The 1,153,433-nt window shown below is 41.6% G+C and overlaps 1 protein-coding gene and 3 long non-coding RNA genes across 8 annotated transcripts; 2 read left to right on the top strand and 2 right to left on the bottom strand.

Moving 5' to 3' along the window:
* Positions 1-41,753: 41,753 nt before the first annotated feature.
* On the top strand, positions 41,754-60,413 carry LOC112547039 (uncharacterized). Its single transcript, XR_003090783.2, has 3 exons — positions 41,754-41,829; positions 59,910-59,987; positions 60,133-60,413. It is a non-coding gene; the product is annotated as an uncharacterized LOC112547039 (long non-coding RNA).
* Positions 60,414-332,399: 271,986 nt separating this feature from the next.
* SNTG1 (syntrophin gamma 1) lies at positions 332,400-864,838 on the top strand. 3 transcript variants are annotated; one of them, XM_014577356.3, is made up of 19 exons: positions 332,400-333,807; positions 544,342-544,459; positions 583,629-583,683; positions 596,869-597,003; positions 620,318-620,374; positions 626,477-626,534; positions 635,907-635,950; positions 636,053-636,094; positions 669,185-669,287; positions 671,169-671,251; positions 684,947-685,077; positions 690,311-690,440; positions 736,896-736,934; positions 791,227-791,343; positions 797,268-797,339; positions 812,132-812,284; positions 816,196-816,288; positions 839,793-839,903; positions 858,327-864,838. In XM_014577356.3, the coding sequence occupies exons 3-19, from the start codon at positions 583,657-583,659 to the stop codon at positions 858,483-858,485; spliced, it is 1,554 nt and encodes a 517-aa protein (XP_014432842.2). In that variant the 5' UTR covers positions 332,400-333,807; positions 544,342-544,459; positions 583,629-583,656; the 3' UTR covers positions 858,486-864,838. The 3 variants fall into 3 exon arrangements, with proteins under 3 accessions (XP_014432842.2, XP_006112233.2, XP_075776831.1); XM_006112171.4 differs by lacking the exon at positions 544,342-544,459 and having other exon boundaries at positions 332,401-333,807; XM_075920716.1 differs by lacking the exons at positions 332,400-333,807; positions 544,342-544,459; positions 583,629-583,683 and adding exons at positions 601,997-602,059; positions 648,176-648,311 and having other exon boundaries at positions 596,867-597,003.
* On the bottom strand, positions 679,320-727,274 carry LOC112547050 (uncharacterized). Of its 2 annotated transcripts, none has more exons than XR_003090798.2 (5): positions 727,198-727,274; positions 718,170-718,221; positions 709,455-709,589; positions 684,952-685,069; positions 679,320-679,661 (listed from the first exon to the last, which is right to left on the bottom strand). It is a non-coding gene; the product is annotated as an uncharacterized LOC112547050 (long non-coding RNA). The 2 variants fall into 2 exon arrangements; XR_003090796.2 differs by having other exon boundaries at positions 709,463-709,589.
* Positions 864,839-1,068,470: 203,632 nt separating the features above from the next.
* LOC142826724 (uncharacterized) lies at positions 1,068,471-1,088,616 on the bottom strand. Of its 2 annotated transcripts, none has more exons than XR_012900937.1 (4): positions 1,088,424-1,088,616; positions 1,077,107-1,077,201; positions 1,070,698-1,070,896; positions 1,068,471-1,070,292 (listed from the first exon to the last, which is right to left on the bottom strand). It is a non-coding gene; the product is annotated as an uncharacterized LOC142826724 (long non-coding RNA). The 2 variants fall into 2 exon arrangements; XR_012900936.1 differs by lacking the exon at positions 1,088,424-1,088,616 and adding an exon at positions 1,078,937-1,078,992 and having other exon boundaries at positions 1,068,472-1,070,292.
* Positions 1,088,617-1,153,433: the final 64,817 nt, after the last annotated feature.

Raw genomic sequence — 1,153,433 nt, 5'->3', positions numbered from 1 at the left:
GCTGTTGACCAGGAAGCCTTTGTCGACCGGCGCAGGTATGCCTTGTGAATTAAATTGTGGCTTCCTTTCCCTCTGCTGATCAGCCTAATCTACATGGCTCCATCGACGGAGTCATGTAGTTTAGACACACCTAAAGTCAGCTCCCAACTTCCTCAATAGACCAAGGGTACGTCTAGACTACATGCCTCTGGCGACAGAGGCATGTAGATTAGGCTACCGGACATAGTAAAAGGAAGCGGCGATTTAAATAATCGCCGCTTCATTTACATTTACATGGCTGCCGCTCTGAGCCGACAAACAGCTGATCAGCTGTTTGTCGGCTCAGCGCGATAGTCTGGACGCTCCCCTGCCGACATCAAAGGTATTTGTCGACCTCATGGAGGCATACCTGGGTGGTCGACAAATACCTTTGATGTCGGCAGGGGAGCGTCCAGACTATCGCGCTGAGCCGACAAACAGCTGATCAGCTGTTTGTCGGCTCAGAGCGGCAGCCATGTAAATGTAAATGAGGCGGCGATTATTTAAATTGCCGCTTCCTTTTACTATGTCCGGTAGCCTAATCTACATGCCTCTGTCGCCAGAGGCATGTAGTCTAGACGTACCCTGAGTGAGAACACAGAAGAAAGATGATCTTTGGAGTCTACTTGAAAACTTTAATAAATATGACCACTGATGAAATGTGAGGGAATCCTCATCGTAACTGCCTCTTCCTTATAGATTTAACTCACACAGAGAGTCCTAATCACTCAACTATCCAGGCACAATACAATTTAAAACCCATAAATTAAATGCAACAGCTTGAGGTCAAGTTAGAAGCTTATTGGAAGGAAATACAGATCTTGGAAGGCTGATGTAATTAGGGTCTGAAATGAAAAAAAAAATATGCTAAAGCCAAAAAGCTAATGTGGTTTAATGCCAATAAAATTCAAATTTTCTGTGAGCTTCTCATAATTTCAAGCAAACTTGCAGCAATTTTTTACACAATTTTGGCTTTGAGCAATTTTGTCATGGACATTCAGTAGAGTAATAAATAGGGCAGGAACCAATCCCTCTATAAACATAAGCATCTGAGAGTTAATCCAAAGCCTACTGAAGTTAAGAGAATTCTTTACTGACACCACTGTCTTTGAATCAGGTCATTCTGGTGTCTTCCCTTTTTTACCCTTTTTTTGAATGATATTCTGTCAATAAAGGAAAAAGAGAAAATAATGTAATAGGCAATGGTCAAAAAGGATACATCTACACAGCATCATTATTTTGAAATAACTAGCATTATTTCGAAATAACATAGTCTGTATCGACACAGCAGGGAGTTATTTTGAAATAATGTTGAAATACTGTCAATCTGGAGGACTTCTTCCTCTGACTCCTGTAACCCTCGTTGTACAGAGAACAAGGGAAATCAGAGGAAGAGTACTCTGTTTCAAAATAAGTGCTGTGTAGACACTCCCAATTTCAAAATAAGCTATTTTGAAATAAGCTATGCAATTGACATAGCTCAATTTGCACAGCTTATTTCGAGTTAAGCACTGCTGTGAAGATGCACCCTAAGAAAGCAGATCAGTTAGACAAAGTAAAAGAAACCTCGAGCCTCTTGCAGAAGCAAAGGACTCAAATACCTCCATCAGAATTAGTTTTCAATATGAAAAGCAGATCTATTTTAAAAAAGTAATTTTCTATGCTCAGCCACAGATGCAACAGGTATCAATGTAGTACACTAATTAGACTTAGTACCTTTCTAATTACTGATAACTGGATCCTCAAGGCTCTGCCCCCTTCTCCAACTATTACCCTCAAGGCTTTGTCTCCCATCACTTGCTAGATCATCTCCACCTCCCTCCCATCCCACCCTGCAACGTGGTTTTCTCTATTCTAAGGCTTTTTCTACTACACAAACACCACGCTGCCCTACTCGCTCTAACAGATTCAACTTCAGCTATGCAAATAGCGTAGCTGAAGTCAACATACTTATCTTGGTTTAGTCTGTGCAGTAAGATTGGTGGAGTCTCCGTTCCCATTGAATCTATTTATTCTTCTCATCCTGGTGGAATATCAGAGTTGACAGGAGAGCTCTCAGAGATCAATGTATTGTGTCTAAGCAGATGCAATAAATCGACCACCAGAGGATCAACTGCTGGTCATTCTGGTATTTTCCCTCTTAACTAATACAGCGTTGATCCACCATGTAGTGAAGACAAACCCTAATTCTGGTTCAGGAGCTGTTGCAGCTTGTCTGAAGACAGGAGGCAACACCAACTGAGCAGGGGCTGGTGCAGGTTAATGACCTGGCATCTACCCCTGCCCTGGGCTAATCAGACTTTAGTCGTGAGGTTAGGACGTCAGACCAGACACTGCCAAGTTCCCTTTTTGAGTTCAGTCAAAACTGAGCATCTAGCCATCTTAACTAGAGTGGTGTTTGTATGATAGTTATGCAACCCCGGCTCTCATTCCAGGATTTTTTTTTTAACCTAGAAAACAATGTGATCTTGGTAGTAAACTTTTAAACTACTGTAAGCTGCACAGAAATAATGTTAAACAAATAACTTAATAATGTCAGTCTAACAAAAAGCAATCAAACAATGGTTTCTATAGCTGTTGCTGGTCTTGGTGTATAATCAAAGCAGGAAGTTGGAAGGCTGCATCTGCCATATAATCATAGTGAAAGGAGACGGGAAAATGCTCACCATACTCCTGCTGTATAATCATAGCACTAGGGGGAAGAGAATTTGATGTTATTATAAGTCAGCTGCTGCCATGTTCTCTGTAGATCTGTCTCTGCCCCTTTCTGTTCTTTCTTCTTTATATAAAGAGAAAAAACAACTTGAGATCTATTTCCTTTACTCTTGTGTGACCCCTGACAGTTTTCACTGTTGAGTCCTGATGCAAATATTCCATTAACATCACTGAAACCTTACAGGGGAAGCAATGCTGCCCTTTGTTCTGTCCCTAAGTTCTTAAGCACTTTTTATGGTTAACTGACTGAGTGCTGACTGTGATTGCATTGTGCAAACAGAAGGAGATATGGTCCCTCCACTAGAAAGCTTACAGTCTACAGATATAGAGTAAATAGTTCAGACACACTATACGGGGCAGTGGTAATGATTCTTCTGGTAAGAATGCCTAACACTCCCCATAATAGGTCTTTGGTCTGATTACTAAAGACTTCATCATAATTTTAAGTTTTCAAACAGAAATGTTCCATGTTTGGTATATTGCCTAATGTTGCATTTTTGGTAGGTTTAAAAATCCATACAAAACAAAAACAGCCCTCTCCCCAAAATCAAACCCCAATCAAATCAAATAAAAACATACTTTTTATAAAAGAAAACAAACAAAGCCCCCACCTTATTCTGTGTTTTTTTTAAAGTATCTTAAAATCTATATTATGATGTTCATGAACAAGGAGGAAGAATTAAGGTTGAACAGAAACTTTAATTTTGGTGACAAGACTCAGAGGGGGTAGCATCTGCAGAAACTGAGAGGATCTCTATGGCACCTTAAAGACTAACAGATATATTTGGGCATAAGCTTTCTTGGTGCAATACATCTGAAAAAGTGGTTTTTAGTCACAAAAACTTATGCCCAAATATAACTGCTAGTTATTAAGGTGCCACAGGGCTCTCTACATTGTATTTAATTTTTGAATTACAGGCAGTCCCCGGGTTACGTACAAGATAGGGACTGTAGATTTGTTCTTAAGTTGAATCTGTATGTAAGTCGGAACTGGCGTCCAGATTCAGCTGCTGCTGAAACTGATCAGTTTTAACAGCGGCTGAATCTGGACGCCAGTTCTGACTTACATACAGATTCAACTTAAGAACCCCAGGCATCCCCAAGTCAGCCGCTGCTGAAACTGATCAGCGGCTGATTCCAGGAAGCCCGGGGCAGGGGTTCCTGTAGTCAGCCACTGGTCAGTTTCAGCAGCGGCTGACTTGGGGACGCCTGGGGCAGAGCAGCTGGGGTGCTGCTGGGTAGGTCCAGTAGCGCCGCCGCTCCTCGGCGCTACTGGACCAACCCAGCAGCACCCAAGCTGCTCCGCCCCAGGCGTCCTGATTCAGCCGCTGCTGAATCTGACCAGCAGTGGTTGAATCAGGACGCCTGGGGCAGAACAGCTGGGGTGCTGCCCGGTTGGTCCAGTAGCGCCCAGAGCGGCGCTACGGGACCAACTGGCAACGCCCTAGCTGCTGTACCACAGGTGTCTGGAGCAAAGCCACGGAGCACGGGGGCAGAGGGACAGCCCAGACGCGCCGTGGCTGTCCGCTGCCCGCGTGCTCCGCGGCTTTGCTCTGCTTTGCCCCCCCCCCGTCCTCCTGGTCTGCAGACCAGGCGGATGGGGGGGGGGCAAAGCAGAGCCAAGCCGCGGAGCGCGCTGCCAGCTGCCAGCCCAGACGCGTCTGGGCTGTCAGCTGACAGCGCGCTCCGCGGCTTGGCTCTGCTTGGCTCTGCTTTGCCCCCCCCTGCAGACCAGGGGGACGGGTGGGGGGGCAAAGCAGAGCCAAGCAGAGCCAAGCCGCGGAGCGCGTGATCAGCTGACAGCCCAGACGCGTCTGGGCTGTCAGCTGGCCGGGCGCTCCGCGGCTTGGCTCTGCTTTGCCCCCCCCTCCCTCTGGTCTGCAGACCAGGGGGACGGGGGGGGGGGCAAAGCAGAGCCAAGCCTCGGAGCGCGTGGGCAGCGGACAGCCCTGTCCGCTGCCCACGTGTTCCGCCGCTTTGCTTCCTCTCCCTGGTCTGCTGGAGACCAGGGAGAGGAACCCCGTTCGTAACTGCGGATCCGACATAAGTCGGATCCGCGTAACTCGGGGACTGCCTGTACTTACTTTTCCAAGGTGTGGCTTTACAACTTCGATAATATTATTTTTAAAATAGCTTTCAGTAAAAACAACGAGCAGTCCTATGGTACTTTGGTGACTAGCACATTTAATGGGTCGTGAGCTTTCATAGGTAATTACCCACGTAAGTTCATGACCTAATAAACCTGTTAGTCTCTTAGCCCTGGTCTACACTAGGGAGCTATTTTAAAATAACTCTTCTTATTTCAAAATAATAAGTGGAGTGTCCACACAATCAAGCCTGTTATTTCAAAATAATGGTCTGGTTATTTAGAAATCTGTACTCCTGCTTTCCTCAAGGAATAACACTATTTTAATGTTGTTATTTTGGGAGTTATTATTTCAAATTTAGTTATTTTGAAATAATTTTGTAGTGTAGACATGCCCTAGGTTGCCACTGGACTGCTCATTGCTCTTACAGATACAGACTAACATAGTTACCCCTCTAATAGTTTTTAGTCGGTAATATAATATATCAGGACGGTGGAAGAATTTTCTAGAAATCATCTTTGAACTTGATCAGAGAAGAACTGTGTTTTGAAAAGGATTGGAGAAGACGAGGATATTTGGTGTATGAGATGAAAACTGTTGCAAATAGCATACTCTAAAGGACAGAGTGGGAGAAAGATATAAAAGCAAAGAGCAGGAGAGATTTTACAGAAATGCAAAGCAGGCATAAGAAAAAAAATGGGGGCCTAGGGATGTAAGCAGGAGAGAAGTTGTGTAGTACCTTGAGCATATGTTATAGATGCATGAATCTTAGGCAGAGGGAAGCCAGTGAAGGGTTTCAAAGAAGAGAGTTGCTTGATTAGAGTGGCAAAAGCAGCTATCACTTTAACAGCAGAAAATTGGATATTGGAGCCTGAGGTGAGATGCTGGCAGCCGATAGGGTGACCAAAGGTCCCTATTTTATAAGGATATTCAGGGCTTTATCTTATATAGGCACCTATTATACCCTCCCTGTCCTGATTTTTTTTCACACTTACTACAATGACCAGATAGCAGCAGAGGAAGAGGTTTCCATAATCTAGGTGAAATGACATCAGAGGTATCGTCAATGGAGTGCTAGAAATAAGGATGGGAATGAAATGACACATTTTAAAAATACTGTGCATGAAGGACTGAGAGAATGTGGTGAAAACCTAGGCTTGCAGGGGAACAAGGAAGCTGGCTATGCTGCTATTTGCCTGCAGAATTGGAAAGATTGTGCAGTTGTCAAAAGTGATGGAGAAGGACAGAAAAAGAGGTAAAGGAGAAGTTGAAAGGAAACCTACTGTTCCTCAATAATCTACCTGTAGGAGATAGTCTAGTCCATAGTTTTAATCCCAAAGTTATAATTATGATTACTTTGCTATTCATCTGTGATCAAATCATTGTCTTGATTCCTAGGCTCTTGTATAACTGCAGAAGAAACTGGATGCTAAAATCAGATGGCACAGAAGGTACTTCTGCCCTAGGGCTACAGTAAATGAAGCATCAGTCTATCTGACACATTTTTAAAGTTTTGAGGTTTGAAATATTAAGTAAGAATGTTGTACATGTTAAATTAAAAATGTACTGTTTGTGCTTGGCTCTCTGCCTTTTTGCATTCTGTATTTTTATCACTGAGAAGTCTCATTGCTCAATCATAAAACTGGAAAGTTTATTTGGTTGAAGCGAATACATTTTCCAGCATGCAGAACCATGGTTTGTTGGCATTTAAATGCCTTTTTGTAATGAATTCAGCTATCAGTCTTTTTAATTTTAATAAATATTTCAGTGTGTTGTCTCTTTTGCACTTCCCTTTCTAATTTGTTGAAAAAGCAGAGCCCTAATACTCACACTATTTGCTTCTGTATTCAGAAAGGGTGGCTGACAGCAGCAGTGAAATAAGCCAAAACGAGATTTGAAGCCTTTGAATTACAACCTTGTTGATGTTCCAAAATTGGTTCAAATATCAGACAGTTGATGAAGGGATTTTGTGACTGTGGAGGAAAAATTACTTCTGTGAGAAACATGATCTCTAAAGTTTAATTTCATGTGCATGTTGTGAACCTGGTCCTTTGAGACACCTGCTTGATGTCCTGAGACCCTACTATACCTTGCCCCTGGACAGAGCAGCAAAGGTGGGTCCTCCATGCCTGCCTAGGCAACAGGGAGACAGCCAATCAGAACCAGAAGACTCAGTTGAAAGAAGCTGCATGGACTGTGCTGCTCATTTAATGGCTAAGGCTAGAGATGTAAGGAAGGGAATTCAAGTCAAAGGAGCTTGCATTTGCTAAACCTAGAAGTGAGAGGACTTGAGAGCTCTAGACCCAAGGTAATGGGCAAAGGTAAAGAGAATAGGTGAGAAGAGGCCCAGGGAAAGTAGCAGCAACCAATTAAAGAAAGTTGTATAATAGTGATAGAAATGTAGCCGTGTTAGTCTGGGGTAGCTGAAGCAAAATGCAGGACAGTGTAGCACTATAAATACTAACAAGATGGCCCATGAAAGCTCATCATCTAATAAACCACCTTGTTAGTCTTTAAAGTGCTACATTGTCCTGCATTTTGCTTCAGGAAGTTGTATGTGACTGATATTTTAGGGTCTTTGGACAGGGACCTGAAGTAGGGGGTTCCCCCAGTGGCCATTGGTGAAGGGGTCTAAGCCCAAAGAAAGTGACAAGGCTCTATTAGAAGCCTGCGTGAAGTGCTGGATTTAGCCATGTGAAAAGCACCTGAGTCCTGATGCTACCCCCAGCTAACAAATTGCTTGAAGACCTCTACCAAACTGACGCTCCAGTGGGATTCTCAAACTAGGCATTCCTCTTCCAAATCTTGCCAGATGAGCATGGTCTTATAAGTATTCTCAGAGTGTGCCTTTGGGACTGGGATCTGCACAAGTCAGCCAAGGATGAAAAGCTCAGAAATGTGAAGGATGGGTATCTCGGCCTTTCTGGGTGGACAATGGTAAAGGCACTCACTCAGGATGTGTAAAGTCAGGGCAAATCCCTTCTTTGGATAGGGACTTGAACCTACTTTTCTCTCATTTCAGGAGAATGTCCGAAACACTGACCTGTTGACCTACTGGCTCTGTTATTTCACAAGTCCGAATTTCATCTGTAGGGCATGGCCTGACCTGACTTAGTTCCCTAACTCCAGGAAGGTTTCACAGTAAGAATCTTGAGGAAAAAGAAGTGCTTTTTACTAGTCCATCATCAGGCATTTAGAAGCCCAGATCAATTGGAGTTAACTGCATAAATAACTTTGAAGTTCTAAGCTTAAGCCTTGCTTTCTTTCTCTGCTTTTCACTCTTGGTTAACTTAAGAGGTTACCCACTAAGGGTATGTCTACACTACAGAGTTTTGTCGGAAAAACGGCTGTTTTTCCGACAAAAACTGAGTAACATCCACACTGTAGTCATGTTCTTTCTAAAGTAAATTAAAAGAACAGAGGAGTTTTTCCAGATTTGGTAATCCTCTTTCTACGAGGCAGAAGCCTTTTCCCAAGAGAGCTCTTTCAGAAAAAGGCGTGTGTGGACAGGAAGGAGGGTTTGTTTGTTTTTCAAAAGAGGAGGCCTCCAGGAAATAACACAAGTGCACTGGTAGACACTCCATCCAAATTAATCACCTCACCGCACAGCTCTCCCTGCCACAAGCCTGGCTACTCATGGCCCAGCCTCAAGCCCCCTGTGACCCTCATGCCCTTGCAGGGAGCAGCCCCAGGGGTCCCAGGATCTACTCAGTGGGACCAAGAGGTGGGTACCCTCCTGGTCCGGAATGGAGATCCTGTCCTTCCTTGAGCTGTGGGGAGAGGAGGAGACCTTGCAGGATCTTTGCTCCAAGCACCGCATAGCGGACATCTATGAGAGTGTGGCCAAGTCCCTGGCAGAGCACGGACACCCAACCTGGACCTTGGAACAGGTCCAGAGTAAGGTTAAGAAACTCCGCCAGTGATACATCTGGGCCAGAGAGTGCAGCTCATACTCAGGGCAGGACCCCACATCAGAATGTGCCCGCCTCCTGCTTTCCATACAGGCTAGAGTTCCGAAACACGTGGACATCGTGTGCCCTGCCCGACCACCCAACAAAAATGTCCGTGAACTGTCCCTGGTGGTTGACCAGGGCCATAGAAAAGTAGCCCTTCCTATTAATATTCTGGGCTGCTCAATGTTCTGGTGCTTGGATCAGTCCAGGTCTCCCAGGCAGATGACCCTCCACAGCAGAATGGAACTAATGGCCCTCACTAGCTGCAGAAGGAGACAAACAAACACAAAAAACAGAGAATGAGAGAGGGAGTGTCTGAACCCTTGGGAGTGCCCGTCCTTCACTCCTCCACTCCCTTCCCCAAAACACCCCAGGAGCCATCCTGTATGAGGCTGTCCCCCCAGCAGCAGGGCTGTAGGAGGGAGGGAAGGCACAACCCACTGGGGATGGGACTTCCCCCTATCCCAATCCACCCTCCACAGACCCCAGCCCTCCTTTCCTGAGGAACCCCTTTTGCAGGACTCCTCTCCCCCTTGAAGCCACACAATGCCTTACCTCCATGAGGAGGGCCCTGATGGCGGACTTCCCCATGCTAAACTGGTTGTCCACTGACCGGTAGCTGTCGGGGATGGCAAGCTTCCAGAGGGCAATTGCAACCCGCTTCTCCAGAGGGATGGTGGGCCGCAGGTAGGTGTCACATCTCCAGAGTGTGAAGGCAAGTCAGGCACATAGCTCCAAAATGGTGGCTTTCCTCGTGCAGAAGTTTTGGAGCCACTGCTGGTCACTCCATGACCAGCCGGTCCCACCAGTCCAAAGTGGTGTTGAGCCTCCAAAAACGCCTCACTACTGTGGGGTGCAGTTGCCCAAGTAGAGCAGCCGCACCCAGGGAGAGGGTCCCCAGAATAAGCTCGGGATCCAGCTCATGCAGGACCAGGAAGGCAGCTGGAACAGAGTGCTGCAAAAACTGCAGCATGGCTGTGTGGGGCAGTCGCATGCCCAGGGGCAGCTCCAGCTCAAAGGAAAAAGCTGTGGCATCTAAAAACAAAAGGGCAACCACAGCAGGCACTACAAGAGCTTTGCTGTCCCTTGAAGAGGTAGACAAGCACACAACAGAAGCAGAGAAACATCTGTCCAGGGACTTTAAGTGCATGTCTCTGCAAGGCTCCAGCACCAGCACTCAGAAGCAACTGGTGACCTACAGCCCTGTCTGAAGTGGTTCCAGGTGACCTTTTATGTGAGAGAGCAGCCAATCAGTCTGGATGCTCTCTTTTGAAAAAACGCATTGCTTTTTTGATGCGCTTTTGTGATGCTCTTTTGGAAGAAGTTTTTTCTGAAGATCTCTTTCAAAAAAACCTTCTTCTGAAAGAAGCCTGCAGTCTAGACTCTAGACATAGCCTAAATTGCTGGCTTCTGAGGATTCCTTTCTTATATGCCAACCTCTCCCCATGTATTTTATGGGACACTTGGGCATTTATTTGAAGGCTGAGGTTTCCAGCAGTTGGCAGAGGGATGAGGAGTTAGGCATTACACTGTCTGTTTCCCAGAGCACATAAGACCAAGGTATTCAACCTTCATGTGTAACAAATGGTATTTTGAAGGGGTGGGGAGTCAGCTCTCCTATACTTAGCAATTTTTTCCTAACTTACCAAAGTGCTAATTTAAAGCAGCCAATATTAAATACTTGCTTCCTGTACATCAGCTCAAGGTCAACAATAATGTAGTAAACCTTTTCAAAATGCCCAAAGTGCTCAAATTCCACCTTTTCTATGCTGAACTTGTTATTAACAGCTGTGCTTCAGGCCACTGCAACACTTAAGTCCTCAAAATAAAACTGAATTTCAGTCTGTGGGGAATATGTATTTAATTTCTTTGCCTAGCAAAGCGACATTCAAAAATATGTAAGGTCTTTTTGTTACAGTACAGCTGAGTGGGAAACAGTTTCCAAATCCTATGATAACCATTGTAATTAAACTTCTTTCCTATTCCAAATGAAAATGAAAAGTCAAAATCTTAAACTTATACAAAGAAAAAAACAAAAAACAAGACTATGTAGCACTTTAAAGACTAACAAGATGGTTTATTAGGTGATGAGCTTTCGTGGGCCAGACCCACTTCCTCAGATCAAATAGTAGAAGAAAATTGTCACAACCATATATACCAAAGAATACAATTTAAAAAATGAACACATATGAAAAGGACAAATCAAATTTCAGAACAGAAGAGGGATGCGGCGTGGGGGGGAGGTAAATGTCTGTGAGCTAATGATATTAGAGGTGATAATTGGGGAAGCTATCTTTGTAATGGGTAAGATAATTAGCGTCTTTATTCAAACTTAGGTGTAAAGTGTCGAATTTAAGCATGAATGACAGTTCAGAGGATTCTCTTTCAAGTGTAGTCTTAAAAGGCCTTTGAAGCAGGATGCAGGTAATCAAGTCGTTGAGACAATGTCCTCTCTGGTTAAAATGGCAAGAAACTGTTTTTTCTTTGTGATCCTGTCTAATATCTGTTTTGTGGGCATTGACCCTTTGGCGAAGTGTCTGAGACATTTGTCCAATGTACATAGCAGACGGACACTTTCGGCACATGATAGCATAAATTATATTTCTTGATGTGCAGGAATATGTGTTCTTGATCTTATAACTCACTTGGTTAGGTCCAATAATGGTATCAGCAGAGTGAATATGTGGACAAAGCTAGCAACGGGATTTGTTGTAAGGGAGGGTCACCAGGGTTGGTATTAGTGTGGTATGTCCTGTGATTGTTAGTAAGAATCATCTTGAGGTTAGGTGGTTGTCTGTAGGATACTAGGGGTCTGTCTCCCAGAGCCTCTCGGAGTTTAGTATCCTGTTCCAGTATAGGCTGTAGTTTATTGATAATGTGTCGGACAGGTTTAAGTTGGGGGCTGTAGGTCCCCCCCCCCCCCCCACCGTATCCTCTTTCTGTTCTGAAATTTGATTTGTCCTTTTCATATGTGTTATTTTTTAAATTGTATCCTTTGGTATATATGGTTGTGGCAATTTTCTTCCACTCTTTGATCTGAGGAAGTGGGTCTGGCCCACGAAAGCTCATCACCTAATAAGCCATCTTGTTAGTCTTTAAAGTGCTACATAGTCTTGTTTTTTGTTTCAGCTACACCGAACTAACACGGCTACATTTTTATCACTAAAGAAAAAGATGTGAGCAAAATTTTCAAGTGGAGTCAACAAAATGTTGTTTCAGTAACTCTAAAAAGTTTCAATTTGATTTCAACTTTTAATTTTTTTATCTCAAATTAACTTTTTAAAAATTAATAGTTGTTTTGAATCACCATGCTATATCTTAGTTTTACTTTTTTTTAATTTAAACTTTTTTTGTTAATTTCTTTGGTTTTATTCCAAAAATGTCAAAACTGATGTGCTGGTATGTTCAAAAGTTCTTCTCAATTTTGTTTTCTAATGTGGAAAGTCATGAAACTGACTCTCAAATGGTTTTCGTTTCAACAGAAAGAATCCCAAGCACTTACAGGCTGGGGACGGACTGGCTTAGCAGCAGTTTGGCAGGAAAAGACCTGGGAATTACAGTGGATGAGAAGCTGGATATGAGTCAACAGTTTGCCCTTGTAGCCAAGAAGGTTAACAGCATATTAGGGTGTATTAGGAGGCGCATTGCCAGCTGATCTAGAGAAGTGATTATTCCCTTTTATTCAGCACTGCTGAGGCCACATCAGGAGTACTACATCCATTACAGAAAGGATGTGTACACATCTGAGAAAGTACAGCTAAAGGCAACAAAAATGATTAGAGTGTCGGAGCACATGATTTATGAGTAGAGGCTGAGAGATTTGGGCTTAATTAATCTACAGAAGAAAAGAGTGAGGGGGGATTTTGATAGTAGCCTTTAACTGCCTGAAGGGAGGTTCCAAAGAGGATGGAGAGAGGCTGTTCTCAGAAGGCAGAACAAGGAGCAATGATTTCAAGTTGAACTTTGGAAGGTCTAGGTTGGATATTAGGAAAAAACATTTTACGAGGTGAAGCACTGGAATGTGTTACCTATGGATGTGATAGAATCTCCATCCCTAGAGGTTTATAAGTCCCTGCTTGACAAAGTCCTGGCTGATAAGATGTAGTTGGGGTTGGTCCTGCCTTGGGCAGGGGGCTGGACTCAATGACCTCCTGAGGTCTCTTCCAGCCCCAGGATTCTATGTTGCAAGATCCTCTGCTGAATTTCACTCTTGGATCATTTAGCATGCCATAAGCAAATCTCTGGTTTAAGAAAGAGATATTAAGTGACGAATAACTAAATTATCAGGGGGTAGAATCTCACTTTTGTCAGTCCATAACCACATGCTGTCAAATTGCATGCTAAATACTCCTATGGCGTTTGTTGTTGTACTGTTGAACCTCATCACCATATGTTTGCGGAGAGAGACAAAAAAGACATTCTGCTGCATAGTACATTCTATATTCATTACCCCCCTTTGGGCCATTCTTTTGGTCCAGAATTTCTAATGTACATTAGTTGTAAGTGTGCTGTAAAAATGAAGCCCATTTAGTGCTACTTTATTTTAAAATTGAAGCATACACATTTTAATGACATTAAATGTAAAATCTATTAAAGCCATATAAAATACTTGTGAAAATAATAGACAAACTATATAAATGGTTTTTACAGAACAACACTGAGCAATATTGGGTTTATTTGAAAATATTCCTAGAGGAATTATTTCTAATATATTTAAAAAATGTAATTAGAAGACTAGTAGGAAAGGGAGATTTATTAAACATACATCACTGGAGTAGATCAATCACTAGAGGAACCTTTGTTTTCACAAAATTACACTGAGATGATTTTTTCCTAATATAGCTCATTGTGATCCAAGTTTTCAGTCTGATTCCACAGGGAAACATAACTGAAGGAAGAAGCATTTCGAAAAGAAAAAATGTCAGGTTGATGGGAAATGGGTGAAACCCCCATATTTGGAGAATAATTATAATTCATAAATCACAAATCAGTGGTGGCTTGAGTCAGTGTGCAACCAAATCCCCCTATATAGCTTAGCTCTGCTGGCAGTATGACCTAACAGTCAGTATGCAAAATTGAGATTCTTGCTGCTATGGTTACTAAGGTCACATAGCATTTTTCAGAATCACAAGAAGGCAGACCTTACTGCCTTGGGTAAATTTCTCTTTGAGTAACCATATTATGCCTGTCTAAAATAAATTTCAGTTACATTTTTGCTGCTTCTTGAAATCTAGAGTGCTATGTTCTCGAGTTCTGTTTAAGGACTTCATTGTTTCATTCCCGATATGTTTGCATTTCAGTGGTGAGTGGATGAACCTCTTTGTTTTACTGTATAGATGCATATAGCTATATCTGTAGTACCTTACTTAGAAAAGAGTGGAATTATGGAGAAAGCTTTTAAAGCACTTTAGGTTCCTTGGGGATGAAAACTGTTATATAAATGCAAGGTAGTTTAGGGCACTGTAGTCTCTCACAGTGAGTTTGCCTCAGAAGAGCTCTGCATGCGATTTCCATTTAGTAATGTGCTCTTTACATTGAAAGAGTTTTTTTTCTTTAAAAAAATTGTATAGCTTGAAAAATTGGGATGGCAAAACACTTCCTCCCCAACCGCAAGGTTAGGTCATGTTATGATTTTGAATAGTGGGATAGAAAAGTCAAGCAGAGCAGATACCGCCACTCTATTTTCCTTATCTCCACTTCTCTAGAAGGTTGAAGGAGAAATGCTCCCTTTAGTCTTTGTTTTTACCAGTACATTATGGCTTACTTTTCCCCATTTCAATTTCCTCTCATGCAAAGGGACAGATCTTCTACTAGTGCAACTTGTGTAGCTCATTTGTGTGTAGTTTACAAACTATTATAAAGTTGAACATTATAATCAGACTAGAAATTATTAACATAGAACAAATGTCCTAGTTGCCCATCTCTAAGAAGATCTGCACCAAAGCCAACGTCCAAACAATCCTGGAGTAGAGGGGAGAAGGTGTTTTGTAATGTGGATCTTAATTTTTGTTACTCGTGACTTATTAAAAGCATGTTACTTGTCCAGCTAGTTCTGTAACTATGACATTCCTGATTCCAGCCCCATTTCCTTCATGTAACAGGCATCACTCCTTTATACCTCTCCTCGTGGAATCCTGCACTTCTCCCACTTAGACTGGTTCCTGGGGCTAGAGTGCGATTCTTGCCCAGATCCAGCTGGGTACAGCTCTTCAAGATCCTCTCATATTCAACAGCTGGGACCATTTGCTAAATGTAGTGACTTAGAACAGCTTCTATAAACGCAAATATTACGGCAATCAGAGATAGGATTTAAATCAACAAAAGGCCTACATGCATACAGGAATACCTAAAACTCTGTCAAGCCCAGCCGCTTACAACAAATCTTGTAGGTAGAGGTGTCTCCCTCTACATAAATCTGCTGTCCATAGGCTGTTCCCTGACAACCCTGCTTGAGCTCAGATTTTCATTAACTCTGGAGTTGTTTATTTCTGAAGTCCTACCTGGGGATCCCCTTTCCCACTGCAAACAAGGGGAGTTGGGCTCTGATTGGTCAGGCACCTCTGCTGTCGATTAAGTACTTATGGTGGAATGATCAAACACCACTATTTGTCTTCCTATGAATGTGTAATGTCGTCTTGCAGGAGTTAATCCTTTAAGGCCTGGTAGGGAGCAACATAACAAAGAGACGCATGAAGCATATGATCCCCCATGTCCGTCATACCACTTTTCTATAACCAGACTATGAGTAATGGTGAATATGCAGATTTTTTTTGTTGAAAAACAGACAAATAACAATTTGTCCAAAACACCTAATATCAAAATCAATTCAAGTTAAAACCTTAATCTCTTGGCTGCTTGTAAGTCCTTTCTTCAAAATGTCTCTGGCTTTGCCACCACAAATGGCTATGTCCTTTCTACTCTTTTCATCACTGGAGACTCCCAGTCCTCTGGGAAACTTTGAATACATGTATTACTTCACTCTCCTGCAGACAGCAGGATTCTCACCCTTGTCTTCTCATGTTCTTCTCTTTTAACTGTCTCTGACAATACCATTAGTAGTCACTGTTCCATGAAATTCAGCTAGGTGGGTTTTTTAACTCTATCCATTGTTGTATTTCACAAGCACTGCTGTGCAGACATTTCTCTTCTCACTAAATTCCTTCCATGGCAAATGCTCCAACAGTGCCTGTCTGAAAAAGACGGGTTTTAACCAAAAATCTCAAATACAGATCTCAATTTCCCTAAAGCAATTAAGAGCTCGGAGATCTGCTGTCACAAAGACCCAGAGCAGCAGGATGTTGCTATAGAAATGTTCCTATAGGGATCTTGCCCTTTCCACATAGTATACTAAGTTCAAATATATTAAATTTAAAAACTGCAGGGTTAGATTAGCTTTAACAAGAGTCAGAGTATGGCTATATTAACTGTGCTACAATGCTATTATTCAACTCTATCCCTTTACCTATTAACACTATTATGAGACAATCAAGGGGATTTGGGTTACATAATTATGCAACTAAATCTAGCCATTATCAAAACTGTACCTGTGCTTTTCCCCTTTCCTTGTGATTACATTAAGGCCTTTCCTGACAAAACTGAAGTCCTAATCTCAGGAAGAGATTTCTGTTATGGGCTGTGACACCCTAATTTTCCCATAATCTATTTCTCTATCCAATATCATGAGGCGTTTTCCAAGCCTCTCGTTTTTATATTAAAAAAGGATGTAGAACTCATTTTTGGTCAGAGTAGACTACTATTTTTTCTCTTAATAAACCAGTGACCAGGATCTATTTCTATTTCTTTCCTCCATCAGAGCCATAACCAACCATCAACTCCAGTATGAAGAGGGACATCTCTTCACTCAACCACTTTCTAAATCTAATGAAGGTTTCCTGTCTCCAGTCCTTTTATATCATTGCCATCATGAGTTACTCAGTCTATACTAGTTCTTTTTCCGGATACTCTGAAAACTGCTGCTCTCTTTTCTATGTTTATTGCCTCTCTTCCTCTCCACCATTTTGTCTAAAGATTGGATTTCCTTAGCAAATTCTAGCTAATGCTCTTACCTCTCTGACCATCTTGCTCAGTACTCTTGCTTTTTATTTTCTTTTATTATGGCCACTGATCCTTTTGCAGGAAAGAGGTTGCTGTTTAAGGCTGTGCCTACACTGGCGCAATCTTGTGCAAAAGCGGCCTGTCTACACTGGCCGCGTGTTCTTGCGCAAGTAAACTGACTTTCTAATGTATGAAATCAGGGCTTTTTGTGTCAGAACTCTGATGCTCCCACTCAGGAATAAGCCCTTTTACGCAACGGTTCTTGCGCAAGAGGCTAGCGTAGACAGGCAACATGAATTTCTTGCGCAAGAAAGCCCTGTGGTTAAAATGGCCATCAGAGCTTTCTTGCGCAAGAGAGTGTCTACACTGGCATGGATGCTCTTGCACAAAAGCACATCTCTTGCACAAAAGCACATGCCAGTGTAGATGCTCTCTTCTGGAAGAGTTTTTGCAGAAGAACTCTTCCGCAAAAGAGTTTTTGCGTAAGAACGTGCCAGTGTAGGCGTAGCACAAGTGTTTAATGACTTAGTTCTTCCCTCTAAATTTGTCCTGTGTTCTGCTTGATAGAAATGCAAACTTAAATATTATGGGTCATCATAACCATCTTCAGCAAGAAGTGGGTGGCTTTAGCACTTTCTTCTGGTTTGTATCATGCTTCTAGAGCCAATCACTTTTGCATTTTGATAGATTTCATATTTTCCCTACTTTGTAGCATCAGATAATATTCTGCCAATGGAAGTTACAGTGTGTGACTGCCCGTTCCCTACTCCTCCCACGGGACTCCCAGTTGAGTTGCTGCCCCCTTCCCCCGCCTTACTCCTGCCCCATAGCCAGGCCTCCTCTGGACTCTGTGGTCCAGGAAACCGCTGTGGTCCTATTGGATCACAGATGTTGCCGGACCAGAGAGTCCCAGTTAAGGGCAGTACAACCGGTAGTTAACTTTGTAACTTGATGCAACTCACATTTCTTTGTGCTCAACATGACTGTGCAAGGGAAATATGTATGAGGTCTCTTTCTCTATTTCACACAAAATCTAACTTTCATGCAAATGAGCCAAGAAAAAGTGTAAAGTCATCTTAAACATAGGTAGCGTGAATTTGAAAAGGTCTGAAGGAGTTTGACTATAAAGAGGGTGAAATTATTCCATTTCATACATCATCTCATAGATTTTCAGGCCAGAGTCTATGGGATGATGGATTTTTTTAAGCTCTCTCCACTAGTGTCATAATTGTTGAGGTTGTCAGCACTTTTCAACTTTCTAGTCTCATTACTGCGTATTAATGTTTCTTCATGATAGTGGTGATTGAAAATCTAATAGCTCCACTGCTCATGTCAATCAGACCTGCTTTTTACTTACAAGTTGGGAAACAGAAGAAAGTCATTTCTTTCACTGAGGTTCTTCAGTAACCATTTGAAGTGAGTCCTTTCGAATATTGTTCATGTTATGGTAATATTCTGATTCCCCAGCGTACTTCAGTTTTCTATCTTGTTCAGATTCGATAAATCTGAGCAGTAGAATTGGAATTTTTTATGTGATGCCTCCTCAGTGGGGAATTCATTTTGCCTTGCCTTGTCAATTCTTATGTTTGATCATCCTGGTTTCCAGCACATAGGCCTTCCCATCAGAGTACTTGATAAAGTACATGATCAGTATAATTATTACCCTAATTCACACTGTATTCTCTTTCCTTGACTCTGGATACATGAGTCAGTGCTATTTTAGATGTATGCATGTTTCTAGAGCTAGGCAGCGGCATGGAGAGAGAAGAAAGGATTGCTGATAAGTGCCAATTTTTCATTAACTGAAAATTAGCTGGGTAAAGGCAAGATCTAGGGCCAGTAAAGTGTGTCCACTTCAATTCTATATTCATGAAGGAAAATAGCTTCAGATATTCCAGACTTGATGTCTCTAACTAATATTCTTTTTAAAATATAGTTCAAATCCTCTCAAATTTTCTGCTAAACTATTAATAGAATTATACTGTTTGGATAACATCTGCTGAACAACCAACAGAAGTACTTGGACACTTTATTGCAAAAGCATACATACCTATTTAAAAGCTACCCAACTGATTACAAAAGAAGCAAAAACTCCAACCTCCTTCATTACATTTGTTAAAATAATCTTGTTAGAAAGAAAAACTGTACAAACAGGGAAAGCAAAAAGGAAAAGGGAAATTATAGAAATAAAGATGCAAATCTAAATGTATTAGGGTGTGAAACAGTTTAATTTGAATGCAAATTAAATATTGAATTAAGAAGCATTAAGAAAATTAAAGCATGAGCTACAATAGAAATACCAAGACTGAATCAAGAAAATGGAGACATTTTTATTTGTTTCTTTTTAATTCCCCTTTGGCATATATGTTTTGATGGTAATTATTTCCAGTTTTGTAAAGGAAGTATAAAAGAGAGCTTTGATTTGATAATGTCAACCTACTAGCAAAGCAAGTATCATCATTAATACTTAATGACTAATATAGTCTGGAAACCAAGGAAAATTTTAAAAAAGGTTAAAGAGTCTGGTCATATAGGGTAAAATCTGCTTTTGAAAATAGCATTGAAAGATTAATTGTTTGTATTAAACACACTTGAAAATGTCAACAAATAAATGTTATTGACATTGGAAATTACATAATGATAGTTGCTGTAGATGGGAATGTCTGTTAAAGAAATGTGAATGGTATTACACTTTCCCTGCTTTTATCTGTCTATAATATAAATTTATATCTATTTGCCAAGCCACTATCTTTTATAAATTGCTCCTTATTCAAAAGTAAGACAATCTGTTACAATAAACTTCTGAATTTCCAGTGCATGTACAAGATTATCTCTGTTAAGTCTATTAGAAGTCTTTGCTTTTGACTATAGAAAAATTATATAGATTGAATATGAAAATTAATAAAAAAATTTACAGGAAGAAAATAATGTACTGTTTGAAAAATCCACACAAAAGTCTATTCCTTTCTGAGCAAAGTACATTAATCCCATTAGTGTCAAGAGAAAACATATTTGTCAAGAGGAAAATAGTCCTGCAATGTCATTCATAACATTATATTCAATTTGGGGGCTTATTTATTGGGCTTTCAGACTGTAAATTATTTACTATAGATGAATAATATTGCATTTTGTTGGAGAAGCAATCAGGGCAATTAAATACAGTGATTATTGTATTCATTTACTACCAGATCCAACTCCTATCAAGGTTTTGCATTGGCTTCAGTGGGAGTTGGACTGAGCCTCTGTACTGCATCTTTGACTTAAGTAGAAACTTATTTTCATATTTTCAACATGTTTTAAAATACAGATTGGCATTTGTGAATCACTACTGGAGGTTCCAAATATGTGAGCAACTGCTGTGAATAAAAAGAAACAGCTAAACAGATTAAAGCTCCAAGCCAAAGTAGTAAGTCTTTGTCTCTGTGTTGAATAAAGAAAGACTATGAAATAAGGCTCCAATGATGCAACTAGCTCAGCTTTTGCCCCATTAGGTCCCACTGCTGTCTCAGTGGATATTAGTTTGCAAAATAACGTCTTAAAGTTCTGGTAAAATGCCAAGGAAAATGAATTTGAGATATGACAGGAAAGACCCTTTGAAAAGTTTGATCAAAGGAACTGACAGAAAGACCCCAATCTGAGGTGAAAACTACTTAATGGTTCACTAGATGTTGTTTAAAAATACCTTGTATAAAATCATGGATTCATAGTTTCCAAGATAATAATCTAGTCTGACCTCCTGTACAATACAATCCATGGAACTTCCCCAAGATAATCACTACAGCATGTCTTTTACAACAAACATCCAATCTTGATTTAAAAATGATCAGTGCTGGAGAATCCAGCATGGGCTGTGGTAAATTGCTTCAATGATTAATAACTTTTGCTGTTAAATATTTATACCTTAGTTCCCGTTTGAATTGTCTAGCTTCAGATTCCAGCAATTGGATCTGGTTATACCTTTCTCTGAAACACTGAAAAGATCATTACTAAATAATGGGTTTCCCATGAGGTACTTATGACCAGTAATCAAGTTACCCCTACAGCTCTCTTTGTTAAAACTAAATAGACTCAAGGAAATCAGTCTATCATTAGAAGACATATTGTCTAGTCCTTTAATCATTTTCTTGGCTCTTCTCTGAACCCTCTCCAGTTTACCAATTTGATTGTGGGCATCTCAATTAGATAAAGTATTACACTAGTGTCAAATAGAGGGGTAAATTAACTTCTCTCTTCCTACCTGACATTTCCTTTTTTGTGTGTCCAAAGACTGAATTAGCCCTTTTGGCCACAGTATTGCCCTGGAAGCTCATGCTCAGTTGAATATACAAAGAGCCTAATATTATTCATAGTTGCTGCTTTCCAGGTTAAAGTCCCCCATTCAGTAAGCATGGCTAATTGCAGGGGTGGTCAATAATTTTAATGGGGGGGCCACTCTATGATTTTGGCAAGTGGTCAAGGGCCACATTTCTACTAAGGGGTTTTGGGGCTCGGGACAGAGGTTGGATGCAGAAGGGAGCTTAGGGTAGGAGACTGGTGTAGGAGGGAGTGTGGAGTCTGAGAGAGAGTGTGGGTGAAGGAGGGGGTTGTAATCTGGGGCAGAGGCTTGGGAGTAGAATCCAGGAGGGAGTATTCTGGCCTGAGGGAGGGGCTCTAGGACGGTAGTGCAGTGTTTGGGAGGGATTTGTGTCCTGGGTGAAGAGGGTGCAGAGGGTTTGGGTGATGGCTTGGGGCAGGGAAATGGGGTGCAGGATCAGGAAGCAGGTGTGGGTATCAAAGAGGATTCTGGCCTGGTGGAAGGGTATAGGAGAGGGTTCAGGGTCAGGGAGGGAGTTGTGACCTGGGGGAAACTGGTGCAGAGGGTTTGGGGCAGGTAAGTGGGAGGGAATGGGGGGTGCCTGAAGGCTACAGTCTCAAGCTGCTCCACGTGGCTCTGCTCTGGGCAGGGTGAAGGAATAGGGAGGTGGGAGGGAGGGAAGAGGCTTCATTTGCTGCCCTTGCCACCAGAAAAAGATTTCAGCTGCTATTGGTCATAAACTGGCCAATGGACACTGAGAGATTTTGCTGAGGGGTGGGACAGAGCATGAAACCTCCCTCCTCACTCCCAGAATAGAGCAGCCCCATTCAAAGCGGCTGCTGCTGTGCTTAAGGGTCCCCAAAGCAGCTGCAGGCCGGATCCAGTGGCTTGGTGGGCCATATCCAGCCTGCTGGCAGCCTCTTGCCCACCCCTGGACTATTGTCTTTGTTCCTACATGTATACATTTACAATAAGATGTATTATTAAACCACATTTTGTATGCTTGCACCTAGTTTACCAGGAGATGCAGATCTCTGTAAATCAGTAACTTGTCTTCTTCATTATTTACCACTCTTCCAATTTTTGTGTTAGCTACAAATTTTATCAGTGATGTATTTTTCTACAGATCATTATTAAAAATGTCAAGTAGAATAGAGCAAAAAACCAGTCCTTGAAGTATCTCACTAATAATACACGTGCTACAGATGATTCTACATTTACAAGTATGTTTTGACACCTATTTGTCAGATTTTATTCCATTTATGTGTGCCATGTTGATTTTATATCTTTCTAGTTTTTTTCATTAAAATGTCATGTGATATGAAGTCATAGATGCCTTATAGAAATGTAAATATATTACCTCAATACTACTATTACTGTTATCAACTGAATTGTAATATCATAAAAAAATATCGAGGTAATTTGACGGGATGTATTTTCCATAAACTCCATAAAGTTTATTAACTTTCATTGTATTACCCTCCTTCAATTCTTTTTTAAACAAATATCAGCTCATCTATTTTCTTGCCTGCGTCAATGTCAGACTGACAGTCCTATTATTATCCAGTTCATCCCATTTATCCTTTTTAAACATTGACACAAAAGTAGCTTTCCTCCAATCTTTTGGAATTTCCCTACTGTTCCAAGACTTAATGAAAACTGGTCATTTAACAATCCAGACAGCTTCTCAGCCAGCTCTTTGAAAATGCTCAAATGAAAGTTCTCTCTCATTTTAGCATTTTGAGGAGGTCTAGCTTATATAGCGTCTGTTCTTTTATTCTCCTGAGATAAGATAGAATGGCCATATTAATTCAGACGAAAGGTCCATCTACTTCAGTATCCTATCTTTCAACAGTAGCCAAACCTAGGTGTTTCAGAGGACTGAAGACAACAACTTATCATCAAATACTCTCTTTCTATTCCACTGTTAACATAGGATATGACTACAACATATATTTTCCCAAATACAGAACAAATATTAATTGAACATTTTGCTGAAAGTTGCTCTTTTCCCTTTTCTTATCTTTCACACAGTCATTGTGGCACTAGCCAGTTTTCCTTCACAAAGCTTTATTTTTAGGGAGCCCCACAAATGGACCGATGGATGGCTAACCCATCCATTAATTATTTTGTTCACCAGTTAGGCCCAATTTCCAACACACCAATTTTAGTTCTCTGATTTGTACCTTCATGGTGTTCTTGTTTATGAGGCATGATCTTAATATAGTCTTTTATAGGCAATCAATAGGCAATTTTTGTCTCTTTTTTGCACTACCCATGAACATGTTATAGGTTGTTACATTTTGTGAGCTTTCACTCATTTTTAAGAGTTGAATTCACAGTGAGGATAAATAGGGTGAATTTGTAGGCCCAAATACCACTACATGGCTCAATATTTTAAGTTGCAATAAAGTAACTATTCAGCAAAAAACCTTTTTATTAATTGAATGTTGTCATTAATATTTACCCATTCCCTGCATACAAGCATATTCATTTTCTTTAAACTATTCGCAGATGATTAAAAATTGAGAAAATAACCATGATAAAATTGCAATTCATCATAAACAAAACCAAATCAAATAATCAGTAGAAGAACACTTTAACCCCCCTTGACACTTAGTAACAGATTTAACCAAAAAAACCCCACCCTTCAAAATCAGCCTACAAAGAGACATAGAAGAGCTGCAATTCACTTGAGATTTAACATGATCAAATTAGGACAGAAAAAGAACTTATAATGGTTATTTCATTACAAAGGCAATTTCCCCTCACTTGGTATTCACATCTCCCCATCAACTGTTGGGAGTGAGCCACATCCATCTTGACTGAATTAGGTTTTTTAGCACTGGTTCTACACTTGAAAAGTAACTCCCTTCTTTTTATATGCTAGAACATATCCCTATTTCTATTATGCCCACTCCATGCATCTGATGAAGTAGCTTTGACCCATGAAAGCTTCTGCTTTCTGTTAGTCAGTAAAGTGCCACAGGACTCTTTGTTGCTAAATCAAATAATGTTTTAATGTAGTGATGTCTTTACCCACGCTCCGTTTTAAAATCCCACTTCCCATGTCTCCCCTCTGGTTTTATATTTAATTTTTTCCCCATTGTAGCTGCCCACAGAAATGTCAATAACTCCTTTTCCATTTCTGGTGGCAATTCTCTTTTAGGCAGTAGAGTTTAAGGATCAGCATACTCTTATTGCTCTGTTTTCTGTTTCCTCACAACAGTGTGCCCCAAATGACTCTCATCAATCTTGCAATCCTTGGGTCCTCAAGAAAGCACGTCATCAACAGTTAAGGAAGCCTAAAACACTTTACTGGCTCCTCAGAACTATAAAGGCAAAAAGTCCCTGAGAAAAGAGAGCACGTATGAGGAGCACATTACTAAAATAACAATAGGTGCTCTCCTTGTTTCTCTTTTTAATGTACTGCTCCACTGTTGACCCTCCTTTTACAAACACTGTGCTTCAGGCACTCTATTAACATTCAATTGAAATACATTCAAGAACACAGCGGGTGCTCTCAACCTGTGTCTAGAATCTTTGGCAGCAGTCAAGTGTCTAAGTAACCGATGAATGAAGTGCACAATTTTGCATCTTTGTAGGCAGGGTGAAATCTGAAACAAAAATAAGCTGTTTGGCAGTTAGAGTAACTTTGTAGCCTAATAAACGATAGCACTCTGTTCTTTATTTCCATAGTAATCTCATAAAATGCTTTTTATTCCAGTTTGATGCTCAAGCAACTGATCTTTTCAGTTAGTCCTTTTCAGCCTAATTCTGCCTCCATTTAATGTTTCTATCAGCTAGCAATTCTTTAACTTAGTCAATGGCAACCTGTAACTTTTAAAATCCTTACATGTTTTATTAATATCCTCTTGTCTATTTATTATTCCATTCCTATTTGTAGGGCCCTTGAAGACATTTCTTTTCATATTTTATGGTTTGCTTTAGATGCTATTGAGAAATACTAAAGTGAATACTAAAGAGAATACTTTTTTATATATTTTCTGTCCTACACATTTTTATAGTTGAATTGTTGGTTCATTTCTCAGCCTCCAGGATCACTGAGACTGGCACTATATCTCATCCTGGTTCTACTGTCTTCCTCCAAAGATACTTATGAAATTTCATTTTCCAGGCTGAACATTTCACTAGATTTTAATAGAAGCATAGATACCAGGGACTGTAGAAGAACATTAAATAACTCAAGGAATGTAGAAGATTCTCCATCACTGTAAGTCTTTAAAATCAAGATACATTATAGCTCAGCCACAAGTTAATATGCTTGCCGAAGGAATTATTTGATAAAGCTCTATTCAGTGCCAATATTATATAGAAGGTTGACTAGATCATAATGGCCCCTTCTGGCCTTAAATCTTGAATCTCTTAATTCATCCCCCTAACAGTGCCAGATTTATTTTCTCCCAGGTCATTTTTAGGGTATTACTTTCTCCGTATCCTCTAAAGAATATCTTGACCATTTATCAACCAACCAACATATGGATTTATTACGTCATATAGCAGCCTCTGTATCCAGAACTGTCTTATTTTAGCCATGGCTCCACACTCATATTTTGCAGGGTTGTGGGCAGCCTTTTTACTGAATGAGAAGTGTCTCCACCCTACACTTGAAGCAGTACAACCAGTGAATTATAGGCCATCTGCCCACTGGTTTGCTTTAATTGTTAACTTGACTTCCAGCAAAATATAAAATCTCATCTTAAGCTTTCTTCAAAGATGTGTTGTGCCTAGGGCTTCACCCTTTAGGACCTGCTATCCTTGACCTCATTTATTTTCTTCAGAAAGAATGTCAAAGGCTTCTGTATATCCATTAAGTTGGAACTAGTAAGACTTCTCTGATCTCCTGAATGATCAGAAATAACTTTTGTTTCTAGCCATGATCGAAGAACAATAGTCAAACATGGCTAAGCATGGACAGCCACCTTCTCAGAGCTCCAGTGACAGCTTTAAAAGCTTGATCATAAAATATAGGTATCCGTCACTAGATGGCACTGTAGAGGAGTTTTATTATAGTTGTGTTAATGGTTTTCAGCACTGGTACTATATCAAAACCAAATAATTTTATTTTTTTTATCAAAGGAATAAAAATAATCTGCTAAATGGCATGAATGTCGGTGTTATCAGCTGAATTGTACAAATGAAATCCCTCCACTGCACACCCATGTGATGGGGTATACCAGATCTGAAGGCCTCAAGGCCCTACCATACCCTGCCCCAGAAAAGGGCAGTGGAAAGGGCCTTCCAAGCTGCCAAGACAGGCTGTGTAGTACATAGCCAATCAGATCCTGGTAGACCAGTGTGAGAAGAGCTCCAGAGTCTGAGTGAGTTCAGTTCTTCTTTGAATAGTGTCCCTAAGAGGGCTCCACTGTAGGGCTATGTCTACACTCACGGCTTTTTGCACAAGTAATATGCAAATGAGGCTAAGCGTGGAATATCGCCGAGCCTCATTTGCATACCTAATGAGCCACCATTTTTTTCAGAAGATGCTCTTGCGCAAGAAGGAGAGTCTACACTGCCCCTTCTTGTGCAAGAAAAACCCTCTTGCGCAACACCATTACACCTATTACTTTTCAGGAAGAATGGCATTGCGCAAGAGGGTTTTTCTTGCGCAAGAAGGGGCAGTGTAGACTCTCCTTCTTGCGCAAGAGCCTCTTCTGAAAAAATGGTGGCTCATTAGGTATGCAAATGAGGCTCGGCGATATTCCATGCTTAGCCTCATTTGCATATTACTTGCGCAAGAAGCCGTGAGTGTAGACATAGCCTAGGTGTGTGTGTGCCCCTATACCTCTAATTGGAGATTTTTGGTAGTAGTGTTCTTTGAGCCTACACATGTTCTCTCCCTCCCTCATGGTTTGCCTTGAATCCATCTAGCACTGCATGGATGAAAGCCCTTCATTTCTTCTCAATTATCTTTGGCTTCACACAGAGAGTGCAGTTGTCCCTTCCTTACCTTACCTGCATCAGTAGCATAAATAGTAATTGTTTTTGTTTCTTCTGTTCTCCCTAATAGTTAGTGTTTCCTCACGATGGAAGGATTGGGCCCAGATGGAACTGGGGGTGACAGCCCCAAAATGGCCAGCCTGCCTATATATTTGGGTATTCTTTTTATTTACCATTCTATCTATTCATGTTAATACAACTGCTTAAATGTTCCTGTTGGGTTAAAAGAAATGACTTACTCAAGAATAAGCAAAATAATCACAGTGATTATGTTTCTTTATCTTTAGTAAAAGCAGAGAAAAATTATAACTAGGCAATTCTCTTACCATCTCTTTTTTGTGTGTATTTTTGAGAAGAGCAAGTGAACCTGCTGTGGGTGGGTCACTCTTGATAAGTTAAGATCAAAGTATAGTCTGTCATAGAATTATTGTGAATCTAGTTTTAGTATATTATTAGACTAGCCAATTAGACTGTCATAAGATGGGGTTTTCAGGTCTCTCCTCCACGTCAGTCTTCTCTTCTGAGCATCCGGTCTCTTGCTCACTATCTCTCTCTCTCGTTCCTCCTCCTACTGCCTCCTCCTCTCTCTCTCAGCTCTCCTCCACCTCCTGCCTCTCTCTCATTCTCTTCTCCTCCTCCTCCTGCCTCTCACTCAGGAGAGCGCGGAGCCCAAACAGCCGTTTGGGAACCCAAACAGCTGCTTGCACTGCTTGCTCCTCTGCGGTGGACCGGCTGAGCGGTGCAGAAGTCAGCCGAGCTTCACGGCGGGAGGCGAAGGATGTGACTCAGGCAACAGCACTGCCCAGATGGAATAGCCAGGGAGGCAACAGTGCCACCCAGAGGGAACAGCCAGCATTTCAGCATTACAGAGTCACAGACATTGGGCTACTACATAAATGACTAACCAATAGCCTGTCATAAGACGGGATTTTCGGGTCTCTTCTTCACGTCCGTCTCTCTCTCTCTTTCTCCTCCTCCTCCTGCCTCCCCCTCTCTATCTCAGCTCTCCTCCCCCTCCTGCCTCTCATTCGGGGGACTACGGAGCCCAAATGGCTGTTTGGGCTCTATGCTCCCCGTGCGGGTGCAAGCAGCGCAAGCGGCCGTTCTGTGCTCCCCGTGCTGCATGGGGACCGTGGAGCCCAAACAGCCTCTTGCACCTCTTGTTCCCATGCAACAGCCCAGTTGAGTGGCGCAGAGGTCAGCCGAGCACCACTGTGGAAGGTGAAAGCGGGTGGGGCCTGGAGCTGCTGTCATGCCGCACATCACTGCCCCGCCCCCCTTCGCCTCCCACCGTGGCGCTCAGCTGACTTCTCCCCAGCAGCAGCCTGGCAGAGTGGCACAGAAGTTAGCTAAGCACCACAGCGGGGCAGTGACACACACAGCCAGGCCCCCCCCGGCCGTGTATGTCACCGCCTCACCCCCCTTTACCCTCCTGCTGTGGCACTCGGCTGACTTCTGCGCTGCTCAGCTGGGCTGCTGTGGGGGAGCAAGCGACGCAAGCAGCCATTTGGGCCCCGCGCTCCCCATGCAGCACCCCGGGGTGCTGCATGGGGAGCGTGGGGCCCAAATGGCCGCTTGTGCCACTTGCTCCCCCACGGTGGCCCGGCTGAGTGGCACAGAAGTCAGCCGAGTGCCATGGTGGGAGGCAAAGGATGTGACTGAGGCAACAGCGCTGCCCAGAGGCAACAGCCAGCATTTCAGCGTTACAAAGTCACAGACATTGGGCTACTATATATATGATACTTACAAGTATTTGTATTTGGAAAAATAATGTAAGGGCTATGAAACCTGCTTATTTATATTTGGTAAAAGAAAACAGTGTTAACTGAATGCTATGAAATTGAATACTTTCAAAATAATGGACAGCTTATTCCAAAATCTGTAAACCTCATTCTATGAGGAATAACACCTATTCCAAAATAACTATTTTGAAATAAGGCGTGTGTAGACACTGCACTGCTGCTATTTCGAAATCGCCGCTTACCAGGGCCATTCTCAGTTATTCCTCCCCAGCACCTCTGTAGCCAGACATGAACCACATCTTATTCCCCCCCCCCCCCCCCCCCCCCCGAGAGCAAGAGAAAGGCAGTCAGCCTTTGATGCCCTGGGAACGCAGGTGTGCTGCCTGTCCCTGACTCTACCATAAACAGAAACCAGACAGTAAATGGGCTAGCTGATGACCTGGGGCCTCCCTTCACCCTGATGGCTAGTACCAGTAGTTGACACGCCTGCACTGTCCCAGGAGAGGAATCTTCGCCCATCACATACCAGAGGTGCCCATTGTATGCATTTTCCCAGGTGTGAATTATGCTTTGCACCCTTCGTGGGAAACTTGGCATTCAAAGCCATTTTTCCTAATTGGCCACTTGAGACCAGGAAGAAGCCTACGTGACCCAAGGGGTATAAAGAGGGGTTTAGTAGCCCACCCCATTTGAGCTCCAATCATCTACACCTGCTGGCAGGTATTGATTGTTTCCCAAGGTCTGTGGGATGCTCAATCTCGTCCTAGTTCTTCCCAAGGGATTGAGAGAAAGATGCTGGCCACGCCAAGTCTGGAACGCAGGGGTGAGAATACATACCTGCTAGGTGTCTATTTTGCATGCATTTCATAAGAGCTCAGAGAACCAAAAGGTACCTGTAAGTGACTTCTTAGTGTAATTTCTGTCCTGTCCTTTGTAGTGGCTGTGTTATCTGCAACACAGTAGTAGCATTTAACAGCTAAGTTTACCCTGTAACAATAAAATAGTAACTGTTTAAGCTTTAACCTGACTCCTTCAGTTGCTGTAACAGAACCAAGCACAATTTAAAAGAACTTCATCCAGTCATAAGGGACAGGTATAGGGAGAGCTTGGGCATTTGGATTGTGTCACTCTCAGGTGACAGATCCGTTGGGGCATCTCTCAGTCTTTCCTGGACTGCCCACTGCGAAGGGATCCTGTATTCTAGCAGCTAAAATCTGAGATGTAATAAGCTCTCCCTGTAAACTTATTGGGGCGCCCGTCAACCTTCTCCAGGTTGCCCGCTGCGAAGGGACCCCGGTCTCAGCAGTTGAAGTCTCGGGTGTATAACACACACACACCATTCACTGCCCTGACCGTCGGCTGACAACCTCTTAGGGTTCTAAATCGAGATAGCACATCTACATTAGGGAAGACTGCCTCAGACTAATTTTGAGGCTTCCCTGCAGTGTAGACCTGCTATTTTGAAATAAGCTATTTCAGAATAATTATTCCAGAATAGTTTATTTCAAAATTAGTATGCAGTGTAGATGTACCCTAAGGCGGCCCTGAGTAAGGGTGCCATTTCAGGAGATGGGCTGGGAGCCAGTGGGATGGTGTAGGTAAAATTGAAGGTTCTTGAATATGCAGTCTATTTGATGAATATTCAACATTTCTTTAATTGCCTTTTTTCTTCATTTGGCAGGAAAGTTACCTTTAACTTTTTTTTTCTTTCTATTCAGTCCATTTTCTGAGGTTTGTATTAGAGTTTGATGAGAAATGAAATTCTGTTTTTAAAAAGTTTTTATACTCCCATTCTTTTATATAAGAGGTTTTCATTCTCAAAACATCTTAAAAATGATATAACTCTTACAAATTGTTTAAACTAAGTTGTTGACTCCACCTGACAATTTTGGAGCTTTTTTTTTCTTTTTTCTCTTTCCATATGGGATGAAAGTTTGCTGGTGTGCTACAATTATTAAATTATGCAGTAAAATAAATATTCTATACTCCTTGGCAAAGGTACCATTTTGGGAGGGAGCAGGCTGCAGGCAGGCATTCCAGGGTGCTGCTTGCTCTTCTTCCCATCCCTCTGATTATCAGGGAGTGAGGAGAAAATACACTGCTTGCACGCATACCTTTCACTTCTGGCTGGTGAGGAGAGGGGGCAAAGGAGTAATTCATGCAAGCTGTGTAACCTCCCTGTGCTATTTGATAATCAAGGGAGGTTTAGGTTAGCCATTAGGAAAAACTTCCTAACTGTCAGGGTGGTGAAACATTAGAATAAGTTACTGTGGCAGAATCCCCACTCAGGCCCCTTGGTCTGGAACATCTGTTTTACCAATCAGCCAGAGACACTCCTGGTGCAGTCACCCATGCTTTTATTGTTAGTTCCTACCTCCTTCTATGTACAAAGCTTACAGTCAAGTCAGTCAGCTCCTCTATCTGCCTGGGAGCACATTCAGCCACACCCTTGCCAGCTGCCTTCCTCTGCCTTATATAGCCCTCTCCCAGGGAGGCCCACAGATGCTTCTAATAGCCCTTTAGGCCTGGGCTTGCTCAGCTGTTTCCCCTAGCCTCTTTAGCCAGGCTACAGTGGCAGAGCTATGGCTTAGCCAGCAGTCTATCACAGTTGCCTGGGGAGGTTGTGGAATCTCCACTTCCGGAGATATTTAATAGCATGTTAGATAGTCCTCTATTGGGGATGGTTTAGATAGTATTGGGTCCTGCCATGAGGGCAGGGGACTGGACTTGATGACCTCTCGAGGTCCCTTCCAGTTCTAGTGTTCTATGATTCTATGAATGGGAAGAAGAGCCAGCAATGTCCTGGTATGCATGGCTGCAGCCCAATACCCTCCAGCTCCTGAAACGGCACCTTTACTCAGTGCCTTCTTACACTAGCTTAGTAAGATTACCTGGTGGTCCCTAAAGCACAGCATGACAACAGGATGTGACTTCAGGATCTATGTATGTAGAGAAGAGATTTCCAAGTATGCACTTGCTCCTAACTAAATGCTGTCAGCCCCAGGGAGCAGGGGCATTTCACATGCTGCCTGTCCTGCAAACAGGTAGCTGCTATTGGCCAAAACTGGTCAGTGGGAGCTACTGTGGATAGGGGCAGCATGAGAATCCTGCCTCTCTCTCAGTCCAGGCTCTCAGCATTCACAAACACACACACATGGCCCTGCAGCTGGCTTTCCTGAGTGCCGAGTGGATGCGGGGCTGAGGCTCTTGCAGCCAGCTCCAGCCCACAGAACATCTTTTGCCCAGCCCTGGAGTGGAGGCTAGAGCCAGATTCTCCATTTATAGCAGGCAGTAGCAGCAGATGAGGGTGAGTGCCTCCCCCTTTTCCAGCTGAGCTCCCTGACTGAGCGGGGAGCTCTGAACCTCTGTGTGGGGTTCAGAAAACAGCTACGTAGTCACATGGGCACACAGCTTATGGGGAACATTAGCTACATACTGAAATACTCATTCCTTCCATCTATCGGGTAAGCATAACATTTGGAGAGTAATTTATGTAGGCTAGGCAAATACAGTACTTAAAATAGCAAGCATGTCTATATAATGCAATCCAGTTTTGTTGGTGTGCAATTGGGGTTCATGTGTACTGTATTCCAAATCTTCTGTCCTGCAATGTAACATGGGTATGCAGGCAGCTGCACTTGCATGGAGCCACGGAGATCATTGTATCTCATTGTTTCTCATGCTTCTCAATTTTTCTCCCTCTGCTATCATTTATCTCTGTAAGAATGAAGTGGGTCAACTCCCTTCCTCAATCCTGCAATTTGAAATGAACAGGCAGGTTGCTGTGTCTCCCCAACTTCCTTACTGAAGCTTTGCTGAACATTGCAGAATCAAGGCCTAAAATGGTGGCAGTCATCTGAAAACTAAGTCCCTTGCAGTGGGAGGTACTTGAATCAGCCAGGAGGTACTCAGCTGTCCAGCACCTGAAAAAAATCTGCTGATGGCAATTCTGCAGACACACTGGTGATCATTTCCTTGCTCCTTTTACAGTAAGGCTGTGTCTACACTGGTGCGATCTTGCGCAAAAGCGGCTGCTCTTGCACAAAAACTTGCTGCCTGTCTACACTGGTCGTGTGTTCTTGTGCAAGTAAACTGACGTTCTAATATATGAAATCAGGGCTTTTTATGCCAGAACTCTGATGCTCCCACTCAGGAAAAAGCCCTTTTGTGCAACTGTTCCTGCGCAAGAGGCCAGTGTAGACCGGCAACATGAATTTCTTGTGCAAGAAAGCCCTATGGTTAAAATGGCCATCAGAGCTTTCTTGCGCAAGAGAGCATCTACACTGGCATGGGTGCTCTTGCGCAAAAGCACATGCCAGTGTAGATGCTCTCTTCTGGAAGAGTTTTTGCACAAGAACTCTTTTTCAAAAGAGTTCTTGCACAAGAAGCTGCCAGTGTAGACGTAGATTGTATAATACTTCAAATCTTTTTCTCAGCCAGTCCAATTCAAGTCCCGCCATTAGCTCTCTAGTTGTCTTCCCTTTCACTTCAATTGTCTGTAAACCATAGTGACCTGTGAGCCATGAAATGGACAACTCAAAGGTTGAGGACAAGTTTTTTGATAGAGTAGTCTGCTGCAGGCCATATGTACCATATTTTCCCAGACAACACTCAAGAATTACTTTGGATTCATAGATTTTCTGAGCATCAGAGTTTAGGTCCAATCTGAAATCAAAGCAGGCAATGATTGTTCCATAACAATGGAATAATGTCAGCATTTCCCCACCTCCGTGTCCATCACAAGCATGAGTCAAGAGTGTGCCTATCTGTGGCTGTGTCTACACTGGCATTAATTTCCGGAAATGCTTAAAATGGAATACTATTCCGTTTTCAGTTTTTCCGGAAAAGGAGCGTCTACACTGGCAGGCTGCTTTTCCGGAAAAGCCCTTTTTCCGGAAAAGCGTCTGTGGCCAATGTAGACGCGCTTTTCCGGAAAAGAGCCCCGATCTCCATTTTCGCGATCGGGGCTTTTTTCCGGAAAAGACTACTGGGCCTATCAGTGTTCTGGAATAATGACTTATGCCCGAGTGGGAGCAGAATAGTTTTTCCAGAATAGCGGCTGATTTTGTACAGTAGAGCATCATTGCTTTTCCGGAAATTCAAGGGCCAGTGTAGAGAGCTCGCAGCTTATTCCGGAAAAGCGGCTGATTTTCCGGAATAAGTGGCCAAGTGTAGACACAGCCTGTGTGTTTAAATTTAAATTTGTTGACCATTTCAGGAAGGTGCTTTTAGGTGATGGGAGGCTCAGATGTGAAGCCTATTGCCCTGGAAATGGCATTATTGCTTAGCCCTGGTCTGTACTGGCAGTTTGAGTTGAACTTAGCTGAAGACAGCCAGCTCTCAGTGCTACCCAATCTGTAGAGTGCCCCCCACTCTGCAGCACTGCCTGCAGCATGCTGTGTGGCATTCCCACCCAGGCTTGGCCAAAGAGTTTGTGGGGCTCAAGGTGGCACGCTGTCATTGTGTAACATAACAGGTGGGTCTGGACACCGCTGAGAGGGTCAAATCAGGACAAATTGCTCAGAACCAGGGTCACTTACAGCCCAAGACTGGGGTTCTCCTCTATAGGACACCAAATCAGTCACACAGAGGACTTCAGCTGCCACTCTGGCCAGAAAAGTCTCATAAGCAAAACCCCTTAGTCACTCCCCTGTGCCACAAACAGCACCGCACCTTACACAGGTGAGAGGTTATAAAACTCAATCTCACTAACTCCAAACAGGTTCTCCCAGTCCCAAAGGATCAGCCACAGTCCCGAGTCAATTTATACCTTGGAGCTTACCCAAAAGAGCATGCTGTGCCAATGCTTTAGTATCTAAAATCTAAAGGTTTATTAACAAAAGAAAGAAAATAATTGAAAGTAAGATGTTAAAGAAAATACAATAGTGACATCAATCACCAAGCTCTTGATGCAGGCTTTTAGCAGAGATGTAACAAACGGTTAGCTTAAAAGTCTCTGGCGTACAACCTATATTAGGATAGGTCAGCAAATCCTTCCCAGAGCTCTGTCCATGGCAACGATGCCTCTAGAATCAGGAGCAGGATTGAAGACAAGATGGAGACACCCTCTAGATTCTTTTATAATCTTGCCTATGGGTTAGGGGCGGGAATTCTTTGTTCTCCTGAGTAGCTCCCAAACTGGAGCTGATCACATGATCAAATGACCTGTTCATGTCCTTCATGCAAGTAGCCATTATGTACTTGCTGGTCTGCAGGTTCCCAGATGCATTCCTCAGGTGTTGATTGACAACCTTGAGGGCCTTTGTCTATGCAACATCACCAATAAGCTTAGCCATTTATTGAATAACCATTCCTCACAATAGGTGGTCGAGGCCTATTGCTGTCTCCCAGAAAACATTTAAATACAAGTACAGAGCCCATCTTCATAACTTTACATATAAAAATCATACAGGTACATGAGTAGCATTCATTGAATCAGCCTAGCATAAGAGTTCATTTGAAATCTCACTTGGCCCACTTTGCACAAAATTTGGGGAAAACACACAACAGTGGGTGCAACAATGATCTGCTGCTCATATTAAAATCTAATAATGGGACAGGTTGGCTGCGGCCAGATAGCTCCCACCCAGGGCAGCGAGTGAGTGGCTGAGTGGGTGCCAGGCAGCGTGGAGCCCTGAAGGCATGGAGCCCACAGCAACCGCCTTGCTTGCCTAGCCCATAGGTGGGGCTTGCTCCCTTTTCCTCAAGCAGCCCTAATATCTGCCTGGAGCATTCCAGTGCTCTGGCAACTTTTTAAAGAGCTCAGGGTGCCCTTCAAATCCAAGACCCTTTAAATCACTAGGACCTGGGGCAATTGTCCCTTTTGTCAGTAGCCTGGTATGTATGATACAGTTAGATGCTGCTATTGCATTAGTGACCTTCTTTATCTAAATTTCCCCCTTTGGAAGCCCAGTGGGCTCTCACATATTAAAAAACACATTTTTTCAGAAAAGGAGGTACAATTTTAACATGAATTTTCATGCTTAAAATTGAGTTTTGGGCCCAAATAAGATGTTGTAGAATTGGTGTTTTCCAAACTCACTGCGGACTGAGATGTTCAAAAAACTGAATATCTCAATTACAGTGAGTAGAGTGCATAAGATGCAGTAGGGTGCACTTCATTGCTTTCTTCTTGTCTTGCAAGAAACTTCCAGTAGAATGTGAATGGATGCCAATTTGTTCTTCACTGACAACTCTTTCCGGTTTCTTGTTTTTTTGCTGGAGAAAAATGGTTTGTATAACTGGGCATTCATCAGTTTGGTATTCATAAAATTGAGGAACTATTGTAGTTAGAAGTGCAGGATCTCAGATTTACACCTGCAATGCATTTTGTAAGCCCAGAAATAGGGGCACAAATTTTGCAGGTGCAAATTACATCCATAAACAAAGCAACATGAAGCAGCTGTCATAGATGAAAATAGTTGTTCTGAAATAACAGATGCCTCTTGTTTGAAACCTGGGCTCCTCTAGAATATGAGGGTAAGAGTTCAAACGTAATTAACATGTAAAAAGTGCTTTGAGATACTACTGTGGAGATTGCCAAAGAATTATACTGAATAAAGAAGTTAAATGGAAATGTTACAATAAGGACATCTATACACCACTTTCAGACCCTTGCTTTTCCTGCATAATATATAAAACCCCGCAATTATTAAAACCCCAGATAAATCTACAGCAATCTTTACAAAATAAGTTTTTTACATAAATATCTTTACAAAATGCATGCAAGATAATGGAATGGTTGATACAGGACCTAATTACTAAAGAATTAACTAAAGAATGATAAGGTGATCAATACAAAACAGCACTGGCTTGTGAAAAATAAATTCTGCTAATCTAAACTGATATTTTTTATAAGATTTTGATAAAGTATTTGATGTGTTATACTTAGATTCTGTGAGGGTACTAGCATTATTTTGAAATAACTTAGTCCGTGTCTACACAGTAGGCAGTTATTTCAAAATAATGTCGAAATACTGTCAAGCTGGAGGACTTCATACTCCGACTCCTATAACCCTCATTGTATGAAGAATAAAGGAAGTGAGAGGAAGAGTGCTCTATTTCAAAATAAGCGTTGTATAGACACTCCCAATTTTGAAATAAGCTATTTAAAAATAAGCTACACAATTGGGGTAGCTCAATTTGTGTAGCTTATTTCAAGTTAAGTCCTGCTACATAGAAACACCCTAAGGCATTTGACTTGGTACTGTACAACATTTCCCTTAATTTTATATTCTACATTTTTTAACGTGGTACATATTAAATGGATTAAAAACTGATAGGTCTAAAATATAACTGTTAATAAGGGATCATTATTAAAATAGGTCTGTTGCCAGTGTGTTTCTGAAGGTCTCAGTTCTTGGTCCTATGTTATTTTTTACCTATGACCTGTGATAAAATAAAAAGAGATAAAATGTGCAGATGACAAAAAATGGGGGAGTTGTAAATAATGAAGATGATAGGTAACTAATTTGGAGTGATAGAGCTCTTAGTAAGCAAGCAAACACTATGTATTTTAATAGTCTAGGATCAAATAATGTAGGCCATACTGACAGAAAGGGGTACTCTATCCTAGGAGTCAGTGACTAAGAAGGTTTGGAAGTCATGGTGGAGTGAATGCAATTGTGGGATGCAAAATAATCTTGAATGGGAATAGGAAGATTATTTTTATCTCTACTTTTGGCACTGGTACAACCACTCCTGTAATATTGGGTCCAGTTCTGGTGCCCACAACCCAAGAAGCATGTTGATAAATTTAAGAGGGTTCAGAGAAGAGCCATGAGACTGATTTAAAGGATTAGAAAACACATGTTACACTGATAGGCTCAAGAGGGTCTATTTAGTTTAAAAAAGAGAAGATTAACTGACCCTTGAATTACAATCTGTAAATATCTACATAGATAACAGATATTTAATAATAAGCTCTTCAGTCTAATGGGGAAAGGTATAACACAAGCCAGTGACTAGAAGTTGAGGCTGGACAACTCGAGACTGGAAATAAGGTGTACACATTTTATACTGAGAGTATTTAACCATTGGAACAATTTTCTAAGGGTCGCAGGTGAATCTTCAACATTGACACCCTATTCCCTCATTGCACCCTATCCCCTGAAGGATGCAGCCTCTGGAATAACAGGGGGAGGGGAGCAGCTGTCACTGGGCAGCAGCAGTAGTTGCTCCCCCAACAGCATCAGCAGGAGCCACAGGGAAGTGGAGGGCCCTGAGCATGTGTTCCCCACAGTAATTCAGACTTTGTCTCCCTTTTGATCTTTTTCTCCCCCAACATTTGTTGATATAGGTTATTGTGACATTTCATAAACGTTCACTCACTATTTATAGTTGATTCACTATTTATAGTTGATTTATAGTTGATTCACAGTTAGGATAAATTTGTCAGTTCTGTCATCACAGCAGACGTAATAAGTATCTTATTAGTTGAAGTGCTGCAGAAGCTCTAGCTTGTGCAGAGTGCTCCTGCCTGGGACAAGCTACTAAAGACTGTACCCTTGTATTCCATACCTCTTCTGTTATTAGTTAAATGCCTTGCTCCAAATTGTCAAAGCCATCAAGTCAAGATCAATTATATCAATGGCCATATCCATGACTTGAATAGACAGTTTTGTTTCCCTTTAACACTGAAATGTTTAAAGTCTAGGATGAAGAATGTAGGAGCTGGAGATAAAATATTCTCAGCTGTGGGATTTTGCTATGAAATGATTTTCCAGAGTAGACTAAACTAATCAAGAGTCTTAATTGCTTAAGATGGATTTATGTAGTCATAGACCTTGTGTTACACTTCTGTATGAAGATGGATTTCACTAATAGAGACTAATTTGCCATGCACTTGTAATTTATTTGGGAAGGGCTTGTATACAGTGACACTGGGATCTAAAAAAACCTCTAGGACACATGGTCAAATCCGTGGAAAATACTGTGGTGTCAGTGAGGAGTTCTGCTTAAAAATCAATAGTATGTTGATAATGGTCCTTAAATTAACAATCATGGTATAATGTATTGATTGATGTAGGTATACATAGCTGATTACAAAACATACAGAATGATAAGCTCCCTATTTTGAAGAGCTGTCAATCTTATTTCAGACAGTAGAAATACATGAGAGAATAGGTCAAATCAAGAATATAGGGAGAAATTGCTACTGGGGAGATAACATTCATTGACTTACAATCCATGTAATATCCACAGTGCTTCCATAAACCAAGTACTGCAATGCAGAAGGGCTGAATTAAAATCTAATTTTGTATTATCTAATGTACATCTCTCTATACATTTGTGTGTGTGTGTGTGTGTGTGTGTGTGTGTGTGTGTGTGTGTCTGTCTGTCTGTCTATGAGTCTGTTTGCTGAAGAACTCCTCCTAAATGGTAAGAGCTAGAGCTGTATGCAGCTTCCTCTTATCCAAACTTAATGCAAGGTCAGGGTTTGGCTGTGCCAGGAAAATTGGAAGACTCTGGAATGGGAATGTCTTTCATAGCATGGAAAGGGAGGGGGAAGAAAGAAGGGACACGATACTCTTAGGCTACGTCTACACTATGAATTTTTTCAGCAGAAAATATGCTAATGATGTTGTGACTCATGCAAAAAAAACCCTCGTATTGTAGACATAGCCTTAGTGAGGACAGTGTGTGCAGCGAAGAGCACTACTGTAGAATGACCACTGGGAGCAGCTGCACTACCAAGCTAACTGGAGCTGGGACTGGGACTCTCCACCTTGCCTGCCACCAGACCAGGTACGTAGCCCCCTACCCCAAACCCTTCCCTGGGCCTTGGCCACAGCGTCAGTGGAGGAGAAGGAAAAAGCCCTGCCAGCTTGGGGGCGAGGAAGACATCTGCCAGCCAGGGGATCTGGGGGGAAAGAAAAGGCCCCTGCTGGCCAGGATTGCTGGGAGGAGAAAGAGGAGAGAGAAAAAGCCAATTGAGGGAGGCTGGGGAGAGAGAGAAGGTCTCTGCTGGCTAGGGAACTAGGGGAGGAGAGAAGCCCCACCAGATGGCGGGGAAAGCCTCATTGGATGGGACCCCCTGTCTTGTGCCCTTCTCAGCCCCCAAACTTCACTCTTGTACCTCCCCACATTCCCAGCCCCTGCCTTTAGCCCCTCCTCAATCTCCCGCCCTGACTTCTGCACCCTCTCCCCCCATGCCTCTAGCCTCCTGCCTTGACTCCCCCTTCCATACTACCAAGGCCCTGCCCTGACTTTCACATACACCCCACCACCAGCCCCCGTCCTGAAGGACCCAGGAAATGCTGGGTAAGTCTTCCAGGAGTAAAGAAGTTAATGAAAATTAATTAATTATATTAATCCAGTGTCCAGATATTTGACATTCTTTTCACAGATGTTTTAAGTACCCAATAATTAAAAAAAATACTAACAAAGATTTTTATCTGCAGATCACTAAGCCTTCAAATCTGTATAGACCCTGCCCCAAATGAAAGCTCGCTTTCACACTTTAAAATACAAACATAGCATAAGTAAATAAAATCTTAAATCAATGAGACTTCAAAGTGGACAGGGGGCTGAGAAATCAATAGCCATAACAGGTAATCACAACAGTACAGAAGACCAGAACAGCAGGAGCAAAACTCCATGCGTAGTATAGATCAGTTATTCTCAGCTTTTTCATGCTATTGTACCTCTTCCAGGAGTCTGATTTGTCTTGCATACGCTATGTGTCGCCTATCATAAAAACTACTTGCTTACACAATCGGAGCACACTGATACTGAAAAATTGCTTACTTTCTCATTTTGTCCGTGTTTGTACTGACTTCACTAATGTTTTTATGTAGCCTGTTGTAAAACTAGGCAAATATCCTCATGAGTCTTGGAAGACCTTTGTGTACCACTGGTTGAGAACTCCTGCTGTAGATAAACAGGGCAGCAGAACTAGACTTGTGTAGTTCTTGCACCAAAAACTGTACAGACTGTGACTACATTGAGTTCATGCCCAGGTAACAAAGGATGGCAGAAGTTTCCTTATTTATCTATTTTATTTTATATATTTTAATCTAATCTGTACAGAAGTGCTAGCTTAATTATAGCTACAAGCCACCTAGGAATACATAAAATACTCAGCAGCATGATACTTTGCCCCAAAATAATAAATTAATTTGACATACCAATAAATTAAAGTAGCAAAATATACACCATCCCACCTCATCAACAACCCATTGTGTTCTCTTCTCTATCTTGCTTTGTGCACAGGTGCAGGGCCCAGAGATATAAAATACCCAGAGTTGTGTTACAGGGCATTTTATAGCTCTGTACAGAACCACATGCAAATCAAAGAGCGTAGAGGATCTTTGAAATTACTGTAGGTTATATGTTTCTTAGTCTAAATAAACAGTGCTCAGTGCTCTTCAATGGAAAACTGTATGCCTAGCGTGACTCATCAATATCTTTTTTTTCCCTAGCATTCATGCTGTGGTGATTTATGGAGTATATTTGTTGATCTCACATGGGTTATTCCTTTGGGGCCCATAAGACTGCTTTTGCAGCCAGCCTGATTCATACCTAAAATTTACACCTTGTTGGTTGAAAAACAGAGGGGTAGCACTAAGTGGAATAAGAGGCAGGGGGTTATATCATACATTTTGGCATCCCACTACCAGAAGAAGAACTGCATAGGAAAGCCATGTTGGTGTAATGCCTTTGCAGCATGCTATTTTTAAACAAGAGAAGCTTGTTCAGTATTAGCATTTATAATGATAGAAATCAAAATCAGATATTGTTTTCTTAGATTAAAGCATACACTTGGTGCATTGTGAAGATTTATCCTTTGGTAATCAATGCAAATTTGCATTTAATAATACTATACTTTCTGTCACAGAGGAGAGTTTCACTCATGGATTAAAATAAGGTAAAGGGAGAACTGCATATTGAACCTATAATAAAACCTTTGTGTAATTTTGAATTGTTTCAGAGAGACCGGGACAACCACAATGAAAATGCAGCATGAAAGATTCAGCACGCTCTCTGAACAGATCTTCTAACAGGTATAAAATATTAAATAGCAACACAAAGCTGTCCACCAAAAATAAAAAAGCTATTTATATTGACTTTTTTTTAAATTATCTCACCAAAAATCGTAATTTTGTATCCTCAACTTGTGTCTAACAATTCTAACTCTTCACACATAACCTCTTCTTTCATTATTCATGATGGAGGCTTCCATTCAGGAAAGGCATCCCCATCTCGGATAGTATTTGAGACAATCCAACTAAAATGCTATGCGCTAAATGCTCTCCTGAATGAGTATGGAATTATGAATGTACTTAGGTAGATGTTTTTCTGTCTCCCAAAGCTGAAGTTATGATGCCAATATTGGTCTATTTAAGAACACAAGGAAGTCTTTAAATGGTTTTAGTCATGAGAGTCAGAGAAGATAGCACATTTAGAATGATGTAGGGAGATGATAATACAGAAATGGCTGCTCTCTGAAGGTAGAGAATATTTAGAGTATCTAAAACTGTTTTTCTTTCCGGCTCTCCTCTTGCCAACAAAACTGCACATAGTAGCTCAGTTTCATACTGCTCTGATTTATTATGTTTAGACTTACACACTGAAAAAAGTATAGCTACAGTGAGTAGAGGGGAAAAAAATCTGCCATGAGAATGGAGAGTGATGCCATAGTATGTGTTTCAGTAGTTGGTTGCACCTGTGGACTGCAGAGTAATTACTAACATGTTTATCTTGGGCCTGATTTGTCATCAGTATTAAACCTTGTGCAGTCATTTACACCTATGCAGAGTGGATATAAGATATTATAAGTCAGAAAAATAGTATTTTGCACCAACATTGCAGATGTATGAATGAGTACACAGGATATAAGAAAGAGAAGAACCAAGCTCTCTGGTCAGATTCTGTAGTCTGGTCCAGCTATACTCAGTTTAGGGTTATAGATGAGAAAGAGAAAAGGCCTCTTAAAGCCTGGGGAAGGTCAGGGACCAGCTTGATCCTATATAAATTAGGATACTTCTAATGCTGCTGTAACTTACATCAAGATGCTCATGCAGTGGTGAATAGAATCACTTAGCTCCACTCCCTTTCCTCAGTAGATGGGAAAAGGATGATATAGATCCTTACTTGCACATCAAGACCCCAGATCTGTCCGGTTAATAACTATGCCTTGTCATCGGCACCAGATCTCAATGGAGAACCAGCACCCCATATTCTAGAGATCCTTCAATTTAGCTCTGGCAACCTGCTTGACAGGATATTTTTCTTTCAATTCCTGTATATTATGAAGTAGCAGAGTGTACTAAAATAATGTTATAGACAGAGCAATGGCCACAGAAACTGAAAGTGGGAATTTTTGCTGCATGTATTGATTTTTCATGTGAAAATTAAAATAAATAGGATTTGTTACACTTGTTTAGAACACTGATCCTTCTAGTTCAGCATTAGCACTAAAATCTGCTTAGCAGTGGAATGCAAAGGAAAATGTTGTGAATGTGTGTTTTCTTTTGGTGTATGGAGATGTATACAAATGATCAGAAAGGTAATGGAGAGTGGAAGAGGTTATTTATTTATATTTTGCTTGGATTTTTAGCTCAGAAATACCTGGAATGACAAATGTCATCTCCCTTGTTTTAACCAGATGATCCCTAAAAAACAGGAGTGGGTGATTTCTTTTAGACTAATTGGAAGGTTAAGAGTTGATTCTTCAGCAAAGAGTTTCTTTTCCCCAGCTACCTGCAAGACATTCAGATTAAATAATGTCTTCAAAAACAATTAAAATGCAGTATTTTTAAATAGCCTGACTACTTTTTTTCCTCGATTGTTTATTTCAAATCTGGAATAGTTGCGAATTCATTTTCCTTCTATTTTCCTTATTCCATTTCCCCCAGATAATACTGGTTTAAGAATAACTGAATTTCTAATGTAAAAATAAGTTTAACCCTCCCTGCTTCCTAAAAAAAAAAAAGATTGTCACTCAGGCTTTCCTGATTTATCAGAAAGAAACAAAAAACTCAAAAGTATTTTCCCCTTTGTGGGTTGGCTGCAGCTCAATATAAAAGATCTGCTCTACCGTTGTTTTTCCTGTGCCATGTGTGGTGTAACAGAACTTTTGCTTGTGTAAAGGCTACTGGCTCAGATGCATTCTTTGGAATGAAATCTTCTAAAAAGTGAAAATAGGAGCTGATGTCTAGAGCATCTCCAAATCCCTTTCTTGCTGGGTATTTTAAACACTGATTTTTTTTCCCCACAATATGTTTCTTGCATGTGGTAGGAAATCAGATAATATTAAGACCTCAAACTAACCTAGAGCCCTGCATATCCCATTGAATTTAATAGGTGGAGTGTGTTGCCCACATATCTAAGACTCTAGCTCTATGCCTCTCACCGAGATGGAGAACAGGAGTCAACTTTAAAAGCCTGTTAGGTTAGCAGAAGGGGCTTAGTAGTGTGGATACATTAATTATCAAATTGATCTAACATGATTTTTTTAGTCTAATGCAGTAGTGTAGACCAGCCCTTAGGTGGAACACTTAGGGTTGGTCATGTGTAGGCAGCTGCTCTGGCCTGGGAGGAACTCCTCTAAGGGATTGTGATTCAGCCACATTTTCTTCCTGCTCCCCACTTGCTCCAGTGTTCTGAAAAGGCTGCTGCTTACTTCCCAGCTAATGCCAAGCCAGTAGGAAGGCGCAGAGCCATAGCTCCATTCATCTTTACATACTTGATTATTATGGTGGCAAAGAACACGGGGCAGCATACTGGAGGGATCCCAGGCTACCATCTCTGTAGCAATAATGCAGGTGCTCTGATGAACTGAATCTTTACTCCCTTATTCCCTTCTTCTCTTCCCCATTGTCCTGGTAGAGCCAGTATTTTACACTAGTGTAATTCTATTGCCTTCAGTGGGGTTAGTTCTGATATGACTGCACTCACGTTATAGACCCTTAGATGCCTTAAAGAAAAAACAAACGAATGGCTGTGCTCCCATCCACCAACATGGGTTACTGAACGTTTCTAGAGGCATCGATCCTTTATGTTTTAATGGCCTATTACAATATCAGTGGAAATCAATGAACATGGGTATTATGAGATGTAACTAACTACGACCTGGAACAGAATGGAAAAAAATAGAGCTGCTTAGACAATGACACCTCGGATTCTGCAGAAAATGTTGGCTTTTTGGTGAAAAGATGTTTCAGGAATCCCCCTAGAGTACTGCATGGGATTTGTAGCTCAGATGCCTCATGTACCATTTGATCACTCTTGAGGTACCATAGTCTTTGCTCTCACTGAGACATCGTGGTGTTTCGTGGGAGATGTAGTCCATCTGGGGAACCAGCTTGGAATATTCTGTGCTGACTCAGGAGCTATCTCAGTGCTCTCACTTAAATCCCCACCTGTTTATGCTAGTTGAGATCTAACAGAAAGATAGGCAATTGACAAAGGGTGTGAATTAACAGAGTAGAACTACAACTGAGGGGATAACAAGGCAATTAAGGAGGAAGCAAGCCCAACAGCTGGGATTATATAAGCAGACAGGATGAAACTGTTGTGAGAGAGCAGGGAGTGTGAAGGAAGGTAGAGTTTGCCAGGGCTGGCTGCTGTTAGGACTTGTTCCTTCACCACAAGGCAAGTGGGGAAGTTAGCTAAGGAAAGTCAATGAACGTCAATAACACTACAGACTATGGCCTGCTGAAAGAATATACTAAAGCATAGTACTATTTGGGCTGCTAGATTTGTATAGGGTAGGTGCTATGAGCCACTGAGCAACCTGTAAACCTTGTATATGATGGAATTCACTTCAAGCCAGAAGTTGCAGCACCATCTACAGTGCTTCCAGTTTCAGCATGTGTGGTGGTGGTGGTGGTGATGGAGACCTGGACTGGTTGTGGTCTATGAGCAAGGCAGGAAAGAATTCTCTGTGGGGACCAGTTTATGATTCAATCCCATTAAGGAGAATGGAGGTTTGAGACTCTTGAACCATATATCCCATGAGGCAGCAGGACAATATTTCTGATTAAAAGGTTTTAGATTTTCATTAAATACTTTTGGTTTCTGTTTGAAAACCAAAACCTGTTTGGTTTTCAGGAATGCATTTGGGATTTGAGGGGTTTTTTTTTTGTTTTTTTGAGGGGAAAGTCAAAATGTACCATGCTAAGCAGAGAGATTTTTCAAAGGAAAAATTGTTTAATTCAACCAATATTCTATCCAAACCAATTTTTGGCAGAAAATTTTTGATCAGCTCTAACATTATGCCATTTTAATATCCTATGTTGACATTCCCTTTTTCTTAGTAAGCACTACCAACCATTATTTGTGTAATCTTGTACATTCAATTCAATAGTACTTTGCAAAATGCTGAGGTTTTTACTTTGGTTTTGTTCAGGGAAACTCTCACATTAATATTGTTGCCAACTCTTGCTATTTTATTGCAAATCTTGCAATATTTATAACTTAGTCTGAGAGCTCTAGCTCCTGTTGTCAGGTAATTATAAGAAAATCTCAACTTCCTGATTTTTTTAAAAAAAAGTAGTTTCTTATCTTCATGACTATATAGAAAATCTTACAAACATGACACCTAAAGGTGTCATGATTTTGCTCACAAAAAGCAAATAAGAAACCCAAAATAATTATTTTTAATATATCACATCAGAATTTTTGGAAGTTAGAGCTCTGAACTTTGAATACAGGGGTCTGGTAGCACTGTATTAAAGTGAACAGGACTTTGACTAAAAACTGAATAGGACCACCAGATTCTACCCAACTGAAGGAGAACAGCATTCTACTTAAAAAAAAATCTGTTATACATTTATACCTTCTAAATGAAAATGTCTTGCCAAAATTTTTTAAAAACTTGACACTCCATTCTGCCTTTTCTAATTGTGATAATGAAGATATTGCTACTCTTTTCTTCTTAAGAAGCATAGAACAAATACAGTGTTGTTAGCAAGTAAAAATGCATGTTGCGAATAAGGCGTTTTTGTACAAATAATCCACACAGATCCATTTAGCCAACTAAGCTTTAGAATTTGACTGTACATTAAGATGGAAAATGGAACTCAATTTTTTTAAACTCAAGGTTCATAATAATTCCTTTGAATTTTATTTCCATGAATAATGCATTGAATCACAGATTACTTCATGAGCCTATCATATCTCAGCATACTTAGCTTGAAAGTCCACTGAGTTTAAAAGTTCATCATGAAAATACATTCATAGTTTACTTGAAAGAGAATTATTACCTAATTCTTTTCATTTAGAAATTCTCCATTATGCTTCATGAAACATGTTTGCATTTTGTAGTGGGTATAACTTATTTTAATACAAAATATAAATTATGCCTGAGATGGTAAGGGTAGCTGAAGTTTGGAAATTCATCTCAACCTTCATTCTGATTCACACAGATCCCATGTATGATTGAGGCGGATATCCCAAATTTTGCTAAAACTGCAGTTTTAGCTCAACATGTAACCAGATCCACCCATGAATCTTTTGTTCTTGGAAAGCTAACCCTTGCAAAAACAAATGTACATCATTTAGAACAAGGAGCGTCTGGCTATCAAGGCGACTTTTGAGGAACAAGTGTCACCTTCTAGAAGGAGCATTATTCTAAATCCTGAAGTAAATAGACACCTAAACCAACACCAGACCTGCTGTTCCTTTCCCTTCTCTCACTTTGATTTTGTGGTAACCTGTTGCTTAGGACAAGAAAAGGGAAGGTGGAAACTTGACTCTGGCAAAGAGTGCTCTGCCCCCATGGTCAAGGTGTCTATCTTTGTCAATGGGATGATCAACAGTAATCTGAGATTCTCCATCTGCATCCCCAACAACCTATTCACAACCCAAATATAGCAGGCTTACATGATGTGGGTCCCCAACCTGATTCTGAGTTCCAATTTACAGAATGTCCTCTTCCATCAGAAGGGTTGTATTTATGTTCCACAGGAGCAGCCTAGGCTTCAGGATGAAATTAAGTCATGATTTGCCATTTGCCGATCATTTTGGCCAATTCAAGACATGGAATCTGGACTTGGGGTGCTTCTGGTGCCAAGGCTTTTGAACTTACTTCAAAGGTTTTATAAAGTTCTCCAGCCTCTAGTCCCATAACCAGATCCCTGTGGTCTCCTTCAGCCTCCATTCCCCCACAGCCTTGGTCCAGTATATCAGCGAGTTCTTTGGAAACATGGCAATTCTACAGTGATGTTTGGTAATCCTGGTTGCCATCCTCCCTGTCATGAAGATGGCACTTCCTCCAATGCTGTAGTGTTCCTACTGCATTGGAGATGGTTCTTCTCTTTCTGTAAAATGTTTTCCACTACAATTGGTTATCAACAGGGCTCGACAACCGCGGCAAAAACCCACTCGCCAGCCCCACACCGCACATGCGCCAGACCCCGCACTGCGCATGAGAAGATTTCTTTCTTGTCAGTTCGGTTTTTATTGATCATTCAATAAAATATTCACTTAGCAGCACAAGAACAGCAACAAAACTGTTTTACCGTCAAATGCTGACAAGCTGTATTAAGGAAGAATGGATATTACCATTAGTACAGATCATATGCTTTATCAAATTACAAAGCAAAGTAAAATCAATTTATTGCTTTTCTGTTTTTGTGGGGTTTTATGGTTACGGGAAACCAAGATTCAATAAACAGAAAAAAGAAGTAAGACTCAGAATGGATTGTTTAGGAGGAATATGGTTTCTTTAGGAGCCCTTTATGCTTTCCTGGAAGTAAATAATGTATTAGAGGAAGCATAGGCATAATGTATTAGAGGAAGCAAAACCCTTCATTCACTATACTCTGACTTTCTAGGGCTGCAATAAATTAACTTAGAGTTATATTTGGTTGGGTGCAACTTTTCATATTTTTCTCTAATCTTGTTCATCTATTTTAGCTTTCTCTAATACCTCCATTACTACCAGTTCCAACACCTCTAACCTCAAAACTGAAAATCTCCCTTTGCAAGGGTCTATCTGTGCTGGGATTCCTATCTACTTCTCCTTTCCCCTCTGTTTTAGATGTTAGAATAGGCCATGCAATAAAGTTACTCAGGCAATCTCTTTCTATATCCATTGGTGGCATCACAAAACAGTTACAGCATTTACCACGATAAACAAAATGCATTCCATTATTGATTTCATTAAGGGAAGGGAGAACCCTGTTACATCATTTTAAGTTCAGTGTGACATCATTGGCTAGGGCACGTGTTACGAATGATCATTTCCAACTCTGATTATGGCTCTTAGTTAGAAGCCAGAAAATCCATCAAGAAAGAGGGGTAGACCTAACATAACTTGGAATTGTACATAGAAAAATGTAATTTGAAATGGAAGGACTTAGGTTACATGGCAGCTGATAGGTAAACATGGAAGATGTGGGTAGCCCAATGTTCTGAAAAGCACAGGATGGTGGTCTAAAGCTTAAGGTAAGGCACCATATAAACATGATTTCTTACATTACCCACTTAAATCAGCACTTCTGGCTGACTGTGTTATGGTTATCATCTTGGCTGACACATTGAAAATTCTGGCTGACTACCAGAGTTAAAAAGGGAAAATAGTTTTGTTGCTGTTCTTGCACTAAGGGAATAGTTTTGTCTGATTATATACTTGGGCTGATCGATAAGCTTAAGCTAAAGAGCCAAGCTCTTAAGTTGAGACCTGTCATAGACTGTCAGCCTCTGTGGCAGAGGGGAACACATAGCTCACACTGACCAGTTGGTTGCATGAAATGCTTAATTTGTTCCAGGGCTGAGCTCCAGCACCTCTAGGCTTGTTCTGGATTATTTTAGGATTTATGATGTCCTATGCAGTATTATTAAATTGGTGCCCCCCAATGGCAGCCTGGGTGGGGATTTTTTAGAGATGCAATTTCATAATCATCAGCAACACACTACAGGTTGAACTGGTGTAGTCCGGCACACTCTGGTCCAGCAACATCCGTGGTTAAGCATGATTTTAGTTAGCCTGATGTCAACTTATCAAGTTTCCCATAAACTCATAAAGTTTGTTTGCAGTCACCAGTCCTGGCTCTCAGTGTTCTGTGCTGTTACTTAGCTCTATTTATCCCTAAATGTCTTCAAAGAGCCCAATAAGCAGTGGAAGTGTTGGTAATGCTGCTCCAGAGCTGCTCCAGAGTGAAAGTAAATTCTCTGGTTCGGCACTGGTCAGGTCCTCAATGTGCTGGAAATGAAAGGTTCAACTTACTATGAAATATTTTAAATCAAATTTTAAACTAAGGTCCTGCATACTAACACAGTAAATTCAGAAACTGACCGTATATACCCGGAGTTGGCAAATGCCTCTTAAATGGCTTCATTAACGTGTGAATGGCTTTTTCACAGGTTCAATGCTTTGCTAGTTGGTCTGGCAGGCTTTTTCACTTTTAAATGTATTAGATTCCCTCCAGAGGAAGCAGAGCCACAGAACACGGATGGGAAGAGCGGGTAGGTGGACATTAAAACCCAGTGGTGCCCCAAATTTTGGGGTTCCCTGCACAGCTGCACATTCCATAAGGACAACCTTGGGCTTGTCTGTTTGTAGCCCGAGAACCCCTGGGCTTGCTGCATCAGTTATGAATGTAAAAAAAAATTGCTTGAGCTCTGGCACCTCTTTCTAATTGCAGACTAAGTGCTGGTTGTGTCTTTCCTTTGGACAGAGGAAACTTACCACAGAGGTTCAAATTTGAGGCAAGCCCCTAGTTATGTGAGAGTCACCATCTTAATCAAAAACAGAAATTGAACTAGGAAGTTCCAGAGCTGAAAGCATGAGTGCCTTCAGCTTGAACCAAGAACCCAGGTCTGTAGCTAGGAGCTGTAACACACTCATGGATTTGGCACAGAGGGGGCATGGAACACTGACAAAGTAGATTACATTTGCAGTGAACTCATAATATATTTTTCCTATGTTTCATTCATATCAGCTAATTATGTATGGGGAGAGCATGTTAAGGCTGTACATAGCTCCCTACCTAGAGCTCTGGTAATTGGTTTTGCATGGCTCTAGCTATGAAGGGGTTAGTAACATCTTATTCTCTGTATTGTTTAACTATGTGAATGTCAGACCTGTGACCTGTTCCAGAACAGCACAGATCCTTGCTGAGCTAAGTTTTGGGTCCCATCCCTTCTACAATGTTTCATAGCTACGTAGTGCTGTGCCTTTTGCAACAGGGGTGGCATGGTGAAACATCCCGGTATAGCAAACCAGAGGCCAATTTGGCGATTGGGAGTGCCCTGGGGAAGGAACCTGTTGTTAGGGATGGAATTCTTTGTGACACTTTTCAAAGGACATGCAATTGTTTCCATCCCAGTTCTAAAATGAATGTAATTAAGGTTGAATGTGACTGATGGCAAAAATAACAATTCTTAGAAGAGAAGATATAAAAGGAAAACTGAACTGAGTGCAAACCTCTCTTCTGATTACAAATTGCAAAAAGCAGAGCTTCCAAGAGCAACTGAGAAATTGAAAAGACACTAGCATAAAGAAAACAGAAGGAAAAAATGAAAGAGGTCAGTTTCAGCACATATGCTCACACTTTCAGTACTTTTGAGCAAAAACAGGACGAAATTTGGGCTGCTCTCAAAGTACTGTTTATTAACATATCTGAGAGCTATTTTCAGTTGCTGACAGGAACATTATCATCCATTATTTTGCAGTTTATAATTGAAGAAAAAGGATATAGAATGTTTCCTGAAAGGGAATATATTGATTATAGAGATATACGGTTATTACAAGTTTGAATAAAACATTAAAAGCACAACACTGACGCATTTGTTATTAGACTAGGATTGAGAGAATAGAATGTCAGTTTGTGGCTAAAAAAATGCTTTTTCATGCAAGGTAGAGTTAAATAGACTTTATTTTGCAAGATAAAAGTCTGGGGAAAAAACAATTTGCTAATAGAAAACAGTGTTTTATTTCCTATTTCTCAACATACTCTGAAAATTCAAAAGACTACACAGACCCGGAACTGATGAAATAGCTTTGCATCTATCTAAAACAAATTCATGATTAAAATCTAAATGAAAATCAAGTTGCATGATTTTATAAAGTAATAACCCAGATTATTTTTCTGACAATTTGTTGGCAACCCTGATTATGTTCCATGCCCTAGTACTACAAGACTTGTACAGTTTACCTTTCAAATAGATGCACCAATCGTTCAGGGAAAGTTGAGGAAATGGGTGCACAGGTCATTGGCAGTGCAAAGTACTATATCTTATCTAAGACATTTTTATGTGTATCAAATATTCAGGCTGGATTGTGCCATCTAAATAAATACTGCATAACAGATCTGATGATGAAAGTATATTTCACTGGCTTCCATTTTACTGAGTTATGCATGAAATCTCACTGTTATGGATAACCAAATTTCAATAGTACTCTGACTTTACTTGTTTTATAGTTTTATAGCAACATTTTGGTTCAAGACTATAGGAGATGAATCTGGTACCACAGTAGGGCATATCTACACTAGGAAATTATTTCAAAATAACTTATTTTGAAATAATAATTCCCAAAATAATAATTTCGAAATAGCATGTTCACACTATGGGGAAGCCTTGAAATTAATCGAGGCAGGCTTTGTTAATGTGGAAGTTCTATCTTGACTTGAAGCCCCAGGAAGCACTGGGGAGTAATTAGTTTGAATTATTCTGGGGAGTAGTTATTTTGAAATAGCATCACCAAAACATCCACACTACCGCTATTTTGAAATAACTTTTTTGATATTCATGTTATACCTCACTGAAAGCAGGAGTTATCATTTTGAAATAATGAGCTTGGGAGTATGGATGCTCGGCTTGTAATTTTGAAATAAGGGGAGTTATTTCAAAATAACTTCCTAGTGTAGACCAGGGCTTAGAGTGGTCTATCCTGAGGATTGTGTCAAGCATGGGGTGAAATAGAGATGGAACTCTAACTGACCACCAGAATGGCTCATTGGGGGTGTTCATTCAAATAAGATTTCTTCTTCCAACCATCTCTCTTGGAGCAGAACCAAGAAGGATGGGAAAGAAAGGGTCTGATCCCTTAATTTCAAGAGCTGGATTTGAGTGGATCATAGGGAAAGAAGGAAAAATGTTCTCACCCTCTTCCCCATATTGGGTATGTTTGGGTTGGTTTTTTGTTTTTGTTGTTGTTTACCTTTACCCTGATATAGGTTCCACACTTCACATTCCCAGTTGACAGTCTTTTTCTGCTACTGTCAGCCTAGGGGTCATTGTCTTGTTTTGCCTCTCATTCAGTCTTTCTGATTGACAATGAGGAGGAAATCTCTTTCATGAAGAAATAGGAAGGTTCTGAGTGCACAAACAAGGAACCTCCTCACCATCATCTCCTCACATGCATAGGGAAGAGCTATGAATTCTACCCTACTGCAAAGGATGCAGATAATAATGTACAGAGATTTTACAGCATGGGCAAGGGTTTTATTCCACAGGATGTGTGGGAACCTCAGGATGCGCAGACGAGCCAAGGGCTATATTTAGCCCTAAGGTTATGTGAGTGACAGCACTTCGAAACCTTTCACAGAAATTAGTAGGGTACTTTTTCTCCACAATCATACTGCATACACTTGGTGAGAGATATTAGATACTCATTCTAAACACAAAACAATGAACCCTTTAAAAATGCCATATGCTGTCCCACTCCCGGCACTGACAAAAAAACAAGCAACCCTTTCACATGATTAATGAAGGATGTTGAGAATTACAACTATTTTTGATTATGCTTAAACAGTTAAAGCCTGAAACAAGTGAGTTGCAAACATTTTATTTTATGGTCTGATTTGGGTTCCCTAGTTTAGGAGAAATTCACTAAATAACATGAAGCACTATTTGGAGTAATACCCTATCCCGTACTGTATGCTGAAGGAGCCAGTTGTATTGTAGCACAGCGTAGCATAGAATAAGACAAGGCTATATTACATATTAAAATGTAATCATAATTAAATATTTTATCAACATTTTGGTTAAAAATAATTGAACTAGCAAAACATTTTAATGGTCACAATTTTTTTTCTGAAAATCCTTGTCACCAATATTTCTTTCAGGAATGGCAACTATTTCATTAGAATTTCAAAATTTCAAAAGACTGACAACATTTAATTGAGGTAAAAGCTTGTTCCAGAGTTTGGAAAAGTTCTTCTGCACCTCTTTATGTATCCTAGTGCATATTATCTATGGCAAACTCATTCAATTTTCTTCATTGTGTTCCTAATAATTATTTAAATTGTGTCATTGCTCCTATTATTGCAGCAACTGAAAAGTTGCCAAGATCTGCCATGTGTGAGTTGGAGAATTTATGCTTTTGGGAAGGAGAAAATAGACTCTATTAAGAAGAGAAGGAAAGAAATGTGGATTTTTATGAGAGTGATAGAAAAAATGTTATAGGAAACTCAGGAGAATGCTTGCTATTGACAAAGAAAAAAGAAGATTTTGTGATTTGTTTGTTTTCAAGGCTGTAGAGGCAGCCTTCTGAGATGAAAAAGAGGTTAAAGGAAGAAACTGTAAAATGGTTGGCAGATATTTGCAAAGAAAGAATCCTGTGCTAACAAGTATTAAAGTCCTTTGAAAATATTTTAATGTAACCATACAGAGAGCTTGCATAAAGACAAAATTATTAAATATGCCTGGAGGAGAAAAGAGCATTGGCCAAAGAGATGACAGTTTGCATAAACATTTTCAGTCTTTGCATTGACATTAACTTCTTCAAATTCAGCAATAGCTTGGAAATATCTTACTAACAAATGAAGAGGCAACTCGCCTTAGCTTTCCAGCGAACAAGCAGGACGGTGTAGTTTTGAGTGAATTTCCACTGTGTAGCACTTCAGAAGAGTTGCAGTAGCTCAAATATTTTTTCAAGCTTTTCATTATGTCATCTTCTAGAGGCACATGGAGGGACATTCCCCTATACCTGCCTCACCAAAATCTGTTTTAATAACAAGATCAAATGTTAGATACAGATGAGAATGATACATGTGAATAAAAAGTCAAATTTCACCCTAGGCTTTTAATTTCTCTTCTCTGTAAAGAAGAAAGGAAAGATAGCTGTGGTTCACACACAGGACTGAGCTCAGGTCTCTATTCAGATTGTAGATGTGTCATAGGCTCTCTCTGACTTTGAGCAAGTGACTTAACCTCTCTGCATTCTGCTTCTCAGAAATTGGGATAATAGCTCTTCCTTTGCCATCTTTAGCTTTGTCTACCCTACAGGAAGGTGGTATGATCTCAGCTTGTGCAGGCGTGCCCCTATAGATCAAAGCTAGCTTGAGTAACAATGGCAGTTTAGCCATGGCAGCAACATGAGTTACTCTCCTAAGTACATGCCCAATGTCATGGAAGGGGTTCTACTCAGCAGTTTAGCCATGACTCTGCCCCCTAGTTTAGGAGGCCCATACAAGCTGGAGTTACACTTCGTGAGTGAAATGTAGATATGCTCTTAGAGCAGAGGTTCCCAAATTTACAGTATACCCTTTTCCAGATATACCAGTTACCCATATCCATACCCCTCTCATTGCGGATACTTTTCTTTATTCTTTTTAACACTACTTATCTTTAGACATATGTTCGTATTTCACTATTATGTAAGGGTTATGCAGGGGTATAATTATTATGCAACATATACAACAATAAAAGAAACCCTAAATTCTGAGCTTAGTTAGATTGGAACATTGTTGGGCAACTGAACCCAAGCTACATGATGATTGGAAATAAGGACTATATAATGTTAGAGTGTCTATTTATGTATTCTCATTGGTACCTCTTGAAGTGAATTAACTGTTGTATTTTATATAACAAAGCTTTAAAACTGGAAAGTTGTCTGATTAGCCTATTATGAATATCTAATAAATAAAGCAATAAATAAAATCCACTATTAATTATGTCTCCTGTATATCCCACCCACCAAAAATGTATTGCATACTCCCATTCGGGAACCTCTACCATAACTTATATACCTTTGGGGACATGTATTAATACAAGAAGATATATTAAACAAGAACTAATACAATTGAGATCTTCATTAGGACATCTATGTGCAACTGCAATAAAATTACCTATAGAAAAGATCCATCAGGCCTAAAGAGAAATGGATGAAAATGAATTTTTCAGTTTGCTGTCAGTTACAATAAATCTTTATATAGTTGAATAAAAATATATGATGATTTAAACAGCCATAAAACATGAATTGGGGGTTAACAAAATGTTTTGGTGACACAACATTAAAGGTATGTCTAGACTACATGGCTCCGTCGACAGAGCCATGTAGATGAGTTTACTAGACATAGGAAAATGAAGTGGTGATTTAAATAATTGCTGCTTCATTTACATCAAAATGGCTGCTACGCTGTGCTGATCAGCTTTTTAGCAGCACAGTGGGGCAATCTGGATGCTCCGCAGTCGACAACAGAAGCCTTTGTCGACCGCTCCAGTAAACCTCATTTCATGAGGCATAATGGAGCAGTCAACAAAGGCTTCCACTGTCGACTGTGAAGCGTCCAGACTGCCCCGCTGTGCTGCCAAGCAGCTGATCGGCACAGTGCAGCGGCCATTTTGATGTAAATGAAGCAGTGATTATTTAAATCGTCATTTCATTTTCCTATGTCTAGTAAACTCATCTACATGGCTCCGTCGACGGAGCCATGTTGTCTAGACATACCCTAAATGTTTAGTTTTCCAGCACTTTTTTTAAACAAAGGAAATTTTGAATAAAACCCACATTTTTTGAAAATGTCAGCATGAAATGTTTTGATTTCTGGGGAAGTTGTTTAGTTTCTTTCCAATGAACACAAATTTAGCAACACTGACATATATTCACTAAATATTTCAGTGTCACCAAAACTTCATTTTTTTACTGAAAAGGTGGGTCACAAAATGTCACCCATCTCTTCTCCTTAGCAGCATTGGGGAGGTTTCTGTAGTTGTCATTCAGGGTCCCATCACTGGGAAGAACTCCCTCTCCCTCAAGCTCTCCAGAATGAATTTGTCCAAAGTTTTACTCATGACATGACAAACAGTGCACTAAGAGGCAAATACTATGCATTCTCTACAGCCTAAGGGTGCTCCCTGGCAGAATCAATCTGGTTCCACTGTGCTATAGTGTGTGAGAAGAGAGGCAGGAGTTCTTCACAGAGGGAACAATTGATGGAAGTATCCTATTTAGAGAGAGAAAAAACTCCTGCAAGGATGAAATTTTCCTTTTTCTAAATTAAGGCTAATATTCAGAAAATGAATGTTATATTTGCATGTGGAAATTCAGTCATCCAGTGGTGGAACAGAAACAATACAACCTGATTTCTCTGATCAAATACAATTAATTACATTGTTCTGTAACTCTGCACTTGGTTATGACTGAGTATTAATTCAGAGTATGGGGGCAAGTATTTTTTTTTTAGCTTGTGTGTATAAATCTAAATACATTAAAAACTCCCAGCTCTAATTTTCATACCCAGTATTTACAATGAAAGGTTTGGGGGCAATTTACAGAAGAGTACATTTTTGAAAATGCTGATTGGAACTGAATAAACTCAAATAACAAACTTTTGATGCAGTAAAAATCTGCATGAGCAGGAAAAGAGGTTAAATCCATTAGATAAATTATTTCTGAAAATTATTTACTCACTGATAATAATGCTGGTCATTCCTATACTATCTTTCATTTGTAGACCACATAGCATTTGACAGACAACGTACATGAATGGATTTAGCTTCACAGCTTCTCTGTGACATCAGTAACTAAACTATCAGCATTTCCAGTTTTAAAGATTGGAAGATAAGTGTATGTCTGCCCTGAAGCTAGGAGCTGGGATTCCTCGCTCAGCCTGATCCACTGAGCTAAAAATTACAGGAAGGATTTTGCAGCACAGGTTAGCTGCTCAAGTGCAAACCCACACAACTCTGCGGGTCCAAACTGGGGCTCCAACTGAGCCACAATGAACACTCTGGTATTTTAAGCCAGTGTAAGTCTGTCTGTCTGTGGTGGGAATCATACCACATACCCTCCAGAGGCTTGCCCAATGGCACGTGATTTAGAATCCAGATCTCTTAACGCTGAGTCTCGTGCTGTAATTCCATATACTGATATCATAGGATTTACCTTTTGAATTGGTAATATAAGAGGCTAACATTCTTCCTCCTTGCTTCAGCTCATTTTGTTAACCAATTGAACTGTCAGACATACAGAACAATGCAATCCTTGCTATTGCGTGAGTCGATAGCTGTAAACTGTTGATTTTTAGAAAAATTTCCCATGGGCTACCCAGCACAAGCCGGAGAAGCTAATGTTCTAACCAGTGAACTTCGTCATGTGCCATCTGAAGCATGTCACACATATGCTAAGAAGTCTATATTTTTTATTGCTTCTCTTTTCACTAGACAGGATGATGTGAGATTATGAAGATGTATAACTATTCCTTTAAGGGACAGGCTGGAGCCTACAACCAACAAAAGAGCTTGAGTATATTCCAGGATGTGCTCTGCCCCAACCAGGGACTAGTCTATTTAAACAGAAATAGGAACTCTAAGTAAAAGAAAGGGGACTAAAAGCCATGCAGATTGTTTTTTGATGGGAGGGAAAGCCCTCATCTCATCACTTCTTTCATTCATGGGAGTAGCTGAACCGGACCATAGGACTCTTTCTGTGGACTTTCCATTTGGGAGTTCTGAAATAAGGCGCTGAGGTTATGGCCTCATTAACTGTTGTTGGAATTACTCCGTCTCTAAGGATCTTATAGACAGGGAATTTTTTTTTTGAGTTTGCATTTGGCTTCCCTCTCTTGGATCCTCTACAGGGAACTATAAACATGCAAGGGAAAAATGTTTGTCCTAAGCTCAGGACGTACCTTATATTGATCACTTCTTCTATCCATTTTGCTATATTTCCACTCTGTTTCCCCTGGGGAAAAATATCCTCTTTTCCATTCTGTATTTGAATTTAACAGAAGGGAGCTGGAAGCTATAATTTATATTATTAGATTGTAAGAACTTTTCTACACTGACATGTTTTGTCACCAAAACCTACCTTTTAGTGACAAAAGAGTGAAAGCGTTTATGCTGCAATGCAACTTTTGTTGGGAAAAACACTCAGTTTTGGCAACAAAAAACTTCCAGCCCTGTGAGAAATTTTTGTCTTTTCACCTCCCTTTATTGTCACCCTGGGGAGGGCAGGGTGGTGCGTTCAAGTCCTGCCCCCCTCACGAGGACAGAGACGGGAAAGTCAACACCCAGGCCTCCCCAGTGGAAAGCGGGATAAGGGACGCGCTGAAGTTAAGGCGATGGGGTGGGTTGTAGCATGTCCTAGGGGATAGGGCATTCACCTGGGGAGAGCCAGTGTGGACTCTGCTGTTTGTTTTGTCAAGAGAACTGGCTTCCACCAGTATTCCACAATGCCTGACCTGATGTCTGTACTCAGTGTTTTGTGATCTCTGCTGCCCTGCAGGCATGTATCCCTCCCCTTTGAAAGTTCTGGGAATTACCTGACATCTGAGTGAAGTGTTCAAACCAAAAGAACAAATCACTGGAATGTTCCTGTTCTGCCTTGGTAGGAACACAGTGGCAGGCAGACCGTTGCTGCAGGGGGAGGGCTGGAGAGATTGCTGTGCTGCTTTGACATTCCTCAGCACAGAGAGCTCACAGCTACGAGGGAATCCCAAGAAGTGCAAGGATCACTTCTGCTTTCCTGCAACACTGCACTGTGGAAAGCTTACCCACATTGCTTTGCTCTATCTGTCAAAAGGGTGCTAGCAGTGTGGTCATGAAACGTCAACAATGGGAGGCAGAACAAAAGGTTTGATTGATTTTCATTTTTGGTGACTTTTGCACATCAACAGCACTTCTGTTGCCAACCCTTACCAATACAGACATAGCCTAACACTGCCTCCCCATTGTTTGAGGGGGAAAATAGCTCTCCACAGTATTACCTCTCATTAACATGTGCATGAGCAACTGCTTGGTGTAATTGCTCTGCCTTTTATGTTAGTAGAGGTAGCTGAAATTGTCTACACTATGTTTGAAGCAATGACTGTTGTCAAGAATTTGATGGTATCAAAGCCTGTGTCTATTATAAAGACTGCAGCAAGTAAAATCATCCTTAATATTGATATTATCTTTTTGTCCTTAGTTGACTGGAAGTCTTTAGAACTGATAAGGGCTACTTCCACAAAATATGTAGCAGAGATTGATGCCTGTGTGTCCACAGGTGAGGCTGTAAATATTTTCTTCAATTAAAATTTTACTCTATGATCTATCCGGTCTTCAGCTGGTAAGTAAATGTCTTTGGCAAGTAGCCATAGTAGCTTGTCTGCCATGAGTAGCTGCATTGATGTTTCTCTCCTTTTTTGCAGATTATAAAATTGTACTTGCCTGTTAGAACTTTCAGAATTCACAGGTGGCTCTGTTATTTCAAATGGCCCTTTCCACAGAATTATCACGGGGAAAGAAATGTTTGGTGCCACTAACTACTGCTTTGTATCTGATGGAGATAGGACTTCTAAGGCTTCCACAAGATGTTGATACATACTGTGATGGGAGTACTGAGTGGCAACTTGTCAGTTATCCCATGTTAGATACAGTGATTTTAACTGTACCTGAAGGAAAGCATGGAAAGGTTAGTAAACATAATGTCTAAAAGAAGGTGATTCTGCAATGAAGGAAAAAAACCATATATGTGTTTTAGACCAATTGTATTATCAGGAGAGGTAGTGTTCCAAAGTAAATTCATTTCTTTCTTTTTGTTATTTATTGACTACTTCCCTTTAACTATAATATCCTCCTTCCCAAGTCCTTACATGGAAAAAATGCAGATTTTCAAAGTAGAAACCCCCCCAGCATTGGAATTTATGTAAGTGTACAGTTATTAGTAATAAGAGAGAGAATGTGATCAACCTGTAGAGATTGCATTAATTATTTAGAAATAGAGGTTAGGGTGAGATGAGCCAGATTAATAGATTTGCAGGAACAAAGGGATGAGAGGATAATATGAATGTTATAAATAAATAATAATATAATGTTCCTATCATAGCCCAACTAGAATTATTACATAAAACATCTCTGGTGTCAGAATACAGTACAATACTGAAGGTCATGACAGCCCATGAAATATAGCATCTACAAGATGAGCTCCATATATAAAAATTGGTGGAGTCATTTTTATTTTTGGAGAAGTGTCCACAACCCAAAATTCACCAAGGCTACCTTGCTGGCAGTGTCAGTAGTGACACAAAAGATAGGATGGGCACAGAGGCTTAAATATTTTTTCACCCCTAAAAAGATCTCTCTCAATCAGGATTACAAAGTCATTCCTCAAAGTCCTGCCTAACATTGCCATGTCAAGGTAGGAAATCTTAGTTTTGTTGGCCAGGTTCAAAACTGCTCTACAGCTGTCATTTCTAGGACTGCTATTGTTATATTTTCTCTAGAAACCAGATTCTCTTCATTCAATGGGAAAGAACTCCTGCAGAATTTAACATGTGCAGCACTCTGAAGGAAGTTCAGGTTATCAGAATTACATGAAAGCCGAGGAAAGCTTTAATACACAAAAGAATTGGCTACAGGATGTTAAATATGAAAAGGAGAATGCTTTGAATAGACCTGTAAACTCAAACTTTTGCAGCTCCAATTTGAGATCAAGGTCTGTAAGTTTTACCATAAAGGCTAAGCTTTACTGAATGAACACAGCATAGGAAGTGTCTGCACAAGTCATGGTGAAGCAGGAGATCATCAGCTTGGAAACTGTGAAGTATACTTACAGTTCCAATTAAGGAACAACCACGTACAGCAGAACAACTACATTGATGCCTACAGGGTTGAGGGTATATAATCCTACATGTATTGTCAGACAGAAAATGAATCTGAACACAAAAATGTGAAGGTATTTTTAAAGAAAGCAAGGAAAACATGTATTTATATAATAACAGACAAATTGTCACAAAGAAGGAAAGAACTTTGGATACATAAGACACTGAAATCTCTGGAGATAATCAATATTTTAGTACTGCTTGATGAAAACATCAAAATTAAAAACCAAGAGAATCTATAACATTGTGCATAGAAATGAGCAGCTATTTTATCCTGCTTAACCAGTTCACATAAAAATTCCAGAAGGGTATAAAGGCCTGACACAAGTTGGCTGCCTAAATTATGTCATTTGAAACAGCCTGGTTAAAAAATTCATAAACCATGTGCTGCTTCGTATAGCATCTTATCCTGATTTTACACTAAATTCATAATTAGTGACGCAGAAAAAATCCCCATAATGTAGCAAATATCAGGGCATAGAACACTATAAACTAAAAACCAATTTAAAAAACATTGATTTTTAATTATGTTATTACTGACTCATATGATGAGGGAAGAGGAATTTATGTTTCATGGGAAATTCCATTATTTCAACATTCATTACATTCTGAGTTTCAACAAAACCAAAGAATATTGAAAAATTGTGAATGAAATTTCCAAAAAAATTGTGTGAGGCCAATTGAAATACTTCATTTTGATAAAATAATTTGTTCATAATAATTTCGATATTTGTGTATTTCGATATTTGTGTATATATATATAGTTTGTGCTTCTGTGTGAATCTATCTATCTATCTACCCTCTAATTTTTTCAAGAACTCCTCCTAAACTGTAAGAGCTAGGGCTACGAAATTTGGTAAGCAGCTTCCTCTTATCCTAACATGAAGCAAGGTCAGGGTTTGGTTGTGCTAGGAAAATGGGATGTGCCTGGAATGAAGTTGTTTCCCATAACACAGAAAGGTAGGGGACTTAGGAAGGGGGAGTTATTCGGCAGAGAGACCACTGCACTGCGAGCAGGACCACTATACTACAAAGTGCCACAGAGGGGTGGCCACATCAGGAAGTGAGTGGCCAGCTGGAACTCGGGTTCTCCATGTTGCCAGCCACCAGACCGGGTAAGTGGCCCTCATGATCCAAACCCCTCTCCCCAGCCCTTGGCCACAGCACCAGATGGGGGAGGCTGCCAGCCTGCAGCCCAAGAAGTACTACCAGTGCCTGAGGCCAGACCACACAGTCCTGGCTCCCCCGGCCACCTCCCTTTCCTAGAGAAGTCCTGCCAGTGGCCAAGGCTGGGTAGCACAGCCCTGGTTCCCTGGCTGCTCCCCCAGAGGATCTGGTGGCAGGGGCGGATATAGGGCAGGGTGAACGGGGCGGCCGCCCCGTGCTTCAGAAAGCCCCGCGCATGCGCCGTGGCGCCGCTGCGCATGCGCATGGTGTTGCTGCGCATGCGCCTTGGCAAAGGGGGGCCCCCGCGGAATTATGCTGCCTGGGGCCCCGCAAAACTGTCATCTGCCCCTGTCTGGTGGCCCCAGCCCGCTTCCCCAGAGGAGCTAATGGTTGAGGTCAGGCACCACAGCTCTGGCTTCCCCTGAAGGAGATGGGGTGGGGCGGGGGGGAGCAGCAGCTGCAGTTATATCTATACTGCTGTGGGTGGCCCAGTCACTCCCCCACTCATAGCTCCCAGCCCTCTGCCATTACCCCGGTTTTAGCCCCTCAACTCTACCCTAACTCCTGCATCCCCACCTCCTGACGTGAGCCTCCCACACCTCTCAACCCTATGCCATGACTTCTGCACCTCCCATTGCAAGCCCCTGCCCTGGAGGACCAGAGAAACACTGGATAATTCTTCTAGTAAAGAAAAGTTTAAAGAAAAGGTCATTTCCAAATAAAAAATCCAAATATTCTGTTCCAGGTATGTTAAAATGGAATGTTTTGATCGATTCAAAAAGTCATTTTCATTTTTTCCTAAATGTAATTTCAACAAAATGACTATTTCTTAAAGCAAGTTACATTTCATTGAGTCCACACTTTCCAATAGAAAAACATTCCCATCGGAAATGTTTTGATTAGCTCTTTTATTAACATCATATTATTTATTATCTAAAAGGGACATTGAGCTTAATTTGTGCCTCCATTCGGAAAGATCATGATTGCTTTTCCCCACATTGAAAGAATTATTCTAGGGTTAGAAGTGAGTGTGCTGCATGTAAGGTTATGTATATCCCAGCAAACTTTTTCAGAAATAAGAAGTTCCAGAAGTGACCTTTGGCTTCACTGGAAACAGTATGTCACCCAGGAGCCATACACATCAGATCATGAAGCTGTGTGTCTTCTAAAGACATTTAATGTCCTCTAGTGCCTCTGTTTTCAGTGATTATTTGGGAACTGATGCCTAGTGTTTAGGCAATTTCCTTTGATAAGGAAATTCTATGTTTTGATGATGAGATTAGGTGTCATTATAGAAGGTTCTATAATAGTCAACAAAAGATGCAACAAAAGATGTGTAGCTGATTTCTGTTCTGCACAGGATAGAAAATGTGGAAAGATGCTCTGCAATTCTATAGCTTGTAATTAAATATTCTATTTAATGGTTTACTAAAGTGTTGATTTTAGTACCTCTTTGTTTTATATGTCCATCTCTACAGTTGTGCTCCTGAGGGATTCAACTTTTTTTTGTATATTGCTTTTACTTTTTTTATTTTAGAGAACTCACTTATATTCCCTTTAGTGCTACTTTTTGAATATCCTACAGACTCATGCCTTACATGCGGGACATTCAAAGCAAGTCATCTTTTTTGATGAAAGGTTCACCAGTCTGAAAAATATCCCGTCTTCAAATGAGAAATACTGTTAGAATCAGCAAAACTTCCAAAAACATAGGCAATGTCATGAGTGTAACCTGTCTACATCTTCATTGTTCCTATTTTGCAGAAAATATTTTATATTCATTTCTATAAAATATTGCAATGTGTATCTCCTGGATGTCAACTGTGAAACCACCATCACATTGTGAACGAGCTAGGTGCTGCTTTGAATAACATACCATAAATTAGCGTATATAACCCGTGGGTTATGCATGTTTTTACAAACCCCGCCCTCTCTCCCTCACGGGGTATATATGTCCACGGGGTATACAAGTTTATTTTTACTCATAAGCAGCTCTGCCCCATTAGAATTGGGTCAGCTCCGCTCCACTGCAGGGAGGGCCTGATGTGCTTCCAGGGCGCCTGCGCTGTGCATGGGATGTGCCTGGCTGCAGCTGCATGGGGCATGGGCACGAGTGTGGCTCCGCTCCTGCAGGCTGGCCAGCTTGCCTGCGCTGCGCTCTCCGTAACCCTCTTCCCCCCGCGCTGCTCCCGGCTGGCAGCAGGATGGCTACCTAACAAAAGATGGATGGAATGCAGAACATTGGCAGTTTATCCTGGTATATGCAATTACCATGAATTAGCCTATAGAACCCACTGGTTATACACGTCTGCGGGTAATCTACTTTTTTTTTACACAGCAAAGAAAAACCGTGGGTTATACACGAGTGTGGGTTATACATGAGTGCGCATTATATTTGCTAAAACACGGTAATGATGATGGGGAATTTTATGTTCTTGAATTTCTAGTTGAAGTGCTTTAAAAATGAGAAAGAAGCCAATCCCTGGTGTAAAACAGAGAAATAGGTAATCTCCCTGCTTCTGGCTCTGGGCTCTCATGCGATGCCTGTCAAATCTAGTTTTTTCATTATGCTAAGCATTTTTGAGCTTCTGACTACCCATTTTCTGTCTATGGGAGAGTATGGCACAGAATTTAAAGCTCCACCTCCAAATGAGATTAAAGTTGCACTGAGCAATAATGAATTTATTTTCATTTTTAATAAAGAAGGATTTTTATTCATTAAGTGTTTCCGCTCCTAATGAGGAAGAACTCATGTTTACTACACCTCTATAATATTAAAAGGACTTTCTTTACTGTAGACTTCACAAAAGTTTATGGGCCCTGAGTACAAGAGAGAATTTAAACCAACAGTGCTTTGTAGCCAGTTTCCCTAAAACTGACTGGTAATAATAAGGGCTACTGACTAATTTTTTGTTTGCTTTTAAATACCATCCCAAAAAAACTAAAATATAAACTTAACTAAGCTATGGTTCATAATCACCAACTCTTTTGGAGATATGTATGTAATTCCTAGCAGTCCTCATCCAGAGTTGAATTTGCAGATAAGTTTCATTTCAGAACTTTTTGAAATCTATAGAAGGACTGATATTAGGTGAGGCCCATTGTTCCAGAGCATTTTATTGGTACATTCAATGATATATGTTTAGTAGGAGAGGTGTCCATGCTCACTTTCTTCTGGTACCTATCTAAAACAACTGACTTAAACCTTTCTATTCTTGTATCAGCGTCAGAAGATTAGAACAAGTGTCCTATGCAGCAACATTTAAGGAATTTTTTTTTCCTGTGATTTCTGTGATGATGTGCAATTTTGGTATAAAGGCAATAGAAAATATAGCACTTGCAGATTATTTGATATTTTCCTTTATACCAGGTTATTCAGTTTTCTAACAATTTAGAGCCGGGGTGGGGAACCTTAGGCCCAGAGGCCAGATCCGGTCCCCAGCTTGCCTGGATCCAGCCCCCTCCGGCTAAGGACCCCTCTCCCTTCAGCACTGGCACTCCAGCCCCTGCTGCCCCCCACCCAGCTGATTTTTCTGTGAGTCAGCGGCCTCCAACCCAAAAAAGGTTCCCCACTACTGATTTAGATTGATGCTTTTACTCTAACCAATTGTCTATCTGAAGGACCCAACAGGGCACTTTTGACACTCAGAATCACTTTCTTCTCTCGCTACTTGAAAGGTAGGTCAGTGGGAGGAAAATCATACCCAGTGTGCTGTGCTTGTCTCTATAGCTTCTCTTCTTTTCAGTATCTCCCCTTTATTTGCCTTTCTTACTTGCAACACATGGGTACAGCTAGATTACATAGTTTTTCCGGGACATCAGAAGGATCCTGGAAGAACTGTTCCACGTCCAGGGAACACGTTTGCTCTTCCACTTTTTTTGCAGAGGAGCAAATGTGCTCTTTCGGAAGCCCCTGTTTTCCTTGTTCCACGAGGAATAAGGGGGCTTCAGACAGAGTGGGTTTTTCCAACATTTGGCCCAGTTTAGGCAGGCCAAATGTCAGAAAAGCCTCTTCTGACAAAAGAATCAGAAAAAACTATGCAAAAATGCAGAGCACATTTTGTGGAGCTTTTTCCGAAAAACCGATATAGTCTAGCTGTACCCTCAGTTGGAAACTCAGGATTTGCAGTGAGAACACTGACTGTGGAGCAGTTCTCATTATGCTTTGAGCCCTCTTAGTTATCAGGGAGCTGGTTGTGGGATGAGTATTTACTCTAAGCTCTTGCTCCAGTGTGACCATCTGCCTATGGTCATCCTAGCACAGGATGAATTCTTATTTCCCTGTAGAGGACAAAGAAAAGTTCCTGGTTTTCTTATGTCTCTGTCCTTATGATGATGATGATTTTATATGTGCTGCTTGACTTCCTCTCTTCTTTGGGGGATATCATTGTGTTTTATTCCGGAGGCAATATTTCTTAATCCTTTTGTGCTCCCCAGCTTCTCCTTGTCTGAAGGAATGAAACATCATCCAGCATACTTTCCCTCTTCACCATCTCTGCTAATGCAGGCAGGAGAGTTGTACATGTAACTGGAGAGCATTGCTGCTCCATCAGCCCTCTTGTCTTGTTCTAGGAGAACTTTTGCAGAAACATTTATTGGTCTCCTTAGATAGCTTCATACAAGAGATTTCTTGACTCAGAGTGGCAAACGAGAAGGGGGTAATTTTAGACCAGCAGTGGCAGGAATGACTCTCTAAACCAGTCATCTTTCTCAACTACATTATCTCAATATAAGGTAACCTTTTCCAAAGCACCTAAGTGCTATGAACCTCTAAGTGCATTGAGTCATTTTTGAAAAATTTACTCTATAACTCCTGAATCACTTAGGGCATGTCTAGACTACATCCCGCTAAAAAGAGGGATGTAGTCTAAACACGCCCTTAGCTCCTTATGAAAATTTTACCCCTAGTCATTTAAGAATGGACTCACTCACTTCCTGATCCTATGTAAAAAACCCATGCTTGTTCATCAGTAATATAATTAATTATTGTCATGGTCCTGTTCCTTAGGTGTAATACATTTCATTAAATCTTTCTGAAGTTTTTCAGAGATTAATTTTTTTCCAGGGGAAACAATCCTTTCGGATGGGAGAACAAAACCAATTTTGTCTCACACTCTGCTCTGTGAGCAAGGGTGTGTCTAGACTACTGAGTTTTGTCGACAAAAGTGGACTTTTGTCAACAAAACTATACCAGTGTCTACACTACCGCTGAGTTCTGTCGACATAACGTCGACAGAACTCAGCAGTTTTGTCGACGCTGGTATACCTCATTTTATGAGGCATAACACCTTCTGTCGACAGAAGGTGTTATTGCCTGTAGGGTTGCGTCTAGACTACAGGGTTCTGTTGACAAAGCAGCTCGCTTTGTCGACAGAACTCAATGTGTCTGGACGCTCTTTGTCGACAGAAGTTTTGTCGACAGATACTGTCGACAAAACTTCTGTCGACAAAACCCGGTAGTCTAGACGTACCCCAAGTGTCAGATTCAGCAGATCTTTCTGATTCTGGTCTATTTGTTGGGATGCATTTTGCCCCATGATAGTCAGGTTGCTGGTCACCTGTTAAAAATGTTTTGTCTCTCTAAGTGGGACATTTAATAACTCCACACCCATCTTTCAACATTTTAGCTGCTGATCAGCAAAGTTTTCATTGTTTAGCTGCCGGGATCTGATCTGTGCTATTAGGCAATCTCTCCAAACAACCAGATATCTTCTTCTGCCTCTTTCCAAGGATATGTACAGCCCCTTATTAACTCTTAATATACATGATATTTGAAAGAACTGCCTACTGGTAAATTAACATGTCTTCACTGGAAAAACGGTTGTGTATTTAACTAGTTAGGTAACATGGGGTAAAATTAAATGAAGACAAGGCAGTTTGTAGTTTTCACAAAAACTAACAGGCTAAATTAAAGACTGGGGGGTGCCTAGGATTCATCTTGACTTTGTGATTTGTAAATCATGTGAAAACTACAAACTGCCTTGGCTTCACTAGGATTTTATCTCATTTTAGTTAACTTGAGTTAAAAAAAATCCCCTTCTTCCCAGTGAACACAAGGCCTCAGGCTCCATAATTAGCATTTTGGTGCAGTGATTGCATCAACACCCCTAATGACAACTCATGTGCCACCTTCTCATCTCCACCCATCACCCTCGATGATGCCTAGAGCAAATTCACTATAATTTTTATTGGCATTCCCAAGAATGCATTTTGCAAATAGAAAAGAATCAGATTACAAATACAAATGATAAAAATTACTTACATGGTGTTTTTACCTGTCAAGTGTTTCCTAATCAATTTAGTCCCATCTCAAATCTCCTTGGAGCTTTCTTTTCTAGATTTGTCTCCCAGCATTAGAGAGCAAGTCTCTTTGCCACAATATTGGCCTGTTCTGTCTGTAAATCCATCCTAACCAGTCCATCCCAGGGGAGGGGTGACCCTGCAGTGACATAGAGCCAAGGAGACTCATACCCACAGCCTCCTCCCCTATTTTTGCTCTTTGTGTAGGGGAGAGTTCTGGAAAAGTTTCTTCTCTGTCAGATGCATTTTCAACTTTCTGTGCCCATATAGAGTCTGGTATACGTTTGAGATGCCCAAGTCCTTCTTTAACATTGTGCAAAGGGACAGCCATATCCATAGTACCTTTCCCCATGCATTGTCCAGTCCAGATTGTGATACTGAGATCACAACTGTACCCCAAGTTGACAACTTTATGGTCTCATTCTCCTCTTGTGTATAATATGCTGATAACACTAAGACTCCATTGACTTCAGTGGAGTTATTCTGGATTTACACCAGTCAAAGAAAAAAAGAGATTCAGGGTAGAGCTAGAATTTTAAGGAATTTTTTTTGGCTTGCTTGCTTGAGGTTTCTCTGGTCCAGAAGGAAATTTCTAGAGAAAAAGATACCCCTCCAAAAGCCATTTGGTTAGGCACTTTCCTGGAATATGACAGATCCCAATACAAATCCCTACGCTGCCTAATTTAGAGAAGGGATTTGAGCTTGTTTCTTCTATGAAAGTATCTTAGCCATCAGGCACATATAATTTAATATTCTTTAGACGAGAAAGAAGGATACTGACTGTACTTTGGTGACAGTGTTCCCTCTAATTTTTCCCCACACATGTGCAGAATAATTTTTATGTGCACCAAGGCATATGCATATGTGCACCACCAATAGAAACACATGTTGCCAGCTATGGGCACTCTGCTAATCAGCTGGGTGCGACCTGACTCTTTTTTGGGAAGTTGCCCAGGTGCACATCTTACAGGGAACACTGCTGGGTGTTTAGGGCTCTCCCTTAGAAGGCAGAAGACTCAGGGCCAATCCCTACTCTTTCCTACCCAATGAGCTATTGGGTATCTGAGGGTGCATGTGTCACTCTGATTTTGTCACAAAAGATTGTGGTTTTGTTCGGGTAGAACCAAAAATTGTCTAAACCTCAACTATTTGTTGTCAAATAGAATTCTTATTTTCTAGCCATCCATAATGCAGAAACCCCAGTATCTGAATTTCAGTGAAAATTGTATCACTCTAAATAACATATGTAAGTAGCCTCTCCACAGTAGGCTAATGATAAGGTTATTACAACTCATTATGCTTCAGGGGATAAAGTGCATGCCTCTGGTCATCAAGGTGTCTGTCTCCAAGCTGCACAATTGCACAATTAGCTAAGACATTCTTCTCTTAATTACCTATCTGGAATCAAGTGTTGGTTTATTTGCCAGAGTCAGATGTTAGTCTAGATGTACTCAGATCCACGAATGTACTTTTGTATTTGCTACGTATAAAACATAAGTAGCATCATCACCATACAGGTCTGCCCACCCCACCTTTTATCCATAGCCAGAACTCTTGCTGATCCTCAGTCTTTCACATGCACAGCTCTTGAATCCAGACCCCTACAAAGGGGGGACCCGCAGGGGAGAGGTCTCTCTCTATACAGACCCCATCCCTGCACTCAGACCTCTCCCTGCTTAGTCCCTACATTTGAAACCCCATCTTGATGAGCCCTCACCCCACTGAGCTCCAATTAGCTGCACCCCCATCTCTACCCTTCCAAGTCCCACTCCCCAGCACCTGGTCATCCCTACTGAGTCCTTCCCGCCATCTCTAGACTCCCACTCCTGCACCCAGACCATCCTCTGCTGAGCCTCCCAAACTCACACCCACCCCACCCAGCCCCATTCTCCCAGCAACCCTCCCCTGTGCCCTATCCCCCAGCACTCACTCTTTCCCTGCTGCACTCCATGCACCTTCACCTGGGCTCCCTGCAGGATCCCATTCCTCCTGGACCCCCTCAATGATCCCCCTGTATCCAAATCCCCCCACACCCAGACACCCCATTGAGCCACCCACACACAGATGTCCTAACACAGAACCTTCTCCCCGAACACTAAAACCCTTCATGCTTGGATCCTGCTAGGCTGAGTCTGTCTTCCTCACACCTGGCCCAGGGGCCATGACTTGGCATGAACATGAGACTCTGTCCCACTCGCTTGCTATTTTGTGCCTGGCATGGAGGGGCAAGGACCCAGGTTGTTTCTGGGGCAAGCCGGGTCCTTGTGCTATATCAGGATTGGGTGCAGCCTCAGTGTTGAGCCCATATCCTGGGGGTGGGGTGGGAGCTGCAAGGTGATCTGCCACCTCTGTGTAGCCAATGGCCTGTGCTCTTCACTGCCGTGTTGGAGTCTTCACATCTACTTATTAATATATAAAATATGCAGAATGCTACAACATTTTAAAATGTTGTGTGTGGAATTTTTATTTTTGTCACAGAAATCTCTCAGGAGTAGTGTTCAACCAGTGTAATCAGAATGACATTATGATTTCATTGAAAGGCTTGTGGACATTTTTGGATTTACAAACTCTGAGCTTGTTTCTGACAGCATACAAACTCTCACAGCCATACTCTTGATGACGTGACATTTTCTCTTTGCAAACTGAGAATTGCACTTTTAAATTAAATGTTTATAATCTGTAGGATAAAAATGACAACATTTTGAATCAATAAAATGTTAATCATCATATAATACCTTGGGGAAATGTTTTCCACTACATCTTCACACCAAGAATAGAAGTGTGAAACTCATCTCCCCTGCGGGTCCCCCCTTTCCCACTCCCTTGCTATTCTTTACTTAGTTCACTGAGAATTTGAAAAGCTTTTTACCATTTTGTCTCTCACTTTGGAAACAAGTCTGACCTCAAGTCTTCTCTATTTGATAGCACAGTGATAGATCCAGAAACAACACATAGATTAAAAACATACTAAAAGGTAATTTTGGGGGCGAAAACTCCAAGTTTTAACAGAACATTGCTGCAAATAGCTTGGCATAAGCATGTTCTAAGTAATTCTCTGCAAAAAGCCTTTGAGACCCAATGCTTATTAAGGCTACGTCTACACTGCATGCTTTTTTGAAATAACTCATGTTATTTCAAAATAACAGAGTGCATCTACACAGAAAGCCTGTTATTTTGAAATAATTGTGAAATAACGTCCTTCTTATTCCGACTTCTGTAACCTTCATTTTACGAGGAGTAAGGGAAGTCAGAGGAAGAGTGTTCTTCCTTCAACTTCGTGCTCTGTAGAAAGCTCCAAAAGTTGAGTTAAGATACGTCAGCTTCAGCTAAGCAATTAATGTTGATGAAGTTGCGAATCTTAACTCGACTTTAGCATTCAGTGTAGACATACCATAAGAGACTTTGAATGTTAAATATATTTCTGAAGCCCTGATATTTGCTTGCATTCATTATTCTAAGCTTTCAAGAAAATTAGCCTGTAAATGCAATGCATTGAAAACTGAAAGGGTGGGAGAGAGGATGTGAACAAAAAAATCCCATTCTTTTGCTCAGCAAACACGTATTTTCCCCAGAAACACTTCATTAAGCAGCTTTTCGCAGTTAGCTTTATCTGTTTGTTTGTTAATATAGTTCTCCTTGAGAAATAGAGAACAGTGTTCCTAAGGGGCTTATTCTCTGCATTCATTTCACCTTTTTTCTTGAGAACTAGGTTTCTTGAATGTCATTTATTACTTGTATTATTATAGCACCTAAGTTATGGATCAGGAACCCACTGTGCTAGCTGTATGAACACAGAACCAAAAGAGAATCCCTGCCCTGATTCTTATCATATCGTATACCATAGCAAATATATGATATAATTTTAAGATATGAGAGCTGAAATTGCAGTGGGGGAGAGAGGAGATGCAGTGTGAGCCAGGCCAGCTGATTCCCGGCTTGTCTGGGTCCCCACCACTGCGCTTTAACCTTTAAAATGTATTAAGAGTCAGATGGCTCTAAATACATTTAAAAGGCTGAAGCACAGCAGGGAGGGACCCAGCGTGAGCCAGGATAGCTGATTCCTGGCTCTCACCAGGTCCCTTCCCCCCACTGCACACCATCCTTAAATGTAAAAAGGCTGCAGTGCAGTGAAGGGACCTGGCACGAGCAGGGAATCAGCTGTCCCAGCTTGTGCCTATCCCCCCGCACTGTGCTTCTGATTTTTAAATGTATTTAAAAAGCAGAGGTGCAGCATCTGGGACTGGGTGCAAACTGGGAATCAGCTGATTCCCCACTCATTCCTGGTCCCCTCCACCCCCTGCCTCTCGTGCTCCCTGAGGAGCCAATGCTGGGGGAAACTGGCTTTTAAGCCAGCTCACCCCAGCACCAGCTCCTGCTCCTCCCCACCCTTGCTGCCTCTGATAGAGGCAGCAAAGGGTGGGGGGAGTGACTAGTTGAGGGACTAGTCAACTATCCGGTAAGATTTTGCTTATCGGATAGTTGACTATTCACTTACATCCCTATTAGCAACATACCAATGAAATATTTTTGAAAAAAAATTAAAATGAAGAACCTGTAGACTAAGGATGTTAGCTAGCGGTTAATTCACTAGTTGAGTTAATTTCCATTGACTACTCAACTAGTTGATAGGCACGTCCACATTCCTCCTTCAAAAAGTAGGAATTCCTCCTTCAAAGGCGGAATATGAAACTCTGCATACAGGCCAGGCCAGAGGGAAGTCCCGCTGGTTCCTGGCTGCACAGGCCAGCTTTGAAAGCAGAAGTGCCCTCAAGGAGCCCGGGGTGAGCAGGGGACTTGAAGTCCTTCACTGACCCTGGACTCCATGCTGCGCTGCTGATTTGAAATGCTGTGTGGAGCCGGTGATCAGCTGGAGTCCCCAGCTGTCCCCAGGCTCTGTGAAGTGCTACCCCTTTGAACGCTGCTTTGGCATTTCAAAGTGGCAGCACCACACATCTGATACTGGGATCAGCTGCCACTTTGAAGTACCCCCCCATTTGCTGCCTCTGTCTGACTAGTCGAACGACTATACAATAAGCACTTGCTTATTGGATAGTCGACTGGTCGACTAGTCCTTAACATCCTTATTGTAGAGTAAACACAGTAATTTCAGAAACTGACAGTATATACCTCGGGTTGGCAAATGCCTGTTAAATGGCTTCATTAACACTTTAAGGGTTCTTTCACAGGTTGGATGTTCCGCTTTTTCACTTTTAAGTTAGCTAGATCCTCTCCAGAGGAAGCAGAACCACAGAATAGTGACTGGAAGAGGAAGGTGGGTGGACATTAAGACCCAGTGATGGGCCAAATTTTCAGGTCCCCAACACAATTGCATATTCTACATATGGGTAAGAACAGCTCTGATGACTGAGGTGTTCTATGAAAAATCTGAGACACTAATTAAGAATTATAATGAATATGAATGTGACTCATATATATTAACACTACATAGGGAGTTATGGATACCCATTAATATTAAGTTTTACAGTCTGTGACCAAAGAATGGGAGAAACAGCTCTGTCTCAGATAAGTGGAAATGTCAGAGCTCCAATGAAATTAAGCAATCTGTGACCAGAACAATGGAAGTAATATTTATTTTCAAGTCAGCAGCAGAATGAGAAGACCACAGGGAGAAGAACAGCATGGGGTCATTCATCCAGCTCCTTGAAACAAGGTCATTGAACTTTGGGAGAGATGCACTGAGAGATGGATGCATGTTGGTATCCATCACTAGACAGAAGGGACTGGAGTTCTTGAAAGAAGATGGATCCTTCAACCAAGGAGTTATGAGACTGAAATCTCTGGGAGTTGAATATAGGTAAGTAACTGATTGGGTGAAGATCTTTTACCTAGGAAGGCAAGTTTAAGGCAGCTCCTGGTATTTCTCATGATCCAATTGAAGAAAATTGTTGATGCTGGTGACACAACATAATTATGTTTTTTGAACAGAGTAGAGGCTCCAGGATGGGGCTAGGGATGGAGGGTAAGCGGAGACACCAGGTTTGAAAGGAGCTCAGGGCTGGGGCAGAGGATTGAATTGATCCCTGAGGATTATAGAAAGAAATTCCAGGTCTCACTATTCTACATGCAGGTCTCAGAAAATGAATGATAGGATTAATATTAAATCTGCAAATCCATTACAAGAATACATAAAGTGGGTAGATGGATGTGCAGTTTGCACAACGGAGGGAACTTTAGATTCATGCTCATCAAACAATTTTACAAAAAGTATAGACCTCAACTTTGAGAGCATGACCTGGTTATGAGCATGGGCAGCGAGTTATATGGCTCATGATGCATGTGCTCCAGCAATATTCAGAGCCGGAGGCCCTGCTCCACCAATATTTGGTGCTGGGTCTCTCCCCCGGCCCTGCCTGAAGCGGACCCCGTCCCCCGCCTGACAGCCCCGTGCGTCCTCCCCCTCGGCCCCAGAGCGTCCCCCTCTGGCCCCAGAGCATCCCTGCCGGCTGGAGGCTGCTGGAGTAGAAAGGGTATGACTGGGCAAGCCCATCCCCCAGCCCCCACAAGAAGACACCAGTGGCCACATATCCCACGGACACTTCAAAAGCTCCCCCAGGCACGGGCGGGCATGGAGTCAGCAATGGCTGGCTGCGGACGAGCAGGAGGCTGAAGTGGCGGCGGAGCAAGCCGGCCAGCTGGCCAGAGGTAGAGCGGGAGTGCAGGGCGAACCTGTTGGGCAGGGCAGGAACCGAGCCCAGCCTGGCTGCAGCGGGGGGAGGGGGACGCTCTGGGGCTGGGGAGGAGGACACGTGGGACCGACAGCCTTCCTCAGGCCACAGCCTAGCCCATGGCATGGCTGCTGCGCCCAGACAGAACCACTCCCGCAGGTCAACCCACTGCGGACTGACTCAGTGGCAGAGGAGGAATTAGCCGTACGGGGAAGAGGCTTCACATATTCCGGGTTCTGTCCCAGGCTGTGCTGCAGGCTTGAATTTGATGGACAAGTTGCTTTGCCTCAGTTTCCCCCATCTGTATAACAAGGATTAAGAAGCCTCTCCTGCTTTCACTAATTGCTAGGATCAGGGCTGGAGGAGCCTCCTTAGTTCTATGCTGCTGCTCTGGTTTGCCACAATTTCAGAGGAAACTCGTCCATTAAGCGTAGTTTCTCGCTGACATTTTAAAAGCCACCCTTCAAGCACCACTCCCACACACACAAATGGCTGCTTGTAAAGCCTCTTTGTTAGAGCACTTTGGGCTGGCAGGGGCTCTTTAACAAATCCTTCCCCTTGGCCAGTGAAAAATTGGGGACCAAAAGAACTAAACAAGCCTGCGTTGCAGGAAAGGGGGGAATTACAGAAGGAGCAGAGTGGCTCTTTTCTCTGTGTTCCTGGCACTGGGGCAACAGCTGCTGGGATGCTGGGCCCCGGTGCAGCGCCCACAATTCCAAAAGGCAGTTGTTGAATTAGAGAGCGTTCAGGAAAGAGGTACAAAAAGGATCAGAAATAATTTGTCAGGAAGCCAAAAGGATTTCAAGAAGGCACACTTTGGAGAAATAAGACATCTAGTGAGTTGAGATGAGAGGGTGGGAATCAATGTGCCCTCTAGTCTTTTCCATCAGTGTGCAGAATAAATTTTGTTATGTGCACCAAGGTGAGTTTGAATGTGCACCACCAAAAACACAAACCTAGATGTGGGTGCACTGCTAATCAATCAGTCGCTCTTGAGCATCCACTCGAGCATACAAGTCACAGGGAACACTGGTGAGAATGTTAAAATGTACTTGTGTAGAAGAAAGAGGATGGAGCAGAGTGAAGGCCTAACAGATCATAAACCCTCTAGAAAGTGTGCAGCAGAGACAGGCAGACGAGAATCTTTGGGGGAAGCAAAGTTCCCATCCCCTGGGTCTGAAGATGAATTTCCCAGATCAGAGAAGTATCCATTTTTTACTTATGATGTTAGCTTGTTTTGATCTGTATTTATGGAGCTTCTCCCCCACTAAACAGACATTCTTGCCTATTCCAGTATCATTTGGCTTTTGCTCATTTCCAGTTTATAGGCCCATGCACACTCTTTTTTCTGAGGATGCAATATTGTAAATGGAAAAATTACCTTAAAGATGCCTTTCTCGCTTTGGTTTATGGGGCTCTACAGTGAGGTTATGTCTAGACTACATGCCTCTGTCATCAGAGGCATGTAGATTAGGCTACCCAGCATAGGGAAATGAAGCTGCGATTTAAATAATCGCGATTTAAATAATCACGGCTTCATTTAAATTAAAATGGCTGCCACGCTCTGCCGACCAGCTGATGATCAGCTGTTTATTGGCAGATCGGGGAAGACTAGACACACCACGGTTCACAAGCAAGCCTTTGTCGACCGGTGCAGGTATGCCTCGTGAACCCAGGTTTACCTGCGCTGGTCAACAAAGGCTTCCTTGTCGACCGCGGCGCAGCTAGACTGCCCAGATCTGCCGACAAACAGCTGATCATCAGCTGGTCGGCAGAGCGCGGCAGCCATTTAAATTTAAATGAAGTCGCGATTATTTAAATTGCGGCTTCATTTCCCTATGCCGGGTAGCCTAATCTACATGACTCTGATGACAGAGGCATGTAGTCTAGACATACCCTGAGACTGAAAGAATTCATTCGGTCTATTTGGCTTAAAGTTAAGAGGTGACTTGGTGATAGCCTATAAATACCTGCTTGGGGCAAAATATCTTTGAGAGTGGGCTCTCCAGCCTAGCAGAGAAAGGACTAACCCAGTCCAATGGCTGGAAGTTGAAACTAATCCAGTTCCGATGGAAAATAAGGCCAGAATTTGTAACACAGAGTAACAACCTTGTGGCACATTTTACCGGGTGGCGGATGCTCCATCACTGGCAATGTTAAAAACAACAATGGTTATTTTTCAAATCTGCTCTGGGAATTATGTGGGGGAAACTCTCCAGCCTGCCTTCTACAGCTCACTCTGGATCAGTGGTTCTCACACTTTCTGGATTCAGCCCTCCCCTCCTCTCAGTTCTGAGTCAGGGAAAGGGGCTCTGGATATCCCTAGACCAAGAGGCAGTGAGCCCCATTTCTCCTCCTGCTGACTGGTGAGAGTGAGGAGTAACTGCACTGGTCTTAATGGACATACATTCTGCTCATGGGAGGAAACTCTTAGAGGGAACACTTCCCCCAGCCTCTCCGCCCCCGAGTTAATGTCACACACGTTGGGTTAATGCAATTGCAGGATAGTTGCATGCGGGGGGTTTGGTGGGGGCCAAACTAATCCCTGTTGTTAGGAGGAAGGTAGGAAAAGCCCTTCGAGAGGGGTGACATGACACCTTTTACTTCTGGTCATGTGTCCATCTTGCCCTGAGCGTGTTACCTCCAGAAGCGTGGCTAATGGGGGCGGGGATGTCAGGGGGCGTGGCTAACAGGGGTCAGGGGGCATAGCTAATGGGGCACCACCAAAAATTATACATAGCTGCCGCCCACAGTTAGGAGCACCCAAAACACGGCTCTGAAGTCTTAGATCCTACGGTGCTTTCACAAGCCAGCAAAAATCTGACTGCAAGACCAGAGATCATACAATTAATGCAGGAGACTGCCACCTGATGCTCCTAGAGGACACACATAAAGTATGAATAAATTCTGCTTAAAATTGTCTACCCAAAAACAAATGGTGATAAGAAGAGCAGTAAAGCCTTTAGGGTAAAGTAATATTATCACTGTAAAAGCATTTCAAAATTTCATATTATCATAGCACATATCTATTCCTGTATATTTCCTCTCTCTTTTTTCCTGAGTCATCATCTTAAATTTATTAATAATTTTTACTGCAGCCAGCAACCTCACGAAGCCATTACATGAAACAACAGAAGATTCTGCCTCTATTCTGCTTCTTGCATGATCAGCACAATTACCAGCAAAGTCCAGCACCTTTTTTAATAGTGAAGATGAGAGAAAATGTTTTTTCTCACCTTGACTTTCAGAGTTCAGGATGAGTTTGCAATGAAGGTGCAATATTGAATTAATTAATTAATATTAATATCAATTAATATATTTCGACTTGCAAAGAGTTCATTTAGGATAGAAGTCACTGGTGGAGAATAAATATGGGACAACAGTTTCACTTTAATTCCGTTCTCTCATCTGCTACAGACCAGACTTGAAGATAAATGAATAACTTTTTTGGAGATTAGGAATTGAAGATTCTGAAGATCAGAGGTAATGTAATTAAGAGGTAGCTTGCACAGCACTGAACGACTGGGAAACCAAGAGATAATAAAGAAGTATGTTGGAAACTGTGATTAACAGTTTTTTAGACATACACACACACACACACACACACATGCACACTAACTGGTGTGTATCTGTGTGTGTTTACTGAATAACATGCCAAAAATAAATGGTTCCAGCACAGCAGTTGCAGTGCTCCCTACCTTGACTATTACTAAGGAGAAATTTGATATTTTCTTTGATAATGAAACTATAATATTATATAGGGCCTACAGGATTTATGTAGGGTTTATTATACATAAACCTCACAAAAAAAGTACAGGACTTGGGACTTCTGACAATCAGAAGTCTTCTGCTTTCAAATAGGGTCACCCTCAGTATTATATTGATAATTAGATAAAACATTAGGTTGTACAACATAACCAGTTGTTTCAGCAGCCACAGTATTGAGTAGATACACTACTTTAAATAAGAAAAGGCTGACAATTATGTTAGCTGTTAGGCACAGATGGCATCTTTGGTTCAATGACATAATAACTCATGAAGACATTTGGCCTCCAGCCTGATTCCTCCTTTATGATGTTTTCCTAGTCTCCAAGCCCAGTGACTTCTATAAAATTACAGGAAAATGTACTGAGATCTAGCACACAGATCCCTCCTGGAAGTTTTATCTTTTCTCTGCAGAGTTGGGTTGAATCTGTCATAGCTGCCAGTTTTGCAACCCTGATAGAATTCACTATTTATTGGCATGAGTTCCCAACTTTGAAGGGTGGAGATATTTGGGTACATGTCTGCCCTTAATGAAGCCTTCCACACCAGCTCTAAAACAGCCACAAAGCATGGTTAATAACAGCCTGCATTCTCTCTAGTGTGCTGAAAATAACTAGTTGTTTGCTGTCACTCATGCCTCTATAATGCCATCTTGCTTGGGAATGTTTCCATGTCAACGCAGAGCAGGTAGACACAGCTGCTGTAATCACAGCAATAAGGTTTTTGGCTGAACACAAGGGGGAAAAAAAGAAAAGGGATTGGATCACGGTGGGAGGGGCTGACAGAATAGACTAGACCGCAATGGGGAACCTCCAGCATGCTGGCTGGACATATTTTGTATGACAGGTACTACTTCTTGAAGTTACATATATATATTGGTTTCTGTTATTTCCACTCCAATTCTTCTGATGAAGTGGGTTTTACTCAGGAAAGCTCATGATTCTGTATATTTTGGTTAGTCTCTACGGGTATGTCCACACTACAGCATTATTTCAAAATATCTTATTTCAAAATAGTTAATTCAAAATAAGATATTTCGAAATAACACTTCTACACACAAAATGTATTTCAAAATAGCGTTCTGCTATTTCAAAATAGTGCGTCCACACTGATTGGACACTGAATTGCATTTAAGGCCAGCTGAAACCGGTCCCAGCAGGGCATCAGGTCAGGAGTTACTTTGTGTGGTGGCTGTCTGAGGTTTGTGCTTAAAGAGATCCCCCTTAGACAGCCAGTTCTCAGCTTTCTCTTCTTGCTTGTCTACCTCACTGAGGGACAGCAAAGCATTTTTGTCTCCGTTTGCTTTGGTTGCCCTGACTCGGGACACCACAATACTCAGTGCCATGAAGCTGCAGCTACCCCATGGCACTCTAGTGTTTCTTTTGGACGTGTTGCTGCAAGCCTGGCTGTGCTTTCTGCAGGCTGCCTCACAGCATCTGCTGTAGCCCAACCCCCACGCCATCCTCTGGACCCTCCTGGGGGACGGGGAGGAGCAGCTGCAGCTCCCGGATGCCAGCGTGCCCTGCTGCATCTGGCATCTGGACACCAGCAGTGACTTGTGGGACCACATCATCCTGGAGCACTGGGGAGACCAACAATGGATCCAGAACTTCAGGATGAAGGAGGACACCTTCCTCGAGCTCTGTGAGTGGCTCACCCCTGCTCTGTGGTGTCAGGACATGCAATAAGGCCCGCCATTCCCCTCCACAAGTGTGTGGCCATCGCTGTCTGGAAGCTCTCCATGCCGGATAGCTACCGATCCATGGTGAACCAGTTCAGCATGGGGAGATCCACTGTCGGAGCAGTGCTCATGCAGGTATGGCAATCTCTGGCCACCGTGCCAGGAGGCAGGAGGGGAGGGGGTGCGAGGAGGGGATGGGCTGCCCCAGGGAAAAGGGGGAGGGAGTGCAAGTCTCCTCCATGGGAGGGTTTATTCTGTCCAACCTGCACTATGGACTGCCCTCAGTGGCCAGGATTGCAGGGGGGGTTGCTCCTGAGAGTGGGGGTGTGGGGCAGTGGTGGGGAAGGAGCACTCTCAGCCACTCTGGCACCCCAGTGACTCTTGGTGGTTTTGTGTGTCCCTCTGCATGTGGTCAAGGCCATCAACAGAGTGCTGCTCCGCAAAGTTATCCACCTCACTGATGTGGACGCAGTGATCGAGGGGTTTGGTGCCCTGGGCTTCCCCAACTACGGGGGGTAATCGACATCCCCATCCGTGCCCTGGACCACCAGGCTTCCCTGTACATCAACCGGAAGGGATACTTCTCAGTCATCCTGCAGGCTGTGTCTGACCACAGGGCCAGTTTGTGGACATTAACGTGGGCTGATCCGGCAAAACACATGACGCGCAGGTTTACCACAACTCCGTGTGCCAAAGGATGCACACCGGGACTTTCTTCCCCGACCGCCATATCAGGGTTGGGGACATGGACATGCCAGTTTGCCTGGTGGGGGGATGTGGCCTATACCCTACAACCCTGGCTGATGAAGCCTTACATGGTACACCTCAACCCATCCCTACAGGCCTTTAATGCCAAGCTCGGCAGGGCCTGCATGGTGGTGGAGGGGGCATTTGGCCAGTTGAAAGCCCATTTTAGATGCCTGCTCACCTGCCAGGACCTATCTAAGCAGAATATTCTGCATGTGGTGGCTGCGTGTTGTGTGCTGCATAATTTGTGTGAGAGGAAGGAGGAGGCTTTCCTGCCGGGCTGGATGGCAGAGGCCAACCACTTGGCTGGCCTATACATGCAACCCCACATGGCTGCCAGCCGGAAGGCCCATTGGGGGGCTGTTGGTATCTGGGGGGCCCTGTGGGAGAGCTTCCACCCAGAGGAGGACTAAAGTCTCCGTGGTGTGCCCCACTGGGGGCTTGTGCCTCATTTCACCTTCACATCCTTTCACTGACCCCTCCCTAATCCCCCTTCCCATTATATAAAGACGCATGTGTTGACAAAAACAAACTGTTTATTGAACATAACTGGGGTGGGGGGGAATGAGGGTGGGAGAGGGGAGGAGGAAACCTGGGAGGAGGGAGATGGAAGAGGAAGGCAAGGGGAGGAAGGGGGAGGAGAAGCTCAGGGTTGGGGGTCTTGCTGGCCCACTTGTCTCCCAGCACTGCGGGTGCGAGGGCCTCGGCGTTCCCAGGGGGGAACGAGTATGGAGGGTGGAGCGGGTGGGGGGGGGGAGGAAGAAGTGGAAGGGGGAGAAGGCGTGGGAGCGGGTGTGGTAGCTGGGGCTGGAGCGGCAGGAGGCAGCAATCTCTGCACCAGGATCTACAGGTGGTCAGAGATGGCACAGCCCTGGGCAAGCAGCTCCCTCCAGCTCTCCCACTGCAGCTCTTCATGCACCCAGTGGTCGAGAGTACAGTGCTGGCCTCGCAGAATCCCCAGGTGCTGCCGCTGGTAGTACTCCTGGTTACAGGTCAGCCTGCTGGACCCTGGTGCCGGAGGCTGTCCTGGGCGGGGTGGTGCACTCGCTGCTGCTGCAGCTGTGGAGAAACAAGAGAAGTGGTCAATTATCCCTGGGGACACAGTGGGTGAAGCCCAGCCCTGCTCTGCACGGCGAGGACAACTGGTCTCCGCACCATCGTAGCTGATGTGCTTGCACACAGGCCATGTTTGGCATGTCCTTCTATGCCCAGGAGTGTGAGCTGGCCCAGGACTGCACCTGTGCCCTGTGCTGCATCGGGTGTGGGGGGAGGGGAGTTGTGCCCTGCCTCTACATAGAGGGGGCTCGTGAAGGGAGGGCATCGTGCAGTGTCCTTCCCCAGGGTCAGGAGCATGTCATGTGCCTTCATACATAAACACATGTGGGTAACAGGCCAGGGCCCCTGTGTGGCAACCAGCCGGGGCCACATGCCCAGGGTGGCACAGCACATGCACAGGTTGCTGCGTGCTCCATGGTCAGCAAGGCCCACATGCACGGTCCCTGGTCTCCCTCTCCCCCCCTTCCTCCCCCTGCATAAGGGGACAGTGATGGCACTCACATGTTGAGGCCTCCCCAGCCTCGGATGACACGAGCAACAAGCTTGCTGGGACGGCTCGGGGGTCCTGGGTGTGGGGCATGCTCCCTCTAGGCTCCTGCAGCTCCTGGCTGTCCTCCTCCTCCTCAGTGTCATGGCCAGGGCCTTCAGCCTCAGGGTCGATGACCACCTGGGGGTCATGGACCATCTGATCCCCCCCAGGATGCAGTCCAGGGCATCATAATAGGGGCAGGGTTCTGGGTCAGCCCCTGGTTGGGAGCTGCCCCCTGAGGTCCTGGCATAGGCCTGCCACAGCTCTTTGATTTTCATGAGCACCTGCTCCTGGGTGTGCATGTAGCCTTTGGTGGCCAGGCTGGCAGCCATCCGCCTGTAGACAGCCCGCAAAAGGCGGGCGCCTTCCTGGTCTAGTGCGGAAACCATGAACATCATTGAGGTTTGGGGGGAGGCCTCCAATGTCCACAATCTCCGTATTAGATGCAGGAACTGCATCTAGTATGGAGATCGTGGACATTGGAGGCCTCCCCCCAAACCTCAATGATGTTCACGGTCTCTGCACTAGACCAGGAAGGCGCCCGCCTTTTGCAGCCCCTGGCAGGATCCTGGGAGCTACCAGCCTGCTCCTGGAGAGTGGTGGAGGGCTGGGTGCCAGTAGGTTGCTGCCTTATGCTGGGCCAGGTGCACGGACTGCTGGCCCTATGCTGGCAGCCTTGCAGCTAGCACATGCACTGTGGCCAGAGTCTACCCCTTTAAGGGGCCTGCGGCTCACAGGGGAGCAGAAGAGTTTTCCTGGTTTGGTCCAGAGTGGCCACCAAGGCACCTGGGAAGGGCTGGAGGCCTCCTATTTTGAAATAAGCATCTACACAGCACTTATTTCAATTTAGCTATTTTGAATTTGGCATTATTCCTCATGGAATGAGGTTTACCAAATTCAAAATAAGCACTCCGCTATTTTGAATTAATTTTTGAAATAGCGGTTTGGCTGTGTAGATGCTAGGAAAGTTATTTCGAAATAACGGCTGTTATTTTGAAATAACGTTGCTGTGTAGACATACCCTATGGTGCCACAGTATCGCTTGTTGTTTTTAAAGATCATTGTTCATTTTGCAAAGGGCCAGCATCTGTGTGTCTCATGCAGTAAGGAGTCACCTTGGACGGGGACACCAGCCATCACTAAAAAGAACTCAGGCCCAAGCCATGTGAGAAGCAAGAAAATGCTCCAAGTAGCAAGCATACTTCACAGGGTGGGCTGCATGTACTCTTAATCAGCTTCATAATTCTATACTCTAAAACCGTGGGCACCCAAAATCACATTATTAAATGGAGGGGTAAAAGCTCTGAATTTACTGTTCAGACACTCCACTACCACATTCTATTGAACAGGCAGAAGGGAGATTGTATGCTGATTTTTTTCTCTCCATCAAGCACTCTGGAAATCCTCTTACCTTGGTACTTATTTAGAGCAGTGAACTAGAGAAGGCTGTTGTTTTACATGTGTTTATACGTTTTTCTAAAAGTTTATCTTGAGTTCCTGAGGCATGTCCAGGAAGGTTGATAGAGTAGTGGGAATGGTGTTGAAGTTATTCACTTTAGCATGGAGACCAGCCCTTGTATGGCAAGCATGAAAGTGGCTGAGAAGTCTGAAATTTGTTCTTCATTTCTCTTTGATGTACTCTGCTTCAACAACTGCACTGAGGGAGACTGTGAAAGCTGCATCGTGAGTGAAGTGGAGAGAACCTGAACTATACGGAAAAATCTTTCAAACCCCAGGGTTAGCTAAAAGCTTCCTGAACAAGTCAGACAATAATGGGTCAGACAGATTTCTGCAGCAAAGCAGGCTTGAGTAATGTGAGGTGCTGCTTCTGTCTTCTACAAAAAAAAAAAAAAAGGAATTGATGGTTTTTGACAAGTGAAATAAAAGGACAGAGAATGACCTGAGTGAGAGCATCCAATATGTGTCTACGCAAAAAAAAAAAAAAAAAAAAAAAAGGAAGAATGCAATCATAAAGGTTCAGCAAGAGAACATAAGGCATTTTGTCTGATAGAATTTGATGTACTAGAAATTTGGCTTGATGCCCTGCAAACAAAGAAACAAGTAAAGAGATAGTGGCTTGTGTTTAAGTACAGGCAGTGTCTATCAAAATAGCTCAAATACTAATTATAGTATGTCAAAGACTTTTGACAGATCAGAACTACAAAGGTGACAATACTAATGCCACTATCAAATGCATGGCACCTGTGTGAAATAGGAAAGGCTTTCCACTGCAAAGCTAATGGAACTGACTGCAGACAGCAATGATAATGGCAGTGCACAGATTGCTATTATTACTTGTTTAGCCATTGCTAGGAGGCACTTGCTGTGTAGGATAGAGTTGTTATTTCCTCCAATATAGTAAGTGCCAGTGCCTGTAATTGTTGCTGAGAAGTACAGTTAATAGTAGCTCATTATTAATATAACAAGTGGTGGAATTTTTGAATGACTGAGCAATTACCCATTGGCCAGTTTATTATTTTCTGATGAAGAGGACTCCATAAAATGTTTGCTAAGAGAGAAGCACACAAATGGTTTGCTTGATTTTATATTTTCTTAAAAGCTAGCAATCATTCCTGCTAAATCAAGTGAATGGGATCTGGAACTGCTCATAAAGGATATGATCATACATTTGTTTGCTCTTTCTTTCTAAGACATCCTGTCAGGCGAAACTTGGACAGGCGCAGAATCTTATTTTGGAGAGTAAAACTGCCATAAAAGCAGCAGACTGGCCACTTGTGGGTACAAAATATGAATGTGTAATAATTCAGGCAGGCCTTTACCTTGTTGTTCACACACTAACATTTATTCACATATGCTAATTTGAGAGTGAAGACTGTAATCACCCCCCTCTTACCACTTAGAAACCCCATCTGTCACACCTCTTCACAGGACTCTTTTCTGTCATTCTGGACGCTTTATGCTTGAAGGAACAGTGAGTGCAGATATGAACATTATATAGAGTGTGAAAAGCCTTTGTTCAGAATCTCCTGAATGATATCTTTCTGTTAACATAGATGGTTATTGAGCATCTAAAATGTACGGCTTCGGTCTTCCTAAACTTGACATATTTTTAAATTGTGGGCATGGGAATGTTTTACCAGAGCAGAATGTGATTAAAAAGAAAACTATCTAACTAGAGAGCTCTCTTTTTCATCCTAGTCAATATAAAAAAATGACTTATCCAAATACTCTTAGGAGTGTTCCCATCTTATATTCTACAGTAAAAAAAAGTGCAGTAACGTCAGGATGCTAAAATCCATTTGATTACGGAAAATATGAGCACCTTGTTACATCGCTAGCTATTAACCTGATATGATCTAACCAGTGTTACTAAGATTTGTAACATTATTGTTGAAGACAAATGAACTACAGGCTTCCAAAACCACAAACTACACCACAAATTATTTCAGCTCCCAGCCCCTACACCTTACAAGGGAGCCAAAGTCAAATTTGATGGGACTTTTTATAGGCATGGAATTGTGGTTTCACTCCTCTTCTTTGTGTACCCTACTGAGATTGGGTACAATGTAGGTGTAAAAGTCCCAGCCCCTGAACTTCAGCTTCCCCTGTTTGAAACAATCACAAAGCAGTAGGAGTCCAGGCTCTCTCTCCATTAGCAGAGATGCAGAAAAAAGATGCACATTGTGATAGCCATATCACATTTATACAAGACCAATCACACTGACCAATCTCACAGTGCAGGAAGCACATGGACAGCAGCTTCTCTGGTTTTGTGTGGAATTCAGCTGAATTCAATGGAGTTCTTTAATGCTGCCTTTGTATTTACTCTCTTGGAGCAAAGCTAGTTATTGTGCAATTCTGTATATGACCATACAGAACTAAAAGAAGGGCAGATATATATAGTTGTGTGTGTGTGAGAGAGAGAGAGGTGTGCAGGGCAGAGTCCTACTGTTTCAGAAGGAGAACTGGGAGGCAGACTGCCTTGGGGAAGAACAATGTTTCTTCTTCGAGTAGTGTCCCCGTGGGTGCTCCACTGTAGGTGAAGGGTCGCCCTGAGCCTCAGATTGGAGCTTTGTATAGAAGTTTCCCCTGTTGAGCCACGCATGCCCAGGAGGCGTCTCGAGCCCTTCCTGCCTCCTGAGGAGCGTGACTCAACCCCCTCCCTTTCAGTTCCTCTTTAACCGCCCTTGTCAGCCGACGGAGCAAACAGGAGCTCCCTATCAGACTCTCTGACTGCTTTCCTCTCCCTAATTTAGTCATAGTTCTTTTCCCCTGTTATTCCAAGTTAGCTTTCCTTGTTTCTTTCAAAAAAAAAAATCTAGTAATAAGAAGAATACACTTACCTAAGCCCCCCCCCCCCCCCCCCCCCAGGGGGCTTGAACCCGTTTCAAACTGAGACTTTGAGGTACCGGCGTTCTCACAGCTGTTCAACACAGGAAAGGAAGAAGACAGTTTAAAGAAAAAAAAAAAAACCAACACACGGAGACTGACAACATAGAACAGGCTTAAAGAGGAGAGAACTGGCCATGTCTGGCCCCTCAGGCTTTAAAAAATGCGACCAATGCCGGGATCCTATGCTGGTTTCAGATGGGCATTCAAAGTGCATTCGCTGTTTGGGGGAATCTCACTCTCCCGACAGCTCCACTCATTGTAACTCACTCACGGCGAGAGCCAGGAAAGACAGAGAGCTCCGCCTGAGAATGATTTTATTTGAAAAGGCTTTACAGCCCACTGGGGAACAGGCGGCACCGCAGCAAGAGCCCCCCCCCCCCACCCTCCAGGAGTGAGCCGAGGGGCAGACCCTCACCATCCCGCTCCCTACCAGCCTCCTCCTCTCCAAAACATGGAGGAGAGGCACACCAGAGCAGGAGGACCCCTGCCGTGAAGGCTACGGGGCAATCCTCCCACTCCGCACCGGCAGCGGGGCGCACTACAGCTGAGCGGCCCCATGAGCGCTCCAAGCAGCTGGCATGGCAAGAAAAGCCGGTGCCGAAGCAAACTGCGGTGCCGCTTCAAACCGCGGCACCGCTTCCAGCCCCGACGCTGCCTCAAGCTTCAGCGGCGCCGAAAGCCGCAGCACAGCTTAAAGCTGCAGTGCCGACTAAAGCCACGGCACCGCAGCAGAGTGAATCACAGCCTGCTAAGCGCCTGGCACCAGCTCCAACTAAGCAGCATGATGCTGAACTAACGCTGCCAGCACAACCAGACAGGCAGCCAGATGAGACTGCCAGGGATCAGCCTCAGCAGGAAACTGACCCACACAGCAGCCTGTACTATCAATGTCTGCCTTCCACATCTTACTCACCTGGGAGGTCCCCATCAAGGCTATCCCCTCCCTGGTCTATGTCACTTTTATCCGGCCAAGATGCTCCTCTTCCTGAGGATGACTACCACACGTCTTATTCCTCGAGGCACGCATCTCCTAGGCAGTCCCGCTTTTACCAGTACAGGGCTCCACCACAACAGAACCCATGGCACCCATACTGGCCTTACCCACCCCCACCTTACCCACCACAATGGGGACCCTGGGAACACTGGGAGCCATGTGGACGACGCTACCCAACTCACTCCACTCCATCCCGGAGAAACTCATCTCGGTCGCAACCCTTACCTCCAGCAACTCCTTTGGATGAGGAGGTGGACCGAATCTCTGACACTGAATCAGACATTCATTCAATAAATGTCACACATTCTGATGCTCCTGACACACAATCAGATGAAGCCGTAGTACCATCAGATTCTGCACCAATTGATGACCTAAAACAGTTCCAGGAACTATTCAAGAGGGTAGCGACAAGCCAGAATGTTTCCCTGCAAGAGATCCAGAAGAAACAGTACCAATTGCTAAAAAAATCTCCATCCTACATTACATAGCAAGATTGCCCTGCCCATAGACGAGGCAATAATGGAGACCTCGGAAGACCTCTGGAAAACACCTGCATCCATTCAACCAACTAATAAGAGAATGGACAGGAAGTACTTTGTCCCATCAAAAGACAACGACTTTCTCTTTACACACCCACAACCTAATTCATTTGTCATAGACTCAGTACAACAACGTGCAAAGCTCTCACAATACAAGTTGGGCAATGCAAACAAGGACCACAAAAAGTTGGATTCCTTTGGCAAGAAGGTATACTCCTCTTCCACCCTACAACTCAGAATATCGAACTACTCGGCTCTTTTAGCAAATCATGACTGACAATTACTCGAAACTGGGAAAACTGGTGCCACACCTTCCTGAGTCCAAACGATCCATCTTGAAAACAATAGTTCATGAGGGCCATATGATCGCCCGCACCGCGCTCCAAACCACAATGGATGTTGCTGATACCGCAGCCCGAACTACAGCTACAGCGGTGGTCATGCGTAGAACTTCTTGGCTCTAGTCGTCAGGAGTTCCCTGTGAACTCCAGCCTAAAGTGAAAGATTTGCCATTCAACAAGCAAAAGCTATTTGCAGCTACTATGGAAGAAATGCTCCATAATAGCAAAAACTGTAAGTCCTCACTTCGCACGTTGGGCATGTACACGCCACCCTATAAACGTGGACGATACACCCCATATAACTCATACAATCGATACCGATATGGGCAATACAATCGACCACAGAGGCCCTATGAAGACACTAGACCAAGGCAACGAGGTCCCAGAAGGCGCCACAACCAGGCCCGCCCACCAACTACGCAACTATCCAAACAACAAATTTGAAGATTTGGTCGAGGGCCTGCAACACTTCTCTTACGATCTACCATGAGTTCAACATGGCCATCTATTCACCCAACATTTGCGGCCATTCCTTCCTCAATGGGAATCCATAACATCGGACCGCTGGGTTTTAGAGATAATTCGAGTGGGCTATACCATCCCATTTACCTCTATCCCGTCCCCATCCCGTCCCTCTTCAGGGACCACTCTCACGAAACCCTTCTAAAACAAGAAATCGATCGACTCCTCCTCATCGGAGCTGTAGAAAGGGTACCCCGAGAGTTCCACGGGAGAGGGTTTTACTCGAACTATTTCTTAACCGAAAAACGAACAGGGGGTTGGAGACCTATATTGGACCTCCGCAAACTGAACAAGTTTCTCAAGAAACAGCATTTCAAGATGGTCACACTCTCCACAATCATTCCTGCGCTAGATCAAGGGGACTGGTTTGCAGCCCTCAACCTCCAAGATGCCTATTTCCATGTAACCATCCATCCCTCCCACAGACGCTACCTACGCTTCTTGTTGGGACCAGACCACTTCCAGTACAGGGTTCTTCCCTTCGGTCTCTCATCAGCTCCGAGGGTATTTTCGAAGGTACTGGCGGTCGTAACGGCGTATCTCAGACGACAAAATGTCATCATATTTCCCTATCTAGACGACTGCCTTCTAAAGGGATCCTCGTACGCCGAAACGGCCTCTATGATACATATGACCACGACCCTCCTCAGTCATCTAGGCCTTCTAATCAACCAAGACAAGTCAACTCTGCACCCGGTTCAAGACATAGAGTTCATTGGCACACTCCTGGACTCAGTTACAGCCCGGGCATACCTACCTCAGCAACGTTTTACAACTATGCAAGAAATTTTAAACGGGATGCTTACAGTTCCTACCACCACGATACTTACATGCCTCCGACTAATGGGGCACATGGCTTCCACCACCTACGTAGTCCACCATGCTTGTCTGCACTTTCGATGTTTTCAGCTCTGGATTGCAACCGTTCATATCCCATCATGATACCCTCGAAACAAAATGGTTACTATCCCACCAGACATGCTGGCATCCTTACGATGGTGGACAGTGCCAAACAATCTTCTGATGGGGGTTCCATTCCAACAAACCGAACCCACTATCCAAATCACCACAGATGCTTCCGTGCTCGGCTGGGGGCACATATGGATGGTCACAAAGTTCAAGGCAGGTGGTCCCCAAACGAGACACATTTACATTTCAAAATAATTATTACAAAATAGCAGTACTGTGGATGCTCCAGTACTGCTATTTCAAAATAACTACTCCCCAGAGTCACTTAAAGTAATTACTCCCCACTGCTTCCTGGAGAGTTGAAATAGCACGTACACATTAAGGGAGCCTGCTTCAGACTAATTTTGAGGCTTCCCTGTAGTGTGGACATGCTATTTCAAAATAGTTTTTTGGGGAGTTATTTCAAAATAAGTTATTTCAAAATAATTTCCCTGTGTAGGGATATCCCAAGTGATCTATCCCCCGTTGCCATTCCCTCCTCTTGGCAAACAGGTGCTAGTGACATTATCCCTGTCCATACTGGCTAATTGATGGATCTGCCCTCCATGAACATTTTTAGTTCTTCTTTGATGCTGGCTTGTGTCCTGGGCGTCATGACCTTCTCTGGCAAGGAGTTCCACGGGTTCACTGTGTGCTGTGTAGAGAAAGTATTTTCTTTTGTTTAAATTGGCTTCCTATTAATTTCATTTGGTGACCCCTAGTTCTTGTGTTATGAGGAGTAAATAACATTTCTTTAATTAGTTTCTTCACAGCAGAAATGAATGTATAGACCATGTGGCTCTTCCCCCTGATCAGTGCAACTCACAAATAGCCCCTGAGGCTCGCGAAGCTGCCCCTGCCTCCTCTGTGCTCACTGGGGTAGGGGAGCCGTCCAGATCCAAATTGGTGCCCGCTGATGGGTGCCTGCTGGGGCCAAAAAGCCTTCTTAAAGGGACAGTCTATTTTTTTTCCTCTACCATTTTTTTGCCCCGGCTCTTTGTGCTGGATCCAGCTGGATCTTGGCTCTTTGTTTGGAAGGGGTTGGCCATCCTGGTATAGACTATCATATCCCTCATTAGTCATCCAAGCTGAAAATTCCCAGTTTTATTAATCTGTCCTTATAGGAAGCTATTCCATATCCCTAATAATTTCTGTTGTACTTTTATGTACCTATTCCAATTCTAGTATATCTTTCTTGAGGTGGGATAACCAGAGCTACCTTTACTATTTGTGGCTTACTGTGGACTTAAACAGAGGCAAAATAATATTTTCTGTTCTATTATCTATTCCTTTCCTAATGATAGCAAATATCTTTTTTTTTTCTTTTTCTTTTTTTACTTCCACTGACAATTGAGCTGGGCAAAGATTTAAAAAAAAGGGGTTCTTTGAGTATTTAAATTAATTTGTTTTGCCATATTGTAGCCCCTTTTGTCATAAAGTGAATTTTGGTACTCACATTAGAGGTTGTTTTCTATTCATCTAGTTAGCATATGAAAAGTAAAATATATGACCTATCTGACCACTTTCAATTAATCAACTGTGACAAGGCATTTGCCCTGCACTGGCTCTTTAAGGGCAAAACCCCAGCCCAGAGTGAGGGCTGAGAGCAAAGCCCCAGCTGAGGCAGTTTGTGCTAATGAGGACCCAGCTGGGGCTAAATAAAGAAGGACTCCTGGCAGGTAAGGGGAGAACTGCTTGCTGGTCTGGAGAGAGAGCAGTAGGGACCTGACTGCTAGGGAAGCAGAAGGCTTCCTGGAAGTAGAGCAGTGCTGAGGAAGCTCTGGCCATGCAAGCTCCCAGGCTGAAGGGCTTGAAGCAAGACCTGAGGCACCTACTGCTGTAGAGAGGCAGCCATGGTAGGCAGGGGCAGCAGGCCCACACCCCTTTGCCAGTGATGAGTGGCCATTACAGACTGCAGTTTGCCCCTGAGGCAGGGGCTAGATGAAGACTGGCAGTGGGTCATTGAGGCAAGGTGCGTACAGGGGAACTGGGTGCTCCCTGGAGAACAGGATGCCCTGGGGAAGGGAGGACCCTGAAGTGCAAGCAGGATAAACTCCACCCCCTGGAAGGAGGGCTCAGACACTGGGGTGGGCACTGCTGGAGGGAAGTGTCCTGAAGAAGATGCTGGGGACAAAGAGAAACATGGGGAGACACCAGCTAGAGGGAGGCACCCAGCAAGCCAAACAAGTTAATTCCCAGGACTGCCAGCTGTAGGCACTATGGAGGCGAGTCTGTGCCATGACACCAACACAGAATCGAGAATAATGATGTCCAGACATATGAATCTGAGGAAATATTAGCCTGGTCATTGGCAATAAATACATCTCAGGAAGTAATACTCGCTTGCATTTTTACAAAGAAATATTTTTTTCACTTCTTCAAGTAATAACAAATTCCTACATATACAGCACAATGGGATGAAATATATTATATATATTTATTCTAACAATGTCATTGGAAATTAGAAACAGAAGTCATCTATAGAGCATTATTCTGACAGGATGCTATTACCAAGGAAACGTGGCACACTGGTTCTAGAAATTCTTGGAAAGAATGAAAAACTGCCTTGGCTCAGCATTGGCTCAGTCTCAGTCTTGGATCAATCTTTGCAGGGATTAGAAACCAAAGTCATAAATCCCATTAGTGAACAGACAGAAAAGCTCAGTATTGTACCCAGCCTAAAAAAAGCTTAGTTGGCTTACCCAATGTGAAAATCAGGTCAACCTAGCTGTGTGACTATGTAGGTTACCATACAAAGGCATCTTGAAACCTGTAGCTAAGAATGGGGATAAAATAAGGAAATAGTATCCACTTTTAAGTAATTTTATTATTCCTGTATTTTTCCTTAAATATTGGATTTTCAAAATAATTTATTGCTGCTCGCTCTTTCCAACCTATTTTAAGTTTCCTTGTTTGCTCACTTATATGTATCTCATTGTGTCCCTTTCTCTAGCACTAGTGTTCTGTTCTGACAGTAGTGTTACTCTGCTGAGCAGTAGCTGGTGTACAGGGTGTTGGAGATCTGAATCCCCGTGGAGGAGAAATCAGTGATGTGGAATCTGGGTGTATTCTTAGTGTATTCTTAGTGTAACTTGCTTTATTTACACATCAGACCTGAAATAAGATGGTCAAATTACATGCAGAGTAATCCCTTTTTCCAGTAATAATAACCCAACATCAATGCTCATGGAACCTCCAGTGAACCTTGAACTGTACATACATTTATATAATCATAGATAAAGTCAGACTGGGAAGAATAGGACAACCAACTGAGCCATAAAAGAAATAGGACAATATGAAATACGTTTGTTCCTACAAGCTCTCTCTGCTCACCTTTTCAAATAGATGGCCTGCAGTTTAGAAGTAGAATAAGCAGTAACTAGAATTTACAACTGAAAACGGTTATTGCTTTTGAAAGCTTAAACAGTTGCATTTTTCTTCAGTTATAGAATCATAGAATCCTAGGGCTGGAAGAGACCTCAGGAGGTCATTGAGTCAAGCCCCCTGTCCAAAACAGGACCAACCCCAACTAAATCATCCCAGCCAGGGCTTTGTCAAGCTGGGACTTAAAAACCTCTAGGGATGGAGATTCCACCACCTCCCTAGGGAACCCATTCCAGTGCTTCACTACCCTTCTAATGAAAAGTTTTTCCTAATATCCAACCTAGACCTCCCCCACTGTAACTTGAGACCATTGCTCCTTGTTCTGCCATCTGTCACTACTGAGAACAGCCTTTCTCAATCCTCTTTGGAATCAGTTATTTTATGGCTTCAAAACACACTATGACATGTTCTGTACATCTTTCTGTTATAATCAGTTGAGAGATATTATTTTTAATTCATCAACCACTACCAGATAATTTGCAGCAAAAACAAAATCAACCAAACGAAAGCAAACAAACCAAAAATCTGTTTAAGCTGCTAGAAGCTATAGTAAGCCTGAGAGCTTTTTCTTTTGTTTCTGGATTTCACTTTCTGTAAGTACAGTCTTTGCTGTAGTTAAAAATAAGTTGCACTGATTTGAGAACCTTCATCTTTGCAGCAGACCATAAGTGTTCTAATTACATGTAAACATGCTAGTGGTATGTAAACTTTACAGGTAAACCTCTGCCTTTTGAGTATATTATAAAGTATCTCTCGTCCCATTAAAGTTGAAGCAAAAAACAGGACTATGTAGCACTTTAAAGACTAACAAGATGGTTTATTAGGTGATAAGCTTTTGTGGGCCAGACCCACTTCCTCAGATCAAATAGTGAAAGAAAATTGGCACAACCATATATACCAAAGGATACAATCAAAAAAAAGTTGTGAGAGGTACTGTAGTAATTATGCACAAGATAGGACTTAGATAACTTTATGTGAATGCAATTTTGGATTTCACCTTGGCTGGTTTGTCTGTTTTATGTCCCAGTAATTGAATACATTGGCATATTTTTGTCCTTTAATAATACATTGGTCTATTGATGAGCACAGTAGTTTAGAAAACAATTTCGTAATCAAGGTGGCATTATTTCCTTTCCATCTGACAAATACCATATGCCTGTGTCTAGACTGGCCAGTTTTTCTGGAAAATCAGCCGCTTTTCCGGAAAAACTTGCCAGCTGTCTACACTGGCCGCTTGAATTTCCGCAAAAGCACTGACTTCCTACTGTAAGAAATCAGTGCTTCTTGCAGAAATACTATGCTGCTCCCATTCAGGCAAAAGTCCCTTTTGCGCAAAGCTTTTGCTCAAAAGGGCCAGTGAAGACAGCTCAGATTTGTTTTCTGCAGAAAAGCCCCGATCGTGAAAATGGCGATCTGGGCTTTTTTGCGGAAAAGCGTGTCTAGATTGGCACGGACGCCTTCCGCAAAAAGTGCTTTTGCGGAAAAGCGTCCATACCAATCTAGACGCTTTGTTCCGAAAATGCTTTTAATGGAAAACTTTTCCGTTAAAAGCATTTCTGGAAAATCATGCCAATCTAGACGCAGCCTACATGTATCAGTTTACATTGGGTTATAACAGGTCATCTGGCATATAGGTTTTATGACTAATTTGTGGAAAAAGTAAAGTTTATATCTCAGATATCAATATTTTAAAGTTACAATCTGTTCTCAAACTTAGTTTTGGAAGCAGTCTCCCTGTAAAGATTTTTAATCTTCTGAAAAATAGAACTTTTGACATACCAAAAGATTTTAAAAGCAATCTGAATGTATCGCTGTTTTGTTTATTTGGTGTGTTTTTTTAACATCGTACTGAAAGAAGATCACAGAGTCATTTTTCATCAGTTGGAAAATTGTACTTGGAAAATAAAAGGGTACAGTCTATTCACACTTCATTTTCTTGAGCTGATGCCCTTCATGGTAACAATCTATGAAGTACCCAAACCATTCTTGTTAAGGTTCTCATGTGCCCCCAGTTTTTAAATCTAATTTTACTTACAGCCAAATCACTCATATTAAAATACTACCAAGAGTGTGAATATATAAAGTATTTTAGAGTAATGACTAGTTTATACATTTTAGACTTTCTCTTCCTTGCTGCCTGTTCCTATACTGAATTTCTCTTACACTGCTATTACATTTACCATAAGTTCAGTCCAACAGCCATAGAAAACAAAGAAACGAGTCATTAGTTTCATTGGATACTGGAGTATGTTCCTTGTGTTTATACTTATCTTTGCATGTTTTCTTTAATTGTAAGTTAAATATTGTTACCTGCTATAGAGATCTGCACAGAGGACAATCTTTTATAGCTTGCTCCACCTTTTCTCCCTCCTATTTTAAGAGCAGTCGAGATTGATGAGTAAATATCCTGCTCTGGTACGCCCTCCCCCAGGGAGCTTCCCCAAGGAGATGGCCTTTCTCGGCCCCCTCACTCCACAAAAACTCAAGTCTCTGCATAGGATCCCCATCCCTGAGAAGGTGGTATCTTTTCGAGCTGACAATTTACAGAAACAAATATGGAGACTGAAATATCAGCTGAAGAAATTAGAGGTGGTGGAGACAAAAAAGGCCACTCAAAATCTCTCCTTAGGGACATCACCATTTAGAAATAGATTGTGCAGGGCTTAATAAAAATACTTTTATGCTATCAGAAATAAAAATCACTCTCGTTCTCCGCTCTCCACCTTCTCCATAACTTTCCTGACCGGAAGGGGACAGAAACATTCACTTCTCCATCTAAGAGTATCATCACAGAATGAAAAATGCTACTGGTATAACAGAAGACTTCCACCCAATTAGCTATTCTATTTCTAGAAGCCTTCCCTGTCAGTGAAAAAGCCCTGTTTTTCCACAGATCAATGCTGCTTAATAGTGAGCAGCTTCCTCAGGTACCATAGCTATAATTATTGAGATTCTATCAGAAATCTCTTGCGATCAGCAGTTTTGGGGGAAAGATTTACAGAAAGGAAGATTGTTTTGGGAAATGTTATGGTGTTAAATCATGCATATATAAAACACAGACACAGGGAAAACTATTTTCTTGATAGCTCAGACACATACGTATACCTAGAGATAGTGAGAGGGAAGCTATCATTGACAATGTTATTATGCTGATAAATAAAAACTCAGCCAAAACCTAGCTGTTGGATGAGTCTGTACAGATAAAAACTCCCCTAATTTATGATTAAACTGGTGTTAGTAATCCACATGCCAACTGTCAGCAAACTATCAATAATGATTCTTTTACGTCTTAGAGTACTAAGCAAAACTGGTCATCTTGCAGGTTGTTCCAATTAGGAGAAGAAATTGATGATGGAGACAAGAATATTTGATATCTTGTTTATTTGCAAAGAACATACAAAGCCCTGTTTCCCTGAACATGGAGGAACCAAAAAACAGAAGCTAGTTTCCTTGTTCACAGCTTTCAGACCTCTTTTACTCAGCACCTAATTGAAAACTTCTCTTCATGGCTCTCTCAGGGCCATGATTGTCCAGGCTGTGTCTGCAGCTATGCAGTCTATTTCTCTGTGTGTGCTGCTCTCCTTTATCATTTCTCTTCACTTCTCACCCCTGTGTTATGCAGAGCAACATTTGTGTTGTAGTTTTGAACAGCACCGGGTACTAGAAAGAATTCCCATCTGTTGCAGAAGCATCTGAGAAACAATTTCCTTAATTTTAAGGCGGCAACAGACACAGATCTCCAAAATACAGCTAATTGACATGAGTTTACTTGAATCCAGAGGACAGAACCAAGCTTCTCTTGTCTAAGACAATTTTGGATCATAAAAGAGAAAACAGAAAAATTCAAATACAGGTTGAACCTCGCTAATCCATTACTCTCTGGTCTGGCAACATCCGTGGTCTGGCATGATTTTAGTTAGCTGGATGTCGACTTATGCTGGCTGTGGCCAAGTTTTCCGCAGTCCCATAAAGTTTGTTTACAGCCACTAGTACTGGCTGTTAGTGTTCTGTGCTGTTCTTAAACTCTAATTTACCCCTAATTGTCTTAAGAACTCAGTAAATAGTGGAAGTATTGGTCATGCTGCTAGACAATATGGACCTTCTGTAGTTTGGCAAATTCTCTGGTTTAGCACCAGTCATGTCCCGAGGGTGCCAGACTAGAGAGGTTCAACCTGTATTGTTACTTAACTGTTAAATGTAATACCAAGTACTGCATAGTGGCTTCTAAATTAGTATCTATTATGTCCTCAAACTGGGGCCTGTAAACTGAATGGTCTGCGATATGGGTCTATATTTCTTTTTCCATCTCTACTTTCCATGATTTATCTGCAATAATAACTATATTTAATAACAAATCTCCAGGAAGACAGCCACAATTAAAGCTTTTATTGCCAGAATTAAAAAATCTTCTGAACACCACCTCTAATTCTGGCTTAGATCACTCCATGTGGGTGGAAAAGCCCATAGAGAAGGCCATAAAGAAGAAGGGCAGGAAAGCTCAACAATATTCCCTTAATTAATTTTTCCAGCTTGTTTGATTCTGCGAGGTGGCTGGGCAGGGTTTTCCAACCCACAGAGCTGCCCCAAATCTGGATGGTTTTCTGCTGCTTTACCCTATCAATCCCCTTCCACCCACAAGCTCAAATAATTAGCTATTCCTGGAAATTCCCTTACAAAGGATCCTATGCCTTCAGGGACTTAAGTGATTGGTAGGGACAGAGATACTAGGACCTAGTCTCTATCCTCCCCTTCCCCATGATCAGATCTATGTCCTGGGGGGAGAATAATGCATTGTCACTTACATGGCAGAAAGAAAGACTGTTTCCACCACATTCCTTGGATCTTATCTGATAGCAAGTCATCTTTCCTCTGTAATCTGTTCCTGCTGATGGAGACCTTCCACACCTGGTCCCATCACCATTTCTGGGAACCTGTTTTCCTCCTCTTGTAGAAGGGTTAAGCTGGAGAGGAAGAAAAGACTATTTTCCTTGCTGTACCAGATATTAGGATTCCTTTCCCTTTCCCTTCTTTGGTAAGCACCTTCTAATCCCCTTCCAATTCTGGTTGATTGGGAAGCTGACGTACATGTGGTACAAGTGCCTTTGCTGGGCAGCTGATATGTTGTGACTAAATGAATTTTATTACAAATGCCACCCCCCAAGTCTCTAGGCGGACATGGAGAAGGTTAAAAAACACCCAATAGCCAATCAACTGTGAAGGGAAAATATCCTTCACAACCCCAAAGGATGCCCACAGCAAGGCTCAAAATACAGTTCTACCCTAAGCCTGAAAGGAGCAGTTTTTCTTCCTAATATAAAATAGAACCCAGAGAAAGGGGAAGCACTATAGCCATAAAACCTCTATCCCCAATCCACAAGGAGGGGAGGGGATGACACAGGTGAGGGGCTGCAATACTTAGGAGGATACAACAAAGACAGGTAAGAAACACACCATTTCAAATACACCATAAGTTCACATTTTAGCTGCACATGCTATAGATTTAGCAGACGCCTTTCATGCTAACATTGCATGGTAGTTTAAAACCTTGGAGGGTCCACACAGTAGTTTCTGAAACGGTTTTTATGCCATGAATCCTAGGTTGTGGCAGAAAAAGTTTAGCGTGTGCACCCACTCTCCAATGAGGTCATGTGCAGCACCTGAGGTCTATAAAAATAGACCAAAACCATAATGAATATATCAGTGTCTAAACATAAGTTAAATAAAAAGGTTTTCCTGCAGTTAACTGCATGAGACAGCTGCAGTTACGAAGCAAGCTATAAACTGAGTCCCTTGTGGCATCTATTGAGCAAATGTTTGGCATGACTCAGGTTTCTTGATACTGTAAGTTTGGGCTGCCTCCAAAACAAATGAGGTTTAGGCTGATATAAGTCTCACACACATATATGCCTGTACCCATAGTACAGATTTTAAGAAATACAGGCAGTCCCTGGGTTACGTACAAGATAGGGACTGTAGGTTTGTTCTTAAGTTGAATTTGTATGTAAGTCGGAACTGGTACATATTGTAGGGGAAACTCTAGCCAAACATTTCTCCAGAGCTCAGTTTTATTCTCCCACACCTCACTTCCCTCAGTCCTTTATTCTCAAGCTGAGGTGTCTGCTGAGAAAAGCCGCTCCGCGTCTCCCTGGTCTGCTGGGGTGAAGCAGCTAGTGCGGGGTTGCCTCACCCTATTTGTAAGTAGGGATCCGATGTAAGTCGGATCCATGTAACCCAGGGACTGCCTGTAGTTCTTTTTCTGAAAGAATTTAAACTGAGTGCCCTAGCTATTTATATCGGACCTCACATTAGATTAACATTACTGCCTAATTTTTCCTCACGATAAACCTGAGTGTCACAGTCACATAGCCCAGTCGCATGTGCAGGTGGGCAAACTAATGCACATCTGCACATTTGCATATTTGTAACTTACGAGCACAGGGATCAGTTCTCAGAGGCTACATCTATATTACAGGCTTTGCAGGAAGAGGCAATGCAAATGAAGTGCAGATTAGCATTTTCTTGTGCTTCATTTGCATAATCTCTTCCGATCAGTTTTTGAACAAGGGGTTTTTGCACAAAAACAAGCAGTGTGGACATTTCCTTCTTGCGCAAAACCCCCTTTTTGCACAAAATCCTTATGCCTCCTTTTTTGAGGCATAAGGATCTTGCGCAAAAAGGGGGTTTTCTGTGCAAAGGAAACATTCATACTGCTTGTTTTTGCGCAAAAACCCCTTGCGCAAAAATGAATCAGAAGAGATTATGCAAATGAAGCACAAGAAAATGCTAATCTGTGCTTCATTTGCATTGCCTCTTCCGGCAAAGCTTGTAGTGTAGACATAGCCTGAGTGTGCAACTGAGCCATTGGAGACTGAAACACGATCCAGAGTAATTCTGGCTGTTTTAAATTACACCCATGCAACCTCTGTGCTGGGTGAAGACTCAAGAGGAAAGAGACACAGTTCACCATGTACTCCCCACTACTGTCTTACCTTCTGCATCAAAGCGAATCTCAGCTACTCCTTTAAGGCAACTTGCTGAAACTTTGCACTGCTGAGAGAGTGGAAAATAGCTGGATTGGGGTACAGGGTTTTCCCAACAATGCTTTTTTTCTGATTAAAGGATGAATTAAATAGGTGGGCCTGGCACCATCAGACTTTTCTTCCTTTTTATTCAAAATGGGTGTGAATAGGTGAGCTTGTCCTTTGGGGCTCATGAGAGGGATGCTTCTGACCTTATGGCACCCAAGATAGCCCTGGGAACTTCTATAGCAGCATTTTATCTAGGGTCAGCAGGAGTCGAACAACTGGATTTGGCAGGTGGGCCTTGTTAGCCTGCCATTGAAGAGCCATTTAACCTCCTGACTTTGCATAGGCAGACAATTTAGCCTGCAGCAAGTTCTTTTTTTAAAGCTGTGATGAGTGAGTCTGCTACACTTTGACTTATGTTTTATTTCTCATAACTTACTGCTGTGATTGTTTATTAAAGAACCACTGAGCCTGGGAGCTGTGATAGAAGAAGTTAGTGGTAGGCTTTCTTCTTTTTGGCTTGCTTTTTTTTTTTTTAAAGCAGTCTATATAAAATCCTGTATCCCAGGAAGTGGGGGTGCTATTAACTTTATTAACTTTCTTTATTAACTGGGAATGTCTGATGTTTTTCTCTTGAGGGAGAAGCAGGGATGCATTGCAATGTGTTGAATCACAGAGAGAGTCTAATTTTCCTGTTCTGTACAGTCATTTATACCTGTAGGCAATGGTGAAAAGAGTGTAACTTGAATAGGCCGGGACAGGCACTGACTTTCATGGTTTTGCCACAGACCCACTGCTGGACAATTGGGCTGTAGTGCTCCTCCTTCCCTGAGAGCCCACTGTCTCCTCCACTCCATCCCCACCCCTGAAGTTCCCTGCTGCTTACTGGGGACAGGGGAGCGTGGAATGGTGTGGACTAAGCAGACTCTGCTGGGAGCTGCTGGGGATGGTGGCTTTGCAGGGGTAGGAGGAGCTGGCACTCAGGGAAGCTGACAGTTTGGTCCAGTGCTGGGGCCAGCCTGGTGGTCTGGGGCCCAAGTGGCTGGGCCTGGACTGTCTCTGGTGCCTCTGTGGCTGGCAGAGCACTCTGGGGAGGCTATGGGATCAGCCAGACCCTGGGGCCAGCCCAGTGTCCTGGAACCAGGGGAGTAGAGGCTTGGTGGTGTTGGAGAAGCAGCAGGTCAGAGGAGCTCACAGCTCATCCTACTGTGGCTGGCATGGGCGGGAAGGAACTCCTCTGGACTGGGGTATCCTCAGGGTTTTATGTTTTATGAGGGGGGAGGGGCTCTGAGGCTCTGACATGGCTTGGGTAGATGGGGTAGGACCAGCAGGCTTGCATTCACAAAGCAGGCATTCACTTGCCACTCATTTCTGTAATGCAGATCTTTTTCTGTTCTTCCTCAAATGGCTAAGAGTTGTGCTTGAAGAAAGATAATTCTTGGTGGAAGATGTTCTCCTGCATTTTCTGTATAGAAACTTACTGAATAGAGCAGTTGTCTCTACTTAGTGGTGCCCAACACTTCTTTTATAAGATGCTGTTTGTTTTAACATTGCTAATCTTAAAACCACTCAGGTTGAAATATCCCAGGCTGGGTAACTGCTTCTAGGGGAATCTTCTTGGGAAGTCTTAGCAAGACTAATCCCAGATGTTCCTGAGAGTTACATGGATGAGAAGCTACACAGCTCTATTGTCTAGATCAGGGATGATATTTGGCAGCAGGGCTGGTCCAAATGTCAGAAATGAAAGACTATACAATGGCCAAATACTAAGACCCTCTTAATTTTGCTTTTAAGTGCACATGTTGTTAGAGACCGGTGACTAAAATTTCTGAAGAGTCTCTGTGTACTGAGTGTGCTCCTATCCAGTGATTGAGAAGGACTCTCTTGTAATTGCTGTTACACTGAGCATAAGATCTGGGAATAGGGCCACACTCTCCTGGGCAATTGGTTTGTTTTTACCGATTTCCAGACAGATTGGAAGAGAAGGAGAGAGAGACTACTTAACTACAACTACAGGCAAGGGAAAGAACTGGATGTGGGATGATAAGGTGGGGGTGCAAATAGAGAGAATATAGCTTATTGATTAAGGCAGTTGAATGCTGATCAGGATAACAAGGTTTCTGTGGCAGAGGGAAGAATGAATCTAATGTGATAATAGACAGGTTTCTTAACTAAAACTTGTGATAGGTGTCCCCTTTCTGGATGCCTGATTTTATGTCCAGGAGTCTGACTTGCAGAAATATTGAGCATTCACAAGTTGAAGTCAAGAGGAACTGTGCTTGGAACATGAGAGGTGCTGTGTAATTATACATATTGTGAGGAACAGATCATGAAAATCTCAAATTGAGCATAAGAATGGCGATACTGAGTCAGACCAAAGGTAACCCAATATCCTGCCTTCTGACAGTGGCAATACCAGGTGCCCCAGAGGGAATGAACAGAACAGGTATTCAAGTGATCCATCCCCTGTTGCCCAATCCCAGATTCTGGCAAACAAAGGTTAGAGACGTCATCCCTGCCCATCCTGGTTAAAAGCCATTGGTGGACCTGTCCTGCATGAATTTACCTAGTTCTTTTTTGAGTACTGGTATAGTAAAATACCTAAAACCAGTGGTTACTCTAAACTCACTCTCTTTGTCTGTGAAATGGGGATATCACTCCTTCCTCTCACAGGAATAGGTGCTAAGCTGTAGTACCCCCTGGGTTGAAGTGGTTTCCATTATGTAGGGTTTACAGTATGGTTCAATGGCTCTGAGCACCACCACTAGACAAATGGTCCCAGCACTTCTGGTCACTGGGTATCTGAAGCACTCCAATACTATTGTGATGAGTAACATAGAAAAGTCCATAAGGAATAATTGATTCTGCCTCCAGACATGGATTTGAATAATGTGCAGTAAACAAGGCCTCCGGCCACAAGTTGAACAATGGTTTTTTTTACATAATTTTAATAGTAGTTTATGAACTAAGTATCACTTGTCCAATGCACTGAAGGAAGTAAGAAGCATGTGGGAAAACTGTTATCATGTAATTAAATACTGTACCATAATGTGTGATTATATGAGGGAGCAAATTACATTCTTAATTCTAGAGTTCTCAGACTTAATGGTCTTTTAATATAGCTCTTTGTCTGTAACTGTAAAAATAACCTGAGATGTGCTGCAGCAAATCTGATTTAAATATGTACTCGGATCAAGCTGCTCCCTTACTGTCATCTATAATTGTTTCTTCCTCCTATCTAAATGTGTGAGAATAGAGAACACTGTAGTCTACAGTAGGCAACCCACCTACTGTAATTGTAGCTATATAGAGTACCGTGGACTTAAATCTTATAAATCTTGATATTTCTGTGGCAGAGGAAAGGATGAATCTAATGTGATGATAGTAAGTTTATATATGATGTAAGCAGGGTCTGAATCAATACAGCCAGCTGAAATGGGAAAGAAATCCTGGGTACGGTTATGTAAAAACAGTTCATCTTGATTAGGCCTACTAGATATTCATTGTGACCAATCTGGCTGTTGTGAGGTCTCAAACTGTGTTAACACTAGTTGTAGGAATTGTAAGATATGACCACCAATGTTTGCAGTTATTGTGGGGATGCACAATGCAGAAAAGTCAGACTGTTTTTAACTCAGTTAAAAGGAGAGAACCTGCTAGTGTAAATACACGTGGATGGACAGAGGCTGGTCTTTCAGAGGTTAAGCTGGGGAGGGATGTGAGTCAGCAGGTTGCATGCCCTTCAGAGGTGGGCTGTAAGACTGGTTCAACCTGTTTCTCCCCCCTGTTTCAATGATACAGTTAAAGAAAGGCTCCAGAAGGAGTCTCTTTTGCATGTATATTTACTCCAGTGAATGCTGGAATCTCTTGTGGCTGGACTGTGCTTTGGACGAAGAGCTGAAATCACTAGGTTGGGCTCAGAGCGAAATCCACCACAAGCCAGAAGAAGATGCAATGAGCAGCCAGAAGGGTGGTGATGGAGAAGTGTGAGAAGTGTCCAGAAAGGCTGCACCAGAGAGCAGTGAGCAGGTAGCTGGCAAGTGACCAGCAGAGTGGGTGAGATGCCGCTCCCCTTCCCCCCACTCTGCAGATCACCTCTGAACTCTGATCTGCCCTGACTAAGGGCAGCAACTGTGAAGAGAAGGGCTGGGCCTATGAAGGGGACATTTATGTTGTTGGACTTGGGATCTTGAGAGGAAAAGGACATTGTCCAACCTACTTCAGCTGGGACGTTTACTCGTCGTTTTGGTTATGAACTCTGTCTGGTATTTTTCCAAATGTAATGTTGTTTTACTTCTTTCCGCTTTTGTTAAAAGTTTCTTTTTCACACTCAGACTCTGTGCTTGTGAGTGGGGAAGCATTGCCTCTCAGAGACACCCAGGGGTGTTGTGTGGATTTCCCAGCTTAATGGATGGGGGCTCAAGCCAGTTCTGTGATGGATGGAGAGGAACCCCTAGAAATTGAACCTGGTCCTGGCTGCTGCTGGTGCTACCAAGCAGAAGGGTTACATATTATGAACTACATCTTATAATTCATTAATTAGTCATAATGTGCTAGGTATTATTAATATAGAAAGCTAGGCCTAGATTAATCTGATATAAATCTGACCCACTTTCTTAACCTACAGTGTCATGGTTAGTAAATCATCCACAGAATTCTTGAAAACTATAAAAGTCAGCATCTATTTTTGTAATGGTTGTTTTGAAAAGCTACATTTTTTAAATAACCAAGGAAGCCTTATTTGGTGTTAAAACTTAGCTACAGTTTATATACGGTGGCTTGATTTCAAATCCCATATTTAGCATCTCTGGAAATCTGTGACTCTCTACATAAGCTAAAATTATCTCCCACATTGTGTTTGGGGGGGCCTCTGTATATCAATACTAACCATGACCGAAATATTGTATTTAGCCTCTCAAAATAATTGGATTGAAATAATAACGTGACTTCCTTACAGAACAGCAATCTTAAATAAGCATTGTGGTGATTTCCTCAGTGAACCTCAGAGAGTAAATATTTTTTAAAATCAGAGCCTAATCTGAGACTCCTAAAAACTACATTTTTGAAAGAGCTTTGCTCCTAATTATTTATCTAAATGAAATGGCCTGATTGTCAAGTGCAGCTCCCATTGAGATTCAGCCTTTTCAGAACTGGGCATCTTATTAGGATACCTAAATATGGGTTTCAGATCCAAGTCTTTCACACCTGTCTTTGAACATATGGGCTCAACTTTTCATACACAAGACTTCCTGGATTAGAAGATGGACAGAATGAACTCTTTGCCTGCCGCTCGCTCGCTCGCTCCACCCCAAACACAGGACTTAGTCATTATGCCAGCAGATAAACATCTGCTTAGATATATTTCTTGGGTTAGAAACAACTTGAATTCTTCTCTTCTGTGATGTAAACAAAGGGAATGCTGAGTCATTACAATATACTGTTGTTCCTAACAGAATACTAGTAGAATTCTATACCAAACCTGACAACAATTAAAACCTCCCTGGTCCAGAACCATTGGGACCTGAGTGGTCCTGAACAAAGGGATTTTCTGGACCAGGGGAGGTCAGAGGTCCAGGCTTTCCCAGGGCTCCTCTCCTGGCAGCAGTCCCAGGAAAACCCATAGGCCTGACTTCCTCTGGCCCACCTGCCTGGCTCTGTTGCTCCCAGCCTGCTTGTGGGGCTCTGCTTCCTGCAGCTGCTCCCAGAGTTCCCTGCTCCTGGCCCTGCATGGGATGGCAGCTGTTCCCAGGCCTTCCTGCCCCCAGACATCTGGCCCCCACGGGACAGCAAGCTCTGCCAGGGCTTTCTATCCTCAGCTCATTGGCCCTATGGGCACCACCAACAAAACTGGTTCTACTCCCAGCCACTCTCAACCTCTGCAGCTAAGGCTCTCCAGTCTAGCAACATCTGTGGTCCTGCCGGACCACGGATGTTGCTGGATCATGGAGTCCCAGATGAAAGAAGTTCAACCTGTAGCATCGCCTAACTCTGATCATATAACCTTAATTAAGAAAATCGCATTGACTTATGGTTTCTGAGACAAGCCAGGAAGCTTATCCTTGTGCTCATTAAAGGTTTTATTTTCCATTTAACTTGCCTGTTCCATTGGGAGCTCTCTTGTAGACGTATCTTTAAACTCAAATTGATCCACTTATCTTGTTCTTATGAAGGAGACAACCTTTAATCTTAGTTTCCTTACCAGTGAACATGCTCACAGGAAGTATTTGATGTAGCAAGAGCAGCACATCACACCTCAAATGTTTTTGGCTCCTTCTAGCTATGAGACTTGGAGTAGAACCATGTAGAAAGGGGAATCTCTTGTTAGAGGTGATGCTGCTTCATATATTATCACAAATTAATTGTGCATCATCTAATTGGGCAATAGCTGCCAGATTTGTATCCTCTTGATATAACCAATATTGTAGAAGTTAACACACGTCAGATAAAATGGGTTCTGAACGTGCAGGAGTTGTGAAGTCTGGATCTACAAAGAAATTGTGGTGATGAGCATTGTAGCAAACAACTTTTAGGCACCTAGAAACTTTCTGGAATACTGTAATCCACAAAAACACAGATGTTTAGGCTCCCTACCCAATGCATTTGGAGAGGTAGGCAGAATAGAACGTAATTACTAAAACCCAGCAGGCAAGGCAGTGATTTGTCAATGAGAGAGCAGGTCATAGGCCCAAATCCAGGCTGTAGGGAGGCATATACTCCCTGGAGTCAGGTAGTTTAAGCATCTAATTAGGTGCCTTCCTCTTTCCAGTGTATAGTGAAAGCTGGAAAACCCACTTGGGATGCGGGAGACTCCAAGTTTAATTTGTCACTTCTGCCTGAGTGTGAGAGGATTTGAACAGGGGCATCCTACAAGGCTGAGTGCTCTGACCACTGAGTGGTGGCGTTACCATGTAGAGAAGCATTTCTCAAAGCGTGGTCTGCAGATCTCTGGTCTGTGACCATCTTGCAGGTGGGCCATGGACTTGGAGTTTGACCCCCTGCAGAAGGGAGCCTGCAGTGGTGCTCTAGCCCCATGCCACCCCTGAAAAGTTGGAGTGCCCGTACTGGCTTCCCACTCTGGTGGGGGAGGAAGTGGCTCCAAATGATGCTGCTGCTGCTCCCACTGCCCACAACTCAGCAAATGACAGTGCAGGAAACCACTCACTTGCAGGCCAGAATCACAGCCAATGGGAGCAGCAGGGGCAGTGCCTGGAAGTGGCAGGGGGTGCAGAGCTAGGTAAGTGCTCCCATCTCGCTCACGCCCAGACCCCACACTCCCAGCCTGCTCCTGCACACTCTCTTCTGGTGATACTCTGCTCCTGCATCCTCCCACCCAGACCCCTGACCCTCAGCTTGCTCCAGCACTCTGCCTCATGACCAGATCCTGCACCTCCATCCTTCTGCATACATTTTGTCATTGTGGATGGTTGGTTGGTGGCCCGGGGAAAGGTCTGCATTGAGTGGGGTTGGCCAAAACATTTGAGAACCACTGATGTAGCACTTCCTCAATTTCTCCTGTTAATATTTATACACAGTGGGGAAAAAATTACTCATCGGATGAGAGTGACTATGAAGCCTAGTGGTTAGGACATCCACCATCCCTACTCTGTTATTATTCCACATTGGGACAGCTTCAGTAGATTGCTGAGTTCCAGGATATTTTGATGTTGGTCTCCCTCAGTCAGTGCACATTCCTGGGGGTATATGAATAGAGGGGTCTCCCCTCTGCCTGAAGAGAAGAATGAGCCTTCAACCTGCATCCGTCACAACTGAGTGCTCTAATCAGCGTTCACCTTATAGAATGTAGTGCAGTATTGTCTCCTCTGGCAGATAAGTTCTGAACAGGATCTGATCCAATAGGCAATCTCTGAGCCCAACTACCAGATGGTGGCCTCCCACATAATATAAGCACTCCTCTGCCCATCTTCCACAGTTCAGGGGCTTCGTCAGGCGATAGGCACCTGGGTGCTTAGAGTGAGGCAACAGTGTACGTGCCCACAAGCTGAAAGTTGAGGAATTCTAATAGCAGAAGCCTAGGTACTGGATGAATTTAGTGCAAGTCCCAACTAAGCGGGGGTTTTGCAGGTTGCTGTGGAGCCTAGAACTGGTACTGAGGTGCCTAAGTACCTTTGTGGCTCTTGGGCCTAAATATTTCTATTAACTTGGGATTCCTTGTGTGGCAAGGAACAGCTCTGTGTCACCACAGGAGGAGGATGCCTGCTGCTACATCCCCTCAGAATGTGCAATATACCCACCTCAAGTTTTGCTGTATTGAAGACTTCACCTTCCTGCTTGATACTTCTGGGTGCCTTATGCCCTCAGAGTTGCAGAGAGAGCATGGCAGGGCTCATATTTGCAGGCTGCTGTGCAGGCTTGTGATGTTCTCCCAATTACTTGCGTACCTACAGAGTGCCAAGGGGGCACACTCTTTACAAGATTAGAAGACGGCCACCTGCTCAAACAGGTTCTAACCTCTCCCAGAGGAGACTCGCAGTACAATTATAATATGAATTATTTAAACTATAATTTCCCAAGAATAGGAAATTGCTTTTGCTGTTCCTTGTGACCTACAAATTGCTTCTGTTTTGAGGTGTGTCAGCTCACTGAGAGAACCAAGAATTTTTGTGGGGAAGCGAAGGGCTACCTGCAGTGTTAAAAGGGAACTCCAGGAGTGGAGAAAACCTCCCTGCATCTTTTCAATCCCTGGCTCACTCTGCAGGTGCCATCTAGTGTGGTTTTCAATTTCTAAAGCTTGTCATCTGGCAATAATCTTAGTAATACTGCCTTGCACATTACATCCCACAATCAGCTGAACCAGCAGTAATTTGTAAAGCTTCATAATAAACAACTTTTTTCCTGTCCATAGATTCCCTTGGAAACCCTTATATATTCATCTTCTAACTCCACATACACTGGTTTCCAATATCCTATTAAAACTATGGTCAGCTGCAGGCTTAATTCCTATTTACTGTCTCTATTCAACAGGACTGGACCTGCAACAAACAATAGCAGTTATTGAACAATTATCTTGTTTTTATCTTTTGACATGTATTGGTAAAAGGAGTACACTGAGTCAGTCTCACATCACTCATACAATCCACTACTGCCTTATTAGACCCCTGTCAGAGGAAAAAAAGGGGGTTGTCAGGACCCTTACGTAGGAATAGAGAGGTCTTGGCACTGGTGTGACTCTTGTTGGAATACAGTGTTCAGTTCTGGTGTCCCCAGTTTAAGAAGCTTGTTGATAAATTGGAGAGGGTTCAGAAAAGATCAGTTAGGCAAAAGGCCCTGCAGTTGCACCTGCTCACTCTCCTGACAGACTAATAATGAGTACAGCTGAGTTGCATCATCAAAACAGCCTGATAGAAAGTCCTGCCTGATTTGGCCCAAATCAGGCAGGACTTTCTATCAGGCTGTCTGGTTAATGCAGCTCACAAAATAAACTATCAAGCTTACTCTTAAACACAACAGCAATAGTTTACTGGATGCTCAGAGCATTCACTAGTGGCAGTGATAACTCTCTAAGGGTATGTCTACACTACCCTCCTAGTTCGAACTAGGAGGGTAATGTAGGCATACCACACTTGCAAATGAAGCCCGGGATTTGAATTTCCCGGGCTTCATTTGCATAAGTGGGGAGCCGCCATTTTTAAAACCCCGCTGGTTCGAACTAGGCTTCCTAGTTCGAGCTACCTAGTTCGTGCCCCGTGTAGCCGTGCAACCTAGCTCCAGGTTCAGAGTCTGGGGACTTCTGGGGTGTGCAGACTCTGGCCCTGCAAAGTGGAAGGCGGAAGGGAAGGGAAGGGAAGGGGAAAAACAAGGGGAAAGAGATGGGAGAGGAAGGGGCTTGTGTGGAGGGGGAAAATAGGGAAAGAGGTGGGAGAGGAAGGGCCTTGTGCAGAGGAGGATGGGGAGGGGGAAGAAAGGGGAGGCCACCAAGGGACAGCGTGGAGGAGACAAATGCCAGGGGGCCAAGTGGAGACAATGAGAAAAAGGGCCTGAGGGGAGGTGTCAGTGGAAGGGGGGACAGGGTGATTCTGGGAGAGGAGAGAATAAGGGCATTGGGATGGGGGAGATGCTGGGAGAAGGCTTGAAAGAAGGGGTGAGAAAGGTGGGGATGGAGCAAGTCATGTGTGAGGGCACGGGGGCATGAGAGGAATGGGGCAGAGTAATGAGGGGGTGGGCATCAGGGAAAAAGAGGGAAGGGACAGTAAGGGAAGGTGCAGGTGCCAGGGGATTCTGGGGGGTGAAGCAGAGGGGCAGACACCTGCAGAGTAGGGACCAGCACCAGAGGAGAGAGGCAGGGCAGGTGTGTAAAGGGAGGTGTTAGGAGAGGGGATGAGGAGGGGTAGCTCCCATGATCAGAGTGGGGCTACTGGAGGAGTGGGCACAGAGGACAGAGAAGGGCTGGTGGAGGGGGGCAGGTCGCAGGAGGGCTGAGGGCAGTGGAAGGGCAGGAGTCAGGAGAGCAGAGTAGGGTGAGGAGTTGGGGGGCAGCAGGCACCAGGGGAGCTGATGGAGCAAGGGGAGGAGACATGGCAGCAAAGAGGAAAAAGTAAAGGCTTATAAAATATTTATTGATAACTTGGGTGCCACAGTGGCACATCCAAACAAGCCACATGAATTCAGAACTGGTACACAACACAAAATTCATTCTGCTATGGGAAACTCTTAGGCTATGTCTACACTGGCAGCTTCTTGCACAAGAACATCTTGTGCAAGGATTCTTGTTCAAAAAGTCTTGCGCAAGAACACGTCCACACTGCCACATGCAAGCTGTGCTTTTGTGCAAGAGCATCCGTGGCAGTGTGGATGCTCTCTTGCGCAAGAAAGCTCCAATGGCCAATTTAGCCATAGGGGTTTCTTGTGCAAGAAATCCCTGCTGAGCATCCACATTGCCCTTTTGCACAAGAGAACTTACACCTGTTAGAAAAGAGCATAGCTCTTGTGCAAGGCGCCCTCTCTTACCACGCCATTCTGTAAATTTCCTTGCATAGTTTTTTCCAGAAGAACAGTGCAGTGTAGACCTAGCCCCATTTAGACAAGAAATAAAGTGCACTTTTTAAACAATGGGAGTAATTCACACTTGGAACAATTTGTCAAGCGTCATAGTATATTGTACATCATTGGCAATCTTTAAATCAAGATTGATTTTTTTTTTCCCTATAAGGTCAATGCTCTGGGAATTCTTTCAATGAAATTCTATGCCCTATGTCATATAAGAGACCAGACAAAGTGAGTGCAATGGTTCCTTCTGGCTGTGGAGTCTATGAAGTCAGACTTCTCGACCTTCTACAGTGTGTGGCTTATTTATTTGTGCCCCCCCCCCCACGCCCTACTGCTTGCAGACACCTCAAAATTTACTTTTGCAGTACTCTGTTTCACACCACTTAACCTCTTTGTGGATACGGTTGGCAGGACTAAGGAAGAGACCTACTCCATGTGACGCATGTGGAAAAGCTGTTCTAAATATTGGTGATGACCAGCACCTGTGAGAGAAAAGGCTTTAGCCACCCTTTCAGAAAAGAGAAAAATACATTCCACGTAAGAGCTTAATGTTAATTTAATGCAGGTGTCCATGAGAGACTCTATTGTATGGCAGTGATGTCCATACCTCTTTCTAATCTGATAGATACATGGGAACAAACATTTATAGATAAAGCTCTAGCATTTCTTAATCAAAGCAGATCTTGGGATTACATTCTACTGTATGTTTTTTTGAATTAAAAATTGCTTGCTTTTGGACTCAAGGTGGGGTTTTTAAAGCATAATCTAATCTTCAATTTATCAAAGACCATACTAGCTCCATAAAATATATGCCCATGTACCTTAATCCTAACCCCCAATACCCACTGTTATACGGAAGATGAAGGCTATATTTCTTCTAGCTTTATGGGCCCTGGTTGATCAGTGTCAGAGGATCTTTCTGAAGGAGGCCAAAATTCTATTTGATACAAAAATGGATATTTCAATTCTTGTGGCATTAAAAAAAACAATCACCTGAATGGGACACAATCCTATAGATTCTACTTAAAGTAAAATTAAAAGAAGTCATCTGAATAACAAACTAACCACCTCCCAAAAATAGAGGAACAGCGGCACAACCAGAGGTAAAGGGAATCAGTTCCTTTTTTTTTTTAACACTTTCAGGGGCTATAAGGAACATCAGAGAAAACCGCATCATCTCAGTTGTTTTAGATCTAGCTCACCCACTCTCTAATTTTAATGCTGTAGAAAATTTTCAGAGATGTTTTTTTTTTCTTTTTGTTATTTCCATTTAGTCTCTTAAATCCTTGTCAGCCCTGAAGAACAACATCTGTGTTATTGTAACTTATGTTGAATGCTGGTAGCTTTTTAATGAGACTGGCTTTCAAAATGTGTTATGTAAGCAATCAAACAGTTTCAGCTAACCAATCATAAATCCTGTTCAGGTGGTGATGTTCTCCATATGGGAATGCTGGCATGAGGGAAGTATGTATGCTGGCTTCTTTTTCTGCCATGCATCTGAAGAACTGGTACTCGTGGTCTGAAACCTATCATGAAAAGATTGTTTCCCAGTACTCACATGATTCCTATGCTCTCTCCTTGACAGTCTGTTAGGTTTTGTAACTTTTCACTGGCTTCCTACACTCTGTTCCTGGGGTGGGCAATAGGCAGCCTGTTGGTTGGATGTGGTTCACCAGGGTTAGTCCCTGGTGGGCCACTAAACACTTTATTTACCTAAGCATCCCATCCGATGCTTTGCTTACATGAGCATCCACAGGCCCACCCACTCACAGCTCCTGTTGGCTGCAGTTCGCTGTTCCCAGCCAATGGGAGTACAGGAAGAAGTGTGAGCTGACCTACTGCATCTTGCAGCTCCCATTGGCCCAGAACAGTGAACTGCAGCCCCTAGGAGCTGTAAGCAGCTACGCCTGTGGACATTCTGGTAAACAAAACATCTAGCAGCCCATCAGGGGCTAATCTTGGCAAACTACATTCAACACATGGGCTGCTTATTTCTGTCCCTGCTCTATCCCATGATTGATTTTGACACCTGATGTACTGCACTTATTCCTTCCCTCTCAACTAATATGAGACTAGTGTTGCCTCCGTTCCAGCTGTAAAATGTAAACACACCTAGGTACAGCCATCCGCTTTCTTTGGCTGGAAAAAAGCTGGTCAGTGTTTCCATTAATTTCTCAACAAATAGTCAAAAGGAAGCTGCACACAGATGCACAGTCCTGTTAGCATCCCAGATGAAGTCTTTTAGCTCCACGGCCAGTTGATGAATCCCTCTAAATAGAAATACAAAGCCTAGCGACTTTAAAAAGAAATCCAGGCAGCAACTGAAAAAGCTACCTTGCTAGTCTCCTTCATCTTCATTTTCTCACTCAGTTTCCTCTAGGGAAGCAAATGAACTCTCCACTTCCAACACAAGATGAGACTCAGGATAGATTATTGTAAGGGGAGTCTTATAGAATAATGCTTTAAAATGTTTCGAAGATCCTAGAGACTGAATATCCACTTTTACAAGAAGGAATTGCACATAGATACTATCTCCTTAAGACTGATGGAAAGCAACCAATATTTTCAGGCTAAACACAGAGGCATAATATGAAATAGTTTCTTCTTAAAATGTTGTATGTTGTTGCAGCAAATCCCATTAGTGATCCCATAATCTCTTTCCTGTTCTTAAACACTCTTCCACGTTAGTGTTAAACTCACTCAGGACTTTGAAGTCTGGGCCTAATAATCCCTCACTGTTTGTTCAGTTTGTTTCATCTGCTCTTTCCTGAAAGGAGTGGATAACTACCCAGAAGTGGATAACTTCTCTGAAGATGGATGGAAAGGAAATTTAGCTTCCCAACAACCCCTTACCTTCCTCAGTTGCTGTTTGTTCCTTGCTAGTCCATCTAACCCATTGACTTTCTCTTGGGTTATTGCTTCTGGCATAGTTCTATTGGTTGGCTTGTTTTGTGACTTTGCTCTTCAAAATCCTTGGCCTCCTAATTTTGCTTTACATTTCCTTGCTTTAATTTAATGTTTATTTCACTTGGGCTGGATCTTTTGTGTCTTAAGAATACTTGAGTGACTTGGGAAAAAAAAACCCTCCTATGCTGCACCACTTTATCATGTAGTGTGTGGGGGGGTTTTCTGATTTATTTATTTTTCCCTGCGTTTCTAGACTTGGTGTTAGGCACTGTAGAAACACACAACAAAAAGATTGTCCTTGACCAAAGATCTTACAGTAGTATACATTTTTCTGACTCATTTTGGGTAGCTTTAAACAACTTCTGTTCTTAACCTGAAGATGCTGACTTCCTTACTTGATTTCGGGGTCTTTCTGGCTGCTTTAATCTTATTTGTACTGAAACTAAAAGTAACCCAATCTTCAGCACTCTTTTTTTGGGGGGCGGGGGGGAGGGAGGAGGTTGTCTATCAAGTCAATCTTCCTGGGAAAAATCTGACTTTTTCTTTATTATTAAAATAAGGGGCATTATCTTCTGTTCAAATCTATTGGTAAGTAAAAACTTCAATGAAAAATGCCCCTCCTGTTGTTCTTGGTACTGTACAAAAATGTGATCTCTATTGCCCTGAGTCAAGCTGTGATTACAAAGATTTTTCAGTTTGGTAGTGATGGTTGGAATGACCCAGAACAAATCAGTTTGTTTTGTTTTTGAACATTTGAGAGTCTGAATTGAAATAAAGCCATTTCTCTCTCTCTCTCTGTGTGTGTGTGTGTGTGTGTGTGTGTGTGTGTGTGTGTGTGTGTGTGTGCGCGCGCGCACGCGCACATGCCATGGGGGAGCAAGCAGCGCAAGTGGCCGTTTGGGTCCCGCAAGTGGCCGTTTGGGTCCCACACTAGCCAATTAGCCGGTCATAAGACGTGATTTTCAGGTCTTTCCTCCACGTCAGTCTTCTCTCCTCAGCCTTCGGTCTCTCTCTCTCCTCCTCCTACTGCCGCCCCTCCCTCTCTCTCTCAGCTCTCCTCCGCCTCCTGCCTCTCTCTCTGTCTCTCCCTTTCTCTTCTCCTCCCTCTCCTGCCTCTCACTCTGGGGACCACGGAGCCCAAACGGCCATTTGGGTTCCACACTCCCTGTGCTATATGGGGACCATGGAGCCCAAATGGTCGATTGCGCCACTTGCTCCCACGTGGTGGCCCGGCTGAGCGGCGCAGAAGTCAGCCGAGCGCCACGGCGTGAGGTGAAGGGGGGCAGGGCGATGACGTTCACGGCTAGGGGATGGGGCCTGGAGCCGCTGTCATGTCTCACGTCACCGCCCCGCCCCCCCTTCACCTCCCACCGTGGCGCTCGGCTGACTTCTGCGCTCAGTCAGACCACCATAGGCCGTTTGGGTCCCACTCTGCCCAGGCAGCACAGGCCGCCCAGAGGGAACAGCCAGCATTTCAGTGTTACAGACTCACAGACATTGGGCTACTATATATATGATGTGTGTGTGTGTGTGTGTATATGAATTATAACATTTTTAGAGAGTTTGTGCATCTATCTGTGGGTCTGTCTGTCCATCCCTCTGTAAGTCCATTTGTTTAAGAACTCCTCTTAAATGATAAGAGCTAGGACCACCACATTTGGTATGCCGGTTCCTCTCATCCTAACTTAAAGCAAAGTCAGTGTTGGGCTGTGCAGGGAATGTGCATGCAGGAGCCAGGGCAGGGGATGGGGGACTCATGGCAAGGGGGTTAAGTGGGGGGGGAGGTTGGCTCAGGGCAGAGGTAGGTGTGCAAAAGTCTGAGTAAGGGGATGGGTGTCTGGTGGGCTGAGAACAGGGGGTTTGGAGCTCAGGGGAAGGTACAGAGAGGTCTGGAAAGTTGGCATTGCTCTGGTGACAGTGACTCCCTGGTATATCCAGGGGCAAGCTGCTTTGCCTCAGCTGGTGGCTTGTTAGGGGAAGGAGTGGGGAGGCCAGGGCTTCACAGACTGTGTTCTTGGAAGTACCATGCTTTAAGTTAGGAGAAGAGGACATTGCATACCAAATCTGGTGGTCCTAGCTCTTACTGTTTAGAAGGAGTTTTTGAACGAACGGACTCACAGACAGATGGATGGATAGACTCGGGGGCAGAGAGACAGATGCACAAACTCTCTAAAATAGACAGATACAGCATGTTTTTTCAGCTTAAACTCAAAAATGTGAGTTATAAGCCCTTTCTGACCTCTAGTTTCACTTCATCCCTCTCCTCTCCTCTCAGTACTCCAGTATCTTTCCACTTGCCAAAGTGCTTGAAGGTCAGAGGACAAACTATGTAACTAGAAAAGTTTATCCTCTAGCTGGTTTTTAAAGGCTCTCTAATGAGAATAGGTAGAGATAAGAGCTGGGAAATCTATTCTACCTTTGATGCATGAGTATAAGTCCCATTAATGTTAATGGGAGTTATGTGCGTTTTGAGGGAAGATTACCTCCCTTGGGTACTGTAGGTGAGAATACTAGTTCAGTGAAGGCGGGAAGCTTCAATCTTTTTTACTTGAAGGCATTTGTCTGAATTGCCTGTAATAAAAACAAAGTCTGTCACTTCTTAAATCTTTCTGTGCATTGTTGCATTATTTAACGTTTTTTCCCCTTCAGCAATGAATTCTTCATACCTCTTTCATTGAAGCTACAGATTGAAGATAGTAACTTCTATTTTTACTTCACATATAAATTCCAGTATCAAAGTGGGGAAGCTGTGACTTTTTTTTTCAGTGGTATCAGTCTTATTCATATTGTACATAAATGAAGCACTGTCCCATGTCATATTGCACATGAATGGAGTTCTGGGGTACTTGTCTAGAGGTCATTCTCCACAATCTTAATTGTAGCACCTAGTTTTGTGTGAAAATTCTATTTCTTTACTTCCAGATCAGTTTTCTAAAAGCCAACTAATTTAATTTGGGCTACCATGTTTTTAATGTGGTGTTTTACAATATGCTATAACCAGGGCTTGACAAACAGTGGCGAAATCTACTCATTAGCCCCATACTGCGCATGCACAAGACCCGCATTGCACATACGCACGCCACCGGTGAATGGGATGACCGGCTGAAATCTACTCACCAAGGGCGAGTATATTCACTGATTTGTTGAGCCCTAGCTATAACTGAAAATTAAATGTAGTTTGCAATGGAACTTAGGGCTATGTCTATACTGCAGAGTTTTTGTGCAAAAATGTCCATTTTGTGCAAAAACTCATGGAGTGTCCACACTACAAGCGCATTCGTGCGCAAGAAAAAGTACAGTAGATCATCAAAATACAGGGCTTTTTGCGCAAGAGTTATTCCTCTTTCTACGAGGAATAAGTCTTTTTGCACAAGAGCTCTTGCACAAAAAGGTGTGGGGGGACAGGCAGGAGGAGGTTTTTGCACAAGAACTGGTCTCCAGGAAAAAGCACACGTGCTTTGGTGAACACTCTACAGTTCCTGTCTGCTGGCCCCTCCTTAAAGGTGCAGGGCCCCTGGACAAGTCTCGTGGCAGAAAGCTGACCCCAGAGAGCAGCACCTCCCCATGCAGCTCTCCCTGGCACAGCCAGGATGAGGCATGTCTGCCCCTGAAGTCCCCCATGACACCCTTTGCCCTAATCAGGAGCATCCCTAGGGGTCACAGGACCCACCCAGGGTCACCAAGAGGAGTGCATCCTCCTGGTCTGGTCTGGAGGTTGAAGCCCTCCTAGAGCTGTGGGGACAGGAGGAGGTCTTGCAGGATCCCCGGGCCCAGAGGAGAAATGCCGACATCTTTGGCCAGATGGCGCAGGCCTTGGCCAAGCACGGACACTCACTCCAGACCTTTGAATAGGTCCGGAGTAAGGTTAAAGAACTGCGGCTGGCATACGTCTGTGCCAGTGAGCGCTCGGAGGCAGGACCCCACACCTGCCCCTACTTCAAGGAGTTCCATGCCATCCTCGGGGATGCGGGGGATGAATCTGCATCCACCCTGGTGGACTCTGGGCTGCGGACCCCCGTTTTGAGCCAGCTGGAGCAGGAGAGCAAGGGCCAGCCAGCCATGGAAGTGGAGGAGGAGCCGGAGTAGCAGAGGGGCACTGTGACTCTCCAAGGAGAGTCTTCGTATGTAGGAAGTATATGAGAAGACTTGCCTTGCAAGTAAACAAGTATTGTTTGCCTTATGTATATATTAGATGGCTACTCGGTCTCGTAAATATTAGTCATGACTGTCCACATTGCAGTCCACAGCCTAGCAACTTGTAATTCCTATGTACAATGAGATAGGACACCCAAATATCTGAACTACCATCAGGAAAGTGATTGTGAAGAGAGATTCTACAGAATATAGTCTGAATGGAATTAAAGGCCGTGTTCTGTACTTCACTTCTCAGGGGATGAAGCAGAGTGAGGAGGAGAGAGGGGCTCAAAGGTAGGTGTAAGTTGCCTTGTGTTCTCCCAGATTTAAGGCTGCTGCTGAGTTTGAGGGAGCTCCTCGCATTAATCAGAAGCTCCAAAGCTTCTTTAATTAAATCAAGTTCCTCACAGCTGTCACAGTGCTGTTCCACAAGTCAGAGAAAGAGAACAGAACATTGGGCCTGTTATTTCTTCCACTGCCAGCTACTCCTCCTGAATGCTGCTGCACCCAGGGCTGTCAGGTGGCTGGTATAGAAGTATTACTACCCACACCACTGCTGGGCTGGGAGGTAGTCTCTGGAGGCTACTTACTCTACTGTTTATTTGTCCAAGGCTCTGTAAATAGGCTTTAATCAGGGACATTATTCTACGGTGCTATGGGGAGGAGCTCCCCATCCTGAGAGTTTGAACCCCTGGATTTCATACTTGATGTCCACTTAAAGCCCATTTCCTGACAGTGTTTCTTCTAAGCTGCCTGGCAGGTAAGGAATCAGCCCTGCCCAGTCAGAGGCTCATGGCTCCATGCAGGGAGCTGTCTGACTGGGCATGGCTAATTAATCACATGTGAAACTGTGCTGCCCCATAGTTTAGAGGGATTACTGGTCCTGACTCCAGAGGTAATTCTTAAATGCAACAAAGTTTGAGCTACTTGCAGCTTTGCCTTTGGGGCAGGAAGTTTGTTATAAAAAGAGGGAGGCAGGATTATTAAGCATAGCAAAAGGCTGGGCAATCAAGCAATTGAAGGATTGTTAGGTCGTCATGAAAACATTGCTGGGTATTCCACTTAAAAGATGGGGTGGAGGGAGAGGTTTGGAATGAGTGTTGTGTTGCAGGGATCTGCATTTAGACAACTGCTGTTAAACTTCTCATAAATGTTCTTGAAAAGGGGGTAAATAGTGATTAATCCAAAAATGACTGCAAAGAGTTACAAAGGGATCCACAAATCTGCGTGATTAGGAAACACAATGGCAGATGGAATTCAGTATTGATAAGTGCAAAGTAATGCACATGGAAAAATTTAATCCTAACTCCTAGTTACAAAAATACTGTGGTCTAAAATAGCTGTTACCACTCAAAGATTTTGGAATCCTTGTAGATAGTTCCCTGAAAACAGCTGTTCAATGTGCAGTGGCAGTCTAAAAACTAAAAAGCTAACAGCATATTGGGAATCATTAGGAAAGGAATAGATAATAAGACAAATGTCATATTGCCTCTATATAAAGCCATTGTATGCCCACATCTTCAATACATCTTCAAATTCAGATATAGTCACTCTATCTAAGAAAAGGTATATTGTATTTGTAAAAGGTACAGAAAGAGCAACAGAAATTATTAGGAGTAAGGAACAACTTCCATATGGGGACAGATTAACAAGACTGGGTCTATGTCTACACTACAAGTTTTCTTGGCAAAAAATATTCTAGGGAGGGACTCATTTGCATGAGTCATTATCTCAGTTGCATATTTTCTGCTGATCCGTTTTTGCGGGGGTTGGGGGGTTTGTGCAAAAACAAGCAGTGTGGATGTTTTCTTTTTGCTCAAAAACCCCTTTTTCCACAAGATCTATAAACCTCCTTTTTTGGGACATAAGGACCTTGCAGAAAAAGGGGGTTTTGTGCAAAAAGAAAATGTCCACGTTACTTGTTTTGGAGCAAAAATCCCAGCGCAAAAACGGATCGGCAGAAAATATGCAAGAGAGTGACTCGTGCAAATGAGTCTCTCACTAGCATATTTTTTTCCGAGAAAACTTGTAGTATAGACGTAGCCTCAGTCTTTCTAGCTTGGAAAAAATGACTAAAAGGTGGGAGTGGGAGGGGATATGTTAGAAAATCATAAATGATGTGGAAAAATTGAATAAGGAATTATTATTTATTCCTTCATTAACATAACACAGGAAGCTTACCCAACTGAATTTATAGGCAGCCAATTTAAAACAAACAAAATAGGTGATGGGATGGATCATGATGATTGCCTCTTCTGTTTGTTCCTTTTTAAGCTTCTGGCATTGGCCACTCCTGGAAGACTGGATACAATGCCAGAAGGACCATTGGTCTGACCCAGTATGGCCATTCTGATGTTCTTATATACAGCTGAAATGTATCTGTCCTCTGCTGTAACTCACTAGACCTCACCTCTCTTCCACAGCTGAGATAGAGCCCTGACATCCTGATGGGGTCTCTGTTTCTCCACAGAATTAGTATCAAAGTAAGAATATGTATGAGCATTTTATGGCACGTCTCTTAGGGGACACTGGTTAGCCTTAAGATGTCAGAATATGTTAGTGTTAGAGCTGGGTGGGTCTAATACTTATTTAATTTTCTTTCTTTTAGATAGGAATAAGATACAGTGCTCCTGCCAGCTAAGTTGTCTGCCAAAAAAGTAGGCTACATCTATACTGCACATTGTTGCGCAAGAAGATATGCAAATGAGGCATGGTGATAAATATTGCTGCATCTCATTTGCATACCTAATGAGCTGCCATTTTTGTGGAAGGGGCTTTTGTGCAAGAAGGAGCGGTCTACACTGCTCCTTCTTGCGCAAAACACCCCTCTTGCGCAGGAACTGTTCTGCCGCTTATTTTCAGGAAGAACGGCTCCTGCGCAAGAAGGGTTTTTTGAGCAAGAAGGAGCAGTGAAGACAGCTCCTTCTTGTGCAAAAGCCCCTTCTGCAAAATGGCGGCTTATTAGGTATGCAAATGAGGCGTGGTGATGTTCATCACCACGCCTCATTTGCATATCTTCTTGAGCGACAATGCGCAGTGTAGATGTAGCCGTAGCATTTTCCAGTTCCTTAGTAGCCCCTGGATAGAGATGATGGATGTGGGAGGGAGGGTGGATGGGGATGGTCCTCTCCTCCCCATGTGGTGCTTGGCTTGTACTGTTCATGCTCAGTAACACTGCTGAAGCCTCTGTTCTCAGGCCACTCCTGCATGCTCTCACTCTTCCCCCCACATCATGGCATGCACAGATTGTCTCCCACTCCGGCTACCAAAATGTAAATTGGTGCCCCTGCTTTAATGGGGGAGAGGAGAATAAGTTTTAGCCACATTTAATCAAAACCCTGAATCTACTGATGGCCACTAATTGCTGCTTTCTCTTGTGTATTTCATTTAGTGCCCTTTTCCTGAACAGATCCCTCTCTTCTGACCTCGTAGTGTAATTGTCTTACCCAGCTGCTTTATAGTTACTGCAAGGGACAGAGAATCCAAATTCAGCTTCCAGTATCTTGTGAGGCTTTTCTATATGAAACAGGACAGAGTGAATTATGGCAGTACTAAGCCCTTGGAAACATTTGTTTAACAGATCTTATAGCAGTTTTGCTTGGCTTTTTCCCTTCTGGCAAACAGGTAACAGTAACTAGAAATTACTCAAGCTCTTTCTCAAGCTCATCTGAGGAAGTAGGGTGTTGTATCATGCAAGCAAGGGAGTAACAAACTTCAACGGGCCTTTATTTAACAAAGGTGACACCTCTTTACAAAGCTGCTGCTCCTCCCCTCTGTAGCTCTCACTCAGGTCTGACCCATCTCCTCCCCACTCCTTCCTGTTTCCTGTGCTTCCAGATTCCCAACAGCCAGTGCTTCCAGTTCTAATAATTACAAGCAGCATCTAAAACACCACATAGGGGTGGCCCAAGAAAGCTTATGATAATATATATCTATTTGTTAGGCTCTAAGTGCCACAGGACTACTCATTATTTTAGAAATAACTCACTCTTTGAAATCTATATCTATGGAAGCTTAGGATCAGACATTGTTAAAATGGATCCACAGTAACTTCATCATGATGTAAGCAACAGTCATAGGAACATAATACAAATAGCCCTTCATCTGATACATTGCAGGCTTGTATGCAGTAATTTCTGTGTTGGGGGAGGGTGCTTTTTTTGTAAATATGGACCACAAGGGTATGAATGCACCCCTATGGTTCCTCAAGTAAGCAGGGAAATCAGCCCCAGTGTTCCTGCAGCTGGTCAGAGCATGGGGGAGGGAGGCTGGGGCAGCACACTGCTCCTGCCTTTCCCTGGCCAGCCAGAACATGCTTACTTGGGGGACCATAGGGGTGCTTTCACACCCTTTGCACATCCCTGTGTACGGGCCTGCATTGTGTATCTTAGCACTGAAAGAATTAAAATGTAACAACAGTAGGAACCACTTACACTTGTTCTATTTCCTGTGCCAGAAAGTTCCTCAAAGACTTTCCCTCCTATTTTGTCCTCAATTTAAAATAATACCTCACAAAAGAGCCCCTGTCCCTTGAAGTTCAGATTGTTTTAAGTCTGACCAAAGAATTGTTTCCAGGAGTCAAATCTATGTAAGCTAAATACTTCAGCACACTAATCTATGGGGATCAGAGGCATCCCATATTCAACTTTGAGAGCCATGTTAAACTCTGTATTAGCCTGAAAAAGAACAAGGAACATTCCTATTGTGCTTAAGGAAACTGGACTAAATATAGTGAACATGCATTATTTGGGGGTAAGATGAGTGTTTCTAGAGGCTATAACAAGTTAGTAGAAAGCATAAATAAAGCCAGCTTTGTTGTTCAAATTGCTGTAGCTCCCTTGGAGTTGAGGTTGAGACTATGCCCCTTTCTGATTCAAGCTAATTTAAACTCCTGGAACCAGTTGCCTTGGGGTTATAGTCCCCAACCCCTTTGATATTAACAAGTTCTTATGACATGTCTGAAGTTCTCAAATGATAAGAGCCAGCACAAGAGGTCAGTTGGATAAACAAACTCTTTTTGTTTGGTTTGTTTGCATACTACTTCAAGTAACAACTATTAGATAATATTTACCTCTTAATGAGACATCTGAACTCATTTCAGGCTCTTAAAATTCTAATTCTGTTTTCTCCTACATTGCTATACATGTCCAAATGGTGAGACAAAATAGAATTTCCTTTAGTCATAATCTTAAACTTACATTTCATTACAATCCCTATTGTATTGGCTCACAAGGCCTTGGATGGTCACACAGTCTCAGTCAATGAAACTTCAAAATGGGAGGAAAAGAAACACTACACTGAGAAACAAATGCCACATTTAAGATGATCTTCCTGGCGTAAGTAGGGTATTGAAAAGACAATATAAAAAGCTCTTTCACTATTAGAGATGATAAACTTAAGCCTGGCTATAGCAGGCATATGCTACATAGCATGGAGCATAACTCTGCAGTTGTGGAATAGACTTTTTTCTTGTTGCTTAATAACAGGTTTACATGGAGTGCAGGGGTGTGTGAGTTCGGGGATTCAATTTAAGATACACAATTTTGGCTAGGAGAATAGTATAGCTGGAATTGACATACCTTAAATTGAATTTCTCCAGCAGCCCCACATCAGGAGGTCAACGGGAGAAATTTTCCTCTCAGCTTACCTTACTCCTCATGACCCCGTAAAGTACTGGGGTCGTCAGGGGTGCCATCTGTAGTGGGTCCTTTTTAGATCTGCTAAATTGAACTCCAGAAGATCGATCTTCGAAGTTTCGATCTCCTGATAAGCATAGACAAGTCCTTAGTAACATGGTGTTGTTGTAGATTTGGACAGCTAATTGTGCATTCACTGAGAGCTGAAGTGTGATTCCTCTGGGAAACTGGATGAATACTGAGGATGGGCTGAGAGAGGAAACAGTCAGATCAACTAATCAATGAGTTTAAAAGATTCTAAATTGCTAGTTGTACCCCTGATCTCAGTCAAAATTACAGCCACATAAAGTTCTTGGTATGAGGCTAATGCAGCAGATCCTTCTTTCCCTTTCTCTCTGCTTTCTGTTGAACAAAGTTGTTTATTTTAAGTGGGTGTTAGACAGTCACTGAGAAACCATTTATAGTGTAATTCATTATTTCAACTTTCTGTGCTCTATAAAATGTCCTATCATTCAGAGGACTATCAGGTATTTTTTTTAATATGACTTTTCTCCCTAGTAGGATGCCTCAGTTGAACTTTAGGTAACTAACCTCCACACATTATCATCAGAGTACCAGGTAGAAAGACACAGCAAACAGCTGTAAGTCTCTTGTAACTCTTATAATCTTTTGTTGGACAAAATACTGTGATTTAAATATTAAGTGAAGAAGATATGCAGGAATAAAAGGCAGACTGCAGCAGGAGAAACACTGGTATTGGATCAGGCTTTCAAAGAAGGCTGCTTTGTTCAGTTCCCCCACAAACTGTAGGAGCAAGTTTAGTGATTGCCCAGAAATACTGGGTAAAGGCTCTAGCGGGGATTAATCTGCATCAATAGACTTACACCAAACTAAACCCTGTGAAAATCTGGCCTGTTATTTAAAGGTTGAGGTGCAGACTCTAGCCCAATGTGAGGAGGTGTCTGCCTAATGCTGGCCTTTTAAGGGTTAAAATTGCCCTGGGCAAAGGCTGGGAGAGTGGAGCCTACAGCTGAGGCAGACACAGCCAATTGGGGCCCAGCTGGGGCAGTATAAATAAGGGCTTCTGGAGGAAGGCGAACACACACTTTTGCTCTGGCGCAAGAGGGATCTGACCACCAGGGAACTTGGAGGCTTCCTGAGACAGAGCAGTGCTGGGGGAAAGGCAAGCAGAGCTAAAGAGGGCTGCAGGGCCTGGGGTAAGACCTGAAGTTATTAGGGCTGCAGGGAGACAGCCAGGATAGGAGAAGGCAGCAGGTGTACACCCCCTTGCCAATGATGAGTGGCCATTTCAAACTGCAGTTTGCCCCTGAGGGAAGGGGCTAGAAGACAACTGGCCAGGAGGGCATGGGGGAATAGGGAGGTTTCCTGGGAGGGGAGGATCCCAGGGTGTAGGGTCCCCATCGTAGGACAGTCTGAGGAGGAAAGGGCACTGTGTGCAGGAGGGGATGCTGGGTTGAACCAAAAGAAGATCTGCAACAGAGGCTGAAGGCACACGAGGCAGGAGTGCCATTCCCTGAGTGACCAGTTGGAGGCACCGTGGAGGTGAGCGCCCACTCTGTGACCACTCAATTGGGCTACTTAGATCTCATTCTAATTGCTAGCAGAGAAGTCCCCTGGAATTGAGGGCACTTCCTGTCAAATGCATTGAGGCTGTTGGTAGGCCCTAGCCTGCTGCTAACGGTCCGTACTTTCCCCCTTCTGGCACAGGGACTTGAGGGCACTTTATTTTGCCGATCCTCTACTGATGTAGAAAGAATTCTACTATGCTACTGACCTAGTGTCCTCAGAGATGGCCAGTTTCAGATGGTGTTTAGGGGAAGCCTCAGAATCAGGGAGGCAGAACCAGCTCTCAGAAAACATTTTTGTAAAAAATTTCCAAGCTGCTTTATTCATAGGCCATTCAGTCAATCCCTGGCACTACTAGAGTCCTCCTGAGTTTATTTTCTATTACTTTGGCCACGGCTGGACTAGACTATACAATCTGTGGCTTGTGAGCTGCATGCGGCTCCCCACCTCCTCAGGTGTAGCTTGCAAAGTTCCCTCGTGGCTCAGAAAGCTGCCCCCACACTCCCAAAAATGGCTCTCTCCTTCCAGCGTCCTGTGCTGACCTGGGCAGGGGAGCTGTCCAGTGTGGCCACTAAAGATGGCATTGGCTGGCAGGAGCCTGATGGTGTGGCCAAAAAGGGGCAGAGCTTTTTTAAGCGCTGGATCCACTGATATCTTGGCTCTTTGACCGGAATGGGTTGGCCACCCCGGTCTAGTCTGAAACATCCCCTCTACTGTGACTATTCAAACCTCACTGGAAGCTATTCCACAATCAAACATATCTTTCTGTCAGGGAGCTTTTCTTGATATCCAGAAGATTAGCCGAGGAATATCCTGGCCTAACACCAGATAAAAGGGCCTGCTAGAAGTAACGAATAGGGATTTCTGCCCAAGATACCTGAAACACAATAAAATGGGCAGCAACAAGGACATGCCATGGACTAGATGAGATGGTAAGACAGTTGTTTGCCTGAGTCTAAAAATATGAGTGCCTCCTTGCAAGATCTTGGGGACAGCAGAAATTCATGCTGGTGACTAAGCCATTCCTTGCTACTGGACACTCGTGTTAGTGTACTTGTAACCATGGAGCCAGGGTCCTAGTTCGGTGTCTTGAGGGCAATAAACTTTGCCAAGTACTTTGTCACTGAACCATGCCAGTGATCCTTCTTTCTGGATAGTAATATTGAGGTCTGCTGAACCAACTATCTGCATGGGGCTAGGACATCATCTGGAGAAAACATACACGCAGGCATAATCTCTCTCTCTCTCTTCTGAAAAGGTCCCTCAGACACAACTCTAAGCATGACTACATGGACACACACATTTCCACCAATCAGTACCCAGCCACTGCATTTGCTTTCAGTCTCCCATAGAAAGAAAACCATAGACATGGTTCACCTTCTAGTTTAGCTTTGCTCTGCAGGTCTATGACTTGGATCGTGTCTTCAAGTTTCCTCTTTGGCTAAACAAAGCAGCAATTAAGTGGTTCTTAACTTAGCCTGATTAAAAAGAGTCTATCCTTCCTATTGGCTTCAACAAATAAAAAACATAGCTGCTGACAGCCACCCAACTTTCAGCATAGCATTATTTAGCTTGTTTTCTTTCCTCACAGAATTCTATGTGGTCCCTTTAATCCTTTTTTAATGTTCCCAGAAATGAGAGCCAAACTGTAGTGCCTCCGTAGTGCCTCCATACCTCTTACTCAATTTATGGGTTACTAGGACAAAATGCTGTCTACATAGGCATGGATGCACCAGTGTGACAGATGTAGCAGAGGCATTAGACAATGTTCATGTAAGTTGGCATTGGATCAGGCCCTTGCTGTGGGACCCATTGTTTTTTCGAATGGTTAGTAATGGCCAACACTTTTGTCTGTCTAACTTGGGCAATAGAGATTAGACTGCTAGCAGTAGCTAACCAATTTTACCATCCTTTGGGGGGTGGGGAGGCAGATGGCTAATAGTGCTACTAGTGGCTTTTTTTAACTCAGCTGTGTAGGAGAAAGACTATGGTATATTGTAGCACATAAAAGGATGCCACTAGAATGGATCTCTTAACATGGAAAACTCCCTGCTCCAGTACTCTCTGGGGGGTTTTTTGTTTGGTTTGTTGGGGTTTTTTTTAAATCACATCATTTGGTGTCTTTCAGCATATGGAAATCCAGTTTTCAATCTTCATGAGCAACTGTACTTTGGGAACAAGCAGCAGCTTGAATTACGATTCGTATCCTTAATGAAAGCTAGAGACAGAGTTGTGAAACAAAGCTGAGCAGTACTGACACTTGTACTGTGAGCTAAATGTGTTTATAAGAAATGCACTCCTGCTAGCACTTTACTATGTGTTAAATAACATTGTAAATCATTAACAAGGATTTTCTCCCTAATGGAAACAATTAATAGAAAATGATTTCATTGGGCCCTTGTAAATCATTCTGCAGAACTAAATAGAAAACACTATGCCTGTGTAATATATAATTGTGTAGCTAGCTAAAAATTTATAGAAAATATTTTATTTCCTAATTAATATGGGACTGCTCTTCTGAAGTATTCCACCAAAAAAGAAACAATTTGATACTTCTATATTGCTATACAGCTTGAAAGCCTGTGAGCTCAACTACAATGTCCAAAGGTCTGAGGAGGTGGGAAGGAAAAAGCGATGCAATCACGATATAAAAAAAAACTGCTAGGGACCAAATGCCATCAGTGAAAGCAATGGGGTTGCATTAGTGTGCCTTAAGGAAGATAGGTTTCATTCCTGGAGCAAGGACTAGAATCCAAGTGTTTTTCTTCCTGGATTATGGAGCCATTCCCTCTAGTTTAGTGACTGCAAAAGCATTTATACAAGTCAAACAGTTTCAGTGGGAGAACTGAGGAAGACCCATAGCAGTCTACCCAATAGCCTGGTAGGTAGAGCATTCATCAAAAGAGGGAATTGAATATGGATTTTCCATATCTGTGGAGGGGACCCAAACCACCAGTTATCAGGGACTGTCAATAGCAACTCCTCTTCTACTTTACAGCTTTTTATTTTTGTTGAAAATAAAGTGGCCAAAATTCAAATATTTTTCATTTTGGATCAGACTATATTTCCTTTGACCCAAAACAAAATATTTCTGCCTCTTTCAATTGACAGAACATGCTGCAAACTTTATTCCAGTTCTGAATTTTATTTATTGCTTTTAGTATTACCAGTGAATTGAAAAATCAGTTACCAGAGGGGTATTGCTAAGAACAGTCCCTGGCCAAAAGTGTCTCATGGTTTCCTTGAACTCTCCTGCCTATCCGTAGTAATTTATTTTCTCTGAGATTGTCTACACTTAATTTTAAGTGCAGCCAAGACAGCACTTTATTGTGTCAGTGTGGCCATGGCAGAAATGCTGGGGAGAGCTCTCCCAGTGGACCAGGTAAACCACCGCCATGACAGGAGTAGCTAACGGAGCTGAGAGCATAGCCCCCAATGCTGTAGCCCCATTTTCGCTGGTGCTTTACTGGTGGTTTTTTCATGCCAGAAGGTTCCTGTATGGTGAAATGGTATAGTAAAGGGGCAGTGTAGACTGAGTTTGACATTACAAGTTCTTTGGATCAGGATTTATCTTTTAGTTCTATTTGTATTGTGCCTAGCCCTCTAGGGTCATGGTCTAGCTGGGATAAGCATTCTTAAGTGCAATGGTAATAAGAGTCTAATGTCACAATTTAGACATCAAGCTGTTTACTGTAGCAGCACATAATTGGTTTTGAAACAAATAGGATAAACATACACTCATGCAAAACACAAACAACAAAAAAGGGATTTGCTAAATGAACTGTCTGGTCATTGTCCTTGGTTGACCCTTTCTGTCTGTTTCCATTCATTCCCCATTTCTCACCCTGTATTTCAGGTGTCCAGCTTTTAGATATTGGCAGATTTCTGAAAGAAGCAATGGCAATCAACATAAGCTGGCAAGATTCACTAACATTTGGCAGTAGTGAATATCTTTTAAGTTCCAAAATTATTTAGCTTGAGTTAAAGGCTAAAGACTTGTATCTAGCTAGTTGCGCTCGCAGGGAACATCTACACAGCAAGCAGTATCCAATGTCACACAGTAGCAACTCTTGGAGTCTGGGTATAAAGGCATGGGCTCATGCTACGGTGCTAAAATGGCTATATACACCTTTGAGCTTTGAAGTCTGGAGAAAGGAATGGACTTAAGAGCCTGAGCCCAGATGTCTACACAGATGTTTTTAGTGCTGTATCATGAGCTCAAGTCTGTAGAGTGAAGATCTGAGACTTGGTGCTGCAAGTTCCTTGTTGTTACATAGACATACCTAAACAGCTTTGTTGCAGCGCTGCAAAATCCCCCTCCTATAATGAGGTCAGACTTCAGATATCACTCTTAATTTAATCAATATAAGCCAGTTTTAAATTTACAGAAAACAATCTGAGTTAAGTAAAGGCTTAGCTAAATCATCTGAAAAGAACATATTTACATAAACTGGTTCAACCTCCCCCACATTGTGCTTTCTAAGGAGGGGGTGTCTCAGTCAGGTGCAACATACTCTCACCATCCCTGAATCTTGACTCAAAAGGGAGGTGCAGAGGGATCTCCAGGGTATTTTAAGGGAAGAGGTCATGATATTGTCACCCTTACTTGTACACTGCCATCAAAGCTGGATGGCTGGAGAGTGGTGGCTGTTGGCCAGGTGTTCAGCTCCGAAGGTAGTGCAGCCACCATCAGCAGCAACGAAGTAAGAATAGCAGTACCACAGCCTCACCTACAAAAATCTTGCAAAGCCCCCTCCCCAATTACAACACCATGATATTTCAGGTGTAAAAAGCTGAAATAATGAAATTTACTATTTTAAAAATCTTATGACCGTGACTAAAATGGCCCATGAATTTGGTAGGACCTTATTGATGGAATTTGAGGGGCAGGCACTACTATATAAATGGAAAAATGAGTAATCTTTGCAGAGAACTTCAGAGTCACATGCCTGCCAGGTTGAAGATAACCACATGGTATGTCGAAGATGGTAATCGGGGACCTGGACAATCTCAGCAAAACATTTAAGCATAAGCTTTGATGAACAGGCAGGCTTTTAAAATTTCACGCTGTCTGACTCAACAGAGAGATTCATCACAGACTCTAAAACTGCAGGTGCACATTTTTTTCACAGAGGCTATACAAAAGTTTTATAAGCAAATTGTATTTTTACTTACAAAACTTAGATGTCTAACTACTCACTCTCAATCTTCAAAGCAGTTTTCTCCCAAATCTGAGATTATGCGCATTGATATATTTTTTTAGCTTACTCTTACAAAGTTGGCCCAAAGGTGTCTCTAATTTCAGAATTAACCAGCTAAAATAACATAATACTCTAGTGGGAAGGTTCTAAATGATATCTAGTGAATGCATTTTTAAACCTTTCACTAGAATAGTATAGATTTCAAATGAACCAGTAAAAACAGTTAAGCCCCCAAACAAATAAAATATTTGTTAAAGTGGTACCTAGAGACAATTGAAGCCAGGGCTTCATTATGTGAAACATTCTAGGAAACACTGCCTGCCTGTAATGAGATATCTTAGTTATTATGAGGGGGAGGGGGCTGTAATAGGAAACTGGAACAAAATCCCAGGAAATAGCCTTGTAACTGAAGAGAAGAAACAGTAATAAGGAAATAATAGTTGGAGAGGGACGCTGTCCATTTAAAAGCCTGCGGCTAAGAGCCCTGTAATATAGGGAGGGGCAAGGCTTCCTCTTTTCCAGCCAACCAGGAATCTCTCTGAAGGGGGTGAAATATGCTCTATGTGGGGGACAAGAGAGCCAAAGGTAAGTGAGAGACTTTGATTTGCAATTATAGTGAGGATGACTTGGAACTGTGGACAATTATTAAATGAGCTCCAAATGGAGGGTGTTGCTACTCCACTATTAAAAAAAACAACCTATTGTGTTTATAAGGGTTGTGAAGAGGGAAAGCAGAGAGGAGGCTGCAGAGAGAGCTCTGGCCACAAGGGGGAAGTTCAGTAAGTGGCCACCCTACTACAATTTAAATAGAAAACATATCTATAATAGAATCTCTATTTTATAAGTGGGGAAGTAGGCCACTAGAGCATTGTGTGTGGTCCTGTCTCTTTAAATATTTGAATGTTTCTCCTCCTGCCATACACACACATAGCCATGCAAAGCCTGGGAAAAAAAGCCAAAAAAGAACAGCTTCATTCACCTGGAAGGCCAGACATTCTGCTCCCTTTCAGAAGAATTGCTTCTGACCCCAATGATTCAGTCTGCTCTTCTGCTCAAATGGGATGAAGATGCTGAACCTAAATCTTAGGCCTATATAATCTTTGATAGATATATCTATAGATGTATCTTCCCTCTCTGGAGTGGAGCACTGGATGGAGCCCCTCACATGAGTTAAATGTTATATGAAATCTTAGGAGAGGAAACAAGCATCTTTTAAAGGAAAGAGGTGGCTGTAATGTTGAAAACTAGTTAACTTTACCTATAAAGAGGTCATCACTCATAATGAATTCTGTCAGAATAGCTGACACCAAAAGTTATGAGTTGGAGTTTATTGTTTTTATTAACATTCCAAGAACTTTACTTTAATGACTTCATAAACCATTTATAACAGGGGAATTGTTGTATTATGGTCATTTACTGTCAGTTTAACAGCTAGTATCACATCACTTAATAAGCCACAGACCATTTGAAGTCCATTAGTTTATTGTGATTGTCTGTAATCTTATTTAATTTATACATTAGAGTCGAGTTATAGGTTAATAGAGTATCTTGGTGTATGTGTGCAATATATAGCTAGTATAGAAAGCTACTTAAACCTTCCAAATCAGACATTAGGGGCCATAGAGTTGCACTGTGGGACATGATCTTACCACATCCTATGAGCTAAGATCTATGCAGCATTAAACCTGACCATTGCTTAGGTGGGGAAACCTGTTGTTAATACCAATCCTGCTAGAGAAACAATGTCCCAGATTAAAGATAACTGGCATTGTTGCCAGGAATGCCTCTCTTCAGATGATACCCAGGCTGTTACTGATACTCATGGCTACTTCTACTTTTTGTTTGATTACAAGTGGCTAGAGGGACCACCTTGTTTGCAAGAGTGGGGGTGGAGGATGTTAATCCAACTGTTTTGACCAAGTTATGGGCAGACTCGTTCTCCTGCAGCCTCAGTTGGACATAATATTTATCTTTACTTCCTTCCCTTTCTAGCGTGTAGTATGCTGTGTTCACTGCCCGATATGGCTGCATGTCAATGGGGGTGTAACACATTGGCATTCACTGCTGTGGTGCCTCCTGCATGTCACTCTGGGAATTAGCCCAGTCCAGCCTCAGAGCATCCTCTCCTGGCACTGTCTCTCCTACAGTTACTTGTCTTTTTGTCCGTTCTCCACAACTCATTGTCTCAGGTCCTATGTCCCTCCCAGACCATGGTACCCCTTCCCTGGCAGCACTCAAGCTCTGGGGTCCTCCCCTCCCACAGAGCCCAATTATCCCTAAGCTACCACTTGTCTCACTGACCAACTGACGTTCATCGTCTAGCCCCTCCCTCGGGGGCAATCTGTAGTCTGAATTGTCTACTTCACCATTGGCAAGGGGGGTTAGATTTGTTGCCTTTTCCTGTCCTGGGGACTCCTCTGCTGACCTGGCACTTCCTTGGGCCCCAGTTGCTAGGTGTCAGTCTGGGATCTGTTCAGGCCTGAGCTCCTCTGGCTTGCCCTACCTTTCCCCAGCACTGCTTTGTCCATAGTACTCCTGCTAGCAAGCAGCTAGGTTCCTTTCCTTCCAGAGCTAGAGCAAGAGTGTGCACCTCCTGGCCAACCATCTTTTTATACAGCCCTCCTGGACTCTGCTTGCCTGGCTCTAGCCCTCTCCTGATTGGTCCTCTCTCCATGCTTTTTTAATCCTTGCCTTGCCAGTGCAGGTGGATGAAGTAATTTTTATTATAAGTCTAATTAACTACAAAGAATTAGTCATTTTATCCAGATCATTTTAAAATCAAAGGGCTCCCTTAGTGTCCACACTGCTACCAATCTGCAGAGCCTTGTAGAGGCCGAGTTCTCTGCTCTATGGAATATCTTTTTAACCTTAGTCAATGCATTCCTGCTTGCTTTTGCAGCATCCTCCATATTTCCAGGGATGGACAAGCAGATAGCTGCAAACTACATCCAAAAATCAATATTAATTATAGATGTGGTTAAACAACATACTGCTTATCTAAGAGAAGAGAAAGAGACCAATAAACAGAACCAGTAACTTAATTTTGCAGATATACAACTATGGGAAACTGTTCTGGTGGGGTTTGGAAAACAAACTGCAAAGTTTATGGGTGATAGTATTGTCCTGAGCTGACCAGTTCATGGCATTTACAGTTGATACTCTTTGTCTGATAAGCAATCTATTGGAATTGCATTTCTGAAAATCTGTCATGTAAATGCTGTATGTTTGAGAACTATTTTAGACCATGTACATTATTACAGGCTGTTATGATGTCAAATCACCATGTTAATCTGAGCAAATAACAGGCCCTGGCTCAATCCTGACTTAATTGTACCTGTAGCACATGTCCCAATGGGAGTATCATGGTTCAGACACTCAGGCATTATCATATGATAAGCCTAAGTAAGTTACAGAATACTCAGGGGAGACAACAGACTTGCTGGGTTCCTGGGCAACATGGCGGTAGCTCTGTGCTCCCAGAAGGGGCATAACCTTGGGAGGAAGGGGCAAGGCAGCCAGCCTTCAATGCCACCTGAAGTGCACAGCGCAGTGCTCTGGTGAGAATTTAAAGGATCCAGGGCTCTCTTGAATTGCCAGGCCCTGGAGAAATTGCCCCTTCCCCCTCCCCTGGCAGGCTTGAGAATACCTCACTATTCTGGAAGCCTTATGTCCCAGTCTTCTCCCCTCCCACAATAAGGACTACAAATTCCTGATTCTGGCTAGGCATGAAGTGTTCATGGTTTTGTCCCACTTTGTTACTTAGTATCCATCAGGACTGGAGAAAACTTCCCATTTCCCATCTACCTCCCCAGACAATAAACAAAAGATGACGTACTCTGCCGGTTGTACCTTTTGTTCTCATGACAGCTCTATGGAACTTCTAGAACTTCTATGGGTTTAGTGTTGGGGAAAGAGAGGATAAGAATTAAAAGCTGACTTACAAAAGGCTCCAACTTAATCCCTAGCTATGATGCATTCCAAATACAGGGAGCTGACCTCTTTCTGCCCTGCCACCATCTTTTTCAAACCTCCAAGATCTGTTAGGTTAATGTCCTGCAGCAGTATATAACAATAGAGTAAGTGTGTGCCCCTTACAGCTTATAACCAATGGTCAGAATTTGTTCCCATTTAATATAGATTACTATGGCTTCTTCCTGTAACTTTTGAATGAATTAAATTACATAATTGTTCTTGCAACAGAGCCTTCACCACCTGTGACTTTTTCCCAAGAAAAAAAACCACATTTATTTTTGGTTGCACTATTCTACTTGTGTGTGTGTTGAAGAATTTGTTATATTATCATTTTATTATATAGTATTGCTCTTCTGTCAGTGTATAGTAAGTTAAATAATCCATGTTTTTTGAAAAAAAATACATTTGGCGTTTTTAATAAAGCACTAAATAAAACATTTCATTGAACAGGATGAAATACAGGATATCTTTATTTATGATACCCCAATAAACTCAGTGCATGATAAAAAAAAGAGTACTAAGAAATTGTACTAGGAAATATATTTACAGTTTTATTTTATTCTTTGTCTTAAACTATTCTTCAGTTGAATTCAATCATGCCTGTACTTCCAAAGTGTTTGTCATGGCAATCATAATATTATTTTCTGAAAATTTCCCTTGAATAGGAAATGTCCATATCTACTTTCTGTACTGTATGAGACTGTCAGAACTTATTTAAGTTGTGACTCTGGTATTATGCAATACAAAAATTACTTGAAGAAACTGGTACCATTTCTGAATTTCCCATGCCACAGTTTATGATGGTGTTAATATTTTAAAATCTGAACTTTTCAAACCTTTTTTTTCTTGAAAGCAGTAGCTACATTTTTTTCAGCTTAAATACTTATAATTAAGTACTTAATTCCATATTTAGATGACCTTAAGTAGTCTATTTTTTACCCTAAGTCCAATGGGCAGACTACAGTAGTATATCCTAAGTGCAAATGACAGCTGTATTTTACTGTAAAGTATCATATAAACTGACATGGAGAAATACTTTGGTTCAAAGTGAATTCTTATGCTTGATGAGTTGACTCTGATTTGACAGCTACAGCACACTTTTGGAACTAGAAGCCTTCTGTGTTCAAATCCTACGCATGCCAACTTCTCTGAAGGGAAGGAGCTGAACAAGTAGAAAAGGGATCTAGCTTAAAGAGTTTTTATTTGAAAAGACAACTCTAGCTAACACAAAGTCAGCATAGAAGTTTAACAAAGCAAGATTTTTGTCTGACTCTGTGTCCCTTCCAGCAGTGTTTCAGCTTAAATACCCAACCTTTTAAAATGGTGTAACTAATATAACTATACCTATCAAAATAAAAGAAACAAAACAAGGAAAAAGGGTACAGCCTTTCAGTGGTACCCAATTTGAAACACCTCAGAAAAATGTGGGCTGGCCTCCAGGAAACTGGTGACGCATCTCTCCAAGTTAGGCACCCAGAATAACTAGTCAATTCTAAAACTAAGCCAAAAATCCTCCATTCTTTTAAACCATTAACTTAACCAGTTACAGGCATACACTGGGAACAAAATGGCCATCATTTTTCCATTTCTTAAAACCCTACAGGCTGAAGGATAGGAATGTTATCAATAGTCTTTTGACGACAGGAGTGAGGAAAATAGAGACGGAGAGAAGGCTCGAGTCAAATGTGGCTCTAGATCTGGAACAACACAAAATCTGAGGAGTGCAGGGTCGTATCAAGGGTTTTGGGTTCATGCCAATCTCTAGTAACTGTTAGTCAAAGGGCTGCTAATGTTTATTTATCTTGAATATCCACTATAGTTAAAACATTGAAGAAATAGAATATTAGATCTATCCTTTAAGTGATGACAGACTCCCATCTACTGCAGATCTTCATTGTCCTCATTGGGACAATGATCTTCAAAGTTTAGTTCTAAGGGTTGTGCCATAACAGAGCAGTTCAAATATTTGCAGTGAAAGCAAAGACAACATATACCTCATGACTTGCTTTTGATACAAACCAAAAACACACCAGGTTGGTGGAAAGCTTTACTATGTAACGTGTATGGTGTGTGGTTTTTTTGACCCAAAGCTAGAAGAAGTCATATGAGGTTTTGCCTAAATTATGTGAAAACTTTGCAACTATTTTTACCTGAATTAAATGTAACTTAGGAAAATCAATGTATAAGAAAATGTTTTCGTGAAAACGTTTAAAATGGAGCTGCTGTGTTTTGTACCATTCTAATTCCCTCCTCTTTCTACTCTTTGGTTACTCAATATTCAACGTGCAAGCTGAGAATCTGTAATGCTTGAAAAAGAATATGCACACAATCTTGGAACATCTAAAAGTTAGCTGTTGAAGAAAATAACAGGCAGAGCAAGATCCTCAGCAGCCAAAAATAGGGCATTACCTACGTGCATAGATGCACGTGAATAAAGGATCCTCTTCTCTTCAGTGCAGAGTGGCACAAGAACTTGCATTCCAGTTGTCTTTAAAACAGTGGAAGAGTTTAGCTTTACAATAAAATAGTCTATGCAGTGGTCAGACATACTACTTCCAGCACTATTCCATCATTTTATTCTCCCCCAAAACCGTTGATTTTGACCACCGTAGCTACTGAATGGGAGAAGACTGTTTATTTTACATACTGAGATGTCAGTTATAGCTAACTTTCTCAAACGTAGCCCCCATCTAGGGTTAATAGAGTCCATTATTACAGTGTGCAACCATTTTGCTGTGTGACATCTGCTACCTGTACTGCCAGGTTATGATCAGGGTTCCCTCTAAACTGCATGGCAGTGTAGCCCTGCAGCTGCTTCATCAGCCCTGCCCAGTCGGGTAGCTCCCAGTGCAGAGCCCTGAGGCTCTGGGTAGGACTGATGAAGCAGCTGCAGGACTGCGCTGCTGTGCAATTTAGAGGGAACCTTGGTTATGAAGCTTCATTTGAAGACAGGAGTACTTCTGCTGTTGTGCAGGTGTGAGTGCTATCACAGTGTACGCTTTTTTTACAAAAAAAAAACCACGTGTGCATATGCTAGACAGTGTTGAGAACTTCATTCCTTTAAAATAAAGCTGGTGGGTTTTTTTGGTTTTTTTAAACCTTTTTCCCCTTTGGTTTACAGAACATCTTAGAGACTCAGGGCTCATCTTCATTACATGGTGGATCTACGGTGTAGTGATGAATCTACCAGCAGCTATTTTATCGCATTTTCTTAGACACAATAAATTGATCACTCAGCATTCTCCTGTGGACTCTAGTACTTCACCAGGATGAAAAGAGTAGCCGGAGTCAACAGGAGAGCAGCCCCTGCTAACCTTTATGCACAGAAGACACCGCAGTAAGTACATTGACTTCAGCTACGCTATTTGAATAGCTGAAGATGCATAGATTAGCACGATGAGGGGCAAGGGGTGTTAGTGTAGACAAAAGCCTAAGCAAGAAGGATTAGTAGATCTATAAGTTCAGATCCCCTCATATTCCAATTGGCAATGCAGTTTGGTGTTCTCTGACAGGAATTGTTTTCAGGCATGACACGCTGCCTTCATGGTATTAAGGATTACAAGAGGTTTGTAGGAGTAGCGTGTAAAGGAATTGAACACCTATTTAAAATGTGCTTTAAACTATCTAATGAGGCAGAGCTGACAAACAGTGGTGCCAGCAGGCACAGCATATCTGTTCGCCTATCCCTGTGTCTGATGTAAATTTAACATTGTAAACCAAACTTAATGGGAGTTACTGTTGCATTCCAGGTCAAAACATGGGCGACCAGAAAGGATATCAAATGAGGGCATTTCAAAGGTTTATTGTACTATAACTGGGGGGTACTAGTAAAATATTTTCTTATTCATTCATTCATGGAGGAAACATCCATGAAGGTGATGGAGTGTGCATGAAAGTTTGGATCCTGGTTATGACTGAAAACCTGCAACTCTGTCAAAGACTGAATCCTTGGGAGAAAATCTACTTTATTTAATAAGAAGGTTCACTATTAATTGTAAAGCTAGGATTACATTTTATGTTTTGTTTAATATGTGTAACTTCTTGTTTTCACTTATTTACCCTGTTCACTCTAAGTTTCTTTTCAAATGTTACATTTTATCACCATTCATAAATTTCAGTGCTGTAATATTATGAAGCGCTTGGTCCTGAGCAGCCTAGATCAAGCTGTATTTTCACTGTTTCTTCAGAAAAAGATGACCTGGTAGCTTCTGTGGTTGTCTGGTTTTGGTGTGGACTCTACAGGGGGGAGCTACAATGAAGCAGTGAGAGTGGAGTACATCAACAGTTAACCATCAGGGGAAAGTTAAGGGCTGGTAAAACCCGCAGGAGATTGTTTGGGTGGCTAGCAGAGTGGTGGTGTGATGGAAGTGACACCACGTCAGAGCTAGCTAAATTCATGGAGGATAGCGTCCATCGATGGCTGTTAGTCAAGATGGGCAGAAATGGTGTCCCTGTTCTCTGTTTGTCAGAAGCTGGGAATGGGGGACAGGGGATGGATCACTTGATGATAACCTGTACATTCCCTTTGAGGCACCTGGCATTAGCCACTATTGGAAGACAGGATACTGGGCTAGATGGATTTCGGTCTGACCCAGAATGGCCGTTCATATGTTCAGTCGATCACCACCAAATCTCTACCTTGCTGAGGCTGGGAACAACACAGTGACTCACAATGCTGGGCATGTGAAGAAGTGTCTGAGGATCACTCTCGTGCTTTCTAATAACTGTGGGCAATCCCTCTCAGTTACTGACCTCACAAAGATACCAATCAAACGTTTTTCGGTGAGCCCTCCTTGCAAAGCTATCTGTGAATAATGACCCATCCAAGTACTGTATGCATCCATCACAAGCCATTTGTTTGGCTTATGGTGAGATGAGAGAACAGTAATTTTAAAAGTTGCTTTTCTTTTTCACCTCATCTCTCTGGGTGCTAGGACTGCTGAAGTAACACTGTGACTGCTGTTACAATGAGGTTGGTGTGAGATTAATCAAAATCTAACTAATTAGTTTTGGAATTAGCCTTTAACTCACCATATTTTATTTTTAATATACATGATGGATCAAGTCAAGTTATGTGGGTAGCAATAAGTGTTTTGGTGGTGGTTATAGGTATCTAGGCAACTCATTTTTTCCCCAGCATTTCTCTTTGTTATTTATTTGTATTACCATAGTGCAAAGGAGCACTAATTATAGACCAGTGACCCTATGATGCTAGGGGCTGTACAAAATGACTGTCTCTGCCCTAAGGAGCTTATAATTGAAGTATAAGACAAGAGACAACAGATGGAAGGAGATAAGCAGATGGAGTATTGTTTTATTAGTAGCTTTGCTTCTGCAGACACTACGGAAGAAATAATAGAAGGTAGTAGGAGAAAGTAAATCAACTGCCAGACATTTTAGAAATAATAATTCAGTTCTGAATTTGTATTCTTTTTCATCCAAAAGAGGTTTTTGGATTTTTAAGTTGAGTGCTAGAGGCATCTCATTAGTAACCACTGAACCAGAAACACTTTGCAATGCTGAACTGTTACAGATTTTTAGTCTTGTGCTTTAATACCAAAGTTGACAAGTAGTAGTCCATTTGGGGCTTTTATGTAATGGCCCATCCTGATAAACCACTTTTTATTTTTACAAATACTTACTCTTAGCTTGTAGTACAGAACAGAGAAATCATATGCATCATCTCAACAAATATGTTGTCTAGAGGGAAAGGGTCCTGTGGTCTCTCTCTACCTAGCCTACTCCACTGCTACTATATATAAAACCTTATTTGCAGAGACACAATTTAACTGTTATACATGCATGTATAAAAGTCTCAGAGGGGTAGCTGTATTAGTCTGTAAGGGTGCGTCTATGCTGCACCATTATATCGAGAACTAATATTATTTCGAAAGAACAATGGGAGTATTTATACAGCCTAACCAGAGTCCTCATGGGCTCCTTATTGACAATAAAGAGGGGTGAGGGGACGGAGTATCTCGCATGGAGGGGGAGTTTTGCCACAGACACTGGACGTTTTCCCCACAAAAGTCACCCTGCAGTGTCAATAAGGATGGCTTATTCTGAAATCTGTAAACCTCATTCTACGAGAAATAACACATATTCTGAAATAGCTGTTTCAAAATAAGGCATGTGTAGACGCTCCACTTCTGCTATTTTGAAATAGCCTTTCCCCAGAACCATTCTAGGTTATTCCTCCCAAGTGCTCTTGGGGCTGTAAATCAAGACAACACATCTACATTAGGAAAGCCTGCCTCAGACTAATTTTGAGGCTTCCCTGCAGTGTAGACATGCTATTTCAGAATAACTATTCTGGAACAGCTTCTTTCGAAATAAGTGTGCAGTGTAGCTGTATCCTAACTTAAAAAACAACAAATGGTCCTGCAGCACCTTAAGGTATGTCTACACTTGCACCCTATTTTGAAACAGGGATACAAATGATGACATTTGAACTTGCAAATGAAGCTGGGATTTAACTATCCTGTGCTTCATTTGCATAGTCACATTAATATTTAAATCCCAGCTTCATTTGCAATTTCGAATGTCATCATTTGCTTCCCTATTTTGAAATAGGGTTCAAGTGTAGACATACCCTTAGAGACTAATAAAAAACAGTTGTGCATGCATGCATGCCCACACGCACTACTCTGTATTGTGTAAATAGAATGTGCTAAAAGTGACAGTACGCAATCCTCAAAATTACTTTCAAGTCAGGAATTTGTCCCACTGTAGTATGGGATTTCATTCTGTATTGAGTACACCAGCTGACTTGCCTTCTTTGCCCTTCCCTCTCAGCCCTGTGTCAATAGGACCCACATCACACAGGGAGGAATGAGCTCAGAGGTTCCTGGGTATTTATCTTAATCTTTCCAAGGGCAACTCTGGGAAGAGACAAGGATCTCCCTGGATATTCCTAACTTACTTATCACCCTTTCAACCTGTAATCACTCCAGTTTACTTAAATACATAGCATTTATTTACACCAAAACTGAAGTTTTGAAGTGCTATCCTCTCCTTGTTGGCCCTAGGACTAGAGCTCTTTTGATTGCCTAGAGACCTGTCAATTCAGGATCCCGATTTCTGTTTGCCTCCTCCCTTTTTTCCTGGTATGTGGACAGGGCCAACCAAAAAACCCCATTAATTTTCATTAGGGGACAACTGTCCCCTTACATACTGTGACACCCAGAAGTAGAGAGACAACATGGTTTATACCCCAATTTTTTTTTAAATAAAAGCCTTTATAATACCTAATATAGACCTGAGCCAAAGTGAAAGCACTGCATCCTGTAAAGGGCTAATAGGCCCCAGCTAATCACATGACTTTTGGGGGCAGAGTATAAAAGGGAAGCAAAGCTGGGTTAAAGGGGGATGGCATGCCGTTCTCACAGGATGGGGCACTTTGAGCGAAAACATTTGTCTTCAATGGATTGGAAAAGGCCTTTAAACTTTTAGAGTGTGGGTTTGGGGTGTTATTCCATTTCCTGTCTGGTAAAAATACCTCCTACCTTGCATTACCAATTAACTTTATAAATCCACATAAACATCATTTTTTTTGAAAAAGGGGAACAGAATTTAAGGAGAAATTATATTCTTCTGTGGGATTATGACCTCAACTATAGTAGTTCTGAGCTAATCTAAGAAACCCACAAAGTGAAAGAACATAAACACGTTTATCACAGTCTATTTCCTCTAGCCAAGCTGGGAGGCGTGACATACAGAAAGTCAAAGACCTTGGTAGAAATTAACTTTTTCAGTTAACTTCCAGATTTTAGTAACATACATTTTCTAAAATGTATTTTCTTTAGTGTCCTTTTCAAGACATATTTGAATACATATTTTATTACTATAAAAAGATATCATATCAAAACAATATAAACTTGCCAGCAAAAGATAAACAACAATTTTGCCAATTAGATGGGCATATGATAACAGTACATGTAATGTTTCAATCACTTTCCTAAATTTAGCATATGCAAATTGTTAACATCTGTGCTGTAATCCATTAAATCTTTCATTTTAGAGCTATTTCTTGGTTACCAGTATATAGCAATCTATTTACTGTACACTTGCACTTATTTCTAATGACTTTTCTTCCCCCTGCAATCTTTATTAGCCCAAATGGGAGTCTTTGTAGACTGCTCCATTATACTTCAAATTCATAGCCTAGTTATTGTGACACCTAAGTTGCAGCATTGTTGGGATGATCTAGCATCTGTTCAAGGAACTGAGTGTCTTCTAAAGAAAAACAAAGGAGGAAGTAAAAGTGACTTACAGTCTTTGAATTTATGACTAAGAAAAATTATTCAGTGCCCTGAGATTTCATCTTTCATAAATTATCATCTCTCCTCAGTGCTGTCAGGGTTTTATAAGCTGTTTCTGCACACCATGAGAGCAAAATTAAAGGCTGCCACAAAAGTGTGTGTGTGTATGCTGTTTTTGCACTGCAGGGATTTAGAGCACATTATTACAGTTAAATAGTAGCTGTTGAACATAAGATCAGAAGGTGGAGTGGAGAGAGACTGAGGCTATGTCTACACCACAAAGAAAAATCAGAAAAAGATACGCAAGTTGCAAACCGCAAACCGCAATCTGCGTATCTTTTTCCACTTTTCTTCCAAAAAATGCTCTTTTGACATTTGGCCCGTCTACATGGGGCCAAAAGTCGGGAAAAAAACCCTCTTTCGGAACATCTCTTCTTCATTGTAAAACAAGGTTTACAGGAATGCCGAAAAACGCATCTGCTTTTCTGAAATTTTTATCAGAAAAGCAAACACGTTCCTTGGATGCAGCGGAGCTTTTCCAGGACACCTGCAGTCTAGGCGTATCCTCATGAGACTGTTTCTGACAACCACCTACCTCACCACTCTGTCTCGTCACATAGGCTATGCTGGATTTAATCTAGATGAGAAGACTGATCCAATAATTAGGATGCTAACATAGGATGTAGGATATGTGGGTTCAAGTCCTTGATCTGCCACAGATAATCCTGTGTGACCATTGGAACATCATTTAGCCACTTTGAATATTTTAAATAGAAAGGCGAGGTAAAAATATTTAAATAAAACATAATACATAAATATAAAAAATTTAGATTCTCTGTGACTTCACACCTGTAAAATTGGTATAATTGTACTTCTGTACTTTATGGGGGATTGTGAGGATAAATACAGTAAGGAATGTGAGGGGCATAGATACTGTGGAAATGGGAGTCATATAGGTACCATATACTGGTAAAGTCACTTGATAATTTGCCATCAATTTAATAGTCCACCCACTATTTTAACACATGAAGGTTAGAGAAAGGAGGACAATCCCTAGGCTTTAGGAAACTTAGAAGGACCCTCCTCTTTCAAATCTAAGTTTGGTCTCTCATGCTGTAAAGAACTCAACACACCAATGAAAATTTCACAATCATGTATGCTTTAGTCAGAGGGTGCCAGACATCTCTGAGGATTACTGAATGACCCTGACAGAGATGAGAGTAGTAAACTAAAATGCTTTAATTTTTTAAAAAAACTTAAATCTGTATTTTGACACAAGTACACAGATTTACTTTACTCTCACTCTACTCTTTTTTTCATGGGGTCAGAGGAGCTCCTTTTGAAGTGAGGATTCATCATAGTTAAATCTTAATTTGGACCAGATCAAGGAGCCTGTCAAGAGAATTTCTGGCTGTCCTGTCCCTCCTCTCTGGAGAAGGAACAGCACCAGCTCCTGAAAAGAAGAGAATTAGTGAAGTTCAGAGTGCTCTAGCCACCTCCTACATTCTCCAACCTGTCCCAGTGCTGAAAGCTGGAGAGCCTGCAGTCTTTAGCAATCCTTCCCCTCCAAGAAAATAGGAGACCCCGCCACCTGCTTCCTTTTGCCCGTTCCTCATGGGGACAGAGGCTGGGTACACAATGCATGTTCCCCTATGCAGTTGCACTCCATGATTGTCATTCTGCCCCTGCAATTTTTCACAGCACCAAATTTAACTCAAGTATTTAGGATTTGTATCAGACTAACAAATTGATGGAAGAAACAGAATCATCATTTTCAATGGAGCATTTTTAAGCTCAAGATACTCTTTACCGTTTATAAAATTTCTTGATTGGAGTTAGTACTTCAACAGTACTTGGTATTTTGGCAAATTCTAGACCTACCCTGTTCTTATGGTACTTGCAGACCTAGTGGGGGGAGCAAGAATCTGCTGTTATTAAAATATGCCAAGGAGTCTTAGGAGCTAGCCTAGCATGCATTGTAAAAATAAAATGACAGGATTTCCTCCCAAGTATCATTAATTCACAGGACTGCTTTCTCTCCATATCCCCCTGAGTGTTTGCTACACTGGTTGTTGAACTATGGTTGAAGGCCTCCCACATATGACTTCATATAGACTACCTGTTAAGGAGGAAAATGAAGTATTCTTACAATTTAAAAAGTTCAGGTTAGTAATCTGAATTTTGAAAATAACTACTACATAACTATTTGAAACTGCATGTAATTATTTTTGAGTAAATGTTGATAAGCACAACATTACACACGCGGGCTACATCTAGACTGCTGGGTTTTTTCAGAAAAAAGATTTGCAAATAATGAATTGCAATTTGCGTATCTTTTTCCGCTTTTTTTTTTTTTTTTGGAAGAGGCTTTTCCGAAATTTGGCCCATTTCCAAGGGGCTAAATTTCAGAATACCCTCCTCTTTCAGAACATCCCTTATTCCTCTCACAGAGAGGAATACAGCGATGCCAAAAGAACAGGCCTGCTTTTTTGGAAACTGTTCTGAAAAAGGGGATTCATTGCCTGGACATAGCAGAGTTTTTCCAAGATACCTCTTATATCCCGGAAAAATTCTGCAGTCTAGACATAGCCTCTGTCTCTACAATTCTCTTCTCTGGAGTGATCAAGAATAGGAAGCATGTTCATCACTTATACTAGAGTAGTGACTTTCAAGACTTCATCTGTTGTCCATTATTGTCCCACAAACCTCATTTTAATCTACACTTTGGGGAATGAAGTAATGACAGATGGGAGTAATGTGGAGGGGGTACCCAGTTCATGAGCAAAATCTTATTAACTTGATTGTACAGGCGTGCCTGTTCCATGATTTGTTTAATACAGTACATTTCAGTTTGCCCAGTATCAGGCATCCTAAAGCTGGTGCCAGTAACATTGAGCATGCCCACTTATCAAATACTGCTGATTCCCACATCCCAGACTGGAAGGTGGCATTTGTATTATATAGGTCACAGAGAACAGAAAGTAAGCTCTCTTTGAAATACTCAATATTTAATCTAACTCAGTTGTCTGAATTATTCTTGCACTGGAGAAGAAGTTCACGGTAGCATGTGCAAATTCCTCATGTATTTAAACACTTACAGTGCTGGCTCTTCCTGTCCTTTTGTGCAGACACAGAAGGGATTACGTGACACAGGGCTACTTAAGGTTGTGTTCTAATATGATGGCATTGTGTCAATGTTTGGTGTGAAAGGCTTGCATATGCGGGTGAATCAAGTTCACAGCTGTGAATTTCTTTCTAGGTTTTCAGAGCTGGTTTATAGGAGTGAGCAAAGGGGCATGTTCCCAATCAGCTATTTGGGGGCAGGGACTGTATCACTTGAGTTTTGTACATTGCTAAGCTCCTAACTGACAATAAAAGGTATAATATTGTGTTAGTATTATCTTGATGCTTGAAGGGTTTCGATCAATCTCTCTTGCCCAGACATTGGGGACAAAGGCATATATTTGTCAGAAGCATTTTGTAGCTTTAGCCAATGAGATTAATCTATTATTAAGCAGTTGCAGAGAGCAAGTGGTCCTGTGCTCTCCCCAAACTCAGTCCATATTCCTATCTGGGCCACTATTCAATGTATATTTCATCCTCCTCCCCATTGTTCAGCATGATTTAGGTCAGTGTTTCTCAACCAGCGGTACAAGTACCCTTAGGGGTACTCTAGAGAAGTCTGGGGGGTACACTGAAATTTAGAGAGAACTGAATTTTTGTTTTAAGTTTTACAGCGCTTTATTATTTTTGCACTTTTTACACCCAAAAATTTCCTTGCTTGCCTGGCTACAGTTAAGTTATTTAAACAAATGTGTTGCAATGGTAGAAAAAAAAATGGTGTCTCTGAAAACTGTAGATACTAGGGGTACTTATTTTTTTTAAAAAGGGGGGTACTTATATATTTTGCAAAAGGGGTACTTTATTTTTTTTAAAAGGTTGAGAAACACTGATTTAGGGGACATCACTGATTCTGAGGTCTCCGCCACATCACTCTAAGTCAATGATGAGGTTGCAGAAATGTTGAACAGGTAATTGGACACCAATATGTTGCTACTTTTTTCCTGCATGTTTTTATTCTCTATCTTTTCTATTCTGTTCACATTACTAAAACATCCCTCCAGTGCCCTCACTATCACCTATTTTGGTGACTGCAGTCCCCTCCTCACTGACACCCTGAACACCTACATTGCTCTTTGCAATCAAAATAAAATATAACCAGTACAATCAACTTTGCCTGTGGCTCTGACCAATGTTACCCCTAATTTAAGTCCTTCTGTTGGTTCTGTCTTCTCCACCATTTTGTTTGTAAAGTTCTTCTGCTTGCCTTTAAGAACTACATAATTTTGCTTTCCAGAATGCACACCCTTCTCTGGCCCCATCTAGCCTCATGGCTCCCTTGGTACACTTCTCCAGTGGTCATCTCAACACTTTCTTCCATAGCCTTACCCCACTTTTTGAATGCCCTATTATTCCATAATACCTATAAGAACTTTCTGATTAAAGGCAAGACATTCTGTTATTCTTTCTTTTTCTTTATTTACAGGTGCTTAGGAGTTGTAAGGTTGCTGCTACTCTACAAAACTGAATAGCTATTTAATTTATTTTTAATAAATAAAAATCCGATTAAATCCTCAACAGGTACAAATAACAAGGTGGAAGTATTAAAAACAGTCTCAGTCCTCTCATCTAAACTAAAACCTTTTCAAATGCATTGAAATATGATACATTAGGCACTGAATGCTTCCTAATGTTTTTCAGTGGCAATTGTTCCATTTAGTTTTCTCTTTCCTGACACATTAAGCATTAGTGTAGTGAACAAAATGTCAAAAACAGCCTGACAGCTTCCATTTAAATTAATTGGGATCCCTTAAAAGCAATAAAGAACAATGTATATGGTGTATATTTGACATCATCTAATAGCCAATGAAAAAATTGATTATGGATTCTCATATATTGTTCCTAACAGTTATGGGGTTTACACGCTTGTTTCAAAATGTTACATATTTTAGAATGTATACTTGTTAAGTTATTTTAAAAATCCATGTACTTTATTAGCTTTAAAGGGTGAGTAGAGAAATTTATTGTGTAAATAATAAAAGTCAGACCTAGCTTTGAACTCCACTCTTTCTTCCAGTATGTGACTTCACAGCAAAGCACAGGTCATGAACTGACTTTCGCTCTTGAGTCTCAGAGGAATAGCTGTGTTAGTCTGTAACTTAAAACAATGAGCAGTCCTGTGGCACCTTAGGGTATGTCTACTCAGCTGCGTTATTTCAAAATAATGAATGTTATTTCGAAATAGCAAAGTGAATAAATGTAATTTCAATATAACAGGCTTCTTATTCCAAATTCTGTAACCCTCATTTGACAAGGAATGATACTTATTTTGAAATGGGGTGTATGTAGACAGTGCAGCTGGAGTTATTTCAAAATAAGTAACCTTCAGGGCTTCCTATAGCTACCCTGGTTGGGATGTGCTAACAGCTTTCAATCATGACCTGGGAGAAGGGCTGAGTTACAGCAAGAGAGATCATCGTAGAATCAGATCAGCTGGTGGGCAGCAGTGCCAGATGAGGAAGAGCCTGCTATGTGGCTCATATCCATGATGGGATCCTCTATAGCAAGGAGTTACATTTTCTGTGCATACACACAAGCAAAGCACCTTTTTTAGCTGCACACTTTAAAAATTGGCTCTTTTATAATTAAATATGTACTACATGTGAAAAAGATGCAATGTTGAATCATTCCTCGGCCAAGTGACACTTTCTGCTGGCACTTCTTCTGAGTGAACACTACTTCCCTGCAAAAATGAAACTTTGTGTGTTAGTTCCAGCTTGTATAAAAGGACATAAAGCTTCAATGAAAGTACACCAGTTGCCACCATTTGTTATCCTCTGCCACTCTCCAATAATTTTGCCATCCAGAATGTTTCTGTTCCTATTTGAACACTGGGAGTGGGTGGGTGTCAGCCTTGTGGGAGGGACAACTAGACCCAGGCCCAACTGATTCCAGCAGGTAAATGATGAAAAAAGGTCAGGGTGTGTGGATCAAAGGTTCAAAGTGAGGGAAGCAGATGCGGACATGGAGCAGAGAACTCCGGACAGTGCTCGCTGCTCCTCGAAGTTGTCCAGGGAGCCAGTGGACGTCGCCCAGAGGAACTCTGCCTGGATGCGTGAGACCAAGGAGAAATGGAAGTAGGCCCCACAGTTGCAGAGCACCCCTTCGTCTAGCATCCTTCTCCTAGTATTACAGATGGCAGCTTTTGCCAGGGCCAGGAGGAGGTTGACGAGGAGGTCTCACGACTTCGTGGGGCTGCAGATGAGATTCATATAGATAAACAAGTGAGGGGAAAAGTGCAGCCAGAACCTCAATAAGAGGAGCTGGAATAGGGGCTGCAACCTGGTGCATTCAAGGTGCGCATGCACCAGGTTTTCCCTCACGCTGCAAAAGCGGCAGGCATCCAGGATGGGGGTGAACCGTGCCAGGTACATGCCCATGCTCATGACTCCATGAAGGAGCCACCAATTGTTATATGTTTTTGTTATAAAGGAAAAGTGTATGTTTTCTGCACTGAACAAAGTGTTCAGGAATGCATTCATGATATGTCATTTTTGTATTAAAGTGTATCTGAGTTTTCTGGTTGACATCACTTAACTCATGATAATGTACTTGGAAACTAATGAGTGCTTTTGCCCTCTATCCAGCAAAGCATTTAATCCTAGAACCTAACTTTAAGCACATGAAATTTCTATGCATCTAAATATAGTCTTAAAATTAAGCAGGTACTTATATGCTTTGTTGGAATGTGACGAGGGTGCTTGGCATCTGGTGATCTTTTGGTGCGAGTGAAGGGTAATAATATGACTCGAGTCTGTTTAGAATCTTCTGCAAATTCTTCTGGTTGCCGATTCTGGTTTTGTATGACGCATCTCAGTTAATTTACAAATGCTGTTTAAGTTGCACAGTGGGGAAAAAGAGGGGCTACAACAGAAGGTAAATAATGTATTTGATATGCTCACATGGAAAGTCAGGATAATTTAACACTTAAAAAACAAATCTTGGTGTCTGTAGTGCAATCAGAGCATAAGTAGGAGTGAAATTCTTCTCTGGATCCATGTACGTATTGAACTAATTCAGAAGCATATATTTAGTTGAAAGATAAAAGAGATTGGGTGGACTATTGCTGTTCACAGTTGCTTCATGGCAAAACAGCAGGCTGTTACATATTAATTATATAAGCATTGCCATGTTAAATTAATTTAAACTTTAGGGCTGATAGTGAAGAGTTGTAAAAGAAACTAAGTAAATTGATAAATACTCAGTTGCTGCCAGGATTCATATGCTCCCAGACATAAATGCTTTGTGCATTTGTACTCTTTTGAAAGTGTATACATACATACGTATGCAGATGGAGAGTTGTGCATACACATATTGTTGTGAGAGCTAACCTAGACTAGAGAAAATCAATAAATATTAATGAGAATGCTGCACATTTTCTCAAATCACTTGTAGGTCATTTGCATTAGGGTCTTCACATCAGACTTGTGTCTAGAAAACAAAGCAGGTCCATTAAAAGCTATGAACAACTTGACACTGTGTGGTGTAAGATACTAAACTGTATTGTCTGTGTACAACAGGAAATATCCCAGATTAGACTTTATGGCTATGTCTAGACTGCAAGCCTCTTTTGAAAGATGCTTTCTGAAAGATACTTTCAAAAAAGTCTGTTTTGGAAAAGAGCCCTATGATAGTGTGCTTGTTTGTTTAGTCAATCATCTATGTAGTGTTGTTATTTGTTGTGACACTGCAGTAATTCACCCCCCTTTCTTACCTTAAATTGTGCTAGCTCACTTAAATACATCACAGGCAACGTCTATAACATTACTGAAGAATGTACCAGTATCCAAAATATGTAGGCTGCTATATGGCCTTCAGGACGTACGCTTTTGAAATCATTATGCCCAGATCCATGCTGTAAGATTGGATGTGACCTTTGACTCTGCAATAGTATGTTTGGCTTTGGAGTCTGTTCTGAAGCTCCGTTCTCCATCTGGGAAGTCACCTGAGGTGGAGCATTTTTAGGACACTGCTTGAAGAAGGTTACTCACTTTATGCAGTAACCACATTTCTTTGAGATGTGTGTTCCTGATGGTGCTCCACAATTTCTTCCCCTTCTCATCTGCTTTGGACTACTCCTTTGGGGACATTTTATGGGGAAGGGGAGTATCTGAGAACATTTCCCCCCACATACCATTATACAGACTTGTTATCCAGCCTGAGGAGGCACAGGGCACATATGGGAACTGAACAGACACTACTTATTTAATTGCTGATCAAGGCACATGCCCATGGGAAGTGGAACACACACAGAGGCCACATCTCAAAGAGCTGCAGTTCATTTTTCTATGAAAACTCCCATTTAGGCAGTAAAAGGCAGTGTGGTTTAGAGAAGTAGTTCTCAACAAGGGGTAGGTGTACACCTGGGGGCGTGCAGAGGTCTTCTGGAGGTACATCAATTAATCTCGATATTTGCCTAGTTTTACAACAAGCTCCATAAAAAGCACTAGCAAATTCAGTATAAACTGATTTCTTACAGACACTGACTTGATTATATTGCTCTATATACTATACCCTGAAATGTAAGTACAATATTTATATTCCAATTGTTTATTTTACTATTTTATACTAAAAATGAGAAAGTAAGCCATTTCTCAGTCTTACTGTGCTGTGACTTCTATATTTTATGTCTGATTTGGTAAGCAAGCAGTTTTTAAGTGAGAAGTAACTTGGGGGTACGCAAGACAAATCAGACTCCTGAAAGAAATACAGTAGTGTGGAAAGACTGAGAGCTACTGGTGGTTTAGAGACTAGGGTCCTTGATATTATTTGTGGCACTCTCTTTTAACCTGGTGTCTGAATTTGAGTTAAAGGCATTTTTAAACTTCTTTGTGTCCTCACATATGAACTCACATCCCTTTGTCTTGTCTATTTATACTACTTTTGTTTGGGGTAGGACACATCCCTTAAATGTGCATGTAAACTGCATGGCCCAGTGGGTTGACGAGGACTTAGAAACATTTTCATAATATTACTGGTAATAATTAGTAGTACAACAACAGGGACTTACACCTTTTGGGTCTCTTCCATCACAAGATGAGAGCCGAAAGATTATTCTGAATGTGAATAGAAATAGGCCTACAGGAGGTCAGACTAAGATGACCACAAAGGTCCTCTCTGGACTTAGCCTCTATGAATAATGTTTTAATTATAGTAAACTTCTGATAATCCGGCACCTTTAGGATCCCGGGGGTGCCGGATTATTAGATTTGCCGGACTATCGGAAGGGGGGGCTATGATGGGTCTGGGGTGGGGGGGATGCCACCCCAGACCCCTCATACCCCCCCCCTTCCGATAGTCCGGCTCTGCCCCAGGCATCCCTGATTCAGCCGCTGCTGGTCAGTATCAGCAGCAGCTGAATTGGGGATGCCTGCAGCAGAGCAGCTGGAGTGCTGCTGGGTTGGTCCGGTAGCGTCGACCCTTGGAGTCAGCCGCTGGTCAGTTTCAGCAGCGGCTGAATCAGGACGCCTGGGGCAGAGCAGCTGGGGGGCTGCCGGGTTGGTCCCACAGCACCGAGGAGCAGCACTCCAGCTGCTTTGCCCCCGGCTTCCCCGATTCAGCCACTGGTCAGTTTTAGCAGCGGCTGAATCGGGGAAGCTGGAGGCAGAGCAGCTCCAATGGTCCAGCTGCCCAGAGCACTTCCGGGTTCCTGATGGTGCCGGACCATCAGGAGTGCTGGACCATTAGATGCCGGACCATCGGAGTTTTACTGTACAGGCAGTCCCCAAGTTACGCGGATCCGACTTGTGTCGGATCCGCAGTTACGAACGGGGATTTTCTCGCCCCGGAGGACTGGAGCGGTGGGACGCCTGGTCCCGCCGCCCGCCTCCTCCAGGGCGAGAAAAGCTGCTCTCCGTCTCCCTGGTCTGCTGGGGGAGCCAGCAGACCAGGGAGACGGGGAGCAAAGCGGTGGAGGACCCGGGTCTGGACCCGCGGCCACTTCCAGATCAGCAGGAAGCGCCGCGGGTCCGGCCCGGATCCTCTGTGGCTTTGCTCAGCGTCTCCCTGGTCTGCAGACCAGGGAGACGCTGAGCAAAGCCGTGGAGGACCCGGGCCGGACCGTGGCGCAGATCTGGAAGCACCGCGGTCCGGCCCGGGTCATCCGCCGCATTGCTCCGCATCTCCCTGGTCTGCTGGGGGGGGGGGGGGTACGCAGCTAGTGCCCCCCCCCCCAGCAGACCAGGGACACGTGGAGCAAAGCCCGAGGCCTGTGGTAGAGCAGGTGGGGCGCTGCCGGTTGGTCCCGCAGCACCGCTCCTTGGTGCTACTGGACCAACCCGGCAGCACCCCAGCTGCCCTGCCCCAGGAGTCCTGATTCAGCCGCTGCTGATCAGTTTCAGCAGTGGCTGAATCAGGACGCCTGGGGCAGAGCAGCTGGGGTGCTGCTGGGTTGGTCCAGTAGCGCTGAGGAGCGGCCGCGCTACTGGACCAACCCAGCAGCACCCGAGCTGCTCTGCCCCAGGCGTCCCCAAGTTAGCCGCTGCTGAAACTGACCAGCGGCTGACTACAGGAAGCCCGAAGCAGAGTTGCTCTGCCCCGGGCTTCCTGGAATCAGCTGCTGATCAGTTTCAGCAGCAGCTGACTTGGGGACTCCTGGGGTTCTTAAGTTGAATCTGTATGTAAGTCAGAACTGGTGTCCAGATTCAGCCGCTGTTGAAACTGATCAGTTTCAGCAGCGGCTGAATCTGGATGCCAGTTCCAACTTACATACAGATTCAACTTAAGAACAAACCTACAGTCCCTATCTTGTACGTAACCCGGGGACTGCCTGTACTTAGAATATTAATAAAAAATAAAAAAAAGCATTCTTTAAATCCGTGTTTCAGGCCACACTAGAATGGTTGCTGGCTGCAGTTACCAAAAGCGCGTGCTCTCTGATAATTTGTAGTTAAAAGGAGTTATGTAAGTTTCACATCTATAATGTGTGGATCATGGTCAGCTGGATGTCAAACAAGATGAATTATGAGTAGTCCTGTGGCACCTCAGAGACTAACAAAAATATATAGGGTCATGAGCTTTTGTGGGTAAAACCTATTTCATCAGAGGAGCTGGAGTGGAAATAACAGAATCCAAGTAATAATATAACAGTAAAAGCAGTTACTTGTCAATTGTAGGACCTGTGTTAATGAAGCTAATTAAGTGGGCTGAATGAATTATATTTCTTCAGTTTACCACTTCGTTCTCATTTCCTTTCAGTTACACAATCCAAACTGAAGCAAATGTATGAAGGCCCAATTTATGTTTTTGCTTCCATGCGTATATTAGGGCCAAAAGAAATAGAGTACTTGCACTGCTCAAGTCCTCACTGAGAGTTTCCCCTCCAGTGTCCCATTGTATGCCATGCAACTGAGCTTACAGTGGCTTTCTGCGGCAGAACTACTACATCTTGTTGTTGCCCCGTTGTGGGCTATCTACGGTAGTCTGGTTCTGTTGAATTCACTCACCCAGACTTGTGGAATTTGATTGGCTTGCTATCAAAGCCTTTTTATTTGGGCTTTAGTCCCATGTTGTGTAACTTGGCCTATAAAAGAAATTCCCTTATTTCATTCTGACCTACTTGAAGTGAAGCCAACAACTAACTCTTTGCATAGGCTTCATTAATAAAAATAAAGGACACCCTAAAGCCATTAAGATTTGAACTAACCCTTTAAATCTATTTTAATATAATTACTGGAATTGTGATGCATATGTAGCATTTCCAGAGTATTGTGTATAAGAACAAATTATAGCCAATTGAAACAACCAATATGCATATCATAAATATTAATACAGTAATAATTTTCCATAGAAGACTATTCCCTAAGAACATCAATATAATATGTTGCAATCTTTCTTTCAAATGCAAGTTTTTAAAATATGCTTAATTAATGTGGACTTTTTTTTCTGGTAACCATGAGTTTGAGGGTTTTTTCAGCACTCTTCTCCTTTATAATCAGGCTGATTTAGGTTTTTAATCTAATTTCAACTTCCATCTTGTATCTAAGCAAACATAATATGATGATGTGCATGTTATGTATTGTTTTGTTTTTGGAAAAAAATGTTATTTTTAGATGCCAATGCCAGAGCAAATGCACAACTTTTTTTTTTTTTTTTTTTTTTTGCCTTAGTCATATGGGATGCTTCTCTGCATTGTCTCAAAATATATTTTCCCTTGCCAACCATTTATCAGAGGAACTTTGCTCCGAAACTGCCCAGAAAGAATAAAGGAAAAAAACTGTGCATGAATCTGTAGCATGATGTAAACATATTCTACACAAATTGCTTTGGTTCCATTGATGTGTAGAGGGAATTACATGCAGACTGAGGGCAGAATGTTTCCTTTAATCAACAGTGACCCATTAAGCCAAGTTATCATATCATATGCCACTATAGTTTTCCATTCATATCTCAAATAACAAATTTCCAATGTTTCAGATCACTTTTATTCACAAGTAACCAGAGAAATGTCGTTGAAGTCTAGGAACAAAGAATGCAGGCCATACTTACAGTTACATTCTAGGAAGCAGTGCCTGAGAAAAGTACTAGTGGGTCGTGGTTGATAATCATTGAACAGGGCAACTCTCTGGCCAGGAGGGCTAATGTGATCATTGGATACATAAATGGGGGAATCTTGAGTAGGACAAGTAAGGTTATTACTTCTGTATTTGGCACTGATGTGTGACTGCTAGAATACTGTGTCCAGTATGTCCACTTGTGTTCACAATTCAAGAAAGATGCTGAATAATTAAAGGGTAAGAAAACGTGTCCTACAGTAACAGACTCAAGAAGCTCAAGCCATTTAGCGTGATAAAAAGGTGACTCCATATGTCAGCTATGGTGAACATATATTTGATGATGAGCTCTGAGGTATGACATGATCCAGTGGCTAGAAGTTGAAGCTTGATAAATTCAGACTGAAAATGTGTGTAAACTTTTAACAGTGAGAACAACTAATTATTGGAACTATTTGCCAACATTTGTGGTGGTTATTGTGTATCATAGTCAACTTTTAAATGTAGGTTGGATGTTCTTTTCTAAAAGATATGCTCAGGAAAATGTTTATTTTGAGGAAGTTTTATGGTCTGTTTATAAAGGAAGTCTTTCTGGCATTGACATCTCTTATGGTGAGTGGAGTGACACAACCAGTACTGTCTGAGGATCTGGGCCTTAGTAATTTAGGGTATGTCTACACTAGCCCTCTAGTTCGAACTACCTACTCCGTGCCACGTGTAGCCGCGGGCACAGAGTTTGGACTAAGGGGGATTTAAAAATGGTGGCACCCGGGAAGATGCAAATGAAGCCCGGGATATTTAAATCCTGGCCTTCATTTGCAACTTCGAATGCCTACATTAGCCTCCCTAGTTCGAACTAGGGGGCTAGTGTAGACATACCCTTATTGACTTATCAGCTTTGCCATCCAAGTGTATGTGTAAATGTGTGTATCTATGTCCATCTGCTGTGTCTCATTTTATACTTTGTTTATAAGCTTTTTGGCACTGTATAAACAGGAAACCTTTTTGTTCTATTTATACAGCACTTTGCACTATGGGACCTGATCCACAACTAGGGATTCTAAGTGCTGGGGTAGTAGTAACTTTACTAGATAATATGGTGATTGCTACTTATATAGCACAAAACTTATGGCTAGCCCATGAATTCCAGTCAGTCAAAAAGGTGTCCAATAATTTAAAGGTAGGAAATGGAAGTAAATCAAAACAATGTCAAGTAAATAAGTCAAACACCACACACATGGATTAAGAGATTTACTAATGATGTTTTCTGATCCTCTGTTTAACATGATCATTGAGATACAACAGTGGTTCTCAAACTGCTGACAGCAGACCAGTAGTGGTTCACTGCCGCCTTGCGGGTGGGCTGTGGCTCAAGGCTCAGGCTCCGGCTCCCCCCTGCAACTGGGAGCCTCTGCTGGTACTCCTGTCCCACTGCTGCCTCCCATAAGGATGGAATGCCAGTGCTAGCTTCCTGCTGAGGGAAGGAGGAGCCCTGAGCCTTGTGGGACTGATTTGGCTGTTGAGGGGAGCAAGCAGTTCCATGCCCTGCCATTTGCTCTCTCCCCTGGGTGGGGGAACAGCAACAAGGAAACGGCTTTCCCCACTATTCCCATTGGCTGGAATCTCCAGTTAATGGAAGCAGCAGTGGGCGGTGCCTGGGAGCGGCAAGGGGCATGGAGTCAGGTAAGTGCCTCCCTCCCGCTCATGCCTAGACTGCCCCCCACACACACTCCACCTGCTGAGACCCTTCACCCCCACCCTCTCCTGCACCCTCCCTTGCTCCTGCACCCTCCCTTCTGGCCACACCCCACTCCCAGCCCATTTCAGCACCCTACCTCCCACCTTTCTCCTGTACTCTTATCCCTATCCCACTCCCTGGAAACTCCCTCCCACATACTGAACCCTTCAGTTTTGGCTGCACTCCAGAGGCTAGGGGGGCTCACAAAATCTACTAACTTTGGGACCCCAAAAGAGCCTATGAGAAGCCCCGAAGCTCGGTCTTCCTTGCCCTCTCATACGCCCCCATACAACCCATGGGGCTAGAGCATCAGGGGAGTGAGGTGTCTCAGCTGGGGGCCTTGTCAATGAAGGTTGGGGGGTGGTGTTTGTTTTGGTTTTTTGCCTCTCACTTTTGTATGGACCTTAACTGATTTTCTGTTTAACTGATTATGCCCCCAACCCATAAAATGTTCCCTACCTCTGCCATAAATAAAGACAGTGTTGAAACCTTTTGTTTTTGACATAATTTAATAAATAACTTTATTTAAAATGAAAATGAAATGTGGTAAACTAACATGATAAAATTCAAGCACTTAATCTGTTACTTGTTTTGATTGATATTTCCTTTCTTACCAGGTATAATTGCCCCCTTATGCTACGGATGCATATTTAAGTTTTTATGCACCAGTAACCTAATATGAATAATTTAGTATTTAAGGTATTTAAAGATAAGTGAAGGTATTTTGTCATCATAGGTGGGTGGCTGATGGTCCACAGAAAGGATTGTGTTGAGCTGGGTAGGCCCTGGGTTAAAAAGTTTGAGAACCATTGAGATACTGTATTAATTAAAAAGACAAAATACAATATACACCTCCCACCTTTTTCCCAAAATGCTAAAATATCCTTTCAGCAAATATTTCTGTGCTGGAGATAAGAAACCAGATTCTGAATTCTACTAGACTGATGTAAATCCAGAATTACTGAGATCTGTATCTGGCCTTGTCTATATACTCAAACTTTCAATCAGAATTTCTGGGAGTTTCATTTCATGCAACAATTTGGGATAAAGATAAAATGATGGAAGATATGAGAGGGCACTAATTTTTTTCTACTAAGACCTTTTTAATGCATGGTTGCTCAAGTGAAGAACGTTCTGTTTTAAGGCATTTAAAAAGAAATTGATTGACCTGCTGATAAAGCTTCTGCAAACCTTTCTGAAAGGAGAAATTCATCATCTTCAAAGACCTCTGAACAGATTTAATGAAGTGACACCAAGCACCATTGTACTGTACAAATTGAGAGCTCCTTTCATCTGAGAGATACGGAAAGAGCTACAATGTGAAATACATAAAATGGGTAGCCAGTTAGTTCATTTTGACATTCATTTATCATTGTTATCGATTTGGTATGGTCAAATCATGTTATTTCTTGTGTAATCAATGTGTGTAAAATAGATTTAAGTTGTAGGTATAGATAGAAGCAAGATAATTATTTAAGTATGAATCTCCCTCTAAGTATGTGCTTATGAGTGATGCGTTTGCATTAGGTATAGGTGCTGACTTCTGCTGTAGTTGGGGGGTCCTTGACTCACCCATCTACCCCAGTCCTTGCCCCCACTCCTCTGCCCCCACCCTGTCTTTTTCTGTTCCCTCCCCAAGTGTGCTGCATCCTATCCTCCCCTCCCCCGATCCTCTGAATTCTGTGAAGCAGATGTTTAGCAATAAGTGATTGGGTGGGAGATGATAGGAGAGAGGGAGGGAGAGGAGTAAAGCAGCAGGATGCCAGAGGACAGGAGCTGCTGGAATGAGGAGGGTAGAGGCAGGGAGCTTGTCTGCTGGTAGGTGCTGAGTATGCATTAATTTTTGGAGCACTGACGGAGTCAGCACATGTGTCAGGTATACAAGTAAAGCACAGGTGTAATCAAGGCTTACAGGAGGAGACCTGTAAGATTTCAACCTAGCCACACTAGGCTTAAGGCAGTGGTCCCCAACCATCTGAGGCTGCCGGGTGCCAGGGGGCGTGGCCGTTCGCCTGCCAGGCGCCAGACGGCGGGGACACTTGGGCGCCCGGGGCAGGGCTCCCCCCATAGCCACACGCCCGCGGCCAGCGCCCCCCCAAGTGCCACGCCGCCCCCCCCAAGCACCGCGTTGCCCCCCCCCTCCAAGCGCCGCACGCCCAGAGCACAGGCGGCTAATTCGCGGTGTTCCCAGGGCCAGCGCTCACCGTGCACCATGCACCCGGGCCGGCTCCGGCACCATGCATGCGCCACATGCCCGGGGCCAGGCCAGACCTGAGCACTTGGCGAGTGCACACAAATGGCCCCGCAGGCATCATGTTGGGGACCACTGGCTTAAGGAAATGCAACATAAACAGGTGACCTAAGAATAACTATGCAAATAAAATCACAAGATCATGGGAAAAAATGTGCCAAGAAATGATGTTCCAGAAATATATTGTTATGTGCCTGTCTAGACAGCAAGATCTTTGATGTAAACATCATAGACAGTTCTGTTCTGATAGTGGGTTACCATGGAAACAGGCTGATGGAAATATTAATAAAATGCTAATAAGAAAAAGGAAAACTAAGAGAACCTATGGAAAAGGGGCACGCCATAATTTACGGGGTGTGGAAGTACAGATAAGGAAAAGGAGGATTAAATCCCTCATACATATGTATAAGGTATTAGGTCTAGTCACAACAATAAAATTAGAGGCTCACTGATTGGGCTAGAGTGCAATGACCTCTTTGGGAAAGCCCCAGAAGGAACCGTACCTCTATTGATGACCACTTGCTGAAAGAGCCACACAACTCTGAAATCTTTTGGTATGTGAGTATGAATATGGCATTGGCCAAAGCATGGCTCTTGGGTTCTGTATATGTGTAACACATCATCAGTGGGCCAACAATTGCTGGGCCCCTGAGCAAGGTGACTGGGGTGGCTCTGTACTCCTGGAAGGTGTGGGATTGGGGGCAACCTTAAACATGCCGCCACCATCCTGCCAGCCCTCAGAGCTGCCTGGAGCACACCATGCGGCATTCTGACAATGTTGTAAAGGGCCAGGGGCTCTAGCTGTCACACCATGGAACTACCAATTCATTCAATTTAAGTGGCTACAATGCCTTCTGTTATAACATTAGGGAATGTATCTATGGGTGTGTCTAGACTACTGAGTTTTGTCGACAAAAGTGGACTTTTGTCGACAAAACTATACCAGCATCTACACTACCGCTGAGTTCTGTCGACATAACGTCAACAGAACTCAGCAGTTTTGTCGACGCTGGTATACCTCATTTTACGAGGCATAACACCTTCTGTCGACAGAAGATGTTATTGCCTGTAAGGTTGCGTCTAGACTACAGGGTTCTGTCAACAAAGCAGCTTGCTTTGTCGACAGAACTCAATGTGTCTGGACGCTCTTTGTCGACAGAAGTTTTGTCGACAGATACTGTCAACAAAACTTCTGTCAACAAAACCCGGTAGTCTAGACGTACCCTATGTCTCTTCTTGCTCTCTCTGTGTTGTTAGGACTGATTTGAGAATATAGGTCCTATCCAGGTATCCTGCTAATTTACTGGACCCAAATGTGAGGGACACAGAATGTACTTAGTCACCAGTATGCTCTCCCCAGTTGAAAGGGAGCTAGGCATGACTCTCAGAATAAATTAGAACACCTCAAGGGCAGTTCTAACAATATGGGCTGCAATGGGGCATTAGGAGCTCTTCTGCCAGGAGATGCTGGTTCAGCCATATCCCTTTAGTCCTCAGTATGCCTATTGCATTGACATGGAAGGCTGATAGGATTACTTAGAGACAAATACCTATGTCAGCCAAGGATTCCCATACAGAAAGGGAATCCGCAGCTGTCTTAGTACAGCTCTTTCATGGGTGCAAAAGAGGCTGAGGGTCCATCCTGGTTTGTGGTAAAAGACTCGGGAAGCAAGAAGCTATACATTTGGTGGTGATCTCTTCAAAAACAATTAAAGAAGGAAATATGAAGCCACATTCGCATTAACATAGAAATAGCTTAACCGAACTTTTAAATGTCAGCCTTTTTCTAACATTTTTAATCTTCTACGTTTTGAAAATAATAGAATCTATCCCTTTTTATTGCACCATCTGCTCATAAGAGGAGAGGCAAAATTTGAGAAGGTTGAACTTGTGTTTTAAATGTCAACCTAATGCTACCTTGGGGGGAGAAATAATTTGGGACTATCCTTGAAATTACCTTGACAGACTATAAATGTAACACGGGAAGGATACATGAGATAGCTGACAGGCTGCTGACCTGCTTAGCTGAAGTAACAGTGATCAGAAAGGCTATTTTCACTGGTTAAATTAAGCTTTCTGACAAGTGAGAAGAATTATAGACTGTAAAAAATCAAAGGTCAAATTTGGTAAAAGTTCTGTTGGTGCTGGCTATGCACACAGATCCTCTAATAATTTGGGGGTTTATTTCTGATCCCCTTGCCACCTGTCTTACATTGAGGAAGTAAATGGAATTGCACTAAAATCACCCATGATTTATATTGATGAGCAACTAGAATTGGGCCCTTTGTCTTATGTTTTTATCTTTAAAATTGTAAAATCTCTGGACCTAAGGATGACTTCTTTTTATAGCAAGAAATATGCCCGAAGTAGACATTCTGTATGATTTTTGAGAGAGAGCTAAAATTCCACTAATACTATGTATTTTTAAAATGGTGATGATTTGTTCCATCCTGGATTTATATTTTGAAAAGGAGCACATCCATATGTATATTCTTAATAGTCAAATAGATTTGTCAGAAATACCCATTCGAGATTTCTTTATGGCTTAACAGGATTTCTGTAATAGAGTGGGAGGGAGCTTTTACACTTTCAAAAATGGCCATGTAGAATTCTTCAAATTGTCATGAAAGTAAGAAGAAATTACACTTTTTTTTAAATACATGCCCCATTAATTTTATGCTATTTAGCATAATAAACTTGTAACTAGCAGTAACAGAAAGCAGCAATTTGATTCAAGGCCCTGAGGCAATAGCATTCTGCCATCACTTGCTTCTGCACCTTCAAGGTATAGCACCAAATTCATCCCTAGTGTAATTCCACTAAGTTGGTGAGTATGACCCAGAGAAATAATATACTTTATAATGCAGATATGGTTGGTTAAATGCTGCTGTTGCACTGATGCAGTACCATTTAAGTCAGGGGGGTTACACTAATGTAAAAGAAAGTATAATTGGCCCAGTATTGATCAAGAAATATCAAAATCCATTAATCTCAGGGATTGTCTTCACTACGCAGTGAATTGACTGATCTGGTGATCAATCTACCAGGTATCGTGTCTGCTCTCCTGTTGACTCCGGTACTCCACCAAGATGAGAAGAGCAGCTGGAGTCATCTGGAGAGCAGCCCCAACTGACCTTATCACATGGAAGACACCGTGGTAAGTACTAATTCAGCTATTCACCCAGCTAAAGTTGCGTAGCATAGGTTAATGGGGAGAGGGACATAGTGTAGGTTAGGCCTAAAAGCTTTAGCAATGCCATTTAAACATTTTTCTTGCTTCCTTTTCTCATACATTTATTCCTCCTCCCCCTCTCCTGGTTCCTTTGTTTGTTTCTTTTGTTTTTTGTTTTTCCATCTTTGAATGTTTTTCACAGGCTAGGGCTTGATCCTTAATGCTTAATGACTTCTTTGATTCATTTTTCGTCAAGAAGATTGATGATTATGGGATGCCTAACATAGTGAATGCTAGTGGAATTGATGGAAGTTAAAATAATAAAAGAACAAGCAGTAGACGTGGTATACCTAGACTTTAGTAAGGTTTTTGATATGATCTTGCATGACCTTATCAATAAACTAGGCAAATACAACTTAGATGGGGCTACTATAAGGTGGATGCATTACTGGCTGGATAACCATTCTCAGAGAGTAGTTATAAATGGTTCACAATTATCCTGGAAGGGCATAACAGGTAAGATTCCGCAGGGGTCCGTTTTGGGACCAGTTCTGTTCAATATCTTCATCAACAATTTAGATGATGGCATAGAAAATATGATTATTAAGTTTGCAGATGATACCAAGGTGGTAGGTGTTTCAAGTGCTTTGGAGGATAGGGTCAAAATTTGAAAAGATCTGGACAAACTAGACAAATGGTCTGAGGTATATAGGATGAAGTTTAATAAGGACAAATGCAAAGTACTGCAGTTAGGAAGGAACAATCAGTTTCACATATACAGAATGGGAAGTGATGATCTAGGAAGTACTGCAGAAAGGGATCTAGGGGTCATAGTGGACCACAAGCAAAATAGAAGTCAACAGTATGACGCTGTTGCAAAAAAAGCAAGCATGATGATTCAGGGATGCATTAACAGGTGTGTTGTGAGCAAGACACGAGAAGTCATTCTTCCACTCTACCCTGCACTGATTAGGCCTCAATTGGAGTATTGTGTCCTGTTCTAGGCATCAAATTTCAAGAAAGATGTGGAGGTATTGGAGAAGGTCCAAAGAAGAGGGTCTAGAAAATGAGCTATGAGGGAAAACTGTAAGAATTGGTCTAATTTAGTTTAGAAAAGAGAAGACTAAGAGGGGACATGATAGCAGTTTTCAAGCATCTAAAAGGGTGTCACAAGGAGGAGGGAAACAAGTTATTCTCCGTGGCCTCTGATGATAGGACAAGAAGCAATGGGCTTAAATTGCAGCAAGGGACATTTAGGTTGGACATTAGGAAAAACTTCCTAACCATCTGGGTGGCTAAACACTGGACTAAATTGCCTCGGTGCACATGCAGAAAACTAATATCTTTGTACTAGATAAGAAAACCTAGTACAGTAAAACTCCAATAGTCCAGCATCCAATTGTACGGCATTCCCGATAGTCTGGCATCAAAATGGCAAGAGCCTACTGAGTGAGCTTTGGCAAAAAACGAGCAGTGGCAGAAGCTGAACCGAGAGAATCCGGACGGGACCGAGTTAGTCTGCCATGGCATTGTGTGATGCTGGAACAGTGCTTGTGCTACAATAAAAAGGGTTAAAAACACTTTATATACAGTGTATATATACAGGGCTCAACAAACCACTGTCTCTACTCACCCGTGGCGAGATTTCAGCCAGTCACTCCGTGCGCCCCATTCACCAGCGCTGTGGTGCGGGCCTGGTGAGTGGCTCTCACCGCATTTTGTTGAGCCCTGTGTGTGTGTGTGTGTGTGTGTGTGTGTGTGTGTGTGTGTGTATACACACACACACACACACACACATATATATATATATAACCATCTTATTACCTCCTGATAGTCTGTCATATCCAGCAGATAATCCAGCACCACGTAGGTCCCAAAGGTTCCAGATTATCGGAAGTCTACTGCATATATCTTACACTGTTTCTCTTGCGCCTTCACTGCCCTAACCCTCTCTTAGCCCTACCTTCTGCTGTGTCCCTGCTAGCCCCCTTCTGCACTGAGAACCAAAGATAAAAGACCTGTAGCAAGGCTTGTTGTAGCAAGATTTTTCTCCACTTTATGGCCCCTGTTGGCTGAATCACTTTTCAGACACTCAAGAACTGAAGCTGGTGTGGACAATTTGTAAGAGTGTTTGTTTCTATTGACATAACTGAAGTTATACCAAAGCAGAATTTAGAGCAGCATGTAGTTCTACATCTGCCTGGGCTTTAATAATTTTTGTTTGGCCCTCACTGATATATTGTTTCCAGACAAATTCCTGAGTGGCTCTGTGCACCTGTTTGAGGTTTGAAAAAATTTAGACACACAAGAACCAGACTTGGCAGAGTTTATGCGGGTTGGGTGACTCCCCACTACCACCCAGAGATGAGAGGGAGCACATGTGGGGCACGACTAAAGGGTTCCTAGGCACTATAATTCCATAAGAGGCTATGTAGGGAGGAGTGGCACCCCTTCCTGCTCCTATGCCCATGCAGATGCCTCCATGACAATTATGTCAATCTGAAATCTCTGGAGTGCTTAAGGATTTTCTTCCTAAGCACCCAATAGGCAACATATTTCCCATAACTAGACAATGAGGAGGATGTCTAGGACCATGGTGGTGGAGCTGAGGAAGAGCACAAGGAAGCTCATGCTTCTCCCCTTCACTCACCAAAGGACTCAGCCTAGAAGATTGAGGATCTGCTATGCTCCCATTCACTTCCCAGGGAGAAGTCTTGTTCCCGTTTGAGAAGGAGGCAGTGAAAAAACAATTCACAGGTGAAACAAAGGAATGGAGAGGAAGGAGCAGCAGTGCTGGTGGTAATGCACCATCCTACAGTTTCAGACCTAATGCGTGACGGCTATGGATGCTGCTAGTTTACGTGAGGATTTTTTGTAAGTGTGTGCATAGATGAGCAAGAGCACACAAAGTTTTATGTCTTGACTGTAGTGTTTCCTTTTCAGAAATGTTTCTCCCAATCCTCATTAATGTATCCCAGGATCTTGACCCCATAAGGGGGTGGGAAGTGGCAGAGCATTTTTGTTTATACTTGAATAATAAGATATATCTTTTCAACTTCAAGTTAATAGCAAAAGTTAATTTTGGTTAATCTTGATAAATTTTCCCCTTCTAATGCTGATTCAGTTTCCATATGGGTAGATTATTATATGCATGTTAAATGGCTTTTAATAATACCACTTTGACCGTAGCAATAGTTCTTTTCCATTTGCTATAAAGATGGAAAAATTCTATTCAGAGTAACACCAAGGAGAATCCAGTCCCATAGACTCTTCTATGGAAATGGTTGTACCACCATGGTTGTACCTCTATAAACTGGGACTCTGTGGTCTGGCAACATCTGTGGGAACTGGGCATGATACAGCGGGAGGGAGCGGGGTAGAAGGCTGGTATGCCACCCAGCTGGGCTTTGGATGAGGGAGGTGGGAGCCCAGTGCATGGCCCAGTTGGGCTGGTGGGGGAAGAGGGCAGGAGTCTGGCACACAGCCCTGCTGGGCTGCTGTGGGAGGGGTGGGGGGGTGGAGCAGGGCTGGCCTTACCAGACGGTGGGGGGTGCCACTAGGACCCAGAGTGTAGAAAATTGTGTCTGCTGCTGGTGCATATGTATTCTCTCTGCTCTAGATGCACAGAGATGGTGGAGTGCTGTGCTGGAGGAAGGAGGGCACAAGAGACATAACAGGCAGGCAGGAGAAAAGGTGAGAGGGAATAACAGAAAGCAGCAGGAGCTGCAGGGAGAGGGAGGAGGAGCCTCTTATGTAGCTCTCTAGCACCCCCAGGAGCCTGGACTGATTAACACCAGCTTCTCAGGGAGCTTCCTATTTCTTGCTGCTTCCCTGAATCCACTTAAGGAGAACAGTATCAGAGGGGTAGCCGTGTTAGTCCAAATCTGCAAAAGCGGCGAGGAGTCCTGTGGCACCTTATAGACTAACTGAAGTGTTGGAGCATAAGCTTTCGTGGACAAAGACCCACTTCGTCAGATGCATGTAGTGGAAATTTCCAGTTTCAAAGAGAAACTGCTGAGCTACAGTTCATCTTCAAGTTTGACACAATCAACTCTGGATTAAACAAAGACTGTGAATGGCTAGCTAACTACAAAAGCAGCTTCTCCTCTCTTGGAATTCACAGTTCCAGATCAGCTACTAGAAGTGGGCCTCATCCTCCCTATTGGATCCACCTTGTCATCTCCAGCCTGATTCTGGCCTGTATATTTATACCTGCCTCTGGAAATTTCCACTACGTGCATCTGACGAAGTGGGTCTTTGCCTACAAAAGCTTATGCTCCAACACTTCAGTTAGTCTATAAGGTGCCACAGGACTCCTCGCTGCTTTTGAGGAGAACAGTTAGTCAACTGAAGTAATAAGAGCCAATTTGGCCTTAAGATGCTGATATCTTTCCTCACTCAGGCCCTGCTACCAGCCTGCTTATTTGTCCCCTTTAATTGATTGTTGAGAGCCACTATAGCTGGCACAGAACAGCAGTCATGAGTGAAAGAAGAAAACGCCCCTCTGAGGCAGCATTCAGAAAAAGCAAGCAAGCAAAGGAAGCTTTTCTATTTAAGCAGGAAGGAGCTCTCCTGAGATACATAGACACAAATGTTCACAGTGAGTCTTCCAGCCCCAGTGAGGATGTGAGTGGTGAGGAGATACCTGATCTTCCAGTTAGTCTGAGTGCAGGTGGCCTGGCAGCTACTGCAGCATCCATACCTCCATCTCAAATGGATGTAACCATGCACATTACTAAAAAAAAGTGTAGATCAGAGAAGAGTGTGGTGGAGGCACAAGAAACAGCTGCTGCTGCATTTAGTTCCTTAAGTCGAGATGATCCAGAACTGTGGACCCACTTGAGTAGTAGCCTGAGGGACTTCCTTGTACTGAATGGGCCACAGCAAGTGAAAAACGTCATGTTCCCCAAAGACAATGAAAATAGAAGTTTCCATCCAACAAGTTACTGGCGTGAAATCCACAATGGTGACAAAGTGGAGAGGCCATGGCTTATGTACTCAAAAACCCAGAAAGCTGCATACTGTGTTTGTTGCAAACTCTTCCAGTCTAATGTTCCAGCCACATTGGGTTCTACAGGAACAAAGGACTGGAAAAATCTGGCTAGAAATCTGGCATGCCATGAGAGGGCAGCAAATCACCAGAGAGCATTCCATAGATGGAAAGAGCTTGAGATGAGACTAAGGTTAAAGGCCACCATAGATGATCAGCATCAAGAGAAGATTGCATCAGAGTCTCTTTACTGGCAAAATGTTCTGAAAAGGCTCATTGCCATTGTGAGAATGCTTGCTACCCAAAACCTAACACTGCGTGGCACTTTAGATCAGCTGTATTTACCAAACAATGGAAACTTCCTTAGAATTGTGGAGCTTATGGCTGAATTTGATGCTGTACTCCAGGAGCATCTAAGAGTCACCACCCAAATGTACACACACCACTACTTTGGAAAAACAATTCAAAATGAGATCATACAGTTACGGCAACAAAAGTCAAACAGAAGATTGTAGCAGATCTGAAGCCATCAAGATATTACTCTATTTTATTCTGGACTGCACAACTGACATCAGCCATATGGAACAAATTACTTTAATGGTGCATTTTGTAACAACAACAGAACCTAGTGAAAATGTCCCTGCAATGGTGACTGTCAGAGAGCATTTTCTAGAATTCATTGACATTGATGATACTACAGGAGCTGGTGTGACAAATGTGCTTCTTAAACTGGAAGATACGGGAATTGCAATAGGTGACATGAGAGGTCAAGGCTACGATAATGGTGCCAACATGAGGAAAGAAGAGAAGTGCAGACATGGATCCGAGAGTTAAACCCTCAAGCTTTTTTGTCCCATGCAGTTCTCATTCATTGAACTTGGTGGTCAGTGATGCAGCATAAGCTTCTAGTGAGGCTGCTGAATTTTTTAATGTAATTCAAAGCATCTATGTATTTTTCTCTGCATCAACTCATCGATGGCAAATTTTGAAGCAACATCTGGGAACAGCCTCTCTGACACTGAAACCACTGAGTGTCACATGATGGGAAAGTCGAGTGGAGGCGTTAAAGCCTATCAAACACTAAATTGGGAAGACAGATGATGCCATAGATGCCATTATGGAGGATAATACTATGACAGGAACTGTTCGTAGGAGAACAGTGGCAGAGAGAAATGGAATCACCAGAAACATACATAACTTCAAATTTCTGTGTTGCTTAGTGTTGTGGCATCACATACTGTTTGAAATAAACGTTGTAAGCAAGAGACTCCAAGGTGTTCATCTTGATATATCTGGAGCAATGGAAAAACTGGACAAAGCAAAGTCATACCAACAGTCTTACCGGTCAGATGAGGGATTTCAAAACGTTCTGAAGAGTGCACAGAAGTTGGCAGAGGAACTTCACATGATTGTTACCATGTTCAGTTTGAAACCGCTTTGAGACAATGCTTAACCCAACTGCCCCCTTTTCCCTTGGGCATCTCTGGCTCTCTGGATTTATTTGTTCTTTTCTCTGAACTTTTGTGTGCTTCTGCCTCTTCTTTGTTTTTCACATGCACTGACATCTTGGCCTATCAATATTGTAGCCCCTTCCTTTGTTTTTCATCACCACACAGTATGTTAGGGTCACATGTTTCAGCTTCTATGCAAACCTCGTCATTAACATGCGTATTTTGGAGGTTGTTCTCTGATTCACTTATCTGGGTTCATAAAGGTGCTTGATTGTTTCTTACATTTATTTGGAAAGAAGGCCATGTCTGCACAGAGTTAGTGCATGGGAAGTATTATGGCTCTCTAGCGTGCCAGGCACTAACTGGCCCTGTGCTGAAAGTTTTGTGGTACATTTGACTTACTGCTATTCAAAACAGTGACTAATTAAACAGCAAGGGAGTTAGAACAGTATTTTGAAGCGTAGAAGCCACACACTGAATAGATGCACAACTTGTGTGAAAATGGAGATATACTGTCTGAGATGGATGTGCCTTCAATAAAATAATAACGATGTTGAAAAGACAAAACTAAATCTTTTCCTTCATGTCAGTGATAGTTCATTACACAGACATAAATTTAAATGCTTGATTAAAGTACGGTAGATTTAAAGCTGGATTTCAAGACTCAGAAGCTTTGTCTGATGTATTTTATAGGTGTTATTTAATTGGAATGAGGAAGAATTGGCTGTAAATATATATATCTACATATATAAAATGTATAGCAGACACCCCCTAATGGTATTCAATAAATACAGTAACAATGCTAAACTGCTGTATAAATAATACCATTAGGTTGGCTAATGTTTTTCAGGTTCAAAATTAAAATGGAACACTGCTACCCAGTCTCACACTGAGTCTTAGATATAATTGCCATTCTGATTATTATTGGTCCCTGGATTACTTACTATTTATCATGTTGCATTGAGAATCTGAGCAGTCTCTCCCCTTAAAATTTAGTGTCTATTAAGCCATAAATTAGGCAAATAGCTCAATTCTGCCAGTATTACGACATTACAATGTACTGTTAGATAAAAATTCTGTCATTTTCACACAGTTCTTGTGACTTGACACATTACAAATGGCCTTTCAGACCCTTATACACTGCTTTTCTGATCTATCCAAGTACATTAACTCTTTATTTTGTTCTATTTTTAATCTCGGTCTCTGCAGCTTTATATAAAATAAAGTATAACACAAAGGTATTTATGAGAAATCAACATTTATTACAGGAAGTGTGAAACAAAATATCAGTCTTAGAAAACATGTTTATTTTTCACACACATTCTTCTGTTTCAGTCAATCAGGTACAACAATGAAGAAGCCAGACACAGAGCTAATTGTCCATTAGCAATAGACAATGAACTGTGGGGTAACTTGATTTTCCTGTGAGCATGAGGATCAGGTTGTAAGAAATAGCAGGGGCTCTGCAACAATCTGTGACCATGTCACCTGATGCTGCAACATAGCTTCATTACCTAATTTTGTATGAAAAACTAGGAGGGGGACAAACATTGAACAAAGGAGTCCTGCCTTATCCAAATCCCATTTAAGTGTGGAGACTGAGGTAAGTCAGATCACCCCTTAGACTCCCACACAAGATGACTGCTGGAAATAACCAAGAATGAGGGCCCGGCTAGACAACAAGGCTACGTCTACACTGGCCCCTTTTCCAGAAGGGGCATGTTAATTTCAGAAGCCGTAATAGGGAAATCCGCGGGGGATTTAAATATCCCCCGCGGCATTTAAATAAAAATGTCCGCCGCTTTTTTCCGGCTTTTAAAAAAGCCGGAAAAGAGCGTCTACACTGGCCCCGATCCTCCGGAAAAAGCGCCCTTTTCCGGAGGATCTTATTCCTACTTTGAAGGAATTTTTTAAATTTCCGGCTCTTTTCCGGCTTTTTTAAAAGCCGGAAAAAAGCGGCGGACATTTTTATTTAAATGCCGCGGGGGATATTTAAATCCCCCGCAGATTTCCCTATTACGGCTTCTGAAATTAACATGCCCCTTCCGGAAAAGGGGCCAGTGTAGACGTAGCCCAAGAGTTTTTCCAGGATACCGGAGGTAGCCCATACAAACTTTCCTCATCCAGGGATGTGTTTGCTCTTCCATTTTTTTTCCAGAAGAGCAAATGTGCTCTTTTGGAAGCCCTTGTATTCCTCATTCTACAAGGAATAAGGGGGCTTTCGAAAGAGGGATTTTTTTTCCTGACATTTGGCCCAGTTTAGACAGTTTTGAAAAAAAGCAGCAGTGTAGCCGTATCTGAGACAGGCGAGGGACTGGGCCCAGGCTCGAAGGATGTCTGGTCTGTGAAGAAAATTCACAACAATTTTCAGAATGAGATATTACATGTAACTAGTTTCTTTAGTATATTAAGTTTAGCTTGCATGTTCGGATTCATTTTAGTAACCTAGTTTGTTCTCTATCTCTTATGACCACGTAAGTCCTATCTCTTAAATCTAATACAATCACTCTTGTTTATGAATATACACGCTGTAAAAATTGCCCATTCCCAGCTTCTGTCAAGCAGAGGCTATTGACACCATTCCTGTCCATCTTAACAAATAGCTGTTGATGGACTTATCCTCTGTGAACCTATCTAACTCTTATTTGAATCCTGTTATAGCCTTGGCCTTCACAACATCCTCTGTGCCTATCAGAGAGTTGTACCTCTCAGTAGCTGAGCAGACATCAAGAAACATGTATTCTTACCAAAAGATGGAGTAGCTTCAAGATGTTCTCTTGGAAATCGGATATCCAGGCCCTACACTTTATATCACCTGCCTTGATGTACTCTGTCTCGAATTTGACCAGAGAAATAATTTTTTCTGTGATAAAATAAATTTGGAATGATTGGATCGGAAGTGCAGCTGTGCCCAAGGAGAAGTGAGGGTACAAAAGAGACATTTACACCCCTGATCCTTAGGCTGATCCTAACTTCATAGTTAAGAATATTTAGATCAGCATCAGGATGACCATAAATGATACAGGTTTCTAACAGCCTTCTAGGACTTTTCTGGAAGCTCAGTATCATGAAGCTGCTCAAGCTACCCCATCAGTCCCCCCTATATTGGTGCCTGGAAGGGGAGTGAAATAGGAACTGCTAAGGTAGTCCTAAACTGTCTGGAGGTTCCCTTTAAACACCTGGGCTGTGTATAGACTGGCAAGTTTTTCCGGAAAATCAGCCACTCTTCATGAAAAACTTGCCATCTGTCTACACTGGCCGCTTGAATTTCCAGAAAAGCACTGACGATCTCATGTAAGATTGTCAGTGCTTTTCCGGAAATACTATGCTGCTCCCGTTCGGGCAAAAGTCTTTTTCCGAAAGACTTTTGCGCAAAAGGGCCAGTGTAGACAGCACAGTACTGTTTTCCGCAAAAAAGCCCCGATTGCGAAAATGGCGATCGGGGCTTTTTTTGCGGAAAAGTGCGTCTAGATTGGCCATGGACGCTTTTCCGCAAAAAGTGCTTTTGTGGAAAAGCGTCCTGCCAATCTAGACGCGCTTTTCCGAAAATGCTTTTAACAGAAAACTTTTCCGTTAAAAGCATTTTCGGAAAATCATGCCAGTGTAGATGTAGCCTTGAACTCTGCATTGAAGTGTGACTTGTGATGGATATCAGCACAAAAAGACTTCTTGGTCTCAGGCAAGAGAAATCTTTTCTGGGGGCTGGCGAAGGCAGGGGAGGAGGGGATGCTGCCAGTACCTGGAGAAAAAGGCATCTGTTCCAGACTCATGTTGTTGAAATTTCTGGCTCTTGTGACTTGAGAACAGATTCAACATGAGAGCTTGATGACAACAGGACTGGGCCAATGTCTGGCTAAAATGTTTTCTCCTGTTCAATTTACCCATCTTCAAAGTCAAAGTGAAATTTGCCTGAGTAAAGAATGCCACATTATTGCTCCAGTTGGAATTTATGAACAGTGGTTCAGACCCTCAGCTGGCACTGCTTGACATTGACCTACGCGGATCCATGCTGATTTATACTAGATGAAGATTTGGCCCAGTTTTTTTTTTTCCTTTCCGGAACACACAATGTAACCTTGGGTGGGCTAGACTTCACTGCCCTTCTCCAGTGTCTAAAAGAAACCCCCACTTCCACAGCAGTACTGGAGACCCAGAGTTCAGTCTATAAGGAATTTCAGCAAGGATTGTCAGCCTCCCCACATTCAAGTTCCAAAAGAAACTAAAGTAATGAATTTAATAACTTTATAAAATTTTAAGAAATAAATAAACTAACAAAACACAGCCATTTTATAACCCACAAATGTCTATAATTACAATAAACATAAGAAAAAAAATCAAAGTGAAATTTGAACAGTTCAATCCACACGAACACAGTAAGAAAGTCTGAGAGGTTCCACGAGCTTAGATTTAGTTCACCAAAGTCTCAGTTTGTGCCTCTGATATCAAATCTGCACCATATGCTGAGTCTGAAGTCTCTCTCCACTTGCTTGCAGGGAATCCTCAGTTGAAGTCCAGGCAGACTCTTCCTCTGCTAAAGTCACTGCTAGGCAGGCAGCTCACTGATTAACAAGTCAGTTTAGCTCACATGTGAACAGACTTTAAAGAAACCCTATTACAAGAAAATACAAAAAAAACCCTAACAAAATAGAAATATCTCCTTCCCCATTGCTATATTTACAGAGGAGCTGAAGAATCACACGGACTGAGAAAGTGATCTAGAACAGTTTGACTAAAATCAAAACATTTAAAGCAGACAATTAACACAAGTTATTTTCCCTCCCAGGTTCTCGTAGCTCTAAGTAGCACTGCCCGTGATCCCTGATAGAGGGTTAACAACATCACTACCTGCTGCAAAGTGCTGCAGAATGAGGAACAGCAGCCAGTTCTGTGCTCCTGGCCTAGCTTCTTCCAGATCTCACAGGCCTAAGAAAAGCATCTGCCCTGCCTGCTTGCTCATGAAGTCTGGACCCAACTCCAGAAGCTTCTGGGTGGAGTGCTGAATCCGCCCAGCAACAGTAACACTCAATTCATTCCTACCTCCCCCACAGGGGACTCATAAAGAGATAGCTCCCTATTAAGTGCATGGGTTACAATAAGACCAAGAAATAGCGAGTTAGTTTTTAAAATCTAAACAAATGATGCTAATAGTTATTTTTGTCTGTTTGTTTTTTTGTCTCTGCTTTTTTCCTACTCTCAAGGTTAAATCAACTAAATTAGCAAACTGCCTGGCTAAACTTTTGTAGCATCCTTAAATTCCTTCCATGTGCAAAGTTTTGTCTTCAGCTGCCTTTAGAAGCTTGTTCCATAATTCATTTACTTTCCGTGTACAGAAATTCTGTCTAAAAATTGCCTAATTGCTGGATTCTCTCAGCTTTAATATATCTTTTGTTTTTTCTTCTTCTAGTGAATCTTTTCTAATAAATCAGACTCCTGCTGTAATTTTGCTAGGCTTCTTCTCTAAGATAAAGGAGGGCTTTACAGCTTCAGGAGCTAATGAATACCCTGCTGTCTCACTCTAATGCAGAAGCCTGGTATGAAGATATTTAAAGTATTCATGTCAATATCTGGCTGAAGATTTCTGCCAAAGTTGTGCACTCTCACCTTCATCAATTCTCATAGTCTTCAGATCATTGGAATTTACAGATTTCTCTAATGGAAATTTAAATGATCTAACAATAAAGAGCTATCTGGATTTTGCACAGCATAGAATTCAATAAATGTATAGTCCTAAACTGGGACCCACAATTCTTCTAGGGATCTCGCATACACTCGCCTCCCCTTATGATAAATAGAAACCTCAGTTATAAGTGACCAAAACTCTGATTTAATAAAAATCAGATAGAATGTAATAAATATGCATCATGTATGAGAGGCTTTTAAAATACTCTAATAGAGAATTGAGTTATTTTTCTATCACATCTACTGAAGTTGAATAATTTATATGTAATCTTGTTCAATTTCTACAAAGGGTAGTAGATTTTTCAAGACTCTTAAGGGCCTGTACCCTATCTCACACAAAATCATAAGTTATTCCATATTTTTTCCTCCAGTAATGTTTGGAAATTGTTATGTTAAAAAAAGGAATATACAGATTCTAAAAAGCCAATCACTATAGGGCAAAATTTTGAAATAAAGTGGAAAAATATTGAAACCAGGTTTTACATATCCCGCAGCCACTTAGTATCAGCTGTTGAATTCATCACAGGCGAACAAAAGATCTGTACATATAGGTGCCCCTAAATTTATATATTTAATTTATCTGTGAGAAATGTATGCAGTGAGTTCCACTTGCCTAACTTTGAATATCTGGAAAGCATTTTTTTTTTATGTGGGTCATCTCCAACAGTGGTGAGAAGGTGAGAATACCTGAATGGGAAATTGTAATGTGAGAACCATGCCATGTATTTATTTAGACCTTGGTTCAAGGTGTCAAATTTGCATATGAATTCCTGCTCAGCAGTTTCCCTCTGCAGTCTGTTTTTGCAGTTTTCTTTGAGGAGTACAGGATCTTTTGAAAAATGGTTTTATTTTTGAAAGATTCCCATCTAAACTGCCGGGTTTTTTTTTTTTTTTTTGAAAAAGCCCTGTTTCAAAAAAAAGCAGCAGCTACCATTATGCAAATGAAGCATGAGATATTTAAATCCCGGCTTCATTTGCAATATCGATGTGCCTAATTTACATCCCTTTACCAAAAAAGGGATGTACTCTAGACGTATCCTAAATGACTACCTCTCTGAAACCTGTCATAGTATAAAATGTAAGAACAAAGATTCAATTCAACTGACCTATATGCAAAATTTTAGACGATATAAAGGATGATTTTCAAAAGAGATGGACATTTGAGTTTAAAGACAAAATTCAGCTCCAGTCCAAAGTCTGCATGAGGAGGTATTTAGATGAGTGGGATTTGACTTTGGCCCATCTCCTGAGGTAAGCTCTTTTACAATGACTAGTTCTGTTTTACTCATTTAATTCTGCTTCATTGGAGTTGTATATATTCTTCTCAGAGTGTGTTGACTCGATTGTGCCTACAGTTTGAATCAGGAACTCATTTACATGGCAGTTAATCTCAAATATTTCCATTGCCAGCTCTACCATTACATGTTTAGTGCAGAGTAAGAGTGTGGAGCTCCTTTGAAGTACACTCATTAGTTTCCACACAGCAGCTTTTCCTTGGGAGAATGAAACCATGCGTGTTAGAAAGTATTAACTTTAGTAGGTACTAGAATTATTCTTCTCCTAGCCCATTATGCTATTTTTAAAAATGTGTTTATGATGTTTCTATTCTGATTAGACATACAGTGGCTCATTAGAGCTAAGAATAATTGTTATTGTCTAGTATTTCCAGTGTTTGTAACAGTGAGGCAATGCTTTTATTTTCCCCCTCATCACTTCTATGCTACTGCTGTTGGTGAAAAGAAAGGCATTGCTCCATACCACTAGGGAACTGGAGGGAGGAGGGAAACAGCCACTTAAGCCTGAGAAGAGCTTGAAAAGTCCTTGTTAAGCTTCCCTATTTCATTTCTGTCATTGTTACTTCTAACAGAAGGAGCACAAGAGGAAAGAGGCCGTCATTTAAAACAACCGCCTTCCACACACAAAGACCTCCTTCCACCTCTCCATTCTCCCTCTGTCCCACTTTCCCCTCCCTGCAACTTCCCAAAAGCTACACTCATGACAGGAACTCTGGGCATCATTCCTTATCCTCCCCCTTAACTCCTGGCCAAAGCCAGGGCCTTCCTTTCTCTTCCTTTTCCTCCAGCTCTGTGACCCCTCATTTCCCTCCTTTCTGTCTGGGATTGAAGTAATTCAGGATGTCATCATTTCAAATAGCAGTGGGACCAGTGGCAGAAGTTAGAGTTGGGCTAATGTTATTGCTAGAAGGTGTGCTGCTTAACTCCCATTGGCTTTCAAGGAGTTGAGTGAAACTTAAGAACATTTTAAATCATTACCCAATTTCTGTTGTTTGCAATACCAATACAAACACTAACCAGCTTTGCTCCTTCTTAGGTAATATCTTTCCTTTTCACCTAAGAATTTGGGAACAGGAGGAAGAAAGAGGTTGAGAAGTCAGAGCAAACATAAAGTAGTTTTTGTGCTTTTCTTTCACCCTAAGGTAATTGTGTGTCCATTTAACATGCTACACAGGTGTAACCTCCATAGTGCTAGTATATTCAATCAAACAGCAGGTGCTATTACAGCATGTGAAGTGCACTGCTGGAACTCTGATAGTTTCCATACTATGTTTTTTCTTGTGTACATGCATTTTGATTTACCTTTTTGTGTCAGGGCTTGCTCCAAGCCTTATGATTGAAGCTTTGTGAAACATTCACCAGGGATTTGGCTCTAAATAAGAGAGACCCCCATGATAAACTCCTTCATGTTGAATTTCTGTTGCGGTGGGTTCCACTCACACTGTGGCAAAGGATTCAGTTTAAAACCCCCCAAAATGTTTATTTAAATGTGTATATGCCGAATCAAGTACAAGTAACAAGAAAAGAGAGCCTCTTGTATTTTGTCCCTTATTCTAAAATGGGAAGAAACTCAACAGTTTTGTCCAGCTTCCAATCCAATATAGATTCTAAAGTTTAACTCTGATTGATACAGGCAAGGGGGAAGAGGAAAAGTTGCCTAGAAACTGCAGAGGGGAAAAAACAACAATAATAAAAAATAAATAATTGACAGATTAAAAGTGAAGTAGGCAAAGTGAAAGATAACTACAAAGAGTACATGGAAGCAATAGTAGAGAGGAGGTGGATAATTCTAAATGACTATATTTTAGGAAGGGCTCCTAATCATGCAAGACTAGTGTTTTGAAGTGGTCTTATCAGTAGAAGAAAAGGATGGCCTTGTGGTTAAAACATTGGCTGGGAACTCAGAAATTCTGAATGAAATTCCTGGCTCTGTCACAGACTCTGCTTGACCTGGAGCAAGTTTCTAGGTATCTTGAAAATGACAGGAACCAATCTGCAATTCATAAAGCCTGAATTAGGTGTCCAGGCTTCCTACACATTGAATGAGGTGAGAGGTCCTTTAAATTGCTGATCACAGAACCCAGTAGGCCAGGTGATGCTGGGATGGGGATGGGTGCTGTATAAAATGCTTGGGGAATAGGAGCTTGCCTGTATAGTGTGGCAATGGGAGATGCTGATGATGGGTGCTAAGTTTTGTCCTCTGCAGAGAAATGTCATGTTCTGGTAGAAATCCACAGCCCAGAATCCTTCTTCTGGGGTCAGGTGACTTAGGCCTTGTCTACATAGTGCAGTAAAGTGTGCTAGGTGGTATAATATCTAAAGCACTACAAGCAATGCAAAGATAGAGCCCACTAGGCAATCTTTAATGCATGCCACCAAGGTCTACTCTAGACAATTAAAGCGCAACACACTAGAGTGCTTGAGATATCACCCCCTCCCCCCATGGGCATTACCACACTATATAAGCAAGCTCCTATTCCCCAAGCATTTTATACTATGTAAAAAACAAACCAAAAGTCTTTGAGCTTGGGTCAATTATCAGACTTGTGAGGCTTGCACCATGGGGTTAAATTAGTGGTGTAGCTGTTCCCACTGGAACCTGAACTACAAAACTGTCTCCCTCTTTTTCAAATCCTGGGTTTCCAACCCAACTGCACCTCAACCCAGGCTCCTATCAGTGTTGGAGCAATTCACCATTGGGTCAGCCTGGATCCAACTGCAACATGCTCACCTGGATTCAGGCTCAGCACATACCAGACTACTGCCTGGCTCCCTTGAGTTCCTTCCATCACTCCCCCTTACGTGTATATGGATTCGTGGGTCATCCTCCATCTCTGTGGGGTACACAGTCAAAGTAGCAGCAGCAGCCTCACAGCTCCCTGGAAGGTTTAATTGTTCCTTGGGGCTGTCACATTACCGAATTGGAGGGAAGCAGCCAGATCGCTGCTGCACCCCTAGGTGGGGGTGTTGGCCCCCGAAATTGGTATAAAAGGGAGCCATGTGGGGTATTGAATGGGAGCTTGTTGTTTTCTGATCCTGTGTACACTATTTATGTGAGTATATAATGTCTGTGTGTGTGTAGATCTGTAATCTGTGTGGAAGCTGAATATTTCTCTGAATGTGGTTAAGCATTGCTATGGACAGGCTGAGTAGTGAAGCCCTGTGGAACAATGGCACTTGATGGCCCAAAGACACACCTAAAGCATGAGGGCGGACACCTAAGAGCGGCCACCAGAGAGAGGCTGAGGACCAGGTGACCTGCTGCATACCAGAAGAGGCCAGGAAGGGAGTATAAAGAGGCCATGTCGTCGATGCCATTTTGTTCTCAGCTCAGCACTTCATCCCAGAGGCAGCACTGCAGGGATTGAAGAGCCCGGAAGACCTGTGAACCCATCCTTATCCTAGGATGTGCAACAAGAACTTTTAAACCAGCAGCTGCAACATCTCTGCTAGAGCCTGCATCGAGGACTGGGAGATTCGGTGCATGTAACGTACTGTACTTTAATAACCTTACTCTCATGCTTTTCTTTCTTGTAATAATAAACCTTTAGATATAGATTCTAAAGGATTGGCCCAGCGTGATTTGTGGGTAAGGTCCAGAGGGTAAATTGACCAGGGATCTGTGGCTGGTTTCTTGGAACCGGACAGGACTTGTTCGGGGTAGGTGGGATTGGGTGTTAGGACCCCCCCACCTGTGTATGAGGCCCGGGGCCATCTGGGGCACGGATATTGCTGGGGTGTTGGAGGGGTTTTGCTCGGGAGGCTTCAGGCAGGCAGCTGAAGCGCTCTGTGGGACTGGTTTGTGGCCTGTGTGGAGAGGTCACCAGTCGGGGGCTGTAAGGAGCCCCGGATTCGAGCAATTCGCCCTGAGCGGACGCCCTCAGCTGTGCCCAGACACGGCCCGGTCCGTCACAGGGGCAACAGTTGTTTTCCCTGCTGCTCAGCTCCAGCCACTTACCCCAACTAGGCTGCTAGGCCAGAATTTTATACTTCCTCTTCCTATCCCACCCCTCTGATTCTAGCATGAAGAGTGTGGCCCTACCGGCTCCACCCATCAGATTGCTTGGGGCATTTCCCAGTCATCTGCATCTGATGGGGGCCATGCCTCTGTGCTACAGTCCTCTGTGTGCCACCATAATATAAATATAATAGGGGTCTGTTTAATGTGTGTACTATAGGAGGAATTGTTTGATTAATATTAATTCTGTGGCTTCTGTGTGGAGAAGAGACCCATTTTGCTCCGGGGTAACAACTCAGTTGTGCACTAGGCCCACAAACTTTGTTCATGCAATATACAAAAATAAGGTGACATAAGTAAACATACCATAAGTTTTGCTTATCCCAAGTACCAGTTCCAACATGTTCTTATAGATATGGGCCTGTGTTCATTACATTTCTGCTACTCCCAGGTACATCATTTGTAATATCAATAAGCCAGATGCAATTGAATTGTATTTCCAATAAAAAGCATTTTCTGCAGGAAATAACCTGGATAAAGTAATGCTTGGTAAAAGGGCTGCCATAACCTTTTTTCCCTGCAAAAATGCATGTTTCTTCTCCTTTTTGCTCCTCACTGTAAATTTTGTCTTTATTGGTTCCAATCTTTGGCATTTCTGTATTATACTTTCCTGATTTTCTGATGTGAAAGAGATTATAAACAAGAGGAAATAGATTATTACCCTTACATCTCTCAATTTTAATTTATTGCTAGTCAACTCCAGGTTGAACAGCAGGGGAGCAGATGAAGACAGATGGCGGTTTGCCTGTTTCTGGAAATTTGGGGGCCTATATGCTCCTTGTTATTCCAGTTACATTGAAATACAATTGGGGCATATGTGAATCTAAACAAGGAGCAATATTCTGCTTTTACATATGCTATTGGATAACTGGAGTTGGAGTGGCTTTTTTGCATTCAGCACACTGGAGTAAAAGCAGAATCTGGTCTAAGTAGTCTCTGTAGGCATTGGAGCATGTAAAATAGGAGTAACATGGGAGCATAACAGAGTTAATTTATTTACAGACTATTTGGCATACTGCAAGAAAGCCCTTCACCAACCATTCAACTCTGACTTGAGAATAAAACAATGAATATATGTGAACTGTGAAAGAAGAGCAAATCCAAGAGATTGTCTTTGTTCTTCTACTCCCACATCTATAGTAGATGTGACACTGCTTCAGCCTAATGTTTCTGGAAATGACTATTTAGCCCCAATTCTCCTCTCCACAGGAGCCACGTATCTTAGGTCAATCTTCCCCCCGAGTGTAGACCAGGCCCAAGAAGGGTAATCCTAAGGAATGATTATCAATTTGGGGGTTCATTAACCTGTGGGGGGTGTGTGTGTGTGAGAGAGAGAGAGAGTACTTGAGACGAATCAAAACAGTGATTTGAACTAAAGGTATTTCAGGGGGAATACTAAAGATTAATAAACTCCTGACTTGAAGTAAAAGCACGTGGTTTTGATTTGTTTGTGTCAGCCTATAGCAGATAAGAAACATTGTGTCTCCCATGGTTTGTCCTGCTATCATCTTACATGAATTAAAATTACCAAGAGCTTTGGATTCAGAGGAACCACAGGTAACAGCTCTGTTACTTGGGAAATAAAATATAAAAATATTCATACTGAGTCACACCAATGGCCCATCTAGCCCAGTAGCCTGTCTTCTCTTAGACTGTGTCTACATGTCATTCCTCTTGAGAGAAATGCAAATACAGACACCTGAAATTGCAAATGAAGTGGGGATTTAAATATCCCACACTTCATTTGCATAATCATATTATGGCACTATTTTGAAATAGCGTTATTCCGAGAGGAAAAACAGAGTTATTTTGAGATAAAATCCTTCCCTCAAAACAATCCCTACTCCTCAAGTATTTCAAGTATTCCTTGAGGAATAAGGGTTATTTTGAGGGAAGGGCTTTATCTTGAAATAATCCTGTTTTTTCTCTCGAAATAGCTCTATTTCGAAATAACGCCATAACAAGATTATGCAAATGAAGCGTGGGATATTTAAATCCCCACTTCATTTACAATTTCAGGTGTCTGCATTTGCATTCCTCTCAAGAGAAAGGAATGAACTGTAGACATACCCTTAGGCTATGTCTATACTCGCGCGTTCTTGTGCCAGAAATATGCAAATGAGGCTGTGTGGAATATTGCCGAGCCTCATTTGCATACCTAATGAGCTGCCATTTTTGCAGAGGGGATTTTGTGCCAGAAGGAGCTGTCTACACGACCCCTTCTTGTGCAATACCGTTATTCTTGAAAATAACTGGTGTAACAGCATTGCACAAGAGAGGTTTTCTTGCACAAGAAGGGGCCGTGTAGACAGCTCCTTCTGGTGCAAAAGCCTCTTCTGCAAAAATGGTGGCTCAGTAGGTATTCAAATGAGGCTCGGCGATATTTCACGCTTAACCTCCTTTGCACATCGGTGGCACAAGAAGCTGCGAGTGTAAACATAGCTTTAGTGTCCAATGCCAGATGCCTAGGAGGGAATGAACAAAACAGGGTAGTTACTAAGAGATTCACCCTTGTCATCCAGTCCTAGTTTCTGGAAATTAGAAGTTTAGGGACACCCAAGACATGGGGTTGCATCCCTAACCATCTTGTCAAATAGTCATTGATGGACCTGTCCTTCACAAACATATCTAGTTCTTTGCTGAACCCAGTTATACTTTTGGCCTTCACGGCATTCTTTGGTACTAAGTTCCAGGGTTGACTGCACTGTGTGGAAAAAATACTTCCTTTTGTTTTAAATGTGCTGCTATCAATTCCATTGGCTGACTCTTGGTTCTTATATTATGTGAAGTGGTAAATAAAAACGTCCAATTCACTTTTTTTTACATATAGTTCATGGCTTGATATACTTATCATATCCTGCCTTAGTTACCTATTTTCTAAACTGAACAGTCCCAATCTTTTTTAATCTCCCCACCTATAGAAGCTGCTCCATTTTTGTTGTCCTTCTCTTTATTTCTACAAATTCTAATGAATCCTTTTTCAGATCCAGTTACCAGGATGGCATGCAGTGTTCAACGTGTGGGTCTACCACTGAGATGTACAGTTGCATTATATTTTCTTTTATAGCCTATATCTTTGCTAATGGTTCCAAACATTCTGTTTGCTTTTTTTTTTTAATGCTGCTGCTCATTCAGCAGATGTTTTCAGAGAACTATCCACAATAACTTCAGAATAGCTATCTTGAGGGGTCACAGCTAATTTATTCTTCATCATTTTGTATGTCTATTTAGCAATATGTTTTCTGGTGTGTATTACTTTTCATTTATCAAGTTTGAAATTCATCTGCAATTTTGTTGCCCAGTCACACCCTTTTTTAAAAATCTGTTTGTGACTCTTCTCGGTTTTAACCGAGAACTTAACTATCTTGAGTAATTTTTATCATCTGCAGATTTTACATCTAGAATACTTATTTGCAGATAGTATTACTGATCCATTTATTGTGTGTGTGTGTGTATGTGTGTGTGCGCAAAAATGTGTGTGTACTGATTAGATAAATGTTAAGAAATAAAAAATTAAGGTATATTCAACAGCATGAATTCAGCAGCATGACACATAATATATTGTAGTTCTGTCTTCTAGGTAAACGTGTGTTGAAATACATGACAAGCTATCTATGAAATATAGCCTACAAAATAATCAGCATGTGCACTGTGCACATGTTGTAGGCCTGGTCTACACTAAAATGGAAAGTCAAGTTAAGATACACAGCTACCGCTACATTAATTATTTGTTGGAGCTGACGTATCTTATATTGCATTTTCATGCCATCCACACAGTGGGAGGTCAATGGGAGCAAACACCCTTATCGGCTTCCTTTATTCCTCATGAGGAGCAGGACTACCGGCACCAAAGGGGGCACCCTCTTAATTTGAGTTAGCGAGTCTTCACTAGACCTGCTAAATTGAATCCCGGAAGATTGACTGCAGCAGGGTCAAACGTCCACATAGTGTAGACATGGCCATAGGACCTCTCCTTTTTAGTGGGTAACTGCTGTTAAAAGACTGCTTATTGCTTTTTGCTTTTCTTTAAAGCTGTTCCGAGCCTTTTGCTCTCCTTGACCCAGCACTGACAGTGCTCAGAAAAGTCCAGTTAAATGTCTTACTGTCACACATACAAGGAGAGAAGTGGCTTCTCTGGAATGAAATAACCACCGGTGGTTCTCATCAGATACACCTGCCCATCTGCTCTTTCTGTAGTGGCTACAGCTTCTTTGACTTACTGGCTTCCCTGAAGGGAATTCAGCTTTCCCCAATACTTCCTTATTTGGCTGTCAGTAATACAGATGTAAAGATAAAGAGGAAAGAAGAGAGAGATTTTAAGAGGTGCCCATATGAGAAAGACCGTTTCATTTGTCCTGCAGAATCTTCATTGCTACTGGAGGTGGATAAGCAGGTAAAACCAAGTTTAATTTTTAGATCCCAGGGTCAGTTTCTAAAGGTATGTCTACACAGCAAAGTTATGTCTACACAGCTGTTATTTCAAAATAACTTTACTAGCATCTACACAGCCAAACAGCTATTTTGAAATTAATTCGAAATAGCAGAGCGCTTATTTCGAATTTGGCAAATCTCATTCCATGAGGAATAATGCCAAATTCAAAATAGCTATTTCAGAATAAGTGTTGTGTAAACACTTATTTCAAAGTAGGGGGCCTCCAGCCTTCCCAGGGTACCCTGGTGGCCACTTTAGCCTCAACCATGAACACTCTTCTCCCTCCCCCACCCTCTCCGGAGCCCTTAAAGGGGTTGACTCTGGCCACAGAGCCTGTGCCAGCTCCAAGCCTGCCAGCCCAGAGCCAGAAGTCACTGCCCCTGACCCAGTGGCCCCAAAACATGAGCCAGCAAGCCACTGGCAGCCAGCCCTCCACTGCTCCCCAGTTTGCCAGCTCCCAGGAGCCTGCCATGGCCCAGAGAAGGCAGGCGCCTTCCTGGTCCAGGGTGGAGATCATGGACCTTATTCAGGTTTGGGGGGATTCCCTGAATGTCCATGATATCCACACTAGACGGAGGAGCGTGGCTGTCTATTGCACGATAGCTGCCAGCCTGGCCACCAGAGGCCACATGCGAACCCAGGAGCAGGTTTGCATGAAAATCAAGGTGGTCCAGCGAGACCCCAACCCTGAGCTTCCCCTCCCCCTTCTTCCTCTTGCTTCCCCCTTCCATCTTCCTCCTCCCAGGTTTCCCCCTCCCTTCTCCTAGCCTCTCTTCTCTCCTCTCCAGCCTCTTTTCCCCAGTCTCACCAGAGTTTCATTACTCCCCTCCCAGTTTTGTTAAATAAAGAGAGTTTGTGTTCATGAAAATACATGTATTTTATTTGACATCAGGAAGGGGGGTTAGGGAGGGGTAAGTGGAAGGACGTGAGGGAGGAATGAGGCACAAGCCCCCAGTGGGGCAGACCGAGGAGGCTCTTAGTGCTCCTGAGGGTGGAAGCTCTCCCACAGGGCCTCCTGGATACTGACAGCCCCCCGAAGGACCTCCCAGATGGCAGCCTGCAGAAAGTTCAGCCAAGCTCACAGCTACACATCCACGAGAAGCACCAGAGTGCCCAGGGGCAGCTCTGGCTCTATGTTGCAGAGTGCTGTGGTCTCCCGAGTGAGGGCAACCAGAGCACGCAGAGACAAAATGCTTTGCGGTCCCTCATCAAGGTAGGCATGCAAGCAGGGAAAGCTGAGAACCGGCTGTCCAGGGGAGGTCCCCTTAAGCACAGGCCTCAGATATCCTCAGGCAGCAGCCACTCAAAGTAACTCCTGACCTGGTGCCCTGCCGGACCTGGTTCCGGCTGGCCTTAAATGCGATTCAGCGTCCCCTCGGTGTGGACGCACTATTTCGAAATAGTGAAACGCTATTTTGAAATGTATTTTGTGTGTAGACGCATTATTTCAAAATAACTTATTTTGAATTAACTATTTCGAAATAAGATATTTCAAAATAACACTGTAGTGTAGACATACCTTAAGGGACAGAAATATATTTTAATTTGTAAACTGAGTATATTTGACCTGGAATCTACTGCAATCTAATGCATATGCAACCTCATCATGTTATTTTAACAGTCACTCTTCAGAGATATAATGCACTTTAAACCAATATACTGTTATATATTGTTAAACCAATATTTTGTTACTCAGACTATATGAAGGCCAGAAATAGATGGCAGAAGTATAAAGCTTCCACCAGTCTCAATTTGCCATCAGCCAATAAATGGTGCTGTCAGCCCCCAAATAGTTTAAAGATTACTGACTATACATAACCTGCCACTGAAATGCACTCGTGGGGCAAAGAGTGCTAGCCAGGAGGCAATGCACTGCACAACAATCATGGAAGTGAACAGTTCTCTTAACTCAAGTGCTTGTTGATGGTCCCCTAAAATGTATTATTATTTCTCTATAACAAATGGCGAAGGTTGACTGGGTGTTTTTCCAAAATAGCCAGAAAACCAAGGTCCTTGCTACAGGGAACTTACAGTCTAAGTTACTGATTTCTCAAAGCACTTAATCAATCACATGTTTAACTCTAAGTAAGTATAATCAGTGGGACTAGAGTATTTCTACAGCACTTGGAAATGTGCTTCCTAGCAAGCTTTGCTCCAGTTAGCTGTGTGGCTGCATAACACAGCAGTGATTTGGGTTAGCCACATGAGTATGTATCAAAAGACTCTGGTAGTTAGCCTGAGCTGATATCCATGCTCCTGCAGTCAAACTACTATTTTAGCACACTAACTCAAGTCAACTAGTGTGAGTCATTTTACCTTTGCTGAGGAAACATACCTTTAAGCACATGTTTAAGTGCTTCATTGAACTGAAGTCTAAAAAATCAAGCGGCTGCGTCTAGATTGGCATGATTTTCCAGAAATGCTTTTAATGGAAAACTTTTCCGTTAAAAGCATTTTTGGAACAGAGCATCTAGATTGACATGGATGCTTTTCCGCAAAAGCACTTTTTGTGGAAAAGCATCTGTGCCAATCTAGATGCGCTTTTGTGCAAAAAATCCCCGATCGCCATTTTCGCGATCGGGGCTTTTCTTGCGGAAAACAATTCTGAGCTGTCTACACTGGCCCTTGTGTGCAAAAGCTTTGCACAAAAGGGACTTTTGCCTGAACGGGAGCAGAATAGTATTTCTGCAAGAAGCACTGATTTCTTACAGTGGGAAGTCAGTGCTTTTGCGGAAATTCAAGCGGCCAGTGTAGACAGCTGGCAAGTTTTTCCGGAAAAGCGGCTGATTTTCCAGAAAAACTGGCCAGTCTAGACACAGCCAAGCAAGTAAAGAAGAATGGAATGCAATGAAAGAGACCTGGAAAGTTAAGTTTTCATTTTGCTAGTTCCATGGGGATTTTTTTATTAATTTTTATACATAAAGGCTATGTCTAGACTGGCATGATTTTCCGCAAATGCTTTTAATGGAAAAGCTTTTCCATTAAAAGCATTTGTGGAAAAGAGCATCTAAATTGGCATGGACGCTTTTGTGCAAAAACACTTTTTGTGGAAAAGCGTCCGTGCCAATCTAGACGCGGTTTGCACAAGAAAGCCCTGATCGCCATTTTCGCCATCAGGGCTTTTTTGCACAAAACAGTTCTCAGCTGTCTACACTGGCCCTCTTGTGCAAAAGCATTTGCGCAAGAAGGCTTTTTCCTGAACAGGAGAGTCATTGTACATAAGAACATAAGAATGGCCGTACTGGGTCAGACCAAAGGTCCATCTAGCCCAGTATCCTGTCTGCCGACAGGGGCCAGCACTAGGTGCCCCAGAGAGGGTGGACCGAAGACAATGATCAAGCGATTTGTCTCCTGCCATCCCTCTCCAGCCTCTGACAGACAGAGGCCATGGACACCATTTTATCCCCTGGCTAGTAGCCTTTTATGGACCTAACCTCCATGAAATTATCTAGCTTCTCTTTAAACTCTATTATAGTCCTAGCCTTCACAGCCTCCTCTGGCAAAGAATTCCACAGGTTGACTACACGCTGTGTGAAGAAGAACTTTCTTTTATTCGTTTTAAACCTGCTCCCCATTAATTTAATTTGGTGTCCTCTAGTTCTTCTATTTAGGGAACTAATAAATAACTTTTCTTTATCGGCCCTCTCTACACCACTCATGATTTTATAGACCTCTATCATATCCCCCCTCAGTCTCCTCTTTTCTAAACTGAAAAGTCCCAGTCGCTTTAACCTCTCCTCATATGGGACCTGTTCCAAACCCTTAATCATTTTAGTTGCCCTTTTCTGAACCCTTTCCAAGGCCAAAATATCTTTTTTGAGGTAAGGAGACCACATCTGTACACAGTATTCAAGATGTGGGCATACCATAGTTTTATACAGGGCAGTAAGATATTCTGGGTCCTATTTTCTATCCCTTTCCTAATAATTCCTAGCATCCTATTTGCCTTTTTGACCGCCGCTGCACACTGCGTGGAAGTTTTCAGAGAACTGTCCACGATAACTCCAAGATCTTTTTCCTGATTTGTCGTAGCCAAATTAGCCCCCATCATACTGTACGTATGGTTGGGGTTATTTCTCCCGATGTGCATTACTTTACACTTATCCACATTAAATTTCATTTGCCATTTTGTTGCCCAATCACTCAGTTTGGTGAGATCTTCTTGGAGTCCCTCACAGTCTGCTTCTGTCTTGACTATCCTAAAGAGTTTTGTATCATCTGCAAACTTTACTACCTCACTGCTTACCCCTTTCTCCAGGTCATTTATGAATAAGTTGAAAAGGATTGGTCCCAGGACTGACCTTTGGGGGACACCACTAGTTACCCCTCTCCAATCTGAAAATTTACCATTTATTCCTACCCTTTGTTTCCTGTCTTTTAACCAGTTCTCAATCCACGAAAGGACCTTCCCTCTTATCCCATGGCCATGTAATTTACACAAGAGCCTTTGGTGAGGGACCTTGTCAAAGGCTTTCTGAAAATCCAAGTATACTATATCTACTGGATCCCCGTTGTCCGCATGTTTGCTAACCCCTTCAAAGAACTCTAACAGATTAGTAAGACAGAATTTCCCTTTACAGAAGCCATGTTGACTTTTGTCCAACAAATTATGTTCTTCTACATGCTTCACAATTTTATTCTTTACTCTTGTTTCTACTAATTTGCCCGGTACTGAAGTTAGACTTACCGGTCTGTAATTGTCAGGATCGCCTCTAGAGCCCTTTTTAAATATTGGTGTCACGTTGGCTACCTTCCAGTCATTAGGTACGGAAGCCGATTTAAAGGATAGGTTACAAACCACAGATAATAGTTCAGCAATTTCCCATTTGAGTTCTTTTAGAACCCTTGGATGAATGCCATCCGGTCCCGGAGATTTGTTAACATTAAGTTTTTCTATTTGTTCCAAAACCTCCTCTAATGACACTTCAATCCGGGACAGTTCCTCAGATTCATCACCCACAAAGGACTGTGCAGATTCAGGAATCTCCCCAACATCCTCAGCCGTGAAGACTGAAGCAAAGAAATCATTTAGTTTCTCCGCAATGGCTTTATCGTCCTTGATTGCTCCTTTTATAGCTCGATCATCTAGGGGACCCACAGGTTTTTTAGCAGGCTTCCTGCTTCTAATGTACTTAAAAAACATTTTGTCATTTCTTTTTGAGTTTTTGGCTAGCTGTTCCTCAAAATCTTTTTTTGCTTTTCTTATTACATTTTTTATTTTGATTTGACAGTGTTTATGTTCTCTTCTATTTATCTCACTAGGATTGGACTTCCACTTCTTAAAAGATACCTTTTTGTCCCTCACTGCTTCTTTTACATGGTGGTTAAGCCATGGTGACTCTTTTTTAGGTCTCTTGCTATGTTTTTAAATTTGGGGTATACATTTAAGTTGGGCCTCTTACATTAGATAGTCAGTGTTCTTGCGCAAATTCAAAGTGGCCAGTATAGACAGCTGGCAAGTTTTTCCACAAAGGCGCATGCTTTTGGGGAAAAACTTGCCAGTCTAGACGCAGCCAAAATGTTTTCTTGCCTTTTTTTGTAGAGTACCTTACACACTTTCAGCCTCATAGAACAGTAAATTGCAATAATAATAGTCTGGAGACTATACTAAGTAGCTCTTGAATCAAGTGTGTATTGTAACCATTGTTCAACTTTTCACGGTACACTTGCCCATATTTCAGCCTGATAGTGAAAATTATTTTTGTCATTGAAACAAGCAGATCTATCACTCAACATCCCCCAAGAGCAAGAAGATGCCATTTATAGTAAGTTTTCAAAAGAGAAACTGCACTTGGAGAGGTTTAATCTGAAGAATATCTTTTAATAATGTAAAGCTAAATTTAGTTCATATTAGTTTACTATGCATGACAGTAACAGGGTCTTGATGATATATTGTTGCCTTCAGTTTCACACACACAATCCCATGATTTTGGAATCTATATGACTGCATGGTGAAGTTCAAGAGGAATCAGTTCTAGAGTTTGAAGTATGATATATTTAGTAATTTAAAGTTTCTCTGTCTTGTTCCTATATATCAATAGGTACTTCGCTACCAAAGCAATGAGTGGCTTGTATGTTTAAATGGGCTTTTTCTTTTTCTGGACAAGTGAAATGCCAGGGTATTCAAATTATTTTTATTGCTTTATTACATTTAAATGACTTTTGTTATGTGGTGTACAATCCCTGTAGGCATAAGAAGAGATAGAAATAGTATATTCTTAAGATACAAAGGAATAAACGGTGTATGCACACATATATTGTTTAAAAAGATTGTTTTCTTCACCATCAGTCTTAACTCATGTCAGCATTATGTTCTTATGTTATGCAAATATTCACTTTGTTGTTCAGTTGGGGAAAAGTAGCTGAATATCTCTGTGACATTCTTATTTTCTTTTTTCTTTTTTTTCCCCAGTGAGCTTCTGAAAATTGCTTTAAAATAAAGGCTGTCGAGTGCAGTCGGAAACACTGTGATCTGAAATCTTTTAAGAAAAGGATGTGATTGACTAAAATATTTTTGCTTTTTGACCATTTCCCTTGCGAAATAAGTTTTACAAAGAACAATAAAAATGCATGATAAGAAAACTGGGAACTCTGGAAGGAAGGAGTGAAAGAGCAAAGTGAATGAACTTGCTAGTTTCTTTAAAGAGCTGTTATTAACAGCTGCTTTGATGTATGTCCCTATTGGTGCCTGATGTAAGACAATAAGCTGAATGGACTTTCATTCTGTGGTCATGAACACGAGTTCTACATCAGTGCATTGAGTTCCAGAGTTACTACCAATTTACACCAGAGTAACTGAAAGGAGATGTTGTCTCATAGGGCATGTCTACCCTGTGGGACAAAAGCGAGTTAAGATACACAATTTTAGCTTAGCTACATTAATTGCATAGCTGAAATCCAAGTAGCTTAACTTGGCTTTTGATGCTGTCAACACAGCAGGCAGTTGAAGGGAGAACACTCTTCCTTTCATTTCCCTCCTCGTAAAATGAGGGTTACCAGCACTGACAGGAGCACCCCTCTCAGTTCAAATTAGCTGTCTTAACTCAACCACTAATTCAAACCCTGGAAGATCAACAGCGACCCTGCCATGTAGCTGTATCCACCGTGATTTTTTTTATCATAAACTCTGCAGATTGCAATCCTAAATAGTATGTTGTTCTTAATTCCATGAGACACTAAGGCTGTGTCTACACTGGGCCACTTATTCCGGAAAATCAGCCGCTTTTCCGGAATAAGCTGCGAGCTGTCTACACTGGCCCTTGAATTTCCGGAAAAGCAACAATGCTCTACTGTACAAAATCAGCCGCTATTCCGGAAAAGCTACGCTGCTCCCGCTTGGGCATAAGTCCTTATTCCGGAACACTGTTCCAGAAAAGGGCCAGTGTAGACAGCCCAGTAGTCTTTTCCGGAAAAAAGCCCCGATCGCGAAAAATGACGATCGGGGCTCTTTTCCGGAAAAGCGCATCTACATTGGCCACAGATGCTTTTCCAGAAAAAGTGCTTTTCCGGAAAAGCAGCCTGCCAATGTAGACACTCTTTTTCCGGAAATACTTATAACGAAAACTATTCTGTTTTAAGCATTTCCGGAAATTCATGCCAGTGTAGACACAGCCGAAGGGAAACTATAGAAATTATATGGACTCTTTTAGCAAATTAATGCAGTTAGGGAGGTGCATGCAAATATATGTGTGTTGGCTGGAGCGGTGGTCAGTGAGTTGACTGTCTAGGATTAAAAACATAGCGGACCTTCAGACACTTATTAGAACTTAAATGAGAGAGAGTGTTGCGATTGTATAGATATGGTCTCATGCATCTCTGAACATCTACTACATTTTTAATTTTGGACATTTACTTCATTAACTAATCCCATGAGTACCACACTCACATACATATGTGTGTGTATATTTATATGCACATACGTGTGTGTGCATCTCTGTGTGTGTGCATAGATATAAATGTATATGCATACACACAGTGATGCACACCAGTATCTTTGGCTATGCAATTTCTGATTTACCAGGCATTGCTCAGGTTCTTAACTCAAATGAGTTTTGTTTTTCTCCATTTAAATCATATCTCTAGGGTAGTCAGGGAGAGGGGTTCAGTATGCAGGCTGCCTCAGGGAAAGAGGACAAAACCAATCCTCTGTCACTGCAGCAGCTTTGGGTTAGGCGAGAAACACCTGTACATGGCCACTGCCACTTCAGTGGGCACAGGCAGAGGAGGGGTGCATATCCCCTGGATAGAGGGACAGACACACAAACAGGCTGTGTCTAGACTGCACCCCTTTTGCGGAAAAGGGATGCAGATTAGACACAGCGCAATTGCAAATGAAGCGGGGATTTAAATCTCCCCCGCTTCATTTGCATGAACATGGCTGCCGCTTTTTTCCAGCTCAGGGCTTTGCCGGCAAAAAGCGCCAGTCTAGATGGGGATCTTTCGGAAAATAAAGCCTTTTCCGAAAGATCCCTTATTCCTGATTTTAAGAGGAATAAGGGATCTTTCGGAAAAGGCTTTATTTTCCGAAAGATCCCCGTCTAGACTGGCGGTTTTTGCCGGCAAAGCCCCGAGCCGGAAAAAAGCGGCAGCCATGTTCATGCAAATGAAACGGGGGAGATTTAAATCCCCGCTTCATTTGCAATTGCGCTGTGTCTAATCTGCATCCCTTTTCCGCAAAAGGGGTGCAGTCTAGACACAGCCATACACTCTGAAATATATAGTAAATAGCTGTCCTTTTCTCCATCCCTACCCCCTACAGGCCCAAGAGGGTTATAGCTGTCCCGCTCCCCATCTCTGGCCCCTTGCTCCCCTTGCCCCCCGCCCCCCAGTTATTCTACAACATAACTGTTCCTCTTACCAAACCCCTCCCTTTCCATTTTTGAAGAAAAAATCAAATTCCAGGCACATCCCATTGTCCTAGCACAACCAAACCCTGACTTTGATTTAAGTTAGGAGAAGAGGAAGCTGCACTCCAAATTCAGTGGTCCTAGCTCTTACCATTTTGGAACAATTCTTGAACAAATGGACTCACAGACACATGGACAGACAGATACGCATTTCTGAAATATACAGGAAGATAAATGTTAAAGCAGGCCTGTATGTTAACTGCACTATTTCACTGACCTTGTAATAGTCACATACAGGAGATAGAATTGGATGCCAAGTTCAACACCTGGTAACTTTATCAGATAACTCATTTCCAAAGGCTGGTAATTATCCAGAATCTTCTGAAGTTTGAATTATCACTACCCAACTGCAATAACTTGAATATATTTTTGTTAATCTGAAAACTTTAATGTCACAGAAAAGATTCTTTCTCAATATTAACTAAAAAGGACTCCTAGTATTTTAACTTCCCTTTGTTGTAAAGGCTGGTATTCAAGGTAATCTCAAAAGAGCATAAAAGTATTTGATGGTTGTTATGACTTGCAAAGTCCTCTGATGGAGTTTTTCAAATGACAGTTAAGTGACAGCTTGGATGTAGATGTTGAGAGCATCTCAGCAGAGTCCATCCCTGAGAGAAATATGAAAAAAAATGAAAACAGGTAATGTGAGGCCTAACTAAATATTTTCAAAGTGATATGTAAGAGCCTGATTCTGTGAGGTACTTTAGAATCTTAACTCCTACTGAGATTAGAGAAAGGCACTTGGGACAGGAGAGTCTAGATGGTTTCTCTGGACTTTGTGTCTTCAAGGGCAGTGGTAGTTTCTTGACATTTATTTCTCTTTAGCTTTTTTATTCATTTTGTTAAAGTGTATTTTAATTTCTCTAAAGCTTGGCAAATTCAAAAACTGTGAAAACCCTATTCATCTATTTCCCCAGGCTTTGTTTAACAGCCAGCTGAAAGCAACAAACAAATGTCCTTTCATTTGTATGCAGAGGAGTTACATGATGTGTGTTTTGGGACTGAGGAAGGATTGGAGAGTTCTGCAGTTAGGAAGATTCTAGATACAGAATCTGATGCTGTTAGAGCCATAATTGCCACAGAGGAAACTAGAAATTGGAACAGCAGGGACATGCTGTGTTCTGATGTAGCTTCAATGAATTGAGCGGTTCCATTTTGCAAAACTCAGAGCTTGGTGCTAATAATGATGATGAAAAGAGGGGACAGATCCTGAGCTGGTGTTAATCCATGTAGCACCCCTGATTTCAGTTAAAGTCCACCAATTTAAATCAGCTTAGGATTTGATCCCTCATAGCTGCCAACCAATTGAGCATATTATACATGAGCATAAAGTAAGTGAATTTAAAGGGACCAGGAGTATTTTGATCTGGAATTGTGTAATTGATTTATCATTTTCAATTATTTACAAATATGTATTTTTAAGCGTCACATAAAGCATTGCACACATGGATATTTTAGGTTTTAATTTAAGAATGTACATTTTGCTTACTCCAACATTAAATCCTGAACCTACTGCCATGAAAATAGGACTGTGTTCTACACTAGGATGCTTGTTGGAGCCAGGCAAGTGGAGTTTGCTTTAATAGTTAGAAATCTCGCAGTTATTAGATCACTTGTTTCACACTGAAGAGGTGGTGAACTTGTATGAATATGTGCATTGGTGCTTTAATTGTCACTTACTAGGTGTTAAATAATCTGGACTGACCAACTGACTGACTTAATGTTTGCATGCATTGAAGACAGACAACAGATAAATATGAAGTCTGACAGCATATTCAAGGCAATAGACATAAAATGTTATAAAGTGACATTAAAATGGTAAAGAGGTCAGTGTTTTAGGGCAGCATTTCTCAACCTTTTTTTTTATAAAGTACCCCTTTAAAAATTTTTTAAGTACCCCTAGTAGTAACTACAGTTTTCAGACACGCAACATTTTTTCTACCAGTACAACACATTTATTTAAACAACTTAATCATAGCCAGGCAGGCGATGAAATTTTGGGATGTAAAAAGTACAAAAATCATAAAACCTGTAAAACTTTTTTAAAAGTTCAGTTTGCTCCAAATTTCAGTTGTGTTGTTGTACCCCCCCAGAATTCTCTTGAGTACCCCAAGGGTATTCGTACCACTGGTTGAGAAACACTGTTTTAGGGGAACTATTTGCACTTGTCTCATAACTAACAGTGCCAAAGTCTGAACTTTAGTTGTGACTGATAGAACATTACTAATTTTCACAGCCACTCACCTTGTTCCCTCACCAGACCACGCAACATACTAAATGGCTGTTATGAGGAGCCAATGGCAGCTACTGATGGAATACCTGCCTAAGGTTAAAGTAGCTTAGTGCAAAATTCAGTGCCAGAGTCATCTGTGCACTTAACACAATTCAGTTTCAAGGTCAAAAGAGAGAATGCGATCTTGTTTTTCTGGAAGATTCTTCTCCTCTAGTGGAAGAAGGGATGAAGCAGCTTTTTCTGTAACTGAACAATGGCTCATAAATCTAAAAAACGAATGATGTGTCAATAATAATGTCAGCATTTGCCAGTTGCTCATTGATTTAGGGTTAGAGTTAGAAGCAAAAAGAAGAGGCCTGTGGCAAGAACTGTGTGGGACCAGAATCAAAATACTTGGGATTCACATGCATTCTTATGGCTCAGGAAGAACAAAACTATAAGTTATCATGAGAGTAGCTCGCAAAGCTGGTAATAACAGCAAGATGTTAGCTGCTGATGCCTGTTATCACATGGCAAAGATTGCTATACTAGCAGAGCCTTGTAGAATTGGCACACTTTGTTTTTAGCAGACTGAATTCCTAGTGTGGCTAAATATCCTGTAAGAAACAAATGGAGACATGCAATCTTATTTTACGGTTTCTTTCTTCTGACCTTTTTGGAGTATACAGAGAGGGAAAAGAGGCTGATACATAGATACTTGTGAATAGTCCCCAGAATGTAACTTTCTAATAGTTGTATTCAAACAATGAGCTGCCATTTTATAATATTGTATTTTGAGAAGCTGTATCTTCAGGCAGGATGTTGAGTCAACCCAATCAATGTCAACTGCTGTTGTGACATCATGAGAGCTTACAACTGGTGGCAATTCTTCATTGTCATTATTCAAGCTATTTGCAGGTAGATGAACTTTTCAAAAATTGGACCTCTGTAAGAATCCTTATGTGCCTGAAAAAAATGATAAAACAAATTGTAGAGAGATGGTGGAGCTCTTGTTAGGGTGTTAGACAATCCAGATAGACTTGTGCAGGAAAGAATAAATAGGAAGATGTGATGAATAAGGACACTATCTCAGGCTGTGGTTTAGTCAGATCTTGCAAACTAAGTAGGGCATGGATTAGTATCCTGCAGCAAGGATCCTGCAACAAGGGATTGTTCTTAGGTACTGCTGCACTTAGTCTGGTGCAGTAAAGTTGTCATCCAGGTGTTAACTGGCTTACTCAGAATATGATCCGCTCTCCCTTATTTCTGTTAAATCAATTAGTATTCCTCTCCCCACTTTGTTTTGTATGCAGCTGAATGAAGCAGCATGATCCCAGCCTGCAGTACTATTAGTAGAGCCTGCTTATTGTGCACTGAGTGGTCCCTTTACAAAAGTCGATGATTCAGTAGGTGGCATTTTTCCCTTTGAGTAAGTTTGGGCTGCTAACAATGTCAGGACCCTAACATGCACTAGGTGGCACTGAACTGCATGAGTGTTATTTCTTATAAATGAGACATAAAATCAAGGGCCAGATCACTTGGCACCCTGTGTAAGAATCAAGACTTTTTAATTCTACTATTTTGGCCATATTCTAATAGGTAACTACTTCCTGCCTCCTTCAGCATCTTTGGTAGTTTTGCATTTAAATGCTCACTTTTCACCTGGGGAGTGTTGCAGTACACTGTCAAAAATTATCATAGTTCATTGACAAGGTGGCTAGATTCTAGCAGTAGATGGTTTCTGTTTAAGCCCTGTGATCTGAAACAAGAGGTGGAGTGCTCTTTGCTCGCATCTGTTGATGAACAGGGGAAGAATGGCCTCACAGCTGCTTCATCTAAATAAGCTATTTAGCCAGGTGCTCCAGAAGAGAAGGAGCAATTGGCCCTCATCTATAGGTGAACAGGGAGTTCATTTGCCTATGAGTTGTACCCAGTGTTCCTCCACTGATATTGGGGAGGAGGGGACAACAATGAGTAGTCCTGTAGCACTTTAGAGACTAACAAATTATATAATAGTATTATGAGCTTTCATGGGCAAAACCCACTTCAACAGATGAGAGTTGATATTCTAGGAGTCACCATAACTAGACATGAACTCAAAAATTGGTTGAGTAGTGGAACAGAACAAAAAGAAGAAATTAAAAGGGTTTCTCTTTTGTTTTGAAAATTTTGTACAAGAGTTTTATGGTAATAGTTTGTTTATATGAAGGATCCTGTATTTTGAGAGTACTGTGTAGTGAGACAATGAAGATACCTGTGGACACCAAATGGTGAGTGGGGTTTAGCAGTTGAGGTAAGGGGGAAAGTTGTTCTTATTGAGTGTATTAGTGGGTAGTTAACAATCTTAACATATTATTACCAAAGCTATTGTGGAGGAGTATTTTGTTTGCCAATACTTATTAGCCAGGATGGGTAGGAATGCTGTTTTTAGCCTCTGTTTGTCAGAGGCTAGGAATGGATGACAGAGAGGAATTTTTTGATAATTCCCTATTCTTGTTCACTTCCTTGGGGGTATTTGGCATTGGCCACTATCAGAAGACAGGATACTGGGCTAGATGGACCTTTGGTCTGACCCAGTATGGCTGTTCTTATGTTATTGTGTCATTTGTATATATCATTGCTGTGTTCTCATATAGTAGTTGTTTCAGATACATTTGTGATTGCAACTGTGAACACATTTCTTATTAAGATTGTCTAGGAAGGTGTTTAGTTATCCCAGAAATTCTGGGTGGGGACTCAAGTTAATGCTGCTTGTTCGTTTAAGAGGGATCTCTAACTATTTGAACTATCTCTTGTTGCTGATGATATTCTGATGAAAGGATTATATCTGCATATAGATTCTATATCATTGTAAATCTGTGAAGTGCATTGGGATATAAAAATGAATTTTAAAAATTGGAATTCTTACCCAATTAGAAGTGAGAGAGTAAGAACTGAAAAGAACATTAGGTTTAGCTCTGCCCTATTTTAATGTAGCATTCTTTAATATGAATTTGCTTATGCATTTATGTCTATATAAATTATTATATTCGAAGAGTAAGATTTCTTAATATCCCCTGAGAGCTAATTAGGACTTTAGACTCAGTTTATGTTAGTTAGACTTTTGCTTGGTAAAGAGGTAGAAATTACCATGTACCTTCTTCAGCTGCTGTGTCAAGGAGATACTGAGCTTTGGGAAATATTGGGCTTTGAGAAAAGGGGGAATAGTCTGTGTTTCAACTAAAAACAAGGAGTCCTGTGGCACCTTACAGACTACGCTTATTAGGACATAAACTTTGGTGGGATGCAGCTGCCCTTTCCCAGAGATTCCTCAGGAGAGAAGGGTATCTTTAAAGACATGTTGTCATAAGGCAAATAGTCTTTTTTCTTTGCCACACATCATGGATTAATCTGAACTTCTGAATGTACCACAAGTTTTAATAGAGTGGATGAATAAGATTCAGGAGGAGGGAAATGTATGGCATTATCATTCAGCAGACTGGAAGTTGTGTTTAATGGCTTTCTTAACCCAGACTGCTTGTCGTCTTTGTCCTGTTCCAGAAGTAATGGGTGACAATTTTTTTTTATGGTTAGCTGAGCTAATTATGTTTCCATACAAGTTTAAAAACAAACAAACAATGTATTTACTACTTTTGCAAAGGAGACTAGCATGCGTGTGTGTGTGTGTATTTTATAATGGCCCCTTTTGCTAAGTTGGCTCTGGCAGAACTCTCATATGTTGTATGCATTTGTTTGTTAGTTGTAATGGAATAAAATGCTTTCAAGGCTTGTGCTCTGAAATTAACTCAGAATGTTTCACTGTGACTCGTTTTATTGTGAAGGACTGTTATCTTTGACCAAACATTTAAATTGAGATAGACAGTATAGCTTGCATCTGCATGTGTTTATAACTATACTACAGAAAAGTGAGCATCAAAATAAGTTTGTATTTTGAAGGTGATATTTCTTATTAGACTAATTTTTCATTATAACATCTAAAAATCCTCAACATGCATGTGACTCTCCTGGCTCTCTCTCCAGGCATTCCCTCAGGACAGTGTTTCAAATTATGACCAACTGAAAATCTGTGGTATTCACGTAAGTGAATGGCATTACGTGGATGTTAACACCTACCTCCCAGAACTTAGCCCTGTGACCTTTAATAATGTGACATAACAATCTCTTTGTATCTACAACTTCCCTGTTTTGCCACAATCTGTTCAGTTCATTGCAATAGAATGGCATCAGGGATGACTGTAACTGTAACCCAATTAGTTTTGTGAAGTTTACAACCATACCATTCAGGTGTTTTATGATATCTCCAGCCCAACACATGTTGTAGGAAGGCTGAACTGAATGAAGAGTGTTTTTTCTCACAAGTTTTTAGTTCTGCTCAAGGGCAGTTGATGACTCCTGTGTTAGGAGAGATTGGGAAGTGGAGGAGGTGCTGGCGACAGGACTGTGGCTCTGCTCCCATGCTCCATTCCAAGGCCCATCCTTGTTTGGTCTTCTCCCCCTAGGCCTTGTCCATGTTCCACCCCTCTCCACCGTAGACTCTGCCCCCTTCATCTGCTACTTGCACCTCTCCATCCCTTCCCCTGAAGCTCCCATCACCCATCACTTGCATCTCTCTACCTGTGGTGGGCCCTTAGGAACAGGTGTGGAGAGGCACATGCAGTGGGTGGGAAGGGCCTTAGTGGAGGAAGTGGAATGAGGACAGGAAGAGGCAGACTGAGGAAGAAGTCTTGGGAGGAAAAAAACAGAACCCGGGTGGGAAGAGGAGTAGCCTGATTCGGACCATGGAGAAAGAGGACACATGGGAATGGGGCCTCAGAGTGGAGAGCAGGCAAGGCCATGGCTCGAGAGCTCTTAAGGTGGTGGGCTATGGGTGGCCTCACATCAGCAGCTCTTCTGGCATGTTTCTACCACCTCAGCCCTTCAACACAGCTTCATGTGTCTTGGACCAAAGGACAAGGCTGGGGGACATATAGCCACACTAAATCTGCTGTTGGCACTCTGCTTCTCTTGCTACTGCAGTTCCCGGGAAAGCCCAGAACCATAGATCTCTCCTAGGAACTACTGAGGGGAATTACTGCAGATAGCTATTGGGGGAACTCACACCAGCAGCTTCTTCAACTCCCCTGCCCTGTTCTCTGATGTGGCTGCTGTACAGAGAGAGGACACCCTGTGTGGAAATGCTGAGGGTGGTACAGCTGTGCCAGAGGAGCTACCAGCATGAGACTGCCCAGGGGCTACATGTTCTGCTCTTCTTGCATCTTTCTGGTATGCTGCGCTGGCTGTAAATACCTTGCTGGTACGGCATACCAGACCACGTTAGTGTCCTACTTGCACCGCTGTTGGACCAATTCCTGTTGGTGACTGAAACAAACTTTCGGGTTACATAGAGGTCTTTGTCAGTTCAGGGAAATATTCTCCCAGCAGCTTCCCTGGGAGGTACAAGCTGGGACAGATTATTTAGCATAAATAGTTGACACACCCTTCCAGGGACTATTCAAGGTGAGGAGGCCTATTAACACCACTCCAGTCAAAGAGGGTGAAGGAAAGACAGGCTTGGGAAATAGAGAAGCAGCTGAGGGGGTTGTCACGGGGTTACAGGTGGTTATGAGCCATAAATCTGGGGTCTCTATTCAGTCTAGGATTTTTCGTGTCTAGAAAAATTATGAATTTATGCTCCCGGCTTATCTTTTGAAAATGTTGTGTTCAGGTTTCCTTCGAGGTTAAGTATGGCTAGGTCAGATATAGAATGATTGTTTTGTAAAAAGTGTTCACCCACAGGCCGAGTTCCCGCTCAGATTTCCCATCCAGGAGGGGAGTGAGTTTTGTCTTGTTGTACCAAAACAAAAAACACCCTGACCAAGGTATTTGGGCAGGGGGATGGACTCGATGACCTCCTTAGGTCTCTTCCAGCCCTGGGATTCTATGATTCTATAAGGGATAATTAACAAAGCTCATAATTCTGTGGTATGGGAATCAAGGCAGGAGGTGGGAGGTATGGGGGTCTCAGGCCAGGGGGTGCAGGATCCAGGATGAGGGGCTGAAAGGTCGGGGAGGTAGCAGCTCCTTGCGTGGGGGTGACTGGAGCTGGATTGCTCATTTCTCTGGCAACTCCTTGCAGAGGGTGGGCACAGGACTGGGCTACCTAGACTTCTCCCTCTCCCCCACAGCGAGCAGCTTCTTGGGGAACAGAGCTGGAATGCCTGACCCCTGGCCAGCCAGCAGCTCTTTATGGGAGGAAAGACTGGGGCTGGGATGCCCAGCTCTCTCAACTGGTGGGTGAGGGGGGAGCTGGGACTGTGCTGTCCAGTACTCCCAGCAGGCTGGCTGGCAGCTCCTGGGGTAAGAGGGCCAGGGCTGCTGGCTGGTGACCACCCACCTGGGCCACAGTGCCCCATCCTCCATAGCTGGAACTGGGGCCGGTGAAGCTGCTCCAACAGGGCAGCCTCACTGTGCCCCGGCTCCAGCCAGAGCAAACAGGGACAGGACAGGCACCCACTGCCATGCAGCCCCTCCAGAATACACCAGGTTGCCACCACCACTCACCTTCTGGTCCAGCAGGAAAGTGAGTGCCGCTGCACGTCTCTTCAGGCGAGGTGGATGGACCTAAAATTTTGTGTGAGTGGCTGTATAAGCGAACCCTGGAACCCTGTCCAGAGATGATATGGTGTGTTTGTCTTTTATAATTTTCCTGTGCAAGTTCATTCCAGAATGTAGTGATTTCAGTCTGGTTTCGCATTAATGGTCTACTTCACTTGGAGTAGTCTTTTGAGATGGATGTTAACTACTAACAATGTGTTCCTTCTTGGACTTAGCTGCAACACCCTGAGTGTTTCTCAGTCTGGAAGAAGAGCTCTGTGCAAGCTCAGAAACTTGTCTCTGTCGCCAATAGACGCTGCTCTAATGAAAAGTGCTACATCCACTATCTTATCTCTCCCAATATCCTGGGACCAACACAGCTATAGCACCTTTGCATACAACAATCTCAAATGGCTATTTCAACAGCTGGGGGTTGCCAACCACAGATAAATCCCAGGTACGCTACTATGCTGGAACCTGGCCTGCAGGGTGATGTTGGAATTATGCTCTCATGGCCCTCAGAAAGGGAGACTCCCTATATGGCTTCACTGAGTTAGGGCTGTTTTGTACCAACAAACTGATGCAAAATGGTCAGATGCACTCTAGGATTAGTGCCTCTGATTTAGCCTCTTTTTTGAATTACCATTATTACATTGTTATTTTGTCTTATAATAAAGGTAAAATAAAAAAGTCATAACCAGTTTAAAAAAGCAGTCTTAAGGGAACAAATTTCCCTCTGATTCATCTTTTTTTTTCCTGCAACATTAAAAATCATAATGCAGCTGGAGAACTGAAGAAAGCAGCAAATGAAAAAAAATGCTAAATTCTAGAGTTTATATAATTAGAAATGGTTTTACATTTTAAATGCTGGGTATTTTTTACTTAGCTATGATCTAATACATATTATTCCCTTTTTGAGGGGAGAAAAGCCTCCTTTCTGGTTTTTTTTTTTTTTTTTTTTTTTTAATTTTATTCATAAGAAAATTGGAGCCTTTGGGCTTAGCCAAATCCTGCTTTTTCAACAAACTCACTTGCATCTGTGTTTTTTCTCTTTTATAAAGTATAGGTTATTCAACTATATAGTCTGCAATACTTTTATTTACCTGATAGTCTGCCTCTGGAACTAAATGCTGTCAGTACAGAAAATGTTTCCTTTGAATACTTATCTTCACTTATCTTTTTTTGATGGACACCACAGGTCTTTATAATCTTCTATATTAAATCCTACACATATCTTAGATGGTTTTGATTTTCTTGCTGCCTTCAGGTTTGCACCAGACAGCCTAGCAAAGAATGCTATAAAGAGTGTAACTGCATGATTGATATTTTAATATGGATTATAAATAAATAACCAACCTTTACAATGTGTTTCATGGAAATCTGTGCAATGCAAATAGCACAAATGGTTTTTTCAGAGTTTACACAGAGTCAGACCTTGAACTAGTGAAAATTGTCATAACATCGAGTTCAGTGATGCTACCAGTATTTACACAAACTTAGAATCTGTTTTCTTCTGTCCTGAACAGGAAGCTGGGGTTTTAACATTAATATTGATAAAATATTGCTCCTAATATTATCTAATTCTAAATTTTTAGGACGGTTTATTAGGAACATTCTTTTCCTGACACTTGTCAAAATTCAGCCATTGTGTATCAATGTGGTGTGTTATCAGATTTGGTGACATTATTAATCTACTGTGGATGTGAGAGAGTATGTGTGATTGTTTGTTTGAGTGTCTGTCCATCTATCTGAGAGTCTGTTTGTTCAAGAACTCCTCCTAAATGGTAAGAGCAAGGACCACCAGACTTGGTATGCAGCTTCCTCTTACCATAACTTAAAGCAAAGTCAGGGTTTGGTTGTGCCAGGAAAAGAGGATGTTCCATGAATGTCTTTCTCATAAAATGCTAAAGGAAGGGACTGCTAGTAGGCATAGTTATCCTGCAGAATGACCATGGAGGGCGAGCACTCTTGTTAGACACTGGCAGGCTGGGTGAGGGACTTTGGATGTTGCTGGCCACCATCCATGGATAAAATTCCCATGCTGGCCACCATGCCTCACAACTGCAGACCACTCCATCCAGCCCTCATCTCCAATGCTGAACATGGGGAAGGCGCAGGAATGGGAAACTAGGTGGGCAATGAAGCCTCTGCTGCCGCCACCAGCCACCGTTGCCCGCCCCTAGTATCCACTGCTGGCTGGCTTGGGAGAGCCGCTACCACCTTGGGTTGCCCTGCGCAGCCAGCAGTGGCCAGGCAGCGTCCCCCTGGTCAGCAGCCACCGACCAGACAGCATGGTCCTGGGCAGCCCACCTACCTCTCCCAGCCATGACTCCTGCACCCCACGACTCTCTGCCCTGAACCCCCACAAAGACCCAGGCAATGCAAGGTAAATCCTCTAACTGGAAATAAATGATCTGATGAATGGAGAAGATTTTCCTGGTTGCAATTTTTTAGTAAGCTGATCTCTGTGTCTGTGAATATATTCATAAGTATTCCCTGAATAGATTATATAGACAACTTGCAGCCTGTGGGATGTTTACAAACTGTTTTACAATTGAGTGTTTGCTGTTAACATTGTTGTCTCTGATGTATAATTGATCAGAGAGTATTATTTTTACACCTTAATTTGGATGATTGAAACTTATAAAATAGAAAAACAAATAACCAATGGCAAACTGAGATGTACTGGTTATATTTTTTTATTTATTGATGCCTGTGATTTGCAATGGAGCCTAAGGGAACTGAAATTCATTGAGAGTTGGGTACTTAGTTCTCTTTATCCAGCTTTGAAAACTCTGGTTTGTAGAGTGCTTCATAAGACCACAGCTGGGATCAGGGTCACACTATACAAATACATAGGAAGATGCAGTCCTTACTCCAAAGACCTTAGAGTCCAAATAAGCATGACAAACAAGAGATGAGAGAATGTGGATAACAGTTTTAGAGTTGGCTTGGTAACACAGGATTAGTCATATCTACAACCTGATGGCTGTCCATTCTCTAACTATTTAAGAAAATAACTTTAGAGGGGGGTTTTTAGAACCTATTAGGGGAGTTAGGAGCCAGCGAAAGTCAATGTTATGAGCTCCAAAATCTCTCCTTCATGTTGTACTGTGTCCAGTTCTGGGCCCCCCACTACAGAAAGGATGTGGAAACATTGGAGAGTGTCCAGCGGAGAGCAACCAGAATGATTAGGAGGCTGGAGCACATGACACATGACAAGAGGCTGATGGATTTTGGCTTATTTAGTCTGCAGAAGAGAAGAGTGATGGGGGATTTGATAGCAGCCTTCAACTTTGTGAAGGGAGGTTCCAAAGAGGATGGAGAGAGGCTGTTCTCAATAGTGACGGATGGGAGACCAAGAGGCAATGGTCTCAAGTTACAGTGGGAGAGGCCTAGGTTGGATATTAGGAAAAACTATTTCACTAGGAGGGTGGTGAAGCACTGGAATGGGTTACCTAGGGATGTGGAGGAATCTCCAACCCTAGAGGTTTTTAAGTCCCGGCTTGACAAAACCCTAGCTGGGTTGATTTAGTTGGGATTGGTCCTGCTTTGGGCTGGGGGCAGAACTCGATGACCTATGAGTCTATAAAACATTCTTTCTTACATTAGAATTTCCTTCTGAGCCAAGACTCCCTGTTTGCCCTTAAATTTCTAGAAAAACTGATTGAAAGTACCTCCTTATTTTTTTTTATATATATATATATTATTTATTTATTTATTTATTTTCCCCTGCTATATGGGTTGTCTGGAACTCCCCCTTGCCTATTATTAGTTCCTATTTAAAATATAAATGATCTCACCATTCACTTGGCGAGAAAGGGGGTCCATTGTCTGTTAGCTCTTTCCATGCTTTTCCAGCCTTGTCAAGAAGCGGGAGTCTTTGGTGCTTCTCCCGCTCGGTAGGGACCCACTGGATACCAGCAGTGTTAGGTACAAAGTGACAGAAGATCCAGTAATGGAGCAGACCCTGACCATACTGCTGATCCAGGGGCTGTGAAGATGTCACTGGAGCTTCTTCCAATAGCTCAAACTTCCAGCCCCATATTACAAAAAATCTCAGTCTGGAACTCCTTTATAAACACACAAAATCATAGAATACTAGAACTGGAAGGGGCCTCGAGGTCATCAAGCCCAGTCTCCTGCCCTCATGGCAGGACCATGCACCATCTAGAGCATCCCTGATAGATGTCTATCCAACCTGCTCTTAAATATCTCCAGTGATGGAGATTCCACAACCTCCCTAGGCAATTTATTCCAGTACTTAACTATCATGACAGTTAGGAAGGTTTTTTCCCCCCCAATGTCCATCTTTTTAGGTAGTTGAGACTTGCTATCATGTCCCCTCTGTCTTCTCTTTTCCAAACTAAATAAACCCAATTCTTTCAGTCTTCCCTCAAAAGTCATGTTCTCTAAACCTTTAATTATATTTGTTGCTCTTCTCTGGACCTTCTCCAATTTCTTCACATCTTTCCTCAAATATGATGCCAAGAACTGGACACAGTTCTCCAGCTGAGTCCTAATCAGCACAGAATAGAGGGCAAGAATGACTTCTCGTGTGTTGCTCACAACACTCTTGAATTATGTTTGCTTTTTTTTCCCCAACAGTGTCACACTATTGGCTCCTATTTAGCTTGTGGTTCATTATCAACCCTAAATCCCTTTCTGCCGTACTCCTTCGTAGGCAGTCACTTCCCATTCTGTATGTGTGAAACTGATTGTTCCTTCCTAAGTGGAGCACTTTGCATTTATCTTTATTGAACTTCTTATTTACCTCAAACCATTTTTCAGTTTGTTCGGATCATTTTGAAATATGACCCTATCCTTGGAAAAAACTTGCTACCCCTTCAAGCTTGGTATCATTTGCAAATTTTATAATCATACTCTCTATGCTAATATCTAAATCGATGATGAAGAAATTGAACAGAACCAGTCCCTATATAACTGGGTGGGGTGAGCATTCTTTTTACTGGCAATTCCAAAAATTTAGAAATTGAGTCCTACAAAACACAGAATTCTGAAAAAATTCTGTGAATTAGAAAAATTTGGCAATTTTTTGTTTTGGGTTAAATAAAATGATTTAGTTTCTGGGCATTTTTATAATAAAAGCAGTAAAGGGCTTGGTTGATAAAAACCTGGTATCTCCCAAGTCCTGCTCTGCTTGATGTGGAATAGGCACTTGAGACATGAGATCCTTCCTTACAAACAAGTCCCTAACCACTAAGCTATATTAGGTAGTGTGGGTTGCATGTGTCTGTCTCTCCTGCTGAAGCTATTGTATTTGGTGCAAAATATTTAACTAGTATTTGGTCCACAGAAGAAGCAACAAGTTATAACAGCTCTATAGCTTGCTGGTTAGGTGAATTTAGCTAGGAGTTGGGAGACTCAAGTTCAAGCACCTATTTCAATGCCTAATTACTTTGGTTTACTTACCAGCTTCAAGGGGGGGGGGAGAGATCTATCCTTTGGTGTCTCAGTAGTTAAGGCACAGTGCTGCACTATGGAAGACCCACAGAGGATGTACTGGAATCTGAAGCTCCTTCATCCCAAGTAACTCCTGGGATAAAAGCTACAACTGAGCCACTTGGATTTCCTAAATCCTTCCATGAATCCAGCCTTAAAAAAAAGTGTGCCTAAAACTATGCTACAAATCGGTGTCAAGTTTGCAAAGAGTTTTAGTTCTACTGAAGTGCATTTTTCAATGACAAGATATGTTGAGCTGGGGAAAAAATTTGGACCACTCCTGACACAATCAGGGCTCTAAGGTTCTAATGTAACCCCTGTTCAGGCAATACCACTCATGCCCATAACTCCAAACCCAGAAGAGAAAACTGGATACCAAAGCTGAAGTAGCAGTGGTGTGAAATGGGCCATAGATTTCTTTGGTTTGTCTGGCTAATTTCTGTGTACTTAGACCTTCTAAAAATTGCACCCTTTCTACTTCTACTCTTCCTTTTTCTGATTTCTGACAGCTCATTCTTCATTGTCTTTTTGTAGTTTCTCATATCAGCTGGTGATTATAAGATTTTGAACCTTATTATCCTGGTTAACCACACTGAAATCTATCTTGGGCTCCTTTTAAAAAAATGAAGTGTCTAGCTAAAATTCAACCTCCCCCCCCCCATTTCACTTAATTAGCCTGCCCTCCTCTAAACTAGATCTCTCTCTCTCTCTCTCTCATTTTTGTCTCCTTGATATTCAGACCATCTCAGAGCATGAAAGTCCCATGATAGTTGATTATTATAAACTGAAGCAGAAAAACTCTGAATAAAAGATACATTATCAATTAAGGAGATATCACATGTTTTTTTAATAGATGGGCTTTTGGTGCCCAAGATCCCTAGTTTGCTTTAATTGCCTTAGGATAAAAGAGCGCTGCATATTTTTCAGAGCTGGTTGCTACTCTTCTGTTTCACCCAGCTAGAGCCTAACAGGAGTGTAATGTTGAAGAGAATTTATCTAGTAACTGCAGTACTTGCTACACTGTGATATTTAAGACACAGTTCTGAACAGTGTCATGCAGAGATGTAGTGAACAAGTGTACCATCACCCAGAAGTTGATTTCCAAAGAACATCCCTGTGACACTCTTTAAGCCAAAGCAGTATCATGGAACCCCTATATTCATCATGATGATATAATTATGATGTGTTTTGTACAAAGTATGCAAAGTTGACACTTCTTCCCGGAAACACATCTGGAAGAGAAATCTGAACTGGAGAGATGGTACCAGGATAGAAAGAAAAATCCTGGACTTTCTATTCCATAAGAATGGCCATACTGAGTCAGACCAAAGGTCCATCTAGCCCAATAGCCTGTCTTCCGATAGTGACAAATGCCTCTGGCAAGGAGTTCCACAGATTGACACTGTACTGTGTAAAGAAAAACTTCCTTTTTTTTATTTTAAACCTGCTACCTATTAAGGAACAATGCTTTCAGAGTAAGACACTGAGGCTACGTCTAGACTGCAAGCCTCTTTCAAAAGAAAAATGCAGGACAATGTAGCACTTTAAAGACTAATAAGATGGTTTATTAGATGATGAGCTTTCGTGGGCCAGACCCACTTCCTCAGATCAAATAGTGGAAGAAAGTAGTCACAACCATATATACCAAAGGATACAATTTAAAAAATGAACAAATATGAAAAGGACAAATCACATTGCAGAACAGGAGGGGGATGCAGGGGGGGGGGAGGAAGGAAGGTAAGTGTCTGTGAATTTATGATATTAGAGGTAGGGAGAGTGGGATGTTTGTGAGTTAATGGTATTAGAGGTGATAATTGGGGAAACTATCTTGGTAATGGGTGAGATAGTTCAAATGTTTGTTGAGTCCTTTTTGGAAAGTGTCGAATTTTAACATGAATGACAGTTCAGAGGATTCCCTTTCAAGTGCAGATGTAAAAGGTCTTTGTAGCAGAATGCAGGTGGTTAAGTCATTGAGAGAGTGTCCTTTCTGGTTAAAATGGCAAGAAACTGTTTTCTCTTTGTGATCTTGTCTGATATCTGTTTTGTGGGCATTAATCCTTTGGCGAAGTGTCTCTCAATGACTTAACCACCTGCATTCTGCTACAAAGACCTTTTACATCTGCACTTGAAAGGGAATCCTCTGAACTGTCATTCATGTTAAAATTCGACACTTTCCAAAAAGGACTTAACAAACATTTGAACTATCTCACCCATTACCAAGATAGTTTCCCCAATTATCACCTCTAATACCATTAACTCACAAACATCCCACTCTCCCTACCTCTAATATCATAAATTCACAGACACTTACCTTCCTTCCTCCTCCCCCCCCCCCCGCATACCCCTCCTGTTCTGCAATGTGATTTATCCTTTTCATATTTGTTCATTTTTTTAATTGTATCCTTGGGTATATATGGTTGTGACTACTTTCTTCCACTATTTGATCTGAGGAAGTGGGTCTGGCCCACGAAAGCTCATCATCTAATAAACCATCTTGTTAGTCTTTAAAGTGCTACATTGTCCTGCATTTTGCTTCAGCTACCCCAGACTAACACAGCTACATCTCTTTCGAAAGAGGCTTTTTCAAAAGGTACTTTCGAAAAAGAACGTCTAGACTGTAAGCAGTACTTTCGAAAAAGCAAGCCGCTTTTTCGAAAGAGAGCACCCAGGCAGTCTGGATGCTCTCTTTCAAAAAAGCCCTGTTTGCATTCAAGAATGCCTTTTTTTGAAAGAGCACTTTCGAAAAAAGGCGTTCTTCCTCGTGAAATGAGGAGTACTGCCGTCGAAAGAAAAGCCGCGTTCTTTCGATTTAATTTTGAAAGAACGCAGCTGTAGTCTAGACACAGGTGACGTTTTTTCGAAAAAAGACTACTTTTTTCGGAAAAAAACCTGCAGTCTAGACACAGCCTGATTATTCAAACCCTAGCTAGTTCAGTTTATAGAACTGAGATTGCAATTTTACTTTTATTTCTTAGGTAATCAGTTTTGTTCTGTACTCTTTCTACTTATAATCACTTAAAATCTATCTTTCTGTAGTTAAAAAAAAAATCTTTCTTGTATTTTACCTAAAATGGTGTGTTACTGGAAGTGCTTGGGGAATCTGCTCAGTGTAGAAAAGTGGTTCACATCCAATTTTCTTTGCAGGACTGGTGGACTGGGTAATAAATGTACATTGGTCAGACTTCTGACCATGCAAGATGGTACAACTCTGGGGTCCTAACTAGGAGAATTGGCTTGAACCTCTCTCTTGTTAGTTCATGAGTGACTAGGAGAAGTGTTCATGTAATTCAGCTGCATGTGTCCTTACCTGTGAATAGCTGTGTAAGTGCAGGATCTGGAGAGGATTGCAGCTTGTCACAACATCACAGGATGAGAGGGAGCTCTGTTTTGTGTGCCAGAGTGGGCAGGTTGCATCCTGCGGACCTATCACAATCCCTCTCCAGGAAAACACTTCATCACATCCATCAGTCACAGTGAAGTTAAAGGGATTTATGCATATGTTAAAGAGATTTCTTGATTAGGGATGGGCTTAAATCTATTCTTGACCTCTTGACTGATTCAGGGTCCTAGGGTCTTGCCTGTGCCTTTTCCACAAGTGAATTTACAGAGATCCACTGCCCGGAGTTCAGGGACTGATGCTCAGCTGTGTACAGGCACACCACAGGTGAGGGAGTTTCTTTCACTGTTGGTATGTAGCTGTGCAGGACTATACATAGTCTAGTACAAGGAATTTATATAATTGAATATTGACATGGAGTTACTGATGTATCTTATTTCCTAGGGCAAATCATTTAATTCTCACATGCAAGTTAGCTTGCTTTCAGACAACTCAGAGGATATTTAATGAAAAATTATGTGTTCGCTAAACATTGTTATTTTATCATTTCTGTATGTTATTTATATGCTAGATAATTTAAAGCTCATGTCAATTTTTTAAAGATATATTACCCTATTTATTTTTGTCTTTAGTCTTCCACCCCAGAGGTAGCTGCATTTCACTGATGCATGGATAAAGTACTTCCTGTGTAATATGTTTCTTATCAATAACTCTAAGAAAGAAGCTCTTGTGATCAAGCAAAGCCAGATTTGGATAAAATGTACTGAACAGTGTAAAAACTATTTGCCTGGCCCAGTTCTTAATTTTGTTTTAATGGGGGCTGTTATATTCTGTTGACTGCTCTGTCGTTTGTGAGGTGCCTCAGTGTCTTGTGATTGACACCCAAATGCATTTCTAAATTAATTTATTTATAAAGGGCTTTGCATTTTTCTGATAAAATGTGGTACACATTCACTCTTCTTTTTCTGTGTTTCTTTGGGATAGGAAAATTGGCATTTAGGGTCATTGAAGTCATTAGACTATTTGAGAAGTTATTTTTAGCAAATATTGAGTGTGTCATGGTTGTGTTCTCAAACATGCTATGGCTTAAAATGTCATATTTCAAGCAGAATTTTGAACACAGTACATCACAGTACCACAAAATACTGCCTGTGTTGATGACAGATGATTCATTTTCTGTGTTTTGTTAGCACTTATGCAGCTATTCCTGAATGCAGCATTTGGCACTATTGAATCCTGCAGATTAGACTGTTATGTAGCAGTTAGACTCATGCTGTGCTGTTTAAAAAATATATATTAAATTAATTGAAGTTGGCAGATTTCCAAACCTCTGAAATAGCTTTTGCATTTTGCTTTTGTTTGTGTGTCACACAAGACAGATGATAATATGTGGAAGTTAGGATTTCATCTGGTTGAAAGCTTTTTGGAACAATGGACATGATTAAGGTGCTCTCCTAAATGATTATGGTTTGGATAATTTTTAGACATTCCTTTGAAAACTGTTACCTATGAAGGTGGTCTAAAATCAGAGGCTATATCCTGAAATCCGCTCAGGTTTTACCTATTTCTTACTCCGGCAAAACTCTAAGGTCACATCTACACAGCAGAGCAAAACTCAAAATAAGCTATGCAACTTGAGCTATGCTAGTTGCATAGCTTAAGTCACAGTAGCTTATTTCGACTTTTGGTGTCATCTACACAACAGTTATTTTAAAACAGAGCACTCTTCTCCCAACTTCCCTTACTCCTCATAAAATGAGGTTTACAGAAGGTGGAGTAAGAAGCCCATTATTTTGAATTGATTTTGAAATAACAGGCTTGTTATGTAGATGCACACTATGTTATTCCAAAATAACACTGCTGTGTAGACATAACCAAGCTGAGGGCACTTTTACCCAGACTGAAACAAAAATGTTTTGCAAATCATATGGGTTTTGATGACAATTCAGACCTCTCCTAGCATAACCAGTAGCATGGCTATTGGGGCACTCCCGTGAGAGGACCCAGGTTCAAATCCCTGCTCCAAATCAGGGGCGAAAACTGTGTTACACCTGTCTCCCACATTCCCAGTGAATGCCTTAAACCTCATGTTAATTGCTGTCCTGGGACGAGTCTTCTCACCCCCTCTCATGCAGCTTCATGGGGGGAAAAAAATTAAAGGGTCTTGTTTTATTCCAGTATGGAATGAAAACAAATTTCAAAAACTCAGAACTTTTCTAAGGCTATAAACTGAAGCTATCAGAAGATATATTCTGACTTACTCTGAGTCAGCTTCAGTATCCATCAGTCTCCCTTAAAGGAAGATCACAGCTATTAGAGACTGCTCAAAAATGGATAAGCCGTTTTGTAATTTGGAAGATTCCTCCATTTAACTTAATTTGTGACTGATTTGTGTTTGGACAGAAGGGCAGCTTAGTACCTAAATACTTTTTTTTTAGAATCTGGATGGACATTTGATTTTAAATGGGCCTACTCGTGTACTTCAAGTTAAGCAGATGCTTAGCTGGACCAAAGTAAGTGTGCTGAGCATCTGCAGGGTCAAGCTCTGTTTCAAAAACTTATCTCATTAGTATATGAGCTCTGTATCTAGGGTCATTGACACTAATACAGATCAGGATGGTAGTGGCTATTAAGTCACTAGAAACCTCAGGGAGGCTTCATCAGTGTTGTAATAAGCTTTGGGCACAAAGTGTGGTGTTATAGCCTTCCAGCAGCCTAAAATACTATTATTTTGTATTCACACTGCCTCTTTTATTGGAGATCCTCAGCGTACCACAGTTAACGTTCAGAGAGAACAGACATGTTCGTCTGTTTCAGCAAAAACAATGAGGGATCCGGTGGCATCGTAAGGCAGGAGTGGGGAAGCTTTTTTGGGACCCACAGGGGCTGCACACAAATGAGAAGCAAAAACAAACCAAAAAAAACCCCTCACTAAAGTGGCTCCCAACTGAGAAGAAGACACTCCCCACATTCCTCTTGCACACCGGAGCCTTAGGGGTGAGTAGGCTAGTAGATTTTGTGTGTTCTAGCCTGAGGGGGGGATAAAAGGGGAGAGGGAAGGGCGGGGGCATCAGCGTCTGCTCTTCAATACTGGGGGAGAACCTGGAGCTTCAGGAGCTGGATCCAGGGAAGCTGAGGGCTGCTTCCAGCCCTGGGGCCTTAGGTTCCTCACCCCTGCATTAAAGACTAACAAATTAATTAGGTTATTAGCTTTGATGGGCTGCAGCTCACTTTGTCAGGTGTATGAAGTGGAAGCTTCGTTTGATAGGTATTTATACATACAAACAGAGATGAGAGTATTGCAGCAGTGCTGATGAGTCTAATTCAATCAAAGTGGATGTGGCCTACTTCCAACAGTTGATGATAAAGGGGAAACTACTTACTGTAGTGAGCTAGCTGTTCCCAATCCCTATTCAGACCCCATTCAGATGGTGTTAAGTTTGCATATGAATTCCAACTCATCAGTTTCACACTGCAGTGTGTCTGCAGTTTTTTGCTCAAGTACCCCAACTTTCAAGTCTGTAGGGCTGTGTCTAGACTGCATCCCTTTTCTATAAAAGGGATGCAAATTAGACACATCGCAATTGCAAATGAAGCGGGGATTTAAATCCCCCCCCGCTTCATTTGCATAAACATGGCTGCCGCTTTTTTCTGGCTCGGGGCTTTGCCGGAAAAAAGCGCCAGTCTAGACGGGGATCTTTCGGAAAATAAAGCCTTTTCCGAAAGATCCCTTATTCCTTTTTCTAAGAGGAATAAGGGATCTTTTGGAAAAGGCTTTATTTTCCGAAAGATCCCCGTCTAGACTGGCGGTTTTTTCCGGCAAAGCCCCGAGCCGGAAAAAAGCGGCAGCCATGTTTATGCAAATGAAGCGGGGGGGGATTTAAATCCCCGCTTCATTTGCAATTGCGATGTGTCTAATTTGCATCCCTTTTACGGAAAAGGGATGCAGTCTAGACACAGCCTAGTTGTATGCCCAGGAAGGGTAAAGTGCTCTCCAACTGGTTTTTGTATGTTTCCATTCTTGATATTTGATTTGTGTCCATTTATTTGTTTGCATAGAGGCCTGTGTCCAATGCACATGGCAGAGGGGCATAACTGGCACATGATGGCATATATGATAGCACATCAGTAGATGTGGAGGTTAATAAGTCCTTGATGGTATGGCTGATGTGATGGATGGGCAATAAAATTATGACAGTTCACCATGGATAGCCTTGATGGGCTGCCACTGCTAAATTTACCTGTGCCTCTGCAGGTATGGGTGACTGCAGCTCCTGTTGGCGGTAGATCACAGTTTCTGGTTAATATGAGTTGCGGGGAGCATCGCAGACTAGGACACCACTTCCCACCACTCCCATTGGCTGCGAATGGTGATCTGCAGCCAACGGGAGCTACAACCACCCATACCTTCAGATTTGAAGAGGTGCAGGTAAATAGAGTGGTGGTGGCAGCCAGCTAGGGGCTAAACCTAGTGAACCAGATCTGGCCCATAGGCTGGTGTTTGTTCATCCCTAGGTTAGGTCCTATGATGGTGTCACAAGGGTAGATGTCAATGGGTTTTGTTGCAGGGATTGGTTCCTGGGTTAGTGTTTCTGTTGTATATTTATTTCAGGTGGGAGGGGGGCTATCTGTAAGTGAGGACTGGACTGTCTCCCAAGGTCTGTGAGAGTGAGGTAGTGTCATCTAAGATAAAGTGTAGATCCTTGAGGTGAAAAGTGAGATTTTCACTGTGGGCTGTTGGTAATGACCAGTGGCGTTCTGCCGTTTCTTTATTGGGTCTGTCCTGTAGCAGGTGACTTCTGTGTACCCACCTGGCTCTGTCAATCTGTTTTTTCACTTTCCAAGGTGGGAACTGTAGTTCCTGGTCTATCAAGAATTCTTAAAACTAGAATACCCACCTTAGGAAGTGAAGACTTAATTCTTATTTATTGCACTCCTCCCAAACATACACAAACTCACAGCAGCAAAAACATACACAGGACCTGGTGGGAAAAAAATGAAATTAAATTAAATTAAATCTGGGCTACTAGTTTTTGTGAAACACATTATACAGGCACTTAGATGAGATTGGGTAATTTTTATTGAGTGGATTGTATCATTATAGATAAGCTTGTTCGGTATTTCTATTATAAGCATTCAGTTTCAGATTTGAAGATCTTGGCTACAACAATTTAAACTATGCTAAAAATCAGAAGATTAGTTATGACACAAGTCCATATATTTAGCCTAAATTTTTGCTGGTTTAAATTATTCCAAGACCTTACACCGTTCCAAATATTTTCTTTGGAACTTCTTAACCACTTACTTATTCAATGTACTTAAGATGCCAGATAGAAGAATTGGGTCTTACCTCTTAGGATGTTGCTGTAACTTTGGAGTCATGCTGCTAAATTTAATGGAACTCACATTTAGAGAGAGGATTAGAGTAGAATTTTGCCTCTTAATTTAATAAGTGTACATGAAAGATAATGTCCCAGCAAAGCACTTGTTATGTACTTAACTTTAAGCATACATGTATTTCCCATTGTATTCCTCTTGACTTCCATAAGACTTACGCACATAGTTAAAACCCTTTGCTCGAATGGGGTCTCAGACTCCATTCAGTTCACTATATCTCTTAGGGTGTCTCTAGACTACATGGCTCCGTCGACAGAACCGTGTAAAGTAATTTACCCGACATAGTCAATGAGGCAGGGATTTAAATAATCCCAGCTTCATTAAAATAAAAATGGCCACCACGCTGTGCTGACAATCAGCTGATCCGGCACATCGTGGCAGTCTAGATGCAGATCGGTCAACAAGGGAAGCCTTTGTTGACTGCTCCCTTATGCCTCATTTCACATGAAATATGTATATGAGTCTTTGCAGGACCAAGTTTCAAGTTTATATGTTTTACTACATTCATATATTTCTTTTCTTCTCCTTCTCTCTTTATTTCCTCCCTTCTTTGCCTGCCCCACAGTCCGAGTGCCAAAACGGCATCTTCCCGTGGACAGAAGTGTGAGGTGGAATTGCTTTAGCGCCATTCATAATAACAGGTCTGACACCACTTCTAGAAGCATGTATATGTATCTGAATTTGGGTTCTCCCACTACTGGAGGATCTATATTGCCTTTAATTGCTTTTGCCTCAGGATATGCGGCAAGCTGTAATATCTAGGAAGGCCAAACTCAAGAAAACAATCTCCTTCCTAGTCACTATACACAATGAATCACTGTCTGGATACAAAACATCAGTTTCTCCATAATGTTAGGTCTTAATTTTTTAGTACTCAAACTAGTTGGTGCTGATGACAACTAGTAGCTTGTCCTTTTTCCTCACTAATACTGAAGTGTAGGTTCAAATCTTATTATGAAATGTGTGTGGCAATGGTTTGTGCCAATAGCCTCATAAGTAAACAAAGAAAAAACTGGCCAATACCTGTGCTTTTAAAAGTTTTCTGACTCATCTGTGTCAGCAGAAGCTGCCAGAAAGTATGTCTACAGTATTCTGGTTTTTTTGTTCATTTGTCATCTTGTTACTTGTAAATGATAATCCATGCCCTTAGCTCAGGAGTGTTTTCCAAACTGCTAGAAAGGACATGCCAGCAATCTTAAATGTATACAAAGCATGAGCATTTCTGTTGTCAAATTAGTTTGCTGGGGTTTTTTAATTGCTTCTCTTTACATAAAAGTTGACAAATTTTATCTTTACTACTTCAAGCATGTATTTGCATCATACTCCAATAGTTACTAAGCTGGTTAATAGGTCCTAAAAGAATGTCAAAGTATTCACCAAAAGCAGTTACAAACTTACTATACATTTTAGAAATGTGCATTTGTCTGTCCATCCATCCGAGAGTCCATTTGTTCAAGAACTCCTCTGAAACTGTAAGAGCTAGGACCACCAAATTTGTTTTGCAGCATCCTCTTGTAATTTGAAGAAAGGTAAGGGTTTGGTTAAGCCAGGACAATGGGATGTGCCTGAAATGAAATTTGTTGCCCATAAAATAGAGAGGAAGGGGTCTGGCAGGAGGGACAGTTATGTTGCAGAATGACCTCAGGGGAGGGCAGTAATGGGCAAGAGATGGGGACCTGCTTGATGTCTGCTATAGATCACCAGATCAGGTGGATGAGGTAGACGAGGCTTTCTTCAGACAACTGAAAGAAGCTTCCAGATCATAGGCCTTGGTTTTCATGGGGGACTTTAATCACCCTGACATTTGTTGAGAGACCAGTACAGCAGTACACAGGCAATCCAGGAAGTTTTTGGAGAATGTTGGGGATAACTTCTTGGTACAAGTGCTGAAGGAACCAACCAGGGACCATGCGCAGCTTGACCTGCTGCTCACAAACAGGAAGGAACTAGTAGGGGAAGTAGAGATTGGTGACAACTTGGGAAGTAGTGATCATGATATGGTAGATTTCAGGATCCTGACCAAAGGAAGAAAGGAGAGTAGCAAAATACACCCTCTGGACTTCAGAAGAGTGGACTCTGATTCCCTCAGAGAACTAATGGGCAGGATACCCATGAATCAGGAAGGCGAAAGCGCAACTGGAATTGCAGCTAGCAAGGAATGTGCAGGGTAACAAGAAAGGCTTCTCCAGACATGTTAGCAGTAAGAGGGTGATTAGAGAGGGTGTGAGGCCCTTACTGGATGAGGGAGGTAACCTAGTGACAGATGATGTGGGAAAAGCTGAAGTACTCAATGCTTTCTTTGCCTCTGTCTTCACAGACAAGGTCAGCTGCCAGACAAATGCACTAGGCAATGCAGTATGGGAAGGAGGTAGACAGCCCTTGGTGGAGAAAGAACAGGTTAGAAACTATTTAGAAAAGCTAAACATACACAAATCCGTGGGTCCGGATTTAATGCATCCAAGGGTAGTGAGGGAGTTGGCAAATGTCATTGCAGAGCCTTTGGCCATTATCTTTGAAATGGAGATTGGGAGAGATCATCATCCGTAGAGATTGAGAGAGATCCTGGATGATTGGAAAAAGGCAAATGTAGTGCCTTCCCTTTAAAAAAGGGAAGAAGGACAATCCAGGGAACTACAGACCAGTCAGCCTTATCTCAGTCCCTGGAAAAATCATGGAGGGGAAAAATCAAGGAATCCATTTTGAAGTACTTGGAAGAGGGGAAAGTGACCTATTAGGAGAGACTAATGGATTTGGGTTTGTTTAGTCTGTAGAAAAGAAGAGTGAGGGGGGATTTGATAACAGCCTTCAACTTCCTGAAGGGAGGTTCCAAAGAGGATGGAGAAAGGCTGTTCACAGTAGTGACGGATAGGAGAACAAGGAGCAATGGTCTCAAGTCACAGTGGGAGAGGTCTAGGTTGGATATTAGGAAAAACTATTTCACTAGGAGGGTGGTGAATCATTGGAATGGGTTGCCTAGGGAGGTTGTGGAATCTCCATCCCTAGAGGTTTTTAAGTCTTGGCTTGACAAAGCCCTGGCTGGGTTGATTTAGTTGGGATTGGTCCTGCCTTGGGCAGGGGGCTGGACTTGATGACCTCCTGAGGTCTCTTCCAGCTCCATGATTCTATGACTGGGACAGCTATAATCCCATTGGGACAGTAGGGAGCAGGGATGGAGAAAGGGACAGCTATCTGCTATATATTTCAGAGAATTTCTCTCTCTGTTTCTCTCCCCCCCACTCCCCCGCCCTCCCACCCCGCACACTTCCCCTAGCCAGGGGACATGCACTCCTAACTGGGCTATGCCCGCTGGAGCTGCAACAGCCATTATGAGGCACTTCTCACCCCAAGCTGCTGCAGTGAGAGGGCTGGGGAGTTGTCATCTCTTCCCAGGGCAGCCTACCTGTCCAAAATATGAATGGATCTTTTTCTATCTTTTTAAAAATTAATTGTTGGCATTGTGGAAGTTTTCACTAATTAAATACTCAGATTTTCCTCAATTTTTTAAAGTGTAATTTTGTGCCAAAGTGAAGCACAATTTGCAACAACCTTCGTCTCAGTTTAAGGGCAGTAATTTAGATCAGTACTATGCCTGTGTACATTTCAAATTGAAGAGTGTTGTGTATGCTTGCCAACTATAAAAACAATAGGACAAAGGAACAGACTGCTTCAGGAGGCTAAGGAAGCTCCTACCCTGGAGGTTTTCAAAAGGGGGCTGGGTAACTATCTGTCTTGGTTGCTTTAGATCAGGGGTGGGGAACCTAAGGCCTCAGGGCTGGATATGGCCCCCAGCTTGCTCGGATTTGGCCCCCTGAGGCTCAGGGCTCTCTTTCCCTCCCCCCACTCCCCAGGCATTGGAAAGCCCAGGCTGGTGCTATGCTCCAGTCCCTCCTCCCCCACTGTTGGCCTGGACCACACAAAATCTGCTAGCCTGGGCCACTCGAGGCTCTGGTGATCAAGGGGAATGTCTTTCTGCTTCTCGGGCAGGGGCCACATCCATGAGGGTTTTTTTTTCTTTTTTTTTTTTTTGCTTCTCACTTGTATGCGACCCCCGACTGATTTTTCCGTGAGTCAGTGACCCCCGATCCAGAAAAGGTTCTCCGTCCCTGCTTTAGACAAAACGAATCCTGCATCTTAGCAAGGGGTTAGACAAGATGACCTTTATGGTCCCTTCTAAACCCCTGATTTAATGATTCTATAAACAGAATATAAGATTGTTTATTACCGGCAACCTTGTGGGAAAATGTAAATAATTGTGGATATCTTGGTCTGATTTTTCATATACAAATATAAGCAGATGTATATGATCTGTGGTTGAATCTACATGCATGTGTATTTGTACTGAAGGAACATCATGTAAATTCCACTAAATGGAGAGGGAGTCTAGACACTGACTACAGTAGGCTTTACATCAGGCCCTTGACTGGCTATTAGGCTCTAATTCAGTAGTGCAGCCAGATTCTACAGAATACCAAACAAATGCTTACATGTTCTGCTGAACTGGGACATTTCGTACTCTCGCCAATAGTCATATGCCATTGTGGAATTTTGTAGATGTAGCTCTTTATAGGGACAGTTGTTGCACCTACATTAACTTACAGAAGGAAAGCAGCATTGGGCTTGGTGGTGGCACTAGGCCTCCTCTCCATATTGGGAGTAGTAGGTAGGTTCACCTCCTTACTGGGAGCTCCCTGAAACATTTTGCTGGACTTATGTGCAATGCATGGCTATGCTGCAAAATGTACCTTTTTGCTAGGTGAAGCAGCCACTCCCCTTTATCTAGAATAGTGGTTCTCAGCCTTTCAGGGGAGAGATTTATTTTGCATACTCCAAGTTCCACATCACTTAAGAAGAACTTGCTTACAAAATCAGCCCTAAAAGTATCCCAGGACAGTATTGCTGAACATGGTTTACCTCCTTGTTTTTATCATATTTGTAAAATAAATATATGGGAATATAAATACCACATTTCAGTGTGAAACTTGAGCCGGTTGTTTACTTGTGAACCTTGTCCTTCTGGGATGCAGTGGAGCAGCAATAACCAAGTCTTTTCCTCCACATTGAGTCTTTTCCTACTCTTAGGATGAGTGTTAGTGGGAGGCAAGCAGAACAATGGCCTGGGGTCCTGTGCCAACACTGGACCCTCAAAGCTAAGGGGCTTGGGCTTCAGATTCAGCCCTGGGATGGTAGGGCTCAGGTTTCAGCTTCACCCTGGGCCCTAGCAAGACTACTACTGGCCCTGCCAACCCCATAAAAACTAATTTGCAGCCCACTGTTTGAGAGAGAGTAACGTGGTATATAGCGAAACATAAACATGTCATTGACTATATGAAATCTTAGTTGGTACTGACTTTGCTAGTGCTTTTGTGTAGCCTTTTATAAAACTTGGCAAATATCTAGATGTGTTGATGTACCTCTGAAAGACTTCTGTGTATCCCTGGCTGAGAATCACTGATCTAGAAGGAGGCAACTTTTTGGCTAGAGGCAGGTCAAGCAGGTTCATGGCCCCATGTAATCTATCCTGTGTACCTTCCATACCCCGTGGCTGTGACTAGACTGGCCAGTTTTTCCGGAAAATCAGCCACTTTTCCGGAAAAACTTGCCAGCTGTCTACACTGGCCATTTGAATTTCTGCAAAAGCACTGACTTCCCACTGTAAGAAATCAGTGCTTCTTGTGGAAATACTATTCTGCTCCTGTTCAGGCAAAAGTCCCTTTTGCGCAAAGCTTTTGTGCAAAAGGGCCAGTGTAGACAGCTCAGATTTGTTTTCCACAAAAAAGCCCCGATCGCGAAAATGGCGATCGGGGCTTTTTTTGCAGAAAAGCGCGTCTAGATTGGCACGGACGCTTTTCCACAAAAAGTGCTTTCCAGAAAATCATGCCAATCTAGACGCAGCCCGTATGTATAATTGAAGGAATAATTCACCATATGACAGGAGCATTGTGAAGATCAAAACTAAGTGATTGCTACATTATTTGTTAGCTCAGTGATGAGGGTCATATACATAGATAGAAAATGAGAACCCTTCTCTGCCTCTTCTATTGAGGTTGATGTAGGCCCTACGATAATAGCCCTAAAAAGGGAGAGGGAATAGTGACCACTATGACACCCTGCCTCTGAACATGAGCAGGGGAGAAGCCTCTTATTGGTGGAGTACAATACTAAATCAACATTAAGGGTATTTGTTTTGATTTTATAGATTTGGGGTGTGGGGCACTAGTAGTCTGTTCTCTGGATAGTCTTTAGTTCTATCAAGTGAACTAATAACAGAACAATAAAAAAACTGTGGAGATGGAGGAGATCATTTCGTCATTGTTGACAGCAACACTGATTTGCTGGGCACTGCTTCTGTCCTGTACATGTTGCTTCAGCTGAAGAAAGGCTTATCTTATTCTGTGCTGGCATATGAATTTACTCAGACGAATCAAAGAAAACATGGTTTATGTATCTATTGCATTAAGATTCTTATTGATGCAGAAGGTGGCCTGTGCTAGCCTGTAAGGATGATTCAAACCTAGTCTCAGCAAAGTTTACTTAAGAATTAAAGCAAAAGAAAGAAAGCAAAAGAAAACTTTATTATATAACATACTACAAGTGACTCACTAGATTTGTGTGCAGCTCAAGAGATTGAGGTAAGAGCACTCAAAGGAACGCTCCATGCAAGAAATGTAGCATTAATTTCCTTTTCTTGAGCGATCCATACAGATTAAAGTTTGTTGGGGATTTAAAAAAATGGCTTTGATTAAACATAACACTGCATCAATACTAAAGCTTCTAATGGAAACATATCTGTTTTGATTAAATTTTCATTGGGAAGGTTTCAGACCTCCAGGATGGAATTCTGGTCAAAACAAATGAGAGCGAGAGAGAAGAACAGGCAATAGCTCAATGACTGGACCGTACTCACCTGGGATGTGAAAGAAGTATCTTCAAGCCCTTGCTGTACCTAATTTAGAGCAGGGACATGAAACCTAGGTCTTCTACACCCCAGGTATGTGTCCTGACCACTGGGCTAATGGACCGTCATGTGGCATGCACATGTATGTGTGTTTCACAATTATTTTTGAAAGGTCTAGTTGGGTAATGAAACAAATTTTGAAGCGTCCACATTTTTCATGATACACATTTATCATTTTCTGGCCAGCCCTAACAGAAATCAAATCTCTAAGGCCTCTACATGCAGAGGTGCCACTGGGAATGCACAGAAAAGTGTTATGCCAAAAATTAAGGCTACATTTTTATTATATTCTGTGATTGCCATGTGTGGTTTTTTTTTCCCCAAGTATCAGTAATATTTGACATTTTGTATGTATCTGAGTAGGTGGATTTGATAGCAGGCTGGGGACACTGACTTGCACTGAGAGCTGCCAGGATAAAACTTGGACCACATGGGAAGCAAAGAAAGCAGGAATTCTTATAATTAGGGCTGGTGGTTTGTCACGCAGTGAGGAGTCTGCAAAGTGCAGTTGCTCCTGCTGCTCTGAGAGTGGCTGAGGCAAGAAGGCAGCTCTGAAGAATATACAGACAGCAATGACACCCCTGCTGCTGTGGGGCTGAAATGCCAGGCACAAAGGTAGCAAGTGTAAAGTGCTTTAAATCATCAAATGTTCTTTTTGTTGCTTTCTTGATTATGTGGCCATTGGTATTTGATATTCTGTATTGTGAATGCGTGACTTCAGCTCCCTTTTCCATAAGCAGCCTGTGTTTGTTTTCCACATAATTTACCATGCCAAGCCATTATGACAGGCAACATTGTTATTCACACAGGCTATGTCTAGACTGGCAAGCTTTTCCTCAAAAGCAGCTGCTTTTGAGGAAAAACTTGCCAGCTGTCTACACTGGCCGCTTGAATTTCCGCAAGAACACTGACGATCTCATGTAAGAAATCAGTGCTTCTTGCGGAAATACTATGCTGCTCCTGTTCAGGCAAAAGTCCTTTTGCACAAAAGCTTTTGCGCAAAAGGGCCAGTGTAGGCAGCTCAGATTTGTTTTGCGCAAAAAAGCCCCGATTGCGAAAATGGCGATTAGGGCTTTCTTGCGCAAAAGCGTGTCTAGATTGGCACAGACGCTTTTCCGCAAAAAGTGCTTTTGCGGAAAAGCGTCCGTACCAATGTAGATGCTCTTTTCCGCAAATGCTTTTAACGGAAAACTTTTCCGTTAAAAGCATTTGCAGAAAATCATGCCAGTCTAGATGTAGCCACAAATTGACTCCCTTCCTATCCTCCATCGTTGTACTCAAGGTGTAATATAAGGGTTTCATCCCTACCCATCCTCGTGTGTATTAAAGGCATGAGGGACCCAACTTCACGCCTGTGTGAGCTCATGCAAATACCAATTCCTGGTGGGCTCTGGGCTCTACGGGTCTGAGAGGCCTTTTCCTGGTGAAAGAGCTTTTACACAATGGATATCCTTAAACATGTATAAGTCTTTATTGAAAATTAGTAAGAAATCAACAGAACATATATCAAGTATCTTATGCTTACCATTTCCAGCCAAACAGATGGATATCTCCCAATGGTCAAAAGTCTCAGCGGGGTAGCTGCGTTAGTCTGTAACTGAAAAAACTTTTAAAAACCCCACAATGAATAGTTCTGCAGCACCTTAGAGACTAACAAAACATGGATGGTACCATGAGCTTTTGTGGGCACAACCGACTTCATCGTGCCCATGGAAGTTCATGATACCAGCTACATTTCTGTTAGTCTCTAAAGTGCTGCAGAATTATGAGTTGTCAGTCGTAACTAGCTAACTTGGTGCCTGAGGCGAGGCCGTCCTCGGTGCGGGCGGGGGTGCTGATGTGATGTAAGGCACGAGCAAAGACAGCATAGTAGCTGTCTTTTCTGTGCCCCCTCTGTTATGCGCCCAAGGTTGTTACGGTCCTGAGTTGTGTTATGATTTTTTTTTTTTCCCCAATGATCAGTCAGGGTTGTGTTGTCTGTACTCTGGCTTCTGCAGTCTGGTCATGTAGAGGCTGAAAAGCTTTGATCTGAGCTACATCCCGGAATTAAGCTCCAATTAGCTTGTTTTCTTACCCTCATCGTCTTGCCTTCTGACTGGGGGATGGGGAGGGTGGCGGGTTAAATGAGGCAAATGCACTGAGACCAGTGATTCAAAGGGGACACTGTTGCTGCTACTGTGGGACTAGTGTAGGCCCTTTACATCACTGCTGGAGCTCTTCATGTTGCACTGCAGAGCCATGGGCAGTGTGTTCTGGTCAGCTCTGGTGGGAGGTGGCACTCATCAATCATTTTCACTGTACAGTGGCTAACATGCCTAAAACGACCTACTCATTAGCTTTCATATTTTTTAAAGTTATTAAAAACATATCCAGGTGTCCTTATCTTTATGCTTCCTTAGTTGGATACACCAGCAAGAGCAAAACCTCAAGAAGCTGCAAAAACTTGAGGTTAGCTTGTTCATTCTCTCCTCATTCTCAAGATTTTGTGACTGTTTATCTATCTCTGTAAGTAATTCTATACTTTCCTATCTGTCTGCCTGTGCCAAGGCTAGATTTTCCTGACGACATTTCCAACGTTTGGTGGTTGAGCATACAAGATGATTGCAGGTTATGCTAAGTCCATATATTAGATGATTGTAGGTCATATCAAGTCTGGGCCTCTTGTTACAACATAAACAAACATAAAAATGGCAAAAAGGGGCTTCATTCCCATATTGTCTCATGAGTGCGCTCTCTCTCTCTCTCTCTCTCTCTCTCTGTGTGTATGTAAAATATTTCTTCAAAATTCTCAGCCATGTACAAGAAGGGATATTCATTACACACTTCACCAGACTTAGATCTGAGGTGACCAACATGGCAGTAATTGTAGCCCTTGTTTTCCTTTCACCCTGTAGTACTATTATGTGTAAACTTAAGTTCTGATCCTGATAATAGTTCCAGGTAGGAAAGGTTGTCCACCCATGCCATGCTCAATGCAGACTGGGGCCATGAATGAAAACCCTTTGGATCACGATCGATCTGACTTCCTTCCATAAGCTTGTGAAGTGATTAGCACTTTTTATGTCCCACATAAATACATGATAAGTAATAATATGAATTAGTTTTCTTTGAAAATGCAAACCAGAAATAAAAATCTCAGTACACTGACAAAAAAGAAGGGTGGAGGGAAGAAAATAACACTGAGCAAATAAATGATGAATCCTTCTCTATTCTGCATGAGGGATTGAAATAGAGCATGGTCCAAAGAGCAGCACAAGTAACTAATGTTGGAGAACCATAACTTATCATCTATGGCATCTGTTCTAGAGAGCATTTACACCCATTAGGATCCATAGGAACTGAACAACAACTTTGGACTTCTAACACATAGGTTGAATATATGTAAATACATTCCAGGGGTTCAACATGGTGTATGTTAGACCCTGTTACAGTCAGAGTATTTTATGGTACTTGCACATCACTTCTGAACTTTGGTCCTTTTACTCCAGAAGTGAGGAATCAAAATCAGACAGGCTGACGGTATTTGATCACTTACAGTTGATTGTGTTCTCTCTCTCTCTCGCTAACACGCTTCTCTCTTTTAACTGCATAATCTAATGGCTCTCACATTCTCTAGTAAATGAACATCTTCCTCAACATAATGTCCAAATTTAGCAACACCAACATGAAAACTGAAGGCAACCCTAATCTATATTTTTGCTAATCCTAAAAGAGGTGCACTCCATTGATGAAACTGCTTCTAAACCCAAGAGAAAGGAAAGACAAAGAGTAAAATTGAAGGGAGGGCTGTACAAGGCTGGTGAAATGTGTGCCCAAGAGAAGATAAATGTACAGGTAAGACTAAATAGTCCCATTCTCACAATCACCTTTTCTACGCATATAAATATACTGTCTAGGCTGCTCATGATCATTTTGTTGAACTGCTGACAGAACTGTTGACATCAGCCAAATTGTTCTTACTCTCCTAGGCATGCATGCAGTCCAAGTCACATTCTAACCCTATGCAACTTATAAAACTCTGTTAACCACCAAAAAAGTGTTTGCTATAATGTGGCTATTGCATTCACTTGATGGGAAAACAGACATTCAGCACTGTTTTTAGACAGTCATGTCAACTCTGATTACCATTCTGAGTCAGGCTGTTCAGATGCACTTCAGCAATTATAAATGAATATTTATGGTTTCTTAATAGCTCATTCATATAGAAAAGTCACTGTCTTAGCATAACAATAACAGTACAATTGGTAGAAATATAAAAAATAGGAATGTATTAAAAACTGAATACGTTTTCAGTTCATTAGCTATAAAATTGGTGTCTCTGAATTTTTCACTAAACATTACTTCTATTTACAAAACAATGTTTAAAAGGTAGCATGACTAATATTCATTAGAATTATACAGAGATTTTTCCTTAATGTGACAACTTGCTTGCATGCTACATTGATTTCGGTATGCTAAGTGGTAGTTAGACACCTCCTTCTCGGTCTATTTTTATTAGCAATTAAGAAATGCATGGGAACATAGAGAAGCCAGTGTAAACAGAGTATACATATTTGTAGATGCTGTTTGCATTCATATCTGCATGTTACATCACTGAATGAACATGCTCTGAATGAGCACTCTTGGAGGAAAAATGTCAGGTGAAGTAGCTCATTGTAGTACATTCAAAGAGTGACAGACAGCAGTACTTTGCACAGCCTCATGGGACACGCCATGATGTGTTAAATAAAAGTAATACCTTTTTTCGGGAATTGGTAGAATATAGAAGTGAATGAAAATTTTTAGGCTCATGTCCCAACTGAAATTGAATTGGATGCTACAGGCAGTCCCCGGGTTACGTACAAGATAGGGACTGTAGGTTTGTTCTTAAGTTGAATTTGTATGTAAGTCGGAACTGGTACATATTGTAGGGGAAACTCTAGCCAAACATTTTTTTTAGTTTTGGATAACCTTTCCCTATGCTAACTCCCCTCTAATGTTTGTTTTGCTGTCTGTTCCCCTGTTCAGAAGATTTCACATCTATTTCTGTCCCTGTGACAAACTCAGGACTAAAGGAGTAACTCATCAAATACCAAACAGCTCTGCACCATGCTTTGAGCTAATAGCTTTATTTCCACACACCACCCAGGGTTCTAGGAGGAGGGTTCTTTTTTTGCTAACACAATGAAGCCAGCACTTTGTTTGTTTTGGTGGAGTCTTTGTTTGCCCAGGGAGCCCAGCATGTATAGGGGGAGGAGGGGCGGAGAGGCTGCTTTTGTCTGCTGTTCTGCAGCCTGTTGCTCAGGGGAGGGGGCAGCCTGTTGCTGGCAGGGGGGGAGGGGGGAGGCGTGCAGGATGCGAGGCCGCGGGGGGGGGGGGGGGCAGCGGGCGTGGGGAGGCACTTTTCCTCTGCCCGGCAGCTCTGCGGGATCCCTGTCCCTGTGGCCAGCTGCTGCAGGCAGAGGCCAGTTGGAGCCGGCCGAAGAGGAGGAGGAGGTGGATTCTAGGACCCAGGTGAGCGAGCCCCGGGGACGCTGCTGCGCTCCGGGAGCCCGGCATGTATAGAGGGGAGGAGGGGCAGAGAGGCTGCTTTTGTCTGTTCGGCAGCCTGTTGCTCAGGGGAGGGGGCAGCCTGTTGCTGGCAGGGGGGTGGGGGGGGGGCAGCGGGCGTGGGGAGGCACTTTTCCTCTGCCCGGCAGCTCTGCGGGACCCCAGTCGGAGCCGGCCCGAGGAGGAGGAGGATCCTAGGACCCAGGTGAGCGAGCCCCGGGAATGCTGCTGCGCATGTGCGGGAGTTGCCTCACCCCGTTCGTATCTAGAGATCCGACGTAAGTAGGATCCACGTAAGTCGGGGACTGCCTGTACTTAAAAAAGACAAACTCTTGCACCTCAAGTTAACCAATATGTTTTTTTTTTGGTTAAAAAATACTAGGGGGCTGTGCTCCATGCTTGCTACGACCCCCCCCCCCCCTCCGCCCCATCAGCCAGGGAAGGCTTGGGGCTGAGGCCACCCCAGTTCTGCCTCTCCCCCAGCTACGGGGGGGGGCAGGCCCCAAAGCCTTCCCAGCCCTTGCTCCCACCGGCCCTTTGCCTCCCCCTCCAGCTGCTGTGGAGGGGTGCCAGGGCGAGGTGGCACCTGGCATCCCCCCGGCAGCAGGATGGGGGATGGGTGGGGGCTGAAGACACACTGAGCCCAAGTCTCTCCTGGTAGCTAGGAGGGGTCGGGCCAAAGCTGTGGCTCTTTTTTTTTTTTTTTTTTTTTTTTTTTTGCCCCTTGCCCCGCTGGGGATGGTCTGAGGCCGCCGGGGCCCAGCTCTTCCCCCTGCCAAAGCCACCCCAATCCCAAAGTTTCCCTGCCTCTTGTTTCCCTTCTCCCGCTTCTAGCCGCTGGGATTGGAATGAAGCTGTCCCCTGGCAGCCGAGAGGGGCTGTGCCGAAACCACACTGGGCCCAGCTCTCCCTCTCCCTCTCCCTCGGGGAGGGCTGGGCCAAGGCTGTAGCCTCTACAGCTCTCCCCCTGGCTTCTGGGAAGGGGAGGACCAGAGGCAGCCCCAGCTCTCCAGGTGGGCCCTGGGAAGGGCCAGGCTGCAATTGTGTGGGGCTTGGCTCCTGTGGACACAGAGTGAGGTGATGTTATTGTCCTCCCACAAGAAAATATATATATACAGGCAGTCCCCGGGTTACGTAGAAGATAGGGACTGTAGGTTTGTTCTTAAGTTGAATTTGTCCGTAAGTCGGAACTGGCGTCCAGATTCAGCCGCTGCTAAAACTGATCAGTGGCTGACTACAGGAAGCCCTAGGCAGAGTTTCTCTGCCCCAGGCTTCCTGGAATCCGCTGCTGATCAGTTTCAACAGCGGCTGAATCTGGATGCCTGGGACAGAGCAGCTGGGGTGCTGCTGGGTTGGTCCAGTAGCGCTGAGAAGCGGCACTGCAGGACCAACCCGGCAGCGCCCCAGCTGCTCTACCACAGGCGTCCACGAGAAAAGCCTGGTCTGCTGGGGTGGGGGGGGGGGCGCACTAGCTGCGCCCCCCCCCCCCCCCAGCAGACCAGGGAGACCTGGAGCAAAGCTGTGGAGGACGCAGGTGGCGGGACCACGGCGCGTCTGGGAGGTGCCGCCGCCCGCGTCCTCTGGGGCGAGAAAAGCCCCGTTTGTAAGTACGGATCCGACATAAGTCGGATCCGCGTAATGATTTGGCCAAATGTAGGGTCCAAGGACACTAAGTTGCCTTCAGCCTCTCATGTCCGTGGGGGTTGACAGAATTCAGTGCATCTCACAAGTCATTTCAGAGATCAGTGTCTGGAGTTCTCTTAGGACTATTGCTTTGATTTCAAGCTATGTGCTTTGGTGAGTTCATATCTGTGTTCTCATTGAGAAGCAATAGTTTAGGATATCCCACTTGCTTGTTGTGATGTCTTTGTTGAAGCAGTGAGCTATGACTCAGAATTGCTGTGTTCTGTAGCATCTAGCACTGGCCATTGTCAGAATTGGGTTACTGAGCTAGATGGACCATTACTATTACCATTCCTGTGGCAAAGTAAGTGGAGTCAGGAAGAGAGCACTTGGGACAAAATTTTCAAAAGTAACAGTTTTGGGTGCTTCAGCTATTAGGGTACATCTACACTAGCCCCCTAGTTTGAACTAGGGAGGCTAATGAGGGCGACTGAAATTGCAAGTGAAGCACAGGATTTAAGTATCCCGTGCTTCATTAGCATGTTCCCGGGCAGTCGCCATTTTGGAAATTGACTAGCCAGGAAAAACTACCTGCGTCTACACACGGCAGTGAAACAGGAGTTTGAAGTAACCCCTTAACTCGAATTAGCTGTTACTCCTCCTGGAATGAGGTTTAACAGCTAATTCAAGTAACAGGGTTTACTTTGAACTCCCATTTCACTGCCGCGTGTAGACGCAGGCAGTTTTTCTGGGCTAGTCAATTTCCAAAATGGCGACCTCCCGGGAACATGCTAATGAAGCACGGGATATTTAAATCCCGCGCTTCATTTGCAATTTCGGTCGCCCTCATTAGCCTCCCTAGTTCGAACTAGGGGGCTAGTGTAGATGTACTCTTAGATGGAAAGCAATTTAGGAATCTAAAATCATAGCAAAACTATTTCCCACTCAACACAAAGACTTTTAATTTTGCTGTCTCTTAATAACTGACTTTTAAGATGGGAATAATCCCTCTGTTACCTCTGGAGTTTCATGAAGGAAAACTATTAATATTCATGAGATATTCAGATACTATGGAGATTAGCATTAACCTTTAAATATTTAGCCATGTTTAGACAGCTGGTGAGAAATAATTTCATGTTTGAAAAGTGCTCTACAGTTCACAGCCCATCATATCATATTAACACGTTCAAACTGCATGTACTAAAGAATATTTGTTATCAGATGCATACTATAATGCTGACATTTAATAAGCCAAGTAGGTTGTGGTTTTATTATTTAAATTGTGGTTGTAGAATCAAAGGATGGGAGACCTCATGGAGTCCAACCGCCCAAAGCAGGACCACCCCAACTAAATCATCCAGCCAGGCCTTTGTCAAGCAGGGACTTAAAAACCTCTAGGGATGGAGATTCCACCACCTCCCTAGGGAACCCATTCCAGTGCTTCACCACCCGCCTAGTAAAATATTTTTCCTAATATCCAACCTAGACCTCTCCCACTGTGACTTGAGACCACTGATCCTCCTTCTGCCATTTGTCCCTACTGAGAACAGCCTCTCTCCATCCTCTTTGGAACCCTTCTTCATGTAGTTAAAGGCTGCTATCAAATCCCCCCTCACTCTTCTCTTCTGTAGATTAAATAAGCCCAAATCCCTCAGCCTCTACTCGTAGATTGTGTGCTCCAGCCCCCTAATCGTTTTGGTTGCCCTCCGCTGGACTTTCTCTAATGTGTCCACATCCTTTCTGTAATGGGGGATCCAGAACTGGATGCAGTGCTCCAGATGTGGCCTCACCAGTGCCGAATCAAGGGGAATAATAACTTCTCTAGATCTGCTGGCAATGCTCCTCTTAATGTACCTTAATATGCCATTAGCCTTCTTGGCTACAAGGGCACACAGGTGACTCATATCCAGTTTCTCATCCACTGTAATCCCCAGGTCCTTTTCTGCTGAACTGCTACTTAGCCAGTCGGTCCCCAACCTGTAACAATGCTGGGGTTCTTCTGTCTCAAGCGCAGGACTCTTTGTTTAATCTCATCAGATTTCTTTTTATCCAATCCTCCAATTTGTCCAGACCTCTCTGGATCTTACTCCTACCCTCCAGCGTATCTACCTCTCCCCCTAGCTTAGTGTCATCTGCAAACTTGCTCAGGGTGCAATCCATCCCCTCATCCAGGTCATTAATCAAGATGTTGAACAAAACTGGCCCCAGAACTGACCCCTGGGGCACTCCACTTGACACTGACCTCCAACCAGACATCAAGCCATTGAGCACTACCCATTGGGCCTGACAATCTAGCCAGCTTTCTATCCACCTTACAGTCCATTTATCCAATCTATACTTCCTTAACTTGCTGGCAAGAATACTGTGGGAGACCGTATCAAAAGCTTTGCTAAAGTCAAGATCTATAACATCCACTGGCTTTCCTACAGAGTCAGTTACCTTGTCATAGAAGGCAATCAGATTGGTCAGGCATGATTTGCCCTTGGTGGATCCATGCTGTTCTGGCCACAGCATAGCACTTGGAGTTCATGTTCACTTGATTATCCACCACAACCCCAAAATCATTTTAAGTCACAGCTTCCCAAGGCCAGAGTCCCTCATCCAGTAAATATGGTCCATAGTTGTTGAATTCCTACAGGGATACAGTTACTTTTAGCTATAGTAAAACACACATTGTTTGCTTCTGTCCACTTTTCCAAGCAATCCAGACTGCTCTGCATCAATGATCTTCTTCCTTATGTATCACTCTCCCAATTTCTGTGTCCTCTGCAAACTTTGAGGGATGATCTGTTAACTAGCAGAGGGCCAAGATTCTATCCCTTTTGGACCCAAGTAGAAGCATACCTCTTTGGTAGTGATTCCCCATTTACAATTACATTTTGAGAGCTTCAGGGGATAACTGAGTGAACCTGTACAGGATAAACTTAAAAAACAACTAAATGTCTGTGTGACAGAGTGCACTGGCCCAGCACCTGAGCCGTGGATGCGTGCACAGCACGGCACGAGCCTGCACCTCCCCTCCCGGCACTGCTGCGCATGCTCTCAGCAAGCACCGGGAGCTTTAAAAGCCAGCAGCCCTGGAAGGGTGGAGGAGGGCAGCTACGGCGAGGGAGGCAATGTCCGACTGGGTGGGGGAACACTGCCAGTTGGAGCAGTTGACTGGGCCTGTTTGGCCTCGGTCCCTCGAGCAACGTGGGAGAGCAGTGACCTGGAAGATTTCCCAACATTGGGACCACCCAAGGGTGAGCTCCCACTCCCCCAGAGGCTACCCTATGCAAGGAGGGAAAGTGAACACATGTGCTGCAGACAAGATGAGTGAAAGTGACCTCGAGGAGGTGGCTACCATCAGGCAGACTGCTGCCCAGCAGGTATAATGTGGGTAGGAAGTGGCCCAGGGTAGGGCAAGAGAGCCCAAGAGGTTGACAGGTTGCAGTGGCTTGACCCCCGTCAGCCGATTGGAGGTAGCAGCCCTACCTTTAGGGTCCTTGGCTGGGACCCAGAGGTGTGGGTGGGCCCGGGACCGGGGCAGCAGGTTTGTATAATTTTTGGTGGTGCCCAGAATGGATCTAGTCCCCCTCCATCCTCCAACCCCCTGCCCACCCACTCACCCTGTAAGCCGATATATATTTTATTAAATAATGTAAAAATGGACTAGAAACCGTAAGCGTTTAACAGTTTCCCTTTATTGCACAATATCACTATCGTAAGAAAAAATTTAACTAAAAATAACATTATTAATACTCTTTTGAATATGGAAACAACCAAGCACTCTTTGATCAATAACCCTCAAAAGTAAATACTTTCTAAAATTAAAACAAATATAGTCCCTTCTTTTGCAATGTTCTTCAGGAGGCAGCAAACACTTTTCATCATTGTTTGGTTCTTGAAATGAAGTCATCCAGGAGACATGCAATGTCTAATTCAGAGGCAGAGTTCTTATGAACGTGCAGAAATGCCACGTAATTTAGACATTCTTGGCCCATTGTCGTTCAAATAATTTTTCAGTCGGTGCAAGCAACTGAATGATCGCTCAGCAGTGCAGGTTGTAGTTGGAATTATGTAGAATAATTTCAGGAGAATTGTAACTTCTGACATGTCACTCAAGCCTTTGTTTTGTTTTAGAAATTGCTTCACTTCGGTCACCGAATTAAGCTGGCAATTTCTCGATCTGCAAATATCACTCAACATTTGTAAATGAAGAAATAGCTTCTCCATGTTAATGTCACCATGGAAAGCTTCACTGAATGGGACAATGTCCTGTTTCGAGTCATTTGTTGCCTCAGTTATAAGGTTCTCCAATTTTACTGTGAATGTAGAGCTTTCTGTTGAAAGCCTCTGTTCAATGGCAACTTTGCAAGCATCAATGATCCCAACATATATTTGATGAAAATACTCTTTGGGGTCACTGAAGGAGTGAGGAAGGCTTCTATGGTCGAGCCATTTCGGTGGCTTGCGTTTTCTCGGGAGTGTAGGATCATCTAAATAAAGATTTCTTGCCTTCTCTACTGTTGTTTCCCAGAAGTGATTGTATGATGAGTCGGTGCACATCCCACTCAACACCCCTTGCAACAGGCCAACTTTCTTCATAATGCTTGCCAATTACATATTTGGGCTTTGAATTTTTGCATTAGCTTCTTCTACAGGACCCAGGGCTTTCACAAGAACTGTTAGTGTAAAGTACGTTGAAAAATATTGAAATTGCTTCAAGAATCCACTACATTTTAAGCCAAATTAATCGGAAGAGTAACTAAGTTCATCTAGACAGGTCATCATGGCCTTGTAGTTGTGGAGCAGTGATTTAATGCTACTGATCCTTAGTGTCCATCTTATTGGGCACAAGGGTCATAAAGAAGTTCCCCTTTACTCTGAAACTCTCTGAATGCTGCCATACGTTTTGGTGACTCCCTAAAGGCATTGGTGAGATCTTTCACCATCAAAAACATATGACAACATTCTTGAATATTATGCAGGGCATCCTCTGTGGCAAGATTAAGGGAATGTGCAGCACAGTGCACAAATTCTGCTCTCGGCTGTTGATCCTTCACTCTGGCTTGAACCCCAGTAAATTTGCCGGACACATTACTGGCTCCGTCATAATACTGCCCCTGGCAATCAGAAAAGGGCAAATCACACCTGAGAAGAGTATCTTCCACAATTTTGAAAAGAGAAGCAGCATTCATTGTGACAGTTTGGTAAAACACAATAAACTCCTCATAAATCTCCCAGTCTTCAATAGAAAAGAACCTTCAAGAAAAACGTACTTGTTCCTTTCTTGACAAATCGGTAGTCTCATCCATTTCGGCATAAAACTTAGAAGCCTTTATCTTTTGCACAATTTTTCTTAGCACCATCACTGCCATCATTTCGATTATTTTGTTGTTAACCTCATGTGACAGCCACTTGTATTTTGTGCGATTAAGCCATTGTCTCAGTTCCTCAGAATCTGTACTGGGTAGCAACAAGAGCTGCATCAAATTTGAATCTCTCTCATTTTGTCCACATAATGCTATTCCTTGTTAAGCTAGGTACTGAACGCTCGTAAAAACGTTGTGCAGTGCAATCCTAGCTGATTGTGATTCTTTTCTGTAACTGGCCGACATTAGTACAGAAACAGTTACCTGTGGTTGTAAAGCAGCATACTTCATTACCGCTTCCTTGTGACAGGAGGACTTTTTCATGTGAGGTAAAACCACGCAATGCATGTCTCCAATCTTGAAATCCAGACGAAATAAATGTTGGTTCAGCCTTTGTAGAAAATATTAAGATCTTCTTTTCACAACAGTTTTTGCAGACTGAGCGAAAAGCTCTGTTTAATTCGCTATTGTACTCCAACCACTTAAATCTTGATAGCCAAGACTGCTGAAAACTCTTTTTCTTATCTTGTAGATTTGTCACCTCTTTCTTTTGTATAACTTCAGTTTGAAAGCTGGGTGTCGAACTCAGGCCGTCATTTGATGAATTACCCTTTTCTTCTTTTTTTTCTGGGTAACATTATTAAGAATGTATCCATTGTTGATTGTTAGTGGTCCTACAAATAAAGAATTTGTTGCTGGGATAACATGAAGCTACAGTGCGCCAGTGCCACAAGATTACAAGGGTCAATTAAAAGTGGAAAGTCAGAAGCAGCACTCACACACTTCAATATATTATATTTTGTTGCACCTGTTGTGACACAGTGGGAATGTTCTTAATAATTTCTCTGAATACTGTGTGGGTCCCTCAGTTTCCCCTATGCCAGTGGTCACTAACTAGTAGATCGGGATCTACTGGTAGATCTGGGAGCCTCTGACAGGTGATCCCGACTGGTTTGGCCAGGAATCTATCAAGCGCTGGCACTTCAGTTGCCCCTATGTCCACTGTCATGCTGTTTCTGCCTTTTGGCTTGAATCTGTACCCCTGGGAGCTTCCTGCTTGCTGTGCAGGGTATGGGAGAGAGGAGAGGCAGGTGCTGATGTCAGGGTGTCCCTCCTTCCTCCACTTCTGTACCCCACCTCCACACAGAGAGAGCGGAATGAGAAGAGAGCTTGGCAAAACAAATCTGTCACTCACACACCGTGTATGTCTCTGTCATTCTCATACATGCACACTGTCCTTCACCCTCCTCTCCCAACCCAACACACATATGGGGGAGGGGGCGGTTGTTGTTACTTCTTTTACTGTTTGCAAAGTGGGTTAGTTTTGGTTTTTGACTGGTCTGTGCATTTCAGAATTTTCATTTCTCTCTTACACTTACATTTATTTCTTTGAGTAGTGAGTTCTAAAATGCTTGACCTGTGGTAATTGCTGCTTCTGGACATGGCTGGCATGTCCCTGCAGCTCCTGAGAGGGGCAGACCAGGAGGCCTCGACATGCCATCCTTGCCTGCAGACACCTCTCCTGCAGCTCCCATTGATCAGTAACAGGAAACTGTGGCCAGTAGAAGCTGTGGGCTCAGTGCCTGTAGATGAGGGGCAGCACATGGCTCCGTGGAGCCATTGCTGTACGTGCCAGCTGCTTTCAGGAGTGGTGCAGGGCCAGGGCAGGAGTAAGTTGCTTTAACCCCACTGCTCAATCACCCAGAAGCCGTCTCAGTTAAATGGTGCCCAGCCAGAACCTGCTTCCTGAACCCGTCCCAGCCCTGAACCCCCTCCTGCACCCAACCTCCTGCCCCAAATGTGAGTCTCCCTAGACCCAAACTCCTTCCCAGAACTTGCACCCCCAAACCCCTCTTGGACCCCAATCCCCCACCCAGGGCTAAGCCTGGAGCCCCTCCAAACCCTTTGGTCCAAGACCAGAGCCTGCACCCCAACCTCCTACCCCAGCCTGGTGAAAGTGAGTGAGGATGGGAGAGGAAAAGGGGTGGAGTGAGCAGGGTGAGGCCTTGGAAAAGGAGTGAAACAGGGCCTCAGAGAAAGGGTAGGAAGGAAGTGGGGCAGAGGTATTTGGGTCTGAGGTAGATCTTACACTTAAGTTGGAAAAAATGATCTTGTGGTTAAAAGGGTTGGAGACCACTGCCCTCTGCATTTTTTAAGGATCCAGGTGGTGGGATAAGGGTGTGTGATAGCTGTAGAGCCTTAGAGGGCCACTGTGATGCTGTCTGCCACACTATGCACTTCCCGCAGCGAGTCCACCCGGACAGGGCTCCTGGGGAAGTCGGAGAGCCCTCCACCCCGGAGTCAGACGTGACTCTCAGCCAGCCGGTAAAACAGAAGGAACACAGTCTAAAACCGAGCTTGTTGTAGGTACAGAAAACAGGATCCCTCAGTCAGGTCTATCTTTGGGGGTGGGGAGCCCAGATCCAAGTTCTGGGCCTCTCCCTGTTACCCCAGCCAGCTCCAAACGGACACTGTCTCCAGCCTCTTTTCTGGACAAGGAGGCCACCTGATCTCTTTGTTCTCCAACAACTTCAGTTGGCACCTTGCAGGAGAGGGGCCCAAGCCATCAGTTGCCAAGAGACAGAATGTCAGCCATTCTCTCTGCAGACAACATCACACTGGCCCTCTAGGGCTCTACAACAATCACCCACCCTTATCCCTCCACTGGTCCTAGATGTTTAAGAAATGCATAGGGGTAACTGAGGCACCCACACAGTATTCATAAACCAGGTACCAAAAAATATCAAGTTCCTCTATAGCATTTCTAAATAGAGCTTGGTGACAGCATTAAATGCCAACTATTACATTGGACATAAAAAGAAACATTATTATACTACTGCTAACCAAGCAGTTTGACACTGTGTTCATAACTAACACACCAAGATTTGTTCAAAGCCTACTCTAGACATCTATTTATAGCCAATCAGCCCCTCTCCAATTCCATTCCCCCTGTCCCCCGCCCCCGAGGAAAGTTTAGGGAAGTTTAACAGATGTAATCCTGGGCCCTAAACCACACAACTGAGAGGAAACTGGAATTCCCATCCAAAGACCACCATGTGCAGCAGCAACTGAGCATAGAGATGTGTGCTCAGACTCAAGTGGAAGCCACATATACAGGACTGCCCTACATTATTAAGCAAACTTGTTTTAATCATGTTATAGCCACATCAGTCCATACACATACACCGGGGTCAGTGCAAGATGTTTAGCCCCTTCCCTAGTTATCAGCTGCCTTAAACAAGTATTCTGTTCAGATGTGACCCGGCACAAGAGCAATGTCATTGATGTAGATCCTTGTTCATCTTACTGTGTTTGACAGGTATTTTTATGAACTGAAGATTAGGTATTTTCTCTAGAGACACTAACCAAAAATAAAGGGTGAAAAAGGAGACACCAAAAAGAAGGTGCATGTGCATGCATATATGAAGCATAATGCCAGACAGCTGGCTTCTCTCTCACCAGCAGTACCAAGAACATTAAGATTTTGGTGACGCTAGATAATTCCTCTTGGCGCACACACACTGCAGCCCTACCTCTGCCATGTATCCCCTTACTTCCCCCCCCCCCACGCCCAGATTTCCCTCGGCCTGTAGTACAAATACAAAACTTAGTGGGGTGACAGCCCTGTGGCTATTACAACACACCCTCTTGCACCAACACCCGCCCCCCCCCACATCTCAATGCAGATTGCAACAGGGAGGGGGATAATGCCTCGGGGAAGGAAGAATGCCGAGCAGGGGCAGTTTGGGAATAATCCTGCAGGGAGGAATGATAATCCCTGAGGAGCCACGCGGGGATCAGATGGGGGTGAAAGGAGGCAGCAGTGGCGGTTTGGTGGAATAATCTCTCTTGGGGAGAAAGGAGCAGGAAGGGATAGTCTTCAGAAGATGAGAGGCAGCAGATAACCCGGAGCAGCTGGAAAATCACTGGGGTCACGGCAGCGGCAAGTGGTTAGTCCACTCCAGTGACACCATCATCACCATGTTCCCCCACAGGTATGTGGCTCGGGGCGGACCTGCATGCGAGTGGCTCACACATAGGGTGGCTCGACCCCCATCCCCCGTGCCCCCATGAGGCAAAGGAGCCTCCTCACAGCACCGAGGCCAGCTGGCCCCACTCGTCACAGCCTCCTGAGTGGTAGGAACCAGGGCCCACTCCAGGTAGGGCCGGGGGAGAGACCCCGCTCCATATTGGTGAAGCAGGGCCCCCGGCTCTGAATATTGCTGGACCATGGGCACCACGAACCCATATAACTCAATGCCCATGCCTGGGTCCCCTTACCTCCACTCGCAGGGTAACTAATGACACCAAAGTTGAGTCTGAGATGCCCGGGACTGGGCCGGGGCAGTGATCATTGAGACTAAGATGCATATACATTAGGGCTAAACTGGGCCAAGGGTGAGGGTTCAGTAAACTCCCGCAAGGGCAGAGGCCTTGGCAGGGCCATTGGTGACCCAGTTTCTGGGGCCAACTCCTTTGGAAGGGCAAGAGTAATTCAGGAGCCGTCCCACAAGGGGCACGGCCTCCCCCACCCTGGGACGTCCCAAGGGGCAGCATCCTGATATGTGGTGGAGAATGTGGGTAATGTTGTACCCCTGAACCCAAGGGGACCTGAGGAATGAGAGAGAGAGATGTGAAGACGATGGAGCCCTCCAAGCTATTGGAATGGGTAATGGAGAACCAATGCTAGCAACACCAGCAGCAAGCCCAGTTGATCAACAGTTGGCTGCGCAGCAACAAGAGCAACAGAGGCAACTACTGTGGTAGCTGGCCGAGCAGCAGCAAGCTCAACAAGACTGATGGTTTTAGCAATGGGCAGCAGTGTTCCAAGGTGGTCCCGGCATGGCCTCGAGGGGGGGGGGAGAGGGAAGAGGAGGACCAGAAGGGTTGACACAGCCCCTCATCTGAGTAACTAAGATGGGGCCTGGGGATGATCCAGAAGTGTTTCTGGTGACTTTTGAGTTGGTGGCCACCACGGCCAAGTGGCCCAATGAACAGTGGGTGACTATTTTAGCCCCATATTTGACGGGGCCCACCCAATTAGCATACCAGAGCCTGTATGCGAGAGATGCCTTGAACTACCATAAGGTTAAAGAGGCCATTATGGACCAAACGAAGCAGGCCAGATATTACAATAGGAAAACAAAACTGAGGGTATTTGCACCGGGAGATCGGGTCCTATTACTGTTGCCAGCTCGGGAATCAAAGGTACTAGCTAAATGGCAAGAGCCCTTCGAGGTCATTTGGCGGGTAGGCCCCGTAGATTATGAAATTCATTTGTGGGGCAAATGCTGTAAAAACACAAATTTATCATGTCACTTGGCTAATAAAGTGGCAGCCCCAAGAGTCCTTATTTATTATGTCGAGGCCTCCAGAGGCCAAGTTAGGGCCATCTATATGGGAGAGTTCGAACTCTCCAGAGGTCACTCTTTGGGAGGACCTAGACCCCCACCAAAAAGAAAACGTGAAACAACCCTTGCAGGAATTCCCACATGTGATCTCAGACAAACCGGGGCGAATGTCCTGGACTAACCATCTTATAGTGACCAAAGCCAGTCAGAAGGTGAAGGACCACGTCCCCCCTTTGCCCAGAAAGATGTGGGAGATGGTACGCCAGGAAGTACAGACAACGCTCCGCCTGGGGGTCATAGAGGAGTCTAAAAGAGACTGGAAAAGTCCAATAGTCTTGGTCCCTAAACCGGGAGGCACAATCCTTTTTTGTATAGACTTCCAGAAAATAAATGCTATATCCAGGTTTGATGCATACCCCATGCTCCAAGTTGATGAATTACTCGAGCACCTAGGTAATGCCCAGTACATTACAACCCTGGATTTGATGAAAGGGTATTGGCAGATTCCGCTGACACCAGCTTCTAGAGAAAAGACCATCTTTTCCACCCCTTTTGGTTTATACCAGCTTGTTACAGTATCCTTCGGGCTCCATGGAGCTGCTGCTACTTTTCAGAGGCTCATGGATCAAGTACTGCAAGGACATTGCCAATATTCAGCCGCGTATATAGATGATATTGTCATTTATAATCCATCTTGGACTAAACACCTGAAAGCAGTCTTAAAGTCCCTGGGAGAAGCCGGGTTTACCATCAACTCTCATCTAGGATGAGGCGAAATAACAATCTAGGCTACGCGGTGGGGAGGGATAAACTTAGACAGATAGTGAAAAATCCAAGCGCTGTGGGAATATCCAGTGCCTACTACAAAGAGACAGGTGTGCCAATTTTGGGGACTTGCAGGGTCTTACCGATAGTTTGTCCCCAGATTTGTGACCCTAGCTGCACCATTAACTGACTTAATGAAAAATTTGCAACTCCAAAAAGTCCGGTGGACGGTAGAGTACGAAGAAGCTTTCCAGGCCCCAAAAGGGTGCCTAACGCAGGCCTCTGTGTTATCCCAATCAGATTTCACAAGACCTTTTATTCTGCAGACTGATGCATCTGAAGTGGGACTTGAGGCCGTCCTCTCGCACGAGACTGACGGTGAGAAACACCCGATTTTGTATACAAGCCAAAAATTGTTTGACCAAGAAAAGAAATATTCAGCAATGGAAAAGGAGGCCCCGGCTGTGAAATGGGCAATTGATACACTCCGTTACTATTTATTAGGGACCCATTTCCAGTTAATTACGGACCATGCACTCCTGAAATGGCTCAACTCCATGAAGGATACGAATGCAAGAATCATGCAACGGTACCTGTTCTTGCAACCCTATAGTTTTGAGGTGGCACATAGACCAGGTAAGGTACATGGAAATGCAGACTTTTTTTCTCGCAAGCAGTCGAAGGTGAGGGTAGTTAATCCCAAGGGGGAAGAAGGGATTTAGAGGGGAGGGTGTGATGGGGTGCACAGGCCCTGCACTTGAGCCGCGGATGTGTATATGGCGCAGTGCGAGCCAGCCCCTCCCTACAGCGCTGCTGCACTTGCTCCCAGCAAGCACCGAGAGCTTTAAATGCCAGCAGCCCTGGAAGGGTGGGGGAGGGCAGCTGCAGTGAGGGAAGCAGTGTCTGACTGAGCGGGAGAACACTGCCGGCTGGAGCAACTGACTGGGGCTGTTTGACCTTGGCCCCTCCAGTGACGCGGGAGATTCCCCGATGTTGGGAAGACTCGGGGGTGAGCTCCCACTCCCCCAGAAGCTACCCCATGTGAGGCAGGCTAGTGAACACGTGTGCCACAGATTAGATGAGTGAAGATGACCTCGAGGAAGTGACCACCATCGGGCAGACTGCCGCCCGGCAGGTACAATGTGGGCAGGAAGTGGCCCAGGGTAGGGCGAGTGAGCCCGAGAAGTTGATGGGTTGTGGTGGCTTGACTCCCATCAGCCAATTGGAGGTACCAGCCCTATCTTAAGGGCCCTTAGCCAGGACCTGGAGGCGTGGGTGGGCCCGGGTCTCTCTACCCCCGCTCATAGGGTAACTAACGACTCCAGAGTTGAATCTGAGATGCCTGGGCCTGGGCTGGGGCAGTGGGCATTGAGACTAAGACACATATATGTTAGGGCCAAACTGTGGACTCTGGATGTAGGCCCACACGGCAGGGCCATTGGTCACCCGGTTTCCGGAGCCGACTCCTTTGGGAGGGCGAGAATAATACAGGAACCGTCCCACGAGGGGCGCACTTTATAGACTAACAAAACATGTAGATGTTATCATGAGCTTTCGTAGGCACAGCCCACTTCTTCAGATGACCGGAGTTATTAGTTAGCCAGCTCTTAATCCATGTACTGTGCCCCTGTTCACTTTATACCTTCCTATAGATTTTAATCAGAATGTGCTGGCATACCAAATCAAATGCTTTACAAATGTCTATTACATGAACACTATCATCTTTATCAACCAAACTCGTAATTTCACATAAAAAGATAGAAAACAGACCCAGTTAAACTATAAATGCATGCTGATTGACATTAATTAGATTACCATCCTTCATTCTTTATTAAGTCCCACTTTATTGTGTTGTCCAGGATCAATGTCAGACTGACAAGCCTATAATTACATGGGTCATCCATTTAAAAAAAAACATTGACAAATTAACTGTCTTCTATTGTTCTGGAACTTCCCCAGTGTTGCAAGGTTTATTTTAAATCAACATGAACAATCCAAGGTGTTCCTCAGCTAGCTCTTTTTAAAAACTCTTGGATGCATTTTTTTTCTGGACTTGCTGATATAGAAATGTCTAATTGTAGTTGCTACTGTTTTACATGCTCCTGAGATTCTATTGCTACCAAAGGAAGGCCATGATAAAATACAGCTACCTCCATGTTTTCCTCCCAAATATAGGGCAGATTGAACAAATATTGATTGAATGCTTCTGCCTTTTCTGAATTTTTATTTATAATTCTACCATTTCCATTTGGTAATGGATCAATACCATTGTTGGGATTCTTTTTGTTCCTAACATACTTAGAAAACTAACTCTTATCACTGTTGGTCATAGATTTTTTTCTGTGTTTGTTTGCTTTCCTTACCAAGTTTTGTTTATAGTTACCACAAATATAAGTAAACTTTTAAGCCAGTATCTATTTTATATGTTGATGTAAAGTGAACACATACATACATACATACATACATACAGAGTTACAAGTTCACTCATTGAACATTTTGGTTTCTATTGCAACAGGATATATCAAATAAACTCTCACATTAAATTATTTGAGGCTAAAGCACATGTAATTAGGATTCACTCATCTAAAACTTTAAAAAAAGGATAAATACATTTGTCATAAAATTCAGAGTAGCAAGTGACCAAGCCTGTCTTACATTAAAGTCGTAGTTTTTATTTAATGTCAAATTAATTCAACTGCCATCACCATCAAGATGCCTAATTTCTCAGGTCAGAAAAAGTGTGATTTATATATTTATACGAGGATTCTTGCATCCGTACATTAAAAAGCAAAAAGAATTCATGTGTCCCTTAGCAAAACGTTCTTTGCTTTTTATTGGAAAAATACTTTTCTGTTCAGAGGAGGACTTAAAAGTTGTTTCCTAATTAGAAGTTTTCTCTGGAGGAAAGTTCCTAATTTAATGCCAGAGTAATGCTGAAAACTTGGTACAAGTTTAGAGAGAGGTTGGCCATACGTCCAATGTTGGCCGAGGCAGTGCCCTTTTTAAACTCTCTCCTGAGCATTTTAAGTCTTTTGGAAAAAAACTGAGCATTTGTCCTATTTGCTCTTGTCAGCTGAGGATCAGCTTACAAGAGTAAATGGGGAAATGCAATTTTGCCAAAATACTGAGGTGTGCCCTCATCTGGAGGGCGGGAGGAAATGTTGAGGGGGTGAGCAGTTATGGTTTGGAGGGAATGTCTCCACAATCCCACCCTGGGCAGCCCAAGGTCTGTGCCTTGTCTCCCCACAAGAAGGCTGTGCAGGAGCCTGGCTGGTGTGTCTAAGCTATGCCTGGTCTGGCCCTCCAATCTGGGTGATTGGGTGTCATGTGCTCACTCTACAGCTCAATCAGTGGGTAGTACTGTTGAGGCTGTCATTCAAACTCTTCTCCATTTTCTGTGGAGATGGCAGGGCCAGCCAATCCATGAAGCCATGGTTTGTGGGCGTAAGGCACTATCAACAACCCAGCTGATAAGAGCCTGGATTTTGCAATATCTGTTCGTGACCGGGCACAAAGCATGGCACAGCCCAACAGTCCCTGAGCAGTCACCAGAGACCGCGACACCTGTCATTTGTGGCTGGTCCCTGAAGGCTTCTACAGGCCCCACACCTTCACCCCCCCACTTCTGTGACATTCCATAACTGCACAGGGCTGCTTTGTTGAGTCTCTTTGGTCCTTCCTGCCATCCAGAGCCTCCCTTCTTCTTCCCCACCCCCAAAGAGGCATGGTATCACTAGCTGGATCATAATCCAGTAGTTTCACTTCCTTGCCGTGAGCCCAGAAGTACTCTCACGCACTGCTTTGCTGCTAGGTCCAAGGCTATAGTCAGTTCTCTTCTCCCTGCTCCCATGTCTGCTACTTGGATTACCGGGGGGATGAAGGAATATTTGAGGGACATTGGCCATGCCAGGCACCTTGGACTAGCCCCAACTAAGAGGCCTCTAACTAGGAGGACCATATTTCCCCATCAGTGTTCAGATAATACAGAACTTAATCAACATTTACCCAGGCAAAATTACTGTTGAACTAAATGGGAATTTTGCCTGAGTAAAGATTGAGAGTCTGAGTCTCTTCTTTCTTTAGGCTAATGTAGCTCCATTGACTTCAGTAGTGTTAATGAGTTACACTGCAGTGAATGAGGGCAGAATTAGGCCCTAAGTATGGATTGCATGATTTAGACCTGATAAACAGACTTCTTTGGCCTCTATTGAAATTCTGTGTTCTGAGTTATGCAGGAGGTCAAATTAGATCATCACAGTGGTCCCTAGGGGCTTTAAAAGTCTACAAGTTTGCAGAGTAAGCATCATTATGCCAAAAAAATACAGTTTAATTGTATTGGGCATGTTTAGAGTTCGTGTTTGGATTTATTATATTACTATATATTAGCATACAACTTCCATCCCCACCCCCTTTTTGAAACGAGGGAGGCATAAAGAATAGCTGATGTGGCAATGGAGAATCAGCCTGTCATATTGGATTTTTTTCATCCACTCCTGCGATTCTGCTCTTTCCACAGCCTCCAAGGAAATGCCTAGAAAACTGACAGGCTTTGCAAATTGCTCCGAAGATCAGCACATCTGTACTCTAGTGCTCAAAAGGAAGACATTTAATTCTTGAATGTATCCCTTTCATTGAGACTGCCTAGTTGGCTGGCATCTCCTGTCTCAGCCTGGGATTGGGGGTGAGGAGGAAGATCTTGTCTCCTATTTAAACCCTTATCTAAGCTGTTGACTGCTGGGGAGAGAAGCAGGATCTGAATCATCATCTTAGCATATGTGCAATATGTCTCTGGTGGCATGTGACCAGGATTCATCGTTAGATTTGGTCCATCAGTAATCAGGGTTTAAACCATTTATTGTTTTATAGGTTTAAAAATAACATCTGGAATTGCACCTGGAGACCAGTAGAAATTCTGGAATTAATTCCAATGCAGCCAGGATTGCACCTTAAGATTTGACATGATCCTCTGCCATGCCCACTAACAGGGGGGAGGCAAAAGGGGCAACTGCCCTGAGTGGCACTAAGGGCTGGCTGGGAAGGGTGTGGTATGATCTGAATGGAGCTGAAGGCTGGTTGCCACTGGGCCCACCCCTTCTAGAAGCTGGAATTGCCTCTGCCCTCACCTTGCCCATGGGCTCAGCAATTCTGTCTGTTCCTCCAGCCTTGTGCAGTCAAACCCAAGTTACAAAATGTAACCAAACAATGTCAATTAAAGGAGCGTATATTGTCTTCCAGATTTCTTTTCCTGGTTTTTCCCATTCTAGCCTCATTGCCCCCTCGTAACTTAGCCAGCTAGTTCTATCCCAAGTGTGCTTCAGCTAGGCACTGGGTGAGAAGATATACTACTGTGTGTCTGCTCTAATGCAATAGAGATGTAGGGCTGAGTGTCATCTGCAGAGCTTCCACAATGTATGATGTAGATTTGGGTGGACAAGAAACAAAAAATAGACTATTTAAATGGTTAAATTTGTCCAGCAAACTGCTGTCCTCAGAGTCTGCAGGGCAATAAAATTCAGAGGCCCAATTTTTGTGTGTGAGAGAATAAGGCAAACTGAAAATGGCACAGAATTAATTTGTTCACTTGATAACAGTTTTAATGGAAATGGGAAAGGAAATTAACTTAGCCCATTCTTTCTGTAAAGTGAAGATGGTAATCTGTGTTCATCCCTAAATGCTGAGCCCATAAAGGCTACAAAAATTGAATTAAAAAGGAAAGTACAGTGATTGTTTCTATTTGCACATCTTACTGGTTCTCTTTGAGTTCCAAAATGAAGTGCCTGGTATACCACAAGTCACTTGATAAGGGAAGGTTACATCGTTATCGTGCTTGGCTGTTCTTCATCTTGTGCAAGACAACTGGACAATTATATAATATCTGAAATAGAAAAAAAGGAAATCATTAACACTTCCATTTCAGAGGGCCAGGTTTTGCAATTCCTCCTCAGCTGGAGTTGAACCTTTCTGTGTATTCCCACTGAGTTCAATAGGACTCTTCATGGAGTAAGGCACTGTTCAATTTACATAAGAATGAATCTGTTTCATAATTCATTTCATATTGACAGCACAAAGCAAGGCGGCATAAGATTGGGGGTGAATGGCACTACGAATCAGTTTTACTTTTCTCATTTTATAAAATGCACAGCTTTTGATGACCCAAATTGCTGTCAGTCGTTATTAGACCCCTTCTAACCTTAAGCAAACTTAATTTTAAGATTTTTTTTTTGCTTATTTTTATTACTATAAATAAGAAATGGTTTCAGTGAGTTTGATGCCCCCAAAATTAAGACAGTTGGGAAAAGATCAGGTTTGAACAGCTTTTATCTCCTGAGGTGAAACATATTTGTGCATAAGATTTTTTTTTCTCTGAGGCATATCAACAATGAACTGATCTGGAGAAAAAAAACAGGTGGGTGAGAACATGAGGAAAAAGGAAATGAGGGTGTTTATAATGGAAATTAGAATGTTGCTTATATTCATGCTACATTAACAGTCTTTATGTTTGAAACAGTGGGAAAGACTGAGGAAAATCTCTGAGGAAAGTAACAGCTTAGCAGTGAAACAAGACTTAGCATAGAGGGCTGATATACCAAAGGAAAATGTTTTGACATAAGACAAATGCTCCTTCTAATTGGGTCATTCTCAAGATTACAAGTCATTAAGATGTGTGGAAGGGCCAATTCTGGATACATTTCCAAATAGTCTTCTGTGTAGCAAGTTTGCCTGACAAGTCAAGAAATGAAATAATTATCAATTAAATGCATGTTAATGTTTTTTTTATTACTTGCACATATCAGCCCAAACCAAGCAGTAGAGCCCAAGAGCCTAGTGTTGTGCACACACATAATTAAGGTTCTACCAATTTCACAGGCACAAAAAATGTGTCATGAACCATGAAATAAACTCTCCCCTCCCTTGTTGCTGGAGGCACCCCAGTCTGTGAGCTCCTCACTACATGTCTCAGCTGGGCTGCAGAGGAACAGAACTTGTCCTTCCCCTGCATAGCATTGTGAGGGGAGCGATCAGACCCAACTCTGCGTGACTCCCCCGCTTCATGAAGCTTCCTTCTCAACAACAAAGGTTCCAGCATCTGGGGGAAACTTGTGGAAGTAGGTTTGAGATCTCCCTGGAGGCTCCTAGCTATGAGTCCCTGCTGGTCTGGGGAGAGACAGGACTTGTCTTTCCCCGGCATGGCCGCTCGGGGGAAAAACAGTTTCTGGGACTCCTTTGTGGCTGGGACCTAATGATTACACCACCATCAAATTTTTGAACATGTGAAATTTTAAAACCCTTTTGCCGTGAAATTGATCAAAAGGAAGGGATTGGTATATACCATTAGTTTGGTAGGGATGTATATGTAATACATTCCCTGCCCAAAGAAAATGTAGGCCCAGATCCTCAAAGGGATCTTCTCTTTATTTCAAGTTGAAATCAATGGATGTTAGGAGCCCAAATACATTTGAGAATGTGGACTTAATTAGGTAAATAGGAACTTGTTAGAGAAGAAACTGGTGACCTTGGACACAACGTTCCGAGTGGCAACAATTTGGTACCAGTTACACCCTTTTATCCATTTTAGTATGTTAATTCAAACGTCAATCACTACTTTCCATAAACCCTTATTTAGCAAAGTTAACTCCCATACAATGATTATTAATAAGCAGGTGATGAATACAATTATACCCACCCCTGTTTGTTTTTTCTGGTTTTTAGTTGAGTCAGCATTACATACTGTCTTAATCAGCAGCTTACAGGGAGGGGGAAATTGCTCTGACCCTGAAAATGTTTTTACAGAGCAAGTGAGAAGTCAGAACAAGATACTGTTCACTGCAACTATCTCCCTATGCTGCAAGGACAAAGGGGGAAAAATATGCTCAAAGGGCAATGCCTGCTGGACCCCTTAATCACTAATGTAGAGCAGCTAGCCTAGATCCCTAGTAATTTTTACATATCCCAACAGAACTCAAAAGGTGGGAGGAACAGGGCAGGCTTCACCACCGAGGGTGCCTCCTGCTGGTCACTCAGGGAATTAGCATTTTGGTGCTGGAGTACCCCCTTCTGGGTGGTGTTTTACCCAGTTATTTGTTGTTCTCTACCTCTCTGTCAGGGCCCATGTCTCTCCCAGACTGTGGTGCCCTCCTACCTGGGGTACTGTCCTCCCCCAATGCCACCACACTCTAGTCCTCACCCTTTGGCGACCCCCAATCCTCCTACGCCCACTTGGCCTCAGTGATGCACTGCCAGTCTTCATCTAGCCCTTGCCGCAGGGGCAAAATTCAGTCTGAAATGCCCACTCATCATTGGCAAGGGGTTGTGGACCTGCTGCTTTTGCCTATCCTGGCTTCCTCAGCCCTAACACTCTGAGGCCTTGCTGCAGGCTCTGCAGCCTGGGAGCTTGCCTGGCTTTCCCCAGCCCTGCTCTAAGTCAGGAAGTCTCTAGCTTCCCTAGCAGCCATGTCCCTCCTGCTTCCCAGCCAAAGCAAGAGCATCTCTCCCTTCCTCCCTCCTGGAGCCCTTATTTATACAGCTCATAGCTGAGCCCTAATTAGCAGCTATCTGCTGCAACTCTTTGCTCCATGGCTCCAGCCCTTCAGCCCACACCCAGGACTGGATTTTAACCCCTTAAAGGGCCAGTGCAGGGCAGAAGTCCCATCACAGTGGGGCTAAGCAAACTAGGGAGAACAAGAAGTCAGGCTGTCATATTTGGTACATTTAGCAGCATTCCCAACCTGTCCAATTCATAGCCACTGGCCAAGTGTTTTGTATGCATTAATACATGGGTGAGTTTTGAGGATGGATTGAAAAGAAGACAATGTAGGAGCTTTGAAGTTTTTTTTTACAGAGAAGTGGGTCTGGCCCACGAAAGCACATCATCTAATAAACCATCTTGTTAGTCTTTAAAGTGCTACATTGTCCTGCATTTTGCTTCAGCTACCCCAGACTAACACGGCTACATTTCTATCACTATCCCAGGGTGGTGGCGCTTTGATGGTTAGTAGAGGAGGAAGTGTCTGAATGTCATATGCAAGTAAAGTTATATGTGATATTCGATGAAAGGCACAAACTAAAGTTAGCCACTCAGCTGCCATTTGTGCCTTTGAAAATTTGTCCCTGAGTAAATAATTGAGTCCATGTCAAAGAACTTTCTACCTTCATCTTTGGAAACTTGTAGAACTATTGAAATAAAATGGCACCAGTAGCAAATTTAAAAGAATAAATTGTTTTATGCCAGGACTCATTCATCAGCTTTGCCACAGAAAAAGGGTCATATTCTGTCATTCTTCCTCTCACTGAGCAGTACTTTACTCTGCAAGTAGCCCTCTTGAAATCAGTGGATCTACACATGCAAAATGAGTAAGTGTCACCAATGCTATTCTTAACAGTGGGCATAGATATCAACTATTTTTGTCTCCTGAATTTAACATAAACTGCAGTTGAAATCTCCCTTTAACAGCTGTCCTACAGCAAAAAGCAGCTTCATAGGAAAGTGAATAGAGCTTTCAGGAGGGAAGTGGGGAAGGAAAGTGAGTGTTGCCAACTCTTGTGGGGTTTCTTTTTATCATGAGTCTTGTGATATCTGGGGTTTTCATAAATTCCCAGTTCCTCAAAACACAGTATTGTCTTAGAATCTCAATGCTCACTTTTTTAAAAAATGAAAGTTTCTATATCTCATGATTCCTCACAAAACTTGAAAACATGAAACTCAAGGGCTATGACACCAGGTGAATAAAAAGCCCTTCAGACTTACTACATTTTAAAATGTCAAGATTTTTAAGCCGATCTCCTGACTTTATCTCTGTCTGTCTGTCTAATCCTGATTGGAGTCCCTGGAAGGTATTCATGATCGCTCCATCCTCACTTGTACATGTCAGGCCCCAGGGAGGCTCCCTCTGTACAGCCCAAGGGAAGAAAGTGACATGACACACAGAGGTTGTCCATGTCGTCTTTTTCTGTGAACAGGGAGAGATCCCTTTCTTCTGGCAAGAGGAGTAGTAATTGGAAGAAAGGAAGTCTTGAACCTCTACCAATAGGAGATAGAAGGAGAGGGAAGCTCTGATCTTCTTTCACAAGGAGTCATCTCTCTCTTGTTCAAGGAAATTTCCTTTGCTGCCAGGTGTATGGTTCGTGGCAACAAAGTGATCAGCTGTGGTCATGGCACCCAATTTCCTTAATTGGAAGGAAACATCTTCTTGCAAAGTGAGAAATTAGGATCCAAGTGTTTCTTCAACTGCTCAGGAGAGAGAAGGTAGGACAGCTGTTCCTGAATACCAGTAAAGGAAAGTATAAAGATGGTCTCAAGGGACATGCTGTTCTTCATTTCTCGGGGGCTTCTGAGGAAACAAGAGTGAAGATTACAAGCCCCAATGACGAAGGCCTTCTTTTGTTTGTTGTGTGTTGTCCTGGATGCACTGACGATCTCTCTGAAAGGACTCTGATTTGGGTTGGGACTCAGAGAAAATAAATATAGCCCTTTGTGCAAAAAGGGATTATTGTTTTACCTCATAGGGGACTTCTGCTCTGTAGGAACAACCCTGCAACTGAGACATGCATATAGTTGGTCATAAGCACTGAGAGGAATTAGTTGATTGAACAGCTGTCTACAGCCAGCTTACCTGGATCACAGCTGAAATGAAAATGTGGGGTTTGAGCTGTCTTCAAATAAGGATGTGCAGTACAATAAAATGAGGTGCGTAGACTGTTCTGTAAAATGAATGCAGAAATAGTACCACAAGGATCAAATGGTGACAGAATAGACTAAGGAACTAAGGGAGGTAAAGTAGCCAGCAGTGACAAGTAAAAACTCAGATGAGAACACAGATAGATAGACTGCATGAGGAAGAGCATGAGCAAGTGGGATCTTTAAATGTATGGTTCTGTAAACTTAATGACTATGTCTACACTCGCGGCTTCTTGCGCAAGAACATCTTGCGCAAGGGTTCTTGTGCAAGAAGTCTTGCGCAAAAAAAAAACATCCACACTGCCATGTGCGCGCTGTGCTTTTGCGCAAGAGCTCCCATGGCAGTGTGGATGCTCTCTTGCGCAAGAAAGCTCCGACGGCCATTTTAGCCATAGGGCTTTCTTGCGCAAGAAATCCCTGCTGAGCGTCCACACTGCCCTCTTGCACAAGAGTTCCTGCGCAAGAGGGCTTACACCTGTTAAAAACTAGCGTAGCTCTTGCGCAAGAAGCCCTCTCTTACCACGCCGTACTGTAAATTTCCTTGCGCAAGAGCGGGCGGGCAGTGTAGACACTCTGCGGATTCTTGTGCAAGAATAGCCGTACTTGCGCAAAAAGCCCCGAGTGTAGACATAGCCCATGATTTGCCCAGAGTAACTCTGTTTGAACCTTGCTGTTTACTTGTGGAGCCATTCTTTTAATTTAGTAGCAACTAAACATATTTAGCACTCTTCATTTTGGGCAAAAGCTGTAATTTAATGATGGGAGCCAGGAAATATGTATCTCTTTCTGGGAGGAAAATTACACTGCTTCCAAGAAACCATTTTTTTTAATTACCAGAAGACAGCTTTGCCACTTTGCCCAGCTGAAGACTTCTTGACAATGTGCTAATCAGTCTACTCTTTTGTTGTTTCTGTATAGTAGGTGGCAGGTTCTGCCTCCTGCTTGTAGAAAAAGTGTAAAGTTAAGCAGGGAAACACCTAAAGGACCATTTTCAGTGACTGTGATGCTAGTGCAAATATGAGATTGATTGTATTGGATAGAGCCAGGCACAATGTGTGCAGGAACTTTCTGTTTAACTTCCCCCCAATGCACAGATGCTCTGAGAAGGTTGAATTTGAATTTGGATTTAGACAAGAATTAAGCAGGGCTGAGTTTCAAGATGTAGTCTGGATTTCAGGTCTGGATTTGATAGTGCCACAGTCTCCGGAGCTGTTCTTTCAAAACCTCAGACAAACTCACGCCAAACATTTTATATAATTTGATCCTTACACATCATTTGATGCCATCAGTCATGAACTGCTGCTGGTTCCCCTTGGAAACCAAAAGGTGACAAGTGTCAGCATTTGAGGGAGATGTAATTTTCCAGATAGAAATGAAAAGAAATGGCACTTCTGTCTCCAGAATTCTGTAGTGTAGTTCTGGAAGGCATCACTTTCTTACCTCACTCTCGCTGGGGAAGATTGCAAGGTACCCCAGAAATTAAATAACAGCTGTACATGCACACGCACACATATAAAAACTTGGCTGTACATGTGCTTAACATCTAATGTAAATTATATCATTTGCCTGATCCCCAATGCTTTGCAAGTGAAGTGCCACTTGGCTGGAGCTTAACCCAGAGAAGAAAAGGATGATTCTAATAGGAAGAGGAAGAAAATACATAGAATTAACCAAACTGTATCAGCACTCTCCATAAAAGGCTTCTGTTTCTATCCTCCCTTGTAAAAAAGAATGCAGCCTCCTTTTTTTAAAAGCTGATGCTATAAGACTTATAGCATGCACAGCCCCGCCCCTGGGTGCTCGGACCACTGCTATAAGTATAGTGGAAAAGAAGGACCTTCTTCTACCCAAGGCTATCCAGGAAACTATAGATCATCCTAACAGATTTGTATTAGACCACTGAGACCACTGTCCAGCTTTGATCACTGCAGTATGTTGAACCATGGGCATTTATAAAAGCTGTACCTGGTGTAACCTGCTGTCACTGACTTTCTTAGCAATTCATGCTGCTGGGCATATTACCGTTGTACTATGATTGCAACATTGGCTTCCAGTTGAACATTGGTTTGCTTAAAGACTTGGACTTAGTCATACTGATTAAAATCCAGAGGGCATTATCTAGGGCTGAGGATGCTATAAGTGATGCTGGGGATCACGTCTCACAATTTTAATGTGTCTTCCTCATGGACTACAGTCCTTGGGGACAATGGATCTTTCCTATGGCAAGAGTTAGACTAATATGAGTGAGAATCAGAATCTCTTCAGTGGCAGATATGTGATTATGAAACAACTTTCCATGAAAATTAAGTATGACCACCAATTTTACAGGAGGAAATGTCAGAACCCACTGCTACTTTCCAATCAAGCATTTAATAGTACCTTACTTTTACCTCTGTCTCTGGAAAAATCATGGAGGGGATCCTCAAGGAACCCATTTTGAAGCACTTGGAAGAGAGGAAAGTGATCAGGAATAGGCAACAGGGATTCACCAAGGGCAAGTCATGCCTGACCAATCTGATTAGCTGCCATGATGAGGTAACTGGCTCTGTGGATATGGGAAAGCTGTGGATGTGATATACCTTGACTTTAACAAAGCTTTTGATACTGTCTCCCACAATATTCTTGCAGCAAGTTAATGAAATATGGAGTGGATAAATGGACTATAAGATGGATTTGATTGTCTGGCCCAATGGGTAGTGATCAACAGCTCAATCTCAGGTTGGCGGTCGATTTCTAGTGGAGTCCCCCAAGGATCAGTTCTAGGGCCAATTTTGTTCAACAGCTTTATTAATGACCTGGATGAGGGGATGGTTTGCACCCTCAGCAAGTTTGCAGATGACACTAAGCTAGGGAGAGAGGTAGATATGCTGGAGGATAGGGATAGGGTCCAGAGTGACCTAGACAGATTAGAAGATTGGGCCAAAAGAAATCTGATGAGGTTCAACAAGGACCAGTATAGAGTCCTGCACTTGGTACAGAAGAATCCCAAGCATTGTTACAGGCTGGGGACCCAATGGCAAAGTAGCATTTCAGCAGAAAAGGACCTGGGGATTACAGTGGATGAGAAGCTGGATATGAGTCAACAGTGTGCCCTTGTAGCCAAGAAGGCAAATGGAAGTTTAGGTTGCATTAGGAGGAGCATTGCCAGCAGATCTAGAGAAGTGATTATTCCCATTTATTTGGCACTGGTGAGGCCACATCTGAAGTATTACGTCCAGTTCTGGGCACCCCACGATATAAAGGATGTGTGGATGCATTGGAGAGTGTCCAGTGGAGGGCAACAAAAATGATTAGGGGGCTGGAGCACATGACCTACAAGGACAGGCGGAGGGATTTGGGCTTATTTGGTCTGCAGAAGAGAAGAATGAGAGGGGATTTGATAGCAGCCCTTCAACTTCCTGAAGGGAGGTGCCAAAGAGGATGGAGAGAGGCTATTCTCAGTAGTGACGGATGGCAGAACAAGAAGCAATGGTCTCAAGTTACAGAGGGAGAGGTCTAGGTTGGATATTAGGAAAAGCTATTTCACTAGGAGGGTGGTGAAATATTGGAATGGGTTACCTACGGAGGTGTTGGAATCTCCATTCCTAGAGGTTTTTAAGTCCTGGCTTGACAAAACCCAGGCTGAGTTGATTTAGTTATGATTGGTCCTGCTTTGGGCAGGAGGCTGGACTGGGTGACCTCCTGAGGTCTCTTGCAGTCTTATGATTCTATAATCTTGGCAGTGGGGCGGTTTCTCATATAGCAAGAGAGCTCTAACCCTGGGTTATAATAGTGATAGAAATGTAGCCGTGTTAGTCGTGTATTTTGCTTCAGCTACACCAGACTATGTAGCACTTTAAAGACTAACAAGATGGTTTATTAGATGATGAGCTTTCGTTGGCCAGATCCACTTCCTCAGATCAAATAGTGGAAGAAAATAGTCACAACCATATATGCCAAAGGATACAATTAAAAAAAAGAACATATATGAAAAGGACAAATCAAATTTCAGAACAGAAGGAGGATGCGGTGGGGGGGGGGGGAGGTAAATGTCTGTGAGCTAATGATATTAGAGGTGATGATTGGGGAAGCTATCTTTGTAATGGGTAAGATAACTAGAGTCTGTGTTAAGACCCCTGTGTAAAGTGTCGAATTTTAGTATGAATAACAGTTCAGAGGATTCCCTTTCAAGTGCTGTTTTAAAAGGCTTTTGAAGCAGGATGCAGGTAATTAAGTCGTTGAGATAATTAATTGATACCTGGGTTATAAGGTATTTTGGTGTGAATATTTCTCTATGGGTACATTTAGACTACAGGCTTTTGTCAACAGAAATGTTGTCGACAGATATTGTCGACAAAGCTTCTATTGACAAAGAGCGTCTAGACTACATCCAGTTCTGTCGACAAAGCAAGCCACTTTGTCAACATGACAGTGTAGACACAAAGGACAGTGTAGATTCAATAACGCCTTCTGTTGACAGAACTCCTTGTAGAATGAGGTTTACAGCCGTCAATAAAACTGCTGAGTTCTGTCGATGTTATGTCGACAGAACTCAGCGGCAGTGTAGACTCAGGTATAGTTTTGTTGTCAAAAGTCCACTTTTGTTGACAAAACCCTGTGGTCTAGACACACCCTATTTGTACTTTTTGAAACTGTTCTATTTTTTGCAAGCTATGGATATGAGTCTTTCACATCCTAGGTGAGTCTTTCACAACCAGTAGGCCATTGAATTATTCTCTCACTTTCTATCCAATGACTTTTCATTGTCATTGATCATGAATTGCCACTATGATTTTTCTCCTATACCACCATCTGTCCCACTGGTGTTTTTTGATTCTAGACCTGTACTTTTGCAAAATACCTGACATCAAGAGAAAATTTCAGGTTGAGATGAAATAAACTTTTCATTTTTTACCCAATATGTTAATAATCGTTTTTGTTTTAATCAGAAACAAAAGGTTTGTTTTCTTTTCAGAATTGCAAGCAAAGTTAAAAAACAAAACACCAAAACTCCTCCATTATTTGGCCAACTCCACTTAGACATGCATGATTGATATTGACAAGCAAAAACAAGAGATCAGAGCTTTTTTGTCTCACTCATAGCCAGTGAGACAGATATGGAAACCACCTGCAATAACCTGGGTAACCTTATTGAATGAATCTTATGTACCATTGTGGACCAGGGATTGTAAGTACTTCAATAGGAGGTGGGAGCGTAGCCCTCTAGGAACTAAGAATCTTGTAGAGGTAGGCAAATTCACTTATATATAACACTGCTGAAGAGGTACTACCACCTGGAAAGCTAGCTCCTGGTATGTACAGGAGTCTCAACAAATAAAAAATAAACTTTTGGATATATAGCCTGAGTGTAAACTGACTTACACAGGAAATGGATAGTAACCTCCTTTCAAGAGAAGCTGCAGGACTTTCTGAGAAGAGTTTCAAGGACTTGCAGGGGTGTGCTTATTCTGAGCTAACAGCTATTAAGAGCTTGTGACCAAAGCGGAAAAAACCCTTGGTGGGGTTTGAAGAACTGGTCAACTGCCATAGCCACTGTTGAGTTGGGTGATCTCTGGTAAGATTATTAACATCCACTGAGGTTTTTTTTATTGTCTTTCTCTCTGTATACAAAAAACCTTTTCCTGTGGGATGACAGAGTACCATCATTGTGTCACTCTGCATGCCCAGGAGCCCTGATTGCTTCGTGAAATGGGGTGCATTGGCTCCATCCACGCGCACCCCATAGACCAGCAGCCATCTGCCTCTGGGCCCTGCCTCCAGCCTACCCGGCCCATGCACCTGTTAGGCAGCTTTGTGCTGTGTGGCCTGGCCCAGCCACAGCACTTTGGGGCTGTGCTGCAGGTTTCCCCCAAGTGAGCGGCTCTGGCATGTGCTGATGACCCAGGCCAGGCCCCTGACTCAGGTGCACTTTCCCAGGACTTCTGTGTCCATGCACCCACGGAAGCAGCATCCACCTGCCTCTGGACTGCACCACAAGCCTGCCCAACCCACGCGCCTACTACATGGCTTGACTCTTTGCGTCCTGGGCTCAGGCATGCTCTACAGGGAGCTCCATTCCCACACACCTCAGCATCCGCCTGCCTCTGGAACCCCTCCCCCAGCCTGCCCTGCCCAAGCACCTGTCGTGTGGCATGGCTCTGTGTGGCCCCGGCTCAGGCATGCTCTCCTGTGCCCACTGCAAGCTGGGCAGGTCTTGGATTCCAGCCACTTCTCAAGAGCCTCCGGGCTCTGCACTCTGGGCTCCCTGTGCTTACCGTGGAGCTAAGCTGCCCCAACAGGCCCAAGCAGAAAGGATGTGCAGGGGTGGGTTGTGGCTCCTGCTGCAGTGGTGGTGCTCCTGAGGAGGGGAGTGCAGCTCAATGAATTTGTGGGAGAGGGCAGGGTGTGTGTAGGCAGGGAGGAAAGGGGATAGGGTCCATGTGGGGATGGGCAGTGTGGTAATGGGGGATGGTGGGTGTGAGGGGGATGTAGTAATGGAGGCAAGAGGACGGACAGTGTGGGGGTTGGAAAGGAGTTAGGGAAGGAGGTGGGCATAGGGATAGAAAGTGTGGGGTGGGGAGGTGAAGTGGTTAGGGAGGATGGTGAGTGCAGGAAAGGAGGCATGGGCATCAAATTTAAGTAAAGGGTGGGAGGCAGGGGGAGCTGGGTTGGCCCGGTGGCTGGGTGGGAGGGAGCAGGATTGGGCTACCACTCCACAGCCTGGCCCTTCTGGGAAGCTAGGGGAAGAGCTGGAGCAGCCTACCTCCAGAGACAGGGGGTTGGCGAGCATAGCAAGCAGGGGGCACCGCCCCCTAGTTTTAATATATTTTCTCTAATGCTTTCACATTAGAATAATAGAATACTAGAACTAGAAGGGACCTTGAGAGATCATCAAGTTCAGTCCCCTGACCTCACGGTAAGACCAAGCGTGGTCTTTATCATCCCTGATAGATGTCTGTCTAACCTGCTCTTGAATATCTCCAGTGATGGAAATTCCACAACCTCTCTAGGCAATTTATTCCAGTGTTTAACCACCCTGACAATTAAGACGTTTTTCCTAATGTCAAACCTATACCTCCCTTGCTGCAGTTTAATTCCATTGCTTCTTGTCCTATCATCAGAAGCCAAGTAGAACAATTTTCATCCCTCCTTCCCATGACACCCTTTTAAAAACCTGAAAACCGCTATCATGTCCCCTCTCAATCTTCTCTTTTCCAAACCAAACAAGCCCAATTCCTTGAGCCTTTGCTCATAGCTCAAGATTTCTAGACCTTAATCATTTTTGTTGCTCTTCTCTGGACCCTCTCCAATTTCTCCACATCTTTCTTGAAATGTGGTGACCAGAACTGGACACAATACTCCAATAGAGGCCTAATCAGCTCAGAGTAGAGCAGAAAAATGACTTTTTGTGTCTTGCTCATAACACTCCTGTTCATGCATCCCAGAATCATGGGGGTTTTTTTTGCAAGTGTCACACTAACTTATATTTAGCTTGTGGTGCACTATGACCCCTACATGCCTTTCAGCAGTACTTCTTCCTAGACAGTCACTTCCCATTCTGTATGTGTGAAACAGTTTGTTCCTTCCTAACTGCAGTACTTTGCATTTGTCTTTATTAAACCTCATCCTATTTTCCTCAGACCATTTCTTCAGTTTGTCCAAATAATTTTGAATTATGCCCCTCCCCTCCAAAGCAGTTGCAATCCCTCCCAACTTGGTACCAGCTGCAAACTTAATAATTGTACTCTTTATGCCATCATCTAAATTGTTGATGAAGTTATTGAACAGAACTGGCCCCAAAACAGACCCCTGCAGAACCTCACTTGTTATTGCCTTTCCAGCATGATTATGAACTGTTAACTACTCTCTGAGGGTACATCTAGACTATAGGCTTTTGTCGACAGAGGCTTTGTCGACAGATACTGTCAACAAAGCCTCTGTCAAAAAAGAGTATCTAGACTATAGCCAGTTCTGTCAACACAGCAAGCCACTTTTTTGACAGAGTCTAGACCAGTGGTTCCCAACTGGTCTTCTGGAATCTCTCCCGACTTCCAGGATTTTTAAAAGATGATAGTTAAAGGCTCAGATACCGCCTCTATCAGCTCCATGAGTATTCTAGGGTGCATTTCATCAGGCCCTAGTGACTTGAAGACATCTAACTTTTCTAAGTAATTTTTAACTTGATCTTTTTTTATTTTATCTTCAAAACCTACTGCATTTCCACTAGCATTCACTTTATTAGGCATTCCTTCATCAAACTTGTTGGTAAAGTCAGAAACAAAGCAGTCATGAAGCACCTCTGCTATTTCCAAGTTTACTGTTGTTTCTCCCTTCTCACTGAGCAATGGGCCTATCTTGTCCTTGGTCTACCTATTGCTTCTAACATATTTATAGACTGTCTTCTTGTTACCTTTTATGTCTCTAGCTAGATTGAGCTCATTTTGTGCTTTAGGAATAAATGCTCCTGCTTAGAAAAGGTTAGGGTTAGTTTCCTGTGGATATAAGTTACTATGCTGTTTATAGCCACTGAAAAAAAGCAAAGCAGGCCTGCTTAGGTGGTCTGAGTGGAGAACTCAGAGCAGACAGGGAATTGTATAACTTGGAAAAAATACTCAGCCGGGAAGAAGAGAGATGCAGTTTTTAGCCAAGAGAGGTGAAGGCCAAAGAGCTTGGGGCCTAGTATGAGTGAACTTGCTGGGACATAGAGGGGAAATGTAGGTGCAGTTGCCCTGTACGGTGACAACCTTATTGCACACAGGAATCCTGCTTTCACATATTGAACCAAACTGGGAAAAAATCAAGTCAGAGATGCAAATGCAGCTGTTCATCTGCACTGTGTTTCTGTTTCAGTAGCACACTCAAACTGCGTAGTTGGTCATATAGATATTTATGGGAGGCATAATGAAGTGCTGGAATCTTTGCTTCAGAGTACCCAAATAATAAACAGCTTAGGAAAATCATATTTCAACAGGTTTTTTAAAAAAGGTTCTATTACTGTAGAGATGGTTTTGTAAATATAGTCTGGGCCTTATCCTGCAATTAGCACTCTGTAGGTTGACTACTACGTTGCTACCAACCTCAGCTCTTTTCAGATGTTGCGATGTTCCTGTGCACAAATTGGATCTTGCAACATTGTCACAAACATAATGAGTCTAATATCTATATAATATTTCAAGCCCAAGATCCATAAGCATGTGTGATTGCATACCTGAATTTGTGCATAAACAGAATTATAGCAGGTTGGGTTGGGAATTTTTTGCCAAAACACTTTTTTCTATCAGAAAATGCATATTTGTCAAAACTGAAACTTGGAGCCTGTTTTGACAAAATTTCCATTGGGAAGACTTCTTAAGATCAGGATAATTACTAGTCACGCACACACAGAGACACACACACACACGCCGCAGCAAGGGGTCATCTTTTCCGGAATAAGCTGCGAGCTGTCTACACTGGCCCTTGAATTTCTGGAAAAGCAACGACGCTCTACTGTACAAAATCAGCCGCTATTCCGGAAAAACTATTCTGCTCCTGCTCGGGCATAAGTCCTTATTCCGGAACACTGTTCCAGAAAAGGGCCAGTGTAGACAGCCCAGTAGTCTTTTCCGGAAAAAAGCCCCGATTGCGAAAATGGCGATCGGGGCTCTTTTCCGGAAAAGCGCGTCTACATTGGCCACAGATGCTTTTCCGGAAAAAGGGCTTTTCCGGAAAAGCAGCCTGCCAATGTAGATGCTCTTTTTCCAGAAAAACTGAAAACGGAATAGTATTCCGTTTTAAGCAGTTCCGGAAATTCATGCCAGTGTAGACACAGCCTAAATGTATTCTTGCTTTGACAGGTTTCCTATCTGGTTGTGCCAAATGCTTCAGCAAATGAAAAAGGTTATGGGATCCTTTGCATAAGCACCAGGATTATGGGATAGGTCAGTTTAGGTTATATCACTTTTATAGTATTTGTGCTTAATATTATTTGTGCTTTATGAATACTAATGATGTAGCTAATATATGTTTATAAGCTAGCCAGCAAATATAGGTCAATAATTCCTGCCTGCTATCTTGATGGTGGTTATAGTCAAGGTAACACCTTTCCCAAATTAATGTGTGAACTAGTGGTGACCTAAACTCTGTAAGCAGTACATAAATTACACAATTGAAATTAATACACCTTGTAACACAAGTAGAGCCCCTTAATGCAACTTTATCCAAGGGTGGGAAATGAGTATTTTAAGATCTCCATCATGGATTAAATCATTCATGGCTCGTTTTGTCCTGAGCATGTTTCTGGGAGCAAAGGGCAGCATTCTGACCCATGCTCACTCAGGTAGCCCATGAGGTCGTTATTGTGAGTGGGGGAGAAGCTATCCCTCCCAGCCCTTTCCCTGTGCGTCCCTCACCTGTGTCCTTATTTAACCGACCGTAAGTTACCTCACTCGTGATCAGTCCTCGCCTTTAGTCTCTCATTACCAGGGCTTGACAAACGGCAGCAAACTCTATTCGCCAGCCCCACACTGCACATGCACAAGACCCGCATTGCACGTACGCGTGCCACCGGTGAACGGGGCAACCGGCTAAAATCTACTCGCCATGGGCAAGTAGATTCACTGATTTGTCGAGCTCTGCTCATTACAACAGTTCATCTCCCTCGGACGAGGAGGGTAGGAGACCTGAGCCCTCCCTCACACCAGGTCACAACCTAGGATCCTAAGAGCTGAGGCAGCATCCTTCTGCTCAGTTGGTGGGGACGCAGCCCACAACTCACCAACCCGTGGGTTCCATGGTACTCCATCCTGGGCTGCTTCCTACCATCAGCGGCGCTCTGGGGACCTGGTTCCCCTCAAGGATCGGTCCTGTTACCACTCCATACTTCTTCCTCTTCCTGGCAGCAGGAGCCGCCATTTAAACTTGGCGCCCAGCATTTTTGGACACCTGCACTGGTGCAGACTGCCCAAGCTGCCTGACAGTGCCGGGCACTTCCGTGCATATGCTGGGAGCGGTGCGCGAACAACCCCCAGAACACTGCAGGGGAACTGTTCCCTGGCCGCAGAGCACCTCCGCTTCCTCCCAGTTAGTGCTGGGGGATGGAGGGCTACTGTGCCGGGGAACCTGACAGCATGTCATTGCTAAACTGAAAAATGAGCATCATCTTTGTCTGGTGATGTTAAATTGAAATTGAGTAGCCTGCATATTAAAAAACTTGTAGATAATCTGATATTGGGGTTTGTGACGGGGTGTACCAGCCCCACACTGAACAAGCAGGGTTTAGCCAGGATGCCCTGGCTGAAGGAGTCCTGCCCCCATAGCCCTACCAGACGTGCTCAGACTGTAGCTCTGGTATAAAAGCCTGGGGAAATACTAAGTCTGGGCTGGCGGTCAGAGAAGAAGGACCTCTGTTTGGCACTGTCGAGCAGCAGCAGCCAGACGCCTGAGCCAAGAGTGACTGAGATCCCATCCGTGGTGGGAACACAACTCCAGCAGATTCCCAGAGATAAGGGCCACCAAAGAGCCAGAGGATGCTGCTGCTATGTGGGACATTGACCCAACGGATCTGGTAAGAAGCAGCCCAGGGAGGGTGCAGGAGTGGCCTCTCCCACCTTGAGATCCTTGCATGTTTCGGTCCGATTCCCTGATGAGGAAGTGGTGGACCATTCTGCCACTCACAGGGCCCTAGGTCGGGACTTGGTGGAGTAGGGTAGGCCCAGGTCCCCCTACGGGGGCATAGTCCCTCCCTGCCCCATGACTCTGGGCAGGGGGCTGTCAAGCCCCTCATTAAAGGGCCAGCCTTGCCTCTAACTTACTGACTCTGGCTATTGGGCTGTCCAGCCCTGCATTAAAGAGCCAGCCTTTGATTTTAGTTTACAGACTCTGGCTGTGAGGTTATCCAGCCCCGTGGGGAGGGGTCTAATTACTGGTGTTTGACTGACTGTGCGGGGTGAGTGGTGGACTCAGACAGCCCAGGGGACTCAAGATTCTACCCCCGGGGAGAAAGAAGACAGGACCACCCCTCTTCCAGAGGGTTCACTCTGGAAGATAGATTGGTTTTGGAAAGTGGGATAGGCATTATGATAGTGCGTCTTACTTGAGGGGGTGAAAAAGAAATCTGGAGTAGTGACATTACAAGTGAGGCCTCCGTACATACATTTCTTGTAATTAGTTGCTACACAGTACTGTCCATCCACATTATATGTTCCCTTACTGCTGGTTGTCACCATTTGGAAAGCTGCAGTGGGAAGAGGATAGGAATGGCTAGGTTCTCTGTCTCATTATAATGGACTGAACTCCTGTGACAACATACTGTAATTGTAGTGGCAAAAACATCTCATCAGCACATGTATCAATATCACGAATTGAACAACAGTCTATGTGAGGCTCCTTTCAGGTTTCTGTTTTGGTGTGGTAAACCAGCAGTGTGGTAGATCCAGCTTCTTGAATGGACAATAATTGACATATTAAATATTGATCTGTTAGTATCCAATATTGGTAGTGATACCTTATAAAAATTGTACATACCTATCAGCAGGGCTCGCCGAACTGCGGCGAGCCCCGCTCCCCAGTTGCACTGTTCGGCGATCTGCACATGCGCAGATCGCTCGAACCCAACTCTTCCGGGTCGCAATCTACTCACCACGGGTGAGTAGATTGTATTATTTGTTGAGCCATGCCTATCAGGGCCCATGGGGTTCAGTTCTGAGATCTACAATAGTCAATGTTTCCATTAATAATTTGGCTAGTGTAGTGGAAAGTATGCTTATAAAACTTGTGGATGAAAACAAACTGGTAGGGGGGGGAAAGATGAAATTCAGTAAAGGTATGCTCAAAATGCTTCACTTAGGAAGGAAACATCAAAGGCACATCTACAAAATGAGTAATAACTAGTCAAGTGGTGGGGGGGTTTTTTTGCAAAGGACGTATGGGTTATAGTGGATCACAAACTGAATGAGTCAACACTGATGCAATTCTTAAAAAGGTTAATATCATTCTAGGGTGTATTTACAGAAGTGCCATCTGTAAATAGTGTCATTACTCCAGAACTAATTGTCCTACTTTACTCTGTACTGATGAGTCCTCATCTTGAGTACTGTTCACTTCTGGGTGCTATACTTTTTAGGAACAATGTGGATAAACTGAAGAGTCCAGACATGAGCATGAGCCCAAGAACTGAGCCTTATGGCACCTGACTGGAAACAATAATCTATACTATTATAAAAAGAGAGGTGTCCATCATGTCGTCTGTCACAGAGAACATTTGAGAACACACTGGAAGACTTGAGAAGTTTCTAGAAAATGCCAGAATGAGTTAGAAATGATGAGTTGAGGGGAACCCCACCCTGTGGCAGAAGCAGGCACAGAGGCACATGGTCCAGCAGGCTGGATTAGGTGGGGCATGACTAGGGCCACTCCCCTCAGGCTGCTACTAGTGGAAACTTGGGGAGGGGCTCGGCACCTCCACAGCAAGTAACCAGCAGGTGCAGTGAGGAGCTGGTGGTAGCAGTGGTACCATGCAGACCTGTGCCTACTGGGGAGGGCGGCTTGTAGGCTGGGGCCCCATGCTGCTCCTTTGCCCTGGGGGTGGCCTGTCTGGCAGGTGGGGACAGCAGAGCATGGCTGGAGGCAGTGTCTCATAGTCCATCAAGCAGCTGCTGCCGCAGCATGATAATTTCTCCAAGCAGCACATCAGCCCTGGGGACAAAGAGAAGCAGGAGATTCTGCAATCGGTGGGGTTGGCGGTAACTCCCTACCTGCTACTCTCCACCTGTCCTTCACTCAGCCCCCCGACCCTGTGCCCCCTGAGTTTTCCCATGTCCTGCCCTCCTCCACACCTTCTGCTTGCTCACCCGCCCCACCCACCCATATCTGCCGTCCCTCATTCTGCTGCACTGCAGTCGTGAGATGGGGCTCAGCTAGTAGAAATAATAATTCCCCAATTACATTTTGAGACCTATCTGCCAGCCCTTAATTCATTTAATATGAGTGATGTTAATTTGACATTTTCTAATTAAAATGCTGTGTGATGCTAAATGAAATACTTTACAGAAGTTTAAATTCTCAGAGGGGTACAGTGTTAGTCTGTAATTTTTAAAACTATGAGCAGTCCTGTGGCACCTTAGAGACTAGTAAATGTATTCTATCATGAGAGATTATGGGTAAAACCCACTGATTTTTCTCATCTATTTTTAGAAATGTATATATAGCACATCAACACTATTACCTTTATCATTCAAACCTGTAACATTAAAAAATCATGTGAGTTTGACAATCTATTTTCCATAAACCCATGTTGACTAGCCTTAATTGTCATCTTTCTTGATGACACGACCATGTTGTTATTTTTACTGTAAGTCTTCAAATGTATTTTCAAAAGCAAACAAAAATAATAAAAAGGGGAGAGAAGGTAATCTACAAGTAAAAAAAAAAAAAAAAGTAAAAAAAGTAAGTTGAAACCATTCTGTATTGTAAATACTTATTATAAGAAATTATTTGATTTATGTCAGGGGTCAGCAACCTTTCAGAAGTGGGGTGCTGAGATTTAACTTATTCACTTCTGTTTATGGATCTGTGTGCTGGAGGCAGGAGCGGGGAGGAAGGGACGGGTCAGGCTAGGGATAGTGACCGTATTTTTCTGAACCAGCTAGGGAGAATGGTTTAATTTAAATTATTAATCAGATTAAGCATTTTAACTTTCTCAGTTAAAAATTTTAGTTTATCAAACTTCATTTTAAGTAAAATAAAATATTAATTTACGTCCAACACAAAAGGTTTCAATGTTTTCTTTATGGCAGGCATGGGGAGACTTTTTTGGGTTGGGGGGGCCACTGACTCACAGAAAAATCAGTTGGGAACCACACAAGTGAGAAGCAAAAAACCTCCTCCAAAAACACTCAACCCTCGCTGATGTGGCCCCCAACTGAGACACTCTTCACTCATGAGGTAAGGGGCGGGACAGGGAGGACTCAGGGTCGGGGTTTCCCATTGGCCAGATGTACTCTTCTGGGATTCCAGGGTTAGTAGATTTTCTGGATCCCCCTTAGGATCTGGTGTAGGGACAAAAATCAGGGGTTCAAGGTGCAAGACAGAGCTGCCAGCTAGTGGGGTAGGGATGGGATGTAGAAGGGGGAGAGATTGTGAGGGCTGGGTGGGAGATAGGATGAAGAAGCAGGCTGGGAGTAAGGCATCTCGCCAGGTGGGGGGAGCAGGAGCAAGAGCAAGGGAGGGTACAGTGTGTGGCCAGGAGGGAGGATGCTGGAGCAAGCTGGAGGTGTGGGGGTCTGAGCACGAGGGGGAATGCTTACCTGGCTTCATGCTCCCTTGTGTGAGGCTTTTCCCCACTGCACTTCCCCTCCCTGCTGGGGGAACAGGAGGGAGAGGGAGCTCAGCAACCCGACACAGTGGGGAGCCTGTGGGGCCACGATGCTGCAGCACCAGCTCTGCCTTCCTGCGGGGAGGTCATGCAGGCGTGTGTGTGAAGAAAGCCCTGACCTTCCCCACCAGACCTGGCTCGTGGCAGAGAGCAGCAGAGTGAGCGGCTCCATGCACGGCCCAGTGAAGAGGGAGGGGGTGGGAGAGAAGGAGCAGGAGCACACCTGCCAAGCATGAGCATGCCCCTCTTTGCAGCACCCCAGCCGGGCTCCATGTGGCCACTCCCAGGGCTGAAGTGGCAGCTACAAGGCGCTGGAGTTTGGGCGTGGCTCTGCCGGGTTTTGCCTCGGTCCCAGCCGCCGCCGACCCCTCTTCCCCTCCCCTCTCCACCACCAGCAGCGGTGGCCACTGTAACAAGTGTCCACCTGGAGATGGAGCAGGCGGCGGCGCAGCCAGACTGGGGCCCCACACTGCAGAGGCAGTCCTGTGGGGGGAGGATGGGGTGCACGCAGTGCACAGTGGTGGCGCAGCTGCAATGCATGGTGGGGGCTTGCCAGGACTTGTAAAATGCTCCAGACTCTGGAAACCGCACGCTACCGCAAGCTGCCCTGACTGTCCACCAGCAAAGCACCCAGGGTATGTCTACACTACCCCGCTAGTTCGAACTAGCGGGGTAATGTATGCATACCGCACTTGCTAATGAAGCCCGGGATTTGAATTTCCCGGGCTTCATTAGCATAAGCGGGGAGCCGCCATTTTTAAATCCCCGCTGCTTCGAACCCCGTGTAGCGCGGCTACACGGGGCTCGAACTAGGTAGTTCGGACTAGGGTCCTATTCCGAACTACCGTTACTCCTCGTGAAACGAGGTGTACCGGTAGTTCGGAATAGGCACCCTAGTCCGAACTACCTAGTTCGAGCCCCGTGTAGCCGCGCTACACGGGGTTCAAAGCAGCGGGGATTTAAAAATGGCGGCTCCCCGCTTATGCTAATGAAGCCCGGGAAATTCAAATCCCGGGCTTCATTAGCAAGTGCGGTATGCATACATTACCCTCCTAGTTCGAACTAGGAGGGTAGTGTAGACATACCCACAGAGTGCTGACATTCTTGAAGGGCGGGGGGAGGTAGGGAGGCCAGTGCTGCTGCACTGCGCTAGCATAAACCTGTCCCAGCGGGAGGAAGGGAAATGGCAATGCGCAGAGCCAGTGTGGGCTAGTGTTCCCCACATGCCAGATCGGGCGAGGAGCCTCGCATGCCAGTGCACATCATCTTGTGTGCCACTTACGACACACCATGTGCCTTAGGTTGCCAATCCCTGGTCTAAGCATTGCTAGATGTGACAGTTTGTAGTGGTCTTTTCTGGGATAGAAAAAGAAAGTAGGTAAAAAGGCAGGAAAATATGGCATCAGGGAAATTGTGGGAATGTATTGGAGGACATTGGAACTGGACTTAAGCAACATGTGTTCTCTGCAAAATGGGCAAGGATAAAGCCCAATTAAAGCTGAATGCTTAGGTTGTAATCTATACCCCCAACCAGCTAGCCTGGTTTTAAAGCACCTCCAAACTTAAATCAAAGGGGTATGTGTGTGGTAGAGAAGTTGGGGGATGGGGGGAAAACCTAGGTAAGAGGTCAAGTTAATTCTGCAATGAAGACGTATAGCTAGGTCTGGATCTTGCAACAAATCATGTTTAGTAATGTTTTTTTAAAAATCTATTAATCATCAGGTACTGCTTCAGGGATGAGCACAGACATATTTCTAAAGAAATATTCTATTGCTTCACATTCATTCTGGTTTATTTGTTTAACTGCACATAGTTAAGTGGTACTGATTGTACTTGTAACAAATTGTATGGATCCAACCAGCATCTCCTGGGAAATCATATTAAACCTAGCATTCTAATCTCGTAAAATTCATGTTCCATAAAAGGGATAGTGGGCATTGTATCAGCAAATGAGGTGGGCTTTTTTTCCCTTAGCTATTGCATTAAAACCTATCATAGTATTGAATCAGTACATATTAAGCAATGTAACAGCAGAGTACTTTAAAGGAAAACACTGTATTTGAATTAGAAGATTGTTATCTGAAAGTGTGGGATCTAAAGTGCAGCCAAGCAAATCAAAGGATGGAGCAGAGGAACTCTTAAAGCACTTGCCACGTGAATCCTCTGATGAATGGGTTGAATCAGTTTGCCTCCATGACAACAATGGTAGTGTTTGTTTCTGAAATATTCTCTACATAATCTAGAAATGAGAATATAAAATGAAACGTGTAATGATACAGTAGCAGGTTCCTAATGGTTCAAAAACATACTAAGCCAAGGTCAGTTGTTGACACCCCCTCCAGCTGGCAAACCTTTTCAGAAGAGGAATGGATAAAGAAAGTGATGAGTTATGAACGTTTCAGGGGAGAAAAACAACCCTGGGGATATAATTTGTCACTAGAATCTTATCAGTGAAATTCAACTGCATTCTGCAGGCTAACCCCTTTGCCATACTGAACTTCACTTACTTTCTTGGTCAAATAGTGACAAAGACCTTTCAGGCATTGTTTTTATCTATTTAAAATGTCATACAGAGGTAAAGCAAGAGAGACTTGCCCTCCACCTCCTGTTGCTTCATTCAGAATTCTATACTCTTACTGACCCTTCTATTTTGTTATAGGATCAACTTTGTTAGAGGGGATATTACACCTAATCAGAGCCTCAGGAAATCAGTAATGTGTCAATTTTCGTGGCAAGAAAAATCTGCTGAAAATTTCAGAAATGTTTGTGACACTAATGTAGGATCATATTCTGCAGAAGTCACCATATAGTTGCAGAGGTCCAGGATATCTGGTTTTTCAGGGCCCTGGCTATGTCGTGGATTTTTCAGCGTTCAAAATCATATTAAAAAAAACTTGTCAAACACTTTTAATCGTCTCCTACAAGTCTTAGTAGGAAGGTCTGTCCTGTCAAGATTCATGCAATGCCTGTGGTTAATCACTCGGTCCAGTTATATTTCTAGTACCTGTTCTTATTAATTTTATTTTGTATTGATAATATGTGACTTGTGACTGTTTTTTGCATCAGTTGGAAAATTTCAAACAGGATTTTAGGAACTTGTGAAAATACAGTCATACTTATAACACCACTTATTTCACTATTAAAATAGGTGGCTTTTCCTAATAAGCATAATTGTTACCCTGGTTTTGCAATCCTTACTTAAACAAAAGACTGTAATCGTGACTGAGACCTCTGGGCGCTACCGTAAAGTAGATAGCAGTGGGTCATGGGATCACATGCTGGAAAAATCCTCCAGGTAGAAACACCAAAAATCATTGTTCTCCAAACATATTGATCGATGGCAGGATTTTATACTCAGGTGCTGCATTCTTTCTAATTCAATTATCTTCTGACAGCCTGTGTCAATAAACAGGATGGCAGAAAAACACTGAAACTGAAGGAAGTGGAAGGGTCTATTGCATTTTTAACAACTTCTTTAAGCAATTTTTTAAAGAGCAGCTCAGGTATTTCTCAGGGATATAATATAGATGTTCTTTGAAAGATCCCTGCTAAGTCCAAAGTGACCAGCACATCCTGGCCCAAGCTGGTCCTCTTGCTCAGCTGAAGAATGGCTTTCTCCTGCTATTCATGACTGAGTAGAATTCTTTGTTATGTTAAAGGAGGAATAGCAATAACTAAGACAGTTCAGATTTGATGAGCACTTTCTATCTAGCCCTCTGGCTTCCATTGCTCATGCCTTTATGAAATGTTTGCCATCCGGGCTGACATTTGTCAGGTTTCAGATATCTGCCTAAAGATGACAGGTTTTGAAAAGAAATGGGCTAGCCTTTCTGAGTACAAAGACAGTAGATATAATATACTCTTCCTATTATAAAGTAAGTCTTACAATCTTTTCTGATCAGCTCCACAACAAAAAAATACTTTTCGATAAAAAATTGAATTTTGATATAAAAATTACCTTCTTTGGGAAGAATGCCTCTGAGAACTCAGGTGACCATTAGTTTAAATTTGGCCAAGCTAGAACTGCTTGAAAATAGCTCTCTGGTACTTTGTGGGGGGGGGGGGGGTTATTGCATCTTTTTATTGTTACTTCCTGCTACTTTCATAAAATGTGCAGCTATTGAAGGCTGAATGTCCAATACATTTGCAGAAACCTAACTATGCATCATGAGTGTAGTTGAAGCATATAGGGACTGAGACCTTGGCTGCATAAGATGCAAAAGTGTTAGTGGGAGCTGCATCCAAATTTGCAGGAATTTTTTCCTGTCTGAACTCCAGAACTTTCTTATGACATCCAGCCATATAGTACCAGGTCTGAGAATTGGCACATGCTATCAGAGGGGGATCTACCCTGAGCAAACCTGCTTCAGTCCTGGCTCTCACCTGGTCCAGGAGCAACCTCCTCTGCAGCTCTGCAGTTAAAATGTAGTAGGAGCCAGGCTGCCTGCCCACCCACCTCTTACTAGATTTAAACTGTAGAGCTGCAGCCGAGGTAGATCCCGGCCCCAGCATGAGCCAGGAGCTTTAACTTCTCTTATTGACTAATAATGTAGTCAATAAAAACTCTATCAATTACACAATTAGTAAAATACCCGCTTCTGAACATCCCTAGTGCAATATACTATTTGTAGTTATTTGTATTCCAAAAGTGACAAACACAAAAAGAATGGTTCTTGAATTTCACAGCCAATTCTGAATCTTGCATGCTTGGAACTGCAGACAGTTGCATGTTATTGCCACCAGTGCCTAGAAATACCAATAGCTTCCTTAATTACAATTTACTTAAAATACTCTTACTTCTGTGCCAGTTTTTGGCATTTGACTAACACAGGAACAGGTATTCCATGTTCTAGATAGGGAATATGGGGCCAAAATTCCTAGAGTTGTTGATCCCTCTTCAATTGAGGAACAAATATGTCTGAAATTTTTAGTACAATGTGGTCACAGTTCACGAATTTAAAATGTGAGTCCATATGAGAAGCAAGTGAAAGACCTGTATCGATCCTCCCAATCTCATTTTAAACAGCATAGGAAAATACCACTTGAACAGTACATCTTTACAAGTGATGTTTTCTCACAAATCAGATTCACTTCAGGCCAAGGCCCTAGTCCCCAGACAGCATAGATCAATTTGACTAACAAAACTTTTGTTGAATTTGATAAATGTGAGAAATGTAGCATAGCAGCTATAGATTTTTTTAAAAGGCTTTTGATACTCTGTATCACACTATTTTATCAAATAAACTGTCACTGCAGGGCAGTCATGGGCATTATTTATGGTGGTTGAGGTCTTATCTGTCTAGCAGCCAGGAAACAGACTGTAATATCAAACATTCCCGTATCAGGTTTTGCAATGTGGGGAATATTGGGGAACTACTAGAAAAGTGACAAAACCCTCCAAATCTAATTTAGGTAGGCAGTGAACTATTGTGGTCTCTGCTTGTTTGCTCATAGATTCTATAGGAACCTTTATTATAACTTCTCTTTCTGGTTTATTGACTTTATCTGGCATTGGCAGATACCATAGATAAGCATTAGCATTGGGTCTGTGACTGGAAAGCCATGTATCTTTAGAAAGGTGCCACAAGGTGTCATGACAGTCTGTTGCTTGCTATTCTATAGAGCATGTGAACTATAATATATTTTTAAAACCCCACTGTTAATACCTTTTATTTTTGGAAGAATACTGAAGAGCATGAGCTGACTAGACAGCTGTGAAAAGATATAGACAAACTGAGTAGTGTTTAGCTCAGAGGAACAAAAATTATCAGTAGCTAAAGCAAATTATATTGGAGAATATTGTAAGATCTATGCATAAACAGATGGAGCAATGGATAATGGAAACATAACTGCCTACATCAGAACGGTGTGTAATCCCCTCTTTCCTCCCTGGGTTACTCAGGAGCAGGCCACGCTCACCTGGGCACCTGATGTTTTTAACATAAAAGGAGATCCTGAGAATCCCAGTGGTGATGTTGGATATTTGGGGATGCCCTATCTACCCCTCAGCTTCAGTGCCTTTCTGCTAAAGAAATATACAACAGTGGTGCCTCTACCTGGCTGGCCCTGTACACACTTAATGGTGGGCTGTGGGAGCCACCTGGAATAAAATTATTCCAATAATAATCTGGAACTACCTCCAAAACAACAATTCTAAATAATATACGTCTAATAGATTAAATTAGAATTAACACACCTTCACTTAATAATTTAAAGAAACAGGGTTTAACGGATTAAAAATGAATAAAATCAATTAGCAAAGTACACCGAAATAAAGGAAACTTATCTAACTGGCATTTGCACTGCCACCATTTATCCTAACCCAGAGTAACCACTCCTCTGGAGTCAGAGTCCCAAATGCTTTTGGGGATGTGCTGGAAGATCAGCAGCTGGAGTGGAAGCAGCACTGTGCAGGTTCTGGGTGTGTCAGTCCAAGGTAAGTAGCTAGCTGCAAAATCCCCCTCTCACTGGAGCAGGCCCCACCAAATGCCAGCAGCTCTGGTTCTCTGGGCTGGTCACTCTGCCTTTCTTTGGACTCAGTCAGTCTGTGTTCTGTGCTCTGTCCCAGGCAGCACTTTCCCAAAGAGCCATAGTAACACACCGTATTTTCTATGTTGGGTGAGGTTAGGCCTATCTCAGTCGCAGACATAGGCAGGGTCTCTCCCCTCCAGGGACTATCACCAACAGCCCCTGAAGCAGCCTGCTAGATCCAAGCCCCAGCAGGCTCTCAATAACAGGCTCTAGCTTCCAGCAGTAACTGCTGGACTGGAAAGGACTCCACACCATCAGTCTGGCTCCTTTACCCAAAATGGAGCCCACCAACCCTCTCCTTCCCTACCTGGAAGAAAGCAAGAGTTTTTCCCCCCTTTTTCCCAAGGGCTCATGGGAATTCTAGTCTCTAGGGCTAGCTTGCAGCCCTAGGATCCTCCCAGTAAAAGATTCTCCTAGTAAGGCTCCTATAGTAAGGGGACTACAGATGTAAACACAAAGACCGAAAAAAGCATTCATACTGCTCTAATGTACCTCTAGCTACTTATACTCTGATGGGCCATTGCAGCTGTTGAGGATAGCCAGAACTTTCTTGCTACACCCCTTCTTTCCTGGTTATTTCCCTACTATTTCATGGCTCTTTGATTTGTGCTTGCTTTGTGTGACCTAGGGAGTCCCCTAATACAAAGGGGCTGTGTCTACACTGCACCCCTTTTCCGGAAAAGGGATGCAGATTAGACACATCGGAAAAGCAAAATCCGCGGGGGATTTAAATATACCCCGCGGCATTTGCATTTACATGGCTGCCGCTTTTTTCCGGCTTGGGGATAAGCCAGAGAAAAGCGCCAGTCTAGACGTGATTCTCCGGAAAATAAGCCCTTTTCCAGAGGATCTCTTATTCCTACTTGAAAGAATAAGAAAGTAGGCTTGAAAGTAGGAATAAGAGATCCTCCGGAAAAGGGCTTATTTTCCGGAGAATCACGTCTAGACTGGCGCTTTTCTCCGGCTTATCCCCAACCCGGAAAAAAGCGGCAGCCATGTAAATGCAAATGCCGCGGGGGATATTTAAATCGCCTGCGGATTTTGCTATTCCGAAGTCTACATTAGCATCCCTTTTCCGGAAAGGGGTGCCAATGTAGACACAGCCAGGGAGATCTCTATCTATTTGGTTATGATGGCTTTGCTAACAGAGTGATATGGAGCAGTCAGACACCAGAAGTGGGTACATCAGTTGACCCCTGGGTGCCCAGATGCATCCAGAATTCAGGATAGCATAATCTAGGGGCTGCATACTGTGTTAATTTGCTCTCTCGTGTCTAGCCATGTCACATGCATGCAGTTAAGTAATGGGATAATGAGTCAGGTGGAAAAGGTGACCATGTTCCTGGGAGAATAGGTCTGAATTGAGTGGAAATGCAATTGTAGGCGTCACTGATGGCACCAGGGAAGAGAAGAACCAGTGCTGGTAGGCCTGTGATGGGGCTAGAAGTATGACTCTGGCCTGATCTTGTCTTATTTTAGCAGTACCCTTGAAAATGTAGAGGAGCATGGTGGACCGTGTCAGTAAAATGTCATCTATCATGGAAGCCAGGCTATAGCCCTAGCAGAACTTCTGACACTTGGATTTTATCACAAATAGAGCCACTTTTTGAAAACCCCACCTGTTCTGGTCAGAGTCTGGTGTGTCCAGCCCCACCTGCAGCAATGTTTTCACAACCAATGTGCCCTCATTGATTAGGGAAGGGAAAGGGACAGTCTATTATTCTCCAGAAGCAGCTCTCTAACCTTTTCCAGGGAATCCCATGAATTAAAATTGTACAACCCCAGCAGAGCTTGTTGGATAGTGATATGCAGCTTCAATTTCCATGTTTGATAATGGAAGTCCAGCCTTTTAGTATCCTTTGATTTGGGGGTGGCAGCCTAATGCTCTTGATGTACGCTCTCTCTCATTAGCTGTTGTCACAAGTAATAAGCCCGCTGGTGGTGAAGAGGAGAGGGGAATAGAGACATTGGGAGGATAAATGGACTGGAAGTGATGACTAGATCATACCTTGGTACCATGAATTAAAAAAAAATTCCAAAGGGAGAAAAAGAATAAAAACTCATTAGTTCTGGGTTCTGGATCACCATTTTTGCTATCGGGGCTTTTTTGCGCAAAACAATACTGCGTTGTCTACACTGGCCCTCTTGCGCAAAAGCATTTGTGCAAGAGGGCTTTTGCCCGAACGGGAGCAGCATAGCATTTCCGCAAGAACACTGACAATCTTACATGAGATCGTCAGTGTTCTTGCGGAAATTCAAGCGGCCAGTGTAGGCAGCTGGCAAGCTTTTGCGGAAAAACTTGCCAGTCTAGACGCAGCCACTATGTGTGTATGTCTGTGTGTCTATACACATTATACTAAAGCTGTGAGAGAAACTGCTCTGGTATAGGGATGTTAGTGTGTAGTTGACCAGTCAACTACTCGATAAGCATAAGCATATTGGGTAGTCGAGTAGAATATCAACTACTCGCTTCCTCCCCTCTCGCTGCAGGCAGCGGGGGGGGGGGGGGTGAGAAACAGGAGCAAGTGCTGGGGGGAGCCAGCTTCAACATCATGAACAGACTGACAGCAAGGGAGTTCTAGGGGAAGAAACTAGTAGAATTCTCCTTCAAAGCACAGGAACAGGGAAAGCTTGGAGGCTATGCAGGACCTTCAGACCTGCCCTAAAGTCTGTGTGGATCCAAACAGTCTTTGCTCTAAAGGGCATGTAGGGCAGCAAGCTTGAATGCTTGAAAGAACAATGCAGTCTTTGGGTGAAGTGATAGATTTATTAAGTGAAACTGATGCAAGGGATGATTTTAAAATTGTAACTAAAGAGACCTGTTATCTGTGTGACATTGTGTAGATTTTTGCCTCTATTTTATCTAATTAGGCTTAAAAGTAGAAAGAGCAGGAAATGTTTTTTCCATGGCCATCATTATTTTGTCACCTAGCTACATTGTGAGCTATCAGAATACCTGGAGCCAGACCCACTGCTGGCGGCTGAGCATTCTCTCTCAAGCACAACTATTGAAAGAGTGAGCTACAGCTGAAAATAAAATGTGACCGACTGACTTAAGTCCCTTGCTAACACAGATTTAGAGTCTGAATTGCAACAATACTTACGAAGGTGTGCCTGGTTTCCCATTAATTTTTTTTTTATATGACAGATCGTGAGCCATTGGTCCTTTGTCCAAAGTTTTCAGTGAGCACTTACAAGCAAGGAATATATTAAAAGAAAATCAGAACTGTTTAATGACAGTGACAGTACTTTTAAAGAATCATATACTCAAATAGTTTGACCAATTCTACATACAGTATACAACAAAGCCATGATTTTACCACAGACTGATTTAGTTATCTACTGTATTATAAAATTAATCATTTGCTTCCTAAACAACGCTGGAGGCTTCCATTCAGTTTCTGTACACGTTGTACCATGTTCACACAATGTTAATCCTTTCAATCGTTAATCAACAAAAAGAAGATTCTTGTCCATGATTAAAATATTTGCCAAAGGACATTGTCAGATAAGAGCTGTCTACATGCTGCCATACTTTAGTAACAGAAATGCATCAAACACATGCATGTACAGCTTTCCAGGAGAAAATACCCCGGTTTTCATAATATTTAAAAGCCCATAATAAAGCTTTAATAAAGCCAGTAAAGTCAAGGACATTTTATTGTCTCTGAGGCCAACAACTTTCCTGCAACCCTGAGGTCCACTGTGTATTTTTTTCCCTCCCAGTTATCCATTTGTAGTCAGAACACAGAGTGTATGTCCAGAGCTTTGGCTGTCCTTTGTAAGCCTCAGGCACTGTGAATCCTAAATGCATGCTCTTTTGTGAGGAAAGTATGACAATAGGCAGACTCTCTCTTTTAAAGGATTCTCAGGTTGTTCATACAGGAAAAAGTACGAGAGAAAGTCTAAACTGTCTGTAGAACTTTAACTAGGATTCTCCAAATGATACCCCAGTTCAGAATGTGTGTAAATTGTTATGCACATCTCAGTCCATGAAAAGCTCCACATTAATAACAGCTGAGTTCAGATTTGAAAATCAAAAGTATCATGGGTTCCAAAGGTATATCACTGCCAGATAACATGCAGGAGCTCTTCCTGCTTCAGAGAAAATGTTAAGTGTAATGTTCTCAGGAGTGGGTGTTGCGATACTCATTTTTATTAACTTAACCACAGCTAAATTAATTTAATTTAAAACAAATGTTAAAGGAAGCAGGCAAATACTTGTGTCATTGAGGCATTAATGTTTTATGCTTTGTGAATATGACATTATTAGAACTGAAAGTTGGAGCTGAGCATTTTGATAAATGACATGTTTTCAGAAAGAGAGTTTCTAGGAGGCAGTATGGTATAAGGAATGAGTCCAGGACAGCTAAATAAAAAACATCATACGTTCTAATTCTGTCTCTGCCACTCGCCCTGCAGTGTGATCTCTGATAAATCATTTAACATCTGCTTCTTTCTTTCCCCAGCTGTAAAATGAGGTTAATACTTACTTTGTGATGGTCCGTGGGGGTTGAGAAAATGAAGAGGTTTGTACAATACTTTGACGATCAAAATTTCTATGGCTAAGGCTATACTAAGAACTAGATGTGTGAGTCACAGCCAGATCTGTCCCATCCATAAGCCCATTTCAGGTAGCTCTCCCAGGCCCCATGCTTTGAGGGGGACACTGTAATAACTGCCCAACAGTCCTGTAAAAGGAGAAGCAGAGTGCAGTAGGCTGGGAGAGAATAGCAAGGTAGGGTGGAGCAGGCTGCTAGGTCATTCTGGATCCCAGCAACATGGTGAGTGGGGAGGGCAACCACATCTGCTACCCCACACCAGGCCCCTAGTAATACCTGGGTTTATGTTGCTTGGAGAAGAGGTTTTGGCAAGGGGACGGGCAGGGGAGGGAAGAAGTGGGCAGGATTTGGGGAAAGGATGGAGCAGAAGTGGGGTGAGGGCAGGGCCTGCATTCCTTAGGGATGGCTCTGGTCATAACTCATGTATACATACTTGCACGAGCTCTTACTGGGTCAGCGCAAGTATAACTAGTGGTGCAAGGGTAGCATGAGCAGTGGCAGTGGTGACACAGTGAGGACAAATCACAGCTAAAGTGTTGTTTATACTCCTGCTTCCTCAATCAGAGCTTGTACAAGTGTGTGAATGCGAGCTGAGACTCATACCCCAGGTTCCTAGTGTAGACATAGCCTATATGGCATACTAAGTAGTAGGAGGATGCTATGTTGGAACAGATTCCTTTATATTTTCCTTGTAAATCCAGGATCCAAGCCTTCTGTTGCTGAAGTTAATGGGGGGGAGTGAAGTGCTAAGCCCCCAACTCCTGCTGATTTCAATACGTTGTAACCCACAGTATTGAACCTCTTATGTTTATCTTTCTCGTCTCATTACACAACATCTACTATAAGAATGTACCTCAAACATTTTCTTATTAAGAGGATACTGGTTTTTTCTCTCCAGCAATCTGCTGAAACCTCAGCATAGATTTGGCATGTCTATAAAGGTCCAATGATGTCAGTGAACAACGAAGTTTGGATTAGGTATGAGAAGAGCAGGAAAAGTAATACTCTGCTTGGTAACTGGCAGCAATGCCAGGCTTGGATCCAAAGAGGACTTCTTGTAGTCAGAGAAGGAGGGAAGAAGGAAAGTCAAGAGGAAGGAGCTGGGAGAAGTAGCTTGTACGAAATATGACAATTATAGATTCCAAAAGATATTCTTGAATTCAAAAAAGTCATTCCTCCACCTTCAAAACTTGATGCAAATGCCCTTCAAAACCATATAGTTTGGCTACATCTAAAATTTAAAACAGACAAGACAAATGGGGTGCATAAAGCATAAATCTAATATTATAAGAACTGCAAAATTGTATCCGAAATAAAATCCTGCCCCCTTGTTCACCTCTGGATGCCTTTGGCAACACCCACCTTTTATGCATGATAAAGTTGGAAGTCATTCAAAAAGCTGCTGTGAAAGTCAGTTAAAATTATGTACATTAACATCTTTTAGTTAGACACATTTGAATAGACCTATTTTTCTCCTGGATTTCCATCTCTTCTATCAGAGGGGTAGCCGTGTTAGTCTGAATCTGCAAAAGCGACGAGGAGTCCTGTGGCACCTTACTTCAGTTAGTCTATAAGGTGCCACAGGACTCCTCGTCGCTTTTGCATCTCTTCTATGCGTCATAGACTTCTGCAATGACAGCAGACTGGGAAAATGTGTTTCTGCTCTATGAGGTCAAAAGGATTGAGATGTGATCTCTGAAAAGGCTTATGGTGCACTTACGCAAGTGTAATCCCCTTTTTCCTCCCCGGGTTACTGGGGAGCAGGTCACACTCACAGGTGTGCCTGGGCGGGCGCCTGGTGTTTTAACCCAAAAGAGATCCTGAGCACCCCAGTGGTGATGGTGTTTAGTTGGGGAAAGCCCAATCTACCTCCTTGCTGCAGTCCCTTGCTGGCAATGAATGTAAAATGGTGGTGCCTCCACCTGGCTGGCCTTGTACACACACTGGTGTGCCTTGAGAGCCTCCAGAAATATACTCACTCCAACTATAATATGGATCCAAAACAACAACTACAAATCATATACATCTAATAGAATACTTTAAAATAAACAATCTTTACTTAATTTAAATAAACAGGGTTTAACAGAATTAGAAATGAATAGCATTAACAAAACACTTAGGGTGTGTCTAGACTACATGCCTCCTTCGACGGAGGCATGTAGATTAGCCAGATCGGAAGAGGGAAATGAAGCCGCGATTAAAATAATCGTGGCTTCATTTAAATTTAAATGGCTGCCCCGATCTGCCGATCAGCTGTTTGTCGGCAGATCGGGGGAGTCTGGACGCGATTCCCCGACAAAGAAGCCTTTCTTCATCGACACAGGTAAGCCTCGTGAAACCAGGTTTACCTGTGTCGATGAAGAAAGGCTTCTTTGTCGGGGCATCGCGTCCAGACTCCCCCAATCTGCCGACAAACAGCTGATCGGCAGATCGGGGCAGCCATTTAAATTTAAATGAAGCCGCGATTATTTTAATCGCGGCTTCATTTCCCTCTTCCGATCTGGCTAATCTACATGCCTCCGTCGAAGGAGGCATGTAGTCTAGACACACCCATAATAATTGCAGCTTATACAGCTAACATTTGTACTACCAGTGACCCCACCCAAGAGTGTGCACACCCCTAGACTCACTCCCAGACATTTGCTTGCGTTGGCGCGCTGATGTTGCAGCTGTACTGAGGATTTGGTCCAGGCTAAACAGCATCTCTGTCCCAGGCAGCACTTTTCCAACAAGGCCCAAACTTACTGCCTCATGCTGTGCCTATAGGAGGCAGCCTGCTAACTCCCAGTTCCAACAGGCATCTAGTAGCTGCACTCCAACAGCCCCTCCACTGGGTCAATGTCCTTGGCAGCAGCCTGGCTCCCCCTCTGGTTCCAAACTCCAAGGCAGAGTCCCAGACTGCTAGGCCTCTTTCTTCAAGCACATGGAGAGAGCAGTCCTCTCTCCCCCAGAGTCCTCCCTTCCTGTTTTTTCCCAAAGGCTCATGGGAATTGTAGTCTGGATTGTAGCACACAGGGTCATTTCAGAATAAACCAGAGGCCCCTTTAGTAAGGGGACTACACAAGAATCTAACTTTCTGCAGAATGTGCAACCTTGGGCTGTGTCTAGACTGCATCCCTTTTCCGTAAAAGGGATGCAAATTAGACACATCGCAATTGCAAATGAAGCGGGGATTTAAATCCCCCCTGCTTCATTTGCATAAAAATGGCTGCCGCTTTTTTCCGGCTCGGAGCTTTGCCGGAAAAAAGCGCCAGTCTAGATGTGGATCTTTCGGAAAATAAAGCCTTTTCTGAAAGATCCCTTATTCCTTATTTTACGGAAAAGGGATGCAGTCTAGACACAGCCTTGGAGTATATCCCTGTTTTACAAGCAACACAAAAATAAATGCAATCTATCACTGTGCAACTGACACAGTTAAATGGCAGTTCTGATGAAATGTGTGGCATTGTGGAACATGCAGTTGAATCAGAAATAAACATTTCATTTTTAAAAAAAATGGTGTGTTGCATTTGTAAAGCTAGATGCTGGTCTCCAAAATGGTCTTTTTGCTCTACCAAAAAAAGCTTATATTTGCTGCTACACAACCCTCTCCCAGTAGCACAAGTAGGCCATTTTCTTGGTGGACCCAGTAACTGGCAAGTTCCCAAGATCTGTATAGTTCACAGGGGATCCAAATGGCCTGAGGGAGTGAACCACTGGCTTCTTGAACGGAGGAGAATAGAAAGGAACTCCAAGACCTAGCCAGAAAAAAAAATCCATAAGCCGGACCGTGCCCTGTTCTGGGGGCTGCTTTGCTCTCTTGAGTGGCACAAAGCATCAGTAAGTGAGTTGACCTTCCATTAGAACCCACCTAAATGCAGGAGTCTTCAGGTATTGTACAATCTCTATAGTAACTTGCATGCTACCCTTTTCCTGGTCCCTTCTGTAAGGAAGAATGGGATCATGACTGGGTGGCTAATCTGACTACAACTGTCAGAATGCCCTTTTAAGTGGTAGAAGTTGGCTTGAGGTTGTATGCCTTCCTCATGGGTGATCTTGTGGCTAGTCTATGCGGGGGAGGGAGCAGACGGTAGGGTGCATAACATTATCAGTATGGCTCAGACACAGCTCAAGACCTGGACCCATGGTTCCCATGTATTAAAATAAGAAATACAGAACTTAATGCTGCTCAGTAAGTGGACAATGCACATCTTGCCTTGAATCTTATGACTTCTTTGCCAAAGTTAATAAAAATCTGATTTTCTCAGGTCAGTGTTGACCTGGGGTCATATTTTGAAATAAGCTACAGTAGAAAGCAATGCATTTCCAATCTTGTAGTTCCAAGCCTAGATTGCTCTCTTCTTCTGAATTACTTTCTTTTAAAGTGGACAGAAGAGTTTATTCAGTAGTCTAGAGTTTAAAATATAATCAGACCTATAAACTTTCTTCAAACTTTATTTTCTCTCACTTACTGGAAAACGCCCCAGGTTTTTTTGTTTGTTTGTTTTGATAGCTTAAACTTAATGTCCTAGGATCTTTCCTGTAGGCCCCCAGGGTTGTGTGGCACTTTACTGCCACCTGCCTTTGGCATGTGGAAGTTTGTCTGGGCCTGCTGGAGGGTCAAGTCCCCAGCTCCAATGGCCATGAGCAACATAAGCATACCATTCTAGCTCTTGAAGGACCCGCTGTCTCTCTATAGTTTAGCAATTGGCACATCCCAACTCTTGAGCTCCACAAGCATCTCCATGGAAGGTCTAGCTGCTGGTCCACTGGATGCTTGCAGTATTCATGGATTCACTTTTAAAGGAACTGTGCACCTCAGCTTCCCAGTTCCACCTCAGAATCCCCACTCCACTTAACACATAGCACTTATATGTTTACAGTGAAAATAAATATCTAAGTTTGTTTTAGAAAGCATGGAGATTCAAATAATGGCAACTAGAGGAATTGGAAACCCATGGTTACATATGAACCAAACTCATAACATGAATGATAGAGCTCAGACTTCATTAACAAGACACTCATCTCTTGTAGAATATTATTCTTCCAAAATCCTTGCAGCATTGTACATCAAGGTTTACCATGCTCCTTCTTTTATAAGACAAACATGCTGTTAGCTTGCCCTGTTGCTGATGGATTTTTTGAGTTTCACTGTACACTCCATGTCACGTGTCTATATTTGTTTGCCCATGTTACACAGCTGTTTTATTAGTCTAGACACCCGTGTCGCTCCGAGTTACTCGCCCCACTCTCAGTGCCTACGCCACGAGGTACCCAGGTGCCAAAAAGTTTTGTCTCAGGCTACAGTTCTTAGCTCGCCTGCGGGCGGAAGGGAAGGGGGTCTGGGTCCACCCATCCCATCACCAAGCTCCCTGTGATAGCAGGCGGGGGTTACCCCTAAACTCACCTGCTCACGGGCTTTGGGACCCCATTCTGGGCCATCATTCAACCCTGCCACCGGAGCCCCTCTCGGCCACACTCAGCTGGATCCCCCTGCACCATCACCCCCTTTCAGCCCCTTACCTTTGTCCCTCCCCTGTCTGTGTCCTCCCGCCATCTTTTATCCGTTTCCCCTCCTCTTTGCCCCGTGGGTGACGTCAGATGCCCTGATCATCCCGCCGGCCCCTCCGCTCTGCCCCCTCCCGTCACGCCGGTGATGTCACATGCCGCGACCGGCGGGGCATGGTGCCCGGACGCTCTCCCAGCCTCCGTCTGCTGGGTCCCTGCGCTGCATGGGTCAGGCCCCTCCCCCAAGCGCTTGTCGGTGCCTGCATCGCCGCTGCCCGTGCGGTGCGGTGCGGACGCACGCCTCTCCGGCATCCCGTTCCCCTTGCTGTGTGTAGTGGTGGGGTTGCCTCACCCCGTCACACCCCAGATATACCCTAACAATTGGTTGTCTTTAGTCAAAACCAGAACACCCTCTGCTGTTTTGTTTTAGCATGTAGATTTTCTTTTCTTTTCTCCTGTTTGTGTCTCATTATGCAAATAGACCTACACGGTGAGGCAGATAATACAAACATGACTAGACAGAAGATATGTATCTGTTACCTCTTGCCTGAAAGGAATATGTCTGTGGCATGTCACCTCTTGGTCACCTGCCTTAACGTAAAAGACCGTAAGAACATAATTGTCACTACAGATATATAACTCTTTAAATAGTATCTGCACACAGGTTTCACAATGACTACAATGACCAGTGGCATGGAGGAAGGGTGAAGCTGTTGCTTGGGGAGGCAAGCTCCCCAGCTTGTGGCCCTGCCCATATTCCAACCCTGCTCTGCTTAGGCTCCACCCCTTCCCCATATCTCCCTCTTCTCTCTGCTCCCTCATTCCAGCCAAATCCCTCAACCTAAATGTAGCAAATGACGTTTGGGAGGAAAAAAAACCACTTAACATTTCTTTCTAAAGAAAATGAAGCCTGTTTTTCGCTGTATGCCAGATTGTGATGACTGAACATGCAGAAGGCACCTAATTAAAATAATTAAATTTGGGAATAAAAAAATGTCAGTGACAGGGTTGTTGTTGTTTTTTTAATATACCCTGAAAAGTTTGAGAGACATTTGTTTGCAAAAAACTTTGTAGTAAAGGCAAGTCAGTTGTCCTGCTGAATACAACATTAAATATTATGGAATACATAGTGTAGCCCTTCCCTGTTTTATATTTTCTTCATCAATATTTGTAAGGTGATTTTACATTTTAAATACATTCTTAGGTCTTCATAAAATAATCATTCCAGATTACTACATATTTAATCTCACTGAAGCAAAGATATTATTTTAAATTAATTGGTCAGAATGGTTTAGTGTGTGCATAACAAAATTCATTTTTTAAAAGAGGGAACACTATTTTGTGTGGTTTTCATAACAAAACATGTTTATGAAATTTCAATATATATACATCTTAAAATGTTTTCAAAGGTTTTAGGCATAATAAAGGATTCTATATGGTAGTAAGGTGCTAATCTTAATGGAGAGTTCTCTTAAAACTAGTTAATCAAATAGGCTATGTTTTCACTACAGAGTTTTTGCAGAAAAACAGCAATCCAAACCTCAAGCATGTTTTTGCGCAAAAAATTGAAAGAGCAGAGGGGTTTTTGCGCAATAGGTATTCCTCTTTCTATGAGGAATAACTCCTTTTTGCGCAAGACCTCTTGCACAAAAGAGTGTGTGTGGATGGGGAACAGGGGATTTTTTTGCGCAAAAAGAGGCAATCAAAAAAAGCACAAGTGCCCTGGTGGCCATTCTGTAAACAGCAATTAGAGTTACCTTTCGAGAAGCGTCCATGCAGTCTGGACGCTCTCTTTCGCAAAAACGCATCGCTTTTTTGATGCAATTTTGCAGTGTGAATATGCTCTTGTGCAAGAAGTTTTTGCGGAAGATCTCTTCCACAAAAAGCTGCTTGCGCAAGAAGCCTGCTGTCTAGACATAGCCATAGTCAGAAATAAAAGGGAGACTCATTTGTTCAGCTATCTGGAAGAAAAGGAATGTTGTTCCTTTAGTAATCTTTCTATTGTCCCTTAATCTCTTTTTCCTGAGGTATTGTTCTCCAGGGTAGACATTCTAATAAAGTGATTCACATAGGCAGGATTCTTTCCAAAACCAAGTATATTTTATTAATGAAACTAATAACACCTGATACAATGTAATCTAAAGATAGAAAATAGACACAAATTCCTCATTGCAAGTTAAAGAGCATCTAATCTATAATAGCATATATTTTAAATAATTTAGAGTGGATGCAGTTCACTTTACAAGGCCAGTGTGCAACAAACTCATAACAGGAGTGCCCAACGGCAGTTCTGAATTTATACTTTAAATTTACATTTTAAATTTTACATAGATAACATGCATATTTCAAGCACACACATTCTAATCCTACTATACTCTACACTAAGCTATAGTTAAAAAAGGAAAACAACACGATTATGCTAGCTGTTGATTCTGCTGGGATGTTGACCTTAGTTGCTTGGTCAACTCAGTCTGACAGCTTCATTTCTCCCCAATCCCTACCTTTGCTATTGTGTCTTGGTCAGCTCACCTCCACAGCTTCGCTTGCTCTGCTACTGTTGCAGTTTTGCATCTGTCTTTTCTCTTTCCCAGCCATTGTTCTTGCAACTCCTTTTCAGCAGCTGTCTTTGTCAGCTTTTCAGTGATCTCTGCTTGCTGATTATCTGCCTTTTATACTGTCCTGGCTGTCAGGTCTTTGGCTAGGTATTTTTGCTTCTACCAGAAAAAAGAAGCCTTAAATTAGCTGAACTGTCTGACCGTTCCCTATTTGGCTTCCTGCTAACACTCTTTCACCTAATTTTACACTGCACCTTCTCATTGTCAAACATTTGTATTTATTCTGCACATGCTTAATGCTACTGTTTGCCTCGGTGTTATGATATTGCCTTACTGGGCTTTTTGCCAAGGTGCCATATTATACATCTTTGGCTTTCTGCTAATTAACTGAAATTTTCACCTCAGTTTTTGTATTGGGCATGCTCAGCCAGAGATCTCCCAGCTCTGGCCAGTGATCTACAACATCCAGTGGCAAGTGACATGCAGTTTTCCATTAATGAAGTGTTTTCTACTTATTCAAGATGGAAGCCAAAGACACAAAATTGAGTCTGAGAGAATCTGGAGAATTTCTCTGATACTACTAGCAGGGCTGGAACCAAGAGGTCCCTGGGTCACACCCGTCTAGACTAGATTAAAGTATTTGTTTCATGCTCTTCTAGTTGTGGTTTATTTTTCTTCATAAAGCTATAAAACCTATTCTTCTCATATGTTTATTAATATCTGCAAAAAGATAAATAGCATTTAGTTACAGAAGAGAAAGGTTGTGGGAAGATTAGTTTTGTCTTGCTTTTGATATTACTGTTTAGCACCCCAATATTCTTTTTTTATATATACCATGCTAATCTTCAGCAGCACAGGTTCAAAAATGGGCAACTCATCATGTAATTATAAAATTATCTCCAGTAATTCCAAGACATAGTATATCCAGTTATTTTCCCTGATAACCTATTTCCTTTAGGGTATGTCTACACAGCATCATTACTTTGAAATAACTAGCTTTATTTCAAAATAACTTAGTCGGCGTCTACACAGCAGGCAGTTATTTCGAAATAATGTCGAAATACTGTCAAGCTGGAGGACTTCTTACTCTGACTCCTGTAACCCTCATTGTACAAGGAATAAGGGAAGTCAGGGGAAGAGCGCTTTATTTCAAAATAAGTGCTGGGTAGATGCTCCCAATGTCAAAATAAGCTATTTTGAAATAAGCTATGCAATTGACGTAGCTCAATTTGCATAGCTTATTTCGAGTTAAGCCCTAAAGTGTAGATGCATCCTTACATGCTTTGTTTCTTTCAGTTCTTTTGCTATATTGCCTTTTTTTAATCACGTTTGAAAAAACAAGAATATCTGGCACATCTCAGAAACAAGACACCAAATCATTTTTACAACAGATTTAGCCCTCTTTGTTGTTTATAAATTATCTGTGAGCAGGTAAAGTTTGTTTGCTAGTTGCACTTGTTCAGAAGCCTTTGCAAACAAATATTTACATGCCATGTACTCTGACTTCTTGCTGTTCCAAACATCTGGCATTATCCGCATTTCCTGATTGCGTGACCTTGGTATGATACACAGAAAGCATCTCCTCCTCTGTTTGCATTATCATTTTCACTGTGGCTCGTTCTGTTACATTCATATTGACAGCATCAAATGTGCAAATATGAAATGGCCATGAAATCATGTCAAGAGTGAATGTTCTTAGAAATAAATACAGATTGTATGAATAGTAATTTTAGTTGCCATAAATGTTATTGAATGAGAAGAGCTGTCCTCACCTCTTTGTTTACAAATACATATGTGAGATGGGATTCAGCAAGTGGCTAAGTAAGTGAATCTCACAAATATCCATGAATACTTTTGCTTTTAATTGCTCTCAACTCTTAGTTAATTAGGATTTTAAAATATTGGATTCCTGTCTTTCCTTTGCAAGCCTTGAGAAAGCAAACCTTGCTCACAAAACTGTAATGCGTTAGATAAAATCATAGAATACTAGGACTGGAAGGGACCTCGAGAGGTCAAAGAGTCCAGTCCCCTGCCCTCATGGCAGGACCAAATACTGTCTAGACCATCCCTGATAGAGAGTTATCTAACCTACCCTTAAATATCTCCAGAGATGGAGATTCCACAACTTCTCTGGGCAATTTATTCCAGTGTTTGACTATCCTGACAGTTAGGAACTTTTTCCTAATGTCCAACCTAAATCTTCCTTGCTGCACTTTAAGCCCATTGCTTCTTGTTCTATCCTCAGAGGCCAAGATGAACAAGTTTTCTCCCTCCTCCTTATGACACCCTTTTAGATACCTAAAAACTGCTATCATGTCCCCCCTCAATCTTCTCTTTTCTAAACTAAACAACCCCAATTCTTTCAGCCTTCCTTCATAGGTCATGTTCTGTAGACTTTTAATCATTCTTGTTGCTCTTCTCTGGACCCTCTCCAATTTCTCCACATCCTTCTTGAAATGCAGTGCCCAGAAATGGACACAATACTCCAACTGAGGCCTAACTAGCACAGAGTAGAGCGGAAGAATGACTTCTCGTGTCTTGCTCACAACACACCTGTTAATGCATCCTAGAATCATGTTTGCTTTTTTTGCAACAGCATCACACTGCTGACTCATATTCAGCTTGTGGTCCACTATAACCCCTAGATCCCTTTCTGCCGTACTCCTTACTAGATAGTCGCTTCCCATTCTGTATGTGTGAAACTGATTGTTCCTTCCTAAGTGGAGCACTTTGCATTTGTCTTTATTAAACTTCATCCTGTTTACCTCAGACCATTTCTCCAATTTGTCCAGATCATTTTGAATTATGACCCTATCCTCCAGATTAGTCGCAACCCCTCCCAACTTGGTATTATCTGCAAACTTAATAAGCGTATTTTCTATGCCAATATCTAAATCTTTGATGAAGATATTAAACAGAGACGGTCCCAAAACAGACCCCTGCGGAACCCCACTTGTTATACCTTTCCAGCAGGATTGTGAACCATTAATAACTACTCTCTAAGTACAGTTATCCAGCCAGTTATGCACCCACCTTATAGTAGCCCCATCTAAGTTGCATTGCCTAGTTTATTGATAAGAATATCATGCAAGACCATATCAAATGCCTTACTAAAGTCTAGGTATACCACATCCACCGCTTGTCCCTTATCTACATGATTTACTCTTTACAAATCCATGCTGGCTGTTCCCTATCACTAACTGTGTGAACCAATAAATCCTCTGCTTGTTTTCACCTGCACCCAGTGTGTCTGGAATTATTCCCTACACTGACCCCCAATATTCTGTTTTTACCTAGGAAGTAGTCATGTAACCCACAGGAAAACTGTGGCTAGACCATGAAAAGGCTGTTCCTCTTTTAGCTCAAGCAGTAGTCTATGCTGGAGAGCAGAAGATCCAGGTTTCAAACACTCATTGACAAGATATATGCACGGTCCTGATGATTAAACATGATAGGACTTTTCTTTATTTAAAAATGACTCTCTTATTCACATAGTGACCAAACATCCTTAACAACAAGCTTTTATGATTAAAACCATTGTAATCCCCGTCGTGGTGCTACACACCACACAATAGTGGTGTTTCTCATTATGCTACTTTATCTCATATCTTAATTGCTGTATTTCTCAATAGCAAGATTAAATGTTGAGGGGGATGACGAGGCATCTGTGTAGAAACCATTGCTCCTTTAATACATCCCCTTCTTTTGGACAATCAATTCCTTATTGTTTTGCTTATTGCAATGCTCCCCCTGCTAGGGACAACTGACTAAGCCTGAACATTACTTTGCATTTGTCCAGGGTGTTGTATGATATTTAAATTTTATTCACTTCATTTTTTAAAAATTATTTGGATTATTGTCCATTGGCATTTTTTAATCTAAAGAGTCTTTTTTCAGATGTATGATATATTCTGAGCACAATTTTCCCCATGCCAATAATTATAAAAAATGTTCAATAGCTTTAATTACTACCCAAAATGAAGCAATAATTTCTCCCAGCAGAATTCAGATGTCAGTTGTAATCTGGCACCATCTTTTCCAGGTCTCATTCTTTAGATTAAAATGTTCCCAGTAAGCATTTACATCTGTGTTTAATTTTACTCCATTGTTGGCTCACTCTTGTTTCAGATCCCTTGTCATACTAATGTACAAATGCCAACTCCCACTCCTGTGACCACTCTCTTTTCCTTTACCATTTAGTGGTTGCAGTTGCTTAGCTTTATCTGCAAGCCTCTAACTGACTCTCATGAAAGAGAAGAGCCCTAGAAAATTCTATATGCATCTATGATTGTTTGCTTTGTGGGATCAATTAAAGGCACAAATGTACTACTTCCAACTATCTAAAATAATTCAGTATCAGACATCCACAAAGGAATGGCTGGACAAAACTTTTGTGGAAAAACTGAAACAACAGAAAATATCTGAGATTAAGGCAGATGAATCACCCATCTTGTCTATGGTTGATGTACACTGTAATAAGAAGCTCCTTTGAATAGAGGTATAAAATCTTCATTCATCAAAGGGCAACTAGTGTAAGGTTGATTAATATACTCTTTGACTCAACTTGCTAAGAGGCTGACACTGTGATTGCTAATGAAAAACACTGTAAGGGTATGTCTACATTACAGCATTATTTGAAATACCTTATTTCAAAATAACGCATCTAGACACAAAATGCATTTTGAAATAGCATTGTGCTATATTGAAATAGCGCGTCCACACTGATAGGATGCTGAATCGCATTTAAGGCTGGCCAGAACCGGTTCGGAGTTACCTTGTGTGGCTGCTGCCTGAGGCTGTCTGAGACCTGTGCTTAAAGGGAACCCCCCAGACAGCCAGTTCTAAGATTTCCCTGCTTGCTTGCCTATCTCTGTGTGCTCTGGTTGCCCTCACTCAGGACACCACAGCACTCTGCAGCATGGAGCCAGAGCCACCCCTGGACATTCTGGTGCGTCTCCTGGACGTATTGCTGTGAGCCTGGCAACATGTTCTGCAGGCTGTAACAGTCTCCCTGGTGTGCCCCACTGGGGGCTTGTGCCTCATTCCTCCCTCACGTTCTTCCATTTACCCCTCCCTAACCCTTCTTCCTGCTGTACAATAAAGACACGTGTTCATTACAACAAAGCCTCTTTATTGAACAAAACTGTGGGGGGGGGGAATGAAACTGAGGTGAGACTGGGGAAAGAAGGTGGGAGAGGGGAGGAGGGAGGGTGAGAGAGGGGAGAGGGAAACCTGGGAGGAGGGAGCTGGCAGGGGGAGGAGAAGCTCAGAGTTGGGGGTCTCGCTGGCCCAACTGTCTCCTAGCACCGTGGGTGCAGGGACCTTGGCATCCCTGGAGGTGTGGGGAGGATGAGAAGGAAGAAGCAGGAGGGGGAGAATGAGTGGGAGGAGGACTGGTAACTGGGGAGGCAGCAGGGGCTGGAGCAGCAGGAGGCAGCAAGCTCTGCCCCAGGGTCGCTGACCACCTTTGGGGCACAGACCATCCTGCCCCCCAGGATGTGGTCCATGGCATCAAAATACGGGCAGGGGTCTGGGTCTCCCCCTGGTTGAGAGCTGCCCCCTGTGGCCCTGGCATACACACCTTCTGTAGCTCCTTTATTTTTATGCAAACCTGCTCCTGGGTTTGCATGTGGCCTTTGGTGGGCAGGCTGGCAGCCATCCGCCTGTAAATGGTTGCGTTCCTCCATTTAGTGCGGAGATCATGGACATTGGAGACATCCCCCCAAACCAGAATTAGGTCCCTGATCTCCGCACTGGACCAGGCAAGCGTTTGCCTTTTCTGGCCCCTAGCAGGCTCCTGGGAGCTGGCAGACTGGTCCTGGGGAGCGGTGGAGGGCTGGCTGGCACTGGCTGCCTGGCTCATGCTGGAGCCACTGGGTCAGGTGCCGCGACTGCTGTCTCTGGGCTGGCAGGCTTGGAGCTGGCACAGGCACTGTGGCCAGAGTTTACCCCTTTAAGGGCTGTGGGGAGAGGAGGAGGGAGAGGAGTTTTCTTGGTTGTGCCCAGAGTGGCCACCAGGGCACCCTGGGAAGGGCTGAAGGCCCCCTATTTCAAAATAAGCATCTACACGACGCTTATTTTGAAATAGCAATTTCGAAATTGGTGCTATTCCTCATGGAATGGGTTTACCAATTTCAAAATAAGCCTTCCGCTATTTTGATTTAATTTTGAAATAGCCGTTTGGCTGTGTAGATGCTGGTAAAGTTATTTCGAAATAACGGCTGTTATTTCAGAATAACTTTGCTATGTAGACATACCCTAACAATAAAATCTTAGTAGCTTAGATAAGGCTCTGAGAAATAAAACTGAGCTTCATTACTTGCCATTTCTAACACAAAATATTTTGTGAGAAGTCATACCCTTCTGAAGTCACTGAGAATTTGACATTGACTTCCCTGGGGACCAAGATACCCTCTATAGTGTTTATATGAACTTTTCACTACTTCATATTCCTTCTGTCCTGAGACTATTTCTGACATTTCAAGTTTTGCAACAGCTGCAAATAACCTTTCATTTGTTACTTTTAAAACACAAATGTCACAAAAAAAAGGTACCACACCTACCCACCCACCCATCCATTTTGGTGAGCAATAGTTCCTCTAATCTATTCCATGTGTGGAATAAATTTTATGTGCACTGAGGAATGTGTGAAAGGGCACCACCAACAGAAATAAAAAACCTAGCTGTGAGCACTCTTCTAATCAACTAGCCAGCAATTGAAAATCTCCTGAGTGGCTATGCAAGCACCTGGCTTACAGGGTACACTTGTGATGAGATACTAATGTGATAAATTAAAGTGCTATATATGGCAAATTATATTTATAACAGATTGCTTAAGTGTGCATATCCCCCTCTAATGACTAGACAACATATGGATTAAAGCCTACTACTGCTGACAGCTAATAGGATTTATTACTTTTGGTTATATACTTAGGGTCTGCACTTTCACTGCTGAAGTTATCGAGGGCTGACACCATGTAAAGGGATCATACTGCATTTAACATCTATCTTACATTGTCTCACTTGCAATCTGCTCATTAGTCCATTCCTCCCAGAATTATTCAAGATAATCCCCAAACAACAAAACAGATGCCATGAGGGGGAAAAAACTGTTAAAGTGTTATATTGTTCCCCTCAAAATCCATCTTCTGCACCAGTATTTCACCAGTCTGTGGTACTGCAGGGAAAACATTTATCCTGAGCTTTTGACAGGTTTAGGCTCTATCAGGGCTACCTAGGAGTTTTATAGTATGTATAAATGAAAATTCCTAGATTTCTCCACAAGAGATCAAAGAAGCCTCAAATAATTTTCAGATATTTCTTACTTTATTTCTTTTAATTTTCTTTATTTTAGTGTTACACCTATCTTCTAAAATTCTCCTGTTGATACTTTAGTTTTAAAATTTGTAACTAAAAACTGAAAAAAAAACAAACCCTTTTCTTTTCAGATGAAGACAAGACTGGGTCCAGGAATTCTAAATCTTACCAATTTAACAAACAATGGGAAAAATTACTTCACCTGCTCAAGATGGATAATATTGGATATTAATAAAGGACAGCTTTTAAAATGAAAACAGGATAATTGAAGTTGTAGAGATGCCATTTATGATAAGGTGAGATCAAAATAGGCTTAATTAATGATCATGCATTAAAAGAGACACTACATTCTTGGCAACAATATAATAAATGACAAATCATTATTAATGTGTTTGGTATTTATTCAGGGCCTGATTGAAAGTCCTCTGATGTCAACAGGAATCAGATCAGTCCCTTACTGCTTTTTTCCCCCACAGATACAGAATTAATATTCAGGTACTATTCCTGATACCACAAACTCCAGAAGTGGCTCTTATCAATCATTTATGCTAGATAAATGAAGCTTTAACAAACACTTTCAGAGCCCTTGTAACATGCAGAGTCATATCTTTTTTTATTGCTGCACTTGAGTTTCTTTTTGGTGAAATATGTACTGTAAATTTTAGAATTAAGGCTTCCACATAAAAGATGCTAATTGCAGTGGTGAGTCTGAAAGATGAAAGGAAGAGGTTTGAAGCTGAAGATTTAAAATGAGGCTGTATTGTATCTTTTGCCCCCTAGATAGATCTGTGACTGATTTCCTATGTGCTAGCTCCACACTTACAACTACACATCCAATTAGCATGCATATAAATAGCAGTGTCCAGAGTGGGGCACTACTCAGGTGACTAGAACAGAAGAAACCTCTCTGAACCTGGGGTATATACTCTGCATGGCTCTTCCCATGCCCCCGCAATTATTTTCCCAGACACACTGCTATTTTAAACAATGTAATATTTTGCTGCCTTGCTAGAGCCTTCCCCTACTCCCTTGCCCTGACACAGCCTTTTCCTATTGATGCTGCCTCCCTTTCTCTGTGTCATGTAGCTATACTGCACACAAGCTGCTGCAAGTATGGACAAGTCCATAGACAAGTCCAATAAGTTACATGGGATGTCTCCCTTCTTTACTCACACCATGGCTGCAGTTCTTCCATTCTGTTTTCCCCACTTCTCAGCTTTAGGTATCATTTTTTAAATCTCTTTCTTAAAAAGATCTCTCCTCTTATCCTTTTTTTCTTTTTCTTTTTTTAACATTAGAACTATCTTCTGACAAATGCCAACAATATGGAGTACTGGGAAATTTATTGATCCTAGACCTCATGCCTAGGGCTATAAGCCATTATGAACTTGAAGTACAAGCCCAGTCAGGGGAATGAAAATGTGTCAGAAAATTCTTTATATGCCTGCAGAGGATACCAGGAGGACTTTGGGTCTGTGTATACAGGAGGAAACAAATGCACAGTTCCTGCTTACCGAACAGGTTAAACATAAGAACATAAGAATGGACATACTGGGTCAGACCAAAAGTCCATCTAGCCCAGTAGCCTGTCTGCCGACAGTGGCCAATGCCAGGTGCCCCGGACAGGGTGGACCGAAGACAATGATCAAGTGATTTGTCTTGTGCCATCCATCTCCAGCCTCAGACAAACAGAGGCCAGGGACAAGGGGAGAGGCAATTCTCGATTTAGTCCTGAGCAGGGAGCAGGATCAGGTCCAGGAGGTAACTATTACAGGACCGGTTGGGAATAGTGACCATAATATAATAACATGTAACATTCCTGTGGTGGGAAGAACACCTCAGCAGTCCAGCACTCTGGCATTTAATTTCAAAAAGGGGAATTATACAAAAATGAGATTAGTTAAACAGAAATTAAAAGGCTCAGTGACTAGAGCCAAATCCCTGCACACTGCATGGAAACTTTTTAAAGACACCATAATAGAGGCCCAACTTAAATATATACCCAAAATTAAAAAACATAGTAAGAGACCTAAAAAAGAGTCACCGTGGCTTAACCACCATGTAAAAGAAGCAGTGAGGGACAAGAAGGCATCTTTCAAGAAATGGAAGTCCCAGTGAGATAAATAGAAAGGAACATAAACGCTGTCAAATTAAGTGTAAAACTATATTAGAAAAGCAAAAAAAGATTGTGAGGAACAGCTAGCCAAAAACTCAAAAAACAATAGCAAAATGTTTTTTTAAGTACATTAGAAGCAGGAAGCCTGCTAAAAAACCAGTGGGTCCCCTAGACAATCGAGATGCAAAAGGAGCAATCAAGGATGATAAAGCCATTGCGGAGAAGCTAAATTATTTCTTTGTATCAGTCTTCACGGCTGAGGATGTTGTGGAGATTCCCAAACCTGCACCGTCCTTTGTGGGAGATGAATCTGAGGAACTGTCCTGAATTGAAGTGTCATTAGAGGAGGTTTTGGAACAAATAGAAAAACTTAACATTAACAAATCATCGGGATCAAATGGCATTTACCCAAGGGTTCTAAAAGAACATAATTTGTTGGGCAAAAGTCAACATGGTTTCTGTAAAGGGAAATCCTGTCTTACTAATCTGTTAGAGTTTTTTGAAGGGGTTAACAAACATGTGGACAAAGGGGATCCAGTAAATATAGTATGCTTAGATTTTCAGAAAGCCTTTGACAAAGTCTCTCACCAAAGGCTCTTGTGTAAATTAGGTTCTCATGGGATAAGAGGTAAAGTCCTTTCATGGACTGAGAACTGGTTAAAAGACAGGAAACAAAGGGTAGGAATAAATGATAAATTTTCAGAATGAAGAGGGTCCAATCCTAGGACCAATCCTATTCAATTTATTCATAAATAATCTGGAGAAAGAGGCAAACAGTGAGGTAGTAAAGTTTGCAGATGATACTAAACTTTTTAAGATAGTCAAGACAGAAGCAGACTGTGAAGAACTTCAAAAAGATCTCACCAAACTGAGTGATTGGGCAACAAAATGGCAAATGAAGTTTAATGTGGATAAGTGTAAAGTAATGCATGTTGGAAAAAATAACCCCAACTATTCATATAGTATGATGGGGGCTAATTTGGCTACGACAAATCAGGAAAGAGATCTTGGAGTTATTGTGGATAGTTCTCTGAAAACGTCCACGCAGTGTGCTGCGGCGGTCAAAAAGGCAAATAGAATGTTAGGAATGATTAAGAAAGGGATAGAAAATAAGATACAAAATATCTTACTGCCCCAGTATAAAACTATGGTACGCCCACATTTTGAGTACTGTGTATAGATGTGGTCTCCTCACCTCAAAAAAGATATTTTGGCCTTGGAAAAGGTTCAGAAAAGGGCAACTAAAATGATTAAGAGTTTGGAATGGGTCCCATATGAGGAGAGGCTAAAGCGACTGGGACTTTTCAGTTTGGAAAAGAGGAGACTGAGGGGGGATATGATAGAGGAATATAAAATCATGAGTGGTGTGGAGAGGGTGAATAAAGAAAAGTTATTCATTAGTTCTCATAATATAAGGACTAGAGGACACTAAATGAAATTAATGGGTAGCAGGTTTAAAACTAATAAGCAAAAGTACTTCTTCACACAGCGCATAGTTAACCTGTGGAACTCCTTGCCAGAGGAGGCTGTGAAGGCTAGAACTATAACAGAGTTTAAAGAGAAGCTAGATAAATTCATGGAGGTTAGGTCCATAAAATGCTGTTAGCCAGGGGGGTAGAAAAGGTTGCTAGGATATATAGATATACATGCTGAACCTCTCTAGTCTGGTCCTCTCTGGTCCAGCAACATCCATGGTCCACATGATTTTAGTTAGCCAGATGTCTACTTAGGGGTATGACCAAGTTTCCCACTGTCCCACGAAGTTTGGTTCTCAGTGTTTTAAGCTGTTATTTACCCCTAATTTACCCCTAAATGTCTTCAATGAACCTAGTAAGCAGTAGAAAATTGGGTAATGCTATTAAACAATATTGACCTCCCATGGTTTGGGAATTGTTCATGCTAGTTTTGGAATAATTGTATTGGGCGGCATCAGTGTGCACATAAATGGGAGTATTTGTAAGTCAGCCATAGGATTGGCCTAGCTGGTTTTTGGCTCTGTACACTGATTTGAGGGTGCCAGTTCAGGAGAATGTCTCTACCCAAGACAGTATTTCAATAGCTGGGAGTTAAATGTTAAAGTGTTGTCCTTAATAGAGATGTATTCCTGAATCCCTCTGTAGTTGGGCAAATAAAAATGCTTTTGCTGTAGCAAGAGAAATAATTTCAATTATGCTATAAATGACAGCTTTCATATTGGTTCCTGATGGTCTGATTCAAAACCCACTAAAGTAAATGGAAAGACATCCAATGACTCTAGTGGGCTTTGCATCTTAGTGATGACTGTTCAGTGGGCATTATAGCACACCTAAATCACCCTTGGTAGAGATAAGAAAATTTCACTGGTAAGTATTTGTCATCATTCATAACTCAAGTGTGGAACATGCAGCCATTTAAAAATGCATTTTTCTTAATGAGTATAATTACATGTCTGAAAATTGGATAGTTGCTGAAAACTTAGGAGGATAGCTCTTAAGAACAGCAGTGAGGAATACACTTGTCAAAGTTTTCCTTCAAACATCACAGACTGAATAGCTAGCAGAGATCATTATTTATCAGTTTAAATCCACCCACATTTGTCCTCAGATTGAAAGCCGAATAAAACCAGATTGCATGGAAAACAAAAGTCTCTTACACAAATGCAATTGTTGGTATGAAGTAATGCACCCAATATAATTAACACCATAAAAGGATCATTAAGAAGACTGTAATATTTTGATTTTTCTCTGTTTTATCAGTTTACAAGCCAGCTAAAATATATAAACATTTAACTTCCAGGAACTGCCCTTCAAGTATTTAATTAGACAAAAGGGCCTTCTACTAGCTCAACTTCCCATCATAGCCAAGAGACTACAGCTGTTTGAAGTCTAACTTGCTATATACTGTCCACAAACAACATCCATCCCCTATTGTGCTGCCCTCTTTATTTTATTTGCTCTTGCAATGTGAGTGTGAGATCCAGATGTCCATCTCCACAAGATCCAGTTTCAAAATTAATGCCAGAGGCTATAGCTGATGGAAATAGTTTGGACAAATAGTTTGTTCACTGAAAAATACAGTTTGGGTCAACCGCAACCTATATGCAAATTTGACACCGTTAGCTTTAGAAGCTTTTTGGGGAGTGGAAGGGGGACATAGGTGGATGGTAGTGAGGCCCTCCTTTTAGCTTTTAGCTCCGTGATTAGCCCTGTCAGCTGGGTTGTAGTAGACCAAAGTTCAGTTCCTCCCTCTCCCTGATGTGAAAAAGGGATATGAACTTAAGTCAGCCACATTGAGGAATGTGCGCTAGCCACTGGGCCATTGCAGCATGGACCTCTCTGTGTCTCCCATTGGATTTTTCCACTTTTTAAAAATAAGTAGTTAAATACCCAGTGGAGAAGGGACTTAACTTTGGGTTTCCCATATTCTACCTGAGTGCCCTAATGACTGGGCTATAGAATCATTCTCAGTTTTTAAATGACTATGATTGTTATGAATTGTCACTGTGAATGCCAATTTGGCCAAAGAAAAGTATGACTTTATAGCCTGGTTGTTATTTAAGGCACTTCTCCATATCAGACAAGGGTGGACTTGAACTCTGCATTGCCTGTAGACTAGGTGAGTGCGCTTACCATTGGGATAAACAGCAGAAGGAGACAGTTGCCCTCCCCCACTCCCACACACCCCTCCTTTGACCATTTTGTGAATCTAGCCTGAAAAAATCCATTTAAGGTTAATTTAAATGTATTTTCTTCAGCCCCAAACAGACATTTTCCATTCATTCAAAGTTTTTTGTCATATTTGGATTTGAGTTGACCCTAACCATATTTTTTTTGGAACTGTCAGAAAACTGAAAATCAGTTTTGTCCAGCACTTCCACACATGCTAGAATACCTCATTCTCCAAAGGGGGGCCAGCAAAAAAACTGTAGCCTCCCCCTTTTCCCCTGCTCTCCCACATTTTGCAGATTTTTTTCTAATTCTTTTTTCAGAAGAGGTTTTTCCGACATTTGGCCTGTCTAGACTGGGCCAAATGCTAGGGGGGAAAAAAACCCCTCTTTCAGAAGCCCCTTTCTTCCTCATAGAACAAGAATACAGGGGCTTCCGAAAGAGTGCGTTTGCTCTTCTACAAAAAAAAGCAGAAGAGCAAACACGTTTTCTGGATGCAACAGAGTTTTTTCGGGATACCTCTGGTATCCTGAACCCCCTCCCCACAGTCTAGTCATAATCCTTGTGTGTGTAAGAAGAAAGTTGATGTGTTTAAAATAAATGACTATTTAATTAGTAATAATTTAAGTAGATGACTTCAGTGGAATTACACTAATGTAAAACTGTTGTCATGGAGTAGAGAATCAGGCCTGTTTACCCAGAAGGTCTGCAAGGGACTTCTGGGTAGAAGGAAACATTCTGGGTCTACCTAATTAGTATATTGTAGATTGGAAGATCTAGTATAGCATACTTTTTTTTTAGAAGTTTCAGAGGGGTAGCCGACTTAGTCTGTAATAGGAAAAACTTAAAAAAGAACAAATAGTCTGGTAGCACTTTAAAAACTAACAAAACATGTAGGTGGTATCATACGCTTTCGTGGGCACAGCTATCTACATGATTTGTTAGTCTTTAAAGTTCTACCAGACTATTTGTTGTTTTTTAAGTTTTTCCTTTTAGAGATTTTGGCATCGTATGGAGCCTTCTCATGAGGGTGAAAGAAGATACTAAGTCTTTGATTAAGACCTGGAAATAAATACAAATAGATATATTTACTTACTGAATGATGAGGATAATGTTCTTTAAAATGGACACACAAGAATGTTGGAAGCCTATTGCATTTTGAAGTTTCATCTGTGTTGCTCATTTCAAGCTGTCATTCAGCTAATTCAGTAGTGTCACCAATGTCTTGTAGCATTGAATTTGTATTGATGCCTTAGCCGTTGCCATAGTCAGTTAGTACAATTGAAATATATCAAGCATGCTTTGAAAAGTTGCCCTGCTTTCAGTGAAAGAATGAATTACCCTGATTCACCTGAAGCTTTCAATAATTTATGAGTAAAGGGAGTTGCTGACACACTTTAAGAAGCTTGACTCAACTTTTAAATTTATCTCCTAGAAATCATTTCCAAGTTTAGGCTCACATTTTCAAATCTAGCCTCTGATTTTGGTGTTCTGAGTTTTTGGATGCCTTACTTAAGGAGGATGTAAGAACTGGGAGGGGGCTGCTACAGGATTACTGGCTCCTTGGGCAATGTGGGGGGGGGGGGACAGCTCTGGGCCCCTATAAGGGTGGGACCTCAGGCAGAAGGGGGTGGAGCTGGGGCAGCCAGCCTTCAGTGGTATCCAGAACATGAAGTGCTCCCTTCCCTTGACCCCGCAGGCCCTCAGAGCTGATCAGAGCACACTGCATGGTAATCTGGACATGCTTTGTGGTGCTGCAGCAGTGATTTTAAAGGGCTTAGGACTCCAGCCAACACCGCTACTCTGCTGCCACAGTAGCAGTGATGGCAGTTTTGACTGATGGGCCCTTTAGAATCACCAGGTCTTGGAGAAACTTCCCTCTTTGCCCTCACTGTCAGTGGGCCTGGTAAGAACAAGTGTTCAGAAGCACAGAGAACCCATAGTTCTCTTCCAATAACTGCAACTGGAGTTATAGCTGTTCAGTGCTTAGAAAAATCAGTTTAAAGTTATTGATAATTATGATTCCAAAATCTGAAGCTACCCTCAAAAATTTGGGCCTAAATATGTAAACAAAAGAATGGGTAGGGGTGTAATGACTAAGGAAAAGTGCAAGAGACATGGCGTATAAGTGGGAATTGAAATATGTCTTTAGAAAGCATTGACTTTCAGAAACTTGAACCTCAGTCCTGCAATGCGTAGTGTATGGGGTAGATAGCAGCAGCCACACAGAGCCCATTATTTTAGTGGGCTCAGCAGTCTGAATGAACGATTGAACATACAATAACATCTAGTAAAAATTGCATACACGGTCTTGTTCTAAAACAATGATGCCCCCAACAATTTATTTTATTTTATTTTATTTTTCTCACTTGTTTTACAAGACCTGGATGCAACAAGACCTATGCTGAGCCTTTTTAGCATGTAAACAGACCCACTGGAATTGATGAAACTATACTTAGGCAACTGGGTGAATGGGGACCTAAAATGCAGTCATGCACTTATGAACAAGTTTGGTCCTTACGGCTGCTGCAGAATTGTGAAATGTATTGATGTGAAGTTCAGTCTGATGTTTAGAATCTGTCACCTTAGAAACAGACCTCCCAAGGAACACACAGGAAAAGAAAACAACATTTTCAGTTATGCATTTGATGCACTAAGTACTTAGAGTAGTAGTTCTCAAATCTATTTGATCATGCCTTCCTTCTTTGAGTTTACACCCTTGTCTCCACTCTTGTTCTCCCCCTCCCTGCACACAAGCACATATACAGATTGACCCTCTCTAGTCTCGCATACTCAGGATCTGACCGGTGTCGAACCAGAGAATTTGCCAAACCATGGAAGGTCAATATTACCTCCTGAAAAAATGAGGAAGAACAGCTCTTGCATAAGAGGGGGGTTTTGCGCAAAAAAGAGACATCTACACAGCTCCTTTTTGCGCAAAAGCCTCTTGCGCAAAAACAGCTGCTAATGAATTATGCAAATGAAGTGCAGCGATATTCCACTCTGCACTTCATTTGCATAAGCTTTTCCGGAAGAATGCTACAGGATAGATGTAGCCTGAGAGTGGCAACTGCTGTCCAAGTGCCCGGTGCTGAAAGCAGCACCATTCCCAGCAGCAATGAAAAAGTAAGGATAGCATGATGTAGTATTGCCATCCTTACTTCTCTGCTGCTGTTGACAGTGACACTACCTTCATAGATGGGTGGTGGAAGATAGGCACCTTCTGGCTAGGCACTGTTAGCAGCAGTGCAGAAGAAAGTGTGGAGTGAAATATAAACTGTATAAAATGTATGCAAAATTTGCTCTTTATGCCCTGACCTACTCATGAAAAATGTGTGATTTTTCTGTGATTTAAATAGACCTCTATTCATTGCTGTGGATAAAATGTGCACAGTAATTTTCCCTTAAAACTTTTTATGCCCTCCCTGAATAAATTCCATGCCAATTTGAGGACCTCTGGCCTAGGGAATCAAACAGAGCTCTGTAATTTACCATCTGTGTACCAAATAATATTCAAGTTTACAAAGCTTTTATTGAGACTGTCCAACAAATAGACATACCGTGTCACATCCTCTACATCTAGTATTACTGAGCAGAGGTATTTTCTCTCTAGACCCAGTGTGCTTCCTCTCTCATGAAGGAACAGAGCCTTGACTTTACCCCACCATTCAGCATGGACTAGTTCTTCTGGCACTGTGTGTGTGTGTGTGTGTGTGTGTGTGTGTGTGTGTGTGCATGTGCGCATGTGTGTGTGTCAGGGGGGTCATGATGTAACAGGTATAGAAGCAATAGAGATGGTGGGAGAAGGATTCCTCTGTGAGCTAGATTGCACACCTCTGGCCCCGCTCCTTCAGGCTTCCTGGGGCTCTGGCTCTGCCCTGCACTATCACGGACTGGAGACTACCTGGTCCTATGCTATGGGTGCTGCCTTGGATCTGGTCTCAGTGCTGTAGGCTGTCAGGGTCTGCTGCTGGCTCCAGTCCCACTGCTGCAGGCTGATCAGTGTTGCTGCCAGCCCAATCCCTGCCCCATCCCACTGCTTCAGCCCAGTCCCAGTTCTAGATAGCCCTCCTGCCACTAGGCTACTGGGCTCTCTGATCCAGGAACAGTGATGGCCATGCCAGACCATGGATGTTGCCGGTTTGGGAGGTGCAATATTAGGCTAGGGGAAAAGAATGAATAGAGTGTTCTCATTCAGTAAAGCATTTAGGCATGTATGTAACTTTAAACACGTCTGGGACTTGGGAGACCCAGGTTGGATTCCTTACTCCACCTGTGACCTTGGACAAATAACTCGGGGGCAATTTTTAAAGCTATTTAGGTGACAAGAGATGCAGGGAGGTGGTTTTGTTAAACTTATTAGGCTGCTGGCTGCAACTTTAGGTGCCTAAATACCCTTTACATATCTGTCTCTTAGTCTCTCCATGCCTCAGTTCCCCCATCTGCAAATGGCGATAACAGTCCATACCTGCCATGTAGGGGTGTTGTAGATAAGTATATTAAAGATGGTGAGATCCTCACACACTATAGTGATGGAAGCCAGATAAGAATTTTAGGCTGATGAATCCTTTGATTCAGGAAATGGTTGCCCATTTGATGATCTGGTTCCTTGTGACTCTTGTCACAGGGATGTTGGTTACTGTGATATTTTCCACCAAGTTGTGTTGTTTATAGTGTGAGAAATAATCAGAAGAAGGATTCTGTGTGGCTTAGCAGGGCTGCAAAACAATTCTTGTCCTCTTGTGTAGGCTCCAGAATATGTGGCATTGTATCAGAACCTGCCGCTGTACATTGATGCTTCCTGTTTGTGTGGACAGCTGCTATAGGGCATTGACTGATCATGAAGGTTGTTTTTCAGGATGTCTTTGCTTCTTGATCTAGATGTTTGATATATAATACTGGCTTACCAACAGAAATTCTGGGAGGAGGCAGGGGAGAAATCAATAGCCTCCCTGCCCTCCTCCCTCATCTGGGGCCAGAAGCCCTCACACCTAGAGAAGCCCCAGGCAACCTCCCCGCAGCCTGAGAAGCCCTGTGCCAGCCCATCTCTCTCTCCCACTGTTCAAATGAGCCCCAGGGCAGCTGCACCTACTCTCCCTTCCCCACACCCAGGGGTGGCCTGTCCATATAGGGTAACTAGGTGGTCGCCTAGGGCGCCAAGTTAAATGGGGCGCTAAATGGTGGTGCAATATCGTTGAGGGGTTTGGAGGCGGGGGCGCTGATTGCATGGTTCGCCTAGGGTGCCAGTTGCTGACAGCTAGCCTAGGGCCGCCCCTGAATGGGCCTGTTATGGGGAAAGCTACCACAGCATCTTTTGATTCAAAGACACTTTTGATATGCCCCATGCAGATTCTGGGGCCCAGTAATCCAGCCTCTGCACCTGCATGGGGCATATCAAAAGTGTCTTTGAACCAACAGAGATATTTTTGCAGAGCTAATGTGGCAGTGGTGGGGGCCTGGGACCTTTTAAATTGCCAGGGCAATTATCCCCTCTGTCCCTTCCCCTCCCCAATTTCTGTCAGTGGGCCTGTATATTCAGCATGTTAATGTATAGATTTTTTTTCTTCCTCTAACATTCTCAGTTTGCTCTTCATCCCCTTTCTTCTCTCCACATAACTTCAATCTTTGCTTGTTGTTCTCTTGGTTTTCCCAGACTTTCCAGTAGAGCTAGAGTTAATTTCTCTGACTCAATCTCTTTCATATTTGCTTGCCTGCAGGATCCAACTTTTCTAATCAATCTGTCTGACTATTTAAGGCTATTTCAGAAAATCTATTATCTTTGTATCTAAGTGCTTTTATCTAAGCACCTATACACTACAGTAGATCAAATCCATACTTTTATCTTCCTGGCTTTTGCCAAAAGGCATTCAGAATTCTGCCTTCACTCAAATGCCAAATGGAGCTGTGACAAGCATCCTCAATGGTTTTAAGATTTAAGGCTTCAATTTTCACAATTTGCCTACTGCAGTACCATTTCTATAATTGGCATTTTGGGGGGAATGCAGGGTAAACCCAAGCTGTTTGTGTGGTTAGAAGAAAGTGGCAAAGAATATTACACCAAGAAATCTAATTTGCCAACAGTTGCCCCAAAGCTAAAACTAAGAGTACCACAGAATTTCTTTAAACTTACCACAGGAGACTATGTCTGAGGTAATAGCAGGCAAATGTGACATTTTAATAGTTTCTATACTGTGATTTCCACTATAATGCTGCCATTTATCAAGGGTTGCTACACAGTGATGGCTAAATTACCACATTTATTTCCTACGCTAGGTAAAAGGAAATCTATGAAATTTCATATGTCACTGCATCCTAACTTCTAGAAAAAAACTGACTTTCTAATAGCAACCACAGTATCTATTTGCAAAAATTCTGAATAATGGGGAGACCATACTGTAATCCAGATCCCATTTGGTTACTACTGCCTTTTGCAACCAGTCATTTGTGAATCCCAGTACTCATTCAAGCCACTCACATTCAACAGAATTAATTTATACACTCATCACACAGATGCCATCATACTCAAAAGTGAGATTAGAGCAACTGCTTCCTCCCGTGTGAATTTCACAACTGCAGCTATCAAACTTCACACTAAATGCACATTATCATCAGAGGATAAAGTACACACAGGTGTAGCTTGATACTCTATTATACTTCTTGTAGTCCTGATTGCTGGTTTCTGGGCATAACAGACAAGATACTTAGAGTTAAATAAATATGTACGGAAGTTTCTTTAGAGCTTTATGTGACAAACTGAGTAAAATTCTCTTTCATGGGCTATAAAATATGTCCACAGTTGTTGGTTGTTATGCAGAAAGGAAATGACTGCAATCACAAGGCTGTACTTGCTTATAGTCCCTTTTTTCATACACTCAAATTAATGACTGGGAAGTGACCATATGCTCACTGTCCCTCAGATTCTGTAAGTGCAACTGGAGGATAATATTTACCCACTTCTATACAGTGCTTTGAGTCAATGGTTTAAAATTTAATAATGCTGTTAGATTTTTTAATGCTGTTTGTATGTTTTCTGCCTTTAGGTAGAGCTCAGGGGAAAGGAGGTGGGATGGCATCATGGGTTAACTAGCATATCTGAAATATGTGTTTTAGATTCTAGGGAAAATAATGATCCGTCCATCAGAAAGTGATCAAGTTTGTACACTTGAAACATTGATTGACAACATAGCTATGGTGCTCACGAGTGTGAAAAATCTACATTCTTCATCACCATAGCTATGCTGTCCTAGCTCTCAGTGTAAAAACGGCTAGGTTGCTGAAAGGAATGCTTCCATTGACCTCTACTTACTGTTACTAGGGAAGTGGTGTTCTTATAGAAAAGGAAAAAATCCTTCCATCACTGTAGTCTTTGTCCTCGCTGTCAGGTTACAGTGTTACAGATATGGTGGCATAACTATGATGCTTTAGCACCCATAGTGTGGACATGGCCTCAGGCTGGTGTTTATTTTCAAAGCTAGCTAGCATGCTCACTCTTGAAAATAGTCAGGCATTATTGTCAAGTAATTTTTAATTACCTCGCTGCCACACAGCTTTGGAGACACAATATTGCCTACGTTAGCAATGGATGGGTTTTGTGTGTGTGTCTTTCCTCTCCTAGGGTGTGTCTAGACTACATGCCTCCTTCGACGGAGGCATGTAGATTAGCCAGATCGGAAGAGGGAAATGAAGCCGCGATTAAAATAATCGCGGCTTCATTTAAATTTAAATGGCTGCCCCGATCTGCCGATCAGCTGTTTGTCGGCAGATCGGGGCAGTCTGGACGCGACGCGCCGACAAAGAAGCCTTTCTTCATCGGCACAGGTAAGCCTGTTCATCGACAAACAGCTGATCGGCAGATCGGGGCAGCCATTTAAATTTAAATGAAGCCGCGATTATTTTAATCGCGGCTTCATTTCCCTCTTCCGATCTGGCTAATCTACATGCCTCCATCGAAGGAGGCATGTAGTCTAGACACACCCCTAGAGTATGTCTACATTAGTGTTATTTCGAAATAAGCTATTTCAAAATAGCTATTTTGAAATAGCTTATTTTGAAATAACATGTCTACACACAAATTGCATTTCGAAATAGCGTTTTTCTATTTTGAAATAGCACGTCCACACTGAGTGGATATTGAATCGCATTTAAGGCTGGTTGGAACCAGTTCTGGCAGGGCATCAGGTCAGAAGTTGCCTTGTGGCCAAGGCAGCCAGCAGGGCACCCTGAGAAGGGCTGGAGGCCCCCTATTTCGGAATAAGTGTCTACACAGTGCTTATTTCAAAATAGCAATTTTGAAATTGGCACTGTTCCTCATGGAATGAGGTTTACCAATTTCAAAATAAGCTCTCCACTATTTCGAATTAATTTTGAAATAACAGAATTGCTGTGTAGATGCTAGGAAAGTTATTTTGAAATAACTGCTGTTATTTCAAAATAACTTTGCTGTGTAGTCATACCCCTACATCTTTCAAATTCATTTCTCATATATCTTGATATCTAATTCCATTGTGATATGCTGGCTTTGGATATAATAAGAAATTTAAAAACATGTCTCCCAAGATAGATTGGTAGAAGGAATTATTTTCCTTGCCATAGCCTGTTGTTGCTGTTTCACATTTCACTATCAGTACTTCGTGTTTTATCACTTGCTAAAAATTCAAATGAAAGATTCAGGGCCAGAGTCACTAATTTAATCAATTATATCTCGCTGTGACAGTGAGGTTCAACATACATAAGATAAGACAGTTTCTCTTTTTATATTTCTGCTGGGAGAAGGAGGAAACAATTTTACCCCCAAACAGGCATGTGCTTAGCTTTAACAGTGTAAGCAGTCCAATTGACTTCATTGACACCCCCTAGAACAAGGGTGGGGAACCTCCAGCGTGCGGGTCACATGCAGTTCTTTGGGGTTAGCTGCTGGTGGGCCACCAAATGGTTTGTTTACCTGAGCATCTGCAGGCACAGACCTCTGCAGCTGCCAGTGGCAGGGGTTCATGGGAGGCATGGAGAGCAGCCCGGGCTGAACCGCCACTTCCTACAGCTCCCATTGACTGGGAATGGTGTACCGTGGCCACTGGGAGCAGCTGTACCTGTGGACACTGAGGTATATAAACCATGTGGCAACCAGCCAGTTTCTAACCCTGATAAACCGTATGCGGCTGACACACCAGGGCTGTGTCTAGAATGGCAAGTTTTTCCGCAAAAGCAGTTGCTTTTGCAGAGAAACTTGCCAGCTGTCTACAGTGGCCACTTGAATTTCCGCAAGAACACTGACGATCTCATGTAAGAAATCAGTGCTTCTTGCGGAAATACTATGCTGCTCCCGTTCAGGCAAAAGTCCTTTTGCGCAAAAACTTTTGCACAAAAGGGCCAGTGTAGACAGCTCAGATTTGTTTTGCGCAAAAAAGCCCCAATCGCAAAAATGGCGATCAGGGCTTTTTTGCACAAAAGCGCGTCTAGATTGGCATGGACGCTTTTCCGCAAAAAGTGATTTTCAGTTAAAAGCATTTGCAGAAAATCATGCCAGTCTAAACGTAGCCCAGATGTTTTCCCATCCCTGACTTAAAAACAAGCATGTATAAGTGTTTGCAGGATTGTGGCCTGTGATGGGCAGGACTAGGCCCCAACGCCCCCCTACAGGAGGCTAGCAGCCTTGCCCCCTGCCCCCATTCCAGAAGGAGGAGCGGAGAAGAGGTCTTCCGTACACTATAGAGTGGCTGTCTCTGCGGCAGCAGATCAGGACCCAGCAGAGGGGTATAAAAGAAGCTGCAGGGCTGGGGCCTCCTAGTTCCCTTCAGGAGCTTGACCCAACCAGGTCTATACTCTGACTGGGGGATCAGCACTACGGCTAGCTCCCAATGTGAGCTGAGCCTAGATCTGGGTAAAACCCAGACTCAGTGGCCAAAGACCAGCCACAACCAAAGACTTACTAGAACCATGGACAGGGCTAGTCAGGCCCTGGTTCCAGGACTTTGAGGGCAACAAAACAACCCAGCAAGGATCCTGCACAGCACCACTTGGTTGCAGCTGGGCACTCACCAGTGGGGGGGACTCATTACATGGCCTTTAACTCTTGCTAGAGCTCCGTAGGCATGAGACAATACAAGGCGGCCCATATGCTGGCTGCTCTGACAACAGTTCTAGTCCCAGTTGGAACTGCCAACTCTTGGGGACATTTCAGAATAGCAGTTTCTTATTGTATAGACAGTGCCAAATTACGAAATTCGCTATTTCGACGTACACTTGAAATAAGCTACGCAGTTTGCATAGCTCAAATTGTATAGCTCATTTCGAGCTATGGGTGCAGTATAGATGCACCCTAAAGGAAAAAAGAGGGAATTTTAAACACCAGAAAATTACTAATGCAACCATCGTGTAGTCAAGTTACACTAAAAGCCAGGAAAAGCAAAAGTCATTGTTGTTTTACTCCATTCTATGCCAATGTTAACTTAGCCACATTATAAATAAAATCCTGTATGGAGTATTTTCTGTTTCTATGCATCTGGCATACAATATTATTTATGTACCAGCTTGCTTTAAGAGCCATAATTTCACAACTACTGATAGTTGGTTTAATGGTACTACCTTAGAATAGCACACAGATTTTTACATTTCATAAATATATAAGAAACAAATCTTGTCCATCTGAGGGTAACAGTGTAAACATTGCCTAAGAAGAAAAATTCTTTCTGAGATAGTACATGTTTCCTGAAAGCCAAGGGCATATGCATAATCAACAGAATAACTTCCCCATGGCATAATATGTTTTAATGCTGTTACTTCTGGAGACAGTAAATATTTATTTTGTTATCCCTTTGGATTTTTAATAAGCAAAATCCTTATCTAGAGGGTCTTCATATTAAAATAGATAATTTCCCCCATGGAAATATATGGGCCCATCCAACATCTTGGGTATTTTTTCCCTGTGGTTAGACATCACTGGTGACATTAGAAAGATTGCCTCCTTAGAAGGACAACTGCAGAAATATTTAATTTTAGCAACATGGTACATTTTAACCAAGCAGATTGAAAGATGAAAAAATCTGCTCATCAGGATGCTACAATACGTAAAATAATGTGTATAAAAATGCTTCACAGTCCTCTGTGTTTATAATACATTGTATCTGTATATAAAGCACATTACAAACCTGGGGTCTTAAAGTACATTACAAACCTGGGGATTGTCGCAATTTTACAGATGATGAAACTGAATCACAAAGATCATTTGTACTATCGCACAGTTGGTGACCTATTCAGAGAGAGACCCATTTCCTCACCACATTCCCTTGCTGTACATATTTAGCTACATACAGAAGATAAATACATATCCCATTAAAATATCTGTTTGCCATACCCTTACGTGAGCTTTCAGTTACAGTCATCCCATTTTAAGGATAGGGAACTACTGCAATATCTCTGATTGTACCATGGTCAAGTTACTAAATTTCAACATCATAGGTGTTGATCCCTTTGTGTATGTGTGCATGTGTGTGTCTGTATAAAATATATAGAAAGTGCTACTAAAACACTTCAGAATGAAAGGGGTTATAAAAAAAGAGACATTTTCAGCATTTACTGACATGACAATCAGTGTGTATGCCCAGTAAATTGCACAAACCTTCAGAAGACTTTCATTTGGCAGGGGAATAAAGCCACAGAAATAGAACAAATGAAATGTCTGTGGTATTAATAGTTTTATAGCATTAATAAGAGTAGTGATTATTAGCTAGACTGCTGCATAGCCAGGCTTCCACTATGAAGGAAAAGTAGTGTTGCTTCTCTTCACAAAGAATCCCCAACAACAGGAAAAAGCCAACTCATGAGATTCTAGTTGGAATTTTATTTTTTTAGCAGATTTTTGACAAATTGCAATGAAAAACGTCGGAGTTGGCATGAGGGTTCTGAAGCTGCTGACAAATCATTTCTTACTAGAACCTGCCTGTAAACAGAAGTTTCTGTGAAATATATTTATCATTTGCTATTTATTTTCCCTTTGCTTTCTCTTTTCATGATAAAATATAGCAAGACTTATTGGTAGAAAAATAATTTTTGCAATAATAATTTTTCTGAATACACTAGCATCAATTCAGCAGTCTGATCTATGTCACTGATTCTAGGGGTTGGTCTACACCAGGCTACTCAACTTTGGAAACTGCGTGGGCCACAAGGATACTCACAGCACATGTCATGGGGGCTGCAACTTAAGTGTGGTTGCATATCCATGCAAATATATATGCAAATAGCTTATTTCTTAATGATGGCTATGAATACAAAGATTAAGCCTTAAGCCACGGTGCCAGACCCAAACATGGCCAGTGTGAGCCAGTCAGCACCTCTCAGGTTCTGCCCTCAAGGCTAAGCAGCCAGCACTTCCCACAATTCCCTCGTGTTCCCAGCACCTCCTCCCTAGAGATTAGAAATGCTGACCTCCTGTACCTGTCTGTTCCAGGCAGCCCATCGGCTTGCGTCATTCAATGCTCACCCCGCCTGAGAGACGTCTCAACTTTGTGGAGTTCGTTCAAAGAATCCCACACATGGACTGTGTGTTGAGCCCTGCATAAACCCAAACTGCACCAAGGGCTGCAAACAAATGGGCTGCGGGCCACCCTGCAGGCCAAGTTTTGAGTAGCCCTGGTCTACACTGTACAGTTAAGTCAATATAAGGCAGCTTATGTCTAACTACTTATGTCGGTGTCTGCATGACAGCCTTCCTCCCACCAATGTAAGTGACCTTTTATGCCAACATAACTCCATTTCCATGAGAGGCGGAAGGGTTATGCCAGTGTAGTTAGGGCAACATGGTGTTTGTGTAAATACTGCCTTCTTTACATCAGCTGTACTGTCAATTTCACAGCAGGAGCCATTACATTGACAAGGAAGTACTCACTCCTCTGGATTATGCTCTGGCCCTATATCCACAAATGTACTTAACTTCTTAAGTCCCATACTTGGGCTCTGCTGCAATCCACAAAACTCCCATTTGGCTGCCACCAAGTTATGTGGGCACATAAATTCACTTGGCACCTTAATTTTCAGAGTAAAAGTTCCCTAACTACCTAGTTTTCTGCATGTGGGCATGCACACTGCTGCCTCACTCTAGGCCAGGGGTCTCAGACTCATGAACCGCAGGCCATATACAGGCCACACCATTTTTGCAAGCCGGCCTGGGAGTCCTGGTGGTAGGGGGCAGGCAAATCTCTCCCGGTCCCCAAAGTTCTCCGCATTCCCGTCACTACCCCGCCATCTCCCCCACATTGCACCCACCCCTGAGGGATGCGGCTTTGGGGATTACTGGGGGGAGGGAGTGCAGGGAGGCAGCAGTGGTCGGAACCCCATACTCCCTGCAACGCTGCTCCCTCCCCTCAGTGGGTGTGGCCTTCAGAACAGAAGGAGGTGGTGCTTGAGGAGGCTGGCAGCTAGGCCCACTGCTGCGGCTGGCCAGACTATAGTAGCAGTGGGGCTGGCAAAGTGCTCAGGGAAGCTGCCATCTCTGCCAAACATCGGGGCCAACTTGGGGCTCATAGGCCAGGGAAGCGGTGGCTCAGTAGTGCTGGGGGAGTGGCTCAGGCCAGTGTGGCTGGATCAAGCACACCAGGGCTGTTTCAGTCGGTGGGATCCCTCAGGGATTTTCTGTTTACAGGGAGGGAGCAGTTTCGGAGCTCACACTTGTGGGGGAAGGTCTTGGGTGAAAGGGGTGGGGCTAGCTGGCTTGGTCTTCCCAAAGTGGGAGTTGACCCAGCACCCATGATCACATTTGAAAATCATTTTGAATATTTAAATTCTTAATTCTCAGTCATTTAATGTCTAGAGAACTTTAAAAACGAGTGGTCCTGCGGCACCTTAGAGACTAATCAAAATATATAGAATCATGAGAAATATCTGTCAGTTGTAGGACCCATGTTATTGAGGTTAGAGGGCTGGATGTTTCCCATGCATAGCTTTTGATGTGGAAATGCAGTTCATTTTTCCAGGGTGGTGGACTGTTAGGCTTGGACTCAAGCACCTTACACTTGAGAGAGAGGAGTTCAGGAAATACTCTGGGCCTGGGAAACTGGCTGGACAAACTCCACTTGCAGGAGGGAACTAAAAAGGAGTCTCTGCAGAAACAGACAAATCTGCATTCACTATAGTAGAGCGGTAACACCAGGGATATTTTCTGAAATGGTCGGTAACTCTGAACAAAACCTTTTACAGCTTATTTTTAGTAGTTTACAGTTAGCACAGTTCTGTACTCATTCGCCGAGAGGGGAGAGCATTGGTCTCTGCAGCTGCCGGGTTGTATACTTCCATTCCAAATGAGGGGTGTTGTTGACTGGTCAGTTGGTAACTCTGGTGTCTGTAACTCGGAGGTGCTATTATATTATGAATATGTAAATCACACACACACTGAGAGTGCCATGAGAAACTCAGTTTTTACTGCTCCAGGTTTCTGTAGCAACTCTGGTATTTTCCTATATTTAGAATAGGAGATACCACTTTTACAATAGAGCCCTAATACTGATTTTAATGACTTTCAGTCCTCGTGGGTACAGCTCTCTGTGATCCAGAGTGACTGCCATTTAGAAAAAAAAGCAAATTTACTCATAGGCCCCAGACAGAGCTCTCTAAGATACGACTGTTATTTCCTTCTATTTAAATTAGAAAATAACAATGGTATCTCGGATACAATGGAAAAGCAAATGAGGATGAATGACGACATTAAAAATGGAAGGCTGGAGATGTGGAATGTGGGAGCTGAATTAAATATGCTCCCATACAAGCAACAGCTACTGCAGGGTCAAGATTTGGAACCAAGCTGCTTGCAACTCTGCCAAGCTCCAAGGAAAAAAGGGAATAGGTAGGATTCCTGTCTGCAGTACCTAGAGAGGAAGCCAGGAGAATGAAAAGAGCAGCTGAGAAGGCACTAATTGAGAAGAACAGTGTGCTGGGAAGCCGATGGCCCGGGATTGGCCCAGACTGGCTGTCAGCTGTCACAGAGGATTGAAAAGACCACTGGGGCCTGTTGAGCTGCTAAGAATTAGCTACATTAAGGAGGCTCAGCCAGGTACGCTGTTTCCACTCTACCCAGAGCAGACTAAAATGATTTAGAGAAGTGGAGAAAGTGGCAGGGTGGAGGGGGAAGGATGGGAAAACAAGGGAGGGACTCCAGAAGGGTTTCACTACAGGCAAACCGCCTAAGAAACTCCAGTGTACAAATAAATTGTCTGAGAGTCATGTGGGAACTCAATATTTGCTGAGTTGTTTTCAGAGGACTTTGATGGAATCCCTGCCATGTGCCTGTCCCATTGGGCCCAGAAGGGCCATTGGTGCCCTGGGGAAAACTCAAGTAAAAGTGAAGGTGACTGGGACTGTTTAAGATTCTAACATATTAGATGTATAGAGGATAGACAGACATCATTGTGCGGGGTGGAAGGAATAACAGATTAGATACAATAGTGAATGTGTTTGGATTTTGAGATTTGTGGGTTTCATTTCTTTCCAGTGGCCAACCCATAACAGTCATTTTATCAAAAGAAGGTGTTCTAGTAGGAGAAGCGTGTTTCTATTTCTATAGTGGCTTCAGAAGAATAGTGTGTGTTTGTAGTATGGGAGGTTCAGGGTTAGAGTTAGGGTTGGGGGGAAGGAGCGGAAGTAGTTGCCTCAGGACCCGCAATTCAAAGGAACCTGGGCCTCCCAGCTGCCTCCACTGCTGCTGTGGCAGTGGCCAGAGCTTTGGGGCATTTAAATCATTGCCAGAGTACCACTCTGTGCAGCTCTGAGGGCCAGACGGAGGGAGCAGTGCTGCGATCCTGGAGGCACTGAGGTTTGACTGCCCCAGCCCCACCCTTTCCACCTAAGGCTATGCCCCTTCTGGGGGTGTAGAGCCCCCCTCTCCACCACACACCTTGCTAGGGGATGCAGAAGCTGTCACCCCCCCACCATGGGGAGGCTCAGAGTAGTGATTTTGGAATTTCTGGAAAGTAAACATGCAGGGGCTTACGGAAAGTGTTTATCCACTAGTATCTGGCGTGAATCCTTGTGTCAGCAGCTGCTCATGAACTCTTCCCTGTTATAGAATAAAGTTGGACAGAAAAATGTAGCTTCTTTCAGAGAAGGTTTTATGTGCACCCATCCCCATCAATCCAGGTTTGGCATAATCCCCACCCTTTATCACTATATCCAGCTTATTTACTCAGTGCATACGGTAGGTACTCAGGTATAATTAAAACTGGTAAAGATATGTTTGGATAAATATTTTTCTATTAGAAAACTCTTGATTCATTAAAAATTACACATTTTGCAGAAGCATATCATTTTTGGAAAAATGTTTTTAAAGAACAAAATGGAAAAAATGTCAACTTTTTTTGGGACATATTGTTTTGACTTTTCTGTTTCAAAGTAAGTCCATTTCAATTTTCAAGTAATGTTTTATATACTATGATGTAATCTGAATGATCATTTTTATTGACCTGAACAATGAATCTCATTGTTTCCTGGGACACATCACAAATGTTTGGTTTCTATTTTGTTTGAGCTAAAAATCACCTTAATTCCCACTTTACAAAAAGGTACCCATTGCAGAATCTCCTAAGATCCACATCTCTAAAAAGTTTCATGAAGATGAGAAAGGGTGTTTTAAGAGCCATTCATCAACAATGAAAACTAGGCCTGCCATGGAAAAATTAAACCAGACTGAAAATTAAAAGTGTTCCCACTAAAACAAATATGAAGAGAAACTAATTAAAGCTGTATGGAAAATTTGTAATGGAAGTGCAGTTGTTAACATGGACCCATTGCTGCCCTCCTGATGGGAAACTGAGGCAGGCCTCAGCAGATCCATGCTTTGCCAAATAGTGGTGCTGCAGCGCATGCATAAAAACTAACTCTGAAGGGAATTTTCACAGCAATTTGCTACTTACTTTTAGAGAGAGAAAGGAATTCATGGTCTATTTTAATCCTATTTTATAATGCAACTCAGAGTCACAAGTGTTTCCATAAGGTTAGAATATTTGTTTAGACTTCCATTTGTATTTGGACTACTCAAAATCACCCCTACTGTGAAAGGAGAGATGTATGTGCAAATCTACTCTCTTCAATCTGCACCCAAAGCTACTTAACCTTAGAAAACAAAACATGAATGAACTTTATATTGACACAGCTGTTCAACTAGTCAGGTGTAAATTCTATTAAATGTCTGAGGTATGGGTGTATGTATGTTTGTCTTCTCTAAGCCACAACTACAGACTGGTAAATGAAACACATTAGCACAAGAAGAAATAGGTCCAACGTATGCCTAGGAGTCATTTATCATAATACAGAGCACAAATTAATAAATGTACTCTTCTAAAAGTAATAAGTAATAAACATTCCAATTCAATTTTACTTAAATAATAAATTGCTGCCCCACTCAACCTCTCACTGTGATACGTGCAGTCTACTGAAGATAAAAGTCTACAAAAGAGGATAAATAAGCATCTTTTTACTATATATTTATATGTTCTTTGTATCAAGAAAAAGCCTCCTTATTAGTTACTGCAGAGCTACTCAACACACAGCCTGCAGCCCGTTTGTCTGCAGCCCGCAAGTGGGAGCCAAAACCCAAAAGTAGTGAATATAATGGTCTTCTGTTGATATGAGTTTTAGTAGTGATATGAGTTTTAGTAGTCAAATTCCTGGATTGTCATTACTCATTAAAAGTGCTGTCATATGGGTGGAAATTGGGTAAATATTGCATTTTATTAATATCAGCAGAACTGACTTAAATGGGGCCTGTGTGTTGTGTAGTCTTGCCTGAATCTTTGTATTCATGCCCAACAGTTTGAAAGAAGCTATTTGCATATATATATTTGCATGTATATGCAACCACACTTAAGTTGCAGCCCTTGGCATGTACTGTGAGTATCACTGTGGCCCCCTGGGGCTTCCAACGTTGAGTAGCCCTGAGTTAATGAATAACACTTAGTCACATAGTCCTGGTCTATATTACAGAGTTATTTCAAAATAACTCCCCTTATTTTGAAATATCAAGTGAAGCGTCCTGTGACGGGGCGGCGGGGATCGCGAGCCCCAACCCCGTGTCCCGCTCTTGGGTGCCGAAGAGCCGGCAGCGGGATGTTACACGTCCACATTACCAAGCCCATTATTTTGAAATAACTCCTGCTTTCTATGAGGAATAATGCTTATTTTGAAATAAGTTATTTGGGGAGTTATTTCAAAATAACTTATTTCAAAATAATTTGCTAGTGCAGACATGCCCTACTGAAAAGGTGCAAAGATTTATCATACAAGTTCAACACAAATGTTGACTGTCTGAAGTCAGTGTGCTAGCCATTTACAATACAGCATGGAACAGATGTTATTTTTAGAGAAAATGGACTTTTAAGTGCAATATCACAGGTGTGAGGCTAGATTCAGTAAACCATTGAGTGGGATATTTTTTCCCACAGAAATATCTACTGATGCCTGTATGCCTTTCCAGATGTCTTGCATATTACGTGAAAGGTCAAGACAATACCCCAAGAGAACACTCCAATTTGTTAAAGTGATGTTTTTAAAATGGCATCAATGTTCATTCTGCGTAGTAAGTGCTGTTACATCATTCCCAGAAATGCCCCTTTTAGTGGCTGTACTTCCCAAAAGAGGGGAGATAATATAAGAAAGGGGATAATAAGGTTAATATTTTTCTCATGTGTATTTTTAGTAAGTCCTCAGGCAAATTGCGGACAATAAGCAAAATTCATGGAAGCCTGCAATCCATCTGTGACTTTTACTAAAAATACCCAGGGGAACAGGGATGCCTCAGAGTTGCAGACCTTCTTGCAGCTGATAGTGGCCTTCAGCTTTGGCCCCCAGGGCCTCCTGTTTTGGTACCACAGGCTGACTCAGCCTGCTTGTAGCGCCTGCTCCTGATCTGGCCCTGGGAACTGCTGCTCCTGCATTTGGATGTGACCACTGGCCCCAGCCTTGGGAACTGCTAGTCTAGCCCCACTAGGGTGCCTTTGTGCAAAGTGGCAGCTGTGGTGGCCTGAATCAGCTGAAGATGGCACAAAGGTCTTTTAAAGTCACAGTCTCCATGACCTCGGTGACAGAATTGGATCCTTAAGTATTGTTAAGGGACTTGACTGGGATTCAAAGTTCAATTCTTGGTTCTGCTACAAACTTCCCACGTGACCTTAAGCTCGTCACATAACTTATCTGTGTGGAGGGAATAATGCTTCCCAACATCACATGCCTATTGTAAAGATGAATGTATTAAAGATGGTTCCCAACCTTTTGTGGACCGGCAAATACATTCACAAATTTTTGGCGGACTGAACATAAGAACATAAGAATGGCCAAACTGGGTCAGACCAAAGGTCCATCTATCCCAGTATCCTGTCTGCCAACAGTTGCCAATGCCAGGTGCCCCAGAGGGAGTGAACCGAGCAGGAAATGATCAAGCGATCTCTCTCCTGCCATCCATCTCCACCCTCTGACAGACAGAGGCTAGGGACACCATTCCTTACGCATCCTGGCTAATAGTCATTAATGGACTTAACTTCCATGAATTTATCTAGTTCTCTCATAAACTCTGCTATAGTCCTAGCTTTCACAACCTCATCAGGCAAGGAGTTCCACAGATTGACTGTACGCTGTGTGAAGAAGAACTTCCTTTTATTTGTTTTAAACCTGCTGCCCACCAATTTTAAACCTGGTAACCCCTAGTTCTTGTATTATGGGAACAAGTAAATAACTTTTCCTTATTTACTTTCTCTGCACCACTCATGATTTCCTCCCTTAGTCTCCTCTTTTCCAAGCTGAAAAGTCCCAGTCTCTTTAATCTCTCCTCATATGGGACTCATTCCAAACTCCTAATCATTTTAGTTGTCCTTCTCTGAACCTTTTCTAATGCCAGTATATCTTTTTTTAGATGAAATATGATGACTGGTAACATTTTATTTCCATATTCATTATGGTAATTAATTTTAAGAGGTCACCTGTTTTTACGTTGCATCTGTATGCATCTTAGTTATGGATCAGAGTTTGCAGATATCAACAATGCTAAATAAATTCCGTTAAAAGAGTCCTTTCCTTTCCTTATCTTGAGCCATTAACACTTATGTAAACTTTGTTTGAAATGTAATCATGCAACTGTCATGAGCTCGGCCTTTTGTTCTGCCTGCAGTCCAGAGGGAAACAAGCTAAACACCCCAAACTCCTCTTTGGCCCTACCTCACTGCATTAGTCCCCAACCCTGGAAAGAGGGAGAAGTGCACAGCTAGGCCCCTCAGCCTACACACCCCACACATGAACCAGGCAGAGCAACTCCAGCCTACCTGGCACCTCTGGGGAAAGCAGGGGCAGCTGCAGCATGAGAAGCCAGGATGCTCTCACCCACCTCAAGAACCAGGGGATGCACATGGGGCAAGTGTGAAGGTCTCACATCTCCTCAGGAGGCCTCTGTCAGTAGCCAGGGCCCCTGGAGGTCCCTCAGCAACAGTTGGATCCATCCCACACTAGCCATGCTGTTGCTCCACATTGTGGGAGAGGAACCAGAACAAACACTCGACTGCAAGGGCAGAGCTGCAGCAGCTAGTTGTCTGTGGGGCAGACGCAGCACTGCAAGCCAGCCTCCTTCTTGCTCTCCGGCAGCCTCTACCCCACATTTAGCTGGGCAAAGTGGAGAAGGTGGCCAAGGGCCTGGCACCCCCAAAAGGGCATAAGAGAGTCCAGCACAGAAACCATAGGGAGTGCATTCACATCCTGTATATGGGCCTGTCAAGGAATGGGCCTGGCCTGGCAGTGTGCCATGTCCCAGCAGCCAGCATTTCACGGCCTGGCACCATTCTGCAGACCAGTGGTTGGGAACCACTGTGGTAAGGTACTTGGATACAAGATCTTAAAGGAAGTTTAAGTGTCACCGTTCAGCACTACTGAAGCTGTATTTCCTCCTTGTAGTCCAGCAAGGGTGCCACTCTAGTCTCCTGGCTAGTAATTCCAGAGGTGTGGTTCTCTGCCTGCGTTGTGAATTCCACACTAAGTCACTCTCTATGCAAGTCGTCTTTGCTTTCTCCTCAAAGGCCATGAAAACAGTCATTGTCCATACTTATACGTTCCCAAACTGCCCTTCCTAAGTAAGCTTGTTTAGTCTCATCTGTATTCTTAAATAGAATGAAAGAAGCTAAACGCATGCTATTAAACTTACCAGAGTTTACCTCCGCTCCCAGCTCCAACAAGCGATCTGGTAGATGATCAGCCCTGCCAATGAGATTTTCTGTGATCGTTAATTGATCTATTCCTTCCGTTCAAGCACTGCCTTGAGTCGCTCATTCTTTCCATTGTATGGCTTTAGCATTTGATTTTTCCTTTACGTAACGGGTAATCAGTACACTAACATCACCTTCTTGAAAGTGAAGCTTCAAAAGGCCGAGTTCTGGCATAACAGGAGAGGGAACATTTGCATAGACCTCCCCCATAGAGATTTCCTGGGAAATCTCCTTCATTTGTTTGCCCCAATAGCTTATTCTTGTTTCACACATTGTTTAAAATAATCATCTGAAGCACATAACATTGGCCATGTGACCCCTCCCCTCCTCCTCCCGCCCTGGAGAAGTTATATACATTTATATATACATTTGCATTTATAATATACTGGGCTTCAAAGCTATTTTCAATTCAATAAGATTGCCCAAAGATATTGCAGGAGATGGCCATTCATGTCATTATAGGTACCGAAAACAGACAGACCCCTGTGTGACTTTGGGAAAGCTGTTTCATTTTCCTGTCCCCCCTGTGAGGTTGAGTTGTGTGAGCATAAAATAATTAATGCTTGAGGGGCATTCAGATTATTATTGTAATGGGGCAATATGAATAGATTGCATAATACAAAGATCATTCTGAAATGATGATGCCACAGACTTCAGAGTTTTTTGAGTTTTTTTAAGCACTTCAAAAAACCATGCTGATGTACTCTCCCTTTCCCAAAATGAAAACATGTCTATGTAAGTCTTGTTTATACTGCTAAATTATGGATTTCGTGTTTTCTGAATAAATGGCTGTGGGTGTTTTCATAACTTTAAACAAACCAGGCTGGAGTTGCAGAAAGGCTTTGTTTGCCCTGGAGTCTGTAGCTCCTGGGAAATGTGGAATCAGAGCTAGAGCTTGAGCTCAGACATTTCATGTTTTTGTAATGAGTGATAATCTTCTGCTATAGACACACACAGTGCAAAGCCCCACAAACCTTCCAGCACTTCTAACACATCTGCTCACTTCAGATAATAGTAGTCCCGATCCATCCCCAACAATTCCTGTGTATTATACTGAAGTGGATGGAATACTTCCATATATACAGTCCAGGGAACTGCAAGCGCGGGATAGCTTGATTTGCATGTTCCCGGCCAGTCGCCATTTTAGAAATTGAGTAGCCTGGCATAACTGCCCGCGTCTACACGTGTCAGTGAAACGGGATTCTGAAATAAAGTCCTAACTCGAATTAGCTGGTATTCCTCCTGCAATGAAGTTTACCAACTAATTCAAGTTATGGCTTTATTTCGGAATCCCATTTCACTGCCGCATGTAGACATGGGCAGATACTTTGGGCTAGTCAATTTCTACAATGGCGACTGGCCGGGAACATGCAAATCAAGCGTGGGATATTTAAATCCCGCGCTTCATTTGCAATTTTGGTCACCCTCATTAGCCTCCCTAGATTGATCTAGGGGGCTAGTGTACACATACCCCAACAGAGCCTTACCCCATCAGCAGTTCTCATGAGAAGGGCTCTTAAATCTACTGGACCCTGCCTGGTGGGAAGAACAGGCTTCAAGGGCTGTCACTTTGAGGGAGGAGGTGGGAAAACACTATTATGGGGTGCTCAAATGATACCTTGATAATGCCCATTTAAGTAGCTAGGGAAGGGGAACATTGAGGATAGAGAAAAAAGCCACCTAGGAAAAATCCCCGCTAAATCCCTGTTTTCACAGCCATTGCATTGAACATGTTCTCTTCTGCTCAGCTACTATCTTTCCTCCTTTCTTTTGGCCCCCGGTGATAGAAATGATACCTATGGGAGAATAGTTATATATCCAGATGAAACAGAAGACAATCTTTTATCAGCCATCACTGAGTGGTGGAAAAAACAGGTTGGAAGGAGGGCAGCATTGTAAAGAGAGGCAGAGTCACCAGGGACTTGGTGGAAAATGAAGCAACAGGGAAGACACCAGGTTTTGGGGAGCAGAAGTAAAAACAAAGAGTGGCATGTGTTTCACCAGTGAGAAAATGAATAGGGCAAGAGAATGGTGCAATTCAGAGGTGTATAAATAGAAGGATATTTTGCATCTGTGCTGGGAGTCCATCTGAATATTATGCTTTTAGGTTACAGAGGTGGGAGAGGGGAGAGATAATATGATGCTTAAATTCAGATACTCTGGGCCACGTTCATATCTAACATAAATCACATGGCTCAATTGACTTCAGTGGAGCTGTGCAGATTTATGGTAGATGGGGTCTGCTGCTTTTCAACTATAAATTGAAGCAGATGTGTGTACATGTTTGCATTATTTTTGAGACACAAGAGCACTTTCTTAAAGAAATATATTAATTTAGCATGGGAGCATCACGGTTCATATTCTCAACCCAGTTCCAGACACTTTGCACCGTTCAGATGGCATGCTGGTCAGGTGCATATTTTCCTCATGTTGGAGAACTGATGAGCTGAGATGTTGGCTAGCCCAGGCTATCATATCCATTTTAGGTTTGACTCTAGAATCAACTACTGTCAACTTTAAATATATGTACGAGTTGATAAGATGCGGGATGCTTTCAGCCAAAATTGTTCCTTCTGTTATGCCCATGTAAACTAAAGGGATTCTGTGTTTTGTAAACCACTCACCAAATGTCTACACTTGGATCTGAAATGCTGTGAGCATGGTCATCATTTTAAAAGCTACAATTATAGCCACATGTCTGACAATATGTGTGGTCCATTACACTATTTGCAAGATAACATTTTGTATTTAAATTCCACAATCAATCACAATTAAAGTTGCGGTGCAGATAGAAGAAAGATTATTCTGCCTCAGCGAGCTGTTGTTTAGGGTGATACATTTGGCATCCTGCTTACTAATATAAAACGTCATAATTTTTTTCAAAGCTAAACAAAAGTTCATCTTTTCTGATACAGATGAGGGAGGAAAATAAAGCAATGCTATAGGTTTCATTTCACTCTGTATCTTGATTCTTTTGCTTCTGAAAGATCTTCTTGTTAATAGTGACCATCCCTCTTGATTATGTAGTCTGTTTTAATTGGTTAAATGTAACTGATATTTTCTAACAATTAAAAATATATGTGTTCTGATACACAATTACGACAGGTTATTGCTAAAAAAGGACAGTTATTTGTCAATGAACATCTCCCCTGGCTGACATCAGCTATATTCTGCCACGGTCAAAGCAAGCATTTATATTCTACATTTTCGCTCAGATAGGAGTACATATGATGCCACTGGCCATTTTAAATTGTTGACAAGGGCTTCAGTTTGTGAAGTGTCAGCAAAATAATAGGAGACACCCATCAAAAAAAACCCTGACATATGTGCATTATCAAGGTAGCATTTGAGCACCCCATAATAGTGTTTTCCCACCTCCTCCCTCAAAGTGACAGCCCTTGAAGCCTGCTCTTCCCACCAGGCAGGGTCCAGTAGATTCAAGAGCCCTTCTCATGAGAACTGCTGATGGGGTAAGGCTCTGATGGGGTATGTGCATTTCTAAATGTGCCTGACCTGAGGCCCTTTTGAAATCAGCGAAGAGACTCTCACCACACACACACGCAGGCTGTGTCTAGACTGGCAAGTTTTTCCGCAAAATCATCTGCTTTTGTGGAAAAACTTGCCAACTGTCTACACTGGCCGCTTGAATTTCCGCAAAAGGACCGACGATCTCATGTAAGATTGCCAGTGCTTTTGCGGAAATACTATGCTGCTCCCATTTGGGCAAAAGTCTTTTTCTGAAAAACTTTTGCGCAAAAGGGCCAGTGTAGACAGCAGAGATTTGTTTTCCGCAAAAAATCCCCGATCGTAAAAATGGCGATCGGGGCTTTTTTGCAGAAAAGCGTTTCTAGATTGGCTACGGACGCTTTTCCGCAAAAAGTGCTTTGCGGAAAAGCATCCTGCCAATCTAGACGTGCTTTTCTGAAAATACTTTTAACGGAAAACTTTTCCATTAAAAGCATTTCCGGAAAATCATTCCAGTGTAGATGTAGCCGCATTGTACAGGGCTATTGTTCCTTCAGTGGAATAGTCTTCATTCCTGAATGGATTTTGTAATTTTTTTTTATTTTGTCCATCATGAATGGCCAACACTGCAGATGGCTTTTTCTCATGTACATTATCTTTATTATCTCCCACATACTTTCTGGTTAATATCCCTTCCCACACAGAATACTCTGCTTAGTCTCACACTGGAATATTCAATAGGTTTGTGCACAAATGCCAGACAGTGGGATGTCAAAATCACATCCCACATTTGAGATGAACAGCTGTTTATCAAGAAAATAAAATGTGTCCTCTGGTAATGGAAGCAGAAAAGAAAAGGGATAAATGAGTGTGGGAAGGTAGTTTATATAATTTTATACATTGTATCCAGGCATTGATTCTTGAGGTGACATGGGTTCTCTAAGTTTGAGAGCTAAGGCTGAATTTTCTTCCTCTTTATATTCTCTTTCCTATATTTTTAATTGTCCTCCTCAAACCTGATTTGAATTTAGTTATTCTTTTGCAGCTGTACAAATTGCAGTACCAGCTAACCAAACAGTGATTTATATTTTATTAGACGTCATTAGTTAGTAGGAGTGATCTGTCTTAAATGAAAAAGATTTGGTTAATCTATTCTGACTTTAAGTAGTGGTGTGCAAGCTTGACAACATTCTGATCTTACCTGTAATGTGATTTCACCCTGCTGCACTTACTGTTGCTGAAAGTGTAACTTCCTTTCTTATTTTAAGTGTTGAATGGGTCCTTGTCACAGGAAGAAGAGTGATCATTGCTATTGGAGTTCTAGTAAAAGATTTTAGATCTTCTTGGTTTTGGGATGATAGGCAGAGATTAGATAGGAGTATTTTTATGCTAGAAGGCAATAATGGGTGTTCATGAACCAATAATTTAATCTGGGTAGACAATCATAGGAATACCTGGAAATGTGATTGAGCTAAAGAACCGGCAGAGACTTCATAGGTCTCCCATTTTCCATGCTTTGGTTTTCCAATTTTCTCCCAAATCAAAATCTTTATGGTCAGTGGTGACTAGAGCATTCCCTGCAAACATGGAATTGATCAGATGTGGCACTGATAAGTTATTGCATTAGATAGATAAATACAAATACACTCAATTCAACAACATTTCTGTCAGGCGTTCAAGCAGTAATGTCCTTCCTGAATATACGATGAAAATGACTGGCTTAATTTTTGAAGAAGAGCATCCATTTTCAAACTCACGGGCCTTTTCTCATGTATTGATTTAGCATATATTTGAGTTATCCTTGCAGTGTTGCAATCTCATCAGATCCGTTTAAGTGTCTCAACTCAAAGATAGATATATTTAGACTTGGATAGTAGCAGATATAATTGACTTTTCCAGTAGTTGTGTGGAGGCAAAAACCCCAAAGAAACATGACTGGAAATGACCATTCAAATTACTGATCCACTGAAAAGAACTGAACATGAGTCACATACATATTTGGGTGGCAGATATATTGTTCAGTTAATATTTCACCATTTAAAAAGGGGGTTGTATCTCCAGATACAAAGTATATGTGTTCAAATAGGCATAAATTCCATCAGAGTGCATGTTCTTATGTATTTATCAAATCACAATTTATTTACTCTTTCTAGAGTAACTCTATGGCTGTGTCTAGACTGGCAAGTTTTAACGCAAAAGCAGCTGCTTTTGAGGAAAAACTTGCCAGCTGTCTACATTGGCTGCTTGAATTTCTGCAAGAACACTGACTTCCTACTGTCTGAAATCAGTGCTTCTTGTGGAAATACTATGCTGCTCCCATTCGGGCAAAAGTCGGTCAGTGTAGACAGTTCAGATTTGTTTTGCGCAAAAAAGCCCCGATCGCAAAAATGATGATCAGGGCTTTTTTGCGCAAAAACGCATCTAGATTGGCACAGACGCTTTTCCGCAAAAAGTGCTTTTGCGGAAAAGCGTCCATGCCAATCTAGATGCTCTTTTCCACAAATGCTTTTAACAGAAAACTTTTCCGTTAAAAGCATTTGCGGAAAATCATGCCAGTCTAGACATAGCCTATTAGTTTAGCACTTAATCTGCATAAAGTTGCATTATGTTGGTTGATGCCTAGGCTCACTGAATGTTATTGCAGTTAATATTTATAAAAAGTGATAGAAGAGTTATTGTTCACACTATTTGTTTGCATCAGGTCCAAATTTACAGCTGGAGAGCTTTCAACAATAAAAATTAGAAATTAAATAATCCTGCGTCAAGAGCAGCCTAATTGCAAGAAAAGTCAAGTAAAACATCAACAAGGAAATCATTTTTAATATTTTCCCAACTACCCTTCCCTTCAGCTGAAGCAAAATGCAAGACAATGTAGCACTTTAAAGACTAACAAGATGGTTTATTAGATGATGAGCTTTCGTGGGCCAGACCCACTTCCTCAGATCTATCACTTCCCTTCAACTGTGTGGCATTACTGCTAGAAAAGGGAATGCACACCGCGTGCTGCTAACTTTTCAATAAAATTCAAACTCCCAAAAGCCTTTTAGACCGTCACCCCAAACCCTGAGAAAAGTGTCCATTTATTTCAGCTGTTTAAGAGGTGAGTTTTTTCTCGTCTCTATAGCGCCACTTAGTGTCAGTGGGATGAAATTAGTCCTCTAAATATGGCCTGGTCCTACTTATTGAAAGCCTGCTCAGAGATCTTATCTGCCAGCCTAACCGCCCCCCGCAAGGGAAAATCAAGAGGATCACCACCACACTAAGCCAGCGCAGGACTAAGGAGTTTGCAATGCACTGATCTCTGGATGCCTGTATAAATAAGATGTTTGCTTTGGTCCCTCGTGGTTTAAATGTCTCTCCCGTACACTGCCCTTGGCTGAGCGTCTCGAGGATGGGGATGCGCTATGCTATGGGTTGCGAGCAGGGAGCAAAGGGGCTGGACAGGCCGAGAAAGGGAGCGAGATGCGGCTCCAAACCTCCTCGCTCTGACTGACACCCAGCGGGAAGCGGCGCTTGAAATCATCCAGCGGGGCCGCCCAGCTGCGTGGTCGGGGCGAGCGGCAGCCTATCCCTGAACGCGTTTGAAGCCCCGCCCCCGCCCTACGAGCCCCCGCGGCTGCTCCGGCAGCTGGGCTAGGATGCAGCTGGGGGGTGGAGGGTTCTCCAGTCCCGCGGGTTCCCTTTGCCCGGGTGCAGCCGACGTCTCTGGGTGCAAGCAGCGGCTTCCTTCCCCGGCCGAGCAGAATTAATTCGCCAAGCCCCCTCTCCCCACGTTACACGCCTCCACGTGTGGGGTGTGTGAGTCCCTCCCCAGTAAGCTCGCTCTCATTCTCTGCGAGCACCGGCGAGCTTTCCTCGCAAGGCAGGCGAGGCGAGCAATCAACAAACTACAGGGGGACCGAGTCTTTAAAGAGGTGGCGTCTCCCAAAATATCCAACATTCCGCACGCGTGCCGAGCCTTTCCCAGCACCCACGCGGCTTCTGTTCTCACTAAGATCACTGCTTCGGCCAGGCAGGCGTGAGCGTCTGCCCCCTGCCGCCTCCCCTTCTGCCTGTAACTTCCCAAGGGTCCGTGCACTTCGACTGCCCTCGGCCGGCTAGGACTCCTCCAGCAATCGATTGGAAGGGGAGGAAAAGGCAGGCGTCCTGGGAACTGCAAGCACATAAGCTAGGTCACTGATTTGTTCTCACTGCGACTGAGCCCTTAAAGGAGCTCTCGGGAAAGGCAGGATTCGCTAGAGCCTGCCCCCCCCCTTTTCCCTCTTGTCCTTCCAACACTTCCACATAAAACAGGGACGAATCTAGTGTCTCCTGCTTCACACCCACCCAGCTCTCTGAGGCATCTCGGCACAACCTGCAAAATCTCAGCTCCACCACTTGGATCTTGTGAGATCCAGCAAACATTTTTGCCCCCAGTATTTCTACCCAGGGCTGGATTAAGACCTTTAGAGGCCCTAAGCACTGAAAAGATTATGATGTTCCCCCATAAGTAATTTAAAATTAAAAATAATACTATACTGTAAAATCTCATTTTTTGGTGCCCCCTGCTTAGCTGGTGCCCTAAGCATGTGCTTAGTCTGCCTATTGGTAATCCACTTCTGTTTCTACCCCATAAACTGGAAAGAGTGGAGGTACACTTCTTGGGCCACAGGGCAGAGCAGTGAAAGGATCCTGCCATGCCCTCCCAAGGTAAACCAAGGGTGGAGAATCCAAGACCCAGGCTGGATGTGGCCTTCTGCTTGCCTGGATCTGGCCCCTGAGTCTTGGGGCTCCCCCCAGTATTGGGGAACCTGTGCTGGTGCTCCAGCTCCATAGCTAGAGCACAGAAAATCTACTAGCTTGCCCTCCCCCCCCAGGCTTTGGTGTGCAAGAGGAATGTGGGGAGCCTCTTTGTCTTTCTCAGTTGGGTGCCATGTCATTGAGGGTTTTTTGTTTCTCAATTTGTGAAAAATCCAGACATTTTTGTGTGGGTCTGCAACCCCCCAACCCAAAAAAGGTTTCCCACCCCTGTAAACACAATTAGCTGCTCTTGTTGCAGGGACAGAACTGAGAAGCAACACTGCATACAAAACCTGGACCTTGTCAAATGTTGGCCAGGGACCTTAAAATACAGAACAAGCTTGATCTACTATTCTGCCACGCCCCTCCCCCACTCCCCAAAAACAAATGTTTCTTCCCAGTCCCCAGCCAATTCTGGTAGAACGCTGTAAAAACTCTGCTTTGGCACCACTTTGCTTCTGGCTGCATCACCGCTTAAATTTTAGCACATGTGCAGAATCCAGGGCCAAATTTATCATGATTCACCAACATTGCCCCTTCTTCCCTATGCCCGCCTCACAATTACATAGAAAGTTGAAAACATCAGTTTAACCTGTGAAACTGCAACTAGTTAGGAGTATGCATTTTAAATATGTTAGCAACAAAAGCTGGAGGCAACCCTCAGATCTGAGATGTTCCATAAATGATCAGCCATGCAAATGATAAAATATGGATCTTTGTTTATCTCTTTACGGTAGCAATCAGGGCGTTATTTCCTTAGCAGATGGAGCCACAACAAAATCAAAGTACCAGAGCCCAAATTAGAAAATAGTCAAGGGCTTGTAGATTATGTAATCTAATTGACAAGGGACTGGTTGAGGACTGTAACAGTTCGTTTAATATTAAAAAGCCCCTGTAGCTTTAACTGTATCTGTTTTAAAAAGCCATGCATAACTTTTACTGAATATAGAAGATAATGTATTCCCATCTGCCAAGCAGTGCATTGCATTTCATGACGTACAGTAAGACAGAGAAGAAGGTAAAATAGAGCACGCACGCCTAAATTAGCCATTTCTAGCAGGCTATAGGTACCCAATGAGAACATTTGCCGTTACAAATTTTGCTGGGTCCGGATTGTTGAGGCAACAGTAGAAGCATCGCCTTTAACTCTGATTTTAGGTGCATGTTCTGCGTGTTTGGTGAAACTTTGGCATGCTCCCAGGTGTGTGTGTGTGGGGGGGGGGTCTAAGTTTGGGTGGTAGTTTGGCTCTGGGGCACATCCGTGTGGATTTTAAAGATACAACAGGGAGACGCTAAATGGCGTTCTCTGTATGGACAAAATATGGAGGTTCAAGGAGGAAAATTTAACAGTGCTATCTGATATTTCACTTCCCCATCAAGGTTTTTTTGGGTGCTCTGGGAAGCCCTGCTGCAGATTTTGGGTGGGCCAAAGGAGGAAGGAGTAGAACAATAGGAGAAGCTACATTTATTCTCTGCTGCGGTGGCAAAATGTGGGCTTGTTCTCTGTACATGAAGGTTTTAGGGGGCGAGAGCCCGCGGATCGGGGTGGGGGGGGGGGGCGAGTCTCTCGGGCTCTAGGGGCAGGTTGCGAGTTCTTGTGGCGCTGTTGCACTGAGCGCGCCCCGGCCCCAAGGCTGTTTTGAAATAGCAGCGCTGGCTGGATTTGGACCTCGCGCAGGCAGCGGAATGTGAGCGTCCCGGGCCCCACAGGGACAAGGATTGGTGGGCTCCGCTACCCCCCTCCAGCGCCTCAGCTTTTCCCCTTTAAAGCGCTCTCCCCGCAGCCTCAACTTCTCCCCGTCACGTGTGATTTCCTTTCGGGGGCCCGGCGGGGAGCCAGAAGCCGCCTGGCGGAGCCGGCTCGGATGTTAGCCCGGCGCTCGCTCCCCAGGGAGGATCCGGATTGAGCCCGGCTTCCCCTCCCGGGGCTCACCCGCTGCACTTGGCGGGGGCGCGGTAAGTTTCCTGCCTCCCGCCTGGAGCCCGCCCAAGCGCCATCTCTCCCCCTGTCTGCCTGGGGCTCGGCTGTGCACGGAGGGACTTGGGTTTCTCCCGCGCTCCAGCGGCGGAGGACGCCCGGCAGCTCCAGCCCCCGCACGGCGGATCTTTCCTCCCCCGCCGCGCGCGGGAAGCGAGTTGGTGGCAGCTGGCGGGGGCTCCCGGTGGCTCGGATCCCCCCCCCCCCCTCTCCCTCCGCAGGGATGGGCAGCGCCTCAGGACTCCGCAGGCAGCGGGACCCAGCGCTGCCGCTGCAGGTGCCCATCCACCGGCTCGCCTCGCTCTGCTGCTGAAAGGGCGGCGCTCCCTCCTCTCTCGCTCCCCCTCCCCTCCGAGTTATTTATTTTATTGTTTGGGGTGGCCGGAAAGTAACCCCCCGCCCCTGCCACTGCAAGCGGGGTCGGTGGCGTCATTCCGCTCCGGAGTTGGAGCGCTCACCAGCCACTTCCACCCGATTCCCCCCCCCCCCCCTCTGAAAACACAAATAAGAGTGTAACTTCCCGGAGGCTGCGGTTTAAATCATGGCCCCTGCGATCCGGGCCAAGGGGAGAGAGATGCCTGGTGACGCTAAATAAGCCGCGGAGATGTCCCCGAGTGGGTTGGAAATACTTTGGCCATAGCGCGGAGAGGAGATCCGAGGAGGACCAGCTCTGCCACGTTTGGGCCACCGAGAGAGCAGCTCGCCTGACCTAGCACATTGGCAAGTAAGTCACCGGCTCCCATCCTTGATTTCCTTGATCGTACAGGTCTCGCCGCCGAGGCTTTGCAGCTGGTGGTTTGGAAGTCCTGGGCTGGGGGGTAGGGCGGGTAGCGGAGTCACCTGAGGGTTTCGATCTCCTCCAGGGCTCCTCATGTGAGACATGTGCGACAGAGTGGGCTCTGTTGCAAGCCAGCCTGGGTCCCTCTCTGTGAAAGTGCCTGGTAAACACCTCCTTTACAGCAGCTGCCCAAGAATAGGGGTAAAGGACTAGCCTGGTGACCACTTCTGCAGCTACAGCCCCTGGGAATGATGCCGTGTATGTTTATTAGCATCCCAGCTATCTTTTTCTCTGTGTTTGCATGTCCCTCAATAGTGGGAGTCTTTTACTAGAGTGCATTTTAGCCACCGCTCTTGTAGGATAGCCCGGTGTGTATCTGAGGCATTTATGCAATGCACTACAGTGCTTGAATTTGATCTGCATATCTCTTAACTTTTACCATGCCATTTGGTAATTGTTTTTTTTCTGATGCTCCTTCTCTTGTGGGTTTTGTTTTCCTGGCTTTTTTTGAAAAAATATGAAGTTATGTACATCTATGGATCTTCCTGGTGATTGACATTAATCAGAAAACAAAAGTTGGGTCCAGCATGGTTTCAGTTTAACAGGGCATACAGAAAAGGTGTAGTAAGCAAGCTGTCCAGTCCTGCTCCGCTGAAAGTCCACACTAAAACTCTACTTAGGAGGGAGCAGGGACAAGCCCAGGAGACTATAATCTCTTCCTAAAAATTCAGTTGAAGATAGTTTGCTCAGAACTAAGCTGTCACACTGCAAAATGCCAGATTTCCTGCTCACCTTTCAGCACAGCTAGTGCATAAGTTAGCTGACCTGCCTCATGGTATCTACCTGCCACCCATCACTGAAATTCAGGAGATGAAGATGTGATTTCACATTGAAAGGCAAACAACAAACTTCAAAGCTTATTTAATTATGTTTATGTTTATTGATTTTTCTTAGCACCTTCTCTACAAGACTGAAAACTATAATCTTATAGTGACCTTGATGAGCATCCTGCTTCAGCATGAGGTTTCACAGGGAGAAAAAAATTACACTGATTTACAGCCAAGCATTGACATTTTGCTTAGAACATGATCAGTTCCAGTGAGCATATGACTTTCAATAGTGGTAGTGGGGATAAAAGGGTGGAGCTAAGGATGTGTATTCATTTACAGCAATGAACTTGCTTGACAGTTACAACATAAATAATTCTATGTACCTGCTGCAAGTAATGTAGAGGGATTTCCTTCTATAGAAAAGTAAATGGGTATGAAATAATTGTTGATTTTTATTTGACTTTATTTTCTAAACAGAAGTCTCCAGTAAATGGAGACCAATACAAAAAAAAAAAATCCCAAATCTTTCCAGATTAATTCACTTTGATTTGTCAGCACTTGTCAACTCTGAGGGTTTAGAAGGAAGATCCTTTTATATACAGCTGCCTACACTTTTCTCATTTGAGCAACATTATCATAATAGGATAAAAAGGTGCTTATATGTTGAACACATGACTAAAGCACCAGTTATAGCAAAAGGATGAAATAAGCCTTTTCCTTGCTGGGAATGAGTTACGTGCATAATTTGAATACACTTTCAGAAGAGTTATAATATGGTTTAGATCTTTGACATGCTCAAAATACTGTGAAATGTGTAATAAGGCTGCTAGAACTATTGTCAAAGACTGTAACCAGGTAGCCTTTCCTAGGTCACATTCCACTCTGTACGCATGATTCCAGTATATTTCTAGTCAAGTATACCTATGGGTTTACAGTAGTAATTCCCTCCTCTGTTGCAGAGTGGCAGGCTTTCACTAAGCCAGTGCTAGAGAAATAGTAAAACACTAAAGTGCACATTGAGCTGGAATTCATTTAGAGCATATCACATTGTGGAAGGGACCACAGTAAACATAAATGATAACTAAGGGCTGATTATATAAATGAATGATGTTCCAGAAGTGACATCAGGTCTGCCACCTTAGATGCAAGCTACTCAGTGTTTTCTTTTAAGTCATGCAGTTTAACTTAATGCAATAAAGTGAAGTCACTGACTTCGCTTAATCTCTGCTTGCCTGGGGAAGAAGGAAAAAAAAAACATAATTTAATGATGGGTCATTTGGCTTTTGCAGTATGTTGTATGATTGCTATGAGATAATCTAATGAGATGTCCTTTTCACTGAATTAAACAAAGTGTTACTGTTTAGCCTGTCACTTTTTTCAGCTATACTATTGAGAAGAAATATTTTATTGCATGGCCTAAAGCAAACTTTCAATTAGTACGACAAAAAGTAACTGAAAAATTTTCTATCTGATAAAATTGAAAATGAAGGGGGAAGCTTAATATTAGGAGTCAAACTATTCAAGAGTGTAACTAGAGTATTAACCCCATCTAAGGTATGTATTAAGGAATTGATCTAAGTTCTCCTTTATCCCTTGATTAGCTTGATGGTTACTTGGTCATTTTTCCATATATATGTAATACTTTTATAATGTTTAACTGTGAAAGCTAAAATACTTCATGAAAGTCACATGGTTTTTCAGCAAGTTTTATTGGACTGGTACAATAGACTAGTTTACTTTACATATTTTAAATTACAAGTTTCCAAAATGTACAGTATGTTCAACTTTAAAGTTCACATTTTTAATTCAGTACATCTTGGATAACACAAGCCTCTTTAATGTAGAAGATGGTGATTTGATTCAGGGAGCCTGAGGCACAAACAAACATTGTGAGTCCTTCCAAACTTTGTTATGCTTGTTCAGGAAAACTATTTGCTCATTAGACACTACTTTCATGGATAAACTACAAGTGAAGCTGAACATATTGCCAGGCAAGGAAAGTTCATATAGTTATCCCACTCATAAACTCTGTCACTCTTTTCTGCTCATGTTTGATGAACAAAAGAAATATGATTCTCAGTCTTCTTCTATCATGCAATGCTGAAATATAAAATTTCCAGAGGCTGAATATTTAGCACTACTCCTAATGTCTCAAGTTCTGGGAAAGACATATTTTTAATTCCACTTTCTGGAAGTTATGGCAAGGGTTCCTGATTGCATGCATTTTAAGAGGAAGAAGCGGTAAAGTATATAAAATTAGTAAGTAAGAGTCTTCATTTCTGATTATAGAGCAGAGGAGTAGGAAGTTTGAATCTCAGTTTAAATCTATATCACTGGCATGCATCTCTCACACCCAGAGGTAGATAACAGGTTTGTGATACCATTCATTGTTTCAATGTTTTGTGAGTCTCTTGGATTGGCAGTAAAAACTTGCATCAGAATCAGCCTATATTTGCTACCTTCCTATCTCACGTCAGAAAAGAAAAAGGGAAAGCTATCATTTACTCTATTTTTCACACTCTTACAATCTACCTAGAATATACAGGCAATACTTTTGGTTGTACCAGCCTGTTAATACATTGCATGCATGCATGACTAAATATATAAATAAAGGAGCCAACCATCCAATGGAATTAGTACTACATCACGGTTGGACTGCCTCAACATTGTTCCTTGGGTTAGTCCCAGTTTTTCATGCTCATTAACAGGGATGTTAAGAGGCACAGAATCAACTCCACCTTCTTAAGCATAAGCTATTTTATAATGTCTGAAAAGATCCACCTCTTTCTTGTTCTTTAGGGAGTCTGCATTTGAGAGGGTAATCTGTGACTAACAATATAGCCCCTTAGCTCTAGCAGGTGTGTCCCCCTTCAACAGTCACCAAGAGAACTGAAAAATACAGTGACATGTTGAGACCCAGGCTGATTTAAGGACTTAGATCTCTCAATCTCATTGGTAACGGGGAAGGCGAGGAGGTAGTATATAGCCCACTGTCAAGATGATCAGCATCAGTTCCATTGCTGTTGTGTTCCATTGTAATTACTTCTTTGTGTGTGTGTTGGCATTGGGCAAGAATCTAGTATTCACTTCTTGCTGATTAATGTTTGGAGGGTAGTTAGCAATGCATTCACTTTCCGTGACTTGTTCAAAATGAGAATAACACAAACATCATCAAATGATACTGGTGGACTAGTTTTGCCAACTCTGACTCTAAACAGGTATTTAGGACACTATGGACAGAAGGAGAAACTAGTGGGTTGTATATGGCTGCACTGTTGCTGGTATCTGGCATGATGTGCAGGCTCTTCCAACCCCAACATGAATCAAATATAGGTTGTCCCTTTTATGTGAGTCTTGGTATGGAACTAAAATATAATGGATGTTTAGTATACCAGCTTCCCCACTGCACTGTAAAATTCCCATAAGACTGTTGAAGTTTCTCACTGGAATGGTACTGTGGCCAGTGAAATTAGTAGAGCTTCATGATGTTAACATCTGCCTTGACAACTCAGGGTTTCATGGCTGACCTAATGACTGTAAATGGTTGGCTCAGTTTATATCTAGTCAACTGAAATTTTAGCCATGTAGTCTGGGTTGCTGTGCTTATTTTGATGGTGCTCTTTTAGAAGCTAATGGACCTTGATAATTTTGTGAGTGTTCTGAGGAGGCCTAAGGGAAAGAAAATTGGTCCTTTCACAATCCTGGTGACTATCCTGTGCTTAGTCACCATCAACATGTTTTGTTCACGTAATGGACAGTCTAGTTGATCCAAACTGTCTTGCTGTTGCAGCTGACACAAGCTCCTTCCATTTGTAAGACACAAGCTCCTTCAATTTCCTGTCACATTGCTGATAAAAATTAAATTGACATTGAATTGTATGTAAAGACCATGTAATGGAAAAGTTATTATCTTGAAAAATAGAGAGACTGTTCCCTTAATTTTTTCCTTAAGCCATTGAACTTATTTAATAACATATGGCTATCTATAATTAGGAGCTACATGACTTTATAAAGTTTGCTTCATAGTCCTTTGCACAATCAAATTGATTCAGTTCAGATGACTATTCAGTAATGCCTTGCCTCCTTCTTTTGGGAAGTGTCTTGTCCTGTCTCTGTTGAAGGCAATTACAAAACCCACAGTGGTTTCAGTTAGAATAATACTGAGTCCTCCAGGATGCTAAGGTTCATATGTTTCTTGTACAGTTGTTACAACCTTTTATTACAAAAAACCATTGCGGCATTCAACTTAAATCAGTTTTTGTTCATTTTCTTCTTTTGTATTCCCAAATAGTTAACACAAAAAAGGTTGTGGGCAACAGCATTACCATACCTTAGCAAGAGTTGTGTAAGTATACAAAGAGAATATTTTGATGGACTTTTGTAGCCTATGTTAATAATTAATCATATGATTAAGCTTAAGTAGCACAAATGGCCATTGATTTTCTTCGGCTTCTTTTTGAACCTTTGAACAACTAGAATTATATCCATAAGATAATTCGCTCTCAGTTCTTCATATGATTTTGTGTAGTAAAAGAAAGCTTCTCCAGCAACAGCTGTAGAAAACTGATCTAAGTTAATCAAATATTGTTCAGGTGGAAAAGGATGGGAAAATATCCATTCTCCAGTGCTGAGGAGCTGTAGACTCAGTTTAATCACATACATCTGTCTTCCTGTGTCCACTCCCCGTTTTTCATTAGAGATGTATTTATGAGTTGACTTCAACACAGCAGAGTTCCAAACGCTTTATTCATATACCACTGTGGTAGCTATTTATTGGATTTCACCATAAATCTGCACAATGTTTGACTCTAATGCAGATCAGTTGTTGTCCAGTTTTTAAAATTTACATCAAGCTGGGCAGGGAAATTTCCATTGAAATCTAAAGGTATTTCTTTGTAAAAATGAGTAGCAGGATGTGTCCCTTTAAAATCCTGTAAAGCTTGAATACATTTTAGAGTCTCTTTGTAGTCAAAATACTATAGATCCTATCTTGTATTGTCCTTTTATGGAATGACTTTGAGAACACTGGGGTCAGTGTGGGTACATCTACACAGCAGTGCTAAACTCAAAATAAGCTACGCAACTTAAGCTACGCAATTAGCGTTGCTCAAGTCAAAATAGCTTATTTCGAATTTGGAAATGTCTACACAGCACTTATTTCGAAATACAGCACTCTTCATCCAATTTACCTTACTCCTCGTACAATGAGGCTTACAAAAGTCAGAGTAAGAAGCCAGTTATTTCAAAATTTATTTCGAAATAATGGACTTGCTGTGTAGATGCTCAATATGCTGTTTCGGAATAATGTCCATTATTTTGAAATAATGCTGCTGTGTATTCGTATCTGGTATGTGTGTGCGCGTGCGTGAATGTGTATGCACACATGGGCTTTAAAGAGTCATACTTTAGACTTTGTGCCATTGAGAAATGGATTAAAGTACTGTACCTTTGAATCATATGACTTAGTACATGAACATTTTGGTTGCTAAGAATGTGTCATGCTCAGTGTTATAGAGGAGACAATTCATAGCAATACTCCTGCTAGCAAACTGGGAAACAGTGTTCATTATAGCTGTGAAAATAAATATTCCTTTGCCTTTCCAGTAGAAGCAAGATTTTATTAAATTTTGTGTCATTTATTAAATGACCCTTTTGCGGGAAAGCTTACTTAAATGCTGCTAAATATTGGTAGGGAAGGAGCATGAAAGTCACAACCATGCGTAAAGCATAATCACCTCTCATTCTATCAGATCACTTGGGTTGGAAAGGACCTTATTGAGTTATGTTCATTCCTCTCCACAAACACAGGATTGCTTTCTACACCAATGTTTTTACTTTTTTAGCTAGTGTGTTCTTAAACTTATAGTGATTCAGCTTCAGTTGTTTTCTTTGGCAAGTCACCGTATTCATGAAATTGATATTTTTCTCCTAATGGTTAAATTAAATCTTCTCTTGCATTAATTTTGGGCCACTAATCCTTCTTAGGGAATAAATTTCCCCCTTTGCCACATTAAATAATCCCTTCCTGTTTTATGCTGTTTTTCATCACTAGTTACGAGGAAATTATATTCTCTCTTTGTATTTTTTCCAATCTCTAAATACTACATTTCTTTAAATTCTTATAATATTTCTCAAATCCTTTTAACATTTTTGGAGCCTAGTTTGATATTGCATTTTTTTAAAAAAAATAACAGAAAGCTCAGCTCTTAGGATTACAAATTTGGTATCCCCTTTTATTTCACTCACATAACTGCTACTATAACTGTTTTGTTTATTTCCAGTGACATTGCATTCTGATTTTTACATCTAATTTGCTGTTCATTAACATCACCAAAGTCGTCTTTGCACTGCTCTTTTTCAAGACAGTCTCTGGTTTTGAATTTCTGCATAGTGTTAGGTCTCTCCTTTCCTTTGTCGTCTGTATTTATATTAATAAAATATCATCCCATTGATATCTTTCTCCAATATGATTCTGTAATGTCTACTATTGCTAATGTGTTCAATGCATAACTCTGCCTAGAGTATGAATATAGATATTAAATAATACTAAGTCCATTATTGATCCCTTTTGGAATCACACTTAATGTTCCTGCTTAGTCTGACCCTATCATTACTTTTTTGTTTATGGTCTGTCAGTCATATTGTGTAGCCTTGATTTAGTAACATCTATAGCGGGGTGGGAAATAATTTTTAAAAGGGGGCCACTTCATCAATTTTTGAAAGTCCACAGGCTGCCCTAGAAGGTGTGTGGCCTTGAGCAGAAGAGGTGAGGCTAGGAGACTTCTCATGTTCCTCTGCCCACAGACCTTGATTGGCTTGGGGGCGGGGAGAGTTCATGAGATCTTTGTTTCCTGCCCAAGTGCCTAGAGAGAATCAACAGCTGTTTTAAAACAGCTGGCAATTCCCTCTAGGCACCGCAGCAGGAGGAGAGTTTGCATACTCACCTGCCCCCAGGCCAATTAGGGGATTTTTAAAACAGCTGGTGGCTCCTTTTGGTGTTGCACACCCCTGGCAGAGGCCCCATCCCCAGGTCTCGATTGGCCTGGTGACAAGAGAGTGGCAGGGCAGCCGTAGAGTGGGTGCACTGGCTTGGTGAGCTGGATCTGGCCTGTGGTGGCTGTTGTGCCACCCCTCATCTGTAGGCTCATAGGAAGCAGATATGCTTTGGGACAATAGGACGGAATGAAACCTGAGTGAATGGTTTGAGGCAGATCTATCAATAGAGTATTTTCTTGCCCATTGAAAGAACAGCAGTCTGTCTGGAACAAACTGTTCATGAAAAGTGTACTGCTTTGTCCTGTTGACTTCAATGAATGTTGGATCAGGCCTAAAGTGTCCATACTTCCTTGATTGGCCCCTGACACTAGTCCTCAATTTGTCTTTTAAGTGATAAAATCATAATTGTGGGGAAAGCACCTTCCTTATCTATACATAAAGAACACCAATTACTTCTAGCTTTCAAGCATGTTATGCAGGTTACTCTCAACTTGAAACAAAATGCAAAGGTTTCAGTAGTTTGTAATGGAAGGCTTAAACGTAAATGTATGTGGCTCATCTAAATGAAAATCCCATTAAAATTAACTATGGGGGTATTGGTCGCTGGTTGAGAAGGAGATCAACACACATTTTTTTTTTTTTTTTTTTTTTTTTGTGAGAGCTGTCTTCAGAGTGTCCTTATTGTCACCTTAGGCAGCTTTACTGTGCATGTTCTATAGTATGCCATAGTACTATATTAGAGCTAGGTGAAGAAATATATGTGTGTGTGTGTGTGTGTGTGTATATGTATGTGTGGAATACACCAAGTGGCCCAGTTTTATGATTCAGTAGCTTAAAAAGTTCTGTTGCAGTACTTTACAATTCATATACCTTTCATTCAAATTCACCAGCTTAAGTATTTCAGCCTAATAACTATAAAATTTAATTCTAAGGAGCAAAGCTATTCAGGAAAGTAATTAAGCACGCACAAGTTCTGTAGGCTTCAGTGAGACTTAAGAGAATGTTTAAGTGCCTTCCTAAGTAGGGATGCTTTTATGAATTGAGGGATAAGGGGACAAATCTTGCATTCACTTACCAATGGAGGTAGTGCTTACTGCCATTAAATAGAATGAAATTTCTTAGAGTTCTATATGTTTCACCTAGTAGTAAATATTTTCAGGATTCATCCCTAAATTAGATTTATTTACAAAACAGAAAACAATAATTTTATTTTTGTCAACTTTAATTTATCAGAAAAATTAGAAGAGAAATTGGAGTATTGTGTCCAGTTCTGGGCACCACACTTCAGGAAAGATTTGGAGAGGGTCCATAGAGGAGCAACAAAACTTATTTAGGTCTAGAAAACATGAGCTATGAGGGAAGACTGAAAGAGCTGGGTTGTTTAGTTTGGAAAAGAGAAGACTGATGTGGGATATAACTGTTGTCATGTACTTAAAGGGTGTTACAAGGAGAAGGGAGAAAATTATTCTACTTAACGTCAAATGCTAGGACAAGAAGAAATGGGCTTAAATTGCAGCATAGGAGGTTTAGGTTGAACATTTGGTAAAACTTCCTAGCTGTCAGGGTGGTTAAACACTGCAATAAATTTCCTGGAGTGGGTGTGGAATACCTTTGGAGATATTTAAGATCATGTTAGATAAACATCTGTCAGAGATGCTCTAGATTAGGGTGGGCAATAATTTTTGGTGGAGGACCCCTCCAAGAATTTGGAAAGTGGTCAAGGGCTGCACTCTTTCTTGATAATAATAGAGGAGGTGCAGGGACTGGGATGGAGCTTGGGTGCAGAAGGGAGCTTTTGGTAAGGGATTGGATGCAGGAGAGGGTGTGGGGTTTGGGAGTGAGTTTGGGTGAAGGAGGCAGTTGTGACCTGGGGCAGGAGACTAGGGTGCAGTAGAGGGTTCAGGGGTTTGGGCTGTGACATAGGGCGGGGGGGGGGGGGGTTGTAACCTGGTGCAGGGGACTAGGATGCAGGAGTGGGTGAAGGGATTTGGGGTTGTAACCTTGGGCAGGGGACTGGGGTGCAGGGGTTTTGGCTATGACCTGGGGCAAGGGATTTGGGTATAGAGCAAGGATATGGGTGGTGGGGGGAGGGTTGGGTTGGGTTGTGACCTAGACCAGCAGAGGGTTGTGTCCTGGGGCAAGGAGGTTGGGGTGCAGGATCTGGGAGGGGATATGTGAGCAGAGGGTTTGGGTTATGTGGGATGGGTGGAGCAAAGGCTTGGGGCAGCAGAGGCAGGCTTTGCTGGGAGACTTACCTGCTTGAGTCCTAGCCCAGCAGCCTCCCTAGGCCGACTCCTTGCCTGCCCTGTCCTCACACTGGCTGCAGGGGCCATGTAGTCTTTGAATAGCTGCGAGTATGAGGGGAGAGAAGGTGCTTCGCAAGCTGCCTGTTGACAATAGGCAGCTCTCATTGGCCAGTTTACAGCCAATGAGATTGTGCTGGGGAAGGGAGCTGCACATGAAGCCTCTTTCCCCTTCCCCGGACTCCCAGCTGTTAAGAGCCCTGCAGCAGCCTCTTTTCTCAGCGGCAAACGAAGGGCAGGAAGCCCACCTGAGATCCCCAATACATCAATGGGCCTGATGTGGTGGCTTGGTGGATCAGATCTGGCCCACGGCTGTATTTTGCCCAGGCCTGCTCTAGATGGTGCTTGATCCTGCTGGGAGTGCAGGGGACTGGACTTGATGACCTCTTGAGGTCCCCTCCAGTTCTAGTGTTCTATGATTCTGTGAAACTTTGGTAGGCTACAGAAATTAATAAAATCAGTGCTCACACTGAACAGACCCTTTTGAGGCTAATTTCACCAGTGGGATGCTATCTTTTTAACAAACTGCTCCTCCAAGCACCACCCACCACTTTAGATCCATACCAGAATGTCTTCTGATGGATGTAAGGTTTCTTACATGGGTGGTACATATCCTTCAGACAATGAAGACCAAATCTTGCCCTCTATCTCAACTGTACATGAGAGAGGAGAAAATGCCATAGGAAGTCTCCCTTCAGACAACAGCAGGAAAGGACTGTAACACACACCTGACTGTAATCTTCGGAAATGTTCCCAAACCTACTGATGGACTGTGATCCCAATAAAGGCAGACCTGATGGAAATGCGACAGGATTCTCAACTAGATAGCGCACATACTCCCCCTCAGTAGCTGTGCCAGTAAAAAGGCTTGGTATATTATTTAGACAACTACTCAGTTATTTGGAAAGACACAAATCACAAGAGTAAATGCTGGGGCCATTGCAGAGTAGCAATCACATGAGTCCTGCAATGTGGGACAACTGCCCATGTTGTGCATCCAGAAATGCTCCTGTGACTAACCTCTACTTTGCCCTTATCTACTCCCATGCCACTTTAGCAACTGCAGAGTTCCCCCCTCAGCTGTGTATCCTGTAGGGAATGTATCACATTCCCAAAAGGTGAAACAGAATTATGATTCCCAACCAAGACCCACTAGGGTAAAGTAATAATATTTTAAATAAGGAGCCTATTTATAAAAGCTTTCTTTATATTTGGGAGACGATTACCAGATGCGGCTACAGCCTTCAGTGGCGTATTATAAAGCATGTTATAAAATGCATTAGCAACAAACACTTAATGGATGACAAGCTGCCAGAAAGTGTTACGTGAGAGAGATTACATTGTAAAACCAACATATGTTCATGTTTAATACCAGAATTTCAGTAAATCAAATAGAAAGTATGTCTAAGATGTTCTAATGACACAAGGGGATAAGGAATGAATGCTACGGCTATGCCTGTCTGTTCACTTACTCTCTCTACTACCAAATAACAGCTGCCCAGTTACCTAGGTTTACCTGGAAACATGCAGCTACATAATATATTTTTCATAATTTGGTGATATTAGGACTCTGCCAATGGGGAATGGGTTTGAACCATGGATGTGTTCTGTGTGGGAAGAAAGTAGAATGAGTTTGCTTTTGTGTTTTCTTTTTATGCTGTGGCATAGGGAGGTAGTGAATGATTACAGTGGAAAGGAAGAGCGAATAGCTGGATTTCTGGGGGAGGTGGATGGAAGACTATTTGAAAGGCAAGAGCTGTTGAAGAAAGGGTGGGAAGGACTGTTTATTTTGGGGGAATGTGGATGATATGTTGTTGTGTTGACTTGTTCTTCTACTATTAATTTAGTACTGGTAAACTTTTTTTGAGGAAACTGTACACCTAATAGAGATGAATTTTGGTTTTCACCCTTCCGAAATATTGTACACTTTCTGAAATAATTAGGTGACCATTAAAAAGATGCTGGCACCTATGAACACAGTGAGCTATAGTTCTATGAGCTCATCCAAATGTTTCATCACAATTAGGTCAGATTTCTTATGAAATCTCATCAGGTACCCAACAGGACTGAGAGAACCTGATAGGGGTGTGTTCACTGAAACATCTGCTGCAGCATTTCTAACTGTGTTGTCCAAATAATATAGCCTGCATACAAAAACGGTGATTTGGGGCAATCTTGAGCTTCTCAGATGACTCCCTGTTTAAAAAAAAAAAAAAAAAAAAAAGAGCTGAGACTCAATCTTATTTCTTGTTGGTCCCATATTCATATTTATAGTTTTAGAAAGGGAAGTAAATGAAACAGCAACTTTCTTAGATTAGCTTTGGTTGGTTTCCCCTTCGTTCATATGCCAGTAACTCAGAATGTGGTTTGCTGTTTGGTATTTTTCTCAGTTTTATGCACATGTCTATTTGGCCTGGAAAGACGTGCCTTTTCAGTTGGATCCAGTTTATCCTTTGTACTGGGGCCCTTCACACCTGCTCCACTGATATAAACAAAACATAAAGCTGGATTGAGACTCCAGGAAATTTTACTCACCTACAGGACTCCCTTGGTGGCTTATAGGTAGAGTGTTCTAGCCATGCCCTCAAATATCCCTGCTCTGGGCTGTCTCCTACTGTCTGCATTGGGCGCATAGGCATCTTGGGGGTGTAGGTAGCCAGGTATAAGTTGGGGCCATCAGATTAGTGGAGATGCAATGTTATATAAAATCACTATGAACCATTTTTTCTCCCACACACTTACTTGTCTGTCTCTACCCCATGCTAAGTTTCAGAACAGGGATAAGTGAGGCCTGATACGCATACCAGTTTCTACAGCATGTTCGCTACATAGCTCGGAAAAGTGGGTGGAGCTATGAATCCTGCTTTGCAATTCTAATATTCCCAGAAAAATTATGTAGATAGCTTCTTTCCAGTTGACCTGCTTGACTGAAAACTTCTCTCTAAAATCAACTTATTAAGAATGGATAAATTTATGATGGGGTGCCTCTGATTATGCACCCTCACTTCTCAGTGTGTGGATTAGGAGGTCTCTACTTACATGGCTCAAGTTCAACTCTCCCCACAGTTTTAAAGTGATACTCTATTCTTGTCTAACATATGTTGTTGCTCATTTACAGTAGCACAGGAGGCTGCCTTAGGTTAATGCATATTGGAAAAGCTATTCTAGATTTCTGTTTAGGAATTTGGATGTCTCAAACACCCACAAAACTATGCTGTATCTGTAAAGGTGAAACTTCTACCATATATATCCTTAAGCATCATGCTGATCAAAATAACTAACACTGATTTTAGGGAGACTTAATCCTTTATTTGTTTTCCTTTTAAAATATATATCTGTAATAGCTTTATATATACTTGACTTACTATCTTTTTATACATTCAAAGACCTATAGATTTAACCATAATATCCACCTGCTGCAATCTTCAGGATAACCAACTTCATTCACTAAAAATAAAAATTGTGATCTAAAATGCCATGTTTTTGTTATACAATGTTTCCTAAAATCAGTTCTACAAAGTTAACTGTCAAATTGAGGAGCTGCATGAAGACAGAAAACATGAAAAAACACTTTGTAAATACTGCCAAGTAGTTACAGACATCTAAATTACCGGGTTTGTATACAGGCAGTCCCCGAGTTACGCGGATCCGACTTACGTGGGATCCGCAGTTACGAACGGGGATTTTCTCGCCCCGGAGGACTGGAGCGGCGGGACGCCTGGTCCCGCTGCCCACCTCCTCCGGGGTGAGAAAAGCTGCTCCCTGTCTCCCTGGTCTGCTGGGGGAGCCAGCAGACCAGGGAGACGGGGAGCAAAGCGGCGGAGGACCCGGGCCGGACCCGCGGTGCTGATCTGGAAGCGCTGTGGGTCCGGCCCGGGTCTTCCACCGCTTTGCTCAGCATCTCCCTGGTCTGGAAGCACAGTGGGTCCGGCCCCGGGTCCTCCGCCGCTTTGCTCAGCGTCTCCCTGGTCTGCAGACCAGGGGAGACGCTGAGCAAAGCCGCGAAGGACCCGGGCCGGACCGCGGCACTGATCTGGAAGCGCCGCAGTCCGGCCCTGGTCCTCCGCCGCTTTGCTCTGCGTCTCCCTGGTCTTCTGGGGGGGACGCAGCTAGTGCCCCCCCCAGCAGATTAGGGAGACGTGGAGCAAAGCCCGGGGCCTGTGGTAGAGCAGGTGGGGTGCTGCCGGTTGGTCCCGCAGCACCGCTCCTTGGCGCTACTTGACCAACCCGGCAGCACCCCAGCTGCTCTGCCCCAGCACCCCAGTTGCTCTGCCCCGGGCTTCCTGGAATCAGCTGCTGATCAGTTTCAGCAGCAGCTGACTTGGGGACGCGTGGGGTTCTTAAGTTGAATCTGTATGTAAATTGGAACTGGTGTCCAGATTCAGCCGCTGTTGAAACTGATCAGTTTCAGCAGCGGCTGAATCTGGATGCCAGTTCTGACTTACATACAGATTCAACTTAAGAACAAACCTACAGTCCCTATCTTGTACGTAACCCGGGGACTGCCTGTATATTGATTTGTATTCATATTTTGGGGCTTCATCCAGCTGCAGTTTAAGGGCAATATTTGACCTTAGAGTTTGTGACTTTGCAAACAAATTTTCGCACAATGAGCACATGCTGCAAAATGCCATAGAATTGAGTAATATTCTGTCCTAATGGCTTTTATCTAAGCAGCATATGATTTATAGTGAAGGTCCCTATCCAGTCGATAAGTTAGTCTTCTGAAGTGATGGATTGTTTAAAGCTGGCAAAGCAAAGCAAAACACAAATAGTTTTCTGCAGTCAAATATATTACACGTACAATTTCTTGCTACATTGCATTGCAATGTACAGAAAAGATCTGCAACTGGTGGGGGAGGCGGTGGGGTTGGGGAGAGTGAGGCTGCGTCTAGACTGCAGGCTTCTTTCGGAAGAAGCTTTTCTGGAAGAGATCTTCTGAAAAAACTTCTTCTGAAAGCTTGTCAGAGCGCATCAAAAAAGCTATTTGCTTTTTCAAAAAATAGTGTCCACACTAAATGGCTGCTCTCTCTCATGTAAGCTGTGATTCCTATGGACGGAGTGGCCACCAGGGCACCTGTGCTTTTTCCTCTTTCCTCTCCTTTCGAAAGAATACCCTCTTCCCCGCCCACACACGCCTTTTTCCAAATGTTCTTCCAGAAAAAGGTTTCTTCCTCATAGAAAGAGGTTTATCAATTTTGGAAAAACCCCTCTGTTCTTTCGATGATTTTTTTTTGAAAGAACGTGATTGCAGTGTGGACATACGTGAAGTGTGGTTTTTATTTTTTAAACAGCCATTTTCCCATTTTTCTGAAAGTCAGAAGTGTAGAGATAGTCTGAGTGAGTATATTTTGTGTCTAGCATTCTATTTCTATAATAATAGTCCTATAAGACACTCCCAGTATTTCCAAATCAAACACTCAAAATCATAAGCATTTTTTAAGAGAAGGTAGGCTTAACAGAATTTGATTTGTATTTTTATCGTTTCAACAGATATTGACATATTAAATACTTATTTTTATCATATTTTAAATGTCAGTGGTAAGCATGTGTTGTTTTATCATTAAACTAGCAGATTTACCTGGCATTGCTTGGGTCCATAATTTGGAAATTCCATGAAGTATATTTTGTTTCTTCATCCCTATAAACATTTATCATTCGCTATGCTTTAACAAAAAAGGGCTCTAGTCAATTTGGTTTCCAATAACATTTTCTTCTAGTTTTCAAATCTTAAGCATTGATTTAGTCAAAACCTGAGCATGAATCCAAATTTTTCTATTTTACCAATTTTCTGTAAGGTTTGTTGAGAAGCAATCCTATTGCAGTTTCATCATATTTTTTTCTGGCTCATCTTGATTCATTCTCGTTCAACATTCATTCAGTTATGTCAATTTTGAGAACTGTACTTGCTTTGCTGATTCTGTCTCATTTCTTTTTGGTTTTATGAGAAGCAAACCCATTCCAGGCACATTCCGTTTTCCTGGAATAACCAAGTTCTTAAAGCAATGTATGATCAGAGGGAGCTGTATACCAAATTTGGTCCTTACCACTTAGGAGTTGCTGAGCAAACATACAGGAAAACTCTCTAAAATATATAGTAGACTAGAACAGTGGTTTTTAAACTCTGGGTTGTGGCTTGTAAGGCCAAACTGCTAGCTGACCGTGAGATGCCTTGTTTTCTTGTGCCTCTGCAGGTACAGGCAATCACAATTCCCGTTGGCTGCAAATTGCTGTTCCTGGTTAATGGGAGCTGTAGAAAGTGGTGTTCTGGGACACAGCTTCCCCCAGCTCCCATTAGCCAGGAAAGGAGATCCATGACCAAAAGGAACTGCGAAGGTGCAGGTTAAACAAAGCATCTCATAAGTGGCCCTTACAAGCTGCAACCCAGAGTTTGAAAACACCTGGATTAGAAGACATCCAACTTTTCTCGGGTCCTTCAGAGCAGGTGACTGGAAGCAGCGTATGTATAGGAGAGGTGCAGGAGGCTGACAGTATAGGGGGGTGCAAGAGACCGGGTTGGTGGGGGTGAAGAGGGGTTCAGGCAGGGGGAGGTGATGCAAGTGGAGATCTTTGTGGGTGCTCAGAGCAAGGGGTGGGAGCATCTGGCAGCTGTTCCCTTGGACTACATAGCCACCAGCTGGCTTTGCCCTAGGGAGGTAGGAGCCATGCAGCCCGCCTGCTGGCTTCTCCCTAGCACCATCCCAGGTAGGCAGGGGCCATGCAGCCCAGGGTGCCGGTGGCTGCTCCCCAGTGCTGAGGCACTTGCTGTCTCCCTGTGGTCATCCTGGTATAGAACTTTCCTCTGCTTGCTGCTCCTCTGTGGCATTTATGGCTGTAACTGTCCCTGCTATCAGAACCCTCCCTTTCTGTTTGATGAGAAACAATCACATGTCAGGAACATCCCTTTTCCTGGCACAACCAAACCCTGGCCTTGCTTTAAGTTACAATAAGAGGAAGCTGCATACCAAATTTGATGACTCTAGCTCTTAGTGATTAGGAGAGGTTCTTGAACAGACAGACTCCTAGATGGATGGACGGACACACCGACAGATGTACAAACTCTTTCAAATATATAGTAGATAGTCGCACTCTGGGTCAGACAATTATTTAATGACAGTAAACACTGAGGTTCAAAAATTTAAAGCTTAAAAATTATTAAAACAAAAATTGTCAACATCGCATGTCAAAATATGGACGGTAGAGCTCCTTAAATGAAATTCTGATTTCTCTAGCAGCAATTTCTTATATTGCCTACCTATACATTTGAATTGTTATTGATAGACATATTTTGTCCGTTTATGTGCATACAGTGAACTTGACATTTACTGATTACAAATCTATACCTTTCAAGGTTACTTGTAACACATTTGTGTTTATACGCGTAAGGCTGATTGGTTAAGGAATAGTATTGTTATCACCAGTAGACTCTTGTTTCTGTAATTAAAATCCTAGCTAAGCCTCCAGTGATTTTTCAGAACATAGCAGTCTTCACATAGAACCTGTTTCACTTGGTCAAATATACAACTTTCTGCCTTTCACAAAGATTAATATGCTCCTCTTCTGCAGCAAACCCAGTTTTTTTCATTAGTTGGGGAAACTAATTAAATCAAACACATTTTAAATGGGGGAAATAATTTCTTTCTCGCATTTCCCATCCAAATATTTTATTTTATACTGTTGCCCCTTTAGCTCTGAGCATATGGCCAGTACTCAGACCCTTGCTGGATTGTTTCTATTAGGAAGTGGAATTGATAGATTCTTCTTTAGTGCAATCCTGTTTATTTACAAAGAAAGTATACCAAGTCCTGGTTCCCTGAATATAGTAGAAACAAACAGGCAGTTTCCTTGCTCAGAAATGCTAGTTTGCCTTTCCAGAAGGTGCTGTGTCTGACAAGTTATTTTGGCTTTCTACCAGGGCAACTTTTACCACTGGCTCTCCCTCTTTCTGCTGTTCAGCCTCTCATATGCACATGCGTACTCCCCACCCCAATTAATTCCTTAGCTCCCAGTTTTTTAGTGAGTCCCTACAAAATCCTTCAGCCCACATGAATTGGCTTCTGATTGGCCATGATGTGCAGCCCATGAGCTTGGGAGGTGACTTCTTATAACTTCCAGCTATCACTGTATAAAGTGACTTTTAATTGCTCATTCCACTCAGCCCCTAAGAAAGATGGTCAACTTACCTATTAGCTGGAATGAGTCTGTAATTGTCTGTAGATCAAAGACCAGTATGATGGTTGCCATTAATCTTTCTGCATAGCACCATTTTAAGAGTGATAGTGTAATCCTACAAAATGTCTGGAAACAGACAAAAAGTGTTGTAAATTCCTGGAGCAGGGACGGGTTTCTTTTGCAATCTGTGTGTACGCTGCCAACCACATTAGATTTTTTTTTTATCCTAGATTAGGATACTAAGTGCCGCCTTAGTAGTAATTTATTTTTATTCATTAATTAATAAATCCTGAAAATATACAGAGTGGAACATGAACCCATTAATAAAAAGTTGCAGTTGATGTTACCTTTATTTTCACTTGTTGCAACTTCACTTTATATACCTCTCTCATTCTCATCCTGTTGAACTCTTGCTTCTGAGCCCAGGTTTTTCTTCAAGGAAAGACAAAACACAATTATTTACAACTCCAGACTTGTACGTCCTTACATTTTTTTTTAATACATGGATTTAATTTTAGCATGAAATTTATTATGTTCAGTGTTTCCATTGTAACTTCCTGTAATAGGTTTATCACTTGGCCATAAAAAATATACTCCAGGCATGTGGGGTGTAGTTTTGTATTCAAGTAATCTCCCAGTCTTAATAATAATACATTTCTAGTACTTTATCAGCAGTTTCTTTTTTTAGATACATAGTTAACATATAGGCAGAGAATCTTAATTCAGGTCAATCTCCTAGTCTAATTAAAACCAGATGAACTGATGTCTGTCATGTTCCTTTTTGAAGTATTAAATAATGGCTTATTATCAGTCTTGTTAGTCTTTAAAGTGCTACATAGTCCTGTTTTTTTTTGTTTCAGCTAGACCAGACTAATATGGCTACATTTCTATTTCAGTAAAGATTTTGTTTGCATGTAAAAACCAATGCCAGTACCTCTTTCTGTTTTGAGCATATTGGCATTCTGGTTTTTATGTAGTTTTTGATGCAAAAGCAACTGGTTTCCATAGATCACCATACTTTTGTATGGAACTGCTTCTAGACCTTGTTTGGATGTGCCTGAAAACAATTTTGAAATTCTGTTATGATTAATAGTTTTAATACTGGAGCTCATTTTATTAGCTGCTTAATCTGCTTAAATTTTTGTTGATATTGCTAGTCCAATATCCATTGATTATTTTTACAGAGTAAATCCCTTAAAGATGTTTTTTCTGCTAAACTAGCTAAGTATTTGCCTATAAATAAACCAAACCCACAATTTTCTAAAACCTTTTGAGAAAGCAATATTATCAATATCTTGTATTTATTGTGGATCAATCTGTAATCCCTCATAAATCAATTAATCTCCTGGAAAGGTTCATTCTTAAAATCTAAAATTATATTCCTGTTTTAATTTCAATCCTGCTTCTGTTTTATTTAATCTTATATCATGCTCTTTTATAGTTCTTTCCCATATTATTTTATCATCTATGTATACTTGTGTGCCATCTCTATTTTCAACTATCTTTTGTAATGCACTGTGAAATACCGCTGGAGTCAAATATAATCCAAAAGACAATCTTTTAAAACAGTAACATCCAAACAGTATGTTAAATGTGCATAACAACTGACATTTTTGCTCAAATAGAATTTGCCAAAATCCATTTTATGCCGTTAAAGAAGAAAAATTATTTTGCTCCTGACATTTGTTGAAAAATGTTTTCCTTTATTGGTATTTTAAAATGTTCCCTTTTTAAGATACTTATTTTAATCTTTTAGATCTAAAAATGAATATAAGGATCTGCTTTATTTTCTGCTGTTACTAATGAATTCACCCACTCAGTCATCTCTTCCACTCTTTTCATTATATCTGAATTAATCAACCTTCCTAATTCCTTTTGTATCATACCTCTTAAAGCCCAGGATATCTTTCCAGTTGCATGTATAAGTGGTTTCTTTGTTTCATTTAACTCTATTTTATACATTGTATCCTGTTTACCCGCACTGGTGAATAACTCTCTGTGAATTGATGTTCTGTTTACAGCTTTTCATAATCCTTAATAGTCTGTATTCCATCAATTAGATTTAGTGCTAAACATGTTTCTAAATCTAAATATCTTACCCTTCTACTACACATCTTATGTTTTCTAAATTATCTTTAACTATGACCTGAAATTCACAAATACCAATAACAGGGAATTTTTCTTCACTATAAGCATGTAAATTGGTATTTTTTTTCTTGCTATAGGTTCTACTTTTTTTTTAATGTCAGAAGAATTTAGCTTGTGCACTTACATCTATAATGCTATCTACTAATAGAACATTTATTTTGTATGTAACTGTCCAATTCTTCTTGTAGTTCAGAGTAACTCTGTTTCAAAATAGCCAGAACCAAATTTTCTTCATTTGTATTGTCATCTTTTGTATTCCTTATGCCCGCATTTCTCAAACTGTGGGTCCCAACCCCCTGGGGGGTCCCGAGCAACTTAGAGAGGGGTCACGGTATCGCAAAGTTTGAGAACCCCTGCCTTATGCAGTTACTTCTCTGAGACTTTTGAATTAAATGTTTATTTCAAAGATTTTGCAGGCTTCTCTGTTTATAGACTGTTGCAAAATAGTTATGTCCCTCCCTCCCCCCCCCCCCCCCCCCACATCTGGCAGGTTTGACCATATGCTGAACGTTGTTTAGGCTGGTGCCTCCTTCCATATCGGGAATATTTGTTTTCATATATTCATATGTTTTGACTTTAATACTTTTACTCTGTTTCTTTCCACAGATTTGGTTTTTTTTCTCATTGTCTATTTTTGTCAGGTTTTTTTATAAAATGGGCAATTTTTGTTGATAAAGTTTGGCAATTTCATCACTGCTTTTTCTGGATTTAGATCTGGCTTTTCTAACAGTCTGTGGGCTATCCATCATAATCTGATATCCTGTTATTGAATCAGATTCTGTAAATTACAGGTCTAATTTCTTTCTTTGGATCTGTTCAAACAATTCAAAAGTCTCTTCCTCCATTTTATATCTTGAGTGTAATGGAAATCTTTCAAATGCTTTATTTCTTATAGGTAAACAGTATTCCCCAAAACATTCAAGGCAATCTCACAAATAGCTTGTCTAACATTAAGTTCCAATGAACTATATAATGAAATTGTTTCAGTATATGCAATATTTTGAAAAAAAGCTTTTGCTCATATTCCTTATGAGTGTGTTCAGCAGCATGTCTCAACAATTTTAGCAAAATGGGAACTCTTAATTGATCCATCTTATTTCACTCAAACTTATTTTTAACTTCTAAGAACTTCACCTCAGGTTTAGGGTTTTTTTTCTTTTGTATTGCTTTGTAAGGTTTTATAATTTCTTCCATTTCTTTTTATCACTTAACACATGGTATCAGGAGTGAATTGTCTAATTTTCAAGTGATTGACTAGTCTTCATAATAACTCAATACTAGCAACTTAGCAATAGTCTTTATTAGACACACCGTTAAGATAAACAGTGCATCTTAACTTGTTTCTCAAAGTGTTCCAGGGGTCCATTTGGGAAAGCTGCTAGTGGGCCCACGCTGCTCTGTTTACCTAAAAGCTCCATACCTACAGAACCTTGCAGCTTCTAGTGGCTCAGTTCACTATTTCTAGCCAGGGGAGCCGCAGGAAGTGACATGTCCCAGGCCACTGCTTCTCACAGTTCCCCTTGGCTGGAAATGGCAAACCCAATCAAATGAGAGCTGTGAGGCTCAATGACTACAGAGCCATAGGTAAACCGAGTGGGCCTCCTCTGAGAACACTCTGAGAAACAGTGGTCTAAAATCCACTTCCTGTTACCACTGAATCCCATGCTCTAAAGAGTCTAATCTTTCTCTTAATACCACAGTAGCACCAAACATGGTATGCAAAGCATTATTGCAATCACGTAGGAAATCAATATGGATTTTTTTAACCAAATCTTCTTTAGCCTTGGTAGCAGCCATGTTATTCCTATTCCCTACCCCCTCATGTCCATTCAAAACTCTAGTGATGGATCATAATTCCGACCATATCATTTCCTTCTTTGTGTCCCTTTACTGACTTCTCTATCTCCTGAAACTTAGATTTTTTCTGCATTTAGCCCCACCCTATTTATTAGAGTTTTTGAGTTTTTTGTTATACTAGCTTTATTCATTGCTTTGTTGATGACAGCTTTAATTGCTTAGATATATGCATCTCCCTCAAACTGCTCTGTGTTATATATTTTGGTGTCCAAGAAGCATGGGGAAAGATTCCCCAATTGCTTTTAAAATATCTCCTGAAGCCTTTCGGGGCCATGCCTTCATATCACTGCTGTCTGTCACTGATTATGGAAGGATGAAGCCTAGACTTCACATTTTTTGTTGGTGTTAATTTTTTTAAACCTTTTCTTCTAATACTCCTCAACCTGTGTGAAGGTTTTCTCCATCCATCTAATCCTGTCTGAGTCCTAGACTGTAGGCTGTCTACTTTGTTACATGTCTATACAATATCCCATACTCATCCTTGACTGAGAGACTCAACCATAGTTCTAATGACACATCAGTTGAGTGTTTTTTATTTTTAAGTAGTTATGTTAAAACTAATATGCAATTTTCTAATTAATTGCCATACACAAGTGACTTTAAGTACAGTAGGAACCTCTCCAGTCCAGCACACTCTGAATCTGACTGGTGATGAACCAGAGAACTTGTTGGACCACAGGAGGTCAGTATTGTCTAGCAGCATTACTCACACTTCCACTGCTTACTGGGCTCTTAGAAGACAGAAAGGGTGTGTCTAGACTACAGGGTGTGGCCTTTTTTTAAAAAAAAAGTTACCTGCATCTAGACTACCACTGCGTTCTGTCGACAGTAAATCGAAAGAATGCTGCGGTTTTGATGACAGTGGTAAACCTCATTCTATGAGGAGTAATGCCTTTTTTCAAAAGTCATCTTTCAAAAAAAGGCACTCTTGCATGAAAACAGGGCTCTTTCAAAAAAGCATCTAGACTCTCAAAAAGCGAGCCACTTTTTCAAAAAAATCTTGTTGTCTAGAGACACTTTTTTCAAAAAGCGAGCCACTTTTTCAAAAAAATCTTGTTGTCTAGAGACACTTTTTTCTAAAGAGGCTTTTTTGAAAGTGTCTTTCGAAAGAGGCTTGTAGTCTACACATAACCCTTAGGGATAAATTAGAGCTAACTAACAGCACAGAAAACTGAGAGCCATGACTGGTGGCTGTAAATAAACTTTATGGGACTGTGGGAAACTTAGCTACACCCATGATAAGTGGACATCTGGCTAACTAAAATCATGCTGGATCACAGATGTTGCTGGACCAGAAAGTGCTAGACTAGAGAGGGTTCCGCCTGTACTTTCTAAAAAAACCTGGTAATATAACAATAAATACATATTTTGGTCACAGTCCTGCAACTTGAGCTGTGAAACACATCACTCTATCTAGTCTTTAAGACAGATCTTGATGAAGCCTTAAATAAGAGCATATTTTGGCCTATTGTGTCCCATAGTTTCTTAGCACTGTTCGGAAATAATTAGTGGTATGGTTTGTTATATCTATTTATTGGAAAAATTACAGTTGTGAATTTTAACCTTTTGTACTTCAATATCTGCTAGAAAACAAAGTAAAGAGAGGCTGCAGGAAAGCTTCCTAATTGAAGCTAAGTGCTAGAAATTCCAGGCAATTTCCCAACTGTAATGATTGTGGATTAGTAACATTGGTTAACTTTTAACTCTCAAAAACTGAAATTAGTCAATTTTAACTTTTGAGCCTTTGAAGTACATGTTGTGCCATTGTTTTCCCTCCTGGTTTTTAACCATATTTCTATGTAATGTAATCATTTAAAATACTTTCGAAATTTATAGTGTTTAGTTAAAGCTCAGAGCCAGTATATACAGGCAGTCCCCGACTTACGCAGATCCGACTTATGTCGGATCCGCAGTTACGAATGGGGCTGCCCCGGAGTACACGGGCGAGAAAAGCTGCTCCGCGTCTCCCTGGTCTGCAGACCAGGAAGACGCAGAGCAAAGCTGCTGCCCTCCCCACCCCCCACGGGGGGGGCTCGGGCAATGAGGCAGCACACGCGCGCCTGGGCTGCTCCGCTGCCGGCTTCCCCGAGGCTTTGCAAAGCCGCGGGGAAAGCCGGCAGCGGGACAGCTGAGACGCCCCGTGGCTGTCCCGCTGCCGGCGTCCTCAGAGGCTTTGCTCCCCATCTCCCTGGTCTGCTGGTCTCCAGCAGACCAGGGAAACTGGGAGCAAAGCCGCGGAGGACCCAGGCAGCGGGACCGCGGTGCGTCTCGGTCCGCCACCCGCGTCTTCCTGGTCTGCTGGGGTGGGGGGGGGCGCAGCTAGTATGCCCCCCCTCCCCCCCAGCAGACTAGGCTTTTCTCCAGACGCCTGTGGCAGAGCAGCTGGGGCGCTGCTGGTTGGTCCTGAAGCGCCGCTCTGGGCGCTACTGGACCAACCCAGCAGCACCCCAGCTACTCTGGTCCTGATTCAGCCGCTGCTGGTCAGTTTCAGCAGCGGCTGAATCAGGACACCTGGGGCAGAGCAGATGGGGTGCTGCTGGGTTGGTCCAGTAGTGCCGAGGAGCAGCGCTACTGGAGCAACCCAGCAGCACCCCAGCTGCTCTGCCCCAGGCGTCCTGATTTAGCCGCTGCTGAAACTGACCAGCGCTGACTACAGGAAGCCCGAGGCAGAGTTGCTCTGCCCCGGGCTTCCTGGAATCAGCTGCTGATCAGTTTCAGCAGCAGCTGACTTGGGGACGCTTGGAGTTCTTAAGTTGATTCTGTATGTAAGTCAGAACTGGCGGTCAGTTTCAGCAGCGGCTGAATCTGGATGCCAGTTCCGACTTACATACAGATTCAACTTAAGAACAAACCTACAGTCCCTATCTTGTACGTAACCCAGGGACTGCCTGTATCAGGTTTGAATTTGGCCCTTTGCCATTTGAGAAATTGAAATATTTCTCCCTTTTTAGTTTATTTCAGAGTAATAGCTACTTAATATATTATACTGTGAATTAAAAATCCAGTCACATAGTATCCAATTAAAATTTAACCAATTCAGAACTACTTAATATACTTAATTAAGCAAAACCATGACAACAGTTTAATTTGCATATCTCTAGACATCTATCTTAAGGTAATAAACACAAGATGAGGACAGATGATTGGAAAATTTACTTGCATTCAGCTCTCTTTCAGCCATGACAATGAATCTCTGGTTTTATTTAGGGATGAGTTTTCACTATTTGACCGAAGTTATGAGACTGACTAGTGGTAAGGTCCTAATTTCCGTTTCCATTGGCTTCAATGGCAGCAGGATAAGGCTCTTAAAATTAATGCAATTTAGTGTAAAAAAATAGCCCCAAAAGACTCTGAAACAAACTGCCTGAATGGGTAACCTTCTAGATATCAATTTGATGGTAGAACACCTTAAAATAGGAAACGAATGAAGGAAAATTCTCCTCTCAGATCTGCTCTGTCACAAGACCCACACTGAAGATTTTGATAACATATATTAACCCCTCATTCATGTCAATGACATTTCAGTGCAGAGGTGGAACATGTAATGGAGATCATCCCTGCAGATTCATTTTGCTATATAAAAGTAAATCTTTAGCCATTTGGAATTAAGTTATACTGCAGAAAGTACAGAGGCAGGAGGTGCAGATGTGTCAGCAGTGACAAATAAGTAAGTACATTACATGTTGACCTTGATACTCTGATATAAACTTATTTCTTTCCCAAGAGAAATAAAGGTAATGTGGTCCTGGGATTAAGAAACTGAATGTGATTTAACTAGAGATGGGTCCAAGCAGTGACGTTTGGATCCGGATTGAAGTTCCATAATGTTTGTGGTGTTTCTACTTTGAGCCTGTCTCTAGGCATAAAACAAAAGGAAGAGTTATCGTAAAAATGATTAATTGTCCTCACTAACTGTTGTCTACAAATTCCCAAAGTAACCTGGATTTAATTGCCTTGTACATTCAAAACACCCAACATGTCTTCAAACAGAATATTATCCTCAAACATGCTCTATTTTCATATGGCACTTTATAAACATAAGTGCACCCTCCTTGCTTCAGACAAACTAGATCAATTTATGTAGGATAGGTCCATCAATATTTATTAGTCAGGATGGGTAGGAATGGTGTCCGAAGTTTGTCAGAAGCTGGAAATGGATGACAGGAGAGCGATCACTTGATGATTAACTGTTCTGCTCACTCCCTCTGGGGCATTCTGACATTGGCCACTGTTGGAAGACAGGATGCTAGGCCAGATGGACCTTTGGCCTGACCCAATATGGCTGTTCTTATGTTCTTAATATGACAAGACCAATACATCACTTGAGGAGAGGAAGCATAACGATTTATTAAGAGAGGATTGGTCAAGTGAGGGAATGGATTGAGAAGTCCAATCTCATGTCTGTAAAACCCAGTGGCTAGGGGTTAGGAGGAGATTAGGATTCTGGAATAAGTTGCTCTAACCCAAGTGTGAGCAATAATTTTTTTTACTGCTAATTTTTTGCCACTAATTCACTGCATGGACATAAACCCATCACATTTAATTTCTCATTGCCCCATTTATGAAATAAAGTTACATACATATTTCATAGGGGCATGGCTAGTACTTTAAGGCTGAATTAATTAATTAGTGCTTCTAACAGGTTTGGTCATGCCTTGCTGAAAGAAACTCTGGCAGTGCAACACAGCAGCACGGCTAACTCTGAACTGTGACCCTGGTGGTTGCAATACCTGGAGCCAGGCCTGTGGGATTGGAGCCACTGGGGTTATTCTGAAACATTCTAGCAACCAAATCTTACATCTCACCCCGCTGGTTGAGGAGCCCACATAGTTCTTCCAGTCATCACAAAACCAGTTACCTATATTTCTAAAAATCAAATCCCTCATTATTTTTCTCTTCTTAATAACAGGTGTTCCTTCTTCCACAGGGGTATCCTCAGTGGGAGAGGATACCATGACATCATCTGGAAGGAGGATCCCACTATGGGATCATTTCCTTCTAATGAATCTTGATGTTCTCTTTCCTTGAGACTTTCATCTCCGTCAGCTGCACAGGGATGTCGTACTAGGGGTGGGTCTGCTCTACTGTGTCAACTAGTTTTCTCTCTCTTTCTGTGCTCCTCTAATTCAACTGCTCTCGTCTTAAGAGCCTGCATTTGGTCTCTGAAGGCCACACTTCACTTACACCAAATGCACTCATGCTGCATTCAATGCAATATACTGGATAGTCCCAGCTCTTCTGCTGGACATCTGCATGAAGGATTTTGTTTTACCCTTGCAGAGTGTTTATCAGTTAATTAGTTTGTTATTTGTTGTTTTTTTTAGAAGCAGGGAGTATAATTGTTAGGGTTATGTGCTTCTCATGCTCCCTCTCCGTCTGCCTCTCTCACTCCCTCTCCAAATTACTTTGCAAAACTCTGGTTTGCTGCTTCTGTTCAGTAACTCCTCTTGTCATGTAGGAGCTGGCTATTCAACCCCCTGTGCTCCCAGTTAGCCTTTAGTCCTAGTTTTAATCAATGTGAAGTGTGTGGTACACCTGGGGGATAAACTTCATGAGTACAGCAGGCATAATGGATATAGTATAGTATGCCATCTGTTTGAATGGATATTCTTAAAACTGTTGATGAGACAGAGGGGATTATTTCCATTGTTCAGTAAATTGGCTAAGATAAGCTATAATCAATGGCACCAGATGCTTTGCAAAAACTCTGGTTGCACGAAAGGGTGAAAACTTTTGCCACAAAATTCTGCACTTCATAGTTTGTCATTATTAGGGGTTATAGTGGACCACAAGCTGAATATGAGTCAACATTGGGACGCTGTTGCAAAAAAAGCAAACATGATTCTAGGATGCATTAACAGGTGAGTTGTGAGCAAGACATGAGAAGTCATTCTTCCTCTCTACTCTGCGCTGATTAGGCCTCAGTTGGAGTATTGTGTCCAGTTCTAGGCACAACATTTCAAGAAAGATGTGGAGAAATTGGAGAAGGTCCAGAGAAGAGCAGCAAGAATGATTAGAGGTCTAGGGAACATAACCTATGAAGGAAGACTGAAAGAATTGGGCTTGTTTAGTTTGGAAAAGAGATGATTGAGAGGGGACATGATAGCAGTTTTCAGGTATTTAAAAGGGTGTCACAGGGCAGAGGGAGAAAAATTGTTCTTCCTGGCCTCTGAGGATAGAACAAGAAGCAATGGGCTTAAATTGCAGCAAGAGAGGTTTAGGTTGGACATTAAGAAAAAGTTCCTAACTGTCAGGGTGGTTAAACTCTGGAATAAATTGCCTAGGGAGGTTGTGGAATCCCCATCTGTGGAGATATTTAAGAGTAGGTTAGATAAATGTCTATCAGGGATGGTCTAGACAGTATTTGGTCCTGCCATGAGGGCAGGGGACTGGACTCGATGACCTCTCGAGGTCCCTTCCAGTCCTAGTATTCTATGGTTCTATGTCATCAAAGAGATTAAAATAATTTAGAGCTTAAAACATTTACATCACAGCTGTCCAACACAATGTCCAGAGATGCTAAGGAGCCTTCAAACCTCATTCAAGTATAGCAATAATGTTCCAGAACTCCTATACATAACTAAACATTTGATATCATCTGTACTTTTTGCTTCCCTGTAGTTGACATATGCCTTTTTTCCATGCCAGATTTCCAGTCTTTGTAACACTGGAGAGTTTTCATATTCATAAAGAGTGGTCACACCATTTCATGCTGTTTCATTGTCATGTCAGTGATGTTCAGGATATTATATATATATTTGCCTTGGTCATTGGATATGTAAAATGACCCCTTCTGAGCTTCACTGATATTTTGATACTCAACACTAGGCACTGGAGTTGGTACTGAACCAGCAAAATTCATAGCTGGAGTCAGTACTGGAACCCACAAGGGAGGAGAGGCAATTCTTGATTTAGTCTTAAGTGGAGCACAGGATCTGATCCAAGGGGTAAACTGGACCACTTGGCAATTGTGACCATAGTATAATACAATTTAACATCCCTGTGGTGGGAAAAACACCTCAGCCTACCAAACACTATGGCATTTAGTTTCAGAAAGGGGCACTACACAAAAATGAGGAGGTTAACTAAATAGAAATTAAAAGATACAGTGAAAAAAGTGAAATCTCTGCAAGTCGCATGGAAACTTTTCAAAGACACCATAATAGAGGCCCAACTTAAATGTATACCCCAAATTAAAAAACACAGTAAGAGAACCAAAAAAGTGCCACCGTGTTTTAACAACAAATTAAAAGAAGCAGTAACAGATAAAAAGGCATTGTTTAAAAAGTGGAAGTTAGATCTAAGGGAAGAAAATAGAAAGGAGCATAAACGCTGTTAAATTAAGTGTAAAGTATAATAACAAAAACCAAAAAGGAGTTTGAAGAACAGGTAGCCAAAGCCTCAAAAAGTAATAGCAAAATGTTTTTAAGTACATCAGAAGGGGGAAGCCTGCTAAACAACCAGTGGCCCCTGGATGATCTAGATGCCACAGGAGCACTCAAAGACAATAAGGTAACTGCAGAGAATCTAAACGAGTTTTTTGCTTCGGTCTTCACAGCTGAGGATATTAGAGTGATTCCCAGACCCAAGCCATTCTTTTAGGTGACAAATCTGAGGAGTTGTCCCCGATTGAGGTGTCATTAGAGGAGGTTTTGGAACAAATTGATAAACTTAGTAGTAACAAGTCATTGGGACCAGATGGCATTCACCCAAGAGTTGTGAAAGAACTCAATAGTTCCACAATTTCACAATATTTAACTGTGGTTTGTAACCTGTCCTTTAAATCAGCTTCTGTACCTAATGACTGGAAGATAGCTAACATGATGCCAATATTTAAAAAGGGCTCCTCTAGAGGCGATCCTGGCAATTACAGACCAGTAAGTCTAAAGTCAATACCAGGCAAATTAGTTGAAACTATAGTAAAAAATAAAAATGTCAGACGTGTAGATAGACCTAATTTGTTGGGGAAAAGTCAACATGGTTTCTACAAAGGGAGAATTTACTAGAGTTCTTTGAGGGTCGTCAGCAAACAAGTGGACAAGGGGGATCCGGTGGATCTAGTGTACTTAGCTTTCCAGAAAACCTTTGGCAAGGTCCCTCTCCAAAGGCTCTTAAGTAAAGTAAGTTGTCCTAGGATGAGAGGGGATAAGAGAGAAGGTCCTCTCATGGACTGATAACTGATTAAAAGACAGGAAACAAAGGGTAGGAATGAATGGTCAGTTTTCAGAATGGAGAGAGGTAACTAGTGGTGTCTCTGTCGGGTCTGTACTACGACCAATCCTATTCAACCTATTTATAAATGATCTGAAGAAAGGGGTAAACAGTGAAGTGGCAAAAATTTGCAGATGATACTAAACTGTTCAAGCAAGTTTCACAAAGCTGACTGTGAAGAGCTTCAAAAAGATCTCACAAAACTAAGTGACTGGGCAACAAAATGTCAAATGAAATTTAATGTTGGTAAAAGTAAAGTAATGCACATTGGAAAAAATAGTAACAACTATACATATAATATGATGGGGACTAATTTAGCTATACCTACCCAAGAAAGAGATTTTGGAGTAATTGTGGATAGTTTCTGAAAACATTCACTCAATGTGCAGCAGCAGTCAAAAAAGCAAACAATGATAGGAATAATTACAAAAGGGATAAAGAATAAGACTGAAAACATCTTATTGCCTCTATATAAAACCATGGTACACCCACATCTTGAATACTGCTTACAGTTGTGGTCACCCTATCTCAAAAAAGATATATTGACATTGGAAAAGGTTCAGAAAAGAGCAGCAAAAAAGATTAGGGGTTTGGAACGGATCATATATGAAAATAGATTTAAAAGACTGGGAATATTCAGCTTGGAAAGAAGAGACTAAGCGAGGCGGGGCGGGATATGAGAGAAGTCTATAAAATGAGGACTAGTATGGAAAAAGTGAATAAGGAAAAGTTATTTACTACTTCCCATAATATAAGAACTAGGGATCACATAATGAAATTAATAGGTAGCAAATTTAAAACAAACAAAAGGATGTTTTTCTTCACACAGCGTACAGTCGGTGTGTGGAATCCTTGTCAGAGGAAATTGCAAATACCAGGGCTACGTCTACACTGGCCCCTTTTCCGGAAGGGGCATGTAAATTTCACTAGTCGTCATAGGGAAATCCGCGGGGGATTTAAATATCCCCCGCGGCATTTAAATAAAAATGTCCGCCGCTTTTTTCCGGCTTTTAAAAAAGCCGGAAAAGAGCGTCTAGACTGGCCCCGATCCTCCGGAAAAAGTGCCCTTTTCCGGAGGCTCTTATTCCTACTTTGAATAAGGGCACTTTTTCCGGAGGATCGGGGCCAGTCTAGACGCTCTTTTCCGGCTTTTTTAAAAGCCGGAAAAAAGCGGCGGACATTTTTATTTAAATGCCGCGGGGGATATTTAAATTCCCCGCGGATTTCCCTACGACGACTAGTGAAATTTACATGCCCCTTCCGGAAAAGGGGCCAGTGTAGACGTAGCCCAGGAGTTTAACAGAGTTCAGGAAAGTTGCAGTAGATACATTCTGGAGGTTAGGTTTGTCGATGGCTTTTAGCCAGGATGGGTAGGAATGATGTCCCTAGCTTCTGTCAGAGGCAGGGAAAAGGTGACAGGAGAGGGATCACTTGATGGTTCCCTGTTCTGTTCACTCCCTCTGGGGCATCTGGCATTGGCCATTGTTGGAAGATGGATACTGGGCTAGATAAACATCTGGCCTGACCCAGCATAGCCATTCTTATGTTTGTACCTTGAACCGAGCTGCGGCGGTGTCCACACAGTGGGAGACCGGCGGGAGCAAACTCTCCCATTGGCTTCACTTACTCCTTGCAGAAGGAGGAGTACTGGAAACTGGAAGAGGCTGCCCTCAGCATTCGATTTAGCAGGTCTACACTAGATCTGCTAAATTGAACACTGGAAGGTGGACCTCTGGAGTGTCCATCTTCTGGTAAATTGTTTCTGGCAATATGTTACTAAGAGAGATAGACAAATAACTGTTTTCATTGTGCTGGCAGTTCAAAACCAAATTGGTATGGGTGAAACCAAACCCAATTTTGTTTTCAGAATTTTCAGTGCATCAAGTCAGAAAAAAAATCATTTTTTGCATATAATTGAAAAGTTTTGTTTGTTATTTTGAATAAAAGCAAAGGAATCGAATGGCTAGATTCACAACAATAGAGGAGTAAGTGATGATGCCCTCCTTCTACCCAACGTGGTGGTGATCAGAGCACTCAACTGGGAAAATATAGGCTCAAGGCTTGTTATTGGCTATTCTGCAGTTGATCTTTCTCAGGCCCCAATGTTGAGGCTCTTCAACTTTGTCTCCCTGCTCTCAACCAGTAAACTATGTAATTATTTTCATTAATCTTTGTTTCCTGGCCAATGCTTATTTTATGAAAAAATGGACCAGCTTCAACGGGAGAGAATCCCACTCCAGAATTACCTATAGTTTGGAGAATAAGGCACTTGCTTGTGCAAGGGAGTCCTGAGTTCAGGGTCTTTGTTCACGACTGGGGTTTTAAACCTGGATATCCCACAAGCTGGAATGTACAAGGGGGATGAGGGTGCTTACTGTGGTTTTGTGAATGATGCCTAAATTCCCTCATGAATGTAACCCAAGAAATCTACATTTCATTTTGATACTGTTGGAAAAAATGGTTCATTTTGCAGTTTTTGCCAAAAAAAAAAAAATCACCCAGCTCTAGTTACTTTTATATAACAGACTCCATAAGCAAAAAGATAGCATTTTATCCCAAATCAATGTGAATTACTAAAAACACTCGTAAACATAAATGTGTGTAAATGGTCCCCTGAGTGTTCTGCCTTGTCCTGGGTTGTATACCTCCCATGCTGGCCAATGCTGATTGGAGCCTCACAGCAGCTGGGAGAATAAAACCGCTGATAAGCCAGGGGGCAGAGTAGCTTCTAGAAGAACAAAGCAGTCTGGAGAAAGAAACCCATCCTGCCCAGAGATAGCATGCAGAAAAGGGCTCGAAAAATCTACTGAACCAAGGGAGGTCGAAAGGAACTCCAAGCACAGCAAGAGCATGTGCTTAAACCTGATTCTGCTTGCCTGGTTAAAAGGCCCTCAGCTGGAATCTAATGGAGTGGTGGGCCTGCGTATTCCTTTCCAGCCTCTCTGCAACTTAAGAAGTAAGACCATGTGAGTTTCAGGGCCAGTCCACCCACCCCAGTGAGACTGAGATGAACACATTTCATAATCAGAATGGGACCATCATTGAGACTCAGGCTAAAGAAGCAGCTTGACCACCTTAGCCAGACTGATTAAATGCTGCATAATGTTCTGTCTGAGCAAAGAGGGGAGCATCACATTGACACGCCAGCTTATGCTCCTTATTTTAGCTAGTAGAAACACTGTTTTTACCCTTCTGATCATCTATTTCCCTAATTTTGTCTTCCAAGAAATGAGATCTTACCGAGTCCAGTCACTCAGGTCAAACCAGGCCTACTATATGAAGAGAGACTGCTGGCAGGAAGTAAAAAATAAGACTAGAAAGGGTAAATACGAGTAAAGAGTTAGTCATCATGCGATGGCTTACACATTAAAGGAGTGCTGACTCCAAACTAAAAGGTTAATGCTCTATAAATAAGAGCACTAGTCTTGAACAAATCTCATCAGCACATCAGTCTAAAGAAGTAATAAAAGCATACTTTTTTCAGGAATGTGGTTATTGTATAAAAACACTACACATGGATAGACAGTGTGTAAGTGTCACACTCCTGTGGTAAGGTCTTACATGCGGGGATTTAATAGTTTACTTTTTCATGTTTTTCATCCTCTCTTCCCTTGCTAGACATTCACTATGTTTTGCATTCATCTGGGAAAAACAGGCAGGTGGCTTTTTTTTCTGGTGATTAATGTCTGCACAAAATGAACAAATAGGTACTTTTATATAGTGGCAAAGGTAGCTTTTCTGTTTATCATATAACTTAGCCTGCCACCACTGCCTCCATCACCTGAGGCTTGAGAAACAAAGCCCAGCCGCTAAGCTTTGGTCACTCAACAAACAATATTAGTGAATGGAGTGAACACTTAAATTATCAGCAAAAGACCTTGGTTAAAACCTATGAATTGCCATTTAGGGGAATGTATATTGGTCTGTGATATCATTCCTGGCACTGATAATCTATTATCTGTACTATATTTTTTTTAGAGAGTTTATGCGTCTGTCTGTGAGTCTGTTCAAGAACTTTACCTACACGGTAAGAGGTAGGACCGCAGAATTTGGTATGCAGCTTCCTCTTCTTCTAACTTAAAGCACAATAAGGATTTGCTTGTGCCAAGACAATGGGATGTGCCTGGAATTTAATTGTTCCTCATAAAATGGAAAGGGAGAGATTTGATAGGAAGGATAGTTATATTACAGAATGGCCATGAGGGGGCATCAAGGTGCCAGAGATAGGGACCAGGACAGTTATTATCTCATTTGGCTAGCAAGTGTGGAGAAAGGGACAACTATCTGCTATATATTTCAGATTTTGTTTGTGTGTCTGTCCTCCAGCTGCAGGACTTGCACCTCTCTCCCAGCTGTGCCTGCTGCAGCAGCAGTGGCCATGGACAGGTGCTTGTAATCTGGCCCCAAGCTACTATGATGAGAGGCCTGGAGTTGTTCTCTCTCCCCAGGGCAGCCTGCATACTGAACCTTTCATCCCTCGCCTCACCCAAAGCAGTGTTTCTCAAAGTAGTCTGCAAAACCACTTTCAGAATCGTGTTAACTGGCCATGCCAATTTGTTTACTTACCAGCGCCACAGCCACGGAGCCTCTCAGCTTCTATCTGCTCTATTTCTCCATTTGCAGCCAAGGAGAGTTGCAGGAAGTGGCGTGGGCTGGTTCGCTGCTTCCCGCTGCTCCTCTTGGTTGCAAACAGCAAAATGGAGTGAAAGGAGCTGTGAGGCTCTGTGCCTGCGGTGCCTGTAAGTAAATAAACTGGTGTGGCCAGTTAAGAGATTTCTCAAAGGGGTTTTACAGACCACTGAGAAACATTGCCCAAAGGCAATGATTTAAATGACGAAAAACAAAACTTATTTGAGCTTAAGGACCAGGGTAAGACTGGGTAAATCTAGTTGAAGAACAAATTCATGCAACACCTGTTGCTAGGATCAGATCTAATTATAATTTCATTAGCTGCATTTGAAGTTTTCCCCTGTTTCTCCCCCCCCCCCTTCAGTTGTAATGAAATGTTTTCTTAAACAAACAACAAAAAATGCTAAGTAAACATATTATTTATATCTGAGTATAATGAATGGTTGGAATCTAATGCTTATGTGTAGATAATTATCTTTTTGGCAGAAATAGATACATTCAGTGATACCTGGCCTAGGGCCTACAACCAACAAAGTACAGATTTCTAGTTAACTAATAATGACATTGATCAGAGTTAAAAATCCACACTAAAAGAGACTGAGGTCCAAGGTTAATCAAAGCTGTAATGCCATTATCATCTACATATTTTTTTTCTTCGTCTGGAGGAATTTTTAGAATTAATCTTAATTGAGATCTTTTCATTGACAGTGTAGCTGTACAGGGTGGTTACTGAACAGTAATTGACTGTGAAATGGGAAGCTGACACTTCACAGGCAAGGAAGAAATTTCGACCTGATTCTCTACTAGTGCAGTCACTCAGGCCTGGTCGATACCAGACTAGGAAGGTTGACTTAAGGTGAGCGGGTTTATCTTAAGCTGAGCCTTGGCGGCATCCACACCAGTGTTCCCTCTAACATTTTCTATCCTTGGATGGATTTAATTTTCTTTTGGGCGGGCAGAAATTTTTTATGTGCACAGACAATATTGAGGTAGTGTGTGTGGGTGTGCACCACCAATACAAACAAAACACACACATAATGGTAAGCAGTCCATATGTGTGGAAGAAAATATATTAAAACAGATATTTAGCAAGGAGCAATGCATACAATATTTAATATAAAATCAAATAAAAAAGAATTGGCGCTACCCCTGGAGAGTACATGTACCAACCTTTCTAACAGCTCAGGCTAGTACTTGCTACGTCTGACTCCTAAGAGCCAGAACTCTATCAAATAGCAAAGATCTGTTCTTCATACAGTATACCTTGTATTAATTAGCAACAGGAAAATGGAGGAGGCAGAGAGGCTAGGCGTGGCACAGCAATGGAGGGGTGGATGGCTTGGTGACACTGGGGTGTTCAGCCCTGCAAGGGGTGGGATCCCACAGGGTCCAGTCCATGGCACCCTCAGGGGGCAACTGTGAGGCAACTCAGCCCCGTCCTCCAGACCAAGTCCACATGGGTTCAAAGCCTCAAAGGGCCCCGAGTCCCTACCTGCCTCCTGCGTGTGCAGGGTCCTCAGTCCCAGTATCCCCTCCTCCAGGTGCAGCACAGCCCAACCTGCTGCCAGGGAAGGGGGCCACTGGCCTCTCACGCAACACGAGAGGCCGCTCCACCAGGCCGGGCCCTACGCAGCCCAAACTGCTGCCTGCTTTGTGGGACCATGTGGGACATGCCGCTCTTACCATGGTTGCAGTGTTCCTTCACATGTAGCTCCATGGCCTGTGGGGGTGGGGTGAGTTTGCTTCTTTACCTCCCTGCTTGCTGGCCAAAGCTGGTGTTGCAGCCTCGTGGCTGCGCACCAACGACAAGGCTGAAGCGGCAGCATGGGCTCCGTGCTGCCTGGGGGAGAGGGGTGAGTTCCACCGTGGACCACCTGGAAGGCAGTCCACATCTTGAGAACCACTGGTTTAGCTGCTTGGTTAGTGAGATATCCCTCCCCCCGCTAATCAGCCAAGCTCCCTGCTGGTATGAGCAGAGTTCAGAAAACTGCTGCATGAGCATGCATGCATGCAGCTTACAAAGAACCTCGGTCCACACAGCAAGAGACTGAGGGGAACAAATGCTCCTGTTGGCTTCCCTTACTCCTCACGAAAGGAGTACCACCATAGGCCAGTGGGGGCTGCCCTGAACATTCGATTTACGGGTCTATACTAGACCCTCTAAATTGAAAACCAAAAGATTGACCTCTGGAGCATTGCTCTTCGAACAAGAGCGTGCCCTCGGTCACTTAAGCAGAGAGTCTCCTGGTGGGATACATAGCTGTGAGGACGTAGCACCACAATGGAGGCTGGGACTAGCCATCCCAGGTTGGATTCTGAGATCAGGTGGACTTGAAAGCCAAGGTGTGTATGTGGGCACGTACCCAGCTCCAGGGCAAAGTGTGTATCCCTCTGCCGTCCGGACCTGGAATCTCGAGAGGTGTGCTGCTTACCGGGAGCTCGCATTCAGGATGTCACTGAGAGGCTTACCAAGCTGATCAAACCTTCGGATCGCTACCCCTTCCTGCTTCTCCACGTGGGAACTAATGATATGGCCAAGAATGATCTTGAGCGTGTTACTGCGGATTATGTAGTGCTAGGAAGAAGGATCCAAGAATTTGGAGCGCAAGTGGTATTCTCCTCCATCCTCCCTGTTGAAGGGAAAGGACTGGGAGGGATCGTCGAATTGAGGACGTAAATGCATGGTTGACAGATGGTGTCGCAGAGAGGGCTTTGGTTTCTTCGACCATGGGACTCTGTTCCGGGTGCAAGGATTGTTAGGAAGAGGTGGGATCCACCTAACGAAGAGAGGAAGGAGCATCTTCGCGGGCAGGCTTGCAAACCTAGTGAGGAGGGCTTTAAACTAGGTTCGTCGGGGGATGGTGACCAAAACCCTGAGGGGAGTGGGAAAGTCAGATACCGGGAAGAAATGCAGAGAGGAAGACCCATGAAAGGAGGCAAGAAAGGAGGACCCATGTTTTGAATGGAGAAGATAGGACGATCAACTGGTTACCTGAAGTGTTTGTACACTAATGCGAGAAGCCTGGGCAACAAACAGGAAGAACTGGAGGCCCTGGCCCAGACCAAGAAATATGATTTAATTGGGATAACAGAGAATTGGTGGGATGACTCGCATGACTGGAGCGCTGTCATGGAAGGGTATAGACTGTTCAGGAACAATAGGCAGGGGAGAAAAGGAGAAGGAGTTGCACTATATGTAAGAGAGCACTATGATTGCTCTGAACTCCAGTATAAAGAGGGAGAAAAACCTGTTGAGAGTCTATGGGTTAAGTTTAAAGGAGCAAACAGCAGCATTGATGTTGTGGTTGGTGTTTGCTACAGGCCACCGAATCAGGTGGATGAGGTAGATGAGGCTTTCTTCGGACAACTGAGCGAAGCTTCCAGATCGCAGGCCCTGGTTCTTGTGGGGGACTTTAACCACCCTGACATCTGCTGGGAAACGTATACGGTAGTACACAGGCAATCCAGGAAGTTTTTGGAGAATGTTGGGGATAGCTTCTTGACACAGGTGCTGAAGGATCCGACCAAGGGCTGTGCGCAGCTTGACCTTCTGCTCACAAACAGGGAGGAACTAATAGGGGAAGTAGAGGTGGGTGACAACCTGGGAAGCAATGAGCATGAGACGGTAGATTTCAGGATCCTGACAAAAGGAAGAAAAGAGAGTAGTAAAATACACACCTTGGACTTCAAAAAAGCAGATTTTGACTCCCTCCAAGATCTGATGGGCAGAATCCCCTGGGATGTTAACATGAAGGGGAAAGGAGTCCAGGACAGCTGGCAGTATTTTAAAGAAGCCTTACTGAAGGCACAGAAAGAAACCATCCCAATGCGTAGCAAGAGAGGCAAACATGGTAGGAGACCGGACTGGTTTACAGGGGAAATCCTTGGTGAACTTAAGCACAAAAAGGAAGTTGACAAAGAGTGGAAACTTGGACAAATGACCAGGGAGGAGTTTAAAGGTATAGCTTGAGAATGCCGGGGGGTTATCAGGAAGGCGAAAGGGCAAATGGAATTGCGACTGGCTAAGGAGGTGAAGGATAACAAGAAAGGTTTCTACAGATATGTTAACAAGAAGAAGGTGATCAGAGAGGGTGTGAGGCCCCTAATGGATGAAGGAGGTAACTTAGTGACAGATGATGTGGGGAAAGCTGAAGTACTCAATGCTTTCTTTGCCTCTGTATTCACGGACAAGGTCGGTTCCTGGACTTCTGCACCAAGTGATGCAAGATGGGATGAAGATGGACAGCCCATGGTGGGTAAAGAACAGGTTAGGAACTATTTAGAAAAGCTAAACGTACATAAATCCATGGGTCCGGACTTAGTGCATCCGAGGGTAATGAGGGAGTTGGCAAATGTCATTGTGGAGCCTTTGGCTATTATCTTTGAAAAGTTGTGGAGATCGGGAGAAATCCCGGATGACTGGAAAAAGACAAATGTAGTGCCCGTCTTCAAAAAAGGGAAGAAGGACGATCCAGGGAACTATAGGCCGGTCAGTCTTACCTCGGTTCCTGGAAAAATCATGGAAGGGATCCTTAAGGAATCCATATTGAGGCACTTGGATGAGAGGAAAGTGATTAGGAATAGTCAGCATGGATTCACGAAGGGCAAGTCGTGCCTGACCAATCTGATTAGATTCTATGATGAGGTAACTGGCTCGGTGGACATGGGGAAGTCAGTGGATGTGATATACCTTGACTTTAGCAAGGCTTTTGATATGGTCTCCCACAATATTCTTGGCAGCAAGTTAAGGGATTGTGGATTGGATAAATGGACGGTAAGATGGATAGAAAGATGGTTAGAAGGCCGGGCCCAGCGGGTAGTGATCAATGGCTCGATGTCAGGATGGCGGTCAGTTTCTAGCGGAGTGCCCCAAGGTTCGGTTCTAGGACCGGTTTTGTTCAATATCTTTATTAATGATCTGGACGAGGGGATGGATTTCACCCTCAGCAAGTTTGCGGATGACGCTAAGCTGGGGGGAGAGGTAGATACGTTTAAGGGCAGAGATAGGGTACAGAATGTCTTAGACAAATTGGAGGATTGGGCCACAAGAAATCTGATGAGGTTCAACAAGGACAAGTGCAGAGTCCTGCACTTGGGACGGAAGAATCCCAAGCATAGTTACAAGCTGGGGACCAACCAGCTAAGTAATAGTTCTGCAGGAAAGGACCTGGGGGTTACAGTGGATGAGAAGCTAGATATGAGTCAACAGTGTGCCCTTGTAGCCAAGAAGGCTAATGCATATTAGGTTGCATTAAGAGGAGCATTGCCAGCAGATCCAGAGATGTCATCATTCCCCTTTATTCAGCTTTGGTGAGGCCGCATCTGGAGTATGGTATCCAGTTCTGGGCCCCCCACTACAAAAAGGATGTGGATGCATTGGAGAGGGTCCAGCAGAGGGCAACCAAAATGATTAGGGGGCTGGAGCATATGACTTATGAGGAGAGGCTGAGGGACTTGGGTCTGTTTAGTCTGCAGAAGCGAAGAGTGAGGGGGGATTTGATAGCAGCCTTCAACTTCCTGAAGGGAGGTTCCAAAGAGGATGGAGAGAGGTTGTTCTCAGTAGTGACAAATGGCAGAACAAGGAGCAATGGTCTCAAGTTGTGGTGGGAGAGGTCCAGGTTGGATATTAGGAAAAACTATTTCACTAGGAGGGTGGTGAAGCACTGGAATGGGTTACCTAGGGAAGTAGTGGAGTCTCCATCCCTAGAGGTGTTTAAGTCTCGGCTTGACAAAGCCCTGGCCGGGTTGATTTAGTTGGAATTGGTCCTGCCTAGAGCAGGGGGCTGGACTTGATGACCTTCTGAGGTCTCTTCCAGTTCTATGATTCTCTGAATGGCTACCCAATGAAAATGGTAATATTTATGCCCAATTAGTGCATACTTTTGTATGGGTGTAAATAACAACATAAGGAGCAAGGCAATGAAGAAAATTGGCCACTTTGCAGTGTAGCTCCCATAAGAACATGCTTCAGAATAACATGAATGCAAACCCCCAAAAAGACAACCCCCACTTTATTCCTATTGATGATTTTCTTCTGGCAGATCAGTTAATCTTTGTTGGCCCCATGGTTAACACATTAACTTTGATTGAAGTTTTGACTCTTGTCTCCAGCAGGAAATAAAAGCTAAATACAGAAATACCACTAGCTCCTATCTGCATGAAATTTGGAGCACCAACAGTGCTGAATCAAGAAGCTTGGAAAAGCTGTGTGTGCCTCTTTGAGACAAACTGATATTTTTGAGGCTCACCCATTGTACTTCAGATTGGTAGTGGTAGAATTTAAATGGGTCTTCATTCATAATCTTTACTTCCTGAATTTGATTCCTGCCTAAGACCTCAATTAATTGTGATTAAATGGTGAAATACTAGAATATTTAGCAGTGTATCAGACGACATATGCTGAAAACAAAATAATGCTATTATTAAAATATTTTATTACCCTTAGTTGCAATCTTTTCTCTCATGTCATGTTGGTAACTTAACTTGCTAGATTTTTATTTGTATGGTCTCATTTTTTCTTTAATCCTTTTCTTACATATTTTCCTTATACTGCTTTATCCTAGTTTGTTTTTTTTATATTTTTAGTATTATGAGCTCTCATTATTTTTTCCCTCTAATTATTTTTTGTTTCTCTCCTTTCTGCCTCTGTTTCTCTGCAACACATATTTCCATCTTCATCCAGTTACTTGTTTTGAGCATTTCAAGTATTATAAAAATGTCATGGTTAGATCCTTCAGGGTTTCATAGAATGATAATATTTCAAAGGGTATTTTTACAGTAAAACTGTATTACTGAGTGACATTCCAAGAACATTAAACAGATGTCACTTTTCATTTCACCTTGTGGTATCAGAAATGAAGAACAGAACCAGTCATCCAGTACTAATTTAGATTTAACAAGACAGGTATTTAAACAAAAGAAAACAAAACAAAAAACGATCAGTCATAAGTATGAACTGATGTTAACATTGTAGATCAAAGGTGTTGCTTTGTAACCTTAACACTGTCCCTTCATCTTAGCTCCTGTCTTTGCTGCTCACTTGTTATGAGCCTCCAATTATCTTTTGGATGTTAGCTAGGATTTCTTTTGGCTTGCTGAAAAATGTTGTCAGCCAGGAAATGCTTTATTCTTTTTTACAGCTTCAGTAAGCTCATCCACATGCTTGTCATTACAGAGATGGATTTATTTTTATTACAAGACTGGTGAGTCTAGAAAGAACGTGCTTTGTTAAAATTCAGTTGGATCACATTGCTGAGGCAAGGTTACTTACCGTTGTTAGGTCAAAATGGTGTTCTCATGGGCTTTATGTACTTGTAGGTCTTTATGTATCAGTCATTCCATAGGGTAAACCATGACTCCAGGCGTTTGTTGTACCTACTATGCAAGATCTCCCCATATGAGACTTCAGTTCTTACTTGTACTTAATTGCACTCCCCCTCCACCCTTCCCATTACATACAGCATTTTGGGAACAGATTTGCTAACAATACTTAAATATGGAGACAATATAATGGCATCAAATATTGTGAAATACATAAGACTTATAAACTGGTGTTGGAAAGGCAATTTATGTAAATTTGGTAGTACTTGGTTGAATTTTTTTCTCTAGAGCCCCTTTTTCAAGGACAGTATTCCTGAGTGGTGGTAACAGATCTTGGAATTTGTCTTTCTCTATTGTCTGTACCCTATTTTACTTTGTGTTCGCTTTATGTACAGCATATATAGCAGGATGTTCAATTCCATATGATAAATTCTATTTGATCGTGCACCCTTACTAACTCTTCTGCATTTGTCCAGTCTCCAGCAGGATATATTCAAAAGTCCAAATTCTGCAGCATCTTCAGAGAGCTGCCATTAAAAGAGGTGAAAGAGTCATAAATACTGTTAGTTATCATTTCTATTTTGAACTCCTAGAGCCCCCAACTGATATGGTAGAGGACACAACTGACATGTACAAACACTGTACCTACCCTGAAGAGCTTATAGTCTAAAGAGACAATACGATAGGAAACTGACACATGGAGAGATTAGGTGACTTAGTTGGGGTCATGCAGCAGGTCAGTGGCAGAGCCAAGAATTGAAGCTGAGTCTCAGATTCCCATTAGACAATGATGTTGCTCCTCCCTGAAAAGGGAAAAATTATCCTTTTTTTTCTTCTCAAGTATCAGGTTTTTTATTCAGATGTACAGTATGGGCAATACTCTCATCTGTACCAAATATTTTTAATTGTTGCTAGAAATGATTATAGAATTTATAATTTTGAAAAGTAAAAACATTCTGTAGTAATTTTAATTCAGCTTAAAGAGAGTGTCTGAATAGATTCGTATATATTATCCAAATAAGTCTATGTGGGCTGATTGTAATATGATTGTCTTGCCTTAAGGTAGAAGGAATGAAAAATACTTCTAATAAATATTTTAAAACACTCTACAACAGTTTAAGATATTTCTATATTAAACATGTGGTACATCCCAAATATATAATAGTATTTTCTAAAGGTTTTATTGGTACACTTTTGGACTGATCTCCCATGGCTGCATGGCAGCTATTATTTTGTCTGACACATTGGGGCATTGAAAGAGCATCGTCTAAAACTATAAGTATGAGGCAGCTCCAGAGCTCATAACTGCCTGACCTCAGTGGGTAGGAGTCTGAGCATGCTCATTTACTAGTGGATTGTATTTGCATAGTAGCAAGAGCATTGCAAAGACAACTGTGTGGGGAACCTTCTAGAGCTTCCTGTCATATTTGCTCTCTAAACTGAGAGGTGTTTTATGGAACGTAGTGTGGGGAGGGGACACAAACCTTCCAACCCCACTAATGCATGGAATCATCTCTTCATTTAGCTGCCCCCTCTGGGTTGGTGCTTCAATTAGTTCTTCCTAGCAACACAGTGCTGCTAAGTAAGGCAATAACAAAATACAGGACTATGTAGCACTTTAAAGACTAACAAGATGGTTTATTAGATGATTGTTAGTCTTTAAAGTGCTACATAGTCCTGTATTTTGTTTCAGCTACACCAGACTAACACGGCTACATCTCTATCACTATTCTACAAGTAAGGCAATAGTGACTAAGATCCCTGCAGTTGTACAGCAGCAGCTGTGTAAGGGATTTAGGAGTCAATGCTGCTTAAACTTTAATAGTCCTGCTATTTATCCTACCCTCCAAACCCCATGAAGCCCAAACACCAGGGATCTGTTATGGATTGTGAAAGTTATTTTCACTCTTCACTCCTCTCCAAACAGTCTAGCATTCTTTCCTGTAAAGGAGGAGGCGCGGGAGATCTGGCTATGTATAAGGGCTAAATTGTGCCCTCCTGTATACCCTCTTGAGTTTATTAATTTCAGTGGGTTTTAATGGGGAGAAGTCAGAGAGTTTAAATTAAAGTGCTCTGTGACTAACAATGAACATTCCACTGTCCTTTTTTTTTGTATTCTACTCTTGTTCTCTTGATTCTCTTAACATTTCATAAGTTGTTTACTCTTGTCAGCTATAGTAGAATATATATATATATATATATATAAAAATTATGCATGCACGTTCTTACTACAGTAGTGTCTTTCCTTGTAACTCTGACATCTTTTCAATCACGTAATTTACTAAGCAGAGAAGATGCAATGGAAAGTTTGATTCTGTTGTCCATTCATCTTGGCAATTTATGATATCCTACAAAATATTTAGTTTACTCATGTATAAAAATATACCCAGAGCCAGACACTGATCTCAGCTATGCCAGTGGAAATTTGGGCTAATTCCATTTACATCGGCAGAGTTAATTTACACAGGTTCAACTGAAAGCGGATTCTAATCCTAGTCAGGTTGTGTCAGATGAAATTGTAGATGTCTTTATATTGTGAATGTGTTATAAAACAGTTAAATCAGTCTGTTCACCAAAAAGCAAGCTGTTGCTAAAGCTTTCTGGAAACTTATCTTGAAAAATGGTTTTCACAAAGAAATTAAAGTGATAGCAGTTTTTCATTCATTATTTTACCCTATTGATCAGAAGGCTACACATCCCTACTTAAATGCTTCATCACTTTGCCAGTTCCTGTGGAAGTTTAAAGCATGGTCCTGTTTTATCCTATTGTAACATTGATTGATAACATAATTTTGAGAGAAATAGCCAGTAATTAAGTTATGGATGTCATACATTTCTATATATGTGGTGAAAGGTTTCTTCTTTCCTGCTTAGTTAATAGAAGTACAGGTTATTGGCACATCTCTCTTGCAGTTCTTTCAGGCTGCACGAACAGGTTGCTGTTCTGGTAACAAAACCTGAGGATGGTTTAGATTCTACTTATGGCTACTGATTCTTGTTTTTTTTTTTTTTTTACAACTGGAATGTATTTTTTACAACTGGAATGCATTTCAATTAGTTTTCACCACTGGTATGTTAATGAGACACTCAGACATAATATGTTCACAAATTTAGTCCACCATATTGATTTCTGCAATTATATCGTTATTAAGTCTGTAGTCATCTTCATGTGAACCTGGAATCAGCTCTTTTAGTGGCATTTGGGGCAGAGCTAAAGGTGAGGCGATCTGAGACCTGGTTTGCACATTAAACTGGCACAGGTTAAGATGTTTCCAAACTGATTTGATTACGCCAGTGCAAGACTCTGTGCTGCATATTTTTTATTGGCTTGTTGGCTGAGGGCTTTTGGAATATAATTTGGATAGAAGGCCCATTGAATCTGACTAGAAAATTTCTAGTTGATGCCTTGTCCCTGCTCACAAAGTTAGATATTGCTGATGATCTCTGTGTCTGAGAGGGAGTTTCAGGAACCACAGAATCCACACTCACAGTAGGCTTTGGATAAAACTAGTAACTACCTTTATTACAATAGGCAATACAACTATACACACTGATATAGTACAGATAACAATTAGATACAGTTTCAATAACCCTAGGTGGTAACATCAATATAATTTAAGTATACAATTGCAATTATCTAACTGAAAACCATACTCATGACTTCCTGCCTGCTTTGAGGAGTTATAGGACCTACTCTGTTGATACAATAGGTATTTTAATGAGAGATGAGGTAGCGTAAGAAATGGAAGACTTAAATAGTACTTAAGGAGAATTTTAGTAAGTAAAGAGAAGGTAGAGAAGATGAGAATGATGTACAGATTTATAGGCCTAATCACATCATTTTCTAGGTTAACCCTCAAAGCCAAAAATAGATTTTTGCACCCTAACATGTTTATGGGTGCCCATGTTTGACTGGAGATTAAATGAGACCATCTCTGATTATTCATGAGCTGTCACAGTGTGTGTCTGTGAGGAGAGAGTGTTTTGGATTAACATTCAGAGAAATACCACAAGTCTTGCGCTATTCCTGCTTTCCGAGAAAAGCAGAATGGTTTGTCTCCAAGTTAGGATATATATTGGGGCATACTGCTCTTAAACTCAGACAATTATGTCATAACACGCACACCTGTGAGGTTGGCATCAGTCGCCAGGTCTGTTAATTCTGTTTTCAGGGTGTAGGATGTCTACATATCAGTCTATGGCTTTTGTGGTAACACCTGTCTCCCCTCTGTGAGCTTAATCTAGCACATTCGAGTACCCACTACGCATATGTTTACATCTTATCTTTATAACATATTTCAACAAAGAAAGGAAAATCTTATCTCTACTGTATTTTGTATCTACCATATCATTCTTGTCATCTTACCCTACTGCTGAAGCTAACGTCTTACTGGATAATGTCCTGCAGGCCTTGCGTTACTGCTAGGATAGAATAGAGAAAATATTATCAGAATATACTCATTTGCAAGCAAGGTTAGCAGGTGAGATTGGATTTATAGGCTACAGGCTTAATCCTATCTAATAGCAGTTTAACATGGATCAGTACATTTACACAGGTATATGCTAAAGTGTTAGAATCAGTGTTAAACCAATATAAAAATATCTACACTGGGATCTACACCAATTTGACTAACTCACTTTTTTAAAAACAGATTTATTTAAATCAGTGCATATTCATTGGGTATAGAAGGCCTGATTCTCCACTTCCTTGCACTTTTTGTGTTTGTACTCAAGTTCAAAGTGGGTGTAAATACTAGCATTTGGGATGCATTCACTTTGCATTGATGGTGATAGTAGTGAAACCTCACACAGTTAACTCAGCTTAAAAAGCATCTTGCACTAGGGTTTAAAATGTTCGTTTAAAAAAAAAAGTTTAGCTAACATTTAAAAAAAAAAAATTTTCCCCTTAGTCTCCAATAGATGTCTTTGTTTGCCAGTCTTAAAAATGCCAACTTTTTAAGGCATTTGAGTTCTATCCAGATGTATTTGGAAGGTCAAAGCTCATCTGGTTAAAGAAGAAGCTGTTGAGCTTGAGAGGTTTTAATTAGGTTTTACAGCACGGCTGTGTCTACACTGGCATGATTTTCCGGAAATGCTTAAAACGGAATACTATTCCGTTTTCAGTTTTTCCAGAAAAGGAGCGTCTACATTGGCAGGCTGCTTTTCCGGAAAAGCGTCTGTGGCCAATGTAGACGCGCTTTTCCGGAAAAGAGCCCCGATCGCCATTTTTGCGATCGGGGCTTTTTTCCGGAAAAGACTACTGGGCTGTCTACACTGGCCCTTTTCTGGAACAGTGTTCCGGAATAAGGACTTATGCCCGAGCGGGAGCAGAATAGTTTTTCCAGAATAGCGGCTGATTTTGTACAGTAGAGCATCGTTGCTTTTCCGGAAATTCAAGGGCCAGTGTAGACAGCTCTCAGCTTATTCCAGAAAAGCGGCTGATTTTCCGGAATAAGTGGCCCAGTGTAGACACAGCCCACTAGTATTACATAAATACAGTGGGCCTAAATTCCTATTGCCGCTCAACATGTGTAGTCATTTACACCTGTGCAAAGTGAATGCATTTTGAATAGGCATCAGATATTCGCTATGGGCAGTTAACAAATGTAAAAATACAATTTGCCCTGTCTGTGCTAGGATTTTATGATGCTTGTGTGTGTCTAAATCAAGAAAAGGTAAGTTTAGGTTGGAGCTACACCCCTTCATTAAAACATATCTGAAAACACTTTTAAATAAAAACAAACCTACATCTTTCTATTACATTATAACAAGGCTCAGAAGACCTATACAGGCAGTCTCCGGGTTACGTACAAGATAGGGACTGTAGGTTTGTTGTTAAGTTGAATCTGTATGTAAGTCGGAACTGGCGTCCAGATTTAGCTGCTGCTGAAACTGATCAGTTTCAACAGCGGCTGAATCTGGATGCCAGTTCTGACTTACATACAGATTCAACTTAAGAACCCCAGGCATCCCCAAGTCAGCTGCTGCTGAAACTGATCAGCGGCTGATTCCAGGAAGCCCGGGGCAGGGGCTTCCTGTAGTCAGCCACTGGTCAGTTTCAGCAGCGGCTGACTTGGGGATGCCTGGGGCAGAGCAGCTGGGGTGCTGCTGGGTTGGTCCAGTAGCGCCGCCGCTCCTCGGCGCTACTGGACCAACCCAGCAGCACCCAAGCTGCTTTGCCCCAGGCATCCTGATTCAGCCGCTGCTGAAACTGACCAGCAGTGGCTGAATTAGGATGCCTGGGGCAGAGCAGCTGGGGTGCTGCCGGGTTGGTCCAGTAGCGCCCAGAGTGGCGCTACAGGACCAACTGGCAGTGCCCCAGCTGCTGTACCACAGGCGTCTGGAGCAAAGCCGCGGAGCACGGGGGCAGCGGGACAGCCCAGACGCGCCATGGCTGTCCTGCTGCCCTCGGGCTCCGTGGCTTTGCTCTGCTTTGCTCCCCGTCCCCCTGGTCTGCAGACCAGAAGGACGGGGAGCAAAGCGGCGGAACACGCGGGCAGCGGACAGCCCAGACTCATCTGGGCTGTCCGATGCCCGCATGCTCCACCGCTTTGCTTCCTCTCCCAGGTCTGCTGGAGACCAGGGAGAGGGCCCCGTTCGTAACTGCGAATCCGACATAAGTCGGATCCGCGTAACTCAGGGACTGCCTGTATTTGATTCTTGATCAGTTTCTATCCTCAAATCATCTAGAAGTTGATATCCAAGGCTCATCTACATGGCACAGCAACATACCAGAAGGGTGTAATTTCTAAACTGCAGTAATGTGCTGCGCTCTAAGGGTATAGCTAAACTATGGGATAAAGTTGAATTAAGATGCGCAGCTTCAGCTATGTTAATTGTGTAGCTGAAGTTAAGCTACTTCAACTCGACTTCTGGCGCTGTCTACACTGCAGGAAGTTGAAGTAAGAACACACTCTCCCTTCAACTTCCATTACTCCTTATGGAAGCAGGACTACCGGCATTGACCGGAGTGCCCCTCTCAGTTCTAATTAGCTGTCTTCCCTAGACCCACTAATTTAAACCCTGGAAGATCAACAGCAGCAGCTTCATTCTCTGTAGTGTAGATGTACCCTCACTGACCTATCTTAGAGACTGCCTGCATATCCTAAACCATGCCTTGTTTGCATTCTGGGATCGATTAGGAGTGTTATACGCAAGACACAAGGGCTACGTCTAGACTACATCCCTTTTTCGTAAAAGGGATGTAAATTAGACGTATCGCAATTGCTAATGAAGCGGGGATTTAAATCTCCCCCACTTCATTAGCATAAAAATGGCTGCTGCTTTTTTTTGGCACGGAGCTTTGCCGGAAGAAAGCGCCAGTCTAGACGCTGATCTTGTGGAAAATAAAGCCTTTTCTGAAAGATCCCTTATCCCTTATTTCATAGAGAGATGCTTTTGGAAAAGGCTTTATTTTCCACAAGATCAGCGTCTAGACTGGCGCTTTTTTTTTGGCAAAGCTCCGTGCCGAAAAAAGCGGCAGCCATTTTTATGCTAATGAAGTGGGGGAGATTTAAATCCCCGCTTCATTAGCAATTGCGATACGTCTAATTTACAGCCCTTTTACGAAAAAGGGATGTAGTGTAGATGTAGCCAAGAAGTAATTCTTCCACTCTGCTCACACTGATTTGTCCTCAACTTGAGTATTGTGCCCAGTTCTGGATGCCATTTTTTAGGAACTATGTGGACAAACTGCAGAAAGTCCAGCAAAGAACAACAATTATTAAAGGTCTAGAAAACCTCCCCTATGAGGGAAAATTGAAATTTGTTTATGTAACCTACAGACAACTAGTGGGGGTAGTACACTATCCCACCTAGTGGCAGCTAGAGCACTTAGAGATGGAGAATGAATGTGTTCTACCACCTTAGAGGAGGCCAGTTGATTTTTAGTTCAAGCTGTAGAGATTCATGCTCTAATCGCCAGGGGTCCCAAGTTTGATTCTGCCTGAGGGCATTTCATTTAGTCTGCAAGAGACTGAGGGGAATACCATTTAAGTACATAAAAGGTTGTTCGAAGGAGGGAGGAGAAATTTATTCTTAACCTCTTAGGATAGGATTTGAAGCAATGGGGTAAAATTGCAGGAAGGATGGTTTAAGATGGACATTAGGAAAAAGTTCCTACATGTCAGGGAAATTAAACGTTGGAATAAATTGCCCAGGAAGATTGTGGAATCTCTGTTATTGGTGACTTTTAATAGTAGGTTAGACAAATGCCAGTCAGAGATAGTCTAGACAGCTTCCCCTCCCCCCCCCCCCCCCCCCCGCTTCAGTGGGAGGGCAAAAGGGGAAACTATCATAGTATCCAGAGATTCAAGAGGGTGCAAGGCTCCCAGCTGCTGCCTTTATAATTGCTATTGGAGCCCTGCATGGCCACCTGGGCAGTGCTGAGGGCTGCTTGAGGAGACTTGTGCCAGCCCCACCCATTCCACCCAAGTTCCTGCCCCTTCTTGGTATGTGGAGCTACGCCCCTCCACATTGCCTAGGGGCCCAGCAAGTTGGATGGCTCCACTAGGTAATATTTAGTCCTCCCTTGAGTGCAGAGGACTAGACTAGATGAGCTGTCAAGGTCCCTTCCAGTCCTGAAACAAAATACAGGACTATGTAGCACTTTAAAGACTAACAGATCTGAGGAAGTGGGTCTGGCCCACGAAAGCTCATCATCTAATAAACCATCTTGTTAGTCTTTAAAGTGCTACATTGTCCTGCATTTTGTTTCAGCTACACCAGACTAACACGGCTACATTTCTATCACCTTCCAGTCCTATGATTCTATGATTAACATAGAAACAAAGAGAAGTATGTTAATGAAAACTAGGTACCTTTTATAATATACCAGCAAGGTCTATATGAGGCAGTTAGTTTGCAATGCATTAGACCACTTTACAGATCACATGCTTATAAATGAGCTCTTTCTGTGTAGCTCATGCCCCCTGTTAAGATAAGAAATGAGATAAAGATTTGAAATTAATAACCCATTCACCTGAGAATGCTCAAGTGATTGGCTTTTCAATAGTAACAGCTTCTAGCCTCTTTTTCCTTTCATTGTATATCGATGTGTACTAAACCCCCTTTCCAAGCAAATAATAATTCTACTTTTTCTGGTTTCTATCCACCCACCACTCCTCCTGTAAACACTGTGATGGGGTACAGTCACAGAAGACCCCTTGGGGTGCCTCCCAGAGTGCTGACATGGCCACTGCCACTCACCTTCCTACTCTCTGGGGCTTTTCACTCCCAAGTCCTGCTGAGCCAGCTCCCTGGTCTCCCCCAGCAAAGACCTGGAGCTGAGATCCCTCCCCCCCCCCCCCCCCCCAGTAGTAGTATAGGCACTGAATCTCTTCAGGTTTGAGGTGAGTATAGTCCAGGGCCCAGCTTCCTCAGATACCACTCTTCAAATGGGATCAAACACCAAAGAATGAGGTGGTCTTCTGTGACTGCACTTGGCCACAGACACCATGTCTCATGCTCCTCCCAAGACAGGAACCATCTTTTGAACTTGGGGACCAGGTAGCTCCATTATCCTTTTGGTGCTCCACATATCTACTTGCTGAATTTTGCTCAAATAATCTATTTCACAATTTGACACAAAAACAAACTACTGCTATTGATCTAAAAATGACCTAACCTATTACATGATTATAATGTGTACATGCAATTAAGATGTATATGTACTTGTAAATGGAAAATCATAGGGTTTTTTTCCCCCCAGTTTTAGGAGTTTTTCTTGGCCCTTCTTGCAGGCTAAGGGGTCTGTCAGGAAATGCATGATCTGGGTCTAGCAGCAGCCAATCTGTAGCCAGCCAGGTTAGAGTACGTGGGTGTGAGTGTGCTTCCCTTTTATCGGCAGCAGTCTTCTTTGCCTCTTTTTGTCTTGTGATTGCTGTGAATCATAATTAACCCTAAGAAATAAGTAACATCACATTGCAAACTTCTAAAATGAGCAATTTTTTAATTAAATCCAACTTGTGTGTTCACCGTGAACATAACAATGCACACTTATGAATTATAAGAAACCACATATAACTATGCAATATCTTCATAAATGACGGACCTTTACTGCATAAAACACAACTACCCACAAGAATACTTTTGCAAGATGTCCTAATGGCATCATGATGGAAGTGACTTGTAAAGATTTCTTTCCTTAAGCAACCAAAGGTCAAAAACTGCATAAGTTACAAGAAAGTGTTTGATATGAAGTTAATCAAGTAACAAGTCTTTTTCCATTTTTGGTATCTTTCCTTTTCTATGCCCGAATTCCAAGATTTTTCTGTTGGAAGAATTATTGTATTGACCTGAAGGTTTAGAACTGAGATCTCGGAGTAGTGGATATGAATTTTGATAAAACTCAGCATTTAAAAATCCAAGAATTAATACTTCCTGGTTTTGTGCCAATATGTATGTTGATGCAGCAAATAGTTATTCAGAAGCATGTTAGATGAGAGGCCCATAAAGCAAATCCTAGTGATTCTGGCACCCAAGGGTCTTGCAAGATGGCATTCTAATAATCACAAGAGACAGGTTCTCTGCACACATTAATCATTTGGGTGCAGTAAGAAAATAACTATTAATTTCCAGTTGGCAAAGTGGTCTTAAAAAAACCCAGCATGTCATACTTGCAGTTCCTCTGGCATTTTTATACATATTGAAGGCATCTGCACTCACAAAATAAACCCTGAAATAATTATATCTTCTTTTCTGCTGTTAAAGTGTCCATGGGAAAAGCGTGGGATGTGATTTATTGTGCACACATTAGATGCTTTCAGTTCATTTCCTCAATTCTGCTTCTTGTTCACATATGAGCAACTTGGGCATATACCGGACAGCTATAGAGAGAGAGAATATTTTTTATTAAGTATCTTGGGCCATGTCTACACTAGGAAATTATTTCAAAATTACTAAATTTGACTTAAGAACTCCTCATTTAACAATCAAAATAGCATGCCCCACTCCCATGAGGAAGCATTGAAATTAGTCCAAAAATAGCATGACTTAGAGCCTCTGGGAGTACTCAGGGAGTGTGCCAGGAGGGCAGATACTTCCCATGGCTCCTTGGTATGGCAACTGGTGCTTACCGGGGCTCCTTTCCAGGGCTGTTGTCCTCTAGAAACTTGCAACACCAGACAGCTGCCTCTTAGTCAGGAACAAGTTTGGGGTGAGAAGCCACTGTTGGGACCGTGCTTGTGCAAGTAGCCAAGGGCATCAACCACGTCCTGCTTATGGAGGGTTGTCGCTCTGGGCAATGTGGACAGCATTGTTGATGGCTTTGTTGACATGGCCTTCCCCAACTGTGTGTGTGGGGGGGAGGGGCAGTGAGGGGAGGCATAGATGGCACAAATTTTCCCATTCTGGCCTCTGGCCCTCAGAGTTCATAAACTTCAAGGGGTATTTCTCCATAGTGCTGCAGGTGTTCATGGATAACAAGGGACACTTCACCAACATGAATGTCAGATGGTTGGGAAAAGGTGCATGATGCCTGCCTCATTCAGCTCTACTGCCTCTTCTGAAAGATGCACACTGGCACTTTCTTCCCCAGACTGCACCAAGTCAGACAGGTGGACATGCCTATTGTGATCATGGGCAATGCAACCTGCCCTTGGCTCATGAAGCCCTACATCGACAGCCCCACCAAGAAGGAATTAAGTTCCATACCGAGCAGATACACAATGGTAGAATGTGCATTTAAAGAGGAGGTTCAGGAGTCTCTGCACCTCTCTGGGTATCAGTGAGCACAGTATCCCATTCTTGGTGGTGGCTGCCTGTTGTTTTCACCTAGGTTGCGAAACACACAGGGGAGACTTCCCTGCTAGGGAGGGGAGGGGGAAGGGAACCCTGAGGCAGAATGCCTGGCCAGGGAGTTCAAGCAACTGGACACCAGTACCATCAGGAGAGGACAGCAAGGGACAGTGCTCATCAGAGGCCTTGAAGGACAGTTGTATGCAAGGCTAGTTCCGAAACTCTGCTCCAGGGTTCTTCCCAAGGAGCTTCTGCAGTCCCTGTGTGTGCTTTTCATCTGCCTCCTCTGTTCTTCCTTACCCTCCCACGCAAACAAAGACCTCATTCTTGAACAAATAGGAGTCTTAACTCAGGAGACATACAACAGAGGGACTGGGAAAAGAGCCTGGAATGTGGGAGGGAGGCTCAGGGATGGGCGTGAGACTGGCGTCTGCCTCTGGGTGGCCCGGAGGATCTGGCTTTCCTAGAGGGCCCACCCCACTGTGTTCTGGGGCCCTGTCAGCCCCTGGGAACTCTTGCAGGGAAATCCATGGGGCGGGTGGGGATGAGGCTGGTGGCCTGCTCCATGCACACCCCATGCATTCCATCACTGAGGTGAGGGTGGAGAACATGTCCCCATGCTGGTGTGCCAGCTCCTCTTGGTTTGCCCGCTGCTCCTCTCGGGCAGCCTACTGCTCCTCCCCGTCAGCCTGCAGTCCCTGCAAGAGGGATTGCAGGCAGACAGTCTGCTCCCTCATGAGCTCATTCTAGTTTCTTTTCTTCCTATGGGTCCCACTCAGGCGAGTAGGTGTAGTGGGAGGTGGGGATGCTCGCAGCAGTCCCAGCTGTGAAGAAAAGTTACAAGGGCAGACACTGGAGACATCTTGTTGGAAGCTTATTCCTAATCTGAGTTGACACCGAAGGTCTCAGTTCAAACAATAGTGATGTGTTTTGAGCAAGGCCATCTGTTGCCTAGAAAGTGCGCACTTTCCATCAGGTGCACAAACACACTCTTCCTGGGGACACATAGGCATGGGAAGGTACCAGCAGGCCAGGAGGTGGGAGGGGGATAAGGGTGGCTGGACTTCCTAATATGTCCCACACATGCTGGATGCAGCACTCATGGCATTCTGCAGAGGGAGAACTTCGTCCCTGGCATGTGTATGTGAGCAGCAGACACCACTTGTCAGACCGATTGATAATGGGGACCCCTCCTGTTGGCAGGTTCCCATGCATGTTATCAGTCTTCTTCATATCACTGCGCTTGATCGGGAGTGAATACTGACTAGTGCAGGCATGACGCTGGGCCATGTGCACTACTGCTGTATGGTTCCATGTTCCCAGACTGCTTAGTGGTGACTTGGCATGGGAAGGTGTCCTACCACAGTGGCCAGAATAAGGCAGGCCTCTCCAGGAACCTTGTGAAAAGGATTTAGGGGCTCATTTGAGAGCATCATGGAGCTGTGTGCTCCAGACTGGTGCTCCATGTGCAGACATGTGAGCAAGCTGTTCTCTGACCCCGCCGCCCCCCATGCCGTGTAGGCTGAGAGGGGAGCATACAGCTCATCACTTGACCCTACTTGTAAATAGAGAAAGTTAGGAGTACTCACCAGAAGTACCCTCCCCGGAGTTGTCAGAAATCTGGCAGATGTCCTTTAAAACCGGGGGGGGGGAGGCGGAGAAACGGCTCCAAGGTGAGGGGCAGCTCATGGCACTCTGGCATCACCACCTGGCTGGCCGCTGCTGCCTCCTTCTCCACATTGTCATCCTCCTCCAGCACCCCACCTTCGTGCTGGCTGACACCAGGTGTGACTTTGCTGGACTCGTTGACATTGGTGGGGGAGGTGACTGGCACCCCTCCTAGGATGGCATCCAGCTGGTTGTAATAGCAGCAGGTGTGAGGTGCTGCCTCAGAGCATCTGCTCTGCTCTCTAGCCTTCTGATAGGCCTGGAGCAGCTCTTATTTTGGACCTGTACTGCTTCAGGTTCCTGGTATGGCTTCTCTCTGCCAGGGTGTTGGATCTATGGATCCTGCTATAGATGTCAGCACTCTTCCTCCTAGTCTGGAGATCCTTCAGGTTGGACTCCGCCCCTCACACCTTGATGAGGTCCAGGATCTCCATAGAGGTCCATGCTGGAGCTCTTCTTTGTCCCTGGGTAGTAGAGGCTGTGGGAGCAGAAATGCTGACAGCAATCTGAGTATCCAAGGGCATGTTGGGTGTGCTCATGTCTGTGTGATCCTTGCTTCCTTAGGGCTGGAGCTGGCATTAGCTGAAGGTAAGGAGCATAAAGCATCAGGTGAAGGTTGAGCTCTGTGGGAGGAGAGGAGTGGAGACGCCAGATATGGTCAGAGCAGTTGGAGTTGACAGCTGCAAAAGGTCTCTGGAGGCCAAAAAGTTTGAATTAGCAGCAGAGGAGCATCCACACTAACGTTATTTTGGACTTTCAAGTGCAGAATTAGCATTATTCCTGATGAAAGCCGGGAGGAGTATAGAGTTTGAATTCCTCAGCCCCTTATTCTGAAATAATGGGCTTGGTAGTGTGGATGTACTGCTTACAAATTCGAACTAAGGTCCTAGTGTAGACCAGGCCTTGCTGTCCTGCTACTCCTCTCAAAAAGCAATTAGAACCTATTTTTAAAGAACCCTGATAACAATAAACTCTAGAATCTATTTATAAATCCAACAGAAATATATTTTACATGTAAAAGCTCAAGATGCCCCTCTAACTGCTGCCAACATTCTTTAGAAGAGCCAATGGTGCATATTTTATGCACAATCAAGAGTTATCTATGAAGAATGAGTCACAGGTTGATAAAAAGAAATGAGAAATGAGTAAGCAATAATTATTTTGCATGTAGGCTGACCAAAGATTTCCTTTAATGGAAACCTCACAGCTACATTGTGGGTGAAATGCTAGTCCTCCTGAAGTTAATGAGTGAGCTCACTAAGGTTGCCAGATGGTTTAACAAAAAATACTCCCCCTCCCCCCCCAAAAAAAAGACACGCTGGAAAAAATTCTGTGTGGTGGGGGGGAAAAAAAGGGGGGGGAGATATTGAGAAGAGGAGGAAAAAAAGGGAGACCAAAATTAAGCCAAAAAAAGGGCTCTGTACCTTTAAATGGCCCCGCGCTCCTCTCTCCCCTGCCCCCACCAGATGTGGCAGGGGAAAATTGTCCCCACTGGGCTTCCATCCAAGGGAAACAGGAAATACCGGACATTTCACGTGTCCGGTATTTTCTGTTTTTTTTTTTTTTTTTTTTTTTTAACCAGACAGGTGAACCAAATAACAGACAGTCTGGGCAAAAACCGGACACCTGGCAACCCTAGCATATCACCCTGAATTTTTAATTTTGCATATCATGAACGTTTGCATTACTTTTGCCAATGGAGGCATAATTCACACTTAGTTCAGTGACATGTGAGGTGGGATTAGATTGGACAATTTGTTAAAAAAACCCTCCAAAGAACATATTCCAAACTCATTTTACCTAAACAAATCTCTGTTGGCAAGGGCCTAACTCCCCTACTGCATATGCATTATGCAAAATGTGGAATGTTATGTCAGGCAAGAGAGGTTTTTCTACGTGGTTTCTTTATTCTGTCATTTGGCTGGAATGAGAGGTGGATATGACTTTCATTTCTTTTTGTCTTGATGCTTTACATAATGCCAGTGTGTGTTCACCAGTCCTGTGACAAAATAGCTTCCAAGGGTGGTGACATCTTTATCTCACTGTACTAATTATTTAAGAAAGGTTAAAAAGGATATTGTTAAGGTTGCAAAGTAAAGAACTCAAATATTAGAAAATAACCGTGCAGTCCTAATTCAGCCTCCTTGTGGTATACATTATGGGTGTGTCTAGACTACAGGGTTTTGTCAACAAAAGTGGACATCTGTCGACAAAACTAGACCCGTGTCTACACTGCCACTGAGTTCTGTTGACATAACATCAATAGAACTCAGCAGTTTTGTCGACGGCTGTAAACCTCATTCTATGAGGAATAACGCCTTTTGTCGACAGAGTTCTGTCCACAGAAGGAGTTATTGCATCTACACTGTCCTTTGCATCTACACTGTTGACAGATTACTTTGTCGACAGAACTGGATGTAGTCTAGTCGCTCTGTCAACAGAAGCTTTGTCGACAGTATCTGTCAACAAAACTTCTGTCGACAAAAGCCTATAGTCTAGACGTACCCTATGATACAATCTTATTACCTGGTTGCATAGTATTCTTTTTCAGAAGACCCCGTCTTACTGAATGCACAGGGTGTATGGCAATCAATGAACAAAGATATTTCAGTGAATGCGACTTGTGTTGCATCTCATTTTGCTGTTTTATAAACAATGAGGCTGTGAACCACAGAAAGAATGGATGATCTTGTGCTTGCTGCCGTTGAATATTATCTGAGAGAATCTGACTCTGTTCCAATTTGTATGTAATACTGATACCGTCACTTAAAGTATGTAGGAAATGTTGTATAAAGCCTCTGCCTGAGCTATTACTTGATTTACACACATTTTCTGGAAATGCATTACATTGTAAGGTCCTGCCAACACATGACTTAGAGACTGACAAAACCTGCTGCTGACTGCATTGCTGTGAACACTGTTTAAGGGGTGCAGTTGCTAAGTCACTTTATTTCTGATGATTAAGATAGAAATTCTTTTCAGTCAGATGCTGTGCTCTGTATCTTTGTAACCATTGGGCTTTGAAGCTTTGTATTTGTCACTGTAACTTTCAGCTACCTTGCTTTTTAAATCCTGCACTTTGTTGTAAGATTCTTGAGCTTTGTAACTCTCACAAGCAAAGTGGCTAACTTACGCTAAGCTGCATGCCACCGTGTGTGTGTGTGTGTGTGTGTGAGAGAGAGAATGGAGAGTGTTTGGGGTGAGGGAGACAGCAAGGCTAAACACATGGAGCCAGGTGATGATTAAAGACCCAACACTTCCCTACCAAACAAAGGACTGGGACTGAGGAAGGTCTGGGCATGCTCCTCAGGAAGGAACATGGAGGTAGGACCCCTGCGTGAATGACCGGAACTGCCCAGCTCTTATAAAAGGAGAGAGCACATGGCAGAAGCCCTCTTTTCTGGTCAGCTTGCCAGCTGGGAACCATGGCTTAGAGGCAAACCTCCTGAGTCAATATGCCTTGGCTTGCTCTGCAACCTTTTGCCTGTGTGTGTGAATGCCTCAGGGCATGAATGAATGTGAATGGATCACTGAATATGTGTGTTTGGGTGGGTGAGAGAGAGCTCACTCCCCTTCAGTTTAATCCTATAGTAGCATAATCCTATAGTAGCATTCAATATCGGCTCAATCCCCTTGAGTTTAACCCTGTAGTCGATTGTTAATTCCTCATTTAATAAATCCATATGAGTAACCCTGAGGTGGTCTCTAGTGCAATTGGGGCAACAGGAAATGGTCACTAACTGCAAGTGCCTCATTTTCTGAGTTTAGTCTGAGATAGTTGGCATTCAAAAGTGCTGAGCTCTTGAAACTGCAACTGAAGTCTGTAGATACTGTCATTGCTCAGCTGTTCCAACAAATCAAGCCCTAGGAATTTTGTCAGTGAGTAACTATATCACTGTAATGCCCCAAATTGATAGATCTATTAGTGTTTGCTTTGTTGTTGTCACCAAATTGGGCTCAGGGTGTTAGACACAGAAGGTGGTCCAATTTTTATTGGACCCACTTCTGTTGGTGACAGAGACAAGCTTTTGAGCAACCACCTCAAAAAGAAGATTAGGAGAAAGAAGGAAGCCTACAAGGAGTGGAAGATGGGGTTAGCTACATGGGGGGGAAAGAAATGAAGTAAGAATTGCCAAAAGCCAAACAGAGTTGGATCTGACAAAGAGAATTAAAACCAATACTAAAAGGTTCTTTAGCCCTATAAATAAGGGAAAAAGTGAGACTGCTAAGCATTGGGGATGGGGTGGAGATTAAAGATAATCAAGGAATGGCCTAACATCTAAACCTCCATTTTTAATAAGACTAATGAAGAGCTTAGAGGAGTGGAAGAGTGGCTAATGGGAATGAAGATATGGAGGTAGAAATTACCACATCTGAGGTGGAACTCAAACTCAGACAGCTTAATGGGAATAAATAAAGGGTCTCAGTCTTCATCCAAGAATAGTAAGGATCCATGAAATTAAAAGCCCAATAGCAAGGTTTTTTTTTAATGGATCTGTAAACTCAGGTTATACCATATGTCTCGATTATTGCTAATTATGTTACTATTTTTGAAAGGGAAAAAGTGATCTATGAAACTACAGACCTGTTAGTTTGACCTCAATTGTATGCAAGGTCTTGGAACACATTTTGGAAGCAAAAGTAGTTAAGGATGAAGAGGTGAATGATAACAGGGTTTTACGAAAGGTAGTTCATGCCAGACCAAACTAATCTGCTTCTTTAAGATAATAAATGATCTAATAGAAAAAGGAAATGCAGTAGACCTTATGAATTTGAACTTCAATAAAGCATTTTATAGTTCCACATGGTAGATTACTTAAATTGGAGAAGATCGAAATTAATATGAGAATTGAAGGTGGACAAGGAACTGGTTAAAGGAGAGACTATGAAGGATCATACTGAACGATGAAATGTCAGGCTGGAGGGAGATCTGTCTTAGGACCAATCTTATTTAACATTTTTATTACTGACCATTGGGGAAAAAGTAGGAGTGTGGTCATAAAATTTGCCAGTGACACAAAGTTGGGAAGTATTGCCAATATGGAGGAGAGCTGGAATATCATACAAGATGAGCTGGATGACTTTATAAACTGGCATAATAGAAAAGGGATGAACAAAAAGAATTTATCTAAGATGGGGACTTATCAGAGGTAATAACAGAGGAGGAGAAAGACCTCGGTGTGTTGGTTGATCACAGGCTGAATGAGCTGCCAATGAGATGTGGCTATGAAAAAGGGTAATGTAGTCCTAGGATGCATCAGACAGGCTATTCCAATAGAAACAGCATAGTGTTAGAAGCATTGTACAAGCTACTGGTGAGACCTCCAATGGTATATTGTGTGCAGCTCTGGTGTGTCAGGTCTAAGAGAGGAATTAAAACTGGACATGGTACAGAGAAAGTCTACCTGGATGATCCAAGGAATGGAAAACTGATCTGAGAGGAGTCTTAAAGAGCTTGGCTTGTTTAGCTTAACCAAAAGAAAGCTGAGAGGAGATAATATGGCTGTCTGTAAATACATCAGAGGGATAAATATCATGGACGCAGAGATGTTATTTAAGTTAAGAGCAATGTGAACAAAAGAAAGAATGACTAGTAACTGACAAAGTATGGAATTAGACAGTTTGCTACCCATCAGAGGTGTGGCACTCTGGAATAGCCTTTCAAGAGGAGCAGTTGGGGCAAAAAGCCTAGCTAGCTTCAAGACTAAGCTTGATAACGTTATGGAGAGGATGGTATGATGAGACTTCCTACAACAGTATTTAGCTGGTGTGTGACAGTTAGCAACAGATATTTCCAATGGCTGGTGATGGGACACTAGATGGCAACAGATATTTCCAATGGCTGGTGATGGGACACTAGATGGCAAGCATTCTGCGTTCTTACAGAGAATACTTTCCTGGGTTTTTGGCTTGTGAGTCTTACACCATGAGCATGTGGGAAACTGATCACCATATTTGGGGCAAGGAAAGAATTTTCCACTGGGTCATATTGGCAGAGATCTTTGGGGTTTGGTATTTTTGGCCTTCGTCTGCATGATGAAGCATGGGTCACTTGCAGGTTTAAACTAGTGTGTAAATGGTGAACTCTCTGTAACTTGAAGTCTTTAAACCATGATTTGAGGACCTCAGTAACTAAGCCTGAGCTTTGGGGTCTGTTTCAGGAGCGATTGAGATTCTGTGGCCTGCAATGTGCAAGAGGTCTGACTAGATCACAATGGTTTTTTCTGATTTTAATTTCTATGAATCTGAGTGTATCTGCTATTGTGTTGGCACATTTTGGCCTTTAAGCCTATGGTTTTTTATTTTTAAAACAGGGAATGTCATGAGGTGGGTGTGCTTGACATGGCTGAGGCAGGGCATTAGGCCTCTCAAAGGATGCACCACCCTATGAATGTCTCAGTCCCTAGGACCCAGGGCTTCTCACTATACCCCTTCTCCAATACAACAGTCTGGCCTAGCTGTCAGTGTCAATAAAACACCCCCTTCTGAAAGGGTAGTGAAGCCTAGTAGACAGTCATTAATTGCCTCTTTCCCTCAGGGAAGTGCTACCTAATGGCCAGAGACAGTTTTCTCTCCCTTCCCTCAGGGCAGTGAGGCATAGCAGCCAGCGTTCGTAGCAATGCTCCTGCTCTCAGGGCAGTGAAGCCTAGCAGCCAAAGTTAGTAGCACCCCCTTGCGAGTGAATAGGGGGAAGGTGGGCCTGGGTCCACCCTCTCCATTGGGCCCCATCCCAGGGCCCTGTCAGTGATGGGTATGTCCCACCATTAGCTCAGTGGGGAATCCACCTGGAACACACTGACCCCTCTGGGATTTACCTCCCTGTTTTGGGCTTCTTCCTATCTGACTCACAGCAAGCCTCTTCAGTCTCTTCTGGGCTGAAGGCTTCTCCAGCTGTTCCCCACTAGCTGGCTTCCACGATTCAGTTTGTCCATAACTCTTCCTGCAGAGATCTGGCAGTAGCTCCTTCTTCTGCAGCAATTAGCCCTAACTGTGCTGCTCCACTGGCCTTTATACCTGTACTCCAGCTGGCGCATGCCCAGCAGGGCTGTGGGGGTGGGGCTTTCTCAGCCAGGTAGGCCTGGTTAACTCTTGCAGGCCCAGTGCAGGGTTGGTACACACTGTCACAGGGGATAGTAACACTTCCTTGTCTTAGAGGAGTAATGAACATGTAATTTTAAGCCAACCGGCTCAGTCATAAGGCTCAGGCCCGTGCTCAGGTCAGCACCTATCCCATTTCCAGTCTGTGTAAGCCCAGAGCAAACAAATGTTCCCATCTAGTTCAGGGGCTCCAGCCTATGGTCCAGCTGGGCCGCAGTCTCTAAATCCAGCCCCTGGACTGGGCCAAGGAAATAAACCGGCACTCAGTGGTCCCATTGAAGCCCAGGTCCTTAGTACAGGACGGGGGTGAGTAAAGAAACACAGTTGGTGGGCTAGGCCCAAACCGTAGGGTGGGTCAGGGCTGACACCCAAAAGCAGTTAGCCCCAGGCCTAGCATGGGTTGGGGCAGACAGTTAAACCCAGTCAGGAATCTCTAGGGGTGCATCTACACTACACACTTAGCTCGAAATCAGCTACACAATTTGAGCTACGCAATTTGTAAAGCTTATTTCAAATTAATTTTGAAATGGCTTATTTTATAATTTGGCCCTATCTACACAGCACCAAATTTCGTAATAAATCACTACTCCAAAATGTCCCTTACTTCTAGTGGAATGAGGTTTACAGGGATGGCGGAATAGCGAGCCCGTTATATTTCTAAATAACGGGTTTGCTTCAAAGCCTCAGAATAGCTGTTTTGGTATTCCAATATAGCACTGCAGTGTAGACATAGTCTAGGTGAGCCCATGCCCTAGTGTTGGGTGGGGCAGACACTCATATGCAGTTTGTAGTGGCAAGAGGGAGACTGCCACCCAGGGATTGAGGTGGTGGGGAGAAGAGGCCTGACTGAGCACCTGCCTTGGGCTTTTATACAGGTGGTCCTGCCTCCTGATTTCCAGTCAGATAAAGGGCTTGGAGAGGGGTTCCTCCCCCTTGATCTGCTCACTTCAATATTTCTCAGCTGCATAGATAACGCACACACAATTCATGAGGAAATTAATAATTCGGTGTTCAGTGCAGGGTTTGGATGATGTGCCTTAAATAAGACATTGTGACCACACATTGGAAGGGCTAGAGTAAAAAGAAATATCGAACAGCTGTCTCATTCCCTGAGCAGAGTGCACCCTCTGCAAAGAATGACGGAGCCTATGGTGACAATAACATATTAATTCTGGCATTTCTGAACTTTCAAGTGCTTGATTTTACAAGCTTACTGTTCTTTCAACCTATTTTTTTTCTTTTATGGTAACATGCTCAGAGATATCATTCAATTTTTTTAGTGTAACATAGAAAACATTGAACTGTATCTCAATGGCTGGACTGAACTTGGCATTTGTCTACTCCTTTGCACATTTTTTGAGAAATTAGGGTAATTCTGATGTACACTTTCACTTTTAAAATATTGAGTGAAACTGCCCAGATACATATTTTGATATCATAAATCTAAAAATATTCTCATCATATATTAACTTGTCAAAAAGCAGTAACCTCCCATTTAAATCCTTTATTCAGCAGATGGATGATTTTTACTAATCTGTCCTCATTTCTCCTGGATCATTGCCAATTCTACAGGGTGGGAGGAAAGTGCTCTTTTATGCTAATCTTACTTTCTAAAAATATTTATCTTAAAATAACTGATAGTGGGGAAATTGACTAGAAAAGTAGATTAGGGCAAATAACAACAACAACAACAACAAAAAGAGAAAAAAGAATGCTGAACATACGCAGTCTCCCAAAATATGAACTATGTATTCTTCTTACCAAAGATGAGTCATTAAATAGTAGAACCCTTTTGTATAGTAAGTCTTGTAATATGTGCAGATACTTAGAGAGCTAAACACTGACCTTTAATCCAAAGTGGATTAAATATACTAAGTATAGTTTAAAGTGCATAGGAATGATATAGGGAAAAACCAAACACCTATCATAAACAGAAACAAAAGTTAGGAACTGGAGCAAAGTTTAATGTAGTGTGAAAACTTAAAATATTACTTAATGTGACAATGGGATCTGCTTCAATCTCAGTATGTACAGATAATAATTCATATGAACACATGAGGAAAGTAGATAAGGGACTACAGTTTGCACATCCGAAAACCAGCACACTCTGCTCCTGGCAATATCCGTGGTCCTGATGCCCCTGAACCACAGAGCCTGGGAGCCTAATGGCAGGAGGAACAGGGACCAGGGCAGCAGGGTCAGCAGCTGGGTTGGAGCCGGAACCCTGTGGCAGCTCGCAGCAGGTGAGGCCAGAGCGGGAGTTCCTTGGTAGGAGCTGGCAGCCTCCTGCAGCACGGGGCTGGAGCCAAAGCCCCCCAACAGTCCCTGGCACCACAGTGCCAGGGCTGGAGCCAGCCCCATTGCAGCCTCCATCAGTGTGGAGCCAGGGCTAGAGTCCTGCATCAGGAGCCTGCGGCAGTCCAGACCAGCCAGGTAGTTGGCAGTAGCTGGGTGAGGAGACCAGCCAGGCTGTGGGGGAGGGGTGGCAGGGTGTCTGCTGGGGGCAGCAGGGTGTCTGCTGGGGCAATAGCCTGCTGGCAGCGGTCAGCAGATTTGGGGCTGATGGCAGGGGACTTCCCCAGTCCAGCAAATTCTCTTGTTCAGGACCAGTCAGGTCCCAAGGGTGCTGGATCAGGGAGGTTCAACCTGTAAAATGGAAAAAAAAAATAGCATACTCAAGGGAATCTTTTATTACTGTCTAATCATCAAATTAATTTTATATAAAGGATTTGATTCAGCTGGCCTTTGATGGAGCTAGGAAGAACCATTTAGTTCTTTCACTGTTTACAACATCTGAACATCAGTTAATGTATTTATTATGCTAAATTGTTCCGTGGGAGAAATTCACTTCTGTTTAGAAGACCAGCAGAGAGATTAAATGGTGCAAAGGCCTTGGGTTGACTCTTTGCATGGGGATGAATTTAACCCAGAAACTGAGCACCATAGCTGATAGCTAAACCAATCTTAAAAACAGTTTTTCCAAAGGTCAAATATCTTCACTGTTCCTTTGAGATGTTTAAATAAATAATTACAGGAGAGTGGCCTGAGGATATATGTGACATTATTTAAAAAAAAATTAACACCTTCCATTCAGGGGACTTCACCAGTTTCCAGATCTAACCACTCTACATAACCCCTTAGTAACGTTAGATTTGGTACAAAAGATACAACAGTTGTAATGTACTGGAAACATCTATAGAGTTGAAGGAATGGAATTGGAAATGTAGTCCAGTAGCCACTGCCCATTCTCTGGTGTGAGGAATCTTGGGTTCTTTTGTATTCTTGACTCTGCCACTGATTTTTCATTTGGCTTAATATTTTTAATCTTTCTCCCTCAGTTCCCTCAAATGGGGGATAGTTACACTTCATTACTCCTAGTCACACTTAATGCCTGCAAAGCAGTTTGAGATCTTAATATGAATCAAACAGTATAAGTGCAAGGTGTTATGCATTGATATTAGATAGATGGAGGGGGTGAGGTAAAATATTTTATTGGACCAATATTTTTTGGTGAAAAAGAGAGGCTTTTGAGGCATAAACTCGGACTTTTCTAATAAGCTATACATCCAGTGTCTTTACCAAGACCATGATTTTTAGCATCTAACAAAGTTCTAAATTTAAGCTCTCCAACTCATCTTTTGGAGGTGTGCAGGTTTTCTTTGAGGACAAGGACAGACAGATCAGCTCTTTTGCGAAAAGTGCTTGCCCCGAAGCATGTTTTTGTCTTTTGTCATTCTTCTGTGAGTTCACTGGAGAATGTAGTGATTGTTGGGCATTTAGATAAGGTATACCACATATTGTGATAGATGTGTGTAGGGCGCATGGTTCCTGAAAGGCGTGTTAGAGATTTTGGTCATTTTCTTAATAAAGACATTGGATTTAAGCTTGTTACAACAATTTGAAACCTATTAACAGGCCCTTTTTTTGTCCTTTGTAGAAGTTTTAACAAGCCACTTCACTCTGAAGGGTCCTTTTAGAACATGGGTTAAGTCTGTTCCACCTTCGGTTTAGTTGTGACCTTCTGAGTCCCTTTCCCTAATCTGAAGAAGTCTCTATTTAGCTTGTCTCTGTCACCAACAGAAACTGGTGCAATAAAAGATACTACTTTACCTATCTTGTCCTCTCTATGTCCTGGAACCAATATGGCTCCAAAAACACTGCAGACAAACCTAGATTGCTATTCTTAATTAAAATAAATATCACCTATTAAATATATCACCTATATTGTCTTTATTATTTTCCTAGTTTATGTAGTTTAAAATATTTTCGTCATTTTGTGTGTTTATAAATACATTTAAGAAACTGTTTTTTAAAAAAGAACAACAAACTGAGCAACTATCTATAATAAAATATTTTCTCTCTCTTTCTAATACGGAAATATTTGAGGGTATGTCTACACTTGCTCCCTATCTCGAGATAGGGATGCAAATGTAGCCGACCAAAATTGCTAATGAAGCGGGGATTTAAATATCCCACAGTTCATTAGCATAATCTCTCCCGCAGGCTACTCCACTCGCCAGCTTATTTGAACCAGGAAGTGCGCTCCGGGCCACGTTAGTTTGAACCGAACCCCTTGGTTCGAACTAACATTACTCCTCATTTTTTTTTGATATTTAAATCCTCGCTTCATTAGCAATTTCGAGATAGGGAGCAAGTGTAGACGTACCTCAGAGACTTAGATTTAGTTCAGCATTACAGTTACCCAGAAAATAAAATAATCAATTCTGTATCCATTTGGAAACATCTTGAATTAGGGAAAATGACTGAAGCTGACGCTTCAGTCAGTAATGGAAACCAGTACCCTGGGTCAAAGCTGAGTCATATATTGAATGGCAAAATTCAGTTCAAGAAATAGAAATTCAATCCATATATAAAGTGAAGAATCTGTCCACAGTCACCAATTGATTTTAACGTCCGCTTCAATTCTTTGTCAGATAATGAGTTATTTTCATATAGACTTGGCCTTGTTATCAGTGATTTATTTTTCCTTCTGGTCTGTTCCTGGCTAACACATCTTGTTCATCTCTTGCCAACATATTTCCCCATTTTAAAATATGTTCTACCTTTTGTGATGGCTTGTTTGGGTTAATTTTCTTTGGGAGAAAAGTAAGCAGACAAATACTGTATAGTCTTTTTTCTAGATTTTGCTAGAGTTGGGGACTAGTTTGTGCATGGAGGATTCCTGTTGGAAGCTGAGAGAGAATTTGCCAGGTCTCTGAAAGTACTGCTGTTTCTTCATAAACTTGCTGCTGATTTTACTGTTTAATCTCCTAGTTCGAAGCACCCAGAAGAGCCATGAGCATATTGGAAATACAAAGAAAGACTGTGAAAAGTCCTCAGTAGGATTCTGTTTGCTCATTTCACTCCCCCAAGAAAGTATGAAGGCATTCCAGAAGTCCAGATACTTCTTGACTGCTTAGAAACCAAGACAAATACTTAATTTTCTCTTGGGCAACTGGTATAGTTATTGTATAGTAAAAGCTGTTTTATCTGGCACCTCACCAACTGGAATGCTCTATAAACTGTCCTTTTTTTTATCTTCTCAAAAAGTCTGGTTGATAGTGTGGTTGGTGCAGAGCCAACAAGTTCCTTACCTGGCTTTGTGTGGCTCCCTAGAAGCTGTGACATGTCCCTGCTGCTTCTAGGTAGAGGAACAGCCACCCTGGCCTCTTGGGCTACCCCTGCTCTGAGTGCTGACTGTGCAGCAGCTTCTATTGTCTAGGAACTGTGGGGGTGGTGCCTCTATGCGGAAGTCTCAAGCCATTCCTCCGCCTAGGAGCAACAGGGACATGTCCCCGCTTGCAGAGAGCTACCCAAGGTGAGCCCTGCTCAGATTCAGCACCCTGAAACCCCTCCTACAACCCACCCCAGAGCCTGCATGCCCAGCCTGCACCTCCTATGTTTACTCGAGTTAACTGGAATATTTGACGGACTGTCATCCCCTCTCGCCTAGCCAGCTGGATAACAAGCTCTGCTCAGAAACTGCTAAACCAGTTTAACTTGTAGGAATCTTATCCTCATTGAGCCACAGACTTGGACTCCAACCATGGTTATCAAAGATTCCATCTTCTAAATCATCCTTGGTTTCCTCTCTTGCAGCTAGATTCCACAGAATAATGATTCACCAGGGACCCAATCCTGCTCCCACACAAGAGAACAGCAAAATTAACTTCTGCTTCAATGACAACCGGAAAGAGCCCTCACCCCAATTTAAATGATGTTTTGTATGGCCTTTATATAACTCATTTCCTGCAGCTTCTTGCTCTCTTGCTGTTTCTTTAAAGTCACAAAAGTTGGTTTTAGCATAATTTAGTTTTACAGCTATTTTGCTGCTTCAGACTGAGAACTTTTAAAACCATCTTAAGACATAAACGTGAACATCAAAAAAGCCCAGTGGCTTCTTAGCAGAGGATTTCTTCCTCTGTGTGAGAATGGGCTTTGGGCACTTTTGCAAGTCAAATAGCCATTGTCAGCTTTGCTAGTCATGGTTCAATTTAAGCCCATCTCTGCACTGGAGGCAGAACAGAGCTGCATTACCCCTGTGGGAACCCAGGGAGGCTTCCTCCCTGGAGCTCTGCAGAAGTATATTTCTGTACCCTATCAAGGAATGCCTCTTGCTCCCCTCACCACACCAGATTGACCTGGAAGCTATGTTTGTACTTCTCCTTTCTCCTTGCTCACTTTTCAGAGCCTCTGGGGAAGTCAAAAAGGAACAGTCCCTGCATTCCTGAGTGTGGAGACTGCAATTCTACCAAGTCCTTAAATGATCTATAGTGATAGAAATGTAGCCGTCTTAGTCTGGTGTAGCTGAAACAAAAATGGCCCACGAAAGCTCATCACCTAATAAACCATCTTGTTAGTCTTTAAAGTGCTACATAGTCCTGTTTTTTCTTAAATGATCTGAGAGAGTGACAGGATGATACAATTTTCTCCCCATGAATTCAGATGAAGGCCAGATACAGTCTAACCTTGAACTGGCATCTGTGTTTTCTCTGTGTGCCAGTGAACATTACTGTATTATTTCCATTCAAAGACACCTCTCCCACAGAGGTTTCATTTTAAAGAGTTATCAAATATGCTGTTGAATAATTGGGGACTGACTGCAGCATACCTCATGTTCTCCCTCACCCACATTTCCCTCCCCAGAAATAGCAGAATTATTAAGAGATAAGTCAGACATTGCTTGGAAATCTTAGCATGAGTGCTTTGGCATACAGCTCCGGTGGAGGTTTTTTATACTTCAAGGGAACTAAATGCTGTTTTAAATATGCATTGGAAAATAAAGACCTGTAATAAAATTAATGTTTCCTCCCTGTTTAAAGGAGCTTTGGAATGCAGTGCCTCCCTGCTAGCAAAACATTAAATGTCTGTTGTAAGGTAGGCAGCTTGAGAAGTCTTCAGGGAGATGTTTTGACTACAACAGAAAGCAAATGGCATCCATCAGAGAACAAGATTACAGATCGGGCATTTGCATTATTCAGAATGTAGCTGATATACAATTGCATTTAGGTTGAAAGTTGATGGAATTCTCATGAGGCTATTGATGAGATTTATGATACTCTGTAACACAATCAGTTTGTAGTGGTGCTGTTGCTCACTCCAGTGAGGAGAAGATTACAGACTAGGGATGTTAGTGTGTACTCATTTAAACGATTAACCAATAAGCCCAGGCTTACTGGTTAATCTTAAAGGTTACACTCCACCCAGAGGCAGCAAAGAGGAGAAAGGCAGGAGCCAGTGCCTGTAGGAAGCTGGCTTTTAAGCCAGCTCCAAGACGTGCTGGCTCCCAGACCATCTCCCACCCGCCCCACTGTCTCCCACAGAAGCAGCAGCTTCCCCATGAGCTCCCTATGAGCACCAACTCCTGCGGAGATGCCTGCCCCCCCTCCCCGCGCCCCTCATGCTGCTGCCTCAGAGAGAGGCAGCAGCATGGGAAGTGGGAGGTTGGGGGCAGGTGGGAGCCTGTATGTGTAGGGAACTGGCTTTTGAGCTGGCTCTCTGCTCTGGTTTCCGTGGAGACGCCTCCCTCCCACCTCCAACAGAGGCGGATGGGGGAGGCAGAAGAGGTGCTCAGCAGAGCTGGCTTAAATGCCAGCTGCTCACTAGCACCAGCCCCTGTGGAGCTGCTTTCTTCCCCTCACGGCTGACTTTGATAGAGAAGCAGCAGTGTTGAGGGGGGACAAGTGGGTGGTACATGAGGGAAGCCAGCTCCCTGCGTATATCAGAGTCTGCCCTCTGCACTGCTGCCTCTTGAAAGCCAGCTCCCTGCAATCATTGGTTCTTGCCTGCTGCCTCCCTCCCTTCCCCCCGCATATAAACATATCACTGCTAAAATTTTTCAGTCATTACATGTTTATACAAATACGTGATTTTCAACATCCCTATTACAGACAAGCCAGAGGAAGTTTGCGCAACCCTGGCCAGTCAGGCCAGGGAGCAGTCAGCAATCAAGGCCAGGCTGGGCCCTATAAAAGTCTGTAGGGCTGACTTGCTCGGGACGGGAAGTGAGTAGGAACACCTGGAGAGAGCAGTGCTGGTAGGCTTATGGGTGCTGGAAACAGGTTCTCACCGGTTACCTCTTAAGCTTTGGGGGGGGCCAAGAAAACACAAGGTTCACAGGGACATGGCCCAGGAAATGGGAACAGTAATGGGGAAGGAGGAGGCAGAAGATGGCTGCTGACAGAGGATTTCTGGGTTGGGACCCAGAGTAGTGGATGGTCCTGGGTCCCTCACACCTTGCCCTGTACTGAGCCTCTCCTGAGCATAGCCTGTACAGACTGCAGCTTGCCCCTGAGGCAAGGGGCTAGACTTTGGGGCTGCAGTTGGCCATTAAGGCAGGTGCCAGGACTGAGATCTTCTGATAACACTTGGGGGGAAGGAGGTGGAATGAAGGGGTGGGAACTCTTGGAAGGCAGTGTCGGCTCGGAAAGCACCTGAGCCAGAAGGTGGAAATAGTGGAGCACAGTGACAATGGGTGAAACAAATTACCCTTGTTCTTACATAACTAGCCAATTAGCCCATCATAAGATGGGATTTTCAGGTCTCTCCTCCATGTCAGTCTTCTCTCCTGAGCCTCCGGTCTCTTTCTCTCTCCTCCTCCTCCTGCCTCCCATTGTCTGTCTGTCTGTCTGTCTGTCTCTCTCTCTCTCTCTCTCTCTCTCTCTCTCTCAGCTGTCCTCTGCCTCCTGCCTCTCTCTCTGTCTCTCTCTTTCTCTTCTCCTCCCCTTCCTGCCTCTCACTCGGTGGACTGTGCCGCATGAGGATGCGGAGCCCAAACGGTCACTTGAGCCACTTGCTCCCATGCGGCAGCCTGGCTGAGCAGCGCAGAAGGCAGCCAAGCGCCATGGCGGGAGGCGAAGGGGGTGTGGGGTGGTGAGGTTCACCATCATGGGGCGGGGCCTGGAGCTGCTGTCTTGCCGCACGTCACCACCCCGCCCCCCTTCGCCTCCCGCCGTGGCACTCTGCTGACTTCTGCAAGCGGCTGTTTGGGCCCTGTACTTCCCATGCAGCACTGGCTGCCCAGAGGGAACAGCCAGCATTGCAGGCAACACGCCCTCTCGCCCCCCCCCCCCCCCAGAGGGAACAGCCAACATTTCTGTGTTACAGACTCTCAGACATTGGGCTACTATATATATGATTGGATTACTTCTTAGGGATGTTCAATTGAGTTTAATCAACTAGCTGATGGAATTTCCCAGCCCCAGGAGTTAACCCTGCTGCAGCTCTGCCTTTTAAATGTATTAGGAGCTGGCAGGCTCTTAATATATTTAAAAGGTAGAAGTGCAGTGTGGGGTACTCAGCATGAGCTAGAACAGCTGATTCCTGGCTCATGCAGGGTCTCCCCCACTGAACACCAGCCCTTCTAAATGTATTAAGAGTATGCTGGCTAGGAATCAGCTGGCCTGGCTCGTGCTGTGTCTCCCCTGCTGTGCATCAGCCCTTTAAATGTATTAAGAGCCTATTGGCTCTTAATATATTTCAAAGACTGATGTGCAGCACTTGGGACCCAGCGCAGGTTGGGACAATTGATTCCTGGCTTGCACTACCCCTCTGCCTCTTCTACCCCCCACAGAGATGGCGCTGGTGGGGAACCACCTCTAAATCTGGCTCCCCCTAGCATCAGTTCCTGCTCCCCCCTCCCTCTAGAGGCAGCAAAGCGGGGGAGGGAAGCGACTAGTCGATTATCTGATAAGCTTATCGGATAGTCGACTAGTTGCTTCCATCCTATGACTTCTCCTCTGAAGTAGAGTTGTAGTAAATATTTGTATTATGGTAGTGGTCAGAAGCAGATATACAATTCTGCCAAAACCTGAAGGGGTAACCAGTCAACAGTTCTCTCCACATCTGAGAATCCACTCTGCCATGTGTATTCAGTATAACTTCTTGATACGTTTGGCAGCCATGTCACTTCTTGTCTAACTATTTGACAAGTAGCATTGTATCTGGGATGCATTTTTGTGGAGTCAAGTGGAAACAACTAAACAAATCTGGAAAAAATCAAGACCTGGTGTACTGTTTAAAAAAAGAACTCAAAAATTGCAGGTGTCACATTTGTCTATGTAGTAGCTGTATGTGTGTAATACATCTAACAGAAAGTGAAGAAGTGATAGTGGCTCACAGGCAGAGCAGGAGAGGGCAAGTAAACATTTGTAATTGAAGGAAGCATTAACAGACACTGGCATCTGAAAGCACCACTGGCACATATGAAGAGACTGCAAGGCTCTAAAAAGAAATACTCATGCCTAGAAGTGGGATAAACTGCAACATAAACTTGTTGCTGCTTAAGAAATGATCCACATTGTTTCTGTTGTCTTCACCCAGTTGTTATAACCCTTAGGCATAGTGAAAAAGAAATCCTAGTTTGGCAACTTTTCTTTTAATACACTGGTTATTGTAATTATATATTTACTTGCAGTTGCATTATTAACTCACTAAATGAATGCATGGGCTGTACAGTGTACCTGGCTGAATGTGGTCTATGGTAAACAGAGAAAAAGCTGGAACACAATTTGGATGGAAGCCTATGTGTTAGCTTGTAATGTATAGTTGTGGTTATATAAAAATTCTCTGTTTAAGGAATACTGTGAGTTCATATTAAAACTCTTTGCACTAGGCTGAAATAAAGAAAAATAATGGCAAAACACCAAAAAAAATGGGAGCGATGTGGAGGACAAGATGGCAAGTCTCATAAGGAAGAATGAAGAGGTTTTTTTCCTCATTTGTCTTCAATCCTCCTTTAAGCTCATGACAATCATGTTAAGGTCATCAGTGCAGTAATGCTTGGTAGACTGAACAATAGAACTCCCAAGATATAAACTGTTAAGTCACCCACCCACTTCACTTGGAACTGGAAGTACATAATCAGGCAGCAGCAGAGACACCAAAGGGGTAGGAGATGGGGGGGGGGGGGGGGGGGAAGCAAATACAGTACAGTTCTGTATTAAATATAAGCTATTTAAAATAAAGGGAAAGCAGCATTTTTCTTTTGCATAGTAAAGTTGCAAAACTGTATTAAGTCCATGTTCGATTGCAAATATATGGGTTACAAACATTTCAGAGTTATGAACACCATTCTGGGAATGTTTGTAACTCTGAGGCTTTAATGTCCTTACTGCTTGAACATTATTGTTAATAGCCTTATGAAGATCCCTTTACTAGGGTAGATATAATCTACATCCCCACGTCCTGCTCTTTCCATCAGTAATAGTAACAATGCCAACCTCGTTACAAGAGGAAATTAAATTTTAGAAACAGTTTTAAAGACAAAGGGCCTAACTTTTTGGAACTATGTGCATTAGATGCCCAGGTTTGGCCACATTTCTTGCACACTAGCTCAAGGGCAGAATGAAATCCTTTCATCTCACAGAGATACAGATGGCTGAAAGGATGTTCTTATAAGCAAAGTGCTGAAGGACATGCTGCTTGCTTCATTCCCCTTTCATGTTCTGCCTCCAATCTAGATGACAGCATTTTGGAGACAACAGATAGATAGTACAAAACGAGGAAGTTTAAGTAATAGTACTAATAGCAGAAACATTGTCTTAGTGCACACACTATTTGAGTGCTCTGGACATAGATATAGTTTGAGCAGATTGGATTACCTAAACAAATCTGTATTAACGAAAAGATGTTACTCTGGCAAAGTCCATGAGTGTCCAGTTCTTTTACATGTCTGCCCTTGAAAACTATTCACTGATGAGTGCTGTTCATTCACTGATGAGTGCTGTTCATTTACAAGAATCTGATGTATAATATATAGAGCCCTGTAAATCCATGGGCATTCACTTTATATCCAGGGGATCCTCATTTGCGGATGTAAAAGCAGATATTGCTGCTCATTTTTGTAGATGTGTAGGTGGGTAATAAAAAAGTTGTATCTAGAACCCTGCAAAGCTGAGGCTATTTAATTTATATACAAGGGTATCTACAATTCATTTTAGCAGATATGGCTATAGTTACAAATTTTGTATATGTGCAGGTCTCTAAAAATGTACCTTATATCTGCTAACACTCATTCAGTTTTGCATGCTCAAACACAGAGGTTCTAAAATGTTTCATACTGCTGACAACATTTTGATGTAGACTGTCTTGTGGACCATCTGTCTTCCCATTTGCAAATCCCTTCCTGTGAGAAATAGAGTAATTGATTTATGGGAAAGTATTTAATGTGTTTTACTGTGTGTGGGTGAACGGCAAGCAGCAAAACAGTGCAATTTACCTGCTGAAAATAAGTGGAAAGAGAGAGAGAGCACTAGATATCATTATAACCTCTCTGTGAACTTCAAATGGGTCCACAAATCAGTCTGGGCAGCTTTAGCAATGAGGGTTGGACTTAACCTCAACATTGGATTCTCCATCACTGAACATTTTTAATTCAACATTGGATATTTTTCTAAAAAGGTTTGCTCTAGGAATTATTTTGGGGTAGTTTTATGATCCATGTCCTATTGGAGGCCAGACTAGGTGATCATAATGGTCCCTTCTGGCACTAGAATCTATGAATCATTGTCAATGGTTAGAGCATTCTAAGCAGCAAGCATAAGGGAATGGAAGAAAATCAGCAGAATATGGATTGGGAGCCAGCGCTTTTCTCTCTGAATAGTCCATCTTCTAATGAGCAAAATAATGGGCAGCTTCAGGCTGTGTTACACACAAAGAATTTTCACAGTGCAATCAGTGAATTTAGTTCTCTTTATCAGTTGTTCAAAGAGATACTACTGAAAATCTTTTCAAGATATTTATAACTCTCTTTTTTAACCTCACAGGAGAAGTCTGTTCTACACTGTGTAGCAGGGCCTGTTCTACACTGCAAAGTTGGGTCAATCCATCTTTCTCATTCGTGGTGTAGATAGAGCTATGTCAACAGAAGAATTCTTTCACTTACATAGTTACTGTAACTGGGAAATATGGATTGCTGACACTGATGGGAGAATCCATCAGTGTAGGCCAGGGGTTTTCAAAGCTGGGTCATGGGCCTGCCTGGGTAAGCTGCTGGCGGGTTGCAAAATGCTTTATCTAGCTAAATGTGCATAGGCCTGGGACCTTGCAGCTTCCACTAGCTGCGGTTCATAGGGGAAGCTACAGGAAGTTGTGTGGGCCAGGTGGCCTCGTCCTGCAGCTCCCCTTAACTGAAAACGGTGAAATGCAGCAAAGGCACATGTGAAAACACATTACCTGGGTGAGTCCACTACCCAGCTTCGAGAACTGCTGGTGTAGGCAGTATCTCAGTTGAGACCATCTTTTAGATAAGTACTGAAGCATGTGCTTAGCTTTAAGTCAGTGAATACTTTGACTGATTCAAATGCTACCAAATAAAATCAGGGCATTAAAAAAATAATTAAATTGCTGTTTTCAGGGCTTAGCTTAAGTGAGCCTAGTGCACTGCCATCTCTTTCATGCTGTCTTTTTTTCCAGAATTTAGGCCTCCATTAAAAAAAGACTGTTCTGATTGCTGAGAGAGACTCAGTTCATGTTTTCAAGTCTAACTGCAGTGATGCCTGCCTGCATTTACAGAACCTAAAACAATATCTGTTGAGAAAGGTGTGACCTGCTGCCTTCATCATATAGGTACCTCTACTCTCAATAAAACTTCCAAAAGTCAATAATGCTGTCTGTTTCACAAGTCATCAGAGGATGTGTAAAAGGAGATGGGTGGTTGTTACACAGATCTTCACAAATGTGCTTAAGAGAGGCACTACCATATTTTCCCCCTCAAGTCAAAGAGCTAAGGCAAGGAGCCTAGTAGAGTCCATCAAATCATACAAGATTCACCATGGGAGATCCATGCCTGAGGACCCTGGCACAATTCTTTGCAGCACGGATGTCAGCACTCCCCCCTTCTGGCCGATGCGGGAACCCACCCCACCACCTTATCGCGTGGAGGCCCCTTATCCCACCTGCCCCAGGACCACCCGGCTTTTCCTCATCCCGTCCTGACTGGACCCGACCCAACCCTGGAGAGGCAGGACTCAAACCCACAACCCAGTCCTCCCCAGGCGATACCACTGATGGGAAACAAGTCCAAGAAGTCTAGAGAGGATGCCTGATCATTCTTAGTTTTCATTATTCTTTTTATTTGCAAACTATATGTGGTAATATTTGCATTTTAAATATAGTCTCTCGATACACTCACTGTTTAGGCTTGTAGTTCATTGCTTCTAGTTGTTATATTTAGCATTCTGTTTTCCTAGTGCTTACTTCATATGAGTCATCAAACATGCCAATTTATGTCCATTGGGCCTTGATCTTTAAGAGAGTGCATGTAATTACTATGAAACAATCTTCCTGTCAGTTTGACATGCTGAATCACAGGCTATTCTTAAATTCAGGTTCTCACCCCTCCCCCCCCCACTTCTTTTAAAAATCCCAAGGGATTTTTTTTGGGGGGGGGGGGGGGGGTTCAGGAATGAAGCTAGTGCAAAAGGTGTCATATTGTAGTATCAGATTCAGGAAAACAAGGCTGCACATTCCTTGTCTGTCTCTGAAACCATTGCCTTTTCCCTGAACCTTACAAAGGCATTTTAGCAATTTTGGGGTTTCAGCTGGTTCTTGTATCAGATAAGAAATACTTGACTCTGCAAAATCCTTGTCCTTGACCCACCATGGAGCACTCCCATCACTTTCTGCTCTCTGAATTGTAAAGAGCTTCCTGCTGGCCACCAAACTGACTTTATTGCAGAAGCGCCTTCTGACTCCCTGCAGGTATCTTTCTATGTGTGAGCATGCATTCCACATTATAGGAGGCATATTTATGGATTGCTGCCCTATGGCCCTAACAGCATCCCAGTGCAAGAGGGCAAGGGTTTCATTAATATCTGGTAGTGAGTTTCAGCTGGCCTGACCAGTTTTTCCAATTCACCAGTAACCTGTATCTATGGGTCATGTAAATTTGAATAGAAAGCCAATAATATACTGATTATTAATATTATTGTGTGATGTATGGATGGAGCACACATTAAACATTACAAACATAATGGAAAATAGATTATCAAGGCGTTATGAGGCAGGGCTATTGTGACTCCACATTACACACAAAAACTGTGGTTCTACCACCTTGAAAGTACTTCGAACATGTATGAAGAAGTAATGGGAATGCAATTTACAAAGGGGACAAACAGGACCATCAAGGGAATAGGGGCAGAATGCAATCACTTTGCATCACAACTGGTCAAGGAGACTTCAGGAAACAAATCAATTTGCATTTTAGGAAACACCAAAGAGGGAAGAAAGTAGCATGGAACTTCCTTTGCTACCAGAGCCATGTCACTTTCCTCACAGCTTGAATGTTTACTTTGGGAGTAACCTTCAGAGTAGTCCATTTCAAAGGTGCATCCCTTGTAAAAGAGGAGGGGCAAAGAGCTCCTGGTTATCTTTCACCTAACCGCTTTGGACTTTGTGGCAGATGACTTGAGGGATTGGTCAGCCATTCTACTGGAAGATAATGTAGAAACTACCTAGAACAAAAGTTGTAGTTTGCTTTGATAAGTCTTAATTTCTAGAAAGTACTTTACTTTTCACTTTTATTCGCCTGTAACAATTTCTAACTCTATCCTTCATAAGTGAACTCTTTTGGTAATAACTTGTTTCACTTATCTTTTAAAGTGAATATTAACACCAGTTCACGTGGCAAGCTTCTGAGTATTCTGCCCTTAAGGGAACAAACAAAACTTAATATTTCTCTGAATGGTCCAGGGAGGGGGATAGACATTGCAGAACACACATAAGAACAGCCATACTGGATCAGACGAAAGGCCCATAAGCCCAGTGGCCGAATGTCAGGTGCCCCAGAGAGAATTAACAGAAATGGTAAACATCAAGTTATGCATCCTCTGTTGCCCATTCCCAGCTTTTGGTGACTACAGAGTAGGGACACTATCCCTGCCCATCCTGGCTAATCACCATTGATGAATGCTTTAGTTTTAGCCTTCACAATATCCTATGGCAAAGGAGTTCCACAGGTTGACTGTGCATTGTGTGGAAAAATATTTCCTTTTGTTTGTTTTAAACCTGTTAGTTAAATTTAATGACCCCTGCTTCTTGCATTAAGGGAAGGAATTAGTAACACTTCCTTATTTACATTCTCCACACCAGTCATGGTTTTATAGACCTCTCTTGTATCCCTTTCAGTCATCACTTCTCCAAGCTGAAAAGTTTGTTTAAATAATCTCTCCTCACATAGAAGTCATTCTACACCCCTATTTGTTATCCTTTTCTGAAGCTTTTTCCAATTCCAGTTTATATTTTTTTTGAGAGGAGGTGATCGAATCTGTCCACTGTTTTCAAGATGTGGGTATGCCATGGATTTAAAGACTCAAAATGATATTTTTTGTCTTTATTATTAATCTGTTTCTTAATGAGTTCCAACTTCCTTAGTTTTTTTTTTTTTTAAATTTTTTGGCTGCTTCTGGACATTGAGTGGATGTTCTCTGAGAAATACTTGGTGGCTACGTCTAGACTGGCATGATTTTCCGTAAATGCTTTTAACAGAAAAGTTTTTTGCACTTTGCAAAAACCACTTTTTATGGAAAAGCGTTCATGTCAATCTAGACGCGCTTCTCCGCAAAAAAGCCCTGATCGCCGTTTTCGCAATTGGGGCTTTTTTGCGCAAAACAAATCTGAGCTCTCTACATTGGTACTTTTGCCCGAACAGGAGCAGCATAGAATTTCCGCAAGAAGCACTGATTTCTTACATGAGATCGTCAATGTTCTTGCAGAAATTCAAGCAGCCAGTGTAGACAGCTGGCAAGTTTTTGGTCCCAGTACAGACTCTTGGTATCTCTCTCCATTCTGAAGACTGACCATTTATACTTTCTCTGTATTTCTCATCTTTTAACCAGTTACAAATCCATGAATCCCTGTCATCCCATGACTGCTTACTTTGCTTAAGAGCCTTCATGGAGGATCTTCTCAAAGGCTTTCTGGAAATCTAAGCAAACTATATTCATTGGATCCCCATTGCCCGAATGCTTGTTGACTCCCTCTAGAATTCTAGTAGACTATTGAGGCACGGTTTCCCTTTACAAAAATCATGTTGACTCTTACACTGACCAACAAATTATGTTCCCGTAAGTGTCTGAAAATTTTGTACTTCTCAATAGTTTCAATCAGTTTGCTCAGTACTGAAGTCAGGCTCACCAGCCTGTAATTGCTGGTATCACCTTTGGAGTTCTTCTTAAAAATTGTCATCACATCAGCTCTCTTTCAGTTATTGGCACAAAAACTGATTTAAATCACATTTAGTAGTTCTGCAGTTTGCATTCCTTCAGAAATCTATAGTGAATACCATCTTGACCAGGTAACTTATCACCCTTTAGTTTATGAATTTGTCCCAAAACCTCCTCTGAGAACTCAATCTGGGACACTTCCTCAGATTTGTCATTTTAAAAGACTGGATCAAATTTGAGAATCTTTCTCATTTCTTCTCCTATAAAAAGCAATGTAAAGAATTCATTTAATTTTTCTTGAATGGTCTTTATTGTCCTCAGTGTCCCATTAGCATCTCAATCATTCAGTAGCCCCACTGGTTGTATAAAAAGCTTCCAGTTTTAGATGTACTTAAAATGTGTTGGCTATTTATGAATCTTTGGCTAGTTGATCTAATTCTTTCTGGGCCTTCCTAATTAATTATATTTTTACTGTTCATTTATGCGCCTTTTTTATTTTCTGCTTTTGTTTACTTCTACTTTTTAAAGGATGCCTTTTTGACACACTGTTTTTTTTGTTGTTTTTTTTTTTAAACTTTGTTATTTAACAATGGTGGCACTTTTTTGTTGTCCTGCTATATTTTTTAATTCAGACTATACATTTAAGTTGAGCTTCTATTATGGTGACTTTAAAAAGTTTCTATGAAGCTTGCAGGGATTTAACTTTTGTCACTATCCCTTTTAATTTCTGTTTAGCCGCCTCTTGTGCAGTTCTCCTTTCTAAAATTAAATGCCACAATGTTGGGCTATTGTGGTGTTTTCCCCACCATAGGGATGTTAAGTTTAATTATGTTATGATCACTATTAGCAAGCAGTTGAACTGTATTGGCCTCTTGAATCAAATCCTGTGTTTTATTTGGGATTAAATGATGATGATTGTTCTTTTGTAGGTTCCTGGACTAGCTCGTGCAGGAAGCAAACATTTATGGTGTCAAGAAATTTTCTCTCTGTATCCCATCCTGAGGTGATCTACCTGGTGAATATGGGGAGAATTGAAATCCCCCGTTATTACTGAGATTTTAAATTTTTATAGCCTCACTAAACTCCTTGAGTATTTTACAGTTCCTATCTCCATCCTAGTCACATGATTGGTAATGTATTCCTACTGCTATATTCTTAATATTGGAGTATGGAATTACTATCCATAGAGAATATATGATAGTTTGGTTCATTTCAGAGTTTTACTTCATTTGATTCTACATTTTCACATAAAGTGCTACTCCTCCACCAGTATGACCTGGTCTGCCCTGATACATTTTGTGCCCTGGTATTACAGTGTTCCACTGATTATTCTCAGAACATCAAGTTTCTTTTCTGATGCTTGTTATATCAGTATCCTCACTTAAAACAAAGCGCTGTAGTTCAACTGTCTTATTATTTAGACTTCTTGCATTTGCCTATAAACACTTTAGGAATTTGTTACTTTTTAGCCGTCTGCCATTACATGATTTAATTGAATGGGATTCTTTTTAATTTGATTGTTTCTTATCCAATCCTACCTATATTTTTATCATCTTCCAATAATAGATTATCCCCGAAGGGATGTCTATGACCGAACCACATGCTCCTCTGGACCTCTTAGCTTTCCGTCAGCCCTTAATTTAAAAATTGCTGTACAACCCTCTTAATTTTAAATGCCAACAATCTGGTTCCATTTTGGTTTAGATGGAACCCATCTTTCCTATATAGGCTCCCCCTTTCCCAGAATGTTTCCCAGTTCTTAATAAATCTAAACCCTTTCTCCATACACCATCATCTCATCTATGCATTGAAACTCTGTAGTTATGCCTGTCTAACTGGCCCTGCATGTGGAACTGCAAACGTTTCGGAGAATGCTGCCATCGAGATCCTACACTTAATTTCTTACCTAGCATTAGGGATAATAGTAATAAGGTGTGGTGAGGATAAATTCAGTAATGTTTGCTAGGTATTCATGTATGAGACCATTGAAGGCCACTTAAGCACTTAGAGATGCAATTAGTGGAATGATCATACTACTGGAGTTAAATTCGTAAGTCTAAAATTAAGACTTTTTAAAATTACCAGGACAAGCATTCAAATCACTCCAAATCTTCCAAGGCTTCACAGTTTTCACTAGATATGGGTGGAGACTTTTTTCAGACATTAGAATATATTCACTCCCATAATAAAGTGAAGAAGATGTTTGGATACTCACTCCCACATGAGTAATCTTTCTTTATAATCTCTCTACTAGTCCATTGGCACTATTGTAAAAACTTTAAAATGAGTCCGTTTTGAATTCTGTAAAACGGAAACAACTTTTCAATTATTTTCCTAGTTTTTAGACAGCTTTAGTTAATAACCTATCTTTAACCTAGATTTTCCCCTCGTTATGGGAGTGTGGGTGGACAGGAATATTTTAAAGTTGTTGCATGGTGATGAGTGGGCTTCATGAATAAATGAGTCACTTAATGGGTAGGAAAAGCATTATGACATAAGTTCGTTTGGCTATGAAGTAGTCTTTTCTTACCCAAATAATTCTAAAATATTTCACATCAAAGCAAGTTTTTTAGTAGTGATAAAACAGTGTTACTGGGTTATTACTGATTCAAATGAGTATTTAAGTGTATACTTGACCTGTAAACAAATTCATTTTCAGCAAAGCACTTAAGCAGATTCTTAATGTCATGCATGCATTTAAATGTCATTGACTTGCACTACCTTATTTTTGTTTCTATTAGCCCCTGCCTTTCAAGCAGAATTTGTATTGATTACCTTACCACTTCAGCAAGAAATTGCTTTCTTCTGCTGACAGAGATTAAGCGCACAGTTATAGCCAGTGACTGAAAAAATAAACTAAAATGCCTTCTGCTAACTTCTAACTAGGAAAAATAGGTTATCCAGTCAGGGAACCCCAACCAATATTATGCTCTGTTTCTGACCAGTAATAACTACCAAGCCAGCACAATGTAAAAATAAAATTCTAAAATTCTGTTGTTTCAGAGGGGTAGTCTGTAACTTAAAAAACAATAGCCCTGCAACACCTAAGGGCATGTTTACATTACAGAGTTTTGTTGGAAAAAATGGCATTTTTTTCAACAAAACTTGAGAAATGTCCAGACTGCAATTGCATTCTTCTGCAAAAAAAATCGAAAGAACAGAGGGATTTTTTCGGCTTTGGTAACCCTCATACTATGAGGAAGAAGCCTTTTTGCAAAAAAGCTCTTTCACAAAAAGACGTGTGTGGACAGGGAAGAGGGAGTTCTTTTGAAGAAGAGGAAAAAGCACAGGTGGCCTAATAGCCATTCTGTCTATAGCAATCACAACTTACATGTGAGAGAGCGTCCATTCAGTCTGGAAGCTCTCTTTTTTGAAAAAGCAGCTTGCTTTTTTGATGCACTTTTGCAGTGTGGATACTCTCTTTCGGAAGAAGTTTTTTCAGATGAGTTCTTCTGAAAAAAGCTTCTTCCGAAAGAAGCCAGCAGTCTAGACATAGCCTTAGAGACTAACAAAAAATGTAGATGGTATCATGAGCTTTTGTGGGAACAACCCACTTCAGATGAATGGAGTTAAGGAGTCCAGAGTACAACATTTTTTTGTCGTGCACTTTGCATAAGTATTCGAACAACTAAAATATGTATTGATAACAAAATATTTTTGGAAAATTTCAGAATTTAGAAAACTTAATTCCGTGTCAAGGACTCTATAAAATGAAACTTTCAACCAGTAAAAATAAACATCATTATTTTTACCCAGATGTAAATTTGTCAAATTAAGAATTATATATGCACATCTCACAATAGTGCTTGATATTAAAGTGTGCTGCATTTGACACACGGACATTGGAGTACAGATGGAGCAGTCAAATGGACATAATAGTTTATCGGCCAGTTCCTTACCTGCTGTGATTTAGTTCAGCTGTGTTGACTTCTGGCTGAGAATATGGCCCTGTGTCTCTAAAAGGGATGATATAGACAATAAAATTATCAGTGATAAAGAAAGGTTTGTGAAACAGAGCAAAAGGACACTTTAGGAAACATTTAATTCTCTCCATTTCAAAAATCTAACTTTTAAAAGAACCCTATTGCAGACGTACATGTCAGATCACAGTGTGCAGTCTGACTTTTTTGTTGCAGTGATTCTCAAGTCGGGTTCAGGGCTTCTTGTGGGAGCAGTAAGCAGGTTTCAGGGAGTCTGCCAATCAGGGCCCATGTTACAATCACTGGGTCTTGGGGCAGAAAGATGAAACCACACTGCATGGGGCTGAAACCCGACTCAGGACCCTGAACCGTGCCACCCAGAGCTGAAGCCAAAGCCTGAACAACCTAGCTTTGTACAGGCCCCTGTGCCATGGGGACCCAGGCAGTTGTATGTTTGCAACCCCCAATGCTGTCTCTGGCTTTTACAGGCAGAAAACAAGTTGTTGTAGCACTAGTGCACTGTGGGGGTTTTATAACATATTGGTGGAAAGAGAGTGTCAGAGAAAAGGTTGAGAACCTCTGCTCTACTGAATTATACTCTAGAAACAAAATGCTTTTAATCAATATATAACTATACTTCCACAGTCACTTGGAGAAGCTACCCCATTAGTGAGCATCCCCTTTGTATATAGAAGTAAGAGTTTCTATCTGAGAGACATATTATTTGCATCTCACATTTGGCCTTTTTAACACTGCAACATTTAGGAACTGGGAGAAGGGAAGCAAATCTTTGTCTTTTGTTACAGAGGGAAAAATAAATTATTCAAGATTGTTGTTTGTTCTGAAACAAGATGGAGAAACATACTAATGCATATTTACAACAGAGAAATAAGATTAGAAAACAAAAGCATACAGGGTTTGACAAACACAATAACAGCTGTTAGAGGAGCATAACTTACAAAAAATGGGGAGTGAAAGAACTGCTGAAACAATTTCTAATAAATGATTACTTAGTGGATTACGTACAGCCCAGCAAATGTTGAACCCTGGAGAAATAGTCTGACTCTGACATAGGGATTTGGTAATAGGCAATAACATATGTGGAGGAGTAAGTGATAATTAGGAACACTGTTCAGGAAAAAAAGTTGGAGAATGGTTTTACTATAGAGAATTCTGAGCTAATGTTGGGGTTCTTCTATGTGTGGAATTTAGCTTTTGACAAAGGATACTTGTAAAATATGATTATTTCACTTTGGGGGAGTTTATCCACGAATCAGTTGGCCTGGCTTACACCGGATCCCCAGCACTGCACACCAGCCTTTTAAAAGGCAGAGCCGCATCGGCTCCTCCACTGTGTCTTTCCTGCTTATCGACTAATTGATTAATTGATTAAATTTAACATCTCTAGTGGATGTGCCAAACTTCAGTGGTGCCAGATCACAATGCCTAAAGATGAGTTCAGGGTGTGTTTTCTCTCTATAACCACCTTCCCTCCCTGCTACCCCTCGCCCCAAAAAAGCTATTTAGAAAATTTCACTGACATTATTTGAACCCCTGAAAACCAGGCATGAGAAATGCCATTTCCTGTGGAATGTAATGTTGTAGTTGTGTTGATTCGAGGATATTAGAGTGGAAAGCATAGCCCTAGTACCATGCCAGGCAGACTGGGGACCTTTCTGTGATACTGGTTTTTCCTGCTCCCTCTGCCATTAAATTTCCTAACAACTTCCATGACAAAATCAAAGTCTTAGTCATAACTAGAGGATCAAGTTAATTTGTATATTATAATCCACTTAACGGCTGGGTCTGTATCTTTTGTGATCTAACTCTGTTTTTGTCCAGTAACAGATTCAAAATAGAAGTTCATTAATACCCTATGCTTACATTTTCATGCAAGTATTTACCAAACACACTAAGTGGGATATTAGCAATGTGCATGTATTTCTTACAGTTACAAATTTTATCCCAGTTTTAGACCAATCTTTTCAAACTTGGTTGTGCAAATTTAGGTTCCCAAGTCTGCACTGAGGGACCTAGATAAAAGTGACTTGATTTTCTTTGGATTTAAGAACTCAACATTTTAACTGAAGCCATTGGAAGTAGCAAATGTGCAACATCTCTGAAAACAAAGGTACACCTTTATTGGGTACCGAAATATAGATTTAGATGTTTGGGCTTAAGGACCCTAATTTGTACATGTTGCGCTTAATTCATTTATTGTTATTATACAAGTGCATTAGTAATACTGTAGTACTGCAATTACATTATAATATTAATCCTTTGAAAAATGCTAAGGCAAGACTGTGGCTTTCCAGTCTTCCCTGTGTAGCTGCACTGCCTCATGATTAATGCAGAAGCTTACTACTAGATAATAGTAGTTAGTTACAGGTCTATACCAGTAACAGATTGGTGGACTCCTACTAACCCATGAGTTACAGAGGTGGAACTAAGGGTTGCACATTTCCTCCAGTTTGTTTAAACCAAGGAAGAATGAACAGACAACTTTCAACTTAACCCAGTAACAAGGTCTCTAGAGGCTACATCAGGGTATGGGAAGGATTTCATTATCCCTTATGTTCTTGCACAACCACACAGTCCAGACCAGAACCTGTCTATACATTTTAATAAAAAGAAGAAATGAATAATAGATACTTTGAATGAGATCCTCTGTTGGTTATTTACCACTTATAGAATGAGACGTTTCTAATAATAAATGATGTTAAATGCTAGGTCTCCAAACTAACACTGCAACGCCTATGTTGGCAGTGAGAAACAAAACCAAGTTTGAAAATGTTGTTCCCATGTAACTACTTAAGTCTATAGAATAAGTCTATGACCTAGGCCCCATTTCTCTCAATGGAAGATTATATTTTAAAAAGAAATCAGGTAAATAAAAGTATACATGCAATGGGTGCTTTCAGTTTGCCAGTAACAGGACTATTTTACAGATACACAGAAAGATGTAGATGAAGCAGTTGATGTTGATTTGCTAATGTTACCAATGAATGAAATGAATTTTAATGTGGCCTTTCATGTCCAAAAGGTTAAGGAACTATATAGTATATCTGAAGAGCTGTTTCTTGCATGTTCTACTATATGTGTGTATAATAAATGTAGCTCTGTCATGTCCCTACAATGTAAGGACATAATAGAGCTACATTTTAGCTGTTTAGAATACAAATATAGACTACATAAAATAATGTAGTGCTGTACTTATCAAAGTGAAATGACCATCTGTTACAGTAGGAAAAAAAGTTTGAAGACATGTATTCACAATACTACCCTTGTAACTTTTAAGATGAATATTATAATTATTATTTGTATCCACACAAGTTCGACAGCTCGCCACATCTCTAAAGAATTTGTTTGCTACCATCATAACTTTCTGATGTTTATTAATTCATTTTGGATACTTTTATTAAAATATGTAAATTACATTCATTTTGGGATAATGTATATTAAATTCTATTTGATTTTTTTAAATTATTTGTATTTTCATATTATTTTCCTTGAGATAATTAGTAGCTAATTCTTTAGTTGCACTTGCAAATTTATTTCCTCTGTGATTTGTTTTTAAAGAGGTCTGCATGGTACCTTTTTCTGGTTTTGTCCTCTCCTCCCCTGCCCAAGCTGTAGATGTTGATAACACATAAGAACATGTGATTTCTTTTCATACAGGTATAATATGTGTAGAGATCTGATTTGTTAAACTACATTGTAATGTAGCAATAAAGGCTACAAATCCTATTTCTATTATTTTAAATGGAGTATTTCAAACACTCGAGGGTTAGATTGTTGATACACGCTGGTGTCTGTATTGTAAAAGGAGAGTTTCACACCGTGTAGCTATGGGGTATATATGCTTCTCTGGAGTAAAGCAAAGATGTTTGTTCTTACAAAAGGCAAAATATTATGTCCAGCAAATACCATATTGGCTCAAACCATGGGTCAGTTTATCCCACTATCCTGCCTCTGAAAGTGTTTGCTACCAAATATTTTAGACATAGATGTGAGAAACCTGCTTAAAGGCTAGCTATGGTTTAACTTGCCCGGCAGGAAAGTTTCTTAACTCCTAGAAGTTAGAATATGGCGTATGCACTGAAACATAAAGGTTTGTATGTTGTTTTCTAATGTCAGTAGGGTTGCCAGGTGACTGGAATTCTACTGGACAGTACGTTTTTTGTGCCCTCTGTCCGGTAAAATAATTCAGAAAATACCGGACATGTGCAATGTCCAGTATTTTCTGTTTTTCCGGCTGGGTGCCAGGTGGAAGCCTGGCAGGGGCCATGATCGTCACGGGCAGCCTGTGGTTGCATGTAGAAGCCTGGCGGGGGGAGTGGCTGGGAGTTCCAGCCACTCCCTCTGCCAGGCTTCTGCATGCAGCCAGAGGGAGTCCCAGGCTGCAGAAGCCGGGAGGGGGCGGGAGGAGTGGCTGGGAGGCGGGGCGCGATCGGCGCTGGGAGCCTTCAGCTGATTGCATCTGAGGAAGAGTGATGCCTTGGGGAGGAAGAGAAGCCCTGACCCTGCTCCTGAGTGCTGTTCAAGCGTGTTGTGGCTCCGTAGTCCAGGAGAGAAGCCCACAGGTGCTTCTTAGTTGCATTTAGGAGCCTTCCATGGGCTCTCAGCCAAAACTGACTGGGGTGGAATTTCTGCTTCTTCCTACTGGGACACCCAAAGACCTGGCTGTGGGGGAGTCGCCTTCCTAGCCATGGTCATCTCCCCCCTCCCCCACGATTGTGTTGCCCCAGGGTCTGCCTCTCTCTGCTTTGGGTAGCAGGTGGATAATTTGCAGAGCAGGCTCTGCTGCCTCCCCCTTTGTTCCCAGCTTGGTGGCTCTTGGTAGTAGCCACACAGGATGTGTGTTCAGTGTGGGTGGGTGGTGTGTGTTGTGGGGTTTTTTTGTTTGTTCGACAAATTTTTAGCCCGTGTGTGTGGTATTTTTTTGGAAGACCATCTGGCAACCCTACTAATGTGACTGTGAAATTTCCTTACCCATATACTGGTAAATGTTGAATACTTTTTGGAAACCTGCCACACTCATGGTATCAATAATATATTTCAGCAATGAATTGCACATATGCTTTATCTCTTTTTCTCTTTAGACTGTGCATAACACTATATATTTTTTTGGTTTTAAATTTCATTTTTCCTGTTTCATTTTCACTGTGTTGCCCAATGTACTGTGTTGATGAGCATCACATATATAGACTGCTAGCAGGTTTTGTTACGTATAGTAGAGTTTTATGTGGGGAAGTCAATAATTCTTAATAATGCTTTACCTGAATGTATACCCACATTTCCCATTTTTTTTCCCCCATTTTGAAGGAATTTTAATGTATATAACTTGGTACATTAAACCATTTCTTCTTCCCATCCTGTGTTTAGAGTTCTCCTGGTCCTATTAGGATTTTTACTATGGACCCCACTATTCAAAGGAGTAATATAACTTGGTCAACATTTACTCCAGGTTGGAATGTGATCTTATCAGGTACTATGCTAGAATGTTAGAAGGAAGGAATAGATTATTTGCTGTGTCTTGCTTCTATAGGGAACTGTGTTGGGGCAAAGGACTGTCAGGAGGTTGATCATAGCGCTTTGATTTTCTGCTCCAGGGTGCATAAAATCAATGACCAGCTGAGGAAAGCCAGAAGAACAGTCCTCATCCCTCCTGTAAAGCTCTCAGACACTCCCTCTCCCGCCCCCCACAAACACCCTGCCCCACCCAATTCCTAGAACATTGCACAGGAGACTGAAGAAAGATATAGGAGCATGCTCCAGTACTGTTCACTCACCGGGGCTTCTGGCACTGGGAAAAGTATCCCCAGCATCTCAAAAGAAATAGAATGTACCTCTGTCAAGGTGTATAATATATGGGACATAATGTGCAACACCGATGCAAAATGATGATTGCCTGAAATTATTCAAAAATACTATGGAATCCCCTTAGCATTTTTTTCTGTAATCCCAATTTTAAGAATTGCTTTCTTTGCTAATATAATTTTCAATTATTAAAGTGAGAAGGCACCACATTTGTATGGGACATAGGGAATTTTTTTAACTCAAATGAGAGATGCCCCAGTACTTTTGAGAGCAAAATCTTTTTCAGAGGAGGATCTAGGAATCCTGTCTGCTAGAAAATACATTTTCCTCAAACTTTGTCACCAAGTTTAGTGCACTTTCAAAGTACACTTAATGCTGAAATTACAATCTTAAAAATAATCTTACAACGTGTGCAACCTTAGTCAGAAATAAAAAGAAAAGTTGAGAAGCTGCATGGGGTACACTAAGAGGAAGGAATATTAACTGTAATGAAATGGCACTGCAGCTATTGTGGGCCACCTACCTACCAGCTGCTTGACAATGCTTCCAGGCATGCTAAAAATATGGCATTTCTCTCCCAGCAACTGCTACATTTGATATCCCACTGAGGAAAGGTGAGAGAGAAATATTGTCTCTTCCAAAGTGCTTTTGTGTGGCAGTCCTGCTGTGCTTTCTTAGATGCCTGCCACAAGTAAGTAACCCCCATCAAACTTCCTGTTCATATAAAAAACACAGTAAATAAATGCAGAATGACTGGCAGGGTTTTTTCTTTTAGCATCTCTCTCTCTCTCTCCCTCTCCCTCCTTCTTTCCCTCCCCTGCATGAACCAGGGTCTCTTTATGTAAACCCCAGCTACTGGAATTTGTGGTATTCTACTAGTTTAATCAACCTACTGAGAGAAGTACACAAAGTGTTATAGGAATGTTGAATATGGGAAAACTGTTCAGTGCATGTTTTTGTCCTAATATAGATATTTTATTTAAATCCTGGGATAAATTATTTAAAATACTTAAACATATTTTCAGTATATTGCAATGTATTTGTATTACAGCAGCACTGAGATCAGGACCTTATGGTAGGTACTATAGAAAAATGAGTCACCTATAGTAATTATCTTGGAGTCCAGCCAATCTACAAGCCAGGATTTATCTAGGTGACCCTAAAGAAGGTTCCTAGCTTCCTTGTTGGGAATACTGCTAGCTGTTTGGTGGCTCTGGTGATGAAGTACGGTGCCCTCACCCATAAAGCTTATAGTCTAAACAGGGAAGAGAGACAGCAGGTGGATGAGAATAAGATAGTTAGACAGAAATGCACTGATATCGAAGACCATATTTTTCAAATGTCCTTAGCACTCAGCAGCTCTCACTGGAAACCCTGTAATAAATATTACAAAGGAGCTTAATAAATAACATAAGGCCTTTAAAAAAATGGATTTAGTTCAATGCCAAAATGCAAGCTGGTTTTAAAACTCTAGCTTATGTGTGATTTACTCTGAATCCTGCAGGGAATTTGCATCAGAGCCACACACTGAACCCAGCTCTTTCATATTCGAGGCTAGTGACTTAAGCACAAGTCCATCGCTCTCAGAAGGGTGAAATAGAGCATCTCTAACTTCCTTTCCTGCTCCCACCCAATAATTTAAAACTATTTCATAATAGAAAATCCAAATATCACCCTAATTAGCATCACTTTTGTTGGTTTGGTGCGGAACATGTCTGGTGATAAAACACAGAGGGTTACTGAATTAAATCTTTTACCTTAAATATGGTTATACTTTGAGAAGACAGTTGAATGAGGTCATCCTTCAGAGTACTTTCTGAAGGAGATATTGATATTGAATGAGAGTAAAGAAGTCAGAGCCAATAGTCAAGACACTAGTGTAGGGCTATGTCTAGACTGGCCACAAATTCCGGAAAAGGGATGCAAATCAGGTAAGTCAGCATAGGGAAATCCGCGGGGGATTTAAATATCCCCTGCAGATTTAAATAAACATATCCGCCGCTTTTTTTCCGGCTTGGGGAAAAGCCGAAAAAAAAGCATCTAGACTGGCGCGATCCTCCGGAATAAAGCCCTTTTCCGGAGGATCTCTTACCTTCAGGTAGGAATAAGAGATCCTCCGGATCTACCACCTGCCTTGCTCAACGGCCCGGAAATTCCGTTGGCAGCCCTAGGAAGCAGCCACTGTAAGGTTAGCTGGACCATTGGTTTGTCCCAGCATGGCTGATCTTATGTTTTTGGTTATGGAATGACCCATTTTGGAGTAGTTTGTAAAATATTTCAGACCTTTAATTCACGACTTGTTACAATGGATGAGTATTAGCGTCTCCAAACTCAGTCCTACTATCCAATAGGTTATGCTGACCGTGTCATGCGCTGAGCCCTTGGGCAAGGATTGGGTGGCCAATGGAATGGGGGGAGGGAGGTTGGGCAGAAGGGGCAGGGCTGGAGCAATTTCTGACTTTGTAAAATAGAAGCCATTGCATACTTATATAGCAAAGGGCTGCACCAAATTTTTTTGGCCAAAATGCTCAGACTTTTATTGGGCACCTAAACAGAAGTGGCAAATCTGTCTGTTTTGATTTGGAGCTTAACTGTTTACATGCAGGTTTGGTCCTTTATACTAGGGTATTTTTCTAAAATCTGTTTGATTTTTTTTCATTTTTTTCAAAAAAGATTGTAATCTTATTGGAACAGGGACTCTCTCTTGCTATTTATTTGTGCAATGCCTGCCATTGATGCTGGGTAGAGCCTCTAGTAGCTGCCCTTATACAAATACTGAATAAAATGGTTTTAGTCCAATTGTTCGTTTTTGTGTTTTGCCTAGGGGGTAAAAAAAGTATGCAGCTAAGATAGTGGTATGAACCTTCTCTTAACCCCCTATGGTTACAAAGCATAAGTTGTGTGTATGTAGTCATGCAAAAATCAATAAGATCGGATTGGTTTTTTTTAAAAAAGTAGATGTGATTATCATGAAGCTTCCTAGTTTACATTGTGGGTGGTCAATTATTACATAACTCTCATTCATTTTAGTGATGGTAACTTCACTCCAGGTTGCTTTTCCAATTTTGTTTGTGTGACACTTGGGTTGCACAGCCAGCATATTTATTATATGGAGTTTGCTAAATTGCCCACAATGTTTTTACAATTGAACATTTTCTTGACAGTTATTTATTATATTTCAGATAGCAGAGTAGTTATGACTGCTGTCCACAGTGTGTAACAGGTTCTTGCTGGGTATAATGGACAGGGGCCTCATTCATTTTACCTCAGGCTTATAAACATAGAAAAGGAATGAAAGAATGACTGAGTTCAATTATAGAAAATAACCCAGATAGGCTTATAAGAGTATGGAATTTTAATATAAGAGTATGGAATTTTAATATGAGCCACAGGTAATATTTTGAATAAGAGATAGATGGCTATTAATATACTCACTACCTCTATCTTGCAGAGTTTGTATGCACATGCATTCCCTTTTATCTGTATATCCAGCAAGAGCTTCTTTTGCAGAAACTTTAACTCTAGCATTTAGGAAATGAAAGAAATTCCTACTTACACATTCCAGTACTGCACAACTAATCATTTTACATACATACTCAGAATAAACAGGATGCAAAGTCCACCTTATGGAGCATGGGGCAAATCAGCAGAATTTCCCCTCTAGCTTATTTTTTAGACCTGCTTTCCAATGGCCATTCCCTCCATCACAGCTCCACAGAAAGCACTAGCAAATATGATCATTTGTTTCAGCAGAGCAGATTAAAAAGTCAAGGGCCAGAGTCTCAGCCAGTCTAAATCAGTGTAGGTTGTCAGAGACAGAATACTGGAATAGGTGGTTCACAGGAACAGAGCTAGGTGAATACAGCTGCGCCAGTTTGAACAATGCTTATTTGGGCCAGCCAAGTACCCACCCTTTATTGTTTCCAGCACTTCTGGGAAATAATTCCCAGTTACCAATGTAAGAAGTGGTTGCTCCCAAAAGTAGGTGTTGGTGTGAAACACTTTACCACATAACTTAATGAATGTGCACAGCCATAGCTGTGCAGGATTTTGAAGGCATGCCGTACCTTCTGTAGTGCGCTTCTGCAGCCTCCTGAGCGGAATTTGATATAATTTTACAAACCTGCAAAAAGGAAACATAAGGGATGCTGTGCGCTTTGTCATGACATCAAGGTTTCATAAACCAAAGGTTGAAACTGCAATTTAATAGACTGTAATAGATCACAGGGATAAACAAGTGCAGATTCTTATGACTGCGTGGTGCCTGGGTCTTTGCATGCATTTTTCTGTGTAGAATCCGTTCCACAGTGAAATTGCTTATTGAACACACAGACTTATTTATATGCATTTTAGATTAAAGAAAATAAGTGTCTGTGATCCATCTACAGTAGCATCCCAGCTTTGCCTGTCTCAGACATTCAAGAAAGTGCAAGAAGGGTGGTGGAAACCGTATAAAAATTGGCTTATGAGCATAATTCAAAGACGTTTTATGCAAAATAGGTCACAACTCGTCAATTTTACAGGTATAAACTGATGAATCTGAATATCCTGGTTTTGTGCATGTATTACTCCTTGTATGTGAAGTTAAAAATATGATGTGAACATCTGTTTATAATGCTAAATGTACTAATGCGGGCCATTACTGATGCCCAGGATATTGAATGGCTCACGATCAAATAAATGACCTATGAATAATCTTGTTTGTCCTGTAAGCCCCAACCTAGGTTGGTTCTAGACAAGTGACCATGCTACCTGACACTGGAATCCATTTTGAAGCTGGTATTTTTCTTTTGTGAAAAACACTTTTGTTTGTTATCAAGCTCAGTGCAAATAACTGTTCCCTGAGAGAGGGGAGCATCTACTCTGCATCTCTCTCTCTCATTGATAAAGAGGGCGGACCTCCTATCAGTTTTCCCTGTGTACAACTTTTACAGGGTAGGATGGATTTATTTGGGATTTTAGTCCCACTTGGGGGTTGGTTTCCTGAGGGCATGAGTGGCATGATCACTACACCAGATGACAACCCTAAGGGGACTCCTCATTCAACCCATAATACCCTCAACAATCAAAATGTTGTGAGGGGCTCTGCCCCTGTGTAAATTCACACAAGGGGAGTAAGGGACTGACATGTCTGCCATGGTGCCCAGGATCAGACTAGTGAACAGGAAATGGGAACTGTAGAGGCTGGAATACACTTGGGAGCTGGTGGAAACCCCTGAAATTGCTTCCTCAGCCTCGAGCCAGCTGCTCTATTCCCCTTGAATCAGTGCCTCCCCTCATTCCCAATCCTACCTATCCACCCCCCCCCCCATTGCAGAGTAGTTCCCCCTTCCTCTGAGAAACTCAGAACGGACAATTATGCATCACCTAACCATAAATGGAATTTTTATCTTACTCTTGTCAGTGAGAGGTTGGCTTATGTGCTAAAGCAACAAAGGTTTATATCCCAGCACTATTATTCATTTAGTCTGTCTGATGTAACTGTGGTTCTAGGAATTCTGGATATCAACCCTTCAAGAGCTTTAATTCCATTCTGTTACTCTAAATTCCTTCCAGTGTATTACCCTCTCTCTGGTGCCCATTACTGTGGTGATGTAATGGAATTTTATTATTCCTAGATATGTCATATGATGACTGTGTAAGCAGCCTCAACTGGTGCTATGTTGCACTTTAAAAGCCTGTCTAATTTCATAAATAATATTTCCTCCCACTGAATGTGTTCTTCATGACCATTCTGTAGAAGTATTAGCCTACATTTTTCTAGGATGAGGCTCTTTTCTTTTTCTTTCTGTCTTGACATTTTAGCTTAGAATGTAACAAGGTTTACGATATTTAAAATGCCCCCGTGCAGGGAGGTAAGGGATAGAAGTGTCAAAAAGCATTCAGTATGAGTATAACCAGCAGAGGGAGGATGTTAGAGCAGCGTGATTTGAAACCAGTCCGTTCCCCATTCTGAGATGGAGTGGGAGGAGATGACTAATGCTTTTTATGACTTTTTACAGACTAACTCGGTTACCCCTCGGAAGCTTATCTACTGACTGTCTCTCTTTTTTTCTTCCTTCCCTCCTTCTTCCTCCTCCCACCTCCACCCCTTCCCTTATTTGTTCTTGGATCTCCAGTCATCCTGGATTGTGCCCATGAAAGGTCATGATACCATCTACATGTTTTGTTAGCCTTTAAGGTGCTACCAGACTATTTGTTGTGTTTTAAGTTTTTCCTATTACAGACTAACTCTGCTACCCCTCTGAATCTTTTTATGATGACACTCCTCAGTGGAGAGTGATGCGATAAAATAATCATCTTCCTAAACTAAATCAGTTAAAGAAACACATGGTGCCCTGAAAACTCACCTATAGAGACAAAAGAAAGCAGCAGACATTTAGACATCTTTTGGGCCTCTTCTGATTATGGCAGGCAACTTTTCACATATCCTTGCTTACCTGGCTCCAAGATTCATCACTTACTTTGAGTAACAAACCTGAGAGCCTAAGGGATAATGATAACGACATGAGACTTAGTTTTATATAGGGATTTTCATCTGTAGATCTCAAAATGCCCTGACAAAGGAGTGGTCAGTATCATTGTCCCTAGTTTACAGATAGAGAAACTGAGGCACAGAGAGTTGGAGTGATTTGTTGAAAGTCATGCAAAAGATCTGTCCTATTGCTGTGCCCAATAAGTTACACTGTTCTTCAAAGAAGAGTGCGGGGTCTTGAACAGAGCTCCAGAGCAGGTCACCAGGACCCCAAGTGTAGAACTGGGGCAGAGGGCCAGCTGTACAACTCTGGCCTAAACCTGGCCATGCTGCATCACTCCCACACCTTGAGTTCCCAGGGTATGCAGGAATCCATTGACAAGGGCAGCTAGAGATCAAAGGTTAAACGACCACAGCCAGCCAGCCAGCTAGGAGTGAACAGCCCAGTCAAAGAATCCCTCAGCTGATGGGTAGATAGTAGCTAGTTCTGCTTCTCAACACAGGAGAGGCACTAACCACAACAAAGAACAACTCATGTAGTTCTGGACATAGAACAACAAGGGCAGAATTTCAAGGAGCCAACAAATTTACTTGGATATCCCAGGGACATGTTAGAGACTACCAGGAGCATGGCAGTTTCTTAGGCTCTGTTTGTACTATGCATTGCTCTCCTAGTGCATTCCCCTACATAAGTTATCTTTATTTAGGTTTTGTCAAAAGACTAGGAATTTGCCCTACATATGGGAGAACAAGCTTTTAACTACAGGTTGAATGTTAACTTTTTCCAGTGTTTTGCCAAGTAATAAATTAACCTTAATGTGATAGTCCTAGTTATTCTGTTCAACTTTTAAAAAGATTCACACACCTTTACAGATTGGATTCAGTAATGAGAAGTTTGTTTCAGATAAAATGGAAGCCATAATGAAACTTTCCAATTTTGGTCTTTGCAAAATTGAAATCTGAGGGAAAATGTGTCCAAAAATGGAACACAATCCGTTTTCTATTTGAGAGGTTTGGAAAAAAATAGAATTTGTATCTTCCCACTTCCCCATCCCTCTGCTCTACCTTCCTTCTGACTCCCAGATATTGAGACAGTTTTAAAATAATGGCTTTGAAAATAATGTTTCTTTTTATATATCTGCCTGCTGAAAATGGACATTGCTCCATTTAACAAGCCTTGAGTAAGCCCATAAGAATCTCCATATGATATGACAGTACATCATCTAATTGCAGATCAGTATGATCCCAGCCACTAATGACATTTTATGGAATAAAATCCCACTAAAATCTCATTATTCCTAAAACTGACATATGACAATGAATATCCTGAATCATTTTTTTGGGGGGGTCATACTTGTCCTTGTAGAAAACTAATTGTCTAGCTTAGATATAAATAAGCATTACTATTTCTGATTTGAAATTTCCATTTTGCATTTATCTACTATACTTCCATTGGCCTTTATGATTAATTTAAAATGAAATACACTTTTTAAAAATAAATATTAAAACTTCTGGAATTCCCTCATGCATACATGTGTTGAGTGGAATATTGCAAAACATTTGTGAATCAGCCTTTTTTACAGCTGCTTACTATAACCTCATTTAAGGCTACAGGCAGTCCCCGACTTACGTGGATCCGACTTACGTCGGATCCCTAGATACGAACGGGGTGAGGCAACTCCCGCACATGCGCAGCAGCATTCCCGGGGCTCGCTCACCTGGGTCCTAGGATCCTCCTCCTCCTCGGGCCGGCTCCGACTGGGGTCCCGCAGAGCTGCCGGGCAGAGGAAAAGTGCCTCCCCACGCCCGCTGCCCCCCCTGCCAGCAACAGGCTGCCCCCTCCCCTGAGCAACAGGCTGCCCCCTCCCCTGAGCAACAGGCTGCCGAACAGCAGACAAAAGCAGCCTCTCCGCCCCTCCTCCCCCTATACATGCTGGGCTCCCTGGGCAAACAAAGACTCCACCAAAACAAACAAAGTGCTGGCCTCATTGTGTTAGCAAAAAAAGGACCCTCCTCCTAGAACCCTGGGTGGTGTGTGGAAATAAAGCTATTAGCTCAAAGCATGGTGCAGAGCTGTTTGGTATTTGATGAGTTACTCCTTTAGTCCTGAGTTTGTCACAGGGACAGAAATAGATGTGAAATCTTCTGAACAGGGGAACAGACAGCAAAACAAACATTAGAGGGGAGTTAACCTTTCCCTATGCTATCCAAAACTAAAAAAAATGTTTGGCTAGAGTTTCCCCTACAATATGTACCAGTTCCGACTTACATACAAATTCAACTTAAGAACAAACCTACAGTCCCTATCTTGTACGTAACCCGGGGACTGCCTGTATTATTTTTTCTCTGTATTGCTTACTGCCTATGACGACACCTCAAAACTTTAAATCAGAAGAGGAATGCAGCTTCCTGCCAGCTTTTGGGTTAAGTTCATCAAGCATATGCAAGAAACAAAAAAACCCAACAAGACTATAGGTTATAGGTTTGATAAACCTTTTTAATCACTTATTGACAGTGTAGGACTCATTTCTAGGGAGCATAAGTAAGTTCTTCAATTCTTCAAACATATTGTGTAGACATAACCTAAAGGAACACAACGTGTTTCATTGGAAGAGGCAATGCAAATGAAGCTCTGATTAGCATTTTCTCATGTTTCATTTGCATAATCTATTCTGATCCATTTTGCGCAAGAGTTTTTTGCACAGAAACATGCAGTGTGGATGTGTCCGTTTTGCGCAACCCCCCCTTTTTGCATAAGATCCTTATGCCTCTCCAGACAAAACACATATTGTAGACATAGCCCTAGGATGAAATTCATCCTGTGGAGGGGGGCCACCTTTAGTTTTTTTTTCTCTACACAGGGATGAATCCCAGTCTTAACGAATTAGAATTTTTGTAGTTTTTAAAATATTTCAGTTAACGCCTTGGCCAAATGTTTCTGCCTCTTTTATAGTGGATGAAAATTGAGGTTAACTGTATAGTCCCAGGAAATTTACATATTCTTTGTGAAATGCCATTTCTTTCCTTGACCACTTTTCTCCCCTGTATTAACAGTGGGAACTGTGTATATCTTCCAGTCTTTCCTCAGTCTGATCCCATCTGGGTTTACATAAATTTCAAAGAAAATCATCTTTATTCTCTTGTTTCTATCCTGCTTTAGCTGTAAGACAGTACAGTTAGCCTTTATGAAGATAAATATGCTTGTCCTGTATCTTATACTTCTCTTAGTGTGAATTCAGTTTTTTCTACTGAGGTGGACATTCCTCTACATTGTACATATTAGTTTTGGAGGTTTAGCTAAGATCCGATTGGTCTTTCCACTATACATAATAAATATTTTATATTCCAGTATGGAGAAATATTAAACTATTATTGCATCTTTTGTTGATGCAAATGGATTTGTCACAGGAAGTGATTTCCATTGGTGACAGGAAGCATAATTGTCATGTCTCAATAAACAGAGGATCAACTAAATCCACTAAATAAAAGAAAAAGCAAATTAATTCTATATTCATAGAAAACTCATCAAGTGACTAATACTGAATCTAGTCACCTAAGTGAGACACAGCATGAAATCTTCATGCTTTTTATATTGTTCCTCTCATACGACTTTTAGAGTTCATTCAGAGCAATATTATGTGCCCTAGCATATGAAGCAAACCTTTTGGTGCAATGGTTTCACTTCTGCTTCCTCTTTCAGCCACACACATTGGCTCTAAAACTTGTATTTTATGTAATTGTTGTTGCTCTTTTGCTTATTAGAACATACAAGAACACCAATTGTGCAGTTTCCAATCTGCCCCAATTCACTTTCTCTCTGCTACATTTATCATACTATGCAAAGAGTACATTTATTAAACACCCTAAAAAAACCACAAAACATAGATGATACTGTAGCTATCATTTCCAAACCATAATCTGATTTTATGGTAGTTAACTTTGTGATCAAACCCATAAATTAGTATAAGAACTGTCATCTTTACAAGGTTTTTTTTCTCAGTAGGGGATATTAATCCTACTTCTGGGATTCTGTCTGTAGCCCTGGATTTAAATAAAGGTGACACAGAGCTAAATACAGAGAGATTAGAATTGAAATGCATGATACCTTAATATCTGTTCCTACCTCCAAATACCTGAATGAGAATACCCTGTGGAAATGTAACACCATCAAACCACATCATGACACTTCTGAAAGCACTGACTCTGAAAGCTTCCATGAATCTTGCCAACCATCCTGCAATTCTTTTTTTCTTGAGTTTGGCTTTATAACTGCACCCTTTCCTGTCCTCTCTGCTGGGAATGTTGGAGCATTTGCACTGCCAATTCAGTAGTTGTTGTTAAATAAAGCAACCAATAATGATATATTAAAGAGGAGTGTATCCCTTCTTTTTTTGCTACTCATATTACTGGTGTTGTAGCTCCATTTCCCCAGAGGAACAAACTGTTTGCTGAAAATGTCCTTTTCAGAAGGTATGTCTAAACTTAAATTATGTCCACACTGCAATCGTGTTCTTTTGAAAAAAAAAATAGAAAGAACAGAGGGGATTTTCCGACATTGGTAAACCTCTTTCTCCAAGGAAGAAGCCTTTTTCTGAAAGAGCTTTGTGAGAGGTGCCCCAATGGACCTGTCACCTGGGAGTGACACAAATCCAAACGCCCAAGCTCTTCCTATACCTGTCCCTTATGACTGGCTGAAGTTCTTTTAAATTGTGTTAACCTGACAGCAACTGAAGGAGTCAGGTTAAAACTTAAACAGTTACAGGTTTATTAAAAAGACTTATAAAAGCATATGGTTACAATGGCTATTGCTCTATTTCTTAACTGCTAGCAAATATAGATTTAAAAAATGGTTACAAAGAAAATAAAGATAGAAAATAGAAATAATGGTGCCAAGTGACAGCTTAATCTTTAAAGAGCTCTAAGTCTATGTGTACACTTAAGACAAAGGACCACATCCAGGTACAATTTTTACCCCTTTCTGTGCCTCTTGACTCCAGCGTGTCAGGCCAGGGCCGGTCTCTCAATTCCTAGGAAAGACGAATACGAGGTGGGCGTCCCCTCTGGAACCTCGGGAGATCAAACACCTAACCCGACCAGCAGATAGATGGTAGATTGATGCTCAAAGTAAATGTGCTGCTGGACCCATCTTTATACCCCTGGGGGCTCGTATCCTCTTTCTTATCTAAGATGCCGAATTTTACTGGTCCATTTTGTGATGCCAGGTCTTACAAGCAAGTTTCAAGTTAATTTACACTTGCAAGAGAGATAACTAAATTGTGAGTACTAGACATTTTTTTTTACTGGGCGAGAGATTCCTCCCTCCCGCCCCTCGTCCCCCCCCCCCCCCCCCCCCCCGTGGATGGCTGTGTGTTCATATCAATATGGGTTAAGTCAAGGGCACTCCTTGGCAGCCTCTTGGTCAGCAATTGGCATATCTCTGTTTACAGCCATTCACGGTCACACAGCCTGGGCCTTCTGCTCTGTGTGCCCTGTATGCTCCAGGAAAGCAAAAATGGATGTTACAAGGGGGGTTTCTGTCTGGCTACACACGCTCTTTTGGAAGAAGTTTTTTTGGAAAATCTCTTCCAGAAAAGCGTCTTCTGAAAAAAGCCTGCACTCTAGACACAGCTAGACTGACAAACAATTTTGATACTTAACTGCATCAGTGAAAAGTGAAGCCTTTTGCCCTGTTCAAAATGGTCAGACTTTTTAGACTTACACTGCTTCTTTCTTCCCCCTATATTATAGTTGGCTCACGTTTCCCACCGTTTATACAAGTTTGTTTATACAAACCGATCATGTTATATCCATCTTTGGCTGCCAGGTGAGAAAGCATGCTGCCTCAATGACCTCAGCCAAGAATATTGACCAGAGATGTGCTGACTCAATATTAGTTACACAGTTTGAGGTTCTTTGCTCACCGCACCTTTGCTCCATGGCTATTTGAAGACTGCTGTATTCTTTGCCAACTGAAAATGTATGTCTTGGAGTTCAGCTTCAGGGATCTTCTCTTAATGCCATAGTTCTCATTAACATTTCTGGTAAGTACTTTCATGCAGAACTTAGAGACAGGACTGCATTGACACCTGCACTTCTGCCCTCTTGCCATTTGCAGAAGGAAATATTTTCCATACCTAGAGTCATCTTGTCTCCTGGGGAATTATGCAGATTTCTTCATCATGATAGAGGGGTGGCCAGGCTAAACCTGAGTGGCATTGTGACCTCATGTGCCAGGTTGCAATGCCATTCACTCAAGCAAGTAAAGTTCTTTCAGTCCAAACACACATCCCATTTGTCTGTGTAATAAAACCTGTCCCTTGGAGAGAAGAATATACCAGTTAGTAGGGTGAAAGCTTTTCAGACATCATCAGTTTCATTGGGATCACTTTGCACTTGTCTATTGGAGAAACACCTCACAGTAGAGAATCCTCCAGTACTTCACAGCCATTGTAATGGCTCTTACTCTACCTCCCTGTGAAAGTGTAGATCTGTGCATTTGGGGAGTGGCTGGCATTCTTCTGAACAAGACAGAGAAGCTTGGTGCACAGACAGTTCACAATCTGAGGACTGGAAAGGTTTAAAGTCACCTCTGCACCCCTTGCCTTTGATATATATTGTGTATGTCCTTGCTTCCACTGAAAATCATGGCCTTTGAATCCATTCCTGTACACTGAGCTATGTAGAATAAAGAGGAAAAAAATTCCTTACAGCTATGTTTATAGAAGGGATATATCTAAAAGTAACTGCAGAACATTTATTCTAGAGAGAGGGACAAATGCTGCTCAGATTGTTAGTAAAATAATGTCATTGTGCTACAGTGTTTTATGGGTTAAATCCTTCCCACCGAATGTTTGAAAGGTACTTTTGATGTAGTTGCCAAGTGCTAAAATCATTGTCAAATCAGCTTGTAAAATATAGTCCTGAAAATATTTGTTTCTCCATTGGTGATAGGTAGCAGCTATCCAGTAGTCAGAATACTTTATATATTTTGCATGCATGATAATGCCACTGAATACATTAATAAGTTATGCAAGATTTGCCTGATAAGAAAATCTGGGGAAAAATACAGCTCATAAATACACATGCAAAGCTTTTGTTGGGAGCATTATACCTTCAAGGGACCAGTCTGGACCTGGGTAAATAATCTAAAAAGTTAATGACATTAACTCAGTGCAATATTTTGTTTTGAGTAGAGAGTAAGCAAACATTTGACTTCCACTGCAAATGTAATGTACCTAAGCCAACCTTCGAACCTGTAATTTCTTATGAGCGAGATTGCCCATGTTTTCATCATTCTACAACTGCTCCCATCCATAAAGTGCTTACTGCACATTTGGCACTATAGTAGCCAATAAGTACATCTGTCTTTTATCTATTTATGATTTTATTGATGGTGTATATAGTCTTCAAAATGTTTTCCTAAATTGTGTATAATACACAACTGAAGACTCTACTCATAAAAAAAATTATGCTTGGTCTATTTTCAAGAAATAATTCATGTTTAATTTAGGATCAGTAAAAAAAGCTTGTACTCTTACCAGGTAATACGTATTTTACCATTTGTTAAATCTTCTATTCACAAATTGATATGAATCAGTTTTGCCTCAAGACAACAGCAGCTTAAATAAAAACACATTGTGTGGCTTTTACATGGTGTATTTTCTTTATTGATGAAGGGAAATTCACACTGTGACTATTCAGTATCACACACATTGTGCTAATGTAACTCATTGTTTGGTGCAAGCTATGCATCTTTTTCTAATGGATGAAGCACAGAGATTCTTACAGAGAATGGGTATAGTACATTCAGGTACTGAAGTTGCTAGCTCTTTAGCTAACATGATGAAAGATCATGCTATTAGTGCTGACGTTCCCAGGTACTATTTGTAGTGATGGCTAGATCTGGCAGAAAAATTGAATTTCCATACCATGGGTAACACATTGTACATTCCTGCAACATTTTCTTTCGGTTGAATCATCATTTGCAGAGAGAAAACTGGCTTACTTGGAGTTTGAATGACTGTGAATTTCAGGCACTCAAGACAGCCTTATTCTCATGGGGGAAAAGTATGTATTGTCCCATTTAGTGTGTGCTATGAATACCTCATAAGAATGGTCCTATGGTTGGACCATGGCTGGGTAATAGATGATGCAAGTCTACAATGGCTGGCAACTAATGGAATGACTCCTTTAGCTCAGGAAGTTAGTAGTTCATTCTTCTGGTTCTGAAAATCCCAGATTCAGTCCCCAGTGAGATCTTACAGTGGTGCTAATACTAGTCCCTGCAGCACATTTTGCTTTGTGACTTCAGAGAGATCAAGTAACCTATTTAGAAAAGGCTGATTCACAACAGTGTATTCCTGCAAAGGTTATATGCTTTTGGTCCAGGTAAAAATATGTATATTGTATTAAGTGGAGTCACTACAGGTTTCCTTAGACCAATAAGCAATATTTTCCTAGAATGTGTATATGGAGAACATAATTTCATTTTAAATGCCCTGTCACTAGTTCCCTTGTGTGTATTCATCTAGAAAATCTACTGTACTTGTTTATGAAAAATGAACTATTTATATTTGACAGTTCCTTTTATCCTGTTACACTTTGTTGTAATTTCTAAAGCTGGGTAACTGTGCCAAAACGTAAACATATCTGAGCCTACGTTCATATGCATTTAAGTCTGTCAAAGTGAACTTGAAACTTAGCCTTCAGCATTTTAAGTTTTGAACAGCTGCAGCATAATTTTCTGCCAGATTCCTGCCTTCTTGTAGTCTGTAGTGTAGGCCCTAATATAAATATGTACCCCTCTTCCTGTGGGCTCTTGAATGCTCTAGGACACATTTTGTATGAAGGCTTGTACAAACCTCAACTCCATCATGCCCTGCTGGCCATATATTAATACACGCCTGTTATAAAACTCTTTCCCTTTGATTTATCATAAAGATGACATCCTAATTACCACATGAGCTAAATCATTGGGCAGATTCCCTACATTTTATATTATGCTACTTTCCACAATCTTTACACAAACTGTATTTACATAATACAGTTTAAGAAAACACAAAATAATCTCATTATTTTAAGTATATAATTATATTCCAGTAAACAAAGGACCCAGATTCTGTTAGTACCTGACTAAATGGAATGGGGTTATGCACAGTAGTAAAGTTGCTCATATATTTAAATGCCTGTAGGTTTGAATCATACAAATCAGATGCAATAGTGCTAGCCTGAATTTATTTGTTGATCTGAGACTAGATTTTCAGCTATATTTCCTTGGAGTGGATGCAATCAATGCAGATACAAATAGAAGTAGTAACATATATACATGAATCTGCTGAAAATAGATGTCTAATTGCTAACATCTCTGCTTACAATTCATTGTTGGTGCAAAAATGTGGATATAACTATTTCCAGCCTCTAGATAAGGTATCAAAAATTAGACCAGGATCTAAAATCTGACCCATACATTATTCTACAACACACTTAACTCTGATGAGGTTCAATGGGAGTTTCATTTATGAAACAGCTGATGGCTGAAAAACATAAGTGGGAAGAATAGGCCCAGAAAAATGTAAAAACCTAGGTTTTTTTAATAACTAAGTTTAAACTATGTAGATTTTATTCACAGGCATAAAGTTGCACTTAATTATTTGTGGGGGGAGAAGCTAGATTTCGTCAGTGAGAGTCAGACATCGGTGGAAGCAGTGCGGGTCTGTGATGGATAGCAGGTATGAGAGAATATAATGAGTCTGAATGCTTTATTGGAGTTTTTCTACCATTCAGCTGCAATTATTCTATTTTCCTCGCTAGAATGTAACATCCACTTTTGAACCAATGCCTTTTTATCTCTCAATACTACTTTTCTTGGTTATTAAGCCATGGTGGCACTTCTTTGGTTCTCTTATTATTTTTTTAAGTTGAGGTATACATTTCAGATGAGCCTCTATTATAGTGTCTTTGGAAAGTTTCCATGCAGCTTGCAGGGATTTCACTTTTGGCACCGTTCCTCTTATTTTCTGTTTAACCAAACCTCCTCATTTTTGCGTAGTTCCCCTTTCTGAAATTAAATGCCATGGTATTGGGCTGCTGTTTTTCCTGCCACAGGGATGTTAAATTTAATTATATTCTAATACCTATGAATTAAAATGTTGAGTTCTGCACTGGTCTCAAAATGTATACATAAAACCAGTTCTGTCTAAGAACAGCTGTTTGTAATCAATTACATTTCTACTGAGATTGCAAAAACAGCTGGCTATCACATTATTAGGGATAAGGTCTAAAAGATGCTGCAATTAAAATAATTAGCTAACTGCCTGGTTTCTGGTGACATAAAAATTGCAGGGGTCTTAATGGTTAATGTAGGCCAAACAACACTTCCACTGCTTACTGGGCTCTTAGAAGGTATTTAGGAGTAAACTTAGAACTAAAAAACAGCATTGAACACTTAGTCAGGACGGGTGGCTATAAACAAACTTTATGGGACTGCGGGGAAACTTGGATGCTCCCATGGTAAGTGGAAATCCAGCTAACTAAAATTGTGCATGGATGTTGCCAGACCAGAAAGTGCCACTACTTAAAAAAACAAACCCGTGTAAGAAATATGTATGGTTTATTTTTCTAATAAAAGATGGCTCCTTTTAACTATTATTGTAAAATTCCGCAAGTTAAAGCTCATTGATTCTGTCTACTCAGAGTTATTGAAATAAATTTCACTATCTCCATGTCCCCTTATAGATGACAATGACTTTACTATTTGCCAAATGCTTTTGGGAATAGAGAAAGCCTGTTTGGTTTCCAGTGCCATAGAATTTAGGTTTAATTAAGAAGCAAGCCTCATGTAAAGTGGATCCCTGTGTGAGTGAGCTGAGGATAGAGAGAGTGAAAGTGTTTCCTCCTTGGTTACAGGTCATGCATAAGTGAGGCAGATTGTTCCCTTGATTGCTAGGTAGTGAGGTCAGCCGGTGGACCTGAAGCACTCCAACCCCCATGGGAACAAAACCAACTGTGTTGGAGATCTGCCCAAGCCCTGACCCATGCGCATCTGCTAGCATCTGGCAAGCAGGATGATGGTTAGTCAGCCATGGAAGTTTCAGGTATTCTCACAGCTGTCACTGAAGCAATCTGGGGTAGTACTGAAGGAATTTCCATTAATTAGATATCAACACAGGCCCAACTCAGAGTAGTTTAACTGCCCAACATGCTGTGAGAAGGGGGCTGTCAGAAGCTCTGTACTAATTTGATGCTTAGTTTTACCATTGCTTTACTTCCTTTGCTGACCTAGAGGTGTGATGTGTCGTATGTGTGTTACATAATTTAGACCAGTGTTTCTTAAACTGTGTGTCACAAGTTAGTCGGCGGTGTGCCACAGAGAACAGAATTCAAAATAGCTACCTTTAAAGGGGCAGGCAACCTTTGCTCAACAAAAAAATCCTTGGTGTTCCTCATAAAATTGTTTGGCATTCCTCGGTCTTAAAAAGTTTAAGAAACACTGATTTATATGCTGTTTTATACCGACGAAGTGGTACATGCTATGGTTCCTTGAGCAAAGAGTTGTCTGGAAGTCTGTAATGTCTGAATGGTTTGGGTAGCTGGCATTGACATACACTACTTCAGTGGTCTCCAACCTTTTTAAATATGAGATCACTTTTTTGAATTTAAGTGCAATTCAAGAACTACCTCAAATCCAAACACCCTTTCCCTGCCTCCTTCCCACCCCTGCTCACTCCATCCTCCCTCACTCCCCCACTCTCACTCTTATCAGGCTGAGGGCAGAGGGCTGGAGTACTGGGCAGGTGGACTTTGATCTTGGGCTAAAGGATTTGGAGTGTGGGAGGGGTTCTTAGCTGAACATGGGGCAGGGAGTTGAGGTGCAGGAGGTGGTTCACGGTGCAGGCTCAAGGAGGGAGTTTGGGTGCAGGGGGATTCAAGGCTAGGGCAGGGGTTTGGGATGCAGGAAGGGTTCAGGACTGGAACCAGGGTTTGGAATGTGGGCTCCAGCTAGGCGCTGTTTACCACAGATGGCTTCTGGGTGGTAGTGCAGGGGAGTAAGGCAGGCTTACCTTATTCTAGCCCTGCACCACTCCGAAAAGCAGCCAGCAAACTCTCTCTCCATCCCTGCCCTCCTCCACTCTGTGGAAATGGATGGGGGAAGAGGCACCCTGACATCAGCACCTCTCGTTTTCTTCCTGACCCTGCAGAGCAAGCAAGAGGCTCTGGGGGGGGTGAGGGGCAGCTCCAAGGTAGAGGGCAGGAGCAGCATGGCAGTGCTGAGAGAGGTAGATGAAGTGCCAGCACTTGACAATCACCCGGCCAAACCTGTCAGAATCACTTGTCAGAGGCTCCAAGATCTACCAGATCTACAGGTTGGTGACCTTTGCACTACCTGAAGGGATATAAACATTTTGTTAACTGTCAATCCATTAGCTAGGCCCAGGACTGAAATACTGAAATTGGCTGGCAACTTGAATCTGCTGAACAACTGCTCAATCTACTTTATTTATGGTCTCTAGAGTACTGATGTAAAATCCCGTTTAATTGGCTAAAGTTAATGTTTAACCAGTTAACCGATTAAAGGGTGGGTGGTCAGGGAGAGCAGTATGTGCATGCAGTGGGCCCAGGTGAGGCTTACTGGTTAATCTGTTAACCAGTTAAACTTTCACATCCCTAATTGATGGTCAAAAGAAGAAGGCTTCTGTAAAGGGAGAGTCACACCTAGTTAATATAGGTCTGGGTTATAACCATGTGTATTTACAACTCAAAATTGAATATCCTCAGGTTTTCACCATGGCTTTCAAATAAAAGGTGTCTCTTTGCTATAAGTAAATGGGTAAAAATGAAACAAAAAAAATCCATTTTAAAAAAAAGTCAACCAGAAAATAAAATAAAGGCAAATTAAAATATCTCAGCTGGCCTCTGAAAAATGGAGGTTTCAACAATCACTGGTCACTCCTCAAATTTTGGGCCAAGGAAGTAATATATTTTAAGTGATGCTGGAAAAGGGCGAATGTCAAGAGCCCCAGAACTTAATTTTTTCAGACTACCTAGTTGGGACCACTCCTTTCTACTCCTCTCTTCTGTTCTGTATCATTTTGACATTTGCAGGTCTGAAAGGCATGAGAGTTTGGAAAAGACCTGAAAGCTTAACAGTCCATTGTGAAAAGCTTGAAATAGTACCCCAAACTGATTTAATCAATTATTTTAAAATGTTATTTCCTTATTTTTAAACAACATTCTCTGAAACCCCAAGACCAAGATATTGAGGAAGTCCTGACTGAAAAGCTTAGTTTTTGGTTTTGTTATTGAACAGTGATGAACTTTGTGCCACTTGATGAAATGAAAATGACTATCCTCATTTACACTCTCCTATTTTCTAATTACCATTAATTAGTTATTTTCATTTTTAACAGTCATTATTTCCCATTGTTTTTGGCTCCTCTTCTTGTCAAAGATGTGATGGGCAGGTGGTATATCGATTTTTAGTTGTACCATTCTCTTCTTAATCTTCTGTCATTAAAGGTTTTGATACTGACATCATAGTGAATGGGCACCTCCCATTGCATTGCACTGTACAGTATTTGGAAAACATGGACCCTAGAGCCCATGAGATCTTCCACTCTGGTCTTCTTCCTTCCTTCGTTATGAGGGTTTTTGTTTTTGGCCTTCTCAGTTTTTTCCTTGCTCCAAGTTACGGTGACTAGATAGCAAGTGTAAAAAATTGGGACGGGAATGAGGAATAAGTAATGAATATTGAATATTGGGACTGTTTAGATTAAAATCAGGACGTCTGATCACTCTTCTCCAAGTCCAAGCTTAACTAATTCCTTTTGAGATTCTTGCTAAGGAGGAAGGTATGCCTCATTTTTCTGAGTAATCCCTAGTAGTTTTCCCCAACTGAGACTCACATTTAATATGCTTGTTTACCCCTCTGCTTTCCTGACAGCTATTTATCTTTGAGGCATTACCATGTTTGTACTGTTAGTTCAGGAAGCAGAATATCAAAATTTATTTTTCAAATATTTGATTGCACTGGTTCTGTAGATTGTGTGTGTGTGTGTGTGTGTGTGTGTGTGTGTGTGTGTATTTTGGCTGTCAGCTTTACAATTCTTAATTAAATTTAATTAAGCCTTGGGCTTGAGCAATACGATAGCTGAATGAAGTGAATTGCATTATTATGAAATGTGGGAAATGGGTATTGTTAAAATTTAGCAAAACATAAGAAAAACATTTAGCAAAATATAATAAAAAGTTGAAATTATCCTGAGATTAATTATGTCTATTATATTTCACCTCCAAGAACTCCCACCACCAATTTTCTCTTAACAAAAATGGATGAATCGATGGTCATACAAATTAGAGATAGACAACCCTAGACATGTCCAGATACAGCTCTAGGAAGTGTGTAATCTTCCAAACCTGGTTTACCCATGTATCTTAATTCTTGTTGTTCTGGGGGCAGTTCATATTAATTCCTGATGACAATGAATAGTCATTTGGACAGGGAAAGAGAGCCTGAAAGAAACTGTAATTTATTAGTTAGGTTACTCAAATAGGGAGGAGGAAACCTATATTAAAGTCCATGCTCCAATGATTATCTAAATATGTATATACATTGAAATAGCTTCAACAGAAGAGGTTGAGAAAAAATAATAGAATATCTTGTAGTCCAGTGGTAATCGGTTGCAATGTGGGAGACTCATGTTCAAATCCCTTCTCCGATCGGGCAGAGGGCAGATTTTGTTCTATATTCCAGAGAAGTGCCCTAAACATTGGACTTAAGCTTATAAGGGAGACCCCAATTCTGGGGATTTTATGCATCTCATCCAGAGTAACACAACTACATCTCTATTACTATCCTTTCTTGTGTGATTTTATACTTTGTAATTAAATTTTGAACATTTTAAAAACAAAATGAAAAATGTGGTCAGAACTATGGTACAAGAAATATTAATTGAAAAATATTGATTATGACCTTTATTGATAATTCTAGCATTTCTACCTAGTTAATGGACTAACACAATTGTCAGGATTCTGTTTGTTCTTAATATATTTTAAAAACTCCTTATTGTCCCTAATTCTGCTAATCATACATTTTCCTTATGTCCTTTTGCTTCCCTTATCAATTTAATTTTGAACTGACACAATTTACTTTTAATTTAATTTATTTTTAATTTTCAATTTGCCAAAAAATAATTTTTCATTGAACCTAAAATTTTTATTTTTTATTGAAGAACTGCAAACACAATGAAAAATCATTATTTGCTCATCTGTATTACTAAATACCCACACATCTAAGTGAAGTCACTTTTCAATTCTTTCCTCACTCCCTTATCAGTATACACTTCTGAGAGATATTATTTCACTTTCAGCTTCATTGTTCAACTCCATCATCCAAGCATGATGCTTTGTAACTGTAGGGTACTCTGTTTTTATTCAGAGGTTCATTTCTTTTCTGCTCACTATGGATAGTTGTTCCATCTTACTGATCCCAACCATTTTTCAAAACAGAGAGTAAAGTCTATTCTCTGTACATATGAGATTCTTCTCTCTCACTGTTGTGCACATCTACTAGATTGGTTCCATCAAGATAGTAATCTAACTTTTGGCAGTAAATTTAGTTGTTGTGGAAGTTCAATGATTGACAACTGAGAATACTGAAAATTTTTAATACTATGGGTAATTAACCACCGAGAAAATTTAGCAGTGGTTGTGATGGGTTCTTTATCACTAACAATTTTAAAATCAAGATTGGATTTTTCTAAATGATGTGCTTTAGGAATTGTTCTGTTGAAGTCCTATTACATGTTATAAAAGAGATCAATATGGTTCCTTTTGGGCTTGGAATCTACAAATTTATGAAATTATTTCCTCCATTTTCTGAACAAAAGAGGTACTGCACCGGCAGTTGGCATTCAAGTTATCTTTCAATACATCTCTCCTCTAGCTTAAAGGATGCTCTCCTTAGTGTTAGAAGAATTGGGCTAGTTTAGTATGGAAAAGAGAAGATTGAGAGGGGACATGATAGCGGTTTTCAGGTATCTAAGGGTATGTATACACTACCCCGCTAGTTCGAACTAGTGGGGTAATGTATGCATACCGCACTTGCTAATGAAGCCCGGGATTTGAATTTCCCAGGCTTCATTAGCATAAGCAGGGAGCCGCCATTTTTAAATCCCCGCTGCTTCGAACCCCGTGCAGCGCGGCTACACGGGGCTCGAACTAGGTAGTTCGGACTAGGTTCCTATTCTGAACTACCGTTACTCCTCGTGAAATGAGGTGTACCGGTAGTTCGGAATAGGCACCCTAGTCCGAACTACCTAGTTCGAGCCCCGTGTAGCCGCGCTGCACGGGGTTCGAAGCAGCGGGGATTTAAAAATGGCGGCTCCCCGCTTATGCTAATGAAGCCTGGGAAATTCAAATCCTGGGCTTCATTAGCAAGTGCGGTATGCATACATTACCCCGCTAGTTCAAACTAGCGGGGTAGTGTAGACATACCCTAAAAGAGTGTCACAAGAAGGAGGGAGAAATATTGTTCTTCCTGGCCTCTGAGGATAGAACAAGAAGCAATGGGCTTAAACTGCAGCAAGGGAGGTTTAGGTTGAACATTAGGAAAAAGTTCCTAACTGTTCAGGGTGGTTAAACATTTGAATAAATTGCCTAGAGTGGTTGTGGAATTGCCATCTGTGGAGAGATTTAAGAGTAGGTTAGATAAATGTCTATCAGGGATGGTCTAGACAGTACTAGGTCCTGCCATGGGGGCAGGGGACTGGACTCGATGACCTCTTGAGGTCCCTTCCAGTCCTAGTATTCTATGATCCTATGATTCTAAGAGAGTAAAAAAATGTTCATGTGGAAAATATCATTTTTACATATTATAAAGCCTACAAAGTGCTTATAGTGGTAGTTGTGGTGATTTTGTGATGCATGCTTGTGCCGTAGACACTGGACTAAGATCACAGGGCATTTCTTGTAGATCAACAAAGAATCAGCAGATAGTAATGACTTTTTGTATTTTCTGAATCAGAATGAGATTTTTATGAACATTCTAGTTATGAAAAGCTTCATATGCCACTATCAATTCTCTGAGCCATTCTATCCTGCAGAATCAATTGAAAATTCACTTACTATACATCAATGAAAGCAAATTATGACTTTTAACCTTCTCAGAAGTTTGGAAGTTCTGAGTTTATTATACATCCTTGATGTTCAGTTGTAGTTCAAACTGCAAAATTCCTTTTTATGTATAGTTGCTGTGTGGTCTAGAGCTCTCTCTCCAGCCTCTTCTACTGCCATTAGTGCAGGTTGCACCTCTCTAGTTCAGCACTCTCTAGTATGGTAACATCTGTGGTCCTGCATGATTCTAGTTAGCTGGATGTTCACTTATCATGGGAGTGGCCAAGTTTCCCGCAGTCCTATAAAGTTTGTTTACAGTCCCCAGTCCTGGCTGTCAGTGTACTGTGCTGTTATTTAGCACTAATCTACCCCTAAATATCTTCTAACAGTCTAGTAAGCAATGGAAGTGTTAGCAGTGCTAGACAATGTTGACCTCCCATGGTTCAGCAAATTCTCTTGATTCAGCTCTGATCAGGTCCTGAGGCTGCTGGACGAGAGGGGTTGTTTGTAATATCCCTTTATCTTTTTATGTAAATAGGGCAGTAGTACCTTTCATTAGAAATAATCAATAGTAAATAATATATTTTAAACTGATCCATTGATAAAGGCTTCCCAGGTAAAATAAGAGGACATCTTTTCTTTATAATAAATATACAAAATATACTTGAAGTTCACATTATGTGCCACATTAATTAATAATCTCATTCACTCCTGTACATGCATGGAAGTTCTTACTATGCTAAAGTGCTCATGAGCATTATATGTGCGACTGATGTCTCTTATAAAGAGATAAGAATGCAGAAATCTCTCTTGGATGGTGTTTTATATTAAATGTATGAAAAAGAGAAATCTTGAAACATAAATACTGTTCTTCAAGATAATTTAACAAGTAATATATCTGTTACACAAGGCCTGTTTTTAATACACATATTTTGAATTCCATTATCCAAAGGTTCATTTTTGTAGTGATGGCTGATGCATGGAAATATAATGAATATTGCATTGTTAAAGTCTTATCATCAAAGTACAAACTGTAGACTTAAAAAATGAGGAGCCACGTTTCATTTTTCATCTTGACAAACTTATCAAACAGCTGCATGAGCTATGAGAAAATACACTTTTTTTTGCTTTTCTTTAATAAAAAGATAAAAAGTGGTTGCAAGCTTATGTCGTCTTAGACAAGTACACAAAGAGAAATTTGCTTTCTTGATATTCTGTTTTGACAAACAACTAAATATTCTGTCCTGAAAATCTACAGTAGGAAGAACTAAGTGTGAGATTTTTGTGGTTGGTTATTTACAATGTGTTGCTCTTTTAAGACAATAAAATGTTGTATTGGTTTCATGTGGACTTATTTTTCCAATTATGACTTCTGATTATTTTTATAAAAAAGGGGCAATGATTAGGGTTTATTACAGTAGTTGGAATATTAATAAAGAAGAAAAACTTAGTTATTTAAATTTGTTTCATATTTGATTATATCTGTTAGATAATTATCATCAACACTGTCGATCCCACAGGGTTATGGATGTTCTCTTTCACGGGTTTTATTTTTTATAGGTTCTTTGGTAACTGAGGATTTGGATCCATGAGCCACAGGCTTCTTGGCAGATGTTGCAGGGTTGGGCTACAATTACTGCATGGCTGTTGTCTTTCCTTTTGTTTTTGGCATTTTTCCATGACTAGGGCAAAGTAGTCCTCAAAAGTCTCTGACAGGTCTTCTGAGTGGTCCTCGCTTTACCAGTTATCCCTATCCTGGGCTGCAGTCTCTCAGTGTGTGGTTTCAATTACAGATCTCTTCCTGTTTATCTTGAGTGTTTTTAAAGCATTTTCTTTTGGCCTCCCCATTTTCTCTGGACTTCCCATTTCCTTTCTCCTTTGGTACAGCAGTTGTTTTACTAAGCATATATCAGGCACATGCTCACAGTGCCCACTCCACCTCAGCTGGCGCTAGATTTCAAGAAGGCTGACTTCAGCAAACTTAGGGAATTGATAGGAAAGATCCCATGGGAAGCAAGTGTAAGGGAAAAAACAAATGAAAACAATTGTTAGTTTTCCAAAGAAACATTATTATGGGCACACGAGCAAACTGTCCCACTATGTAGGAAAAATAGGAAGTATGGCAAGAGACCATCCTGGCTTAACCAGGGGATACTCAATTATCTAAACATTAAAAAAAGAGAGTCTTTCAAAAAGTGGAAACTAAGTCATCTGATGAAGGATGAATATAAATAAATAAGTATGTAGAGACAAAATTAGAAATGTGAAGACACAAAACAAGATCAAACTAGCCAGAGACATTAAGGGTAACAAGAAAACATTAGGAGCAAGAAGAATTTCAAGGACCATGGTAAGACCATTATTCAATGAGGAAGGGAACAGTAACAAAAAATGTGGAAATGGCAGAAGTGCTTAATGGCTTCCTTATTTAAGTCTTCACCAAGAAGATTGCTGGTGTTCGGAGATCTAATGTAGTGAATGCCACTGAAAATGAGGTAGGATCAAAACCTAAAATAGAAAAAGAACAAGGTAAAAATTACTTAGACGAGTTAGATGACATCAAAGTATCTAGGGCTGGAAGACTGGAAAAGGGCAAATATAGTGCATTTCTATAAAAAAAAAAGGAAATTTAGACAACCCAGGAAATTAGACCAGTCAGCTTAACTTCTGTATATGGAAAAATAATTAAGCAAATAATTAAAGCTCTAAGCCTCCCTGCCGGAACTGCCTCATGGGGAAGAAGAAGAGCCAGCTCCATGCACTGTCATTCCCCTGGCCTGGGCTGGGGGAACAACAATGCATGGACATGCTGGCTGGAGGCTTTCCCCACTGCTCCCATTGGCCAGAATCCAGCCAATGGGAGTAACATGAGGTGGTGCCTGGGAATAGATGGGGCACAGAGGCCGGTAAGTGCCCTCCCTTCCTCTCATGCCCAGAAACCTGCACCTTAACCCCCCCTGCCAAGACCCCACACCCTCAGCCTGCTCCTGCAATGTCCCGCCTACCAGAAACCATTTCCCTAGCCTACTGCTACACCCTCCCTTGCTCCTGTACCCTCCCCCAATTAGACACCATATCCCCACCGTGCTCCTGCACCCTCCCTCCTGGTCACATACTGCACGTTCCCTTGCTCTTGCTCCTTCCCCAATGGCCAGACACCCTGCTCTTGCACCTCACCCCCTCTTGCACCCTACCTCCTGCCCTGACCCTGTACCCCATTCCTATCCCATCTGCTGGCAGCCTGTCCCGCACACTGAACCCCTCATTTTTTGTCCCCACCCTGCAGTCTAGGGGGTCCACAAAATCCACTAACCATGGAGCCCCAGAAAAGTAAATCTGGCCTATGGGAAGCTCTGAACCTCAGTCCTCCCTATCCCTTCCCTTCACCCCTGTAGGGCTGGAGCACTGAGGGACTGAGTTGTCTTACTTGTGGGCCACATCAGTGAGTGATGGGGGGGGGGGGGGGGAGATTGGAGTGGTTTATTTTGTTGCTTCTCACTTATGTGGTCCCCAACTGATTTTTCTGTGGGTCAGTGCTCCCCAGCCCAAAAAAGGTTTCCCCACCCCTGCCATAAATAAAGTGTTGAAACTTTTTGTGTTGGACATAAATTAATATTTTACTTCATTTAAATGACATTTGATAAACTAACATGAGAAAGTTAACGCACTTATTCCCTTTAATGATTTAAATTAATATTTCCCTTTCGTTTAAAGTAAACAGTTCTCCCTAGCTCCTCAGGCATAATTATATAATTAACAGCAAATTTCCATTAGCAACTGGTGGTCCGCAGAAAGATTTGCATTGAGCAGGGTGGGCTATGGGTCAAACCTTTTGAGAATTGCTGGTCTATGGGCTTTGCAGTATCATACTGGAGTCATCGAATTGTTGATTGGGTATTTACCTGAAAGCTGCTTCCATTGTCATGCTCCTGGGAATGACAGCTGTTGATTTACATCATTCACAGATGTATGCCTTTTGCTGTAGGAGTCCTCAGTTCTGCCCCTCTTCAGCCATCCTGAATTTGATCTGTACCTGAGTTCACACCTCCTTGTTAAGCATTCTGATGATCTGATGCTGGAGTCTTCCGTCTCTTGTCTTCCCACAGTCACACATTCCTCAGTTACAGGAAGGACAGTTTAATTCAGGGAAAGCAATTTCTCTTACAAAAGAACAGACACAATTTCTTACAGACTTACAAAGTTAAAAAACAATTTTAAACAATTTATTTCTAACTTATCATACCTAGAACCAATTTCTTAGTAGCTTACATCTATAAACAATGTCTTACTAATTTATATTACTTAACACAGAATTGTGATGGCTTCCCCCTTTCCCCCTCCATGCTTTTTAAAATGGATTTTTGGGCATAAATGTACTTAACTCAAAGGTGCTTTGAGCAAATTACTTCATATCATTCTTCATGCCTTAATCTGCTAGATCCATTGACCTTAGGGAATACTTCATGTGTTTTAAATGTGTGAATGGGAGTCATCAAGGGATGCCTCAGTGTCTGGTCAATCATATGCAAATAGCTTTTTGTCCTTAAGTCTTAGCAGTGGTTGGTAGGGAGTGGCCAGGTAACTCCCCATGCAATAATGGAATTCTTTAAAAAGAATAGGAAGGTAGGAGTCTTTGGTCTTTGGCTGGCTGGACACAACAGAGCAAGGTGAACCAGAAATCCCAGGGAAGGGGAGATGGCCCTGGTTTGGAAGGCAGCTGGAACAGAAACCGGTTGAGAGTGAGTTTATAGTAAATTTGTGCTGAGGATTTTAATGTTAGAATTAGCTACGTGTTTTTTGTTACTTTTGATTTGTAATCTACTTTGCTCTGCCTGTTCTCACTTATTACCACTTAAGTCCTACTGCTTGTACTTAATAAAATCACTTTTACTTACTATCAAGACCAGTGTAAATAATTATCTGGGGGAGCAATCTGTGTGTGTATATTCCCCCTTTCATCATTAAAGGGAGCTTACCCAAATTCATTGTGGGTTTTGATCCCATGTGGGGAGTGGTATCCCTGGAAACTGGGCCCAAAACTTCTCTCCTTGGTCCTGAAGAGATTCAGTGTCTGTACTGCTTTTCAGTGCGGTCAGTGATCTCAGCTTGGTGCCTTGGTTGGGGGAGACCAGCAGAGCTGGCCCAGCAAAACCAAGCAGTGAGAAGCCCCAGAGAGCAGGAAGGTGAGTAGCAGTGGCCATGTCAGCATCCTGGGAAGCTGACCTCGAACCATCACACAAAGTTAAAAAGACAATTTCTTTCTAACTTATAATACCTATAACCAATTTCTTACTAGCTTACACCTGTAAACAAGTTTTCTCATTTATAATACCTAATAAAGAATAATATTTCAATACCTAGCACCTGCTATAAAACAAAGCCTATGAAACACAATCTATATAGCTACATGAAACAAAGCTATAAAATGAAGCCTATGTGACTACTGCTATGCGACAGGCCTACACTATTACTAATTAAAAAAGAGTTGGGTTCTTGTCCCAGAATCAAGATTATCCCAGTCAGTATCTGAGTGGGAACCCTGGTGTGCATAATGAAGACACTTACACTGATGGCAAAGCTATGCTTTAGCCAATTTATTAGCATACTTAGGAAAGACAGAAAAGCTCAAAACTACATAAATATTGAAAAGTAATACAAAATTAATGTTATGTTTTGTACTATCCCTTGCATATACTCATACACTCCCACCCTTCTCTGGGGATCTTGTAGTAAAATTCCCTGTCTCTGGCATGCCAATCAAGTCAGATGGTCCAGACTCAAGTCAAGATCAACCAATCCTGTTCGCATGGTGGTCAGTTGTCTTGTGGGTTTAGGGCCCGTCATGAATATTCATTCAAACTCATTAGTAATTTTATTATACATCAACTCGTTGCCAAGGCAAGTCCGTTGTTGAGCATCAGCCATCAATTCTATACTAAATTATCTATGCCTAGTTTGAGTTTAGTGTTCCTGATATAAACTTCTCCCTAAACCATACTATTTCCAGTTCCCCAAAACTCAGAGAATCAGGCCCTAGAAATAGAGGCTAAACTGTGATATTGTACTTTTATACATATGAATGGCATAATATCAAGTAACTACATTAGTCAATGGTAATACTGACCCACACACATTCTCTAATTTTGAAAGGAAATTTCTGAAACTGCATAAAATATACAGATAGACACACTACTGAAATGTCAGAGACTGGATGCAGTTCCCCAGTGTTGCCTCTGGTGGGCTGCTAAATGCTTTGTTTACCTGAGGCTATGTCTATACTACAGTTTTTTTTTTCGGAAAAATGGCCGTTTTTCTGAAAAAACTTCACTGCAATCGTGTTCTTTCGAAAAAAAATCGAAAGAACGGGGGGGGGGGGATTCCCGACATTGGTAAACCTCTTTCTACAACTAAGCGTCAGCTCAGTGCACTAGTCAAGACGTGGCTCGGTCGACAAAGGCTTTCCTTGTCGACTGATCCACGTCTTGACTCATGCGCTGTGCTGACGATCACTGAGCTGGCACAGCGTGGTGGCCATTTTTATCTTAATGAAGCCGGGGATATTTAAATCCCTGCTTCAGTGACTATGTTGGGTAGCCCATTTTACATGCCTCTGTCAGCAGAGGTATGTAGTCTAGACATACCCTCAGAGACATAAATAAATTATACTTTGTTTTAGTCTTCAAGAAAGGTAAATTGCATTTTAAGAATTGTATAACGTTGCTTGTATACATAATAGGTAGTTCCTAACTTGTCTTTAGAAAGCTATCATGACAAATTGATCACCAGACAAGAAAGACCCATCATATTTGTGGTGTTCTACAGATAAATGAAGATAAAGTGTATTGGATAATATTGCACATTAGCATTTCTTATTAGCATTTCTAGTTTATTAGCTACGTGATGGAGGATTACTGATAATGGACATAAAACCAGTAAAGGATATTTTTTTCCTCATATTTCCATTTTATTTTTAAATGCTGAAACCCTGGGACTACTTGGTAAGTTTAATTAATGCCATACCCAGATTTAATTCCTAATCTTAGTCTCCAATTCCCTTGAGTTTTCGGTGTCGTGGAACCATGGTGAGATAGTATACATTCATAGATAGTAAGATCTAGAGAAACCATTATGATTATATAATTTGATCTCTGGCAGAGCCCAGGCCATAGAATTTCAAACAAGGATTCTTTCACCTTGTTCATTCCTTTTCTGGGTCATATAAAGACTACTCTAGGGGAGCAATCAAGTAATGGATGAAATTATCCCTACAACCAATCAATAATACTTTTCATTGGCTGGAAGAATCACTATGGAAGAATGCATTGCATTGCATTGTCCAAGGACTAAGTGCAAAATTTTTCAAACTTGGCTAATTAAAGCTCGGCACCTACCTCTGTATTTAGACAGTAAAATAAACATACAGTAACTGCAATTTGAGCACCACATAATTCACTGAGTACAATGGGAAATGTAGGTGATGAGCGTTTTATCCATTTCTTTATGGAGTTCTTATAAGAATCTTTAAAAAAAGAAAGGGAATTAAAGAAGTGAAAAATGAGGGAGATTATGAAGGACTCATTGGGAGATAGAAATACCACCACTGAGTTGGGGGAAACTCTAAAAGAGTTATTCCCAACACCTCATTTTGGCATTTAAAAGTCTATTAGATTAGAAGACAGTAAATGTTTTCATATACGCTTCTCTTGGGATAATAATATTTACAACACTTGAGAATGTCAGCTGGAAGACAGTTTCTGGTAGTGGTGTTCAAAATTTTGTAATGGCTTTGGAAATGTAGTCCTAAATCTTATAAATATGATTTTTGCATTTTCAGCTTACAATACCTATATATTTTTTTCATACTTTTTGCTACTATTGAGTGTTGACATCGAATAACAACTTGCAATCCCAGCTATGGATTGTAAAATATATAATTTTACTATTTATTTAAAAAATGTGTGTCTGTCTGTCCATCCATGAGTACATTTGTTCAAGAACGCCTCTTAAATAGTCAGAGCTAGGACCACTAAATTTGGTATGCAGCTGCTTATCATACCTTAAACAAGGTCAGGGTATGGTTCTGCCAGGCCAATGGGCTATGCATGGACTGTGAATGTTTCACATCAAATGGAAAGGGTGGGGTATAATAGCCAGGACAGTTACTCACAAATGACCAAAGGGGGGCAGCAAGTACCCCAGCCCTGTGGAACAGCTGCCAACCACCATGCTGCCCCTGGGCAATTGTGCCATGCGGCTGTGCCGTTCTGAGCTGCCCCGGGGGACCATTGGTGAGCAGCCTGTGAGGCCCTCATCACACTGAGCTAGCCCCAAGGAATATTGATGGGTGGCCTGTGCAGCCCCACCCCCACTCTGGAGAAAAGTGCTCTATGGTCCAGCCCCTACCATATCCCCCCCACCGGGTACAAGCTGGTGGGTGGGCAGCATGTCCTCTGCTGCCCTGGGCTGGCCCTGGACATGGGCAACATGTCTTCCAGTTTAACTATAAAGCTCATGAACAGGTTATCACAATCCGATAAAAATTAAGTGTAATACTGTCCAAACAGCCCCTATGTGAGGCTGCAGTTCATTGTGCTATAGACTTTAACCAGTGAGTGGATCATTAAAATAGATGCATCTTTCTTCTTCTCTTTCTCCTTGTTGCCAAGGTAATGTCTTTTTTACTAAATGTAGCTGCAAGTTAGAGGCTTGTAATTATTGTTGCTTAAAAAACAACCTGCCGCCATCAACATTAACATGGCATCATAGATGTGAACCCATTGTTTCACACTATTCCGATGCTTTTCCCAATTACTTTGGACCAATGTTATTCAAAGAAAGAATAAAACCCCTGATACAATAGAACGTTTAGCAAACAAAATCTTACCCATAAACAGTGCAATAAACTATGCACTAACTATGCCAATATTTGGTATTTCAAAAAAATTAAAATACAGACTCCACCAAAAGACCAGGCTAATTCATTAGGCAGCAGTGTGCTATTCTAATTAAGGGACTCAGACATGCCTTACCCTTTGGTTTTGGCAATGCGGACCTGCAGCTCCATAAATAAGGTACTTCCAGAGAGGAATATTAGATGTAACAGGGATATTTGTGATTTAAAAGGAATTTTGGCTGCATTTTGGGACTATTTAGCATTTAGCATTTTACTGCTCTTAATTAATCTGTTTCTCAGAAGTCTGTAATCTCATATTCATGTTCTTAAAAATGTAAAATACTAGCTGAAGATCTGTAATTTTTTTAAGCAATCATCCTCATCTTGAAATCCTTCCAGTATAAATCCTTCCCCAATTGGAAAAAAAAATCCACATTTGGTTCCTAGGTGGTCTGTGTTCAAAACAGCACAACCTTTTTTAGCAGAGCTGAGCAAATAACTGATTTTTCATTTGGTTGCCAAACAGAACATTAAAATTGCTACTTATGTTTGGCTTGAATGAAGGGGAGAGAGAAATCCTAATTTGTTTGATTTTTCTTAAGCAAAGTAACAAAAGGTCATAAAGATGGGCCAATTTCTGTATTCCTTAATCAGCTTTTCCCTAATCCTTGTCCAGGCAAACATCCCATTTAGCATCATACTCTTTCAGGCAGTAGATAATACATGCTAGTGAGACAGCTAACTCTAAAACACTTTTCAGGATTATTCGGAATCTGCAGACAATAAAAAAAATGTGTGTGAAACAGCATCTTCTCACTAAATCATAGAATCATAGAATAATAGGACTGGAAGGGACCTCGAGAGGTCATCGAGTCCAGCCCCCCGCCCTCAAGGCAGGACCAAGCTCCACCTACACCATCCCTGACAGATGTCTGTCTAACCTGTTCTTAAATATCTCCAGAGAGGGAGATTCCACCACCTCCCTTGGCAATTTATTCCAATATTTGACCACCCTGACAGTTAGGAATTTTTTCCTAATGTCCAATCTAAACCTCCCCTGCTGCACTTTAAGCCCATTACTCCTTGTCCTGTCCTCAGAAACCAAGAGGAACAAATTTTCGCCTTCCTCCTTGTGACACCCTTTTAGATATTTGAAAACCGCTATCATGTCCCCCCTTAATCTTCTTTTTTCCAAACTAAACAAGCCCAGTTCATGAAGCCTGGCTTCATAGGTCATGTTCTAAACTCATTTCAGGTCATGAAATAAACTCATTTCCTCTGTGTAAGCATACTTCCTCTTGAGTTCCTAAGGATATATCAGTATTCCAGAGCAGAGGTTCTCAAACTGTAGGTTAGAACCCCAGAATGAGTTGTGACCATATTTTAACGAAGTCATTGGACTGGTATAAGACGTTCAACTGAACAACCGATCGAAAAGGGACTGTTCCCAACTGGTAAAAATGAGTGAATGAGGGTCAGAGAGAGAACGACAGGAGAGAGGACCCAGGTCCAAGGCTACATCACAGCGGCTTCATCCTTGGGCAGGTGGACTAAGGTTACTTGACCCCTGCCCAGGGCAGAAAGCCTTGAACTTCAGCTTTGCCCTCTCTGGTGGTGCTATAGGTTGGATCCAGTTCCAGTCCTCCTGTGACAGGTTGGTTTATAGGGGTCCCCATGGGCTTATCCCCTAGTGTACTCATCAAGTCACTCATAACCCACATTCCTGCCCTCTGGTGCTCCTCACCTATCTGTCCTGCTGGACCAGAAGTTCTGGTGTCTCCCAGCCAAAGCATAGAGTTTGGCTGACAGCCCCAGAGGAGCAACATAAACATTGAATCAGCTCAGATGTGCAAGGGTTCAGTTACAAAGCCATTGGCCTCAACCAGGAATGCAACTCCTAAAAAGAACCAAAATCCCAAATAAATCATTTTAACCTGATGTGGCAGGTTGACAGGGACCCGCACTGTGGCTGGCGAGGGTGAGATGGTGGGGAGCGGGGTGGACAGCGGGGAGCCGTTCACCACTTCATGTAGGGTTGGTTGGTGCATCACCACAATAAATGGCATGTTGCATGCAAACTTTACTGAACTCAAGAGGGACTGGGGAGCACAGAACTGGCACAGAACTGGTTTTGGGGGACATAGAGCGGGGTGGTTGCTGGGTCACCGCCCAAACTCTGGTTGGGGGACCTGGCATCGGATGGGACTGCCACATCTGGGTACAAATTTCACATGAGTTCACCCTCTTTATTAATAAAAAAGAGCTATGCACAGTGGTTGCTCCACACTCTGAGTAGCAATTGTGCACATTGGGCTTGATGATAAAGTGTTTTTAGTAAGTATAAAAAGTAGCATTTAAGTGGTAGCAAGTGAAAATGGACAGATCAAAGTAATTTACTAAGCTAAAATAAACATGCCTAATCCTAATGCACTAAAAAACTTGTTACATACAAATTCTTACCCTAAGAGTTGTTCTAATGATCTTTTTCACAAACTAGGCAGTCTCCTAGCTTGGGCCTGATCCTTCCCCCCTGTTCAGTCTTACATGTTTCCAGTAGGCATCTTAAGTGATAAATTGGGGGTCTCCTGGCATCTGGTTCCTCTCGCGGTTGTTTGGTTCTCCCCCTTTATATTTAGTTTGCCCAAGTCGGGAACACTTGGTGCTCAGTTAAATTTTTCTCACCTTCAGGGGAAAAGTACCAGATCCAAAATAGGTTCCAGCATCAGGTGGTCTGGCCCAAGTCTTTGTAGGATGAACACAATTTGGTTTTACAGGCAAAACAAACCCATTCACAGATTGTTGACTTGATCACCCAGCCACTAAGTTCCTAAAGTACCACTAATTGTTTTTACTGAAATTCCTGGATTAATAAAACAGGTTCCCACTTAATATTTACAAGAAAGATACATGCACACAAATAGGATATACACTTTCAGTGGATTACAACTTTTAAAATTATATGTTACATCACCCGTTTTGAATTACACTTCTCTCCTGGAGATTATGTAATAATTTGTGTTGTTGGGAGGAGGGGGGGTCACAGTGCAATAAATTTAAAGAACTCCTGCGCTAGTGAGCATAAGCAAGGACAGACTTGGGTTTTGTCACCATTGAACTCACACCAAAAGGAGAAAAATATTTGGCTTTGGTTGACTGGAATAGCAGAACGTAGGATTATTCTCTAAACATTCAGATTCTGATTATGCGCTCAAGTACAGGTTGAACCTCTCTAGTCCAGCACCCTGGACCTGACCAGTGCCAAACCAGAGAATTGGTTGAACCACAGGAAGTCAATATTGTCTAGCAGCATTACCAACACTTCTACTGTTTATTGGAAGACATTTAGGGGTAAATTAGAGCTAAATAACAGCATAGAACACCGTGAGCCAGGACCGGTGGCTGTGAACAAACTTTATGAGACTGGGGGAAACTTGGTAACACCCATGATAAATGGCCATCTGGCTAACTAAAATCATGCCGGACCATGGATGTTGCTGGACCAGAGTGTACCAGACTAGGTTCACCAGGGTTTGCTGCTGGTAGGACACATGACACTTTATTTACTTGAGCATTTGCTGGCATGGTCGCTCACAGCACCTCTTGGCTGTGGTTTGCCACTTCTGGCTAAAAGGAGTTGTGGAAAGCTGTGGCCTGGCCCAGGCCATTTCTTGCAGTTCAGGGCTAACCCTGGTGAACTGTGTCTGGCCATGGGCTGTTTATTGCCCACCCCGGTGAAGAGTCTACTTGATGACCCAAAATGGCATTACGTATAGAAAGATAAAAGAGAGGGCTATTGGTTTGATAGTGCCAGATAGAGCTGTGATAGTTTCTTAATACAAAGTCTTGTTTTATATGAAACATAGGCAGCTGTGTTCCTGTGATGGGGTTTTTACCCCACACAGGTCTTGAAGAGGCTAATGTGAGCCCGTAAGGCCAGATACCACATTGGGCAGCAGCTATGAGAGAATGAAAGCCAGGCTTAATTGATGATGAAGTTCACCTGGTGAGGGGCTTGATGGTAATTATAAATTTAAGAAGTTAGTAGCAGAGAGGGGACTCTGAGAATGCTGCTAGCCTGTATTACAGTATACATGGAAAAGGTGAACTACTTGTGGAGTGAAACCATGGAGTTGTAGTCTAGCATAGAAACCAGGTAATTGGTGAAGAATACTTCATGCATACTAGGGATATTAGATAGTTGACTATTCTATTAACTTCTATCTTCATGAATTCTTAGCAGTTAGTTGACTATTCTATAATCCCTGGGGGTGGGGCCAGCAGCCAGTGCGCTCCGGCCCCTCTCCCGGGGAGCCCCCTGCCATATCATACTGCTGCCTCTGATACAGAAGAAGCAACATGGGGTGGCAGCAGCCCCTGTTCATAGGGGATCTGAGCTCCTTGTGGACAGAGGCTTTTGGTGGGGGGAGAGGCTGCTGCAAAGCAGCCTCTGTTCATGGTAACTTGGGCTGGCTATGGAGGCTGCTGCTGTGAAGCAGCCTCTGCCCACTGCGGGCCTAGACTCGCTGTGGACAGAGGCTGATCCACAGGATGCAGAACAGGCTAATGTGAGCAAAGAGGCCAAATACCAAACCGGATGCAGAGCAGCCTCCGTCCAAGGTGAGCCTGGGCCCGCCATGGGCAGAAGCTGCTTTGCAACAGCCTCCTCTTCCCCACCTTCACTGCTGCCTCTGTGCAACATGGGGGAGAGGCAGGCAGCACCACAGAGCCAGTGCTGGGGGAAACCAGTTTTTAAGTTAACTCCTCCCAGAACCAACTTTTGCTCCCCCCCCCTGCTGCCTCTGAAACAGAGGCAGCAATGGGGGTGAATACGAATAGTCAACTAGATTAACCAATAAGACAAGGCTTATTGATTAATTGTCTAGTCAACCACTCATTTACATCAGTAATGCATACAAGACAATTGCTGTTATATGAAGCATAGAAAGACCTTTCATCTTTCAGTCAGCAATCTAGAGAGAAATGGACTTATAGACAATGTGCAAAGTGAGTTCAGGAGGAGAAGGGGTATAGTTGAGCGTATAAGAAGAGTAGAGCCAGAAACATGCATGCAAACATGGGAAAAAATATATTTCCTTGATATTTAAAATGCATCTGCTACATTGAAGAGAGAAGGGTTATTGCAACCATAGGTAAAAGAGGAAGAAATTATTGGTGGATAAAGGATTTGCCAAATAAAGGAACTATTCAGGTCAGAGAAAGGAAAACTTTCTGGGGTATATTTACACAAATGATACCCCACTGGGGAGTGTTATTTCCCCTACCCTTAGTCAATATAATGACAAATGATCTCCCAAAAAAGGGATGAGTGCAGGAATAGGTACTTTGCCATCTGTAGAAGACTGTGCCATATGGGTTATAAACAGGAACCAGAAAATAACTGAGAAGTGAATTGATGAAGCAATTAGGAAATGTGTGGCAGAAGGAGATATGGGGATTTACCTTTTCAGTTCTCAAAACTAAATGAATGATAGTCATTTATTTATTTATTTTTAAATTGTAAATTGTCTATGTGGACAGTGGTATGTAAAATCCCATGTAATTGGTTAACTGGTTAAATGTGAAGTTTAACTGGTTAACCAATTAAGGGGGGGCGGGGCTGGGCTGGGCAGGAGCAGCCCACTGCCACAGACGGGCTGCTGTGGATGCCCAGAGCAGCCCTTACCTGCGATGCGTCCAGGTCTACTGCAGATAGGGACTGCTCTGGATGCATGGGGGCGGGATGTGATCCAGCTCTCATCAGTTAATCTTTCACATCCCTAGTGAATACTGTATTTGTATATCGTTAAAAGCTACACATTCCTGGGTGTGACATTTGATCATTGGCTAACATGGAAGCAGGGGCAGATGACCATTTTGCGGGGCCCAGGGAAGCACAATTTCACACGGCCCCCCCTTTGCCACGGCACATGCGTAGTGGCACCACGCACATGCGCGGTGAGTCCACGGTGCATGCACGGGGTTTCTTGAAGCATGGGGCCCGGGGAGGCCACCCTGCTCGCCCTGACCTATATCCGCCTCTGCATGGAAGGCTCACATAGATTTTACTTTTACTTTCATATTTATCTACAATATTTTCTATCTATTTAGAAGTATTTCTGGAACCACCAGGAGTGTGGATAAGGAAGCAGTGGTAATGCCTTCATCACAAAGCCTTTGTGTATAAGGAAGATAGCTGTTGGAGAAATACCTGTAGCGTTAACAATTAAATTATTGGTTTTAGCCTCTTTTAGCAAAAGCCATAGGAAACAGTGAAGAATGAAACACTAAACAAATATATGAAGAACACTGGGAATTTAGTGGACAGCATGAGGTGGGGAAATCAGTGATTCCTAATGTGACTAAGAATAAAGTATGGACAAAAGAACAAAGAGAAAAGAAAGAGCTATAACAAATTAGCATATATAGCCATGGAAAATGTATTATAAGTGGGAAATCATCCACAACCCCTGAATTAAATGTGGAACTATATAATGAAATAAAAGGGGGAAGGGAAACTAAATACTGAAATATAGCAATTTCCTCTATATATGATAAATGGGGCAAGCATTGCCAAATATTTATGTCTGGGTTGAATGATCAGAAAACAAGGGGAGCCAGGATAGTATTTATGAAAGAAATCCATTGGACAATCAAATTTTGTAGCTGTTATGACTGTCAAGTTGGCAGGGATAATGTTAGTGTTATACTGGATAGTGGTGTCATTTTGTCTCATTCACTATCAGGAAACTGGCAATCAAAAATGGGAATTCAGATAGCAGAAATGTCATAACTAATAAAATATTGTTACTAATAGTAGAATTGGCACGGATGGGAGTAAACACTGAAATAGTATGGATCATTATAGGATTGCAGGAAGATGGCAGACAAAGTAGCAAAACAATGCTGTAACAAAAAAAAAAAAAAAAAAAAGCCAGAGATCCCTCTAAGTGAACAGACATTAAAACCCTAATTAAAAACAAAGGCTTATCTAGACTGTGCTAAAGTGTCGAAAGAGGATATGCAAATTCCGTGGGAATATCTTCTTCCAATCTGACTTTTGAAAGCATGTCCATGCAAGCGTCTGGGACTCTGAATCCAGAGGAGGGCACGCTCTGGGGTGGGATAAATGGTGGCAGTGCAAATGACAGCCAGATAAGTTCCTATTACTTCTGTGTACTTACACTGATGTTATTCACTGTTAATCTGTTGAACCCTGTTTCTTTAAGTTGTTAAATTAAGTAAAGGTGTGTTCATTTTAATGTAATCAGTTAGATATATATTATTTATAATTGTTTTCCTGGAGTTAGATCCAGATAATTGCTGGAATAATTTTAGTCCTGGAGGCTTCCAAGGCACACCATTAAGGCTACATCTAGACTGCAAGACTCTTTCGATTACCTGCATCCTGCTTCAAAGACCTTTTAACACCAGACTTGAAAGAGAATCCTCTGAACTGTCATTCATACTTAAATTCGACACTTTTCACCTCGGTCTAAACAAAGACATTAATTATCTTACCCATTATAAAGATAGCTTCCCCAATTATCACCTCTAATATCATTAGCTCACAGACATTTACCTCCCCCCCTCATCCCCCTTCTATTCTGAAATTTGATTTGTCCTTTTCATATGTGTTCATTTTTTTGATTGTATTCTTTGGTATATATGGTTGTGCCAATTTTCTTCCACTATTTGATCTGAGGAAGTGGGTCCGGCCCACGAAAGCTCATCACCTAATAAACCATCTTGTTAGTCTTCAAAGTGCTACATAGTCCTGTTTTTTGCTTCAGCTACACCAGACTAACATGGCTACATTTCCATCACTGAATTTTAATGGGATCTGTGAACATAAGTAGAGCTGTATGGGAAATGTTAGGGAAAATGCAAGGGAAAAAAATGAATTCCACATTGGGATGAAACTAGACCTTTCAGAATGGTTCATGTAAACCCCAAAAGAGGCCCACCCCAGAAAAGCCAATAGCATAATGATTAGAATATTCTTCTGGGCTGTGTGAGCCCAGGTTCAAGTCCTTGCTCTGCCTGATTCAGCCCTAAAATATGAAACTAGCACTCATGTTCCAAGTGAACACCTTGAGCAGCAGGCTGTTAGTTTTGCTGAATCAGTCTTTCTGGTTTTGACTAGAAATTCTGTCTTCCACCTAAGGCCTTCTAATAAAAGCTAGTTTGAAAGTGACTCCTTCCAACCGTCACTACACCAGCTTCCCTTAGGCACCTCTACAAATCCTAGCTACAGTCATTAGCAATGTCATAACTTTTTGAAAAATGTTGCTTACCAAAAGGAAAGCTTCAGAGATATCTGTTCCCTAAGAGCTGCATTTCAGAGCAGATTAGGCTTCATGCAAGCTTTAGGCTTTTTATTCCTGGAAGGGGCCAAAGTCTGCAAACAACTTACATATATACTCCTTGCACAGTGCCAGATGCTTGCAGCCAAGCTAGTTGAAACTTAAAAAGCTGCCAAAAGACAAATTTACACTAGCTTTTTCATCAGGATGCTGAAAGGCTAGTTGTAAACAGCCTTTCAACCTTAACCTCCACTCAGCCCAGCACTAACTGGGAGCAGAGGCAGTTTCTAACAACCCTAGTCTATCATTACATGTTTGGGTCTTCCATTACTATCAATTACATTCTGAAAAACCTTGATAGAGGCATGTAAAGTGCTGCAAAACTGACACTCCTTTTGAAATGCTAACCAAATAATAGCACTACTCAGAGGGTAGCTGTCATATTTTATGGTTCAGTCGAGACAAGTATGAGGTTTCATCACTACTTATTCCTTGAGTGCCTTAAAATGCTCTGCTGGTGTAACTATCAGTCTGGACATTCCCAGTCAGCATTCAAGAATACCCTAAAAGTGTATGTTAAGTCTCCCTGGTTCAGTAGCTCTGATTCCAAAAGCATGCTTGGTACGTTATAGTCACACGCTAGTTGCTACCAGTTTTGGTTACTATTAACAAAGTGACCCCAACATACCCTCATTCCTGAATTTCTCCAAAACTATTGGTCCTGAAATGTCCAGGCCTCTCCAGGAACATCCAGAGGAGTAACAAGGCCCGTTGTAACTTTAAAAAGACAAACAAGGGAAACAAGAAGACCTTTTATAAATACATTAGAAGCAAGAGGAAGACCAAGGACAGGGTAGGCCCACTGCTCAGTGAGGAGGGAGAAGCAGTAACAGGAAACTTGGAAATTTAAATGAAACAAAAGAACTAAATCTGCCCTACTGATCTTGCATTGTGTATTCCAACATGGCATGACTACGTGAAAAAAAAATCTCATAATACATGATAGTGTCTCAGAACTAACGCTGATGAGAAAATGTTTAGTATGCTGCAGAGAACATCTAATTCTAAATTTTCATCTGGGAATAGTTAGTCATGAGAATTGCAATTTATTGCTATTGACAGCAGGATCACAGATGTTGCTGGACCAGAGAGCCCTAGTGCCCGGAAGTGCTGTTGGGAGCCCAACGATGGAGAGCCCCCCATGGGAAAAGGCAAACCCCAGCCTGGGAAGCCCCAGCCAGGCATGAGAGCAGCAGGACAAGCACAGAGCCCTGTCCCCGGAAATCCCCAGAGGGGCAAGATAGAAGTGGGGCAGCTGTGGAGTCCCATCCATGCGAAGATCTGGCTGGGCAAGACAGAAGCAGGGACATGGTGGCTGGGCAGCTCTGTCCCCAGAGAGCTCGAGGCAGCTGGCAGCAGCGGGCTGGAGCCAATCCCTACCCCAATAGCAGCAGAGCTGGAGCAGAGCCAGCTGGAGGGAGGGGCAGACTCCTGACGGGCTGGAGGCAGATGACCTTCCCTGATCTGGCAAATTCCCTCATTCGGGATGGGTCAGATCCTGAGGGTGCCGGACCAGGGAGGTCCAACCTGTAGTTGAATAACAAGAAACAGGTTTAAGTGATAAATAAGAATAAAAGAAACAAGTTAAGATTACAAGGAAAACCAAAACATGCTTATGATTAAAACAATTTCAGCATTTGTGATCTTTTTTTTTAAGAAGGTTTCTCTCAGAATTTTCTAGCTATGCTTGCCTCCCAGACCAAGAGGATCAAGCTTCCATAGATTGAGAAGGCAGTGTGGTGAAGGCTAGGATTTTAATAGGGTTCAAAAAAGACCTAAGATAGATTCATGGAGGTTAGGTACATCAATGGCTAATGGCCAGGATGGGTAGAGATGGTGCCCCTAGCCTCTGTTTGTCTGGAGATGGATGACAGAAGAGGGATCACATGATGATTACCTGTTATGTTCCTTCCCTCGGGGGCATCTGGTATTGGCAATTGTCAGCAGACAGGACACTGGCCTAGATGGACCTTTGGTCTGACCCATTATGTTCTTATGTCTCTATGAAGAAGATCAGAGAGTCTGACATAAGGAGCATGTCCGACCACTGGCTACGCAGGAACCGGGTGGTGAGCGCTCCCTCACCCGGAGGCTGGTGGGTCCTTCTCTCCCACCCCTTCCTGTAGCTGCAGAGGAACCTATGGGATGAGCGCTCCGCTGGCTGGAGGCTGGTGACTGCGCTGGAACCTGGGGTGGTGAGTGGCTAATCCCCTCGCCCCCCCGCGCACCATAAATATACCCCCCAGCAAATATATCCTCGGCACAAAGAAGTCTTGTTTACCCCATGGGTTATATTCGTGTGCGGGGTATACAAGATTTTTGTTTACTCAAATAGAAAAAACTACGGGGTATGTTTGGGTGCTGGTTATATTTGCTAAATTACGGTACTTTGCAGACTGAAAATGGTTTCATTAGGCACAAAAGTCCAGAACTGTGGCTTGCATTTACTCTAGATGGTTCTGGAGATTCAAAGTAGCAGAAGGTCAATTTAAGTGGCACAAAACTAGCATGGCCTTTTCTAAGGTGTGCCACCCAGCGTAGAGGATGTGTGTAGGGGTCATGGCTGGAGCACGAGGTACATCTAGTAAATCCTAGCTCACAGAATAGGTCAGTGGGGCCTAGGGTTCCTGGTTGCTCTAAATAATTCTTTGGAACTGACATCTAAGCACCAAAAATCAGAAAGCTACAAAGGTGACTTTAAACTACCTTTATATCAGCTTCTCACTGTACAGATGTGGTGGCCCCAAAAGAGCAGGTGGAATACACAAGAATCTTGTGTATGACACAACAAGGAATACCTAATTGTTGTTCAGATTAAATTATGATTTACCTATAGAATCTTTAGCTTAGAATGTTACTGTGTTGTGATACTATCTAGGTCAGTGGTCTCCAGCCTTTTTAAGCACAAGATCACTTTTTGAATTTAAGTGCAATGCAAGATCTACCTCAAACCTGAATAACCTTGCCTCACCTCCTCTGTGCTCCTTCTCCAAGGCCCCACGCCCCAGCTCCGCTGCCTGGAGGCTGGTGGCTGCGCTGGCACCTGGGGCGGTGAGTGGCTAATCCTCCCCTCCCCTGCACTGTAAATATACCCCCAGCAAATATATCCCTGACACATAAAAGTCTTGTATCCCGCGAGTTATATTCGTGTGTGGGGTATACAAGACTTTTATGTGCCTCCCTTCCTCCTGCACCATCCCTCATTTTCACCAGTCTGGGGCAGAGGGTTGGGGTGCAGGCTTGGGCCTTGGATTAAAGGATTTGGAGTGTGAGAGGAGCTCTGAGCTTAGCTGGAGTTCCAGAGGGGGTTCTAGGTGCAAGCTCTGGGAGGGTGCAGGCGGTTTGGAGTGTAGGAGGGGGCTCATGAGTAGGATAGGATTTTGGGATGTGAGCACCAGCTGGGCACTGCTTACCTCAGGTGGCTCCTGGGTGGTGATGCAGTGGGGCTAAGGCAGGCTCATCCCTGTCTTGGCCCTGCACTACTCCCAAAAGCAGCCAGCAAACTCCATCCCAAATCTTGCTGTGTCCCCTCTCTGCTCTGTGGAGATATGATACAGAGTGGGAGGGGGGCACCTTTATAAATGGGTCAGAGCCCTTCTAATATCTGGGTTTATTTCTCACATGTTCCAGTACAATTTAAATTACTTTTTTTTTCTCAGATGCACACATGCCTTAAATGTATTGACATTCTTCACTCTTACAATAGGTAGCCTTCAAATAAAATGAATAAAGACTAATACAAAGCTCTTGTAATATTACCTGTACAAGCAAGACATTATTGCAGCTGTGAAAAATAATTCACCTCCTGATAACAAATTGTATTTTTTCTGCCTTCAGCTGCTGTTCAGATTCATACTGCTTGATTCCTCTTGTGACTAGTCCAGTGCAATTATTTATTTCACAGCATACATATTAAATATTGGTGGAATGCTTGATAGTTTGTAGATTAAATTGGTTATTTTTGCTGTAATGGATGCAGACTAAACCATGATGCCAATGGGAGCTGCCGAATACTCAGCACTTCTCAAAACACAACCATTTGTTTAGGTGCCTAACTGTGGATTTAGAAATCTAAGTTTTGGCTTTCTGAATTCTGCAAATGCTATTTGCAATCAACTGCTTTTAGGAAAGTGTTCGTAACTATCCTATCTATTGCAGTATTTAACATTCTAGGGAAAACAACTTTTGTTTCCTTTTATATCACCAACAACAAGTAACGCTACACCTCTCTCATTTGAAACCACTGTATTTAGGGAAGTGGAGAAAATATGCTCATAAATCAGACAGAATGTTTGAATAAATTAGGATATTAATGAAGCTGAACAAAGCATTTTTATTATTGTGTACATGTTCTATTTGTTTTCTGGTATCTTCACTCTATATGGCCCACAATAATCATTGATCTAATCATATTCTGGGCAAGATTCTTGGCTGGAGCTGGATTGACTTACATTAGTTAAGAATTGACTTTGAAGCAGCTAGCTACCTTCAATCAAAATGACCTCTTCAGAATCAAACCAAAGCCCAACAAAATCAGAGAATGAATAAAAAGATCTCATTCTTCAATGCCTAGCCTCTTCAATAATTGATATCTATGCAAGATGGGTGTAAAGAACAACCACAGTACAAGGACAGGGTTTTTTTTTTGTTTGTTTTATAACCCCTCACCGGGGCAGTGGTGAACAGATGGGCCAACAGCTTCCGCAAGTCCCTGGGCCAGGTGTGTGTGGGGGCCAGCTCCTCACCCCTAGAAGGGGAGAAGCCTCAGGCAGAAAGGGTGGGATGAGGCAGGCAGCCCTCCGCACTGTACAGAGCCTGGCCAACTCTCAGAACCATATGGAGCATGCATAGCGGTGCTGCAGTGTAAATGTAAAGGGATCAGAGGCTCTGGCTGCCACCATGGCCATAGAAGCAACAATGGGGGCCAGGAGTCCCAGGCCTCTTTGAATCTCTGGGCCCCATGGCAACTGCTGTCTTTGCCCCCCTGTTGGCAAGCCTGCTGGTGAATCAGATCCAAAGTGCATTTTTTGCTGATAGCCTGCATTGAAGCAAACACACACTTGATCCTCATTTCTATAGACAGCAGATCCCTTCAAAATGAAAAGCTGCACTATATAGAAACTTGAATGTCTCTCAAAATGATCACACCACTCATTCCAAGCTATCCTCATCTTAAGCAAGCAACACCGGAATACTTATATTTTCTAAATTATAACCATAACTGATCAAAACCACCACTGACTTACAGGATACCTCCTTTCCCTAGTCAGTCTTCACACTAGTCCCTTTTGTATGGTTATGAACAAGTTGCACCTCCCAAAACCAGGACTCTCTGGTCTGGCAACATCTGCGGTCTGACAGGACCATGGCTGTCCCTGGACCAGAGAGCCCTGGGGCGGGAAGCTTAGTGGCAGGAGGGCTGGAAGTGGCGCTGACATCTGATAGGCCGACGGTGGTGGGGCAGGTGCCCGGCATGCCGGTGGATGCCTGGGGCAGGTGTCCGGTGGGCTGACTCAGCCTCGGACCAGCATTCAACAGCCCAGCTGGGTTGGAGCCAGTGGTTGGAGCCAGTAGCCCAGCCGGGGGCAGCGTCAGGCTGGAGGCTAGTAGCAGGGGACCTTCCCAATCTAGTAAATTCCATTGTTTGGGAATGATCAGGTGCCAAGGATGCCAGACCAGGGTGGTCTAACCTGTATTTTGATAGAGATCATAACTAAGATTTTTTTAAAAAAGCATAGGGTTATAAATGAACATGATAAAATGCAGGAGAGTGTCTGAATGTGCCTGATTCATGGTGTCCGATACTCTAGAATCTATTTTCAGTAAAATTTTCAAATAGTTCAACACAATGAAATAATCATAAGTACTTTTAAAATCTTCCCAGTCTTTCATGTAACAATAGCTTAGTAGTCAGGCAAGTACACCTAGTAAGAATTTTATACCTGAAATTGTATTTAAGTTCAAATTAAAGCAAAGGTAAAATTAAATCCAGATTTCAAGGAGGAAATGAGGCATCTCACAGAACATTTAACTTATTCTACATTGGTGAGTTGGGCAAGGATTCTTTCAGCTACTTTAATTGGCACTTATTTCAGCATCATAAGGGCAAAATCTTGTAATTATTGTATGTTTCTGGAATTTAGGATATTTGTGCTAGTTGGGATATGATTAAAATATCAAAACTGCATTTAAAAGCTTAATTCTAAATGAATGGTTGAAGGGGAGATGACATCCTTCCAAGTTTCTTTTACAGGAATCAGTATTTCAGACCTCAAATGCATACAACAGTTTGTAATAACTTATGTGTCAGGAGCCAATATCAGTATGTCCTTTGTAATACTAGAGTCAGACTTCAGATGTAAGTTTGTGGTAGGAGATTGAAATAAAGCTCATTGATTTTTGTTTGCTTGAAGAAAACACTGTCACTATTGGGTATAACGAAATAAAATTTGAAACTACAGCAGAAGGAATAGCTTTGGAGAGAATATCTGTACAGAAGATAAAACCAAGAAAAGAAAGCATATTAGCTACCATTGTAGGAACCTGTCCCAATCTTTTGGATGTATGGGTATGTTTAATGGAATACGGTTTGTACCTTTGTTAGGACTTATGGGCCAAATAATGGTAGGCATGGTGTCTGACTCAGCAAATGCATAGCATTCGGTGCCAGGCATATTTTAACTACTGAGACATATATACATGAAGAATTGCATTAGGAGACTTTTTTCAGTGCAGGCATCTAGTTATTAACCCCATACACTTTTGTTAGAGCACTTCCATTAAAGTGACTGGGATGGAGGAAGAAAGACAAGGTGGGTAATGTACGACCTAGCTTCTTTGCTCAAGTTTGTGAAAAAAAATCATGCCCGAGAAACGCAGTTAAGGCCCTTTGTGGACACCTCTAGTCCGGTAAAAGAATTCTTCCATTGGCCTAGTCACTGTCATTCACAGGAGCTGGATTCATTGCCCAGACATGAAAACTATTTCCATCACTGTACTAAGTGCTCTACAGTGCTGGATTTGGGCCCATTCTGGGCAACATAAAAAATTATACAAACCAACTTCTCTTTCACAGTTCCCCTTTGTTCTCTTAGGTATACCATGGACTCTTAGCTGCTCCAGTATATCTGAAGTTACAGATTTATGATAAGCAAGTGTATACATGAAGGATGAAAAACTAATGAAGAATATATTTCTTTGATATACATATTTGAAAGGAATATGAGTTACTTAATTAAATCTTTTAGAAATGCCAAAACTGAGACACAGCAAAATTAAATGGATTACTCACTTCTGCATACAATATGGACAAGTGACTGAACTGCACTTCACTGTCAAACACACCATGGTTACTTTCTTCTTTGTTTGCTTTGTATTGTGTTTAACACAGTGAGAGAGATATTGGCTCCATGCAAGTTAATGGGAATTTTGCCATTGAGTGACTTCAGATGCCAGTGTGATGTGACATGATTCAAAACAAAACTTTTAAACAAAATAATTATTTTGAAATATTTTGTTTACTATATGTGGGGGAGATTACGTAAAATAATTATGCAACATTTTCAATTTAAAATCTCCCACACACAATAAATTGAAGATGTTTTAAAACAATTTTATTTAATGTATACATATGCTGTATGAAAAACGGGGAAAACTTGTCAATTATTTTGCAAGAAACCTGTCCATTTATTGCAATGTGTTTAAAAATTTAACCAACTCTAGTTCGTTTTTATTTCACTTTGTCTTTTAAAGACAATTTTTTATAAACATTTCATGTTTTCGACTGCTCATTTTTTGCACACATGAGCATGAATTCTCTACAGCTGTAACAAAAAAAGGGGAAAGATTAGATAATTAGGTAGTGATGCACTTTGATTCTTTGAAAGGTACAGGAATCTCTACCTTTTAGTACATTTCTGCGTCTCACTATTAAGTCTTCTCTGTCTACTTCTGGATCGGATGTTGTCCAAAGCTTTGGATTAAGAGTGCTAAAAACTGCTGTTTCCAATATCAGGTTCTAGCATGCTGTGAAATAGGCAGCAGGCAAAACTAGTAAAAGTGTTCTATAATCTCCATCTTTAGCATATTAAAGCTGATGTTTTGTGAAATCAACCAGTAACCATAAGGTTTCCAGGTACCTGCTCAAATGTTCATTTCCACTGTTATTTCAGTAGTCAAGCAGGCATCAATATAAGCAATATCATTAACTTCTGATTATTTTCACTAGGGCAGTTTCTGCTCAGAAATTATGGGTAGGATTTCCATCTCTCAGCTTTTTTGTTTCTTTTAAATTGGTGGGTGTGATGTTGGCAGGTCGGGGCTAACTCATGTCCAAGCCTCACTGAACACTTTTATGTGCATAACTGGCAGCCATTCTTGTCTACCTGTGTATGTTAGCATCTTCAAAATAGATATTAGATGGTATGTTGATAGAAATGTGTTTAGTGATTAGATTTCTTGCTTGAAGGATGCTGCATGTATTGCTCTCACTTATCACTATAGCCCATGGAATAAAGCTACGTTGATGGATTGCATTGTAAACCTCTGTAATTGCATAAATCAAACAAACAGGAAAAGAAGCTTGTATTAAGGTACAGTGCACACCTTGCATACAAGAATGACCTCTTGATACCACTTGATGCTTTGTATAGCAATGAAGGACAGAGAGGCTTTGACTGTGTTCCTGACTCCCTTCCAGAAGGGGAGACTTGGGATACTGGGGATATGGCAGCATCCTCTTATCTTGAAGTAGTTTCCATCATATACAGAATTTTGTTATGTTTTATGGCTTTCAACACCCATGCTATAAAAATTGTTCCAATGCCACTAGAGAGACTTACACATGAACACATCCATCAGTTTTGGACTCTGGAAAGGAGAGGATGATAAATCCCTGATAAGGGGAAACTGAATCTCTTTTATGATGTCTGGACTTTGAGGGGCAAGAATTTCTAAATGTAAGTGTACAGATTTCTATGTTGCTTGGCTTGGGAAAAAATATTTTTTGAATTGACAGACTTACTCTGTCATTCTTAGGATTTAGACTCAACTGTGTTATGCGCTAACTCACTTTAATTTGTAAATAACTTATTTATTTTCCCTGGTTAATAAACTAATACAAGAGTTATTACAGAATTGACTATAGGCATTGTCTTTGGCATAAGCTAAAATACCCATTGATCTTGTGTAAGTGACTAGTCTCTTGGGCCTGGAAGCAACCTGAATATTTTGTGGTTGTTTAAGTGAATATTATTTACTAAGTGCATGGCAAAATAAACTGGCAAGCCTAAAGGGACACTCTGGTAAAATGCTATGACTGGCGTAGTGATCCAGGAGTTCCCATTGGTTATTGGCTTGGTGAAACCTAATTATAGATTTTACCACCACTCTGTGGTGTCCACCCTGTTTGACCGTCTGGTGTGAGGGAGGCAGTCATGGTCACAAGGCACTCTGAACAGCATGTTTCACTGAAATCAGTGGTCTAACACAGGTGTAAATAAAAGTTTAATCTGTTTACATTAGGCATGCTGGGATATTCAGATGCAGTATCTCATATTTAAGTTCTGGGTGACAAACGTATACACATACTACCTCTCTCTATACATGTATATAATGGTAAGTGTTATAAACAGAGTTGATTTACCATGCGTTGGTCATTTAAAAGTAAACAAATGCTTTTTTAAATGGCCTTATAATTGTTGTTTAAGTACTGCAAATATAATTTACTTAGGGTACGTCTAGACTACCGGGTTTTGTCGACGGAAGTTTTGTCGACAGTATCTGTCGACAAAACTTCCGTCGACAAAGAGCGTCCAGACACATTGAGTTCTGTCGACAAAGCAAGCTGCTTTGTCGACAGAACCCCGTAGTCTGGACGCAACCCTACAGGCAATAACACCTTCTGTCGACAGAACTCTGTCGACAGAAGGCGTTATGCCTCGTAAAATGAGGTATACCAGCGTCGACAAAACTGAGTTCTGTCGACGTTATGTCGACAGAACTCAGCGGTAGTGTAGACGCTGGTATAGTTTTGTCATCAAAGGTCCACTTTTGTCGACAAAACTCGGTAGTCTAGACACACCCTTAGTTTTCACCTTACATATCACAGTTTTAAATGAAACAAGGACATTTATGAGAAGTTTAACACATTTGACTTTGAGACAGAGAGGCATGAGTTAGGTAAGTGTAATCCTGCCTTTAAAAAAAGGTGTAAATTACAATCTGTTTAGTAATTTCATTTGTTATCAACCTTAGTTAAATTTACTTTACCCACTTTTATTCCAAAAAGTTGTTTATATGTAGAAAGGTACTGAAATAACTAAATCAGTTTTAGGAGACTGAGGTAGAAATAGGCTGCAAATTTGTATGTAGACCAGTCCTTATAGAAGTTCATTTTTTACTTAGTGATGTCTCATTTTCTTACTAAACACAAACACTTAAACATGAGGGCTGTGTCTAGACTGGCAAGTTTTTCCGCAAAATCAATTGATTTTGCGGAAAAACTTGCCAGCTGTCTACGCTGGCCTCTTGAATTTCCGGAAAAGCACTGACGATCTCATGTATTAAACTATGTATTGTGAAGCTCTTAAATTCAGCAATGCTGGCATAACTGCATTCTACATCAGTTCAACAGTAACATTTAAAACACATGCAGTCGTCTTGTACACTACTGGCTGATTTAAAAGCCCATTAGTGTTTCTTGTTCACTAACATTACCATTCATTATCTACTTTCTACTGCATTAAGATTTTTTTACCATGTTTTAATGGGTCAGATGCAGTGCCCAGTCATGGTCTCATGCTGCCTTTCACTCAGTAGTTGAGCAGCACAGTAAACTGGACACAAGGGCAGCAGAGAAAATGTTTCACAGAGAAAATACTTTTCTTTTACTTCCAAATTGCCTTCAGAAGAAGAAATCAAAACTTTGAGTCCCTCCCATTCCCCCTTACTTATTTAGGAGATGTAGCCTCAAAATATTCTTTTAAGAATTCAGTGTTTGAGATTCCAATTAATTGTAAGATTTTTTTTAAGTGCTTTAATGTAAGGATGATGTTTTTATAGATACTCAGACTGAATGATTGAGGGCAAACCTGCCAGGACTGGGTGACCAAATAAAATGCCATTTTCCAGTTTCATGTATTGTGATGTGATTAACTACTTTAAAACATTACATTACAGCTCTCTCTAAAACAGTTCTAAATTCATTTTTACTGCTAAAGTGTCCTCTCTGTCAAGTTGTGTAGTGTGACTAACAAATGTGATGGCCAACTCCAGGGCAGCCTGCTATTAACCAGTTCATAAAGCCCCAGATAGTTGTGTGTTCTATACTTGTATTTTACCGACCAAATATCAAGTTCAGAGTCCACAAGCATTACAACAGCTTTAACATGGAGTCCTAGACAGACCAGAGTGCCCCCAGGGGATTATCTTGCAAACTAGGAAAACTTGACATTGTGAAAGATAATCCCAGACTGCACCCAAAATCACAATAATATTCAGGTAACCCCCAGCCCCAATGGACTAATTCAAACTAAAGGTAATACTTACAGCTAATTCTATATCACTAACTAAAGATTTAATCATCAAAATAAAGAAATTAGTTATTTACGAGATAAAAGTAGGTAGTCCTACTCACAGATGAGTTAGTCTTAAGTTCCTAGAGGTAATAAAAGCTGCTGTCATATGCAAATGTTGTATATCCTTGTAACCAGTGTTCCCTCTAAGATTTTCCATCCATGAGCAGAGCGAGTTTTGTCTTGTGCACCAACAATGAGGCAAAGTGCGCTTATTCGGATGTGTGCCACCGTGGCACCCACTGGTGAAGCTGCTCCCCAAGAGACTCTCCCAGGTAGCACCCCCCCCACCTCTTGGGGAAAAGGTGAGATGCCCCCTCAGAGCTGGCTGAGAGTCCCCACCTGGGGCAGAGGGAAGCTGCTGCCAGCACCCAGGCTTTGCAAGGAGTGAGGTGCTGTGGGTGGGGCAGTAACATGTGGGGATGGGGGGGCAACAGAGGGTTGGAGAACAGGAAGTTTTGAGTGGCAAAAGAGAGGTGTGTGTGTGGGGGGGGGGGCGAGAGATGCAGGGGGCCCAAGCGCTAGGAGCAGCTGCACCACAGCCTGGCAAAGTTTGGGCAGCTGCCATGCAGCCTGCCCAGGGAGCAGTCAGGAAGCCACTTTGCAGGCCTGAACACAGCTCCAGCCAGGGGAAGGGCTGGCCCTGGCCCTGGCCCTGACCACTGGAGCAGCCCACACACCATATGGCCCCGCCATGTGGCCCTATCCCCTGGAGCAGACCCCAGCGAGCCCCAGGCCCCGGCTCCCTGAGCAGACTCCTGGCCCCCCAAGCAGGCAGAGATTTTTTTTGTGCACGGCTGCGCAGGCGTGCACCTTAGTTGGAACTATGCTTGTAACTTGTCTAAGCAGCTTGGGGATACCTTGCATCAGCTTAGAAATATTGTCCTCTCCAGATTTCAAGTAGTGATACAGTTCCTTATGCAGGCATTTTTCTTCCCTTCCCCCAGAGTTCAAATTGATGGAACACCTGTCTGTGCCTATTTTCTCTCTATGCAGGTATGTGTGTGTGTGTGTGGGGGGGGGGGGGGGGTCAACAAAGTCTTTATCCTTTGTTTCACAATGGCTCATTTGGTTTCAGTGGGCCCTCTTGTGTGCAGGACTGGCACTTTGTATTAATTAACGCCTCTTTCTTGTTTGAGTTACACAATTCCAGAGATTTACAGTGCACATGCTCCGTATAACTTTATACAATGGGCTATAGAGGTGACAAGACAGATCAATAAATGAAGCATCCTACAAGCATTTTGTCAAATGTAAATACCAACTTAACACCTAATAGAAGGATGCTAACACACAGAATCCAGACTGTGCATTACAGTTATGTGTTTGCTAGTGTTCAGTGATGACCTTATCATTAACTAGCACCTGGTCTGTCAGCATCACAATCTCCTCATGCTACCAAACTCCTGTCATGGTTAATACCCTCTTCTCAGCATGGAGATTTTTGCTGCTCCTATCTGTGTAGAGGATGAAAGATAGAAAACTTTCCCATTAAAAGCACTTGTTAACATAAAAACATAAGCACAGCCATAATGGGTTAGAACAAAGGTCCATCTAGCCCAGTATCCTGTCTGCCCACAGTGGCCAATACCAGATGACCCAGAGGGAGAAAACACAACCGGTAATCATCATGTGATCTCTCTCCTCTCATCCATCTCCAGATGAACAGAGGCTAGGGGCAACCATTCCTACTCATCAAGGCTAATAGCTATTGATGGACCTAATCTCCATGAATCTATCTAGCTCTTTTTTGAACCCTGTTAGTCCTAGGTTGTGTCTAGATTGCATCCCTTTTTCGTAAAAGGGATGCAAATTAGACATATCGCAATTGCAAATGAAGCGGGGATTTAAATCTCCCCCGCTTCATTAGCATAAAAATGGCTGCCGCTTTTTTCCGGTTCGGAGCTTTGCCGGAAAAAAGCGCCAGTCTAGATGCGGATCTTTTAGGAAAATAAAGCCTTTTCCGAAAGATCCCTTATCCCTCATTTTAAAATTTTAAAATGAAGGGATAAGGAATCTTTCGGAAAAGGCTTTATTTTCCAAAATATCCGCATCTAGACTGGCGCTTTTTTCCGGCAAAGCTCCGAGCTGGAAAAAAGCGGCAGCCATTTTTATGCTAATGAAGCGGGGGAGATTTAAATCCCCGCTTCATTTGCAATTGCGATATGTCTAATTTGCATCCCTTTTACGAAAAAGGGATGCAATCTAGACACAGCCCAAGTCTTTACCACATCCTCTGGCAAAAAGTTCCACAGGTTGGCTGCACTGAATGAAGAGAAACTTCCTTTGGTTTTTTTAAACCTGCTGCCTATTAATTTCCTTTGGTGACCCCTAGTTCTTATATTGTGGAAATAAGTAAATAACTTTCCCTTATTCACTTTTTCCACACCAGTTGTGATTGTATAGACTTCTGTCATAGTCTCCTCTTTTCTAAGCTGAAAAGTCCAAGTTTTTTTAATCTCTCTTCATATGGGACCCATTCCGAACCCCTAATAATTTTTGTTGCTCTTTTCTGAACCTTTTCCAATGCCATTCCCACATCAGTGACTAATGCTATTCCCACATCAACGACTAATTCTGAGTTAATCAGAATTGATAAACTTTTGATGTGAAAATTTCAGATCATGCTTCATCTAGCTCAGTAGCCTGTCTTCTGACAGCAACCATTGCCATATTCTTCAGATGGATTGAACAGAACAGGGTAATTTTGAGTGATTTATCATCTCCTGTCATCGAGTCTCATATTTTGGCAGATAGAGGTTTAGGGACACCCAGAGAATGGGTGGATTCCACTGATGGATCTATCTTACAGGAATTTATCTAATTCTTGTTTAATCCCCATTATAGTTTTGCCTTTAACTACATCCAGACAAGAAAGTCCACCTGTTGACTGTGAATTATGTGAAGTACTTCTGTTTGTTTAAAACCTACTGCCTATTAATTTCATGGAGGGTGGGGGTGCCTGGTTCTTGTGTTATATGAAGGGGTAAATAACATTTCCCTATTTACTTCCTTCACACTATTAATCTGTTTATATACCTCTGCCATATGGACCTCCTTAGTCATCTCTTTTCCAAATTGTTTTACTCTCTCCCTCCTATGGAAACTGTTGCATGCCCATAATCATTCTGCCCTTCTCTGAACTTTTTCCATTTCTAATATACCTTTTTGATGAGGAGACCAGCTTTCCATGGGTCAATGTAACGGCCGTATGATCTTTTCTATTTTACCTATCCATTTCCTAGTGGTTCCTAATATGGTTAGCTTTTTTGACTGCTGCTTCAGATTGAGCATATGTTTTCATATAACTGTTCACAATAGGGATGTAAAAGTGTAACCGTGTACACAGTTAACGTTCGTGGTTACACACATGAACACAGTTAACGTTCATGGTTACACAGTACATGCCAGGAGCTGTCTGCTGCCCTGCACAGCTGTTTCTATATCACTGTCGCCGTGTGTGTCAGCCTAGAAATTTTCAGTGGTTACATGCTTGCTTAATAACACATATTTTAACATTCCTAGTTCACAATAACCACAAGTTCTTTCCTGAGTGGTATCACCTAATTTAGATCCCATAGTGTTGTAAGAATAGTTGGGATTATTTTACCTCATGTGCATTACTTTTCATTTACTAACATTGAATTTAATCTGACATTTTGTCACCTAGTCACCTAATTTAGTGAGATCCAGTGTTCACTCTAAGGTGTGCACCGTCTTTGCAGAGCTGCGCAGAAGCACTCACCTTCCTGCTGGAACATGACTGGCACAGCAGATGGCTGCTCCGGGAGGAGGGCCAACAGAGGCCTCATGTTTGGGGGGGGGGGCTTTGTGGGGGGAGGCAGGACTTCCTTTGGCTGCTGGGGCCTGCTGTAGTGGCTGGAACCTGCTGTGGCCACATGGTGGGGAGGGAAGGCTGGGGCCTGTGCCTAGACCATATGGTGAGGGCCAGTCATGGCCTGCCACATAGTGGGGGAGGGAGGCAGGGCCTGCTCCAGGGGTCAGGGCCTGCTGCAGGCATGTTGCAGGGTGGTAAGGCCTAGTCCATCTGCATGGTGAGGGGGCCGGGGCCTGTTCTGGCTGCTGAGGCTTGCTCTGGGGGCCGGCACCTGCGGGGAGTCAGGGCCTGCTGTTTGCAGAAGGCCAGGGCTTGCTCCAGATGTTGGGGCCTGTTGTGGGCATGTGGCGGGGGAGGGAGGGCAGGGTTTGCTCTGGCAGCTGGATTTTGGTGTGGCTGGTCCTGGGATTGGGGCCCCATGCATCTTCATTTCCTCCCCTCCCCCTCACTTTTCTTTGTCCCCTCAGAGCCTGTGTCCCCAACCCTCTCCCCCGAACCCTCAACCCCACCCCGCTCTGTATGTGTTCTTGTACACCTTACTCTTTGCAAACCCTGGGCACTGGCAGCAGCTTCCCTCTGTCCCCGCTGGGGGCTCATAGCCAGCCCCCCAAGGTGCAGCCCAGGGCATCCCCTGCCCTGCACACAGGCTGCCTAGGTAGCAGCACTCCCTGGGGATGGGGGGGAATGTCTCACCTTCTCTCCACGAGGTGTGGGAAGATACTACTTGGGAAGGTCTCTCAGGGAGTCACACCACTGGTGGGTGCCATAGTGGCACCCATCCGAACAAGTGCATGTGCCATCATTGGCTCACAAGACAAAACTCACTACACTCATGGATGGAAAATTTAGGGGAAACACTGGTGAGATTTCTTTGTATTTCATAGTTAAGTCCAGAATTGAGTGCAATCTTTAGTAATTTTGTATCATCTGCAAAGTTTTCTGTTTGCCCCTTTTTCAGATCATTTATGAATATGTTGACAGCAGAAGATCTTGGACAGATCTTTGGAGGATAACCCCATTTGCCTCTATCCATTGTAAACTTACAATTTGATTTCTCCACTTTGTTTCCTGACTTTTAACCAGCTATTGATATGATAGGACCTTCCCTCTCTTCCTATGACTGCTGACTTTGCTTAACAGTCTTTAGTATGGGACCTTGTCAAAGGCTTTGCTTAAAGTTCAGGTACACTTATGTAGTGGAATATCCTTATTCACGTGTTCATTGACTTCCCTCCCACTTTGAGAAGTTTAGTAGATTGGCACAGCACGATTACTCTTTACACAATCTGTGTGGACTCTTCCTCAATAAATCATGTTCCTCTACGTGTCCGATGAGTATGTTCTTTACTATCATTTCAAACAATTTGTCTGGTACTGAAGTCAGGTTTATTGGCCTGTAATTCCTAGGATAGTCTCTGGAGCCTTTTTACAAATGTGTTACATTAGCTGTTTTCCAGTCGTCTAGTACAAAGGCTGATTTAAGTGGTAGGTTACATACTGCAGATATTAGTTCTGCAGTTTCATATTTAAGTTCCATCAAAATTCCTGCTGAATACTATCTGTATCTCATGACTTATTGCTATTTAATTTATCAGTTTGTTCCAAAACCACCTCTAGTGTCACCTCATCTTGGACAATTTCTCAGATTTGTCACCATAAAAATGGCGCAGGTGTGGCAATCTCCTTCACATTCTGTTCAGTAAAGACTCAAGCAAAGACTTCCTATAGCTTCTCAACAAACAGCCTTGTTTTCTTTGAGTGCTCTTTTAGTATCTTGATCATCCAATGCCCACTTCCTCTAGTTGTTTGGCAGGCTTTCTGCTTCTGAACTATTTAAAATATTTTTGCTGTTTAGTTTTTTGTATCTTTTGCTAGATGCTTTTCAATTTCTTTTTTGGCCTGCACTTGCCTAAATATACTCTCAAAGTTGACTTGCCGGAGTTTATGGTCATCGGTATTTTCCAATGACTTCTAATTTTTAAAGGGTGCTTTTTTTGTCTCTGAATGCTACTTTTACTCTATCTAGCCATGCTGTCATCTTTTTGATTCCCCCACTATTTTTTTGTTTGGGGTTTACTTTTAGTTTCTATGCTTTTAACCCTTATGATGTTCCTTTTACCTTCCATTTAACTTGTTTCCTAATTATTGTGCAATTCCCTTTTTTAAAGTTAAATGATACTCTGGCAGATTTCTTTGGTATCCCCCTGCCCCTCCAAGTTGCCTCTCCAATCCCCTTGATTGTTTCACAGTCACCATCAATGTCCTGGTCAGGTAGTCAGCATAATATTCCTACTGATACACTCTTGTTATTCAGTCATGAAATTTCTATCCCTAGGGAGTCTATGGCACAGTTTTATTTTTTGTAAGATTTTTACTATATTTGACTTTTTCACATAATGCCACTCCTCAAACAACATGACCTCTTGTCAGTCCTGTACATTTTTTTACACTAAGGTTGTGTCCCATCGATCATCATCAGTCCATCAAGTTTCGGTGATGCCTGTTGTAACAATAGCCTCATTTAATGCCAGGCACTTGAGTTCACACATTTTAGTTTTTAAACTTGTAGATAACATTTTTATACAATCACTTATACAGTTATTTAATGTTTCCTTTCATGTGATGTAACTGAGACTTTTTTATTTGTCTGTTTCTCTTCCATTCCTATCTGCAGTTTATGATCAACGTCTATACTATCCTTTTTACCAAAATATAGAATTATTCTTAATAAAATCTTCCCTAAGGGATGTCTATCCAAATAGTGAACCGCTTCACACCCATTGGTTTAACCTCCTTTCCCTTAGGGCATATCTACACAGTAGGGCTAAAGCCAAAATAAGATATGCAACTTGAGCATAGCTTAAGTTGAAATAGTTTATTCCGGCTTTAAGTGCTGTCTACACAGCAGGAAGTCCGAGGTAGAACACTCTTCCTCTGACTTCCCTTACTCCTTGTATAATGAGGGTTACAAGAGCTGGAGTAAGAAGTTATCCAGCTCAACATTATTTTGACATTATATCAAAATAACTGCTTGCTATGTAGACACAGACTATGTTATTTTGGAATAACACTACTGTGTAGACATAATCTTAGCGAAGAACTCATTTGGCCTTTCCAAGGGCACATGGCCACAAAATAATGCCACGTTAGAATAGCTCCATCCCCAACATCACTAGACTGTTTGTGTCACATACTTAGCACTGGAGCTTCTATTAGTACTTTGCTTCACTGTCTTTAATTTCCATTCTTGCTAGAGAAAGAAAGAAGAGACTGAGTCCCCAGTCCTGTAAATGATCACATGTGGACCTAAACTGTAGGCAAGTCTGTAATTCCATTGCCCTGCGTGGGACTATTCACAGGCTTAAAACTAATCATGCTCATAAGTGTTGTTAGTATCAGATTCTCAGTAAAGGAAAATAATAGTGAGGCCCAACAGAGGAGCAAGATCCTGTAAAAAACTTACGTGGTTAGTTAATATGCTTCATGAAGGTTTCTTGATTATATTAAATGGCATAAGGAAAAATGGGATTCAATAAATCAGGAAGCAATAAATTACTTCAGGCTTTTTGCCATTTATAAAAGTCTTTTTAGCATTTACTGTGAGAACCATAGATTATGACTCAGGGCACAAGAGGCATTAGTGGCTTAAAAACTTCTACATACTATGAAATCTTGATATCAAATTCCCTGTGTCAGTTCTGTTTTACTGCTGTGTAGTGTATGCATTTTCTCAGCAGGTAGAAAGAATTTTGCCCTACTAGTAACAGTGTTAATGAACAGATGGAATTTTAGGTAAACATGTTGGCAGGGAAGACTTAAAAATTCAAGCAATCAGCTACCTGTATGCAACTGTCATACTGAAAAGAAGATGGATTCTTGCAGAATGATTAAGTGCATGAGGAGCTGCAATTTAAATAAAATGTTCTTTCTTTTCACAAAGCTAGAAAATAAGCAGCAATATTTAAATGAATCCAATAGGAGGGCTGAATAAACTACACAAATGTGACTTTACAGACAACTAGAATCTTATTAATGTTTTAAATGAATCTGGCAACAACACAACATAATTCAAATATGATTCCATTCGGGTCTTATGAAGTTGTTGCTATTGTATTTTTCTCCTTCTTTCCTTATGTAACACCTCAATTTTCACAGTCAAGCATTTAGGTCACAGTTATTTACTAAAGCAAAGGATGATAAAGGTCAAGAAGTAACATCTGAGGTATATTTCTTTTCATATATAAAAAAGTATCTCTTGCTACTGTAACCTTTGTTGATCTGCCATGGGAGAAAATAAGAGAACAGGATTATGGTCGCGATCTTTTTAGAATGTTTAGAACTTGTGGGAAGAGGGGAAGGCAGTTTGAGGCACCAGTTAGGTTATCGATGATTGTAGTGTTCCTCCTTCCCACCATGATTTTTACTGAAGATAAGGGAAGTGTGTAATGACACAGATGGAGGCCTTATCTATACTTACCCAACGATCAGTGCTCCAGAGATTAGTCTTTCAGGGTTCAATTTAGTGGGTTCAGTAAGGACCCGCTAAATTGACCACTGATGTGCCCCCCATTAACTGCATTACTCCATGGGATTGCAAGGCCTAAGGTAAGTCAATGGGAGAGTTCCTCCTATTGATCTCCTGCAATGGAGACATCACGAAAACTCAGCTTAAGGTATGCTGGCTGACACGAGCTGTGCTATTCATGTAGCCAGAGTTGCATATTTTAAGTTGACCTTCTCCCCCCAATGTCGACCTGGCCTGAAACAAGGAACAGCTGTAAGAGAACACACAATGACATAGTTGTGAAGGAAGAGTGATGATTTAATGTATTTAAACAAAAACAAATAACCCATATACATCATCACTCTGTATTGGTAACCACTATTGTTAAAATGCTATTATAAACCCTTTTTCCTCTTCTTTAATCTGTTTCTCTACAGTATAAGCTTTTGGGGGCAAGGGCTCTCCTGGGGTGAAAAACTACCTAGTGCATCTTGGGGAGTATCACACTCTGAATCAGGGATGGAAAAATACTGGCTTGGATCTGGTCTGCCAGATTTAGCCACTGGCAGGCCCCTACTTTACCTTCTCCTTTGCAAATACAGATGATTGCAGTTCCTGTTGGCTGTGGATTGCAGTTCCTGGACAATGGGAGCTGTGGGAAGTAGTGACCCTGGTGAACTGCTGCCATTTTATTGCCCACCACTGCTCTGAATGATTTCCTTATCTGACTGAAACTAAGCTGTTTGTATTTCCTTTAGATTGACAAACTGAGTAAGAAACCTTGGAAAACCTTCATGTGGATTATTTTCATCATCTTGAAAATATGTGCTTGACAAATAAACCCAGGTCAAATATTTGAAAACTGTAAACTTTTATAAATGTTTGAAGTATTATGTACATTAGTAAACAGTAGGTATAGTTTGGCAATCCATGATGTGTAAAAAGAAACCTTCTTATTTGAGATCCAAGCAACCTGAATCGAAGACCTTATGTAGTATGAGAATATTACCCAAAATGTGTTTCAGTATATTTCTATTGTTTCACACTTTTAATTTGCTTGTGTGTCATTCCTTTGGTTATATCTTGTGTTCATTTTCCCCTGATTCTTTTTGTTTGATTTTTATTCTTCTTTATGAGCATCATGAAGGTGGAAACCAAACAAAACAAATATAACTAGCGTGAACATTTGTCTTGAATTATTGAGACTCATGAAATTGTATTGTTCATTTTCTGAAGAGCCAAGCGCAGAAGGCTCACATAGGCTCATATGTCTAACCAGACTGTAGTTTGGTGAAAACAGGGAGTCACACACCAATATCTATGCTCGTGTCCTTACATATGACAGTAGACCTAAAATACAGGTGTTTCTTAACAAACTGTGAAATTCCAGGTAAATAGAATTTTGTAGTATCAATTTCATTGGTCCATTTTCATGTACTTTGGTTTAAAAAAAAAAAAGGCAAGGCAGAAACGTATTGCTAAATTTGTCCAAAGAGTGGCAGTGCGTACCCAGTTCAATAGAATGGAAGAGGCTGACATTTGACAGAAGTAACAGATAACCACATGAGAAAGTGTAGAATAACTGAGGAAGCAGCTGCATGCATGTGATGACTGAAGGAAAGGAAACTGTCTATAAAGCAAGTAAAAGAATAAAAAGCTACAATTTGTGATGGTGTTGAAATAATACTAGAACTGTACAGCCAGCTGCTTATTTCAGTAATTAGAAATGTTGTACTATAAAATACCTATGAATATTTTTTCTATTCCTTATTTTCTTAAGCATGATATGTCTCAGTATAAGCTTTTGAGTTTTATTAATCTTTAAAAGAGACTGAAAATGTTTCTTGCTCTCCTTTTGGCCGGGAAAAAAGAACCTCCCTTTGGTAAAGCTGAAAGATACTATTTTATCCCTTAACATTTTCATAAGCCTTGTAGCCTTTTCTTCACATTCACCTACATGATCAATAGAAATTATTACTTAATGTAGTTTGAAAATTATTCTTTACATAGAGACATTAGCTTGTTTTTTCTAAAGCTTATCGCATGTTTATTTTACCATTGCAGGATAATGGAAGACGTGAATAGTATAGAGAGAATAATTCACACACTACATACACACGCAAAGTATTACAAAGTATTCAAAGTGTAAACTGGTTACACTTAAAAATTGGTTTAGTATGCCATAGCAATCAATGTTATGAACTTGCATCAGCTGAGCATATCTTTTAACATTCTGTGACTACAGTAATTGCAATATTATGGAAAGATCTGTATTTACTCTTCACATTTTTGTTAATCTTCATTAAATCATCTAGAACAGTCATGTCTTTGATATAGGATTACGATGAAAATCTACTTTTCTTGCTATGAATCCAATAATAAAACCATTGTTGGATAGAGCCTGTTTTGTAGTTATGGTTGTTGGCAGCTATCTCTAGTGTATGTGTAACTACTCATCTATCTAAGCAATGAATAATATGGCTGTGATTTTCAGCTGTGTTTTCTTTTTGATTCAGTTACATAGTTTGACTCACAAGCATATTCATTGGATAATTCATGGCAAACTACATGTTTTTTCTTTCTCTTTACTAGCCTAGATATCTCTGTTTTACGGCTAGGTTAGGATGCTTATCTGAAGTTCCTGTGACAAAGAAACATGTCCTTGCAAGAGATTAAGGTGATCATGACTAGGTGCTTTACACAGTACAGGACATTGAATTTTATGACAGGTTTGCTGACCAGGTGGCATTTAACAAAATGCTCGTGAACTGCTATTATAAAATTGGATTTGGCTCATTTCTAATTTCAATATTACTGGGGTTAAGGGGTTATGAATATGTGGTGAAATAAAATACAGTATTATAGCTACTTTTGGCAGAATGAAGTGCCATTTCTAACCTTCCTGGGCAAACCCTGCTACTGTCATGAAACCTACTCATTGCACTGCAACTGTGCCTGAGCTGGGCAGGCACATTGGGGTAGCGCACTCGCCAGAGTGGCATCCTGGAGGAGAATCCAAAGGCCTGACTTCCCAGAGTACTGTACCTTAGTGTTTGCAATATAGCTCAGGTGTAGTGAGCTTTCTATGGATCTTCCTTCAGAGGATCTATTTAAAAAAAATCTCATCTGTGTATCATTCTAGCTACAGTATCTTGTATTCTGCTAGCATATGTGCATGAGAGTCTAAATTCGTAGGTTAAGACAGTACCACTAGTTATCTCTTTTATAGTAACTTAATAAGATGCAACAAATCACTTATTGATAGCATTGGACAGTGCCTTCAGTTGTCATGACAATATGGACACAACTGAGGGTCAATCTACCTTCGAGATTAACTCAGCTATGTTTGTGTGTGTGTGTGTGTGTGTGTGTGTGTGTGTGTGTGTGTGTGTGTGTAACAGTGCTCTGAAAAGTCAATTACATAGTTAGGAAATAATTTCACCAATAAAAACCATTTAAAAAAATCCAATTAAGGTAACTTAACTTGGTCACTTCCTTCCTTCGTCATTTACTTGTTTTTAAGGGTTTGTATAAGAAACCTGCTTTAACATGCAGCTGGTGTGATAAATCAAACAGACACTGGCCCTCCACAAGGAACTCTCACTTTCACAGGTAAAGAAGCTCGCTACTTACACCATATTTCTCTCATTAGCACTTGAGGTAACATTTAATTTCAGCCTCGTCAATCTTAACTTATTTACTGTAGAGTTATATGCACTGGTTAATTGCACAAATTCCTTTTTTTTTAAAATTTGTGGGGTAAATCAATTGCCTTAATTGCCATGAGTCCAACTTTGGAAAGTCAGAAAATAGAATTAAACAAGAGTGTGAAGGTTGTTGTTTTTATTTTTATTTATTTATTGTTGTTGTTGTATAAATTAAGATTCACATTTTGGATCTGATTTGTTATGGTTTGTCAGAGTTAGAAAAAATGCTTTAACTCATAGAACTACAAAAGTGGCATTCCCAGATCTTCTCTGACATTAGTCTGAAGAGTTAAAAAAAAAAAAAAAAAAAAAGAGTTCCCTAGTTATATCAAACTTAATTGGGGATAGATCTGTGATTCAAGTGTGCCTGTCTTGGGTGCTAGACAGAAGTAGTACAAGTACAACATATGGGAAGACAGAAGAAAACATGTTTGTGAGAGGGTTTTTTTTTTTTTTTTTTAATAAAACTGTTTGTGTGAAAGCTGTCCAGAAACTTAAAAAGCTCTCTGGTCCAGGACTCTCCTGAGGTTGAGGGAGTGCTATATAGTTTTAACTGACATTCATTCGGGATGACTTCATTGCTCACCAGTGGGAAGGGAGTTTAGTTTCCATAATTCATTCCTTGCCTATTCATCATACTTTGCCTATTCTTCTTAGTCCTCAAACTGTTGTATCCGATAGCATGGTAATTTTTATCATGCGTAGAAATGTCCACTTGGGTACTGCATTGGAATCACTGACTTGTTTTACACAGGACCCCAAACCTAAACATCTTTTGGAAACTGCTAGTCATTTCTAATTTAAATCAGATTTGATTTAGTAAACTAGAGATGAAAGATTCCATAGCCCATTTTTACCAATACCATTGTATTAAAAGCTTCAGAGGGGTAACTGAGTTAGTCTGTACAGGATAAACTTAAAAAACAACAAATAGCCTGGTAGTACTTTAAAGACTAATAAAACATGTAGATGATATCATGAGCTTTCATGGGCACAGCCCACTTCGTGTGCCCACGAAAGCTTATGATACCTTCTACGTATTTTGTTAGTTTTTAAAGCGCTACCAGACTATTTGTTGTTTTTTAAGTTTATCATTGTATTAGCTAGCCTTCCAAGTTTTACAGGGTAAAACCCTTGCTATACGGAAATGAGTGTCAAGATTCTCCTTGATTTCAGTGGGTCTGGGATTTCAATGAAAGAGCTCGATACATTGCTGTATTCATGGACTTCCTTCAACCAAACAGACCTTCATTTTTAAATCGTATTTTATAAAGTTGTGCATTTCTTTAAAAAAAACATGAATGAACTCTGCAAAGAGGGAAAAAACCCAAGACTTTAAATGACTACCAATTAATTTTTAGTGCATTATACAGAATGGGAAAAGTGATGGTCGTTTTAAAAATATTTTGTCCAAGTAATTATAGAACTGGAACACTTTTCAGCAATATTAATCGTCTATATGGTCAGTCACTTAAGTTTATTCAGATCAAGAGACATACTTGCATAGTACAATTACAGAATACTGAATAAATATGTACAGAGGAGTATCCCAGGCTTTGAATTAATGCAAACAGGAGTTGAATCAGCTCAGTCCAGCTGTAAAGTGGGCTAAGAATACAAGAGAAAACAAACAAAAATTATATCACCTCTAGAATTCAAGTATAAAGATGGAAGTACCTGATAAAAGTAGAAATGGAACAGGATGCATTATTTGTAGAAAGGAAAAAAAAGGACCTTTTTATCACAGGAAGAATCCAAATATTTGTATGATTATAATAAGAATGTTGAAATAGGATTGAATGTCTATAAATTCATACTACTAAAGTTATTTCAGAGATTGATCATTCTGCTATACACGTCCTTTCATCTTTTAATTTAACAACAGATTAGAGGTCAAGTGCAAAGTTCAAGAACAGCAATATTTAAGGTACCCAGGTTTGCATTGTATGATATTTGTACTCACAAATTAGTCATGAACCTGTAAAAAAAAATACAGGCTTTTGTGACAGAAGCCATTCAAGTAACAGAAGCCTCGGTGCTTGCTAAATGAATCTTGTTCACCTGTGACTCCTTAAATTAGCCATATCTAGGCTGGTAAGAACCACCACAGCTATCAATCAGAAAGTAATTAACAGATTCCTTCTTGTTCAAGCTAAAACAAACAAATGAACAAACCCTAAATATAACCCTATCGCTTGCCCTTCTCTGCAATAAGAACTTCTACCTCTTTGAGCCAAGGAAAAAAGGACAAACTAAATAGAACCTCCCCCCGTAGGTAATATAGGTTTCTTGTAATATTAGCTGAGCCACCCTCAGCATCCCTCAGAGAACATTTAGTCCTTTAAATAAAGAATCAGAAAAAGTTTCCTTCTGCTAAGAGTCAGGTTTGGAAAGCTATCCAGCTGATGCTATTTACGTAAAGATAAATCTTTTCTGTATCCTCCAGTATTACCCTCACTTGCTAAATTTCCACAAGAGCAAGGAGCTACAAATTAAATGAAGAGCCATCCTCAAGCTCATAGGAAGGGGAAGGAATAGAGCTGTCACCACATCAGGAGCTCTGTGATTATTTAACCAAGATGAGCCAACATTATTTCAAGAGATCCTCTCTCTTGGAAATCCTTCTCTTCTAAATTCCAAATAAGTTTAAAAGAATGATAAGTAGCTCTCAGGCAGACCACCCAGGCAGGTTCTTTTCAAGATCAAAATGTTCCTTTTTCCATTTCTGTATGACAATTTTCACAGCAAAATAAGAAAACTCTTCCTTTGTCAGGTGTTTCTCAGCCAACACCTTAAATGATATGTAAGCCTTGTCCCAAGTTGTAGGAAATGAATAATAAATCCCACATGCTAGACTTTACTTAGGCTACGTCTAAACTGCACAGTTATTTCAGAATAAGCTTATTTTGAAATAGCAGGTCTACACGGCAGGGAACCCTCAAAATTAATCCGAGGCATGCATCCCTAATGTAGACATGCTTTTTCAATTTAGAGCCCCCGCAGGAATAACTTAAAATGGCTCTGGTGAGGGGCTATATTGAAATAGCAGAAGTGGAGAGTGTATACAGTCCCTATTCTGAAATCACTATTTTGGAATTGGCATTATTCTTCAAAGAATGAGGTTTATAGAAGTTGGAATAAGGTTTCCATTATTTCGAAATTATTTCAAAATAATGGGATTGCTGTGTAAATGCTCACATAGTTATTTTGGAATAACAGCCATTATTCCGGAATATCTTTGCTGTATAGACACACCCTTAGGGAGCTGGTCATTCTATTGAAACTGATAGGTGTCTATGGTTATTATGACAGCTTCTGGGAGGCAACTTGGAATCCTATCTTATGAAAAGTTAGCATTAAAAATGTACACAGTATTTATTAAAACTGAGTTTGTAGGTCATTAAGAGGAAGAGGCAGGAAACAGTCAACCAACCTTTATTAGTATAGAGGAGGAGAATGAAAGCATGAGATTGATTGGTTTGGGCATGATAAAGGAACAGGAAAAATAGACGGATCTGACATTTCACCATCATCCCCATCTCCAGAGGAATATATAATGTCTAAAGGAACAGGAGACTATACATATATAGTTTAGCTGCAGAAATCAAGGACTGGCAGAGTGGATGTTCCTTGAACATGAACACTGTCCCATGTGCATGTTTTACAAAAGTCTTTCATTAGATGATCACTTAATTTTTCCCAAGAAATCCAGCAAACAATCCTTCATTTTTCTTCCACATTAAATACACATGTTTATGTTTATAATTTGTTGTTCATTTATACTTATAGATTTGTCAAATTTGTATTTGATTTCTTCTTTTCTTTTCCTCTTTCTCCCTTTCCCTTTCAGAGCAACATAAATCAGCTGATTTATGGTGTTCAAGGTCTAGGCAGGAAAGGAAGGAGTGGGCATAGAACATGAATCGACCAATTCATGGTGCTCTGAAAGTTCTGGGAGGGAGGGGGAGAAGTAGGTAAGTGCAGGGCTCCAGTGCTCCAGTGAGCAAGAGGCTTGGAAAAGGGGGGCAGAAAGAGGGTGGGTGGACTTGCAATGTTGCAGCCCATGGTGAGGGACACTTATGTAGCCACTCACTAGTTTTGATTCCCTATTGCTATTCTAGATGGTAGACACTAGGATGACTAAGTACTGGGCTAGGACTCAGAAGACAAGGATTCCATTTCTGCCTCTGCCTGTTGGCTGACCGTGAGCAACTGACATTATCTCTAGCTGTCAGGGTGGTTAAACACTAGTATAAATTGCCTACGGAGGTCGTGGAATCTCCATCACTGAAGATATTTAAGAGCAGTTTTGGATAGACATCAGGGATGATCTAGATGGTGCTTGGTCATGCTGTGAGGGTAAGGGAAAGGACTTGATGACCTCTCAGGGTCCCTTCCAGTTCTAGTATTCTGTGATTTTCTAATTCTATGATCTCCCTCTGCCAGTTTATCCTCCTTTGAAATCTACTGATGAAAAGTGCTATAGAAGAGCTAGGTGGTGTTATCCCTTTTCTGTGGTGTCTGCTACTTGCTCTTCATACACTTATTTGCCCTCTTCTAACAGCCATGTAATAGAGAAAAGTATTGGGCTCATTATATGTGTCATCCTAACAGTTGGCTGAGGTACAGATCTCGGTTAAGAGTAAACTATCAGTTTTCTGAAGCTGGTTTGAACTGTAGATATGCATATATATTTCTTAAAACACACACGTGCATAATATCAGTAAGGATTAACTAATTAAACAATTGAAGTTGGAAACTTTAAAAATCAAACTCTGTTTTTATCATTTTTATAAGCCATTTTGGCTTTCCACTTCTCATGTGCTAAGATAATGTTGTTGGTTCAAGTTCACAACATAGTAGAGATATGTTTAACATTATAAAAAAGGCTATTTATTTTCATCCAAAACCAAACTCTACCATACTTACTCAATGGAACTTTTTTTAAATGGGGAAAATATGAGGGTATCTAAAGGCAATACATATTTGTTCATTTTTTTTAATTGTATCCTTTGGTATATATGGTTGTGACTACTTTCTTCCACTATTTGATCTGAGGAAGTGGGTCTGGCCCACGAAAGCTCATCATCTAATAAACCATCTTGTTAGTCTTTAAAGTGCTACATTGTCCTGCATTTTGCTTCAACTACCCCAGACTAACACGGCTACATTTCTATCACTGTCCCTTTCATGAGTGCTTTAAAGGAAGTCACAAACTCTATGCTTGCTGAAATACTGGCAAGATAAAGTACACATTTGAATGGTAGTAAAAGTAATAGCATTTTTTAAAAGTGAAGAACAAAACAAAGATCTTAAACCCAACATTATAGCTCTCAGCAATAATTACAAATAATACGTAAGGAGGGAATAATATGTTCTAAAGGAATTTTTAGGATTTGTCTTTTGTTTATGGGCTGATTCCTGTTGGTCTTAATCAAGCAAAAATTCTATTGGATATTCAGTGGAAATTTTGACAGAGTAAGCAGTTCAGGATTTTGCTTTTGAATTCCAAAATAACAGCAATAGCATTAGGGATGAATTAACTGATTTCACTAAAATAATTGCTGACCTGAACCCTCCCCCTCCAAAAACCAACAGCAACAATTAGCCCTGAGCTAAACATTTTTAGTCAAAATAGTTCTGTTATTTTTAAAAAGAATAAACACCACATGTTTAAAATTCTATCTAAGACCTACTTTTTTTTTGGCCAGGAGATTACCAGTCTGCTTTTTGCAGACCCCAGGTGTTCAAGGAGCTTTTAACTTTTGGCTGAATAACCAAACCTTTTTCACATAAAACCAGGATAAATCAGGCCTACAGAAAATCATTAAACGGATTATTATAGTAATATATCATAATGTTTTACTCAAACACCAGACAGTGATTTGCTCATATGAGTAAAAGAAAGACATTTGTCTGGGGAAGGGGGAACGTAATTACTCTTGATTAAACAAATACTTATAGTTACAAATAAATGCAGTTTCACAAATAGGCTGAAACTGATTTTCAGGCAGGTGCAGGAGAGTATTTCTTCACAAAGTAGTTTGCAGAATTGGGGCAAAGTTTGGGTACAAGCAATAAACCCTCCAATAATTTAATTTCAAGCTGTTTTAGAAACTATGGGCACATTTACACTATGCGGAAGATCTACGCTCCAGAGATCGATTTTTCTGTTGTTCGATTTAGCAAATCAAGGATGGACTCGTAATTGAATGCCAAGGGCATCTCCAGCCAGCATCTGCTACTTCTCCTTTTGTGAGGAATAAGGGAAGCTGACAAGAGCATTTGCTTCTGTCAGCCTCCTGCTGTGTGGATGGCATGGAAACAAGACTTAAGATACATCGGCTCCATCTACGTATTTAATGTAGCTGGAGTTGCATGTATTATTTCAACTTTCCACTGTAGTGTAGACCAGACCTAAATGAAAAATGGGGAGAGGAGGAGATGATAGGTTCAAAGACAAAACAAACACATAAAACTCCACAACACCACTTATCAGGAGATCGATGCTTCATGGATCAATCTCTCGGAGGTCTAGTTAGTGGGTCTAGTAAAGACCTGCTAAATTGATTTCTGATCTTGCTCCTGTCACCTCCAGTACACCACTGGATTGAGAAGAGTAAGGGGTGTTGACAGAAGAGTTTCTCCTATCGACCTCTGTAGAAGAGAAGCCATGGTAACTCAATCTAATACACATTGACTCCAGCTATGCTATTCAGGTAGCTGGAGTTATATATCTTATTTCGACATTGCCCCCTAGTATAGGCAAGAGGGTTCCCTTTTCAGATTTACAGCTTCAGGAAAACAATTGCAATTGGAAATTTCTTGTCCTTCTCCAGCATTAAATCCAATAAACTGATAGAATATCATACTTCTCAGGAGAAATCTCATCAATTTAGCAGGAAGTAAATGCAAATAAGATTACAATGTTGTTAAAACTAAAACTAAAAAGATAAATACAATTTATAATTAACTCAACATTTTAAAACTTTTAATTAAAATATAATATCTTATGTTAAAATCTCTCTCTCTCTCGATAGCTTAGATTAGATTAGATAAAAATATAAACATTTCCTATAGGATAACCGAGTGATGTCATCACATCACTCTGGGTCCTGCCACCCATCTGCACTCCCTCCCCCATCTTTGGTTCCCCAGTAGGGCTGGAGCTGTGAGGCCTCCTCCCTCCTGGGGGGCCGGAGCCGCACTCCCTTTCCCTCCCTGGGGTTTCTATGGGGAAGAAGCCATGAGCCGCACAGCCTCCTCCCTTCCCTTCCAGTGCTCGGGGAAGGGAGGAAGCCATGAGGCCTCCCCCCACAAGCCACGTATCCTCCCCCTTCCCCACATCCTGAACCCCCTCATTCACCTCCTCCACTAAGACTCTGCACTCCCAGCTTGCTCCTGCCTCCTCCCCTGGCCAGACATCTACCCCTAGAGAGGGGGAGGGGGGGGGTGAGTGTAGTGAGCAGGGGTGCAGCTTCCTAGTATACTTTCTCTAAAGATTTTACAGCACTCTAACATCTCATGTTAAATTGATCTCTCCAATCCATATATTTACTTAAGATTTTGCCATTCTTCTGTCTTTAATGAAACTCCTGATTAAGTGACTTGGGATATCCTGCTCCCACCTAAGTCCACCTAAGTGATTACCTGCTGAGGATGATGAGGGAACCTACTGACAAAGGAGTCTGGCAATTATAAAAGAAAGCATGCCACACTGGCAATTTTAGAGAGAGAGAGAGGAAAAAAGAAAGAAACCTGAGAGAGTTCATGATTTGTAGGCAAAGCTATATGTTGGAGAGCAGGAGAGAGGAGGGAATCTAGCTCCCTTGTAGGTTTTTAAACTAATCCTACAGATAATTCAAGAGTGGTGAGGAAACCAAGACACAGAATAGGTGTATGTATTATCCATATAGGTGTATGTATTATTTTTGTCTAGAGCTGTTTGTGTGTTTTTGTTTTTGAGGGAATCCCTACAGAGTTTAATTGTGTGTTTAACCAAATTCAAGCTATAGAAGCCAGAACATCTTCCCCTTGACTGACACGTACCTGATACCATTTTTTGCTCAATACATCTGTAATATTATAGTTTTGTGTGTGCATTCAAGGTGGAGTAAATGTAGCTACTGGATTAGAAGTACAATGTAGAAGAGAACTTGGTGTATGCACCTTCATATTTGTTCTTATTTCTAACAACAGCATTGCGTAAAATAGCTGTGAGGTGAAATACATGTTACTATTGATATGCAAATAAGATCAAACATCCCACTTGCTTCCATATTCTGCATGTCCTCTTCTAGCAGCACAAGTAGCTCTTTACACTAGAGCAGCAGCATTCACAGTGCATAATCCTCTTTAGCAAGACTAGTATGATCTAAATGTGCTAATTTTCAACAGCACTCAGAGCTTCTTTAGATCTTTGAAATCCAGCCCCTCTTTACAATAATTAATAGATTATAAACTTGATGAGATAAATCTTACATTGCCACTGTTTAAAATGGCCTCTACTCTGCTTAGCTGCTTGAATGCCAATAATTTATTCAGTGGGAGAATACAGCAAGCTGTAGATAAATAATTAAAGCTGCAGAAGAGCTTGCAATATGTTGGTACCAAATTTTAATTTCAGTGTGTGATTTTCTGCAACTTACGTCTTCTGAATACATTCTCTGTTTACAGTTTGCGTCACTTAACTCTTATTTTCCTCATTTTTTATAGTGCGTTGTCTGCTCTGTTAAAATAAAATCCTAATGTCTCATCACTCACCTGTAGTAATTATCATATTGTCTGACATGGGACATGGCACATGACCATGAGTAGCAGCCTCAGGACAGACATCCCATACTTGTGGTATTTTCTATAATTGGATTTCACCAACCCAGTAACAAATGTAAACTCCTAAAGTCTTCCTCTCCAGAGTCTAAACTGGTGGGTTGAGTTCAGGCATGGGCCTCTCCTTCCTGGAGAGGAATGAGATGCAATCAACAGGGGCTGTGTCCTTTGATACTACACTCCATAGTTTAAATAAAAGCCTTGCCCAGTGATCTACATTGCCTACTTAAAAACACTCGCATAGTCTGATGTCACTATGCAGTCCTCATATTTAATACAACTTCTCCTCCCAGGCCCAGCTACCTTTCAGATCTCTCCAGTAGGGTTGCTGACTTTCTAATAGCACAAAATTGAACACCCTAGTCCTATCCCTTCTCCAAGGCCATGCCTCTGACCCCATCCCTTCCCTGAGACCCTGCCCCCAGCTCACTATATTCCTCCCGCCTTAGAGGCTTGCTCTTCCCCCACCTTCACTCACTTTCACTGAGCTGTAACAGATGTTTGGAGGGGGCGGGGTGCGGGTATCTGGGCTCTATTATAGAGACGGGGATGAGGAGTATTGGGTCTGGAGCTTCCTTGGGGACTGCAGACTGGGAATAGGGCCAAGGCCTTTGGAATGTGGGAGGGGGTTACAGATTGAGACAAGGAGTTGTGTGGCATGGGAGAGGGTGAGGGGTTTGGGGTACAAGAAGGGTCTCCAGGCTGGGGGAGGGATTTGGTGTGTGTGAGGAGCTGTAGAATGAGGCAGGGGACAGAGTGCAGGAGGGGTGAAGGCTTTGGTGGTGCTTGTTAAGGGGTGTTGTGGTGAATGAGGGATTTGAGATGCAGGAGCAGGTTCCCAGTTTTGGGGGGCAGGGTTGGGGAATGGGCTTATCTTGTTCAGCTCATGGTCAGCAGTGCAGTGAGGTTAAGGCAGGATCCCTACCTCTACTGGGTCTGTGCTGCACCTCAGAAGCAGGCAGTAGGTCTGGCACCTAGGAGAGAGCATAGCATATGGGAGGCTCTTCACATTGCTCTCTCCCACTGGCACTGCTTCCCCAGCTCCCATTGACTAGTCCCTGCTCAGGGTGGGAACTATGTGCAGAGCTCTACAGCCAGCCTGCATAAGAACAGGAGCTGTTGGCTATTTTTGGGATACAGCTCAGTGCCAGAAAGAGTAGGGAACCTTTCTTAGTCTTTCAGCACCGCTGAGCTGACTTTTAACAGGCGGTGATTCCTGGAGTTTCCAGGGTCCCTTTTTGACTGGGTGTCCCAGGTGAAAACTGGACATTTGTCCCACTACCATTCATCCCAAACACTGCTGCATAAAATCAACTTCTGGAAGGCATCCAATCTTTAGCTTTTTAACTTCCTTTTTAGCTCCATTTGTGCTGCCCACCATGTTTACAATAGTCTCCCATTTCCTGACTGCTAAGTCACTACTACTTTCCCCAAGTCCTCCATAAAGCTACTTTGACACTGATAATTCTAGGAATTCTTCCTAACTTGTTCCACTGACACATTCTGTCTGTACGTATACTTCATTGAACTCATGTCGTACTTGTTTGTTTCCAATGCAGGACGTTTAGTAGAGTTTGTAGGCAATGTTTGCAAAATGCCAAATATATTTACAATACTCTATTAATGATTAATATCACAAATTAATATTTATCACAAATTTACAATCCTAGTAAAATACTTATGCTTTTTGTTTTCCATCTCATCCTGTTGGCTCTCACCTTGTAATGTACTTTCCACTTTGCTGAAAGTATGATAATGAGGCATGCATAATTGAAATGAAAATCTCTTTAAAACTCTTTCTGATTAACTATACTGTGAAACATAATTAAGCACTTCTGAAATTACACAGAAATAACACATGATGATGCACAGCAAAAATCTGGAGCTCTGCATGAGTTGCTTAGCTGGTTGACATACTGTCCTTAAAATTGCTTTAATCATGAAAAATAGCAGGGATACACAACTGGGCACTGAAATCAAATCAGTAAGCTTGCATATGCGCAACAAAGAAGCTTTGTGAATGAAATAAAATTAAAATGCTAGAAGTTGGATGCATTTAGTTCTGGAAATGGACTCCAAATGAGCAGTTTAAAACCTGCAAGAACAAAGAAATCTTCACATCCTAGTTACATCTACAATTTTCTGTAAATAGAAACACTACATATGCAGCATTCCTGTTAATGTTAATATCTATACCCTTATCTTGCAGATTGAAGATATTTTTTCCTAACTTTTGAGAGTGTGATTTCTGGACATTAAGCAATTGTTCTTTGAGTACATGCATAGTTTCATAAATATCTATGATGTCCTTCCCAAGGGCAAATTTCCTTTGTTTATCAGAGCACAGCTAAACATACGATAATTTATCCCTCAAAATTATATCCACTTACAATCAGTATTACAGAGATATATGCTAAAATGGAGTGTTATAAACAAATATTTCATCCCAACAGCTGCTAAAAGAATGGAAAGATTTCAAAGTCAAGTTGAGAAGAATTTAAAAAATGCCAGCCTTTGGATTGCCTGTACACTCATTTTGGCACCTTTGAACATATGCATCATGAGAATCTTTAATTACGTAATTACATACTATTTGTTCTACAGGACCCTTGCCTCATTCAGGCTACATCTACACTTCAGGCTTCTTGCATAAGAACGGTTGTTCTTGTGCAAAAACTTGCGGAGCATCTACACTGCACGTGCGTTCTTGCGCTAGGAAATTTACAGTATAGCGTCCGAACAGAGGGCTTCTTGCGCAAGAGTCATTCATCTCCCCATGAGGAATAAGCCCTCTTGCACAAGAGCTCTTGAGCAAGAAGGTAGTATGGATGGGCAACAGGGGGTTCTTGCGCAAGAAACCCCTGTGGCTAAAATGGCCATCAGAGTTTTCTTGCGCAAGAGGGTGTCCACTCTGTCATGGATGCTCTTGCTCAAAAGCACATGGCAATGTGGATGCGCTCTTGCACAATACCTTTTGAGCAAGAACTCTTACACACAACAGTTCTTGCACAAGAAGCCTGCAGTGTAGATGTAGCTTCAGTGTATAGAGCGGGGGTTCTTCCACAACATGATCTTCCTTTTCTCCTCAGCATTCAGTGTACCCTCCCAATGCCTTATTTACTGCACCCCACTGAAACCCTGGACTGAATACAACATTAATTTCTTCCTGGATGTTTCTGTGCTGCTGTTGCTACAATATCTGAGTGCCTCACAAGCACTAATGAGTCTATCTTCACAATACACCTGTAAGGAGAGGTATTATTTATTATTCTTGTCTTACACAGGCAGAACTAAGGCAAAGAGAGACTCAGGTCAAAATTGTCAAATGTCACCTTATTTTGGCCATGCGGCTTATGAAGGCTATGACCTCCCTTTTCCCCCAGGAATATTGCATAGCATTTCATGTGCTCAGATCAGAACTCCCATCAACTTCAGGTGCAGTTATAAGAGCTTAGCCATTCTGCAAATCACACTCCAAGTGTCTCAAAGTAGGTAATCAGATGAAGACCACATACTACCCACAGGTGAAGATGAGTTTATAATTTTCTCCAGCATTGTGTGGGAATTCTGTGACAGGTGCTGAGAGAGAATCTAATTCTCTCACATAGCTGGGCCCACGGTCAGGAAATGGAATGGGGTAATTGTCATAAGGTTTAACGATTCAAAAGGTATCGGAGCTCTGGGCTGCCACTGCTGTCAGAGTGGCAACAGCCCTTTAAATTGTCACCGGAGCCCCAGGAGGCACATACTCCAAGAGCAGGTGGTGCTAAAGATTGGCTGGGTAGCACTGAAAGGCTGGCTGCCTCTATATCTGTCCCTTCCATCTGAGTCTTTGCCCACTTCCAGTCTCCCACCTTGTCCAGGAGCCCAGAAATTGTCTCCACTCCACCTCCCTGCATAGCACTCAACTGCCTTTAGCACAACACCATCTTTTCCTTTCCTGCAGTTGCTTGCCTCATTTGCTGCATACTTTCCAATGGCAGCAACTGAGGAGAGGTCCTACAGACAATAGGCTCATTTAGTTCACAACACTGATTGGTCCCCACAGCACAGACTGCCTTGTGGACTGAATCAGGCAGATATTCTTTGGGGGAAAAAAATGTTTGATTATGTAATTACAGTCTGTATCATAATTCCTACACACATCTGAGATGAATTCAGGTTGCATGGGCCACCTTAATACGGACTCATTCAGCTTGTGAGTGTTTTTGCTGCATTAGCAAAATGGTTTTATTTGGGGTTGTATCTTCACGTTTTTTTTAAATGCAAACTGGAAATTGGAACTCTACCACATGGAACTACATTGATCCGCAGTGTGGGTCATTAGCAGAGTTTGGATGTTTAGGCCCACCTCCTGATTGGGAAGGGGGTGAATTCCAAATACATGTGCCAGGCATACAAGAGGCTATGCAGTTCCACTTATAATGCTTATGAGTTAAAAAACCAAACAAACCAGGAACACCTTAAAATGTCTGCGTAACCAGTTTTCTAAGAGACTGCTTTCTCCATGGCTTCATGGTGGCAGTTGATGTTCAGTGGGCTGTCTTGGCCAGCATAGCCTGGGGCAGCAGGGCGTTATCATCAGTTTTATCCCCCCTGCCTTTGAACTCACTTCCCTTCACTCTGCATCAGAACAAAAGTCTGGCGAGTTACAAATCATGCTGCAAGGATTTCTCATTCAGTTAGGCAATGCAAGGAATATTCCTCTGACTGCATGGCTTACTTTAAGCAATTTTATGTAGAAGGATGTGACATTTGGAGTCATCCAATGCCATACTGAAGCATGTCTTCTTTTATGTGAGGAGCTAAATAAGAGAACAGTTTTGCAATGGATACTAAGTCATAAAATGGACTCAAAAAGCATAATAGCCCATAAAAGCAAAATGTGTAGTGCCTCTGCCAAATCTGATGTCTGTCTAAAAGATCTGATAGAAATGCTGCAGCATCCTGTATGTTGAAAGGCAAATATGCACTCCTTGATAAAAGCTAGAATCTTTAGAGCAGTCAAAGCATAAAGTACCTGAATATTACATATAAAAGTGTGAAAGCAAACCATGTTACTTGTAAAATATGGGTGATGTTCAGACAGCCAATCCCTGTGTAATTCAGTTCTAGTAACCACTGGTTCTAGTGTCCAGGTAAGAAACCTTTGCAGTCAGAATGTCTGCTTTCAGAATCCTGCAGATATTACAGGATTGTGTTCCTGATTTTGATCTGTGGTTGTGAATGGGTGACTTGCTTTTCAGTCTTGGTCCTCCAAGACGATGAGCACATCCTGGAGTCCCTGATTGCCCTCAGCTACTATGGAGTAAGTCTTTAGTTTAGATCCAAGTTTGATTAACTTAATTGCATTTATTTATCCTGTGTGTGTGTATGAGGGTTGCCTCCATGCTTTATGAAAGCTGGCTTATGAATATAAGTATGTACAATTCAGAGATGCTTTGGTCAAAAATATCTCATGTAACCTATCATTTTTAATGTTACAGGTCTGCTGGATCTGTATATCCTATTTCGGTGCATGTACCATGCTTGTATAGGAAGTAAGAAGTATGTAGTGTAAATCTATTTATAGTTTTAAATGTGCTAATGAGCCTAATGTCCGAGTGATCAACTTAATTTGTAAACAGCCTTGTTTATTTTTTAAAACCACAAGGTGGTCAGTCTGGACAGACATGTGACCATACCACTGGTGCTGGAATCTATCTTGAATCTGGTAAATTTCCATGAAAGGAAGGATGTAAAACAAAAGGTTCTGACCTTAGGGAGAATCTACTTAAGCAATGGGAAATTATCAACCCTTTGTCTTCCGCTAGCTGTGGAATAGCCTAGCGCACTTGGATGCAAAGAAGGCTGGAGACCCAAGTCAAAGTAAAAGACGTGTCTCCGACTTGAAGAATACGTCTGAAATAAAAGCATCTCTTTAGGACAAGAATTTGTATGCAATAAGGGTTTTTTTAGTGAACTAAAACTAGCTATGCATTTTCTATTCATTTTAATGTAGTATCTTAATTTGATTTTTTCACTTGCTATTACTTAAATCCTGCTGTTTGTACTCAATAAAAATATAGGTTGAAACTCTCAAAACTGGGATTCTCTGGTCTGGCAACATCTGGCATGGGTATTGTAGGACTGGAAAGTCCTGGTGGAGGGCCAGCTGCAGGGAGCCCTGTGAGCTGGCTGGGCAGTGGGCTGCCCAAAGTGAGCTCCTAGCAGGGCCACCCAGTGCACAGCAGCAGAGCTTCCCAGCAAGGCTGGAAGACCCAGTGCATGGCTGCTGGATGGGGCAGAGAGCCACAGCAGCGGAGGTGGTGTACAGCTGCCTGGTGGAGCCTGGAGTGCTGGCATGCAGTTGCCTTGTGGAGTCCAGAGCCCTGGCATGTAGCTGCCCAGCAGAGCCAGGAGCTATGGCAGTGGTGGCTGCTCAGCAAGGCCGGCAACAGGTGGGGATCCAGCAGGGCTGGAGGGGCTGGTGGTGGTGGCGGAGCAGGGGAGCAGAAATGACCTCTGCAAAATTCCTCATCCTGGACCGGTCAGGTCCTGAGGGTGCTGGACCAGGGAGGGCCAACCTGTACTTTTGTTTACTATCATACCCAGTCTGAATAATTGTTACCTAGAGGAACAACCATTGTGCATATTCCTCTTTCATTGATAAAGGGGGCTTAAGTGATGAGCTTCACTGTGTAAAACTTTTATATAGTGGAAGACAAATTTATTTGAGGGTTTGGGGTTCCATTGCAGTCTTGTTTCCTAGGTGCTGTGCAGTGTTCTCTCTTAAGCTGTGCAGCAGCACAGGTGATTAATTAGCTCTGCCCAGTCAGAGGCTCAGGGCTCCGTGCATGGAACTGACTGACTGGGCTGATTAATCACCTGTGAAACTGTGCCACCGTAGAGGAAACACTAGTGCTGTGCTGTAGAATTGCATCCTCCCAGGGTTGAAGTGTTTCAGTGTTTGCCTTTGTCTTGGGGGGTGGTTACCCCAACTCTGTGCTTTGGCTGGGGGAGACTAGAGGACCTGGCCTAGCAGGACAGGGTGGTGGGGTGCCCCCAAGAACAAAGAGGCAGGTTCAGTGGCATGATAGGCACCCTGCAGAACAATACCAAGGGAACTTCTGTGATTGCACCCCACCACAGTGTGTGTATAGCACTTACCAAAAACATCAATAGCTAGTTTAAACTATTGTTAAAAATACTTAGGTGAAATAGGAGCTGAAGGTGCTTAGCATCTTGCAGTATCAAGATCTTGAATCAGGCTTTATTTTTAAATCATATGTGTTTGAATGGTGAAATCACTGCTCCAAACCCATTAAAACTAAGGTAATGATCCCGCAAGCTGATGCCTGTGGGCGGATTTCTCATGAAGTTTTGTGTACTCAAGTACTGGCCATCTTTAGACAGTAAAATGCTTTGAGGCTTATTGATGAAAAGTACTGTAAAAGAGCTAAGTAGTATTATTTGCAAGATTAGGACCTAACATTTTAGACAAGACCTGAAAATAGGCAATGTGTGGGATGAATGAGGAAGCAGATCAAGGGCAACAAAACTAGCAGGCTGTTACTTTTAATGCTAAAATGCACATAGCTGCCTAAATTATGTGGGTACAAGCATTTTAATTTTATTTATTTGAATTATTTATTTGGTATTGTATTAAAAATTCACGGATGTGACTCAAGGTGACAGATCTTTCATGTTGCCTCTAAGAAGATTTGCTGTTTCTAGGTATTGGAGGAATTGGGTTTGTGTTTCCTAGTTATATCCTTGACTTACCCAAGGTCAGATACTACTCTCCTGTCTGTTGAAGAAAGTGCATGTGTGATGGCTCTTTGACTCTAGGGAACTAGAAAAGCTCTCTGTGACTTAATTGCCAGAACCTTAAATTGGCCATATATGTCAATGAAATAATGGGGAATGTTGAAATAATAATGTTGCACCATTCTGTAGGCCTATGGGAAAGGGAGGGAAGGGGGGAAGATGTGTGCATCTCCTTGATCCCAAAGCCTAGAAATTGCCCGCTATACTAAGGGAAGGAATAACTGACATCTTCTGAAAACAGGATGTTACTTTGGTTTAATAATTGATTCCTCCCAAATGCTCTATACAGTCAGAACTATGTAACACAGCAAACTGTCGGCAGAAGGATGTAAACGAAGCACTTGCAAAGTGCAAAGGAAGCCGGGATTTCAAAATTGAAACCGCAGTCATTTTTTGAGGTTTACAGGATCTTTCGGAAAAGTGCCCCATTTTCGAAAGAACTACGTCTAGACTGCGGTTTCAATTTTGAAATAGCACTTTTTCGAAAGCGTGCCATTACGTGATTATGCAAATGAAGCATGGGATATTTAAATCCCAGCTTCATTTGTACTTTTGAAGTGCTTCATTTACATCCCTCTGCCAACAGAGGGATGTAGTCTAGATGTAGCCTGAGATGGGGGTTCCATGCTTTGTGTTGTGCTTTATTTCCATAATGCTTCCTTTACTTGCTATATCCCCCACTAAGAAAATGCCTTTCAAGGTGGGACTTAGGCTTGGAGCAGACACACTTCCTGTGTAGTTAGTTTCTTCCTTCAGAACTCTCCTTTTGGGTTCATGGTAAGCACCTTCATTGAGTGAACTAGACACAAGAAGATCCAAAGCATTAGTCAGAAAATCCTTCAAGAATAAGAGCAACAAAATACCAAATGAGTAGGAAACAACCAGTCAAACGAAAGAATTAGACCCAACTAACTATTATTCTAAACAGATACCAGAAGAGGCACGTTTAACTGTCTAGATAGGAACCAGGCAAAGGAAGTATAAACAGCGACTTTTAAGAAAATGTTTCATGGGTTAAGATTGTTGTGAAATTCAAAAGTCCTTGTAGGAGGACATGAAACTATGTCCACAATTAATGAATACATTAATGTTGTTTACCAAATAAATACATTTATATTGTTACATTAGCCATCTATAATTCATTTAGTATAAAAATGTGGGGGTTTGAGTTGAAAATGGCTATTGTGCCTTGGTTCAGGAACCAATCCTCCATTTATACCATTGATTCTTATGGGACAAGCAGTTTTGACTTACAACATGATTCTAAGGAACAAGTTGTATAAGTCTCAGGATTCCCTGTATTTCATCAATAGGACATAAGATGTTTTTATACATACACTAGTGAATTTTAATCATCAGTTATTACCGGGGGCTGGAAGTTATACCTCTTCAGGATAGCTGGCATTTCCCATTTTAAGACCTTGGTTTTGGTTGCATATATCTTTGTCAAACTTGAACTGTTCAGGCTGAAGTTTCCTATGGTGAGTATCAGTATTATGATCAACTTTTTATGATTTTCCTCAAAAATCATTCAGTCATTTCTGAGAACTAGACTATGGAAAACATTTTGATAATATAAAAATATTTTAGTGGCCTTTTCTGCACACAGCTATGCTTTGAAGCACAGACTTGATATTTCTGAGAGAGGCCACTTTCATAAGAAGGACCATACTGGGTCAGACTAAAGGTCCATGTCAGGGATATGTCTTGCAGAACCTTTGTAAAATCTGCTCAAGTTTGGCCTGGTTATACTTTTGGGAAAAAACAGCTTGCACATGCTCAGCAGCTAAAATTTCTGAAGATTATACCTTCACTGAGTGTGTTCTAGTCTCTGTACTCCTACGAGCAATCCGATTAAATATAAAGCTTTGTGGGGATGCAGAGCTTCAGGGATTAAGTAGGACTTCAGTCAGAACACAATTTGTTGGAAGAGTCAGTGTAGTCGTTGTAAAGGGAAAACATCTTTCACACCAATCTACTAGAATTCTTAGACTGGGGTCAAACCTAGACAAGGGTGATCCAGTGGATATAGTGTGCTTGGACTTTGAGAGAACCTTGGGCAACATTCCTCACCAAAAGCTCTTAAACTAAGGTCTGTAAAATCATGAATGCTCTGGAGAAAGGAGACATCCGCACTGCAAGTTTATTTCAGAAAAAGCTATTCAGGAAGATATCCACACTACAGAGAAGCCTCAAAATTAGTCAAAGGCAGATTCCCCTAATGTGGATGAGCTATCTCGATTTAGAGCCCCAGAAGCCACTGGGAAGGAATAACTTTAGAATGGCTCTGGTGAGGAGCTATTTCTACATAGCAGCAATGGGGCATCCACACACACCCCCACCCCCTATTCTGAAAAAGCTTTTTCAGAAGAGGCCTTATTCCGCATGGAATGAGGTTTACCAGCATTGGAAAAAGCTGTCCGTTATTTTGATTTTCTTTCAAAATAAGGCAATTGCTGTGTGGATGCTAGTATTCTTTTTCCAGAATAACAGCCATTATTCCAGAAAAACGGTGCAGTGTAGATGCACCCAAAGTGAATAAGGAAGTGTTATTTGACCCTTAGCATAAAACATGAACCAGTGTTCACCCAATGAAATTAACAGGTTTAAAACAAACAAAAGGAAGTGCTCCTTCACATAACATGCAGTCAGTCCGTGGAACTTGTTGCCAGACAATGTTGTGAAAGCCAAAAAATAAATGGGCAGAAAAAAGAATGAGATAAAATCATGAAGGATAGGTCCATCAATATATATCAGCCACAAGGGTCAAAGTACAATTCCATCCTCTTGGTGTCCCTGCCTCTGACTACCAGGTGCTGGGACTGGAAGACAAGGGATGGATCACTTCATAATTGCCATCTTCCGTTAATTCCCTTTGAATCATCTGGCATTGTCCACTACTGAGACACAAGATACTGGACCAAATGAACCATCGGTATTGGTCATATAGTCCTAACAGTAGCTGCACTCAGCTGCTTTGGGTTGGGGCAGGGTTGAGCACCAGAGTTGAAAACTGGGATCACGTCTCAGTTGTAATGACTCCTCCTCCCTTTCCCCTCACCGGGCACTAGGCTTGGCAGGTCAAAGTCTGATGGTGGGGAAGGAAAAGTTATTGCTTGAGCTGGGACTGGTTGGGAAAAGAGATTAGGATTGGGAGATAGGGAGAAGGCACCGATTAGGCCCAGGAGCTGGTGAAGGAAATGAGGTAGGGACTGGTTGCCGGTTAATCGAAAGGGTGAGAGGAGGAACCCTAAGATTGGATGAGAAGGTGTGGGAGGGTGGGAGACTGAGATTGTCTGAATAAAGAGATTGGGTTTAGGATCCACAGTGCAGGGAGAGAAGACAGATCTGGTTGTCAATGAGTTAGTGTGCCAGGGAGAACTGGCTAGACAGAGACTGTGACAGAGTCAGAGGGAGTGTTGGTAGAATCGGGCAGAGAAAAATAACTGTTTCTTGAATGATTTTGAATTCAGGAATTTTTTGTTCTAATTTGGAATGAAAGAAATCCTCCAATTCTCCATGTAACAGAGATCTAGATTTTTTTAAAAAAAAAATTGTAATATGATGTTTTGATAGATTCAAAGCACATTTATGATTGGGGTGCTGATGGGGAGCCAGAGAGTCCATAGAGCCAGGGCTCCTGATTCCTGGTTCATAGTTGCTCAACTGCCTGACTCGCAGGAGTGGGCAGCCCAGGTAGCAAGCTACTCTCCGGAAGCCATGGGATCCTGAGCCATCGATAGTCTGCATGTTAGACTGCCCTGAAAATGAGGACCTTTGAAACCAGGGCTCTCTAATAACACACGGTGATCTATTAATGAGCCAGGAAGATGAGCTGGTTGGATTTCAAAGGAACCACCCATGGTGTATAGGGCTCTGTTGGGAACATGCCTAAGTTCCATCAGAGCGTTATCAAAATTGAGCAGATTTCCTGAAATAGTTTCATGCCAATGAACTGGCATATTATGATAGACCACATTTTGTTGGATGTTTTTTCTGACCTCCTCTAAGTGTGTGGAGAGACAGAGAAATGAGGTCTGAGGCTGGGTGGCGGAGGAGACAAATAAAACCAGGAGCTGAGAAGGAGGAACTGAGACTGGCTTGTTGTCAAGATAGGCTGGTCATGACATGAGTGAAGAGAGATGGGGACTTGGACAGCAAGCCCAGAGAGGGAAACTGGGATGATGAAGGTGAAAACAAAAAAAACCCTGACCTGAGGAATGAAGACTGGGATATTATAGGCAAGGACAAAGGGACTGGGACAAAATCCAGAGGTGTGGAAGAGATAGGATTGGAACATCTTCATAGAATTAAGGACTAGATCATAATCTATACCCACACTCACAATGGGTCACATGCAACCTTAATACTTTAGTTCCCTGACCTTGACTGTTCGATTTGGCACCCAAATGTTCTCTTAACATAGTTTTGTGTGTGTAATATAACACACATGTTCCTAATATTCACCTCATTCCTTACAGATAAATAGGATGTCTCCAGAGAATCAATGTGTTTGTGTATGTATGAAAAATGGTGCCAATTTCTATATCCCCTTCATTCTTTCATGATGTTAGATCATGTCTCATATTGTAATCATATTACAAAAAAACTTCTCACCACTTAATTAATTATGAAAACCTATGCAATCAGATTATATGGATATGAAAATTAAAAGCAACTTTTATTTTTATTGCCAAGTTCCAGATGATGAACTATGTGCTATGTGCTCAATGTTCATAGCGGTCCAGCTATCTTGCATTTCCCCCTATGAAGTTAAATGACATTTCAGTTTTTTCCAATAGACTTGTCAATATTTCTGCTAGAAATTAAAATACCAACATCAGGTACTGCCACTGAGTGGCACTTAAAAATGCATTATTGTATCTATTAACATTTTGTCTTCATTTATGGTCTCAGTCACGTACGGTAAAATGCTTTGCATTCAGTTGCTCTGTACTTTAGCTTCTACTGTAGCATTGTTTTTTACCATCTCCATTTGATACATTGATCAGAGGTAACTACATTACCAATACACAATTTCAAGTCATTTGTAACAAACAAGAAAAAAGGTATTAAGCAGCAACAAGAGATCATCCTGACAGATGGCCTTTAAGAAGGTTAATTTGCTGTCTAAGAGCATGAGCCAAAGTCTTTTGAAGATAATGGGGGTTCTCTCCACTGACTTGAGTGAGTTTTGGATCAGGCCCTATATGTTTTTGCTTTGGAGTTTTGAATTACTGAAATAAAGCACACCAAAATGCCTAAGCAGAGCTGGTGTGCACCACGATAAGCAGTAAGGGCAAATACTTTCCTTATTACATTTAGTTACAATTGGCTGGAGATGGAATTGAAGCGTGTTGGCACTTGAGCTGCACTGAACTGTGAGGATAGCTGAATGGAAAGCACTCTGGAGTGTGCCATGCTGCTATCTCAAAAAGCAGCACAGTGTCTTCCCCTTTAGCACGTGCTGCTGACCTAAAAAATGTTCAGGGCCTACCCAAGCCTCAAACATTATGGCTACGTCTACACTGGCATGATTTTCCGAAAATGCTTTTAACGGAAAAGTTTTCTGTTAAAAGCATTTTTGGAAAAGCACATCTAGATTGGCAGGACGCTTTTCCGCAAAAGCACTTTTTGCGGAAAAGCGTCCGTGGCCAATCTATACGTGATTTTCTGCAAAAAAAAAAAAGCCCTGATCGCCATTTTTGCGATCGGGACTTTTTTGCGGAAAACAGTACTGTGCTGTCCACACTGGCCCTTTTGCGCAAAAGTCTTTCGGAAAAAGACTTTTGCCCGAACGGGAGCAGCATAGTATTTCCGGAAAAGCACTGACAATCTTACATGAGATCGTCAGTGCTTTTCTGGAAATTCAAGCGGCCAGTGTAGACAGCTGGCAAGTTTTTCCGCAAAAGCAGTTGATTTTGCAGAAAAACTTACCAGTCTAGACACAGCCTATAGGTAGAGGAATTTCAGTAGGTATATTATTTATATGTGTTTTGCTATGTGCCTTTTAAATTTTCTGAGAGAAGGTAAGGTATTTCTGTTCATGAAAGAGTCAAGCTTTCAAACCATACCAAGTTCTTCAGGTTTCAAATTCCCTGTCAACTCAGAGCATGACTGTAATAATCTTATTTGTCATGGCAATGCATAGAAGAATGGCGATACTAGCATTCTACCTGAAGTCATGCCCCAGCCTTTGTAAGAAATGTGCCATTAAATAATGTTGTTTCTTTGGAGAAGGTTCAATGTGAACGCCAATTCTGAGGACCTCTCTATGGTTGCCTAGAGCAGGGCTCAGTAAGTTAAGGAGACTTGTTCAGCCTCTAGGTTAAGCAATAGAAGAATAGCATGGCTTCATCCCACTCATACTCCGTGATGTTGAGTATAGTTAACATATCGGTGGCACTGTGAAGGATTCCAAAAAGGATTAGACATTTGTATGGATAACAGGAGTGTGAATGGATAACAGGAGTGGTTTATAATCATTAGAGCTTAGGAAAGTATAAAAATACTGATGATGGGGGGTGGGAGGAAGGTCTGGTGGTTCAGATACTAACCAGGGCCTTAGGACACCTAGGTTCAGATTTCCTTTGTGAACATAAAACATAAGAATGGCCATACTGGGTCAGACCAAATGTCCATCTAGCTCAGTATACAGTATACTATCTTCCGACAGTGGCCAATGCCAGATGCTCCATCAAGTGATCCCTCTCCTGTTACCCATTCCCAGCCTCTGACAGAAGCTAGCGACACCATTCCTACCCATCCTGGCTAATAAAACTAACCACTATGAATTTATCTAGTTCTTTCTTGAACCCTGTTAAAGATCTGGTCTTAACAGCATCCTCTGGCAAGGAGTTCCACAGGCTGACCATGTACTGCATGGGGGGAAAAAAACCCTTCCTTTTGTTCATTTTAAACTTGCTACCTATTCATTTATTTTTTGTGACTCCTAGTTCTTACGTTACGGGAACAAGTACATAACTTTTCTTTATTCACTTCCACACCAGACATGATTTTATAGACCTTTATCAAATCCACCCTTATTCTCCTCTGTTCTAAACAGAAAAGTCCCAGTCTTTTTAATCTCTCTCCATATGGCACCCGTTCCAAATCTCTAATAATTTTTGTTGCCCTTTTCTGAATCTTTCCCAATACCAATATATCTTTTTTGAGATGAGGTGATCACATCTGTATGCAGTATTCAAGATGTGGGTGAACCATGGTTTTACACAGAGGCAATACGATGTAATCTGTCTTATTCTCTATCCCCTTTTTAATGATTCCTAACATTCTATTTGCTTTTTGACTGCCATTGCACATTGAGTGGATGTTTTCAGAGAACTATTCACAATGACTCCAAGATCTCTCTTGAATAGTTGTAGCTAAATTAATCCCCATCATATTGTATGTATAGTTGGGATTATTTTTTCCAATGTGCATTACTTTACATTTATCAACATTAAATTTCATTTGCCATTTTGTTGCCCAATCACTTAGTTTTGTGAGATCTTTTTGAAGCTCTTTAAAGTCTGCTTTGGTCTTAACTATCTTGAGTAGTTTATCATCTGCAAATTTTGCCACCTCACTGTTTACCACTTTCCCTAGATCATTTATAAATAAGTTGAATAGGATTTGTCCCAGTACAGACCCTTGAGGGACACCACTAGTTACCTCTCTCTAGTCTCAAAACTTACCATTTATTCCTACCCTTTGTTTTCTGTTTTTTAACCAGTTATCAATCCATGAGAGGACCTTCCCTCTTATCCCATGTGTGACTTGTGGAACATCACTTACTATCACTGTGTTTCATTTTTCCATCTGTAAAATGGGAATAATACTGCCTTAGCGGTGTGAGAGTAAATACATTAAAGTATGATTTTAAGAAATGGTGGTAAAATGGGTAGGGGGCATTTAAGTAGCATCAATTAGGGGGATTTCTTCATAACCCCTATAGTCGGCGCTTAAGGGATTTTTGCCTGGGGAAAGAGAGATTGCATTTCCCTCTGAAGCATCTTATACTTGTAACTGATGCTGGTCTATACTTTACGGCTGTGTCTACATTGGCACCCTTTTCCGGAAAAGGGATGCTAATGAGACACTTCGGAATTGCAAATGCTGCAGGGGATTTAAATATCCCCCACGGCATTTGCATGAACATGGCTGCCGCTTTTTTCCAGCTTGGTGTTTTGCCGTAGAAAAGCACCAGTCTAGATGGGATCTTGCGGAAAATGAACCCTTTCAAGTAGGAATAAGGGATCTTATAAGAACATAAGAATGGCTGTACTGGATCAGACCAAAGGTCCATCTAGCCCAGTATCCTGTCTACTGACAGTGGCCAGCACCAGGTGCCCCAGAGTGGGTGGACCAAAGACAATGATCAAGCAATTTGTCTCCTGCCATCCCTCTGACAAACAGAGGCCAAGGACACCATTTTATCCCCTGGCTAATAGCCTTTTATGAACCTAACCTCCATGAAATTATCTAGCTTCTCTTTAAACTCTATTATAGTCCTAGCCTTCACAGCCTCCTCTGGCAAGGAGTTCCACAAGTTGACTACACGCTGTGTGAAGAAGAACTTTCTTTTATTAGTTTTAAACCTGCTACCCATTAATTTCATTTGGTGTCCTCTAGTTCTTCTATTTAGGGAACTAATAAATAACTTTTCTTTATCGGCCCTCTCCACACCACTCATGATTTTATATACCTCTATCATATCCCCCCTCAGTCTCCTCTTTTCTAAACTGAAAAGTCCCCGTCGCTTTAACCTCTCCTCATATGGGACCCGTTCCAAACCCTTAATCATTTTAGTTGCCCTTTTCTGAACCCTTTCCAAGGCCAAAATATCATTTTTGAGGTGAGGAGACCACATCTGTACACAGTATTCAAGATGTGGGCATACCATAGTTTTATACAGGGGCAGTAAGATATTCTGGGTCTTATTTTCTTAATAATTCCTAGCATCCTATTTGCCTTTTTGACCGCCGCTGCACACTGTGTGGAAGTTCTCAGAGAACAGTCCACGATAACTACAAGATCTCTTTCCTGATTTGTCATAGCCAAATTAGCCCCCATCATACTGTATGTATAGTTGGAGTTATTTTTCCACATTAAATTTCATTTGCCATTTTGTTGCCCAATCACTCAGTTTGGTGAGATCTTCTTGGAGTCCCTCACAGTCTGCTTCTGTCTTGACTATCCTAAACAGTTTGGTATCATCTGCAAACTTAACCACCTCACTGCTTACCCCTTTCTCCAGATCATTTATGAAGAAGTTGAAAAGGATTGGTCCCAGGACTGACCCTTGGGGTACACCACTAGTTACCCTTCTCCAATCTGAAAATTTACCATTTATTCCTACCCTTTGTTTCCTGTCTTTTAACCAGTTCTCAATCCAAGAAAGGACCTTCCCTCTTATCCCATGGCCATGTAATTTACACAAGAGCCTTTGGTGAGGGACCTTGTCAAAGGCTTTCTGAAAATCCAAGTATACTATTTCTACTGGATCCCCCTTGTCTGCATGTTTGTTAACCCCTTCAAAGAACTCTAACAGATTAGTAAGACAGGATTTGCCTTTACAGAAACCATGTTGACTTTTGTCCAATAAATTATGTTCTTCTACATGCTTCACAATTTTATTCTTTACTATTGTTTTAACTAATTTGCCCGGTACTGAAGTTAGACTTACCGGTCTGTAATTGCCAGGATCGCCTCTAGAACCCTTTTTAAATATTGGTGTCACGTTGGCTACCTTCCAGTCATTAGGTACGGAAGCCGATTTAAAGGATAGGTTACAAACCACAGATAATAGTTCAGCAATTTCCCATTTGAGTTCTTTTAGAACCCTTGGATGAATGCCATCCAGTCCCGGAGATTTGTTAACATTAAGTTTTTCTATTTGTTCCAAAACCTCCTCTAATGACACTTCAATCCGGAACAGTTGATCAGATTCATCACCCACAAAGGGCGGTGCAGATTCAGGAATCTCCCCAACGTCCTCAGCCGTGAAGACTGAAGCAAAGAAATCATTTAGTTTCTCCGCAATGGCTTTATCGTCCTTGATTGCTCCTTTTATAGCTCGATCATCTAGGGGACCCACAGGTTTTTTAGCTGGCTTCCTGCTTCTAATGTACTTAAAAAACATTTTGTTATTTCTTTTTGAGTTTTTGGCTAGCTGTTCCTCAAAATCTTTTTTCGCTTTTCTTATTACATGTTTACACTTGATTTGACAGTGTTTATGTTCCTTTCTATTTATCTCACTAGGATTGGACTTCCACTTCTTAAAAGATACCTTTTTGTCCCTCACTGCTTCTTTTACATGGTGGTTAAGCCATGGTGACTTTCTTTTAGGTCTCTTGCTATGTTTTTTAATTTGGGGTATACATTTAAGTTGGGCTTCTATTATAGTGTCTTTAAAAAGTTTCCATGCAGCTTTCAGGGATTTGGCTCTAGTCTCTGTGCCTTTTAATTTCTGTTTAACTAACCTCCTCATTTTTGTGTAATTCCCCTTTTTGAAATTAAATACCAGGGTGCTGGACTGCTGAGGTGTTCTTCCCACCACAGGAATGTTGAATGTTGTTATATTATGGTCACTATTCCCAAGCGGTCCGGTAACGGTTATATCCTGGACCTGATCCTGCACTCCACTCAGGACTAAATCGAGAATTGCCTCTCCCCTTGTGGGTTCCTGCACTAGCTGCTCCAAGAAGCAGTCATTTAAGCCATTGAGAAATTTTATCTCCGCTTCTCTTCCTGAGGTGACATGTATCCAGTCAATATGGGGGTAATTAAAATCCCCCATTATTATAGAGTTCTTTATTTTGGTAGCCTCTCTAATCTCCCTCAGCATTTCAATGTCAGTATCGCTGTCCTGATATGGGTAATATATCCCTACTGCTAATTTCTTATTATTGGAGCATGGGTTTATTTTCCGCAAGATCCTGTCTAGACTGGCGCTTTTCTCCGGCAAAACACCGAGCCGGAAAAAAGCGGCAGCCATGTTCATGCAAATGCCGCAGGGGATATTTAATTTCTCCGCGGCATTTGCAATTCCGAAGTGTCTCATTAGCATCCCTTTTCCGGAAAAGGGTGCCAATGTAGACACAGCCCACTAGTATGCCATGCAACTATGCAAAATGCATAGCTGAATTTGGCTTAATTTAGGCCGAGTCCCCACAGCATCTACACTACGGAAGGCTGACCAGAGCACATGCTCCCGTTGGCTCCCCTTACAGCTGTTAATTGAGAGGATAAGGTAAAGGAGAGACCACTCTAGAATGTGTCAGAGCCTTGTGCTGCAATAGATAAAAAACTAAAATCAAAACCAAAATTCCTTTTGACAGAAGCTGCAGTATGTGTCAGGAGTGAAAATTAAATAAAAGAAGGATGACTGAAATAAAAATGGCGCTTTTGCCTCTGGGGTACAGTGCCATTTTTGCGGTGAGGTCTGTAAGTAAAAGCACAGACAACAGCACTGCCCCAGAGTAAACTTGTGTTCATCAAGAAAGTATTTTTTTACTGTACTAAAGACCTAGACAAGGTTGGCAAAAATGTGACAATACCCAAGACCTTATCAGGACCGTGATTGCACATAATGTTTCATGCTTTGACATCATAGTTTAACACAAAGAAAACATGGCCCTGGGAAAAATAAATTACTATTCTTATAGTGAAGTAAGATTTTTTTTAAGTAAATAAATAGCCCTGAAATGCTACATTTTGATATTCACTACTATACTAGCATTTGATGGGAACTCCATAGATAAAATAAGAACATAAACTTTTGGCTAAAACTAAAAAAGAAATCTTACTGTTTGGGGTTTTTTATTTCAGAAGAATGGGAAACAGTCTATGTTTTCCTTATATTTTGAAAGATTAGAAGCAGAAATTTGTCAATAAAATAAGACAGTCTCCTTCTCATATGTAATTCCATCAATCTCACATAAGAAACTGTTCTTATGTAATTTCAGCCCAATGCTGCAGACTCATGCACACTGGATAGCAAGGATAAAACAGAATTTCAGCTTTTCTTCACATCTAGAGCTTTCCTATCACTGTTCCAGCACACACACCTACCAGTACAAACACTATCACTGACTACTATGCAATTACTAAATTTATCTATTCATCCCACAATTCTGTTTCATGACAATGCATAAAAACTCACTTTTAATGCTTAAAAACTGCTTTTATTCACATAAATGCTGTACAGTTTGGGCATTAAAAAAACAACAAACCATACCAACCCCCCTAAAAAAACAAAGCTACTACTGTATAACCATTTCAGACTAAACCTCATGCACACATGACAATCTTTTTCCCAGGTGCAAAATAATTCCATGCAACTCTTTTAAGATAAATCTCATTAGACAGAAAGCTGGCTTATGAAAAGCCCTAAATCTGAAGCAAGATACTAAAACTGTCCCTTATGTGCAAACATCAATTCTTGTTGTTACAAACCATTACAGTTAGTAATACATAGAAAATGTGTATATGAAACTACTTATACAAGCAATGTTCTGTGTAAATCATATTTTCAGTTTTTCAGTATGTTATATAGAATACAGGTTGAAACTCTCTTAACCAGGACTCTCTAGTCCTGCAACATCCCTGATCCCAAAGGACCAGGGATGTTCCAGGACCAGAGTGTCCCATGGAGGGCTGGGAGCCCTGTGGCAGCAAAACTGGGAGCCCAGCAGCAGGGCTTCCTCCCGGTGGCTACACTGGGTGGGGGCAGGGCAGCGGGAGACAGCGGGGCTGTCTGGTAGACTAGAGCACAGCAGCGGGGCTGCCACCTGGTAGTGAAACTACCAGGTGAGATGGGGAAGCAGTGAGGTTGCCTGGCAGTGGGGCCAGGAACACAGCACAACCCGGAACCCAGCAGCCCCACTGCCACCCCGCATCTCCATGGTGGAACTGGGAGTCAGTGCAGCTTCCCTGCAGGGCTGGGAGCCCAGCCGCGGGGCTGCCTGGTGGCTGGGCCAGGAACCCAGGAGTGTGGCTGTTTGGCAGCACAACAAAGAGCCCAGCAGCCCCTCTGCTGCCTGGCAGCGCTGTCCTGTGAGGCTGGGAGGCAGCGGCGCTGCCCTGTGAGGCTGAAGCCCAAGCCTGTGCTTGTGGTGGCAGGGCTGCCACAGTGGGGCTGGGAGCCCAGTGCTGAGGGGCTGGCAGTGGGGGAAACCAGCGGGGTGGCTGGCAGTCTTGGTGGGGGTGGGGGCAGAAATGACCTTCCCTGGTCTGGCAAAATCCCTCATCCAGGACCGGTCAGGTCCCAAGGGTGCCGGACTGGGGAGGTCCAACCTGTAGTAATCATTTCTCCAAATAGTACATAGAGCAAGGCCTATATAACACTAACAAAACCACAGTGGTAGTGTTAAACTTAGCATGTTAGTGTTCAGCAACAAACTGTTTAATTGGTGTTGGGGTAGGGAGCACAGAACTGGATGTTAAGTTTGATAGCTTTTCCTTTCTTCACTCCTTACACTTAACTTTCAACTACCATAGATTATTTTGTGAGATGGGGGGAGATGGAGGGTACAATACTCCCAGCCAGGTTGATCTTTTCAAACTTCACACTGGTATCTTGGATTGGGGCATACAGGGGAAGGTGCCAGGAGGGAGTACAGGGGTTTGAGATGGTCATGGAGCCAGTTTACATGTTTGTTGTGATTTCCAAAAGCTCTCAGCATTGGTCTAACTCTTTTTCCTGTGAAGTCAGTTGTAAAACTCCACTGATTTCCAGGGGAGCAGAGCTAGGCCAATGCTTTTGAAAACCCACACTTCAAGCTTTTGCACATGAAATAGGGACCAAACAAAGCAGTACTCTTTGTTTTGACTTCTCCCAGGCCATTCTTACACTCCATGCTTTTTCTGTCTCACCATATTTTCTTAAACATCTTTTAATTCCATTTTTAGTCTGCTGTTCTGGAGAGCATTGATCTACCATCCAGGCTTATTTCACATAGCCCTTGCCTGGAAAACAGTGCTCCCTGGCACCATTGCCTCCTTAGCCCTATCCCACCATATCTTCATACTCCACCAACCTTCTTTCTTTCCCTCTCCACGCTCCCACTCTTGTTGCGACTCCAGAATATGGCTGAGAAGCTACACCTCATATTGGACTCATGTCTGCATCCTCCCATGCAGTCTCCTCTCTTTCCATGTCCCTTTCCATTGACTCTGTCCTTCAGTTGTTGTGTCACAAGTTGGCACCAGGTCAGTGCATTGTATAACTGTATTTTGGTGTACATTCTTAACAGCTCTTCATAACTTTGTATTCCACATCTCATCTGTCACCTGATTTACTAGTAATGCTTCTCTCTCATGGGACCAAACTATTTTGGAATGTATAGCTCAAGCCATTTGGCGCACATAAGGTTCTAGTAAAACTAGGAACACTCTTTTAAAATGAAGGACAGGGAAACTTTGATAACATATTGGGCCAGTTTCTAAGCTAGTGTGTTCTGACATCATTCCATTAATAGAACTCTCTATTATTTGCATCGGCTGATGAGCTAGACCTCCATCTTAAAAACTCCTTGTGGGGCATTTTTCTGTGACACTTTGAAGAAAAAAATTCTATCCTGAGATTCAACATAACATGAAATTCTGAGGGAAATGTCATATTCTCCTTTTTGTGGAGTGGAGGCAATGGCACATAGAATGAGGGCTGCTGAAAATTAGACTATAATAGGAAAGCAAAAGTACCTCTAATTACAGAAAGCCTGAGTCTCCTTTGCAATGTTCTTGAGCTCACTAATTACATATAATGAACGTAGCTGTTTTCTTAATCTCTTCACTATTTTTATTTTGGAAAGATGAACTATTACTATTTTGTTAACCTTTTTTATTTTAACTGAATGATTCTCCTATTCTGGATGATTCATCCAAAACAAATAGTTTGTAATTCAGTTCTTCTCAAATTTGTAATTATTGTGTCACTATAACTTGTTTTAATTTCATAAAATAAATAACTGCAGTTAAGTTCAAGAATGGAGCAGGTGGATTTGATTTTCAGATGCCCAAATATACAATTGTGCTGACACTCCCTAAAAGTTCTATTTTGAGATTGACAATCACAGCTGCTGAGCAAGAGGATGGACTCAAATTCAATTGTTTGCCAAGATGTGTTGCAAACTGAGTTCAAATCACAGCCCCTCAAAATTATTTTTCATTCCAAATGTTCATGCAGCCTTTATCAGTAGTCTTCTGCAAGATGGCATAGACTAGGTCAGATCCTCAGCCTTGAAAACTGACCACTCCATTGGCGTCACCTCAGCTAAGACTTGGTCCTATGTAGTATTACAGTTGTTCCACCAATGATACTGAAGGACAGATGGCCTATTGATTAGGGCACTACTTTAGCACCTGAGGGCCTTAGTTCAAGACTGTATCTTGGGTGTCTTCCTACATCACCTTGAGTAAGTCACTTAATCTCTGTACCCCATCTATAAAATGGGGATAATAGAATCTCACAAGGGTGTTGTAAGGATAAATGCATTAAATGATTGTCAAGGACTATCATAATGGGGGGGGGGAGTTGTCATCTTAACAGTGAGCTACAAATTTCAATTTAAAATAAAAATCACGTCACGGCTAAATAGCACCTGCTACAAAGGGGGAGGATATAATATACAGCACTGAATAATATTGTTTGTGGAAACTTTGGGCAAGGAGACTGGGGCTAATTCCATCTTGTGGGTGCGTGCGCATGTGCGCTTAAAGTCATGGGATTTTTACTGCCCATTTGTCACCTTGCAGCCTTATCTGAAAGGCATGGTAACTCTAGAATTGGTGGGGGGAAATGCTGGCAGGCAATTTTGTAAAAAGAAAAACTTGTAGAAACTTTTAATTGGATTATAAATATTTTGACATCATCAAAAAATACTTAGAATTAAATGTATTTACTGTCAGACACTGAAGAGTACCTTGCTGACAGCTGAATGGTACTGTGCTGGCAAGTAGCACCACTGCACTGACTTAAAGAAAGAAATAGTAATCCAGTGCTTCAAGGCTCTGTTCAATGGCTTTCGCCACTATAAACGTTATTTCAGTCCCTCCACCTGCTGGGACCTAAAATGGTAGTTATTTCTGTTTAGATTGTTAGGACTAAAAATGTGTTCTACATACTTGCTTCCATACATTGCAGAAAACACAATCCTGAAAAGTTTATAAACTACAATGATGGCACTTAATAATATTTATTTTTCTTAAGATTTATAACCTTTATGCATGATGGTTCTTGGGGCTTTAATGATATGCCTAAAATTGATTAGATTAGATGCCGAAACATAGATTTTAATCTTTACAGGAGTTATATATTGAAAGGCTTTTTGTCAAGGCTCAGGTGCTTTTTCAGAATATATATTCTTTTACTATTAGAAGCCAGTACTGTACTGTATTCAACACTTTAGTAATGTTTGTGTGAATCTATGGGTCATAGCAAATAACCTTAACATTGTGTTTTGAAATCTTTTATTACCTTTACTTGATATTCACAGGTTATGACTTATGATAGCTAATGTTCTCATGGCATTTATTTGGATACATTAAGCTGGATGATAAAGGATCCATGGGCATTCATTGGCTTGATATTCATGTGTATTCATGTGTATTAATGTACTCTGATTTTAGACTTCATGTAAATAAAAAAAGCTCAGGCCTTTGGTTTTGGTTTTTTTGCAGGAAGAGAGGTGTTTGATAGAAATGGTCATGTGTACTTTCCACAATATTTTATCTTCTTCATAAAACAATGTTAGTAAGATTTAACTTGTCCTTGAAAAGGGGTAAGGACATGAGGTCTCTTTACACAGTATTATGGATTTTCATGTAAACTTTTGAAAGATCCATAACATTTTGTTCAGAATCATGGACAGCCTCCATCCCAGAGGTGTTTGTAACTCTGAGGTTTTAAAAGTGGGTGTGGAATGTACTCTTAACCCTCAACAGCAGCATGCCTGCTAAATGTTAACTGCCCCAGGTTAATGGTATCAAAGCCTTGAAGTCATTTGTTAACTGAGAACTTTTATTAAGGAATGAATAAGCTCCATATTGAGCTCCACAATGTTTGGTGTTTTTTTATTTAATTAACACAGCAAAATCATTCCCTGTCTATTGGACTACTCATAGATTAAGATACTATTTAATGAGCATTGAAATGGCAAAATATGGTTTTCTAATAGACCCAGTCTTAAAGTCTTTAGGTGAGTAAAATCTTCCCTTGAAGTAAATGAATTTTGCTGGAAGCATGCAAAAATTCATCTGTGTGGGTTCAAACAGATTTAATGCATAAGCATTAAAGCTACAATCCTTCTGGTTTACACCAGCAAGTTTTTATTTTTAAATGAACTGTGAGCAAACCAATTGTTTTGCCTTCATTACTAGTCAAGCCTTTGATTATTAAAACAAGATTCTAAACATCCAATTTTCTTATTGTTTTTTACTACTTACTTTTTAATCTCTTCTTACTAGAATCGGCTTCTGAGTCAGACTGATTTCTCCCTACCACACCAAAAGACCACGGGGTGAGCACCTAGCCTCTTTATCAACAATGAGTAGTCTTGTGGCACTGTATAGGTTAACAAAAATATATAATGGTATCATGAGTTTTGTGGGCAAATCCACTTCCTCAGATGAGCTTGAGAAGTGGTTTTCTCCATGAAAGCTTATGATACTATATATATATATATATATATTTTTGTTAGTCTCTCAGGGTATGACTAGACTACATGGCTCTGTCGTCAGAGCCATGTAGATTAGTTTACTAGACATACCCAAATGAAGCCGCGAATTAAATAATCGCTGCTTCATTGAAATTAAAATGGCTGCCACGCTGTGCCAATCAGCTGTTTGTCGGCTCAGTGCTGTAGTCTGGACGCTCCACAGTCGACATCAAAGGCATTTATCGACCTCCCCAGTAAACCTCATCCCACAAGGCATACCGTGGAGGTTGACAAATGCCTTTGATGTCAACCACGGAGCGTCCAGATTACAGTGCTGAGCTGACAAACAGCTGATTGGCACAGCGTGGCAGCCATTTTAATTTAAATGAAGCAGCGATTATTTAATTCGCAGCTTCATTTGTGTATGTCTAGTAAACTAATCTACATGGCTCTGGCGACAGAGCCATATAGTCTAGACACACCCTAAGGGTATATCTACACTGCATGCTTATTTCAAAATAAGCTATTCCGGAATAGTTATTCCAAAATATCTTATTTAGAAATAGCATGTCTATACTGCAGGGAAGCCTCAAAATTAGTCCAAGGCAGGCCTCCATAATGTAGACATGCTATCTCGATTTAGAGCTCAAGGAGGAATAACTTAGAATGGTCCTGGTGAGGAGCTGTTTTGAAATGGCAGCAGTGGAGAGTCAACACACACCTTATTTCAAAAAAGCTATTTTGGAATAGGCATTATTCCTCATAGAACGAGGTTTACAGATTTTGGAATAAGCCATCCATTATTTTGAAATAGTGGAATGGCTTTGCAGATGCGTGCATTATTATTTCGAAATAACACTAGTTATCTCGAAATAATGGTGCAGTGTAGACTCACCTTAAGGTGCCAAAGGACTATTCATTTTTATAATTACAGACTAACATGACTTCCCCTCTGAGACTAGATTCTTTATGCTCCTCAAAATCTGACATTCAATACTGCATCCAAATGTTTGGGTCATTCATGTGTTTAGAACACTAATTTCAGTAGTCTTCTTAGTTTAACTCATGGAAACAATTCTACTGAATTTATTTCTGTAACTCCACATTTTGGGGCAATTCTGAACCGAGAGAATTGCTTTAATTTAATTACATTTAGTTCTCCAAAATGTACATTTTGTCAAGTCACATGCCTGGTAGCCTTGTTTTACTCCACATTAATTACCTCACATCCCATCCTTTAAGAGGAAATGATTCCTGCAATTCAATTTATAGCAAAATACCAAATGAACCATTCACTCCTGCTACTGACTGGGAACTGGGTATAGTCATCAGTCATTCTTTGCAATAATTTCCCAGCATTGCGTTTCAGTACCAATTGAGAAAATGTTTAAACAGATGTATCTAAAGTAAACCTCAAATGTTTTAAATTTGCATCCAGGAAAGTGCCAGAAATCTGCTTGTTTGTTTGAACTATTGAAACCTCTTTATTCCGTAAAGCTGAGTAAAGAAATGTAGTGTGAAGGGTTTCTTGTGAAGTTTTGGCATGTAAGCATCTAATGAGTCAAAAGGTTGGAAGTGTTTGAGAAGCTATTTTATTTAAAAATTCCAAGTTTGATTAAATTTTGGATTAATGTAAGAATTATTTCATACTTCCCTAGTTCTAAGTGTATTACCCAGGGTTTTTAAAACCCAATGCAATGGTAATTGGTTTGTGGGCAGTGTCAGGAGTAATGGGGGTGCTGCTGTATTCTATCTGAAAAAAATCACTATGGTTTGTATCAATCGTTTACTTACATTTACATTTTTATTAAGCTTTAAGCACATACACTTCAATGCAGTTGTTTTCCTCTATCTTTGTCCTGACAACAGCCTAATTAAATCTGGATTTTTTTTCAAATCCAGAGCAGTGGTAACTTCAATGCAGTTGTTTTTTAGGATAAAGGTCTATGTATGATAAAGGTCTAGTACACCCCAAATATAGTAATCCAAAGTCTGACATGTTTTTGAGTGATCACCAGCTGGGTTTTTTCTGTTAACTAATGAGGAGCTTAGGTGATAACTCATTGCAAAATAAATAAAATAAAATAAAATAAAAATCATTTCTGGACTGCTTTGAGGTACACACTTTATAATATATATATATATATATATACTGTATAGTAAATTTAGTGGGTTTTTAAATTTAGCTTAGTTAGCAAAACTTTTTTTGGTATTTTCAGTAACAAAATATTCATTTGGGTATTTAGAACCATGGTGGGTATTTATTTTTCTAGGGTTATGGGATTTTTTTAAATTTTGATTTGTAAAGCCACAACTTCACAAATTGTACCTAGTATTTTTAAACATGTGGTATTTTGCTTTTAATTAATGGTGACTCTAAATACACTGAAAGTGGCTATTAGTTTGGTCTAATTTTGGGGTTACACCATGAAACTAAACAGCATTATTTGAGCCTTTATTTTGTTAATTTACTACTTTTTAAAACTGTTTGCAAGGAAGTAATCAGGGTTAGCAGAGTTGCTCGACAACAATATTTTCAATGACATTAAAATGCTGTCAGCTGAAGCATTTAACTCTTAACTTTTTAAAACAAAAAACACACAAAAGAAAAAAAAGAAGCAAGGGAATGAGGAATGTGTATGGAGAATAACTTGTGAAGAAAGGGGAAAAAAAGCCTTTGAAGTACGGGCAACAACAACAAATCTAACAAACTAAAGAGAAGTGGGGATCTATGAGCCAAAGCATCTCGTAACCCATACCCCAGATCCCTATTCTGGTTCTGAGAACAGGGTTGGGGGTTACTGCCACATCTGCCAAAGGGTGACCCAGGGGGGTGCCAGCATTATTTGCCAGTCATCTCAAGGCTGTGCTCCAGTATAGCAAGCTAACAGATTTCCGTACAAGGCTGAACTGATCAGGGCGGAGGATTTGACTTCTACCTGTTCTTCTCCTCCTTGACTGTTCCCTTGGGGACCAGTCTTCTTACCAGGATGTTTACCATGCAGGCTATGGGCAGGTGCTTCTGCAACTCTTCTAGTGTTTCAAGTGTAGAACCATAAGGGAACTGTCTGGAAGGGCCCAAGGGAGAAGAAAACTTATGGGGATATTCCTCTCATAATTACAATAAGAAGAATGCAAGTTGTGGAACCTTCTCTTACCCATCTTCCCTCCCCGGACTGACACCCTCTGCTCTCCTGATATGACTGTGAGACCACGACTTTGTGATTTGCATTCCCCAGTTATTAGGGTTGCCAGATGGTCTCTCAAACAAATAACGGGCTAAAAATTTATCAAGCAAAAAAAAAAAACAACAAAAAAAAAAAACCACCCACACCTCATGCTACCCAAAGCAGAGAGAGGCAGACCACTGGGCGGAGGGCGACCACTGGTAGGAAGGTGACTCCCCCATAGCCAGGTCTTTGTCCCAGTGGGAAAAAGCAGAAATTCCACCCCATTCAGTTTTGGCTGAGAGCCCATGGAAGTCGCCTAAATGCAACTATAAAGCACCTGCGGGCTTCTCTCTCTCCTGGACTACAGTGCCACAACACGCTTGAACAGCGCTCAGGAGCAGGGACAGGGCTTCTCCTCCTCCCCAAGACGTCACTCCTCCCCAGATGCAATCAGCTGAGGGCTCCCAGTGCCGATTGCGCCCTGCCTCCCAGCCACTCCCCCCACCTCCGCCCAGTTTCTGCACACAACCACAGGCTCCCAGCTGGGAGGTGGGGTGTAATCGGCACTGGGAGCCTCTGGTTGCATGCAGAAGCCGGGCGGGGGGAGTGGCTGGAAGTCCCAGCCACTCCCCCTACCGCTGCCAGGCTTTTGCATGCTACCACAGGCTCCCAGCGCTGCTCGCAGCCCTGTTTCCCAGCCACTCTCCTCCTCCCTCCTCCAATCCCCCCCAGCCAGGCTTCCATCCGGCTCCCAGCTGGAAAAACAGAAAATACCAGACATTGCAGATGTCCAGTATTTTCTGAATTTTTTTACTGGAGAGAGTGCGCAAAAACTGGACTGTCTGGTAGAATACTGGACACCTGGCAACCCTACCAGTTATCTGCCTCGATAGTGTCCTGGGGATTGCTTCAGAAAGGCTCTAACTTCTGCCTCACTTTCCTGTGTCTGCTTTTTCCATTCAGACTTCTGTTCCAACTTCTTACTTTCTCTCTTACTGGCACATATTTGCTTCTGCATTGCCAATATCTGCACTGAGGGTGGTACCAAAAGGGGATCTGATTCTGCTTTATAGGATATTCTTTCTCTCTTTTGACTCTGTTCTTTTTCTAAATCCTTCACTCTTCCCTTTCACTGATTTATTTCTTTATTTCCCATTTGCTTACATAGCTGCAGGAATGCCCTGAGGCCAGTAAAGGCTCTAGGCTTTCAGGACCATATTCCTGTAAAAAAAAAATTGTCAAGCTGGTATCCAAAACTATTTTTATTTGTCTAGATATTTCCTTTCTTTCTGACAATTCATCTCAATCAGTTTATCAGCCTGAGCTTGAGTCCGAGTAAAGAAATCTATCCATAAATCAACTTGCAGACTCCATCACAGAAATTTACTGTTTGGAACCCTGCTTCACCATCTTCCCGCATTCCACAGCAAATAATTTCTACCAGTCATTACCTTCCTCTATCTTTGTCCTGACAACAGCCTAATTAAATCTGGATTTTTTTTTCAAATCCAGAGCAGTGGTAACTTCAATGCAGTTGTTTTTTAGGAAGCATCAGGAATAAATGAATGGAGACACCGCTTTTTTGTCAGATACATGATTGATACCAACCGGAGAGCTTTTACTTAAAACAACTTTATTAGCTTTAAGGCATACACATGTATGCTACAGCTGTGGAACACCCCCAACATAATTACCCAATGTCTGAGATGGTATTCAGTGAACATGGCTGGGTTTCCAGGGTCACTTCTTCAGTCAAGCTGATAGGGAGTTCGAGTGTCAGCTCCTTACCTGAAGAAGGGCTGTCTGGCTGCTTTGAAACATTTGCTTCCACTTAATTTTTATAACTAATTGTTTATAAAATATATAATTTATATTTTTTATTTTTTATTTTGGGTTATTTTTAAGTTAATCATTTTTATTAGCAAATCATTTTTAACATTTTAGCTGTAATAATAAAACTTATGCAGTGGGGTAGTTAGAACCAAGGTGACTATTTATTTTTATGATTTATGTTCATTTATTTTAATGAGCAAAACTGCAACTGCAGCTATTTGGTCTGGCCTATAAGGGTACATCTACACTTGCTCCCTAGTTCGAAATAGGGATGCAAATGTAGGCGACCGAAATTCCTAATAAAGCGGGGATTTAAATATCCCACGCTTCATTAGCATGATCTCGCTGGCACGTTACTCCACTCAACAGCTGATGTGGACCAAGAAGTAGTTTGGTTCGTGGTTTGGGTTTGGTTTGAACTAACACATCCCTGCGCGCACTTCCTGGTTCAAATCAGCTGTTGAGCAGAGTAAGGCGCCGGCGAGATCATGCTAATGAAGTGCGGGATATTTAAATCCCCGCTTTATTAGCAATTTCGGTCGCCTACATTTACATCCCTAGTTCGAACTAGGGAGCAAGTTTAGACATACCCTAAGAGACCTGACAGTTATTTTTAGTGATTTGGTGTTTTGCTTTTAATTAAGGATGGCTAAATATAGCTGTGGTTTAGTTTGGTCAGACTTGAGGGTTACAGGAGAACTCAGTCACTACGGTAGCTGAGCTTCAGCTTCTAAATTAAAATTAGGGGCTGGAGGGAGATCAAAATTTTCCAACTTAATTCTCCTTGTCCGTGGACAGTGTTTAATGCTTTTTTGTCAAATGCCATAAATTGATAAAGAGGAGGGCCTGTTTTAATGGCAAACTTACCCTTGTTTTCCTTTTTAGAAACCCGTTTTGGCTTTAGAACACTTCATTTTTGGGCAGGATATGAACTGCAAGCCACTACAGAGAAATGGATCTCCTCAGAATGCTATAATGAGATGTTGAAAGTAAATGGTATTGGCAGACATAATAACAAATATAAACCAGATATTTTATCAGTATATTGATAGGCATGCCAAAAGTTACCAGATTTGAGCTCATGAGCAACAAGAAATGCCATGCAAGTTTGAGAGTGTCATTTTAACCCACTATTCTAAGTCTCCCAGCCTCCTCCCATACACACACGTTTGTATCTGCAAACATGTACCTTGGGATAAAAACAACAAATGGTCTGGTAGCACTTTATAGACTAACAAAACATGTAGATGGTTTAATGAGCTTTCGTGAGCACAGCCCACTTCTTCAGATGACCGGAGTGTTTAATTTAGGATGTGCAGACCCAAAATAAATAGGAGAGAAGTGGGTGGGGAGAAGAAAAGTGGGGGTGGAAGACAGGTAGCAGAGGATATAGAAAATTCAGGAAGGTAGAGGGAATCAATAAGTATCTGAAAATTGGGTAGTTAAAACGAAACAGATGAGAATCAAAGTCAATTGATAGTATCCTTCCTGACATAGGAGTCTACACAAAGAGCTGTTTGCACCTTCATTGACTATTAGGTAGATAATGTCCTAATCATCCTTCATCACGATTGAGTCCATTAGCATGACACTTGAACCCAGCCCTGCAATCACACACGATGCCAACTCTGCCCACATAGCTATACTAGTGAATTCATCACTGGAGCAACAACATAAGCTACTAAATTAAAAGGTCATTTGACTGCACATCCAGTAATTTGATCTATGCCATCAAATGCCAACAATGCCCCACTGCTATATATATTGGGCAAACTGGACAGTCTCTGTGGGAAAGAATCAATGGACACATATCAGATATACATAAAATAAACATACAGAAACCTATTGGGGAACACTTTAATCTTCCTAATCACTGTTTAAAAGATCTTCAAGTGGCTGTCTTGTCACAAACCAATTCTACTAGCCAGATGCACAGAGAAGCATTGGAATTAGTCTGAATCTGCACAAGTGACAAGGAATCCCATGGCACCTTATAGACTAACAAATATATTGGAGCATAAGCTTTCGTGGGCAAAGACCCACTTCATCAGATGCAGTGTTTCTTGGCCATGGGTCCAGATCATACCTGCATTGCTCAGGTCCTTAAGGAGTGGTTAGGGTAGGGGACTGAGGGTGTGTAGGTGTCAGGGTTAGAGCACGAGGAGGGTCCCTGTGTGGGGGAGTGAGTGTGTGTGTGTGTGTGTGTGTGTGTGTGTGTGTGTGTGTGTGTGCACGGAAAAAGGTAGCCAGGGGGCCAAAGCCCCCCCTTGAGATTTGTACCAGGACTGCTTGCTCTTCCCCTTCCTGTCCCTGTCAGGGAATGAAAATAGAGTGCACCAGCCAGAGTGAGGAATGCGGCAAGAAGTGCATTTCAACCAGGTGTCAGGGTTAGAGCACGAGGAGGGTCTCTGTGTGGGGGAGCGTGTGTGTGTGTGTGTGTGTGTGTGTGTGCGCGCGCGGAGAGGGGTAGCCAGGGGGGCCGAAGCCCCCCCCCCCCTTGAGATTTGTACCAGGACTGCTTGCCCTTCCCCTTCCTGTCCCTGTCAGGGAAAGAAAATAGAGTGCACCACCACCAGCCAGAGTGAGGAATGCAGCAAGAAGTGCATCACAACCAGACGAAGAGTAATGGCCAGAAATATCCTTGTATTAATTGGGGGGGAGCTTCATCCCTCCTCCCCCCTTAAAAGACTCCTGGGGTTGGGAGGCTTGGAGCTAGGGCAGTCTTGGATGGGGAAGGCACCCCAGCCAGCACCTTTCACTTGCTTAGTGATTCAGTTTCTTTTCTGTCTGGTTTTATGAAAAGTGATCCCAATCCTGGCACATCCCATTTTCCTGGCACAACCAAAGCCTTAACTTGCTTTAAGTTATGATAAGGGGAAGCTATAAACTGAATTTGATAGTCCTAGCTCCTACTGTGCGAAGGGAGTTCTTGAACAAACAGTCAGACAAACGCAAATATGTAGTAGATGTATTTTTCATAATTCTTAAGCATGTCTTCTAATGATCAGAGTGTGGGGGAGGGCCTTTTTTCTGTTCCTCTTTGAACCTGCAGGGCTATAATGTTACTTGATAAATGTTCCTTTGCAATAAAAATGAAATAAGCACCAGAGATGAAAGATTAAATAAGCACCAAACCAGAACATCACTTTAAGATGCTGAAATAGAAACTTAACTACATGGGGAAGCCCTTACTTACATTTTAATATTTCAATAATGGCCAAGAGAAATGTAACTGTGCTGACCAATTACACTTAATTTTGATTGCACATTCTTATTATTCCTGTGTGTGCCACAGGCTGAAGGTTCACCGTTAGCCACTTCTGACATTATGTACTAGCTTTATGATATCCGCCTGACTTTGCGACTGCCTACTAATGATGCTCTATCTCTTTGTATGTACAATGCACATTCACAGCATCATAGCTTTCTAATAAAACCAACTCTTAAAATTTTAACTGTGCAAATGTACTAAATTCTAGATTTCAAACTATGCTTGTCATATACTTCATGTTTGTCTGATTCCTGGAGAGTACAATTTGGATGTGCTAATTAGAATATTCCTATTTATGGAAATTCTAACAAAAAAGTTGCATTTCCATTTTAAAAAGAGTTTCATTGATTTATAAATGAAAATTGTTACTTTCCAAAAGTTCCATTTAATACTTCATATTGTAATATATTTTCTACATTCTATCGAACTCTGCTAAAAAGAATCTATTACACATATACCCCTGATTCTAGTGATAGGATTCTGCATATATATATATATCAAAAAAGATGTTTTCACTTTTTTTTTAATGTCCCAGTTTTGTCCTATATCAGCAGTGTGACTTTTTGTATCTGCTTCTGAAAACTTCTAACTAAAAGAATAATGATTTGGTATAAATGTAATAAGTTATGTGGTAGGTTCTGCAGTAGGATTAGAGAATTTTACTGGTTTTATACATAGAATCTATAGCACAAAAGGGAATTTTATTGAACATAGTAATATGATCCAGAGAGATAAAGAACTGGACTATTGAACTAGTGCTGAAAATACAGTGCCAGTACATGATTAAATAGATTTCACTGAGATTTATTTAAAAGCTTAGGCACCTTAGATTGACAGTGCATGTATTCTGTGATCAACTTTTACCAGAGTTCCTGAATCTTTTAATTTAATATCTAATCCACTATGAGTTTCTTTGTTGGTCTGAAATATAAATTGGCATTTTGCTTTACTTTGAAATAGTTGTCAAAAGAATTGGCTTCCTGTGTTGTTTTGTGTCTTCTTTGTGTAGTATAGCTTGTATGCACATTGATCATTTAGCAAACACTTCCATTGTCCTCAGGTCAAGCCCTACAAACTTTATCAGCATGGTACTCATATGGCTCAAAAAGCACAATGTTAGAAAGATGCTTGTTCAGAAACCAGTGAATCTCAATGGGTCTTGACGCCTTTTTCAATGCCAGTGAATGTGCAAGGGGTAGGCATCTCTGAGAACTTAAGCACATTAGGCAACTGTGGATAGCTATTCCTGCCTGGAAATGTTTATCCATTGGGATGGGAAGATGGTCTCATAACTTATAGTTATTTATCCTGACCATTTTATTTAATAATTATAAATGATAGCAGATCTTGTCTGAAGATCTTGAGCACACAGGGTAAATATGCTCTCCCACCATTTTTTAAAGGAAGTTAAAAGGCCATTGTAGGTGGGTGCTATGTTCCAGCCTTTTTAACGGACATGTAGCAGAATACTCCAAGCCTGAAACCCTGTTCTTGAGTGGTTGGTAGGGAAGCAAATTTAACATGGTGTTCGCAGAAGTCATAAATGCTAGGAATTTTCCATCTTTGTTTCTTCAGCCCAGAACTTTCCCTGCCTCCCTAGTCAAAGAAGCACCATCAATATGGTTCCAGATATTATCACATATCCTATCTCTGGGGTTAGTGTGTAAAGATTCTGCCATCTGCCCTCCTGTCCTGATTCCCCACTATCTACATGGTGTTGTAGATTATAACATTGCAAGTTCTCTGTAGTGGTGGATGAGATTGAATGCCAGAGGAGAAAGACTGAAGAAATTGGCACAGAAGGGGAGATCTGGTTCAGATAAAGTTGCTATGAGTAGGCAGCAGAGTGCTTCATAATCAGTGGACTTGAGCTATAAGACTCACCTTCCATCTCCAGAAATCACGCCTCCCAAAGTCTCCTCCTCACTACCTAAAAGTGTCTGCAAGAATCATCCATGGTGGCTGCTGCAAGGAAGGGGACCGGTCGCTTTACTTTTACAAATAGAGACTTAGGTAATGTGAAACCATTATGCAGCTTCACACTTGACTTGGGAGACCTCATAACATTCAACAGTAAGAATGTAGAATATGTTTATAAAATTGATCCTACTGATGAATTATTATTGGAGACTAGGTGGCATAATATGAACACTTACAGAGAATACTGTTTTTGTTAGGCATGGACAAAAATAATGGGAAACATTCATGGGAAAAGTGGAAAAACAACTATTTTTCCAGAAATGATAATGTATAATTAAAGGAGCACATTATATTTTTATTCTATTTCTCCTCTGTGTTGGACATACTATAATTAGAATATTGATATCAGGAAAAGGAGTTTGATAGAAATATATTAGGGAGAAATTTCAGGTGTAAATATGTCACATGGTTTCTGAAGGGTGCTTCCATCATAAACTGCACTTTGGTTCTTTCTGCCAACTTTGAAACAAAAGACATGCCTTGTCATACAAAAGGCAATAGAGAGCAGGGGGTGAGTCTTCTATAGGAGATTTAAGTCATCATCTCTCCCACCCTAAAACTCTGAAGCTGTCTGTGAAACATTTTGAAAGCCTATTCAAAGGGAATATGGGCCATTTTTGAGTTTATCCAATCTTAAAGCTCTTTTGAAATGAGGAATCATATACAGACTATTAGTTGTTTTTTAAGTTTATCCTGAACAGACTAACTCTGCTACCCCCTGAAGTTTTTATACATGGTGCTGTTAGGAGTCCAAATAGACATGTTTATCATTTTCCTAATGTATAGCTTATTAGATGTCAACTGTGATCATTTATAAATAAAATGATACCTTGGGCCAAATGTATAGATGGCATAACACAATCTTCATTGAAGTAACAAACGTTCCTACCTGGTCTAATACATTTTAGGACTTTTTAAAGTCCATTGTCTTTCTAAATGTTGACATTACTGTGCAACCATCTTGCTCAGAGACTCAGACAGCAGGGAAAAGCTTTTAAATTCCAACTGAGTTAAAGCTGAGGCATTGCCCTTCTTGTTAACAATGGGCTAAGTGCCAGAAGCAACTTTATAACTTGGTAAATAATTTAATTTAACATCCTCCACCCCAAAAAAATCTGAGGCACAGCACATAGACATATGGCTTGGATCATAGAGCTTCAATTAGCATCACTAGTGTGAGGGTGTGAGGTGGGTGGGATGAAAGTAAGACATATGTTTGCACAGAGAAAATTTTTAAAGGTCAACTGTACGTTTTATACCTAAGAGAATCAATATTTATGCACAGACATGACTGCTAGATAAAATTATAACTGGAACCTTGTGCTGCTAGACTGAGATACAGTCTACAATTTCAATTATACCTATATGAAAACAACACACATTTATATTTAACTTGTGTGTGGAAGAGGTCTCGAATTAGACTTGTTCTGTCATTCTTTTACTATTCCTTTTCTTCCTTACATTCTTACACATTCAATTCCCCGTTTAAAAAAATGATCTTGACTGTAGATTCTGAAATTTTCCCTTTATAATTCATCCGGTGTAGCCAAAGGTCCTTTAAGTTTGCCTACACTGGCTAATTGGGTACTTTCATAAACATCTATCAACAGGAAAAGGCCACTGACACTGAAGTAAAGCGGATCCTTTTCTTCTGATTGGTTGTATGTACATATTAACCTTCTAGATATGCATATTTGTTATGCAGGAGCAAAATATGGAGCTCAACATCTTGTTGATAGCTTTTGCATATCTAGGTCACTGACAGTGGAACTCCTTCTGGATATTAATGAAGGAGTTTGATGAGCTGCTTTCCAAAAAATGTTCTGTTTTGCATATTGAGCAGTAGTTTTTTGTACTGTAATATCTGTGCAAAGCAACACTTCTAGCACTTATACTTTCAGGTGATTATATAGAATCTTGATAGAACAGTGCTTCAGCTCTATTTTGGCTTTTTAAAATTATACCTACATTAGATTGTTACCTACCTTTTCATTAATTTATTACCTGCATTGCAGAAGGGCTGCACTAAAGAGCTTTATCTGTCACTGTTTTCAAGTCTGGCATTGAATAACTTTATTTTATTTGGGGTTCACAGAATTCCTATCCAGTTAGGTAGCAAGCCTGGTTGAAATGTTTACACTTTAATCACTGCAGAATTGGGTCAAAGTCAGCAAAGAATTTGAAAGTTTTGCCAAAATCTTGAAAATACAATTGTTAACCCTCCACATTACATTAATCAAGGTGTCTGTTAGAATAACTGTGCAAACTAGTCCAGCTTCCTCTGGGAGCTAATTAAAGATCCCTCCAGTCAGCTTTATGTGGAGTCCACAACCTGCAAACAGGGGTGAGGGAAGTGAAGGGGAAGGTAGAGCCAGAGAAATGTGGCCTTATTCTACCCTTTCTCATAGACTCATAGACTTTAAGGTCAGAAGGGACCATTATGATCATCTAGTCTGACCCCCTGCACAGTGCAGGCCACAGAATCTCAACCACCCCTCTTAGAATAATCCTCTCACCTTTCTTTTATCAACTGACTTGTTTGTGAAGTGCCCTTCAGTTCTTCTCCAGGATTTAGTCCATAGCTAGTTAGCTCCACAAGAGCTGCAGGAATAGGCATGAACAGATGATGGAGGAATAAGAAGTTGATTTTTTTCCCTCCACCTGGCCTTTGGACGCTGCTGCTACTGATATTGAAGGTTTTCTGATCCTTCTGAGAGAGAAATCTGCCTGCACATCCACTGCTCTTGGCACATTTGCAAACTAGAGATAAAATCCTCAATGATGTGTGCAAGTTGACAGTTGTGCCTCCCTGGAGGCCATAGGCTATAGGGGAGTCACCCCCGCAGAGCAGTTTTTTAGCACTGAGGCTAATTTTTGTGGGTAAATGATTAACTTGGAATCTCATACTTTATTAGAAGCAACTTTATTAATGTGTGTGAAAATGATTTAAAATTGGTCAGCTGCCTGAACGTTATTGGTAAAAGCTTTTACATTTTCTCCATTGCCATCATTTTAGTTTTACTATTGATGTGTTTTTTTCCCTAAATGGCCAGTCTCCTTTATTTGCAACTTGACAGTATTCAGAACACATGGCCCTCTTGTGCTTGTAAGATTCCATACTTAATGAGCTTGATCTTTTTGTAACTTGTTGATATTTACGGTAATCTTTCCTGGGACTGTTAATGTAGAAACTGATACGGGAAACTAGTACAACTGATTAACTGAAAATAACATAGGCCTTTGTGCACTCATAATGCTTAGCTCTCCTTTATGGCAGACCTAGGGAAACTTGAAATCCCTCCTCCCTCTCTCTGCCCAGACGAAAAGGGTAGCTGAGCCCCGCTCAGAATTTGCTGCACCTACCAGTTGTTGTTGTTGCCTTTGCCAGATAAGGAATGAGGCCTTCCCCTCCTAACCCCTCCACCTTGGGTAAATAATGGAAATAATGTTACCCACGTTAGGCCCTAGAACTTAAGGTAGTGAGATGTTTAGTACATTAACTCTATCTGCTTCTGGAATTTTGTTTTTGTTTTTTAATAGAATCATAGAATACTAAGACTGGAAGGGACCTCGAGAGGTCATCAAGTCCAGTCCGCTGCCCTCATGGCAGGACCCAGTACTGTCTAGACCATCCCTGATAGATCCTTATCTAACCTACTCTTAAATATCTCGAGATGGAGATTCCATATCCACCCTAGGCAATTTATTCCAGTGTTTAACCACCCTGACAGTTAGGAACTTTTTCCTAATGTCCAACCTTGCTGCAGTTTAAGCCCAGTGCTTCTTGTTGTATCCTCAGAGGCCAGGAAGAACAAGTTTTCTCCCTCCTCCTTGGGACACCCTTTTAGATACCTGAAAACTGCTATCATGTTCCCTCTCAATCTTCTCTTTTCTAAACTAAACAAGCCCAGTTCTTTCAGTCTTTCTTCATAGGTCATGATCTCTAGACCTTTAATCGTTCTTGTTGCACTTCTTTGGACCTTCTCAATTTGTTCACATCTTTCTTGAAATGTGATGCCCAGAACTGGACACAATACTCCAACTGAGGCCTAATCAGTGCAGAGGAGAATGGAAGAATGACTTCCCGTGTCTTGCTCACAACACTCCTGTTAATGCATCCTAGAATCATGTTTGCTTTTTTTGCAACAGCGTCACACTGTTGATGCATATTTAGCTTGTGGTCCACTATAACCCCTAGATCCCTTTCTGCCATATTCCTTCCTAGACAGTCGCTTCCCATTCTGTATGTGTGAAACTGATTGTTCCTTCCTAAGTGGAGCACTTTGCATTTTTCCTTATTAAACTTCATCCTGTTTACTTCAGACCATTTCTCCAATTTGTCCAGATCATTTTGAATTATGACCCTAGCCTCCAAAGCAGTTGTAACCCCTCCCAGCTTGGTATCATCTGCAAACTTAATGAGCATACTTTCTATGCCGATATCTAAATAGTTGATGAAGATATTGAACAGAACTGGTCCCAAAACAGACCCCTGCGGAACCCCACTTGTTATACCTTTTCAGTAGGATTGTGAACTGTTAATAACTACTCTCTGAGAACGGTTATCTAGCCAGTTATGCACCCACCTTATAGTAGCTCTCTCTAAGTTGTATTTCTCTAGTTTATTGATAAGAATGTCATGCGAGACCATATCAAATGCCTTACTATACCTAGGTATACCACGTCCACTGCTTCTCCCTTATTCACAAGACTCGTTATCTTATCAGATTGGTTTGACATGATTTGTTCTTTTCAAATGCATGCTGGCTGTTTCCTATCACCTTCTTATTTTCCAAGTGTTTGCAGATGATTTCCTTAACTACTTGCTCCATTATCTTTCCTGGCACAGAAGTTAAACTGACTGGTCTATAGTTTCCTGGGTTGTTTTTATTTCCCTATTTATAGATGGGCACTATATTTGCCCTTTTCCAGTCTTCTGGAATCTCTCCAGTCTTCCATGATTTTCCAAAGATGATAACTAAAGGCTCAGATAACTCCTCTATCAGTTCCTCGAGTATTCTAGGATGCATTTCATCAGACCTTGGTGACTTGCAGATATCTAACTTTTCTAGGTGATTTTTAAGTTGTTTTTTTTTAATTTTATCTTCTAAACCTATCCCCTTCCCACTAGCATTCACTATGTTAGGCATTCCTTCATCAGACTTCTTGGTGAAGACCAAAACAAAGAAGTCATTAAGCATCTCTACCATTTCCAAGTTTTCTGTTGCTGTTTCTCCCTCCTCACTGAGCAATGGGCCTATTCTGTCCTTGGTCTTCCTTTTGCTTCTAATATATTTATAGAATGTCTTCTTGTTTCCCTTTATGCCTGTAGCTAGTTTGAACTCATTTTGTGCCTTTGCCTTTGTAATCTTTCCCTTGCATTTCTGTATTGTTTGCCTAGATTCATCCTTTGTAATTTGTCCTAGTTTCCATTTTTTATATGGCTTCTTTTTATTTTTAGATCATGCAAGATCTCCAGGTTGATCCAAGGCAGTCTTTTGCCATATTTTCTATCTTTCCTATGCAGCGGAAGAGCTTGCTTTTGGGACCTTAATAATGTCCCTTTGAAAAACTGCCACGTCTCTTCTGTAGTTTCCCCCTCAGTCTTGCTTCCCATGGGACCTTACCTACCAGCTCTCTGAGCCTACCCAAATCTGCCTTCTTGAAATCCATAGTCTCTAATTTTCTGTTCTCCCTTCTACCATTCTTTAGAATTACTAACTCTATGATTTCATGATCACTTTCACCCAAAGTAATTATTTTTCTTTCCACCCATTTTTCATTGATTGTTATCAATAATTTTGTTATTTCCTTTGTGCTGCTGCTAAGATATTTATAGAGAGAGTCTAGTGTTTCTGTCACTGAACTGCCATTGAGTTAAGTTGGAACAGAATAGGGCCAAAAAGAAAGAAAATAATTCACTAACAAGCTTGCTGATCGACATTATAGGCATTATAGTCTTAATCTCTCCTGTCTTCCATGGCATTATCAACATTATAAACATTAGTCTTAACTCATTCTGGCCCCCCTGTTTTGTTCCCCATAAACATAGACCCTGATACTGCAAACTTACTATTATTAAGCAAGAATATTACCAAAACTAATGATTCTTCAAATCCTTATGTGCATCCTTATTCTTATTTGTGTGAGCAAGGATTACTCATGTAACAGAAGATTCATTGGAATAGGTCCACATTCTATACTTTCTCCCCAATCACGTTAAATGCAGCTTTACACAGCTCTATTCTTCACACACTTTTTTTTCTAGATCCATAACCAGCTAAATTGCATTTATTTATTTAGCTGATGTTTCCCCTCTGCCAATAAATACATATGTTCTCTCATAGTCTTCTTCAATCTCCTCTTGTCTAGAAAATATACATCTGATGTTTGTGTTATTCATGTTATCTCTTATACAGTCTTCATTCTTTATCTTTTCTTAATGCTTTTTCAGACTCTTAGTTTTATTTTCCAATCTCTCCTGTCCCCCTTTCCACTCTACATTCTACTACACAAATTTAATTAGTACTGGTGTTTCTCTGGCAATCAACCTTGCTTTTTGTACATGAGTTGGTTGCTAGTTTATCTTTGCAAACATCCAGCATAAATTAATTTATTTTTAAGCCTTTTCAAGGCTGTCCAGTGTGTCCCATTGGTCCCTTGTTCCTTTCCACTTCATGGATCCTTTATGCATCCTTCCAGAATATATTAGGATGTACTTTAACATCCTTTGTCTTTCATTTGTTGTTAAACTTCCATTTACTCCTATTTTCAGATGTAATTAGTTTATGGTAATTGATTTTGTACGTCTCCTTCTCTGTCCCAAATTATTTTTATTAAAAATTAATTCAAGGCTTTCCTTTTCTACTCCCTTTATAAATATCTTATGACATTTAAGGAGGCTTGTACCATCTTTTTTACAATCTTGACTTTACATTCTATCTTGTTTAGATCCAAATGGATTTAATTATTCTTTTTATAACAGCTTTTATTTTGGTGATTTATCCATTATTTGGGTCCCTCAGAACATTCTATAATAAATTCCTAATATCAAAGTCTTTGATTTTTTTCAAACCGTAATGATTCTACATCAATGGATCTATTGCATCTCTCAACTATTTTCAGTCTGATTTTTCCAGTACAGGCAGTCCCCGGGTTACGTACAAGATAGGGACTGGAGGTTTGTTCTTAAGTTGAATTTGTATGTAAGTCGGAACTGGTACATATTGTAGGGGAAACACTAGCCAAACATTTCTCCAGAGCTCAGTTTTATTCTCCCACACCTCACTTCCCTCAGTCCTTTATTCTCAAGCTGAGGTGTCTGCTGAGAAAAGCCGCTCCGCGTCTCCCTGGTCTGCTGGGGCGGGCGCTAGCTTCACGTCTCCCTGGTCTGCTGGGGGGAAGCAGCTAGTGCGGGGTTGCCTCACCCCGTTTGTAAGTAGGGATCCGATGTAAGTCGGATCCATGTAACCCGGGGACTTCCTGTATATAGAAGACATTCTCCTATCTTGCTCTTCCTGATAGTTTTACATGGTCTATATCCTTCAGTATTGAAATGCCATACTAACATTTCCCACTTGTTTACATCAAGCTGTCATGGTGCTGAAAGTCCCATGTATCTACCTCTTAGTTCTTCTCATGCTTTTTATCTTACTTCATTTTACTGTACTTATTTGACTACAGAGATATATAGTCTTCCTGTCCACATGTTTATTTTAGCCATTTTCCTTCCTTCCTTTTTGATGTATGTTCTCCTCATATCATTTCTTTTCCCCAACAGCAATTTTGAAGTTTTCTAGCAATGCTCTGCTGCACAGGCTACGTCTATACTGCATCCCTCTTGCACAAAAGCCTATGCAAATGGAGTGTGGATTAGCATATTGCCATACTTCATTTGCATAATTAATTAGGGGATGTTTTTGCACAAGAGGCTTTTATGCAAAAAGGAGCCATCTACACAGCTCCATTTTGCGCAAAAACACCCTTTTATGCAAGAGCCATTCTTCCTCATTTTTTCAGGAAGAATGGCTCTTGCTAGCGCAAAAATGGCTCCTAATTAATGATGCAAATGAAGTGTGGCAATATGCTAATCCCCGCTTCATTAGCACAGGCTTTTGCGCAAGAGGGATGCAGTGTAGATGTAGCCACAGAGTAAATTTGGGATCTTGTGATTTAGCTGTTATCCATTCCATCCACTCGAAAGCCCCAATTAATTCCCAGAAAGCTAATATAAGTTCCTATACTTTCCTTACCAAAAATTTTCTACCATTCGAATTGATATAAAAATTGACCACTGGTTTTGACATGGTAATGACATTTATCCATAAAAGACAGCTTCCAACATTATAATGTATACTTTATTTCTGAGCTGGGGAAGACTGAATGGAGGACTTTCTTACAAAGGCCAGATCTTCCAAACTGCAGAGTGTCATCTGCTAAGTGTCAAGTGTCTTCAGCACAGCACCTTGCAAGACTAGACCGAAATCAATTAATGTCATTACTTTGTCTGTCTCAGATGGTTGCTGCCGTTGAATGTTATGAAAAATTCATTTTCTCCTCTCCCTAAGCAATACTTCAGATTTATACCAGCATAACTGAGAAGAAAATTTTGTCTGGCTGCTGTGGCAGTGACAGCTGGGAGCTCCAGGCTCCGTTGAATTTCAGACCCTGGGACAACTGCCCCTTTTCTGCTCTCCGGTCAGCAGGAGAAATAATGATCAAATAATGATCAAATTATTACAAAATGGGTGCATAACTGGTTTGAAAAACTGCACTGTTGTTATAAGTGTTATACTATTAATCTGGGAAGCTGCAGCCAATGGGAGCTGCGAGGTTCCATGCCTATGGATGCTTAGATAAACAAATCTGCACATAGCACGCTAGCAGCTTACCCAGGTAGGCCCTCAACCCAAGTTTGAAAAGCCCTGCAGTAGAGCATTTATTGCTACAAATACATAGAAATCAACAAACAGGAAAATGGAAAGGGCTGAGAAACAATACAAAGGCTTGGCGGGACACGGAAAAATTAGAACGGAGAGAGTTTAAAAATAAAAGCTCCACAGCAGCTTTTTAGGGTAGATCAAATGAAGACTGTTGTTTTGCAGGGACCTGGTGGTTCTTCTTTGAGTTTTTTGTTATAAGCTATATGTCTAAGTTACTTCTGGTCCCTATTACTCTAATATGTGAGCACTTCACAATCTTGAAAATATTTATGCTCACAACTGAACAATTCACAGATAGTCACTTCATCAAGAAATATTCTCAATTTACTCAGACAAGGTTAGTTCTCTTCAAATATGTGAAGTTTCACAATCAAAATCACATAAGGCTATTTCTGGACCCCTCTTCAGAAACTTCTGTGAATTTGCAGGGGGAGAGGGGAGAAGAGTTCTGCTGTATGTCCTGAACACTTCCCATTTTCAAAGAAGTCTGAGCTCGGAGGGAAAGAGTGCATTAGTGATTGCATCAATACATTCCTACTTTCAAGCCATGTGTTCCAAATTTCACCACGGAAAACAGTGTTCTAAAGGGGTCTTGCTCCATTTGAATCCCCATGTCTTTGGAAAAAGAAATCTGGTTCATTCCGGAGGATACCCCTTCCCCTTTGATGTTCAGATGGGATAGAGGAAAGGAAAGAAGATCCCAGAGCCAGTGATTATTTCTAGATAAGGCCTTTTCCTGCGTATGCAATGTCTCTAAAGGGTACTTTCCTTCTTTTATCACAGGCAAGTGCTTCTCTCATTTTGGTGGCTGAGAAACATTTCCATTTGAGTTCTTCAGTAAATCCAGACATGCTCCTCCCCCATTCCCTCTCTCTCTCTTGCCCCCTCATCAGCACATAAAAACGGCCATGCTGGGACAGACCAAAGGTCAATCTAGCCTGTTTTCTAACAGTATCCAATGCCGGGTGCCCCAGATATGTAATCATCAAGTGACCCATCCCCTGCCGCCCATTCCCAGCTTCTGACAAACAGATGCTATGGCCACCATACCTGCCCATCCTCACTAGTAGCCATTGATGGACCTATCCTTCATCCTCTCATTCTTTTTTGAACGCTATTAAAGGCCTGGTCTTCACAACCTCCTCTGGCAAGGAGTTCCACAGGTTGACACAGTGGCCTTTTTTTGAAAAAACTTTCCCTGCATCTAGACTGCTGACGCGTTCTTTTGAAAGTAAATTGAAAGAACGTGGCAGTTTTTTCGACGGTGGAAAACCTCATTTTACGAAGAATAACACATTTTTATGAAAGTGCTTGTTTGAAAAAAGGTGCTATGCTTTTTCAAAAGTATCTTTTGAAAAAGCCTCTTTCGAAAGAGGCTTGCAGTCTAGATGTAGCCATAGTGACCCCTAGTTTGTATGTTACAGGAACAAGTAAATAACTTTTCCTTAATTACTTTAACCACATAAGACCTCTATCATATCTCCCTTTAATCTCCTCTTTTCTAAAATGAAAAGTCCCAATCGTATTAATCTCTTCTCATATGGAATCCGTTTCTACTCCTAGTCATTTTATTTTCCTTTTCTGAACTTTTTCTAATATCAAGATATCTTTTATTGAGATGAGGCAATGACATCTGCACACAGCAGTATACCATAGAGGCAATAATATATTCTCTGTCCTATACTCTATCCCTTTTAAAATTATTTCTAACATTCTGTTTCGGTTTTTTTGACTGCTGCTGCACATTTGTGGATATTTTTAGAGAACTACCCATAATGACTCCATGATCATTCTCTTGAGTAGTAATAGCTAAATTAGTTCCTATCATTTTATACATATAGTTGGGATTGTATTTTCCAATATGCATTAATTTGCATTTATCAACATTAAAATTCATCTGCCATTTTGTTTTCCAGTCACCTAGTTTTGCGAGATACTTTTGAAGCTCTTTGCAGTCTGCTTTGGAAGTAACTATTTTGAGCAGTTTAGTATCATTTGCAGATTTTGCTATTTCAATGTTTATCCCTCTTTCCAGATTGTTTTTGAATATATTGAATAGGATTGGTCCCCATACAGAGCCCCGGGGGATACCTCTAGTTACCTCCCAAAACATGCCATTTATTCCTACCTTTTGTTTCCTATGTTTTAACCAGTTCTCAATCCATGAGAGGTCCTTCCCTCGTGTGATCACTGACAGTAAAGAAGAGAAACAGAACACCCAGATGCTTAAGGAAGATTTCTATTCTGGGCTGGAGGAACAGAACTTGTAAAGTAGGTGGATGAGTCACTTAAGAGTCAACCTGCTAGGGATTTTTGTCATCTTGTATTTTCCCCAAGGAAAATGCCTTTTCTCTCTTTTGTTAGATTGTTGTAATTTCTTGAGATTCCTTAGATGCTAATGTTTGCTGTGGCCAAACATTATAAACTAAATTGTACCAAGTCCTCTTATGTCTCCTGGAGATCTTATGGATGAACCTCTCTGAGGGTATGTCTACACTACAAAGTTAGTTCAAACTAACGAACGTTAGTTCGAACTAACTTTTAGGCGCTACACTAGCGCTCCGTTAGTTCGAATTAAATTCGAACTAACGGAGCGCTTAGTTCGAACTAGGTAATACTCATTCCACGAGGATTAAGCCTAGTTCGAACTAGCTAGTTCGAATTAAGGGGTGTGTAGCCCCCCTCCCAGCCCCGGACCCCTTAAAGGGCCACGGGCTGGCTACGGTGCCCGTGCCAGGTGCAAGCCTGCCAGCACCCAGCCAGCAGACCCTGCACCTGGCACAGATCGAGCCACCCACCCGATGCTCCCCAGCCCTCCCCCTCTTCCCGGGACCAGGCTGGCGGCTCCCGGGAGCTTGCCTGGGACCGCAAGAGGCGGGCACCCGCCTGGGCTAGTGGACCTTGTCCACGATCTCCACGCTAGGCACAGGAAAGTGGCTGGCTTGGGCAGGATAGCTGCCAGCCTGGCCACCCAGGAGCAGGTGTGCAAGAGAATCAAGGGGGTCCACTGAGACCCCCGACCCCGAGCCCTGAGCTTACAATGGCCATCCTGGGTCAGACCAAAGGTCCATCTAGCCCAGTAGCCTGTCTGCCGACAGCGTCCAACCCTAGGGACCCTGGAGGGGATGGACCAAAGACAGTGACCAAGCCATTTGTCTCGTGCCATCCCTCTCCAGCCTTCCACAAACCTTGGGCAGGGACACCGCTCCTACCCCCTGGCTAATACCACTCCATGGACCCAGCCTCCATGACTTGATCTCACTTCCCTTTAAACTCTGTTCCAGTTCTAGCCTTCACAGCCTCCTGCAGCAAGGAGTTCCACAGGTTGACTATTTGCTTTGGGAAGAAGAACAACTTTCTCTTACTAGTTTGAAGCCTGCTACCCATTCCTTTCCTTTGGTGTCCTCTAGTCCTTCTTTATGGGAACTAATGAAGAACTTTTCTGTATGCACCATCTCCACCCAACTCCTGCTTTTAGAGACCTCTATCCTGTCCCCCCTCCGTCTCCTCTTTTCTAAGCTGAAAAGTCCCAGTCTCTTTAGCCTCTCTTCATATGTGACCTGTTCCCAACCCCTGATCATTTTAGTTGCCCTCCCCTCTCCCAGCCTCTCTCTTCCCCTCTCCCACCTCCTTTTCCCAGTCTCCCTCAGTTTTGTTCAATAAAGACAGATTCCATTTTGGAAGACACGTTATCTTTATTTTGTACATCAAGAAGAGGAGCTAGGGAAGGGTAAGTGGAAGAAGGTGAGGGAGGAATGGGGCACGAGCCCCCGATGGGGAGGACTGGGCTGGCTCTGCGGGCTTCTGGGGGTGGAAGCTCTCCTGCAGCCCCCCAATTGCCCCCTCTCTCCAGATGGCAGCCTGCGGCAAGTGCAGCCGGTCTGATGGCCGAGTGTTGTGATGTGCCCAGTGTGGGTATATCGGGCACTCCAAGCCAGGACTGCTTTGCACCCCTGAGAACTGTCTGTCCGGGGTGGGGGTCGGGACCCTTTAAGCACAGCCCTCGGCTAGCCTGAGACAGCATCTCCACGCTCTAAGTCCTCCTCTGATGCCCTGCCGGCACTGCTTCCGGCCATCCTTAAGCCTGGTTCAGGGTCCACTTAATGTGGATATGCTAGTTCGAATTAGCAAAACGCTAAGTTGAACTAGTTTTTTAGTCTGGATCCATTAGTTTGAATTAACTAATTTGAACTAAGTTAGTTCAAATTAATGTTGTAGTGTAGACATACCCTGAGATAGTTTGATCTCCTCTGATTTGGGAAATTAAGCAGTTAACCTTTGTTATTCTCTGGTGAGTTTGCCTGGGAATACCATTTGCCTTTAGCCCAACATTTTTGCTATGGATTTCCTAGTAGCTGATCCTTAGGATTCTAGAAAAGGAAGTAGATCTTTGAGATAGACTACTGCATAGATGGAAAAATAATAATTTATCTGAATGAGGCTTTTTCACAACTAACTTGCTCAGAACCTTCTGAAACATTCAGACTTTTGTCCACCTCCACATCAGAGTTCTTTCCCTTGCTCCCACCATTCTGGTCTTCAGTCTCTCCAGCCTGAATATTATCTTTCCTCACATCAGTGTTTCTCCAACTAGGTCCTATGTCTCTTGCCCACACATACACATGACTGTGATGGGGTGAAGTCACAGAATGGAGGGTGCTTCCCAGAGGGCTGACAAAGCCACTACACTCACCTCTTTGCTCTCTGGGGCTTCTCACCACCCTTTTCTGCTGGGCCAGATCCCCTGGTCTCCCCTAGTCAAGGCACAGAGCTGAGATCATCCCCCCTCTCCCCAAGGAGCAGTACAGGCAGTCCCCGACTTACGCGGATCCGACTTATGTCGGATCCGCACTTACGAACGGGGCTTTCTCGCCCCGGAGCTCACAGGCAGCGGTCAGCCACCTGGAACTCCGGGGTGACAAAAGCTGCTCCCGGTGCCCCTGGTCTGCTGGGGACTATCTCCAGCAGACCAGGGGCACCGGGAGCAAACCCGCAGCAGCGGCGTGTTCCCCCGCTTCTGAGGCTTTGCCAGAGCAAAGCCTCAGAAGCGGGGGAACACGCCGCTGCTGCGGCTTTGCTCGCGGTGTCCCTGGTCTGCAGGAGACGGTCCCCAGCAGACCAGGGGCACCGCGAGCAAACCCGCAGCCGTGGCGGGGTCCCGCGCTTCTGAGGCTTTGCTCTGGCAAAGCCTCAGAAGCGCGGGACCCCGCTGCGGCTGCGGATTTGCGGATTTGCTCCCGGTGCCCCTGGTCTGCTGGGGACCGTCTCCAGCAGACCAGGGGCACCGGGTGCAAAGCGGGTCCCGCGCCAGAGCAAAGCCTCAGAGGCGAGGCACCCCGCCGCTGTGGCTTTGCTCCCTGTGTCCCTGGTCTGCTGGGGGGGGGAGGGTGCAGCTAGTGTGACCCCCCCCCCAGCAGCCCAGGCTTTTGTTGTGGACCCTGGGGCAGAGCAGCTGGGGCGCTGCCGGTTGGTCCCGCAGCGCCGCTCTGGGCACTACTGGACCAACCCAGCAGCACCCCAGCTGCTCTGCCCCAGGCGTCCCCAAGTCAGCCGTTGCTGAAACTGACCGGCGCTGACTACAGGAAGCCCGAGGCACAGTTGCTCTGCCCTGGGCTTCCTGGAATCAGCGGCTGATCAGTTTCAGCAGCAGCTGACTTGGGGTTCTTAAGTTGAATCTGTATGTAAGTCAGAACTGGCGGTCAGTTTCAGCAGCGGCTGAATCTGGACGCCAGTTCCGACTTACATACAGATTCAACTTAAGAACAAACCTACAGTCCCTATCTTGTACGTAACCCGTACAAGACATTGAAATTCTTCAGGTCCAAGGAAAATGCAGTTTTGGGTCCAGCTTCCAGGGAAACCATTCCCCAAATGGGATCAGAACCCCAAATAAATTATTCAGGTAAGCCCCCTTTAACAGGGAAAGGAAGATATACTCACTGGTCGCTCCCCCAGGTAACAATTATTTACACTGGGCTTGATAGTAAATAAAAGTGATTTTATTAAATACAAGCAGTAGGATTTAATTAGTTGCAAGTGAAAACAGGCAGAGCAAAGTGAATTACAAATTTAAAATAACAAGAAACTGCTCTTATTACAAACTTACCCTAAAGTTGTTCTTATTCCAGCTAAGCCTCCAAACCAAGGATCTAATTTCCCCTAGGGTCTTTGGTTCATTGTTTTGGTTCATTTGTCTTGCCAGCCAAAGACCAAAACCTGAAAAACTTTGCATCTTAAATTGCCTCCCTTTCAGGTGGGAATTCTCCATTTTACATTCTTCCTTTCCATGGAAAATTACCTATTCATTCCCTACCAGTTGGGGAGGTCGTATGACTTCCTAAGACCAACCACTGCTAAGACTTAAAGGATAAAAAAGGCTGTTTACAGGTTATTGAGGGAAACACCTGTGTTGGTTCTCATTTGCACATTTAAAACCATTAAGTATTCCATACCTCATATTTTTGACTTTACGTATAATAAGGATGCATACCTCAAAATAAGATGTACAGATCCAGCAGACTGAGACATTAAAATTGATAAGTTACATGAGGTATTTTGTTCAAAGCATCTTCAAGTTATGCATATTTGTGTCCAAAAGTCAATTTCATAAAGCATGGGGTGGGAGGTCTGGCATAATGACTCTTCTAGGCATGGGATATGATATAAGAACCAAGGAGGTAGGTTGGAAAGTAATAGTGAGGCAGACTGTGTTACGTCTCTCTTCGTCTTTCCTTTCTTTCTCCTGCCTACTCAGTCTCACTGTACCAGAGAGACAGCAAGGGAGTCAGCAAGGAGAGCAGTGGGAAGGGAAGAGAAATTGCTCTGCAATCTGAACAGCCTCTAATATTCTCTTCAAAAAGAAACTTTAGAACAAACTCTTCTCATTCCCTCTAGCCCTGCTTATGAACAATACAGGGTTTTACCTATGAAAGCTGATGATTTAATATATTTGTTAGTCTCTAAGGTGCCACAGGACTGCTTGTTGTCTTTTAGCCATAGCAGGGACACATGTGGGTGTCACCTCAGATGAGATACTATGAGATACTTGGGTGTTGTGACATTTCTCTGTCTCATGCTCCTGAGGTGCTACTTAAATAAAAGTACTGTAGTGAGATTCATTCAGGATAGAAAAACTGTAGCTTTGTGCTTCATTGGTCATGTCTGCACTGCAAAAGTATTCAGCCAGCCGAGACTCAAATTTCAGTATGCAGTGGACTCACTGCAAACATCAGATGGGTTATCTTGCTCATTCAAAGTCCTAGTGAAGGAATGTTGACGATATTCCCAGGATATTACAATCCACTGGAGATGTGGTATCTGAATTGTTTTGTCTGATTTGCCTGCAAGCTCAGTGAGTCAGGGATACATACTTTGAACTGGCTTTTGCACATCTCCAAGCATGCTGTTGGTACTTAGCAAAAAGTAAACGTGTAACAAAGTTTCTTCTGTGTGTAAACACAGTCCAGTCAGAGAATGACTGGAAAAAGAAAAAGGCTTGTAAAGCTTTGCTCACACAGAAGTTTCTGCTCATTCCTTTTGCACCCTATGAATTCAAGCAGTGTGTGTTAGGAACTCCCTTAAAAGCTTCTATATACATTTTCATTTTCCATTGAAATTTGTCAGGATACAATAAGCTGTCTACTTTCCCAATGCCTGAGCTTCACCAACATGACAATACTTTTAATCTCTTTCCTAACCCATTTCTTGGTCTGCAACAATCTTTCTTCACATGCTTGCTAGGTGAGGCCACATTTTTTTTTCTGGCTCTACTCAGTAAAATCTAGTCCTGTAGCACATTAGAGACTAACAAAAATATCTAGGATTGTGAGCTTTCATGGGTAAAACCCATTTCATCAGATGAGTTGGAGTGGAAATGGCAGAAACCAGGATATATATATAAAATGGCAAAACTGTTACCTCCTAGATTCCATTATTTCCTCTTCAGCTCATATGATATAGAGGAAGAGTAAATAATAGAACAATGACTTGAAGTGATTGATTTTGGATCTCAATACCTGTGATTCCCTTGATTAAAAATGTAAACACTGAAATTATTAAGCCTGTAATTTTATTTATAATGTAGCATGAAACAAACAGTTGATGTTGTGGAAATCTGGCTAGAATCTGAAATTAATACAATGTCTTCCTTAGCTTGTAAAAATCATGCATCTGTGACCATGACAAGCTTACCATGCAGTGAGCTTATTATTTTTTACTGTACATAAATAGTTTTCATCCTGCCTAGTCAGAGATCTATTGTTGCTTTCATAGCATTTGAATGTTCAGGAAAAGGTTGAATATACTTTTGCTTGCTCCTCCTGTCCTCATGTGGCAGCTGGATCTGCTCTGATGAAGCAGTTAGAAAAGAACATAAAGTTAGAGAAATGTTGCATTAACTGGTGGCAATTCCAGGCAGCAATTAGTTTCTACTGAATGAGAAAGTAGGAAAACAGAACACACATTTATTCTAACAATGACATAATTGCAAAGCCCTGGGTATTACATTTTAAACTATAGCCTAACTTGGTTTGTATCTTTGCAAAGTTTTCCACAGAAGTAACTGAGAAATTACTAATACAAATGGCACTTTTTTCAGCTCTTTTGGTAGGTATCCCACTCTTCACAAGTAGAAAAATGGAACCTTAATTATATGCCTCAATCACTTGCACATCAGTCATTATGATTTATCTCATACTATTTTTTCCCTTTTTTAAAATTTTTTTAAAGGAAAAACTTTAAATGAAGCTGTCAGCTGGTTCATGTATTTTTGGTGTTTTGTCAATAGTTTAAATGAATAGTCTTTTATGTGTTCCCTAAGAGAGACTGCCAACTTGAAATCATAGAGCAGATCATATGAACACCAATTAAATCAAATCTGGATTCCTTCCATCTCAGGCACTCTATTGCTGTCATCTTAGCTGTGCAGAACTATGTGGTGTAGTATTATCTTAGGTAACAGGGCGGTCCTTTGGGTTTATGGGGCCCTAAGTAGTACTAAGCAAGGATGGAGAATGCGGGTAGTCCAATGTGCTGAAAAGCATAGGATGGACTAAGATCTAAGGTTTAAGGATGCAGTATTATTAAACTGATGCCCCTGTGCCTGATGGCAGCCATAGGTGTGTGATTTTTTTTTAGGGATATAATTTTATAATCTTCAGCAATACACTAATAAAATGAAATATTTTTAAAACAAATTTTAAACTAAGGTTCTGGGGACAAACACCGTAAATACAAAAACTGACAGGGCTGACAAATGCCTCTTAAATGGATTCATTACCACTTGAATGGCTTTCACAGGTTTAGTGTTTTGCTAATAGGTCTGGCAGGCTTTTTCACTTTAAGTTAGATAGATCCTTTCCAGAGAAATCAGAGACACTGAACAGGCAGGTTGGTGGACAAATCTTCTAGTGACCTATGCAACTGCATGTTCTGTGTATGGGTAAAGATGCCTCTGTTAGGTAACATACTCCATGTGCTCCAAAAATGTTGAATAGCCATTCTGATCCATGTATCCTTTCAGTGCAGTTTACAGTAGACCTCATGAACAGAATGTGCAATGTTTTTCCAAGATCCTTTTTCCAAAAACTATGACATTTCTTAGTGTTTTACCCCTTCCAATTGGTTTTTAAAATAATGCCTGAAAATGTTACAATTAGTTGTTTCCTTTGTTTATGGTTTAATTTAAAACTGCAATTCATAACCATAAATATGGTGCATTTATATGGAACATAGCAATATCAAATAATTAACCAATTAATAAATAACAGAATTTTGTGAACAGATGGTGTGAATATGGTAAAAAGATGGACTACTTTCTATTACAAATAATAAAGGTGTATACTGGAATTATACTGTTCGGTAAAATTCCAAGAACACTTCTGAGCAGTCCAATCTGATTTTTCCCCAGCATTTTGCAGGATGATTCATTGCATCTTTACTACCAATGCCTTTTATCTACTTTTATTTTGGACTATCTGATAGTGATGGTATCTTGAACTCCTCCCTTGGTAGTAGGTTCCATTTTCCTTCTATTGTTGCACCAGTATCTTTTCGTTTTCTTAATATGTAGATTACATATGTTCTTTCAGCTATTGTTCCATATCCTGCAAGAACATGAATATATATTTTTCTCCTATTAGGTTGACACCTCAATGATATCGTAAGTTAACCCTTCAAAGTACTTTTCTACACTGTAAATTTTTGACTTCATTATTTTCTGCTTGTTTCTTGAACTCTAAGCTAAAGGTGGAAACTAAATCTTTTTTCTGTTGTCAAAGTTTTTCTGCAAGAAAAATTTTACAGTTAACTTCACTCCAAATTATATATTTAAGCTGCCTATCTTTGCATGATTTTGCAGATTTGTTACAGTATATCCTCCAGCATTTTAAATGTGTTTTTCCCAGGGTTTTGTAAACTAGCATTCCCTATCTTATATATGATCACCTATATCTGTATCCAAGAACAGAACTGGGCTTTATTACACGTTATTTAACGTGTACCCCCCAGATTTCTCTCAGGACCCCTAAGGGTACTCGGACCACTGGTTGAGAAACACTGCTCTAAATGATCCAGGCTGACCTGAATGATCAGTCAGCAGAATTAAAAATGTATCTAGTTCATAAAATCTATAATGTTGGGGCAGTATACATTTCTTGATGCTATGACAGGTTTATGTTAATCTCTGTTAAATGGTGATGACAGTTTAAGCATGTTTGTTTTTCTCATGTCTTTTGCAGCAGTATCTCTCTATTACTTCCCTGTTTTTCTCACTAAAAAAATTAATATAGGCCATCAAGTACTAGAAATGTCCCTCTACCATGTATATTGGCCAAAACAGACAGTCTCTGCATCAAATGATAAATGTGCACAAATCAGACATCAGGAATAGTAACACACACAAAACAGTAGGGGAGCACTTTAACATCCCTGAACATTCAGTAATGGCTTTGAAAATAGCCATCTTTCTACAAAAGAATTTCAAAAAATGGGTATAAAGGGAGACATCTGAATCGAAATTCATTTGCAAATTCAATACTCTCAGTTTAGGATTGAACATATTACAAAGGCAGTTTCCCCTCTCTGAGTATTCACATCTCACTTATCTTAGTATTTAAACATCTATCATTTATATTAAAGCACTTAGAAATTATCACTTTTTAGTTGTTTGCCATTATGTGATGTAATTTTGAATGGAACTCTTTTTCATTAGATCCTAAACATATTTCATTCTCTTTTCCTTTGTTGGATATGGAGAATCTTCATAAATAGGTCCTTCCCTATGGGGTATCTTTATCTGAACTATGTGTTCCTCTGCACTTGTTGGCTTTCCCCCAGACCTTTAAAAAAGTTGTAGAGCTTTTTTTTGAATTTTATGTCAGCAGTCCAGTTCCATTTTGATTTAGGTGGAGTCCATTTTTCCTGTATAGGCTCCCCCTTTCCCTGAAGGCTGCCCAGTTCCCAATAAATCTAAACCCTTCTTCCCAACACCATCATCTCATCCTCCCATTGAGACTCTGCAGTTCTCCCTTTCTATTCTTTAAATTTCCTCCATAGTTGATTGGCACAGTGGGTATTCCTGACTGATGAATGTGCGATTTCAGTAGCCTTAAAAATAAAAATAACCTTTTTTTTGGAACTTCAGTATCTTTTCCTGACCCCTTCTCTCTTCTGTTAGACATAAAATCTACAATATTTAGATGACAGTGAGATCAGTCTCTGAGTTACTTTGTATTTGCTATATCCTGTATATTTGTTTTAAAATCTTTCAATGCAAATAATTATTTCAAAAATATATAATTTAAACAAGCTTTATGTTGTTAAGAATAGAGTGTAATCATGGAGAAGCTTCACTTCTTAGTGTTGAAGTTGTGACTTTAAATATATTTCCCCAGCTCTGTTTTTGGAAACTGAAACCTGTAGTACTAGGCTACTCTGTAGGAACCTTTTCAATTCCAGTTTTCATTGAAAGCTTTCTCTATAAATATGGGTATGTCTACACTACAGCGTTATTTTGAAATAGTTATTCTGAAATAGCTTATTTTGAAATAACACATCTAGACACAAAATGCATTTTGAAATAGCATTTGCTATTTCGAAATAGTGTGTCCACATTGATAGGATGCTGAATCGCATTTAAGGCCAGCCGGAACCAGTTCTGGTAGGGCATCAGGTCAGGAGTTACCTTGTGTGGCTGCTGCCTGAGGCTATCTGAGACCTGTGCTTAAAGGAACCCCCACAGACAGCCGGTTCTCAAGTTTCCCTGCTTTCCTGCCTACCTCGCTGAAGGACAGCAAAGCATTTTTTTCTCTGTGTGCTCTGGTTGCCCTCACTCAGGACACTACAGCACTCTGCAGCATGGAGCCGGAGCCGCCCCTGAGCACTCTGGTGCTTTCCTGGACATGTTGCTGTGAGCCTGGCAGCACATTCTGCAGGCAGTAACAGTCTCCCTGGTGTGCCCCACTGGGGGTTTGTGCCTCATTCCTCCCTCACGTCCTTCCACTTACCCCTCCCTAGCCCCCCTTCCTGCTGTACAATAAAAGACACATGTTCATTACAACAAAGCCTCTTTATTGAACAAAAATGGGGTGGGGAGAATGAAACTGAGGTGGGAGAGGGGAGGAGGGAGGGTGGGAGAGAGGAGGGAGAAACCTGGGAGGAGGGAGCTGGCAGGGGGAAGCAAGAGGAGGAAGAGTGAGGAGAAGCTCAGGGTTGGGGGGCCTCAGCATCCCTGGGATGTGGGGAGTGTGGGAAGGAAGAAGCAAGAAGGGGAGAAGGAGTGGAAGGAGGAGCGATAGCTGGAGATGCAGCAAGGGCTGGAGCAGCAGGAAGCTCTGCCCCAGGGTCGATGACCACCATGGGGGCATGGACAGTCCTGCCCCCCAGGATGTTGTCCACAGCATCAAAATAAGGGCAGGGGTCTGAGTTTCCCCCTGGTTGGGAGCTGCCCCCTGTGGCCCTGGCATACACCTACTGCAGTTCCTTTATTTTCATGTGAACCTGCTCCTCCTGGCTCTGGGTTTGCATGGGCCTTTGGTGGCTAGGATGGCAGCTGTCCGCCTCTAGACGGCCACATTTCTCCATTTAGTGTGGAGATCATGGACGTTGGAGGCATCCCCCCAAACCCAAATTAGGTCCCTGATCTCCGCACTGGACCAGACAGGTGCCCACTTTTTCTGGCTCCTGGCAGGCTCCTGGGAGCTGGCAGACTGGTCCTGGGGAGTGGTGGAGGGCTGTCTGGCACTGGCTGCCTGGCTCATGCTGGGGCCACTGGGTCAGGTGCAGTGACTCCTGGCTCTGGGCTGGCAGGCTTGGAGCTGGCACAAGCACTGTGGCCAGAGTCTGCCCCTTTAAGGGCTCTGGGGAGGGGGAAAGGGAGAGGAGTTTTCTTGGTTGTGCCCAGAGTGTCCACCAGGGCACCCTGGGATGGGCTGGAGGCCCTCTATTTTGAAATAAGCGTCTACACACTGCTTATTTCAAAATAGGCACTATTCCTTGTGGAATGAGGCTTACCAATTTTGAAATAAGCCCTCCACTATTTCGATTTAATTTAGAAATAGTGGTTTGGCTGTGTAGACCCTGGTACGGTACAGTTATTTTGAAATAATGGCTGTTATTTTTAAATAAGTTTGCTGTGTGGATAAGTTTCTTAGAAACTTAGAATTTGAAACACTGATATTTTCATGTAATCACATGACTTCAGGAGCTGTGGTTTAATGTCATGAGACTCATAATAAAATGCCCAGAGTTCACGTGTGTACTTCCTTGTGTGCAATTTTGTAGTGGGACTCTGCAGTTCTCTAAACAGAATTCTCTGTTTTGTCTAGTGTTTCTCATTTGTGGGGGAATGGAAGTGGAAGGTTGTAGTTTGTTGCATAGGCAAGTTTCTCTGCTCATATGAATCACCACTGGCTTCAAAAGGATTCATGCAGTCACAACATCCAACAAAATGTCACAAATGATATGACCAATACCTTCAGTTGCAAGCTCTTCAAGGCAGGAACAGTCTTGTTGCATGTTTAAGGTGCTGTAGAAGTGCTTAGCAAAGACACAATAGTTATAAAAGTACTACACTTGAAGGCTAGCCATAACTGAATATTATTTAACTTAGCTGCTGAAAGGGCTAATAATTTGCTAATGTAGGTGTTTGTACAGTTTCACATTTTAACTGGCCAAATCACTTCTCCCACCCATCAGATACATAGCACTAGACTGAAACACACAAATAAATCAACATATTGATTTGTTCTTAAAACAGAGTATTTATTTCCATTTTTATGATGTAAGCAAAGGACAAGTAATGCCTGGTCAACTCTAGTTTGGTCCATAATGTCCTCTGTTTTCTCTCTGATGTCTGTAGAGATACAGTAACGTTACCCTTTGCTCAGTAATGATATTACCACCATGTGGCATACCTAACAACAAAATGATTTGTTTAAATCTGAAATATACTGGGACATAAGAAACAAAGGAAGAATTCCTTTGATTTTTAGTTCAAAGGTTTTAGAATGACAACACAGACTGCTACCTACCTGACTTTGGGAATGAGTGTGCTGATTTTGCTGCTCAGGCCTTCGGTGCTTTCATCTGATGTTTCCAGCATTTAAAAAGAAAAAGACAGGAAATTAAATTCCAAGCTATATTCCAATAAATAACACTGAAACCACCATACTAGCTTCCGTATTATTGGAAAATGTCAATGACTTCTGACATTAATAACATTTCTATGAGGTAAAAGATTCATGCTGTTTTCTTGGATGACTAATCTCTGGCATTGCTATTTTGTGCAGGCTAAAATATAATTATATCTGTAATATATTCCAAAGGTTTGCACCGTAAAGAAGATAGAGATGGCAGCACTAAGAACTTGTCCATTAGCAACTTTTGTTAGAATTCCAGACCAAACATGAGCAGGTCACAGTTTCTGACTCCATGGCCAATTCTCAGAAAAGGGCCCGTCTGGCCAAATCTTGCCTGAGGTTCTCACTTACTACCATGTTGTGAAGGGGTGTATAAAGTCCACACTGGACATGAGCAGAAAGGGGCTAATATTCTGCCCTGTAGGTAGGGTCTGAGATTGATGTTGCTGCCTCCAGTAACATGTGCCAGAAATGCCAAGCCAAAGGGAGAACCTTTTGCTAATTAGGAGTTAAGCAGAAAATGAAAGGAGGAGGGCACTTCCAGTGATCTGGTTTCTCTGAGGTAAAGGGGACTTTTTTTGTAAGCCTAGAGAGAATGGCATGAAATTGGAAACTGTTATGCATATTGTATTAAAAATATTAATACATAACACACAACATAAAATATCCTGATTTATTAATGTTAAAAGTAAAATTTGTTAATTAAGCCTGATAAAATAAATGTTTAAATATTTAAAATTAAGTAATATTCTGTAAAAATGAGAAACGTGGTACTATTCACCATGGGCAATACTTAATCTAAATCTAGGCTCCAGGCCAGGGGTCTGAGTTCTCCTGATCATGTACACATACAAAACTGGTGGATACTGTGCCTCTTCTGCCACTATCTATGGCTCCTGTGTCCACACTGATATTCATACTTGACCTATTGCAGTGATAGCTAGCAGGAGGAGGAATCACAAGCAGGAAGAATCACATTCCATCCAGTTCATAGTGTAGACATACTCTTAGAGGACAGATTTTCCTCTATACATAGTGATAAATTCAGAGAAACTCCACCCACGTGGCTGAAAGTTTTTCCCAGTGATTTAAATTCCTGTATCAACATATTTTATATTGGTTTGAATTGGAACTGTAATATTTTATTACTAGAGTTGAAACTTGTTTTTATGGATTTTATTATAAGCCTAACTTGTCAAGACACTAAACATAATGTACATCATAATATCTTTGAAGTATAGCTACACTTTATATATTCACTTGGCAAATTTCTACTTTCAACTATGCTGATGTAAATCTGTAGTAATACTATTTTGTCCAATGGATTTGACCTCCACTTTGCTGAGAATGTGACCAGAATTCAGCCCAGGTGTTTATAAAAGTATTTGATTCCATGTGTCAGATTGAAACCCACAGACTAAATGATTTGAAAATTCCATGAATATGTTTTGCCATACTTAATTTTCATTCAAAATCCCATATGAACTTTCTCATTGTAATGCTTTTAAGAAAAATTCCTAGTACCTTAACTGGAAAGTAGGTCCATTTCAGAGACTTAATCCATTCCTATCTAGAGTCTGTATTGGAGATTTCCTAATTGATTTCCATTTCCATATAAGAATGTAACTTTGTTGCTCCTGCTAAACTTTGGCTAGAAATACAATCTCCTGATTACTGTTGCAAACATATTCTTAGCAAATGATATTAATTAATTTTGCAGAATAGTTCCTCTTTTAACCTCACTTTCATGTATTTGTAATTTGAAACATTCACCTTGAAGGGCTGAATTTTTCTATACCTGGGTTATTCATGAAGACTAAATTAGTTGACAGGTTTGATCAAAATCCTGTGTTTGATTTTTAATTTAAGGGAGAGTAAGTGAGAAATTACACTCCCCCCTCCCTTTTTTTCAAAGAATGCATTCTTTTAAATCGTTTTTCATCAAAACAGGCTGAAATCTGAATGATAAAACTTGGCACATCATAGTAATCACTGAATATTAAGTGCCTCTTTTGAAAAGAGTTGATTTTAATTTACCAAAATTAGGAGCAATTGAAAATTTCATACTAAAAATGTAAAGAAGAATTCAGCAGAAGGGGGGAAACTTGGCAGATGCCTACTGCTATTGAAGTGTGCTGTCTGTCTTCTCCTGTTCTTTGGCCTGAGCCCAAAGCCCTTTTAAAACCTCCCCTCCCCCTAAAATGTTCAATCATTCTTTCAAATTTAAACCAGTCTCCAGCATTAAATCTAAAGAGCAAGATAACTTTCCTGAACTATTTAAGGGCTGAGATTCTTTTAAGTTATGAAAAACATTCCTGCTAATCTTATATACCTTATTTTATGTTTTTTCCTTAGAAATGCACAGTTTATAAATGTTCCTCTATAATTAAAGCAACCTGCTGTGCTCAGTTACTTTTGAAACCCAGTTGAACTAGTGAGCATTAGAGAAGTGCAAGTGAGAAATGAATGTGGCATTGGGTCTGTAGTACTTATTTTGAGGATCTCTTGTTAATTTGGATCTGTTTCATCTTCAGGTTCATAGCTTATGATCAACCTTGAATGGCATTTGGTCACTTGTGCCTATTAATAGGGACCACAAAATTCATTGTGTGTTGGGATCTCTAGGGTGAAACTGCAGGACCACTGTACCTCCCTAACCTTGCTACCTGGGCTTTGTCTCTCAATGCTTTGCTCGAGGCAAGGGCAAACCCTCCCAGGTGCTGTGATCATTTATCACAACAGAATGTGGAGCCCCACAACGAGCTAGATTGCATGAATGCTCTGAGACGCTCACCAATCACACAGGCTATGTCTACACTGCAAGCTTTTTGCGCAAAAATGGCTGAAAAAATGAGGAAGAACGGCTCTTGTGCAAGAGAGGGTTTTTGTGCAAAAAGGAGCCGTCTACACAGCTCCTTTTTGCGCAAAAAACTCTTGTGCAAAAACAGCCCCTAATTAATTATGCAAATGAAGTGTGGCGATATTCTATTCTGTGTTTCATTTGCATAAGCTTTTGAGGAAGAAGGGTGCAGTATAGATGTAGCCTAACTGATTATAAGTAGTAGGCAGAAGAGGTCAGAGATAGTCGCCAAAGATAATAAAAGGTAAGTGTGCAGAAGGGAGCATGGCTATCCCAGACCATATCACTGTTTCTTCTGCACTGCTGCTTTTAGCAGAGATGGGTGGCCAGAGAATGGTGGCTGCTGGCTGAGAGGTCAGTTCTGAAGGCAGCATTGCCACTGGCAGCAGCTCTGAAGTAAGGGTGGAAATACCACAAGTGCCCTATACTAGCCTTGAGACTCCCACCACAAATCCCTTTTGGGTCAGGAGCCTCACTGTGAAATTTCAGATTTAAATCTCTCAAACTGTGAAATTCATAATTTTTAAAATCCTTTGTGAAATCGACCAAAATGAAGCTCACATTTGCTAGGGTCCTGCCTATTAGTTAAAGAAGTAACTTTTCGCATTTTGTTGTATTTATATATGCAAATGTAAGAGGACTACCAGAGGGTTACAAGTCTCTCTCCGTGCTGATCCATTCAGGATAGGAGTAGGAACAACCCTATTTATGGAGCTTTAGCTCAAGCTGTGGCAACTTATCTTTTAGCTGTAGAGGTCCGTGGGATGGCAGACATCACACACTGAAGTTCCAAAACCAACATTAACTTAGTACTAGTTTAAATTTCTGCTTTAACTATGAGAACAGTATACAATGCGGTATATACAATGTAGCAAAATAACATTATTTGAGTTAGCTTTTACGGCACTCTTTCTTGCTTCTTTTTGTTTTGTTAGCCTATTCTTGCATTAATGTAGGGGTTCATGTTTTATTTGAGTGGGTTTAGGAGGAAAATATGTGGTAGGGAAGAAATACATTTTCCCATGGCAACATGTCTGCAGTTAGAAATTCTCAGTCATTGAACCCCTGCAGAAACTGTATTAATTAACAAAATAGTACATCGATTTCTGAGCCAACAGACATAAATTACCTCTTTCCCTACACAACAGTCCTGTTAACTGGCATTACTACCAAGAGAGTCCTTATAAACCTCTCTGCAGTGTTTGTCTAGGCAAGAAGCCTATGCTTTTCATTAATTGGAACTGACTGTACTTAGTTGAATTCATATGCCAAACATACTGTTGACAGAATATGCCAGCTTCTGTCCCTGGGCTTGCAGCATTTAATTTCAACCAGGGTCACTATGGTAAAAGCACAGTGTGTACACTCCAACCATATGCTTTTGACATCAATTGTTCTTTGTGCCTGAGGAACAGTGAAAAGCATTTTGGTCCCTTTGCTGTTTCTAAACTTAGTACAGAATAGTAGAAAAGAATGGAACTCCAACAATCTAATATGTTTAATATTTTTGTGAGTCAAGCTGTCTCAATACAATGCAAAACCTGCTTCCAATGAATAGGTCTTCTGAGAAGTCTGAGGGAAAAAAGGAGACAGTGGAATTGAATGGACTGCATCTGAAAGTAGAATGTGTGTTTTTCAGATGCTTTGTTCTGTATTTTAGAATAGTACCTATAAAGTCATCTTACCATGGGATTACTGTGTCCAGGAGTAATGGAGAGAGTGTGGAGCCTCTGCTTATTCCTATAATAACAAGAATCGTAGAAGCAAGTTCAGACGTGCTGTATTGATTAAAGCACAATTATCTCTGCTGATGGGAGTATAAGTATCCTCTGGACTATTGGTCCACTTGAGACACTTATGATCAGTCCCTGGTTCATGTGCCTCCATCTCCTTACCCCAGTGGTTCTCAAACTGTGGTCCGTGGACCACTAGTGATCTGTGGCTGCCTTCCACAGCTCAAGCTCATCCCCCCTTCCTGCCTCCCTCACCCCGCAGCAGGGAGTTGGCTCTGGCACTCCAGCCTCACTCTGCTCCCCCTGCAAGGTGGGAGCACCAGCACTGGCTTCCCGGTGAGAGGGTCGGGGGGAAGCCCTGAGCCTCCCGACCAGATCCAGCTTGCAGGGAAGAGGCATAGACAGCAGTGGTTCTGTATGCTGCCACTTCCCTTCCTCCTCCCCCGGCTGGAGGAACAGCAGCACATGGATGCATTGCCTGGAGGCTTTCCCTGCTGCTCCCATTGGCCAGAATTTGGGAGCCGTGCCTCAGTTGAGGTGCCTGGGAGCAATGCAGGACATGAAAGCAGATAAGTTCCTTCACTCCCCATCATGCCCAGAACCTGCACCCCTACTCCTTTCACTCAGCCATGCCCCCAGCCTACTCCTGCACCCTCCCTTGCTCCTGAACCCTCCCCCTTGTCCAGACACCTTACCCCCAACCTGCTTCTGCACCCTCCCTCCTGGCCAGACAAGTTATTTCCAGTCAGCTCCTGCACCCTCCCTTGCTCCTACATCTTCCCCCCGGTCAGATGTCCTTCCCCCTCCCTGCTTTTGCACCCACCTTGTTCCTTCACCCTTCCTCCTGGCCACACACTGCACCTTCCCATGATCTTGCTCCCTTCCCCCTGGCTACACACCCTATTTCCAGCCTGGCCCTTCCCCCTCACCTCCCACCTAGATGTTGTACCCTCACCCCCTCCTATATCCCACCTCTCACCCAGATCCTATCCCACTTACTGGCAGTCTTGTCCCACACACTGAACCCCTCATTTTTAGCCCCACCAGAGCCTAGGGAGATCCACCAGAGCCTAGGGAGATCCACAAAATCCACTAATCCCAGAACCCCACAAGAGTAAATCTAGCCTATGGGAAGCCTTGAGTCTCAGTCCACCCGGTCTCTCATCTCCCATGGAGCTGAAGAGCCAGAAGAGTGAGGAGTCTCAGTTAATCTGTGAGGGACGGGAGTTTTAGGAGGGGTGTTCTTTGCTTCTCACGTGTGTGGTCCCCAACTGATTTTTCTGTGAATTAGTGGCCCCTGACCCAAAAAAGCGTTACCACCCCTGCCATAAATAAAGACAACATTGAAACATTTGTGTTGGGCATGCATTTATATTTTACTTTATTGAAAATAAATTTTGATGAACTGACATGAGAAAGTTAAAGTGCTTAATCTGTTTAATAATCTAAATTAATATTTCTTTTCTTGCTGGTTAAATTAAACCATTCTCCCTAACTGCAGCACTAGCAAAATGGCTCGGGTGCAATTATTTAATTAACAGTAAGTTTCTATTAGCAATTGCTGGTCCACAGAAAGGTTTACATCTAGCCAAGTGGGCCACGGATGAAACAATTTAAGAACTACTGCCTTAACCCAAATGAAAAAGGACCCTTCAAAGAATTATAGCTCCTTTTTTTCCTCCCAAGCAGACAATTGCCACATGAAATCCTCCCCCACATACATACACAAGGATGTGGGGAATCACATTGTTGGAGAATAAGAATTTGCAGCTGTGTAATCAAGTTAAATATGTATTCTCTTTGTATAAAGGCTACTGTGAAGTAGAAAGTGAAGAATTTGGCCCAGAGCCTAAATTCAAACTGCACTTTTATTTAATTTATGTTGTCACAGTTCAGTTAAAGTTTAAGTTAAGGTTTATGTGTAATAGGTACCCTCCGGAACATCAGATGGTTGTATATTACGGAAAATAGTTCTTTAGATGTCTTGTAAGAGTAGACTATACTGTGAATCATACTAAGCATTAGTTTATTTTGTTTTTTCTCTATCCAGGAACAAGAACAGTTTGACTTTTCATTTCTGTTTCCCAAAGTTCTGCCTGATCAAATCAATTTTAAATCTCTCTAAGGGTAACAATGAAAGTGGGGAAAAAGATCCAGATTTGGAAGAGGCATCTTTCAAGTATAGTGGAGTGAACAGATTAATTTTGTTTTCCAAAATAATGTCTCTTCTGTCTCTGAACAACCATCCAAAGGCATCCTTGTATGTCTGAGTTTAAAAACAAAATCTTGTTTTTTCAGGCAATTCTTAGAGCACAATAGAGTAAAAGACATGATCTGCAATCTTCCCATTGCTGGAGAATATGGTATACTCCTTCATCTTCTTAATTCAGAAATGAATTGTCTATCACCTAAAGAGGGAAACTTCAGTTTTGGGTATAAGAAGATAATGATTCAATCCCAGCTTTGGGGTGTTTATTAATGACCAAAGACTATGTGCTCATGGTACAATCTAGGAAAGTATGGGGCCTATGAAAACTTTAGCTAAAACTGATCTGAACAGAGGGAGAACTACTATAGAAAAGTAATAAACAGGAAAAGTGGATTTCAGATAAATGATGTAAGGATAAAAAAAGTGAAATTGATCATGGAGGAGCTAAAGACAACATGAAGAAGGTTGGAAGACAGCAGGCTTTTTTGTTTTTATTTAATATTATTTATTAATTGCTGATGATCGGGACAGTGCTGATATCCCTAACAGAAGAGATGGTTATTGTTTTTAAATAGAGGTGGATGTAACACTTTGTTACTCCTCACCATTCAAGATTTTATAGACGTGTATTACATTCTCCCACATTCTTTTCTTTTCCAAGATGAATGTCTTTTTATGTTCTCCTCATATAAAAGCTATGCCATAACTCTAATCATCTCTGTTTCCCTTCTCTGCACCTTTTCCAGTTTTTATATATCAGATAGTTCAAGTCACCCTATATACAGCATTCAAGATGTGGGGGTATTATGAATTTTTATATAATCTCCATCTAACTTGCTTCCTCATTTTTTAAGTGAAATGCTTCTGTGATGGGTTTCTTTGGCATTTTTCCCCTGCCAGGATGTTAAATTTAGTTACATTATGTGCACTACTACTGAGCAATGCACCTTTTGTACCAAATCCTGTGCTCAATTTAAGATTAAATCAACTCTTGCTTCTTTCTTGTGGGCTCCAGGAAAAGCTTCTCCAAGAAGCAGTCATTAACAATGTATATCTCTGTATAACTTTCTGAAGTGACACATACCCAAGCACCATAGAGATAGTTGAAATCTGCCATTATTTTATTTTTACCTATGTAGCCATTGTACCTTCCCTGTACATCTCACAATCACTAGTATACCATTATCCTAGTCAGGTGCTTGGTAGCATATTCTACTTCTGTTATGGAATTTCTGTCCCTAGAGATCTATGACATAGTTTGATTCACTTAAGCCTTTTACTATATTTTACTCTGTTTTTCTTTATATATATATATTGCCACATTCCATTAGCATGACTCATTCCTATACTGCTCCTATTCCTATACATTTTGTACCCTAGTAGTGTCTGGCTATCCTAAAAGAAACAGAGGAGATATTTGATATGAATTTAATAGGATGCAATTTTATTATTAGATGTCTGGAATCACCCATGGATAACCTTCCCTTATTTTCTCCTACAATTAACCTTGGGGTATGAGTGTCTTTACTAGCTCACCCCACTTTTCCACCTATGTTCCTCCAATAGCTCCATTGCCGAGATCTTAAAATCTCCCCTTCAAAATCTTAAACTTCCCCCCCTCCTTTTGATCCAGATCCCTCCAACAAATCCATTGCTGGAACCTAACCAACTACCTCCCATAGGAGGGGTAAGATGGACTATAATGATGGGGAGGGTGGCTTCAGGCTGTACCAATCTTTGGAGTCCCCATGTACCCCCCTGCCCACTCAATTACTGAACACTTCTCCATTAAGTCCTTTCCCCAAGACATTTACCCCTTCCTGTATGTCTTCTTTATGGACTACCTGCACTGAATATCTGTTATATCATATATAGTAGCCCAATGTCTGAGAGTCTGTAACGCTGAAATGCTGGCTGTTCCCTCTGGGCGGTACTGTTGCTGAAATGCTGGCTGTTCCCTCTGGGCGGTACTGTTGCTGAAATGCTGGCTGTTCCCTCTGGGTGGCCCATGCTGTATGGGGAGCATGGGGCCCAACGGCCACTTGCGCCACTTGCTCCCCCACGGCGGCCCGGCTGAGTGGTGCAGAAGTCAGCCGAGCGCCACGGCGGGAAGGGAAGGGGGGCAGGGTGGTGACGTACATGGCCAGGTGGCGGGGCCTGGCCGTATACATCACCGCCCTGCCCCCCTTCGCCTCCCGCCATGGCGCTTGGCTGACTGCTGCACCACTCAGCTGGACCGCTGCGGGGGAGCCCAAATGGCTGCTTGGTCCACTTGCTCCCCCTCGGTGGCCTGGCTGAGCAGTGCAGAAGTTAGCCGTGTGCCACAGTGGGAGGTGAAGGGGGGCAGGGTAGTGACGTGAGGCGTGACAGCAGCTCCAGACCCCACCCCCTGGCCTTGAACATCACCGCCCCCCTTCACCTCCCACCGTGGCACTCAGCTGACTTCTCTGCCACTCAGCCAAGCCGCCTCAGGGAAGCAAGTGGCACAAGTGGCCATTTGGGCTCTGCGGTCTCCCGAGTGAGAGGCAGGAGGTAGAGGAGAGCTGAAAGAGAGGCAGGGGGAGGCAGTAGGAGGAGGAAAGAGAGAGAGAGAGACCGGAGGCTCAGGAGAGAAGACTGACGTGGAGGAGAGACCTGAAAATCCTGTCTTATGACGGGCTAATAGGTTAGTACTTAAATAATGAGTTGCAACATATGGCCTACCACTCATTGTGTTCTGCATGAACAGTACTCACCAGAATCTGCTGTGAGGAATGCAAAAAAAAACAAACCCCAAGGTCAATATGGTGGAAAGGGAAAAATTCATCACCCTCTCCCCACCCCCAAACTAGCATAGGCCACTGGAATAATGCCTATAGCAGATAACCAATAACCTGGTATATTTACCATCAAAATAGGGAGGAAGGCTGTGTGTTGTCAACCCTGCTCCTTGAATAAGAGAGGCAGGTCCCAGCACAGGCTCACTCATCACCCTCATTCTCAGGTGATGAGTCAGCCATCACCCTGGTCTCCTTTCCAGCAATTTTCCAAGCCATCAAGAATTACTCTTTTCTTTCAGTCAGCCAAACAATGGCCTAGGCTAAGATGCGGAGTGGTGATTAGTGCTCCACTGATTATCCTTCACAGATTTTGTGACTTTCTGGGATCTACATGACTTGGTATGGTTGAGGGGCCCCAGAAGCTACTAAGCTTTAGTCAGGGATATTTTCAGTACGTCATGGCTTTTACTAAAAATACCCCCATGTAAACTTAGTCTTCAGTTTCTGCTGTTGCTTATTCTTTGGCGTCCTTATTGAAAGGGGAGGAAGAGAAATAATAGAAATTAAATAAAAAATAATTAGAAAAAAATAAGTTTAGAGGATCTAGTAGGGGTGTAAAAAGGTAACCGTGTAACCACTAAAAATCCTAGTGGTTACATGATTATATACTGTAGATTCTGCCGTATAAATGAGCTTTCTGTTGCAGAGCCCTCAGTGAAGCTTCCTCTAGGAGGTTTGTAGTCATCTTCATCATTTGGAAGTGCATGGGGGGAAGCAGAGCCATTCTGTATCACAAAAGGCTCAACAAGTGAATGAAGAAAACAAAATGTTGGTGAAGGCCCTAGTTTCGAATCTCATGCTATATCAAGGAGGGTTTGACAATCTCAGTGGAACAGGCAGACTCATATCGCCACGTGCCCATCTGGCTCTTCCATTCTTCTGAACTGAAGAAGAGGTCTGTGTAAAGCTTGTCTCTTACCAACAGAAGCAGGGACAATAAAAGGTATTACCTCCTCCATCTTACCTAGTACCTTGGGACCATCATGGTTACATCATCAAATACTTCAGAATCTGGAGAGCCACATAATGGACATATTGTATGCCAAATTTCTCTTACCCAAGATATTTGTAAGGCTTCTAAAAGAAAGACATGTTTATGCTGAAAGTTTAATCAGCATAATTAGGTCTTGCATTTTGAGTACTTACTTGTTTGTGACAGAAAACTTGTATTTGTTTATGAACTTGATAAACTAGGTATTTGCAAGAGGCCTGTTATGACAAGCAGAGAAGTATCGTTTGTGATGGCACACTGTCAAAATGCATCGCAAACTTCAAATATACAGAACATATAATATGAGGAAAATGTATAGCTTAAAATAATAAATGTTAAGCAAAAAGAAGGGGGAAACAGTAAGAAACATAACATATTCACATGATCTAGTCTCGGTGGATTACATTTTTTCCATCAAACCCCCTGATCATCTCATTTCTTTTATTACCTCCCTAGATTCCTGTTAACTAGTATAGTATTGACATGCTCTTGTGCTGATCTAATTTAGACTGCAAATTGAAAAGCACTGGGAACTTGCCTGTATCAGTTTTAACAGTTCTGTGCTCATCTGTGATGCTATGTATCTGCTATAGGTAGTCCTGCTAGCTAGGGGATCTGATAACTTCCATGGGCCCCTGAGCAAGGTGTGTGTATTTGGGGGTGGGAGGGAAGATGGGACTCCATTTCTAGAATGGGTAGGGCCTTGGGTGGAAGGGGTGGAACTAGGGCAATCAGCTCTCTGTGACTCTCCCCCTCAGACTTCAGACTTGCCTGGAGCATGCAATGCGGCTCTCTGGTGAGAATTTAAAGGGCCAGAAGCAGTGGGCCCCTTTGAATCTCTGGATCCTAGGACAGCTGTCCCCTTTGTCCCTACTCCCATCACAGGCTTGCTGGTAGTTGCTATTAAGACTTCCTAATACTACCTGCCACAAGACTGTACGCTCAGCTGCTTATAACTTTAGCCAGACTTAAACCATTTAGGTTGAATTTCTTAATTATGTTGTTTTGCCCATTTGAAAACTCTCTGTCTTCCTTTTGAAACACTTTAGTATCCTCATGCTTTTCAGCAGGGATTTATAATTTGACAGGGGACTGTTTTCTATAAGTATTGCTACACTACGGCTGGCCTACGGCAGCTGACTGGCTTACAGGACTCGGGCTAATGTGCTGTTGGAATTGTAGTATAGATATTCAGGCTTGAGCTGGAGCATGGGGTGTAGGACCCTTCTGCATCACAGTATACCAGACTCCAGCTGGAATACAAATGTCTGCATCTCAATTAAACAGTTCCTTAGCCTGGGACAGTTGGCATGGGCCAGCCATGAATATCTAATTGCAGTGTGAACATACCCTATATCAGGGATGGGCCTTTTGCTCTTGGAATGAAAAACATTCTAAAGTGGAGCAAGTTATAAGCTTTTTGGGAGAAACCCCCCACATTTTGCACATGCTCTATCAAAACTTGCTAGAGAGTGAGAACCAACATTTCCAAATATTACATCCTCCATGAACAACCTCTCTGAGCGCCTAGTACTAGCCAGACTGTACATGTGCCAATCCACAAAGCAAATGAGCATACTCCTTCCCTCACAGCTCTTCTATGTGTGGCACGTGTAATGCATTTAGAGGAGGCAACATCACATATGGTATTTTTTTCCCCTTCCTGCAATTCAGATTACTTTTCTGCTAGAGTTCAGTCTTTTCAGACTCTTGACTGATACTTATCTACATACTATAGAGTGAAATCTGTTAGAAAGAGTGACAAAAATCTATACAGGAAAACGCTTGCTAATCATCATACATGATACTCAAGAAATAAGAGTGGTTTAGAGTTTTCTAGTACCTTCCACATGCCAGAAAGGGATAAGAATGGGGTATAAATTCCACTCATATTTCATGTACTTTCCCCAAGCCTTCGTGGTGGGAGGTGAGAGAGGGGGAAAAGAAGTTGCTTGTTAATAAATTTGAGTCCATATTATATCATTTACAGAGGTGCAGCTGCATTAGTGCAGCTGCGCTGCTATAGCACTTCTGCTGAAGACACTCATTAAGCCAATAAGAGAGAGCTCCTAGGAGTATGTTTCATAATTCTTGCCACCATGAAAGGCAGAAACTATGTCAGCGGGAAAAACTCTCCCACCAAAATGTCAGGGGTTAGGCCAAAATAAGGTATGGTTCTCAGGCATTTGCCTTTTTCACACCCTGGATGGACATAAGTGAAAATGAAGTAATCTGAGTATAGACATAACCTATATCCCCACTTTAAAGTGTTGCATGACTGAGTCCAAAGAGAGTATATGCAGTATTGTAGCCCTGTTGGTCCCAAGGTATTAGAGAGACATGATGGATGAGGAGATGTCTTATTGGACCAACTTCTGAGGGTGAGACGAAAGCTTTTGATTTAAGCCCTTCGGGTCTGGGAAGCTTATTGAGAGAGTGTCACCACTAAATAAAAGATTGAACTGATAGAGTAGCATAAGAAATTAGCACGTATTCTAGGGGACCATTCAAGGTGAAGTGGCCAATTAACATGCTCTACTCATAGACAAAAAGGAGCTTTAGTAAGTTACAGATGGTTGTAATAATTCATCAATTTAGTGTCTTTAAGACCATAACATGTAGTGTCTAGCAAAGTTATGAATTCAGATTTTCAGGGTTGTCTTTTTAATGTGTTAGACGGGGGGAAGAGTGGGAGATATTGAACATAAGGAGCAAGAAAGAGAGTTTGTACTAATACGTAGGAAGGAGGGAGAGAATATAACAAAAAAAGAAGTAGGAAGGCGGAGGAGGAAAAAGTAGGTCAAATTCTAATGAGAGGAAACATGCTGGAAAAGAGATAACACAGAAAGAAATGAAAACAAAATGGAGAGAAGGAACAGAAAGGACACAATAAGCAAGGGAGACAGAATAAGTCTTTTAAAATGTGTTTTACTACAGGTTGAATCCCTCTGGTCTGGCACACTTGGGACCTGTCCAGTCCTGAAGGAGGGAGTTTGCCTCGGACCAAGGGAGGTTGGCCCCTCTGCTGACAGACTCTGGGCTCTCCCACGGTCTGTCAGCAAATTGCCAGGCTGCCCTGTCCCAGGCAACCAGGCTCCCAGCTCCTCAGCCATTCCGGGGGCTGCTGGCGCTTCACTGCCCTCAGGCTACAAGACTCAGATGCTCTGGGGCTCCACTGTCCCAGGGCTACAAGGGCTCCATTGCTCCACAACTCTGGGGTCCACTGCTCGAGGGCTCCATGGCCACGAGGGCTCCTTGCTCCAGAGATCCTCTGTCCCAGGGCCGCTGGAGTTCAGCTGTTCTGGGCCCAATGGACTCCAAGGTCAGCCACAGGTGCCAGCACTCTGCAACCCCGAGACTGTCCGGGGGCACCAGGACTCTCTGCCCCAAGCAGCAGCCCTTTGGTCTGGGTGCTTTCTGGTCTAGCAACATTCATGGGCCTGCCAGGCCACGGATGTTGCCAGACTGGAGAGTCCTGGACCAGAAAGGTTCAACATGTACTAATGTATCTTTTTGTTTATTATAAATATGCAGTCCTGGGTGGCTTTATAACATTTCCACAAATTCCCCACTCACTTCATAAAGCTCTTTGTTTATAATATGCTTCAGTATATTAGAGTAGTCCAGAAAATTGATTTTTTTTCCTGGAAAAAAAGTCTGCTTGAAATTTTCATCTAAATATTTGGCTTTCTCTGAGAAAATTCAAAATGAATTGACTTGAAAATTACAAACAATTTGAAAAGAGTAAGTTTGAGAAAATGAGGAAAAACGAATTTGAAAAACAGGGTTGTCTCTCTCTCTCCCTGCCCCAACACACTTTCTGAACTTTCCCTTCCTTTTTCTGAGTCCTGATACTTGATATATGAGAGTATCTGATAGCGAGAATAGGTTGATATCCCCTATGTAGATCAACAGCACTAAAGGCAAATTAGAGTTGTACTCTGACTGTGGAGTTCACTGATATTTTCCAATTAGGAAGAAAAAAGGAAGGGTAGTAAAATAAAAAAATAAACAAGATGAAAAAATATCTATTGAACCTAAAATGGGAAGCCAAAGTATTTATTTTCAATACCAAAACCAGCAAAAATATTTTGAATTTGGCCTATTGGATAAATCTGCTAGTTTTTTTTTTAAATATTACCTATGCCTACACGAGCCTCAAGTGAACTGAGGCAGATTTTTCTGAGCAACACAAATTATACTAATTGGGTTATTTCTGCACACCCTAGGGAGGAAAGAAACTAGATCTATAGACTGAGGTGTGGGAAAGATGAGATGTAGGCACAGTAAGAAAGAGCCTTAGGTCAGAATGAGGGGTTGGGGGCAGAGGGAAATGGAGGAATTGGCAGACAATAAATGACCGTATTATTCTTCAGCTATCACCAGGGCATTTTCTGCCTGGCAGCTTTTGTAATGCCAGCAGACCCCAATCATCTGCAGGTGGAATCAAACCTGGGACCTCTGGAGCTTAATATATAAGCCGTGAGCTAAAAGGCTGGCTACTAGTTAAGGCTTTAGAGCAGACTCATTAGTCTCTCTGTACATTGTCTCAGTGCGCTAGATGGGACTGTAAACCACACTCAGGAGTGGGGTGGTTTACACTTGGCATGTATCATACTGCAAGCTCACTGACAGGGGGAAGCAATTCAGATGGGACTCGGGCTCCCAGCCGCTGCTGCCACTACTGCAGGAGCAGTGGGGGCTGGAGCCCCAGGACCTTTAAATCACCACCGGAGTACCACATGGCATGCTCCAGGCAGCTCTCAGGGCTGGCTGGGGAGCCCAGCCCAATGCACTCTGAGCAGTCCTGAGGACTGGCTGCCTCAGCCCTGCCCCTTCCATATGAGTCCTTGTTCCTTCCAGGAGCATGGAGCCTCCTCCTTCCCACCCCTGTGCCTAAGGGTCTGGCAAGTTTGTTGATCCCCCTGTCATAGTGTACTGAAAAGCTCTAAGCTCCATTTTAATGCTTTTTTTACAGCATACCATTCATTTTCTTAGACATAAAATGCAGTTTGCAACAGATCCATAGGAGAGCTACCACTTCTCCCAAGGGTTTCTAACTCTTTCCTTTAGCTGAATTTGCTTCACCAGCCAGGAGACTGTGCCGATGCTACATTTTCAGTAGATGTTCTTGTCACACAATTACTTGTACTATCAAAATTCATTGCTTCTGCAATGACTGATGGAAACAAACAGGTCACTGAAGTGAAGTTTTTGGAGACTCTGTGAATTTCTATTGCTTGAAAGGAGTAGTTGTCACATCTTTAACTTAGTTATCTCTGATATGTAAGGAGAGTACTCTTTCTCTAGAAAGCCAGTGGCATAGAGCAGTGTTTCCCAATTTTATTTGGCCACGGAACCCATTTAAACTCAAAAGAATTTTGTGAAACCGCTAATAACAGTATTATATATGGAGCTGAAAAAGTAGACCACAAATAAGTAAGGATAATAATAAACAAATGCTAAACAAGGTCATGAGATCGACACAAATGAAAATTGTTTTCAATAAAATTCATAAATGCTTAATATTAATTATTATTTTTTTAATAATAACATGTTGTTGTCATGGAATTTTCTCGCGGAACCCTTATTTTCATTTTGCGGAACCCCGGGGTTCCCTGGAACACCATTTGGGAAACACTGGCATAGAGAATAAGAAGAAGTAAATTCAATTTTCCTCAAATGAGAACAATACATGGCCCAATGTAGGAAACCTGAAACATTCAGGTAACAGGCACTGAGCTCCCCAAAATTAAATTCAAGTCCCAAATGTCAAAGCAAATCTCAAATAAAGGTAAGGAATGTGTGTATTGCGGCTGCATCTGGAGCAGTTTTATGAGAAGTATGAATGTTGGCAAACCTGTCACAACAGGAGTGATTAAGGCAGTAAGCTCAGGCATAGAAAGATCATGCAGCAGAACAAAGGACAAGACTATTTTTGGAACTGTTGACGTCTGTGTAGTCCAGGCAAAGGACTGGCTACGTGCTTTCAATGTAAGTGACATCAATGACATCGGGGAGAGATGCAAGGAGATGTTGCAAGTAAATGGCAAGGATGTTAAAATCAAGTCTGACACAGGAGCACAGTGTAACATGGTGGCTCAGCAAATGATTTATAAATTGAATGTCAAGGGTGCCATTTCTCAAATGTTTCAAAACATGGGCTATCGCCGTGTGCAGGCCAACAACCTGTTCTCTGTGTTGTGGGTAAGTCAGTTGTGCAAAGCCCTCGTCTCAAACAGTAACATGAATTGAATTCAACATTGCAAGTATACCAAAAATTCATCTTGCTAGTGAAGCTCACAACTCTCCAGTTGTAATAAAACAATAAAAGCGAGCCAGACAATATTTTATCTTATCGAGTACATTCCAGGTATTTCTCATCCTTTTGGAAACTGAAAAATGAAATCCAGTGATAATGACCATCACTCAGAGTAGATAGTGTAGACCTTCATGAGCTATTTCTTCCCCTTTCATATATACGTGAGCAGTGCAGTAGTTCAGATTGTTGACATTCAAACTGTAACTGACATCTGAATAAGAATCAATAGGACAAGTTAAACCTCTATGGTGTATATACTTTCAGGTTTTCTGTAGCTTTAAGAAGACATACCAGCTTTGGAGTTTGAAAGTTTGTCTTTCACCAGCAGAAGTTGGTAAAGTAAAAGATATTATCTCACACACCTTGCATCTCATATCTGAGGACCAACAATTACCGCAATGGTTACACATGGATCACATTATGAATGATTACTTTGCCACCAAAACAGCAAATGATTTCCTTCAAAAAAATATGATTCAAGAGTCCAAGTGAGGTGCCTACTTCTATGACCACAGATAATTTTACATGTTCCACAGGTAAATTGTTTTGGAAAACCCTTTTTTCCTTGAATAGTTAGAACTGTTTTGCTTCTGATACACAATGCTTATGATACACAATCTGCTGAAAACACCAGAACCCTATGGATGCTGGCATTTGTTCAAAGTTTTGGGCTTGTGTGGTTTCTACCAAAAAAGAGAGAGTTTGGACAAGGAAATTAAGAAGTAAAAAATCTAAAGCTGGATTTTCTTTCATCTTCAAGTTTTGGATTCCTTCTGTACAACTATTTATTCTTCAGCCATCAGTTTTCAAAATCTTGAATGGATAACAAAAGTTAACCTACAAGCTTGTGATGGGGCTGGTCTAACAAGTTGTGATTAGGTCACTGGTTCCCAGTTCTCTCCCTTTCCAGTTCTCACTACGACTCTCTAATGTACCTCCATCCAGTATGCAGTGATTCGACCCTCTAGACAGGACACCAGTTGAAATCACTCCCTTACATGACAATAGAGACTAACAAAATTTATATATTCTAATACACCCAGAAAAAAGGACTTCAGCTCATCTGTTGGCCCCTGTGAGTGGCACACACTTGATTCAGGGATTTCATCTATGTCCTTCCCCTTATCTTAAAGGTACAGGGAAGGGTTGTATTCCCCTTTCAAGAAAGTGTGGTTGGCAGAGGATCCTTGGGTTTCCCTCTCCTCCAGACTCCAACGTAGGGCCTTACAAGAGGCAGCAGTAGCAAACATCTTTGAGAGCTTTGGGACTCCATCAGTGGGTTATTTCATATCATTTTCTTTCCCTAGCCGAGGTGTAGTCAAAAACCTTTCAAAAGAACAACTAGAAGCTAGAGTGAAGGGCCTGGGATAGCTGCCATTTGTGATCTTTTCCCTGCAGCCAAGAATACTGCTGTACACTTACTCAAGAGTACCCATGACAGGTTTCCTCATCCTCGCATCTGGCCTCCATCTGAGGTGTCTGGCTTTCTACAAGCTCTTTTTCCAGCTGGAGTGAGCTTCACAGGTTCAGCAGGGCAGAGTCATCTCAGCCAGAAACTGGTCCTTAACCTCTTGCATCACAGTGTGTCCCATCCCATCACAACGCTATTCTGAGGAATCAGTGGTACTGTCATGACAATCGGTAACCTGAATGTGAAGAAGATTTGGCTCCTATTCTTTGCCATGACTGTAAGACAAACTTGCCTGCTTAAAATTGCCTAGTGAACTTTGCTGTTTCAGAATGCTCTGAGAGCCAGGTTTTTTAACCTTTGAAAATGGCGCTAATTATTATGACTTTTTGTGTTCAATTTACCAAAGTTTGACAAGGCAAAGAAAGTCTGAATTTCAGAATCAATCAATTTGTGAATGCTGAATAACCAGTCCTAACCAAGAACCCTGACTGAATATATACTGAAGCATATATTTAGTCCTTTAATATTGCCTTGTGCCTCTTTGATTCTTACTTGACAAGCTTAATGTTTATACAGTGAATTCTTAATTTGGTCTGCTGATTAAGCACACTCGCAATTAAAATAATAAATTGTGACTGGCAAGTAAATATTCTTCCTGTTTTAGCCAATTATAGTGAATTAAAGACTTGGAAAGCTTGTTAACGACTAATTGCCATCTTCGGTTCTTTTGAAGCATGAGATTCACTGAAGGCTGGACAATTAATCAGAAACTTTTTGTCAGGAGATTTCTTCATTGCTAGAAGAAGAGCTCAGAGCTCAGAACATTGGTGAATTTGCAGAGAGTCTCTGGATTCCAGCACTATAACCAGAGAGCTTGAAGTAGATAAAGAGCTTGATAAGACTTTGAGGACTTATCTATATGGGGATTTATTGTATGGCAAGCGGGAGGGTATACATTTATAATGGCTGATCCTGGTACATACTGTCTCTCTGTGTGGACCTTGCTGCCAGTCTGTCAAAAATGCAGCATGGAAGTTCTGGTGCATGGTAGCAGAGTTCACATAGCAACTTAGAGCATGGCCATCTAGTGTACTGCAGATTTACATCTTGACTTGCTGCATACTAAATTAATGTGAAAACAAGCCTTGAGTATTTATTGGTTTACATGAAATCACTAAGCCACCATTCCTGCAATGAGCATTTATTAGCTCTTTGCTCCTGCCTGAAGTCCCTTTGACTTAATTGAGTCTGTGTGTGGGTGCAGTGATCTATGAATGCAGCTCTTTGTTCAATATGGGTCTCAATCTTGAAGTAAGTCAGAGCAATAGATTGTGTCTCTCATTAGCTCAGTGATAATAAATGGCTTTGATAATTGAATTTAAAGGTTACATACTTAACAACATGCAAAAGGCATGATTCCTGTAATAATGAGAGCTGGATGAAAAATAGTGTTTGGATATGAAAATACGGATTTAGCAATTTCATGTTAGCCATCCAGATTTGAACACCCGGGCCTTCACCTGGTTCTTTGGAAGGACTGTGATGCATGCATGCTCCTGCAAATAATTTTAGCTCTAATCCCTTGTGATTTTAGGGCAAATTGGCTATTGTGGAGAGAACTTCATTGTAATTTCAGTTAGAAATGCTCAGAAACTGTCCACAATCTCCCACATTTATGTATATTTGAGAAAGTCTATCTGTCTGTCTGTTTGTTCAATAATTATTCCTAAATGGTAAGAGTGAGGACCACCAAATTCGGTATGAAGCATCATCTTATCCTAACATAAAGCAAGGTCAGGGTTTGGTTATACCAGGAAAAATTGGATGTGCTTAGAATGGGATTGCTTTTCATGAAAAAGAATACAGAAAAGAGACAAAATAACCAGACAGGTGAAAGGGATTGGCTGGGGACATGCCCTCCCATGGTGGACTAGAGATGTAAGTGACCACCTCCTCAGGGGGGTGGAGCATGGGAGACAGAGGCGCAGCGGGGGACCCAGTGCACTCCAGGACTGAGAAGTCCCCACTTATGCCCGTCTACCCTTAGGTTCCAAGGTCAAGAGTGACCATGGTGATCCTCTAATCTGTCTTCCTGTGTAACACAGACCATAGAACTTCCCCAATGTAATTCATAGAGCAAGCATAGAATCTTGGGCTGTGTCTAGACTACATGCCTCTGTCGTCAGCTATTTGTCCGCTCAGTGCGCTAGTCTGGACGCTCCCCTGCTGACATCAAAGCCCTTTGTCGGCAGCCCCGTTATTCCGCGGCAGCCATGTAAATTTAAATGTAGCCGCAATCATTTAAATCGCGGCTTCATTTGCCTTTGCCAAAACAACAAATCTACATGGCTCCGTCGACGGAGCCATGTAGTTTAGACGTACCCTTGGAGTAAGAGCAAGGGGGAGCCTAACAAAGGCATAAGTGCCAAAGAGGCAACTAACTGCCAACTGCTTTTGACTTTGAAAATCTTATCAAGACACCTCTACTACAATGAGCTATCTTTGAGAGGCGCTCTAGTGACTTAAGGGGCGGGGCATCCATAGTCAAAAAGGAGTCTGCCTGTGAAGAAGCCACAGCCTGATCAGGGCCCACATGTGGAACATTACATTTCCAAAAGAGATTTTTGCAGAAATTTGTGGCTCTAGGAATGTGAAGGCAGAGTGTTTTATTGAAAATTCAAACATAACTCAAAATAGAATTCCACACTGTTTAAGACGGCTCACTACGTGCCAGGAAAATTCTGCCAGCTGAGTCAGAGCATTTGCTCGCCCAGTCCAGTGAATAATGGGAGGAGAAAATGTAATGATAGTCTGCTAATCCCAAAGCCAAAAATGAATTACTGTTCCCAGGAGTGTGTAAATAGAATACTGAAAGCTGTAGTTATTAGCTAAACTTCATGTATTAATACATCACTTTTGCATACACTTATTTGTGCAGATAATATTGAATTCTGATTGTGTGATTGTAACCAAGAGAAAGAAATGTTTCTATTGCTTTTAATAGCTGCTCTGCTTGGCTAATGGGATGACAGTTTTTTATGTTTATTATTGCTACTGAAAATGCATGACCTCATCTTTTGTCACCGAACGGTTTAGTAGATTGTATTCAAGTACCTTATTCTAAAACTACATTATGAAATTATATCTTCTGCAAGACTGAAATATCACCTAATTTATTAAAAGTAGATCAGAATAGCTGTATGGCTAAGTGCACTATCCTAAATGAAGTAGAATTGCTTTGTCTGCAAGGGCTGCCATACCCTTCGACTGTACTATTATGTTTCTGGACACAGATTTTCCTTGGCTATGTCGCCACAACGAAATTTTTCTGTAGTATCCCAGAAAAAAAAATCTGCTGCATCCAGGAAACACGTCTGCTCTTCCACTTTTTTTTTTTTTTTAAAGCAGATGCACTCTTTCAGAAGCCCTGTCTTCCTCCTCCCATGAGGAAGAAGGGCTCTTCTGAAAGTGGAGGCTTTTCCAAAATTTGGCTCAGTGTGTGTGGGCCAAATTTCAGAAAAGCCTCTTCGGAAAAAGGTACACAAATTGCGCAGTGCCATTTGCATACCTTTTTCTGATAGATCATTGTAATGTAGACATAGCCGTTTAGAACAAGGATGCTGGAATAATGCAGTTTAGTATTTAATAAACGCTTGCGCTGCAAGGAGGTGCATGTGCATATGTTTAACTTTGACTCCAGGAGGAGCTTGCTCGTCCCTCTCCCCCACCCACCCTGGCAGGAGCTCACTCTCCCCCTTCTTCCATGGGACCAGCCCCAGACCTGGGAGGAGCTTTTCTTTCCCTACCCTTCAGCCACCATGACCCTGAGGCCTGAGGAATTCTGTGCCCTCAATGATTATTGGGGGAGGGGGATGCTTTTTCTGAGCTCTCCTTGTGCCTGGCCCTGAGGGAGCACCAGATTCATTTCCCACTATCTGTCACTTGTTACGTTGTTTGTATATATCAACAGAGATGGGCCAAACAAGTTTAGTGACTCAGAATTCCCTTAAGTCACTCTTTAAAAATAACTATTCAGAAATAATACTATAACAAATGTGCTATTTATTCATGGATTGTTTGTATAGGTTAGTCCTCTATAGTCTGGACTTCTGTCATCTGGCAACATCTGTAGGGCTCCTGGCTTGGAGCTTTCATGGAGGAAAAAACAGGCCCCATACTCAGCAACTCCTCCCCTACCCTCCCAGAGCTTCTGGAGCACCACAGATAGATCATTTGTGACATTCAAGCTTAGGGAGGGATGCGGAGGGGCATGGATGGGGTGGGCTGCTCGGGGAAAGAGTCAGAGTGGCTGCAGAGCCCCACGGCGGGGGCTGGGAGCACAGCCCAGTGGTTCTGGGGCTCAGAGCACTCCCATAGAGCTGTGCTCCTGACCTTGGTCACATGGAGCTGTGCTCTGCAACCATCCTGCCTTTTCCCCTGAGAGCACCCAACCCCCAGACCCAGCTCAGTCAATACCAATTCCTCTGCTGTTGCTGGAGTGGAGCCCTGCAGCTGGCTGCTGCAGAATGGCTGGCATTGACCTCCCCTGGTCCAGCAAATTCCCTGGATTGGGATTAATCAAGTCCTAAGGGTGGCTGACCAGGGAGGTACAACCTCTATTTAGTACAGGCAACTTATTCCCCAATAAAAGTTTATCTTTTTTGATGTAGAGAGCTTTTTAGCCAATTAATGTGACTTGTTAAGAGAGAATAAAATTCTTATTCTCAAAGTATAACTTTGTTCTGTGTAGTTCCAATTCAGGAAAGTACTTCTTAAGTGTGTTATGATCTACCCCTGTTCAAGGCAGCACTTAAACACAATCTTAATTGTCCTAAATACAGGAGCTTTCTAGAATTTGTCTTTGTGTGTGGTGTTGTGACTTGTGTGTTCTTTACTCATCATAACTGTCCTGTCTCTTGAATGAGTTATGGGGCTCAAAATCAATAAGATGGAGATGTTCACATCTTTCCTATGGACTGAATTTTGATCCTTTCTCTGGGCACTTCCGTAGCTCATCACTGGACCTGCGTGTGACAATCATTATATAACTTGTGTGGCAGTTAAAGGGATACTAGCCTGTAGGCCCTGGAGCACAAACCTTACCAAGCAAGATTAAGTTTCAGACCACTTTTCTAAAGTGAGGAGGGTGGCAAGCCTACTTCTCTTTGCTTAACATTTGGGAAAGGGTGCAGTAAATGAGTCAAAAGAGCCTGTTTTGCTGGATATGTCTAGTCCTTCAGTGAAGAAAGCCTTCAAGAATATAATAGCAGCTATGCTTTTACTTAGTACTGTGAGAGCAAAACTTTAAAGGTATATGTATTAGCTCTTGGTGAGCTTGTAAGAAAGATAAGGAAAGAGTAATGATGTGTTTCATTCAGTCCACTGCATCGTAACCTGAGAGGCCTAATACTGGAAATTAGAGCGCAAGCTGTGAGATCATGAAACATACTGAGCACCATAAATAGAGAACATTAGACTTATGCCTCCATGTATCTCCTTCAACAGACCTTCTATTCTTTATTTATGGTAACGGAAACTTGTACATATTAACAGCTGCAGGGAATACAGGTCTCCATGTGGGGGTTTGACTGAGCTAGAAGCAGCAAGATAATATCCCAAGAATATTCCTTGAGTGGTAAATGAAATCAATCTTAGTCATTTTTCCTCTTTCTCCTTTTTTAAACCTTTTTTTAGAGTAGTTTCATTTTCCCTGAGAAGCAACAAAACTGAACACCTGGTCAATAATAGCTGGGCATTATTATATTATAGAACAAAATACATTCTGACTAAGTTCATATATTTCAAATTTGCAGTTGTTATCATGTTTACAATCAGTGCATTTGCCAGGGATTGAAGATCGAATTATCCTGGAATTGGTAGGGCTAGCCATGCTCACTAGTAGATTGAATAGTAATAGAGAGGTAGCTGTGTTAGTCTGATCTTGCCAAAAAAAAAAAAAGGAAAAACTATGTAGCACTTTAAAGACTAACAAGATATTAAACCATCTCGTTAGTCTTTAAAGTGCTACATAGTTTGTCCTTTTGTTTTAGTAGATTGAAGGCAGCCTTTGTGCCCCATTCCTCAGAAGCACTCCCTTTAGTGTGGTCGTTGTTAGCCAAGGCTCCTAATTGTTATAGTTTTGCCAGCCCCCTGGAATGCATGACTCTAACTAATCCACATCTCCATTCTAACTAGCCTGGCTTGTCTGCCTGTGACTGGCCATCTGGAATGAGCACTCACTTGCTTGAGGAAAGGAGGCTCTGTCCAAAAAGCCTGTTTTTGTTTTTAGTGTTTGTTTTGTTTTGTGTTTTTGTCTTTCCACTCACTAGAAAACAAAGCCCTTCCTCCTTCAAGTTATGGCCACAGTACCAGATGCAGTATTGGAGGTTTTTTGAAATGCTTTGTTTTCCATGTTTGTGTCTGAATCAGGTTTTGCCTTCTGTATATCTTGGCCTTTCCCTGGGCATAGGTCCTCCAATTTTCAGTCCCTACCACTCGCTTCCACTTCCATAGCTCACTATGTCTTATGGAATGCCCTTCTCTAGCATTAATTGATTTCCCTCCTTATCTCACAAAAGGGAAGCTAAGCAGAAACATCAAAAAAAAAATCTGAAGCATCAAACAGTTTAGCTCCGCAGGGTGCAACTATGCAAAAAATATAAATAAATAATGCAGAGCGTCTCAGAGCCCAGAGCACATAGGATTCACAGTACAGTGCTAAAAATAGTCCTGTTTGGGCTGGAGCTCAGGTTCTGAGACTTACTCTTGTTGCAAGGGTTTCAGAGCCTGAGCTGCCCAAGTGGGAAGGTGTGTGCTGCTATTTTTAGCTCTGAAACATGAGCCTCATTCATTTGAAATGGGCGGCTCTGGCTTATTTGTTGGATGGCTCATATCAACTGACTGGGGCTTGTGGGACTCAAGTTAAGGAGTGGTTTAGTTTTGGTACAAACATTTGGGCTCAGGCTGTAGCCTGAGCCCTAGTACTTCCAGACTGTGAAACTAAAGTCTATTTTATCATACCTTTAGGTATGGAAGGATAAGAATCTTGTTGTCAGTAAATGGCTTCATTGCACAAATCAATGAAAAATATTTCCAACACTAATAATTGAAATTTAAGGCTAGACAAAGTTACAAAAAAATTGCTTTAGAACTTACTTGAATTTGATTTATGGATGTGTAGTTTGAATATTTTGACGTGATATTGAAAGGTTTGTATTTTCACCATTGTCATGAAACTTTAAATTTGAATCTCAATGTCTACTGTCTTCAAATAATTTTTGTCTGATTCCCACTGTAAGATCACAGAATTGTGAAAACTTAATTTTACTTGAAACAGAAAGGTTAAACACATCATTTTGCACAAATGTGAAAATTTAAATAGATCACAAAATCTTAAAATAAACACTGATATAATTAAACAAAACTATAAATATGAATGGACTTCTGTCAAGCCTATATTGTTTGACAGAGTCTAGCACAAGGAAGCGGCAGTCTTGATTGGGGCTTCTACCACTATTTTGATGAAAATAATAAAAGAAAGTATTAAATATTTGAATTTTCTAAATTAGAGTAATAGTGTTTCTAGATTTGGAAACAAATCTGTTTTGACTAAGAAATCTTTTTTATGGATGTCTCTTTCTTTTGCCATCAGTATTTATATTGCAACAGGACACAATTATCCTCTAATGACAAATTATTCCATAAACATTATTTCAAAAATAAAATAAGAAAAGTAGTTAAATGCATGCCAAATATGTGTTGGGATGAATGTATTGTGAGAGCAGAGCCATCATATCTGTAATTTGATTATGTGGTATGCCGTGACATTTTGCATATACCTGATTTCTCTAACATTTGGTGGTTCAGTACTTCAATGTTTCACTAAATTCACTGCTCTGATAATTGAAGTTGGCTTTACTGGGGAGATAATATTTGGGAATAACATTTTGTGAGTCCAATGGAGAAAAGGTATTCATGCGTAAAGCATTTTAATTAGGCAAAAAAAAAAGTCATTTTTTTCCTGAAGGGAACCTTATGAAAAGCAAAACTTTGTTATTTAGTTCTGAAAATTCTTATGTACTTTTTCAAAAATAAATGTGTGTGTGTCGGGGGGACAACTAACAGTTTCAAATAAAAGATCAGTAACGCTTAAAAGTACATTTGGATGTCTAGTGGAATTGGGAGGTTGATAGAAATATCACCTCTCCCTTAATCACACTTAATAAAAATGGTCAATAGACTTCATGAAAGCCGGGAACAATTTCTACTAGCTCCATACACATCCTTTACCTCCTGCTGACTTAATCATTCCTGCTCTTAAGCAATGACTATAAACAAAGCTCACACAGATGAATGCAGTGTCTTCCAGCTTAATTTAGATTACTACCTTTTGTGTTTTGCAATCTGTTTATTCTAGTTTGCAATACTGAGTTCTAATGAAACCTTTCTGTCTATTTTAGACAAATACCACTTGCTGTGCCATAGCACATGGATTTCAGGACCTCCTGTGAAGAGGTAGGATCAGAATGTTTTATTTTCAAATATGTTATATGAACATTAATGATCTTTTTAGTTTTCTGTACACTATCTTTTCATTCTGAAGTGCAAGGAATTAGAACATCAGATGTAACCGAGTCTGTAGATAATCCTTATATAGTAGTAGTGTGTTTTTCTAATGGATTATGTGCTTATTTACTTATCAGCGTTCATAATGAGGTAATTATCAGTGTTGAGAAAGTAAGACTGAATTAGAACATGATAATAGCCTTCTAATGTGTTAAGGGATGTTATAAAGAGGATGGTATCATCAGCAGTTCTCCATGCCTATGAAGGTAGACCAAGAAGTAATCACTTAGGGGCACATCTACACTAAGTGGAAGATGGATGCTGCTGCAGTTGGTCTTCCAGAGTTTGATTTAGCGGGTGTAGTATAGACCTGTGAGATCAAACTCAAAGGGCAAACTGGTAAAATGGTAAACGTTCATCCAGAAATAAATTTGCAAATGCTTCTGTTGACATCCGGTTTCTCTTTTGAATATTCGTGATGTAAAAATATTAGTACATTCTCACAATTGTAGCAATTCATGAGCCTCTATGTTGGGACCAATTACATCAACTTGGATAGCCTCATAAATATTTTATCATAGTAAAAATCCCAGAAGGAAAAATGGCAATCTGTAGACTAAAAAGAACAAACAAACAATAGCCTATGATAAGCAGGTGACTGCTTACAATCACTATGGGTCATAATACGGAAAGCTTTGGATTGTACACCTGAAAGTATGAGGATGTTTGTTTGTTGTTTTCAGTATATTAAGCAAAGGAGACAGGTATAGGCTCTGTTCATGAGATAAGTATTTTCTAATTAAAGTTATAGGACACCAGATGTTGTTTCATATCAATTTCTTCACTTCAGCCATGTTTGACAGCAAGTAAAGAGACTCTTATTTTGAAATTAGTCTCTGTTAGCAAAAATAAAATGAGTAACATAATTAATCTAAAATAATGCCAACCCATCAATCCAAACTAAAATTATTAGTAGCTTTAAATATTTGTTTTTTTTTCTCCTTGTCACACATATGACGAACAGGAAGGACCACTCTTCCGGATCCATACTTGGTTTTTTCCCCCTCCTCTTTCACTAACTATCATTATGAAGCTAAATTGACAGCCCTGGGCAAACAGTTTTCAGAAAACAATCTCTTCATATCTGACTTCCTCATGCTTAAAGCAAACCTATACAACACCTTCAAAAGATAAACCTGGGTGCTTACATTTATAACTTTAAAAAGTCTCTGTACATTTAAAAATGTGTAGTCCTGAGGCACCTTGTCTATACTAGGAATCTCTTTCGAAATAATAACTCCCGAAATAAAAAAATTGAAATAGCGTGTCCCCACTATGAGGGAGCCACAAAATTAGCCCAATGCAGGCTCTGTTATTATGGATGCGCTACCTTGACTTAGAGACCCAGGAAGCACAGGGAGTAAGTACTTTGAATTATTCTGAAGAGTAGTTATTTTGAAATAGCAGCAGTGAAGTATCCACAGTTCGAAATAACTATTTTGAAATAAGCATTATTCCCTGAGGAAAGAGGAGTACAGATTTCAAAATAATCAGCCTGTTATTTCAAAATAACAGGCTTGACAGTGTGGTCACTCTGTTTATTATTTCAAAATAAGGCGGGTTATAAATCCCTAGTGTAGACAAGGGCTTAGAGACTAACAAAAATATATTTTTTATCATGAGCTTTTGTGGGCAACACCCACTTCATCAGATGATAAGCTGGAGAAAGGCAGTGAATGTATGGCTCATTACAACAATCTATAACTCACTAATACTCCTTTGCCTTACAACTGGAAGGGTGCTAACTCCTCACTTCTCCTTAAGTGATGTCTTAAAGTAATCAGTCTATTTGACATTATGTTCAACTGTGACATTCTGATAATCTTTCCCAGACCAGAAGAAGAGATCTGTGTAAGCTCAAAAGATTGTCAATCATCTCTCCAAGAAGATTGTCAAGATCTCTCCAAGATGACAGGATGCCTAACATAGTGAATGATAGTGGAAATTGGGTAGGTTTAGAAGTTAACATAAAAAAAAAGTTTAAAAATTACTTAGGAAAGTTAGATGTCTTCAGGTCATCAGGGCCTGATGAAATGCATCCTAGAATACTCAAGAAGCTGATGCTGATACAGACAGTATCTGAGCCATTCTCTATCATCTTTGAACAGTCATGGAAGTTGGGAGAGATTCCAGAAGGGTGGAAAAGGGCAAATACAGTGAAGGGAAACAAGAATAACCCAGGAAACTACAGACCAGTCAGCTTTGTCAGGGAAGATAATGTAATTAAGGAATTAATTTGCAAACATCTGGAAGATAGCAGGTTGATAAGTAACAGCCAGCATGGATTTGTAAAGAACAAATCATATCAAACCAATTGGATAGCTTTCTTTGATAGGATATCAGGCCTTGTGAATAAGGGAGAAGCAGTGGCCGTGGTATATCTAGATTTTAGTAAGGCATTTGACATGGGCATGTATGTCCTTCTTATATAAAAAATACGGAAATACAATTTGGATGGGGCTACTATGAGGTGGGTGCATAACTGGCTGGTGGATGACCATTCTTAGAGAGTTGTTGTTAATGGTTCACAATCTTCATCAACAATTTAGATGATAACTTAGAGAGTATAATTATTAAGTTTGCAGTTGATACCAAGCTAAGAGGGGTTACAAGTACTTTGGAGGAGAGAGTCACGATTCAAATTGATTTGGACAAACAAGAGGAATAGTCTGAGGTAAATAGGACAAATTTAATAAGAACAAATGCAAAGTACTCCACTTAGGAAGGAACAATCAATTCCACATACACAGAATAGGAAGTGATTGTCTAGGAATGAGTACTGCTGAAAGGGATCTAGGGGTCATAGTGGACCACAACTAAATATGAGTCAAGTGTGTCACACTGTTGGAAAAAAAAAAGCTAACATGATTCTGGGATGCATTAACAGAAGTGTTGTGAGCAAGACACAAGAAGTAATTCTTTGGTTCTACTCTGAACTGATTAGGCCTCAGTTGCAGTATTATGTTCAGTTCTGGGCATCACATTTCAAGGAAGAGGTGGAGGAATTGGAGAATGTCCTGAGAAGAGCAAACAAACAAACAAAAAAAAGATTAAAGGCCTAGAAAACATGAGCTATGAGGGAAGACTGAAGAATTGGGCTTGTTTAGTTTACAAAAGAGAAGACTGAGAAGAGACATGATAGCAATTTTGAGGTATCTAAAAGAGTGATACAAGAAGGAGTGTGAAAAATTGTTCTCCTTGGCCTCCGATGATATGACAAGAAGCAATAGACTTAAATTGCAGCCAGGAAACTTTAGGTTGGACATTAGGAAAGACTTCCTAGCTATGAGGATGGTTAAACACCGGAATAATTTGTGAAATCTCCATCACTGGAGATATTTTAGAGCATGTTAGACAGACACCTGTCAGGGATAATCCAGATGGTGCTGGGTCCTGCCATGAGGGCATGGGACTGGACTTGATGAACTCTGGAGGTCCCTTCCAGTTCTAGTATTTTATGATTTTAAGCCAGAAGTTGGTCCAATAAAAAAAAAATCATCCACCTTGTCTCGCTAATATCGTGGAACCAACACAGCTACAGCACCACTGCAAACAATTTTGTGTCTGGTTATGAATGTTTATTTTATCTCAAAGGTCAGTACAAGGACAAATAACTTGTTAAGCACTTGAAATAAAAACTGGCAATTAAAACACACAAAATCAAAGATTAATCATATTGAGTATTTAATGTTCCTGTTCCTCTTGGAGATGGTTCTTATTCTGGTGGACAGTTTTAACATATGTTCTGAACCAGCTGCTTCTCCTCTACTTGACCAAGCAGTGAAAGGAGATGGAGCTCTGAGAGCTGAAGTATAGGCAAGCCTTTTATAGTTCCTCATCTGCCTATTGGGGGGAGGAAGGGGCCGGAGCGGGGATGTCAAAGGTTGAACTGATACAAACTTCTGCTAAATGTTTTTTAATTCAGGAGTCCCATGGAAAAAGTGGAGGAACCAATCATCTGAGAAACATGTGGCTTGTGGGAGCTCTTTCCCTCTTGGATGTCAAAAAATGAGGCTAACAATCAGACCAATTGCTTCACAATAGGAAACTCAGGGGAATTCTCCATTGTTACAACTACAGAAGGAGTGGGAGGGCTCTAGTTCTTGAAAAATAACTATTCTGGGAAGAGACACATTAATTATAGCTACTCTAGAAGAAGACCAGGACTTTAACAGGGTTTAAGAAAGAACTAGATACATTCATGGAGGTTATGTCCATCAATACTTACTAGCCAGGAATGGTGTCCCTAGCCTCCTGCAAGGAGGTCTAACAGGTAGTTCAATTTAGGGGCTTTAATTCAAAATACCGGGTCCCTGCCACATGTAGACATGGACAGTTAGTCTGGACTTGTAAATTTCAAAAATGGCGACTGGATGGGAAGATGCAAATCAAGCATGGGATATTTACCCAGGCTTGATTTGCAACTTTGAATGCCTACAATGGCCTCCCTAGTTCGAACTAGGAGGCTAGTGTAGACATTCCCTCTGAGGTAACTGGAATTGACCGTTGTCAGAATACAGGATCCTGGGCTAGATAGACCATTTGAAATATATCCTTGATGTGTCATTAACATCTAGCAATTGCACTGCACCATTCAGTTTTTTTGTATTGGTTCCTAAAGTCTTCTCTCCATGCAAAATCTCTATATTCCTACTGGTCCCTGTGTCTGTCTGTTGAAAATTATATTTCATGGAAGTTGTAGCAGTCTTGTCTACTAGTAGATGTAAGAGACATTTTGTCCCAGACAAAAGCAGAAATACACTAGCTTCCTTTCTCTTTAGGGGATGGCTGAAGAATTATTTTAGGGTTGGCTGGCAAGTTCTTTCTCTCTCGCTTTCTCTCTCATTCACTACTTAATGGAGTAGTCTGTTTTGTGGCTTTTGGAGAGGTAGCAACTCATTTTGTTATTGGTGTGAAACGGGAAGAGAAAAAACTATTTTATTCTCTTCAGATGGAGAAATAGAGCAACTTGTATAGATGTCACAAATTTAAAAAAACCTGGAATGGCACACTGAATGACTATCCAACCTTCGACATGGTTGGACAGACAAAAATGCAAAACAAAAACAAACAAAAGACCTTGTTGCAAAAGGAATGCTGTCTTTGTAGAGTATCCCAAATTAAAGAGTGAGGAAAACATTTGAAAGTCCATTCAAAATTGGATTTGAACTCAATAATCTTGCTAAAAGTATCTGTCAAACACTAAAAATGTTTGTATTGTTTAATGGCAGACCATGCTGTCAGTGATTACTTGCTTTGGTATGTGTGAATATTTTATTTAACTGTTGTTTTTTTATTTCCTCATATCATTCTGTAATCACTTTCAAGGTCTCAAATGTTACAGAAATTGTTATTCATTAAGTATTTATAATAAATATTATTTAAAAGATACTAGCACTAGATCTTTGCGTATGTTTAAAATGTACATGTTGGAAATCATGAGTGGTGTGCAAAGATTTAAAGCTTTTCTTAGCACTTTCTTGGTGCCGATAATGCTCTGCAAATGGCTGCACATGTCCCCTGTGTCTTTTGAGCACCTGGAGAGAAGGCTTTTTTAACTGTATCAGTCTTTAAGAGCCAAAAACAAAGCATAGTTTGGTATGAAGAAGCAGCTTTGCCTCCTCTGCCATTAAACCACTGGAGAGAGGGTGAGTGGTTTACAAGCCCCTGTGTAGACTCTCAAATACTATAGCATCAGTATTCCTCCATGATCGAGTTAATGGAGTTACAATCAAGTTAAGGAGGTGATGGCGTGCAAAGCAGTGGCACTGCATTTATTGTTCAGGGCGCAATTACAGTTTTGTTTGCCCATGCAACCAGCTATTCATTAGCTCCTCATTCTATACCTCTTCTCTGCACAAACCTACTCAGTCATCACTCACAGTTTTCTCCACATGTATCCAGCCAGTCTGTCCCATGTCCTTCACAAACATGTGCACCTATCCACTCACTGTTCCTTCCCTGGGTACATGCGGAACTAGGAATAATGGAAAGTGTTAGTTTAGGATCAATATTGAGAAACAGTTTGGGTACGTCTATACTAGCCCCCTAATCCGAACTAGGGAGGCTAATGAGGGTGACCGAAATTGCTAATGTAGCTGGTCGCCATTTTGGAAACTGACTAGCCCAAAGTAACTGCCCGCGTCTACACGCGGCAGAGAAACAGGATTCCGAGATAAACCCCTTAGTTCGAATTAACTGTTAAACCTCATTCCACAAGGAGTAACAGTTAATTCAAACTAAGGGGTTTATCTTGGAATCCCACTTCTCTGCCACGTGTAGATGTGGGCAGTTACTTCGGGCTAGTCAGTTTCCAAAATGGCGACCGGCCAGGATTATGCTAATCAAGCGTGGGATATTTAAATCCCGTACTTCATTAGCAATTTCGGTCACCCTCATTAGCCTCCCTAGTTCGAACTAGGGGGCTAGTGTAGACATACCCTTTCTTACAATTACATAGAATGGAATCTAAATATCTGAGAAGGGAAGCTGTGGAACCCTTTTAGTGTGTGTGTTTTTTTTGTTAGAATTTTAAAATTCCTTGAATATGGTTGGAACAATTCTCCACTGCTAGAGTTCTAGAGAGATGTTAGACCATGCAGTCCAACTCCTGAGATTCAACCAGGATTGTACTCGGGGGGGAGGTGGGAAGTACCTGAGGACTCCTCTGTTGGTTCAGAGACTGATAAGTATGGAAGAGTTCAAATGTTTGTTCAAAACATATCCAAAGTATCCGAACTGCTACTAAAAATTTCCCAAGGAGTTCTTGTTCATGAACTGTTTTGGTGTTGCAGGGGTAGGCAAAAATGAAGTGAGGAAAAATTAAGTAACATTTTTGTGTTCTCTAGAATTCATTTGATCATTCCTAATTAAATCCTTAGTTGGCTCTATGAGAATCTATCATCTTCCCGTGCACTGGTTTTTCCCTTTTACGTGTCTGTTAATGATACTCACAGGTAGGAGAGGAATGAAGGCAATGTAAAAGAGGATTTAATTTGGAGCTGTATTGAAAACCAGCTTTCATACCACAACACAATAGCTGCTTGTGCTTTGTTATATTTTAGAGTGTTCCATGTAAATTAAGACTGTGATCAATCTTTCAAAGGAGCAAAATGTTTTGTTATTCCCAGAGTTGTTTAGACTGAATAAACTCTGCCCACATGCATCTAGCTATTGACTTTTAATTTTATTGCAATACCTAATAGTGTCTACTTTCGTTATGTGCCACTTAATTCATGCAAAGGGAGCCTCTTTGTTTTGTGCACATTTTTTTCTGGAGATTTTTATTGGGTAATTGAGTCAGAAATATGCAGTCAAGTAAAGTGCAACTACTAAAAATAATGTATTAAAGGAAGAACTTATCCCGTTGCAAGCCGTAGATGTGGTGATGTTAAGCATTCAGTGCTATTGCTTGCTGCTATGAGAGATCCCCCCACAGGAAGAAATAGGGAGATCTGTCTGTGACAGAGTTTTCTTCCAGTGAGGAAATAAGTCACAGGGAGAATAATATAAGAGATTGCATTATATCTTTGGTGTAGACACTCTCCTATTTTGTGGAGGGACAGGTTCTCAATGGAAGTTTGGGTTAACTTATTGCTTTGTCTTAAAAATAATCTGCCCTGGGTTTTATGGGTATAGGCTCCCTTTACTATAGGAGCTTCTGACTATAAATGGGAGGATCTTTTGAGCTGTATTCTAGCCTTAGAGACTACAACTCCCATGATGCCTTGGAAAAGAGAGGGAAACTGTGTGCTCTTCCAGGCAGTGCAGGGAGAGAGCTGGGCTCCAATTTTGAGAGAAGGGCCAGATTGCTAGTGTAGAGCCTTTTCCAGTCCAGAGCTGCTGCTGGAAGCTAGAGCCTACTGCTGAGACCCTACTGGGGCTTTGATCTAGCCAGCTGACTAGGGACTGTTGGTGATTGTCCCTGGAGGAGAAAAACTCTGGCTGTGCCTGTGGCTAAGAAGGGCCAGCACAGGAGGTAACTGTGAGTAACTGTGGCTGTTTGGGAAAGTGCTCTGTGGGACAGAGCACAGAAGAAAGTCTGAATCCGCATCTTAAGAGAGCGGAAGTGATCTGCCCAGTGAGTCAGAGCTGATGTTAAAAACATCAGGCATTTGGGCACACAGGTGAGCATTGTTTGCTCCTGAGTAACCCAGGGAGGAAAGAGTGGGGTTACATGGGTAATAGACTAGCCCTTCCATTTCATCCATTCTGGCTCTTCCATTTAAAAGAAAGAGAAGTAAATGGTAGCACAGACACATAGTGGCTATGCTCTATGAAGGGTTCACAAAGTGAAGCTCCCATTAAGCTCACTGGGTGTTCTTTAGGTTGAACACTTACAAAATTGTGATCTCTAATATTTCCTTCTGTCACTTGTACAAAATTAATGATGCCACAAGCCCAGATAATAACACCGTAGATTGGGCAGTAGTGAGAGAACATTTTAACTTATTTGGTGGCCATATTTGAGTATAGCTGGTCAAAGATTTTAAAGAGATGTTTTCATAAAATGCATTTTTAATGAAAGCATTGACGTTGCATGTGTTTTTAAATCTTTGCAAAAATGCCGATGCTTTAATACATTGTTTTTGTCCAAATGTTATTGAAAAGATTAGCAAAATTTTTCATTTAACATAATTTAGCTTTCAGTAAATCAAAAATGTTTATAGCCTACTCAATAATGCTACAGAATAAATCATGAAAGCCTTTGAAATAACAAAAGGGTGGACTATTTGGAATGCTTCAAAATGAAAACAATTTATTACCCATTTCCCACACAAATAGGCTTTCATTTTATAGCCAAATCTAACGTTAAACAATTTCTCTGACATCCTCTTGGCCTGGGTCCCTTTCCAATGACAAGCACTGAAGAAAATAAAAAGCCTGGCTCTTTAGCCCTGTCCTTCAAGATGTCAATTACTTCCTACCTGCTATTCTTGAATGACAGCGGTCATCCTTTGCATGGGTCCTTATCCTCTCAATGAGAGATGGTGAGGTCAAGCACCAGCATATCTGTATTTTTGGTAATAGGGATTTGGTATGAAACGTGTATTTTGGACTTCCTCAATATTCTGGAGGAGTTTGCTGAATTGTGACAAAATCAGATCTATCATGGTTAGTTATAGGTGTGCAGCTGCTGTTCTGTTTCACCCATCAATACTTGGCATGATGAACTACACACTAGTTAGTGGCTTCCTTCCATCTGAGCCAGGCTGCTGCTTAGCTTGGGTCTGATGATGTGCCATATCTGATTCTATGGGTGTGATATTCCATGTGGTAGATTTGCCAGTTTGGCTTGGTCATATTTCTGAAGCTTTCATCACATGACAATCTTTAATGCAGGGGTGGGGAACCTTTTTTGGGTTGGGGCCACTGACCCACAGAAAAATAAGTTGTGGGCCACATACAAAAAACCCTCATTGATGTGGTCCCTTACTAAGAAGCAGAAAGATACTCTTCACAGTCCCCTTGCACACCAGAGCCTAGGATGGGGGCAGCCTCATAGATTTTGTATGCTCCAGCCATGAGAGGGATTGAGCACCAGCATGGGCTCCCTAATGCAATGGGGTGGTGCATGAGTTTCGGGGGCCAGATCCAGCCCCAGGCCTGAGGTTCCACACCCTTGTTTTAATGAAACCTTATCTTTAATTCCTGGAGTCTCCAGAACAATTCTGTAGGTTAGCAATCCTACATGGGAATTGAAACCACATTTAACTCTCCCAGTATAAGAGGGGGAGAGTTGCACATGTTCAGTTGCTGATTTTTGTGTCCTTTGTGCTGCAGCAGTAACAGAACAGGGTACATGCTAGTGTGGAGCAGTACAGCGAACACATTGGATCTCCAGAATCACTTCTAGGTCTTTCATTCTGTCTGGTTCCTCTAGCACAATGTTTCTCAAAGTGGTCCATGGACCCACTCTGAGAAAGCTGCTAATGGGTCACTCCAGTTTGTTTACCTACTGGCTCCACAGCCACGGTTCCCATTGGTGCCAATTTACCATTTGCTGCCAAGGGGAGCCACAGGAAGGAGCGGCCTGGGCCATGCCATTTCCTGTGGCGGCTCATGTTGGCTGCAAATGGTGAACCGGAGCTAATGTGAGCCGCGAGGCTCAGTGTTTGCTGTACCTGTATGTAGACAAACCAGAGTGGCCTTTTGGCAGCTTTCTCTGAATGGCTCTTTGGACCGTTTTGAGATACACTGCTCTAGCAGAGTAACAACATTTATCAAACTTCTTCCTGTCTTTTCAACTCATTTGTACATGCGTACTTATTTTCTGCACATTCTTGAAGTAAGGTTTCATCAGCTTATTACTGGAAGCTCCTCCTTAAAACCCATTAGTACTCTTAGTCCCTGAGGGAGCAGTTATATTTCCTCTCAACAGATTCAGTGGGCATCTCTATTTAGTTATCTCCTTAGCAGAGTGTCTACCAAAGCGCTACCATTTCCTTGACTTCTGCCCCTTCCCACACTGAGGAAAAGAAAACATTTTTTAAACCAAGCAGGTAGAATCCTACACATTTAGAAATCAGCGATCATTTTGCCATTGATATTATTGGGGCTAGGATTTCACTCCACTTGCTTTATTAGCATTGTACAGTTCTCCAGGTTCCTGGATTAGATCTCCCAAAATTAGAAGAATTCTGAGATAACTTGTTGCAGAAGTCAGCTGAAGTCTGAACCTTCTTACAGGCTCTACTTAACCCTTCAATGATATTCTCGATTGCTATCAAGAGAACTCTCTGGTAGTGTATGAAGAGTTGCTTAGTTACTCTCTAAAATAAGGACAATTTCATTCTGAAATACTTTTTTTTTTCATATGCACCTGCCACACCCCTGCTGATTGATTTTAAGGTGACATCTTTGGATTATATGGCTGAGCCCACCATGGATAGGAACTGCTCCTTATGTCTCTCCGGGATCTTGCGCAAAAATGGTTTTTTGTGCAAAACGGACACATCTACACTGCATGTTTTTGCATAGTCTCTTTTGACAAAACATGTACTGTAGACACAGCCTTACTGGTTAACCTTTTATATCCCTATTCTGGATGTGGTTACATGGCTTTTGGCAGTTACTGGGATTGTGCAAATATGTGTGCTAGAGGGGGAAAAAAAGGAGAAAAGTAATAGAAAAGAAAAATAAATGTTTTTCTGCTTCCTCAAGATTTTAAAGAGGGGTTTTTTTTGTTTTCCTTTTAATTTTGTAAAATTATCTTGATGGTATCCTTTTAATATCAATTTATAAACAATTTTCTCACACCAAAAAATCCTGTTGCACAGAAGAACTCTCATTTCCAGTCATTTTGGATGCAGGCATTGTATGAAATCTTGTACAGAGAAATTTTTACTGTGTATTTTCCACACAGACTCTGAGGTAAAGATTAATAAGTACCATATGCATACACCTCTTAGCCACTTCACTTCCAATACGTTTCAAGTATACTAGTAGAAGTGGTATAAGAGACATATTCACAATGCCAACGTGCATTAGTTTAAAAGCACCTTGATAGAAGTTAAATAATCCTAAACATTTTTTGACTTGTAACAGTGTTTTTAAATAAAAAAAAGTAAAAGCCATAGCATGAAGTAGGATATCAAAGGAAGCTAAGATCTATGATCTCTTTTTTTTCCTCCGTCTGCTTAACTGCAGTTTGCCCTGTTTGAAAAGTAAAACAAAAGCATAGGGTACACTGATTTAAATCATGTATTTAAACCAGCAATCAGGAAAACTTGATTTAAATATTTAATTTTAATTTTGTTTTGCATTTGAAATTTTTAGTTATTTTGCTAAAGGAAGGTTGATTCTTCTAATTGATTAGTAACAGCTGAAACCTGTTGATTTGCCTTTTACTGTAGCCTTTACACTAAATTTCGTAATTCTTTTTGATAATACAAGGAGACATGTCTATACACACTGATTTAAGCAATTATTGAGCTTAGCATACATTATTCAGATGAATAATTTTTATGTTTTTGTTTGAAAATGTTGAATAATGCATTTATTCACATAATGAGGAGGCGGAGATTTTTTTTATTTTTGTTTTCTGTCAAGATGCATTTGTTAGAAATTGAAATCCAATTATATATTCAAAACAGTATTTTAAAAGCTATAAATTAAATAAAACTACTTTAAACATGTAGATATATAAGGGAAAAAAGGAAGTTTATCAAAACATGTTTTGCATTTCAAGTTAACTAATCTGTTAAATAAAACATATATTCTCTATAGTGGGAACCGGACTGATTGTTTCTTCTCATCATGTCCTTCAAGATTTTAAAACTAGTGGAACGCATCATCTCACACTCACATGCTATTCATAAATTGGAAGAGGAAAATAAGCCTTCCTTCTTTTTAAATTCCCAATCAGTTTCTCAACTATAAATGAAGTAATTATTTAATTGAGTTAGATGAATAAATTGAAATGAACAGAGGATGGTACAACAGTATAAAAAATTGGCCTATCACTTTAAACTCTGGTTCCAGGCACTTAGCCTATCATTTCTACCAGGTCATTGTTTTGATTTTCTTTCAAACTTCATCAGCAAGCATGTAATGCTCAAATATTATTTTTGTTCATTTAAATGATGTTTATCCATTCTGCAAAGGCATGAATGAAGTACCCTTCATATAAACTAGATATTGTACATGGCAATATTGGCTTTTGTAAATTACTCTTTATTTATATATGATTATTTTGGAGATGTTAAATTAAGTTTATTTCTTTTGGTTAGATGCTATTCTTATCTCATGAGCAGATGGATAAGGCATCCAACAATTAATTATCTGACACCAAAGTATATGTTCTCACTGAAGCTATTGACAAAGATTGTATTAATTCATCAGCAAGGTCAGGCCCACAATATTTAAAAAAAGTCAACAGTAGCCAACTGCTACAAGTAACTATGATAATCTCATGTACCTGTTTGTGATAACTGAATTCAGTATTTTCAAGTTAAGGTGGCTCCATTATAAATAACCTAAGAAATATCAATGTATCTGCTTTATAATATGGGCATTCCTGATGATAAAATTTGGAAACTAAGCAAATTTTTCTCTCTGTTCCTTCCTTTGAAGACAAAGACAGGGATTTGTTTGCTGCAGGATGGTAATCAGGAGCCTTTCAAAGTGCGACTGCACTTAGCCAAAGATATTTTGATGATCCAGGAGCAGGATGTGATCTGTGTGTCTGGTGAGCCTTTCTATTCTGGTGTAAGTAGTCTTTTATTTCTTCCATAAAGGATTATTATATAAATGAAATAATAGTGTATAGACTTTATAATTCACCCAACTTTGTCTTCACTTTGAAGGAGCTCTGCCTAAGCATATGTAAATGTGGTATCTTACGTTAATAGCTATGGATACTAGGTTAGGAAGAAGCTGCCATATGTAGCAGTACAGTGTGCCCTTCACTACTTAGTCATGGGGTATTGTTTGAGTGCTGAAATCATCATAACTTAGGACCACTGGGTAACATATAAATGGTATGGCTAATTTTTTTGTGTGTCACAATCCAAGTAGTACACATCCTCGAGAGTAATTATACATGTGAGCTGCTAGTTTAAAGTCAATGGACTAATCACATTCTAAAAGTTATTCGTCTTGTTAGGTGCTTTGATGGATCAGGATCTATGAATGATGCCCTCTGCTGCTATTGGTTGCATAATATAGTACCATGACACTGGACTTTATTTTCAGGTTCTGTGTCCATGCACTGGCTATCACTTTGAGTTCAACTATAGTGGTGTATTAGTGATAGGAGTCATTATCTTCAATCCAATATTTCTAATCACTGAGTCTTCCACATATAATATGTTATTATAGTTTGTTGGTGGTAGATAGAATTACTAGAAGTACTTGCATTTAAGTGCCATATTGATATAAGGGGCTTGAACCAATTTGGTTCTGTAGTTTAATGGTATACTGTAGACATTACTCTAGAGAGCCTTAGAAATTGTTAGTTCAAAAACCTAAAGTAAGGATATTATTCTCTGACAGACTTCTGTACATGGGTTATATATTTTTATTATATTTTAGAAGATGGTTCCAGAGCTCATGAAACTAGTTACTATTCATTTCCATTGACTTTTGCAATGGAGACTGTAATTATATTTTAAGAGATTTTTTTAAGGTTTACTCCCAACAGTTATAAATGCTTCCTTCTCCTGTTCAACTAAATGAAGCTATCAAAAGATTTCATGTAGCATCTTGCACAGGGTCTGTCTGTCAGTTTTCTAGGATTGATGTATGTATTAATTAATAATAATTGCTGTTGTAACCCTGTATTTTATCTCTGTATAAAATTGCAGTACCTGTCACATTCTGGGGTGCAATCCAGGCCAGTGAGCGGTTGTGTCACCATCTACCGCATAATCTTGAATACCTTACAATGCTTTGCTGTTGTAGCTTCTAGCCTGTACTGTTCCCAAATAGCCTACTAGCATGCAGGTCACAAGCTGAGTGTCTGTGTGCTAGATAGGCCTGGTTCAGCAGTTCTGACTCATAGCTACACTTTAGGTCTACAGCCCATAACTTCCACTCTGACTTTCACCAGCCTTGGTTAATAATTGCATGGTGACCTCAACACACTCCCAGTCCCCAATCTTCTCCAAACATCTGTTTTCTGCAATGAGTAGTCCTCTTCTGGACAGGTTCAAATAATAAGGCTCATTGGCCATTTGAGAAATATGTATTCAAATGTATTAAATAAATTGGAGTTACCACACAGTTCATTTTCAACACAGCACTGGTTTGACTTACATGAAAACTAAAATAAGTTTATTGCCAAAAGAAAATAGGATTGTACATGAATTCAGCTATAAGAGAGATTAGAAATGGAAGCAGCAGATTAAAGTGAAAACAGCCAGTTAACTGTCTAAAACTTCATCTAGTGAGTTTTAGTTTAAGGCTTTGTTCAAGATGGCCTTTCTCCCCACAGCCTTCCAGCAAGATAGTGACTGAATCCCTCCTTGGTCAGGATTTCTCCCAAAGATGCAGCAGTCTTTGTCTTCTTGGGTGAAAGACAGAACTTGAAGATTCCTGCCCCTTTGTTTCATAGTCCAGTGCACCTGTGAAGTGGATTCTTCAGAAGGTTACCCCTCCAAGTAAAGTTAATTGAAGCAGCAAGGAAGATAAGATGGAGTGGGGGGAGAGTGAAAGAAGCACCACAGTCGTCTTATCTCTACTTACGTTTGCTGAAATGCAATTGTTCTGTCTCCTGCCATCTCTGTCTCTTGCTGTCTGAGACCATAGTCACTCTTTAGATATAAATTGAGGTAAACACAAATATCTTTGGTTAGGATAGATCTGTTTAATAATTTTTGCCAAGGCTAGTTGGATAGAATTTATGACTTTGGGTGTGTCTACACTGCAGGGCTTAACTCAAAATAATCTACGCAAATAGAGCTACGTCAATTGTGTATCTTATTTCGAAATACGGAGCATCTATGCAGCACTTCTTTTGAAATAGAGCACTCTTCCTCTGACTTTCCTTATTCCTTGTACGTTGAGGGTTATAGGAGTCAGAGTAAGAAATACTCCAGCTTGACGGTATTTTGACATTATTTCGAAATAACTGCCTGAAGTATAGACACGGACTAAGTTATTTTGGAATAGCGCTAGTTATTTTGAAAAGCATTGCAGTGTAGATGTACTCTTTATGTATAATGTCAATACATACATATAGCCTTGATATTATTGACCAGTGAGTTATTAGTTTTCAAGGCATATTTTGTACAAAGATTGTTACAATAGTATGTAAGAATATACAAACAGGCGTAGTGCATCAGACCACAGGTCCATCTGGCCCAGCATCTTGTCTTCTGATGGTAGCTAATGCAGTGTGCTTCATTGGAAATGAACAGAGCATTTCATAATCATCATCCCCTATCGCCCATTCCAAACTTTTGTCAAACAGAGGCTAGGGATGCCACCTATGCCCCATTCTGGATAATAGTTATTGATGGGCCAGCCCTCCATGAATTTACCTAGTACTTTTGACCATATTATAGTCTTGGCCTTTTCGGTGTCCTCTGGCAAAGAGTTCAACAAGTTGACTGCATCGTGGGAAGAAATGCTTCCTTTTGTTTGTTTTAAACCTGGTATCTGTTAATTTCATTTGTTGACTCCTAGTTCTTGTGTTATGAGGAGTAAATAACACTTCCTTTTTTACTTTCTTCATACCAGTCATGATTTTATAGACCTCTAACATATCCCCCTTTAGTCATCTTTTTCCTAGTCTTATTTCTCTCTCCTCATATGGAAGCTGTTCCATTTCCTTAATCTTTTTTCTGTACAGTTTCCAATTCCAATATATTTTTTGATATATGGTGACCATATCTGCACACAGTATGCAGGATACAAGTGTGCCATAAATTTATATAGAGGCAATAAGTTATCTTCTGTCTTGTGCAGGGTGCAAATATGGAGATGCATTCAGTTATAACTCCCTAGAATGTTAGCCACTAGCTGAATCAAAGGCAGCAGCTTAGAACCTTCTTTCCTGGAAAGGGATCTGCCACCATATTTACTTTTCCTTTTTACAGGTATAATCTCCATATCATAGTCTTAGGGTACATCTACACAGCAGTGTTATTTCAGAATAACTGATGTTATTCCAAAATTACGTAGTGCGCGTCTACACCATAAGCAGTTATTTCAAAATAATGTTGTGTTGAAGGACTTCTTACTCTGACTCCTGTAACCCTCATTTCATAAGGAATAAAGGAAGTTGAAGGAAGAATGTTCTTCTTTCAACCTCCTGCTGTATAGACAGCACCAAAAGTAGAGTTAAGCTATTTTGACTTAAGCTACGCAATTGATGTAGCTGAAGTTGCGTAGCTTAATTTTACTTTAGCCCTGTTGTGTGGACGTACTCTTAGAGCTCTACCAGAGTAGCTTGGAATTGCATTTAGTTTTGTGTAAACTGACTAATGTATAATTGAGTACCTTGATTTTTTCCGTTCAAAAGGATAGGGTTGTAATTGCTTGACTGTCCACATAATGACATAATATTCTTTCTCTATGGCAGAATAATTCAGTTCAGTGAGTGTCAGTTTCTTCCTTCAAGAAACAATGGAGTATTTCTTCTTGTTCTCCCCGAGTGTATTATTACTAACTTTAAACCAGTGTCTGATGCATCCATACACAGCTCAATCATTTTGTCAAAATCAGAATAGGCTTTTCGGACAAGAAGACGCTCAAGGTTTGATAGGCATGCTGATAGGCTGGTTGTGAGTGGCCCATAATCAAAACTACAGCAACCAAACATTGCGAGATACCTGCCGGTACAGGGCAGAGGGTGACAACATCCCTAACTAGTCTGAATTATACCCCACCTCCCCGAGTCATTTGTTTACGTAACAACATAAAAAGCGCATACCATAATCAGCCTATAATATAATCAGTATTAAAATAATTCTCCTGGATCTCTACCCCCAAAATAAATTACTCTCCTCTCTCTACCAACCCTCTCAGACAAAAATGTCTGTGATTGAACTATTGAGAGGTGTACGAGAACCAATTAATGGAAACCAAGGTGTTTAAGTCCCCTTCACATCTTTAAAAATCTCAATATGATTAAACAAATAGGGTTCCTTATGTAATTGAAAGAATATGAACACACTCCCTATGCATAGTTTGGTTATTTGCATGCACAGTGTAATTTGTTCAGTCCTGTATGAATGAAGTGTGTATATCACTGTTCACTGATTTGGTTTGTGTACTCTATAAGGACTGTGGCTGTTACTTTCAGCAGCTCTGGAGTGCTGTATTAAAATCTGTGGCTGTCCCTTCCATTCCATAGACTACCCTCAGCAGCACATTGAGCTTCTGTGCACCCAGGCAGAAGGTTGCCCACTTAATTGCACCACACTGCAGCACTGCCACTTTGCCAGGCCAATACTGGGTTTATTTATTTAAAATATTTTTATCACTTCCAAAATGGCTTTAATTAATATGCTGTAGCATCTGTTACTTATGCTGAACTTGGCATTTTAAATAACTTCATGGCATGTCTATTTAATATTTTTCATTAAACATGAAGGGTTTACCCTACAGTTGTCGTCTTCTGTCTTTTCAGAAGATTATTGTAAAAGTTAACAAATGATTTGCTAACAGTCCTGTCCCTGATTAATTGCCTCGTTTATATCAATATGCCTATGCTTTATATCAATGTGGTGATGAGGATTTTCTATTCTCTTGGCAGTGCCACTGTGGGGCTAGACACTTTTGAGCCCTTTACCATGATTTCGTCTGGGATTAAGACAAGGTACTAAATCAATAGGTTAATTCTAACTAAGGATGATCAACGTTTCACAGACTGTTAACTACCTTTTGTCATAGACAATTTAAATAATCTTGAATCATGTGCTCTAAGATGATTAAACTGGTCCCATGGGGCTCCTCCTCTTGTACTCAGTAGATTTTTTCTGTTTAGTTCTTGCTGAGTGTTAAGGTGTTCTTTCTATGCCATTCTAGTTAATATGAATGATATAAATCCCTTTGAAAACATAGCTACTATAAATGGATCTGTTCTGATCTGTATCCAATACTGAACCATCTATAAATCATATTATAAAGGAAATATATGTATTGTAAGTGAAGAACAATAATACAATTAAACTTTACAAATCAGTAGACATAGTAGCAACCACTTGTGATCCTTTATACATGCATCTTTAAAATCAATTGTAAAATGCATGTTACAATCAGATTATGCTACTCTTACAAATAGAACAATGCCTTCGTTTGGTCCCAGTTCAGAAACTTTTATATTTAGGAAGTCATCGTAAGCACATTCTTAGCTTTCAAGTGAGGAACCTATTTATGTGCCTTCCTGAATAGGGACAGACTTCAGTAGATATGAAAGTGACTTCCGGGTACTCCAGAAATAGTGTCATAGATATCAATGAGACATGCTGTGCATTGCGATACTAGTTCATATAAAAAGTCTCAGAGGGGTAGGTGTGTTGATCTATGACCCACTTCCACCCTGTCATGATTTGCTTCATTAACTCATGCAACTTCTTCCCTATATATACTCCTGTTTCTGTTACTTCCACTCTAATTCACCTGATGAAGTGGGTTTTACCCAAAGAAACTTAGGCCCTAATAAATCTAAAGTGCCACAAGACTCCTCATTACTTCATATGAATGATTAGCTATTAGAATGGATTCCACTTAATGTTTATTGCAGAAGATGTTTTAGTGTCCAAATGTTAGGGAAATACGCAAGAACCTTTTTCTTTCTTTGGCTATAGAAGGCTAAAGCATCAAATTAATTTAAAAATGAAATGTGAATAAAGTAGTGTTAATCCTTCAAGAAGAGTTTTTCTTTCTCTAGCACCTTGTAATAAAAGTATTAGTGTTAGGTAAGAAAGTTTTGTGAAATTCCAAGGGAAAAGGGTGATAGCTTCACTAGATCAATTGGCTCACCAAATCAACAGTTTTTATTAGTGGCACTCATAGTTATCTGTGGTGAAAAGAATATAAAATTAAGATTGATGATTATTTGGTAAAATGGTAAGATATATTTGGAAAAAACAATGCTTTTCAAGTACTGGACTATCAAAGAATGCCAGTTTATGGTATGAAACAGTATTGCAATCTTAAACGTAAAAAGATGTACTTGCAATTTGCAGAAACTTTCATGATTGCTGAAGACGCTAGCAGAGTAATAGTTAGAATAATGAGGCTTTTTATTTAAAAAACCCAACAAATTAAAACTGAATCAACAAATCTAAACTAAACAAACCCTCAGTTGTGTCAGATATAATTTATATAATAATAATTGTTATAAATGACAGAAAATAGAGAAAACTTTTTCCCCAAAAATTGTTTGCTGCTAGAATGACAATAAAATTAACTTGCAAGAGACTTGCTTTTAAACAAAAAAGACAAAATATTGCACAGGTGGTAGAAGACTCAGGTCTCATATGGATCAGCCCTTAAATCCAAAATTCAATTTGTTCAGGCTTGCAGATGGATAGTCTGCTCTAAGGTAAATTGTGGCCATGAACACCGAACTGTGGCCATTGGAAACTGTAAGTGGCCATGCCTGTGGAAGCTCAGGTAAACAAAGCATTTAGTAGCCCCCCATTGGCTAACCCAGATGAACCACATGCAGCATGAATGCTGGAGGTTCCTCTCCCATGCTTATGAGTTTGGACTTCAGGGGCTAAATTTATACTGCAAGGCTATGTCTATACTACAGACAAGATCGAAGCAGCTGCAGTCAATCTTCCAGGATTTGAATTAGCGGGTGTAGTGAAGACACACTAATTTGAACTGAGAGGGTGCTTCCATTGATGCTGATAGTACTGCTTCTATGAGGAGTAAGGGAAGTCGAAGGAAAGGGTGCACCAAAATCTGAGTTAAGATACTTTGACTTAAGTGACACAATTAAAATAGCTGAAGTTGCATATCTTAATTGGAACTTATCCCCTAATGTAGACCAGACCTAAAAAAATTAACAAATCATATGCCCCACAAAAGGGGTATCCAAAGTACTCAGGTCAGAATAAATGTTTGAAGTGACCAAGAGGGAATAGAAGGCAACATATTTCTTGGGCCACAAGAAGATGTGCTTGATGATAGCATCCTACAACAACAGCATTTTATGAAAAAACACTAATTCACCAAGAAAAGGAGTCACCAAGTTCTCTAGCATCTGTCTTGTTGTTTCTGTAATAAATGTTATTAATACCTACCCTGAAAGAGTTTTTGCAGAAGTGGATTCCCATATCAGTCTAGAAAATCAACAATATGAAAACTTAATACCTTAAAAAAATATCTGTTGCCAGGCATTTCTTCTTTTTCTGTAAGACTGTTATGAAAATAGTGTATTCAGGCTGACAAAGTATTGCTAAAATTCTACAACACAAGGCACTGATTTCTGGTATTCTGAAGTGCTTTCTCTGAAGTTCAGGAGTGCACCATAAAGTCCTAGGGTGGACTGCAATGGTATTTCTTGAACTTGTCCTCATTATTAAAGTATTATAGCAAGCATTATTGATGACCATTAGTGATTTTTCTAGATTTAGTGGCAGCATAAATGCTTTGAAATCCAAGGGACATTAGTATAAGTCCCACCAGGATTCAAATCCTTTCCACAGTGACAAAACACAGGTGACTGATTCCATTTGCCTGGTCTGATACTGTGTTGTCGAATAGTAAGCTAATATTAAATTTTTGCAGCATTCTGTGATTAAGGATCTTTTGGTTAGATTCACAGGGGCAATGTTTAGTTAGTTAATATTTTGAATGTTAATTACTAATTTTGGAATTAAGACACGCTTTTGGAAAACAGTTCCTTGGAATATGATAGCACGGTCCATCCATCACTGTCTATGGGGTTTGATTTACAAACATATTTAAAGGGAGTATTTTCCCCATTTAATAGATGAAAAATCTGAGGCACCAAAGAGTATCTGTTTATAACACCAGAGACGACAACATTGTCACTGTAATTAATATAAACCAAATCTCCTGATTCCCACTCATAAGCATTAATCACAAGGACATACTATTTTTTGTCACCAGAGTAAGTAATTAACATCACAAATCTCTATATATTTCTTCTTCTTTTCAATCTGGCTCTTGTGAAAACAAGTGGTTTCATAGCTTCATAGACAAAAGCTTCATGCTTGTTTTAGAATAGAAATGAACAAATTATAGATAATTTCTTTGATTAATTTTACCTCTCTTTTTTTGTAGAGACTCCACAAACACCACTATTCCTTGAAATTATTTGTTTCAAAAAAATAATAATTTTTTGTTTCTTTAAATTGAAAATTCAGACTGTTGCTTAGTTGTGACTAGTCAGGTAAATCATATCATATTATTTCCCTTTCCTTACACATTCTAGTTTTGGACATTTGTGAAAAATGAATTTTAATGTCGTCCATGAGTATTTGAGCAGGTAAGCTAAAAAATTAGCATCAGGTACAAGAATAATCTCTCGCTATATAATTTTCTTTCCTGACATGCAACAGAATGACATCATTAGGTTCTCTGGCTACAAAAGCTGCCAGAGAGAGGGGAGTTGGCGAGCATAGCGAGCAGCGGACACAGTCCCCTAGTAAAGAGTTAATAATTTAGAAGGATAAACATTAGCAAAGGAAATTTGTTCAAATTTCAGAACTTTTTTTGTTAATATTACTTTAGTTCTGAAGCTTAATACAGCTTAGACAGTGCCATTAACAGCTTTCTTAAACCTGAGCAAAAAGGCAATTCATCCTTGGTTTCTCTACTGAAATTGGCAGTAAAGATGCCAGTTATGATGGTGATTTTTGTCATGTGGGTGTCTAACAGCTAGGAAGAAGACTGAGGCTGTAAACACTTTGCACTAAAGCCATCAAAAAGCCATCAGCTGGCTGTAACTGTGATTCTTTTCCAGTTTTGCACAAGTTTTAACGAATGATACAGAGCTGAGTGATCTAAACAGCTATTGTCTAGCGACAATCCAATCCCCTCTCTGTTTTTCCTTTTTTATATTGAAAAATTCAACTCACTAAAACAATACATTGACATTTCAAAATAGAATTGCCTTTAGCTAGGCCAAATGTGAAAGATCAAAATAGCCTACCTCTTCTCACAGAAATCGAGTCTTTTCTTTTAACAGAAAATCTAATGACAACCACTCCCCCAAAAAACTTTCAAAGGCCAAAGTATCATTAATTAGTATAGTCTGTGAAGAACGTTCTCACTAAGGCTATTTCTATACTGGTTTTTTTTTTGTGGAAGAGGATATGCAAATGGCATGCTCATTTGCAGATCTTCTTCCAATTCTTTTTGTGGAAGAGGTTTTGCAACTAAAAAGCCTCATGTAGACGGGGTCATTTATCAGAAAAACACCCTTTTTTTGCAAGATCCTGTAAACCTCAATTTTTGAGGAATAAGGGATCTTGCAAAAAATAGATTTTTTTCCCCCAACAAATGGCCCTGTCTACACTTGGCTTTTTAGTGGCAAAACCTCTTCTGCCAAAAGAATTGGTAGAAGATATGCAAATGAGCATGCTATTTGCATATCCTCTTTGGCAAAAAACCCTGCAGTATACACATAGCCTCAGTATCAGATGTTCAGGTGAAGAATGACTGTGTGTATTTTTGATTGGTTGGTTGGTTGGTTTTTAATATACAACATCTAGTGTCTATGAAAGAAACTGGATAGACCGCTTTGGACTCTGAGAAACTGAGTTGAGCACTCCTAACTAAGGACCTATGCTTAATAATGACTTTTTTAAATATGAGAACAAGCAGAAGGCTGAATGGTTAGGTTCACTGAGGCCAATTTATACAAACTGTAGAGCACATGGTAGTCTAGGCCAGTGGTTTCCAACCTTTTTAATACCGTGGACCGGCAAACCCATTCACAAACTTTTGGCAGATCAGTAACATTTTATTTGCATATTTATTATGCAGTCGCCATGTGACAGGCATCTGCCACACCTGAAGCCAGCTGTTTGCGATGGATCTGGGAGCTGGGGTTCACCACTGCCCCATGAACTCCCCCAGAGTCAGTCCTAACCCCTAGAGCCCCCCTCTCCTCCACTACTCCACCAGCAACAGCCTCTGACCCCAGAGTCCCCTGCATCCAACCCCCCTTGAGCCAGCCCCCCATCCCAAACACCTCAGTGCAAACCCCCCACCACCAGACCTCCCCAGCGCCTCCTGTTTCCAGAACCCCACCTCACCCAACCCCTCAGAATTCCCCCCATGCTAGCCCCTAAGCCCCAATATTAGCCCCATCCCCAGAGTCCCCCAGTGCCAGCCCTGTCCCAATAGCCCTCCCACTACTAGGCCTGCCACCAGAATCCCTAGTGCTAGCTCCCCACTCCAGATGCCCCAGTGCCCCACAGTGTCAGTTCCCCACCTCTTAGAGCCCCCCATCCCCAGACCCTGACAGTTGCCTGGGTCATGGCTGCTGTAAGGCTGCTCTGCCGTGCTCCATGAGGCTCTCCTGTCATGCAGCGAATCACTCTGCTGCGTCCGGAAGGACACTGCGCCCCTATGGCTGAGAGGTGAGGCAAAACACAATTCTTATAATAGCTGTGGCAGGAGGGGAGATGCTGTACCCTAGACCCAGTCTTCAGAGCCACCGCAGCCCAGCAGTTCGCAGCCTGGAACCGGTCTGCAGACCAGCAATTGGGAACCACTGGTCTATGCCAATCATTCTCCTTCAATGTAAGTGTGGAGGAGCTGGGAGCACCACTAGACCCAAACCTCCACTAAAATCTGCCCCCATCCCCGTAGCCCACTCTCATACCCAGGGCAAAGGGAGCAGTTGCCTCAGGGCCCGGCAATTCTAAAGGACCCTGGGCTCCTGATCTTGCCACCACTACAGCAGCAGCTGTGGCACCTGGACCCTGGAATGCCGTGCAGCACACTCTGGGAACTGTAAGGGCTGGAGGGAAGGGACACCAGAGTGGCATGCTCTGGGCTGGCATCCCTGGCCCTACCCTCTCTGCCTGACACACTGCCTCCTCCACCTAGCCCAGAGGCCCTCTCCTCTGTTACATGGTGTGTGAGCTGAGCAGAGATGATAAGGCAAACTGGCAGCATCACAAAACAGAAGTACCTGGCACTGCTCTTGGCCATGGCTTAACTTCAATGGTATAATTATATATTCAATTTTAAAATGTCATAGGTGGCTTGTGTCCAAGATGCTCTCAGAGTAATTGTGAAGTTTAGAGTTTATGGGGACAGTGGTTCTTCACACAGAGGAATCCAAGTGCATGCAAGCAAAACCAGGAAAATTTCAAAATAAGAATATTTCAAAATGTTTCTTGTGAAGAATCTAGTAAATATTTCACTAAGCAAACAATATGAAAATCCAGTTCTTGTGTAAAGTTGTAGTGCTAGTGATAAAAGGCAATAAATCCACTGAACTATGGACGCAGAGGATTTTAACTTCAAATGTCAGTTCAGCTTTGGCTCTTACATTTGTGGCATTCTTATAGCACATGTGGTATCACTTGTCTTCTTCTCAATTATCTTTTTCTGTATCATTGCCATGAACCCAATTTTTTCTTCTTCTCATTCATTATCCTTTTCCCACAGACATGTCTCTGTAGCCCACTTGTCTGCCATGAACTCTTATTCCTCACCCAGATTTACTGGCTCACCCTTCAGTAAGGGTGGGCAAATACTATCCCGTGGACTAGATCCGGTCTGCCACGGTTAGCTCCTGATGGGCTGCGACCTTTATATTTACGTGTTCCTCTACAGATGTGGGTGATTGCAGTTTCTGTTGGCCATGGGTCGTCATTCCCAGCCAATGGCAGCTGTAGGAAGCAGTGTTGCCCACATCAATTACAGATTAATGTCATTCTCTTATATCAAAGTAAACACATAAATATTAATATTAGACAACAAGAAAAGCTTTAATAATTTACTTTGTAAGTAATTGTAAATGTGATCATTATATTAATGTATTTATCTTCAATATTTCAATATTCCACACTTCAGTTACCCAGTATTCAATTGGTTTATCATCTGTAGGCAAGTGGCTGACCGAAACTGTCTGTTGTGCAAAACATAATCTTTATATACAGGCAGTCCCCGGGTTACGTACAAGATAAGAACAAACTTACAGTCCCTAAGTTAAATTTGTATGTAAGTCGGAACTGGTACATATTGTAGGGGAAACTCTAGCCAAACATTTCTCCAGAGCTCAGTTTTATTCTCCCACACCTCACTTCCCTCAGTCCTTTATTCTCAAGCTGAGGTGTCTGCTGAGAAAAGCCGCTCCGCGTCTCCCTGGTCTGCTGGGGGGGGAGGGGCGCTAGCTTCGCGTCTCCCTGGTCTGCTGGGGGGAAGCAGCTAGTGCGTGGTTGCCTCACCCCATTTGTAAGTAGGGATCCGATGTAAGTCGGATCCATGTAACCCGGGGACTGCCTGTACTTACCTTGTGCGCTCATTTCAATTTTCACTCTGGTTTGTCTGTTTTATTGATGTGCTGCATCTTTTCATAAACCTAGACTGTTGTTACTCTTGTTTTTATAATACCTAGCCCAATAGGTCTGTGGTCCTTAATGAGGGTACTGACATACTACTCTAATACAATAATAATTCAGTTTCAATAAGCTGTGTGGACAGTGTTTTCAAAAGTGACCAGTATTTGGCATTGTTTCTTCAATGTTTGGGTGCCTATCATGAGACACTTTAAAGCAGTGCTACTCAACATGGGGCCCGCGGGCTGCATGTGGCCTGCAGACTGTTTGTTTGCGGCCCATGGTGCAATTTTGGTTTATGCAGGGCTCAACACATGACTCTCAGGTGGGATCCTTTGAACATGGTCTCCACTGGGAACATGTTCCACAACGGTGAGTGGTCTCCCAGGTGGGGTGAGCATTGAAAGATGCAAGTGGACGGGCTGGCTGGAATGACGGATACAGGGTGTCAGCATTTTAAGCCCCCAGGGAGGGGGTACCAGGAACACCGGGGCATTGCGGGAAGTGCTAGATGCTTAGCCTTTTGATCAGAGCCTGAGAGGTGCTGACTGGCTCACATTAGTCACGTTTGGGTCCGGTGCCATGGCTTACGGCTTTATCTTTGTCTTCATGCCTGAGTGTGCAAGAAGCTATTTGCATATATTTGCATATGTAACCCCCAAGGAGATTATCTAGATTCCTGGGGCTCTGTCTGCTGGCAGCTCAGGGAGAGGCACACTGTCCCTGGTAGGGAGGGGGAGCCAAGGCAAACTCAGAGTCTTCCCGGCAACCAATAGGAAGTGAGATGCCCCTCCCAGGGAGTTGAGGAAAGGAGAGATGCCATTTTTTGAGTGAGTCTGTCCCAACCAGGGACAGTATGCCTCTCCCTGAGCTGCCAGCAGACAGAGCCCCAGGAATCTAGGTAATCTCCTTGGGGGTTACACATATATATTAGCATATATATGCAACCATACTTAAGTTGCGGCCCTCGGCATGTGCTGTGAGAGTATCATTGTGGCCCTTGGGGCTTCCAAAGTTGAGTAGACGTACTTTAATTGGACCTATGATTTAGAGAGTTGGTGGTCAGTACATTAGGCTGAATTAAAGTATCTCAACCTGGGTACCCCAAATCACTAATCACTTTTGAAAATCTTGAGTTGCTAGGGCATTGCTTCACAGATAGACATTGAAACAATATGCTTGTTGTGACAGTCTCTCCTTTTCATGGGTAAATCCAGTTCTTCAGGTATACACAGCACTTTTTCAAATAGGAGAATTAGCTCTCAGAGGTTTTCCTGTGAAACTTCCTTGACACATTAATCTGAGATGAGTAATGAAAAGTTATAATGTTTCTTGCTTCCTCATTCTATATTTCTAGTATAGGTGGTTGACTAATGGATAAAGATGAGCTCCTTTCTCATGTTTTGTGCAATCTTGATCTTGCCCACAAATTCATATAGTTGCCTTGGATACAGAATTCTGGCTGTTCTTCACTAAATGATAGCTATCTGAAAGATGCAGGCAGTGAATATAATGTAGAATAGCCTCTAGTTGTAAAACCATCCTAAGAATAGGGAACACAGAAGTCACTCTTTTCCAGCCTCCCTACTTTGTTGTGCCTAGCAATTACTGTACAGTATTTCCTCATTTAATACTATAGATATGTTTCAGAAAATGATCGTGTTAAGTGAAAATGTGTTAGGCGGGGTCAATTTTCGCATTGAAAATAATGGAAAAGGTGGGGGTCTGTTGGGCCCGGGACATAAGGTTGGGGGAGAAAGGGGACTGGGTTACAGCAGGGAGGGTAGGTTTTTGGCTCTGGGGAAGGGAAGGGGAGGAGAGAAGAGGAGGGGGATTGGGTTGGGAGTACGCCCCTGTGATGGGTCTGCTGGGACCTGCACTGTGTCCAGCGAGGGGGGGTTGCCAGGGAATGGCACGGCGAGTGGCGAACCCTCGGCCACTTTGCAGAGAGGCGAAGGAAGCCCCATGCAGCTGCCGGCGAGGGGCCAGCTGGGAAAACCCAGCTACTGGCCTGAAAGTGGGGGTAGAGGAGAGGGGGTAGGGTGTCTGGTGAGGGAAAGTTAGCGGGGAACCGCGTGGCAAGTGGCGAACCCTCGGCTGCTTTGCAGGGAGGTGGGGGAGCCCCGTGAAGCTGCCTGTAATGGGCTGGCTGGGGAAATCATGTTATTCTGGGGATGGTCATGTAATTCAAAAAAGTTCCCTAAAAAAAAATCGTGCTATCATGAAAACGTGTTAAGCGGGCACGTGTTAAAAGAGGAATTACTGTACTACTTATAGCAAATTGTGTAGCCATTATGTGCATTCACTCCAAGTTGCATGTAACAATTACAGCCTCTCTCCGAGTTACGGATGAAACACTTGGCCGTAACTCGATCCATTCGTAACTCGGACCCCATTGAGTTACACGCGACTGCGCTGTTCGTAAGCGCAGGTCGCATTCATAACTCGGGGACCGCCTTTATGACCGCTCCATGGGAGCTTTGGGCGTAAGTGCAAATGGTGGTAAGTCGACCGTTTGCAACTCGGGGAGCGGCTGTATTGGTTTAATTTGATGGAAGCTGAATTTCTCCTTCAGTCTCCTCTTTCTCCTTCTGTATTTATTTACATTTTGGTGGGGGCCTATATACTCTTTTGTCATTTTATATTTCTCCCTTAGAACTAGAATCACTTCTATGAATCTACTCTTGTTAATGTTATTGGAGGGTCTGGGTCTTAACAGTTAGGTTGTGTAGTGTGAGTCATTAGTAAAATACCCCCCATAAAAGTAATAGAAAATGTATGCAGCTCAGAGGTTTGTACTGTGCTCTGTATTTTTTTTTTTGTTGGTGTTTCTTCCAATTAGTGTGATTATTTCTACTTTTTAGTGCTTTGGTAGGTGGTATGTGGCAAACCAGAACATATCTGTGTTTTGAATTTGTTTCCTGATTAGTCTTTAAGGTTCAGTTTCAGTATGAAAATTATTTAGTGTTAATTTAGATTTTGAAACTCCCTTCTATAAAACATTGGTCCTTAGTTGTGATGCAGTCATGAAATGTCTTCAATAACACTAAAAGCTATTTTTTAGCTTAAAACAATTCTATTATTTTAAAATTTCCATGAATGTAGTACTAGAATAAAGTAGACTGGAATCCCTTTGTGTAACTGCCCCTGCTTCAAAAGGCTTATAGTCTAAGGCAAGGGTGGGCAATAATTTTTAATGGGGGGGCTCCTGCAAGATTTTGGCAGTGGTCAAGAACTGCACTACTATGGAGGAGGTGCGGAGTCTGTGATGGAGGATGGGTGCAGAAGGGAGCTTGGGGTAAGGGACTGGAGTGCAGGAGAGGGTTTGGGGTCTGAGGGAATTTGGGTGAAGGAGGGCGTTGTGATCTCAGGCAGAGGCTTGAGGTGCAGGGTCCGGGAGGAGGTATAGCTACAAGAGAGGATTCTGACCTGGGAAAGGGGTTCTAGGAGGGAGTTGTGATCTGGGAGAAGGGGGAAAGGAGTTGCAAAAAGTTTCGGTGGTGACTTAGAGCAGGGAACTGTAGTGCCAGGATGGGGAGGAGGTATGGAAGCAGGAAAGGATTCAGGCAGTCCCTTTCACCTGTCTGGTTATTCTGTTTCTTTTCTAGTAGTAGGTTCAGAAGTTAAAGTAGGAAAAGAACAAGTTAGAATCACTTAGAAAAGTTATATGTCTTCAAGTCACCAGGGCCTGATGAAATGCATCCTAGAATACTCAAGGAGCTGATAGACGAGGTAGCTGAGCCTCTAGCTATCATCTTTGAAAAGTTACAGAAGTCAGGAGGGATTCCAGAAGACTGGAACAGGGCAAATATAGTGCCCATCTATAAAAAGGGAAATATGAGCAACCCAGGAAACTACAGACCTGTCAATTTAACTTCTGTACCAGGAAAGATAATGCAGCAAATAATTAAAAAGTTTGTCTGCAAACATTTGGAAGATAATAAGGTGAAAGGTACCAGTTAGCATGGATTTGTAAAGAACAAACCATGTCAAACCAATCTGAAAGCTTTCTTTGATGGGATATCAAGCCTTGTAGATAAGGGAGAAATGGTGGACGTGGTATACCTGGACTTTAGTAAGGCATCTGACACGGTCTCGTATGTCCTTCTTAGCAATAAACTAGGGAAATACAACCTAGATGGGGCTATTATAAGATGGGTGCATAACTGGCTAGATAACCATTCTCAGAGAAGTTATTAATGGTCCACAGTCATGCTGGAAGTGCATAACAAGTGGGGTTCTGCAGGGTCAGTTTTGGGACTGGTTCTGTTCAATATCTTCATCAACTATTTAGATATTGGCATAGAAAGCTTGCTTATAAAGTTTGCAGTTGATACCTAGTTGGAAGAGGTTGCAAGTGCTTTGGAGGATACAGTCATGATTCAAAATGATCTGGACAAATTGGAGAAATGATCTGAGGTAAATAGGAAGTACTCCACTTAAGGATTAAAATCCATTTCACACATACAGAAAGGGAAGTGATTGTCTAGGAAGGAGTACTGCAAAAAGGAATCTAAGGATAGTGGGCCACAAGCTAAATATGAGCTAACTATGTCATACTGTTGCAAAAAAAGCAAACATGATTCTGGGAAGCATTAATGAGAGTGTTGTAAATAAGAAACATGAAGGAATTCTTCCATACTACTCTGTGCTGATTAGGCCTCAACTGAAGTATTGTATCCAGTTCTGGGCATAACATTTCAGGAAAGATCGAAAGAAATTGGAGAATGTCCAGAGAAGAGCAATAAGTATGATTAAAAGTCTAGAGAATTTGACCTGTGAGGGAAGACTGAAAGAATTGGTTTTGTTTAGTTTGGAAAAGAAAAGACTGAGAATACCAAAAAGGGTGAGAATACCAAGGAGGAGGGATGAAAAATATTCTCCTCAACATCTGATGATAGTATAAGAAACAATGGGCTTAAATCACAGCAAGGAAAAGCTTCCTAACTGTCAGGGTGGTTAAGCACTAGAATAAATTGCCTAGGGAGGTTGTAGAATCTCCATCACTCCCCACTGAATATTGTTGGTTTGCTATAAAACAGGGGGAAAAAGTACGATTTTGCATGAAATAGTCTAAATGTTGTAATTTCAACTTAAACATAAACATTAGTTTGTAAGAAAGAGCTTACATGGCATTCAGATATGTGGAAGGGACATAAACTTATGAGTCTGTCTATGAAATCATCCCATTGTGTCCTTCTCTGTTTGGCGGGGTGAATGTGAGGGAGTGAGAGAAAGAGAGTGAGTGTGTGTGTCAAGGGCATGTTTCATGCTTTGTCTGTGGTGGAACAAAACAGGGTTAAGGGCATATTTTATGCTTTGTGGAATGAGGAGGCAGCAAGACTTTCCAAATCTGTGTATGTCCTAAGATCCACATAGAAACATGCCAATACCAGGTCATTTAGGAAACATTCGCACCTAGTGTTTCTGTGATAAGGCCCTTCCATGGCTTTTCAAGCTGCATGGCTTCCTGTAGATATATTCCAGTGTGCCTGAAGAGAAAGTCCATAAAAGGACTCATTCAGCTTTGAGGTAGAAGTTGCTGTGGAAAATAGCCATGCCATTTCCACAAATGTGGATGAAGATTCTGCACAGTTAGAGGTAGAACCATGTGGAATTATACTACATTGACACACCTTTCCCATCTTCCAACAAAATTGTACCCTCTTTTGCCTTCACTGGGATCTTCGAGAGGTCAACATCAGAACCTGTCCATGCATGGACCTTACATTAAGATGGCCTGAATACCTTCTCCTTTTGTGTATGTGTGTTTATCATGACATAACTAGCATAACAGCCTTGAAGGCTGTTTATTGTAGAGTCATTGTCAAACTGATACTCTTCCTTAGAATTTGTTTGCAGGTACAGACGAGTTTGACCCAAGATTTTGTATTGAAAATACAAACTGCATTGTGTAAGCCAGAACGTGATAAATGAAAGAGGTGGAGGAAGTGTGTTCAAGTTCCCTAACTAACCACGGTACTGGTAGTCAAACCGCCCAAATTCTAATTTAAGGTCTAATAAGGACTTGCTGTGAGATATTACTTTGAACAAGTCATTTAACATCTTGAGCCAGATGTGGCTTACTTTACTTATACAGGTAGGTCAAATGGCTTCAGTGTAGTTGCCCGAGTAAGGAACTCAGGATTGAATTTCTCTGATTTAATTTCACTTCATTACATTAGATTTTACACCAGTGTTGTGCAGTGGGAATCAATGCTATTGCATCAGTATTAAAGTGGGGGTAATGTAATGGCTGCCTGTGCCCATTTCCCCATCTGTAATAAAATGAAGGTTTTTTTTGTCTCACAAAGCACTCACTTAACTAGTGTTTGTAAAGCATTATGATAACTTAAAAGGGAAGACATTATCAGTGAGAAGGGTTTCATTATAGTTATGAATTTGCAATGTTAAATTCACTCTAACAGGCCTGATTATTCCAGTTCTGGAGCTCAAATATTGTATTAATTCTAAGAATATTTATATAAAGATGTAATCTCACCTACAACGGAGGATTGAAGATAAATGAAAAATTACAAGGATAAGTTAATTCATGTCTTCTCCTGGTTGAAGACTAAACTCATGCTAGATATTTCATTTATTATTTATTGGACCAATAAAATATATTGTCTTACCCATCTTGTCCAAGCCTAGTTCTTGAAACAAAAATACATTCAAGAAACCCTCAAGAGTTGAGTTCTTCTAAACATGACTCTAGTTAAATTATTTAAAGCATTTTCCTCAAGTGTAGCATTCTAGTCCCTTGGTCCTAAATCTGCTAGTGTACGTCTACATAGCAGCGTTATTACAGAATAGCATCTGTGCATCTGCACTGACGTTATTCCGAAATAATGCAGTGTGCATCTACACTACAAGCCTTTATTTCAAAATAAGGTCAAGCTGGAGGATTTCTTACTCCGATTCATGGTAACCCTCATTTTATGAGAAGTAAGTGAAGTCAAAGGAAGAGTGTTCTCCCGTCAGCTTCCTGCTGTGTAGACAGCATCAAAAGCTGAATTAAGCTATTTTGGCTTACACTATGCAATTGACGTAGCTGAAGTTGCGTGGCTAAATTAAACTTTAGCCCTGCTGTATAGAAATAATCAGTTCCAGAAATAGGCCATGTGGCTTGTCAGGTTGCTACAACAGAGATTTTTGTCCTAGACAACACAGGAAAAAACACAAGACACTGGGAATATGGTTTAACTGAGCTGCAGGTTTACTAAGGAATTTATCTAGGAATTATAGAGCGGAGTGGAGATTACAGAGGCATGGATATATATACAGACAACAAAAGAAAAAGGGCACTTACCCTCATTTACAAAAGTACCCTATTTCTTTTGTTATCCTTATATATGCCTATGCCTCTATAAACTCCACTGCAATTCACCTGATGAAGAGGGTTTTACCCACAAAAGCTTATGCTCTAATAAATCTCTCAGGTGCCATAGGGCTCCTTGTTGTTTTTGTTGGAAGACGGTGTTTTGAAGTGTTCTTTTCCTGTTAAGCATTAAGAAGTGGCTTCAGTAGGAAATATGTCCTGTCAGATGCCTGTGTGAGGCCAAGCAAATCCTCTAATATGGTTTATTTTTGGGGGGTTGTTTTTCTGTTTAGATTTGATTTAAGGCTTTTCTGGCTTTAGTGACCCCTAGACAAGCTTGTACTATATGATGAGGAAGCTAAAAGGAGATGTTATTGATTTTAAAGCTAAAAAGGCAGACAATATGAGTAAAAAATATTTTGAAGAACAGTTTTTCTATTAGATTTTTAAAGGTGTAGTGGTACCCATTTAGTATAATACAAAATACTACTTAAGAATTTATTCTGCATAGAGACATTTATGATAAACTACTAATATCTAAGATCAAACTTCCTACAACAGAAAAGATTTCTGGCGGATAACCATTGTAAATTAGCAATTTTCTGATATAGATTACTTGATTTCCTCAATTATAGGTATTCCATTCTCCATTTATTGTAAGTGTATTGTCTCTTATTCTCCATGTCCATATATGTGTGTCAGTTTTATGGGCTAGAGTTTTTTATTTTAACTTTAAGGAGCAGAACCAAGTGGTGTGAATGAATATATATATATATATATATATATATATATATATATATATATATATATATATATATAATGTAATGAATAATCGGCGAGGAGTCCTGTGGCACCTTATAGACTAACTGAAGTGTAGGAGCATAAGCTTTTGTGGGCAAAGACCCACTTTGTCAGATTCATGTAGTGGAAATTTCCAGAGGCAGGTATAAATATGCAGACCAGAATCAGGCTGGAGATGACGAGGTGGATCCAATCAGGGAGGATGAGGCCCACTTCTAGTAGCTGATCTGGAGGTGTGAATTCCAAGAGAGCAGAAGCTGGTTTTGTAGTTAGCAAGCCATTCGCAGTCTTTGTTTAATCCAGAATTGATTGTGTCAAACTTGAAGATGAACTGTAGCTCAGCAGTTTCTCTTTGAAGTCTGGTCCTGAAGTTTTTTTGCTGCAGGATGGCTACCTTTAGATCTGCAATTGTGTGTCCAGGAAGATAGAAGTGTACCTCTACGGGTTTTTGTATGTTGCCATTCCTAATATCTGATTTGTGTCCATTGATTCTTTTATGTAGGGACTGTCCAGTTTGGCCGATGTATATAGCAGTGGGGCATTGTTGGCACATGATGGCACATATTATGGTAGTAGATGTGCAGGAGAATGAACCAGTGACAGTATGGCTGATGTGGTTAGGTCCTGTGATGGTGTTGCTGGTGTGTATATGTGGGCAGAGTTGGCACTGAGGTTTGTTGCAAGGATTGGTTCCTGAGTTAGAGTTATTATAGTGCGGTGTGTAGTTGCTGGTGAGAATATGCTTCAGGTTTGCGGGTTGTCTGTGGGCAAGGACTGGCCTACCTCCCAAGGCCTGTGAAAGTGAGGGATCATTGTCCAGGATGGGTTGTAGATCACTAATGATACGTTGGAGAGGTTTTAGCTGAGGACTGTAGGTGATGGCCAGTGGTGTTCTGTTGGTTTCTTTCTTGAGCTAATGTTTGTATAAGGCTTTGTGCACTTATGAAAAAAAGAGACATTTAAAAGAATTTCGAACCAAAAAACTAGAAACAGACTGGGTTCTTCAGCATCTGATGACTCCTTGACAACTGATAGGAGAAAAAATAGGGGACAACAGAGATGCCATAGTCACACAAAGGAAAATGTTAAAATGTTGAGTTCTGACCCAGAGTCATTTTTACTTTCATATTATCCTTCTCATGAAAGTATCTTGGTATCTCATAGTAATCAAAGGCTTTTTGACTGAGCTAAATGAACTGAGTTTGTGGTCTCAACCCAGTTTCTAGTGTGCATGTATTGGCATCATAAAAATTACATCCTAGTGAGAATTAAATGGATATCCAAAAAGGCAACTGAGTAAAGAGGCCAAAGAATGAATAGGTTTGGATAGTGAATTACTCCTCCATTCCTAGAGGACCAACCTAACCAGGAGAAAGGCACACTTGTATAGCAGGACTGACAAATGTGCTTATCCTGTACCTTTTTGTAACCATATATAGGAATATATACTTTAGGCTTACAATCCAGCATGTATGACCAGGACAAATGTAAACAAAATTAAATAGCCTTTACCCAGAGATGATTAACCAGTAGTTAAGTTGAAAATTTGTTGTGGCAAGTATTAGAAAGACAAGGTGGGCAAGGTAATATTTTTATTAGAGAAACTTCTATTGGTGAAAGGAACAAGCTTTTGAGCTTACCCAGAGCTGTTCTTCTGGCTGAATGTAAACTACTTACCTGCAGGGTTCAATCCACCCATCCTGTTTCCCCATCCAGTGCAATGGATTAGTTCATGACTATTTGTTTTATTTGTACTTACACCATTCATTTTTATCAGAAATAGAGAAATTATGTGGCATCTCGGTATTTCCCCCCAAAATTCAGTAAGTCCAAATTCTCAATTATTTCAGTGTATGGAACTTCCTTCACATATTGTGCCCAGCCATCGTCTGTCTACATAATTGTAAAGGCATCAAAATTTGTGTGTGTGTGTGAGTATGCACATATGTGTATATTTGTATACAAGTGAAATGTTAGTGTCAAAATTAAGTAAAGTAGCTAACGATAAATCTTATTCTATAATGAAAATGGGCAGAAGAGCCTACAGAGTATTTCATACTTTTCTTTTTATAAATATATATAAGCAACACTGATATATATATATATCAGTTCTATACACTGGGTTTAAGAAAGCATAATGCAGGGAAAATGTTGATGTTATAAATATTGATTAGCATGTTACTCAGGCAAGATTAATCCAGTCCTTTCTATTTATTCAACAGTATCATTAAAAGTAAACACATTTGTTTATTCTGGGACAAGAACTGTTCTTTTTCTCCAGATCATCTTCTCCCATCTGCAGTTTCTTGGTTTTTTTCTTATTCTGGAATTGACAGGTTTTTTTCTGACAAGACAAGATGATGTTGAGGATGAAAACTACTCTTAAAAGAATTAATGTAGATATTGTGGCAGAAAATATTAAAACTAACTGAACTTGATTTAACTTTTTCAGGAAAGAACGGTAACAATTAGAAGACAAACTGTAGGAGGATTTGGATTAAGTATAAAGGTAGTATGCTTTTTTTGTTTATTTTTCCACTGGTTACACAAAACATGTTTTTGTCTTCTATTTAATGTATCTTAATGAAGGCAAATTGTATTTCAGAGTACTTGAAACAATAGTACAAATTCTAGAAGTGTTAGTTAAAATATTTATTTACTGTCACAATAGGCAATCAGCAGAAACATTGGATGGAGGGCACATCCCCTTAAGATTCAGGATGGAGTCTCTATAATAAGATTTTATTTGAAAATAAAAAAAGGTTAATCAATTGCACAAGACTGTTCTTTTGTTCAAAAGTACTCTATTTCAAGTGCTTGCTAATGAATGTTAAATTATAGTGACAGGCACAGGGAATAGCTAATGAGTTCATCATCAATTTTGTACAAATCATATCACATTAATTCATTTTTAGTCATTATTAAGAATGAAAGCGCTCTTGTTTCTTCATATTGTTTATTTTGCTCTAGATAAGACAACAGCAGCAATTTATCTGCAACTTTATTTCCTCCATTCACTGGGAAGATTTCAGGGACATTTAAGGCCTATGTGTGTTCTTTCTTAAAAGAAAGGGAAAGAGTTAAGTATTTGAATACCTTACCTCATCCTTGAAATACAAGGTAGATAACATGGCATTAATTTTATCTTCCTTCTAAATGCAGCACTTTTCAGCTTTAAGACCACAGAGGAGAAAATCAAATATACTATATATGTATGCAAAATAGTCTCAATTTATGCATATGACTGACATTAAGTCCCAGAGAAAGAGATGAATGTGCACTTCCCTTGTGTTGTCATTGATAAAAAAAACTGCTGAATAGAAATATTAGTTCTTAAAATATGTCTTGATCCTTATGCTTTTATCTTATTGACCTTAAAGTACCCCACTCATGGAAAACTAATTGCTACGTTGTGCCCAAAACTGCTTATGAACTAAGTCAGTGGCAAGCAAATTGCTCTCCTGAAATATCATTATGGGTTGTTATTTACTCAATAATCATAAAGTACTACATATCGCTGTCAGGTTAATAATAAGGAAGCATGAAATTCTGTAGCTAGTATAAGGAAAAAACAGCATATGGGTCTAGAATCCAGGATTTTTGTGATTCAATTTGGAAGGTGAATATTTTAGGAAAACTCAATAAAACAGATTTTTTAAAGTATATTATATCTTGAAGTTACTTGAATACTGTAATACAAAATGTGGGGATGGGAGGTTGCAATCTTATTAAGTAACAGGCAAATAATAACAAAATAACTTTGCTTAATGGACATAAGTGAAAGAGTCCTTGGGAATTATGTTCTCTCCCCTGAAATAAGCGCATTGCTCTCAAGTTTTCTGGAGAGTATGCAGCCATTAAATACTACTAAGTTAAAAAACAGGGACAGTATTTTTGTATGTGTTTGTAAAGTGTTTAGACCACTGTCCCAGACCCTGTATTAAATCCTAAAGTTCTAGTGCAATACAAATATTAAGTAAGAAGCAGACACCAGGAGAGTTGAAACAAATTGTAACAGAGTTGCTAAATCATGATGCATTAGGAAGAAAATATTTCTTTCACTTTTGATAGTTAATTGTGTATTGCTGAGGACATCAATCAGAACTGACTCCAAAAGCTTATAAACTGAAGTTAAATATGTTTACACTAGAAAGAGGACCTGCATTGTTAAGATAGGGCAATTAACAACTGGAACAATTTACAAGGGAATACAATTTATTCTGCTTTACTGAAGTGTTTAGACAAAGATTTTTGTGTTTAAAATAGTTGTAGTGCAACCACAAGAGATTATCGTGACACAGGAATTCCAAGGTTGAAGTCTATGGTCTGTTTTATGCAGCATGTCAGAGTAAGTGCTCATTATGGTCCCTTCTGACTTTAAAAATCTAGGAATTGGGACCCTATTATATAATGTAGTTTATAAGCATATAGCGAGACACACTGTCATAAGTGTCTTAGTCTAGGAAACAATGAGGAATTCTGTGGCACTTTAAAGACTAACAGATATATTTGGGCATAAGCTTTCATGGGTAAAAAACACTTTGTCAGAGGTATGGAGTCAAAATCACAGAGACGGGGTGTGTGTACGTGTACATACACACACACACACACACACACACACACACTAACACTAACATATCACAAGAAGGGAGATACTTAGCAAGTGTAGGACCAGTATTAAGGAGACCAATTCAATCATGGCGGATGTGGCTCGCTCAAAAAGCTGTTGATGGGGGAGGGAGAGAGTGGGGCAGCATGAATACCTAGAGAGGAACATTTTCCTTTGTAGTGAGATAACCAATCTAAATCCTTATTTATTCCTAATTTGATTGTGTTAAATTTGCAAAGGAATCGCAGCTCTGCTGTTTGTCTTCATAGTCCATTTCTGATGTTTTTTTGGTTTTTTAGTTTGCTTCTATGGGTTTGTTTATTTATTTATTTATTTGTATAAGGACAGCTATATTTAAACTTGTTACTCAGGCTACATCTAAACTACACCCCTCTGTTGGCAGAGGGATGTAAATGAAGCACATGGAATTTAAATATCCCGTGCTTCATGTGCATAATCGTGTCATAGTGCTGTTTCGAACAGGCGCCGCTTCGAAACTGAAACCACAGTTTAGATGTGGTTTTTTCGACAATAGAGCACCTTTTCGAAAGATCCTCAGGAGTACACGATTATGCAAATGAAGAATGGGATATTTAAATCTCCACTTCATTTGCACTTTCAAAGTGCTTCATTCACATCCCTCTGCTGACAGAGGGGTATAGTTTAGATGTAGCCTTGGTGTCTAGGGAGGTTAAATTACAGGTTGCACCTCTAAAATCCAGGATTCTCTGGTGTGGCAACATTCATGGTCTGGCATGACCACAGATGTTCCAGGATCAGAGTCCTGGTCTGCTGCAAGGGGGTGGGGACCCGGGAGCCGGTGCACAGCTCAGTTGGGCTGTGTGGCGATGCGTGGGGCGGAGGGCGGCATGTGGGCAGGAGGAGTTGGCACATTGCTCAGCTGGACAGTGGGGTGGAAAGCAGGGCCTGAAGCTGGTGTGTGGCTCATTTGTGCTATGAGAGCTAGTTTGGGCTCAGCTTGGCAGCAGGAGCAGCCAGGAAGCCTGGTGGGGGAAGGAGGCACTTTGAGGCAGTAGGGAGGGAGGCTGCCTGAAATGACCTCTCCGATCCAGAAAAATCCCTCATCTGGGACTAATCAGGTCCCAAGAATCCTGGACCAGGGAGGCCCAACCTGTATTCTCCTACTGTTTTTTCTGTGTTACCTTTCTTGATCTTTTTCATTTTGCTGTTATCTACTTCTGTAGTTTGGCTATCACTTTGAGATCAATTGTTTTGCATCTAACTAAAGGAAAACTGATGTGTTTCTTTGAGGGAACACAGATCTAGTTTCTCCTTAGATGTTGGACCTGATCATGGTGCCAGTGAAGTCAATAGCAAAACTTTAATTGACTTCAATTGGAGTAGAATTAGACTCCTTTTGTAGCCTCCGAGGTCAATTTTATCCAATAAACTTCAGTCAGTAATTCAGATGGATTTATTTTCTCAAGCTTCTAAATTGTCTTCTGAACAGCCATTAATAAATCATTGTGCTGAAGTGCGAGCACAGAGATTTAGAGATTGAATGAATGAATGAACTATATAGTATTTGTCATGTTTTCATATTTTACTAACAAGATTAAATTGCACAGATTCTGAGAGATATGTTGCTAGGTGTATAACTTCTGAAAGGACATTGTGTTTCTCAATAATCTGACAGTGTAGCATGATAGAAAGGAGGCAATAAAATTGATTGTTCATTAAAGAAATTAAGCTTTACAGTAATATTACTCTGGCTCTAAGTGACCTGTAAAATAGGCTTTGCTCCCCTGTTTTCATTATTCTTTTCCCCCCAAATACTCGGCACAAAAAGCCAGCTGAGTATGAGTCTGACATTAAAATGCCTGGCGCTATAACACACATAGACACAAACACACACACACACCAGACACCCCTGATATTGGGCGTTTGAAGAAGAATACATCACAAAAGCCTACAGACCAATTATTAGAATGATCCCCATGCGTTTGATTTATGCCTGGCTCCATGCCAGTATGATGGAATTTCACGAAGCTAGCAGAGCTTTCTCCCACTCAGAGGATCCAGCCCCCGTGGTCCATAGAGGAGAGAGGGAAGTGTATGCTGAATCTTATGAAACAGCATGATAACAGCCATGCTTCCCACTGCTTTAAGGCATTATGCCCCTGGCATAATAACCCCAGGAGCTTCCAGAGATTGTTATTTAAATGTACATTTTAACCTATGTGTGTGTTGATCCACTAGGAGAGTTTTGGGGAGAATCAGGTTAAGTATTGCAGCAGTATCTAGCACAATGCTGTATGGAACGTGTGCAGATTTCCCATACCCTCTTGCTAAACTAATGAACAATGTTGTATACTAGAAGATTAACTCTGCATTGCTCATTTCCTTAACTCACTTAATTTTTATTTTTCTTCATTTAAATCATTGTTCTGGGGAGGGGCTGGAGAGAAAGAGTTCAGTTTGTAGGCTGCCTCAGGAAGCAAGAACAACCCAAGGCCTCTCTCACACCTTGGGACCAGGTGAGAAGCACCTCTCCATAGCCTCTGCAGCTCCAGCAGGCACAGCTAGGGTAGGAATCTATGTCTCCTGGCTGGGGCAGGTCCAGGTTTGTGGGCATACTTTGCTTGAAGTTATGATAAGAGCAAATTGGATACTGAATTTAGTGGTCCTAGCGCTCGCCATTCAGAAGGAGTTCTTGAACAAACAGACAAACTTTTTCAAATATATAGTAGACTAGAAGATTTATGCAGCATTGCCTGGGTCCTTGGAGACAATGGGGAGAGGGGGCAGAAAGCAGGACAGGTGCTTGGGGATATGGGCTTAGGGCAGGGGGTGTGGGGAGTGCAGGAATGGAAGTGGAGTAGTCAGGGCAGGGGTTGAGGGGCTTAGGGCAGAGGAAGGGGAGAAAGGGTTAAGGTAGAGGGTTGGAAAGCCCAGGAGTGGTGAGGGTGGGAGGGCTGTAGGAGTCACGGCTGGGGTGGAGGTGGCCAGTAGCTGCCCCCACGGCTGACATGGGTGACAGTGGCTGCACTGCCTGGCCAACAGCTGCTGCCCTGGACCAGGCCAGGATGGTGGGGGCTGCACTGGCCAGCCAGTAGCATCTCTGCAGCTCTTGGAGGCTGTTGGGGCAGTGGTAACCTCTTCTCTGGGCGGGGCAGTTCCTCAAATAAGTTGGGACACCAGAAAGAAGGGCCAGTGGATTTAGAACGCGAAACCTGTTTCTCATTTCGGGGAGTAGGCCATTAGACCATGCTATTTACATAAGAGATCAAAGTAACTGCTTAGTAGAGGAGAGTACTCTGCTATAGGCATTTGGCCATTGCCGAAGCTTACTCTTAATTCCTTTGCTTTCTCTCTCTCTCTCTTATTATTTTACCTTTACTTTTAATGTTAGTTTTAGCACCATCCAGGTCTACAAACCCACCAGGGAACATTGAGTGGAGTAGTAAAGCTGAATGCTTCTTTATACAATGTGGCCCACTTTGTTTTCTTTAGTGAATACCTGCTGCTCCATTACTTCTTGCTCCCTTTTTTGTTCCTTGTACTTATTCTGCTGCTTGCTGACTTGCTGTATGTGGTAACAGACATAAATCAAAATCTGATGTACAAACCTCTCCTTTATCTTTGCCTTTTGTTTGTCTGTTTCTTGCCAGCATGAAAATAAAAATGATCACAGCATGGTTGTCATTACAGGATTATGCCTATTTCCCCTTTGTATAACATGGATTTGATATAGTAATTTCTAGAAAACTTGGAGAAAGCTGCAATAATTTTTATTTTACTTTTATAGAATATTGTCTATTTTTCAGTTAACAACCTGCACAACCGATTTTCTGAGAGGCAATAAGTAATTGCTTGACATCGCATTAGAAAAACAGAAAGAAAGCTATTATATAGAGTGCATTAAATTTTTGTCTAGAAAATAAGTTTACCTCAGAAAAGTGCGCAGGAGACAATTGGGGTTATAGACATACTTACAAATGAAAATATTTGCAGTGAGATATGATTGTTTTCTAATTCTAGGGTGGAGCAGAACATAATATTCCTGTGGTCATTTCCAAAATTTCCAAAGAACAAAGAGGTAGGTGCCTAAAAATAGGTGCGGTTTTATGGATTTCAGCCCATTGCTTAAAGCACTGAGGCATCTTACTTGTTTTGGTTTTGCTGGCTGCTTTGAGATACGATATTACAAATTGTTCATAACTCTGATGTATCAGTTGTACATGTGTGACCTAGTGAACTTCCACTAAATTAAGTTTTTCACACACAAAGAAAAGCATAGAACAGTGGCTAGTATTTTTGGGGGGGTGAAGATCGTTTTTTTCACAATGAAACCATGCAAAAAATCATACTTCTGTATGTCTCCTAATATGAAAATAGTCTTTTCTATCTTACTAAAAGATAATTATGCAGATTTTGATTCTTTTTACATCTCTTATTCCTCTGAAATTGATACCCACATTGGGGACACTGGCATGGGGTTGGCGAAACCACTTACAAAGAGCTGTTCTTTGTCTGTCTTTGCTGGCTGGCTTGGAAGTGGGCAGGCAGGGATGGAAAATGGCAGAGCCTCACTTCTTTTCCCTTGCAGGTTTGGCAGGCACCGTAGGCTACATCATGGGTAGGACTGACACTGAATATGCACAGAAAAGCTGTCATTGACTCAGGACTTGACATTAGCCACCCTAGATCTTGGCGAGGTTTGATTTTGTAGTTAAATTCCATTTTTGGAAGGAAAAAAAAGACAATGTCTCTGCCTCAGGGTTTTTTTGTTTTGTTTTTGTTTTTGTTTTTTGTTGTTGTTGGTTTTGTTAAAGGGCTATTGTGCAAAGCTGTTGGAATGGTGGAATGAGTCCCCAGGAGATAGATTAGTTGGTGAAGGGCAGACATTATGGTCAAAGGTTACAATAAAGTCTGTGATTCATATACGTGAGTGTGTGTGTGTGTGTGTGTGTGTATATATATTGTTTATTTGTATCTTATTCACATTTGTTTGTGTATGTGAAAGGATGTACAAATAATATGGTGTTATGTCTAGATAGACCTATTTGTTAAATGCCATCAACCATGGAAGGGAAAATACAATACCCTCGATTTAAGTTTAATCAAGTATGTTAAAGAAGAAAACATTTCCTATATTTTTTTAAACTACTTTGTCTTGAACTGTATTTGTAATTCAAGCCTAAACATATACAGTGTGAGTTGTGTGGGAAATTGAATATCTTTTAAGCCTTAAGGAGCAAATTAATCTCAAGGGTATACTACCTAAGGAATAGCTGTTCTTACCAAGGTGTCCACTCAGGGATATCTTCTCCTGGATTGGTGATATGGGGCTGGGCAGGGGTTATAGGGTGGAGGAAAACCTATTTCACTAATCTGAAACCCTTGTCTCTTATGGTTTGCAGACCTTGTCCATCCCTGTAGTTCCTCTCCAATCCCTCCCAGAGGCCAGTGTATGGAATGGTGATAGCGGGTCTCATTGAATGCTGCAGAAGTCAGGGAATATCCAAACTGACACTAAGGGGCATGTCTACACAGCAGGGCAAAAGTTGAATTAAGCTACATAACTTCAGCTACATCGGTTGTTTAGCTGAAGTTGAAATAGCTTAATTCGGCTTTTGGTGCTGTCTACAAAGCAGGAAGCCAAAGGAAGAACACTCATCCTTCAACTTCCCTTAGTTGAAGGGAAGTTACAGTACTCGGAGTAAGAAGTCCTCCAGTTCACCATTATTTCAAAATAATGGTTTGCTGTGTAGACATGTCCTAGGATGGGAGGAGGGATAGCTCAGTGGTTTGAGCATTGGTCTGCTAAACTCAGGGTTGTGAGTTCAATCCTTGAGGAGGCCATTTGGGGCAAAAATCTGTTAGGGATGATACTTGGTCCTGCTGTGAAGGCAGGGGACTGGACTTGATGATCTTTCAAGGTCCCTTCCAGTTCTAGGAGATATGCAGTCTCCATTCATATCCTTTAAGGATATTTTGGAATAATGTCAGTTATTCCCCCCCTCCCCCAAAAAAAAATCTGCTGTGTAGGCATGCCCCAAGAGAGGAACGTGCAAGGAAATTGGCGAAAAAAAGTTTTAGTGCATCATGTTCTTGTTGGTTGTCTCTCAGGAGCCGAGGAAGACATGTTGTGCATTTCATTTGTGGAGACGCATGTGGATCCGGAGCCCAAAGGTCAAAGCACACATGCGGCTACAAATAGGGCATGGGATGCCAGTTTTTAGTACAGGAGAGAACACAGCTCTATGTCGTCTTTCACATGCAGCTGCAAGGTGTTGGCGGCGGTCATCCTCAAACTTTGTCACTACTTTTCTCGTAAGGGAACGCCAGTAAGTCCTCTCTGCAGCAGCTAGTTCTAATTGTTGAGGTTGAAGGCCTGTCCCCACTGCAAGTTAGTCTTAAGATTATCCTTATACTTCTTCTTCGGGGGTCCCTGTTTGTGACTACCATGTACCAACTCCCCGTAGAACAGCTGCCTCGGAATCCTTTTTTCGTCCATGCGGAGAACATGGCCAGACCATCGAAGCTGGATCTGGAGGATCTTGGCTTCAATGCTTGTGGAACTAGTTCTATCAAGCACTTCTTGATTAGTAATTTGGTCTTGCCAGCATACTCACATGATTGATTGTAGGGAGCGCATGTGGAACTGCTCCATCTGGTACAGGGTCCATGTTTCACAGCCATACAGGAGAGCGATGTGGACCACGGCATTATATACCTTGAGTTTAGTTCACAGATGAATATCTTTGTGCTGAAGATCTTTAATATGCAATCTCCCAAGTGCCTGACTGGCTTTCTGGATCCTCGCTGTAATCTCTTTGTCAAGGGATCCATCACTTGATATTGTGCTGCTCAGATACTTAAAGCTGTCCACTACCTTCAGTTGTGTACCATCAATAGTGATACATGGCTGTGGAGGAGCACGGTTTGGTTCAGGCTGGAAGAGGACTTCTGTCTTTCCGAGGCTAACTGTGAGATCGAATAGTTTAGATGCTTCAGAGAATCTGTCAATGATGGTCTGCAGGTGGTACTCTTGGGGTACGTCTAAACTACATGGCTCTGTTGACAGAGCCATGTAGATTTGTTGTTTTGGCAAAGTCAAATGAAGCCGTGATTTAAATGATCGCGGCTTCATTTAAATTTACATGGCTGCCCCGCTGAGCCGACAAACAGCTAATCAGCTGTTTGTCCGCTCAGCGCACCAGTCTGGACGCTCCCCTGCCGACATGAAAGCCCTTTGTCGGCAGCCCCGGTAAACCTCATCCCACGAGGAATACCGGGGCTGCCGACAAAGGGCTTTGAAGTCGGCAGGGGAGCGTCCAGACTAGTGCGCTGAGCGGACAAACAGCTGATTAGCTGTTTGTCGGCTCAGCGGGGCAGCCATGTAAATTTAAATGAAGCCGCGATCATTTAAATCACGGCTTCATTTGCCTTTGCCTATGTGTCTAATCTACATGCCTCTGACGACAGAGGCATGTAGTCTAGACACAGCCTAGGTGTGCCATAAGGGCGCAGTCATCAGCAAACAGCACTTCGGTGATAAGCCTCTCCAGTGTCTTGGTCTTTGCAGTAAGAAGTCTCAAATCAAACAGTGAACCATCCAAACGGTATCTGATGTAAATACCAAGATCTAAATCTCTGACAGCGTGCGTGAGGACTTGAGCGAAGAACAGGTTAAAAAGGGTGAGTACGCAGCCCTGCTCCATGTCATTGGAGATGTTGAATTTCTCAGATGACACAACATCCGAGAGTATCTCTCCTGTCATGTCGTCGTGAAACAGCTTGATGAATGAGATGAACTTTGTTGGGCAACCCAACTTCCTGAGGATGATCCACAATGCATCTCTGTTAACCATGTCGAATACCTTCGTCAGATCAATGAAGACAGAGTAGAGGTTCATATTCAAGGCACTTCTCTTGCAGCTGTCTCATTATGAAGATCATATCGACAGTACTGCGATTAGAGCAGAAATCACATTGTGACTCCGATGCGGGCAAAGATTTTCCCAGCAACGGAAAGCAGCTAGATACCTCTGTAGTTCCCGCAATTGGCTCTTGCACCCTTATTCTTGTACAGAGCAACTATCACAGCATCACGGAGGTCAGATGGCATTTCTTCCTCTTCCCAATACTGGTCAAGACATTATGCAAAACCTTCAGTGACTTATCATTAAATGCCTTGTACAATTCTGCGGGAATTCCATCCTTGCCAGATACCTTGCCACAACTCATCTGCCTGATGGCCTTTCTAACTTTGTCAATAAATGGAGGATCTCTCAAGTCTTCAAGGGTTGGCTTCTGAGGAATTTGTTCCAGTGCTGACTGATGATGGACGATTCAGGAGCTGACTGAAATACTCTTTCCATTGGTTATTAATGCCAGCCTTATCCATAATGAATGTGGTTCCATCTGCACACAACAAGGGGGCAAAACCAGACTTGGAAGGACTAAAGAGACTTGATGGAGCTGAAGAACTCCCTTGACTTATTTAAGTCAGCATAGTGTTGCACCTCTTCAGCTTTCTTCTCCCACCACTGATCGTGCATTTTGCGGATTTCTCGCTGAGCCTGGGCCTGGAGAAACTTAAACCTGTCTTTCTTAGAGATGGAGCCTGGTTCATTCTGCCACTCCATAAATGCCTTGATCTTGGCAAGCAAGTCCTCAATAGCACTGTTATTCTCGTCAAACCAGTCTTGATGATTGTGTTTCTTGGGACCCAGCACTGACTTCGCTGTCTCTATCACCATTTCTCTAAACTGGCTCCACTTCTGAATTAGACCTCCAATCAATGGTCTGTTGGCAGTCAACTTTTCATCAAGGCTTGACTGGAACTTGTGCAAATGAGACGGCTGCTGGAGTCTGGCAATGTTAAAGGCTGTTCAAATGAGCTTTGGGTGATGCTGAGCACTGTATATTTTGAAAACAGTGTGGACAAGCCTATGTTCAGTCCAGCACTCTGCTCCTCGCATGGCTCTGGTGATAAAGACATCCCGAATATCACGCTGATGAACAATGACATAATCTATCATGTGCCATTGTTTTGATCTAGGGTGCATCCAGGTAGTCTTGTATTTGTTTACCATCCTTAACACTGTGTTTGTAATGAGGAGGTCATATTCTGCACATTTGCTCAACAACAATAAGCCGTTGCTGTTCATCTTACCAACACCATGTTTGCCCAACGCTCCCTCCCATTGACTGTGGTCACAGACAACACGGGCGTTGAAGTCTCCCAACAAGATCAACTTGTCGTTGGCCGGCACTGAGCACAGAATGGAACTGAGATCAATGTAGAACTGTTCAGTTGTCTCCTCTGTGCTGTTCATGGTGGGAGCATATGCACTGATGACTATTGCATGCCGCTTGTGATTAAGCGGTAGGCATAACTTCATGAGCCTCTCATTAATACCGACAGGCAGGTCCGAAAGTTATTTCATCAGACTAGTCTTAATGGCCAGGCTGACTCCATGAATCCTATCCTCATTCTGTGCTTTCCCTTTCCAGAAGAAGGTATAACCACTAGCTTGCTCAGTGAGAAATCCTTCTTCAGCAAGCCTGGTTTCACTCAAGGCAGCAATATCAATACCATAGCGTGAAAGCTCTTTAGCAACTAAGGCTGTTCTCCGAAGAGGTCTTACTGTGTCCTCATGGTCCACGAGTATACGGACGTTCCATGCTCCCATTATCAACGTCTTTTTTTTTTTTTTTTTTGCACAACATTACCTGTGCATAAAAAATAATATTATAGTGGGAAAGCCTTTGCACAGAGATGATCCCACCCTCTTGGCCTCAGAAGTCAGAATCCAGTGGCACGAAAATATCGTTACTTCTGGATACTACCTAGGCTGCATTGGATGGCCATGTCACTTTAAATGCTCTGACATGCCCCACACACTCAACAGTGTGCTGCTGCAACGCCTTCTCAGCTGTTGAATCATAAGGATTTCCTCTGCCTGATCTGTCGAAGCAGTCTTCACATGCTGGGGTGAGCAAGTTCCTAACTCACCGAGGGTTTCAGTCCCATCGGTTACCCTCACCTGGTTTAGCCGGCCTGTCAAAGCTGTTGTCCGGGGTGTGGCCATTGCTGCATGCAAAACAACTACGTGGAGCCACAGGTGAAAGCTGGGTGCCGGTAAAAATCGATACTACCATGCAACCCCATACACTCCTTTAGTGCATGAAGCCATTCGTTAATGGCTAGCCAATCTGAGATGCTAAGGAAATAGGTGTTTTCTAAGCCCTGCCCTGTTCATGGAGATAGACCCCTAAATCAGGTTATAGAGGGTGCATATCTCTCTGCATGGGATTCACCATTAGGACCTTTTCTGCTGATGTCAGAGGCATTTCTTTCCTAAGTAATTTCTTGGGGGAATTAATGAGTCACCTGACTCACCACGCAAAAAATATCCAGAGGAGGATATGCCACCCACCTGCTATCTAACCCAGTGTTTGTGGCACTTACCTGAGATGCAGTAGACCCAGGTTCAGTTCCATCCTCAGCTCGTGAGGGTGAAAGAGTTGAACAGGGCAAGGCCGACTCATAAGAAAGTGTTCTAATCAGTCAGGTACAGACTATTGTACCTTTATTGATTCCACCCTTCCCCATTTAGAAAAGAAAGGAGCAGAACAATAAATAATCACGAGACATCCCAGAGATTATCAGCATTAATAAACTCACATTTAAGTCCCAGGCACTAACTATATTGTGCTATGCATTGCCTCATTACTGACTTTGGTCTTTTCTTTAGCTTTTTTATAATGATACCCTGTTGCATTAGTGGGCTATCCTGTTGCAGTCATTAGATGTCTTTGATAACACAGACTGGTTTACAGGTGTGTACCTGGGTTACCGTTATTCAGATCTACAAACTAAATCTAGTGGGAAAAGAAAAAACAAAATCCTATGCAGCCTTTTAATGTACAGGCAGTCCCCGGGTTACATACAAGATAGGGACTGTAGGTTTGTTCTTAAGTTGAATTTGTATGTAAGTCGGAACTGGTACATATTGTAGGGGAAACTCTAGCCAAACATTTCTCCAGAGCTCAGTTTTATTCTCCCACACCTCACTTCCCTCAGTCCTTTATTCTCAAGCTGAGGTGTCTGCTGAGAAAAGCCGCTCTGTGTCTCCCTGGTCTGCTGGGGAGGGGGGCACTAGCTTCACGTCTCCCTAGCCTGCTGGGGGGAAGCAGCTAGTGCGGGGTTGCCTCATCCCATTTGTAAGTAGGGATCCGATGCAAGTCGGATCCATGTAACCCGGGGACTGCCTGTATTTAATTACTTTCGCACAGGTGTCTAATTTGCAATTTTTCAGGAAAGCTGACTAGCCACCCTTTAAGTTCAATTCACAAATGTGAAGTACTTCCTGTATATAAGGAATGGTAAGATCGGATCCTGGACCAGAAAAATTGAGATGAAAATCCCCACTCCATTCAAATCCATGAGAGTTTAGCCATTATCTTCAATGTTTCCAGGATCTTGGTCTTGGTGACTTTTTTTTAAATCCTTCTGTGCTGTGCCTAAGTTAGTTATTAGTTTTGCAAACATTCTTGTGAATAGCATTATTTATATGAATAATGTTGACATCAGTGGCACTACTTATTTGAGTAAAAATGCTTTTATATATACATGTTTGCAGGATCAAGCCCTTGGATTCTAAATTCTTGTAGATAGAGACTTTCTTTTATTTCTTTATAGTGTGCTGTGTAAAGTGATGACGTATTATCATTTGTTCCTTCTAAAAATATGAACTAGTAAGTGGTTTCACTTAATTATTAAATACAGAAAATAGAAAAAATATTTATAAAATATATTTGTATCATAACTTATTTAAAGTCCGACTCTGGTCTGCGATTTTTAAAAACTAATATTGTGTATTCTAGTACATACTTACTCCATTCTGTGTTACCCTAGATTTAAGAACACACATGTTTGGGGATTTGTTTTCTCCTTGGCTGCGTCTAGACTACATTCCTCTGTCGGCAGAGGCATGTAGATGAGACACATAGGCAAAGGCAAATGAAGCCGCGATTTAAATGATTGCGGCTTCATTTAAATTTACATGGCTGCCCCGCTGAGCCGACAAACAGCTGATCAGCTGTTTGTCCGCTCAGCGCGCTAGTCTGGACGCTCCCCTGCCGACTTCAAAGCCCTTTGTCGGCAGCCCCGGTATTCCTCGTGGGATGAGGTTTACCGGGGCTGCCGACAAAGGGCTTTCATGTCGGCAGGGGAGCGTCCAGACTAGCGCGCTGAGCGGACAAACAGCTGATCAGCTGTTTGTCGGCTCAGTGCGGCAGCCATGTAAATTTAAATGAAGCCGCGCTCATTTAAATCGCGGCTTCATTTGACTTTGCCAAAACAACAAATCTACATGTCTCCGTCGACGGAGCCATGTAGTTTAGACATACCCTTCGTGTATGTTTGTTTATTCGGGAGTTAAGGTTTAACAAACAGTAATAATTATGAAAGGAATGAAGCAGTCTCTGACTGTCCTGGGAACAGACTGCTAAAACACTAGTGGGATTAGATAGACAGCCCTTTGTCTAGAACAGTGTATAAAAGTGTGAAGGTGTAACTGCAAAGATGTTTTCACATTTGTATGGCTAAAAAACCTTTCTTTCTAATGTGACCTGGTTACTATTATTCCTGCATTTGCCTTTGAGTTCAGACTACAAGTAGCATGCACATTAAGCAAGGCATCAAAGAGGTAGCTGTGATTAAGAACATTTTGCTTTGACTTACTTGAAACCCAAAGTCATTTGGTTTGAGATAAATTTCTGGATGGAATTCACAGTGTTTGTTTTTACTGGACAAAAACTCTTGAGTGGTTTGCATCCCCACTACCTAACGGGCTTCCTCTCCTGATATACAGATGCAGCTGAGATTGGCAAAAATGCAAGACATGGAGTTTGCTCAATTAAAAGCATAGGGAAAGTAAAGTTAAAGTATATGAAAGTGATTCCTATAGTGCTTCTTGATTCTAGATTGGACTTCCCTTCATGGTTCCTTAGAACTTGGATATGTTAAACTTCTGCATTGCAAAGTCCATCTTTTCTTAGTCATTTAGGACCCAATCCAGTGTTTTATCTCGAATCAGCAAAAGATTTAAACATTTTCTGCACTGAGGGTTAAAGGGGGGTTGGAGACCAAAAGATGGTCTGCTGGGAATCTCCTATTAAAGTTTTGTAGAGATCTTCCTTCCTTATCCCATCCACTTTTTGGTAAAATCTATATATTGGTATTGTAGTTAGAAATATTGGTACAGTAAGAAATCAGAATCAATGCCATGTATTGATGATAGTTTTTTTTAAAAAAATGTATTATTTGTTTCACTTTTTTAGAGCTTTCCCAAGTTGCAGTAATATGCTAGATACATTGGAAAAAAAAGTGTGTGTCTATTCAACATGCTGGACAAAATATCTAAATGAAATATATGCTTTCTATTGTTCACAGCTGAACTCTCAGGTTTGCTCTTTATAGGAGACGCAATTCTACAGGTATGTAAAACTTTTTAAATTATTTTTTTTCCAGAAAAGTAAACGGCAATCTGCATTTATGATATATAATCTTATCTTTCTTTCTTTCTTTCCCCTTAACAGATTAATGGAATTAATGTAAGAAAATGCAGGCATGAAGAAGTGGTGAGCTTGTATTCATTTTTTTTTAATCATGAGGGGTTTTATTTACTTTGCATTCGGTGCACCATCATTGCCTTGTTCATCATTATTTTTTCTAGACAGATATGACTATACCTCCTAGGTTGTCAAATGATCCTGCCTCTGATACAATTCACTCTCCATAGATTTTCTTTACTGCCCTCAAAGCAGTCCTTTTCGATTACAGTTTGGTTCTTTATTATTCGAGGTTTGAATGAACTTATTCCACGCTTGCTTTGTCTGGCCATCTATATTAAACTTCAGCAGTACTGTTGCTTTCTAGCTTTTCATTTTAGTTTCAAAAGCATTGTCAATCACTCCACATTGGTGGGAAATATTCCAAGAAAGCTTATTCTTCTGTCCTTCCTCCTGTGGATATCAGCTTTCAGAAAAGCTGCCCTTCTACTAAACCAATTTCTTTTGGGGGAAAATAGGACATTAAGGAGAAAAGACAGACATAGTGTGTATTTGAGAGATCTATAGTTTATATCTATAGTAGATATAAAGTTTCCTGAATTCTAGCTTCTAAGCTATTGGCCAGTCCCCTTTGACCTCCAGTTTCACATAAAATGTAAGGAGTTTGACTTCTCTAAATCCTTTCAGAATGTGGAACTCTGTAGAGGAGAAATAAATATCCATGAATGAGGAAAAGATGAAAAAGGGCATCCCTAAATTCCATTTATTAGAGCGAGGGAATTTATAGACAACATTTTACAATGTTGCTGTAATAACAATATGTACAGAAGCTTAGTTTCTATCACAAATATCATGAAGCGTAGGTGCTGGTACTGGAAGTACTGGGGATGTGGTATTCCATCACATGCAGGGTTTACAGCTTGGTTCAGTAGATTTCAGCACTCCTGCAAAGAAGATCTATACTCATTTAACAGCCTGTTATATATGAAAGCTATTGCTTTTTCTAATATGGTAGACTGCTGAAGGTTTGCCATACATATAGAAACAGCATGCTAAATGACAAACTGAGATGAAGTTGCAATGAAACATTAGTGCAGTGAGAAAGATTAAACCATTCTACTAATAGTACTTCTCAGAGTGCAGATTTTCTTTGGATTTGGGATGGAAAATATTTACCATTCTTCACTATGCTGCTTCCTCTAAGAAAGGCTTTATCATAATGGCTTTTGTGTACATAGGCCCTGATTCACTGTATTTGCAGGTTTTGGCCTTCCAACAGCTATCAGACTTGCATCTTTTCATATGCTTTACTGTAGGTATGATTTAAATTACTGTGAAAAATCCCTCAATGGAATTTTAATGAAGTACTGGAATTTTTAGGAATGGAAATTAAGGGACTAGTAAAGGTGAACAGTCACATGTCTACACACAGAAACATTCAAAACTGTGATGCTACATTTTTGTTCTGAGACTGTGACAGAGGCAGAGCTGTACTTTAAGAAACAATTGATGGTGTGTAGCCAAGACATAAAATGAAACTTAAACTGTGTTGGCTCCTTTTATCCTCACTGCCCTACCCCAGATTGATTTTTTTAAGTAAACCTATATGTTTGGCCTTCACAGTATTTCCTTCCTGGAACACGTGGAACACTGGTGTGTCTGTTTTCAAACTTTTTATTGCTTTGATAGCAAATACAAGTGATAGTACTGTGAACTAGACTTCCATTCAAATAATCATAATCATAGCAATAAACAGTAAGTAAACCTAGCACCAGGACCATAAAATAAGTTTAAATACATTTTAAAAAAGAAGATACCCAGACTCTGTGCCCATTGACGCCCTAAAAAGTCCATGATAGCTGTTGGTAGGTGCATAGCTTTCTAGAGTTTATCAAATGACTCGAATAAGGTGGTCTCTGTGGCTTCAGTGTTCTGAAATAGTAATATGGTAGAAACCCAATGTAACCACTAGCTGGAGTTAGCTTTGGAGAGAGCTTCTTTAGTGTTCTAAGTCTGCTTTTATTATTACTGTATTGGCATGCATTGCATGTTATGTGGTGTATTTAGGAACACCTCTGAGCTGCACTACCGAAAGATGCAGTTTGGAGGCATTCCTCTTCTACAACAGGGAAGCAGATGCTACAGCTCTTTGCATGAGGCAACATGTTTTCTGATTCTTTCCTACCAGCTTTTCTGGCTGGAGAATAGAGAGAGTGGAGCCATTGCTCTATCCACTTGCTCATAAAGAAAAGTAGTAATGGAACCTTAACCACTGTTGTGCTCCCTCAAGTCAAGTCACAGCTAAAGAGCTTATCTGAGTAGGTCTTCTATGCACAAGTTTGGTGGAGCTGAGGCCTTACTACTCTCTAAGGCCCTGGCCACATGCTAACTGTATGACAGTATGCCAGTCTTGATCTGTATGTCTTAGTATCATGTAAAATATTAAAAAAAAATAAACCAATATGATTATTACTCTGTGCTGCTTCCAAGTGAAGCCAAATTTGAAAGATTCAAGTATATGTACATGACAGTAAACAACCTTCTATATGTTTTATTAATGTTATTTCTCCTTCCTTCTATTTATCCATGAAAAGTTTCTGGGCTCCCAAATCTTTTGGCAGGACACGGGTCTTGTCTATATATTTCAGCAAACAATAAGCCTGTGACATAATTAGTGCAGCACAGGGCAACAGGGGATGGATCACTTGGTAATTATCTGATCTGTTCACTCTCTATGAAGCACCTGGAATTGGTCATTCTTGCAAGACTGGCTGTTGGGTTAGGTGTTCCTGTGGCCTGACCTGGATGGTCGTTCTTATGTTGTATTATATCATTGAGAAATTGTCCCTGGAATGTCACTGTGCTTTACTGTCAACTGTGCTAGGCAAATTAAGAATGATTTTACATCAACTTTCTTATGGAGCAATTTAACTGAGTGAGTGCTCTCTTGCTTAGGTACATATCTACCCATACTTTCTTAATACATTTAGTTTCACAGTCGTGGAGATGGGGTGTGTTCTGTTGAGCAACACAAATGGTACAGTATGAAGTGGTACAAAGTTCAGACTGCCCCACCAATGTGTCATAGGATCAAGGAAGGCAATAGAGAGGGCTGTTCAGTGGTTAGACCACCAGCCTATTACTTGTTAGAGCTTGGTTCAATTCCCTGCTTTGCCACACATTTCCTGTATGACCTTGAGCAAATCACACTGGTGTAGATTTTGGAAGGAATGTATATATTAGAACTTGGTCTTACAAAGTCTAAGTGGGGAAAAAAAACCCTCTATTAAAATAAGACTTAGACTCTTACATTAATTAGGCATTGCAATGGAGAGCACTGGAATGCCTAAATACATTTTAAAAATCTGGGCCTAAGTTTGTGTGTACCTTTAGCTTCCCATCTGTTAAATGAAGATAACTTTTTTACCTCAGTCAGGTGCTGTGAGGGGATCACAGGGATGGCCTTACCATGAAGCGAACTGAGGTGGCTACCACAGGTGCCAGACTGTGGCGTGGGAGAGGAGGAGGGGGTTGCCACTAGGACCCAGACAATTGAGACCTTTTAAAGTTTTGGCCCAAGCAAGGGGGCATGGGGGCGTCATTTGAGCTCCCTGCCTCAGGTGCCAAAATGTTGTGGGCCAGCCCTGGGGGATCAAGTGAGATGGTAATGGATATTGATACCTAAGATAGGTATAAAGGATGGTTTAGCCTTAATACATTTTACACTAAAAAATCATCCCTTTGTGGTTGTTAAGTATGAATGACTTAAGCCAAAAATCTTTTAGTTTAAGTGGTCCATAGAATCTTTGGCATGTCATCTGAACTGTGATGAGTGTTCTCCTGCTCCCATTGCTGCATATCAACAAACAAGGAGATTTATGGGAAGGAAATCTCTAAGCAATACTCCTCTCAGAGATCCGTCACATCATCTCTTTAGTTTGTGTCCTCACCTGCAGTAACAATCGGTGCATTGCTTAGGAGTTTTCTAAGGTCTATGGTATGATCTTTCTATTCTCCAACATCACATTACTCCCTTTCCCACCCGCTGCTGTACAAATTTGTCAAGTCTGGACCCTTTCAGGGCTGAAATTAGGGGTTATCAACTTTGACAATTATGGAGGGTGCTCAGAACAAGCATCCACTGTGAAACCTCTCTGCCTCAGCAAGAGAAAATATTGTTCCTTCCCACACCAGTAAGTTCAGCTCACCAGAAAATTCCTCACCATCCTGCCAATCTAAATTTTGCCTTGCAAATAACACTTAGTGAAACCCCAGTTCCACGCTCCTTGTAGTAGTTCAGTCCCTCTTAATGGACACTCAGAAATGATTATGTCCACTTTCTCCAAAGAACAGTACTCAGACACTAATTAGCCTGTTAACCCAGGAGAGGATCTATTATTTACCTTAATATACAGCACTGAGACAGTTTATAGTAAAACTAAGCATGATTTTTAGAATACAGATCAGAGATTTAAGTGATACTAAGCAGAGATAATAGAAACAGAAATGGTGCCGAATCAAAACTAAATAAAACATGCTTTCTTGTGTTACAAACATTACAATGCTTGTATCAGGTCATTTTTCATCTACAGTCACTTCTTTGCATTCTCAATCCATATATTTGAGGGATCCATTTGTCACAGATTCCAAGACTGTGGGCCCATGTGATGGGGTGGATTAAGCTCTGACGCCCCCTACAGGATCCCCGGGTTCTTGCCACACCCCATCTCAGCGAGAGAAGCAGAAAAAAGGTCCTCCAGGCAGGATAGAGGGGCTGTTTCTGTGGCAGCCAATCAGGACCCAGTAACCCAGTATAAATGAATATTCTGAGCTAGGGTCTGGCAGTTCTGTACAGGAGCTTCACCCAGGCAGGTCTATACACTGACTGAAGTTCAGTATGAGCTGAACTTAGATATGGGTAAGGACCAGGTCCAGTGTCTAAAGAGTGGCCACAAGCCTACTACAAGAACCAATAGCAATGTGGACAAGGCTAATCAGATCCTAGCCTCAGAACATTGAAAATGACAAAGCAGAGACCTTACGTGGCACCCCTTTGCCACAGAGGGGTGCTCACAAGCAGGTGGACACCGTTACAGCCCCATTGACCCTTAAGTGAAGGATATTGAAGAGGTTTTCTTCCTCCTTTATTATAGTCCAGGGAACCTTTGAAATGTATGTTTAAATTGTGTCCCTAGATATTTTTTTCTTCTCTGTTGCTTATGCACCAAGAAGATGCCATTCTGTCTTTCTCATTCTCATCTCTGTTAGCTTTCTCTGTGGACTAGGAGGTTGTCTACACTTAGCTTCAGAAGCATGGTTATTGTCCTTTGTGCCAATGTAGCATTTCAGTGTAAACATTACGTCTGTGTCTACATTGGTGCGATCTTGCGCAAAAGAGGCCACTTTTGCCCAAAAACTTGCTGCCTGTCTACACTGTCCGTGAGTTCTTGCGCAAGAACACTGACATTCTAATGTATTAAATCAGTGCATCTTGCGCAAAAACTCTGATGCTCCCGCTCAGGAATAAGCCCTCTTGCGCAACTGTTCTTGCGCAAGGGGCCAGTGTAGACAGGCAACATGAATTACTTGCGCAAGAAAGCCCTATGGTTAAAATGGCCATCAGAGCTTTCTTGCGCAAGAGAGCATCTACAATGGCATGGATGCTGTTGCCCAAAAGCACGTCTCTTGCACAAAAGCACATGACAGTGTAGACGCTCTCTTCTGGAAGAGCTTTTGCATAAGAACTCTTCCACAAAAGAGTTTTTGCACAAGATCATGCCAGTGTAGACATAGCCTACCTGTGTTGACAGGAGGAATTTTCCCCATCTGCGTAATTAAACCAGCTCATTGAGAGATGGCAACTAGGTTGACAAAATAATTCTTCCATTGACTGTCTACATGAGGACTTAGGTTGGCTTAATTACACTGCTCAGGACTATGTATTTTTTTTCCAAACCCCTGATTGATGTAGGTTAAATTGACCTAATTTTCTAATATAGATCAGACCTCAGTTGCAAATGAATATCCATTGTCTCTAACATCACTCTGCTTAGTTTATAATGGAGACACAGGCAAACAGGCAGAAAAACCAAACTTGTGTATCAAATGCCTCCGCCATGCATAGGAACATATTACCAGCATTCATACATAACTCTTCATACACAACCTAAACATACATCACAAAGCGATATTGATGATCGATCGTGCAAGAAATATATTACAAGACAACTGTTTGGGTAAATATTCTGACAACAGTGTGTTGGGTGTGCCCTTTGCAGCATACATAAAAAGGTTGGTAAGACTATAGGTGCCTAACTTTTAGAGGTAGCTCTTGGCTGAATGGCTCCATCCTCCAACACCCTATCACCTAGAACACTGCTGGTGCATATGCTGGTCCTTTAAAGGGCCCTACACCATATCACTTTGGCAACTGCAGCCAAGTTTGGGAGCCACTAGTGAAGCTGCAAATGGTTTTCTCTTAAGAGTACTATAAATGTAGCATTGGCCACAAGAGCTTTTAAAATCCACCCCAGCATGTCTCTAAGTCACTCACCCAATCCACAAGCCAGGACAGATTTCAGAAGTAGGGGCTCTGTCTTGCACTCCTGTTCTGGAACCATCAGTTAATAATGACATGTGGTCCCCAGAGGGCTAATTCTATCTATGCCCTGTGTCTTGCAGACAGTTCTTTGAGGATCTATTATTTATCTTAATACACAGCAGTGAGACAGTTTATATTAAAATTAAGCATGCAGATGTTTATTAATAAAGATCAGAGATTTAAGTGATACTAAGCAGATATAATATAAACAGAACAGAAATGGTGATGAATAAAAACTAAGTAAAACTCGCTTTCTTTTGTCTCAAATTTAGCAGGTTGGCATTACAGTATTAACGGAGCCTGTTCCATGTGGCAGGAGAAATCTAGATGGGACAATATTGGTCACTAAAATCAACTGCAAGGCTCCTCTTGACTTTGGTAACAAGATTAGACCCTTAATTCTTTCCATCTATGTTGGCCATACAAATAAAGGGTTCTAATTAGTGCCAGTAATGATGGTGGTTTCTGTGATATGACTATGCTGCAAATGGATTATTAAGACAATCAATTTATTTCTATAAGTAGCCATTATTCTGTTTGCTAAGAAAACCATTTCTGTTCTTTTATATTTTTAACATACATTTGTGTTGCCATTGTGCCAATGAGCCCCAATCATAGATCAGGGCCCTGTTGTACTAGGCACCGCACAAACACAGAATAAAAAGATGGTTCCTGCCCAAATGAGCTTGCTTTATGCTAGATTATGTGTGTTCTGCTTTGACTTTCGAAGAGTCAAATCCTGTTTGATGCTGAGCATCTGGCAATGCTCATAGAATTTCCAGGTGCTTATCTCTTCTATGGATTTGGCTATAATTTCGGAGGGTTTTTTCCTAGGTGAGATGAATGGCTCATTGTTCCTCCTCACATTCTTTAGTACAGCTGGAACTTGTTTATATTGAAATACAACAAACGTCCTTCAAAGTCTTATCTAGAGATAAGTTTTGTTCGTTTTGTTTCAGACGCTATTTTTCATTTTCCCACCTTGAATTTTGAGTTTTACAGAATCTAAAATATATTGGAACTGTAAGTTATTAGTAAATGCTAAGGGTTTGTCTACCCTGCAAGGTAATGCATGGCAAGCCAGGGTGTAAATATACGCCATATCAGTTTGCCATGCATGAACTTGCCATGTGGACACTGCTACAAAGTGAATGTTCTGAGCTGCTTATAACAGTGATCATACAGGCAGTTAGTGTGCAGCATGCTGGTGTACTGTAGAGTCATTATCCAATTGTCTAAATGATTTATTAATATTCAGTTATCAACCTGAATCCCAAAATGATCTAACTATACCATAATTTCAATTTTATATCTGACATTTTGAGTCGAATCTAAACTCAATTTGGTAGTCCACATAGTACAGTACGATAAGAATGGCATTTATGCTGAAGTGCTGGTGGGGGGGAGCGGGGAGGGAATTGCTTCATATCCTGAGTTGACCCCAAACAAGAAAGATTTTACCTGATCATTAAAGTGATTATCATTTATGCTAGATTTTATTGGAACCATATACATAAAAGAGAATGTGCAGATGCTAAATTAACCCAATGTGCTTAAGGATAAGTGACAGCTGCATAAAACTATTGTGTTTAGGATGTTGTTTTCTGTGTTTTCTGAAGCTTGTTATTGTGAGATTAAATTTCTGCTTAATAGACCAAAAAGGCAGAAAAACAATATTAAAATACACCATAGTTGAAAGAATGTTGTCCTTTTGTTCTATAATGTCTTGGGAAGGAAAAGTTTGATTCCTACTCAGAATAAAGAATTCTGAGTCACTGCTGGGGGAAGGTGGTTATGTGCTCCAATTATTACTAAAGTTTCATGTGGTATTTTAGTGTCTAGGCACTACAGCAATGATTGCTAGAGACATTTCAATGACACATTATTATATGTGTGGTCAATATTTTTGAAAAAGAAATAGTTAGCATCCACTTGCCAAAAAAACAAATAATCCACGTGAATGCACCTATAATTATGCATGAAAACCTGTACATGTGGTTATTTTTCATGCACAATTACCCATTTCACACTGTTCTGCAGTCATGTGAAAAGGGTGTGCATTTTAATTATTTATTTATACACTCAGCCCTCATCCTCTTTTTTATGAACTCTGTTAAAAATGAACTTGGAAAATCCTACTGCACTAAGGTGACCAGTATGCCAGGACAAATCTTCTTAGACATTTTCCCCTTTCCCTCCTCACCATTGCCAGTCCTGAGGATTTGTGAAAGTGTTTGCTATTATCCTTTCTCTTTGTTCAGTGCTAGCATACATAGGACATACAGGATCCATGATGTGCATCTTGAACCTGATATGTAATGTGTATGACAATTAAAATATGCAGTGTTAAATTTTTTATAAATTGTCACTCATTACACATCACTGCTCCCCAAGACATCTCCATGCTTTGAATCAAAGGAGAACGTAATGTAGGAAGTTAAGGTAAGGACCAAGGATCCAAATGTCCTGACTGCCACTTGACCTTCTCACTGTGTTTCTTTGTACTACTCATTCTCTCAAACTCTCTTTGTCTGTTTTCCACATGAAAAAGGGAGAAATGTTTCTTATGTCACGGGGGTGTTATGATACATAATTGAATCTGTGGAATAAAAGTGCAACTATTATTATTGTAGGGAGGGATGTGGAATGTGGTTGGATAATTCAGTATGTTTGTACAACTAATGCAAATCTATACAAGAGCCTGTTCAGACACACTAGTTTCCGCAGTCATTTTGTCAAGTACTGTAACAATTAAAAAGAGAGTCCCACATATCATTGTAGGTGTTTTGACTAAATAGCCTGTATTGGTTCCAAGTTTGCAAGGCAATTGTTGTCTGTTGGTAGAATCAATCTTATTTTTTATGTTGTTGATTACAAAGTAGCAAATACAGCTTTTTAAATTAAGTGTATGGGTGGAAAGTTCTTATTTGATTTGTTGTTTTTAAAAGAGTTAGTTTGTGCTGTTTAACCAAAAAAATAATTCTTCATCACAGTCGTTAGTTGGAGAATAATTGACGTGAAGTGTTTAAATCACGGGACTGAGAGTCAAGAGATCTGGATGTGACTCCCAGCTTTGACTTGTTTAGCCTTGGGCATATTGTATTTCCTTTCTGTCTTTGTTTCATTGTCCACAAAGTGGTGATAATACCAATCTCATGGGATTGGTTGTTGTGAGACTTCAGTCACTATTGTTTGTAAAGTGTTTTAAGCATATCTAAGGGAAAGGTCCCTGAGAATCTATTATTATTATTTATTATTTATTTAATAATATGTTATTTATATGACCATGATAATGCAACTTTTCAAGTTCAGAGTAACAGTCTTTCACTATTATGGTGTTGAGCTCTATGCCATATTGCACATTTTACATTATGTAACTATATATTACTCTTTTCCTTGATTTGATAAAACTAGACATGAATTCTAAGATCTCTTGTATAATAGTTTTCTATAATCAGAGCATTAATAAACCACACATTTCTCATTGAAAATAAGAGTTTCTCAGTCACCAAAAGATATAAATAGTCAAATAACTCATCCCTACCTCTCAACTCCTCTTTTTTTCTATGCTGTCACCACTGCAATTTAACAGCACTACTAATATATTTACAGTGTAATTAGTGCATGTTGTTTGAAATTAATTATAATCTGTTAAATGTTTCAGTAATTATCTGAAATAAGTGTACATACACTGGCAGAGATTCAAACAGACTTGTAAATAATTTGCCATGTTATTCTGTGTTGCATAAATAGTATTTAGACAATCATTCACACTGGGATCATTCATTCTATAGTCTTGTGTGGGCACCTTTGACTCTTTTTTTTTTTAATTTCAAATCTATCTGTGGTGTGTAAATTGTAATTTTAATCCATTTTGTGCCAATCTCAAGTAAAGTCTAATATTCATCCATTGGCCTCATTAATGTATTTTAATGCTACAGAATCAATCAGCATTACATATTTTCATAATGTATATCTCTTTTATTCCTCTGCCTCAGGATATGTGTAGTTAGATAAGAGTTGTGTTACTGAGATTCCATCTATTTCCACTAGTTGGCAGTCCAGTTAACAACCTCTAATATAAGAAACATTTTCACTGTGAATTGGATTGAGTGAAACAGGAGCAATGAGATATTCATTACTAATAAGTATCTTTAAGGATGAAAATGATTGTTTGCAAGTGCTCAGGAAAGTGAGGCTCAGAGTGCAGTAGCTAGAGTGAAGCCTGAGGTGATAGGTAACATACTATATTATTAAAAAAGTTTTGTCATTACACTCCTTCCCCATTTTGATGCACAATTTTATTACTGTTCAAATCCTGAGCTTCTCTTGAGCTGACTGATCACTGGTTGGGTAGTGTGGTAGCGCAAACCAGCGGTTTTCTCACACTGCATCACACCTTGTGTGGACAAGCTGTTAACTGGCTGGGAGATGCCACCAGCTCTGCTGGTATGGGCGATTGCAGCTCCCGAGAGTCGTGGATTGCTGTTCTCAGTCAATGGGAGCAGCTGGAAGCAGTGTCCTGATCTGCACCGCTTTCTACAGCTCCCATTGGCTGGGATCAGTGATCCACGGCCAACGGGAACTGTGATTGCCTGAACCTGAAGAGGTGTAGGTAAACAAAGCGCCAACTAGCAATTTGCCATTATAAGCCGCAACCCCAAGTTTGAAAAATCTCTAGACTATAAACTACTTTATTGACACCACAAATGTAAACCACTTTGCTTGTGACCTGGTTTACATAGATGTAATACCTTACTCTACAGTTTTCTTTTGTTTCCTTAAGAAATCAACATGAGTAGTTTTTCCAAAATGTTTTTGGAAAATATCAGTTTGTAAACAACATTTCAAATACAGAGCTGTGTTTGATTTGACTTTTTGCTAAGGACTCCCATCTTTATTTGTTTTGTAAAGAGCTATGCATAACTGCAGTGCCATGCCAAGAAACCAGAAAAAGAAAATGCATGAAGAGCACCAAACCTCGATTGCCCTAAGATTGTGAATGGGTGGCTTATTTATTTCAGGTTAAGAACACAGATGTGGCTACTTGAAAATACACAGACTCATCTGTATTCGTAACTTGAGATAAATATGCCAAAATAACCCACTGGAACTGGACATGTGAACACAAATGAGCATTTGGTACCACTTTTAGTGAACAGAAAGGCAAACAAATAAAGGTATAAAAACATTTTGCAGACTGAAATCAAAACAAGTGTGGGAAGGGGAATAATCTTTTAATTATCCTTTCAAAATTGTCTAAGTGAAGCAATTTACATTAACACTGTTCACCAGAAAAAAAAGTATACATTTACAATATTCACCACACAGCAGTATGTGAGACACAACTATTGTTATTCCTTTAAACAAGAAGAGGGGACACTGTGTGGCATGTTATACTTCTGCATGGTGATTGTTAGTAAATGGGCAATTTTGGCCACAATAAATTTAGAAGGGCACAGGGAGGGAGTGCTGAGTGCTTGTCTGATTCCTGAACGTTCTTCAGGTCTTTTTTTTTTTCTCTACAATGGGTCTTTGTCTTTTGACAGTTTGTTCGGTGGAGGAGGAAGAGGAAAGGAGAATGGACCCTATGTATTTTTCAATAGTATCCAGTGTTGGACTGTTCCAGACAGATACATGGAGGTTTCCAGAAGGCCCAACCCATACTTCTCAACCAATAGTATGGTATAGTATGGTACTGGTGTATTGGTATCTGTATGTCAACACTGGTCCCTTAGTTCCTATTTTCTTGGGGTGTAACCATCTTCTAGTATAACCCTGATAGTCTTGGTGTTTCCTTATACAAGTCTAAAAGCCAGCACTTGCTATTCTACATGAGGTGGGATTTTTTTAAAGGAAGGGTCCAATAGAACTGAACACAGTAATAAAAGTTAATGGATAGTAGAAGAAACAGGATGCTCCTCTCATTTTATATTTACTGATTATGCAGATTTTGTAGAATTTCTGGTAGAGTCCTGTAGCAGTTTCTATGACCACTGCCACAATGCGTGCACACGCACATGCACATGCACATGCACACGCACACGCTGTTTTCTCTGCAAGTGGGCTGGAGACAGAAGAATTCAATGAGAAAGTGCTACCCCAAAGACAATGAGATATGTAATTTAGTAAATTACAGTCCTATATTACTTTATATGACCTGGTTGAATCCACAACACCTCATTGAAACAGAAGACAATAGTTTTCATCATGCAAACACTAGAAAGAAAATACCTACATGACATTTTCCATAAATAACAGCTTGTTGGTGTGTGTCCAAATGCACTATGGACACTTTGGGAATTCTTGCAATATGTTGTTCTGAATTAAACCCCTTTTCCATAATTAATCTCAATATAGTACACTAGTATATGCAAGCTTCTACAGACATGTTGAAAATAACTGCTAGTCTGTCTTACCTATGCCAAGTTCTCTAACCAAATTCTTGTATAAATATATACATACATATAAATCAAATATAAAATGTTCCTTGTTCAAAATCATTGAACCTATTATAAATCATCTATTACTTTTGCATTATCACTCTCTGAGGGAGAGAGAGAGAGAACTATGTTAGAATAAAATGTGTGAACAGTACCATTTATTATGAAGCATCCAAAATGTTATAAAATACATGCAGTCATTACTCTACTTTTCACTGAATGCAGGCATCTCTGAAGTAAAATAGATCAACAATTTAACTATGCACAGAAACATATAAAATATTTAGGGTAGGTAGAGCATACCTTTTTCAAATGAAATGGAAAGTGAGTGTGTGTGTGGTGGGGGAGGATGAGAATGGAAGGAGGAGAGATTTCAAATTTCCCCAGGATGTGCTAAAATCCTACTTTTTAGAAATACCAAGGGCATTAATGACTCAGCAGACCAGATCTTTGGTTTACATTTTATCTAAAATATGGCACCTTCAATAATATAGTATACCTTGTAGCAATGCATTAGTTCAACAGTGACTCAAAAGGAAAAGTCTGTTTCTTGAATTGCCACCAGCAATTGCCTAATATTTAAGTGTGCCTTAGAGCTCTCCTATCAGATAGAGTAGTATCTCAGTCTGACTTGCTCAGCTTTTCAGATCTCAGGAATAACATTACAAGGTGATCTGGGATCCCAGAATTACTTGAATTTGAAAGGTCTGGCTTTTCTGAAGGTCAGATTTCTTAATTTGTGAATTCATTTGTTGCAAATTTCAACACACTGGCTCAGCACCCATACAGCAGCACTTTAATTATCATTTTTTGATTTACTTTTATTGTTCGTGTTTCAGGGTTGTTGGGTTTTTTTCTTAAAAGGGAAAAAGTACCTCACAAGTATTGCTATCTATACAATATGACTTGTAATAACTTACCCCAAATGGTATTAACTGTTGACATAAGCAGATTTCTCTGGGGTTAATGCCTAATTAGAAAAATGAAATAAAGTAAGAGCTGCAAAGGAATAAAGTTAAATATAAATTATAACAAACACAGTTTTAGATCAGCTTTATGCTAAACTTTGAAAATCCTGAAGATCATGTACTACAGGCAGGTTAAATCTGAAATTTGTATTTTCAGAGGCTAAACTACAAACCTGACATTTGCACTTTCATGGAGCTGTTTATACATCCTCAAATGTAAAATATCTACCCTATCCAAAAATGTCTCTGATTCTTTGCAAGTTTTGCAAATCTGGGTGCATTCAATACTGCTATGCATATAAGCCCTAAGACATGGAGGCTAATGAAAATGATCCAAAACTTGTTAGGACATATAGTTTATTATTACAATTATATTTTCACTGTAGGATTGTGACTATATTAGGGCTGCTATGTATATTAGGGCTTGATTCAGCAAAACAGTTAAGTGTGTGCTTAAACTTATGCATGTGAAACACTTTGCCAAATTGGAGCTTTTTAGTGCTTTGGACATGTTGTTCTCTTTACATATTTGCAATCTCTTTCAAATAGATGTAATACAATTATTATTCTATGTCTGGAAGGTTGCCCTCACAGAGAGGGGAAGAAAAAAGTTTTTACATGGCTTTCAGTTCTTTTATCATTTGATTATATCTAGGTCAGAACTCCAGTACTTTTCTCAACAGAGATTAGAGCTTGGGCCAGGGGCGGATATAGGCCAGGGTGAGCGGGGCGGCCGCCCCGGGCCCTGCACTTCAAAAAGCCCCGCGCATGCGCCGTGGTAAAGGGGGGCCTCGCGAAATTGTGCTGCCTTGGGCCCCGCGAAATCGCCATCTGCCCCTGGCTTGGGCAGCCTCATAAGTGGAAATAGATCCAAATATTGATCTACTTCAAAGAGAAGATTGGCAAAGGATTGTGCTTTATGTAAAGTGATGCTCTAATAACTTTTAGAGTTGAGCAAAACTAAATACTTCTCCATACATTCTGATACAAATTTGAAAATAGATTTTGATTTCAACCACTTTAATGGTCTTATATTAATTTTCCATTCATATCTATGTGCTCATCCTTAATGAGTACAAACTCTTGTGAAAAATAAATGTGGAGCTCATATTTCCTATAAGTTATTTTCACATAGTAGACTTTATATTTTAATATTCAGTATACTCTGTATGTGTCCTCAGTCCTATAATGGGAATTTAGCATGGTCATACTCTTCTGTTTGTTTGGATAGTTTTTTAGCATCAGGGCCTTGGCATAGTTCCACAAGTCATTCAGACCAAATTTCAAGAAATCTCTGAAGAATGTTCTGAAGTCCCTTCCTATTCAAAAAGCACTTAGAAACATATTAGTTCCTCATTCAGAATCTAAATTAGGAACAGCAATAATGCCAATTATGTAACAAACCAATATACTAAGATATTTTGAATATGTCCGTCGATGGAGCCATGTAAACTAGTTTACCCGGCATAGTTAATGAAACGGGGATTTAAATAATCCCCGCTTCATTAAAATAAACATGGCCGCCGCGCTGTGCTGACGATCAGCTGATCCAGCACAGCGCGGCAGTCTAGACACAGATCCATTGGTTGGGGAAGCCTTTGCCAACCAATCCCTTATGCCTCGTGAAACAAGGTTTATTTCAAAATATTTCAAAATTTATTTCAAAATAATGGAATTGCTGTGTAGGTACTTGCATTGTTATTTTGAAATAATGTCAGTGTTATATAGATACACCCTAAGTGTTTCCAGGGGATAAATTCCATTAAAAGATCACTAGCATATATTAATATATTTTCTAATATTACTATTCTGTGTAAGCAGTTGTAGTTATCATAGGAATATTATGCAGTTGTGTATCTGAGGGTAGGGTTCACAGGCAATTTGTGTATGAAAATATGTCCAGATTATGAAAAGTAGAAAGCTCCTGAATTAAAATAGAAAATTAAGTGGAGGACTTTCTGAGGTGAGAATACTTTTCTTATATACCTTCCATCTTCTGAGAAGAAGCCATATAGATGGCCCAGGAAAGTGATAAGACCTTCTCCGGATATTTCAGTTTATTTGAATGTTCTCAGCAATGTTTGTTTGAAAAAAATCTACAACTTGCAGCACTTCTCCTTAACAGTGTATGCTGCTGCTGATGTCTCTGACGGGTAGATGATGTCACACAATTTCTTATGAACAGCCCCAGGAATTGTGCCTAAAATAAGATATCCTTTGTAGGTGTATAGTTTGCTATCATGATGCTAGTAACATTCATGAATTTTCAGTTGACTTATAACATAGTTTTCTTGACTTTGGAATACAGCTCTCTATCTAAGCAATCCTTTCTGTTTAATTTAGTTCAGTTTAAAGGCTTTTACTATATACCACCATAATACCTGGTGAGATATATTAGGAAATAGTTTAGCTGCCTTTTCTAGATCTGTGTAAGCTAAATTTATATTAATCTATTTCATCTTGTTATGAACTTTTATGGTGCTGTGCAAAATGTTGATGATTGTAGTGGAGATTGTGAGGAACTCAGAGAGTGTAGTATCTTATTTAGTTTCTTCAATTTTAGTAAACGTTTTTGTCTGCTATCATTCAGAGGTAAGTATGGCACACATCTTCCAAAGAAGTTTAGAATGCAAGAATAGCCATAGAGGGTCCTTTTAGCCCAGTGTCCTATCTTCTGACCATGGCCAATGCCAGATGTTTCACCAATAATGAACTGAATAATGAATGGAAAATAATCTTATCATCCATTTCCTATTTCCCAATCTAGCGTCTGCCATTCAAATGCTTAGGGAAACCCAGATCAAAGGTTGGAAACTCAGATTTTGGCTAATAGCAATTGATGGTCCTATCCTTCATTAACTTATCTAATTCTTTTTTATCCAATTAGTTTTGACCTTCACAACATCCCCTGGGAACAAGTTCCATAGTTCGTGTTGTGTGAAGAAATACTTCCTTTTTACTACTTTAAACCCTGTGTCTATTACTTTCACTTGGTGACTCTGGGTTCATGTGTTATGTGAAGGTGTAAATTACGCTTCCCTATTCACTTCCCCTACACCGTTGATGATATTTTGGACTGCAATGATAGCTTCTCAAGCTTAGTTGCCTCTTTTTCAAGCTTCACTAGTTTTGTTTTTTTTAATATCTCCTCTTACGGATGATGTCCCATACGACTAATCATTTTTGCTGCACTTCTCTGTGCATTTTTCATTTCTAATATATCTGCTTGGGATGGGATGACTAGACCTGCATTCAGTATTCAAGATGTTGAAGTACCATGGATTTCTACAGAGGCAATAGCATATTTTCTGTTTTAGTATCTATCCCTTTCCTAATGATTTCCAACACTCCGTTAGCTTTTTTGACAGCTGCTGCACATTCAGCAGATGTTTTCAGAGAACTATTCATGATCATTCCAAGATCTCTTTCTTGAGTAGTAACAGTTAATTTAGATCCTATTATTTCATGTGTATAGTAGGGATTATATTCTCCAGCATGCATTACTTGCATTTATCAACATTGAATTCTTCTTAGTATCAATTTTGAAATGGAATGGCTAGCGAGTTACCAGTTGTCACTGTTGTTTATGATGTTTATCTCTCGAGAGGAAGCTTGAATCAGCTTGAAGTGGGGAATCAGGCTTGGATGGCAAAGGATGTGGGTTGCATTCTTTGTTCTGCCATTCTTGTTTTATGTCCTGTAGCAATCAGTTAACCTCTCTATATGTGTTTCCTATTTGTACAATGATGTATAAAGAAGTACTGTTACTTTTAAACCCAACAGCTTGTGGGGATGCTTAGCTATAGCATCTCGCAGGACTACTGTAAGGCTTAATGCAAAGGTGGAAAACCTAAGGTCCGAGGGCCAGATACAGCCTCCAGCTTTCCTGGATCCAGCCCCCAAGGCTCAGGGCTCAATCCCTGGGTTTGGGAACCCATGCTGGCTCTCCAGCCATCCTCGCCCCTTCCCCTCACTGCCCTCCTGTGGGGCTGGAGCACACAAAATTTTCTAGCCTAGGCCCCCCTAGTCTCTTGTGTGGGGGGGGGGGGAATGTCTTTCTCCTTCTCAGTTGGGGGCCATGTCAGTGAGGGTTGCCTTGTTTGTTAGTTTTTGCTTTTCACTTCTTTGTGGGCCACAACTGATTTTTCTGTGGGGCTGCAGCCCCCAATCCAATAAAGGTTCCACACCTCTGGTTTAATGGGTAAAACCCACCAATGCAGAGGGCCAGAGCAAGTTTTATATTGCTGCTCAAATGAGGGCTAGATGGGGACTTCAGCAGCAGAAAGCCCTTGGGCAGGCTTTCTGCACAGGTGTGAGTTTCACCTTAATGTTTAATGCTTTTAAATTCTTTGAAAAGAGTCTATATGGAAGAGGAGTGTTTATTTCTCCTGTGATTGTCTTTAGTTAATCATCAAAGTAGGATGAGGAGCATGCTGATAATTGTTGGAAGCAGATGTTCCCCAGCCACTTTTTCTGAGGGTATGTCTACACTACACAGCTTTTAGCAACATGGCTAAGTCTAAATTAAATGTAGACACTGTCAGAACTGTTGCTGACAAAGGACTTCCACCTCCTTCTAGTGGCTTTTACTTTGTCAACAGAGGATAACTTCTGTCAAAAAGTAATACAGAGGTAGCTGTGTTAGTCTGATCTTGCTAAAACAAAAGGAAAAACTATGTAGCATTTTAAAGACTAACAAGATGGTTTAATAGGTGATGAGCTTTCATGGGCCAGACCCAGTTCCTCAGATCATATTCTAGAAGAGAATTGGCATGACCATATATACCAAAGGAATACAATGAAAAAAGTGAACATATTACTAAACTGACAAATCAGATTTAGTACAGAAGGTGAGGTGAGGGAGAGGGAGGTAGGGGAATAGCTATGTATGAGTCAATGAATGGCTAATCAGGGGTGATAAGTAGGGAAGCTATCTTTGGAATAGTTAAGGTAATTAGCATCTTTGTTAAGGGCCATTCGTAAAATGTCAAATTTAATCATGAAAGAAAGTTCTGAGGTTTCCCTCTGTAATCTGGTGTTAAAGTCTCTTTGAAGTAAGATTCATGTAGTAAGGTCCTTAAGACTATGTCCAGGTAGGTTGAAATGAAAAGCAACTGGTTTTAACTTGTGAAGATGTCTGATATCTGATTTGTGGGCATTAATTCTTTGGCGAAGTATCTGAGAAGTCTGTCCAATATACATATCAGAAAGACACTGTTGGCACATAATGACATAAATTATATTTCTGGGTGAACAGGAATGAGTTCTTGATCATACAACTGATATGGTTAGGGTCAGTGATGGTGTCACCAGAGTAAATATGTGGAGAAAAAATTGATGCTTTACGAATTGGCCTTAACAAAGATGCCAATTACTTTAACCATTACAAAGTTAGCTTCCCTACTTATCACCCCTGATTAGCCATCTGTTGACTCATAAATAGCTATTCCCTACCTCCCTCTCCCTCACCCCACCCTCTGAACTAAATCTGATTTGTCAGTTTAATAATGTGTTCACTTTTTTCATTGTATTCCTTTGGTATATATGGTCATGCCAATTCTCTTCCAGAATATGATCTGAGGAAGTGGGTCTGGCCCATGAAAGCTCATCACCCATTAAACCATCTTGTTAGTCTTTAAAGTGCCACATAGTTTTTTCCTTTTGTTCTGTCAAAAAGGCACTGTTTACACTAGTACTTGAGGTAGCAAAGTTTTTTTGGGGAGTGAGGAGTTAATTACCTGTGAATGATAAAAGCTTTGTTGCTCAATTGCCAATGTAGATAAAGCCTGAAGAGTCTTTGACCTCACTTCTTTCCTCCCCAGGCACAATCTGGACAATGTTGGATACTCACTCACTTTGCCCCAACAGCCAAGCATATTTCTCTTTCTGTAGCTGGATAGGTGATTACATCTGATTCTTTCAGATGTGGACCTTGTTATTGCTGCTCATGCCTTTGTCACTTCTAGTCTGGCTTAGTGCGGTATCGTATCTGTGTGGCTTAACCCTAAATCAATCTGTAAATAAACGGTTGCAATAAACGGTTTATTCAATGGGACCATGCAGTGGCAGTATGCATCACCAGGGCTGTGTGCCTGACTATTCCTCAGTGGAACATAAGGTGTCATTTGTGACCTATAAAACTTTAAATGCTTCAAGTCCATGTCTAACTGCCTGTTACAACAGCAGCTCATTTGAACCGCATCCCCCTTGTTATAAAAGAAAGGGGATGCTGACACACTGTTCTCTGTAAAGACCTGTTTCCTTAGAAATGGTTTCCACCTCCCCCTCTTCCAAGGTCATCCAAAGTCACCTGTATTTTTGGAGCTTCTGGGTATGGTGCAAAGACTGTGGGTGTGCCTGGGGTATTGGTGAAGAGTTGAGGCAGCTGAGAGTTGGATTTATATCTACCAGGAAAGTCTGGTGGAGGTTTTGAACAGTGTGCTTTGTTCTAGGGAGGGAAAGAAGGAGGGAGGCAGAAGTGCTACTGTTTTGGGTGACTTGTATTTTGTAACTCCCATGTTGTAATTGTGTTTCACATATGGTTTAAATGTGTGCCAATGGTGCTTTGGATGAGTGCCCTCTGCTGTGGAGTTTCTTGTAGACTAGAGTCTATAAATACATAAACGTTAAACTCCTTGGTTTTAATAATCTCCACATGGTGCTGATGGCTTGTAAATCTCCATATAGAGTTGATGCTTGATGGCATGGAGGCCGGTGGATAGAATATTTACCAATCGAGAGCTAGGAGTTAGAGTACATGATCTGAGAATGCATTGTCTTTGGAATGGCATTTATTAACGGCGTCAAGATTAGTAAGACAGGAGCATAAAAACACTGTCACAGCATTTTTTCATGCTTCTGTTTTACAAAACTTTTTTTCTGATTTGCGTACATTGTTTCATTTTGCTGACACATCTCAATTAATTTTGAGAACATAAACATGCAACTAATCAGTAATCACAGGTCTATTGCAGTCCTGATTGAAATATTACTGCACTTTGTACTATGCTCCTCAATCATAATTACTATTTAATTGAAAGGGTTGAGCACAGTAATATTTATTTGAAAGGCTGTCTGAAAGATTTATCTGAGTATGTACTTCACTAAGATTTGCAGACTGTTCAGTGGTAAGTTTAGAAATACTTGCTTCTTTAGAAAAATCTGACAAACAGGCAGTCCCCAGGTTACATGGATCCGACTTACATCGGATCCCTACTTACAAACGGGGTGAGGCAACCCTGCACTAGCTGCTCCCCCCCAGCAGACCAGGGAGACGCGAAGCTAGCGCGCCCTCCCCCCCCCCCCCAGCAGACCAGGGAGACGCAGAGCGGCTTTTCTCAGCAGACACCTCAGCTTGAGAATAAAGGACTGAGGGAAGTGAGGTGTGGGAGAATACAACTGAGCTCTGGAGAAATGTTTGGCTAGAGTTTCCCCTACAATATGTACCAGTTCCGACTTACATAAAAATTCAACTTAAGAACAAACCTACTGTCCCTATCTTGTACGTAAACTGGGGACTGCCTGTATATAATATATACCCAACTTCATTTGCTGGAATTTTTAATTGTCTTTTGGAATGGGTGTACCTAAAAAGTGGTTGTATATGACTTTGTGGACTTCTGTTGTGAATTATATTTTCATTAAATTGTTATATATAAATAAATTCTCCTCCTTCCACTGTATTTATTCATTCATCTCTGGCCAACATGCCATTACAGAAATACTTTATAAGTAAACCTGCAGTCATTTATTATCCATCAACTAATGTACAAGACTTGATTTGCAGGGAGTTTGAAGTTTTCAATGGGTCTCTTGAAACATGACTCAATAGCAGCTGCTTGGATTTGCAGGAACAAATTGGGTAATTAGGTATAGGTTGAACCTTTCTAGTCTGGCACTCTGGTCCAGCAACATCCGTGATCCAGCATGATTTTAGTTACCCATGATAAGTAGACATTCAGCTATGGCCAAGTTTCCCTTGGTCCCATAAAGTGTATTTACAACCATGAGTCCTGGTTCTGTGTTCTGTGCTGTTATTTTTGCTCCATTTTACCCCGAAATATCTTCTAAGAGCCCAGTAAGCAGTGGAAGTGTTGGTAATGCTGCTAGACAATATTGACCTCCTGTGGTCTGACAAATTCTCTAGCACTGGTCAGGTCCTGAGAGTGCCAGGCTAGAGAGGCTCAACCTGTAGACTTACCTGTCTATCCATTCATTATGTGAACAATAGATTGGTTGTCACACCAGAAACAAAACTTTTGTTCATGAATGTCTTCCCCCAAATAGTGACCACCACTAATAATGGGGAAACAAATACAAGAACATAATGTTCTTCCTAATTCTCTGGCCACCTTTGAGCATACCACTGCCCTTGATAGTAAACCCCCAAACCTGTCTCCTGAGGCATCAGAAGCTCCATGCACAGCATCAAGTCTGAATGCCAAGCTCAAACCCTATTAAATTGCTCAAGAAATTTCTTCCATACCTTAAATCTTCATAATCATTTTTGTCAGAGTGCCCAGATATCTAGAGGCAGAGCTATCTTAGGTCTGTATGGTTTGTCTTTATCTTTCTTTTCTCTTTAATATGTCTTCTATGTAAACCTCACAAAAATTAGGGTGAATAAATCCATAAATTCCCCTTTCCACATTTTTTTCAACCTCTGCTGCTAAATACATCCCACAAGGTCAATCAGTCCTCACATAAGGAGCATTGGCTCCCATGTCTCCCACTCGGAGTCAGGTGCAGTCAGGTGTGTGTTGGTACTTTGAGATGAGGTTGTCTCCTGCTCTGATTGCTCCGTGACCTGCTGAGACAGGGGCTACACCTGTGATAGTCTTGTCTGTCTGACTGGCAAGGGTGCTTTTTTCCTGGCAGGCTGCTTCTTTTAGGCAACCAAGGCAGGTGATTTAGGCAATTTAACCCACATCCCTTGCTGGGGAAGGGATATTAGACATCACAGCAGAGTGGAAGGACCTGCGTAGCTCCCCGTCATAGTAGACTGAGACATTTGGCACATTCCTTCCTCTCCTGTGGGTCATTGGTGAACCTCATCCTTGGCACCATTTTGCTTACACTGGAGGTGTAACTGCAGGTTAAGGAGCAGGTGCCCAGGGATGTTCACACTGTCTCCATCCTTTAGTTCAACCTCAAGTAGTCTGGGAGTCTTGCTGTCACCAGACTTAACTTCTGAATCTTACCTGTGTCTTAGTTCTGAAAGGGGGTCCAAGGTCTCACCTGAAGGGGGTGTGCCCTTCTGACCCGCCGGCTGCTGGAAAGGGAATGGTCTCTGCTGGGATAGGGGTTCCTGCCCATCGAGATCTCCTCATCCTAGACTGCTCCTCAGTCTGGGATGAAGAGTATGTCCTCCTGCTCCCTTCTCCTGCAACTGTTCATAGACAGTGCAGTTTTGCCTGTGGCTTCATCTGCTTCAAATCATGGAGTAGTGATCCTAGGCCCGTGTTCTCTGGCAAAGTTGCGCAAAGCAATCCTCACCCACCTCAGAGGCAGCAACTGTTACTGCATCCAGACTGAGCGGTCCCAGGGAAGGAGAGGAAAGACCTTCTCTACACACAGCAAAGAGAGGCTCCAAGTGGCCCAGGTTAAGGTTTACAAACAGGGGTGGGGAACATTTTTTTCGATCAGGAGCCGCTGACACAGAAAAGTCATTCAGGGGCTGCACATAAGTAAGAAGCAAAACAAACAAACAAACCCTTGCTGACGTGGCCGCTGTCTGAGGAGAAAGACACTCCCCACATTCCCCTTGCACACCAGAGCCTAGGGAGGGCCCAGGCTAGTAGATTTGGAGTGTTCCAGGATTGTGGTGGCAAGGCAGGAGGGTTGGAGCACCAGCACAGACTCACCAATGCTAGGGGTGTCACTTTGCCTCGGGGGGTAATCCAGGCAAGTCCCCAGACCTTAGGATCTCCACCCTTGGTTTACATTATTAAAAAGGCAGGATGAGGGTCCAGTTATCTCCATGCCTTTCCAAGTTTGCCAATGACTAGATAGAGATGCTGAAGGGGTGAGATACCTCTGCATTCCCTCTTCTATTCTCCTCCATTCAACTAAGGCTGGGCCAATTGCTCCAATAAATTTCCTGCCTAATCAGGCTGGGAGGCGACGATCTCTAAGGATTGGATTTAAAATAACTGTCTAATGTAATTCTAACAGGTCAAAACAGATCCTCCATAGTTCCAAGGAAGTTATTTACATTGCATCATGTTTTTTGTTTGTTTTCAGTTTGTGTGTCTATTTTACATTCTGTTTTGGTGGGTTTAATGAGGTGAGCCAGTTCATCATACAGACTGTTGTGTAAGTTGCTTGACGCACTGTGAAATGCTGAGACACACATCAGACTAATGGGGGGAAGACTGTCACTGTTACTTCGTAAGTGTGGATGCCTTCTCATGTCTTCTGAAATAGCTCCTATGTGGGACACTCACAAACATCCTCCCAGCATACAGAACACATCCTGAGTGACTGTGTGTAACCACAGTCTGCCAGCCACACTTGGGTTACACTCTGGCTCTCACCAGCCTTGGTTATACTGCATCAAGCATTTATTGGTACTTCGCTCTGCTGCAAACTGGCAACTTTTTGAGTTTGGGTAAGGATGCAAAACCACATTGTGCACTGATAAATATGTGTAATCCTAAACTGGGTTAACTGCATGTTCTAGGTGACTCTGTGAAAATAAGAAACCTGTTTTACTTTGTGTCTTGTGTAGCTTTAAAAATATACGCAGGGGTCTGTTTTGGGACGGGCTCTGTTCAATATTTTCATCAACGATTTAGATATTGGCATAGAAAGTATGCTTATTAAGTTTATAGATGATACCAAGATGGGAGGGATTGCAACTAATCTGGAGGATAGGGTCATAATTCAAAATGACCTGGACAAATTGGAGAAATGGTCTGAGATAAATAGGATGAAGTTTAATAAAGACAAATGCAAAGTGCTCCACTTAGGAAGGAACAATCAGTTGTACACATACAGAATGGGAAGTGACTGTCTGGGAAGGAGTACGGCAGAAAGGGATCTAGGGGTTATAGTGGACCACAAGTTAAATATGAGTCAGCAGTGTGATGCTGTTGTAAAGAAAGCAAACATGATTCTGGGATGTATTAACAGGTGTGTTGAGAGCAAGACACAAGAAGTCATTCTTCCGCTCTACTCTGCCCTGGTTAGGCCTCAATTGTAGTATTGTGTCCAGTTCTGGGCACCGCATTTCAAGAAAGATGTGGAAAAATTGGAGAGGGTCCAGAAAAGAGCAATGAGAATGATTAAAGGTCTAGAGAGCATGAGCTATGAGGGAAGGCTGAAGTAATTGGGTTTGTTTAGTTTAGAAAAGGGAAGATTGAGGGGGGACATGGTAGCAGTTTTCAGATATCTAAAAGGGTGTCATAAGTAGGAGGGAGAAAACTTGTTCATCTTGGCCTCTGAGGATAGATCAAGAAGCAATGGGCTTAAACTGCAGCAAGGGAGGTTTAGGTTGGACATTAGGAAAAACTTCCTAACTGTCAGGGTGGTTAAACACTGGAATAAATTGCTCAGGGAGGTTGTGGAATCCCCATCTCTGGAGATATTTAAGAATAGGTTAGATAAATGTCTATCAGATTTGGTCCTGCCATGAGGGCAGGGGACTGGACTCAATGACCTCTTGAGGTCCCTTCCAGTCCTAGTATTCTATGATTCTATACAAAAAAATTTAAAAAAATCTTGTTGCCTTAGTCTTATGTTTTACATCAAAGAGAATTGGCCAAATTCATGCCGTAATCAGTGTGAAAGGTGAACTGTGACTAACACTAACAAAAATAGTGCATTTTTGTGTGATCTGTACTTTAACCTGGTACCATGTAGAGCTCATTATGCCATACAGATTATTCCAAGTGATCTGAAATGGCATTCGTGTGACCACATCAGAGTATATTTATACAATGGCCTGATCTCACACAAGACTGCCCTGCAACTCTGTACCCCATCTTTGGTTATTGCATAGGCAGCATGTGAATTCATTGGATTCAAAGAAATTCACTTCACTTGGAAACTTCTTTTCCAATTTACACATGAGAGCTAAGGTGATCAGAATTTTTGGCTTAAAGAATTATGTGAAATATTTGGAATTCAGATTATCTACACAACTTGGCTTCTTTTGTAGTTCATCTGTACAGTTATTACAGGAATGATGTTTCTTAAAATAGCCATTTTGTATTTTACACGACGGCAATTCATCATGAACTAGATAGCTCTTCATCAATAAAACTGCTGGTTGTGCTTTAACAAGACACATAAAATGAGCATTTTATTAATGTATTCTGTCATCTGCTGGAATAGTTTTACTAAGAAAGATCAATGGAATGTTGTTATAAAAGAATTGAGGAGAAGTATAGAATATAGCACACTACTGGAAATTTTTGCCACATAGGAGTAGCCATGTTAGCCTGTAACTTTAAAAACAATGAGTAACCCTGTGGCATCTTGGAGACTAACAATTTTTATAGTACCATGAGCTTTCGTAGGGAAATGATGGAATGAGGTTTCCAGGGACATAGGAATAATGCAACCATTATTTTGACATATATTTCAAAATAATGGGTGCGCTGTCAAGATGCGGAATAGCTATTTTGGGATACCAGGAGTATCCCAAAATAGCGCCGCAGAATAGACATACCTTAAATGTTTTAAAATTCTATTTAGAGTTATGATTTACTCCTACATTTTAAAAGACATATATAGAGATATAGCATTGTTGTAGCCATTTTGGTGCTAGGATATTGGAGAAATAAGGTGGGTGAGATAATGTCTTTTGCTGGCCCAACGTCTGTTGGTGAGTGATACAAGCTTTTGAGCCAACAAAGCAGTGAATTATTATTAATCAGTAGCTCTCTCAGAATGAAGGTAGGTAGAAATATGCACTTTTTTCTCATGACCAGCCAGGTTAAGTGATTTTCCCAACGTCATATACCAAACCGGTTGTATGGCCAAGGGCAAAGCCCTGGATATGTCATATTACATGGACCATGAAGTTAAATTGTTGTTCTTTAAAAAAAAAAAAAAATAGGAAAATGAAGTCAGCTGCACTGTAAGCTATTTTTTCTATACATTCAACATCTACACTGGTGCGTTCTCATGTAAAAATTCTTTTGCGGAAGAGTTCTTCTGCAAAAACTCTTCCAGAAGAGAGCGTCTACACTGGCATGTGCTTTTGCGCAAGAGATGTACTTTTGTGCAAGAGCATCCATGCCAGTGTAGACGCTCTCTTGTGCAAGAAAGCTCTGATGGCCATTTTAGCCATAGGGCTTTCTTGCACAAGAAATTCATGTTGCCTGTCTACACTGGCCTCTTCTGGAAGACCTCTTGCACAAGAGGGCTTATTCCTGAGTGGGAGCGTCAGAGTTCCGGTGCAAGAAGACCTGATTTTATACATTAGAACATTGGTTTACTTGCGCAAGAACACATGGCCATTGTAGACAGGCAGCAAGTTTTTGTGCAAGAGCTACCGCTTTTGCACGAGATCATGCCAGTATAGACACAGCCACATAGTTTTAAAAACTCCTTTGATTTTATATGGAAAAGTAAAACAATTGCAATGGAAGGGAAAGAATGTAATGTCCACTAGCTAGTTGTCTAATAACTTATTATGCAATATTTGAAGAGCAAGAAATATGATTTATAGATGTAGAAGTCTTACAAATCAATTCATCTCCCTAATTCAAACTACCGTTACTCCTCGTGGAATCTTTATTTTGAATTAGGATCTTTAATTTGAACTACCTAACTCATGCCGCGTGTAGCCGTGAGCATGGAGTTTGGACTAAAGGGAATTTAAAAATGGTGGCGCCCGGGAACATGCAAACGAAGCCCAGGATACTTAAATCCTGGGCTTCATTTGCAACTCCACTTGCCCTAATTACCCTACCTAGCTCGAACTAACGAGCTAGTGTAGACGTACCCATATTTTACATTTCAGTGCAAACTTGAAATCCATTGAAAGTAACTGGATAACTATAGAATAGTGATAGAAGTGTAGCCGTGTTAGTGTGGTGTAGCTGAAACAAAATACAGGACTACATAGTCCTGTATTTTGGATAACTGTAGTAAGTCTCTATTTTCTTCATTGTGAAGGTTGGATGGCAGATCTGATAAAATGCTTATCAGTGACTCCATTCCTTACAACTGAATTCTCCTTTACTGTGTTCATATACTGATTAGTGTTAAAAGTGCAAGTGGAAAGAAATTTACCATATGCAATCACTTTTCCAGGAAAATATCCTTGTCCTAATCCAGTAACTTATTTGTTCATCTCTACACATTCATTTTTCTTGCATAAATACAGCTTTTTAATGTTCAAACTCATCATAAGAATTGCTGTATTTCTGAGTCAGACCAATAGTCTGTCTAGCCCAGTGTCCTGATCTCCATCAGTGGCCAATACAGGTGCTTCAAAGGGAATGTACGGAACAGGTAATCATCAAGTGATACATTCATGGTTGCCCATCCCCAGCCTCTGGTAAACAGAGGCTAGGGATCTCGTCCTTTCTCATCCTTGTTAATAACCACTGATGCATAGGGTGACCTTACTTCCCTATGCCCAAGCCCTATATGGGACACCAAGGGGCGAGGGGCTGCCAGCGTTTGAGACTTTAGCCCAAAGAAGGGGTTGCTGGCACTCAGGGCTTCAGCCCCACAGTAGAGGGGGAGGAGGAAATGGGATATGCAGTGGGCGACCTTCAGTCCCGTGGCAAGAGCCACCCGGGAACATGGCTGAGCTCTGTGGCCAGGGCCACTCAGGAATGGGGCTCCAGCCCCAAAGCGAGGGCCACCCAGGAACGGGGCTGAGCTTCATGGCTGGAGCCACCCTGGAATTGGGCTTCAGCCACTCAGTGAAGGCTGCCCAGAACCGGGGCTGATTGCCACAGCGGAGAAAGGGCTTCCACCCAATGGTGGCTGGGGGCTGCTCAGGAACCAGGCTAAGCTCCATGGTGCCTGGGGACTGCTTGGGAATGGGGTTTCAGCTCTACGGTGGCAAAAGGCGTCAGCCCTGTGGGGAGGGCTGCCTGGAAACAGGGCTGCAGCCAGCAGTGGAGGCGCTCGAGAAAGAGGCATTAGCCCCAGCTGGGAGGGGCACCGGTGGCTGGGGCTTCAGCCCCATGTTCCTGAAAGGCCAGCAGACTTCCCTCCCTTCTTTAGGGTGCACAGAGAGTGAAGCTACTACCTGGTTTCTCCCTTGGCTCCCTGTCTTGAGTCCATACACCCCATGCTGGTACCTGCTTTACTGCCAGCCACAAATAGGAGGCTACTGCAGCTGCGCCTGACCCAGGAACTCAAGGACCATCAGCGGCATTCAAATATGGGACACTTTGCCCCTTTTGAAAAAAATGTCGGGATGTCTGGGAGACAGCTTAAATACGAGACAGTCCCAATAAAAACGGGACCGATGCTCACCCTATTTATGGATTTATCCTGATTTGAACCTTACTAGAGTCATCCTCTACTGCTCTAATGAGATTCCTTACCATGCACAGTAATGTGACATCACACTTAACCCAGAACTTTATGAAGCTAGGGACAGACATTTGGGGAGTTGAAAGGGGGAAAAAAGGTATTTTCCTCTTAGATAATGTGCTCATGTGTCTCATAGACTAGCTGTCATGAACATTCAGCTCACACCGGTAAATGTGCAGTGTTTTAACACTCAGGCCCAAACTACCTTTCAGATCTAAACTACTCAGTACAGTGAAACCTCAGAGTTACGGACACCAGAGTTACAAACTGCACAATGAACCTTGCACATCATTTGGAACCAAAAATATGGAATTACGCAGGACCAAAAAAACAATATAAGGAAACTGTATCCGTGTTTGCTTAATTTACATTAAGAGAATTAAAAGCAGCATTTTTCTTCTGCACACTAAAGTTTCAAAGCTGCATTAAGTCAGTGTTCAATTGTAAACTTTTGAAAGAACAACCATAGTATTCAGTTAAAACATTTCAGATTTATGAACAACTTGCATTTTCAAGCTATTTGTAACTCTATGTTCTACCTACCATCCTTTATAACAATAGCCATTAATATTAATGTCCACTATTTTCAAAGAAGTAATATCCTGGGAAATCTAGGTTTGGGAAGAATTTTTGGATGAATTTTTGTTGGATGAATAATGTAGTCTGTAACAAAAGCAGTTTCAATTGACCCAATATTAGTTATCAACGTGTCATGAAAAGTTTTGGTCATAAAACAGCTGGAAGAGATGATGGTAGCAATGTTTCTGTTGCTGCTGTCACTTGTCATTTTTAGGCCAATAGCTAGGGAGCTTACCTCGGAGGTGGGAGACCCAGGTTTGAATTCCTGCCCTGATGCAGACACAAAAAGAATTTTATTAATTCACCAAAAAGTTTTACATTTGGTTCAATCTGAACCAGTTTAATTTTTTTCCAGAACTGACACTAAACAGAAAAATTGTTTATATATACATCACATATACTCAGTCAAATTGCTTTGGAATTTGTCCCATCTCTTTTAGAAGAGTATGGCAAAAAATTAATTTCCTGAACTTGTGTTGAACTATTCTGGTATTTTACTAACGAGCAGACTAAATCAATAAATCAAATACAAATTCACAGAAAATGTTGATTTTTTTTGAGAAATCAAATTCCAAAATTTTTCAGCTGAAACTGAAAATAATTGCAGCATGTGAGTTATAATTCTGATGTTCCCCACATGGGTGATATTCTTGGTTAGACTACATTTCCCATGAAGCATCATGATCTTTCCTCTTGGTGACAGAATGGAAGTGTATTGGGGAAATCTCCTGACTGCATGAATTATGGGAGATAAAGACTGGCTCGGAAGCCTGAAACATAAGTAAAATGAGGACACGAGGCAATCAAACTACATATCCCTTTAACTCCATGACAGCATATCTGAGTCAATATTTCAGCATTCTAATATTCTGGTGTTCTTTTTTGGCAAAAAATTCAAAGTTTTCCATAGAAAATAAATATTTTTCACAACAAATGTCGTTTAGTCCAAATGCCAGTTGTTTGTTGAAAGATAGATCTGAGAGAAAATATTTAATCAGCCCTCCTGGTGAGGATAGGTATTTTTATGATTTAATATTGTATAATTGCAGTGTTGCAGTGAAACTTTAACACCACTTCATGCATTACATATTTGGGATCTGGCTATAGATTCTGGTTTGTTGGCAAGGCAATCTTCCTCCTTTGAGTCTGATTGAAAAGATGACCAGGTTCTGAGAAATGTTTTGATGCTGGTTACAAGTTAAAACCAGACAAATTCAAATTGAAAATGAGGCATAACAGTACGATTAACCATGTAACAAACTATCTAGAGAAGTGATAGATTCTCCATTTGTTGTTGTCTTCTTCAGTTCAAAATAGGATTCATCTGTTTTAGTCACTCACAAGTTGTTGAGTTCAATGTATGTATAACTGAGTGAAATTATTTGGTCAGTGTAATGTTGGAAGTGAGATGTGATGATCCAGTGGTTCCCTACATTCTGTAATCTCTATTAACACTATAGACCATTCATATTAGGCTACCAATGTGGCTTTTTACCTCTTAAATGAGCATTTTAAGGTAAAGGTCAGGAGGAGGTCACTTCTCCTATGCATGTCACCATCTTCTTGTATGTTGGTATGTGGCCCATTCTTCTCTGCTTTACCTTTTCCTCTCATAATGGACACCCGCTGCATGATGGAATAAGGGCCACCTTTTCAGTCCTCATTTCAGGCATTGGCCACCCCTCAGCAGGAAGGCAAATCTGAAGTTAGTGCCTGGAAGTTTACGCTTCTGGTTATGACTTCTCTGAGCTGCCTGCCCTCCTTCTGTCTGTAGCAGTGAAATCTTCTGTTCAGAGAAGGGAGGAGGACGGTGTCAATAGTGGGAGGCCCAAGGCACATTCAGAACTAGACTGGCCTGGGTATATTCACCTAAGGCAGGGGTGTCCAAACTTTTTTCAAAGAGGGCCAGATTTTATGAAGTGAACATGCGTGAGGGCTGACCATTTTGCCTGACATTCTTTGAACCATTAAAATTAAACGCAAATTAACTATTTTATGCAAAGTTTATTGCAAACAGCATACTTTTCATTCCGTCACATGGATGACAAATCTAAACAGGTGTTAAATCACTCTGCCTTTCATATCTGAAGGCCAGATGAAAAAAAAATCCAGGAAGCTGAAATACATGTCAGGAACATTGTAAAGTACATTACATATTATTGGTAATAAAGGTTGTCTGTCAACTTTTAAGTTCAAAAAATATGAACAGGAACATAACACCAAGTATACATGTTGTATCCAAATATATTTATAACTGATTTAGACCAACTGACATTAACTGAGATTTTACAATGTATTCATCTCAATTCATATGGATTCGCTGGGGGCCATAAAAGATAGATATTGCCAAATTACCTGTGGGGCCGTATTAAACCGAAACACGGGCCGCAATTGGCCCGCGGGCCGGACTTTGGACATGCCTGACCTAAGGTCTCTCTCCTTTGGCTACAGACTGCCATTTTCATCCCATTAGTAAGGAAATTTGCATAGTCCCAAGATGGAAAACAGTTCAGAACTGAGAAATATTCCGTTGGTTCATGCATAGTTCATGAATTGATGTGCAGGGTAATGGAGAGACAAATTTGCTCTCCTTTGTGTGTGTGTGTGTGTGTGTGTGTGTGTGTGTGTGTGTGTGTGTGTGTAATCTTTTTGCATTTACAAAATGTCAACACTGACTGTACAACACAGCTGTAAAGTCAGTTTTAGAGATTGCATCTAATATGTTATGATCCTGTCATCATTGTTTCTTTATACCTAGTACTACAGGATGGGATTTACACACAGTTCCTGTAGATTTATGAGGAACTCATGGAAACTACAGATATGAAATCTCTGTGAATTGATGTGAAAGATTTACAAAGTAGTGCTTCATAAAAACAAAATTGTTTAAAAACACTGGAGAAAAGGTTGCAGCAGGCTTTGTGGTTTTTGTTCTTTTTTATATGTCACGTAACAAGTCACAGAGCAAATGTGTTTCGTTTTTACACATTCTTGGGTGTTTTTACAACTGTTACTGTCTTTTCTAAAACACATATTTATGCCTTTTGTATTGAATCTTCAGGTTCAGGTTCTTCGCAATGCAGGAGAAGAAGTGACCCTAACAGTGTCCTTTCTGAAAAGAGCACCTGCTTTTCTCAAATTGCCACTGAATGAAGATTGTGCATGTAAGCATATGTGATTAGCTAAAAGAAAAATCCATTCATTGTTCATGTGAAACTCTACTGTTCATTTCCAAATTTCCTGTGCACTGGCAATGATTGGAAGGAGCTGTATCAGTCAGTTCTGTGGCCTGAATTTGACCTTTTAATATCACCAGGTGCTGTGCTGACATTCATTGTTAGCTAGTGCTATCTTTGCCTGAAAAATGGGAGGCCAAGCCTTCAGCTGGTGTGAATCAGATAAGCATTACTGAATTCAATAGTGCTACACCAGTTTATATGAGCTGAGATTTGGGCACAGAATATATATATGTATATATATATATATTTTTTTTCAAACATAGAATGGCATTGAAATGGGAAAGCTTTATGTATTCTAAATGTGAAACTAAGATCTCACATTTATATTTTAAGGTCTCATCTTCTCAATTTAAATGTCATTTAAGGGCTTTAGTTGAGATATGCTTTTAACTGTAGATTAATATATTATGAGCTAAATAGTATTTTATTTTAGTGCAACAGAATTTTAATTGATTAGCCCCAATCAGAACTTGAAAGATATATACATGGAAGCAGCTGTTCTCTTCTAATACATTATAATGAATTATAAGTGTTGGTACACCATTGTAGATAGTTACAGTATATCTGTGGCTGTATATATGTGATTATGTATTTACTCACCTCTACTTTCAGAAAAAGGAACTTGAAAGAAAGTAAAAATATAATGTTTAGCTTTTAATTATGAGAACTAAAATACCTGGTCTGAATCCTATTATGTGTCTATGTATGTGCACATATATATGTGTTATGCTTATAAGAAGCACACAGGATCTTTTTCAGGGGCGAAGGCAATACACTGTGTTTATTGAGAATACAGTAGAGAAGTAGTTAGTATATGCTTTATAAAGACAAACACACACATTCACACATATATATAATATGTTGGTATATTAAACTTATTCTAAAATATTTCAGTTTATTTTCATGAATTTATTATTAATTCATTATTTCTCTCAAGCTGTACACAGGTAATGTTTTTCTTCACCAGTAGAACTGGTTAGAATATTTTTGAAACTTTTTTCTATTGAAAAACATTGTCTTGCCAAAACCAAAATGTTCCTTGAAACATTTCCATTTCAGTGATTGTTTTGCACAAGAGTTTCTCAAGTTCAGGAAGTAGTTTCTTGCCTGATCATTATAGGACACTCTCTGGAATGTACCACATCAGCAAAATAAGGACTTGAATCCTCAAATCCCAATCCACTGCTTGACCATTCAGCTATCAAGTGAGAATCTCTCTCTTTTGTAATCAGAGTGAGTATGTCTACGCTATAGGACAAGGTCGAATTAAGATACACAACTTCAGCTACATTAATTACGTAGCTGAAGTTGAAGTACCTTAACTCGATTTTTGGCGCTGTCCACATTGCAGAAAATCGAAGGGAGAACATTCTCCCATCGACTTCCCATACTCCTTGTGGAAGCAGGACTACCGGAATCAACTGGAGTGTTCCTGTCAGTTCAAATCAGTGTGTCTTCACTAGACCCGCTAATTCGAACCCTGGAAGATTGACAGCAGCAGCTTTGATCTTCTCTGTAGTGTAGACATACCCACTGAGAATTATGAATAGCTAATAATCACAGTAATAGTCCATGAAAAATCCATAGGTTGCTATAGAACAGGTCAGTCATTCACCGAATAACAAACATATAAATATCAGTCTGCCTATGGATATTTCATGAATAAAAAGATAAACCAACAATTGAATCTATGAATACCTCAGTTCTCCCCATGACTGTGATTAGGACAAAAATGTAACTGCTTGAATAAGAATTCTAACTTTATTGAATCTGGGACAGTATTATATGCATGAATGTTTTTATTAGGTGTCCCTAGTGATCAAAGCAGTGGCACATCATCTCCCCTCTGTGACAGTGGTTTGCATCTCAACTACCATCCCAACAATACGGTAAGAAATTGTTTCAGGGCTAACTCTTTAATGAGATGATGGGTAATATTCCAGGAACGATATGGACAAAAATCTGCAACAGTAGAAGTATATGGGGCCACCTAAGTAACACTGGGTTTGGCTGGTGAGTAAGAGTTACTGTTTTGTCTTCTTGCATATACATATACAACTTCTGACTCATCCTGTTCTGAGGCATCCTCTATTCATTTTCAATTAAGCTTGACTGAACTAGATATTGTTTTTCACTTCTTCTGCCCTTTATTGAAGAATAATTGCCAGAGAGACAACATACTTCCAAGTATGGTTAATATGAGACACATGCAGAATATAATGGAATGTCAGTGTTGTATATTTAGTCAAGTGGAACTGCCAGCTGTTTCATTTCTGTCTTAATCAGCTACTAGTGAGAAGACAGGTATTTTGACATTAGAGCGCATTCTTACTACAAATGTGTATGATCAAGTCATTTGTGTCCCTTACATTTCAAATGCTTCTTTTAAAAGTATGGGTAAGAAAGCTTTCAAAGTCACTCTGGATGCTGCTGCTGAACTCTAAAATAATTAAACCTAGTTGGTAATGTGCTGATTAAACAATTTTACCCCAAATTGCTGATTTGTTAATATTGTAACTGTAACTCAGAAAGTGTTGCAATTAACAAAAAATCTACTTTAGACTTTGTTTCAACAGGTAAAGAGAAATTTACCACAGAAATAAAAATTAATACTGGTTGGACATCTCTTATCTGGCACCCTCAGGACCTGAACTGTCCCGAACCCAGGAATTTGCCAAACTAGAGATGGTTCCCTGCCCCAGCCCCCAGTCACCAACTCTGCCAGCTGGGAGAGGAGGGCAGAGGGACTCCCTCCAGCCCCTGCCAGGCTGCCTGCTGGGTCACTGACCCCACTGCTGATGCCCCAGCTGGACTGCCTGTCGGGCTCCATCAGCCCATGGTGCCATAGGCTCCAGCCACCATGCTACCATGGGCTGCTGGGAGCTGGCCCTGGCCCTGGCCCTGGTCAGCCTGCCAGAGGATTGGGCTCTTGTCCCAGCCCCATGGCAGCCTTTGGGCTCTGTCTTCTGCAGGTTGTTCTGGACTCTGTGGGCTGCTGGGGCTTTCTCCAGCCCCAGCCCCAGCCCCAGTTCTCTTCCACAAGCTGCTGAGAGCGTGTGCTCCTGCTCCTTGGTAGCCCACAGGGTCTGGCTCCATGTCCGACTGCTATCCAGGGTTCCAGCCCCATGCTGTTGGGGACTACCGCCAGCCCAAACTTTGGTCCTGCTTCCACCGGCTGCCTTGACCCTGCTCTGCCACAGGTTGTCACAAGCACAATCCTGCACTGCTGGGGGCTTCCCTGACCCAATCTTAGTGCCGCAGGCTGTGAGGAGCTGTTGCCAGTCCCTACCCCATCCTGCTGCTTCATTCTGATGCCCCAACCCCTACTGGATTGCCCTCCTCCTACTAGGCTACTGGGTTCTTTGATGCAGGGTCATCTATGGTCCAGATATTGCCAGACCAGAGAAATCTGTTTTGGGGATGTGCAACCTGTATTTGTTTAGGATCATGTGATCATGACTTGAATACATTTATAATGTGCAAACAGAATACAGTCTAAATCAGTTTGCTCACACACATGCACACAACATACACAAACACATGCACTCTCTCTCTTTCTCTCTCCCCCTCTTTATGCTTTAATGGAGCCAATTTTACAAGATTGAAATCAGTTATAAGCCAAATCATGTGAGAGGAAAAATCAAATCCCAAAAATCTGTGTGATAATTGGAAATACTTTAAGAACAGTTATGAGGAGGGCCATAGAGATACAACCCCAAAAAATTGAGGAAGAAGGCTTTCTTGATTAAAAAACTGATCTACTTTAGAGGGGAAGGCATTTATAAAATAATACATGACAGATTGGAAAGTTGGTGGATAAGCAAAAAAAGAGCAAAAAGAATCCTGACAATAGTGTTAGTCCATTACTAAATAGAAATAGTACAATTATCCATAATAATGTAGAATGATCAGAATTAATATTTAGGTTCAATTAATATATCTTTTCTGTATTTGGGGAAAAGGAGACAATTATCTCATTATCTGGTGATAACTCTCTAGCCATGTCACTTGTATCTCTGGAGGATGATCAGTTGCAGGTACTAAAGTTAGAAATTTTTAAATCAACAGGTCCAGATAACTTGCAGCCAACTGTTTTAAGAGAGAAGGCCAAAAAGCTTTCGGCTCAGTTAGTGTTGATTTTCATTAAGCACTGAAGATTGGAAGTTAGCAAATGTGCCAATTTTTAAAAGGGATGACATGAGTAATTTTAGGCCTGTCAGCCTGACTTTGATCCTTGGTTAGTTAATGGAGCAACTGATACAGGACTTGATTAATGAAGAATAAACAAGCTTTAATGTAATTAATGCAAATCAGCTGGGGTTTATGGAAAATAGAGTCCGTCAAACTGTCTTGATATCTTTTTCTTTGGATGGTATTCTTTGGTTGAAGGTAATAATGTTGATGTAATATATTTAGACTTCTGTAAGTCATTTGACATGGTACCACAGGATATTTTGATTAAGTAGAAAGACATAACATGAATTTAATTGTTTTAATATTTTGATTAAACTAGAAAGTTAAAATGAGTATGCGCATATTAAATTGATTAAAACTGGTTATAGTTATAAATAGGAAATCAACAGTGTAAACTGATGTGTTTCAGAGATGTTCCACACGGATTGGTTGCTGCCCCTATGCTATTAACCATTTTTGTTGATGACCTGCAAGAAAATATAAACTCGTCCTTGATAAAGTTTTCAGATGACACAGAAATTGGAAAGTTCTAAATGATGAAGAGAATAGGTCATTGTTTCAGACCTATGTGGATCACTTTTTTAACTCAGCATAGGCAAACACTGTGTTTTCATACACCTAAATATAAATGTATACACATAGGAACAAAGACTGTAGGTCTTGCTTACAAAGATAGCAGACATTATCCTGGGAAGGCAGTGATCCTCAAATGGATTTGGGGATCATGGTGAATAGTTGGTTGAACATGAACTCTCAATGTGACATTGGGGCCAAAATGGTGAGAGCAATTCTGGGATTCATAAAGGGGTGAATCTTGAGCAGTAGAAGATGTTATGCTTATAAGAAGCACATAGGGCCATTTTCAAAGGCAATACACGTTTATTGACAACATAATTCAGAATCAGCATAGGCATGCAAATATACACACATAATGTCCCAACAACATTGCTATAGTTTATCAGTGAGTGGCTTGGAACAATTAATGGCTAGTTAGATTGGGCCTGAGGGAGAGAGCTCGATTTTGTCGGTCACAATTCCAATGCTCTGAGGCTATTGCTTGGCAGGACGATCCCAAAGTACCATGCAAAGTACCATGTTAGAAATTGTGAAAAATGAATACAGGAAGCAAAAGGACATAAGGATAAATATATGCCCAGCAGAGTCCTATAGCATCTTCTATAGGCATCCCTATAATCTATGGATTTTGCTGTATCATGTTATAATCAGTCATGTTGCACATCTCTCTCTCTCTATATGGGACAACAGAGTGACTTCATTACATTACTTTGTGTCCCACCTGCATCCTCCCTCCCCTTTCCCAGGTGCTTGGCTGCTGTGAGGGCCCCCCACCCAGTGCTTTAGAAGGCCACAGTGGAGCAGTAGGTGAGGGGAAAAGAATGGCCCTGGGTGGCCGAAGGTGAGAAGTGTTCCAGGCTGGCATGGCTGCAGCCTGGCCCTCCCCAGTCCAGGGAAGAGAGCCAGGGTTGCTTACCTCCCGTGAGAGGGGGGTTGGTGAGTGTAGCGAGCAGGGGGCACCACCCCCTAGTTTATCTGAAGATTGGTTTCCCTGTTGTTTAGCATCAGTCTTCTGATGATTTTTCTGGGTGTTGCCCCATCCTGGTTTTGATGGTATTTATTATCTTCACACTAGGGATGTAATTGACTAGTTGAGTAGTTGACTACCCAATAAGCTAGGTTTAGTTGGTAGTTAAATGACTACTTGACTACTCACTTTCCTCCCTGCCCCTTGTTGCCTTTGTATCAGAGGCAGAAATAGGAGGGGAGCAGGGGCTGGTTCTGGGGGGAGCCAGTTTAAAAGCTGGTTCCCTCCAGCACTGTCTCCATGGTACGCGGCAGTGGGGGCAGTGGAAGCAGAGCCACAGCAGTCCCAGAGCTGGTATGAGTTGGGACTGCTCAGTCCTAGCTCTCACTATCCCTCAGAGCTACCCCTGCTGCTGCTCTCCATTTTAAATGTAATAAGAACCCAGCAGCTCTTACTATACTTAAACTGCAGAACCAGTGCAAGCTGGGACTACTCAGTCCTGGCTTGTGCTGGCTCCGGGAGATACTCTCGCTGCAGCTCTGCAATTTAAATATAAGTAGGAGCCAGGCTGCCTGTGTGCCTGGCTCCTACTACATGTAAACTGCCGAGCCACAGCAGGGTTCTTCTTGGACCCGGTGTGAGCTGGGACAGAGAGCCTCCACTTATCGACTAATTGTGTAGTTGATAAAAATTGTATTGACTACACGATTAGCCAGTTACCCGCCTCTTAACATCCTTACTTCACACACTGGGATGCTTGCTTCTAACTTCAGGGTTGTGAATCTGACCCTTCCCCATCACTGAATAGAATGAGCACATTCGGTATTCCTTGGTACCTCCATGTCTGCGGCCTCTCCTCTAATTATGCTGTGCTGGTGTTCAGGCTAATCTCTTTTCAAACATTCCCATTCTTCACTCACACAAACAGAAATTACAGTTGCTTGACACAAGCAAAAATTATATAGTTGCTTTTGTAAAAACAGATCTAGTACAAAATATTTTAAGATTAAAGTAACTGCTGGTATTACACATTCTTCCATGATACAAACACATTTTTATACTATTGAGTTAAAGATAAGAACAGTCCTAATGGTAAAAGGGTGACCACAGTGAGTCACAAGAGTCCTTTTGGTCTATTCTTGCCTTGACATCAATAACAGACACAGACAACCTGCTTGATGCATCTTTATCAGCGGCACTAGGTCATTCCTTCCTGCTAGTCACAAAGGGTGGCGGGTAGGGTATACTGAAGCACGTTACATTGTATACAAATATAAGAAAAATTCTTATTCAAACACTAGAATCTATTTTAACAACATGGCTACTTAGGCTATATCTATACTACAAAGAAAAGTCAGAAAAAGCTACGTAAATTGTGAACCACCCATCTACATGGGGCCAAATGTCGGGAAAAACCCCTCTTTCAGAACATCCCTTCTTCCTTGTAGAACAAGGGTTATGGGGATGCCAAAAAACCACGTCTGCTTTTCTGATTTTTTTTCCGGAAAAGTAGATGCGTTCCTGAAGGTATCCCAGAAAATCTCTGTAGTCTCTGTAGACATACTCATAAAGAGATTAGTTTACAGTAGACTTCCAATAATCTGGCACCTTTGGGACCTAGATGGTGCTGGATTATTATGCTAGAGTATCGGGAGGTACTCCCGGGAGGGGGGGGAGGTTGTGACGGGTCTGCCAGGACCCGCACTGCATCCGGGGGTGTGGGCAAGGATTGGTGCGGCAAGGGGCAAACCCTCCACCAGGTTTCCCCAGCTGGCCTATCACTGGTGGGTGTGTGGGGCTTCCCCCTCCTTCCTGCAAAATGGCAGAGGGTTCGCCCCTCACTGTGCCGTTCCACATCCAACCCCGGCTGGACGCAGTACGGGTCCCGGCAGACCCATCTCAGGGGTATAATCCCCTTCCCCTTTTCTCCCCTTCCCTTTCCCAGCTGTGAGCACCCATGGGGCTCACAGCAGCTCCAACTGTCCAGCTGGACAGAGCACTTCCAAGTTCCAGTTGGTGCCTGACTATTGGGAGTGCCAGACCACTGGATGCTGGACAATTGGAGTTTTACTGTATATCTGTATTTGATAATGGAATTACAGCTGCAGGAATATTGTTTTCCTGTTCTGTTGTCCCCAATTCAAAATTATGTTGAAAATGGGAGAGAGTTCAGGGAGAACCAAGAAAACGATTCAAGGATTAGAAAACATGTGAAATATGACAGACTTGAGGAGATCAGTCAATTTAGCTGAACAAAGAGAAAGTTGGGGGGACTTGATAACACTCTATGGGTGTGTGTAGACTACGTGGCACTGTCGACGGAGCCATGTAGATGAGTTTACTAGACATAGCAAAATGAAGCGGTGATTTAAATAATTGCTCTTCATTTACATCAAAATGGCTGCCATGCTGTGCTGACGATCAGCTGATCCAGTACAGCGGGGCAGTCTAGACCTGCCGCGGTTAACAAGGGAAGCTTTTGTCGACCACTCCGGTATACCCTATGAGAATGTACACAAGCAACAGTTATTTAATAATGGGCTCATCAGTCTCAGAGGGAAATATATAGCACAACTCAGTGGCCCAAAGCTGAAGATAGACAAATTTAAGAGTGGAAAGAATATGTACATTTTTACAGTGAGAGTAATTAAGCATTGGTACAATTTACCAAGGGTCATGGTGGATTAATGGATAAATTTAAAATTCAGATTGGATGTTTTCTAAAAGATATTCATTAGGAATTATTGGAGAAGTTCTATGTTAGATAGGTAGTCATACAAGATTATCACAATGGAACCATCTGGTTTTGGAATTTATAAATAAATTTGGACCCCTTTTGAAGATTTATTAGGATAAAAGACTTTCAGACTGCTGAAGGAAAGCCAGAACTTCATTCAGCCTAACTTCCCCTCCTCCTCTCACGCTTTTCTTTGTATCTTCCTTTCCTTTTTCTTTTCTTTTCCAGTTCCTGTCCTGTTACTATAATCCCCACCGTAATGTGTTTTGTATATGTAGTATTACTTGGTTTTGGATTTTCTAGCCTTGCAACTTTGAGGAACTGTAAAATTGGATAGTACTATTGAAGATCTCAAGAAATATATGATATTTGGGAATATATAAGGGCAAGAGATACTTTGAGAGCTGGCTCAATAATAAGCAATTCAGAAGTTCTTGGTTCTGGACATAAAGTTAAGATTGCCACCTTGTGCATATACATTTCATACATAATCATCCATATTTGTCCTAATATAATATATATTTTAATTTTCTACAATTTTAGATACAAAATACTTCTCCTAAAGTTTGTATGCCTTGTGGAAAGTGTCATGGAAGTCAATTTCTTTCACTGTATAGCTCACATATAAGAATGGCTCCTATTGGGTCCAGCAACATTTACTGTACGTCTTGATAGGGTCACCTTTCAGTGTAAAAATATGACATTTCATTGTCTGCGTTTATAATTGCATATTGTACTGTGATTGCTCTTGCCATCTAAAGATATATTTCCTGTCTTTTGAAGATTGAACTATGTATCCCACATAATACAATTCCAGAGGTTTTTCTTTTTAAAAGATAAAAATTAATCATATGGGGCTATTTCTGCAGACCCTTCCAGAAAACCTTAATTTATGCCAGGGATTCAATGATTCACTTCTGTTATTTAGTGGTCACCTTAGGAAATGAGTTGCAGTTCAATCCAAGCTCCAGTCCAAATAATGGAGTGGCTGCATATGAAACAAAGTCAATAGCCAATGACCTAAATCTTAATGGAGTGTTCTTTGTGCTTTTAGTTGGCATTGATTAGGAACCCACTTTGCAAATACAATTAGTCCATGAGCAAAAATCATTTGTTACTGAGTTAGATGGTTCTGCTATAGTCTGATACAAATATTTCTCGCTAAGTTTTAAAAACACAACTCTCTGGCTGCATGCAATATGTTTAATAATAAGTTTACCTTCAATAGTGAACTCTCTCCATTCTATTGGCACTATACTTGTGTGCACAGATCAGAGCTCTGCTTTTCAGTGTGACTTACACACAAAGAATGGGGCACCAAGCTCTACACTCTGTGGCCCTGTGCCTTAGTATTGGCTATACCTCACTCACAGTTACTGGGGTGTAACTCTCTTGGGTAAATACAATGAAAATAGTGGATGTTGGAAACCAAAAATGTAGACTCCGTGTAGATTCAAGCAGGAGGGTTTATTACACACAGCGCTGGTGGAGTGTTACCTTGCCACTTAGGCTTAATGAGCCCTGCTAAGCAATTGAATGCAATAGATTATATAGGGAGCCAATGGGCGGAGAGAAGCTTCGGGGTGGAAATTCCTGAGCCCCTGGATAGGTTCTAGTAACAAGACATATGAGCACGGTAAACCAATAGGCTAAGAGATTACATAGTAGCTCCGCCCATAGCTCAGATTACCATAGTTACTGAAACACAAGTATTGTCCTTCTTCCCCCTCCCAGAATTGCAAGCAATGCATAAGCTATAGTTCGATTGGGATCCATAGGGGTGATGACAGTGCTTCCCCGACAGGTGTGGTTCATAAGTGCTTTTCTGGGGGTATAAAACAAAGAGACAGTGTGAGGTACACAGCAAAAGCAATTGTTTATTCTGGTATGCCTGCAAACTTGGAATGTTGGGGTATGTCTACACTACAGAGTTAGTTCGAACTAACGGAGGTTAGTTCGAACAAACTTTGATAGGCGCTACACTAGCGCTCCGCTAGTTCGAACTTAATTCGAACTAGAGGAGCGCTTAGTTCGAACTAGGTAAACCTCATTTTACGAGGATTAAGCCTAGTTCGAACTAGCTAGTTCGAATTAAGGGGTGTGTAGCCCTTAATTCGAACTAGTGGGAGGCTAAGCCTTCCCAGGTTTCCCTGGTGGCCACTCTGGCCAACACCAGGAAAACTCTATTGCCCCCCTCCCGGCCCCGGACCCCTTAAAGAGGCACGGGCTGGCTACGGTGCCCGTGCCAGGTGCAAGCCTGCCAGCACCCAGCCAACAGACCCTGCACCTGGCACGGATCGAGCCACCCACCCGATGCCCCCCAGCCCTCCCCCTCTTCCCGGGACCAGGCTGGCGGCTCCCGGGAGCTTGCCCGGGACCGCAAGAGGCGGGCACCCGCCTGGGCTAGTGCGGAGATCGTGGACCTTCTCCACGATCTCCGCACTAGGCACAGGAAAGTGGACGGCTTGGGCAGGAGAGCTGCCAGCCTGGCCACCCAGGAGCAGGTGTGCGTGAAAATCAAGGGGGTCCACTGAGACCCCCGACCCTGAGCCCTGAGCTTACAATGGCCGTCCTGGGTCAGCCCAAAGGTCCATCTAGCCCAGTAGCCTGTCTGCCGACAGCGGCCAACCCTAGGGACCCTGGAGGGGATGGACGGAAGACAGTGACCAAGCCATTTGTCTCGTGCCATCCCTCTCCAGCCTTCCACAAACCTTCGGCAGGGACACCACTCCTACCGCCTGGCTAATAGCACTCCATGGACCCAGCCTCCATGACTTAATCTCACTTCCCTTTAAACTCTGTTCTAGTTCTAGCCTTCACTGCCTCCTGCAACAAGTAGTTCCACAGGTTGACTCTTTGCATTCTGAAGAACAACTTTCTGTTACTAGTTTGAAGCCTGCTACTCATTCCTTTCCTTTGGTGTCCTCTAGTCCTTCTTTATGGGAACTAATGAAGAACTTTTCTGTATGCACCCTCTCCACCCAACTCCTGCTTTTAGAGACCTCTATCCTGTCCCCCCTCCGTCTCCTCTTTTCTAAGCTGAAAAGTCCCAGTCTCTTTAGCCTCTCTTCATATGGGACCTGTTCCCAACCGCTGATCATTGTAGTTGCCTTCCCCTCTCCCACCTGCTTTTCCCAGTCTCCCCCAGTTTTGTTCAATAAAGACAGATTCCATTTTTGAACACTATTGTCCTTTATTTTGTACATCAAGAAGAGGGGCTAGGGAAGGGTAAGTGGAAGGAGGTGAGGGAGGAATGGGGCACGAGCCCCCGATGGGGAGGACTGGGCTGGCTCTGCGGGCTTTTGGGGTGGAAGCTCTCCTGCAGTCCCCCAATTGCCTCTCTCCCCAGATGGCAGCCTGCGGCAAGTGCAGCCGGTCTGATGGCCGAGTGCTGTGATGTGCCCAGTGTGGGTACTCAGGGCACTCCAAGCCAGGACTGCTTTGCAAGCGGGGCACCCCTGAGAACTGTCTGTCCGGGGTGGGGGTCGGGTCCCTTTAAGCGCAGCCCTCGGCTAGCCTGAGACAGCATCTCCACGCTCTAAGTCCTCCTCTGATGCCCTGCCGGCACTGCTTCCGGCCATCCTTAAGCCTGGTTCAGGGTCCACTTAATGTGGACATGCTAGTTCAAATTAGCAAAACGCTAATTCGAACTAGTTTTTTAGTCTGGATCCGTTAGTTCGAATTAGCTTAGTTCGAATTAACTAATTCGAACTAAGTTAGTTCGAATTAACGTTGTAGTGTAGACGTACCCTTGGAGGGGAGGTTGTCTCATAGTGACTTGTTAGGCCTTTCCCTGAATCTGTGGCTTGCCTTGGGAAGACAGCTGTTGTCTCTTTCCCAGACTCTGAGGCCCCCTTTCAGGGTTTTGGCCTTGTTTTTGTGTGTGAAACTCATGATGAGGGTGTTCAATTACGACTACCCGCCTAGTGTTATGCTACTTTGGCTCCTTTCACTTGTGATACACAGGTGAGGCTGTCTTCTATATTTTTCCTAGGCCCCGTTGCCTGTTGCTGTCTAGGCCTCATGCCTCTGGCCAGCTTAGCCAGAGACCATGGTTCAGAATCTTACCCACATGTTAATGTTAATGGGCCTTTGCTATTTTATCCCTACAGTGGATTTCATGACAGGATATTGAAAACACTATTAAGCAGAAGTAGATTCATTACATATTATACAATTAGTAATTAAAAGGCTGTTTTCACTAATTCACTTACTATACAGACATATAACACAAAGCATATTGGTTTCTTGGCAGAAAGACTAGATGAGTGAGTACTGATTGTATCAATGATATGTAGGGAATGATATAGGGCATTGAGGCTCTCTATTCAGGCACAGGTTAAAAACAATACGTGATCAAGTGGTACAGGATGGCTATAGGATTGGCAATTGCTGTCATTAACATTGTCCGTGTTTCCATTATGCCCCCTTTTTCATACATAACTTCGTGAGATGTTCACAATCCTGGCTTCTCTGAACTATAGAAATTCTGCCATTAACTTCAGCACAGCCTCAATTTCATCCCTGCTCTCAGAATGTGGTTGTTTGTTGTGGTTGTTTGTTTTCTGTAAGTAATTCTGCAGTGTTTGACTCAGAGGAGAGTGTAGAATAATGTACCTATTGATCATGTTGTTATAATTAAGTTGTTGTTATTATCAATAACTATTAATGGTGGCAGTAATTTCACAGTACAGGACAATGTAGCACTTTAAAGACTAACAAGATGGTTTATTAGATGATGAGCTTTTGTGGGCCAGACCCACTTCCTGAGGAAGTGGGTCTGGCCCATGAAAGCTCATCATCTAATAAACCATCTTGTTAGTCTTTAAAGTGCTACATTGTCCTGCATTTTGCTTCAGCTACCCCAGACTAACACGGCTACATCTCTATCACTAATTTCACAGTGGCACCTAAAAATCTCAAATCTGGGATTTGTGTTCCCTTTAGGAATGTAATTGTGTAGTCAATTAACTGATTAAACAATAAGCAAAAGCTTATCGGTTAATGCTATAGACAACATGCATTCCCCCACCTCCTTGCAAATAAATGTTTTAGCTGGCTGGCCAACATCCCGACTCAGTCCCGACTTGCACTAGGTCTGGGACCTACTCCTGCTTTGGCTCTGCATTTAAAGTGCATTAGGAGCTGGGCAGGCAGGCAGCCCAGCTGCCTGGAGCTCAGGACTCCTCCCTCTCCCGCCCTACTGCTGCCATCCCACTCTGTTGCCTCTGTATCAGTGGTAGCAGCACAGGATGACAGGCAGCCAGTCCATGAGGGGAGCTGTTTTTTTAACTGGTTCCTCTCATGGACCAGCTCTTGCCTGGCATCTCAAACTGCGGTCTGTTATAGAGCTCCTCGGGAGTGGGCTGGAGCCCACTGGCTGCCGGCCCCAACCTTGGGGACTATAGAATAATCAAGTAACAGATAAGAATTCATGAGGTTAATCAGCTCTTCAATTAACTCATATTTAACACCCCTAGTCCCCTTGTGAGGGGCAGAGCACAAGCTCTTACTGAAAAGACAATGAATGCCCCAAATATATTCTTCACCGAGGACAGAGGCTAGAAACCAGAAATTTGATGGGGAAATTACTTTTCTGTAATATTGCCTTGGAGTGCCCTAGTAAAATATGTTGTTTTGTGTAGGTCTAGGGAGTGTATACATGTACGTGCATGCACACGCACACATTACTCCCTGTGAAGCTATCCTTCTCTTCTCTTTATTGTAATAGCATTTTTAATATGTATTTTTAGGGTCCTAGAAAGGCAGGGCTGAAAGGGACTTTCAGAATTCAACAAGTCTAGCTTCCACCTACAAAGAGGCAAGGCCAAGACAACAGTGCTATACAGGTGTTTGCCCAACCTCTCCTTAAAAACCGCCGATAAGTTCTATAACAGGGATCTCCAACACCTAGCCCGTGATCCATCCTTAGCTGGAACAGTTGTGCAATCTGGCCTGGGAGTCCCAGTGGGCCAGGGATGGAGCTGTCTATTCCCATCCTCCAAACCCCACTTCTTCCCACCACTGCCCCACCCTGTCTTCACCACCCATCCCCTGAGGGATGTGGCCTTGGGCTTACCAATGGGGCCTGGTGTAGGACTGCAGTAGATGTCAGGCATCCCTACATTTCCCACAGTAGCAGGAATCATGGGGAAATGGAGCGCACTTGGTGGGTATACTCATTCTGTTGCACTCTGCTTCCCCACCATTCTTTTTACTGTGATGAGTGCAGGTCACTGCTGCTGCCACCCCACACCAGGCCCTCCAGTAATCCTCATAGCTGCTTCTTCAGGGGACAGGGTATCTTGGAGCGGGGGGAGAGTAGGGTGGTGGAATGGACAACCCATTCCCTCCCGGTCCTACTGAGACTCCTAGGCCAGAATGTACAACTGGATGGCCCACAGGCCAAGAGCGTGAGATCCCTGTTCTACAACATCCATTGGGTGCCTATTCCAGAGTTTAACTATCCTTCTAATTAGGGTTTTCCCCCCTAATATATAATCTAAATATTCCTTGCTGCATGTTGGTTTGAGATATGACAAGTGGAAGGAATATGACGATCCCTTGAAGTAAAGACATTTTACAGTTTGGTGCTAAAAACAATTGTAGATTGTCAAGCACATTAATTTCAAAATATTTATGAAATACTGTAGGAAAAGCTTCTATTGTGGTATTTTGAATAACTACTTTTATATTCAACACTTCAAAATATTGTCCTCTACCTCTGAATTTTGAACACCTTCCTTGCTATTCATTACAACAACATGATTCAGTAACTTCAGTAACATTTGATTCTTTGGTTTTCCCTAGGGTTGTAAAATGCATTTCTACAGTTCACAATTATAGAACACTTGTTGAAGAAATGACAGTTGTTTGCAGTTCTTTCAACCATACTTGGATGAATAATTTTAACTTTTGTTTTGCAATCAAAAGTCAAAAAAGAAGTGTGGAATGTCTCCACAGTTTACTACTCCTGATCAGATAATATTTTTAGGGAAGATTTTATTAAATAAAACAAGGCACCAAATACATGAAGGAAAATTCTCTCTCTTTGTGAGAGATGATTATGATAAAATAAAAAAAATCAGAAGTGTTTAAAATTTCTTCCAGGATACCTTATCATGTTCCTCATGGCCAACATCACCAGGACTTAGATGGGAGAAGAGATGGTGTGATCTCCGATTAATCCCGCTCCTTCATTCCCGTTTTTCCCAATATCTCCCAGGATCAGATCTGTGCAGGTAAATAAGCATGTGTGCTTGAAACTTGTCTTGTCTGTGGATACAGTCTTAATGTTTTAAGTCAGTACTTCAGCTGACAAGATAAATATGCATTTCTCCATAGTCATGGGCCATAGAGCTACGTTATTCTTCAGTCCCCTGACTACTTTTCACAGCTCCGTTAAATAATGATTTCACTGCTGGTTGTGGCTCTCAAGCCAATTTTAATTTATCAGCAACTACAGTTGAAAAATAGTGACCATACTTGAGAGTCTTCCCAAATATTTTGCATTTAAGTTGATTTTTGTTCAGGAATCTTATAGCAAGCTTAATAAGCACATACACATTTTAATGATCTGGACACCCAGATATCTGCTTTCAGGTCTACTAGCAACATACAGCAATGAAAATTTCCTTGTAGGCATCCATATGAGTTTTACTCTAGAAGCTAGGAGGCAGCTATGTACATGCACACTAACCCAGTACATTTCTTTACTTCGGTCTGCCATCTGTGCCTCCCACTAAGACAAAATTGGTCTTAAACAATTAGGAATCATAGTAATTAAAAACAAAATTCTGATTCAATGGTAACAAATCAGTTACCATACAGATTTCAAGATTGTTCAGTATTCCTGATTAGAATATATATATGCTCTATCACAAAATGTTTCCCTTTGCTTTCAAATGGGTTTGTTTTATTTATGTATTTTTGTTATAGTAGGTATTTTAAATTAAACACACATTCAACACGAAAAAATTGAAATGTTTTGAAATGTAAAAATCTTTTTCTTTCTTTCTTTCTTTCTTTCTTTCTTTCTTTCTTTCTTTCTTTCTTTCTTTCTTTCTTTCTTTCTTTCTTTCTTTCTTTCTTTCTATTTCAAAAATAATTCAAAATAGCATGGAAAAATATTGACTTGGCAATGAGCAAAAATTGTGTTTTGGTGAACGGGAGTTCAAAAACAACTACTAAGTGCTGAAGGAACTTAATTCTAATCGGGAATACTGAACAATCTTGACATCTGTATGGTAATTGATTTGCTACCATTAGCATCAGAATTTATATTTTAATTCCTGTGATTCCTAAAAAGCAGAATATGTCCTTTCTGATTTCTGAAAAATACTATGGAAGATAACACTATCTCAAAAAGTCTTATCAGAGGATTATAAATAAAGTATTGATGATTGTAAACACTGAAGCTATTGAAAGCAATATCAATGAGTTGATATTGAAAACAGTCCCGGTATTAAGTGAAAATAAATTATTGGAATTAATTTAAAGGCTATTTTTACTAAGTTGTTATATGATGCCTTTTTATGTGTCAATTAATTAATGTTCGTGTTTTGAAAATTTAGAATGATGCAAAAGTATTAACTAAGTATCATTATTTTATACATCATCCTTATCATGATTGCGTTCTATTTCTAATGGAACAATTTCTGCACAGTTGGAGTATGTCTACACTGCATTACTCCTTTGAGAGAGGAATGGAAATGCAAACAACGAAATTGCAAATGAAGTGCGGATTTGAATTTCCTGTGCTTCATTTGCATAATCACAGCCAGACGCTTTTTCGAAATACCCTATTTCGAGATTAAAAACGAAGTTTAGAGGCGGTTATTTTGAGAAAAAAACCTTTCGAAATAACCCTTACTCCTTAGATTTAAGGGTTATTTAAAAAGAAGGGTTTTTTCTTGAAATAACCATGTCTAAACAGCGTTTTTAATCTCAAAATAGGGTATTTCGAAAAAATGGCCGGCTGCGATTTTGCAAATGAAGCGCGAGAAATTCAAATCCGCACTTCATTTGCAATTTCAGTTGTCTGCATTTCAATTACTCTCTCAAAGGAGGAATGCAATGTAGACATACCCTTGGAGAGGAACATTCTGTATAATTCAGGACAGTGGTCAAAGAGACTTTGACATGTTTTCAATTTTTTTTAAACGCCTCTTAAAAACTTGTATGTAAATGTTTTGTATCATACGTATACTCACATGTGGGATTAATTAAATTCTTGTACACAGCCTTGGTAACATGGATTAAAGTATAAGTTAGTGTAAATAGCAATATTTGCAACATACTAACATTTTAACTCTAAAATAAAGCTGATTTTTTCCTTTTGGCTTATTGATTTAAAAGTTTCTATGATTTCATGCTGTATAAGTCATAGAACCTAACTGCTCAGGCAACTAATTTAATAAGAAATCAACTGGCTGACAAGAGTCTAGTGTTCTGAAATATTTTCCACTTCAAAGAATACAAAAAATTCAAATCAGGATTTTTTCCCCCTATATATCATAAACCATGAGTTTGATTCATTTGTGTCTATGTGGTCATGTATATTAACAAAGGGGTGAAAAATCTTCACTGGGTTTAAAGAAGAGCCTCTGTATCATCTGACCGTTCCCTACTGGATATTCCTTTCTGTGTTGTTCATTAATCTTCAGCCAGGAGAAGGGCTTGCATTTTGTTTTGTTTTTTTAACTCATAACTAGCTTCCCTTAAATCACACTATGTTGTGAATGTGCATGTGTGTTTCTGAGCAGGCTTCAATAGCCTGCTAAAAGGGACTCTCTTTTTTTGTATTGATGTCACGTTCCCAAAAAGGAATTGGATTTTTTTCTCCCATGCCTAAAAGCTATCCAAAATGCAGGACAATGTAGCACTTTAAAGACTAACAAGATGGTTTATTAGATGATGAGCTTTCGTGGGCCAGACCCACTTCCTCAGATCAAATAGTGGAAGAAAGTAGTCACAACCATATATACCAAAGGATACAATTAAAAAAATGAACAAATATGAAAAGGACAAATCACATTGCAGAACAGAAGGGGGATGCGGGGGGGGGAGGGGGAGGAAGGAAGGTAAGTGTCTGTGAATTGATGATAGTAAAGGTAGGGAGAGTGGGATGTTTGTGAGTTAATGGTATTACAGGTGATAATTGGGGAAACTGTCTTGGTAATGGGTGAGATAGTTCAAATTCTTGTTAAGTCCTTGTTGGCAAGTGTCGAATTTTAACATGAATGACAGTTCAAAGGATTCCCTTTCAAGTGCAGATGTAAAAGGTCTTTGTAGCAGAATGCAGGTGGCTAAGTCATTTAGAGAGTGTCCTTTCTGGTTAAAGTGGCAAGAAACTGTTTTCTCTTTGTGATCTTGTCTGATATCTGTTTTGTGGGCATTAATCCTTTGGCGAAGTGTCTGAGATGTTTGTCCAATGTACATAGCAGACGGACACTTTCGGCACATGATAGCATAGATTATATTTCTGGATGCGCAGGAATATGTGTTCTTGATCTTATAACTCACTTGGTTAGGTCCAATAATGGTATCAGCAGAATGAATATGTGGACAAAGCTGGCAACGGGGTTTGTTGCAAGGGAAGGTACCAGGGTTGGTATTAGTGTGGTATGTCCTGTGGTGGTTGGTAAGAATCATCTTGAGGTTAGGTGGTTGTCTATAGGAGACTATGGGTCTGTCTCTTTTTTAACTCTGTGTAACTATTGGAGCCATCCCTCTGTGTCTGCATCTTTACCAGCTGTTCAGAATAGCTGTCAGTTTCCTCGGGGGGAGGAGAGGGTGGCAGGAGCAAAGACTTTGTGCACTCTCCCACCCCTAGACCAATCAGGGTCTGTGGGTGGGGGAACACGGAAGTGTCCTGGCCTGCCCCTTCCCTCCTGAGGCACTTCCAGCAGCCTGGGGCCACTTAAAAAATGATTGAAGGGTCCCCTGGTAAAAAATTATTGCCCACGCCTGGGGTACACGGCCAAAGGTAATGATAGCAGCTCCTCTGCATCTAGAACGCTGGGGTATGTCAGTCCATACCATGTCCCACAGTCCCCATTGAGAACGGTGATCCATGGTCAATGGGAGCTACAAGCACCTGACCATGCCTACTAAAGCTGCAACAGGCACAACTGGAGAAGGAGTGTATATTCCTAGCTGTGGGAGAGATACAGACACACAAAGAGACCAACGCTCTGAAATATATAGTATAGAGCTGTCCCTTTCTCCATCCCTCTCTCCTGCTGGCCCATTGGGGTTATAGCTGTACTGGTCCCATCTCTGACTCCTTGCTTGCCCCCCTGTGGTCATACAGTATAAGTTTCCCTCCTGCCTGTCTCCTCCTTTTCCAGTTTATGAAAAACAATTGAATTCTAGGGACATCCCATTGTCCTGGAACAACCAAACCCTTTCTCTAAGTTACGATAAGAGGAAGTTGAATACTAAATTTGTGGGTTTTAGTTCTTATAATTTAGGAGGAGTTCTTGAACAAATGGACTCACAGACAGGCAGACAGACAGATGCACATTTCTAAAATATATAGTAAGCAGAAGATAAGATATAGGATACCTGTATGGCTTTTGCTTACAGTAATAGACATCTTATGGGCTTCCATTGAATTTAATTTATGCTCAAATATTGCAGAAAGATAATATGAATAAATTATTATAGATATGTGATTAGTTTTGAATTTTCCAGTTCTTTCATAAGTAGTTTAGAAAGGGATCATTTTTAAATAAAAACTCTATCCCGTGTAGGAAACAACATAAAGAAAGGTTTAAAAAATGGTTAAAAACATCAGAACTTTGAGGGATGAAATTTTGTGTTGTATTGCATTTCATGAAACCTTGCTTTCAATGTCTCATAACAGACTTCTAACATTTGTACCGTCTAATACTTTTTCTTTTTTACTTTCAAGAAATCCCAGATATTATTGTTTAAATACGGAAATGTATTTTAAAAATGCCCCAGCTATTCTCATTTACTTGGCTTTTGAAGCCAGTCGGGTAAGTGTTTTGAGGAAACTTTGACCAGGAATTCATTGGAAAACAAAATAGTCTATAAGTGATGCAGATGTATCAAAGAGTTCTCTGAACTGGGTGATCATTCAATCTGAAATTTTGAAACCTGGGAGTCTAAAGTTAGTCTCCTAAATCTATATTCAGAACTTAAAACAACTCCCTAAATATGGATATAGGACTTTAACTTTAAATAGTCAGGTTTGATAGTGTTGGTCAAGATTTTTAAGCAATCATTCTTATCTTCTGCCATATATAGAAGTTAAATATAAACTCTGTTCACCTGTGATGACAATCATTTTAATTAAATTTATTATTTATAAAATGGGAAAGCCACTAAGATATGAGTTCAACAGTTGACCACTGTGATTGTGAGGCTTGTATATGTGTTGCTAAGATGTTATGTTAGCACAGATGACTTTTTCTTCTGATCTGATCTGTTATGACATGTCTGTAGGCAAAACGCATTCCAAGTAATTGCTGTGGATGGAGTTTGTAGTGGAATAATTCAGTCTCTTTCTGCTGAAGACTGTATGGACTGGCTACAAGCAATAGCAACTAACATTTCCAACCTCACAAAGCACAATGTAAGTATGGATCAAAGAGGTTCAGTTGATTTCTACATCATATTTGATCACAGCTATTGTAAAAATGCCTTATAGGTTTAAGCATAGCATGATCTGTGCATAAACAATGGATGAGATTACCCCCAAGGATGTCAACTCATGCTATCATACAATCAGACTTTTTGAAAGCTCTTTGCAGGAGAAATTATTCTCTCCCCAGCTATAGTCCATCTCACCACTATCAGGATTATTTGCTTCTTAGTAATACAGAGTGTTCCCTGTAAAATGTGTGCTTGTGTGGCCACTCAGGAGAGGGAGTCAAATGCTATCCATATGATTAGCAGGGCTCCCACAGCTAGGTTTTATTTCTACTGGTGGTGCACATTCTACATGCATCAGTGCACATAAAAATTATTCTGTCCCTGGATGGAAAAAATTAGAGTGGTGTTTCCCAAAGTGGTCTGCAGATTCACTCTGAGGAACCTGCTAACCGGCCACTCTGGTTTGTTTATTTACCGGCTCCACAGCCACGGAGCCTCATGGCTCCCAGTGGCTACAGTTTGCTATTTGCAGCCAAGGGGAGCCGCGGGAAGCAGTGTGAGCCAGTCCTGGAGCCAATGGGAGCTGCGAGGCTCCATGACCACAGAGCCAGTAAGTAAATACACCACAGCAGCTAGTTAGCAGGTTTCTCAGAGTGGATCTGCAGACCACTTTGAGAAACAATGAATTAGAGGGAATATTGGTAGTGCCTGCCAAATTTTGAGAAACAGAGCTTGAAATTTAAGAAGGACAGGTGATTGCAAGTAAAAGGTAAACATTATTTTTATACATTTTAAAAACTGAAATACATTTTGCCTTGTAAGTTCATTGGAGCAGAGATCATGTCTACCTTTGTGTTTGCACATCAACTAACCAACAGGCCTCTGGATGCTCCCATGATATCAACACAAAAGTTAATAATGAATTTGTGCTTCATGTTGTTCACTGTATGCATGGTTTAATCTTATGTGAGTGATGTTTCATAATGTGCTAAGGTTACATTTAATGAAAAAGGTTTCCCAAACTACCTTCCTAGTAAAAGGGCAGAGTATTGGGTAGATTAGATACTATGCAGAAGTTGATAAGATAATGATATGTTTTTCTTTACTCAAAGGGGGACATATACACATGGGGCTAAACTTTTCTGTAGTGTAAGCCCCTGAATTCACACTGATGAACAATTCCATTAGGTTTTAATTCAGATCCCCTAAGATTTCCTTCAGTCTGAATTACCCTCCCCTACCTGCTTTAAAATTTGTTTAATTTCAAATGCTGGAAACACAATGAAGATGATTTATATTCTAGTTTCAAAACTGTGTTCCAGCTGGCAGCAATATGTAAAAGTCAGTGCATTGGAAAAACATGACAGACATGAATTTATCCACCATCTGCAAGCTTCCATGCGATACAAGCCAAATTTCCTGGCTATTTATTCATCTCTATAATGTTGTTGCTACCTAGAACTGCCAGTCTCACCAGGATTCTGATAAATAAGAATGCTTTCTTTCTGTTACCAACTTTAGATAACACTATAAACTATTTTTGCTTTTTAAAGTCGTGCATTTGTTTTCTCATAATAATGCATTGTTACATACAACCATCTGGCAGTGCTTTAAGTGGCTCTGATTATGCTGTAATCACAGCTGGCTAGAGTAACTTCATTTTGGTAAAACATTGTAGTTACATGACCTGACTCATTTCAATGCTTTAAAATGAGCACAGTATATAATTCCACATTAGATTCCATAAAACACCAGGAAGAAATGTAGGCAGCACTATATAATAAGAGGTAAATGGATAATTATTCCTTCATTGTGCAAAGCTGTGGGGTTTTTTTTTTGTTTGGTTGGGTTTTTTTTGGTTTGGTTGATTGGTTTTTTGTGGCTCACACTGGAATGGGGCCTTCCAAAGTTTATAATCCCTCTATATAAGTGGTGAGCAAACTGAGTCCCATGGGCCATATTTGACCCATCAAGATAATCTGATTGTGGGCCACAGTTTGCTCAGCTCTGATATAGAGGGATTATAAACTTTGGCTGATGTTGGTCATCTGCAGGCAATGCCTCCTGCAGCTCCCACTGGCTGTGGCTCTTTGTTCCTGGCCAATGGAACTGTGGAAGCAGCTCCTACATGGAAAGGAGCCACGGGGATGTGCTGGATGCTCCCCACCACACCCATTGGCTAAGAACAAGAGAACTGTAGTCACTGGAAGCGGCAGGGGGTGGTACCTGTGGGCAGCGAATGCCAGCAAAATGTCTTGCGGCTTGCAGTCACATTACCCTAGTGGGCTGCATGCAGCCTGTGAGCCACAAATTCCCCACCACTGCTTTATATAAACCTTGTCTGTATGTATATCTGAAAATCAGGGGCGGCCCGTCCATAGAGGCGAACTAGGTGGTCGCCTAGGGTGCCGAGTTAAGTGGGACGCCAAATTGTAGCGCAATATCATTGAGGGGTTTTGAGGTGGAGGCGCCGATTGCATGGTTTGCCTAGGGCGCCAGTTGCTGGCAGCTAGTCTAGGGCTGCCCCTGCTTAAAGTCCAGCCTGACCATAACCATGCTGACCTCACTGGAAGAGATAAGGACTCTGTTACTGATAATACAGTCATACCAGTCTTTAAAAATATCAGTTGCTAGTCAGAATTACAGTAGCGAGCATATGATAATGAGTGAACATAAGACCATTTACAGACATGGATATGTGGAAAATAACTGCATTGCTTTGCACAGTGATGAGATGTGAATAGATGTGCTTCTGATTCATCTCAGTATAGAGTGGTTATTGCCATTCACATACTGTTGCTGTTAACAATGTTTTGCCTGAGAGAGATAAGGCATTTAGTTGAGGTTACAGTTGATTCTGTTTTAACTTGACATGGAGGGACACAAATGACAAAAAGGTTACAGGGCCTCCCTATTACCGAGAAGACAAACAAACATATATCTGCTTGGTTGATTTTTTTTTGTTAGAATTATATTACTTGCTCCTACTGGTTGTGTCAATGGATTTGCTCTGTAATTGCTCAGAAAACACAGGCTGTATGTGCCCCCTTCACTTTGAGGCACACCACTAAACAAATGTAAGTGATAAAGGTCAGGAAAGTCTCAATAACTGCTGAAAACCTCGTCCATAGCCACTGTGCATGGCTGAAGCTCTGTTTGTTAGGGTTTGGGTACAGGTAGAGGAACAGCTGATTGGTGTAGCATGCTGTGGAATAATGTCTGGAAATTCTGACAGAAGTTAATGCAGAATTAAGTCTTTAGTTCACACTCCTGGACTCATGCCAAACTGTAGAATTTTCCAAACTAAGGGAGTCAATGCAGAGTGACAACAGGTCTCCATATGTGTGGGAACGAGGAGTGGGGGGGATGCTGCAGCAACCCCAGGCTTGCAGGGCCCCATGCCCAGGGGCTTCTTTATCACTAGGGCTCCCCATTCAGGGTCCCAGATGCTGGCCCCAGCTGCCAGCCCTTCTGCTTCTTTTGCCTGGTGTCCTAGTCACCAGTGGCAGGTCCCAGCCACTGGTTCCTCTGCAGCTGCGGTCCCAGCCCCACTCCCACCCCTACCACACTCCAGACCTGGCTAATCATTGTCCTGTGGGGTTTGAGCATTTCTGTTCATTTACTTCTTCTCCTATGGAGGGGAAGTTGTATAGTCATGTGAAGGTGGCAGCAAATTGCACCATGTCTTTTCAAGGAACTGTGCTGGGAGGAGCTTGGGGACTGACTTCTAGATCCTTTTGTGTTTGCCACTTGTCAGGGCCATTAACGTTGATGTAATATATTCTAGAGGGATTACATCATTTCAAAATTTGACTGGCTTCAATGGGGACAGAATTTCATCCAAAATAGTTATCAAGCTCAGCTCAGTTCAAAGTAATTCTGTGGCGCAATCACAAAGCACAAAAGCTTTAAATCTTCATTATAGGTAAATACAGCACACTAGGTATCTGCCTAGAATAGGGCTGAACAGTATGTTTGGCGGAGACCCTTCGTATCCATTTGTCACTCTTACCCATTCCTCTTTCTGTGGCATATTTCTACTTAGTGTAATAGTATTTTTCTCTGCTCTATCTTTCCTATCCCCTTTCATCATTTCCTTGAGAAACTCTTCAATGATGTGATAGTTTTGCTTATGACTGTTACCTTGGAGCTAGTACTTTATGATGAAGCATTTTTTTGTCAAACATTAATTCCAGGGAAAGAGCTGAATCTGATTACACGTCATCCAGGAAGTGAAGTGGTGACAAAAAATAATTGTAATTGTAGCATAGACATGTTGATAGGTTCTTATGAGATTTAGTGTAATATTTCAGTTTCATTCAATGTGGGGAAATGGTGATAAGAACATAAGAACGGCCATACTGGGTCAGACCGAAGGTCAGTCCAGCCCAGTATCCTGTCTGCAACAGTGGCCAGTGCCAGGTGCCCCAAAGGGGGTGGACCAAAGACAATGATCAAGCAATTTGTCTCCTGCCATCTTTCTCCAGCCTCTGACAAACAGAGGCCAGAGGCACCATTCCTTACTCCTCTCCCCCCCCCCCCCCGGCTAATTGCCTGTTATGGACCTAGTCTCCATGAATTTATCTAACTCTTTTTTAAACTCTGTTATAGTTCTAGCCTTCACAGCCTCCTCTGGCAAGGAGTTCCACAGATTGACTGTGCGCTGTGTGAAGAAGAACTTTCTTTTATTAGTTTTAAACCTGCTACCCATTAATTTCATTTGGTGTCCTCTAGTTCTTCTATTATGGGAACTAATAAATAACTTTTCTTTATTCGCCCTCTCCACACCACTCATGATTTTATACACCTCTATCCTATCCCCCTTCAGTCTCCTCTTTTCTAAACTGAAAACCCCTAATTATTTTAGTTGCCCTTTTCTTAACTCTTTCCAAGGCCAAAATATCTTTTTTGAGGTGAGGGGACCACATCTGTACGCAGTATTCAAGATGTGGGCGTACCATAGTTTTATATAGGGGCAGTAAGATATTCTTCGTCTTATTTTCTATCCCTTTTTAAATCATTCCTAGCATCCTATTTGCTTTTTTGACTGCTGCTGCACACTGTAACTCCAAGATCTCTTTGTAGCTAAATTAGCCCTCATCATATTGTATGTATAGTTGGGATTATTTTTTCCAATGTGCATTACTTTACTCTTATCCCATTAATTTTCATTTGCCATTTTGTTGCCCAGTGACTCAGTTTGGTGAGAATCTTTTTGAAATTCTTCACAGTCTGCTCTGGTCTTGACTATTTTGAACAGTGTAGTATCGTCCACAAACTTTGCCACCTCAATGCTTACCCCTTTCTCTAGATCGTTTATGAATAAGTTGAATAGGATTGGTCCTGGGACTTGCGGAACACCACTAGTTACCCTTCTCCATTCTGAAAATTTACCATTTATTCCTACCCTTTGTTTTCTGTCTTTTAACCAGTTCTCAGTCCATGAAAGGATCTTCTCTCTTATCCCATGACAATCTAATTTACACAAGATCCATTGGTGAGGGACCTTGTCAAAGGCTTTCTAGAAATCTAAGTATACTATATCTACTGGATCCTCCTTGTCCATATGTTTGTTGACCCCTTCAAAGAACTCTAATAGATTAGTAAAACATGATTTCCCTTTACAGAAACCATGTTGACTTTTGCCCAACAAATTATGTTCTTCTATGTGTCTGAAAATTTTATTCTTTACTATTGTTTCAACTAATTTGCTTGGTACTGATATTAGACTTACCGGTCTATAATTGCCGGGATCGCCTCTAGAGCCCTTTTTAAATATTGGCATTATGTTAGCTGTCTTCCATTCCTTGGGTACAGAAGCTGATTTAAAGGATAGGTTACAGACCACAGTTAATAGTTCCGCAATTTCATATTTGAGTTCTTTTAGAACCCTTGGGTGAATGCCATCCAATCCTGGTGATTTGTTACTGTTAAGTTTTTCTGTTTGTTCCAAAGCCTCCTCTAATGACACTTCAATCTGGGACAGTTCCTCAGATTCATCACCCACAAAGAATGGTGCAGGTTTGGGAATCTCCTTAACATCTTCAGCTGTGAAGACTGAAGCAAAGAAATCATTTAGTCTCTCCACAATGGGTTTATTGTCCTTGATTGGTCATTTTGTATCTCAATCATCCGGGGCCCCACTGGTTTTTTAGCAGGCTTCCTGCTTCTAATGTACTTAAAAAACACTTTGGTATTACTTTTTGAGTTTTTGGCTAGCTGTTCCTCAAAATCTTTTTGGGCTTTTCTTATTACGTTTTTACAGTTAATTTAGCAGTGTTTATATTCCTTTCTATTTACCTCACTAGGGGTACATCTACACTTGCTCCTTGTCTCGAGATAGGGATGCAAATGTAGTCAACTGAAATTGCTAATGAAGCGGGGATTTAACTATCCCATGCTTCATTAGCATAATCTTGCCCGCGTGCTGGTCCGATCGCCAGCTGTTTCGAACCAGGAAGTGCTCTCTGGGGCGTGTTAGTTTGAATCAAACTCCTTGGTTCGAATTAACATTACTCCTCATTTTACTCCTCCAACTAACTCATTTTACTCCTCCAACTAACGTGGCCCGGAGCTCACTTCCTGGTTCGAATCAGCTGGCAATTGGAATAGCGCACAGGCAAGATTATGTTAATGAAGCACAGAATATTTAAATCCCCACTTCATTAGCAATTTCAGTCGGCTACATTTCATCCGTACCTTGAGATAGCGAGCAAGTATAGACATACTCTAGGATTGGACTTCCACTTTTTAAAAGATGCCTTTTTATCTCTCATGGCTTCTTTTATGTGGTTGTTAAGCCATGGTGGCTCTTTTTTAGGTCGCTTACTATGTTTTTAAATTTGGGATATACATTTAAGTTGGGCCTCTATTATGGTGTCTTTGAAAAGTTTCCATGCAGCTTGCAGGGATTTTACTCTAGTCACTGTACCTTTTAATTTCTTTTAAATTAACCTCCTCATTTTTGCATATTTCCCCTTTATAAATTAAATGCTAGAGTGTTGGACTGCAGAGGTATTCTTCCCACGACAGGAATGTTAAATGTTATTATATTATGGTCACTATTCCCAACCGGTCCTGTACTAGTTACCTCCTTGACCAGATCCTGCGCTCCACCTAGTACTAAATTGAGAATTGCTTCTCCCCTTGTGGGTTCCTGTACCAGCTGCTCCAAGAAGCATTGAGAAAGGCATCAAGAAATTTTATCCCTGCATCTCATCCTGAGTTGACATGAACCCAGTCAATATAGGGATAATTGAAATACCCCATTATTAATGAGTTTTTTATTTTGATAGCCTCTCTAATCTCCCTTAGCATTTCAACGTCACTATCACTGTCCTGGTCAGGAGGTGGATAATATATCTTTACTGCTATATTCTTAGAGCATGGAATTACTATCCATAGTGATTCTGTGGAACATGTTGATTCATTTAAGATGTTTACTTCATTTGATTCTACATTATCTTTCACATATAGTGCCACTCCGTCACCCGCACGACCTATTCTGTCCTTCCGATATATTTTATATCCTGATATGATTGTGTCCCACTGATTGTCCTCGTTTCACCAGGTTTCTGTGATGCTTATTATGTCAATCTCCTCCTTTAATATGAGGTATTCCAGTTCACCCATCTTATTATTTAGACTTCCAGCTTTTGTATAGAAGCACTTCAAAAACTTGCCACTGTTTATTTGTCTGCCCTTCCCTGATGTATTAGATTCATGTATATGTGATTGTTTCTTGTCTAATCTGGCCCATACTTTATCATCTCTCCTCCTCTCTTTCTGACTAAAACCTAGAGAATCTCCATCAATGGATTATCCTCTAAGTGAAGTCTCCATCCGATACAGGTGCTCCTCTGCACCAATTGGCTTTCCCCCATCTCTTAGTTTAAAAACTGCTCTACAACCTTTTTAATGTTTAGTGCCAACAGTCTGGATCCACCTTGGTTTAGGTGGAGCCCATCCTTCCTGTATAGGCTACCCCTCTCCCAAAAGTGTCCCCAGTTCCTAATAAATCTAAACCCCTCCTCCCTACACAATCATCTCATCCACACATTGAGACTCTGAAGTTCTGCCTGCCTACCTGGCCCTGCAGATGGAACAGGAAGCATTTCTGAGAATGCCACCATAGAGCTCCTGGATTTCAGTCTCTTTCCTAGCAGCCTAAATTTGGCCTCCAGGACATCCCTTCCCTATGTCATTGGTACCTACATGTATCACGACCACCGGCTACTCTCCAGCACTACACATAAGTCTATCTAGATGCCTTGAAAGATCAGCAACCTTCGCACCAGGCAGGTAAGTCACCATACGGTTCTCCCAGTCATCACAAACCCAACTATCTATATTTCTAATGATCGAATCTCCCACTACTAACACCTGCCTCTTCCTAACAACTGATGTTCCCTCCCTCGGAGAGGTATCCTCAGTGCGAGAGGATACCATAACGTCCCTTGGAAGGAGGGTTCCAACTATTGGATGGTTTGCCTCTGCTCCCATTGACTGCTTTCTTCCCCTGAGCCTTTTATCCTCCTTAACAGTGCTGGGGCTGTCAGACTGGAGGTGGGACAGTACTACAGTGTCCCGGAAAGCCTCATCAACATACCTTTCTTCCTCCCTTAGCTCCTCCAGTTCAGGTACCCTGGCCTCCAAAGCCCGAACTCGGTCTCTGAGGGTCAGGAGCTCCTTGCCCCGGGTGCACACATACGCCACCCGCCCGCAGGGCAGGTAATCATACATGTTACACTTGACACAATAAATAGGATAGCCCCCACTCTGCTGCTGGGCTTCTCTCTGCATTCTCTCCTATAAAGAAATTTGATTATACATGGGGTTTTTATTTAAATGTTTTGGATATAGATTATAAAAGTTTTACATGTACAGAAGGTCAGAAGTAATGAGCTCCCTCTACGCGCCCCCTGTAAACTCCCCTCTCAAAACTCCCTCCTGTTAGCAGTCACCCTGTTCACAAGCTCCCTGGTCATCTCCTCCCAGGGTTTATAAAGCTCTGGCCTTCCTGACAGCTCCTCCCTCTGGCTATGGCTTGACCAATGAGCGGAGAGTTTTAGATTTCAAATCCTAATTAAGGCTCACAGCTTCCAACTGCCAGCCTGAGCACACGGCCTTTCAAAACAAACAGCTCAGCACTCAAAACTCCAAACAAAAAGACAAACACAAGCCCCGAACCTCCAAACACAAATATCCACACACTCCAGACAGCTATTTACTCGAAGGTGCTGTAAATTGCCCCCTCCTTCACTAAGAGAGCCCCTCTCAAAACTTCCTCCTGTTAGCAATCACTCTGTTTGCAAGCTCTCTGGTCGCCTCCTTGCCGGGATGATATTGTATGCTTTCCAGGTAAATCTTACAAGACTTCACTTGTTACCTGTGAAATTGCCCTGTATAGGAAGAATGGCCTTGTAGATAAGAAACTGGATTAGGATTCAGAAGATGCTAGGTGACCTTTAGCAAGTTATTTGTCTGTGTTTAAAATTCTGTTGAAGTCAAGTGAACTTAAACTTGTTCTTAAACTTTAAACATGTGTACTAAGTGCTTTCCTATGCACTCACCTCATTCCTTTGCCTCCATTTTTCTTTAATTATAGATTGTCATGTGATGAAACCTTCGGGAAAACGTTCAATCTAATTTGGCAACCCTATGTATAGTCATACTTTCCTACCTCCTAGATATATATCGTAATCAGGAAGAGCAGGAATGTTAATCTGACTCTATCCACAGCCAAATGAGCATCTTAACCAATAAATCATTTCTGCGGGTTTTTCTCTTTCTTCTCTCCTCCTGTGCTACCTCTCTCTCTCTCTCTCTCTCTCTCTCTCTCTCTCTCTCTCTCTCTCTCTCTCTCTCTCCGAATTCTGTCCTGAACCTGGGACATTTCAAGAAAACTCTTTGGTTTCAGTGGAAACAATTTTTTTTAATAAAAGTTTTCAACTAGTTTGGCCCTAAGCATGAAGCTTGCTCAATTGAGGTAAAGCAGGCTCTAGTTAGTGAAAAGTGTATCTAGGTATCTCCCAAAAGGCATATATCCATGGGACTACAAAGACCTTGCAGCCTCTTTCCCTTCACACTGTCAATAATGGAAAGCAGATCCCGAAGGCCCTTTCTCTCATTCCTGTTATGGTCCTTTTGGGAACATTTACCTTATCTGAGTGTTCAAAATTGAACACAGTTGCAATATAAAGATTAGATATACATGTTGACCTGCCTGAAAACTTTTCATGCATGTGTAAGGGGACTGTTAGCCCATTACTAGAACTCTGTGGGAGTTTTTTGGTTTGCCAGCTCCCAGTATCAAAAGGGGAAGGGTCCATGAGACTGACAGACCCCAAAGACAATGGAAAGCAGCCAACACTCCAGCTCAGCCTGATTGACAAGTTGGACAGGCCAGTGAGAAAAGCAAGAGGCCAGGACCCGTCCTCCCTGTGAGCTGGGATTGTTCAGGGTCTCTCTGAGCAAAGTGAGAGCTGAGAGACACCCCAAGGAGTGCAAGCTGTGTGCAGAAGAAGTCCTGCAGCAACAGAGCCAGACACAGACTGCCCAAGGAGTGCAAGCTGTGTGGAGAGACAGTTTTTGCAGCAGCAGAGCCAGACACACACAGCTCAAGGAGCGCAGACCCTGTGTTGAGCAGCAGACTGGCAGTGCTCAGAGAACCAAAAGGAACAGAGAAGCAACGCAAGGAGCTGGAGACTGGCCAACCAGCACACCCTGCAGCTGGATGTGGTGAGCAGCTGGGACCTGCAAAGTGTGGGGAGAGGGGTCTGGCCACTTAGAGCTTGAGGCTGTGTGGTTACTGCCAGAGCAAGTGTGCCCTGCCTGCAGCCCCCTGCAGCACATCCAGGGCCTCTAAGGGGCCTATAAGGAAGAGACTGTGGACTGTCCTTACACTCTGCAGACTGCTGTTTTGATGTCCCTGTGCTACAGAGCAGGGCTGTGTGTTCTCATTTAACCATTCTCACTTTTTCTTATTCTTTTCTCTTTAATCAGTTGATGTTTAATAAATTGTATTTGCTTTGAACCTTATGAAGTGATCACTGGGCCAAGAAGGCCTGCAGTGTAAAGAGAGCACCTCAGAGTGGGGACATCCTAACTCTTGCCCCTAGTGACTACAGGGTCGGGGATTAAGCCCCAGGAAACCTGGGCCCAGCCTTGTTGGGGTTGCGAGGACTCTGCTACTCAAGAGAGTGGAGGGGGAGCCCTCAGGATCAGGAAGCCGTGGGGTAAAGGAAGTGGGAGCAGGGACTCAGATCCTTTCGCTGGTCCATTTCACCGGGGTGGTATAGAAGCCAGGAAAGTTCCCCACAATAGCGGGACCATTCCCCCGCTTACATGTGCAAAACACTTCAAATTATTCAATCATCTCTCCTTCCTTTTGTTCTTCCACTCCGTTAAATGCTGGGTTAGGATTCAAGCTGCCATTTGAAGGCCTCTTTTTCTGTGTCACTGATAGGTGTTCCTTTTGGGTTGCTTCCACTTGTTATGTGTTCACTTAGGCCAGGTCTACACTGAAGGGGAAGGTCAAATTAAGACACACAACTCCAGCTACATTAATTATGTAGTTGGAGTCGACATACCTTAATTTAAGTTTCTCTGCTGCCCCACAGTGGGAGGCTAACTCCACGCAGGAGCTGGAGTACTGGCTGCTGACAGAGGTCATAAAGTGACACTTTACGCCAGGGTCTTAACAAAGACACTAATTATCTTACCCATTACAAAGATAGCTTCCCCAATTATCACCTCTAATATCATTAGCTCACAGACATTTACCTTCCCCTCCCCCATCCCCCCTCTGTTCTGATTTGTCCTTTTTATATGTGTTCACTTTTTTTTTATTGTATTCCTTTGGTATATATGGTCATGCCTATTTTCTTCCACAATTTGATCTGAGGAAGTGGGTCTGGCCCACGAAAGCTCATCACCTAATAAACCATCTTGTTAGTCTTTAAAGTGCTACATAGTCCTGGTTTTTTGTCTCTACAGTAATGTTACTTATTAGTTGCACAGCTTTTATCCTGCTCTCAGTGTCACTGGATGTAAAATATTATAATTCATGCTTTCATGAATTACTATAGCTCCAAATCACAAGCAGTATGAGAGTAAAACACATCCTTCGAAAGGACAGACTGGAAAGGCTTGGGTTTAATTAAATACTTCTTCAAACAGGAGAGCCATAATTTACCTCTAAAATGTTGAAAGATTTTAAAAAAAATTGTTGCCAAACTAGCCACATTGCACTGCTGTAGAGGGAATACCGTTTTTGTTTGTTTTGTGACTGTTATTTTAATGATGCTGGCTCAGAGGTAGGAATAACTGCTCCCTCGCTAGTGTCTAGTCAAATTATAAATGGTTTTATTGTGTATGAATTGAGCTGAAAAGAGAAATGCCGGAATACTTTTTCTTAGGACCCTGTGTGGGATTTAAACTATAGCTTGAAGACCATTTCCCCCCTATTGTCTAAGTCGAATTATAGTTTGTCTGCAGTTACTGATAGTCTGAACACGTATTCTGTTTGGTTGCTAAGTCTTTATGCATTTTGCACACAGAAACCCCCAAAGGAGGAGAGCTGGACCTTATCACTAGGAAACTCCCCCCTCCCACTTTATAATCTCTAAATTCATTATATGAAATACTAAAGGGACAGTTAATGGGGAAAGGGACAAAAATGTTAGCACCAGTCTGGAACGAAATTAGGAAAGGCAGCTGGGATTTTTCAGAGAGGGTAGGAGAAAGTGTTAAGTATAAATTTCTCTTTCCTGCCAAATTGATCTTTTAGCAGCTGAGTGGGGCCTTGTATACAGTAACTTAGTTTCTGTTGTACTGGGAATTCTTTGATGCTCCAAATTGAGTTTTTCATAATAGAAAGTGTTGAAAGTGGTTGATTCATTAACTGTGGTTGATATAGCACCCAGGCTTCTAGGACTAGAAGAGGAGAGAATAACAATGCTTAGTTGTTATGTAAAACTCTTCATCTGAAGGATTCAAATCAAATCAAATGATTCCTTTGTTTTTTCAAGAAGGGAAACTAAATACATAGAGGTAGAATTACTTTTAGTTCCTCTTTTCACTGACTCCTCTAGGGAATGTATTTCCTAGTGATGGATACATTGGAAGTCACACTTTCCTCTTCACTAACAATTTTAGTAAAAAAGATTTTAAAGGATAAATTAATCTGTTGCATAGCAATAATCATAGAATCATAGAATAATAGGACTGGAAGGGACCTCAAGAGGTCATCGAGTCCAGCCCCCCGCCCTCAAGGCAGGACCAACCTCCGTCTACACCATCCCTGACAGATGTCTATCCAACCTGTTCTTAAATATCTCCAGAGAGGGAGATTTCACCACCTCCCTTGGCAATTTATTCCAATATTTGACCACCCTGACAGTTAGGAATTTTTTCCTAATGTCCAATCTAAACCTCCCCTGCTGCACTTTAAGCCCATTACTCCTTGTCCTGTCCTCAGAAACCAAGAGGAACAAATTTTCTCCTTCCTCCTTGTGACACCCTTTTAGATATTTGAAAACCGCTATCATGTCCCCCCTTAATCTTCTTTTTTCCAAACTAAACAAGCCCAGTTCATGAAGCCTGGCTTCATAGGTCATGTTCTCTAAACCTTTAATCATTCTTGTCGCTCTTCTCTGCACCCTTTCCAATTTCTCCACATCTTTCTTGAAATGTGGCGCCCAGAACTGGACACAGTACTCCAGCTGAGGCCTAACTAGTGCAGAGTAGAGCGGCAGAATGACTTCACGAGTTTTGCTTACAACACACCTGTTGATACAACCTAGAATCATATTTGCTTTTTTTGCAACAGCATCACACTGCTGACTCATATTCAACTTGTGGTCCACTATGACCCCTAGATCCCTTTCCGCCATGCTCCTTCCTAGACAGTCGCTTCCCATCTTGTATGTATGGAACTGATTGTTCCTTCCTAAGTGGAGCACTTTACATTTCTCTTTATTAAACCTCATCCTGTTTACCTCTGACCATTTCTCTAACTTGCTAAGGTCATTTTGAATTATGTCCCCATCCTCCAAAGAAGTCGCAAACCCACCCAGTTTGGTATCATCTGCAAACTTAATAAGCGTACTCTCTATCCCAATATCTACATCATTGATGAAGATATTGAACAGTACGGGTCCCAAAACAGACCCTTGAGGAACTCCACTTGTTATCCCTTTCCAGCAGGATTTAGAACCGTTAACAACAACTCTCTGACTATGGTTATCCAGCCAATTATGCACCCACCTTATCGTGGCCCTATCTAAGTTATATTTGCCTAGTTTATCAATAAGAATATCATGCGAGACCGTATAAAATGCCTTACTAAAGTCTAGGTATATGACATCCACCGCTTCTCCCTTATCCACAAGGCTCGTTATCCTATCAAAGAAAGCTATCAGATTAGTTTGGCATGACTTGTTCTTCACAAACCCATGCTGGCTATTCCCTATCACTTTATTATCTTCCAAGTGTTTGCATATGATTTCCTTAATTACCTGCTCCATTATCTTCCCTGGGACAGACGTTAAACTGACCGGTCTGTAGTTTCCTGGGTTGTTCTTATTCCCCTTTTTATAGATGGGCACAATATTTGCCCTTTTCCAGTCTTCTGGAATCTCCCCTGTCTGCCATGATTTTTCAAAGATCATAGCTAAAGGCTCAGATACCTCCTCTATCAGCTCCTTGAGTATCCTGGGATGCATTTGATCAGGACCTGGTGACTTGCTGACATCTAACTTTCCTAAGTGATTTTTAACTTGTTCTTTGTGTATCCTATCTTCTAAACTTACCCTCTCTCTGCTTGTATTCACTACGTTAGGCACACAGTGTTTAAGCCACATTAGTGTTTGAATCATTAGCAAACTGCTATTATACTTCTTGAGGGATAGAAATTACTTTTTCCTTGATCATCTAGTACACAAGAGCGATAGATGCCCATTTTCAGTCTAGAAATTCAAGGGCTGTGGCAGCTTATTATTATTGTGAGATGGGCAGATTCTCAGCTGGAGTATACCAACATAATTCCACTTCACTGCAGCTAAACCAATTTACAATAGCTGAATATTTGCCCAGTCACTAAAACTAATTTTAGACAATACAGAGCTTGAAGTGATAAACTGCATTTATTAGAGTACAGTCTATAAAGAGCAATGGAATAATTGCTCCTTTGAGCATGTCCCACTGATATTTGCAGGTATGCAAACGTTTCCTATGATGGGGTAGATAAGCACTATGCTGGCGATGAGAGGGTTAACAAGTGCCTGTCGAGCTAATTGGTTCTTCCCCATAAGGTGCAGGGAATGTCAAGCATGGAGAGGGGAGTTAAAAGGAGAGGACTCTCTCCTCCTCCCCCCCGGCCAGTTCAGGGCTGACCAGGAAGGAAAGCAGAGCTCTGCTTCTCTTGATGGGAGAGAAGCCTGATGTAAGCCACACCGTGAGTAGCTTGCCAGCCAGCGGAGCCACTGTGAGAAAGCAGAGTCAGATCCAGAGGGATTTGCAGAAGTATGGACAGTTCAGAGAAGAGCCCTGAAGAGACCAAGGCACACTTCAGTTCTACCCCTTCTGAAGTATTAAGGTCCAGAAAAAATCAAGAGCAAAAAGAAAAAGCCCAGAACACAAAACAGGATCTGCCAATAAACCTTACATACAACCAGAGAGTCATGCTACGATAAGCCACAAAGGCAGCCTAATCGTACTTTCTTTGCCATGACTGTCATGCCAGCACAAACTCAATGACACTACTCAGCATATAGGTTTGTGAGGACAGATCTTAGAAAGTTATGATATTTTATGAATATCATAAAAAAAAACTTCCCCACACACTTCATGATTTTTTTATGACCGTGCTTACTTTCCTTATATGAGAACTGTTATATTACAATTAATGCTGTTATTGTGCATAGGATAAACATAATCTGTGACATTATGGCTCAGCATAAGTCCACTGGCATCAGTATGTTACACTCATTTATGCCTGCTGGGGAGTTGTCCAAATGTGACAAATATGGGTGTGCCCAGTGAAGTATTTGTATTTAAACTAGAGATTTAATATTTAAAGTATTTGTATTTAAATACTTGTAATATTTAAAGTATTTGTATTTAAAGTGTAACCATGTACACAATTAACCAAGGTTAATTGTGTACAGTTACATACAGACCCCTGACTTAAAAACCAGCTCCCGGAACGCAACAGTTCCTGCCTGCTCCCCCTCACCCCACCCTCATATTGCTGCCTCTGACTCAATTCCAACCTGATTTGAAGAGCAAGATTCTAACCCTGTCTTTGCTCCCCGATCATCCTTAATGATGTTGAGAATCTCAGTCAAACCAGTTGTTACAAAAGTGGTCAGTAATTGTGTCTCATTTTCTGGTTGCCTGATTTTAGACTCTGGGGGTCTGATTTGCCAAAGCATTCAACACTTACAGCTCACTACTTTGAACATATGAGTGATTTGAACACATAAAGTGCTATATAACACAGGCCCCAAGTCTCTCAGATTGGGTGCAAAACATTAATGGAGACTTTTGACCTTAATCTTTGTGCCTCCACTTTTTCTCCATAAAAGGGGGATAATAATCACAACCTTCCTTCACTGAAGTGTTCTGAGAATAGCTTTTTGTAAAGCACTTAGATACTATATTGGTAACTATCAAAGAAAAGTCCATGAGGAAGTGATTAATTCTGTCTTCAGAGCAGGGTTTGAATAGGGTGCAGTAAATATGGCCTGTGGTCCTACATTGCCCCGCAAGCAGAAAACTAAAGATTGAATAGTTGTTTATTCAGTGAGCACTGTCCATCTTGTGCACTGATTAAGGCAAGGGTCCCGTGGAAAAAATATCATGATAATGTAGTAAAAGACCAGAAATGGGCAATAAGTGGGTCACAGGCTGGCTGCAGAACTCCAGAGTTAGTCCTGGTGAGCCAATGGACACATTCTTTACCTGCAGGCCAGGCTATTACCTCACACAGTTCCCAAAGGCTGGGAAAGGCGAACTATGACCAATGGGAGCTGTGAGAGGCCATACCTGTGAACACACAGGTAAATAAAGCCTCAGGTGGCCTGCCAGATGCTAACCCTGGTGAAATGCAGCTGTCCCACAGACCACTTATTGCCCACCCCTGCAAAAGACTTTCTTAAAATGTATACCCAATGTAGCTAGACTGGGGATGCACAGGCAACCTTATATCTGGCATTTCTGAACTTTGCAACCTTAATATTATTTTAATCTAGGGATTTTATGTGCATAAGAAAAATAAAATGTATTATATATAAACCTGCTTTCCTTTTCTCTCTCTCTGAATTCAAATTATGTGTTCCTTTGCTATACTGAATAAATACTTCAGAGTTTAACCCAGAAATCCTATTAATTTGATGTACTTGGTTAGTATCAGAATAACTATTAATTTTTATTTGACTCAGATAATGGACAATTTTAGGATCTAACATAAGCAATAAAAGCAAATTCTAAAGTAAAATTGTACCGGAAAATAGGCATCAGAATTGATCTTTCAAAAACATGGAACTTATGAATTCAAACCATAAACAAGTTAAAATATATAGAGAATAATAAAGAGAACATGAATTTATTACAATGAAATAGACATAAGGTTTTTTTTTACTTCGCTAAAACAGTGAAATATGCAAACTAGGCTAAAACACCACACGGAAACAAAGCTAAAATAGAGAGTGTTTTTATTATACTTTGTAATCAGGGTTTCTGCTTTGTAAAGGAACAGCAGACACTATATGTCCCCTGAAAAGTGCATTAAGTTTTGTGTCTTTGTGCACTTTTCAAGTCAGAAATCTTCTTTCTTTTTCTGCTAACCTAAGACTTGAAATGTATTCTTTATAAACCAAACCCAGGGGTATGTTTTACTGAACAAAACTTCATATAACCAGTCATTTTATCATCGCTCTTTATGCTTCTTTTTGCTTGAAACCCCATGACCTCCTAACTTTGAAGCATAATTAATTCATAGTTTTCCAACTCTCCCTCTATAAAGTTTCCTGTTTTGAATGCAAATGGGCTTGTGTGCATTGGATATTAAAAAGCGTAAGTGTGAATGAAGAAAACAGTAATCATAAAACAGTCCACAAAGCCCAAGTAGGTACCACAGCATGTCTTTGGGTGGAATATGTTTGTTTAACATCTCTTTGGGTGGAATTGTTTAACAAGCAAACAATGTGTTTAAATGGTTAAATCTGGCGATCAGTAACAAATAGATATTGTAAAAAGGTCACTTCTGGGCTATAGTTGACAGCTTAGAGGACAGAGGAATCTGTTCCAAAATGGCAGTGAAAAATCCTAGATTTTGGTTTTTAAAAGGTCTGTTAACAGGGTAATTGGAATCTGGATATTATAAGCAAAGGAGACTGATAAAATGAATTCATGGTCTGAATATGGAAGTTATATTAGATTCTCCAGAGATCTTGAAGGTGGGAAAGGAAGGTTTGGGGGAGGATATATCATCTTCTACTAGCTTCATGGAGCCCAGGAAGCAAATGTGATATCACTAGTGTTTGTATTCTGTTTCTCTTGGTGCTCCTTCACCTTTTAGCAGCAGTGGGAAGGTTCTCAAGGAGTGCCACTGGCTTCATTATCTCTGTCAGCATGGTTCTGATAAAGTCACTCTGTTGTGAGGCTGGGTCAGAAGCATCAGAGAACCAGGATTGATATAAAGTCACAAGGTTTAGTGGACTGTGTAAGTGTGTTCTATGGGTTACATTAGATGTGAAATTGTCCCAAAGTCCTTAAATAATACTTACGTGAGGTAATTTTCTTAGCAAAAGGATTCCAAAATCATCTTCCTATAACAGATGTATCGAGATTTTTAATAGAAGTTAAAGGAAGAGCAGATCATTCTAGGCTGGAGATTCATATTATATTCATACTGACATAAAATTTACATTAATTCAATATATTTAATACTTTACAGCAACTATATATAAAATAAGTAAAACAAAAATACCATAATACCGGTAGTTGGAGCCATCACCAGTATTGCCAAAATGGTGACATCGGGTCTTAATTCTCAATATGCTAGTTTCTTTACAATATAATTATCTCTGGAGAATTGTGCTTGAGAGGATGGAATCTGAAGTCCCTGGAAGAAATAAACCACATTTCTAACTGTTATACAATAATAATTCACTAATTATTGGAGCTATTTAAATAGACTAATTATTGAGGGTGTTCAGATACGTTTTTTTTAATTTTTATCTTGACACCTTTAAAATGTAATTTTGTAAAAAATGTCATTCAAATGGGGGGGAGGGGGAAACCTCAAGCTAAAAGGCTTTTGAGTACTACATTACTGACATTTTTCACGGTGGTTTGATTAAAAAAATTAATTGATAGAAAAAGAAACATTATCCCCTCTAATGATTATTCACTGGATTGCCTTGCTTTTCTCTGTAACCCTTGTGTAAGATATCTAACACTCTCTACCCTCGTCTACACCAGGAAGTTATTTTGAAAACGCTCCCCTTTTTTCGACTCTCCACTTGTTATTTCCACACTACCAAGCTTGTTATTTCAAAATAATGGACTGGTTATTTCAAATTAATAACACCTGCTTTCCACGAGGAATAATGCTTATTTTGAAATAGTTATTTTTATAGAATTATAGAACACTAGAACAGGAAGGGAATTTGAGAGGTCATTGAGTCCAGTCCCCGGCCCTCACAGCAGGGTACAGTACCATCTAGACTATCCCTGATAGATGTCTGTCTATCCTGATCTTAAATATCTCCAGAGATGGAGATTCCACAACCTCCCTGGGCAATTTATTCCAGTGTTTAACCACCCTGACAGTTAGGAAGTTTTTCCTAATGTCCAACCTAAACCTCCCTTGCTTCAGTTTAAGCCCATTACTTCTTGTTCTATCCTCAGAGGCCAAGGAGAACAATTTTTCACCCTTCTCCTTGTGACACACTTTTAGATACCTGAAAACTGCTATCATGTCCCCTCCCAGTCGTCTCCTTTCCAAACTAAACAAGCCCAATTCTTTCAGTTTTCCTTGATGGGTCATATTCTCTAGACTGTTAATCATTTTCTTGTTGCTCTTCTCTGGACCTTCTCCAATTTCTTCACATCTTTCTTGAAACATGGTGCCCAGAATTGGATGCAGTACTCCAACTGAGACCTGATCAGTACAGATTGGAGAATGACTTCTCGTGTCTTGCTCACAACACTCCTGTTAATGCATCCCAGAATCATGTTTTCTTTTTTTGCAACAGCGTCACACTCCTGACTCATGTTTAGCTTGTGGTCCAGTATGATCCCTAAATCCTTTTCTGCATTACTCCTTCCTAAATAGTCGCTTCCCATTCTGTATGTATGAAATGGATTGTTCCTTCCTAAGTGGAGTACTTTGCATTTGTCCTTATTAAACTTCATCAAGTTTGTCAGACCATTTCTCTAGTTTGTCCAAATCATTTTGAATTATGACCCTAGCCTCCAATGCAATTGCAACCCCTTTCAGCTTCGTATCATCTGCAAACTTAATAAGCATACTCTCTATGCCAATATCTAAATTGTTGATAAAGATGTTGAACAGAACAGAATTTTGAAATAGTGGTAGTGTGGATGCTCCACTGCTCCTATTTTGAAATAGCTACTCCCCAGAGTCATTTAGTGTAATGACTTCCCAGTGCTTTCTGGGGCTGTAAGTTGAGTTAGGGCATCTACATTAAGGGAGCCTGCCTTGGACTAATTTCGAGGTTTCCCTGTAATGTGGACATGCTATTTTAAAATAGTTATTTCGAGAGTTATTTCAAAATAATTTGCTGGTATAACCATGCCCTCCAAGACCCATCCTTTGTGCCCTTTATTATTCCTTTATAATTGGTTATGCATGAGTAGTGTTTGTCTACAGAGATTTTCAAAACTTTTTGTCCATAACAAAAAATGTGTGCCAAAAGGATTTTAAATTTGATGACAGATCTGCTGTGCTGTGAGTACTGTCACTCACCCCTGGAGCAGTGAGACAAAGGGATTCAGAAAATATCCAACTAGCCTAGGGGCATGTTGCCTGAGCTAGGAAAGAGGCAACTGACAGGTGAAATCTCATCTCTTCTAACTGCTGATTGAATTCCCATGCAATTCTCTTAAGTTTATAACCCCCAACCCAAAAGGCAATCTAGATCAGCTGATGAAACACATTCCCTTCCCCTTATTTTTGTTTTTAATTCATTATCAGACAGCTGATAGGTCAGTATAGGCACAATCTCCTATGATGCACTGTGATGTTAATCTTTGCACTGTGCTGCCTTTTTGAGTGACTTAATCCAATTTGGTTATGTTATCTCTAGCCACTACTGTAAGCCATGCTCCGAATAGAATCCAGTATACCTGATTTCCAGTGTTTGACTACTGAAGAGTAATTAGTTGTGCAATCCATCCAGTGACTGATATTCAAAGGGGCTAGCAATTAAATCTAAGTTAGGGATATAGAAGTCAAGCAGGTCAAATACTGTTGCTGATAAATGAGATGGGAGGTTGGTGCATATGATGCACACGGAAAAATATCTTTCAAATATAGTTTTTTGTACTTCAAAACTGATAATATGTAAATTATAGTTTTCAAAAGCAAAACACACACGCTTCACATTTTGGGCATTTGTTACATATTTAAGTGTAACCTCTGTGTCCCCCAATGGCTGTTCTACAAAGGATAGGATTCTGGCAGCTCTCAGTTTGAGGCTTTGGCTTTTTCAGACAAGCTAGAAAGGCTTCTGCTTGTAGCACTGGATATTACCAATTCAACCCCCAACATTGGCCAGCATGATAGCTGTCAGATTTGAAGGTGCCTGCAATGACATGTATGTATGTTGTGAGAGGTTTTTCATACTGTCAGGGATAGGGGTTATAATACACCAGGTGGTCTGGGGTACTGCTGAAAGGGTCAAATAAGGGCAAATTACTTAGAACCAGGGCTACTTATAGGCCAAGACTGGAGACCTCCTTATAAGGTGCCAAACCAGTCACACAGAGTACTTCAGCTGCCACCTTGGCAGTAAGAAGTCACACAAGCAAATCCCCTTAGACACCCCAGCATCTCCTGTTCCAAAAACAGCACTGCACCTTACACAGGTAAGGGGTTATAAAACCCAATATCACCAACGCTGAACAGGTTCTCTCAGTCCCAATGGTCTAGCCACAGTACCAGGCTAATTTATACCTCAGATCTTACCCAAAAGAGCACACTCTGCCAATCTTTTAGAATCTAAAATCTAAAGGTTTATTATTAATAAAAGAAAGAGATGGTTGAAAATAGGATTGTGAAAGAAAGCACATAACATATACTAATCACCAACTTCTTGATGCAGGCTGTTAGCAGAGACGTAACAAAATGTTAGCTTAAAAGTATCTGGAGTACATCCTATGTTAGGATGCATCAATACATCCTTCCCAGCCCTCTGTCCATAACAAGGATGCTTCTGAAGTCAAGAGCAGCATTGAAGACAAAGAGGGAGGCATCCCCAGGATCCTTTTATAATCTTGCACATGCAGAGGGAAATCCATTGTTCTCTTGAGTGATGGTACCTCCCAAACTGGAGCTGATCACATGAACAAGTGGCCTGTCCATAATCCCTTAGGCAAGCAGCCTTGATGTGTCTGCTGCTTCCCACCCGCATTACTCAGGTATTCATTGGCAACCTTGAGAGCCATTGTCTATGCAGCATTGCTGCTTAGCATAGCTATTTACTGAATAACCTCTCCTCTCAATAGGTGGTCAGCGCCTATTGCTGTCTCCCAGATAGAGGACATTTAAAATATCCATACCTTTACATATAAAGCAAAATGCAGGACAATGTAGCACTTTAAAGACTAACAAGATGGTTTATTAGATGATGAGCTTTCGTGGGCCAGACCCACTTCCTCAGATCAAATAGTGGAAGAAAGTAGTCACAACCATATATACCAAAGGATACAATTAAAAAAAATGAACAAATATGAAAAGGACAAATCACATTGCAGAACAGAAGGGGGATGCGGGGGGGTGAGAAGGGGGAGGAAGGAAGGTAAGTGTCTGTGAATTGCTGATATTAAAGGTAGGGAGAGTGGGATGTTTGTGAGTTAATGGTATTACAGGTGATAATTGGGGAAACTGTCTTGGTAATGGGTGAGAAAGTTCAAAGACTTGTTAAGTCCTTGTTGGCAAGTGTCGAATTTTAACTCGCACATTTACATATAAAAACCATACAAGTTTATGAGTAGCATATATTGAATCAGCATAACATAAGCTTTCATTAGACACCTCACTTGGCCCACTTTGCACAGGATATCGGTGAAACACAAAATAGTGGGTGCAACAATGACCTACATTTTCCTGTTACAACCCAGTAATATGACAGGGATTCAGAAGAAAGGGATGCGGTAGGCCCTGGATTCCTTCTGGTATAATGCAGGTACACACACGGCTTTTGTAGCTGTGTCTAATTTCTACAAAATTGTGAGAGGCTGCAGAGCATTTACGGTGTGTCTACATAGCAAAGTTTTTTCTGAATAATGGCTGTTATTGCGAAATAACTATGCAAGCGGCTACACAGCCATTCTGTTATTTTGAAATATTTTTGAAATAATGGACGGCTTATTTTAACTTCTGTAAACCTCATTCTAAGAATAATGACACCTATTCCAAAATAGCTATTTCGAAATAAGGCGAGTGTAGATGTTCCCTTGCTGCTATTTTAAAATAGCCCCTCACCAAGGCCATTCCATGTTATTCTTCCTGGGGCTCTAAATTGAGATAGCATGTTTACATTAGGGAAGCCTACGTCGGACTAATTTTGAGGCTTCCCTGCAGTGGAGACGTGCTATTTCAATATAAGCCATTTCCGAATAACTATTCCAGAATAGCTTATTCTGATATAACTGTTCAGTGTAGACATACCCTAAAGGAAGTGAGTGATGACACAGTTTCCTTCAGGGAAAGTCCCTTCATCTCAGAGATTATGTCATGAGTGTCAAACATGGAGGGATACTCTTGGTTGTCTACTTCCAATAACTTTGAATCAGCATAACATTGATTGGGACATGTTACAGTCTCTCTCACACTCTTCAGAAGGGTCAGTGTTATCAGGAGCAGCTTCAGCAGTGTATTTTTCTCTCAGGTGTATTCAACTCTCCTTCTCCCTGACTCTGGGAAGCTGTTGACTGAAATAAATCAAAGGTGCCTAAAAAAACTAAGAGACTAGCTAATCAACACTTTCATGGACATGCTCCATGCACCCAAAGCCTTATAGTACTGAAAATAAAAGACTTATGCATTCCTTTCAATCTTTGTATAGCCCACAAAGTTAGTGGTAATATATGGCCATGTTCCATAAGGTTCACTCCATTCCTAGTTGATATGAAAAATATATTTACTTCTATGAACTTGAACTCAAACTCAAAACAGTTACCTGAGGAGTACTAAGGTAGAATAACTTCCTGCATAGTTGGAATAAATGCCAAATTGTGTTGATCTGTTAACATAACATCTAAAAGCATATTCGGTTACTGTGCGGATTTTTTTAGACTGAAGCTTTGATAAAGTTGGGGTACATTGTTTTTGGTATAGGTTGGTGATGGAGGCAGAAAGCTCATGGAGTCACATTATCACTACTATTGTGCGTGTGATGGGGTGTACCAGCCCCGCACTGAGCCAGTAAATGTTAACCAGGCCTACCTGTCTGAGAGAGCCCCACCCTCACAGCCCTGCTGGGCAGGCTCCAACTGGAGAACAGATATAAAAGCCAGTGGAGCAGCTCAGTCAGAGGAAAGAGCTCCTGCCCTAGCTTGGGAGGAGGAGCAGCAGATGGATGCCACAGTGGAGGACAGCCAGCGGAGACCAGCCAGGGAAACTTCCAGGCCATAGGAGGCAAGTGGGGAAGATGCTGATTGCCGTGAGGCAGGTAGGAAGTAGCCCAGGGCAGGGAATTGAAAGCCTGAAAGCTCAGCGTGTTGCAGGTGGATTCCCTGTTGAGCTAATGGTGGGACACACCCGCCATTGACAGGGCCCTGGGCTGGGACCCCCACCCTGATTAAACCCCTATTAAACCCCAAGCGGGCACTACTGTTGTTGCTACTGACATTGGCCCCATGGACGGAGCTTGCTATTGACTCAGGCCCCTGGGCCCTATTACCCCAAAGACAGGGGTTGCTATTGTCTTGGGCCATTGGGCCCTACTACCACGCAGCCCAGGATTGCTGTTGCCTCGGGCTACTGGCGCATATAGCCCCACAGACAGGTGATAGCTACTGACTTTTGCCACTAGGCCGGACTCTTGTGTGGGGAAAAGAGGGTAATGAGAGAACTGGGGGCTCTTGTGGGCTATGTTCACGGGATGGAGCATGTGTTGAGGGGCCTGACAGGCTCAATGCTCTCCCTGCAGCTGGGTATACTCACCCTGTGATAGTAGGCAATATGAAGGTAGAAAGGACTGTTCAAGTCTTTCTCCTTAATTTCTTATTTGCATTTTAAAGGTTTTAGGTGGGTGGAGTGTGTCATACCACAACTTCAGTTACTACAACTAATTTGTGTGTAATATTTGTGTGTATGTGTAATGTTTGTATCGGGCCAAATTCTTGCTGATGCCACCAATGCTGCACAAGTGGGTTTTATAAAGCTGTTTTCAACTGAGCTGCTGAGAAGTCCCAAAAGGGAGAGAAATTCATGGCTAATACCATCAGTTATGACTGCTCTACTCCACACGTTGCTATTCTCTAGCAATCCAGCAACTGGACTGGAGCCAAATAGCCTCTTGGGGTTATGGGAATACAAAAGAAATATACAACTGCTAAGTAGGGCTCAGCCAGACCTGAGTATTGAAGCTACTGAGTTTGTGGCCCACTGAGTTTGTGAATTAAATATTCTATAGCTCATATAGTTTTCTCACTTTCTTTTCATTCAATGTTTTATGCATGGAAATCCTTCTGTGGAGGCAAAGTCCATCCAGTAATTTTCATTTGCTTGAAAGCAATGGTGTTGTGGAATATGCACACCCCATCACTTGGGAGAGGTTATATGAGGGCGTGGATGCTGCTTAGTCAGCCATTGGACTGCTGGCAGTCTCTCTCTCTTAGTCTTCGAACCATGACCCTTGGTCCAGGGTAGTTATACCCTAGTGGCTAGAGTCAGTTACAGGTGGTTCTCTAACTCAGGGTAGCATAGCTGGGTAGCCCGAGTCAATAGGTTATGGTCCTTTAATGCAGGGCAACATGCCTTGGTAGCTCAAATCAATAAGTTGGGAGATTGGGAGCCCACTCTACTCCACCTGGTCCCAACCCATGGCACTGTGAGTGGCAGAGTGGTCTACCATTCCCTTAGCGAGAAATCAGGCTGAAACACGCCGAATTTACCTGAGAGGAAGGGTCTGCTCCTGCACCCTCCCAGGTCATTTCCTACTGGTGAGCTCCCATGAAGTGGCTGTGTCTTCTTTTTCCCCTGTAGCTACATCTCTCTGGGGTTCCTCAGGGACTGTGTGGCAGAAATTTCCTGGGTCTGCATCCCCTGCTGTCAGGTGGAGTCCAGCAGCTCTGACTGAAGGTCCTTCTCCTTCAGAGACCAGCCCAAACTGAGCTGTTCTGCTGCCTTTTATGCTGAATGCTGGGACTTCCTTTCTAGACCAGAAAATTACTGTGGGGAATGTAAAAATACCCATAGTAATCCTAGGTGAAGTGGTTTACCCCTTATAGCCCTGGCTCATGTAGCCTTACATAGGGCACCTGCCCAGCAGTAAGGAGCAGTTTAACAACATTCTAAACTGATGCTTCATGGTTATTGATTGTGCCTGTGGTAGACTGACTGGGAGATGGAGATTTCTCTCTGGCAGGCTGGACCTTTTGGAGGATCATATCCCCAAGGTGGTGGCTGCATGCTGTTTTGGGTGCAACAACAGATCTGTTTGCTTCCTTTGCCTTCTGGTATGCCTGCCGGAGTTCCATTAGCTTGGCTCTGAAAACATGATGGAGTTCAATAGACTTGACAAAATGCCTATGGTAGTGCACACTGCATGATTGTCAACAGTAAGAGGACGGGGAGAGACAAAAGTCCCTTGTTGAGCTGTACATTTTTTGTTGCCAAAGCTGGGTGCTTGTCATGACTTTGCTGTGTTGCAGTATGAACGTTCCCCGGATTTTGTGGCCAAAAAGGATTTGGTACAGGATGCCCTTCTTGGAAAGGATACATCATTTTTTTATTTTTCAGTGTTATAAATTTGCATATAGAAGACATGCATATGCCTGTGTACAATGGAATCCATTGCTCAATCAATCACATAACAATCTTTCAGTGCTCAGTTAATTTTCTCATGTTGTATACACGAGTCACTCATTAAACCAGATGGTTTTGCTTATTTTTACAGAATTTGCATTCTTTTAAAATATTTATGCCTCATTTTCCTACAGTAACTGTATTTTTCTAATGGTATGTTTTCCTGACTTCATAAATGATGGACTTCAAACAGTAGCTCAGAAATGTCCTTAGGCTAATGCAACCCCCCACTGTATTGTGGAACTAAATGTTTTGTTCATATTTTCTTTAAATAATTGATAAGCCCATACTCTGTAGTGTTTTCCTTTGGTATTAGAAATCTCTCTGTACAGCAACTAAACATAAGTGGCTCTCGGGGTTGCATTCAAAATGTAATTTATATGTACTCAAGCAAAATTACCACCATAAAATTATAAAAGTTACCTTCCTTTGACAGACAAGCTCAATACGGCACGTCTGTACTCCCTACAACCATCTGAAAATTACAAGAAAACTTTCATTAAGTTTCAATTCAGAGAGTAAGGAAATACATCTAAATAATTTTCACCTGCAACTTGCCATTTTTGTGGGTGCATTTTAAGGGTTAGTGAAATAGGTAAAATATTTTTGAGTTATAGATATATGAAAGTTTATGGCTATAGTACTCAGGAGTGATCTGTCTTGGCTTACTACAGCTCCATTAAATTCAATGACAGTATTACTTTTGACTTCAGTGGAAGTGGAGTTAGGACAGTGTGACGGGGTGTGGTCACAGACGACTCCTCAGGGGTGACTCTTGGGGTGCTGACACGGCCACTGCCACTCGTCTTCCCACTCTCTGGGGTTCCTCACCACCTGGTCCTGCTGGGCCAACTCCGCTGGTCTCCCCCAGTCAAGGCCCCGAACTGAGGTCCCTGCCCCCATCGAGAAGCAGTACAGGCACTTAACCACTTCAGCTCCAAGGAGTGTGCAGTTTAGGGCCCAGCTTCTTGGGATACCACTCCCCAGATGGGATCAAACCCCAAAGAATTAGATAAGAGTAAAGCCACCTTTAACAATGAAAGGGGGAATGTACACACTGGTTGCCCTCCCAGGTAATAATTATTTACACTGAGTTTGATAGAAAATAAAAATGATTGTATTAAGTACAAGGAGTAGGATTTAAGTGGTAACAAGCAAGAACAGGCAGAGCAAAGTAGGTAACTTACAAATCAAAAGAAACAAAAACGCTTGGCTAATTCTACACTGAAACCTCAGTACAAACTCTTCACACTCACCCTAAAACCTCTTTTCCAGCTGCCCCTCCAAATTAGGGCTGTTTCCTGACTGTGGGGTCTTTGGCTCCTTTCCATCAGGTGCATCCCAGCCAAAAGACCTAAGCCTCTGCTTTCTATTCTTTTTGTTAAAGAACTGAGGCCACTCCCTACTGACCACTGCTCAGACTTAGGGACAAAAAAGATTGTTTACTAGTTACTCATCAAGACATCAAGGGTAACATCCCCATTTCTTGCATTCACACATTAGAAACCCACAAAGTATTCCCCATTCCTTACGTCTAATTTTATACGCAAAAATGATACATACATCAAAGTAAGATAAACAGAACCATTGGATCATGACATGAACATTGATGGGTTACATGAAATAATTTGTTCAAAACACCTTTGAGTTATGTATATTCATGTCCATAAGTCCATTTCATAAAGCAGGGAGGGAGGAGGATGGAGAGAGGGTGCCCGTCACAAACCGCATTATAAACCCTTTTGAAAGTACCACCTGAAAATTTCAGAAATTCTCATTCACTTCAGTAGGATTTGATTTAGTCCCCTAAACATTTTAAAAGACTAATACTTTATAGGAAGAGTATAACTCAGCTGGATTTATTTTCATACTTGAAATTAAAATGCTAAAACAATCAAAATAATAAATAGGATAATTTTGGGGAAAATGGTATTTAAATTATACAATTAAAGTTTTCTTGTAAACAGAAAGTTGTTTGCGCTTTAGATGCTCACTGAAAAAAGTATAAGAAATATTTTTTCACAACATATTTCTGCAAATGGAAGCACTTTTGTATAGCAAAGAAGGGACTGCTTTTCTGGATTTAATTTTGCTCTATTATTAGTGTTTAAAAATTGATGTAGCAGACTGTAGAATAAAATGAATGGCTAAACAATAGTAATGAAAATTCTCTATGAAAGAATCTGGTTCCAAGACATGATTGTTGACCTAGAATGATTTTAATGGCAGCTGAAGAATATTCATTCCTGTGGTGAAAAAATAATGCTACAATTAATCACCCACATTAAGAATTAGGAGATGAAATACAGTAATGTCTATTTTGAATTCTAATGTGGACATTAAAATGGTTCCAGACCTACCGACAGGGGATCAGACAGGGGCAGTTGTTCAGGAGCCTGGCAATTCACAGAGGCCGAGGGCTGACGGCTGCTGCTACTCCATGTGGCTCTGTGTGGCCCTGGGTTCTTTAAATCAAACACAGAGCACCACGTACTCTGTGTGGCTCTGAAGGCTGAGGGTGGACAGTGCTGCACTCCAGGTCTGAGTCTTTTCTATGTAGTTTTAAACAGAAGTTTTACTTTTATTTGAAGGGAATAAAAATGTCTTTTATGACAGTGAATTGACACAGAATCAGGGAAGGTAGGGCTGGGTGGGACTCATGATCATCTAATCCATGCAGCTACATTCAGGCAGGATTAAGTATACCTAGACCATCCCTGTCAGCTGTTTGTCTAACTTGTTACCATGCCAACTATCCCTGTAGTTAGAATTTTTCTCTAATATCTAACAGAACTCTCCCTTGCTGCAAATTAAGCTAAATGTTTCCTGTGCTATTGTGTGAATGCAACATACTTTGGCATTACAATGAGTAAATTATTCAGTGACCCAAACATTTTCAATCCAAAAATAAAGTGAACCTAATTTTAATACTTTTGTCCCCAGTTGTTGCAGAGCCTCATGTACTCGCCTCTCATCCCAGACTCCATCTCTCCTTCCTTCCCACAGGTTCCCAGAATAGCAAGTATATCGTTCTTATAGGTCCTGTCACGTCATTCACTTTCTTCAGTAACTTCTCCTTCATATCCCAGACAATACCTCAATACATTGAATTACAATGAGTCAAACATCTATTCCAATTTCATCTGGTTTAAGTGAAATGGAAAATGCAGTGAAAATCAGCAGAAGAGAATGGACCTCCTGGTTGGATTGAGTAACTACAGGAACTGCCAGGGGAGCATTAAAGTTTTGTAGCAGGCCCTGCCCAGTAAAATAGGCTAAATTTTTACAAACTTACCTTGTAGGCCAAACCTAGTCCCAAAGAGGACATTAGACTTTGGCTTCTTCCTTGCCTTTTATAAATAGGATTAACTTTCAGTTACATTGATAACCATGCAGGAGGAATCTACCACTAGAACCATGGTGTCCAACATGCTAGCCTCGCTACATGGGGCTATTTGAGTGTAGCTAGATGGCTTGAAAAATATGACTATTTGGCCAGTTGACTGTGGCTAGTTCTCTACAGCAGTAGAACTGGTTGGACACCATGGCACTAGAACAACATTTCTAACACTGCAGGTTCAACACTATTCACTCTCTTTGTTGTAGTGACTTGGCCATTGTTTGCAACTTTATCATGGAAGTACTACAGGAAAAAATTGCCCTTGCAGTATATGAATGGTCCATAAAACATTCCTGAATCTGGTCCTTTTATCTGAACTGCAACTTTACAGTCTAAGAAATCTGTCTCTGCTGAGTTTTTTTTTTTTGAACAGAAGAGAAAATTCTCTGATCCTAAAGCATTTGATCTCTCTCTCTCTTCAGCTAAAAGCCTTTAATATCTGAGCATCACCATGCCTAGCCTCTGGGAGCCTAGAAAATCACTGGGATTGACAAAGCCTGAGTTCAGCATCTAGGCAATAAGAGATGAGTAAAGCCCTCCTTTCCTCTACCCACTCCCATCTCTCTTTCTAGCCCAAACTTTTTAAGATTGAGGAACACCAAACATTTTTTTTTTTTTTTGAGAAACACCAAGGATTTTTTGTTGAGGGGAAAAAAAAAAGTCAGGGGAGGGGGAATTCACCTGCCCCTTTAATGCCCTGCCATTTTGAACTCTGTTGTTCTCCGCGACACACCTCCGACTGCCTCATGGCACACTGGTGTGCCGTGGAATACAGTTTAAGAAACACTGCTCTAGCCATTTTATATTATCTATAGGGATCCAAGCCACCAGGGGAGCTCGGAACGTACTGGAATGAGTCCCACAGGAGAATGAAGCAGAGGAACATTCTCTTCCCCACAGGTCACACATTGCTCTGGGGCTTTAGATATCTGATTGCTGACTGCAAAAATGCAGGTGCCAAGTGATTACGTATCTGCAATGTTTAGCGATAACTGAATGAGGACTTTGTGAATCCTAGTGGGACTTGGTTCCAGAACTTACTGGCATTTAGTTGCTTAAATCCTTCTTAGTTATTCAGAAATGGATAGAAGGTAATATTTTTCTAGAAGATGCCCGCATGTTTATGCTAAGCCAGTTTTATGTGCGTCTCTAAAAATGCTCTGGCATCACCAGAATTTAGAGGGAGAGCGCATGCATGGATAGCACCAGCAGGAGCATGCACTGCAAGCTGCAAAGACTTCCCTGCATTCACAACTCCAGCTCTCTTACCCAGTACAGGCAACTTCAAAGGCCTGAAGCCTGATGACTTTCAAGAACATGTGCTTTTGGACCCTGTCTAATGTCCAATGGCAGGGATTCTACTCCTCTATTACTACTACAAAAGGCATAGTAGACAGTTTCACAGGAATAATTTCTTAATAATGTAAATAAGAATGTGAAACCCATGTCCTGATTACACTACGCATAAGCTGTATACAAGATTGCATCCCTGCTCCAAATTCATTTCCTCCATATTGAAATGTGTTAGATCAAACAAAATAGTACTAAGAGAAATACTAACCTTTTGGATATGACTTGCAGCAAAGGATGGATGTGGTTTCTGCAACATAAGCTCTTTTCATTTGGTTTTGGCAACATTTAATAACTTGTTCATGCAGTTATTAGCAGCTCAAATGGAAAATCCTTTTCTAATTGAATCATATGCACAAATACATATCTAATTGCTACTAGATATGTCAGTAGTCAGACTGGGAGACTAAAAAGTGGTGCTGTATCCTCCTCTTCTGCCTTGACACACAGTCTTCTGGTCCCCATTCAATTTTGACTGTTTTCTTTCTCATCCCTGAACAGACACTGGGCTCTCTCCTTCCCACCAGCACCCACATATGGCCCCAGTTCAGCAAAGCACCTCAAAACAATTAGTCTGCTGATTAAATGCTTTTCTCAAACGGGGGTCTGTGTTCTGGAAATAGAACTCAAATTATTTACAGAAAAACCCAACCCACTTTTAAAAATAATGTTAAGGCTACATGGATATAATAAACCATAAACCATACAACCATAGAGCTGGAAGATCCCTCAGAAGGTCATCAGGTCCAGCCCCCTGCTCTAGGCAGGACCAATCCCAACTAAATCAACCCGGCCAGGGCTTTGTCAAGCCGAGACTTAAACACCTCTAGGGATGGAGACTCCACTACTTCCCTAGGTAACCCATTCCAGTGTTTCACTACCCTCCTAGTGAAATAGTTTTTCCTAATATCCAACCTGTACCTCTCCCACCACAACTTGAGACCATTGCTCCTTGTTCTGCCATTTGTTACTACTGAGAACAGCCTCTCTCCATCCTCTTTGGAACCTCCCTTCAGGAAGTTGAAGGCTGCTATCAAATCCCCCCTCACTCTTCGCTTCTGCAGACTAAACAGACCCAACACCCTCAGTCTCTCCTTATAAGTCATATGCTCCAGCCCCCTAATCATTTTGACCCTCTGCTGGACCCTCTCCAATGCATCCACATCCTTTTTGTAGTGGGGGGCCCAGAACTGGACACTATACTCCAGATACGGCCTCATCAGAGCTGACTAAAGGGGAATAATGATATCTCTGGATCTGCTGGCAATGTTCCTCTTAATGCACCCTAATATGCCATTAGCCTTCTTGGCTACAAGGGCACACTGTTGACTCATATCCAGCTTCTCATCCACTGTAACTCCCAGGTCCTTTTCTGCAGAACTACTTCTTAACTGGTTGGTCCTCAGCTTGTAACTATGCTTGAGATTCTTCTGTCCCAAGTGCAGGACTCTGCACTTGTCCTTGTTGAACCTCATCAGATTTCTTGTGGCCCGATCCTCCAATTTGTCTAAGTCACTCTGGACCCTATCTCTTCCCTCAAGCATATCTACCTCTCCCTCTAGCTTAGTGTCATCTGCAAACTTGCTGAGGGTGCAATCCATCCCCTCATCCAGGTCATTAATAAGGATATTGAACAAAACCGGTCCTAGAACCGAACCTTGGGGCACTCCGCTAGAAACCGACCACCATCCTGACATCGAGCTGTTGATCACTACGCGCTGGACCCAGCCTTCTAGCCAGATTTCTATCCATCTTACCATCCATTTATGCAATCCACATTCCCTTAGCTTACTGGCCAGAATATTGTGGGAGACCGTATCAAAAGCCTTGCTAAAGTCAAGGTATATCACATCCACTGACTTTCACATGTCCACAGAGCCAGTTACCTCCTCATAGAAGCTAATCAGATTGGTCAGGCATGACTTTCCCTTTGTGAATCCATGCTGATTCCTTAAGGATCCCTTCCGTGATTTTTCCAGGAACCGAGGTAAGACTGACTGGCCTATAGTTCCCTGGATCATCCTTCTTCCCTTTTTTGAAGATGGGCACTACATTTTCCTTTTTCCAATCATCCGGGATTTCTCCCGATCTCCACGACTTTTCAAAGATAATGGCCAAAGGCTCCTCAATGATATTTGCCAACTCCCTCAGTACCCTCGAATGCATTAAGTCCAGACCCATGGATTTGTGTACATTTAGCTTTTCTAAATAGTTCCTAACCTGTTCTTTATCCACAAAGGGCTGTCCATCTTCATCCCATCTTGCATCACTTAGCGCATTAGTCTGGGAGCCCACCTTGTCCGTGAATACAGAGACAAAGAAAGCATTGAGTACTTCAGCTTTCCCCCACATCATCCTTCATCCGGTAGGGGCCCCAAGCCCTCTCTGATCACTTTCTTCTTGTTAACATGCCTGTAGAAACCTTTCTTGTTATCCTTCATATCCTTAGCCAGTCACAATTCCATTTTCGCTTTCGCCTTCCTGATAACCCGCTGGCATTCTCGAGCTATACCTTTAAACCCCTCTCTGGTCATTTGTCCAAATTTCTACTTTTTGTAAGCTTCCTTTTTGTACTTAAGTTCACCAAGGATTTCCCTGGTAAGCCAATCCTGTCTCCTACCATGTTTGCCTCTCTTGCTACGCATCGGGATGGTTTCTTTCTGTGCCTTCAATAAGGCTTCTTTAAAATACTGCCAGCTGTCCTGGACTCGTTTCCCCTTCATTTTAGCATCCCAGGGGATTCTGCCCATCAGGTCTCTGAGGGAGTCAAAATCTGCTTTTTTGAAGTCCAAGGTGTGTATTTTATTACTCTCTTTTCTTCCTTTGGTCAGGATCCTGAAATCTACTATCTCATGGTCACTGCTTCCCAGGTTGTCACCCACCTCTACTTCCCCTATTAGTTCCTCCCTGTTTGTGAGCAGAAGGTGTAGCTGCGCATGGCCACTGGGTGGATCCTTCAGCACTTGTACCAAGAAGTTATCCCCAACATTCTCCAAAAATTTCCTGGATTGCCTGTCTACTGCCATATTGGTTTCCCATCAGATGTCAGGGTGATTAAAGTCCCCCACAAGAACCAGGGCCTGCGATCTGGAAGCTTCTCTCAGTTATCCGAAGAAAGCCTCATCTACCTCATCCACCTGATTCGGTGGCCTGTAGCAGACACCAGCCACAACATCACTGCTGCTGTTTGCTCTTTAAACTTAACTCATAGACTCTCAACAGGTTTTTCTCCCTCTTTATACTGGAGTTCAGAGCAAACATAGTGCTCTCTTACATATAGTGGAAGTCCTCCTCCTTTTCTCCCATCTGTTCTTCCTGAACAGTCTATACCCTTCCATGACAGTGCTCCAGTCATGCGAGTCATCCCACCAAGTCTCTGTTATCCCAGTTAAATCGTATTTCTTGGACTGGGTCAGGGCCTCCAGTTCTTCCTGTTTGTTGCCCAGGCTTCTCGCATTAGTGTACAAACACCTCAGATAACCAGTTGATCACCCTGTCTTCTCCATTCGAATCAGGGGTCCTCCTTTCTTGCTCGTTCCTTTCTGCATTTCTTCCCAGTATCTGACTTACCCACTCTGCTCAGGGTTTTGGTCACCGTCCCCCGACAAACCCATTTTAAAGCCCTCTTCACTAGGTTTGCAAGCCTGCCTGCAAAGAGGCTCCTTCCTCTCTTCGTTAGGTGGATCCCATCTCTTCCTAACAATCCTTGTGCCCGGAACAGAGTCCCATGGTCGAAGAAACCAAAGTCCTCTCTGCGACACCACCTGCGCAACCACGCATTTACGTCCTCAATTCGACGATCCGTGCCCAGTCCTTTCCCTTCAACAGGGAGGATGGACGAGAACACCACTAGCGCTTCAAATTCTTGGATCCTTCTTCCCAGCGCTACATAATCTGCAGTAACCCACTTAAGGTCATTCTTGGCTGTATCGTTAGTTCCCACGTGGAGAAGCAGGAAGGTGTAGCAAGCTGAAGGTTTGATCAGTTTGGTAAGCCTCTCAGTCACATCCTGAAAGCAAGCTCCCCGTAAGCAGCACACCTCTCGAGATTCCAGGTCCGGATGGCAGATGGATGGCTCAGTCCCTCTTAGGAGGGAGTCCCCGACCACCACCACCCGTCATTTTCTTTTTGGGGTGGTGGCCGTGGAACCCACATCCCTAGGACTGTGCATCCCATGCCTTCCAGTAGATGGTGTTCCCTTCCGATTTCTTCCTAGTGAGGTCCCTTCCAAAGCATTTAACACTGCAGAGCCTGTGGGGTGAGCCTGAAAGTGATTACTTACCTCTATAGCATTGGGGGATTCCCATGCTGGCCTTTTTCCCCTTCTAGAAGTTACATGCTGCCAGTTCTCTTCCTGGTCATGTACTGCTCTCTCTGGCTCTTCCGCCTGCTGTGCTTGAAGGATTAAATGCTGCCTTCTATCGAGGAAGTCTTCATCCTCTCTGATCGAGCATACGGTCGACACTTGGGCCTCCGGTCCTCTATTTTTTTCTTCCAAAATGGCAACCAGCTTGCACTTAGTGCAGATGAAATCCGTTCTTTCTTCTGGGAGGAAGACAAACATGACACATGTTGTGCAGGTAACAACAGCAGACCTATCACCATCCATCGCTGCTGTCCTGGAGAAGGGATTTAAAAAGAAAGGCAAGAGAACCTCACCCCCTTCCCACCTCCCTCTCTAAACTCCCTGTTAGCACTCACCTGTTCGCAAGCTCTTTGGCCGCTTGCCCACTGCCTTATAAAGCCCTTGAGTGCCTGAAAGTCCCTCTCCCTACCAGGCTCAGCCAATCAGCAGAGGCTTCTAGAATTCAAACTTTAATTAGAAGCCAACAGTTTCCACCTGCCAATCACAGCACACACTCCATGAAGGGCAGTGGGAGGGCAAAGGGGAAGTGGGAAAAAAAAAGCCTCACTCACAAACACGGGAAAAAACAAAGAAAAACAAAACCAACCCTCACTCACAAACACAAGTTCAGCACACAGCAAGAAAGCCCCAAACACAGTACACACTTCCCTCAAGAGTCCTGTATCTGCTTTTCCTCTACCTGGAGAACTCCCTCTCTAAAGCCTCACTCAAAACCACAAAATCTCAGACATTAGGACACACTAGAATAAATTCTGCACTATGATATAGTTTACCTATGTGCCATTTCTCAAATACTATATAATTTTTCCTTCAATGTTAGACACACTTAGCATTTTATAATTCCTGTATTATGTTGTGGTCCACTATATCTTCACTGACACTTATATAATTTGTCTCAAAGATAGTTCATTGTAGTAATTTCCTCAGCTTGCATGTATCATACACTTTCTTTTTCAGTATAAAGTACTAGTCTGCACTTAACAAATGAAATTTCATAAACACAATGAGATAGAAAGCATTATATAAAATATTATTTCAGAGCACTGGACTTATTTTATAGTCATTCTTTTAAAATAGATAGTTGTTTAATAAACTGGCTGCATAATCCAAGACAATATTACTTGATTTTTGTGATTCATGGTTTAATAATGTATATGAAAAAATGGGGAAGATGAGTTTGGTTTACAAATAGTGATATCTTGAAGCAATGGTCTGCATATATTTAACTTGAGTTTGTTTTTCTGGGAGACGACAATAAACTATTGCTTCCCACTGAAAACAAAATCTTTCCTTTAGTCAAAACAATCTCTTATTATATTACATTATTATGAAGAAATTAGATAATGGGTTCCTGCTCGAAAACATATTGAGACAAATAGACTTATGGAGAAAGGGTTTAAACTTGTTTTCAGCTTTCTAACAGCCCTCACTCCTGAGGAGCTGCATCCTTTCACTAAAATGCCTTTTTACAACTGTTTTTTCTGTGAATAAATTGTTCTCAGTTGAGAAATGAGCTTAAGGAGCTGACATTGTGCCTGGTGTAATGCAGTGAAATGTAAGTATTAGTTTATTGCTTTGTCATGATTAAGTCCAACTATGTGATGAAACAGAACTCTTCCTTAAATTTCAAGTTTGGAGTACTTCTAAGACAGACGTATTCAAGAAAGTGGAAGAACCTGTGAAGTTTTAGGCCCTGATTTTGTAGTTATTACAGAAAATTGCAAGAACAGGTTCTTAATTGAAGAAGCAGTAAACTGTCTCCGCTAAATTGACTGGCAGTTCACCTCAGCATACAAAGTGACCAAATTGCCTGGGGACAAGGATATCACTAGAAGACATGTCTTAGATGTGTAAAACAGACACTAGTCCTCTTATGTGAAGGTCAGTTCAATGCCAACATTTGAAAAGGGGGACGTGGCCAAGATAGCCAGAGCGTCAGCTGATTTGATAGATTTCTGAAGTGGGTCACATTCTCACAGTTCCACTGTGGCACTAGCAGAGTTTATTTCTTCTCTGTTCCAATTCTGCTGTATTTAGCTCAAAAATGCAAGCTGTTTTTATATGTAAATCAATATAATTTTTTCACAGAAACTTGCACTGTTCTATGTTTTACCATGCAGTAGTGTCCATCTCCTTTCACTGCCAAGCCCTTTAACATGTTAAAGATATGTAATATAAAATTAGTATACAAAAACATAACCTTGTGTGGGCTAAGTTTGTTCTCTCTATAACATACCTAGCACAAAAAGACAAAATCAGGAAATGAAGATTTTAAAGCATCAAGCATGACATATGTGTACTTTGCCTGGAAAGAGAGACCTCACTGATCAAACAACTACCACAGAACAACCTTAAGTGTGCTCTGCTGGTACGGGAGATTGCAGTTCCCATTGGCTGCAGATCGCTGTTTCTAGCCAAAGGCAGCTGCAGGAAGTGGTGTCGCAGTCCACGCCACTTTCCACATCTTCCATTGGCCGGGAATGGTGATCTGCAGCCAATGGGAGCTGCAATCACCAGTGCCTCTGAAGGCACAGGTAAATATAGTGGTGGTGGCCCACCAGGGGCTAATCCTGGCAAGCCACCACCATTTTATTGCCCACCCACGGGCTAGGATGTTAACAAGTTAAGTTGGCTAGATGAGAGGGAGATGCAGCTTCCAGAGAGGACACCAAACCTTTCAGGAGGGAACTAGATGGAAGGCATCTGAAGCTAAGAGCTTAGTATCATTTTATATAGAAAACAAGCCAGCTAAGGGAAATCACAGTCTCATTAAGCACAATGACTTCCTTGGTAGGAAGTGTTCTCCTCTGAAATGACTCTCTCGTGGTTGAATGAGGAGGTGGAAAGTGTCTGTGATTCACTAAAATGCTAAATGCAGCAAGCCCTAATGGGATTGCTTATGTTACCACTCATGCCTACAGAAAAACTTTAAAACCTTGTTGTCACAGGTGCAGACATTTGTCTATGCCAATGGCAATTGCCAAGTGAATTTAGCATCAGAATCTCTTTTACACCCTTGAACCACTGAATAAGTGTTACATCTATTTTAAAAACCACCAGCCAAATTCCCAAAGGGTATCAAGTGCAGTCAGGCAGTGGTGTATCATTGGCCTACATTTTATATTATGGAGTAAAATATTTCTCTTTTTTTATTGTATTTCTTTCTACCGCCCTTCCATCTCATAAAACATTGATGCCAAATTTAATTGATTTACCAAAGTGAAAACTCCTGAATTTGCAAACCTGAACTTGCTGAATACAAAGTTTGTCAATGTTACATCCAGACCTGTGTGCTTAAATATCTGCTACTGCATTTTTAGAAGAATTTGAAGTGAAGTCATTCAGTCTGGTAAAGCTTGTACTCAGTTTACCATGCATGGATACTGTAATAGCAGGCAAGACCACCCACCCAGAAAGGAAATGAAAGTGTGTGGATACAAGCAAGAGAATATGAGCCACCAGTTCATTTTTATTTAATTTTATACAGTCATGAAAGCATCAATTATTAATCTAAATAGAATGCAGCAGGGAGGCAGGGATACCCATGATACCTTAATTCCTCAGATCCTTCATTACCAACTTTTCTTCCAAAATACTAAATAAGACCAAGCTTGTATGTGGTAGACATTCAAATGGAGAAGTGACTTTTGAAGCATGACCATCCACTCATCTTTTATGTGGAGTTAAAAACTCATAAAGAAAACTAAGAAAATAATTTTCAAGAGACAGTCCTCCATCTCCCATATATGTCTATGTAGATACCTCTATTGCTGCACTATAAGCTAGTTTACATTAAATGCAAAAGTACCATAGCAGATTAAATAGCAATCTGTAGCACACAGACCAAGGAGAGGAAGCAAAGCGGTGGAACATGCGGGCAGCGGACAGCCCAGACGCCTCTGGGCTGTCCGCTGCCCGCGTGCTCCGCGGCTTTGCTCTGCTTTGCTCCCCGGCCCCCTGGTCTGTAGACCAGGGGGACGGGGAGCAAAGCAGAGCAATTCCCTGTAGTTAATTCCCTGTAGCTTTGACTCTTTAGGATGGTTATTAAAGTTAGTGGAGTTTTCATAGCTTTGGATGAGTTCATTTAAGCACATTGACACAAAAAAACTCCAGTTTTTTTCTTTGTTTCACCTTGGAACTGATGAATGAGTATAACAGAGATCTGGTCTCCAGGGTCTAAGATCTGCCCTACCTGGGGGACTGCTAATGATGTACACACAAAGGGTTTGTTCCACTTGGCAGATATTCAAACCTCTGGCAAGTGAGCAATTTGCAATGATGTTACTAAGTGCATACAGATGCTTTGTGATACCCATCTAAAATCATCTTTGGTTGAAAAAAATCTGTGTGCTGAAGTATCCCATCAGGAACATCTATTTTCTACTTGAAAGCTGTTTTCAAAAAGTGCACTGGCTACAAGAGACGTCATTCCAGAATATAAGCCTTGTAGTCTTCAAAATATTGCCTGCTGCTAACAAACAGCTCTCGGCCTGTTCCCAGGTCCTGCTTCTCACAGCCAGAATGATGGAAAATCTTTTGGTGGTACTCAGTCCTGATCACCAACCCCAGTACTAACCAAGAAGAACTGCCAAGTGCACTGCCATTTAGTTTTTTTTTGCGATTGTGCATAAACATGTATAGAAAATAAGCTTTCGTTGGCAGCCTGTTTATAGTCTAAAAATGAGATTGCTAGTGACAGAACGCAAAACTGTCTTCACTACCCATAGTTAGAAATGTGGTGCCTCTCACGTGTAAATCAGGATTAATTCCATTGAAGTCAATGGAGCTACATCAATAAAAAACTGATCTGAGATCAGAACTAGGACCCTAATTTGATTGGCTGTGAAAGGAAGGTTTTTTGGCTTCTCACTTGTGTGTGACCCCTGACTGGGTCAGTGGCACCCAACCCAAAAAAGGTTCCCCACGCCTGGATTACAGTTTTCTTTTTTTTTAATTGGTTTATGGTGTGGAATTGTGTTCCTCAGTTTTTGCTCCATGTTCTGTACTTTCAGTGATCAACATCACTCCCTCACTTATATTGTCATCTGTACCATATACTTTTGTTGCTGGTACCTTGTTCTAGCCAGATTGGGGGTCACGGTATTTTGTTGTGATCATTACCACCTCCCTTTCATGCTATGGCTTCATGCCCATCTTCTCTAGATTAACGATCACTCCTGAACTTTGCGTCTCCATTGCCAGATACCTCTACTTTCTCAACTCTGCCTAGAGCTTGCTGGAGTCCCAGGTAGCAAAGATGAAAATGTCTCTTCATTCAATCTTGATGATACCAGTAGTTTCTTCTTGTACTGTAACAAGAAGGCTGTTCCTTCTTCTACACCATAGAGCACTTCTCCATTAGAAGAATTGTATTCATCTTCATTCTCTTCTCTGCATGGTAGGACATCTTCTTCCTCACACAGACTGATTTTTGGAAGTGCCTATCTATGGATGAAGTTTCTCTTTCCACAGATCTTGTGCATCAGAGCAATCACACAGTCCTTGGATCCCACCTTTGTGTCACCACATATTCCCTTCCCTTATGGGGGCATGGACCTGGCCATAATGGTTTCCCTGAAAGCACAGACTGTGACATCTGCTCCCAATCTGACATCTTTGAGATCCAGAATAAGGTAATCTCCTCTAAATTTTCAACTAAGGAGTCCCCATCAGACTGAAAAAGATATTGAAGGGATGATGATCAAGAACCTCTTAGTGAGGAGGAAAAACTCATAAAGAAATATGAGGATCAGCGTATTCCTCATGACATATCACCTATTCCCCATACCACCTCCTCATGACATATCTCTCCTATCACATATTCCTCATATCACCATCATCATCTGAAAAGGCCATGATTTCTTCTCACACGATTATTTCATGGCTTTCCCAGCACGCCCTTACAAGAACAACAGACATCTTGGAGATCTCCTTGGGGGTCTTTCAAGAGAGATCTCCTATATTATTTCACATGTTACACATAATGTCCCAAGATCATCTAGCCAGACCAACTAATGAATGCATTCTTGCCAGCCAAGGACCTGCATCTATTTTGGCCACATCTAAGAAGTCTGATAGCTAATACCAAGTTCTATCTAAGGGATTGGCATAGTCATTTTAGATATCCAGTACCTGGGTCTTTGATTACAACAACCACTCATGAAAAATCACATTTTCTTGGGCCCTCTAGATCTACACCAGGGATAAGGAGCCCAAGGTGATGAGTCTTCTTGGGAGAAAAGTTTATTCATTAGCTAGTTTGCACATTTGAATAGTTAATTATTTAACTTTACTGGCCAAGTATGACTTTTCTGTGCTCTTTACATCATACATAATATGCAAGATTTCAGTGCATTTATTAGTGTGCATCCTGGTCTTTGGGGAGCTTGCTTCTGATAGTGAGCATAGAGAGGTTTGGGGGTTGTTAAAACTAGAAGAGGAGGTTCAATAAATATTTTTATTTCCATTATTACAATGATCAAATCTCCAGACAACACACCTTTCAAGATCAGTGGGTCTTGCACATTCCTATCACATATGGTATACCTCAACCACTGCACTAAATGTCCCAATAACAGCTATGCAGATGAAACCAGACAATCACTATGCTCTTAAATGAACACAGGAAAATTGCAAGACAAAAACACCCTATCGCCTGTGGGTGAACACTTTTCACAAAGTGATCATTCTATAATTGATTGGCCCATCAGTCCTCATCCTCAAAGGCAAACTGCACAACACTCCCAGAGATGATCTTAGGAGCTTATATTCATTACATTCATAAAAATCACAGTCTTAAAGGCATTGGATTTAATGCTTATTACAACAATCTGTAACCCAATAAGCCCCTTCCTCCTCATATGACTAGCTGCATGTTACTGGGTCACTTTACCTCGAATAATCCCTTAGAATAGGTGCTAACTACTTCTGCTATCTGTTTGACCTTCTGTTTAGCTGTGGCACTCTGAGTAAATTTCCCTGACCTGAAGAAGACTTCTGTGTAGCTTAGAAGATTCTCTTTCACCAATAGAGGTTGTTCCCATAAAAGATATTCCCTCACCCATCTTCTTTCTGGGTATGTCTAGACCACCCTCGGCTTCCGAAAGAAAATATGCAAATTTAGTGTCAATTTGCATATCTTCTTCAGATCCCTTTTTCAGAAGAGGGTTTTTTTTTTCAGAAAAAAAAACAGCAGTCTAGATGGGGGGGAGGGGTGTGCAGCCCTCCCCTTTTTCAAAAGAACACTTATTCCTCAAAAAATGAGGTTTGCAGGGTTCTTTCAAAAAGGGGGAAGAGGTTGCGTGAAAACCTCCATCTAGACTGGTGTTTAAAAAAAAAAAACTCTTCCAAAAAAGGGTTCAGAAGAAGATATGCAAATTCATGCCAAATTTTCATATCTTCTTTCAGAAGCCGAGGGTAGTCTAGACATGCCCTGTCTGTAAGAGGCTGAGGTATGAATTTGCAAAATTAATCTAATTCAGACTAACTTTTAAAATCATCACAGTGCATTCTGTAATAATATGAAAAAAGAAAAGAGTGCTCTATTTAATGGTGGTAAACATTTTAAAAGTGCCTAAGTGACTTAAGAACCTACATTCTGTTTCATAAACTAACTTAGGCACATAGGAGCCTTTTGCTTCTAAATGTCTAAGGGACTCTGAGCCTGTCGACCCTCAGGTAGACAAATTGTCCGGCAGCCTGCCAGTGGCTAACTCTGATGAACTGTAAGTGGCCAGCATGCTAGAGGTTCTGCACCCTTGCTTTAATGGTACCTACAAATACAAGTGGTGATGGGTACTGTAATTTGGGAGTATTCTATAGGTGTTGATTTTAGGAACAAATCCATAAGGCTCAAAATCAGTGGCATGTAGAGTACAGACACTACCCGTATAGTTATATACTGTCATGAAAGGATCTAGTAGCGGGGAGCAGTGGGAAAATGCTCTGGCAGTTCCTTATTCCTTTCATCACTGCCTCCCCTGCTACAACTTCCCTCTGCTGTTTCCTCTGCCAGAGCCTTTCCCCACTGCTGGAGACTTTTACTGTGGTATGGAAAGGCTCTGATATGCAGCAGGACATGACACTGCTAAAAACAGCGGGGTAGATGTGATAGGGCATTCAGGAAACATTTGAGGTATATACCTTGTGAGTTCAGATGTGTAAGGACCCTTTCTTCTGCTCACCTAAACTCTGTCTCACCAGGTACACTACTGTTTATATCCATGCTAACTGGGCATTTAGTGTCTGTATTCTACTCACCTCAGTAAGGGTATGTCTACACTACCACCCTAGTTCGAACTAGGGTGGTAATGTAGGCATACCGCACTTGCAAATGAAGCCCGGGATTTGAATTTCCCGGGCTTCATTTGCATAAGCTGGCCGGCGCCATTTTTAAATGCCGGCTTGTTCGAACCCCGTGCCACGCGGCTACACGCGGCACGGGCTAGATAGTTCGAACTAGCAAGCCATTCCGCACTAAGCCTGTTCCACGAGGCGTACAGATAGTGCGGAATGGCTTGCTAGTTCGAACTATCTAGCCCGTGCCGCGTGTAGCCGCACGGCACGGGGTTCGAACAAGCCGGCATTTAAAAATGGCGCCGGCCGGCTTATGCAAATGAAGCCCGGGAAATTCAAATCCCGGGCTTCATTTGCAAGTGCGGTATGCATACATTACCCTCCTAGTTCGAACTAGCGGGGTAGTGTAGACATACCCTAAGTGTTTATGTAGCCCATGAGTTATGTATCTGCTCTTGTGAAAAATGCCTTAGGATGGATGGTACCCAATGATTATACAGAATATCTTGGGACAGCAGGAATAGTTCTCTGCCAGTTTCCTTTTCCAGAATATGCATGAATCCAGAAGACAAAGGTACCAGGACTTTTATAGGGAGGCTTTGTTTTGAGGCCTCTGTGACATTTTGGGGTCAGCAGCTCATAGCAAATTTTTGGCACTGTTAAATATGCTTTGATAACAAAGCTGAGGGAGCTGCCAGTTCAAGACTTTCAGGATGTTTAATATCTGCAGGATAGCCTGGTGGGGGTTGATACTGTGGTAAAATACATTTTTTCTTTTTTAAGTTTACAGTTGTAGTGCTTCTTTCACCTTTATGTGTGGATGTTTATTTAGATGAGATTAGAAATTTTAGAGGAAACACATTCTCTAGTGATTCATCTTATGTTCCCTTAAAATGTCACGCATTACACGGGAGTAGTGTAAATGTTATGTTCTGGTTTGGGGACCTGGCTGGCTTTACCATTGATGCCTGGTTGACAATACAGTTTATCCTTTTAATGTTTGAAGTGCATTTTTTTTGTTTCCCCTGAGACACAAAAACAATCGGCAATAAGATGGTTTAGAAGAGAGAACACACATAGAGATGGATGAATTTCCTTCTCTTAGCAGGAGCAACTAAGTCTGTTTCATAGTCAGAGTCTCCCATGGACAAAAGTGTCATGATCTGGGTTTTTGGTGCTACCCAAATAGAATAGCTAGCTAGCCATGACATCCAAACTTCCCCATGATTCTGTGGGTTTTGTGTGAGCTCATCTTTATTTCTTTACTTTTGTTTTTAGGGGGATAGGTATTTGCTATTTATTAGAAAACGTAGCTTGAGTGACCAAAGGACTGATAGCTGTTCTCATGGTGTTAGATGTTTTTAGTATTTCCTGGATTAAGAATATTAGCCAAGGTTACATTTGAAATTATTGTTTGAAAATTTCTGAAAACAGAGACTAATGACACTGTTTTCCATTGTGTTTTGTAAAATTCAGAAAGAAAACTGAATGTATTGCAATTTCTATAAATTTGAACAGCTGTTTGATTCAATCCAGTACATGGGATTAGGAATTTTTCCTTTATTCACAATGGTTAGACCCTGGAATCACTGAAATTAATGAAGTGGAGCTACTTCTGATTTACATCTGTGTAATCTGCATGAGCATATTTTGCAAGTGTTTCATGTCATCCACAGTATCTTTTATTGTTGCATTTACATAGTATATTTATTAATAATTTTTTTGTTCATTTTTATAGATAAAGAAAATCAACAGGAATTTTCCTGTAAACCAGCAGGTAAGTAAGAGGAACATTTGGAAAATTAATAATTCTCATAGTCTCTATTTTGGAATTATTTAATTTTTCTGATTTTTTTCAGAAAAGATAGGGATACTAGCTCTTAATGGGCTTCCCCTTGCACTGGATCACTGAAATAAAGGGTTCTATATATGTTTAAGGAAAGTAGGATTTTTCCCTTTGCCTCTAAAATGAGTCCATGTTTGTTTTTTCTAATAAAAAAAGAGGGGTGAAATTATGATATTTTATATAGTAATATATTGTGTCTTGAAAATGAAGACATTGTGAAGAATTCTCTTCTTTGGTGACATTTTCATTATTAAAACTGGTCTGGATTATAAAAGAACTTCACCTCTCTCTCATTCTTCTAAAAGATTGTTAGGCACTCACGGGAGTAGAGAATTCATTTGTACCACAAGTATCTATAAGACTTTTCTTTTCACTGAAGATGTCAATTCACCTTGGGCATCTTCTTAAACAGTTACTGTAAAATCACTCAGTATTCAGTAGTGTAAAGATTGGTTGCTGATGGATCTGAAAACAGAGAAAGAAAAAACTGCATAGTAAACAACAGATAACAAGCAAGTTAAGGTTTTAATAGAGATTTTTTTTCTGAATTCATCCTTCAACTTTAATTACCAATCAACAAAAACAATAAGGATAAAATAATAGGTATAATGGCTCCATAAGTATGCAATGCTTTCTCTTATATTGGACCTGCTGGCACCAGCAATTAGAATGGCATTTAGTTCCTCTTCATTAGAGTTACATTAGCTTAGAATGCAAAAATAACTTTCTTGACTTGAGTAGCTTGTTGGTTATGCTGTCTGTACAGGAGTTTGCAATCAATGCATTCTTCCCTCATGTCTATCCATCGCTACATGTCAAAGGACTTACTATAGAGAATTTCAGGGAAGAGAGATACAATATCAATTTGAAAGGAGCTAGACAAATTAGAGAATTTCATATATAGAAAGGAAATAATTTACTGGATGCAGAAATCTGGAAAACTAGTGATATCAAAATCACATATTCGTCTTGTCTTAATTTCAGCAAAGGTTTGGCAGGGGTTGTTTTGTTTTTTAATTGAAGATAAATATCATCTGTTCTTAACTGAATACTGTATGCCCTGGACATACATGGTCAGGAGGAGGGGCTTCCATTGGCCCTAACAGTTGCAGTGAGGAGGGAAGGGTGTGGAAGTCTGGGAGGCACTAAGGCTGGGCGGCCCTGGCCCCAGCCCTTCTGCCCAAGGTCCCACCCCTTCCAGGAGCATGGAGTTGGGCCCTCTCTCTCCTTGCCCAGGGGCTTGGCATAGCTACCCTGTATATATCCTGTATATATTTGGTGAGAAAAAGATTCCAGTCTTTTAATATACAGCTGGCATCAACATGAACTTCAGGGAAGAATCAAGCAATTTTGATGTTCCATTAACAACATATTATTGATCTGCTTCTTAAATTACAGTTTTGTGTATCTTTATCATTTCCACATTTATTTTAGTATTGCCTGTCTGAGGTAGAATAACTATGGAAATATAGGAACTAAATGGTTTGTTTGATAGAAGTACATTATTAATGTGCTTGTGTGAAAAGAAACCATAAACTCTGAAATTGATCTGACTGGGAAATTAGTTTGGGGGATTTTCTTATAATAGCGATAGTGATCAGCACCAACTTCCTATGTTTGTATATGTGTTTATTGGTTTGGTATGCAAACACTTTCAGGGAAATAGCTTCTTTCTTTTATATGTCCTATTAAAAAACCCATTAGCATCCAAGATGCTATAAAGCAGGGGTTCTCAACCTTTTATCTTTCTGAGCTCTCACTCCAATATGCTACAAAAACTTCACAGCTACAAAAATCTCACAGCTATATCAACTGTTGACATCTGTTGGGAGATCAATACAGCAGTACACAGGCAATCCATAAAGTTTTTGGAGAACATTGGGGATAACTTCTTGGTACAAGTGCTGAAGAATCTGACCAGGGGCCATGCGCAACTTGACCTTCTGCTCACAAACAGGGAGGAACTAATAGGGGAAGTAGAGGTGGGTGACAACCTGCGAAGCAGTGATCATGAGATAGTAGATTTCAGGATCCTGACCAAAGGAAGAAAAGAGAGTAGTAAAATACACACCTTGGACTTCAGAAAAGCAGATTTTGACTCCCTCAGAGACCTGATGGGCAGAATCCCCTGGGATGCTAACATGAAGGGGAAAGGAGTCCAGGACAGCTAGCAAAATTTTAAAGAAGCCTTATTGAAGGAAAAGAGAGAAACTATCCCGATGCATAGCAAGAGAGGCAAACATGGTAGGAGACTGGATTGGCTTACAGGGGAAATCCTTGGTGAACTTAAGCACAAAAAGGAAGCTTACAAAAAGTGGAAACTTGGACAAATGACCAGGGAGGGGCTTAAAGGTATAGATCGAGAATGCCAGGGGGGTATCAGGAAGGCGAAAGCGCAAGTGGAATTGCGACTAGCAAAGGATATGAAGGATAACAAGAAAGGTTTCTACAGGCATGTTAAGAAGAAGGTGATCAGAAAGGGTGTGGGGCCCCTACTGGATGAAGGAGGTAACCTAGTGACAGATAGTGTGGGGAAAGCTGAAGTACTCAATGCTTTCTTTGCTTCTATATTCACGGACAAGGTGGGCTCCCGGACTAATGCGCTAAGTGATGCAAGATGGGATGAAGATGTACAGCCCTTGTGGGTAAAGAACAGGTTAGGAACTATTTAGAAAAACTAAACGTACACAAATCCATGGGTCCGGACTTAATGCATCCAAAGATACTGAGGGAGTTGGCAAATGTCATTGAGGAGCCTTTGGCCATTATCTTTGAAAAGTCGTGGAGATCGGGAGAGATCCTGGATGATTGGAAAAAGGCAAATGTAGTGCCCGTCTTCAAAAAAGGGAAGAAGGACGATCCAGGGAACTATAGGGCGGTCAGTCTTATCTCGGTTCCTGGAAAAATCATGGAAGGGATCCTTAAGGAATCCATTTTCAGGCACTTGGAAGAGAGGAAAGTGATCAGGAATAGTCAGCATGGATTCACAAAGGGCAAGTTGTGCCTGACCAATCTGATTAGCTTCTATGATAAGGTAACTGGCTCTGTGGACATGGGAAAGTCAGTGGATGATCTGGAGCAAAGTGTAGACGTTATTCCTTGACTTTAGCAAGGCTTTTGATATGGTCTCCCACAATATTCTTGCCAGCAAGTTAAGGGATTGTGGATTGGATAAATAGACGGTAAGATGGATAGAAAGATGGCTAGAAGGCCGGGCCCAGCGGGTAGTGATCAATGGCTCGTTGTCAGGATGGTGGTCAGTTTCTAGTGGAGTGCTCCAAGGTTCGGTGCTGGGAACGGTTTTATTCAATATCTTTATTAATGACCTGGATGAGGGGATGGATTGCACCCTCAGCAAGTTTGCAGATGACACTAAGCTAGAGGGAGAGGTAGATATGCTTGGGGGCAGAGATAGGGTCCAGAGTGACTTAGATAAATTGGAGGATCGGGCCACAAGAAATCTGATGAGGTTCAACAAGGAGAAGTGCAGAGTCCTACACTTAGAACGGAAGAATCCGGAGCATAGTTACAGCCTGGGGACCAACCAGCTAAGTAGTAGTTCTGCAGAAAAGGACCTGCGGGTTACAGTGGATGAGAAGCTGGATATGAGTCAACAGTGTGCCCTTGTAGCCAAGAAGGCTAATGGCATATTAGGGTGCATTAGGAAGAGCATTGCCAACAGATCCAGAGAAGTGATTATTCCCCTTTATTTGGCTTTGGTGAGGCCACATCCGGAGTATTGTATCCAGTTCTGGGCCCCCCACTACAAAAAGGATGGGGATGCATTGAAGAGGGTCCAGCGGAGGGCAACCAAAATGATTATGGGGCTGGAGCATATGACCTATGAGGAGAGGCTGAAGGATTTGGATCTGTTTAGTCTGGAGAAGCAAAGAGTGAGGGGGGATTTGATAGTAGACTTCAACTTCCTGAAGGGAGGTTCCAAAGAGGGTGGAGAAACGCTATTCTCAGTAGTGACAAATGGCAGAACAAGGAGCAATGGTCTCAAGTTGTGGTGGGAGAGGTCCAGGTTGGATATTAGGAAAAACTATTTCACTAGGAGAGTGGTGAGGCATTGGAATGGATTACCTAGGGAAGTAATGGAGTCTCCATCCCTAGAGGTGTTTAAGTCTCGGCTTGACAGAGCCATGGCTGGGTTGATTTAGGTGGGATTGGTCCTGCCTAGAGCAGGGGCTGGACTTGATGACCTTCTGAGGGCTCTTCCAGCTCTATGGTTCTATGATTCTATACTTTGTGGCTTTCAAAATCATTTGTAAAATTCAAAATGTTTTGCTGAATATATAAAGTGAGTATCAAAATAATATTGCTAGTTTTCCATACGTAGATAGTTACTTTTTCATAACTATTCTTTGCTAAAATTTCAGCCACCAAAATAACTGACTTTATTTATTTTTGACATTATTAATACTTCAACTGTGTATAAATCAGTTGACTTTTTCATCTCTTTATCTGTGTTTACACAGAATTTTCCCTTGGCACTGCAATTCGCAAACATATTAGGTATTTATTTTTCATGGTGTAAAAATAATCACACAGATGTGCACTTTCTTAAAATACAGAATGTGAAACTCATTTAAAGTAGCTGAGTTGATGCCAGAAGTTTACTTTGTAAAAACTAGAGGGGGGCAGTCATTATCATTAAATGTGATGAAATATATGTGTATTAGAATATAATTTTATAAAGCCTATAGCTAAAATAGTGTTAGCCTGTTTTGGACAGAACAGCTATCTAAAAATTTTGGCTCGCTTAGATTGTTCCAGTTAGGCAGAACAATTGGTGATAGGTATTTCTTTGTTTCATTTCTGTTTACTAACAAAGAATATGCACAGTCCATAGAAGGCATCAAATATCAGGAAACTGCTTCTTTTATGGTAGCACCAGGAACACTCTTTTCAGTCTGGACCCCTTTTGCAAAAGCCTTACCCCAGCATCAGACATTGTGCTTTCAGCAGGTCCTTCAGCCTGTTTGTGTTATTCTTTGTGTTCTGCTCAGATTAAAAAACTCCATAATTGTCATGGTAGCTAAGCACTGTAACAAACTGGTGATAAAGGATGTGGAGTTTCCGTCACTGGAAGCTTTGAAGATTAGGTTAGACAAACACTACTCAGGAATGGTCTAGTTATTATTTTGGCCATGTCTACAGTAGAGATTAGTCTGAATTTACTAAGTTTGACTTCTGGGTACCCAGTCTTACAAATGTGAAATTCCGTGTCTTCACTATGGGGAAGAATCAAATGTAGGCAGGCTTTGTTAATGTGGATATGCTACCTCGGACTCACGGACCTGGGGAGCTGTGGGAGGCTTCCCAGAGGCCAATTAGTTCAGATTAGTGGCATCAGAGTGTCCACACTAATGTTACTTTGGACTTACAAGTTCAGGAATAGTGTTGCTCCTCATGAAAAGGAGGACTACAGAGCTTGAATTCCATGGCCCCTTATTTCGGAATAACAGGCTGGGTAGTGTGGACGCATCGCTTACAAATTCTACCTTGGGGAGCTAATTTCAGAATAAGGTCCTAGTGTAGACCAGGCTTTAGTGGGAATAAGATGTGTCCTGAATGGGCTGGATGTCAGGAAGGCTCTGGGAAATGGGGAGAATAAAGTAAGGAAGGAAAATATAACAGTAGTGAGATGATGGCTGTAGAGAAAATAGCACTGCAAAATAAGCACAATCATAGAACTGAATATTTTTCCCTTCTCTGAACCCTATCCATTCTCCATATCTAATGCTATCTAATAAAATAAAGACAAGTAATTGACCAAATAGATTTAAACTAGTTTCATACATATTGAGCAGAAATCCCATTACTTCCGTGGAAAGAGGATCAGGCCCATTATCACATAGGCAGCAAGATTAGAATATCTCAAGGTTATAGCCAAAGGCTTCTATATTTGATTTGCCAAGGTGGAACAGGAAACACAGATGTCACCTTTTCTTGGAGCTCATCATTGTTTTGCAGCTGTTATGTGAAGTACTGAAAATGTCAGCCCCTGAGAGAGAGAGAGAGATCATTAGGCTAAAGCGAGTGCTAAAAAGTAACACTGATTTCTTTGTTGACCCTTACAACATCGCAAACTAATGTTTTTTTCTCAGTATTGAAAGATACTGAGGGCATGTAGTGTACAACTGTTTAAAGTTCTGATCTCATACACTACATCTTTAAAAGTTCTGTAGCCTTCCTCTACATTATTGATCCTAATCAGTCCATAACTGCTTGCCAATAAAGAGACCTCAGTTTGAAATTTGTCTCTTAGCCTGCCAAGGACCTCTTGGATTAGAGTTCTAAATCAAACCTTTCTGGCAATCTTTACAGCCCTTCTGGCAAGGGGAGCCAAATTCACCTGCCTCCCAGGTGCTGGAGACTTTATTGCTAATTCTGGGTATGTTTCCCTCACTAACTATTTGGACCTTCAGTTTCCATTTGTGATTCATATGAAATGTGTATCATGACTAAAGGGTAAACATGGTGATGGGGCATTGTTCAGGTGAGAATTAGTTTTGTAATGGAGTTAAGGTTTAGATTTAAGGCTGATTCAATGGTAACAGTCAGTGCTGCCAACTGACATCTTTTACCCCAAATTTCAGAGGCCTAGCACCTTCACAAAGAGTGAAAATTTAAAAATCCTCTGTTCTCATGGAATTTTGACTACATCCAAACCTTTCTGTTTTTTTAATTCAGCCTAGATCCATACACATACCAAGTGAGAGAGGGCTTGAATTCATGATTTTGAATCTGATCGTCATTGAAAATAATAAATGTCTGGGTTCAAAGTTAGTTTTGGACCATATCACATTAAAACCAAGTACAGTAGTTTCTTTCCCCCAATTCTAAATGTGCACTACCTTTTTATATCTCATGTTAAAATTACTCTGAATGATTTACATGATGCTGAAACAAAGAAAGTTCCAAGTTCATCATAAACCAGTTCTTCTGCCCATTTATAAATATTCTCTGATTGGTAATTCAAAAGTCCCCTTCTTATTTTGAGGATCCTACTATGGAAGAGCTTCAGAGGCGTAGTGATGCAGAAGTAGGGGGTGGGCAGTTGCTCTCAGGCGCCACGCTAGTGGGGCGCCGGGCTGGGCTGCGGGGGGGAGGTGCGGGGCGCTGGGCTCGCCTGGGCTGAAGGAGGAGGGAGGTGCTGGGAATCCGGCGCTGGACTCAAGGGGAAGGAGCAAGGGCGGGGCAGGGAATCAGTGCTGGGCTCAGCATGTCTGCACAGTTTGGGGGAAGGTGCAGGGAAAAGGAGCTCAGCTGGGTTGCAAGACTGAAGGGGTGTGAGAGTGAAGAGGTGCGGGGTGCTAGGCTGTGCTGGTCTGTGAGAGTGGGGAGGTGCGGGGTGCTGGGATGAGCTGGACTAGGCTGCAGGGGGAGGTGCAGAGCTCAGAACTCAGTTTGTCTGCAGGAGGGAGGTGCCGGGAACCCCAGGCTAGACTCAAGGAGGGAGGGGGCAGGAAATCAGAGCTGGACTCAGCAGTTCTGCGGGGCTTCAGGGGAGGTGCAGGGAAACAGGGCTCAGGTCCAAAAAATTCCTCATCTGGGACCAGTCAGGTCCAGAGGGTGCCAGACCAGGGAGGTCCAACTCCTAGCCAAGTCCCCTCCTTGCATCCTTCCTTCTAGCCAAATACCTTACCCCAATCTGCTCCTGCTCCCTCCCCCTGGCCAGACATCCTACATCTAGCCTGCTTCTGCACCCTACCTACCACCCAGACCTTGCCCCCTTTCACCTCCCACCTCCCTCCCAGATCCTGCACCCCATCCCTAGCCCGCTCATTGGCAGCCCTTTCACACACACAGAACCCCTTATTTTTGTCCCCACTATAGAACCTAAGAGGTCCATAAAATTAATCAGAAAAGCAAATCTAGCCTATGGAAAGCCTTGAACCTCAGTCCTCCCTGTTCCTTCCCCTTGCCCCTCGGGGCTGGAATGCCAGAGGAGTGAGGTGTCTCAGTGGGGGCCACCTAAGTGAGGGTTGGGGTTTTGGGAGGAGTATTTTTGTTTCTCACTTGTGTGGTTCCCATCTGATTTTTCTGTGGATCAGTGGCCCCAATCCAAAAAAAGGTTGCCTACCACTACCATAAGTAAAGAAAACATTGAAACCTTTTGTATTGGACATAAATAAATATTTTATTTTATTTTATTTAAAATGAAGTTTGATAAATGAACATGAGAAAGTTAACATTTAATCTGTTTAATAATTGAAATTAAACCATTCTCCCCAGCTGCAGCACTAGCAAAATGGCTTGGGCCTAATTGTGTAATTAAAGGTGGGTTTCCATTAGCAACTGGCCATCTGTGGAAAGGTTTACATTGAGTCATGTGGTCCATGGGCAAAAAAGCTTGAGAACCACTGGAATAGAGGCACTCCTGGCCTTTCTCCCCAAGGGACTGCTGCAGGCTCCCTGCTGTTCCACAAGAGTCCACAGAGAGATCAGGTCTGTTTCCATGGTGGTAAGTCACCATGTTGCTCCAGTGTGGATGATGGACAGACTCTTTGAGTCTTCCTCATCCAAACAGTCGATTTAAAGAGCGTGGTAAGATGCCACATGAAAACATTTGGTACGTCCACCGAGAGGCAGGACGTTTTGTCTCTCTCCAGAGAGAGTTGTCATGATTTGGGTCTCTGGGAGTATGTCTACACTAGCTCATTAATTCGAGCTAGGTAGGTAAATGAGGTGACCAAAGTTACAAATGAAGCACGGGATTAAATATCCTGGGATTTATTTGCATGTTCCCATCTGGTCGCCATTTTGAAATTTCACTAGCCCAAACTCACTGCTGCGTGACTACACGTGGCAGTGAAACGTTAATTTGAACTTAGTCCTTAGTTCGAATTAACTGTTACTCCTCTTGGACTGAGGAGTAACAGTTAATTTGAACTAAGGACTTAGTTTGAATTAATGTGTCACTGCCGCATGTAGCCACGCGGCATTGATTTCGGGCGAGTGAAATTTCAAAATGGCTACCGGACGGGAACATGCAAATAAAGCCCAGGATATTTAAATCCCGGGCTTCATTTGCAACTCCGGTCACCTCATTTGCCTACCTAGCTCGAATTAACAAGTTAGTGTAGACATACCCTAGGTGAACAAGACCCTTTGTGAGCTCTGTGAAGAGGTAAGATGTTTTGACGTCCAGCTTCAAGGGATTTGTTCTTCTGTCTTTGGGGTGCACGTTGCTTTGACCTGAATGGAGTTAGCTGTGACAACGCATATCTGTGTTATTCTGGCACATAAAGTGAAACCTATGCTAAAGACCCCATATTCAGTGAGAGAAAGTGCTGCTGTTAGAAAAAGTAAATTCAAAGTCTCTCCAATTTTCCTCAAAGATCACCTCTACCAGGCAGTGGGGCTTTTACTGATTGGTCCCTTATATGTTAAGGGTAGCAGTGTTGGTAAAAATATATCAGACATGTGCATGCAGTGCCTGCTTTACCTCAGCTGGTGCTGGATAATCAGAGCCTCAATTCTAAAGGAATTGGCATTACAGGCAGTCCCCGGGTTACGTACAAGATAGGGACTGTAGGTTTGTTCTTAAGTTGAATCTGTATATAAGTCAGAACTGGCGTCCAGATTCAGCCGCTACTGAAACTGACCAGCGGCTGACTACAGGAAACCCGAGGCAGAGTTGCTCTGCCCCTGGCTTCCTGGAATCAGCCTCTGATCAGTTTCAACAGGCTGAATCTGGACGCTAGTTCCGACTTGGGGACGCCTGGCGTTCTTAAATTGAATCTGTATGTAAGTCGGAACTAGCGTCCAGATTCAGCCTGTTGAAACTGATCAGAGGCTGATTCCAGGAAGCCCGGGGCAGAGCAACTCTGCCTCGGGCTTCCTGTAATCAGCGCTGGTCAGTTTCAGCAGCGTCTGACTTGGGGACGCCTGGGGCAGAGCAGCTGGGGTGCCTCTGGGTTGCTCCAGTAGCGCCGCTCCTTGGCGCTACTGGACCAACCCAGCAGCACCCCAGCTGCTCTGCCCCAGGCATCCTGATTCAGCCGCTGCTGAAACTGACCAGCAGCGGCTGAATCAAGACGCCTGGGGCAGAGCAGCTGGGGTGCTGGCGGGTTGGTCCAATAGCGCCCAGAGCGGTGCTGTGGGACCAACTGGCAGCGCCCCAGCTGCTCTACCACAGGCGTCCAGAGAAAAGCCTGGTCTCCTGGGGAGGGGGCGTACTATCTGCGCCTCCCCCCCAGCAGACCAGGGAGATGCGGCCGGTGGACCGAGACGCACCGCGGTTGCGCCGCCCAGGTCCTCTGCGGCTTTGCTCCGCGTCTCCCTGGTCTGCTGGTCTGCTGGAGACCAGCAGACCAGGGAGACGGGGAGCAAAGCCGCGGAGCACACGGGCAGCGGACAGCCCAGACGCGCCGCGGCTGTCCCGCTGCCGGCCCTCAGAGGCTTTGCTCCCCATCTCCCTGGTCTGCTGGTCTCCAGCAGACCAGGGAGACGCAGAGCAAACGCCGTTCGTAACTGCAGATCCGACATAAGTTGGATCCGCATAACTCGGGGACTGCCTGTACTGAGGTGATCAATCCTCCTATGTTTTGTAGTGAATTTTCCAAAGAAAATGCTGGTGTTTCCTATAGATCACTCACATCTCCCAGTCATAGTAGAGACTTGGGATTAAACATGGCTTTCTCAACTAAACGTCTATACATGTTCAGACATTGTGATTGTGAATACCTGATGAGGCAGTCTGCCAAAGGCAAGGCTGTCCTTGAATCTTGATATCTATGGCTTCAGTTGAATGGCTTGTGTGAAATTTGGAAGAGCAGCTCAGAGACCTCTCATAGCAGCCTGAAGGAAAAAGTCCTTGTGGCAGACTGAAAGCCTTGCTTGCAGTGTATCCTCAGCCTTAGGCTACTTATTGCTTCAAGTAAACGAGGGTGATTGTAATGTTGTGTGTTAGTTTTATTTAAAAGTTTTTTCTGAGTGTTATTTTACCAGGTAAGTTAATCTCTTACATTCACTGACATAGGAAAGGAGGTGTGGGGGGTAATTGCCCTTCTGCTCCTCCTATCATACTTCTGCTTGCCTGCTCCTCCTCCATCCATCACCATCTGCTGAAGCCTCCTCCCTGCCTCTGCACCCCCAGCCCGACCTTCCTCCCTCTTCAACAGTGGTATAGTGCCCGTCCCAAACTGGAGGGGGTGGGGGAAGACGCGGTACAATCTCCTTCGCCCCCATCAAGCTCAGCTGTGCACCAGGTTCGAAGCCCTGTCATATGGAGGTGCGGGTTAGGGAGGGCACAAATTTTGCTTTTGCCCCCGGGCACATAACACCCTTGCTACACCTCTGAAGAGCTCAGGGAATATTCCAATAGCTTTCCAAGCACAGTGACTACGTTATTATGAAGTAGTTTGGAGGATAACGTTGATTTTGAAAGTTGCGATGTATGTAAAATCTAGTCTTAATCTACCTTCCAGACAGTTAGCAAAGAAATACCTCCACTAATCTGCATGGCTGCAATTTTTTATCATCTCAGTTTTTAAAATTATTTACTCTTAATTAAAAAAATATTGTAGGACTCCTCCTTCATGATCAAGAATCCAGTGCAAGTAAAAAGAAAATGTGACTGTCTTTAAAGGACAGTCCTGTTCTGTGGATGATAGAGAACTCTGCAGTCCCAAGACTGAGGTCTCGAGTACAGATTTTCCCTTTTCCTTAGCGCAGGAAGATATACCACCTTTTGATTTGTGGTACATGTGGTGTTACATGCATTGTATCGTATTAAAATGGAGCCCACTTGTCCTGCTGCTCTCCCCAGTATGTCCAACATCATTGGTGGAGCAGTGCAATATTTGAGGTGTTCCCAGGAAGTAGCCTCTGCTCTCTGTTCTCTGGAGAGTGTAGTCAGAGGTTCACAAGGAGGTGGTGATTCCTTGGCTTCCCCTCACTGCACTCCCACACTGAGGAGCAGCTATAGTATTTGGTTAGGTTAGCACAATATTTGGTTATGCTCCGCTGTGGAATTCCTTTACACACCCACAGATTTGTGTCTCTTTTTTTCTATATTACTCAATCTGACAATAACCTTGGGGGTAAATTCAATATCAGTGAGGATGTTGTAATCAGTGGAGTAATTTTCTGTGTTATTGATTTACTACTACATTAAATTGCACTTGTGCCAGTACATTATGATCATCACCCTTCTGTGCTGTAGAGGCAAAAAACAAATTGCAAATACATGACATAAATGATGAGCTGACACATTTACAAAGTACAAGATATGTACATGAGAAGCTGCTATTGAGTGATGTAACTCATAGGCTGTTGAGAAGAAATGGCCAAGATTAACCTTTTATAAGTTAATCAGAGAACTGCTTTTAAAGTAATTATTCTATTTGTTTGAGTTTTATTATCCTGGTGAAAATAACACTGAAATATGCTGTCCAGTATATTCACATTGTTCTTACACAATATATGAATGTTTGTTTCCATTTGAAGGGGCAAATTCAATAGCTGGTGAAAATTCAGCCAGATACCCGAAAACTGTTAAATCTTTACCATTCTTTTCTGCTATATTGCCATTTTATTAGCTACTAAAAAAGCCAGTTTGAGAGAGAAATAAAGGCATTATTTGCATAGAGTGCAAACAGCTCTATTTTTAAAGATTAGCCTAATATGTTCTTGCTGTGATGTTGAACAAAAAGAAAGCAAAAAATAGCACAACACTTACCCACCGAGGCACACAAACATGGCACTTGCAGCTCCCGCGGTGCAAACATTAGTTAGGGTTTCTATTTTCTTCAAGGTTACTGCAAGCTGTTGGCATGACATTCAATGGAAGCACAGATTTTAAAGAGCCTCTTCACGTACACCCACCTGAAAATAGTGGGTTTTTTCCCTCTGCCTAGTAGCTCTAATAATCCATACTCAGAGTTGTCCTCTGTGCAAGTGATTGACAGGCAGAGATGCATCCAAAGAAACACAATGGGACTGAGAGTTGGGGTCACTTGTGGTAGCACACAAAGAAGCATTTGCTACTCTGCCTTAATAAAGACCACATACATTCTCAGAAAAGATCAGGCTAGCCTGTCAACTTATTACAGGAAAAACAACAAGGTTATCCTTCTAAGAGTGAGGGATGTGATCCCCCTGCTCGAGTGTACATACTCTCATTGAACTAGTGCAAGTCTAAATAGAAGTATAGCAGTTCCTTTGTGTTTCTCTTTTTACCTTCTTGGCTCTGTACCTGTCATACCGTCTTAGAAAGATAGCCCCAACTTCCACAACTCAGTCATTAGCAAGCTTCCCTTCTCCAGACAAGTTCCTGATAAGCACCATGTTAATGTGCCAAATAAAGAATCCACTGAAAAAATGGCCAAGACGTGTTTTCTGGGTAGCTTACCATCATGAGTGCCAACCTCAGGGCAGACTGTTAAGAAGCTGGCAGAAATCCCAAACTGGTTGTGAATTCTGTACTTGGATTTCACCAACCATGTATCAAGTGTAAATGACTCAGGCACTGTAACAGTCCAACCATGGAATCACAAACAGTCCCCTTGGGTATTTCAGTCTATATTGCCACCTAGGCAAGTCTGCCTTTTGTGATAGATGGTCCCTTAAACCAAAATCACAACAATATTCATAGTTCCAGAGGACCAATCACTTCCCCCTTGGCAACTGCACTTTAGATACTACACCAAAGAAAATGCCTGTAGCCAATCCTATAATAAACTAACCAAAATGTGAAGAAAAATAAATCAGTTATTTATAAGGTTAAAACAGGTAAAGATATACACACATAAATGATTTACAGTCCTAGGTTCCAAAAGAGATCTTTCTGTAATAAGCTTTATATGTCCTTCAGGGCCACTGAGACCAAGCACTGGGGATCTTTGGCTTATACTTTGCCCCTTAGAGTCCAAATAGCATAAACTTCTTTTCAGATATTTTTATTCTCTATCCCTACAGTTCAAGCTGATGGAATGAGTCCACCTAGACTGCTCCCCCACCCCAATACCCACGAAGGGTACACATTAACAAAGTCTTTGTTCTTTTTTTTTCCACAATGGCTCATTTTATTTCAGTAGGCCTTCTTGGCAGGCAGGATCTTAGAATCATAGAATACTAGAACTGGAAAGAACCTTGAAAGATCATCAAATCCAGTCCCCTGTCCTCACGGCAGAGCAAGTACCATCTAGATCATCCCTGATAGCTGTCTATCCAACCAGCTCTTTAATATCTCCAGTGAAGGAGATTCAACAACCTACCCAGGTAATATTCCAGTGTTTAACCACCCTGATAGTTAGGAAGCTTTTCCTAATGTCCTACCTAAATCTTTCTTGCTGCAGTTTAAGCCCATTGTATCAGAGGCCAGGGAGAATAATGTTTCTCCCTCCCTCCTTGTAACAACACCCTTTTAGATGCTTGAAAACTGCTATCATGTCCCCTCTCAATCTTCTCTGTTCTAAACTAAACGAGCCCAGTTCTTTCAGTCTTCCCTAATAGGTCATGTCTTCTAGATCTTTAATCATAGTTGTTGACCTTTTGTTGATCTCCAATTTCTCCACATCTTCCTTGAAATGTGGTGCCCAGAACTGGACACAGTACTCCAATTGAGGTCTAGTTAGTGCAGAGTAGAGCAAAAGAATGACTTCTCATGGCTTGCTCGCAACATGCCTGTTAATGCATCCCAGAATTATTATTATTATTTTTTTTTACAGTGTCACACTGTTGACTCATATTTAGCCAATGGTCCACTATGACCCCTAGGTTCCTTTCTATAGTGCTACTTCCTAGACAGTTGCTTCCCATTCTGTAAATGTGACATGGATTGTTTCTTCCTAAGTGGAGTATTTTGCATTTGTCCTTATTTAAACTTCATCCTATTTACCTCAGACCATTTCTCCAGATCATTTTGAATTATCCTATCCTCCAAAGAACTTGCAACCCCTCCCAGCTTGGTATCATCTGCAAACTTAACATTTGTATTCTCGATGCCAATATCTAAATTGTTGATAAAGATATTAAACAGAGACAGTTCCAAAACAGACCCCTGTGGAACCCCACCTGCTATGTCCTTCCATCATTAATGTGAACCATTAATAACTACTCCCTGAGAATGGTTATCCAGCCAGTTATGCACCTGATGTATAGTAGCCCCTCTAGGTTGTATTTCCTTAGTTTATTGATAAGATCCAACACCTTCTGAAGGTGTACACCTTCATTGTATATGAATGTATGTTTCTTTCCAGTTTGATGACTTACATAATTACAGAGGATTACAATGCAAACATTTAATATAACCTCATAACGTGGAATACAAATGTTATAAATGAGAGTAATACATGTGGCATCCTACTAGCATTTTATGAAGTCTCAACACATGCTTATAAATTTAAAATCTATATGCCAACAATGGTAACGCACTGATGCAGACTGGATTCCAGCTATCCATTTGCCAGTGTTCAGCTGAGGTCTAGGCATTAACTAGCACCTGGACTGCCAACATAACAAATACATCTCTTCAAAGATTTCTGAGGGGGGAAAAAAAGTAATTTTTCTCTAATGTCTTCATACTCAGACTTTGATTCTGAGAAGTTTTAATGCAGGGGACATGAATCAGTCCCCCTTGTCTCTCACCCCACCTTCTCCACCAGCAGAGTTTAGGCCATTAGATGATTCAGCCTGACCTGCTGTATATTACGGGCAATTAATTCTCACCCTGTTATTTCTATATTGAACCCAATCATATCTTCTAGAAAAGCTTCTAATCTTGATGCGAAGACTTCAAGTGATGGAGAATCTACCACTATCATTGCTAGATTGTTCCAACAGTTGAACACAATCACAGTGAAACATATGTGCCTAAATTCTAGAATGAATTATCTGCCTTCAGCTTCCTGTCATTTTTTTTCTTGTTATATCTGTCCTAGCTTAAATAGCTATTTAGAAGCAGATATTTTCTTCCCATGAAGGTAGTTATTCAGGAAGTCAATTTACCTCCCAATCCTCTTTTTGATAAGCTAAACAAATTGAACTATGTAAATTCCTCCCTAAGAGGCATTTTCTCCAGCCTCAGATAATTTTGTGTGTCTTCTCTACTCTCTGGAGTTTTTTTAACATCCTTTTAAAAATGTGGGCTACAGATTTGTATGCAGTATTTCAATATCTGTCTCACCAATGTCACGTACAGATATAAAGTCACTTCCCTATTCCTGTTCATTGGTTCATTACCCCCAGAATTGCAATAGCCCTCATTTTTGTGACAGCATTGCTCTGGGAGCTTATGGTCAGGGTGTATTTGTTTATTGTGCACTATGACACCTAAATCCTTTTTAGAATCACTGGTTTCCCAGGATGTAGTTCACTATTCTGTAGGTCTGTCCTGGATTCCCTATTCTCATGGGTATAACTTTGCATTTGGTGGTGTTAAAATGACTGGAACCAACTTATTAAGTGATCCTGAATCTTCTGCAACTACCCTGTCATCAACGTTAGTTGTCAATCTGATAGTCTGAGTTTTTTGTGTCATCAGCAAATTTTAACAGCAGTAGTGTCCTATATACTTATAGTTTATAGAAGAAAATGTTGAATATCACAGACCAAGTAGTAATCCCTGCAGAATAGGCTGTCTGCATCTTTCTGGACAAGTAACTTTTCTTTGTCGTTTATTGCGGTAGATCATAGTAATTTACAAAAATAATTAATAGTCATTTGTCCAGGTCTATGGCCTTGTAAACACTTATGTTGGAGACCCAACTTCAAATTCCTTCTAGTCACTGGGCAGAGGAGGGAATTAAATTCAGATCTCCCACATGAGTGGGCGTGTCCTAACCAGAGAGCTAACACTTATAAGAGAGGCAATGATGCCACCATCTCCTCATCAGCCTACTTTGTGAATCTAGCCTCCTTCTGGTTTTGTCAGAATACCTCAAAATCTAAACTATTTTTGAGCATTGAAGTGGCTTTCCTTGTCGATCGATCCCTGTCTAGACTGCCTCTTTTTACAGGCAAAGTGCCACGTCGGCAAAAAGCGGCAGCCATTTCTATTCAAATGAAGCGTGGGATACTTAAATCCCTGTATCATTTGCAATAGCGATGTGCCTAATCTACATCCTTCTTTCGACAGAGGGGTGTAGTTTAGACACACCTTTACTGTCTGAAAGATGTTGAGAAGTCTGTCCTCATAAGAGAATCTCAAAAAAATTAAAAAAGCAATTGGATCATTCCATGTTCTCTGCTGATTTTTGCATCTGCTATTGAACTCTGAAATATAAAAAATACAGCAAACAAGCAAACGAATGAATAAATAAATAAACCAACCAAGCAAGCAAGCTTCTGTTTCTACCATTTAGGAGAGGTATCTTTTTTGTGTGTGAATGATCTACTTAATATGTTAAATTTTCTCACTTAAGTCATTCCTTTGGCAAAGTCAAAGAGTTCCAAATATCAATCCAGTTCTTCACACAAACTAAAATAATTTCCTCAGCCTTTCAGATCTATTTTTCATACTGCAATTAATACTAATGGGACTGAGAAATGGGGCTGGTCCCATGTCACCAGAAAACTCAGACTCTGGTTTCTTCCACTACATATACTTCTTTGAATTGGCCATTCCCTGACAAATGGATTCTTTTTTTTTGCTATTAAAACATTATGGATGAAATTTGTCTCATTTATACTGATTTCAGAGAAGGAGGTTTACCAAAAAGCAACCTGTAAGCCCATTTGTTTTTTTGCTAATTATTATAAGGGGAAAATGGATGGCTTGGGTTACAACTGCTCTCAATAGAAACAATTTGAGCGCAGCACATTATATTTGTGAGAAGCCATGTTACCATATTTTCTTCTCCTCAATTTAGTTAATACTAATTTAGTTTTACATTTCTAGAGATATTTTTTGTAGAAATGGGATTTATATTCTCCCAAACTGTAATAAGGGTTTATAAGAAGGAGCTCCAGAGTCTACATTTCTGCATGGATATGGATATTTTGTGGTTTTGACGCTCTAAGAAAGCCAGTCTCTAATTGTAGAGACATTATTTTCCTTTTTTCTATATCCATTATAGAAATACATTATAGAAATACGTGTCTACACAGCAGGGCTAAAGTCAAAATAAACTATGCAACTTGAGCTACGTTAGTTGCGAAGCTTAAGTCGAAATTTCTTATTTCGTCTTTTGGCGCTGTCTACGCTGCAGGAAGTCTAAGAAGACAACTCTTCCTCCGACTTCCCTTACTCCTCATACAATGAGGGTTACAGGAATTGGAGTAATAAATCCTCCAGCTCAACATTATTTCAACATTATGTCGAAATAACTGCTTGTAGTGTAGACACAGACTTTGTTATTTTGGAATAATGTCAGTTATTACAAAATAACACTGCTGTGTAGACATAGCCTGAGTGCCCTGATCTTCTGATTCATCATTATGTCAGTCACTCTGCAGCGGAGGGGGACACAATAGTCTGGATTAATGGTACCACTCTTCTAGGACCCCAATTTACAAATTTCCTTATCTTAATAAGGAAACTCACAAAGCATTTCAAAAGGAACATTTTCATGAGGATAGATTTCAGAATGGGTCACTGCTAACAATTCTTATGTCAACTTTACTTAAATGAAAAGCTACTTCACACTGGAAAGGAATTGTGATTACTACATTTTGGTCACTTTGCTTCACTGTTGGGTGTCTCCGAAGATCGATATTGTATTCAAAGCTCTTCCAGTAAACCTTGGAGAATAAAGTTGGGTATGTTGGAGAAGCAGCATAAGGAAGTTTACATTCCTGTTACTTATGCTGTAATCACTCTCAAAAATAAGATTTCTTCAAATTATAGTGCTGTCATTATGAAACCATCTACCTCTTTTGTTAGTCTATAAAGTGCTGCCAGACTATTTGTTGTTTTTTAAGTTTTTACTAATACAATAGTACATAATAACAGAGGTGAAAAATGTTAATGTTCAAGCAGGACAATATTTCTTAGATACAGAGACAGAACAAGTATTTCCCAGGAGAACCTTCTCAAGGATTTTTCTTTCCTTTATAAAGGAAAGAAAAATCTTTGTTAAAGAATTTTCAACTACCTTTTCTAAAGAGATTCCTTCCCCTCTAGGATTTTCATATACATGCAGAAGAGGAGTATGTAAATAACTGAATTTTACATGGGGACCTCACACATCAGGGCTAATTTGTCCTTGTGGGTATTTTACCCTTCTTATAGCAATGTTTAATTGATTTTGTTTCTGTTTTCCCACACTATCTCCAGTTCCAGAAATGTGTGTACATTTTCAAATGTATGATTGAGTAGCCCTTTAACAGGGTAAAAAACTCCACTCTACTCACCTGGAGTTTTATAAAGTCAAATATTTTACATGTGCAGTTGCTTCCTCATTGGAGAACATACTTGCATGTGCAAATATTACCCATTTTCTGTAGTATTAATCATTTGGTTTGTTCTTATGGAAAAGCAATAATATTCAGCTATGCATGTGTAATGCCAACAGGCAGAACTGAACCTGGGATTTCTGGAGTTTAGTGCATGAGCCTCTGGTTTCATATGCTGGGTCTCTATCATTGAATTTAGTGGGAACCAAATTTGTCATTATGCTAGCTTTAAAACAGACCCTTTTTTAAATTCAACTCACTGAGTTTCTTTTGTTTCATAAACTCTAACTTACAAAAACAAAATGTATGCAAACAAAAATGTAACTGTAGCCTGCTTCTTTGTCACTCATACAAAGAAGCATACAAAAGTCATTATGCCATTTCTTACATCCTTCTGTTAAGCCTTTTCCCAGTCATAAAAGTGAATGGCATTACCTGGGAATTAAGTTCTCTCTAGGGTGCGTGCCTGTGTGGGCGCGCACAAAGAATTGTACTCCCACCCACCTCATCAGCAGAGCTTTGCAGCACCACTCAGTTTCCATGATGTGGAAAGTAAGCTGGTGGCAGTGGATGGGGAGTGTGGGGGGCCAAGGTCACTTGGTGACTTACAGAGCTATGGCCGGAGCCAGGGGCCATGTGGCAGCAGCCGGAGCTGGTCGCAGGGCTCAGGCTGAGTGGAAGCATTCAGAGCTGGGCCTGGTGCTGAGGGCTGCATGGCAGTGACCAGTGCTGGGCCCGCATGGTGGTGGGCAAAGCTGGGCATGGAGCTTGGGGTTCCGTGGCAGTGGGCAGAGCTGGGGTTAGAGCCAGAGTCAGGGTGGATTTGCATGGCCCAATGGGAGAGTGGGAATAGTACCAACAGGAATGTGCTTGTGGCAGGAAAGTGGCTTATTCATTTCTTGGTGGGGGGCAGTGCTTGTGCAAGGTATGGGCTTGGCTGTCAACATGCCCTGATGACATTGTGCGGGGACAGGGATAAAATGGATGTACAGATGGAATGTACTGGAATGTTTCTCTAGCTAAAGAGAAAAATACTGTTTTCCTATTAGTGCTTAATTGCTCCTAAACACGTTTTTAGTTTTATCAGCTCTAATCGTGATGGTATAATGTGATGCAGAGATAGCAATACACTTTCCTGAAAACATTACATCCTTTATTTGTAAACGTGTCTTAAAATAGTAAAATATGCACAGCATTCAGCAGGCCCGCTGCCGTTACAATGCCTCCCTCCCCCCCAAAAAGAGCAGGAAATAGTTGATAGACATTATAAGCCGTCTACTGCTACATCACTGGTACCCCCACATTCTGTTTTCCTTTTTTTACACATTACACACACGCACGCATGCGTGCACGACAGCCTAAGAGGGAAGGGAGAGTTTCCAGCTGAGAGTGTCTGAAGAAGGAAGGCTGCACAGGATTTGCCCAGCCATTTATGAGTCCTGAATGCACAGGCCACCCTGATACAGAGCTGTCCAAATTACTGCTGGACTGCCTGTGTACTCTGGCATAAAGCAAAGAGTATTATTTGTCGCGTTTTTAATACATTAATAGACATTTGAAGCTTTGAAGAATGCTTCTGAATTGAACAAATCAAACAAGGGAAATCTGCACTAGATTCATCAGAGAGCTTTAGCTCTCATGTGTGCCTTGTGTGCAGAACAAGCGTTCCGGGTAACTATATTTTCTAAGTTGGCTATTATCTGTAATACATTTAAAGAACTGTCTAAATAAAAAGAACTGAGGGCAGTAGTGGGGACACTAGATTGACTTCGCCTCTGATCCAAAATATAATATAGCCCTGAGAGACAAAGTAAATGGGGAGAAATATTCAATAAGCTGTTGTATGCAATGGAAAGAGTATGCTACACAAGCTCAGAAATATTAGTCTGAAAGGCAAATTAACATAGTTCCCTGAAAAGAGAGCCAGATTTAATTGAGGAGGAAGCCCAGCTTGAGGAGGGTCTAGGAGAAGGCTATAAACAGTGGAAGTTGGCTACTTACTGTTTTGCAATATTAATTTTTTATTTGACTTCATATGAAATGAACATTTAAAGTCGTGCACCTTGTTAATTATCCCTTGTTTTAGTATTCTTTCTTCCATAGCTTTTTACAAAAATATATACAAGATATTTGTTAATAACTTGGGTGATATGGTGGTACACATCTGAATAAGCACACATGACCTCAACATTGGTGCTCAAGACAAATCTCATTCTGCTCATGGGTGGAAAATCTTAGAGAGAATACCCCTTGGGAAGTTTGATAGGTTAACATCTGATTAAGTAATATTGTGATTTTACACACTCCACATACAAATATTTTGATTATGGGTTTATACCCTCCAAAAAGACATCACTTTCATAATATTTTTAAAAATGAAATGAGACAGGATGTTCTCCTAAAAGATGAGATGTTCCTCAATTAAAATACCATCATTATGATTCTAGGCACACAGGGGAGGTGATGTTTATGTGCTACCTCATTTCGGGGTTTTTACTTTGTTGGTCTGTTGAGTTAATTATTTTTCAATAAATCATAACTGTTGCTCCTCAGAATTGTCATTCTATGTCTCGCGATGACAGTTAATGAACTTTCAGGTCCTATGGTACATCTGCATTATCACCATCTGTCACACTTAATTGGGTTTATTTTCAGGGAGAAGATTCTAGAATGAAGCTCTTATTGTCAAGTTTTTATTAAAACTCCTAGAGGAGCTAAGTTTGTGCTGTTAAACTAAGCTTAGATGCACAATAAGGTATAAATTCTGCTGTGATCATTTCCTTGTATTGCATTGTTAACCATGCATGCAGCTAGGTATAGATTATTCCATAATTTAAGGTCTAGAAAGTCTTACATTGATAAAACATTTGTATTTTACTTGAATAAAAATATATTTAAAACTTACACCTTACTTTCTCTCTAAGAAGGAGATGGGTTCTAAGGTAGAAGAAAAAATGTCCACTGAATGAAATATAACTGAATTAATTTATGATGATAGGGGTCACCCAATGAAATTAATTGGAAGCAAATTTAAAACAATCTGAAGGAAGTATTTCTTTACACAACACACAGTCAACCTGTGGAACTCTTTGCCAGAAGATGTTCTGAAGATCAATACTGTAAAAGGTTTTTAAAAAATAGATAAATTCATGGAGGATAGATCATCGATGGCTGTTTACCAGATGAGCTGGGACAGTGTCCTTACCAGTGATCCTGCTAAACTGTGAGGCAGCACAGCTTCACAGGTTCTTAATCAGCCCCACCCAGTCAGTCCCTCCCTGCAGGGAGTCCTGAGCCTCTGACAATGAGTTGCTAATTAAGCACCTGTGAAGCTGTGCTGCCACACAGTTTAGACTTGGGAAAGCTGCTACCTACCCTTTGTTTGCCAGAAGGTGAGAATGGGTGACAGGAGATGGATCACTTGATTATCTGTTCTATTCATTCCTTCTGGGGCACCTGGCATTAGTCACCATGGTAAGACAGGATACTTGAACTAGGCGACCAAGTCTGACCATGTATGGCTGTTCTTATGCTTCTGAAACTTATTTCTTTCAGTCACTGATTCCTAAACCTATAGAAGAATGGTTTATTTGTCCCTTTCCTCCTTGATTCAGTATTTATTAGAGCAGGTGTTTCAAAAAGCACTAAAAATGTTTGCCCTCAGAATACTGCATAAATTTACAGGTGGATTAAACCTTCCCATTAGGAGAAGCTGACATCTGAAAAGTCTTTATCAAACAGTGCCAAATATCTGACAGCTGGAGGGCAGTTATATTGAGAGTCACCTGGTGAGAATATTGGAGGCACTGTTAATGAAATTTGGGATATTCCACAGCAGTTTATGTGAATGCTATACAGTTGGCAATGAGAACTGGGACAACTGCTGGAGCATTACGCAGCAGGAAATAGAGATCAGCTCATGCACTTTCTTGGATATCACACTACAATTTTCATATTGGAGTCTTTTCTCTGAACAAGTTTCTGGCCTGAGTCCAAGGGGCCATTTCAGTTCTACCTTCAGCATGAATCATTACCCTAAATGAGAAATGTCTACACTGCAGCATTTTTAAAAACGATACGTCCACAATGCTATTGCGACAGAAAGTTGAAAGAACAGAGGGGTTTTTTTTTGACAGTGGTAAACCACTTTCTACAAGGAAAAAGACTTTTTTGGAAAACGCTTTTTCAGAAAAAGGTGTGTGGACGCAGAAGAGGGAATTCTTTCAAAGAAGAGGCTTCCAGGAAATAACACAGGTGCCCTGGTGGCCACTCTATCGATACTAATCACAACTTAAATGCAAGATAGCATCCAATCAATGTGTATGCTATCTTTAGAAAAAGCACATTGCTTTTTCATTGCACTTTTGCTGTGTGGATGATCTCTTTCGAAATAAGCTTTTCCAGAAGATCTCTTCCAGAAAAGTTTCTTCCAAAAGAAGCTTGCAGTCTAGACATAGCCCTGGTGTTTTTTTAATATCCATTCTCAAGTTTGTCTGTTTTCTAATAGTATCAATAGAACATGCCACTAACTGGTACTACTGTCTGAAATCATATTAATTCCTTAAGAGAGTTTGCGTCTTTTGAAGAAAAAATCTTAGATATTGTTGTATTTTGTTGTTCGTTAAGTCTTCAAAGAATTTAGATGTTTTCACTGGAAGTCTCAATCTTAGTCTGTATCTTTAAAAACAACCAGTGATCTGTACTGTAGCACCTTAGAAACTAACAAATATATTAGATCATGAGCTTTTGTGGGTAGATCTTGATCTGAAACATTTGTTAGTCTGGTGCCACAGGACTATTTGTTTTCATTGGAAGTGTAGATAGTACAGTGCTAGACATATTTAAATGCCTAAGACTAACAAAGAGTTTCTATCTTTTCTCAAAAGCTATATTTAGAAGATGTTTGACCTGACACTTTTCATTGTCAGCAGCCCTTGGTAAATTAACAAATGTTCATTTTTTATTCTAAAAGTTTTCATTTGCATTCTGTTCACTTAGAATTTATTGTTGGAGAGGTTTTTTTAATGCCAGCCAAACACATTGAAATGTCACAAAAAAAAGTAATTATGTGCAAGGAGATCATTTGTCTCCAAGCAGCTGTCCCAAATGATGGCCAGATGCTGGACTTTTTGGCCTCTTATACGGTGCTGAAAAGAGGCAACTAACACAGAAAATGAACTTGCCACAATAGCACTTCAGCTTAAAAAAGAGATTGTTTCTTCATTGTGTCTACTCATATTTTAAAAAGCCAAATATGGGGACAACACAACTCTCTCTAGCACTCACTTTAATAAATTCAGCCTGGTGTGTACTTACCAGACTTGGATTTATCTTTGATCGTTTTCAAATTTTCAGTTAAAGCTGATGTTAGAACAAAAAACTACTATAGCCACTTGTTGTGATATCTCTTTTACTGCATCAGTAGAGAGTATAAAAGTTCCAAAAGATAAAATTATTTCTATTAGACAAGAATGAAAAACTCCAATGAGCCTATTCCAATATTCCTTGTAGAATTGTGTCAATTAACTAAACTAATTGGAATCAATGAAGCAGATACTTTAACTAGTAGTATCTGTTCTTGAAGGAACGCATGGGAGTCCAAGAACCTCCTGAAAGGATTTTTAATTACAATGTACAGGAAAAAATATGTGCAATGGCATCTTACATTTTTCATTTCCTGTCTTATATTTGCTCAAATACTCTGACTGCATATCATATAATAACATGATTTCTATGAAAATCTGATCTCTCACTCCCCTTCCCAACTCCTAAGAATATAGCACTGCATAGCTTTTCCAATCATAGTCAGCTCTTGTCTTTCAATACCGCTAAGTGGGACAAGAAATATAATTGTAAGAGATCTGTGTGATGGGAGGCAGTGCACACCATTTGATAGGTGAGACGGGTTTTACTCATTCTGCCAGTGGGCTGCGTGATGAATCAGGGCAAATGATTTCACCAATTTTTGCCATAATTTCCACATCTATTAAATGAAAATATTCTACTTACCACCTTTTGTAAAGTACAAGAAGATCCACAGATTAATTGCTAAATATTCTTATTTTAATATGAGAAACAGAAACTCAGTAGACCCTCGAAATTTTATTAGTGTATCCTTTTCACATTGTGGTATTTTTAAACTTCATCATCTAATTGAGATTAAATATTTATTTCAGTTTTGAATTTCTTAATAACTTTTATAAAATAGTAGACATCATTTTAAAGTATCGATCATCTGAATTAAATCTATTCTGCCTGGTATCTAAAATGCACAAATATACAGCGGACCACAAATAACAATGTTGTTATTCATGGGATGCCTGGGAAGAAAATCTATTAGGACCCTATATCAATGCACTTTTAAAGCCTTAGTTATTGATCTCTCAATGAAATATTACATATATGATCCTAATTCTAGCTTTATTTAGCTAAGCAATGTCTTTCTCCTCCCAGTATGTATGTTTTACATAGGATAGAAATTAAAAACTTCTCAATAGATAGGGAAAAAACCAAAACACATATCATTTGTATATTTTGTATAAGTGTATAAAATGTACACTGACATGGTATTAACCTTACTGTTAGATTGGTCAAAGGCAGGAAAATTTAATGTTCAGGGTGCAGATAGACTTAACCCTGCATGAGCATAGATTGTTGTGGGTTTTTTTAAGGAAGAGGAGGTGTGCCCCCCCAACAGCATCAGACTCATGGGAGGATGCCGGGGTCAGGGGGGCAAGGCTTGTGCTCCAACAGCTTCCCCCCTGACTTCTTCCTCTTCCTTGTCTCCCAACCCCAGGAGCCTGGGGTGCAGACTGGTTGGTGGTCCCAGGGTAACTTGTGTTTCAGTGTAAATGTGAAGTGTGGGGAAGCGGGAGCTTGACATGCAGGATCCCTTGGCAATAGTCATTAGTCCCAGCAGGAAGACAGTGGCACTGACACACACCTGGTGAGTGACAGCATCAAGTCTAGCTGCAGCAGCAGTAGCAGGCTTTCTCAGAGCCCCGGGCTTCCTGGAATCAACCGCTGATCAGTTTCATCAGTGGCTGACTTGGGAACACCTGGGGTAGAGCAGCTGGGGTGCTGCCGGGTTGGTCCCCACTGTGCTGAGGTACGGCGCTGCGGGGATCTACCCGGCAGTGCCCCAGCTGCTCTGTCCCAGGCATCCAAATTCAGCCGCTGTTGAAACTGATCAGCGGCTGATTCCAGGAAGCCCAGGGCAGAGCAACTCTGCCTCAAGCTTCCTGTAGTCAGCCGTTGGTCAGTTTCAGCAGCGGCGGAATCTGGACGCCAGTTTCGACTTACATACAGATTCAACTTAAGAACAAACCTACAGTCCCTATCTTGTACGTAATCCGGGGACTGCCCGTATAGGAAAGCAGGGTGATAGACGGGTAGCTCCCCTCCTCTGTGTTAAAGTTGTGGCCTGCTGCTTAGTTCTATGCATGTCTCTTTCCTCATTTTGCTGTGTCCATATCAATAGATTTCATATACTACATCTGTATTTTGAGGATTTAGTATCTTTACTTGCCAAGTTTTTATACATTATTCCACATAAAATGGATTTAAACTGGCTAAATAATACATCTTATTAAACCTGTAAATGGGGAATCATGACTTATGTTGTGTCCCCTGTTTCCAGTGAGATCCTACAGGGTTTTGTTCTTGTCCCTATGCTATTTAATATTATTGTCAATAAATGACAAAACAAAATCATTACTGGTAAAGTTTGCAGATGACACACAAATTGGAGTAGTGGTTTATAATTGTCATTAAGAAGCCATATGCGGTGCCTGCAGCTAAGCAGGCTGAGATGGACGTTTCCATCCTTGCTGTACACAGCTTAGTACAGTTTTGAACCCTGCAAATGCAAACACCAGCTGGCTCTTATCAGCTTTAACCCATGCACTTGAGCTGGGAAACTACTAAGCGGTAAACAAGTTTGACCTTGGTCTCAGCTTGTAAGAATGATAAAAATGGCATTGAGCTAGTACATGCACATTCGGTAAACAACTGTAATCTAATTAGTGTAGGGAGTCTGTGACAGGGCAGACAGGCCCACACTGTAGGGCAGGGTGTAGCCCAGGCCCAGTTGGCTGAGAAGGCCCCACCCATCCAGTTCTGCTGGGCATGCTCCCATCAGAACTAGAGTATAAAAGCAGAGAGAGCCCTGCAGCTAGGAGGGCCAGTGGGGGAAGGAGTAGGTCAGGCCGTACCTGTATTTCTGCAGCAGCTGAGACCTGAGTTGCCACCCGCAGCCAACCCTGGAGCCGAGCCAGCAGCCGCCACCTACTGGGAGGCAGGAGTGCCTGCAGACCCAGCGCCAGCCCCAGTAAGGACCGGTCCGGGAGGCCAGCAGACTATAGGGGCTGTATCTACACTGGCGCGAACTTGCGCAAAAGCGGCTGCTCTTGTGCAAAAACTTGCCACCTGTCTACACTGGCCACGTGTTCTTGTGCAAGTAAACTGATGTTCTAATGTATGAAATCAGGGCTTCTTGCGCAAGAACTCTGATGCTCCCTCTCAGGAATAAGCCCTTTTGCGCAACTGTTCTTGCGCAAGAGGCCAGTGTAGACAGGCAACATGAATTTCTTGTGCAAGAAAGCCCTATGGTTAAAATGGCCATCAGAGCTTTCTTGCGCAAGAGAGCGACTACACTGGCATGGATGCTCTTGCGCAAAAGCACATCTCTTGCGCAAAAGCGCATGCCAGTGTAGACGTTCTCTTCTGGAAGAGTTTTTGCAGAAGAACTCTTCCGCAAAAGAGTTTTTGCGCAAAATCATGCCAGTGTAGATGTAGCCCAGGGGTACCAGGGTGTGGTAGAAAGCAGCACAGGGCAAAGGATTGATAGCGTGGCTCGGTGTGTATCGGTCGGATTCCCCACTGAGCAGGCAGGAGCAATAGTCTCTGCCTAAAGGGCCCTGGGCTGGGACTCCCTACCACCCTTTTCCCTACCCTGCACAATCATCCCTGGCCAGGAGGGGTTTTTCTTGTGACTGGGCTACAGGTGCCATATATACCCTGCTAGAGGGACATGAACTTTGTGACTGGGCCACTGGTGCCAAATATACCCTGATAAAGGGGCCTGAACTTTGTGAGTGGGCCACAAGGGCTGTATATACCTTGCTAGAGGGACATGAACTTTGGGGCTATGCAAAGTTGTAAAGTTGCTGTAACCTAACATGGGGGAAGGGTGTTTTTGGGTTGGACCATAAGGGCCATGTATACTCTAGGGGCAGGTCATAGAACCCGGACAGGCGGCCCCAACGCCGACAGGGAGACATGCCTCTCGACAGAGTCCCATGCCTGGGGAGTTTCACCAGGGACCCAGACCTCAGAGAGTGCCCTGGATTCCCCCAGCTGGAGCCACATCAACCGTGGCCCTTGAAGCGAGGATCAGGAATGGGACTCCCCACTGTAGAGTAAGCATTCCAAGTGCCTTTTACTCTTATATGCATTGCTCTGTAGTTCTTGCTGATGTGCATTCTGTCATAGCTGTATAACCAAAATTCAGCAAGATTAACTCTGTAGTAGAAGTGATGTAGTAAGACTAATAAAACAAACTATCCCTAATTGACTCTGTGGTGAAGCGAATCCATAATTCTGTTTGCTCATGGCCCTGTGAGTTGACAATAAGGAAGAGGAAAAGTCCAAATTCAGAGCAATCTGGATTCCTTGTAAATGGGGTGCAAACAAGCAGCATGTGTGTTTTAATACGGCTAAGTATATTCCTGTAGGAGCAAAGAACATACGTCATGTTTACAAGAGGAACTTTGGGAAGTGGTGACTCAGTAAAAGATTTAGGGGCTGTGGTAGATAATCAGCTGAACATGAACACCCAATATGATGATGTGGCCAAAAGAGCTAATGCAATTGTGGGATGCATAAACTGGGAAATCTCAAGTAGGATTATAGAATACAATATCTTTATATTTGGGTTGGTGTGACCACTGTTATAATTGTCCTTTTCCTGGTGCTCCCAATTCAGGGGCACAGTGGCAAATTGGAGAGGGTACGGAGAGAGTCATGAGAATGCTTAAAGGATCGGAAATCATGCCTTATAGAGACAGACTCAAAAATCTCAGTTTAATTAGTTTAACAAAACGATGGTTGAAGGAGTGATTTGATTAGTTTCTCACTATCTATATAATAGAAAAGAACACAGTCCAATGGCTTGAAGTTGAAGCTAGGCAGAGCGGAAAGAAAACATATATTTTTACAGTGGAAATAACTTACCATTGGAACTATTTACCACAAGCGCTGACCATTTTAAATCAAGATATACTCTAGGTTTTTATTTTGGGGAAGTTATATGGCCTGTGTTCTAGAGGAGTTTAGACTAGAAGATCATAATGATCCCTTCTGGCTTTGGAATTTATGAATCTTTCAACACACTGAGAGCTCTCCCATTTAAATAGCAATAGTGGATTGTCCAAAAATTGTATCTTTGATAATAGTCTATCATAAACTGAGATTATGTGTGTGTGTGAAAAGAATGAAGCATACTATGTTTATAATGATATATTTTAATTAGTAATGAGATTTTTTTTCTCTTAAATCCAGGGTCTATTACAAGCATGAGATAAGGGCATTGTATCATTTTTCAGGCCTATTTCATTTTTATATTTGACTCTAACTTCTTTCCCTTCCGGTGCTTGGGTGCGGTCACAGTATTGCCTTTTTCAATTGCTTTTTTCATCATAGTTCATTTTCACAGTAGGTGAAAAATTAAAATCTGTGACTTCATAGATTCCATGAATCAGGGGTTTTTAAAGCTTGGTCATGGGCCCACCCAGAAAAGCCACTGGTGGAGCATGAAATGCTTTGTTTATCTAAGCATCCGTAGGCTCAGAGCCTTACAGCTCCCCTTCGCTGGAAATGGCAAACCACAGCTGATGGGAGCTGTAAGGCTCCATGCTTATGGACACTTAGATAAAAAAAAGTCTCTCATGGCCCACCAATGGGTTACCCAGGCAGGCCCTGACCCTGCTTTGAAAACCCCTGCCGAAAGGAATATTTTCAGTTTACATGATACACATTATACCGTGGATACCAATAATAGTAATAATTTAAGGCCAAACTCTGACATTTAGTCACTGTTTTGTGATTTTTTTTTTAATACTACAGGTTGAACCCCCCCAGATCTGGGAGTCTGGTCTAGCAACATCAGTGGTCTGGCAGAGCCATGGATGTTGCTGGACCAAACTGCCCCAGAGATAGGAGAAATGCAGGGATTGGGGAGCTTCAGCTGGGCCAGGCAGCATCTGGAGAGTGCCCACCTTGCCTGGGGAACCCCCAGTGTTGACAGGGCCAGGTGACATTTGGGGAGTCCCCCTCCGGCTGGGAAACCCCTGGAATTAGCGGGGCCAGGAGACTGGGGAGTTCCAACCAGGGAACCTTCAATTGAATTGGAGCTGTCAGCGGCCCCAGTCAGGAATCCCGGAAAACTCCGAGTGGCAGTGGGGCTAGTAGAGATGGGCGGATGGAATCCCCAGCAGCCCTGGGGCCAATCCTAGCAGTTGGGTGGCTGGGTACCCTGGCTGGGGAACCCCAGGGAACTTGCTGAAGCAGCGGGGACAGCAGTGGTCAAGCAGTCCCTGCTGGGAACCCCAGCGGACCCTGGGGCAGTGGGTGGGTAGCAGAGTGGGCAGCTTGCCAGGCCAGTGTTATGGGGGCCAGCGGCAGGGCAGGAAGCCCCAAAGAGGGGAGCCCAGGAACAGGGTAGACAGAAGGAGAGCACTGACTTCCCCTGGTCTGGCAAACTTCCTAGTCTGGGACATCTCAGGTCCCAAAGGTGCTGGACCAGTGAGATCCAAACTTTATACACTTTTCTCTCATTTCATCAAATTCACTTACCATTATCAAACACACTTGCTTACTTTTTAAAATTTTGTCTAAAGCTACAACTTCTTCATTTGTATCAAAATAGTGTACTGTAATAAGAGGTTTCTACTGATGTGTCTGAAGTTAGTGAGATCTCGCCATGGGTTGCTGCCACTACATCTTACTTCCCAGAGGAGTTATATCTTCTGTTCCTCTTGTTTATGAGAATTAATTCCCACAAGTCTTTGAAATGACTCAAAAGGATGTTGGCTAATGTTAGGTGTGCCTTGCTGTTGATAATGAAACTGTGATAAAGTAGCAACCCCTGGAGTACAGAATCATAGAATACTAGAACAGAAATGGTTTTAGTCCAGTACCCACCTTCGTGGCAGGACCAAGCACCATCTAGATCAGTGTTTCTCAACCAGTGGTATGAGTACTCATAGGGTACTTGAGAGAAGTCTGGGGGGGAGGGGGGTGCATCAATACAACTGAAATTTGGAGAAAACTTAATTTTTGTTTTAAGTTTTACAGCGCTTTATTATTTTTGTACTTTTTACACCCCAAAATTTCATCTCCTGCCTGGCTATGATTAAGTTGTTTAAACAAATGTGTTGCAATGGTAGAAAATAAATGGTAGGTCTGAAAACTGTAGTTACTACTGGGGGTACTTAAAATTTTCTTTTAAAAAAGGAGTACTTTATAAAAAAAAAAAAAAAGAGGTTGAGAAACATTGATCTAGATCATCCCTGACAGATGTCTGTCTGATGTGCTCTTAGATATCTCCAATGATGGAGCCACCACAATCTCCCTAGGCAATTTATACCAAAGCTTAACCATCCTGACAGTTAGGAAGTTTTTACTAATATCCAACCTAAATCTCCCTTACTGCAATTTAAACCCATTGCTTCTTGTCCTAGCATCAGAGGTTAAGCAGAATATTTTTTCTCTCTCTTCCAAGTACCCTTTTAGGGTATGTCTACAGTAGCCCCCTAGTTTGAACTAGGGTGGCTAATGTAGGCATTCTAACTTGCAAATGAAGCCCGGGATTTAAATATCCCGGGCTTCATTTGCATGTTCCCAGGCGTGGAATGAGGTGTAACAGTTAATCCAAACTAAAGACTCAGTTAGGATTAATTTCTGACTGCCTCATGTAGCTGCAGGCAGTCAGTTCTAACTAAGGGGATTTAAAAATGGCGCCCGCCCAGGAACATGCAAATGAAGCCCGGGATATTTAAATCCTGGGCTTCATTTGCAAGTTCGAATGCCTACATTAGCCACCCTAGTTCGAATTAGTGGGGTAGTGTAGACATACCCTTAGATACTTGAAAGCTGCTAGCATGTCCCCTCTCAGTCTTCTCTTTTCCAAACTAAACAAGCCCAACTGTTTCAGCCTTCCCTCGTAGCTCATGCTTTCTAGACCTTTAATCATTTTTGTTGCTCTTTTCTGGACCTTCTACAATTTCTCCACATCTTTCTTGAAATGTGATACTTAAAACTAGACACAGTACTCCAGCTGAGGCCTAATCAGTGCAGAATGGTGCCCAGGGAAGGGGAGGGAGGAATTACTTCTTGTGTCTTCCTCACAACACACCTCTTAATGCATTCCAGAATGATCATTGCTTTTTTGCAACATTATCACACTGTTGACCATATTTAGTTTATAGAAGCTATAGATTTGCTTGTAGTTTCTAATTACTGTATAATATTAAGGGAAAGGCACTAAGAATTTTTAAGAAAAAGAATGGTACAATGTATTTCCAGATTAGCAATCATGATTAAGTAGAGTAAATTTTCAGCACAGTAATTTGTGCCTGCTTTGGCTATGACAATTTAATCTTCCAATTTATGTTAAATGCCGTAATTTCATTGTGGCACCTGTGATTTTAGTATAATGCGAGCATGCTGTTCAAAAATTGGAGATGCAAAGAATATTTTCATATCTGCTAAGCTCTTTACAGCTTAGAGCAGCACTTTGTGGCTGCAAACTTATTACTTCAGTTGTTAATCCATAGGCCCTAACCTCTTCAATATGTCACTGTTTAGCAAACTTTCCTGGAAGATGATTATATGCTCTTGGTGGAAGGCATTGATGTGTGTAAAATTTAATTTCAATGAGATAATTCTAAAGACATTTCCATTAAACTTTGTACAGGCAGTCCCCGAGTTACGTGGATCCAACTTATGTCGGATCCCTACATACGAACTGGGCTTTTCTCGCCGCGGAGGATACGGGCGGCGGGACCGCCCGACGTGCCGCGGTCCCACGGCCCGCGTCATCCACAGCAAAAAAAGCCGCTCCACGTTTCCCTGGTCTGCTGGGGGGGCCACCCCTCCAGACCAGAGAGACGCGGAGCAAAGACGCGGAGGGCGCGAGCGGCGGGACCGCTGAGATGCACCGCCGTCCCGCCATCCGCGTCCTCCGCGGCTTTGCTCCACGTCTCCCTGGTCTGCTGGGGCGGGGGGGGTGCACCTAGTGCACCCCCCCCCCCCAGCAGACCAGGCTTTTCTCGCCGACACCTGGGGTAGAGCAGCTGGGGCGCTGCCGTGTTGGTCCCGCAGCGCCGCTTCTCGGCGCTGCGGGGACCAACCCGGCAGCACCCCAACTGCTCTGCCCCAGGCGTCCCCAAGTCAGCCGCTGGTGAAACTGACCAGCGGCTGACTACAGGAAGCCCGAGGCAGAGCTGCTTTGCCCCGGGCTTCCTGGAATCAACCGCTGATCAGTTTCAGCAGCGGCTGACTTGGGAACACCTGGGGTAAAGCAGCTGGGGTGCTGCCGGGTTGGTCCCCACAGCGCCGAGGTGCGGCACTGCGGGGACCTACCCGGCAGCACCGCAGCTGCTCTGTCCCAGGCATCCAGATTCAGCTGCTGTTGAAACTGATCAGCGGCTGATTCCAGGAAGCCCGGGGCAGAGCAGCTCTGCCTCTGGCTTCCTGTAGTCAGCCGTTGGTCAGTTTCAACAGTGGCTGAATCTGGACGCCAGTTCCGACTTACATACAAATTCAACTTAAGAACAAACCTACAGTCCCTATCTTGTATGTAACCCGGGGACTGCCTGTATAGTAAAAGAACTGCTGACTTTATTAAATCAGATGCACCTAGATGTAGGCCAGTGCCATTATAGGCCCGATTTTAAAAAGTACTTAGGGCATTACTCCACTCAGTCTTGCAATGCCAAATCTAAGTCTCAAAAGTAACTTGGGCACTTAGGACTCAGATCCTTAAATATATGTATTGATTTCAGCAGGAACTTTTGAACATGAAACTTAGACTTCCAGGTCAATTTGGCCTTGCAGTGATGAGCAGAGCAACACAAAAATTCCTTTAAAAGTTTGGTTCTGTGTTCCTGATACTAGAAGCGGCTTCTATTACAGTGAGTTGTGGTTAGTTTTTAACAAATTATTGATGGGTAAATTGTTTCTGGAAGCCATTCAGCCTTTTGGGTAACTACCAAATTAATTCAAATAGTATTTTATTAATCGTATACATTTTTGGAGAATGAACATCTTCTTCAAAGAGTATGTTTGCCTGATTTAATAATGTAGCCTGATTTAATAATATTTCTTTTCTTAGGCTATGTCTGTACTACCAGGTTATTTTGAAATAAATTATTTAAAAATCATAACTTTTAAAATAACAAGCCCCTTATTTTGAAATAACAGGCTTGGTAGTGTGGACATGCCCTTAAATATTTGTGTGGTTTAAAAACTGTTTGTGGCTTAAGACATTTATTCTGGTCTAGCATACCTATATCATATTCATTTAAAGTTTCCTTTCCTTTAAATGTTGAACAGTTATATTAGCTCCTCTTCCCAGAAATGTGTGTTTGATTTTTGGGGTTTTTTTTTTCTGGCGAATACTGCAGTTTGTCACCTTTTTGTATTTTCTGTGCAAAGAAGTACATATTGCCTACTGAAAATTCTATAGGGATCTTTTCATTGACTTCAATGAACAATCAATTAAATTCACAGTGACTGTACCCTAGTTATATATTATTTGCATTTCAGACGAGTCTCAGAAATCTTACCCAAGACCTTTTAGATAATGAAAGCTGCTCAGAGTATATTAAGCATTTCAACCTTTAGCCTTCCAAAAAATTTCTCGGTCAAAAACCAGTACCAGTAATACAGGCTGTATTTAAAAGGATATTGCCAAGTATGTATTCTATACTTTTCAGTGTTTTCTTTTATTACTCATGGCTTGTACTTCCCTCTGATAGGCTGGAATATAAAATTTTATTCTGTGATTACTTTGTCTTCTTTCATTTATAAACATGGATTTCTCTTTCAAAAGATGAATCAGCCTCTGCACTACCATGTAATTTTATGGGTAATTTTGTTCGATATTTATACATTCTAAAGCTCATAAAATGGTTACTTTGGGCTCTTATAGGTTTAAGAAAATGAAAAATCAATGAACTTTCAGAGTCTTATGTGTCTATGCACAGGCTGCTAGGATGGAAGTCCCAGTTATAACAATATGCCACAGCAGAGTGTGTATTAATAGGTTATTTCCCTTATTCCTAAACATCATAAAATGGCAACCTCATTAGCAACTTTGCAGTCAAAATGCCTGATGTTTAAAAGTTAGAATTAGGCTTGCCAATGGTCTTGACTCTAGAGTAATGTATGGCATTTTCCAGAGAAATTTGATTTTGGTTTCACCAGAGTATGGATATTTGAATAGTGAAGTCCGAGATTAGAAATGTCCAAGTGCATATAATTTTTCAACCTTACCAGTGTCCTGATCCTGTAGACATTTAAGCATATGGATAACTTTACTTGTATAAAGTCACTGAAGTGTCTGGAACTACTGGAATTACCAGTGCCTAAACTGGGACCAAGGAAAATGACATTCAGCTTGTGTATACTCAGAGATATTAGCTTTGGAGTGACTTCAGGCATCCATTTATAGAAACCCTGTTGTGCCAGAGTGTTTTTATTAAGATTACTTTTTTTAAAAACAACAGGGAAAGCATGTCTCAATTTTATGAAAGTGACAAAGTGAAGGATACATGAGGCAAACTCTGTGCTAATATATAAGTAGGAAATTTACAGTGTGTACATGTAGAGGAAAAACTTATTAATGCTTTGTGGCTGGGCACTACTAAACATGATCAAAACAATTTCTGGGGCCAATGGGGAATACTTTTAAACCAGTCAGAAATAGATTTTCCCGTCTGTCACATCTTTTATCTTTTTTGAGGCCTAGTCACAGGGCAGCCGTGCCTGGAGTACTCCTGTCTCATTTTCTGTCCTTCTGAGATCAAGCAATTATATCCCAGGCTCTTTTGCCATAATAATACTCTACCTGAGCTGTTATGTTACAAAAACACTGTGCAAATATAAAATATAATTCCCCTCACATAGACAATTTGTCATCCCCTGTCCATATATACACTAAAATCCCAGGACTTGTAGTTCCTCAGCGCTCTGCATACCACACACTGGTGTCTTCCACCATACCTGACTTTTTGTCAGGCCTTTCCTTTCTGTCTGCCATGATAGGCACCCCAGCCCTTCCAGGTGCTGTACAACCCTGTTCATTCAACGGGAACCCTCCACGGTCCCTCGGTAGGGAGACCATCTTCATCCAAAGAGCATTCATCACTCCTCCTGGACCATGACACATTCCATTCCTCTGGCTTCAGCTGTCCATCATTTACATAGCAGCAAGTAAGCCCTTCCACTGGTTCCCTGCCTGTGGTCCTCTTTGTCTCTCTGCTTCAGTTCTCCAGCTTAGAGACATCAGCTGGCAATTCCCTCTGCTTTTCTCCAGCCTTTTTGGGGGTAGGTCTGTCAGTACACCCCTCTTGCTACTCTCTTACTTTCATCCCAGTCCAGAACCTTATATAGTCTGCAGCAGCTCTTGTTAACTGTTTTCCTGACTGACTCCTCTGAATCATTGGTTCTCTCCATCATGATGCTGCACATGATGTCCCGCCCTCTTAACTGACTGAAGGAAGCACCTCACAGGGACTGGACCTGATTCATTTACAAATCACCAACTTGTTCTACGTTCAATATCAAGAACCATGTTGTCTTCTCTTAACAGTATTTCCATTAATAAATTCAGTGGGTGAGAAATGGGCATGGAGTCACTTCAGAATTGGTACTTGTTTACAGACACACCTTTTTAAAGTAGAAAACACTTCATTATAGGGTGCGTCTACACTGCAAGCTTCTTTCAGAAAAAGCTGTTCTGGAAGATATCTTCCGGAAAAGCGTATTTAGAAATAGAGCGTCCACACTACAGGGAAGCCTCAAAATTAGTCTGAGGCAGGGTCCCCTAAAGTGGACATGCTATCTCAATTTAGAGCCCCAAGAGACACTGGGGAGGAATAACTTGGAATGACCCTGGTGAGGAGTTATTTCGACATAGCAGCAGTGGAGTGTCCACACACACCCTCTTCCGAAAAGCTTTTTTGGAAGAGGCGTTATTCCTCGTGAAATGAGGTTTACCAACATCGGAAAAAGCCATCTGTTATTTTGATTTTCTTTCGAAATAATGCAGTTGTTGTGTGGACGCTAGTATTGTTTTTTCCGGAATAACAGCCATCATTCTGGAAAAATAGTGCAGTGCAGACACACCCTATGACTGCAGTTTGTTGAGAGCTGCTCTATTCAGAATGACTGAATTGTCTTGGAGTCCTTTAGTTAGCTGTAAAATCCTTTTGAGGGCACAAGGATGGGATCCCTTCAGCGATAAAGCTAGCAGCCTAATTAACCTAACTAATATGTATGCTAAACTGCTGTGAAAATGAATTATATGTGAAATAAACAAGACAAGTCTCCACAAGAAGTAAGAAGGTATACAGAAATGAAAAAAGCAAGACTACTCTAGATAATACTAGAAATATGTTAACCTTACCAGTTGGTGCTTAACTTATTAATAGTTCCATTTTGACCAGAGAGAGAGTGTTTTAAGTGATTCATACAACATTAAGACACTTTAGCATTTCTGTGCATAGCTGCCCATCCTGTTGTTGTATTTTAAAATGATTCAGTCAATATTACCAAAGGTATAACTAGACCAAACGTTTTTGTACTGCCATCACCTATTATTTTGACAAGTGGAAAATATAAATCCTTGTTGAAGCCTACAGCTTGGATTGAAATTTGGCTCAGCAAAGAAAGCTCCGTTAGCATTTTCTCAAGTCTATCATGAATGGTAACTACTTTTTTTTTCTTCATTTGGAAGAATCCTTTCCATTGAGAACCATGCTTCCGCAGTGCTAATCTGTTCTGGACTAACAATAACACATTCATTCCGTAATGAATTTTAACTACATGAAATTGTTCACTGACCTGAATAAAACTCAGGTTGCGGGGAAAAAAAACCTTGTTGTTTTAACACTGTCATTTTGACAAATGCATGCAGTTATCCAATTAGTGTTCAAATTGGCTTTGTCATCACCGGAATCTCTTGAAATGAGCAAATATTTTGAAAACTTACATGAGGGGAAAAAAGACTTTTTTGAAAATAAATTCTACCTATTTACCTGGGTGAGGGATTGAGGGAGCTTCATGTCCCTGATTAAAAGAGTCTAGGAGTGAAATCACTATGAGAAGGATAGGCAGGCATATCCTGCTTCCTTTCTGCTCTAGTAGACCCTTTAAGTATGCAACTTGTGTTGGATGGTACCCTAACTACCTGATGGATGTGAAAGGAGTGGCTTACTGTATTGCAATGCAAAGCAGGAAAGAGGCAAAGAGGGCCACCCAAAATGTTAGTGAGGGAAATGCAAATTATTGGGACTTGCTAGGACATGGTGGAAAGCTGAGGATATGGGGAAGAACCCAAGTTTATGCTTGTGCAACCTTTCACAAATGTGGGTTTAGATTAGCAAGGAAACTGAGCTTTGAATGAAGGTTACATCTGAAGATGCTAGAAATGCACTACAGAAGTGTCACAGAGCTTATCTCTGAAACATAGTACAGTAATAAACTGAAAATGTCATTCTGGCTGGTTTCACTAGACAGTACTACCTATAGCTTCCAGAGCAGCAATTTTTGCCCGCTTAAACTGTTTACTCCCTCTATGATTATATTCTTTTGTGTTCAAGTGAGCAAATATTATAATTCAATTTTTCCATATTATGGTAAGTCTGTTATTCAGTTACATGGAGAAGAATGGAAAAAGCCTTCCAATTTAATGTGCAAATAGCTGGAAATTATTTTCCAGTTTTAGTTAAATCCCCATTGTATTTCTTCAAAAGTTTACTTTACGGTTAAAGAACCTATTTTCAAACTACCTCTGGAAGTAGGGTGAAGAGGAAATTAAATTCTTACCAGGAAGGAAATTCAAGTACATTAAATACGTTAATATAGTTAATCCTTTGATCCCCTTGAATTGGGAATAATGAGTTCATTTAAAATTAAATAACCTAGCAGTAAAACCCATGTATGGGGGCTTCTCTTCCATGGAGGGTTCCAAAACGTAAGGAGTTGAAATGGGGATTAGGCTAGGAGAAAACAGCAGAATAATAACCCCTCAAAATATCAGTAATACTTTTATTGCTAGTGTTAGTTATTTTTCTTTTTTTCTTCTTTATGCCAGGGATTCACAACATCTCTTGAATCACGCTTCATATGAGCCTTGCTTTTTTTTTTTTTTTTTTTTTTAATTCGGACCTCACCAGCCTTACAATAGTGAGAAGGATACTGCCACCTAGTGTTGCTAATGCATTTGATGAGGTGACAGGAGGTGAATTATATCAAAATACATTTCAAGTGGTATTACAACAGTACCTTTTACCTTTATGTGTATGCACACCTCACACACCAGGTCACGGATGCTGATTACCCAAATTTGACCTGATCCCCATCTATTTTGCTAGCAGGGAAGGGGTTCTATCCTTATGCCATCCAGCACCTCTCTGGGGTTAAGCCAGGGGGCTTATCTCCTCCTCATTGTTCCCCTGACAAATTCAAGTTCTCCAAAGTGTATGGAGGGAGGGTTAGGGTTGTTTAGGGTTGTCCTCCCCTATTTAAAAAGGGAGGAGTATGATTCTTAACCCCTTTCCCCTGACTCTGGTATCCATAGTCAACCATCCCTCCCTCGCCTCCAGAAAGTTTGATGCACTCCTGTCAGTTGAGAACCTATGTTCTAGTCTGTTGACTACACACATAGGTATCTGCTATACCTCATTGCAGTGCAAAGGAGTGGGAGACTCTGAAGTGCACTGAGTGTGTGCTACCATACAAAGTAATTCCTACATCAAATCAGATTTTTAATATAAGTAAAGCAAGATGTAATACTTCCCATTAAGTTTAAATGACACTACGCAAGATTAACGCTGCAGCTCAATTTGTTCATTTTATTTATGTTTTTACCAGATTGTCCCATATACAGATTGCTTTAAGAGTCACACAGAGAAAGGTATAGAAGACTGGACCCTTATTTGATATGAGTACTTGTCTGTAGTGCTTAATAAAGCCAAATCATTGTTAGTTCAAAGACTATGGGAAAGAATTCTCTTTTGCTTCAGCAAAAAAACAATACTTAGCTGGTATATTACTTATAACTGAAGACAAAATCATTTGTCCAGTAAATGATTGCTTTTAATAAAATATATCGGTGTGAGGGATAAGCACAGATAAAAATATTCCATAGTACTATAATAAAGACCATCACAAAATACATATTAAAAACCTGCATGATTAATATTTATGTAACCTGATTTATTCCTTTTGGTGAAATACTAGATAAAGAAATATACCTGTGTTAAACACAGGGGCGGCCTGTGGATGTAGGCAACCTCGGCAGTTGCCTAGGGCGCCGTGTTAAATGCGGTGCCCAATGATGACATCATGCCATTGAGGGCTATGGAGGCGGGGGCGCCGATTGCGCATTCCACCTAGGGCACCAGTTACCGGCAGCTCTCCTTGAGTCACTCCTGGTTAAACAATGAAGGATTTAGTTTGCCAGCTCGGTTTGAAACATAATTTTAAAAACAAACATATGCAAAAACTCTTGTGTATTGTTTAATGTCTCTATTTCCTATGAAACATTCTAAATGAACGGTGAAAGGGGAAAAAAACTTGTTCAAACAAGGGATTTATGCCAATAAATATACATTTTCAAAGCAATGAGGTTTGGCGGCTTAACTGCACAATTCCCAATGTATTTATTTGAATTGTGAAGCAAATGCTATGAAAATATAGATGCATGAGTCTCCATTACGTGAAGGATTCTTATCACTGTAAGAATAAGTCCTATTATAAAAGAATGAGGCCTAAAATTCTCTAGGGCAAGGAGAAATGAAAGAATCATTCTCTAAAACAAAATAAAGCAACAACCTTGTGAAAGTAGTTCCCCTCCACATGTACAAAATGACAATGCTTTTTTATTAAAATAAGTATTTTACCCCTCTGCAAGATTTGTCTTATCTAGATTGAGATTCAATCAGATGTGTCATATGCACCAGGCAGAATTTTAGCACTGAGATGGAATAACAGTATCATATAGGACAGAAAGATAGATCTGAGCATCCTCAGATTGAGGATACATCAAGGCATGCTGCCTTTTCTAGTCTTCTAATAACTTAGCTGCTGCTGTTGTTCAATATAACCCCTGAAGGACTCAATAGGAACATGCATTTGGAGTTGATGGGTAGTTATTTAACAATAAAGATGAGAATCTGCCCCAAAGAAATAAGCAGTATCACTATAAAGCTACTGTGCTCATTTCATTTAGTCTTATGGATGGTATAGTATGGTAGGACTGATTTACTTTGGGGCTGATTCTTTTTTGTGTGGGGAGGGGGGTGGAATTCTTGACTAGCCCTAATGATGAGCCATCACAAATATTAATGAAGCAGTTGAGGCCTTGAGCCCTCTTAAACCAAAGAATAAGGTATTTAAGAAACTCATCCTTCCCTGATTTTCCCTGATTATTTGCTCAATCAGCACCCAAAAAACATAGGCCTCATACTGGATTACAAGCAAACAGATCTTCAGTATTACGTAGTTTGAGCAGTAATTAAATCTGCTTATACTTTAGCCTGATTGGCACCCGGGACTGCACAGTAGGACAAAAAAAAATAGAATGCATACAATTAGCTGAGATCATGGTGTGTGTGTGTGTGTGTGTGTGTTCCTTTTTCTTTTACATATCAGTACACCTGACATCTTTAATGCATCCTATTTGCTCAGTGAAGATGACAGAAAATCATTTACAGAGCTAAAATGACAAGACTACTTCAAGGAAGAGAATGTCTGAGTGATCCAGACTCTTCAAAACCCTGACCAATTCTGCTAGGAATTTCTTTTTCCAGGTCTATAGGCCCTGGTGTACACTAGGGCTGTGTCTAGACTGGCAAGTTTTTCCGGAAAATCATCAGCTTTTCCGGAAAAACTTGCCAGCTGTCTACACTGGCCGCTTGAATTTCCGGAAAAGCACTGATGAGCTCATGTAAAATTGTCAGTGCTTTTCCGGAAAAACTATGCTGCTCCCGTTTGGGCAAAAGTCTTTTTCCGAAAGACTTTTGCACAAAAGGGCCAGTGTAGACAGTATAGTACTGTTTTCCGCAAAAAAACCCCGATCGTGAAAAAGGCGATCGGGGCTTTTTTGCGGAAAACATCGTCTAGATTGGCCATGGACGCTTTTCTGCAAAAAGTGCTTTTTCGGAAAAGCGTCCTGCCAAACTAGACATGCTTTTCCGAAAATGCTTTTAACGGAAAACTTTTCCGTTAAAAGCATTTTCGGAAATTCATGCCAGTGTAGACATAGTCTAGGACCTTAATCCAAACTAAATCCCCCAAGTTCGAATTAGTAAATTCATCCGCTCTACAAAGCCCATTATTTTGGAAACAAAAGGCCATGGAATTGGAACTCTTTACATCTGCTTTTCATCAGGAATAATGCTAATTCTGAACTTGTAAGTTTGAAACAACGTTAGCATGGATGCTTTGGTCCCACAGCTATCCAGAATGCTTCTTGGGGCTCTGAGTCTGAGGTAGGGCATCCACATTAATGGAGCATGTCTCAGACTCATTTGATGCTTCGCCGAAAAAGAGAACACGTTGGTTCAAATTTGTTAAATCATGAATTCTTTTTCAAATTTAGTAATTTCAAAATAATTTCCTAATGTAGACATGGCCTATGTCAGCAAAATATTTTTCTTCATATTTATTATTGCTCTTTCATTCTCTCACATCCAGACATGATGGAATCTTCTGATGGCTTTAAAAACGCAGCCTTTATTCACTGTTCACTGTGGGGAAAACTGACTTTACAGTCAACAGGAATTTTGCCGTTGAACCAGGATTTCAGTCCTGGTTTCCAATCTTCTTCCTAGCTTTTTCATTGGATGAATTTTCTGTTTCACCATAAAGCATGATAAACTCTGAATACTAAGATGGGACAAAAGTGACAGTAGCAGAGGGGAGATAATTATCTAAGCTCTTCCCCAAGACAACAAGACTCTCCTTCCTGCTGCATAACATTAATTTCTCCTCTGTCTCTGTCTTTGTTCTGGTGTCCCATTCCATTGCCAGAAGTAATATTTTGTTAGTCTGAGAATTCCCAGAGAAAGTGGAAGAGAAAGTGTCCTCATGTTTTAATTTACCAATCTGTAATTGCCAGGATCACCTCTAACGCCCTTTTTTGAATGCTGGCGTCATGTTAGCTATCTTCCAGACACCATAAAAGAAGCCCAACTTAAATGTATACCCCAATTTAAAAAACGTAGTAGAAGAACTAAAAAAGCCACCGTGGCTTAACAACCATGTAAAAGAAGCAGTGAGAGATAAAAGGACATCTTTTAAAAAGTGGATGTCGAATCCTAGTGCGGTAAATAGAAAGGAGCATAAACACTGCCAAATTAAATGTAAAAATGTAATAAGAAACCCCAAAAAGGAGTTTGAAGAACAGATAGCCAAAAACTCAAAAGGTAATAAGAAAATGTTTAAGCACATCAGAAGCAGGAAGCCTGCTAAACAACCAGAGGGGCCCCTGGATGATCGAGATATCAAAGGAGCACTTAAAGACAATAACGTCATAGCTGAGAAATTAAATGAATTCTTTGCTTCAGTCATCACGGCTGAGGATGTTAGGGAGATTCCCAAACCTGACCCATCCTTTGTAGGTGACAAATCTGAGGACTTGTCACAGACTGAAATGTTGTTAGAGGAGGTTTTAGAATTAATTGATAAAATTAACAGTAACAAGTAACCGGGGCCAGATGGCAGAACTCAAATCTGAAATTGTGGAACAATTAACTATGTTTTGTAACCTATACTTTAAATCAGCTTCTGTACCCAACAAGTGGAAGATAGCTAATGTAACGCCAATATTTTAAAAAGGCTCTAGAGGTGGTCCCGGCAATCATAGACCGGTAAGTCTAACTTCAGTACCAGTCAAATTAGTTGAAACAATAGGAAAAAATAAAAATGTCAGACACATAGTTAGACCAAACATTAAATGGCAGATGGAAACCTTGCACCTGGAAAAGATAAGAAAACAAGAAATTTCTAGCTGGGAATCTGGAATATCAGGATTATGTGTCTGGACTGACAGACAGTGATGACCTACAATACACAAGCAGCATATGCAGGTCAGCTTTGATACATTGTGTGCTGTACAAACTCAATGTTGATATAGCAGCACTTGAAGAAACAAGACTTGTAGATGCTGGTTCTATCCAAGAGTCCATTAACACTTTCTTTTGGAAAGGTAAAAGCAGCAAATGGTCTCAGGCTCCTAGAAACACCCATTGGAAAGTTAGATTGTATAATCTCATTTAAACTTCAGACAACTATCAGCTCTGTGAACATCATTCGTGCCTGTGCACCAAAACTCAAATATAGCCTCCAGGAGAAGTACACATTTTATGACTCTGCAGAAAGTTGTTAAAAACATGCTATCAATTCAGCAACTTTTCCTCATTGGTGACTTTAATGCAAGAGTCAGTACCGACAATACCTCACAGCCAGATTGCCTAGGACATTTTGGCAGTGACAAGAGGAATGAGAATGGCCAATGACTTTAATTATGGACCCAACCATTGTGTATTACCAATTCATATTTTACAGCAGGGGGTCTCAAACTCTCAGCTTGCGGGCCACCCTTGGCTAGAGAGATTGTGCAGTCCAGCTCAGGAGTACTGGTGGGAAGGAGTGTGTGTCAGAATTGTCCCCCAAACCCACCCTTTCTTGCCATTGCCCCATCTTCCCCTCCCCATGGCACCCCTACCCCTGAGGGTTGCAGCCTTGGGGTCATGGTGGAGAGGGGCTGGCACCATGTGACAGCAGCATTCAGGACCCCCTGGCAAGATTGCCCAATCACTGCAGCCGGGGATGGCCAAAGGCCAGGAGTTTGAGATCCCTGTTTTACAGGAAAAAATCTTCACAAAGTGTCATGGCAACATCCATGATCAGGCCACCAGTACCAATTAGACTTTGTTATCATCCAGAGGAAGGACCTACCCCTAGTACCGAATACTCATACGTTCCACAGTGCTGGTCGTGATACTCCTTAATTATTAGTAAAGTGCAGATTACAGCTAAGAAACAACATAAAGCAAAAGCTAGGAGCAAGCCCCAAATCAATGCTATTAATGCTAAAAATAGAGGAAATGCCAGGAGTTTGTGAAGGCTTTTGAAATTAACATGAATGGGAAGTCATTACCAGAGAATGCAGAGGAATTTTGGGAACATTTAAGAACAACAATCCATGAAACAGCTTTAGCTATATTTGGGAGAAAGAGACCATCAAAAAGAACTGTTCTGAAGAAAATGAAGCAGAACTGTTACCTCTCATCAACATTAAGAACACAGCCTATCTGGAACACAACAGGAAGCCAACAGAAAGCACCAAAGTGAGACTTTTACATGCAAAAACTGAGAGAGAGCAAGTAAGCAGATGCTGTGCGAATCATTAATGGATCATGCTCTGTGAAAAGATGCAGCTTCAGATACAGGAAACCTCAAAGTCATGCATGACAGCCTGAAGAAAGGACTAGATTCCACCATCAATAAGGTTGCCCCTGTCAAATCACAGAGTGGTGAAATCATCACAGAAAAAGCAAGCAGCTGTCTCCTTGGGTTGAACACTATTCACACAAAAAAAGCTACACAAGCAAGAAAGAAACATCACCAGCGAATAACTAAACAAAATATCAAATCTGGCATCTCATGCCAGAGCTGGATGTGGAGCCCACCATAGAAGAGCTAAACAAGACCATTGATTTGCTGTCAAATGGAAAGGCCCATGGAAAAGATGGCATCCCAGTGGAAATCCTTAAGTGTGCAAAAGACAGCCTATTATCACATCTTCATCAGCTGAGACTTAAATGCTGGAAAGAGGGTGGGGTACCACAAGAGATGCCCAACACAAACATTCACTTTGTATTAAAAAAGGTGAAAATTATGACTGCAACAACACCAGGGGTATCTCACTACTAAGCATAACAGAAAAAGTTTTGGCAAGTGTCATCTTTGTCTGCTTATAACAACTGGTGAATCACGTCAACCCTGAAACACAGTGCAGATGCAGGGCTGGAAGATCAACTGTAGACATGATCTTTTCTCTGTGTCAGCTACAAGAAAATACAGAGAACAAAGCTGACCATTGTACTTCACCTTTGCTGACCTAACCAAAGCATTTGATGCAGTCAGCAGAGCAGGCCTATTTGAAGTACCAGAAAAGATATGCTATCCACCAACCCCTGATAGTTCTTATACAGTCATTCCACTGCAATACGAGAGCAACTGTCCAATTTGAAGAAGTACAGTGAAGCAAAGATGTATTCTTGCTTCTATATTGTTTGGAATCTTCTTTCAAAAGGTCAGATGGGAAACTCTTCAACCTGTCCTAATTTACATCAAAGACCAAAGTAAAAAAAGCTGCTAATCAGTGATACTGTTGTGCTCATAGCCCACAATATAGTTCTATTACAAGAACTCATGGGCTACCTTTCAAATACCTCAAATGGTCTGATAGCACTTTATAGGCTTACAAAACATGTAGATGGTATCATGAACTTTCATGGGCACAGACCAGTTCTTCTGAGGACCAGAGTTATGAGTTGGGGATATGAAAACTCGAAATAAATAGGAGAGGGGAAGTGGAGGGGTAGAGAAAGAAAAAAGAAGGGTGGTGGGAGACAGAGCATCTACCAGACCCATTGTTGTTGTTTTTTCTGTAACTGACTAACTTGGCTACCCCCTGAAGTTTCAAATACCTGTCAGGCATTTTCTCTCAACAGCAGCATTAATAAAATGGTTGTATTAACATAGGGGGTTCTACAAGACACCTTAAATGTAAACCAGATAGAAGTAGTCCAAATATTCAGCTATTTAGGTTCCACAGTAACCATCAATTTCTCACTGGATGAAGAACTAAAAGTTCACATTGGAAAAGCTGCTACCCCCATAAGTAAGCACTTTATAAAATGCAATCAGAATTGTGGGGAAGAGAACCTGACAGCTGAACACTACTTACATACTACAAAAATATTAACTATCTTCAGGCAAAATGGTTGTCACATTCTGGGGTGCAATCCATGCCAGTGAGTAATTATATAACAACCTGCCCTGTAAACTTGGATGCCTCCCAGTGCTTTGCTATTGTAGGTCCCAAACTTGGCACCACAAAAACAGGATGACAGCAAGCATGTCTCTTCTGGCATGCCTGTGTGCTGGACAGTCCTGGTTCTGCAATTTCGACCCCAGCAGTCTGTCTACAGCCCCACTCTCACCAGCTTTGACTACTACCTTCAGGAAAACCCCAACATACTCCCAGTTCTAAATTTTCCTAGAAAAATGTATTCTGCAATGGCCATCCCTCTCCTGAATAGTTCAAAGAAATATTAAGGTTTGTTGGCCCTTTAAGGAGTCAGTACAGTAATTCCTCATTTTAGTTGCCCTCCCCTCTCCCAGCCTCTCTCTTCCCCTCTCCCACCTCCTTTTCCCAGTCTCCCCCAGTTTTGTTCAATAAAGACAGATTCCATTTTGGAAGACACGTTATCTTTATTTTGTACATCAAGAAGAGGGGCTAGGGAAGGGTAAGTGGAAGGAGGTGAGGGAGGAATGGGGCACGAGCCCCCGATGGGGAGGACTGGGCGGGCTCTGCGGGCTTCTGGGGGTGGAAGCTCTCCTGCAGCCCCCCCAATTGCCCCCTCTCCCCAGATGGCAGCCTGCGGCAAGTGCAGCCGGGCTGATGGCTGAGTGGTGTGATGTGCCCAGTGTAGGTAGTCCGGGCAATCCAAGCCAGGACTGCTTTGCAAGCGGGGCACCCCTGAGAACTGTCTGTCCGGGGTGGGGGTCGGGACCCTTTAAGCACAGCCCTCGGCTAGCTTGAGACAGCATCTCCACGCTCTAAGTCCTCCTCTAATGCCCTGCCGGCACTGCTTCCGGCCATCTTTTAGCCTGGTTCAGGGTCCACTTAATGTGGACATGCTTGTTCGAATTAGCAAAACGCTAATTCGAACTAGTTTTTTAGTCTGGGTCCATTAGTTCGAATTAGCTTAGTTCGAATTAACTAATTCGAACTAAGTTAGTTCGAATTAACGTTGTAGTGTAGACGTACCCTGGGTTATAGCAGGGAGAGGGAGGTGTTTGGCTCTGGGGAAGGAATGGGGGGGACATGGAAGGAGGCTTGCATCCGGCAGCTGGATTTTCCCAGCTGGCCGGTCGCCGGCAGCTGCATGGGACTTCCCCTGCTTCCCTGCAAAAGCAGCAGAGTTTTTCCACTCGCCGCACCATTCCCCGGTGACCCCCTCCTCGCTGGATGCAAGGAGGCAGGGGAAGCCCCGTGCAGCTGCCGCTGAATGGCCATCTGGGGAAACCCAGCCGCCAGCTGCAAGCAGGAGGGCAGAGAAGAGGGAGCGAGGCATCCAGCCAGAGGAGGTCACCAGGGAACTATGCGGCAAGTGGCAAACCTCTGCTGCTTTTGCAGGGAGGCAGGGGAAGCCCCGTGCAGCTGCCGGCAACCATCCGGCCAGTCGGGGAAATCGTGTTATTGTGGGGACAGTCGTGTTGTTCGAAAAATGTTCCCTAAAAAAATCATGCTATTGTGAAAACATGTTAAAGGGGCATGTGTTGAGCGAGGAATTACTGTATTCAATAGTTGGTTACTTTAATTGGAATTACCAAACAGTTCCATTTAAACAAAACACTGGATTACTTTAGATTAAAAAGAAAACAAGTTTATTACCAAAAGAAGATAAGATTTGCAGTGAATTGACTAAGACATAAAGTTAGAAATGGTTACCAGCAAATAAAAGTGAAAACATTCATTTAACTGTCTGAAACTTAAGCTAGCAAATTTTTATTCATGGCTTTGTTCAAGATGGCCGTTCTCATGCACAGCCCTCTAGCAAGATGATGACTGACCCACTCCTTCATCAGGATCTCCCCCAAAGGCATAAATGTATAGCTGCCTTTATCTTCTTGGGTAAAAGAACTTGAGTTTTTTGCCCCTTTGCTTTATAGTGATGTGAGGCTTTAAAGTGGACTCCTTAAAAAGTTACCCTTCTGATTAAGGTTTATTCAAACACTGAAGTCAGGTGATGAAGGACGCGCCATCCTCTTTCCTCCCCCAACTTGTGTTTGCTGAAATGAAAATATTTCTGTTTACTTCATTTCCTTCTCTTGCTGTCTTGAGGACTTTGTTTACCATTTATACGTAAATTGAGGAAAACACACATTTCTTTGTTTTGGGTAAGCATGTTTAGAATTTTTGCTTAGGCAGGGCTGGCTAGCGTTGAACAAGTGCAAATACAAGGGGAATTCTTAAAATGTTGCTTCAGACATTTCACAGATCAGAACATTGTTTTCTGATATCTCCCAAAGCATATTTTGTATGAAGATTATTACAGTAGTGTGAATATGGGGTTCTTTTGGTAACAATGGTACCCTATTGTGTATGCAATTTCAGTGAAACTAATCAAAAGCTAGAACCTAATACATTTATGTTTAACTCTTTTCACAATGTAGCTCTATCAACCTCTAAAAATCAACCATTTGCCATTTTTCAGCAAGAATATTTTGCTAATTCTGGGCCCAAACTTGCAACAACTTGTATGTGTAAGTAATTTTACTCAAGTCAATTACCTCCCCAGGCTCCTTAGAAATCTTAGGCACACATTGCTGATTTTTTTTCTGGCTCAGTTGAATGGCAACGCAAGTACCGCCAATAAAGGAAATTAAATAGAGTTTTCAGTGGAATAGTTCTTTAAACCTTGCTTCAGTGTACTTATGATCATCTCTCACTCTAAGTAGCAGGCAGTCTTAGCCTCACATTTCTCAGAATGAAAAGCTGAGGCTGATTATCACAACTGCTAAAGTATAGAGCTAATTACTTACTTAACTATTGCAATATAACTTTCTCCTTGGAGTCTTGCAAAAGAGGGTTAGGCCTTTTGTGTAACGTTGCTCCTTGGAGTAGACCCATTGAGCTAATGGATTTTAAAGCCCAGAGGGACCATTATGATCACTTAGTGTGACTTCTGGCATAATACTGGTAACAATAAAATGCAGCAAAAAACACATTTAAACCTTATAGGATATGTCTACATTGCAGTTATTCTGAGTCTTATGGCTTGTGCATTTTGGGCTAAGGCAGTGTTTCTCAAAACTCCATGGATTCACTCTGAGAAACCTGCTAACTGGCCACTGCGGTTTGTTTATTTACTGGCTCTGCAGCCACAGTGTCTTGAGGCTTCCCTTGGCTGCAAACCATGAACCAGAGCCACTGGGAGCCACAAGACTCCATAGCTGCGGAGCCGATAAATAAACCACAGCAGCCAGGTATCAAGTTTCTCAGTGTGAATCTGCAGACCACTTTGAGAAACACTTGGATAAGGGGTAGTTTAACTGCAATTTGGACATTCAGGTTTGGACTGGAGCCTAGGCTCTGGGACTCCCATGATGGTAGACAGTCCCTGGGGGCTCAGGATATAGCCATACCTTGAATGTTTACTGCAATTAAACAGCCTCTTAGCCAGTGTAGACTTACCCCAAAAGCTTGTAATGATGTATACTATTTTGGAGCAGTACATTTATGTATATGGTTTCTGCTCTTACAAATGACAGAACATTCTCTGTCCTGGGTCCTGAAATATCATAGGTTGAGTCATTCCCCATCATGCAAACGGAAGATGAAACATTTTACTCATAATAGTAATTGTAGTTTATGTAGGTCATCTTATTGGCTGCTATTGTGTATAAAATTACTTGTGCATAAACGTTGGCCAAACGGGGTCCTTTATATCTCAGTACGCAATCTGCAATACATAAAAACCCTGAACAGAACCCTCCTCCCCCACTTATTAGGGTAGAAAGTGCGACAATAATGAGTTGTTCATTAGAATAAAATGGGCAAAGTCAGTTCCAGCAAGCAGATCATAGTAGAAATAAGTTACACAATGGTATTGCTCTAAAATGAATAGGTCTCTTCTATTTCCAGTCCTGTGTGAAATACATATTGCTTTATCTGTGCTCTGGAAATTTGCTGTTTATCACCTTTTTTGCTGTTTTGAATCACCTTTGGAGCCATGGCAGTTGGGTGGGGGCAGCACTGAAGGCTTCCTACCCCCAACTCTGCCCCTTCCTCCCAATGCCCTGCCTCTTCTGGGAGCATGGAGCATCTCCCCTTCTCCCACCTTGACCAGCAGCCCAACAATTCCGTTAGCTCTCTTGCTTTCACATATCATAGAAGGGTGCATAATTACATTCAAATTTAATATCACTTTCAAAAAAGGAGATGAGCATTGTAAGGAGTTCCCTGCTCTCTCTCTCTAATATACATTGCAGTTATTAGTCAAGATTTTTTAAATGAAGGGGCCTCAGGACAGGTTCATAAACCCATGTTAAGCACCTTAAATTAAAGGATTGATTTTCAAAATGGTAGATCTCCCCAGTGACTCCCATTGATTAGATCCAGTAAGCAAAGGTTATCATTAGACTATCATGAAATTGTATCTGGTACATGTAGCTTTAGTTATACCATGAAATAACAGTTTTATTCCAGTTTTCCTTCTTTTTCTTTGTTCTGCCCCTGTAGAGGTGATGGCAAAAAAAGGAGAGACAATCAGGTCCATCTCTGTTTTCCGTAGCTGTTAAAGCACTGAGAAACTAGTCAGATATATTATGCTGGATGCAATAATGAATATTACATAATAAAAAACTAGCAATTAAAACCCTGAATCAAAGGTATACAGGCAGTCCCCGGGTTATGTACAAGATAGGGACTGTAGGTTTGTTCTTAATTTGAATTTGTATGTAAGTCGGAACTGGCGTCCAGATTCAGCTGCTGCTGAAACTGACCAGCGGCTGATTCCAGAAAGCCCGGGGCAGAGCAACTCTGCTTCGGGCTTCCTGTAGTCAGCGGCTGGTCAGTTTCAGCAGCAGCTGACTTGGGGACGCCTGGGGCAGAGCAGCTGGGGTGCTGCCGGGTTGGTCCAGTAGCGCCGAGGAGCGGCGCTGCGGGACCAACCAGCAGCCCCCCAGCTGCTCTACCACAGGCATCCCCAAGAAAAGCCTGGTCTGCTGGGGGGGGGGGGCGCACTAGCTGCGCCCCTCTCCCCCAGCAGCCCAGGGAGACGCTGAGCAAAGCCACGGAGGACCTGGGCGGCGGGACCACGGCGCGTCTGGGCGGTGCCACCGCCCGCGTCCTCCGCGGCTTTGCTCCGCATCTCCCTGGTCTGCTGGGGGCCCCCCCTCCAGCAGACCAGGGAGACGCGGAGCAGCTTTTCTCACCCCGGAGCATGCGGGCGGTGGGACCGTGGCGCGTCTGGGCGGTCCCGCTGCCTGCGTCCTCCGGGGCGAGGAAAGCCCCATTCGTTAGTACAGATCTGACGTAAGTCGGATCCACGTAACCCGGGGACTGCCTGTACATAAGAAAGGAATCCTAACCCAATTATTTAAAATTATAATTATGTTTTTGAAGTGTCAATTGGGCATATTGCTTCTACCTTAAGTCAGTGGACATCTTTTGAACTGGAGTACATAGTTAAAGTAGATGGTATACTAACAACATGAATAACTCTGCTGCATTCAGTTGATGGACTATATAGTAATATTTCAGTCGTGTGTGTTTTAGCTTTTTTCATCTGGTAGTGGACATCTGTTGATAGCAGTAGTGCAGTGTACTGCTACTGTGTTTTAATTCACAGCTCTGTCAGATATAGGGTGTGTGTTCTTGGGTTATTCACTGAAGCTTGCTGACCCTTAGTTTCACTGTATGTCACATTAATATAGCATCAACCAAATACCATGACATTTCATTAATATCTGAAAATTATGTTATGGTTTTTGGATGAAACTATAAAATTGGGAAATATTAATAGCATGCCTTCTCTCTCATAGGGTGTGTCTACACTACAGGGTTTTTTTTTAAAAAAGTAGCCTTTTTTAAAAAAAAACTTCACTTGCGTCTAGACTGCAGCCATGTTCTTTCAAAAGTAAATCAAAAGAACGCGGCAGTTTTTTCGATCTCAATAAACCTCATTTTACAAGGAATAATGCCTTGTTTTGAAAGTACTCTTTCGAAAAAAGACGTTTTTGAATTCAAAGTGTGCTTTTTCGAAAGAGAGTGTTTAGACTCTCTTTTGAAAAAGCAGCTTGCTTTTTAGAAAAATCTGCTTGTAGTCTAGACGTTCTTTTTCAAAAGAGGCTTGTAGTCTAGACGTACCCAAAGAGAGGTGACAGACTACAACCCACAAACAAGCGCTTTCAACTACTACTTGATAATTTGTAAGAGCTTTGTAGTTATAGTTTCTTACATTTAGTTTCATTAGGCTCCCCTAATTTGAATGTTCAGCATATTTAGCATGACTCCTGCAAGTTTTTCATGGGATGGTAAACCTCAGATATCTGCTGAATATATTTTTCCTGTTACACTCTTTGTTAAATGAAAGTTTGTTGTAATGGTTGCCCATTAGAATAAGAAATTTTTTTACATGATTATATAGTAAGTGGATTATTAATTTGAATCACTAATTCAGGATCTTTATTTTAACAGGATTTAAAGGGCATCAGCATATTTGTATGATGAACATGTAATGTATGTGGAATTCATCAACACTACCTGTTTTTTTTTCACCAGATAGTCTATATGGGCTGGACCGAAGAACGGGAACAAGACTCCCTTCAGGACCGAATGTACACACCAAAGTTTCTAGCACTGAGGGGTTCCTCTCTTTACAAATTTATAGCACCTCCAGTAAGTATATTTTTCATATTTAGCAGGGAGAAGGGTGTTTAAAATCAGTGTAATCCCATACAATGAGTTCATGGGTTTTACCCTGTGACATGTGGGTCTCTGTCTACCAGGATGTATTATAGAATCATGAAAACATTATGGGGAATAGAAAGTTAAGGTGTTGTAAAGTAATTGTTTATCAAAGATATTAAGTACAGCTAGAAAACACCTTTCTGCCCACATAACTGGAGCACTTTAAAAGTTGGAAGGGAAGCACACTACTCTTTGCTTCTAGACATTGAAAGGTCAACCAGCCTGAAGCAAACTGGCTAGATTTGCTGAAGGCATGGGGAATATCAAAGTCTTCTGCATGCTGTGGAAATGATCTTACAGACATCTCAGTCTCTAGATTTCACCCTGAATACGACTTTTTATACTGTGTGTGTGAGCAGCAGAGGGTAGATAGGTAGTGGAAGGGGACAATGGGCAGAATAATATCTTTGGTTTAATTTGAATTTAACCAAGCTTTACATCTCTTACTCATGCTGAATAGTACTTCAGTTGGGCCTTAACTCAACAAAGCATTTAAGAGTTGTTGGTTTTTTTGTCTCTGTTCAGGAAAATATTTAAGGAGCACTAGTCTCATTACAGTAAACCAAAGGGTTAAGTGTTTTATTGGATAGGAATAGATGTAAGCATGTACTTTAAGATAAACACATGCAGTGTTGCCAGCTATGACAAGTTCATTACCAACAATCGGATATGGCCTCCTGGTCAGTGTCATGAAAATGTAACAAGCTTAATGATTAATTCAAATTTCAGCCCTGGCTTGGGGAAAACCTGCTCTGAGTGGCTGCTGTTTCTCCGGAGGCACGGAAGTGGGAAAGGCAGCAAATCAGGGCTGCTAGAGGAAGCAGACAAAGCTCTCCTCTCATCCCTCAGGAGCTAAGATGAGTTTTTGGTTACGGGTGGAGAGAGGAGAGAGCAGATAGAGTGCACCAGCTCAAGGAGGCTTTGATCCCTGTTTTCCCTTCCTTAATGCAAGTGTGGTGTAGATAAATGTGAGGCTGAGAGGGCAAAAGTTGATGGAGGAGCAGGGAGGATGCATAATGAATTGTTGGGATGGGGAGAGATGGAGGATGAGTTAGGGGTCAACCTTGCTGTGAGGCTTGAGAGTGCATCATTAATTGCTCAATCATGGAACAGGCAGATGAAGTTTTGAGGAAGCACAGAATTACTTAATTAGAATCTGGGGGTGAGGAGTTGGGAAAAGCTGCAAGATCCATAAAATTAAGCACCCATTGAGCACTCCTGCAGCAGGGTCCAAGATCATTTTGTTGTATGACTTTGGGAGAGTTGGCTACATTGTAAATGGTCACACGCACTGGGAGTGGGCAAGGGGAGTTAACAATTCAAAAGACAGACCAAAACCACAAGAGATGCTCATGATTTTTGAACTTTTGGAATTGGCTGTACTGCGTATGCGTAGGTGCTTTGATGAATCAGGACCTGAGTGAGAAGTGTCAATGATTTCAATGGGGCTGCTCTCAGGCTTGAGGTTCTGAGAGGAGGCAGAGAGAAATTAAACTTTGCAACCGAAGGAAAAGAAGGTAATTTCTCTATGAGCTGGGAGGGAAACAGGAAAAAAATGTTCATGTCCTGTAGAGTACAGTGAACCCTCGTTTATCGCGGTAGATAGGTTCCAAACCCGACCGCGATAGCTGAAAATCCGCGAAGTAGGGACACCATATTTACGTATTTATTTAACATGTATATTCAGACTTTTAAAACCCTCCCTTTATATGTCATATGTAATGCAATGAACCATCAGTAAGAGCAGATATTACTAATTATTAATGGAATTAACGAAATATTTGGGGTCTTCATATATTGCGGCTATTTTCGAAATTTCCGGAAAATCCGCGATATATTTCTTTTATAATATATACATACGTAATGAAAAAAGTCCGCGAAGTCGTGAATCCGCGATGGTCGAACCGCGAAGTAGCGAGGGCTCACTGTAGATTGATAGTTACCGCTCACTGTGAATAAGGGTGAATTTTTAAGTATTTTTTGTTCAGATAAGATTCTAGTAAGATTTGTTCTTACTAATGCTGTGTACCACCTTACTCTATTAGTCCTACTGAGATCAATGGGACTGTTTTATGAAGCAGTTATGAAAAACTGCATTTTTTTTGCAGTGTAAAAATGAATGAAGTTGCTTTCTAAGCAGGGATGGTAATATTTTTATAAGGAGCTCTCCTAGAAAGCTTCTTTGGCATGTGATAAACTGTGTAATTTAGGGGTGCATGTATTTTCACAGAGTGAATTATTTGCTCTCTTTTCCCCTTCCTATTTGAATAGTAACACTTTCTCCTAACTATACTCAAAAAACACCTGTGGCACTTGCTTATCATCTTTGTTTTTCATAAGTTCTAAAAAATAGAACTGCTTCTTTAACTTTTGCTTTCTTGCTGCTTTTTTATATTTTAGAATTCTAAAGTGTGACAGGTCTGGTCACTTTGATTTTATATGGCCTTGGTTGGAAGACTCAGATCTAGATTTTTAGCTGTAAGTGATAAGAGGTGTGAGAAGTCTTTATCAAAGATATTTTTCCTACATCGTTTATAGGCATTTGCGTTAGATATATATTAACAAAACAGGAAAACAACAGTCTTTCAAAGCTTTTGGATCTGGTTGACTCTACAGTTACATTTTGTTTTGAATATTCCTTGTTCAGAATAAACTTTGCACTTTACAGGAATTTTCTCACTAGGAAGATGTCATCTTTTCCAAACCAGTCTTCCTTATAAGACTTACCTTTAGACTCAGCCCTGCATGGCGAGAGTCGAATTACATCTCAAGCATGCTCTAAGTCAGTTTCTTCTTTGGTCCGTAAGACAGTATTCTTGCATCTAGGCATCTGTACTGGCCAGTATTTTGGAGACGGTGGAGTTAGGGCTCCACCTATAACCCTCCTCTTGCTGAGATTGTAGAGTATCATTGTCATCCCCATGCTCATAGCTGGGATCTGAGGTGGTTCAGTTCAACAGCGTGTGCTTTATATGTCCTTATTCCCCTCTGTAACCAAGTAGGAGTTAATCACAAAGGGCACATCCACACTGAAAGGCTAAAGTCGAATTAACCTGTGCAACATCAACTATGTCAATTGAGTAACTTAAGTCAAAATAGCTTAACTTGGTTTTTGGCGCTGTCTACTCAGCAGGTAGTCAAAGGAAGAACACTCTTTCTTTGACTTCCCTTACTCCTCATCAAATGAGGGTTACCATGAGTCGGAGTAAGAAGTCCCTCACCTTACATCATTTCAAAATAATGACTAGTAGTGCAGACACCTACTATGTTATTTCAGAATAACATAAGTTATTCTGCTACAACACTGCTGTGTAGATGTACCCAAAGTGATTACATATTTTCATATAATTCCATATTTCTCACTTGTAGCACAATGTATCAAATGCAGTTTGACAGCTAACAGCATCTAACTGTTCTCATGTATGTGTATGCATGCTGAACTGTATTTATAGCATATTTGCTGTACAGTTTAACCAAACATAAAACATATGGACTTGACATGAGGAGAATGTCCATTCATATAAGTAGTCCCATTTATTTTATTGTGATTACTCATGTAAGGCTTAGGGCTATTTGTATGGGTAAATGTTTGCAGAATGGTAATTCATACCAGGAAAATGTTCCTTTATTTTTGTTCCGTGTGGACTTCTCTGATTGCCACCCATAAACCAAGACTTTAAATAGGCTACAGCCCAGATAAGAAGTTAATTATACTCTATGGGGTGCTAACACTCTTGTTCCTTACTAAATGTAATTAAGGCTATAAAAGAAAGGTTTAAAGGAAACAAATAAGGGCCAAATCCTCTTGTGTTTATACAAGCAAAGGTCCCTTTCATTGAAATGGAGTTTTTGTTTGAGTAAATACTTCAGGATTTGGATGGATATGATTGAATCTAAATAGCCTTTTTATCTTTTATTGTAACAAAAAGGAGGGGGCAACCTGTGTAATGTAGATGACTGCAAATAATTAGAACTCCATTAAAAGAGCAAGTACAATGCTTTAATCTGTTTGATCTTTTCATTACAGAATTTTATTTTTGTAAGGTATGTGATTGGACTGATGCTTCTCTTAGCTGAATTTTAATTATTTTATTCTATATGCTCAACAAGATTTAGTATGATTAGCACAATTGTCATGGAACTCCATAATCAAATTAACCATAAAGATAAGATTGTCATCCTTTAGCAGGTGTCATTTATGTACAAACAGATGCAAAATAGAAATGCAAATGATGCAAACAAACATTTTGCTGGTTTAATTGTTATCTTGAAGAAATCATTATAAATCAGTTAAACAAACCTGTACATCCTACAACATAAAAAGTGGGCAAACATTTCATAAAGTCCTAGATTATTATTACTCCTACTGTTCCCAACAATTGGACATTCTGTCATTCAAGTCTGTAGTTTCACTTAGATAAGGAATAAGTTTTCTTACGTATTTTAAAGGATATTTTTATTCTTGCATTTTGGAGACAAAAAACATTTGCTCTTTTATTTCTCCTGTTCTTGAATAGCAATAGCAATGATATTTCAACCATTTTCCTAGGATTCTGTTCCATAGTCCAATTTCTTTTACTGTTAGGAACTTTTTTCCTAATATATAAACTCAACTTGTCAGACAATTGTTTCTTATTCTTCTGTCTTCTGAGGCTATAAATAATTCCTTTTTTTTCTTCCTTCAGTTTCCTTGAAGGTATTTATAGAGGGTGGTCATATCTTTCTTGATTCTTCTCCAGACTATATAGTTGCTTTAGTTGCTTCTTTCTCTCCTTTCTAAGTCCTGTTCATTAACCTTTATATCATTTTTGGTCTTTTTTATAATCTGTAATGTTTCTGTGCAATGCAGTTTTTTAAAATTAGTACTTGTAAAAACACGTTTTATGTCCTGGGATAAACTTTTAGGTGGCCCAGAAGTATTTTTCAGAACTTAAGGTTTGAAAGGCTGCAAGACTAGACACTTAATATGAATGCCATTTTATGTCTGTTTTATCTCTTGTCTTACATTTTGATCGTAAACTCTTCAGGGTCAATCTTTTGTTAAGTGTTTATGTAACCCACTCACCTACTGGGTATGGTGTACCATCCCATCTAATGGCAATGAGACCACGTACACAGAGAATAACGAGTCTGCTCTATCGCCTTAGCTGATAGCTAGCTATTTCTTAGCTAATGTGCTAGAGGCTCGTTCACTAAGCTCCAAAAATCCCAGGTTCAGTTTCTCCTGTTGGTGTTACATCTGTACCCTGTTTAACGTAGTGCCATCCTGGTGTATGTTTGGAGGCCTTACCACAAGACAAATAATAAAAATAACACTACATGGGGCAGTATTCAACAGGCCTTTACATGTCTGCTCTGGGATAATGTGGTTTTTTTACATGTCCTGGGCAAAGATCTGTCAGGAGAACTCAGGGACTGCTGCATCAAGGCATCTGCAGCAGCCAGCAACGCTCCAATTGTGGCAGGGAGAAGATGGAGGTTTAGTGCTACATCACTTTCTGTCAGCCAACATACTGAGCTGGATCCTTCAGGAAAATGGGTTGCTTCATCTTCAAGGATGATGCTGCCTGAACAGAGTCCCACTGTGCCCCAGGATACTCAGGGAGGGCTCTTTGGACTCCTTGATGGGTAGTGTGCCTCCATGGCACTGCCTTGGCACCTAAGGCTAAATGTGTCACTATGGCCCATAATAACTGTTCTCTAAGGCAATTTGGTGTCTGTCTTCTGTGCATATTCAGTGTATAAATGATGGAAGAAGATACTTAGGATGGGATGAAATAGTTTATAAACTGTATCATTGAGAAAAAGAAAAATTACGTTGCTTATTGTATTTTTCTTTTTGTTTTTCCAAGGTCACCACATGGGATTGGACACGAGCTGAAAAAACATTTTCAGTTTATGAAATTATGTGCAAAATTCTCAAGGTATGGGGAACAAACGTAAAAAGTTTTGGAGGTGGCAGCTTTATTCTTTTCCTCTTTTTTCCTCATTAACCATCTCTCCTTTCTACCTTTTTTCCTCCCTTCCCTAGTAGATCACTCTTGAATGTCTTTCCAAATGATACAGATTTTTTTTCATCCTTCCTCTCATCTGAATGGCAGAAGCTAGGCTTTTATAAAGAGAAAATGTAGTTGAAGGGGAGGAGGGGTCACTAAGCTACCTTTCTTCTTGCCTAGCTCCTGAGGCTGGCTGGGGGCACAAATGGCTCTCTGCACAAGTTAGAATGATTCTACACATATCTAGTATATGCCAACTGGAACAGTCCCTTAGGAATCATTTGGCTGGCTTAGGAGCAACACCTTGCAGGCAGCTCTGGACATACCTTCACTTCCTGGCCTGACTCTCAACAGCATCTCTGTGCAGCAAGAAGGAATAGGTGATATTGTATATGCCATGCTGACTATAGCACCAGAGGATTTCCCCTAAGAGAGGGATTTTTCTCTTAGTTCTACATTTAACTTTTCTTTATGACACTGATGCAATGCAAAGGGAAGTAAATTTGGGCTGATGGCCTTGCCTACTTCCTACTCAAAATATTTCAACTACTGCATCAGAATACATTTAGAATTAACATTAAACTGGTGAGTGGTTGGAAGAGAGGAAGAGAAGGAGAGAAAATCTTCATTATATATTTACTACTAATATATAAATATTTCTTTGTTACCTGGAAGCTTTGGCTAGCTATTAAAATGGAAAACTGAGCCAGAGTAGATTCTTTAATTGAAATATTTGTTAAAGATAGTAAAATCACCTTATTCTTCCATTAATCTCCCCTTTTTTCCAGCCCTGCGCAGTGTGTGTCACTGAATCTGCCTCTTTTATGCCTAAATATAACCCCATTACAAATTATGCTGTTGGAGGTTATTCAGGATTTCTGTCAGCATCATAAATCTTGCTTCATTTTAGCAGTGCATGTTCTAGACATACTCCCTGGATGTGAGTTAAATAGATACCGCTAAGAAAAATGACTTGGTTATATTTATTCTCACATCCAAACGTCTTCCCTTCTAGAGTACATTGTGTGCTTCTTGTGTTATAAATTTGTTTTCCTTAAAGAATTAGTTTGAATGAGGGGGCAGGAATTCAGGTGTGAATGCAGTGTTTGTGCTATAAGGCTTCAGCCTAAGTTGCCTCTCTTATCTTTCAACCTGGGGAAAATCTTCTTCCTTCTGTGAAAGAAGAGGAATTCAACCACCCACTCAGCATTATACACTCTTCATGCCATCTTGCTTCTGTGTCAAGAAAGGGGTTGTAAATTGGGTAAACCAAAATGGGAAATGGGTGGCCTGGGAGCAAAAAATGCTCCAGCCACTGGGTCTCTAACTTCTATGAGGGTATGTCTACACTGCATTCCTCTTTCAAGAGAGGAATGCAAATGCAGGGGAGCAAAATTGCAAATGAAGCATGGATTTGAATTTCCCACACTTCATTTGAATAATTGCGTCCGAGCACTATTTTGAAATATCCTATTTCGAAAAAAGAAACGCTGTCTAGACACGGTTATTTCGAAAGAAAACCCTTCTTTCGAAATTACCCTTACTCCTTATAAAATGAGATTTAAGGGTAATTTCCAAAAAAGGGTTTTCTTTTGAAATAACCGCGTCTAGACAGCGTTTCTTTTTTCGAAATAGGATATTTCAAAATAGCGCCCGGATGCGATTATGCAAATGAAGTGCGGGAAATTCAAATCCATGCTTCATTTGCAATTTTGCTCAGCTGCATTTGCATTCCTCTCTCGAAAGAGGAATGTCGTGTAAACATACCCTGAGAGACCACTCCCCCACTCTATACCTTCTTATGATTATAGAGGCAGCTGAATCCTAGTCAGTAAGAACTGCTGGAAGCAGCACAGATCAGGACACCACTTCCCACGGCTCCCATTGGCCACAAACTATGATTTGCGGCCAACAGGAGCTTCAAGTGGCCGTACCTGCAGAGACGCAGTAAATAAAGTACCAGCAGCCCACCAGGGGATAACCCTGGTGAGTCATCTACAAATCTTACAAGCATGCTTTCCACTCCATTATACAAGTCATTAATGGACGTGTCCAATAGTACCAGATCTAGAACAGAACTCTGTGAGGAATTGTATGTCCCCAAGTTTGAAAACAAACCATTGATAACTACACTTTGAATAAAGTGGGGTTTTTTAATCTTTAATATTAATGTTTTACTCCCACTTTATAGAAATTAAAGCTAAACCACATTTCCCTTATTTGCTTATGAGGATGTAGGACTCTGTCAAAAGCTTTTCTGAAGTCAGAAACTATCATAAAAATAGGGAAATAGAATGTAGATGGAGGTACTATAAGATGGGCACATAACTGGTTGGAAAACAAGTCTCAGGAAGTATTTATCAGGGGTTCACATCAAGCTAGAAAATTATATTGAGTGGGGCCCCACAGGGATTAGTTCTAGGTCCAGTTGTGTTCAATATCTTCATCAGTAATTGAGATAATGGCAGAAAGAGTACACTTACAAAATTTGTGGATGGTATCAGGCTGGAAGGGGTGGCAAGTGCTTTGGAGGATAGGAGCAAAATTCAAAATGATCTGGAAAAACTGAGAAAATGGTCTCAAGAAAAAAAGAGGAAATTGAAAACAAATGCAAAGTACTTCACTTAGGAAAGAACAATAATTTGCACACTTACAAAAGAGGAAATGACTACTTAGGAAGGAGTACTGCAAAATGGGATATTTGGGTCATAGTGGATCATAAGGTAAATATAAGTAACATTATAACACTGCTGCAAAAAAAGCAAACATCATTCTGGGATGTATAAGCTGGACTGTTATAAGCAAGACACAAGAAGTAATTATTCCATTCTACTCCAAGCTGATTAGCTCAATTAGAGTATTTGTTCCAGTTCTAGATGCAATATTTTAAGAAAGATGTGGACTAATCGGACAAAGTCAAGAGAAGAGTACCAAAAATGATTAAAGGTCTAGAAAATATGGCCTATGAGGGAAGAGAAAAAAAAGGGGGCTGTTTAATCTAGCAAAGAGAGAACAGAGAGTGGACATGATTACAGTTTTTATGTACATACAGGGTAGTTTCAAGAAGTAGGGAAAATTATTCTCTTTAACTTCCAAGGATAGCACAGGAAGCAATGCGCTTAAATTGCAGCAAAGGCAGTTTATGTGGAACATCAGGAAAAGGGTGGTTAAGTGCTGATATAAGTTATGTTTGAAGCTGCGGGATATCCATCATTGGAGATTTTTAAGAACAAATTAGAGAAAGACCTTTCAGGGAAGATCTAGATAATTTTTAATCCTGGCATGAGTGCAGTGACTGGACTAGATGACCTGTCAAGGTCCCTTCCATTCTTTCATTTGTATGACTCTGCGATTCTTTGTCTACTATTTCTTTCTACCCACTTGGCCTGTAACCCTTAAAAGAAGGAAATTAGGGAGGTTGATAGGTCTTCACACATGCTCAAACGGTTCTTAAAAATAATTGCTTATGCTTCTGGGATTGTTTCAGCTGGTTCCTTAAGTACCTTAGGGCAAATTGCATTAGACACTGCTGACATTAATACATTTAATTGAACTAAATGTTCTCTAGCCTTGTCTTTGCCTAATCTGTCTTGAGTTCCTTCTCTGTTATTTTTAATATTATGTTTATAGCCACTGTAAATACTTAAAACAACCATATTTTTCTAAGTACAGTGTATGGATTTTGAAGGTCATGACAATTTTTAGCAAAAAGTTCCTTTATTATCATAGACTTGTTTTATGATTTTCTCATTTAACATCTTTCGCCTTCAGATTTCTCAGAGGTGACACTATGCTTATTTTAACCAATCTTACAGCAACGTTGAGAGATTTAATCAAACAATGTTTCTACACTACTTTTAATACCACAAAAGAAAGTAGTGTAGAAACATAAATACCACAGATTTATACAAGTGTTTAACCCTAATTTTTCATGAACTATGTTCCACTTTGGAGATGTCATAGCAGAACTAAATTTATCAAATTCTTTGAGTCTGAATCAGATTATTTTATGCTTCAGGAGAGGCCCTACAAAAATATTTTACACCACAGTTCACTATAAGCACTTGCTCATGCTTAACTGAAAAAATGTTCATTTGTGTTAAGAACATGCTTAGTGCTTTGCTGAACAGAGATGGAGGTTTGCTTAGTACTCTTCAGAACAGGAGTCTTGATGCACTGAGCAAATTGTACATTGATCAGGGATGGAGGTTTCTCTTGTTAATTTCTGATACAAAATCATGAAGCTGGATGTTAATTGTCATGTTGTGGTTGACAAATTGTCATTAAATCACACTGGCTTTCATAGAAAATGTTCAGTCAGTCTCAGGGATGGGACAGATTTTATGTGTTGGGAATTGGAGCTGCTATTGCCCAGTGCTCTCACTGCTTATGTCTCTACCAGTTGTTTCTAAATTAATGTTTTCTATTACCTGTGAAGCTCAGGGTGCAGCTTTGCAGCTCCAAAGGAATCGTGTTTTGCTATAAGTAAAATCATCCACACACTCACTTGCCCAGAAGTCCCAAAATGTGAAAAGAAATGATTAACTTTGGAAATCTACAGAAGACTTGACTCTCATGATGGCTATGATGAAGGTCCAACCTTATTCATTTCGCCTAACCGTGGGCAGTAATTTGATGATCTTTGCACTGTAGTATTTGAGGATTTGTTTATTTGCTAGTATTACCAAACACATGTATATGGAAATGTACATTTGAAGTCACTCACTTTAACTTACTTGACTGATATTTTTATAGCAGGCAATTCAGAATTTCAGTGATCGTATCAAACTTACGTAGCAAAGTCTCTGTTAAAATGAGTTGTCCTTTAAAAGTGTTTTCCTAGTGTGTTAGACCACAAAGCTGCAGTCACTGGTATACACATCATTTTTAGCTTTGAGTGATATACTAGTATTTTTTTCCCAATATATCCTGGCTACTTTCTCCACAATATTTCCCTCTTATAATTCCAAGGCACACTAATGACAGAATTAGAGAACCTATTCTAAATTTGTCCAGGTCATCTCCCCCTACCTCTTTCATTTTTCCCACCTCTGACTACATCTCTAATGAGCTAGCAAACTGATTGTATTTAGAAACATTTACCACCACGAGTTTCTCTTTCAGGGAAGGACATTGATTTTCCTCATGTGGGGAAGATTTGTTTCTTCCTTCTCAGATACAAAAATACATAGCGGCGCCAATAATAGAGGATGTGAATGACTCAATCCTAAAGAATATACAATACTTAATATTGGAGACTATTGAATAGTATATTCCAAGTTCTATATAAATTTCAACTTACTAAACCTTAGTAAGAGCTAAGGATTTATTATAATCCTCTTTATTCTATATAGAAAATACACCTCATTAAGTTTGGTGACTATCAAATGAGTTTCCATTTATTTCAATTAAAAGACATAGCCCATTAATTCTAATTTCAAGATTTGAAATAAAATAATTATTTCAAAACCTGACATGACTATTTCATAAACTCCGAAGGCAATAATATACATCAAAATAAATATATTCTCTATGCTAAGTCTTCCAAATACCCTGCAAAATTTTGCTGTCTAATGCAGACTATTGATGCTGGAGAACTTCAATCTGTCACAGCAGACATTTACTGTGTAATATAGATGTCATATAATATGTCTAAACTGCATCTTTTATCAAATAGATTCCAGTTAAATTACAATGAGTAGAAGAGTGCTTCATTGTGAAACACCAACAAGAGTAATATTGAATCCTATTAAAAGGATATTGAGTCAATATAAATATATGTGGTTCCAAAATATATTCTAGGGCTTAAAAGTGTTTGGATTATGATTAGAGCCCCATCAAATTCATGGTCCATTTTCATTAATGTCACAGTCATGGGATTAAAAAAACCCCCATACATGTCATGATTTCAGCAACTTAAATCTGAAATTTCACAATGTTGTGATTGCAAGAGTCCTGACCCAAAAAGGATTTGTGGAGTGTTCATAAGGTTATTATAGGGGGAGAGAGATTATAATACTGCTATCCTTACTTCTGTGCTGCTGTCTGCAGAGGTGTCCCCTCAGCCAGCAGCTGCCAGTCTCCACTGCTCTTCTGATGGTTCTCAGTCACCATTCTGCTCCCATCCACTTCTTTGCTGTGACTCGAAATGATTTCAGCTTCTTGTGATTTTAAACTCTTAGCAAGCAGGGCAGAAGAAACACAACTCCAACACAATTTATATAAGAAAAGAGGCACCTAATGATGCCTATTTAGCTCTGTTCTGAGAACGTGAAGGGGGAATAGGAGACAGATCAAACCAGTCCAGGAAGGGGAAATCATATAGCCTCCTGACTAGAAATAACCTTTCCTCACCCCTTCCCTCTGAAAGTCGAGCCCCTGCATTGGCAAGATTCTTTCTGCTAACTGTGAGCCCTTTCATTTGGAACAATTTGGCACAGTCATATTTTTGTGTATTCTCACAAAATTACAAACGTTGGCAACCATAGTTTAACTATCCCTGCATTTAATACAAACATAGCTGGTGTTGGGTCACAAATTCAGTTGATTACAATGAACAAAATACCACGCCATCTGCTGACTATCTAATAAATCTAAGCAGGAGCAAATTGTATTTACATAAATACAGCCAGAATGTCTCCCCACTTATAGCCTGTTGTAAGGGACACATTTCTTCAGACCCTGCTTACATCACTATCATCATACAACAAAGAGTTATATAGAGAAAAACATAATGGAAAACAATGGTTAGAAGTAAAATCAAGACTGATTCCAATTAGAAAGAAGACACTCATTTTTAACAGTGAGGGCGATTAACTGGGTTTTATAACTCTTGAAGTCTTCAGATGAAAACCAGAAGCCTTTCTTGGAGATATCATTAATTTTAACACAAGTTATTGAGCTCCATAGAGGAGTGAGTGGATGAAATTCAATTACCTGAATTATATTGGAAGGCAGACAAGATGATGTAATGTTCACTTCTGGCATTAAAATATATGGATATTATTTTCTCAAACATAGGAGTAGACTTTCCCAGCTGCTACACTGGGGCAGGTTTGTGCTGCACTGGTGGTTTTGTCCAAGGTAAAGATGCAGTATTTATAGTGTCTCAAATTCTTAGACATACAAAGAACAGAAGTAGGTAGAGTTTGAATATAATATGCTTTGAGGGTCTGAGATAAGAGGTACTAGGTAAGTTAAACAATTTTGTTATTTAGCCCATTTATTTTTCTTTTTAATCCAGTGTGGTATAATCTGTTAGGCAGGTTATGCAAATTAGGCTAAAATATTATATTCAGGATAGTTAAAATTGCCTGCACTTTCTAAAATTAATTTTTACCACCATAAAAGTCTTCACTTTCGATCATGAGAAAATCCCTTCTATAGTTTGACCACTTCCTCTCCAGTTCCTGGGTGTCAAATCAAAGATGTTTTGAAACCTACAGTAAAAATGCTAATATAATTGTCATAAAGAAGTAGTTGTAGTCTCATGTCAAATTAGCTCTAAAATGAAATAGAAGGATGATTGTGTCCATGTAGGTAAGATGGTAAGAGCTTATGAGTTTATGCAAAGTGTTATTTATATCAAAGCAGTAATTTACTTACAATATTCCTAATCAGCTTGAAATTTAGGGCATGGAAACATCATGACACATTTCAAATTTTCACTTCCCAACTATATTTGTTTTTCTGACTGACTCAGTGCAATCCATTTCATTTTTATCTTGAATGATATAATGATTTGGTGGGATAATACACATGATTGGAATATTGGTATAGAAGGGTACAGCTTACTCAGGAAGCATAGGCAGGGGAAAAAAGAGAGGAGGTGTTGTCTTGTATATTAAAAATGTATACACTTGGACTGAGGTGGAAATGGATGTAGAAGACAGACATGTTGAGTTAGGTTAAAAGTGGTAAAAAAAAACCAAGGGTGATATCATTCTATGGGTCTACTACAGACCACCTACCCAGATAGAAGAGGTTGATGAGGTTTTTTTCTAAACAACTAACAATATCATCCAAAGCACAGGATTTGGTGGCTATGGGGGACTTCAACTTTCCAGACATATGTTGGGAAACTAAGACAGCAGGGCACAGACTATCCAATAAGTTCTTGGACTGCGTTAAAGACATTTTTTTTTTTATTTCATAAGGTTGAAAAAGCTACTGGGGGTAGCTATTCTGGATTTGATTTTGACAAATAGTGAGGAACTAGTTGAAAATTTGAAAATAGAAGGCAGCATGGGAGAAAGTGATCATGAAATCACAGAGTTCATGATTCTAAGAAATGGTCGAAAGGAGAACATCAAAAAAGAGACAATAGATTTCAGGAAGGCAGATTTTGGTAAACTCAGAGAGCTGGTAGGTAAGATCCCATAGGAAGCAAGACTAAGAGGAAAAACAACTGAAGAGAGTTGGCAGTTTTTCAAAGGGACATTATTAAGGGCCCAAAAGCATGCTATTCTGTTGCATAGGAAAGATAGAAAGTATGGCAAAACACTGCCTTGGCTTAACCAGGAGATCTTGCATGATCTCAAAATAAAAAAAGAGTCATATAAAAAGTGGAAACTAGGACAAATTACAAAGGATGAATATAAGCAAACAATACAGGTATGCAGGGGCAAGATTAGAAAGGCAAAGGCACAAAATGAGCTCAAACTAGCTAAAGACATGAAGAGCAACAAGTACACATTCTATAAATACATTAGAAGCAAGAGGAAGACCAAGGACCGGGTAGGCCCACTGCTCAGTGCGTAGGGAGAAATAATATCAGGAAACTTGGAAATGGCAGAAGTCCTTAATGACTTCCTTTGTTTCGATCTCCATCAAGAAGTCTGATGATGAAGGAATGCCTAACATAGTGAATGCTAGTGAGAAGGAGGTAGGGTTAGAAGATAAAATAAAGAAAGCACAAGTTAAAAATTACTTAGAAAAGTTAGATGTCTGCAAGTCACCAGGGCATGATGAAATGCATCCAAGAATAGTCAAGGAGCTGACAGAGGAAGTATCTGAGCCTTTAGCTATCATCTTTGAAAAATCATGGAAGACCGGAGAAATTTCAGAAGACTGGAAAAGAGTAAATACAGTGCCCATCTATAAACAGGGAAACAAGAACAAAACTCAGGAAACTACAGACCAGTCAGTTTAACTTATGTGCCAGGAAAGATAATGGAGCAAGTAATTAAGGAATTCATTTGCAAACATCTGGAAGAAAATAAGATGGTAGGTAACATGGGTTTGTAAAGAATAAATCATGTCAAACAAATCTGATAGCTTTCTTTGATAGGCTAACGAGTCTTGTGAATAAGGGAGAAGTGGTGGACATGGTATACCTAGACTTTAGTAAGGCATTTGATGCGGTCTTGCATGATCTTCTTATCAATAAACTAGGCAAATACAACTTAGATGGGGTTACTATAAGTTGGGTGCATAACTGACTGGATAACCATTCTCAGAGAGTAGTTATCAATAGTCCACAATCCTGCTGGAAGGGCCTAACAGGTGGGGTTCTGCAGGGGTCTGTTCTGGGACCAGTTCTGTTCAATATCTTCATCAACAATTTAGATATTGGCATAGAGAGCATGTTTATTAAGTTTGCAGATGAAACCAAGCTGGGAGGGGTTGCAAGTGCTTTTGAGGGTAGGGTCATAATTCAAAATGATCTGAACAAACTGGAGAAATGGTCTGAGGTAAATAGGATAAAGCTTAATAAGGACAAATGCAAAGTACTCCACTTAGGAAGGAACAATCCATCACACATACAGAATGGGAAGCAACTGTCTCAGAAGGAGTACTGCAGAAAGGAATCTAAGGGTCATAGTGGTCCACAAGCTAAATATGAGTCAACTGTTGCAAAAAAAAAGCAAACATGATTCTGGGATACATTACCAGGAGTGATGTGAGCAAGACATGAGAAGTCATTCTTCCACTCTACTCTGTGCTAATCAGGCCTCCATTGGAGTACTGCATCCAGTTCTGGGCACGATGTTTTAAGAAAGATGTGGAGAAAGTGAAGAAGGTCAGAGAAGAGCAACAAGAATGATTAAAGATTTAGAGAACATGAGCTATGATGGAAGACTGAAAAAATTGGGTTTGTTTAGTTTAGAAAAGAGAAGACTGAGAGGGCACATGATAGCGGTTTTCAAGTACCTAAAACAGTGTTACAAGGAGGAGGGGAAAATTGTTCTCCTTAGCCTCTGAGGATAGGACAAGAAGCAATGGGCTTAAACTGCAGCAAGGGAGGTTTAGGTTGGACATTAGGAAAAACTTCCTAACTGTCAGGGTGGTTAAACACTGAAATAAATTGCCTAGGGAGGTTGCGGAATCTCCACCCCTAGGGATATTTAAGAGCAGGTTAGACAGACATCTATCAGGGATGGTCTATACTGTGCATGATCCTGCCATGAGGGCGGGAGACTGGACTCAATGACCTCTTGAGGTCCCTTCCACTTCTATTGTTCTATGGTTCTAGTATTATAATTAGTCCAATTTATATAAATTTATAAATATATACATATGTTTATATATAAATATAATTATTTACTCTCAACTTTTAGGGTACATGTAGAAGTATCCCGAAATAGCAATGCTGCATCTTTAAAAGTGCCCACTATTCCCGAAATAGCAGGAGCTCTATTCCAGCATCCTATGGGATTTGTCAGAATAATGCCTTATTTTTTTAATTTGGCACTGTGTAGACAGTGCCAAATTTCAAAATAAGCTCTTTCGACTTAAACTCAGAATAAACTACACAATTTGCATAGCGCAAATTGTGTAGCTTATTCTGACCAAAGGGTGCTGTCTAGATGCACCCCTAGTTAAAAGAGCACAGTTGATCTTAACTTTTTCAGCACAAAGTAGTAGTAAAAATAACTCCATTTTACTTCAATAATATATTTTTATTATATAAATATATGATATGGAAAAGGGAGAAATACAGAACACTGTTGTGCATTTAAATAATATGACTGACCTGTGCAAACTAAAATTCACTACAGATAGTTGTAATCAGGAGGCTGGATTCTCAGTATACCATTTGACAATAAGGATTGCTTTTGTGGACCAATATGATCTCAAGAAATAACTTTAAACAGCCTCAAAATTGCTTAAAATGCCACCAGCTGTGAATGCTGTCAAATGGATATTCAGGCAGGGAGGCATCATTGGTTACAGCTCTTGTGCTGGAGGATAAAAAAGGAGGGATGAAGAACTGGCTGTACAAGATGTGTACTTTTGAAAGAGTCTCTGATGCGAAGAAGATACTTCATCTGCCTTTAGTCTTTGTTGATGCTGCCAGAGCAATACAGGCAAGCCAAAGCTCTCAACCATGTGTGTGTGGTGGGGGGGTTGTATTAATTGATAGGTCCAGTAAAAGAAGCCAAGGCCTTGTTTATTTTATTTTCATGTTCTGCAGGGCAATGCTCTCTTGTAATTAATCACTTCTGCTCCTTCCTGACTCAGCCTCTCTTCTTCCTACCTCCTCAACTCCTGCTCTTATCCCTTCCACTGCTGCTATCCCCATGGATTCTTGTGTTACTTAGTGCACCTTTGCAAAATATTGTAAAAATTATATAATCTCAGCATATATATATCCCTACACACACTCATATACTTAGGCATATTTCTCAGCAAAGAAATACCAGGGGTGATTTTCACTAAACAGAAATCTGAGAAAAGTGTTAGTACAGGCAACAGATGCTGTGTGTGTGTGTGTGTGTGTGTGTGTACTCATTGTTATGCCTTCTCTTCATTATTTCTTAATAAGAATGTTCTATTAAATATCTGTGTTACTCTGAAAGGAATTTGCTCTTGCTGCTTGTAAGTGCTATCAAAATAATCTCCATAGCAACTAATTGTGATGCCTTAAAAAGAGAAATACACAGTGAACATGTGATCTTCTTAGTTCTCTATTCATGCAGATATACCCAGCAGCTAAATATGAGGGTAGATTAATACCTAAAACTAATAGAAAACCAGAGCACAGAGTATGAATAACTCATTAATATTCATTTATTACATAATTGATGCCTAGAAGGGAAAATGCCTGCAAAATTGTTTTTAACTTCTCTTTACATCTTAGAATGAATATGCACTGGAATTAATGTTTACATTGGTATAATGCTTTTTTATCTATAAAGGTCCCAGACAAATATTGGGCCCAATTTCACATAGTAAGCCCCCTTTGCATTTTTGTTGTGATGCAAAGAGGTCAAGCTGGTTTCAATAGTCAGCAGAGAATCTGACCCCTTTTTTTCCCAGATAAATAGTATAAAACATTGGATGTGATAAAATCATTTCCCATGAATGTGCATGTGGTATTTGAATACCTATTTAAAAATGAAATTAAAGTCCCTGTTACCAAAGAATCTGTTTTGCCCTGTAACTTTCACTGAGACAGATTATGAACCCCTTACTCATGTTGGCGAGTGTGGCTGTTCAATGCAAAAATGGCTCACCAACATGAGCTGGGGATTCAGTCTAGCCTAATGTGATCCATTTTAGTTAAACACAGTTTGGTGAGCCAGTTTTGGAAGCTGTTACTGAGTAGGCAGGGGCAGATGACTGTTTTGCGGGGCCCCGGGCAGCATAATTCTGTGGGGCCCCCCCTTTGCCACAGCACATGCGCAGTGACGCTATGCGCATGCGCGGTGGTGCCATGGCGCATGCGCAAGGCTTTCTGAAGCGTGGGGCCCGGGGCGGCCCCCCCGTTTGCCCTGCCCTATATCCGCCCCTGTGAGTAGGTGCTTTTAGGTTCTGAGTATCTTCACCTCCCATTGACTGCAATGGAAGTTCAGGCCATTCATATCTTGGACAATTGGCCCCAAGAGGAGAAACTTACCAGCTACATTTTCAATAAAATAAAATGCAGTGAGGAAAAAAAGGAATGGTGTTTATCTGGACTGCATGAAGTTTTTAAAGAAAATAGACTTTCTGGAGAGACATGAAGGTAATGCCACTATCCAATTCACTTAAACGTGGAGTTTTTTTCAAATTAACGAACTATGCTAATGTTCCTTGGAGAAATTTATTGCTCTCACTTAATAAGTATATCATTATTAATTGGGCAAACAGGAGTCACTCCTTCTGATGGCAGGGATGCTGGATTACACAGCATGTGGATGTGAGCCAAAGATTTCCTGGCAGTAAGTTCTGCAGCAAAGCTCTTTCTCTGGACATTTTATGGTTATAAATAAATAAATGGCTAGATAAAATGACCTTTTTTGAATGAAGTCAGGAGACTGCTACAACTTTCCCTTCTTGTGACAATTTTTTTCCCAGAGAATTTGTTTTTAATTGTGGTCCCAGGCAAATTGTACAATTAAATCATGATTAGTCTCGTATAGCACACGTGAAGTCATCACAAAGTCAAATAAAGGCCACTGCAGACTAATAAGTGATAATAAAAAGAACAAGATTATGATAATCACTAAGTAAGTGTCTTCTTGCATTATAGTTATATTGAAGTGAAACATCTTACCCACAAAACAACTTGCATAAGAAGAAATATTAGTTAATAAGGATAGCTTTTTAACAATTTTATCTCACATTTGCAGAGTCCTTTAGAAGGAAAATGGTGGAAGGAAAAGGCATATCTTGTTAGCATGATGAGGCTTACTCTTTGGAAAACATGATGAAGCTCATTCTTTGGAAAGCTGTGCACATTTTATATGTTAATTTTATCATGCCTTTTGTCAGATCCATGTTAAAATAGGCATGAATCTCCTGTCCTTTCATATGTTGTTCAATGCTTAATTTGTGTGTGTGTGAGGTGCTACCCTGTGCTCAACCACAGCTCTCCTAGTCTTGGTACCTCATAATCCCGTCACATCTATAGTTACCATGTCAGTCATCAAAGTTTAAAAAAATATTTATTTTTGCTCTGAAATGTGTTTTTCCTTAAAGTTTTCAACACAGTTGTGTCCATCCAGGTCATGCCCAGGGTGCAAAGCTGGGAGAGTGGTGTGGACAAATAAATTTGGTTATGATACCATGCCCACCACAAGAATGTAAGAGTAGCTGTAGCTCTGGCAATGAATTTGTTGCACTGTGGTCCCTCAGGGGTTTCTGTTCTTGTTTTACAAGTATGTTTATGTGAACGGTATGCCAGAATTTTAAACCATAAAGTTTCCTGATTCTCAAGGGCTGTTTAAAAAATTCATTGATAAAACTTGTTAATGGTGGATTTCATTGTGAATTTCTCAATTTTAAACACTGGATTTAAGAACCTAGCATAAATATGGAATCTTTCCTCGGGGTCTCCGCAGAGAGGTCAAGGATATAATTATTATTTACATTTTACTCTCATGCTATTAGGCACGTTGGTGGGCTTGTCCGAGTAGTTTAAACAGTTTCATCTTACTCAGTGCTTGATCCCCTTATGCAGTTAAATAGAAGACACATTTTATAGATGCTTCATTACTTTAAAATAAAAACCATTTGTACCCTTTATGAGAACTGGCTTGTTGAAAGTTATATATGTGGTTTTCTGTGAACCATATGTTGTTAAAATGCACAGCTGTCAACAAAACACCTTGTTTCAAACTCCTTCAGGTATCAACATTTAGACCCAAGCCTTCCTTTGCAATTCCTGAACGTGCACCTACTAATGCAGTATATATAAAGTTATGCCCAACTATACTGCTAGATTTGAGGCAAATATTTGCAGTAAGAAATATTAATTATGTATGCCAGATTATATAACTTCAGGTTTTCATCAGGACAGTGATCTCTTGGATCGTCGGAAACACTGCTTCGGTGTCCAATCGGAATCTGGAGAAGACCTCTACTTTTCTGTGGAGTTAGAATGTGACCTAACCCTATGGGAAAAAGCCTTCCAAACAGCAACTTTTTTAGAAGTTGAACGAATTCAGGTGAGACAGCTGCCATAATGGCTGTAATTGGGAACATTATTAAGTGATAGTCACGGATGGAAATTAATAAGAAAAAAGGCAAAATAAGATGAAAACATCTAACCTTTAAATGGATTACTCACATTATTGCTGTTGTTATTATCATTGTTGTTGTTTGTTGATGTTGTTGTAATTGTACAGTGTCCTAGTTATTCCTGGTGTTTTGATTATATGCCTATCTAGCATTTCTCTGTATTACTGGAATTTAAATACAAGAAGACACTGTCACCTTTCCACAGGCATTTGTAATCAAAGGCTTACAGGACATTTTTACCCACATCAAATTTTTGCTTTTAATTGTCTTGGGTAGGTAACTCAGTAAATAGTGACAAAAGAGAAAATAGAGTCAGAAGGGAAACCGGGGACAATCATTAAAGAATGGAGAGGTAACAGCTTTTTGAATAGCATTGTTGTACAATCAGATTATATAAAGGACCAAATTCTGACCTCTCTTACAAGCATTAAACTTTCATTACAGCACATGGATATTGTACCAATGTGAGGGCAAAATGAGACTAACATTTTTGTTTTGTTTTTTCATACATTTCTACAGGGGTGAAAGTAACTTAAAAGTCTTACCAGTATTGTGGCCTGGTATGGGCCCCAGAAGTGACGGGCCCTCAGATGGAATGAGTGAAGCTGGAGACCAGCCTTACCCTTCCCCCCCAGTCAGCCCTTCAGCACTGCCTGGCCCATGCTGCCCAGGACTATGGCAATGACTTAAAGGGCCCAGAGCCACAGGCACCAACTTCTCATGTGCTGGAGCTCCTCGATCCTCCATTTGGTCCAGGCCACTCTTCCCCTAATCTCTGCTCTGCCATGTCCTAACCATGTTTCAACCCAGCCCCACTTCTTTCCCATCTCTTTCCCAAAGTGCAGTCTGTACCAACTTTGCCCCCTCCCTCCTACAGCTGGAATGCCATGAGTAGCTGTTTGCAGTACTATGGATGCATTGGGAGGGAGAGAAAGGAGTTGATAAGTGTGCAACCACTAGTGCACGAGAGACGTGGGGGGAGGAGATTAGAGATGGTAGAGGGGAGGCATGGGGGGAGAGAGCTCTGCACCCACTAATTTTAACCTGTGGGTCTTCCAGCCCCAACAAACCCAAACCTATGGCCAGGGCTCCTTTTTAAATCAGTGCAACTGCCTTTTCCTTCCCCCACTCCTTCCCCATCACCTTGCCTCATTCCCACTCAAAGAGCTAAATTATTTGATGCATGGAACCAGGTAAAAACAGAAGAGAAATTGTGCCCTTATGCTTTGGTAGCCACTTTCTTACCAGTACACTGTATGGGTGAATACCAGCCCATTTTCACTTCTGAATTCCTTGTTTGTTGCAATTTCTTTTAACTTATCAGATGTCAGAGTGGGCATTAGTGACATCAGAGTAGAAATTAGTAGTAGTATAATATTCTATAGCTAAAACTATAGAGTAAACTAGGTAAACTTGATACTCAAAAAGCATTTTACCATGAAATTACAATGATTAATAGTGCATGATTGTTTGTTTTGAACTATAAAAAGATGCTTTAGGTGCTTTCTGATTCACCTATTCCCAGCTGTAATGTTGATATAGCAATCAGGTGGGAAAAAACATATTTTGGGGGGGACACATTTGCAAGGATGTTGCCATGATTACTCTTCCAACTGTACTCATAAAATCTTATTTTCATAAGACCACTTTTTTTGAAAAGTCTTTGTAGTCTAGACACACCCTTTATGTGCTTTCTTAGTGTTGTTTTTGTTTTTCTGATGGCTGTTTGCATCAGAAGATGGGTATTATTGTGCAGCCTGCCTTGTGAATACATTTTAAAGTTTGCCCCCATGGAAATTTTGTGTTTGAAAAGTTTAGTTTTGAAGTCTGAATTGATTCCTGAACCTATAACCCAAATGTTTTCAGGTTCTCCAAGCTTCAGAAGTAGCTTACAGTAAGCTCACTTGCACATCACACCTTCCATAATTTAAACGTCTCCTTGGAACTGCAGTGTGAACGGAGGGCATAAGGTCTGAGGAACATAATGCTTGGGCTGTCTTCTTCTGGAGCTGAGCTACTGAATTATTAATTAATCTAGTTTAAGTTTTCATACTGTAGCAGTGCAATGGGACTAAGTGAGGAAACATTTTGTGGTTTGTTTTTTTTTAAATTTGGGATCCATTTTCAATAAGATTGCATGTTTTTGTGTAGGAAACCAATAGTCAATGTCAAATCTTCTCATGGTTTGTTATAGTATACATCTTTATAGGTTTGTCTTAAAGCTGTAATAACTTCTGTAATAATCAAAAATTCTACATGCACCTGAGTAGTTTCTTCATTTTAGTCCCTCCAAGTTCATGAATGAGGAACTGAATTAAAAATAGCAGAGGAATTCAATATGGGAAGACATCAGAATAAAGAGAGTTAACTAGTTTACTTATGTATAGTGCATATTCCAAATTCACCGCAACAATTAATAATAATGAATTATTACTTTGTGTTACTACAGTGTCTGAGAGCCCCAGTTTTACTGTGTCAGTACTAGAAACAGAACAAAATATGGCCCCTGTCCCAAAAGACCTTAAAGTCTCAATTGCTCAAAGGTCATTATAAATTTTACCTTGCTGTCAGAGGCACTGATCACCTACAACTTCCACACGTTTACATTTTGAGTCAAAAGCCCTATAATTGTGAAGAACTCATGATGCAATAACAAAGATGTTCCAATTAACTTCAGTGGGACCAGGAATTTACCGATGGGTCACCTTTGATGCTAACACAATGAGAAAAATCAGATGGTGTTTTGTTTGGATTTTTCTTAGTTTTCTTGATGCAATTTATTAATTATTCATTGATAGCTACAGTCCCATATGAAATAAGTGTCTTCATAAACACAATACATCAGTAATTGACTTACATCAATATTAATTATTAATATTCAGTCATGTGACACAATGTGAGTGTTGTATTAACATCCATGAACTCGATGAAAATGAAAGATCCTGAAGTCTGTGCTCTTGCTTGTGGTCTTCAGCTCAAAGTTTTTGAGGATTTTAATTCTCTCTCACTTGAATCTGAAAAATAAAAATTCCCATAAAGATTTCCCTTGTGATACAGCTGTGCAAAACATGGTCTTTTAGAGCACTTTGTGTATCAGATTTAGACATAATTAAATATTTTTGACAAGGGAAACCAGAATTTGTGTTGAACAATTCAAGCTTGCCATTATGAACTTAAAGCCTGCTTTCAAGTAGAGAGCTCAGTTTGATCAAGAAAATGTCACTAATTGATTTCTCATGTCGTACATCAAAATGTCATGTTCTTAACGAAAGAAAGCAAAGAATGAATGCCATTTAAAATGTCAAGGTTTTCTCATAGAAGCTTATGGTTAGAGCTGCATATTGGCTGTTAGTTGACTCTAAAAGTTCTCTCTTGATTGCATATATTATTTTTCACTGTATTGTACCACTGAGGCTAAGCAGATAGCAAAAAAGCAAACAGCATCTCAAAACAGATATTCTTTGTAAACACAGTTATTTATTCTATGAGAGTTTAGTAGACACTATTTTGTTTTATCTTCTAAAAACAATGTATAATTGGGCTATAAAATAGGACTTTCGAAGTTGCTACAGTGAGCCATTAAAATTAGTGTTGAATTATAATTAATTTATTTTTTCAAAGTGAAATGAAAGACACTTTTTATTGTATTGGCACAATTTCCTCTCTGGAGTAATCTGAGCTTGACCAGGAATGAAATTGACCTAGTACATATAAGTGACCCTTTCTCTGACAGTGATTTTGAGATGTGTGCACTGGAGCAAACAAAGAGAGCTTGCTGGAGCTAACAAACAAGTGCTGTGCTACTTAGCGTAGTAACTGTTTTTTTGACTTTTTGCAGTGCAAGACATATGCCTGTGTTTTGGAAAGTCATCTTATGGGGCTTACCATCGACTTTGGCATGGGCTTTGTCTGTTTTGATGCTGCCACAAAGGTAAAGGTCTGAAACCTGCATCTAGTATGGTATTAATATTCTTTTCCCAAGTATTATATTTTGAGGTGGAGTGTTAAGCCATCCTTGAAATGTGTTCTTTCAGTATGTTTTTAGGGCACCATATGTCATGATCCTGGTGCTTTATTGTAATCCTGAGGAGGTCATTTCCGAATGATATGGGCTGTTGCAATCTGTAATGCAGTTGTTAAAAAGAAACAAGTATCAACCCTGGTCAAATGTCAAATCCTCATACTATAATTTAACAGACAAGCCCAAATGGATTTAGGTTGATGTTGTTCTTCTGGTATTGTCTGGTTTCCATTAACTTTTAAATAAATATCATCCTGTAGGAATCCATAGTGGCACATGAATTCCTCTATAAAAATCTGAAACAAAAAACAGGATTATGTAGCACTTTAAAGACTAACAAGATGGTTTATTAGGTGATGAGCTTTCATGGGCTAGACCCTGGCCCACGAAAGCTCCTCACCTAATAAACTATCTTGTTAGTCTTTAAAGTGCTACATAATCCTGTTTTTTGTTTCAGCTACACCAGACTAACATGGCTACATTTCTATCATTATTCAATAAAAATCTCATTCCTCATCTCCTATTACACTAATGAAGAATACTATGATTACTGCAATTTCAAATTTCAAAGTGAACTGTTCAAAATATATCTGTGGGATTAAAAAATGGTATTGAAACTTGTTAACATGTGAAAAGTGAATTTGAATAATGAATATAAACTTAAGGAAATCACAGTATATAAAGGTCATCCCCTAGGCAGAAAAGAGACTAAATTCTGAGTTGAGTGCTTGCTCAGCTTTTAATTATGGTGAGAGGAGATGACTCAGTTTTGAGCTCGTGTTGATCATTTTCAAGGACAATTTTGTAAATATGATTTAAGTTAAACAATTATATTTCTACCTAGTGATCAAGTTCATTTTTCTGGAAAGTTCAAAGGAGCCTTGGCTAGGCAGGAAGGATGCAGATGGAAACAATGCAAAGCAGAGATCAGTATGCAAGGCAGGAATGTGAATGGAAGCTAAACTAAAAAAAAAACACCTCTCCTGTAAAACATGTAATTGGTTTTTTTTAATTAGGATTTTTACAAACTTCCTTTTACTGCTCCAACTATCATTAGATATGTGCATTAATGAACACTGATGCAAGGAAAAAAATACTGGTTCCATTTTTTACATTTTTTTTGGCACTAGGGCATTAATAATTTAAAGACTACTTGACTTTTGTTCATTTTTAATTAAAAGATTTTTTCAAAAAGAAATTAAATTCAACTTCAGTCAAAAGCTATGAGAACCTGTCACAAGAGAACCTATCACAGACATTTCAGTTAACTTGGAGTTTCACTTCCAGCCAAAAATGCAGATATGAACCTATATAACTGAACCTATTGGCATATGTTTGGCCCAGTTTTTCTTCCACAAGCAAATCCAAGTTATTTGATTCCATTTCCACCAAGCAGCCCCAGGCTCACATCCCTTTGTCAGTTTTATTTCCACTCGGCCTCTTTCTCCCAGAGTGTTTCATCTTCTTGGATATGAGTGACATACAAGCCCTTTTCATATATTCATAGACTTTACAGCCAGAAGGAAACATTAAATCTAATCAGAACTATATATAAGAGGCCATTAAGAGTCATCATTTTAGCACCGTACTGAGCCCACTTCTGCCATCTTGATGGGTAGCTCCCTCCCCTTTTCAGAGGATTTTATGGGTAGTTGACTGGATGGCCCACTCTTCTACCTGCCACATCCAAGGAGATGGGTGCCTCCATCCATCCCAAGTTCGAAGCATCAAAAACTAGATGCTCCAAGGAACAGCTTGCTTTAGCTCCCCTAGTTAAAATTCAAGCACTTTCCACTAGAATATTTTGTCTGATCTATTTTGGTTTCCACCAACCCCTTGTGGTTTCTGATGAAGAGTCAATAAGACTATTGCTGTGTTTTGAAACTTACTTCTTGGAACCAATAAAAAGCAGTTGGAAGTTTGAACTAAATGCCCAGAATGCTCTGCTCTATTGAGAAATAGTTTCCCTGAATTTAAAACACTTCACACTCCAGTTAACTTAAACCCCAAAGAAAATCTTTCCCAAAATAATTATCAAGGCAGGTCTTCATTAAGCTGGGATACCTTTTGCCAATATCCCACAATTCTCAAGCTAAAGTTGAAGGCACTATGAAGTTTTCTCCAAAAGATTAATAACAGGAAACAAATTCAAAGACCCTTATTCTAATTTTATTCAGACCTTAGTCAGAAAAATATCCATAGAAGTCAGTGGCAGTTTGTCTGAGTGGGAAATGATTCAAGAAACCCAACAACAACAATGCTTAAACTGAACCCTTGATCATAGCCTGGCTTTTAAATGCATAATGGCTGTTATGTATGCCTGAACAGGGCATCCATCTAGTTTAACAGTCTGTTTGAAAGGATAGATTTCCATCTTGCATCAAGACGACAGATATATATAATTGGTATATTTCAGTGTACATCTGTGCTTATGTATTTCCTACCCATTTGCAACTTTACCAATGGTAAGATTTCATAACCAATCCCATGCTGTTGTGGTAATATTTATAAATAATATGTAAAAATATCTGATGAGCCAGCCAATCATCAGAAAAAAAGCATACTATACGTATCTGTCGGGAATCACAGAAAACAAAATCACTGATCATTGAAGGAACATTAGTATGGGATATACCTAGAAAACTTAATAATTAATATCTGGCAAGGATCAAGAATTATGTGAAGTCAAATCTTAAGCTACAGAAAAAAGGACCAAATTCAACTCCATCTTTCATATAATATGACAACACCATTCATATAATTGGAATCACACATAGGCTACATCTACACTGGCTGGTCTTGCACAAGAAGCTATTCAAATGAGGCTTGGCATTGCGCCACTCCTCATTTGCATACTTAATGGGCTGCCATTTTTGTGCAGGGGCTTTTGCGCAAGTAGGTGCCATCTACACTGCTACTTCTTGTTCAAAACCCCCCTCTTGTGCAAGAGTTGTTCTGCTGCTTATTTTCAGCCAGAACGGCTCTTGCGCAATGGGGGGGGGGGGTGTTTGTGCAAGAAGGAGCAGTGTAGGCTGCTCCTTCTTGTGCAAAAGCCCCGTGAGCAAAAATGGCAGCTCATTAAGTATGCAAATGAGGCACGGTGATAAATATCACCATCTACAAGACTGGCCAGTGTAGACGTAGCCATAGTGAATATAGGCCCCTAAAAGTCATTGTGCAGGATAAAAAATGACTGCTGATTATGCCAAATCTCTAGGTATAATTCTTGCTGAATTTCAGTTGACCTTTACTTCCTGAGTTTGGTTGCTGCCACAAACTTGAGTTTAAAGTGTGCTTGGTTGGTCGGTTGGTTGCTTGTTTGTTTTTACCAAAGCATCAACTTCTCCTTACTAGCTCACTATTTCTCTCATATTATCCTTTTATGTATTATACTTGAAAGATCAAGGTTAGTATGTGATTAGGGTCTTCAGAAAAATACTGGGCATATTCATTAAGTAAATTCTCTCTGTAAGAGACAGATTAGAAAATTCTAAACCAGTTTATAGACCCTTAAAGACTTCACATTTAATTATCTATTTGTATAAATACACAATAGTTATACCATAGTTACCACAATAGTTCTCATGGTAAGTTTGGCTTTTAGTTTGTAACACTCTGATCTTTCTAAGAGACATTTCATCCTTTTCCCTTCATTCTACTCAGGTGTCATCTTTTGAGCACATTTAGAAAACCCTCTTCTACATTCTGGTGCATGGGTTACAGAGGTAACTCCTCATTTATGCCCTACTGATTTGCCTCTTTAAAATGTGAAAACTACTCTAGATCACACAGTCATCATAACAATAAGCCAGGTTATCCCCCCGCAACCCTGCACCGGGGTTGAGTAGTCACTCAAGCAAATAGTCCTGTTGAAATCAGTGAGATTACTCATGGAATAACTGTATATCAGTGTGAGTAGCCATCTGACAATCTGGGCCAGTATGATTAATAGTTCTCTAGTTCATTATTGGACATAACTAGTTGTACTGGCATTTATTTAAACAAGATAGCAGCGTTTTAATTGTTTTATTGTCCTTCTATCTTAATCTCAAATTACCACACTCACTTTTCTTTAATTACTTGATTTTTATTGAGTAATAATCTTGTATTCAATTTGGTGGCCAAATAATGGGCCAAATTTCACGAATGTGACAAAAAAGAAAGTCAATACTTATACATGTGTTTGCATGTAAGCAAGTCTCCGTGTAAATGTATATATCTAGGACTCTGTGGCTTGCTTCCCTGCCTGGAGTAATTCAACGAGCAGTAATGTTTCTCTTTGTAGCCTTAACATACTGTCTATCAACTTTGGTTCTTGTCTGCTTCATTTTAACTACCCAGTCTTCAGATACTCACTGATTCTCTTAACCTCCCTATTTTCTATGCTCTCTGCTCCCTGTCTCCCATTCCCCTCCTCCCTCCCCCCCCCCCCCCGTTTATTTTGGGTCTGCACATCCTAAACTCAGAACTCTGGTCATTTGAAGAAGTGGGCTGTGCCCATGAAAGCTCATGATACTATCTACATGTTTTGTTAGTCTATAAAGTGCTATCAGACAATTTGTTGTTTTTTCTGTACAGACTAACTCGGATACCCCCTCAAGCTTCAGTGATACAGACATTCAATTGTATTGACCCTATTTAAAGCTGATCACATCATATTTCAGTAAAAATATCTAGAAAACATTTTGCCGAATCTGTAAAAAAGTACATAAATATTGTCATGAAACCTATTTAAACTGTGTTATTTAAAATACATCCATAGTGTGAAGTGATTACAATTATGTTGAAATAAATCATACCATTCCTTTCTCTTATATATGCCCTGCTTTCTCTCATTCAAATGGCGCCAACAGCAGTTTATATGGTAGACAGTTTATGTTCCATTCAAATCAAAATAGCTTGTTTGTAAAGAACAGACATTATGACTTGCTAATTAAATCAGATTCTTCCCACCTAACAAGAAAATATCAATTACCTCACAATATAGGTTTGTAAGCCACCAAGTAGCATAATGGTGACCCTAAAAAATAAATAAGGAAGATACAATTCTTTGTCCGCTTTGCTATAGGAAAGCTATAACTCAAAGAAGTATTTGTTCTTCTATAGCTGTCTCTAGATCTAAAGTTCAAAAACAAGATATTTCTTTTTTTATCATTCAAGATTTACTGTGTAATGAGGCCCCACATTATATAGATTCTTAATGATCTTTGCAAATGTTTGCTTAATATTAAATTCTACCACATGCTCACTTGTTCACAGTAACAACATAGCTCTGGTTAAAAGGCCACCTGCTTAGTTGCTTATGTGAAAACAATAAGGACAAATTCACAGGAAGTGCCAAATGAAATTGTTTGTATGTGTAAAAATGTTTACAATGCTAGGGGCATACATGTGGAACTATGTCAGATCATTCCTAACTATACTGAAAGCCTATCTGCCATTGGCAGATTCCTTAAGGAAAGTTTGAAAGCTTTTGGAAGCTACTCCTTTAATGTTATTTAAGATGTATGATTTCTCAGAGAATACCATTACTGAACTTCCTCTCCTGCCCTCCTTTTTTTCCTATTAAAATGACGTTAAACAGAACTCAAAAGACCAGTGCAGGACTTGTTTCTCTTGGCTGTCCAAGCACGTCTGTCAAACTGTCAGCCGTTTAACATCTCCACTTTTGCAACAGGGTTTCTTAGTCAGAGGCATCTAATTTAGATGGACCATCAGCGCCTCAAAAGCTCTTTTCCTTTCTGTTGGTTCTAAAGCTATGTTTATTGCACAATTATAAATCCGAACCTGGCCTGTGCTGGTTGACTGGAACTCACTGGGCTTGGGTAAAGGAGCAATTTCACTCTTGCTTAGATGTTCAGGCTGGGGCTGGGGCCTGGCTTGTAGGACCTGGCACAGTGGGAGAGTCCCAGAACTCAGGCTGCAGCCCAGTCCCAAATTTGTACACCGCAATTAAACAGCCCCTTAGCCTTAGCCCTGGATTGTGTCATTTTGTCTCCAATTCATCTAAAGAAGTGGGTTTTACCCATGAAACCTTGTGACTTAATATATTTGTTAGTCTCTAAGGTGCCACAGGACAGCTCATTTTTTTAAATGTGAAGACTGACACAGCTTCCCCTCTGAGACTAATTGCGGTGTGGATAGACATAAGTCAAAGCATTGGTTTCCTTGCTGCTGCTGCTGCTGCTGTCAATGTGTGCATTCATGGGAGATGATTCCCTTGATTCTGCGAAACTGCAAAAGGTTGCATCAGGTTCTACATTTGCATCTCTTCAATGTCAGCTGGTTATTCTCATTAAATGGTATTTCAGCTAATGAAAATAGTCAAGATCAGGACTCCATTATAAGCTTAGAGTTCACAGTTTAAATTTGCTTTTGTTTTCTGTTCACTGAATGTAATCTCCTTTAAACATTCTACTAATAACATTTTGGATTCTTGATAGTCTGTAAATAATCTGGATAAGCGTCTACAGCCGTCAGTGTAACTTACCCCCTGGCTCTTTCTAAACAGGGGTGCCAACTTTATAATTGCACAAAATTGAACATCTTTGCCCTGCCCGAACTTTACCCCTACCGAAAGCCCCACTCCAAGTCACTCCATCCCTTCACCTTCCATTGTGCACTCTCCCCCACCCTCACTCGCTTTCACCAGGCCGGAGCGGGGAGGTTGGGGTTTGAGAAGTGGAGCTGTGAGTGGACCCAGGGAAGGAGCATGGGTGAGGAAGGGAGCTGGAGTGAGCGCTCTGGGATGGAGTTACGGTGTGGGAGAGAAGACTGACTTGGGGCAGAGAGTGCAGTGTGGGCTCCTGCTGAGTGGCACTTATCTCACGTGGCTTCCGGAAGTGAGTAGCATGTTTGGCTCCTAGGTGGAGGGGTCAAGAGTCTCCGCACATGGCCCACACCTGCAGATATCACCCCCTTAGCTGCAGAGTGGCTGCTTGAGGCAGGGGCAGCACAGGCAGCCTGCTGGCCTCTCTGCCTAGGAGCCAGACATTCTGGTAGCTACACAGAGATAGGGCAGGCAAGGAGTCTGCCTTAGGCCCACTAGATAGTCTTCTGGCTGGAGCTACCAGGGTCCCTTTTAACCTGGCATTCCAGGAAAGTCTGGACACCTGGCAACCCTATATTAAGTGATTCATTTAAAAGTTTCTTAAATATTCAGATGGCTTTCACTTTAATTTTTATGGAACATTTTTCAAATTTATTTTCCTAATGACAAGTCTGGCCCATCAGAGATGAGTGGACTCTGAGTTCAGTCCATCCCTTTATCAGTTCGTACTCTAGTTACAAAAGGGAAAGCAAAATTGATCTTTTTTCAGTCTAAAGTAAATAACGTGCCAACTCTATTCTCTATGAATTACACACAGTGCATGTTTATCTCGCATGTTTCACATGATCTGAAAAACACCATCTCCAGGACAGAGCAGAAGACCTTTTCAACAATGCACTATTACTGACAGATAATTTTACAGTACATCAGCTTCTATTACATTTAAAGTACTTATAGCTGCAAAGTGTCTTTGACTTTTTCTCTAAGTTTAAAAATGAAAAGTTGAGCAGGATATGCTTACAACATAAAGCTTCTTTCTTAGACTCCTTGGATTACAATCTAATCTATGTTCAAGTTTGGGGATGGAGACACAAAGATGGTTGTTAACCACCTTTTTTGCTCAGACTCTTTGGCTATCTGAGAGTCAGTGCAGGCCCTGGCTTAGATTATACCAGGGTCATTGCTACTCTATTTTACAGCTGATTGTTCCCACCCCCAAGGGATTGGCATAAGATTTTAAGAATGGCTTGGTCAAAACCCCTGTACTGGAGGTTAAGAAGTCATAGCATAGGAGTTATAGCTGTGACTACACGCCTAAGACTTCCCCTATTCTGAAGATGGTTAATACTTATTTAAGAGCAGGTTGGCAACATGGGCAAAAACAGCCAGAGCACAATGGAGAAACTGACCCCTGTGTTCTCATTAGTAAATTTATTAGGTACTCAGATTCCAAGATAATAGGCACAAGACCTAACAATGTATGTCTTGTGATGGACAGGAGGAGTGCTCGCCAGCATTTGATGACTAAAGGGTTAAACTCAGGTAACAAGAGGTTGTTTGCAGCGAGCCAGGAGAGCCAATGGAAAAAAGATGTTGACATTTGAATTGGAAGATACACCTGCCAGCTATTTTCTTTGTGAGAGTTTTAAGCTAGGAGCTGAGGAAACAAGATGAATTAACCCAGGCAGAACTACCATGCCTACAAGGAATACTTAGAATGGAAATGGACTAGGCCTTGAAGCACAGATTGTACGTAGATAGGGAAATGTCTGTTTAGTTGTGATCTGATTTTTTTTTCTTTGTTTTGTGGTTTGGTTAAATTTCTCTATGCTAAGACCATGTGCCTCCTCGATATACTATATTTTAAGCTATGGTCCAGAGATAGCATTTCTCAGTGGTTTAATCTGTTCTATTTTTAGTTGCTCTGTAACACCTAGCAACCAAGTATGCTTATCAAGTATATCTTTTGTTTTATTAATAAAATCACCTTTTTTAGGTGATAATTTGATTCCTGTGTCTTGGAAGATAACAGGAGGTCTGTGTATGCATGCCTAAGACTAAGAGGTCAACTATCAGAGATTGCAGTTTGTTTTCTCCTTATGAGTGTGTCTAGACTACAGAGTTTTGTGGACAAAAGTGGACTTCTGTCGACAAAACTATACCTGCGTCTACACTGCCGCTGAGTTCTGTCAACATAACGTCGACATAACTCAGCAGTTTTGTCGACGTATGTAAACCTCATTCTATGAGGAATAACGCCTTTTGTTGACAGAGTTCTGTCGACAGAAGGTGTTATTGCATCTACACTGTCCTTTGCGTCTACACTCTCATGTTGACAAAGCGGCTTGCTTTGTCGACAGAACTGGATGTAGTCTAGACGCTCTTTGTCGACAGAAGCTTTGTCGACAGTATCTGTGAACAAAACTTCTGTCGACAAAAGCCTGTAGTCTAGACATACCCTATATTCCCAGATCTCTTGTGGCAGAGGAGCTTGGGATACCCCTGGGGAAGGAAGGTCAAGTGTTTTCTTCGTGGGCTCAAGAAGAAAGGGGTTTTCTTTTGTTTCACTTGATGGTGACAGCTACCTCCCAAAGCCAGGTTATTTGTGACCCTGGAGAGTTTTTAAGGAGGAGCCTAGAGAGGCAAGCATTTTAAGTTTCTTGAAGGTCCCCACTTTCTGCACTTGGAGTGACAGAGTAGGGAACAGCCTTAACTTGTTTTTACACCTATCACCTTGATATGTAACCATAAAACGTGCACAAAATACATTGCATAGTGTGTGTTTCTGAACTTACACACACACACACACACACACACACACATACACACACAATCATATATATCTTCTTCCCCTTACCTGATCACTGGGGTTTGGGTCATCTTGCAAGCATCTGCCACCTTCATCTGTCCAAAGAAGCACTAAGGTCCATTTGCTTACCATCCTCTTTGATGCAATCCATCCATCACTTTCACAGCTTTTCCTGGGTGTCTGTTTCCTACCACTCTCTCCTACTATGTAGTCTTGACCAGGTTTATTCTCTGTATGCAGCTGAACCAGTAAAGTACTGCTTCTTGGATTTTGTCAGCCACATCAGGTGATTTGACTTCATTCATTTTGAAATCAGTTTCTTCATGTAATTTTACAAAGCAATGACATCTCATCTCAAAGACATATAGGCATGTGGAGGAGAATCCATTGTTTGAAACAAAGTGCTTAGCACAATAAGGTTGTAGAATTTTGTAGAAAAATACAGATAAAAAGACAGTCCAGGGTCACATGCCCTTGCATATTGATGGAGTCATAGAAGAGTCATTACCTATACCATATAAATGGATCTTCCTGTGGATGATCTACCAGTAGGGGAGCTGAGAGCCTTGCCGGGCCCCTGGACAAGGTAGTGGGTTGGCCAGTTCTGCACTCCAGGAATGAGTGAGGCCTTGGATGGAAGGAGCGGCAAGCCCTCAGCATACCAGGACCACAGTGTCCTCCCAACATTCAACACTTCCTGGAGCATGCCATGTGGTGCTCCAGTGTCAATTAAAAGGTCTTGGGACTCCAGCTGCTGTAGCAGCCAGGAGCCCTGGGCCTTTTTGATCACCACATCCCAGGGCAGTTACTCCCATTGCTCCCTCCATTTTAGGGCCTGTCCATCAGGATAAGTCTTTTCTATGGTCTGTTGTGCGTAAATGTACTTGAAGTGCCCCTTTACAATGTGCTGACCTGTTACGTGAGATACCTTATGGGTGTTATTACAGGATCAACCACATTTGAAATTCATGATTTTAGAGAAAAATGATGCATGCATACAAATACGATAATCGTATTCAGCAAATCATAACTTTTTCATGGACACCTTAAATGACATACTTTGTATAACTTGGTCATATTTTAATCGGATACCATCACACACAGAGCTTGACTTTTTTAGCCTAACCAAAAGAAGAGAGGGAGATGGGCTTGTTCTCTATGGGTATGTCTACACTACCCCGCTAGTTCGAACTAGCGGGGTAATGTATGCATACCGCACTTGCTAATGAAGCCCGGGATTTGAATTTCCCGGGCTTCATTAGCATAAGCGGGGAGCCGCCATTTTTAAATCCCCGCTGCTTCGAACCCCGTGTAGCGCGGCTACACGGGGCTCGAACTAGGTAGTTCGGACTAGGGTGCCTATTCCGAACTACCGGTACACCTCGTTTCACGAGGAGTACCGGTAGTTCGGAATAGGACCCTAGTCCGAACTACCTAGTTCGAGCCCCGTGTAGCCGCGCTACACGGGGTTCGAAGCAGCGGGGATTTAAAAATGGCGGCTCCCCGCTTATGCTAATGAAGCCCGGGAAATTCAAATCCCGGGCTTCATTAGCAAGTGCGGTATGCATACATTACCCCGCTAGTTCGAACTAGCGGGGTAGTGTAGACATACCCTAAAAATACATTAGAGGGATAAATACCAGGCATAGAAAGGAGTTATGTACTAATGTGAACGCAAGCACAAATTCAATGAAGATTTCTAACCATTAGAGAGTAGTGAAGGTTTGGAGAGCCTTCCAATATGAGGAGCATGTGGCTCATGTATGACTCCTAGCAGCAAATACCCCCAGTGGCTGGTGGGACACTAGATGGAGAGGGTTCTGAGTTACTATAGAGAATTTTCTGGTTGATCTTTCCCACATGCTCAGGGTCTACCTGATCACCATATTTTGGGGTCAGAAAGAACATTTCCACAGGTTAGAAATCCTGGAGGTAGGGGGGGTCACCTTCCTCTGCAGCAAGGGTCACTTGCAGATTTTAACTGGTGTAAATGGCAGAATCTCTGTAACTTGAAGTATTTAAATCATTATTTGAGGACTTTAGTAACTCAAGCAGAGATTAGGAATCTATTACAGGAGTTGGTTGATGAGGGTCTTTGTCCTTCAACAAGCAGGAGGTCATACTAAATGATCATGATAATCCCTTCTGTCCTTAAAGTCTAAGTCTGTGCCACGTCTGTACCTGCACTGCTTCCACAAGTGTCTCTGCTGTTTTCCCCCTTAACTTCCCAAACTTTGATCTTGAGTCTTTTCCTTCTTTATCCAAGGCTTTATTTGCATTCGTTATTGCAAAACGCTTGTGCTGCCATCTCACTAGGTATCACTTTGCAGGCCATAATCTGACTCCACTGAAATTTCATCAGTAGCCATATATTGATCTAGCTTCAGTGTGCACCATGGACAACTAAATGACTCTCCTTTGGAATCATGTATTGGTCGTCGTACATTGGTCGTCATGTATTGGACGGCAATACACATGTCTAGTAACACTTTCCCTGCTCGTTCAGAGTTCCCAGGCTGATATTTGCTGGTGTTCCTGTGTCTGTTATTTCCTGTTAGTCTAGGTAGAAATTTTAATTCTCTGCTTCCTTGAATCTTTGTTGAGGTGCACATACTGATATCATAAACAGAACACATTTTTTTGCTTGGACTCATTCAGCCATCAACTTGTCATTTACTGTAAAACATTTCAGTCACCATCTTTCTCAGCTGGATCTTTTTCTACCAGCCCTATGGCACTGCACTCTATTTATCTGTATGGAAGAGTTTATACTCTAAGCCCAAATTCTTCATCATATTTCCTGTAAGCACAAAACATCTCCTTACTACTCTTAAACCTTGACTGGTCAAATAGGATATATTTAGTATTGGTCTTTTTCATAATATGGGTTTTATATGGCTGTGCAGCTCACTGGTTTTCTTCTGATCACACTGGTCTCTAAAGGACAGCTTTGGTGCTGGCTACTACAAATTCTATTGGACTGAGGTTGCCAGGCTGGAAGGAGGCAAACTTCTGGCATAGGGCAAAGACACCCTCCTAGCCTACCCCCCAGAGAGGGAGCATATAGGCCAGACTCACTCCTTTTTATATCTGGTATCTATTACTGCCCCATGATAATTTGCCAAAAATATCAAACTACATGGACATAGTCACTTGTGCAAAAAAATTAATGTATTGGCTGGCATTCTTGACATACATGGCAGGGTATGGTGCCACCATGAGCTGATGTGTGCTAATCTGTGAGGAACTTGCTTTGGACAATGAGGTGTTATGTCAAGTTCAGAAGAGGGAGTTCAGGCAACATTTTTTTCAGAACGTGGTCCCCATGAGTATGGGTTGTTATTGTTTGATACTCCATATAAGTTATAGTGTGAGGACACTAGTGACAACTAGTGTGAGGAGACTAGTGACAACTAGGAATGTATTTTTTCCCTTGTACTTAAGCAGATTTTTTTGGCCTGGGGACCTGATCCATGATGCAATCTACTTTTCTGGTGGTGTGTCCTTGTGTGCTTTGCAATAGTATTGTCTATTATGTCCTTCCAGTTTAACATTTCTAGAATTCACCCATCATTTTTCATTGGTCGAATATTTGTCTTATAGATACATTATGACAGCACCAAGGAAAGTTACTATCTCTAGTTTCCATAGTATTTTGGCATGGTTGTAGGCAAACTGAGGAAAACTACATTCCTTTTTCTAATTCTAATTTTAGTAGATATGCTCTTCAGCAGTACTTAGAAAATGTTCTCAGTCATATTTCAGTCAGATTGTGTTTTGTTACTTATTGCAGTCATTTCACATTCTTTTACTACGAAGTATGAGTTCCAGAGGAGAAATTACCTTCTTCCAAGGGCACAGTTAGAACTAGTTTGAACTCCCCATCATTAATGCAACACATAATAAAAGTTGGCCTTATTTGGTCTCCAATTTTGTATATAAAAACAATTGAAGGTGTATGTCAAAGTTTTATAATGATCAGATAACTAATTTCCAGAGTGCGCCTACAAATTCTATAACACATGCTTACTATTTAGGATGCAAAATTGGGTGCTATATTATTAAATGTTAGCCTCAAGAAATCAGTTCTGCATTTTGTTTTATATACCATCAACAGACTTAGTTGTAGTTTTTAATCATATTTAGTCTCATTCTCTAATTTGAATTATTAAAAAATGCTTCTGTACAGCTTTTGATGATAAAATAAAATATAGACTTATTCTCAGTTACAGTTAAGACTCCCTTTAAACTAATGTCATGTGTCTGCTCAGAACCATAAGTGGTGCTGCTACCAACTTAAACCTAATCAGTGCTACAGACATTTGTCCTGTGGGTCCTTCCTGTCAAGGATAAAAGTAATTGGTAGTTTGGACACCTGGGATGTGCATTCATTTGGCAACACATTGCTTCTTCCTTTATGAAATTGAGAGAGATTGAAGTCCTGTGAAGTGACACTTTGTCCATATTGCTAGCAATAATCTGGAACTGACTAGGAACAAAAGGGTTCCTACTCAATTTCACACTGCTACCAATCTCACAGGAATGCCCTGCTGTAAAGAATTATGATCTGAGTCAATTTCCTTTGTCAACTAGTAGGCCTTTATAAAGTACAATGGGAAAAAAAACAGAAGAGGACATGTGGAGTGGGAAACAAAGGATCAGAGAGCGAAAAATCACTACTAATAAAATAGTCAATCTTGGCAAACTCTAATATCCTATGTACTGTTAACTGAGTACAATCTATTTTCTGAGCACTGAGTGATGAATTACAAGATCTTGGCTTTTGTTTATCTGCTGGACTTCATGGCTACTCCAACAGTGCCTAGTTCTTTGAACTAGAGTTCCAGACACCACTATTCAACTTTATGCTCTAGTCACATAATGGCTGTGTCTACACTGGCATGAATTTCCGGAAATGCTTAAAATAGAATAGTTTTCGTTATAAGTATTTCCGGAAAAAGAGCATCTACATTGGCAGGCTGCTTTTCCAGAAAAGCCCTTTTTCCGGAAAAGCATCTGTGGCCAATGTAGACGCGCTTTTCCGGAAAAGAGCCCCGATCGTCATTTTCGCAATCAGTAGACGCGCTTTTTTCCGGAAAAGACTACTGGGCTGTCTACACTGGCCCTTTTCCGGAACAGTGTTCCGGAATAAGGACTTATGCCCGAGCGAGAGCAGCGTAGCTTTTCTGGAATAGCGGCTGATTTTGTACAATAGAACGTCGTTGCTTTTCCGGAAATTCAAGGGCCAGTGTAGACAGCTCGCAGCTTATTCCGGAAAAGCGGCTGATTTTCTGGAATAAGTGGCCCAGTGTAGACACAGCCAATAAGTTTTTGTACAAAACTAATATTTTAAAATTCCTGCCCTTGAACCCAGACCAGTTTTTCTTTGGTATCTGTGCTGTTGAATAGTAATTCTGGTATTGGCAATGGAAACTTTAATAGATACTAGATTGATTCATTTTGATATCCAGAGTGCATATTAAGCCCGTACAAGTGAAAGAAATGGTAGATTTATTTTGCATGTCATAAGTTAATTTTAACATAGACAGAGTTCATTATTTTAGGAACAATGAAGACTTGTAGTATGTGGCCAAGTATGCATTTGGCATGAAAAACATACACATATTGGCCATGTTAATTATTGCTCAGAACGTATTCTTCTCTTTTGAGGAAGCAATGTATTTCTTAAAAAACAGATGACAATTATAATGAGTTTTGTTGATATGCACCCTATGGGCCATTATGGAGTCTTTTCTTACTTTTTATCCAGCAGCGTTGTATAATTAGCAGCATTTACAATTTATTATCATTTTCTACAGAAATTAATTTTTCTGACAAATGTACACTTCACTTTCTACTGCCATTGTAAAGAGCAGTAAATGCTCTGGAGTGCAAACATATCACTTTTACAGAGGAAGATATATTGCATTATATATGAGTACTTTCATGCCAAAAAAAAGTTGCAAAACCTGTACATGTATCTCTACTGCTGTGAGGATCAATACCCCTTGCAACACAGCTTTCAAGAAGCAGGAGTCCCACATGTGCTTATACATGTGGGCTACGTATAGACTGGCATGATTTTCCGCAAATGCTTTTAACGAAAAGTTTTCCGTTAAAAGCATTTGCGGAAAAGAGCGTCTAGATTGGCATGGACGCTTTTCCACAGAAGCACTTTTCGTGGAAAAGTGTCCGTGCCAATCTAGACGCGCTTTTCCACAAAAAAGCCCCGATCGCCATTTTCGCAATCTGGGCTTTTTTGCGGAAAACAAATCTGAGTTGTCTACACTGGCCCTTTTGCGCAAAAGCTTTGCGCAAAAGGACTTTTGCCCGAACAGGAGCAGCATAGTATTTCTGCAAGAAGCACTGATATTTTACATGAGATCATCAGTGTTCTTGCGGAAATTCAAGCGGCCAGTGTAGACAGATGGCAAGTTTTTCCGCCAAAGCAGGTGCTCTGGCAGAAAAACTTTCCAATCTTAGACACAGTTGTGGTGTATCTTATCCAGGACACCAAATGCCCCAGCAACAACTATCTGGGTGAAACCAGGCAATTACTATGTTCTCAAACTAACTGGAACAATAAGAGAGAAACACTCTAGAACCCATGGACAAACCTTTTTCCCCAAAAAATTACACCAAATCTGACCTCTTAGTTTTTCCCTCCAAGGAAACCTGCACAGCACTTTCAAGAGACAAATCTAGGAGCTTAAATTCATTACTCTGCTGGACACTAAAAACCATGAATTTAATGAAAACATTAGTTTCATGGTCCAGTACAACATCTTACAATATCCTGCTGCCTACTCCATTGGCCTATCATTGAAGAGGTGTTTGCCAAGTTTTTCTAAAATGGCTCAAGAGTGTGAGTACCAGTCTCAGGGCATACTGTTAAGAAGGAGGATAGAAACCAACTGTATTTCATTCACTATAATCGGCCTTAACATGGAGTGACAGTCAGTAGGGGCACTCTAACCTATCTTGCCACTCAGGTAAGCTTACAGCTTACTTTTCTGATAGATGGTCTCTTATGCAAAAAAAATCACAACTACTACGAAAACTCATGATACCATAGAATCATAGAATCATAGAATAATAGGACTAGAAGGGACCTCGAGAGGTCATCGAGTCCAGCCCCCTGCCCTCAAGGCAGGACCAAGCTCCGTCTACACCATCCCTGACAGATGTCTATCTAACCTGTTCTTAAATATCTCCAGAGAGGGAGATTCCACCACCTCCCTTGGCAATTTATTCCAATATTTGACCACCCTGACAGGAATTTTTTCCTAATGTCCAATCTAAACCTCCCCTGCTGCACTTTAAGCCCATTACTCCTTGTCCTGTCCTCAGTAACCAAGAGGAACAAATTTTCTCCTTCCTCCTTATGACACCCTTTTAGATATTTGAAAACCGCTATCATGTCCCCCCTTAATCTTCTTTTTTCCAAACTAAACAAGCCCAGTTCATGAAGCCTGGCTTCATAGGTCATGTTCTCTAAACCTTTAATCATTCTTGTCGCTCTTCTCTGTACCCTTTCCAATTTCTCCACATCTTTCTTGAAATGTGGCGCCCAGAACTGGACACAGTACTCCAGTTGAGGCCTAACTAGTGCAGAGTAGAGCGGCAGAATGACTTCACGAGTTTTGCTTATAACACACCTGTTGATACAACCTAGAATCATATTTGCTTTTTTTGCAACAGCATCACACTGTTGACTCATATTCAACTTGTGGTCCACTATGACCCCTAGATCCCTTTCTGCCATGCTCCTTCCTAGACAGTCACTTCCCATCTTGTATGTATGGAACTGATTGTTCCTTCCTAAGTGGAGCACTTTGCATTTCTCTTTATTAAACCTCATCCTGTTTCTGACCATTTCTCTAACTTGCTAAGGTCATTTTGAATTATGTCCCTATCCTCCAAAGAAGTTGCAGCCCCACCCAGTTTGGTATCATCTGCAAACTTAATAAGCGTACTCTCTATCCCAATATCTACATCATTGATGAAGATATTGAACAGTACGGGTCCCAAAACAGACCCTTGCGGAACTCCACTTGTTATCCCTTTCCAGCAGGATTTAGCACCGTTAACAACAACTCTCTGACTACGGTTATCCAGCCAATTATGCACCCACCTTATCGTGGCCCTATCTAAGTTATATTTGCCTAGTTTATCAATAAGAATATCATGTGAGACCGTATCAAATGCCTTACTAAAGTCTAGGTATATGACATCCACCACTTCTCCCTTATCCGCAAGGCTCATTATCCTATCAAAGAAAGCTATCAGATTAGTTTGGCATGACTTGTTCTTCACAAACCCATGCTGGCTATTCCCTATCACTTTATTACCTTCCAAGTGTTTGCATATGATTTCCTTAATTACCTGCTCCATTATCTTCCCTGGGACAGACGTTAAACTGACCGGTCTGTAGTTTCCTGGGTTGTTCTTATTCCCCTTTTTATAGATGGGCACAATATTTGCCCTTTTCCAGTCTTCTGGAATCTCCCCTGTCTGCCATGATTTTTCAAAAATCATAGCTAAAGGCTCAGATACTTCCTCTATCAGCTCCTTGAGTATCCTGGGATGCATTTCATCAGGACCTGGTGACTTGCTGACATCTAACTTTCCTAAGTGATTTTTAACTTGTTCTTTGTGTATCCTATCTTCTAAACTTACCCTCTCTCTGCTTGTATTCACTACGTTAGGCACACCTCCAGACGTCTTTCGGTGAAGACCGAAACAAGTCATTGAGCATCTCTGCCATTTCCAAATTTCCCGTTACTGCTTCTCCCTCCTCACTAAGCAGTGGGCCTACCCTGTCCTTGGTCTTCCTCTTGCTTTTAATGTATTTATAAAAGGTCTTCTTGTTTCCCTTTATGCCTGTAGCTAGTTTGATCTCATTTTGTGCCTTTGCCTTTCTAATCTTGCCCCTGCATTCCCGGGTTGCTTGCCTATATTTATCCTTTGTTATTTGTCCTAGTTTCCATTTTTTATATGACTCCTTTTTTATTTTGAGATCATGCAAGATCTCCTTGTTAAGCCAAGCTGGTCTTTTGCCATATATTCTATCTTTCCTACACAACGGAATTGTTTGCTTTGGGCCCTTAACAACGTCCCTTTGAAATACTTCCAACTCTCCTCAGTTGTTTTTCCCTTCAGTCTTGCTTCCCATGGGACCTTACCTACAAGTTCTCTGAGCTTATCAAAATCTGCCTTCCTGAAATCCGTTACTTCAATTGTGCTGGTCTCCCTTCTACCTTTCCTTAAGAGCATGAACTCTATTATTTCATGATCACTGTCCCCTATACTGTCTTCCACTTTCAAGTTCTCAACTAGTTCCTCCCTATTTGTTAAAACCAAATCCAGAACAGCTTCTCCTCTGGTAGCTTTTTCAACCTTCTGAAACAGAAAGTTGTCTCCAATTCAGTCCAGAAACTTATTGGATAGCCTGTGCCCCGCTGTGTTTTTTCCCCAACATATGTCTCAATAGTTGAAGTCCCCCATCACCACCAAATCTTGGGCTTTGGATAGTTTTGTTAATTATTTAAGAAAGGCCTCATCCACCTCTTCCACCTGGCTAGGTGGCTTGTAGTAGACTCCTAGCTTGATATCACCCTTGTTTTTTACCCCTTTTAGCTTAACCCAGAGACTCTCTACACAGCTATCTCCTACGTTCATCTCCAGTTCAGTCCAAGTGTGTACATTTTTAGTATACAAGGCAACCCCTCCTCCCTTTTTTCCCATCTCCATGTTTGTTAGTCTTTAAAGTTCTATCAGACTATTTGTTTTTTAAGTTTATCCTGTACAGACTAACTCAGCTACCCCCTTAAGCTTTTTAACAATATTCAAGTTATTCCCAGTCCCAGTGAATCAGCCACTTACCCTTGGATGAATGCCATCCGGTCCTGGAGATTTGTTAACATTAAGTTTTTCTATTTGTTCCAAAACCTCCTCTAATGCCACTTCAATCTAGGACACTTCATCCTATTGAGTCTTAGTCTCACACCAAAGACAACACTATCTAAAATTTTGTTAACGGGAGATACAAAAGGAGAGTTATTTACAAGGCTAACATAGGTAAAACTGCACACGAACACGAATGTTGGTGGACCAGAGAACCACTTCAGCACACAGCTCCACCATCTGGTAGTGGGGATTGTCTGGGAGGTTGGTGGCAGAGAGGCCGGTGGCCAGGAACCTGGCCACCTGGTGGAGAGCAGAACCCATCCAGGGGGACCAGCAGCTTGGAGCCCAGCCTGTGGGCCAAGAGCAGAGCCCAGGAGGTGGGGAATCTGGATGGTGGTCTGAAAGTGGAGCCCAGATAGCAGCCCTGGAGGCAGGTAGCCTGGCCGCCAGCCCTGGAGCAGAGAGCTCAGTGGCCGGGGATGGCAGTGGGGCCAGTGGCCAGGGTGGGAGTCTAGCCAACAGACTGGTGGCACCTTTGGGAGAGCCCTAACCTCCCCTGGTCTAGCAAACTCCTTTGCTCATGACCAGTCAGATCCCAAGGGTGCTGGACCAGGGAGATCCTACCTGTAGTGCATGTACATGTATTCAGTATTTTGCAGCAAAATATTTTCCTGTTGCAAAACTTCCAGAATGTTTTAATGGATCAAAATGTATTACATTTATTGAAAAACAAAAGAGAAATTATCCTTTTCTTTTTGTATTTTCTCAGTGTAACTCAGTGGTCCATCTTAAATGTATACCCCAAATTAAAAAACATAGCAAGAGACCTAAAAAAGAGTCACCGTGGCTTAATCACCATGTAAAAGAAGCAGTGAGGGACCAAAAGGTATCTTTTAAGAAGTCCAATCCTAGTGAGATAAATAGAAAGGAACATAAACACTGTCAAATCAAGTGTAAAAATGTAATAAGAAAAGCAAAAAAAGATTTTGAGGAACAGCTAGCCAAAAACTCAAAAAGAAATAAAATATTTTTTAAGTACATTAGAAGCAGGAAACCTGCTAAAAAACCTGTGGGTCCCCTAGATGATCAAGCTATAAAAGGAGCAATTAAGGATGATAAAGCCATTGCGGAGAAACTAAATGATTGCTTCAGTCTTCGTGGCTGAGGACGTTGGGGAGATTCCCGAATCTGCACCGTCCTTTGTGGGTGATGAATCTGAGGAACTGTCCCGGATTGAAGTGTGATTAGAGGAGGTTTTGGAACAAATAGAAAAACTTAATGTTAACAAATCTCCGGGACCGGATGGCATTCATCCAAGGGTTCTAAAAGAACTCAAATGGGAAATTGCTGAGCTATTATCTGTGGTTTGTAACCTATCCTTTAAATTGGCTTCCGTACCTAATGACTGGAAGGTAGCCAACGTGACACCAATATTTAAAAAGGGCTCTAGAGGAGATCCTGGCAATTACAGACCGGTAAGTCTAACTTCAGTACCGAGCAAATTAATCAAAACAATAGTGAAGAATAAAATTGTGAAGCATGTAGAAGAACATAATTTGTTGGACAAAAGTCAACATGGTTTCTGTAAAGGAAATCCTGTCTTACTAATCCATTAGAGTTCTTTGAAGGGGTTAACAAACATGCGGACAAGGGGTATCCAGTAGATATAGTACACTTAGATTTTCAGAAAGCCTTTGACAAGGTCCCTCACCAAAGGCTCTTGTGTAAATTACATGGCCATGGGATAAGAGGGAAGGGCCTTTCTTGGATTGAGAACTGGTTAAAAGACAGGAAACAAAGGGTAGGAATAAATGGTAAATTTTCAGATTGGAGAGGGGTAACAAGTGGTGTCCCCCAAGGGTCAGTCCTGGGAGCAATCCTGTTTAACTTATTCATAAATGATCTGGAGAAAGGGGTAAGCAGTGAGGTGGTTAAGTTTGCAGATGATACCAAACTGTTTAGGATAGTCAAGACAGAAGCAGACTGTTAAGGACTCCTAAGAAGATCTCACCACACTGAGTGTTTGGGCAACAAAATGGCAAATGAAATTTAATGTGGATAAGTGTAAAGTAATGCACATCGGGAAAAATAACCCCAACTATACGTATAGTATGATGGGGGCTAATTTGCCTACGACAAATCAGGAAAGAGATCTTGGAGTTATCGTGGACAGTTCTCTGAAAACTTCCACGCAGTGTGCAGCGCCGGTCAAAAAGGCAAATAGGATGCTAGGAATTATTAAGAAAGGGATAGAAAATAAGACCCAGAATATCTTACTGCCCCTGTATAAAACTACGGTACGCCCACATCTGGAATACTGTGTACAGATGTGGTCTCCTCACCTGAAAAAAGATATTTTGGTCTTGGAAAGGGTTCAGAAAAGGGCAACTAAAATGATTAGGGGTTTGGAACGGGTCCCATATGAGGAGAGAGACTGGGACTTTTCAGTTTAGAAAAGAGGAGACTGAGGGGGGATATGATAGAGGTATATAAAATCATGAGTGATGTGGAGAGGGCCGATAAAGAGAAGTTATTTATTAGTTCCCTAAATAGAAGAACTAGAGGACACAAAAATGAAATTAATGGGTAGTAGGTTTAAAACTAATAAAAGAAAGTTCTTCTTCACACAGCGTGTAGTCAATCTGTGGATCTCCTTGCCAGAGGAGGCTGTGAAGGCTAGGACTATAATAGAGTTTAAAGAGAAGCTAGATAACTTCATGGAGGTTAGGTTCATAAAATGCTATTAGCCGGGGGATAAAATGGTGTCCTTGGCCTCTGTTTGAGAGAGGCTGGAGAGGAATGGCAGGAGACAAATTGCTTGATCATTGTCTTTGGTCCACCCTCTCTGGGGCACCTGGTATTGGCCACTGTCGGCAGACAGGATACTGGGCTAGATGGACCTTTGGACTGACCCAGTACGGCCATTCTTATATTCTTATGTGTATATTTTCATGAAATTAAAAGTGAGTGGAATTATTGCCCCCCTCCCGTCCTCCAAGGATTATACAGAAATTCTGTTTAAAAAATTGGTTGATTCTGGCCATTAATACAGGTGTTTAATATTCTTGTGGGTGGTTGTTGTTGTTGTTTTCTATTTTCCTTCATGCTAAATTGTACTTCTTTAGTGGTCAAATAAATACACCCACACAGCCATGAGGAGAGCTTTCCATATTTAGACAGAACAAGAAGAAATTCTATAGAGCAATAATTTTCTTTCTTTTTCTCGTCTTGAAAGAAATATACTGTATAAAATAGATTCCCTAGTATGTATTGATAACGGTATATCCTACCTAGAAAGTACATTTTTATCCATTTATAACATTGAAAATTGGCTGTTTTTTATTTAGTTATACTCTTATTATAAAATTCATAGTATAGTAGGATACTTTGTCATACATTTTCATTTTTTAATATTTGTATCTGCTTAACACATTAATGGCTCAATCCCATAGGGGGCTGAACATTCTGGTCTCCGTACAGCAGTGACCTTTAACACCTGGTTAATATTCAGCAAGCAATTAAATCTGTTCACTCTTAACTACTCACATACTTAAACTAAAGAAAATGTTTAAGTGCTTTCATGTTCAACCGCTTTCCATAAGTAAGAGCTAACTGTACAGTGTTGTTTTTATCTTTGTTTTATTTATTTTTACTTTTGACAAATACATATTTTATTTTTTTTAGTTCATATGAACACAGACTAACATACATGACTATATACATTCTTCTGTGAAAATAAATAATTAAGTAAATGAATAAAGAATAAAATCAAGTAATTCCATTGGCATGGAATTACGATGGCATGTAAGAGATGGAGTCTTGGCTTATCCTCAAGAGAAGATGCTTTTATTTTTATTTTTTTTACATAACAAAGAATTAAGTGGCCTTTTCTTTGTTAACCAGGGTTGAATAAAGTTAAATGGGGTTTCAACGGACATTTTAAAAATTCAGTATGACTGATCTCAGTCAGACACTGCCAAAGTATAATATGTCCATATGATCAAAGGGACTCCAGGCAAAACAGCACTATATTGGGGTAATTGGTTATCATAGGCAAGTCAAAAACAATCTAGGAAGAGTATCCTATTTTTCTAATATACTTTCTATACTCATAGTCTTGACCTTTGTATGTTTTGTCTCTTTTAGGCTGTGCTTTGGAGGTACAAGTTTTCCCAGCTTAAAGGGTCTTCGGATGATGGCAAGAGCAAAATCAAATTTTTGTTCCAAAATCCAGATACAAAGCAGATTGAAGCAAAGGTAAAAACAAAACAAAACAAAACCAACCTCCCCCCCCCCCCCCCCCAAGAAATTCATTCTATTGTAAACCCAGAAATTAAAACTAGTTGACAGCAAAACATCCAGGGAATGAGAGTAGTGTGAAGATATGGCAATAAGTAGAAACATAGTAGATACTAAGCAGAGGTGTGTTAATAAGTTTACACTGCAATAGGTTAGTTAGAATTTAGTTTTTAATCTTTTATTAAAATTAAATCAGCTGTGCATACTAGTCAGCTTGCTTTGTATTGTAGAAAGAGAGACAGCCAAGAGGTATAGCTCATCATCTTGAATTAGTGTGTTTCCCACTTGGGTAGAATTTGTACTCTCAGCAAATAAAAATCACAGGCCTCCAACACAATGTCATATGGTTTTTTTCCTTACAGCAAATAATTAGGAACATTTATCCTGCTCCTAAGTAGCTACAGTGCAAAATTAACCACTCTTTTTATTTGTGTTTTATTGCTGTTCTGGTACCATAGTGTCTTTCTTTTACAACTAGTTAAAGTAATGATGCAGTGTTTCTATAGAAATTTCTAGGAATGCAAAGATGGCTCTTGTTTTTAGATAAACTAAAAATAACCACATTTGGATAAAGTTACCTAACATTTATTACAAAATGTGCATTTTGAAGGAATGCCACAGTTGGGCACTGAATATTTCTGTGTGTCTAACTTCAGATTTTAGGCCCAGATTTTTGAAAGCAACTAAATCCCATTGAAATCAGTGGTGCCCAATATCTTTATAACTGGCCCATAATGCTTATCTACCTTGGTGAGGGCCTCTCAAAAATGCTATATGAGTGCTATGTAATACAAAAGGCTAGATTCTGCCATCCTTACACATATTGATATAGCTCCTACCCTAGGCTCTGGCCTCTACATTCTCTCTGCTGCTTGCTACTTGGAGTGCTTTCTTCCATCTCAAGTAAGTCTGCCTTTTTTTTTTTTTGAGGTTCCCCCACCTAAAACAACTCACTGTTATGCTCAGGGAAAATGAATACTACTTATGACAAGTAATATAAAACCAAGTAATATAAAAACAAGACCCAATAAAGCACATCATCACAAACTCCAGCAAAAGAATTACATACATGGTATAATAAGGAAGGAGTTTACTGGGAGCAGGAAAACAGGATCTGGACAAGAAAAGGGTTAGGTTTAAATAATCAATACTAATCAGATTTGCCACCTTTCAAAACTCACAACTTTTCCTTACCCCCCAACATACCATGTGGCACCTTTCCAGGCAGAGGCACACTGAGGATAAGTCTGAGGATGAGTGTTGTGAACATTTGTCAGCTGAAATAACAACAAAAAGTCCTCTCCGGTCTCCCTGGTCTGGTTTCCTGTGAAGAGCTCAGCTGGCTTTTGGTAGCCAATGGTGGTTGCATCTCTGTCATTCTAGATGCTGGTTTCTGAAGGAAGGGCTGGAACTGCCTAACTCATGCTCAGCAGTTCAAAGACTCCCTTTGTGGGGAGAGGCAGTTAATCAGAGACTCCCTGCACTGTTTTGCCTCTCTCGGGAAGCAAAAGCTATTCAGACTGTCCTCTTCCACTGAGGTTGTGAACTACTCCAGCTCATCATTGGCTGTGCAATCTGCTTGTCCATATTATGCCATGCAGAAGCATCGCATATCTACACAACAGGGCTAAAGCTGAAATAAGCTGCACAATTTCATCTATGTCAATTGTGTAGCTTAAGTCGAAATAGCTTGTTTTGGCTTTTGGTACTGTCTACACAGCAGAAAGTCCGAGGTAGAGCACTCTTCCTCCGACTTCCCTTACTTCTCGTACAATGAGGGTTACAGGAGTTGGAGTAAGAAGTCCTCCAGCTTTCCATTATTTTGACATTCTGTTGAAATAACTGCTTGTAGTGTAGATGTGGACTATGTTATTTTGAAATCAGTTATTCCGAAATAACACTGCTGTGTAGATGTGCTCTAAGAATTCTTGGATATTAGAGAGTTCTGGTCATAGTTGGTGGAACTAGGGATATGTGTGTGAAGGGGAGGTGTTGCTGAAGCGCCCCCTGGCTTGAAGTGATTTCCTTGATATATAGGGTTCAACAGCTCTCAGCACCCCCACTATAAAAAAATAATGTTCCAGTGCCCTGGTGTTAGTAGCTGTTTTGGGGTTGGCCATAGGGTAGGTTGCCTAGAGGTTCAGTTCAGAGTTCCAGGAAATGTCAAGGGGAATTTATCCTGAATAGTGTCTTTCTCTGCAATAAGTCCCATTGAAATCAATGAGACTTTTCACCACATAAGAAGTTACTCATTTGAATGAGGGTGACAGAATCCAGCCCAAATTTATTAGCATCATTATTAAATGTTATTAAATTTCCTTATTGCTTTCTAATGTTTTCAGTTTATCATGGCTGCACATTTTCAATACAGCAAAATGGAAGAAAATGTCTTCTAGTTTTATTGCATTTATTTTTTTCCTAATGATCAAAGCATAACACTGATCATAGGATGACGTTTATATTAAATAATCTCATAGTATTTCAGCACTGACAGGTACTAAGGCATTTGTATGGCATAAAGCGAACAATTTCGGCTTGTTCATGTTTGAACTGTGGCACTTACTTGAAGAAATGTTGGTCATCTGAGAGAATCAGTCTCCAGCATGATTCAGAATGTTTGTAAAGTGATAAGACTGTAAGCTAAACTTAGTTTAATAATTTTGAGCCAGATTCTTCCACTCATGTTATAATGTAACTTATTCTGGCAGTACTCCCATCAAAATCAGCAGGAGCAAAGTGGTACAATCTGGCCTCATTAGAGCTACAGAGCATATTTTACTAGTGTAAGATTCAGGAAATGTTGACTAAATTTTTAGAAATGTTTATAATCCTGAATTTCATGTGCAGGCTTCATTAGAGTCAGTGTATGAGAATTCTTCACAGCATATGTTAACAATTGTGCTGAATATGCCTATCATCACTGAGGGTGCGTCTACACTGCAGGACTTAACTTGAAATAAGCTACCCAAATTGAGCTACATAAATTGCGTATCTTATTTCAAAATAGACTCATAGACTTTAAGGTCAGAAGGGACCATTATGATCATCTAGTCTGACCCCCTGCACAGTGCAGGCCACAAAATCTCACCCATCCCTCCTAGAATAATCCTCTCACCTATATCTCAGATATTGAAGCCTTCAAATATTTTGAAGACCCCAAGATGCAGAGAATCCTCCAGCTGTGATCTGTACCCCATGCTACAGAGGAAGGCGAAAAACCTCCAGGGCCTCTGCCAATCTACCCTGGAGGAAAATTCCTTCCCGACCCCAAATATGGCGATCAGCTAAACCCTGAGCATGTGGTCAAGATTCATCAGCCAGACACCAAGAAAGTTCTCTATAGTAACTCCTCTCATCCCTCCATTGACCTAATAGCTTACTTCGAAATAGGGAGTGTCTACACAGCACTTCTTTTGAAATAGAGCACTCTTCCTCTGACTTCCCTTACTCCTTGTACAATGAGGGTTACAGGAGTTGGAGTAAGAAGTCCTCCAGCTTGACTAAGTTATTTTGGAGTAACACTAGTTATTTCGAAATAATGTTGCAGTGTAGACATACCCTAATTACTAACGGCTACATGGCATAGCCCTGCATTGTGGATGTTTCAGATCCACATCACCCAGGAGAATCATAGAGAGGCATTATGGTCAAAGGGACACAATGCTTCCTGGACCTGCCTGGCTGCACTGTAGATGGAATAATTTGCCTCTTAAGGTGCAGCTTATTTCCTGCTGTGTGTACTGACCAGGTGGTGAGAGGGCAAGCCCACAACCTAGGAGTCTTTCAAACAATTTTTGTTTCACCCCACTCTGGCCTTCCCCAGCAGATGTGAAAAAGCAGCACTAGGTATCTACCCCACACCTTTGTACAGTCAGGCTGTGTCTATACTGCACGCTTCTTGTGCAAGAATTGTTTTGTGGAAGAGTTCTTCCACGAGAGCGCATCCACACTGCCATATGCTTTTGCACAAGTGATGTGCTTTTGCGCAAGAGCATGCATGGTAGTGTGGACGCTCTCTTGCACAAGAAATCTCTGATGGCCATTTTAACCATAAGGGCTTCTTGCTCAAGAAATTCATGTTGCCTGTCTACACTGCCCTCTTGTGGAAGAGCTCTTGCTCAAGAGGGCTTATTCTTTGGAGAAGAATAACTCTTCCAGAAGTAGCCTTGTTTTCTAACGCTATACTGTAAATTTACTTGCACAAGAAAGCGCATGCAGTGTAGACAGCTAGCAAGTTTTTGCGCAAGAATGGCCGTTCTTGCACAAGAAGCATGCAGTGTAGACACAGCCTCAGTGTATCTGAGACATTCTCTCCAGGAAAGCAGATGAAAAGAGAGACAGCCTGCTATGGCATACTTATGCATAGTTCTTAACTTGATTTCTCTCTCTCTCTCAGGCCAGCTCCATCTGTGAGTCTTGGCTAATATCACCCTGATTCCTTTTCACCTCCATGCCCTGGAAATTAATATAGCCTAGTTGCAAACCTATGTGAAAGTGCTTGATACTCAGTGTGCAATCCCTCACTACAGCAAGACCAAGATTCAATTCACCTGAATGTGCGTTCAAACTTGCTTCACTCCATTGTAAGCATGGTTCCTGTGCTAACCTCATAGTTCCATGAGCTGTGGTGTATTGAATGTGTGTGATAGCATCCTCTTAGAGTGCGTCTACACTTAACTCGAAATAAGCTATGCAAATTGAGCTATGTCAATTGTGTATCATTTCAAAATAGCTTATTTTGAAATAGGGAGCATCTACATGGCACTTATTTTGAAATAGAGCACTCTTCCTCCGACTTCCCTTATTCCTTGTACAATGAGGGTTGCAGGAGTTAGAGTAAGAAGTCCTCCAGCTTGACAGTATTTTGACACTATTTCAAAATAAATGCCTGCTGTGTAGACGCCGACTAAGTTATTTCGGAATAGCACTAGTTATTTTGAAATAGCATTGCAGTGTAGACGTACCCTTTGAAACCAGAATCCCCTACACTGGAAGCATGTATTGAGTCTACAGAGGGGAGAATTTCAGAGTGATTAGCTACTTGATATTGATATAACACATGAATGAATTTGTTAATATTTTATACATACTCCCAGAACTGTGGGTGGGCACATTTTAAGCAAATCTAAATCACCATGCACTTTACATTTTCACACTGCTGCATTGTCCAGCAATTCTCCTACATTTTGGTGTGCTATGTAACATTATCACTGTTAATGTTAGAAAAACCTAAGAAAAGAACTGGATGCCAGAAAATGTAGAACAGTCTCCATTCATCAGCCTTTTATTCTTAAACTGGATCATCCCCCGTGTTTATATTCCTGTGTGGTTAATGGAAAGCCCTTCAGTGATACGGATACCTAATAGTCTTAGAATGCTGCTAGACTGTGTTTTTATAGTGTATTTCATGCCTGACTTAACAAAATGCAAAATGACATGCTTTGAGGTGCACATCAGCATGTGTGATAGATTTAGGTGCAGCTTTAGCAGGTGCATTTCTTTTCACCTGGAAAATCATTTAACATACATTTTAACATTTACATTACTCTGCACAAATATAAATACAGCTTACTTTTATTTAGTGTTTCTGTACTATATCTTTTTTCTGGGACAGTTTGTTAGTAGCTCTGTTTCTTGATTGTCTTTACCAATTTTATTCTGAATAATCAATCCATTAGTAGGTCACATTCTGGAGGGTTTGTGGAGTCATGCCTAGAAGATGCCACCTGCTCTTGATAGGCTGTAAGGCAAGACGTAAGTGTTTCCTGAGGAGAAAAACACTCAAGGGCAACATTAATCACTGATACCCTCCAGAGGCTCCAATTACTAGTGGCTATTTATCAGCTGTCACTCAGACTGCACAGATCCAAGCAGCCAAAAAGGATTTTCCCGAATAAGAGCTACAAAATAGAGCTGTCAGCTTGGGAAATTATGTAGCGCAGGATTCTCTTTATTTTCGCCATTTCCTGAATATCAGGAGATGAAACAAGGAAGAGGAACCAGGGAAGAGCTTGCTCCTCTCTCCAGATTTGCGTGTGTACATGCAGAAGTGGCTCCTAGGTGTCTGTGTTCTCCATTGAAGCAGCTTCCTAGCTATTGTTGCAGTTACAGGGCTGCATAAACCTGCAAAGGCACTGCATTTCTGTATTTAATTCAGTTGTCTACACAAAGAGTGAACTAGTACAAAAACAGACTATTTAAAATCATATAAGAGACTCTCTTTTATTAGATAAACTTAAAAAACAACAAATTGTCTGGTAGCACTTTATAGACAAACAAAACATGTAGATGGTATCATGAACTTTCGTGGGCACAGCCCACTTCTTCAGATGTCCGGTCATCTGGGCTGTGCCCATGGAAGCTCCTGATACCATCTACATGTTTTGTTAGTCTGGTAGCACTTTAAAGACTATTTGTTGTTTTTTATGTTTATCCTGTACAGATTAACTTAGCTACCCCCTGAAGATTCTTTTATTAGAGTTAGGCCCAAAAACACAGAACCGTTTACCATCCAAACTGAGACAGTGACTTTAGGAGAGTCTTTCCTCACCACTCATAATACCCATTTCAGGTTAGTAAGGAACCTAACATAATTAAACAATAAACAAGCAAATTAGAATACATTTTGGCCATTTGAGATCCAGAGGTTTTCTTTTCACTATCCTGAGTAAAGAATATCTACCTTACAGCTGTGAAACGTACTGTATAATATTAGTACAAAATCTCATATCTTTCAACATTCAGATGGGGAATATATTAATTGAAATGCCTGCCATATTGGTGGGGAGGATAACAAAAATCTGTATATTATAGGTTGTTTTGTTTTGTTATGTGTATTGCATCGTTTGCCTTTGTTGTCAAGCCTAGATTTTTACAAGTATACTTGTGAGTATAGTTATCAGAGGAGATGGTCTATAGTTAATACCACTTCTTCTGCATAGTTTGTAAAGCAGAGTTTGAGCAATATAACCTGTAGGAAATTTTGTTTTATCTTTGTTTTGTTCTTTAACACCAATATTATAAATGTGCAAGTAAGATCCCTTCAATGACCCAAATTACTAATGGTGTATGTGGTGGAGAAAGTTGCATCCAAACTTACCAGTGATGCGTTTGGCCCTATTTTTCAACATCCCAGTTATAAAACTCTGACAGGGAAAAGGCCACTAGCTAGCCATACCCTGACAGTTTAATGCAGAAGCCAATGATTTCTATGAGAGGGGGCAGTGGAAACATAAAAGGCTGCCTGAGATGGTAGTAAGGAGGGGCCCAGTTGGAGCTATAGTTCTGTATGTTGAGACTGTTGGTTGCAATGCTCTCTTTGTTTTGCTACTGTTATTTTTGTTTGGACTCCTTAAAAGTCCTTATAAAAATGGCCCAAAAAAGAAGGGACTGTGATAATCAGGGTCCAGATAGCTTGGAGGAGGATAGAGAGCCAGGACACCAAACAATAAGCAATTAAAGAATAAGTAACTGAGGGTACGTCTACACTTGCTCCCTATCGTGAGATAGGGATGCATATGTAGGCGACCGAAATCGCTAATGAAGCGGGGATTTAAATATCCCGTGCTTCATTAACATAATCTCGCCCGTGCCCAATTCCCCTCACCAGCTGATTCGAACCAGGAAGTGCACTCCGGGACACATTAGTTCGAATCTAACCCCTCGGTTTGAACTAACGTTACTCCTCATTTTTTTTTTTGAAGAGTAATGTTAGTTTGAACCAACAGGTTTGATTCAAACTAACGCATCCCGAAGCGTACTTCCTGGTTCGAATCAGCTGGCGAGCGGAATAGGACGTGGGTGAGATTATGCTAATGAAGCGCAGGATATTTAAATCCCCGCTTCATTAGCAATTTCGGTCGCCTACATTTGCATCCCTAGTTTGAACTAGGAAGCAAGTATAGACAAACCCTGATTGCATACACTATTGCTGTGTTATAAGTGTGTGTCAAATAAGGTATTTTATGAAAGTTGGTGACACACTGGTGATTCACATCATAGTGAAATGTTATATAGTTATATAGTAACACTATATGAGGAATTTGGATATCCACTGATATTATGCTTCAAAGTCAATGACCCAAGAGAGTAACTGGATTTCTACTAGATAGGAGTGAAAGCAACTATCTACCTCTCTCCAGTGTAAATTTAGCATTATGGAGTCAAAACAATGGAAGTCCCATTGATGAACAAATCCACAGGATGGTGGGAAGTCAACAGGAAGGAAAGGGTGGCAGGAGGTCATCCTAACTCTGGAGACAAAACAAGGAGTATTAATGGGCAGCACAACTGCTTAGATAGTAAGGGAGGGGATACCCACTCTACTAATCCTGGGAACAGAATGTAGTAAAATCTCATTCCATGAGAGAGTCATTGATAGAAAGATAAGGGAGCTCTCATTTCAGTTATAAAAACTACAAATCATAATTGCAATGGTGTCACCCTCTGTGGCAGGGCAGGGGAGACTCCATGCTTCACTCATGTCCTCCCTATGGCAGACATTTTGGTGATACACTTTTGTCAGAAACGTGTCAACCTGGGTATCATTCAGAAGTCTTTTCTTCATGAACACAATGGTACCAAACTTGGAGCAATTGTATGAAATTTGTTTTAAGAAACAAGCAATTGTTTGTTTAAAAATAAAAACGTAAATACTTTAACATAGGGATGCATAGGCTTACATAAAAAAGACATTGCTCTTTGGTAATCCTAGGGAAACTAGTGTGGAGATATAGGACTGAAAACATCATCAGTGTTATCTCCATCTACAGCACCACTGCTAGACTCATCATCAGAGTGATGCTCATACATGTCTGTTTTTCATGACTGGAGCCCATAATTTGATGGAGCCATGGATTTTGAAGGCTTCATACAAGTCATGACCCAAAATATCTCTTTTTGATTGACATCTTTAGCTTTCTCATATCTAGAAAATGTTTGATTGGCATTTAGCTATCTCATATCTAGATGATTGCTTTTTGTTGCAGTATCAATGAGCTTTGGTCCATCGGATACAAATGGACTGCCAGTGAATATACACTCATCTGTAGCTTTTCAATTGCCCAACTTTGGGATTGCATAGCACCTAATGAGACTGGTGCCTTTTTACTTCTAGCAGAATCATCTCAGCCACACATACTGTTTCATTCAAATTCATTGGGGTTCTGGGCTTATCAGGCAAAATTGAGAAAGAGTATTTGGATATTGTGTTGTGCCCACCAATTCTCCAGCAATTTTTACTGTTCTGTTTTCATGTTTAGGTTTTGTCAAAACCAAATGCACAGAACAGAGCTAGTAACTTATTAACAACCCAATATCCTTTCTGAAATTCCTCTAATAATTTGTTTCTGCAGACTTTTCTACACCTCTTATGTCAGTGAAGTACCAGGCAATCACTGCAAAATCAAATCAAAAGCACAACAGTATTTCTTAAAATCTTACAGTGCTGCGTGGTTAAAATTCCAAAGAGCAGTTCTGACAAATCTCCTGAAATGATGGGATGTGCTATTCCCTGAGTGTCCACATCATTAGCCAATACCTCTTTTCTCTCTTCAGTGGAAGCTGTACTCAGTGACTTTTTTACACCTGGTGTACACCCCACTTTTGCACAATAACCAGCTGAGCTCAAGTTAGTGAATGTAGAAAGATCCACTGCCGTCTATTTCACTGTTGCTTCATTGAAAACTGGCTTTCCTGTTTTTACAATTTTTGACCTGTGTGGGAAAGCGAGTCAGAAGTCAGGAAGCTTCTTCATGGAACAGTTCTTTGCTGGTCCAGACAGCACTTGAGGTTGGGACTGGTCTCCTTTAGTATGCTCCCGATAGCCGACCATAACAGTAGCATGTAGGGTACTTTTTGCCATCTTCTGTGTCTTCTAAGATATCTTGACAAGGTCTGGGGGAAGGTATAATGCGTCATACAGTGCCACGTAGTGAAGAACCTTGTTTGCTCTTTCTGTCTCCAGGCACAGGTCTTTGTTATAGTCAATGCAAAAATCAATATTGTGCATCAGCTGCATGAGGAATTTGTTATGGGTTTTGGAATGAATTGCTAAACTAACAGCCACTTACAGAGATAGATGATACATGCAGTGCATATTTGTCATATATGTGTTGGAAACCTGCTTTTCACTCAGATACTCTTACATGAGGCTTTGTGATTAAATGGCATCCTTCTCTTCCCTATGCTTACTGTATTTATTGCTTGTGTTGAAGTCACTGCAGCCACGGACACACCACTTAAAGAAGTTCAGGTCCTTGTTAGGTCTGTCATCAGCTATGGAACTCTGAAAGGTTCCACATACTGCAGGACAAAATGCTTTCCCACACAAAATTAACACCTTCAAGCAGAGTCCTCATATTACTGTTGCTATTAGCACTTTCTTCTGCCTTTCATGGTATCATATGTGATGCAGTTTTTATGTGGTGATTCATTTCTGCAAATAATAACTAATAACGATGTCTCTATCCCATAGTTCACCATCTGTTTTTAAAGTCTTTCTGTCAGGACTAGGGCAAAAGCAGTCATGCCTAATAGTTAGTCGGGTGCCTGGAACCAAAGTTAGGGTTAGGGCTGGGTCAGAGTCAGGTGCCAAGCTGAAGGTCAGAGGCAGAGTCTGGTACCAAGTCAGGAGTCAAAGCCTGAATCAGCATCAGCGGTACAGCATAGGAGCAGGAGCTTGGAGTAAGTCAGGAAAGCAGGAAGAGATGGGGGACCAGAATAAGGACAGGAATCAGGGCAGGGCTCAGGAGTCTGAAGGGTAGGCAGGGTCTGAAGTAAAAGACAGACAGGGAATAATCTAGCTGCTTAGGCAAACTCCTGTGCCTCCTTCTGGTTTAAGTAGAGCATCCCAGCCAATTGATAGAGCTGCACTTTTCCCCCAGTCAGGAGCTTTGTGGCTTGGGGTCCTTTTCAAGCTAAAGTTTCACCGGCTCCCTTCTACACTAGTTCAGGTGAACTGTTGTGCTTAGAGCCCTACTTGCAAGCTTATTGGGTTGGGTTTGAGGCCCATGATTCGTCACATTTTGTTCCTATTCAATTCCATGCAAAGCACCTATTTCTCTGTACAACATCAGCTACCGCCACCATTTTCTCATACGTTAGAGCTTTGGTGAGACAATTTATCAACTCCAGCTGAGTCACACAGTTTGCAGTAATCAAATTGCTATTTGTTTTTGTTCTTTATCTTTTCATACAATACATTGCACACGTTCTTGGTATAGCACTTGGTGTGATACGCACTCGCCTCTGTGTGGGCATCTTTTGGGTCATTGGACACACTTTACTTTCCATGCAATGTTCTCATAAAGAGTGTCTGCTTCCTACAGTTTCTCACCTGCTCTGAAACTGCTTAATAGATGCCTTTGGACTGCTCATTTCCAGCAGAAGAAGCAGATGTTCTTCTCAAAACATATGCCATGTGACCTAGTGTAAAATGAACTTCACAATCAGTTGGCACTTGTGCTGGAATTTTCAACTTCCTTCTGGTGCTTAATGTGCTTCCTCTCTAACCTTGACAAATGAATTTATGGGTTCGCTTTTTATAGTTTGTAAGGTGTCATTAGCATTATATTTAACCAGATCCTTCCCAGTGATATTCTCAAAAGGTGACTACTAGTCAGCACTGTTTATTTCCCCAATGACACCTCAAACATGATCTAGCCCAAATGTAAAAAAACATTTATGTAACTATGTGCTTACTGATACCTATATACTTACGGATTGCAGATAGATTCCTGTAATTTCCTGCTTGATACCGAAATGTTAACAAGTGCCTCATTACAACACATTTGGCATAATAAACAAAGCTGACAATCAGTAACACTGAACCACATAGATTTTGCCAATGAAAAAAAATGGGGCTCAGGAGAGAAGAGAGATAAATTGTAATGAGACATTCCTTCATATGTCAGCATCCAGCAATCAATTACTGTATTCTACCTGCATCCAACTTCTGTGTCCTCCAGATTAAAAATTCTCACAGAATGATATCCTTGGCCTTGAATTTTTCTGTGATTTTTCAGACCAATCTCTGTGTTTGTAATAACCAGTTCTAAATAGGTGGTCTGACCCAATCCCTTTTAGTCCAGTGATTAGGGCACTCTGCTGGGATGTGGAAGACCCATATTTGAATTCCTAAGCTGGAGCAGGGATCTGAATCCATCTGTTTCTCCTCCCCCGTACGTCCCTTAACCATCTGAGTCTATATTCTCATTGTCTCCTGTTGAATATATTTCATTTTGTATAAAACAATTGAATAATCATTGGGCCAGAAAGAGGGAGACACACACTATGGGTGGTAAAAGTACTGCCTTGGGACATCGAAGACCCATGTTCAAGACACTGCTCCAATGTTTACTAAAGAATTTTATACCAAGTGGAACAGTTCCAATGGGAAGAAATAGAGAATCATTTGAAGTGTTCTTTAGGTATATTGAGGTAAAAATATAGCCTAAAATAAAATAGGTGAAATGAGTAGCTGCTGTTCAAGTGTGAATATTTTGCTTGTATGTACTATCTTGGATATTTTGTGGTACACTCACCATTTTTTCGCATCCTATCTCTGCTTCTATTTCCTCTACTGCAACCATCATCTTTGTTGTCCAAATTATAATTTTCACTGAATGATACCCTTAGCCTTGAGTTTTTCTGTGATTTATTTAGAGCACTCCCTGGGTTTTAAATAACCAGTTCTAAATAAATTTCAATTGTTGTGCACATGGAGTATGTACAGATTGATATCTCAATTCTGATGGCTAGATTCCAAGTTCAAAGAATTAACATATCTGTATAATTAATATGACCAGCACTGTTAACCATGTTAATCTCATGGCTTCTGTGTGGACATATTTTCAAATCTGTTGTGAATCAGTCTCTTTATACAATGCCAGTTTTTATAGAGAGAAACCGAAACCAGATTTTTGAAAACAGATCAATCTACCCAAGACCTTTTTTATATGTAACTGAAAGATGTTTATTGACCATGTCTTTCATTTTAAAAAAATAAAAGTTTCTTGAGTCCATATAAATATCCATATATATAGGTGAGACAACAATAACAGAAGACTTGAGTGGGTGTCATTCCATTTTCATTTTGCTTCTTTTCATTTAGTAGAGGGATAGATGGAAGGCTGGCATCCATAGAAGGGCAAAGTTACAGTTGAGGCATTCAGTCTGAGTTAAGCAGTAATTGTGGTAACAGTGAGGTGTGAAATTGTGGATGGACAAGTACTATTAGGTCACTTTTATCTGGTAGCAGCTTCATATCAACCTTTCTATCCTAGAGGATATGATCAGTCAGCAAAATATAGCTACTAATAAAGCAGCTTTTGTATGTTTCTGGTTCCGTCAGTGAGGCCTGCATGAAGCCGTGCCTTTTACCAGCCATGTTTGTATGCCTCCTACGCTAATCAATCAGGTTTGTGTGCACAGTGCATAACTCTTCAATTAAAATGTGAATGATAGCAATGGCCCTAACCTTTAAGCAAACAGAAACTACCCTTTACTCTAGATCTATTCAGAATCCACATCTTTACCAAGTTTTGAGTTGATAGACAAACTTTGAAAGAGATTTTAGTCACCAATGAAAAGTAGAACTGTCAAGCAACAATTTCAGTCAGAGCCCAAATTCAGAGGCTTCTTATTAAAACATTATGGAGAGAAGCCAAACAAGCATTACTTAGGATATAAAAAGTAACCCTGTATGACATTTCACACTAATTAACTACTTACTATACTTTCAAGAAAACACAAGTTTGTCCCATTTTAAGTAGAGTACAGTTTAGAATGCAACCATAACTATGAAATCACTGCTAGGCAGCTGCATGTTGATAGGTCTGTCATATGTATTTTTCTTGTCCTTAAGTGGTTTAGAAGCATAGTTTTCAATAGCCCTTAATTGACTTATGACCACAAACCCCATTAGCAAGTCAGTGGGGATTGTGCTCCCGAGTAACTTGGGTTAATATGAAAATCACTTAGGTCTTCATTCATTAATTTTCTCTTTGTGTTACTTGCTACAGAAGACTTGCTTCTGAAAGCAAGATATATTATTAAAGATATTAAGATCTTTTGAAAAATAGCACTGTGGTGCTTTTGATGATTGGGCTGTATATGTTTTATTAATAAAACATTTCTAATTAGATTGTCTATTTACATATATGTTGTGTTTTCTAGAAATAGAAATGTTTTAATTAATTACTTTCAGTTTTATAGAACCAGCTATGTCTTTGGAGTGCATTATGCAGGATTGTGTTCCGGGAGCTGTTTTGAGGTGTGTTTCTAAAATCATAGCAGTGCCTTACCTGAAAAGAAGTGTAAGAAATGAAAACTATCCATTTGGTCCCCACTATAAACATTTTCACTGCTTTCAGCATCACCTTCTAGTTCTTCACTATAATCCTCAATTCCAGAAACCAGAGTGCCAATAGTCATAGGCAAATGTTAGTCTGGATCTGCAAAAGCAGACACCATCAGTTTAAGATTAAACAAAGACTGTGAATGGCTAGCCAAGTACAAAAGCAATTTCTCCTCTCTTAGGGTGCGTCTAGACTACAGAGTTTTGACGACAGAAGTTTTGTCGACAGATACTGTCAACAAAGCTTCTGTCGACAAAGAGCGTCTACACTACATTCAGTTCTGCTTTGTCAACATGGCAGTGTAGACGCAAGGACAGTTTACATGCAATAACATCTTCTGTTGACAGAACTCTGTCGACAGAAGGCGTTATGCCTCGTAAAATGAGGTTTACCAGCGTCGACAAAACTGCTGAGTTCTGTAACGTTATTATATTTGAAATCAAGTGTTAGGGAGCGTCCAGACTATCGCGCTGAGCCGACAAACAGCTGATCAGCTGTTTGTCGGCTCAGCGCGGCAGCCATGTAAATTTAAATGAAGCGGCGATTATTTAAATCGCCGCTTCATTTTACTATGTCCGATAGCCTAATCTACATGCCTCTGTACCCTTAGTGTTTTGTTGTATTCTACCCAGAAATTCTGTCCTTGTCTTCACAGTAATGCAATATAACTGTTATTAGCTTCCATCTGTGCCAGTCTATGAATTAGTAACAGATTAAATTTAGTCAATACAGTAACTCAGATCTAAGCTACATTTTATTTAAAGATGATAGTAATTAGTATGGCATATTATATTCTTAGGGCAATACTCATTAAAGTAAGTCTAAGTGATCAGTATAAGTATCTAGTGCTCTTTCAAATAAAGTGGCAAATGCACTTATCTGGCAATTAGTGACTGATTCTGAGAGTTAACAGTTTGGGACAGAAGCAAATAGTACAATGTAGAAGTTTAGAACTGGTGAAAGCAGGAGTAAATCAGGGTATTCCCTAGTTCACAAAGAATTAAAAAGTTTGGGGGTCAAACTCATTTTTTCATTGCAAAATGACAGTGTTTTATGCCAGTTAAATGTATCAATCACTTTAGTGGCCATGGCAGGAAAGATTATTAGTAAGATTGTCCCTGACAAAACTAATTGTCTTCCTGGATGGTGATTAGGGACCATCTTCTCTTGCTCCCTGGTTAGTGATCTGCTGACACAAATACCCCTAGGTCTCCTATTTGTATTGGGGTTCATGAATTCAGGTAAGTTCTTTGCGTGCCCCATGATGTCCTTCCTGCTATCCATTGATGAGCAAAATTACTATGTCATGCAGTACAATTCTCAGAAGCACTTACATTCAATTGGTTTTTTTTTTAAATGCCTGTAAGTAAATCTGAATAGTTTCTTTTATGATGCATAAACCAGGTTGTCAACTGTCCCCCCTTTCCTCTAACCAAATGATTGACTACCAAGCTATCTCATTGTAGTTAACAATAATTATGACAAATATGCAAGAACTTTGGCACAAATTGTTTAGTTCTGTGGCTTTATGCAATATTGTTGGATTTATAAAAATAAATCCAATGTGAGTGGGATGATGGTTGCTGAAGACCTCCTGTACTGGGGGATAACCAGGGAAACCATGTGCTATCCTGCAAACAATAAAAGTATATATCATACCAGTGTTTCCAAACCTCTGAAAGCTGAGACTTCCCCTTTATGAAACTGAAACCAATGGTGTCGCCTGCAACATCTCCAATTGTTAAAGGCCTGTTCATCATAACTGATATGTCTTTTGCACCCTGATCCTGGCAATTAATTCCTGCTCAGCACTTTGGAAAATGCTCTTGTAGATAATCACAATGTGATATTTTCTCTCCTTTTATATCTGTTTTGATGAGCAGTGAAACAGTGAACAGTGTTAACCTTTTACAGTATTTATTATTTATATCTGGGTTAGTATCCATTGATGTGAACAGGACAGTTTATATCTCAAAGCTATAGTTTCAGGCTCTTTGCAAACTCTGGTAGATATGTTTGCATTTGTTGCTCCCAGATAATATTTGTAAGGTTTTCCTCACAGCCATAGCATTTAAAGATAGTGATTTTAAAGAATAGAAGTAAATGAGAACCCAAGTTTCTGGAGAAGAACTGAGAGTCAGTCCATGCCTTGATCATTAACTATTTTGGGGAAAGGACATCCCACAACTTACATTATATTGATTTTAAGCACTGTTGTCATCACATTTTCTTAAGTTACTTCATCTCAGAGAAGTTAACAAGGTTATTTGATTACTCTAATTTGTTGCATGGAGCTTGGTTGCTCTAATTTGCTTGTAAGTGGTGTGAAAACAGAAACAACTGGGACATCAAGAACATTGGTTAGAATCCTCAGTTAAATCTCTCAAATGCATTATGATACATTCCTTTATTACATTGTCATATACTGATTTTTCTACAGAATCCCTGCCTAATTTAGTGCACAGAGCAGATGTAAAAGGGGATAGAATAAAGGTTGCATGCAGAACCATGAATCTCAGGTTTTCGAGCTTTTAAGTACTTTACTTTGCAACCTAAAAGACTTTATTTTAATGTAGTATTTTTAGGAATAACAATAATAGCAGACTATTTACAAGTTCTGAATGAACATCACTGATATCTGTTTGAGATCTATGAACAATGAATCTAACCAGTATGTTACAACTACAGAAGTACCTGTGCTAATTGATAATGTCCATTATTGTTAATTATGGCGTTTATAGGAACATTCAACGACTTAGAATTACTAAATTTACTTGAATAATCCTCAAGTATAATATTAGATTTAATGGGCCTTAGTCTGCTGAGAAAACAAGGAAAAACACACAAAGTATGTCATTTCAATATAAGAAGTATATGGAAGTATATTTTAATGTTCCAGTGCAGTATTGTTTTCTTATTCTTAAGCGTTGGGTGTTGTTTAGTAGTACTTGAAAAAAGGATGGGTAGAAAAAGAAATGGAATACTATTATAATGAGTGTTGGTTCATGGTACAAAGTATCTTCTATGACAACATTCTGTTTTCTCATGATCAAAGCTTTCTAAATTTCTGTTCTTGGTTTCTATGGGGAAATTGGAATAAAATCCCTGGAAGGGTGGTAAAAATTCACCTCTCCCTGTGTTTAAAATAATAATAAAAAAAGGCTAAACAGATTTTATTTTAAATAAAGCACAGATGGCAGATGTGTGAAACTTGGCATGAAGCTTGTCAATTTAATTGAGAGTTAGTGGTTTGGGGAGTCATTCAGTCTTAATTAAAATTTAAAATTAAAAATTCAATTCTGAGCATGGCCAGGAGGAAGCTGCTCTGATTTTAATACAGAATAATGAAGCCCCACCCATTTATTATATCACTGCATCACACACACACACACACACACACACCACTGCCAGGATTTCTACTTTCAGGCTGTTTCAACATTTTGCAGAAATTTAAGTTTTTCATTGAATTACACTGGCCAAAATTCTCTAGAAAAAAAAAACACCCTAAACATCAGAGGCAAGAGAAAATTATAGTCTTAAAAATATCGTGGATGCTGTCATTCTGGGGGCATTTTGCAGTTTTTGTTGACCCTATAATATTCTCAGTATACGTTTAAAAAAGCTATTCTAGATACCCTACCATACAGATTGAGAGTTAAAAAAAAAAAAAAAAAAACCAGCCTGTAAAAAGACCCCATAGAAATTATGTGGCAACATAGAAAAGAAAAAAACATCAAAGTGTTCTCTTTTTCTGCTTTTGTTTACACTGAAATAGATGGACTGGTGTTTTTCAATGGGAATTTTGAACATATTAATTCAACTTATTTTCCATAATGCACAATTCTTTCATCTATGGAGCGAGTTCACTTCACCTTCCCACAACGAAAAAGAAAGCCAGGCATGTTAGCACCTTTCTATCCTACAATTAGGACCATTTATATTTGAGTCGCCTCTCAGTGATGGGGGTTACCTAATGATGCGTTGTTTTGTCTCTTATTTTTAATCTCTTTGCTTTCACTTTCAGGAATTGGAATTTTCCAATCTGTTTGCAGTCCTACACTGCATCCACTCATTCTTTGCTGCTAAAGTGGCTTGTTTGGACCCATTGTATGTAGGCAGTCAAGCCACCACATCTGCTGTTGCAACAACTTCTGGAACTGGAAAATTAAAGTATGCTACTTGACAACTTGCATTTCAGCACTGCCACTTACCAACAGTACATAATGATGTATAAAATATTAATCAAATTTAGACCTTTGGGGAACTGCGAACCTGGAAACCAATCCAAAAGGCAAGTCATGCTGCAGTTTCAGCAGAAAAATGGTCACACGGGATCGTACATTCATCTCTGTTCTGCAACTTCAGTAAATAATCCTAGCTGAAACCCTGGAATAGAATGGATATGCTTTTAGTATGATCTATTTGTACTACATAGTGCTTTAAGTAACACTGGAGGCAAAACAAAAAAAATGACACAGTTGAAGCACTTAAGTATTTAATAAAATTTTCAGCTGTCTGTAATAATACACAACTAGGATTGTCATTTACTTGTTTTCAGATGTTTTTATATGACAACATACAAAGCTCTATGAACTTAGGGCAATATCATAATATTAAAAATGACATTACAATAAGCAAGAGGCATATAGTTTGTGACAACAAGGAGATAAGCATGAAAAGGCATTTGTGTAAGTATCTCCTCAAAGAAGAAAGCACTTTAAACACACTTGTAAATTCATTGTTTTCCTTTATGGAAACATGCTATTGTTGTTTATTTTGTTGTCATTCTGTTCTACTAGTAATGATAAAGTTATAGCCATATTGATCTAGCACATAAAGACAAATAGAGTGGAAAAACTTTTCCAGGCACAGGACATCTTTGAGTCAAAATAGGTAGGATATGAATTTGATTTCAATTATAAATTAAGTACAAGCTGTGATAGATCTGATTCTTTTGTTCATTCTTCCATTTTAAAGGGAAGTAGGTCTTGTAATCTAATGGTACTTATACACGAAACCTAAGCATTGAATTTTATTTCAGACATTGTACACTTGTGCATTGTTCAGTATGCAATGTTGATTTCATATAACAAGCCAGGACTCGAGAACTCTGTTCCACTCAGGATCTTAATAAAACAGGCACTAAGAGTTACACTAGAAAAATGATTTCACGCCTTGAATTCTTATCAATTTCAAATACATTATTCCTATTTTTGTAATTTAAGATGGGAACAAATTAAATAACTGAAAAGGTAGAATAATTGACATAATTCACGATAACTTTCTCTATTAAAATATGAAATTATCTAGGACCACGTATTGTATTCTAAGAACTTCATTTCATATGCATGTAAAGTTCAAGAAGTAAATTTGGAACTACTGTCCATGTATCCAAAGATACATTACTTGAATAGCATTTTTGCAAATGACTGCAATTTTGAACCAGCAGATATATCTCTGAACATGATCAAATGTTGGGAATATGTGTATGATGCAGCCAAAATCGAGTAAATTGGTAATTTTATTGCAGGAGAATAGCCTGCTGCAGCTCTAGCTTGATATAATGTTTTCAATACTAATCATTATTCTGTTATTTCTTGTTATTGTTGGAATATGTTTGAGTGGCAGTTGAGTGGAGGGGGAAGCAAAATTTCCCAAGTTTGCAAAAGTATTCAACGATTAAAAATAAATAATTAAATACTTAGTATGAATACAAAGTAACAATTCTGCAGTTAGGTCCCATTCCTTCAGTTTAAAATACATGGACAGATCCTTTCATGTATTCTGGGATCCATCTATGTGTCATAAATTGCAGGATCAAGGTCTAACTCCTCCATGCGTGCTAAGAGTTACAAATTTACATATCAGGTGAGAGATATGGACATATTTTTATATCACTGTCTTATGTGCCAGACAGATTAAATCCACTAGCATTCCAGGTAATGTATAATAATTTAATCTTCATATGTAAATTCAGAGGAACTTTTTTTCCTAAAGGGCCATAAATTGAAATTATTTTGGGGACATAGCTCATGGCTTGCTTCTCTCAGTGATTTGTATCACCACCACTTAGCTTTAGCCACATAAGAAGGAACCCATCTTTTTGAAAGTCTGCATGTGAGACTCATAATAGATACCAAATCCCAGAAACATTATGTACCATTACAGCGATTGCCCTGTTGAAATCATTGCCAATGCATTTTACATAGTTTGCATGCTTATTTCTCCCATGAACTTCAATGAAGTACTGGGGTATCTCAGCTAAATACTCAATACATTAAAGGCCAAATTCTGTCTTTTTTGAAGCCTATGAACAATTCTCATGAACTTCAGTGGGACCCAGGATTTGGCCCTGAGATAACAAGAATTCCTCTTCCATCTACACCATAGATTTCTTATATAATCTGTATGTAGAACTTCCATTGTCACCAGTGGAAGTTTTGCACATACAATAAGCATCACATATTTAACAGCTGCTGCAGTGCAAATTGGAAATCAGAATTTTTTCTCGGTTTGAAAGATCTAAAAATGGGATTCATCAGTATTTTTTATTTTAAGAAGCTGAAGGAGATATCATAACATTAGCATTGGCTGGATTTCTTTCCTGTTATAAAAATACAGAAACGACTGGCTTATTAGTGAGACAAGGTGAGTGAGGTAACATCTTTCATTCTGGAACTGACATGGCTACCCCACCATTGCATTACTACTCTCACAGAAATAAATCTTTTCCCGATTTAGTCAGATGGATATGCCTGACAGGCTGTTCATTCTAGAGATTGGTAATTGGCAAGTCAACATTGGGACCAAGAGAGGCAAATTTTAAAAGTACATACTACACAAACTATAAAAGTTATATGAAATGGTGAAATATGTTATAAAAATGTTTAAAGGCCATTTACTTCTGTTGGATCCATTCTTAGTTTACCATTTTAATCACTAACTACTTCATGCACGCATATCCAAAACAAATTTTATGCATAGTAGCATTAACACAGAAATATGATACACTAGCAGGTAAGGCCCGTCGTTGACCGGGCAACGTGATTTTGTGTAGATTACACTTATAGGAAAGTTCAAGAAATGAAATATATGTACTAGAATTTTGTATTAATGTGTTTGGAAAAAGGAAGTAAAAGAACAGTTTTAAATTTGTAGGATTTCATCTTCAAACATTATTCATTTTATTGAATAATTACCATACATAGTAAATTTTAATCAGAAACTCGTAAAGTTTCCATTACTCTTTCCTTAACTAATTTGAATTATTTTGTGATTTGTAATGGTAAAAATGTTCTTTGCACTAAAATGACATTCGAATAGGTGACTCAATTTTAATTTGGTTAGCAAATAGTTTTTATGAACTCTAATTATAATAGTCATAACTTTTTTCCAATGAAAAACAAAAATAATTGTTTAAACCTTTCACTCAGCATATCTGGTGTAAAAAGTAGTGCATTCAGCTAATTGAAGTGGCAGGATTGTTTATGCAAAATTTGGATCTGTAGATAATTTGTAAAGTATGACTTTATTTTGCACAAACAAATCCACAAACAAACTTTTCAAAATGTATAATAGATTGTGTGTATCAAAATGTTTATAATTCTGTGTATCCAAGCAACTGTCAAAACTGTATACAACTAATGAAACTATTGTTTTCTGGGGAAAGGCTGTGTTACCATTAAATACCAACCTTTCTGTTATCAAAACAAACTCTGGAATAATATGTGAGTTTTACTATCAATGATATTGAATGAATTAGTCTGATCAAAATATTTATTTACATAAAATGAACTTCACCTACTGTTACTTTACAAGATCTACAACTTTTAATTGTAGGTTAAAATATTTTTTTTTGTGTCATGGATGAATCACTGATGGAAAATTTTAGATTGAGCTGAATTTCGCAGAATTAACCATAACCTGGAAGGTTTCATGGGTGTATGTAGATGACATTCTGTTATAAAAAAGTATTGTAGATTCTGAAGATACGGTGTTCTTGGTTTCACCATGTTTTATTTTCCCAAATCTATTTAAATTATAGGACCAAATGTTTGAAAGAATTTAGCACCCAGATGAGATATTTTGAAAAAAGGGCCCCCAAGTACGGGTGCTCAGCGCTTTGAAAACCCAGCCTCTAGTTCCTGATATGAACTACTCAAAGCAGCATTCATAGGAATACTGTAAGCCTCATTCTGTAAAATAATAATATACCATATTTCTATTGTTTAGTTAGATGCAAAAAAAAAAAATCCCTCACCAAATCAGGGTCTGATCCTGAAAAGTCTTACTCATGCTTAACTTGACTTCAGTAGGACTTTTCATAGTGCATAAAGCTAAGCATGTGAATAAGCCTTTGCAGGATTGGGGTCATAATGCTTGATTCTGCTCCCAATGAAGAAAATGTCAAAATCCCATTGGCTTCTCTGTGATCAGAATAAAAGTGTGAGGTCTCTTAACTAAGGGTATGTCTGTCTTGCAATCGGATGCTGTAATGACAGCATGGTAGACACATCTGAACTGGGTTTGATCTAGTTAGATCAAACTGAGCTTGAATAACAATAGCAGTGAAGCCAAAGAACCACAGGAGGCTGCAAGTCTTATCCCCACCAACCCAGAACTCTGAGAACATACTCAATCAGCCTCTACCATGCTGCCTTGTCTTCACTTCTATTCTTACTCAAGCTATCTTCTCTCTACTTAGAGCAAGCTGCCTTGGTATGTCTATACATGTTTCCTTCACACCAGCTGATTGCAGTGTTGACATACTCCCTCTACGGCATATTGTTTTTAAAAATTATATGAATTACTTCAATGCCTTAAGATGTATGTTGTGTCCAGCAAAATGGCAAATAGGTTTAAGATCCCGTGAATGTACAATAGTTGCCGTGACAAGGGCAGCATCCAGCACTTACCATACAATGGTATCTCTGATGCTATAACCTTTCCTGCGGTTAAAATGCAAAATATTTCAGGCAATTGTGGTGACTTCATGGAATCATTGGACAAATGTTGCTGTGTGAATAGTGACCACTGTACATTATATTGTACGTTCCATTGGCTCACAGGCTGCACTTTTAGAAGGAGTGGCATCTTCAAAAAAATGTGCCCTAAAAGAGGGCAAACTGATTTTTATATCTTTAGCTTTGGAAGGTCAGTTGTAGTCGGGCTGTGAGGAGATCTGTGGTAGCAAGGGGTGAAAGAAATACTCTTCCAAAGACTGCAAAGTAGCGGTGGAATCCCAGTACAACCAGTGCGTGAGCCTAACCCTCACCCTATCCCTTTCCACGAGATGAAAAACCTGAAAAGTAATGAGTAAAACTGCTCTACCCACCCATTGCCCTTCTCCAAACATACCTCACCTAGCACTGCTCCACACATGAATAGCCACTGTGCAACCTTCTAAGCGCCTACTTATGTCTTGTAGGAAAATTATACGGAATCAACCACACTTAGGACCCACTGTACCTGTAGAGGAAAAGACTGCATTTGTCCTTAATGGGGAGTATGGTCCTGATGCAGAAAAGCATTCCTATTTTGGGAAGATGGTTAAGCATGTTATTAAAATTCGAGTGATTAAAGCAAATGATGTGCATAAGTACTTTCCTAAGTAGAAATGGTCTGAAGCATGGTATTAAGTGCATTCCTGAATCAAGGCCCATAACGTCAACTCCACCATTTTTTTACCAGTGGTATCTGAGATGTGGCAGGTGTCTTCTATTGAGACCATTGGAAAATATTGTGTCATCAGGCATTACAGTGTTGCAGTTGGTGGCAAATGCTATCAGCCACTCAAATCATGTCAGCGATCAGCTTTTGCTCAAGGGAATAAAAATGGATTTTCTATTTGGATTCTGTATATTTTTACAGAGCTTCACTAAAGTATAATCTAGATAAAAATAGACTGGCCAATACATAATCTAACCACTCTCCTTGAGATAATATAATCAGCTGTCACTTAGAAATATGTATGACTTCCTGCTTCAACACCTTCCAAATAAAAATCCCAGCCAGATATTCTAGAAAAACTTGCTTTATGTAATATATATTTAAAAATATGTCTATTGGTCACAACTTATCAAAGCAAGCAAAAAGGTATAAAGCATTGTCTTTTAAACACTTTACCTGCTAAGAATATAAATTTAAAGTAAAATGTGTATATTAATTGCAGAAGTGACTATGGTTGCAAAAGGTGCACGATTTGGATATACAATAATGATATTGATTAGTTAGCCATTTTACTTTTCTGCACCTCCAAAAATGCTATTTTTGAATTATTCTTACCCGTTAGTGCATTTGCAATGTATCTCAGAAGTTTTAATTTGTTATGGAGATAAATGATTGAACAAATGTAACAGAAATTGCTATATATTTTCTAAATATTAAAGATTTAAAAATGAAGTTGAAACCATTCAAAATATTTATTTAATTTTAATTATGTTTTTGTGGCTCTTTGTGATTATGTATGTGTGACAAATATACGTCACATAGCTGTTAAAGACTATTAATGTACCACTAATAAAATTTTATCTCTGTTTTGTTTTGGGGTTTTTTGGTTTTCTTTTTGTAAAGGAACATACCAGAAACAACAGAAAATAAATACTTTTTTAATGATGTTTGTGTTCCCTTGTTCCGTGTGTATGTGTTGTGTTGTTATAAGCAAGTCTGAAATACCATCAGCATTTCTGTTTTGTGCAATAAACTGCCACTAAAAGCCTACTGCTGCCAACTGGAAGAGTGAACTTGATGACAGTGGTTACCCAACACTCAGATCACCACACTCATGCTCTTATATAATATGAGCATATATCACTTATTTACTGTGAATATCTTATTATCATAATGTTAATAAGTACTGATATATATTTTGGCACAGTTCTGCAGGGTTTTTTTTAATAAGAGAAATTCCCATACACTTTGATAAGAGTCAAAGGCATGAACAGATTGAAGGGGGATGTGGCTTCTCTGTGACTTTGTTTATGCATGCACACAGTGCCAGATGTGGTACAGAAAGTATCTGCATATTTAATACCTATTAACTATATCAGTGGATTACCAAATAATCTAGTAATAGAATCATAGGTCCTGATCCTGCATCATTTAAATCAAGGAGAAGTATAACATTGACTTCCAAGAGAGCAGAATTAGACCCTTAGAAGCTAAAGATGTGTAAGATTTACCATATTCAGCCATTTAAGTAAATCCCCTAATTTTAAGCATGTGCATGAAAGGTGATTATGTATCTCACTGAATTAGAGCATTAGAACAGGTCTACACTACTGCTTAGGTCTACACTACCCCCCTCCCCCACAAGAGACACAAGTCAGAGTAATCTAAGCCCTGTCCACACCGGTGCTTTGTTGACCAGAGATGCTCTCCCTCTCTGATGGGGATGGAGGAACGATGCCAACAGGAGAGCGCTTTCCCATCAGTATAGAGTGTGTTCACCAGATGTGCCACAGGGGCATGGCTTCATCAGTGCAGCTGTGCCAATACAACACTTGAAGCATAGACCTGCCCTCAGAGTAAGGTTGTGGACCCTCAATATCCAAAGTAACACTGATTTGACAGCTGAGGCTTTTTGATTGTGTCAAACTCATCCAAGTGGTGCCTGGGTACAACCTCAGCACACAAGCAAATGGACAAAATCCCTAGTGGCCCTAATGTTAAGTGGGGAAGGGGTAGGAACCTCAGCAAGGAGAAGCCAATAGTAAGACACTCTATGGGAATAGTGAGACAGAAGTGAAAGTTCAAGAGGAATGAGGGTAGCAAGATGGCATAAAGAGGGTGGAACATTGGTAAGAAGCTTACCATTGGAGTAACTGTGGAATTAACACTAATGTAAGAGACTGGTTTTTTTCCCTTCCTGCACCAGGTCCCATTCACCTAACATGGATGACAAAAGCTTAATACGCCTGTAATAGAACAGCAGTTAGTGTCCTATTTCTCCACTTGCTACAGTGATACCTGCAACAGTAAATAGTCTGGAGAGCCTTAAAAAACACCGCCAAAGAAATGTCTCAGAGGGATAACCATGTTAGTCTGTAACTTTAAAAATGAGTTGTTCCGTGGCATTCTTCAGACTAAGAAATATATAGAATCATGAGATTTCATAGGTAAAACCCACTCCATCAGTTGAGTTGGAGTGGAAATAACAGAAACCAAGAGATATAAAACAACCAAAAAAGTGTCAATGAATTGTAGGACCCGTGTTAATGAGGCTAAAAAGTGGGCTGGATGTGTTCCATTCAGAGCTTTTGATGTGAAATGCAGATGTTAAAGGCTGGAGAAACTGGTTTTGTAATGCGCCAACCAGTTAATGTCTTCATTCAAGCCCAGGGTAACAATGCCAAACTTCTAGATGAATTCCAGTTACAAAATGTTAGGAAACAAAATCAACACACAAATATATTCTATCAAATATTGTATCTTTCGTTATGGTCAATTTTTCATAGTGAAAGTATCCGTGGCATGAACTCTCCCAAAGCTGCATTTCATTCTTTAAGAGCTGTTTACTTAGGAATTATGCGAAGCTTGTGATGGGCTGCTGTTAGTAGCTATTAACTGAGCTCATTGAAAGCAGGCCCATGGTCATTTAGTCCACTGCTGTGACATTGTGCTGTATCCAGAGCATAAACAGTAATGTGCATGGGTAAGATGCCCTGCTGGGATTTGTGTGCTGCTTAATTCACAAAGAGAGCTCACTGGCCAGGGTTTCCAGCCCCTAAAGTTTTAGAAATCATCTTTCATGCTTCCCCACAGTGCCTGGCCTCCAACAAGAATACTTGCAAGTTAAGTCAGTTTCTTCACATATCAGCTTCAACTGTGTGCCTTTATCTTTTTTGGTAAATTTACAACAAATGTTGCTCATAAGCCAAGCACTGTTTATGCAATAGTTTATCCTTACACTTTGATACATAATGTAAGCTAACTACTAATTTTTGTTGTGAGCAATAAGAAGAGACAGTATGTATTCTCATCACACAATTGAGTCACCTGTACATTTCCCCAGGGTTTCAAGACTGTATTTTTTTCCAGTTATTTAATACTAACCCCTATTCCACTGGCGTAGGAAAAATAAGCAGTTGATTTATAATTTTTGTTTTAATTTTCCTAAAGCATTTTGCTTTACCATGAAACCTATATTAAGCACAGAGAGAGAGAGAGCAAGAGAGCTGAGCTCAATTCACACTCTGCTTTATATGTGCTTGAGCTAGGGTTACCAGATGGCCCAATTTTAGAGGGGTTATCCTAATATTTGGGGCTTTTTTTATAGGTGCCTATTACCTCTCCCCTTCCCTGGCCGGATTCTTTTCACATCGGCTATCTGATCACCATAATCTGAGTGGTGTGTATATGAGAGAACTGAGGGTATGTCTACACTACCACCCTAGTTCGAACTAGCGGGGGTAATGTAGGCATACCGCACTTGCAAATGAAGCCCGGGATTTGAATTTCCCGGGCTTCATTTGCATAAGCCGGCCGGCGCCATTTTTAAATGCCGGCTTGTTCGAACCCTGTGCCGCGCGGCTACACGCGGCACGGGCTAGATAGTGCGGTATGGCTTGCTAATTCAAACTATCTGTACGGAACTATCTAGCCCGTGCCGCGTGTAGCCGTGCGGCACGGGGTTCGAACAAGCGGGCATTTAAAAATGGCGCCGGCCAGCTTATGCAAATGAAGCCCGGGAAATTCAAATCCCGGGCTTCATTTGCAAGTGCGGTATGCCTACATTACCCCGCTAGTTCGAACTAGCGCGGTAGTGTAGACATACCCTGTACTAGGATGTCTGATGTTTAAGTCAGAGGTGGAGGATGATGAAGAAAGTCATGACCTAGTGTTGTGGCAAAGGGAACATGGATTTAATGCAGGGGATAAAAGAGTTAGAGCTGAATCTAGAACGGTTAGCTTGTTTCTAAAAAAAAATGGGAGGGAGAGTTGGGGAGCAGAGCACATGTGGAATGCCAATAAATTTCCAGGTGGAAAGCTGTGGTGAGAGTCACAGCAATGTGCTCTTGTGAGGTGGGAAAAGCCCCAAAGATAATTTGTTAGACGCATAGACTGGTTAATTTTATTTAGACAAAACACTTTTTTTTCCCATTGGAAAGCAGATGGACAGATCTACAGCCTGGTGTGAACTATGAGGAGAGATTGATCTAAGTTAACACAGCTTCAGCTACATGACTAACATAATTAAAATCAACATACTTAGATCTACTTATTGTGGTGTCTTCACTGTGCTGTATCAATGAGAAATCAACTTCCCTTACACTTTTCATGTGGTAGAGTACACCAGACCTGCTAAATGGACACTCGGTGCATTGATTGCAGTGGAGCTGCTTTATTGGAAAATGTCGACATGCAGTGTGAGCACCAGTCCCACATTTCTTTTGGCCCTCTGTCACCACTAGGTAGAAGAAAATAAAATGGTCTGTAAAGTGCAAAGGAGCAAGGAAAGAAGGATCACAGGAAAGCTTCTCTAGGGATAATAAATCTCAAGCATTTATCCAAATGTGCTCTAACTTTATGATCAGACAGTTTAACTGTGAACGCTTAATCCCTTTTTTAATTCTAATTTTTGCTTCACTAATAGAATAGCCATCCACCACAGGCAGGCCAGAACCTTAAATATGCAGGCAATATTATATCCGTCATATTATATCCTTCAAAGATCATGTTAATTGTATTCACACTTTTTTTTTCAAAGTGAGCCCTTCAGAACACACGAAGTCAAACTCCTCCTGTTATGGATAATGGTAATAGAAAGTTGGGCATGTCATTTAACTTTTCCAGTTTGAATGTAGAAAGGCTTAAAATGCTCTTTTATTTTCTCATGAGCACATATCGTAAAGTTATGTATTTTAATGACTGTGTTAGCTGAATGAAGGGGTTGTTTTTTTAAAAAAAAAAACAAAACATAACGATAAAAAACAACTAGAAGTCAAGATCAGGAGTCTTAGAAAATTTCCTGAGGCTATTAATATAGCACAAGCGCAGAAAGAATTTTTTAAAAATCAGTTTGAAATTAATTGTGCAAATGAATATATACTGGAGTCTACATGCCATGCAGCTTTACTGCCATGGTGTATTCTGTAAATAAATAACTTCTTTATCCTTCTGAGTCATAAGGCATGTCACATGACAAAGGCTACGTCTACACTGCAGGCTTCTTGCGCAAGAACGGCTTTGCACAAGAGTTCTTGTGCAAAAGGTCTTCCACAAGACTGTGTCCACACGGCCATGTGCTTTTGCGCAAGAGATGTGCTTTTGGGCAAAAGTGTCTATGGCAGTGTGGATGCTCTCTTGCACAAGAAAGCTCTGGTGGCCATTTTAGCCATAGGGGTTTCTTGTGCAAGGAATTCATGTTGCCTGTTTACACCGCCTTCTTGTGGAAGAGCTCTTGCGCAACAGGGCTTATTCCTCGAGGGGAGAGGAATAACTCATCCAGAAGAAGCCTTGTTTCCCAACACTGTACTGTAAATTTACTTGCGCAAGAACACGCGTGCAATGTAGACGCTCTGCAAGTTTTTGTGCAAGAACAGCTGTTCTTGAGCAAAAAGCCTGCAGTGTAGATATAGCCAAACGGGTTAGTGAATATATAAATATAAAGTCAAATATAAAGTGGTGGTTAGCATGTGCAAAGCTTGCTGGGGATGTGCTAGGAAAGGCTCCATCAGGAGATTTGTGAAGTTGCCCCACCCCCCAGGGGAGTTCTAAGTGAGTTTGTGTCTCAGGAAGGCATATTCCTTCTCTGAATGCCCATGGCAGCTGTAAGTCGTGCCAGCTGCTCACACATTGAGTCTGGCCAATTCCTCTGTCCTTTCAAGCAACGTGTGGCCACCATCAGAATTCAAAGGGGATGACATAACATAGGGTTTCTCAGACTTCATTGCACTGCAACCCACTTCGAGAAGAAAAATTACTACATGTCCTCAAGGGAAGGGAATGGCAGCCTAAGCCCCGTCACCCCAGACAGTGGGCCAAGCCCTACCATGATGGAGGGGGCAGCGATTCCAAAGCTTGTGGGCTTCAGCCCAGGATGGTGGGGCTTGGACTGTGGCTTCAGTCCTGAGCCCCAGCAAATCTAACACCAGCTCTAGCAACCCATGACCCACTTTGGGGTCCTGACCCACAGTTTGAGACCTGCTGACCTAAAAGATGCATTGTCTCAGGCTTCTGAATTCAACGGCATTATCCTCTCTTGAAGTGGACATAATGGCAGTGCACTATATCCATTGGAAAAACAGCTTCAGATTTTCATGTATCTCAGGACTGCTTCAAACCCTGTCCCTGTTTGAGCGATGTTCCCTGTCCCTCGGCCTATTGATTCCCACAGTTGCTTTTCCCCTCTTGATCCTTTCTTGGCTGTCTTGAAAGTGTCTGCTCTCAGGAGCATTCCTCTCTCACTGGTAATTACCCTTTCTCCTCCTCCCATGTTCTGGCCCCAGGTTTGTTCCTGAAAGGCAAGCTAACCTTTCCTAATCACAGGCTGTCCTGGCTCAGAAGCCTGAATGTATTTTCCACTGGAATGGGCCTACACCATTAAAGTTAATGCACTGGTGGGCATGTCATTATGGTTTACATTCTAAATGCATCTGTTAAAAACCTTTCCATGCATTTAGAGTTGATCAGTTAACTAACTCTGAAACACTGTAAAACAGATGGCACCAGAGTCATTTCAGAGAGACTCCTTTAAATTCTTTTCATGATGAGACTCACTCACTCAAGGGCTATGTCTAGCTTGCAGGCTTCTTTTGGAAGAAGCTTTTCCAGAAGAGAGCTTCGGAAAAAAATTCTTCCAAAAGAGAGCATACACACTACGAAAATGAATCAAAAAAGCGATCTGCCTGTTCGAAAGATAGCATCCACACTGAATGGCCGCTCTCTTGCATTTAAGTTGTGATTACTCTAGAGGGCGTAGCCACCAGGGCACCTGTGCTTTTTCCTCTTTCCTCTTCTTTCAAAAGAACTCCCTTTTCCCCGTCCACACATGCCTTTTTCTGAAAGAACTCTAAAGAGCTTAACTAGACTCGCTAAATCAAATTCTAGAAGATTAATTGTGGCAGAGGCAATCTTTCTTTTAGTGTATACAAGACCTCAGAGAGGTCAGTGGGAATGGGGTATGGTTCAGGACTTCAGACATTATACCCTAAAGCTGCGTCTAGGTTGGCATGATTTTCCGGAAATGCTTTTAATGGAAAAGTTTTCCGTTAAAAGCATTTTCGGAACAGAGCATCTAGATTGGCATGGATGCTTTTCCGCAAAAGCACTTTTTGCAGAAAAGCATCCGTGCCAATCTAGATGCGCTTTTCTGCAAAAAAGCCCCGATTGCCATTTTCGCGATCGGGGCTTTTTTGCGGAAAACAAATCTCAGCTGTCTACACTGACCCTTTTGCGCAAAAGCTTTGCACAAAAGGGACTTTTGCCCAAATGGGAGCAGAATAGAATTTCTGCAAGAAGCACGGATTTCTTACAGTAAGAAGTCAGTGCTTTTGCGGAAATTCAAGCGGCCACTGTAGACAGCTGGCAAGTTTTTCCGGAAAAGCGGCTGATTTTCCGGAAAAACTGGCCAGTCTAGACACAGCCTAAGAGTTTTTTGGGGTCATATCCTGCTTCTGCTTCCATAGCTGTGGAATGTTCCCTTTCAAAGGAATGGGGCTTGGTAGCTCCTATTTGATTTCTACTAAAGTCAAATAGGAGGCTTCTGCCAAAGCGAGGATAAGAGGGAGCTGTGAAAGCTAATGAAGTCTCAAAGCTACAGTAACAGCTATGGAACAGCTCCAAAGCCAATTCTTTGCCAAGGGGAAAGGCATCTTATAGTCCTGTATGGTAAGGCAGTAGTACAATGTGCAGTACTCAAGCTTAATTAATGTAAATTAATTATCTCAACTACTTTGTGCTCAATTGTCCCCACTTTTAGGCTACATCTATTTTTCAGGCAGAACGGCTCTTGCGCAAGAGGGGAGTTTTGCACAAAATGGTGGCTCATTCAGTATGCAAATGAAGTAAGGCACTATTCATTGCTGTGCCTCATTAGCACATGTTCTTGCACAAGACTTGGCAGTGTAGACGTAGCCTTAATGTTTTAATGTTGCTCTGCATTAATCTGGATTCCTTTACCAGATCCTTTTTGTGCCTGACCTCAAGCTCTATGTAGTGTATTGCATTTCACCTGTATTTGGGAACGGTAGCATGTCATTTCATGTATCATTACAGTGTAGAACAATAAAGTAATCTTGAATCATGTCATCCAGCAAAAACAGTCATTAAAAAAGCCAGCATTCATCAGTGCTCTAGCATCTGAGAGTGTCACAGCTTTCTATGTATTTATAATAGACCATATCTGTAGTAATGTGGGAATGTTTGGTAAATAGTGCATTTTAATAAGGGTTTCTGCTACATATGCCATACTTAAATGTCAAGATAAATAAGCAACAAGATGTCTTCAGAGTGAGCTTCCATAGCATTTACTCAGACAAACTTAGAAGCTGCAGGATAAGAGTGATGGAGCCACTATGACAGCTTCACTTCTTTAACATCTTTTTAAAGTTACTTTTGTTTGTTTTTAAACTGCATATCAGCAGCTAATAAATTACAAAAGTTTCTGGCCAACGCTGGCAAAATCTTTCATGTTTTATCTAAACTTTTGCAAGAAAACTGATAGTTTGATGTGAATCTGTACAATGTCACATTAGTATTATACTAGCACCAAACACTATCAGTCAGCCAAGCTAGCTCACACCTCTAAGGAACAATATGTAATCAAAACCGAATCACAAAATTGAATCTTCGTGCTTTATTGCAGCTGAAGCAAGCAGGAAATTTTGAAGGCTTCAAGTTAATAGAAATGTCCAAGACTTCAGTCCTTCTGCTCTTCTGCCTTCATCCTGAAGTGATGTTGAAAATGTACATCCAGTAGAGAAGTCAATATAATCTGACAATTATATTTTTGTCAGAAAAAAACGACTTAGCTGGATTTCTCAGAATTCAGCAATAGCCCACATTGATGCAGTTAACTTTCAGTGAGGAAGGTGTTGTTTCTTTTAAATCCCAATGCACATTGAATTCCCTTTTAAAGCCTCTGTGAACAAATATGGGTAGTACTGTGCTCAATCATACTAGTTTGCAATGCCGCTCAGGTGCCACAGATCCATGCCCCAGTGAAGTCAAAAGAGGGTCTTTTGTTTGTGGTCAGCAAGCCTGTGTATCACAGGCAATATGTTTATTGTCATGTATTATGTTTATTTAGACATAACTTTTTCTATCAGATGTATGTGTACAGTACAGCGTTATTTCAGATTAATTCGAAATAAGCTCATTTGAAATAACACATCTAGACACAAAAACTAATTCAAAATAGTGTTTTGCTATTTCGAAATAGCGTGTCCACACTGATTGGACGCTGGATCACATTTAAGGGCAGCTGAAACCAGTTCCAGCAGGGCATCAGGTCAGTAGTTGCTTTGTGTGGCTGCTGCCTGAGGCTATCTGAGGCTCATGCTTAAAGGGACCCCCCCTGGATGGACAGCCGGTTCTCAGCTTTTCCGCTTGCTTGCCTACCTCACCAAGGGACAGCAAAGCGTTTTCCTCTCCACCTGCTTCGGTCGCTGTCCTTTGGGACACCGCTGTAGTCGGCACCATGGAGCCAGAGCTGCTCCTGGGCACTCTGGTGCTCATGCTGAACATATTGCTGCAAGCCTGGCAGCAATTGCCAGAGGCTGCCTGGCACCTTCTGCTGCAGGCCAGACCCCTGTCTCCCCCGGGGGGCCCTGGAGGAGCTGTGCCCAGACACCAGGGTGCCCCGCCGCATCTGGACACCAGCAGCGACTGGTGGGACCACATCATCCTTCGGTGCTGGGGAGACTAACAGTGGACCCAGAACTTCAGGATGAAGAAGGACACCTATTGATGGAGCTATGTGAGTGGCTTGCCCCTGCTCTGCAGCGACGGGACACATGTATGAGGCCCACCATTCCCCTCCACAAGCGGGTGGCCATCACCCTCTAGAAGCTCTCCACACTGGATAGCTACCGATCCATCGGGAACCAGTTCGGCGTGGGGAGATCCACCGTTGGAGCGGTGCTCATGCAGGTACAGCACTCATTGGTCACTGGGCCAGGACAGGGGGCTGCAAGGAGGATGTGGGCTGCCCCAGGGAAAAAGGGGGGAGGTGGTGTAAGTGCCTTCCCCGGGAGGGAGTGGTCCGTCCCGGCCGCACTACAGACCACCACGGTGGCCAGGATTGCAGCAGGGGTTGCTCCTGGGAGTGAGGCACAGGGCAGTGGCGGTGAACGAATACTCCCAGCCACCCGGGCACCCCAGTGACCCTCAGTTTTGTGTGTCTCTCTGCAGGTGGTCAAGGCCATCAGCAGGGCGCTGCTCCGCAGAGTTGTCCGCCTCACCAACATGGACGCGGTCATCCAGGGGTTCGGCGCCCTTGGCTTCCCTAACTGTGGGGGTGGAAATCAATGGGACGCACATCCTCATCCATGCCCCGGACCACCAAGCCTCCCTCTTCATCGTGGAATGAGTTATAACAGTTAATTCGAAATAAGGACTTAGTTCGAATTACCGTTTCACTGCTGTGTGTAGCCATGGGAAGTTACTTCGGACTAGTGGAATTTAAAAATGGCGACTGGACGGGAACATGCAAATAAAGCCCGGGATATTTAAATCCCGGGCTTCATTTTCAACTGCGAATGCTTACATTAGCCTCCCTAGTTCAAACAAGGGGGCTAGTGTAGACATACCCATACTTGAGTCACCTAGAGTAATTCTCCTGTGCATTAACACACTCTAAAGTCAAAGTCCTAATTAGAACAGAGGCATCTCTATGATGTCGCTGGTACACCCGAAGTTCTCATGTATTTGTGTTGTAAATTTATAGACACATATTTGAAAGTTCATTGCATTTTACTTAAAATAGTGATTGCTGCCATGATAATCATCATTGACAGATTTTAAGTCTCCACGGTTCCTCTCTTTTACGCATTTGGAGGGCTTATGCATGAGGTTCAGAGAATGTCCTGTGGAGGGCCTGCTGCAGTGGCAGTCCTTGCACTCAAGGGAACACAGATTGCTGCTTTGGTGTTCCTCAGCAACAACACTGTCTCAAAGAGGATGGGAAGGAGGCAAGGCCATGGATTTCCTATTACTAAACTACAGATTGGGCCAGTTGCATCTGTGGGGGAAGGCTGATCTATGCTAAAAGTGGGACAACCCAGTGGGTTGCTGATGTTTCCCTTCCTCAGCTCTCCTGGGGGCAGTATATCTCTGCCACACTCCTTATGGCACCAGAATCTAAGGCTGCATCTAGACTACAGTGGGGATTGCAGCATAACTCCTTCTACCCGTGCACCTGGCACCAGGACACCAGTTCCTACTGGAGGGATCAGATCGTCATGGAGTGGTGGGACGACGAGCAGTGGCTCCAGAACTTCTGCATGTAAAAGGACACATTCCTGAAGTGCTGTGAGTGACTTGCCCCTGTCCTACAGCAACAGAACTCCTACATGCAACCTGTCATCCCCCTCCCGAAGTGGGTCACCATCGCTATTTGGAAGCTCACCATACCGGACAGCTGCCACTCCATCGGGAACCAGTTCATGACTGTCTGGGCCATGATCATGCTTGACTCTCTTACTCAGGAATGGGGACAAGGCAGTAGCAGGCTTGATCTGGCCCGTGGCCACCTTTCCACCACTCTTACTGCACAGCAGCTGCAGCCGCTATAAACAGCAGGCTGCTAATTGCTATGACGGCTGGGCAGGGAGAAGAGCTTCCCGTGTAGTCCCCATCACCTAGCAAAATCCCCCAGCTTCCATTGGCCAGTTTCTGGCCAATAGGAGCTGAGACGTTTTGCTGACAGCAGGGGCAGTCTTTAAAGCCTCCTCACCGCCCTCCCCTCCTGGGCTAGAGCAGAGCCACGTGGAGCACCTGCCCTTGCACACAGGCAGAGAGTCTGCAGAGCTGCTGGGTAATCACTTCTCATCCACAGCCTGCTTGTGGCACCCCACCCCTTCTCTACCCCTAACTACCTGCCCCAGGCCATCACCAAAATTCTCTGTATTCCCTCTCCATATCTCCTCTGGGTCACAACTCCTTCCCAGACCTTGCACCCACTCCTGCACCCACCCCTCCCCTAGGCCAAAATCCTCTACTGCACCCATACCCCACCCTGACCCTGCACTTCAGTCCCCTGCCCCACATCACCACCCAAACCCTTTGCAACCCTCCTCTGAGGTCACAACTCGCTCACAGATCCCCACTACACTCAGGACTGCTGGTCACCCACTGTCAACTTGCAAGGGCTGAAGCCAGCACCAGGCTGAAGGTGGGCATGATAAAGCATCCACAGAAAGTGAGGTAGTGGGCTGAGTCCTCTGGTGGCTTCATGGATAATGTCTCTGCTTCTGGTGACCAGTATGGTGAGTTTGATTCTCACCACAATCCTTGCCTGAACCCAGAAACCTTCCTGGATCCTGTGCCTCAAGACTGTGCCCCAGATAATAACCCCTCATTTACTCAAATTCCCTCTTACACCCTGCACCTCAGTCCTTCATCCCAAGCTCCCTTCTACATGCCATCTCAGACCCTGCACCCCCCTCCACAGAAATGCAGCCCTTGACCAGTTACCAAAAATCTTGGAGTGCCCCCCCCATTAAAAAGTTATTGCCTGCACCTGCTGTTATGTTCCCATGAGGGTGGTGAATCACTGGAATGGGGTTCCCTAGGGAAGGGGGTACATGTGGACTCTCCTTCCCTGGAGGTTTTTCAGTTCTGCTTTTGCAAAGCCCTGCTGAGGATACTTCGTTGCTTTTGCTGTGTTAAGGGGCTTCGGCTTGGGGACCGCCCAAGGGCTCTGACAACACTGTGTTTCTCTGTGTGTATCCTTCTACAGGTGGTGAGGGCCATCAATGCCATCCTGCTGCACAGGGTTATCATCCTCAGTGATATGAACCCTATCGTCACTGGCTTTGCCACCAGGGGCTTTCCCAACTGTCGGTGGGGCATTGACAGCACCCACTTCCCTATCTGGGCCCATGGCTCCCAGGCCTCTGATTACCTCAACCAGAAGGGGTACTTTTGACTGGTGCTGCAAGCCCTCATGGACCATCAGGGCCGCTGCACCAACACTGACGCTGGGTGATCTGGAAAGGCACATGATGTCCGCATATTCAGGAAATCCAACATCTTCCAGAAGATGCATGCTGGCAATTTTTTCCCCCGACTGCACCATCGAGGTTGGGAATGTGAATATGCCTATGTGCACTTGGGGCAATGCAGCCTACCCCTTGCTCCCCTGGCTAATGAAGCCCTACATGGGAAACCTGCACTCCATGAAAGAATGGTTCAATGCCCAGCTCAACAGGGCTTGCATCGTGTTGGAGGGCATCTTTAGGCATTTGAAGGAGAGATTCTGCTGTCTCCTCACTCACCTGAACCTTGGTGAGTGGAACATCCCCCAGGTGGTGATGGCCTGCTGTGTCCTGCACAACCTGTGTGAGAACAAGGGGGAGATGTTCCTGCCAGGGTGAAGGCAGAGACCAAGCTGTTGTCCAGGGCCGTTGAGCAGCCACTCACTGCTGCCATCTGGCAGGTCCATCAGGGGGCTGCATGCATTTGGGAGGCCCTGAGGGAGAGTTTCAGCCAAGGCCAGCTGTGAGAGTCTCCCCTGGGCCTCCCCACAAAGGGCCTCTGCATTGCCCCTGTGTGCCCTTACTTCCCCCCCCTCTCTTCCCCTGCCACCCTCCCATCCTCTCCTGCAGACCAGACTTTTTGCTTTGGAACAATAAACTCTCTGTTATTTTTAATTAGGGTAAGTATAATTGAGGAGGGACTTGGGAAAGAACTGGGAAGGTGGGGAGGGATGTGGAAGGGAGAGGCAGGGGGAGGAAGGATTCAGGATGGGTCTGGGACTGGTGCCTGCCTCAGATAGCCCCGCTGCCTCATGTGCAGGGTCATTGCTGGCCATGTGGGGGAGAAACTGGAGAGGAGGGGGCAGGAGCAGGGGCAGAGTTGAGAAGGAGTAGGTGGAGGGGGAGATGATTCTGGAGCAGGCGGTTGATGGCAATGGTGTATGCTATGCACATGCTCCAGGTCTGCTGGGATAACTCCTGGCAAGTGGTGTAGCACAGCTCTAAGTTAGAGTCCCACCTCTGCCCCTGCCATTCAAGACACCACTGCAAGGCAATCTGTTCTCGTTCCAGGTCCCCGTGGGGTTGGAAGGATGACATACAAGGTGGTGGATGCACCTCACTTACAGCTGGTCCAGCTGTGAAGAAATGTGAGGAAGACAGTCATCCGAGAAGACACTGTGCCTGAAGCCTAGCCCTCATCTCTGAGCTGACATCGAAAGGTCTTGGTTCAGACAATGGTGATGTACTTCAAGCAAGGTAATCTGTGGCCTAGACCATGGGCACTGTCATCCCAGGAGAGACTACCATCCTGTGCTCCAAGTGAACGCCCTATCCCCTAAGCCACTGCAGAACCCACCCCACCTTCCTACTTTCAGAGCATCCCTTATCCTACATTAGAAACACACAGACATCCCAGGAGAACCTTACTACCCCCCATGTCCCAGGGACAAACAGGCATGGGAAGGTGCCAGACAGGCCAGGAGCCTGCAGGTGGGAAGGGTGGTAACAGAGTGATTCGCCTTACCCTCCATGCCCCACACATGCCTGGTCTGGCAGTGGTGGCATCCCACAGGAAGAGGACTTCCATTCCTGGCTGCTGGAGGACAGTTGAGGGTGTCGGGGGAGGTGTGTCTGAGCGGCAGATGCCACTTGCTGGGGAGGGTACTATTGGGGTTCCCTCTACTTCCTCCCTCCAATAGGTTCCCATGCAGGGGCTTGGTGTCCTCTGCCTTGCTGTGCTTGCCCAGGAGTGGATGCTGTCCCAGGAGTGCAGGCATGTGCCGTGTGCAGCAATGCTGTGTGTACATGACCCCAGCTTCCTTAGTGGTGACTTATGGTGGGAAGGTGTCTCACAACAGAGTCAGGGATAAGGCAGACCTCTCAAGAAACCCTATGCACAGGAGTGCAAAGTTACTTTGTGGCAACCTTATGCGGCTGTCTGCTCCAGACTGATGCTCCATGGGCTCCCGTGTGCACAGGCTGCTGTGCAATCTGCAGGCCAAGAAGGTTGAGCAAGGAGTGCTCAGCCCCTCGCAGCACACCATCTCCCCCATGTATGTCTAGGAAAAGTAAATGGAACTCCCCTGATGGACTTGCCCTGCCTTCGTCCGAACCCTGGCTACATCCTTGGAGAAGGGTACCAGCTCCAAGGACAGGATGACTTCTTGGATGGCAGGTATCATGTCCTGGCTTCTCTTGTCTTTCTCCTTCATGTCCTCCTCCTCATCGTCATCCTCCTGGTGCACAGCCGCGCCGTCTGGGAGGCTGATGAATGCGTCCCCAGGTTGGAGTCCACAACGAGGTGGGAAAAGGGATCCCCTCCACATACAGGGAATGTATTGCAGCTGCTCAAAGTAGCATCAGATATAGGGTGCTGCTCCTGATTGGAAACTGCGTTCCCTGGCCGTGGTGTAGGCTTGCCTCAGTTCTTTGATTTTCATGTCCTCCTGCTCCTGGGTGCGCACATGGCCCTCCTGGCCCAGACTTGCTGTCATCTGGCTGTAGATTTCAGCATTCCTGCATCTGATGAAGAGATACTGGAGGTTAGTCTCCTCACCCCAGATCTCAATGAGATCCAGGATCTCTGCACCAAACCAGGAGGGGCCCTCTTATTCTGCCCCAGTGCAGGGTTTAGGGAGCTTCTGCCAGCTCACTAGCAGCCCTGTGGGGGCTCAGTGGGAGCACTGGGGTCAGCCATTGCTGCAGAATGCTGGAACCGCTTCAGCAGTGTAGCACAGGGCTGTCAGGGCCTTCCTTGTGCCATAAACATTTTCCCCTATGGATGCAACTTTAGAGGAAGGGAAACTATAGAGTTCTGATGAGTATGGACAAAGAATAATGCCTATTCTAAAATAGCTATTTGGAAATAAGTTCTGTGTAGATGCTCCACTGCTGCTATTTTGAAATAGCCCCTCACCAGAGCCACTCTAAGTTATTCCTCCTGGGGCTCTAAATCAAGAAAGCATGTCTGCATTAGGGAAGCCTGCCTTGGACTAATTTTGAAGCTTCCCTGCAGTGTAGATGTGCTATTTTGAAATAAGCTCTTTCTGAATAACTTATTCTGAAATAACTGTGCAGTGTAGACCTACCTTATGAGAATAGGATATACAGCAATAATGCAATTACTGCAAAATGTTGGATGCTAAGTTGTTCATGAGTCCCTTTGTATTTTTACCTAAATACTTACTGTAATTACTTGGCCAGAGAGATAAAAAATAAATACCAAAGCTGTTAAATGCCACTCACCCTTAGATTTTTTGTAAGAGGTGACCTCTCCTCATTTGCAGTGGAATTAAAACCATTACCATGAACTATACTCTAACCTTCCATTAGTTACAAAAGGTAAAGAAATAGAGCAATTTTAACAGCTCTCTCTGAGACACCTAATGAAGGCAAGCAAAGCAGCAGAAGTGAATGGTGGTTGAACGCTACAGTGAGATTTAAGCAAGAAAACCATCTCCCCCTAATGATAACGTTATTATCTTTTTCAATGAAGCAGTCACAGTAAAAGTGTTGTGATCCACATCCTTGTTCAAACGTTTTAAATACTTCATTCCGAGACAAAAACCGAAACTATTATGGGCAGATACACACTAGCTCCAGTCACGATAAAAAATATTAGAGAATTGTGTATATCAGCCTTATTCCCGATACATTTTGCTACTGAACTAGGTTTTAGTTTTGTAATGATCACAGTGTTTTGCAATTCCATTTCTGCTTATACCCAGGTTCTTTAAAGCCATTTGTAAGCATGAATGCATTTGCATTCATAACATCTTTGTGTTTCTATCGATGGCATGTGTATTGCTGTGCATGAGAAACCGAAAACAGGATTATCACTCAGCTCATAGAATCATAGGGTTGGAAGAGACCTCAGGAGGTCATTGAGTCTAGTCCTCTGCCCAAAGCAGGACCAACCCCAACTAAATCAACCCATCCAGGGCTTTGTCAAGCACAGACTTAAAAACCTCTAGGGATGGAGATTCCCCCACCTCCCTAGGTAAACCATTCCAGTGCTTCACCAGCCTCCTAGTGCAATAGTTTTTCCTTATAGCTAACCTAGGCCTCCCCAATATAACTTGAAACCACTGCTTCTTAATCTGTTATTGGTCACTACTGTGCACAGCCTTTCTCCATCCTCTTTTCAACCCCCCCTCCCCTTCGGGAAGTTGAAGGCTGCTATCAAATCCCACCTCACTCTTCTCTTCTGCAGACTAAATAAGCCCAAATCCCTTAGCCCCTCCTCATAAGTCATGTGCTCCAGCTGTAACAATATGGTTTTTCTGTAACCTTGTTGGAAGGCCTAACTAACGCCTTCTTCTGTAGCCAGCGTGGAGAGCAGCAGCCATTAGCAGTAAAGCCTGGAGTCACACACTCACATTCCATCTAAATTGCATTAAAGTAGTGTCAGACCAGGCTGTGAGAAGGGGATCTTGTCCTAATAGCGCCCACTGTCATCAGACAAAGAAACAGATATCAAGATGGGTAAAGAAAACTTAATTAACAGCATTTTGTCTGGAAAGAAACCGCTTATCAATAGTCAAGATTGTGGAACTCTCATTCTATGATTATTGTCCTCATTTTCCTATTGTTTGTCTGCGTGACTTCTGTCTGGTTTGTAACTGTTTCTGTCTACTGTATAATTAATTTTGCTAGGTGTAAATCAACTAAGGTAATGGGGCATGATTGGTTAGGTAATTCTGTTACAGTATGTTATGATTGGTTAGTAAAATTATACTAAAATAATTGGTTAAGGTATAGCTAAGCAGGACTCAGGTTTCAGTATATAAACAGGGGTCCAAGAAGGCGACCAGTTAGAAGATCAAAAGGGAAACAAGAACAGAAAGGAACACCAAGAAGAAGGGGGAAGACCTGGAGAAAGACCTCACCTCCAAGACACAGACTAAGACCAATGCTGCCATGATTCTTCTGCATGACCGTGATGTGCAGCAGCTAAGATCCAGAGAGTGGCCAACAGGGGAAGTCTGCCTGCCTGTATTAGGATTGGTGAGCATGACACTGTGTGCTTAGCATGTGAATTCTGCTTGCTTGGAAATTGTCAATAAATAGAGAATAAGGCTCTTTCAGTGGCTAAAGATCCTGGAAACCCGCAGGAAGTTATGACCGGAACCCTAGGAACTGGGTAAAGGTGTGTGTCCCTAAAGTGTGGAAGGGATAGAGAAATTTGTGCGGGTAACACAGTCCCCTAATCATTTTGGTTACCCTCCCCTGGCCTTGCTCTAATATATCATCCACATCCTTTCTGTAATGGAGGATGTGTGTGTGTGGAGGAGAGGGGGTCAGAATTGGATGCAATACTCCTGATGGACCTCACCAGTGCTGAGTGAAAGGGAATAATCACTTCCCTAGATCTGGTGGCAATCCTCGTACTAATGCACCCCAATATGCCATTAGCCTTGGCTACAAAGGCACACTGTTGACTCAACTGTTGGCTCAACTGGGTCATGGCCCCAGGGTTTGCCACAAATCATTTTAGGCTCGCTTAGCTATATGGGGGGGAAAACCCTTCTTCAATAGCATCACACAAAGTACTGGGTTAATTTAATCAGGCCTTCTTGCAATCTGAATGATGAATCATAAGCATCCAAGCTGCTGCTCAGTCCTTAGCCCCAGTGCTACTGCTTGCCTCTCTGCAGTCGCTTGAAAAGGATCAGTGAGTCACATGAATGCACTGGCAGGTTGCACAATTAAACACTTAGGGAATGATGCTGCTGGAAAATAAAAATAAACCAGTGTGAATTATGAATGGGAAGCACATTAGGAATTCAGCCTTCACTCTCAATTTCTTGCCTTTTGTACATTTCGGTTACTTTCAAGTGGTCTTTTGTGGTTTAGCTTTGGGGGAAAGGTACACGGTAGATTGGAGAACACCATGAACATGAAAAATAAAAATAAAACCAATGGGCTAGGGAAATTAGGTTTTTATGGATGGATGAGTTTTAAATGTGTATAATTTTCACAATAATATCCAATACTTTCCAAGTCATCAAAAGCAAGTCCCTGGTGGCAGGGACAGCAGAAGCTTAGAAATTGGAATGGCTGTTGGCAGTGGCAGCACTCTGAAAAACTCCTTCTCCACAGCAAAGCAGTGGGGTTGTGCTGGCAGCCACACTGAGCAAGACAAAGTTTGAAATGCACAGTGCTGTGTTAGCACGGTGCTCAGGCTCATTTATCTTGATGGGCAAGATCCTGATGCTTTATAAGGTTGGTTATGTTCAGCTTTTTCACAGCACAGATGGGGAGCTGTGGCTCTCCCTTAAAAGACAAGAGCTTCACCATTTTTCTTCGTGTCTCATTTCTTTCTCAGCTCCTAGCTATGGAACTTTAACATGCTCTCAGGTGTCATAGCATGGGGATTTGGAGCAGGTAGGGACCCGAATCTTGATTGAAACATGTAGATTAGCAGGCACAGCCACAGGCAACGAGTTGTCTGTGAATCTGCTGCGTACCCTCTGTAATGACCCATCTTTAGCTAGTGTCATCTATATACCTGCCTTTAAGCTATAATAGCATTGCTTCATTTATCTGTGTCTCTCCCGAGTAGCTACAGTGTGCACATTGTGTCTTTGAAAGGTACTTTGACAGTTCCATTAGCTCGGTCTTTAAGTTGGTAATTCCAGTGTGTTTAATGGTATTCATGGCTGTACTATTATCAGAAAACTTTTGAACTCCTCGGTAGATGTACAGGATGGCTTTGATAAGATACTGTATCTTTTAATGTAACTGCTTTAGGCACTGTACAATATCCTGATGTTATTAGTGTCACAACATATACTCAGTTAAAGAGCACCTGCTTTCCCATATTAACACACACTTCAATGACAACAATGAATTGACCGATGCTGAATCTTTGTAAACCTCATAGATGTCAGCATAATTGCACCTAACTGGAGCCTGTAAGATATGTAGAGGTCTGAGCAACAGCACGAGGATCCTTTTCCAAATTTTCCTATTATTAACGGAAGGCAGGTCTAATTATTTGGATCAACTAATATAGAAATAGCGCCCAGGTGCAAAGTCCAGCTTTAGCCAGAAACTAGTCCACATGGAAAGAATAATAAGAATTCAAAAAACATCCCTTTTAGTGTTTTTTCCCACTGGATTGGCTCCTTTTTCATTGTATTTCTTTTTTCAGGAATTGAAACCTGCTGGAACCTGTCCTTTAGCCTCATTGTGGCTTCTCGTGTGCTAAGTACTTAAATATCAGTTCTACAGTTAGATGTGTTTGTCCACAGAGCATTTTAATTTTTTTTCACAAATTCTAGTTTGTGTGGCACATTGAGCCTATTGACTTCAATGACCCTTCCATGGCAACATGACATGCATGACAAAAAAAGGGAGTGGGGGAGGGAGGAAAAATATTCTCACCAAGTTCTCTTTAGGCCTAGGAAAAAACTTCCTCAAAGAAGAAGTCAGAATTCTATTACAGAGAGCCTAAGCCATTCAGGTTATCCTCTCTCTAACTGCTGCATATAAAATTCTACACCAAGAACCAGGGTTCGATTCCAGGATTCCTGATAACTAATATTGTGCTACTGTTACTGATTAGTTGTGTAAGGCACTGGGAAAGACCTCCTCCCTGTGAACGGGTTATTCCTATAGCTAAAGTAGGAAGGATCAGAACTTAGATTATGGGAGTACAAGAGGTTCAATATGAACCTATATGAATGGGATATATATGACTCACACCACAAAAACCCCTCTTTTAAAACAGAGATTTTGTATTTAAAATTGTGATAACCTGAAAAGTATGGTGTGACTCAAACAATACCTTTAATATTTCAGTAATTTATCATACTTTGCCCCACAGAGGATGGGAGTCAGTGATGGCTATTAGTTTAAAAACCGTGATCTTTAGCAAAAGCTGTACAAAGGGAGCTTTGGTTCAAACGCTTGGCATGGACTAAGTTGGCATGTGCCATGGTTTTTGGTTTCCTGCAAAAACACAATTGAAAGTATTGCAGAGTGGATAAAAACAGGCACAAAGACTCGAGAAAAGTGATCCTAATGGAAAGGCTGCAGAATCTAGAGGAAGAATGCAACACCCAGACCTACTGGCACATGTATGCTGCAGCTGCTTCTAGGTATAGCCAGGCTCCAGAAGTGTAGGAGTGGCTATGAAGTGGCTTAGGAAGTGAGTGATGACACAGGCTCTTTCCCAGAAGTTCCCTCCAGCTGACAGGTGATGTGATAATTAAAGGTTGATTTTGGAGTGTTTATTTCCAGAAACTTTCAACAGGCCAAAAATGTTTTAGCAAAGGGCCAGATTCACAAAAAGAGTTAGGCCATTAAGTGTCACTTGAGGACTAATACTTAGTCACAACTCCCCTGTTCACTTTCCACCAAACCCAGGTGGCACCTAGAATTCCAAGGCATATAAGAGCCTAAATTTCAGCATATAGACAGCCATGTCCATCCTGACACCACCCAGCAACCTGGTGCCAAAGCCACAGCACACATCACTAACAAGGCATTACTTCAACTTTGGGGTCTGGATCCAGTAGACATTCCAGAGCATGTTAGCAACAGTGTGAGAGTGACAATAGCACATTGTAGGATATTCACCTGGGCGTTAGGGAAGGGTCTGCCTCCTTCAATGCATATTTTATTATTTAATACAGCTTCAGCCTGAAAGCTTGAGAAATAGCTGCTCTAGAATAACATATAACCCACTAGCACATTCTCTTAAAGAGGTAGAACACCCAAGTTCAAGTCCAGGTATCCCCAACAAGTATGTAGGGGGACTGAACTTAGCTTTCCCACATGCTGTCTGAATGCTATTGTCAGTTTACTAAAGGTTATAGGGAGGATGTATCTCTCACCTTTTGTGAAGGAAGGGCTTGGCTGTTACCAATAGGAGAGGTTTAATGGTGGTCGAATATGTCTAGCACAATCAAGAGGCAGTATTTGCTATGATTTTCCAATGCCTGAGTCCCTGCCATGTTTAGTCACAGGCACATGAGTAGCTACAAAACCATTCTCTGGGGTTTGCAGAATTGAAGAGTGGTGGGATTGGAGACACAATCACTAAAGGACGGTTGGGCTCTCTCTCTTTCATTTAGGGGAAAGCTCTGAGAACCGCCACTTTGAGTAAGCTCTGGGAAACCCCACTGCCTAGGGCTAAGCTGATTCCCATTTTATTCTATTGACCAAACATACTCTGCCTGAGTCAAACCTACCACTAAAATCTCTGTGCATTCACTCCTGGCCTTTCCTCAAAGTAACAGGCTTCTTATTCCATCTTCCTGTAAACCTTGTGGCATGAGGAGATGCCAGAATAGCTATTTATTTAGAAATTTAGCGCTGTGTATACAGCGCCAAATTTTGAAATAAAATATTTTGAAATAAGGTATGCAATTTGCATACTCGAATTGTGTAGCTTATTTCAAGGTACGCACTATGGTGTGGACGTGCCCAAAATGTAAAAAAGACCTTCAGAGTCTTTCACCTGTTTGCTGCATCTGGCAGTCATCTTTAAGGACACATAGTAAATCTCTTAGGTTTATATGAGGCTGCAAATGTATGTATCAGTGATAAAAAGAGATAGGTACTAAATCCACATTCATAGATTTATACACGGTGATAACTTAAAAGTATTGCAGAGTGGATAAAAACAGGCACAAAGACTCGAGAAAAGTGATCCTAATGGACACTTTTAAATTAATGGGCGTGAATACTCATATATGCCAAGAATGTCATCTTACTAATGTGAAGAAGCAGGTAGCCAGGAGTTCCAATTTCCGCAGTTCCAATATCCTCTTTATCTAGCCCTTATTCATTACTACCCCAGAGTTTATTTTGCCTGTCTTATTACTGTGCCTACTGCGTCTTCTAAACATATATTTCAAAGTTCCTTGTGTCTGTGGCACAAAAAGGGAACAGTGTATTATGTAAGTGTGTCTGCAATATCTGATTTCCCCTCCAAACCTGGTAAGATGATCTACTCACATCATCGTTACTTCATTACAGTCTTTCATTCTTTTCTTGATTAAGCTAAGGCATAATATCATTATTACAATAGGCTTGTTGGAGAAAAATTGTTTGACTGATGTCAGGGGAGTTACCTGCCAATAGGGAAGGGTTAAAAGACTATTTTACAGCATGCTAAACTCCATTTGGAAACTAAAGAAAGGATTTGCAGAGGAGCCTAAGAGAATTAGCTACCCTGGGCTCCTTTGAGAAATGCCAGCCTGAGTTGGATTTCACCCAACTTCAAGAGTTCACCAGTTTGGATTCAGAAGCTTTAACAGAATTGCATGAATAAAAACAAGTAAAAAAGTTTGGTTTTGGTGGAAGTATGGAGAGGGCGAGTTGTTCTAGGGCTTTTCTTTTCTTTTTTTCGGTAGAGATTTATTGCAGCCCCATGCCAGCCTGCTAGACTCCTGATCCCTAGTGCAGTGCATAACCTGGTTGAAGGTAAGTGTTCCTATGCCTAAGTCCCCCGTGGGGCCCAGAGCTTAGGGTACTCGCCTAGGATGTTTAAGACTCCAGTTCAGGTGCCCCCAACACTTGATTAGGAGAAGAGATTTGAACAGTGTATTTTAATAGGACAAAGAGCTTGCTCAGTCTTTGCTGTTGAAGTGGTTCCCCTGGGCATAAATAATCAGTGAGAGGGAGTCAGAGCATTCATAAGCATGATAATGATTCTGCACTAGTATTGTTAGAATAATCACAAAGAAACCCAAGATACGGTCCCTTTGCTTCTATAACTTGTTCTGGTCTATACAAAAACACATAAGTATCACAGGCGGGGAAGGCTCAAACTTCCTTCATGGCCCCACACACACTCCACCCCAAAATCCCTGCTGCTTCTCACCACAAGTCCCCAGCTCTTCTTTCCTATGTGGCCAAGGCCTGGATCAGTAGTGCTGGAACCATGCGGGGGAGCTGGGGGTCAGATCCTTCCCAGTTCTTTGAGCTTAGCCTGGACACTTTTTTTCAGAGTTCATCCCACTCCCTTCCCCTTTTCCCCCCTGAGGCCTCACCATGCCATTCCCAACAATGCCTGCATGTAACCAGTGCAGGCCCAAGCCATTCGTGCACTCTGGGCTCTGGGAGTGCAGCGCCACCCCGGGAGTGTGACGCATGCGCGGCCCTGCCCCCGGGTGCCCAGCACATGCATAGCCCCACCCCGGGTGCACAGCGCATGCGTGGTGCCACCTGTGCCCGGCCTGGCAGCCCCGTGCAGCGCCCTCTACAATGGGGTGCCCCAGATGGTCGCCCGCCTCGCCCGTACCTTGGGCCGGCCCTGCGTGCAGCCCATCCAGGGTACCCAGGCAACTATGGGGAGCTGTGGTGAATCCTCCACCTGCTTGAATTGCAGGGGGGCTGAGAGCAGTACTCAGCCCTTATCCCCACTCTCTGGGCTCCCTAGACATCCAAGGAAGGAGGAGGGTCCATGACTTTATGACTCTATGCTGGATCCTGACCAGTACCCACATAGCTCTCCCCTGACCTGAGTTTGAGGGGAGGGGAGGGGAGAAGGAGTGGCCTCAGAACCACAGCCTTACCCTGGTAAGAGTCATGTGCAGGCAGCTGTGAGCAGACATGGAGTCCTGGCAAGTATCAAAATCCCTGTTTTATAGAGGAGGGAATGGGGACATAGTAAAAATAACAATCACTGTCAGACCTGAGATTAGACATCAGCAGTCCCTAGTGTCCAGTCCTGTTCTCTCACCTTTCGATTTTACCACCTCTTTGTGTTCACTACACAGTGTTTAGTGACACAGCTGCGTTGACACAGATACGTCATTAAAAGTTGGGCAGCTTAGCCACTGTTTGTTGATTCTTTTGCCAACAAAATACTTCCACCCCCAATGAACACTTTTTCAACAATGCACTGTTCATACTGGCCCTTGTCATGGAAAAACTTTTCTCTTACATGGGGTAGAGGGACTTGACTTACCTCTGAACAACATTTTTTGTTGTTAAATTGCTAGTGTAGACAAAGCCTTAGAGACAAAGCCATAACACAACTACAGGTTGAATCGCTCTGATCTGGTACTCTGATCCAACAACATCTGTGGGCCAGCATGATTTTAGTTAGCTTGATGGCTACTTATTGTGGGTGTAGCAAAGGTTTTCTGCAGTCCCATACAATTTGTTTACAGCTCTCTGTGTTTAGTGCTGTTATTTAGCTCTAATTTATGCCTAAATTCTTCTATCATCTCAGTGAGCAGTGGAAGTGTTGGTTATGCTACCCAACAATATTGACCTCATGTGGTTTGGCAAATTCTCTGGTTCAGCTCCAGTCAGATCCAGTGGGTGCCAGACTAGAGAGTTGCAACCTGTATTATATTTAGGCTGCTGATCTCTGGAGTCCAAGATTTCCAATAACTTTATAATTTTGAGGAGGAAAATTGTTTTTTCTTTTTTACATGCATTGAACTATTCAAAATGTCTTTCAAACCTGTGCACCATAAATGGAGCATTTAAATGCTTGCTTTTTTACTAGAGGCAGAACATCCCGATTGGTGAAGTAGGAGAGATGGTCTATTGGAGTGGGAAAGTATGGGGAATATTAGAACAGTTGGCTCCCATTTATCTGAACAGCCTGAGGAAGACAGATGAAACTTTTGGATAAAGGGGCATTCAGATAAATGGAATTGCTATTTTGAATTGCAGAGTCACTGGTATATACATACAGGGAACAAAGGGAGTAATGCTGATGTTTGCTTACTAGTTTGTACTTTAAAAAGGGTAAAAAATGAGCTTATTAAAACAACAAAATGGTATCAACATAAATTGCTATTGCCACTGAATTGAGATTAGGTGATAGTAATTGCTCAGAACCACTATAGAAATAAAGAGTTGTTGATTAGTCCTAGCAACCACTGCGAGGCTAATTGGAAAGTTACTAGTGAGTGATTCAGCAATGAAAGGCTACTGTAGGATCAGAAAATTAGGATTTTCAGAGAAAGAGAACTCAGACAATTGGAATTATACTATATGTCTATGTTATTAAAAGGTAATAAATTACAGACAGCTCAGTGCTTTGTGTTTACTCTGTAAATATCTTTTGTAGCCTGTATCATACATGTATATCTCTTGATCATCAGCTGCAAAAATCTTAATAGCTTTTATTGACTGACTGTGGTTAGGGTAAGTACATTAATATAGCCTGTGTAATGTCGTTGAGTGTGATGCATATGGCTCCATTGTAAAGACTCATGGGCTTAGAAAAATATACTATTTACTTTGCATATTAGTTTCAGTGCCATATAGGTTTGGGCCACAGCCAATCACATTCTTTCACACCAGACAACTATTTTTATCTGTCTTGTGTATTGAAAACCAGGTTAAAATTGTAAGCTGTCACTTTCGGAGATGAGGTGAGCGTGGAGGGGAGTCCTGGTCCTTCTTGTAGCGAAGCATGCAATATTGGACTAGAAGCAGTAAGCACACAGACTAGAGCAGGGACGGACAATACAATAGAGGTGGTTTGTCAGGGTTAGCCCCGGTAGGCTGCCACCACTTTATTTATGTGCACCTCCACAGGTACAGGGTGGTCAGGGCAATGTGGGGGAGATACAGTGAGACCCAGGGTAATGGGGAGGATTCCTCTGCCATTTTGGCCTCAGTTCCTCCACTTTTACAAAGATGCCAGTAACCTGGGCTTACTGGGTGTCTGCCATAATCTGAATTCACCTCTAAGCAAACTGAAAAATAGAAATTCTCTTATGTGCCATCATATTAACACCCACATGGTTCAACTGCAGGGTTACAGGCTTTAGGTCCAATGCTAAAACCTGTGCTGTTTGAGAAAGTAAGTAACTGATAGTTGTAGTAGATTAGTATTGACTATGTAGGTGAGCAACCAGATGTGACAAGACCTCTGCCAGTGGAGAATGGTCACACTCAGAAATCTTGGGTTCTATTCCAGGCTCCAATAGACACAGACTCTTCTGCCCATTTCCCCCTTCCTCATCCACAAACTTAAGCCTTATGTCCCTTCCTCTCCAATCTTGCCCTACCCAACTCCTGTTACCATTCCACTGCTAGTTCCTCATCCAGTCACTTTCATTCTCCATTTCTCAGGGTTCTGGTCACAGAACCCCTCTAAAGGTCTCCTTGTCCTAGTCTCTCTCTCTCTCTCCCAGCCTTCTCCCTCCCTTGTCCCAGTTCTCTCCTCTACTACCAGATCTGTCTCTCCCTTTCTGTCTTCTAAGCATCGTTGTTCCCTGTCTCCCAGGCCCAGTCTTTCTCCCCGAACTTCTCAGCAAATTTCTGTCCTTGCCTCACCTAGCTCCTTGTCCCAGACTCGGGGTAGGTCTACACTACAGATTTTTTTGTGCAAAAACTCGCAGAGCATCCACACCTCAAATGTGTTTTTGCGCAAGTAAAATGAAAGAACAGAGGGGTTTTTCTGGTGTAGGTATTCTTCCTTCTATGAGGAGTAAGTCCTTTTTGCTCTTGTGCAAAAAGGCGTGTGTGGATGGGGAACAGGGCTTTTTTGCGCAAAAAGAGGTAATCAAAAAAAGCCCAGGTGGCCATTCTGTAAATAGCAATCAGAGTTTCCTTTCCAGAGAGTGTCCGTGCAGTCTTTTTGATGAGCTTTTGCAGTGTGGACACTTTTGCAGTGTGGACACTCTCTTCCACAAAAAGCTTCTTGCACAAGAAGCCTGTAGTGTAGACATAGCCTCAGTTGCAAACTGGTTATGGTTCTCTTCCTGCACTCCAGCTCCTCATTAGTTCTGTGTCCTCTTTCTCTTGCCTCATTGGTTCCAAGATTTGGTTTCCTTGCCAGTCAATTCCACTTTCCTCCCTGGCTCCCAATTCTTGTCTCCATGTCCCACCAGCCATTGTCTCTATTTCCACTTCTCAAGTTATTTATTCCAATCTACTCTTCTAACCATCCCCTGAAAGGCCCTAGAATGAGCTCTTGTCCTTTCTGCATTTGAATCACAGATCTTGCATCTCCATACTGTCTGGTAACAGCAGGAGTGGGGGTAGAGGTAGCATGTCACAGAACACAGGAGAGACAAGCTCAGCAGCTAGGAGAAGCCATTATAGTGAATATTCTTCTTCACCTCTGCAGTTGAGGCTGGAGAAAGCAGGGTCAGATGTTCAATGGGGGAAGGTGTTTGTGCAGTCCAGTCAGCACTAGCAGCAGGGAGAAACTTGAGCATGTGGAATGAGGACTGAAGCCCCTGACATTTTTAGCTGTTAATATCTAGCAAGCCTGGACTGTTCTGTACAATTTTTCCACTGACTTATCTCGACAAATTTAAGTAGATTGTAACAGGGATGCCAAAAAGGTTCCCCCTGACACAAAGACCACCCCCTTCTGCTGTTTCAAGTCCCTGTTCCAAAGCCTGGAGCACTAGAGCATAGCAGAGGACACCACATTTTTAAAAAATATTGCACAACTATGCATTTTTCTCTAGGCTGATTCTCAGAGTGTTACACCACAAGGGGCCACTCTGTCATCTAGTCTGACCTTCCATACATCACAGGTAATAACATCCTATGCATACACAGAATATGCAGCTGCGTGGGGCTGCTGAAAATTTGGGGCACCACTGGATCTTACTGTCCACCACCACCTCTTCCTAACCCTGTGGTCTGGCTTCACTTTCTCTGGAGAGGATCTAATTAACTTACAAGTGAAAAAAAGCCTGCTGGACCTATTAGTAGAACACTGAACCTGTCAAGGAGCTGTTCCAAGTGGTAATTAAGCCATTTAATAGGCATGTGACAACCCCAGCTATATACTGTCTTTTTCTGAATTTACTGGCTTAGTCAACAGGAACTTAGTTTAAAATTTGCTTTAAAAATTTTTCATTAGTGTGTTGCTGAAGATTATAAAATCATATCCAGCATGAATTTGCCAAGAACAAATCATGTCAAACCAATCTGATAGCTTTCTTTGATAAGGTAACAAGTCTTATGCATAAGAGAGAAGTGGTAGATTTGGTATACTTAGACTTTAGTAAGGCATTTGATACAGTCTCTGATGACCTTCTGATCAATAAAGTAAGAAAATACAACCTAGATGGGGCTACCATAAGGTTAGTTCATAACTGGCTGGATAACCAGTCTCAGAGTAATTTTTAATACTTCACAGCCATGCTGAAAGGGAATAGCAGGTGGGGTTCTACAGGGGTCCACTTTGAGATTGGTTCTGTTCAATATCTTCATCACTGGTTTGGATAATAGCATAGAGAGTAAGCTTATAATGTTTGTAGTTGATACCAAACGGGGAGGCGTTGCAAGTGCTTTGGAGGGTAGGGTCATAATTCAAAATGATCTGGACAAACTGTAGAAATGGTCCGAGATAAACAGGATGAAGTTTAATAAGGACAAATGCAAACTACTCCGCTTGTGAAGGAACAATCAGTTTCACACAGAATGGGAAGTGACTGCAGAAAGGGATCTAGAGGTTATAGTGGACCATGAGCTAAATATGAGTCAGCAGTGTGCTGCTGTTTCAAAAAAGGTAAACATGATACTGAGATGCATCATCAGGAATATTGTGAGAAAGACACAAGAAGTCAATTCTTCCACTTTACTCTGAGCTGATTAGGCCTCAGATAGAGTATTGTGTCCAGTTCTAGGCACCACATTTCAGGAAGAATGTGGACAAATTGGAAAAGGTTCAGAGAAAAGCAACAAAACTGATTAAAGGTCTAGAAAACATGGCCTATGAGGGAAGACTGAAAGAATTGGGCTTCTTTATTTTGGAAAAGAGAAGACTGAGAGGGGATATAAAAGCAGTTTTCAAGTACCTAAAAGGGTGTTTACAAGGAGGCGGCGAAAACATTGTTCTCCCTGACCTCTGATGATAGGACAAGAAGCAAAGGCCTTAAATTGCAGCAAGGGAGGCTTAGTTTGGAGATTAGGAAAAACTTCCTGAGTGGTTAAGCACTGGAATAAATTATCTCAGGAGGTTGGGGAATCTCCATCATTGGAGATATTTAATAGCAGGCTAGATAAACATCTGTCAAGAATGATCTAGCTTGGGGTGGGCAAATCAGCATCCACAGTCTGGATCTGGCCCTCTAAGCCAGTTGATTTGGCCCATCTCCACCCCAAAGCCAATTGAGACCTGGGGATGGAGGAGCGTGTGAAATCGCCTTCCCCCGCCATGGCTCTGCAGTGCCTAGAGGGAACCACCAGCTGTTAAAAAAAAGCTGGTGGTTCTCTCTAGGTGCCGCACCTCTGTCAGGGCAGTGGTAGGGAACAAACCCTTCACATGCTCCCCGCCCCCAGACCAATCAGTGTCAGGGGTAGGGGAGCACACAAAGTCTCCTGGTCTTGCCCCTTCAGTCCGAGGCCCCAGCCCTTCTAGGGTGGCCCGCAACCACTTCCAAAATTTGTGAAGTGCCCCGCCCCCTTCAAAAATTATTACCCACCCCTAATCTAGCTGGTGCTTGGTCCTGCCTTGCGGGAAGGGGACTGGACTTGATGATCTCTTGAGGTCCCTTCTAGTGTTCTATGTTTTTATGATTCTATGATCTCTAAAAAAATCATCTCCCATGCCTGACGTCCATCAGACATAGGGGCACCAATTTAATAGTACTGCATAGGGACCCAAAAATCCTGAGGACAGCCCTGATCAGAGGCCACCATCACTGTCCGGGTCTAACACCCATTCACTAAACCAACAATTAAAATGAGACCAAAGCACCACCGCTGTGTTGTCTGCAAGTTCCAAAATTGGCAGCCTGGAACAGATTCGTAGAGGAGAAAATATTTCAGCCCAAACCAGGAGGCTACGTCTACAATGGCATGATTTTCCAGAAATGCTTTTAACGGAAACATTTTCCATTAAAAGCATTTTCAGAAAAGCACGTCTAGATTGGCAGGATGCTTTTCCAGAAAAGCACTTTTCCCGGAAAAGCGTCCGTGGCCAATCTAGACGCGCTTTTCCGCAAAAAAGCCCCGATTGTCATTTTCGCGATCGGGGCTTTTTTGTGGAAGACACTACTGTGCTGTCTACACTGGCCTTTTCTGGAACAGTTTTCCGGAAAAAGACTTTTGCCCGAATGGGAGCAGCATAGTTTTTCTGGAAAAGCACTGATGATTTTTCCGGAAAAGCACTGATGATTTTACATTAGATCGTCAGTGCTTTTCCGGAAATTCGAGTGGACAGTGTAGACAGCTGGCAAGTTTTTCTGGAAAAGCAGCTGATTTTCCGGAATAACTTGCCAGTGTAGACACAGCCTTAAAGTCTGGCAAAAAATTAAGCAACTGAAAACAGTATTTTTAAGTGGGACATGTCGGACAACCATATTAATAGACAGTACTAACCGCCCTATCATTAATATTGGCAAAGTAACTATTAAGCTGATCTCTATTAGATTTTGATCTCTAGATTAACTCATACGCTTGGATCTTTTTCTTGTACCAGCTTGTATAGCCATGGTTATGCTTCTATGGCTTCTTCTCTCTCATTTCCTTGTCTAATAAAAATGTTACCTGCATGTCTTCTTCCTCTGCTTTATTGTCTTGCTTAACACTGCATCTAATCATGTTGGTTCATAAATTTAACATCTCTTTAAATAGCACAGCACGTATTAGAGGAATAATTAGTTAACTGTTTTGTTGTGTGCATTTATTAGACATTCCCAAAGCCCCAAAACTCCTGTTACATGCTCAACTATTCTCAGATAATTTTGCTGAGAAGGAGTTCAGTACACAGGAAATGGCTGTGATCAATGGATGGGTGTTTTCCCTTGGGGTATGTCCATACTTCAATTAAAAAAAAATAAAAGCAGTAGCACTGACTCTTAGAACCCAGGTTACTTGTAGGGGGCTTGCAGGGTTCTGGCTGCTCGACTACAAACTGTTTCTAGCTCCCGAGTCAGCTGATCCAGGCCAGCTGTGGAAATGGATCTTGAGTATCTCCGTAATGGCTGCTGCTATGTTTTCCATCCACAGGAAGCAATCACAGCTAAGGTGTACATTACTTTTATCTGAAATTCTGTGAGACAAGAAAAGTTGATCCAATAAAGATATTATTTCACTGACCTTCTCTTTCTAAAGAACAAGGAACTGAATTGCAAAGCTCTGCTCTCACTGGAGTGGGTTGCTTTTGGAAATGAAAGTAGAGAAAGAACTTGGAATAAGCTTATGTGTATTTTTGAAGGTGAAGATGAACAGCCAAAATATGATTCAATGTGAGACCAGAAGCCAGTCAAGGATGTATCCCTGATGCTGTCTGAAGAAGTTACTAGCTCTGTGATGCAACAGGGCAATTTTCTTGTCTATGAATATCAAAGAAGTGTTGAGAGTGTCTAAGGGATACAAAGATTTGGGATTTATCTAAAGCAAGGCTACTCAACTTTGGAAGCCCAAGGGCCCACAATAATACTCACAACACATGCGGAGGGCCACAACTTAAGTGTGGTTGCATATACATGCAAATATATAGGCAAATAGCTTCTTTCACACTAATGGGCATGTCTACAAAGATTAAGGCAAGACTACAAAACACTCATTTAAGTCAGTTCTGCTGATATTAATAAAATGCAATATCTGATTTCTACCATATGACCGCACTTTTAACGAGAAATGAGTCCAGGAATTTAACTGCTAAAACGAATATCAGCAGAAGAGCATTATATTGACTTGCCGTTGTGCAGCATGTTCCCAGTGGAGGCCATGTTCAAAGGATCCCACCAGCTGGCCTCATGTTGAGTATCCCTGATCTAAAGGATACAAACACACTTTACAATATGTATTAATTTGATAACATTTACAATTTAGAATGTCTATCACAAAAAAAGAGTGCATTTAATATTTATATTCTTCCAGATTCCACACGCACAACACTAACATATTTTGGAGAGTTAATGGACTGGAAGGTATGGTAAGAATGCCCGAGAGGCTTTTTTTGTGTGTAGATCCATCCCACTTTGGATCTATGTATTCAGACTATTAGGGTGTGTCTAGACTACATCCCTTTTTTGACAGAGGGATGTAAATTAGACACTTTGAAATTGCAAATGAAGCTGGGATTTGAATTTCCCATGCTTCATTTGCATATTTGCGTCATGGCGCTCTTTAAAAAAAAGCACTATTTCGAAAGTGAAACCACAGTCTAGAAGCGATTCTTTTGACAATAGAAGCCTTTTTCAAAAAATCCTGTAAACCGTAGAGGCTGAGATTTAAGTGTTTTATATAAAAAGAAACCCCAATCTTACCCCAAACTCCTGGAAGTAAAAATTTGAAACCACAAGTTATGTTAGTATTCCCAATGGCGTGTTTTCCCTTTTATTGAAAAAAAAAATCATGAAATTACTGTGTAATAGATCAGGGGAATGAACGAACTATGGTGTTTTGTTACCTCTTTGGTTAATCACATTCATTGCACAGTGCTGCACTGAATGTGGCCCACGGGGAGCATTGAAAAGGCTTTGCTAATCATCTACAGACACACAAAAATGGGCATTTCTTCAAAATAAACAAACAAAGGAGAAAAATATATCCTGCAATGTACTCAGAAAGCAACCACCAATAGCCACTTCACCTGAGGTAAATAATTTTCTTCTTAATGTTTGAATTAGTATGTTTATTTAAAACTACATAATAACCCACCACAAAAAAATAATTTTTTTCACTGGTATTGTTAAAGCTTATCCAGTGAACATCAAGCAGAGTTTTTAAGAACAGACAATTCTTAGATCAACATGCACATACCATTTCTCAACATAGTACTCACTGATACATGCTTGCCTGCCTGCAACTGACTAAAAGAAGCAGTTAAGGCAAGACATAAAGCAAAATACATATAAACATGATTTGACCTAGTACATGAAACTCTGAGTCTGTTTTCTGAGTCTGTTGCTGGCTTTCAAAATATAGAAAGAGCAATATGAGCATTGCTAAGTAAGCCTGAAATCCATTACCCACGAAAGCTCGTGACCCTATATATTTTGTTAGTCTCTAAGGTGCCACAGGACTACTTGTTGTTTTTAAAGTTACAGACCAACACAGCTATGCCACTGAAATTTTTCAAAAGGTGTAATGTGTAAAGGGGAACTTGGTGTCTCAGGGCATGGATTTCCAGCTTTTTATCGCTATCTCACCAATTGAAACCAGTCCCATAGTGGTAGCAACTGATGGCTGTTTTGTTGGCCTCAAAAAATGACATTAATGATCTTGGTTTAGTTCCAAATGAGCAAGTATGCCCCCATCCAACTACCTCCTCTGCCTCCCCCTCCCCCCATCATGGACAATCTCAAAGAGACAAAAGGGATAGTTTATTCTCATAGTCCAAAAAGTGCAAAACATAAGCAGCGCAACAGTGAAAAGCTATATAAATTTTAAATTTATTGTGCCATTAACTGTTTAAAGTGGCATCATAAATATTTAATTCTTAAGGTTGGAGTTCTATCCTGATAGTGCCCCTTAAAATTAAAGGAGTTAAAAAACTTTAACAGTATAGCCACAAGCTACAGTTATAATAAAAGTGTTGGGCTCTATTATCCCTTGACTTGGTGGTGTAGAGCAGGAGGCTGGTGTTAATATCAAGTAAAGGACAAATACTACAGATCATTAATAATTAGTTATGGATCTAGTCATAATTTAATTAATAATTATATTACTATTATTATTATTATTATATATTATGGTATTATTATAGTCAGTCATTAATAGTCATTTTAATAGCTCCATGAATGTGCATGGTACTTTACACACATAAAGGAAATCATATGTTCTACTTTGTTCTTTTTGTCTGTCTATTTTTTTTTCAAAGACGCAGAACAATATAACTGAGGGAAGGCATGAAAAGATTCTTTGATTTTTTTACCTCTTTCTTCACCTTTTAATAATAATGAATACACACGCGCAAACACATATGCACAGACTCTAATCACCATATAGTAATGCCCATACCAGAATTAATGGAGAAGAGCTTAAGAAATTCTTCAAGACTGGGGTTTTTAAATGAATGTGGAGAAGGGTGAAGATGGTCAGCAGACTGAAGTGTCTTTCATTTCCTAACATAAGGGGGAAATGAATAAACATATGATGCCAGGGTTTGTGAGAAGGAAGGGAAGGAAGTAATAAGATGAGAGTATTGTGAAGATTATGGAAAGTTAGAGCTACAGCAAATGGAAATTAAAGTAGAGAAAGAAATTGGGATAAGATTATGTGAAGTTTTAAAGGTGAGGATTAGCACCCATAATGTGACACAGAGTGAGACCAGAAGCCAGTGAAGGTTTTATTTATGATGCTGTCTAAACAGGTTACTAGCACTGTGTTCAGAGATACCCACTCAGATCAGAGCAACAAGACAATTCACTTGTGTATGCAGGCTAACTCTCTTGTGTTGTTAGAACTCAAGAGAGAGGTGGATTGCATTGTTTTTCTCTGTCTTAATTCATCTTTGATTGAAATGTGTTAGTGCTTAAATGTGACTTTACCTGAAGTAAAATGCAGGACAATGTAGCACTTTAAAGACTAACAAGATGGTTTATTAGATGATGAGCTTTCGTGGGCCAGACCCACTTCCTCAGATCAAATAGCGTCAGATCAAATTTACCTGAAGTGTCACTAAAGGTTGTTTTGGAACAAATCACTATGCTATCCAGTAATAAATCACGAGGACTTTAATCATTGATCAAAGAATTCTGAAGGAACTCAAATCTGAAATTGCAGCATTATTAACTGTGGTCTGTAACCTATCCATTAAATCAGCTGCTGCACCACATGACTGGAGAATAACTAATGAGACACCATTTAAAAAAACACCACCTCTCCAGAGGTGATCCTGGTAATTACAGGCCAATAAGTCTCACTTCAGTACCAAGCAAACTGGTTGCCACAATAATAAAGGACGGAATTGTCATACACATATGCATTTGTTGGGGAAGAAGTCAACATGGATTTTGTAAAGGGAAATCATGTCTCACCAATCTATTAGAATTCTCTGAGGGGAGTCAACAAGTTGAGGGACATGGGTGGCAGGTATGCAAGGTGAGGGAAGGTACTGCCTTCCCAAACCAGCAGCCTGGCCCCACCCATACTCCACCCCCAGAAATGCCTACTGTAAGCTGCCCTCGAACACCCACCCTCCCTGTGCTCCAGGTTGGGGACACTGGAGTCATGCACCCTCCTCCTTCCCCATGCTCAGGGGCTGGAGACACTCCACACACCTTCTGCCCTTCCAGGGTCGGGGAGGCTCAGACCACGTGCCACCCAGAAAGGCTGGGGCCATGTGCCATCCTCCCTACCCATGCACCAGGGCAGAGTGCTTGGCCAGACACCCTTTTCCTTCCCTGTGCTCTGGATTTGGGAAGGCTTGGGCCCATGCCTCCCCACCTGCCAGTGAGGTGGAGCCTGGGCAAAAGGAGCAGGGCTAGGAGGAGAGTTGGGGGCTTGCCTCCCCCAGGGGGTCAACAAGGAGCATCCAGTGTATTTAGATTTCCAGAAAGCTTTTGTCAAAGTCCCTCACCAAAGGCTCTCAGTAAAGTAAGCTGTCATAGGATAAGAGGGAAGGTTCGCTCATGGGTTGGCCTCTGGTAAAAAGTTAAGAAACAGCAGATAGGAATATATGGACCATTTTAAGAATGAAGAGGATTAAATGGTGGTATCCCCCAGGAGTGTGTACTGGGATTAATCCTATTCTACGTACTCATGAATGGTTAGGAGAAAGGGATAATCAGTGAGGTATCAAATTTTGCATATGATACAAAATTGCTCAGGATAATTAAGTCCACAGCAGCCTATGAATAGCTTTAAAAGGCTCTCTCAGAACTGAGTGACTGGGTAATAAAATGGCAGCTGAAATTCAATGTTGATAAATAAATGCCAAGTAATGCATATTGGAAAACATAATCCCAAGTATACAGATAAAATGCTGGGGGGCGGGGGGGTGTCTAAATTAGTTCTTACCACATGAGAAAGGGATCTTGTGGTCAATGTGGCTAGTTCCCTGAAAATATCCACTCAATGTACAGATGCAGTCAAAAAAGCAAACAGAATTTTACGAATCATCAGAAATGGGATATATAATGAGAGAAAATATTGCCTCTTCATAAATACATGGTACACCTGTATCGTGAATATTCTGTGCAGCTGTGATCATCTGATCTCCAAAAAGATATGTTGAAATTGGAAAAGTTTCAGAAAAAGTATTCGCGGTACGGAACGACTGCGAGATGAGGAGAGATTATTAGTAAGTCTTGAGCCTTTTCAGGGTGGAAGAGATGACTAGGGTGGATGCAATAGAGGTCTGTAACATCATGAGTGGTGTAGAGAAAGTAAATAAGGAAAAGTATCAGAGGGGTAGCCGTGTTAGTCTGAATCTGCAAAAGCGACGAGGAGTCCTGTGGCACCTTATAGACTAACTGAAGTGTAGGAGCATAAGCTTTCGTGGGCAAAGACCCACTTCGTCAGATGCATGCATCTGACGAAGTGGGTCTTTGCCCACAAAAGCTTATGCTCCTACACTTCAGTTAGTCTATAAGGTGCCACAGGACTCCTCGTCGCTATATAAGGAAAAGTTATTCACTCCTTTCCGTAACACAATAAGTGGGGGTCACCAAATGAAATTAATAGGCAGCAGGTTTAAAATAAAAAGGGATGTATTTCTTCACACAATTCATAGTCAATTTGTGGAACTCCCTGTCAGAGGATGTTGTGAAGGTCAAGACTTTAACAGTGTTCTATAAAGAACTTGAGAAATTCAAGGAGGATTGCTTCTTCATAGACTATTAGCCAGGACTGGCAAGGATGGTGTCCCTACCCTCTGTTTGCTATTAACTGGGAACGGGCAACACAGGATGATGGATTACCTGAAAATTACTTGTTCTGTTCATTCCTTCTGGGGCACCTGCCATTGGCCACTGTCGTAAGACAGGATACTGGGTTAGATGGACCTTTGGGTTGACCCAATATGGCCATTCTTATGTTGTTACACAAAAAGCTCCATGAAAATTAATGATTTGTTTCTGGCAATCACATTTTGTTTATATCATACTCACCAATTGGAGACTGGAGCCCTAGAAATATAAATTAAGAAACATGCTGACTTCCAAGCATGGTCTTTGTGTGTTCAACAGTGGGGACTCTATGAATTCATGTACTGATGGAAATGCCTGCCTGCTGTTTTCAGCTGTAAAAAGGGGCCCTTGGAGTGATTCTGCGTCTCTGATCTATTTGGATATTGTCCTGGGGGCATTCCGAGTACTAGATAGAGGTCCCAAAACCATTTTGGGTAATGCTAAGAGGGCTATGGAAACTAGCAGACAAAACACCTCAACTACAAATTGAAGTTACAAACTGTGACTTGCTATGTATTTTACCTGCTTTAGCCTTTCAATAACTTTCATTCTCACTAATAAATCTTCAGTTTAGCTTACTAAAGAAATTAGTGGCGTGGGATCCAGAGCATCTATTGACCCAGGGTAAGTCACTGCCTTTGTGGGGCTGAGAGTAAGCTAATGTGTAGTGATTTGGGGGTTTAATGACCTTTAATCACAGAAGTCCAGCCCATGTGAGGGGAAAGATGTACTGGCGAGCATAAAGTGACAGAAAGTCTCTATGGTGAAACCAATATAGTAGTTCAGGAGTGCACACAAGGATACACAGTCATGGCAATGAAGAAAGGAGAGTGGAGGAAGACAGTGTGAGCAGTTATGTTAAAAGCACAAAACTTGGCAAACCCTTTGATTTAACTATAAGTTATGAAGGATCAAACCTTCATCTAGGGGTTTTTTAGCATGAAGATGTACATTTTGTTAGGGAAATTCATACATAAACCTTATGGGTATGTCTACACTACAAAGTTAATTCGAAATAACAGCTGTTAGCTCTAATTAACTTTCATAGGCGCTACACATACAAACCGCTTGTTCAAACTTAATTCAAACTAGCGGAGTGCTTAAGTCGAACTAGGTAAACCTCATTCTACAAGGACTAACGCCTAGTTCGAATTAAGTAGTTTGAATTAAGGGCTGTGTAGCCACTTAATTTGAACTAGTGGGAGGCTAGCCCTTCCCAGCTTGCCCTGGTGTCCACTCTGGGCCAAACCAGGGAAACTCTTCTGCCCCCATCACGGCCCCAGAGCCTTTAAAGGGGCATAGGCTGCCTATGGGGCTTGTGCCAGGTGCAAGCTTCCCAGCACCTAGCCAGCAGACCCTGCACCTGGCATGGCATGAGCCAGCCACCCGCTGCCACCCAGCCCTCCCCCTCTTCCCGGGACCAGGCTGGTGGCTCCCAGGAGCCTGACCAGGGCTGCAAGAGGCGGGCGCCCGCCTGGTCCAGTGTGGAGATCATGAACCTCATCCAGGTTTGGGGGAAGGCCTCCAACGTCCACGACCTCTGGACTAGACACAGAAAAGTGGCCGTCTAGGGCAGGATAGCTGCCAGCCTGGCCACCAAAGGCCACATGCGAACCCAGGAGCAGGTTTGCATGAAAATCAAGGTGGTCCAGTGAGACCCCCGACCCTGAGCTTAGAACATAAGAATGATTGTACTGGGTCAGACCAAAGGTCCATCTAGCCCAGTGGCCTGTATGCCGACAGCGGCCAACACCAGCTACCACGGAGGAGATGGACCGAAGACAATGACCAAGCCATTTGTCTCATGCAATCCATCTCCAGCCTTCCACAAACAGAGGCCAGGGACACCATTCCTACCCCTGGCTAATATCACTCCATGGACCCAACCTCCATGACTATCTAATTTCTCTTTAAACGCTGTTATAGTTCTAGCCTTCACAGCCTCCTGTGGCAAGGAGTTCCACAGGTTGACTATTTGCTTTGTGAAGAAGAACTTTTGCTTATTAGTTTGAAGCCTGCTACCCATTCATTTCATTTGGTGTCCTCTAGTCCTTCTATTATGGGAATTAATGAAGAACTTTTCTTTATGCACCCTCTCCACACCACTCATTATTTTATATACCTCTATCATATCCCCACTTAGTCTCCTCTTTTCTAAGCTGAAAAGTCCCTGTCTTTTTAGCCTCTCTTCATATGGTACCTGTTCCAAACCCCTAATCATTTTAGTTGCCCTTTTCTGAACCCTTTCCAAGGACAAAACATCTTTTTTGAAGTGATGAGACCACGTCTGTACACTGTACTGAAGATATGGCATACCATAGTTTTATACTTCCCCTCCTTCTTCTTCCCCTGGCTTCCCCCTTCCAGCTCCCTCCTCCCAGGTTTCCCCCTCCCCTCCCCCACCCTCTCTCACCTCCTTTTCCAGTCTCCCCAGAGGTTAATACCCCAATTGACACCCCCTCTCCCCCGGATGGCAGCCTGCAGCAAGTACATAAGAACATAAGAACGGCCGTACTGGGTCAGACCAAAGGTCCATCTAGCCCAGTATCTTGTCTACCGACAGTGGCCATCACCAGGTGCCCCAGAGAGGGTGGACCGAAGACGATGATCAAGCGATTTGTCTCCTGCCATCCCTCTCCAGCCTCTGACAGACAGAGGCCAAGGACACGATTTTATCCCCTGGCTAATAGCCTTTTATGGACCTAACCTCCATGAAATTATCTAGCTTCTCTTTAAACTCTATTATAGTCCTAGCCTTCATCACCTCCTCTGGCAAGGAGTTCCACAGGTTGACTACATGCTGTGTGAAGAAGAACTTTTTGCGGAAAAGCGTCCGTGGCCAAGCTAGACGCGCTTTTGCGCAAAAAAGCCCCGATTGCCATTTTTGCGATCGGGGCTTTTTTGCGGAAAAGAAATCCCTGCTGTCGACACTGGCCCTTTTGCATAAAAGTCTTTCCGAAAAAGACTTTTGCCCGAATGGGAGCAGCATAGTATTTCCGCAAAAGCACTGACAATCTTACATGAGATCGTCAGTGCTTTTGCGGAAATTCAAGCGACTAGTGTAGATAGCTGGCAAGTTTTTCCGCAAAAGCAGATGATTTTGCGGAAAAACTTGCCAGTCTAGACACAGCCTATGAGTATGAACTGCTTCTTCCCACTAGGGTAACCAGATGTCCTGATTGTATAGGAACAGTCCGAATATTTGGGGCTTTGTCTTATAGCCCTGGCCTAGACTAGGAAGTTATTTCTAAATATCCCCCTTATTTCAAAATAATAAGTGGAGCATCCATACTACCAAGCCTGTTATTTCAAAATAATGGGTTGGTTATTTCAAAATCTGTACTCCTGCTTTCTTCAGGGAATAAGCTTATTTCAAAATAGTTATTTTGGGAGTTATTTCATAGTTAGTGTAGACATGCCCTATACAGGCACCTATTAATCCCCATCTCTCCCAAACTGATTACTATTTATACAACCCTCTCAGCGGAGGGGCAATTACTTTTACGGCACCATCCCCCTCTTTGTTAAGATTCCATGAGGGCTGTCCACAGGGCTGTTGATCTGCACGGAGGGACAAAGTGGACCAGAAACAAACCTAGTGTGCAAATACAGTAAGCTTCAAAGCCTCACACCATGATCTATTCCTTGGCCCCACTCTCTCAACAAAAAACCTGTGATATTGCATGTCTTTCCCTTTACCCTCTCAATATGAGTTGTTTTGCAATATGTTTTAAGTCTTTTTTTTTTTAAATCATATCCACATTTTAACCTTTAAATTGAATTTAACAGGGTCTTTATTGATATTCAGCTTATTAAAACAAGGTCATTTTAACTTATGCATTATTTCAACATGTATGTTAGATTCATATAATGGCTTAGTCATCTAAGAACACAAGAGAAAATTATTGAAAGATACACACAGTAGTATGTTTTATTGTTATACAACACATAGCTGTGATGTTGCATGAGACTGATTTGTTGTTAACAACTCTTGCACAGCAATTAGCTATTAATATTGCCCTCCTCTATATGACACCAGGCTTTGTTGTTTGGTGGTTTTCTTATTGCTTCATTAGCAACCTTTTTAATTAAACAATACTTAGGGAGATGCAAAGGGAGATGCATTTCCTAGGGATTAATGATTGTCTGGAAGAAATTTACAACTGAAAGGCTACACCAAGGACCATTAACCTGAGCTAATCATTAATTCTTAGGGAGCGCTTTGCACTTGGTTTGTTACTTTTGTTAAGAAATTAACATAGAAGACACACAGCTTAAGGGGTTTTGTAACTGGCGGTGAGGTTTCATTTAGCATGTACAAGGTGCTTTTCTAGAATTAATACCCTGTATACTAGCCAATAAGATTTCTTGAAAGATTTTTCATTCTATTCATTTTTGTTAAATGGGCAAGAAATTCATATTATTTACATTTTCTTTTCCTTTTAGTGACTAACATCTTCAAATGTTTGAACAATTTAGAGCTCCAACTTAGATCAATGATAGACTGGCCAGGAGGAAGGCCATAGTAAAAAAAAACAACAACAACAAAAACTAGTGTGTGTTGAAAAAGAAAAAAAAAAAAAAACCATGAAAAGTTTTAAAATTTCCAAATTGTTTCTATTTTGCAGGGTTCAAAAACAGACCCAGGATTTCTTAATTTAAAATACCATGTGAACAAATTAACAGGAAAGTAAGGATAAAAAACTTGACAGAAATAAATTAGACTAATTAGTCAATATATCATGTACTGAAAACCATGTGACTTGCAAGTGACTTATGAATGTCCTACCCCCGCACTTAGTTTCAGTAAATGAAAATTGTTGATTTATTTGTAATTAATATGTCAATTAAAGGTCACAATAAAACCAAAATATTTCAAAAAAGTCAGCAGGATTTTTTCCAAAGTATTGGGGGAAAAAAGGCTTTTTATTAAAACACTTTTCATTTGGAAAAAAGTATCCCTCAGTGAAAACTAAGTTAACAATGCTGAATTTTATCATCTATATAGAGGAGGTTACTGATGTCGCCAGTCCCAGTGCTTCAGAGGAAAGCATTTTTTTGAAGCTTCCTCCCACACCAAATACACTTAGCCAATTGTGCATGAGTAATAAACAAACAAAAATCCTTCCTGAACGCTGCAGGTGGCTATGAGAAGCCCTGAGCTTGACATGTGATTAAAGTCATTGTCTTCAGGGTAGACCTGGAAGTGTTCTTAGGAACATGATTAGGGCAAAGCAGAGCTTCCTGCTCTTTCTCTGTGGTCTATGAAGGGAGGGAATGAGCAGAGGGGATTTCCATATTCAAGGGCCAGAAGGGATCCCTCTCCCCACATACACAACCATCCCACATGCAACAGAGTTTCTCCCAGAACTGGGTTAAAGCACATATTTTAGTAAAAGGTATAATTTCATTTTAAAGAGCTGGAGAGTCTGCTACTTCTGGAGAATCAGTCTTTAATTCCCAACACAGCTGGGAAATTGTAGCATATTTCAGGGGTGAATTTGTCCAAAACTTACTTTGCCACACATAAGAAATAGTAATGATGATCACTTGTACAGAGATATAGGTCCTGAATTGCAAAGACATACAGGTACTTAAACTTACACTCCATGCGTAGTCCTGTAGTTAACCTTAGTAAAAGACTTCGCAGGATTCAGGACTTGTTTTATTAACACCTCCCTTTCTATTTTACTTTTAAAAAAAATCTTATTACCATTGGACCAGATTCTCAGGGCCATTTACATCAATGGACTGACACCTGTTTACATTTCCTGAAGAGCTAGTCTTTCACATTCATATTTGAGACATTGGGTGTCAGTTACTATGAAAACAACTGTAAGGCCTTTGAGACATATGAAAAGTGTAACTAGAAAGGACTTCTCCAGAAGTAGAAATAAATTTTATTCATGGCATTATAAACTGGAACGTTATAATTTGGAAATAAAGGAATTACTTCTTGCTAACAGCATGTCATTAGTGCCCATCCCTAGTAATTGCAATTACAGTAGTAGGTTTAAAGACACATAAAAGACATTTAGTATATGTGAAGGCATGTATAAACCCCACACAATGAGTGAAAGGATTTAAGAACCGCTCTGGACCCAGAAGACCCTGACTCAGATGGAGGTGGAACGTAAAAGGAAGTCAGACCTCTTAGAAGAGGGCTGTCAAAGATGTTTCCTGGAAGCTTCTGAGAAGGAATGTTGCAGCAGCTCCTCTGGGAAAAGAGGAGCTCGGCTACTGGGCTAAGACAGACGAAAAGTGCAGTTGATATCATGAGGGCTTGTTGCTTTAGGCTACGAAGTTAGAACTACAGGGCAGGGGTAAAAAGTGGCCCAGAGAGTGTAAGGTACTTTTGAATGCCTTTTCTTTGGTAACCCTCACAAAGCCCTAAGCTGGGAGTGGTGGATTTGGAGGGCCTGAGCTATCCAACCCCTACCCCCTCTGCACTAAGAAGGAACCGACCATCTAAGCACTAGCTGTTGCTTCCATCAAACACAAAACAGCACAATACATTCAATTTTTTATAGTTATATTATGGTATATCGCTAGCTCTAAATTAGATAGATATTTGGTATGCATTTTTATCATACCAAGTCTAACCTGAAAGGCGACACACCCATGCTAGACATCTTTGACATATTGTTAATGGCTAGGCACAACTCTAGCAAGGGTGACTACGCTGCAGCTAGAAGCATGTTTCCAAAATCAGGTGGGTGAGCATGCCCTAGTTCTTCTTAAGAACGTAAGAATGGCCATACTGGGTCAGACCAAAGGTTCATTCAGTCCAGTATCCTGTCTGCCGACGGTGGCCAAGGCCAGGTGTCCCAGAGGGAGTGAACTGAACAGGTACTGATCAAGTGCTTAGCAGTGTAGCAAGGAGTAGCAAAGCAGGAAGCTCAGGCTAGCAGGCTGAGTAGTCACCTGCCCTGATCCCCTGGGAATGTACTCAATGGCCAGCCCAAGCTATCCCTGACTATACTGTTGTTTTAGCACTCTCTCACTCTCTACTCAACTAGTGCATATCTTTCTTCATGCTCTGAGAAGTACATCCCCCCAGCTGCTGTGTTGCTGTAACTTCAGAGATGCTGCCCTGAGTCACAATACCTTTTTTACAGTCTTCTTGCTACCAGGTAGCAATCTGCTGTTGGCTGGCATCCTACACATCAGCAATAGTGAGAATTTCATCATCCCTTTCGTTTGATGGTGTGGGAAGGGACACAGGCACATAGCATCTGTTACTCATGTGCTCAGAGCCAAGGTGTGGGTAGGCTATTGTATAGCCTTCTGTGGGTTCTTATTGCTCTTAATTCTGTGGATGGGGACATGAAGTTCAGTTTCCAACGTGCTTCTTGCTATAAGTTTCATTCCAGAATAATTTGTGAGTGTATAAACAAACCTTTTGATCTTTGATAGAGTCCATTAAGGCAGTGTTACTCATTTCCCTCTTCTAATTTCCCTCTTTTGTGCTGGTCATCCGTATTTTGAAAATAACAAGACTATGACCATTTGTTAATGGCAACTGCCCAGAGCTCTGCATAAAAAATGTTCAGTCTGTACGGGAACTAATGAGAAAATAAATGTATGTGCACTTACAAACACATTACATTAGACCCTGGTTTTTAGACTGCTGTTTGTTTATGCCCTGATGTATACTAAATTTCAGCCTGCACTACAACTAATCCAGACATTTGTCTCAATGTAGAATCCATTTGTCTGGTGCATGGCTTGGAGCCCGTTTAATCATCCCTCCACCCCCAAGACATATAGAATTTGACTCTGAGGTACTTCAGATCAGTGGGAATTGAGAGAACAGAGGATTCAACTTTTTACATCATTGACTTAATCTTATACTGAACCATGACACTTTCACAGCTAGCAAATTAACTGATTATTCTCAGAGCTTTGTGAAATCCAGTTGGATTGATTGAACTTTATGATGATAATGGAAATGGCATCATGAGGACTCCAATTGTTTGGGAGTAGTGGTCATTATACAATATTCCAAAATATTGAGACTAGTGACTTCAACTCTTATGTTGAAGACTTTATGTTTCAACATTTCCTTTCTTCTTCTTCAATAAATTGCGTTCATTGTCCTGTGTGGTGGTTCACGTTACTGCTGTTGCATTCTATCCAACATGTTTCTGCTTCTCTTCATTTGTAAAAGTGATACTGTAAACCTCATCCCATGAAGCATAACAGGGCAGTTGACAAAGGCTTTTGATGTCGACCGCGGAGTGTTCAGACTACCACGCTGTGCTGCCAAACAGCTGATCGGCACAGCGTGGCAGCCATTTTTATGTACATGAAGCAGCAATAATTTAAATCAGCGCTTCATTTTGCTATGTCTACAAAGTTCATCTACATGGCTCCGTTGACAGAAATATGTAGTGTAGACATACCCTAAGAGTTACATCTGGTCCCAGACCATCAGAATCTTTCAGTGTGGCTATGTCATGTATGAAACCATTTTGTGGAGATTGTCCTTTCGAGAATGCTGAGAAAAGAGTAAGGAAGTACATTCCTCTTTTGAAAAGCTAGAGGATAAAATAACACCAAGACTACATATAGATATTTAAAAACGGTACTCTGTACTTAATGAACCAGTATGGCATATCTATTTTGTTTACTAAAAATATTACACTAATATTTTTCTCATGATGTTATAGGAAACAATGTGTCTTCCTATTACATTTACTGGGTATTCAAAGTGGAAAAATGGTGCCTGGCTGAAGTTCAAAGTGAATACAATAATTTTCACTCTCCTACTGTGATTGTTAAATATTAAGCACATTCATTATGATATATGAAACTAAAACTCCATTTTCTGCACCAAGTACATGGATAATGGATTATTGTTAACGCCAGTATTATCTGCCTTTCCTTTATACTCTACATTGACACCGAAGGTCATTCTCTGCATAAATATGAGGTACAAGTATGTTGTTTTCAGTTGCTTGGTTGCAAGGTGATTATCAATAGAATACCAACTATAGTAGCTGTAAAACAAATAGTAAAACTCCATCGGCACATAAAGTGATAAGCTTTTATATTTTTATGCTCAAAATCTGTTTAATATATGATCACAGAAACGTTAATTGCAAAAAGTCAGCGAACCAGTTCTTCTCTAACTTTTAAGAAAAAAGGTCATCATACAGATGGGAAATATTTCCACTTATTTTAACAAAGGGGTAGCTAGAACAAACATAGAAAAGTGCCTATATTGTGATCAGTTGCTCTAAATGAGATACAGAAGTGAGTTTGCATATTATGTAAATAGCATCAAACAAATCAACCCTGGTGTAATTCCACTGGCTTCAAGAGAGTTACACTAGATTTGAATTTGGCATCTTCTGTCTTATGAAACTATGATATAAACACGTTATACCAATTTTATTCATTAATTATATGTTGAAGAGCAAGACAGTCTCTTTCACAAATTGACAAAAGAGAAGCATAGCAGTGAATTGGATTCAAAGTGTTTCTGTGGTCTAGAGTCGTGAAACTGATGGACAATTAATGCTTATTACTTCCATTTAGTTTACTGCATATCTTTCAGTTGAGTGTACAAATATTACAATCACTATCACATGCAGATATACAAAAGCATGATAGGCTAAGGTTTCAAGAAGTGACTAGTGACCTGGGTGCCACCACTGGAATTTAAAGAGGTCTGTTGTGATGAATACCATTGAAAATCAGGCATTTTACAAAGGGACTCTCAATTTAGGCACCAGTAAAGAAAAACCTACTAATGGGTCTGTGCCTTCATTAAGGAAAAGCTATTGAAAGTTATCATTGTTTGCAAGGACTTTTAAACACAGCTGGGACCCTGGTAAGCTGGAATCAAAGTCCATTTTAAAATTGTATTTTGCCTGAGAGAAAGCAATCAAGTACATTCTAAACTCCTTTAAACTTCCTGCAGTTGAAACGAAGTCATGGAACTGGCTCTTCTGAAAGCTCAGAGGTCCATGAATAAACTTGTAAATGGAGGATAAGAAGACCTTTATATCAAGCCTCTAAATGAAAGTCTGTTAGCCATCAAGTCCCTTCCCTTTCATTTATTTTATAAAAGTCTTCAAGAATGGTACAGATATATTAAAAACTGTGGATGTTCCATAATATAATAAATCTTCAAGAAATATTCATCCTAAATCTTTTTCTTCCTAGGACTTCATAGAACAGTTTAATTGTGACAAAAAAATTGGGAACTGGTGGTCTGGATTGATGTGTGGAATGGCTGATAGTTTGCTGGATATATATAACTAAGTCTGATTATCTTAATAATTTTGTCAACTCAATTAAGTCTTAATCAGTTGCAGTCACCAAGCCCTCCAGTACAACTAACTCTACTACTATTAATTGAGGGTGCATCTACACTGCACCATTATTTCAAGCTAACTGGTGTTATTTCAAAATAACAATGTGAGCATCTACACAGACATTCCATTATTTCAAAATAACGGACAGCTTATTCCAAAACCTGTAGACCTCATTTTACAAGTGTGGCGGGCCCCTCCCACCTACCCTCTTAAGTCCAAGGCCCTCTGGCCTGAGTCCATAACACAGTTCAGGGTTATAGCAGGGACACACCCCAGGTAGGGGGACCTGGGCCCACCCTACTCCACCGGGTCCCAGCCCAGGGCCCTGTGAGTGACGGGGTAGTGGGTCACTCCCTCAGTGGGGCAATCCGTCCGAAACGCGACAAGGTTCTCTGGGCAGGAGAAACGGCTCCCGCTCCTGCCCTGAACCACTTCCTACCTGGCTCCCTGGGGTTCCTTCCCTTGTCCTCACCCAGCTTGCTGTGACCTCTGGGCCAGCATCTTCTCAGCAGGCAGTCCCTGGGTCGCACCAGCTCCCCTCCGCGTCCCCTCTGGCCTCTTCTGGAGTCTCTGGCAGCAGCTGTGCAGAAGCCCCCTTCACAGGTCCTTCTCCTCTGGCTGTCTCTCCCGACCGAGTCCTTCCCCAGGCTCTTATAGTGGAGCTACACCCCGGGCATGCTCGGTAGGGTTGTGGGGGAGGGGCCTCTGCAGCCAGGTAAGCCTGGCTGGGCCCTGCAGGTTCAGTGGGGGTTGCCTCTCCCTGTCACAATAAGGAACAATACATATTCTGAAATAGATATTTTGAAATGAGGTATGTGTAGACATTCCACTGCTGCTATTTTGAAATAGCCCCCTCACCAGGGCCATTCTAAGTTATTCCTCCCCAGTGCCTCCTGGGGTTCTAAACTGAGATAGCACGTCTACATTAGGGAAGCCTGCCTGAGACTAATTTTCAGGCTTCCCTACAGTGTAGACCTGCTATTTCGAAATAAGCTATTTCATAATAACTATTCCGGAATAGCTTATTTCAAAATAACTGTGCAGTGTAGATATACCCTTAGAGTAGAGCTGCTGGTTTCACTGTTAATGACTGTGATGAGTTGTAGTTTCTGAATCACCTTGCTGTTTCTCAACTAGTGGTTAAATTAAGATGGCCAGCAGTTATCTAATGCCTATAGCAAAACCTAAGACAATTAATATTTATGTTTTCTTAAAAGCCAGCAAACAAAAACATACCTAAAAGCAGAACACAAACATACATGATGTGTGCATCCCCCACAATGTGTTTTCCTCTAGATGCCCACTCACCTATCTTTCCTTTTTACATTCTCCTTGTTATGAGAATGCTTGCAGCTGATCAAAAGGTTGAAATTCAGCCCACAGGAATGTCTCACAGCATGAAGAATTTATCATTTGATCGTTCTCTTTCCTCCATGCTGAGATCCAAGTGATTCCTTCTTGTGAAGCAAAAAGCTGTTTGGCTGTCAAAAAGCAAAAAAACAAAAAACCCAACCCCCCCCCCCATCACCAAAAAAAGCCCCAAACCCAAATCTGTATTTCTCTTTGGCATAGAGTGAAATGGGTGTATAAAAGGTGCAACATTTATCTTTCATATCAAATCTGTTTCTTCCCCCCTTCCTTTTTATATGTGATGGCTTTGTTCACATAATGATCATAGCATAACAGCCAGGACATTTGGGTGAAGGGTTTGTGTTAGAACTGGATGAAAAATATCACATTTTGCTGTTCAACCGTCACACAGAGAAAATCTGAAATATGTATAAATATTTTAAATTTTGGGTGAGGCAAAGGAATATTAGTAAATTCATGGTACTTTTCAGCTTTTTCAGGAAATATTAATTAATTTATGATTTTTTTTTATAAATTAAGTCATGTTCCTACTTCCAGCAGTGATAATTTCAGTAGAGGAATTTTTTTCCATTTAAATGCTAGTAAACATAACGTGGGGATGTCCATAAGGAGAGACACATTTTCTTTACTAGAATTATTTTATCATGAAAATGGAAAATTAAATTATGGTTTGCACAGTTCTACTCTCTTTTGCTTCTACAATCAATGGCCCACAATTAAAATCTCTACCTTTATACACACAGTGGTCATATAAATCAATATGAAAGTTGTGTCAGAACTGATAAGTTCCTTCAAAATGTTTCAGTTTTGAGACATTACTATTCTCCAACAAAAATCATTATCAGAAAATTCCTAGCCAGATCTATCTGTGAACTCTGGGAACATCTGCATCTGAACTTCAGAGGCCACGCCCATCTCTAATTTACATTTACAATGATGTTAACTGATACTAGTATGTCCGATTTAGATGGGAAATATATTGAATCCAAATAAACAATAGAATTTAACATGATATAATAATTTTGCAGGTGTTTAAAAAAAATTGATAGCCTACCAGCCATCATGTGAATGTAACCCATAGTAGGTTGTTAATGTTTACTAATAATAAAACCATCATTTTCTCCCTTATATTTCTTAAGAGATAAACTGTCATGTAAAATGGAAAATCCTTTGATCTTTGGTACACTTACCTCAAATTTCATTTTGTTTAAAATATCAGGTGAAAACTGTGCTAAAGATGAGGTTGGTTTAAAAGCAAGTTGTTTTTGAAGTGTGAGAAATGCATTGCCCTATTGAAAAAGTTCAAAAGAACACCTTCTTTTCAATTATACACACTGTATGTGGGAGTGCAAATATCCTTTCTACATACTCTGGCTCAACAACACTGAACAGAAGCAGTTCATCATTTTTTCAAAACCAGGGCATTGAATTATTCTGTCACTTGCAGCTTGGGACTTATTTCCATAAAGTTTACTTCCACTAAGCATTATTGTAAATCTTTGATTTTTTTTTTAACTAGCACATACTTTCAATTAAGAAGTAGCAATTAAGACTTTTTGATTTAAATGCAGTGGACATGACAAGAGCACTTGGCATGGTACAGTGGAATACATGGACTGCATTGCTAATCTTTGATAATTAAGCCAGGTCAACACTGCTGGAAAAAGTCGACCTAACATACGCATCTCCAGCTGTGAGAGCAGGAGCCAACATAACTTAAGCTGACTTTCTGGGAGGAGTCGCCATTATAGAAGGCTGATGGGAGAAATTTTCCCATCAACTTCACTTACTCTTCGTGACTTTGTGGAGTACCACGGTTGACAGGAATGTCATGAGTGGTCAATTTAGTAGGTCCTTACTAGATCTGCTAAATCAAGCCTATGAAAATCAATCTCCGGAGCATCGATCTCTGGTTAAGTATAAACCTGCCCTTAGTATTATATGCCAAAATAAAAACTATTAATGTTCTATCTCCATATTGCAAGGCACATGGTGATCTTCTTTGCTGCATCATCATTTGTTTGCCACCTTTTCCAAAACAAAGATGACTCATGAACCTCTCTGCCTGATACCTCACAGGGCATTCTTTTGACCACATCCCCATGTGGTGATAAATGTCTCTACACACAAACAGGAAACTTTTGCAGGACTATAATGTCAGGACGGACTAACCCAGAATGCTTGGATATAACTTTGTTACCATCATCATTTCGCTGCAGATGCAATAAAGCTAAGATGACCACAGTATCTATCTGTGCTGGTGAGTAGTAGCAAAGAATTAAGAGCTACAGAGACTTGATCAGAGGATAAAGCCACTGCAAATGTGCCTGTAATATGATATTCCTTTGACAACAGAGGAAGATAAAGGGAAAGCCAGGATTTTGGATGTTAATGATGAATGGGCAATGCTAATGGTATGAGCCACGCTGTATGCTCTCTGCCTCACCAAGAATGAGCTTCGCTGGAGATTAAACTGCACCACAACTACCTGGCCACATCAGGTCATCTTGCTCGCCAGTATACCTCTCAAGGCTCTCCCGCCTCAATATTGCCTAGCAAGTAGCAATCAGTGATACCAAGTAGAAGGAGTAAGGATGGAAATGGTTACAAAGACAAGTGAAAATATGCTTTCCAAAAGCTAAGACATAAATTAAGAAGTTATAGTTTTTGTTCAAGGTAGTTTCTTCACCAATCCTCCTTTCTCCCAAAAGTTGGCTAACTATTAGCAAGGATCTCCCCAGTTCAAGGCAGTCATTTTCCTTGTCTCTTCAGGTGATCTAAGCTCAGTGTGTCTAGTAACTCTCAAAATTTACCTTTTTTCCAAGGGTCACTTTGATCCACTGGGGTTCAGTCTATGTCGCCTTGGGTAGGGGGAATGACTCCCTTTAGATTAAAACTTCTACCTGGTGCTTTCTATTGTGAAGGTTCCTGCTGCAATTTTAAAATGTAAATGTAACATTCCTAGAACTCCAGAAATTTGGCCACCCCTGGTTTGAAGTATTGGCCTCTTTCCTTTCTTTCAAAAAAAATCTGCCTATGACCCTTTCCCCAACATGTGTGACTTGCACAAATTTTAGTCACAGACTTTAAAACATAGTATCAATGAACACCTGTATTTCTGCATACAGCATTTCTACAGTGATATTATTAACTAATGTGTTAATGTGTTTTTAAATGATGCCTTACAAGGAATATTTTGTACAAATAACATTGCAGTAGTAGGTGGAATATGAACACAGCGATACATAGGGTCACAGTGGTTGGTGTTCACTGGCTATCAGAGTATCAAATTAAAAGCAAGCTTGTTGGGCATTACTCATGAACTAACAGGGCAAATAATGAATAGTGCAATAACAGCCGGGTGGACCTTAATGGTATGAGTTGCAGTGAAAGTACGGGTAACTGTAGAATCTATTTGTGTCAGGTTTTTTCTTAACACACACATTAACTAAAATGCTTATGCTTTTAGGATTAGATCGAGTTTTTTGATCTTATCTCTGCAACTAAAACCATGCACAAAATGACAAATCTATGAACTGTCCTTAAAATCAAAAGTTTGTCTCTCTCACACATACATTTCTCCCCTCCCACCGCCCATCTCATAAACCAGGGGGTGAACCTAAGGTCTCCAAGGCTCTGGGCATCCCCCACCAGCATTGGAACTGGAACACACAAAATCTACTAGGTTGGGCCCCCCCAAGCTCTGGTGTGGGAGAGAAATATGGGGGCGTGTCTTTTTCCTTCTCAGTCGGAGGCCACATCAGTGAGATGTTGGTTTTTTTTTTCTTTGCTTCTCACTTGTGTGCAGTCCCTGACTGCTTTTTTTTAATGGGTCAGCATCAGTGTTCCCTCTAAGGAGTGCACCTGCATGGCCATACACAAAAAATTCTGGGCCTGTCCACCTCCTTCGCAAAGCCATGCATCAGGACTTACCTTCCTGCGGGACATGGAAGGTGAGTGGTGTGGCTGCTCCCACGGCTGGGGCCATGTGGTGAGCGGGGCTGGGACCGCGTTGTGAGGCGGCTGCTCTGACTATCACTGGGGCTGAAGCCACATTGGGGCTGAGGCCATGTGGCAGACAGCAGCTGCCATTGGGATTAGTTCTGCAGGCTGGTAGGCAGCTGCTGCTGTGGGGAATTGGAGGCCATGGAGCTGGCTAGAAGCTGCTGCTGTGGGAATGAGACTGAGGGAATGGCAGGCAGCTGCTGCTGCCAAGGATTGGGGCTGTGGGGATGGCGGGTAGCTGTTGCTGCCGGGGCTTTTTTTTGTGTGTGTGGGGCTCGGGGTGGTTTATTGGGCTGACCTCTGGCCAGAAAGACTCAAACGGCTGGGGGGCATGCAGCAATTCTGGAGGTTCTGGAGGATGCTGTGGGTGAGGCAGGATGTTCAAACTCACTGGTCCTTATCAGTGTAGCCAATATGCCAGTGTAGGGCCTGCTCTTTCACACATCTTTCCCAGCAGCACCTCCCATGCTGGGCCCAATGCTGCACCTGCCATGCTGGGCCCAATGCTGCTGAAATGCTTGTTCCCAGAGTCCAGCCCAAAGCCTGTCCAAGCTCCCTGGGGCCCAGCTACAAGGTGAGAAGTGGTTGTAATGGAATCTAAGGGAGCCAGAGATACTGCTGGGCTCCTCTCACTGCTTGCATAAAAGCCTGGTGGGGACTACTCAGTATTCACAGGGCGTTTGGGGCCACTGAAGGAAGGCAGGAGCAGTGGGGGTTGGAGAAGACAGGGGGGCTAGCTGTGTAACAGGGCATAAGATGAGGCAGGAACTAATGCTGTTGCACAGTAAGGCTATGTCTAGACTGCAAGCCTCTTTCGAAAGAGGCTCTTTCGAAAGATACTTTCGAAAGAGCCTCTTTCGAAAGAGAGCGTCTAGACTGCACGCGGAACTTTAGAAAGAGCAAGCCGCTTTTTCGAAAGAAAGCACCCAGTGAGTCTGGATGCTCTCTTTTGAAGAAGCCCTATTTACATTCAAGAACGCCTTCTTTCGAAAGAAGCACTTTCGAAAGAAGGTGTTCTTCCTCGTGAAATGAGGTTTACCACCGTCGAAAGAACAGCCGCGTTCTTTCGATTTAATTTCGAAAGAACGCGGCTGCAGTCTAGACGCAGGTGAAGTTTTTTCGGAAAAAGGCTACTTTTCCCGAAAAAACCCCTGAGTCTGGACACAGCCTAAGTGAGGCTTTCTTCCATAACAATTTGCGAGAGAGGGAGAGCATTAGCAACTGGGGGGGTGCCATGGTCCAACACATCTGGACAAGTGCACAAGACATCAATATTGAGGCACAAGACAAAACTCACTATGCTCATGAATAGAAAATCTTAGCAGGAACACTGGTCAGCAGTCTCTGACCCCAAAAAAGGTACCCCACCCCTGCCATGTACGCTGTAGATACCTGAGCCTTTTAATGTGCACATATACCCCAGATATTTAGATCCAGTTTTATTGTTTTGGTTAACTATGGATTAACAGTTTCTCTGCTCATTGATTTATATCTAAAAAAACTGGAAGCTCAGAGGTAAGGTTGATTCTGCTGAGACATTAGAAGGATAAAGATACAAACAGGAGATAAAGCTTAAATTGGTCCTAAATTAATATGTTATATTAAACTATATATACACACATGAGCACACACAGTCACATACACACAGACCCCCACACACTTAAGCACAATTTAAATATTTTGTATCCAATTCTTTATTTCATTACACTTACTATAGTTCTTCAGCCCTGTGCAAGGGGATTTATTAGCCCACACTTCAGACTTCATAAAGTTTTAAATTCTCTCTGTACTCAGCATTTGCCTGTATGAGCATAACGACCCTAGGAGCAGGACAGGGCAGAGTCAATGCTCTTAGACTTAGTTAAAGAAGGGTTATGAGATGAGAAACCCGTTGGAAATTAATACAAAAATGAAAAAAATGCAATAAGACCCTCAGAAGAAAACAGTCAAGACAGGAGGCCACCGATGTGTAGAAGTAACAGCCTGACTGAAAGGAGAAAGATCAGTTCATGGAACTCTCAAGTTCCCAGTGGCGTGAAAAGAAGATTCTTTACACTGATCTGGGATACTATTCACATCAAATGACAAGCTGTAAATAATGGTGTTTTTCACTCAAAACAGACAGGAATTTTTTTCAAAGATGAAAATGTGACTGATGTCGTACATTATTCACTGTGTTTGCAGCAGGATGAAAGATGACTCCTGCACCTGTATTGCAAAGGTTTAGATGCATACAGTTGTTAAGTTCAGATGATTTGGATCTAAAACAATCAGCTTCTACAGGGAAATATCTCCTGTATTGGCATACCTTGTGCACCATAAATAATTAAGATTCATAAATAATATTAAATACATTATATTTTACCTTCAAACAAATCAGAAATAAGCACTGTTTTTTGTGATTTCTCATACTGTTGAATGATACAAAGGGAGGGAAAATATTTATGAATATATTGGTTGGGTTAATTGTGGTCTGAGAGGCAAAAGATATTACTGCCACTCCTAGTTTAGGGAGGGAAATCCTGTCTTTTGAAATGGTAACAAAAGTGAAGACTGTATTCAGGAAGATTTTTAATCACTGCTTCTTGCGTATGTTTATCCACTTTTACTATTTTCATCACTGGTACAGCCTAGTGTATTTTTAGGCTGCAAGAAATATCTTTGGATGACATTTAAAAAAATCTGCTGTAGCTTATCAGTAGCAATGAGAACAGCTATTTACTAATGAAAAAGTGTTTTTATTAAATCACTTTGCTGATTCATTCCATACATACTCATCAGCTTAGATTCAATCTCATTGGATCTAATCTTGTATTCTTGAGCTACCCAAAGATCCTTCTGAAGTCAATGGTAGCTGTTGGAGCCCAAAATACTAACAGAGAGAGCCCAAACAATGAAAAATTGGGCTAGTATTTATGTTTGTGTGCATTAAATCAAAATTTCCACTCCATGATTTAGAAATCCCTATTGCTTTAAGCCTTGTTTCATTATTTCCACTAACTTTCATGTTGATCACTTTTCTTAGCTATTCTTCCCTTCTGCATGGGCATATGGCATTTTGGAAAGGGAAGAAAGAATGCATTAATTGTTGGTGCATGTGCTTCAAACAGAAAAGAAGCACTAGCAGATATATTTGGTTTCTGAAAGTTTGTTCAGAAATGACCAAAGAAAGAAAACTAGTCATCTGTGTGCTATGTATTTAGCACAGTATAGGTTCTATACTGCATTGTAGTGACCAGTGACTGGTGTCCTATACAGTACCTAAAATAGTCAGTCATCCTGTAACTTAAAACAGCTTGTTCTATTCTACAATCATGTTTTACAAGGTTGATTTAGGGTTGGGTCATGAGTAAAATTCTCAAATTCATTGATTTTCTTGGGAAGACCAAGCTGTCTCTTTCGCTCTGCTAGTCAATCTCTTAGCATCGTAACTGTCAATGCTCATAAAAAAAATCTGTGTTTTTACTTTCTCAAATTTTAGATCTCTACATTGAACTATATATTTACATAATACATACAAGTGGAAAGTCTGTCTGTCTTTATATTTTTGTTTAAGATTTTATTATTTATCACTTTTCAATTTCAACATCCCAATACAAATGCAAAGTGCAAAAATGAAAACTATAAAAATCTTAAAATTGCCATCTGTAACATACAGGACAGTATAAATACCTGTACACATTTTAATCACCTTAGTATGAAGTGAGAAAACAAAATCAATACTTTATGAGGTGGGGTGGGGTGAGGGTCGACATCACGGATAAGTCATGGAGGGGAAGTGTGAAATTAAGGGGAAGAGGAAGGCAGAAAGGAGTCATAGGTTGGAGAAAGGGGCGGGAAATACAGACTGGCCACTTGTGGATGTTCCTTAGTCAAATTTTATTTAAAATGGAGCCTAGATTTCTTCAAATTTATGAAGCTGATCCGTGGGACTGCTAGATCAGAGGGACAGAATCCCACTGATAATTTTTTCTTCCTCTATAAAATCACTCGCTTTATGATCATCTCAGAAACTAAGAGTGTTGCACTGATGAGAGGAACAAATACATGGTTAAGCACCCTAATACATAGTTCTCAATAAATATTTGATTGCTAAAGCTCCCAAGCATTTCAATTCTAATGTTAGCTGCTCTCCACAAATGTTGAACTGTAGGTCATTGCCACTGTGTGCGCAAAAAGTTCACCCTTATATATTTATCACAATGCCAGCATGCATCTAAAGGAAGAGCTGTCATATATAGTCTTTGTGGTATCCAATATACTCTAAATAATTTTTTTAACTTTGTTTATTTAAAACTAACTCTGCCTAAAATAAACATATGGGCTGTGTCTAGACTGGCATGATTTTCCGGAAATGCTTTAATGGAAAAGTTTTCCGTTAAAAGCATTTTCGGAAAAGAGCGTCTAGATTGGCACGGACGCTTTTCTGCAAAAGCACTTTTTGCGGAAAAGCATCCGTGGCCAATCTAGACGCGCTTTTTTGCGGAAAACAAATCTCAGCTGTCTACACTGGCCCTTTTGCGCAAAAGGGACTTTTGCCCGAATGGGAGCAGCATAGTATTTCCGCAAAAAGCACTGATTTCTTACAGTAGGAAGTCAGTGTTTTTGAGGAAATTCAAGCAGCCAGTGTAGACAGCTGGCAAGTTTTTCCAGAAAAGCGGCTGATTTTCCGGAAAAACTGGCCAGTGTAGACACAGCCATGTTGAGTGGGAGACAATAAATGCTTCTTAAAGGGTGATTTAAGAATAAAGCCATAGCCGGTTTACCTTCTCCAAAATGTGTTTAACAGCAGCTAGGGCATTATTTTCTCTTTGTTTCCCAACAAAGGTTTTTGAGTAGCTGAATAATGCATTTGGAACTTCCAGTTGTATTATTCTGGAGCAGTAAATGCCAAGCAAGCTACCTCAGGATGCAACACTGAGCAGCCATAGCTGGACTGATGTAAAGTCAAACAGCAACCGACAGAGTTCAAGCAGCATCTCCCTTGCACCCTGTTTCCAACAGAGGGCCTGCCTTTCTTTGAGAAAGGGTCAACAATGTAGTTCCCTTCAATCCTGGAGTGCTTGGGCAAGGAGGATTGTCTTGATGGAGAAGCCAGTCTAGCAGAATAGTTTTTAGAAAGCCTAGTCTAAGGAGATCACCAGACTGTATAAGAATATTGTGAAAAGGAGTCCAGAATAAACTTTATTTTAGAAACACAAACATGTTTAGATTTTCCACACAGACTGCATGAGAGAAAATACAGCATTTGTTATACGACATTACAGGAGTTATTGGGCCATATCCTTGACCTCTCAAATTCCCCATGTGCCTCTTTAGCAGCAGAAAGGAATTTAAAACAGGTAACTGCTGAAGATTTATCTGGTAGAGAGCTGGCACAGTTGAGCTGATACTCCACGGAGTATCTGGTTTGACAATTATATTATACCCATATACGTGCACACACACACACATTCTGATTGTCCCTACTTTGTTTCTTGTGGGTGTGAATGGGGAGAGCATACAAAGTGACTGTGCTGGGGCAGCAGCAACATTACTCCAAAGAATATTACTTACCTGAAGAAATATTGCATGTGCCATTTCTTGGACGTTAGCTGTCACATTTTAATCCTCTGAGTAAAGAATTAATATATATGAAATTGGATGTGGGGGAATTGGCTAAGTCAGCCCTCCTTTTCTTTTTCCATTAGTGATTTAATATTCAGTCAGTCTCTCTCAATTTGTATTTATGGGTAAGAGCCAAAATGAGAAGGGAGGGAAGGGAGAAACTTAATGCAAAGCTAACAATCCTTGGTCTAAACGACAACAAAGAAAGAAATACAGGCAGTCCCCGGGTTACGTAAAAGATAGGGACTGTAGATTTGTTCTGAAGTTGAATTTGTATGTAAGTCGGAACTGGTACATATTGTAGGGGAAACTCTAGCCAAACATTTCTCCAGAGCTCAGTTTTATTTTCCCACACCTCACTTCCCTCAGTCCTTTATTCTCAAGCTGAGGTGTCTGCTGAGAAAAGCCGCTCCGCGTCCCTCTGGTCTACTGGGGGGGGGGGAGAGAGGGCGCTAGCTTCGAGTCTCCCTGGTCTGCTGGGAGGAAGCAGCTAGTGTGGGGTTGCCTCACCCCGTTTGTAAGTAGGGATCCGATGTAAGTCGAATCCATGTAACCTGGGGACTGCCTGTACCGCTTAATGTTAAATAAGGAAAGTTCCAATATAATGCTCTAAATGGATCAGAAACAAAGTTCACAGTTTGCATAGGGAGGGGAGGCACATCCTACAGCAATGCATTTTAAGAAATGAAGTACTAAAATCCTGCTTTTAAGTATTTAAAACCAAATACCACAAATCTGTAGCCATAGTATTGCAAAATTCTCCTGAAAGGCCTTCCGGGGAAAGAAAAGACTTGGCTGTTATTACCTATAACAGAGTTGAAGAAGTATAATTTTAGAAATATAATCATAAATATTATGGAATTTATCATAACAAAAGCAAAAACTGGGAGAGGTAAAGGAATGGGAGAGGTAAAGGCCTCTTTTGGAATAGCACATTTGTTAAAAGTATGAAAAACTTGCCTGATCCAGTTATTCTGACTTATACAAGGCTGAATATTTGGCAATGCTACCATCCACCATATATTGATCCTCTAGCCTGCTTTAAGGAATATTAAATGAAAGGGACTCATTGATCCTTAAAAAAGATAGTGGAGACTTAACAATATGAAGTATAATTCTAGCTTCCAGTTACTTAATAATTATACTCAGAGACTAATCCACAGCTGGTGCAGATCAGCTTAGCTCTTCTGGAAAAAACAATGAAGTTACGTTGATTTACACCAGTTAGGAGTATTATAGAAAAGTAATTTTTAGAAATCATTACATTGCTACGCCCATTTATTTAAGAGGAGACATTGGATTATACATAGCTATGCATAGCATATTTTATCTGTTAAGAGTACGATAAAGTTCAGAGTACAAAAGATGCAAACAGGTACAAAAAGCAGGTACTGAAAACACTACCGTTTTGCTCTACGGAGTTCAAAAGCCTCGAGAGCACAAGATATTTCAGAGCTTTTAGGTAGTTTCCTAACACAGTATTGAAAGGAAGGAAATACCCTAAAATAAAGCCAAAGGAAAAGTATCTTAATGGCACATGACCAAATCCAAATGGAACATTTTAAAGAGCAGCTAAGAAATGAAAGTATAGAAACGCAAAACCCATAAACATAATTCAAATAAGTAAAAGTAGCACTGTAGTAAAATAAATGAGGCGAAAGAAAGAAAGAAAGAAAGAAAGAAAGAAAGAAAGAAAGAAAGAAAGAAAGAAAGAAAGAAAGAAAGAAAATACAAAATGAGTAATGCCAGCAAAAGAAAGTGAAGGAAATACTCAGAGACTAATAAAGGAGAACGTGTTAAAGCAAGATATAAACATTTAAAAAACCAGTGTTGTTTATCAGCTCAGAGTGCATCACGGACTTATCACAATATAAAGAATTAGGTTATAGCTAAAGTTTACAAATAGCACATAATTTGTGGGACGGCAAAAAAAAGTATATATCAACACCCAAAAGTCGACAAAACAAAAATAATCAGCGAGTGTTCACACTTGTGCCCTCTGTCAACAGATCACGTGTTCACATTGGGGGCACCATAATCAACAGTGTGAATAATATACTGCAGGTATGTATCCAACAGTGCAGTGATGTGGGATTCCCTCCACGTTCTCCCACGGTTTTCTCATCAGCCAAGAGCAGCATCATGAGTAGCTCTGTGAGTTCTCCAGGTTGAAGAATGTCAAACCACCACAGCAATCACCACCGTTCAACCCCTTCCTGACAGCAGTTTGCCTGCTGCTGTGTCCCTAGTGCAGGACAGAAGAGCAGCATTCCAATTATTTGCTCTTTGTTCCCCAAATGGAGCAAAGCAACACACTCAGCTCTCAGATACTTCCTTGAGCTTTGAAAGGGGATGGACAGCAGTGCTCAAAACAGCAGAGTGATCAGGGCAGGCATTGTGGGATAGTGATAGAAGACACTTTTGTGGACAAAACAAACAACACTGACTCTATACTACAGTAAAGGGAGGAGAGAGAAAAAAAGTAAATATTTCATAGGACTTTTTTGTTGCAGACAGTGGGAATTTTTCCCAATACAAGTCACACTGCAGAGTATACACTCTGTTCTGTCACCAAAAGGCAGTTTTTGGCAACAAAACTTTTGTTAGGCAAGGACTAACAAAAAGAGGTGTCACTCCTCTGCCAAGTTAAGGCAGCAGCAACAATGACCAGATTCAATATCTAGGGGAGCTCCTCTTAACAATACAAAACAGAACTGGTTCAAGCCTCCCCCCCAGAAATCTGGGGAAACGTAATGTAATGTCGCTTGTAGGCACCTCTCACAGGCAATACTTCCCTCTCAGGACCACTGAGTCTGTGTATAACAAAGGAACACTTTTATTAAAAGGGGAAAAGGAGTCCAGCATTAATTTGGAAAACACCACAAACCGCATTCAAAAACATGTAACTATAAGCAAACACCCACCCCCACAGTATACTGGACAGTGTCCTTTGCCTCAGTTTCCCACCTTATGGTATGAGAGCCCAATGAACAAATGTTCCTTTAACATTCCACTCCCCTCTGCTTACAATGTTGGCAAACTATGGTTACCAAGCATTCTCCTAATAGCCAGGAGTGGGGGAAATGAGCCATGTGCTCTACTGTTGTTGTCGCAGGTACAATAAGCTCATGGCTGCTGCTGATGTCTTCTGCACTGTCACGTTAAAGGCTTCTGCCATGTAATCTAGTTCTTAGTGATTTCAGCAGGCAGTTTCACTGTCTTTCATTGCGATACTGCCCCCTGTAAGGCTTAACCCCTCACCTTCTCATCACTGATGTAAGCCCTTGTAATTGCTGAAGAGACACAAGGACTCTGACTTGAATCTAATTGGCTCTGCCTTTAAGCACTAGAGGGCTAAACAGTGTTTAGGACTCTTTGAAAAGAGTTCCTAACAGCAGATAGAAACACCTGTCCACATCCCCTTCTTAAATTGGCATTGCTATCCCCAGTTTAGCAAGTCAACTTTGGTTTAGGATGACTTCCCCCATAACCAAGGCATACAAATACAGTTCTGCTGCCCTTTCCTCCTACAAGATGATTAATATTTTATTACCCTTGCATTTAGTATTTTAAAAAGCTGTTAAAGCTAATGTTAAAGCAGGGTTAGTGAAAAAAAATCTGTGCATCCCAGTACAATTCTGATATCCAGAGGTAGAAAATTTGGTTTAAAAAGTCATAAAATGCCTTTAGTACATAAATGTAACATCCCAAAAATAGGTTTAAATTATTAGGGGCAAAAGATTCAAAGGCATAACGGTGTTAGTCCATAACTGAAAAAACAGCAAATAGTCCTGCAGCTAAAGACTAACAAAAAATGTAGATGGTATCATGAGCTTCCATGGGTTGCGCCCATGAAAGCTCATGATACCATCTACATTTTTGTTAGTCTCTAAGATGCTGCCGGACTATTCACTATTTTAAAGTTTTTTCATATTAGGGGAAGTTTGCAGAAAATAAATGCAGTAATAAGTGTACGTTTTCTCTCTGTAATTGAGAATTTAAGGTGAGTTGTCCCTGAATAAATATAGCGATTTACAACTGAAAACCAGTCAAAAATTGCTCACGTTGCCAAACAGCTCCATCTGCTAAGTACATAGATAGAGTAGGTATATCTATGCAAATACAGTCTGCTTCCAGATAGCTAGTGATGAGCTGAGGAAGACTATCAGGAGAGAGCTCCTTCAGACCCTTCTTAGGCTACATCTAGACTGCACTGCTTTTTTGGGATACCAGAAGTATCCCGAAAAAGTAATGCCACATCCAAGGAAAGCATCCGCTTTTTTGATTTTTTTTTTTCAAAAGAACGGACGCACTCTTTCACCATGCTTGTAAACCTCATTCTACGAGGAATAAGGGATGGCTCAAAAGAGCACTTTCTTTTGCAATTTGGCACCATGTAGACATGCCAAATTTCAAAAGAGTCTCTTTTGAAAGTAAATCAAAAAATCTTTTTCTGATTTAACAGTTAAGTCTAGACATAGTCTTACAGAAGAATAAATTGTAGAAACTGGAACCATGGATACTACTAGTCTAGATTGTAATGACATCCTTTGGGTATTAAAAATTGTCTTGTGACATTAAATAACTCATGTATACTATAACTACCTCAGGTCACATTGATCACAAAAATATAGACACCAAAAGGGAGCTGTGAAATGTAGTAGCCTGCACGGAACTTGGAGGAGAACCACAAATTGCAAGAGTGATGAATTTAAAGGCGGTATCAGAAATTCAGTCTGTGGGTACATGTGTAGAATGATATTAACATCTGTATTTAACTCTAAGTAACATTTCTCTGTCTGTAGAGGGCATTCCACAAGTAATATTCAAATACTAATGATGGCATCCAGATAAAATAAAAAGTATTATGATTCTTATCAAGTATGGTTTATATTTTAATTATAAAATAGTGTATGTAGAACTTATTCTGATTTATAATTCTGGTGTAAATCAGAAATCAGTAAGCATCATTGTAACTGTGAAAGGAAAATTATATTCTTTTTGCTAAGGCTGTCAGATGATAGCGTCATATATTTATTAACAATATTTTAAATTAAATGTTATGTAACTATATATTGTTGCAGTACAGGATAAAATGATGAGAATCTCAGCTTGGTTTCAAAATGTTTCCCTATATGTCCTCCACTGAAGGCTATCAGACCAAAGGATACGGAATATCATTGTTCATTCAGCCAATGTTATTGATGAGTTAGCCTGCTTGTAAATTCAAGGACTGTGAAGGCCATGTCACAATAATTTCCTTTTTTAGGCTTCAGTCCAGACTTTTTATTAGATTGTATTTTTATTTAATAATATCTATAGTTCAAATTTCATACCGGTATCCAGTTTGTACTCTGGGGAGGTAAATGTCCTTATGACAAGGAATTATTAGGAAGCGGCAAGAATACAATGTTACATTGTGTCGGGGGTGGGAGGGGAGGGAAGGAGAAGAGAGGGAGGAGGTTAAACATTTTCCTTGCAATAGACAGGGTTAGTCTGACATGAGGCTAAAGTATATTCAGCTAAATTGACACTGAGTGTCAAGGCATTGGCAGACATTCCAATTTTATACTAATACGAGTTCTCATCTACTTACTCATGTGGTACCTTAAATATTTTCCTTTGTATAATTAATACTAACTAAAATGCATCGGTGATAGTTGTCATTGGGTAGACAGTCCATAGGTATTATTTTTGCTTGGAAGACACTGTCTAATGTCATAGGTGACAATTAACAACACATGGCACTGACAGCCTCACTATTGTCTTCCAATAGCTAGTGTCTTAGCTAGTAGTACCTTTTTTATTTATGTATTTATTTATTTATTTGTTTATTTTAAACAGTGCTTACAGAAGTTTGTTGGAAAATGGCTTTCTATGTGTCAACATACTTCAGGTTCTTTTGACCCTCAGCAGCTTGTATACAATTCCATATATTTCAGTGCTATTTTTTACCCTCCCCCCAATATGTAATTTTAAACAAAATTGGTTCTTTTTTTCAGTCATAGGATAATGCCTGCCCCCCAATACTCTAAGTAATAAAATACTGCAGGTCAAATTATGCCTTCATTTACAACTGGGAAACCCTTCTGCCATGATATTATACCCTCAATTAAACAAGTGCAACATCATTAACTTCCACTGCTAATGAGCAGACCTTGATGCAGAAATTATTGGATGAGGTTCCATGGACTGCAGAATGCAGGAGGTCAAACTAGATGATTATAAGGTCTGTTAAGGTCTTAAGAATATGTGGATCTATTAGTCTAGGAGCAACACAAACATCTTCAACTTATGCTAACAAAAACTTTAAACCACACTGCACTACAGAGTTGATATTATATAATTAAACAGAAGCACTGAAAACAATTAAGAAGCTAATGCCATAACGATATACACCATGCAAGCAAACTAAAGAAATGGCATGCTTCAGCGTAAGTCCTCCAAGAAATACAGAGATGCCATATTTGCTGTACACTCTAGATTCAGTCTCTGGTTTCCTAAAACACACTTCCCATTGAGGGACAAACAAACAAACAAACAAAATTATTCTGTTCCTATACTTGTGGAACTTTCAGATTTTCATCTTATAACATCTGTCTGTTCTGCAGATAATCTCTTACATGCAAAAATAATCTACCTCAGAGATACTAAAGGGGTACACAACTGTATATCCCTATTTGTACTAAACACACAATTAACTGATTCTTTAGTCTTTTTCCTACTGCTTTCATTTATAGTACCTAAACTATTATCACCATCTGGGAGTCATAAGTATAAATTGACACAACATGAAGTCATATTATACATAGCTGAGCTGTTAATTATCATTAATGAAATTCTGCCCACCAGTTCTGTTCTTCAGCCTCACTTAACTCCAGCCTTCAGCACTCTTCATGCATTATTCTATGAGGGACCCATTTTCTTGGCACTTAAAAACTGTTTAGGACAATGAAGACTGTAATGAAAATTCTTGGCTCAACAGAACTGACTAGAATTATGGTAGGTCATGTTGTAGTGAAGATTAATGCACATTTCAGAAGTACAGTCAGGAATATACTTCAGAAGTCTATTTTCCAACTAACAAGGGCCCAGTCTTGTACATAATCCCATAGTAGTAGAATTTCCTACAAAACCCATCCCTGATGCAGAATGTGCACCAGAAACTAATTAATTAGATCTATTTAGTATTTAAAAAATGAAATTTTAGGGCCATTATAGAATCTATTTGGATGTAAACTGACGCTATATCTACACAAACAATTACAGCAGCAGAACTGCAGTGTTGTTATAGCACTTCAGTGAGTGTAGACACTCACTACCATGATGGGAGGGGTTAAACCATTGCTGTAGTTAAACTACTTCCCTGAGAGGAAGAAGTGACGTTGACAGAAGAATTCTTGAGTGGCACAGTGGGGTCAAACCAACTTTTTCTTATAGTCCTGGCCTGAGTCTATAAACTGGCAGCCTGGAAACAACTGCACTGAGAGGCATAAACTGACTCATTTATCTCATTATTGTGTTAATGATGAAGCTCAATGATGAAGGCTTAAAAGCCAACACTGTTAAATGATGATCCTTTTAGGAGAATCAATCAACTATTGTGCTTAACCATACTTGTTGGAAGCTATCTGACAGTTAGTTCCCATCAAGAGTTTCTTCCTTCCATGCAATCCCACAGCTGTTCCCCCACAAACACAGAATGCCTATAGAGCCTACGATTATACAAATGATAAGAACATAAGAATGGCCATACTGGGTCACATTAAAGGTCTATCTAGCCCAGTATCCTGTCTGCTGACAGTGGCCAATACCAGATGCCCCAGAGGGAGGGATCACAACAGGTAATCCTCACATGATCCCTCCCCTGCCACCCACCTCAAGGGAAAAAAAGGCTAGGGATATACCATTCCTACTCATCCTGGCTAATAGCCATTGATGGACCTAACCTCCATGAATGTGTCTAGTTCTTTCTTGAACCCTGTTAAAGTCTTAGCCTTCACTGCATCCTCTGGCAAGGAGTTCCACAGACTAGAATGGACCACAAGAGGTCATCAAGATCAATGTCCTTCACTGTAGCAGGACTCAATCAATCAAGATTATCCATGCAGGTGTTTGATCTTCTCTATCTAGGAGTCAAATTCTGAGTAGCCCTGAATGTGTAAAAACAGAAACAATGGGGGAGGAGGAAGAGGAGAGTATCAGATCAAGAAATTACATTTATTTTCTAATGTGATAGTACTCAATGGCCCAGTCAGAGTGGTATATTGCTAGACAGCTTGCAAACATGTTTTCCTTACGACAGAAGATTTAAAGCAGACACAACCTCGTACACCTTTTCATTTTGCCATAATTTCACAAGGAACTGAGCATAGCGGTACCTTTTAAGAAGAGATAGATGTGTTCTCGGTTGCTTGTCATATGGATACCTCTAAATCATGCACAAAAGGCAACAAGCCACATTAACTGGATCTTCACTGCTGGCTGAAAACACTGTTCTCCCAATGCTATGCTATGACTAAGAGCATGCCCCTGTAGCTCATGGCAGCAAGTCTCAGAGCCTCATTCCACAGAGTCAGACTCATGTTATGGCACTAAAAATAGCTTTAAAAATCCTCCCAAAACCCCATCCATAGGTTTCAAAGGCCCAACCCAACCCTAAACATTTACAGAAATATTTATAGTGACATCATGTAATTCTATAGACCCAGTCTTGGACTCACTGCTGCAGGCTGCCACTTGTATCACAGATGTTCCTGAGAAGATGATATAGTTGTTAGATGTATAAGCATGGACCAGCAAGTCAGAGAACGTATGCAATATTGCCTCTGTATGTAGCACTGTGTCCACTGTATGTGATAGTGTGTCCAGTTCTGGTGACCATTCTTCAGAAAAAGTATGTTGAAAAAAGTTTAGACAAATAGCTACAAGAATAAAACAAGGTCTGGGAAAAATCTGCCTTACAGAGAGAGACTAGGAAAGTTCAAGCTATATAGTTTATTCAAGCTAAGGTTGAGAGGCATCTAAATCTCAGTTATAAGCAGCCGCATAGGAAATGATTTCTGAGAATAGAGGGTTCTTTATTCTTTATTCTGGAGAGTAAGCAAAGGCATCACAAGATCCAAGGGTCGGAAGCTGCAGACAGATGTATTTGAGTAGAGATAGGAAGGTGGTAGATTCTCCATCACTTGACATCTCTAAATCAAGATTGGGTCTCTTTCTAGGAAATGCTTCAATTCAACTACATGTATGGACTTGTTTCAGGACTGACTGAAAAAAGTTCTTTGTTCTGTGTTAAACAGAAGGTCATATTAGATTAGCATAATGGTCCATTCTGGCCTTAACAATCAAGGAGGTATTCCTTGAGACCTAGTTTTGCCTGCTTTAAAAATGAAAAACCAACACCTTCCTCTCCCAGGGTATGTCTACACTACCCCGCTAGTTCGAACTAGCGGGGTAATGTATGCATACCGCACTTGCTAATGAAGCCCGGGATTTGAATTTCCCGGGCTTCATTAGCATAAGCAGGGAGCCGCCATTTTTAAATCCCCGCTGCTTCGAACCCCGTGTAGCGCGGCTACACGGGGCTCGAACTAGGTAGTTCGGACTAGGGTCCTATTCCGAACTACCGGTACTCCTCGTGAAACGAGGTGTACCGGTAGTTCGGAATAGGCACCCTAGTCCGAACTACCTAGTTCGAGCCCCGTGTAGCCGCGCTACACGGGGTTCGAAGCAGCGGGGATTTAAAAATGGCGGCTCCCCGCTTATGCTAATGAAGCCCGGGAAATTCAAATCCCGGGCTTCATTAGCAAGTGCGGTATGCATACATTACCCTCCTAGTTCGAACTAGGAGGGTAGTGTAGACATACCCCCAGTATCTTTATACTATTGTCAGGGATAGTGTATGGACACCCTGATATTTAAACCCCTGGCCACACTTCTACTCCTTTCATGGGAGGCCTGTGAAAAGTGAATCCATAGATTTGGGTGGAGAGTGATTAATTTCTAGTTCAGGGTTGTGCTGCTGGAATTTTGTGACAGGAGCCTACCAGTGCTTGCCAGAATTTGGCCCCAAAATATTCAATTTGCATTTAGATTTCCCCCAAGTATCAACAGAGTATATTATCTCTATTCCATTTTACTTTTATGCTCTCTGCCGGTTTTAACAAGCCAAACTTATTACAGAGGATGACTAGATAGCACCATAAGAAGATTTTTTGTGGTTCATCCATTGTAGTTCTAGTGCTGGCCAGAGCTCAGAATTCTAAGTTGTTCCTCCATAATTGAAATGCTTGCCCCTTGTCTGACAGATTATCCTGAAACTAACAGAACTCCAATTTTTTAAAAAAGAATAAATTAGGTGTGATTTGCGTGTGCTCTCATTTTTTTTTACCTTTTTTTAGTTTATAAAATGTGCCTATCAAAGAAGTTTTCTGTGATAGGCCCATTTTATACCTTAATTAAATTAACATCAATTTTGTGTTTAGGAAGCCACTCCTTTCTCTATAAACAGAAAAGGCCTCACTCCTTCTTAAGAAAAGCTTGAGAAAAATAGATCTTGCACACATTTCTTAGGGGCCTATAAGCCACACTATGATTGATCAAAGTGAGAAAGGTTTTTTCCTCCATTCCTGGTCCCCAGAGATAGACATCTAAGAATTTCCATTTTAACAGTTTTAGATGCACTAAAATTAGCAGGAAAAAAAGAGGCTGTCAATAAGGTAGCCAAAATCTAATTCAAAAAGTGCTTTCTAAGCTAAGCAACTTTATTTACACCCAGAAATCTCTTTAGACACAGTTGCTTTCTGGACAGCCAGAAACAGCTCAGACTCTAACAAGATTATCAGTCAACTAGCATCACCTCTGACTAACTGAGGATGACTTTTGCTCAACTAGCTCGCCATGGCTCAGATTTGGCTGGAGAGTGGGAAATCCAAACTATTTCACCATCTGAGTGCAGTGCTTACTGATGGCAACACAATCCAAACACTAAAGAAAAATGAAGCTGCCCAATACATATCAGGCATAAAGGCTAACTGAAGAGGAAGACCCTGTATCACACATACAAGCCCTTCAGACTCTTTTTTTGATCTTCTATGCAAAAAGGAGCTAAGTCCTCCCATTAATCTTTCTCTGCCAAAATTGTAGATGGTGGTCACCATGTTGGTCAAGTCTATCAATAACAGATGCTTGACAGTCAATGGCTGGACCATAGAACACTTAATTTATGTCAGTGCCAGAGAATGTCCATACTATGCCCGGAACAAAACCAAAATGGATCGAAAGGCGTCAATGGTCTCTTTGGTATACAGGTATTGCATTGCTGCACCTCCACCATCTGCTCAATAATTTCCCCTTCATTCCAGAAAAAAAAGATTAGCAATCTGGTGTAAAATGGCAAGAATATAACACCAAAATTGCCTCCTGGATTACAATAATTGCTCACATTCAGAAATGCTGTCATGATTTGGTTAGCCAATAGAAGCATGGTTCCAAGTCATAGGTCACAGTGCAAAGTCAACTGTAGCCTTTCTAGAGGCTCTGAGTGAGACTACTTGGAATTCAAGCAGAGAGAAACTTTTACAATGTCGACAACATAAATAATTCTGCTATCACAGAAGTGACCAAGAAAGTTTTACTGTGATCTGAATTACCCTCTAATCAGATAGAAAGCTCCTCATAGTAAGAAATCTTTCACTCTGAACTGAGACTACCTATATAAAAGTGAATAAGAAAAAGTTATTTACTTATTCTCACAATGTAAGAACTAGGGGTCAACAACTAAAATTAATAGGCAGCAGGTTTAAAACAAACAAAAGAAGTTTTTTCTTCACTCAATACACAGTCAACCTCTGGAACTCCTTGCCAGAGGATATGGTGAAGGCTAGGACTTTAACAGGGTTCAAAAAAGAGCTAGATAGATTCATGGAGATTGGGTCCATCAATGTCTATTAGCCAGGATGTGTAGGAATGGTGCCCCTAGCCTCTGTCTGGAAATGGGTGACAGGGGAGGGTTAACATGAGGATTACCTGTTGTATTCCCTTCCATTGGGGTATCTAGTATTGGCCACTTTCGGCAGACAGGATATTGGGCTAGATGGACCATTGGTCTGACCCAGTATGGCCATTCTTATGTTCTTATGTATACTATGTTGCCCTACCACTCAGAATGGTTATACGGGGAAGTGATCCAAAACCAGACCTCCAACAGATGGGAGAAAGGGGGTAATTGCCCCAGTCCAATAATTCAAAGTGGCCACCATTGCTACTATGGCAGTGGTGGGAGCCCTGGGCCCTTTAAATTGCTGCACAAGCATGGTACACCCCACATGGCTCTGAAGGCTGGGGGTGCGGGTGGGAGTTACAGCACTATGCTCCAGTAAGAGCTGAGGCCCCACCTCTGCCACCATTGGCCTCATCCCTTATGAGAACACAGAGCTAGCCCTCCCCACATTGCTCATGGGCCCACGGAGACAGTCACCTCTGCTGGTCAAAGCCTATTGAAGTCAATGGCAGGGTTTCCTGCTCCTCATTACTTCAATAGGGTTTGCATTGGGCCTTAAATCAGGATTCTATAAATGCCAGGGGGAGGGGGAGATGTGCTTGCCATGCATAGATATCTATGGAAGTAGAGACTATTCACTTGTAATGTAAATACCCTAATCACTTGGCTATAGAATGTCAAGCTCAGGTTCTCTCTCTCTCTCTGACCCAATGTCTATATAATAAGCTCTCTGTTTGTGTACCACTCAGAAGCCACTCAAAAGTTAGGTGAATCAATGTGAAGGAATAGAAATAGTTACAAGCATGGATGAAAGCTCTTTTTGTTCAAAATACCACTGGTTCAACCATCACTGGGATTTACCAGCTGTTACCATCCAATTTTTAAGTTTTCAGGCATTTGGGTTTTTTTTTAAACACTTTGGCTGTGTCTACACTGGCATGAATTTCCGGAAATGCTTAAAAAGGCATACTATTCCGTTTTCAGTTTTTCCAGAAAAGGAGCATCTACATTGGCAGGCTGCTTTTCTGGAAAAGCCCTTTTTCCGGAAAAGCGTCTGTGGCCAATGTAGACGCCCTTTTCCGGAAAAGAGCCCCGATCGCCATTTTCGCGATCGGGGCTTTTTTCCGGAAAAGACTACTGGGCTGTCTACACTGGCCCTTTTCCGGAACAGTGTTCCAGAATAAGGACTTATGCCCGAGTGGGAGCAGAATAGTTTTTCCGGAATAGTGGCTGATTTTGTACAGTAGAGCATCGTTGCTTTTCCGGAAATTCAAGGGCCAGTGTAGACAGCTCGCAGCTTATTCTGGAAAAGTGGCTGATTTTCCAGAATAAGTGGCCCAGTGTAGACACAGACTTTATGATTTATACCTGAACAGGAGCACTGGCATTCACCTTGTACTTAATTATTTATACAACAGGGAACCACGTTAGCAGAAGAAATTAAGAGAGGCCCTATGCCAGAGAAGCCAACAGCCTGGTGTTTTGGGCACTCCTGTGCGAGGGGCAGAATTGGTTTTGAGTCCCTGCTCCCAACTGGATGATCCAGCTTTGAATCACCATCTTCAAAACGAGTGTCCTAACTAGAGATGGGCATTGGGAAAGGAGAAGGGGATAGCAGGAGTGGCAGAGCCACCTCTTACCCCTCAGTTTTGTTAAATGACCGCTCCAAAAAAATTCTAAAGATTTGTTTAAAAAAATGTCAGACTGAACCATTTCAATATTTGAGGGAGAGGTAAACAATTCATTGACAATTATGTGACTTTGCTGAATATTTTGGTCAACTCTAATGTGTAGGTTTTTTTATAAAAGTTGCAGCTGAAAAATTTTGCTCAGCTTTGATACACATATGAGCATGGGGATAGCCAATAAACTTACAAGGATAAACCAAATTCTACCATACCTTGGGATTTGTTTTTATTCATCTTATAAGCCGTTTTTTTAACCTCTCTTCACCTTGTGATATTCAAGTATTGTACATTCTTCTAATACATATTAAAACTCACAGGCAGTTGGAAAATGCTGGAGAGCAATCTTTTCTAAAAACTGTTAAGTGTTTGCCTTGTCTTTTCTCCAGTTATTCCCCAAAAGACAATTTCTGAATGGAATCTTTGTATCTTAGCAGTTCCTTTATTTCTCACCTGAAGTAATAATTCCATGACATCACAATTAGTTGCTGTAGAAAAGATAAAATATACAAAGAATTATGGCTCAAATAAGGAAAGCAGCAGGAGCAAATAAAGGCCTTATCAAATAATAATCCTATTATTGTGCAAATGCCTGTGAACGCACTCCTGAAATTCTTACTCTGTTTAACCATATCATGGAATTCATGAGTTGTTTTGTTTTAGGGAGAGGGAGGATTACCCTGATCAAGAGTTTCAATTAAATATTAGCAGAGTGTCATGCGCTATAACAAAAATTCATAAAGATTTCCCTAAGGCATCTGGCAGTGACTCCTTGACACATTTAATCACATAGCAAGCGCTGTAGTATCTTTTTCCTCCTTCTATGGAAAGCTTAATCAATTTATTCTTCTTTATGACAAGTATCTCCCCTCTTCACTTCCTCAGTAAAAAACAAGACTGTCATGATCACATATGCATGTTTCCTGGTATCTTCAAAGCACAGATCTGTGTGGAGGTGCCATTCAAGAAAGATGTTGCTATGGCACTTACTCTATTATGACGATACCACCGCAGCACTTTGTTTAGAAGTCAGGTTGGAAATGGCTAGGGGCATGTATCTGAAATTAGTCTGCATCGTTGTGTGGCTTAATAAACTAAACCTGTTACATACACTTCACCAAGAACACTTCTTTTTTATGTTACGAACCTGTGCCTTGGTGGAAGGCTACTCCCTTCTTTGCAGGGTCAGATTTGTGTACGGAGAGAAGACGCTAATGATTGTAAATCTGGCACTTGGTAATTACTGGTTCCGTGAACTACCATAAACAAGATCTATAGCCCTGAACAACTGTTACACAAATCAGTTTTAGTCTGTTTTAACTGTCATGTCTACTGCAATATTTCTCCAAATTCTACCAACATAAAATTCAATTAGGGAATACATACCAGGAGTTCTTGAAACTTAATTCTGGGGAATATGAGTTTTACCTGAGGAGGAAATTTTTTTCTGATTCTTGAAAGCTGATTCTCTTTTATCCCTCACCATTCTGATTAGAGATTCTGATATGACTCTTAATTTTTGTATTTGGTTTGCCATCCAAGAGGAGTTGGTATTCTTTGAAGTAAGGGATAAATGCCATGGGCTAGAGCCCATACATATCAGAACTGAGTAATCTTGGTAGGGATTACCAAGCGACATGATACATTTCTGTCTGTTTTGCTGCTCTTCATTCTCTGAGCAAAGATTTGCTGAATTGTGCATATGGTAGTGGTGAGAGAACAGCATTAGTTAAATGTAATGATCAAGAGATTAATAGCACTACTTACCCACAAATTAGCACAAATAGTAACACTTTGCACACTGCTCCACCAATGGGTCTGAACTTTAGTAATGAATGTAGGTCGTTTTCCTTGCCATGCAGTCATTGCCCACTGGAATAAAGTAAGTAAAATCCCTTCATTTATACATGCCTTCATTAGTAAACTTGCTTAATTTGGTTAACTGGCCAGAACATAAGAATGACCATACTGAGTCAGACCAAAAGTCCTTCTAGCTCAGTATCCTGTCTTCTGATAGTGGCCAATGCCAAAGGCCCCAGAGGGAGTGAACAGAACAGGGAATCATCAAGTGATCCCTCAACAGTCATCCATTTCCAGCCTCTGACAATCAGAGGCTAGGTATACCATTCCTACCCATCCCGGCTAACAGCCATTGATAGATCTAACCTCCATGAATTTATATAGGACACCCAAAAGTTAGGGTTCTCCCATGCTCGGGGACAACCAAAACCTCCCATGCTCGGATCATATCAAACAAGGATCAAGTTTTATAAACCCAATGATCTAAGGGAAGAAAAGTAGTTGAGTGAAAAGCTGGTGTGCAATATAGCTGAAATGTATCCAAGATGAAATATAGCTAAGGAGGAAGAAGAAACCTGGCTGACAAGATTAGAGCCTTTCATTTATTACAAATTCTATTGTTGCTCATCATCTGGGTAGTTTACATGTATAAAGCTGCCAAACTGTTTTATAATAGCTGACTTTTATTTTAAGAAAACCCTTCCCTTTTCTTCCCTCCCCACTCCGTTCCATAGTTAACATCACATTGTTCTGACGATGAATACAAGATCTGACAGAGGCCTAGCCAAGCAGACACAGTGACTTCAACAGAGACAGAAATAAGTTAATGCCTATGCGTTCAAAATCCAAACCTGAAATTCCTTAGGCTCAGTTCTGACAAACTGACTGACACAAATTGAGTTATGAAAAGGTCTCTGGGCAATCCACAGAAAACCCAGAAAGGATAAATCCCAGCTCAGATACTAGTGGATCATAATGCAAAAAATGAAAGAAAAAAATAGAAGGAAATAGGATATTATGTACATGTATGCAATTTTCAGACTGTGTGATTTGATAATGGTTTGTTACGATTTTTTTCTACCATTTGGCTGCATTTCCCCATTTCCCAGGAACCCAGCAGAATTTTTCATCTCCAAGGCACTTTCAGTTTGACTTTTTAAAATAGACATAGGACATATTGAACACTCCTAATAAAGCTTTTACACTAGAAAATGAGTTAGGTTCCTGGAAAAGCAGCACATTGATGCAGAAAGTGCAGTTTTCATATTGTGGCAGATACCACGGTCTAATGCTTCTGGGATCATCCCAAATTGAATGGCCTCAAGTCTGATAGTAGCAAGTTGATGTAAGAATTACAACATATTCCACTCAGGGTTTCAATTTGGTTAGTCATGCCAAGTCAGTGATGGAGATTTTGTTTATTATTAATGTCATCTTTTTCTGGGAATCCAGGCCTGTGTGAGTATGCACCTAAGCCCACTGTGAGACTGCAATGCCTGAAAACCACAGGAGAGCCCATAAGGTCACACTTTGAGTTTTTCCAGTCTCAATGAAGCATCTCCAGCATGTAGAGCTTGGTTTGAGGATAGAGCTTGAGGATACCACCACCACTTTTTCCATGTGCCCTCATTCTTTCACTTCTTGTTACATAACAATCAGGTGGTGAGGAGAGGACGTGGGAGGAGCTGAAATTAAAACAGAGATAAGTCACAAATTCTAAACAGGTGTATTTTAAATTGCAATGAGTGAAACACCAAATCCTATTAATAGAAATGCAGTTAATAAAAAACAAAAAACAAAAAATATGACAAGAAATGGAAAATGTATTGCCTGTGTTAGATCAGTATCTCAACTGTTTGGGAAGGTAGATTCAAAAAGGATGTACTGGTAAAAAAGAAAGTGCTGGAACTTCTATTATACTCGCCCATGATGAAGAGATGGTTGGTCAAACGCAAATGGTGCTGCCACCATTTGTACCAGATCTCAACACCATTCATTCATATTTGTCCCAGCTACCTCACAGCCATGAGGAAAGGGCAGCTGGTACAAACCCAAATGGTGCTGCAACCCCTAAAGTGGGCAACCAAATTCTACCCCTTAACATAGGAGCCACTGCTGTGTGGTGTTTGTGGCAAAACCTTCACCTCCACCCTCTTTTTCTACCCAAGGAGCCTTCCCTTCACACCAGACCAGGATTAGGATTGCAGTGTCAGTATGGAAGGTCTTGCTGAGGGTGGTCATTGACCTCTCAGCAGGGCAGAGGAGGTAAAGGGCACTGGCCTATGATTCTGAGCCTCCCCTGTTTGGGTTGCAAAAAAACCCAAAATGCAGTTGGTGGATCACCTTAATAAAAGGTTTGGGAACCACTGCTGCAGACGGTCTCCAGTTTTACCCCCCAAAGTAAATTCTGTACAATGTTAAATTAACAGGACCCAACAAAGTGGAATTAGTGCAGGAAGTTTCTACATTAAAAAGCAAAATGTTTGTGGCCTGGATGTCAGAACTGAGAGAGTTAAGAATCCCTCCTTCCCTGGGTTACAGCCTCACTTGTGAGCCTTTCTGTCAATGACAAACTGCCTGTACTGTCATACTATTTCCATTACCTTCTCTCAGGGCCTCTTAGGAGATCAATTTGTGACCCCCTCCAAGGGGCTACTAACCTTCTTCCATGTCTTTAAAAACAAACAATAGACCAAATCCGTCTGTCATAATTCCTGTTAAACTCCCACTGACTTCAGCTCTTCCTGAATAATGATTGCAGTTTTGGTGCATTATCCTTCTGAGGCACCTCATTAGGGGGCTCTAAATAGGAAGAAAGTTTATGTTGCTATGAAAAACACACAGAATTCAAATATGTAATTGTTAAAGCAAATTAAGTAGCTTTAACATATTTTTCACCATGCTGAGGATTTTGAGCCAAGTGCAGCTACAGAAATCAACAGAAAAGAACCCAGTAGTAACATTATGAGTGTGCATTTTGCAAATAAATACTTCAGGAAAGCATAACCATTAAAATTATGCATATTTCAGTTAACCACATGCTAAATTGTTAATTTTCATTCTGATTGCATTATGAATAGTATCAGTAATGCAACGGGGCATACCCCTTGCTCTTCAATATTATTGATTTACTGACAAATATTATGTGAATATCTACTAATTTAATACACTTGTCAGTAAAGGTATTCATCTATGACATTTTATATAATTGGGCTGTCTGCAGCAATATGTCAAATTTGTGGTGCAAGCCATAAATCTCCATATTTAGGTTTTTCTGCTTATTTGTATTAACACAATAGTTTGGACAATGGACAAAGTACACCATTGTATTAGTGTGTATAGACTGGGGCTGTATTTATCATTACTATGCAGAAATTAGAGCAAAAATATACATTAATAAAAATACAAACAAACAGAGGCCCTTCTTGTTTAATATGATCTATTTGAGACCCCATTTGGTATAGGGACTTGTTTTGATAAGGAGTAAGAAAAAGGAATGTGTACAAGAAGTTCTCAGCAAGTCTTAAAATTGACTAAGGGTACGTCTAGACTACAGGCTTTTGTCGACAGAAGTTTTGTCGACAGTATCTGTCGACAAAACTTCTGTCGACAAAGAGCGTCTAGACACATTCAGTTCTGTCAACAAAGCAAGCTGCTTTGTCGACAAAACTCTGTAGTCTAGACACACCTTAAGTCCTGTCAGACAAACTCTCCAGAACCATTACCATGGCTGACTGTGCAACACCAGTTAAAATAAGAGAACACAGTGAAATCAAACTTCCACGATGCACTATCACTAGGGAAAGAGCTGAAAAAGAGCATGGTAACCCTAAAGGAAATTAGGTTAATTAAAAACCAGTCAGTTTCCTTTGTTGAGGATTTGGATGACTAAGGCTGTCTGTACATGTGGCGCTGTTAGGAAGCTGGGTATAATATTTCCATAGTTAGATTAAGTGTGTCTGGAGACTTGGATGACCAAACTAGACAAATCAGAGAAATTGGGGCCAGAGCCTCAGCTAGGGTTAGACAATTTATCTCCATTGACTATGCCAATTTACACCAGCAAGTGCTGATATTGTTGATTTGATTAATTGACCGACTGTCTAACTCTGATTCAGCAGTGTCTAGCCCAGAAGACAAATTCAAGTGTAAATCCACAGTCTGAAATGTTGGGCATCTGTGATTTAATCTATAATCCACTGAGAAATGTCATCATAACCCTTTGGATGAAGGATTGTGTTCATAGATTAAATAAGCTCTTCTAGAAAATAAATTAAAAATCTACAGCACTTCCACAGTTGAGCTTATAACTCTTGAGAGAGGAGCAGAGCACTTGTCTCCTTTGAAGTTGCACAAGGTTTCCTATCTGGGGCTACATCTCGACTATCTGCAGTTTCCAAAAGAAGATATGCAAATTAGGCATTAATTTGCATATCTTCTTCCAATCCCTTTTTCAGAAGAGTTTTAAAAAAAAAGCAGTCTAGATGGGGGCTTTTGCATGAAACCCCCTTTTTCGAAAGAACCCTGTAAATCTCATTTTATGTACACCGCAGTAGAAAGAAGTCAATTTTTCTTGGTGCATGTATGAAGTGTCAGTTTTCAGTTATGTGCGGTCTGAAGTGCATCATTAGAAACAACTTTCCTCACCAAGACAACCATTCTTTCAGATTATTTGAATCTTCGTTTTTGTTGTTGTTTTCCATCTGAAAGTATGATTTTTGTCTTTACACCCGCTCCTGAGCCAAAGTATTTTGAAAGAAAGTCTGTGGACATACAATCTTCGCTCAGAATTTCCTGACTTTCAGACATTTGATTTTATTGCAATGTCTGATTCTTGCCTACAAGCTGAACAAAATTTCATTCTTGGCTGGGAATAGACAAGCCATAGACAACCAAGCAGTCCCTTCCATGTATAATTTTTGTAAAATTTGTTAATATTCACTGAAGCAGGTATGAGGGAGTGCTGAGGCACCCCAAGTTTTGCACCTGGCTTCCCCACACCTGGGGACTAGACCCATTGCTGGCTCTTTCAGTCCCATGTCCTAACCTTTGGGCAGCCCCTGTGAGGTCCTGCTTGCCACATGTGCTTTTCCACCCCCGGAGTCCTGCTGTTCAGTGACCCCACGGACCCTCTAGAAATAGCTAAACTTAGAATAATAGCAAACAATTTCCAAACCTGCAATCAAAGACACAGATGTAGAAAGATAATACTTCCATATACATTTAATTTTGACTTAACCTATAGAATCAGTCCACCATTTCTTGAGTTTATGTTCTTCTATTTTAGTACAAGTGTATCTAAGGATGAGACACACTATCTCACTTAACGGTTTGACAAGTACAATTTAAATTCCACATAGCAATATTTCTTGCTAACCACCCTCCATTTCACCCGAAATATTCAAGAAAATAACCATGAGATAAGTTCCCCAAAAGTCAGTCATTAGATTGCCTTTTTTGGGGGGTGGAGTGGGTGATTAAAGCTACTCAGCATGATTTCACTTTACAATTCCTAAAATGTAGGTATCTGGAGAAATTAAGAATGCCAGCAACCATTAATAAGTCTCACAGAGGGAGCTGTGTTAGTTTGTAACTTTAAAAACAAGTAATCTTGTGGCATCTTAGAAACTAACAAAAAATAGATAGTAGCATGAGGAAGCTCATCATCTGATTAAGTGGATTGTGCCCATGAAAGTTCATGACACTCTCTCTATTTATTTTTGTTAGTCTCTATGGGTATGTCTACACTACCACCCTAGTTCGAACTAGGGTGGTTAATGTAGGCAACCGGAGTTGCAAATGAAGCCCGGGATTTGAATTTCCCGGGCTTCATTTGCATATTGCCGGGCGCCGCCATTTTTAAATGTCCGCTAGTTCGGACTCCGTGCCCGCGGCTACACGCGGCATGAACTAGGTAGTTCGGATTAGACTTCTTATTCTGAACTACCATTACTCCTCGTGGAATGAGGTGTACCGGTAGTTCAGAATAGGAAGCCTAATCCAAACTACCTAGTTCGTGCCACGTGTAGCTGCGGGCACGGAGTCCGAACTAGCGGACATTTAAAAATGGCGGCACCCGGCAATATGCAAATGAAGCCCGGGAAATTCAAATCCCGGGCTTCATTTGCAACTCTGGTTGCCTACATTAACCACCCTAGTTCGAACTAGGGCGGTAGTGTAGACATACCCACAGATGCCACAGGACTACTCATTGTTTTTTAACAATTATTAAAGATAGTACTCATACAGAAGCACCTGCCATCCTGAGAGTGGTAACAGGCAGCTTTACTCCTAAAAAAAACCACTGTCTGCTTCCACTCCTTTAGCTGTGGGAGAGAGGCTGATTACTACATCACTATTAAAATTGTAGGGTAAACTGAGGCAGCCCTAAATGTGCTAGTAGGCCTCTAAACAGCATGACTCCATTCTAGGATTAAGGCCTGGGAACACCACAGTCAGGATAAGAGCTGCAGGCAGTGAAACGACTCTGGGCACCATAGCAACCACATTCTAAGACACTCAGACAGGACTCCAGTTAGTAACGTAACACATTTTGCTTAAGATAACATTCATAAATTTGCTTAACTGTCTTGCTTCACTCCTAGATAATGAGCCTGAGAACCAAGCGCTGCACCAACTCAAGGGCATACCTGCTTGCTATAGAAACATCATCATCAATGCAGACTAAAATGTTATTACTGTTTTGCTGACATGTTTTGGCATTTGAACAATAACCACCTGTATATTAATTAATGAGTTGTTACTTTGCAATGGGCGGAGATATTGTGTAATCTTTAGTAGTTCTATTGGCTTATGTGCTCATTTCGTCTTGCTGTTAGACCTACCAAATCATTTTTCCTCCGTCCACCTGCTGACTATATAACCTATTGTGTTGTGTTAATTAACCAGTGTTCACCAGGGTAACCCCTGTGTGTCACTCCATCAGCTGGTGTATCATAAATCCTCCACTTGTTTTCACCTGCATCCAGAGCTTATTTTGAAATCTGTACTCCTGCTTTCTTTGGGGAATAATGCTAATTTCAAAATAGTTATTTCAAAATAGCAGAAGTGGTGGATGGTGCTGCTATTTCAAAACAATTACTCTAGAGTAATTCAAACTTATTACTCCCCAGTGCTTCCTGGGGCTCTAAGTCAAAGTGGCATGTCCACATTAATGGACTAATTTCAAGGCTTCCCCATAGTGAGGACACGCTATTTTGATTTTGTTATTTTGGGAGTTATAAAATTTATTTTAGTTATTTCAAAATAATTTCCTAGTGTAGACAAGAAGCCTAACTTCAAGTGTCAGAAACCTGTCAGCACTGATATGTGCACTATTTTCATTTAGCTAATACACACACAGAGTCCCTTCTCATTTCTCGAAGATTTAATAGACAGTACTGAAAACACATCTGATTAGTAAAACCTCATTCCTTTTGCAAGTTAACATCTCTACAGAAATTATCACCAGAGTACTGTAGCTAATATTAAGTGTTTCATGAAAGATTAAAATTAAACTTGTCAAGAGAACAAAGTATTTTACTAATACATTATTCTTTCATTGTTTATTCAAACTGCCGATAGGGCAAATAATGAAGAATTTATTATAAAAATGGCTGAATTATTCATACAATAGCATCATTTTGAAGAGCAGATCTGAGACCATTTTATAATAGAGAAATTTATTTTTAAAGGCCATGCAGCAGTGCACAATTGTCAACTTTCGCTAATGCAGTAGATTTCTCTGATTACAATGACAAAGTCAGTTATACTATAAGACCAAAATTGAAAGGATACATTTTTCATCTAATAAATGTATAACTCCATGGATGTCACATTGCTAGTTGTGCTAAATTTGCTAAAGAAAGATCAGAAACACTCAAAAGTGTGGAAGAGATTGCAAACTGTTCCAGACTTACAAACAAAACCTCTAGACTCCTCCCTGTTTATTTATCTGTACTTCATGTTCATATTTCAAGATCTTGCCAACAGTGATTTTTATCTTTAATCCAACCCCCAAAATAGTTTACCCTTTAATCTGAGCCATTGCAGCAGCACCAGCAAGTGTGAAGGGGGCAAACTAAAAAAAGATAGAAAATTCACACAAAGTAAATTCTAGTTGCCTTTGCTGTTTAATCTAAAGCATTTTGCAGAAAGTTTTGTTGTGTTGGAAATTTGAAATGGCCAAAAACAAAAACAATCTCCTGAGTAGCAGTTACTCTTCCCTTTCTCTCATTTTAACACTCCATCACCCACATAAAAATTGGCGATTTTTTCTTCCACCCAGTTGTAGTGAGAAATCCTAACTAAGTGCCAAGAAGTCTGAGAATATGTTATAGAAATGGTCCCTTAGAATTAGAATGGAGACAGCACTCTGTTGGGAAACCTTTTCTCCAAACTGTCCTGTGGATATAAGCAGTGGATGGCAGCCTTCACAGCGGTTAGAAGAGTAAAACCTACCATAAAATGCCCTTACACATAAAGAAAATAATGACATCTACAACACAGCGTATCTGGCCAACAAAACTAGGACATTCTATGCCTTTCTTTAGAATGTTGCTAGTTTTCATAAGAACAGTCTTAGCAGGCCAACTGATGGGAAAGAGGGGGAGGCATAGAGGCAGGGGCTAAAGAAAGCAATTGCCCCAGTGCCTGGTGATACAAAGGGGCAGCAGGCTCCAAGATGCCACTGCTGCTACTGGAGAAGCAATGACAGCCAGAGCTCTGAGCCATTTAATTTGCTACTGGAGTGTTGTACCTCATGCTCCACATGGCTCTGAGGGCTGGTGAGGGGGCCTAGTGCCATGCTCCAGGTGGTGCTGAGGGCTGTCTGTCTGGTTCCACCCATTCTGCCCAAGGTCCCTCCCCTTTTGGGAACGCAGAGCTGGGACTTATCCCCACCTTGCCCAGGGTCCTGTGGAAGCGATGGGCTCCCCTGAGTCTTGGTCAACTCACAGAAAGCACATTAAGTTGTCAACCCTACCATTTGCACAAAGTTCTTAACATAGAGCATCTGTTCCATTTGGAAGGTAATAGGCAAAGAGCACGTCTATGAAACAAGACAGAAATCTCTTTTCTCAATGACATGTAGACATGGACACTCATATTAACCCTTACTTAGTCATCCTGAGAAATCGGAAGCAGAGAAGAGAGAAATGGACATTTGCCTCTTCATAGTTAGGATTAGTAAAAATCTCATTGAGTGGTTAGGTTCAGGGTGTGTTATATAGTAGGCAGTAAATATTTTTATACAGCCCAAAAATTTGCTAGGTGCTTTGAAGAGCAAATGAAAAATTAAAAACATGATAAGTTCTTTAAGACATGAGTAATCTAAATTTTAGGGTGCCACTACCATATTCCAGTGGTGGCAGTAAGGAAGTTCAGCAAGTCACAAAGTACAAACACAACATAGTACGAACTCAATTGCTCAGTCTAGCTTCTAAACATGTTGATATTTCCATTATGTATTAGAACTGAAAAACATACTTCTTAACAGAATTCTGTTCTTAAGAGGTGGTAGATATACAAGTAGAAATTAATGACCCCTCAGGCTAAATGCAGCTGTACCATGACCCCAAAAGGCCACCATAATGACCCCAAATCCCTGGCATTTCTGCACTAATCAGACAGAGTGTATTTTCCAGGGGTATGCTCACAATACATTACATGCACTGGAGAACTGTAGAGAGTGCTGAAGAAAAGCCGGTCAAAATGTGATTTTTACAGTTCATGAGAAATTTAATCTTTTCAAAATTTTGGTTTGTTCTGAATCAGAAACTATCTGGCTCAGGGGCCTAGAAGCTTGGTGTCTCTGCTGTCCAGCCTTGCCAGGACAGTCCTCATGGCCGGGCTAGAGACCGTGAGAGCCTCTCCCACGACTTCTTATCTCCCAGCTCCACAGTAGTGAACCTGGAAGCCACAGCCCACAGGCTTTGTGGAGCCACAAACCACGACTCCGTTACAGTGATGACTCCGGGAGCTAATAGGATCTTGGTTCCATGAGCGGGAGCCCACAAATCCTTCCATGATAGAATTGCCCCAGAGCCTGAGGTGCCTGGCTCCTGTGCAGATCACATGGCAGAACCATCCTAGCATCCATCACTACCATGTCAGAGATTTGATGAACACTTCTGAAACCCAATTTGCTTTTGCAAGAAAATTCTTGCAAAGCTTGGTGAACTGGATTTTCCAACAAATTATGTAGCTGAAAAATACCCCTCCCGCATCACCTCCCTCTCCTCCAAACTCAAAATAGGCCTCCATTTCTTTCTCTCTCAGCCATGCATGCCCACACAATCTGTACCCTGCTACATCCCATTCCATTGATGCTGGTTCCTGACTCCTGAGGACAGGGTCAGTAACTAGGAACAGGAATAAGTAGGTCACTTAAAGATCAAACACTATTAGGAGTATATAGATAGCCCAGTGCTGCTTCAGGAAAAAAAAATCCTTAGAATTAGTTTGTTCCCAGATGTTTAAAAGCTAACATGTAAATGAGGGAGTTTTCATATATCACTTTTACAATCCTGCCTTTGTTGTCTCCCTAATTCCCAATCTACATTCTCTTTTTAATATTAACAGCTGTGAATACAAGTTAACATTTCTTCCTTCTACTTTATTAGCAGAATTATCAATATCATTTCAGGAATGAATAGTTGCATTATTACAATGCTGGCAAAACACCCTGCTTAATGCATATTAAATTCTGAAGCCTCATGCAGAGAATTCTTCCCAGATCTTATGCAATTTAGCATCCTTAGATATTTGACCTTTTGTGCTTATCGATACTTCACTTTGCACATACAATTTTGTAGGTGATGAAAAATATTTTAGCTTTTTTTTTTCTCACCTCAGTTTTGTATAGAATTTTAGTTGGTAGCAATAAAGTTATTCCATGCTGAGTAACTAAGCAATACATACTGAATCAAAGAACTTGAGCTCTTTTTACTTGTAGCTGATTGTATGCATTCCTTCTGAATCCAATTAAAGCTTCTTAAATTTTCCCTAAAGTGAGTGTAAAACATACTCAGGGGCTTAAATATTTAGTAGCACAGATCCATAATAAAGCATGAAGTCACTAATTTTTAAATACAAATTGCTGTGAAATGGACTGGTAAGGTATACTTGTAGCTGAACAAGAGTAGAGTTGCAACATAATAAGAACTACACTGAGGCGAGGCCAGATCTAGCTCACTATTCTGTCTTTCAACAGTGGCCTATGCCAGGTGCTTCACAGGGAATTAACTGAACAGGTGATCCATCCCTGTCACCCATTCCCAGCTCCAGGCAAAAAGAGGCTAGGGATATCATCTCTGGCCATCATGGCTAATAGCCATTGATGGAACTATCCTCCATGAATTTCTCTAGTTCTTTTTTGAACCCTGTTATAGCCTTGGCCTTCCCAACATCCTCTGGCAAAGAGTTCCACAGGTTGATTGTGTGTTTTGTGAAGAAATACTTTATTCTCTTTGTTTTGAACCTTCTGCCTACTGACTTCAATAGATAACCCATGGTACATGTGATTGGAAAATAACTAACACTTCATATTTATTTACTTTCTTTGCATTAGGTATGAGTTTGTAGACCTCTATCATATCCCTTCTTAGTAGACTTCTTCCCAAGCTGAAAAGTCCCAGTCTTATTACTGTCTTCATACAGAAGCTGTTCCATACCCCTAAACATTTTAGCTGCCTCTTTGTGAAACTTTTCCATTTCCAGTATATCTTTTAAAAGACAGGGCAATCACATCTGCACACAGTATTCAAGGTGTGGGCCTACATGGATTTGTATAGAAGACATAATGATATTTTGTCTTATTATCTATCCCTGTTTAACGATTCCCAATATGTTGATATAAAAGTCATTTTCCTAGAACAACGAGAAGTCCTGTGGCACTTTATAGTTTTGGGAAGTCACAGGACTTCTCGTTGTTCTTGCAGATTCAGACTAACACGACTTCCCCTCCGATACTTGGTTCCTAGAACACTTATTGAATTGAGGAATTCTGCTATCTCTCATCCACATTTAGTGTTTATTTTTAATCATATTGTTAGGGAATAGGCACAATGATGTCTAAGAAAGAGCATTCAAAGGCCCACTGGTATCACCACCTATTGCTAAGCTATGGATAGTTATCAAGACAACTGATGCAAGCTACCAATCTCAAATGGCAATATGATCTGTCCCTGTCAGATACACATTAGAGTCAAAAAGTTTTCATTTGTGATGCAGGTTTGCTTGTTGATTAAACTTCATTTTCAGTGCAATTTTTTATTTTGGTAAAAGATTTCTGTAAAAGCTTACAGATACTAAACACTGGTTCCCAATGAAAATTTATTTTTAAGAAGATTTTACTGAAAATGTTTCAATTTTGTTTCAATAAAAACACCCCTAAGATGTTTCAAAGACAGTTTTGAAGTTTCCTGCAAAAAGACATTTTCTAACTGGCTCTGATACACATTATGATCTAGCTCCTCTGGACCTAGTTTGAATACTATCAGGCATCAATTTCTAGTTTGAACTCCAGAGATAGTAACAAGCTGCAGATTGGGGAGAGCAAGCTTTTGACTAGAGGGACACATCTGGGCATGGAAATTGTATGGAGGGCTATGAATGCAGATGTTATCAAGGTGGGGAATGGGAACTCTATGGGATGTGGCACTGGGGGAGGGGGCTTTACAGGGGTGGTACCAGGAAAGCAGCCATGCAGTGAGCGTAAGTCTGGGTTAGGCTTCACTGGCAAGCCCCTGAAGAACTCCTCACTTCTTGACTGGGCCCACCTGGAGCACTGGAGCAGGCATAGACACCATATGGGCCCTGGAGAAGCTAAAGCTGCAGAGGCATGAGGGTAGAAGGAGATGGGAAGGGAGAGGCCAGAGTTGGCCACCCCACTCAACCATAATACCCAGAAGTTGGGCAGGCTCCTTCCAGAAAGGCTGTCCCAACTCTGCTCCCCAGAGCACAGGGGCTGGACTGAGGTATGCCACAGGACAGATGTGAACCACTGGCCACAGTTGACCATCCTCTGCTGTAGAGAAGAACCCTGCATCACTAAGAGCAGTACTAGAAGACTAACATGTATTCGAGTATGTTTATCTAGTCTGTTTTAAAGTTCCCACAATGACTGGATTTGTGCTATCATTGTATGTGCCATAACTTGCATATGATTTGTGTGATGGGATGTGGTCACAAATGACCCTTTAGGGCTGTTCCCAGGTATGCTGTTTACACCAGTGGCACTCACCTTGTTGCTTTCTGGGGCTCCCCGCCATCCTCACCCTGTCACACCTGGGCTATACGGAATTTGTTCAAGGGCAATATTTCCACCTTCAGTTATGCGAGTTCTGTTAGCACTGATAAGCTTTGAAATGGTTTGAATTTGAGGGCTGAAACATTGCTTTAAAAGTTATCAAACCCATCTCTCACAATCAGCGGGCTACCCCGCTTGGTTATAACGCACTGTAGTGGCTCCACTCAAATAAGCCCACAGATTTTCACCATCATAACAGCAGAATTTGGCAAGTGCATGAAAGGGACAATTTTTAAAAGTATAATATATATTTTTTAAATATATGAAAATACACTAAACCTAAATTACTGAAGCTATTTATATTTGGAAGGATTTGGGGGAAAGTTCACTTATCCCTATAGATTCAGACTGCTAGTGCAAGTGTAACCCACTCACCTACTGGGTGTAGTGTACTGTCCCATGAAGTGGCAGCTACACCATGTACAAAAAGGAAGAATGAGTTTGCTCTACTGCCATGGCTGAGAGCCAGTTGTCTTTAACTCAAGCTTTAGAGGCTCATGCACTAAGCTCTGGATGTCCCAAGTGTGATTCTGTCTGTTGTAGTTACACAAGTAATGTTAGCATACATTCTTTGAGGCAAGGATCATTGGTTACTCCATTGTACACTGCACAGCTCCATCACTGAGGGTCCTCCCTACTACTTCAAGGCACACACTCAGATAATTCCCCAAGTAGTTTCTTGCTGTGAGCTGCAAGAGCTGTTTCTTCTAATTTCCTTGTGAGGACGGGTGTCATGGTTGCACCCCTATAACACTGACCTGAGAGAACAACAGGACTTAATACTGGACTTTTTTTTCTGAAACTCATCCTTAGAGGAGCAATCCCTCCATAGATTCCCAACAATCCCTTAATCAGAACTTGAATGTTCAGTTCCCAAAACACTTTAGCTGACTGTGTCTCAAAGGGTTTGTCTACACTGTGGATAAAATCAATGCTGCTGCAATCAATCCCAGCATTCGAATTAGTGGGTCTAGTAAAGAACACTAATTCAAACTGAGAGGTCTGTCCCATTGGTACTAGCATTCCTGCTCCTCATGAGCATATGTTCCCATCGACTTCCCACCATGTGGATGGCACCAAAACACGATTTAAGATACTTTTCACGTAATTAGCATAGCTGGAGTTGTATATCTTAAGTCAATTTTCTGCTTTAGTGTAGACCAGGCCAAAGAGTCCAGTGACGTACTAAGAGCTGTATGAAGGGTACACCAATAATGTAAAGCAAATATTTACTTAAGAGTTTTGCATTTTAAATATCACCTGCTACTCTTGCAAAGGTTGGAAGAGTTTTACAGATGAATGGTATTACATCTTTCTAGTACCAGAAGCTCTTGTAAACTGATAGCTTAAGACGAATCTTTAGGACACTAGGAGCCAAAGGACATAATTGCAAATTGCATTTTCACAGTTTACCAATAAGCATGCTTGTAGCTATGAAATAATATAACCAGCAAGATCATGTTTGAGGAAATACTAAAAGAAAACAGATGTGATGTTAATGAAGGTTCTTAGTAAAAAAGCAAGTCATGCTGAGTTTATATGGGCAAACTAGCAGAGTCCAAACCCAGGTGTAATCAAAATAGCTCTACATATAGTTCATATAATTCATTAACTGTTGCCATTATCTCTTAAATGCTAGACTACAACAGTATAATTATTTGAAAGGACAAAAATAGGCATTAAAAACTGCAGGCAAGTTGTCCAACTGGCTGATTTAAATAATTGCCTGCTAGTACAGACAGAATGCTGGGAATAAAATTACAATTTTAACTCACTCTGAAGTTAAAAAAAAAGTTTGTTTAGCTGTTTGACAGTTCATGACTAGTTACTCTAGACAGCATACATTTCTTTTGTCATATCTGAAATGGATTTTGAGTATGTTAGATGCACAAGTGCGACCACATATGGCTCAGACATTTGCGTAAAACCTTTGTTAAAGCTAATGGATATTTCACAGTTATCTGAAGCCCATAATTCATTATCCCATATTATTGTGCATAGTGTGTATTATTAATTTAAATGTATTTAATTTTAAATTAATTGTAAGTACTTAAAATAATTTAGAATAATAGAATCATAAAGCTGGAAGAGACCTCACAAGGTCATCAAATCCAGCCCCATGCCCAAGACAGGACCAATCCCAACTAAATTATTATATGACTCCTTTTTTATGATCTCAAAATAAAAAAGGAGTCATATAAAAAATGGAAACTAGGACAAATAACAAAGGATGAATATAGGCAAGCAACACGGGAATGCAGGGGCAAGATTAGAAAGGCAAAGGCACAAAATGAGATCAAACTAGCTACAGGCATAAAGGGAAACAAGAAGACCTTTTATAAATACATTAGAAGCAAGAGGAAGACCAAGGACAGGGTAGGCCCACTGCTTAGTGAGGAGGGAGAAGCAGTAACAGGAAACTTGGAAATGGCAGAGATGCTCAATGATTTCTTTGTTTCGGTCTTCACCGAGAAGTCTGGAGGTGTGCCTAATGTAGTGAATACAAGCAGAGAGAGGGTAAGTTTAGAAGATAGGATACACAAAGAACAAGTTAAAAATCACTTAGGAAAGTTAGATGTCAGCAAGTCACCAGGTCCTGATGAAATGCATCCCAGGATACTCAAGGAGCTGATAGAGGAGGTATCTGAGCCTTTAGCTATGATCTTTGAAAAATCATGGCAGACAGGGGAGATTCCAGAAGACTGGAAAAGGGCAAATATTGTGCCCATCTATAAAAAGGGGAATAAGAACAACCCAGGAAACTACAGACCGGTCAGTTTAACGTCTGTCCCAGGGAAGATAATGGAGCAGGTAATTAAGGAAATCATATGCAAACACTTGGAAGGTAATAAAGTGATAGGGAAAAGCCAGCATGGGTTTGTGAAGAACAAGTCATGCCAAACTAATCTGATAGCTTTCTTTGATAGGATAACGAGCCTTGTGGATAAGGGAGAAGCGATGGATGTCATATACCTAGACTTTAGTAAGGCATTTGATACGGTCTCGGATGATATTCTTATTGATAAACTAGGCAAATATAGCTTAGATAGGGCCACGATAAGGTGGGTGCATAATTGGCTGGATAACCGTAGTCAGAGAGTTGTTGTTAACGGTGCTAAATCCTGCTGAAAAGGGATAACAAGTGGAGTTCCGCAAGGGTCTGTTTTGGGACCCTTACTGTTCAATATCTTCATCAATGATGTAGATATTGGGATAGAGAGTACGCTTATTAAGTTTGCAGATGACACCAAACTGGGTGGGGTTGCGACTTCTTTGGAGGATAGGGACATAATTCAAAATGACCTTAGCAAGTTAGAGAAATGGTCAGAGGTAAACAGGATGAGGTTTAATAAAGAGAAATGCAAAGTGCTCCACTTAGGAAGGAACAATCAGTTCCATACATACAAGATGGGAAGCGACTGTCTAGGAAGGAGCATGGCAGAAAGGGATCTAGGGGTCATAGTGGACCACAAGTTGAATATGAGTCAACAGTGTGATGCTGTTGCAAAAAAAGCAAATATGATTCTAGGTTGTATCAACAGGTGTGTTGTAAGCAAAACTCGTGAAGTCATTCTGCCGCTCTACTCTGCACTAGTTAGGCCTCAGCTGGAGTACTGTGTCCAGTTCTGGGCGCCACATTTCAAGAAAGATGTGGAGAAATTGGAAAGGGTACAGAGAAGAGCGACAAGAATGATTAAAGGTTTAGAGAACATGACCTATGAAGCCAGGCTTCATGAACTGGGCTTGTTTAGTTTGGAAAAAAGAAGATTAAGGGGGCACATGATAGCAGTTTTCAAATATCTAAAAGGGTGTCACAAGGAGGAAGGAGAAAATTTGTTCCTCTTGATTTCTGAGGACAGGACAAGGAGTAATGGGCTTAAAGTGCAGCAAGGGAGGTTTAGATTGGACATTAGGAAAAAATTCCTAACAGTCAGGGTGGTCAAATATTGGAATAAATTGCCAAGGGAGGTGGTGGAATCTCCCTCTCTGGAGATATTTAAGAACAGGTTAGATAGACATCTGTCAGGGATAGTGTAGACGGAGCTTGGTCCTGCCTTGAGGGCGGGGGGCTGGACTCGATGACCTGTTGAGGTCCCTTCCAGTCCTATTATTCTATGATTTTATGATTCTAAATCAACCCTGCTAGGGCTTTGTCTAGCTGAGACTTAAAAACCTCTAGGGATAGAGATTTCACCACTTCCCTAGATAACCCATTCCAGTACTTCACCACCCTCCTAGTGAAATAGTTTTTCCTAATATCCAACCTATCAACCTGTAACTTGAGAAAATTTGGTAGACCAAATTTCATTCAAAGAAGCAAGAAAAGCTTTCCAATGGTATGCTTTTCTTAGGAGATTACCAATCTTAAGAACTGAGACCAAGCAGGGTCATTCTAACAAAAGTAAATACCTTTCAAACATTTAAAATCACCTACAACAGGGCATAGGACAACAATGTAAATTTTGTACATTATATCCTTAGGCATGACGGCATAGTATGGACTTTAATGTTGTAATGGATGAAGCCATAGACTAAAGTATTATCATCAACAGGGAGAACACACTGAGTTGATTTTTCTAGTTCCAACTCATATTACAAAAGAACAGTGAGAAGACAGTTTCCTTCCTATTCAACAAAAATATTAGTGTTATTATGGAAGGGTTCCCCACATGCTGTTGACATATGTGGTCTGCCAAGAACTTTTTCTTAAGAACATATATTATGTATTGGTGGTGGTGGATTGGATACCTACCTGTGTTTAAAAAAAAAAAAAAAAAAAAAAAAAAAAAGCTGTGCAAACAACACTGCCCTCTGCTTTGGTCTCCAGTTGGGATAAAATGAGACTCTCTGGGAAACAGACACTGGTGTTCCATTGAGGTTCTTGGAAGGAGAAGATGACTGAATTCAGTATACTGTTTGATCAGGCCTGATGTACAGGCATAAAACAAAAACATTTTACACTTAGAATATACCCAGACTTCATATCACTGCTTACACCAAACAAATCTACAAACCCTCACACATCAGCAAAGGGGCAACAATATAAAAGTCAAATTCTATGCTGTTACCTTCATGCAATCCTTATTGAGTCTATAGGGCTAATTCTGTTCTCAGTAACACCACTAGGTATTTCTATCATTGTACTGTAATAGATCATAATATGTCTCTTTATGTCTACTTTTTCAAATGTTGTGCTTCTTTTAAGATTTAAACTTCACTGTTCTAATTGAGTTCAGAAACATAGCTAAATAAAATGTGACTTTTTTAGCATCTATTCTTAATCTATCTGATGCTTGAGTAGTTCTAATCAATAAAGAATTGATTTTTTTAAATTAAAGAATTACAGTAAATGCTTTTAGTATGAAAAAAATTCCCTCCCTGTCCCTATGCTGAGAACTGCAGAAATCTACAAGATCTCACATACTTTATCTCTTTTAACTCAGACTTTCCACTCACCTGATATTAGCTAGGTGCCTTTCTGATATACTTAGGTTCCAGTGTCAAAATGGCAGCGCTTTCTAGAGAAGATGCAAAGGCAGTGGCGTGATACGCCCTCTTTTTAAAAACCAAATCGTTCTCTCAGAAAGGGTTTTGTGTTCCTGTGCTAATCCTCAAATGCCATTCAACACCTACAAGAACTATGTCAAGCATCATTTTGTGCGCCCAAAGTTTAGAGGACAATAAGGGATCAAGGTAAGTCAGAAGAGTCAATAAAATTAGCCCTCCTCACATCAATGGACCTGAAACAGTTGTTGCTACTGTGGATCTTACCTGAGAATTGCTAGAGTGCATACCATGACCACTGGGGGAAAACACACAACTTGCTAAACTGAATGATGTGGGAAAAAAATCCATAGCAGACATTATAAATGGATTACCAGATTTAAACTAAAATGCTTGTTAGTGGGAAACACTTGGAAAATAGACCAGAATGGAATTCTTAGACATCTGGGCTGCTCCTCTCCAAAAACTGTAGCTGATGGAGGCAGACCAAAGTTGTACTGCACATGTGCTGACCATCTCTTCCTGCTCCTGTCTGCTACCAGATGAGTCATTCCAAAGCTGGGCAAAAGTCATACGAAGACAGCAGGAACGTCACTAGAACCCAATAATTATGTTTAATTGGCATAGAGCCCATGTCTATGATCCAACAACAACAAAAATCTGATCATTCAATCTTCTCTTGTGCTACCCAGTGTCTCCCACAATTTTGAGAACAGAGTTCTAGCTAGTTGTGAACAGAGTTCTCAGCATTAGCTGGCTGTAGTGTACTACACAATGTTTCTGCACTGTATCACCTTGCTCTGAATCTTCCAGACTCCTAATGTTGCACAGTGTCTTCAGCTTCTGGGCCATCTGGTGTCATGTACAGAAATCACTTTCTGGGCAAGTTTTCACATCAGAGGCCTTCCAAATTTCTTCCTAAGATTTTGGAGCTACTATCTGGACCACAGGAAAGATCAAATGCAAATCCTGATCTATGAACCATCCATGGGAACACCCTGAAAGGCTTGCTCATATGCCTTCCCAAGCTTCTTGTCCTTACTTCTGGAAACAGCCTGAAGGCCTGGATCATTTATCTGGGCTATAGACCAGGGCGACTAAGGAATGTCCAAAGGGCATTGTTTGGGGCTAGTAATGCTTCCTGCCACAAGCAAATCTCAGGTCTCTGCAATGACATGGCAACAGGGGGATGTGGAAAAAGGTGTCCACCAAATCCACTGAAATTTTCTGAAGATGCCACTGAGGTCAAGGTCTCCACCCAGAACTTCCTCTTTTTCATCCATCCATTGAGCCTCTTGATCTCCCTGTCCCCTATCCTGTGCACTATAAGGAAGATGGAGTAAAGCACTCATAATGTCTCTTCTGAGAGTACACTTTCTAATACTCATTTCCAGATGATGAAAAATCTGGATCAGTGCTGGGCTTTGCTGGAGACAGGGGACTGGATGAAAGAAAGGATAAGGTGGAGCCATTTGCTTGAGACAAGGAAGCCCACCTGTGACTCTGAGGGGTTTTGTGGCTTTCATTTTGTAGCACCTGGAACCCTATGGAAAGCTATCTGTCTGATTCTTTCCAAGCAACATTCTAGTCCATGAAGGCAGAGTGATAAGCAGCTGTTTTAGAGTCCTTCTTCTTTTCCCAGGGCATTTAGGAGCAATTTTAAGCCAGGGAGGAGGCTACCTCCAAACCTGTAGGCCTGTTCACTTTTGAGTACTGGAGTACCTGGGCCTTATCCCCTGTGCTGAGTGGATGAGAACCCAACATGCATGTCTGACTTGGAACTATCTGCCCAAATGGAGTTAGGATTGGTTAACTGTGTGCAGGCAGGACAACTATTGTCTGCTGAGCCTGGGAGAGCTGTGTAGCCAACAGAACATCTTTGGGACATGATCCAGTGCTTCCTTGGCTGCTTTGCAATCCCTGGCAAGGTGGGGTAGGGAAGAGGAGAGGAAGATACAGAAGCTGGCAGGGCCTGATGGATTCACCACCAAGCTTCTGTAATTTACTCAGAGAAGGCGAATGGACTAAGAAGAAGATCCTGCTTGCCACTGCATGAAAACAGGAGAGAGAGAAAAAAAGGAGCAAAAGAAAACAAGGGCATATAAAATAGCCAACTGACTGCTGCAAAGAGGGAGAGTCAGACAGCAAGTGGGGGCAGGGAACATGGCCAGTAGATGTGAAATTTCAATTTTAGACCAACTTCATGAACTGAAGTGTGGTGAGGACTAGCCCAGATGACTCAGCATTGTGGGAAATGTTGCAGAAATGCCAATTGTTGCTTGATTATTTAATTAAATATGAGCTACTTCTGGGCTACTACTTCCTTAACCAAGTAACTGTTGCAATACACCCAGTTGGCAGAGGAGAGAATTAATAATTAATTCAATACTGTTGCATCCAGGTTTTGCTTTCACCATCTTCTGCAAGTCTTGCCTGTACTCAAGATACTTTGCGAGACATGCAAGTTGTCATTGTTCCACACTTCCTATAATCCCCACCATTTCTGTAATACTTTTATTTGATCAGCATTTTAAATGAATTGTGGAAATCCTATTTTTAACTGGTGTAACAGGTGGGCCAAATAAAAACACTACAGAAATGCTGGATTCCAGATGTATAGTTTCAGATATTCCATTTAGTGCCATGAAAAATCCATTGCAGATAAATGTGTATCATCAGTTACCTGATATCTACTGACTTCCAATTGTGTTAGATAAAGAATTAATCATATGGACATACCTGAAAGTACCAGCAGCTGTTACTTGCTGATCTCAGTCTAATCCAATAATCTTTACAATTAATTTAATTTTGTATCTGCTTCTGCTGAACCAGGCTGTATGTACAGTTTAACTTTAGCATGGCAACATGTGTTTCTTCAATACAAGCACTATATCAAAACTAGCTATATGCATTTTATATGGCGTAGTATAACATGGTGAGCACGACAGACAGTTTCTCCATCTCTATGTCTACAATACCCAATAACTTGAATGAGATATCTATGCACTCAACATTTATTCAAAACAATAAAATTAAGAGTCTCAAATTGTATTTAAATAAGTTTAGGAAGATGTGACATGTCACATCCACTAGTTTTTATCCTGGAGTTGGAATATTACTCACTGTTTACTAGAAAAGAAAAGACAAAAAGCAAGCAACATAGGTACAGAATTACTGTGCATTATTGGCCCATTGGAGAGAAGACATGCAGGGAAAGGTTGTAAGCCCCAATCTACAAATAATGGTGAGCACAGAGGTGAGCAAGAGAACCTCTGCGGACCAATTCAAAACAGCTGGCAGTTCACGGTAGGTGTTGTGCTCCCCTTATAGGGTAGGGTCAGGGAGCGAGAGACTTTGCACACTTCCATGCCCCCAGGTCCTGATTGGCCTAGGGTTGGGGGGAAGTGCACAAAGTCTCCTGCTGCCCTACAAGGGGCATGTGGTGTCTAGAGTGAACCACCACCTGTTCAGAACAGCTGGAGACTCTCTCTAGGCACTGGGGGGCAGAGGGGTAAAGACTTCACATGCTCCCCCACCAAGCCAATCAGGGTCTGTGGGCAGGGGAGCACAGAAGTGTTCTGTCCCCACCCCTTCCAACCAAGGCTCTGCCCTTTCCAGGGCATATTGGGGTCATTTCACACATTTGTGAAGTGGCTCCCCTTCTAAAATTATTGCCCCCCCCCCCGACTGGCAGATGATCAGCCTATAATTGATTACATAACCAAAGCAAACCTCAGCTACAATATCCCTTGTTGTAGCACATGGTTCTAGTACACTCTTTTATCTTTTCTCTCTTTTAGTCTAGGAATAAACATAAGAATATAAGAACATAAGAATGGCCATACTGGGTCAGACCAAAGGTCCATCTAGCCCAGTATCCTGTCTACTGACAGTGGCCAACACCAGGTGCCCCAGAGAGGGTGGACCGAAGACAATGATCAAGCGATTTGTCTCCTGCCATCCATCTCCAGCCTCTGACAGACAGAGGCCAAGGACACCATTTTATCCCCTGGCTAATAGCCCATTATGGACCTAACCTCCATGAAATTATCTAGCTTCTCTTTAAACTCTATTAGGGTATGTCTACACTACCCCGCTAGTTCGAACTAGCGGGGTAATGTATGCATACCGAACTTGCTAATGAAGCCCGGGATTTGAATTTCCCGGGCTTCATTATCATAAAGCTGGCGCCGCCATTTTTAAAAGCCGGCTAGTGCGAACCCCGTACCGCGCGGCTACACGCGGCACGGGCTAGATAGTTCGAACTATGTAGCCATTCCGAACTATCTGTACTCCTCCTGTAGAGGGGCTAGAGAACCTCGCGTATAGAAGACCTGACGTCCCAGGACGGGCACGACGTGGGCAGGTCAGGTCGTGACGGACTCGCAGCTTCCCAGCCCCCTTCCTCCAGGGCAGGGAAGGGGCAAGGCCATCACAATAGAGTTCTTTATTTTGGTAGCCTCTCTAATCTCCCTTAGCATTTCAATGTCAATATCGCTGTCCTGGTCAGGTGGTCGGTAATATATCCCTACTGCTAATTTCTTATTATTGGAGCATGGAATTACTATCCATAGTGATTCTATTGAACATGTTGATTCACTTAATATTTTTATTTCGTTTGATTCTACATTATCTTTCACATACAGTGCCACTCCGCCACCCACCCGGCCTGCTCTATCCTTTCTATATATTTTATATCCCGGTATGATTGTGTTCCACAGATTTTCCTCATTCCACCAGGTTTCAGTGATGCCTATTATGTCAATCTCCTCTTTTAATATGAGGTAGTTCACCCATCTTATTAGTCAGACTCCTAGCATTTGTGTACAATCACTTTAAAAATTTGTCACTGCTTATTTGTCTGCCCTTCCCTGATGCATTGGATTCCTTTGTATGCGGTTATTTGTCTGCCCTGGACCATGGTTCGCCCTCTCCCCTCTTCTCTTTCTGACTACAGCTTAGAGAATCTCTATCAATGGATTCTCCTCTAAGAGAAGTCTCCCTCCGATTTACGTGCATCTGCGCACCAATCGACTTTCCCCCATCTCTTAGTTTAAAAACTGCTCTACAGCCTTTTTAATGTTTAGTGCCAGCAGTCTGGTTCCACCCTGGTTTAGGTGGAGCCCATCCTTCCTGTATAGGCTACCCCTCTCCCAAAAGTGTCCCCAGTTCCTAATAAATCTAAACCCCTCTTCCCTACAACTTCGTCTCATCCACACATTGAGACTCTGAAGCTCCGCCTGCCTACCTGGCTCTGCGCGTGGAACTGGAAGCATTTCCGAGAATGCCAGCATAGAGGTCCTGGATTTCAGTCTCTTTCCTAGCAGCCTAAATTTGGCCTCCAGGACATCTCTCCTACCTTTCCCTACGTCATTGGTACCTACATGTACAACGACCACCGGCTCCTCCCCAGCACTACACATAAGTCTATCTAGATGCCTCGAAGATATCCGCAACCTTCGCACCAGGCAGGCAAGTGACCATACGGTTCTCCCGGTCATCACAAACCCAACTATCTATGTTTCTAACGATCGAATCACCCACTGCTAACACCTGCCTCTTCCTAACTGGCATTCCCTCCCCCTCAGAGGTATCCTCAGTGTGAGAGGATACCACAACATCCTCTGGGAGGAGGGCCCCAACTACGGGATGGTTTCCCTCTGCTCCCATTGAATGCTCTGTTCCCTTGAGACTTTCATCCTCCTTAAGAGCACTAGGGCTCTCAGCCTGGAGGTGGGACTGTACTTCAGTGTCCCGGAAAGTCTCATCAACATAGCTCTCTACCTCCCTTAGCTCCTCCAGTTCAGCCACCCTGGCCTCCAAAGCCCGGACTCGGTCTCTGAGGGTCAAGAGCTCCTTGCAACGGGTGCACACATACGCCACCCGCCCACAGGGCAGGTAATCATACATGTTACACTCGACGCAATAAACAGGATAGTCCCCACTCTGCTGCTGGGCTTCTGTCTCCATTTTTCTAATGAATAAGTTTAAGTATAAACTGGGATTTTTTTAAAACCTCTGGAGTATAGATTATTCTAAGAGTTATGTTTTAAAGAAGGTCAGAAGTCATTAGTGCCCTCTAACCTCCACTCTAAACTCCTTCTTCAAACTCTTCTGTTAGATGTTCCTGTTCGTGCTCTCCCTGGTCGCTGAGTCACAGGCTTATATAGCTCTGGTAGCCCCTCCCCCTGACTGAGACTCAGCCAATTAACAGAGGCTTCTAGATTTCAAATCTTTTAGAAGCTCCTTCAAGCAAACAAACCAAACAAAGAAACAAACCAAACACACAAACACAAGCTCAGCACACTGCAAATAACTCCCCCCCACACAAACACACACTCCAGACAGCCACTTACCACAAGGGTCCCATTTTTACTCCTCCTTTACCTGGAGAACTCCCTCTCCAAACTCTCCTGTTAGCTGTTCCTGTTTGCACTCTGTTAGATTGTGGTATTATACGCTTCTGAAGGGATAGAACCAAGTGAATAATAGAAGAGACCCTTTACCTTTGTCTCTGACTCTCGAGATAGGGCTACCTTGGACCAAGGCTTGGACTTTGGCAGAGAATTTGCCTCACATTGGGTATGTCTAGACTACAGGTTTTTTTTTTAAAAAAAGTGGCCTTTTTTTGAAAAAACTTCCCCTGCATCTAGACTGTTGCTGCATTCTTTTGAAATTAAATTGAAAGAACACGGCAGTTTTTTTGACAGTGGAAAACCTCGTTTTACGAGGAAGAATGCCTTTTTTTCAAAAGTGCTCTTTCAAAAAAAGGCGCTATATAATGCAAACTGTGCTTTTTCGAATGAGAGCATCCAGACTGCCTTCTGAAAGAGGCTTGCAGTCTAGATAAGCCACAGTGCTTGACTCTATGTTCCAGGACTTGTGTGTGCATAAATGAAAAACACGTTATGTGTTTGATTGATTAAATATCATAGGATGGTCTCTTATGGGGGCTGTGTGCTGAGCCAAGTGTCCTGCTAGGCTAGCCAGAGAGTTTACTACTGAGTTCTAGCCTGCTGTCCTTTGATCCCTAACCCCTTGAGGATCTCTTGACAAGGATCCTTGTATTATATGAGAATCCTCATATAATAGTCAAAAGGAAATTTGTGGCATGAGAATAATCAAAGAAACTTGTTAAGACCAGCCTACACAATATATAGGAATGACAGAGTAGGTCATTCTAATGGAGTGATATTATATATGAAAGAAAGCATGGAGTCAAATAAAATAAAACTCTTAAATGAATCAAACTGCATGCTTAGAAATTCCATGATTGTATGGCAGAGCACAGAAGGAGAAAAAAAAAACCAAAGTAGTAATTAGGGATTTCTACATTCATAGTGACTAGGTACATGTCACCTCAGGGTGTGATGTAGAAATAAGTCTCTAGAAACCATAAATTACTGCTTCTTAGAGCCTCTCCACGGGGAGAGAAGGAATTTATGATTTAGCTGTAAGAGAAACAAAGTATCTGGTGCAAGAGGAGAATGTAGTGGAACTGCTTAGTACCAGAAGCGATCATGTAATAACATCTATGTAGAAGCAAAAACCATATAGCATTTAATGTCAACAAGGGAAACTATACAAAAATGAGGAAGCCAATTGAACAGAAATGAACAGGAACAGTCACAAGGTAGAAACGATGCCTGAAAACTTCATGCGGACTATTTAAAACACCAAAATAGAAGCTCAAACTATATGTATTTTCCACATTTTTTTTAAAAAGGTAAAAGAATTTAAAAAATCCCACCATGGCTGAGCAGCAGAATAAGAAATGTGGTTAGTGACAAAGTCACCCTTTATAAAATGGAAATCAAATTAGAGAGACTAAAACAGTAAGGCCTTACTGGGAGACCATGCTCAAGAGTAAAAGTGTAAGAAGACAGGACAAGAATGCATTTGATAAACAACTAGATAAGAACAAAAGCTAACAGTAAAAAAAAAAAAAAAAAAAAAAAAAAAAAGTACGTCAGAAGCAAGAAGCCTGCTAAACAGTCAGTGGAGCCAATAGATGATCAAGCTGTTAAAGCAGCATTCCAGGAAGATAAGGCCTTTGTAGAGAAACTAAATTATTTTTGCAACAGTCTTCACTGCAGAGGATATGGCAGAGATCCTCACAAGTGAGCTGTTCTTTTTAGGTGATAAATCTGATTAATTGTCCCAGACTGAGAACAAATTGATAAATTAAACAGTAATAAGTCACCCGGACCAGATGGTATTCACTCGAGTATTCTGAAGAAACTCAGTTATGAAACTATAAAACTAGTGTGATATATAATTTATTACTTAAAGTCAGCCTCTCTACCAGGTGACTAGAAAATAGCTAATGTAACTCCAATTTTTAAGAAAGGCTCCCAAGCCAATCCCAGCAATTACAGGCTGGTAAACCTAACTTCAGTACTAAGCAAATTGGTTAAAATTGTAAACAATAGACTTAGACATAAAAGAATCAACATGGCTTTTTCAAAGGGAAATCATGCCTCACCAACCTATTAGTATTCTGTGGGTAAGTCAACAAGAAGGTGGACAAATGGATCCAGCCAACACAGTATATTTGGACTTTCAGAAAGCTTTTGACAAGCTCCCTCACTGAAGGCTTTTGGCAAAGTAAACAATCTTGAAATAAGGGGAAGGTGGATTAGTAACTAGTTTAAAGATAGAAAACAAAGGGTAGGAATAAATGGTCGGTTTTCAGAATGGAGAAAAATAAATGGTGGGGTTCTCCAAGCATCTGGGATCTGTTCTGTTCAACATATACATAAATTATCTGGAAAAGGGAGTGAACAAGTAAGGCAAAAAAATGTGTAAACAATACAAATTAGCTGGGATAGTAAAGTTCAAACCTGACTGCAATGATCTAACAACAAAAAAATCTGATCATTCAATCTAGACGACAAAGGGGGAAAAAGGCAGTGCACACAAAGGATGTAAGCAACTAGTCAACTACTAGGCTTATCAGGTAGTCAAGTCACTACTTGACTAGTCCCCCTCAGCAGCACCAAGGGGGAGGAGCAGGAGCCAGTTCCCTCCAGCATCGTCTCTGTGGGGAGGGGATGGGGGAAGCAGAGGTACAGTGGGGGAAACGGCGTGAGCAAGGTCCCAACTGCTGCACCTCTCCCTTTGAAATGTAGAAGAGCACAGTGGGATAATAAGCACCTCCCGTACCAACTAACTGAGTAGTCAATGGAAATTCCATTGATTACTCAATTCTCTGATTAATCAAAATGTAACATCCCTACTGCACACTGAAAAAAATAATCCCAGCATAAAATGCAGAGCTCTAAATGATCTGTTACCACTAAAGAAAGATCTTGGAGTCCTTGTGGATAGTTCTCTGTAAACATCCACTCAATAAACAGTGACATGAACAGTTAAGAAAAGTTAGATAAACAGAACATGTCATAATGCTGCTATATAAGTCTATGGTACGCCTGCACCTCAAATGCTGTGTGTAGTTCCAGTTACCTCATCTCATAAAAGAAAAGAAAGCAGAAGAAGGCAACTACAATTGATTAGAGAGATTGACTCTCTCCATGCAATTAGATCTAAAGGATTGGGATTTATGAACTTAGAGAAGAGATGAATTTGGGGGAGGACAGGAGTAAATATGAGAAGTCTATAAAAGCTTGTATGATTTTAGAAAATAAATAAGGAATACTTGGTTTATTTTCTATTCACTCTTGTGCTGTGTGAAGGGGCAAATAAATATTTGTTGATAAACTGTCCTGTAGCTCTTGATTAATATATTCTGCAACTACTTCTCTTATGTAGAGTTTAGATTGCCTCTGCACTTTGCCATAAAAGTCACACTCAGGCTATGTCAAGACTGCAAGCTTCTTTCGGAAGAAGCTTTTCCGGAAGAGATCTTCCAGAAAAGCTTATTTCAAAAGATAGCATCCACACAGAAAAAGCTCAAAGAAAAAGCAATGTGCTTTTTTGAAAGATAATGTCCACACTGTTTGGACGCTATCTCACATTTAAGTTGTGATTAGTGCGGACATAGTGGCCACCAGGGCACCTGTGTTATTTCCTGGAGGCCTCTTCTTTCAAAAGAACTCTCTCTTCTACATCCACCCATGCCTTTTTCCTAAAGAGCTTTTTCAGAAAAAGGCTTCTTCCTTGTAGCAAGAGGTTTACTGCTGTCAGAAAAATCCCTCCTTTTTTTCAACTTTCTGTTGAAAGAATGCAAAAGCAGTGTGGACGTAAGTATAGTTTTTCTGAAAACAGCTGTTTTTCTGGGAAAATACTGCAGTGTAGACATTACCTCACTAGTACTGCTTGTTAGAATTTTTCAGTCAAAAGATGTTGTTTTAATCAATGTTTTCCACACCCACTCAAAATACAGTTTAAACCAACTACTGATTTAAAAACTGGAATGCATATTTTCAAAATATGCTGGTTTGATCTTTTTTATCAGAAAGTTACAATTTTTCACTTCAAAATGTAACATATAAAGTTCAAAATTCAAATGATATGATTTCAGAACCAGTTGAGGATTTATTTTAAATCTCAAACATTTTAATGAGGTGGAAAACTCTATTTTCTAATCAGTTCTACTCACTGCACCTCTTTAAACTCAGTTCATTTAGCCTAACAAAATTTAGATTCTTTTTCCTTTTAATATGATAAATATCTTAAAGATTTAATGTCAAATTATTTAAAGAGGAAGACAGCACCCTGAAATAACTATTTGCATAAAGATCCTTCTCTTCTCTACCTTCCAGAAAGAATAATGGAAGCTGTCATCCCACTCAACTAAAAGATAATCAAGAAGATGTAATTTTAAAACTTAGACAATAATTAGCTTTGTCTCAATCTAACAACTAATGGAATATGTAACAAGGGAGGTTAAGTATGACTGTACAGAATGGGGAAAATGTAAGCCATTACAAAGAAGTAACATTGTGAGGCAAAAAAATTATATTGGGTATTCTTGGAATAAGTATTTTACACTTGGAAATAAATATTTCCCATATGGATTAACTAAAGCTTTTTGAGACCGAGCTTCTGGTGATGCAAATTAGATAGCTCGACAAAAAATATGTTGATTTACATCAATATAGGATCTGGCCCTTTAATTACAATCAAGTGTACCTTTATATTGGTAATCAAGAAGTTGTCTGCCTGGTATAGAATATTCTTATTGTCAGCTGGCCCTCAATTGTGTCACCCAAGTATCCTTGTGTGCTGTGTATCAGAAAACAGGCCCTGCAGAAAAGTGCATAAAGTAAGTGTACAGGGGAGAGGAGACACAGGCCCTAATGCTACGTGGCATCCCAGGCAATGGCAATGTTTCTACTGATTTCAAGTGCAGCAAAATTTGGACTAAAGCTGGTGAAAATGGGATGCGTTTGACATTTTGCAATTAACCTGTCTAAAAGTGCAGGTAAGCTAGGTCCATGGCAGATATTAAAACCTGCCCAACCATTGTTGTATTGGCTTGTACTCCCCACCTTCTTCTGATGGGCAACTGAACTGACAGGGAACAAATGGTCAGCATGAGTTTAAAAAAAGGTAACTATGTAGGGTTCAGTAATGGCCCAATCTCACCCCTATGCCTTATTCACAGAAAGGATGTACCCCAGCAGTAGGGAGCTGGTAGAGAAAGCCAGGTACCCACATTGGGACTTTCTCCTACGAGCTGTGGAACTGAATGGGCACATACCCTGTTAACTATTCCTTTCTTTTAACAAAGTCAGAACTTCACCCACACAATGTCAGGTGCAGAAGTGACTGACGAGAGTCTTCTATGTTTGCCAATGAGACCAGACAAAGGTCTCAGTATTGGATGAAGCCTTATCTTATGTCTCACTAGGCTGAATCTACAGACCAAAATGTTGCTCTCTCAGAATAATTGCAGATAAGAGCCCACAAAGTGAATCAATAAGTGATGTAGGGCTGTATACTTCCTTTACTAAGCAACCTCACTTTAACGTTTTTCAGTTACTATAGTTTACCCAGAAAAGCCAAAAGTATGTAGTGAAGTGCTGGAAGCAAAATCTATTCACCCAGTCTGCGGGCACAATGAGAGAGTCTGCAGCAGCCCCCCTCTAGCCACTGTGGATTGGAAGACCAAAGACAAACCTTTTGCACTAGATGGACAGTGTGGCAAAGTCAACAGAGCCATGCAGTTATAGATCCCCCAATGCCTCAGCCCAGTTTCCATACCAGTCTCTCTTATGTGACATGCTGGATTAACAGAGGCTCTCCATATGACTGCTTCACTAATAGCTACTCTTCTCAACCCTACTATGGGGATTAAATGGGAGACAATGCCCAAGGTTGTCTCTCTGAATAAAGGTGAATTTCAGGATGAAATGAGCCTTTATACATTCAAGTACAAATACAGCCTAGTCCACATATTTGTAACAGTTTGCAGCATATATAATATAGAATTGGTCCTGGAAATTCAGTTGGTACCTAAATTCAGATCACAATCCACAGAAAACTTCTATGTAACAGTTTTGGGTACAGTTACAAAGCTTAGCTGAGAGATCCGTAACAGGAAAATTGGTAATGAAAATAATGTTTTAAAACGAAATAAAAAGTGCAGGAAGCAGACTAGACTTGCTTGTCTTACTCAGAGTACTCCTGGTGTTATTGCAATCTTGACAAGAAAGGTCATTTTAGCATAGCAATGACAATGTTTCCTATGCAAAGAAGCATTCAAAATGAAAGACAATGAAACATTTCCTAAGGCAATTGAATGACAGTGTTCATGTTGGGTCTAGGATATTAGAGATATGTATAGGGGGTGAGATAATATTTTTTATTACTCTTCTACTGGAGAAAGAGATGGGCTCAGTATAAGCTGGAAATTGGTCCAATAAAAGATATTACTTTACATTCACTTTGTCTCTCCGTTGTAATTCCAAAGAACAATAACCTTAGCATTATGAAATGGCATCATACACACCATTAGCCTTATAGAAGATTAGTGCAGTACAAATTATGCACATAATTTTCTCATAAATCCATTTTTACCTGTTATCCATTGTGAATTGTCTTTTTTTTTAAATTCACTTTAGAGCTGCCCCATTCACTATTTTGCAAGCCATGGAATTATTAATGAAAGCAAAGTAGATCAGGGGAATTATTGCATTCTAGTTGCTAATAAGGGCAGATTCTGAGTCAGATATACTCCTTCCTACATGGGGTAGGAGGAAAGAAGAACAATTCTATGCCTTCCATCCATGTCATTTAACAGCAAAAATGTGAAGGAAGATACTTACTCATTGATGGTGTTTTCACCACAAGAGCTATAGTAGAAAGTAACCACACATAAGTTAACCGAGCTTTTAAAAAGCTCATAAAAGAGGTATCGGTTCTCTTCTATTTTGGATTGTTTATCTGAGCTCTATTGTCCATTGATGTGAATTCTTTAGTTAGAATGCAATGCTTAGTGATTAGCTGTCTCTCTTCATTGGGTTCCTTTGATAAACCCATAACTATTGTACTTAAAACTCATATTAGACTTCTGTTTAACTACACAAGTTAGAAAGATTATTGAGAGGCAGATACATGGTCTCTGCTGGTGACTTGCTGTTTTGAACAGCGGCAGATTTACGGCAGGGCGAGTGGGGTGGCTGCCCTGGCCCCGCGCTTCCAGAGGCCCCGCACATGCGCCGTGGTGCAACGGCACATGCGCCGTGTCAAAGGGAGAGGGCCCACAAAATTGTGCTGCCCAGGGCCCCGCGGCGCTGCCTGGGCTCCACGGTACTCTCATCCACCCCTGGTTTTGAACCCCATTTCCAAACCCAGTAGAGCCTTATCTGCATGAAGCCCCAGTGAATGGGAATCTCCTGGGGTCAAGGGTGGAAGAATGCACTGGCAGGATGATATCCAAATGCAGATTCTAGGAGAAGGATCTGGGTTTAAGAAATCATTTAGTACAAAAGTCTTCCATTACATGGGATTTTTACTATTTCAATCCAAAACTACAGATTCAAACTTTAGTATTTTTACCTTCTCTCAGACTTTTTAGATAAGGCTATTTTAAGTCTATCATGAACATTTGATAGATTAACACTAAAATTGCTGTTTGGAAGATGAGCAAAGAGAAATTTGCAAACTCCTTGCTTGGAGTTTACATAATATTAAGCATGAAACTGCTTCCGCTGAAGCATGTGGGACTTGGGATATATAGACACTTTAATGGGAGGAGGGTGATTAGTGCACCAGCTCACACTCAGTTTTTGTTTGTAGGGGTTGGAAAATTCTCTTGTGTGTGTTAGAGTCTGTATCCAATTTATCCACTTTGGTTTTAAGCTTCACAGTCTTAGTTTAGTATGAGTCATTCTTCACCTCCTATGCCTGTACAGCCTAAAGAAAGATTTCTAATGGGTTTTAAGAGAATTCAGATGATCCCTCTCCTTTTAAGTTGAGAACGTGAGAGCTCATCACCATACTACACCTACTCATTTGATAACATCCTGCTTGCAGAACTATCCTGGAGATCCTTGTTTTTGTGGCTATGTCTACACTACAAAGAAAAGTTGGAAAAAGATATCACAATTTGTGTATCTTTTTCTGCTTTTCTTTCCAAGGAGGCTTTTCTGACATTTGGCCCATCTACACAGGGCCAAATGTCAGAAAAAAACCCCTCTTTTGGAACATCCCTTCCTCCTTGTAGAACGAGGTTCACAGGGATGCAGAAAAAAAGTGTCTGCTTTTCCGAATTTTTTTTTTGGAAAAGCAGACGTGTTCCTTGGATGCTGCAGAGCTTTTCTGGGATATCTCTGGTATCTCAGAAAAGCTCTGTACTCTAGACGTACCCCGTGATTCCCTCTGTCAAGTAGCAAAAATTGCTCCTGCATATGTGAAAGCTTCATGATTATATTGTCAAATGTAAATAGGATATTTAGACACCTTTTAAAATAATCACTATTTAGTGAGTTAGCCTTTAACCAAGGGTGGGGAGCCTTTTTTGGGTCAGGAGCCACTGAGCAACAGAAAAACAAAACAAAACAAAAGTTCCTCACTGTCCTGGCTCCCGACTGAGAAGGAGAAAGACTCTGGACTTCCCTCTGGCACACCAGAGCCCAGGGGTCCAGATGAGTAGATTTTGTGTGCTCCAGCCTCATGGAGGGACAACAGGGAGGCTGGTGTGCCAGTGCAGGCCAGATCCAGGCAAGCTAGGGGTCATATCTGGCCCCTGAAGCTTAGGTTCCCCATCCCTGCTTTAAACCATACAAACACATACCAATTTTATCAGCATCTAAAACCTACTCTTTCTATAAATTAGCTGTAAAGAAAATGGCTTTCAATGGCCTCTGCAGTAATTTAATCAGCAAAAATATAAAACTTTCCCTAATTAAGTTGAAAAACACAACCAACCATTGCACCAGAACTTATAGTACAATCTCCAAGAGACAGAACAAGACAAGGCCATTAAAATAACAAATTTAAGATTTAAGCTGTTGCTAAATAGATCACAACTTATACCAACATTAATTAACATAAAATTAAAGGAATTTTAAGCGGACGAGTACAAAACAAACCTAAAAGAAATTGACTGGTGAGATGAGCTGGAAAATATCACTTCAATCATCCTTGTTATGATTTTTTCCCCTCATAGAACATTTTCTGGTGCACTGTTCAAATGCGAGACTCCCAAGTGATAACTTCCTTTAGGAGACTAGTTCACCCAAAATTTTTCAATGTGTCCCATCCAGAAACATGCTTATATGATGAAATGGTAATTGGGCAAGTGACCAGGAGAAAAGAGGAAAACTTAGCCAGGGTAGCAGATTCTTACATGTTCAGAGTTAAAGCTATTCAGTATTGGAAGAACAAGCTAAAAGAACCTTGGAGCTTAATTTAAAGTCAGTGGAAAGTCCTTATTTTATTAGAGTGTTTATCTGTGCTTTAGTTTCTGTGTAACTCATTTTAAAGTCAAATATTTGACCTCTGAAGTATCAATAGCCAAAAGTGAAAAGATTTATTAGTCTGTGGTGCTGACATTTAAAGAGGCTTTACATATTCAGACTCTACAGCACATTTTCTGTGCTGTGTACCGAGCTGTACTTTTAATCAGGGCTGGCCAGAAACATAGAACTTTTGGAACTAGTTTCTTCCCGATTGGAATACAACCAAGGCTGTTCAGGAAAAAAAGAATTGTGGGAAAAACAAGGGCACCTATCCCAGAATAGCCAGTAGTTCAGGCCTGTCTGGAATCTTCCACATCCCATTTAGTTCTCAGGTCTGAATCAGGAGAACAGGGTGTTGTACCTGGATTTTCCCTATCCTAGGTGAATGCTCTAATCACTGGACATTGGCATTTACCCCCTCTTGCCTACCAAACCTACATCTGACAAGCCCTTTGATTCTTCCCCTGGAAAACTTCATTTTACATGTTTGACATTTAGAAAAAGATTTTGATGGAAAATTCCCAAATAGCTTTATTTTAATGTAATGTACAACGATAAACACATTCGCGTAATATAAAAAGTTCAGATATTTAATTAAGGAATTTATTATTGCAATTAAATTGCTTGTGTCCCATCAACATGTTTTATTGCTATGAATTTGTGTGTGCTTAATACTCTTCCTTCCACCCCCAACAAAAGGTTAGCTAATAGAGGTAATCATTGGTTCCAGATCAGGTGGTTTAATTTGACTTCAATTAAAATATTACCTTCCCTACTATTTTATGGCTATGTTTGCCATAAAAACAATGAAAATGAAGATTAGAATAAAAAAGTGGTTACCTTGTTCTGCTTAAATTCACTTGTGCTAACAAAGAGCAACTACTCTTCCTAATAGCTTGCTTTAAAACATGGATCTTCAAACAAAGGCTTCTGCCACCCATTGGGAGAGGAGATAATGAAAAAGACCAGGTGGACCATGGGTAACCTTTCTTTCACACTGGAGAGAAATGAGGGATTCCTTCCCCCTGCCCCTCATTTGAAATATGATGTTACAGCAGGAAAGAGATTGAGGACCACTGTTTTAAAGCCACTTTCATTCATATTACTGTGACCGAATGTACTCAACATTGACTCCTTATTGAAATACCCTGAAATGTGATAACTATTTACCCAGTAATGGCACTGAGATGCCTATTTCACCTCTTCCCCCATAATATTGATATAAGCAAACAAAGTCTCATAGTCATGGAATATTGTATCTTTCACTGGATTCTTCTTCTCGTCTCCTGAAGAGTCTAATCTAATCAGTAGACCTAAATTGTTATTCCAAGGTATATGAGTTATAAGGCTTCTCTTCAGGAAGGAATGCCATTTAGTGGAGATAAATATGCACAGTCTCAAATGCTTTGCATTTAATGTTTGCAAACAAAACTTGGTTCCTGATCTATTCCCATTGTCAGTTCTTTGAAGGATTGGAACCGTATAAACAATACTGAAGTACCAGACTTTCTATGGTATGTGCTATTCATTCTCCAACTATTCCACTGGTTAACTACCTTGGAGATGAATTCTTAAGAGCCAACTTAGTTTTTACTGAATCTTTTAGACAAATCAGCATTGAAGTAAATATAAATCTGCCTAAGAACTGAATTTATATGATCTAGTATTTTGTTTCAACTATAGGATTTATTATAATGCTCATCCCCACACTAAGTATTATTTGCACAAAGAACTCAACTAGGATAAATATTGCATCTCTTCCATTATTTTTCTCCATCTACTAGCTTTCAGATAAAAAAACTTAAAAAACAACAATGGTCCAGTAGTACCACAGAGAAAAACAAAAATAAATAAATAGTATCATGCACTTTTGTGGGCACAACCCACTTCTTCAGATGAAGTGGGTTGTGCCCACAGAAGCTCATGATACTATTTATATATTTTTGTTAGTCTCTAAGGCTGTGTGTACACTGCAAAGAAAAGTCTGCAAAAGGTATGCAAATTGCAAACCTACATGGGGCCAAATTTCAGGAAAACTTCCTCTTTTGCCACATCCCTTTTTCCTCATACAACAAAGTATATAGAGATGGCGAAAAAACACGTCCGATTTTCAAAAAATTTTTCCCGGAAAAGCTCTGCAGTCTAGACATACCCTGAGGATACATCTAGACTATAAGCTTCTTTTGGAAGAAGCTTTTCCAGAAGAGATCTTCCAGAAAAGCTTATTTTGAAAGAGAGCATCTACACAGCAAAAGCATAAAGAAAAAGTGATGTGCTTTATCGAAAGATAGCATCCAATCAGTGTGGATGCTATCTCGCATTTAAGGCCACCCGGAACCAGTTCAGGGAGGGCATTAGGTTAGCACTTGCTTTCGGGTGCTGTTGTCTAAGGCTAGCTTAGATACATGCTTAAAGGAACCTCTCTGGACGGCTGTTGCTCTGCTTCTGTTGTGTGCTTGCCTACCTTTTTGAGGGACAGAAAAGCTTTAGCCATGCGTACTCTGGTTGCTCAGCTTTTGGACTCTACGACATACTCCTGGCCATGGAGCTGGAGCTGCCTCTGGACATGCGATGGCCCCACATTACCATGCTGCAGCTTCTGCAGCACTTTGTACAGACTGTCTTCATGGTCCTGCACACGCTTGAGTACAAGCTCATCAACGAGACCCTCTGCCTGGATGCGGGAGCAATCACACTGCAACTGCACCCCACGGTAGAGAGAAGGTTCTGGAGACTGGACTCTAGTTCTAACTGGTGGGACTGGCTGGTCATGGAGCAGTGAGATGACCAGAAGTGGCTCCAAAATGTCCGAATGTGGAAGGCCACCTTCATCAAGCTGTGTGCCTGCCTTGCCCTCGCCCTCTGTCAACAGGACACCCAGGCTATGTCTTCACTGTGAGTTTTTGTGGCAGAAAATATGCTAATGAGACTCATTAGCATAAGTCGTGACATCATTAACCTATTTTCTGTCGCTTCTTTTTGCACAAGGGGTTTTTGTGCAAAACGGAAGTGGCTATACGGCTTCTTTTTGCGCAAAAACCCCTTGCACAAAAAGAAACAGCAGAAAATAGGCTAATGATGTTGTAACTTATGCTAATGAGTCCCTCATTAGCCTATTTTCTGCCTCAAAAACTCAGGGTGAAGACGTAGCCCCAGATACAACCCTCCATCCCCCTGGAGGAGCAGGTTGCCATCGTTGTATGGAAGCTCACCACCCCAGACAGCTACTGATGAGTAGGTAACCAGTTTGGCATGGGGAAGTCCATGCTTGGGCCCGCCTCCTGGAAGTAAGGCACTCTTGTGCTGCAGTCCCTGTAGTGGGGGGAGGGAGGGGAGTCCTAGAAAGGTGGACCCTAGGGAAAGGAAAGTGAGGGAGTGGGCTGGGGATGGCGGGGGGAAGCCCCGTGCCCAGATTCTACAGTCTCGCCCTCAAACAGCCCTGCTGGGGGAGCAGCCTCATAGGGGGTGGTTCCTGGTGGGAATGGGCACCTTCCAAAGGCCATGGCTCATCAAGTCGAGGAGTAACGGTAGTTCGGATTAGGAAGCCTAGTCCGAACTACCTAGTTCGTGCCGCGTGTAGCTGCGCAGCACGGAGTCTGCACTAGCGGACATTTAAAAATGGCACCGCCCGGCTTTATGCAAATGAATCCCAGGAAATTCAAATCCCGGGCTTCATTTGCAACTCCATATGACTACATTAACCACCCTAGTTCGAACTAGGGTGGTAGTGTAGACATACCCATAGTGCTGTATTTCTCAGAAGCAGAGCACAAATTCACCCGTATATAATGACAGACAGGATGAAACTGCTCAGTTTTCTTAGTTCAGCAGTTGAATTAAGAAAAGTGCCAAGAAATATAATTGACATGTTCCATTCCTACATACTGATAAAAAGTAAAGTAAAATAACTCTTAAATTATTGGAAAGAGTATTTTAAATTAATAACCTCCTAGATGCTTCCCTTCTAAAAGAATACTAAGAACTCCTGTATCATTGAAGTCATTTAGGGCATGTCTACACTAGGAAATTATTTCAAAATAACTAAATTTGAAATAATAACTCTTGAAATGTCAAAATAGTGTGTCCCCACTACATCCACTATGGGGGAGCCTCGAAATTAGTCCAAAGCAGCTTCCCTTAATGTGGACATGCTACCTTTACGTAGAGCACCAGGAAGCACCAAGGAGTAATTACTTTGAATTACTCAGGGGAGTAGTTATTTTGAAAAAACAGCAGTGGAACATCCACACTACCGCTATTTCAAAATAACTATTTCAAAATAATGTTATTCCTTGAGGAAAGTAGAAGTACAGATTTCAAAATAACCAGCTCCTCATTTCAAAATAATGGGTTTGGTAGTGTGGACGATCTGCTTATTATTTCAAAATAAGGGGGGTTATTTCAAAATAACTTGCTAGTGTAGACTAGAGTTTAGAGTTTTGCCATTTATTTTAATGGGCATAGCAATTACATGTGAAGTGATTCACTCTAAAATGAGAGAGGGAAAGAGAGAAAGAGAGAGAGAAAGAAACTCACAGCTAAATAGATATCTTGAAGGAGGTTACATTTCAATCCATAGTGCATAAAAAGGATCGGTTAAAAAGAAAAGATACATAATTGCTGAATTACTACAAGGAAAAAGTTAACCAGCAAGCCAGATGACAGATTATAGCTCTCATGCTGAATGCAGCATTCATGTTTGCTATTTAATCAGTTCAACATCACCTCATTAATCCTCTTACATTAGATCCTAAATATTCATTAAGAAATGCAATTAAGACATTTTTTTAAAAAAATTATATGGGCCAACAATACTTTTCATTGCTTTCAGCAGCTTTGTTCATTTACATTTCCATAATTTGAAAGAAAACCTTAGTGCTTAAAACTGCTAGATCCACCCACAGTATATGCTCTCAAACTGAAAATCCTTGATTTATGTGGAATCTTAAAATGCAATCCCTCATGAAAGAAAGATTAATGCCCTGTAAAGTATTTACAGTAGTATACATATTAAATATGTATGGGTATGTCTACACTACAAAGTTAATTCGAACTAACAGACGTTAGTTCGAATTAACTTTGATAGGCGCTACACACGTGAACTGCTAGTACGAACTTAATTCGAACTAGCGGAGCGCTTAATTCGAACTAGATAAACCTCATTCCACAAGGACTAACGCCTAGTTCGAATTAACTAGTTCGAATTAAGGGCTGTGTAGCCACTAAATTTGAACTAGTGGGAGGCTAGCCCTCCCCAGCTTTCCCTGGTGGCCACTCTGGGCACCACCAGGGAAACTCTTCTGCCCCCTTCCCGGCTCCGGAGCCCTTAAAAGGGCACGGGCTGGCTACGGTGCCCGTGCCAGGTGCAAGCCTGCCAGCACCCAGCCAGCAGACCCTGCACCTGGCATGGCTCGAGCCAGCCACCCGCTGCCACCCAGCCCTCTGCCTCTTCCCGGGACCAGGCTGCGGCTCCTGGGAGCCTGCCCAGGTCCGCAAGAGGCGGGCGCCCGCCTGGTCTAGTGCAGACATCGTGGACCTCATCCACAACCTCCGCACTAGGCACAGGAAAGTGGCCATCTAGGGCAGGATAGCTGCCAGCCTGGCCACCCAGGAGCAGGTTTGCATGAAAATCAGGGTGGTCCAGTGAGACCCCTGACCCTGAGCTTAGAATGGCCGTCCTGGGTCAGACCAAAGGTCCATCTAGCCCAGTAGCCTGTCTGCCGACAGTGGCCAACACTAGGGACCCTGGAGGGGATGGACCAAAGACAATGACCAAGCCATTTGTCTCATGCCATCCATCTCCAGCCTTCCACAGAGGCCAGGGACACCATTTCTACCCCCTGGCTAATACCACTCCATAGACCCAACCTCCATGACTTTATCTCACTTCTCTTTAAACTCTGTTCTAGTTCTAGCCTTCACAGCCTCCTGCAGCAAGGAGTTCCACAGGTTGACTCTTTGCTTTGTGAAGAAGAACTTTCTGTTACTAGTTTGAAGCCTGCTACCCATTCCTTTCCTTTGGTGTCCTCTAGTCCATCTTTATGGGAACTAATGAAGAACTTTTCTTTATGCACCCTCTCCACACCACTCATGCTTTTATAGACCTCTATCATATCCCCCCTCCATCTCCTCTTTTCTAAGCTGAGAAGTCCCAGTCTCTTTAGCCTCTCTTCATATGGGACCTGTTCCAAACCCCTGATCATTTTAGTTGCCCTCCCTTCTCCCACCCTCTCTCTTCCCCTCTCCCACCTCCTTTTCCCAGTCTCCCTGAGTTTTGTTCAATAAAGAGAGTTTCTATTTTTGAACACACGTGTCCTATATTTTGTACATCAGGAAGGGGGGCTAGGGAGGGGTAAGTGGAAGGAGGTGAGGGAGGAATGGGGTACAAGCCCCCAATGGGGAGGACTGGGCTGGCTCTGTGGTCTCCTCAGGGTGGAAGCTCTCCTGACAGCCCCACAATTGCCCCCCCCCCCCTCCCGGATGGCAGCCTGCAGCAAGTGCAGCCGGGCTGATGGCCGAGTGCTGCGATGTGCCGAGTGTGGGCATTCAGGGCACTCCAAGACAGGACTGCTTTGCTGTCCCTTATCGAATTAGGCAAGCGAGCAGGGAACCCCTGAGAACTGTCTGTCCAGGGTGGTTGTCGGGTCCCTTTAAGTTCAGCCCTCGGCTAGCCTGAGACAGCAGCTCCACGCTCTAAGTCCTAATCTGATGCCCTGCCGGCACTGCTTCCGGCCATCCTTAACCCCGGTTCAGGGTCCACTCAATGTGGACATGCTAGTTTGAATTAGCAAAATGCTAATTCGAACTAGTTTTAAGTTCTAGATGCACTAGTTCGAATTAGCTTAGTTCGAATTAAGTTAGTTCGAATTAGTGCTGTAGTGTAGACATACCCTATATGAGGAGAGAGCAAGAGAGAGAGAGACCAGAATACCTGCAAGTAAGACATCAGAACAAAACCCCTAGAATTCAAGGATCCTGGGGTGAAGAAAAGTACATCTAGAAAAACCATAATCTATATTCATTGTGAAAGCACTTTCTGCTTATAGAAAATCAAAGAGATGTGTCAAAACAGAGGGTGAAGCTAGTGAGGAAAAAAAACCCTATAATCTCTGCACACTGTGATGGGCTGATTAATTTGATTACAAGAGACCAGGTCTATTTTCAGAAACAAGAACATAAAAACAGTCATTCCAAACTTCAGTACAATTACTCTAGATCATTCAGTCAGTCATGATTTTATGAACTAATCTGCGCAGATGACTCTCTGTGCTAGTGTGGAGTCCTACCATCTTTATGGGAGCTCCACACAGGAATGGGGTACCATGTCCCAGCAACAACATCATATCATAGGAACAAAACCAAAAGAAAAGTTGTTGAAGGAAAGGGAATAATGAGCTGTTGTTGAGAAGGCAGTTGTGTCAGAAAACAGGGTAGACTGCTTCATCTATAAATGGACATTGTGCACCAATCCTTTTGCAAAACCTCACAGTTCCAGTGAGAGTTGCTTAAGAACCTAAAGTTCTAGGGTTTATCGAAAACTTTCACAATACAGTACCAGATTGCTACACTATCATATCAATACCGTCATGGAGGAGAGAGCTGCTCCAGTCTCACTTAAACATGTCTGTCTAGAACCTTGTAAAACATTTTTGACTTTAAAATATTTGACCAGTCCAGCTTAATTAAATTAACATATACAGATTTTCTATTAAAATCAGATTGTAAGGGCAATTCTCACAGCATGCCACTGAGACCTCTACTTTAAAAAGGGCTGAGTGCAGAAGGCTTAGATCAAGTTTTCTGGCCTTTGTGCTATATTATTTAATAACTCTCCTAAGGGCACAATCACCTCATCTGTTGCACATATACAGCCCTTGTTGAAGTCAATAGGATTTGCAAACACAGCATACAAGATGAATGGATTCCTAGACTTTCCTTTAAGTGCCATAGAGCTTTCGGTTCCTATTAAAATGATTTTAAAAAGGGGATTTAGATCATATTAACTCTAAGAGTTGAACAGAAATAAATCATTTCAGGTGATGATTAAGAAGAGCATTGCTTAGCATCAAGTAATCTCATCTGGCATTTCCATGTATGAATCCCTGATGTATGACTGAAAAACGGCACCATCACCTAGGGAGCAAACTCTGCAAATATAATAATTTAAACCTGAAAATTCTGTGTGTTAGGCTCTCAGTTTTGTAAAAAAACTCAACTCTGCCTTTGGGGAATATAGCAATCAGTGTTGCATTCCTTTTCATATTTATGTCCCCCTCCTGCTCTATAAACACCTGCTAAAAACTATGATAGCTTTTTTGGGGGAAAATCTGTTGAATTAATCCAGGGGATTAAAGCGCCGACAATTTTCAGTTTTTATAGACCAGCTCATTAGTAACTGAGCAATAACCCAGGGTATGTCTACACTACAGCGCTAATTCGAACAAGCTAAGTCGAACTAGCGCATCTAGAACTAAAAACTAGTTTGAATAAGTATTTTGCTAATTCGAACTAGTGCGTCCACACTGATTGGACGCAGGGGCGCATTTAAGGGCGGCTGAAACCGGTTCTGGCAGGGCATAAGGTCAGTAGTTGCTTTGTGTGGCTGCTGTCTGAGGCTATCTGAGGCTCGTGCTTAAAGGGACCCCCCTGGACAGCCGGTTCTCTGTTTTTCCGCTTGCTTGCCTTCCTCGCCGAGGGACAGCAAAACGTTTTTCTCTGCGCCCGTCTGTGTCAGTGCTTCCCTTCGGGGACACCACTGCAGGTGGCAACATGGAGCCAGAGCTCACCCTGCACTTTCTGGTGCAGTTTATGGACTTGCTGCTGCAAGCCTGCCATCAATGGCTGGAGGCTGCCTGGTTCCACCTGGTGCACGTCAGCCCCCTGCCTCTCCGCCTGGCCACCCTAGGGGCCATGGAGCAGCTGCAGCGGTGCCCGGGCGCCAGCGTGCCCCGCCGCACCTGGCGTCTGGACACCAGCACCGACTGGTGGGACCGCATCATCCTGGAGCGCTGGGGAGACCGACAGTGGACCCAGAACTTCAGGATGAGGAGGGATACCTTCCTGGAGCTCTGCGAGTGGCTCGCCCCTGCTCTGCGCAGAAGGGACACTCGCATGAGGCCCGCCATCCCCCTCCAGAAGCATGTGGCCATTGCCCTCTGGAAGCTCTCCACGCCGGACAGCTACCGAGCCATCGGGAACCAGTTCGGCATGGGGAGATCCACCGTCGGAGCGGTGCTCATGCAGGTACAGCACTCGCCGGCCACTGGGCCGGGGGTGAGGGGGGCTGCAAGGAGGGGATGGGCCGCCCCAGGGAAAACGGTGGGTCGGGGGGGGAGGAGGCAAAAGCGCCCCACACCAGAGGGGCCGGTCTCTCCTGGCCGTACTACATGCTGCCCGGGGGGGTTGCTCCCGGGAGTGGGGCGCGGGGCACTGCCAGGGCACGAGCACTCCCAGCCACCCGGGTGCCCCACTGATTCGCACTTTGATGTGTCTCTCCGCAGGTGGTCAAGGCCATCAACCGGGTGTTGCTCCGCAGGGTGGTCCACCTCGCCGACCCAGACGCCGTCATCCGGGGGTTCGGCGCCCTCGGCTTCCCCAACTGCGGGGGAACCATTGACGGGACGCACATCCCCATCCGTGCCCTGGAACACCAGGCCTCCCAGTACGTGAACCGCAAGGGGTACTTCTCTGTCATCCTGCAGGCCATGTGTGACCACTGGGACAGTTCATGGACATTAATGTGGGCTGGTCCAGCAAGGCACACGACACCAGGGTGTACCGGAACTCCTCCATGTGCCAGAGGCTGCAGGCCGGGACCTTCTTCCCCGACCGCCACATCAGGGTCAGGGACATGGACATGCCCGTCTGCCTGGTGGGGGATGCGGCCTACCCCCTACAGCCCTGGCTCATGAAGCCCTACATGGGGCACCTCAACCCCTCCCGCCAAGCCTTCAATGCGAGGCTGACCAGGGCCTGCATCATCATTGAGGGGGCCTTCGGGTGACTGAAATCCCGATTTAGGTGCCTCCTCACCCGCCTCGACCTCGCTTAGCACAACATCTCTCCCATGGTGGCAGCATGTTCTGTGCTGCACAATTTGTGCAAGAGGAAGGGGGAGGCTTTCCTGCCAGCCTGAGGGGCTGTCCAGATCTGGGAAGCCCTGCGGGAGAGTTTCCAGGTGGAGGAGGAGGACTGAACTCTCCCTGCATGCCCCACTGGGGCCTTCTTCCACCCTCCCCCCTTCCCCTTTCCCCTCCCTAATCTCCCTTCCTAATGTCAAATAAAAACACCTGTTTTGGCAAAAAAACCCTCTCTTTATTTTACATAACTGGGGTGGGAGAGGGAGGAGTAAGGGTGAGAGAGGGGAGGGGGAAACCTGGGAGGAGGGAGCTGAAAGGGGGTGGAAGGGGAGGAAGGGAAGGGAAAGCTCAGGCTTGGGGGTCCAGCTGGCTCTCCCGTCTTGCAACACTGCGGGTGCGGGGACCTCGGGGGGGAGCGGGTGTGGAGGGTGGGGCAGGAGGGACGGGGGGTGCGGGGGAAGTGGGAGAGAGAGCAGGGGCAGCAGAGGGAGCAGGAGCAGCAGGGGTGGGAGGAGGAGCAAGAGCTGTGGCAGCCACAGGAGCCGGAGCAGGAGGAGGTAGGAACCGGTCCACCAGGGTCTGGAGGTGGCCTCTGAGGCCATGGCCCTGCTCCTCCAGTGCATCCACACTCCGCTGGAGCAGCCAAAGGTCCTCCCGGGCCCAGTGCTCCTGGTTGCGGAGCAGCTGCTCCATGAACCGGAGGTGCTGCCACTGGTAGTCCTCCTGGTTTCTGGCACGCCGGCTGGCCCAGGCGCGGGTGGCTGTTGCAGGCGGGGTGGTGCTCCCTGCAGTCCCAGGTGCTGCGGCTGTGGTGAAACAAGAGCAGCGGTCAGTTCTCCCTGGGGACAAGGTGGGTGAAACCCAGCCCTCCTCTGCAAGGCCAAGGCCCCTGCATGACACCCAGCTGCTGCTCCATGGTGGGCAAGGCCCAGGCGCACGGTCCTTGGGCTCCCTCTCTCCCCCACACCACTGTACACATAAGCGGAGCATGATGGTACTCACAGGTGGAGGCCTCCCCGGCCTCGGACGACACAGGAGATGTTGTCTGTGGGGTTCCTCGGGGGTCCTGGATCCTGGGCAGGCTCCTGGCTCACGGCGTCCACCAGCTCCTCCTCCTCCCGGTCCCTCTGCCCTGGGGTCGATGACCACCCAGGGGGCATGGATGGCGTGAGCCCCCAGGATGCGGTCCAGGGTGTGAAAGTGGGGGCAGGCCTCCGGGTCAGCCCCTGGCAGGCAGGCCTGGGAGTAGGACTGCCGCAGGTCCTTTATTTTGCAGCGGACCTGCTCCCGGGTCCGCTGGTGGCCTCTGGTGGCCAGGCTGTCAGCCATGCGGCTGTAGACAGCTGCGTTCCTGTGGCTAGTGCAGAGATCGTGAACATTGGAGGCTTCCCCCCAAACCTCAATGAGGTCCACGATCTCCGCACCTGACCAAGCGGGCGCCTGCCTCTTGCGGCCCCGGGCAGGCTCCTGGGAGCCGCCAGGCTCGTCCCGGGAAGATGGGGAGGGCTGGGTGGCATCGGGTGGCTGGCTCATCTTGTGGCAGGTGCAGAGTCTGCTGGCTGGGTGCTGGCAGCCTTGCAACTGGAACAAACTGTGTAGCCAGCCCGTGGCCCTTTAAGGGCTCCGAGGCCAGGAGAGGGGCAGACAAGTTTCCCTGGTGTTCGCAAGAGTGGCCACCAGGGCAAGCTGGGAAGGGTTAGCCTCCCACTAGTTCGAATTAAATGGCTACACAGCCCTTAATTCGAACTAGCTAATTCGAACTAGGCGTTAGTCCTTGTAGAATGAGGTTTAACTAGTTCAAATTAAGCTCGAACTAACGGAGCGCTAGTGTAGCGCCTATCAAAGTTAATTCGAACTAACGTCTGTTAGTTCAAATTAACTTTGTAGTGTAGACATACCCGCACTCTTCCTAGTAAAATGATGAAATACCATTTGAATTTATCAAATAATGAACATTCACATTGTTTTCACCACAGGCACTGGGAAGACTCTTTGTAAAATTAAAAGCTGCACAAAATAGTTCTTTAGAAAGAGCACTTTATCAGTCATTGGCAGACACTCAAAATCTGCCTGCTACTTTTTGCATTTTCTATCCCCATAAAGATAGATTTTAACCATTTTCTTTTGGAAGAGGGATATTTTATTTAAGGTAATTGTATTGCAGCCTATTTTTTCCATTAGTACAACCGTCCAACTTTTGTTTAAAGAGAAAGGCAAATAAAGGAAGTATTGAAATTTCAGGAATAACTACTAAGAAACATAGCAAAAGTACTAGTCCAGCAGCTATATAGCTAGGTCAAGGTATAATTAGTAACAAGTTTATTTCCCTTGTGCTGTAGCTAAAGAGATAAATATCAGATCAAACTGTTTTCATATTATTTCTTCAACTTCATCCACATTCATTTATGTAAGCAGCTAAAAACCTAGAGAGAAAGAAAGAATCCTCTGTGAATAATGAAGATACAGTAGTATCATTTTTTCCTCCAAGTGTTTGGGTTTGTGTGGTGAAAGTTCACCCTTAAGGCTGTATTTATTATAACAGCTTTTAAATTGTATGACATCTCTAGAAAATAAGAAGTAGAGGCAGTTTTAGGAAAGGATCCCAATGGCTAACTTGTTCTAATTAAAGATGCTGCATGAGATATCTGCATCAGAGATAAAGAAGAGTAGGGAAACATGCTGTCTGAATTAACTGACAATTACTTTTAAACCTTCCAAATTTCAAAGTAATATTATTTCTTAAGCCTGCAGAAAACCTGTAAGTTTAAGTACAAATAAGAGTTGTTGAACAGTTATTTGATTAATCAAGCAGGTACAATTTATCAATACCTGAAGATTGCTCTGATTACAGATTTGAGTAAATCAGAGTTGACTGTGAAATTTCTTCAAAGCATCAGAGTTTTCTGGTTTTGGATCAATGCCCATAAATGTTTTATGTTTTGTATTTAAAACCAAGAAATCCTTCACCATCAGTTCCAGGGAGACCAGAACTACTTTTGAAACTCAGACTTGATTTGTAAACACAATGCAATATGCCAACTATGGATCCATAATAAAGCCAAATCATCAAATTATTTTAGATCCTAAACATTTACATAATTCTAAAGGACATGTAGTGGCACAGGGAATAAATTGTACATTAAAATATATCAGTAGAAACTAGAGCACAGATGCAGAGGATTTCTGTTCCTGAGGTGTTTAGAAGAGTCACAAAATTTAAGCTCACATTTTAGTTGCTGCCTAGAAGTTGAACGTGACAAGACCCTTGATAATCAATCTGGAGGACTGAAGCTTTCAAGTATCTGCCTAAACCAATGTGATGTACAATTCTTTTCTGGCAATACAAGTCCACATCATCCCTCCCATGGGAATACACGAGAGAATGTCTAAACTACATCCCTCTTTCAAAAGAGGGATGCAAATTAAGCAGATCGAAAGTGTAAATGAAGCGGGGATTTAAATATCCCATGCTTCATTTGCATAATCACATCACAGCGGTCTTTTGAAAATGGTATTTTGAAAGTGAAACCGCCATCTAGACGCAGTGCTTTTGGGGAAAAAAAACTCTCTCAAAAGATCCTGTACTCATTTTTTGAGGAATATGGGGTCTTTCGAAAAAGGGGTTGTTTTTTTTTAAAGAACCGCATCCAGACTTCAGTTTCACTTTCGAAATACCCTTTTTCGAAAGAACGCTGTGACGTGATTATGAAAATGAAGCATGGGATATTTAAATCCCCGCTTCATTTTCACTTTTGATCTGCTTAATTTGCATCCCTCTTTTGAAAGAGATGTAGTTTAGACATAGCCTAAATGGTACAGTTTAAACCAACTACAAGAGATGTACACAGAGAAGAACCACAAATCCAAATAACTTTGGGGAAGTTTAGCATTAAACACAAATCTAAATCATATGACAGAGTTCCCTTCACAAAACTAAAAGACTAGTACAAACACTTGTACCAGTAGGGCCTCATCCCAAATCTCCTAAAGTCATTACAATCAGTGGGAGCTTGTCTCCAAAAGGACTACAGGATTTGGCCTCTAGTGAATAAACGGGACGGGATTTAGAATTACTGACCCTTTTCTGCCTATCTTTTTATCCTGTCATTTTGTTAATCCTTAGGCTACCTCCAGACTGCATCCCTCTGTCAGCAGAGGGATGCAAATCAAGCACTTCGAAAATGCAAATGAGCCCGGGATTTAAATATCCTGGGCTTCATTTGCATACTCACATTCGGGCACTGTGCTGATCACGCGCCCTTTCGAAAGTGACAGTAAAGTCTAGCCACGGCTCTGCCGACAGCAGGGAACTTTTTTGGCAGATCCTGTACTCCTCATTTAAGAGTGTCAGTAGCATCTGAATGGGGCAGTTCAGCACACCATTTCAGAAAACTTTACAATTTATACATTTCCAATGTGTGTCACCAATTGTGTGGACAAGCTCTTAGACTATCTAAGAACACCACATTCTAACACTATGAATGCATCTCACTCTAACTGGTCACGTATAAATGTGGCAATGACTATGTTGGTTAACACACCACTAATAGAAGCAAAGACCTCCACAGCTAAAAGCATGACTCCCTTGAGCTTGAGCTAAGAAGTCACACTCTGAAGAGGGATACAGCACCAGACTTATCTCCTATGTGGATTGGGCACAGAAGGACATGATCCACAAATTGCACAAATACTTGGTTTAGGTGTATAAATCAGGCAAGTGCAAATTCTACTGCTTATATTCTTTAGTGTGAAGTCTATTTTAAAGTTTTTCAATGTGAAAGACATCAGGTTTGCAACTGTGAAATTGCGTTTTAGAACATTTTCCCTCCTATGGTCTATTAAATGGATAACATTCTTTAAGGGGAAAATATAGACTTTTTAAATTAACTTCAAGAATTCTATAGGTAGGACTTCTATTAAATTAAATGTCAGAGGGCAATAACAAACTATACAGAGTATCTCATTATCTATTCTATTCAATTTCAGAGTGATTTTTATAGATCCCTACTAAATATTTAGCGAACTTGAAAGGCATTTATTCCTATTAAATTCATTATTATTGACCATAATACTTTGGGGGGGGGGACTGAAATGGTGGCTTCTTTCCCCCAACTCCTTTCTTTATAGTGAGATTCTATAAAGAAAAAAAGTCACCCCTTCATCTCTGCCATGGTTACCTGTTATTGTACATTGTAAAGAGGGGCGAGATACAAAGAAGACATCAAATCATCAGAAAACCATTGACTTCTCTCTAGTTTTGTCCATGACTTCTACAACACCAATTTTTAATAGAAAACAAAAATTAATTTTAGAGCCTGCTGAGGGTCCCAGGGCATAACACTTGCCACCAGACTGCTGCCTCCTGCTGGTCACTCCACAGATTACCTCGAGGCTGACACCCTGTGTGTGATTTGCATACCATCACTCTGTATCTGCTTGCTGACTCACATTGACCCCTGAACCTCAGCATCTTCTTTGTGACTTGACCCTCCATCTGTGACTCCCCCCCCTTTCCAAAGAGTAAGTGTACCACAATCAATTCACCAAGCCACTTCTCCTGTGCTAAGTGAGGAAACCTGGGCCAGCTCACCACTCTCCATCCAGACGGCAGCCACATGCCACATCTCCACTAACTACTCAGTACATTTTCCTTGGCCACTTCCCCATAACCCCATCACCTTTTTTCATCCTTTGCCCTGATGCATCAATTCCAGCAGTCAGTCAGGAATTCCTTTGCTGCTCCCTAGCAGCAACTACTCTGTCCGTGGTGCTAGCTTTGATCCATCTACCAAGAAGCCAATCCTCCCTCGCTGGGCTTCAGGTAATGATCAGCTCACAGTGGCCCAGCAGCTTTATGTGAGCTGTTGGGCTCTGATTGGTTGCTACCTGCAGCCCTTCCCTGATTGACTGGATTCAGTTCTGCTCATCTACTGCTCACACTTGCTGTACTGCTCATTCTTGGGAATAACCTTGTCACCTGTGTGAGGTAGACACTCTCACACGAAGTAACATTTAAATGTAGCAACTACCAGGATCTATGTGCTTCATATTTTTAGGGCAGTAAAAAGACTGTCTAGGAAAGACAGCCCTGTGTGGTGGAGTATTAAAGGAAACTGAGCTCGTTCCTACTTATTTTTCTATGCTCTTATATTGGATCCAGCAGGCTTTTTGTGTTTCTCTCTGTGTCAATGTGTTTACTTCTCAATCAGTTTAAAGTGAAATCTGACTGTTGGAACTGCTTTTGTCTCCTTCATGGCTGTAATTGTCTGTGATTGCATCTCACCTCCTCTGATTGTTTATTTTCCTTCCCTGACTGTTGCAATGGAAGTGACAGCTGGAATCACTTGGACAAAAAATAGAGCATAGCTAAAAGGCACTATTAACATGAAATCTCTAGTGCCCAGAGTCACAAAAGCACTTAGGTGCCTAGATGCCATTTTTACTTACCACTGCAATTCACAAAATTCCCCCTCATCTGCCACCTACCCCTCTAGATGCTTAAATTCATTTAGCACCTAACTTTTGCAGTAACATTTCTGACAGTTTGGTTTAAAATCAGGCAGCCTGTGTGCATGCCTATTGGATTAGTCCATGCAAGGGATTTAGGCAGAGGAGTGTTTCTCTTTCACGGGTTTCTGGATCATTAGCAGAGTTTGGTGTTTCCCTGAAGCCTTAACTTTCACTTGTGTGGTACATTATCAGGGAGAGGGATATGTAGATTGGTAGCCTCCCAAAGCACACCTTCATGGCCTGGAATGCATCCAGCTTCAGTCACTCTATAAGGTTCCACTCTGAGTCTTTATGATAATTTTCCCCGCTCCTGGAGGCTCTCCATAAGCATCTCCTACAGCTGCTTTCCTTCAGCAGCTCCATCTGGACTGGGTTTGTAGCCTCCTTTGGATTAATCTGTCCATTCTCCTGAACACCAGCTAGCCCTTTTGAGGTTGATGTAAAAACCCCAATACCTTCTGTGCCACCCAGGAGAGAAGAAAACCTTGTCCTGCCCACTCTAGAAAGCTCCCTAATGGATTAGCCCTCTATTTCCCCACTCTCAGACATTAACTGCTCCTTCAAATACTTTCCCATTGACTGCTCCAATTATTATTATTCTGGATACTTGGAATGGAATATTTAGCCTCACACATCTTAAAGGACCAGTATCCTTTATAATGTAGCTATTACATTCAACACAGGCTATGTCTACACTGCAGAGCTTTTGTGCAAAACCAGCCATTTTTGTGCAAAAACTTGCAGTGTCCACACTACAAGCACTTTTTTTGTGCAAGAAAAAGTAAAGTAGATCGTCAGAATACAGGGCTTTTGTGCAAGAGTTATTCCTCTTTCTAAGAGGAATAAGCCTTTTTGAGCTCTTGTGCAAAAAGGCATGTATGGATGGACAACAAGTGTTTCTTGCACAAGAAACCCCTATTGGAAAAAGCACAGGTGCTCTGATGGCCATTCTGTGAATGGTGATCATAGCTTTCTTGTGCAAGAGCATCCATGGGAGTGTGGACGTTCTCTTGCACAAAAGCACATGGCAACGTGGATGCGATCTTGTGCAAGAACTTCTTGTGGAAGATCTCTTCTGCAAAAAGTTCTTGTGCAAGAAGCCTGCAGTGTAGACATAGCCACAGAGTAAAGTGATGTTTTTGTGTTTAGATGACCTTTTGCCATCAAAGGGCTACTGGATTTTCTAATTTATCCAAAGCACCATGAGATGAAGACAATACTGGTGCTGATGATGGTGCAGCACTTGGTAACATAAATGCTTTTCATGACATACAAAGTCATACACCTAGGTCCCACACCAAAGCCAATTTCACAGCTGGTTGTGAAGAATAGGCTGAGATCAGCCCCCCCAGTCCATAGATTGTCCCAGTACTGGAGCCACAGACAGTGAAGTTGGGGTGCAGCCAGGGATAGAGTTAGAGGAGATCCTGCTACCGATGTGGAGTTCAATTATATAGGAGTCACTGTCAATTCAGAGTCATTGGTTTGTCTCTTGCTTGGTGTCAACATCGATTCCAATGTTAATCTCTGTCCTGGTGCTGAAATTGAGATCTTGGGAGCAGCAGATGTTGGCAGGAGTCCAGTGAACTCTGGCACTAATTGTAAATCATGGCTAGAAAGGCAAAACAAGTCTTTCATGGCCACATATCCCTGTAGGATGGTAGGCCTACGAGGCCACGAACACTAGTTAGGAACAGAGAAAGGTTGGAATAGCATGATCCTCAGATAGTCTGAGGAAGGACCAGGTGGAGGGGCAGCAATGTGCTGCCTCAGTAGGTACTGCTGTGGAAAACTTTCTAGTTTCAGTTCACTGGCATACACACACCTGAGTGGAATGCATGTTTACAAGCCCTCGAACAATAAACCTATTCCTGTTTGCTATTGTAAACCATTTCATAGAATCATAGAATCTAGGGCTGGAAGAGACCTCAGGAGGTCACTGAGTCCAGTTCCCTGCCTAAAGCAGGACCAACCCCAACTAAATCAACCCGGCCAGGGCTTTGTCAAGCTGGGACTTAACCTCTAGGGATGGAGATTCCACCACCTCCCTAGATAACCCATTCTAGTGCTTTACCATCCTCCTGGTCAAATAGTTTTTCCTAATATCCAACCTAGACCTCCCCAACTGTAATTTGAGCCCATTGCTCCTTGTTCTGCCATCCATCATTACTGAGGACTGCCTCTTTGGAACCTCCCTTCAGGAAGTTGAAGGCTGCTATCAAATTCCCCCTCACTCTTCTCTTCTGCAGACTAAATAGGCCCAAATCTCGTAGCCTCTCCTCCTAGGTCATGTGCTTCAGCCCCCTAATCATTTTAGTTGCTCTCTGTTGTACTTTTCAGTAGTACTTCATTTTATAACATAAACATCCACACATGAATCTTTCAAATTAGACACGTACAGCTTAATCATTCTCTCACTATGTCTACACTACAGTTTTTTTGGAAAAATGCCATTTTCCCCAAAAAATTCACTTACATACACACTGCAATCGTATTCTTTCAAAAAAAAAATCAAAAGAACAGAGGCTTTTTTCCAACATTAGTAAACTTCTTTCTACAAGGAAGAAGCCTTTTTCTGAAAGATCTCTTTCAGAAAAAAGTGTGAGTGGATGGAGAAGAGGGAGTTCTTTCAAAAGAAGAGGAAAAAGCACAGGTGCCCTGGTAGCCACTCCATCCATAGTAATCACATCTTAAATGCGATATAGCATCCATTAAGTGTGGGCTCTATCTTTCAAAAAAGCAGATCGCTTTTTGATGCGCTTTGGAGGAGTGGATGCTTTCTTTTGGAAGAAGTTTTTTTGGAATCTCTCTTCTAGGAAAGCTTCTACCGAAAGATGCCTGCAATCTATACATAGCCAATCTAGACATAGACTCCCTTGGAAAAACAGAAAAGGAATTATTTCACAGTAATGTCTTTTCACGAAAAATTGTTGTCTTCTAGCCTGGTAAAGCCCTTATCTTCCATTTTTCATACCAGCAAATAGCCAGAACTCCATGAAAAGATTATGATACAATTAAGGCTATATTTTTTCACTGTAGTATGTGGTTTTCACCAAAACTGACATATATTTGATTAAATGTTATAAGCACTCTCTAATGACATTTGTAGATAAGCACATTAGTATTAATAGTCAATGCCCTTCTACGTGGATTGATAAGCAATTTGATACAATTGTTACAATGATTTTTAAGCAAACCAAGTTTCTTAGGCCATATTATGCTGCACAGTTGAGGGAAAAAGGCAAAGGCACAAGGATTATTTCCCATAGTATAAATACAGCCTTTGTGTCCTGGGAACTGTCTAGAGCATGTGGCAGACCTGAGGATGGAACTTTGTTTAGCCCATGATGTTGTTGACTGTCCCTGTAAGTGAGAGGAATTTTTCATAGTAGCAATGGAGAAACATTTTCATGGGAGAAATGGACACTATTCCATCAGAAGACGTTTGGACTGTGATGGGGCATTTTATTCATTTTAAGTTGGATACCAGTGCTCGAATCAACGTGTTATCAAAAACAGTGTTATTAGTCCTGAAAGTAAAAGCCACAAGAGAAACTCATAGCTTACATTAGGGAGCTGATTTTCATTAAAGGCACACATGAACCAATTGTGTAGGTAAATAATAAGTTGGAAAAGAAAACATGTAACAGTACTGAGGATAAGAAAGTTGCATTACTGTATTAAAAAGTCTTTGGTGTCCTCAAAAGGCTACCTTTTGGAGGGGCAGGGGATCAAAAGTATCTGGGAAAACCAGTTTAAGGACATCTTCTAGGGAATAGAGAAGCTCTCAAGAGAACACAGAATAGAGTTTAAAAAAGCACAACTACCCCAGAACTCATGCCTGTAGCAAAGTTTCTCTCACCCCGAGGCAGAGGCTAAAAGGGGAACTGGGCATACTCACTGTACTGCAAATAAAAAAACTTGAAAAATGACAATGGTTGTGTAGCACATTGACTACACTACAGAGAGGATCAAAGCTGCCACAGTCAATCTTCCAGGGTTTGAATTTGCGGATCTAGTGAAGACACACGAATTCAAACTGAGGGGCACTCTAGTCGATGCCAGTAGTCCTGCTTCCATGAGGAATAAGGAAATTCAAAGGGAGAGTGTTCTGCCTTCAACTTCCTGCTATGTGGACAGCGTCAAAAGTCGAGTAATGTAGCTTAAGTCAATATTCTTAATTCAACTTTATCCCATAGTGTAAATAGACCCTTAGAGACTAACCAAAAATATAGACAGACAGTATTATGAGTTTTTGTGGGTACAACCTACTTCTTCAGATGACAAACATGGAGCAAGTATCAGGGGGTAGCCATGTTAGTCTGAATCTGCATAAACAACAAAAAGTCCTCTGGCACCTTATAGACTAACAGATTTATTGGAGCATAAGCTTTCATGGGAAAAGACCCACTTTGTCAGATGTATCTGATGAAGTGTGAGTCTTTGCCCACAAAAACTTACGCTCCAATAAATCTGTTAGTCTATAAGGTGCCACAGGACTTCTCGTTGTTTATGCAAATATGGAGCATGAGGCACAGAGGTTCAGTTATAAAGCAGAAAGAGAGGGGAAAATGTGAGGGAAAAAACCCTGTCCATGCTAAATGAGGCTAATAGAGCGGGCTGTAAGTGCCCGATACTTAGGTTTTGATGTCATTTGTGCTGCAAATGTTAGAGCAAGCAGTAGTGCCAACAGAATGAGTATACTCACTGGTCCATGTACAGAAAGAAAACCCCACTTTGCTTATGTGTAGAAGAATAAAACATGGCACGAGGGAACATTTTCTTCTATGTACAAGGAGAAAAAAAATTAAGAGGTGCCCAAATAGTCTATGCTGGATACATCATGAATGTTCTGGCAGGTACACTTAGAAAAACAGTGCCTAGTTCTGCATATTTAACATCCTCTTTAGGAGACAGACTGCCACTTAGGTTGTATTCAGCACCCAAGGTGTTTCAACAGGAACATACAACAAATTTTAGATGGTATATAAAGGTTTACCTAGGTTATGTTTTTATCCGGGAAAAGATAGCTGAATGGCATGACCAGCAGCTTTCAGCAGCTTTAGACAGGAGACAAGCTACGGAGCTAAAGCTCAACAAGCAAAAATGTAAGTTGGCGTGTAACAAAAATAACATAAGTGAGAGAGAAGTGACACAGGAGGATGTACGTGTAGCCGACTGAAAGGATGAGGTCATCACCCACATGCCTGCTCCAGCAAACAAGAAAGGGACACAAGTATTCCTTGAAATGGAGAACTGCATAGGGGAAATTTGTGCCTAATCTAGCTGCCTGAACCAGCAGCCAAGGGTATTACTGTGCAAAAATGTCCAATGGAAATGGGATGAAAATCTTAATAAAAAGTTTGAGAAACTGAAGGGTTTAATTAACGAGCTCCAATACCTGACACACTATGACAGTATGTACACGATTAAGTTGTTTACACATGCTTCCAAAGAGGATATTGGCACAGTCTTCTTACACCAGCATGGTCAAAACAGGACATCAGTGATCTATGTCACTAATGCTAATAAAAATTGAGGGATCAATTTACTCCAATAGAGAAGGAGGCTTTAATTATGTCTTTAATTATGGGAAGGGGTGTTAGGATTAGGTGAAACTGACCAATGCCCACATATTGCCAAAAAATGCCTGACAACCCTCACAAAAAATCAGATTGCTTTTTTAGTTATAAATGTATGACTTGCAAACTAAATACAAACCTGGGAAAGATTTGGTGAGATCAGAGACTCTTTGGAGAACACTTGGCAAAAGTTCAATGGAGCAAAGTCCAGAGTTAGGTTTGTACATATCTGTCTGATTAAGAAATATTTGTCTGGTCTTAAGCTAAATGTGACTGTGATAACCGGACAAGGTCAGGAGGAGATCCTGCAGAAAGCAATGAGGGTTGTTAGTGCAGGGTGGTCAAGACAGCATGTTCCCATTCCTTATTACCAACTCTCAGTACTAGATTGTATTATGTTTACAGGCTCCACAAAAAGGGTCCCTAAGGTATTACAGAAAACTACACTAAAAGGATACATGCAGGCAGTTTAGAAATTGAGAAAATATAACAGAAGGACAAACATTTCGGCTTCAAGTGAACAGTGACATTGTGACAGCTGTTATAAGACTTGTCATGTGTTACACAATTACAGGCCAAATCAAGCAAAAGAATACATGTTGGGGATACCGGAGCAAAGTAGGGACAGATTTTAAATCGACTGGACAAAAACCTATGCACTTGTCCAAGACTTCCGTGAGATATCCTTAGCAAACCCTTATTAGAAATTACTACTGTTAACAGGTGATTGTGCCTGTCTATTCTACACTTGCCAGAAAATGTACACGTGATTTAGTGATGCCTGCAAATTAACCAAGATCTATTGGGCATGCATTAAACAGTATGCACTGAAATTTAGGTGCAGACATAGAATCATAGAACACTAGAACTAGAAGGGACCTCAAGAGATTATCAAGTTCAGTCCCCTTCCCTGACAGTAGGACCAAGCACCATTTAGATCATCTCTGACAGATGTCTATATAACCTGCTCTTAAATATCTCCAGTGATGGAGATTCCACAACTTCCTGAGGCAATTTATTCCAGTGTTTAACCAACTGACAGTTAGGAAGTTTTTCCTAATGTTCAACCTAAACCTCCCTTGCTGCAATTTAAGCCCATTGCTTCTTGACCTATCATCAGAGGTCAAGGAGAACAATTTTCTCTCTCCTCCACCCTGTTAGATACTTGAAAACTGCTATTATGACCCCTCTTGGTCTTTTCTTTTCTAAACTAAACAAACATGTAACTTGTAGTCACCATTATCCCCAATCCATAAGGTTAGTGGGAAACTCTGTCAAAATAATTAAATGCCCTCTGAAAAAGATTGGAGAGCCAGTCTCTGATTTATATTTAGCAAAGTCAAATTACAGAACAGCAGCCGTGAAGCATGGGTTATCACCTGCTGGCATTTTGTTTAACAAAAAACTGGAAACAAGAATGCATGAACTTTTAAATATTGATTGTCAAAGTTACTGCGGACTTGCTGATGCATGAAGAAACTGGGCAAATTTAAAAAACAACTTCTGGGCATTAACAGAGGACACCTTCTGACCAAAACTACGTAAGAACACATTTTACCATAAAGAGCAGTCTAATAAAAGAAAAACTTGAAAATGTGGTGAGGAAACTCTTTAAGTAGGCTAAGGCAAATGGCAACTGAGCATGAGCACTGGGATGGCCTTATGAAGACCAGTTTAATTAAATGTTGTTTGCCATTCTCACCAAAGTAAATATTTGCCAGATAAAGGGTAGGACCATGAGTGTCACCAGCAAAAAGTCTGTCAACATGGTGAAGATTTGACCTGCTTTGTCCACCACTACTTTTGATTAAGCAAAACTATCAAACTCTTCAATGGCTCAAGCAACAACATATGTGTTCACTGGAGGACTTTGGAAGGCATCATAAGAATCTTCTCTGCTATTGTCTGGGGGTATGTCTACACTAGCTCATTAGTTCAAGCTAAGTAGGGTAATTAGGGCAACCGGAGTTGCAAATGAAGCCCGGGATTTAAATATCGGGATTTAAATATCCCGGGCTTCATTTGCATGTTCCCGGGTGCCACCATTTTTAAATCCCCCTTAGTCCGAACTCCGTGCCCGCGGCTACACGTGGCACGGAGTAGGTAGTTTGAATTAAAGATCCTAATTCGAACTACCGTTACTCCTCATTCCACGGTAGTTACTCCTCATTCCACGAGGAGTAATGGTAGTTTGAATTAGGATCTTTAATTCAAACTACCTACTCCATGCCGTGTGTAGCCACAATCACGGAGTTCGGACTAAAGGGGATTTAAAAATGGTGGTGCCCGGGAACATGCAAATGAAGCCCGCGATATTTAAATCCCGGACTTCATTTGCAACTCCGGTTGCCCTAATTACCCTACCTAGCTCGAACTAACGAGCTAGTGTAGACATACTCTGGGATAGTAATACCTCTGTGACAAGTATGTGGTTGGTAAGCCAGGCTCTCCTGCAAGGACACTGATTTTCCACTTAGAAAACATGAAAAAAACATTTGAACTTCAACTTCATAAGCCAAGGTTTTAGCTAGACAACCAAATGGAAATGGTCTGTGATAGAGACATGCCCCTGAGACAGGAAAGACAGGAAGACAATTACCAAGTATTTTGTACCATTAAAGCAATATTATTCTGCTTTGTATGACAGATCTAACTGCCGTTTCTGGTAATTCCTGCTTTGTTTTTAGAAAAATGCAACACAAGAGAAAGAAGCAAGAGAAAGAAGGTCAAATGAAAAACAGTACATAGTACCAGGCAAGCACGATGCTACAAATATTACATTAATACTTGGAACCGGGGAAGAGAGGAGGGCCGTGGAATTGGGAAGGGATGGTGAGAGGGGGCCAGCTGATATGTATAGAATGGGTATTGACCATTTGTTTTGCAAAATGATTACAAGTATAAAAATACTTCATGTGCTTGGAGTGGGACAGTCTCCATCCTCCTGTTTGCCAGGCATACTCTCTCTTCCCTAAATCAAAGTAATTTCCCTGAGTAGCTTTCTTGGCTTGTTTTTTTTTGGGGGGGAGGGGTGTTTTTGGTTTCTTTCCAACCTCCATTCTGTAGCGATTCACTTCCCTCCTTAAGGATCATATTTTAGAAGTATTAAAACAGGAACGTAGAAATACCAATGTACATATCAGAAAGTTATAGATGCCTCTTCCCCTCCTTTTTTGTTTTTTTTGGGGGGGGGGGGAATGAGTTGTTGGTTTTTTTTGTTTTTTTGTTTTTTGCTGCTGCCATTCTACCCATCCTTGTCCCTGCTCAATTTTGTATAATTTCATTCTATCAAATATTTCAGGGGTAGGGATTCTGTCTCCTTTTTTGCCTATAAAGAAGTAGCATCTATCTTAACAGTTTATCAAATGATGTTTCTTTCCATGGCTTAACTTGAGGTGTGTCTAGACTACAGGGTTTTTTCGAAAAAAGTAACCATTTTTCGAAAAAAACTTCACCTGCGTCTAGACTGCAGCCCCGTTCTTTTGAAAGTAAATCAAAAGAATGTGGCCATTTTTTCAATTGCGGTAGACCTTATCTTACAAGGAATACCACCTTTCTTCAAAAGTACTCTTTCGAAAAAAGGCGCTATTGAATGCAAACTGTGCTTTTTTGAAAGAGCGCATCTAGGTTCTCTTTTGAAAAAGTGGCTCGCTTTTTAAAAAAATCTGCTTGTAGTCTAGACTCTCTCTTTCGAAAGAAGCTTGTATTCTAGACGTAGCCTAAGAGCATAATTCTAGGATGCATTAACAGGTGTATTGTGAGCAAGACACGAGAAGTCATTCTTCAGCTCTACTCTGCGCTGGTTAGGCCTCAGTTGGAGTATTGTGTCCAGTTCTGGGCGCCACATTTTAAGAAAGATATGGAGAAATTGTAGAAGATCCAGAGAAGAGCAACAAGAATGATTAAAGGTCTAGAGAACATGACCTATGAAGGAAGACTGAAAGAATTGGGCTTGTTTAGTTTGTAAAAGAGAAGATTGAGAGGGGACATGATAGCAGTTTTCAGGTATCTAAAAGGGTGTCACCAGGAGGAGGGAGAAAACTTGTTCTTCCTGGCCTCTGAAGATAGAACAAGAAGCAATGGGCTTAAACTGCAGCAGGGAGGTTTAGGTTGGACATCAAGAAAAAGTTCCTAACTGTCAGGATGGTTAAACACTGGAATAAATTGCCTACGGTGGTTGTGGAAACTCCAACTCTGGAGATATTTAAGAACAGGTTAGAGAAATGTCTATCAGGGATGGTCTACACAGTACTGGGTCCTGCCATGAGGGCAGGAGACTGGACTCGATGATCTCTCGAGGTCCCTTCCAGTCCTAGTATTCTATGATTCTACTGTCCTTACTTAGGAAACACAGTCACTGAAGTCAATCTAATTTTAAACTGACTGCAGGATTTGACCTCTATAATTTCATTGTGAGCATAAGTGTAGTTTTCATTACATGTACAGTTTTATCCATAATTTATACTCACAGACCTTAGCATTAAGAATTGCTCTCACAAGGCATTTCCATTTGTCATGTGACTCATTCCAGGCATCTTCCTGATGAAGAACTGACAAATGATGTATGTGACTGTCTGAAGCATAAAATCAAGCTGTCACTCCCTCCACCCCTTAAGTTAATGCAACATCTTATGTTGCCCAAACATGACTGTGCATTAAGTGACGTCGGATCCATACTCCCTTTCTCAGTATGCATCTTTCAGCCGTTCGACTGCGCAACTAACATCCACATCCATTTCACTTCCTGTGCTCTCAGACTCCTTGCCAATGTTCACATGCTTGTTTAATCATATTTGAGAGATGAAATTCTGGTGATTGCACTTTCTCAGCTATTCTGTAAATAATGGGGGAAGTTCCTCTAGCAATAAATATATTTGTATAGTAACTATAATTATAATAGGCTAACTCTACTGAACCAAACCTCAACAGCTTCTGGATAATGTCAAGTAAAAAGATCTACTGACAGCTAATTGCCACAGAGAAGTAAGGCAACATCAGCCTTCTTCAAGTTTGTGGTCACTGAGTAGGGTGGTAAAATTCATCCACATGGCCATTTGGTAATGTTTTTCATGTTTCCCCAACTCCTCATCTGACTAGTTTTTGGTAGCAGGCAAAATTAGAATGACATCACAAAGACTAACTTGTGCATACATAGCATAGTTATACAGAATCATCAGCATTCATCCATGGTTTATATAGCATTTATTATTCATTTTAATTAAATTAGGTGTTTTTTGTTAAATCCTCTGGGTCATGTTTGCACTGATCTTGGCTCTCTAATCCTAGACAGCCATACTTGCCCCTAGAAATATTGTAGCTTTTTGTTGTACCTCCTGAACTTTAGGCTTTGGGGGTCTGGGTTGGGCACTGACACAAGCTTAGGGTAGCTCTGAAGGCTGCCTGTAATTGTATCCAAACTTCCATGGTCTCTCTGGGCCATATACAACTGGGGAGTACTGTATATAGAGTATAAGTGTCTCCCAGACATGCCTCCCAGACCCCAAAGAGCCCATGTCCTATCTCTGTTCCTGGTGCCTACATGAGTAGTACTCACAAAGGAGCCTGACTCTTACAGGGGGAAAAAACTTCAGTTGCTTAGAGCAGGCAAATCAAATGTAAATGGTCCCCAGGAATGATGATTTAGGCGCCATTTGAAGATTTAGGAACTATGTTGTTCTGTTGCCATCTGAAGAGCCATTCATTAGAGAGCTCAAAAGAATTCGAGTGTCTTCTGTTCAATTTTGTCCTTTACCAAGGGGAACAGTACCAGTTATTTTGCTTTCCTTAGCAACTGCACAGGCAAACCAGAAAAAGCAATGCCTCAGTGCTATTTTTCCTTCCCATATTCCCTTTCTTTCCACACTGCTCCCTCCCCACGTACCCAAGCCTTTTTACATTTTATCTTTGTTTTTAAATAAGGTTGACAGAATGCATGCACCAATCCCTAATTTGGCAGTTGCATCTGGATTCTTTACTGATGTAGAAAATCTTCCTATTTCTTTGATGTTCACTGCAAGAGATAAAGATTTTCTTTATATATTTGCTTTAAGAGTCATTTTCAGCCATTTTGTCATGGGAAGGGTTCCTTTTCTCTCTCTCTTTTTTAAAGGAATGTGTTTGCCAGCATTTTTAAGGGCTTGACTTGATGAATAAATTAATAAGTCCCAAATAGCATTTCACTCCCTTTCAGTTGGATTTGGCAGCGATGGGGCAGAAAAAGAGTATCACTGGAGGTGGTAAGTTAATTGATTAAGTGTACTCAACTCCCCCAAATTCCTTATGTCTGGGGTTATGTTGGACTACAAAAGGAGAACAACTGTCCAGGAATCTAATACAGGAACATGTACACTTTTACTTTATAATACCTTTAGGGATCATTTTTAACTCCCTGGCACTCTACATTGCCCCTCCCAGGGCCTCCCATTAGAATCAGTGCATCCACATCCAAAATTCAGCCACTGGCAAGAAGGAAGGCAGCAGACAAACTGGTAGTAGAGGAGGAAGAAAGGACATGGTGATTAGGAACAATGGTGAGAATCCCAGGGGGTATTTAATATTGGTGGTGAGGGGTCTCTTCAAAGCTCATGTTGCAGGAACTTAGTTTTTAAAGCCTCACTCAGAAAACACACATATACACAAGCACTCCCCCACCCCCAGTAAAATGATGGAAACTTAATGTAAGTATCTCAAAAGCAGGAAGTGAAGAGTGATCCTAGCAAAGACTTCAAAGCTGTGGTTCTAAGGAATATAGGTATTTCAATCCTGGTATTTAGACCGGTAAGCCATGCTTCTGGCACTAAGAATTTAATCCATTTACAGAATTTGTTTCTGAATCCAAATTTATCTAGGGCATTAAAAAGATAATCCTACAGTATGCTGTCAAAGTCCTTTCTGGCATTAAATGGAATAGCAACTGTTTGGTAGTTGTCTGCAGGTTGATATTCATGAAGATCAGAGAGACTCTCATGATTCCATTTATGTGTCTTCTTGCAATAAATTCCACTTTGTTTGGATGTACTGAATCAGGAAAATATTTTCAAATCTCATACCTTGTGTTTTTGTGAATCATTTAGACTCTATACTGTTTTTATTTTATTTTCATCATAATCTTCATTACTTAAGCTTCAGAGGTGTAGCTGAGTTAGTCTGTAACAAGAAAAACTTAAAAAACAACAAATAGACTAGTAGCACCTTAAAGACTAATAAAACATGTAGATAGTAACATGTTGGAACACTCCAGCCATCTGAAGAAGTGGATTGCACTCTCGAAATCTCATGATATCATCTACATGTTTTGTTAGTCTTTAAGGTGCTACTAGCCTAGTTGTTGTTTTTAAAGTTTTGCATTACTTAAGACAGGGGTTCTCAACCATACTCTGAAGAGTATGCAGAGGTCTTTCAGGGGGTACATCAACTCATCTAGATATTTGCCTTGCTTTACAACAGGCTATATAAAATTCACTAACAAAGACACTACAGACTAAAATGTCACAGACACGATTTGCTCTGTATACATCATATTGAAATGTAAGTACAGTATTTCTATTCCAATTGATTTATTTTATAATTATAGGGTATAATGAGAAAGTAAGCAATTTTTCAGTATGCCTAGACACTTTTGTATTTTATGTCTGATGTTTGTAAGTGGTGTAAATTGCAGGCACCCAAACAAATCACACTCCTCAAGGGGAATAGCAGTCAGAAAAGACTCAGAGACACTGACTGAAGACGTTCTAAAAGGAGCAAGCATGTATTATGTAGCACATGGTGCGAGAAAGAGCACTACAAAGTGCAATCATTCATTTGCTATGGAAAGAGTTCTTATTCTTTTTTTTACTGGGATGTTTGTTTTGGCAGGTTGTTGAATTTTTGAGGAACTGATTTTTTGGAATATATTTCATTTATGGTATACAGAATGCAACATAGTTGTGTGAGGAAACTGTCTACTTCTATAAATATACGTTTAAATTTTATAACAGGAAAGAAAAGGAGATGCAGAGGAAGACACTGTATATTAGAAGGAGATAATGAGTAAAACTGGTATATCAATATTAATTGATCACTACTGAGAATTTCTTTCCAGTGATTTTGTTTACTTGAGTGGAAAGGACATTGTTGTCAAGCGTGTACATTAGTCTTCATAACAGAATCACTCTGCTTTTTCATTAGTGCTTGATCCCATGTAAAAGGAGAGGGACAGCCTCAGGTATATTAGTTTTGATGACCAAGGACACTGTTTTCTGGCTCCAACAGGATCCATAACTCTGCAGATGCTTGCAAAGCTAAGATGAGAACTAACACATTAACAAAAAAGTAGTGAGGGCAGCTATGGATAGACAGATGGATCATCTTAAAATATTAGCATGCACATAAGACAAAACTGTCCGGCTCTCAAATTAGAATCCCTCTACAAATCAATGGATCTACCACTGAGATATAAAAAACCTGAAGAATAAAGGGGAAGGTGAACAAGAGCAACAGTTCCTTATTAAACAAAATAAGGGAATTAAGGCTGAACCATAAGAACCAGGAACAGTAACATTTGGGCTACGTCTACACTGGCCCCTTTTCCGGAAGGGGCATGTAAATTTCACTAGTCGTCGTAGGGAAATCCGCGGGGGATTTAAATATCCCCCGCGGCATTTAAATAAAAATATCCGCCGCTTTTTTCCGGCTTTTAAAAAAGCCGGAAAAGAGCGTCTAGACTGGCCCCGATCCTCCGGAAAAAGTGCCCTTTTCCGGAGGGTCTTATTCCTACTTTGAAGGAAAAGGGCGCCCTCTGGAAAAGGGCGCTTTTTCCGGAGGATCGGGGCCAGTCTAGACGCTCTTTTCCGGCTTTTTTAAAAGCCGGAAAAAAGCGGCGGACATTTTTATTTAAATGCCGCGGGGGATATTTAAATTCCCCGCGGACTTCCCTACGACGACTAGTGAAATTTACATGCCCCTTCCAGAAAAGGGGCCAGTGTAGACGTAGCCTTGGACTGTAACCAGGAGACCTTATGTCTTTTTTTGGAACAATGTGGTACTTTGGAAGTGAAAGGAGAGAAATAATTGTGATCACCAGAAAAAAATGTTTCCATTGTTCATTTGCTGGTAGTCATACTGGGGTAGGCCTCAAATAAAAAATGTAGACTCCCTCCCCCCACATTGTGATTCATCTGAGATCGACCTAAGGCTTTTGGTAACAGGAAAGGAGGAGTTGTTGTCTCCCTTCAACCTGAAGAAGCAAATGAGTCCAAAGGGAAAATAGTAGCTTCATCAGAGCCCTACCTGGGAAGATCTGAACTTAAGTGTGAATTTCTGCTCTCTCTCTATCTAGCAAAGCAGCCAGAGTTTGTTCAGTTTGGTGGAGTTTGATGCTGTCAAATGGGACTTGGATGAGATGTGATTTGGAGTTGGAATCCGCATTTCATCACTGGAGTCCAGTGCTACCTTGTCACAAAAAACAAAACAGAACATTCAGACAAGCAAGTTATAGCATATCGTTAATCAAGCATACAAGTTGGAAGTCAGGGCAGAAAGACTCATGAAAGGTCCTGAAGAACTTATTGTCCTGCTCTTGCCTGTGCTGAAGCCTGATGCTCCCACAATAAGGAGTTTGATCCATGGCATGTAAGATGAGTCCCAGAATTTTGTCTGCGAATTTCATCTGGGAGCTGTGGATAAAATGGATCTTTGTATGTGTAATGAAAACTTTGAAGCTTTCAATGAAAGTACTGTAGATTAGATTAGTAGCCTAAAAAGCTCTTTTGTCTGCTGTAATCAATATGTTGTCTAAATAAATGATCTTTTTGTCACTTGTAGAGACCTTAGGAAATGAATGGTTGCTCTCATTACCATAGTAAAAACCCTTGAGGCAAAATAAAGATCAAACAGCATTACCTTTCACTGATGCAGCATTTCTTTGCAGGAGATGCTTTGTTATGTTTTAAATAAAATGCTTGGGAATACTGATAAACACTCTGCTTATGAGATAGTAGTGCAAAAACTCCCTGCAGGAGCCACTGAGGAATTCTTGCTGACTCATGCAGAATTCTTCCTGGTACTCATTTGAACGGTATGCAGTCCCTGCACTGGGCCAACTCCCTCCTTACCTCTATGCTATGTTTCACAACACACAACGTTGTTAGATAAAAACATTAAACACTCTTGCTGAAACATAAGACTATTTTATTTATTTGTAGGCAGAACACCAACACATAAGAACCCAAAAACAGAGAAAGCAATGCAGGCTGCTCCCTACAGCAGAGAGGCACAACTCAGCCCACCTTACTCTAGGTTGGTTGGCTGCAGACTGGCTAGGTTGCAGGATTCTGGAGAGAGTGCCCTAGCTGGCTAGTAGGCCAGTAAATCCCCCCAACACTTTTAAAGTGATAGTCTGAAATTCCACCACAGTCCTCAATATACCACAGCCAGCTCTGTCCTCATCTGAGCTTAACTGTTTTCTGCTTAGATTATATCCAGACTCTTCACAATGGTACAATGTGGAGGTAGGCTTCTTGTGCACTGCCTCCTCTCCCCCCCCCCCCCCGCCCAAATACTTCTATACCAGCTGGTTCACACTCTATGTCTAAGTATATAGAAGAAGCAAAAGAAGAGACTCCATTTGGGGAAAGATTTTCTTCACTTAATTTCCTACAAGCAAATCTCACTATCTATCACCATAGAAGGTTCCATATGATAGTTAATGAATTTTTATGCAGACACTATTAACTGGCTTCCTGCAAAGTTGAGACAAATTAAAAAACTTGTTTGTCTGTGCTGCTTAAATAAAGAACTAGCTGTGTGTTGTAGGGAAGTGGTTCCTTGCCATCAACTCAGTTTTCAATGGAACATTCCGTGATCAGCTATTGGCATCCTTACTGAGGCTCAGTGATTTATGGCTTTAATGGCAATATGGAGGAGGAGTGGTGCCGTTCATATTTTTAAGTAGCAGTAAAACTTTAAATGAACAGGCAGCACTTACCTACACTTGAGTATCCCACTGGCAGTTTATAAAGACTTTCAGTTCTGCTTCATCATTGTCCAGGGGCCTGGCATGTAAAACCTGAAAAAATAAAGCATCAAAGTATGTAATTCCCTTAAATTAGGTACAAATTAATGTAATATTAAAGTTTTTATTCCAATTTATGCAATGCTACTTCCTATGGGCATATTACATATATGTACATAAACAGTATTTAAGTCTAAAATAAAAGGACGCTGATGTGAATCAATGGTTTTAGGTCAACCTGATCCAAATACCATACATGATGTGGAAAACTAGGAGAAAAGCCAGGAAGTAAGAGCTAGGTAGATAAGGCAAACAGAGAGTTGGAAGAAAGGGGAATTAGCCAGACAGAACCAAAGGAAAGGAGAAAGAAAAGACAATGGAGGAAGCAGGAGATAAGGATTAACATGGGAGAAAGATGAAGAAGATAAAGGAAACCAAAGCAGAGGGGGAGCAGCAGGGTGTGTCAAGTTGGGAACTTAAAATGGAGGCATCCAATGTCATTAGTCACTTCTGAAAATCCTGGCTTTATCTTTAGCCACTGTTTTTCAGGAGTTCCTCCCTCTGCCTCTGGGGAGCCACAAAAAAGTCCACATCAGGCAACACAGAGTAAACATCTGCAGATCAAAACTTAACTTATTGGACTCCAAACCTTGATGGTTCTTTTGGTTCATTCCCTAGGGTGGAGGTCACTGGCATGGGATTGCTTTAAATTTTTCATCATTTATATGGGTAAGTTACAATATACAACTGAAAATTTTAGCTTCGATGTCTGAGATGGTGTTCTAGTGCAGATGCAGAATAATGGTGGAGGCTCAGTAATGCTTAGAATAAACACATCCAGACTCAGTGTGGGGACTCAGAAAAGGGCTTGAGTCATCTTTTTCAAGGACAAATGCATACGTCTCAGCTTCTTTTAACTTCAAAGCTAAAACCAATGTTAAGACAACTAAAATGTAAAGGGTTAAGCTACATATTTTAGAGTTAGTCTTTTCCTCGTTTTGAACCCTTCCATTTTATTAGACTCATTTCTTTTTGTCAAGCAATGTCGTCAACTAATCTGTATCGATGAGCACAATGGTAAGTTGTCACTTTAGAGATAATATCAAGCAATCTATACTATCATCAAGAGGAATTATCTTATTCTGTACTTAACATGAGGCCACACCTGCCACTCTCCCTTATCAAATGAAAGTTATGTGGTTGCAGCACAGGCTGATACTTGCTGATAAATAGTCCACAGCATCTGATAAAATCCTCTGCTTATGCTGGAGATTACACTGGAAAATGAACAGATAGATTCAGCTTGTTTGGGAGATGATCTTTCTAAGAAACAAACAAAACACCAGTATTATGGAGAGCAATCCAATTCTTAGCAAAGCTCCATTTAAACTTATTTTTATGGCATAGATTGAAGAATAAACCACTTTTATTGTAATTGAAAAAATATAATCCTGCCTTCCGGAGAATTTAAATTCAAATGATATCAGTTAGGCTGCTATATTTTAGGAAAAAAGAGAATCTAAGCATCTTCAATAAAATCTTATTTATTCCCAGAAAATGGGAGCTAAGGGAAGCAGTGCCCCACTCCATGTTGCCTCCTACAGCTCCCATTGGCAGGGAATGGCAATCTGTGGCCGGTGGGAGCTGCGAGAGGACATACCTGCAGACACAGGTAAATAAAGCATCTGGTAGCCCAGTAGGCCATTTATTGCCCACCTCTGGTATTAGATATATGCATTTGTCTGGTGATTCCATCATTTACATTATGAGCTCTCTGGCTGGCACCATGGCTATGTCTAGACTGCAAGCCTCTTTCGAAAGAGGCTCTTTCGAAAGATACTTTCGAAAGAGCCTCTTTCGAAAGACAGCGTCTAGACTGCACGTTGAACTTTTGAAAAAGCGACTTGCTTTTTCGAAAGAAAGCATCCAGTGAGTCTGGATGCTCTCTTTTGAAGAAGCCCTATTTACATTGAAGAACGCCTTCTTTCGAAAGAGGAACTTTCGAAAGAAGGCGTTCTTCCTCGTGAAATGAGGTTTACCGCCATCGAAAGAAAAGCCGCGTTCTTTCGATTTAATTTCGAAAGAACGCGGCTTGAGTCTGGACGCAGGGGAAGTTTTTTCGGAAAAAGGCTACTTTTCCCGAAAAAACCCCTGAGTCTGGACACAGTCCATGTGTTCACGCTGCAGCACCTACAGATATTTTAAACCTATAAAATACATAAATAATAGCTAGTTTGCACTTCACCAAGTCATACATATTTAGCTCTTTTAATCTTTGCTGTTCTCTCACTAGGTGAGTTCATGAGTTAATACATATGTGGTCCCTTTGATTATACCAATGCATTCCCTTGTTTTCCAATAAATAGATCCTTCTTGCTCCAACAAAGAGAGCAGCAGGGAAAATACAGTTTACCCACCAGAATTTTCTGCCATCTGCCCTGATGCACAGTAACAACACAACATTTCCAGTCTGGTTTTGGTTCTCTGCAATGCAGGATCAGTTTATGTCCCCTTGGAACTAAAGTAATAATTACTAGAAATTCCATAGTTTATGGCTGCCCTGTAATGCAATACTAAAATTTCCAATTTATGTAGTGACGTATCCTATTCTGTAGGAATGCTATAGCTAGTATAAAATATTGCTAAATTTATATCAGTACAGATGTGGACTTGTATTGTTGTGTCTGTACCGGAAAATCTTGTTACTTATGCAGATAATCAGTACAATTCTATCTTTAAAGGAATGTTGTGGTGCAAATGATTCGAGACATCAAAAGAGAGGTATAAATTCTAAAACTGTAAACAATGAAAAAACCCCACCAAACACATACCATTCAGAAACATCTCAAATGGAGGAAAATGCTGCCAGAGCAATATAAGGAGATACATATTTTGGGGGGAAATATTGGTGTTAAAAATATTGCCAGAAAGAAAAAATGCATTGTTGTTGGACTATGATTAGCTGTACAGCAATAAATAAAACTGCCACCTTGTCTGCTGAGTCAGCACAATTGGCAGAGTCAGTAGACTTCTTTTCTAGGGTCCATAGACTATAAAATTTACTGCGACATTTGATAGCCATATTACAAGCTTTTTAATTCACCATCTTTTGGGTAGTTCCTAAAGTATTTTGTAATTCAGTCCAGTCAAGCAAATAATGTTTTCATGATGACTAACATTTATCGTGTATTTAATCTTTCCTACCCCAGTGAAAGGTCAAATATTTAAAGTGTAATAAAACTGTTCATCTACTCTGCTTTAGTTTATTGTGCAAGTCACAGGTTGCAGATATTAAAGTCAACCAGAAGTTATATCTCTTTCAGTCCCAGGTAGACAATTACAAACTTCTGAAGCAACAAACTATAAAGCTGGCCAAGACAAGGTTGGCACAGTTTCATAGTGTAATATGTACTGCAAATAATCAGACTAATAAGGGTCATATTGATGGAAGCTGGGTAAGAAGCATGGCCATTAATTATTATTTTAGTCCACATAAATTTAACAATGAAGAAGAGAAGACAATCAAGTAATCTGGCATATGCCTCCACTAGCCTTCATTAGGAACAGTGCTTCATTTACTGCTATCATGATTTACTAATGGGGAAAACATGCATTATGTAATTACTAGCAACTTCTTGGACTAAGTATTTATATCCCATTTTCAGTTTCTCATTCTACCAGAAACGGGCTCTTTTTAGATCCAAGATGCTATATTTTTTAATATTATTCTGATGCATTATTTACCTGCCTGTGTATCAGTAGTGGGAATTTCGCAATATTGTCTAGGCATCTCGTTTAAAAAAGAATGAAATGACCACAGGAATCTTAAAACCCCTTCCACAGTCCAGCTGTCAACATTGTATGAACATACTATCGCACTTCAACCCTCCTTTCTTCTCAGTTATTCTGAGTTCTCCAATATAAATTCTCTCTTTATAAAACAAAACTGACTATACACAACATATTTTCCTCTAAAGACCAATCATAAAGAGATATTGTGCTCATCTGAATTGTAATCTTAACTTTGGCTCAGTATAAAATGACAATGTGCTTGTTTTCCACATCCGTAGCTATTTTAACCTACAGAAAGCTGACTAATTTCTTTAGAATTGGGAATTGTTCAACAGTAGATGCTGCTCTGGAAAGAGAAAACTTGTCACTAGCCCCAAGTAGCTATTGAGGTGGCACTTTAGGAAGGAAGAACCCAATTGTGCCTTGCACAGAATCAGATTGTGGCTTACCATGTTGAATGCTTCAAGACATAACTGAAGTCAGTGGGAATATCGCTTTCTAGGGGCAAAGGAATCACACTCAGGCTGTGTGTTGGAAAACCTCTCCATTTTGAAACGTGTTTCTGACATCAATTGTACAAAGTATGACTACTGACAATCCCTGAGGCTAGGTCTATACTACACTACACCTTTTTTTCGGAAAAAGGTACACAAAATGCGCTTCGCATTTTGCATACCTTTCTCTGACTTTCTTTTCAGAAGACGCTTTTCCAAAATTTGGCCTGTCTACACTGGGCCAAATTTCAGAAAATCCCCCTTTCAGAAGATCCCTTCTTCTTCATAGAATGAGAAAGATAGGACTTCCATAAGAGCGCATTTGCTTTTCCGCAAAAAAAAGCGGAAGAGCAAATGCATTCCCTGGATGTGGAAGAGTCTAGATGCACCCTGAGATGGAGAAAAGTGGGGAGGAAGATGTGTTTCATCATGAGGTCAGCCTAAGGGTAACTAAGGTTATGGATGTTAGCAATATGTCATATCTGTCATCTCAGTCTCTACCACAGATGAACAGGACTATGGGTTCACTTCAACACAGAGTCATTTAGGGATATTCTTGCTTTATTATTCTCACTTTGTCACTGCTACTACACGTTAATGTTGCTGTATTGTGGTTATACAGCTATTACAAAGTGAACATCAGCAAGTGCTACAGAGCAATGGATATTAGAGTAAAAGGCACTTGGAATGCTTACGTTCCTTCTACGGCAGGGAGTCCCATCCCTGATCCTTGCCTTAAGGGCTATGGTTGACGCGGCTCCAGCTGGGGAAATCCAGGTCTAGGTCCCTGGTGGAACTCCCCAGGCACAGGACTCCCTACACTAGTTATATTATAGTTGTTTACTGGATGTGCATGTACTGGCTCAATGCCATTTTTATCACTCTTATAAGCTGAGACCAAGGTCAAACTTGTTTATTGCTTAGTAGTTTCCCAGCTCAAGTGCATGGGTTAAAGTTGATAACAGGCAGCTGCTCTTTGCATTTACAGACTTCAAGGCTGTGCTATGGAGTGTACAGCAAGGATGGAAACTTCCATCACAGCCAGCTGAGCTGTAGGCTGCACATGTTGCTTCTTATATGACAACATCAAGGAGGTGACAAGGTATTTCTGATGAGGAGCCAGGAGACCACCAACACATGAGAAGTGAGATTTTAAGGAATTTATTCTAAAGAAGCTCTGGAGGTGTGTGAGGGGGAGAAAGGGTAACGCTGAAGGGGAGGGGAAAACAAATAAAAAAGTAATAAGGATGAGATTTCAGTGGTGGGAGAAAGAAGAGCAGTATCTTTAATAGCCCTAAGAAAAATCACACAACCTTAGAAGGATTAATAAAAACCATCTTGTATGTTTTATAATTGTCACATTCTCAGTTGTGAGAAAGCATAAGCCTGCCTTTAAACTGTGATAAAGAAAAAATAGAATTCAGACCACTCATCTTGGTCTAGTGCAGGAATGGGACATCAAAGACAATACTGCTGATAGACGTGTCATTCAAAATGGCACCCAGAACAATGTGATGTGTGCTAAGGATGAGGTGAGCCAATTAACTTGCAATAAGTAGATACTGAATTGCTACAATTAAAAGATACACATAGTTTACAAACACTGAAGTGCTAAAATACGAGTGTTGTCTTGAATAAGCTTCGATTAGTCTAGAATACTTAGTTCAACTGATGCCCTGTCGGATGCTGAGAGCCTCCTCTAGTGATACATTGAAATTTCTTAGCTCCCATTGAGCAAATCAGGACTTGGAAAATATTTCTGAAGAGACTGTGTACGGGACACACAAATTTTCTTTCACCTTTGAGGCAATGGCCTGATCGGCCCCAAATCAATAATGACAACTACAGGCAGTCCCCGGGTTACATGGATCCGACTTACATTAGATCCCTACTTACAAACGGGGTGAGGCAACCCCGCACTAGCTGCTTTTCCCCCTATCAGACCAGGGAGACACAAAGCTAGCACCCCACCCAGCAGACCAGGGAGACGCGGAGCGGCTTTTCTCAGCAGACACCTCAGCTTGAGAATAAAGGACTGAGGGAAGTGAGGTGTGGGAGAATAAAACTGAGCTCTGGAGAAATGTTTGGCTAGAGTTTCCCCTACAATATGTACCAGTACCGACTTACATACAAATTCAACTTAAGAACAAACCTACAGTCCCTATCTTGTACATAACCCGGGGACTGCCTGTATGTTAAACTCTGTGGCTACGTCTACACTGGCCCCTTTTCCGGAAGGGGCATGTAAATTTCACCAGTCGTCGTACGGAAATCCGCGGGGGATTTAAATATCCCCCGCGGCATTTAAATAAAAATGTCCGCCGCTTTTTTCCGGCTTTTAAAAAAGCCGGAAAAGAGCGTCTACACTGGCCCCGATCCTCCGGAAAAAGTGCCCTTTGAAGTAGGAATAAGACCCTCCGGAAAAGGGCACTTTTTCCGGAGGATTGGGGCCAGTGTAGACGCTCTTTTCCGGCTTTTTTAAAAGCCGGAAAAAAGCGGCGGACATTTTTATTTAAATGCCGCGGGGGATATTTAAATCCCCCGCGGATTTCCCTACGACGACTGGTGAAATTTACATGCCCCTTCCGGAAAAGGGGCCAGTGTAGACGTAGCCTGTGTAGCTTACGTAGAATGAACTGGTGCTTTCCATTCATTTGTAGTCCAAGGTTCTACTACCAAAGCATATGCTCTAGTTCTGTGGGAAACAAAACTTCATTGACCAGTGCGCTCAGTCCAGTATCTTTCTCAAGCACTAAAATTCATGTCAGCTAAATCTGCACCTCAGAGTAATATTCCAAGTTTTCCTAATCTAATTGTTTGATTTATGTAGAAAGTACGGAGACTAGAGGGTTTTTTTTTGTTTCTAGACTCTTTAGAGCTGAAAGTAGATCAAACTGAAAGTTTAAATTGTCATTTTTCATAAATCACTCATTTAATTCTGAATTATGAAAATTTCAGAAAAGCATTGTATGATCTGCATTTTAAACTTTCAGTACGATCCTGCTTTCAGCTCAAAAGAGTCTAGAAACAGAAAAGCTGCTGTGGTGTGACTGGCCTAGGCTTATCCTCTCTCCCTGAGGCAGCCTGAATACTGAACCCCTCATCCCCGGCCCCACCCCAGAACAATGACTTAAATGAAGAAAAACTAAATGTATTTGAGTTAAGGATCTGAGCAATCTTCAAGTCCGCTATATAGAAACTAAAACGTTCAGCCTTGTGTTACAGTCATCATGAAGACTGTTAACGTGACACTGGCAGGATACTGATAGAAAGAAGCATGACAAGCATGCCTTAAAACAAGGTAAATAAACTATATATAAATGCAATGGCATCTTTGGACTAGGAAGGTAAGAGGATTATGAGCAGCAGGAACATATAATACCTAGAATATACCAAGGCAGAGGGAAAGTTTTGATGTGCAGGCCAAGGACAGGCAGTTGAATACTTGTGCCCAGGCAAATATAGGTATAACAGCCGTGGGGGACTCCAATCTACTCCTACATATATATATATATATATATATATTTCAAACTCACACCTAGTCACCGGAGCTACATACATTGCTATAATATGACATTAATTATATTTTCACATTTTTCTCCTCTTGCTGTTGCAGTCACCAGAGCACAGCTAACTGCAGTGCTTTGTAGTTTATGTAGGAAGTCCCAGATTCCCCATGCAATATCTTATTGTACGCTGTCAGGCATCTCTAAATAATTTTCAAACTTTAAATTTATAAAACTAATGAAAAGTAAGACCAGGAAGAAAAGGGACAAATAAGGGTTTAACCCTTTGTAAACTCCTAACAAGGAAATTAAATTGACACTGACACAGTAGTTTCCTATTATTACATATAGCTCTGAAAGCTAGCACTACATTTGTTCATGGGAATGATGAACTATGGTGGTTTGTTGGTGCTGGATATTGTTTTTCCTCAGTTATTTTTTTTTTTTAAAAGGACAATTGGAGGGGTTTTTTCCCATCAAGATTTAAAAAACACATTGAAAGGATCACCTAAACCAGGTGACCAAGTTTTTTAAAAAGCCACATTAGATCAAATTTGGGCCACCTTCCATTGACTTCAACCTCATGAGTCTAAAAAGTTATGTGTGTACTTCTAGTTCCTCAGCAGTTAGCCAAGTATTGGGGTCTCTTCACATGGCCATTACAATTACCTTCTTTTTCTGTTTCTATGTTTGCTTTAATGTCGATTTAGTAGGTTTGCATTTTAAGTGAATTTTGCAAAATGAAATAATTTGTAGAAGATCCGAATGTACTTAAATTGTTAATGTTTCTGAATTGTTACAAAAACCCTCATAGTATTAGCCAGTATGGGTACGTCTACACTACAACGTTAATTCGAACTAACTTAGTTCGAATTAGTTAATTCGGACTAAGCTAATTCGAACTAACGCATCTAGAACTAAAAACTAGTTCGAATTCGCATTTTTCTAATTCGAACTAGCGCGTCCACATTAAGTGGACCCTGAACCAGGCTTAAGGATGGCCGGAAGCAGTGCCTGCAGGGCATCAGAGGAGGACTTAGAGTGTGGACATGCTGTCTCAGGCTAGCCGAGGGCTGTGCTTAAAGGGTCCCGACCCCCACCCCGGACAGACAGTTCTCAGGGGTGCCCCGCTTGCAAAGCAGTCCTGGCTTGGAGTGCCCTGAGTGCCCACACTGGGCACATCACAGCACTTGGCCATCAGCCCGGCTGCACTTGCCGCAGGCTGCCATCTGGGGAGAGGGGGCAATTGGGGGGCTGCAGGAGAGCTTCCACCCCCAGAAGCCCACAGAGCCAGCCCAGTCCTCCCCATCGGGGCCTTGTGCCCCATTCCTCCCTCACCTCCTTCCACTTACCCTTCCCTAGCCCCTCTTCTTGATGTACAAAATAAAGATAACGTGTCTTCCAAAATGGAATCTGTCTTTATTGAACAAAACTGGGGGAGACTGGGAAAAGGAGGTGGGAGAGGGGAAGAGAGAGGCTGGGAGAGGGGAGGGCAACTAAAATGATCAGGGGTTGGGAACAAGTCCCATATGAAGAGAGGCTAAAGAGACTGGGACTTTTCAGCTTAGAAAAGAGGAGACGGAGGGGGGACAGGATAGAGGTCTCTAAAAGCAGGAGTTGGGTGGAGAGGGTGCATACAGAAAAGTTCTTCATTAGTTCCCATAAAGAAGGACTAGAGGACACCAAAGGAAAGGAATGGGTAGCAGGCTTCAAACTAGTAACAGAAAGTTCTTCTTCACAAAGCAAAGAGTCAACCTGTAGAACTCCTTGCTGCAAGAGGCTACACACCCCTGAATTCGAACTAGCTAGTTTGAACTAGGCTTAATCCTCATGGAATGAGGATTACCTAGTTCGAACTAAGCGCTCCGTTAGTTCGAATTAAATTCGAACTAACAGAGTGCTAGTGTAGCGCCTATGAAAGTTAGTTCGAACTAACGTCCATTAGTTCGAACTAACTTTGTAGTGTAGACATACGCTATTTTGATAGTTTTCTTCCCATAGATTTCCTTCCCCATAACTGTCAGTATCTACCTGCAGTTGCAGAAGATATTCCAACTTCCTGGCTCATTAGTCTTATTTTAAAATTGTCAGTTGTGCATCTGTGATCAAGATATATACTGACCTGATCTGAGGTGGGTTTTTGTTTGTTTGTTTTTTGGTTTGGTTTGGTTTGGTTTGGGATTTTTGCAGCCATGATATAGCAAAAATAAAAAAAAAAATACTTAAACATATGCATCTTGAGACAAGTGCATAATATTACTGTTGTGCTGGTAAAAGTCCTAGAAGAAGAAAAATGGGAATATGTCCACCTGATCCAAATGTGGGTTGAGTTTAATGATTTGGAAAATTATGAGTAGGAAATCTTAGCCCCAGGCCTGGGCTCTAGTGAAAATCAGGACCCCGTGTACTTTATTAAAATACTTTGCCCAAGACCACAGAATGAGACGAGAACATAGAATGAGACAACCCTCTCAGCATGGAAAATATTTTTGATACAATGAATGTTTTGTGGTACTGCCTCTGCCACTGCTGAGAGAGAGGAAAATGAAAACGCAAAGGATAAGAGCAGGGTTTTGGGGAACTCCTAACATTTTCATGGAGAGAGATCAAAGAGAAGTGCTCCCTCCAAACCCAATACATGAAACCCACTTTCAAGGTCCTTCAAAAAGGTAAGTGGATTGTGTGGCAAATATAGCAATTTCATGCAATATCCTGGACATAATCTATTGAACTATATTAAAGCTTTTTGAATGAACTTTAAGTATCTGATGAGTTCACTGTTTTAGAATGAGAGGTTTGCTATGGGATTGTGTATAAATCACTAGAGGGGAGACATGACTAATGCAAACTTTGGGAAATGTTACTAGTTTCAAAGGACTATTTAAAATAATAGGCCAGGCAAAAATGAACCTTTAAAGTTAAGTGAATTTCCTGGAAAATATCTGGGGGATGTTATGCAAATGTTCTCACTCCAGTTACACAATAACAGCCTTTTTAAGCTTTACTCTGAAGATAGGAATTGTGTCTGCCAATCAGCTGTTACATCAGGAGAAGATCAGAGGTCCAAACTGTGTAAAGGTATGACTGTTTCATGTTGTGTTTCGGAATACATATAAAATATAGTAGAACAGAGAAGTGTAACAAAAACGATTAAGGGTATGGAACAGCTTCCATATTAGGAGAGATTTAAAAGACTGGGACAATTCAACTTTGAAAATAGACAACTGAGGGTAGGTCTGATGGGATGGGTCTGTAAAATTATAAATAGTATGAAGAAAATGAATAAGGAAGTGTTATTTATCCATTCACATAATACACTAATGAGGACTGACCTAATGAAATTAGTAAAATGCAGATTTAAAATAAACAAAAGGAAGTGCTACTTCACAGAATGCACTGTCAACCTGTGGAACACATTGACAGGGGATGTTGTCAAGACCAAAAAATAGTTTAAAAAAGAGTTTTAAAAGTAGTTCATGGAGGGTAAGTTACGATAGTCAGGGACACAATCTAATAGTCTTGGGCTATGTCTACACTGCAGCACTATTTCCTGAAATAGCTATTCTGCATCTTTTGAGTGTGCCCATTATTTCAAAATATAATGGGCTCGCTGCTCCAATGTCCCTGTAAATTTTGGAATAGCAATTTATTTTGAAATAAGTGCTGTGTAGATAGCACCAAATTTAGAAATATGCTATTTTGAAATTAACTTGAAATAAGCTACGCAATTTGCATAGCTCAGATGCAGTGTAGACTCACCCTTAGTGTTCCTAAAACTGAGAGTGCTAGAAGCTGGGAGTGGATGACAGAGTGAGTCACTCAGTATATTGCCCTGTTCACTCCCTCTGAAGTTTCTGACATCAGACACCACCAGAAGATAGGATATAGATTAGGAGGACTATTGGTCTGATTCAGTATGGCCTTTCTTATGATGTCCTTGTTCTGAGGCAAGAAGGATATGACTCCTACCTGAGCCCTTGTTGGAGATGGAGTGATCTCTGGTAAGTGTATTACCTTGCATAAAGGCTCTTGTATTGTTTTAATATGTTTTTTCTGTTATGCTATTACTTATAAGAATAAATGTTCTTGCATAAGTTTGGGTGGTAACTTCTAGCTGTGGGCACAACCACCAAGTTTAAAGCCTCTGTAGAGAAAAACAAAGCAGGCCTGCTGAGGCTCTGACTTACTTACTAAGGAATTCACAGTATATGCAATGAACTCTGCAGCCTGGAAATATTCGAGTCAGGAAGGAGTGAGATACACATTTCTGACTGAAAGAGTTTAACCCAGGGATCCAGAAGCCTCATAGCTGAATCCCTTGGTGGATCTTAGAGGGTAAATACAGATACAATTGCCCTGAGCTTTGACAAGATTGTATGCAGGCATTTTCTCTGCTCAGTGGGGAGTGCAATAGGGAACAGTCAGTGCTGTTTTGATTATAAAACAATTCAGATTGTTGACATTGATCTTTAAAGTACTATACGATCTGAACCCCAGTTGCCTGACAGACTGTATCATGCCATGTTTTATCACAGAGACTAAGATCACGTCTCCACTTGCAGCTCTGGAGATCGATCTTCTGGAGTATGATTTAGTGGATCTAATTAAAACCTGTTAAATCAAATGCCGAGGGAGGCTCAGGTCAGCGCTGTTACTCCTTGTAGTCCCTCCCTTTGGCTCCTGTCAGCCTCCCTCTGTAAAGATAGCACCAACCTCAGCTTAAAGTAAGCAGACTCAAGCTACGTAGTGTACACCTGGCCTAAATGTACACACCTGGACAGGTGGCGATTCTTAGAGAAGAAACATGAGACCCAGGAGCAGACGGGGTAAATGGATAATTTATTGTCAATGCAAGTTTACCTCGGATCCCCCACACAACGTTCTGAGTGACAATAATTTGGCACCAGTTACACTCTTTTATCCATTTTGGTATGTCTATCACTACTTTCTCTAGATCCTTATTAGGAATATTAACTCCTACACAATAAATATTAATAGGCAGGTGATAAATATTTTTACGTCTGCTCCCAATTTCTAATTAAATCAACACTTTTCTATACTACAAACTTTCCGAGTCAGTAGGTTATGGAGAGTGCAAAAAATGTGACCCTGAAAGCATTTTCACAAAGCAAATAAGAGTAAGAAAGAGACACAACAAAGAAGAACAGCTGCTGTTTATCTATCTTTCTAGGCTGCAAGAACAGAGGGAAAGAGCATATATATACACATCAGAAAGCATATATATATACCTTTATCTATCTTTCCAGACTGCAAAATCAAAGGAGAAAAAGACATTCTCAAAGAGCAATGCCTGTTCTGACTGGACCTCTTACCACTAATGTACAGCCATTCCAGACCATTATTAATTCTTACATATCCCAACAGTGATGACTGGCCATTTTTGTGGTGAGGCCTCAGTTCTGGAATTCAGAGTAATCCCAGTCCTTGCTACCATTCTGTACAACTGAAATTATTTTTTTTTCAGAACTCACCTTGTATACTCTGCTATTGCAGAGCTTCAAAGCCTCTGATATTCAAGCCAGTGCTAGTATGTACTTCAAGCTTGTGGGAATGGCTTCCTAGATTCTCACTAGCACAAATAGCAGGGGTGACACTTAATGAATCCTCCTACCCATTCTTCCATGCAGGGGAAAGAAGCAGATTCCCTTCTCCCCAGCTCAGAAGAAAATGTTAGCTACTTATTCCCTTGGAAGAAGCAGAGGGTTTCTTGCAACTAAACCAGCTGACCTCCAAGATTGGTGTCTCTGGGCCCTGGTCCACACTAGGGAGATATTTTGAAATAACCGCCTTTATTTCAAAATAATAAGTGGAAGGTCCACAGTACCAAGCCCGTTATTTCAAAATTACAAACTGGCTATTTCAAAATCTGTATTCCTGCTTTCTTCAGGGAATAACACTTATTTCAAAACAGTTATTTCGAAATAGTGGTAGTGTGGATGCTCCACTGCTGCTATTTCAAAATAACAACTCCGCGGAGTTATTGAAATGAATTACTTCCCAGTGCTTCCTAGGGCTCTAAGTCAAGGTAGCGCATCCACAATAACAGCGCCTGCCTCTGACTAATTTTAATTCTTCTCCATAGTGGGGACATGTTGTTTCAATTTCGTTATTTCAGAAATTATTATTTCAAATTTGTTTATTTCAAAATGATTTCCTAATGTACACATGCTCTGGGAATCTTCCAAAGGAAAAGGTACTTTTACTTACGTCATTTCCTTCTGCATTGCAGTCTGGCCCTTCTACCTAACCCTAGACAGAGAGGGTTCTGCAGGAGCTGTGCTTCCAAAGGAACCATCTACAGGGCTGAGCCTTTGGGATCTACTCTTGAAGGGTTCACAGTATGGCTGAACAGTTTTACGCTGTAGTACTAACTTCAGCTACATTCCCTCATAGGTTTGGGCAGGAAAGTTCTGAAGTGTCTCAGGTCTTTTCCCTGGTGACTCTTCACCTAGCTAATCCAAAACTGCTGTTCTGAATCCATATGTGTAGGGTAAGTTGTTTGTTGTTTTATTCCCTGACAGGCATATTGCTAACCTGGATAACAGAAGGCTTTGGTTGCCATCCATAATAGATCCCCTTCTGCATCCCAGTTTGGTGTCTTTTTCTGTGCAGTGGTGGGAACTGATTAGCCATCTGCCCAGCAGTCGGGAGACTATTTAAGATCACCACTCTGTGGTCAGCCAGAGTTGTCCATCCTAGAGACAGCAGAAGAAGCTATGTGTATTCAGTGGCACCTACAAGCACTAACATTGCCTTTATAGGGTACTTGGTCCCTTAATAGGGTAATCTCCAGGCTGCTGTGCTATCCATCAAACACATATATTATATTGGAAAGAATATCACTTACTTGAGAAGACATCAAGCCAGGATCCGGTCCTTCATCTGTGCTTTGTACCTGTCAATGAGGAATGGTACAGTAGTAAAACAATCACAGCTCTGTCTTACCTGGCATAATACATTGGGGTCCAAACTTCAGGCCCTTAAGGGACATTAGCAGCTGAAGTATGATCTGTATTTGACTACCTTGTTTACAGTTGTCAGGGGTCTTTGTTTAACTTATGGTTTAAATTCTTGTTAATAAATTTTAATTTGTTTGCCCCATTTACCATGCCATGATAGACACCGGATGATAGACAAGGGATGTGGGTGTGCAAATCTAAGAACCCTTTTCCCTTGATCAGAGGCTTAACATCTGGAATCCTTGCAAAGGGGCACTGCAGGTCCCAGGGAAGGGAAGGGAAGGGAAGGGAAGGGAAGGGAAGCACAAGTTTCCCTTTTCTCTGCACAGACTTAATAGAAAGGAGCAGGCAATTACTCTTGAGAATGTTTGTGCTCCATTCCTCTCCTCCGATTCTGCTACCCTCTCATTCAACTTGTGAAAACCACAATACAATTTGGTGAGTTTTAAACATTGTCTTAAGAGATTGCCATATATTGGCATGCAAGTCAAGCTCCCCACGTGTGACAATGAGCACAACTGAATGTCCAACTGCAGGTATTAGGTTGTACGTCGATGCCTAAATAAGGTCAGTTGCCCAAAACCACGGGGGATCCAATTCAAATAATCTCATAGTCAAACAACTCTAGGATAAAAGCAAGTGCAAAGCAAGTGCTTGGATAAAACAGAAGTGAAATAACAAAAGATTAGAATTATAACTTAGAGGTTAAAGAGAACTGTAAGACCTTTAAATGACAAAGAACAGATTAATGTTTCATAAACATGCATTTTGTACTACATTAGCTCATGCTGCCGAAATCAACAAGGATCTCAGGGTTGCTCTGCTGCCTCTCCTATTATTCACTTGTATGCATTTCATGCCATTCCATAAATCATATAAATCTCCAATTCTATTGTCTTTCCTGTGATCACTGTTTTCCCCAGTTTAAATTATTCCTATAAATCAGCAACCTAAAGTACTTCATTCACTGCTGTCATCAAACTTGTCATACCACTGCCTGAGCCTGTGCAGACTTGCAGTACATTCTCTGGTGCATAAGAGTGAGTAATTTACAAAAATGTTTACATTCGCCTAAAGGAAATGGCTTCCTTTGGTCTGTACATTTGAATTGCTAAATTTTAAATAATGAGAAATGAAATGGAAGGACAATGGCGTAAAGAAGATTCTGAGCTGGAGAACGATGAGAGGGAAATAGTCAATATTCAATTAACTATCCATAGCAAAATAAGTAGCAAATACTATAAATATTGGTCTGATGCTGTAGACAAAAGGGGAAATCAAGGAGGCAAGAAATAAGTGGGATCAGTTTATAACAAAGTGGAAATGATAGTGATGGATGGTGCTGATATTGTAGATATCCAGAATGAGTTAGGGTAAAACCATGGAGCAAGGATTTCACCCCTCTCCCCCCAGTTGAGAACAGATTAAAGTTGCGTTGGAGAACTCAGAAATACAGTTTCCTCTAGAAGGAGGAATTAACTACTAAATTCTCTTTAATGATTTTTAAGAAATTAATACAATCATAAGAAGTGATACCCAGAAGGCTTGAATTTAGGAGTCAGCAAGAAGTAACAAAAACACCAGAGAGGGGTTCTTTACCCAGCAGCTCTCTGAAGATTGCCACATTGCCAGAGAACAGAGGAGTGATTAATGCTGTTCACATTTTGAAGAAATAACCCAGGGAATAAGAAACTACCGATGTGGGAGCTGAATTTCAGTTGCAGGAAAGGTATTGTGACAGACTTGCATAGCATATAGACACGTATAATTTGGCAGTGTTTAGTGTGAATGGACTTACAGAAAAAAGATTGTGACTGAGAAATGGGTTTGAAATCCCTGGCTATAAAACTGAATAAGGAGATTAGCATTCAGCAAAATGTTTGACTGTAATCCCTGAATTGGATATATTTCAAGGAGTCTGACACTCCACAGGAACACACGACTCCCATTACGCATTCCAATACTGTGGGCCAAATTATACCTATTCCTCTGTGGGTTTGCTAGAGTGATGAAGATATGTAAGAGACCCCTTTGTCCCCACAGCACATCCAGGGAGGAGGAAACAACCTAACAGGATTCAAGGGTAGGGTACCAAAAGAGGAATGTCTCCCCAGTGCAAGAGCAGGGCTGTGGTTCCTGGCAAGCACTACTTACACTTGTTGCTCAGGACTGTCAAACTCTGTCCAGCAAGTGGTTCACAGTGCCTCTTCAGTCATGAAAATATACAGCAAATGATGGCCCATAAAATTGCTTAGGCTTTGCTGCTCCCACCTCTTCTCAGCATAGATTTACTTGAGCCCTCTATTTGCGTAGCATTTGCAAGCCTCCAAAATATGCTAATCCTCTGCAAAAGCGATGTCTTTTGTTGCAAAATTCCACAAACATTCATTTTAACTTGTCAGAGCATCAGAATATTGACATGTGGTAATGAGCTCCCTGCACAGATTTTTCAAATACAACCCAATTATTTTTGTGAAGTCACAAACACCTTCATTAAATTGAAATTAAGGTGCTAATGTGTAATGGGGTGGCACTCACCTCTCACGAGTGCCCCCTCTGGTTGAGTGCATGTGTCTACACTCTGTCTATTGCAGTCTCTTCAGCAATTCAACCCTCTGGCCAAGTCACATCCTGTGTGAATCAATGAACACCTTCTGGGGTACATATTTACCAGGGGCCCATCTCACTGCTCTGTGCTACTGGACCTCTTAGCCTGTTTCCCTACTCTGAGAAAGAGTGGTGCTCTCAGGGCTTCCACTCCTGCAGAAATGTCCTCGTCCTTATCTCAGAACTTTACATATCTAGCGGGGCCCATCATAGTACATCTTCAATAGCTCCCCACATGGAGACACCAGTGTTGCTCTCTCTCTCAGTCAGTCAGTCCCCAGTCTGTACAACTTCAGCATTCCAGACACTGACAGCTGCTCTAGTCCTGCAGCTCCTTTTATAGGCATTCCTGGGCTGGGATTGGCTGGTTTCTCTTGTAGCCACTCTAATCTGCTTGGAGGACTTCTCTATGGATTCTCTGGGGGTAGGATGGAGCAGGACCCCAGGGCTTCCAGCAGGGGGCCTCAGGGTCTGGTCCACCCTGTCACATAAAAACATAAATATTTGTGCAAGAAAACTGAATTATAAACATCCACATCTACCTTCTCTAATAATTGTAGGCCTGATCATGTTTTCTTCCATTATAAATTATTATTATCATTTCCTTTCTGGCCTCCAAACACCATGGATCTGCTGGGTACACAGTCCTTGGTACTCCCTTCTTCCTGTTTCTTCTAGACATCACAGCTTCTCTGGACCACTCTAATAGGTCTTCCTCAAGTGTCAGCTATCTCTGGGTATGTCTACACTACAAAGTTAGTCCGAACTAACAGACGTTAGTTCGAACTAACTTTCATAGGCGCTACACTAGCGCTCCGTTAGTTCAAATTTAATTTGAACTAACGGAGCGCTTAGTTCGAACTAGGTAATCCTCATTTCATGAGGATTAAGTCTAGTTCGAACTAGCTAGTTCGAATTAAGGGGTGTGTAGCCCCTTAATTCGAACTAGTGGGAGGCTAGCCCTCCCCAGGTTTCCCTGGTGGCACTCTGGCCAACACCAGGGAAACTCTACTAACCTCCTCCCGGCCCCGGACCCCTTAAAGGGGCACGGTCTGGCTACGGTTCCTGTGCCAGGTGCAAGCCTGCCAGCACCCAGCCAGCAGACCCTGCACCTGGCACGGCACAGAGCCACCCACCCGATGCCCCCCAGGCCCCCTCCTCTTCCCGGGACCAGGCTGGCGGCTCCCGGGAGCTTGCCCGGGACCGCAAGAGGCGGGCACCCGCCTGGGCTAGTGCGGACATCGTGGACCTCGTCCATGGTCTCCGTTCTAGGCACAGGAAAGTGGCCGGCTTGGGCAGGAGAGCTGCCAGACTGGCCACCCAGGAGCAGGTGTGCAAGAGAATCAAGGTCGTCCACTGAGACCCCCGACCCTGAGCCCTGAGCTTACAATGGCCGTCCTGGGTCAGACCAAAGGTCCATCTAGCCCAGTAGCCTGTCTGCCGACAGCGGCCAACCCTAGGGGCCCTGGAGAGGATGGATCGAAGACAGTGACCAAGCCATTTGTCTCGTGCCATCCCTCTCCAGCCTTCCACAAACCTTGGGCAGGGACACCACTCCTACCCCCTGGCTAAGACCACTCCATGGACCCAACCTCCATGACTTGATCTCACTTCCCTTTAAACTCTGTTCTAGTTCTAGCCTTCACAGCCTCCTGCAGCAAGGAGTTTCACAAGTTGACTCTTTAGTTTGTGAAGAAGAACTTTCTGTTACTAGTTTGAAGCCTGCTACCCATTCCTTTCCTTTGGTGTCCTCTAGTCCTTCTTTATGGGAACTAATGAAGAACTTTTCTGTATGCACCGTCTCCACCCAACTCCTGCTTTTAGAGACCTCTATCCTGTCCCCCCTCCGTCTCCTCTTTTCTAAGCTGAAAAGTCCCAGTCTCTTTAGCCTCTCTTCATATGGGACCTGTTCCCAACCCCTGATCATTTTAGTTGCCCTCCCCTCTCCCAGCCTCTCTCTTCACCTCTCCCACCTCCTTTTCCCAGTCTCCCCCAGTTTTGTTCAATAAAGACAGATTCCATTTTGGAAGACACGTTATCCTTATTTTGTACATCAAGAAGAGGGGCTAGGGAAGGGTAAGTGGAAGGAGGTGAGAGAGGAATGGGGTACGAGCCCCCGATGGGGAGGACTGGGCTGGCTCTGCAGTCTCCTTGGGGTGGAAGCTCTTCTGCAGCCCCCCAATTGCCCCCTCTCTCCAGTTGTCAGCCTGCGGCAAGTGCAGCCGGTCTGATGGCCGAGTGCTGTGATGTGCCCGGTGTGGGTACTCCGGGCACTCCAAGCCAGGACTGCTTTGCAAGCGGGGCACACCTGAGAACTGTCTGTCCAGGGTGGGGGTGGGGGTCGGGACCCTTTAAGCACAGCCCTCGGCTAGCCTGAGACAGCATCTCCACGCTCTAAGTCCTCCTCTGATGCCCTGCCGGCACTGCTTCCGGCCATCCTTAAACCCGGTTCAGGGTCCACTCAATGTGGACATGCTAGTTCGAATTAGCAAAACGCTAATTCGAACTAGATTTTTATTCTGGATCCGTTAGTTCGAATTAGGGTAGTTCGAATTAACTAATTCGAACTAAGTTAGTTCGAATTAACGTTGTAGTGTAGATGTACCCACAAAGACCCTAACCTCCAACACAGACCTGGCTTCCTACTTCCCTTGGACTTATGTTGGAAGCTTAGGGGGCTTATGTTATCGGTGGAGAAGAGGGGGAATACCATGAAAGAGAAAACTACCTCCCACTTTCCACATGAGGGGAGGGGTCCACATGCAGGTCACAAGTACATGCTGTGGCTCTCAATTCTATAGCTACACAATTTAAGGCAAAACTACTAACATTTTATAAACCTGGGACATTCCCACACATTAAAAACTTTGTTAAATGATAGTTATATTTGAAAGGATGCTACCACTTACACAGTTAATCTAGCCACAATGTTTAACCTTGTTTAATATATGTATTTAAAGAAATAAATCATTAAATATTAAAAGTCTGGAAAGATACAGAAAAAATATGCACACACATATTGCATTTTCTAAGTATTTTCATTTTATCATTTACCAAGAGAACTCTGAATAATCTTGAAAAATCTTAAAATATTACATTTGAATTTCAACCTGAATTATAGCTGATAAATGTCACTTAATATATTTCCACAGCTCTTTAGATAATTCATTTCTAGTTAATAGTGTCCCAAAGTGAAATGAACTTGCTTTCATTTGTTGTTGCTATGTTGTTCCTCTCAAAAGAAACAGGAAAATAGCACAAAGACTACAAAATAAAAAATAAGTAGGTTGAAGCTAAAACAAGAACAGATTTTCACTGCAGGCTTTCTTCTCAGTTTTAGCAATTGGAGACAACTTAGGATTTCCTCTTGACCTCTCAATTAATGTTTGAGGACAGTAACTGAATATGACACCAGTGAGGAGTCAGTTTAGTTGAACTCCCTTGGGATAAGTTTAAAACAGAAACAGCTGCATGATGCTGGGGTTTAAAGTTTGCAGAAAGTGGTTCTGCCTGCATTTTGTTGTTAGACACATGCACTGCAAGGTTATCTATTTAGAAACAAGTAATGTTCCTGATGATTGAACCTTTTCAACCTGGTTTATTAAAAAAAAAAAAATCTGTATTTTACTTTCAAGTGTACCAGCTATTTGATCATAGGAAATATCAACAGAATTTTAAAAAGGAAAAAAAATCAGGTAGGTATAATTTGGTATCACAAATGCAATACTTCTGTAATGAAAAATACTTAGAAAATATTCAGGAAAATAATATTTAATATTGCACTCTGTCTATTGCAGCCTCATCAGCAACTTACCCTTCTGGCCTAGTTACATCCTGTGTGAATCAATGACCCCCTTCTGGGTTACACATCTATCTGGGGCCCATCTTGGTGCCCTCTGCTTCGGTGTCCTCTGCTAGCATCCCTCTTAATCTCTTTCCCACTCTGAGAAAGAGTTGTGCCCCCTAGGCTTCCTCTCCTGGAGACTGGAAGGAGAAAAGAGCTCTGAAAAATATGTTCTTTGTTAAAAAGCATCAGACTCCAGAGCAGTCACTCACAAGGCAATTAGATTTCAGAGAACTATTAGTTGATTGCAGCTTCAAAGTAAGCTGCAGCATCTTCAGATGAAACTTCAATCAGGCGAAGCCATGGCTGGGAACTCAAACTGCTACTTTCAACATATTAGTGGTTTTAGAATACTGAATGATTATTCCTTCATTTGATGTTGATTAAAATATGTGTATACACACACACACACACACACACACACACACACACACACTCAGACATCTGATTTTAATGGAAAAAATTATTAGGCATCTCCCTCCCTGTTTCTTTTCCTCTTGAGGAGGGTGGGAGGTATGTTGATGTGAGGAAGACAAATAAAACTAAAACATTCTGATCCATGGTAAAGAATTTTGTTCCCACAAGAAAGGGCTTTTTAGTAGAAAAAAGGAATAATAAGATCCAATGGTTTGAAAGTGAAGTTAGATGTTTTCAAGCTAGATATAAGGGCAAAGACTTAACCATGGCCTGTGTTCCCTCTAATGTTTTCCATCGATGTGCAGAATAAAGTTTGTTTTGTACACTGAAGCATGTGCAGATTTGCCCCACCAGTAGAACCACATGCTGCTGGCTGGGGGTGCTGAGAGTGCTCTTCTAATCAACTGGGCAGCACCTGAATCTTTTCTGGATGGTCGCCCACGCATATAGTTTACAGGGAACATTGAGCATGGGAGCAACTTACCAAGGGATGTGCTGGATTCTCTGCACTTTGGAGTCCTTAATGTCTTTCTGAAAGAAAACCTATAGCTCAAATAATTTGGGGTTTGATGTGGACATTACTGGGTATGGTTTTCTGCTCATTACACAGTAGGTCAGTCTAGATAATCAGATTGGTCTCTTCTGGCCTCAGCATCTACAAATTCAAGTAGATTTCTCTCAAGCAGCAGAGAGAAAGGGCTAGAACCCCATCAGTGCAAATATTGGCCATTCTAAGGTATGTTTCTTCCCACGCAATACCTTGCAGGGGTGAGAATGGGACTCTTTCCACCTCTGTGCACATACACTTAGTCTACGTCTACACTGCAGGCTTCTTGCGCAGGAACATTTTTGCGCAAGAGTTCTTGTGCAAAAGTTCTTGCATAAGAGAGCATCTATACTGCCATATGCTTTTGTGCAAGAGCGTCCATGGCAGTGTGGATGTTCTCTTGAGCAAGAAAGCTCTGATGGCCATTTTAGCCATAGGGGTTTCTTGCACAAGAAATTCATGTTGCCTGTCTACACTGTCTTCTTGTGGAAGAGCTCTTGTGCAAGAGGGCTTATTCCTTATGGGGAGAGGAATACCTCTTTCAGAAGAAGCCCTGTTTTCTGACGCTGTAGTGTAAATTTACTTGTGCAAGAATGCACCTGCAATATAGACACCCAGCAAGTTTTTTGCGCAAAAAGCCTGCAGTGTAGATGTAGCCAGGGAGAAGAGGTGAGAGAAGGACTTGGAGGAGGGGATGGAAAAACCACTATCATGTATTAGATTTATCCAGCCACTGGGAAGCTGGTAGGAACAGTTCACCTTGTTCAAGCTTCCAGCCACTGCGGGTCCCAATGGAGATATTTGGTTGGGGGCGGGGAAGGGCAGACAGGGGCATATATGCTGGGATGGGGGACAGAGGCAGGAGAAGGTGCCAGCACACATGGCACCAGCCATCAGGGAGCGAGGAGAGAACAGAGTACTTCACACAACTGCAAAGGATTGGTGATAGGAACTGCCAGGATGACTCTTTTCAGCTTCAAGATGGCTTCCTCAGTCTCCCCTAAGTTGAGTCTCAGTTGTTCTCCTTGCTCCTTCCCCCACCACACCCATGAATCTATGAATTGCATAATGAACTCCAGTGCTCACCCAGCACCATTTTGGATACAGTCAATGGGAAATGGGGATGTTCAGCCTCTTAAGGATCTGACCCTTTAGTAATGGAAACCCAATGATAGTGAAGAGAGCTGCATGATGCTCCTTTAATCCTTTGGATTAAGGAAACAGAACCACCTTTTGGACTACTGGCTATAAAAGGAACTGCGAGTTATTCTTTACCCCCAACTCATCCTCAAAACATACCCCAGAAGCATAGGAATAATCATATTCGGTCAAACCAGTGGTTCAATATATCTAGTTCAATATATCATATCTTTGCAGGTGGCCAGTTTGCAAAAAAAGTAGCCAGTAGCTTCACAGTAAGGTTGAGGAAAACTCATAATGAATAGTTATGGAAATCCATGCCCAATAAACACAGTGTAGGGCTAGGAGCTGCTGGTAATTTCCTCAACTACAGTCCCCACACCACTGTGGATGATCAGTAACTCCTGCATATGGAATCCCTGCCCATCCCTTTCCTTTGTCACCAGGCCCAGCACACAGGCTTAGGCTGTGTCTACATTGGCAAGATTTTGCACAAAAGCATCTGCTTTTTCGCAAAAACTTGCTGCCTCTCTACACTGGCTGCAAGTTCTTGTGCAAGAACACTGATGTTCTAATGTAAGAAATCAGTGTTTTTTGTGCAAGAACTATGACGCTCCCACTCAGGAATAAGCCCTCTTGCACAAGTGTTCTTGCACAAGAGGCCAGTGTAGACAGACAACATGAATTTCTTGCACAAGAAAGCCTGATGGTTAAAATGGGCATCAGAGCTTTCTTGCGCAAGAGAGCGTCTACATTGGCATGGATGCTTTTGCGCAAAAGCACATCTCTTGTGCAAAAGCACATGCCAGCGTAGATGCTCTCTTGCGCCAATACTCTAATGCAAAAACTCTTGCGTTAAAGAGTATTTGCGCAAAATCTTGCCCATGTAGACATAGCCATAGTGTTTTTAGCACCCCCCACTGCAGCTGTGCATTGTTTTTTATATCAGAGAGATCATACCACATGCTGCAAAACCTCAACATACTTTCCTTGAACCACCAAGCCTCAACTTCCTAGGCTACCGGCAGAGGTATTTCTGTGGACTAGGGAGAGACAGGAATAAATTAGAGATACTGCTTCCCTCTTTTTTACTCTCTCAGAGACATTTCTGCCACCCTATATTCCCCTAGTGCAGTGAGCAGAGGGGAATGTTTCACCTTGTCTGACATGCAGTGTTTATACATTGTACCCATTTGGAAGGATTTGCTTTCCTTTGTTACCACAGAAATCCATAAAGCTGAAAAATCCTGAAGAGCCCTGTGTCAGTGAGAGACAAGTTTTTGACCTAACTGAAGTTGGTCCAATAAAAGATATTACTTCATACATCTTTTCTGTAGAAAATTGGTGACATGTTGTTTTTCCAACATGTGGACAAATGGCAAGCAGTACTCTAAGAACTGCCACACAGCACATTAAATCCCATAATTTTTCCTTTTTCCTCATTCTCACTGCCCTCCCTCTACCCCTTCATTTTAGGGTTGTTAGAGGAAAAACACTGTCTTGTTCATAATGTTGGAACATTATTTTTTTAATAATTCATGAATAAGTGAATGTTCAGACACTTTCAGAAAATGTCATGAACATTTATCAGGTTACTATAATCATGCATTTGTTCTTGACAGTTCATGAATTAAAAGTTCATGAAAATTCATAAAGATTTTATTAAAGGGTTCATGACCATCCACGTACTTGAAATGTCTCATTTTATTTTCATATTCTGACATGAAATATTTATGACATTTCACCTGGGGATAGAGCTCTAGTATAACAGACAATAACTGACAGATTTTTTGATGACCCCGGTCACACAGTTAACATGTAAGTATGTAGTTAATATAATTGTTCTCTCCTTTAAGATAAATTTGATGTACTTTTTCTACTGGGTTTGACACTTACCATATGCTAACATGATTTCTTGAGAAGCTCATAGTGGATGTTCACCACATTTTTATCATACGTTTATCTTTTAACCAGTTAAAGAGTCTGAACATACCATTTATTGCATAAAGATCACTGCCCGTAGTGTTGGAGCTTGGGTATTTTTTCATTCCAAACACCATTTTAACACAGCTACCTACACAAAGACAAACTAATTTATTTCCTTCTACTGCCTTGTGATTAAACTTTAAAGAAAGTTGTGCTGTTCTTTGGTCAGATGAATTAGTAAAGACTTCTTAACCAGCAGCTCTGTATTGTTTTCCTGAGCAGCTTCTGAATGTCAAGCTATACCAGTTGGACTGTTTGGCAAGTGTCTGAGCCACAGCCAAGAATCATAGGACAGAGTAGTAAAATTGAACTGTGGTTACCAAGGGAGGCCCCAGTTTAGCAAAGCACTTAAGCAGGTGGTCAGAGCTCTGGGCCCTTTAAATCTCCATCGGAGCATTATGCCATGCACTCCTGGCAACGCTCAGGGCTGCCTTGTGGGGGGAAGGGTATGCAGCATGTTCTGGGCAATGCTGAGGGCTAGCTGCCCCATCCCTTCTGTTTGAGGCCATGCCCTTTCCTGGAGCATGGAGCTGTCCCCCACCTTGCCTAGAGGCTCAGCATGTCTGTCAGTCCCCTCTGCTCATGGCTAGTATTTAAACATAGCATTGATTAAATACTTTGCTGGTTCAAGGTTTGAGTGAGGAATGCCTTGATATATCACACATATATTAAAAATGGACACGTAGAAGGGTCATTCACCAGTTGATGCATTCCCTGATTGTTGAGTGTGGGTTAACACTCTTTTTGGGCCCTTGCATCTCCTGCCAATGGTCTCTCTGACCCTGGGATGGCTTGCCCCTTTTTATTCAGGGAAGAAATCAGAAGGGAACACTATCTACCGGAATGCATGGGATGCATAGTCCTAGAGATGGGGGTTCCACGACCACCACCCCCAAAAGATGAAGACCGGTGGTGGTGGTCAGGGACTCCATCCGAAGAGGGACTGAGTCATCTCTCTGCTGTCCAGACCTGCAATCTCGAGAAGTGTGACCGAGAGTCTTCCAAAAGTGATTAAACCTTTAGATTGCTACCCCTTCCTGCTTCTCCATGTAGGAACTAATGATATGGCCAAGAATGACCTTGAGGGGATCACAGCAGATAATGTAGCACCAGGAAGAAGGATCAAGGAATTTGAAGCACAAGTGGTGTTGTCGTCCATCCTTCCGGTTGAAGGAAAAGGTCCACGTAGGGATCGTCAAATTGAGGAAGTAAATGTGTGGTTGCCCAGGTGGTGTCAGAGAGAGGGCTTTTGTGTCTTCGATCCTGGTACTCTGTTCCAGGCACAAGGATTGTTAGGAAGAGATGGGATCCACCTAACCAAGAGAAGAAAGAGCATCTTCACGGGCAGGCTTGCAAACCTAGTGAGGAGGGCTTTTCAAACTAGGTTCGCTGGGGGATGGTGTCCAAAGCCATGAGGTAAGTGAGGAAGTCAGACATGGGAAAGAAACACAAAGAGGAACGAGCAACAAAGGAAGACCCCTGACTCTAATGGAGAAGGTAGGGCAATCAACTGGCTAAGGTGTTTGTACACAAATGCGAGAAGCCTGGGAAACAAACAGGAAGAATTAGAAGCCCTTGCCCAGTCAAAGAACTATTATTTGATTGGAATAACAGAGACTTGGTGGGCTGACTCACATGACTGAAGCACTGTCATGGAAGGGTATAAATTGTTCAGGAAGAACAGGCAGGGGAGAAAAGGAGGAGTTGCATTGTATGTAAAAGAGCAGTATGATTGTTGGGAGCTCGTATTTAGAGGGAGAAAAGACTGTTGAAAGTCTATGGGTTAAGTTTAGAGGTGGAAGCAACAGAGGTGATGTTATGTCTGCTATAGACCGCCGGATCAGGTAGATGAGGTAGACGAGGCTTTCTTTGGACAACTGAGAGAAGCTTCCAGATTGCAGGCCCTGGGGGACTATAATCATCCTGACATCTGTTGGGAGACCTACACAGAAGTACACAGACAATCCAGGAAGTTTTTGGAAAATGTTGGGGATAACTTCTTGGTACAAATACTGAAGGATAAGACCAGGGGCCATGCGCAGCTTGACCTGCTGCTCACAAACAGGGAGGAACTAGTAGGGGAAGTAGAGGAGGGTGACAATCTGGGAAGCAGTGATCATGAGATGGTAGATTTCAGGATCCTGACCAAACGAAGAAAGGAGAGGAGCAAAATACACACTCTGAACTTCAGAAAAGCAGACTTTGACTCCCTCAGGGTACGTCTACACTTGCTCCCTAGTTCGGACTAGGGATGCAAATGTAGCCAACTGAAATTGCTAATGAAGCGGGGATTTAAATATCCCGCACATCATTAGCATAATCTCACCCACGCGTTATTCTGCTCAACAGTTGATTCGAACCAGGAAGTGCGCTCCAGGTCATGTTAGTTCGAATCAAACCTCTTGGTTTAAACTAACGTTACTCCTCATTTTTTGTAGAGGGCTAAACCTCATTACAGGTCAATAAAATTCAACTGACTAAGTAAAAAAATTGTTGCATAGTATACTATAGTATTCATGTAGCCCTTGAAAGACTGTCAGAACATTCACAACACCTGATAACAGAATTATAGGGATGAAATATGAGTTTATATCCAATTATTTAATATTTCCTCAAATGTTATTGTATTTTTTCCAATTATGCCTCCCACTCAATGCTAATTTCCCCATTAGCAAAGTTTTAAATTATTTATTCAGCCCTCTATTTAAGTTGGCAAGAGCACTGGTATTGTTTTATAAGAATGATTCTTTTGCCACTTATAGGTACAGAAACCTATTTTGTCTCATTTATTAGTACTTTCAGAGCAGCTAGTATCCTTAACCATATAATTTGTTTGAGGACTGTATAATGTCAGCGAGCTCTTCTGACAAAATTTAACATACAGAGCTCCACTAAGTCTGAAATGCATGACAAGAAAATAAAATATTCATTACAAATCAGCATTTTCCTTACTGAGCAACTATGAGCTTTTATGATGATAATATTGTTATTCATATAATAGAATTACCCTCCTTTCTGTGAGCCTGTATGGGTACCTCTACACAGCAGGGCTAAACTCGAAATAAGCTATGCAACTTGAGCTATGCTAATTATATATGTTAAGTAAAAAAAAAAGCTTATTTCGAAATAGAGCACTCTTCCTGTGACTTCTCTTACTCCTCCTGAAATGAGGCTAAAAGATGTCAGAGTAAGAGGCCCCTTATTTCGAAGTTATTTCAAAATAACAGGTTTGCTATGTAGATGCACACTATGTTATTTCAAAATAAATGTACCATGTAGACATAGTCCATGTAACTATTGTGGTATTCCTTTACTGTTATCACACTTGCACTCCCAAAGGTTACCTGTTACACAGAACAGAATGAGACATGCCGTTGTCACACAGACCAGAGGAACTTAGGAACCAGCCAGGTTTTTTAGTTTCCTGGAAAACTGACCAATTTTTGGTGTGGCCCCTCATGTACCAGGAATATTAGAGACTCTTGGGGTATGTCTACACTACCCCGCTAGTTCGAACTAGCGGGGTAATGTAGGCATACCGCACTTGCAAATGAAGCCCGGGAAATTCAAATCCCGGGCTTCATTTGCAAGTGCGGTATGCCTACATTACCCCGCTAGTTCGAACTAGCGGGGTAGTTTAGACATACCCTTGGCTACTAACAGGAGAAGTTGGATTTTGATTTCTGTTCTAGGGAGTCCCACCGACAAGTCAGATTTGACTTGCTTTATAATAGAAAGCTGAGGGGAGTACCTTTCTTTTCTCTGAACCCACACAGTAGCAACAGAGGCTGGAGACTTGCCTCCCTGGACCAGAATGTTCTGAAATAGCTTTGGGCTAAAAACCAGGGGTCAAGAACAGTGAGGCTCTGTAGCTCCTCAGAAGGTGGCTTCCTCAACAGCTAGTGTGGGGTCTAGGAAAGAGACATACTGATAGAGATAGATAGGCTAATATTTTTAATAGAAGGGATCTCTTCTCAAATGGCATGGGCCACAAGGAGGCAGTCAGGTGCCTTAGATGCCTTTAACAGTATTTTTCACTAGTATCTCTGCACAATTTACTGAAGATTCATTGTCCTTTAGGTTAAGGGTTTCCCGGAAAAACTCTGCCGTGTCCAGGGAATGTGTCCGCTTTTCCAGAACCATTTCCAAAAAAGCAGGTGAGTTCTTTCGACGTCCCTGTATTCTTCTAGGTGAGAGGAATAAGATATGTTCTGAAAGAGGAGGTTTTTCTGACATTTGGCCCTGTGTAGACGGGCTAAATGTTGGAAAAGCTTCTGAAAAAAAAAAGCGGAAAAAGATATTCACATTGCGGTTTGCAATTTGAGTATCTTTTTCTGAAAAAAAATGGCAGTCTAGACATAGCCTCAGTTCTAAAACCAAACCAGACAGGATGACGAGCTTGAAAATACAGCATTTGACTTGTGCTCTGGAGACCAGCCCTTTCATTCCAACTCTGCTTTGGGTAAATCCTATAAAAATTTGGACTCAGTTTATCTATTTGTAAATGAAGAAAACACTCGCCTAACTCACAGGAAGTACAGGGGGTAGATTATATACTTTTATTTGGTTCAGCTCCACCAGTATTTTAACCCCACACTCCAATCCTGAATCTCCATTGGCTTCAATGGAGACACTCCTAATTTACACCAGCATAAATCAGAACATAATAAGACCTTATCTCTCTATGAACCCATGAACCCTGCCATGCTATTAGATGGAAATCAAGGGCTTGCATAGAGAATTTGCCGGGCTTTTTTAAAAATCAAGTGAGCAAAACTCCAGCCAAATTACAACAAATTTCATGTGAATGAATGTTTGGATAGAGTCAACAACCCATTTCTGCAAAATTCCTCTTTTTCCACAGAAAAAAAAAGTATGCATCATTCTAATAATTATTCTGTGTTTTCTATTTCATTTCCTGTGTACAAGTTTAGAAATTTCCTATAGTTCTTTTTCAACATTATGTTGATAAATATGTCTGGATTTGCCTTATCTTTCCAGACCAGTGTATCTTTGTGTACACATTTTCACAGTTAGTATTTCAAAGCAGAAGTCTGCTTTCACACCTACTTAGTTAATCTTACATACTGTACTACCTTGCATACTGCTACAGATTTTTACATTAAAGCAGTTTTATCATTGCAGTGGGTTTCTAATAGCAAGTTGGAATTAGTCATTTGTGCTTTATTTTCATTGTTAACCAACAATGCACTTTCTACTGTTACCTCTTGTTTATCCTGTGTACTGATGAACAGAGAAGGACAGATACAAACAGAATAACTTTTTGGGTGCAAATTTCAAAAGCACCTGAGTTACTCAAAAGCACAGCTCTCCTGGGACTTTTGCTCTTAAGTGACTTAGATGCTTTTGAGAAATCTCTCTATTATGTAATATATTGTGGTGACATACCTCATCTTAATTTGTCTTATCAGATCAAATCTGATAATCTGCCTACCTAATTTGATGCACCTTCAACTGTTGTCTGTATTAGATAGTTCCGGGGAAGGCTAATCCCCTAGCCTCACATACTGCACCCATTATTTTCTATTATTTTAAAAGTGCAAATACAAAAAATACATAAAAGTGCAAATATTTTTAATTTTCAAATTCGTCAAATTGTGTGTCTTTTTCAGGGGGTAAGGAAATACTGTATGAATTTGAAATAGGGTACCACAGCACCTGCTACTACTGGTGAGCATTGCTGCAATATGATGATGCTTTTTTCATTGCATGGTTTGAGTCGAATCTTTACAAGCTCTTTTATACTGCATGCCTCCCTTTGCAAACTGCTGATAGTCTTTGCCTGTGGGGAACTAAAATTGAGCTCTTCTCTTGTTTGGGCTTTACTTCAGTGTCATTCTAGCAAATGCAGGAGTATTCACAGGAACAACATTTCAAATGAACACAACACCCTCTTAATTGTCCTCCCCCCATACCTTAGGCTTTCATGGTACTTTCCTCTCCTACATCTCCTTTCACTTCTCTAATTCTACTTAGAATCATCATCCAATGCACATATAACTGTCATCCAAACATGAACAGTTATCACTTTAACCACTGAACCCATTTGTCCTGATCATTACTTGCTGTCTGTTTTGTATTTTGAATGGTAAATCCTTCAGGGATTACACCAAACCATCATGTATATTTGTTCATTCCAAGCATGCTGTGGACACTACTAGAAAGAAATATTAGAGAGTATTTAAGGAAAGTGGATTCTGATCTCCAGTTCAAGCCAGAAACTTAATTTTAAGCATTATATTTATCCAGTCCTCTGTGGTGTTGAAATAGGAATAAAAGTTTCCATATTTCTATTATTTTTCCCCTTCCATCTCCCTTTAAAAGACATAATTAAGGGAGAAAATGTAGAATAAAAATGACTTTTTAACAGCCAAACCCAGCAATTAAACTTATGACACTACATAATATAATGTGTATGAGTGGAAAAGGGAAAAAACACAATTAATTTTCTGTGAGTAATACCTTTTTCTGGGTTTGGTCAATGCTAGAACTTCTCTCATATCAGAAGAGAGATTTTTTTTTAAACAAATAATGTGAGCTGAAATTTACTGAAGTATTTTCACTTTTTTTCAGAAGTGGCAGTCAGAAAACTGAACTTCTTACTACAATTAGTGACAAAAGAACAGCTTTAGTGTTTTCTAACATGTCAACAATAGACATCAAAAGAAAATTTTTTAAAAACATGGATTCTGGCTGTAATCTATAATAGAGGACTGAAAAATAATAAACAGACCATCACTTTTATTAAACTTTAACACTGAGGTGGACATTACTCACCCATCATCCATACTCCTTCATGCCTTCCTGATGCCAAACTTTGTAAAACTAACAAAATAAATGAAAAAAAAAGCTAACAACAACAAAAAATGTGATTTTATTAAAATCAATTTGAAAATGTTTAAAGTTTTAGCTTCTCTTGCTATGTGATTTCCCCATAAGTGCTTCAGACAAACTGGCTGGTTAAGATAAAACATTAAAATAAATTTATCAACTACAGAAACATAGATTTTAAGTAGTTGTAAGTATTAGCCTTAGAGGTCAGAATTCGTTACATAAGAAGTAGAGATGAAATTGTGGTCTAAATCCTAATATATGTCAGACTAAATATATAGTTCTTAATAGACAGGCTGAATTCTCTGCTCAGCCTGGGACCAATCTCTCTAGTTCAGTCTTTTCCTTCAAAAATTCATGTTGTCTTCAGAATAGGTGCATATGTTTGTGGGGTGGAGGGGAGGAATGGACTTGTGATACCATTGCTCTTATTTTTTACACTCACTTCATGGAAAAATACTGATTCAAAAGTGAAGCATCACATGTTGTGACAAATTGGTGAGTCATGGAGCTAAGCAATACCTATTGTGTGGAGTCTGAGCAACTCAGGGTGTGTCTAGACTATAGGGTTTTGTCGACAAAACTATTCCTGCGTCTACACTACTGTTGAGTTCTGTCGACAGTAAGTCGACAGAACGCGGCAGTTTTGTCGACGGCGGTAAACCTCATTCTATGAGGAATAATGCCTTTTGTCGACAGAGATCTGTTGACAAAAGGCGCTATTGAATCCACACTGTGCTTTGTCAACAAAAGCCTGTAGTCTAGACGTACCCTTACTGAATGGTAAATCTCTCCTTTACAATTTCTCTTCTGGTTAATGGCTGGTGATGACTGCTTAGCACCCGTACTAGTTTGGGTCACCCCTTTGTTGCAACTGGGAACCTAGCTCTGGATGTCTCCCAGACTCATGGCATATTTCAGTGACAACCATATAGCAAATTCTCATATCTGGGTAAAACTCTGAGTTTCAGCAAATCATGACTTTTTATAGGATACATTACAAGGCATTCTTTGTACAAAATATCATAACCATGTACAAATGGTGAATGTGGTGGTTACAGGGTACTATTCTGAGGTACAAAATGACATAGGGAGGAGCTATCTATTATCTCTTGGTAAGTGTCTCCATCCCTTATTACAGGGACTGTTCCCCTTTCACTGCTATCCATCATCAATTTCCCCCACATGTTGATGCAGGTCAGTGGCATTTAGAATCCCATGTTAAAAGCCAGAGGTCCAACATTTTTAAAGATATTTAAGCAACACTCTGCTTAGCATTGTAATGCCTTAGGTCAGGGGTGGTCAACCTGCAGCCCGTGAGCAACATGTGGCTCTTCAAAGAAAAACTTGCAGCTCTTGAACCCACACCCAGAGCTCGTGGCTCTGAGAGAGGCAGTGTGTTTCTGTCTGACAGAGCCGGAGTCGCAGTGTCCTGTGCAGAATTCAAAATGACCACCTTAAAATGGCAATGCCAGCTCTGCTCTCAGCCACAGCCCCCCCCCCTTTTTTTTGCTTGACAACTTTTTCCCCTCAGCTCTCTGTGTTGTATCCACCATTATTTTGGCTCCTCATCTGTAACAGGTTGGCAACCCCTGCCTTAGGCAGCTAAGTCACATTTTCAAACATCAACAAGGTATGTCTAAACATCCAAATTTCTGCATGCAAGCAACATGAATCCAGCTAGCAATGAAAATAGCACAGAGTGGACTTATGAGCTGGTAGCAAACCAATCACTTACCCAGGGTCTACGCCAGGCTTGTACTGGTATTCATGATAGTTGGATTCAATCTAGCCCCAGTGTTTGCTGTGTAGACATATCCTTGGGCACCCAAGTCTCAATGAATATCAATGGGATTAAGCATCACAGCGCTCTTACCTCAAAATAAGCTACGCAGTTTGCACTATACAAATTGCATGGCTTACTCCGAGGTAGTTTTGAAATAATATGCTATTCTGACAAGACCCTTAACCTTCATGAAATAAGGGTTACAGGGATGCCAGAATCGCGTGCCCATTATTTTGAAATATATTGTGAAATAACAAGTGCGTTTAAAGACACAGAACTGCTATTTTGGGATACTGGAAGTATCCCAAAATAGCTCCGCTGTCTAGACATAGCCTTAGTCACTTTTGAAAATGGGAACCAGCTGTTTAAATCACTTTAGCTGCACAGCACTGAGCAGAGCAATGCCTACATATCTATAATAATCTGGGTCTGAGCCTGCAAGGTGCTCTGAAGAACAGAACTGAGTGTACTCAACACATTGTAGTTCCTGGCCATAAATGAGGCTTATGAACACTGTGCAGTGGGGACTCTCCCTGCTGGGAATGCAGGCCATTTGTTTAGATTGCTAGCTAAACATTTCCTGAAATCATGTGTACTGTTTAAATATCTTTAGTGCAAATCCACTTGTTAATCTTTACCAATGGGAAGCAAGGGTGTACTCCATACCGGGTATAATTGGGCCTTCCACGAACAATTCATGTGCTTTCCTGACATGCAGAATGAATCTCCTCTTCAGTATCAGGCACATTATAACAGCTGGACTACTGTTTCTGAGCTGCGGTAACAACATGTACTTTGGTGCTACTGCCATTGGATGGTCAGAACTCTGGCCCTCTTTGCCTTTGTTTTTCAGTCGTACTGGAATTATTTTCCTGCACCATGATATAAACACCCAAATAAATTTTTAGTGCTGATCATGTTAAAAGGAAGCATTGTTTTACTATTGCCTTTGGCTTCACCCTGCTTTAATCTTTATCAAATGCTTGTAAATTCCTAGATAAATTATGTACTAGCAATCTAAAGTTATAAGTATTGGCTTTTTTAATGGAACCATTATGAAGCATTGCACCACTGTGGGATTCAGTAAACACTCCCTCCAATTTCTGCATCACAAGCAAAGATACAAAAGGACTCTACACCAAACCCCATTTTACTGGTAAGGAAAGAAAGTTTTTGAGAGGCATAAATAGGATGCAGATTTTATTGAATCTGGTCTTAACATCCGCAAATCTGCTGCATTTTTTCAATATGCATTTGGACTTGGTTAAAATTAGAAATGTCATAAGGCTTCAAAAATATTTTATTGGTTATTTTTGAACCACCTGGTAATGATGCCAAAGATTTCAAACTCCTGTAATTAATCAGCTACACCTATGCTATCTAGTAGATACATTTAAAAAAAAAACCTTTTTAACCGATTTGAATGTCTATTGTCACACAAGCATAAGGTTAATGAGACAAAGAAAACAAAAATGAGGAAACAAAGTGAAAGTAATGTTTCATAATGAAAAGCAGTAATTTGTGTTTTAATACTGATGGCAGCAGATGGTTTCATTGATTCTACAATCAAGTAACATATTACAATAAAATGAAATGATGCTCATTTTCCAAATGTGTTCAAAATACAACCAGGACACTGATCACCAAAAAAGCAACAGTATTCTTTAGTATGGAAAAATATGAAATAAAAATAAATAGTTATTCAGTTAAACAAGTGGTTCTATTTTAAAACATGGTTCCTTTTTAAAATTAAAACACCACGAACTTGTTGAGATAACACTGCATGGTAAACTAGTGATGGTATTAAGGATGCATTAGTCAGTAACATCATGAATGTAAATCGAATGCAATTTTTCCGGGAGTTTTGGTAAAATTACTGTAATTTTAGTAAAATAGAGAGTACAGATAATGACTCCAGTGGTTCCTAAAACCCATTTCACATCTGCTGCCAGTTGTGGAATGAGCAGAATTTTTGGTGGTGGGGGCCCTGTCCTTGTCACAGCATCTGCAGGGCTGCTTCAGCAGCATAGGCTCAATGCAGGTCATTGAATACATTAGAATGCTTGCCAAAAAAAATCCCATCTGGTCAGAATTGCTCAAAGTGGGGGAAGCTCAGTTTAGTGGTTCACCTGTAAATAGGCTCATCATCAGTCCTGGTGTGTGGGCCACTGGTTATATGTAAGGACAGAACAACAGCACTGCTTAAAAAATCCCTAAATTTCCTGTTGCTCCTCTCAAAGCACTGCAGTAAGGGGTTCCAGGATGCTGCTAATATGAGGGAGGCCCTTCCTGAACCTAGCTGCACTACTGCACAATTTAGGTTAGGCTGTGCAGTTAGCACAGAGCCCTGTGTAGGGAGAAAAATCAAGACTCAAAGGACTATTTGGTGCTGGTAAAGCATACACACTGTGCATCATCCATTATGATGGGTAGAGATGGATGCCCCCATAGATCTCTCCTCATCTCCTTTGAGATGATTTGCTTAGCAAGGCGAGGACAAGGTTAGCCGCCACTGATTACAGGGACCATATAAGAAGGCAGGAGATTGGGTCACAATCATAGTTTGGCTTTGTGTTAAAAGCTGTGAAAAATTCTACCTCCAACCTTGGGTCTGAGACCATTTTTTAAAATTCCATGCACAAAAAAAGTCCTACAAAGGATAAAACTTCTCTCTCTGATTTAGGCCCAAGTTTGGGGTATTCCTACTTGAGGGCATTAGGAACTCAGCCAGCCTGACAACTGAAGTTTTGCTCAGAAGTCTGGCGATAAAAGATTACACATCCCTTCAGACTGCCATGAAAGTCAAGCCCTCCCTGGCGGAAGCCTGTGTCACTATACTGTTTCCTCCTCTCCAAAACTGTGGGGGTCATACAGGAGGCATGCCCAGATTGGCTCCTCCTACTGCTGATTGCTTGCCTCCTGCCCGTTGCAAAGAAGAATTCAAATAACATCATCAATCAATTCTGAGTCACCATTAAGTTCAACCCAATGACCCCTTGGGGTTGTATAGGAGGAAATGATCCCCAGACCTTATGCCCTTTACAGTTGCATAGCCATGGGCTCACCAGTGAAAGGGCTTCTCTGGGCTTTGGGGTAGTGGGGAAAAGACTATAGAGAAAGAGTATCCTCTTCATAGCTCCTCCCACCTCAAAAGCCCCAGTCTGTTGTATTTCACTCCCCTGGGCCTATAGAGGGGTAGGGCAGCATTCTGTCCTGTACAGTTTGCAGAGCTGCCAGCTTGGTTTTACATAGCAGTTCAAACAAGCAAATCCTTCTAGCAGAGTCAAACTTGCAGGTATGCGCCCTGTTGCAGACATCCTGGGAGCTAACCCGGCATGCATATGAAAAAGCAGCCCCCTCTCTGCATGCACAGCACTGCATGCCTCGTAAGAAAGGTTTAAAAGTGATTGCGAGGCGACTGCCTCCGCCGTAAGGAACAAACAGCTGCCTGCTGCCATAGGAAATGTCAGCTCTTCATCTTAAGCCATTTCTTAATTAGAAAGTGTCAGAAGTAATTTTGGGATATTACATGAAATCTGAAGTGCTTTTATGAATAATTAATTCTTCATTGAAATTTAAAGAAAGGCAGAGAATAGTAAAACAAGTATCCCAAGGCAAGATGTAGCCTGTAGCCATGGCTAACGACTGAGGCTGCAAAACAGTGGATAGAGAAGCCATGCACTCCAGTAGCAGCTCTCACAGTTAGCCTAAAGCACTTAAAATGCCTATAAGAGGTGGAGCTCCTTGCTCAATGCTTGTATTGAGGTCAAATTGTCCAACATCCCATCAGGTCATCTGGAAGAGTGTGGGGGCACTGATCCCGTTCTACGCCCCAGTTTGAGGTGTTTGTTTCACTCCTGGGACTAGCCCCGCTATCAGTGGTCTCTTTATCATGAAGCAGTTCAGAAGGACGGGGATTTTGTCCTGCTCCTGTACAGCATAGCACTTTGCTGCATCCTGTCATTCACTTGAAGCAGAAGAGCATGGAAGGAATAAAAATCTCCGCCAGAGTGGCCAAGCGTGTGGCGAGGCTGTTCCATCTGGATGCAAAGCTGGGGCTCTGGGTCAATGACCTACCACCATTTATTTAAAGGACTAGAAATATAAGTGAGGTGAAGCTTTTATAGCTGTTTTGGACTCTGGTGAGGAATGTTCACACTTACACAAGAACTAGACACAGTCCAGCTCCTGGAAAATCACATGTGGTTGTTTTCAAGATCTCGTACTTCGGTCATTAGCATGTGAACAGAAGGGAAATGGCCCTGTGACTTGCTAGCAGTGACATCTGACATGAACATCTGCACATCGTGGCTGCCAGCATAATGCTAAAACTGCCCGTGTCAGCACACTGCAGGACATTGTGTCTATTAGAACCACAGAAATAGCAACTATTTGCTGGGATCCTGAGCCACAGAACAGCAGGAAGCTAGTATGAGCAAGAGACTCACTGGTGCTGGCCAAGAATCCTAATATCCTGTGCCCCTGGAATCCTCCAGCTCAGTGTATAAACTGCAGAAGCGCTCTCCCTCTCCTCTCAGTACATCTGGGGAGTGGACCGAACTTACCATATCTGTTATCTCCCTGATGGTTGTCCTGATATCTCTAATCACCCCAACAGTGTACTTCAGATACAGGAAAAGAGATATAGTCTCTCCAATGACTATACCCACAAGGTGTATCGGTGATATTCAGGTCTGGGGTGCTTGTAAGAGATCCCCTTTCTTCAGCAACTCACGTTTCCATTGACTTTTAAAAAAAAAAAACGTGGTCTTCTGCAGAGCCCCTCCTGTGGCTTCCAGGGGAAGTTTCAGAAGGCTGAAAGAGAGCTAGTGTTGTGTCAATATGTAAAAATGGTAAATGGAAAAAGCTTGGTAATTATAGGTCTCTTTGTTAGATATCAATCCTTGGTAGGATAACGGGGAAGCTGATACAGGGCTCAGTTAATAAAGAATTAAAGGAAAGTACTATAATTAATGCCAATTAACATGAGTTAGCAGAAAATAGATAGTCAAACTAACTTGATGTTGTATTTACATGAGATTACAAGTTTGGTTCATGTAGGAAATAGTGTTGTAATAGACTTCTGTATGGTGTTTACATTGGAACCATGTGCCATTTTGATTAAAACAACCCCCTACAATATACAATAAACATAGCACACATTAAATTAATTAAAATCTGTCTAACCATATACAAATGTAATTGTAAATGGAGAATCATTATCAAGCAGATGTGTTTCAAATGGGGTCTGTAATGGGACAAGCTGCCCCACTCTAGCTGGGAAGGGGCTAAAGCAGATGGGAGGGAGCCTGCACAGAGCCCTAGCCGACCAAAGGGTGGTTTTCTGGAGTGGCCCTGTTATAAGTAGCTGTTCCAGAAGAGCAGAGGGCAGTTGGGTCTTGACCAGCGAGGGTGCAGGACTAGCTCCCAGCAAAGGGGAGCTGAGCAGAGCAGTGCTGGGCAAGCTAAGTGGAGCTAGTGGAGGCTGCAGTCTGTTACCACCACCAACCCCATGCTGTGGCCTTGATACAAGGGATAAGAAGGAGCAAGGAGTCATTAGGAAGTGCTCTAGGGAAGAAAGGACGTAGAGGGGAGAAAAGGTAGGTAGGACAAGGCTCCTGACAGATTGTCCCTGAGTCAGAACCCAGAGTAGTAGGCAAGCCTAGGTACTCCCTTCCCTATTTCACTGCATCTAGCCACCTTTGGAGTGTAGCCTTGACAGACTGCAGCTTGTCAGTGAGGTGAGGGGCTAGACCTGGGCTGTAGTTGGCCAGGGCAGCAGGTGAGACACAAAGGCCTGCTGATATGCCTGGAAAGGGGCAAGAGAAATTGGAGTAGTGGACATTGCTGGAAGGCAGTGGCCTGAAGAGGACACTGGTCCTGGAAGCCATGTGGATCCAGACCTAGAGTGTGGAGAGAGCACAGATTGAAGACAGCCAAGACTCTTGCCAAAAGAGGGTTCCCTGCTGAAGTCTGAGCTAATTCCTAAAACGACCACAAGGAGGTGCCACAGCAGTGAGTCATGACCCCATTACTGGGTCTCACAGGGATTGGTTTTCTTGGCCTTAGAATATTTAACAATTCAACAATGATCCAGAAGAAAATCAAATCATCAGTTTGTAGAAGACACAAAAACTAGGGAGCAGTAAATAATGAAGACTACAGGTCACTGATACAGAGTACTCAGTGTCACAGAGTACTCAGGATTGCTTGGTATGAAGGGTACAAGCAAACAAAATGCATTTTAATATGGCTACATGTAAATATGTGTGTCTAGGAAGAAAGAACAAACACCATACTTACACGATGGGGGACTTTATCCTGAGAAGCAGCGATCCTGAAAAACAGATTTGGAAGTGGGACTGAATAACCAATTGAACATGAACTTCTAGTGTTACGCTGTGGCCTAAAGGCTAAAGCAATCCTGGGATGCATAAACTGGGAATCTCATGCAGGAGCAGAGAGGTTATTTTACATCTGTATTTGGCATCGGTGTGCTCACTGCTGGAATATTGTGTTCAGTTCCGGTGCCCACAGTCCAAGAAGGATGTTGATCATGGTAGTCTCAAGGTGCTCAGTCTATTTCTCTCTTCAAGGAGAAGGCTAACGGATGACTGCCTGGGTAACAAGAATTTGATAAGGGTCTTCTCAACCCAGCAGACAAAGATACAATATGATCCAATGGCTAGAAGTTATATTCCAGTCTTAATATGTCAACCTTAAGGGTAAATTTGTAGAGTGAGAATAAATATTGTTGGAACAAATTATCAAGAGTTGTGATGGATTCTCCATCACTGTCAATATTGTTTTTCTAAAAGATCTGCTCTAGAAATAATTTTGGGGAAGTTCTATGGCCTATGTAATACAGAAGGTCAGACTAGAAGATCAAAATGGTCCCTTTTGACTTGAGCTTGACTTGGCCTGCATTTTTATGGGTATGATATAAACTTTAACAACTTCCTCAATGTCATTATTCATCTGAGGCCTCTTTATTCAGTCACAGAGGTCCCAGCTGTCTCTGCATATATTGCATACCATGGGCTTCTGCAACGCTCCTCACCAAGACTTCCTTCCTGGTAAGCTAAATTAACTAAAGATGCAATTCTCAATACTACTTCTGACCAAAAATGCTCCTTTTAGCATATCGACTCCCCCTTCCCAAAAATGTTCCTTTTGGGGGGAAAGAGGAACCCAGGACACTTCCTCAGTTAACCTAGAGGCAGAAAAGGTAAGTGGGTCTCTTTAGTGCTAGGACAGTGATACTCAGACTAAGGCTCAAGAGCCACATGTGGCTCTTTAATGTGTCTCCTGCAGCTCTTTGCAGCACATGATTTTACAACACAGTGTGATTTAATTATTAACCAATCAGAATGCTTTTACTAAGTTATTAACCATTTGTAGTTGATAAAATAATACAGCTTGCTCAGCATTTTTATTATGTACAGGGGATCAGACGAGATGGTCTCTTCAGTGGTTTCTTCTGACCTTCAACTCTAGGAGATTTTATTATATATAATGCCTGTATATAGTCTGCCTATAAACTCAGACTTACATAATAATTCAGTTGGTGTGGCTTTTGACTATCAGCTGGGGTTTTTTCCTCCCTCTTGTAGTTTACAGTTCAGGTAAATACTAAAGGTGGAAGATTACACTTAAAAAATATAGGGTTAAGGACCCATGTAGGCTGTTAGTCACTGATAAAAGAAGACACTGTTACACAGCCACATGGCCCCACGAGAATCTTAGGAAGAGTTTTACCTATTGTTGTTATCCATATCACAGTGCGGCCCTAGGGTTGATAGAGGACAAGAATAATTAAATCAATCCAGACAGGAGATAGAGTAACAGATTGAATAACTCACCAGAGTCACCCTTTCTAGAAAAATAATTCTAGGACTGTCCTATGTAGCACCTGTCACTACATGGTTGGGTTGAGATTGAAGCAAAATGGCTCCTGGTATGTGTTTTACTATGTGAAAAGCTTCATAAATTCATGCTGTTTTCTTGTGTGATCAGCTGCCATACCCTCTTAATGCACAGTGAATCAGTAATTTCCAGTGAAAATGGGAAGCTAAACAAGTAAGCTGACAGCATGAACCTGTTTTGCATTGTAAATCAGTTCAGTGGAAATAAAAGTGGAAAGATCAGTAGACTGGAACCAGAGAGTGACAGTTAAAAGTTACGTTCAGATGCCTGAATAAGTCTCTCACAACCCCTGCTGGCCTTAAGTGGAAAGCACCTGGAGTTAGCCCAGAGCCCCATCTCCAATACGCAGCAGCGCACTAATTACTGAACTATTAAACCAGCTCTGTGCCATGTTGTTTCATTCTTTTAAATTGCATTGTGCTTTCCTTAGCTATGCAAATCCCCCCATCCCTCCCACACACACACTAAAATGAGTAGGAAGTTCAGGATACATAGCAGCCCTGACAGCCAGATAATTTGAAACATAGCTGGGACACAGACCTTATTTTTATTTCTAAAATGAGAAAAATGAGGAAGCATGTAGAAGTGAAGGGAGACAAAAACAAACAACATAGTTTTGGAGTCTGGATGGAGAGAGATGAAGGATGGTAGCAAAGAGTCATTCAAAACACATCCATTTCAGTTTGAAGGGTTCTGTACAGTTGATCTAAAATTACCCTCCTAACATGCTCCTTAAAATATCAGATATAGTTGACCCTAAGAATCTCAGTAAAATTTTAAAACCATGCACCATAGATGTGCCTGGTTTGGAATTAACTACACACCTCCCCCAACCCACTGTGTTTCTTTCAATTTTCCCCCCACATAAATCAGCCTTTATTTAACAGAAACTGAGCTAAGATTTAATAAACTTTGCAAGGTGCAAGTGTCTACCCAGGGAGCACCACAGTTCTGAATCAGACTCTGTTGCCCCCAAATAGAGGGAATGGCACCAAAGCATACACAGAAATACTGTCACTGTGCTGTATTTTATCTAGCAAGAAATATATTATCAAATTAGCACTTTCTGTGATATCTACATTCACTTTTAAAATGTCTTCAGTAAAGTCTTTGAGCCAATATTTACTTTAGTTAATCCATCCTGATTTCCCCCTTTTTTTGCTGTTTAGGAAAATAGCTGAAGAATCTGAATACATTTATCCCCTGACAACACAAAAGGAACAGATCACAATATTACACTACTCAGTGATGTCAGAATTTTTTAATCTTGAAAGCTTTTATCTTGAAAACTGGGTTCCAAAGCTCTTGTGCCTTCTAGTATTCATTGACTCATTTTTCTAACAGAAATTAGAATTCAAAATGATCTGGAAAAACTGGAGAAAAGGTCTGAGGTAAATAGGATGAAATTTAATAAGGACAAATGCAACGTACTCCACTTAGGAAGGAACAATCAGTTTCACACATACAGAATGGGAAGTGACTTTTCTAGGAAGGTGTACTGCAGAAAGAGACCTAGCAGGATCATAGAGGACCACAAGCTAAATATGAGTCAAGAGGGTGACACTGTTGAAAAAAAGCAAACGTGGTTCTGAGATGTATCAATAGGAGTGTGATAAACAAGACATGAGAAGTAATTCTTCTGCTCTACTTTGCACTGATTAGGCATAATTTGGAGTATTGTTTCCAGTTCTGGGCAGCATATTTCAAGGAAGATGTGGAGAAATTGAAGAGGATCCAGAAATGATCAACAATGGTTAAAATCTAGAAGACATGACCTATGAGGGAAGACTGAAAGAATTGGGATTGTTTCGTTTGGAAAAGAGAAGATATTGAGATAATAATCCAATGAACCCTCCTCCACTGACTTGGTTTTTTTTTTAAATGATTTCTAATCTTTCTTCAGCACATACCTTAATAAATTATACACATAAAAGGAAACAAATACATTGAAAAGTCTGTACAGAAAATTAAGAAATTCGTTTGTACTAATGGAATGATTTGAGCTTCAGGGGATATTTCCAGTTTATCTACCATTCTGCCTACGACTTCTGACTTGAATGGAATAGTTACAATGGGGAGACTGCAATAAGTAGGTAAATAAATAAATAAGTTGGAAATTTCCTGTGCTAAATTTACCATCAAACTTCTCATATGAGGCTTAATACTGAGGTTCATATGTAATAATTTTCAGCTTTACTGAATATGTTCATGCAGTATGGACATTTTACTTAGCACTAGTTGCTCAAACCCCTCTCAGCACAGAGTAGGCTCAGTACAAACCTAAGATGGATTTTTTTTTATTTCTGACCTGATGAAGAGCTCCGTCAAATTCAAAAGTCTCTTTCTCCAGCAGTACTTCATCCACATTGTGTCTTTGAAAACAGTTATTTCTTTGGCAGTTCCAAACACCTGGTCAGGAATGAGAAATGGTTCTTCCAAGGATATTATACAGAACTTAGACAAACAGAGAAGGGCTAGATTAATAAGAAAGAAAACACAAAAAAAGCACAGGAAGCTATGGTCAAGAAAATTCCAAACAAAGTTTCTAAATATACCATCACTCCACATTGATGCTACCAAAAACATCTCAACTAACCATACTCCAAAAAAGGAAATAATGAAATATTTTTTTTGAAGTGTGTAAAAAATCTGCCTCAGATTTTTTACCCTGAAAATGGAGAAGTGCCAAAGATTCATGAAGCCAACTAGGCACTCAATTGTTCATGGAAAGCACTCAGCTAATATGGCAATGGGAGGCAATATAAAACCATACAGTAAATAGATCGTATCAAGCATACATAGGACTTGTGTCACTATACTTTATATAGTCAAAGGATGATTCATTAGTCTCACAATATGTGCTCAAGTGGTCATATGGCCAAACATCACCCTGGGATCATTATTCTCTTGTAGGTGTTTCCATCATGCCAGATTATAAATACACACATTAGAAGTAAAAAAGACACATGCACCTGAGTATAATATTGATGATTAGAGACCTAAATGTGTAAAACTCTGGTTTTAGTAGTTGTCATGCTCTTCTTTTCAACATATTCCCCTTTAAGACATTTCACAGTTGTGCTTTGCTTTTATCCAAAAAATGATTTAGTAAACCAAGAGCATTTTATTTCAACTACATCCCAAATGGAAAGCCTTTGCCACTGGCCTGAGACTAACAGTGGGTTCAATATTTGTGAATATAACAATATCTTATTAGCTATGTGAATGCGTAAAAGATAGCCTCCTTCCCTCCTTCCTTGCACTGAGTAGCAAATTACAGTGGTAATGGAGGTTCAAGAAAATGCATAGCAGATGCTCAAAGTAAAATATGCTGTTAGTTTCAGAAGGATTTTCTTGCATGATGTGATGCCTGTGCTGATGAGCTATATTGGCACTTGTGCAAATAACAAATGAAATGTGGAAGCAAAGGTTGTGCTTTAAATAGTACAATAAAAAGTGCAGCCTCTGCTTATCCCTTACAAAGTGGCTTGGAATAGGAAGCCAGGAATAGCAGAAATCTTTACAGTTATAAAGCAAAACTTACATCTTACCTTATAACATGGAATACAGACATTACAAGTAAAATTAACGCATGCAGCAATCTATGAGCATTTTAGAGGATCCAAACACTAAACACATCTTTATAAATCTAACCACCAGCCTGAACAGTGCTAATATACAGGTTTGGTGATCTGATTTCCAGCTATGACAGTGCTCAGCTGATGCCTAAACCCTTGACAAAAGGTGGCAACTTGTCTACCAGCATCACAAGTTTATCAGAATACATTGAATTTAGTGATTGCAAAGGAATTTCTCTATATAGGAAGAGAGGACTTGTCCTTATTGCCCGTTTCCTGAGTAATTCAGTATCCTATCACCAACAGTGATCTGTACCAAGTACTTTCAAGGTATAAGATAAACTAACCATCCACATTTTAATTTACTTCTATACCATGCCCATCCCTTCCAGAGGTCAAATTCAACAGAGATTAGAGCAGGTTCAGATTCCAATTGTCTTTAACAGCCTGAGCATATTAAAACATTGTGCTAAATGAATGTGCTGTGGTAGATAAACATAATCGACCACTATATTGGTCTTGATGATCTAAATTTTAATACATAGATGATGGGTGCATCTAGACTGGCAAGATTTAAAACTTGCCTCCTGTCTACACTGGCCGCGAGAATTTGCGCAAGGACACTGACTTTGTACTGTACAAAATCAGTGGTTCTTGTGCAAAAACTCTGATGCTCCCACTCAGGGATAAACAAGAATACTTGCGCAAGAGGGCCAGTATAGACAGGCAAGTTAATTCTTGCGCAAGAAAGCCCAATGGCTAAAATGGCCGTCGGAGCTTTCTTGCGCAATAGAGTGTCTACACAGGCATGGATGCTTTTGTGCAAAAGATGTCTTTTGCGTAAAAGCATCTGTGCCAGTGTAGATGCTCTTTTGTGCAAATACTTTTAATGGAAAAACTTTTCCGTTAAAAGTATTTACGCAAAATCATGCGAGTGTAGACGCAGCCTATATATTTCACCTAAGAACACACTCATGTGTAGCTTACAGGTACAGGTATTTCCTATCTAATGCAAAGGTATAAGATAAAGCTGTAATGTAATGAACTCATAAAACCTATAATACAATAGCTTAGCAGCTAAACAAGGCATAAGGCCTGTGACGGGCCGGCCCCAGACCCCCCAGCAACCCCACAACTCCAGCCGCCGGGGGCGGCAGGCGGGGGCACTTCCCTCGCGCCTGCGCCGGCAGCTGATGGGCGGCTCACCCCCCCGCCGGCCCACGCAGGGAAGGCGGGGCCAGAGCGCACGGCCACTGGCGAGGGCCGACAGCGGGGACGTGCCCGGAAGGGGCGGGGCCCCGGGCGGCGGCCGGCGCGGCGGGCCAGTTTAAAAGTGCCCGCCACCGGAGAAGCGGGGCACAGGCTCCTCGCAGCGGCGGAGGAGCAGCCCCCGCCGCAGGACGGAGCGAGAGCGCCACACAGCCCGGCTGCCGGCCCGGCGCTGGTCCCAGGGCCTCCGGGACAGCCACTGCCCCTGGCGAGCGCTCAGCCCCTCGCCAGATGGCGGGCGGACCCCGCCGCGCCGAGCCAGGAGGGACCAGGACGGCCAGGAGCGCGCCAGGGCCGGAGAACTCACCCCCGAGACTCCGCCGGAACGTCGGACGCTGCAGACCACCGAGTCGAGGTAGGCGCCAGGGCGACGGGGATCGGCCGGCAGACCCAACGGGAGGGAGGAAGGAGCCCGGGGCAGGGCGCTTCTGGCGGCCGTGGGTGGACGTGACGAAGGGGGGAGAATCCTCACCCCCCCGTCCACCGTGCTGGGGCGCTAGTGGCCCCGGCGCTTAGGGCCCCGGGCTGGGACCCGGAGAGAGGGCGGGACCGGGTCCCCCTCCCTCCACACGGGGAGCGTCCAGCACCCGACAGCCACACTAACCGACAGGGACCAAACTAGAACCCCGGACTGGGGGGGAAGACTTAAAGCTAGGGGCTTCGGCCCCATCCCGCTCGGCGGGTACTCACGGCCCGGGGTTCGCTGACCCCCCCTTCTGGCTGGGAGGGGGTGATCGCACCCCAGGGGCCCGGACCCCACATCGGTGGCCCAGGGACAATACAGGACAAAAGGAGGACCAAAAGGGGTCCGCAGACCCCCCCCCCTCGGACCAGGAGGGGGTGATCGCACCCCGAAACCCTCACAAGGCCCAAAAGCCATTGGGCTTCTGTACACTTAAAATGCTGCAGCAACTCAGCAATACCAAGGTTGCTGTGTCGCTTTACTGTGTCAGTGAAGACACTATGTACACCAACAGGAGGGCTTTTCCCATCAACACAGTAATTCACCTCTCTAAGAGGCCATAGCTCTGTTGACAGGAGAAGTCCTCCCATTAACATAGTGCTATCAACATTGGGAGCTAGATCATCATGGATCTTCCACACTCCTATGAAATGTGTTTATCCAGACATAAGTTAAGAGTGTAGACAAAACCTTAGCAGAAGCAGCTAACCAAGAGCAATGCTAGATCATTAAATATCACAGGACAGAATGTTGTAGCAGCTAAACTGACAGGTAACCATAAGAGACCTGTGAGGCTATGTCTACATTGGCATGATCTTGCGCAAATACTCTTTAACGCAAAAGTTCTTGAGTTAAAGTATTTGTGCAAGAAAGCATCTACACTGGCATGTGCTTTTGTGCAAGAGCATCCATGCCAGTGTAGACGCTCTCTTGTGCAAGAAAGCTCCGATGGCCATTTTAACTATCGGGCTTTCTTGCGCAAGAAATTCATATTGCCTGTCTACACTGGCCTCTTGCGCAAGAACAGTTGCGCAAGCGGGCTTATTCCTGAGCGGGAGCATCATAGTTCTTGTGCAAGAAGCATTGATTTCACACATTAGAACATCAGTGTTCTTGCACAAGAACTCCCCGCCAGTGTAGACAGGCAGCATGTTTTTGTGCAAAAGCGTCCGCGTTGGCACAAGATCACGCCAATGTAGACACAGCCTCTGGAGTGTTTGAGTCATGCATGTTGGGCTCTCAACAGGGTAGCAGTTTAAAAATATTGGGTCCAATCTTGTGAAGAGAACCTAGCAAAAGAATCTCAGAATGTTAACTGGAAATGCTTGTACATTAAATACAATGAAAGCTTTTTTTATCTGGTGCACCGTGAATCAGAAAAAGTTTGTTAACCTGCATTACCCTCAGCCACAATGATGCCACATCTTCAGGCAGATGTGCCTAACTCCCACCTGTCCAGCTAGCCATCATGAAGCTTCTGACAGTACTCAGAGTTAATAAAGAGGTCTATAATTTAAAGACTCATTAAACATGTCTTTTGACATAGTTGGGAATGCAAACCATAAATTATGGTTCCTATCCTGCAACGACATATGCACTTACTTATGTTTCTGCTTAATAAATGGTCCCAGTCCCTTCTAAGGGTCTGCTCACAGTGAGCAGAGTTAGACAGGTGAATAATTCTTTACAGGGTAAAGGCTTAGGCTACGTCTAGACTGGCATGATTTTCCGCAAATGTTTTTAACAGAAAAGTTTTCTGTTAAAAGCATTTGCGGAAAAGAGCGTCTAGATTGACACGGACACTTTTCTGTAAAAGCACTTTTTGCGGAAAAGCATCTGTGCCACTCTAGATGCGCTTTTGCACAAAACAAATCTGAGCTGTCTACACTAGCCCTTTTGCGCAAAAGTTTTTGTGCAAAAGGACTTTTGCCCGAATGGGAGCAGCATAGTATTTCCGCAAGAAGCACTGATTTCTTACATGAGATCGTCAGTGTTCTTGTGGAAATTCAAGCGGCCAGTGTAGGCAGCTGGCAAGTTTTTCCACAAAAGCAGTTGCTTTTGCAGAAAAACTTGCCAGTCTATTAGCAGTCTATCAAAGGTTATTAGCCAGGGGATAAAATGGTGTCCTTGGCCTCTGTTTGTCAGAGGCTGGAGAGGGATGGCAGGAGACAAATTGCTTGATCATTGTCTTCAGTCCACCCTCTCTGGGGCACCTGGTGCTGGCCACTGTTGGCAGACAGGATACTGGGCTAGATGGACCTTTGGTCTGACCCAGTACGGCCGTTCTTATGTTCTGATGTCTAGACACAGCCTTACAGGGTGTGGCATGGTCCTGGCTCAGGCCCCTTCTGGTCTGCAAATGAGCCAGAGACCCTCTCTGGTGCAGTCACCCATGCCTTTTATTGATAGCTTCCCACCACCTTCTATTTATAAAGCTTTTTGGATTACAGCCAACCTCTCCTTCTGCGTATCGCACACACTTAGCCATACCCTAGCTGCTTGCTCACACTCCTTTGACTCTTTTCACTGCCCTCTGGCTGCCTTATATAGCCCGCTAGCTAATGAGGCCCACAGCTGCTTCCATTAGCCTTTCGGGATTGGGCTTGCTCAGCTGGTTCTAATTGACCTTTTCAGCCAGGCTGTAGTGGCAGAGCTCTGGCTTAGCCAGCAGTCTGTCACATGGGTTAAAACTAAGATAAATGGGAAAACTTAAATTTCTGAGCAATAGTGAAGGACTAAAGCAATGCTCAGTCTGAGAAGAGTAAAGTTCAAGTGTAATTGTCCCAGCTTTGGCCAATAGAAGGTTTTGAACTGAGAAGTTCAGAGAGAAATATCTACACCCAAACCACTTGGCAGTTTATCACCTGTAGCTCACTCAATAAACCCTTCTGTGTTTCAACCACAAGAAGAAAAAGAAAAGCTATATGTAGCATGGGCTATATAAGCAACATTTCCAGAAAGAGTTCCTATCATCATGAAAAAAAAGACTTCACTTTGTGGTCAGATGCTAATGAACTGAAGTTAACAGTATGTTTCTCTAAACAGAAGGAACTTTCATGATCTATGCTCCTGGGAACATCATCTACCCAGCACTGAATTCATTAAATCACATACATTGACAAAGACATGAAAAATTCTCTCATAGAATGCTATATTTGGCATAAACAGTTCATATATAATCTGTTAGGTGTCAGGGAATAGCAAAGATTTTGTACTTTGAAATATACTCAGAGCTTTTTTTATCTTATGTAGTGTCCCTTGAATTATTCAGTCAAAACCACTTAGTTTGCTTGTCAGATCTTCGTTGAAAATGCCATATGTTTTACTAATCAAATCTGCATTCTGCTGGTTCATGATGACATTAGAATTTTAAGTTTTTTCAGCATAACTTCATCTGTTTCTTCTATTTTTCCCTTCAGTTTTCTTAAGAGTGTGGTTCTGAACTCTGCAGACAACTTCTGTTTTAGCAAAATCTGACAGAGAGTTTCCACATTAATAAAATCAAACTCACTTCTATCATACCTTATAGAGAAATTCTCTACTTTGATAATTCCAGTGACTTGGGGAAATCCTGTTTGTAAGCAAACAGAAGTAGTATATTCTTTTCACTGAATGAAAAATTATCTGCAAATCAGCAGAAACCTCTGTGGATGCCTGAAGGATATCTACAACATTAATATACTGTAGTTTGGATTGGAGAACTGTAGCATTATTTTGAGAGCACACTTGGAATCACACGACCCACCATTTTATGATGCATGAGAACAAAACTAAAAACTGCACAGGGATGTAGCTAGAGTATTACTTGACTACACTGCAGAACATAAACATCAGCTATTTTAGCCAAGGGTAAAATAAAGTAATTCTAATTATTCACTTTCAGGAGCTTCAGCATGTCAACTGCATCTGGTGGCCCTCCTCAGACATTTCAGAATGGCAGACTTCCCATAAAAATCAATCTTTGGTAAGATTTGACAATACTTTGCAGATTTCAGAGATGACAAAACAGCTCCATGAAAGCTCCATATGATTTTCCTGCAAAATTATTACTAACCGGATTCATGAAGAGCAGGGCTTGGCAAAGAGGCTACTGTCACTACTCAAGTTTACCATTAATCTGTGTTCTAGAACAAAGTGTGATTTGATGTTAGAATAGAATACTAGAACTGCATGGGACCTCAAGTCCAGGCCCTTGCACTTATAGAATCATTGCATCATAGCATCAGATTCAAAGGTAACACGATTGGAGTGCTGTAGAAAACCCAAAGCAGACGGCAGAAAAAAAAAAGAATAAAAAGCAGTTGTTTCCATATCCACATCAATGCAACACATAAACATCACTGGCATAAGATGGAAATTCTATGATAAAAACTGCAATCAATGTACCCTCTCTCATCTCAATACTGGAGGCTATAACTAGCAGGCTACACTAAGAAAATTCAGCAACCAAAAAAGTATTTTTTTCTCAAGCCCAGGCTACGTGGTACAGCTGTACTGATTGAATAATTTTTGAAGTATTTTAGTTATACCAATGCAGCCCCTAGTTGAATAGGTATTATGGTTCAACTCAAATTTGTTCCTAATTGGTTTATCTAACTATCAAAAGGCCACTCAAACAAATAACAGCTACATCAGAACTAGAGTTAGCAGTGTGATTCCCCTGTTCGTATACATATACTTGTGCTAATGTTCACTGAGCTAGCACTATAAATAGCCAGGTAGCCAAAATAGCACAGGTAGCAGCAGCATGGCTGAGGTACGCCAAGTACATGGCCACAAGTTTCAGGCAGGAATTTGAACTGATTCATAGAATTATAGAACATTAAAATTGGAAGGGACCTCGAGAGGTCATCAAGTCCAGTTCCCTGCCCTCATGGCAGGAACCAATACCATCTTGACCATCCCTGATAGAGATCTATCTAACCTGCTCTTAAATATCCCCAGAGATGCAGATTCCACACCCTCCTTAGGCAACTTATTCCAGTGTTTAACTACCCTGACAGTTAGGAAGTTTTTCTTAACGTCCAACCTAAACCTCCCTTGCTGCAGTTTAAACCCATTGCTTCTTGTCCTATTATCAGAGGCCAAGGAGGACAATTATTCTTCCTCCTCTTTGTTGCACTCTTTTAGATACTTGAAAACTCCTATCACGTTCACTTTCAGTCTTTTCCTTTCCAAGCCCAATTCTTTCAGTCTTCCTTCATAGATCATGGTCTCTAGACCTTTAATCATTCTTGTTGCTCTTCTCTGGACCTTCTCCATAGCTTTCTTGAAATGTGGTGCCCAGAACTAGACACAATACTCCAACTGAAGCCTAATCAGCGCAGTGTAGGGCGGAAGAATGACTTCTCGTGTCTTGCTCACAACACTCCTGTTAATGCATCTCAGAATCATGTTTGCTTTTCTTGCAACAGCATCACACTGTTGACTCTTTTAGCTTGTAGTCCACTATGATCCCCAGATTCCTTTCTGCAATACTCCTTCTTAGACAGTCGCTTCCCATTCTGTATGTGTGAAACTGATTGTTCCTTCCTAAGTGGAGTACTTTGCATTTGCCCTTATTGAACTTCATCCTATTTACCTCAGACCATTTCTCCAGTTTGTCTTTTTGAATTATGACCCTCCAAAGCAGTTGCAACCCCTCCCAGCTTCATATCATCTGCAAACTTAATAAGCATACTCTCTATGCCAATATCTAAATCATTGATGAAGATATTGAACAGAACTGATCCCAAAACAGACCCTTGCAAAACCCCACTTGTTATGCCCTTTCAGCATGATTGTGAACCATTAATAACTACGCTCTGAGAACAGTTATCCAGACAGTTATGCAGTCACTTTATAGTAGCCATATCTAAGTTGTATTTGCCTAGTTTATTGGTAAGAAGGTCATGCGAGACCATATCAAATGCCTTACTAAAGTCTAGGTATACCACATCCACCACTTCTCTCTTATCCACAAGACTCATTATCCTATAAAAGAAAGCTATCAGATTGATTTGACATGATTTGTTCTCTACAAATCCATGCTGGCTGTTACCTATCATCTTATTATCTTCCAGGTGTTTGCAGATGAATTCCTTAATTATTTGCTCCATCATCTTTCCTGGCACAGAAGTTAAGCTGACTGGTCTGTAGATTCCTGGGGTGTTATTTCCCTTTTTATACATGGGCACTCTATTTGCTCTTTTCCAGTCTTTTGGAATCTCTTTGGTCTTCCATAATTTTTCAAAAATGATAGCTAAATGCTATCACCTCCTCTATCAGCTCCTCGAATATCCTATGATGCATTTCATCAGGGCCTGGTGACTTGAAGACATCAAACTTTTCTAAGTGATTGTTAACTTTTTTTTTTCCCTAAACCTACCCCCTTTCCACTAGCAATCACTATGTTAGGCATTCCTTCATCAGACTTCTTGGTGAAGACAGAAAAAAAGAAGTCATTAAGCATCTCTACCATTTCCAAGTTTTCTGTTATTGTTTCTTCCTCCTCACTGAGCAGCGGGCTTACCCTGTCCTTGGTCTTCCTCTTGCTTCTAATATATTTACAGAAAATCTTCTTGTTTCCCTTTATGTCTATAGCTAGTTTGAGCTCATTTTGTGCCTTTGCCTTTCTAATCTTGCCCCTTCATTCCTGTGTTGTTTGCTTATATTCATCCTTTGTAATTTGTCCTGGTTTCCATTTTTTATATGACCCTTTTTTATTTTTAGATCATGCAAAATCCTGGTGAAGCCAAGGTGGTCTTTTGCTATACTTGCTATCTTTCCTACGCAGTGGAAGAGTTTCCTTTTGGACCCTTAATAATGTCCCTGTGAAAAACTGCCAACTGTCTTCAGTTATTTTTCTCCTTAGTCTTGCTTCCCCTGGGACCTTATCTACCAGCTCTCTGATCTTACCAAAATGGGCCTTTCTGAAATCCATTGTCTCTATTTTGCTGTTCTCCCTTCTACCATTCCTTAGAATCATGAACTCTATGATTTCATGATCATTCTCCCAAGCGTCCTTCCATTTTTGAATTCTCAACCAATTCCTCCCTATTTGTTAAAATCAAATCTAGAACCCATTTAGTAATTTCTTCATCATGCCCATAATTTCAGTTTGTGCTATATCATTTAGAAACATATCTAGTCTTGTTACTGTTATACTGGAGGTTGGGTGGCTCCCAGGTTGCATGTCTTTGGCCAATGGGCAGTCTTAGGCATGGTCTACACATATAAAATGTAGGTGAATCTAGCAATACTGCTCAGGTTTGTAGTGCAGCTGTAGACTTCCTTGAAGTTGATGAACCTGATACCTGCCTTTCATTAGGGATGAATGAAGGTGCAGTTAAAAGCCCCTTTGTTTAGTGACAATCCAAACAATGGAAAGCAGCACCCCAGAGATTGATAAATGCCACGTCTCAAAGGCTACACTGAATGCAAACAAGTGTGGGGGTTAATTTGGGTGCATCTGTAAGAAGCAGCCAGAATGAACATCAGAAAATGAGGAGACAGCCAGAGGAGTACTTGTGGACTGGCCTTGAGAGAAAGCCGAGGGGGAGAGTAGTGGTTGCTAAGAGGTTTGTTAGAGAATAAACAGGCGACCCAGGAGCGTATCGGGTAAATGGAACTGCTTTAATGCCCACACACATTTACTTCAGACATTCAACCCAACATCAGAGTGGCAACAATTTGGCACCAATTACACCCTTTTATCTATTTTAATGTTAATTCACACGTCTATCACTGCTATCCCTAAAACATTATTTGGTATATTAACTCCTATACAATGAATATTAATAAGCAGGAGACGAAAATTATTGTACCTGCCCCTAATTACTATTTATCAAATTTCTCATTGAATCAACACTTTTTGAAGCTACAAGCTTTCCAAATCAACAGGTTACATAGATTAGTTACATAGAAATCAACAGGTTACATAGAAAAGTATCCCTGAAATATTTATACGGAGCCAGTGAGGGCAGGTAAAAGACACAACAAAAAAGAGCAGCTGCGTGCTTATCTATTTTTCCAGGCTGCAAAAATGAAGGGAAAGAGCACTTTCTAGGGTAATGCCTGCTGTGGCTGAACTCCTTACCACTATCCCAGACCCCTATTCATTTTACATATCCTGACATGTTTTAAGATCATGTGCAAAGAAACTGCCTTATGTTATCTGGTTAGCTGTATTGAGAAAAAAAAACTTTGCATACATTTTTTGGAAATAAAATGGGATGACAAATACCACTGTCTCATCAATTTATTCTCTTAATGGGTGCAAGAAGGTACCCTGCAAATCCACAATACCAGCTTATCAATAAAGTGAAAAGGCGTAGAAATATGGTAGAAATTCAAGGGAAAGAAATGCTTTAGTCAAATGTTTGGATAAGTTCTGATAATTTTGCACACTGCCTTCTTCCTGGGAGATACACAGATAAATATTGAAGCTTCTCCTCAACATCTGCTACCATATGAGTGATGTATTAGACTTGGGTACATATGCTTCAGACAAACAGATTGCAAAAGACAACATGAACCAGAGAGACAAAATACACTTTACAGTCTGTCCTCATATTGACAAACTACAAGATGTACTTGTCTAAATGCCATTAATTCTAGTGGGAGTTGTGAAATGTACATCCTCACATTGAGAAACGAATGTTTATTTCGTTACTTTTTAGCATAGTAGATAAAATAACCAGATTCACATTTATCCCTGATTAAATGCTTTAAAATGTTGCGCCACTTCTCACAGATAGTGACTCAGACAAAGTCTGAATAAGTTTAAAGCTGACTTATCAATGGAATAGTTTGTGAAACTCTGTTAAATAACTATGGTTCAATTGAAAATTTTCCATTGAAACAGTTTTCTGGGGAAAATCAGGTTATTGGTTAATAAACTACTTTTAATGAGTAGTGTCTGCCCTGCACAGAAAACTGATTTTTTGTTAAAAAACTAAATACTCATACACCAAATGATATTGGTTTTCAGCTGAAATTTTCTGGAACTTGAATTCCTGCTAAAATTCAAAATTTTCTGTCAGGGAAAATTATCTTTTTCAATCATTATAAATAAGCTTCCCTTCTCCTCTCTGTCCATGAAAAATTTTACCGTGTTATTTAATACATTCACAGCATGAACAATAAATTACTGATCACTAATGATTTAGAAGATCTTAAATATGAGGCTAAAATTAACCATTAAAAGCCTGATAATGTATTGTGGTGAATAGTCTCACATCTTTCAGTTGAATTAGTGGGAGTTATTAATCAATGTGACATACCACAGTGCTCGGAAAGGAACGCCGGTCTTTATTTTCTAACCCCAAACACATTATATGCATCCAGGTTACAAAAAATTATACTCGTGTCACTTAGAAAGAATTAGTATCTTCTGACTCCTAGCCCTAACACAATATTTAATGTGCTGGTTTTCCCAGATATTAGCAGAGATCTTTCTTAATAGGCTAAGTGTCCTGGGTCTAATATACATCCCTTTATTTGCTAAAGCTATTGTAAAACAAACAATGGGAGGAGGGGATAAATATAAAGGTTCTCCAATTCAGCATCCTCTCTTTCTTCAGACAAAGATTTGTTGTTGTCTTTCTACAAGCAGTATCTGATATAAACAATGTCAGAAAGAGGAATCAGCCATTTCCTGTCCAAAGAGAATTGTTTACCTTCACCTCAAACAAACCTTGTTCTGCCCATAGCACCAACCTGAATATCATCACTGTAGTTGTGCCTTGTTCCTACATACCCATGGCATGAAGGACATCTCCTAATATAGTCAGGGATTTTAAAAACCCTTAACAAATATCAGTTGTGCTTTAAAATGGGTGAATTAATTCATTCGTTTAGCAAAAATATGTTAAAGCTTAGAAATGTTGGATTTGCTTCAGGAGCTGAGCCATTAATCAGGGTTTCTTTTGAATGCACATATTGTGCCTGATGGACTATCAAAGTGAATATTTTAGTAATTCAGAGTATAAAAGACACAGCGGATTTGAGCAGTTTAGATAGAACACAAAACGCTGTGTTGGTCTACCAACAAAACACTGTTGGTCTACAAATTAGTTCACCTCCGCACTTTCTTTGATACTCAGGAAATAAAGACATCATAAAGCAAAATTAAGAATTATGAAATCAGCACAGGGTCCACTTGAAAAAAAGATCCTGAACTCAACATGTCAACTCAATTTTAGAGTGGTAAAAGAGAGTTACTTCTGTGATGTTATGAGCAAATTTTATATATAACCCACTGTAGCAGGTCCTTTTGCCATCTATTTATCTTTGTCTATGTCTATATTGTGTGCCCTGGCCTTTTCCCACTTCAATGTTGAGTTCACATGTTGAATTTTTATATATTTATACATTAAAAAAATCAAACATTAGGAATTTGGATGAAATTCCAATAGGAGTAAGAAAATTAAAACTTAAATAGAAAATAAGAGTCTGAGCTTTGAGATTCCTGTCTCAGAAACCGGCACTCTTATTTCAGTTGGCAGTGGAAAGACAATATGTCCCATAAAGGAAGGCTGGAATGTTTCCTGTAAATAGAACATATTTTAATATTATATTGCATATTAGCATAACTGTATATGCTATTATTTATTATCACAGGAGTTTCTAAAAGCCTCAAACCAGATTGTGGTCTCACTGTGTTAGTCGTTTTAAAAATATGTGTACAATCCTTGGCCAGATGAGCGGACCGAGTAAATAAATGAGAGAGAGAACCTGTGGGAGAAAGGGTTATCCACATTTAAAGGTGGGAAACTGAATTAGAGAAAGATTATGTTTCTTATTCAAGGACGGGATGGGAAATCCATGGCAAAATAATAATTCAAATACAGATCTTCTGAGTCTCAGTCCAGTGCCTTAACGACAAGAGGATTATTTTTCCTAAGAAAGTTCCATTGAAGTACAAGACTATTCTTGGTGCTTTAAAAATATTTGAACTTCCCTCTGTATTTCTTATTTCCCTAGCTAGAGCTGAGCTTGTGTTTAACAAGTTCCCCTCACCTGTACACACCCTGCTGATTAGCATTTCAGCCCTACAATGATGTGCCCTCTCTGATCACTCAGCCCTCCACCCAGAGTCTGGCAAACAATAGTTCTATGGTCAGATGAAGGGCTCCAGGCCTCCCTTGGATTAATATTGTGAGGTCTTGTTTCTTCTGTCTTTGGGGATTTCTTCATTCCTTAGAAGTTGGTAGGGGAACCCTGGACAATCACTCCACCAATCTGAGTCCAGGGCACAATACCAGACAAATCAATTCCGCTAAACTGCTGCTTTCTGGGAGCACATCCTACCAATCCCCCTTTTCCCATTAAACAACTAAAATCAAGGGTAAAGGCTCAGCCCATCTAGTGTTGCGAGTCCATTTTCTCCAGGGTTCCCAGATGTCCCATTTTTAAAGGAATGGTACCATATTTCAACCTCCTGCAAGTGTCCCAAGGTTTTCTCAAAAATAGGCAAATTGTCCCATATTTTCTTTTTTCTCCCCATCACTTTAACTTTTCCATTAAAAGTATTTCCGCAAAATCATGCCAGTCTAGACGCAGCCTGAGTGTCTTCTGTCAGCCAGCAGAGCTTTTCCCCATGTCCCATTTCTGGCTGCCACTCACTGCGAGCTGTGGTGGCTGATAAGTATGGTGAGGTCAGTTATATGTCACACATACTGCTTGTCCATTGGCCCTTTTGATGCTTCTCCTCTCACTGTCTTGCCCTGCTTTGCCCCTTCATCCCTCCCAGCTCTGCTGCTCCTCCATATCCTATATCCCACAGCCAGCACTGTGCAGAGAACCAGCCCCTGGTCAGTCCTCAGCTCACCTACAGACTGGCCAGCAGGTTCCTTACTTCCCCGTCTGCTTCCACAGCGCCCCTTGGGCACCCTCTTCACCCACCCTACTCCTCTCTGGCTCGGTTCACAGAAGCCCCTGCAGTCAGGTTCCTCGGCTCCTGGTGTGCAATGCATCCTTAGGGCTTAACCCTTCCTCCCCATACTGTAGCCAGGGGACAGGTAGTAGCTGGGTTATGTTGATGGCCAGCAGCAGTGTAGAGGTGTGAGCTGCCTTTTGACACTGTGCAGGCAGGAAGAGATAAGCTGCTTCCAGTCACAAAGGAGTATAAGTGGGAGGAAGAGATGAGCTCTGCAAAGACATGGGTCAGACCAGCCCTTCACTCTTATCCTCTACAGCTGGAAGCAGCTCCTGTCCCTTCCCTCCCACCCAATGCAGAGAGAGGCTGGTCATATTCTGATGTAAACCCTTGCAGAAATATGGGGAGGGAGACATGTGATCTGTGTGATCTCCACTGTTGCCTTGGGAAGACACAGCATCAGGTAGCAGGAGAGGAGACTCTGTCCTGTGTCTACACTGCCAGGCATGGAGACGGGGAGGACCAGGCAAGAAGGGTTGGGTTTGTCAGTCGGTCACTCCCCTGTGAAAGGTATATGGGAGTGCGTGTCCTGTCTCTATGTTAACTGCAAACCCTTAAAGATATGAAGGTAAATAAAAAGAATCTAACTATGCAATATTTTTAATAGCAGCTCAGCTCACTTGATGTTAATTTGAATGTTTTTACTGCATAGTTCTGATTGATTACCATTGAACTTACTTGAATATGAATAATTTTACCATGTGTTGTGTATTCAGCACAGGGGAATATGGTCACCCTGCTTCTCTCTGGCTGTGTCTACACTGCAGGTTTCTTGCACAAGAACTGTTTTGCGCAAGAGTTTCTGTGCAAAAATTCTTGTGCAAGAGTGTGTCCACACTGCCATGTGCTTTTGTGCAAGAGCTGTGCTTTTGCACAAGGGCGTCCATGGCAGTGCAGACACACTCTTGCGCAAGAAAGCTCTGATGGCCATTTTAGCCACAGGGGTTTCTTGAGCAAGAAACCTCTGTTGCCCATCCACACTGCCCTCTTGCACAAGAGGGCTTATTCCTTGTGGGGAGAGGAATAACTCTTGCCCAAGAAGCTCTCTTTTCTGATGCTTTACTGTAAATTTACTTGCGCAAGAATGCACATGTAGTGGAGCTGCTCCGCAAGTTTTTGTGCAAGAACACCCATAGACTCTGAGTTTGGCAAAGCCACCACAGGAAAAGGTCGAAAGCAACTGGACCTCCTGCACCTGCCCAAGAACTGGTAGGGAAGGTTACTTCAGCTGAGAAGGAGGGAAGTCAGTGAAGATGTTCTCCTTTTGTGCTCCTTCTCCAAGCCCGGCATGTTCCCCAGGCTGGCAGGATAGAAAACAAAGGGCAGGAATAAATTATTAAAGGGCAGAATTCAGAATGGAGAGAGGTAACTAGTGATGTCCCCCAAGGGTCTGTACGAGGATCAATCGTATTCAATTTCTTTACAAATGATCTGGAGAAAGGGGTAAACAGGGAGGTGGCAAAATTTGCAGAAGATATTAAATTACTCAAGTTAGTTAAGCCCAAAGCAGACTGTGGAGAGCTTCAAAAAGATTTTACAAAACAAGGTGATTAGGCAACAAAATGGCAAATGAATTTTCATTTTGATAAATGCAAAGTAATGCGTACTGGAAAATAGGGAAAGTGGCAACAAAAATATTAGGGGTCTGAAATGGGTGCCATATGAAGTGAGATTAAAAAGACTGGGACTATATCTAGACTGCAGTGTATTTTCTGGGATACCAGAGAATGTGTCCACTTTTTCAGAACAGTTTCTGAAAAAGGGGGCACGCCCTTTCGGCATCCCTGTATTCCTCAAGGTGAGAAGCATAAAGGCACTTTCTGAAAGAGGAGGGTTTTCTGAAGTTTGGTCGTGGATAGATGGGCCAAATTTCAGAAAAGCCTCTTCTGGGGGGGAGAGGAGGGTAAGAGAGAAGAGGAAAAAAGAAGGGAAAAATACGCAAATTACACTTCACAATTTGCGTATCTTTTTCTGAACCACCCCCCACAGTCTAGGCATAGCATGGGACTTTTCAGCTTAGAAAAAGAGACTAAGGAGGGTGTGTGTGAATATGATAGAGCTCTCCACAGCAGTCATGAATTTGTAGAAAGTGAATATGGAAAAGTTTATACTTGTTCCCATAGCATGAGAACTAAGGGTCAGCAAATGAAAATAGATAGCAAGTTTAAAACAAACAAAAGGAAGTTCATCATGCATCACCGTGTCAACATGTGAAACCCCTTGCCAGAAAATGTTGTGAAGACCAGGACTATATCATGATTCAAAGAGAACTAGATAAATTCACATAGGATAGGTCCAATGCTTATTAGCCAGAATGATAAGAATGGCGTCCTTAGACTCTATTTTATTAGACACTAGAAACGGGTGATTCAGGAGGGATCTCTTGGTGACTGCCTGTTCTGTTCATTCCCTCTGGGGCACCTGGCATTGGCCAGTCAGAAGACAGGATACTGGTCTAGATGCACCTTTGGTTTGACCTAGTGTGGCCATTCTTATGTTCTTACAGTTATGGATGATGACTGGTCAACCATACCCCTGATTTGGAACCAGAAGTACGCAAGCAGGCTACAGCAGAGATCAGAAAAACCCCAACAGCCACAAATACAGGACAGTACTGTGTTAAATGTAAACTACATAAAAAGAGAAAGAAGAATTTCTTCTACATGGTAAAATTTCAAAGCTGTATTAAGTCCCTTTTTCATGTGTAAACTTTTGAAAAGAAAAACACCATAGTGTTTTGTTCAGAGTTATGAATATTTCAGAATTCCTAACAACCTCCATTTCTGAGATATTAGTAACTTTAAGGTTCCACTGTAATTTGTTCTAGTCAGAAGCACTTGTCCTCTAGTAGATCTAGGGCTGGAACATCCTTGGGGAAAAAACAGTGGATGGTAGCCTCCCCAGTCAGCACCTCCCTTTCCTCCCAGAACCTCCTGCCCAACACACATCAGCTGTTCCATGGCATGGAGGAGGTGAAAGGAAGGGAAGAGGAGCAAAGCTGGGGCACGTGCAGGGTAGAAATCAGAACAGGGTGGGAAGATGTGGAATAGAGTAGAGTGGGAATAGGAAGAGGCATGCTAGGATAGGACCTTGGGGAAAGAGGTAGAGTGGGCACAGAACGTAGCTCCATCACCCACCAGCACAATAGAAAGTTAGTACCATTGGTTCTGCTGCTAAACTTCCCTCACAGATACAAAGTTTCTCCAAATATCGGGCATTTCTGAATCTAAATTTTTAGAAGATCCACTTTTTGGAAAATTTCAATATTTCAAGTGTGTCTCCAATGTGATACAAAGTTTGCTTAGCTCTACTTGGCAAGCTTGCAGTATACTATCAAAACAAAACAGCAAGAGTTCCACTATGTTCTCTTCAAGATCAAGAAAACTCAGATTGTAAACATGAAATAAGCAGAAAAAAAGCAAGTAGAAACAGACTCATCACATATTAAAAGGGAAATACATTGGCAGCATGCAGACGGCCCATCCTCCTAACAAACTGTTTATCTAAGTCTTTAATTATTTGTTTGAAGGTAAAAGGCTGGAAGCATAAAATGGTGGGATTCATTATTTGATTAAAGGTTTCCTCTGATTTATGAATCACTGTGAAACTGACAAAAGGAGTAATAACAAGACAATATAAACGCAATAAAAGGAGGGTTATTACATGCCAACCAGCAATGTTTTCCAAGCATGCAAAATCTCAGAATAGTATAGGCAGCATCTTTCCTCATCACTACAAGATGGATCCAAATTTTAGTCAGATAGAAAAATAAATACAACCCAAACATTTCTAGCATCAGTTCTTAACACAGGAGGTTATGAAGAGAGCAAGAGAGATTCTCTGCCCTCCAAGAGGCAGCCAAGGCAGCCAAGTAGAGTGTTGATGTCAGCTCTCAGATTATCAGAAATGTGAGCTCAAATCCTGGGATACTGGCCATTACCTAGGGGGCTTTCCAAATCCCTTGTATTTTCCCAGTCAAGTCAGGACTGTCATCTGCTATTAGCGTGGAGCCTATCAAGCTTTGGGCAAGAGGCACTGGAGCAGACTTGCATCAAAGCCAAAGTGGCAATACACTAATGACCACAAATTGAATTTATGCACTGCAATCCTTTGATGTAGGAGTACTGTTGGCCTCATTTCCAGGGACAACTATGGCCAAGTCTACACTACTGTGGTAAGATTATCTAAGCTATGATACATTATCCACATAAACTAACTGGGGGATCTGGGTGCTGTCAGTGGCTCCCCTGCAGATGGGGAAGCCCATGGAGGCAAAGTTGGTGACAAAGGGGTCAATGTCACCCAAGATGATGAGCAGCAGAATGGTGGTTGCTGGCCCTCACCACCTGTAGAAGGAGACAAACAGAGAATCACAGGGTTGCCAGAGCTCTCAGGAGTACCCTAAGCCCAACCCTCTTTCCCACACACCAGGTGCAACCCCAACTCACCACATCCCAAGCAGAGCTTTGTGAAGGTGGGACTGACAAACCTTCTAGGGAAAGGGGTGTAGTGGAAGCTCTCTCCCTAGGAAGCCCCATTCCAGCAGTTCATCAACCTCCTTGGACAATAGCACGAGTCATACCTGCACAGCCCTGACGGTCTATCTCCCCACACCGAACAAGTTCCCAACAGAGTGGCATCTGTGGTGAGCTTCCACAGTGTGATGGCAACCTACTTCTGAAGGGGGAAAGTGGGGAGTGGCAGGTTGCATGTGTGTGTCCCATCACCTGACAGTGGGGCAAGCCACTCACACAGCTCCAAGAAGGTGTCCTTCCACATGCAGAAATTCTGGAGCCGTTGCTGATCATCCCACTGCTTCATGAAGATGCAGTCCCACCACAAGAAGCAGTGGTGCACTGTGTGCAGGGGAAGGTAGAAGGGGCTGTGCTGTATGAGCAGCACATGGAGAGAGGAGAAGAGATGCCCCTCAGGGACTGGTGGGTAATGTTCCTGCAGAGCCAGGAGGGCAGCCTGTAATAACTGCACCAGGAGGTGCGACAGCAGGTCTAAGAGCTGGCGACTGCTTTCGAGCAGGTGCAGCTCCATGGCTGGGAATGCTGTGGTGTCCTCAAGGGCAACCAGAGCAGGCAGTGAGAAAAGTTTGCTGTCCCTTGAGGAGGTAGACCAAGGTGATGAGCCTGAGACACGACTGTACGGGGGGGATCCCTTTAAGTACAAGCCTCAGATACTTCCTGGAGCTGATGCCTGAGGCTAACTACTGTCCTGATGCCCTGCCAAGGGTGTTGTGGGAGGCTTTAAATGTGATTCAGCATCCAGTCAGCATGGGCACTATTTCAAAATAGCTCTGCCCTATTTCTATGGACATTCGTAGTGTGGATGTGCTATTTTGAAATAAGCTATTTTAGAGTTTTTATCCTGAAACAGCTTATTTCAAAATAAGCTCGTAGTATAGTCATACTCTTATTGTAGTGCCTACATGCTAATGAACTGCAGATTCGGTGGAGTATTGCCTCATGGTATCTGCACAGGTGAGTGGGAACAGCAAAGGATCACACCAAGGAACCGAAGCATTGATGTGCTTTATAACAGAAGCTGAACCAGCACTGCTTCGAGGCATGTTGAACGCAGGGTAACATTTGGGTTTATAGCTGCATCACAAAAACTTTCTAGATTCTCTGTTTAGGAATCAGCTCATGGTTGCCTCAATTCATAAATGTTCAAAGATTAAGGTAGTGCTGGCACAGAGCCATGACACAAGATTTAATTTGAAAGGAACAGGCATTTTCTTCCTGCTCCGCTTAACAGACTCATTACATTCCAGTGCTTCCAGACAAAGAGTATTGTTCATTTACCCAAAATCAACAGAGAACAACTCTTAAATACAGCATCTCAAGCTCAAGGCCTATATGCAAACCACTTATACATATCAGCTGTGTATTGGGTAATGCTCTAGTGCACCCCCACTGACCCATTGCAGCCTCAAGTCAAAAAATTTGAAAACACAAATGTTACACAAGTACCTACAATGCCTCCTGGGCTTCATTGTCATACAGGGTGCTCCTGGAGTCAGAGCCAAAATACCCGGAAAGCCTGACGCCAAATCACTTTCACCTCAAAGCAGCAGGACTGATGCAGATTACTTTAAGGGCTGACATTGAGGTCATATTCTGAAAGGATAAGCCTAGACACTTGAGAGTGTTCTCTCCCACATGGAATCTAATAATAGGGATGCTGGAAATGTGTTGCTGAGATCCTTAAAGAATTACTCTTACATACAACTTTGCCCCAACATAATGCACTTTTAGGGGCTTTAGGGGGTAGCCAAGTTAGTCTGCTACAGAAAACAAAAACCACACAACAAATGGTTTGGTAGCACTTTAGAGACTAACAAAACACTTTTATTACTCTATTATTGTGACATGTAACTTCTGCATAAAAAATGCTTTTAGAAAACTTCCTTAGCCAACAACTTAAAGATCCAAATCTGTCTTGTTAAAAATCATTTGTTTCCCCATTTCACCTCTGAATTTTCTAATTATATCAGGATCTTATTGTTAAAAAAAGAAAAGAAAACAAAACAAACCACGTTTTCCTGTTGCTAATTGAAACATTAGCATTACAGTACCATCTCTAACTCTTCACTTTGCTGCAAATTTGTATTGACTGCAATGTCAGAAGCTATTGATCAGGAACATCGCCAGCTGTAAATGTGTGCAATGGAACTGAAGAACTTGTTCCAGTTATTTTTATAAGCTAATCTTAAAGACAATATTTATCTCATCCAATTTTTTTCCTTGATTATTGGATTACTGGACAAATCTTGGATAAACTGGGAAACTGCAGACTTGCAAAGGTACTTCTAGAGGAGTTTGCCTACCTGATAATAAGTCACGGCAGCACTTCTGATGCTTCCAAAACTATTTCACAAATTTGTCGATTTCAGGACTAGAGAGGACCATTATGTTCATCTTGTCTGATCTCATGTAAAGCATAGAACATAGATCTATCCCAAAACAATTATAAATAAAATAATTTTTAAAACATCAAAATTTGATTTTAAAATTGCCAGTGATGGAGTATCCATGGCAATCCTTGTTAAATGGCTCTATTTCAATGGTTAATTACTCTGATGGTTGAAAATTGGTATCCTATTTTTATTTCAATTTCCTCTAGCTTCTCCTTCTCATCTTTATATCATGTTATACCTTTAGCTGAGAGACTGAAGAGCCTATTATCAAATCCTTGTTCTGCATGTACATACTTATTGATTGTAATCAAGTCACCCCTTAACCTTCTCTTTGACAAGCTAAATAGATTGTGCTTTAGAGTCCATCACTGTAAGCCATGCTTTCTAATATTTTAATCATTCCTATCGGTCTTCTCCAAACCCTCTCCAATTTATCAACCTTATTTTTGAAGTGTGAACACCAGAACACTATGAATTATTCCAGCAGTGGTCAGACCAGTGCAAAAGAGAGATAAAATTACCTTACTATTCCTTATCTAGGTTCCCTTGATTATGCATCCTTAGCTCTTTTGGAGCTCATCTTCAACTGATTATCCCCACAATCTCCAAAGCATGGCTTACGTTTTTTTTTTTTGTTCTTAGACATACACACGTTATTTGTTTGCACTCAGTTTACCATGTAAATCTGATCGCTCTACATCTGTCTGATGAGCTACTTATTGTGGTCTGCTTTTCTCTTCAAATACAATTCATGCAAACACATGCGACCTTTCACACTTCATCTAGTCTAGCTAGTGAATATAATTAATAGATAAGATAGTTAAGATGGATGGGCACAGATATGGACACACTGTCCAAAGACAGATATTTGAGAAGCGAAGCTAGTTCAAATAGGAGTTATACTTTCTCTTGCTATTTCCTGTTTAAAAATCTCTGCCCTGTTTACAACTGAACCTAGTCATAATGTGTCTGTTAATGTAATTGTAGTCTTTTTTCTTTCAGTGTTAATTGGTCATTTTACAGAGATTTGGATGAATGTCAAAGTTCCATTTTCCTGTGCCCTGTGGTTGAAGGACTTGCTGAAAGATCAGAAGGACAAATTTCTGGTAAGTAGGTGTTATTGGAGAACAGGCCCAGACAAAAATTCTTACAATTTCATCAAAATGTTCCACTTTGAAACAGCACACTGGTCACGCAGTTCTTTAGAAGCCACCGCTAATTGCATGACAAGCCTGTTCTGACAGTTTAGTCAGAAAGCCTGTCCCAAGTCCTCTCTAATACTCTAGACCTGAAACCCTTATTCAGTCAGTGAACTTACTACTTGAGAGAGTAAGAGTTGTAGGATCAGGCCCTACATATGAGGTTTAAATGCTAAGTCATTTAGCATATATTATCTCTGCAATGGAAGGCAGGGGGAGGGGGGAGAAATCTATGTAACTTCCCGGTCCATAATCAGTTTACCTATATTTGGTGGGTTAAGAAAGTTATCCCATATTCTCAAAAGTGCTTGTCACTGTGTGATGCCCATTAACTTATTTTTGCCCTCTTATCCTGCAAATTATATCTGCACGCAAATCAGCTTCTCCACGGCAATAACCTTGAAATCATATATATAGTAGCCCAATGTCCGAGTCTCTGTAACACTGAAATGCTGGCTGTTCCCTCTGGGTGGAGCTGTTGCCTGAAATGCTGGCTGTTCCCTCTGGGTGGAGCTGTTGCCTGAAATGCTGGCTGTTCCCTCCAGGCGGCCCGTGCTGCATGGGCAGTGTGGGGCCCACACAGCCGCTTGCGCCGCTTGCTCCCCTGCGGCAGCCCGGCTGAGCAGTGCAGAAGTCAGCCAAGCACCACGGTTGGAGGTGAAGGTGGGCGGGGCGGTGATCTGCGGCGTGACAGCAGCTCCAGGCCCTGCCCCTTGTGTGTGAACATCACCGCCCCGTCCCCCTTCACCTCACGCCATGGCGCTCTGCTGACTTCTGCAATGCTCAGCCGGGCCGCCGTGTGGGAGCAAGTGGCTCAAGCGACCGTTTGGGTTTCACGCTCCCCCTGCAGCACAGGGAGTGTGGAGTCCAAACGGCCTTTTGGGCTCCGTGGTCCCCTGAGTGAGAGGCAGGAGGGGGAGGAGAAGAGAAAGAAAGAGACAGAGAGCGAGGCAGGAGGTGGAGGAGAGCTGAGAGAGGGGGAGAGGGGGAGGCAGTAGGAGGAGAAGAGAGAGGGGGGGAGCGAGAGACCGGAGGCTCAGGAGAGAAGACTGATGTGGAGGAGAGACCTGAAAATCCCGTCTTATGACGGGCTAATTGGCTAGTTCATAAAATGTTCTCTCACATCACAGCATTAATAACTTTTCAGTGTTTGGCCCAGAAATGTATAATCTAGATCAGCATTGTAGCTGCTAGTTTCTTAGGCTGAGTTTGCTGAAGGCAAGATACGATAACTTTCCTTCCTGGAAATCATCCAATGACCAAACAAGTAACACAACTAGAAGAATGAAAGAGTAAAGGCTTTTTGTTCCCATCCCACCATGATCTGCTCCAAGACTAGTTCTAAACAAACTTCATTTGATCCTGATGAGATATTACAGTAAACAGTCTGTGTACCTAAGTAATAGAAGTCTTAGATCCCAAAACACTTTTCAGGGAGGCCTGACTACATTAATCTTGCTTAGTATAACTTTGGTTGCAAAATAAGGAACTGTTATATCCCAGAGTGGTTGTTCATAGACCACAAATGTATAAGCTCCTACAGGCCTTATCCTGAAGACCATCTCTTGAATGGTTTCTAGTCTCTAAATGGTTTCTAGTTTCTAAACACAAACACATATGAAAGTAGAGGGGAAAAAAAAATCTCACACACTCACTAGAGGAGCAAACTACCAAATACAGATAATCCATTTTTCATTCAATATGATATAGCCTATAAGAGATGAATGAATCAAATTATAGGTTTGCCTACTGAGCACAAATTCCTATAGACTGAGCAGTATCCAGCAGAAAAAAGTAACCCCTTTCTTTTGTTTAAAACAACCATATTGTTTTTCTTGGAGACCTTATTAGATATAGCTCAACATTTTCTATCCCTGAAGGAGTTTATTCATTTTATTTCCAGAAGATGAAATGCAAATAGTTCCGGATGGTTTTGTTTTAACATTTTTATTCAAGACGCATGTCTGACAGCATGATGTCAGTTTCTTCATTATTTTGCCAAGTACTATATAATGGGAGACATGCAGTATACATGGAATGCATTCTCATTTATTTTAAGCTCCTCAATTTTATGTTCCCCTTGAAGAATGTTTGTCTTCAATTTAATAAGAGCTGAAGAGCCAATGTTCCTGATCCACTACTGCTCATTTATGACAGTTTTATCCATGTATTAAGAATGCCAGCCACAGAAATTACATCTCAAGCTAGAACACACGTCATATTTTTCTATTTAAGAAACAGGTTCTGTGCTATGGTCAAGGATAAAGGCTGGAATAAAAAGGCATCTAATGCTATCATGCTGCAACATACATTTAAGAATTTTGAGCAGGGTCATCAGTTGGGGTGAACATCCATAGCTTTATTTTTTTTTATGATAGAATGTTGAAAAATAATGTTCTCACGCAAATAGCTGATCAGGCCAATTGATTCATTATGCTGTAAGGGTCTTTAGTGTAGACCTCTTCAGACTTAAGATACTATAGACATACAGTTAGATTGTCACATCTCAAGCTGTGAGGTATTGGAGCTAGTCAGTACTTGGATAATAAACCTGAGACAATACTAAATCAGGAGCCACATCTGATGTGCAAGCACACTGATTTCTCAGATGAGATATAAATCGGTAGTCAGTGTTAAGGATCCCACAATATTTTGTGAAAGTATTAGGTGGCTAAACCTTGTTTACTAGGTAAATACTTAGTTTCCTATGTGTCCAAATGCCTTCATTTTTGAAAATGAAGAACCTATTCTCACTTTCCCTTGTTTAAAAATACCTGTGCAGTATTGCTGGTGCACAAAAGGACATCGCACTTCATGCCAAGTGTGGTGGTATTTCTGAGTTGCCCATTCCGTATGGGTGTATCTACCTATACAGAATACACTTTAAAAGGTATCTTTGGTTGGATTCTGGATGAAAGCGTCCTAAATATATATAGACTATTACTATGTTAATTATATTCATGCTGACCTGTGAACCTTAACCCTTAAACAATACCAGCATATACCAAATGACTTTGAATAAACACACCTTACTTGAATATAACAGTAGTATTCTGAAACACTACCATCTTGTGGCATATTAAAGACAGACTTCTCCAGAGAAGAATCTACTTGACTTACTTCTGTACCTGAAGGTTAAGCAAAACAGATGATGTGAAATTTTAAAACAAATGAATGCTGTCACTTTCATTTATCAAGAACAGTGATGCATGCACTTTCCAGCTATGAATGTTTTCATTAACATCTCATGCAGAGAGGAGAGAACAAAAATAAATTAGCTGCATGAAATACTGTTCTTCACTCACTGCGGAATGCTGCCATAAACACGGCTTTGATAAGATAATTAAGCACAGATTGTAATTACGTAGGAATCGGATTCACATTTTTAAACACTATTAATAAAGTGATGTTCATATTAAATGACCACTAATGGGTTTGGTAATAATCAATGGCATCCTAGACATGGCCAAAAGTAGAAGATTAGTAAAATTGTAATGGGACATTTGAAGTGGTTGATTTCACATTGCATTAGTAAGAACCTCATGTAAGCAAGTGGATTTCCAACATATCCTCACATGAGAAGATAAGAATAACCATATTGGAGCATACCTGTGGTTTATTTAATGCAAAACATCCACAATAGGCAACTGTGGGATAATGTGCCTCCTGATGGTCCAAATTTTTAACTAGTTAGCAGTACATTTACATCTTAAAACATGAGACATTAGTATCCCTTTCAGACCTTTTTGTTTGCATTAATAGTTTTACTCTGGGTATTCTTTTTCTCCACATAAGCATGCAATCCCACTTTGACTATTAGTAATTTTTTTATCTTGGTTCTGCAATAACTATTTTCATGCCCTTTAAAATGTATGTTAAATATTAAAATTGGTCAGACATGATAAGAGTCCCTCTGTCTGTGTTTGACTTGCATGGACTGCACCCAAATGACCAAACTCTTTGCTAGTTAGAACCACTACTGCTCATTATTATTTGTTTCTCTGATGACAGCAGCACCTAGAAATCCCCATCACAAAACAAGATCCATTGTTCTAGAGAATCAACAAATAATTTGGACAGGGAAGAAGTGATCTAATATTACTCATTACCTGTGCTTACAAAACTCATCAGTGGAAACCATTCACCAGTGGAAGAACCAGGAAGACAGATGTCACTGTGTAACTATAGGGCATACACTCTTCAATAGTATCACCAATTCTAGTTCAAATGCTCTTACATCAAACATTTTTACATTTGTTTTTTCAACACCAAAATATTTCCTCTGATATCTCCCAGTTCTAGGAATTTTTAGTGCTCTGCCTATTAGTGGAAAAGTGGAAAATCAAGTTCCATCATTAATATCTCACTACATGGCTAAACTCAGTGGCTGAAAAGCAGAGAGCGAAAACTAAGCCCAAGCAAGATATGTAGGAAGAAAGGAAACATTTCCATAGCTATCTTAAAAAAAAAAGTCTACCAACACTGAAGAAGTCTTCTGTCAATTAGTCACCTCTATCTATTGGCTAGGAGTTCTGTGGCCTCTCCCCTGTTTCAGGATACCTCAAATAGCTACTGTGACAAAGCTCCTCCTTAACCTTGCTGGGTCCCAAGCTTTCAGGTGGATTACTTGCCTCAGAGGCTCACAACAACCCTCAGTTTAGACACCAGCTTGCTGTTTGTTGAGCTACTTTCATCATTGGCCAGTATGAGGGGAAAGGGAAACCAAACTTCATAGTCCCTGGAGCACCTCTAAGCAGGACAGGACAAATCCCTATTCCAAAACCCCTCTGATAGCAGCTGTCTACAATGTCTCTGTTAACAGCTACAAATCACTTGCTGCTTTTATACAGACTTCCCCAGCACCTTCCTTCCCGCAGATTCTTCCTCCTGGTAGCTGCTTCCTTGCTTGCTTGCTTGCTCTCATCAGCTCCTCCTGTGTATATTGAGCAACCAGAAAGGAAGCCTTTTTTAACCAGTCTCAACTATTTCTTAATTGATACCCAGATGTTTTTATTAGTCTGGCTTCCTTGAGTCTGGAAGCCTCTTAATTGGTTCCAGGTGTTTTAATTGGCTTGCTTACTCTGATTCTAGCAGGATCCTGCTGGTTCTGGATCAGCCCTTGCTATGGGAATAGAGACCTAGTGGCTGTGTCTAGACTGGAAAGTTTTTCCACAAAATCATCTGCTTTTGCGGAAAAACTTGCCAGCTGTCTACACTGGCCGCTTGAATTTCCGGAAAAGCACTGACGATCTCATGTAAGATTGTCAGTGCTTTTGCGGAAATACTATGCTGCTCCCATTCGGGCAAAAGTCTTTTTCTGAAAAACTTTTGCGCAAAAGGGCCAGTGTAGACAGCAGAGATTTGTTTTCTGCAAAAAAGCCCCGATCGTGAAAATGGCGATCGGAGCTTTTTTACGGAAAAGTGCATCTAGATTGGCCATGGACGCTTTTCTGCAAAAAGTGCTTTTGCAGAAAAGCGTCCTGCCAATCTAGACGCGCTTTTCCGAAAATGCTTTTAACGGAAAAGCATTTCCGGAAAATCATGCCAGTGTAGACATAGCCATTTAGTATGGGGCTAATATATTTCACCACCACCACCACCACTCTCCTGTAGCCCTTTGGCTTGACTCTGTCACAGTATAGTTGCCAAACATCACCTTTTATCTATGACTGGCATCTATGAAGGCATTTATCTATGAAGGCTGTGACTCCCATTGTCAAATGAGAATCTGGTCATATTAATCTCCACCTTTGTGCCGGTGGAGTATATTTGGTAATGAGCACTGAGACCTTTCAAAACTCCAGCTGATCCAAAATACAGTAACCATCTCCTGACCAATGCATCATGCTGACACTCTGCCAACTACATGGCCTCCCATAGCACACCAGGATAATTTAGAGGTGGACGTTCTCATCTTTAAAGGCCCATCACAGTTATGCCCTTTGATATGGGAGCAGGTCATTCCTGTACAGCTTTGCTCCAGAGGAAGGGTGACATGGTTAATCTCAGTGGTCAAACTTGTGAGGAAGGACAAAGTATTTTTGCCACCTCCCTTAAAATTGTGAAATTCCCTTCCAGGTGGTAATAAATAAATAAATAAATAAATAAATAAATAAATAAAAATGTAGATTTCACCTCTACAGAGCACAATGAAACATTTTATTGCTATTACTTTGTTTCCATTGATGTCCTGATTTTGTTTCAAAGGAGTTAGCCATATGATCATAAATGTAATCAACTATATGACATCCTCTCTCTCATACATTTCTCAGACTGTGATGTGTTTTCTTTATGCGCATGACTCAATATCTGCAAACAGGTTTCTATCGCTATAATGTCTCAGCAAGTGAGACATCAGCTAGTGGATTATATTTTCACCCTAGTATATTGCTAGAATTATTTCTTCCATCAGCTCTGTATGTTTCTCCTCTTCCCCCTTCCTCTGTTTTCTTAGTTTGTATGAAGAATACACTACGAATCTGAGTTTTTCTTAATGGTCTGTTTGTTTTATTGTAGCATAAATGTATTACAGAATTATTGGCTAACCTAGTTTATTCCTACAAATCCTATATCAAACAAACACTGATAAACTGGCCTAGAGCAAGAAAAGGAAATGAACACTGGATATTCTGAAACCTACTTACACAATGAGCTCTCCCTCCAACTGATGATGTATTTACAAATCAATATATTGAGCAGAATTCAACTGGAAAACAATTGTTGTGTTCTGTATTCATCCTCCAGCTGTCATGAATACTTGGAAATTTCACTTAACATTCTTTGGGCTGCTGTATCACTTTAAAAACGGCAACAATTCAAGCACTGGTTTCACAGTCATGTTGAAATGTCCTATCCAGTAGCATTTCACATTGCATATGTATATTATATTATTTTTAAAAAAGGAAGATTTTTTCCAGACGAATGTGTGCATGGGGGTGCAGGAGAGAGAGAGGGTCCATTGCAGTGGGAGCCAATGTAGCCAAGGGAAAGCTCACTTTGAAAGCTCACAAGCGGGTGGACTTGAAAACAGTTCTATATAAGAGCGTTGTGGGCCTGCTTGGGGAGTGGAAAACTCATGTAAATGGGCTCTCTGGCTCTTGCACTCCCCTGCCCTGGCTTCAATTCTCTCTGCTCTCCTGGAGTCTCTGAAAGCACAGAAGTTTGTCCAGTCCTTCCTCACTAAACGAAGAGGAAGATGGATGACTCCTACAGATGGTCCTCTCCTCTTTAATTAGATTTTTACAATCCCACTCATTGTACTTTCAGTTACTGTGGGCACCACATTCACATCAATAGAGGGACAGCTGGGGTTTCTCAGACTAAGACAGGAGATCCTTTTCCCTCCCTCCACTGTCTGCTTTTGGGAAAAAGGAATCTTTGGCCTGGTAGGCTAAGGTGGAAGAGGTTCACTGGCACAAATATTACCGGTAATAATGTAGGGAAGAACAACTTTCTCACTGTGGCTCACTGCCATTTTCTAGACTTTGTTAACAGGGAGTGGACTAGAGAGAGATGTAGGCAGACCAAGTTTGAGGGTACTTTGCCTAAAATGCTGCATCCATTTTTCTCCAGTATTGTTATTAGGGTTTCTCAGTGTCCAGTTTTCAACCAGAAAGACCAGTGGAAATGAGACCTGGGCAGCATACAGACTGACTGGACAGCAAAAGTCTGGTTACCACAGGAGCTGTCACCAAGGCCGTGTCCAGACTCAGGGGTTTTTTCGGGAAAAGTAGCCTTTTCCCGAAAAAACTTCCCCTGCGTCCAGACTCAAGCCGTGTTCTTTCGAAATTATTTCGAAAGAACGCGGCTTTTCTTTCGATGGCGGTAAACCTCATTTCACGAGGAAGAACGCCTTCTTTCGAAAGTTCCTCTTTCAAAAGAAGGCGTTCTTCAATGTAAAGAGGCCGTCTTCGAAAGAGAGCATCCAGACTCGCTGGGTGCTCTCTTTCGAAAAAGCGGATTTCTCTTTCGAAAGATCCGCCTGCAGTCTAGACGCGATCTTTCAAAAGAGGCTCTTTCGAAAGATGCTTTCGAAACAGCCTCTTTCGAAAGAAGCCTGCAGTCTAGACATAGCCCAAGAGAGCAGGAAGAGCAGCTACTGTTGTAAGAGGAGGGATCCCGACAGCACACAGCATTCAAGAAGCAAAGCCAGCAGTCACTTTTGCTGCCTGTGTCAGCCCATCATGCCTTCTCAGCATCCCAGGGGCCCAGACCCTCTCTATAGGGACAGAGACTCCTTGGTCCCACTAAGTCTTTATTGGATAGTCAGACTGTATGTCAGCATCTCTTAAACTGGCTCTTCAGGTGGCGGGTGAGTCCAACGCTAGGGGGATAAGCACTAGTGGGACCTGTAATGCTGTCATTTGAAAAAATGGGAAATTGGCAACCCTAACTGTTATGCAGTTGATGAATGCAGGCATTTTACAGAAGCTTATGCCTGGCTTCTTCCTCAAGAAGACTAAAGTGATAGCAGATGAAAGTCAAAGTACATGGCTATATGATCATATAAAGATGAAAGTTTTAGAATAAAGGCAGGCAAAATCATGGAGTGATTTTCAGCTAAAATCAATGTAATGAAAGGTAACAGCGAAATATAATATGAAATTATGATCATGTCAAATTATTAAGAAATCATTCAAACATTATGAGAATTGAATATAAGAAAAATAATGGTATAAGTGTAACCCTCTTTTTCCTCCCTGGGTTACTCAAGATCAGGTCACACTCACAGGTGTGCCGGGATGCCTGATGGTCTTGACATAAAAGGAGATCCTGAGTACCCCAGTGGTGATGTTGTTTGGTTGGGGAAAACTTATTCTCCCCCTTGCTGCAGACCCTTGCTCATAAAGAATGTACAGTGATGGTGCCTCCACCTGGCTGGCCCTGTACACACTGGTGTGCCTTGGGAGTCTCCAGGAACAAACTTATTCCAGCAATAAACTGGATCTAACTCCAGAACAACAATTACAAATCATAAATAATATACATCTAATAGATTGCATTAGAATGAACAACCTTTACTTAACTTAAAGAAACAGGCGTTAACAAATTAACAGTGAATAGCATCAATTAACAAAGTACACAGAAGTAAAAGGAACTTAACTAGCTGCCAATATTTATCCCACCCCAGTGTGCACACCTCTGGACTCAGAGTCCCAGACTCTTGCTTGCATGGACGTGCTTGAAGAATTTCAGCAGCAATGGAGAGTCTCTGTAGGTAGGATGTATGTGGGTCCAAACTATGCAGCAGCTCTGGTTCACTGGGTTGGTCTCTCTGCCTCTCTTTGAACCCAGAATTAGTATGTATCTCTGAGGTCTGTCCCAAGCAGTATTTCCCCAAAGATGCCCAGTTACTCACAGTCTCCTTCTGTGTGAGGGATGCAGAGTAGCTTTTAGATGCAAGTAGAGCCAAAGGGCCTCCCCTCTAGGGCAATCAGAAGCAGCCTGCTAGTTCCCAGTTCCAAAGGTTCACTGTCCCAGTCTGTAACTGCCACATAACAGCTCCCGAACTGGATCAAACTCCTCCAGGGCAGCCTAGCTGCCTTTCTACTCCAAAACCAGAGGGATGAGTCCACAGACTGCTGAGTCTTCCTCCAGACATGTGGAGAGACTCAGATCTCCCACACAAGAGTCACTTCCTTCCTGTTTTTCCCAAAGGCTCATGGGAATTGTAGTCTGTGAGGCTGGGTTGCAGCACACAGGGTATTCCCAGAAAATAAGCAGAGGCACCTTTAGTAAGGGGACTACATAAGTAATGACCTTTTAAGGTCATGGGCAAAATTAGCAGTAAGGTTTTTTTTTTATTTAAACAGTTTTGTCTCTTGCACAAATCTCCTAGGTCACTTGATGGGTACAATGCATGGTTTGCATGGTATTCTATCCTTCTGACATCAAAAATGCATAATTTAATATAATTTCATCTCTGAAATTTATGGCATGTATCATATTGTCAAGTGCTTGAACTGAAGGAGAGCGTAGTGGTACACAGAAAAAATAAAAACAAACAAACAAACAAAAAAACCTTGCTGTGTTCTTCTTACTCATAGACTCATAGACTTTAAGGTTAGAAGGGACCATTATGATCATCTAGTATGACCCCCTGCACAGTGCAGGCCACAAAATCTCACCCACCCCTCCTAGAATAAACCTCTCACCTATATCTCAGATATTGAAGCCTTCAAATACTTTGAAGACCCCAAGATGCAGGGAATCCTCCAGCTGTGTTCTGTGCCCCATGCTACAGAGGAAGGCAAAAAACCTCCAGGGCCTCTGCCAATCTACCCTGGAGGAAAATTCCTTCCCTACCCCAAATATGGCGATCAGCTAAACCCCCCAAGGTCTTCCCATCTCTCCCTTACAAAAATATGCATTATTGAGAAGTGGGATTATGCCAGATATAGCTAGAAGCCTCACAATGAAAGACCTGAGATGATCACACGAATAAACATATTGAAGAGAAAATACATTTTCACTTCCCATTGGACACAAGCCCAAAATACAGAATTTGAATCTGTATCTGAAGTAGCCTAAAGAAGCTGGTTTTCAGAACTTGTGTCTTAGTTACAACACATCTCTAATTGTTTGATCTTTTCTTTCTATTGCCTACTCTCAGCAATTTACTGGACTTTTTTTGTAAAAGAAAAAAACCCCTACATACCAATAAAGGACATAAACAGGAAATGCTAATGCTTATTTTGACAATAGAGAGAAAAAGTGAGATACTATGTGTGACAGATGGACCAGGCCCCAGAGCGCCCTGCTGGAGGCTTGTGGCCTTGCCCCACCCCATCCCAGCAGAAGGCAGAGAAGTACTCCAAGGAGGTTAGAGTGGCTATGGAGGAAACAGTCCTATAAAAGGAGCTGCAAAGCACAGCAACAGTCAGCTGCAGCCCATATCTTGAGGGAGAGAAGATCAGGAGTGATTGGCTGACTGAGGGAGCAGCAGCACCCTGGAGAGCTCCATGGGGAGAGCTATTGTGAGACTATGATTAACTGATGTTCAGCCTTGAGCTAGGAGCAAGGAACTGTGTGCAAGAGGAGAAGAAGCACCACTATTTCCTGAGTGGGGGAAAAAACTGACAAGAAGGACACTAACAGAGGGCAGTGAGATGGACCCCTGTTAAGTGTGTACCCCTGAAAGGGTTGTGATTCACACAGAGTGAGACTCAGCCAGAAGGCTGAGTAGCTGAAAAACCTGAAGAACAGCATGAATGCAGGCATATACATTTGACCAGATGGGGGTACTCGCAGGACGTGAGTGCCACCCTGTTGCACCATGGAAATTTACTAACAATCAGTCTATAGTGATTCTATGGTCTTCCTGCACGTTTTTCAGCACCTTCAGCTCCTAAAGAAGTCAATGGGAGTCTAAGGTTCAGAAAAGGGAAACTAAAATGATTAGGGGTTTGGAACGGGTCCCATATGAAGAGAGCTTAAAGCAATTGGGACTTTTCAGTTTAGAAAAGAGGAGACTGAGGGGGGATATGATAGAGAGATATAAAATCATGAGTGGTGTGGAGAGGTGAGTAAAGAAAAGTTATTTATTAGTTCCCATAATAGAAGAACTAGAGGACACCAAATGAAATTAATGGGTAGCAGGTTTAAAACTAATAAAAGAAAGTTCTTCTTCACACAGCGCATAGTCAACCTGTGGAACTCCTTGCCAGAGGAGGCTGTGAAAGCTAAGACTATTATAGAGTTTAAAGAGAAGCTAGATAATTTCATGGAGGTTAGGTCCATAAAAGGCTATTAGCCAGGGAATAGAAATGGTGTCCCTGGCCTCTGTTTGTCAGAGGCTGGAGATGGATGGCATGAGACAAATCGCTTGATCATTGTCTTCAGTCCACCCACCCCCTCTGGGGCACCTGGTGCTGTCCGCTGTCGGCAGACAGATTACTGGGCTGGATGGACCTTTGGTCTGATCCAGTATGGCCATTTTTATGTTCTTATGTTATGTAAGGCACGTAGTGACTTTCAGGACCCAGAAGACTAGGGCCTGATTGTACCAACCCTGGAGTTCCCTAACATCCAGAATGTAACAATGTGGGGTGAGGGTGCTTTGCACCTCAAGGAGACACACAAATACCTCAGAAGATCATGTTTTTTTAGCCTTATTAAGTCTTTTTGAAGACTTGGGTAGGTTTAGGTGTGCCATACCTATGAAAAACACACTCTAATGTCCACCGACCATTTGTAGAATCTCCTCAATTCCTGCCTCCAGGTTTCACCCATAAGCACTCTTTCCCCAGAACACTGGCTTAATTGCATGTCAATGCTGGCATGCTAATTTTTCACTTTTTTGGATATATTGTAGGTGAACAGTCAAGTTCCTTCACACAGTATCATTTTCATCCTTATTTCTCTTCCATCAAAAGAAGCTATGACTTATATATTATATGCATTATATATTATGGAATGCTTTGTTTTCTATACTTTTAAAATGTCCACATTATGTTATACTTATTGAAAAGTACAAGTTGCATTCCTGGAAATTACAAAATAGTGATAATTAAATATGCAATTAATAGTGATATAATACATTCATATGTGCATGGCTGTAAATATGATCTTAGTAGCAATAGTAATTAAACAAATGATTTTTCTACACAGCAATAGTAACAAAAGTATGTGTGTTTTCCCTTTAGTTAATACAGACAAGGATTTTTCAATACTTGGTCCTAATACCCAGGAGCAGTAATGAAAGACAATCAATGCAAGCCTGAGGCATTGAAAATATTACTATCTAAAGTACAAAATATTCCTTCCTACTCCCCATACACTCTTTCCCTTCAAGGTCAAGTATTCTCTGTCAACCTCTCAAAACATATGCACATAAATGATACGTTCTTACTGATGTCAGCATTATTGCATGTTTTCCTCTTCCTATTATGGTAGATGTAAAAGGATCACGAAGTAATTGACTTTAAATAAGTATCTCCATCCTAAACATGTTGCAATAGACAATACCTTTCAAACTCTTTTGTTACGTTTAAGTAAATTCTTGAAAGAATAATTTCTGGAAGAATGAAAATTGATCACTGCATGAAGATGAACAAGGTTTTGATAATATTCCAAGTAACATTTACATATTCGAAGAAGAGAGGTTGATCCTTTAGAAATGTTCTTCTATTCTGAAAAGTGAGAGCGTAAAAACAGCACCTTCTTACCTCATAGATCTGCTCTGTGCGAAAAAAAAATCACATCTATTTACTTTTAGCTATAAACATACATATTTATCCTTTTTTCCTCTACTAAGCAATACAGATTCAACATGGTCCTGGGAGAATGAGGTTTCTATTCTCTCTCATGCATCATCAGCACAACTGTTGACTAAATTTGAAATGCAGATCCAAAATTCTGCCTGAAGGTACACTTAGGGTTTTTTTTTTCATTTGAATCTTATAACAATGATTTAACATAAATGTAAACAGTAGCAGAAAGTGCCTTGCCAAATCTTTATCACTGATGACATGTGTGTGTCTATACACATTTATACGAAATGCCATTTTAATTGTAAACTCACTCGGCTCTCCCACCAACTCTGTCCAAACACATGCAGTCAATTACACAGATCCCTGCCCATTGCTCATCCCAATTTTCTTCTGTCCCTGCTCCCGTGAAGCTGAATGCCTTTGGAGGAAGTCTCATAATGATATGGACTTCCTTCACTTCAAATTCATCTTTTCCTCCACTTCCACCCTGTGAACTGTCAAATAGAACTTGATGAACCTTTTCAATTTTTGATGTCTTATTTCTTCCCCTTCTCTCCAAACAACTTCAAGTGGCTTTTCTAAAGCTTTTGTACATTTTTAACCAGGTCCACTTGCCAAACAGGATTGATTTCTGACATGTATGGATTCCACACCCACTTCTCTCCATTACTTATCTGCATGCACCCAAACCTTCAGTAACATCTTCCCATCCAAATATATGATCCTCTATGGTAATCCACGTTCACCTGTCTCCTAATCTAATCTATTGTTAATTAACACATTTTTCACCAATACAGTATATCTTTTCTGTCATTCTGGCCCCTAATCCGGGACCATGTTTGACTCTTCCATCTCTTTTAACTTGCACATCTAGAGGGTCTAAAATCTGAACTTTTTTTTAGTCCAAATAGCTAAATCTTTTGCCAACATAAATCATCTCCCTAAGATTCATAAAAAAGGATCAGCTGTAAAGCTCACTGTGCTTGTCTGTAATTCTGAGCCTCTCATCTTCCTCCGTAAATCACTCCATTCATTCCCTGTACTCCACAGCCTTAAAATTCAAGTGTCTTGTTCTGCTTTCAGGTATACAGTTTATTTAACAGCACAGATTTGTTTTAATTTATTACATTTCTACTCACCTCTGCAATTTCTGTTGCTTCTCCACTCCCTTTATTTGACCAATGAAGATTCCTTAGATTCTCCTATTGCCCATTTCTGCCACAGATGTCTTTATGCCTTCTTTTTACCACTTTTCCTGTCCTAAAATAAACTATAAAGCCCTTTCCTTCTTCAAATCCTTATTCAACACCCAGATCTTCCATGACCCCTACAATTAACTAGCCTACTTATAATGGACATGTAGCAGAACAAGCAGGGGCAGCCCATGAGGGTAGGCAAACTAGGCAGTTGCCTAGGGCACCGCTGGCCCGGGCGCCCGATGATGACATCACGGAGCACCGGGTCACCCTGTGATTACGTCACGCCATTGACGGCCGTGCAGGCGGGGGCGCCGATTGCACCTTCTCCCTGGGGCACCAGCTGCTGCAGCCGGCCTCGGGCCGCTCCTGGGGACAAGTTACCATAGTGAATGTGTGCTATTTATAATACATACATGTGAACACACATGCCCACCATATGTACGCAATACAGCTGGCCAGAAATTGACATTGCCATCCTATAGGAAATTCCAACTTTCAAATTTATTCTTGTCCCAAATGAAGATGAAAAACTGAAATTGACGTTTTGGGTACGTCTTGACATTTTGGGTATGTCTAGGTGATTTTACTAGACATAGGAAAATGAAGCAGCGATTTAAATAATTGCCGCTTCATTTACATCAAAATGGCTGCCACATTGTGCCAATCAGCTGTTTGGCGGATTAGCGGGGCAGTCTGGACGCACCACGGTCGACAAGGGAAGCCTTTGTTGACCACTCCAGTATGCCTCATGAGATGAGGTTTACCGGAGCGGTCGACAAAGGCTTCCCTTGTCAACTGCAGCGAATCCAGACTGCCCAGCTGTGCCGCAAAACAGCTGATTGGCACAGCACCACAGCCATTTTGATGTAAATGAAGTGGCAATTATTTAAATCGATGCTTCATTTTCCTATGTCTAATAAACTCATCTACATGGCTCCTTCAATGGAGCCATGTAGTCTAGACATACCCTTTGAGTTGAAACAGAAATTCAAAACAGTATTTAGGGATTGCTGTGGTCAATGTTGCAGCAATACCTAACTAATTTAGGAGCCTAAGTTTAATTTATAAAGAACTGTAGGTAACTACAATGGGATTTTGTATCGTCAGTGCCTATATATTTTGTATCCTCAGTGCTAGAAAATGAGACTGAGAGTATATCTACACTGCAGCATTTTTCCAGAATAATAGGCATTATTCTGTAAAAATAATACTTGTGTCCACACCACAATTGCATTCTTTCAACAAAAAGTCAAAAGAACAGAGGAGTTTTTCCAATGGCAGTAAACATTTTTCTATGAGGAAGAACACCATTTCCAAAAAAAGCTTTTTTGAAAAAAGGTGTGTGGGGATGTGGAAGAGGGAGTTCTGTCAAAAGAAGAGTCCTCCAGGAAATAACAGAGGTGCCTTGCTGGCCACTCCATCCAAACTCATCACATCTCTATAGTGCCTGTCTCCTTCCAGCTCTTAAAGCCGCAGTCACCCGGGACAAGGCTGGTGGCAGGAAGCCGGCCTGGGAGCTGTACCTCAGTGTGCGGCTCACACTGCCACACTCCTTGGCACCCATGGCGCAGCCTCAAGGCCCCTGAGAGCCCACTGGCCCTCCCAGGGAGCATGCCCAAGGTTCCTAGGAGTCTGCCAGGGTCACCAAAAGACGTGCACTGTCATGTTCTGGGGTGGAGATCCTGGCCCTCCTGGAGGTAAGAGGTGAGGAGGAGACCCTCTAGGATCTCCTTTCCAGATGGTGCAATGCTGACATCTATGGCTGGATGGCTGATGTCCTGGCCATGAGGGCCTACCACCCCAGGAGCCTTGAGCAGGTGTGCAGCAAGGTCTAGGAGCTGTGGCAGGGCTACGCCAGGGCCATGAAGTGCAGCTCTTGATCCAGGGCAGAATTCCACCCCTTCCCCTACTTCAATGAGCTGCACCATGCCTCTTCCCCTCCCTGGTTGTGGAATCGGGGCTGGAGATGCCCATTGTCACCCACCCAGGGGTCCCAGAGGAAGAGGAGGATGCTGTGCAGGAGGAGGAGGAAGAGATGGCCAGCACCATCACCCTCAGCCTGAGCTGGTACCCCATGGCCTGGATGTCTCCCAGGCATCCTCTGAGGCCAGGGAGAGATCATCAGGTGAGTGCTTTTAGTTTTTCACACACACAAGGCACGGGAGCTGGGCACTGAGGGTCTGGGGTGCGATCGTCACTCAGCTTTCTCAGCCTGGCCTTTGGCGCTGCAATCCATGCACATGGATGCATGTACAGTAGCAGTCTGCACCACACATCCCCAAGAGGCAGCCCTGGAGCATCCCCAGGCTCCTGCTAAGAGGCTCTGGGAAGGACACACACATCTGTGGCCCCAAGGGGGATGCCCTCCCACCACCAGCTACCACTGGAAGCACTCTGGGGACAAGGGCACACCCATACCCACACACAGACTGAGGAGTGCCACACCCGGGCATGTCTGCCCGCGCGAGGCACCACCCGCTCCTGCAGACAGCACTGCCAGACGCAGGTGTGTGTGAGGCCCCCATGGAAGGCCAGGTTGCTCCAGGCCCCTCTCCTGTCCATGAGATCCCAGTGTGGCTGGACACTTCCCTTGCCTGCTAGTCCATGGGATGGGGGGGGGGAGGAAGGGGAGCAGGAAGCATGGTCTCCTGGACATCTCAGGGCCACTATCAAGCAAGACTCGCTGTCCAGGCCACACATGGCCTTGCTCCTGGGACATCACCATCCTGTGTCCTGAGGACTGTTACTCACAGCTCATAGAGAAGGTCAAGGCCTCAGGGACAGTGTCTGCATAGATGATTTACCACCTCTCTCTCTTTGTTCTCCACAGCCGGACCAACTGTGACTGAGGGGCAGTCACCAACAGGTGAGCCTGCCCCCCAACCCCAGGGGAGCTTCAGGCACTGAAGGGTCCAGGAGGACCTTACAAGAGAGGACATGGCTGTCCTCCGGAACATGCAGCAGACCCTGGCCCAGATGGTCTGGGATAATGCCCAATAGAGGATCCAAATATGGACCGAGCTGGTGCAGCAGGACCACAATATGTGTGCCACCATCTGGGAGTTGATGGCATACCCAGCTCCTGTCCCTGCTCCTGTCCTTCCTCCCCCCCACAACCATAGCTGTCTGCCACACCTCCCCTGCCATGCCAGCCACCCTTCCCCATGCCATGCCAGCCCCTGTCATGCCTGATCCTCCTCCAGCCCCCACTCCTGCCTATCTCCCTGTGGTCCCTGGCCTCCCTCCTCCCCCGATGTTGCAGAGGTCCCCAAACCCCAGATGGAATTTCCAGCCACACCACGCATCATTCCCAGCCCCAGCTCTCAGCCCCCACTCCTTTCTCCCCCTAATCAGGTTCTGAGCCCGCCCCCTCCCCTCTCCAGGTTCTCAGCTCCCTCCTCTCCATCCCTCCCCCAGTTTCTTTCATTATAAAAAAATAGGAAGATTTTGGTTTAACACAAACTGTTGTATTTATTGAGTGTACAGGGAAGGGGGGAAGGAAGAGATTGTTGTGGGAAAGGCATAGAGGGGCAAGGCACAGGCCCCTAGTGGGGAGACCCTGGGGAGAATTACTGGGGTCTTTCAAAGAAACTCTCCCTCAGGGTCTCCTGGATACACCCCCTCAGTTGATGGGGCTACCAGAAGGCAGCTGTGCGAGGCTGCTCAAAGGCCATTCCCTCCTGGCCAGCCTCTGCCCTCCATCCTGGAAGGAAGGCCTCCCCCTTTCTTTCCACAATGTTGTGGAGAACACAACAGGCCGAAATCACCTGAGGGATGTTGTGCTCACCGATATCCAGGCAGGTCAGGAGGCACCTGAACCTCACCTTTAAGCATCCAAAAGTGTATTCAGCCTGGATGCAGTCCCTGCCCACGCGGGCATTGAAACAGTCCCCGTTTGGCTCCAGTTGGCGGGACTAGGGCTTCATAAGCCATGGCATGAGGGTGTAGGCTGCATCCCCCACAATGCACAGTGGCATCTCTATGTTCTCAACCATGATGTTGCACTGGGGGAAGAACATGCAGCCTCCAGCTTCTGGTACAGGCTGGAATTTCTGAAAATATGGGCATCATGAGCCCTTCCCGACCACCCAACAAAAATGTCCGTAAACTATCCACGGTGTTCGACCACACCTGAAGGATCATCAAAAAAGAGCCCTTGCAGTTAATGTATCGGGCAGCTAGATGTTCTGGGGCCCAGATGGGGATGTGGGTTCCATCTATGGCTTCCCCGCAGTTGGGGAGGACCAGGGTGGCAAATTCAGCCATGATGGGGTCCAGCTTTCCCAGGTGGATGACCCTGTGCAGCAGGACGGAATTGATGGCCCTCATCACCTGCAGAAAGAGACAAAGAAACACAAAACAGAGAATGAGATGGGGTGCCTGAACCCTTGAGCTCGGTCCATGAGTCCCTCCCTCCTTCCCCCCTTCAAACACACCAAGAGCCATTCCCTATGAGCCCCCTTCGCCCCCCACCAATCCTCCACCTGCTGTGTGAGGATGGTACTGCAGAACCCACAAGGGACAGGGCTTCCCTCCTCCCCCAGACCATCCCCCATACCACCAGCCCTCCTTTCCTTAGGGTCCCTCTTTCCAGTAATCCCTCCCCCCCCCCCAGGGACTGCAGCCCCACAGTGTCTTACCTCCATGAGGAGAGCCCCAACAGTGGACTTTCCCATGCCAAACTGGTTGCCCATAGACCAGTAGCTGTCTGGGGTGGTGAGCTTCCAGATGGCGATAACAATCCGCTTCTCCAGGAGGATGTCAGGTCGCATCTGGGTGTCCTGTCATCAGAGGACAGGGGCATGGCAGGCACACAGCTCCATGAAGGTGGCCTTCCACACGCGGAAGTTTTGGAGCCACTGCTTGTCATCCCACCACTCCATCACCAGCTGATTCCACCAGTCGGAACTGGTGTCCAACCACCAAAAGCATCTCTCCACTGTGGGGTGCGATTGCATTGCTCCCACACACAGGCCGAGCTCATCATCAAGACCCTCTGTGTCGAGCTCCTGCAGGACCATGAAGGCCCAGAAGCAGCTCCAGCTCCAGGGCAAGGAGTGCTGTGGTGTCCAAAAATTGGGCAACCAGAGCATATACTGCAAATGCTTTGCTGTCCTTCAAAGAAGTAGGCAAGCAAGCAGCAGAAGCTGAGAAACGGCTGTCTGGGGAGGTCCCTTTAAGCACTCATCTCTGATAGCCTTAGGCAACAGCACCCGGAAGCAACTGCTGACCTAATGCCCTACCGGGTGGCCTTGAATGTCAGATAGTGTCCAATCAGTGTGGATGCTATCTTTCAAAATAGCAAATAGCTATTTTGTTGCACTTTTTGCGTATGAACATTCTTTCGAAATAAGATTTTCCGAAAGATCTCTTCCAGAAAAGCTTCTTCTGAAAGAAGCTTGCAGTCTAGACGTAGCCTGAGTCTCTTAAGTCTGTGAAGTGTTGCAACACTGACTGCAGCATTATCTAAATACCTTTAAAAAACATGGTCATGTCTTATGTATTTGTATATCACCTCGTACAGTGCACCCAAGTGACTTAAGCCTTAGGACACTTCTAAAATATGCATAACTAACAATAACAGTAATAAAATTGATATGGGAACTATTAAGACAAGACGCACGGAACTTTACAAATACACATTTCTGATGTCTCATGAGTTGACTCAGACTTTGAGCAGACACAGCTGAGTTCACACAAGGAAAAACGTGTTTCTTCTAAGTTAAAAACTCTCTCTAGACTAAGTGCAAACCTTCATCATATTATCGATGTATTTTTAAAAAGTCCCTAATTACTGATTTGTTGAAAGCACTCCACAATGGAGTATCTGTGGAACATCGGGTAAATGTCTAATTATGAAGTTATTTAAAATGCACAATGTTAAAAGGATTGAGTAGGTACATAGCTGGAGAGTTATCATTCCCAAAACAGTAGGCTAAATAAATGAGTCTGAATTCCATTAACTAATCAAGGATTGATTAAATATGTCAGTTTTATTACTTGGTATATGAAGAGAATTTGCAGCATTTTATGAATCACATATTATATCTTGACCTTAATGGTTGCTTTCAAATCAAACACCAAGTACAGTAAACCAGAATGCTGAAACATACACACACACAGACACACACACACACTCACTTTAAAACTGTACAGTTGATGTAAACATTTCTTTTCTTCCTTAAAACCTCTTTTTTCTGCCTGGGTTGGAGAGAAATATACCTGTATTGCTGTAATGATTGCAGTGTACATGGCATGTCTGAGCATGGTTGGACACAATAGTCATGCAGCAGTCTGTATGATTTCTGACTGATCACTCTCCACAAAGTTGAAACTCATCCATCTGGAATGGAACCGCAAGTTACAAATTGCTCTAAGTGTTTGAGGTACAACACTCAGGACTTTTGGGTTTTGTTGAATTGACCATCGTTGCCTGTTCCATTGTGTGACCAGAAAAATAAAGTCATCACAGCCAATACACGCACAACTATCTTCTTGTCAGCACTTCACTGCTCTCCCATTGAACTTTGCTCCATCCCAAACGTCTTCTCTTCCACGGGAAAACATTTTTCTCTCTCTTCTTTCTGGTCTTGCAGCTTTTCTTTGCCGATTGTAATTTGTGTTCACTGTGCACTGCTATACTTGATCTTCCTCTGCCAGTTGTTTGCTTATTCTGCAGAATCTCTCCTTTAAGATGTACTTAGGCTTCTGGTAGCTAAAGTCTCAAAGTGCAGGCTATAGACAGGCAATCACCTCCTCCTTTCCTTTTTATTTGTCTATTCCCCCTCTCTTGCTGACTGACTCATGTTGTGACAGTGGCAAATGCAGCTCTTTGCCACATTCTAAGTGAACTTTTTATTTGTATTTATTAATTATTATTGCTTATTATTGTTTGGCAGTGGAAGCATGGGGCATGCATGGGATCAAAACTGCTCAATGCCAATGTTACATTTGGACCCAGCAAACAAGAAGTTAGCTGTGTGTCTATCAGCTTCCCCCTGTGTCTATCTGCTGTGGTGACTTTATTTTTCTGGCCACAAAATGGACACTGCATGAAAATGAAGCTCTCAGAGGATGAGTACAGAGTGTCCAAACAGTTAAAGACAAAGGATACCACCAGTTTTGCCCTTGGATGTGCAGGTGAAGCAGGCTGCCCTGATATCTATTCGAAAGTCTCCAGCATGAGCTACCACACACTTTCCCCAGTATAAGACCATTTCTGCTGACCACTGTAGCCGAGTGAGGCATTGTCCTCTTTGAGGGTATGTCTAGACTACATCCCTCTGTCACCAGAGGGATGTAAATTAGACATACCGAAATTGCTAATGAAGCGGGGATTTAAATATCCTGTGCTTCATTAGAATAAAAATGGCCACCGCTTTTTGCCACCGCAGCACTTTGCTGGCAAAAAAGCAGCAATCTAGACGGGGATCAGTTGACAAGGAAAGCCTTTTCTGACCGATCCCTTATGCCTCGTGCAACAGGATCGGTTGGAAAAGGCTTTACTTGTTGACCAATCCCCATCTAGACTGCCACTTTTTGCCAGCAAAGTGCCACAGCAGCAAAAAGTGGTGGCCATTTTTATTCTAATGAAGCACGGAATATTTAAATCCCATGCTTCATTAGCAATTTCAGTATGTCTAATTTTCATCCCTCTGTCACCAGAGGGATGTAGTCTGGGCATATCCTGAGAGTCTAACACCACCAACAGTGGCAGAATCATGTAATACTTATGGTCTCTGATTGTGATGACCTGTTTTGAACATAGTATGAGGGTATGTCTACATAAGCCCCCTTGTTCGAACTAGGGTGGCTAATGTAGGCATTTGAACTTGCAAAGGAAGCCCGAGATTTAAATACCCTGGGCTTCATTTGCATATTCCCGGGCAGGCACCATTTTAAAATCCCCTTAGTTCTAACTGACTACACGCTACTGACTGCCCGTTACACACGGCAGTCAGAAGTTAATCCTAACTAAGTCCTTAGTTCGGATTAACTATTACTCCTCCTGCAATGAGGTATAACAGTTAATCCAAACTAAGGACTTAGTTCGGATTAACTTCTGACTGCCGCGTGTAGCCTCGGGCAGTCAGTAGCATGTAGTCAGTTCGAACTAAGGGGATTTAAAAATGGCGCCCGCCCGGGAACATACAAATGAAGCCCGAGATATTTAAATCCCAGGCTTCATTTGCAAGTTCGAATGCCTACATTGGCCACCCTAGTTCAAACTAGGGGGCTAGTGTAGACATACCCTGAGAGAAGTAGACATTTTAGTCTGCATCTGCAAAAACAATGAATCCTCTGGCACCTTAAAGACAGAATTATTTGGGCATAAGCTTTCACAGGCAAAACCCACTTGGTCAGATGTATTAACAGTCTACTAAGATGCCCCTGGAATGAAGAATGAGAAACGTGCATCAGAGGGGAGGGGGAAAGCGCTCTACAATTCTCTGTTCCATCTTTTAAATGCACAGATATAGGATTGGGCACTAGCTCATCCTTGAGCCACAGTGTTTTTGGATGTTATTCATTCAGCCTACTGTTCCTACTGTCATTTTTCAGTTTTACAAAGAATTTTTGTTCCGCGTGTCTTACTCACTCAAGTTTCCCATTGGCTTCAATGGGAGATTTGACTATGAAAGGGTGTGCTAGTGGAGCAGAGCACAATATGTACTGCCTGTTTGTGAAGAGTGTTTCACTGCACTGGACCTTAGTTTCTCAATCTTTTTGCATCAGATCACTGCACATCCTGGGAAATTCTTTCCTTCTGAAAACATGCAGTTTGACTGTAACTTTTTCCTACAGAAAAATGTGATTTTTCAAATAACTGTCGATTTCTTCACTTCCACCACAAAAAAGAAGGTAACATTTATCCCCGGCAGTTGAAATGCTGAGGCTACTTGCAAATTCCCAAAATACTAATTTTCTTTTCAAACACATTTGCAGGAGAATAATTAATGTTTCTCCTTTACATAAGTAATTTAAAGCAACACTGAAAATCAAATAGAATATTTAATTTGGATCAACTTCTCTGAAAAATGCAACAATTCCAAGATAATTAGCTTTCTTTGAGGGAGAACAATAAAGCCAGAAGAGATTATTGTAATTTGTATTTAAAAGACTACAGCCTGGCCTATACAACAAACTTTAGTTAGCAAGAGCTGTCTTTTACCAACACAACAGGGGAGGTATTTACACTATAAAGATACTTTTGGCAGCAAAACTCTGCTGTTTTGCCAACAAAATAAAACCACCTCAATGACATGCATAAACCTTTTTGCAGCAAAGTTAAAGGGACAAAGCATTAGAGTTAGGGTGACCCGATAGCAAGTGTGGAAAAAAATCAGGACGGGGGTATGGGGTAATAAATGCTCCCTATAAATTTGGGGTGTCTGGTCACCCTAATCAGTTTAGTTACTGCTGTTTGTATTCTCAACAGAACTGACTTCCACCAGTATCCCACAAAGCTGGTGCTCACTGTTTCTGATCTATGTTACCCTGTAGGACTGCACCTTGCCCTTTCAAAGCTGCACAAGTATTTCACAGCAGAGCATGCTACTACATTTGGGAAATAATGAGCAAATCATCAGCATGGAATGGTTCTGCTCTGCCCTGCACTAGGAACACAAGCACAGGCAGGTCATGGCTGCAGGGATGGTGTGGGGGCGGGGAACTGGCGGATGACTATTATGTGGCTTTGCCATTCCTCGGCAGGCAGAGCTCACAGAGCTGCTCAGGATGCCACTACTGGCAGCTGAGAGGCTGTGGGGAAACCCTGAGGGTCAGCTTAGGGAGAGACTGCTGAGCTGATATTTGGGGGAATGTCCCCATGCATCTGCCTCAGGATAGATTGGTCAGCCTGCTGTCTCCCCCAGCTCATCACTCCCCTCTCCTTTCCTCCCCTCCCCCACTTCAGCTGAAATAGTAGCTGACAGTCTATTAGGATGTCTCTGGAATGATGAGAATGAGAAATCTGCACAGTGGGATGCTGTACCTGCCCCATGGGGCATTGCAAACCCTTCCCAAAACACCATAGGGTGTTTTACAGTGGGATACCTAGCACAGTGCACTGCTGTGTCCAAGCAAGAGCTGTCAGTGTGGATGCACTCTGCTGACACAGGGAGCTAGCGCAGTCATGCAACAGCAGTTTTAATGAAAGCACTTTCTTTAAAGTGGCATAACTTTTTCCAACAAAACTTTGTAGTGTACCTAAGGTCTGAAAGAGCAGAGATTTGTGGGAGGGGCATTTTAATAGCATTTGAATGATTGTAGGGGATTTTTTTACTTCAGAACAAGCCAAATTCTTTGCACACATGGGGCTAAGTTTTCTTTACCCAGTAATTTTGAGTCTATCTTCTGAGAAATGTAAGTTTTATTTTGAATACTTACTGATGTTTTACAAATCTAAAACACTGAACCTGGTCTCAACTCAAAGCAGAGGATTTGCTGCTGGCCTCTGACAGTTCTATTATCCAGGGTAACTTACTCAAATTCACTTAGTAGCTATGATCCTCAGTTGTAGGGTTATATAAAAACACTGTACTTTGGGGAGTGTTTTACACAAGTATTGCTGATGCTGTACGTTTTCTGTAAGAGAAAAAGGAAGACAACGAGTTTTGGCAGAGACATTCATATACTTACTCAAAAGTGTTTCCAGGAAAAAAGACCAGTATGTTCTATTAAAGTTCAAGTATTCTTGTTACTATCAGGAAGTTCTAGTCATCTTTTCTTCAGTTACTGTACACATTGTTTCTTTTCTATATCAGTACATACCTAGACATTTCTAAAGAGCACTATGAAGATCAGATAGATGATGTTTATAAAAGTATAGGACACAAAGGGTAGGAATAAATAGTCAGTTTTCAGAATGGAGAGTGGTGTTCCCCAAAGGTCCATCCTGGGACCCATCCTATTTAACTTATTTATAAATGATCTGGAGTAAGGGGTAAACAGTGAGGTGGCAAAAATTGCAGATGATACTAACCTGCTCAAGACAGTTAAGAACAAAGTAGACTGTGAACAGCTTCATAAGGATCTCTCAAAACGAGGTGATTGGGCAACAAAATGGCAAATGAACGTTAATGTTGATAAATGCAAAATAATGCACACTGGAAAAAAAATCCCCATACAAAATGATGGGGAATAATTTAGCCATAACCACTCACGAGAGAGATCTTGGAGTCATTGTGGATAGTTCTCAGAAAACATCCACTCAATTTTCAGTGGCATTCAAAAAAGCAAACAGAATGTTAGGAATAATTTTGAAAGGGATAGAGCATAAGACAGAGAATATCTTATTGCCTCTTTATAAATCCATGGTACACCCACATCTCAAATACTATGTACAGATGTGGTCACCTCATCTCAGAAAAAGATATATCAGTATTGGAAAAAATTCAGAAAAGACCCCCAAAAAATGATTAAGCATTTGGAATGGCTGCCATATGATGAGAGTTTAAAAAGACTGGGACTTTTCAGCTTAGAAAAGAGGAGACTGAGAGATATGATGGTCTATAAATCATGACAGGTATGGAGAAAGTGAATAAGGAAAAGTTATTTACTTGTTCCCACAAGAACTAGGGGGTCACCAAATGAAATTAATAGGTAGAAGGTTTTAAACAAACAAAAGGAAGTTTTTCTTCATGCAGTGCACAGTCAACTTGTGGAACTACTTGCCAGAGGATGTTGTGAAGACCAGGAATTTAACACGGTTCAAGAAAGAACTAAATAAATTCATGGAGGTTAGGTCCATCAATGGCTATTATCCAGAATGAGTAGGAATGGTGTCTCTAGCCTCTGCTTGTCAGATGCTAAAAATGAATGACAGGAGAGGGATCACTTGATGATTACCTATTTCTGTTCATTCCCTCTTGGGCATCTGGCATTGGCTGCAATCAGAAGACATGATACTGGGTTAAATGGACCTTTGGTCTGCCCGGGATGGCCATTCTTAGCTGTTTAACATCTACATGAAGCCACTGGGAGAGGTCTTAAGGAGTTTTGCCAGACGGTGCCTTCAATATGGAGATGACACCAAGCTCTATTTCCCTGTGACAACAGAACCAGATGTGGCAGTGACTGATCTAAACCGGTGTCTGGAGGCAGTGATGGACTGAAGTCAAACAAGCTGAAGTTGAATCCAGATAAGACTGAGGTCCTGTGGATCAGAAGACCATCTTTTCAAATGTGGTGGGGTAGCTATTCTAGACGGGGTTACTCTCCTGCTGAAAGAACAGGTGTGCAGCTTTGGAGTCCGCCTGGACCCTTTTTTAACTTTTGAGAACCAGATTTCTTTGGTGGTCAGGAGTGCTTTTGGGCAGCTTCATCTGATCCGCCAGCTGTAACCCTTCCTGAACAACCATGACTTGGCCACAGCGATCCATGCTCTTGTTACATCCTGACTGGATTACTGTAATGCACTCTATGTTGTATTGCCTCTAAAGAGCCTTCGGAAACTTCAACTGGTCCAGAATGCAGCTGCTTGAGTTTTAACTAATACTCCTTATATGGATCACATTATGCCGGTGCTTTGGCAGCTGCACTGGTATCCGGTATGTTTCCAGGCATAATTTAAGGTGTTGATTATGATTTATAAACCCCTAAATGGGTTGGGTCCAGGGTAGCTGAAGGACCATCTTCTACCATATGATCCTGCCTGGAGATTGAGGTCAGCTGGAGAGGCTCTGCTCTGTGTTAACCCACTTATGGACCTAAGATTAACATCTACATGGAGCAGGGCTTTCTCAGCTTTTGCTCCCAGACTATGGAATTCTCTTCCCCGGGATATTCACATGGTGACAATGTTAGCATTGTTTTGGCACCAAGCTAAAGCCACCCTTTTTACTAGAGCTTTTATTGGTGTTTCAATGTGTATTTTAATGTTTTATATATATTGATATTGTGTTTTAAAAAAATTTGTAAGCCGCCTCATATATTTTAAATAGAGAAGGCGGGGTAAAAATATTTTAAATAAATATATTACTGAATATTATTGCTTCATTGAGTCTGCTCATGGTCCGAGTCCACCACCATGTGTGCCTTGTCTATTTAAATTTTATGCTCTTCAGGGTACAGACTCTCTACTACTCTGTGTTTGTACAGTGCCAGCCTCCTGAGGACCCACTCTCAGTTAGCCCATATGCCCTACCATAGGAATTTTCTAAATACCAAATTAGCAAGTAATTTTACTATGATTGCTGCAAATGGACACAAAAGCTTTGCTCCAAGCAGTAGCTATCGGTCAATTAGATTTCAGCATTTTAAATTTACTGTTATGATCTCTGTATGATTTTTAGTTCTTCTATTCTTTGAATACATTGCACTCTTTTTTAGACTTCAGAGACTGGAGACTGGCTTTGTGGAATGTACAACTGATTTCACTCAGTGATCATCAGCCAGTCAAAGATTTTATGAAGTGGTGCTTTTAGAATTATTTAAAATGGACTATTTTAAAAAAATGCCAAATTCTCTGCAGCCAGCCAGCTCCTCATTTTATTAGTCACAGAGATAGTCTTAGTTACTGATATTTTTTAGGATGTTAATATTGGGATATATGGTATCTGGCCAAAATAAAAAGGTATTATTTATTTTACTTTGTCGTTGGAATTTTCAGGTCTGGTTTATTTTTCCCTGACAGCAGGGCTACGTCTACACTGGCCCCTCTTCCGGAAGGGGCATGTAAATTTCACGAGTCGTCGTAGGGAAATGCGCGGGGGATTTAAATATCCCCCGCGGCATTTAAATAAAAATGTCCGCCGCTTTTTTCCGGCTTTTAAAAAAGCCGGAAAAGAGCGTCTAGACTGGCCCCGATCCTCCGGAAAAAGTGCCCTTTTCCGGAGGCTCTTATTCTTACTTCAAAGTAAGAGCCTCCGGAAAAGGGCACTTTTTCCGGAGGATCGGGGCCAGTCTAGATGCTCTTTTCCGGCTTTTTTAAAAGCCGGAAAAAAGCGGCGGACATTTTTATTTAAATGCCGCGGGGGATATTTAAATCCCCCGCGCATTTCCCTACGACGACTCGTGAAATTTACATGCCCCTTCCGGAAGAGGGGCCAGTGTAGACGTAGCCTAGATGTATTAAAATGTCACATTCTCAGGGCTTTATCATTGAAAAGTAACTGTAAATCAGTAAAACAAAAGGCCCCGTGATCTGGGTCATTATAAAACACATTGAGGATGCAGTTTTTCCAATTTCCTACTCATGTAAAAAGATTTCTTCCATTTCTGGATTCTAAACTGTAGCAAAGCTCCAATTATGCCCTGTGGGTCTCTCACTACTGGCAGATAAGATTAACCTCAGAGCCTCACTGTGGCCCTTCACACAGCCTCTTTCTCTTTATTAAGAGGCAGGGTTCACATCTTACTGAGCCATACTCATCACGCTCATGGTTTCAGGATGAAATCCCCTATATAGTCTCCCTTCGTGGGGCAGTTTCTGTGTTGGCATAGAGGAGGTTTGGAGGAAAGCCAAGCCTGCCCACTACTCTGGGTTCTGGCTCAGGGACCCTAAAACAGCAGCTACTGTCTTTACTTCTGATCTGGCAGCTCTTCTTCCTGGGCCACTTCCAAAAAACAACCCCTCCAAGTGTCTCCCCCCTGGTACCTGCTAGCTAGTCCTCAGCTCACACTCACCCACAGCTTCTCCTTGTACCACATGTCCTCCTTCTGGTCCATCGCTCCTTGTCTACTGCCTCTCCTTACCTGGGAGAAACCTTTCAAAGCAGTCCCATTGGCTTTAATTGGCTGCAGGTGTTTAATGGCTTGCCTAAGGAAGCAAGCTAATTAACTAGCTCCAGGTGTTTGCCTGCCTCCATAGTGTGGCAGCAGTCTCTAGGAGTTTGCTCTGGGAAGAGAAAGCCATGTGTTCAGCACCTCATATACCTGTCTTCCATCAGGGTCTGGCAGGCTGCTGGTTTGGGTCTGTCACACACCCCACAGTGCAAATTCTCTCCCCCTTATTTGGAATCCGGTCTTGTAAGGACTTTACAGTGGGGGTTTATGTTGTTCAACACTTCGCTGGGAAGCAACAACCTCTCCTTAATTATATCAAGATGTCAAACTCTCACCATTATACATCATGAAATATGGGTATTAGTGTAATAGTGGGAAATCATGTCTGCTTTGCTCAAGCACGGTACTGCTTGTAGTCGCAAAAGTTATCAACAAGTCATATCTCTGTAGTTAACCACCATGGAAGCAGATTATTGCACTGGATTTGGCAATATGTTTTTAAATTAGTCCACTATCATCATCACTGGCGATCCCCCAGTTCGAGAATCATCTCTACCTTAGATTTACATATGTGTAATGAGATGACTCAGGAGTCCGATCCTGGACACAGTGCATCCACTATAGGTACAGACATTTCCTGGTGGGTCAACTGTGTGGAGAGAAAAAGTTATTTTTCCTAACTTTCTTCTCTTTTCAACTTCAAGGGCAAGATGCTTCTTCTTGAAATGGGCCACTGCCTGATAGAGGCTATGGCACCATTGAGGTCAGTTGGTGGCCTGCTCCTCCAGCTTGTGATGTCCACCTCAGTGTTCTTTGAAATATGCTTTCAAAGTGTCTTTGTAGCATTTCCTCTGACCACCACAGGACAGCCAACCATGGGTGAGCTGAGAGTAGAGAACTTGTTTTGGGAGGCAAGAATCTAGCATCTACATACAATGTCCAACCCAGCAGGGTTGGTGCAGAAGGATCATTGCATCAAGTGGGACTATTGCTTCATTAATGCCAATATCCTTACTGAAGCCTCAGCACTGAAGCAAAGGATCTCACAAAGACATCGGTGGTGGTATCTCTCTAGCCTCCTGAGGTGCTGTTGATAGGTCAGCAAGGCTTTCCATGCATAAAGCAGTATAGGAACAATTGTCTTATAGATCTGGATCTTAGTGCTCCTACCATAGGTTATAGTCCATGGCAAAGTATTGGAGAAATTTCTGATAGGAGGTGTTTGCACACTGGAATCTGTGCTGGACCTTTCTGTTGATTTTTGTGTTTTGAGAAAGTTGGAAGCAGAAGTGCCTCAACTGTCTCCAAAGTCCATCTCAGTGGTGATTTGTGGTGGGTCAAGGCCTGAAGCAGGCTGATGGAGCAATAAAGTAGCCCACTATAACCGATTTAAAAAAGTATTATTTTAAGAACGAGCAGATAATTTATATTCAGTATATTCACTGACTACTGTAAAAGAATTAAACACTGATCACTATATCACTTTATAAAAACAGCAAAATTATAAGTTAATAACAGCATAGAAAATGCCTCTCCTGCCATGGTCAAGCAATTTTTGTGGCCAAAGGGGATATTCCCTTCAGAGAAATCATTAGCTAGGTTCCAAAAGAGAATTCAGTTTCAGTCATTAACTACACTGCCAGTTCTCAGCAAGTAAGAATGACTTACTCGGTAATTTCAGTGTCTGAAAAACTTTTTTTCAACTTCCAAAGTTTGGCATACCATATTTAAAGATCTTGATTTATAACTTCTAGTGATCCACAAGTGTCTAATAGAGCATCAAGTATTGTAAGCAATAGCATCTATTACTAATTAATGATGTATTACAATTTATAATCTCAAGTTATAGCAGCTAGATAGGTTAGTCTGAGTTTAGACTCTTAAATTTGTTGTAATTTTCATAATTTTCAATTAAAAGAGAACGTGAAAGGGGAAAGAACATTGTTACATCACAAGGAGCTTCTCACAAAACATAAATCGGATACAAAAGTTTCTCATCTATAGCCAAATGTTAACTGAAGCTCAATTAAGATTTCGCCTTAGAAATATTTCCATACGGGTGAACTGTCCTGGGTTCTGGTATTTTTGCACCTGTGAAATATGTTCAAAATTTCACTGAAAGCACAATAACAAAATTGATGCTGACTGTTACACTTGTAACAGAGGCTTTAATGCTATGCCAGTGGAAAATAACTAAGGACAAACACCTGCACAAATCAGCTTCCGTAATGTTACACCATGGTTGGAGAAACTTTATTATATGGTCCCTTTGAACTGACTTTTTACACCTAAATTCATGACTAATATTTCTGATTCTGGGACAAAATTTCATTCTCTACTATTTCCACCATATCCTATTCAATTTACCTTTATAGTCCCATTGACAGCAATGTGAGAGAGACAAAGGGTGCGTCTATACTGTACCTGTAGCTCAAAATAAGCTACACAATTTGTGCTATGCAAATTGCATAGCTTATTTCAAGTTCATTTCAAAATAGCTATTTCAAAATTTGGCACTGTCTACACAGCACCAAATTCCAAAATAAACGGCTGTTCCAAAATGTCCCTTAATCCTTGTGGAACAAGGTTTACAGGGACATTGGAATAGCGAGTCCATTCTATTTCGAAATAACGGGCTTGCTTAAAAAACGCAGATACCAGAAGTATCCCAAAATAGCACTGCTGTCTAGACATACCCCAAAAGATCTACCTTTGGCTGGAATGAGTGCAAAGATGCATTTTACCCTATCTGCTTTTCGAGAGCCATCTCTTGAGTAGAGAGCGATTACTCAGTCTAATACTCCCTGTGTCCCTTCCTCCTGATCCCTGTATTACTAAACTTTCAAATGGTCTTCAGGGAAAAGATAGTTCTTTGATAACCTAACATAACTGGCAAGTTTTCCACAAGGGATCAGACCTATGGAGGGAAAGAGTTTATACATTTTAATGAAAGCTAACTGGTCTCTCCACCTGGATTTTGGAGAAGCAATTATGCCTATTAATGGTTGGAAACTAGACTTCTGAAACACAACTTAAAGATATTACTTGGAGGGGTCTTAGAGGCTCTACAGGTAACAGAAACAAGGCCAGCCAGAGAGTGTCCTTGAGCTATCGATATAGTAAGGGATCAATACTAGCAAAAGTGGAGTTAGATACAACGATCTGCACCTTTCTAGCTTTAGTTGAATCCTCCTAAAGGAATTTTTTGAAGGAAAGGAGAGGGAAAGAAGGAAAAAGGCAATGTTTAAAGGCTCTAAAACCTGCAAGCCATGCCAGAGGTTTCTCCCCACTCTGACTTGCCTCTCACTGATGCATTACCTTCCAAGTGTAAGGAAGCTTCCTGGAATTTAAATCAGAGCCCCACTTAGTCATAGAGTACCTCTACGCCGCAACTAGCTATGCAGTGACAGGCCTGTGCCCGCTGTCTTGCCAAAGGGGCTTGGGATAAGAGGCTATTGAACAGTAGCGTAGATGCTGAGGCTTGGGCTGGAACCCAGACTCCCTTACCCTGTGAGGAGCGGGGAAGGAAGGGGGTGCTGAATGTCTACATTGAAAATAAGCAGCCCTAAGCTCAAGTCAGCTGGCATGAGACAGCTGCAGGTATCTAATTGCAGCAGAGACCTACCCATACAGTGTTAATTAGACTTTGCTTCCAGTGGTTCATGTTTCTTCTCTCCCCACTCATGTAGGAGGAACATAAATATGAGATCCATGTGCATAGTAACAGTATAATACTTCTGTTTGCATATGCTGAGTGTAGATACTTCCCAGGTTCCCTCTAGTGGCCTCAGGGTACCCCTGAAAGTGGTGATGTGCCTTGAGTTCCCTCTTCCCCAGGCTTTGGAAGTTCCCCTCTTTCCAGAAGCTGATTGTTCACCTCCTTTCTCCACCATAACTGAGAAGACTACTCTGCCTGGTACATCCTACTGCAACTGGCCAGTGTGCCTGCCTCCATTTCTCCCTTTGTTCTGGACTCCCAACAACTCCACACAAGCTTTCCACAAAGAAGTAGAGGTGTGTCTAGACAACAGAGTTTTGTCGACAAAAGTGGACTTTTGTCGACAAAACTATACCTGCGTCTACACTACCGCTGAGTTCTGTTGACATAACGTCGACAGAACTCAGCAGTTTTGTCGACGCTGGTAAACCTCATTTTACGAGGCATAATGCCTTCTGTTGACAGAGTTCTGTCGACAGAAGGTGTTATTGCATGTAAACTGTCCTTGTGTCCACACTGCCATGTCGACAAAGCAGCTTGCTTTGTCGACAGAACTGAATGTAGTGTAGACGCTCTTTGTCGACAGAAGCTTTGTCGACAGTTTCTGTCGACAAAACTCTGTAGTCTAGACGTACCCTAGGTTATTACAAAAGTCCCACCATTGTAATCCAGAATTACCCAGCACAGTCCAAGCAACACTTGCACTCTTTCAAGTCCCAAGGATCCACCATATATAGCACTGGTCTCTCTCACCATGCTCTAGCTCTTCAATACATCTCCAGCATCTCTGTCTCCAAACTCTGGTCCTCAGGTGCAACTCTGACATCCCTCACCAGGCACCAGCTCAGCCCTGAGATCTGCATCTACCCTATTTTTTCCCCTCAGATATGGTTCTAATCCTCATCCAGAGACACAAGTGGGCTCTTCCCTTCTGCTTTCCCCAAACTTCAATCCTCCTGCCTTCTGGCTTCAGCTGACTCAGAGGCTATGTCTAGACTGCAGGCTTCTTTCGAAAGAGGCTCTTTCGAAAGCATCTTTCGAAAGAGCCTCTTTCGAAAGATCGCGTCTAGACTGCAGGCGGATCTTTCGAAAGAGAAATCCGCTTTTTCGAAAGAGAGCACCCAGCGAGTCTGGATGCTCTCTTTCGAAGACGGCCTCTTTACATTGAAGAACGCCTTCTTTCGAAAGAGGAACTTTCGAAAGAAGGCGTTCTTCCTCGTAAATTGAGGTTTACCGCCATCGAAAGAAAAGCCGCGTTCTTTCGAAATAATTTAGAAAGAACGCGACTTGAGTCTGGATGCAGGGGAAGTTTTTTTGGGAAAAGGCTACTTTTCCCGAAAAAACTCCTGAGTCTGGACACAGCCAGAGACACAACAGGCGTTTTCCCTCGCTGCTGTCAGCCTTCAGGCCTCTTTGGACCTGGGTCTCTAGCCTGGAGAAGTTTGTAAGGGACCCTTCTTCTGTATCCTCCTATGACTGCCTTACTGCATTTTGCTTTCACAAGTCTAGTCTGAGTCCACTGCTCACTAGGGAACTTCTCATACTACCTCCAATAGAGATGTCCCCTCCCAGCACTGCTTCTCTTCTGAGCTAACTCTGCATTTCTATTTCACTGTTGCCTTTTGGACACTCTCTAATGTACAAGATCCAGGGAGGGGCCCCATCCTCCTCATGACTCCTATGACGGGGCACCACGACCCCGCACTTTAAAAACCCCATGCCAGCCCTGTATGGGGCACAGAGAGCTGGGGCAAGCGCATGCGCGGTGTGCTTGAATGCTGCCAAACAGCTGGGAGGGGTGACGCCCAAGCACGACAGGACGCTATGTCCCCACACTTTAAAATTCCCTGCAGGAACTCTGCGGGGGGGGGGGGGGGGAAGGTGCGGTAAACCAGAGTGAGCGTGGGCAGTACAGGGTGGGGCCCCAGGGAGGAACGTAAGTGGGCGGAGGGAGCGGGATGGGAGGGAAGAAGGTGGGGTCTGGTGGAGGACGGGAGAGGGAACCGTCAGCTGGGGAGGAGGCAGGAAGCCAAACCCGGACGCAGGTGAGTTGAAAAGGGAGTTGGCGAACAGACAGGGGCGGAGAGATAGGTGCAGCACGAGAGGCCAGCGAGTTAGGTAAGGGGAGAGAGAGGAAGCAGCCCAGGGCAGGGCATTCACAGATTGCCTGTGGGCTGGTGTGTTTTGACGGGAAGCCCCGTCAGCAGGACCAGACCAAGCCAGGTCTGCATCTTTAGGGCCCTGGGCTGAGGTCCGTGAGTGAGGGCGGGCCCGGACCCCTCTCTCCTCACTGCCCAAGGCAGCATTGCCAGTCTACTTCCAAGGTGGGGTGGACTAAGCCCAAATTGAAACTGGGGAAAGAGACTAATACTGTAAAGACACAGCGTGGGCTGAACCTCAGGACTCGCATGGTGGGGGACTGGTGATGGTGTGAATAAAGGCACAGGGTGACAAGAAAACATTACAACTCCAAACCAGAGAGCAGCTGGACTGCAAAAATGCAGCTGGGCCCAATTTCATTTAAGAGGACAGTTCCTTACTACAACATATTTCTCAGAGCTGGTGTAAATAGGACACCCAGCATCTCTCTAAATCCATCTACAGGCTTGCTGCTTGCCCCTCCAAGTTCAAGTTTCTTGTCCTCACCTTCAAGGTTCTTCACCCAGCTTCTCCTCTCCCTCATGCCTATCCTCATCTTTTACCACTTTGCCTCCAACTCTTTAGCACCACTAACGATGCAGCCCTAAGAGCCTCTTTATGGACTTTGCAAAAGCGACGAGGAGTCCTGTGGCACCTTATAGACTAACTGAAGTGTAGGAGCATAAGCTTTCGTGGGCAAAGACCCACTTCGTCAGATGCATGCGAAGGACTTTATGCACATACACACACAGTGCAATGCTTAATACAGTTTTGAATGGTCTTGACACTGTCTGTTCTATTAGACACAGGCCTGAAAATTCTTGCAAATAACAACTAAAAACCTACTATCAAAGGGTACTTCTACACAATAGTGCATGCCTCAAAATAAGCTATGCAAATTGAGCTGCTCAAATTGTGTAGCTTATTTCAAAATAGCATATTAGAAATTTGGCACAGTCTACAAAGCACTGATTTTGAAATATATCACTATCCCAGCATCTTCCTTACTCCTCATGCAATGAGGTTTACAGGATGCTGGAATAAGAGGCCCATTATTTCAAATGTATTTTGAAATAACGGGCATGCTGTTAGATGCACAGACACTATTTTGGGATAACGGGTGTTATCCAGAAATAGTGCCACTGTGTAGATGTACCCAAAGTGTTTCTTCTGTACAGGTGTCTTCAGGGGCCCAATAGCCTTGTTGGTCCTCTGGGTAAGGTGGGAGGGCTGTGATGCTGGAAGGAGTGGAGCCTCAGGCAGAAGGGAAGGGGAGGGGAGGGGGGTAGCTAACCCTCAAGTACCACCCAGAGTATGCTACACCTCCTCCTTCCTAGTGAGCTCTTAGCACTGCTGGGAGAACACCACACGATGATCCAGCAGCGATTTAAAAGGCCCAGGATTCCAGCCACCTCTGCTGCTGCTGGAGCCCTGGGCCCTTTTGAATTGTGGGCCTCAGATCAGATGTTGCCTCTCTCCTCCCCACCCCCATCAGCCGGCTTGGGTGTCTTAGAAAGTAGCTTCACCCAACATTTTCTTGACCTATGAACAGAGGAGAGTTTATTCGTACACAAGTGTCTATCATGCAGAAATATTGTCTGGACACACAAATGAGCAAATCAGCTGCCTGACCCTCAAATGTCCTTATGTGCAAATCCACCATGAGAGAATATCCAACAATTAAGTGAGCCAAGATGCTTGCCAGGAAAACAGCTAAAATGATTAAAAGCCAGATGGTGATACAAGAAAAAATACACACCACTATTTAGCATCTAGGTCATACAGCTGCCAAGCAATTCCATGGGTGTTAGCCCCCAGGTCAGGGTGAACAGAACAGGAAGGTAAAGGGAGCACACCAAATCCAAACAATACGATTACTTTTAACTGTGTATTTATTTTGAATACACACAATTACAGTCTGTGAAGTCTCTGTGCATCTGTAGTCTGAGTTCAAATTCAGTTATCAAAGGCATGCACTTTTAAACTTTGTGATTCATGTGTGCCAACATAGGCTCTTGAGTCAATGCACTGAATATTCACAAGCATAATTAGGCTTTTTACCAGACCTTGGGCACATCACTCAAGGATAAAAGCTTATATCCATGCCAGTGAAGCAGACATTTGCAAAGACAAACGTAAAAACAATGTTATTATATTTTCACAGTTCAGAGTCCAAGTTGAGGGGCAGATGTATGGATACAAATTATCCAGAATTTGCCATCAAGTTGATCTATAATTCAGAAGTAGCTAAGTCTCTCAGGCACTTGCAGATAAATTCAGACATGAACTCTGATTAGCCCCTTCACTAAGTATATTTACAGCAATCACCACTAAAATCAGGGTAAGCTAAACAAAAAAAATAATTCTTCTCATACTCAGAAAGGGAAATAATTGTGGTAATTATGTGGTATTTCTTGAAAAATATTGATTATCTGGGGGCAACTGCCATTAAGTCAGTGTAGACCAAAGTATATCCCTTACTGTTGGGCTTAATTCCCCATCCCCTACAATGGGTCTAATTTTCATTTATACAAAAGCCCCTGTACACCCCCATTGGATATACAAACTGGCCTTAAAATGGATGTTTATTTTTACCCAGTGTAAACCTGTTTATACTACCAGACAGACAGGAAGGAGCTCAAGTGTAAATAAGAATCAAGTCCCACATGTTCTTTATCATGGACTTTCAAGAAGAGTTGATTGAAAAAATGTCAAACTTTGAAAACTTGTAATGAAAAACAGGGACAATTTTTTCTTGTGAAATCATTAATAAAAAACAGCCAAATGTCAACATTTGAGTTTGATCTTAAACCACCATTATGTCCCCCTCTGCAAAAAGCACTTGAATTTATAGTTGAAATCTCTTTATATTGTGTGGCTTGTGAGCACAATAATTTTCTTTAAAGTTAGTGTGAGTTATGCATGGATATTGAGAGGAAAAAAATAAAGCTACCTTTAAATTTATAATGCAAAATGACAATTATGCAGCCTTTTGGGTACCCACATCAATATACCTCATAATAAACATAAAATGAATAAATACCTCTTTACTGTTCTTATCTTTTACCTTAGACCTTTATTTCATCCAAAATATAAGAATAAGTGGTATCATAATCACACCAGGTCTTGTTTTATTGGCAAAATGAATGCTCATGTCATATCTCCTAATTAAATAACTGAAAGTACTAGACACTATAATTACCTGTAACAGAAATACATGAGTGATCTTATTTGAAGATATGAAATTAACCTTTTATAATGAACAGCAAGTGGCGTAGTATTTTATAACAAAATGAGCACACTTAACATCACTTGAAATATAGTCCATATATAATTAGCAAAATAAAGAAAAGGAAATATTTTTTCAGCTGCCAAATTGATATAAGATCTAAGGGCTGTACAGCCTATGAAGGGAAGAACTCATCATCTTTCAAGACTACCAGATGTGTGCTTGTTCTAGCATCAAGAAAAGGCAACTTTTTGAACCTTGTAACAAAGAAATAGAAACATTGTGTAGCAAGCTTTGAACCAGCTTGACATTTCATCAGAATAATGAATATCAAAACACCTTCTCTGTACACCAGATTTTCTCTCTTACTTTATTTTCTATAGATTTTTCTAACGTAATATCTATACGTTAAAAACATTCAGTGAAGTACAATAAAATTATTTTATGGACAATGTTTAACTTTACTTTCCCCTGTATATATGGTAGAGGACACATTTCAAAAAAAAAAAAAAAGCTTTTGAAGGCCTGCACTAAAATGGCCCCAGGGGTTCTTTCAAAGGTCTCCCAGGTAAAAATCAATTTCCAAAATAAGGTTAATTTTAGCCTCCCACAAAACCTACACCAGAATCAACAGGAATGCAGGCAGACTAAATACTATTCTGAAGCTGTAGTCTCAAGGGAAATAACATTTTCCCCTTTATAGTATATTTTTTTATCTCGGAAGATTCCTAAAGGGCTTTACAAAGCACAGAGTCATTTATACTCAACATTTATGAGCATTTACCTCACCCGAGGGTCTCAGATACCAGTTATTTCTCAATCTAAATTTAGGGAAACAACATGGCATTTCAGACATCAATGGTTGCTAAATATTGGTAAATGTTTACATTGTAATGGAAACAAATGTATAGGGATACAGCATCACTGGTATAGGATGGAGGACAATACTAGTACATAACATATACAACAGCAGATGCATGGAAAAAATGGGAAAGAATGGGCAACGCAAAACTTCACACATATGGATATGTTCTGTGTGATCTTTAGTTGTCATGCTGAGCAGACAAGATCTTGGATTTTAAGGTTTTATTTGCAAAAAGATGTGTAAACTATGGTGTACCAGATGGAATTCATTGTGAAAAAGATGGTTATTGAATTTAGATTCAGGCAGTAGATGATCTACTGGAAAACCTCTCTTATAAGGAGTAGGATAAGATTTGTTTTATACACACTGGATATTATCAATATCCACCAAGACTCTATTCATTTCAGCTGGGAAATGTTAGGCAAACAGTGAAAACCCTCAGTCTGTATCCTAACAAGGCAATTTGTTCAGTAGCGTCTCTATGACCTGTTTCTGAACTCTCTGTGAGGGTTCGCCTGTGGCAGAATTGCAAAAGAATTTTCCCCTTGTTCACAACCATCATTTTGCCACCACCAGCTACTGTTTTAATGGGAGGGTGAAATACCCCAGGTTTTACAACCAACTTTTCATCTAAGTAAGGCTCATCTATCAGGCCACATGTTATATACCAGTGTTTCTCAACCAGTGATATGAGTGCCTTAGGGGTACTTGAGAGAAGTCTGGGGGGTATGTCAACAAAACTGAAATTTGGAGAAAACTGAATTTTTGTTTAAAGTTTTACAGCACTTTATTATTTTTGTACTTTTTATACCCAAAAATGTCATCACATGCCCAGGTACGATTAAGTTGTTTAAACAAATGTGTTGTAATGATAGAAGAAAAATGTGTGTGTCTGAAAACTGTAGGTACTGGGGTACTTTTTTTTTTTAAAGGGGTATTTTATTAAAAAAAAGGTTGAGAAACACTTATATACAATTCAATGTGGCTTCTGCCACAGCAGGGAACATTTTGTTTTAAATATTCCTTTTTATAGAAATACACACCTACACCTTCACAATGCTGTATGCCAAAGGGATAACTAGAAGGGAAGGACAGCATCTATAAATATATCTATACAAGTGCAGCCAGGTACATATTTGCAGTGTTCTGTATCACCGTTTTCTCATTATGCTCTGCATTAATACCCATCCTTCGCAGAGACCGTGTTATCAGCTGTCTTTTGATTATAAGCACTGTTCAACAATAATTTGGCTTTCTGCATGTTGTCCTGCAGACATTCTTTTGCAGATTTTTTCCTTGAACATAGTAGGGAAACGGAGAAATCCCATTAACAGAAATATTTTAGCTGCTTACATTTTTGTTATATATGTTGAATGGGTGCTGGGAAGTTATAGTAAGCATAAATCCTTTTTTGATATGATAATTAGGGGAAAGATTACAATACACAGGTTTTTTTACTCCATAATGGGAAGCCTAGTAGGAAAGTTTTGGGATGGTTAAAAGAATATGATTTGCAGTGAAGCATGCGGGGGAGGGGAAAAGGGAAAAGAGAGAGAGAGAGAGAGAGAGAGAGAGAGAGAACAAGACTTTCACAAGTAACTAGTGAGCTTGAGTGTCTAATTGAAGCTCCTTAAAGGCACTTCATGTTCAGACAGTGCACTATTGAGTGCACTAAAAAGTCCCTTCAAGATGTGTCAAGTAGAACACTCAAGATTTGAAGCAGCCAAATCACTAGTCACTTTTAAAAATATTAACAAGTAGCTTTTAGATTAATATTGTTTTCCCTATTCTTAGCTCCTTATTCAGTATTTATGATTCTTTACCACAAGTTATGAAATTTCTTTACCACAAGTTATGAAATTTCTTCCCAGCTCCTGCAAAGAAACAAAAAGTTTATGCTAGCATTATGAAAGTCACTTCTCCATCCAAGACATCTCAGAAAATCATATCTGTACTTAAATTTTTCAGCTGAAAATCCAACAATAAATCACAGCTGGAGGATGAACATTGAGTAAAATCAAGGGTTATAGTCTTGTCTCACTTACATATTTTGTACAATATTGTATGAACTCCCCACCTTCAAATTCTCTCGGTATCTGTGTGTAACTTATTGCTTCTTTAAGGAAAGTGTCAGTGGAAGCCATTCAGCAAGGTTACCAGTTCATTGGCAGCGAAGGCAGCAACAGTAAAAAAAAAAAACAACAAAGGCCAGGGTAAACCCAAAATTGCTATGGTCCTACAAGAGAAAAACAAAATCAAAATGCAACAAAGCTCAAAGTCAAGAGCAAAGTATAGAATGCCTTTGAAAAGGTGGAAACAATGCAAAAGGGAAAAAAGAAAATTGAAGAAAGGAACTTGAAAATGTGATGAAAAGCTCAGCAAAAATAGGAACACAGCAAAAAAAGTAAACAAGATGTTAGCTGACAAAGGAAACCCACTGTTATTTGAAAAAAAAAATTATTTTGTTACCTGTCGAATTTGGTTAGACAAGAAAATACACTGTTTTGGTGAGAGTTCCAAATAGCATATCCATCATAAGAGTAAACTACTTTGATAAGTAGTGCAAAAAGGTTCAACAAGTAGAGTTAAGTCTCTCATCTTCTAGGGACTCATCTTAACTGAGCCAAAATAAAATGTCAGACCGAGGTGGCCTCTTCAGTTCAGAGGATAAAGTCTACGAACTCAAGGAAGTAATCATGCCGTATTTTTTGTCATAAATTTTCCCACTTGAAGCTGTGCTGAAAGGGTTTAGTAATGCCTGTTTCATTAAAGGTGAGATGGATCCTAGCCCTTGTATGTTTATGAACACTTCAGATTACTGCTAAGCAAAATAGATGTTTTCCTTGAAGATGTCAGTATGCTAGCAAGCCTAAACTATGATATAGTCCAGACCTTTACTCTACCACTGGGTGCCTATGATTTCACTAACCAAAATAATAATAATAAGGTATCCAGAGTTGGGCAGCAAAAACTCAGCATATAGACAGAGACGTCTAGTAAGCTGTTAAATCAAGTGTTCCACTGGGCTCTCCTGCATATCCTGTTGTTGTTTGCCTGGTTGGAAAAATCTCTAATATCTTCCTATAAACCTCTTGCACTCACTTCTTCTCCTCTCCCCTTCCTGACTTTTGTTGTTTCTCACTTCAGTAGAGAGAAGTTGAGCACATCTCTCCTCTAAAAGGCTATTGGGAGACGAGAGACAGTAAAAACATAAGAATAACCATATGGTCAGACCAATGGTCCATCTAGCATTCTAGTCCAATAATCTACCTTCCAACAATGGTTGGCACCAGATGCTACAGAAGAAATGAACAGAACAGGACAATCATCAGGTGATCCATCTGCCATCATCAAATCCCAGATTCTGACAGTTGGCGTTTTAGGGACACCCAAGAAAAGGGGTTGCACCCTTAACCATCTTGGCCAAAAGCCATTGATGGACCTATCCACAATGAACATACCTAATTCTATTTGAGCCTAGTAATATTTTGGCCTTCATAGTATATTTTGGCCCTGGCAATGAATTCCGTATGTTGGCTGTGTATTGTGTGATTGTTGTGTTATGTGAAGGGATAAATAATACTACTTTATTCAGTTTCTCCAAACCAGTCATAATTTTATAGAGTTCTGTTGAATATGCCACTTAGTCATCTGTTTCATAACTGAACACTTCCAACCTTTTTAAAATCACTCTTCATGTGGAAGCTGTTCTATACCCTAATCAATATTCCTGTCCTTCATACTTTTTTTTCAGTTCTACTGCATCTTTTGGGCAGCCAGAACTATGTGCAGTATTCAAAGTGTGGGAATATCATGAATTTACATAATGGCATTATATTTCTGTCATTTTATCTATCCCTCTCCTACTAGTTCCTTGCGCAAGAAGGCAATGTGGACGCTAGGCAGGGATTTCTTGCGCAAGAAAGCCCTATGGCTAAAATGGCCATCAGAGCTTTCTTGCGCAAGAGAGCATCCACACTACCAGAGCACTCTTGCGCAAAAGCACAGCTGGCACATGGCAGTGTGGACGGTTTCTTGTGCAAGACTTCTTGCACAAGAACCCTTGAGCAAGATGTTCTTGCGCAATAAGTCGCCAATGTAGACATAACCTCAGAGACCATCCATAAGAGTCACATGGGGGTACACACAGGGTTTAGGCTGCAACATCCCATCCTCCAAGGGTTCATCTACATTTTCAGATTTAAATAAAATTCCAAATATAAGTAATTGAAAACCATAAATTGTCTGTCAATGTTCATGAATATCATAAATACGCCAAGGCCATTATGAAGCTATGAGCAAAGTTTTATATACTGGAGGTCTGGGGCTTACTGCAGACAACCTAATCTGCTGAGCTATGAAATGTCCCAGCCTTTTTAACCCTGTCAGACCCCCACAACATTCAAATTGTAAAACATCCATTCTCTATATGGTGTGTGTTATACATAAAAACTTGTCAATTTTTCAGCAGTTAAACCAGTTTAAGCAAAATTGGTGTTTTCATGCTAAGACCATGATAGTTTTTGGAGTATGAGGTGCTAGACCAGATATAATTATTCAGATTTAAAATTAAAATGACAACAGAATTTTAATTTCAGTTTGGTAAAAGGTCATGTTCCAATATATACTGTGAAAGACAGATTTCTAATTGGTAACTTTATGAATTGAAGCCCTGACAATGCACCATTAAAATCAATTGTCATTGACTCAATGAGCAGAAGATCAAGCCATTAGTGCTTAAATAAAATGCCAGTTTGCCAACATGGATCACAATAACAAGTTTCCCAGCCACACCAATGCAGAAATATTTCTCATTCCTATACTGATGGGTTAGGCTTAGGGTTGCCAAGCTTCCAGGATTGTCCTGAAGACTCCAGGAATTCAAGATTCATCTTTAATTAAAATGTATGTCCTGTCATGAAACCTCTGGGTATATGTCCAACCAAAATTGGCAACCCTAGCACAGTCTGTCTGGTTACCCCCATTTAGTCTTTGCCTTCAACTGACATCCAGGTGCTCTAGCTAGTATTTTCTTGTTGGTTTTTTTATTGTGGTATGGACCTAAATCCATTAGCAGCAGAAGAGAGAGAGAGACCCACCCCAATTCACTTTGAACACTTCCACAGAACAGTGATCTGAATTGCTTTTTGTTACTATCCCCTTGGGATGTATTGTACCACTGTTCTAGATATGAAACTTGAAAGACAACCCTGACATTAGGAGGTGCAGATTAGAAGGTGGATTAGGGGTGGTCACCCTGGATGCCAATTTGTGGGGGGTGACAACAATCAACATCCTTAAGGTTTTAAATAGGGTTTGCTTTGGGGGGCTTTGGCTCAGCCAGTCTTCCCCATCCTCTTTTCCCCCTCAGTTGCTCATGAGATGGAGAGTGCTGAAAATGTTTTCCATCCTATATAGCACAACATTTAGGCCCAGTCCTGGACACCAGTGAAGGCTGAACCAGTTCATACTTGCCCTTTAATACTTTTGCATAAGTAATATGTAATGCAGAAATATATTGTCCAAAGCAGTATTGTGTATAATATTCCATGCCAAATGTGATATCTTACCAGTTATTACAGTCCATTCTTCATTCTAATGAATACATTCCCCTCTTTATTGATTTTTTTCTTGTAATTTACCATAACTCAATTTATTTCAGGTTCTTGAAAGATAAATTTTATACTTTGCAGCTAAACAGCAAAGGATGGCAGAGCATAAGGAGCTTTACTAGTGGGTTCGGGGATGCAACAGACAAAAGGCTGATGATATTTGCCTAAAGCACAGATATGGAACCCGTATTAGCAGATCTATCAATACAAATAGAGCAGCACACATTTCAAATTTTGTGGCCTCTTAGAATGCGTTGAACAAAATTAGCTAGAAGTCTCATTCAACCAGTGAAAATCAAAACTGAGATCACTGTGTTTCCTTTAAGCCTTGTTTCCATTGAGAAGCCGTGAGAACTGAGGCTTTTCAGAACTTGCCTATGGCTGGCCCTGATGCAGACACAGTTTGAGGTTCTTTTTCTACTAGCACCCCCTGCCAAAGCAAAGTAAGTCAACATACAGCTCTCTGAACACTTATAGCTTGTCTTCCCATGTGGTCATGCAGTTATGACAATTTGAATTACTCTTTTGATTTTCAGGCCAGAACTTCTAAGTCCTTCCTTTTAAGTAGGAATAGGCACATTGGTTCAGAAAAAAATACTAATTTATTCAAACTTTTTTGAGATTTCAATTTAAATATTGAAGTTAGAAAAGTATGCAGTTAATTCCATTTTCCAATGACCTACACACTTCCAGATTGTGTTAAAAGACAGATCAAATATCACCAACCTGTTAAAAATGTGTAGAAATGAGATAACTTTCTATTTAGTTTTACTGGATTTTTTCATAAATTTTATCTGAATGTGGAGTCCTGTGGCACCTTAGAGACTAACAGATTTAATAAATCTGGACTCCTGGATAAAGGACTCCTCATTATTTTTGCAGATACAAATTAACAGTTACCTTTTTGAGACTTTATCTGAATATGTAGGTTTTAATTTTAAGTAAGGGCAAAGTTACTTTATAGTCCATCAAAAGGAAATAAATTCAAAATGGAAGTTAAAATTCTATATAGGGCATGCATGTAAAAATTAGAATTTGAGGAGAATGAGGCAGTTATGCCTAGTTTTTAATACATTATTATGTGCTCCTTCTCTTATCTGTTTGATATGGTGTGACGTAGTGGGGGTACCTGGCTGGTTTCTATGCTGCTGGCTCTGGGGGAACCCCCACTGGCTGCCGTGGGTACCACGACCCAGCAAAACAGGATGAGTCACTATGCAAACCAGTGGCCAGACACCCCCCATGGAGAGGAACAAAGGAAGGTGGAATGTTGCCTTGGCTGGGGGGCAGGGCTGGAAGTTTGTGAGTTGGTTGGTGGCTGTCTGTGAGGATGGATGAGACAGCCTAGGGAGAGGAGCTGGAGTTTAGGGGCCCAGTCTCCCCCATCTCAAGGGGGCCTGAGGCCTCCTAGCCCAGTTCCTGTAACCAGTTTACATCTGTGCTGCGCTGTGCTGGAGGAGCAATAAACCACCCTCAATTCCACTGGCTGGTACAGTCTGTTTGTGCCATTTCGGGGTGCAGGAGACGGGGAACCCCCAACGCGCCGTCACACTGGTGTCAGGGGTGGGATGCACTGCACCCCGTGGATGAAGCTCCCAGCGGCAAGCGACAAGGCGCAGTAGATGCAAGAGCCCTGGAGCCAGGCGTGCTGGAGACAGAGCGAAGCGGTTCCTGGGAATCGTGGGGCGCTGCAGCACTAGACTGGTGAGTCTGCACCAAGGGGACCAGCGGGCAGATGGCCTACGCCCGACTCTTGAAGGCAGAGCTGGTGGGGCTGTGCAGAGAGAGGGGCTTGCCTGTGAAGAAAGCAACCAAGGCCCAGCTGATTGCCCAGCAGGAAGATAATGACCAGCCACAGGGCCAGGATCTTGTCCCCAGGGGAAGCAGCCAGACCCCCCCTGAGAGTGTGTCAGGCTCAGAGAGGGGGAGGAGCGCTGGAACCCAACGGAGAGATGAGACAGCGTCTCCCAGGAGGCCGGGAGACTGGCGGATGAGTTCACGGAGAGCCGGTCCGGGTGTGAACGGGAGTCCCAGAGAGAGAGGGAACCGCGCAGAGACCGGATCTCGGCTGAGCGACGGAGGGAGTCAACTACGGGGCGAGACCAAGGAACAGGTCGTCTGCGCCCCAGAGAACCAGCCAGGGCCTGGACAGAGACAGCCCAAAGCCTAACTTGCCATCGCTGTGGGCAAAAAGGCCACAAGAGGGCTCAGTGCACCAGGTCCCAGGACCGGGGACTTTCCAGGGTTAACTGGCTGGGGCGGGAGGAAGGGCAGGCTGCCCCAGAGGCAGGGGCTGGCAGGCAAACCTCAGCTCAGAGAGAGGGGAAGGATGCTCAGTGCACCTCCCCTGGGAGGTCTGATTCTCAGGAGGCGGATTTCTCCGTGTACCGGGTGGGGGCAGGACGGCCCCTGCGGAGCGAGTGCCTCATACCCCTGGAGGTGGATGGTAGGAAGGTGACGGGCTTCTGGGACACGGGGGCGGAGGTGACTCTGGCCCGATCCAACATAGTGGCCCCGGAGTGGATACTACCCCACGCGCAGCTGACCCTGAAGGGCATAGATGGGTCCCCGTTTAAGGTGCCTGTAGCCCGGGTGCATCTGAAATGGGGGGCGAAGGAAGGCCTCAAGGAAGTGGGGGTGCACCCGCACTTGCCCACCGAGGTGCTGATGGGGAATGACCTAGAGGAGTGGCCCCATGAATCCCAGCGGGCTCTAGCCACTACCTGGAGCCAGAGCCAGCGGGGGGCTGACAACGTGGGTCCAGGGAAGGACTCCTGGCAGCATCCTCAGGGTCCCATCCCAGCCAGGCTGGGACTCCGGACCTAGGCAGAGGTGGGGGACAGGTCCCGATCCCTGCCTCAGCAGCTGAATTCCAGGCTGAGGTGCAGGCAGACCCCTCCTTGCAGAGGCTGAGGGACCAGGCTGGCCTCCATGCAGCTCAGCCCCGGGGGAGAGGTGGCCAGGAGAGATTCCTGCGGGAGCGTGGGCTCCTGTTCCGTGAGTGGCTCCCCCCCAGGAAGGCGAGGGCATGGAGGGTAGAGCGGCAGCTGGTCGTCCCCCGAAAGTATCGCCTCAAGCTGCTGTATTTGGCCCACGATTCCCCCGTTGGGGGCCACCGGGGGATCCGGAGCACCCGGCTGAAGCTGCTCCAGCACTTCTATTGGCCGGGAATCTTTACAGCCGTGCAGCGGTACTGCCGGTCCTGCGACTCCTGCCAGAGGGGCGGGAAGGCCCAAGACAGTAGGAAAGCGGCTTGGGGGTCTCTACCCCAGATAGACCCTCTGTGCTTGCTGAGAGAGTTATGGGAGGGGAAGTCCTCCCTGGATGGAGCATCGGGGGTGGAAGCCGCCCTGGCTGTCCAGAGAAGGCTCACTGGGCTCATGGCCCCGGCCCGAGAGACCCTGGCCAGAGATCAAGGCCAGTGGAAGGGTGGGTGTGACCCCCGAGGACAGGCCTGTGCCAGTCGCCCTGGAGCGGGGCGGCGAGTGGACAGAGGGAAGCCAATTCATGTGGGGCCTCGCCACGGCCGGCCTGAGTCAAGGGGAGCACCCATGTCCCCAGGGCGGGTTCCCACGCAGAGGACCCGAACTTCCCTAGGTCACGAGTGGAGTGACCCTGCTCAGTTCGCTCTCGGAGGGGGGAGAACTGTGACGTAGTGGGGGTACCTGGCTGGTTTCTATGCTGCTGGCTCTGGGGGAACCCCCACTGGCTGCCGTGGGTACCACGACCCAGCAAAACAGGATGAGTCACTATGCAAACCAGTGGCCAGACACCCCCCATGGAGAGGAACAAAGGAAGGTGGAATGTTGCCTTGGCTGGGGGGCAGGGCTGGAAGTTTGTGAGTTGGTTGGTGGCTGTCTGTGAGGATGGATGAGACAGCCTAGGGAGAGGAGCTGGAGTTTAGGGGCCCAGTCTCCCCCATCTCAAGGGGGCCTGAGGCCTCCTAGCCCAGTTCCTGTAACCAGATTACATCTGTGCTGCGCTGTGCTGGAGGAGCAATAAACCACCCTCAATTCCACTGGCTGGTACAGTCTGTTTGTGCCATTTCGGGGTGCAGGAGACGGGGAACCCCCAACGCGCCGTCACATATGGTCCTGCCAGTATGACAGGAAGCTGTTAAGGGAGAAACCAGCAAGAAATGAAACCATGCCTAAGACAAAACATCTAGAATGAACAGCTTCCAAAGATAGCAATGTCTTGGACATCTACTGGGCAACAGCTACCCATCTGCCTCCATCCAGGCTGGCATGGCTTACTTTTCACAAGACTGACAACCTAGGGTTAAAAGGGGATCCTCAACTTTTAAAATGTCAGTTTTGGGAAGGAGGAAGGGTGAGTAGGTTGTTAGACACAGAGACTGAACAATTAGGCTGGATCTCTCAACTCAGAGATGGGAATTTACTTGAGTTATGGATTGAGAGATTACTCAAGTTTTATGTAAGAAAATATGCACATAGAATAGTGTTCTGTTAACCCATTTTCCGAAATGCTGTGTTCTTTCTAGTAATTGTATGCTACTTTATTTTGAAGTTGCTCATTCTAAGTAAATTGAATCAGGTCCTCACAGAACAAGCTTCTATATGTGTCAAAAGCAGCTGGGCCTGTAAATTTAATCCATTTGGCAAACAAAAGACTGAAATCCAGAAATCCAGTTTAAGAATGGTAGGATCACTTGTTTCCACCTAGAGTGAGGCACCAGGAACCAGTCCTGTCACCTAAGGAGAGCACTTGAGAAGGACTGAAAGGGTACATCTATATTGTAACACTATTTTGGGATACCGGAGTATGCTGAGGAAGCAATCCTGCATAGTCACAGCAATCCTGTTATTTTGGGCTCACTATTCTGACATCCTTGTAAATCTCATTCTACAAGGAGTAATGGACTTTTCAGAATAGCGCTTTATTTCTAAATGTGATGTGTTTACAGTGCTAAATGACAAAATAAGCTATTTCAAAATAGCATCAAAATAAGATACACAATTTGTGTAACACAAATTGCGTACCTTATTTCGAGTTATGGCGCAGTGTAGATGCACCCAAAGAGATATAAGGCATAGCTTGCCAGGTAACGGAGACAGACGTATTACTGAAAAGACCATTCATATGCATTTTTATTTAGGAGGCACTTACAAAGGTAAAAGAGAATACCATGTCCCGCAGAACTATAATTTGAACTACTTTGAAATTACTATAATCTGGAAAGAAATGACCTTCAGAATTCTGAATCACTCAATAAAAAGAAAGCAAAATCTGAAGCCACCTGTGGGCTATAGGGTCCAAAAAGCTTTTAAGCCTTGTTGGTGAACAGTATGCTTACATACTGAATATTTTTTATTAGAAAGGAATTTAACTGATAGTGTGCCAAACTATATGACTGCTTGGTCCACGAGAATATACTGTGATAATGGGGTAGAAGGACAACACAAGACTTTAAAAGTTTCCTTTCCAACTCTTGATCTATTTATTGAAACAGTTGACAGCTAGTGTTCCAAATACATTCCCCTGTATTTATCTGTCTTTGAAGTGACATGGAAAGTTTTGTTTCTCTGTGTCAGAGCTAGAAATTGTATGTAGGGCTAAGAGCAAAATGCCAAATAAACAACAACAAAAAGTTTGGGGCCAATTAAAGTTAACTGATAACTGTTAATATTAAACTCAGATGCCACCAGAAAAGCCCACCAGTCTCAGAATTTTTAATAAAGAAAAGAAAAAGGTTAGCATGTACTTTTTGAGGATGTGATGTCAGAGCAAATCTAGGATGCTTTGACCCCAAAATTTTGGGATGTTTGAATCCTTGATCAGCATCAAAATCCAGTTTAGGCCATTCTTACAGTTTTGTTACACTTTCCCTACTGCTTGCCTACTGAAAAAGCCTTTCCAGATGGGAGAAACCTTGACAGCCTTCTTCCCTTCTTGTTTCTGGAAGCCCCTCAAGCCACCGTAAACAGCTGGGAATTAGCAAGTGCTGGTCCTAACTTACCCTCCCTTCTCTGTCTCGTGGATTTTTTTCCCCACAGCTGTTAGGGAAGCAGAGCAGGATTTTCAATTTTTTTCTTTAAATACAAATACACAAATATAAGCTTAAGAGATGATGTGCAAATATAATTTATGAATAATAAATTAGTTACTAGAAATAAAATATTCTCTGCCATTCTTATTTACTTCTATTTACTGTAAGTACAAATACTGCACTTAGTGGTAATTATGGTAGTTTGCTGTAAGGTAATTACACTTATCTAATAATGATATGACAGTAAGAGACTGTACCTCAAGAATTAAGTCATTTCACAGTGTTAATTAGGGGTAAAACTACTTACAGGTAAATGACATTTCTGTTCCAAGACAATTGCTGCATGTAAAATCCTTTGCTGGCAGCTCCTGTAGATGACAGAGAGAATTCATTATTTTAAGTCTTTTAACCTGTGACATGATCCCACAGCTGTACTGTATTAAGTCAAATGGATCAAATGAGACAATATTGCAATAAAGTACACCTTGTCCTAACAGTGTAATCAGAATGTTCTCCTGCTGAAGTGATATTCATTGCACTTCTTTCCAAAACATAGCCTATTTTATATCCAAACTTTGAAATAAGTCATTAAAACTGTGCCCCCTGCCTTACATTACATCTGTGCTGAAATTTTTATCTTTGGCTTCATCTGCTCACACAATGGCTATTGAAACTCTCTATGGCATCACCATTTCTATTCCTATTCAAGAGGTAATGTCAAGGGGCACCTTGCCCATCTGCCGGCGAGGGCAGCAACAGGACCTCAGAAGTCCCTCGAACTTCTTCTCTGGGTAGAGTGGCCTAACAGCCACAGAGTCTATGCGGTGCAACCTGCGTCGAGAGTAATATGGTCTTGCAGTGACATAGTTAGCATGCAATTCCCTACTGTTCAGGGTAGTACAGCCCAGTGACCTCAGAGTCAAACTACAGTTCCTCTGAGATCAGGGTAGAATGGCCTAACGGCCACAAGGTGTACATATAGCAGACAATGCTCCCTCATATGGGAGTATCTGAGGAAGTGGGTAGGGAGACCCAGGCCCTCCCTCTCCACTGGGTCCCAGCCCAGGGCTCAGTTATCAGTGATGAGGTCCACAGCTAGCTCAGCGGGAAATCCTACCACAACATGCCAAGCTCTTGAGGAGCAATTCCCCATCCTGGGATACTCCCTACCCGGATCTTGTCAGAAGTTCTCTCCATCTTCATTCTCAGGCACTGCGGCTTCTACTGCAGCCCTTGTCAGCCTGACCGCCCTGTATGGTCCAGCTGTGCTTCCTCCCTTGGAGCTCCTGCAGCACCTCCTTCCCCCGTGGCAATTAGCCCTGACTGAGCAGATTCAGAGGCTTTTATAGCTAGCCTCCAGTTGGAGCATGCTCCGCAGGGCTGTAGGGGTGGGGCCTTCTCAGCTAGCTGGGCCAGACTAACCCCTTCGAACCCAGTTCAGGGGATACACCCCATTACAGGTAATAAAAGCTTTTGTTTTCCCCCAATAATTTCTGTTCAGATGCTTCCTCTCCCTTGCTTTGAGGAAAGGACCTGCACAGGAAAAAAAGAAAACCTCAGCCCCAAATCCTCTAAGATTAAGGGCCAATATTATTGTACCCTGCACAAACATCAACTTTTGGCTAACTGCAGTGGCCAAAAAACAGTGATGCTCCTACAGCTTCTTTGTGGGCAGCAGCTACAAGCTTGGAAGTTGCCAGAGGAGCTTGAAAGCGGTAAATCTGGGCTCCTTTCTCTGTACTGGCCAGCAAAATGTGATGGGCACCTGGGGACACTGAACCCAGTACTGGATTTATGCAAATGGCAAGTAAGATACATCTTAGAGCCACAGATCATGAGGGGCCTCTAAATACAAAAAACACTAAATTTCATTTTTTTTTTGGTAATGTTTTAATCTGGCCCTGACTGTACCCTGTGGCTCATTGAGAGATCTTTGTCTGAGAGATTTCCACTTTCAGGCTACATCTACACTTTGGCCTTCTTCTGGAAAAGCTTATGCAAATAAAGCATGGAGAGGAATATTTCTGTGCTTCATTTGCATACTTAATTAGCAGCTGTTTTTGCACAAAAGGACTTTGCACAAAAAGGAGCTGTGTAGACATATTTTTCAGGAAGAATAGCTCTTGTGCAAGAGAAGGGGTTTTGTGCAAAAAGGAGTTATGTAGATGGCTCCTTTTTGCGCAAAAGCCTCTTGTGCAAAAATAGAGCCTCATTAATTATGCAAATGAGGCACAGCGATATTCCATGCTTCGCCTCATTTGTATATTTTTTGCGCAAAATGGGAGCAGTGTTGACATAGCAGTGAGTATTCAAGAGCAGCCTGATTCAATGGGAGGTAAGGGCACTCTATGCTAATGCTGTACAAATAATTGATTTTCAAGTTTGCTGGCTGAACAGAAAAAGGTAAATCATTTGAGCTAAAACAAAAAAAAATGCCAAACCACATAAGCAAAAAAGAAAAAATTCATTTAAGGTCAAATGAAATGTTTTCTTTGATTCTATTTGAAAAGTTCCATTTTAATGTAAAAATGAATTTTTTTCAGCTGAAACAATTTGGTAAATTCAGTAAAAATTTGTGAAATGTAGCAGTTAACCAAATTCTGCATTTTTCTTCAAAAAAAAGTTCCAGTCAAAAAATGTGGCCGAACTGTACTTCATACCTTGGAGGATCAAGCCCACAATACAATTATACCTAATTGTTTTTATAATTCCACCGATCTTTCTGTTTCTTGTACTGGTTTATGCCTGTCCTTGAACGTTTCTCTATAATTTGCCACTACTATCACAGAAAGTCTTCTGTGATAGGGAGGGATTGGAGCTGGAGTGCAATGTTCTCTAGCAATCCTGGCCTGTGAAGTGGTTCTTTAAGGACTGGTATATGCAGGCCCATCAACCTGGGGTATAGCAATGCATCCAGAGCCCCAGGCCCTTTAAATCACTGCTAGAGCACCATGAAACATGCTCCAGGGCTGGGGGCTGGAGACTGGGTGCCAGGGAGCGCCACACTCTGGGCAGCACTGAGTGCTGGAGGTGGGGGGAGTGGCACCAAAGCTAGGACAGCTTTAGCTTAGGTGGTATATAATCAGGGGTGTCCCCAGCCCTGCCTCTTTTGCCCAAGGCCCCACACCTTCTGGGATCATGAAGCTGGCCTCCTCCACTTTGCCCAGTAGCCCACAGAGGCTGTCGGCGCCCCTGGTTATATACCACCTAAACTAGAGCCATCCCAATGTTCTAGTGATTTTCTAGGTGCCTAACATTTGTGAAGTTGCAACACCTAAGTCTCTGTGTGGATCCTGGCTCATATAACTTGAGCTAGGGATTTTGTGATTAGATGGGAATCGGATTGGGGCAACACCTGAGATTTAGCTGAAGCTAAAACGCACTGAGGAAAAGTCTGACATTTACTGTATTTTTCTTTAGATGTAATAGCAGACTACGTATGTATTTCATTCAACCTTCTGAATTTCATTTCAGTCCCAGGAATAATACATTTTACCATATCAATTTGGCTCCACGATAAAATTAGAACATTTTTATAAAGGATAAAGAATAAGACAACAGGGTAAAATATAAAATATAACTGTTTACAACATTAAAAAATGAGTTTAAAAATTACATTTATAGCTGTCCTTCCAAGAAAGGGTCTACAGTATTTTTTTAAAATCACCTCCACAGAATGAAGTATTAATATTGTGAATGCAGTATTTGAGGGTGATTATTGTGGTACTTTACAATAAAAGGTATGTTTTTCCCTCTTACAAAATGTACATTTCAATTGTCCAAATGTTCATGAAGCACATTAACATCCAGTGTTTGTAACAATATCTCCATCTGAATGATTGGCAGAACAGATGTAACACCTATTGCAGCAGAAATCTTGGAAAGAGTACGTGGAATATTGAGTGAAATAAGTGATAGAGGAAATCAGAAAGCCATCTACAATGGTACTAATGCTAAGCTTGGTGCTTTTGAATAATTAACTTTATTAGCTCCCTAGAAATTAGAACATTACATGCAGAGCTGACTGCATTTACCATATGCTGGACAGCCATCTCATGTGAGGATACTTTACTGCAGCAGAATGCTAAACAGCATACTGCAGGGAAACACAGTTTTACTGAATAGTATCAAAGGATTGAGCATGGTAATTGAGTCATTGAGAATGTGGCTCTATGGTAATGCTTTATTGCAGGTACTGTGAGAATGTGGGCCTCGCACAGAAAAGGCTGCTGGAATACAAATAGAAACGGTGAGGCCAGAGAGAAAGGAGTTTCAATAGTCATCACAGCAGCAGACAAAACCAAACATAAGCATTTCAGCAAAGATGAAATGTGATGCAGGGGGCACACTTTCAACGACTTATGATATAAACAGTAGGATAGTTGGTGAGGGACCACTTAGGTGAGAAAAGACAGGCTTGAATCCTTAAAGTATGCACCCTACACTGCTCTCTCCATGCCCAATCAGAGCATCCCCCAGCTACACTTCTGTTTTTAGCAGTGTAGTGTGCCACTGCCGGAATCTATACGCACTACTGGGATCTGCAAGAACCCTTTCCCTCTGCAGGGAGGACTTCAGCAACTGGGAGGCAGTGGGAAAAGGCTCTGGCAGCACCCCAATACTGGAGCTTCTTGCTTTAGCAGGGAAAGGTTCCAACAGTTGCCTGACGTGGGAATGGCTCTGGTACCAGGGAGCTGCTGGAGCCTTTCCCCACTTGGTAGCTGTGGATGCAGGCTGCTTTTCACTGCCTAGCCTAATGGACTAGGTTGCCTCTGTTATATTCACTGCAATTGTAGCCCGGCTCCATAATATTCAATGCTACATTATATTCTGCTTTGCAATAGATTCAGCAGTAATGAAATTAATCTGCAGGTTTGTATCCTTTAAGACATTAGCTTCAATGAGTTAATGTAAGTCAGAGGTGGGCAAAACACAGTCCATGGGCCATATCTGGCCCACCCTGCTGATTAGCAGAGCACGCCAGGAGCTTGTGCTCAGTTGCCTCTCCCCCCACCTTGCTCCATGCTGCAGCCAAGCTCCTCCCAGAACCTCCAACTAGCTGTGCAGAGGGGAAAGGAAAGGGGAGGGGAGTGCTGAAGTCAAGGTATTCCCCTGCACCTGCACACCACATCCACAGAGTAGGGGTAAGGGAGAGGGACACGCACAATGGAGCAGCTCCAGCCTGAAGTATGGTGAGTGTCTGAGTGCCTGTTTTAAGAGGCAGTGCGCTATTCTAAAATTTCTCCAGCAGCCAGGGGCTCCCTCACTCTTTCGCGTGCATACACATGCACACTCTACCCCTCCCCACTCCATAAGCCCCATCTCTGTAGAGTAGGGATTGGACAGGGCAGACAACAGAGCATGAGAGCTTTCCCTGTCTTAAAGAGACAGCACATAGCCTCAGACAGAAACTTACTCAGCAGCAGCCAGCACCCCCACACTCTGTCACACACACACACCTAGTCTGCCATACACAATCTCCCAGTCTCTGTGCCACAAACACACAATAACGTGTTACAAAGTCTCTGTCTCTCACACACACAGTTTCTCTCTCACTCACTCACACACTCTCTCTTGCTCCCAGCCCTGCCCCTTCCAGTAGAGGCCCTGCCCCTTCTAAGGGCCTGGAGCTGTCCCTTGATGAGTTACCAAAATGTGTGGAGTGCCTCCTCCATGTAAGTTATTACCCACCACTGGTATAAGTTTTGAGACCTATAATCTCTAAACAAATAAGCTTTGTACAGACTAACAGCCCAATGGAAAACCATGATTTTTGGGTGAGCAGTAAAGAGAAGTTAATGTAGATGTAATGTGCTAGAGACAGACATTGTGCTATGTGGACATGAGTTATGGAATAAATAATCATGGTCATCATGCCTGGTGAGGCGGACCAAGGGAAAGATTCTGATGGAGAGGGTAACCTATTCGGGAAACGGTCAATTTTGCATAGTAACCAATAAAAATAGGTACCAATATGGTCCCTAAGAGTGTCCTGTCACAAACACAAATTTCTGATGTTACTTCAAAGCAACCTACTTTAATAGGAACCATCAATTTCCCCTCTTCCCACTTTTGAAAACATCACCATTATCCATTTGGACCAAGATTGTCAGGATTTAATTATCCAAACTACATTACTTGTTTATATTCCCCTGCTAGGATTACAATTAAAATCATTGTTAGCTCATAAAGAAACCCACTTCATAGAAATTACTACTGATATGGATAAAACCAAACAAGCTATTTCCTAATTAATGAAGGAAGGTGATAAGTCTTTAATGATCTTGGAATGGATGGTGGATTAAAAGGATGGGTTATAGCTCAGGGAATTGCTATTGGAATTGTTTTCATTATTCTAGGACACACGGTGTAAATTTAACAGGTATAAGCAAAGGCCTAGACAGTACCAAACACACACACATTTATAAATATGGTGCACATCTCAAAAATGCACCAGAATCAAGAGTATCATCTTCATGATGATCTTCCTCCACCCCTACCACTACTCCCAGATGGTATTTACAGAATCTAAGTCATTAGTTTAATTGGTTTTTGGTTTGTTTGTTTGTTTTGTTTTTAACACTATTTATAATGGATATGACTTTGCAGATTCTGCAGAAGAGGGCTCTGGCAGCTCAGGATTACCTCATCAGTCAAATTTTCTTTTTTTAATTACATGATAAAATTTTTAACCCAATAAAACCAAACACCATAGCAGTACATACACTTTAGCAGTAGCGCATGGATGGTGGGTGAAGCCCACACCTCTTTGGAGAGGGTAGTCCTCAGCTCTGCCAATTCCATCTGCGAATGTTGGGCTGGAGCACTAAGCCTCCCCTCCCACACCCCTCATGGCCAGAGCAATGATCCGTTCACAATGGACAAGCCCTGAGCACACATTCCATGACTGGAGGAGCCACAGGCTGGCTGGAGGCTCAAGTGTTTCCCCTCCCATTGGCTGGAGAATGACAATTGCTTCCCTGCACCTGCCCAGGGGACAGCCAGGTCAGCCATAGCTGTGTCCCCTTTCCTGTCCCAAGCATCTCAGGAAAATCTGCACCATGACAGAACCTCTTCCCAAAGAAGAACCTGAGCTTTTGATGTACTCAGTGCCAGTTCCAGAGCAACTGAGGAAATGGTATCTGCTTCTCAGCTTCCTGGGTTCATCAGTAATCACTCAGAAGTCCAGGGAGGTTACTCATGAACCCAGGAAACTGTTCAGTGGATACCACCTATTCAGCTACCCCGCTACCTGCATAGACGATATTACAATAGAAACTTTCCCTACCAATCCTGAAGCAGTCATGGTGGTATGGTGGCAGTAGCCATGCTGGGAAGGCTTTGCCTCTCCTGACTCATTTTACCTACATTCTATGCAGGAACAATAGATAGAATGGAGGAGATTTTCAAAGGCACCTAACCCTTCTTGTACCTCTGAAAATCACTTTTACTACAAAGCCCCTTATTGTATGTCTACACTAGGGGTATGATTCATAGCTCATATAGACACACTCATGCTATCTTTTATGGAGCTAGCTTGCTAAATACAGCAGTGTGGCAACAGTAACACTGGCAGCAGCTTGGGCCATCTCCCCAAATATGTACCCAAAACTTTGTACTCAAGAGGTTAGCCCCTCCTGTCACTCATACTATCGCTGCTAGACTGCTATTGTTAGCAAACTAGCTCACTGGAAACCTCCATGAGTACATCTCCCTGAGCTGGGTATCACACTCCTAGCTCCAAGTGTAGACATACTCTTAGTTTACTGTTGATAGAGGCAAGTTGAAGTGATGAAGTCTAACGTAACTCTCAGAACAGTTAACTAATTTGCCAGCTTTGTAAATGCTTGAACAGCATTTTTCCTACATATTTTATGAGACAGATAACCATCTCTGACCTTTACAATCATTTGCATAATAAGCCCAATTTAATGTGCTGTTATATTTCCTAATGGTCCATGTTTTAAGCTATCATTACAGGTGCCTGAAACATTCCAACTGATGAGTATGCAATTAAAGATTAATATAATGAGCAAAACAATTAAGAACTAGACTTACATCTGCCTTATTTGAGTTATAATGATGCTTCCATTGTTTGCCATGACTTTAGGAAAAAGTCAGATTATAATCAAGTCTCTTGTCATAGTCCTTCGAGGATTTCTGTAGACAATCTGAATCAATATCAGGGAGTTATTACACATTGCTTTTTGGAGACATGTATCATGTAGTTGATTAAAGAAATCAGTGTTCAAAAGGGAGAAATGTCATTCTTAGAACATTTATCTACAATTTTATATTAGTTAAGGCAAGAGTCTGAAGCTCACAAAGGAAGTGGTAAGTCACCCCGAGCTCTGAATGAAAATGAATATAGAAGGGCAAAGTATAATATTGTTTATCCAACAATAAAGCGAACAGGGGGCTGCAGACAGGGGAATTTAAGAGGGAGGCCTACAATGGTCAGGAAGACTCGCAACACCTGTGCCAGCACTGCTTCTGTCTCCTCCACCTGCGGCTGTAGCCAGACAGAGCTCCTGAGCATGGATGCCTCTACCCAGATCCTGGTGTGGTTTTGCAGGGACTGTGGCTTGCAATTCCCACTTACTGATATCCAGGCTGGGGAGATCATCCAATGTGAAAGGTGCCTGCTGGTGGAATCTCTCAAGCAGCAGGTGGGAGAGCTACAGGAGGAGGTGGCCAGGTTGAGGAGCACCTGAATCCACGAGCAATTACTGGACCGTGTTCATGAGGAGATTGCTGAGGTAGCTGTCTCAGTACACAGGAGTGCGGACACACCACTGGTGGAGGAGGAAACTGCTCAGGATGGACACTGTCAGCTGGTTACTTCTGGCAGCAGGCATTGCTTCACCCCTGCTCCAAACCCTCCCACTGTGGTACTAGAAAACCGTTATGCTCTTCTTTATACAGGAGATAAGTAATCACCCCCTACAATGGAGGAGGAGAAGCCTCATACTGCCAAGGCTGGGAGTTCTGTTGCCACAACAGCGAATAGGAAATGTAGGGTAGTGATGGTCGGAGACTCTCTTCTAGGGGGGACAGAGATCCAATCTGTCACCCTGACATTTCATCTCGGGAGGTATGCTGTCTGCCGGGGGCCCATATCCGAGATGTTATGGAGGCATTGTCTAGGATTATCCAGCCCTCTGACTACTAGCCCATGCTACTTATCCATGTGGGCACAAATGATACTGCGAGATGTGACACTGTGCAGATCAAGAGTGACTACAGGGCTCTGGGAGTATGGGTGAAGGAGTTTGGAGCGCAGGTGGTATTTTCTTCGATTCTTCCTGTTGAAGGTAGGGGCCTGGGCAAAGACAGCTGCATCCTGGAGGTGAATGCCTGGCTGTGAGGATGGTGTCGCCAGGAGGGCTTTGGCTTCCTCGACCACGGGTTGCTATTCCAGGAAGGACTGCTGGGCAGAGATGGCATTCACCTTTCAAGGAGGAGGAAGACCCTATTTGGACACAGACTGTCTAACCTAGGGTATGTCTACACTACAATGTTAGTTCGAACTAACAGATGTTAGTTCGAACTAACATTCATAGCCGCTACACTAGCGCTCCGCTAGTTCGAATTTGAATCGAACTAGCGGAGCGCTTAGTTCGAACTAGGAAAACCTCATTTTACGAGGATTAAGCCTAGTTCGAACTTACTAGTTCGAATTAAGGGGTGTGTAGCCCCTTAATTCGAACTAGTGGGAGGCTAGCCCTCCCCAGGTTTCCCTGGTGGCCACTCTGGCCAACACCAAGGAAACTCTATGCCCCCCTCCCGGCCCCGGACCCCTTAAAGGGGCACGGGCTGGCTACGGTGCCCGTGCCAGGTGCAAGCCTGCCAGCACCCAGACAGCAGACCCTGCACCTGGCACGGCACAGAGCCACCCACCCAATGTCCCCCAGCTCACCCCCTCTTCCCGGGACCAGGCTGGCGGCTCCCGGGAGCTTGCCCTGGACCGCAAGAGGCGGGCACCTTCCTGAGCTAGTGCAGACATCGTGGACCTCGTCCACGATCTCCGCACTAGGCACAGGAAAGTGGCCGTCTAGGGCAGGAGAGCTGCCAGCCTGGACACCCAGGAGCAGGTGTGCATGAAAATCAAGGGGGTCCACTGAGAACCCGACCCTGAGCCCTGATCTTACAATGGCCGTCCTGGGTCAGACCAAAGGTCCATCTAGCCCTGTAGCCTGTCTGCCGACAGCGGCCAACCCTAGGAACCCTGGAGAGGATGGACCGAAGACAGTGACCAAGCCATTTGTCTCATGCCATCCCTCTCCAGCCTTCCACAAACTTTGGACAGGGACACCACTCCTACCCCCTGGCTAAGACTACTCCATGGACCCAACCTCCATGACTTGATCTCACTTCCCTTTAAACTCTGTTCTAGTTGTAGCCTTCACAGCCTCCTGCAGCAAGGAGTTCCACAGGTTAACTGTTTGCTTTGTGAAGAACAACAACTTTCTCTTACTAGTTTCAAGCCTGCTACCCATTCCTTTCCTTTGGCATCCTCTGGTCCTTCTTTATGGGAACTCATGAAGAACTTTTCTGTATGCACCCTCTCCACCCAACCCCTGCTTTTAGAGACCTCTATCCTGTCCCCGCTCCATCTCCTCTTTTCTAAGCTGAACAGTCCCAGTCTCTGTAGCCTTCCTTCATCTGGGACCTGTTCCCAACCCCTGATCATGTTAGTTGCCCTTCCCTCTCCCAGCCTTTCTCTTCCCCTCTCCCACCTCCTTTTCCCAGTCTCCCCCAGTTTTGTTCAATAAAGACAGAGTCAATGTTGGAAGAAACGTTATCTTTATTTTGTACATCAATAAGAAGGGGGGCTAGGGAAGGGTAAGTGGAAGGAGGTGAGGGAGGAATGGGGTACGAGCCCCCAATGGGGAGGACTGGGCTGGCTCTGCAGGCTTCTGGGGGTGGAAGCTCTCCTGCAGCCCCCCGATTGCCCCCTCTCCCCAGATCGCAGCCTGCGGCAAGTGCAGCCGGGCTGATGGCCGAGTGGTGTGATGTGCCCAGTGTGGGTACTCCGGGCAATCCAAGCCAGGACTGCTTTGCAAGCGGGGCACCCCTTAGAACTGTGTGTCCGGGGTGGGGGTCGGGACCCTTTAAGCGCAGCCCTTGGCTAGCCTGAGACAGCATCTCCACGCTCTAAGTTCTCCTCTGATGCCCTGCCGGCACTGCTTCCGGCCATCCTTTAGCCCTGTTCAGGGTCCACTCAATGTGGACTTGCTAGTTCGAATTAGCAAAACGCTAATTCGAACTAGTTTTTAGTTCTAGACGCGTTAGTTCGAATTAGCTTAGTTCGAATTAACTAATTCGAACTAAGTTAGTTCGAATTAACGTTGTAGTGTAGACGTACCCCTAGTGAGGAGGGCTTTAAACTAGGTTTGACGGGGACAGGTGAGCAAAGCCCACAGGTAGGTGGAGAACATGGAGACCTGGGAGATGGGTCAGAAACAGGAGGGAGCGTAGGCTATAATGGCAGAGAGAAAGGAGGATCAGGGCAAAACTTGGAGGCAAAGTCAAATCAGTATTTTAGATGCCTATATACAAATGCAAGAAGTATGGGTAATAAGAAGGAGAAACTAGAAGTGCTAATAAATATGTACAATTATGACATTGTTGGCATTACAGAAACTTGGTGGGATAATACACATGATTGGAATGTTTGTATAGAAGGGTACAACTTGCTCAGGAAGGATAGACGGGGGAAAAGGGAGGAGGTGGTGCCTTATATATTAAAAATGAACACTTGGAGTGAGGTGGAGATGAACATAGGAGACAGAAGTGTTGAGAGTCTCTGGGTTAGGCTAAAAGGGATTAAAAACAAGGGTTATGTCATGCTAGAAGTTTACTACAGGCCACCTACCCAAGTGGAAAAAGTGGACAAGGCTTTTTTTAAACAATTAACAATATCATCCAAAGCCCAAGATTTGATGCTGATAGGGGACTTCAACTATCCAGATATATGTTGGGAAAATAACACAGCGGGGCACAGACTATCCAATAAGTACTTGGACTGCACTGGAGACAACTTTTTATTTCAGAAGGTTGCAAAAGTTACTGGGGGAAGCTGTTCTAGATTTGATCCTAACAATTAGGGAGGAACTGGCTGAGAATTTAAAAGTGGAAGGCACCTTGGGTGAAAGTGATCATGAAATCATAGAGTTCACAATTCTAAGGAAGGGTAGAAGGGAGAACAGCAAAATAGAGACAATGAATTTCGGGAAGGCAGATTTTGGTAAGCTCAGAGATCTGATAGGTAGGGTTCCATGGAAATCAAAACTGAGGGGAAAAACAGCTGAGGAGAGTTGGCAGTTTTTCAAAGGGATATTGTTAAGGGGCCAAAAGCAACTATTCTGCTGTGTTGGAAAGATAGAAAATATGGCAAAAGACCGCTTTAGCTTAACCACGAGATCTTGCATGATCTAAAAATAAAAAGGAGTCCTATAAAAATGGAAAAGAGGACAAACTACAAAGGAAGAATATAGGCAAACAACACAGGAATGCAGGGGCAAGATTAGAAAGGCAAAGGCACGAAATGAGTTCAAACTAGCTATGGAAATAAAGGGAAACAAGAAGACTTTTAATAAATACATTAGAAGCAAGAGGAAGACCAAGGACAGGGTAGGCCCACTGCTCAGTGAGGAGGGAGGAACAGTAACAGGAAACTTTGAAATGGCAGAGATGCTTAATGACTTCTTTGTTTCAGTCTTCACCAGGAAATCTGAAGGAATGCCTAACATATGGAATGTTAGTGGGAAGGGGATAGGTTTAGAAGATAAAATAAAAAAAGGACAAGTTAAAAATCACCTAGAAAAGTTAGATGTCTGCAAGTCAGCAGGGCCTGATTAAATGCATCCTGGAATACTCAAGGAGCTGATAGAGGAGGTATCTGAGCCTTTAGCTATCATCTTTGGAAAATCAGGGGAGACAGGAGAGATTCCAGAAGACTGGAAAAGGGCAAATATAGTGCCCATTTATAAAAAGGGAAATAAGAACAACCTAGAAAACTACAGACTAACTACGGTTAGTTTAATTTCTGTGCCAGGGAAGATAATGGAGCAGGTAATTAAGGAATCATCTGTAAACACCTGAAAGGTGGCAAGGTGATAGGGAACAGCTACCATGGATTTGTAAAGAAAAAATTGTGTCAAACCAATCTGATAGCTTTCTTTGATAGGATAAAGAGTCTTGTGGATAAGGGAGAAGTGGTGGATGTGGTATACCTATACTTTAGTAAGGCATTTGATATGGTCTCGCATTATATTCTTATCAATAAACTAGGCAAATACAACTTATATGGGGCTACTATAAGGTGGGTGCATAACTGGCTGGATAACCATACTCAGAGAGTAGTTATTAATGGTTTGCAATCCTGCTGGATAGATATAACAAGTGGAGTTCTGCAGGGGTCTGTTTTGAGACCGTCTCTCTTCAATATCTTCATCAACGATTAAGATATTGGCATAGAAAGTACACTTATTAAGTTTGCAGATGATATCAAGCTGGGAGGGGTTGTCTGAGGTAAACAGGATGAAATTTAATAAAGACAAATGCAAAGAGCTCCACTTAGCGAGGAACAATCAGTTTCACACATACAGAATGGGAAGCGACTGTCTAGGAAGGAGTACGGCAGAAAAGGATCTAGGGGTTATAGTGGACCACAAGCTAAATATGAGTCAACATTGTGATGCTGTTGCAAAAAAAGCAAACATGATTCTGGGATGCATTAACAGGTGAGTTGTGAGCACGACACGAGAAGTCATTCTTCCGCTCTACTCTGCGCTAGTTAGGCCTCAGTTGGAGTATTGTGTCCAGTTCTGGGCACCGCATTTCAAGAAGGATGTGGAGAAATTGGAGAGGGTTCAGAGAAGAGCAACAAGAATGATTAAAGGTCTAGAGAACATGACCTATAAAGGAAGACTGAAAGAATTGGGTTTGTTTAGTTTAGAAAAGAGAAGATCGAGGGGGGACATGATAACAGTTTTCAGATATCTAAAAGGGTGTTATAAGGAGGAAGGAGAAAACTTGTTCATCTTGGCCTCTGAGGATAGAACAAGAAGCAATGAGCTTAAACTGCAGCAAGGGAGGTTTAGGTTGGACGTTAGGAAAAAGTTCCAAACTGTCAGGGTAGTCAAACACTGGAATAAATTGCCCAGGGAGGTTGTGAAATCTCCATCTCTGGAGATATTTAAGAGTAGGTTAGATAAATGTCTATCAGGGATGGTCTAGACAGTATTTGGTCCTGCCATGAGGGCAGGGGACTGGACTCGATGACCTCTCGAGGTCCCTTCCAGTTCTAGTATTGTATGATTCTATGATTATCAGTTTGCTTGGCATCAGATAATGGATAAAAATGAACAGAATCTCATGATGTTATCCTGCAACTTAATTCTACTTACATGAAGATTGCCAATAAGACTTCATGGATGTTCTCATGCCTGTAAATTTAAGCATATGCACATTGGTTTGCAAGATTGAGGCTTACAAGATAGGTGGTGAGAAGACTAGAAATATCAGGATGCTCAGGAAAAGGGACAAAATATAGATTTCTGTTTTAACAACAGCTTCATTTCTTCCTGCCCACAAAGAAAATGCGAGTTGTCTGCAAGGATTTGATCACAGAGAGGATGTTGGCTTCTTATTTTGAGATATGGACAGCATTCACATTACATGCTGCAAAGCTATTTACATTCTGAAAGGCACACTTACATTTTTAAATGCTTTTCCAATATACTGAGCAAAAGAAAAATATAAATGGTTTTATAATCCTATTACAAAAGGATTCCCTATTAATTTGACATATTAATGACATTTGACACAGCTGAATAAAATAGGACTATCTCTGTAGTATACTCCTGCCATTCGAACTTTCCTCTCATTTTGTCATTATGTCATCAAAGTGTGCAATATCACCACAGTATTAAAGACTACCTGTCTATAAACTGAACCCCACTAGTACCTGACTTTAGATCCCTTTCCCCTACTTGCCAAACTCTCCTACATCCCTCCTAATAAGAGCCTCAACCTAATTTGCTCACCTTCTCTCTTGCCTCCAGAAACTTTCGGTATCCTCTTCTAATAAGTGTCCCTTCCATATCCCAAATTCTCCAACTAAATTCTTGGACACTTTCCCTTCCTCCAACTTCTCTGGTGAACACCAAGATCCTCTTATGCATCTCATTCGCCACACAGTTGCTAACCCTTCCCTCCTTCTTCTCCAGCAAGTGCCCCGACCCTATTCTCTTCTCTTTTCCTACAAAACTCTTCCTGTTTCCAGCTTTCATTGACATGAGGCTTCAGTAGCTATCTCTGAGTTAAAATTTGGTCAGCAGTTTTTAAATAGTTCCTTTCTCCCAGTGGAAAATAACATTGTGTTTTCTGCTGGTATTCTACTGGTATTCTGACCATTGTACTCACGAAAGCTTTATAAACAAGCAATAAAAATGAACACATAAAAAGTAACGAGGAGTCCTGTGGCACCTTATAGACTAACTGAAGTGTAGGAGCATAAGCTTTCGTGGGCAAAGACCCACTTCGTCAGATGCATGTCTTTGCCCACGAAAGCTTATGCTCCTACACTTCAGTTAGTCTATAAGGTGCCACAGGACTCCTCGTCGCTTTTGCAGATTCAGACTAACACGGCTACCCCTCTGATACATAAAAAGTATGCACTGATTCTTGCCTTGCTTTCATTGATTCCTCTGCAAGATTTTCTTAATGAGAAAGTTATATCAGGGCTGGGTTTTTAAACATATTTAATTTCTTATTAAACATATTTGAAAAATTTCACAACTAAGTACACCAGTTTGGGGTTTTTTTTTAGAAGTTCTCATGTTTTTACAGTTTACTTAGTAACAGCAGAGTTGAAACATACATCATGTCTGAAGACTTAAAACAAATATTATCAGTTAAAAAAAGTATCTCCTCCCCCAAAACAGGCATAAACCTATATAAATTGGGAAAGGGGGAGGGGTCAAAATCAATATGGATTTGTAAATGGCCTACACATTTTGGCTAAGAGAAGATTAAATTGGCATCATTTTCTTGGTGAGCAAGGGGAGTCTAATACTGGCTCAGGAAAAGGTGGGTTGAGATTTTCTATGGGGCCATTTTAAACATGGAATAATTCTGACACAGAGAGAAGATCTCTGCAGTAGGAGCGGTGCAAAAACAATAAAAAAATGTTACAAGAGAGAATTTTTCAGGTGGAGAAGGAGTCCAAATCCAGCTCAAATTAATAATGGCCAGAAGATTTTTAACGTGTGCCAGTTGTTGCATGAGATTTACTTCTAACTCTAAATCATTACCACAAATTGCACCTTTATTTACAGTCTCAGCAAAGGGAGGATGGATTGTAGTGGCGAAGCAATTGAATTATTCTCCCAGCCCAAAAGACAGCCCATTTCATTTTAAGGCTGGTACACACAGATTACTCTGGCAATGACACTGTCAGTTTGTACATATTATGGGAATAAACAGAGGATTTCGGTCTTCATGACTATCATTCGAGCACCATTCACAAGCCTTATTTTCCCTAGAAATCTAAACTATTATAAAAGTAGAGGTGTCTGCTACACCATCTGTCACAGAGAACGTCTGAGAATAAACTGGAAGACTTATCATTGAATCATAGAATTCTAGGACTGGAAGGGACCTCGAGAGGTCATCGAGTCCAGTCCCCTGCCCCCATGGGAAGTTTATAGAAAATGCCAGAATGAGTGAGAAATGATTAATTGAGGGGAACCATGCACTGTGGCAGGAGCGGGCACAGCAACAGGTGGCCCGGGGAGCTGAGTTGGGCAGGGCACGGCTGGGGCCCCTGCCCTTGGACTGCCATTGACAGGAGTTCAAGGCAGGGCTCGGCACCTCCCCAGGAAGTGTCTGGCAGGTGCGGTGAGGAGCTGGCTGCGGCAGTGGTACCATACAAACCTGTGCCCGCTGGAGCAGAAGGCTCATGAGCTGGGGCCCCACACTGCTCCTGCACCCCAGGGGCAGCCTGTCCAGCGGGGGAGAGTGGAGCCGGGGCAGCAGAGTGCAACATGGGGGCAGCACACTGCAGCCTGTCAAGCAGCTGTTGACACAGCATGACGACTTCGCTGAGCAGCACATCAGGCCCAGGAACAAAGAGAAGCAAGAGATGCTGCTAGCGGTGGGGCTGGAGGTAACTCTCTGCCCACTACACTCTGCTCGTCCTTCCATTGACACCTCAAGCCGATGCCCCCTGGGACTTTCCACATCCTGTCCTCCCCTGCACCTACCCCCCTATGCCAACTGCTCGCCTGCCCCACCTCACCGCCACATCCATCCATCTCTGTCGCCCTTCAGCCCGCAGCACCACATCCGTGAGGCAGGGCTCAGTGGGGGTCCACTGACAGTACCATGGCTCTAACGAAAGGTCCCGCCCACTAAGGGATGCAGCGAGAGCCTGCAAAGTTTGTGCACGTGAGGGTGCAAGCACACACCAGACATAGAGCTGCAAGGTGCTGGGCAACATGTGGTGCTCACTGAATGCCCTGTTTTTAGAGTATTGATGAGCTGATTGATAAAGCCATCCCTGGTACATCTGCCTGAGAAGGCTCCTGAAGATGGATGACCATATGTGTACGTGACTCTTTCACTCCAGATGCTAGTAGGAGCTTTGTGTAAAATCTCCCCCCCCACACACCCGCTTTATGTGCTGGTGTTCACACATGGACAATTGTCTGTTGCTATGAGCGGAGTGGGAGACCCACAAAATGTCAGAGTATACTCTGATCAATGCACCCTTCATATTCTCAGAGCATCTGGGCATAGGATTACCTCAAATGAAGTGATTGTCAGGAATGTTGTTTATACAGAGGTGACTTAGAAGTTGTTAATTTTGTGGTATATGCAAAATGCATGAGTCAATTTGTCTCTACAAGTATTTGAAAGGGAGGGAGGGAGGGAGGGAGGGAGGGAGGGAGGGAGGGAGGGAGAGAGAAAAATTGATATCATACCTATATAATTCTTCGCATTCATTGAAATGTTCCCCTGCTATGCAAGCACTGCCTAGCATAGAATCTGAACACAACTCTTGCAACCAAAGTTGCAACTCCAAACCAAGCCAACCTGAGTGCACATCTACCATCACAATGGAATAGATAATGCTAGCATTTATAAAAGATTATCCCCACAAATCAATCATGTATCTGACCCAAACCTGATGGCCTTATCACAAAGATTTGATTTAAACATAAAAGGTCTCTGTATGAACAGAGCAGCAACAGCCTACCAGAAAAAAAAGACTCTCTTTTTTAATGTCACTTTCTTTTTATCTGACCTCAGTCCAGATACACTAGCTCCGAGGCATTTGTTATGATAGGAAAGTATTCAATTGGGTGGAAATGAAGGCAGCCATCGTCAGGTAAACCTTGAGTTTACTATGCTTTGTAAGAATATCTGTTTTGGAGCAAGCAGACCACTACACTGAATAAAATTGATATGGAAGCAGCTCACTAGGAATTAGGAACAGAGTCTGAACTTTATAACTCAAACTTTATTCAGAACTCATTTGCATCTGTCTTTGATATATGGACTGTGTGCCCTTTTAGACCCCCTGTGCTGCTGCAATTGCATCTGTATTGCAGATTGTTTTTATTCTTCAAGTTCACTGTATAGATTAGAATTGATTCCATAATTCTGTTTAAGGCTATGAGTAAGCATGAAATAAAACTTGGCAAGCCTGTTTGCAAATGAAAATTAATACCATTGTAGGGAGAAGTATTGAAGACAACACTAAAAACGATCACAGTTTTTCATTGCCATCCCTAGAAATGTGTTTGGGGGAAAATACAATGTAAAGATCTTAATTAAATCTCAACAATTAGCTTTACAAACCTAGAACCCCAGTTCTGTCAGTATGTACTACAATACTCCACAAATTATCTCACTAGATCAATGACATAGGTAGCATTGAAATATATTACTCCACAGGAGTAATGTTGACTTAATTGTACTCATAACATTTGAATGCTTGAGAACATAATTTGTATGGAGTAAATGTTTTTTATACTTAACTTTACCTTCCTTCTCTATTAAAAGTTAGTTACATGACCATAGTTATAGCTAGTGTGACCACCACATCAACATATATGCCTTATTTATATTTATTAATCAAAATTACTTCAATCTGAATAAATATGTCAGATGAATAATTGGGAAGTTGTTGAAGATGCTTAGATAAAAAGTAACGATAAATGGTAATGTAATGAACTCTGGGCAGGAGTAATGGGCTACCTTGAGTATTCATGTTAAATTTGATTTTGGTTGACATTCCTATTTATATTCTGCATGTTGGAATAAAGGGAACATTAAGGAAACCAAGCACTAAATTAGAATGGTTACAAAGACCAACCAAGATGGAAAAATAGTACAAAGGCCAATAGATTAAAAACACTGCCCAAAAAATTAAAATGAGATTAAACTTGAAAAGTGTAAACCGATACACTTGGAGATGAATAATGCCACCCTCCCAAAAAAAACTCATTGGATTCGACAAAATTAGAAAGTGTTAATCCCAAGAGAGATTTAGGTGGTGTTTTTATTGCATATGTAAAGGCAGTGGTCTAACTGTGATCTTATAAAGCATTCATCACTATGGCATGTAAGCAATTTACAAAGGCATCATATTGGTGTACCTTACTGCAGTGTGTTATCACATTTTAAACACAACACAGGCTGGGCTCGTCTACATTGGCCCCTTTTCCGGAACGGGGAAGGTTAATTTCACGAGTCGTAATAGGGAAATCCGCGGGGGATTTAAATATCCCCCGCGGCATTTAAATAAAAATGTCCGCTGCTTTTTTCCGGCTTTTAGAAAAGCTGGAAAAGAGCGTCTACACTGGCCCCGATCCTCCGGAAAAAGCACCCTTTTCTGGAGGATCTTATTCCTACTTCAAAGTAGGACTTCAAAGTAGGAATAAGATCCTCCGGAAAAGGGTGCTTTTTCCGGAGGATCGGGGCCAGTGTAGACGCTCTTTTCCGGCTTTTCTAAAATCCGGAAAAAAGCGGCGGACATTTTTATTTAAATGCCGCGGGGGATATTTAAATCCCCCGCGGATTTCCCTATTACGACTCGTGAAATTAACATGCCCCTTCTGGAAAAGGGGCCAATGTAGACGTAGCCGCTATGTCTATACTGCACAGTTATTTCAGAAAAAGCTATTCCGTGCTTATTTGAAAACAGCACATCTACACTGCAGGGAAGCCTCAAAATTAGTCCAAGGCAGGCTTCCTAATGTAGACATGCTATTTCAATTTAGAGCCCCAGAATGAACAACTTGGAATGGCCCTGGTAAGGGGCTATTTTGAAATAGCAGAAGTGGAGCATCTACACATGCCTTATTTCAAAATAGCTATTTTAGATAGGCGTTATTCTTCATAGAATGAGATTCAAAGAGGTCGGAGTCAAAAAATCAAAGCCAATAGATAGATTCCTAAAACAGGAAGGAATCTCTCTATTGACTTTATCTGCTTAGGTTTAGGAACCTATTCTCTAGATATTTAATGATGCTGTATCCCACCCCCGCCCTTTTTTCTTTCTCTCCCCTTTCCTATTTATTTCTAGTTTTCATAACCCCAACTCATAACTCCAGTCATCTAAAGAAGTGGTCTGTGCCCATGAAAGCTCATGATACCATCTACATGTTTCGTTAGTCTATAAAGTGCTATCAGACCATTTGTTGTTTTTCCACTGACAAAGAAACACTATTGGCTCACTGTTTCTGGCACCAGTTTCTCTGCCCCTTACAATCTAGGGCTTCATTATTTGCTTCCTGTGAAGTGTCAGCTAAGTCAGGCTACAACAGGGAAACAAAACAACAGTACAGACAAGCAGTGGTTAACTTAAAAAAAAGGCTTAGAGACACACTTGCAAACTTCATTTCGGTTAAGAAATACTTGAAACATAATGCTGGGACCAGAGAAAACCTTCCAATATGTACTGCTTCAATATTATTTCCAGACTGCCTCAGTCTGAAGTTTATTAACATTTTAAATATATTTTATTCATAAAAATAATAAAAAAATGTGTTTAGTAGCTGGAAACTAGCAGAACTTCTCTTGGCTATTCACATATCCCATAAATCTGCTTGCTACTTCTCCCATCTGAAGCATGAGTCAGGCTGCACAGAGCTAACAAGGAGGAGGAAATGGCCTCTAGAAAGACATTTTCATCTCCAGAGGGTATGCTATGTTTATTCATAAAGACAAAAATATAAGCTGTACTCAAAAAGGCAGGCAGACTGATTACTTTTGGTAGACACATAATGCATGATCCTCCCTGCCCTTCAGTTGTCACATGTGTCCTCTCAGGGGAAATAACAACACACGTATAGAGAAGAGCAAATACTTGATCAAAATTCAAGTCACATTGGACCACCTGACTCCCAAAGGACTGCCAAAACTGGGCTTGGTTACATTTAGTCAAGACCTTTGGGGCAGACTCTGATCTCACTGGTTAATTGAAGTCAGTGGGGTTAATCTGGATTTACAGTGGTGTCAGAAAATCAATCATCTAATTGCAGTTCATGCAAAGTTAATCTTCAGCCATCAAAACATAATGCAGCTCACCGTAACACTACAGCATGCTAAACAATTAAAAAATATATAAAATCAACTATATAGGAGTCAAACCAATATCTTCACGGGTTAAAAAAAGAGGTTATTATCTGCAAATATCCTAATAATGATATGCTTTGAAATATACAGTGCGAATATTAGTAGTTTAAAGATATCTTACTTTAAATTTTACTATTCCACAAAACATTGATAAGGTGACTGTACTCCATTTTACTGTGACCTTTAGAAATGTACTCTGTAACAGTATTAGGAAGTAAGGATTTTAAACATGTTTGGAAATTGAGAAATTAGCAAGAATTTCGATAGCAATCTTCCTGTATGTTCAGTATTAATAACCTGTGTACGTATTTTTACACTTAGACTTTTTTTAGGAAGTACCTCAAGGAGTTTGTAAGTTTATTATTAAAAAGCATCTGAAAGTTCTGGTAGTTATTCAGTTTTTAAGAAAATTGGTCTGAGAGCCCTACAAAAATAGCCTTTTTCTTATATTCTCTAATTTTTTCTTGTTCCAATAGGGTCAAAAAGTTGATGAGAATTATCTCTCAACTGGAATGCCCATGCTTCCAATTGCTGGTCCTGGCTAAAATCAGGAATTTGCAGAGGATGTGAGAATGGAAACAGAAAAGGTAGCTGAACTTATTTAAACTCTAATCAGGCCTACTTGGATTTTAAGAAAAAGTCTAACTTTACCCAAACAATAGTTGCCTTAATCTAGACCAATAAAGTTTTCCAACTGGCTATTGAATTCTGGTTACACCTTATTTCCTCATATTTAAAATCATTATTTGAGACTGACAATGGTTCAGAGCATTCAGATACACATTTGGCTTTAATACTCTTCAGTGTTTAAACATCATAACGGTAAGAAAAGATTGCTTCCGAATCTCAATTAACATTACATTATGGCAGCTAGAACCTTCACCAGAACAACCAAATAATTAATGGTTAATTAGGACCCTGATGAAGGAAAGTTTCATGCTTTCACTGGAGACTTCCCTCCTGGAAGAGAGGGTATGTCTACACTACCCCGCTAGTTCGAACTAGCGGGGTAATGTATGCATACCGAACGTGCTAATGAAGCCGGGGATTTGAATTTCCCGGGCTTCATTAGCATAAAGCCGGCTCCGCCATTTTTAAAAGCCGGCTTGTTCGAACCCCGTGCCGCGCGGCTACACGCGGCACGGGGTTCGAACAAGCCGGCTTTTAAAAATGGCGGAGCCGGCTTTATGCTAATGAAGCCCGGGAAATTCAAATCCCGGGCTTCATTAGCACGTTCGGTATGCATACATTACCCCGCTAGTTCGAACTAGCGGGGTAGTGTAGACATACCCACAGAGTGTTATTGCTAGTATTTTAAGGTGAAATGTATAAAAGCACAAGATCCCAACACTATTTTGCAGCTTTGTTTCTCATATGAATAATTTACCATTTGACCACTTCTGACAGCTTTGTCCAGGCTCAGATCAGGACAGAACTGCATTTTCTCTCAGTCACTTAAGTCCTTAACAATTCCTGTTTAAACTGATCTTAGAGGGAGTAGAGCAGGAATTATTATGCTGTTACCAAAGCATACACTGCTAAGAGTCAGCTTGATGTTTATTCATCTGGTTAAACCTTATGATTCCACTAATTTCTGCTTTGCTATAAAGCATTCATTAAACTTTGATTTTACTTTTTCATAGCTCATTTTCCCAGTAGCGCAAGTGGCAAATTTCATCTGCCTCATCACTCAGATAAAAAATAAGGATGTTTACTTGTTCTTCTTGTTTACTTCCCCAATGAAAATGTTTGATCCCTGTAGTGTCTTAGTGAAGTCATAGGTTCAAGTTGCTCAATATTTAACAATATATTTTTGCTGCTCAAATCCTTCCTATGTTGTCAGCATAAAAAGTACACAATTTCCAGATTACTCAAGTAATAATGTAAATTCAACTTTGGAAGTATATAATGATATCTTTTTCAGGGTGTGTCTACACTACACCCAGAGCTCGAAATAAGCTACACAATTTGAGCTACACAAATTGCATAGCTTATTTCGAGTTAATTTTGAAATTTTGAAATTTGGCACTGTCTATACAGCAGCAAATTTTAAAATAGAGTGCTATTCTGAAACGTTCCTTACTCTTTGAGGAATGAGATTTACAGGGACGTTGGAATAGCAAGCCCATTATATTTTGAAATAGTGGGCTTGCTCACAAGACGTGCAATAATTATTTCAGGTTACTTTCAGTATCCTGAAATAGCTCCTCAGTGTAGACATAGCTTCAGAGAGCTAGACAACCGATCAGCCTCTCTCATAAAAATGGACATTTATTGCAAGTATAACAACAATCCAACTACAGTCACCAGCCTGACTGCCTTTCACTTCCTGAAGACTTACCGTTATCCTGAGGCTCGAGGAGAAATTTAATACCAAGTTTTACTATGGATTGCTTTTTCAGTCATCAGGACATTTGCAGGGATGTTGTACTACACAACTTAAGAGTGACAAAGTTCAACAGAATGCAGTGATCACTGTGATAAAAACAAATCAGTTTGAATGCTCAGCTGATATGAGACCATCTAAGAAGTTAAAGAAAGGGCTTTGGATTGTCTGTTAACCATTCCCCTTCTCCATACAACTGGAGGTTGCACCACACATCTGCTCTTAGGAGCACTGCTGTAGTAAAAAAAACAAATTCCAAAAATGTAATAAATGGAATATGAATAAAGAATACTAAGGAAAAATATTCAGTGGAAGGAAAACAACTCACTCAGAAATAAATATATGAATTCACAGGATTATTACTTGCACTTCCCCCTGACTTTCTCTAGATCATTACTAGAGTCACTATTTCCCTTTTCAGAGAGGTAAGAGTAGTTTATGTTCTTAAACTAAATTTGATGAGCAGTTTTTACATGTCCTGGCACATCTCAGCTTTAGAATGATTGCATAGTATTACCACATCCCCATTGATATAAAAATTATGATCCTCTGATGACCCAAAAAAGGCCAGATGAAGAGCAGAAATTCTGAAGAGCTACCCCATCAAGGCCCAGCAAGTTAGTCAACAATTTTCTCGTAGTGAGTGTTACCAATGTTACTGAATGAGGATGATTAACTAAAGACACCTCGTTTGTCTCTGATAAGCAGCAAGTTGTGCCAGTATTTAGATGCCTAATGTTTCAGGGTCAGTGGAGAGTTTAAAAAAAAACAGCGAGAGATAAATCTTTAATAAACATTGCCTGGCATTTTAAAAAATTCCTCACTTTTGAACAGCCTTGGGCCTGATTTTTGGAAACTGCTGAGAACTTACAAATCCAACTGAAGTCTATGGGCAATATAATAGCTCAGCATCTCTGAGAGTCTAGTGACTAGTCCAAAGTGCTACAGGTTGCACAAGCAAAATCAGAGGCTCCCAAAATCATTGGTCACTTTTGAAAAACATCATTCACTGTAGACCCTGCATCTTACAATCTAGGCAACTCAGCAGCACCAATTCATCCACTTACATAGCATATCATCAAATGAAAGCAAAGCAGAGAAGAACCTGTACAAACATCTCTGTTTTAAGCTGAAAGAGCAGTTCTGCTGGAACAGCTATTATGAAGAAACACATATGAGCTACTTCAATACTCTTTTTTTGTGTATTTTTCAACTATAGACTCATAGAATACAAGAACTGGAAGGGACCTCGAGAGATCGTCAGGTCCAGTCCCCTGCCCTCACAGCAGGACCAAGCACCATCTAGATCAATGCCATTAATACTATTAATTAATATTACATAGTATTACTACCAATTACATTCTATTCATATACTATTACATACTATTAATGAATACTATCAATTACATAAACAATTTTAATTTTTCACTGGCCATCAGGTACTCAGCATGCTTCTCCAAGTCATAAACTAAATAGCCTGCAGGACAATCCTCTCAAGTGACCCTCAGTTATTGATCTGTTTATGACATTTATAAAGCAGCATTCATGCCTTATAAAGACCCAAAAGAGATTATGAAAGGCCAAATGATCAATGTGTGCTGGATGTTCAGGGAACAAATGGCAGCAGGTGTGCACAGGAGTGGAAGGCTCTATGACACCATGGGAGTATGATAAGTAAAATGGTCACAGAAAGAGAACAATGGTTCAGGAGAATAATCATCACATTCACCATGAGTATGTGACAGTCCCTACAGAAAACAGTAATACCACACAACTATGAGCAACTGCCCTACAGTTATCTGGGGTGTATGGATCATTTCACTACCACTCACAGCACTGTACTTGAGTGTAGCTAGAAAACATGATTCTGCATAGTCATAGATTTAAGGGCACCAAGTGATGGATCATGCATAATAGCTTTGAACTGACTTCTGTCAGCGTTGTATATCCAAGGCATCAGCAATTCATCCTCTGGCCATAGATGTTCCCTCCCTGAGGTCTGTATTCTACCTACAATTATTCATTATTTCTATATAGACTTGGTTCTGCAACATTCATATCAGGGAAAATTTGTATGTTAACTTAAATGATCAGTTAAATGTCTAATTGCCCAGGTCTCTGGAGTGTAATAGAGCCCACCTCACTGTGTATATTACATACATACTTGTTTTTTTGTATGGGTGCTTTTACTCTATAGAATTGTAATATGCATCACTGGTGAATACATTTTTATTATTGTGAATTATTTATTTTAGGAAAACAGTTTAGTAACAAGATGCAGGTGTTGGTTAGGTAGATGTTGTCCGATGCTGGGAAATCAGGCGATGTCAAAGTGTATTCAGGACCATTCACTTGTGTGTTAGATTAAAGCGATTATTAAATGCATAAGTGTTTTGGGTGTTTAAACTTCAGAAAACTAATGGGATGTGACATGCATTGTTTTTACTTATCTGTTTCCCATCATAATGTATTAGCAAACATTTACAATAGAAATACCACAGTAACTAAATAACTCAGCAGACATCAAAGAAGACTGGAATGCTGATGAAGAACAGCATCAGAATATCCATCCTGTGTGATGAGTGTAGGTCAGAGACTCAAAGTGCATTCCTCATTGTCAACAAAGGAAAAGCCTAAGGGATGAGAGCAGTGTTAGGCAACCTAGACTTGCAATGGGCCGCATGAGTGGCCCTCCATCTCAGTGCACCACAAGATTGTTATGGTCTCTCTGGACAGAATAATTTTACTAACCGCATTTACATAACTAGAATTTGTGGGTGACGACCGAACCGTAGCAGCACTTTGGATGCAAAGGGCGCGCACAATTCTCACAGTCAATGTCGTGTGCATCAGCACTCACTTCACTTCTCTTTACATGCTCATGATATATATTTGTTAGTCTCTAAAGTGCCACAGGACTCCTCCTTGTTTTTAAAGTTACAGATTAATACAGCTACCCCTCTGAGACTATTTTCTTATGAAAGTTTTAAGCTGACCAAAAATAACAGCACTGAATCACCCATCAAAGAGTGGTCTCTCAACTTGCAGTTTACCCTGAATGGGGCTGGGAGGGAGCTGGAGACCAGGAGTCCACGCTCAGCTGCGCCAATGACTTACTGTGTTTCTTTGCACAAATCACTTCACCTGTCTATTTCCCTTCTTAAAATTTTCCTGTTTTTATTGCAAGCTCTTGGGGGCACATTGTGTCTCCCCTTTGTGTACATTTATTGCCTTTTATAATGGAGTATGGATCTAAGTTGATACCTCTTGGCACTATTATAAAATAAATATACTAATAATGCTCTTTACTGATCATTAACATTGAACTCTCTACTTTTAAATGAGATAAAATTGGGCATTGGACCTTCCTCCTGTCCTCTTTCTAAACTTCTAACAAGTGTACATTTATTGCAGTTACTATTCTCTTACCAACTGTATTACAGAAATAAAAACCTGGACACTTACCTTAGGGAGCTTCTTCTGTATCCAAGGAGAAACTAGCACTGTTTGCTCACTGTTGGACTACACCATCTTGAAATCATATACTTGCACATACCCAATACTGCTAATTTATATTTTCATACACAGCTTCCCATAGTGGCAGAAATGATGTATTTGAGGCTTCATATTGAGTTGCAATGAAGAAGTTGCAAAATATTTATTTGGGTTGTTTGTCTTCTTATCCTTTGTTTTTTCTTATGGGTGGGTTGTGTTTGAGTTCTCTTGATTCCTCCTGGCCATTCAGGGATTAAGGGAGTGGGTTATTTCTTTAATGATTTTTAAAAAAATTATGTGGAGAAACAATGAAAAAACAACGTAGTCTGATTAGCTCCCAAAAGAAAGCCTTTGTCCATTATGGCAACAGAAAATATCCCTACACTAAAATTCTTGACTGAAAAATCTTCCTCCTTATACATCACCTTCCATCTCTGAGGGTATGTCTACACTACCCCGCTAGTTCGAACTAGCTGGGTAATGTAGGCATACCGCACTTGCAAATGAAGCCTGGGATTTGAATTTCCCGGGCTTCATTTGCATAAGCGGGGCGCCGCCATTTTAAAATCCCAGCTAGTTCGAACCCCGTGCCGCGCGGCTACACGCGGCACAGAGTAGCTAGTTCGGATTAGGAAGCCTAATGAGGAAGCCTAATGAGAAGCCTAATCCGAACTAGCTACTCCGTGCCGCGTGTAGCCGCGCGGCACAGGGTTCAAACTAGCCGGGATTTAAAAATGGCGCCGGCCGGCTTCATGCAAATGAAGCCCGGGAAATTCAAATCCCGGGCTTCATTTGCAAGTGCGGTATGCCTACATTACCACCCTAGTTCGAACTAGCGGGGTAGTGTAGACATACCCTGATTTAGGGTAGCCACTTCAATGACATAGAAAACCAAACTATTGTCTACCCCTATCACCAACAACAAACAATGGCCCTGGCTATCCTCTCCCTACAAACAAAAATGTCACCGTGCCAACTGTTTCTAATTATAAAATGTTTTAGAAAGGGAAACATTTTCCACACACACACCCAAGAAACAAAAATTAAGCATATGTATTTTATATTATTTTATTTTATTTAACTTATGCTACCATGGCACCACAGTTCAGACAACA

The sequence above is a fragment of the Pelodiscus sinensis genome, chromosome 2 (assembly GCF_049634645.1).
Source record: "Pelodiscus sinensis isolate JC-2024 chromosome 2, ASM4963464v1, whole genome shotgun sequence".
In the NCBI taxonomy this organism is placed as follows: Eukaryota; Metazoa; Chordata; order Testudines; family Trionychidae; genus Pelodiscus; species Pelodiscus sinensis.
This window is presented reverse-complemented; position numbering and strand designations above follow the sequence as displayed.

Excerpts from the sequence above, each read along its gene's own strand:
- SNTG1 (XM_014577356.3), top strand. The coding sequence starts at position 583,657 with ATGGATTTCAGGACCTCCTGTGAAGAG. Across the intron at positions 671,252-684,946 it reads ACTACCATCCCAACAATACG|GATACCTTATCATGTTCCTC; the intron begins GTAAGAAATTGT and ends AATTTCTTCCAG. Across the intron at positions 816,289-839,792 it reads GTTTTGATGCTGCCACAAAG|GCTGTGCTTTGGAGGTACAA; the intron begins GTAAAGGTCTGA and ends TGTCTCTTTTAG.